At 46.3% G+C, this 1,153,433-nt stretch overlaps 1 protein-coding gene and 1 long non-coding RNA gene across 6 annotated transcripts; one reads left to right on the top strand and one right to left on the bottom strand.

Annotated features, from left to right (window-relative positions):
- Positions 1-300,089: 300,089 nt before the first annotated feature.
- PGAP1 (post-GPI attachment to proteins inositol deacylase 1) lies at positions 300,090-1,064,668 on the bottom strand. Of its 5 annotated transcripts, XM_069225846.1 has the most exons (29): positions 1,064,374-1,064,668; positions 1,023,581-1,023,734; positions 991,384-991,559; positions 989,316-989,487; positions 938,667-938,827; positions 926,360-926,412; positions 921,905-921,971; positions 917,580-917,685; positions 915,560-915,615; positions 897,798-897,881; positions 890,305-890,351; positions 869,882-869,933; positions 860,120-860,197; positions 843,701-843,776; positions 807,814-807,887; positions 807,679-807,730; positions 792,759-792,825; positions 736,071-736,179; positions 664,725-664,763; positions 657,975-658,019; positions 531,914-532,007; positions 479,529-479,619; positions 463,453-463,650; positions 460,254-460,389; positions 415,494-415,544; positions 386,037-386,320; positions 335,448-335,552; positions 334,005-334,202; positions 300,529-300,797 (listed from the first exon to the last, which is right to left on the bottom strand). In XM_069225846.1, exons 1-29 carry the CDS (start codon positions 1,064,503-1,064,505, stop codon positions 300,659-300,661), a joined length of 3,096 nt encoding a protein of 1,031 aa, XP_069081947.1. In that variant the 5' UTR covers positions 1,064,506-1,064,668; the 3' UTR covers positions 300,529-300,658. The 5 variants fall into 5 exon arrangements, with proteins under 5 accessions (XP_069081951.1, XP_069081952.1, XP_069081947.1 ...); XM_069225848.1 differs by lacking the exon at positions 334,005-334,202; XM_069225847.1 differs by lacking the exon at positions 657,975-658,019.
- A 164-nt stretch (positions 1,064,669-1,064,832) lies between these two features.
- Positions 1,064,833-1,111,468, top strand: LOC138283426 (uncharacterized). The gene is made up of 3 exons (XR_011201253.1): positions 1,064,833-1,065,334; positions 1,102,705-1,102,764; positions 1,110,904-1,111,468. It is a non-coding gene; the product is annotated as an uncharacterized lncRNA (long non-coding RNA).
- Positions 1,111,469-1,153,433: the final 41,965 nt, after the last annotated feature.

Below are 1,153,433 nucleotides of genomic sequence, written 5' to 3'. Positions count from 1 at the left end.
CTCCCTATGTCAGCTAAATTCAATAGTGGTTTATTGGCATGACGTATGAGCTTACAAATATGGCCAAAACTTTGCTGATTCTTCTGTATTGTACAGTTGATTTCCACTGTGGGCCTGTCTTGTGGCATCTTGGTCAGTTTATGAGGAAACGTATGCCCTTTTCTATGAAGTCAGCGTCACATTGTTGATATCTTTGCTCCTGTTCTGGTTTCTAGGTCTGCTTGAGTGGATCTTTTTTTATCTAATGTGATTGCTGATTCTATATAAATTACTGAGAAGCTAGTAGTTTGGAATGAGCTTAATGGATTATTAAAATCAATTTGGTTTTCGTTGAGGTAAGCAGACAGTAATACAGTGATACGGCCTCCTCTTGATCCTCGCCATGGGTTTCAATTTAAAGAAATATCCCTTTGTCGGAATTTTATAGACTTACCAATAGCAATTGTTTCACATGCTAGATAGACAAAATTGGCCAGGTAGTAGAAGGCAAGCCTCAACTTTCCTAGAAGACGGTGTATATTACAATAAGGTATTTAGTGTCTGTTATGGTAGAAGAGGGGATTAATGAAAAGATCTCTTTCTGTCTGCTCTGGCATAAGAGTGCACTAGCACCGTTTTTATCAAATGTTTTTAGCATCTCAACCAGCTGTAGCTAGCTGACTCATCTAAGGGGCCCATTAAAACCAGGTATTAATTAATGTAAAAAATTGATTAACTACTGTGGGTTTAAATTGTCAGCCAATCAACATAGATCCTTTCTTTCCTGTTGGATCCCTCAAGGATTATACGAGAAGCACTGTTGCTGCATTTGATGACATATATAAAGCAGACATATAACTCTTGATAATTCAAGCATCAACTCCTTTATCTTGAGAGTGAGAGCCTAAGACCTTAACCATTCCGCAACAAATGACTCTCTGGAAGTCTTTAAAGAAGGTACCTCCTGTCCCCATGGCTCTATTCATAATCCCAACATGCTTAGATTGCAGACTGACAAAACTGGCGCTCGTGCTGCACAGGGTCAATGTGGAGGGCACTTTTTGGACCAGTGGATCGTGACAGGCCCAAGAGTGACCCCACACACTGGCTCATGGGGCCCACAATGGCAGCCCTCATACTTGCACTTTCAAGCTGACCCATCTGTTATTGCCAGAGTACCTAACAAGCCAGACCAACACTGATTAACTAAAGGTCAAGTCAGGTGTATAAACTCGAACCTAAAAAAACTAGGTGCACAGTTCATCATACTGGAGCAGAATGGGAAGTGCTGGCCTTCAGTAGCTCCCTCAGCAGCCCAATCCCATCTCAAGCACTCTGTACATTCCCAAGCATTGGAGTGCATGCTTAGGGGTACTTCCAGCCAGTGTCAAGATCAGCGAGGCTTAGTCTGTTCACAACAGGATGCCCTGTGGGTAAGCAGCAGCGCTGAATCAAACTACTTTCAGCGATTCACTTTCATGCACATACTCTTACATGCTTTTGTGAATTGTCCCCAAAAATCCAACTCCAAGAATGCAGAGCCCTTTCTATTTGTACTAGCTGTATTAGAATGTTCCTCAGTTATTCCCATTGCATCCCCATGTTCAGAAGTGTTGGGACCAATTCACAGAGAGGCGTAAGAGAACATATATAAATTTGCATTCTTGTGTACTGCAGCATAACCAAACTGGTGTAAGCATGCTTTACAAGTAATCAGACAGTAGAGAAAGCCCATTCTCACATTGAAGAAGGTGCTATTATATGAACTAAAACAACGAGTGAGCTTTGGAAAAGACACTCACAATTGACATTTCTGTGAAACGGAAAAACAAAGAACACAGAGAGATGAGGGCTTAGAGCAATGAGGCAAGAAAATATGGCAGAATGACAGGAGGAAGAAATAGAAACTTGCGAATCCCAAAGGACCATGAATCAGAAAGAAGTGTTAGAAAGGGATGAGAGGAAAATGGAAAAGAAAGAAATGATAGGGAGTGAGAACACAGATGTACAGTGAGAATAGAAGTGTAAAAGTGTACTACGTGAGGACTACTTTACATACTCCAAAATACATTTGTGAATACGATAAGATCCAAAGTGTCCTTGCAACGTGAGACAATATGGCCATTCTATTCCTGCTCCAACAATGTGTCTTGCTTTTGGTAAGTAGACAAAAGAAGAACCCCTGGGGGCAACCCCTATAAATTGGTTAACACTCAAAACACACACCCATTCAATAATACACTTGTCTTTGATAAAGGAAATTCAAAAAGAGGAAGTTTAATGAAAAAATCCCATAAAATACATTTCTATAATAATTACATATCACAATAAAAATCTCTTTAGAAATATCTAGTTAGACACAATAAAAATATATACACAATAAAAATACAAGACATGGGAGACAAAACACAGACAATCCCCTTGTCTATTGTTATTTGCTGTCCACAAAGTGATTTTATCCTGTCCCACAGATATAATATTGCCAATCTTAATGGGATAGTTTCAGCAAGAGGGTCCAGCAGTGTAACAAGCGTTGACGCGTTTCGGTGGTTTACTCATGTATATCAGACCACCTTCATCAGGACAATGTGATACTCTCCCCTTCAAGTTTACGTGATTATTCCAACCGGTCCAGTTTATCAATTATTTCTACTCTAAGGAGGTTTCCTTTTCACAGTCTTTTCAGCTGTCATTCAGCTATACCCTATTCTGTCTGGGGTTTGTTCAACATCCGTTATTCCCCAAATCGGATGTTCATCGGTTTATTTTCCGACTCCGGTCCGACTCTGCTTATATCGGATGGCGGTTCCCTCCTCCGTGTCCAATCTACAATAAATCATGACCCTCTTGCTGAAACTATCCCATTAAGATTGGCAATATTATATCTGTGGGACAGGATAAAATCACTTTGTGGACAGCAAATAACAATAGACAAGGGGATTGTCTGTGTTTTGTCTCCCATGTCGTGTATCTTTATTGTGTATATATTTTTATTTTGTCTAACTAGATATTTCTAAAGAGATTTTTATTGTGATATGTAATTATTACAGAAATTTATTTTATGGGATTTTTTTCATTAAACTTCCTCTTTTTTAATTTCCTTTATCAAAGACAAGTGTATTTTGAGTGTTAACCAATTTATAGGGGTTGCCCCCAGGGGTTCTTCTTTTGTCTACTGGAAATGGTACCCTGTCCCCTTGGGGCGTAGAAATAGTGGGGTCCTCTCTCAAATTATTTGAGATTCGCTTTTGGTAAGGCCACACTTTATTGACTGGGTTAATGAAAAACTGATTCTCTAATCTTAAATTATTAACCTGATGGTTTCATGTCACAATTTGCTATACACTATAAGAAGGTTACAAAAAAATGGAAGATGAGGCCCAGTCTAGGGAGCCCTATTGTAGTCGGTATTGGTGAGGGATTCAGCAACAGGATCACAGAAGCCATGTATTTAAATTGTCAATCGCATTGGTCCCCTTCTCATTTGCTGATCTAATTTAACATAACAAAAGGCAGCTGTAATGCATTTGGCCTGTGCCAACAGGATGCAACTGGCATCAGCCTGTCAACCTTATTACCCATGGCTATCATCACAAATGTCTTTGTATTGGTGTGCTCGGGTTAGGTTCATGAGGACAGGATCCATGTCAGATTTTCAAGGTAAAATTTGTAAACGAGGTTGATTTAGATTTAATATATGTAAATGAACCATTGTGTTCTGAGACTGCAGTTGCATGTGAGCTCCTAAAAGAGGATTAGCAAATATAACCAGGACTATTTTGCAGTGTGCAGCATGTGCAGAAACCAAGCACCACAGAAAGCAACCCCATGCCCTGCGTGTTCACAAAGAGCTTGAGAGGCAAACATGTATTGCAAAGTGAGGATAATGAATTGAACAGTCTACATTCTCTTTCTAGGCGTATTTTAATGAGTTTGCAAGTTGTCTACTCCGGACCTTAATGTGTTGTGATAATTCAGATGAACATAGCTTTAGCAGCACTATATTCTCAATTACCTAAATAAAGCTTCATGTATTCAAAAATGATTAATCCGCCACGTTATCATGCTTCGAAACAGTGAAAGTGGAAATCCTAGTTTGTTATCTTCAGAACTGATTTATTACTTTCATTGCATAGTTGTTTTCTTTTAAAAATCTAACAAGTAAAAAGGTTTTTTTCAGAGAGCAGATTTTGCACTTCTACACTTATGATCCCTGCAAAGGCAATTAAATCTCTGTTTCTCAGGGTAACCATAGGCCCAGAAGGAATAATAGTCAGTGCAATCGCCATATGGTGATGGGCACCAGTGAAACCGGGGTCAGATTAAATACAATCTCACTGGCGCCCAATGGTTTTATCCCGACATGCGCACTGACTCAACAGTGCAAAGATGACATTTGCATTGACTGACCAGTGCAATCGGTTGACATGTCATTTTTGCACTTGACTGGTAAAATGTCTTCGCCAAATTGTCTAGCATTGTCGGAAATGTATGAACTTTAATGGTTCTGTGGTAAAGCAACCAGATGCATGTTTCTGTCTTGTTGGCCCTCCGACACACAGGCATACTCAAAAGAATGGAATTAAATACAGTCCAGAGTAATTACCAGAGGCTGAGATTAATACAAGCATTCGCTCCATCCCTTTGTGCTGTTGTAAATAGGAGCTACAGCAGTTTGTTCCATGCTTTTTTGTCTACCAGAAAGGAATGGGGAATTGCTCTTGGGTCATGTTTATACAATCTAACAATATCTGATTGGCATCATTCTTATCTGGCAGGCTGAAAAGTGTGCACAAAATTTGTTTTGCTATGCTCATGGCCTACAAAAATGTTTAAAAATATAGCCCTCAAGCTGAAAATGAATATCCTTTATCATTAATACGCTACTAGGAAATTAAAGGGGGATGGAAGTAAAGTAAAGTACTGTAAATAATGGTGTCCATTGTTAACCAGAGAACAAGGTTAAGAACATGGGCCCTGGTGTAGAGTTTGGCTGTTGGCCTGCCATCCGCCAGGGGAATTGAAGTACTTACCTCCCGCTGCCAAGGTGGACCACTGCCTTCTCTAATAAGAAATCTCCTGTTGGAGACCCTATGCCTTTAGAGGAACCACCACAGCAGCTCTGCTGAAGGCATTTAAAGTTTGTTGAGTGGACACCATCTTTCAAGCAGCCACTCAGCAAAGTTTTTGTTTTACAAAAATAATCTTCCAAAGAGATAGTAGATGGTCCAACTCTCAATATCTATACAATTGATGGAACTACCCAGTGCAGCACTCTACCTCTGTCAGGACTTACCAAGGCAGAATTAGAGAAATGAGGACTCTACGAGGTGTTATGGTTGGTTTGGAAATGCAAACAATAACGTGGCTGTTAGGATGTGCTTGGTTCTGCTTAGAATCAAAGAACAACACAAACATTGATATGGAGCAGAGAAAGGCAGTTGTTGTGCCCAGCATGCCCTGGCGCATGAAGCAGCTGTTGATCCTAGATGTAGGCTCCTTCCCTTTGGACCTGTAGAAAGTTCCCAAACAAGATGCAACCGCAACACATTTCTGCCTCTGGTTTGCAATGGCAGCAGCGGTAGATACTAAGCTAAGAGACCTAAACACTTTGCATGGTAACTGTGCCTGTTCACGGGGTTCTCCACCAATGTTCTACTTTGCGTGCTACTCGTCCCTGCTGTGCACATTTGTGGTGCATTTCCCTTCACGTTCTATTTCTAGAGACTTCCATCCTAGTATCTCCAGCTATTTAAGTCCTTCATTCCACTCTAAGACTCTGACTTTTGGGTTCTTCCTCTTCTCTAGGAGCCTCATGAAATTCGTTTTTGTTCTGTTTAAAACACCATTCAAAAAATCTCTGCAAAGTTAACTCAGCTTTGTTCATTGATGTGAAGGAGTATTCATACCTGCTTCATTTCCTAGTAAACTTTTCCCTGAACAGCAGCCTGTTGGTCTCCAGATTAGCTCATATTCAAGCCAGCTGCCCCGTTTGAGATTTAGTTTTGATCACCTTGCAACTTTCATGGGAAGCTGCTGAATTAATGTTCCAAAGAAAAGCATGCACATTCACTTAATCCTCCGAGGAGTCTGTCTGCTTTTCTAAATCCATAGTCTTGGTTAATAGCCTTGTTAGATTTAATATCTCATTCTGACGAGTAATGCATATGCACAAGGCCTCTAGCGTGTCCTTGGACCACATTAGCGTCATTTTTTTTACGCTAATGTGACATTAGGAGGGTATTTTTGCCAAACCAGATTTACAAAGTGGTATAATGCATGCATTGCGCCACTTTGGACCGCTCGCGCCACATTATGCCTGCGCCAGACATAATGTATGCAAAGTGGGGCTTCCGGTGGAGGAAGGCCCGAAAAAAAGGGCGCAGCGAAATCTACAAGATTTCACTGCACCATTTTTCCATAATTTTTAATGCCTGCTCAGAGCAGGCGTTAAAATGACGCACCAAATTAAATCAATGGGCCTCCACGCACTTTGCTGCACTAGCATCAACATTTTTGACCCTATAGCGGCAAAGCGCCACAATAAGCATCAAAACATTTGATGCTATTGTCCTAATGACCACCATGGTGCGCCACATTGTAAATATGGCGCACCCATGGTGTCGTTTGGTGCGGCAGGGACGACGCAAGAAAACTGGTGCATCAGTGCTGATGCACCAGTTTCTTGTAAATCTGCCACTGAGTGTATAAACTTTCTTGAGCCACAACACAAGGTGAGCTCACATAGCAGCATGCAAGAAAGGACTTGTACGGGGCAGGAACATTTTAAGGATTTTGAGGACACTGGGCCAAACCTATTTTAGAAGTCTCTTTTCAAACCGCTTTGAATTTATGATCCAGTATCAGCTCTTTCATGCACTCCTAGGCCAGGCCGCCGACCGTGCACAGGCACACTGGTCCAAACTGTAAATATGTTTTAATCTAATATTCAGGGATAGTGAGGTGTGTTGTTAGTATTGTATTTCAGCGGCAGATCACTCATATTACAAATAATCTTTGACTCCTTCCCATTTCTCATATGTGAGATCCTGTTTTGATCTAAAAAACATTTTCATGGATGTTGCATGGCGCTGAAAACCGTAAACATAACATTTCTCTGCAAAGTGTCTGTAATAGATTGACATGCATAACCCACATTAAAATAAACTAAACAAAAACAGTATTTAAAACAATCTGTTTAAGAATTACTTGCGGTCTTCAGGGCCAGACTCTCGTCAGAAAAGAGCTGGCTCTGTCAGTGGGCCCCCTGGGGCCCTGGGCCAATGCCTGCTTTGACTATGCCCTAAAACGTCTCAACTAAGCAACAAACGCTGTTCACTTCCAACCTCAGCAAAGTAGACACAGGCAGCCCCAGGACAAAACATGAGTAGAGCATGCACCACTTTCTTATAGAGCAAAGTCCTGGCCCTTCATCAGCACTATACACAGTGACAGAAATTGCACCCTTTTGCAAAGCCAATAGGTTTCAGCACTAAAAGGCAGAGCTATTAACTTTGCCTGTGCCAGTGCTTTTAGTGAATGGCATACAAATACACATGTATGTCTGGCAATCTTTCATTGGGATTTCTATAAAAGAAAACCCATTCCAAAATGACTGCCAATGTGCATGCATGTGTAGAAATGCGTGTCATCATTTGTGTACATGCATGCATCGTGACACTTGCATGCTGATGCGTGATGCCATTTTTAATTTACAATTTTAACATGGCTGCCAGCAAAGGGGAGAGTATATCCCTTTTCCATAATGGTCGGAGTAATGGTTTGCCAGACACATAGAGAAGAGGATACCTGTCCTCTCGCTTGCATCACATGCCTCTTCAGAAAGGGACTAGCCAGGTCCTGGTGGATTAGGGGGAGGAGGTTGGATCTGTCAGCGGATTCACTTGCCTCTACCTCGGTACTGATGGATGAGGAGTTTCTGCCTTTTTGGGACGAACGGTGCAGATTGGACTCGTATGTCTTGAAATCCTCTGTGAAAGACCTTGAGTCTTTGAAAGGGGTGAAAACCACTCAAAGTCGAATGAAGGCCCAGAGATATCACTGCGGCTCTTCCTTCCTCAATTTCTCATGCACTGCCTTTAGCTCCTTACAAAAAGCTATATCTCATCAAAGGGCATGCCCAGAATTGTCATGGGTGCCACTGGAGTCGGGGTCCAAGTCAGCATCGTTATACACAGCACTGGATGTGGTGGTATCATAATAGAGCCGAAGGTGGAGTCCGAGCGGGCTTCAGAGCGAGCATCTCCAGCCAGTGGCTTGGCAGAAAACCAGAGCTACAAAGCTCTTGGAGGTGGGTGCTGGGCTGAATGCAAAAAGGTTCCATGGGGCCAACATATGCATGAGGGGGGACTGCCACTCTCCTGAGCATGCCAAAAATGGCTGGGAGAATAGAAGACAGATTGGCATTTGTTATCTACTTCGGTGACAAAGGTTGCAGATGTGCTGGTGCCTGGTGAATTTGCACCAGTGACTCCTAAGGAGGCAACTCCATTAATTCCAGCTCTGGGAACTTACATGTAGGTTTCGACCTGATAACCACAGAAGAGTGTTTCCTCCATTGTTTTTGGTGCTTTCCCTCCTCCCTCAAATATTTTGGCGAGGGGGATAAATGGATGGTGCCCTGTATCTTGTTCTGTCTTTAGACTTCGACCTTTTGTACTTATGACTCCTGTGATCACCCTTAGCATGAGCCATAAAAACCTTGACTTCTTCTTTGCTAGCTTTGGAGTTCATATGGAGGCAGAGGTCACATAAAAAAGAATAGCGTTTGTAGCCAAGACACCACAAACAGTACTCTTATGAATAAGTGATGGACCTCTGTCGAACACAACTATAGCAGGGCATAAGCTCCAACTTCTTAGGTAGGGACAAGTCCCTAAGCACTGTACCAAAAACAATTTGGAGAGCAAAATCGTTTCAGCTCAAGAGTTGAGCAGAGACACTCCAGACCCACGCCAAAAGGGCCAGAAAAAATTGAACCAACATCAGGGAAGCAGGCTGAGTGCTTAATGGTTCCAGTAACGTCACTCCAGTGTTTTTGGCTCTGGGTTGGAACCAACCTCCATATTGGCACCAGAGAGCTATGTCAGAAGTTTCTGGATCCAGTCTGGTACCTGTGATATTCGAAGTTGAATCTGCAGGTAGAATTATCAATCAGAATAAATACATTTTAACATGGAGAGCTGGGTGAAGGGTGGGATGGAGAATGGGATGGGAGCAGGGCTAGGATCGTGATGCAGAGCAGGACCAGGATTGGGATGGAGAGTGGGACCAGGATCAGGTTGAGGAGTGGCAGAGGGAGGGGGATAGTGGGATGGGGAGCAATCCAGAGTGGTGGAAGGATGGAGTGAAATGAGTGAACACCAGGGATGTAGATGAAAAAGAAGGGTGCAGAGCAATGAAACACTTGCACTTTCATGGACTGCTGAAGTCATAATTTTAAAAATCTCTTTGATTATGTCCTAAAAGGATACAACTCATCCAGTCAGACCACTATGAGACCAAAATACTTTTGGATGGGACCAACACAAGAGTAGAGTGGGAAAGGCTTCCAGTCAACCACAGACAACTGAGATAGACAACAAAGTCACTCAATCATGAGTAAAGGACTGACCCAAGCCCACTCTAAGGCCAGTTTAACCAATTTCTCACACAATGGAGCGCAGCATCCAAATGTGTTGAGCAGCATTGCAAAGGGGAGAAAACACAGTGCAGCACTGTATCTACAAAGACTGGCCTGCTGCTGGTGACACCCCTTGTACTGGCAGAAAAACAGGCTGAGGATTTGTACTGGAAACATACCCTTACAGTACAAATTCTTATGAGTAGACAAGCTCAGAGGGTTCACACGCATTGCATGTGTGAGGCGCACTGCAGCACCCATTCATTGCATCATTTGGTTGAGAAATGAAACAAGTCACCCCAATTTGCGCCTACATCACTAGCATGTTAGAGTTTGTTTCAGAACCTATGGGTGGTTGTGTTCATCTATCCCAGTGGCACCTCCCTCCACTTTGACTGGTGCAAAGTGATGCATAATGGTACAAAGTACCTCACAATTATAACAAAGTATTGTTTGTGTTGTGAAAAGTTAACCGTTCCAGTATGAAACACCTTTTGCTCTGGGTATTAAATAGCATATATCACTTCACATCACACTAGTGCTAGACTAAACCTTTAGTAAATCTGGACGCACATATATGTTATGCATTGGAATCAGTAGTTCTACCCAAAGACAGCTAACAATGCTGCAAAAGTAAGTCTGCTTACTTCTCTCAATACCGATGAGAGCCCAAACCTGCCTGCGGCACACAGAGGAAACATTGTTCCTGTGTCCAACCCTTGGATGGGTGTCCATGTTGGCAAAGACTGGAACATTCTGAGAGCAAACTGTGGCACTAGGTCCCTTCAGGCTGCTACAAAAACAAGATGAGATATGACGTAGCTGCAATCCCACGTGTTCATGATTAGTCTGTTATCTTCAGTACCTCATAATGGAGTCTCTACCCACAGACTCATCAAAGCAACCCTTTTACACAGTCATTATGACATCATCAGTCATTCTAACTAATCAGTTCACATGCTGCTATCTCAACCAGATCAAGCATATTTCAGACACACTGAGCGCTCACTAAGTGATCACACTAGGATTCAAATCACCATTCTGCCCTAAGCACGACCCACTCGTCATTTGTCACACCACAGCCAATTGGTCATGAAGCATAACATTGATAAAGCACAGTCCCCAACCTTGAGGAAGATTAACACCATACTTTGCATATGTAAAAGCATTTTTAATACTAACAAAATAAGGTTTAATGTAGATGAGTTTAAGTTGGCATGACTAGGCCACAACCAGCTTGCTTTGACATTATTTTACATTGCAGAAAGTAAGGGCACTTTTATGTCATGTGAACAACCATTTTCCACATGCATCTGTTTCTCTGTGTGCTTTTCCATTTAAAAAAATCAACAATATAGAAGCCTCACTCGATGTAATGATTATTTTATAAAATTCTATTGCATTCATGTGTGTTCCTCTAAAGGAAGCCATGTCCAGGATGTTCCCGTACGTTGTAATTTTCAAGATTCTTTTTCTAGGATTAAATGAAAGGGCCATCCATGCACTGAACATGCAATTGTTTGTTAAGTTACATAAATGTACTGTTATCTCCTTCATTTCTTATGCACATATGATGATTAATATGAAGCAACGTAGATGTTGACTAGATGCATCTTATTTGATGCATTTTATGTATTTGAATAATGATTGGTTTACATGAATGCATCTTTTGTTAATCCAGCTCTATTACGTCATGTCTGATCATACTGAGTTTGTGACTTCTTTCTCTGAAACCCTATAAAAGGTGATGATTTTGGGATATGTGCCAGGCGCTTCCTAACTTTCTAATGGAGCAGACTCTGTGCTATCCTGTCATTTGATTTATACTTGGAATTCTTTTCACTGGCTTAGAGAGCGGACTCTGTTGCTCTGCTTGCTAAAGTACACTTTGTTTCTGGCTGCTACTTGCTTTGCTTGCTTTTGCTACTTCTGGTCAATGAAAATCATCATGAGCTACTAAAAGCCACAACTCTCTTATTGTTACAAGACACCCCCATTCCCAGCTTCATTGACTTTAAGCCTAATGACCATACAGCCAGATACTACGGTTTAGACTAGGGGCACTATGACTGGGCTGTTGTGTGTGTCAATAAAAGTGGGGTCTGTGAAGATGTATGAACGTGTGTATGAAAGGGCTATATGTGTGGGTGACTGAGAGACTGTCTTGTGTGTACTTTTTAGACAAAACATGCCATATTTTGCACTGGGAAAAATTTAAAGTGCAGAAAAATGTTCCATTGTGTGGACCATTTTTCTGCACTTTAAAATTCTCCCTTTTAGAAAATAGCTGTGTTTTCAGCTATAAGTGTGTGTGTCTACCAGCAATGAAGAGCGGAATGCCTGCTGTGTGTAAATACAGGACTTTGACACTGTAAAAATCTAAAGGAAGAGCTAACTCTATCATTGACTCTTCATTTTAATTTTCTTCCTTTAAAAGCAATCAGAAACATTGTGTTCTCATGCTCCAATATTGAGTTAACATTTATTTAAGAGTTACATACATCAGTACTTTAGTTCTTCACCTCTGTGCCCTACCCTGGGTCACAAAGCAGATTCAAGTAGTGAATATTATCAGGCCCTGCTGTCTGCAGCTGAAGAGGCCCGACTAAAATAAACACAGACGTCCTTATCTTCAAAAGAAAAATACAACACAAAGATAATGTATCTTCCTGGCCTTATTTAAAAAATTAACTCAAGGCTGGGAGATACTCTAAAGGTGTCCGCAAACTATCAGTAGCTTGTGATGGACTAATTGGGGACACCAGCTGTAAAGACTACTTTCTGCTAATTTTCTTGCAATATTTGATTTTGACTTATTATGATTGTGGATTCCCCTTGATTTAACAAACATCGTCCAGCCGTTTGTGATGAACTTCATTTTGAATAAACCTTGTGGGATTTTGTATTCAAACTCTTGTCTTGTGGAGGTTTTATTTAATGGCATTGGGCTTAGTCTTACAGAGACTTAGACAGCCCTGAACTTACACCTCAACACTCTTAACTGTTTCAATTTGAGTGTAAACAACATCTGCGAGCACCTTGACTCCGAGAAGAGACCCTGCTCATAGCATGTGGTGTGGGGAAGTACCTGCAATGGACAAGTCAAATCAGTCCCAGGAGATCCTGGGGGATTGGAAATGGAAGGCTGCCTATCCACTGTGAATCTGCAGGGCCATGTAACATCACAATGGGCTGCCACTTTATGGTCTCGCCTCAGAATCAAATGCCACTGGGCTCTTGGGAGTCTTCTCCTCAATGCTCCTGGGGAAGTCAAGCAAGAGCCCTAAAAGTGGAACACAGTAACTAAACACGGTGGGTGCAATTCATAAGTCAAATCGTAAATGTAGTCCTGTTGAATTCGCAAAAACTCCGAGGAGTACTACTAGGAAGCTCTGATAGCCACAGCCTTCGAGGGTTACGCACTATTGTAAGCATTTACATATAGATAAATATATAGGTAATATATAAGTGTGTGTGTGTGAGAGAGAGAACAGACAAAGTGCATTTGGATCCGCCGGGCAAACATAAGAATAGGGGGGAAAAGCACTGAATCAGGAGCAGTCTCCTGAAGTAGAAAGCAGAGAAATCGGATCAGGAACATGGGGCTGACCCAAAGCCTACTCTAAGTATACATTATGTGTTAGGAACAATTGACCTGCCTGCAAACAGCTTAGTGTGCCGGCAACGGTGGCCCGCGAAAGGATAACTAAATATATAGTAATAAAAAGCACTGCAGGTAAAATACAAAGAGCGCGGCAGCAAGCATTAAGTGAAGCAGCTAAAAAGGAAGCCTTGCTGTCAGCAACACATATAAATCTTTATATTGTATTTAGTTATATTTGTAGTTATATTAATTCATTATTCTGACATTACAAATCACTTTTCGAACATACAAGTTGAACATTTCCTGACATTTTCAGATGTTCACGATTGTCTGAGTGCACAAAATGATCGGAAACCTCCTCCGCGAAAAATGCTTTCCTTAAATACATGTTTTATGATCTAAGGGACATGTTGATACCACACGGAAATAATATTTTTATTGTTGCTTTTATATTTAAAAAAAAGTGTAATATGGGCCTTCAGTCTGGCCTTAATATCCATAGTCACCCTGAAGCATTAGAGTTTACTCTTGTAGGAAAAGTCAAAACGTCCTTCTCGCCTTTCCCTTTGGAAGCATGGCCTGCCAGGATGTCTGTTGACGCCCAGTACGCCCTACTCGGAAGTCGCTAAAATCCATAATTTAACAGACTGAAAATGGCGGCGTACACATTTGTTGTCAATGGATTCGCCGTTTTGCTCCCATCCCCCGATATCTTGGCGAAGGGTCAATGACCGGGCATCGCTCAAAGCAGGCGCTACATCTGAATACACAGAGCAGTAAAGCTGAGCTCTGAACAGCAGCAGTTCTGTGGGGTTTAGTCAAACATAAGGTAATCAAGCCATTGAAACAAACGTGACAAATCAGTCACACGCTTCCGTTCTGATAGAATAGTATGATGTGCGGGAAGGATGCTCGGGACTGAGGGACCGTGTTGCTATATCAATAGTAGGATGTTGTTAAAACCACTTGTTCTGATGGTTCTCCAAAATCATACCTTTACCTCCACTGTAACATGCGCTAAAATGTCTATATGAGAAGAGGCGTCCATATTCCCATCAATGTACACTGTGACTGGAGACCACTCTGTATCTTACCGCATGCGAAACGCACCCCCGTCCCAGGGACTTCCACAGCAAGGGAGCAGGCTTGCACTGCACGCGTCTAGTTCATGCATTAAAAGTACCCGGGCTGATAGCGTTGACAACTTGATAACACTATACCCAAAAAACCGTTCCCATAATAGTAAATCCACAGCGGGGTGGAAGGCACAATTCAGTACGCCACCGCTTTTTCACTTAAGGTGGTTCTGATTTTAGGTCACTCCTGAGGAGAACAAAGCTTTTTTTGCAAATAATTGCAACCGTGATTCACCCACTACCCTAAGCCTTTGCAAGATATCCATCCATTCTCGCCAACATTGGAAATGTACTTTCATTCGGAACATTATGGTGTTTAGCGAGAGTTTCCTTTCAGCACTGTTGCAGCTGTTTTTTCGCTACAGACTATGTTTTCACACATCTATTGTGCTGTATGTGTAGTCAGATCACATAATGGGTTATTAGCATCACACCGCGGCTGACACGTTTCAGAGTTCGTTTTTAGTCTTAAAACTCTGCCTTTCCCTCGCCCCAGAGAAGATACTTGAAAACCTAAAACTTTGAAGAGAATAGTGCAGTAGATTTTATGATTAAATATTCACACACACGTAGAGGCGGCCCTGAGGAGTGGGAAAACGGGGGGCCTTGCGTGAGGATAGGGGCTACTGATAAAAGGAGATTTGGGAGGGGGAACCAGCGGGGCTGGGTAGTCGGAGATGAAGAGGAGTACGTCCAAAATGATGGGCGTAAAAGCACCATTCTCGGTTTGACAGTGAACACTTACTCTGCGATGTAATGATCCATTGATTTGTTGGTATATAAGGATTGTGAGTTTATCAATCTATGCTGTATGAAGATTACACTTTCATTAAAAAGAGTTAAAAAAAATATATATTCACACACACATTTATTTTTTTCAAAATATACTGTATGTAGGGACATACATTGAATTATATTCAGATACATGATAACATTTCTGAAAGATATATATTTTTTTAATTAAACATTACAAAAAGGTCAAATTGGCAATTACAATACGTAATGATCTTCTTAAAACACACATTGTTGGCACTTGAGTAACCTACACGAGTCGCTAGGACACCTTGCACTCAAGATATTTAGGGCCTGATTTATGAAAAAATATGCCCACCTTTACGTCATTTTTTGACGCAAAAGTGGTGCAAACTTACAAAATACAATTATAGTTTGTAAGTTTGAACTGCTTTTGCCAAAAAATGACGTAAAGGCGGCACAAACTTTAAAAAAATCAGGTCCTTAGTATACAAAAATATTGTTCGAGCAGTGTGGTGAGTATCATTCTTTTCTCACATTCATAAATTAACTGAACACCTACAGACAAATAAATGAATAAGAGATATAGGGGGTCATTCTGACCCCCGCCGGATGCCGCCGGCCTGGCGGGAACCGCCAGAAGACCGTACCACGGTCGAAAGACCGTGGCGGTCATTCTGAGTTTCCCGCTGGGCTGGCGGGCGACCGCCAGAAGGCTGCCTGCCCGCCCAGCGGGAAACCCCCTTCCACGAGGATGCCGGCTCCGAATGGAGCCGGCGGAGTGGAAGGGGTGCGACGGGTGCACCCTGTTAGTGCACCCTGTTAGGGGGCCCCTGCAGTGCCCATGCCAAAGGCATGGGCACTGCAGGGGCCCCCAGGGGCCCCACGACACCCGTTCCCGCCAGCCTGGTTCTGGCGGTGGAAACCGCCAGAACCAGGCTGGCGGGAAGGGGGTCGGAATCCCCATGGCGGCGCTGCTTGCAGCGCCGCCGTGGAGGATTCCCAGGGACAGCGGGAAACCGGCGGGACACCGCCGGTTTCCCGTTTCTGACCGCGGCTGTACCGCCGCGGTCAGAATGCCCATGGAAGCACCGCCAGCCTGCGCGGTCGTTGGAGAATGACCCCCATAGTGAAGAAAGAGATTAAACTGAAGAAACTAAGCAGGGGAGGTGAGCGAGGACTAGAGTGATCCAAGACCCTTCTGCAGACGTTAATGACTGTATTCCACATAATAATCTAAGACTGTTTCTCAGCATCAATAGAACCTGATGTAATCCATGGGTTCAAAAGATAAGTGTAAGGAAATGCCTCCTTGGCATGGTTACCCCCTGACCTTTTGCCTTTGCTGATGCGAAGTTATGATTTTAAAGTGTGCTGAGGCCTCCTAACCAGGCCCTAGCACCAATGTTCTTTCCCTAAAACTGTACCTTTTGTCTCCACAATTGGCACACCCTGGCATTCAGGCAAGTCCCTTGTAACTGGTACCCCTGGTGCCAAGGGCCCTGATGCCAGGGAAGGTCTCTAAGAGCTGCAGCATGTCTTATGCCACCCAGGGGACCCCTCACTCAGCACAGACACACTGCTTGCCAGCTTGTTTGTGCTGGTGGGGAGAAAATGACTAAGTCGACATGGCACTCCCCTCCGGGTGCCATGCCAACCTCACACTGCCTGTGGCATAGATAAGTCACCCCTCTAGCAGGCCTTACAGCCCTAAGGCAGGGTGCACTATACCACAGGTGAGGGCATAGGTGAATGAGCACTATGCCCCTACAGTGTCTAAGCAAAACCTTAGACATTGTAAGTGCAGGGTAGCCATAAGAGCATATGGTCTGGGAGTCTGTCAAGCACGAACTCCACAGCACCATAATGGCTACACTGAAAACTGGGAAGTTTGGTATCAAACTTCTCAGCACAATAAATGCACACTGATGCCAGTGTGCATTTTATTGTGAAATACACCCAGAGGGCATCTTAGAGATGCCCCCTGAAAACATACCCGACTTCCAGTGTGGGCTGACTAGTTTTGCCAGCCTGACACACACCAGACATGTTGCTGGCCACATGGGGAGAGTGCCTTTGTCACTCTGTGGCCAGGAACAAAGCCTGTACTGGGTGGAGGTGCTTCTCACCTCCCCCTGCAGGAACTGTAACACCTGGCGGTGAGCCTCAAAGGCTCACCCCCTTTGTTACAGCGCCACAGGGCATCCCAGCTAGTGGAGATGCCCGCCCCCTCCGGCCACAGCCCCACTTTTGGCGGCAAGGCCGGAGGAGATAATGAGAAAAACAAGTAGTCACTGGGCAGTCAGGACAACCCCTAAGGTGTCCTGAGCTGAGGTGACTCTGACTTTTAGAAATCCTCCATCTTGCAGATGGAGGATTCCCCCAATAGGATTAGGGATGTGCCCCCCTCCCCTCAGGGAGGGGGCACAAAGAGGGTGTAGCCACCCTCAGGGCTAGTAGCTATTGGCTACTAACCCCCCAGACCTAAACACACCCCTAAATTGAGTATTTAGGGGCCCCCAGAACCTAGGAAAACAGATTCCTGCAACCTGAAGACGAAGAAGGACTGCTGACCTGAAGCCCTGCAGAGAAGACGGAGACACCAACTGCTTTGGCCCCAGCCCAACCGGCCTGTCTCCCCACTTCAAGAAAAACTGCAACAGCGACGCGCTCCCCAGGGTCCAGCGACCTCTGAAGCCTCAGAGGACTACCCTGCATCTAAAAGGACCAAGAACTCCCGAGGACAGCGGCCCTGTTCCAAAGAAACCAAAACTTGCAACAAAGAAACAACTTTAAAAGGACTCCACGTTTCCCGCCGGAAGCGTGAGACTTTCCACTCTGCACCCGACGCCCCTGGCTCGACCTGCGGAGAAACACCACTACAGGGAGGATTCCCCAGCGACTGCGACCCTGTGAGTAGCCAGAGTTGACCCCCCTAAGCCCCCCCAGCGACGCCTGCAGAGGGAATCCAGAGGCTCCCCCTGACCGCGACTGCCTGCTTCCAAGAACCCGACGCCTGGTAAAGACACTGCACCCGCAGCCCCCAGGACCTGAAGGATCCGACCTCCAGTGCAGAAGTGACCCCCAGGTGGCCCTCTCCCTTGCCCAGGTGGTGGCTACCCAGAGGAGCCCCCCCCTTGCCTGCCTGCTTCGCTGAAGAGACCCCTGGGTCACCCATTGAAATCTATTGCAAACCTGACGCCTGTTTGCACTCTGCACCCGGCCGCTCCCGTGCCGCTGAGGGTGTACATTTTGTGCTGACTTGTGTCCCCCCCGGTGCCCTACAAAACCCCCCTGGTCTGCCCTCCGAAGTCGCGTGTACTTACCTGCTGGCAGACTGGAACCGGGGCACCCCCTTCCTCATTGAAGCCTATGTGTTTTGGGCACCACTTTGACCTCTGCACCTGACCGGCCCTGAGCTGCTGGTGTGGTAACTTTGGGGTTGCCCTGAACCCCCAACGGTGGGCTACTTTGGACCCAACTTTGAACCCTGTAGGTGGTTTACTTACCTGCAAAACTAACAAATACTTCCCTCCCCCAGGAACTGTTGAAATTTGCACAGTGTCTAGTTTTAAAATAGCTTATTGCCATTTTTGCCAACACTGTACAAGCTATTTTGCTGATTCAAAATTCCTATGATACCTGAGTGAAATACCTTTCATTTAAAGTATTGATTGTAAATCTTGAACCTGTGGTTCTTAAAATAAACTAAGAAAATATATTTTTCTCAATAGAAACCTATTGGCCTGGAATTGTCTTTGAGTGTGTGTTCCTCATTTATTGCCTGTGTGTGTACAACAAATGCTTAACACTACCCTCTGATAAGCCTACTGCTCGACCACACTACCACAAAATAGAGCATTAGAATTATCTCTTTTTGCCACTATCTTACCTCTAAGGGGAACCCTTGGACTCTGTGCATGCTATTTCTTACTTTGAAATAGTGCATACAGAGCCAACTTCCTACATTGGTGGATCAGCGGTGGGGTACAAGACTTTGCATTTGCTGGACTACTCAGCCAATACCTGATCACACAATTAAATTCCAAAAATTGTCATTAGAAACTGATTTTTGAAATTTGAGCTATTATTCTAAATTTTTAAAAGTCCTGCTAGGGCCTTGTGTTAGTCCTGGTTAGCATTTATTTTAGAGTTTAAAAGTTTTGTAAAAGTTTGAATTAAGTTCTACAGATAGTTTTAGATTCTTAAAAAGTATTCCAACTTTTTGAAACAAAATGTCTACTACAGAAGAGCTTGTGATGGAACTCAACCTCACCCCTTACCTGCATCTTAGGATGTCAGAGTTAAGGTCTCTCTGTAAAATCAAAAAGATAAATACTGGTTCAAACCCTGCCAAAGTACAGCTCCAGGAGCTCTTGGCAGAGTTTGCTAAAAACAACCCCTCTGATGATGCCTTCACAGAGGGGGACATTAGTGAGTTAGAGGAACTCCCACCTCCAACCCTTCATAGGGAGACCAGGCTTCCTCCAAATGTGATAGTCAGAGATGCTGCTTCTCTCACAGGAGAGTCCAGCAACTCTGGAAGCATTGAGGAAAGCCTCAATGAAGATGACCTCCTGCTAGCCAGGTTGGCCAAAAGGTTGGCTTTGGAAAGACAGATCCTAGCCATAGAAAGGGAAAGACAAGAGATGGGCTTAGGTCCCATCAATTGTGGCAGCAACATAAATAGGGTCAGAGATTCTCCTGACATGCTAAAAATCCCCAAAGGGATTGTAACTAAATATGAAGATGGTGATGACATTACCAAATGGTTCACAGCTTTTGAGAGGGCTTGTGCAACCAGAAAAGTGAACAAATCTCACTGGGGTGCTCTCCTTTGGGAAATGTTCACTGGAAAGTGTAGGGATAGACTCCTCACACCCTCTGGAAAAGATGCAGAATCCTATGACCTCATGAAGGCTACCCTGATTGAGGGCTTTGGATTCTCAACTCAGGAGTACAGGATTAGGTTCAGGGCGGCTCAAAAATCCTCGAGCCAGACCTGGTTTGATTTTGTTGACTTCTCAGTCAAAACGCTGGATGGTTGGATTCATGGCAGTGGTGTAAATGATTATGATGGGCTGTACAATTTATTTATGAAAGAACACCTGTTAAGTAATTGTTTCAATGATAAACTGCATCAGCATCTGGTAGACCTAGGACCAATTTCTCCCCAAGAATTGGGAAAGAAGGCGGACCATTGGGTCAAGACTAGGGTGTCCAAGACTTCCACAGGGGGTGACCAAAAGAAAGGGGTCACAAAGACTCCCCAGGGGAAGAGTGTTGAGACATCCAAGGGAAAAAGTAAAGAGTCTTCTACAGGGCCCCAAGAACTTGCTCAGGAGGGAGGGTCCAAAGCCTCTTCACAATCCAATGTTGGGTACAAGGGTAAAAACTTTGATCCCAAGAAGGCCTGGTGTCATAGCTGTAATCAGCAGGGACACCAAACTGGAGACAAGGCCTGTCCCAAGAAAGGTTCCACTTCAAACTCTACTCCAGTTAGCACTGGAATAGCCAGTCTCCAGGTGGGATCAACAGTGTGCCCAGAGCAAATCAGGGTTCACACTGAAGCTACATTAGTCTCTGAGGGTGGGGTGGACTTAGCCACACTGGCTGCCTGGCCCCCTAATATGCAAAAATACAGACAGCAACTCCTAATTAATGGGATTAGTGTAGAAGGCCTGAGGGATACAGGTGCCAGTGTCACCATGGTGACAGAGAAACTGGTTTCCCCTGGTCAATACCTGGCTGGACAAACTTATCCAGTCACCAACGCTGACAATCAGACTAAAGTACATCCCATGGCTATGGTAACTTTAGAGTGGGGAGGGGTCAATGGCCTGAAACAGGTGGTGGTCTCCTCAAATATCCCTGTAGACTGTTTGCTTGGAAATGACCTGGAGTCCTCAGCATGGGCTGAGGTAGAACACAAAACCCATGTAGCCATGCTGGGTATTCCTTAGCTGGTGTGTGTCAAGACAAGGGCACAGTGCAAGGCTCAGGGTGAAAAAGTGGTGTTGGAGCCTGGAAAAATGGCCCAACCTTCCAAGAGAAAAGGAAAGAAGACTGGGGAACCAGCTTCAACACAACAAAAGAAAGGGAACCTCTCTTCCCAGGAAGAAGTTCTGCCCTCTGAGGGAACTGAGCCTATGGAGTTAGAACCTTATCAGGTTGAGCTCTTAGGCCCAGGGGGACCCACAAGGGAACAATTGTGTAAGGGGCAAGAAACATGTCCCTCTCTTGAAGGCCTTAGGCAGCAAGCTGCTGAAGAGACCAAGGGAAAAATCACTGGAACACATATTGGGAAGATGGACTCCTCTACACTGAGGCAAGAGATCCCAAACCTGGTGCCACTAGGAGAGTGGTAGTGCCTCAGGAGTTTAGGAAGTTCATTCTGACCTTAGCTCATGATATTCCACTTGCTGGGCATTTGGGACAAACCAAGACTTGGGAAAGGTTAGTTAACCATTTCTATTGGCCCAACATGTCCCAGAAAGTAAAGGAGTTTTGTGTCTCCTGTGCCACCTGTCAAGCCAGTGGGAATACAGGTGGACACCCAAAGGCCTCTCTCATTCTACGTCCTGTGGTGGGGGTCCCCTTTGAAAGAGTGGGTGTGGACATGGTGGGTCCACTTGAACCTCCCACAGCCTCAGGGAACCAGTATATCCTAGTGGTAGTGGATCATGCCACTAGGTACCCTGAAGCAATTCCCCTTAGGTCCACTACTGCCCCTGCAGTAGCTAAAGCACTCATTGGTATCTTTACCAGTGTGGGATTTCCTAAAGAGGTGGTGTCTGACAGGGGTACCAACTTCATGTCAGCATACCTGAAACACATGTGGAATGAGTGTGGGGTGACTTACAAATTCACCACAGAATACCATCCACAAACCAATGGTCTTGTAGAAAGATTTAACAAGACATTGAAAGGCATGATCATGGGGCTCCCTGAAAAGCTCAAAAGGAGATGGGATGTCCTCTTGCCATGTCTGCTTTTCGCCTACAGAGAGGTGCCTCAGAAGGGTGTAGGGTTTTCCCCCTTTGAGCTTCTGTTTGGCCATCCTGTCAGGGGACCACTAGCTCTTGTAAAAGAAGGCTGGGAGAGACCTCTTCATGAGCCTAAACAAGATATAGTGGACTATGTACTAGGCCTACGTTCCAGGATGGCAGAGTACATGGAAAAGGCAAGCAAAAACCTTGAGGCCAGTCAACAACTCCAGAAGATGTGGTATGACCAAAAGGCTGCTATGGTTGAGTTTCAGCCAGGGCAGAAAGTCTGGGTTCTGGAGTCTGTGGCTCCCAAGGCACTTCAGGACAGATGGAGTGGCCCTTACCCAGTGCTAGAAAGAAAGAGTCAGGTCACCTACCTGGTAGACCTAGGCACTAGCAGGACCCCCAAAAGGGTGATCCTTGTGAACCGCCTCAAACTCTTTCATGACAGGGCAGATGTGAATCTGTTGATGGTAACAGATGAGGAACAGGAAGCTGATAGTGAACCTCTCCCTGATCTCCTCTCCACAGACCCTAAAGATGGCTCAGTAGATGGAGTGATCTATTCAGATACCCTCTCTGGCCAACAGCAATCTGACTGTAAGAAAGTCTTACAACAGTTTGCTGAGTTATTTTCCCTAACCCCTGGTCAGACACACCTGTGTACCCATGATTTGGACACAGGAGACAGCATGCCTATCAAAAACAAAATTTTCAGACGGTCTGACCAAGTTAAGGAAAACATCAAAGTGGAAGTCCACAAGATGCTAGAATTGGGAGTAATTGAGCACTCTGACAGCCCCTGGGCTAGCCCAGTGGTCTTAGTCCCCAAACCTCACACCAAGGATGGTAAGAGAGAGAGGAGGTTTTGTGTGGATTACAGAGGACTTAATTCTGTCATCAAGACAGATGCCCATCCCATTCCAAGGGCAGATTAATTAATTGACAAACTAGGTGCTGCCAGATACTTAAGTACCTTTGACTTGACAGCAGGGTGCTGGCAAATCAAAATGGCACCAGGAGCAAAAGAAAAGACATTCTCCACACCTGATGGGCATTATCAGTTTACTGTTATGCCCTTTGGCTTAAAGAATGCCCCTGCCACCTTCCAAAGGTTGGTGAATCAAGTCCTTGCTGGCTTGGAGTCCTTTAGTGCAGCTTATCTTGACGATATTGCTGTCTTTAGCTCCAGGCTGGCAGGATCACCTGGTCCACTTGAAGAAGGTTTTGAAGGCCCTGCAAGCAAGCAAGCAGCAGGCCTCTCTATCAAGGCATCCAAATGTCAGATAGGGCAGGGAACTGTGGTTTACTTGGGACACCTTGTAGGTGGAGGCCAAGTTCAGCCACTCCAACCCAAGATCCAGACTGTTTTGGACTGGGTAGCTCCAAAAACCCAGACTCAAGTCAGGGCATTCCTTGGCTTGACTGACTACTACAGGAGGTTTGTGAAGGGATATGGATCAATAGTGACACCCCTCACAGAACTTACCTCCAAGAAAATGCCTAAGAAGGTAAACTGGACTATAAAATACCAACAGGCCTTTGCCACCCTGAAGCAAGCTATGTGCACAGCACCAGTTCTAAAAGCTCCAGATTACTCCAAGCAGTTCATTGTGCAGACAGATGCCTCTGAACATGGGATAGGGGCAGTTTTGTCCCAAACAAATGATGATGGCCTTGACCAGCCAGTTGCTTTCATTAGCAGGAGGTTACTCCCCAGGGAGTAGCGTTGGAGTGCTATTGAGAGGGAGGCCTTTGCTGTGGTTTGGTCCCTGAAGAAGCTGAGACCATACCTCTTTGGTACTCACTTTGTAGTTCAAACTGACCACAGACCTCTCAAATGGCTAATGCAAATGAAAAGTGAAAATCCAAAACTGTTGAGGTGGTCCATCTCCCTACAGGGAATGGACTATATAGTGGAACACAGACCTGGGACTGCCCATGCCAATGCAGATGGCCTTTCCAGGTTCTTCCTCTTAGAAAATGAAGACTCTCTTGGGAAAGGCTAGTCTCATCCTCTTTCGTTTGGGGGGGGGTTGTGTAAGGAAATGCCTTCTTGGCATGGCTACCCCCTGACTTTTTGCCTTTGCTGATGCCAAGTTATGATTTGAAAGTGTGCTGAGGCCTGCTAACCAGGCCCCAGCACCAATGTTCTTTCCCTAAAACTGTACCTTTTGTCTCCACAATTGGCACACCCTGGCATTCAGGTAAGTCCCTTGTAACTGGTACCCCTGGTACCAAGGGCCCTGATGCCAGGGAAGGTCTCTAAGGGCTGCAGCATGTCTTATGCCACCCTGGGGACCACTCACTCAGCACAGACACACTGCTTGCCAGCTTGTGTGTGCTGGTGGGGAGAAAATGACTAAGTCGACATGGCACTCCCCTCCGGGTGCCATGCCAACCTCACACTGCCTATGTCATAGATAAGTCACCCCTCTAGCAGGCCTTACAGCCCTAAGGCAGGATGCACTATACCACAGGTGAGGGCATAGGTGCATGAGCACTATGCCCCCACAGTGTCTAAGCAAAACCTTAGACATTGTAAGTGCAGGGTAGCCATAAGAGCATATGGTCTGGGAGTCTGTCAAGCACGAACTCCACAGCACCATAATGGCTACACTGAAAACTGGGACGTTTGGTATCAAACTTCTCAGCACAATAAATGCACACTGATGCCAGTGTACATTTTATTGTGAAATACACCCAGAGGGCATCTTAGAGATACCCCCTGAAAACATACCCGACTTCCAGTGTGCGCTGACTAGTTTTGCCAGCCTGCCACACACCAGACATGTTACTGGCCACATGGGGAGATTGCCTTTGTCACTCTGTGGCCAGGAACAAAGCCTGTACTGGGTGGAGGTGCTTCTCACCTCCCCCTGCAGGAACTGTAACACCTGACCTGGCAGTGAGCCTCAAAGGCTCACCCCCTTTGTTACAGCACCACAGAGCATCCCAGCTAGTGGAGATGCCCGCCCCCTCCGGCCACAGCCCCACTTTTGGCGGCAAGGCCGGAGGAGATAATGAGAAAAACAAGGAGGAGTCACTGGCCAGTCAGGACAACCCCTAAGGTGTCCTGAGCTGAGGTGACTCTGACTTTTAGAAATCCTCCATCTTGCAGATGGAGGATTCCCCCAATAGGATTAGGGATGTGCCCCCCCTCCCCTCAGGGAGGAGGCACAAAGAGGGTGTAGCCACCCTCGAGGAGAGTAGCCATTGGCTAATGCCTCCCAGACCTAAACACACCCCTAAATTGAGTATTTAGGGGCCCCCAGAACCTAGGAAAACAGATTCCTGCAACCTGAAGACGAAGAAGGACTGCTGACCTGAAGCCCTGCAGAGAAGACGGAGACACCAACTGCTTTGGCCCCAGCCTTACCGGCCTGTCTCCCTACTTCAAGAAAAACTGCAACAGCGACGCGCTCCCCAGGGTCCAGCGACCTCTGAAGCCTCAGAGGACTACCCTGCATCTAAAAGGACCAAGAACTCCTGAGGACAGCGGCCCTGTTCCAAAGAAACCAAAACTTGCAACAAAGAAACAACTTTAAAAGGACTCCACGTTTCCCGCCAGAAGCGTGAGACTTTCCACTCTGCACCCGACGCCCCCGGCTCGACCTGCGGAGAAACACCACTACAGGGAGGACTCCCCAGCGACTGCGACCCTGTGAATAGCCAGAGTTGACCCCCCTGAGAGCCCCCAGCGACGCCTGCAGAGGGAATCCAGAGGCTCCCCCTGACCGCGACTGCCTGCTTCCAAGAACCCGACGCCTGGTAAAGACACTGCACCCGAAGCCCCCAGGACCTGAAGGATCTGACCTCCAGTGCAGAAGCGACCCCCAGGTGGCCCTCTCCCTTGCCCAGGTGGTGGCTAGCCCGAAGAGCCCCCCCCTTGCCTGCCTGCTTCGCTGAAGAGACACCTGGGTCTCCCATTGAAATCTATTGCAAACCCGACGCCTGTTTCCACTCTGCACCCGGCCGCCCCCGTGCTGCTGAGGGTGTACTTTTTGTGCTGACTTGTGTCCCCCCGGTGCCCTACAAAACCCCCCTGGTCTGCCCTCTGGTTCTGGCAGACTGGAACCGGGGCACCCCCTTCTCCATTGAAGCCTATGTGTTTTGGGCACCACTTTGACCTCTGCACCTGACCGGCCCTGAGCTGCTGGTGTGGTAACTTTGGGGTTGCCCTGAACCCCCAACGGTGGGCTACTTTGGACCCAACTTTGAACCCTGTAGGTGGTTTACTTACCTGCAAAACTAACAAATACTTACCTCCCCCAGGAACTGTTGAAATTTGCACAGTGTCTAGTTTTAAAATAGCTTATTGCCATTTTTGCCAACACTGTACATGCTATTTTGCTGATTCAAAGTTCCTATGATACCTGAGTGAAATACCTTTCATTTAAAGTATTGATTGTAAACCTTGAACCTGTGGTTCTTAACATAAACTAAGAAAATATATTTTTCTATATAAAAACCTATTGGCCTGGAATTGTCTTTGAGTGTGTGTTCCTCATTTATTGCCTGTGTGTGTACAACAAATGTTTAACACTGCCCTCTGATAAGCCTACTGCTCGACCACAGTACCACAAAATAGAGCATTAGAATTATCTCTTTTTGCCACTATCTTACCTCTAAGGGGAACCCTTGGACTCTGTGCATGCTATTTCTTACTTTGAAATAGTGCATACAGAGCCAACTTCCTACAATAAGATATCATTGTATCCTGTATTTGTTGGCACCATCCACATTCTGCTATCCAAATGGCAACACTCATTCAAGTCTTAAAGTTTGTCAGACCACAGTCCACCAATTGGAGCATTTAGGGCCATCTTCCAGAAATTGGTAATCATATCAAACGCCGTAGGGATCACAGGACATACCAGTTTGGTAGATGCTGGGTATTTTAGCTATCAAACTAAGAATTATCTGTTGCCATGAAAAAGTGGGTTACATTTCTAATCTTTCTTGCATGGTATGCATGGCGTTAAACCAGAATGGCCATGTCAGCAGAACATGTATTGGAAGAGCCTATCTATGAATTATAATGCCACCGTTGCCTTGATTTCTTTAGCCCCGCTTAAGGAGCTGGCAGGGAGTGATAGAGTTTAATGGGACACAGGAAAATAAAATGGGTAATGCTTGTCTCCTGATCTCTTGAATAGACATACCCCCCAGTCTCTGTATCTAAGAAATACATCGTTTTTCTTCCTGTAGTACAACAATGTGTGCTTTCTTACTGTCAATAACATTGTACGTACAGGAATAACATATGGAGATATAAAGGGCTAGCTATCAATAACAGGGTTGCCTCCCATCAAAAATGTCCAAGATATACCAATTAGACAAAAAATATCAAGCTATAGACGTCTATGATGTCACTTGGAACCACATGGTGGACAACTCTGTTATTGAATATTACCCATCTAGAAATGTATTCTGTATAAGGCCCATCAACAACTATGCAACTGTAAGCTGATGCCATGGTGCTTTTATGCCTGGTAGAAGCACCAGGGGGGAGCCATACACCACGAACTCTACTCCTTCGGTCTCTGTTCGCCTTCACCCTCTTTCTATTAGTTTTAGCACTTTTCTTCATGCAAATTCAGGGCTCATAAAGTGCAATCTGATTAACCGAAATCTACAACTAAGGCTAGTCATCAAATCAATACATTTAGATAATGTGAAGCATATTAGGCTTCATAAGGAAGGCAGAGAGTGGTTACGTTTCCAAACCTTGAAGGTTTATTAAAGGTTAAACGGTTCACAATCATCCAATTATTGTCAGTCAATAATCAATTTATGTATGCAGTAAATAACAAAGAAAGTCATATAACTAAGAGGACAAATTAGTATACAGCTGTCTCAAACAAAAAGGTTAAGTAAATCAGTTTCTTACAACTCACACAATTCTAACATTTGCTACTTCTAAACATAGTTCCCATAAAATTCTCCAATCAGACTTAATTATTCAGATACAATCTAGGTCTCATTAATTTCTCAGTATCCTACAAGATGCACCATCTCTAAAAGTCATTCAAATTTCAAGGTATTGGCAACAAACAAGATACACTGGACCAGCCTGTACTCTGCACGTGCACTGTAGCAACTAATTAGGACATTCTACAGTTTTCATGTACAGGAAAACATTGCCCATGGGAAAGAAAGCAAAGACACATCACATTTGTTAATTATGAGTTTAGCTTCCCTTAAAAATAAAATACATGTGACGTGACATAAGACGGTCAACCGCAATGTGAATAATACACAAAAAACAAAGTTCTACCAAAGTCCTACCAAACTCTTTCACTTCTCCATCTTGCCTAAATATTTTTTTTTAAATACCTGGTATTCTACCTGTCTTTCTCTGAACATTTCCCTTCACCTCACCAATCCCCTTTCTGGAAGTCTGCACACGACTCTCCCTGAGAAAGAAGAGAGCTGGGATCATGTTAACAGCGTCTCTCAGTGATCCTCGTTGTCGTAAATTGAAGACTCCTGCCAACCTTGGCTCTCTGCAAAACTGCAGCTGTCAAGCAAAATGGTCATTGGGGCACCAGACTGTCCTCTTCAAACCCCTGACTGCGTTAGGTCTGCCAAGACCCGGGAGAAACAATGGAAAAGGGAGAACATACTTCACCATTGCATCACTTCATTTATGTCACTAGAGATGGGGAAATGATCGATTACTTCGGATAGCAGAGTATTCATAAACAACTGTAGTTGTTCGCTGCTGTAACATAATTGCAGTGAATAACTGGATTTCAAGTCCAGTTTTTATCTCATATCAGCAATTAACAAACAATTCTGAAGTAATTGAAGCTGTTTTGAAGGACATGTATGGTATGTGTAGAAGGCTGGCTCTCCATGTAGTGTGCAAAATCAGACACACTGTTCAGAGAGGCTTTGATGAATGATATACATAGAATGAGATATTTTAGGGCAAATTAAAAAGAAAAGTGTTTTTGTCATTTAAAACGAGTGACATCACCTTTCAGTATGAAGCTTAAACTTTTGATGTTTAAAAGAAATTAAGAAAGTAAATGACCACCAACACACCGGGAGCAGAACCCTGAGTTTTCACTGTGAAAGGCTGTGGCCTTAACCATTAGGCATAGGTGATTCCTTACTGTGCTACTTCCAGACATACCTATGACATTCAACCCACACATGTGATGGAAAAAGAGCATGAATGTTCCATCACTACAAAGGTTTAACAGTTAAAATACAGTAGTAAATAAACGAACACACTGCCAAATGGTAGTACAATTTGAACCTTCAGCCTACTGCATGAGAGTACATGACCTTGACCATTAGGTCAGAAGTGACTCTCTTTCACTCTGCATCCAGATGTAACTATAACATTTGTACCAAACATCTCGCTAGTTTGACTCTTGGGACTGATTGTATGGCGAGCCCATTGCAATAACAACCAATCTACATATATATATATATATATCCCGAATGGAAGAGAGAGAGAGAAAGAAACTGAGAGACTGAGAGAGAGAGGGAGAGAAATTAAGAGAAAGAGATTGACAGAGAGAACGTTAGAGAGAAAGGGAGAGAAGTATTTTTAGGCTTTGATGAATGATATACGTAAAATGAGATATTTTAGGACAAATGAAATAGAAAAGTGTACTTATCATTTGAAACAGGAGAGATCACCTTTCAGTATGAACCTTAAACTTTTGAAGTTTAAAAGAAATTAAGAAAGGCAATGACACCTGACACACCAAGAGTAGAACCCTCAATTTTCTGTGTGAGAGCCTTAACCATTAGCCACAGGTGACTCCATACTGTATCCTTTCCAGACATACCTAAGACATGCAATATACACGTGTGATAGGAAAGAAACGTGAATGTTCCATCACTAGCAAGGTTTAGCAGTCAAACCACTAGTAAATTTACAAACACTTTGGCAAATGATACTATTAGTTTAACCTTTAGCCTACTGAGTGACAGTACATGACCTTGACCATCAGGGCAGAAGTAACTCTGTTTTGTTCTGCAACCAGACGTAACTATACCATTCGTACAAACATCTTGCTAGTCTGACTCTTGGAAGTCATTGTATGAGAAGACCATTTCAATAGCAATGTTTCTCTCTTTCTCTTCCATCCCATTATGGGATGAAAAAAAGAGAGAGAGAGAGACAGAAAGTGAGAGAGAGAGGGAGAGAATCTAAGAGAAAGATATTATCAGAGAGCTTGGGACAGAGAGAGGGAGAGACATTTTTTAGGCTTTAATGAATGATATACATAGAATGAGATATTTTAGGACAAATTAAAAAGAAAAGTGTAGTTGTCTTTAAAACGTGACATCAACTTTCAGTATGAATCTTAAACTTTTGAAGTTAAAAATGGAAATAACCACAGACACGCTTGAAGTGGAACCCTAAAATTTCAGTGTGAGGGTCTTGGCATTAACCATTATTCCATAGGTGACTCCTTGCTGTGATGCTTCCAGACATACCTATGACATTCATCCCATGCATGTGATTAGAAAGAAGCATGAATAATCCATCACTAGGAAGGTTTAACAGTCAAAACACTAGTAAATACTGTGGATTTGAATCTTCAGCCTACTGAGTGACAGTACATGACCTTGACTATTAGGCCATAAGTGACTCTCTTCCACTCTGCATTCAGACAGTAACTATAACATTTGTATCAAACATCTTGCTAGTCTGACTGCTGGAGGTCATTGTACGGAGAGACCCTTGCAATAACAATCTCTCTCTCTCTTCCTTCCCATTATGGGATGGAAAAGAGAGAGACAGAGGAAGAGAGAGAGAGAGAGAGAGCGAGAGAGACCGACAGAAAGTGAGAGATTGAGCGAGAGAGAGGGAAAATACAAGAAAGAGATTGACAGAGTGAACTTGAGGGCGAGAGAGTGAGAGACGTTTTTTAGGCTTTGATAAATGATATATGTATAAAAAATACAATTGTATTTGTCATTTAAACCAAGTGAGAGCACCTTTCAGTATGACCCTATGCCAACACATGCAGTATAGTGCAACCAGCCTTAGGGCTGGAAAGCCTGCCAGAGGGGTGACCTACCTATTTTGCATGCAGTCTGTGGTGGACAAGGCACACAGGCGGTTGGCCATGCCAGTTTTGCAATTTAGGATTGCACCAGGTGCATTTGGATGCCTGGTCCCTGAGGGTGGCACAATCTGTGCTTCTGCCCTCAGGGGCCTACCCTCAGTACCTCATGCCCTGGGTACCTTAGCACCAGCTATTAGGGACTGATAGTGGCACCTAAAGGTGTTTTCAATTGTGCCAATGCATCACAACAGTATTGGGGAAAGAGATTTGGCTCAGGGAATCTGGTTAGCAGAGGGCATGGGCACTAACAACTTTGAAACCACATCAAATACCAGGCAACATGTGGGGGCTAACCATGTCAAAAGAGGCCCTTTCTCACACAACCCTCTCTCCCCCAAAACAAAAGAGGATGAGACTACCCTCCCCCTAGTGAGTCTTCATCATCTAAGTGGAAGAAACTTTCTGAGGCTGCTTAGATTCCTTAGCTCTCTCATCCCAAGATGGAGGTAAGAGGTGAGGTTGAGTTCCACCACCATGTCATTTGAGCTGCTCATTTTATTACTAAGGTTGGGGATTTCTTTTAGGAACTAAAACTACTTCTAGCTTTTCAACCCCATCTATGGTAACTTTTAAATCTAAAAATGGAAATGCTAAAGGGGGCTTAACCAAGGCCCTAGCAGGACTTTTAAAATTTTTGAAAACAAATGTCCAATTCAAAAATAAATTGAATCTAAAGGCAATTTTGGAACTGAGTTGTGTGATCAAATGTTGGCTGAGTAGTCCAGCAAATGCAAAGTCATAGACTCCTCCTCTGATCCACGAGTGGAGGAAGCTGGCACTTTATCTACTATACCAAATGAGGTATAGTATGCACAGAGCGCAGTAGATCCCCAGAGGCTTAACAGACGCTAATGTAGATAATACTAATGCTCTCTTTTGTGGTAGTGTGGTCGAGCAGTTAGGCTTCTCAGAGAGTAGTGCAAAGCATTTGTTGTACACACAAAGTCAAGAAATGAGGCACACATTCAATGACTAATTCGTGGCCAATGCTTTTATATAGCGAAAATATATTTAGTTACTTTTTTTTTAGAACCAAAAGACTCTTTGTTGCAGGTAAGTACAGCTGTAAGTTTGTATCAAGCTTATTTATCAAATGCACTTTGAGTTTTGCAGATAAAACAGTTTACAAATAAGTAACACTTTTCAATTTCAAAAGTAGACAATTAGTTCAATAGGGAACAATGGATGGGCCAGAGGAAGACAATTGGCATGATGCCCTGATGGCCCCTAGACTTATCACCATGTCCTCCTGCCTATGATTAATACAGTTATATTATCTGTATGGGTCGTACTTCTCGCCAAATAGGCTACATCGCGCAGGGCTACTACCAAACCCAGTATGTCTAAGATGTGCAGCAATTCCCAACAACTTCTATCACATGACCTGGGTCTGTCCCCGAATCCAGAGGTACTGGGTGGCAACAACAACTGAGCTCACTGAGATCTTAGGGCAGGAGGTCCCACTGTCCCGCTTAGTGATCCTCTTAGGTGTGCTGGAGGGAGTGGGGAACACTCGAGCTGACCATGACATTGCAAGTAACTGGAAATCACCTGCTCCCCCTGCCCTCTTGAAGGCAGAGAGTAGACTCGTGCGAGAGATAAGAGAAGAACAACTGGTTTATGAAGGCTAGGGTGCCCTCGTAAACACAAACAGGTATGGGGGAAGTGGTTGGTCCAGATCACTTGATTATCTGTCACTCTGACCTGAATGAACGTACAATTTGGTATTGTTTGGCTGATATAATTGATCGGAGTTCGTGCCTCACTTGCTTGACTACTATGTTTTGTTGACCCTGGCAGTTATCTGTGCTAATAATGTTACTTTCAATAAACTCTATAAAACTTGTTTATAAAAAAAACTTTCCTAGTGATACAACATTCATGTTTCTTTCCCATCACATGCACAGGTTGAATATCATAGATGTGTCTGGAAGCATCACAGTAAGGAGTTACCTATGGCCAAATGGTTAAGGCCACAGACCATCCCACAGAAAGTTGGGGCTTCCACTCCAGATGTGTCTGTTGTCATTGCCCTTCTTAATTTCTTTCACGTTTAAGGTTCATACTGAAAGGTGACATCACTCGCTTTAAATGATAAATACACTTTTCTTTTTAATTTGCCATAAAATATCTCATTCTACTGCTCTCAACTTCTCTATGTCATTCTCTTTCTTTTAGTTTTCTCTCCCTCTCTCTCAATCTCTCACTGTCGGTCTGTCTCTCGCTCTCTTTCTTTCATCCCATAATGGAGAGAGATTGTTATTGCAAAGGTCTTTCCATGCACTGACTTCCAAAAGTCAGACTAGCAAGATGTTTGGTATGAATATTATAGTTACATCTGGATGCACAGTGAAAGAGAGTCACTTCTGGCCTAATGGTCACGGTCATGTACAGTCACTCAGTAGGTTGAAGGTTCAAATCCTACTTTCGCTTGGCAGTGAGTGTTTATTTACTAGTGTTTTGACAGTCAAACCTTCCTAATGATGGAACATTCATGTGTATTTCCTATCACATGCATGGTTTGAATGTCATAGGTATGTCTGGATTCATCACTGTATGGAGTCACCATTGGCCTAATGGTTAAGGCCACAAACTCTCCCTCAGAAAGTGGAGGGTTCCACTCCAGATGTGTCTCTGGTAATTTCTCTCCTTAATTTCTTTTAAACTTCAAAAGTTTAAGGTTTATACTGAAAAGTGACCTCACTCATTTGAATTGACAAATACACCTTTCATTTTAATTTGTGCTAAAATATCTCATTCTACATATGTCATTCATCAAAGCCTAAAGAACTTCTCTCCCTCCCTCTCTCAAGTTTTCTCTGTCAATCTCTTACTCTTAATTTCTCTCCCTCTCTCAATCTCTCACTTTCTGTCCCTCTCTCTCTTCCATCCCATGTGGGGTAGAAGAGAGAGCGAGAGAGAGATTGTTATTGCAGTGGTCTCCCCATACAGTTACTTAAAAGTCAGACAAGCAAGATGTTTGCTATGAATGTTATAGGTACGTCTTGATGCAGAGTGGAACAGAGTCACTTTTGCCCTAATGGTCAAGGTTGTATGAGGCTGGCCCTCTATATAGTGTGTAGAGGGTCTGGGCAACCACACGTTGGTTTACAGAGGTAAAAACTACACTACCTAATGCTCTAATATTTATGGTAGCTTGGTCAAGCAACTAGGCTAGTCTTGGAGAAGTGCAAAGCATTTATTGTACTCACACTATCAATAAAGCAAGACACACCCTCAAAAGAACAACTCAAGTCCAATTTACAAAAATACTTCAGATTTTTATAAAACATTTTAAGATGAAGATCATCAAAATTGGGCAAATATTTTTTAAATTATGATTTTTTAAAGTTTAGAAAATGTCTCAATTCTGTGTGTAATTACGCACCATGGGAACCAATCGAGAAATACTTTAAAAATGCATAGAAAATCAGGTAATGTGTTTACCAATGTTTTCTTTTGCAGATAGGTCATCGGTGCGCCCTGTGGACCAGCTGGAGAAGTTCGGGCAGCACCCAATTTCAGCAGGAGCAACTGCAGAAAGTCACTGGAGCTGTTGCCAGGCCACTGCAGAGGACCACTAGGAAAAGCACTGCGCAGGTGCACTTCAAGGTGAGTCTGCTGGGTCCCTTTGGAGGGTCAAGGTCGCAAGGGGTGAGGGACTCTTAGAACACAGCTGGATCATTAGTGCAGGGCGGCCAGGTGTATAGTGAATCGGTGAGCCAGGAGCTGTGCGCAAAGGGGTCCTTGGAAGCAGGGGGTAGGTCGCTTTGAGGATTGCATGCAGGTCAGCAGTGGCACTCCAGTTGGAGGTTCTGGTGTTTTCTGAAGTCCCTTGACTTGGGCTTCCTCCTGGTCCTTTTTCAGTCTGGGGTGGACTGTCCTTCTGGGTGTCCGTTGTGGAGTGACCAGTAGCTGGGGGCTATTGCACAGTACAGCCACTGGAGGTTGCAGTTCAACTAAACTTGGAAAACTAGTAGGCTTCTTCCTTACAGTCCATCGGGTGAAACTTGGTCTGGCTTCGGTGTCTGGTTTCTTGGTCAGCAGCTGGTCAGTGAACTGGACTTTACTAGTCCTTTAGCTTTTCTTGCAGGATAGTGATGCCTTCACTCTGGAGGTAGATCTTTGGCAATTTTTTGAAGGGAGGAGGTCCTCCTGGGGTTTGTAGAGTCTGTATGATGTTCGAACAACTCCTCAGTGCCGATTGTTGAGTCCTGGGCCCAGCAGGCAGGGTTTAGGGTGTTTTTCTTGATGCATCAGGACTTTAGTTCTCAAGCCTTGGGTCTTCTTTGCTGCTGGTCTTCTTGTGTCCTTCGAATCTGAATCTCTGGTCTAGGGGTGCCCACTAAATATTGTATTTAATGGATGTTTAGAGGAGTTCTAGTATTGACAAATGGGGCAGTTACATTAGGGTGGCCACACCCACTATGTGACCACTTCCTGTGGGCAGAGGTCACTTCCCTACACCTGAATTGCAATTTTCCTTCCATGCAATATGGAAGAAAATGAAATGGAGGGGTCACCTTGCATACAATACCTTAGGGGTGATGCAAGCTGGGGCTGACCATTCCTCCTGTCCTTTGTGTGTTTTCCCACTGTTGCTCCTGCCAAACGTGAGGGTTTGCAATGGGGGCAGCCATCTGCTGCTAGCAGCAGGCTTGGGGGTCGAGTTTCAAAGGTGGTAAGCACGCTGAAGCTTGCTAACAGGGCAGTGCACATTCCTGAGGAGGGAGGTATGACACCTCCACCCAGGAAGGGCTTTTTTATAGGGCCCAGAGAGTAGGAGCTCTCACCCCAGGGTATCAGAATCTCGTCTGGCGGTGGAATGCTGGTTGTGACCATCCAGCAACCAAGCCAGTGTTAGTTAACTTTGCAGGGGTCACCTCTAAGGTGGCCCCTGGGTACATTTTGCAATAAATACAATACTGGTACCAGTTTGGACTTATCATTCTGAATTGTTTGATACCAAACAACCCAGGGTGCAGAGAGGCCATCATGCAGCTGTGAAACTCGTACTGACCAGTGTCCAGCACATGCTTGTAGAATGGCTGCTCTGTTTACTTACTATGTCCCAGGTTTGGCAGGGAAACCGTGGGGGCATGTTGCTCATGCATCTATGCCTACACATGCAGTATAGTGAACCCTGCCTTAGGCGTGAAAGGCCTACCAGAGGGGTGACTTACCTATATTGCATGCAGTGTGTTGTGGACAGGGCACACAGGTTGTGTGCCATGTCAGTTTTGCATTTTAGGATTGCACCAGGACACTCAGCCTGCAATAGCTGTGCTGGGTGCATTTGGAAGAATGGTCACTGATGGTGGCACAATCTGTGCTGCTCCCCTCAGGGGCCCACCCTTAGCACACTTTGCCCTGGATATCTTAGCACCATTTACCAGGGGCTTATAGTGACACCCGAAGGTGTTTCCAAGTGTGCCAATGCATATCGCAACAGTTTTGGGGAAAGAGATCCGGCCCAGGGAACCTGGTTAGCAGTGGCTAAGAACTTTGAAGCCACATCAAACAACAGACAAAAAGTGGGGGCTAACCATGTCAAAAGAGGTGTTTCTCACAGGATGGAAGAGAGAAAAAGAGATAGAGAGAGAGACAGACAGACAGAGAGCGAGAAATAGAACAAGAGGGAGAGAAATTACGATAAAAGGATTGACAGAGAGAACGTAGAATGAGATATTTTACGACAAATTAAAAAGAAAAGTGTTTTTGTCATTTAAAACCAGTGAGGTCACTTCTCATTCCAAACCTTAAACTTTTGAAGGTTAAAATAAATTAAGAAGAAAAATGACCACAGACACACTTGGAGTGGAAGCCTCAACTTTCAGTGTGAGGGTCTTAACCATTACTCCATACTATGATGCTTCCGCGCAAACCTCTGATATTCAAACCACACGTTATGGGAAAGAAATGTGAATGTTCCAGCACTAGGAAGGTTTAACAGTCAAAACACTAGTAAATAAACAAACCGCTGCTGCGCAGTTGCAAGGACATTGGACAGACTCTACAAAACCCCAGAGGACCTGCTACTTCTGAAAATCGCCAAAGATCTCCCTCCAGAGTGAAGGCATCCCTCCCTGCAACAAAAGACCCAAAAGCCAGTGAAATCCAATTCACCGACTGGCTGCTATCTAAGGAACCGGACACCGCAACAGGATCAAACTTCACCCAACTGACTCAGAGGTCAAATCCTACAGGTTTGCCAAGTTTGGTGTAACTGCGCCCTCCAGTGGCTGAAGCACGCAATGGCCCGTGATACTAGTCTCTCAACGGCAGACACCAAGAAGAAAAGCCCACTATGGACTCCAAAAGGACCAGGAGCAAGCTCTAGTCAAGGGACTTCGGGATGTGTAAGAATCACCCCCCCCAACGTGGCCCTGCTGATCTGAAATCCACCCTCAGAGCGACCTGACTCCTGCTTCCAAGGACACTTTGCACACAGCTCCTGGCTCACCTATCTGCTCTGCACCCAGCCTCCCTGGGCTCTGCACTGGAGAATCAGCTGTGCTCTAAGTGTCCTCCAACCCTCGTGACCTCTACATCGAAGGGGACCCACCGGACTCACCATAAAGTCCACCTGTGCATTGTCCTTCCAAATGGTCCCCTGCTGTGGTCCTGCACCAGCACTAAGGACTTTTCAGCAGCTCTTCCCACCAAAACCGGGAACCACCCAAAATCCTCCATCTGGCCCACAGGACTTCTTGGTGATGTCGAACTAAAAACAAAAGGACTCAATGGTAAACGCATTGCCTGATTTTATAAGCTTTTTTAAAGCTTTCTCCCATTGACTCCTACGCTGCATATTTACACACAAAATACTAATTTTGCGAAACTTTGAAAAATCAAAACTTAAAAAGTACTTACCCGATTTTGGTGTTCTTTGTCTTAAAAGTTTATAAAAATCTGAAGTATATTTGTAATGTGGTCACAAGTTACTCCTTTGAGTGTGTATCTTTCTTTATTGATATTGTAAGTGCAACAAATGCTTTACAGTTCTCCAAGATTGGCCTAACTGCTCGACTAAGCTACCATAAAAATTAGAGCATTAGGTGGTCTAGTTTTACCATCTGTAACCAATGTGTGGTTTTCCGGACTCTCTACACAGTGTGCCTGGTTTTGCATGAGACATAGAGAGCCAGCCTCCTACAACTTCTCCCTTCTTTTCCAGGCTATTTGTCCTGGATGGCCCTGGGAGCCATAGGCTCCAACACCCACACCAGCTGACTGGGTTGATACTCAACCAAGGCTGCCTTCTGATCATATCAGTGCTTCACAAGCTCCTGGCTAGCCTGCAAATTGTTGTTTTCCTTCTTTATGTTTTCTGCCATACATGAGGGTGGGGCAAGTACATAGACCACTATATCCTGCTTGGGTTATTTGAGAAGTTTCTCCCATCCATCCCTCACAAGACTAAGAGGACCCCCTTACAGGGTGTCCAAACAGAAGTTCAAAGGGGGTTGACTTCAACCCTCTTCTGAGGAACCTCCCTGTATGCAAACAGGAGGCATGGCAGTATGACATCCTATCTCCTTCTTAGTTTGACTAGGAGTCCTATGATCATACCGTTAATTGTCTTGTTGAACCTCTCAACCAAGCCATTAGTCTAGGTGTAATAGAGGGTGGCGAATTTATAGGTTACACCACATTCATCCCACATAGCCTTCAGGCATGCAGACATGAAAATCGTCCCTCTATCAGAGACTACTTCCTTGGAGACACTCACCCGGGTAAAGATACCCAGGAGGGTGTTTGCTACTGCAGAAGCAGTTGCAGTCCTAAGAGGTAGTGCCTCTGGGTACCTAACTGCATGGTCTACTACCACTAGAATGAATCGGTTCCCAGATGTAGTGGGTGGGTCAAGAGGTCACACAGGAGCAACAACACTCCTTACCTTTTTCAGACATCTGGGGCCAATAAAAATGGGTCACTAACCGGTCCCAAGTCTTGGACTGTCCAAGATGCCCCGCCAGTAGAATATCATGTGCCAAAGTTATGATGGACTCTCTGTACACCTGGGGGACCACCACTCTCCTGGTTGCCCGTGGTTTGGGGCCCCTGGCCTCAGTGTATAGCAGGCTATCCTCCCAATAGATTCTATGTGTACCACTGACATACCATTCATCTTGCTTGGCAGCTTGCTTCCTGAGACTCTCAAGGGTTGGGCACCTACTCTGCTCCTGGCAAAACTCTTCCCTGGAGGATCCCCCTGCACTGAGAAGCTCTGTCAAGTCAGGGCAGGCTTCCTCAGATGCATTTCATTCCTCAGGTAGCAGGGCCCCACCCTGGGGGGGGGGGTTCTCCCCTTGATCCTGTGTGGAAGTAGAGGCTGGGTCAGCAGTCCTCTTGCCCTTTCTCTTGGTCCTAAGGTGCTTGGCCATAGTTTCAGGCTCTAGCACCTTACCTTTTCCCTGACATGCAGCTTGTGTCCTTGTTGACATACACACCCACCCAGGGAATCATTGCCCAATAGGCACTCTACTGGAATGGCAGGAAACACAACCACCTTCTTTGGGCCAGTAACTACTCCCCATTTTAAGTTCACCAAAGCCATTGGATGAATCTTAGTCTCATTGTCAGCGCTGGTAAACAGGTGACTTGCACTAGGGATCATTTGGTCTGGGGAAACCAGTTTGGCTGTCAACATGGTGACACTGGCACCTGTATCCCTCAGAGCTTCTACCTCAGTCCCATTGATTCTTGGCCTCTGTCTATACTTCTCCAGGAGTCTATACTTGGAGGCAAGACAGCCAAGGGTTAGATGTCCACCCTCCCAGGGAAAACAATGTAGCCTCAGTGTAACCTCTGGCCTCTCCAGAGTACACTTCTACTTCCATCCCAATACTAACAACACCCTTGGATTGCCCATCAGTGGGGGGCTTCTTGGAGCTAATTGCATCACTACTCTTATGAACTGGCTGTTGGCAGTCAAAGCATGACCAAGCCTTCTTGGGATACTTGTGTTTCCCCTGATACCCTTTTCCTTTGGACTGGGAAGTTGGAGTTCTTTTGGGGCCTGGAGAGGACTTTTTTTCTTTACCTTTGTCAGTGCTATTCCCTTTCCCCTGCCGAGAAGTTTAGACACCCTTCTTGAAGTCGCCTCCACCCTGGGCCTTGGTCTGGGTTACCCTGGACCTGACCCACTTGTCAGCTATCTTCCCCAGATCTCTGGGAGAAGACAACTCTGAATCCACCAGATGCTGTCACAATTTCTCTGTGTAACAACTAGTCAGAATATACTCTTTCATCAAAAGATTATATAGCCCTCCATAAATGTCAACTTTATTGCCCTTTATCCAGCCCTCTAGGACTGAGGAGTCAACAAATTCTACTCAAGTTTGGTCTTGACCTTTTGAGGTATCCTTAAATGTGACTTTGTACTTCTCTCTGGTGAGACCAAGCCCTTCAAGGAGGGTATCTTTCATATGGGGAAAGGACTCAGTCACTTCCTCAGGAAGGGACAGAAATCTATCTCTGCCCTTAGCTGGGAATAACTCCCAAAGTAGAAATCCCAAGTGCTGTGGACGAACCTTCCTCATTCTACAACATCTCTCAAGTGCTGCAAACCACTTGTCTATGCCATCACCTGCACTATATGCTGGGACAATCCCTTTGGGGACCATAGGTCCAAACTAACCCTCACTTTCCTTACTTATACTGCTGCCACCATCTTTGGGAACCTGTCTCAATCTAACCTTTCTCTCTTCTAGGGCTAGTCTCCTCTCTTCAAGCTCAAGCTTCCTCTCCTCCAGTGAGAGTTAGTGAAGCTTCTTCTCAAGAGTCATACTCCTCCTGCCAGTACGGGGGTTACTAGAGTGACTTTGTATACTTCCTACTGGTGATGGAGGTCTGGGGAAGGGGTGAGAATCAAGGTCCTCCCCACCTTCCCCCTCATTTACGGAGGCCAAGGCATTCTCCTCTACTCCTACAAGTTATCCTTCTGAGGAAGAACCCTTTTCCCTAGTTTTCTCTTCCTCAAATGAGGTGAGGGCCTCTACAAGGTCCTGTCTTTTGGCAGTAGCCCGAAAGCTAATGCCCCTAGCTTTGCATATAGCCCTCAGATCATTGATCTTGAGGGTGGTCAGAATAGGCTGATCAAGGCTCAGGATAGTCTCCATTGTGCACTTGTTTATCTAAGGAGTTGGGTACTTTTTAAAACTTTTAAAAACACTTTTACCTAACTACCTTAGTTACTTGCAAAATTACTTTCTGAAAACTTTTATGGCCTATTGGAATGAGGATGTAACACAGTGCCCTAGCGATTCCAATTACCCTTACTTTTAGAAAAATCTAAAACATAGTTTTTGTGTCTGGGGACAATTGAGGATTTCTCATGTACTCAAAAATATACTTACCTCTCAGGGACAAAGTGAAACACAAGCTCAAGATCCTCACCACTGAAACACAAATATAGCAAGGTGGCAGTATTATTCGGTATGACTTGGGAGTCTTACCATGTAATACTATCACATTACCCAGTAGTGAACCTCGGGTTAACACTAGGAAACCTTAGCTCAGTTCTGGTGGTGTGGTAAAGAGCAGTCAGGCTACTTAGAGGAACATGTGTAAAGCATTTCTCAATAACAACATGGATATAAGTAAATGACACAACTAAAAAAAATCCAAAGCCAATTTAGAAAAACAAAGCTTATTTTTACATGAATTTAGATACCAAATGAACTTTTTAAGTTACATACAACTTAATTTATGGTATTTATAAGTTTTAGAATTTTTAAATGGCTCCCATTAAAGTCAATGGAGGAAATCGAAGTGTACACTCAGGCACTTGCAGGGTGGGTTTCTGGAAGGCGATCTGGACTTAAGGTTCTGCGGGGCCCTAAAACAAGAGTCAGGTTCTCATTACCATGCCCAGGGAGTCCGGGTGCAGAGGTGCTTTGGCTGTCCTTGGTGTTGACGGGTCTGCGGCTGCAGATACTTGGGGGTGGATACACACTGTACCCTTTGGATGTAGAGGTCACGGGGGGGCAGGACCAGGAATTGACAGTTGGAACTTAGTGAGCACTTCCGGTGGCTTTGAGTGCAGAGATGGCTTCTAGCTGTCAATCATGTGAGCTAGTCATGCCAAAGATGCTTTGCTGTTCCTCTCAAGGTCACTGCCTTCAAGATGCAGAACCACAGGAGAGGGGTAGTTGTTGATCAGTCTCTACTCTGGAGTCAGTGATGTCCAGGTGGCTGTCGGTTTCTGGAATGGCAACAAACAAGCCTTGGTAGCTGCAAAGGTGGTCCGCTGGTACTACGACAGCTGGAGGTTATCCAGCAGGGAGTAGCGGTTTGAAACTTGGCAAAGATCTCACTCCCACTCTTTGGATGCTGGACTCCAAGTTTCCTGAGGCTCACTCACACAGAGCCTGTCGAGTCACAGGGGACTGATACTGTATTGCTTCTCACTTCAGAGAAGAGGACACAATGCCAAAATAATTCAGCACTCAGTCTGAATAATGAACCTATTAAGGCAGTTCCCAAATATCAAATAAAAATCATGCAAATATATGAGTATAAGCGTATAATTCCTAGTGCAGCAGAGCATGTTTATATACAAAGATAAATGTATATATCAAGTTGTCAAGTAGATCCTGGGCAACACGTCCGTTCCACAGGCGAGCTCCTGTCAGAGCCAAGTCTCCCCCCCTTTTATCCCTTAAAACACCTCAAGAAGAGAGTTCTAGAACCCCCTCCCATCTGTTATGAAACTAAACACTGGCTGTAGTTGGTCTGTGTTGAAAACACATATAGAAGCTGGCCAGGTTACCAATGAGACCACCCTGATCGCTGCCACAGAAGACATTTCTTGACAGTGGAGAATCAGCTATGTTGATCCTCCTCAACCTCTCTGCAGTCTTCAACACCGTTTCCCACTGCACGCTCATCAAGAGACTGCACCAGATCAGAATCAGAGAAGATGCACTCAGATAGACCGTATCATTCCTCACGGGATGCATGCAGAGAATGTCTCCCCCGTCACCTCACAGCCCAAGAGCACCATCTGTGGCATCCCCCAAGTCTCATCCCTCAGCCCCAGTCTCTTCAAAGTATACATGATGCCTCTAGCAGACATCATCACAACCCACAATATCAACATCATATCCTACGCCAGCAACACCCAGCTCATCCTCTCACTCTCAGCAGACTCCACGACAACGAAGACCAACTTCCACAACTACAGGTAGATCGTCGCAACCTGGATGAATGACACCTGCTGACCTGCAGAACTCAGACTCACCCCCATACAAAAGACGATGCCCACAACCTCAGCATCATCCTGGACAGCAAACTCACCTTGAAGCAACAGATCAACAGTCTCCTCAGCCTGCTTCCGCACACTTTGCATGCTCTAAGAATCTTCAAATGGCTCCCCACAAGCACCAGGAAAACAGACACACATGCCCTAATCACCAGCCGTCTGGACTATGCAACACACTGTACGCAGGAACCACCATCAAACTTAAGAGAAGGCTCCAAACGATACAAAACTCAGCGGCCAGACCGATCCTGAACCTGCCCAAATGGACTAACATCACTTAAGAAACCTCCACTGGCTCCCCTTCGAGAAAAGATGTAATTTCAAACTACTGACAAAGCCCTCTATGACCAAGAACCAGCATGCATGAACCACTGTATAAATTTCCACTAGCCATCAAGAAATCCTTGCTCTGCCTCCCTCGCCCTCGCCTCCACGCATCTGCCAGCCACAGTAGAGGTCGTTAATTCTCCAATATCGCTGCCAAGTCCTGGAACTCCCTCTACCTCCGAACATCTCCTTCACTGACAGACTTCATGAAGAAGTTCAAGACATGTTCCTTTGACTAAACCCAGCACCCAGCACATAGATACCCTCACGGGTGATAAGCCACGCTCTGCAAGTAATGACTGATTGATTGATTGATTTTCCTCTTTTAGAAAAGCCCTATGCAAACCCAAAAAAATACATAAATGATAGACACAATTTCTTTGTTGCCTCTCTCATCTAAAAGTTGGAGAGATAACTGATCCAGGAACTATCCACGCACAGTATTGGAACAACACCACTAACTGGATATGAAATGTGATTTATTGTAATGTAAGATGGTTTTGTAGAGTGCTGCTTGTCATTCATGAGGGTATCCAGGCACTGAGCAGGTGAGAGTAGGTGTGTGGTGAAGCTGGGCTTGAGTACAGGCAGTCTTGAAAGTCCTGCAAGACGACTAATTGAAAAGCTAGGTCATTAGCTCTTGCGAAATTCAAGAAGTGAGGAGGAGGCCCTGACATGGTGGGGGAGGTAATTTCAGGATCTAGCGGCTTGGTAAGAGAATGGTCAACCTCCCATTCTGTCTCTGTGGATGCAGAGTGTGTGTGAGCGATGCTGAGTGAAGTTGTTTGTTTGGTTGGTGTAAGTGAAGCCAGTTATTGAGGTATGTGGGTTCCGTGTTGTATACTCACTTGAATGTGTGTGTGAGAAGTTTGAACTGGCAGCACTTTTGGATGGGGAGCCAGTAGAGCTCTCTGAGAAGTTGTGTGGTGTGGGATCAGCATGGAAGGTCAAGGACAAGTCTGGTCGCAGCATTTTGGATGGTTTGAAGCCTGTGAAGAAGATGGGCTGCGATACCAGCATAGAGAGCATTGCCCTAGTCCTATCTGCTTGTGATTAATGCCTGCGTGATGGTACATCTGGTGTCCAGTGGGAGTCACTTGAAGATTTAATGTAACACGGGAGGATGTGGAAGCATGCGGAGGAGACAGCATTGACCTGGGACCTCATGGTGAGGTTGGTGCCCAGGGTGCGGCCTAGGTTCCTAGTGTGGGTGGTTGAGGTGGTTGTGGGTCCAAGATTAGCAGCTTACCAGGTGGAATCCCAAGGTGAGCTCTTATTCCCAAAGATCAGCACTTCAGTTTTGTCGGTGTTGAGAGTATGGCATTTCTCTTTCATCCAATTCGCCAAGCTGGTCATGCATTGTTTGAAGTTTGTCTTGGTGGTGACGGTGTTGTCTGAAAGGGAAAAATAAGCTTGGTGTCATCAGTTTAGGAAATGATGCGGATTCTGTGGGATCTGATGATATTAGCCAGAGGAGTCATGAACATGTTAAAAAAATGTGGTGCTGAATGATGATCCCTGTCGGACTCCCCAGATGAGGGCCTTGGGTTCTGATGTGAATGGCATGAGCCTAACTTGTGTTCTTCTGGAGAGGAAGGAAGCTATCCATTTGAGTGCTGGTCTTTGTATTCCTGCTGTGTGTAGTCTGACAATGAGTGTGTGGTGGGAGATGGTGTCAAAAGCAAAGGATAGGTGGATGAGGATGAGGACCGTGGTCTATCCACAGTCAGGGATGGTGCGTATGTCATCTGTGGCAGCGATGAGAGCTGTTTCAGTGCTGTGGCTGTTTTGGAATCCTGTGTGCGAGTCATACCGGAGTGTACAGTGTTCTAGGTGGTCAGAGAGTTGTCTGTTGATGGTCTTCTTGATGACTGTCTGGCAAGGGGAGCAGTGAGATGGGCCAGTAGTTTCTGAATGCTTTGGGGTCAGCTGATGGCTCTTTGAGGAAAGCAGTGACCTCTGCGTGTTTCCGGCCATATGGGAAAGTGTCGGTTGTGAGGGAGGTGTTGATAATGGAAGTGAGTGCAGGGCTGATCATGGCTCTTCACAGTCTGTTGATATGTTGGAGGCAGGGGTCTGTGGATGCCCCTTAGTGGACTGTCTTTATTACTGCTGCAGTGTCCTCGATGGACAGATGGTTCTAAGCTGTCAGTTGCTATTCTGTGGTTGATGAGGTTAGCAGGCTGGGAAGGTCAATGAGGGTGGCTAGTGTTCAAAGTTGCTGTAGATCTTGGAGATTTGTTCATGGAAGAAGTTGGAGAGGTTGTTGCAAAGTTCTTGTGTGGGAGTGATGGGGGAAATATCTCAGTCTGGCTTGACAAGCGGTCACAGTGTGGAATGAGTACTGAGGTTGGTTATAGACATCTGAGATTTTCTTGATCAGGAAGGTTCTACTGCCTTAATCAAGTTAGACTTCTCCTAGTCTGCCTAGCTAAACCTGTGATCAAAGATAAGACACGTAACTCCTATGCTCATTTCTGTCAGATAGAAAACAAACTGTGTCATGTCATCCATTTAGATACAAACCTTTTACCTTAGCCTGCAGTGTTCCCCACAGTTTGTTCCTCAGCCCAACTCTTTTTAATCTTTATGTGTCTCTCCCTGCCAATCTTGTGAGATTGTTTAGGTTATCACAATGGCATAGCTATCTTTCCATGTGTCGTAGTAAAAGCAATATAACTGGGCCCCTTTACCAAGATGACATCTGTCTGTCATATTTAACTTTTCCAAGATGGCAGACTAACGGAAAGCTTTACTTTTTAATTATTTTATTGAAGCACTTGCCCCCTACATTTAGTTGGCATATTTTTTATTTTGTTTTTCTTTATTTCTATCTTTTTTAAGTTTAGCATGTGCTTGCACTACAAAGATAACCTCTTTGTTTTTTAGACGGCAAGTGGGACTTTATTATACAAGACTCTTCGTCACAAAAGTCCACAAAGAACAGACTCACATAGTCTGCAGTGCTGATTAAAGTGTGACTGGTGGAAGATTAGATACCTTCCACAGACATCCAGGCTTCAATGTAGCTTACTTCAAAGGCTTTGAATGACACCAGTAGACCAGTGCACCAGATACTCAACCTGGGGCTCTTACGCCACCATCTGTCCAAACTCTGCTCCTTCTAATTGAGTGGGGTACCTGTGTGTGAGCAGTATGCTTGTGTGAGTACAGGATAGCCATCATGTTTAGTCAGTACATTGTGAGGGATGTGCCTATGTGAATATAGGGATAGCATTGTATTTTGTGACTTTAGGGTAAGTTGTCCATAGGTTGAAAGTTGTGCCTGTGTGAGTCCAGAGTGAGGCCTATGCCTGTGTGAATGCAGCATGACAGATGTGCCCATGTGAGCACAGCTGTGTGAGTGTGGGAGGCCTGCATTTGTCGTTGTGAGCAAGCACTTTACAAGTGCCAACCCCATTGATTTTGATAATGCTATTTAGGGTTATGGCTTTGATTTGCAGAAATGTAGTGCAGGGAGTGGGCATACAATAGTGTGTGTGAGAGTGGTAGTGAGTTCTGATATGGTAGTTCCAAACTCGGTTAAAGGGCATGAGATATCATCCTAGTGAGGGGGCCCAGTTACTTTACTTGCATTAGGCCCATTGACAACCTAGCTATCCCACTGTGTAGAGCTCCAGCGGTATAATGTATGAGAAAGCATGTGAACTGTTTTGATGCTACAAAAACTGCCGACCGAATGGAGCAATTTGGTAACAACGCTCGTGACCAGGAAAGCCAGGTTAACAGATGCGTCTGTCTTTTGTGAGTCTCATGTGAGTCTACTTAATTCAGAGACAATTGCTTGGTAAATCCAAGTAAGGTACCAGCAATTAGTAAGTAAACGAAGACTTATGGTTCGGAATCTGATACATACAGGTTGTAGTTTTCATTTTTAGATCTTATGTTTCATTGTTGCATTCTGTGCTGCTAAATAGGTATCCGGGTCCCGGTGAATTCAACTGAAGGTGAGAAAGCATCAAACTGAATCCCAGTGGTTAATTCCCCAGAAAACAGAATTTCTTTAGACTCATAAGTCAGACGTCACAAAAGTCATAGGCACCATCCCTGTCCCCTTCTCCTGGTCAGTTAATTTCTCCAACTGCACATTCAGTTGGAGGGCGTGCCTGGTCAATAGTGAGGTTGGATTATGTAGCTCCTGCAAACTCCTGGAAATCGTGGCACCAAGGACAACGTTAGCGCATGCAATATGCATAATAACAGCAATGAAACCTGAATATAGCGTGCCCTTCCGGTGGATTCATGATAACGCAAAAGGCGTAAGCGTGGTTAGGATAGGCAGAGAAAACAACACTGGTCCAGAAGCTTGGGTAAGTGAGCCAGGAGCACACCTCTTCCTGCAAAGTAAGGAATTCATTCAAATCACAATAAACACTTCATAGTTTTCGTTACCCCCATTATTCCTGAGGGCAACTTGGAGCAGATGAAACCTGTGGAATGACTACAACCCAAAGGGGGACCAGAGACACACAAAAAGGTGCACATAAAGGAAGGGATGAGCAAACTAGTCAGCACCCACTACAGATATTGTCAGCAAGCAGACTGCAACTTTCTGTCAACCCATGAATCCTCATGAACCCCCTAATAGGTTCTGATACCTAACACAAGAATTCTTGCCTAACTTGTTGATTTGTCGTTTAACCAGGTGATCCTGTTTTGTTTCTCTTTTCTGTTCCTCTTTCATACTTATTTATTCTAAGAAGAGCCAGAACTGTACTAGAGCAGACTGAGAGTGGCAGAAAAAAACGTAATAGGTATTTAGAAGATTGTTTCTTAAAATAAACCAAGTGTTTAGAAAAGTATGCACCCCCTCTGAATACGAACTGGATGGATCACTGATAGTGTTCATTGATCAAAGTGTTTTCTCAGAGCTTGTAAATGAAACATCAGGCAATTGATTTTGTGATGTATTGTCCATCGTGTATATCAAGCTTTTACGGTCATAATGTCAAGCGGTAGCGCAATAAACAGAAGAGCCACATCGAATGCTTGGTCTGTTGTGAAATGTTCTTTGTTTATTTCTCTTCTTTTAAGAGATTAATCACAATTATACAGCGTTGACTTTACAGACATGACAGGTCCTTGTTTCAACAGGTGTCTACAGAAAGGGTAGCTAGAGCATTGGCCTACTTTAGCTTTATAATATTATACCGTTGAGCTTTTGATTGTACCTTTTGGGCTTATACGTGATGGCAGAATTTACACTTTATTTTTTTGTTGTTAAATCTTATCATTAAGTTGCGGGTGTACATTGTGGAACACAAGTGTGGGGGAGAGGTGGGAGGACTTGTCTTGCAGGAACATTGGATAGGACATTCTCAACATGTTTCACAACCCCGTTATTGAAACTGGCAAGGCTCATTTCGATCTTAATATACATTTTTAGAGTTTACTTCACGCAATGCAAGGCTCCAACCAGTGAAAGTGCCCCTTCTATAATAGCTTCTGCAAGGGCTACGAGGAAATGGCTGCAGAGGGCCCCAGGGCAGCAACAACTAATACCGTGGGTGCCCAATCCCACCATCACAAGTAGTAATCCTTTATTGAGAGCAGGCCCTCACAAGTCCATATCAGTTTATTCCCAACCGCCGTCTCGCCACTCCCCACCTTCCATTCTCACATCCCCATACAAGGTTCCACCACCATAACCGTGTGCAGTTATAAAAGCATGTGCTTAGATTACTACGCATCCTCCTTCTTAACAATTACAAAAAAAATTAACTTCACTAAGCATCTTTAAAGCTATCAACAAATCATAGGTACATGGACAAAGAATAAAATACAATTGCACATTGGTTTAAATATTTAACACAAAATCTTGATACTTCCTTGGTTGTCCTACCACCCTACCACTACTGGTAGTAACCGGAGGCAAAATCTTTTGGTTGCTAACTCAAGTGGATACCGCCCTATGTTCTTGTTGTCCATGTACTGGAGGCAACTGAGGCAATTTCCTTTGGTTGCTAACCTGAGTAGAAAGCGCTGAGTGTTCATATTGCTCATGTACCATCGGAAGTTCCTGTATATCATGTAGGTGCTTCTCCTCTTCCCTCACCACATCTGGCCATACCCACTCATAATCAGATCCAGATTTCTCTAGCACATCCCTCCCTTGGTTCCGCTTCACTATTCCACTACATTTAGCCGATCTACCATAATACCACAATTTCTCATCACTTAATAAAGCCAAATTCCTAAACATCTTCTTAACCTGAAAAGGATTAGAGAATTCGCTATTCCTCTTCAGTATTTTACTCGCCAATTTTACTTTGACCCAATCCCTTGGCTCTAGTTTTACCTCTTTTACTTTGTGACTTATATCGTAATGTTCCTTATAAGCTCTTTGTTCCTTTAAAATGTTGTTCTTGACCATCATAGGGAACCATTTACTCTGAATCTTCAGATTTAACCAAGTTCTATTATCCTTAGTGTACAGCTCCCTTTCCCTAAGTATGTTAAAGGGACTATATCCCCTGAGGGTCGTAGTAATCCTGTAAGCCCACACCATGCTTGCTAATTCTCTTTCCCAATCCATACCTGTACCAATGGCTGCCTGAACAGAACCCATAATCACACAGTTGAAGCGTTCTACAGCCCCGTTGCCATCTGGATGGTAAACTGGAGTGTGTTTCTCCTTAATGCCATCCCTAGCTAAGAATTTCTTCCACTTCTCAGACACAAACTGAGGTCCATTGTCACTCAAAATGGATCTTGGAATGCCTTCTCTCAAAATAGTGCCCAACAGAAACGAGATTACCACAGACGAGTCAGTCCTCTCACACACTTTGAATTCAGGCCACTTAGAATAAAAATCTAATAAAACAATCACATATTTGGAATCACCAAATGTATTATCAACAGAATTGGATATTGGACCCAATATGTCTACGGCTACATATTCCCATGGGCCTCCTGGCATGAACTCATACCTAAGGCGGGTCTAAACACCTTCAAGGATTTGTCCACATTAGCACACATCATGCAATTCCGCACCAATCTCTCAATACCACCGTCCAACCTAGGCCACCAATATAACATTTTCACTCTTTTCTTTGACTTAACAACTGCCAGATGACCCTCGTGAGTCACTTCAAGAATTTTCTCCCTAATTCCTTCCAGAAGTACCATCTTATCGCCTCTCATAGGGAAGTCATCATCATTAATAGTCATTTCATCCCTGACGTCCCACCACTTAATGTAATCTTGGGCCAATTTATTTTTGCAAGGCAAGCCACCTCTCACATAACCCTTTATTTTTTGTAAGACATTGTCATTATTGTAAGCCAATATCCATTCCTTCCTACCAACAACATTATTCTCCCCATTGATAAGGTCAACCTCAACTACATCTGCTATGGCGACACTATAATCCTCCCACTTGCCTACATTGCTTCCTTGAATGGGTAATGGTGAACAGCTCAAATAATCAGCCACTTTGTTCCTTACGCCTGGGAGGTATACATCATCACAAACAGTGCTTTAAATGGGCCGGTACTCTCCGGTACTGAGTACCGGCACTTTTTTATTTTGAGAGGGAGAGTACCGGCATATCTCAAGAAAAACGTAATACTTTTAATTGGAGAGTACCGGCACTTCTCAGAAACAAGCAGGTACTCTGTTACAGCGTACCTGCACTTCTATTTTTCCATTTAAAGCACTGATCATAAACATAGTCCAATAATCGTTATGGTATTCTAGAAATGCGGGGAGAAGCTTTCATGACACCATGCGTCATTAAAACCTTAACCAAAGGTTTATGATCTGTCCTCAACACAAATTTAGAACCCAATAGGTAATGTCTGAACTTTTCCATGCCCCAAACTGCTGCCAGCATTTCCTTCTCGATAACAGAAAACTTCTCTTCCATAGACGATGAGGCACGTGAAGCAAATGCAATTGTACATTCGAAACCTTCCTTTGATTTCTGTGTAAGTACCTCCCGAGACCTTTTCCACTAGCATCAACGATTAGTATACTTTGTTCTTAGTTGTCAAATCCTTGTAGGGGAATTGCAGAACAAATTTCCTGTTTAATTCGTTCAAAATCATTATTCAATTCATCATCCCACTTAAATTCCTGTTTCTCTTTAATAAGTTGTCTTAACTCATAAGTTTTTGTCAAAAAGTGTTTTACAAATTTTGCATAGAATTCAACCAGTCCTAAAAAGGACCTAACTTGCTTTTTAGAATTTGTAGCAGGAGAATTCCTAATCACTGCCAACATACTTTCCTTCGGAAGAATACCCTGCATACCCACTTCATGTCCCAGATACGTAACGGATTCCCTAGCAAACTTGCATTTATTCAGCTCAGCTGAAAGCCCATTTTCAGCAAGCCTTCCCATAACCAGCATTAGCTTAGCTTTGTGTTCTATTTTATATTTCCCCATAATGAGTACGTCATCTTGAAAATAAGTGACTCGTTCCACGTCACCCAAGATCTTGTGCATCAACCATTGAAAAACAGCAGAAGCTAGTCCAAACGGCATATGAGCAAACCTATAACACCCAAAAGGTGTGATAAAGGATGTTAACCTCTTACTGATGGGATGCAGGATCTTATGGTACGCAGATTTAAGATCAATAGTGGAAAACCACTGACACCCCTTAGCTCGTTAATCTTGGGAAGAGGAAATTTATCAACCACAATACACTTGTTTAGTTCTCTCAAATCCACACAGAGCCTAATTTGTCTATTGGCTTTACAAGCCACTACTAAGGGTGCTAACCATTCCATTCAGCCGGAGGGAATGAACAAGGATGAAGAACTATCGGTTAATTTGTATTAATTAATAATGTGTTATCTAAGAAAATAGATTTGCTCCTATAGAAATGTAGATTCTATATTTTTTCTCTTATATATACCTTTTGTTACTATGGTATTAGATTACCACTAATCCAAAATTTAGACCAGTGTAGTGAAACATCTAACGATGATAAGCTTTATTTTAAATATATTTCATGTAATTTACTTAGTTTTTAAATGTTTTTTCTTCTATTTCTATTGTTGACAGAGGCATTGATTGTTAAAAGAATATAAAAAGAAGCAAAGGAGCTATTATATCTATGACGAAATTAGGACTATGTAAAGGTTGAATTAGAAGAAGGATGGCCGTTTGCACAGTGAGTACGTGTATAAGGGATATACAAATATATGGTAATAGGTTTGAACCATTTGATTGATGGAGTAAAATTAATGGATAAACTCCTTTGATATTAAAAAGTAACAAAGTTAAAAGCAAATATAATAATAAGCTTTTATGTCCCATATCTGATTATATTGTTAAGCATGAATATGTGGAGTAACATGTTTAAAGATGGCCGCCATTTGTGCGTTAGGATTATAGTCCATCTTTTATGTTCATGCATTATGTTTAAAGTTCAAATGGAAATTGAAGAAGGGATTGTTGTATTTCCGTGAACGAGGGAGCGAGATCTCCCGAAACGCATCGGGCGGGATGGTGAAATTCAATGCCTTTTTTGTTTTTGCCTGATTAAACTTGTGGATTGCATAAGCAAGTGACTGCGGCGTTTCCTTCTGGTAAAGGAATGATTTGTTACGTGATATATATATATATATATATATTCATCCACAAAAACTTTGGTCTTAGACAGCGACATGCTTCCCTGCTGGTACAGTGTTAGGGTTAAAGACCAAAACCCTCATATAAATCACAAAAGAACGACACTGCACTCCCGGAGGCTGCAATAATCACTTTTCATTTATTTCCTTGATGAAAGCTTTCCAAACAGACACCACAACGCGTTTCGACATAATGTCTTCTTCCAGGTGGTTTTGCCTGTTCATTCCGTCCCTCTCTTGACATCCTGATTTACATATAGCATTCTGGGATTGGTAGTCCAGAAAATATTCCACACCTAGAAACACTCACAAGATTACTCCTCCTTTGCGCACGTTCATTTCACTTCAAATATATATTATTAGACATTGTCAATTCATGATATGTCATCAGCCTTGTGAAAGTATGTGCTTCAAAAATGTAATTCTCTACAACTGTTTACTCATTTAGACTTAGCAAAATTATTCTCGTTGAGCACCCATCTTTCACTCCAAGTTAAGATAATATATATCGTTCCATGATTTTCCCTCCGTCACAGATCGTGCCCTTTAAAACAACATTCTAAACATCTCTCTGTTTCCTTGTGCGAAGTAAATCCACAGGCCATTTCCATCTCAGCATATTTGCACACATAAACAGAAGTGAAATGTGCAGTCCCCGGACCCCATAAAGTCCTCAGTCCCATAGTTACTCCTTGTCCTCCATACTCCTCCTCTTTTGTTTACTACTTCTGAGCAGATAAGTATCATTAATTGTAAGATTATACTAGTTTGTAAGGATGATTGCTTATATGTATTAATTTTTAATATATTTGCATTATGTAATAGATAATAATTAATGGGTAATAGTGTTTGTTTTTTAAATGTATTTTGGAAAGGTTTCTGTCTTCGTTTAAGAGCTACTAACAAATAATATTGGGGTTTTTCTTAACAGGGAATTAAGTATAAAGTAATTTTATCTTTAAAACGTACCCAATTTCTCAAACAAGTAGATTCAATGGTGACAAACTTACATGGCTAGTTTATGGTCCAGTTGTGTGTTTCAAACGCTAAGCCAGCGTGCACTTGAGAGTGAGGGCGGTATGAATTGCCTCACTCCATGTTCGTAGGACATCATCAGGCAAATGACAGCAGTTTTGGCAGGGCAGCCGTATGGAAGTTTTGGACACGTCTCCCTCATCTTTCTTTAGAAAATAGTGCTTTAGAACACCTGTGCATACATGTCTGACGTTTCAAGTCAACGTGTATGTCTTCAAAGGAATTTGGAAATACTTTCAAACATTTGTTTTAAGAGGAATTAGGCATGCAAAGCACTTTTCCATAGCAACAAAATGCTTTTGTTTAGCGTTCATTGAAAGAAATGGTTTGGAACAGCAGTTGAGTTAATTACAATTACAAATTGACACAGAGAACACAAATAAAGCCTAGGAAAAAGGAATAAATAATATTATATAGGAACATATGGCAGAAAAAAAGCATTGAAGACTCAAGCCAGGATGGCATAATTAGGAAACTTATCAGTGAGGAACAGAATGATGCAGTTCAGGAAATAGTAAAACAGATATTAAGTAGAAAAAGGGAACTTAGACATGTAGATGATGAGGAATATGTTCCTATATCTGACGAGGAAGATCTAAACAGAGGACTAGGAGGGAAATGTATAAAGAAAGAGTAACACATGTATGTAATGTCCAATAAGAAAGGAGACAAAAGAGTCTCAAGAAGATTTGGTGTCCAAAGCAGCACTAAAAAGAGTCAGTTTATCACTGAGAGTTAATTTGATCCTAAGGATGAAGTAGAAATGACAGGTCAAGCATCCAAAATGGATTAAGATATCCTAGATTTGGACTCCAAAGATTGTCTAGAAGAAGAGTTTGATGACAATAACAAAAATAAGAGTGATGAGATAACAGCAATTATAGATTCATTAGTAGATACATTGTTTGACCCATGGGATATAACACACCCAAGGGGTAAGGATTGTGGCCATTATACCATGTGTCTAATCATATAAAAAATAGAATTAGAAGGCTACTAGAGATGAATGAGAGGAACATTATTAGGGCAGAGTGCTCTTGTCTGGGGATAAAGGAAAAGGCAACCCTATCACCTAATCTAGACCCAGAATTAATACCTTATCTTTTTAAGATGGGGAGAGACCCAAGAAAGGGTTTCGAGAGATTACTAAAGCAGTGCCAGGATAGGTTCTGGATTTCCTGGGTCCACTGACTAGGATTTCTGATACAGTGGAAGATGCGTATTCAAAAGGGAGTGATCTAGATATACATTTATTAAGGGGATAGTCCCAGTGTGCCATCTGTTTCTTAGACAATGTCAAGGGAGGACTTCTAGTTGAAAGACGCAGAACAGTTCTAATACACATTAAACCTAAACTGGGTGATTTGGCTAGAAAAGAATCTAGTGAGGGGGCCAAGGGATTATTTTTCGGAGATGGTATGGTAAATCTATGATTAAATATGTGCAAACTTTTACAAGGCTAGATAAAGCTCACTACTCGACGCACAGATTATTTACAGGAAAAAGTTTTTATGGGAAGGCAGGGAGGAGATGGCACCCTTTCAGTCAAGCAAATTATAAGTCCAAAACATTAGGCTATTAGAATAATGGATTGTCAGGATACCAGAATTATGGAAACTTTAGAAGGAACCAAGGGGTACCCAATTTTTATCCCCAGCGAGGCAGAGGGGGAAGATGATGATCTAGTAGAGTATGAGGACAAAACACCAATCAGGAACAAGGTGATTACGAGGACTGTTATTGGTTCTATCCCAGAAAAGGTAGGAGGAAGTTTATGATTTTTTCAAGATCAATAGAGAGAGTTAAAAAAAATCCATAGATGTTGAAGGCAATAGAAGGTTATCAAATACAGTTCAATTCAGAACCAACCCAGATCAAAGAACCAAATTAACAGATTTTTCAAAAAGAGTTAGAGAAATTTGTACAAGAGGAGATTTTGCAAATTATATCAAAAGGTGCAATAGCAAAAGTAGGAGAGGAACAGAAACAGTTTGTGAGTACTTTGTTTCTGGCGGAGAAAAAACACAAAGACTGAAGATCTGTGATAAATTTGAGAAATCTATATACATTTTTTAAATATTGACACTTCAAAATAGAAGGGATACACATATTGATGGGCATACTTCAGGAGTTAGATTGGATGATGAAAATTGATCTCAAGTATGCCTGTGTCAAAATTCCAGTTACAAAAGAGAGTCAATGTTATTTACAGTTCAAATTGAAAAGGGAATTATACCAATTCCAATGTCTCCCATTTGGGCTGTCAGCAGCACCATGGTGTTTCACAGACGTTTTAAGACAAGTAATGGGTTTCCTAAGAGAAAGAGGAGTGAGAATAATTGTTTATTTAGACAACATTTCGATAATGAATCAAAGTGTAGAGGAATTAGAAGACCAATTGAAGTTGGTGAAGAATTTGTTAAAAATATTGGGTGTTATAATAAATTCAGGGGAAACAATACTACTACTGTTGCAACAATTGAAAAGTTTAGGATTTGTGGTAGCCACAGTGACAAGTAAGTTACAGTTACCAGAGAAGAAAGTAAAGATGATAAAACAAGAAGTGAGATTGTTGTCAAAGAAAAAGAAAGTGAAGTTGAGAGAGTTGGCATGGGTGATCGGTTTGTTATCTTCATCGACGCAGGCTGTATTTCTAGGACCTCTATATGACAGGGGCCTTCAGCATCTAAAGATTTTGGGTCTGACAAAAGGTTTGTGGTACGGAGATATGATACCTCTGAGCCAAGAAAGGAAATGGGAGTTATCATGGTTGAACGAAAATTTGGAACACTGGAATGGACAGGCAGTTTTTGGGACAAAATCTGATTTTATTCTAGAGTCAGATGCAAGCAATTCATAATGGGGTGCCTTATGCTTTGGGCAAGAGACAGGTAGAGTTTGGAATGTAGTAAAAAAGAGGGTTGAGAGTGGGTTTGTTTGGCCCCGCAGTTTCAGGAAAGTATTGAAATAAAATTCAGTTTTATTGAAGATGGACAACATAAGTGCAGTAACATATATAAACAAATTGGGAGGAAGCAGGTCAAAGGGACAGGAAGTAAAAGGCACCATATTGGATTAGTAACATAGCATAGAAATCCATAGTAAAAGTCACCATGTTAAATAAGGTTCCAAAGGCATGCAGGTAGAAGGAAGGCATGCTGGGAAGGAGAAAGGATCATGGACATGAAAGAAAGGCATAAATTCAGGAAGAAACGAGGAAGGCAGAAAAGGAGAAAGAAAAAAGAAGCAGATGCAGAAGGTAAGTGGGGGGAAATGGAGAGTGGAGGGATGGCAAAACTAGCAGGGGCCTTTAATGTGTCGAGGCCCCATGCCCAATTTGGGGCCTCGATAAAAATAATAAATTGCAGGGGCGCAGCGCGTCCTGTCGCTGCGGATCGCGGCACAACATTAGGTCCCCCCTCCGGAGCCCCGGGTTTGTGCAGAAACAGCCGAATAAATTGATGAATCAGAAGAGGGGCATGAACAGAAGAGGCATCTTCCCAAGAACATTCACTAAGAGGATAGCCTTTCTAATGAATAAGATACTGGAGATGGTTCCGGAATATACGAGAGTCACATATTTCCTGTACTTCATATTCAGGTTCATTATCCACCAACAAAGGAGGAGGACATGTGAAATATCGGGAAAAAGGATCAGGTGTATAGGGTTTCAACTGAGAGACATGAAAGACTGGATGAAGTTACAGGATTAATTTTCTGAAGAATACAAAAGGGTCCGTAGTAACGGGGCTTAAATTTATTTTGGGAGAGACGCAGGGGCAAAAATCTTGAAAAAAGCCAGACTTTATCTTGGATGTGATAAGCTGGAGCCTCACTTCGTTTCTTATCAGACAGTCTTTTCATGTCACTTTTAGTGACTAGTAGATTAGATCGAGTAAGCCTTTGAATTCTATGTAGTCTCTTGGAAAGAAAGGTGATAGCAGGAAGTGTAGAGGAGGTCTTGAGAGTAGTAGGAAAAGATGTGGGATGGAATCCATATGAGCAGAAAAAAGGAGTGACTTTGGAGGCACTATGGACGGTATTATTGTAAGAAAACTCTGCAATGGGAAAGTAAGTGCTCCAGTTACTCTGAGTGGAGTTACAAAAACAACAAAGATGTTGCTCAAGTTCCTGGTTAAGACGTTCGGTCTGCCCATTGGTTTGGGGACGAAATCCTGAGGATAACGTTACATTGATATTGAAGATCTTACAAAAGTGTTTCCAGAACCGGGATATGTATTGAGGTTCCCTGTCTGACACAATACTTTGTGGGAGACCATGGAGGCAAAAAATGTGTTGAATAAAGATCTGACTCAATTCTTGTGAGGTAGGTAATTTTTTCAAAGCAGTAAAATGAGCCATCTTAGTAAATGAATCGATCGTCACCATTATAGCTCGGTTTTCCGCTGATGGAGGCAATGAGCACATAAAATCAGTTGATATTGTATGCCAAGGGGCTGGTGGAACTGGTAATGGCTGAAGTAGTCTGAACTAAGTCTATTTAAAACTTGCTTAACGTGTATGGGGTGAAGTTCAGGGCATCTGGGATACATGAGGATATCGTCTAAATAAATCACTACAGTGTGATTTAGTAAGTCGGAGAATATTGAATCCATAAATCTTTGAAACACAGAGGGGGCATTCGTTAAGCCAAAAGGCATTACCTTATATTCATAATGTCCAAAAGGTGTCCGGAAGGCGGTTTTCCACTCATCTCCCTCCTTAATGCGCAAGAGATGATAGGCTCTGCAAAGATCAAATTTTGTGAACATTTGTGCCCCTCTGACAGCCTCCAAAATGTCTTTGATGAGGGGTAGTGGATATCGATCTTTTATGGTGATTTTATTTAATCCACGGAAGTCTATACAGGGATGAAGATCTTTCGTCTTTTTAGGTACGAAGAAGAGGGGAGCCCCCGCAGGAGAAGAAGATGGTGTAATAAGACCACTCTGTAGATTTTCTTGAAGATAGTCCTTGAGAATCTTTCTTTCTGGTTCAGTTGGAGAATACATTCTTCCAAAAGGAACAATTGCTCCAGGTTCCATGGGAATGGTACAATCATAGTCTCTGTGTGGCAGTAGCACGGGCTTTGATGGTTTTTGAAATACATCTATATATTCCAGATATTAACTTGGTACTTGCTGGACTGAATCTATGGAATGTCCCACATTTGGTTCTGAGGTTTTTATTTTTCTGGGAGACCAATAGGTGTCAGAAGCATAACAAAGATCATGACAGAACTTATAAGACAAAGAAATGGTTCTGGTTTCCCAGTTAATATACAGATTGTGTCTTATGAACCATGGGATTCCTAGGATTATAGAATGATTGGGGGAGGAAATTAAATCAAGAGACATGTTCCTGATGTTTCCCAAAGAGTAGCCCTAGAATCGAAGTGGTATTAATAACAGGAATGGAGGATAATAAGGATCCGTCTACAGTATGCACTTGTTCTGCAACGTCTTTAGGCAGTATTGGAATTTGTAGTTTTTTAGCCCAGGTCATATCCATATAAATGCCACTTGCTCCACAATCTAATAATGCCAGGGTCCTTGCTTCACGACCATCAGGAAATTGCAGGATAACAGGTAACATAAATAGAATAGTGGCATCTTCCTTGGAAGAACTGATGGAAGGTATCGCAGAAGATCCCGTCCCCTCCCTTCTCACAGAGGACAGGAAGTGGCGTTTCCCGAGTTCTTCATAGGACGAACTGGACAAGTGCGGAGCAAGTGACCCACTGCACCACAATATAGGCACAATCCTCTTCTCCGTCCATCTTCCCATTCGCTAGTAAAGAGTGGACCATGAGCAGTATCTACCTGCATAGGTTCTCCTTCTGTCTCTCTAGATACAGGTCGAGGTTCTTCAGGACGATGTACAAAGATACGTGAGTTGCTTGACTTGGAAGGTCCACGATTCTTTCTTTTTTCTAGACGACGTTCTTGGAGACAGTATTCTATAGAGAGAGCTAAATCCATCAAACCTCCAAGATCTTCTACTCTGGCAGAGTGCACTAATTCGTCTTTTATGTCTTCTCGTAAACCTCTGCGAAAAAGAGTTACCAGAGTACGCTCTACCCATGTTGTCTCGGCAGCCAATTGTCTGAAGCGTTGATGTGTTGGAGAACATCTTGAGTGCCTTGTTGAATATCACAGAGCACTTCTTCTGCTGATGCTTCCAATCCTGGGCATTCAAACATTTGTTTGAATCTTCTTACAAAGGCTGAATAATCAGACAGCACGGGTCGTTGGAGGCTACTATCGGAGTCGCCCAGGCCAAGGCAGGACCTGACAAGGCACTGATAAGATAGCCCACTTTCATTTTATCTTGCGAAAATTGTGTGGGTCTAAAGGCAAAGTAGACAGTCAGGGCATCAAGGAATTCTCACAGCTTGTTTGGGTCTCCCGAAACCCGAGTTGTAGTAGTAGAGACAGTAGGAACATCAATACTTCGGGATGCCAAGGCATGTTGAAAAGCCACATTTTCATTTCTTAATTGTTGCAATTCCTGGGCTTGTTGCTGAATAGTTACGAGTAGGGACTGGTTGGAGTCTGCAGCAGCCGTTGCAGTATCTTCCATTCTGCCTGACGAAGTCTGGTTCGTTAGGCAAGGACTTGTTGTCTTTGTCTGTGGCCCACTGGAAATGTGGCGAAGTCTTGGTTCCTATAGGTTCTGCCTTGACCCAAGTAGGGGTTACCCTTCCTGGTAGCCACATGCTGCTGACGGAGGGGATGCCAAAGGCAGTCCGTGCCCTCCTGAAGGAGTCCCCGAGGGAAAAAACCAAAAAGGGAAAAAACCTCAAACAGGAACTCCTGGAACTAAAACAAAAAGTAAAAAGTAAATCTGAACAAAAGACAAAAATGACAAAGAAAAAAGCTGGAACAGGCTCAGAAATCATATATCTGACGCAGAAGAACAGGAGCGAAGATTACCACCCAAAGGAAGTGACCGGCAAGAAGTAAAAGACACCATATTGGATTGGGAACATAGCATAGAAATCCATAATAAAAGTCACCATGTTAAATAAGCTTCCAAAGGCATGCAGGGAGAAGGAAGGCATGCTGGAAAGGAGAAAGGATCATGGACATGAAAGAAAGGCATAAATTCAGGAAGAAACGGGGAAGGCAGAAAAGAAGAAAGAAAAAAGAAGCAGAAGGTAAGTGGCGGAAATGGAGAGTGGAGGGAGGCAAAACTAGCAGGAGCGCGTCGTGCCTTTAAAGTGTTGAGGCTCCACGCCCAATGTGGGGCCTCAATAAAAATAGTAAATTGCAGGGGCGCAGCGCGTCCTGCTGCCGCGACTCGTGGCCGCTTCCAGAGCCAGATGTTCGGCTCACGCCGCGTCAATTAGTACAGGTGAGGAGGCAGAGATGTCAAATAGTACTAATCACACTTTTTTTGTGAAAACACAAGCATCGTTTCCAACCATTATGGAAATGGCGATAGAAATCCCATACTTGATAAGGTCATGTGAAGGTCTTTTACAAGGAATGGAGAAGGAAGAGCATCCTCAGTGGAGTCAGGTTTACTCAACCTTCTAGTATGGAGGATATCAGGAGTTCAGGTAGATTTACATGCCTTTCGGGAGCAGCTATAAATGTACTCAATGAGTCATGGGCACCAGGAACTAGAAAGAGGTATAGAAGTGCATGGCAAGTATGGTTATGTTGTGGATGGAAAGGGGATATGGATCCTGTGGAAGCAAATGAAGTAGAAATGGCAAATTTCTTGTCAGTTTGAAAAAGGTTTATCATATAGAACGGTTAGTTCATGAATAGGCACAATAAGGAAAGGGAGTCGATTGAAGAGCGCCTAGAGCAAAATATCAAACATTATGGAATGTTGATTTGGTTTGAAAGTGACTTGTAAGAGGCCAAGCAACAAATACCGGAAAGTAAGAGAATTAGCAAGGAAATTGACAACATTATTGTGTTTAATTTCATTCAGATGGGTTACAGACATAAGGGCATTAGAAATGTCAAATAGATTTTTTCAAGCAGATGGAGTAATTTTCTAAATTTGGAAAATAACTGAGGGACTGATTTAGAAGTTGGCGGAGGGGAATACTCTGTCACAAATGTGACAGATATCCTATCAACTGTATTACAATCCCATTCTATCCTATTGTGAAGGAGTTTTCCCTCCACCAACTTCTAAATCAGTCCCTCAGACTAAGGGCCTCATTACCAATTTGGCAGTCTTTTGGCAAGACTGCTGCTGTGGCGGCAGCGAAAAAAACACTGCGGTGGCAGCCGCCAAAAGACCGCCATGTTGGCGGTAATTCAACTGCTGTATTACGACTCACATTGTGAAGCCTTCCAAAAAACAGCCAAATTTCCGAAACCACCAGGACACAAGAGGACAGAAAAAAGGCGGTCCCACCACCAGCACAGCCAGCCCAGCAAAAATCCACCCATCATATTACAAGCCACAAATCACCACATCGGTTCTTCAATGGGGGAAAACCCTTGGTGGTGTGAACTGCGGTGTCACAACTCACTTCTGTTAGAACACCACACCACATTGGATAGTTTGAATACCTCACATCTGACACACATCCACACACCCAACACGCCTACTCACTACACTATATAACACACCCCTACACAACCCACAATCCTTTGCATCCAGAACTCCATATACATACCCAGAGAAGCTTAAAAGAGAAGATTTCATACTTATACACTATAGGCACACATACACATATCACTCAGCACACACCCCACATCAGCACAGCTATCACAATACACACATCACTAGCACACACAATCCATAACCACAGTCTCCAACTCACATAACCACAGTCTCCAACTCACATCGCAGCACCCACACCTCAGCAATTACCCAACGCTGCACCCTTACACTCACAACACACCGTCTATACAACCACTACCATTTCTCCACAAAAACACCCACGTTTTACAGATGACGAGTTGGGGGTCATAGTGGATGAAATTGTTGGGGTAGAGCCACACCTGTTCAGAGCACATGTCCAAGAAACATCTATTGCTAGGAAAATGGAGTTGTAGCAAAGGATAGTCGACAGGGTCAATTCCGTAGGCAGTCATCCAAGCACAAGCAAGGACATCAGGAAGAGGTGAAACAACCTAAGGGTGAAGGTGGGTTCCATGGCATCCAGGCACCAGATGGCTGTGCAGAAGACTGGCGGTGGGCCCCAACCTCCTCCTCTACAGTTCACATCTTGGGAGGAGAAGGTCTTGGACATTCTACATCCGGAGGGCCTGCTGGAATACCTGGGGTACTGGAGTCTGGTAACTACCTACAACATTCATGTCACACAATTGACTAGTCCTGCATGCTCCTTCACTACCCAAATCTTCCCTAATTAACTATTTTAGCCAGTACACCTCTCACCTAATCACCTAATGCCCTTCTCTTGCATGCCACCTCTCCACTCAGCCCAACTGCCCTCACAGCCCTTGGAAATGGCATGTTAACTACAGGCTGGTCAGATCACTACGACTCCCAAAATGCACCAACCCATCATTGTGAAAACCAGATAGTGCATAGCACATCACATGTTATGCATGTATAACCAAAGTACTGGCTACACCATCTAGATTGTTCTAGTGAGGGCCAACACACGGCGATGACAGCATTGCAAAGGCATACCCACAACTGCAACCAAGGCAAAACACAGCTACAGCTCAGTGACCAATCCCAATGGCCACAGATACCAATCCAGGAACAGCCAGACTTGGGTTGGAAAAGAAGATGGCAGAGTCGATACACATGTACAACACATACTTACAGGACAATTACCCCTGCATACTTACATACGTTGTTCCCACAAGGACAACATTGTGCATTGTGCAGCTTTCATGTGTGACATCTGGCAAGCCTTTTTCTACACTAGGTACATAGCCGGATAGTCATGTCACATATCAGACATCATCAGATTGCATATGCACTAAAATTTGTACCCAATTAGTATGACCGCTCCCAACATGAAGTAAGGGAAACAAGTCACAGACTTGTATGTACAACTAAGGTATGCTGTGCAGCAGCTGTCAATGTCATTGAAGGGATTCATGTCAAGCCACTGTCTGCATCTCAGACAAAAGCAACCAAACACATTTTCTAACCCTAACTCCGTGTCTCACTCCCTCCACAGGTAATCTTGCCATTGCCATCATGGACAGGATACCTGAGACTGTCAGTCCCCCACAGGATGAAGGACCCAGTAGGGGACAACACCCTTGGATGTCTGGACACTGAAGAACAACCTGGCCCATCTGGGACACCTGGTCAGTGAATGCCTCTCAGCCTCACCCTGCCCACATCAACACCTCCCAAAACTGTTGCATCAACTTCACAGGCAACCATTCTCCCCCAAACCTGAGTCCCAAGGACTGTTCAATCTATTGTGACCCCACAGTACAGGTACTTGAGTTTAACCTTGCCACCCCTGACAATGATGGACCTACACCCGCTGGGATTGGGTACACTGTGCCAGGGGTACAAGCATGTGGGGATAGGGTGTGTGGGAGGGATGTTGTGTGCCAGAGGATGGGACCTCAAAGAGACACAATTGACCAGGAAACCATCTCCCAAGTCTTGGGAGCTTATCAAAGTTCCCAAGGCAGGATGGTCCAAATCATCACCTTGTTGGAGGGGAAATTAAAGGCTGCAGAGGGAACACCACCATGAAGTTAAGCAGCAGTGGCAGGCACAAAATGCACACCTTTGGCTACCATTGCAGGGGTGCCGAGGAACAACAACACAACCCTGATTACCTTCTCCACACAATAGCAGGCCATTGCACTAGCAAGGTTACATCTGTCCCTTCTATATCTGCAGCAGCTAGTAGATTGCAAGGCCCTGCCAGGGGAAGGCCATGCCTCAGACACCCCTGCCCTTGTAGTTGGAGAACCCCCCTGCAAACATGGACACCCAGCCAGACATCCAGCAGGAGCAGTTGCCAAGACCAAACCCACTGCCAGGAAGTGAACCTCTTCTTATTTGTCACCCTTGTCTGCCACAGATACACCCTGTTGACTGTTAGAAATCCAACTCCATTTTCCCATAGTACAATGACACTGGACTTGTGTAACCAACTGGTGTAGCAGCTACCCTGATGAAATCATCCACCATGGCTTCACCCATCACTTTCATGTTAATGTATCTAGTATTGTTTTCACTGATAGTCTTTTGACAAGTACAATAAATCACACTTGAACACAGCAACTGTGTTTGTGTCCTATATAATCCATGTACAATAGCCATGCTTGCCAATTGTGGTCTGGTCATGCTCCCCTGTATCGAACAGCCAGTGTAATGCTCATCATACAGAGGCTCACTCAGCAGGAGACACATTACTACAGAAATGTCAGAGGACAGATGTGTAAGAGGTTGAAATCCATGAATAGTCAGTATTGCATTCATGAAACAGAGCATGACAGAGAGTACCATCTGGATGTAAGCTATGGTGTAACAAAAAGCACATACACAGGTTACAGAAGTCAGGCACATGATAAACTATCTATAAAGCTGGGGCACACAGATTGGTCCTCTATATCACCACGTATAGGCTAGTCACATACCCATTCCATAGCTACTAAATCGCACATCCCATGGAACACACAAAGAACATTACAGAGGAACCCAGTACTGAAAACATATACTAACAGTGGCCCCATACCTGTAGGATTGTCACTCACCTATGTCAGTATACAGTTACATGCACCTTGGACTGCAAAGTTAGAACACAAACACAGCTAGGTCCCATGGCCATCACAAAGTACTCCACCCATTGTGAAGCAAGAGGCCATGATTCAACCTACACACATGTGCCAGAAACTTCACCTGACATGTTATACACCATTTTACATCCTCCTCATCCCCACAGTCAAAAGAAAAGGACGAAGCATTTACCACCCCACTTTTATGAACTATCAAGGTACCACCCCACTGAAACTAATCTCATATTAACAGGTATCTGTCAGGTACACCTCTCCTGTCGGTCAGCAATTCCCATTGGCTACTGACACAGAATACTTCAACCCTAGGTTGACAGGATCTAGCTAAATCAGTGAGTGAAAGGAAAAGAAGATAGGATATTGCACAAAATATACCTCACATCTGAAAAGTCTTTACCAGAAGTGTATGTTAGCATCTGCTGTAACAATATATTAAAAAGCAGAACAATCCGTTCTGTACACATTACAATCTATCAGTCTACATCCACAACTCTCACATAGGCATTGGAGCTCATTACACCCCCACAGATGAAGCAAGAAAGGAGGTGTAATGGCAGCCATCCGCTTCTGGTTGTACACATTCATCACAACAAAAGGTCCACTTCACATACCTGCATGTCAGTTGAAGTACTGATTGATGAGATCTGCCCTAAAGTCACCTGCTCTTTTCTTCCTCTGGCTCTTCATCGCTTCCCATATCAGCATTTATAGCCACATGTCCAGCTGCCTCCCCCTCATCTGCTATCAATGGTATTTGAAGTCTCAAGGCTGGATTGTGAAGCTTGAAACAGGCAACGATTATTTGGCATACCTTGTGGGGTGAGGACAGGAGGGCTCCTCCAGATAGGTCCAGGCACCTAAATCTTGCATTCAGGAACCCAAATGTTCACTCTATTAGATGCCTTGTCCTCCCGTGGGCCTCACTGTAACGGAGTTCTCCTGGCATGGTTGGGTACCACACTGGTGTCAACAGCCAAGGATGGTTTGGATAACCTGAATCACAATGGTTGAACACCACAAACATGTATGTGGGACTTGCTATATTGTGATGAAAGGAGACATAAATCACAAACACTACAATGGAAAACTTAGCAACCAGCCAGGCCCTCACTGTGTGGAGTTGTCATTAGCTGTGGTACATTGCTGTTCCGCATGATGTAGGAATCATGCACAGAACCTGTATATTTGGCTACGACTTGTGAGATGTACTGACCTGCCAGACATACCACCTGAACGTTGATTGAGTGGTAGCTTTTCCTGATACTATACACCTGTTCATTGGCACGGGGAGGGACCAATGCTACATGTGTGGCATCAATGGCTCCTACCACATGAGGAAGGTGCCACACCTCATAAAAGTCTGCCTTCAAATAGGCCAAATCTGGCCAGTGGGGAAACCTGATGTAGCTGTCCAGGTGTCGCAACAATGCACAAAGCACATCCTTTAAAACCAGACTGAACATGGGCTGAGGCATCCCTACTGTTAGAGCCACTGTATTCTGAAAGGAGCATGTGGCCAGGAAGTGTAGCACTGACAAGACTTGAACAATGGGAGGTATGCCATAGGGATTGATAATGGCAGGCGTCAGATCTGGCTCCAACTGAGTACAAAGATCCATGATGGTATGACAATTAAGACGATATGTCTGGATGACATGCCTTTCTTCCATGGTGTCCAGGTCTACTAGTGGACGGTACACTGGAGTTATGCAGTATGCACACATCATGTACACTTTGTTTATTTCCTCACACCTAACATCTGTAGAGGACACCTAGAACATCTGACATATAAATTACAGCCCATAGATATGCATCCAATTACACCCTCCTTGGTGCACATTGCAAACTATGACAATGGGGTTGTACATATGATACTGCTGTAAGAGTATATGTGTGCAAGACTTAGCTGTCCTGCACTAATCACACATATTTTTTGAATCAATCTATATTTTTCTGAGGACTAAGATACTGAGTAGCTGTACATAGCTATTACCATATTTTCTCACTCAACACAGCTTTTACTTCACATATCCACAATATATGACCCAAACATGATGGCACTACATCCAAATATACAGCACTTTAGGGGAGTAAGCGAATGACGCAGATTAGTAAACATTTCCATCCATTTAATATGACCAAAATGGCAGGCGCCTGACCTACTGTACTGGACAGGTGGAAGTGACCTAAGTCCGCCGGCAGAATTCATCATGGTGGTAGGCGATCGCAACCACCGTGTCACTTGCCATTGGAATACATTGCTGCCTTTGACGGACTTGGGCTAATGTTGATGTGTGCCGGCGGTGACAGTCATGTACGTGGCGGCCATGACCCCCATCTTCTGCACTGTTGCTCACTTGACTCCTGACACGGTTGCAAGCAAGAGATCCACCATGTGAACTGCTGTGTACTGCATCTTGAAGCCATAATGCCATGTCCTGCAGGTGATAGGGCCCCTGCCTTCACCGCGGAAGAGCTTTAAAGGCTAGTGGAGGAGGTCGTACCACTGTATGGACAGCTATATGAGGCACCAGAGGAGTAGGTGAGTCCAATGTCCTAGCTATGTGTGATAGATGTTCTGTGTGATGTTGTACCGGGCATGTGAACTTGTGAAGGTGTAGATGCATGCAGATGGCATAATGTGAAGGCGTGTGTGCAGAGACGATGGGTATGTGTGCTTACTTGCTGTGACTGATGTGTACTGACCACACCTATTGGTATGGCACATTTGTACATGATTTTCTCCTTTTGTCTGTGCCATCCATGCAGGTCAACACCCATCACAAGAAGGGGATTTGGTGTGCTATTGCCAAGCAAGTGTGGACCTGGGGGTCCACTGCTGGCAGAGCACCCATTGCAGAAAGCAGTGGGAGGACCTGAGACACTAGGCCCGGAAGACCACTGAGGCCCAGCTGGGCATGTCCTCCCAACGAGGGAGGGGTGCCTGTCAGACCCTGACCCCCCTAATGGCCCGCAGTATGTCAGTCCTGTAGGTCCATGTGAACATCATGTGTATATGTCTTTTCAGCGGGATATGTGTGTTTTCTGGACTTAGCTAGTGGAAATCACATGTCAGGAATGCTGTGAGTGATGTTGGTGTACTCATGTTGTAATGTCGTGGCTCTGGATATGCATGTCAGGTGGAATGTAATGTGCCCTCCTAGGAATTAGTTGGCTGTCCATTGTTTAGTAGTTGTAACTATGCTCTCTGTAATTGTCAGTGGATGTCTCATGTGTGTTAGTAGGCCACAGTAGCAGTACATGCATTTATAGTCTAATAGGAATATATATTATATGTGACTGCAGCTCTTCCTCTAAGATTTGGTACATGTCTTGACATAGCTGTTCCCCAGACATGGAATGTAAAAATGTGATGGCAACTGGAAGGGCACTGTTGCATGTTGTGTCTTCATCAGAGATTGTTGCCATTGTGTCATTTATGTACAGAGGGATCAGCTAGGTATGTGATTGGAATGGTAAGTGCTATGTCATTTGTGAAGAGAGTTGTCTTTACTTGCATGGAACATGACTTATGTTCATGGACTGGGCAGGTGTAGATTCCAATTAGGCATGATATTATCAGTCAACTGCATTTCCTTAAAGTGATAAGAATATGGAAAGTTATGAGCTGGATTAGGATGATATATCAGCTTTAGCCAGGGCATGATCAGCATGCTGACTTTGAGTTACAGGTGATTTGACGGGATGCTCCAGTTGTGCTCCCTTACATGGATCATGATGTCAGTGAGAGAGATGACAAATGGGGTAGATAGATGGAACATGTCTTGACATGATGTAGGATCTGTGGGTTTCAATATGGGATTAACTTCCCAGGAGATGTATACCTATAGTTGTGCATGTGAAGAATGTGATGACCCTCTCCCTCCATTTAAATCTCTCCCTCCATCTCTCTCTGTTTGTGTGCATCAGCATTGCAGGCAAAGGAGACGGGTCACAGGCTAGTGGGGATGGTGCTGGCCACGGGACCCGCAGTGCTGATACCACCGACAGTGAGGGACCCATTGGGCCAGAGGGCGAGGGAAGTGCCACAGAGAAGACTGGATCCAGCACATCATCTTCGGAGTCCTCTACCAGTGGACACTCCATGGCAGTGGCAGACCCATCTGGGGCCACCCCAGCACCATCTTTGTCCGTCACACCCCTTTATACAACCGCCCTCCCTGTAGCTCCCCACCTAGTTGGTCGTGCCTGCTCACCCAAGAGGGTGAGCGCCTCCGTTGCCGCAGGCACCTCTGCCCCTGCCCCTTTCAGCCCTGCTGCCCTCAGTGAGGAGGCTACTGACCTCCTGAGGTAGATCTCTGTGGGTCAGTTGACCATTGTGAATGCCATCCAGGGACTGGCAACTCAGGTCCAACAGAGTAATGCGTTCCTGGAGGGCATTCAGAATGCACTGGCTGGCCTACAGAGATCCTTTCAGGCTCTGGCCTCCACACTAACTGCAGCCTGTCACCCTTTGCCTTCTGTCCCCCTCCATCTTCCTCTTCCCAATCCCAAACTCCTCTTTCCCAACCCAGCCACGGCACACAGACAGACAAGCATGCATCCACCTCAACATCTAAGGGTAGCGTTGACAAACACAAACACCGCAAGACCCACCACAAGCATGCACACCAGCAACGTCCACCTGCAGACACATCAACAGTCACTACCTTCCCTGACACCTCCACCACCCCCACCATCACATACGCAACACCTGACACACCTGCAGTCACCACACGAACATTCACAGATCCAGCCACAACACCTATCCTACCGACAATCAGCACAATAGCAGACCCTCAGACATCCACCCCAGTCACCACATCCGCAGGCACCACAACCACGGACACTCCTACATGCAGCACATCCACCATGCCTGCAGTCACCACCCCAACAGACAGTCACCCATCCACCACGGCAGCTCCTAACACCTCCACCTCCTCCTCCCAAGACACATAAACGTTCACACTCACCCACTCAACAGACACCCAACACCCACAAGCATACCTCGCACACACATGCATCCAAGACATCCACCAAGACACTTCAGACAACCACTCCCTCTTCCTCCACACCCAAACCCTTTTGGCCGTCCCAGTGTGTCAAAGAAAGCTTTCCTCTTGGAGTTAAACCTTTTCCCTACTCCTCTCCTACCCCGTGAGACCCGAAAACGCTCTGTGTCCTACCCACATCCAGCGCTTCCACCTCCACCACTTCCCCCACCTCCCTGCAAGTACCCATGCCCCTCCTCCTACCAAGAAGTCTACCCCTACCAAGAGTTCCCAACCCTCCCCTAAGCCTTGATGTAAGCCCTCCCAACCTAAAGATCCCACTCCCAACCCTAAGCTCAAACCATCTCCTCTGCCCTCCCCCCCAATTCCTGAGGTGCCAGCCGCCCTCTGGATTACCCAACCTATGGAGGTTACATGGCAGTCAGGGGTCAAGTTAGGGGCACATACAAGTGCATTATGTGCATGTTACACTTGTCGATTTTGGACTGGCCTATAGCCTTCATCTTTGTATGTGTATTTATATATATATATTTTTACATTTAATATATATCAGGGCCAAACTGTTGTTGGTTCAAAGGTTACATCTTTGTCCTGCTTTTTATTTTCTTGGGGAAGTTTTGGTCTTGGCTGATTTTGTGTGAGTGGTGGTTGTGTCACCAATTATGTCTGGGAAGAACGTGTGGTTGTGTGCATAGCATTTGTCCCCCAGTGATGGGTGTGTATTGTGTGATGGGCATGTGTATGTTGGGGACATTTTGTTGTGTTGGTATTGTGTGGTGTTTGTGTTGACGTGTTATTTGCAGTGTTGTGTGCCTTTGCGTGGTTGTACTGTATGTATGAGTGTGTGTGGAGATTGGTATATCAGAACTATTGTGATGTGTAATATGAGGGTTATAACGTATGCTGCGATGTGTGATTGTGTGTGTTCATTCTCTGGTGTGGGTACATTGTATTGTATGTATGATTTGTCAAGTGGTGGTGTCTGTTATGGGTGCTTGCCAATACTTTGGTGGTATTGCGATTGTGGTGTAGTTGCGTCTTTTGGTGGTGTTGTGTGTTGTTGAGTGTGACTGTGCCAGTGCTGTGTATCTGGGGGTTGGTGTGTGTTTCAGCTGTGTGTGTTTTTACCGTAGTGGGAGTACCATGTATGTGCGTGTGGGTATGTAGCTGGTTGTGAGTGTACATATTGGTGTGAGGTTACGTGTGTGTGTCCATCTCATCACCCATTCCCAATTGGTATGTTGTGTGTGCGGAGGTACTTTGACATTTTACAACAGTAACAGCTAAGTGTGTGTACTCACTGTTGCTGTCGTAGTCGCTGGTTCCGAAGTCATTGGGCGAGCAGGAGCAGCGGGAAGATGTGTAGTTCTGGTTCCATGGCAGCTCCGGACAGATATGGCTTCCTGAAGGTGAGTGTCTCCTTTTATACTGTTGGTTTCCCCAAGGTTTCCATGGTGGTGCGCCCGTGGCGTAAACCTTGGTGGTGTGCAGCCTCATAATATGTCCGACCGGAACATGGTCTCCGCTGGCCTGCAGGTGGCTACTGTCAACAGTGGCGGCTTGACCGCACTGGCGGTGGTTTGGCTGTATTCTGTTGGGTATACCACCATGGTCATAATTTGCCATTCTCCTCCACCAGACTGTTGACGTTACGACTTTCACCACCAACATGGAGGTCCTGAGACCGCCAAACTCGTAATGACCCCCTATGTCTGGTTCAGTATTTTACCCAAGATTTGACAACTCTCCAAATGTGTGTGTAGTTAGATGTGTAAATGAGTATGAAAGAAGAATGATGGATATAAGATGTGCTGGACTGGATCAGCTGTTGATTTCTTATGTAAAACCATTTAAAGGTGTCCCCAGTGCATCAACTGCAAGATGAGTAAAACTTGTAATGAGGGAAGCATGTGCTGATTTTTTAAAATTCCCAGCACATTCTGTCAGGGGTGCCATAACAAGTAAGGTTTTTATGATGGTGGGCATTTGGAGGACATTTTGAAGATAGCAGATTGGTCTAATGTTGATACATTTAGGAGGTTTTATTTCAGAGCTGTAGAACATGTTTCAAGCTGTGCTTGGAAAAACTTTGAACATGCATAATAGTAGCCTTCCATTCTTGCCATAAAATGACAATCCTTAAAGGTTTACTGAATAAAGATTTGTGATTTAATCAAAGGCAAGGAGGCTAGCATTATCTCACTCACCCTTCCCACAAGAGAAGGAGTTTAGGTGGGTAGGAAAATAGAGGAAGAAATTTGAAGAAAATGTATTTTTTAGAATAAAAGGTTGTTTTACTGCAGTAAACTAATGATTTAACAGGAGTATAATATATTAATAATCCGAGAGATGTTTTTTGTTTATTTTGCAGATAATTAGGCAGATAAAGAATATGGCAAAAGAAGGCCAAAGAAGATTACAGAGAAGAGTCAAACATGGAGGAGAAGGAGTGTTTATGAGACTGGGAAATTTATGTCACATTGTGATGTGTTAAAGTTCTGTTATGGAAGCTTGTAAAGAGTTGCTGCTGAGAAGGTGTTAATAAAAGTTGATCAAAAATGCTAGCCTCCTTGTCTTTAATAAAATTGTGATTCTTTATTCAGTAAAGCTTTAAGAATCGTCATTTGCTAGGACAGTCCCGTTTTTTTTGCACCTATGCTGCGAATGAACACAACGGGAGGCAAGCTTTCAAATGTTCCATTGTTTGAGAGTTAGGAGCCTTTATCAGAGGGCAAATAATAAATATTGATAATACTTTGCATAAAAGTTACATTCAATTACCTATGTTATCTATGTTGGCGATGACTGTCTGTTTAGTCATTCCGTGCCTGTTACTGAATGAAAAATTGTAGCACCAATTCAGTGGTTGTAAAATGTCTTGATATTGATTTACAGAATCTATTCACATTAACCACCAGAGTTATCCAGAAATAGTACCTGCCACTATGTACAGCAGCAATCACTCTACAGTAATAATGTGGCTTGCCACAGGCCAAGATTCCAAGATCCATGTGAGATTAGTGGCTAAAGGTTTTCAATGCATTTTGGGACTTGTAGTCCTATTTAGAATAGTATAAAACGAGGACTACAAGACACAGGGACCTTGAAAAACTGAAAGCTAGGATGAAGTGCTATTCTAGAAAGTAAATGCCACCTTCTGGCTAAACATGCACCTTTATCTAGTAGGGTTCATATTCGAGTGCACCTTGATGATACTATAACAGCTCTATCAACACAAAAGGATGATGGATGGAGTGCTGAAACTTTTCAGTCACCCCCAGTCACAGATCTGGTCGACCTCACCCCAAATAGAAAGTGTTCCCCAATCCCGGTGTATGATCACCAATGATCATCGATTTGGAGACCGTATCACCCCCTCTTGTCTCCCTACCATATGTTTGACAAACTTGACCGTATTAAGCTTCTGGTTTGTTTTGGGTTCTTATTAGGAGGAGGACTTGTCGGGAAATGAAGACATGGGTCGGTCCCTGTTTGAATAGTAGATGGATGTGGTGTGATCTTTATTTTAAGGAGATAATGGTTTCCCACACTTTTAAGATGGCCGCCATGATTTGTGAGGATAATCACCTGACCTGTTGACACGGGACTTCAGGGTGAACCATGTGCCCCCGTGACAGGGAGACAAAAGACGGACCCTGGCGTTCTCAGGATGTCTTCACAGAGTTACGCGTGGTCAAAGAAGAGGCGCTGGTCCCTTGAAAAAGTAAGCGCAAATTGGGTGGTTGGTTTACAGCGGGTGGAGGGGGACGGGTTAATTCCAGTGTAGAACAGATTAGGGGGATGGGGCAGATGGGGGGGAGGCATCGTATTGAGGGCGGGGCAAGTTTTTTCCTGCAACGGGGCAAGATAGACTCAGCCTGCTGAATGCGATGCCAGGCAAGGGAGGTTCGGTATGAGCAAAGGATTTTACACTGGGGTCAGAGTAACTACCACAAAAGTGAACCATGATGTCCACTGACATTATTAGAGTCCTTGAGTGATAGTCTACTAATCAATCAATCAATCAATCAATGTATTTGTAGAGCACACTATCCACCCGTAAGGGTCTCAAGGTGCTGCTACTGCTCGAATAGCCAGGTTTTGAGGTGTTCCCTGAAGGTCAGCAGGTCTTCGGTCTGTCGTAGGGGCAAAGGAAGGGTGTTCCAGGTCTTGGCAGCGAGGTGGGAGAAGGATCTGCCTCCGGTGGTTGTTCTTCAGATGCGGGGGACGGTGGCGAGAGCGAGGTTGGTTGAGCGGAGTTGGAGGGACGGGGTGTAGAAGGTGAGTCGTCTGTTGAGGTAGGTTGGACCGGTGTTGTGGAACGCCTTGTGTGCGTGGGTGAGGAGCTTGAAGGTTATCCTTTTGTTGACGGGGAGCCAGTGTAGGTCTCTCAGATGGGGAGTGATATGGCTGTGGTGGGGGCATCGAGGATCAGGCGCGCGGAGGCGTTTTGTATACGTTGCAGTCGTTTGAGGAGTTTGGCCGGGGCTCCTGCGTAGAGAGCGTTTCCGTAATCAAGTTTGCTGCTGACGAGGGCCTGGGTGACTGTTCTTCTTGTATCTGTGGGGATCCATCTGTAGATCTTGCGGTGCATGCGGAGGGTGTTGAAGCAGGATGAGGAGACGGCGCTGACTTGCTTGGTCATGGAGAGTGTTGAGTCAAGGATGATGCCCAGGTTGCGTGTGTAGGCGGTGGGTGTCGGCGCTGCTCCCAGAGCGGTCAGCCACTAGGAGTTGTCCCAGGCTGAGGGGTTGGCACTGAGGATGAGGACCTCCTTCTTATCTGAGTTCAACTTCAGTTTGCTGTTCCTCATCCATTCGGCGACGGCCTTCATTCCTTCGTGGAGGTTGGATTTGGCGGTGAGGGGGTCCTTGGTGAGGGAGAGGATCAGTTGGGTGTTGTCGGCGTAGGAGATGATGTTGAGGTTGGGTAGCCGGACGACGTGGGCGAGCGGGGCCATGTAGACGTTGAATAGTGTAGGGCTGAGGGATGATCCTTGGGGGATGCCGCAGATGATCTTGGAGGCTTCGGATCGGAATGGGGGGAGGCGGACGCTCTGGGTTCTGCCGGAGAGCAAGGAGGCGGTAGAGGTACATTAGATGAATGACAGGATGTCTTCATAAATAGGGATGGTCATACATTGTACTATTAATCCTTTGACCAGTGTGTGAATACAGGGAGGTGCTCCCACCGAGCTCCAGTTTAGGAGATAAACCGATAAAAACTTGGTGAGTGAACATGCATGTTAGATGTTTCAAAACCTCACTGCCTGGGGTATATCACTAAGGGTGAGAATGTGGAGGATGATGGTTATGACATGCAGGCCCTCATTACAACCCTGGCAGTCGGTGTTAAAGCGGCGGTGATACCGCCAACAGGTCGGCGGTAAAAAAAATGGGATCACGACCACGGTGGAAACCGCCATCATAGACAGCCACTTTAACACTCCGACCGCCACGGCGGTAGCAACCAACACCTAGGGGTCACCGCCAACAGACAGGATGAAGCCAATGTACCATCCACCCCATTACAACCCGCCAATCCGCCAGCTTTTCCGGGGCGGTACCAACGCCATCAAAATTACGGCGGAAACAGTGTTTGGAAGGGAAACCACTCAACTCTCGACACTCAACGAAGAACCAGGACGCCATGGAGCCCGAGTTACAGGTTCTCCTCATGCTGGTGTACCTTCTCATACACGAGGAATATCAAAGGCGGCGGCGACGATCACGGTGAGTTCTGCACCTAGCACACGCGGGGGAAAGAGAGTGACACACACACGCAACACCCCCACCCCCACCCTCACCCACAACACCATAAACACAAACACATGCAGCAGCATAACATATACACCCGAACCCCCTGGAAGAACGCAAGGACAAAAGGAATTGAGTTAAACAGTGATATTTTAGAAATAGTCAGATATACGTAACAAATCAAAAAGAACGAGTTACTTACCTTCGGTAACGACTTTTCTGGTGGATACATTAGCTACCTGTGGATTCCTCACCTCATGAATACTCCCATGGCGCCAGCATTCGACGGAAATCTTCTTACTAGTCTCTGCACGTCGATGAGGACGTCACTCTAGCCCACGCGACGCCGTCTGACGTCATACAGGCAATAAGAGGTCCTCGACGACGTGCGGACGTCAGTACCAATCATTTTTTACGTGCATGAGAACAACCAGGCAATGCAATGCAAGAGCAAGGCAACATCCCATTATATTGTAAAAATACACAACATTGTATGAATAGCTGTAAATCTTTTTATATAAATATATATATAAAACTTTCTCTTTTAAAATATATACACACACCAAGTATATACACAAAGATATATACATATATATAAATATATATATTATATACACATCTATTGCACCCTCAAAGACCAAGAGGAGCGCACTCAAGGATTACTTGGTAAGACCAGAAAGGCAACGGGGAGGCGGGTGGGACCGTGAGGAATCCACAGGTAGCTAATGTATCCACCAGAAAAGTCGTTACCGAAGGTAAGTAACTCGTTCTTCTGATGGATACAACTACCTGTGGATTCCTCACCTCATGAATAGAGTCCCAAAGCAGTACCACGCCCGGCGGTGGGTGCCTAAATGGTCAAACCAAGAAATCCTGCAGCACTGACCGTGCAAAATGGCCGTCCCTTCTAACCTCAGAATCCAAACAGTAATGTTTTGCAAAAGTGTGAAGGGACGACCAAGTTGCGGCCTTGCAGATGTCGACCACAGGAACACCCCTGGCCAAGGCCGAAGTGGCCGACTTAGCTCTAGTGGAATGAGCTCTAATGCCCTCAGGAGGATCCTTCTTTGCCAAAGAGTAACATATTTTAATGCAAAGAACAACCCACCTGGATAGTGTTCTCTTGTGGACTGCCTTTCCTCTCCTCTTGCCCACGTATCCAATAAACAGCTGATCCTCCAGCCTGAAATCCTTTGTTCTATCAATAAAGAAGCTCAACGCTCTCTTTGGATCCAGACGGTGCAGTCTTTCTTCCTCTTTGGAAGGATGAGGCGGAGGATAGAACGTGGACAAAGTAATTGCCTGAGCCAAATGGAAGGGTGAAACAACCTTCGGGAGGAAAGCAGCCTTGGTCCTCAACACCACCTTATCCCCATAAAAAGTTGTATAAGGGGGCTTTACTGATAAGGCCTGCAACTCACTCACTCTCCTTGCTGATGTTATAGCTATCAGGAAGACTGTTTTTAAAACCAAATACCTCAAGGGGCAAGAATGCATAGGTTCAAAAGGGGACCCCATAAGGAAAGTCAGGACCAAGGACAAATCCCATTGCGGCATAACGAATGGCTTTGGAGGATATTGATTTAGAAGACCTTTCAAGAATCTGATAACAATAGGGGATTTAAATAAAGATGGTTGGTCTGGAAGACATATGAAGGCTGACAAGGCCGATAAATAACCCTTAATGGTAGCCACTGCACAACCTTTCTGCGCCAGAGATAGAGCAAAAGACAAAACGTCCGATAGATGAGCATGCAAAGGATCAATCTGCCTCTCTCCACACCACGCAACAAATTTAGACCACCTATTAGCGTAGATAGATTTAGTGGAGTGTCGCCTGGCCGCTAATATAACATCCACTACCTCAGGCGGGAGAGAGAAGGAACTCAGGTTGCCCCGTTCAATCTCCAGGCATGTAGGTGCAGACTCTGGAGGTTGGGGTGTAGAACCTGCCCCTGCGACTGCAAGAGGAGGTCTGCCCTGAAAGGGAGACGGAGCGGCGGGCACATTGAGAGTTGGAGAAGGTCGGAGTACCACACCCTCCTTGGCCAATCCGGAGCTATTAAGATTACTAGAGCCCGGTCTTGGCGAATCTTCCTCAATACTCGAGGAATCAAGGGTATGGGAGGAAACGCGTAAAGCAACTGGCCGCACCAGGTTATTTGAAACGCGTCCCCCAACGCTCCCTGCATCGGATACTGAAGGCTGCAGAACAACGGACAATGCGCGTTCTCTCGAGTGGCGAACAGATCTACCCGAGGAAACCCCCACCTCTGGAAGATTAAACGGACTTGATCTGGATGGAGACGCCACTCGTGGTCTGCCGAGAAGTGGCGACTGAGACTGTCCGCACGCACGTTCAAAACTCCGGCCAGATGGTTTGCTATCAAGCAAATCCGATGGTCCTTTGCCCAGGACCATAGTCGAAGAGCTTCTCTGCAGAGAAGGTACGACCCCACTCCTCCCTGCTTGTTTATGTACCACATCGTGGTAGTATTGTCCGTTAGGACCTGTACCGACTGACCACGAAGGGAAGGGAGGAAGGCCTTGAGAGCCAGACGTACAGCCCGTAACTCTAACAGATTGATGTGAAACATCTGTTCCTCTGGAGACCAAAGACCTTTGATCTCCAGATCCCCCAGATGAGCTCCCCACCCTAGAGTGGAAGCATCCGTTATGACTGTGGCCACTGGTGGCGACTGCTGGAACGGCTTTCCTTGTGAAAGATTGTTGCTTGCAATCCACCACTTCAAATCCACAGCAGCATCTCTGGAGATCTTGACAGTACCCTCTAGATCCCCTCTGTGTTGAGACCACTGCCTTCGGAGGCACCACTGAAGAGCCCTCATGTGCCAGCGAGCATGCGTGACCAACAGAATGCAGGAGGCAAAAAGACCGAGCAGACGAAGGACCTTGAGGACTGGAACTACCGCTCCATTTCGAAACATTGGAACCAAATCCTGAATATCTTGAATCCGCTGAGGTGGAGGAAAGGCCCGACCCAATGTTGTATCCAGTACTGCCCCTATGAACAGGAGGCGCTGAGAGGGCTCTAGGTGAGATTTGGGCTCGTTCACCGAAAAACCCAGGTCGAACAACAACTGGGTTGTTGACTGCAGATGATGCGACACAAGCTCCGGGGACTTGGCTTTGATCAACCAGTCGTCCAAGTAAGGGAATACTGCTATCCCCTTCCTTCTGAGTTCTGCCGCAACTACCGACATCACCTTCGTGAAGACTCGAGGTGCTGAAGTAAGACCAAACGGAAGGACCGCAAACTGATAGTGTTGCGATCCCACCACAAACCGGAGATACTTCCTGTGTGACTTGAGTATCGGGATATGAAAGTAAGCATCCTGCAAGTCGACAGACACCATCCAGTCTTCCATGTTCAACGCCAAAAGCACCTGTGCTAGGGTCAGCATCTTGAACTTTTCCTGCTTGAGGAACCAATTCAAGATCCTCAGGTCCAGAATGGTCTCAAACGACCATCCTTCTTGGGAATCAGGAAATACCTTGAGTAAACTCCTCGACCCCTTTCCTGCTCCGGGACCAACTCCACCGCGCCCTTTGAAAGGAGGACTTGCACCTCCTGTTCTAGCAACAGGAGGTGTTCTTCTGAACAATACGAAGGGCGGGGCGGGATGAGGGGCGGGAACTCCCGAAAGGGAAGGGTGTAGCCTTTTCCCACAACACTGAGAACCCAAGTGTCCGATGTAACAGTCTTCCATTTGGTGAGAAAATGCTGTAATCTTCCCCCTACAGGAGAGGAGTGAGTGGGAAATGGTGGAAGCCTAAGGCTGCTTCCCCTGCTGCACCCCGCCAGAGGATGAGGAAGAGGCAGAGTGCTGCTGAGAGGCTCCTCTGGTGCGGAATCTGGAAGAGGCCGTGGAAGAAGGAGCTTGGAGCCCTAACGACTTAGCCGTGGCCCTGCTTTCCTTAAAACGTTCCAAGGCCGAATCAGCCTTAGCTCCAAACAGTTTGTCCCCATCAAACGGGAGATCCAACAATGTGGACTGTACATCTGCCGAAAAGCCCGAGTTACGGAGCCAGGCCTGTCTCCTTGCCACCACAGTTGTGCCCATTGCCCTGGCTACCGAGTCGGTGGTATCCAGTCCCGTCTGGATAATTTGGGTCGCAGCAGCCTGGGCATTTGAGACAAGATCCAAAAGACCCTGGGGAAGCTCTGTAAACGAAGAGGAAATGTCATCCATCAGAGCATGAATATACCTCCCCAGGATACAGGTTGCATTGGTGGCTTTTAACGCCAGACTGCAGGACGAAAAAATCTTCTTCGACTGCGCCTCTAGCTTCTTTGAATCTCTGTCCCCAGGCACCGTCGGAAAAGAACCAGGCGCTGACTTGGACGAACAGAAGGCCTGCACCACCAAGCTCTCCGGCGTAGGGTGCCTAGATAGGAAACCAGGGTCAGTTGGAGCCGTCCGATACCTCCTGGCCACGGCTCTGTGAACTGCTGGGGAAGATGCCGGCCTCTTCCACACCTCTAACACCGGATCCAGCAGAGCGTCATTAAATGGTAACAGAGGCTCCGCCGCGGCTGAGGCCGGATGTAACACCTCTGTCAAAAGGTTTTGTTTTGCCTCCACCACCGGCAAAGGCAGGTCCAAAAAACTAGCTGCCTTCCGTACCACTGCATGAAAGGAAGCAGCCTCCTCAGTATATTCCCCCGGGGACGAAAGGTCCCACTCAGGGGAAGTGTCCAGCCCACTGGCCGACTCCAGTCCACGCAGCCCATCACCCGAGTCCTCTAGCTCTCCTTCCTCTAGGGCTCGTTGGTACTCCTGCTCTTCTAATACCCGGAGAGCACGTCTCCTTGAATGAAGTCGTTGCTCAATACGCGGAGTCGACAATGCCTCCGCCGAAGTCGAAGATCGGCGCCGATCTTCAGAAGCCACCGACGCCGCATCCGGCGCCACAGGTAACTTCGGCGCTGACGGAAGAGCAGCTGAAGCAGATGGACCCACCGGAGTCACAGGCCGAAATCCCGACGTCGACGGGATGGAAATCCCCGGGGCCAATCCTTCTGAAGCCACTGGAGCGGCCACCGGCGCCGACACTGGCGCCGAGCCCACGTTCCCAAACGGGAGAAAGGGCATAAAGGGTGCCGGCCGAAGAGGCGCAGGATCACCCAAAGAAAAGGCCAAAGGCCCAGCCGGAGCACCCCCTGGAGCCATCTGTTGGAAGATGGCATACATCGCATTCAAGAATGCGGAACTATCGGCTCCAGGGGTGGGAAAAGCCGGATACTGGGGTGCCTGTCTCGGAGGCGACCCCGACGCCGGCCTCGGCGTCTGCGCCGGAGAAAACACTTGAGGCTCCAATACCTCAATCACCGACGCCTGTCCAGGTGAAGTTGGAGACGCCGGAGAGGGCAACGGCGTCGAAGGATGCGGCGTAACCGTGGGACTGACCTCCCATGTCCTTCGGCGCCGATCCGGAGACCTGGAACAAGTCTCCTTTGAATGACGCCGAGATTCTCTACGGCGCCGGGAGTCTCGATGACGCCGATGTCTTGGGGAAGAAGACTTTTTGTGATGTTTCTCCTTTGACTTGGCCATAAACAGCTTCGCCTCACGTTCCTTGAGGGCCTTTGGATTCATGTGCTGACATGAATCACAAGTCGAGACGTCGTGGTCGGAGCTCAAACACCAAAGGCAATCGGAATGAGGATCCGTCACCGACATCTTGCCTCCACACTCACGACAAGGCTTAAATCCAGACTTTCTCTGCGACATTATTTCCACAGCGAAAGACTACGCAGCAAGATATACACTGTAACCGCAAGAGTAACAGTTGCTCCCTCGAAGATAACCGTTTCGAATGCACGGAAAAAAGGGAACTGACGTCCGCACGTCGTCGAGGACCTCTTATTGCCTGTATGACGTCAGACGGCGTCGCGTGGGCTAGAGTGACGTCCTCGTCGACGTGCAGAGACTAGTAAGAAGATTTCCGTCGAATGCTGGCGCCATGGGAGTATTCATGAGGTGAGGAATCCACAGGTAGTTGTATCCATCAGAAACAGTATTTACAAAAATATACAATATGTCCATAAGGTCGTACAGTGTCCTTTGCAAATGTCCGTGGGCCACTGGGCCAAAAATCATGGGCCAAGCCCACACTTGACTCCTGCCTCAATATGGAGAGAACACTGAAGGGGCATCAGGTCGAAAACACACAGGCACCTCAGGGAAATGTGTGAGGGGGGGGGCACCTCAGCCAGAAGATGGAATAACACCACTGCTCCTTCTACTCCATCCTGCGGCGACTAAGGCTGCAAACTGGTGGTTGTTGCGGTGCTGGTGGGGGTGCTGACAGTGGTGGTAGGAGGCTCCAGGCCGTCTCCTGCAGCCCCAGACGGATGCACACTGGGGCTGCTGCTGCTGTTAGTGGTCCTACTGCCAGCGGTGGAGGTGGCTGTGCTTGCGGCAGGACTTGCGGCAGGGATGCTGGCGGTGCTGGCCGTGGTGCAGGTGCCAGTGCTGCCAGTGGGGGAGGGAGGCACCAGCCCTTCTCCTGCAGCCTTGGACGGCTGGCCACTGGGGTTGCTGCTGCTGACAGTAGTGATGGCAGTGGCAGTACAGGTGGTGGTGCAGGTGGTGATGCTTGCGGCGGGGATGCTGGCGGTGCTGCCCGCAGTGCAGGTGGGGGGCTGTTGGTTCTGATGGTGGCCACAAGGCCCCCACCTGCAGGCTCCGATGCCTGAGGTGCCTTGCCTTGACTTTTCTGCCCCTTCTTCACCTTGGCAGCTGCTGTTGGGACCTTGGCTCTGACAGCTGCAGTTTTGGAGGAGGCCTGCTGGGTGGGTCGTGCTCCTTGCCCTTGGTGCATGCTGTCCCCTTCTTCACCTTGGCAGGTGGCGGTATGGTATGATCCTTTGCAGGGGTCAGTGGCACACTGGCTGGCCTGATGGGTGCCCCCTTGAAGCCCCTGGGAGTTGCAGGTACCACAGCGGACGCCGACTTGGTGGCTGAGGTAATGGCCTGGGTTCTGGACACCCTTTCCCGAGGGGAAGGCTGGGGGGACGGGTAGGAAACAGGTCAATGTTTGCCAGGAAAAGTTTTTTAGACATACTGGGGCGGGAAGATGGAGAGGGTTTGGGAGTGGAGGAAGAGGGAGTGGTTGTAGGAGGTGTCTTTCTGCTGAGTTTGGTTGAAGGTGCATGGGCTGGATGCTGTTGTGAGGTGGATGGCTGTTGGGTGGGTGGGTGCTTGTGTTTGTGTACTTTGGGAGGAGGAGTCACAGACACACTGGGAGAGGACACAGGGGACATGTGCATGGTTGGGGGGGTGGTGACTGCCAGTGAGGGGTGTGTTGTGATGGGCGTGCTGGTGATGGAGGTAGTGGATGAGGATGTAGTGCATGCAGGTGTGAGTGGAGACACTACTGGGAGGGAGGTGGACAAAGAGGAGGAGGGGAACACAGTGGAGGCAGTGGATGTTGGTGTGTCTGCATGGGGATGGTGTTTGTGTGAGTGCCTGTGAGATGAAGTGTGGTGCTTATGTTTGCCTGAGCCACATTTGTGTGTTGATTTGGGTGAATGCTGGTCTGAAGGTGTGCCTGGGACAGGTTGGGGTTGAGGGGATTGGGTCTGGGTAGAGGAAGTTGGAGGGGGGAGGCTAAACACAGGGACAAGGGCTGCCATCAGTGCTGAGGCCAGAGCCTGAAATGCTCTCTGTTGGGCCGCCAAGCCAGAGTGAATGCCCTCCAGGTGTGCATTTGTTTGTTGCAAATGCCCTGCTACACCCTGGGTGGCATTCAGTATGGTTGACTGCCCAACAGAGAGGGATCTCAGGAGGTCAATAGCCTCCTCACTGAGGGCAGCAGGGCTGACTGGGGCAGGGCCTGAGGTGCCTGGAGCGAAGGAGATGCCCACCCTCCTGGGTGAGCGGGCACGGTAAAAGCACTGAGGGGCTGCTGGGAGGGTGGTGCTGGTAGGGGGGGTGGTGGCTGTACCTGTCATTGGGGTGGGCACAGAGGTGTCCACCACCGCCAGGGAGCTTCCATCGGAGGAGGAGTCGGTGTCTGTGGTGTCCCCTCCTGTCCCCGTTTTGGTGCTCCCCTCGCCCTCCCTCCCACTGGTGCCCTCACCCTCGTGGATTTGGCCTCATGGGCCATGTAGCTCCCTCCGTTACCGGTGCCTCTGCTCCTCCGCCAGATGTTGCTAATGCACACAAGGACAGGGTGACAAAAAAAAAAGGGGGGGGAAACAGAGGATACACTTGGTCAATGCCAGCAACACCACTACTGTTGGCGTACATAACACACAGGGAGCAGCCCTATGCACTAGGCAATGCCCAACCATTTACTAAGACAGTCACCAGCCCATGGGGTTCAATGCCTAACGCCATTAGCTGCACACCTGAAAGCCACAGGACTCTTCCCAGGAGTAGATGGCCGCCAACACTATTGGGGTAGGAGTGATACTGAGCCTGCCCAACAATGGGACCTACCCTGTCATGTTCGCCCTGGGCTAGGGGCACCCACAGCCAACATCCCCTCCCAGGTACCTCCTAACGAGCACAAAGTCAGGTTTTAGATTCTGTACTCACCCCCTCAAGGCTGCTGTGATTTCTTTCAAGCACCCATCCAACTCCGGTTAGGCCACCGCCAGGATGCAGAACATCAGGGGGGTCATGGTGCGACAGGCACCCCTTCCTCGTTGGGAGGCCAACCCCAGATGGGCCTCCGTCATCTTCTTTGCCCAGCGGCGCAGGTGCTCCGACCTCTTTCGGCAGTGGGTGCTCCCCCTGTCAAAGACCCCCAGGGTCCACACCTCCTTGGCAATGGCACACCAAATACCCTTTTTCTGGTGGGTGCTGACCTGCAGGGAAAAGACAGCAGAAAAGGGAATTAGTCATACCATCCGGACCGTCATACTCATTGCCCACCAGTTCCCACATATCCCCTGACGCACATACATTGACCACCTTACATGCTGCACTCTGGCCAGGACCCATCTGCCCCCCCTTCATGTGGCTTACACACACAGCAGTCCATGCATTCATGGCCCACACATCATGCTCACAGTGTACTTACCTGTTTGTCTGGAGGACCGTAGAGTAACGTGTACTGGGGTAGGACCCCATCCACCAGTTTCTCCAACTCCTCCGCAGTGAAGTCAGGGGCCCTTTCCCCAGACACACGAGCCATTGTCGCTTCCAGACACAGGTCACAGCAGCACTTGCAGTGTAGGTCCTCTCCTGTTGAAGGCCAGGTAGCAAGTGAGTGATTAGATAGAAAATGGTGATGGCGTCCGCGGCGGTGCATACCATCACCGCCAGCATACATCGCCATTGGCTCCTGGAACTCATAGGGCCCAATGATAACGAATGCGAATTTGCACGCCGGTCATCGACCGCCTACCACGACGGCGCACAACGCCAGCGCAATTACCTCATTTCTACTTGTCCCTCCTCACAGGTCAGGCATACGCCATTTCAGGGGGGCACAGGGCACGGCACCTAACTGTGTCACAGCAGACATTGGCACATCAACAGACTCTCGAGTTCACATACTGTTTCTGTAAAGTCAACAAGTCATCATTAGTGCAATATAAGTGTGAATATGACGCTCTGCTCACCGTTCTCTTCCATAGGCTTCAACCGCTGAGGCAGATTATGAGATGGCGGCATCCTCCGGTGTACAGACCCCTTGTGAACCTAGCAACAATGGAGGACAGACACATTATCATTACCTACAGACTTGATCATGCCACAATCCAAGAACTGTGTGCCGAATTGGAGCCAGACCTGATGTCTGCTATCGGCCAATCCACAGGTACCCCCCCTCTAGTGCAGGGCCTGTCAGTGCTCCATTTCCTGGCAAGTGGTTCCTTCCAAATAACAGTGGCCATGGCATCAGGGTTGTCTCAGCCAATGTTCTCTAACGTGTTGACCAGAGTGTTGTCTGCCCTGCTGAAACACATGCGCAGCTACATCGTGTTCCCCCAGGTGGAGGATTTGGCCACAGTGAACACAGTGAAAGCTGACTTTTATGCCCTGGGACATATCCCCAACATCATTGGTGCCATTGATGGTACACATGTCCCCCCCCCCCCCCCCGGAGAAATGAACACGTTTACAGGAATAGAAAAAGCTATCACTCAATGAACGTGCAGATGGTGTGTTTGGCGGACCAGTACATCTCCTATGTGAATGCAAAATTTCCTGGCATGACGCCTATATCTTGAGGAATAGCAGCATCCCATATGTGATGGGCCAACTCCAGAGGTATCGGGTGTGGCTAATAGGTGAGCCAAAGGTCCCCACACAGTATGAGTAGGTGTCTTGGTATGGGGTTGTCCCTAAGGGTTAGTGTGTGTCTAACAGTTGTCCCTCAATGTTTTCAGGTGACTCTGGTTACCCCAACCTCTCATGGCTACTGACGCCAGTGAGGAATGCCAGGACAAGGGCAGAGGAACGTTACAATGAGGCACGTCGGCGTACAAGGAGGATTATAGAAAGAACCTTCGGCCTCCTGAAGGCCAGGTTCCGGTGCCTCCATCTGACAGGTGGATCCCTGTACTACTCACCCAATAAGGTGTGCCAGATCATCGTTGCATGTTGCACAACCTTGCCTTGAGACGCCAGGTGCCTTTTCTGAAGGAGGATGAGTCTGGAAATGGTTTTGTGGCAGCAGTGGAGCCTGTGGACAGTGAGGAAGAGGAGGCAGAGGAAGAAGATGTTGACAACAGAACCAATATTATTCGGCAGTACTTCCAATGACACACAGGTAAGACACTGTAACTTCACTTAACATTTCAGTGATCTGTTGGACATTGTTCAAGGCAGCCTGTTTCCCTATGTCTATGGCACTGACTGTACCCTTTGCCATCTCCATTTTCAGATCTCTGTGCCCCACTCTGGCTCCTGCTATGTGTACTGCTGCCCACAAGAGGTCATCCTAAAGCATATTTCACTGTACTTTTGATTTGCAATGCTGTGATAATGTTGTACAAATACATATTTGAATCAGACTCCAGATTGGTATTTGTTCCAAGGGTGTTTATTTAGGTGCTCATAAGTAGAGGGGATGGTGCAAGGGGCTGGGCTGATGGTGAACGGAAGTTCAGGGTAGAGTCCAGTCTCTTGGGAATCACAGGCGCATTGTCCAATGGGGCATAGGAAGGGGAGTAATTGCAGTTCAAGGTGGACAGGGTGACAGTGTGGGAAAGAAGGGTGATAATCAGGAGGGTATTATTTCCTGTCGGGGGTCTTGGCAATGTTCTCTGTCTTCTGCCTGGATCGCGGGAACCGATCCACTAGCGCCGGCGGAGGTGGAAGGCTGTTCCTCAGTTTGGCTAGTGTCAGACGCCCGTTTTTGTGCCACAGCCTCCCTCATGGTCTTTCCCATGTCTGCCAGCACCCCTGCAATGGTGACCAGGATGGTGTATATTTTTGTTAGGTCCTCCCTGATCCCCAGGTACTGTCCCTCCTGCAGCCGCTGTGTCTCCTGCAGCTTGGCCAGTTTCTGGCCCATCGTCTCCTGGGAATGGTGGTATGCTCCCAGGATGTTGGAGAGTGCCTCGTGGAGAGTGGGTTCCCTGGGCCTGTCCTCCCCCTGTCGCACAGCAGTCCTCCCAGCTTCCCTGTTGTCCTGTGCTTCTGTCCCCTGAACCGTGTGTCCACTGCCACTGACGCCAGGTCCTTGGTCGTCCTAGGTTTGTGGGGTTGCCTGGGGTCCCTGTAGTGGTGGACACACTGCTGATTGACGTGTCCTGGGGACAGTTGCATGGGCCCGCTGGGTGGGTGCTGTGCTGGTGTTTCCTGAGGGGGGAGGCTCTCTGGTGGGTTGGGACTGTGCCTGGGTACCCGACTCTCCAGAGGTCCCGGATGGGCCAGGTTGGTCATCGAGATCCAGGCGTGCTGAGCTGCTGTTGTCACTGTGGGCCTCTTCTGTAGGGGGATTGGATGTAGCTGGCACCTCTTCTACGGGAACGTTGACTATAGGTCCTGTGGGAATGCAAATGCAGTGTTATTGTATCGTGTGCCATCGTGTGCATGGGTGTGTTTCCCTCTATGATTGTGATTTCCCTGTCAGCTTGGTCTTATGTGAGTGGTGATTTACTGGGCATGTGGTGATGGGTGTCCATGCAGGTCTGTGATGGGGGGTCCATGCATTGGTGTTGCATGCAGGGCTTGGTATTGGGATGGGTGGGTTGTGATGATGAGGTATATGTGAGGTGGTGGAGTGATGGGGGTGAGGGTATGGGTAGGAGTTTGTGATGGCATGCAGGTGGGGGGGAAGTAGTAAGGATTTGACTTACCAGAGTCCAGTCCTCCTGCTACTCCTGCGAGGCCTTCAGGATGCATGATCGACGAGACATGCTCCTCCCATGTTGTTAGTTGTGGGGGAGGAGGTGAGGGTCCACTGCCAGTCTTCTGTACAGCTACCTGGTGTCTACCAACCACGGAACGCACCTTCTCCCATAGGTCGTTCCACCTCCTTCTGATGTCATCCCTTGTTCTGGGTGCTGTCCCACGGCATTGACCCTGTCCACTATTATCCGCCATAGCTCCATCTTCCTAGCTATGGACGTCTACTGCACCTGTGATCCGAAAAGCTGTGGCTCTACCCGCATGATTTCCACCACCATGACCCTTAGCTCCTCCTCTGAGAACCTGGGGTGTCTTTTGGGTGCCATGGATGTGGTGTGCGTGAAATGTGTGAGGATGTGTGGGGGGATGTGTTGTGGTGTATGCTGTGATGTGCCTGGATGGTGTATGGGTGATGGTGTTCTGTGCCTCTGATTGAGTGGGTGCTCTTGGCTTGTCTCTCTCTGTGTGCTATCGTTTTTTTCGCTGTAAGGGCTTGTGGGTAATGTGGGTGGGTGTGTTATAGTGGTGTGAGTGTGTGGGTGTGCTGTGTGTATATATGTGTCAGTTCTGTGTAGTTTGAATTTTCCAATGTGGTGTAGTTTTGTAAGTTTGTGTGTATTTTGAGCGCGGCGGTGTGTACCGCCAATGGTTTACCGCATTTGAAAGACCGCTGCGGTGATTCGTGGGTCGTGATACTGTGGGCGTATTCCTGTTGGCGTAACAGTGTGGGTTTTACTATCGTCAGTTTATCCCTGACCTTTGGTGTGGCGGACTTGTGTGGGTGTCTGTATAGTGGCGGATTTCTCAGTGTGGGTCATAATACCTGTAGCGTAATACCGCCGCGGTCACGGTATGTTGGCGGCCGTCAGCACGGCAGTAGGCGGAATTTACCGCCAGGGTTGTAATGAGGGCCATAGTGTTTATGGTAAGCCCCGAATAGGGGGCACACATGTGTATCGATGAAATCAGGCTAAGGAGAGACGGGCACATGCATGATTTATTGGACATAAAGACTGTACTGAGTTATGCCATACGTCCTTTATATTTATCTTTGTCTTTTTTCTGTTCATTGCAGATGACTTGAAGTGTGTGTACTGATAAGGGATGATTAAGTCCAGACTAGGAGGTATGTTGTAAGGGACCTAATGTCCTGATGAAGGCTGATTGACCCTTATGGGCAACGGAGGTGGACGAAACATGCTGACGTACAGTAGATAAGTTGGGGTGAATGAGTGATATCACCTTCATAAGTTCATACATTTTTAATTCTATACAGGGGTCCCTAAATAAAGATTAGGACTGGTTTTAAATAGTTGTGTGTTTTCTGTATGATTGATCCCTTTGTGTTTTTGTGATGTCTTGTGTCCCCTTCCCTATTGCTCCATCCCATGTGGGCTATCACAGGGATGTGGAAGCAAAGCTGATGATGAAGCAGGCCACAATCAGTTGGTGAGGGCAATATTTAACACCTTAGTTGTGCCTGATACATAGATAGAGGTTGTATTTGGAGGCACCTATGGATTTTTCTTGGCCTCTGTGTGATAGTGACTCAGTGATTTGGGGGGGCGGACAAGGGAACTTTTTCCCTCTCACCCCTCTTTTGGTGTGTAGATGCACTGCCTTTGCTACCATATGTACGATAACACGTAGTAGACCATCAATAGCTGTTTTGCCTGAGGTGCTAAAACAGATACAAAACTAATATGGAGCTGCCCCTGCCCAGGGCTTGAGGATACATTTAATTGGCAACTTTGCCACAGTTTCCTCAATTATATTAAGTAATATTAAAAGGACAGCAGCAGCACTGGCAGTACGCCAATGCCTCATGCAAGTTCCTGTAGCAGATCAGGAGCGCAAACTACCAAAACTTTTTGCGGACACATATATCTCTATAGGGTTGAGATAATTTGGGAGCCAGGCCTAATAAGCCACAGTTTAAAGACAAATCAGACCAAGATAATTCCTAACAGGCACCTGAGTCCTCTAAAAAACGCTGGGATAAAACAAAAGCAAGGATAAGACAAAAATACGGGGTGGATCTCCTGAACCAGAGTCCTCTGAAAAACTTTATAATTTACATAATGTGATACACTTAAACTGCCTGATAGGTATCAGTATACTGGTACACATCCTTCTCGCTCCTTGCAGGCTCACCAGACAAACGCTTTGAGAGAGGAGGATTGTCTGATAAAAGGCACAAAGAGTATGTGAAACTGAAAACAGACTCGCAACGGTCACCTGTTATCATCATAAAAAAAGAAGAGAAACTTCCACAACAAAAACCTCAATTCAAAAAGAAGAAGCTGGCTGGTATTTCTGTAAAATACGCCACACATACTGAGAACACAGCACATTCCTTCAGAACAATATATGGGCATTGACACTGCCAGACAGTGCAGCAGAGGTCACAACAGTTTGCCAGAATCTTCATGAGTTTCTGGTTTCAAGAGCAATATTAATAATTTTTTGCAAGTTAAAACACCAGACCAGCTGGTGAGCCCTCATGATAGACTTTATATATTGGCCATTCAAATTCAGGGTGATATGCTGCACACTATTAAAGTGATTCTCTTGGACAAATTAACATCTACTTATGACATTCTCCTGGCTGAGGTAGATTGGCTGCCTGGGTTTGTTAGGAAGGTGTATTACTACCCTCTTTCTTAGTTCTTGTTCCTGAAGCATTTAAGCAAGTGTATGTCGAAGACTGGGCTCTTGCACAAGACCTGGCACTATAGCGCAGTCATGTAGGTTGGGATAAGGGTTCCCCTACCATATAATATCTATACTCTAAAGTCCACAGGTGCAACCACAATATCCTATTGAACATGAAGCAAAAGCTTTAGTGAGGGAAATCCTCCCACAATTTGAATACCAGGGAGTAATTGAACCCTGCATGTCTCTCATGAATAATCCATGTTTTCCTGTCATTAAAGCAGATAATTTTAATCGCATAATCTTCAACTACAGACATTTAAACAGTCACACACACCTTGGCAAATCAAAACTCACACAGTATGGCGTTAAAGAACACTATAGTCTGTAAAAAATACACAACAACATTGGACATTTCCAATGGTGTTTCTGTCAAAATAGCTGCTGAAAGCAGAGATTTAATGGAATTCTATGCCCTTGCGATGCAGGCCTTTTTGTCATCTTCCTCATGGGTATAAGAACAGTCCTTGATTGTTCTTAACCCGAGTTACATCAGTTTTACAAGAGATTGACTCCTACATTGATGGCTTAAACAAGCACTTAGTGCAAGTAGATACCATAGTGTTGAGATTTGCTGAATATGGCTACAAATTCTATTTCCCATAATTAAAAATTGCTTTTCTCAGTGTCCTGTTTTTGGAATACGAGCTGTCCAATGACGGCAAGAGTCTCGCCCCATATTTCTTAGAGAAATGTGTTTTTTATAAACACCATAAAAAAGCTACAGTCATTGTTAAGCTTTCTGAACTTTTGTAGAACATACATACCAGATTATGCACAGTGGGTTAAACTGTCCAGATTCTTCCAGTACACATTGAACATTAGAACATACACAAATACTTAGGTCATTGCAAACTGACAAGCTTGTATCCAGACACTTGCATACTCATGTCAACACAACCAATCTTGTGGTGCACTTGATTGCGGGACCCACTGGCTATATGTATGTCACCTTCAACAAAGGAGTCGCAGTGACTATTGCATATAAATTGCATTTATATTCAAATGCTGAAATGTGTTCTGCATCCACTGAAAAAATATTGACTGCAGTTCAGATGGCTGTTATAAAGGAAAGACCCCTGGCTCAGGAGAAACTTATCATTGCTGTAACCACTGTTGCAGCCTAACAGGCTATTTCTAAGGCAAGTGTTCCAAATGCAAAAGCCTGACAACCAAGAAGGACACAGTGGGACACTTCCTTGACAGCTACTGATATAGACTATGTATTTGACCCAGCCTTGCAAACTCCAGAATTCTTTCAATAAGTACAAGAATACTGTGTGTCAAGTGATATTTTGCCTCTTGAAAAGTATGATTTTATAATCTATACTGATGGTTCAGCTCAGCCTGCGATTTACACCAAACAGCAATATTCTACAGATTGTGCAATGGTACGTGGTGTAATGAAAAATTGTGAATTCCAACCAATAAAAACGTTCACACAGTCCCTAGAGGATTGCACAGTCCAACTAGCTGTTTTGAAAGCACTGATTCTGGCACTGGAGAATACTCATCCTGAATTTTTCACTCTCACCCTGTGTGCGATTCATATTACTGTGTCCAGCTTTTCAATGAAAAGTTGCATTATTGGCACATGAATGGATTCAGAGACTCCGAAGGGAATACTTCAAAGCATAAACAGCTGTGGGGAAAAGTGACGCATCTTAAAAATTGCTTGCCACAGGCTTGTGTAATTCATACAATGAGTCACTAACATGTTGAAATACACATTGTAGAGACTTTTCTAGCTAATGAAGCGGCAAAAACAGCAGTCCAGACTACTGTAGTAGCTACAGTTTCTTCTTCTCACACAAGGATAGACAATTACATCATGGCTGCCGTCACTGCTTCATGCAGTGGCACTCCCTCACTTGAAAAATATCCAGCAAAACATTCCTAACTGTTGAGTGCCCAAAATATTCTTTTTGCCTGCATTCCCAGGGTGGGGGATCAAGTGATACCCAACCAGGACTGCAGGCTAGAATTAATCATAGCAGCACATGAGGGATTGGTGTCTGCACATGCTGGTGTGGCAGCTACAGTTTCCCTACTTCAGAAACGCTATTGGTGGCATGGTCTGCAGACTAAACAGTATGTCTTCAGCTGTGACATTTGTCAACAAATTAAAAGTTCCACACCAGTGCGCCCACCACATACACCACTTTTACTTTCAAATAAACCCCTCCTGTGCGTATATTTAGATCATTGCAGATGTTTAGATTCTGATGGTGTGTTTAAATTTATTCTACTGGCCATAGATTCATGTTCTAGATACCTATGGGTGTGGCCACACCGATTGGCTAGTGCTCAAACTGTTATTACAGGTTTGCAGGCTTTGTGGGGACGTAAGTATTAGCGGCATTCCACTCAGACCAAGAACCTGTGTTTGTCTTTATGGCTTACAGGGATAAAATGGGAACCCTGGGAATGCTGTGTATTACTCCTCGCCCTATCATCCTGAGGGAAATTCAGAAGTGGAAAGAAAGAACCATGAATTAAAGCAGTCCTTAATAACTAGAGTACTAGGTTCAGATCAGAGTTGGATCCATCACTTGTATGGAGTCAAGAAAGCTTTAAATAATCTGCCTAGAAGATCTTTGATACGCCTGACTCCCAATGAGATCCTCTTTGGCATCCAGATGTACGCTCCAGATCTCGATAATTCTGGCAGAGTGGTGGCACATATGCTTTTTGACATCGATGAACGTTTCGCTGTCTTACAGGAGTTACAAGACTTCCGAGGTGAGCGCTCAAATAAAACTACTAAACGTTCTATCACTGATGAAGTGAAGGAGCAATTAGCATCTTCTGGCTGGATTCCAAAGGTTGGGGGATCTAGTGTGGGAGAAGACTATTGATGAGAAGGAATTTGGCCCATCATCCCAAGCACCAGTACCAGTCCCAGGCATTCAAGGGACAAGATATGTGATTTTGTCTCCTCTTGCTGGTTGTAAAAACAAAAGCCTTGTTTTGATAGACCTATTAAAGCTACACCATGTGGCAAGTCCAACACAGCAGGCGATGAGGGCTCCTGAGTAGTTACCTGCCTCCTCTCACTACTCTGCATGAGATCCCTCTACAAGAACTAAGGAACACAACTATTGCTTCTCCCCGGCTGGGGACTTCGGATGCTGAATTTCCACTTGCGTCTGTTGTTACTGCCAATATAGAAGATTCTCCTGATGTGAGCTTACAGTCTTCAGCTGCCATTCCTACTGATGAAATTATTATCAACCACGTTTGGAAGAGACTGCCAGTTAGTCTTTACCATGTGAAGTTCCTGTTTCCCACAAACTGCTTCTGGTTACTTTATCGATATTGGTGATTTTTCTTCAAATTCTTCACACGCTTTTCTACTTGGATTATGTGCTTTTCTTCTTTGTGTAAAAAAGACTTACTTCATTTCTCCATTGCCTTATATTTGGATTGCCATTGCACTGTTTTTCCTCTTCATTTGGATTGAATTTGTTACAGTCAGTGCTTTAACTGGGCCGGTATTCACAGGTACTGAGTACCGTAATTTCTTAATTTTTTCCTGTTGAGTGCCAGAACTTCTTCTTGGCCTAGGAGAGTACCGATACTCAGAGCGACAGCCAGACAGGCTCGGCAGTGTTGGGAGGAACAGGTGCTGCTGACATTTAGGCAATCAGAGTGGAGCACACCTGTGTGCTACTCAGACCGCCAAGCACCAGTTGCGTTCTGCGCTGCGCAGCTGTTTTGCATTCTTGTCCTAGATCTAGGGAGTGGCAGAGTATGCCTCACACTTGGATTGTGAGAGCAGAGTGCAATCAGATTTTACGCTTCCAATTACGCTATGGGTTTATTGCAGCCTGAAAGCCTGTCATGTGGTGCTCACCTAAATGCACGCAGCTGGCTTGAATGGGGGTCCAAAAGGCCTCATTTACTAATTGAAAAAAACATATCTGAAGTAGTTTGTGTGCAAGTGTGTATGCCTTTTGTGTGTTTGTCTTTTGTTTTTATGTGTGTTGTTTGTGCATGTGCACCCAGTGTTCGCCCACCCCCGTAAAATATTGACAATTGAAACTTTCAAAAACCTGTCTTGTAGCCTCTACTAGGACTTCCCCCATGTAAACACACACTTTTATGTCAGTGTCTGAAAGCTAGCTGGTACGGATCAACCAAGGACAATCAGGGAAAATAATTTTCTTATGAACAACATTCGTACCCTAGATTTTTGCGGTCGTTTTTTTCAGCCTTTAAATTTTACGAATATACTGTTGAACACTCACTGCAAGCTAAGTACATACGATTGAATGGTTATCCTTCATGCCCAATAGATACTTGCTTTCTTCTTTTGTGGACTGAAGTTTAGCCTGAAACCTTAATCCTGATGTGTTCCATTGAGGCAGAACAATAGCACTACAAATGTGGCATTTGTGCATCTTTTTCTGAGAAGGATCAAGGTACCTTATGCCAAAAATAACTATACTTCCAGCTAATAGCCAATCCAGCTTTATTTGTTAAAGTGCATAATTTACACGAAAAATCTTACCTTCACTTACTCACTGCCAATAAACCCATTTTTGGGCTGAGAATTATGTAGCCTAACTGACTATTTTTATACCCGTCCTCCTTTCTTTATAATAATGCTACGATCATGAATGGTGTCTACTCCTTTCACCTGGGGTTTTGAAGAAAGATATTGTTTGGATTATTATTGGAGTGAACGTTTCTCACTATGCTTCTTTAAAAAGTATGCTTCAGGAGACAAATCCTTATAATTAATGTATGACCCCAAAATGACAAAACATTTACTAATTATGTGCTTAATTGTAAATTGAATATTCTACAAAAATAATCATTCTCACTGCTTCTTCTAGAAGAACATGATGTTGGACAATTCAAAGTACCAATATTTCCATGTACAGAACTATCAGAATATGCTGTAAATACACATTGGAGATATTTTTAGGATTTAAAGTACATATACCACAAAATACATCTGGTGTAGAGAAGGAAATGTGGTCTCACGTTTAGCTGTCAGTTGTGGCTATAAGAAAACCAAGTTTCAGTCTCACTCTACTCCCTTAAACTGTGTGATGTAGGACAAAAGTATCTCAACCCTCCACCAAGGCTAAATACCTATTTACTGTCAAAGATGAGAGTGCTTAGAAGCCCATTAATCATCAAAATTGGATGGCATAGACATGCCGAACACACATTTCAGAACACAAGTGGTTGGACTTGAGAAATCAAAAGCAACGAAGACAGAGATATAAACTTACAATATTGTAACCTGTAATCACCTCTTTCTTGGTATAGAATGGAAAAGGAACATTAGGCAAATTAAGAGTTCTATTTTTTGGAGTAGCAAACTGTATGCTCTCGATTAAGCAAGTTGCTTTAACCATTACTGACCAACATGCAACCACGAGTTAATAGTAGTCAATATAGGACTTTTTAAGAGTGTGAATTTTGTACCATGTAGCCTTTGACTTTTGTAAAAATCTACGGGGAGTGCAAGGCTTGCTAGCTTTAATGATATGGTTCCCAAGACAGAAACACTCAGAGAATTATTCTTCTCAATGAAGCGCTAGCAGATTGTAGCTCAATCTTCAAATTGTAAAGAACATTTGAAATGTGTTTGGTCTCAGCTGGACACTGCCTACAGCACCTAAGTGTTTTTAGGCATTTTTTTGTGTAATTGTGCTGAATATGCACCATTCTGCCAACTTTTTTTCAAATTGTCTTGAGCCAGCTGATATTGCAACACTCATGTGGAGGTCCATAATGAAAGTACTGGAACATTCAACAAGTTCCTTTTCAGAACCTAAGCCTTTTCTTTAAATTTATAACATAAAAAATGTACTGTTACACGAGCTGTTTCACCCTGTTTTGTCTTGTTAAAGGATTTCTAGGGGGGAGGAAGCATTGAACATAGGTTAGATAGTGCACCATACCACATTCAATGATCACCAGCCCACTGCTGTGTCCCAAACAAATCTGCATTGTATTAAATGCTCGCCTCTTGGCCACGCCCTAAACCTTACCCCATTCAATTTGATGAGTACCTGCACTTCCTTTTGCCCATTTAAACCACTGGTTACAGTCTTCTTCTTGATTTTGAATGAAGATTATCTTCCAGAACGCACTGCTCCTAAACTGGTAGCTGAGTTGTTGAAGCCTCATCCGTCCTCACATGGGGTACTAAGAGACCAGTCCCTGGTGAACATTTCTGCATTTCCCATCTCTAATTGAACTGTGTGGGATAAAGTCCAGTTTGATGTTTTTGGTCAGATACCATATGTCTTCAAGATACCTACGATGATATCATTGTTCCTGGTGCTATCTTTGAAGAATGGAATGTGAACACAGTAAGGGGTATGCTGTCTGAACTGGAACGCTACTCTAATTTGAAATGGTAGATTTGTATTTGAATTCTGCTAATAATGGTAAAATGTTTTGTTATTATCATTATGCTCATCATTATTTACACAGGGCTAGTTCTCCATGTGTAGTTTTTAATTATACACATAGGAACATTGGCCGACACCACCAGTGGGTAGTTCTAAAACAAGCATGAGGAACTTTGCATATTTTTCAGGACACAACCCCTTAGACCCAAGCTCTTATCATAAGCTCAACCCTGTCCCAGTTAAGAGAAACATGCTGACCCAATCTAAATAGATTTATTCAAACTCATTTAGATCCCAACTGGCCCTACAGGGTTATGGAAAACTAACATTGATTTGAAATTGATTTGGAGAGCATGTCATTGGCAAATACAAGGCATTGATGCTTTGCTTGGAGTATGTCTAATACTTAGACAAATGTTTTTCCTGAATAAAACAATACAACAAACATGGGTCTGGCTACAATTGAAAAAAATCTATATATCTAGCATTCCCTCTAATTGCCTGCTTTGACAATTGGTAACATTTAACAAACTTCCCAGAAGAGCACTTATTTGACATGATTCAGAATGGAACATATAATTCTTCAATTTCAGGTCCAGACAGGTGGTCAGTGCGGCCAGTCGATACTATTAATTGTCATGCAGAATTTTTTAAACTCCACTTTGAGTTTTAAAGCTAGCAGACCAGACCCCCCAGTACTTGCAATCACAGCATTCAGGGATAGTTGCCACCTATGGCACGGGGAAAGTGTGCCAGCAATGGCTACAACATTCTACGTTAGCTCCAGTTAAGGAACACTTATCTCTCCATTCCAATTACATGGCTTTAGAAGATTTCTTCTTAGGTCCTAGATCACCACATCAGAAAAGCTTCCTATGTTTCCTAGCAAGACGCTGCTGAAAGACAGATTGATAGGGAAAATTAGAAAAAGCATTGGCTGCTGTGGAAAATGGTATGACTAGGCTGTCCTATCACATTTATGCTTTGAACTTTGTGCCATCTGCATTCGATATCGTACAAAACGACATGTCCTTGTTACAACATGCAGGTTTTAAAATCAAGCTATCTACCATGGAAGTATCTGACGGTAGCAGAGTTGTTTTTGCCATATAATTTAACAAACATACAGAGACTGATGTCGAAGAAAGATGCAACTTATACCATGTTGAACACTGAGCTTTTAGAAAAATTATCCTTCACAGTAGCCGAGACACCTACTGTTGTATGGCTAATTCATGACTTTATCTCATTGTCAATGTCTACATTTTACTATGCAGCTTGTTTGAAACGTTATCAAGTGGCAGATAGGAAGCAAGGGTGGATAGTTTTGCCCACCAGTCCTGGGTTTTGCCTTTCGATTACAAGTGTGTGCTTGGGGAAACTGAACTCTTTCTTAGTGGAAATGAATGTGAAACTTCATTTGGCCACTCATTACCTTGTAACTAGATAATACTGCATGACGTGCGCAATGCGTCCATGGCTAACTTGGTATGTTGTCTGAAAGTCTCACCAGGCTCCTTGATTCTCCTAGTGTTCCAATTACTCTTGAATGGGATTTATTGGGTCATGAATGACCAGGGTTGTTGTGGGATGAAACCAGGCGTCCCATATGTGTAGCCAGGCGTCCCATATGTGTAGCCAGTCTCCAGGGTTGTGACCTGCTGTAGCAAGGTGCTATTTACACCCACATAAATGGCTAGAGAAATTACTGCTTGGCCTTTCATCCCTATTTTTAGTGTGAACTTGGATAAACTGAGCCGACTTAAAGCCTTATTGTTTTAGAAGGATGTTTCTTTAACATCTACCAGAGAAACTTTTGATCTCCATTTTGCAAGGTCTTCTACTGAAGTCCAGTTGGTTTCAAGCGTTTTTGGAGGCATACCGATTGTATTATTCATAGTCATTACTATTTTGGTTTCATTTTTGCTGCTTCACAATGAATGTTCCACCTCAAGGTCAAAAAGTGATGAATCTGCCATACGTCCTGCTGTGTTATGAATGCATCATAAAATATTTCAGAGTGTCTTTGCTCTAAGAATTGAATATGAACTGGTCTTTGTTGTTTAGACTTGTGGGGTTAAAATGTGTACAGCCTGTGTTTCACTGTCTCCTGTCTGCTATACCCTTTCAAGCATGCACTGGATTTGTGTCTGGCTACACAACTGGCTCAATCTGTGGGAATGAATCTGCAGGTGACTTCGTTGAGCACCCACCTTTAGTGTTGTCCAATGAGGCTGCCATTGCTCCTGGATGCGTACTATCAGCTATTGCTTATGGTTGATATGGACGCTTCAGCTCCTGGATTCCTGGAATATGGCTCCAACATTGTGATTAAACCATTGACTGTCACCTTGAGCATTGGCTGAGGAGGATGGATTTGACCATATATGCTCATTTGAACTTGCTTCTCAGGTCACAGTGGATCAGTCATCTGCAGTTGCAGGTTTCTTCCTGGACTACACTGACTTTGGACATGGAAGTATGTCGGGAGCCTTCTCGACGTTTGATATGGCCCTTTGTTTTTAAGTAAATTGCTTAAGGTTTTAATTGGCATATTTTTTATAAATAGTTTTCGTTTGATTCATTATTAGGGTGCATTTTATATTTTTTTTACATATAATTGTTTCATGCATACATTTTAGGCTAGTTCCTATAGTTTTATTCTAGTTTGAGCATAGTCGCTCATGGCCAAGAGGTGGGATGTAGTAAGACATGATCGGGCCCACTTAGTACCTTCATTTTATAATGAATATTTTAATTAAGCATTTCTTTCCTGATGGTCTTTTTGACATAACTTTTCCCTCCTGTGATAATGTACTGAGAATTCACTGCACATGCAGCTTGTTTCTTTTAAGCGCTGTTGCAATCTAGTCTGTAAACTCTGTCCAAGGCTTAGCACACAGAACAAGATGTCCTAGTATTGTGTTTGTCCAGGGAGACAGCTTTTCACTTGCAGACATGTCATTGCATTGAGCGTGCACCTCTAACACTGTGTGACACAAACGGTGCTGGCATTATGAAAACTGCCTCTGCGCCACATTCAGCAGAGGTGCACTTCAACTAGGATTGTCCTGAATAGCAATGAGGTAGGACAGATTGCGAACAACTTCAAATGGGTATTTTGCAAAGTGATCTATTATTACATAAGTGAGTTTGCCAATTTTTTTGCTAGTCTCAAAAATACTGGTCATAAATCAAAATCAGAATGTTACAATCAAAGAAGGATGCCTGATCATTTCACTAGGTGCCGGCCAGCTGATACAGATCTTACCTGAGCTAGCTACTATTTCTCCTATATATTGGATTATGGAGAATCTATCTAACAAGAAGAATACAAGCAATATGACTATACTGAATCATTGACCCTGATGAAGTCCTTCTTTGGACGAAACACGTTGTCTGTGATGCTGAATGTTACAAAGATAATCTAATAAAATGTGAATGTGCCATCACACCATGGCTCCTTGCTGATACTTGGCTGATGAATTTGATGAACTGGATAAGAAGGAATTTTCCTTTTATAAGTTGATTTTCTTTCTCGATTTGGACTACCACTACCCATCGAGGAAGCATTTTTCTATATTCAAGCGCTCTTTTTAAATCTTTATGTCTATGACTGGTGATTCTTAAGCAGTGGATCACAGGGGGTTTGAGTGCTGAGGGTCTGACTTGGATTTAATTTGCATTGGTGCAACCAAAATTGATCAACACTGCTTTGGTATTAGTTAATTGGTTTTATTCACACCTACTAACTTCCCAGAACAGTTGCTGCACCCACTGATCAGAGGTTTTCTTAGACAAAGGCCTTCTTGGTTTGCCACTGCCTTTTGCTTTTGACAGCCATTTGTTAATGAAAGTTCCTGACATTAGGTTCCTTTGTAGGACGCAGATCACACATATGAAGGGAAGTGAATCTTCTATGTACAGACAACATATGTGCCCAGAAGGACTATGAGCCTCATTATGAGTTTGGCGGGTGGCAGAAGCAGCCCTTCAAACTCTTACTGCCACCAGTGCGGCCTGAACCCCGCCAACCCTATTTTGAGTTCCCTTCTGGGCCAGCGGGCATAAACAGTGTTTCCTCCTGTCGGCCTAGCGGGGAACAGGGGCTTAACATTGTAGTCGGCAGTAGCAGCCCCCCTCAGCACCTTGAGACCCTCACAGGTTAGTAGTGCGCTTTACAAATGCTTTGATTGATTGATTGATAACAGTAAGTTTCTCCAATTCCGGGAGGAGCCAAGATGGCGGCCGGGACGGTCGCTTGATCCGAGCGCTCCGTTCCCGGCCACTTCGGGATATCCTGGCAGGCGCCCCCCCAGCGGCCTGACAGGGACGGCCGGGACGGCGGCGCGGCTGAGGGAGACCGGGGCATTCAGCTCGCGCTGCGAGCGCGCTCCGGACCCCGCGGGGCGAGTCTGGGACTCGTCGGCCCGCGCCGAGAGAGGTGAGAGGCGGGGGGAGCTGCGGCTGCGGGCCCGGTCGCGATTTCACCGGGCGCGGCCGCTGCCTGCCTCCCCGCCTGCTTGAGACTGGGAGAGCAGGGGAGGCGCGTCCGGCGGAGGATTGTGCAGTCTTGCACTGCCGGGCGCCCTGGGACTCCGTCTTCAGGAGCTTGGGCGCCATCTTTGATCTCGGCGTCCGGCGCGGAGAAGGGCGGCAGAGGAGCAGTGAGGAGGCCCGGCGGGGCAGACGCGGAGCGGCGGCGGCTCAGCAGGCAGCGGGGAGTCCAGGACCAGAAACTTGGTGTATCTGAATAAAAAAAAAAAAAAAAAAAAAAAAAAAAGAATTAAAATATTAATAAGGCGAGGAGGGCGCCCACGAGTAGGGGAACACCAAACTTCGCGGAGGGGGTAAACCTAGGGAGCGGCCCCCCCCCCTCACTCCACCGCTCCACCCACGCAACTGGGCAAGACAGAAGCGCACTGCGTGCTCCTGGGAGCACAGCTTATCCACCACAGGCAGAATGGACGGCTGGGCTGGACTGTAGATGCGTGGACTGTTCTGGACTTTCTAGCAGTGGGTCCCTGCCACAAGGGTTCCTAGCTGCACAAGGCATATTCGCAGCACCCCGCGAGCGCCCCAACCCGGGACCTTTCCCGAGCCTCGGCACCTCACCCAGCCGTCCAGCAATTCTCCCCTCTATCTGAGGGAAACCTCTGACACCAAGCCCCGCCGCCACACAAGAAGAAACAAGCGCTCTTCCCCAAGGACAGTATCCCCTACACATTTCGACACGCCTGGCGGACAGCCCCATGGGAACGCTGAGTTAGACCTTTGAACTTATCAATGACTGCAGTATTTGTCACTGAACACACAGGCCAAAATTAGCCGAATCAGGACTGGATGCTTCTTTGCTCTACTGTCTAATCGCAAGCACATCAGTGCGAAACCCCTGCGGATTGGGAGGCACCCCCCTGACAGCCAAAATGGCCGGGAGAGCCAAGTCAATCAAGAACCCAGATCGAACAACCCAAGCGATAACGCCAACAGATCAACAACTTGGCCCATCCTTACAATCTCTGGAAAACACACTTCTAGCGCATTCAGCCCAGTTCGAGAAAGTATTGCAGGCAATACTGGACACTAAGTCATCACTGGAGGGCAGAATTGACGCAGTCGTGCAAGACCTGAACCTCCTGCGAGTGGATCATCGCAGCCTAGCCGAAAAAGCAAAAACAACTGAAGCTGAGATAGCTGAACTAACCCCAATAGTGCAAGGGAATCAAAAACAAAGTCAGCGCATGGATGAAGAGCTGAAGATACTCTGGAGAAGATCCGAGGAAATGGAGAGCAGGGCGCGCCGAAATAACGTGAGATTTCTGGGATTCCCGGAAAGTATGCGTCAACCGGAATCAGAAATTTCCCTAGAGCAGTGGCTAATTAAAGAGGTGTTAAGTGGGGCTCCATCCAAGTTTTTCTCAGTTGAAAGGGCTTACAGAGTTCCGGGCAGGTCTCCGGCCCCTGGCCAGCCCCCCAGACCATTGATTGCCAGGTTCTTAAACTACAGAGATCGAGATGCAATATTGCAACAATTCCGCAATAAGGGCCCGTTCAAGTATGAAGACTCGAACATCAATGCTTACCCTGACTTCACGCAAGAGGTGCAGAATCGGCGTAATTCTTTTGTTAAAATCAAGCAACGCTTACGAGAACAGAACATAAAATATGCCCTGCTCTTCCCAGCCAAGTTGAGAGTAGTGATGGAGGACCGTACCCATATATTCACCAGTACCGAGGACGCCTGGACATGGCTCCATGCCAAGGGCCTTGCACACCCCCGAGAAGACGCAGATGAGGACGAGAAATGGGGGAGATCCACTGCAGGGACGAGATCCAAACGGCGTACCAGAGGCCAGCCCAATGTCCGGCAAGCAGCAGAGGAAAGAGCAAAAGTGCTTAAAGAGACGCCACTACACATGCAAAGCAGCAATATAACTCCCGGTGGGCTTGTGGAGCTGGAACTGGATTCAGACACAGCCAGCTCCGTATCCACAGTAACTGGAGAACTAGGTGGGCCGAAGGTCACTCCGAGATCTGCGGATGATCTATAAACTAGTCGCTCAGATCCAGAGTGAACACTAGGGATGGCGCTCGTACCAGGAAAACCTGCAGAGACTCCACGACACTGCCGAGTTGCGGGGACAGAACGCTTCCAACAATATACATCTTTGATATAAACACTAAGCTAAGTGACTTGGGGCACTAACAGGTGGCAAGAGGCGGGCGGGTGGGGCCAGAAGGAACGGAAACATGCCAAGGGGGGGCGCCTGAGTATATTGGCAGATCTGGGGCCTGGTTGCGGCGTTGGGGGGCGGTGTTGGACCGTCCCGGGGGTGGTGGGTGTGCCGCCTGCCGTGTTGCGGGTCCATTATATCCTGTGGAACTCGTGGTGCGGTGGGTGGTGTGTCCGTCACTTTTGGGGCGGTTTGGCGCCGTCCTCCGGGGTTGTGGTCGGGCCCTTAGTCTGCGGCATGATGTGAGCCCCTTACAAGAGCCACATCTGTAAGATATGAGAATCCCACTAAGTAAATCCAACTGGATAAAAGTTATGTTACGCATTTTTAAGTTTTGTAGTTTCATTGTAGTTGTAAGTAGCATAGGGGGTTTAACCAGGGGGGTGGGGGTTAGTAGTTTAGTAGAAATGCAGCGATCGGAATCACTTAATGCACTAAAGATGGACCTGCACCCGTTATATCTAAATGTTAGCAGCAGAAAGGCAGAGACCAGATGGGCCAACACTAAAACCCAGGCTCATGTCACAGCAACATATCCCCTGCACCCTATAAGATGTCTTCTAGAAGCAACATGGGGAACCAGTATATTATACTAACATGGAATGTCAGGGGCCTAGGGACCCCGAACAAACGGGCTAGAGTGCATGCTCGACTTAAGAGACTAGGAGTGCATATTGCTATTCTGCAAGAGACACATATGCTGGAGGGGGATCTACGAGACATGCGAGTGAAGTGGGGGGGCCAGCTGATTGGCACAACATATTCGACCTTCGCGAGAGGGGTGCTGATCTGGATAGCAGCGGGAGTTCCATTCCTCTTGTCAACACACAAGATAGACCAGGGAGGGAGGTACGTAGTAATGGAGGGCAGATTAGATGGTAGACAAATGGCTGTGGTCGGGGTATACGCCCCAAACAGCGGCACCATAGGCTTTCTCACCACTCTCACCCCAACATTGCTGACCAACCCCATACCCCTTGCCATCTGGGGTGGGGATTTTAACAGTACCCCAGTGGCAGCATTAGATAGAACTAGCGCCCACCAGAGCGCATCACCTAATAGGAAGCTCGTAAGTCCCCTGCAAGAATGGGCAAATGTTATGGGCCTATATGATGTATGGCGGTTAGGCCATCCAGAGCAAAAAGAATATTCATTTTACTCGGTCCCACACAATACCCACACTAGAATTGACATAATATGGGGCACTCGCGAAATAGGGGCGCTGATAACTGAATCCGAATATTTGGCAAAGACAGTCTCGGACCATGCGCCACTGCGGGTAACCCTGAATTGGGGCAGGGCACGTCAGGTAATACCCACTTGGAGATTCCAGGCGGAAGCTCTACAGGACCAAGCATTCGCTACATCACTGGGGGAAACTATAGGCCAATATTGGGAAATAAACGCTATGTCTGCAACAACCCGGGCGATAGAATGGGATGCCCACAAAGTAGTGGCCCGCGGAGTATGTATGTCCACTACGTGGGGAGTGAGACGCTCCTTACAGGCGGAAATTAGCAAACTTGAGAAGGAGCTGCGGGATGTGGAAAAAGCGGTAGCACGGGGGGAAATTACCAGTATCGCCCTGAAAGAAAAGCGCTTAAAATATAATGAGGCAGATAGCAGGCTCCGCTGCCACGACTATAAATATTACTTAACCAGGTTGCAAACGGAAGGAGATAGATCAAGCAGAATGCTAGCGTGGCTACTACGTGAGGATAGACAGCAGGCCCCGATAGGGGCCATCCGGGCGGGCGCGCAAGAAATGGCTACTACACAAGCAGAAATAAACGAGGTGTTTAGGAATTATTACTCTAACCTATACACTAAACGTACTGCGTGCACGGCTACACAACTAGAGGCCTTTCTGGCGGACTCCTTCCTACCCCAGCTACCACAACCAGATAGAGATGGAATTGAAACCCCTATAACAATAGCAGAAATAGAACTAGCCCTTGCACAGCTACCCAGGAACAAAGCGCCTGGCACTGACGGTCTCCCTTCGGAGTATTATAAAGCCTATTTACCCAGTTTGAAATCTCATCTGCTAGGAGTGTTCCAAGAGGCGTGGACTACAGAAAGCTTGCCCACATCTCAAAGGGAGGCTCTGATAGTAGTACTCCCTAAACAGGGTCGAGACCACACAGATGTGAAATCTTATAGACCACTATCGCTGCTGAACACAGACTGCAAAATATTAGGCAAAATATTGGCCAACAGGTTGGCCCCCCTCATGCACTTACTGATACATGCAGATCAGAGTGGCTTCATTCCCAAACGTAACACCTTCCTGAATATTCGAAGATTGCTGGGCATAATAGGAGACACCCCCAAGAATGCACAGGAGGAAATGGTGCTCTCATTAGACATAGAAAAGGCCTTTGATACGCTCGAGTGGGACTTTCTGTTGGCCACGATGGCCCGTATGGGAATAGGCCCTAACTATATCCGCTGGGTTCGGACATTGTACTCTAGCCCGAACGCGAGGGTGAAATCAGGCGGGGTGATTTCTGATAGTTTCCCGATCTCTAGGGGGACACGGCAGGGATGCCCCTTATCCCCGCTACTGTTTGCCATAGCAATGGAACCATTAGCGGCAAAAGTTCGCCTCATGGAGCATGAATGGGGAATTATTAGGAACGGGGTACATCACACGATTTCACTATATGCAGATGATGCGTTGATATATATCAGGAACGGCTGTGCAGTTATCCCATCTGTAATATCATTACTGGCTGAATTCGGAGGCCTATCTGGCCTTGTGGTAAACTGGGAGAAGTCGTGTGTCTTTCCCCTGGTAAAAAGGGCTCCTAATAATCATGATCCCCCAGAGACAGGACATCTTAAGTGGTGCCCTACAACATTCAAATACTTAGGGATAAACATATATCATGCCACGGAAGACTTAAGAGATGGGAACCTGGGGAAGGCGCTAACATCTATAAAAGGCTCCCTACAATTCTGGAACAAGCTCCCTCTCTCGCCACCCGGCAAGGTGGCGATTGCTAATATGTTGATTCTACCTAGGCTTTTATATTACTTTGCGGCCCTACCGATAATTATTCCCAAAAGATTCTTCAGCAATCTAAACACAGCATTGCTGCAGCTCATTTGGGGAGGTAGCAGAGCGCGAGTGGCGCTACCCACACTACAATGTCCGCTGGACAATGGTGGCCTAGGAACCCCGAATTTTGAAAAATACTATGCAGCCGCACAACTTCAATGGGTCCAATATTGGATCCACAGACCAGAGCAAGCGGAACCTATGAGCCTAGAGCCTCGGCGGAACGGGACCCCCCTTTTAAATTGGCTGTCGACGAAGCCCCCCAAAGTGGCACTGGTCAACCCACTGCTTGCAGCTGCGTACGCGTGCTGGGCCAGATACGTGCAAAAAAGAGCGGATAAGCTCCCATACTCTCCACACGTACCGCTGAATTACCTGTTAGTGGGGAACGCAGCCAGAATGCAAGCTGCAAAGCAGTGGAACGAAGCAGGAATACTGACCGTAGGGGATTGCTACGAAGACGGTAAACTAATGACGTTCGAGGCCCTTCAGGCCCTCACGGAGATAAATCCGGGACAGTTCCTGACATATCATGCCATATGTCACGAAATCAGGAAAATTTGGGGAATGGGCACCTCGGAACCAGAGATCTCCCCTGTGCTTCACCAGCTTCTACAACACAGCGATCAAACTAAAACAATATCCAATCTATACAGAATCCTCAACAAGACCCCTGTTACACAGACAGGGAAAACATGGGATAGATGGAACGCAGTACTCCCCACCCCGATCCCACTGGAAGACTGGCCTAAGGCCCTATCCCACATCAGAGGTGTGTCAAGGAATCCCAGATTTAGATATACCCAATTCAATTACACGCATCAAACATATCTTTCCCCAGCCAGAATAAAGCGCATGTTCCCTGATGCAGCATCAATGTGCCCCAGATGCAGATTGCCGTCAGCATCCTTTTTCCACATGGTATGGGATTGCCCGAATATACAAACGGCCTGGGCGGAGGTGGTAGAGGAGGTATCTGGGCTTACGGGACTGGCACTGGTAGCAGACCCCGGGTCCTGCCTGTTGGGACTTAGGAAGAGACCCAAAAAACAAAGACATTTACATAAATTTATAGACCTGGCCTTTTTAATGTATAAAAGGTTAATAGCAATGCATTGGAAAGCCTCTATGGCTCCCGATCTGAAATCCTGGCACTCTCTAATAACACGCTGGGCGCGTACTGAATATCAGGTACTAAAAAGAATGGTGCGTGAAGGGCGGCAACACACAGGTTGCTCTACATGGGAGGATATGGTAACAAAGCTGGAGGCCAAAAACGATGAAAAGCCTCCTTAAATTGGGGCGCGCGTATTCGCAACAACCACAGCATAAATTCACCTGCACCCCTCATCACGGGAACAGAATTCATAAGACACCCAGACAACACAGTGCGCATGCATCACACCCGCCCATCTCTCTAGCAATAAATGCCCACTAAGACTATGTCACCACAGTGGTGGCGCGGCGCGGGGAGCAGAAAACCAGGGGAGCCACTCGCATACACTAACCTAGTTGATGCCCCTTCCCTCAGACACTCAGGGAACCCATGCACGTAAAGCAAGGTCCACACTGGTCTCCAACGAATGCCTATATAAAATAAACAGTGAAGGATAAATCTAGGGAGGGTGCAGCCAGGAATGATATTACAAGACCAGAAGCGTTCCGTGAAGCGCATAGAGGGGTTGTGTGTATTTGTTTCAAGACTTAGATAATTAATCATCGTTTTGGTTTATCCTGTGGTTGCAAACTGAACAATTTGTATCATATTTCGAAATATAAAACCAATAAATATATTTAAAAAAAAAAAAAAAAAAAAAAAAAAAAAAAAAAAGTTTCTCCAATTCCCATAAAACACAACATATTGGTCCACTAGGAAGGTGGCATTAACATTGTTGGTGTCAGGCTACCAGATGCAAATGCTCTTCTGCCTTTAGAGTCAGGCTTTTTTTTCAACTCTCTATAGAGAGCAGTTGTGGATAATGCATTCAGGTCTTGCTTCCAGGAGGACATTCTGACTACTTTTCTGGGACGAGTGAATGGATAAACCACTAAAGTAATCTTGAGCATGCCAGTGTTGTCTGGAAGTCCGTCTCTAGATGGCTAGGACCAAAAAGGTTTTTAATATGCAGCCATGACAGGATCCAATAGAGCTTCACTTGATTGGAAGCAGGAGCTCTGCAAATCAGGAAGACAGTTGCCAGATTTGTGACAAAATGTTATTCTTCACCTCTGCCAAAGGCAAGATAAATTCAAAGGCTTCAGCTGCTTTCCGTACCAAAATTGTAAATGAGGCAACAATTTCTGAAGCAAAGGTACAGGGTTAAGAAATGCCCTTTCTGATAAAGAGTCAAGGCCACTCGCATTTTTAAGTCCATCAATAAGTCAGCATTGGTGTTATAGAGCAGAAAGAGGTTATCAGCCTCCAAATCATCTTCGTTTGAGCGGCATTATTCCATATCAGTCAGTGCGTGGGCATTGGAGTTGCAAACAAACAGTTCTTCCATCCAGATGTTTTCTCTGAAACCTCAGAAGGTATTCTGACAAGAAAATATTATTGATGTTCACTTTGACCTCGTCTCTCACTGTACAAGTTCTTCCAACCTACATAACTTTGTGAGCAGCACTGTGAACAGCTTATTACATTGGTGTCACAGGTAGTGCAGAAGGAGCTTTCAACCAAAGGGGTCCAGAACCAAGAGGCATCCAGGCTGGAATCGCCAGATTTGCCAATACCACAGGGATGTGCTCCTCCTTGGGGTGTGGCCCAGAGAGTGTACTAGCCAATTTGAAAAGATCTAACATAGTCAGCTGGAAGGTCTCAACCTACTTGGGTTCAGGTGATAGGTGCAGAATCTCCGGTTTCATCTTTTCAACGTTGGGATCTTGTACTCTGAATTATCCTGGGAGCAGACACATTTTCTCATGGCACTCTAGCATGGGAGGATTTCTTAGGAGATTGTTCCCTGACAGGTGACATGCCTGTGGGTGAAGGAAAGTCCTTGGCATCTCCCAGCAGACCTTAGCTAAAAACAGTTTAGCCTCCTGCTGCCTGAAGGCCTTCAGGTGTGTGAAGGCACAAGAATCACCAGCCATGGTGTTGTGCTCCTTTTTTCAGACAAGACATGAAGATGTTATGTGGAACCGAAAGAGACATGCAGCATATGTGACAAGTCTAGAACCCTGAAACTTTTGGAGAAGACATATAGGCCCTCATTACAACCCTGGTGGTCAGTGATATAGCGGCGGTAATACCGCCAACAGGCCAGTGGTAATAAATATGAAATTATGACCACAGCGGAAACCGCTCAGACAGACAGGTACTTTAACACGCTGACAGCCGAGGCGGAATCAACAAGCACCACGGCGGTACCTGCCTACACCCAGGCAGAAGACAATGTCCTGCCCACAGTAATATGACACACCTCTGGAGACTCAAGGGAGAACCACGCTGCCACGGAGCCCGAGTTGTATGTGTTCCCCATGCTCTTCTACATACTGCTCCACTACGAACACCAACGCCGGCGAAGACAACCATGGTGAGTACTGCCGCCTAGCACACAGGGGAGGGAGGGAGGAAAAACAGAGTGACACACACACATGCAACACACAACACCACCACCCCCAACACCATACACACAACCAGATGCAGTAACATCACATATTCATCCTGTACCCCTCAGGAATGATGCAAGGACAAAATGAATTGAATAAAGTGAGTGTATTAAGATAAAATAGTATAAATACATGCATCCAAAACAACAAGTATATACGTTTGTACAAATGTACGGACACTGGCCAGTCCTCACTCCTGCAACAACACGGAGAGAACACTGCAGGGGCATCAGGTCGAAAATAGCCAGGCACGTCAGGGGGCGGGAAACGGGGGGCACCTCAGACGGAAGATGGTACAACACCACTGGTCCTGGAGGGGGCAACATGCCCATTGCTCTGTCCTGGGGAGTGCAAGGCCGCAGTCTCTCAAGTGGGTGACTTGCCCACTGGCTCTGGAGGGGGCAAAATGCCCTGTGCTTGATCCTGGGGAGTGATAGGCCACAGTCTCTCAAGTGGATGGCTTCTTCCACTGGTTCCAGAGGGGGCATTGTGTCCAGTGTCCCTCATCCTGTGGAGGATGGGGTGAGTGAATGGCTTCTTCCACTGGTTCTGGAGGGGGTATTGTGCCCAGTGATTTTCAACCTGTGGAGGATGGGGTGAGTGGATCGCTTCTCCACTGGTTCTGGAGGGGGCATTGTGCCCAGTGATGCTGATCTTGGGAGTGCAAGGTCACAGTCGCTCACCTGGGAGTCAGACCCACAGTATTTGCAGGGGCCAGGCCGCACAGCACCCCATGGACGCAGGACTACATACTGTCCTCCAGCGGTGACGGCTGCTCAGTGGTGGCAGTGGTGCTGCTAATGGTAGATTTGGCAGTGGTGGAGGGAGGCTCCAGCCGATCCCCTGCAGCCTCGGATGGCTGCCCACTGGGGCTGCTGCTGGCGTTGCTGGCGATGGTGGGGGGAGGCTCCAGCCATTCCCCTGCAGCCTCGGATGGCTGCCCACTGGGGCTGCTGCTGCTGGTGGCGGTGCTGGTGGAGGTGCTGGTGGCAGTGCTGGCAGTGGTGGGAGAGGCCCCAGCCCTTCCCCTTTAGCCTCGGGTGGCTGCACCACCATGGTTGGTGGTGGGGGCTCTGACTGAGTCCCTGCACCAGGGCCCTTGTGTCTAGTGCCTGCTGTTGCAGGCCCCTTGACCTTTCTTCCTGCAGCTGGGGCTGCCTCCTTGCCCTTCCTTGACGCACTTGGGGCTCCCCCCTTGCCCTTCCTTGAATCACTTGGGGCTGACTCCTTGTCCTTCCTTGACGCACTTTGGGCTGGCACCCTGTCTATCTGGCTGGCTGGTGGCCGGGATCCTTTCCCACCTGGAGTAGTTGGGGACACTGCTGTGCCCGTAGACTGGGTGGCTGAGGTGCTTGCCTGGGTTTTGACCGCCCTGGCCTGACATGAGGGACGGGGGGAGGAGCAGGAAAGAGGTCAATGTTAGCCAGAAAAAGCTTTTTAGGGACATTGGGGCGGGAAGAGGGAGATGGTTTGCGAGTGAAGGAAGAGGGAGTGGTGGTAGGAGGTGTCAGTCTGCTGTGTTTGGGTGCAGGTCCATGGGCTGGATGCTGTTGTGAGGTGGATGGCTGTTGGGTGTCTGAGTGCTTACATTTGTTTACTTTGGGGGGGAAGGGGCACAGACACAGTGGGAGAGGACACAGGGGACGTGAGCATGGATGTGGGGGTGGTGACTGCCAGTGAGGGGAGTGTACTGATAGGTGTGCTGGTGATGGAGGTAGTGGATGAGGATGCAGTGCATGCAGGAGTGAGTGTAGACACAACTGGGAGGGAGGGTGAGGACGAGGAGGAGGGGGCCACAGTGGAGGCAGTGGAAGTTGTTATGTCTGATTCTGGATGGTGTTTGTGTGAGTGCCTGTGGGATGAAGTGTGGTGCTTGTTTTGCCATGTCCACTCCTTTGTGTTGTCCTGGGTGCATGCTTGTCTGCTTGTGTGCTTGTGATAGGTTGGGGTTGAGGAGAATGGGATTGGAAAGAGGAAGCTGGAGGGTGGAAACAGGGACAATGGCTGCCATCAGAGAGAATGCCAGAGCCAGGATTGATCTCTGTTGGGCCGCCAAGCCAGTGTGAATGCCCTTCAGGAATGCATTTGTCTGTTGCATTTGGGCTGCCAGCCCCTGGATGGCATTCACAATGGTTGACTGCCCAACAGAGATGGATCGCAGGAGGTCAATATGTCGAAGTAAGCCTCAGCGAGGCCTACTAGTGCAAGGGGTTCACCCTTCTCTGCACAAAGTCCTTAGACCATATAGGAAGAAGGTGGCACAGAAACTGAAATAAAAGACAAAGTTTATTAAACCTCATGAGGTGGTACCACAGTTCAAACAGCACACTTCGGTAATGTTTGAAGTAGCACACTGAACTAGGAGAGCATGGTCCTTTTATACCCATGCAGGGGCTAAAAGAAGGTGGTACAATTATAGAAGCAAGACTTATATACATATAATATGGAAATGCACAGTCGACAGGTAGGAGGGGCTAACAGTTTTCAAGGACTAGTAGACACATTACTGTCGGTTACTAATTACTAACAGCTGCAGACCTTACTGGGCATGTGCAAAGTGGGAGATGCTAAATATAACTTGTCACTAGACAGATTTTCAAGAGTGGTTAACAGGAAAGTAGGACAGAGCACATGGCGAGCACATGGCAACATGTGGCAGAGATAATGGCTGCCATGAATACAAAATGGATTCCGCGAAATGTTCACAATAGTTGCTAAATACAAGATGTCTTCTGCTAATGCTTAATCTAATCGCTACTAAATTACAACAAATAGCCTCCTCACTCAGGGCAGCAGGGATAACTGGGGCAGGGCCTGAGGTGCCTGGGGCAAAGGAGATGCCCACCCTCCTGGGTGAGCGGGCACGGGAAACTCGCTGAGGGGCTGTTGGGAGGACGGTACTGGTACGGGGGTGGTAGCTGTACCTGTAGCTGGGGTGGGCACAGAGGTGTCCGCCACCACCCAGGAGCGTCCATCGGAGGAGGTATCCATGTCCGAACTGTCCCCTCCTGTCTCTGCCGTGGTGCTCCCCTCCCCCTCCGTCCTGAAGTGTGGCACAATGGTTAGAGCGGCAGACCCTGATGCAGAGATCTGGCCCGGGACCAGGAGTTCAATTTCTCAGCGGGTCTTGGGCTCAATTCCCTTGGACCAGATAATTCTCGCCTCGTGCCTAATCTAATTAATGGGTCCCACTCTGTAACTCTGGGCAATAGCTTGCTTAATCTCCACAACGGTCCTGACAGCGCTTGGATGCCTGGCTTCACCCTGGGGGTTGCCCAGGAGTGGGCGCCTCACAGGGAAAAGCCAGGAGGGGTTCCACAGCGGTATGCGTACAGCGCCTTGAGACCCTAACGGGTGAGTAGTGTGCTATACAAGTGCGAAGTTTACGTTTACGTTTACTGGTGCCCTCACCGTCGGTGGATTCGGCCGCCTGTGGGATGCAGCTCCCTCCATTGCCGGTGCCTCTGCTCCTCCGCTAGATGATGCTAATGCACATAAGGTCAGTGTCGAGATGGGGCCACTCACCTGAAAAGCAGGATGTCTGCAGGGGCAATAGTACGCCCCTCAACCTCCTGGAACACATCTCTGCATTTCCTGGTGGACACAGAAGCCCTGGCAGGAGTCCCAAAAGGAAAGGGGGAGTGGAAGAGAAAGAGACAAAACACTGCCATGTCTTGCCGGTCCAGCCAGGCACCCTGTATCTTCGGAGGGCAGGTTGTTGTTGACAGACTGATAGTAGAGTTAGTGCACTCAACTTCCTTGAAACTGAATCTCTCTTTCTGATATGGGCACGAGAGCGGTAGAAGAACACCGGGATGCTCCAGCACTTTTCTTGGATAATAATAACTGTTGGCACAATTACTAACACTGCATTACCAAAAACCCAAACTAAGTACCATAACAATAAGTACTGCGACATTAGGGCTGGCTTGACAGAGATTCACTGTTGCACACTACAATTAGAACTGTGGTTGCAATAATCATGCACAAGAAAGACAAACAAGGGCATTCCACTCTGGGTTTAAACAGTTAGGGTGGCACAGTTTGGTTTGGTTTCACTGTGTGTGTGAAAAACCCTTCAAAAGCAAATTCCTCAAACCTGAAACACATGCATGAATGACACAATTTAAATCCAAGAGTTATGCTATTAGAGAAAGAAAAGTAACGTAAATGCTCTTTTAAAATTGCACTGTCACTTTTTGTAGTACTTGAGCTCAAGCAGATTTCCTGAAGCACATTTAGGCAAGTAACTACAATTATAATGTAGAATGTTCAGAATTGCATTTGTCTCTTCAAGATAAGCACTCTGTCAAAAGACGAGATCTGAAATACACCAGCTGTTCTAGGAAACCGAGGCGCTCAAAGAACAAACTCCCTGGAGAATACTAGTCACTTAGCTGCAGTCTTTTCCGGAGTGCTGGAGGAATGCCTGGTGTCAGCTGGTACAGGAATGAAGAAAAGAATTGCCTCAAAAGTCCTAAATACGAGGATAACAGCAGGGGCTGGACTGCCAAATCAGATGCTGAGATCAGGAAGCAAAATAAAGCCAAGCAGGGAGACATGCTTCACTCTGCTATTTATAGCCAATCAGGAAAGCAGTTGAGTTTCCACATGTGGATGAGTCACCACACCCAATTAGAAGCACATGTCTACACCTGCTCACATTAGCAAACAAGCATTGGTAAAACAAGCATTGATAAAACCAATTGTGTAACACAGCACACAATGTTTACTTAAAAACATGAAGGTTTAACCAAGAACAGAGATATGATTTAACCCTAATCCCTGGGGATGCTGACAGATAACGCAGGAGGCACCCCTGTGGTATTCCCGACAGACAGGGTGGCCAAACAAAAAGGGGGAGGAAGAGACAAAGAATACACTTGGTCAATAGCACCAACAACACCACTGTTGGCGTACACAACACACTCACACACAGGAAACAGCCCTACGCACTAGGCTATGCACTGCCAGTCACAATGCTAGTCACCAGCCCATGGATAGGGAAACCTAACGCCAATTGAAGCATACCTGAGACCCACAGACCCCTGCCTAGTAGTGGATGCCTACCAGCTTGGTTGGAGTACATTGACACCAGAACCCTGCCCAACATGGGACCTACCCTGCAATGCCAGGCCTGGCCTAGGGGCACCCACAGGCCCACATCCCCCACCCCGATACCACCCCACCAGGCATAAGTAGTAATGAAGGGCATTGTACTCGCCCCCTTGTTGCTGCTATAATGCCCCCAAGCGCCCATCCAGCTCCGGATAGGCCACAGCCAGTATGCGGGACATCAGGGGGGTCAGGGTTCGATGGGCACCCCTTCCTTGTTGGGAGGCCATCCCCAGCTGGGCCTCTGTCGTCTTCCGTGCCCGGCGCCTCAGGTCCTCCCACCGTTTCTGACAGTGGGTGCTCCGCCTGCCGTAGACCACCAGGGTCTGCACGTCCTTGGCGATGGCAGGCAACATACCCTTCTTTTCATGGGCATTGACCTGCAGAGCAAATACACACAAGGAAAGGTATAGGTCACACCGTCCTGCCTGTTACACTCATTTCCCACCATACCCCTTCCCATCCCCATTCTCACAGACATGGCCCAGCATACATGCAGCACTCTTCCCAGGGTCCATCCACCCACCCCCCCCCCTACATGAGGCCTGCACACACAGCATTCCTTGCATTCATACCCCATGCATCGTACACACGGTATACTCACCTGTTGGTCTGTAGGCCCATACAGCAGTCGGTACTGGGGTAGGATCCCATCCACTAGTCTCTCCAACTCCGCCGAGGTGAAGGCAGGGGCCCTTTCCCCAGTGACACAAGCCATAGTCGGTTCCAGACACAGGTCACAGCAGCACATGCATTGTAGGTCCTCTCCTGTTGAAGGTCAGGTAGCAAGTGAGTGAACAGATAGAAAATGGCAGTCACGTCCGCAGCAGTGTATGCAGTCACCGCCGGCGTACATCACCATTGGCCCCTGTAACCCATATGGCCCAATATAAACCAATGAGAAGTTGCCCAGCGGTTCTCAACCGCCTCCCGCAACAGCGCACAACGTCAGCAGAATTACCTAATTTCCACCTGTCCCTTCATACAGGACAGGCGGACGCCATTTCAGGGGGGGGCAGGCCATGGATCCTAACTGTGTCACAGTACACAAATACACATTATAGACATATCCCACCACATTAATGTAACAATCACAAAACGCATTGCTCTGTAGTGGTTATCATGTACAGATAATGACCAACTTCTCACTCCTTTGCCCCATAGATTGCAACCGCTGCGGATGAATAGAAGATGGAGACATCCCCTGTGTACAGATCCCTGGTGGACTTGGCAACTATTGAGGACAGGCACATTATCCTCACCTATAGACTTGACAGGTCCACAGTCACTGAGCTGTGTGCCCAATTGGAGCTTGACCTAATCTTTGCTATCTGCCACCCCACCGGGATCCCCCCTCTTGTGCAAGTGCTATCAGTGCTCCATTTCCTGGCAACTGGCTCCTCCCAAGTGACAGTGGGCTTGGCAGCAGGAATGTCACAGCATATGTTCTCAGTAGTGCTGATCAAAGTGTTGTCTGCCCTGATAAAACACACGAGCAGCTATATTGTTTTCCCCCAGGTGGAGGACTTGGCCATAGTGAAAGCTGATTTCTATGCTATGGGACATATCCCCAACATTGTTGGGGCTATAGATGGAACAAATATTGCATTTGTCCCCCCACGGCGAAATGAACAGGTGTTCAGAAATCGAAAGAGCTTTTACTCTATGGATGTGCAGATGGTGTGCCTGGTGGACCAGCACATCTCCCACGTCAATGAAAAGTATCCTGGGTCCGTGCAGGATGCCTTTATCCTGAGGAACAGCAGCATCCCAAATGTGATGGCTCAACTCCAGAGGCACAGGGTGTGGCCTGGTTCCCACCCAGTAGATGTTGGTGTATGGGTATGGTGTGGGCCCTAATGGTTGGTGTGTGGCTAACAGTTGTCCCTCGATATTTGCAGGTGACTCTGGTACCCCAACCTCTCATGGCTACTGACCCCTGTGAGGAATCCCAGGACAAGGGCAGAGGAACATTACAATGAGGCAGATGGGCGAACAAGAAGAATTATAGAGAGGACCTTTGGCCTCCTGAAGGCCAGGTTTTGTTGCCGCCATCTAACATGTGGATCCCTGTGCTACTCACCCAAGAAAGTCTGCCAGATCATCGTGGAATACTGCATGTTGCACAACCTTGCGTTGCCAGGTGCCTTTTCTGCAGGAGGAGGAGGCTGGAGATGGCCATGTGGCAGCAGTGGACCCTGTGGACAGTAAAGATGAGGAGGCCGAGGATGAGGATGAGGACAACAGAAGTGCAATTATTCGTCAATATTTCCAATGAGACACAGGTAAGACAGTGTTGATACACATATAATTGACAGTTTGATGGGTGACATTGTCACTGACGGGCTGTGTATTCCTACTTCTACAGCCACTCACTGTACCCTTTGGCATCTCTTTTTGCAGATGGTGGTGCCCCACTATTGCTCCTGGTGTGTTTAGTGCAGCCAACTACAGGTCTTGCCAACGTAAGCATTACTGTACAGTTGAATTGTATTCTGTGAACTTTTGTTAAACAAATACATTTTGAAAAAATCTGTCATAAGCCATACTTGTGTTATATCAAAGTGTGTTTATTGCAGTGCTCTGAAGAAGAGAGGGTAGTGCAAAGGGCTGGGGTGATGGTGGAGGAAAGTCCATGATAGAGTCCAGTCTATTTGTATCACAGGTGCATTGTCCAAGGGGGCATAGGAAGTGGAGCAATGGCAGTTCAAAGTGGACAGGGTGACAGAGTGGGACACAAGGCTGACATTTAGGAGAGTTTTATTTGCTGGTGAGGGTCTTGGCAATAGTCTCTGGCTTCTGCATGGCACCTAACTGTGTCACAGCAGACATTGGCACATCAACAGACTCTCGAGTTCACATACTGTTTCTGTAAAGTCAACAAGTCATCATTAGTGCAATATAAGTGTGAATATGACGCTCTGCTCACCGTTCTCTTCCATAGGCTTCAACCGCTGAGGCAGATTATGAGATGGCGGCATCCTCCGGTGTACAGACCCCTTGTGAACCTAGCAACAATGGAGGACAGACACATTATCATTACCTACAGACTTGATCATGCCACAATCCAAGAACTGTGTGCCGAATTGGAGCCAGACCTGATGTCTGCTATCGGCCAATCCACAGGTACCCCCCCTCTAGTGCAGGGCCTGTCAGTGCTCCATTTCCTGGCAAGTGGTTCCTTCCAAATAACAGTGGTCATGGCATCAGGGTTGTCTTAGCCAATGTTCTCTAACGTGTTGACCAGAGTGTTGTCTGCCCTGCTGAAACACATGCGCAGCTACATCGTGTTCCCCCAGGTGGAGGATTTGGCCACAGTGAACACAGTGAAAGCTGACTTTTATGCCCTGGGACATATCCCCAACATCATTGGTGCCATTGATGGTACACATGTCCCCCCCCCCCCCCCCGCTCCCGGAGAAATGAACACGTTTACAGGAATAGAAAAAGCTATCACTCAATGAACGTGCAGATGGTGTGTTTGGCGGACCAGTACATCTCCTATGTGAATGCATAATTTCCTGGCATGACGCCTATATCTTGAGGAATAGCAGCATCCCATATGTGATGGGCCAACTCCAGAGGTATCGGGTGTGGCTAATAGGTGAGCCAAAGGTCCCCACACAGTATGAGTAGGTGTCTTGGTATGGGGTTGTCCCTAAGGGTTAGTGTGTGTCTAACAGTTGTCCCTCAATGTTCTCAGGTGACTCTGGTTACCCCAACCTCTCATGGCTACTGACACCAGTGAGGAATGCCAGGACAAGGGCAGAGGAACGTTACAATGAGGCACGTCGGCGTACAAGGAGGATTATAGAAAGAACCTTCGGCCTCCTGAAGGCCAGGTTCCAGTGCCTCCATCTGACAGGTGGATCCCTGTACTACTCACCCAATAAGGTGTGCCAGATCATCGTTGCATGTTGCACAACCTTGCCTTGAGACGCCAGGTGCCTTTTCTGAAGGAGGATGAGTCTGGAAATGGTTTTGTGGCAGCAGTGGAGCCTGTGGACAGTGAGGAAGAGGAGGCAGAGGAAGAAGATGTTGACAACAGAACCAATATTATTCGGCAGTACTTCCAATGACACACAGGTAAGACACTGTAACTTCACTTAACATTTCAGTGATCTGTTGGACATTGTACAAGGCAGCCTGTTTCCCTATGTCTATGGCACTGACTGTACCCTTTGCCATCTCCATTTTCAGATCTCTGTGCCCCAATCTGGCTCCTGCTATGTGTACTGCTGCCCACAAGAGGTCATCCTAAAGCATATTTCACTGTACTTTTGATTTGCAATGCTGTGATAATGTTGTACAAATACATATTTGAATCATTTGACAGACTCCAGATTGGTATTTGTTCCAAGGGTGTTTATTTAGGTGCTCATAAGTAGAGGGGATGGTGCAAGGGGCTGGGCTGATGGTGGACGGAAGTTCAGGGTAGAGTCCAGTCTCTTGGGTATCACAGACGCATTGTCCAATGGGGCATAGGAAGGGGAGTAATTGCAGTTCAAGGTGGACAGGGTGACAGTGTGGGACAGAAGGGTGATAATCAGGAGGGTCTTATTTCCTGGCGGGGGTCTTGGCAATGTTCTCTGTCTTCTGCCTGGATCGCGGGAACCGATCCACTAGCGCCGGCGGAGGTGGAAGGCTGTTCCTCAGTTTGGCTAGTGTCAGACGCCCGTTTTTGTGCCACAGCCTCCCTCATGGTCTTTCCCATGTCTGCCAGCACCCCTGCAATGGTGACCAGGATGGTGTATATTTTTGTTAGGTCCTCCCTGATCCCCAGGTACTGTCCCTCCTGCAGCCGCTGTGTCTCCTGCATCTTGGCCAGTATCTGGCCCATCGTCTCCTGGGAATGGTGGTATGCTCCCAGGATGTTGGAGAGTGCCTCGTGGAGAGTGGGTTCCCTGGGCCTGTCCTCCCCCTGTCGCACAGCAGTCCTCCCAGCTTCCATGTTGTCCTGTGCTTCTGTCCCCTGAACCGTGTGTCCACTGCCACTGACGCCAGGTCCTTGGTCGTCCTAGGTTTGTGGGGTTGCCTGGGGTCCCTGTAGTGGTGGACACACTGCTGATTGACGTGTCCTGGGGACAGTGGCATGGGCCCGCTGGGTGGGTGCTGTGCTGGTGTTTCCTGAGGGAGGAGGCTCTTTGGTGGGTTGGGACTGTGCATGGGTACCCGACTCTCCAGAGGTCCCGGATGGGCCAGGTTGGTCATCGAGATCCAGGCGTGCTGAGCTGCTGTTGTCACTGTGGGCCTCTTCTGTAGGGGGATTGGATGTAGCTGGCACCTCCTCTACGGGAACGTTGACTATAGGTCCTGTGGGAATGCAAATGCAGTGTTATTGTATCGTGTGCCATCTTGTGCATGGGTGTGTTTCCCTCTATGATTGTGATTTCCCTGTCAGCTTGGTCTTATGTGAGTGGTGATTTACTGGGCATGTGGTGATGGGTGTCCATGCAGGTCTGTGATGGGGGGTCCATGCATTGGTGTTGCATGCAGGGCTTGGTATTGGGATGGGTGGGTTGTGATGATGAGGTATATGTGAGGTGGTGGAGTGATGGGGGTGAGGGTATGGGTAGGAGTTTGTGATGGCATGCAGGTGGGGGGGGAAGTAGTAAGGATTTGACTTACCAGAGTCCAGTCCTCCTGCTACTCCTGCGAGGCCTCCAGGATGCATGATCGACGAGACATGCTCCTCCCATGTTGTTAGTTGTGGGGGAGGAGGTGAGGGTCCACTGCCAGTCCTCTGTACAGCTACCTGGTGTCTACCAACCACGGAACGCACCTTCTCCCATAGGTCGTTCCACCTCCTTCTGATGTCATCCCTTGTTCTGGGTGCTGTCCCACGGCATTGACCCTGTCCACTATTATCCGCCATAGCTCCATCTTCCTAGCTATGGACGTCTGCTGCACCTGTGATCCGAAAAGCTGTGGCTCTACCCGGATGATTTCCTCCACCATGACCCTTAGCTCCTCCTCTGAGAACCTGGGGTGTCTTTTGGGTGCCATGGATGTGGTGTGCGTGAAATGTGTGAGGATGTGTGGGGGGATGTGTTGTGGTGTATGCTGTGATGTGCCTGGATGGTGTATGAGTGATGGTGTTCTGTGCCTCTGATTGAGTGGGTGCTCTTGGCTTGTCTCTCTATGTGTGCTATCTTTTTTTTCGCTGTAAGGGCTTGTGGGTAATGTGGGTGGGTGTTTTATAGTGGTGTGAGTGTGTGGGTGTGCTGTGTGTATATATGTGTCAGTTCTGTGTAGTTTGAATTTTCCAATGTGGTGTAGTTTTGTAAGTTTGTGTGTATTTTGAGCGCGGCGGTGTGTACTGCCAATGGTTTACCGCATTTGAAAGACCGCTGCGGTGATTCGTGGGTCGTGATACTGTGGGCGTATTCCTGTTGGCGTAACAGTGTGGGTTTTACTATCGTCAGTTTATCCCTGACCTTTGGTGTGGCGGACTTGTGTGGGTGTCTGTATAGTGGCGGATTTCTCAGTGTGGGTCATAATACCTGTAGCGTAATACCGCCGCGGTCACGGTATGTTGGCGGCCGTCAGCACGGCAGTAGGCGGAATTTACCACCAGGGTTGTAATGAGGGCCATAGTGTTTATGGTAAGCCCCGAATAGGGGGCACACATGTGTATTGATGAAATCAGGCTAAGGAGAGACGGGCACATGCATGATTTATTGGACATGAAGACTGTACTGAGTTATGCCATACGTCCTTTATATTTATCTTTGTCTTTTTTCTGTTCATTGCAGATGACTTGAAGTGTGTGTACTGATAAGGGATGATTAAGTCCAGACTAGGAGGTATGTTGTAAGGGACCTAATGTCCTGATGAAGGCTGATTGACCCTTATGGGCAACGGAGGTGGACGAAACATGCTGACGTACAGCAGATAAGTTGGGGTGAATGAGTGATATCACCTTCATAAGTTCATACATTTTTAATTCTATACAGGGGTCCCTAAATAAAGATTAGGACTGGTTTTAAATAGTTGTGTGTTTTCTTTATGATTGATCCCTTTGTGTTTTTGTGATGTCTTGTGTCCCCTTCCCTATTGCTCCATCCCATGTGGGCTATCACAGGGATGTGGAAGCAAAGCTGATGATGAAGCAGGCCACAATCAGTTGGTGAGGGCAATATTTAACACCTTAGTTGTGCCTGATACATAGATAGAGGTTGTATTTGGAGGCACCTATGGATTTTTCTTGGCCTCTGTGTGATAGTGACTCAGTGATTTGGGAGGGCGGACAAGGGAACTTTTTCCCTCTCACCCCTCTTTTGGTGTGTAGATGCACTGCCTTTGCTACCATATGTACGATAACACATAGTAGACCATCAATAGCTGTTTTGCCTGAGGTGCTAAAACAGATACAAAACTAATATGGAGCTGCCCCTGCCCAGGGCTTGAGGATACATTTAATTGGCAACTTTGCCACAGTTTCCTCAATTATATTAAGTAATATTAAAAGGACAGCAGCAGCACTGGCAGTACGCCAATGCCTCATGCAAGTTCCTGTAGCAGATCAGGAGTGCAAACTACCAAAACTTTTTGCGGACACATATATCTCTATAGGGTTGAGATAATTTGGGAGCCAGGCCTAATAAGCCACAGTTTAAAGACAAATCAGACCAAGATAATTCCTAACAGGCACCTGAGTCCTCTAAAAAACGCTGGGATAAAACAAAAGCAAGGATAAGACAAAAATACGGGGTGGATCTCCTGAACCAGAGTCCTCTGAAAAACTTTATAATTTACATAATGTGATACACTTAAACTGCCTGATAGGTATCAGTATACTGGTACACATCCTTCTCGCTCCTTGCAGGACTCACCAGACAAACGCTGTGAGAGAGGAGGATTGTCTGATAAAAGGCACAAAGAGTATGTGAAACTGAAAACAGACTCGCAACGGTCACCTGTTATCATCATAAAAAAAGAAGAGAAACTTCCACAACAAAAACCTCAATTCAAAAAGAAGAAGCTGGCTGGTATTTCTGTAAAATACGCCACACATACTGAGAACACAGCACATTCCTTCAGAACAATATATGGGCATTGACACTGCCAGACAGTGCAGCAGAGGTCACAACAGTTTGCCAGAATCTTCATGAGTTTCTGGTTTCAAGAGCAATATTAATAATTTTTTGCAAGGTAAAACACCAGACCAGCTGGTGAGCCCTCATGATAGACTTTATATATTGGCCATTCAAATTCAGGGTGATATGCTGCACACTATTAAAGTGATTCTCTTGGACAAATTAACATCTACTTATGACATTCTCCTGGCTGAGGTAGATTGGCTGCCTGGGTTTGTTAGGAAGGTGTATTACTACCCTCTTTCTCAGTTCTTGTTCCTGAAGCATTTAAGCAAGTGTATGTCGAAGACTGGGCTCTTGCACAAGACCTGGCACTATACCGCAGTCATGTAGGTTGGGATAAGGGTTCCCCTACCATATAATATCTATACTCTAAAGTCCACAGGTGCAACCACAATATCCTATTGAACATGAAGCAAAAGCTTTAGTGAGGGAAATCCTCCCACAATTTGAATACCAGGGAGTAATTGAACCCTGCGTGTCTCTCATGAATAATCCATGTTTTCCTGTCATTAAAGCAGATAATTTTAATCGCATAATCTTCAACTACAGACATTTAAACAGTCACACACACCTTGGCAAATCAAAACTCACACAGTATGGCGTTAAAGAACACTATAGTCTGTAAAAAATACACAACAACATTGGACATTTCCAATGGTGTTTCTGTCAAAATAGCTGCTGAAAGCAGAGATTTAATGGAATTCTATGCCCTTGCGATGCAGGCCTTTTTGTCATCTTCCTCATGGGTATAAGAACAGTCCTTGATTGTTCTTAACCCGAGTTACATCAGTTTTACAAGAGATTGACTCCTACATTGATGGCTTAAACAAGCACTTAGTGCAAGTAGATACCATAGTGTTGAGATTTGCTGAATATGGCTACAAATTCAATTTCCCATAATTAAAAATTGCTTTTCTCAGTGTCCTGTTTTTGGAATACGAGCTGTCCAATGACGGCAAGAGTCTCGTCCCATATTTCTTAAAGAAATGTGTTTTTTACAAACACCATAAAAAAGCTACAGTCATTGTTAAGCTTTCTGAACTTTTGTAGAACATACATACCTGATTATGCACAGTGGGTTAAACTGTCCAGATTCTTCCAGTACACATTGAACATTAGAACATACACAAATACTTAGGTCATTGCAAACTGACAAGCTTGTATCCAGACACTTGCATACTCATGTCAACACAACCAATCTTGTGGTGCACTTGATTGCGGGACCCACTGGCTATATGTATGTCACCTTCAACAAAGGAGTCACAGTGACTATTGCATATAAATTGCATTTATATTCAAATGCTGAAATGTGTTCTGAATCCACTGAAAAAATATTGACTGCAGTTCAGACTGCTGTTATAAAGGAAAGACCCCTGGCTCAGGGGAAACTTATCATTGCTGTAACCACTGTTGCAGCCTAACAGGCTATTTCTAAGGCAAGTGTTCCAAATGCAAAAGCCTGACAACCAAGAAGGACACAGTGGGACACTTCCTTGACAGCTACTGATATAGACTATGTATTTGACCCAGCCTTGCAAACTCCAGAATTCTTTCAATAAGAACAAGAATACTGTGTGTCAAGTGATATTTTGCCTCTTGAAAAGTATGATTTTATAATCTATACTGATGGTTCAGCTCAGCCTGCGATTTACACCAAACAGCAATATTCTACAGATTGTGCAATGGTACGTGGTGTAATGAAAAATGGTGAATTCCAACCAATAAAAACGTTCACACAGTCCCTAGAGGATTGCACAGTCCAACTAGCTGTTTTGAAAGCACTGATTCTGGCACTGGAGAATACTCATCCTGAATTTTTCACTCTCACCCTGTGTACGATTCATATTACTGTGTCCAGCCTTTCAATGAAAAGTTGCATTATTGGCACATGAATGGATTCAGAGACTCCGAAGGGAATACTTCAAAGCATAAACAGCTGTGGGGAAAAGTGACGCATCTTAAAAATTGCTTGCCACAGGCTTGTGTAATTCATACAATGAGTCACTAACATGTTGAAATACACATTGTAGAGACTTTTCTAGCTAATGAAGCGGCAAAAACAGCAGTCCAGACTACTGTAGTAGCTACAGTTTCTTCTTCTCACACAAGGATAGACAATTACATCATGGCTGCCGTCACTGCTTCATGCAGTGGCACTCCCTCACTTGAAAAATATCCAGCAAAACATTCCTAACTGTTGAGTGCACAAAATATTCCTTTTGCCTGCATTCCCAGGGTGGGGGATCAAGTGATACCCAACCAGGACTGCAAGCTAGAATTAATCATAGCAGCACATGAGGGATTGGTGTCTGCACATGCTGGTGTGACAGCTACAGTTTCCTTACTTCAGAAACGCTATTGGTGGCATGGTCTGCAGACTAAACAGTATGTCTTCAGCTGTGACATTTGTCAACAAATTAAAAGTTCCACACCAGTGCGCCCACCACATACACCACTCTTACTTTCAAATAAACCCCTCCTGTGCGTATATTTAGATCATTGCAGATGTTTAGATTCTGATGGTGTGTTTAAATTCATTCTACTGGCCATAGATTCATGTTCTAGATACCTATGGGTGTGGCCACACAGATTGGCTAGTGCTCAAACTGTTATTACAGGTTTGCAGGCTTTGTGGGGACGTAAGTATTAGCGGCATTCCACTCAGACCAAGAACCTGTGTTTGTCTTTATGGCTTACAGGGATAAAATGGGAACCCTGGGAATGCTGTGTATTACTCCTCGCCCTATCATCCTGAGGGAAATTCAGAAGTGGAAAGAAAGAACCATGAATTAAAGCAGTCCTTAATAACTAGAGTACTAGGTTCAGATCAGAGTTGGATCCATCACTTGTATGGAGTCAAGAAAGCTTTAAATAATCTGCCTAGAAGATCTTTGATACGCCTGACTCCCAATGAGATCCTCTTTGGCATCCAGATGTACGCTCCAGATCTCGATAATTCTGGCAGAGTGGTGGCACATATGCTTTTTGACATCGATGAACGTTTTGCTGTCTTACAGGAGTTACAAGACTTCCGAGGTGAGCGCTCAAATAAAACTACTAAACGTTCTATCACTGATGAAGTGAAGGAGCAATTAGCATCTTCTGGCTGGATTCCAAAGGTTGGGGGATCTAGTGTGGGAGAAGACTATTGACGAGAAGGAATTTGGCCCATCATCCCAAGCACCAGTACCAGTCTCAGGCATTCAAGGGACAAGATATGTGATTTTGTCTCCTCTTGCTGGTTGTAAAAACAAAAGCCTTGTTTTGATAGACCTATTAAAGCTACACCATGTGGCAAGTCCAACACAGCAGGCGATGAGGGCTCCTGAGTAGTTACCTGCCTCCTCTCACTACTCTGCATGAGATCCCTCTACAAGAACTAAGGAACACAACTATTGCTTCTCCCCGGCTGGGGACTTCGGATGCTGAATTTCCACTTGCGTCTGTTGTTACTGCCAATATAGAAGATTCTCCTGATGTGAGCTTACAGTCTTCAGCTGCCATTCCTACTGATGAAATTATTATCAACCACGTTTGGAAGAGACTGCCAGTTAGTCTTTACCATGTGAAGTTCCTGTTTCCCACAAACTGCTTCTGTTTACTTTATCGATATTGGTGATTTTTCTTCAAATTCTTCACACGCTTTCTACTTGGATTATGTGCTTTTCTTCTTTGTGTAAAAAAGACTTACTTCATTTCTCCATTGCCTTATATTTGGATTGCCATTGCACTGTTTTTCCTCTTCATTTGGATTGAATTTGTTGCAGTCAGTGCTTTAACTGGGCCGGTACTCACAGGTAATGAGTACCGTAATTTCTTAATTTTTTCCTGTTGAGTGCCAGAACTTCTTCTTGGCCTAGGAGAGTACCGATACTCAGAGCGACAGCCAGACAGGCTCGGCAGTGTTGGGAGGAACAGGTGCTGCTGACATTTAGGCAATCAGAGTGGAGCACACCTGTGTGCTACTCAGACCGCCAAGCACCAGTTGCGTTCTGCGCTGCGCAGCTGTTTTGCATTCTTGTCCTAGATCTAGGGAGTGGCAGAGTATGCCTCACACTTGGATTGTGAGAGCAGAGTGCAATCAGATTTTACGCTTCCAATTACGCTATGGGTTTATTGCAGCCTGAAAGCCTGTCATGTGGTGCTCACCTAAATGCACGCAGCTGGCTTGAATGGGGGTCCAAAAGGCCTCATTTACTAATTGAAAAAAAATATCTGAAGTAGTTTGTGTGCAAGTGTGTATGCCTTTTGTGTGTTTGTCTTTTGTTTTTATGTGTGTTGTTTGTGCATGTGCACCCAGTGTTCGCCCACCCCCGTAAAATATTGACAATTGAAACTTTCAAAAACCTGTCTTGTAGCCTCTACTAGGACTTCCCCCATGTAAACACACACTTTTATGTCAGTGTCTGAAAGCTAGCTGATACGGATCAACCAAGGACAATCAGGGAAAATAATTTTCTTATGAACAACATTCGTACCCTAGATTTTTGCGGTCGTTTTTTTCAGCCTTTAAATGTTACGAATATACTGTTGAACACTTACTGCAAGCTAAGTACATACGATTGAATGGTTATCCTTCATGCCCAATAGATACTTGCTTTCTTCTTTTGTGGACTGAAGTTTAGCCTGAAACCTTAATCCTGATGTGTTCCATTGAGGCAGAACAATAGCACTACAAATGTGGCATTTGTGCATCTTTTTCTGAGAAGGATCAAGGTACCTTATGCCAAAAATAACTCTACTTCCAGCTAATAGCCAATCCAGCTTTATTTGTTAAAGTGCATAATTTACACGAAAAATCTTACCTTCACTTACTCACTGCCAATAAACCCATTTTTGGGCTGAGAATTATGTAGCCTAACTGACTATTTTTATACCCGTCCTCCTTTCTTTATAATAATGCTACGATCATGAATGGTATCTACTCCTTTCACCTGGGGTTTTGAAGAAAGATATTGTTTGGATTATTATTGGAGTGAACGTTTCTCACTATGCTTCTTTAAAAAGTATGCTTCAGGAGACAAATCCTTATAATTACTGTATGACCCCAAAATGACAAAACATTTACTAATTATGTGCTTAATTGTAAATTGAATATTCTACAAAAATAATCATTCTCACTGCTTCTTCTAGAAGAACATGATGTTGGACAATTCAAAGTACCAATATTTCCATGTACAGAACTATCAGAATATGCTGTAAATACACATTGGAGATATTTTTAGGATTTAAAGTACATATACCACAAAATACATCTGGTGTAGAGAAGGAAATGTGGTCTCACGTTTAGCTGTCAGTTGTGGCTATAAGAAAACCAAGTTTCAGTCTCACTCTACTCCCTTAAACTGTGTGATGTAGGACAAAAGTATCTCAACCCTCCACCAAGGCTAAATACCTATTTACTGTCAAAGATGAGAGTGCTTAGAAGCCCATTAATCATCAAAATTGGATGGCATAGACATGCCGAACACACATTTCAGAACACAAGTGGTTGGACTTGAGAAATCAAAAGCAACGAAGACAGAGATATAAACTTACAATATTGTAACCTGTAATCACCTCTTTCTTGGTATAGAATGGAAAAGGAACATTAGGCAAATTAAGAGTTCTATTTTTTGGAGTAGCAAACTGTATGCTCTCGATTAAGCAAGTTGCTTTAACCATTACTGACCAACATGCAACCACGAGTTAATAGTAGTCAATATAGGACTTTCTAAGAGTGTGAATTTTGTACCATGTAGCCTTTGACTTTTGTACAAATCTACGGGGAGTGCAAGGCTTGCTAGCTTTAATGATATGGTTCCCAAGACAGAAACACTCAGAGAATTATTCTTCTCAATGAAGCGCTAGCAGATTGTAGCTCAATCTTCAAATTGTAAAGAACATTTGAAATGTATTTGGTCTCAGCTGGACACTGCCTACAGCACCTAAGTGTTTTTAGGCATTTTTTTGTGTAATTGTGCTGAATATGCACCATTCTGCCAACTTTTTTTCAAAATTGTCTTGAGCCAGCTGATATTGCAACACTCATGTGGAGGTCCATAATGAAAGTACTGGAACATTCAACAAGTTCCTTTTCAGAACCTAAGCCTTTTCTTTAAATTTATAACATAAAAAATGTACTGTTACACGAGCTGTTTCACCCTGTTTTGTTTTGTTAAAGGATTTCTAGGGGGGAGGAAGCATTGGACATAGGTTAGATAGTGCACCATACCACATTCAATGATCACCAGCCCACTGCTGTGTCCCAAACAAATCTGCATTGTATTAAATGCTCGCCTCTTGGCCACGCCCTAAACCTTACCCCATTCAATTTGATGAGTACCTGCACTTCCTTTTGCCCATTTAAACCACTGGTTACAGTCTTCTTCTTGATTTTGAATGAAGATTATCTTCCAGAACGCACTGCTCCTAAACTGGTAGCTGAGTTGTTGAAGCCTCATCCGTCCTCACATGGGGTACTAAGAGACCAGTCCCTGGTGAACATTTCTGCATTTCCCATCTCTAATGGAACTGTGTGGGATAAAGGCCAGTTTGATGTTTTTGGTCAGATACCATATGTCTTCAAGATACCTACGATGATATCATTGTTCCTGGTGCTATCTTTGAAGAATGGAATGTGAACACAGTAAGGGGTATGCTGTCTGAACTGGAACGCTACTCTAATTTGAAATGGAAGATTTGTATTTGAATTCTGCTAATAATGGTAAAATGTTTTGTTATTATCATTATGCTCATCATTATTTACACAGGGCTAGTTCTCCATGTGTAGTTTTTAACTATACACATAGGAACATTGGCCGACACCACCAGTGGGTAGTTCTAAAACAAGCATGAGGAACTTTGCATATTTTTCAGGACACAACCCCTTAGACCCAAGCTCTTATCATAAGCTCAACCCTGTCCCAGTTAAGAGAAACATGCTGACCCAATCTAAATAGATTTATTCAAACTCATTTAGATTCCAACTGGCCCTACAGGGTTATGGAAAACTAACATTGATTTGAAATTGATTTGGAGAGCATGTCATTGGCAAATACAAGGCATTGATGCTTTGCTTAGAGTATGTCTAATACTTAGACAAATGTTTTTCCTGAATAAAACAATACAACAAACATGGGTCTGGCTACAATTGAAAAAAATCAATATATCTAGCATTCCCTCTAATTGACTTCTTTGACAATTGGTAACTTTTAACAAACTTCCCAGAAGAGCACTTATTTGACATGATTCAGAATGGAACATATAATTCTTCAATTTCAGGTCCAGACAGGTGGTCAGTGCGGCCAGTCGATACTATTAATTGTCATGCAGAATTTTTTAAACTCCACTTTGAGTTTTAAAGCTAGCAGACCAGACCCCCCAGTACTTGCAATCACAGCATTCAGGGATAGTTGCCACCTATGGCACGGGGAAAGTGTGCCAGCAATGGCTACAACATTCTACGTTAGCTCCAGTTAAGGAACACTTATCTCTCCATTCCAATTACATGGCTTTAGAAGATTTCTTCTTAGGTCCTAGATCACCACATCAGAAAAGCTTCCTATGTTTCCTAGCAAGACGCTGCTGAAAGACAGATTGATAGGGAAAATTAGAAAAAGCATTGGCTGCTGTGGAAAATGGTATGACTAGGCTGTCCTATCACATTTATGCTTTGAACTTTGTGCCATCTGCATTCGATATCGTACAAAACGACATGTCCTTGTTACAACATGCAGGTTTTAAAATCAAGCTATCTACCATGGAAGTATCTGACGGTAGCAGAGTTGTTTTTGCCATATAATTTAACAAACATACAGAGACTGATGTCGAAGAAAGATGCAACTTATACCATGTTGAACACTGAGCTTTTAGAAAAATTATCCTTCACAGTAGCCGAGACACCTACTGTTGTATGGCTAATTCATGACTTTATCTCATTGTCAATGTCTACATTTTACTATGCAGCTTGTTTGAAACGTTATCAAGTGGCAGATAGGAAGCAATGGTGGATAGTTTTGCCCACCAGTCCTGGGTTTTGCCTTTCGATTACAAGTGTGTGCTTGGGGAAACTGAACTCTTTCTTAGTGGAAATGAATGTGAAACTTCATTTGGCCACTCATTACCTTGTAACTAGATAATACTGCATGACGTGCGCAATGCGTCCATGGCTAACTTGGTATGTTGTCTGAAAGTCTCACCAGTCTCCTTGATTCTCCTAGTGTTCCAATTACTCTTGAATGGGATTTATTGGGTCATGAATGACCAGGGTTGTTGTGGGATGAAACCAGGCGTCCCATATGTGTAGCCAGTCTCCAGGGTTGTGACCTGCTGTAGCAAGGTGCTATTTCCACCCACATAAATGGCTAGAGAAATTACTGCTTGGCCTTTCATCCCTATTTTTAGTGTGAACTTGGATAAACTGAGCCGACTTAAAGCCTTATTGTTTTAGAAGGATGTTTCTTTAACATCTACCAGAGAAACTTTTGATCTCCATTTTGCAAGGTCTTCTACTGAAGTCCAGTTGGTTTCAAGCGTTTTTGGAGGCATACCGATTGTATTATTCATAGTCATTACTATTTTGGTTTCATTTTTGCTGCTTCACAATGAATGTTCCACCTCAAGGTCAAAAAGTGATGAATCTGCCATACGTCCTGCTGTGTTATGAATGCATCATAAAATATTTCAGAGTGTCTTTGCTCTAAGAATTGAATATGAACTGGTCTTTGTTGTTTAGACTTGTGGGGTTAAAATGTGTACAGCCTGTGTTCCACTGTCTCCTGTCTGCTATACCCTTTCAAGCATGCACTGGATTTGTGTCTGGCTACACAACTGGCTCAATCTGTGGGAATGAATCTGCAGGTGACTTCGTTGAGCACCCACCTTTAGTGTTGTCCAATGAGGCTGCCATTGCTCCTGGATGCGTACTATCAGCTATTGCTTATGGTTGATATGGACGCTTCAGCTCCTGGATTCCTGGAATATGGCTCCAACATTGTGATTAAACCATTGACTGTCACCTTGAGCATTGGCTGAGGAGGATGGATTTGACCATATATGCTCATTTGAACTTGCTTCTCAGGTCACAGTGGATCAGTCATCTGCAGTTGCAGGTTTCTTCCTGGACTACACTGACTTTGGACATGGAAGTATGTCGGGAGCCTTCTCGACGTTTGATATGGCCCTTTGTTTTTAAGTAAATTGCTTAAGGTTTTAATTGGCATATTTTTTATAAATGGGTTTCGTTTGATTCATTATTAGGGTGCATTTTATATTTTTTTTACTGAGAATTCACTGCACATGCAGCTTGTTTCTTTTAAGCGCTGTTGCAATCTAGTCTGTAAACTCTGTCCAAGGCTTAGCACACAGAACAAGATGCCCTAGTATTGTGTTTGTCCAGGGAGACAGCTTTTCACTTGCAGACATGTCATTGCATTGAGCGTGCACCTCTAACACTGTGTGACACAAACGGTGCTGGCATTATGAAAACTGCCTCTGCGCCACATTCAGCAGAGGAGCACTTCAACTAGGATTGTCCTGAATAGCAATGAGGTAGGACAGATTGCGAACAACTTCAAATGGGTATTTAGCAAAGTGATCTATTATTACATAAGTGAGTTTGCCAATTTTTTTGCTAGTCTCAAAAATACTGGTCATAAATCAAAATCAGAATGTTACAATCAAAGAAGGATGCCTGATCATTTCACTAGGTGCCGGCCAGCTGATACAGATCTTACCTGAGCTAGCTACTATTTCTCCTATATATTGGATTATGGAGAATCTATCTAACAAGAAGAATACAAGCAATATGACTATACTGAATCATTGACCCTGATGAAGTCCTTCTTTGGACGAAACACGTTGTCTGTGATGCTGAATGTTACAAAGATAATCTAATAAAATGTGAATGTGCCATCACACCATGGCTCCTTGCTGATACTTGGCTGATGAATTTGATGAACTGGATAAGAAGGAATTTTCCTTTTATAAGTTGATTTTCTTTCTCGATTTGGACTACCACTACCCATCGAGGAAGCATTTTTCTATATTCAAACGCTCTTTTTAAATCTTTATGTCTATGACTGGTGATTCTTAAGCAGTGGATCACAGGGGGTTTGAGTGCTGAGGGTCTGACTTGGATTTAATTTGCATTGGTGCAACCAAAATTGATCAACACTGCTTTGGTATTAGTTAATTGGTTTTATTCACACCTACTAACTTCCCAGAACAGTTGCTGCACCCACTGATCAGAGGTTTTCTTAGACAAAGGCCTTCTTGGTTTGCCACTGCCTTTTGCTTTTGACAGCCATTTGTTAATGAAAGTTCCTGACATTAGGTTCCTTTGTAGGACGCAGATCACACATATGAAGGGAAGTGAATCTTCTATGTACAGACAACATATGTGCCCAGAAGGACTATGAGCCTCATTATGAGTTTGGCAGGTGGCAGAAGCAGCCCTCCAAACTCTTACTGCCATCAGGCCACCAGTGCGGCCTGAACCCCGCCAACCCTATTTTGAGTTCCCTTCTGGGCCAGCGGGCATAAACAGTGTTTCCTCCTGTCGGCCTAGCGGGGAACAGGGGCTTAACATTGTAGTCGGTAGTAGCAGCCCCCTCAGCACCTTGAGACCCTCACGGGTGAGTAGTGCGCTTTACAAATGCTTTGATTGATTGATTGATAACAGTAAGTTTCTCCAATTCCCATAAAACACAACATATTGGTCCACTAGGAAGGTGGCATTAACATTGTTGGTGTCAGGCTACCAGATGCAAATGCTCTTCTGCCTTTAGAGTCAGGCTTTTTTTTCAACTCTCTATAGAGAGCAGTTGTGGATAATGCATTCAGGTCTTGCTTCCAGGAGGACATTTTTACTACTTTTCTGGGACGAGTGAATGGAAAAACCACTAAAGTAATCTTGAGCATGCCAGTGTTGTCTGGAAGTCCGTCTCTAGATGGCTAGGACCAAAAAGGTTTTTAATATGCAGCCATGACAGGATCCAATAGAGCTTCACTTGATTGGAAGCAGGAGCTCTGCAAATCAGGAAGACAGTTGCCAGATTTGTGACAAAATGTGATTCTTCACCTCTGCCAAAGGCAAGATAAATTCAAAGGCTTCAGCTGCTTTCCGTACCAAAATTGTAAATGAGGCAACAATTTCTGAAGCAAAGGTACAGGGTTAAGAAATGCCCTTTCTGATAAAGAGTCAAGGCCACTCGCATTTTTAAGTCCATCAATAAGTCAGCATTGGTGTTATAGAGCAGAAGAAGGTTATCAGCCTCCAAATCATCTTCGTTTGAGCGGCATTATTCCATATCAGTCAGTGCGTGGGCATTGGAGTTGCAAACAAACAGTTCTTCCATCCAGATGTTTTCTCTGAAACCTCAGAAGGTATTCTGACAAGAAAATATTATTGATGTTCACTTAGACCTCGTCTCTCACTGTACAAGTTCTTCCAACCTACATAACTTTGTGAGCAGCACTGTGAACAGCTTATTACATTGGTGTCACAGGTGGTGCAGAAGGAGCTTTCAACCAAAGGGGAAAGGCTCCTCTGGAGGCTTTGACTTCTTTTTAGGAGCTGAATCCCATGAAGGTCCAGAACCAAGAGGCATCCAGGCTGGAATCGCCAGATTTGCCAATACCACAGGGATGTGCTCCTCCTTGGGGTGTGGCCCAGAGAGTGTACTAGCCAATTTGAAAAGATCTAACATAGTCAGCTGGAAGGTCTCAACCTACTTGGGTTCAGGTGATAGGTGCAGAATCTCCGGTTTCATCTTTTCAACGTTGGGATCTTGTACTCTGAATTATCCTGGGAGCAGACACATTTTCTCATGGCACTCTAGCATGGGAGGATTTCTTAGGAGATTGTTCCCTGACAGGTGACATGCCTGTGGGTGAAGGAAAGTCCTTGGCATCTCCCAGCAGACCTTAGCTAAAAACAGTTTAGCCTCCTGCTGCCTGAAGGCCTTCAGGTGTGTGGAGGCACAAGAATCACCAGCCATGGTGTTGTGCTCCTTTTTTCAGACAAGACATGAAGATGTTATGTGGACCCGAAAGAGACATGCAGCATATGTGACAAGTCTAGAACCCTGAAACTTTTGGAGAAGACATATAGGCCCTCATTATAACCCTGGTGGTCAGTAATATAGCGGCGGTAATACCGCCAACAGGCCAGTGGTAATAAATATGAAATTATGACCACAGCGGAAACCGCTCAGACAGACAGGTACTTTAACACGCTGACAGCCGAGGCGGAATCAACAAGCACCACGGCGGTACCTGCCTACACCCAGGCGGAAGACAATGTCCTGCCCACAGTAATATGACACACCTCTGGAGACTCAAGGGAGAACCACGCTGCCACGGAGCCCGAGTTGCATGTGTTCCCCATGCTCTTCTACATACTGCTCCACTACGAACACCAACGCCGGCGAAGACAACCATGCTGAGTACTGCCGCCTAGCACACAGGGGAGGGAGGGAGGAAAAACAGAGTGACACACACACATGCAACACACAACACCCCCACCCCCAACACCATACACACAACCAGATGCAGTAACATCACATATTCATCCTGTACCCCTCAGGAATGATGCAAGGACAAAATGAATTGAATAAAGTGAGTGTATTAAGATAAAATAGTATAAATACATGCATCCAAAACAAGTATATACGTTTGTACAAATGTACGGACACTGCCCAGTCCTCACTCCTGCAACAACACGGAGAGAACACTGCAGGGGCATCAGGTCGAAAATAGCCAGGCACGTCAGGGGGCGGGAAACGGGGGGCACCTCAGCCGGAAGATGGTACAACACCACTGGTCCTGGAGGGGGCAACATGCCCATTGCTCTGTCCTGGGGAGTGCAAGGCCGCAGTCTCTCAAGTGGGTGACTTGCCCACTGGCTCTGGAGGGGGCAAAATGCCCTGTGCTTGGTCCTGGGGAGTGATAGGCCACAGTCTCTCAAGTGGATGGCTTCTTCCACTGGTTCCAGAGGGGGCATTGTGTCCAGTGTCCCTCATCCTGTGGAGGACGGGGTGAGTGAATGGCTTCTTCCACTGGTTCTGGAGGGGGTATTGTGCCCAGTGATTTTCAACCTGTGGAGGATGGGGTGAGTGGATCGCTTCTCCACTGGTTCTGGAGGGGGCATTGTGCCCAGTGATGCTGATCTTGGGAGTGCAAGGTCACAGTCGCTCACCTGGGAGTCAGACCCACAGTATTTGCAGTGGCCAGGCCGCACAGCAGCCCATGGACGCAGGACTACATACTGTCCTCCAGCGGTGACGGCTGCTCAGTGGTGGCAGTGGTGCTGCTAATGGTAGATTTGGCAGTGGTGGAGGGAGGCTCCAGCCGATCCCCTGCAGCCTCGGATGGCTGCCCACTGGGGCTGCTGCTGGTGTTGCTGGCGATGGTGGGGGGAGGCTCCAGCCATTCCCCTGCAGCCTCGGATGGCTGCCCACTGGGGCTGCTGCTGCTGGTTGCGGTGCTGGTGGCGGTGCTGGTGGAGGTGCTGGTGGAGGTGCTGGTGGAGGTGCTGGCGGAGGTGGGGGAGGCCCCAGCCCTTCCCCTTTAGCCTCGGGTGGCTGCACCACCATGGTTGGTGGTGGGGGCTCTGACTGAGTCCCTGCACCAGGGCCCTTGTGTCTAGTGCCTGCTGTTGCAGGCCCCTTGACCTTTCTTCCTGCAGCTGGGGCTGCCTCCTTGCCCTTCCTTGATGCACTTGGGGCTCCCCCCTTGCCCTTCCTTGAATCACTTGGGGCTGACTCCTTATCCTTCCTTGACGCACTTTGGGCTGGCACCCTGTCTATCTGGCTGGCTGGTGGCCGGGATCCTTTCCCACCTGGAGTAGTTGGGGACACTGCTGTGCCCGTAGACTGGGTGGCTGAGGTGCTTGCCTGGGTTTTGACCGCCCTGGCCTGACATGAGGGACTGGGGGAGGAGCAGGAAAGAGGTCAATGTTGGCCAGGAAAAGCTTTTTAGGGACATTGGGGCGGGAAGAGGGAGATGGTTTGCGAGTGAAGGAAGAGGGAGTGGTGGTAGGAGGTGTCAGTCTGCTGTGTTTGGGTGCAGGTCCATGGGCTGGATGCTGTTGTGAGGTGGATGGCTGTTGGGTGTCTGAGTGCTTACATTTGTTTAGTTTGGGGGGGAAGGGGCACAGACACAGTGGGAGAGGACACAGGGGACGTGAGCATGGATGTGGGGGTGGTGACTGCCAGTGAGGGGAGTGTACTGATAGGTGTGCTGGTGATGGAGGTAGTGGATGAGGATGCAGTGCATGCAGGAGTGAGTGTAGACACAACTGGGAGGGAGGGTGAGGACGAGGAGGAGGGGGCCACAGTGGAGGCAGTGGAAGTTGTTATGTCTGATTCTGGATGGTGTTTGTGTGAGTGCCTGTGGGATGAAGTGTGGTGCTTGTTTTGCCATGTCCACTCCTTTGTGTTGTCCTGGGTGCATGCTTGTCTGCTTGTGTGCTTGGGATAGGTTGGGGTTGAGGAGAATGGGATTGGAAAGATGAAGCTGGAGGGTGGAAACAGGGACAATGGCTGCCATCAGAGAGGAGGCCAGAGCCAGGATTGATCTCTGTTGGGCCGCCAAGCCAGTGTGAATGCCCTTCAGGAATGCATTTGTCTGTTGCATTTGGGCTGCCAGCCCCTGGATGGCATTCACGATGGTTGACTGCCCAACAGAGATGGATCGCAGGAGGTCAATATGTCGAAGTAAGCCTCAGCGAGGCCTACTAGTGCAAGGGGTTCACCCTTCTCTGCACAAAGTCCTCAGACCATATAGGAAGAAGGTGGCACAGAAACTGAAATAAAAGACAAAGTTTATTGAACCTCATGAGGTGGTACCACAGTTCAAAGAGCACCCTTCGGTAATGTTTGAAGTAGCACACTGAACTAGGAGAGCATGGTCCTTTTATACCCATGCAGGGGCTAAAAGAAGGTGGTACAATTATAGAAGCAAGACTTATATACATATAATATGGAAATGCACAGTCGACAGGTAGGAGGGGCTAACAGTTTTCAAGGACTAGTACACACATTACTGTCGGTTACTAATTACTAACAGCTGCAGACCTTACTGGGCATGTGCAAAGTGGGAGATGCTAAATATAACTTGTCACTAGACAGATTTTCAAGAGTGGTTAACAGGAAAGTAGGACAGAGCACATGGCAGCATGTGGCAGAGATAATGGCTGCCATGAATACAAAATGGATTCCGCGAAATGTTCACAATAGTTGCTAAATACAAGATGTCTTCTGCTAATGCTTAATCTAATCGCTACTAAATTACAACAAATAGCCTCCTCACTCAGGGCAGCAGGGATAACTGGGGCAGGGCCTGGGGCAAAGGAGATGCCCACCCTCCTGGGTGAGCGGGCACGGGAAACTCGCTGAGGGGCTGTTGGGAGGACGGTACTGGTACGGGGGTGGTAGCTGTACCTGTAGCTGGGGTGGGCACAGAGGTGTCCGCCACCACCAGGGAGCGTCCATCGGAGGAGGTATCCATGTCCGAACTGTCCCCTCCTGTCTCTGCCGTGGTGCTCCCCTCACCCTCCGTCCTGAAGTGTGGCACAATGGTTAGAGCGGCAGACCCTGATGCAGAGATCTGGCCCGGGACCAGGAGTTCAATTTCTCAGCGGGTCTTGGGCTCAATTCCCTTGGACCAGATAATTCTCGCCTCGTGCCTAATCTAATTAATGGGTCCCACTCTGTAACTCTGGGCAATAGCTTGCTTAATCTCCACAACGGTCCTGACAGCGCTTGGATGTCTGGCTTCACCTTGGGGGTTGCCCAGGAGTGGGCGCCTCACAGGGAAAAGCCAGGAGGGGTTCCACAGCGGTATGCGTACAGCGCCTTGAGACCCTAACGGGTGAGTAGTGTGCTATACAAGTGCGAAGTTTACGTTTACGTTTACGTTTACGTTTACTGGTGCCCTCACCGTCGGTGGATTCGGCCGCCTGTGGGATGCAGCTCCCTCCATTGCCGGTGCCTCTGCTCCTCCGCTAGATGATGCTAATGCACATAAGGTCAGTGTCGAGATGGGGCCACTCACCTGAAAAGCAGGATGTCTGCAGGGGCAATAGTACGCCCCTCAACCTCCTGGAACACATCTCTGCATTTCCTGGTGGACACAGAAGCCCTGGCAGGAGTCCCAAAAGGAAAGGGGGAGTGGAAGAGAAAGAGACAAAACACTGCCATGTCTTGCCGGTCCAGCCAGGCACCCTGTATCTTCGGAGGGCAGGTTGTTGTTGACAGACTGATAGTAGAGTTAGTGCACTCAACTTCCTTGAAACTGAATCTCTCTTTCTGATATGGGCACGAGAGCGGTAGAAGAACACCGGGATGCTCCAGCACTTTTCTTGGATAATAATAACTGTTGGCACAATTACTAACACTGCATTACCAAAAACCCAAACTAAGTACCATAACAATAAGTACTGCGACATTAGGGCTGGCTTGACAGAGATTCACTGTTGCACACTACAATTAGAACTGTGGTTGCAATAATCATGCACAAGAAAGACAAACAAGGGCATTCCACTCTGGGTTTAAACAGTTAGGGTGGCACAGTTTGGTTTGGTTTCACTGTGTGTGTGAAAAACCCTTCAAAAGCAAATTCCTCAAACCTGAAACACATGCATGAATGACACAATTTAAATCCAAGAGTTATGCTATTAGAGAAAGAAAAGTAACGTAAATGCTCTTTTAAAATTGCACTGTCACTTTTTGTAGTACTTGAGCTCAAGCAGATTTCCTGAAGCACATTTAGGCAAGTAACTACAATTATAATGTAGAATGTTCAGAATTGCATTTGTCTCTTCAAGATAAGCATTCTGTCAAAAGACGAGATCTGAAATACACCAGCTGTTCTAGGAAACCGAGGCGCTCAAAGAACAAACTCCCTGGAGAATACTAGTCACTTAGCTGCAGTCTTTTCCGGAGTGCTGGAGGAATGCCTGGTGTCAGCTGGTACAGGAATGAAGAAAAGAATTGCCTCAAAAGTCCTAAATACGAGGATAACAGCAGGGGCTGGACTGCCAAATCAGATGCTGAGATCAGGAAGCAAAATAAAGCCAAGCAGGGAGACATGCTTCACTCTGCTATTTATAGCCAATCAGGAAAGCAGTTGAGTTTCCACATGTGGATGAGTCACCACACCCAATTAGAAGCACATGTCTACACCTGCTCACATTAGCAAACAAGCATTGGTAAAACAAGCATTGATAAAACCAATTGTGTAACACAGCACACAATGTTTACTTAAAAACATGAAGGTTTAACCAAGAACAGAGATATGATTTAACCCTAATCCCTGGGGATGCTGACAGATAACGCAGGAGGCACCCCTGTGGTATTCCCGACAGACAGGGTGGCCAAACAAAAAGGGGGAGGAAGAGACAAAGAATACACTTGGTCAATAGCACCAACAACACCACTGTTGGCGTACACAACACACTCACACACAGGAAACAGCCCTACGCACTAGGCTATGCACTGCCAGTCACAATGCTAGTCACCAGCCCATGGATAGGGAAACCTAACGCCAATTGAAGCATACCTGAGACCCACAGACCCCTGCCTAGTAGTGGATGCCTACCAGCTTGGTTGGAGTACATTGACACCAGAACCCTGCCCAACATGGGACCTACCCTGCAATGCCAGGCCTGGCCTAGGGGCACCCACAGGCCCACATCCCCCACCCCGATACCACCCCACCAGGCATAAGTAGTAATGAAGGGCATTGTACTCGCCCCCTTGTTGCTGCTATAATGCCCCCAAGCGCCCATCCAGCTCCGGATAGGCCACAGCCAGTATACGGGACATCAGGGGGGTCAGGGTTCGATGGGCACCCCTTCCCTGTTGGGAGGCCATCCCCAGCTGGGCCTCTGTCGTCTTCCGTGCCCGGCGCCTCAGGTCCTCCCACCGTTTCTGACAGTGGGTGCTCCGCCTGCCGTAGACCGCCAGGGTCTGCACGTCCTTGGCGATGGCAGGCAACATACCCTTCTTTTCATGGGCATTGACCTGCAGAGCAAATACACACAAGGAAAGGTATAGGTCACACCGTCCTGCCTGTTACACTCATTTCCCACCATACCCCTTCCCATCCCTATTCTCACAGACATGGCCCAGCATACATGCAGCACTCTTCCCAGGGTCCATCCACCCACCCACCCCACCCCCTACATGAGGCCTGCACACACAGCATTCCTTGCATTCATACCCCATGCATCGTACACACGGTATACTCACCTGTTGGTCTGGAGGCCCATACAGCAGTCGGTACTGGGGTAGGATCCCATCCACTAGTCTCTCCAACTCTGCCGAGGTGAAGGCAGGGGCCCTTTCCCCAGTGACACAAGCCATGGTCGGTTCCAGACACAGGTCACAGCAGCACATGCATTGTAGGTCCTCTCCTGTTGAAGGTCAGGTAGCAAGTGAGTGAACAGATAGAAAATGGCAGTCACGTCCGCAGCAGTGTATGCAGTCACCGCCGGCGTACATCACCATTGGCCCCTGTAACCCATATGGCCCAATATAAACCAATGAGAAGTTGCCCAGCGGTTCTCAACCGCCTCCCGCAACAGCGCACAACGTCAGCAGAATTACCTAATTTCCACCTGTCCCTTCATACAGGACAGGCGGACGCCATTTCAGGGGGGGGGCAGGCCATGGATCCTAACTGTGTCACAGTACACAAATACACATTATAGACATATCCCACCACATTAATGTAACAATCACAAAACGCATTGCTCTGTAGTGGTTATCATGTACAGATAATGACCAACTTCTCACTCCTTTGCCCCATAGATTGCAACCGCTGCGGATGAATAGAAGATGGAGACATCCCCCGTGTACAGATCCCTGGTGGACTTGGCAACTATTGAGGACAGGCACATTATCCTCACCTATAGACTTGACAGGTCCACAGTCACTGAGCTGTGTGCCCAATTGGAGCTTGACCTAATCTTTGCTATCTGTCACCCCACCGGGATCCCCCCTCTTGTGCAAGTGCTATCAGTGCTCCATTTCCTGGCAACTGGCTCCTCCCAAGTGACAGTGGGCTTGGCAGCAGGTATGTCACAGCGTATGTTCTCAGTAGTGCTGACCAAAGTGTTGTCTGCCCTGATAAAACACACGAGCAGCTATATTGTTTTCCCCCAGGTGGAGGACTTGGCCATAGTGAAAGCTGATTTCTATGCTATGAGACATATCCCCAACATTATTGGGGCTATAGATGGAACACATATTGCATTTGTCCCCCCACGGCGAAATGAACAGGTGTTCAGAAATCGAAAGAGCTTTTACTCTATGGATGTGCAGATGGTGTGCCTGGTGGACCAGCACATCTCCCACGTCAATGAAAAGTATCCTGGGTCCGTGCAGGATGCCTTTATCCTGAGGAACAGTAGCATCCCAAATGTGATGGCTCAACTCCAGAGGCACAGGGTGTGGCCTGGTTCCCACCCAATAGATGTTGGTGTATGGTGTGGGCCCTAATGGTTGGTGTGTGGCTAACAGTTGTCCCTCGATATTTGCAGGTGACTCTGGTACCCCAACCTCTCATGGCTACTGACCCCTGTGAGGAATCCCAGGACAAGGGCAGAGGAACATTACAATGAGGTAGATGGGCGAACAAGAAGAATTATAGAGAGGACCTTTGGCCTCCTGAAGGCCAGGTTTTGTTGCTGCCATCTAACATGTGGATCCCTGTGCTACTCACCCAAGAAAGTCTGCCAGATCATCGTGGAATACTGCATGTTGCACAACCTTGCGTTGCCAGGTGCCTTTTCTGCAGGAGGAGGAGGCTGGAGATGGCCATGTGGCAGCAGTGGACCCTGTGGACAGTAAAGATGAGGAGGTCGAGGATGAGGATGAGGACAACAGAAGTGCAATTGTTCGTCAATATTTCCAATGAGACACAGGTAAGACAGTGTTGATACACATATAATTGACAGTTTGATGTGTGACATTGTCACTGACGGGCTGTGTATTCCTACTTCTACAGCCACTCACTGTACCCTTTGGCATCTCTTTTTGCAGATGGTGGTGCCCCACTATTGCTCCTGGTGTGTTTAGTGCAGCCAACTACAGGTCTTGCCAATGTAAGCATTACTGTACAGTTGAATTGTATTCTGTGAACTTTTGTTAAACAAATACATTTTGAAAAAATCTGTCATAAGCCATACTTGTGTTATATCAAAGTGTGTTTATTGCAGTGCTCTGAAGAAGAGAGGGTAGTGCAAAGGGCTGGGGTGATGGTGGAGGAAAGTCCATGATAGAGTCCAGTCTATTTGTATCACAGGTGCATTGTCCAAGGGGGCATAGGAAGTGGAGCAATGGCAGTTCAAAGTGGACAGGGTGACAGAGTGGGACACAAGGCTGACATTTAGGAGAGTCTTATTTGCTTGTGAGGGTCTTGGCAATAGTCTCTGGCTTCTGCCTGGATCGCAGGGAACATTTGCGGGGTGGTTCTCCTTCTGCAGGGGGTGCGGTGCTGGGGGCCTGTTGGTCCTGTGGCACGGCCTACTGTCCACTAGCAGCAGCGGAGGTGGAGGGCTGTTCGGTGGTTTGGCTAGTGTCAGGGGCCCGGGGGTGTGCCACTGCCTTCCTCATAGTGTTGTACATGTCTCCCAGCACCCCTGCAATGGAGACCAGGGTGCTGTTGATGTCCTTCAAGTCCTCCCTGATCCCCAGGTACTGTCCCTCCTGCAGCCGCATGTTCTCCAGCAATTTGTCCAGTATCTGGCCCAGCGTATCCTGGGAATGTTGGTATGCTCCCAGGATCGCGGTGAGTGCCCCCTGTCGCACAGCAGTCCTCCCAACATCCTTGTTGTCCTGTGCCTCTGTCCCCTGCCACTCCCTGTAGTGGTGGACACACTGCTGATTGACGTGTCCTGGGGACAGAGGTATGGGCCTGCTGGGTGGGTGCTGTGCTGGTGTTTCTTGAGGGGGGAGGCTCTGTGGTGGTGTGTGACTGTGCCTGGGTAACCAACTGTCCGGAGGTCCCTGATGGGCCAGGTTGGTCATCCAGATCCAGGCGACCAGAGCTGCTGTCATCACTGCGGGCCTCTTCTGGGGGGGACTGGAAGTTGCTGGCACCTCTTCTCCGGGGACATTGGCTGGGGTGCCTTTGGGATGTAATAGCAGTGTTATAGTTTCTGTGTGTGACATCATGTGTATGGGTGTGTTGCCCTCTATGGTTGTTATTGCGCTGCCAGCTTTGCCTTGTGTGAGTTGTTATTTGGTGGGCTAGGTGATTCTTCCTAGTGTGCATGCTGTGGTGATAGGTGTCCTTGCAGGTCTGTGATGGGTGTCCATGCATTGGTGTTGCATGCGGGGCTTGGTATTGGGATGAGTGGGTTGTGATGGTGGGGTATGTGGGAGGTGGTGGAGTGACAGTAGGGGTGGGGTGTATGTGATGACATGCAGGTAGGGGGGTGAAAGTAGTAAAGAATTGACTTCAGAGTCCTCTTTGAGAATTGAGTTCAGTCCTCCTGCTACGCCTGCCAGGCCCACAGGATGCATGATTTCTAAGACTTGCTCCTCCCAAGTTGTTAGTTGTGGGGGAGGAGGTGGGGTCCACCACCAGCCCTCTGTACAGCCAGTTGGTGTCTTGCTGCAATGGAACACACCTTCCCCAATAGGTCGTTCCACCTCTTCCTGATGTCATCCCTTGTTCTGGGGTGCTGTCCCACGGCGTTGACCCTGTCCGCAATTCTCCGCCATAGCGCCATCTTCCTAGCAATGGATATCTGCTGCACCTGTGATCCAAATAGCTGTGGCTCTACCCAGAGAATTTCCTTCACCATGACCCTTAGCTCCTCCTCAGAGAATCTGGGGTGTCGTTGTGGTGCCATGGGTGTGGTGTGAGTGGTGTGGGTGAGGGTGTGTAGGGTGATGTGTTGGGGTGTGTGATGTAAGGTGGGTGGGTGGTGTATGGGTGATGGTGATATGTGGCTCTGGTTGTGTGAGTGCTCTTGCCATCTCTCTCTGCTGGCAATTGTTTGTAGTCGTAAAGGGTGGTGGGTAATGTGGGTGTGTGTTTTATAGTGGTATAGGTGTGGTGTGTGTATGGGTGTCAGGTGTGTGTAGTTTGAATTGTCCAATATGGTGTAGTTTTGTGTGAGTGTGTGTATTTTGAGCACAACGGTATATACTGCCAATGGTTTACCACCATTGAATGTCCGCCGCAGTGATTCGTGGGTCATAATGTTGTGGGCGTAGTTCTGTTGGCATAACAATGTGGTTTTTGCTACCGCCAGTTTATCACTGACCTTTGGGCTGGCGGACTTGTGTGTGTGGCTGTATAGTGACGGATTGGTATGTGTGTGTCATAATATGGTTGGCGGTTATCCGCGGCGGCGGTGTTATGTTGGCAGCAGTCGGCATGGCAGTAAGTGGGAAATACCGCCAATGTCATATTGAGGGTCATAATCTAGTTGCTGTTGAAGTACTAAGGACACTGAGAGCAAACTTTGATTCCATGTTAATGGGGCACAGAAAAGCAAGAAGTTACTTGTATATTAGGTGCCAGTTTGCACCTAATATACTACAGTATCTTTATGTGTGAAGGCAGTCGTGGCTAAAGCCGCATACCCATAACCACCTGTTGGACCAGAAGAGATATTGATGTGGAAGAGCTTTTTTGGGGACCAGTTTGAAGCTTTTAAGAATAATTCATAAGGTGAGTAATCTGTGGGATGTGTCCTTCAGAAACATTGATCTTCACCTCGCATGGCTCATTTCATTGCACGAAACACGAATCCAATATGTAACTTGAATGCATGGGGCTCTAAATGAGCCATTTAGCCAAATGAAAGTAATTCACTGTATTCTGTAGGTTCATAATAATCCTCTAACATTTTGTCCACGTGAACCTGGTCAAGGAAGTTGGTGAAATGAAGACATCAGATGCACAGGCAGCGGTAAAAGTAATGTATTTAATCAACATTCCACTGATAACAGTCTGCTACACAGTTTGGAGGCAGCTGTCCACTAAATCAAGCACCAACAAACGAATGCCCACAATAATTGCACAGAATAACCTAGCGCAGGCAACTGGGTGCTCGGTCCAGCACAAGAACATCCTAAGAACAAAAGTACTCCGCACAGCAACTTTTGTACAATAGCGCAAGGAAACAACTAACTCTTCACATGACTACAGGTGGCTTCTTTTACATCATGTCATAGATGATATTCACTGACGCCTTTGTATTACTAGGAAGGTTACATTTGTTTTCACAGCATATTCAGGGCTAGAAACTGACAGGTAGTTATACATGTGCAAAGTTATTAAGTAAATTGCCTTTTGCGTTAATAATTTGTTGAGATTACGTTATTATCATTTTATTTTTCCTTGTAGGGTGGGGACAGGCTGGGCTGCAGGGTGGTGGCCCAAGGAGGTCTATGTGCACACAATTCAATTCAATTTATTTATGTTTTGGAACTCGACTGAGGTCCACATAAAAAAACATAAACCATACATTTATCCCTGTTACAATTTGGGTACGTATACAGATTAAACACATTTAAAAATCCATAAAAATTCTATAAAGAGCTCCACATTACATTTTTACCAATATACTATCACAAAATACAGTACTTCAATTAAAGTGCAAGGAACATCCCATATTAACATTAAATAGTAACGTGCAAATAGGCAGCTAAAATATTAAGAAGCCACATTACTCGATTGAGAGGGTAACAACCAATAGATAATCATGATTCATACCCAGGAGTTCATAATAATACATTAGTGCTTCAAAGCAGAAACCATATGCATTTGAAGGTAAAATATAAGTATAAAGACCCCATGGTTAAAGGTATGAAAAAGCACATAGATACTTTGCCAAACCATCTATATCCTATAGGTGTAATAAAGTGCGTTATTATAAAGGAACAACCCAGTTATATTGTATCATACAGCGTCCTTGACCCAGTTTCCAAGAAAAACAATGAGCCTACTTTTCAATGCATGTAGTTAGAATAAATGCAAAAAACATTTTTTAAAATTTTAAATTCTGAAGCAGAATAATTCATTGGGGGGATCATATAAGGCTCGGAGAAACTCAGGTGCAGCCGGCACGGAATGCTGAAGACAAATAGGCTTTAACCATTTACGTCTAATTAAGACAAAGGATAGGCAGACAAATAATATGCGTTTAAATCTTGAGTTTCAGCAAAATTTACATTCTTTAGCTGTGCCATGCCATTTTGCCAGGAGCGTGTTCAAGGGAAGTAAACTATGGCAAAGTAGCATCCATAGGCACCTAACCCTATGAGGGATATTACATAAAGTATAGGGTTGTGCTATTTTTACTATTAGAGAGTTTGCAAGATTTTGAAACAAACTCTTTTTTGCGCAACTCTCCAAGTCAAGCTGAAAACTTTAAGACCACCCAGCCTGCTTCAGTTCAAGTTTTAATGGCAAGGGAGATAATACCAGGACCTGGTTACGATCTAATCCAAACCTTTCAAGAGCTTAGGAAAAGTTCTTACAAAGAGTGTACTTGACATTGTTATTATCTAGAAAAATTTCTTTCCTCAGCACAGATCTTATAGCATTTTCCTCGCTTTTTATAAGCGCCACAACCCAACATATAACCCCTGCTAGTCCCTGGACATACACACTTCTTAAACCCATTTCCAGCCTTAAGGACACCACAGAAACTGCTGTATTAACAGAAAGATGTTTTCTAAGATTTTTACCTTCCAACTGATTCAAGAACCCCATTTTAAAATATCAATACGTTCCAGGCTATAAAGCAGAGATGCAGGGATTTTAGCTCGATATAGGGATAACAGATGTGCAAAATGCCTTCTTCCTGTAGCTGTGTATAGAGCGCCTCTTGCTTGACCCTTGTCTTTCGATTTATTAGAGGACATATGAACTACATCACTAAGATTCCCACAAACGATTTTCCCTAAAAAGGGATATGATTCCACAACTTCCGGTCTTTGCAATGCTAGCGACCAATGGAAGTTAGGACATTTCGGCCCTCATTACAACCCTGGCGGTAAATGCCGCCTACCGCCGTGCTGACGGCCGGCAACATACCGTGGCGATATTCCACTACGGGTATTATGACCCTCACTGAGAAATCCACCACCAGATAGACACCCACACAAGTCCGCCAGACCAAAGGTCAGTGATAAATTGGCAGTACCAAAACCCAGACCGTTACACCAACAGGAATACTCCCACATTATCAGGACCCACAAATCACTGTGGCGGGCTTTCAACTGCGGTAAACCATTGGCGGTACATACCGCCGCGCTCAAAATACACACACTTACAAAACTACACCACATTGGACAATTCAAACTACACACACCTGACACACATACACACACCACACCCACACACTCAGACCACTATAAAACACACACCCACATTACTCACAACCCTTTGAACGAAAAAAAAGATTGCCAACAGATAGAGACACAAGCCAGGAGCACCCACTCAATCTGAGCCGCAGAACACCATCACCAATACACCATCCACGCACCTCACAGCACACACCACAACACATCACCCCACACATCACCCCGCACATCCTCACACATATCACTCACACCACATCCATGGCACCGCAAATACAGGAGGAGCTAAGGGTCATGGTGGAGGAAATCATCCGGGTAGAGCCACAGCTATTCAGATCACAGGTGCAGCAGACGTCCATTGCAAGGAAGATGGAGCTATGGGGGAGGATCGTGGACAGGGTCAACGCCGTGGGACAGCATCCAAGAACAAGGGATGACATCAGGAAGAGGTGGAATGACCTACGGGGGAAGGTGCGTTCCGTGGTTGCAAGGCACCAGGTAGCTGTACAGAGGACTGGCGGTGGACCCCCACCTCCTCCCCCACAACTAACAACATAGGAGGAGCAGGTCTTCACAATAATGCATCCTGAGGGCCTCGCAGGAGTAGCAGGAGGACTGGACTCTGGTAAGTCAAATCTTTACTACTATATCCTCCACCCTACCTGCATGCCATCACAAACTACTACCCCTACCCTCACCCCCATCACTCCACCACCTCAAATATGCCCCACTATCACAACCCACCCATCCCAAAACCAAGCTCTGCATGCAACACCAATCCATGGACCCCCATCACAGACCTGCATGGACACCCATCACCACAGCACGCCCATTAGAGAGAATCACCAAACCCACAAAATCACCACATACATAAGCCTAAGCTGCCAGGGCTATCCCAACCATACAGGGAAACGAACCCATGCACAGGATGGCACACGCAGATACAATAACACTGCATTTTCATCCCCACAGGACCCCTTCTCAATGTCACCGGAGAGGAGTTGACAGCAACATCCAGTTCCTCCCCCAGAGGAGGCCCACAGTGATGACAGCAGCTCGGCAAGCCTAGATCACGATGACCGACCTGGCCCATCAGGGACCTCTGGGCAGTCGGTTACCCTGCCACAGTCCCAACCCACCACAGAGCCTCCCCCCTCAGGAAGCACCAGCACAGCACCCACCCAGCGGGCCCATGCCACTGTCCCCAGGACACATCAAACAGCAGTTTGTCCACCACTACAGGGACACCAGGCAGCCCCACAAACACAGGACGATCAGGGACCTGAGGTCTGTGACAGTGGGCACACAGATCAGGGGACAGAGGCAAAGGACAACAGGGAAACTGGGAGGAATGCTGTGTGACAGGGGGAGGACAGGCCCAGGGAACCGACTCTCCAGGAGGCACTCTCCAACATCCTGGGAGCATACCACCATTCCCAGGAGACCAGGGGCCAGATACTGTACAAGTTGCAGGAGACCCATCGGCTGCAGGAGGTACAGTACCTGGGGATCAGGGAGGACCTCAAAAACATCTACACCATCCTGGTCACCATTTCAGGGGGACTGTCAGACATAGGCAAGACCATGAGGGAGGCAGTGGCACAACAACGGGCCCCTGACACTAGCCACACCGAAGAACAGCCCTCCACCTCCGCCGGCGCTAGTGGACAGGAGGCCCCGCCACAGGACCAACAGGCCACCAGCACCCCATCCCCTTCAGAAGGAGAACCACCCTGCAAACAGTCCCTGCGATCCAGGCAGAATCTAGAGAACATTGCCAAGACCCCGCCAGGAAATAGGACTCTCCTGATTGTCACCCTTCTATCCCACTCTGTCACCCTGTCCACCTTGAACTGCCGTTCCTTCCCTTCCTATGCCCCATTGGACAATGCACCTGTGATACCAAGAGACTGGACTCTAACTGGACATTCCTCCACCATCACCCCAGCCCATTGCACATCCCCCTCTATGTATGAGCACTTAAATATACACCCTTGGAACAAATACAAATCTTGAGTCTGTCAAATGATTGAATTATGTATTAGTTCAACATTCTGATAATATTGCAAGTCATATGTGCAGTTATTTATACATTGGTATGACCTTTAGTGGGCAGCAGTAAACATACCAGGAGCCAGAGTGGGCCACAGAGATCGGAAAATAGAGATGCCAAAGGGTACAGTAAGTGGTCATAGACATAGGGAAGTCAGGCTGCCATGTACAATGTCCAACAGAAAACTGAAATGTAAAGTGAAGTTACATTGTCTTACCTGTGTGTCATTGGAAGTACTGCTGTATTATATTACTTCTGTTGTCCACATCTTCTTCCTCTGCCTCCTCTTCCTCACTGTACACAGGCTCCACTGCTGCCACAATACCATCTGCAGGCTCATCCTCCTGCAGAAAAGGCACCTGGCGTCTCAAGGCCAGGTTGTGCAACAAGCAACATGCAACAATGATCTGTCACACTTTCTTGGGTGAGTAGTACAGGGATCCACTTGTCAGATGGAGACACCGGAACCTGGCCTTCAGGAAGACAAAGGTTCTTTCAATTATCCTCCTTGTTCACCCATATGCCTCATTGTAACATTACTCTGCCCTTGTCATGGGATTCCTCACTGGGGTCAGTAGCCATGAGAGGTTGGGGTAACCAGAGTCACCTGCAAATATCGAGGGACAATTGTGATACACACACTAACCCTTAGGGACAACCCCATACCCCGACACCTACTCAGACTGGGTGGGGACCTTGGGCTCACCTATTAGCCACACCCAGTGCCTCTGGAGTTGGCTCATCACATGTGGGATGCTGCTATTCCTCAAGATAAAGGCGTCATGCACAGAGCCAGGAAACTTGGCATTCACATGGGAGATGTACTGGTCCGCCAAACACACCATCTGCACATTCATAGAGTGATAGCTTTTTCTATTCCTGAACACTTGTTCATTTCTCCTGGGTGGACAAATGCTACATGTGTACCATCAATGGCACCAATGATGTTGGGGATATGCCCCAGGGCATAAAGGTCAGCTTTCACTGTGGCCAAATCCTCCACCTGGAGGAATACGATGTAGCTGCGCATGTGTTTCAGCAGGGCTGACAACACTCTGGTCAACACGTTGGAGAACATTGGCTGAGACATCCCTGATGCCATGGCCAATGTTGTTTGGAAGGAACCACTTGCCAGGAAATGGAGCTCTGACAGGACCTGCACTAGAGGGGGGATACCTGTGGCCTGGCGGATAGCTGACGTCAGGTCTGGTTCCAATTGGGCACACAGTTTTTGGATTGTGGCCCGATCAAGTATGTAGGTTAGGATAATGTGTCTCTCCTCCATAGTCACAAGGTCCACCAGGGGTCTGTACACCAGAGGATGTCACCATCTCATAATCATCCCCAGCGGTTGAAGCCTATGGAGGAAAACGGTGAGCAGAGGGTCATATTCACACATCATTTGAAATAATGATGCATCTTTTCCATTACAGAACCTGAATGTGAATCTGAGAGTCAGTTGCTGTGCCAATGTCTACTGTGACACAGTTAGGTGCCATGGCCTGGTCCCCCCTGAAATGGCGGCTGCCTGACCTGTGAGGAGGGACAAGTGGAAATGAGGTAATTCCGCTGGCGTTGTGCGCCGTTGCGGTAGGCGGTCGATGACCGCCGCGCAACTTCGCATTGGTTATCATTGGGCCCTATGGGTTCCAGGAGCCAATGGTGATGTACGCCGGCGGTGATGGTACGCACCACTGCGGACGTGACTGCCATTTTCTATCTGTGCACTCACTTGCTACCTGACCTTCAATGGGAGAGGACCTACACTGCAAGTGCTGCTGTGACCTGTGTCTGGAAGCAACAATGGCTCATGTGTCTGAGGAGAGGGGCCCTGCCTTCACTGCGGAGGAGTTGGAAAAACTGGTGGATGGCGTCCTACCCAGTACACGTTAGTCTACTGTCCTACAGACAAACAGGTGAGTACACTGTGAGCATGATGCGTGGGCCATGAATGTATGGATTGCTGTGTGTGTAAGCCACATGTGGGGGGGGCTGAGGCGTCCTGGTCAGGGTGCTCCATGTATGGTGGTCAATGTATGTGCGTCAGGGGATGGGAGGGATCTAGTGGGCCATAAGTGTGACGGTCTGGACGGTTAACTAATTCCCTTTTCTGCTGTCCTTTACATGCAGGTCAGCGCCCATCAGAAAAAGGGTATTTGGCGTGCCATTGCCAAGGAGGTGCGGACCCTGGGGTCTTTGACAGGCAGAGCACCCACTGCCACAAACGGTGGGAGGACCTGCGCCGCTGGGCAAGAAAGATGGCGGAGGCCCAGCTAGGGCTGGCCTCCCAACGAGGAAGGGGTGCCTGTCGGACCCTGAACCCCCTGATGTTCTGCATCCTGGCGGTGGCCTATCCGGAGTTGGATGGGCACTTGAAGGCATCACAGCAGCCACAAGGGGGTGAGTACAGATTCAGATTCATGACTGTGCATGTGTTAAGGTTTACCTGGGTGGGGGATGTGGGCTGTGGGTGCCCCTAGGCCAGGGAGAACATGGCAGGATAGGTCGCTTGCTGGGCAGGCTCTGAAGCACTCCACCCCCAATAGTGTTAGTGGGCATCTACTACTGGGCAGGGTCCTGTGGGTTTCAGGTGTGCAGCTAATGGCGTTAGGCATTGTACCCCATAGGCTGGTGACTTACTAACTGGTAGTGCATGGCCTAGTGCATAGGGCTGCTCCTTGTGAGTTGTGTACGCCAACGGTAGTGTTTTTGCTGGCATTGACCAAGCGTATCCTCTGTCTCTCCCCCCTTTTTGTTTTGTCATCCTGTCCTTGTGTGCATTAGCATCATCTGGCGGAGGAGCAGAGGCACCGGCGACGGAGGGAGCTGCATCCCACATGGGCCTGGAGACCGAATCCACCGACAGTGAGGGCACCAGTGGGACAGAGGGTGAGGGGAGCACCACGACGGGGACAAGAGGGGACACCACAGACAGCGACTCCTCCTCCGATGGAAGCTCCCTGGCGGTGGCGGACACCTCTGTGCCCACTCCAACAACAGGTACATCTGCCAAACAGGTACATCTGCCAACCCCCTACCAGCACCGCCCTCCCAACAGCCCCTCAGCGTGTTTCCCGTGCCAACTCACCCAGGAGGGTGGGCATCTCCTTTGCCCCAGGCACCTCAGGCCCTGCCCCAGTCAGCCCTGCTGCCCTTAGTGAGGAGTCTATTGACCTCCTCAGATCCCTCACTGTTGGGGAGTCAACCATACTGAATGACATCCAGGGTGTTGAGAGGCATTTCCAACAAACAAATGCATACCTGAAGGTCATTAGCTCTGGCGTGGCGACCCAACAGAGAGCATTTCAGGCTCTGGCCTCAGCACTGATGGCAGCCATTGTCCTTGTCTCTAGGTTCCCACCCCCAGCTTCCTCTACCCAGTCCCAATCCCCTCAACCTCAACCTATCCCAAGCACACCTTCAGACCAGCATTCACCCAAATCAACACACAAAAGTGGCTCAGACAAACACAAGCACCACACTTCATCTCACAGGCACTCACACAAGCACCATCCCCATGCAGACACACCAACATCCACTGCCTCCACTGTGTCCCCCTCCTCCTCGTCTTCCACCTCCCTCCCAGTAGCATCTCCACTCACACCTGCATGCACTACATCCTCATCCACTCCCTCCATCACCAGCATGCCCATCACAACACACCCCTCACTGGCAGTCACCACCCCCACATCCACGCACATGTCCCCTGTGTCCTCTCCCAGTGTGTCTGTGACCCCTCCTCCCAAAGTACACAAACGCAAGCACCTACCCACCCAACAGCCATCCACCTCACAACAACATCCAGCCGACGCACCTGCACCCAAATGCAGCAGACAGACACCTCCTACAACCACTTCCTCTTCCTCCACTCCCAAACCCTCTCCCTCTTCCCGCCCCAGCGTCCCAAAGAAGCTTTTCCTGGCCAACTTTGACCTCTTCCCTACCCCTCCCCCTCATTCTTCCCATCGAGCCAGGGTGGCCAGAATCCAGCCCAGCACCTCAGCCACCAAATTGTCATCCGCTGTGGTTCCTGCAGCTATCAAAGGCTCAAAGGAGGCACCCGTCAGCCCAGCCAGTGTGCTACCAACCCCTGCCAAGGCCAAAACCATTCCACCACCTGGCAAGGTGAAGAGGGGGACAGGATCCAGCAGGGGGAAGGAGCCACAACCATCCAGCAAGGCCACTTCAAAGACTCCAGCTGCCAGACGCAAGGTCACACCACCATCTGCCAAGGTGAGGAAGGGGCAGAAAACACCAGCCAAGGCACTTCAGCCGTCCGAGGCTGCAGGTGATGGGCTGGTGGCTACCAGCACAACCACCAGCACCACTCACTTGCACCGCGGCCAGCACCGCCAGCAGTCCCGCTGCTAGCACCACTGCAAGCCCCACCACCTTCACCACCACCTACACCGCTGCAAGCACCACTACTGTCAGCAGCAGCAGCCCCAGTGGGCAGCCGTCTGAGGCTGCTGGAGAAGGGCTGGAGCCTCCCTCCACCACTGGCAGCACTAGCACCTGCACCACGGTCAGCACCGCCACCTGCACCGCCGCGAGCACCGCCGCAAGCACCTCCACCTGCACCGCTGACAGTGGCACCACTACCAGCAGCAGCAGCCTCAGTGGGCAGCCATCCAAGGCTGCAGGAGAAGGGCAGGAGCCTCCCTCTACCACTGGCAGCACCCCTACCAGCCCTGGCACTACCACCAGTTTGCAGCCATAGCCGTCGCCAGATGGAGTCTAGCCCTCCTCCATGGACTATCATGCAACCTGGTCCCTGCAAATCTCGTGCCTCAGACACCCAGGTGAGGGACTGTGAACTACCACACCCCAGTGTTGCATCACTGGGCACAAAGCCCCCTCCAGAACCCGTGGAGATAGGCATCCACTCACCCTATCCTTGGCAGGATGAAGCACACTGGGCACAAAGCCCCCTCCAGAACCAGTGGAGATATGCATCACCACCCAGGTGAGGGACTGTGAACTACCACACCCCAGTGTTGCATCACTGGGCACAAAGCCCCCTCCAGAACCCGTGGAGATATGCATCCACTCACCCTATCCTTGGCAGGATGAAGCTCACTGGGCACAAAGCCCCCTCCAGAACCAGTGGAAAACCGGCACCCACTTGAGAGAAAGTGGTCTTGCACTCCCCAGGACCAAGAAGTGGGCAAACCACCCACTTGAGAGACTGTGGCCTTGCTCTCCCCAGGACCAAGCAGTGGGCAAACCACCCACTAGAGAGACTGTGGCTTTGCACTCCCCAGGACCAAGCAGTGGGCAAACCACCCACTAGAGAGACTGTGGCCTTGCACTCCCCAGGACCAAGCAGTGGGCAAACCACCCACTAGAGAGACTGTGGCCTTGCACTCCCCAGGACATCGCTGTGGGCAACGCACCCACTTGAGAGGCTGTGGCCTTGCATTCCCCAGGAGATCGCTGTGGACATGGAGCCCCCTCCAGGAGCAGTGGTGTTTTACCATCTTCCGGCTGAGGTGCACCCCCCTTCACCCTCCTCCTGAGGTGCCTGTGTGTTTTTGACCTGATGCCACTGCAGTGTTCTCGCCGTATTGAGGCAGGAGTCAAGTGTGGGCTTGGCTATGAGTTTTGCCCAGTGGCCCACAGACATTTTGTGTGAACAATGTACCACCTTATGTACATGTTGTATATTTTTGTAAATACTGTTTTTAAGATTCTTACGTATATCTGACTATTTCTAAAATATCACTGATTTGACTCTATTCCATTTGTCTTTGCATTCTTCCAGGGGGTTATGGGGTGTAAATGTAATGTTGATGCATGTGTTTGTGTGTATGGTGTTGTGGGTGAGGGTCGGGGTGGGAGGGTGGCGTGTTGTGTGTGTGTGTGTCACTCTCTTTTTCCTCCTCCCTCCCCTGTGTACTAGGTGCAGTACTCACTGTGGTTGTCGCCGCCGCCATTGGTACTCCTGGTAGATGAGGAGGTAGACCAGCATGGGGAGGACCTGCACCTCGGGTTCCATGGCATCCTGGTTCTTTATGGAGTGTCGAGAGGTGAGTGGTTTCCCTTCCAAGTACTGTTTCCGCCATGCTTTTGATGGCGTTGGTACCGCCCCGGAAAAGCTGGCGGAGGGGCATGTTGTGATGGGTGGGTGGTACATTGACTTCCGCCTGTCTGTTGGCAGTTACCGCTGTGGTGTTTGTTGCTACCGCTGTGGCGGTCGGAGTGTTAAAGTGGCAGTATATTTTGGCGGTTTCCACCGTGGTCGTGATCCCATTTTTTTTTACTGCCGGCCTGTTTGCGGTATTACTGCCACTTTAACACTGACCGCCAGGGTTGTAATAGGGGGCCTTCGTCTTTCTATTCCCACCTTACTTTTTGAGGCATTAATCTTTCAAAAGTGGGACAGATGCTGGAGACGATTCTATAGACCTTTGGGTGTTAAATCAAAATTTTAATGTCATCACCATTTAACAGGAAACAAACAGAGTACCCACCTATCGGCTGGCGAAAGCCCTTGCTCTGAGATAGAAAAGAGAGAAAATCTGAAATGTAAAGGTAAAAGAGCAAGGGCGCCAAAAGACATCCTTGCTTTAGTCCATTCATAGTAGGTATTTCATCTGAAAGACCATTTTCACCCCTCAGAAGAATTCTGCACCAAGTAGAGGAGTGGAGCGCTATTACTAATTCTATGAGGAACTAGGGCATTCCCAAGCTGGACAGCTTTCTCCGTAACAAACCTTTGACCACTTTGTCGAATGCTGTTGAAGTCAGTGAGAGCCGCAAAGACCGTACCACCTCTGAGTGTCACGTATTTTTCAGTAATTACTTGTAGGGCTGAGATATTATCCTAAACCCCGACTGCTCCAAGGGAATAATGTTGTTCTCCTCTGCCTAGGCGGTAAGTCTGGAAAGCAGACATTTAGTAAAGATTTTTCAGACTATGGGGATCATTCTAACCCTGGCGGTCCAAGACCGCCAGGGCTAAAATGACGGGGGCACCGCCAACAGGCTGGCGGTGCCCCGCTGGGCATTCTGACCGCAGCGGTTTGACCGCGGTCAGAAGTGGAAAACCGGCGGTCTCCCGCCGGTTTTCCGCTGCCCATTTGAATCCCCCATGGCGGCGCAGCTCGCTGCGCCGCCATGGGGGATTCTGACAGCCCATACCGCCATCCTGTTCCTTGCGGTTCGCCCGCCAGGAACAGGATGGCGGTATGGGTTGTCGTGGGGCCCCTTTTTGTATAAAGGTACGATATTACTACCAACCCAGGAGGGGGGAATGCTTCTAGAAAGGAAGCACCTTTTGAAGACCACAAATAAGATTTTACTCCACAAGCAAAAATCTTGTTTTATTACAGAACTGGGAAGTTGGTCGGGTCCCATTGCGGCATAGAGACGCATAGAGCGTATAGCCAGCTCTATCTCATTTACTGAGGGAGAGATGAAAAAATGTGACCCCTTACTTTTAAGGGTTCTACCATAGTGGAGGCATAGAGGAAGGCAATACATTCAGACCAGCGGGCTTCGGTTATGGTGACGGGGGATGATCGAACTCTAGAGCCATAGCCTTCACCCACCAGTGCCCAAAAACGCCTGGCCTGACCCTTTACTGCTGCTTCCCGAAGATGGATCCAAAGCCTATCCACAGATTCTCTTGCGAGGTGGGCCTTCAAATGCCTCTTTCTCCTCTTTAACAAAGCCAACCTAGAATTCCCTTCAGCTGAATAAGCTAAATACTGTGACCTGATTAAGCTTTTCATTTACCGGTTTAAGTCAAGTGATGTGCGAGAGATCATTCTCTGTTTAAGTTCTGAAAGTGGAGGTTGTTAACAATCGCTTCATAAGGTTAGAAAATTATGCAGTTAATTCCCTTCCCAGTTAACCAACTCAGCGACCATGGTTCCCAACATCTCCGAGACACCTACAACCCTTTTAAGGTCCCATTGAGACCTCCCTGTCTTTTTATCAAAGATCGGGGTTAACCCACCTATCTCCCAAGACCCCAACCATAGTAGATTCATTTCTAGGGAAAAAAGAAGCACTAACAGTTAACAGTAGTTCGCCTGTGCTCTCGAGGAGGGCTAAACAACGGAAAAGGCATGACGTATGCATACCTTTGACAAATTAAATCAATTGACTTTTGAAAGGCAAGCCCACGAACGAATCAAAGTGATGGGCATGACATGGGAGTGATTAAAGCCCAACAGATTAGATGACAACAAGCCTGAAGCGCTTGCGCGCGCGTACTCAGAGCAAAACACATCTATGTTGTTTTTTTCTGTACTTTTCTCTTCTTAATGGGCTTGCTGATTTCTATTTGCCTTCTTCGGACCCGTGGATGTTGCCTCTATTCCTAGGTCTTACGTTGTATTTATTTCTGTTTGCTTCTAGCTATAGAACGTTGCTTTATTTGATGAGTGTAGACTGCATTGAATGTCACGATAGGACCACACAGTCCTCAGTTGCAGCACCTTAGCCTCTGTGGGTCTCAGCACTACCAGCCGTGGCCTGATAGTAAAAGGGCAGCCTCAGATTTCCATTCCCTCCCTCGTCATACCGATGTTTGTTGAGATTCGGATGGTGAGGCTCAAGAGACTGGGCATTCTCATTCTGCACTGCCAGGTAAATATATAATCTGGCGGTTCTCGCTAGACGGGTGGTTGGCATAGATGTAACGCTGGTAAAAGAGTGGTGGGTCCTTTAAAAACGGTGGATTCTGAGGTTCCAAGTTGATCGTCAGAGACATATTTGTCCATCTCGCCCTGAGAGCCATTGCGGGTAACCTTAGTGACATTTGGGAAGTCTGAAAATGGGGAAGGTCTGTTAGATAGCAGAAACAAGTCCTCCCTTTTCTTTATGCTATGAAGAAAGTCACAGCACAGACCACCACCCCCGTGCCCTGGAGACTGCTGGTACCCGCTGTGGCAGTACCCTACAAATGAGGCCTGGCCCGTCTGTGACTCCAGATGACTGCAAGAAGTGATAGAGGCAGAACCGTGGAAAATCTGTGCTTCAGGACGGCCCTGCCCAGCCAAGTGGAAGAACGTGGTGGGCAGCGCTGGGGGTCTTGTGTCTCCTGGGGACTTCCTTTTGCTTGGTGGAAACAGGTGCATACACGGACACTGAATAACCTTTAAAAGGAAAGCAACAGTAGACATCTTGGGAATGAGAAGGAAGGGCTGTATTACTCATCTTGAATAGACTGTGCAGCCATTTTCAGTCGAAGCGGACTCCTTACAATTCAATGTAACTACAATGAAAGAGTGTGCTATAAAAATACTGGTGTGGTATGTGAAGGGCAGCTGCAAACAACATGAAGAGAGGACTGCCGAAGCGGTTTGGAATTTGTCAGACAGGTACTTGGGATAATTCCTTCCGCTTTACGACCAGTGCATAAATGCACTGTAATAAAGCGGACAGATAGGACAAAAGCCTTTAGTCAACCCCTGAATGTGAATACATATCTCACCTTTTTGAAGCATGCTTGAATTATATCGCCTGACTCAATGTAAACGATGGAAAATAAAATAAAAAATGAAAAGAAAATGCACGGATTTATGTTATCCCCATAGGCCTCTGTTTCATGTCCTCCCAAAAAGGTTTACATACGCATTCTAAACGTGCCCTTATGGAAGTGTTCCAGAAATTCAAAGAACAACGTCCAGGACAAACTGCAAGCTGGACAAACTGGCAGAATCTATGAAAACACTGAAGGGAAGGTGGGTAAAATAGAGCACACTCCCAGAGCACAGCAAATTCATTCCTGCAATTGGATGTAGAGATTCGAGAGATCAAAAGTCAGGGTCAAGCCCAAGTATTTTTCGCTACACATAGAACAGAAAACCGAATGAGAGCAAAGGCTGCCTATGATTAGATTCCCTGAGAATGGTGAAGGGCATGACCTTGAACAGTCCACTGCTGGTCTGAAGACCAACTGGATCTTGCTCAGGAACGCCCAGTGGTGGAAATGGTGGGATATCATTGCATTAAATTTGGTAAGGAGATTTCTTGGCGAGAAGTGGAGGGGCAACAATTATAGCTGAACACTGGGGCAGCCTGGTGGTGTGTCTTGGGCAGAGTGCAGAAGAGGAAGTACTGTATTTTTTTATATATATATCTTAGATGTTGCTGGTTTCAGAAAAGGAACCAGTTGGAACAGCATCACTAGAGAGGGTGCTTAGGTTGAGGTTATGTGCCTGAATAAATTGAGGTGGTCCCTGTCAAAGGAAGCAATCCCCATCTGAAATACTGGAAAACTGGCAGAAGGACATCAAGAGACTCGGAAAGGGGGGCATGAGTGGAACGACCAGTGCCTGATGGGCAGTACCATTTTCTCAAGTGTCTGGTGCAACAAGGTTGTAGCACCATTGAGTTGGTCTCAATTTTGTTGGATTAAGGCTAGGTTGACATTGTTATGACTGTTTTATGACTGCTCGTTATCCTGATTTGTTAGTAGATGGGTCTAGCATTATAAGAATCGATGTGTCCTTATGAATCGTAGCAAGTGTCAGATGTTTTCAGAATTCTGAAATGATTATAACATTAGGGCCCATATTTATACTTTTTTTGCTCCGCATTTGCGTCATTTTTTGACGCAAACTTACAAAATGTAATTGTATGTTGTAGGTTTGCGCCGCTTTTGCGTCAGAAAGTGCCGCAAATGCGGCGCACAAAAAGTATAAATATGGGCCTAGGTGTGATTGTTGAGGGTCATTTGTGAGGGATATCGAACAGGGCAGATACATTAGAATGAATAGATGATCTTGCACTGGCTGGACAATCTAGGTGTAATTCAGAATACCGAGGTCAGACAGTTAGGGGGTGATTCTAACCCTGGCGGTCGGTGATAAAGCGGCGGCCAACCCGCCAACAGGCCGGCGGTCGAAAAAATTGAATTCTGACCCTGGCGGGAACCGCCAACACAGCCCGCCACATTAACACTCCGACCGCCGCGGCGGTGCAGACAAACAGCGTGGCGGTCACCGCCAACAGGCAGGTGGCAGACAATGTACCGCCCACAGTATCACAACTCACCAATCCGCCACCTTTTCCGGGGCGGGAGCCCCGCCGATAAAAACACGGCGGAAACAGACTACGAACGGGAAAACGCGCACCAAAACACACTCCACGAGGAAGGAGGACAGCATGGAACCCGAATTAAACATCCTACCTGCTCTCGTCTACCTTCTCATCTACCACGAGTACGAACGCCGGCGCAGACGACAACGGTGAGTACTGCACCTACGACACACGGGAGGGGGGAGGAGGGAAGCTTACGGCACACACATATGCGAGAACCCCACCCCCCCAAACTATGTACACACTAATGCAGAGCAACATTGCACAGTGACACCACCCAAACCCCCCTGAAAAATGCAAAGACATAATTAAATTTGGACGAAAATTTTATATAAAAAATAGACTCTGATATGGAGCGGTCAACTATGCAAAATATCCATAACAAAATGATACTATATACACTGCCATGGAGAACCGAGGCAATTAGTCCTCTACATCAAAGTTAAATAGAACAGTCCGTGGGCTACAGTGTAGCGACACAAGGGCAAAGCCCACACAGGAGATCTGAGTCCTTTGGAGAGAACACTGCAGGGGCATCTGATGAAAAAACTACAGGCACCTCAGGGGGAAGGGAAGGGGGAGGCACCACAGCCACATGAGTCCACGACGCCAGATCCACGAAGGGGCCACCATGGCCAATGATGTATCCTGGGGAGTGCAAAGCCACAGTCTCTCAAGTCTCTACAGTAGGTGGGATGCCCACTTTACCATCCTGGGGAGTGCAAAGCCACAGTCTCTCAAGTCTCTACAGTGGGTGGGTTGCCCACTGTACCATCCTGGGGAGTGCAAAGCCACAGTCTCTCAAGTCTCTACAGTGGGTGGGTTGCCCACTGTACCATCCTGGGGAGTGCAAAGCCACAGTCTCTCAAGTCTCTACAGTGGGTGGGTTGCCCACTGTACCATCCTGGGGAGTGCAAAGCCACAGTCCATCTGGTGGATGACAGTCTCCACTGCTCAAGGAGGAGGCATGGTGGGCACAGTGAACCATAAACAGTGCTTGACAGGAAGGGCCCAGCGGAGCGGTGCTTGAGACGGCGGTGCCCAGCGGAGCGGTGCTTGAGACGGCGGTGCCCAGCGGAGCGGTGCTTGAGATGAAGGGCCCAGCAGAGCGGTGCTTGAGATGAAGGGCCCAGCAGAGCGGTGCTTGACAGGAAGGGCCCAGCGGAGCGGTGCTTGAGATGAAGGGCCCAGCGGAGCGGTGCATGAGACGGCGGTGCCCAGCGGAGCGGTGCTTGAGATGAAGGGCCCAGCGGAGCGGTGCTTGAGATGAAGGGCCCAGCGGAGCGGTGCTTGAGATGGCGGTGCCCAGCGGAGCGGTGCTTGAGATGGCGGTGCCCAGCGGAGCGGTGCATGAGACGGCGGTGCCCAGCGGAGCGGTGCTTGAGATGAAGGGCCCAGCGGAGCGGTGCATGAGACGGCGGTGCCCAGCGGAGCGGTGCTTGAGATGAAGGGCCCAGCGAAGCGGTGCATGAGACGGCGGTGCCCAGCGGAGCGGTGCTTGACAGGAAGGGCCCAGCGGAGCGGTGCTTGAGATGAAGGGCCCAGCGGAGCGGTGCTTGAGATGAAGGGCCCAGCGGAGCGGTGCATGAGACGGCGGTGCCCAGCAGAGCGGTGCTTGAGATGAAGGGCCCAGCGGAGCGGTGCTTGAGATGAAGGGCCCAGCGGAGCGGTGCTTGAGACGGCGGTGCCCAGCGGAGCGGTGCATGAGACGGCGGTGCCCAGCGGAGCGGTGCTTGAGATGAAGGGCCCAGCGGAGCGGTGCATGAGACGGCGGTGCCCAGCGGAGCGGTGCTTGACAGGAAGGGCCCAGCGGAGCGGTGCTTGAGATGAAGGGCCCAGCGGAGCGGTGCTTGAGACGGCGGTGCCCAGCGGAGCGGTGCTGGAGATGAAGGGCCCAGCGGAGCGGTGCTTGAGACGGCGGTGCCCAGCGGAGCGGTGCTTGAGATGAAGGGCCCAGCGGAGCGGTGCTTGAGATGAAGGGCCCAGCGGAGCGGTGCTTGACAGGAAGGGCCCAGCGGAGCGGTGCTTGACAGACAGGAAGGGCCCAGCGGAGCGGTGCTTGACAGGAAGGGCCCAGCAGAGCGGTGCTTGAGATGAAGGGCCCAGCGGAGCGGTGCTTGACAGGAAGGGCCCAGCGGAGCGGTGCTTGACAGGAAGGGCCCAGCGGAGCGGTCCTCTTCTGCACGGCGGGCCCTGTTCAGCGGTGCCTATCTTCACGGCGGGGCCCTGTTCAGCGGTGCTCTTCTGCACGGTGGGCCCTGTTCAGCGGTGCCTATCTTCACGGCGGGGCCCTGTTCAGCGGTGCTCTTCTGCATGGCGGGCCCTGTTCAGCGGTGACTATCTTCACTGTGGGGCCCTGTTCAGCGGTGCTCTTCTGCACGGCGGGGCCCTGTTCAGCGGTGCTCTTCTGCACGGCGGGCCCTGTTCAGCGGTGCCTATCTCCACGGCGGGGCCCTGTTCAGCGGTGCCTATCTCCACGGCGGGGCCCTGTTCAGCGGTGCTCTTCTGCACGGCGGGGCCCTGTTCAGCGGTGCTCTTCTGCACGGCGGGGCCCTGTTCAGCGGTGCTCTTCTGTACGGCGGGCCCTGTTCAGCGGTGCCTATCTTCACGGCGGGGCCCTGTTCAGCGGTGCTCTTCTGCACGGCGGGCCCTGTTCAGCGGTGCCTATCTTCACAGCGGGCCCTGTTCAGCGGTGCTCTTCTGCACGGCGGGGCCCTGTTCAGCGGTGCTCTTCTGCACGGCGGGGCCCTGTTCAGCGGTGCTCTTCTGCACGGCGGGGCCCTGTTCAGCGGTGCTCTTCTGCACGGCGGGCCCTGTTCAGCGGTGCTCTTCTGCACGGCGGGCCCTGTTCAGCGGTGCCTATCTTCACGGCGGGGCCCTGTTCAGCGGTGCTCTTCTGCACGGCGGGCCCTGTTCAGCGGTGCTCTTCTGCACGGCGGGCCCTGTTCAGCGGTGCACATCCAGTAGGTCAAGGGAGCCAGACCTGGCCTGGACTCCCTGCTCAGTCGCCCTCCGACCGTGATGTTTCTGGACCCTTCGGGGACGGAGTCCTGGGCCCTTTGGTGTCCTCCTTTACAGCTGGGATGTGGCATGTGGGGCCCACCTGCTCCGCGCTCCTGCTGCCTGACTTCTCCGCCCTGCTGCCCTTACGCTCCTTAGATGGGGCTCTCGGGCCCTTGCCTCCCCTAGATGTTGTGGCTGGTGAAGTGGGCGAACTTTGCTCCTTGGGGGCAGCCGTGTCAGTCCTCGCACGGCGGCCCTTGTGTTTCCTGGTCCTCTTGCCGGGGGGGGGGGGGCTGGATGTGTCCTTGCTGCTGATTGAGGTGTCACTGCTGGCAAAGGGTGGACTCCAGAACCCATGCACAACAGTGACACCCGAAGCTGGGCTGGTGGTGGCTGTGGTGCTCTTGGGACTCTTTGCAGATGGAGGGGGTAGGTCATCGGAGGGAAAGAGGTCAAGATTAGCCAGGAAAAGTTTTTTAGGGCCAAGGTAAAGGGTAGGAGAAGTGGTGATGGGAGTCGAGGAAGAGGATGTGGTTGTAGGAGAGTCAGGTGTGCTGTCATTGGGTGAAGGTGCTGGCTGTAGGCTGTCGTGAGGTGGATGTCTGTTGGGTGGGTGGCTGCCTGCGTTTGTGTGTCTTGGAAGAGGGGGTGACAGACACAGTGGGAGAGGACACAGGGGACGTGTAAATGGCAGTGGGGGTGGTGACTGCACGCGTGCGGACTGTACAGGAGGGTGTGTTGGTGATGGAAGCACTGGCTGATGTTGGTGTGCATGCAGGTGTGAGTGTAGACGTCACAGGGAGGGAGGAGGGAGACGAGGAGGAGGGGGACACAGGGGTGGTAGTGACTGTTGGAATGTCTGCATCTGGGTGTTGCTTGGGTGAGTGTTTGTGGGATCTGTGGTGCTTGTGTCTGGATGAGCTGCCCTTGGGTGTTGAGGTGTGTGCAGGCTGGTCAGATGGTGTGGATGGGATAGGCTGAGGAACAGGAGACAGAGACAGGCTGGAGGCAGTCAGAAGAGGGAGGCTGGAAACAGGGACAATGGCTGCCGTCAGTGCTGAGGCCAGAGCAGTGAACGATCGTTGATGGGCAGCCTGACCCGAATGAATGCCCTCCAGGTAGGCATTGCTCCGATGCACCTCCCTTTCTACCCCCTGGATGGCATTCAAAAGGGTAGTCTGCCCAACAATGAGCGTCCTCACAAGGTCAATGAGCTCCGCACTGAGGGCAGCAGGGGTGACAGGGGCAGGGGCTGAGGTGCCTGGGGCGAAGGAGACGCCCGACTTCCTGGGCGAGCGGGCACGGAGCGTAGGCTGAGGGGCTGCAGGGAGGGCGGGGCTGGTGCGCTGGGTGGCGGATGTACCTGTAGAGGCGGGGGGCCCGGATGTTGCCGCCACCGCTAGGGAGCACCCATCCGAGGACGTGTCTGTGTCGCTGCTCTCACCACCGGTCCCCATTGTGGTGCTCCCCTCGCCCTCCGGATCACTGGTGCCCTCAGTGTCTGTTCCTGGGCCCACCGGGGCCTTGTGACTTGCAGCTCCCTCGTGCTCCGATGCCAAATCTCCTTCGCCTGATGATGCTAATGCACACATGCACAAGAAGATGAAGAAGAAGGGTGGGGGGAGAAAAAAGAAGACCGGGTTGAGTGCATGCAATGTCAACACCGTTGGTGGAGAGGACAGACACAGGAGCCTCATGCACTAAGCCGCGCATTCGGTGTACACTACTCAGTACTTCTGACTAAGACAACAGGTCAAGAGACGACAAACGCGCACATGTGTGAGGCTGGACCATCAATAGCTGTACTTGCCACCCTACAGAGGTGGGGGCCGGGAGCACAGGGCCATTCCTAAGTGAGAGGACTACACTACAGAAAGCGCCCTGGCCTAATGTCACCCACAACCCTCCTCCCCCACCCAGACGCCTCCACTGCGCAGAAAGATAGCAGAATGTGCTGATACTCACCCCCTTGTGTCTGCTGTGATGCTCTCAAGCGCCCATCCAAATCAGGGTAGGCCACCGCCAGGATCCGGGACATCAGGGGGGTCAGGGTACGACTGGCACCCCTCCTAGGTTGGGAGGCCATCCCCAGCAGTGACTCGGCGGTCTTCCTGGTTCCGAGGCGGATGTCCTCCCACCTCTTGCGGCAGTGGGTGCCCCGTCTGACGTGGACCCCCAGGGCCCGGACTTCCTTGGCGATGGCACGCCAAATCTCGACTTTCTGATGGGCGCTGACCTATGTGACATGTACAGGGTGGGAAGGAAACATTCATCAACTTACTGCATGTTAGATGTGATTGGCCCCCCTCCCCAACCTTGCCATATGGCACATGCTCTCATCTGTCGTGCGTTGCACTCCTCAATCGCCCCCCACCCCACCAACTTACATCCACCCCACTCCACACAGGCATCGCCCATTCCATGTGCACCCGGTGTACTTACCTGTTGGTCTGGAGGACCGTAGAGTAACGCATACTGGGGGAGGACCCCATCCACGAGCTTCTCCAACTCTTCAGACGTGAAGGCAGAGGCCCTTTCCCCAGTCGCAGCAGCCATTGTCACTTCCAGACCAAGGTCACAGCAGCACTTGCAGTATAGGTCCTCTCCTGTGGATGATCAGGTCTCGAGTGATTAGGCAGATAGAAAATGGCGGTCACGCCCGCGGCGGTGCGTACCGCGACCGCCGGCGCACCTCGTCATTGGCTCCTGAAACCCATAGGCTTCAATGTTAAACAATGCGGCTCCGTGTAGCGGTCTTCGACCGCCTACCGCCACGGTGTGCTCCACCAGCGCATTGACCTCACATCCCATTGTCCCACTTCACAGGTCAGGCAGCCGCCATTTCAAGGGTCCACATGGCATAATTTCTACTGCGACACACAGGCCTAGGCCTTGCATTGCCACACATACACGCCTTTCAAAACATAGTTAACCGTGTGCTATGCAAGCTGTGGTGAATGTACCAGTGATTAGCTTGACTCTGTGCTCCATGTTGTCATTCCTAGGCACCGTCCGCTGGGAATTGCGAGGAGAAGGATGAATCCTCGCGTGTACCGACCGCTGGTGGACCTGTCGACAATGGAAGAACGCCACATCATACTACGATACCGACTTGACCGTGCCACTATCCATGAACTGTGTGCCCGGCTGGAGCCAGCCCTGATGTCCCCCATCCGCCAACCCACAGGAATTCCCCCTCTGGTGCAGGTTCTGTCAGTCCTCCATTTTCTTGCAAGTGGCTCATTCCAGACAACAGTGGCCATGTCATCTGGAATGTCTCAGCCTATGTTTTCAAAAGTTTTGTCTAGAGTGTTGTCTGCCCTGACGAAACACATGCGGAGTTACATTATATTCCCTGAGGAGGTTGATTTGGCCACTGTGAAGGGTGATTTCTATGCCCTTGGACATATTCCCAACATCATTGGTGCCATTGATGGGACCCATGTAGCCTTAGTCCCCCCAAAAGACGATGAGCAGGTGTACAGAAACAGGAAAAGTTACCATTCTATGAACGTCCAGGTGGTCTGTTTGGCTGACCAGTACATCTCCCATGTGAATGCCATGTTCCCTGGTTCAGTGCATGACGCGTATGTGATGCGTAATAGCAGCATCCCTTATGTGATGGAACAGCTACAGAGACAACGTGTGTGGCTAATAGGTGACTCTGGTTACCCCAACCTGCCTTGGCTATTGACCCCAGTGAGGAATCCCCGGACCAGGGCTGAGGAACGGTACAATGAGGCCCATGGGCGAACTAGGAGGATCATAGAAAGGACCTTTGGCCTCCTGAAGGCCAGGTTTAGGTGCCTCATATGACAGGGGGATCCCTGATGTACTCACCAAAGAAGGTGTGCCAGATCATCGTGGCCTGCTGTATGCTTCACAATCTGGCATTGCAACGTCAGGTGCCTTTCCTGCAGGAGGATGGTCCAGATGGTGGTGTTGAAGCAGCTGTGGAGCCTGCGGAGAGTGAAGAGGAGGAAGACTCAGAGGACGACACAGACAACAGGGACAGAGTTATCCAACAGTATTTTCAGTAGCACACAGGTAAGAATCACCCACGCCATTTTACTTTTCCTGAAAGCCTCCTGCTTCTCAACTTTGTCTATGACCCCCCAGTTCTTTTAAACTGATGTTTGATTTTCCCTTCCCTTTTCAGTGCTGTATGACCCACTGCGTGACTTCTGCTTGGTTAGCCCATGGACTAATGCTTATTGATCTCAGTATGTGTTCAGCACAAAGTTAACAGAACATAATTGATCAGTAATGTGTTATACATTTGTAAATAATACAGCCTGACTCCTGTTTGATTTCAGTGCATTGAGTGATTTATTTTTTGTGCTAGATAATGGTACATGATATAAACACGGTGATGGGTGGGGGTGGAGTAATGGCCATGGCAGAGTCCAGTTCTCAGTCTCACAGGTGCATTGTCCATATGCCTGTGGAAGGATGGAGCAGGGGCAGTTCAAGGTTGGACAGGGTGGCAGTGTGGGACAGTGGGATGACTTCAGGGGGTATCTCATGCTGGCGGGGGTCTTGACATCCTACTCTGTCGATTTTTTTGATCTCAGGCTCCTCTTGCGGGGTGGTTGTTCTTCAGCAGGAGGTGGGGTTCTGGTGGTCTGTCGTTGTGGTGGGGCCTCCTGTCCACTAGCGCCGGCGGAGGTGGTAGGCTGTTCCTGGTCCGGGCTAGTGACAGGGGCCCTGTGTGGTGCCACATGGTCCCGCAACGTGTCTTCTATCCGGTTGAGGGCCTGGACTATGCTCCCCATAGCGGTAGAGATGTTGGTGAGTTGATTGGTGAACCCCATGTAGCGTTCCTCCTGCTGTGCCTGGATCTCCTGGAACCTGGCCAGTACCGTCGCCATCGTCTCTTGGGAGTGGTGGTAGGCTGCCATGATGGTGGTGAGGGCCTCTTGGAGAGTGGGTTCCCTGGGCCTCTCCTCCCCCCCCCTGTCGCACAGCAGCCCTCCGAGTTGCCCTGTTTCCCCCGGCCTCTGTCCCCTGGATGGTGTGCGCACTACCACTGCCCCCAGGTCCCTGTTGTTGTTGGGGTGGTGGGTTAGCCTGGGTGCCCTGTAGTGGCAGACACACCGCTGATTGACCTGTCCTAGAGACAGAGGCATGGGCCCGCTGGGTGGGAGCTGTGCTGTTGGTCCCAGAGGGGGTTGGGTCTGCTGTGGCCTGTGTGTGGGGAACCGACTGTCCAGAGGTCCCCGATGGTCCGGGCTGGTCATCAGGTTCCAGGTCGACAGAGCTGCTGTCATCACTGGGGGCCTCTTCCGGGGGGGGGATGGACATTTCTGGACCCTCCTGGCCGGTGTGTTGGCGTTCGGGTCCTGCATGGGGTAAGAGAGTATGGGTATTGTTTCTGTGTGTGCTATTGCGTGCCATTTATGGGTGCCCTTGTCCCCCAGTGCTGTCATTCCCTTGGGGGAGGTGTTGTGGGGGTGTTTTTGGGGGGGTATGTGCAGTGGTCATGCTTAGGTGATGGGTGTCCATAGTTTGTGGTGGCATGCAGGGGTTGGTGTTGGGTGGGTTGTGCTGGAGAGACATTCTCAGGGAGGATGTGTGATGGGGGGTTGGGGTTGAGGGTGGTGGTGGGGGTTAGCATGCTGGGGGGGGGGGGGGTGAAGTAGTTGAGATTGTACTTACCAGAGTCCATTCCTCCGTGTACTCCAGCGAGGCCATCAGGATGCAGGATGTTTAGTACCTCTTGCTCCCATGCGGTGAATTCGGGTGGAGTGGGTGGGGGTCCCCCGCCAGTCTTCTGCACTGCGATGTTGTGTCACGAGACCATTGAGCGCACCTTTCCCCTTAAGTCGTTCCAGCGTTTGCGGGTGTCGTCTCGATTTCTGGGATGCTGTCCCACCGCGTTGACCCTGTCCACGATTCGCTGCCATAGCTCCGCCTTCCTGGCTATAGTGGTGTGCTGCACCTGTGAGCCGAAGAGCTGGGGTTCAACTCTTATGATTTCCTCCACCATGACCCGGAGTTCTTGGTCCGAAAAGCGTGGGTGCCTTTGGGGTGCCATGGGGTGGTGTGGATGAGGTGTGGGGTGGTGTATATGGTGATGAGTGTGTTGGTGTGTGGTGCTTTGTGCTTCTATGTGGTGTGTGTGATGGTGTAGTGTGCCTCTGTGTGATGTAGCTCTCTATTCTGTGATGTGTCTCTCTCTCCTTCGTCTCTGATCTTCGGTCGTAGGGGTTTGTGGGTGATGTGGGTGTGTGTTTTATAGTTGTTTGGATGTGTGGGAGTGTTGTTGGTATGTGTGTCAGGTGTGTGTATTTCAAATTGTCCAATGTGGCAGTGTTTTGGAGCTGTGTGTGTATTTTGAGCGCGGCGGTGTGTACCGCCAATGGAATACCGTGGTTGAAAGACCGCCGCGTGGATTCGTGGGTCAGAATGGCATGGGCGTGTTTGTGTTGGCGTGGCGGTGGAGGTTTGGTCATCTCCAGTTTTCCGCGGCCCGCTGATGAGGTGGCCTTCCTTGGATGTCGGGTTTTTGGCGGATTCACAGTTGGTGGTCAGAATGACCGTGGCGGTTTACCGCGGCCGCGGCGGTAGTATGGCGGAGTTCTGACCGGCGGTATAGGCCTTTTACCGCCGAGGTCAGAATGACCCCCTTAGTCCATTATGGAAGGCTTATTTGATCAAAGTAGTGCTACAAATTGCTATCCCACTTTGTGTTTAGACTCTTAGGCACTTCTGTAGTTAATGTTCAAATATGAATTCCCTAGACCATTTTTGCCCCACTTATAACTTTGTCCAATCCTTCGCCAATCTGCACAAACTTTACAAAATTAATTTAGAACACTCAACTAGATTTTGCCACAAAGTGGTCAAAGGTGGAAAATATATATAATGGGATCTAAAAGTGCAATTTCATATAAGAACATCTACAAGGATTTTTTCCTGTGAAAATGAGTTAAAAGGCTGAAAATATGAGAAAATGTCAGACCTGCGCTGATTGGCACCAATTGGTGCCTTTTTTAATTTTTGTGTATTACTGTTTAGTTGTTAGGAGGGAAAACCTTTATTGAAGCTAGCCAGCGAGTATGCATGCACTGTAGCAACATTTGTCATTTTGGCACTGAAGATAAAGAAAATACATAAAAGACATAAGAAACAAGCCCTTTGATTGGATGAATTTTCCTGGTGTTCAGAAACAGAATATAAAAGGTGTGGCTAAAAAAAGTTACTTACTTTTGGTAATTGCCCTTCTGATGGATAATCTATATAGCTCCAGATTCCTCACCCTTAGAATTTCCCATGCACCAGACTACATTCTGAATCTTTTCCAACAGCTCTTGCAAATCAGTTTGGGGCACTGGCTGTAAGTCAGCGCCAGAGGTGATACCACTGTGATGTCACTGGAGTCATATACCACCTACCCCAACTCCCTGATGTACGTTTTCGATCAATGTTGCCTGCGCCAACTTGGTTGAAGGACGAGAAGGACATAAATTCTGTTGAGGCTCAGTACAACAAAACAATGGGAAATCTTATTAATATGGCCAATGACTATCTTTCAAGATGGAAACGAGAATGGGATCAGTGAGAAATCTGGGGGTAGATAGTTTATTCAACAGAAAGATAGTTCCTGAAGTTAAGTAACTTTTTGTTCTGATGGATACTTCTACCTGCAGAATCCTCACCTTTCAAAGAGATTACCAAGCAGTACACCAGTTGGCGGAGGGACTTGACTGGACGGTCAGATAAAGAAGTTGTGAAAGATCGAAAGAGCAAAATGGCCATCCGGTCACATTTGTGAATCGAAGCAGTGGTACTTACCAAAAGTATGAAGGGATGCTCGTGTCATTGCTCTGTAGGTTTCAGCCACAGGAAATCCCCTCACTAATGCCTAGTTGGAAGACATGGCCCTGGTGGAATGGTCCTGATACCCTCAGGTGGTTCTTTATGTGCTAGAGACTAACTCCTTTTGATGCATACAATGATACAATTCGATAAGGTTCTGTTTTGCATAGCTTTTCCTTTCAGTTGCCTGCCTAATCTACACAGAGCTAGTCATCGGATCTGAATTCCTTTGTTGTGGTCAATGTAAAAACTAACTACCATTTTTTAATCCAGCCTGTATAACCCCTTTCTCCTCCTTGAAGGGATGTAGTGGGGGTAAAAGGAAAGAATGTTAATGGACTGGCCAGGGTAAAAAGCCCCAGAGGCCTGGCCCTATGGCCAACCCCAGCTGTGCATTTAACATGTCATGAGTGATGTACTATGTGAGGTCCTAAGCAGTGCAGGGCAGGGGCATAAGTGATAGTTAGTTCACTAAACTTTAATGGGTGAATTTCCATGGCTTTTTTTGTTTTTTAAATGTCAGTTCGATTTCATTTCACATCTTAACTGTAACATTACTTTAACCTTAGTTTTTTCCAGTGACTACATATATGTGTGTGTGAGTGTGTGTGTATGTGGTTACAGATACATGTTCATATACATACATATATATATATATATATATAGATAGCTAGACAGATAAAAGGTTTAGAACAAAAAGTACAAACTACAAAGAAATATAATTAAACATGTATATTTTTAAAAAGTACAAATCAAGGAAAAAAAGAGTATAAATAGGTTTAAGAAATGGAAACATGAGAAAGGCAATATAAAAAAAATTAAAGTTGCAAAAAAAATGGCACATCTGATGTAATGACCACTGATGCACAGACATACATTCACTTCACCACCAAAGTTTGTATTTGCGCATGTGACATTTAAATAAACCAGTACATAGATTCACAGTAACAGGAAAACAACATTTAAGAAATTATGGCGGTCATTACAACATTGGCGGTAAATGCCGCTTACCGCCGTGCTGAAGACCACCAACACACCGCCGCAGCCACGGAAATCCACCATAGCTATTATGACCCACAGCTCGGAATCCGCCAGAATTCAGGCACCCACACAAGTCCGCCACACCAAAGGTCAGTGATAAACTGGCGAAAACAAAACCTCCACCGTCATGCCAACAGAAATACGCCCACACTATCACGACACACGAATCCACGTGGCGGTCTTTCAACCGCGGTATTCCATTGGTGGTACACACCGCCGCGCTCAAAATACACACGTTTACAAAACACAGCCACATGGGACAATGCAAAATACACACACCTGATACACATACACACACCACTCCCACACACCACTTACAATATAAAACACACACCCACATCACCCACAAACCCCAACGACCACGATTACTGAGAGAAGACCAGAGAGAGACACTACAAACAACTACCAAGCATCCACAGGCACACAAAACCATCACCCACATAACTTCCACGCACCTCACACAACACACCACTAAATACCACCCAACTTATCACTACTCACACCACCCCACACATCACCCACACCACCCCATGGCACGGCAAAGACACCCCAGGTTCTCTGAGGAGGAACTCGGGGTCATGGTGGAGGAAAATGTCCGGGTAGAGCCACAGCTATTCGGATCACAGGTGCAGCACACCTCCATAGCTAGGAAGATGGAGCTATGGCGCAGAATACTGGACAGGGTTACCGCAGTGGGACAGCACCCAGGAAATAGGGATGACATCAGGAAGAGGTGGAACGACCTATGGGGGAAGGTGCGTTCCGTGGTCTCAAGACACCACCTTGCGGTTTAGCGGACTGGAGGCGGACCCCCACCTGCTCCCCCCACAACTAACAACATGGGAGGAGCGGGTCTTGGCGATCCGGCATCCTGAGGGCCTCGCAGGAGTAGATGGAGGAATGGACTCTGGTAAGTCAAATCTTAACTATTACATCCCCCACCCTACCTGCATGCCATCACATACCCCCACCCTCACCCTCATCCCCATCACTCCAACTCCTCACAAATGTCCCAACATCACAAACCACACATCCTAACACCAAGCCCTGCATGCATCAACAAAGCATGGACACCCATCACCAAAGCATGGTCACTGAACATACCCATACACCCCCCTAAACCACCATCACACAAGGTTTTGATAGTAAGGATCGCGTACTCGCACAAGTTTGATATTGGGAACTATTCGATATTATATAATCAATGAAATTGTAAGTCTAACGGATACACGGGTTGGCTATCGAACTTGAATTAAGAACTGAGTTCAGTAGATGAAGGAGGTCCTGATGAAGTCCTGGGGGACTCCCCGGACAAAACACGTGTTGAGTGGGACAAGAGTGGGACAAAGGAGTGGAATTTAATATACTTTGGTGAACTGAATATATGATCGTCCTTTGCACAACGAGTGGAATCTGCAAGTATTGTTGAAGATTGGATAAGTGAATCCTTTTGGATCAAGACTGTATTTTGGAGGTGGAAGAGCACGAACATGATATGGACTTTAACATTCATTTAGAATAAGTGTGTTTTCTAAACTTTGATTAGGCAAAATGCTGGTTTATTTAATTACTTAGTCTATTACTGTGATCTTTAACGTGTGCCTTTACATTTTCACACCATCACACAAGGTCCCACACAGGAATGCAAGCACTGGGGTACACGGTCACCCACCTATTGCACACCATGGCACACACAGATGTAATAAACATCCTTTTATACCCCTGCAGGACCCCTACCCAACGTCACCGGACAGGAGGATCCACACATGTCCACATCACCAACAGAAGAGGCCCACAGTGATGACAGCAGCTCTGTCCAACTGGATCTAGATGACCAGCCCCGCCCATCGGGGACCTCGGGACAGTCGGTTCCTCTCACACTGGCACAGGCCACTACAGAGCTTCTCCCCTCTGGAAACACCAGCACAGCACCCACCCAGCGGGCCCATACCTCTGTCCCCAGGACACGTCAATCAGCAGTGTGTCCACCACTACAGGGAACCCAGGATTACTCAACAACACCAGGGACCTGGGGGCAGTGGTAGTGGGCACACGGTCCAGGGGATGGAGGCCCAGGAACACAGGGGAACTGGGAGGGCTGCTGTGCGACATGGGGAGGACAGGCCAAGGGAACCCACTCTCCACGAGGCCCTCTCCAACATCATGGGAGCCTACCACCACTCCCAGGAGACGATGGCAACGGTACTGGCCAAGTTTCAGGAGACCCAGCGCCTGCAGGAGGAACAGTATTTGGGCTTCAGGGAGGAACTCAGATCCATCAATTCCACCCTGGGCACCATCGTAGGGGTGCTGAAGGAAGTAGTCAACACCAGGAAGGACACTGTGGCACAAGAAGGGGCCCCTGACACTAGCCTGGACGATGAACTGCCCACCACCTCCGCCGGCGCTAGTGGAGAGGAGGCACTGCCACAGGACCAGCACCCCATCCCCTGCAGAGGGAGAACCACCCCGCAAACGGTCCCTGAGATCCAGGACAAAGACAGAGAACGATGCCAAGACTCCCACCAAGAAATGAGACCATCCTGAATGTCATCCTTATGTCCCACTTTGTCACCCTGTCCATCCTCAAACTGCCCCAGCTCCACTTCCTATGCCCATTTGGGCAATGCACCTGTGAGACTAATAGACTGGACTCTGCCATGGACATTCCTCCACCATCACCCCTCACCATTTTACAACCCCCTCCAATATTGAGCACTTAAAGAAACACCCTTGAAGCACAAAACAATCTGGAGTCAGTCAGTGATTTCGAAATAGTGAATTAGCAATTACAGTGACAAAATGCTCTTTCAAATGTAACATACCTATGTCACACAGCTCTAGTCCATGAGGAAACAAAGCAGATGTCACACTGTGGGACCCACATCTGTGAAATCGTAAGGGAAAGTGACCACTCGGTGACCATACACTGGGTGAAAACGACAGACAGTAAAGAGGTAGCAGTGTTAAAGTACATGAAGTAGGCAGGTTTGTATTCTTACCTGTGTCTCACTGGAAATATTGCAGGATCAACGAGTTCCTGTTGTTGATGTCCTCTTCTTCTGCTTCCAAGTCTTCACTGTCCGCAGGCTCCACAGCTGCAACAACACCGACATCTGGACCATCCTCCTGCAGAAAAGGCACCTGTAGTCGCAAAGCTAAGTTGTGAAGCATACAGCAGGCCACTATGATCTGGCACACCTTCTTTGGTGAGTAGAATAGGGATCCACCTGTCATAGGGAGGCACCTGAAACTGGCCTTCAGGAGGCCGAAGGTCCGCTCTATTATCCGCCGAGTTCACCCATGTGCCTCATTGTAGCGTTCCTCTGTCCTTGTCCTGGGATTCCCCACTGGGGTCAGTAGCCATGACAGGTTGGGGTAACCAGAGTCACCTGCAAATGGCGAGGGACAACTGTTAGACACACACTAACCTGTAGGGATATCCCCAGACCCAGGCAACCATTTCCACTGACTTGCTTCCAGGTGCTCACCTAATAGCCACACACGGTGCCTCTGGAGTTGACCCATCACATAAGGGATGCTGCTATTCCACAGGATGTAAGCGTCATGCAATGAGCCAGGGAATTTGGCATTAACATGGGAGATGTACTGGTCTGCCAAACACACCATCTGCACATTCATGGAATGATAACTATTCCGGTTTCTGTACACCTGTTCATTCCTGCGGGGGGGGTACCAAAGCCACATTTGTCCCATCAATGGCACCTATGATGATGGGGATATGTCCCACGCCATAGAAGTCACCTTTCACTGTAGGCAAATCCTCCACCTGAGGGAAAACAATGTAGCTCCGCATGTGTTTCAGCAGGGCAGACAACACTCTGGACAACACTTTGGAAAACATAGGCTGGGACATCCCTGATGCTATGGCCACTGTAGTTTGAAAAGACCCACTTGCTAGGAAATGGAGTACTGACAGCACCTGCACTTGAGGGGGTATTCCTGTGGGATGGCGGATAGCTGACATCAGGTCTGGCTCCAGCTGGGCACACAGTTCCAGGATTGTTGCACATTCAAGCCTATAGGTGATGATCACATGTCTTTCCCCCATTGTCGACAGGTCCACCAGCGGTCTGTACACCGGAGGATGCCGCCATCTCCTCACATGACCCAGCGGACGGTGCCTATGAAGGACAACAGCGAGCACAGAGTCAACCAACTCAGAGGAACATACTCACAGCTTACACAAAACACGAATCATAATCCAAAATTTGGCCTGTATGAGTGTTGAGGCAAGGCCTTGGTATGTGTGACGCATTTAAAAATTAAGCAATGTGGGCCCCTGAAATGGCGGCTGCCTGACCTGTAAAGTGGGACAATGGGATGTGAGGTAACTGCGCTGGCGTTGTACACTGTTGCGGTAGGCGGTCGAAGACCGCGGCGCAATTTTGCATTGGTTAACATTGGACCCTATGGGTCCCAGGAGCCAATGACGATGTACGCCGGCGGTGACGGTACGCAATGCCGCAGACATGACCACCATTTTCTATCTGTGCAATCACTTGATTCTGATCTTCGACAGGAGTGGACCTACACTGCAAGTGCTGCTGTGACCTCAGTCTGGAAGAGACAATGGCTCCTGCGTCTGGGTAAAGGGCCCCTGCCTTCACATCGGAGGAGTTGGAGAAACTTGTGGATGGGGTCGTCCCCCAGTACATGCTACTCTACGGTCCTCCAGACAAACAGGTAAGTACACTGGGAGCATGCTGTATGGGCTATGCCTGTGTGGAGTGGGGTGGATGAAAGATGGGGGGGGAGATTGAGGCATGCATGAAACGACGGTGAGCGCATGTGCATCATGGCAAGGGTAGGGATGGGGGCCGATTACTGTGACGGTCCATTTGGTAATAATTTTTCTTTCCCCCCTGTACAATTCATGTAGGTCAGCGCCCACCAGAAAAAAGACGTCCGGACCCTGGGGGTCTGCCACAGACGGAGCACCCACTGCCGTAAGAGATGGGAGGACATTCGCCACTGGAGCAAGAAGACGGCGGAGGCCCAGCTGGGGATGGCCTCCAAACGTGGGAGGGGTGCCTGTCGCACCATGACCCGCCTGATGTTCAGGACCCTGGTGGTGGCGTACCCAGAGTTGGATGGGCGCTTGAAGGCATCACAGCAGCCACAAGGGGGTGAGTACACTCTCATTCTGCTGAATTTGCACGCAGTGGAGGTGTCTGGGTGGGGGAGGTGGGCTGTGGGTTTCCCTAGGCCAGGGCGAGTGTGCTAGTTAGGTCCTCTTGTTCTGGCAGACCCTGTGGCACCCCACCCCACCTGTGTATAGTGGCAAGTACACCTAGTCAGGCTCCTGTGTCATCCATGTGTGCAGATGTCGGCCATAGCCTTGTAGGCCATGTCCCAGGGATTGAACAGTGGAGCCCAAGTGCGAGGCGTAGTGCAGGGGGCTTCTGTGTCTGTCGTGTCTGCCAACAGTAGCGGTAATGCATGCACTCAACATGTCTTTCTTCTGTTGTCCCCCCCTTTTTGTGGTCTCCCTGTTCTTGTGTGCATTAGCATCACCAGGCGGAGGAGCAGTGGCACCGGAGCAGGAAGGAGCTGCATCCCACATGGCCCTGGAGGGCGACACTACGGACTCGGAGTTCACCAGTGGGACGGAGGGTGAGGGGAGCTCCACGGCGGGGACAGGAGCTGACACCAGTGACACAGACTCGTCCTCTGATGGGAGCTCCCTTGTGGTGGCGGCAACATCTGTGCCCCCACATCTACAGGTACAGCTGCCACCGCCCCTACCAGCACCGCCCTCCCAGCAGCCCCTCAGCCTTTGCCCTGTGCCCGCTCACCCAGGAGGGTGGGCATCACATTCGCCCCAGGCACCTCAAGCCCTGCCCCAGTCAGCCCTGCTGCCCTCGGTGAGGAGACCATTGACCTCCTCAGGTCCCTCACTGTTGGGCAATCTACCATTTTGAATGCCATCCAGGGTGTAGAAAGGCAGTTGCAACAAACAAATGCATTCCTGGAGGGCATTCATTCTGGTCAGGCGGCCCTTCAGTGAGTTTTTCAGACTCTGGCCTCAGCACTAATGGCAGCCATTGTCCCTGTCTCTAGCCTCCCTCCTCCAACTTCCTCCACCCAGACCCAATCCCCTTAACCTCAGCCTATCCCAAGCACACCTTCAGACCAGCATGGACACACGTCAACACACAAGGGAAGCTCTGGCAAACATAAGCACCAACATCCACTGCCTCCACTGTGTCCCCCTCCTCCACGTCTCCCTCCTCCCTCCCAGTCTTGTCTACACTCACACCTGCATGCACTACATCTACAGCCACTACTTCCATCACCTGCACACCCACTACCACACCCCGATCACGTGCAGTCACCACCTCCACTGCCATTCACACTTCCCCTGTGTCCTCTCCCAGTGTGTCTTGACGCCACCTTCCAAGATACACAAATGCAGGCACACACCCACCCAACAGCCATCCACCTCACGACAGCCTCCAGCGCATGCACCTTCACCCAAAGTCACCAAACGAACACCTCCTACAACCACAACCTCTTCCTCCACTCCCAAATCCCCTCCAGCTACCCGTCCCACTGTTCCCAAGAACCTTTTCCTGTCCAACCTTGACCTCTTTCTCTCACCTCCCCACCCCGTCCGTCTCCTAGGGCCCGACTCTCCAGGTCTCAACCTAGCACCTCAGCCACAACATCTCCGGGACCAGTGGTGCCTGTAGTTACCGGAATCTGGAGTGCACCGGCCACCAGGGCAGCCAGTGTGGCACGGAGCCACAGCACAGACAGTCCTCCACCTGTCAAGCATCAAAAGTTGGCCAGTGCCCGGCGGGAGAGGGGGAAGACTCCAGCCACCAAAGCCGCTCCCAGGGGTACAGGTGGGAGTGTGGAGTCAGCTGCAACACCTTCCAAGGTGGGAAAGGGCCACAAGAAACTCAGCAAGTCTGGGAAGAGCAGCACGGCAGAGAAGACCACCATCATCCCCGCTGCCCAGGAGGCCACCACCAGCACCAGCCCAGCTGCCCAGGAGGCGACCGCCATCATCCCCGCTGCCCAGGAGGCCCCCACCACCAGCCCTGCTGCCCAGGAGGCCACCGCCATCATCCCCGCTGCCCAGGGGGCCACCGGCAACAGCCCTGCTGCCCAGGAGGCCACCACCACCAACCCTGCTGCCCAGGAGGCCACCGCCACCAGCCCTGCTGCCCAGGTGGCAACCGCCATCATCCCGGCTGCCCAGGAGGCCACCGCCAGCACCAGCCCCGCTGGGCCAGACAGGACCACCAGCACCAGCCCCGCTCGGCCATGAAGGACCGCCAGCACCAGACAGGGCCGCCAGCAGCTGAGTCACTGCAAAGGACCCCGCCGCCGCAAGCACCGCTGAACAGGGCACCGCCGCCACAAGCACCGCTGAACAGGGCACCGCCGCCACAAGCACCGCTGAACAGGGCACCACCGCCACAAGCACCGCTGGCCCATGAGCGCCAAGGGCACTGAAGCTACTGAGTCCGTCACAAGCAGGATGAAGCACTCTGGGCACCAAGCCCCCTCCAGAACCAGTGGAGTATCACATCCACTACCTCTGTCCTTGGCAGGATGAAGCACTCTGGGCACAAAGCCCCCTTCAGAACCAGTGGAGTACCACATCCACTACCTCTGTCCTTGGCAGGATGAAGAACTCTGGGCACCAAGCCCCCTCCAGAACCAGTGGAGTATCACATCCACTACCTCTGTCCTTGGCAGGATGAAGCACTCTGGGCACAAAGCCCCCTTCAGAACCAGTGGAGTATCACATCCACTACCTCTGTCCTTGGCAGGATGAAGCACTCTGGGCACAAAGCCCCCCCCAGAACCAGTGGAGGAAGGCATCCACTTGAGAGACTGTGGCTTTGCACTCCCCAGGATTGAACAGTGGGCAAACCACCCACTGTAGAGACTTGAGAGACTGTGGCTTTGCACTTCCCAGGATGGAACAGTGGGCAAACCACCCACTGTAGAGACTTGAGAGACTGTGGCTTTGCACTCCCCAGGATGGAACAGTGGGCAAACCACCCACTGTAGAGGCTTGAGAGACTGTGGCTTTGCACTCCCCAGGATGGAACAGTGGGCAAACCACCCACTGTAGAGACTTGAGAGACTGTGGCTTTTCACTCCCCATGATAGAACAGTGGGCATGTGGCCCCCCTCGTGGATTTGGCGTCCAGTACTCAACTGGCTGAGGTGCCCCCCCCCTTTCCCTTCCACCTGAGGTGCCTGTTGTATTGCTATCTGATGCCCCTGCAGTGTTCTCTCTGTCATGTTCAGGAACTGAGTGTGGGCCTCGCCCATACCGTGTGGGCCCAGTGTTCCACGGACTTCAATGGAGCACTACCTGGACTACTATTCTTGGTGTACTTTTTTTTTATAGTGTATATATATATGTTTTTTTTTTTTGCATATTGGATTTTAATATATTACAATGGTTACACTCATTTTCTTTGGTCTTTGCATTCTTCCGGGGGGGAGGGTTGCGGGGTTTAACTGTAATGTATCATGCTGTATTAGTGTGTGTATTGTCGTGCGTGAGGGTGGGGGTGTTGCGTATTGCGTGTGTGTGTCCCTGTTTTTTCCCTCCACATACCTCTCCCCCTCCTCTGTATCGTAGGTGCAGTACTCACTGTTGTCTTCGCCGCCGGCATTCGTGCTCCTGGTAGTGGAGCAAGAAGATAAGGGCTGGCAGGATCTGGAGCTCGGGTTCCATGGCATCCGGATTCCTCGTGGGGTGTGTAGAGGTGAGCGTTTTCCCTTTGAAGTCCTGTTTCCGCCGTGTTTTTGTCCACGGTGAATCCGCCCCAGAAAAGGTGGCGGATTGGTAGGTTGTGATACTGTGGGCGGTACATTGTCCTCCGCCTGTCTATTGGCGGTGACCGCCAAGCTGTTTGTTTGTACCGCCGTGGCGATCTGTGTGTTAAAGTGGCTGTCTTTGTTGGCGGTTTCCGCCACGGTCGTGATTCCATTTGTTTTTCCGCTGGCCTGTTTGCGGTTTTACCGCCGCTTTAACACCGACCCCCAGGGTTGTAATGACCACTCATGTTGTTTGGTAATTAACATGAGAGTAACAATTCTTAACCCAGAAACTATGTAGAAGATGGGGTTTAAATGCCATCTAAACAACAGGACAGAAGGATTGGCCCTAAAATATTTGTTTTTCAAGAAAGATTGGTTTGGAATTTTTATGACTTCAAAGACATTTAAACTACATCTATTGTGACTGAGACTGAGTGCTGTGGGTAGATTTCAGTGAACTGGACTTCACTGGTCTTTGTTGCAAAAGAGTGATGCCTCACTCTGGAGGGAGATCTTTGCCAATTTTCGGAAGAGTGGAGGTCCTCTGGGGATTTTTAGAGTCTGTCCGATGTCCGAGCAACCCCTCAGTGACAACTGTCGAGTCCTGGGTGCAGCAGGCAGGGTTTGGCACCTTTTTCTTTGGGCAGCAGGAATGCAGTTCTCGGAGCCTTCAGTCTTTTTTGTTGCTGGTCTTCTTGTGTCCTTGGAATCTAATGTGCAGGTCTAGGGGTGCACACTAGATACTGCATTTAGTTGGTGGTTAGGGGAATACCTAGTATTCAATCAATCAGGGATTTGTGAAGCGCACTACTCACCTGTGGGGGTCTCAAGGTGCTGAGGAGGGGAGGGGGGAAAAGGTGAAGGGGGGAGGTGCTGCTACTGCTCAAACAGCCAGGTCTTGAGAAGTTTCCTGAAGGTAAGGAGGTCTTTGGTCTGGGGCAGGTGGGTGGGAAGAATGTTCCAGGTTTTGGCAGCGAGGTGCAAGAATGATCTACGGCCTGTTGAAGTTCTGCGGACACATAGGACGGTTGCGTGGGCGAGGTTGGTGGAACGGAGATGCCAGGTCGGGGTGTAGAAGGAGAGTCGTCTGTTGAGCTATTCTGGTCTGGTGTTGTGCAGTGCTTTGTTAGCGTGGGTGAGGAGTTTGAAGGTGATTCTCTTGTTGACTGGGAGCCAGTGCATGTTTTTCAGGTGGTCTGTGATGTGGCAGTGGCGGGGGATGTCCAGTATGAGGGGTGCGGAGGCGTTCTGGATGCGTTGCAGCCTCCTCTGGAGTTTGGCTGTGGTTCCTGCATAGAGGGCAGTGCCGTAGTCCAGTTTGCTGCTTAGGAGGGGTTGGGTGACTGTTCTTCTGGTTTCGGTGGGTATCCATTTGTAGATCTTTCAGAGCATGCAGAGGGTGTTGAAGCAGGAGGAGGAGATGGGGTTGACTTTCTAGGCCATGGATAGTGAGGGGTCCAAGATGAATCCTAGGTTGCGTGCGTGGTCGGTGGGAGTCAGAGCGGTTCAGAGAGTGGCAGGCCACCAGGAGTCATCCCATGCAGAGAGGGTGGAGCCGAAGAAGAGGACTTCAGTCTTGTCGGAATTGAGTTTAAGGCAGCTGCTCTTCATCCATTCGGCGATGGCCTTCATTCCTTCGTGAAGGTAGGTCTTGGCGGAGTCCTTGGTGAGGGAGAGGATCAGCTGGGTGTCGTCTGCATATGAGATGATGTTGGGGTTCTGGGATCGGGCAATGTTAGCGAGCGGGGCCATGTAGATGTTGAAGAGGGTCGGGATGAGGGACGAACCCTGGGGTACGCTGCAGTTGATTTCAGTGGCCTCTGAGCAGAATGGGGGGAGGCGGACTCTCTGGGTTCTACTGGTGAGAAAGGAGATGACTCAGTCCAGGGCTCTGTTGCAGATTCCAGCATTGCTGAGGCGTGAGCAAAGGGTGTGGTGGCAGACGGTGTCAAACGCGGCTGAGAGGTCCAGGAGGATGAGGGCTGCGGTTTCGCCTCTGTCCAGTGTGGTTCTGATGTCGGCGGCGGTGGCGATGAGGGCGGTTTTGGTGCTGTGGTTGCTGCGGAATCCAGATTGGGAAAGGTCTGGGTTGTGGTTCTCCTCTGGGAAGCGGGTTAGTTGTCTGTTGACGGCCTTCTCAATGACTTTAGCCGGGAAGGGGAGCAGGAAGATAGGCCGGAAGTTCCGGAGGTCTTTTGGGTCCGCCTTGGGTTTTTTGAGGAGGGCGTTGATCTCGGCGTGTTTCCAGCTCTCGGGGAAGGTGGCGGACTTGAAGGAGCTTCCGTAGTTGGAGTGCGATGACAGAGCTTGCTTTGTTGAGGATGTGGTGAGGGCAGGGGTCAGATGGAGAGCCAGAGTGGATGGTGTTCATGAGATCGATGGTGTCGTTGTCATTGAGGGGGGTCCAGGAGAGCAGGAGGATGGTCGGAGGTGAATCTGTGGTGTTGATGGTTGCCGGGGGGGGGGTCTGGGTGCTGAACCTGTCGTGGATGTCTGCAATCTTGCGGTGGAAGTAGGAGGCTAAGGAGTCGCAGAGTCTTGGGATGGTGGTATGTCATTGACGTTGGAGCTGGGGTTGCAGAGGTCCTTCACGACGTTGAAGAGCTCCTTGTGGCTGTGTGCTTTTGTTGTTGATTCGGTCTTTGAAGACGGTTCTTTTGGCGGCACAAATGAGTTGGTGGTGTCTGTGGATGGCGTTTTTGAAAACTGTGTGGTTGTCCAGAGTCTGATCTTGGCGGCACTTTCTTTCGAGTCTTCGGCAGCTTTGCTTAGATTCGCGGAGGTCGGCGGTAAACCAGAAGGCCTTTCTGTTGGTGCGTCTATTGGAGGAATTCTTGATTGGGGTGAGAGTATTGGCACAGGTGTTGACCCATTGCCTGAAGTTGCAGGCAGCTGCATCAGTGTTGGTGGTGTCGATGGGGGGTTCTGGGAGAGGGTCGCAATAAGTTGGTCCTCGCTGACCTTGTTCCAACTACAGTGGGGGATCAGTTGTAGGTGGTGGTGTGTTGTGGGTTTCTTGAAGGAGAAGTGGATGCAGTGGTGGTCTGTCCAGTGGAGTTCGCTGGTGTGGCTGAAAGAGACGTGATTGCTGGCAGAGAAAATAGGTTAGAGTGTGTGTCCTACGGAGTAGGTTGGTGTCGTGACGAGCTGTTTGAGGCCGAGGTTGGAGAGGTTGTCAAGCAGGGTGGCGGTGTTGTTGTCATTGGTGTTCTCAAGGTGGAAGTTTAAGTCTCCGAGGAGTATGTAGTCAGTGGATGCGAGAGCGTGCATGCTGATGATGTCAGTAATGGAGTTGCTGAACTGCTGTCATGGGACAGGGGTCCTGTACACGAGGGTCCCTCAGAGGGTGGTGTTTGGGTCAGTGTGGATTTGGAAGTGCAGGAGTTCGGTGGTGCTGAGGGTGTCTTCAGTGTTAGTCGTGATCCTGAGGGTGTTCTTGTGGATGATGGCGATGCCTGCTCCTGGTTTGTTGGAGCGGTCCCTGCAGGTGTTCTTGTAGCTGTCCGAGATGGCGATGTCAGGCACTGAGGAGGGGTTCATCCAGGTCCAGGTCAGGAAGGGGACGTCTGGGAGGCTGAGTCGAGTAGATTCCATAGCTCTACTGCGTGCTTGTGGACAGAGCAGGTGTTGACCAATGGGTCTTCTACCTTAGGGTGGCTACATCACGAAGTGACCACTTCCTGCAGGGCTGTGCATATTCCTGAGGAGGAGGTGTAACACCTCTGCCAAGGAAGGGCTTTGTTCTCTGGACCCAGAGAGCACAGCCTCTCACCCCAGGGTATCAGAATCTTGTCTGGTGGTGGCAGGCTGGTTGTGACCGGCCAGCAACCATGCCATGGTAGTTAGCCTCTAAGGTGGCCCCTGCGTACATTGTGCAATAAATCCAATGCTGGTACCAGTTCGGATTTATAATTCTGAGTTGTTTTATACAAAACAACCCAGGGTGCAGAGTGGCCATCATGTGGTTGTGAAACTCGTACTGAACAGTGCCCAGCACATGCATGTAAAATGACTGCTCTGTTCACTTACTTCGCCCCAGGTTTGGCAGGAACACAGTTACGACATATTGCTCATGCATCTATGCCCACACATGCAGTATAGTGCACCCTGCCTTAGGGCTGGAAGGCCTGCCAGAGGGGTGACTTACCTATATTGCATGCAGTGTGTAGTGGACAGGGCACACAGGCTGTCTGCCATGTCAGTTTTGTATTTTAGGTTTGCACCAGCACACTCAGCCTGCAATGGCAGTGCTGGGTGCACTTCAAGGCATGGTCCCTGAGGGTGGCACGACCTGTGTTGCTGCTCTCAGGGGCCTACCCTCAGTACCCCATGCCCTTGGTACCTTAGTACCATTTACTAGTGACTTATAGTGGCACCTAAAGGTGTTTCCAATTGTGCCAATGTATCACAACAGTTTTGGAAAAGAGACCTGGCCCAGGGAATCTGGTTAGCAGGGGCCCTGTGCACTAATAACTTTGAAACCACATCAAATACCAGACAAAAAGTGGTGGCTAACCATGACAAAAAAGGCCTCTTCTCACAAGCAACAGCCGAGCAGAGAAGCCAATAAAACAATAGCAAAGAAAAAGGTCAAAGAATTGGGTTTCCTTAGTGAGCATGAATTCCAGTTTCTCAACAATAAATCTCCATGCACATCGGTTCTTTATACCCTGCCTAATGTCCATGAAAGTATTAAATCTCCTCCAGGAATGCCTATTGTCTCCAGATGCGCATCTGTATTGAAACCTTTTGACTTGTATATAGATCATTTCTTAAAAAAACGCACCCCCAAACTGTTATATACATACAAGACAGTATGCATTTCATAAAAATCATAAAGGACAGACATTTTGTACCCTCCACTGAATTATATTGGACACCTTGGAAAGAGTCACTCACTATCAACATCCCCGAAAAAGAAGGTGCAGAGGTCATCAGTAAATTGTTGGGCACTAGACCTACTTCAGCATTGGTACCTACTGACTTCCCCATTTTACTACTCGAGTTATCCCTTACTAAAAACTACTTTCAGTTTGATCACAAATATTTTTGACCGATAAAAGGGACATATGGAGGCAGTTTTCTCCCTCGTTTTTGCCATTCTAATTACTGGCGATTTGGAATCTAGGATTATGGGGTGTCCTTATAATCCTTCAATACAACACATATGACTTTGAAATCAATATATTGAGGACATTTTCCTGATACAAAATGGTTCTGATCATTTGTTTGCTAATTCCATACACTGGCTCAATATCAACTGTTTGGGCTTCAAATTTACCTCACAGCAAAGACACAATTAACTTTTTCGATGTATCCGTTTTAGTTGATAAGGGACAACTTTACTCCAGCAGGTAAAGAAAACCAACTGAACAGAATTTACTCTTACATTATTCAAGCCATTGCCATAGATCACTATGTGATTCCCTTGCATATAGCTCATTGTTAAGACTTTAGCAACTGTAAATTGAAGCAATTGTGTTTCACCAAAGAAAATACATTTGGTGATACAACTGATACAAAGGGGCTACCCTAGACATTTGGTGCAATGTTCCCTCAAAAGAACTTGGTATTGCCCTAAGGACACAGTGCTGTCCCCCAAACTCAAGAAAAGGAATAGCAAAATGATATGCATCACATCCTTTTACTTTATTTCTAATTTCGTAAACATATGCATCTAACATTGGTATATTTTAATGCTGGAGACCTGACTTTTGTCCTATGATGTTTTTCTATAAAAAGGGGTGTAACCTTGAAGGCCATTCGGTCCGTGCCTCCCTTCCTCCCAAACCTTCACCCACACATCTTTAAGACCTATATGGCTTACTCCCTATGCAGGCCACTTTAAATGTGGACGATCTAATGTCGTACCACTTGCAGCTGAATCCAGAGAATTACCCATCCTTTGGCCCAGACCTAATTCTCCAATGGCAACACATGTAATGTCATGATGTAATCTTATGCCCAAGTAATGTGGCATACATTGGTCAGAGCACCTGAAAAGGATGCCAACGTATTTACAAACTCAGAAGTAGAATCAGATGAAGGATCCCTAAAGCACCTTTGGTTCAGCACTTCCTTGAAATGAAACACACTGAAAATGATCTGCAGTGGAAAGTCATCAAAACCATCCAAGTGTTCCTAGTGGCAGTGATATGTATAAACTATTGTCCAAATTGGAACTGAAGCGGATCCTGCACTGTGATACTGTTAAAACAGCCTTAATTCAACTGAGGTCTGACACTCCCTACTATAAATGCCCAGGTCCAATTTAGGACCCCAGGTTTTCAGTTATTAATCCTTATCTTATCATGCCAGCTCAAGATTCATAAAATGCGGTAGCACAAAGTTGTAAATGTTATATGCTCTGTGGTACTTTGATGCTGAGATAATTTATTTGTGTTTCCTCTCGTTCTGCATTAGTCATTTTTTACCTTTTTTGATGTTTTACATTCAGCTGCCACTAGGGAGTTCCCACTGTTAAATTCGTATGCAGTTGTTCCCGTCTCAGTTGGAACTTCATCTCTCCGTTTCTTTTAGACACACCCAGCAGTTCACAAGGAGAGCGGTGGGGGGTGGACATGGAGGGGAGAAAATAAACAAATAAACTAAAGTAAATTAAACTTACCTTCATGGACACCGCAGCCTCGTTTGTTGCTCTTCTTTTGTCAATGTCATGTCCCAGGATTCACTGGGACATCAGCACAGGCTCCCCAGCAATCCTGGTGCTGCTTTGATGCTAAACTTAGCATGAAAGCAGCGCCAGGACTGGGCTGAGTGGCTCGGCCAGCCGCTCAGACACAGCCCTGGGGTCTGTGCAGTTTCTCCAGCCCCCCGGTTAAAAACAGCCGGGCTGGAGAAACCTAAGTGTGCATGTGTGTTTGGCCACCCTAGAGACAGCCGGCCAAACACACATGCGCATTTAGGTGCACACTCTCTCCTCCTCCCACCTCCCGTGGCCCAGCCCCACCCCTCTCTACACTGCTGGCTGAGCCAGCAGCAGGAAAATAAAACGATAGACAACTATTGTTTTAATTTTCTGCTGCTAGCGAAGTTGCCGCCCATGGACACACCTTTCCCTCGACATGTCATTGCAATTGGACTTGTACTACACAAAGATGGCGCCTGAGACTACCAGCCGTTTACTGGTTGCTGGCATCCATCACTTCCCCTCATAAACCCGCCCTCTCTGTCTCATATTCACTTCCAGTTCTGGATTACGCAACCCGAAGTGTCTGCCTTACAGCAGTGTGCCTATTCTATGTGGGCACCAGCCCACTTAATTCTGGAATTAAACTTGGCAAGTGAATTATCTAGATTGGGCCTTCACTTTCCATCTCTAGTGTCCTTGCTGCTAAGTTATTTCAACCCCCGCTATCATTGTCATTCTTGGGACTCTGTTCATACTGGTAAGACCCCTTTTTCCTCATTTCGCCCCTATGTTTCCATTCTGACATATCCGTTCTTCTTTTCACAATCCTCAATAAAAGTACCCTAGCACTCAATTCAGTCAGTTCAAAATCAATTGCAAAGAATTTTCATTCGCAAGAAGTTGAGCAGACGATAGTTATGTCATCGAGGTTTATTGGATAGGAGGTATTTGATATGGTATGAGACTGGGTTCTGCCATTGACCCGATCGGCCAAGAGTTACAAGCAGGATGCTGGAGGCCTTGAGGCCCTGCAACCTCAGGATCATTCTCATTAATATCCAGAAGCTGAAACATCTGTATCTTATCCTGAATATCCTGGACTAGCAGCTTGGGAGGACAGGTCCAAAACGGCACAATGTCGAGAACAGTTCTGTACGAAAGGAGAATCTGAGAGGGAGGAAGGAGGGAATTCAACATATTGATAGTGAACCCCAGCAAGTGCAGAAGGTGCGCTGTAGTCTGGGGGTGAGCCCCCTTTCAACAACCAATCTTAGGGGTAGGTTAAAAACTGAAACCCTGGCCTCCACAGATGAGATGCAACCACTGCCATCACTTTCGTGAACACCTGAGGTGTGCTGGTAAGCCTGAAGGGGAGTATGGCAAACTGAAAGTGCTTTTGGTACCCTGTTAACCGCAGGTAACCACAGGTAACGTCTGTGGACAGGTGAGACAGGGATGTGGAAACATGTGTCCTTTATGTCCAATGCTGCCATCCAGTCTCTCGGGTCCCGGGCAGACAGAACTTGTGCGAGCATAAGCATTTAGAATTTTTCCTTTCTCAGGAAGAGATTTAGAAGGCACAGGTCCATGATAGGATGACGGCTGCCATCCTTCTTGGGCACCAGAAAGTATCAGGAATAGCAACCACAACCTACTTCTGATGCTGGCACCCTCTCTATGATTCCCTTGTCCAAGAGAGCCAGCCCAGTGGTGCATGTACTCTGTCCCCCACTGGATGACCATAATGACTAACCTGACCTCTGGGTGTGTATCTCATGTGGTCTATGTGACGCGCATCCTTGGCCACAAAAAAACTGGGAAGCCTGTTGGCTGAGAGGTATGGATGGGTTGGAGCCCTCTTCTGTGGCCATGAAAGGATCGGAAGGCAGATTGGGGGGTGACAAGCAACCACAGAGAAGCTCAAGGACTTGGCTGTAGCTCTGCTGTCCTTAAAGTGCTCCATCGCTGAGTCCGCCTTCTCTCCAAAAAGATCAGAGCCATCAAAGGGCATGTCCATAAGCAAGTCTTGGACATCCCCTGCAAAGCCAGAGGTTCTTAGCCAGACGTGGCCTTGCAAAGCCACAGATGATAAATGTGCTTTACCCAGCAAGATGGGCTGGTATATGATTCCTACAAATTAAGTAGGACTGTGTATAAGGTCAGCATAAACAATAAGATGTAAGGACTTAGTCCATCTACACCACCAGGAAATGTTGGCACAATTCCTAGCTAGCTTACAGTGCTCCATCCGAACCCCTTACCTTACCAGGGACACAGATCACATTAGCAACCTCAAAAATGACCACTGTGATACCCAAGAAAATCATGGAAACAGATCCTCCCTTTCATTGTTACTTTGCATGCCCAAGTAAGGCACAAGAAAAATACAAACATTTTTTTTCAAACATTTATTGAAATAATTGTATTCTTGTACAGAAAGCATGAGCTGCAATTATTAGGCAGATGAAACAAAACCATTGTAAACAGCTTTATGAGAATGGTAAAAAAAAAAGATAAACAATTCAACCATGGTAGTGCTATTATGTTATGACACTCCTATCTGGCACTACAAATGTTATCAAAAGCATAGTGGGAGTACCCTTTGCTAGATCTATTAAGATAGCCTAACAACCCATACCTGGGTGAGACGTGCCAGGAAGCTGGTCTGATGTAGTGCAGGCTGTCGACCAGGATGGAGGTCAGATTTAGCAGGACTGCATCTCAGTCACAGTGCACTGTGTTCCAGGATAATCCCAGCAGAAGTGTGCCTCTGCCGAATGCACCTCAGAGGCAGTTTAAATAATAAAAGCACTATTCTTATCGCACTGTGTCAAAGGTGCAGAGCTTACGCAGTGGTTTGTCTGGAGCCTCAGAGCTGTCTCCAGCAGAAAATCATCATACAAAGGCTTCACATTTTGTGTGCCTAGTCTTACACAGACTGTACAGACCACATAGCAGCAATGCTTACTAGGAATAAGGTGCATGTACAAGTCTTCTCAGTCCATTAGCGCATAAGTGTAAAAACAGTCACCAAAAAGTCACCAGAGGAAAAAGATGTCAAGCCAAAATGTGCAATCTACAATGAAGACTCAACCTGGGCCCTAATGTGCTTCACCACACCCTCCCCTTGGCTTGGCAGACTTAGCTCAAAATAACAGCACAAAAGTTAGCCTAAAATGCCTACATAAAATTGATATAAAATGTACTTTAATAACTAAAGCAAATGAAAGCCATTCAAAAATGCCAATGCACGTAACTAATAAAAAATAAAAAAAATAAACTATGTATTTAAAAACAAAGGGGCAAATTAAAAGTCTAGGAGGCTCCCAAAGTGTTTCCCATGTTCAGAGAGTCAACGGGGTCCAGAGAGGAACTGCATCGGCCTGAAGAGCAAGTTCCAGGGAACAAACATGTTCTTATCAAGCCCAGTCAGCAGATGCTGAAGGTGTGACAGCCGGTAGTGCAACCGCGACATCAGAGCTAGAACCTAGGAATCCATCAGCCGAAGCATCCATATTGGCTGGTAACAATGGCTCATAGTAAGCATTCCGTAGCAATGCCAGCCTCATAGGAGAGCACTCAAGGTGAGCCCTCAGTGGACACACTTGCAGATTGATATTCGTAGAGTGAACCAAGTGCATAGCCAGACACAAGTCTAGAGCACACTCGGCACCACAAACAATGGAACAGAGTTTGCACACATTTTAACCACATGCGTATAAAGGAAAAGGACCAGTTCAATTCCTGGAGCAAAGACACTCCAAATCACTGTTTCATGCGTTCATAACACAGTAGAAGGTGTAGCAAGTCCATCACCATTTGGCCTCCAGGTGGAACATCCATAGTGGAGCAACAAAAATAGGACCAAAATAGCAATGACCAAGAATAACACCACTGGTATGCCTCCATATACACTGGAAACCATAGAGCACAAAAGAGACAATATCACTCCAAATACAGTCTGCAACGGGCTCACAAAGCCAGACCCAATTGCTTTAAAATAGTGTAGCACTCCAGCGGTACTAGAAGCATTAAGTATTCGGTGAACAAGTTTAACCAAATTGCTACAGCAAGGTAATGCACAATAGCGAATGGATTTCAGAGGAAGACCTTGCAATGTGAAGATCAAACGTTTCTTGAGTAGATGTTAATGCCATGTCCATTTGGAACAATAAGGCTTTCAATCGGCTTAACTTATCAAAGTCACTGTTAAAAATATGAATGGAAGGCCACAAGGTAATTTCTTTAACCATATGTGTGGGTAAATAACATGTTTGTACAGCAAGTCACAACCCTGGAAACTGTCACCATATATGGGATACCTGGCCTAATCCCAAAACAACCTTGGTTGTTCAGGATCGAATAACTTCCATTTGAAAGCATTTGAAACACTGGTTGAATCAAGGAGACTGGGGTGCCCTTAAGATAACATGCCAAATTGGCCATGGAAGCATTACTCACCCCATGACGTGTCACCTCTTTACAAACGAATGAATGGGAAAACTAATTTTCACATTTATTTCCACTAAGGAAGACTTCAGTTTACCCACTCAAACATTTGTAATGGAAAGGCAAAAAACAAGTTTTGTGAACAAAACTCTCTCCATAGCTTTGTACCTGCACACTTGGAAATGTTTCAAACAAGATGTAAACTGAAATTAAGACATTGGTAAAAAAATAAATCTGTGGATCAAACAAACAGCATATGGTAATTCAGCTACCAAGAAGGACAATTTTTCTAAGAGCTCTATATTCAACATTGTGTAAGTTGCATCATTTTTTGCCAGCAGTCTGTGTGTGTGTGCTCAATTATGAGGCAAAAACAACTTTGTTGAGTTCGGATGTTTCCATGGCACATGGTTTGATTTTAAGACCTGCAATGCCCAACTCAGTTACATAATCGATCTTAACTGACTTTGCCCATGCTGTAGAAAAGACATGTCATTCTGTAGGTTCCGTCTGGACCTGAAAGTGACGATCTATGGCCCTCATTATGACATTGGCGGTAGGTCCTGCTTATCGCCATGCTGACTGCCGCCAACATACCTCCGGTGCGGTGGAATACCACCACCCATATTAAAACACACACATAGCAAACCGTCACTATACAGCCACACACACAAGTCTGCCAGCCCAAAGGCCAGTGATAAACTGGCAGTATCCAAACCCACACCGTTAGGCCAACAGACCTATGCCCATCACATTATGACCCACGAATCACCGTGGCAGACATACAACCGCGGTAAACAATTGTTGGTACATACCGCCGCACTCAAAATATACACACACATACAAAACAACACCACATTGGACAATTCAAACTACACACACCTGTCACCCAAACACACACCACAACCACACACCCACACCACTATAAAACACCCACCCACATTACCCACAACCCCTTACGGCTAAAAGAATTGCCAACTGAGAGAGATAGACCAAGAGCACCCACAGAACCAGAGCCACAGAACACCATCACCCATACACCATCCATGCACCTAACAGCACACACCCCAACACATCACCCCACACACCCTCACCCACACCACTCACACTACACCCATGGCACCACAAAGACACCCCAGGTTCTCAGAGGAGGAGCTAAGGGTTATGGTGGAGGAAATCATCCGGGTAGAGCCACAGCTATTCAGATCACAGGTGCAGAAGACATCCATTGCTAGGAAGATGGAGCTATGGTGGAGAAACGTGGACAGGGTCAATGCCATGGGACAGCACCCCAGAACAAGGGATGACATCAGGAAGATGTGGAACGACCTACGGGGGAAGGTGCGTTCTGTGGTAGCAAGGCACCAAATTGCAATACAGAGGACTGGGGGTGGACCCCCACCTCCTCCCCCACAACTAACAACATGGGAGGAGCAAGTATTGGCAATCATGCATCCTGAGGGCCTGGCAGGAGTAGCAGGAGGATAGGACTCTGGTGAGTCAAATCATTACTACCATCACCCCCCCTACCTGCATGCCATCACAACCCCCCACCCTCACTCTCATCACAGCACCACCTCCCACACACCCCATCATGCTATACCCACCCCTCCCAAAACTAAGCCCTGCATGCAACACCAATGCATGGACACCCATCACAGACCTGCATGGACACCAATCACTAAAGCATGCACACCAGAGACAATCACCTACCCCACCAAGTCACTATTCACACAAGGCAAAGCTGCCAGGGAAATAACAACCATACAGGGCAACACACCCATGCACAAGATATCACAACGAGAAACAAGAACACTGCATTTACATCCCCACAGGTCCCCCATCCAAAGTCAAAGGAGAGGAGATGCCAGCAACATCCAGTCCCCCCCAGAAGAGGCCCACAGTGATGACAGCAGCTCTGGACGCCTGGATCTGGATGACCAACCTGTCCATCAGGGACCTCCGGACAGTCAGTTACCCAGGCACAGTCCCATACCACCACAGATCCTCCCCCTCAGGAAACACCAGCACAGCACCCACCCAGCGGGCCCATACCTCTGTCCCCAGGACACATCAATCAGCAGTGTGTCCATCACAACAGGGACCCCAGGGCACAGCACAAACACAAGACGATCAGGGACCTGGGGTCAGTGGCAGTAGGCACACGGTTCAGGGGACAGAGGCACAGGACAATAGGGAAGCTGGGAGGACTGCTGTGCAACAGGGGGAAGACAGGCCCAGGGAACCGACTCTCCAGGAGGCACTCACCAACATCCTGGGAGCATACCACCATTCCCAGGAGATGATGGGCCAGATACTGGACAAGTTGCAAGAGATCCAGCGGCTGCAAGAGGGACAGTACCTGGGGATCAGGGAGGGCCTGAAGGACATCCACAGCACCCTGGTCACCATTGCAGGGGTGCTGGCAGACATGGCCAACACCATGTGGGAGGCAGTGGCAGACCAACAGGCCCCTGACACTATCCACACTGATGAACAGCCCTCCACCTCTGCTGCCGCTAGTGGACAGAAGGCCCCGCCACAGGACCAACAGGCCATCAGCACCCCTCCCCCTGCAGAAGGAGAACCACCCACAAACGGTCCCTGTGATCCAGGCAGAAGCCAGAGACTATTACCAAGACCCGCCAGGAAATAAGACTCTCCTGAATGTCACCCTTGTGTCCCACTCTGTCACCCTGTCCACCTCGAACTGCCAATGCTCCCCTTCCTATGCCCCCTTCAACAATGCACCTGTGACCCTAACCTGGACTTTCTCCACCATCACCCCAGCCCATTGCAATACCCCCTCCACTTATTAGCACTTAAATATACACCCTTGAAAAAAAAACAAGTATGGAGTCTGGCAAATGATTGAACTACTTATTTGTTTAACAATCAGGAAACATTGCAAATCAACTGTACAGTAATGTATACATAGGTATGACCTGTAGTTGGCTGCAGTCAACACACCAGGAGCTAGAGTGGGGCACAAATATCAGCAAATAGAGATGCCAAAGGGTACAGTGAGTGGCCATAGAAGTGGGGAAATCAGCCTGCCAGTGACAATGTCAAACACAAAACTTTCAATGTTAAGTGAAGTTACAGTGTCTTACCTCTGTGTCACTGGAATTATTGTCATATTATTGCAGTTCTGTTGTCCTCATCCTCATCTCCAGCCTCCTCATCTTCACTGTCCACAGGGTCCACTGCTGCCACACGGCCATCTCCAGCCTCATCCCCCTGCAGAAAAGGCACCTGGCGTCTCAAGGCAAGGTTATGCAACATGCAGTCTGCCACGATGATCTGGCAGACCTTCTTGGGTGAGTAGTACAGGGATCCACCAGTTAAATGGAGGCAATGAAACCTGGCCTTCAGGAGGCCAAAGCTCCTCTCAATAATCCTTCTTGTCTGCCTATGTGCCTCATTGTAACGTTCCTCTGCACTTGTCCTGGGATTCCTCACAGGGGTCAGTAGCCATGAGAGGTTGGGGTAACCAGAGTCACCAGAACCAGAATCGAGGGACAACTGTTAGACACACACTAACCCTTAGGGCCCACACCATACCCATACACCAACATCCACTGGGTGGGAACCAGGGCTCACCTATTAGCCACACCCTGTGTCTCTGGAGTTGGGCCATCACATTTGTGATGCTGCTATGCCTCAGGATAAAGGCATCATGCACTGACCCAGAATACTTAGCATTGACATGGGAGATGTACTGGTCTGCCAGGCACACTATCTGCACATTCATCGAGTGAAAGCTCTTTCTATTCTTGAACACCTGTTCATTTCTCCAGGGGAAATGGGGGACAAATGCAATACGTGTACCATCAATAGCCCCAATAATGTTTGCGATATGTCCCATTGCATTGAAGTCAGCTTTCACTGTGGCCAAATCCTCCACCTGTGGGAATACGATGTAGCTGCGCATGTGTTTTATCAGGGCAGACAACACTCTGGTCAGTACATTTGAGAACATTGGCTGTGACATTCCTGGGCTGGTGTCAAGCATTGTGACTGTTGGTTCATTGCCTAGTGCGTAGGGCTGTTCCCTCTGTGTGAGTGTGTTGTGTACACCAACGGTGGTGTTGGTGCCGCCATTGACCAAGTGTATCCTTTGTCTCTCTCCCCCCCTTTTTGTTTTGTCACCCTGTCCTTCTGTGCATTAGCATCATCTAGCGGAGGAGCAGAGGCACCGGCGATGGAGGGAGCTGCATCCCACATGGCCCAGGAGGCTGAATGCACCGACGGTGAGGGCACTAGTGGGACGGAGGGCGAGGGGAGCACCACGGCAGAGACAGGAGGGGACAGTTCAGACAGTGATACCTCCTCCGATGGAAGCTTCCTGGCAGTGGCGGACACCTCTGTGGCCACCCCAACTATAGGTACAGCCGCCACCCCCGTACTAGCACCGCCCTCCGAGCAGCCCCTCATTGAGTTTCCTGTGCCCACTCACCCAGGAGGGTAGGCATCTCCTTCGCCCCAGGCACCTCAGGCCATTGACCTCCTGCGATCCACCTCTGTTGGGCAGTCAACCATAGTTAATGCCATCCAGAGGCTGGCAGCCCATTTGCAACAAAAAATGCAGGCTCTGGCCTCCTCTCTGATGGCAGCCATTGTCCCTGTTTCTAGCCTCCCCCGCCAACTTCCTCTACCCAGTCCCATTCCACTCAACCCCAACCTATCCCAAGCATGCAGGCAGACCAGCATGCACCCAGGAAACACACAGGAGTGGCTCAGGCAAACACAAGCACCACACTTCATCCCACAGGCACTCACACAAACACCATCCAGAATCAGACATACCAACATCCACTGCCTTCACTGTGGCCCCCTCCTCCTCCTCGTCCACACCCCTCCCGGATGCGTTTCCACTCACACCTGCATGCACTACATCCTCATCCACTACCTCCATCACCCACACGCCTATCACTACACACCCCTCACTGGCAGTCACCACCTGCACATCCATGCACACGTCCCCTGTGTCCTCTCCCACTGTGCCCCCTCCTCCCAAAGTACACAAACGCAAGCACTCAGACACACAACAGCATCCAGCCCATGCACCTGCACCCAAACACAGCAGACTGGAACCTCCTACAACCACTTCCTCTTCCTACACTCCCAAACCTTCAGCCTCTCCCACCCCAATGTCCTTAAGAAGCTTTTCTTCGCCACCCTTGACCTCTTCCCTACCACTCCCCCCGTCCTTCATGTCGGGCCGGGGTGGTCAGAACCCAGGTGAGCACCTCAGCCACACAGTCCACGGCCACAGTAGTGTCCACAGCTACTTCAGGTGGGAGGGGATCCCGGCCACCAGCCAGCAGCACAGAACGTGTGCCAGCACCAGGTACATCACGGAAGGGCAAGGAGGCACCACCAGCTGGGAAAGCGAAGGGCAAGGAGGCCCCACCAGCTGTGAAAGCGAAGGGCAAGGAGGCACAACCAGCTGGGAAAGTGAAGGGCAAGGAGGCACCACCAGCTGGGAGAGCGAAGGGCAAGGAGCAATCCCCGGCTGCTGACAGGAAGGGCAAGGGGCCTGCACCTGCAGGCAAGAAGGACAGGAGGCCTGGTGCTGGGACTCGTTCTAAGCCCCCACCACCAACCATGGCGGTTCAGCCGTCTGAGGCTGCAGGGGAAGGGCTGGAGCCTCTCCCCACCACTACCAGCACCGCCACCAGCACCACTGCCACTAGCAGCAGCCCCAGTGGGCAGCTGTCTGAGGCTGCAGGGGATGGGCTGGAGCCTCCTCCCACCACTGCCAGCACCACCACTAGCACCACTGCCAGCAGCAGCAGCCCGAGTGGGCAGCCGTCCGAGGCTGCAGGGGATGGCCTGGAGCCTCCCCCCACTACTGCCAGCCCCGCCACTGCCACCACTGACCAGCCGTCACCGCCGGAGGGCAGTGTGTAGTCCTGCGTCCATGGGCTGTGGTACATCCTGGACCCTGCAAATCCTGTAGGTGTGACACCCAGGTGGGAGACTTGGACCTTGCATTCCCCAAGATCTGCTTCACAGGGCACACGGCCCCCTCCTGAACCAGTGGAAGAAGCCACCCACTCATCCCATCTTCCACAGGATGAAGCTCACTGGGCACAAGGCCCCCTCCAGAACAAGTGGAAGAAGCCATCCACTCACCCCATCCTCCACAGAATGAAGCTCACTGGGAACAAGGCCCCTTCCAGAACAGTGGAAGAAGTCATCCACCCACCCCATCCTCCACAAGATGAAGCTCACTGGGCACAAGGCCCCCTCCAGAACCAGTGGAAGAAGCCATCCGCTCACCCCATCCTCCACAGGATGAAGCTCACTGGGCACAATGCCCCCTCCAGAACCAATGGAAGAAGCCATCCACTCACTCCATCCTCCACAGGATGAAGCTCACTGGGCTCACTGGGCCCCTCCAGAACCAGTGGAAGTAGTCACCCACTTGAGAGACTGTGGCCTTGCACTCCCCAGGACCAAGCAGTGGGCAAACCACCCACTTGAGAGACTGTGGCCTTGCGCTCCCCAGGCATTGGTGAAAATAGAGCTGACCACGATGGAAACCACAACAGAAAGAGAAGGAATTCCCTGCTAACTGAAGGGTTCGATGTGAGAAGGTCGTTATTTGGCCGTGAGAAAGAGCCAATAGGGATGTGTAGAATTTAAACTGTGTTGGGAATTAGTTCAATAGTATAAATGGATTGGTTAACATTGGGGTTTGAGGTAGCTGATTGGCTGACAGGGAGAACCAATCGCGATATTCTGATACCAGGCATTAGCTGACCTAATTGGCAACCATGACAGAAAACAAAGAAATTCCCTGCTAACTGGATGGGTCGATGTAATAAGGTGGTTAATTGGTTGCGAGAAAGAACCAATAAGGTTGTGTAGAATTTAAGCTGTGCTGGGAATTAGCTTGATACTGTAAATGAATGGGGCTGTCAGAACGTAGACATTGAAATTTTGGGGTTGGTTGATATTGGGATTCAAGGTAGCCGATTGGACCAGAAAGAACCTATGGGGATGTTGTGATACTAAGCCTAGGTAAGACTAGCGTGGACCACTTTGGAAACCGTAACGGGGGATGAAGAAATTCTTTGCTAATTGGATAGCTTGATGTGAGAGGTATTTAAAGGCATGCACAATTGCGTCCCTACGTACCGGTTGTGAATGAAACAGCGAACGCACCAGGACTAAGATAGTGATATGATAAGGAGAAAATACAGTTAGGGGGCGATTTTATGTGTCTCTTGAATTAAGAAGGGCTAAAATTAGATTTATTTTCTTGGTAGTACATTGTGTTGAACGGTAATTATAACTTAGGTTGGGGGATAAAGCTTAAATAAGAGGTGGTTGTTGGGGAAGTAGGTGGTTGGTCATAGAATTGGAAATTGAAACTTATAGCTTTCTATTTTCCCCTCCCATTTATACAGGAGTTTTCTGTATCTATGATCTGCAACATTGTATCTGCCTGAAACTTCGTGCAAGCAGAAAATCATACATGGTGATACTGGTATTAAAGATAGATGTTTTGTAGGTACTATAAATACTAATTTTGATAAATAAAATGTTGATGGGAATGAATAAATTAACTGTGTTATACCTAGATAGTTTCTTTTTCCATCAGAGAATGTAGTACTGCGGCTGAAGGAAATGCATTCTGTAACAATTGAATTTTGGAAGATTCTTTTATATACAGTGGGTGAGGGTTCATCTAAGATAGGTTGATAATCTGAAAATGACTGTAAGCATGATATGTATAGACAGAAATAGAGGGAGTTTAAAATGTTATTGTTGGTAAGTATTTAGTGTGTTTTTAAATATAGTTTTTGTATATATTTGTTTCACAGTCCTGATGAATTCCGTATTGAAGGGCAAAACGCATTGGCTGGGATGGATGTATCAATTTTGTGAAGAATAAACTTTTTTTAAATACTCACCGCTACCTCTTTTCATGTGTGTATGGATTAATGGAAGAATTTCTTGACCTGTCTGGATGGGCTGTGCTATAACTGAACTGTCTTTCTGTTCTTAATATGGATATCATCACAATGCACCAGTGATCATTTTGGCAGCACTCCCCATTTACGTTTTTTTGTTTTCGTGGGGTCAAAAACTTAGTCAACATCAGTATCAGTTAAGGAAGTGGCCCACTGTACTCATCTCGGATGTAAGGCTTTCACATTAGGAACACTTGCCTTGGCGACAGCCTCTAAGGCTGGAATGGGAGATACAACAAGTGCACGTTTCCCCTGAACCAACAGTCTTTCCTCTATAACAGCTGTCTACACTGCAGTCAGTTTTGTTCTTTTGACACACAACACATTTCAGCATTGGAGTATAAATGCGATTCATGAGGAAATGGCACAGTATCCCCCTCAACGGAGCTGACATGTATAGCTAGTGGACCCCACAATTTTGCGTATCACTAAGTTAGTTGTGTTGACACAAGTGCGTTTAAGTGTCTGGATGCAAGCATTTCAGTTTGCAGTGCTCTGAGAAGCTGTGTGTGTTCTGATGTCAAATATGTACTGGAGAAGTCAGGACGAATTAAATCGTACAGCGGTTTAACCCGTTGTGCATAGTCTGGGGTACATGTTCTACAGAAGTTCAGAAATCCTAAAAGTAATGGTAGCTTTTTATGGTGTCTGGTGGCCGAAAGATAGTACATTTCTAAAAGAAATGTGGCACAAGGATTTTGCCTTTGTTGGACAATTCGCATTCCAAAAATAGGACACTGTGGAAAGCACTTTTTGTTTTTTTTTAAATTTAACTTAAAGCCATGTTTAGCAAATCCCCAAACATTGAACTCTACTCTGGTTAAGTGTGTGTTCAAGTCACTTTCTGTGAGATATATGTCAACAATGTAGGACAGTACTTTTGACTTAATTTCTTGTAGAATTGACTTTACTCGGGCAGGAAATGCCCTGGGCTGTTCTTATACCCTGTGGGAGTTGGCAGCATTTTCTCAGGGCTATGTTTTGGCAGAAAAATCCACTGGAAATGCCCAATGTTGTTTTATGTTTTTGTGGACAGTATTGTTCATTGGGAATTTTGAATTGCAAAAATGTGTGTATGTCTGTTTAAATGTCTTTAGTCTAAGACTACACAATAGGAATGATGTGGTTTCATCACAGGAAAAAGTGAATTACTCATGGGAGATACACAGGGCTCAATAACACTTTGGTACTCTAGTTGTGAGAGAATCTCTCTCACCAGGGCTTTAGCTTCATGTTTAATTGGGTATTGTGGTTGCACTTGTGGGCTAGAGCCTATAGGCATTACATGGTAGGGGGAACCTTTATTCCAACCTACATGATTGCGTTATGTGGGTATTTGTGCAAGAGCCCATTCTGCGGCATACTTTTTTAACAACTTCAGCAACATGAACAGAGAAGGAAGGTGCAATTACCTCTTCTCCTTGTGGGAGTTTTCTAACAAACTCAGGCAGTCAGTCTACCTCAGCCAAGAGAATCGTGTAAGTGGTTGCTAAACTTTCCCAGAAAATTATTTTAATAGTATGCTGTATGTCACCCTCAATTTGGACGTATAAATCATAAGGTCTATCGGGAGGGCTAACCTGCTGATCTGGTGAATCAACTTGAATAAATTCACTAGCTACTCTCGAAACCAGAAACTCCTGAACATTCTGGCGAACTATCGTGACTTTTGCTGAGCAGTGTCAATGCCCACCTGTTGTCCTGAAGGAGTATACTCAATATGTGTGGCATATTTAGCGGAAATATCTGACACCTTTTTCTTTTTAAACTAGGATTTCTGTTGTTTCTCTTCCTTTTTTGTGATGATGTCAGGTGAGCATTTTAGGTCTCACATACTTTTCATGCCTGTGTCCTGTTCATTCTCCTCTCTCAGAGTATTTGTCTGGTGAGTCCTGAAAGGAACGAGAAGGACGAGTATCAGTACATTGATACCTGTCAGGCTGTTTAAGTGTATCACAGTTACGTAAATTATAACGTTTTTTAGAGAACTCTGGTTGTGAGATTCACCCTGTGTTTTTGTGTTATCCTTGTTTTGTTTTCTCACAGCGTTTTTTTTTTTTTTGGAAGACTCTATCTAGTTCAGAATTGCCTTTAAGCTGTGGCTTATTACTCACAAATATCTTTATCTGTCGGTTTTAGCCTTAAGAACTTGCGTGAGACCATGCTGCCTCCCCTTTGATATTACTTAAAATAATTGAGGAAACTGTGTCAAAGTTGCCATTTAATTTAATTCCCAAATCCAGGGCAGTGGCAGTCCTGTATTCATTTTGAATCTGCTTCAGCACTTGAGGCAAAACAATAATATGGCAGCAAAGACTGTGCGCCCGGTGGCACAGTCATCTATGGGGGAACCATACCACTTGGTAGACACATTGTGACTATTCTGTGTTTATCTTGGGGTCCTGTGTGGTGAAACACTGCTTTAAGCTGGTTTGTTTTTTGTGCAATCCAAAATGGAATTTCCACCCACCATAATTCTATTGACAATAACAGAACTAACTGCAGGCAAAGCTAACTGTGGCTGCACTGCTTGAATTAAGCAGGACTGTGTATTAGGTCAACATAAACTTCAGGATCTAGTGAGTTAGCCCAAAACGTTTACACACTTCCTAGCTAGCTCACAGTGCTCCATCTGTAAACCTAAACATACCAGGGTACCAGATAGTGTCAACAACCGCAAACATGACCACTCTGATTCCCAAGGAAATCTTGGAAACATATCTACCTTTTTGTTGTTAATTTGCATGCCCAAGGTAAGACACAAGACACATACGAAAAAGGCTTTTCAAACATTTATTGATACAACTGTATTCTTGTATAGAAAGCATAAGCTAAGATTATTGGGCAGATGAAACAAAACATTGTAACCAGCCCTATGAGAATGGTAAAAAAAAGATAAACAAACCATGGTAGTGTTACTTTGTTGTGACACTCCTATCTGCCACTACCTACTCTATCGAGAGCATAGTTGGAGTACCCTCTGCTAGATCCATTGGGATAGCCTAACCCCCATACCTGGGTAAGATGTGCCAGGGAGCCTGTCTGATGTAGTGCAGACTATTGTACTTTGCAAGATGGAGGTCAGAGTCAGCAGGGCTGAATCTTGGACCTGAATAACATCCTCGATCACTCCTGGAAAATCCCAACAGAAGTGCTCCTCTGCAGCACAGAGGCAGGTTATATAATAAAAGCACTGTTCCTATCGCACTGAGTCAAAGGTGAGGAGCTGATGCGGTGGTTTGTCTGGAGCCTCAGAGTTGTCTCCAGTGGACAATCATCATGCAAGCCTAGCCTTGGTCAGAGTGTACATACCACATGGCAGTAACGCTTACTGGCAATAATCTGCATGTACATTATCACATACGTGTAAAAACATGTAATAAGTCACCACAGGAAAAAGATGTCAAGCTGAATTGTACAATCTAAAATTAAGACTCAGTGCAGGCCCTAATGTGCTTTACCACAGGTCGTGTCCAGTCCCTATTGAGGAACTTTTCTGTGCCTCTCCTGTCAACAATACCTTGGGAGAGTATGGCTCTAGCCTCCTCTGAGAGAATAGGCAGCACTTGCGCACTCGAATCCCAGATCGTAATGGGAATATCAGCCCAAAAGGCATGCAGTGTTCACAGACTACAGTGTAAGACTGGCAGAAGAGAAAATTCTCCTGCCAAAGTTGTCCAGCCTCTTGAATTCCCTCTTTGGTGGAGTGGCAGGGAACGAGCTGGGGTTGACCCTATGGAGGCTTAGACCATAAAGCTTTCTAGAGTGGGGTGCTGTCTGAGTAAATTGGGGTCCCTAGTAGTGGAGCAAAGGCAGACGGCAATTGTCCTATGCATTGGAGCCCCTGTGCAGAGCTTGGACCTGGCCCGGAGCAGGACATCAGTAAGGGCTTCATTGAAAGGAAGTAAAGGTTCAGATGGGGCGACTCCCATTTGAAGCACCCCTGTCAAGACATTTATCTTGACTTTCTCTGAGGGTAACTGAAGGTCCAAGGCCTCAGCCGCCATACGCACCACTACAACAAAAGAGGTTCCCTCCTCCATAGTCACAGAAGGAGAAGAGTCCAAGCCAGTGTCAGTTGAGGTGTCTAACCCACTGGCCTCCACTAGTTCTTCATACCAGTTGTCCTCATCTCATCTAGGAAATGCTGGTATTTACAAGGGTCCTCAAACCCCACCATTTGTCTCCCTCTCCAGGCATATCAAATGCAATAACACTGGCTCAGATTTAGAGAGCATGGTCCATTTCCGGTGCCAGAAGCAGCATCAGGCATCGCCCGTCTAGCTCCATGTTGGAGTTGAGAATGATGATGGGATTGCACCGCCAGCTTGCCTGGGCTATCAGCATTGAAGTGGGTGCTTGGGAAGGTCTCTGATCACCAGCAGCTCTGCTCAAGATATAACATGGGATCCCTGGGGCCCTCCCAAGCCCATGGGGTATGGAGGAGCCCTAGAAGGGCCGGGCTGCCCAAATAGGAGGTGCATGGCCTCATAAATTCCTTAAGTTGGACGTGGGTCATTCAGGCTCTGGGAAAGTCAGGCAAGGGAGGAGTGGACCTTGAATCAGGCTCTGCCGAAGCGCGTAGCCTGTTGTGACAATGCTCCTGCACATCGACAGAAGATTTCGATGGACGTGGCAAAGTCGAAGACCTTATTAATTTATGTTTTCGGGACTTCCCCAACTTCCCCAAGGACTTCAAGTGGCACAATGATCACCCACTACGGCTCAGAGAATGGTTCTGGGATATTCTACGTGCCCATCCTAGGGTTGTTAGGATCATCAGGAACCTTTGGGTGCATGACACAGCAGTCCACACAGGTCTTGGAGTCGTGGTCCCCCTTCAAACACCATACTCACACAAAGAGTGTGTCTGTGAGAGTCACCACATGGTTTGAAACCAGCCGGTTACTTAGGGGACATCCTGTCACACCAGGAGACACAATCCCACAAAAAAAACTGTTGACAAAAGTCAAGAAACAGTCAGAAAATGACTGAGGGTAGCTCTAACTGGATTAGCACTATCTGGCGCAGAAAGGAAAGACCTGACATCAGCACGTCAGTGTGGCATCTGTAAAGGTACCGTGTACATCATTTCCAGTGTGGATGATGCTGATGACGCAGACACAGAGCCGAATGACACCACCAACCAGCATGAAGGGGTACTGCTCAAAATCATCCGGATCCAGTCTGACACCTGGGGAATATTCTATTGTAAGGAATCTGCAGCTAGAAGTCTTTGTCAAATAGTAGAACATTACTCAGGGAACTGCCTTTGCTTGATGTGGTGTAAATCTGTTGAGTAGTTTTTCAGTTATTAGTGTCTGAAAAAGGTGCTGGGCAGACTTCAAAAGGTTACATTGTAGAGACATGTTGAGAATTGAAAAGGTGTTTTGAATTTTCTCAGAATTTTATCCCTGTTTGATGAAAGTGCACAAATGTTATCAGAAGCTTAGCACATTTAGCTTGCTTGTGGCACACTTAAATTTGTGCTGATCTCTCAAACGGGGGAGGGGGTCAAAGGATGGCACAGTTAAACGGGGTAAAAAATATTTTCATGCTTTAATACCTTCAACCTTATTATTAATTCATATGTACTAATTTTACACTAATTTTGACATGCTTTAAACCTGTCACGCTAAGCCCAGTGCAGGCTTAGTTAAAGTGCAGTGAACTAATGTTAGGTGTCATTCAGGTCCAATGGGGGCAAGGCAAAGTTATATGGAGAGAGAGGATGAAATAATCATTGATGTGCTAATATCGCTGGCACAGTTTCATTGATCTGCAGGACACTTAGCGGACACTTTGTGCAAACCCATAAAGTGGCGGCACAATTAAATGGTGGTGGGTCAAAAAAGTGTTAATTTGTTGGTAGAGACTCTATCTAGCTAAGGATTCCTCACCTTTTCAATGTTCCCTAGGCATCAGATTTGATCCGGAAACTTTGTTCATGGTATCTCTGCACGTTGGAACACTGGCGCCTTGTGGCGCCACACAGATGGTCTTCTGCTCCAGAAGTGACGTGTGTGGCCTATAAAGGTACCACTACTGCGCACTGAAGTCAGTTGCTTTTGGCTGTCCAGACATTAGTGCTTCGTGAATGTATGGAGGAATGCCCACGTAGATGCCTGACATGTCTAGAACAGGGACTACACATGCTAACACAGTGGTAGCAGCTTTGGGCCTGATGAATGCATACCCAAAGCTTCTAGAGGGTGCTCTTTGCCAAAGCAGAGCAGATCTTAAAATAGAGCACGATCCAGCGCAACATGGTACACTTCTACACAGCTTTGCCTTTTTTTCAAACCCAACGAAAATTTGACCATACACCCGGTGGTCTTTGGAACAATCGATGCAGAGTCTCTCCTTTTCGTGTTGAGGAGGAGCATAGAACACTGAGAGGGTGATGGTTTGACCAACATGGAACGGCATCACAACGTTTGGTAGAAAGGAGGCTCTAGTTCACAGAACCAGCTTATCAGGGAAGAAGGTGGTTATGGAAGGTGAACACACAGAGCCTACACACAGAGCCTGAACCTCACTCTCATGCTGCCCAGAGATTATGCAATCACAAACACAGTTTTAATGGTGAGAAGTCACAAAGGAAAGCTATGTGGTAGCTCGAATGGGGTATACATAAAAAAAATAAGGACAAATTGAGGTCCCATTGGGGCATTTTAAACAAAGAAAGGGGAAACATGTTATAGCCCCTTCATAAATCAATTTTTTAACTGGTGATTTTAACAAGGAGGGCTGACCAACTAATCGTAAGAAGGCCAAGAGGATCAAAAGATAACCCTTAATTATGCCCATAGTAAGGGCTTTGCAGGCAAGAGCCAAAACAAGTAGTAAAACATCAGATGGCTCAACTTGGAGGGGGTCAACCTGGCAAGTGCCGCTTCAAACCACAAATTTGTCCCAACAACAGGCGTATAACTTTTTACTCGAGTGACGCTTGGCTCGGAAAGCCCAACGCTAAGAGATGCTGACAATGCACATTCTTGGTGGGGGCAAAGAGATCTAGCCAAAGTTCTCCCCATTTGTGGAAGAGACCTTGCACCACCTCTGAATGTAACTGCCACTCGTAATCAGCTAGGTGCCGACAGCTGAGCTTGTACACCATGAAATTCAGGGAACCCGTCAGGTGGCTCACCACCAGGAAAATATTGTGTTGGTCCAGCCATTTCCAAAGGCACAAGGCCTCCGGGCACAGGATCCATGACCTCACCCACCCACCCAGTTTGTTGCAGTACCACATGGTAGTGATGTTGTCTGAGCATCTGTATCAGCGTCCCCTTGATGGACGCAAGGAAGGTTTTCAGCGCCAAGCGGATGGTCCTCAGCTACCAGAGACTGATATGGGGCTGGACTCCACCGGAGACCAGAGGCCTCTGATCTCCACTTCACAACCTCTCCAGCCCCAAAGCAATGCATTGATCACCAATGTCAGCTTTGGTGGGGAAGGGAGAGGAGTCTGACACTGACCCAATCGCAGTCCAGTAATCACCACTGTAGATTATTGCAGTCTCCTCAAAAATCTGAACATCTGGCCCACTTAGGACTTCAGATCCCACTGCAGAGCCCGCATTGCCACCTGGCGTGTTCGGCCAGCAGGATGCAGGAGGCCGTCATTCTCAGCAGCCTCAGAGTCTATCTCATTGAAATCTAGGACCAGAGCTGAAAGATCATAGTCTGAATGTCCTAAACTCTCTTTCCGGGGGGACAAGCGCAAAAGTGAAGTGTCCAGAATTGCTCCAATGAAGGAGAGCATCTGAGAAGGAGTCACCTGACTTTGAAACTGTGACAGTGAACCCCAAAGATTACAGGGGGTTTGCTGTAGTCTGGAGGTGGTTGATGACTACCTGGGACAAGCCCACCTTCAACAGCCAATCGAGGTAGGGAGAAGACTGCCCCCTACCCACAACATCCAAAATGTGCTATCACCACCGCTATAATTCTTTTGAATACCCAAGGGGCACTAGTGAGACCAATGGGGAGTACAACAAACTGAAAATGTTCCTCTCCAACTATAAAGCACAGGTAGCACCAATTGGCCATCATGCTGTGAATATGGAAATAGGGGTCCTGCAGGTCCAACACTATTATCCAGTCTCCAGGGTCATGACCAGACAAGACCTGGGTCAAAGCGAGCATTCTGAACCTCTTCTTCCCGAGGAAGGTATTGAGAGGGTGCTGGTTTAGAAGAGGACAAAGACTTCCATCCTTCTATGGCACCAAAATGCAGCGGGAATCGCAACCACACCCTACTTCTGGCACTGGTACTCTCCTGACAGCACCTTTGGCCAAAACGGTTTCCACTTCCTGCCACAAAGAGGAGAGATGTTCCTTTGTCACCCGCAGGGGTGATGGTTGGGACTTGCAGTGGGGAAGAAAGTAAAAGGTAAGGCATAACCTTTGCAGACAATCTGCAAAACCCATCTCCACCTGTCTGATGTCATCGTTTACCAACGCAGATAGAATCTGTGGCTTCTGCCTCCAAGTGAGTGGCTGTAACCCTATTAAAGAGGTCTGGAAGGTGGGTCTGCTGGGGAGGGGGATTGAGCAGCATGCTGACCTTGGCGGTTGGGGTGGTGGGCACCACAGCCTCTCCTGTGAAACTGATGGGTTCCCTGCTGGTGAGGGACTGGCTGGTAGTAAGGAATGCGTCATCCAAGGCCACAAAAGGAACGCTGAAATTCTTTCTAGAGAGGCTGGGTAGAGAAGCCTAGAGAGTGTGAGGTAGCCCTACTCTCATTGAAATGTTCAAGGACAGAATAAGCCTTGTCCCGTAAAAGGTGAGGTGAGTTCCATCGAATGGCATGTCAATTAGGGAGGACTGGACACTGGGCATAGCCTGAAGACCCAGTTGAACATTGCCACTCATGGTGACAAATGACAACAGTGGTGGGGCTTGGACACCATCGGTGGTGTCCAAGCTATGACAAGTTTGGGATTTGGAGCGGTCGCAGTGCTGAATCTTCTTGCATTATTGCATCTTGCACAGTCTCTGTAGGTTTTGTAGTTGTGGCTTGATCTCAGACAGCACAGGCAAACCTGCTGGGGATTGGTCACAGACGTCTGTTTGTGATAGTCCTTAAAGGGCTTAAAACCTCTAATCTTAGGAAATGACATCCCTTGCACACTGTTGAAGATTTGTGAGAAAATGTTCAAAAATCAGTCTGAGAGACCAGAGAGAATAGGCACTAGGGCACCCACTAGCAATGAAAGAGGCCAGCTTCTGCCAGGGGAGCCAGCAGGAGCAACGTGACACTGGGTCGCCCCCCACAGCCCCTTGTGAAAATGGAGATGTTAGTGCCCACCAGGGCGCTCATGTAAAAAAATTGCCAGCACCCACTGTTGGTGCTGGCTGGTTAGCTGACAGCAGCTGAGATGACCAACATTACAAAATAATGTGGGTACCCCTGGTGGGCAACAGGGCACTCACAAAATAGGAAAAAAGTAAAAAATAATAATAAATGAAAGCCACTAATTTATGGTTCACGAACTGATTCTATCCACATAACTAGCCCTGTAAACATGGCTCAGACCTGCCACTGCAGTGTCTGTGTGTGCAGTTTTAATCTGCCAATTCGACCTGGCAAGTGTAAACACTTGCCAGGCGCAAACCTTTTCTTTTTATACATGTAAAGCACCCCTAAGGTTGGCCCTAGGTAGCCCCGTGAGCAGGGTGCAGTGTATGTTAAAGGTGAGACATGTACTGATGTGTTTTACATGTCCTAACAGTGAATTACTGCCAAATTTGTTTTTCACTGTTGCAAGGCCTATGTCTCTCATAGGTTAACATGGGGGTTGCCCTTAAATATATTTTAAGTGAAGTCTCCCTTTTGGAGCAGATGGAAATTTGGAGTTTGGTGTCTCTGAACTCACAAATTAAAAATACATCGTTTGATAAAGTTGGTTTTTAAATTGTCAGTTTGAAAGTGGCACTTTTAGAAAGTGGGCATTTTCTTGCTTAAACCATTCTGCGACTCTGCCTGCCTGCGTAATCCCTGTCTGGGTCAGACTGACAGTTGAGCTGTTTGTGAATCCCCTCTAGACAGTGAAACAAAGGGAGCTGGGGTGTAGCCTCCATATCCTTATGGGCCATCTGAGCTAGAGTGGAGGGAGGAGTGGTCACTTACACATGAATGGGCTGTGCCTGCCCTCACACAAAGCAGTCTCCAACCCCCTGGTGTGAGTCCGGAGCCAGGCCTGGGCAAGGCAGGATTTTGTGAACAACAGAGACTTTCCTTTGAAGTTTGCCTACTTCAAAGGACGAAGGAAGTGTAAGTAGTGGGTCCCAAACCCCAGATTTAGATTACTTCTGGAACCAAGAGGAACCTCTGCCAAGGAGAAGAGCTGGAGAAGGAGTACCGCTTTGCCTGTGACTGTGCTCTGCTGGATTGGCCTGCAGTTGCTGCTTCTGCCCGAAAGTGGACAAAGACTGGACTTAGTGGTATATTCCTGATTGTGAAGAATCTCCAAGGGCTTGGATTGAACTTGCTTCCTGTTTTGAAGTCTCAAGCCATCAAAGACTTCTTCTGCCAGCACCTGGACTCTCTTCTGAGACTCCTGCCCTGACAAATGGTGCCCTGTCTATTCTCTGGGCCCTTAAGAGGCGAAGTTGGCAGAATAAGGACTGAAATCCACGTACAGAGCACCGTGTGGGGAAAATGTATATGCACCACCTGCAACGCGGCTGAAAAATGATGCGCCACCCGCTTTATGGCTAAAATCTACGCTCCACCTGCATCGCGGCTGGGAGATTAACACATCACAGTTGGAGAAATGATGCAACACCCGCTTGCTGCTGCTGGTAATGACACAAACCCCACGCAGTGCGACCGGATTTCTCAAGCATCATTGATGTGTGTAAAAAATCAACAGAAGCCTGTGCGGATCGAAGGTGCCCCATCTGGAAGTTGACACATCGCTCTCCTGCGGGAGAGAAAAACGACACATCACCTACCTGACTGAAGAAGAAACGGCACACGGGCTCACTTGCGAGTAAGGAATCGATGCATCACTGACTTTTTCGACGCACACTCGACCTTGCAGCTTTATTTTTAACTCAAACCAGGTACTTTGTGTAAAATCAAAGTTTCTATTGTTTTCTATGGAGTACGACTCTTATTCTTTTGAAAATTCATATCTTGATTTAGATAAATATTCCCTATTTTTCTAAACTGGTGTGGTGTCCATTTCGTGGTGTTTTCACTATATTACTGTGTGTGTTGGTACAAATACTTTACACATTGCCTTTGAGATAAGCCTGACTGCTGGTGCCAAGCTACCAAGGAGGTGAGCAGGGGTTATCTAAGTGTGTATCTCCTTTGCCCTGACTAGAGTGAGGGCACCTGCTTGGACAGAGTGCAAACTGACTGCCCACCAGAGTCCCCATTTCTAACAAACAACAGAATGTACATACCTGTAAATGAACTGTATGCATCCAGCAGTTGGGAAGGCAAAAATGAAGCACTCCTTTTGAAATTCTGAAGTGTGCTGGAAAGAGAGATTTTAATAGAATGAAAACAAATCAAGACACTAAGGTGGTCATTATGACCCTCGCGGTCTGCTTACCGCCAGGGTTAACATGGCAGTATCACTACCAACAGGCTGGCGGTAATGACCTTCAAATTATGACCATGGTATTGATCCCTCCCATAAACAGCCAATGTACCACACCAACCGCCAGCGAGGTATGAACACCGAACAGAGCGGTAGCCGCCTATAGGCAGGCGGAAGACAAGGATCCGCCCACCATATTATGACATAGCACACCGCCAGGATTTCAGGGGCGTTAGCAATGACACCAAAAGCCTGGTGGAAACACATCATTTAAAAGGAGACACTCATCTCCAGGGACACACAGGAGTTCAGGGTGTCATGAAACCTGAACTGCCAGTATTCCCAATGCTGTACCACGCCATGGCCGTCCTGGAGCACCAACGCAGACGAAGACGACAACGGTACAGCTGCCTAACACACAAGGGTGGGAGTGAGGTGGGGGAGAGTGACACACACACAACACACACCATACACACACCACACACCCAGAAACACATGCACAGGAAAATAACAGTAACAGAACCCCAGAGTAAATAAACCTAGGACACATACACAGTTCGAACCACCGTATTCATTTTGTATGAATATGTATAATGCAAAAACATGCACAACTGCAGAAATAAATAAATGCAGGCCCAAAGGCCATTCCAAAGTCACTAATGCCCACAGGGCAAAGTCCAGGCCCAACCCCTGACAACATCGGGACTCCACTGTTCAATGGCATCATGTTGGAAGTGGGCATGCACCTCAGGGGGCAGAGAGGTGTGGTGTGGGTGGGAATTGCAACTCATTGCCCACTGGTTCTGGAAGGGACTGCCTGATCACATGTTGAGGAGGGGGCTTCCTGCCCACAGGTTCGGGAGAGGGCTTCCTGCCCACATGTTCGGGAGGGGGCTGCCTGCCCACAGGCTGAGGAGGGGGCTGCCTGCTCACAGGTTCTAGAGGGGGCTTCCTGCCCACAGGTTCTAGAGGGGTCTTCCTGCCCACAGGTTGAGGAGGGGGCTGCATGCCCATTGGTTCTGGAGGGGTCTGTCTGCCCACAGGTTGAGGAGGGGGGCTTCCTGCCACTGGTTCTGGAGGGGGCTGCCTGCCCACAGGTTGAGGAGGGGGCTTCCCGCCCACAGGTTGAGGAGGGGGCTTCCTGCCCACTGGTTCTGGAGGGGGCTGCCTACCCACAGGTTGAGGAGTTGGCTGCCTGCCCACAGGTTGAGGAGGGGGCTTCCTGCCCACTGGTTCTAGAATGGCCTGCCTTCCCACTGGTTCTGGAGGGGGCTGCCTGCCCACAGGTTGAGGAGGGGGCTTTCTGCCCACAGGTTGAGGAGGGGGCTTCCTGCCCACTGGTTCTGGAGGGGGCTGCCTGCCCACTGGTTATTGATGCTGCTCCTTGGCCTCTGGTTCCGGATGCTGCTCCTTGGCCCCAATTTTGAGTCGGGCTCCTAGGCCATGGTTTCGAGTGGGCCCTCCTTGTCCAGGGATTTTATTGGGGCCTCCTTTTCCATGGATTTTGTTGGGGCCTCCTTGTCCAGGGATTTTGTTGGGGCCTCCTTGTCCAGGGATGTCTGCGGGCCCTTCTTGGCCTTGGAGTTCTGGGGGGCCTCCTTGGGGAGGGATTTCATTGGGCCTCCTTCATCCTAGATTTTGGAGGTAGCCCCATAGTCTTGCCAGTCTGTTTGGGAGGGAGCGGAACTTTAGCCCTCTGTTTTGGGAGGAGGAGTGTCCTTGGTGTGGGGAGTGGCTTCTCACTCATGTGCCCCTTAGTGGCAGCTGGAGACTTTGGGGGTGGAGCGGTGTCAGACTGGGTGCTTGAGGTGTTGGGCTGAGGTGATGTGACCTTCCTCTTACGGGCAGGATGGGGAAAGGGGAGGGAAGAGGTCAAGGCGGGCAAGGAAAAGATTCTTAGGGACAATGGGGTGGGATGTGGGAGAAGGGATGGGAGTGGAGATAGAGGAAGTGGTTGTAAAAGGAGGAGGTGTGCTGGACTTGGCTGCAGGTGCATTGGCTGGGTGCATGTGTGAGGTGGATGGCTGTTAGGGGTCTGAGTGCGAGCGCATGTGTGTTACTGGAGGGGGACAGATAGGGTGGGACACCATGAACCTGACAATCCAGCCTCACATATGGTGCACAAAAAGCATTTCCCCTCATCAGGCATACACATGGCCTGTACCCCTGCATTGACGATGCCACCAGCCATAACCCCCCACTTGACACACTTCCAGCACACACACTCATCTCCATGCAGTCATGTTGCATGCAACATGCCCATGGTGTATTCACCTGTTGGTCTGGAGGCCCCTACAACTGGCCATACTGGGGTAGGATCCGTCCACAAGGCACTCCAACTCCTCCGACATGAGGGCTGGGGCCCTTTCCCCTGTTGCACCAGCCATGGCAGGTTCCAGACACAGGTCACAGCAGCACACGTAGTGGAGATGTTGTCCTGTGGAAAGTCAGGAATTAAGTGAAGGTGGTCACGTTAGCGGCAATGCCGGCATTGATCATCTTTGGTTCCCATTATCCATAGAGTAAGCCAATGAGGAATTGCACGGTGGTGCAGACTGCCTTCCGCCATGACATGAACGCCATCAGAGTGAGGTTACTCCCACCTGTCCCTGAATACAGGACAGGCAGGTGCCATTTTCTAATGCTGGAACACATGTACAGATTAATTAGTGCGTCATTGTGGTCGAATGTACTCACCTACACAGTTCCAGTGTCCAACAAACAAACATGCTCTGTGAACACTGCTGTAGTGTGTTCATGGTTCCTGTTGTCACTCCTTTCTTACATTTGGGTCCCCTAGGAACCAACCACTGCGGAAGAATAGGAGGAGGCACACACCTGTGTACTGACCCCTTGTTGACTTGGCTACACCGGAGGACCAGCACATTATACTCACCTATTGTCTCGACATGGCCACAATTGCAGAGATTTGTGAACAATTGGAGTCTGATCTGCTACCTGCTAACAGTAGTACCACAGCAATCCCCCACTTGCACAGGTACTCTCAGTACTCCATTTCCTGGCAACAGACTCTTTCCAGGTGACAGTGGGCTTGGCTGCAGGTATGTCACAGCCAATGTTCTCTATTGTGCTTGCAAGGGTTTTTTCTGCATTGCTCAAACACATGTGCATCTACATCGCATTCCCCCTGGTAGATGATTTACCCACTGTGAAGGCTGGATTCTATGCGATGGGACATATACCACATGTTATTGGGGCCATCGACGGGACACATATTGCCTTAGTCTCCCCCACGGCCAATGAACAAGTGTACAGGAATCAAAAGAGTTTCCACTCACTCAATTTTCAGACGGTGTGCCTTGCTGAGCAGTACATTTCCCACGTCACTGCCAAGTATCCATGGTCGGTGCATGATGCCTTTTTCCTGAGGAATAGCAGTGTCCCACAGCTGATGGCACAACTACAGAGGCGCAGAGTGTGGCTAGTAGGTGAGCCTGTGTCCCCATCCAATGTTTGTGAGTATATGCCTTCAGGAGTCATAGCCCATGCCATTGTGCAGGGCTAATGTGCATCCCTTACTTCTTGCAGGTGATTCCGGTTACCCAAACCTGTCATGGCTCATGACCCCTGTTAGGATTCCGAGAACAGGGGCTGGAAATGGGTACAATGATGCTCATGGGCATACCAGGAAGATTGTAGAAAAGACCTTCGGGCTCCTGAAGGCTAGGTTCATGTGCCTCCATCTGACAGGTGAATCCCTATGCTACTCGCCTGAGAAGGTCTACAGAATTGTTGTGTGCTGCATGTTGCACAATTTGGCCCTCAGACGGCATGTACCCCACCCCCGGGGGGGGACAATGCAGCAGTGGGCACTGAGGACAGTGAGGAAGAGGAAGAGGAGGAGGATGTGGACACAGGTCACATTTGATATAGCAGCACTTTGAATGACACTCAGGTAAGACTGTTGAACTGAACGTTTCTACATTTTAGTGTTTCACTGTGTGACTGCAGCATAAGACCATTAATTCCATTTGCATCCCACCTGACTGTCAGTTATGCCTTCCCTTATTGCAGACGTTGATGTTGTTCCAACAGTGTACCGCTGTGATGTGTACAGACTGCTGAGACACATTTGTTGGATAGCTCAACATGCTACTGGACATTTACACAGGATCATGCAGTTCATTACAGTTCATTACATTGTACATTACCTGTAGATAAAGCACTATTTCACAAGTTGTTTATTGAAAACACCCTTGGAACTACAATGAGAAGTGCAATAGAGAGGGGTGATGGTTGGGAATAGTCCAGCGTAGTGATCCAGTCTGTTTGTAGAACAGGTCCAGTGTCCAAGCGGCTGTAGGAAGGGGAGCAATTGCAGTTCAAAGTGGACATGGTGACACAATGGGACACAAGGGGAATGTTCAGGAGGGGCTCATTTCCTGGCTATGGTCTTTGTCTTGGCAAGTGTCTCTGGTGTCTGTCTGGGTCGCAGGGAACGTTTGCAGGGTGGTTCACCTTCTGCAGGGGGAGAGGTGCTGGTGGCCTGTGGGTAATGTGGCAGGGCCTCCTGTCCACTAGCTGCAGCAGATGTGGAGGGTTTGTCAGTAGAATGGCTAGTGGAAAGGGCCCACTGGTGTGATATGTAGTCCCTCATGATGCTGGCCATATCACCCAGCAACCCTGCAATGGAGACCATGGTGGTGTTCATGGGCCTGCAATTCTTTCTTGATCTCCTGGTGGTGTTGCTCCTGCAGCTGCTGGTTCTCCTGCATGATGTCTATCACCTCACCAATCTTGTCTTGGGATTGTTGGTAAGCCCCCAGGACATTAGTGAGTGCCTCCTGGACAGTCTCTTCCCTGGGCCTGTCCTCCCCCTGGCACACAACTGTCCTACGAGTGTCCCTGGCCCCCTGCACCTGTGTCCCCTGAACGGTGGGCCCCCTGCCACTGACCCCAGGACCCTCATTGTCTTCCCTGTGAGGTGTGAACTGGGGTCCCTGTACAGGTGGGCTCACTGCTGATTGACGTGTCCTGGGGACAGAGGTCTTGGGATGTTGGGTGGCTGCTGTGGTGTTGGATATTGAGGGGGTGGCTCTGTGGTGGAGTGGGTTTGGGGTGGGGTAGCCGACTGACCAGTGGTCCCTGAAGGGCCAGGAAGTTCATCCAGATCCAGAACTCCTGATTTGCTGTCATCACTGGGGGCATCTTCTGGTGGGGACTGGGTAGCCGTGGCACCTCCTCGCTGTTGTGGTTGGCTAGGGCACCCATGGGGATGTAAGTAGTGTATTATGCTACATGTCTGTGACATATTCTGCATCCCTAGCTTCTCCTATATTGTTGCTGTTGCCCTGCCACCTTTGTGTATGGTGATGTATTGTGGGATTGTTAGTTCTCAATGTTGTGCATGCATTGGTGGTGGGTGTACATACAGGGCTGGAAGGGATGTGCATGCAGTGGGTATGGCATGCAGGGCTTGGCACTTAGGTTTATTAATTGTGGTGATGCACTGTGTGGGATGGAGTGGAGTGATGGGTGTCAGAGTGAGGGGTGGTGGTGGTATGCAGGTATAGGGTGGTGATAGGTAGTAAATGTTGACTCACCAGTGTCCAGTCCTCCGGCAACTCCAGTAAGTCCCTCAGGATGCGGGATTGCCAAGACTTGCTTGTCCCATGTTGTCAGCTGTGGGGGAGGAGGTGGAGGTCCACTATCAGTCCTCTGGATGGCGAGCTAGTGCCTTGCTGCTATGGAATGTACCTTCCCCCGTAGGTCGTTCCACCTCTTCCTGATGTAATCCCTTGTTCGTGGATGCTGTCACACAGCGTTCACCCTGTCCACGATCCTCCGCCATAGCTCCATCTTCCTGGCAATCGACATTTGCTGGATCTGTGCGCCAAACAGCTGTGGCTCTACCCTGACTATTTCCTCAAACATGACACGCAACTCCTCATCAGTGAAACGGGGGTGCTTTTGTGGGGACATGGGTGTTGTGTGGTGTGGTGTGTGTGTTATGCAGAGGGTCTTGAGTAATGTGGTGGGGTGAGGGGTGTGTGGTGTGCGACGGATGAATGGGTGGTTGTGGAGTGTGTGAATTTGTCTCTGTGGTTTGCGTGGCTAGCTATTGCTGTCGTTTCGTGTTAGCAAAGGATTGTGGGTGATATGGGTGTGTGTTTTATAGTGCTGTTGGTGGCTGTGTGGGGTGTGTGTAATTATATCAGGTGTGGGTTTTTTGTTCTGGCCAATGTAGTCTTGTTTTGTCTTTGGGTGGCCTTATTCGCCGCGGCGGTGTTCACCGCCAATGGTTTACCATCATTGAATGTCTGCTGTGGTGATTGGTGGGTCAATATTTTGAGGGGGTAGTATTGGTGGTGTAATGGTATGGGGGGTAGTACCAATAGTTTATCACATTCAGTGGGTCTGGCGGATTTGTGGTTGTGGCTGTTTTCTGTCGCTTTTGTATGTATGTGTCATAATGTGGCAAATGGATGCCCACCCCCATGGCGGTATGCTGGCGGCAGTCAGGATGGCGGTATTTGGTATTTACCGCCAAGGTCATAAGGAGGGCCTTAGTTGGTGGTGCACAAATGATAAATATTCACAGAAACCCAACTTCCACAGATTATCATTTGTGTGTTATATAGTTTTATCCATAAGACTATATGAATGTGCAAATTTACTGCCCATTCAACTGAAAAATGTGCTGTCTGTGAATGACAAAGTGCTACCACATGATGGCTTAGTTACATAAAAAAAAAATCGCCCTATCCATGTCCTTTAACCCCTTCGCTGCCAGGCCTTTTCCCCCTCCTGTGCCAAGCCTTATTTTGGCTAATTGGGGCAGTTCACGCTTAGGCCCTCATAACGTTTTGTACACATAAGCTACCCATGCCAAATATGCGTCCTTTCTTTGCAGCATCCTAGGGATTCTAGAGGTACCCAGAATTTGTAGGTTCCCCTGGAGAAGACCAAGAAATTAGCCAAAATACAGCTAAAATTGTTTTTTTAAAGAAATGGGAAAAAGGGCTGCAGAAGAAACCTTGTGGTTTTTCCCTGAAAATGGCTTCAACAAACGGTTTGCGGTGCTAAAATCACCATCTTCCTAGCTTTCAGGAGCAGGCAGACTTGAATCAGAAAACCATATTATTTTCCAACACAATGTTGGCATTTTAATGGGACATACCCCATTTTTACTATTGTTTTGTACTTTCAGCCTTCTTCCAATTAGTGACAGAAATGGATGTGAAACCAATGCTGGATCCCAGCCAGCTAAACATTCAGGTTGCAGAGATATATAGGGCTTGTAGGTTCATCAAAAACCCTAGGTATCCAGAGACAATAAATGAGCTGCACCTTGCAATGGGTTTTCATTGTATACCAGGTATCCAGCAATTCATTTGGTGAAATATAGAGTGAAAAATAGGTATCAAGGAAACCTTTGAATTTCCAAAATGGGCACAAGATAACGTGTTGAGAACCTGTGGTTATTTGCACATCTCTGAATTCTGGGGTGCCCATACTAGCATGTGAATTACAGCGCATTTCTCAAATAGAGGTCTTTTTTATACACTGTCTTACATTTGGAAGGAAAAAATGTAGAGAAAGACAAGGGGCAATAACACTTGTTTTGCTATTCTGTATTCCCCCAAGTCTCCCGATAAAAATGGTACCTCACTTGTGTGGGTAGGCCTAATGCCCGTGACAGGAAACGCAACATGGACACATCCCATTTTCACATTGAAATCTGATGTGTTTTTGGAAAGTGCCTAGTCGTGGATTTTGGCCTTTAGCTCAGCCGGCATGTAGGGAAACCTACCAAACCTGTGTATTTTTCAAAACTAGACACCTAGAGGAATCCAGGATGGGGTGAATTGGTTGGGCTCTCACCAGGTTCTGTTACCCAGAATCCTCTGCACACCTCAAAATTTGGTAAAAACAATGACTTTTTCCTCACATTTCGGTGCTGCAAAGTTCTGGAATCTGAGGGGAGCCACAAACTTCCTTCTACCCAGCATTTCCCCACATCTCCTGATAAAAATGGTACCTCACTTGTGTGGGTAGGCCTAGCGCCTGCGGAATGAAATGCCCCAAAACACTACCTGGACACATCAAAATGATCAAACCCAAAACTACCTGTTTTTGCGGGGGCACCTGCATTTTTGGTCCTAGGCTCAGCAGCTATCTAGGGAAACCTACGAAACCCAGACATTTCTGAAAACGAGACACCCGAGGGAGTCCAGGGACTTGTGACTTGCGTGGATCCCCCTGTGTTGTCTTACCCAGAATCCTCAGCAAACCTCAAATTTAGCTACAAAAATCACATTTATGTGGATCACCGCACCAGCACAAATTTCCTACCACCCAACATTCCCCTCAGTCTCCCGATAAAAATGATACCTCAAGTGCCTGTGACAGGGAAGAGCCAAAAACATTTCAAAATTGAGGGGGGAACCAAAGCAGGTCCAAAAGGGCAGTTTAAAAAAAAAAACATTTTTAGGCTGACAAGTGGGGCAGAAGTTTTATTGGTATAGCTGCGACAATGCTGGGTGGTAGGAATTTTGTGGATTCCTGCAGATTCCGGAAGGTTCCATCACAAAAATGTGTGATTTCCCACCCAACATTCCCCTCAGTCTCCAGATAAAAATGATACCTTAAGTGCCTGTGACAGGGAAGAGCCAAAAACATTTCAAAATTGAGGGGGGAACCAAAGCAGGTCCAAAAGGGCAGTTTAAAAAAAAACATTTTTAGGCTGACAAGTGGGGCAGAAGTTGTATTGGTATAGCTGCGACAATGCTGGGTGGTAGGAATTTTGTGGATTCCTGCAGATTCCGGAAGTTCCATCACAAAAATGTGTGATTTCAAGCAAAGTTGGAGGTTTGCAGGGCATTGTGGGTAAGAAAATGGTGCGTGGTGCATGTGAAGCACACCATCCTGGACTCACCCAGATGTTTAGTTTTCAGCTGTGTCTAGGTCTCGTAGATGTTTCTACATGGCAGTGTCCCAAAGTCCAAAAAGTGCAGCCCTCACCATTCCAAGTGGGACGATTTTGAAAGTAGGACAAGCTCTCATGGCCCAAATGTAAAACCAAAGCCCAAAATAATCAAATGTCCTATTGCTTGCCGTGGGATAAGATGTTTTAGTGTGCAGGGGGAGAGCTGAAAGACTGTAACCCCCTTTAGTTGGGATGGGGGCATAACTATGCCCATACTGGTTAGTAGCCACAATCACACTATTTTTTTTTTTTTATTCCCTGGCGTCTAGTAAGCTTTCTGCCCCCTGGGGGAGTGTATCGGGGGTGATTGCCCCATCTGCTCACCGTTGGGCAGAACAACTTTGTCCCCATTTATCTGGGGTGGGGGTATGGCCATACCCCACCCTTTAAAAAAAACAAATTATTCCCTGGTGTTTGGTGGGCTTTCTGCCCCCCGTGGGGGCAGATGGGCCTTACAAAAATAGGCTGATATGCCCCCAAGGGGGCAGAAATAGCTAACAGTAATGTGCCGCCATGGGGAGCGTCCCTTGCCCAAAGGGATGCCCCCCAAACAAAGCACACAGACCAATCCCTGGTGCCAAAGTGGTTTCTGCCCCCCTGGGGGCAGATCGGCCTAATAGAAATAGGCTCATCTGCCCCTAAGAAGGGCAGAAATAGCCTTAAATAAATTTGTCCCCCACAGGAGTGACCCTTGCCTAAGTGGTCGCTCCCCATCTGTAAACATTTTTTTTTTAAATCCCTGCTGCCTAGTGGTTTCTGCCTCCAAGAGGGGCAGATCAGCCTAATTAAAATAGGCCGATCCGCCTAAAATAAATTTGCCCCCCAGGGGAGCCCTTGCCTAAGGGGTCCCTTCCCTTGCGTGAAACTGGCGCAACAAAAAATCCCTGGTGTTTAGTGGGCATTTCCGCAGCCCAGTCGCTTTACGATTGGGCTGCAGAAATGTCCAGAAAGACATGAAAGGAAAGGAAAAGCCTTTCCTTTCATGTCTCTCTGCCCGCCCCCAAACACCGCTCATGAAGAGAAATGGAAGCATTTCTCTTCCGATCGCTGGGGGCGGCCTCTGATGAGGTCAGCGCACGATCATGTGCCGACGTCATCAGATGTCACTGGGAGGGACCGGGGGTGTAAGAGGAAACAATTCCCCTTCAATGCCTGCCCCGAAGCGTGCTAGTGCTTCCCCCGAGGGACGGTCCCAGGACATAATGGTTACAGTGGGAAGCACAATTTTTTTTTAATGTGGGGACTGCAGGGAGTGCAGCAGCCCCCAGCACCATTACAAAAAATATTTAGGACCTCATCATGACATTGGCGGTCAATCCCGCTTACCACTACGTGGTGAATATCCTTCTCCATGATAAGACACCCACACACCAATCCGACAGAATACTGCTACATACACAAATCCACCAGCCTAAAGGTCAGTGTTAAAGTGTCTGTACCAACACCCATACTGTTACGCCAACAAAACAACGCCCACCACATCAGACGCACGAATCACCACGGCAGACATTCAATGGCGCTAAACCATTGGTGGTACACACCGTCGCGCTCAGAATGGACACCCAAATGCTAAACTACACAACATTGGCCAATACCATAAACACACACCTGACACTGATACACATACCACACACATACACCCACAGCACCATAAAACACACACCCTTTATGAATACAAAATATTGCCACCAGACTGACACCAAGACCACTGTGACAACTAGACATACACACCACATACACCCATACATCCCTCCCGCACCTCACTTCACACACCCAACCACAGTACCCAAAACCCTCACACTTACACACACCACACAATACCCACGTCCCCACAAAGGCACCCCTGTTTCACAGATGAGGAGTTGCAGGTCATGGTGGAGGAACTAGTCAGGGTAGAGCCACAGCTGTTTGGAGCACAAGTCCAGCAAATCTCCAATGCCAGGAAGATGGAGCTATGGTGGAGAATCGTGGACAGGGTGAGCGCCGTGGGACAGCATCCAAGAACAAGGGACAACATCAGGAAGAGGTGGAATGACCTACGGGGAAAGGTATGTTCCATGGCAGCAGCTCTCCATACAGAGGACTGGCGGTGGACCCCCACCTCCTCCCCCACAGCTTACAGCATGGGAGGAGCAAGTCTTAGCAATACTGCATCCTGAGCGACTCACTGGAGTTGCCGGAGGACTGGTCAACATTTACTACTTACCACCCCATACCAGCATGGCAACCCACACCCTCACTCCCATAACTCCACTCCATCCCACACACTGCACCTACACATATGACTAACCCCAGTGCCAAACCCTGCATGCTATACCAATGCTTGGACAGCCCTCCCAGCCCTGCATGGACACCCATTACAAAAGCATGCACAGCATGGAGTACTAACAATCCCACAATACATCACCATACAGAAACAAAGGTGGCAGGGCAACAGCAATAATAAAGGAGAAGCTAGAGATGTACAATATGTCACAGACATGAAGCATAATACATCACTTACATCCCCACAGGTGCCCTAGCCAATCTCAGCAGAGAGGAGGTTCCATGACTAACCAGTCCCCCAACAGAAGATGCCCCCAGTGATGACAGTAACTCTGGACTTAAGGATCTGGATGAACTACCTGGCCCATCAGGGACCAGTGGTCAGTCGGTCACCCTAGCCTACTCCCAGTCAACCACAGAGCCTCCCCCACCAGTATCCAACACCACAGCACCCACCCAGCGTCCCCACACCTCTGTCCCCAGGACACATCAATCAGCAGTGTGCCCAACTGTAAAGGGACCTCAGTCCACACCTCACACCCAAGACAATCAGGGACCTGAGGTCAGTGGCAGTGGGCACACCGTTCAGGGGACAGAGGCACAGGGGAACAGGGACACTGGGAGGACTACTGTGTGCCAGGGGGAGGACAGACCCAGGGAACCAACTCTCCAGGAAGCACTCTCCAATGTCCTGGGGGCTTACCAATAATCTCAGGACACGATGGGCCAGATCCTTAACAACATGCAGGAGAACAAGAAGCTGCAGGAGGACCACCATCAGGAGATCAGTAAAGACTTGCAGGCTCTCAACACCACCATGATCTCCATAGCAGGGGTGCTGGCAGACATGGCCAACATCATAAGGGAAGAGACAGCATACCACAAGCCAGTCTATTGACCAGCCCTCCACTTCCGCTGCAGCTAGTGGGCAGGAGGCCCCGCCACAGGACCCACAGGCCACCAGCACCCCTTCCCCTGCAGAAAGTGAACCACCTCGCAAACGTTCCCTGCGACCCAGACAGAAGCCAGAGACACCTGCCAAGACCAGCACCAGGAAATTAGACTTTGCTGATTGTCCCCCTTGTGTCCCACCCTGTCACCTTGTCCACTTTGAACTGCCTCTGCTTCCCTTCCTATGGCCCCTTGAGCACTGGACCTGTGCTACAAACAGACTGGAACAATACCCTGGACTTTCCTCTACCATCACCCCATTCCATTGCACTTTTCATTCAATTATTTCCACTACAATAAACACCCCTGAACACAATTTGAGTGACACCGTTTTATGTGTTGAAAATGTGCATTTTTGGAAACAGTCACATCTAGTGCAAATGATCTGAACACTGTGATGGCATACAAATACTGACCTGTAGCTGTCTGCAGTAAACACATCAATACACTGTTGACATATCACCAACAACTGTAAAAGGACAAGCCATAGGTGACAGTAAGTTGAGATGCAAAGGAAGTGAATGCCTTCATGCTAAAGCCACACAGAGTAATGGTCAGTTCCATTGTCTTACCTGTGTGTCACTGGAAGTATTGACATTTAACTGATGTTCTGTTGTCCTCATCCTCTGCCTCCTCATCCTCACTGTCCTCAGGGGCATATATCAAAAAAGTCGACATGTTTTAGCCCCCTCATATTCAGGCCTCATCAGGACTAATGGAGACTACAATGCCTATTAAACATAAACAAGTCCAAAATTAAAACTTAAAAACAATCTATAATCCCTCCACCATATACATACAATTTAAAAAAATACTAATTCAAAGTAGAGAAAAAAGAAGAAGAGTAGTGGAACCCCCACTATAAGTTACCAAATCCACCACACCACATAGATATCAAAGTGGTTCACATGCTCTGTTAATATAGGAGTAAATATAAGTATAAAGCACCTATTTTACAGCTCATTGTGTCTCTGAATTAACTATATAGTGTCCAAACACAGTGCCTTCAACTGAAAAATCCAAAATGTTCACCTTTCATTCACAGCTCGACTCACTTCCGCGATCTATGCTTTAAACTTCTGAAAATGATATTTGTGTAATATTGAGTGAACCAATATATATCTTTTAGCGTTATAACATAATTCAAGCGTTCTTTACATACTTACTGCTTAACCACAAAAAACTATCTTGCAAGTAGCGTCGGGGTGCTGCACTCGGGCATGTGTGCTCCGAGGCAGCAGAGCTGGATAAATCAATAACTTCTAGTCCCTGCACACGGGCCGTTGCAGGAGCTACTTCCACAACGCCAATGCATGGTTATGAAACCTAACAGCGTTCGTGGCAAAGCACGTTAGAAGGTTGCGGCCATATTGCCATATGACTTTAACATTGTAAAATATGGCCGCCATCTTGAAGCTGGTTTTCATGACTATGTTAGCAGTAAACCAACTGCTCATTATCTCCCTCGCGCTGAACTAGAGCGGTAAACAATCCTTCTGGTTAGTATTTATGACACTATAAACATTATGACACTATTAAAATTACCTATTTAATCCTCTACGCTGGGGCTAAACACATTATCCATGGTGGAAAGAGGACACCGGTCATCATATCAAGAGGCACAATGGCTGTCTTATTTGAACATTCCTTCTATCGGCCCCATATGCTAGTGATTTCACTGGAAGTTCATGAAGACTCTATTAAGACTGCTCGTTCATATAGGGGTACCAATATATCGACAATTAAAATAATTTGCAATTACTTCCTGGTCGTCATACAATAATAGTCTTTTCTTTTATGTAACTACTTATCTGCAACATTCAGTCAGGTCACTTCAGTGGAACCAGTTGGTCTACACGATCTTAAATCATATCTTCAAGGTTCAAACAAGGATTTGTGAAAAAATATACAGCTTATTTTGCTACTTAGCACAATGCCTAACCTCAGTGCTGTACATCCAACATTTATAGTATTGTTTAAACTGTATCCCGGAGCACCATTCTGGGCATAGAATAATCTATACAATAGTTACAACTCAGTCTCTAGATCAAGAACCACAGTTCATCCATGTCATTCAGGCCTTGTCTGGCTCTTCCGTACTTCTCAATTAATCTTTCCGCCATTCTCAATAGCTTGCTGGATGTTGAACGTCCATCTCCTTTAGGGTGTCCCAATGCCAATACAGTCCACCAGATGTCATCTGGTTTATGGTTTAGTTCACTGAAGTGTTCTACCAATGGTGCACCTCGAGTTATACATTTAAACCTTGATCTGTGTTGCAAGATTCTTGTCTTGACTGGTTGTGACGTTTGTCCAATGTACACCTGTTCGCATGGGCACTTAATACAGTAAACCACATTCTTAGTATTGCAGTTCAAAAAATCATTTTGTTGGTGTACCATTCCATTCAACATGATTTATTTAGTGTCATTTGTGAATTGACATGCCACACAATTTTTACATCTATAGTGTCCCAGAACCGGGGGAAGTTGTAGCATAGTTCTTAAATCTTTCCTTTGCTCAGTGGGAAAAACTGCTTTGATCCAATAATCCTGCAGATTTTGTGCTTTTTTGAAAGAAAACAGTGGTTTTTCTATGCCTAGGTCTCTCACTATTCTCCAGTTTCTTTCAATAATCGATCTTATCTTGTTGGCTTTAGGACTATCAGTAATGACACACATCAGGGGAGTGTCCCTTGCTCTTTGTTTGGGAGTTAACAAATATTCTCTGGGAGTGTACCAGGCTCTTTTAGATAACGCTTTAACTAATTTCCTTGAATCAACTTATTAATCAATTCCATTCCATTCTCAAAATAATCGTCTTTGTTACTACAGTTTCTTCTGATACGGAGAAACTGACCATAAGGTAAATTCTCTCTCAGGGTTCTCGGGTGGACACTAGAGAAGTGTAACAGAATGTTGCGATCTGTTGGTTTTTTGTATAAACTAACTTCTAGATGTACTTTTCTGGAAACTATCCATAGATCTAGGAAGTTCATTTTCTTGGCATCACTGTTCATTGTAAACTTAAAATCTAGTGTACGTTGATTAAACCATTCATGAAAAGATGTCAACATTTCTTGGTCTCCTTCCCGAATCATCAATATATCATCAATGAATCTCAACCATTTTCTGATGTTCTTACTAAAAGGGTTAAGATCAGCATACACCCACTTTTTTCAAAGCAATCCATAACCAGGTTTGCTATTTCAGGTGCAAAGCTACAACCCATAGCTACTCCTTTAATTTGAAGGTACATGGGGGGTCATTCTGACCTCGGCGGTAAAAGGCGCTTACCGCCGGTCAGAAGACCGCCATAACACCGCCGCGGCCGCGGAAAGCCGCCACGGTCATTCTGACCCACAACGGCCAAACCTCCAAAAATCCGACCTCCACTGCAGGCCGCCACATCAGCGGGCAGCGATAAACTGGAGATGACCAAACCTCCACCGTCACGCCAACAGAAATACGCCCATGCCATTTCGACCCACGAATCAACGCGGCGGGCTTTCCAACGCGGTATTCCATTGGCGGTACACACCGCCGCGGTCAAAATACACACACAGCACCAAAACACAGGCACATTGGACAATTACAAATACACACACCAGATACACATACACAACCCACTCCCACACAATCAATCAACTATAAAACACACCCCCACATCACCCACAAACCCCTACGACCACAATTACTGAGAGAAGGAGAGAGAGACACAGCAGACAATCCATAGCAATACACACTGAGGCACACTACACCATCACACACACCACATAGTAGCGCAAAGCACCACACACCAACATACTCATCATCACATACACCACCCCACACCTCACCCACACCACCCCATGGCACCCCAAAGGCACCCACGCTTTTCGGACCAAGAACTCCGGGTGATGGTGGAGGAAATCCTAAGAGTGGAACCCCAGCTCTTCGGCTCACAGGTGCAGCACACCAGTATAGCTAGGAAGGCGGAGCTATGGCAGCGGATCGTGGACAGGGTCAACGCGGTGGGACAGCATCCCAGGAATAGGGAGGACATCCGCAAACGATGGAACGACCTACGGGGGAAGGTCCGATCGATGGTCTCCAGGCACAACATTGCGGTCCAGAAGACTGGCGGCGGACCCCCACCCACCCCTCCCGAATTTACATCATGGGAGCAAGAGGTCTTCAACATCCTGCATCCTCAGGGCCTCGCAGGAGTAGCCGGAGGAATGGACTCTGGTAAGTCCAATCTCAACTACTATATCCCCTCCACCCCACCAGCATGCCAACCCACACCCCCACCCTCACCCCCAAACCCCCAGCACACATCCTCCCTGACAATGTCTCACCAGCACAACCCACCCATCCCAACACCAACTCCTGCATGCCAACACAATCCATGGACACCCATCACCCAAGCATGACCACTGCACTTACCCCCCCCCCCCCACTAACTACCCTCACAACACCTCCCTCAAGGGAATGCCTGCACTGGGGGACGAGGGCACCCATAACACGCACGCCATTGCACACACAGAAACAATAACCAAACTCTCTTACCCCATGCAGGACCCGAACGCCAACACACCAGCCAGGAGGGTCCAGAAATGTCCATCCCACCCCCGGAACAGGCCCACAGTGAGGACAGCAGCTCTGTCGACACTGAACCTGATGACCAGCCCGGACCATCGGGGACCTCTGGGCAGTCGGTTCCCCTCAGACAGCCACAGGCCACACCAGACCCGACCCCCTCTGCCAACACCAGCACAGCTCCCACCCAGCGGGCCCATGCCTCTGTCTCTAGGACACGTCAATCAGCGGTGTGTCTGCCACTACAGGGCACCCAGGCTAACCCAACACCCCAACAACAACAGGGACCTGGGGGCAGTGGGAGCGGGCACACCGTCCAGGAGACAGAGGCCGGGGGAAACCGGGCAGCTCAGAGGGCTGCTGTGCGACAGGGGGGGGAGGAGAGGCCCAGGGAACCCACTCTCCAAGAGGCCCTCACCACCATCATGGGGGCCTACCACCACTCCCAAGAGACGATGGCGACGGTACTGGCCAGGTTCACGGAGATCCAGGCACAGCAGGAGGAACGCAACATGGGGTTCAGGGAGGAGCTGAGAATCATCGGGACCGCAATGGGGACCATCGTCCTGGCCCTCAACAGGATAGAAGACGCGTTGCGGGACCATGTGGCACCACACAGGGCCCCTGTCACTAGCCCGGACCAGGAACAGCCTACCACCTCCGCCGGCGCAAGTGGACAGGAGGCCCCAACACCACGACAGGCCACCAGAACCCCACCTCCTGCTGAAGAACAACCACCCCGTAAGAGGAGCCTGAGATCCAAAAAAAAGACAGAGTAGGATGTCAAGACCCCCGCCAGCAGGACATACCCCCTGAACTCTTCCCATTGTCCCACATTGCCACCCTGTCCAACCATGAACTGCCTCTGCTCCATCCTTCCACAGGCAAAAGGACAATGCACCTGTGAGACTGAGAACTGGACTCTGCCATGGACATTACTCCACCCCCACCCATCACCCTTATAATCACATGTACCAATATCTAGCACTGTAAAAAAATCACATATTGCACACAAATCAGTTTGGAGTCATGCTGTATTATTAGCAAATGTATTACATATTACTGTTCAATATCTGTTCTGTCAATTAGTGATGACAACATACCAATGTCAATACGCTGTAGTTCATGGGCAAACCAAGCAGAAGTCAGGCACTGAGTCATACAGCACTGAGAAGGGAAGGGAAAAACAAAAATTACCCAAAAAGATCTGGTGGGAACTACAGAAAGTACAGATGCAGGAGGCTATAAGCAATTGTGAAATGGCGTGGGTGATTCTTACCTGGGTGTTACTGGAAATACTGTTGTATCACTCTGTCCCTATTGTCTGTGTCGTCCTCTGAGTCTTCCTCCTCTTCACTCTCCACAGGCTCCACGGCTTCTACAACACCACCATCTGGACCATCCTCCTGCAGGAAAGGCACCTGGCGTCGCAAAGCCAGGTTGTGAAGCATACAGCACGCCACGATGATATGGCACACCTTCTTTGGTGAGTACATTAGGGATCCACCGGTCATATGCAGGCACCTAAACCTGGCCTACAAGAGGCCAAAGGTTCGCTCAATCACCCTCCTAGTACGCCCATGGACCTCATTGTAGCGTTCCTCTGCCCTTGTCCGGGGATTCCTCACTGGGGTCAGTAGCCACGGCAGGTTGGGGTAACCAGAGTCACCTATTAGCCACACACGTTGTCTCTGTAGCTGCTCCATCACATAGGGGATGCTGCTATTTCGCATCATATACGCGTCATGCACTGACCCTGGGAACTTGGCATTTACATGGGAGATGTACTGGTCAGCCAAACAGACCACCTGGACATTAATCGAATGATAACTTTTTCTGTTTCGGTACACCTGCTCATCGTCTTTTGGGGGTACCAAAGCCACATGGGTCCCATCAATGGCACCAATGATGTTGGGGATATGTCCAAGGGCATAGAAATCACCCTTCACTGTAGGCAAGTCACCCTCCTCTGGGAAAATGATGTAGCTCCGCATGAGTTTCATCAGGGCAGACAACACTCTGCTCAAAATCTTAGAAAACATAGGCTGAGACATTCCAGATGACATGGCCACTGTGGCCTGGAATGACCCACTTGCCAAAAAATGGAGGACTGACAAAACCTGCACCAGAGGGGGAATCCCTGTGGGTTGGCGGATGGGAGACATCAGGTCTGGCTCCAGCTGGGCACACAGTTCATGGATAGTGGCACGGTCAAGTCTGTATCGAAGTATTATATGGCGTTCTTCCATTGTCGACAGGTCCACCAGCGGTCGGTACACGCGAGGATTCCTCCTTCTCATCCCAAGTCCCAGCGGACGGTGCCTAGGAAGGACAACATGGAGCACAGAGTCAGCCAAACCACAGGTACGTACAGACAGCTTGCACAGTTAAAGAATGGCAATGGGTTGAAAGGCGTGTATGTGTGGCAATGCAAGGCCTAGGCCTGTGTGTCGCAGTCAAAATTAAGCCATGTAGGCCCTTGAAATGGCGGCTGCCTGACCTGTGAAGTGGGACAATGGGATGTGAGGTCAATGCGCTGGCGGGGCACACCGTGGCGGTAGGCGGTCGAAGACCGCGGCGCAAAGCCGCATTGGTTAACATTGAAGCCTATGGGCTTCAGGAGCCAATGACGAAGTGCGCCGGCGGTCGCGGTACGCACCGCCGCGGGCGTGACCGCCATTTTCTATCTGCTTAATCACTCCAGACCTGATCATCCACAGGAGAGGACCTATACTGCAAGTGCTGCTGTGACCTCGGTCTGGAAGATACAATGGCTGCTGCGACTGGGGAAAGGGCCCCTGTCTTCACGTCTGAAGAGTTGGAGAAGCTCGTGGATGGGGTCCTCCCCCAGTATGCGCTACTCTACGGTCCTCCAGACCAACACGTGAGTACACCGGGTGCACATGGAATGGGCTATGCCTGTGTGGATTGGGGTGGATGTAAGTTGGTGGGGTGGGGGGCGAATGAGGAGTGCAACGCCCGACAGATGAGAGCATGTGCCATATGGCAAAGTTGGAGGGGGGGGCCAATCACATCTAACATGCAGGTCATTGATGATTTCCTCCTTTCCACCCTGTACATGTCAAATAGGTCAGCGCCCATCAGAAGATCGAGATTTGGCGTGCCATCGCCAAGGAAGTCCGGAACTTGGGGGTCCACAACAGACGGGGCACCCACTGCCGCAAGAGGTGGGAGGACATCCGCCGCGGAACAAGGAAGACCGCAGAAACACTGCTGGGGATGGCCTCCCAACCTAGGAGGGGTGCCAGTCGCACCATGACCCCCCTGATGTCCCGGATCCTGGCGGTGGCCTACCCTGAATTGGATGGGCGCTTTAAGACATCACAGCAGACACAAGGGGGTGAGTATCAGCACATTCTCCTATCTTTCTGCGCAGTGGAGGCATCTGGGTGGGGGAGGAGGGCTGTGGGTGACATTAGGCCAGGGCGCTTTCTGTAGTGTAGTCCTCTCCCTTAGGCATGGCCCTGTGCCCCCGGCCCCCACCTCGGTAGGGTGACAAGTACAGCCATTGAAGGTCCAGCATCTCCCATGTGCGCGTTTGACGTCGCTTGACCTGTTGTCTTAGTCAGTAGTACTGAGTAGTGTACCCCGAATGCGCGGCTTAGTGCATTAGGCACCTGTGTCTGTCCTCTCCGCCAACGGTGTTGACATTGCATGCACTCAACCTGGTCTTCTTTTTTCTCCCCCCACCCTTTCTCTTCATCTTCTTGTGCATGTGTGCATTAGCATCATCAGGCGGAGGAGATTTGGCATCGGAGCACGAGGGAGCTGCAGGACACAAGGCCCCGGTGGGTCCAGGAACAGACACCGAGGGCACCAGTGATCCGGAGGGCGAGGGGAGCACCACGACGGGGACCGCTGGTGAGAGCAGCGAAAGCGACACGTCCTCGGATGGGAGCTCCCTAGGGGTGGCGGCAACATCCGTGCCCCCCGCCTCTACAGGTACAGCCGCCACCCAGCGAGCCAGCCCCGCCCTCCCAGCAGCCCCTCAGTCTTCGCTCCGTGCCCGTTCGCCCAGGAAGGCGCGCGTCTCCTTCGCCCCAGGCACCTCAGCCCCTGCCCCTGTTGCCCCTGCTGCCCTCAGTGCGGAGCTCATTGACCTGGTAAGGACGCTCATTGTTGGGCAGACGACCCTTTTGAATGCCATCCAGGGTGTGCAAAGGGAGGTGCAACAGAGCAATGCGTACCTGGAGGGCATTCATTCGGGTCAGGCTGCCCATCAACGAGCGTTCACTGCTCTGGCCTCAGCACTGACGGCAGCCATTGTCCCTGTTTCCAGCCTCCCTCTTCTTACTGCCTCCAGCCTTTCTCTGTCTCCTGTCCCTCAGCCTATCCCATCCACACCATCAGACCAGCCTGCACACACCTCAACACCCAAGAGCAGCTCATCCAAACACAAGCACCACAGATCCCACAAACACTCACCCAAGCAACACCCAGATGCAGACATGCCAACAGCCACTGCCACCCCTGTGTCCCCCTCCTCCTCGACTCCCTCCTCCCTCCCTGTGACGTCTACACTCACACCTGCATGCACCCCAACATCAGCCAGTGCTTCCATCACCACCTCACCCTCCAGTACAGTCCACACTCGTGCAGTCACCACCCCCACTGCCATTTACACGTCCCCTGTGTCCTCTCCCACTGTGTCTGTCACCCCCTCTTCCAAGACACACAAACGCAGGCAGCCACCCACCCAACAGCCATCCACCTCACGACAGCCTACAGCACCAGCACCTTCACCCAATGACAGCACACCTGACTCTCCTACAACCACCTCCTCTACCTCCACTTCCATCTCCACTTCTCCTACCCTTTACCTTGGCCCTAAGAAACTTTTCATGGCTAACCTTGACCTCTTTCCCCCCGATGAGCTCCCCCATCCATCTTCAAAGAGTCCCAAGAGCACCGCAGCCACCACCAGCCCAGCTTCGGGTGTCACTGTTGTGCATGGGTTCTGGAGCCCACCCTTTGCCAGCAGTGACACATCGATCAGCAGCAAGGACACGTCCAGCCGCCCCCCCCCCCCGGCAAGAGGACCCGCAAAAACAAGGGCCGCCGTGCGAGGACCGACAGGGCTGCCCCCAAGGAGCAATGTGCGGCCACTTCACCACCCACACCATCTAGGGGAGGCAAGGGCCCGAGAGCCCCATCAAAGGAGCGGAAGGACAGCAGGAGCGCGGAGAAGGTAGACCCCACATGCCACATCCCAGCTGGGAAGGAGGACACTAAGGAGGCCAGGAGTCCGTCCCCAAAGGGTCCAGAAACGTCACGGTCCGAGGGCGACTGAGCAGGGAGTCCAGGCCAGGTCTGGCTCCCTTGACCTGCTGGATGAGCACCGCTGAACAGGGCCCGCCGTGGAGAAGAGCACCGCTGAACAGGGCCCGCGGTGAAGAAGAGCACCGCTGAACAGGGCCCGCCGTGGAGAAGAGCACCGCTGAACAGGGCCCGCGGTGGAGAAGAGCACCGATGAACAGGGCCCGCCGTGGAGAAGAGCACCGCTGAACAGGGCCCGCCGTGGAGAAGAGCACCGCTGAACAGGGCCCGCGGTGAAGAAGAGCACCGCTGAACAGGGCCCGCCGTGGAGAAGAGCACCGCTGAACAGGGCCCGCGGTGAAGAAGAGCACCACTGAACAGGGCCCGCCGTGGAGAAGAGCACCGCTGAACAGGGCCCGCCGTGGAGAAGAGCACCGCTGAACAGGGCCCGCGGTGAAGAAGAGCACCGCTGAACAGGGCCCGCCGTGGAGAAGAGCACCGCTGAACAGGGCCCGCCGTGGAGAAGAGCACCGCTGAACAGGGCCCGCCGTGGAGAAGAGCACCGCTGAACAGGGCCCGCGGTGAAGAAGAGCACCGCTGAACAGGGCCCGCCGTGGAGAAGAGCACCGCTGAACAGGGCCCGCCGTGGAGAAGAGCACCGCTGAACAGGGCCCTTCTTCTCAAGCACCGCTCCGCTGGGCCCTTCCTCTCAAGCACCGCTCCGCTGGGCCCTTCCTCTCAAGCACCGCTCCGCTGGGCACCGCCGTCTCAAGCACCGCTCCGCTGGGCCCTTCTTCTCAAGCACCGCTCCGCTGGGCCTTTCCTCTCAAGCACCGCTCCGCTGGGCCCTTCTTCTCAAGCACCGCTCCGCTGGGCCCTTCATCTCAAGCACCGCTCCGCTGGGCACCGCCGTCTCAAGCACCGCTCCGCTGGGCCCTTCTTCTCAAGCACCGCTCCGCTGGGCCCTTCCTCTCAAGCACCGCTCCGCTGGGCCCTTCTTCTCAAGCACCGCTCCGCTGGGCCCTTCATCTCAAGCACCGCTCCGCTGGGCACCGCCGTCTCAACCACTGTTTATGGTTCACTGTGCCCACCATGCCTCCTCCTTGACCAGTGGAGACTGTCATCCACCTGATGGACTGTGGCTTTGCACTCCCCAGGATGGTCCAGTGGGCAGCCCACCCACTGTAGAGACATTGAGAGACTGTGGCTTTGCACTCCCCAGGATGGTCCAGTGGGCAGCCCACCCACTGTAGAGACATTGAGAGACTGTGGCTTTGTACTCCCCAGGATGGTCCAGTGGGCATGGTGGCTCCTCGTGGATCTGGCGTCGTGGACTCATGTGGCTGTGGTGCCCCCCCTTCCCTTCCCCCTGAGGTGCCTGTAGTTTTTACATCTGATGCCCCTGCAGTGTTCTCTCCAAAGGACTCAGGTCTCCTGTGTGGGCTTTGCCCTTGTTTCTCAAAACTTTGGCCCACGGACATGATGAATTCGTAGGATGTGCAGGACTTGTTACTTCAGTTATACACTGATGTGTATGTCATTTGTTTTCTTGTGAATATCTTTCATGGTTGTACGATATTTTTCAGGACCTTTTTGGTACATAAATATTTATTCCAAATTTGATTATGTCCTAGCATTTTTCTGGGGTGTTTGGGTGGTGTCACTGTGACTTGTTGCTCTGCATTGGTGTGTACATAGTTGGGGGGGGGGTCGCATATGTGTGTGCCCGTAACCTTTCGTCCTCCCCCCTCCCGTGTGTCGTAGGTGCAGTACTCACCGTTGTCGTCTGCGCCGGACTTCGTACTCGTGGTAGATGAGAAGGTAGACGAGAGCAGGTAGGATGTTTAATTTGGGTTCCATGCTGTCCTCCTTCCTCCTGGAGTGCGTAGTGGTGAGCGTTTTCCCGTTCGTAGTCTGTTTCCGCCGTGTTTTTATCGGCGGTGCTCCCGCCCCGGAAAAGGTGGCGGATTGGTGAGTTGTGATAGGGTGGGCGGTACATTGTCTGCCGCCTGGCTGTTGGCGGTGACCGCCGCGCTGTTTGTTTGTACCGCCGTGGTGGGCGGAGTGTTAAAGTGTCTGTCTGTGTTGGCGGTTCCCGCCAGGGTCAGAATTCCATATTTTTTACCGCCAGCCTGTTGGCGGGTTGGCCGCCGCTTTAACACCAACCGCCAGGGTTAGAATCACCCCCATGGTCTCCTTGTATCTGAAAAAGTTCTTTTTTAGGCATAGGGCTGCTAAAGTCACAAGGAATTTTGTCGGAATGTCTATTGGAAGCAAACGTGTATCTAGTGTATGCCTGATCACTTCAATGGCATCATCTTGTGTGATATTTGTGTAAAGGGCCTCTATGTCAAAGGTCATCAAAAGGTAGATTCTCTATTTTGTTAATTATGTCCATTGAGTCTAGGACATAGGCCTTGGTTTGGACCACGAAAGGTTTTAAAAAAAAAAAAAGTCAACAAATTGAGCCAAAGGTTCTAAAATCTATACTGAAATAATGGGTCTCCCCGCGGGCTTCTCTACATTTCTATGAATTTTAGGCAAAATGTAAAAACAAGGTATTCTCCCCTCGTTTTGATTAAGGAATTCATATTCCTTTTTACATATCCAGTTCCTATCCAAAGCTTCTCTTGTGATTAACTCAATTCAGGACTGCAAATCTGTTATTTCGTCTGAGCAAACGCTGCAATAGTGATCTGTATTATTTAGCTGTCTCACCACTTCCTGATCATACTGATCTATATCCCAAATCACTATTCCCCCTCCTTTATCTGCTGGTTTAATCATAATGTCCTGTTTCTTGGATAAGCTAATCATAGCCTCCTTTTCTGAGTTTGTGCAATTACTTCTGAAAGATATTTTCTTAGAATTAAGATTGTCTAGTTCTTTCAGTACTACATCTTTGAAGACCATAATTTCCTTAGACATCTCATTTCTATCTGGACAAAAGAATGATTTAGGTCTCAATCCACTAGTATTTACCTCAGTCTCCATGGAAGAATTACTAAAAAAGGCTTTAAGCCTGAGTTTGCGTAGAAATCTTAAAATTCTATCTTACCATCCACAGGATCTGGAGTTTTTAAGGGAACGAAAGATAACCCTTTACTCATGATTTGGATTTCTGAAGATGTAAGGGGATGTGTAGACAAATTGTATATAGGGATAGGATCATTAGAAATATCGTCTGTATGATCTCCTCCGAGTGCGGAAGATTCCCTGTTCTAAATATTGTCCTTTCGGAGTACCTCCTCCCCTTCCTCGTCAGCTGTCTCTGCCCAAAAAAGGTTGAGCCACTAAATATTGTGGGTTAGGAAGTGGTTGTCCCTGAAATTCCTGTTCTGAATCAGAAGAAGTGTCTGAGAATGTAATAAATGTTCTACGAGACCTTGTCTGATATTGAAGGTTCAAATTATTTGGGTTATTATTCTTATAGAAATCTTCCTTTAAATATGGGTAGGTAGTTATTATGCTGACATTTTTTATATCCCTCACCACCTTTGTTGTTTTTTGATTCACTGTATGATTTTTAAAGTCTAAGATGGTTTTATTCACACTCTCTAAGAGTTGTTTAGTTTTGTGGATCGTACTATCCGTCAGAATCTCCTGTTCTAATTCAGCAATCTCTTTCAATTCCGCTTCGCTAATCCTTAAAGCTGTTTGCACTGATAAGGCCAACCAGTCTTTAGAACATTTGGTCCATACTCCACTAAATTGAGACAAGTATATCTTGTCAAAAACAAATATTACTGGAATATTTTTCACCTGCAACCCAAGTGGTATTGTGTTATTTTTTAGGTGTTCTAATAATACCTGTGCATGTAGTTGAGTTCTTTAATTTTTATTTTTCAATTGTTTCAGTCTTTCTACTTTATCTAGTCGTGGTGATTCACTAGAAAACTGATCACCACTGAGTAATGAAGGATGTTCTAATACTATTGTAATCTGTGCTTCAGAATAACTTACTATGTGGGGTTCCGAGATCATAATAAATGTAAAAATGATTCTCTTATATAGAAAATGATTTTTCCTTCAACTCCGCCACACTTTTGCGGACACACACGCGAACAGGTGAACACGTTCCTGAGTATGCCCCCATGGAAGCGAAGGTACTAATGGGTAACTTAGGTAGAGGCGGAGTTTCGCAGATATATCGCTCACTGATAGCTAACACCTAGGGTTCCCTTGAGGGACTCCGCCACAGATGGGAGGGATGGGTAGGACCAGTCGAGGAGGAGGAATGGAGAGACGCACTGATGGCATCTCGAACTCTGGTGATGTCAACCAGATTCCATCTCTTACAATCCTTTTACCTACACACAGCATACCTAACAACTACAAGGCTACACAAGGCAGGCCACCGTTCCACAGCTGGTTGCCCCGATGTTCCCATCCAGAGGCCGATTTCTTCCATATGGTATGGGCATGCCCAATTATAGAGACCTATTGGAGAGCAATTACAAGACAGATCTCCAGGGCCTTGCAGGTGGAGGTGACGCACGCTCCACTCCCATTCCTCCTGGGGGTAATGGGAGGCGTGGACTTGAGGAGAGCAGACCGGACCTTTCTGGGAGTAGCATGCCTAGTGGCCAAAAGAGACATTATGACAGATTGGAAAGCGGGAGTAGCACCATCCCTGAATAAATGGAGACGGGGAGTGGACTGGTGTGCACAGCGTGAGAGACTGGTGTATGAGGCCAGGGGATGCCCAAGTAAACACGACAAAATATGGGGGAAATGGGAGGCCTTGGCAGGAGACTAAGGTAAAGCAGAGCCCTGCACATGGTGGGGGCACTCGCGCCAGAGACGAGGCCCAGGCCCCCATCCCGTCTCATATTCTCCGCACGTGCGGGCAAGCATGAGTTTGAGACCAAGCTACTTTCTACCATTTAGAGACACAGACAATGTGCATTGAGTTCGAAGTGGGAACGGGTTGATTATGACCGAGCATTTAAAGTGTGTTATTTGGATTATTTCCATTGTGTAAACTGTGTTTAAGCGTCTGTGTATGCTGTACATTTATTTCTTAATTTTCCCTAAAACAATAAAAACTTCTTTATAAAAAAAATAAAATGATTTTTCAGTCCTTAATATTAAATATGCAATTTAACCCATATATCAAAAATGGGTCCAACAAATATTAAAATTCTTTAAGAAAAACCTCACACCTAACAAGGTGTAACTAACCATTGATGAAGAAAAGAGGTCTACCCATATAACCCTACTAAACCTGGGTAGGAAATATACAAACAATATAGGAAATTGGTCTATTAGTAGGAAAGAATCTATCACCTTGATTCAGACACAATGAGGCTGTTAATCCATCAATGGCAATAGAAATGAATTTCAACATTTATTATTTCATTTAATTAAGCAAAAGGATGAAAAATCATTAAAAACCAAACATAAATTCAAACATCTATGGGCAAACAAGGTGGACAAACAAGGCAGACAAAACCCTTTCCAGCATGATTTTGAACATTGGCTGTGACATTCCTGCTGCCAAGCCCACTGTCACTTGGAACAAACTAGTTGCCAGGAAATGGAGCACTGATAGAACCTGTACAAGAGGGGGGATCCCAGTGGGATGACGGATAGCTGATATCAGGTCAGGCTCCAATTGGGCACACAGCTCTGTGGTTGTGGCCCTGTCCAGCCTATAGGTGAGTATAATGTGCCTGTCCTCCAGTTTAGCCAAGTCCACAAGAGGTCTGTACATGGGGGTTTGTCTCCTCCTCCTATTCATCCGCATTGGTAGGTATCTAAGGGAAGGGTGAATAGGCTGTCACAATTTGAACAACAGAACCACCACCTCAATGGGCATACAGCATTAATGTGATGGGACAGTGGGAATGGCAATGATGTGCAATTTTCATAAATGACACAGTTATGGAAGATCTGCGTGAAGTCCTCCACCATGAAATGGTGACCGCCTGTCCTGTATCTAGGGACAGGTGGAAGTGAGGTAACTCTGCTGGGCGTCGTGGCGGAAGGCAGTCTTTCACCGCCGTGCAATTCCTAATTGGCTAATATGGGGCTCTATGGAGTACAGTGGCCAATGGGGATCAGCGGCGGCGGTGACGGTATACACCGCTGCAGATGTGACTGTCATTTTCTGTCCATAACCTCACTTGATTCCTGACTTTCCACAGGACAACACCTACACTGCGTGTGCTGCTGTGATCTGTGTCTGGAACCTACCATGGCCCGTGTGACCGGGGAAAGGGCCCCTATCTTCACTTAGGAGGAGTTGGAGCGCTTGGCGGATGGGGTCCTACCCCAATATGAACAGCTGTATGGTCCTCCAGACCAACAGTTGAGTACACATTGGGCACGATGCATGTGGGAAGGTTGCATGGAGATGTGTTTGCAGGCATCGTGTCATTTGGAGAGGGGATGTCTGGTGGTAGTGTACATGGTGGGTGCCGGGCTATGTGTGTGCTAATGGAGTTGGAAACAGGATTTGTGGGCCATATGTGTGACAGGCTGGATTGTAAGTGTAATGGTGTCCTCCTGTCTGTATCACCTCTGCAGGTCAGCACCCATCAAAAGAGGGGATTGTGGTGTGCCATTGCCAAGGACGTGCGGACCCTGGGGGTCTACAGCAGGTGGAGCACCCACTGCAGGAAACGGTGGAAGGACCTGAGACGCTGGGCAGGGAAGACTGCGGAGGCCCAGCTGGGAATGGCCTCCCAATGAGGAAGAGGTGCCCGTCAAAACCTGACCCCCCCCCTGATGGCCCACATACTGGCAGTGGCCTACCCAGACCTGGATGGGCGCTTGAGGGCATCATTGCAGCCACAAGGGGGTGAGTACAGTACTACAATAATTGGTAGGTGGCATGGGATCCGGGTGATGGGTGTGAGTTAGTGGGTGCCCCTTGATGCCAAATCAGACATTGCAGCATGATCCAGCTCAAGGGTAATGGGTGTCTAGCATATTCAGGTAACCGAGCTCAGTTGCATTCCAGGTAACCAAGCTCAGTTGCATTCCATGTCAGTCAGGGCTTTGAGGGTCCCAGGAAGGGTGCAGTTGGCGATGGTTGGCCCTGATCTTGCTGTGGCATCTAGTCAATTGAATGCCAGTGTAATGCATAGTGCTCATTCCTGATCCCTATGTTGTACAGTACTATATATGCCAAGTGGTGCTGTAATTGACCCAGTGCTCACTTTCTCTCCCTCCCTCCTTTCTCCTTCTGTCATCCTGTTCATGTGTGCATTAGCATCATCTGGCAGAGGAGCAGGGGCACCGGCGACAGAGGGAGCTGCATCCCACAGGATCCAGGAGGCCGAGTCCACTGAGGCCGAGGAAACCAGTGGGACTGAGGGCGAGGGAAGCACCACGGCAGAGGCAGGAGGTGACAACACAGACTCTGATTCCTCCTCCGATGGAAGCTCCCTGGTGGTGGCGGACACCTCTGTGACTATCCCGGCTGCAGGTACAGCCACCACCCCCGTACCAGCAATGCCCTCTCAGTTGCTCCTCAGCGAGTTGCCCGTGCCCGCTCACCCAGGAGGGTGAGCATCTCCTTCCTCTCAGGGACCTCAGGCCCTGCCCCAGTGATCCCTGCGTGAGGAGGCTATTGACCTCCTGAGATCCATCTCTGTAGGGCCGTCAACCATTGTGAATGCTATCCAGGGGCCAGCATCCCAGATGCAGCAATGCAATGCTGGGATCAGTGATCGCCGATCTGGGATCAGTGGATTGGCAGCCAAAAAGAGATCGATTCAGGCTCCTGCCTCCTCTCTGCTGGCAGCCATTGTCACTGTTCCTACCGTCCCCCTCAACTACCACTTTCCAGTCCCAGTCTCCTCAACCCCAACCCATCCCATGCACACATCCAGATGAGCATGCACACAAGACATCACACAAGAGTGGCACAGTCAAACACAGGCACCACACTTCAGTCCACAAGCACTCACACAAACAACAGACAGTTGCACACACATCCACATCCACTGCCTCCACTGTCTCCCCCTCCTCCTCCCTCACAGTCACGTCCTGCATGCACTGCGTCAACAGCCACCACCAGCATCAGCACACCAAGCAGCACACAGACCTCACTAGCAGACACCTTCACAACATCCATCCACGCGTCCCCTGTGTCCTTTCCCACCCTGTCTGTCCCCCCCAAAAGGACACAAACGCAGGCACTCAGACACCCAACAGCCATCCACCTCACATCAACACACTGCCCATGCACCTGCACCCAAGTCCAGCAGACGTACTCCTCCAACGACCACGCCCTCAACCTCCGCTCCCATCCCTCCTCCCTCATCCCACCCCAATGTTCCTAAGAAGCTTTTCCTTGCTCAACTTGACCTCTTTCCTCCCTCTCACCCCGGTGCTGCCCATAAGAGCAATCCCAACAACCCAGCCCAGCACCTCAGCCTAACAGTCCGACACAGACAGTGGAGGCACCACCTAGTCGTGGAGGCAAGACAGTGAAGCATCCCACTCCACCAGCCAGGAAAGGATCCCACTCCACCAGCCAGGAGGGGTAAGGTTCCCACTCAACCACCAATGACAGAAAAGGTTCCCACTCAACCACCAGTGAAAGAAAAGGTTCCCACTCAACCACCAATGACAGAAGAGGTTCCCACTCTACCACCAATGACAGAAGAGGTTCCCACTCCACCAACAATGACAGAAAAGGTTTGTGAGAAAATCGTCAACGCACAGCTCACCCGATACCTCGAAGACAACAACATCCTTGACCCCTCCCAGTCCGGCTTCAGACGAAACCACAGCACCGAGACCGCCCTCCTCACCGCCACAGATGACATCAGAAGCCATCTCGACAATGGAGAAACATCAGCCCTCATCCTCCTAGACCTGTCGGCCACCTTTGACACTGTCTGCCACCATACTCTGAAAATCCGCCTCCTCGAAGCAGGGATCCAAGACCAGGCCCTCGACTGGACCACATCCTTCCTCTCCGGTAGAACCCAGAGAGTCCGCCTCCCCCGTTCCAATCCAAAGCCTCCAACATCATCTGCGGCATAACCCAGGGCTCATCCCTTAGCCCGACGCTGTTCAACATCTACATGGCCCCCCTCGCACAAGTGGTCCGTCAACACAACCTCAACATCATCTCCTACGCTGACGACACCCAACTCATCCTCTCCCTCACCAAGGACCCACACACCGCCAAAACCAACCTCCACGAGGGCTTGAAGGCCGTCACCGACTGGATGAGAAGCAGCCGGATGAAACTAAATTCGGACAAAACAGAGGTTCTCATCCTTGGGCCCACCCCCGCCGCTTGGGACGACTCGTGGTGGCCAGCCTCGCTGGGTACCCCACCGACACCAACCGACCACGCACGAAACCTCGGCTTCATCCTCAACTCATCCCTCTCCATGTCAAAACAAGTCAACGCCATCTCCTCTTCCTGCTATAACACCCTCTGCATGCTTTGCAGAATCTACAAATGGATCCCAACCGAAACAAGAAAAACAGTAACTCGGGCCCTTATCAGCAGCAGGCTCGACTACGGCAACGTACTCTACGCTGGCATCCGGTCCAAACGTCTCCATCGCATCCAAAACGCCTCTGCCGACTCATCCTCAACATCCCTCGCCACAGCCACATCACCCCCCACCTAAGAGACCTCCACTGGCTCCCCGTCGACAAGAGGATCACCTTCAAGCTCATCACTCACGCACACAAAGCACTTCACAACACCGGACCAACATACCTGAACAGCAGACTCAGCTTCTACACCCCCACCCGGCAACTCCGCTCCGCCAACCTCGCCCTCGCCTCCATCCCTGCATCCGGCGCAGATCCTCCGGCGGCAGATCTTTCTCTTACCTCGCCGCCAAGACCTGGAACACCCTCCCGTCTGACCTAAGACAGATCCAGGACCTGCTCACCTTCAGAAGACACCTCAAGACCTGGCTCTTCGAGCAGTAGCAGCACACCCTCCCCCCCCAGCACCTTGAAACCCTCAAGGGTAAGTAGTGCGCTTTAGAAATAGACTGATTGATTGATTGATTGATTGAAGAGGTTCCTACTCAACCACCAATGACAGAAGAGGTTCCCACTCAACCACCAATGACAGGCAAGAAGCCCTCACCTCCAGCTGGGACACAGCAGCCCTCACCTCCAGCAGAGGCTGCCCAGGAGACACCTCCCCCAGCAGAGACAATGCAGCCCTCACCTCCAGCAGAGACTGCCCATTAGGCACCTTCCCCAGCTGAGACACAGCAGCCCTCACCTCCAGCAGAGGCTGACAGGGTACTACCACCACCACCAGGGGTCACGGAGGCTTCACCTCTGGCTGAGACACAACAGCCCTCACCTCCAGCAGAGGGCCTGTAGGCCACCCTCCAGGGACTGTTGTACAAGGTACCGCCTCCAGGATCAGTGGGCAAGTTTCCCCCCTCAGAGACTGTGACCTAGCACTCCCCAGCATTGAGAAATGGGCATGGAGCCTCCTCCAGGATCAGTGGGCATGTTCCCCACCTCAGAGACTGTGACCCTGCACTCCCCAGCATTGGGAAATGGGTATGGAGCCCCCTCCAGGATCAGTGGGCAAGTTCCCCACCTCAGAGACTGTGACCTTGCACTCCCCAGCATTAGGAATTGGGCATAGAGCCCCCTCCAGAACCAGTGGGCAGGTTCCTGACTTCAGTTGAGGTGCCCCCCACCTCCCTTCCCCCTGAGGTGCCTGTCCTCTTCTGTGATGTTGACCCTGCACAGTTTTGTGCGGAGTCAGTCAGGATCAAGTTGGGGCTTGGACTGTGCCCTGTGGCCATGTGGGTCTTATGTACCTTATGTACTTTGGACAGGGCAATGGCCCTTTCTGGACAATTGTTTACGTATCTCTGTTCTAAAATTGGTTCATATGGTGACTTTTGCCTTGCAATTACAATTTCAATACTGCCGACCTGTAGTCCTTGTATTATTATACCGTGGGTCCTGTGCCATTGTTTACGTCTGCAGCTGGTTGTGTGTATGGTATGTGTGTGTGAATGGTGTGTGTTGTTCGTGTGTCACTCTCCCTTTCCTCCCTCCCTCCCTTGTGTGCTAGGCGGTTGTACTCACCGTCGTCGGCAGCATTGGTGCTCCAGGTGGAGCATGGCATAGAGGAGCATCGGGAAGACTTGCAGTACTGGTGAGTCTTTGGTCTTCTGTGATGTGTTTCCACCAGGCTTTTGATGGCGTTGGTACCGCCCCGGAAATCTTGGGGCTTTGCAGTGTCATGATATGGTGGGCGGTACCTTGTCTTACGCCTGGCTGTTGATGGCTACCACCGTGGTGCATGGTGTCAACGCCCTGGCGGATGGTGTGGTACATTAGCTGTCTATTGGAGTTCTCACCACCATGGTCTTAATTTAGCAGTAATTACCGCCAGCCTGTTGGCAGTATTACCAGCACTTTAACAGTCACCGCCAAAGACATAATGACTGCCTCAGTCTGATGGGTCACTGAGAAATGTTTTCTATACGGCCAGCCATTGGGCAGGGATGTATCTTCAAGGTTTGTGTGTGGTGTGGGACACTTCCTAGTAATGTCTTAGGATCAGGTCACAGCTTCTTCACAGCCCAGTTATAATCAGGTTACTCATCAATCACTGTCACATAACATCACTGCTGGAAGTGTGAGAGTTTGCCATAGAATGTGCGTGGGGCAGGCAGGCAGGGACCAGGTGGTCTAGTGATTTAATTTACCTCTAATTCATGCTGTTTGCCTGGATGGCCCCAGTGACCCAAAAAGCAAATGAAGATAATTAGGGTGCTCATTACTTGGAGCAATAATGAAAGTGGTGCTCAATTGCAACACTGGACACACTTCTCCATCGGCCAAATGTATGAAAATAAATCTAGATGATATACTCTTTTTGTTTAAATCAGGTATTCTTAGTAAGATTCCGAATCCTGGGAGCACTGCACAGCCAGGTTTTTCACAGGCTTTCTTGCAGCATGTCACATATCGATCCCTACACTATGTGACAGTGGGCCATGGGTATGTGTGGTGTTCCAGGGACTGAATATTTTAGCACAATGTACTCAATTATGACTCCTACTAGATATAAAGGTGTCTGTTTAGCCAGATGGTGAACTATAAATGATTACTTTCTATAATAGCACTCCCTCATAGCTGCCAATTTATCAAAGTCAATGCATAATTGACTGCTCCTGTGCAGGTTTCTGTGGGAATCCTGGGACTTGCACTCTTCAACAGAGAAAACAAACAATTGAATGTAACTTTTAAGCACAGCATAATCAATGTTAATTAATTTATTAATTAATTTGCCCTCTTATAAGAGCTGCTAACTCTCACACACTGGATCACTTAAAAGCCTCCGTCACTCATTGATCATTCAACTCTTGATGAAACTCGCTATGTGTTACATAACTAAAATCTTCAGAGGCAGATGGTAAATATCTGCGACTGTTAAAGCAGACCTGGGACACCTGGTGTCTCTAGGTTAATAAACTTGCTGGTGCCTCTTTTGTGTCTGCGGCAAAGTGGCAGTATTATGTGGTATGAGTACTAGCACGTTACCGAGAAGTGGACCTCGGGTTCACACTAGTAAACCTTAGCTCAGTCCTGGTAGATTGGCAAAGAGCAGTCTGGCTAATTAGAGGCGCATGTGTAGATCATTCTACAACACCCACATGGACAATAAGTAAATGTCACGATTTGAAAGGAATCCAACACCAATTAAGAAAAAAAAAGTCAATTTTTATCTTAATTTACATACAACCGGAGTTGTGAATTTTTTAAGCGTTGAAAAAAATAGTACTTTTAATGGTCAAATGACTACCATTGAAGTCAATGGGGAAAATAACAGTGTGCAATCGGTGATTTGTGGGGTGAGCGCAAGGGATCCCACTTGGAACTGAGGACTTGTGGGTCCCTAGACCATGCCTCAACAGTCAGTTTCTAGTTACCTTGCTGAGGGTGCTCTGGCTGTCCTTGGAACTGATGAGATCAGCGGGCACTGTCAAAATGTGCACATTTTGAGGTGGACTCACACTCTACCCTTGGACAGTAGAGGCCTTTGGGGTCCCAGGACCTGGATTCCACAGCTGGAATTCTGCCACAACATCCTGCGGCCCCAGTTGCAGAGGCTGGCTTGCAGCTGTCCATCACAGGATTGGTTGTGCCAAAGATGCTTTGCTGCTCCTCTCAAAGTCACCTCCTTCAGGATGCAGGAGTGGGGTCATTGCCGATGTCAGTCACTATGCTGGGAACTGCTCTGGAGTCGGTTATGTCCAGGAAACTGTTGGTTGCCGGGCTGGTGACAGACAAGCCTTGGTAGCGGAAAACTATTCCACGTTTACTTAGTTGACTGGAGGTAGTTCGGAAAGGGGTAGCAGCTCAAAACGTGGTGAGAGCCTCACTACCACTCCTGGGGTGCAGGTCATTGACTTTCTTTGGGCTCACTCAGGAGGGGCCTGGCAGATTGCACTTCTTGGGACTTTACCACGAGGATTCTTCTACAGGTTGCAGGTGACTGGTGCTTTAGTTTCTAGCATCCACTTGAGTCCCTCTTGCTGGGAGCAATTAGTTTTCACAACGGGGACACACTTACTTATTTGAGATTTTCTTTATTGGCATTAGTCAATACAAGTAGGACAGAAATAGTGGGAAATAGCTGTAAAAGAATCATTAAAAAATTCAACAACACACCTGATGGTTCACAGTAGTCGTGATATCTTAATGTCATTATGAGACCACCTTTGTACTGCATACTACCTGGTGCCTGTCAAGGTAATTTCATACAGGCTGTAGTGAATCCTAGTTTGTTTTAATAAGGATACAGGAGTTAGCTTAGCTGTTGGCTTTCAGAACTCGTGCCCCCATCACCTAGTGACTTTTAGCCTACTTAGGCTGCTCTGTTTTAGTGCATTTATTAAATTAACTCTTTTAAGATGGCTGCCTTGTGTTGACTTAGGCCCATGTTTTGATTTCCCTTATCAGTGCCACCGCGCTAAGGTGTCAAGACCAGGCGACAAATACAAACAAACTGAAGGTGTCCGCGTTAGGTACTTTCCCTCTTCACACTTTTGAGGAAATTGTTTATACTAATTACTGTCCCAAGCACGCCTTGTTATCTATTGTTTGGGAACTAACCGACATCAGGGGTCTAGGCAGATCTGTACTCCGCACTTTATCAGATAGAGGGATTCTGAACATATGCCATTGCTGCAGCATGTCGCCTTGACACTGACCCAGTCTTCGTGTTCCTGCGAAGTCTGAGCTAGAGACCTCATTTCAGGGTAACAAGAGTTATGGGCTCTTCTCATGGACATGGCATTGTCAGATTGAAGTTTAATACACCTAGTTCTCTTCTGGGTTAGAGGTTAGGCCTACTGACTGGGGTATTAGGACACACATTTCATGAGATCGAATGATATCACAAGATGGTGGGGGTCTTTGTATTAATGACTCTCGTCTTTTCCATTCTGTTTCTTGCATTGTTCATTATCCTAATCATTGCAGCCCATGCAACTTATCTTAGATTGCACTTTTTGATGAAATAAATACTACTGAACCTTTAACTGCATCTTGTTCTTTGTCAGTGTATGACTGATACTTGTTGTTGTGAGAAAGGGGTACTTTCCGTTTAACCACGATATCCCCTGAGATGTCATGCATTTGAGTCCATGCATAAATACTGCCACAAATCATCTCTAACCATTTGAGGCTTAGGTGAGGAGCTGCTTGTGAGCTGGAAGGGTTGGGACGGCAGTTGTGTTTTGTTGTAGGATTGGCATAGTCGCATACAAACATAGGTACCGTCATCCTAAATCAGCAGTCTTGTTGAGAGCAAGAGTCAAAACTACGACATGGCGCCACCACCTATGGTGTTTAGGCACTAATTTACGGATACCCCGAATATCACAGTCTAGCATACTACAGGTACCCAAAGTACCATTAAACGGAGACGTCTGTGGTCTTAGGAAAGATCCTCCTCAGCTGAACAGGGATCACCTAATTAGGCTGTAGGTTGTTCGAGCTCGAACTCATAAAAGGAATTTACTCCCCACTTGTTGTTCCATCTCTTCACCCATTTTTTAATATGGCTAACGCCATAGACATTCCTGAGAATGCTAGACAAGCATTAACATTACATCTAGTAGCGTATGGCTTAACAGATGAGGGCGGGATGTTACTTTCATAGTAGAAGCTAATGAAGCATACCCAAAAGAAATATTTTACTCCTGGGTCACATTTCCTCAGGAAGACAATAGATCAGTTACATTCCACGCCTATAGAATAGCAAACGTACCTCCATGGTACCAAGCATACCAGTATCATGAAATTCCACTCTCATATCAAGAGCATCAGAACTGGTTTGAAGGCACCCTATCACATGTGATACAACGCGTGAGGTTAGGCCATTAGGTAATGATGGACCTATATGGCCTATGTTCACCACATATACACCTCACCTGGATGTTCAAAACATGCAGACAGAAGACCTGCGAGATTTATATTTTGAATTAGTAACGATATACAGACGACTAATTCAGTTTGTAATGCGAACATTGAATATAACACCAGCATGTCCAGCACCACCACTGCTGGCTGGATACCAATTGCCTACTGGGATTAATCCACAAACAGTACATACCATTATGGGTAAAATGCCCACAGAACGGGAGAGAATACCATTCTGGATAGCCCAGAAAACAAACCAGCTGGAAGCTGTGTTCCCCCATACAGGACCACAGGAGGTGCAGTCTTTGCTGCAATATACACTACCACACATGGTACCCCGACACTTGCTAATTTACCAGAAGTGGTAAAACAAACACAGAATGAACACAGAATTGCACCAGCTCTAGATTTGGGGAAGAAACTAATGTGTAACTTCGACGCGGTCTCCTCAATTTTACTTAGCAATTTAAAGGAGAAGCGGTAGCACTGGCTATACACCAGCTTCTCCGGGAGATTCCACATTTGGACCAGGAGAGAGAGCTACCGAGAGTCATTTGCAACACCTGTTCTAGTATAGGTCGGGATAGTTTGGGAGCCAAACCCAGAAAACTTGAAATACAAAGTACCACCCCAAAAGATGGTGCTAAACAAAAAACAAGAAAACACCAAGAAGCGCTGGGACAAACAAAAACAATTTAATGGTAGATGAAATAAGAGAGCAGATTCTCCACATCCAGAGACCTCCGAAAGGAGATACACTCTAAGAAATAGGGAAAGTATAAAAACTCCTGACAGATATTCTGATTCACGTCCCTCTCGTTCCTTTCAGGACGCACCAGATAGACGTAGCGAGAGAGGGGGGCCATCCAGATCGATGTCCTGAACACGTGAAACAAAAGAAAGACTCGCCGCAGTCTTCAGACAAAAAAGAAGATAAGTCTCCACAACAAAAGCCACAGTTTAAAAAGAAAAAGGTGGCAGCACTGTCAATTAAAAATGCCGGTGCACTTGAGAGCATTGCTGAAGAACAAGACGTGGGCAGTGACCCTGTTAGATAGCGCAGCAGAGGTCACGATATGTCGCTAGAGTCTGAAAGATCATCTGGATGAGACTGCAACTAGCGATTTCATTGCAGTTGAAACAGCAGGCGGACACGTCCTCCCACCCGATAGGGTATATGATTTAAAAATTCAACTTGAGAGAGACATAGGACGTGCTATTCAAGTAGTATTCTGGGATGACCTTCATTGTGATATCCTATTGGCCGAAAGAGACTGGCCACCTGAGCATGTCCGTAAGCTCCCACATGGGAAGATGTCATTTTGCCTTCTTTCTCTGATCTTGTTCCAGAGGTGGTAAAACAAGCCTACGCTGTTGATTGGGCTTTGGGACAAGGATTCTCCTTGTCATATAATACCTATCAGGTCCACACCCCAACCTCAGCCACAATACCCTGTTAAACACAAAGCAAACGCTCCAGTGAGGGAGATCCTCACTCAGCTAGAGTATCAGGGAGTAATTGAGCCCTGTGCCTCTGCAATGAATAACCCGTTATTCCCAGTTGCAAAACCTGACCTTTCTTACAGAATAGTCTTAGATTATAGACACTTAAACAGTCATACACATACACTATACAAAATTCACATAGTACAGCATTTATCAACAATTTAGTATGCAAAAAAGTACAAAACAACGTTGGATAAATCCAATGAGTTTTCTGCCAAAAACTTAGAGCAAGAAAGTCGGGACCTGAGTGCATTCTCATTTGACTTACAGAAAGGCTTTTGCCGTTTGCCCCAAGGCTACAGAAACAGTCCAGGACTGTTCTGAGCCCGTGTAACATCAATATTACAGGATCTAGATCCTGAGGCGCTATTTTATGTGGATGACATCTATCTCACAGATGACGACCTCACCACTCATCTTGTCAGGGTTGATCGGATCATATTAGGGTTTGCAGACCTCGGTTACAAATTTAACTTTAAGAAAAGTAAGATAGTCTTTCTCAGTGTATTGTTCCTGGGATCTGAGCTATCCAGTGAGAGGAAGAGCCTGGCCCGCACTTTCTAGAGAAATGTGCACAATTACACCCACCTAACGCTCAAGAAGCTACAGTCACTACTTGGCTTTTTTAATTTAGGCAGAACATACATTCCTGAATACGCACAACGTATCAAGCCTCTTTATGACTTAATACGTCCAGACTTTTCTAGTAAACACTGGACAGTTGATCATACAAGCATCCTTAGGGAATTTCAACAGGATATGCTAGAAGCAAAACACTTGCACACACGAGACAACAAAACAAATTTGGTCATCCGAATAATAGTTGGTGCCATTGGGTTTACTTATGTCACCTTCAACGAGGGCGATACAGTGCGCATAGCGAATAAATCACATTTATATTCTAATGCAGGACAATGCTTTGCACCTACAGAAAAAATTCTAACTGTGGTTCAAATGGCAGTCATAAAGGAGAGGCCACTAGCACAAGGGAAATGCATTATTGTCGTTTCCCCAGTACCAGCCTTAGAAGCTGTTACTAAAGCAAGCGTTCCGAACGCTAAAGCACTACATCCACGAATCAGTGGGCCACCTCCTTGACCGCCAATTATGTTGATTACATCTTTGACCCAAACCTTCAGACACAAGAATGTCTCCAGTATGAACAAGAGTACCCCGCTCCTCTAGAAATCTTACCACTTGAAAGATATCATGCTGTCATTTATACTGATGGTTCAGCAAAACCAGCTATAGGTACAAAACATCAATATTCGGCCGCTTCCGCAGCCGTGAGTGGAGTGATGGACAGAGTTTTCCACCCTCATAATACTATACGCAGACCCTGGGGGACTGCACAGCTCAGTTGGCTTAACTTAAAGCCCTACTTTTAGCGCTGGAACACACAAATCCAGGGATGCCAGGGATGCTGACTTTGATCGTCTGTGATTCTTATTACTGAGTCCAGTCCTACAATGATTACCTTGATCATTGGAAACTGAACGGGTTTAGAGATTCTAAAGGGAACACCATAAAACACAAAACTTTGTGGGGGAGGGTGGCTGATCTTAAGGATAAGCTACCATGTGTCCTTGTAGTACATACATTGGGCCACCAGCGTGTAGGATTACACGATATCGGTAACACTTTGGCTGATGAAGCAGCCAAATCTGCAGTAGCTACGGCTTCTGTGGCTGCAGTGACTCATTCTCAGACAAGATTAGATAATGAAATACTGACTGCTGTGAAGGCTTCGGCTGAAGGCAAGCCGCTCCCAAAAGCATACCATACAAATTATTCTAACCACATCAGTGCTCAGAATGTTGCTTATGCAACAATTCCTGGGGTTGGAGATTGAGCAATCCTCAACGAAGACCAGAGATTAGGTCTAATGAAAGCAGTGCATAAGGCTGTTGCCTCGGCACATGCTGGTATTTTGGCCATGTTAACACTCTTACAGAAACGTTTCTGGTGGCCAGGTCTATGCAGACAGACAAAGTGATACGTCCTTTGTTGAGATATTAGCCAGCAAATATAAGGCTCTAATATAAAACGCCCACCGCAGACATCCCTCTTAGTGTCCAACAGGCCACTACAATGTGTGTACCTGGACCACTGAGGTCCACTACAACCTGATGGTGCATATAAATAAATCTTAGTCGCTGTAGATTTTTGTTCTAGATTCCTGTGGGTATGGCCACAGCGGTCAGCTGACTCTCAAACTGTTATAAAAGACTTGCTGATCTTTATCGGTGCATATGCGGTTGTGGCATTCCATTCGGACCAGGGCCCTGCATTTGCCTCAAAAGCATTCATGGACACCATGGGGACGATGGGAGTTGAACTCCATTACTCCTTACCATACCATCCCGAGGGAATTTTGGCCATGTTTGAGCTTGTGGATGAAGTCTTGACTCCATATCAATCCTCACATAGGGTCTGAAGAGACTTGTCCCTAGTGAACATTTCAGCTGTACCAATTCTTGATGGTATTGTATGGGACAACGTTCCATTTGATGTATACGGGCCTACTGAGGTCATTCAAATTCCATATGTGTTTAAAATTTCTATGACAGATGTCATTACACCTGGTTTTGTATCCGACGATTGGGATGTCCAGACGGTTGATTCTACGTTAACTGAAATGAAGGACTAGTCAGTGTTTGAAAATGATGATGTATATAGAAATACAATGTATTATGGGGAAATGTTCTGCTATAATAACTGGGGACAATATTACCTGCACCGCGTTACTGGGCACAGACAAGTATTTAACTTCACACAGTGGGAACATTGTTCTACACCACCAGTGAGGAGCCCGAATCACTATTTAGACAAATTTGCTTATTTCACTGGGCATGACACAAGAACTTCATAATCATACTATTTTAAGTTGCCTCCTTCGAAAATTAGGAAGATTTTGCTAACTGACATCAAGCTGATTTATTCAGAGTCCTTTGTTTCCCGTCTAACAGTTAAAAATTACGAATACTGGAAGAACACTGTTGATTTAAAAAGTGTATGGGGAACACGAGATTGGCAAGTACAGGGTAGGGAAGCTTTGTTTAGAGCGTGCTTGATTCCTGTCCAAATGATCTTTTTAAATGACACCATTCAACAGACATCCTGTCTGGGGTTAGCAAAAGTAAATGAAATGAACACGGCCAGTATCCCCACACCTGCGAAGTTTATCAATTGGCAATCCTTCCTGAATGTCACAGAGGAAGCGCTAGATGCAGAGGTTCAGACTGGTACTTATAATTCTTCACTTTCCAGTCCCAGACGGTGGTTAATCTGGCCAATTGACACTAATGGATGTCAGGAACGTTTTTTGAGTTCCTCAAGGGGATTCAAGATTAGCCGGCCAGACCCTCGATTTATCTCACAGGTATAGTTACAACATATAGGCCCTCATTATGACATTGGCGGTAAATCCTGCTTACCGCCATGCTGATTGCCGCCAACATACCGCCGGCACGGCGGATTACATTGGCGGTAAATCCTGCTTACCGCCATGCTGATTGCCGCCAACATACCGCCGGCACGGCGGAATATCGCTACCCATATTATGACACACACATAGCAATCCTCCACTATACAGCCACACACACAAGTCTGCCAACCCAAAGGTCAGTGATAAACTGGCGGTACCGAAACCCACACCGTTACGCCAGCAGATCTACGCCCACAGCATTATGACCCACGAATCACTGTGGCGGACATTCAACCACGGTAAACCATTGGCGGTACATACTGCCGCGCTCAAAATACACACACACATACAAAACAACACCACAATGGACAATTCAAACTACACACACCTGACACACATACACACACCACACCCACACAACTATAAAACACACACCCACCTTACCCACAACCGTTTACGAATACAAACAATTGCCAACTGAGAGAGATAGACCAAGAGCACCCACAGAACCAGAGCCACATAACACCATCACCCATACACCATCCACTCACCTTACAGCACACACCCCAACACATCACCCCACACACTACACCCATGGCACCATAAAGACACCCCAGGTTCTCAGAGGAGGAGCTAAGGGTCATGGTGGGGGAAATCATCCGGGTAGAGCCACAGCTATTCGGATCACAGGTGCGCAGACATCCATCGCTAGGAAGATGGAGCTATGGCGGAGAATCGTGGACAGGGTCAACGCCGTGGGACAGCACCCCAGAAGAAGGGATGGCATCAGGAAAAGCTTGAACGACCTACGGGGGAAGGTGCGTTCCGTTGTAGCAAGATACCACATAGCAGTACAGAGGACGGGCGGTGGACCCCCACCTCCTCCCCCACAACTAACAACATTGGAGGAGCAAGTCATGGCAATCATGCATCCTCAGGGCCTGGCAGGAGTAGCAGGAGGACTGGACTCTGGTAAGTCAACTCTTTAATACTAACACCCCCTATACCTGCTTGCCATCACAAACCCCCACCTGTACCCTCCCTCCCATCACTCCACCACCTCACATACACCCCACCATCACAACCCACCCATCCCAATACCAAGCCCTGCACGTAACACCAATGCACAGACCCCCACCACAGACCTGCATGGACACCCATCACTAAAGCATGCACACTAGAGACAATCACCTAGCTCACCAAATGACTACTCACACAGGGCAAAACTTTCAGGGCAATAACAACCATAGAGGGCAACACACCCATGCACAAGATGGCACATGCAGAAACAATAACACTGCATTTACATCCCCACAGGTCCCCCACCCAACGTCACCAGAGAGGAGGTGCCAGCAACATCCATTCCCCCCCAGAAGAAGCCCACAGTGATGACAGCAGCTCTGGACGCCTGGATCTGGATGACCAACCTGGCCCATCAGGGACCTCCGGACAGCTAGTTACCCAGACACAGTCCCATGCCACCACAGAGCCTCCCCCATCAGGAAACACCACCACAGCACCCACCCAGCGGGCCCATACCTCTGTCCCCAGGACACGTCAATCAGCAGTGTGTCCACCACTACAGGGACCACAGGGCACAGCATAAACGCAGGACGATCAGGGACCTGGGGTCAGTGGCAGTGGGCACACGATTCACGGGACAGAGGCACAGGACAACAGGGAAGCTGGGTGGACTGCTGTGCGACAGGGGGAGACAGGCCCAGGGAACCGACTCTCCAGGAGGCACTTGTAGGGATCCTGGCAGCATACCACCATGCCCAGGAGATGATGGGCCAGATACTGGACAAGTTGCAGGAGACCCAGCGGCTGCAGGAGGGATAGTACCTGGGGATCAGAGAGGACTTGAAGGACATCAACACCACCCTGGTCACCATTGCAGGGGTGCTGGCAGACATGGCCAACACCATGAGGGAGGCAGTGGCACACCACAGGCCCCTACCACTAGCCACACCAATAAACAGCCCTCCACCTCCGCTGCCGCTAGTGGACAGGAGGCCCCTACACAGGACCAACCGTCCACCAGCAGCCCTCCACCTGCAGAAGGAGAACCACCCCGCAAACGGTCCCTGCAATCCAGGCAGAAGCCAGAGACTATTGTCAAGACCCATGCCAGGAAATAAGACTCTCCTGATTGTCACCCTTGTGTCCCACTCAGTCACCCTGTCCACCTTGAACTGCCATTGCTCCCCTTCCTATGCCCCCTTGGACAATGCACCTGTGATTCAAATAGACTGGACTCTATCCCGGACATCCCTCCGCCATCTCCCCAGCCCATTGCACATCCCCCTCTACTTATTGGCACTTAAATAAACACCATTTTAAAAAGTACAAGTATGGAGTCTGGCAAATGATTGAACTATGTATTCATTTAACAAGCTTTAAACAGTGCAATACAACTGTACAGTAATGTATGCATAGGGATGACCTGTAATAGGCTGCAGTCAACACACCAGGAGCCAGAGTGGGGCACAGATATCTGAAAATAGAGATGCCAAAGGGTACAGTAAGTGGCCATAGAAGTGGGAGAATCAGCCTGCCATGTACAATGTCGAACACAAAACTGTCATTGTAAAGTGAAGTTACAGTGTCTTACCTTTGTGTCACTGGAAGCATTGTCATATTATTGCACTTCTGTTGTCCTCATCCTCATCCTCTGCCTCCCTATCTTAACTGTCCACAGGGTCCACTGCTGCCACACGGCCATCTCCAACCTCATCCTCCTGCAGAAAAGGCACATGGCACCTCAAGGCAAGGTTGTGCAACATACAGCATGCCACGATGATCTGGCAGACCTTCTTGGAGATCCACCAGTTAGATGGAGGCAACGAAACCTGGCCTTCAGGAGGCCAAAGGTCCTCTCGATAATCCTTCTTGTCCTCTCATGTGCCTCACTGTAATGTTCCTCTGCCTTTGTTCTGGCATTCCTCACAGGGGTCAGTAGCCATGAGAGGTTGGGGTAACCAGAATCACCTGCAAATATTGAGGGACAACTGTTAGACACACACTAACCCTTAGGGCCCACACCATACCCATACACCAACATCCATTGGGTGGGAACCAGGGCTCACCTAATAGCTACACCCAGTGCCTCTGGAGTTGAGCCATCACATATGGGATGCTGCAATTCCTCAGGGTAAAGTCATCATGCACAGACACAGGATACTTTGCATTGACATGGGAGATGTACTGGTCCACCAGACACACTATCTGCACATTCATCGAGTGCAAGCTCTTTCTATTCCTGAACACCTATTCATTTCTCCAGGGGAGGGGGACTAATGCAATATGTGTACCATCAATAGCCCCAATAATGTTGGGGATATGTCCCATTGCATAGTCAGCTTTCACTGTGGCCAAATCCTCCACCTGGGGGAATACGATGTAGCTGCGCATGTGTTTTATCAGGGCAAACAGCACTCTGGTCAGCACGTTTGAGAACACTGGCTGTGACGTTCCTGCTGCCGAGCCCACTGTCACTTGGAAGTAGCCAGTTGCCAAGAAATGGAGCACAGATAGGACTTGCACAAGAGGGGGGATCCCGGTGGGCTGAAGGATAGCAGATATCAGGTCAGGCTCCAATTGGGCACACAGCCCTGTGATTGTGGCCCTGTCAAGTCTATAGGTGAGGATGATGTGCCTGTCCTCCATAGTTGCCAAGTCCACCAGGGGTCTGTACAAGGGGGGGTTGTCCTCATCGCCTTTTCGTCCACAGTGGTTGTAATCTAGGGGGCAAAAATGTGAGCAGATGGTCAGTATTCCACATTTCCAAACACTACACTGCACTGCAAGTTGTGACTGTAACAGTATATTGTTGTATAGGCCCAAATGGTGCATTTGTGTACTGTGATGCAGTTAGGTGTGATGGCCTGCCCCCTCCCCTGAAATGGCGTCCGCCTGTCCTGAATGGAGGAACATGTAGAAATGAGGTAATTCCGCTGACGTGCGCTGTTGCGGGAAGCGGTCGAGTACCGCCATGCAACTCCTCATTGGTTAACATTGGGCCCTATGGGTACTGTGGACAAAGGTGATGTACACCGGCGGTGACGGTACGCACCGCCACGGACGTGACCGCCATTTCCTATCTGTTCACTCACTTGCTACCTGACCTTCAACAGGAGAGGAACAACACTGCAAGTGCTGCTGTGACCTGTGTCTGGAACCGACCATAGCTCTTGTCACTGAGGAAAGAGCCTCTGCCTTCACCGCTGCAGAGTTGGAGAGACTGGTGGATGGGGTCCTACCCCAGTACTGAATGCTGTATGGGCCTCCAGACCAACAGGTGAGTACACTGTGAGCACGATGCATGGCGCATGAATGCATGGAGTGCTGTGTGTGAGGGCCTCCTGAAAGGGGTGGGGGTTGGTGGAAGGGTCCTGGGCAGCGTGCTGCATGTATGGTGGGCAATGTCTGTGCGTAAGGGGATGTGAGGGCTATGATGGGACATGATTGTAACAGGCCAGACGGTCTGACTGCTACCTTTTTCTATGTGTATTTTTCTGCAGGTCAGTGCCCATCAGAAAAAGGGTATATGGCGTGCCATCGCCAAGGACATGTGGACCATGGGGGTCTATGGTAGGCGGAGCACCCACTGTCGCAAATGGTGGGAGGTTTCAACAAAAAAGAGGGATCGGGAGGATTCAAGGTCCAGTGTACATACTCCCAATACATGTAATCAATAATGAAAGTACACTGTTCCTAACTCTAGGGTGAACAGTTAATGTTTAGGAGCTTAAAACCCTCACACACCCGAAAGGGTGTCATGCTTCATCATCGGGAAGCAAATGGTGGGAGGACCTGAGACGCTGGGCAAGGAAGACGGCGGAGGCACAGCTGGGGATGGACTCCCAACAAGGAAGGGGTGCCCGTCGAACCTTGACCCCCCGATGGCCCGCATACTGGCAGTGGCCTATCCCGAGCTGGATGGGCGCTTGAGAGCATCACAGCAGCCACAAGGGGGTGAGTAGAGTTCCCCAAGATACTACTTGCGTGTGGTGGGGTGGTCTCCGGGTGGAGGATGTGGGCCTGTGGGTGCCCCTAGGCCAGGCTGGGAATTGCAGGGTAGGTCCAATGTTGGGCAGGGTATGATGTGAACCACCTCCAACCAAGCTAGTAGGCATCCATTACTGGGCAGGGGTCTGTGGGTCTCAGGTATGCTGCTATTGGCGTTAGGTATTTCTGTCCATGGCCTGGAGACTAGCATTGTGACTGTTAGTGCATTGCCTAATGCGTAGGGCTGTTCCCTGTGTGTGTGTGTCGTGTACGCCAAAGGTGGTGTTGTTGCCGCCATTGACCAAGTGTATCATTTGTCTCTCCCCCGACTTTTTGTTTTGGCACCCTGTCCTTCTGTGCATTAGCATCATCTGGCAGAGGAGCAGAGGCACCGGCGATGGAGGGAGCTGCATCCCACATGGCCCAGGAGGCTGAATCCACTGACGGTGAGGGCACCAGTGGGACAGAGGGCGAGGGGAGCACCACGGTGGAGACAGAAGGGAACAGTTCGGACAATGATACCTCCTCCGATGGAAGCTCCCTGGTGGTGGCGGACACCTCTGTGGCCACCCCAACTACAGGTACAGCCGCCACCCTCGTACCAGCACCGCCCTCCCAGCAGCCCCTCAGCGTGTTTCCCGTGCCTGCTCACCCAGGAGGGTGGGCATCTCCTTCGCCCCATGCACCTCTGGCCCTGCCCCAGTTAGCCCTGCATCCCTGAGTGAGGAGGCTATTGACCTCCTGCCATCCATCTATGTTGGGCAGTCAACCATTGTGAATGCCATCCAGGGGCTGGCAGCCCATTTGCAACAAACAAATGCATTCCTGGAGGGTATTCACTCTGGCATGGTGGCCCAACAGAGATCAATCCAGGCTCTGGCCTCCTCTCTGATGGCAGCCACTGTCCCTGTTTCTAGCCTCCCCCCTCCAACTTCCTCTACCAAGCCCCATTCTCCTCAACCCCAACCTATCCCAAGCACACATGCAGACCAGCATGCACCCAGGACAACACACAGGAGTGGCTCAGGCAAACACAAGCACCACACACCATCCCACAGGCACTCACACAAACACCATCCAGATGCAGACATACCAACATCCACTGCCTCCACTATGGCCCTCTCCTCCTTGCCCTCTACCTCCCTCCCAGTACCGTCTCCACTCACAGCTGCATGCACTACATCCTCATCTACTACCTCCATCACCAGCACGCCTATCACTACACACCCCTCACTGGCAGTCACCACCGCCACATCCATGCACAAGTCCCCTGTGTCCTCTCCCACTGTGTCTGTGCCCCCTCCTCCCAAAGTACACAAACCCAAGCACTCAGACGCCCAACAGCCATCCACCTCACAACAGCATCCAGCCCATGCACCTGCACCCAAACACAGCAGACTTACACCTCCTATAATCACTTCCTCTTCCTCCACTCCCAAACCTTCACCCTCTTCCCACCCCAATGTCCCTAAGAAGCTTTTCCTCTCCACCCTTGACCTCTTCCTTACCACTCCCCCCGTCCTTCACGTCCGGCCAGGATGGTCAGAACCCAGGCGAGCACCTCAGCCACCCAGTCCACGGCCACAGTAATGTCGACAGCTACTGCAGGTAGGAGAGGATCCCGGGACCAGACAGCAGCACTGAAAGTGTGCTTGCACCAGGTGCATCAAGAAAGGGGAAGGAGGCACCAGCAGCAGCGTCTAGGAAGGACAAGGTGGCACCAGCAGCTGCGACAGGGAAGGTCAAGGAGGCACCAGTAGCAGCGTCTAGGAAGGGCAAGGTGGCACCAGCAGCTGTGACAGAGAAGGGCAAGGAGGCACCACCAGCACTATCTAGGAAGGGCAAGGAGGCACCACCAGCTGCGACAGGGATGTCAGGGGCCTGCAGGCAGGAAGGACAGGAGGCCTGGTGCTGGGACTCATTCGGAGCCCCCGCCACCAACCATGGTTGTTCTGCCGTCCAAGGCTGCAAGGGTAGGGCTGGAGCCTCCCCCCACCACTGCCAGTACCGCCACCAGCACCGCCACCAGCAACACTGCCAGCAGCAGCAACCCCAGTGGGCAGCCGTCCAAGGCTGCAGGGGATGGGCTAGAGCCTCCCCCCACCACTGCCAGCACCACCACCAGCACCACTGCCAACAGCAGCAGCCCCACTGGGCAGCTGTCTGAGGCTGCAGGGTATGGGCTGGAGCCTCCCCCCACCACTGCCAGCCCTGACACCAGCCCCACCACTGCCACCACTGAGCAGCCGTCACTGCCGGCGGGCAGTGTGTAGTCCTGCCTCCATGGGCTGTAGTGCGTCCTGGCACATGCAAATCCTGTAGGTGTGACACCCAGGTGAGAGACTGTGACCTTGCACTCCCCAAGACCTGCATCACAGGGCACAATGCCCCCTCCAGAACCAGTGGAAGGAATCATCCACTCACCCCATCCTTCCCAGGATGAAGCACAGTGGGCACAAGGCCCCCTCCAGAACCAGTTGAAGAAGCCATCCACTCACCCCATCCTTCCCAGGATAAAGCACACTGAGTCTCCAGATGTGAGTCCTTTGACTTCTGTGTTTTGTTTCCGCTGTGCTTTTGATGTCGTTGCTACCGCCCCAGAAAAGGTGGCGGGTAGGCCTGTTGTAATAGTATGGGTGGTACATAGTCTTCCGCCTGGCTGTTGGCGGTAACCGCTGTGGTGCTTGTTGATACTGCCGTGGCAGTCAGTGTGTTAAAGTGCTGTCTGTCTGAGCGGTTTCCGCTGTGGTCATAATTCCATTTTTGTTACCGCCGGCCTGTTGGCGGTATTAACGCTGCTTTATCACCGACCGCCAGGGTTGTAATGAGGGCCATAGTGTGGGTAAGCTGTGCCAACAATGGGTACAGTCTAGCACGTTAGCCGCAGTTAAAGAACATCTTAACACTCTTTCTGAAGATATAGACTTGCAGGACTTTTTGCTAGGTCCTAGGAAGCTACGCTTTAAAAGATTTCTATATGCTATATACAACAAGATCTGGAAGCTTTCTCAGATAGAAGCTGCAGTGCGTTTAAGACTAGATAAGGAAAACGTAGAAAAGGCTTTAGCTGTTGTCGATAACGGCATGCATACATTGTCCAACAGAATTTATTCTCTGACTAACATGGTGTCATCTGCAATAGATATCATCCAGACAGACTTGTCCCATTCATATCATGGGCAGAGTCAGCTGCATTCCATCGTCAAGATAGGTTGACGTTACAGACTTTGAAAAATGGCCGAATTCCATGGAAGTATACTAACGGTAGTGAATTGTTCACTGCTTTTAATTTATCCAAGGAACAGACGACAATGGCTAAAAGGGAACCAAGTTTTACCATGCTCCATGTAGAGAAGTTAGAAAAGTTGCCTTTCACAGGTGCAGAGAGTCCTTCAACAGTATGGCTCTTACATGGCATCATTAATCTGCTCATTTCTACTTTTCACTTTCCGAAATGCATGAAACATCTTGCTGTGGGCAAGTACGAGTGACTAGGCAATAGTTATATTAAGGAAGAGTGGGAGTTGCCCTTTGATTACAAATGTCTGAATGGCGAAACAGAGGTCTTTCTTAGCGGAAGCAAATGTGAGACTACTGTTAGTCATTCTATGATTTGCAAACAGGTGTCCCTTCACGGCCTTTGCAATGCGGGGGTCGCAAACTTGGCTTGTTTTCTGAAAGGTACTCCCGTCCCTTTGACTTGTCCGGCATTTTTTGTACTTTCCAATGGAAGTTATGTGGTGCTGAGCGACCAAAGTTGTTGCGGTATGCGACTAGGAATTGCCTACGCAATTTTAGTTTCTATGGTTGTTACTTGTGGTGGACATGTTTTATTCCTCCCCACATGAGAGATACAAGGTATCAGACATGTGGCCTCGCATTGATACTATTAATGTAAATTATGACAAGCTGGGAAGGCTAAAGGCACTACTGTTTCAAAAACAGGTCACCTTGACTTCAGCCAGAGAGACGTATGCTCTGCAGATTGCAAGATCATCAGCCAAAATACAATCCCTATTAAATACCAACTTCCCCAAGCACTTTGGAGAGCTGCTATCCAGAATTTTGTGGTTGTGTCTTTTCAGATAACCACAGCAATGGAGCCGCAACCACCAGCTCAACTGTGCAGTGAACGCATGGTTCAGATCTTCGATGCTTCCTTGCTGGTGGAATTGGAGCGTGATTGGTCATTGACATTCCGACCACTCCTATGGTGCGTGCAACCAGTCTTTCACTGCACATGGTGCCTCTTCGAATACTTGCCGGCAGTGTGCCTCGCTGTTATGCCGGTGCCTCCTGTGGACCAGTAACTGCTGATGTCCCTGATGAGGGTTCATTCACAGTCGTGTCCCTTGAGACTAAGGCTGATTCTCAAGGCCTCCTACGAGCCTTCCATGCTCACTGAGTTGGCTCGATACACCATGGAGGATGATAATACTACGGGTGCACCTGCATCAGAGACTTCTACGCACTACTGCTCCGTGGATCCATCTGCTTATCCCGTGATCGATTTAACATCTGACGATGTGGCCACCCTTTGGGGGCCTTTTCCGTTTAATGACTCCGGGGATGATCTCCAAGATCATGACTATTCTAAATGATTTGATGATTGGCTTCAATTTAAATTTCAAAGTATAGTTCTGTTGTTCTTACTTTGACCTGCCTTGCTTGTCATGGTCGACATTATGGGGGTCATTACAAGCTTGGCGGGTGACGGTAACCGCCGGCGGCCGCACTCCCGCGGTCCCCATTACATCTACAACCTAGTTTACGCCCGCCGGCCCAGCGGGGATGTGGCCGCAACATAGGAGCCGGCTCCTAATGGAGCCAGCGGTGTTGTGGCCGTGCGACGGGTGCAGTAGCACCCGTCGCGCTTTTTACTGTCTGCTATGCAGACAGTGAAAAGCTGCACGGGGCCCTGTTAGGGGGCCCCTGCACTGCCCATGCCAGTGGCATGGGCAGTGCAGGGACTCCCCTTACCGCCAGCCTCTTCCTGGCGATGCAAACCGCCAGAAACAAGCTGGCGGTAGGGGAGTCATAATCCCCAGGGCAGCGCTGCTTGCAGCGCTGCCCTGGCGGATTATCACCGCCGGGGCTAAAACGGCGGTAAACCGCCGGCCCCGGCGGTGCGACCGCGGCGCTACCGCCACGGTCAAAATATGGGTCTCCGTACCACCAGCCTGTTGGCGGTACGGACGCCACTTTAGCCCTGGCGGTCTCCGACTGCCAGGGTTAAAATGACCCCCTATATCTCTTGATATGTTTATAGCTATTGTTTTTATGTTTTTTTAGAAAACATTTTTTTTCTTGTTTTATGCTTTTAGAGTATTTTTAGCATTTGGAATTCTTTTCTCCCTAGGTGGCGTCTAGTCACAACATCATACTTGTTACGCCAATGGGGAGGGTGTAGTGAATCCTAGTTTGTTTTAATAGGGATACAGGAGTTAGCTTAGCCGTTGGCTTGCAGAACTCGTGCCCCCATAACCTAGTGACTTTTAGCCTACTTAGCCTGCTCTGTTTTAGCGCATTTATTAAATTAATTCTTTTAAGATGGCTGCCTTGTTTTGACTTAGGCCCATGTTTTGATTTCCCTTATCAGTGCCACCGCGCTAAGGCGTCAAGACCAGGCGACAAATACAAACAAACTGAAGGTGTCCGCGTTAGGTACTTTCCCTCTTCATGCTTTCGAGGGAATTGTTTATACTAATTACCATTCCAAGCACGCCTTGTTATCTATTGTTTGGGAACTAACCGACGTCAGGGGTCTATATATATTCCACACTTTATAAGATAGATAGAAGGATTCAGACCAGATGCCATCGCTGCGGCACGTCGCCTTGACACTGAGCCAGTCTTTGTGTTCCTGTGGAGTCTGAGCTAGAGACCTCATTCCAAGGTAACGAGGGTTAGGGGCTCTTCTCATGGACATGGCATTGGCAGATTGAGGCTTAACACACCTAGTTCTCTTCTGGGTTAGACCTAGCCTACCGCCCGGGGTATTAGGAAATATCACACATTTCATGAGATCGAATGATATTGCGAGATGGTGGGGGTCTTTCTATTAATGACCCTCGTCTTTTCCATTCTGTTTCTTGCATTGTTCATTATCCTAATCATTGCAGCCCATGCAACTTATCTTACATTGCAGTTTTGGATTAAATAAGTACTATTGAACCTTTTACTGCATCTTCTTCTTTGCCTGTGCCTGATTGAGACTTGTTGTTGTTGTTGTGAGAAAGGGATATCCCCTGAGATGTCATGCATTTGAGTCCATGCGTAAAGACTGCCACAAATCATCTCTAACCGTTTGGGGTTTTGCTGAGGTGCTGTTTGTGAGCCGGAAGGGTTGCGACGACAGTTGCTGTCAACACCAGGACAGCGCGCGCTCTACGAGCGACTAGAATGCAAAAACCCAACACTCTCAAGATAATGTAATTTATGCATTGTGCTGATATGTTATTGTTTAACCTTTTGCATTGCAGAATTCAATCCTGAAGACTCATTCTTAAGGTGCTTATAAATACTGTTCATTTGCAATGTATTGCTGCAGGCTTTCAGAGTGACTCAGGGTGTGGTCCATTTCCAGGGCCTTCTAGAAGCTTTCCCTGCAGCATGCCTGGGTGTGGTTGTGGGCTGGGCCAAGACTCTATAAAAGGGAGCCAGCCCAGCTCCACGTGCTCACTATTCAGAGGTCCTGGTGCAGAGCAGCAGCAACTTCCTGAGCTCCTGTTCCGGTGGCCTACCTTGATCTTCCAGGCCTCTGCCCTTCACACTACAGTGGTGATCCTTAGTCAGGGCGGTAAGACGGAGGTTGGGCTGGGCCCCCGACCCCGTAATCGAGGACGCTCGAATTCTTGGGCCTAATTCTTCATGCTAAACAATTTGCTCTTGCGTGTGTGAATGTGCGTTTGGACTTTTCATGGCATTTGCATGCTGGCATTCGAATCAGCAAGACGCGCGATTCTTTCCTTGTGATTAATTCATGATATTCATTGTACGCTACCATTCCTTGGCAGTTACATGGTGGCATTCGAATCGGCAAGACGTGCGATTTCTTTCTCGTGTTTAATTCATGATATTCATTGTGCGCTTCCATTCCTTGGCAGTTACATGGTGGCATTCGAATTGGCAAGACGCGTAATTCCTTCCTCGTGTTTAATTCATGTTATTCATTGTGCGCTACCATTCCTTGGCAGTTACATGGTGGCCTTCGAATCGGCAAAACATGCAATTCGTTTCCTAGTGATTTAACCCTTGATGCTCATTGTACGCTACCATTTCCTTGGCAGTTTCATGGTGGCAATTGAATCAGCAAGACGCGCAATTCTTTCCTTGTACGTAATTCATGATATTCATTGTGCGCTACCATTTCCTTGGCAGTTTCATGGTAGCATTCGAATCGGCAAGACGCGCAATTCTTTCCTTGTGCGTAATTCATGATATTCATTGTGCGCTATCATTTCCTTGGCAGTTTCATGGTGGCATTTGAATCAGCAAGACGTGCAATTCTATCCTTATGTTTAATTCATGATATTCATTGTACGCTACCATTCCTTGGCAGTTTCATGGTGGCGTTCGAATCGGCAAGACGCGCGATTCCTTCCTCGTGTTTAATTCATGTTATTCATTGTGCGCTACCATTCTAAGGCATTTACTTGGTAGTATTCGAGTTGACAAGTTGCGTGATTTATTCCTTGAATCTACGTTGTATTATTCATGGTGCACAATCCTTCTATGGTGTTTAATACTTATATGAAAACCTGCAATGTGCGCAATTCACTTTTCAATGTTTTGAGAGAACACAAAAAGACCAGAGTTTTTTTTTTTAAAGTAATGCTGTGTGTTCCTGATATGTATTCTTAAAATAAGATTCATATGATGGTTTAAAAATTACTCAGATTGTTTTCCTGATTCTCATGATTAATAAAGTACTTGAATCTGAGACCTTAATCTAACCCCTCTTGCTTCCCCCACAGGTATTCAGTCATCTAAAAGCCTAGTCATTTTAAGCCTATTCTTAGGTTGTTCATGTTTTAAGAATGACGATGCTTAGAGCCATAGCATAGTACTGATTTCATGAGACGTAATTTTGATGTTGTGTGTTTTAACCTTTTTGCTTCCTACAGGTCTCCTTCCCAGCTGCTCCCTTCCTAATCCCCTTTTCCCCACTTGGACTCTCTTAGACTCTGTGACAAATCTAATCAGAGTATTGGAGCTGACTTGTGGTGGAAGTGTTGGGAACGTGCACAGACCCCGAGGATCTGGTGACTCTGACAGTTGCGTTTTGTTATAGGATTGGCATAGTCATCTACAAACATAGGTACTGTCATCCTAAATCAGCAGTCTTGTTGAGAGCAAGCGTCAAAACTATGACAAGGCGAATCTGTGGAAGACACAGAGACAGCACAACTCTGTGCCCCAGAAGGTCATGGATACGGACACAGAACCACTTGGGGGTATACCATTGCGCATTAACATGGGTATGGCATATGATTAGGGACCCATGTCAGTATCTCCATCCGGAGTGGCCTGCCTGGTGAGGAGATGAGCAGTGAGGGGGCCCCAGATGTTCCTTAGGTCAGAACCTTTGGGGCATCAGTTGCCAAAAATGGGATGGTTGTTCCTGCCAATACACTACATCATTTAGCCATAGTTTAGTGGATGGGGCAGGTTTCCTGCCCCAGTGCATGGCCTCCTTATACTTAGCAAGGAGAAGGCGCATTTTTGTCAAGTGGTGATGAGCATTAGGGACCTCTTTGATGTAGTCCAACAGACCCACCATGGGGGTTAAAGGAAGAAGGTGATCAATAATCTGATGGATGGTGTGGAAGACATCAGTCCAAAATGTTGATACCTTATGGCAATACCAGGTTAAGTGTATAAAGGAGGCAGGTGCATGGTTGCAGTGCAGGCAGCTCGAGACTCGGGCCAGGCCCATTTTATAAAGCTGAAGAGGGGTGCAGTATAATCTGTGTGTAAACTTACAAATTTATTAAGCAGAGTCTGTGATTAAGAGAAAGGTGTTCTAGTTGGCCACAGCAGAAGGACCATTGTGCGTCTGTGAGGGACAAGTCTAGCTCCTCCTCCCAGTACCCCCTGGCATGCAAGGGGGCCACCAACAGTGAGTTTTGTGTGAGGGTATACAGTGAGGGTGTACATGTGACCAGTGTGCGTGGGAGTGGAGATGTGAGAATGTATTCCAGTGGTGGGAGTGGAGGCAAGGAGGATGGGAAGGTGTCATGTGTAGTGCGGCATGTGGCACAAATTTGATAGTATAGAATTGTATCCAGAAACGTGATAGGTACAAATTCAGAGCTCAATGGGGGTGTGAGAAACTGGTCATCTGGGTACAGGTTCGAGAAGGTATGAGAGTTTTCTACCACGAGCTGCTGCTCTGGTCTCCAGCAGTGGTGGCATTAGAGGGTTTCTAACTAAGGGGAAGGATGGTGCATATAATAATGGCAGGTCCGCTTTCCTGCGTATTCTCACCCATGCCCAACATACACATTCTACTGTGTCGATTTCATCTCGTGGGACCTTAAAGGGCTTATACAGTGCTGTCAGGAGAGGCCATGGAGGCCTCTCTCTGTCTTTACGGCTACTTGGGGTTGGAATGGTGTTGGATGTATCCAAAAGTGTAGGAATTGGGCCTGTGCACAGTAGGCTTGGAATGCCATGCCCAACACACCCAGGCCGCCTCGTGGGGGAGGCAAGGTAAGAAGCTCCCAGGAGATCTGGGGTTGACTCCCCACCCAGATCAGGGACACCAGATTTGACTTCAGGTGGTTTAAAAGTTGGATAGTTAAGGGGATGGGGATATTTACAAACAAATAGAGGAATTATGGCAGGCAATCGCAATGCATCCAGCCTGGGACAGGGGTAATCGTACCCAAATCGTTTTTTTTTCCTCGAGTCAAGATATGTCTCGACTGCAGACTGCATTCCATAATTCCTCAGGATTGCGACTTAGCCATATCCCTAAATATCTGGTGAGCTCCTCTGCCCACTTCATAGGATATTCAGTGGAAAAGTGGAGTGTGCTATCCGTGAAGGGGAATACTACCATCTTGGACCAGTTGATCTGGATGCCGGAGAGTCCACCATATTTCACTACCTCCTGGGTTAGCCGGACCAAGTGGTCCCTAGGGTTGTACGCATACAAGGTGATGTCATCTGTGTACTTGGAAACCAGGATGCCCCTGATGGTAAATCCTGCACCCCTGCTGGCATGGTACTGGCGGAGTCGAGCTGTCAGGGGTTCTATTGCAGTAGCGAAAAGCAAAGGAGATAATGGGCCCCCCAGTCTGGTGCCCGGGACACCCGGAAGGGTTCAGAAGTAAGTCCATTCAGCTGGATCCTGGCTGTGGGCAACATATAGAGTAGTTGCACTTGTTTGATATATTGTGGACTTAAGTCGATCCCAGCCAACAAGGGAAAGAGGTAGGCCCATTTAAGGGGGGGAACTCTTTGGCTGTGTCCAGGAGAGCTGCCACTGCTGTAGCTGGAGGATGTAGATGGTGCATGACTGTGAAGATTGTACGGAGGTTATGCGATGTGGCTCTGCCCAGGATAAAGCCCATCTGGTCGGGCAGCACGATTTTGGGGAGGAGGGGCAGGAGGCAGTTAGCCAGCACTTTGGCATAGATTTTATTATCTACATTAATTAAGGAGCGCCGTCAGTAGGAGTCACAGTGTTCCTCCTGTTTCTCCAGCTTAAGGAGGGTTATGATTACTGCCTCATGTAGGGAGGGAGGCTGCTAGAGTGTAGAGACTCCTGGTAAACCGTAAGGAGGTTTGGGGCAAGGAAAGAGGCATATTCTTTGTAAAAAGCAGTGCATAGCCAGTCGAGGCCAGGGGCTTTGTCCCATGGAAGGCCCTTTATAACCTAAACTGTCTTCAGTGGTTAGAGGGGCTGCCAGATAGCGCAGTGGGCATCATCTAACCATATCAGTAGTATGGAATCAAAATAGCTAGTTTGGTCAGCCTCTTCGAGGACTGGAGTAGCCATGTAGAGTTGGGAATAGAAGGACGTCATTGTGTTCAATATTTCCGAGGGGGACGCCACTAGATGTGAGTCTGAGTCCTCAAGTTGTGTGATGTAACTAGATGTGCACAGCAGTCATACTAGCCACTCTAGTGTTTTACCCTGCCTGTCCCCTTCACCGTACTGCTGGGTTTGTGCCTCCCTGTAAAGATAATTGGTTTCTCGGAGGGCTTCTTCCTGAAAGTCAGCAAGCTTCTCATGGATGCTCACCAAAGAGGTCGCCTCCCTGGAGTGATAGCATTGCACTTCTAGGGTGCGGCTCTCACGCTCCACCCTGTAGAGGGATCCTCAGATCTCCTGTAGGACCCCTGATTGTTTGGCAATGCATTCGCCCCGGATCACAACCCTAAAGGCCTCCCAGAGTATGGAAGGCGATTTGACTCTTTCTTGTGGGAGAAGTAGGCAACAACTGTGTTGGAATTTCAACTTGGAAAACAGCATCTCTAAGCGTGAATAGAGGGAGCCTCCAAGTGAACACCGAGACAATGCCTGGGGCATTGAGAGCTCCAATAGCACCAGGGTGTGGTCCAATGAGGCATGTGGTAAGTGCGACACCCTAGTAGTCCAGGTTTGGACCTCTCTGGTAATCAGCTAGAAGTCTATTCTTGACCAGGCTGTGTGGGCTGCAGATAGATCACCTGCCTGGGGATGAAGGGTCTGCAAAATGTCTTGTAAAGTGTTGTCACTTGCAATTGCAGTTAGGGTCGAAGTGGGGTGTAATGGTCTGCAGGATCCGAAATGTTCTGTCCGATTGTCCATCACTGCATTGAAGTCACCTCCTCACAGAGGAGTGCAAGGCTCGAGTCTGGACCAAAGGGAGGTGAAAAACTCAGGATTGTCAGTTTTGGAGCCATGTATGGCGACCAGGGCTATGGTATGTCTGTTAAGGATACAGTCTAGAATAACATAGCGCCCCTCTAGGTCAATGAGTGAACAGGAGAGTTGCCAGGGAAGTCCCTTACGGAGCAATATCGACACCCCTGGGCATAATTAGAATAGGTGGAAGAATATGTGTGGCCACACCATTTGGCACGTAGGCCTGAGATCTGTGGGTGCTGCACATGAGTCTCTTGAAGGAGGCATATGACAACACCATGTCGTGTGAGATATGAGTGTAGTTGTGTGCTTTACGGTGGTCATTTAACCCCATGATATTCCATGTAATACATTTGAAGATGGCCATGCTACCTGATAGAGTCTGACCAGGTATGCTGTATATTGGCGTTGCAGGTACCGTGTGGATAGGAAGTGTATGTGCCATGTCCACAGCCAACAGTAGAGCCAAGAGTCAAGAGAACAATAAACAGTTAACAACAACAACAAAGACCCATGCCCTCCCTGACCCACTCCAACCCCCAAAACAGGTTAAGAAAAATATTCTTGTGCCCCTCCCACCCACCCAACATTCCATTGTGTGGAGTAGCAGAGAAACGTGCCTGGGGACAAGGGAACGCCTGGCAACTACCCTGCCTCTGGGGGCCAATGGGTGGGCCAAATGAAGAATAGGAGGAGATACCATACTAGGTGAGAACCCCAGGAGCTGGGTATAAAATTCTAGCAGCAAAATATGGCTGAAGAACAGAAGTCGGCCCCACGAGAACAGGAGCAAGGGGGGTATTTTGGGGCCACAATTGGTATAATTTTATAGGAGAGAACGATGATACAGAGGTTATCAGCCATTATCGCTTAGAGGATCCTTAATCTTAGCATTCAGTGACCTCCGGGGTGACTGTCGATCCTTTGTGACCTGCTTGGCAAATTTCAGGGCTAGCATGGTATCTGTGAAAAAGTGGGATTTGCCTTCATGGGAGATCCAAAGTCTGGCCGGGTACAGAAGAGCATTGGAAACCTCAGCATTCTGAAGAAGTTTCTTGATGGGCATGAAGCACAGGCTTGCCACCTGCACAGCCACGGTGAAGTCAGGGTGGAGGGAGATAGTGCTGCCAACTGCAACTGCATCGGTCACAATAGTTCAATAGTCTAGCTGTGATAGGGCAAGCCGGTGTGCCAGTGGGCAGTCATGGTCCCAGCGATCAGAGGGCGCGTTCCACTATGAGGACAGGTGACATAGTATCCCCAAAAAGATCCCTGAGGAGTGATTCAACAAAGTTCCCTATCCTGGAGATGTCTGTGGATTCCGGTATCCCCGTGATTCAGAGATTGTTACATCAGGATTGTGCCTCCAAGTCCTCATTTTTAAGCTTGATCAGTTCAAGTACCCTGTCCATGCACAATAAGTGCTCCTTTGATCCGGCCTGAAGGTCCTCGACATCTGAAACATGGGTCTCAAGATGGTCCAAACTTGTGTCTTGTTTATCCACCCTGTTCTTACCTTGATCCAGGAGAGCAGTGAGTAGGTCAAGCTTAGTGTCATTGTTTTTAAGGCTGGTTTTAACACCTAGGAGTATGCCCTTAGGGTCGAGGTCAGAGGAGTAGTCATCATCCAAGTGGTCCACTGTGGGCCAAGCGCTCTCGTTGTGCTCAGCTTGTGGGGTTTGGCATTGCCTCTTGGCCTGATTTGGCTCACATTTGGCTCACCGCCACGCAGCCCCTGTGAGACCGCTGACCGCTGCTTTATTCCTGTGTCCTTTTGCTGCCTTGTACTGCTCCCCTCACCTTTTTCTGCCCAGTTTGTGGTCCTAAATCTCTGTTTCCCTGCGCACCGCGTCTCCCCCTCGCCGCCCGTTTCCCGCCGCCGCGTCCCGTAGCTCCGCCCCCCTCGCACCCCATTGGCCGCCCCGCTCCCACCTCCCAGCTGCTCCTCTCTCCCACTCATATGGAGGCTGCGCAGCGGTAGAGAGAGCGACCTCTGACCCTGTTTACCAGGCAGGTCGCTCCCCTCACCGCCACGCAGCCCCTGTGAGACCGCTGACCGCTGCTTTATTCCTGTGTCCTTTTGCTGCCTTGTACTGCTCCCCTCACCTTTTTCTGCCCAGTTTGTGGTCCTAAATCTCTGTTTCCCTGCGCACCGCGTCTCCCCCTCGCCGCCCGTTTCCCGCCGCCGCGTCCCGTAGCTCCGCCCCCCTCGCACCCCATTGGCCGCCCCGCTCCCACCTCCCAGCTGCTCCTCCCTCCCTCTCCCACTCATATGGAGGCCGCGCAGCGGTAGAGAGTGCGACCTCTGACCCTGTTTACCAGGCAGGTCGCTCCCCTCACCGCCACGCAGCTCCTGTGAGACCGCTGACCGCTGCTTTATTCCTGTGTCCTTTTGCTGCCTTGTACTGCTCCCCTCACCTTTTTCTGCCCAGTTTGTGGTCCTAAATCTCTGTTTCCCTGCGCACCGCGTCTCCCCCTCGCCGACCTTTTTCCCGCCGCCGCGTCCCGTAGCTCTGCCCCCCTCGCACCCCATTGGCCGCCCCACTCCCACCTCCCAGCTGCTCCTCCCTCCCTCTCCCACTCATATGGAGGCCACGCAGCGGGCGCGCCGCTGGCGCGCCAAAGGCGCACCTAAGGCAAGCCCGTCTGCGCCCGTCCGCGCCTGGCCCGCGCCCAGCGCCAGACCCCCTGGCCCCCGCAGAGGCCAGCCCACCCGCAAGACCTACAACGCCGCCACTCTCATCGCAATCAACACCGGCCGGATCCCCGGCTGCTGCAGAGCCACCCCTAGACGCACCCACGGGCCCTTCACCTGCCAATCCTGCAAGTTCTCCTGCATTCAGACACGGACCGCACCCGCCAAGCCAAGCACCAGCAGCAACCACCTGAAGTGCATCCTGCTCAACACCCGCTCTATCCACAGACACGCCGTGGAACTCTGGAACCTGCTCGACACCACGTCTCCAGACGTCGCCTTCCTCACAGAAACCTGGATGAACGCCTCCTCAGCGCCCGACATCGCCATCGCCATCGCCATCCCGGACGGATACAAGATCACCCGGAGGGACCGCGTCAACCAGACAGGAGGAGGCATCGCCATCGTCCACAAGAACACCATCCGCATCACGACCAACTCCGACGACACCCTCACAGCCGCCGAACATCTCCACTTCCAGATACACACCGACCCCAAGACCACACTCAGAGGCACCCTCATCTACAGACCCCCAGGACCCCGCACACAATTCAGCGAAGACATCGCAGACTTCATCAGCCCACACGCCCTCCCCTCCGCTGACTACATCCTCCTAGGGGACCTCAACTTCCACCTGGAGAACAACAACGACAACAACACCACCACCCTGCTGGACAACCTCGCCAACCTCGGACTCAAGCAACTGGTGAACACCCCCACCCACTACGCCGGACACACGCTTGACCCAGTCTTCTCCTCCAGCAAGTACATCTCCTTCAGCCACTCCACCGGACTCCACTGGACAGACCACAGTTGCGTCCACTTCAGCTTCAGAAGAACCACGACTCACCACCACCCACAACAGGCCCCACCTCAGGAGCTGGAACAAGATCACCACCGACCAGCTCTCCACATCACTGAGCCAGAACCCTCCCGCCAGCTCAGCAGACCCCAACCAAGCAGCCAACAACCTCACACAGTGGATCACCAACTGCGCTGACAACCTCGCACCTCTGAAAACCCATCCCACCAGGCCCAACAGCAAGAAAGCCTCCTGGTTCAACAACGACCTCAAGAACTCCAAGAAGAACTGCCGCACCCTCGAGAAAGCCTGGCGAAAAAACCGACCACAGACAACATGACCGCCCTCAAGCACGCCTCCTGCAAACACCACCAGCTGATCCACACCACCAAGAAGGCAGCATTCAAAGACTAGACAACAACGCACACAACAGCAAGGAACTCTTCAGCATCGTCAAAGAGCTCTCCAACCCCAGCGCCGGAAACAACAACATCACTCCCTCACAAGACCTCTGCGACTCACTAGCCTCGTTCTTTCACCGCAAGATCGCCGACATACACAACAGCTTCGGCGCACAGACCACGCACCCAACCACCAAACCGACGCCCCCCAACACCACCCTCCGCGCCTGGACCCCGGTCAGCACCGAAGACACCATCCAGATGATGAACACCATCCATTCCGGTTCTCCAACCGACCCATGCCCCCACCACGTCTTCAACAAAGCTGACTCAGTCATCGCACCCCATCTCCGGGACATCATCAACTGCTCCTTCAACACCGCCACCTTCCCGGAGAGCTGGAAACATGCCGAACTCAGCGCCCTCCTGAAGAAACCATCAGCAGACCCCACCGACCTCAAGAACTATCGCCCCATCTCGCTCCTCCCGTTTCCTGTCAAAGTCATCGAGAAGACCGTCAACAGACAGCTAGCCGCCTTCCTCGAGACTAATGGATCCCTCGACCACTCGCAGTCCGGCTTCCGAGCCAACCACAGCACCGAGACCGCCCTCATCGCAGCCACCGACGACATCCGAGCCCTGCTCGACAATGGGGAGACAGCGGCCCTCATCCTCCTGGACCTCTCCGCAGCGTTCGACACTGTCTGCCACCGCACCCTAGTGCAGCGCCTCAGCAACATCTGAATCCAAGAGAAGGCACTAGAGTGGAACATCTCGTTCCTCGCCGGAAGAACCCAGAGAGTCCGCCTCCCCCGTTCAGATCCGAGGCCACCGAAGTCAGCTGCGGCGTACCACAAGGATCATCACTCAGCCCCACCCTCTTCAACGTCTACATGAGCCCCCTCGCAGCCATCGCACGCCAACACAACCTCAACATCATCTCCTACGCCGACGACACCCAGCTGATCCTCTCCCTCACCAACGACCCAGCCACCGCCAGAACCAACCTGCATGAAGGGATGAAAGACGTAGCCGAGTGGATGATGAACAGCCGCCTGAAACTGAACTCAGACAAGACGGAAGTCCTCATCCTTGGATCATCACCCTCTGCCTGGGACGACTCCTGGTGGCCCCCTGCCCTGGGCAGCGCACCCAAACCAACGGACCACGCACACAACCAGGGCTTCATCCTGGACTCCTCCCTCTCGATGACCAGACAAGTCAATGCCGTCTCATCATCATGCTTCAACATCGTACGCATGCTCCGAAAGATCTTCCGATGGATCCCCACCGAAACCAGGAAGACGGTCACCCAGGCACTCGTCACCAGCCGACTGGACTACGGTAACACCCTCTACACCAGAACCACGGCCAAACTACAGAAAAGACTCCAACGCATCCAGAACGCCTCCGCACGCCTCATCCTTGACATCCCCCGTCACAGCCACATCTCCGGACACCTGAGAGACTTGCACTGGCTCCCCGTCAGCAAGAGAATCACGTTCCGTCTCCTCACCCACGCACACAAGGCCCTCCACGACCTGGGCCCCAGGTACCTCAACAACCGCCTGACCTTCTACACTCCCACCCGCCAGCTACGATCGACCAGCCACGCCCTCGCCGCCGTGCCACGCATTAGAAAAGCCACCATGGGAGGAAGATCCTTTTCCTACCTGGCAGCCAAGACTTGGAACTCCCTCCCCATCCACCTCCGCCTGACCCAAGACCACCTCTCCTTCAGGAAGCAACTCAAGACCTGGCTGTTCGAGCAGTAGCGGTCCCCCCTCCCCCAGCGCCTTGAGACCCTCCGGGTGAGTAGCGCGCTTTACAAATTTCTTGATTGAATTGAATGTTGTGGTCACTGCATGGGCAAGTGCGACCAGGGTGTAGGTTGCCCCCCTAGAGCAAGGCGGGGCAGCTGTGCTGTGGGTCAATGGATGGCACAGGTCTCCAAGGCGGCCCCAGATGAATGAACTGTGTAGCGTGGTCGTCACTGGGTCAGGAGTCGGTGGAGCCCCATCACACATTGAAGAAGCCACTTGATCAGAGGGCACGAGTAGGATGGACCTGTGGCGACAATGGCCCAGGCATGCTGAAAAGTGGGAGGCCATCCGGTCTTGCGAAGGTACCTTACTCACCCCGTCTTAACGGGGGAATCCCGCAGAAGTCTGGGACCTAGGAGGGTGGCCCGTGTGATGAGAGCCACCACATCGAGACGCGGGGGAGTTCACCGGGCCTCCCTGACGATCAGTTCAAGGGTATACTGGTTAAAATGCATGTTGCAGGACCCAGGATGCAGCACTGGTCTTCCAAGCCCCATTTCTTCACTCATGCACTGTTCAGACTAGGACAGGATCCACACACAAAGAATGTCCTGCCAGCCACTCGAGTTCAAACAGTATGATACCTCCACTTTGGGGGGGACAGGGTCCTCAATGGGCAGCAAGCAAATGAATCCACTGGAGTGAGAGCGAGCCAAGGGGAAGGGCGCCCATGCCAGCACTGGCGCAGCAAGGCTGCAGCAGTATTTTGCCAGAGGCCTGACTCACCAGCGCTCCTGTACAGCATCCTTCCTCACTTCAGCGGGGGGTCCAGGCATTCAGCGCTATGCAGCTGTGCACCCCGTAGTATGATGTCAAAGCCTGCACCACCCCAGCCAAGCTGCTGACAACACAGCTTTCGCACCAGACCCTGCAGCTGCTCCACACTCCAGGCACAAGGCCCACAGGTCAGTGCACGACTCAGCCCCCACACACAATGTTTCCTCAATTGGGGAAGGTTTGGACGGGGAAAGTTCTAAAACCGGTCCTGGGGAGAGGGAGTTGGGGTATAATAAGAATAATTTTGTTAGTAGTTAGCAAGTTTAGAATAGGTGATCCAGCTCCAGGCTACATGACCCTCTGGCCTAACCCCTGGCTGTTGTCACATAAGAAACGGACACCCAGAAGTGTCAGAACCCATACATAACACCCACATAAATCATGGATAGGACATTAGATTATAAGCTTCTCACCTGGAATGTCAGGGGGCTGAATAGCATAACTAAGTGTGAGAAAATATACAACTAGCTCAAATTATAGGGAAGGAGGTCACAGCGATATCGAAGAGATGGAGAGGATAAGTATACGCTACAGAATACTCAGTATATACACAGGGGGTCCTGCTATGGGTCCGACCAGGGGTCCCATTCCAAAAAACGGAAACACTCATAGACAAGGAGGGCCGATATGTCCTAGTGACAGGCCGCCTAGGTGGGCGGGACATCACCATGGGGGGCATTTGCACCCCTAACCAAGACCAAAACACCTTCTTAAATACAATTTCACATAAGTGGGGATCGCATTTAACCCAGGCCACAATTGTGGGAGGTGACTTCAATTGTATTGCAAACACTGACTTATATAGATCCCACCCACCCCTAGTGCATTCACCTATAATCAAGATGGCCAAGGGTTTCACTGACTGGCAAAGGGACTGGGGCCTGATGGACTCCTGGAGATACCTCCCCCCGCAAGAGAGGGACTACTCTTTCTATTCGCCCATGCATGACCTGCACATCCGCCTAGATGCCTTTTTGACATCCCCTGACGTGAACCGTACAGTATGAAGTGCAGAATATCTCTGCCGCACGGTATCAGATCACAACCCACTACTGCTCATATTAGACTGGAAGAGGAAACGCCCCCAGATACCAGACTGGAGGCTCAGTGCTGAAACACTGGAAGATAGTGCCTTTCGACAAAATCTCAGGGACACAATCAAAGGATACTTTGTGCACAACCAGGGCTCCACATCCTCCCGAGCCCAAGAGTGGGAAGCTTTCAAAGTGCCATTAAGGGATCGATGCATATCGGGGATAGTGGGGGTCAGGAAATCCCCAGAAGGGGAAGCTGATAAACTCGAGACAGAATTACAAACCCTGGAACGTAACAGACCAGATGAACCAGAACTTGCCACAAACATATCCGAGACTAAGTATAAAATAGCGGTAGCTCTGGAAAAGCATTCGATGCTTTGATTGTAAAAAATATATAGCTAGACAGCACGCAGAAGGAGACAGAGCGGGTGCATTGCTGGCCTGGCTCGCAGCCAAGGCAGCAATCACTGGTGATGGAGACAGTGGACCCGGTGGGAAGGCGCTTATATGGACAGGGCGAGATTAATACTACCTTCACTGAATACTACTCGACTCTTTATGCTCCACCTGCAGTGCCCCTAGAGCCTGAACAGTTACGAAGCCTTGCAAATACCCAGCTCCCTACTTTGAACAGGGATGACCAACAGACGCTGGGGGGATTGGTAACTCCTCAGGAGGTGACGGCAGCAGTGGAGGCGATGGCTAGGGGGAAGGTACCTGGGGCAGACGGACTACCAGCGGAATTTTATAAAACATATGTAGATCTCCTAGCACCGCAACGGAGCAACCCTTATAGAGAGGCACTTGAGACCGGTAATCTGCCTCCATCCACAAATGAAGCTATTGTGGTCCCCTTGCCAAAGCAGGATCGCCCGCCAACAGATGTACGCTCCTATCGCCCCCTATCCATGCTCAACATGGACTACAAAATACTGAGCCGAATCCTTGCCACAGACTGTTGCCCCACATGGAACAATTGATTCACACAGACCAAACAGGCTTTATTCCAAATTGTAGCACTGCCACAAATATCAGGAGACTAATTAAAATAATGCAATCAGGTTCCCCAACCCTTACTACAGCAACAATAATAGTGTTAGATATCGAAAAAGCGTTCGACAGCCTCAGATGGGATTATTTAGAAATAGTGATGCGACAAATGGGCCTTGGCCCGGGGTTCCTAGGGTGGACAAAATTACTATATTCTACCCCCACAGCACGCGTTCGCAAGGGCAGAATGATCTCTAGCTCGTATAAAATTGGAAGGGGCACAAGACAGGGATGCTCACTGTCACCCCTGCTCTTTGCCCTTGCTATGGAGCCACTGGCACAGATGGCAAGAACCGGAGGGCATTATGAAGGATTAACTATAGGGGAGCAGACACACAAAATAGCGCTATACGCGGATGACATGCTAATATTCCTTAAAGACCCGAATGTGGAGCTACCAGGAGCAATGGCTATGTTAGAGCGGTTTGGGGGCATGTCGGGACTCCACAAAACTTGCCTCCTCTACCCTCTACGACAAGGAGTACCCCAGGTTATTAATGGACGGGGCCTGGGCTGGTCCCCAACCACATTTCCTTACTTGGGTATTAACATATACCACGACATGAGAGACCTATTAGAAGGCAACATAAACAAGGTGATTCGGAAGTTGAGATCAGATACTCAATTCTGGGAGACATTACCCCTATCAGTGGCAGGCCGGATAGCGCTGGTGAAAATGGTGGCCTTGACAAGATTATTATACGGTTTCTCGTGCATACCTGTAATAATCCTCTGTCCAATCTTCAGAGAGATTGAGTCTATTCTCACTAGTTTTATCTAGGGGACAGGATGTCACAGATTAGCCTTACATAAACTCCAAAGGCCCACAACGGAAGGGGGACTGGCAGCCCCAGATATGGAGTTATACTATTTAGCAGGGCAACTCCAGTGGCTAGCTAAGGAATGGCATATTGCTTACTCAAACAGATTAGAGGTACACACAGGAGAGCTCCCCGCGACAGTCCTTGCAGGAATACTCCTTACACCCGGTGGGAGGCGCGGGACGGGCTCATTGGTGACACAAGTCCTGACCCACTGCTGGAAACGCAGCTACCAGCGCACACGAACCACACTCCCATACTCACCGAACCTCCCTTTGACCAGCCTGACTGTATTACCTGGAGGCAATAACATCGTGGGAATCACAAAACTAGAGATAACTGGTGTCACTTCGTTTAGGGGACCTTTTCAAGGACGGGGAACTTATGACATACGGAGACTTAATGATCCAATATGGAACCCTGCCAGGGCTGTTCCTCATGCACAGAGCTCTCATAGCCCTAATACAAAGACACTGGAAACAGGGCTCCAAGGAACCCCCCACACACGCTGGATGCCATACTATCTGCACAACCGGGGGGGCCAAGAAAATGGTAGCAACACTCTACAAAGTATTACAAAGAGATACACTACTCCCCCTAGATAAACTGAAGACCCAATGGCAAACTGACACTGGGGAACAAATAGCCGATTCACAATGGGGACAAATCACAACACATGTTTACAAAGTTTCCAGAAATGCCCGCTTCAAGCTGATTAACCTGTATATATTTCACAGAGCATACCTAAGCCCCGCAAAAATAGCATCAATGTATAACACCACAAACAGTGCATGCCCTAGGTGAGCAGAAGAAGAAGCTGACCTAATACATATGCTCTGGAAATGCAGAGTAGTGAAACAATACTGGGGAGAGATATTCAACAACATCGCAATGGTAACGGGTAGAAAACTCCTGCCCACCCCAACAGTGACACTGTTAGTGGCATTTCCCAGACCCCACTGGAGAGAGTTACAAATAAATGCATAGATCTAGCACTAATTCTCACGAGGAGGGAGATTACAATGCACTGGAAAGACCCAGAAGGCCCGCAGATACTTAGATGGAGGGACACACTTGTCAAATGGGCTGAAGCTGAGGGAAGGGCCCTGCACCAGGAAGTAGTAAAAGGGGCGGGAAACGTGGATGGGGCTCGACAATGGGACTACCTGCTGGATCGCCTGAAAAACCCACAAACTGGTTCCGGGGAACAGAGTGCATCCTCGGACGCAGCAGAGGACTAGCATCAGTGACACTTATACAGTCTCAAACTGTTTCATGTGGGGAGTGTGGGTGACCAAGTACAACAGTGGCCAGATGGGAAGACCACAAACAGGAAATGGAGTGGACACATGGGAATGGGGTAGCGGGAGGGTATTGTGGGATACGTTGATTATTGTTTGCCTGTTGATAAAACACCAATAAAAATATTTAAAAAAACTAATCCTGGGCATGAGAATCGCGGTCAGGGTTAAAAAGCACAGTGTTTGATACCAAACATGGGGGGAGGAATCGGCCTGGCCATCATGGAGCTGGACATCTGGGGAATGCCCGAGTGCCAGCCTATGGTATTCTATGGACTGCTGATCACCTGTGATAGCATTACATTTGAAATGCTATCACAGGGTCATATATGCTTGTGCATATATGTCCACACTCACAACACAGTGCACCTTGCCTTCTGGGCTGTAGGAGGCCCGCCTTAGGGGTGACCGACCTATGCTATGGGCATTGAAGAAACTCTGCCTGCACTTAGTGTAGGTAGAGTCAAACTCAAACAGACATGCTGCTCGTTAGGCTGACATGGCAGTTCTGCAGGCTTTGCTTTTACTTGGGTCACACAGGGTGGCACAGTCGTACAAGTTACTTACCTTCGGTAACAATATATCTGGTAGAGACATATTCTAGGTGCAGATTACTTACCTTAGAATTTCCCCAGGCGTCAGACTGGATCTGGAGATTTTTTCTTCAAGCAGTACCCCTGCGCCGTTAGGTGGCGTCGGTTGACCCCGTGGGCATCATGGTCACTGTGACGACGTCGTGGTCATATATAGGCGCAACCCCAGTGCGCTGACGTCAATTTCTTTTCACAACTTTCCACGCCAGTAGCGCAGAGCCATGAAGAACACTGAGAATAGTGCACCAAAACTTGAGCCCTTAGAGCCCTTGTCCCTAGAAATCAGTTTGCAGTGCGGGGAGGATGAGCGGGTAAGGAATCTGCAACTAGAATATATGTCTCCACCAGATATATCGTTACCGAAGGTAAGTAACTTGTACATCGGATAGAGACTTCTAGTTGCAGATTCCTTACCTTAGAATAGATACCCGAGCAATACCATCCCCGGTGGAAGGCTGCAAACTAAGATCACACAAAAAAGTCCTGCAGGACCGAACTGCAAATATAGCCGTCCCTGCGGACCTGACTGTCCAGACAGTAATGTCTGGTGAATGTATGTAAGGATGCCCACATTGCGGCCTGGTAGATATCCAGGACTGGGACTGGAACTTCGCATGCTAACGCTGTGGTAGCAGCAGTTGCTCTGGTTGAATGAGTGTGCGAACCCTCAGGGGGTTGATTTTTTGCCAAAGCATAGCACATCTTGATGCAGAGGACTACCCATCGCAAGATGGTCCTCTTCTGCACTGCCTCCCTTTCTTCGCACCCACATATCCCACAAACAGTTGATTGTCCACCCGGAGATCTTTGGTACGATCTAGGTAGAACGCCAACGCTCTTTTTGGATCCAGACACTGGACTCTCTCCTCCTCATGAGAGGCATGTGGGGGTGCATAAAAAGTAGGCAAGGTGATAGATTGGCCTACGTGAAAGGGCGTTCCCACTTTGGGAAGAAAGGAAGCCCTGGTACGAAGCACCACTTTGTCAGGATGCACTGCTAGGAATGGTGGCTTCGAAGAAAGAGCTTGAAGCTCACTTTCTCTGCGAGCAGAGGTGATGGCAATCAAGAAAGATGTTTTAAGTGTTATGAGCCGTAAAGGTCAGTTGTGGAGCGGCTGGAAAGGGGCGCACATGAGGTATGTGAGGACCAACTTAAATTCCCACTGGGGCATGATGAATGGGAGGAAACATATGAGTGAGGCCTTTAAGAAACTTCCCAACAATGGGAGATTTGAAAAGAGAAGGTTGGTCTGGTAGCCGTAAGAAGGCAGATATGGTGATCAAATATCCCCTGAGGGTGCCCAGAGCAGAGCCCTGCTGAGCAAGAGAGAGAAAAAAAGAGGAGAACCTCTGAGAGAGGTGATCAACAGATTTGTTGATACACCATGCCACATATTTCTTCCAACGACAGGCATACACCATTTTGGTGGAGGGACGCCTGGCTGCCAAGATGACATTACAGACTTCGGGTGGAAGGTCAAAAGCCATCAACTGTTAAAACTCAATCTCCACGCAAGGAGGTGGAGATTGGACAGGTTCGGTGGATAACCGTCCCCTCCTGCTGCGACAGAAGACCCTCCCGAAGGGGCAGTCTGATCGGAGGATCAATGGCCAGGCTCAAGAGTTCGGGATACCAGACTCTTTATGCCCAGTCCAGAGCCACCAAGATTACTTAGGCCCAGTCTTGCCTGATCCTCTTCAGAACTCTGGGCAGAAGTGGCACTGGCGGGAAGGCGTACAGGAGGCCTAAGTTCCACGTGTGACGAAAAGCATCGCCAAGCGAGTGCCGCCTTGGAAACTCCAACACGCAAAGCAGCAGACATTGCGCGTTCTTTGCGGAGGCGAACAGAACTAACCAAGGCTCTCCCCACTGCTAAAAGAGACTTTGCGCCATCTCCGGATGGAGGCGCCATTCGTGATCGACTACGCATCGATGGCTGAGTTCATCTGCTCTGATGTTTAGAGAGCCCGCCAGATGTAAAACCACCAGGGAAATGCCCTGGCGTTCCAGCCATGTCCAGAGGCGAAGAGCCTCTTGACAAAGGGTCCACAACCCCACTCTGCCCTGCTTGTTGCAATACCACATGACGGTGGTGTTGTCAGTGAACACCTGCACCACTTTCCCTTTGAGAGAGGGAAGGAATGCTTTCAATTCAAGTCAGATCACCCAGAGCTCCAAAAGGTTGATGTGGAGCCCGGACTCCGACAGAGACCAGAGGTCTCTGAGCTCCGTCTCTTCCATGTGGCGCCCCATCCCAGGAGTGATGCATCTGTCACTACTGTGAGATCTGGTTGGGGAAGGGAGAGGGATCTGCCATTGACCCAATCTGCATTCGACAACCACCACTGCAGGTCTTTCGCAGTTCCCTCCGAGATCCGAACCATGTCGGAGAGATTCCCCTGAGGCTGCACCCACTGGAACTTCAGGTCCCACTGCAGAGCCCGTATATGCCATCTGGCATGCTGGACCAGCAGGATACAGGAGGCCAGGAGGCCCAGCAGCCTTAGAGTCATTCTCACTGAAATCCAGGCTAGAGACTGAAACGTCAGTATCATGCCCCGAATATCCTGGACTCACTTTTCATGAGAATAAGCCAGAAACTGCACTGTGTCCAGAACAGCTCCGATGAAAGGGAGCATCTGAGAGGGAGTCAGGTGTGACTTCAGCATGTTGATAGTGAACCCCAGCGAATGCAGGAGGTTCGCCGTAGTCTGGAGGTGGGAGACGACTTTCTGTGGCATGTCCGCCTTCAACAGCCGGTCGTCGAGGTAGGGGCAGACTGGAACCCCTAACCTGCGCAGATGAGCTGCAACCACTACCATCACTTTCGTGAACACCCGAGGGACACAGGAACTGAAAGTGCTTGTGACCTACCACAATTCGTAGGTAATGTCTGTGGGCGGGCAGGATGGTAATATGGAAATAGCCATCCTGCAAGTCCAACGCAACCATCCAGTCTCCAGGGTCCAGGGCGGAAAGGACCTGCGCCATGGTTAATAACTTGAACTTCTCCTTCTTGAGGAAGAGATTGAGGGACCAGAGGTCTAGGATGTGACAAAGGCCCTTGTCCTTTTTGGGCACCAGAAAGTACCGGGAATAGAAACCACGACCTACTTCTGCCGCAGGGATCCTTTCTACGGCTCCCTTGGCCTTCCTCATGGAGAAGTGCCAAATGATCCTCCGACAGGTGATCGAATGATGGTGGCATGGCTGGAGGAGAAATCTCGAAGGGGAGGGAGCAGCCCCGTCGGACGATCTGTAAAACCCACCTGTCCATAGTAATGGATTCCCAGTGGGGCAAATGATGGCGAATTCTGCCACCAACTGGTCCCGGCTGTCCCAACGGACTAGGAAGGTTTTGAGGCAGAGGAAGAGGCGGGGAAGACTGGACAGCCCACTGACTCCCTGATCCACAAGCTCGGTGGATCCCGTGTCCGCGCAGGGGCTGTACAGCATGCGCAGGTCGGTGGCCCAGTGGAAATGGACAAAAGGAGTGAGAGGCAGACTGAGGGTGGCTAGGAGTGGCTGCGAGGCCAAAGGACCGAGCCGTAGCCTGGGAATCTTTAAAGCGCTCTAGCGCTGAGTCCGTCTTGTCTCCAAAGAGACGAGTGCCATCAAAGAGCATGTCCATCAAAGATTGCTGGACATCCCCGAAAAGCCAGACGTCCTCAACCAGGCATGAGTCTCAGTACCACAGTCGATGCAACCGATCTGCCTAGTAAGTCGGTTGTATCCAATCCACAACATATCATGAACTTGGTTGTGTGTCTCCCATCTGTCATGGCTTGGGAGAGAACATTCCGAGCCTTTTCCGGAACTTAAGGCAGCACTTGCGTGACCGTATCCCAGAGAGTATGGGAATAGTGGCCCAAAACACATGCGTTGTTAATGGACTGCAGCGCTAGACTGGCAGAAGAAAACATCTTTTTCCCTAAATTGTCCAGTCTTTTTGATTCCCTGTCCGGGGGAGTGGTAGGGAATGCGCCAGAGGATAAAGAAGCCTGGATGACAAGGCTCTCAGGCGTAGGGTTTTGGGTAAGGAAATTTGGGTCATTCGGTGCTGGCCGATGGCGGCAAGCAATTGTCCTATTCACAGGAGCCCCTGTGCTGGATTTGGACCAGGTTCCCAGTAGGACGTCTATAAGTGCTTTGTTGAAGTGAAGAAGGGGTTCAGAGCTGGAGGCCCCAGGTTGAAGCACTTCAGTCAGGAGGTTAGGCCTGACCTCCACAGAAGGAAGCTCGAGGTTCAAAACCTCAGCTGCCCTTCTCACCACCATAGAATAAGATGCTCCCTCCTCCGTAGCCATGGTACGGGGAGAAAACATGCCAGTGTCAGGGAAGGTTTCCAACTCACTGGCATCACCCACATTCTGTACCCAGTCCAGTTCAGGCTCAAGCTGGTCTTCTAAAGGGTCCAGCAACCCCTCTACACTATCCCAGTATCCATACCCATAGTAATAGGGTTCAGGATCAATCCTGGGCACAGCAGAGCCCGTGAAAAACTGAATCAGCGTCAAGTGACCTCGTTCCGGCTCCAGGTAGTCGGGAATGAGTATAGGGACGACATTGATTGTGGGCCCAATCGACGCCGGAAGCGGATCATGAGGTGCCCTCTGGAATCAGGACTGAAGTCGCCGACTTTGAACCCAAGGAGGCCCTCACTGACTCCCCGAGGCCCGTAGGCATCTAGGGTGGGTCGGGCTTCCCAAATGTGAGGCGCATGGCCTCATAGAACTCCTTAAGTTGGGCAGGGGTAGCCTCGACTCCCGGAAAATCAGGGAGGCGCGGAGCTGACTCAGACTGAGGCTCCAAGGACAGAGGCCTAGAGCATTGACGCTCTTCCCGCGTCACGTCGTGCGTGCGATGGGGCGAAGTCGAATAACGTTCCGCCTTCTTCGAATGTCCAAATGACTTGGACGAAGAAAAATGGTGGTGACTCTGCGACTGGTCCCCATACCTTCCTCTTAAACGGGACCAGGAATGACACGGAGTCGAGTGTCGGGCAGCCATGAGCTTCAGGGACCGCTCCCTCAAAGCTTTCGTGTTCATAGCCCAACACTCGGAGCAGGACTTTGGTTTGTGGTCGTACGCCAAACACCAGAGGCACACGAGGTGCGGATCTAACACCGGCATCATGCAGTGACAGGAGTTGCAAGGCTTAAATCTGGTCTTACGGGATATCCCTCGACGCAAACCAAAACTCATCAAAAACGAGTTCGACAGAATTTCGCAGTTAGTCAAAAAATGACTGGGGTAGCTCTTCTCTAGAACTGCGCGTAGGCTGCAGCGGAAAGAAAAGAACTGACATCAGTGCACCGGGGTGGTGCCTATATATGAGTGCGATGTCATCACGCCGACCACAACACCAACGACGCCCGCGGAGTCGACCGACACAACCAAATGGTGCGCAGGGGTACTGCTGGAAGAAAAAATCTCTGGATCCAGTCTGATGCCAGGGGGAAATTCTAAGGTAAGGAATCTGCAACTAGACGTCTCTATCAGATAGTGCTGCAGCCCTGGTGACTCCTTTAACATCCCTGCCCTGGGTACCACTGGAACAATTTACTAGGGTCTTGCAGGGGTGGTAAAGTCCTTGCCAATTGGGTCTGCAAAATCTCAGTACAATTTAAGAGAAAGAGCACTGGTACTAGGGTCTGATTAGGAGGCCTCAGTACACTTTCAGGTCAAAAGCAACAGCATCAACCAGCAAAAAGTGGGGGCAAAAAGTGTGTGTGGGGGTGGGGGTATCTGCAAAGAAGCCCAGTTTCCTACAGTTCTAGATCTCTGGTTACGGATTAGAATCCTCAGATAGTTTAAAGGGTTACTAATACTGGGAAATGGATGTGCATTTTAAGGAAAATATGCTTAGTGAGTTAATGTCTTTATTGCAATGACCTTGTATCACCTGTGGATCACGAGTGTCAAACCTACGCTAACTACAAACTGCGTCATGAAATATGCAAAGCTCAAGTTTGGATACTCGTAGGCTTTTACCCACTATTTCATTCTTCTAAGGTATAAAAAATTCTGTTCACTTTGGTAGAAGTGGACATCTTTAAATGCCAAAAAAAATCAGTGTGCATCGTGCTATATAAGTGGTTATTACTCTTGTGCCAATAAGTTAGGCTCCTTGCCTGCCTTCACCATTCGTGTGTGTTTTCTCGGTTTCTCTTGTCTGGCCTGCGCAGTGAAAGTAGTAGGGGACATCAAGTTACAATGCCATTGTCATTGCAATAAACTAAACCTGGCATATGTTCAACTTATCCTTGCTTACGTGTTCAGTCATTAGGGGCCGCAGATCCTGTTCTTATCTGACCTATCATCATGTTCTATGAGGGTCAGGGGCATAGTTCTCCAGCCATGAGCTGCAGATGGAATTGTCGCCCCTGTTCTTAGATCTGACCTTTGCCTCCACCAGTGCTTAATTTGTGCTCGTTGTTTCCGGTGCGGAGCACCGGTGCTTATTTTTCTGCCTCAAGCATTTACTGCGAGCAAAAGACACAAATGGGAAAGACGGAGGAAGAGAAAAACGAAAAAGCGTCACAATGGGTGAAAACAGAAAGCTGCAAGAGTGAGCTGAAGGGACAAAGTGTGCCTTTAAATGGACTGAAGAGGCCCGAGGAGGCTTCAAAATTACTCTGCCTCAGTATTCCGTGTTCACACGTTGAATTACAGAAGCCATGTGTTTAAGGGAAGGGCTTTGGGCACCGGCACCTTTTTATTTACAAATTAAGCACGTGCCTCCACTCCTCTTGCTTCTACCTGAAGGCCACTAATCATCAGCTGCAAAGGGAAGCGGTTGGCGGGTTTTTGATTTGGACTATGCTTCTACCATCTTCCAGTCCCATCATCGATGAAATATTCTGATTAGTGAATCCACAATCACCACTGTATGTCTTCTCTGTTGTTTGCATGTGAGGAGATAAGAAGGACAATAAATCCTACGTGGATGTTTGCATATACCTATGAGACAGAATGCCTGATGTAAATAGGTAGTTGTGTGAGCACCTGCCTCTGTATACGTACGTACACACTTGCCAGCTTCCTGGATTTAGTTATTTATTAAAGTAGCCTTCAGAAGGGGGGAGTATTTTTCCTGCTCAGGTATCTGGCGGTATCCTTTTTGAATGTTCATTTGCAGCCATTTAAAAACACCAGAGTAGTTACACAAATTCTTAGTCTTCATAAAAAAAAGCAGTAGTTTACTTCCTGTGTTAGTAAATGTTGCTGAATATATGTGCATGGGGAGAGTTCCATTCTTTGAACAATTAACGAGGACATGACTATGCGAGCAGCTACACAGAGATCAACTGCTGGATACTGATATACATCACTTCATGACAGTTCCTGAACCACTTCTCCTTTTGTATTTTGGATTGAAGATGGCCACGAGGAATTAGCAGTCTGAGGTGGGAGGGGATCTTGGTAGTTCTCTTCAGTCAGTGAGCTTTCAAGACCATACTGGGAGTAAGTGGGCTCTCGTCATGGGAGGGAGCTCTGGATCGATTTGGGGGTGACACTTTCTCACAGTTTCTGTCTGTCACTGTTGAGACCAAAATTCTGCCATTCAAACTCCTGCTCTCACCTGGGAGATTACCAGCGCTACTTAGGACATGGAGTGGAGGAGTTATGGAGCAGGATGGAGGGCAAGGGGCTTGGTCACCTTTGCACAACAAGTTTGTGCCACCTCAGGTTTCCTTGCCTTGAATGAACAATCAAAACTAGAGCAAACAATTTCAGGTAATTTATTAAATCAACGGGTTCAATGAAGCTGTGTCCAAAGAGATTGCATTTAATCAATGGGATCAATGAAGCTGTGTCCAAAGAGATTGCATTTAATCAATGGGCTCAATGAAGCTGTGTCCAAAGAGATTGCATTTTCTTTCTTTGTGCTTCTCTCTTACATCCAGCTGATCTTCATAGGCAAAACAGTTGCACCACACCAAAAGTACACTTTTGATATAACTCATGGCACCACCATGTCAACAAAACCGCTCCAAGCCTTCCAGTAGGCTAAGCATTTAGCACCTCAGCACCACCAAGCGGACAACACAACTCAAAGTCATCTAGTTGCTTTGTTAATTTATGTTGTGACTCTGTAGATAATAAAGTTGTAATTGTTGTAAATGTAATTTTCCAAATAATTATGACCTCTAACCAAGCAAGTTGCTCTCGGGTACACAACGTTGCTAGTTGAGAAATCTCAGGCTCGTTGACATTATTATCTACGAAACACTCCTGTGTGTGAACTTCATTTATAAACAACTGTCACATACATAAACAAGCATTTGCAATGCAACAGGTCTCGCATTTTGAGTTAAAGATACTGGCATTGTAAATTCATAACCGGACGTTTCTTGCCACATAAATTGGTCAACCCTGCCTCATAATTTCATTTTTTCCTGACATATAATTCCAGTGGCCCTGCATAAAACTAAAGCATTTCCATGTACCTTCTTCCTCTATCTGCAGCAAAAAATGAAGATGTTGCTATTTAGCAGCGTTTAATTGGGCAAAGCTTAATTGAAGCACGCTAACGTTGTATTTACTGAAGACAAATATGCACTTACAAAATACACGATTTCCACTTAAAAACTATAGTCAAACCACAGAACACATTGGCCACATGGAAAAAAAATATTTTTAAAAGCTAATGCCTGCATATTAATACAATTGTGTCTTAATATTTATGTTTATGTGTTGTTTGGTTTACTGGTGTGTCCCAGATGGTGTTTGGCTGCAATTTACCCTGTTTAGGTGTGATTCATTCCACAAAGTTTTATAGCATCTGATAACTTTGCTGCTGTCTATAGAGCAAGCCAGCCAGCCAGTCATTTACAGTCTTTCATCTGGATGATGCTGCCCTTTTACAAACACATGCTAATGTTTCTGCTCTGTGTTTTTGTTTTTCACGTTAAACTGTTTTCTCCACAGCAGTCTTTTTTATGTTAATTTGCTGTATTTCACAGTGTTTAGGAGTAAAGAGTGATACATGTCCTTGTGTTCAAAAATGTTTTCTACAACATGATAACATCTTGCTGGTTAAACTTCCAGCCTGGCAGCTTGTTTATAATTGGGAGCGGAAGGACATTTTCACGTTAGAGTTTTTCATTTCTAATAAATTATTCTTTATTTTGTCCAAAGTAAATCAGCGAGGGAGACAAATAACTGATGGCCCCTTAACAAAAATCGTTTGTGCCCTGCATCGGAACACACCAGCTCAAATTAAGCACTGTGAACATAATAAGTGTGCCTTCTTTAGATTCAGCTGTTACTCTACACAGAAGGATGATTTATTTTTCCTTGATAGCGGAGCCATAAGCCTTATGTTTTTAGCTTACGAGACCGACAATTGCTTTGTTAGCATACACAAAAAGTATGTTCTTTCTAGGTTCAACTGTCACTTTACACTGCACACTAACTGCTGCATATACTTTTACGAGTATTTAATACTAAAGCAGGCTAATATGAAATTGCTAAGAAGCACATTTTCCATTGTTTGTGTTGCGCTTTCTTTTTGGTTTTGTTATGACTTTCCCAAATGTCTATTTTGGTCACACTAAATGCAGCACTGTAAGCAAGAGATGAAGCTTGGAATAATTATAAGGCACAACAGAGGGTTAATGTGGCTCCTGCAAAGAATGTGTTGTAGGCAGATCACAGACTGCATTCAATCTTCAAATGTTAAAATAACTGGTGATTAATTTTATTTCTAGAGAGAATGTACTTTTCTTTAGTGGAAACTTGGACTAATTATAAGGTTGCAGAGAAGGTTAATGTGCCTGCTGCGAGGATCATGAACTAGGCAGATCAGAAATAGCAACTAGTGTAACAAGCTCACACGAAAGGCGATATTTACGGGCTGCTGGCAAGAAACTGAAAGAAACTTCACTGGAAGGACAGATGGGGATTGTTTTGGTTAAAGCTCTTTTCACCTTCGCAGGTGTTTCTGAAGCAATTGAAACCAGGGGCCAGCTCAGCCCTTTCGCTCCTGATAGCCAGGGAGGATTTTGGTTTGTGCGCCGTCTCTAAGCAGACCCGTAGTACCCCCATAGTAAAAAACAAAAACATGAGCTGCTCAGAATGAAATATTAAAAAAACACAGGCTGATAGGCCCGTGCCCTTAAAACCGAGGCTGTTGTGAGAGGAAGAAAGGGGATAAAAGAGAAATAAGTACAACACACACCAAAAACATGATCAGTAAACAACTAATAAAAAAATGAATGTAATACAGTTTCACATAAGCGAGCCGACAGCCGCCATAAGCATCAGTTTGAAGAGACACAAAAGGAAAAAGAAGTTTGCTTGCAGTCAAACATATCATCAAAAGTGTAATTAGCCATGTAACAGGGGCGATGGCCAACGTGGTAACAAAACCACCCTAAGGAGGGAAAAACGTAAAACATTTACCAACAAAAAGAAATCATTTTTTAAAGGCAAGCCCATGAACGAGTGATAGTGATGGGTGTGCAGTGTCGCGTGGTTAAAAGCCCAGATACATACCAACACGTTAGAAAAGCAGCACCTAAAAATGGCGAAAACAAAATGTTTAAATAATAATCTGCTCTAAAGTGAACTTAACGGGAACAAACAATGACCAACTCAACTTTGGAGTGTGATGTACATTTAATATTAAATGTATGCTTCATGCATGTCAGGACTGAAAGAATGATCCGATTACCGAGTTTCTAAAATTGAGATGTTGATACTAGACACAAAGGCCATTATTAGGAGTTGGCTGGACTTTGCAGCAGAAACACTGGAGCAACGCAATTAAATATACAGGCTAGTTGCTCTGTGCAAAATCTGGCCATTATGCATTGCCTCCCCAGAAACGAGGAACAAGTGTTTGCACCTAGATTTCTGGGGTGTTTTAATGGGAAGTTTTTCACCATTCCAGTGACATAAATACATACATTTTTCACCTGCTCTGAGCAAGTGTATGAGGGACTGGTGGTGGGAGTGCGGGAAGGGTTTGCGGGTGCAGTGGCTCAAGGTACTCTTGCACCCATCAGAGGCGAGTATTGCTTGCCTCCCACCAGTCAGCTCTAGTCGGTGGGTGGGGGGCGGGAAATTCTGCTGCTCTAAACACTTTTACTGCAGCAATTTTCCCAGGCCAGTGTCTTCGGTCATGAAATTATCTGGTCTGGAGTTTTCGGACCTGATAATTCCAGACTCTTACGAAACTTGTGAATTCTATGTTTATTTCAGAGTTGAAATTGCGGGCAAATTAACATAATTTGTAATGAGGACCAAAGGGTTCTTGATGTTTTTTCAATAGCTGACACAAACAAATGAAACATGAGGGAACATGTACTCAAGAAATGTTTATTAAAAGACAAACTGATTAAATGGATTGAATACACAAGTTCAGTACATGCAAGTGTAGCATGGTTTGATTGTACAGCCCAAAGAATGGATACTTTTTTGTCATTAACCAGAATTGGGAATCCGCAAACATCATAACAAATATCCACTGCCTTCAGGCCTATCAAGTACTTTGTCCTTTTAGGTATGCTGATGTCGTAATAGCACATTATTTCCTGGGGCCTTTTATAAGTCCTATTCGTCCTAATCAATGTGTTGGGGGTGAGCAGCACATCCTCCCCTGAGCAAAAGATCGAGTATGGCATTGAGAGAGCCAGGAAAACCCTTCAGTCTCTGGGAGGTGGGGCAATACTGAAAGATCAACCTTACACAAGTATTTGAGGGGGTCCTTTGGCTGCAGCAACGGAGATGTTAGGAACATTGCAGAGATTCAGACAGTAGAAGGGGACCTGGGGGCCTTTGCAACGCAGAGTGACTACACTTTTTCTTGGGTGAAGTTGTGCGAGGGTGGGGGGATAGAGGCTGTATTTTACAGCCCTCATTTGAGATGCAGTATTTTTCCCGCAAAGTTTCCATGGCAAGGGCCCACATTAGGCATCTTAGCAGGTATCAATTTACAAGTTGATACTGATGATTATTCAAAAAGTTACACTGTAACAATACAACATTTCTATACTGTAATAAATATCGAGAGACGATGCTTCAGTTTGTATTTGTGTAGGGAAACCTGGATCCAAGAGAAAACATGGCCACCCAAGTCTTGAAAGAGAATTTAGACTAGTGGAAGTGAAGAGGATCTCCAAATCAGACCACAGAACCATGTTCAAGCCATTCATAAAATAATCCCAGCAGGGGCTGATGGCAGTGTCTTTTTCCAAACAAAAATACCTTTAACACGAAAATTGCATTGTAAAGGCATGGTTGGTAAGGACATAGGTGTGGTAGAAAATGAAATGGTAAGTATAACCTATATATATATATATATATATATATATATATATACACTTTGCCACCCACAACCCCTATCCACCCTAAACCCTAAGAATTCCCTTACAACCCTTAATTCGATACCCATCGTAAAACCTAAAAATACCCTTACCACCCCAAAAACCCGTACCCACCCTGAAACCGAAATATGCCCTTACCACCCCAAAACCCATACCCAACCTAAAACTTTAAAATGCCTTTAGCCTTTACCACCCCAAAACCCACACCTAACCTAAAAACACTATGTATGTATACATATATATATTTTTTTTCTCTTTATATATATATATATATATATATATATATATATATATATATATATATATATACACTTAAAGCACTTAATACTTACCTGTACCGCATGCAAAACCTGAACCACGCATACACCTTTACCATTCCTGTCTTTACAAAATAAAAAAATAATACTTACCTTTAAAACCTTTACCATGCATATACTCTTACTATTCATGCCTTTAGATCGAAATTTGTGGTAAAGGCATGCGTAGTAAAGGTATATTTGTAGTAAAGACATGCATGGTAAAGGCATTGCTGTAAATGCATTTCGTAGTAAATGCATCGTTATAAACCCAAGGAAAAATGTTTACGTCAAGGTGACAAGTTCTGATGAAAGAATCAAGCTCACCTTCTCGGCCAGCAACTGTTCACAGGCAAAGACAAACAACATGTGTTTCCACTTGGGGAAATGCCAGACAACATTACAAAGGCTTTGTCCCTCACCCTGTAATGAAAACCAGTCAAAGTTTCAGTATGGCTTAATCTGCTGGATGGCCTCCCAACCTAGAGGAACCATCACCTGTATATATTAAAGTAAGGAACTTGGGAGTCAAATGTCATACTGTTCTCTGTTGTGCCCTAAATCAACAAAAGCATCAACCTTTAACTCTCCCTTCTTCAAAGAATCCTTTCACTCATGTGACGAGACGTCAGAGTTGAGTTGACAAGAGTCTTCGCAATGGCATCAATAAGATACTAGTCCTCCAACAGCCAGCAATGAAGTGGACATTCCCACTGTCACTCAGCCCCCTGAAATGAATGGTGGCAAGATAAAGAAAGTCCTGGGATTATGAAGGATTAGTAATATTAATTTCCTAAACAAATTATGAAAAAGATTAGACCACGTCTACCTTAATTGAACAATGGGCCACAATTCAAGGATTGTGGCAGCTGCGACCATATGCGACCTGAATTTGTAAGGCCTGGGAATTAGCAAACCCAGTCTGTTGGCAATCAGAACTTTCTTGTGATGTGCTATTAGTACTGAAAACACTGCAGTGCCCTCTCTTTGATACATTGCAGGGTATGGCAACTACGTGTTTGCCCATAAATAGTTTTTCTTATAGATATAATAGTCAAGTGGCTGGGCGAAGTAGAGAACGTCGGGGATGGCTCTCCCATTGGCACACTGTTCATCACAGGTTAATGCCTTGAACTTTAATCTTTGTTTATTCCGAAGGTGCCTTTAGCTAAAAATGTCTACCAGTATATTACCCATCACACTTTAATCCCAAATCCAAGCTCCCAGAAGCCACCACTACTGTGCTCTTGGGTGTCCTTTGTGGAGCAGGAATCTATTTGACAAGATTTGCAAAGATTAGGCGGTCCAATTCACTGCCAACTTTGGGGACTGTCAGGCAGTGATTGCCTTTTTTACTTTCTGCAGTCAGTCAACTGGTGATAATGTTAATTACACTGGCTCATACTTCCGTGAGTTGTAAGCATCTACCTTGATTCAGGGATGATACACGTTGTACATCCACGTCCTCACAGGAAGCAGAGCGGTCTCCACTACAGATGTTTTTCTTGTACCATCTCTTTGGCAGTTCTGACCCCGTCATGAAGTACAGACTTCAGATGGGGATGATAAAGAACTAGATATTGGCGCCAATGTATTATCTTTGTACAAACTGATTAAATTGGTGGTGATGACCACCAGATACATTTGACATGTGATTTTGCACCTGCAGGTATTATTACTAGTATGTGTAACCAGTCCGAGTTCCAAAGGCTTGGGTGTGGTCTCACTAAGAAAGGAATAGGACTAGGAAATGGTCTACTGAGGTATAGCTTTTCTTATTTACCGACTCTTCATTACTATCCAGCCTGTTATACTAGTCTCATTTCTTACTTCCGTCCCACCAACCACAGTGCAGTGGTGTTCACAGTTGGATCATACACCTGGATACTGGTAGTAGGCATTGTTGGACTGGAGTTCAACAATGGCTTCACCCAAAGGCGAAGGAGACATCAGAAGGTGGTGACAGATAAAATGATGTTGGTGAGACAGGAGAGAGCCTGCGCCTCCGATCGCTCGCACACCTCAATTAGTAGGTCATGAGTGAAGAAAGGCTGACTAATGAATAATGTCCAGTATACAATCAAAGCATGCCCACTAGAATTTGACATACGAAATGACCCTATGGACTACTTCGTTGGTTTAATTTTAACAGTTGTCACTTCTTTTTTTGTTCATTAAAAAATAGACTCTGAGGAAGTGATGATACTTTTTATAAAAATAAACAATGCCATAGGCTTACAATGTCTTTTCACTGAGCAGCAGTATCCAGCATTTGACGATACTTCAGTTCTATTACAAGTGGTAATCTGATGTCACATGTCAATACATTTCCAACACTGGTCAATTTTAGAGTTTTGGGGTAAGTGGTGGCCTAGTCGAAAATTAAACGTATTTTAATGAGAACATTGTAAGAAACAGGACATTTTTAGAGGTCAAACGAAGTCATACCACTATTACAAAGTGTATGGCAAATTCATAGGTTTAACATACATAGCTCGACATGAAAAAAAAAATCATAAAAACAATTAGCTATGTTTTAAGGTATCAAAGTACATGGATTTTTTTAAACCCGGAAATATTGAACAAACGCCATGGCATCTCCTCGTCCTTGAATCTGCCACTATTCGTTCACATGTGACTACCACTGACAAAATCTCAGATACTTGTAGCAGCTCTTATAATGCCCATCAAATGCTGGTCTGATTGTCTGAACAGCGCTACAGCAGCAACACTTTTAAAAACATTTCTTAAGTGCTAAAGAACTATACGAAACAACATAGTACATGGAAAAGCATAGACACTGTAACAAAGTAAGGCACTCGGTATAAATGCCTTGGTCCAAAGGCCACTGTCATAATTGTCAAAGGGAGCGGAAGTCTTGCTGCCATTTTCAAAAGTTTACTGTGAAAAGAAAAAAACGTAATTATTGGCAGATATGCAAGATATAAAACAAGATATATTCACTGCTGCAAAACGCTAATGCCTACACTTAAACATGTGATGCCTCATTCACTCGCGCTTAAAGCACTGCAGCTATTAATGGGCACATGTGCACTGAAACATACTAAATAATTTTCATGTTTTAACCATTAAGTAACTGAATTATTTCCTTTTTGAAGTACATTTAATTAAGCACTGTAATGAACATGTAGAAAATGAAATGTTAGACATGATAACAGAACATCCACAGTAATTAATATTAAGCATTGATAAAGCAAAACTGTGTGACTTAGGGTTAACTCAGACCACACACACCCACTGGCACTAGCATCGAACTTCATTAGGTAGAATAGGCGAGAATTCTATAGTCATAGATAATAAAAACGAGCACCACAAGGCAGCACTCGTCTGGTCCCATCAGCTACTACTACAGCAAGTAATGCCCCCACCAGGCAACATTGTTCGAAAAATATTAACACTCCTCATGTAATATACATAGAGCCCTGTTAGGAAGAGGTAATGGCAACACCCCAAGAAACTAGGACCTTTAAAAGCGATGGCAGGTGCCAGTTGCTCACTTTGAGAGAGCAGTATGAGACAGATCTACTTTTTCAAGTGCGGAGCAATGTGATGCACATTGAGAGCTCTGGTAGTGTAGCAGTGTACGGGCATTGGCCACAGTTTACAGTGCAATCAACGGTACATATACATTCCAGGAGAGCCACAAATAAATCAGCCGTCTCAAAAAATCATTAAAAAAGAAAAGGAATTCAAAAGTAACCTTGAAATCAATTTATCACTGTGTCAAAAGTGCACTAGGCCTAAACAGGCCTCACGATAAAGTTGTGTTTTTGGGCTTTTTTGTGCATGCTGACCAGTTGTTTTATGCGGCAAAACTGCCACATGTCCTCTGTTCCAGGTTCCTTCAAATAAACGGAAATGTTAAATGTTTAGGTCGAGCGCGCAAGCCCTTTCGACCGGTTGTCTTTCTGTTGGGCTTTTAACTACGCCCATGTCATGCCCATCACTTTCATTTGTTTGTGGGCTTGCCTTTTAAAATTCCCTTGATTATATTTGTGAAAGACATGCATGCGTCATGCCTTTGCCGGTGTTTAGCCCTCCTGGAGCGGCCAATTACTGAAAACATACGCAGCTCCATGTTTTCCGCACGCTTTCTGGACTACTTTTTCTATTTTCGCTACTTGTACAGGAGCGGTAGTTCGAAATATTAAACAAACATTCCGTGCCAAAAGTTCTGCCTGTTGTATAACTGAACATGTTTAAGTATTGACCTGCGAATGTGAGGGTGGTGAGGAGTAAAATACTGCTACCGGAGTGCAAGAGTAGCTCAAACCCAAAAAGGCAGCACGCTGATCCTTTCTATAGTTGAGAGCCAGGCTTCTCTATATTTGTCTATGGCCTTTTATTGATATAGCTATAACACCTTTTTCGTACAATACACAGGTGTAGCAGCGCATACGATTTGTAACAAAACCTCCCTGGTAAGGTGGCAGCAGCGACCTTAAATAAACCTGCAACAGCAACACCTGACAAGCAATATGAACCGTATACCAGATACATTTTTTTGATCTGCGATGTTGTACCGCATGAGTAGACTATTTCAAGTGTTTCTTTAATAAGTAGGCATTCTTTTTTTATATATAAACTTAAAAGACTGTTACATTAAAACTTAGAAGCACGTAAAGCTATATTGGTAGTCAGTATATTACTTAACCATGTGATGTAGTCCAACATGGCCGCAAAGTTCCCATAATGTATTTTAGTGTCATCAGAATTGTCCGTTTTTCGTGTTACCTGTTATTTCCAGCGAGGGAATCATTATTAGATTGTTAAGTAACCAATCAGAACCATGGCTGTAGCTTTCCCCGCGAAACATAGAGGTTGTGCTTTGGGACGTTCGAAGAAAACGCGCAGCATGGACCCGGAGACATTGCGTCGATTGGCCCCTAAAGCAGACATTAATGTTGCCCCTGTTATGAGGTATCGAAATGCTTGTCGTATCTTGCGATACAGTGAATCTGGGAAAGCCAGCAAATTCAACGGTAGGTGATAGGTTATCAAGGATCTGGCTTGGTCTGCTAGATGTCAAAATAGAAGCAGAACCAGAGAAAGAATGGTAAGTTATCAATAGCATGAGAACTCTTCGTAAACATTTACATGTGTTTCATTTGACCACATTGGATTATATCATTGCACTCCGTGCAGAAATTGGACACAAATTATTTCGGGAACCCATAAATTATAGGTCAAAATGTGGTAAAGTAATGTGGGTGAAGTCACGAGGGGCAGAGGTTGAACCGAGTCTGACAATCAAATTATACATTTTAAGTTTTAAAAAAATATGCTGCAGAAAAATTGGTAACACGGACATAATTGATATGAAATCTGTTCTAAATTTCTTAATTGGGCACAAAGAGGCTGCATTTTAAAATATATTTGAGGGTTAATACCCCTGCTGCAGAGATCAGCATGTTTAGGGCATTAGAATAGCAGTGAGGTAACTCTGGTGAATAACACAGTTCTGGGAGAATTCGTGTTCTATCCAGTCACTGTTTTGACACAAAAAGTAGCATAGCGGGTTAAAGTGCTTGCTGCAAAGCACATCAGTCACAGATTGTATTTTATTTTGATGGATAAGTGGGCTACTGCTTTTGACAGTTAGATCATTTTGTTTCTTCCAGTTAATAACTTGCAAGTCTAATATAGCACAGTGATCCATTTATTAACATCAGAGAGCTGTATGCCAACTGTAAATCAAGTAATTAGGTTCTTACTGGTTTTTTTTTTTAAATCTGATGGTATTCTGTGATTGAAAAGATGGCATCCTTAGGAAAGTAATGAATTCTTCTTATTAGTACAGACATCCACAATCAATTCGTAATGTTTTATATCCTGACTTTGCATTTTTCACAACCATACACTCTTAACATATAGGTGGTCATTCCAAGTTTGGTGGGCGGTGGTTGCCGCCCGCCAAACTTACGCCGCCACTTGGCCGCTCCGCGGTCAAAAGTCCGCGGGGGCCATTCAGACTTTCCCGCTGGGCCGGCGGGCGCCCGCCGGCCCAGCAGGAAAGGCCCTGCAACACAGAAGCCGGCTCCGAATGGAGCCGGCGGTGTTGCAGGGGTGCGACGGGTGCAGTTGCACCCGTCGCGATTTTCACTGTCTGCTAAGCAGACAGTGAAAATCATGCTGGGGCCCTGTTAGGGGGCCCCTGCACTGCCCATGCCACCCACGACACCCGTTCCCGCCATCCTGTTCCTGGCGGTAAAAACCGCCAGAAACAGGCTGGCGGGAAGGGGGTCGGAATCCCCATGGCGGCGCTGCTTGCAGCGCCGCCATGGAGGATTCTCCCAGCCAGGGGAAATCCGGCGGGAAACCGCCGGACCCGGCTGGGCGACCGTGGCTGTACCGCCGTGGTCGGAATGCCAAATGAAGCACCGCCAGCCTGTTGGCGGTGCTTCCGTCGACATCCGCCAGGGTTGGAATGAGGGCCATAATGCCTACAAGTATGGCTGATATGTGATTCCTACACCTTATCACCGTCATCGTCTTATATAACATTTCTTGTACATTGATGTACACCCTTGTATGGTTTATTTTACCTCTGTGTGTAAAGTGCAGAGCTCTGACACCGTACACTGGAATGACTTGTGCTATAAAATAATTAAATTAAAAAATAGGTGCCATTTACATCAGTATTTATGTACTTACTCATATAGATAGATAAATCCTGCATTCTTAATGTGCAAACAAATCTCTTACATAGGGAGTTGAACAAAGTTAAAAACCTGCCCCTAAGTCATAGTTTTTTTAAGCACTTCCGAAGTGATAAACTGTGTGCCTTTGTTCTCTTCCATTGCATTTGTATCTAGGTGTTGGGCTCCAGAGGGCTCCCCACTAGGATGACATTTGAATAAAAGAAGGGCTGATGGCTCTTCAAATTAGTCCTTTGAGCAACCTTTGACCCTGCTTCTGCAGGCAGGTCGCTCCCCGCTCCGCCTTCCACGCCACCTCCTTCCCTGCTTCCTTTTTGCCTTTTCTCCCTGCCGCTGCGTCCCCTGCGGCCCCTCCCGCCTCCCCCCTCCTCCTCACCGCTTCCATTGTCAGTTTCCCCACCGCTGCATCCCCTGCCGCCCCTCCCGCCTCCCCCCTCCTCCTCACCGCTTCCATTGTCAGTTTCCCAGCCGCTGCGTCCCCTGCGGCCCATCCCGCCTCCCCCTCCTCCTCACTGCTTCCATTGTCAGTTTCCCCGCCGCTGCGTCCCCTGCGGCCCCTCCCGCCTCCCCCCTCCTCCTCACCGCTTCCATTGTCAGTTTCCCACCGCTGTGTCCCCTGCGGCCCCACCCACCAGCCCTCTCATTGGACAGGCCCTCCCGCCCCCCAGCTGCCACTCCCACCCTACCCTCCTCTTATGGCAGCCGCGGTGCGGGCTTGCCAAAGGCAAGCCCGTCTGCGCCTGGACCGCGCCCAGCGCCAGAACCCCTGGCCCTCTCAGACACACCTACTCCCCCATCACCCTCCACTCTCTCAACCCAAGCCCCGCCCCACATGCACCACATCTAGCCCCGCACACACTCATGGCCCCTTCACCTGCCAATTCTCCTTCTCGTCATCCCTCACACCACACACCAACCATAGCGACCCCACCTTCAACAAACACAACACCCCCAACACAAGACTCACCCACCCTGTCCCCACCAACCAACCCCGCAGCTAAACAGCCCACAACCAGAACACACCCCACAACAACACCTTCACGCACCACACCAACGCCACCCACCACAACCACCTTAACTGCCTGCTCCTCAACATCCGCTCCCTTCACAAACATGCCATAGAACTCTGGGACCTCATCACATCACACTCACCTGACATCGCCTTCCTCACAGAAACCTGGACCAACCCCTCTTCAGAACCTGACATAGCCATAAGCCACCCCCAAGGGATACAAACTCGAACACAAAGACCGCCTCAACAAGCCAGGCGGTGGCATCGCCATCCTACACAGAGACACCATCAAAGTCACCACCAGCTCCCAAGACACTATCGACAACACAGAACACATCCACTTCCTCATCCACATTAACAACAACTCCACCCTCAGAGGTACACTAATCTACAGACCACCCGGACCACGCCCCGCCTTCTGTGACACCATCGCCGACAGCATCAGCTCGCACGCCCTCACCTCCACAGACTACATCATCCTCGGTGATTTCAACTTTCACTTAGAAAACCCACAAGACCACAACACTACCTCCCTCATAGACAACCTCACCAACCTCGGACTCAAACAACTAGTCACCGCACCCACCCACTCAGCAGGACACACGCTCGACGCAATTTTGACCTCAAGCCAACACATAGCCTACACCCACACCACCGAACTCCTCCGGACTGACCACCACTGCGTCTACTTCTCCTTCACCAAACCCCCCCACACACTACCATCAACACACCACACCCTACCGCATGTGGGACAAGATCCCCACAGAACGACTAAACTCCCAACTGACCCATAAACACCCCCCACACCAAAGACCCCAACACAGGAGCACACAACCTCTCCAAATGGATCACTACCTGCGCAGACACACTAGCCCCATTCAGAAAACACATCGCCACCCGGAACATCAAGAACGCTCCATGGTTCACCCCTGAACTCCAAGACTCCAAGCGCAAATGCCGCCAAGCTGAGAAAATATGGAGACTGGAACCTTCCACAACCAACTTCTCCACCCTCAAAACCACCATTCGCACCCATCACCAACTCATACGCACTGCCAAAAAAGATCACTACAAGACACGCCTTGACAACAACTCTCAAAACAGCAAAGAACTCTTCACCATCATCAATGAACTTGCCAAACCCAAAGCCAGCAACATAGACCCCCCACACACACAGCCCCTATGTGACGCCCTTTCCAACCACTTCCTCCACAAAATCCTGGACATCCACAACAGCTTCATACCACACACACCCACCACACATACCCCTCACTCACCCAACCCAACCCCCACTCAGGACCCCCCCACCACACTCTCCACATGGACCCCACCACGCACGAAGAAACCAAAAAAAACATGAACTCCATCCACTCCGGTTCCCCCTCCGACCCCTGTCCACACCGCATCTACAACAAAGCTAGCCCTACCATTGCCCCCATACTCTACAACATAATCAACTCCTATTTTGACTCCGCCACCTACCCAGACCCCTGGAATCACGTGGAAATCACAGCTCTCCTAAAAAATAAAAAAAAGCCGACCCAGACATCCTCTCCAACTACCGCCCCATCTCCCTCCTCCCTTTCCCCGCCAAGGTCGCAGAGAAATTAGTCAACACCCGCCTATCCCACATCCTCGAAGCAAACAACACTCTTGACCCCTCACAATCTGGGTTCCGCAAGAACCACAGCACAGAAACCGCCCTCATTGCATGCACTGAGGATATCAGGACCAAAGTCGACAAAGGCGAGACCTTCGCACTCATCCTCCTAGACGTCTCCGCAGCCTTTGACACCGTCTGCCACCACACACTCCGCACACGCCTCCACAACATAGGAATCCGCCACAAAGCCTTAGACTGGCTCACCTCCTTCCTCACCGACCGGACCCAGAGAGTCCGCCTTCCGCCCTGCCACTCCAACACTACCAAGATCACCTGTGGAGTCCCCCAAGGGTCCTCCCTCAGCCCCACACTCTTCATCATCTACATGATCCCCCTAGCCAACATCCTCCGAGCACACGGAATCACTATCCTCTCCTATGCAGATGACACCCAACTCATCCTCTCCCTCACCCGCAACCCCACCACCGCCAAAACCAACCTACACACCGCTCTCCTCGACACAGCCAACTGGATGACCACTAACCACCTCAAGCTCAACTCAAACAAAACCGAGATCATCATCTTCGGCCCCAACAAAACCACATGGGACGACTCCTGGTGGCCCACCACCCTAGGCCCCGCACCCACCTCCTCAACCCACGCACGCAACCTCGGCATCATCCTCGACCCCTCCCTCTCCATGACACAGCAAATCAATGCTTTAACCTCCTCCTGCTTCCACACACTCCGCACTCTAAAAAAATCCTTCAAATGGATTCCCCCAGAAACCAGAAAGACAGTCACCCACGCACTCATCAGCAGCAGACTGGACTACGTTAACGCCCTCTATGCCGGCACCACACTCAAACTCAAACGCAAACTCCAGAGAATCCAGAACACAGCCGCATGCCTCGTACTTGGCCTCCCCCGCCACGAACGAATCTCACCACACCGCAAATCCCTTCACTGGCTCCCCATAGACAAGAGAATCACATTCAAGAACCTCATCCACGCACACAAATCCCTCCACAACACCGGCCCAACCTACCTCAATGAAAGAGTTAACTTCCACACTCCCACACGCAACCTCCGTTCAGCCGACCTCACCCTAGCCACAGTCCCCCGCATCCAACGCACCACCACAGGAGGCAGGTCTTTCTCCTACCTCGCCCCCAAAACCTGGAACTCCCTCCCCACCGACCTTCGCAAAACCAAAGACCTACTGGTCTTCAGAAAGAACCTTAAGACATGGTTGTTCGATCAGTGACCATCCCTGCCCCCCTGATGCCCCTCCCCCAGCGCCTTGAGACCCTCACGGGTGAGTAGCGCGCTCTACAAATTTTTTGATTGATTGATTTGTTTGTACTCAGCTGGAAGCTAAAATAAGAAAAAACCCTCTCCCTGCCTGTACATTGCTGCTTCGAACAGAAAGCTGGCAACATGCTGGAGCTGCTGAAATGTGTCCTGGTGTCAGAAATTGACACCACGATAAATTCAGCATGTTTCCCTGGGATCCAGCCCTGAATAGCTGCTGGAACGCAGATCTAAAGGGATCCTCCTATTTTTCAGCACTGACTGTGCTCATTATTTAAAAAAAATAATAATTTCTAAACATACATTTGGAATGATTAAAAATAGAATTACTCTCTAAGAACCAAATGGAGCGACATTTTAAATAATATATGAGTTAGTTTTTTATTTTTATATAGTTCATCCTTTCAGCAAAGTGTCTCTCAAACTTGTTAGTCAAGGAAATAAGTAAAGTGCTGTGCCGGGGATCATAGAATTTGATCAAACAGGACAGTTAAGATGTCCTACAGTGTGTATGATGGGGGTACTTCATCCTGTCTATAACATGAGAGATAGCTTTGTGACCATTTTATGACCATGTTTCTTACAAATGATATTTTTGTTATGGTGCCATCTAGGGTCTATTATGAACATTACAGTCCAATACCAAAAGTTTATTTCTGATAAAGGTTTATATGATATTTGTATATGTTTTTAATAATCTCTCCTTATTACAAATATGGCCATAATTTAGGCCAATTTAACATCCTTATTACACTATGACTGTTTGAATACTCTTGATTTATTTGGGTGACCCTTCTAGTTTATTTCTCCTCTGTGGCTGTGTTGTGTCATTTATTTGGGGAATTGTGTTAGCCAGCCAGCAACTCTGATGGTGGGGTCGTAAAGTGGCATTCTATTGGAAATAGAATGGCAAATTTAAATTAAGATGCTAAATGGCAGCATTTTCATTTTTTGCTGCAGATATAGGAAGAAGGTAAATGGAAATGCTTTAGTTATATGCAGGGCCAATGGAATTAGATGGCAGGAAAAGATGAAATTACGAGTCAGGGTTGACCAATTCATGTGGCAAGAAAAGTCTAGTTATGAACTTACAATGCAAATAACTCTAACTCAAGTACAAATGTGAGACCTATTGCATTGCAAATGCTTGTTTGGTTGGATGTTAGCAACGGTTGCAGCTACAGAGTAAAGCTTCTCTACAGGCTACCTATTTATCAGGATTAAGGCAAAGCCAATAGGTCCTGCCTATACAAGAGGTATTTGCTTTGGCAATATGTTTTGCCATGTTGTACACCAGTGTGGCTGCTGTTCAGCATGGCTAAAAGTTAGTAGTGTGGAGTGTCAGAGTGGAGTGGAGGAGTAGAGTGTCGAAGAGTGGAGTAGGGGAGTACAGTGTCACAGAGATCAGTGGTTTAGTGGCAGAGAGGGGTGGAGTGGGGTGGAACAGGGTGGAGTGGGTTGAAGTGGATTAGGGTAGTGGGATCGATTGGATTAAAGTAGAGTGGGGTGATTGGACTGGAGTGGATTGAAATGGGGTGAGGTAGATTGGATTGAGATGGATTTGAGTGGGGTGGATTAGATTGGATTGGGGTGGGCGGTTTAGATTGGAGTGGTAGGGCGGGGCTGGGGTGGATTGGATTGGAGTGGGGTGGATTGGACTGGAGTGGGATGCATTGGATTGGATTCACTGGATTAGAGTGGACTAGACTGGAGAGGGGTGGACTGGATTGGGGTGGGGTGGATTTGAGAGGGGTGCACTGAACTGAGATGGAATGAGGTGGATTGGAGTAGAGTGTGGTGGATTAGTGAGTGGGGTGGAATGGATTGAATTGAAATGTGGGGGGTGTACTAGATTGGGGTGTGGTAGGTTGCAGTGGGATTGACTGGATTGGAGTGGGGTGGGGTGTATTGGATTAGAGTGGGGTGTGTATTGGATTGGATTGGGGTGGATTGAATTGGGGGGTTGGAGTGGGGTGGATTGCACTGAGGTGGGGTGGATTGAGTGGGATGAGGTGGATGGATTGGACTGCAGTGGGGTGGACTGAACCTGGATGGGGTGGATCAGACTGGGTTGGATTCTAGTTGGGTGGATTGGATTTGGGAGGACTGGATAAGAGTGGATTGAAATGGTGTGGGGTGGACTGGAGGGGGTGGCGTAGATTGGAGTGGGGTGGGTGGGCTGGGGTGGGAAGGACTGGAATGGGATGGACTGGAGTGGGGTGGGGTGGTTAGCACTGAGGTGAGGTGGACTGGATTGGGTGAATTAGAGTGGGGTGGACCGGAGGGTAGTGGATTGGATTGAGTAGGGTGGATTGGGGTAGACTGGATAGGGGTGGGTTGGGGTGGATCAGATTGGGGTGGGGTGGATTGGAGTGAAGTGGATTGTGGTGGATGGGACTGAAGTAGGATGCATTGGATTGGAGTGGGTTGGATTAGAGTGGGTTGGATTGATTGGAGAGGGGTGGACTGGATTGGAGTAGGGTAGATTAAGTTGGTTTGGAGTGGGGTGGATTGGACTAGAGTAGGGTGGATTAATGTGGACTGGAGTGGGGTGGATTAAAGTGGATTGTATTGGGAGTGGGATGGACTGGGCTAGTGTGGGTGGACTGGACTGAGGTGGCGTGGGTAGCGGTGGCCTTGATTGGAGTGGAGTGGACTGGATTGGAGTGGGGGTTGACTGGACTGAAGTGGACTGGGGTGGATTGGAGTCAGGTGGACTGAACTGAGATGGAGTGGGGTGGACTGGATTGGGATAGAATGTGGTGGATTGGAGCAGAGTGTGGTGGTTTAGCGAGTGGAGTGGATCAGATTGGGGTGGATTGAAATGGGGTGGGGATTGGATTGTGGTGAGGTGGACTGCAGTAGGAATGACTGGATCGGAGTGGGATGGCGTGGATTGGAGTGGAGTGTGTTGGTTCAGATTGAGGTAGACTGAATTGGAGATGATTGATTTGGGGTGAATTTGAGTGGGGTGGATTGCATTGAGGTGGGGTGGACTGGAGTGGGATGAGGTGGATGGATTGGAGTGAGGTGGGTGGATTGGGTGGGGTGGACTGGATTGGATTCTAGTGGGATGGATTAGGTTGGTGTGGAGTGGATTGGATTGGGGTGGATTACAATGGGGTGGGATGGGGTGGAGTGGGGTGGGTTGGATTGGGTGGGGTGGGGTGGACTGGAGTAGGGAGGATTACATTAAGGTGAGGTGGAGTGGATAGTGTGGGATTGAAGTGGATTGGAGTAAGGTGGATTTGAGTGGGTTGGACTGGAGGGAGTGGACTTGAAAGTTGTGGGGTTAATGGGGTTGGAGTGGGATGGATTGGAATGTGGTAGATTGAATAGGGATGGGGAGGATAAGGGTGGATGGACTGGAGTGGGGTGGATTGAATTGAAGTGGAGTGGGTTGCACTGGATTGTAGTGGGTTGGATTGACTGAAGATGGGAGGACTGGATTTGAGTGGGGTAGATTAAGTTGGTTTGGAGTGGGGTGGACTGGACTGGGGTAGGGTGGATTCGTGTGGACTGCATTGGACTGGAGTGGGGTGGATTAAAGTAGATTGCATTAGAGTGGGATGGCTTGGGGTAGTGTGGGTGGACTGGAGTGGAGTCGGGTGTGTTGGAATGGGTGGATTATAGTGGGTTGGATTGGAGTGGGGTGGGTTGAGTTGGACTGGAGTGGGGAGGATAGGAATGGAGTGGGGTGAACTGAACTGGAGTAGGTGGATTGGACTGGAGTGGATTGGGGTAGGGTGGGGTGGACTGGATTGATGTGGGGTAGACTGGATTGTAGTGGGGTGATTGTGGTGGTTTAGAGTGGGGTGAATTGGGATGGACTGGGGTGGACTGAATTTGGGTCGGGTGGATTGTATTGAATGGGGCGAATTGGAGTGGGGAAGGCTGTCCTGGATTGGAGTGGGTCGTTTTAGACTGGAGTGGGGCAGGGTGGAGTAGTACATATTGTTTTAGATTAAAGCTAGGCATATTGGAGTGGGGCAGACTGGACTGAGGCATATTGTTTTGGATTGGAGTGGGGCAGATTGTATTAGGGTGGATTGGGATGGTATGGATTGGAGTGGGGAGGATTGGGTTGGCATGAGGTCGATTGGATGGGAGTGTGGTGGATTGGAGTGGGGTGAATTGGAATGGAGTGGGGTGGACTGGTGGGTGGATTGGATTGTTTTGGACCAGAGTGAACCAGATTGGAGTGGGACAAATTAGAGTGGGACAGATTATTTTGGATTGTAGTGGGGTAGATTGGAGCGGGGCGGATTGTTTTGGATTGGAGTGGGGCGGATTGTTTTGGATTGGAGTGGGGCAGATTGTATTGGATGACAGTGGGGCAGACTGAAATGAGGTAGATTGGAGTGGGGCAGATTGTTTTGGATTACAGGGGGCAGATTGGAGTGAGGCATATTGTTTTGGATTAGTGTAGGGCAGCTTGGAGTGGGGCAGATTGTTTTGGACTGGAGCAGATTGTTTTGGAGTGGTGCAGATGTTTTTGGATTGGAATGGGGCGGATTAGGTTGGGGTGGGTTGAGAGGATTGGAGTGGGGTAGATTGGATTGGAGTGACTGGTTTGGATTGGAGTGGAGTGGATTGGGGTGTAACGCACAATTCTGTATCACAGCATAATTTCAGAAATTACACATAATAAAGAAACAATGTTGCTTTGCAAAATTTAGAACAGAGGTCTTCAGGCGGTGGGGCGCGACCAACGGGGGGCTGTGGAGACCTGGGAAGGGGGACCCGCATTCCCCCAGCTGATCATTAAAATGCTTCAGCTGAACTTTCACTCACAGTCTCCTGTGCTGTGTTGATTTACTCTGCGTCAAGAAAGCGTTCTATAGGCGCTCCAGTGGGTGTTCCGATGCAACACCCATGGATTTTGACGCTGCCCCAGATTTACAAAATCATGTAAACTGGAGCAGTGCCAAAACCTTACGCATCCTCAGAGCAGGTGTAATGAGGAAAAACGTTTTCATTTCTTCTTGTTTTTAACTCTTTCCATGTGTGTTGCATTCTGCCTCTTCCTGCACAAGAACAATTCTGCTTACATTGGCGCTAGGCAGCAATTTGTGGGCCAGCGCAGGGGGAAAAGGACAGGAATGCACTATATTTCATAAATACAGTGCATTCCTGCCCTTTTATATTGGCGTAGGGCAGTGAAGCAAGAAGACTTGCGCCGCTGCCCTACGCCAATTCCTCATAAATGAGGAACTTTGTTTTTGGCCACCGCAAAAATGATTTCCCGTGGGAATTGGGGACGTTTATGATTGTCGATGATGAGGAGTACCAGGTTCTAGGAAGTTGTGTCAGGAGGGAGTCCTTATGCCTAAAACGTTTTAAAAGGGGGTCCCGGCATCAAAACATTTGAAGACCTCTGATTTAGAACAAGATAATAGTCTTTTTTTCAGAAGAGTGCCCACGAGCAAAAACAAAAGAAAACATGAGTGCAAAGTGAGAAGACGACTTGGCAAAATAAAAGAAAGTTAGCTATAAAAATTAAAAAGCTGCAATTTGTTTGTCCTGCTGGACACATTTTTGCCAGTCACAAGCTTTCTGGTTGCAGGGCACTAGAAGTTAAAAAGAAAACAATAGTACCTTAATCACCTCAGGGGCACCAGAAAGGCACTGATTAAGCTGAACCAATCAGTGCTTGGTCCCTGCTCCACCCAGAGGAATGGAAATGATATGCTTGGCCTGCAGTGACGAATGACGAGGCTATAACGAAGAGTGCCATGCAAGCCAACAAATGGAAAGAGACAGGTGGGCTTCAAGCCCTTGACTGTACACAACAGTCTAGCAAGCGAGATCCAGGCAGTAGCGCATACATTCGAAGGCTTGATCCTAAATATACTAAGAGAAAGGCATATAAACTACGACCAATTAGGGAGCAGCAGAGAGAGAGAGAGAGTGCTGGTTGGAGTCATGCTGTGTGGTGGGACACTTAATTGAGGACATATGTCTGCAGTTATGTGGGGTACTACAGGGCTAGGTAACAAACATGGCAAGGCAAATATGGAGTTTTATACTAACTACTTAGGTTTGTGTAGTGAACAGTAATTGGGGTGTATTCTTTATTGACTCTAATAATATTTGTTATTGCTAAGGTAGCCATAATTATGATAATTCTTCCCAAGGTTAAAATACGATTAGCACACAATAAATATGAATCATTTGAAAATACCAAGGTTTACCTGTGTGTCTGCTTCTAAACATCAGCTACAAAACAAGAGGCCAATATACTGTAATCTTCTATAGATGGGAGACATGTCGTAAACCAAACCTGGGTGTGGGTTTCCTGATGGTGATATATTGTATGGTTTCTTGCTGAACACTTGGAACATGCTGGGATTTTAGCCTAATTATTACTCAAATCTAGGATCAACCCAGTAGAAGAAAATGTTACTTACCTTCGTTAATGATCTTTCTGGTGGATAAACCTGCAGATTCCTCACATGTAGAATGACCCCAGACGTTACACTGAATCTGGAAACTTCAAAGCTCTCTAATCTGGTGGGAGGCACTGGGTCCACCGTGGCACCAAACTGATGTCTGCCAACATTACGGAGTCCAGATAGTCCCCATCCAAGCGTATCAATGTTGGTTTCCATTTGTTTTTTTCATGAGGCAAATATATGGAGCAACATCAATTGGATAAGGTGCAGTGCAACCACTTACTGAGACCTTATTAACTTTCCCTATGTAACTATCCATCAACTGGGAGACAAACAGGATTGGTGTAGAATCTGAGGTAAATAGAGGGTACACTGCAGATTGTGCATGGACATATATGCTCCTTTCAGCTGCTTTCTGAGGTAGTGGATGCCATCTTGTCTCTTCGCTGTCCTTCCCTTAACTTTTGTATAAGTTGGAAGATGTAATAACTTTACTTAATGGTGTGCTGACAGTGACAATCTATTGCAGACCCGATTGTCAGAGACCCTTAAGTTTGTACTCTCTCTAGCCTAGGGAGGGTGTTTGGTGGGCCCTTCCAAGGGTGATATGGCAGTATTTTCAGCCTTTCTCTGTCCCCCTGATCAGCTTTCACTGTTCGAATTCTAATTGTGATCTGGTTCCCTACAGGATTGACTGTATCCTTGATATCCCTTCCGCATGCCCAAACTTGTCTCGCTGGGTCATTTGCATCAAAGTTCGCCCTGCCCTTGCAAAGAAGGAACAGTGTGAGGGAATAGGTGCCCATTTAACCAGGGCCAGGTCTTCATCTTTTGCCCTTGCAGGGGGATATTCCTATTGCTCAAATGTGAAAAGCAGCGATGTGGACGCCCTTGTATACCTTCGATAAGCACCATCACCGGGACTCAGATGTGTGTATGGACAGCTTGTTTGTCAGATTTGTGCAGCAGTATTTCCTCATTTAATCATCCATCAGCCGATCTCCTGGGGCTATTGTTCAGGATTGTATTCAACAGGTGAGGAATCTGCAGGTAGAACTATCCATCAGAGGAAAACATTACTTGTCTCCGGTAATGATGTTTATGGTGGATGTAGGAGGCTGGCTCAGTATATGGTGTATACCTGTAGATGAGGCACCCTGTACTGAGCCCAGACAACTCTTAGTGATAGTGTAGGAGGATCTAGATAACCAGAGCTCTCAGAGGGGTAGCTGTGGAGAGCAGCTAAGCCTTATCCAGGAGGGTGTAAAGCAGTTGCTAATACGACACAGGTCAGTCAGGGATGTACACACATGAAAGAACCACACCAGTGTTAGAAAAATATAGTCTATATTTATTGTAACACACACACTAGAACTAACTTAGGTATATTTCCTAACAGGAGATATGATCATACAAAAATATACTTAGAAAAAGGTATGTACAGGCATACAATAATATATGCCCCCTGCTGGCGGGGCAAACCATATACTAAGTAAATGGAATGCGAGAATCACTCCCAACTCAAACTACCAACCAACAACCCTTAGGACTGGGAAAGCACAGGAACAGCCAAGGTAAGTAGATAGGATACTCCAGGCACCCGTGTGCAGGGTTGTAACCCAGGGTCGGTGTCCAGAGGACAAAAAGGAGACTTCGCGGTTGGAGTTTTTGATTTCCAGGACCCTTCTCAGAGGACCCAGAGGAAACCCATTGGAACAAGTGAGGTTGGATAGTGGCCCCACCTGTGGATACCCAGAATAGTGGAGTACCTACACCAGGGTGTCCCTGTACATACGGGTAAATCTGTGTCAGAACCTACCACCGAAGTCAGTGGGGACCTCTGTTGTCAAGCTGCTATTGTGACCCATGGACCAGGTCGGTGGAACCCAGACATGGATTCTCAAAGAAGAGGACCTAAGAAAAGAAGAGACAGAGTCCAAACCACCCTGAGGTGCCCAAGAGTTGCAGGAGGGTAATGCCCACCCTTCTTGGAAATGCTTTCCTGCTGGACGGTGGGCTAAGAAGTGGAGCTGTTGAACTCAGGTGATGCAGGAAGACACCTGGAGTCATCTATGAGCTGTCCCACGCTGGCTGTCGAATTGCAGCGGGGTCAAGTGGTCAGCGGGACCACCAACAAGCCTTGGCAAATGCAGGGAAGCATTACATGAAGACTGCAGCATTTGTGGGTACTAGCAAAGTCCAGGTGACTTAATCTTTGCAGGTAGGTCAGGGCCAGCCTTCCGCAAGCAGGAGAGCCAGCAGGAATCAATAGAGCCCCTAGCAGGACCTTCTGGCAGCAGGCACAGGGAGTCGCAGGGAGGCCTCAGCAACACAGCAAAAAGGGATGCCCACGTCCCAGGAGTTGCAGAGAGGATGTTGTTCTTGGAGCTGGAGAGTGCTGGAGGCCAGGGTTTCTTGAAGCTAGGAAGTCTTTGGACTGAAAAGCCAACAAGCCTTGGCAACGACAAACAGACACAGTGCACAGGGGTTCCAGTCAAGCAGCTCCAGCGAGGGACCACAGGACTTTCCAGTTGCAAGGAAGATAGGTCAGACCTCTGCCAAAGAACCACCAACTGTGTTGTAGAGCCTTGAAGAGTCTGTGGGACAACAGGATCCACAAACCAGTCGTCGTTGTTGAGGTGCCTGCGGATGAAGGAGAATGACTCCTTCACTTCAAGGGAGATGCCTTCTTGCTTTCCTAAGTGAGGGCAGAGTACTTGTGACTCTGGAGAATGCATGGCTATAAGGGTTGCAGAAGTCCTGGAGAACTTGGAACAAAGTTGCAGTAGGAGCCCTCCTACTGGTTATAGTCTTGCTCTTCGGTACAGCGAAGAACAGCAGCAGTTCCGGTGTCCAGGTTCCAGAAATGTCTTGCCGAGGAAACTTGCAGAAGGTTCCTGATGTCTTGTAGGCGAATCTAGGGTCCCACCTTCAGGGGAATCCTTAAGTAACCCAGATAGAGGGTTGAACACTAACTGCACTGGCCCTGTTATCCAGGGGGGTCAGGGACGTCACACAACTGGACTAACCAGTCAGATGCTCCAAGTGCCTCTGCACATCTTATTTCTTAGATGGCAGAGTCAAGTGGCCACCTGGCAGAGCTTTGTGCACCTCCCTCTGGGTGGAGCTGGACATGGGGTGGTCACTCTCCTGTCCTTTTTGTGGTTTCGCACCAGAGCAGGAGCTGCGGGCTCCTGCATTGGAGAAAACTGGTTTATGCAAGGAGGGCACCAAATGTGCTCTTCAAAGCAGTCTGGTGGCGCTCAGAGGCACCCCCAGCCCAGTGACACCTATTTCTAAAGGAGCAGTAGTCTACAGGAAATCCTTTGTTCTGCCTTTTCCTGCCCAAATAAGGCTCAGTAGCAGGAGGGCAGAACAGTGTCCAGGGTCAGCGGCAGCACGGGCTGGCATGCAGACCCTGCAAGGCTGTAGAGGGCAGACATGAGGATCCCCTACGGAACCCCCAGAGCACATAGTATCATGCAACTAACACTAGAATCCGTGTAGGTGCAAGTTTCCAACATGTTAGGCACTAAACGTGTCTGGGTTCAGTGGAGCCATTATGTAGTTGGACATCTCGTGTTGACCAGTGTCCATACCTTAAGATGGTTCCCCACACTTACAAAGCCCAGAAAATGAAGTCTGGAGTTTGTAGCGGCACCTCTGCTCATGCAGGAGTGCCCTCACACTGAGAACCATGAACCTGTCCTTAGGCTTAAGGGCCTACCTTAGGGGTGACTTATGTGCCAGAGTGCAATGACCATGATATAAGGAAAACCTTTTATCTGGGGTGAAAGGTGCATGCACCATTTCATGTAGGCTGCAATGGCAGGCCTGTAGTCACAGTTTGCATGGGCCTTCATGGGTGGCACATTACATGCTGCAGCCAAAGGGGGACCTCTGGTGTACCAATGCCCTGGGTACCTAAATACCATATACTAGGGACTTACATGAGTGCACATTGTGGGTTGTAAATGTTACTTACCAACTAAATGTTAGGGAGAGAACACTGACACTTTGGACCTGGTTAGCAGGATCCAAGTGTTCAACAGTCTAAACACACTGGCACCAGGCAAAAAGTGGGGGTAGCTATGTCAGAAAGGTGCTACTTTCCTACAAGTAGGGCATCTGCAAGGGCTTCATTAAGGGGAAGTAGGGGTTCAGAGGATGAAACTCCAGGCTGAAACACATCTGACAGGAGGTTATTGCTGTCTACCACCAAAGAGAGCTCAAGTACCGCACCCCAATAAAATATGAAACATCCCCCTCCGTAGACATGGTAGGAAGAGAAAGCATGCCAGTATCTAGGGAGGTGTCCAGTCCACTGGCTTCAGTCTGTGTTCCCGTCCACAAGGGTCTTGAAGCTGGTATTCCAAAGGGTTCAGGGACCCCTTCCCACACCAGAGTCGGCATTGTGCGATGCCCTTCCAGCTCGGTGTTGAAGTCGGCCATGAGGATGGGGACAGTGCCACCTGAAGGCATGGGACTGGCGTTGGGAAAAGTTGAGATGGTATGACCGACGTCATCCCAGATCCAAGCACGGATCCATGGTTGCCCGTTGGAGCTGAAGCCGTCAGCGAGGAGCCCGAAAGGTTCTTTCTGTCTCCACAAGGTCCGAAGGCTCTCCAACTGTGTCGGACTGCCCAAAAAAGAGGCGCATGGCCTCAAAAAATTCTTTCAACTAGGCAGGGATTGCTTTGGCTCTTGATAACTCGGGGAGGTGCAGAGACGGCCCAGATGCAGTCTCTGCAGACAGAGGCCTAGAATAACGATGCTCCCGCTACCCTGTCTTGTCTACGCTTCCTTCATCTTCTTTGTGTGTCTCAACTTACCTGATCGTCCTGAGAACTTAGAGTGGGATGACGATGATGGAGGAACTCGGCAACTGCTCCCAGGACTTTCCTCTTGACGGGACCTCAACTTACGCAGAGTTGAGCGTCAGGCTGCCATCAACTTCAGGGACCGCTCCTTCAAAGACTTCAGATGAATGGCCTGACACTTGGAGCACGACTTTGGGTCGTGGTTGTGCTCCAAACATCAAAGGCACACAAGGTGCAGATCCATCAAGGACATTGCTCGATGACAGGATGTGCAGGGCTTGAACCCAGTCTTCCTAGATTACACCTTGACGCAACTTAAAAAAACGTTTTTAAAAAAGTTGTAAAAAGGCCAGTCAAATATGACTGAGGGGTAGCTCTCTTCAGATTGGTGCTGGCTGGTGCGGAATGAAAAGAACTGACATTAGCACGCTGGGGTGGTGCCGAAACAGAACCCGCAATGTCATATCGGGCGCGGACAATGCAGATGATGGACATGGAGCCGATCAATGCCACCTAATGGTGCACAGGGATAATGTTTGAGAATGATCTCTGGATCCAGACTGGCACCTGGGAAAATCCTAAAGTAAGAAATCTGCAACTAGATGTCTTTATCAGATATGCATGTTACTGGTGCATGACCTGACACATAACGTGACATGTGAGACACTTCCAGTACCCTGGAGCCAAGTGCAGCACAATCATAATACGATCTAGCCTACTGAATGTTTCATGTGTTGGTGAGTGACATGTGTACTCCTGCTTCATCAGGTGCATCTCTCTCCATAAATCACATAATCCCAGGTGTGTCATAACCCCCTGTAGCTGTGATGTCATCCTCGGCTTAGTATTCTGGCGTGGAGAGTGTCGATCTTATTCGCCATCTATTATGCAACTGAAATCCCCCACCCAAAACAAGCCAATATCAGCCAATGAGGACACAGCATCCGTTTTCATATCATAGAATGAGTTATCATCCATATTCAGCTCATAAGAATTTACAAAGGCCACATCCACTCCATCCAATCTACCTTGTATCAACAGATATCGACCCGCCACATCCGCCTCTATATATGTCAATGTAAACTGGCGGTGACCACAACACTTCAACCAATCAAACATCCCAGCAGAACTTTTCTCCCTCTCCCAGGACAAGAAACAGCAACCAAATACTACATGCTTGTCCACCCTATCGATGTGCCAGGACTTGTATCATCACCGCCCTTTATCTCACCCCTAAACTTCCCCTCTTAAGCAACCTTCCAATGAGTCTCCCCTTCCCAACAGCCCAAGCAAAGCATCATTAAGTCAAATTTCCTATAACATAAAGATAACATTAAGGTCAATGCTATAGTAACTTGTGCCCATGCACATCTCTTGAGATATCAAACGCCCCTAAAGGCAGATTCGATTTCAGAAAAAACCTGCAGTGGTTGTCACACACTGCACACCCCCACCCACTCCCTCCTCCCTCCACCGTCCCGCACACCCCGCACTCAATTTAGAACAGTCCCCCGTCACCAAATGGAGCAGCTGTATATTATAACATACTAGTCTCACACTCAGTTCTTGCTCCTGTACTAAGTAGGCATCCCTAGTGGTTCATCAGTTTCAAAGCAAAGGCTCTCATGGTGAAATTAAAGTGGTAGGAGGGAGAGAGAAGGGACATTCTGACTTTCAGGTCTCGGTATCCGATTTTATATCCTCAGAGCCCATCAAGGAGTCGGATTCCTCCTTGTTATCAGAGTTTGTCCCCCCAAGGGTCTCCGCCACTGTTTGCTAAACCGTGAGCGGTGCTGTCATTGTACCATCATCAACTATTACTACTCGGCCCGAGTATCCCGTCTCTGTGCGAGTTTTCTTGTCAGGGCGGTTACACTGTGACCCCCTCTGCTTGCCGCTGACATGGAAAGCTTCTGTGTCCGTAAGAGGACATCTATGGGAAGCCCCCATCATGTCCAGCCAGAACCACAGGTCTCTCAAAGAAGTGTGTCTTTCCTGCATCTATAACTTTTAGTTTGGCGGGATAGCACATATTGGAGTCCCATAGATCGAATGAGCTTTTTCTCCCCCAGAAATGTTTTGCAACATTCCTGCACCTTTTACATGTACTCAGGGTATATTGCGATACAGCGTCCCTCAAACTATGGGGCAGATGTCTCTCTGGTAGCCCTCAGTATCTCATTCCTATTTCTATAGTTCAGCATGCAAGCTATAGAGCCCTAGGTGGGGCACTTGGTGGTGGCAGGAGGGGCAGTGCCCTGTGAGTGCGTTCAATGATGAAATGTTTGGATACTCCTTTCGGCTTCACTTCTTCCGTCACCCATTTTTTAGGAAGCGTTCTGCTGACTGACCTTCCCCATGCTCCAGGAACCCAACAGTCTTGAATTATTTCTTCTTGAGCGACCCTCATCATCCTCAGGTCATTCTTCAAGTGTGGTCGTGGTCGCAGTCAGGGGCGTCACCTGTTGTTTAAGCTGTCGCACTTTAGCTTGTAGAGTCATGATGTTAGACTCTGCAGTGTCCACTTTGTCAGCTATTTTTCGTAAATCAGCTCGCAGGAGATTTACCACCGTCAGTACCCCAGCAATCTGGCCTCCATTAGTGTGGCCCTCTAAGATTCAGCTGGATGCTCCTGTGATTTCTCAGATGTTTCTTCACCCTGTCTGGTGATCCTGTGAATAGCCTGTTGAGGAGTCGTATATTGTGTAATGGCGTTGCTTGGTGCCTGAGGTCTGTCCATACCCATGTTGAGCAACCAATAGAGTCTCCTGCTCTGGTATTGCAGGCCATATGTGTCCTCAGTGTATAGGCAGTATCTACACACACAAAGGAGAGCAACCGCAACACAACTCCCAAGTGGGAAACAACAGTGCTCAAATCCAAATTCAGATGAGTGTTCTCATGAAGGAGCAGTTGTTGCAGAAATGTCAGACGGTGCCCATGTCAGCTCTCTCTTTATCCTGGTATCACAGGGTGTGCAGCACCTCTTCCTGCGCACCAACCAGTACTCCGTTTCTTAATACGCTCTTTCTCAGGAGGTCGATGGGAGATATATGTGATCAAAGGAGGTCACTCTCTCAGTTCACTAATTGCTCTCCATGAAATAAGTCTCTCAGCATCGGAGTACGGGCGTCAGCTATGCCGCTCACTAAAAGCTCCCCCACCACAAACAGTCTCAATAGCATGGTCCTCAAGATCGGCTCCAGTTGTCACCAGCCCAATGAAGTTTATTTTCCCCTCTCCACATAGGGTGCTTGCCACCCAGGTATCACTAAGTGAGTAGAGTTCCCTGCTACTGCATCACAAACTGCACCCAAGGCTGTAAGTCAGTGCAATTCTTCTATAGCTGCCTCTGCTCAAGCGCCTATGCAGTGTATAATTCCATCCAGTATGTAGTGTTTATCCCAAGTTCACTGATGATGCCCCGGGCTGATGAGTGGGTCCCTATTAGGTCTCTCCAGTGCAGCTATGAGAATTAATGTTAATAAGGGACCACCATCCCCATACAGGCCGGTCCCCTTGTAAATGTGCACTGGCTTCAGGGGGATCCAACCATTAGAAATGCACAGTTACTGAGGAGGGCACAGTACCTTATGCAGGCATCGCCCTTTCGGATGTGCTAGGCCCGGGGATCACTGTTTTCCAGCCAGTCAGCAAGTGCCTCCAATGCTGGCTGTGCACTCCTCCAGCCCTTTCAGATCCACCTCAGCACTGCCCCACTCATGTAGTCTGTGCACTAGAAGCAGCATGCCTCTGCCAAAAGGGCACAAGTCTGAGGTCGCTGCTCTCCGATGTCTTCAACCGGCCACTCACCTTGCGGTGATGCTCTCCCTCATGTGAACGGAGCCAGCCGACTCTTTGCTGCCATAGATCCCCATGATCCCAGGTGAGCAGGCCGCTACAATCAGCACACCGTGATTCGGTCACTATCTCCAGGGTAGCTGAGTGCAGTCTGCTGCACACTGCAGCTGTTGCGACTCCTCCTTCAGCCAATGTCCACGTAGACAGCAGAAGGCCCCAGTCAGTATCTCCGTCCGTCGGCTCGTCCCCACTGTTTCTCAGTCACCCCAGGGCCCCTTTTCCTCATAGGAGGTAAGGCTCTACGTCATTGGCACATTTCCTCATCAGCAAAGACAGGATTATGCATTATACTGCGGTCAGGGATGGGAGCTTCTCAAAGAAGCGTCCTGTCAGCAATCTTGCTCACAATGCCCACCTACATCTGGAAATTTCTGAACAATGTCTTTATCATCACCAACTATAGACACTAATAGGTTTCGTTGTGGAGAACTGGGCTTAAAAGTGATGTAGAAGTCACCAAATTGGTATAATTCTAGTAGATTATTTCCATGTTTGGCAATATATACCCTACTGAAATTTGATGATGCAGCCTAGGACATCAATTTTAGTTCCACCATACCCCACTGGGTTGATGTCAGATAGAAATAATTCAATATCCTCCTTTCCAAAATGTTTATTCCAGTTCCGTCACCGATCATGGTGTATGGTGAATGTAGATCTATTAGTATCTTCATTTCTTTTCTTCCTATTACTGTTTCACATTCTGGCATAATTAACACATTGGAATCCACTCCACCCATCACAGTTAGAATCATTTGTTCTCACCATCTGAAACACTTAACAGTTTGTATTTTGTCACTCTTACGCACTCTGTCATACTGGCCTTTCTTTCCACACTTTCCACAAATGGCATTTCAAGCAGAACAGTCTGGTTTATCTGAGAGATGATTCATACTACTATACTTGTAACATTTATAAAGTGAGCCTTGCAAAAACACTTCCCAACAGGAGAATTATAAAGGAAAGTACCCCTTTTGGCATGGTTACCCCCCCCCTACTTTTTGCCTGATATCTGATGCTAACTTGATATCAGATATCAGTTATCTGTGCTGGGATCCTGCTAACCTGGTCCCCGCACCTGTGTTCTTTCCCTAATCTGTACCATTGCTTCCACAATTGGCACACCCCTGGAACACAGCTAAGCCCCTTGTAAAACGTACCAGTGATACCAAGGGCCCTGTGGCCAGGGAGGGTCTCTAAGGGCTGCAGCATGTATTGTGCCACCCCAAGGGACCCCGAACGAAACACATGCACACTACCGTTAAAGACTGTGTGTGTTGGTGGGGAGAAAAAGGTAAAGTCGACTTGGTATACCTCTCTGGGTGCCATGTCCACAAATCACTGCCTGTGGCATAGGTAAGTCACCCCTCTAACAGGCCTTACAGCCCTAAGGCAGGGTGCACTATACCACTGGTGAGGGCATAGCTGCATGAGCAATATGCCCCTACAGTGTCTAAGTCCATTCTTAGACATTGTAAGTGCAGTGTGGCCATATTGAGTACATGGGCTGGGAGTTTGTCATTATGAGATTAGAGATGCCCCTTACATTTCACCCAACTCTCTAGTGTGAGGCTGACCGGTCTATGCCATCCTGCCACTCGGAGACAAGTTTCTGATCCCATGGGGTGACAGCTTTTGTGTTCTGTGGGGTCAGGGACAAAACCTGCTCTGGGTGGAGGTGCTTCACACCTCCTCTCTGCAGGAATTGCAACACTTGGCGGTAAGCCTCAAAGGCTTCTGCCTTTTGTTACACTGCCCCAGGGAACTCCAGCTAGTGGAGATACCCCGGGTTCCTCCATTGAAAAGCACTGGGCGCCCGACGCTGTGTTGGCACCCTGCCGCCCTGTGCCACTGAGGGTGTGTGTTTGGTGCTGACCTGTGCTGATCTAAACCTCCCAGGTCCGTTCCCTGAAGTCAAGGGTACTTACCTGCAAGCTGTTTCTTTCTAAGTGCCCCCCGTCTCCATAGGATTCCACTGGGTGCCCGACACTAACTTTGACCTCTGCACCCGTCCGGCCCCTGTTGCTAGTGGTGCACCCTTGGTGTCTTTCTAAACTTGTCCTGTGGACACCCTAACCTGGGATTGTAAGTCGAGTACTTACCTGGAAATTGTGTTGTTACTTGTACTCCCCTAGAACTGCATTGCTTTCAATTGCAGAGTCTACTTTTGAAATTGAAAAGTATTACTTATATGTAAACTATTTAACCAGTGAGTTCTAAACAAACTGTACTTGATACTAGAAAATGATACAGTCTTGAAACTGTACTTACCCACAACAAAGATCCTTTTGGTTCTAGAAATAAAGTAACAAAGTATATTTTTGATACATAAAACATTCCCCTGGAGTTAGTCATTGAATGTGTGCCTTATTTGTTGACTGTGTGCCTACAACAAATGCTTAGCACTACCCTTTGATAAGCCTAACTGCCTGACCACACTACCACAACAGAGAGCATCAGTATTATCTACCTTAGCATCTGTAAAGCCTCTGGGGATCCACTGGACTCTGTGCACACTGTACATTACTTTGGTTTAATATATACAGAGCTAGCTTCCTACATTGGCAGATCAGCAGTGGGGTCTATGACTTTGCATTTGCTGGACTGCTCAGCCAAGATCTGATCACACAACTAAGTTCCAAAATTGTCTTTAGATTCAACTGATTTTTGAATTGACAATTTTTCCACATTTTTAAGTCCTGCTAGTGCCTTGGTTAAGTTCCCTTTTTACTTGTTAAGTTTAAAAAGTTATTATAGCTAAGGGTGAAGTAACTAGAAGTAGTCTTAGTTCCTAAAAGAAATCCACAACCTTAGTAACATAATGAGTAGCTCAGAGGACATGATTGTGGAACTCAACCTCACCCCTTACCTCCATCTCAAGATGAGAGAGCTAAAGTCCCTCTGCAGTCTCAAAAAGATTAAAACTGGTTCCTACCCTACCAAGGTCCAGATCCAGGAGCTCTTGGCAGAGTATGCAAAGGAACACCCTGCTGAGGAGGAAGACCTCCCCTCAGATGGGGAAGAAGTTACGGAAAAGGGAGGATGACCTCCCCCCTTCTAACCTAACTAGGGAGGACAGGGCCTCTGCGCCCCTGACTCCAAGAAAGTATTAACAAGACCTGGGTCTTCCACAGGGGAGTCAGGTTCCTCTGGGACACTGAGGGCAGCCTCAGTAAAGAGGACCTCCTTTTAGCAAGGATAGACAAATAACTAGCCTTGAAGACACAACCCCTACCTATAGAGAGGGAGAGAGCAGAAATGGGCTTAGAACCCATTAATGGTGGCAGCAACCTAATACCTAGGGACAGAGAGCAATCATATGACCCTAAAATCTCCAAAGGGATTGTCCTCAAGTATGAGGATGGTGATGATGTCACTAAATGGTTCACAGACTTTGAGAGGGCCTATGGAATGAGAAAAGTGAAAATGTCTCACTGGGGAGCTGTTCAGCGAAAAGTGTTGAGGTAGACTCCTCACACTCACTAGAGCAGATGCTGAGTCCTATGACCCCATGAAGGCTCCCTTACTGAGGGCTTTGGACTCACCACTGAGGAGTATAGAATTAGGTTTGGGAGGCTTGAAAACCTTGAGCCAGTCCTGGGTTGATTTCATATACTACTTAGTGAAAATATTAGATGGTTGGTTAACTGGACGTGGAGTGAATGACTATGATGAGCTCTATAATTTGGTTATGAAAGAACACATCTTAAGTAAGTGCTTCAATGAAAAGTTGCATCAATATATGGTAGACCTAGATCCAATTTCTCCCCAAGAATTGGGAAAGAAAGCAGACCACTGGGTCAAGACCAGGTTGTCCAAGACTTCCACTGAGGGTGATCAACAGGGTGGTAAGACACCTAAGGATAAAAGTAAAGAGTCTTCTAAAGCCCCCCAAAAACCTGCTCAGGAGGGTGGGGCCCAAACCTCTTCCCCGTCCACTCATGGGTACGAAGGTAAAAAACCTTGATCCCAAAAAGGTCTGGTGATTCAACTGTAGACAAAATGGACACCAAACTGGAGACTTGGCCTGTCCCAAAAATAATCCCCCTAGTACTGCCCCAGCTAGCACTGGTATAGCCAGTCTCCAGGTGGGATCTACAGTTTGCCCAAAGCAACTCAAGGTCCATACTGAAGCTATTTTGGTCTCCGAGGGTGGGGTAGATGTTGCCACTCTTGTTGTCTGCTCAGTAACATGAACAAATACAGACATCATCCCTTGATTAATGGGACGAGAGTAGACACCCTGAGGGATACAGGCGCCAGTGTCAGCATGTTGACAGAAAAATTGGTTTCCCCTGGACAGTTCTTGCCTGGAGAAACATATCCAGTTACCAATGCTGACAATGTGACTAAGGTCCATTGTATGGCTATGGTGACCTTAGAATGGGGAGGGGTTACTAACCTGAAACAGGCAGTGGTCTGTTCTGCAATCCCAGTTGAATGTCTGCCATGGAACAACCAGGAGCCTCAGCATGGGCTGAGGTAGAACTCAAAACTCATGCAGCCATGCTGAGATGGTGTGTGTGAAAACCAGAGCACACAGCTGAGTATAGGGTGGAAAAAAAGTGTTGGAGCCTGGAATAATGGTCTAACCTTCCAAGAGAAAGGGCAAGAAAACTGGGGGACCAGCTTCTGACCAGCAAAAAGCTCTAGACTCCTCTTCTCAAGAAGACATCTTACCAACCCCAGAGGGAACTTAGATCATGGAACTTGTACCTTACCAGATTTAGATCTTGGGCCCAAGCGGACCCACTAAGGACCAGCTGTGCCAGGGACAAAGGACCTGTCCCACTCTCGAAGGCCTGTGACAGCAAGCTGCTCCACAGGAAAAATGAGATGTCAGTGGCTCCAGGCAAGTGGTAGTGCCTCAACAGTTCAGGGAATTCATCCTCACTGTAGCGCAAGACATCCCACTAGCTGGGCATCTGAGCCAAACCAAAACTTGTGATAGGTTAGCAAGCCATTTCTATTTGCCCAATATTTCTCAAAAGGTGAAGGAGTTTTGCAGCTCCTGTGTCACCTGAAAAGCCAGTGGTACGACAGGGGGCCACCCAAAGGCCCCCCTAATTCCACTACCAGTAGTTGGGGTTCCCTTTGAAAGGGTTGGTGTGGACATAGCGGGTCCACTTGAACCACCCCCAGTCTCAGGAAACCAATATTTACTGGTAGTAGTGGATCATGCTACCAGGTATCCCTTAGGTCTGCTACAACCCTTGCAGTGACCAAAGTCCTCGTTGATATCTTCACCAGAGTACAGATTCCTAAGAAGGTGGTTTCTGACAGAGATGCCAACTTCATGTCAACTTACCTGAAACACATGTGGAATGAGTGTGAGGTAACCTACAAGTTCACCACACCATACCACACACAAACCAATGGACTTGTTGAAAGGTTCAACAAGACATTGAAGGGCATGATCATGGGACTCCCTGAAAAACTCAAAAGGTGATGGGATGTCCATCTGCCATCCCTGATTTTTGCCTACAGAGAGGTGCCTCGAAAGGGAGTAGGGTTTCCCCCTTTGAACTTCTGTTTGGCCATCCTGTTAGAGGACCACTTGCTCTTGTGAAAGAGGGTTGTGAGAGACCTCTCCACGAATCTAAGGAAGGTGTGGTGGACTATGTACTAGGCCTACGTTCCAGGATGGCAGAGTACATGGAGAAAACGTCCAAAAACCTCAAGGCCAGCCAACAGCTCCAAAAGCAGTGGTATGACCAAAACGCTGCACTCGTGGAGTTTAAACCAGGGCAGAAGATTAAGGTTCTGGAGCCCATGGCTTCCAGGGCACTTCAAGACAGATAGAATGACCTTACCCCATCCTTGAGAAGAAAAGTGAGGTTATCTACTTGGTAGACGTGGGCACTAGCATGACATCCAAAGGGGTGATCCATGTGAACTGCCTTAAGCTTTACTGTGACAGGGCTGATGTAACCATGCTAATGGCTACTGATGAGGATCAGGAAGCAGAGAGTAAACCTCTCCTTGACCTTCTCTTTTACAGTACAAAAGCTGGGTCAGTTAATGGAGTTGTCAACTCACACATCCTCACTGCCCAACAGCAGGCTGACTGCAGGCAAGACCTGCAGCAGTTTGCAGGGCTCTTCTCCTTAACCCCTGGACAGACACGCCAGTGTACCCATGATGTGGACACTGGAGACAGCTTGCCGGTCAAATCCAAGATCTATCGGCAGTCAGACCAAGTTAAGGAGAGCTTCAAAGTTGAAGTCAACAAGATGCTGGACTTAGGTGTTATTGAACCCTCTGACAGCTGATAGACTAATTAGGTGCAGTAAAGTTTCTCAGTACCTTTGACTTCACTACCGTGTACTGGCAAATTCACATGGCACTTGGAGCAAAGGAAAAGACAGCATTCTCCACACCTGGCATTATCAGTTCACTGTTATGCCCTTTGATTTAAGGAATGCCCTTGCCACTTCCAAAGGTTGGTGAATCAGGTCCTTGTTGGATTGGAGTCCTTTAGTGCAGCATATCAAGATGATATTGCAGTCTTTAGCACCACCTGGCAGGGCCACCTTGTCCACCTGGGGAAGGTTGTGCAGGCCCTGCAGTCTGCAGGCCTCACTATTAAGGCATCCAAATTCCAGATAAGGCAGGGCACTGTTGTATTTTTGGGCCACATTGTAGGTGGAGGCCAAGTACAACCCTTACAGCCCAAAATCCAGACAATTCTGGACTGGGAAGCCCTTACCACCGAGACTCACGCCAGGGCATTCCTTGACTTGACTAGTTATTACAGGAGATCTGAAAAGGGGTATGGATCCATTGTAACCCCCTCACAGAACTTACCTCTATAAAGATGCCCAATAAAGTTAACTGGACAGTTAGTTGACAAAAGGCCTTTGACACCTTGAAGTGTGCTCAGCACCAGTTTTCAAAGCTGCAGACTACTCTAAGCAGTTCATTGTCTAGACAGATGCCTCTGAACATGGGATAAGAGCAGTCCTATCACAAAGCAACAATGATGGCCATGCCCAGCCTGTTGCTTTTATTTGCAGTTAGTTACTTCCCAGAGAAAAGTGTTGGAGTGCCACTGAAAGGGAGGCCTTTGCTGTGGTTTGGTCTCTGAAGAAGCTGACAGCATACTTGTTTGGTACTCACTTCATTGTTCAAACTGACCACAGCCTTCTCAGATGGCTTATTCAGATAAAAGGTGAGAACCCTAAACTTTTGAGGTGGTCCATCTCCCTACAGGGAATGCCCTTTACAGTGGAACATAGACCTGGGACTGCCCATGCCAGTGTAGATGGACTTTCCAGGTCCTTCCACTTAGACAATGAAGACTCTCTTGGGAAAGGTTAGTCTCATCCTCTTTCGTTTGGGAGGGGGTTGTGTAGGAAAGTGCCCCTTTTGGCATGGTTACCCCCACCACCCACCTTGTTGCCTGATATCTGATGCTAACTTGACTGAGTGTGTGCTGGGATCCTGCTACCCAGGCCCCCACATCTCTGTTCTTTCCCTAAACTGTAGCATTGTTTCCATAATTGGCACACCCCTGGCACACAGCTAAGCCCTTGTAAAAGGTACCAGTGGTATCAAGTACCCTGTGGCCAGGGAGGGTCTCGAAGGGCTGCAGCATCTATAGTGCCATCCTAAGGGACCCCTCACCAAACACATGCACACTGTTATTGCAAACTCTGTGTGTTGGTGAGGAGAAAAAGGTAAAGAATACATGGCATCCCTCTCTGGGTAACATGCCCACAAACCACTGCTTATGCCATAGGCAAGTCATCCCCATTGAAGACCATACAGTGCTAGGGCAGGGAGCACTATACCACAGGTGAGGGCACAGCTGCATGAGTAGCATTCCCCTACAGTGTCTAAGTCCATTCTTAGACATAATAAGTGCAGTATGGCCATACTGAGTACATGGGCTGCGAGTTTGTCATTATGAACTCCACAGCTCCATGATGGCTTCACTGAAGATTGAGAAGTCTGGTATCAAACGTCTCAGCTCAATAAACACACACTGATGCCAGTGTTGGATTTATTGAAAAATGCACAGAGAGCATCTTAGAGATGCCTCCTGTGTTTTACCCAGCCCTCTAGTGTGAGGCTGACCCGTCTGTAGGACCAGAGATGTCTACAAACCCCCAGAGAACTGCCTGCCTACCCAAGGACCAAGATCTCCCCAGGACAGCAGCCCTGCTCACAAAGAAACCTCCAAGAAGGACTCCAGAATGGCCCGGATCTGCGAGTCCTACCCGCTCTGCACCTGATGCCCATTAAGGGTTCCCAGGCGATTCTGACCTTGGGTCACCCTGGGTTGACCTCTCCTGACCAACAAGACGACGCCTGCAGCCTAAATCCAGAGGAGTCCCCTGGTCGCGACCGGCTCCGGTGAAGATTTCCCAGCGCCTTAAGTTACCCCTGCAGCCGCAGCCCCCTGGCCTTGGGGAACCCAACCAATGGTCCAGCGATATTCAGTGGGCTCTCTAATTACCTGTCCAGCTGTCAGTTTTCTTCAGCTGACTCCCTGGACCAAGCCTGCAGCCTCTCTGTGACCCTCGGGGTTCCTCCCTTGAAAAGCATTGGGCGCCCGAAGCAGTGTTTGCACCTGCACCCGGCTGCCCCAGTGTCGCTGACGGTGTGTGTTTGGTGCTGACCTGTGGCCCTACCCATGCTGATCTAAACCCCCCAGATCTGTGCCCTGAAGTCGCAGGTACTGTTTCTTTCTAAGTGCCCCCAGTCTTCATAGGATTACATTGGGCGCCCAACACCAACTTTAACCTCTGCACCCAGCCGTCTGTTGCTACTGGTGCATCCTTTGTGTCTTCCTAAACTGTGGACACCCTAACCCCCGAAGACTTGCATTGTAAGTCCAGTACTTACCTGCAAATTGTGTTGTTACTCCCCCCCCCCCCGGACTGCATTGCTTTCTATGAAAAATTACACTGTCTACTTTTGAAATTGAAAATGATTACTTACCTGTAAACTGTTTTACCTGTGAATTATAAACAAAGTGCATTTGATACTTGAAAGTGATACATTCTTGAAACTGCACTTATCTGCAACAAATATCCTTTTGGTTCTAGAAATAAAGTAACAAAGCATATTTTTTGATACATAAAACATTGGCCTGGAGTTAGTCATTGAGTGTGTGCTTAGCACTAACCTCTGATAAGCCTAACTGCTCGACCACACTACCACAAAAGAGAATATTGGTGGTTTCTACTTTAATCTCTGTAAGGCCTCTGGGGATCCACTGTACTCTGTGCACACCATACCTTACTATGGTAAAGTATATACAGAGCCAGCTTCCTACAAATTCTTATGCTTATTTCTCACTTTCCTTACACAGATTTCTATCTTCTCCTCAGCCATCACCTTCACTCTATAAATCCTTAGAGCTTAATACGTTCGTGGTCAAAGTATCTTGAAATTCACGCACCTACATCATGGTATTCTCTCTAGCTTCCACAATTGCCAGTGCCTCCGTAAGATCTGGATGTATGGCTAACAACTTCTCCTGAACTCTTAAGTCGCTGGTGTAATTTTACCAGTTGATCTCTTATGAGAGAATTAGCGATCGTCCCAAAATCACAAGTGCATGCTAATGCTATCAAGAAGTTACATAATAACAATCGGTTTCCCTCTTCCCTTGAACGATAGCAAAAAACTTATGACGTTTTAATACAATATAATTCTCATTCCAAAATGTCTCTCTAGATATTTTTCCCACTGTCTCCATCAAAACAGAGGTTGCTAAAGAAGAAAACAATATTATAGTAGTGTAGAAGGTAAGCTATTCACCTTCCAAAATGTTACCATACCAGATTATTTATAAAACATTAATTGATATAATCGATGATAATTAGAAAGAGCATATCTATTGTATATTGTTATGCATATATGGTAGATAATGTACTCTTATTTGTAATTTGTTACATATACTGCAAGGTCAACGTTCCTCTGAATGAAGGAAAGAAAGAAAAAACCTGCCTGCCGAACGGTCACGAATAACGGTTAGTTTCAGAACTGGTTACAACTCTAAATGGAAATCTTTACCAGGGCCAGTGACTTTATCAAATCATGCCATTAGTGCTTTCATAGTCAGACTCATTTGAAAGCTTTGTCTCTCTAGCTCCACTTTTTTTTAGACTGTGGGGATGGCAGGAATAACAGAATGGCATAACAATGCTCTCTGACAACTCGGGTGCCTTTTGGTTAGGCACAATACCTTAGCCAAACAAAACAAGTTTACCGTCAGTCAAGGATGCAACACTGGTGGATTCTGAGAACAGATAGACACGAGCCACAGGAGCAACACAATCACATAAGAAGGGTAATGCACAGGAAGAAGGCCACTGCAAGGCCTGGACAGGGCTAACATATAAAACTGGGCGGAGAGCACACATGTAAGTGGGTTTTCTGAGCATATGCTGGATTCAGTAAATATCCCTACCCTGTCTCTTCTTTCCGGAGCCTTGCTTTACAAATCCCTATAATCCAGACGTTTAAAGAAGGGCAGGGGTCAGCAAGGGGTAGGGTCAGGGCAAAGCACCTCTCAAAGAACTTTCGGAGACTTGTCAGGATTTTCGACTCACTTGCAGGAGTACAAGGAAGAAAAGGCAACCCCCAAGGTCCACTATTGTGACGACTTCTGTGCAAAGGAAGAGAGCAAAAACTGTGAAACATTAATTCCTGAAACAAAGGTCAGTATGCATTTCTTTTCTTTTGGACCGCATTGCTCAGTGACACAATATACTGTCTTGAGATTCACCTAACGCAATTATTTGCTGTTTTTTATCACCTGTCCAGTTATGTTTGTGTTAGACGAACATTTCTAATTTTTGCCCAGATTTTTACACTGTCAGATTGTATTCGTTTTTGTTTCATTTGTTTTTATAATGTTCTTCTTTATACTGAAACTTGGCCCTGGTTATGTATTTAAGTGTAACACTGTTTGATTGGTATATTACATCCAACACCTTACACATTTTCTCTGAGGACTGCCTGATGAATGCCCGAAGGCTATGTTTCTTGACACTTGTAGACCCTCCGGTGAATCTTCAATTTTGGTTGTGTGGGAGGTTAGCCATAGCTCACCTCAAGAAGGTGGCCTCTATTTCCCACGTCTTGTCAGCGTTTTTCCTATAGCAACTATGTGTAACTGAACAAACAATATGTGAATGGCCCTGCTCTATCACGTTGTAAAGAAAGTGTCAATGTGAGCCTGACCACGGCTCTGTTTGCTCAAGTGCTTTTGGACTGAATGTAGGACAAAAAAGCAAAGGTTAACAATCAAAATTAGTTAAGCCTGACCTTGCAGGATGTCACTATAATTAGTTTAATAGATCAGTAAAGGGGTTGCAAGGCACTTTCAACAATAATGAATGTGGTGGAAGGTATCAGCAATCTGCATTTGCAAAGTTATTTACCTTTGTGTTCCATAATTTTGGTGACCATGCAGTACTTAATGAACATTCTTAATCGAGGTGTCCAGTGTATGGAACTCCCATTTAGGGGGCTGATCCCCCAGAAAGACTGTCTGTAGTGCTTGTCCTATAAGTACATTGTTTCTAAATTGCCTACTATCCTTAAGGCACTCTCTGCCATACTAAACACAAGTAGTGCAACATACCTATTTTATAATCTGTGAGATAATGCTTCTACAAATATGATATATAACATTTAAAAATTAGATCACCATTCTTTGTTGCAAATCCACTGCAACTGCATTCTCCTTATGAATCATAAGGTACATATACAGTAAGTGCTAAAACGCTACTAACATGTATACAATTTTACATATGCATTAAATTGGATTCTATTAATATTATCATTGCCTCCCGATAGATATGTCTATCAAAACGTTTTCAATGACAGCTCAAAAACAATGTGATACCTTGATTTGATGGAAGTAACACTTGAATTCATGAGAATCTCCAAAGCAAATACAAGAACTATAGCCAGAGCTCCGAAGGGATCAGGGTCAAGATGTACATTATACCTACAGGCAGAAAAAATAAAACGTTCTTATGATATTAAATCACTGTAACATTAAAGTTAGTCGTACATTCTTTGAGACTGCACTGAGCAAAGTGAGACCCTTCAATTCAACCAGGTTCTGAATAGATGAAACTATTTAGAGTGTGTAAAAGGACCCCTTTAAACTATATAAAGAGCATAATATACAAAGGTGTGCGGTTAGAGAGTGGCTTCTCTTGGAGCTTCCACTCAGTAGGTACTGGGAGCTTAAGAACTGGAAACACGGCAGCGAATGAGAGCAACAGGTAGATTACCCCATAAGAAAATGGATGAACTCTGTGGCTAATAGAAATGGCATCAGTGCAGATGGAAGGGCGTGGTGGATGCTCCACCACCTTGCTGCTTGCCAAGATCTGGGGTGATTTATCCACAGCATGTCTGTAGAGAAGACTCAGCTGTGAGACATGCATGCTGTAGGAGACACATTAGTGGTGCAAACAGATACTAGCAGGAGTACAGGACATTTTGGGTGCCTCTAAGAAGTGAAAAGGGGGCGAGTTGAGGAGAGTAGTATGGATTTAACTACTTATCTAGAGTCTTGCCTTAAAAGCGGTAGAGAAAACTCACTGGTAAAAAACAGCATTGTTGGATATGTGGTCATTAATACAGCATGTTTTTATAATTTGTTCTTGCTGTTACCATACAGCAGGTCTTAACAGTGAGCACAAGACCTAAGCAAGAACCATTTACATTCGCCTCTAAATAAGTACTAGAGCTAGAATATTGCTGGAATGGTTTCGTATCTGTATGAAGCATACACAGGAGGGCACTGCCATACATTCAGTGGTGGCCATTTCAGTTATGACTGGGCAGCCAGCTGGCACAGGTACGCATTTCGCATGAATATGAAGCCAATAATGTATGGGGGAGAGAGAGGAAATTAAGGCTACACCATCGTCTCTCTACATCAGTCATGACTGAGACTACTGTGACTGCTATTGCAAAATATATGAAGGCGACAGCCCCTACTCCTCTGTTCCCTTTTATATCATATATTTTATTGGACTTGGTCCCTCACCCATATTTTATGGCATGCTTCATTACTGGGTTCCAATGATTGAGAGGGCTCGCTCAATTAACTTTGGGATCCTGAAAGGGATGTGTGTAAAATAACGTACTGAATTTATTGTAGGTATCCTTAATTGGATTAAAACGAATGTGTGCGATGCATCAGGCCGCCTACTGCCCCTACATCTAAAAGACAGTCAACATGTTTTAGCCAATGATAAAGCACTTAGATCTCAGTGGCCTTCCCCCAGACTAGTATCGCAAATTCCTGACCACCCTGACTATTGTGTCTGTTTACGTATTGCGTGGAGGGCAATCTAACATACTAGAAATTATTTACAAGTAAATACTTGCAGTTGCTTGTGATTCTTTTTGACTTGGTATGGTCCTTAACTCAGGCCCTTACTCCCTTTAGAAGGACAGTAGGGACATCGCAGGTACCTCAGTGTCCTCTGCAATCTATATTATGCAGTGGGCGGAGGATTACTGAGGTACCTACAGACACCAGGCTACAGGGAAGTATTGCCTACCATCCCCGTGTAGGTGGAGGGGTAATAGCAGGTCCAATACATCTCACACATTGATATTCCAGGGATACAACTCATAAGGACAAGTCACTTACCTTTGGTTACAACTTATCAGAGACTATATATAGCTGCAGATTCCTTACCTTTGAAATCTCCCTAGGCATCAGACTGGATCCGGAAGATTTACATAAGCAGTACCCCTGCACACCGTTAGGTGTCGTTGATTGGCTTTGCGTCCGTCGTTCGCACTGTCCGCACTGGATATGACATTGCGGGTCCTAAATAGGCACCACCCAGGCGCGCTGAGGTCAGCTTCTTTTCACAACTTTCCACACCAGAAATGCAGAGCCATGAAGAACACCGACTACTGGTGCGCCAAAACTAAGTCTGTGAAAGGGAAGTTCCTGCCCATAAAAATCAGTTTGCAGAGTGGGGAGGTTGGGTAGGGTGGTAAGGAATCTGCAGATAGATATAGTCTCTACCAGATAAGGTGTTACCAAAGGTAAGTTACTTGTCCATTTGATAGAGACTTCTAGCTGCAGATTCCTTACCTTTGAATTGATACCCAAAAAATACCATCCTGACGGTGGATCTTCGAACCAAGTTCAGACCGGAAATTCCTGCAGGACTGAACGGGCAAAGTGCACCCCTACAGACCTGACTGTCCAGGCAGTAGTATTTGGTAAACGTGTGCAGAGATGCCCATGTTGCTGCCTGACAAGTGTCAAGGACTGGAACTCCACAAGCTAATGCAGTGGTCGCACCTCTAGCTCAGGTCAAATGAGCGAGCAAACCCCCAGGAGCCTTTTTGGCCAGTGCTTAGCAGGTCAACCCATCTGGATATGGTCCACTTCTGCACTGTGTGACCTTTCACACCCACATACCCTACAAAGAGTTGGTCATTCACACAGAACTCTTTTGTACGATCAAGGTAGAATGCCAAAATTCTGTTTGGGTCCAGACGGTGGAGTCTCTCCTCTTCATTATAAGTATGTGGGGATGCATATAAAGTAGGCAAGTTGATGGATTAGCTTACATGAAAGGGCGTGATCAGTTTTTGGCAGAAAAGAGGCCCAAGTGCAAAGCACCACTTTGTCAGGATTAGTTGACAAGGCTGCAGCTCACTCACTCTGCTGACAGATGTAATCACCACAAGAAAGGCTGTTTTCAACTTGGGAAGCCCGAGAGGACAATCGTAAAAAGTCTCGAAAGGAGCACACATTAAACAAGTCAGAACCATGTTCAGATCCCATTGGAGCATGATGAATGGGGGTGGAGGGAAAAGATGTGTAGGACCTTTGAGGAATCTATGTACAATAGGGGATTTAAACAAAGAAGGCTGATCAGGCAACCACAAAAAAGCAGAAATAGCAGACAAATATCCCTTAAGAGTGCCCAGGACAGAGCCCTGCCAGGCCAAGCGAAATGATAAACAACAGGACCTCCGAAAGAGGGGTAGAAAGGTTAACAGCCTTGCCTGTGCACCATGCCACAAATTTCTTCAAATGGCAGACATATACCGTTTTGGTGGAGGGAAGCTTGGCTGTCAAGATGACATTACAGACTTCAGAAGGAATGTGAAAGGCACATCTGTATACAGAAAAAAGGTGTGAGGGGGAGAAGTGATGAACTAGGAACAATGTCATTGTAGAATGTCTCAAATTGAGGCTCCATCAATGGGGGGTCATACCTCATACTATCAAGCGTTGAAAACAAAATTACTTCACAGCTACCCCTGCTGAAGAGAAAGGCTCCTTGACTTTTTTTTGTGAAATCCCTCTATGCCTGGGAAGAACTAAGGAAAGTTTATTTTATGGAAGGGATGGTCTCACACACTTAGTAGTGTCATGCTTCATCATAGACCACCCCTACCCACCCCTGTAGAATAATGTCACAAGGGCAGACTCAACAGTCTGGTTCAGACCTACTAGCGGGAGTTCTTATATAAAGTTGACTGGACAGTGACAGGATCCAGATACTTAAAAATACTTAGTGGAGTACCGGTACATCACCTTTATTATGGTATCGACTGTAATGATTAAAAAACAAAAAAGGAAGAGATGAGCTTTAGTGCAACGGCCCCACTCATCTATGGATAAGCCAACATGTTTCTGCCCATTTTCCAAGCCTCTACAGGTCTAGAGCATTCATCAGGGCTATGAATCTCTAACAACCCCACACTGGAAAAGTGTAAAGTTAATAGTATAATCTAAGTCTGTGATTAGAAATAGTGAAATTACACAGGGCCTACCCGAAACTCTGTCAGTTATTTAGGACCCATATTTAAGGGAACTAGGACCTCATGTCTGGGATCAGGGCGATGCCCCTTGTAGTCACACATTCGTCAAAGGGTGCATTGCGGGATACTACCTCTGTGTATTGCCTCCTCCCAGCTGCTCAATCTCCACGCAAGAAGGTGAAGAGTGGACAGGTTCGGTGAGGAACCCTCCCCTGCTGCTGCGACAGAAGATCATCCCGAAGGGGCAGTCTGATAGGAGGATTGATGAACATGCTCAGCAGCTTTGGATACCAGACTCTCCGTGCCCAGTCCGGAGCCACAAGAATTACTTGGGCCCAGTCGTTCCTGATCTTCTTGAGAACTCTGGGTAGGAGGGTATAGTCGGAAAGGTGTACACGAGGCCTGAACACCACTCGAGACGAAACGCACCTCTGAGCAATTATAAGCTTAGAAACTCCAATGCGCAAAACCGCAGACATTGCGCATTCTCGGCGGAGGCGAACAGATCTAACCAAGGCTCTCACCACTGATGAAAGAGACCTTGCACCACTTCTGGATGAAGAAGCCACTCGTCATAAGCTAGGCATTTTCAGCTAAGTTTGTCCACTCTGGCATTCAGAGACACCAGATGCTAAATCACCAGGGAGATGCTCTGCTGTTCTAGCCAGGTCCAGTGGCACAGCACCTCTTTACAAATGTTCCACGACCCCACCCCATCCTGGCTGTTGCAGTACCACGTCAGTGGTGTTGTCTGTGAACACCTGCACCATTTGTCCCTTGATAGAAGGAAGAAAGGCTTTCAATGGCAGCCGGATCGCACAGAGCTCCAACAGGTTGATGTGGAGGCCTGTTTCCATCAGAGACCAGATGCCTCTGATTTCACCTCTCCTAGATGACCACCCCCTTCCCAGAGTGACGTATATGTAACAACTGTCAAATCTGGTTGAAGAAAGGAGAGAAATCTGCCTCTGACCAAATTGTAGTTTGTTAACCACCACTGCAGATCTTTTGAAGACAAAAGATCTGAGATCTGGACCTTGTCGAAGAGATTCTCCTGATGCTGTTCCTGCTGGAACTTCAGGTCCCACTGCAGAGCCTGCATATGCCATCTGGAATGCATCACCAGCAGGATGGAGGAGGCCATGAGACCCGCCAGCCTCAAAGACATTCTCACTGAAATCCAGGACAGAGGCTGAAACATCGCCATCATAGCCTAAATTTCCTGGACTCACTGCTCGGGAGGAAAGGCCCAAAACTACACTATGTCCAGAACAGCTCCGATGAAAGGGAGCATCTGAGAGGGAGTCAGGTGTGACTTCGGCATGTTTATAATGAAATTCAGTGAATGCAGGAGGTTCGCCGTAGTCTGGAGGTGGGAGAAGACCACCTGGGGCAAGCCCGACTTCAACAGCCAGTCATCAAGCCAGGGGAAGGCTGAAACCCCTGATCTCCGCAGATGAGCTGCAACCGCCACCAACACCTTGGTGAATACCTGAGGGGCGCAGGTAAGAAGAAAGGGGAGCACGGTGAAAAGAAAGTGCTTGTGGCCTACCGTGAACTGCCGGTAATGCCTGTATGCCAGCAGGATGGGGATATGAAAGTAAGCATCCTGCAAGTCCAACTCTACTATCCAGTCTCCTGGGTCCAGGGAAGATAGAACCTGAGCCAATATGAGCATCTTGACCTTCTTCTTGTGAAAGAGATTGAGGGACCTATGGTCTAGGATAGGGCGAAGACCCTTGTCCTTTTTGGAAACCAGAAAGTAGCGGGAATAACAACTATAGCCTACTTCTAGTACAGAAACCATCTCTATTGCTCCCTTGGCCAAGAGAGCTGCAACTTTCTCCCGGAGAAGGGACAAATGATCCTCCATCAACTGATCGTAGGATAGAGGGCTAGTCTTGAAGGGGAGGGAGTAGCTCCTTTGGACTATCTGCAAAACCCACCTGTCTGAAGCAATGGATTGCCAGCGGATCAGGTGATGGTGAATCCTGCCGCCAACTGGCCCATGGTGGGAGTGAGTCTGACTTGGAAGGTTTAGAGGCTGCTGCACAGGGGGCTAAGAGGGTACTGACCAGACCGCTCGCCACTTGATCCATGAGTGGCTCCTGCCCTCTCAGCCATATGGAGGCTGGGCAGCATGTGTGGCACGGTGGCTGACCGGGAATGGGCACACTTGGAGACCCCTTACCTGGCCACGAAAGGGGAGAAAGGAAGACGGGGGGATGAGGGGCCACCACGAAGCCCAAGGACCTGGTCGTAGCCTGAGAATCCTTGAAGCATTCGAGCATCAAATCTGACTTGTCTTTGAAGAGATGGGTGCCATGAAAGGGCATGTCCTAAGAAGCTTGGACATCCCCAGAAAAGCCAGACGTCCTCAACCAGGTGTGACACCTCAGGGCTAATGTGGAAGAAACCTTTCTGCTTAGCGAGTCTGTTGTGTCCAGTCCATAACAAATTGTGAACTTTGCTGCATCTCTCCCATTGGCAACAGTCTAAGAGAGTACAGCCCTGTCCTCCTACAGGACCTGCGGCACTACTTGCACAATCATATCCCTCAGCGTGTGGGAATAACGGCCCAAAAGGTACACGAACCGCAAGGGTGGTAGAAGAAAACATTTTCTTCCCAAGTGTGTCCAGCCTTTTGGATTCCCTATCTGGGGAGCGGAAGGGAACGCAACATAGGAGGTAGAGGCTTGGACCGCCAAACTCTCAGGGTTGGGGTGTTGTGTCAAGAAACTTGAGTACCCAGGTGCAGGGCGTTGGCGGCTGGCAGTTGTCCTGTTCACAGGAGTCCCTGTGCTGGGTTTAGACTAGATACCCAGTAGGACATCAGTGAGCGCATCACTGAAAGGGAGCAGGGGTTCAGAAGAGGAAGCACCCGGTTACAGCACCTCTGTCAAAAGGTTAGACTTGATGGCACCTGAGGGCAGGTGAAGGTCCAGGACCTCGGCTGCCCTCCTCACCACACTCCCTCCTTAGTAGCAATGGTAGGGGGAGAAAGCATACCTGTATCTGGAGAAGTAGCCAGTCTGCTGGCCTCATGCAAGTCTTCTCGCCAGTCCATTTGTACATGGGGCTGGTATTCTAAAGGATCCATCGACACCTCCCGTTCATCTCCGAAGCCTAGCCTGTAGGAAAAGGGCTCAAGATCTGAATGAAGAGGCAGAGCTCCTGCCGGCACCGGAGTTGTGTGATGCCCATCCGGCTACGTGTCGGAGTCAGCGATGACAATTGGGATGGAGCTGTCCATGAACGTGGCGGTGCCGGGAGTGCGGCTTCGGACCTGGCTTTGGAGAAGACTTAGGTGATAAGACCAGCACCGATCTGGATCCAGAACTGGATCCCTGGGAGCCCCTTTTAGCAGAGGCCTAAGCAGCTGGTGAGGTGGAGCCCAAAGGTGCTCCAGCGCTGTCAGACTGCCCAAAAATGAGGCTCATGGCCTTATAGAACTCTCAGAATTTTGAAGGGGCGGCTCCAACTCCAGGAAACTCAGGGAAGCGCGGAGTCGGCTCAGGCTCTGCAGAATGAGGTCTAGAGCTGTGCTTTCCAACCTGTGGTCCGTGGCTGCTTAAAATAGTAACTAATATTAACAGATTAATGAAGAGAGAGACAGAGAGAGAGAGAGAGAGAGAATGTGTGTGTGTGTGTGTGTGCGTGTGTATATATATATATATATATATATATACATATACACACATTTGGCCGGGACAGCGTGATCAAGTGTTATACTTATTTTTGTTTTGAATTTCAGATATATTTTTTCTACAATAAAAAGTCGACGAACCTCAATAAACTGTTCTGGATATTCGTTTTCTGTGTATTACACACCGTTTTTTGAAACATATATTTATATTTATAGCGGTTAAATGTACAATTGAACATTTTAAAATGTACTGTAAATGTCATGAAATTTGAAACTGGAGGCTAAAAATTAAATTAGTATCCTCAGATTGATTTGTGGGAGCAATGCAGGTGCATCAAACAGAATATAGAATGGGTGATGAGTGGGTTCAGTTGAATTTGGAATGTTATTTTTATTTTATTTTATTTGTTTGCAAATCAAATAAAATGTGTTATCATTTTTGTATGTGTTTGATGGAATGCTTGTTTCTGTATTTTTTCTGTATTGTTTTGCGGTTCAAAGCATCGACAATGTTTCGGCCTGGGTCCCCGGCTTCCAGCAATGACTAAGTGGGGGTCCCCAGATTCTAAAAATGATTCAGTGAGGGTCCCTGGGTTCCATTAATGATAAAGTGGGAGTCCACAGAAGACAAAGGGCCACTGGTCTAGAGCTTTGACGTTCCCACGTCTCGTCTGCCCACGGATGAGGAGAAGTCAAAAAACGATCCGACTTCTTGGATTTTTTCAGGTACATCGACTTACCTGAACGTCCCGAGGACTTTGAGTGGGATGACTACAACTTCGGACTCCAGGAACAATCTCGGGACCTTCCTCTTGATCAGGATCACAACTTGCACTGAGTCGAGCACTGGGCCACCATCAGCTTCAGGGATTGCTCCCTCAAAGCCTTCAGATGCATGGCCGGCACTCGGAGCACGACTTCGAGTCGTGGTCACACTCCAGACAGCAAAAGACACATGAGGTGTGGATCTGTCACGGACATCACCGATTACATGACTCGCAGGGCTTGAATCCTGTCTTCCTAAAGACATCCCTTGAAGCACCAGGAATGAAACTTGAAAAATACTCAACAAAGAGTCAAAAAAGCCAGTCAAAAATTGACTGAGGGGTAGCTGTCTTCGGATCAGTGCTTAGTTGGCGTGGAAGGAGAAGAACTGACATCAGCGTGTCTGGGTGGCACTTATATAGGGCCTGTGACATTATGTCCAGTGTGGATGCTGCCGATGAAGAATGCTGAGCTGACTGAAGCCACCAAACAGAGCGCTGGGGTACTGCTCATGAAAATCTTCCCGATCCATTCTGACGCCGGGGGAGAAGACAATGGTAGCTAGAAGTCTCTATCAGATTGGCTGGATATAGATATGAGGTAAAATATCATAATATGATTTTGGAGTGGGGGGGACAAGAATCCAATGGTTTTCAGACAGGAAATAATAGCTAACACACCATCTTTCTCCTGTCCCTGGACCCGGCTGCAGATCAGAACAGCAACACCTTTATACATTTTACTGTTTCAAATGTATATTCACTATTCATGCTTTAACTATAACACTTTAGAGTGTTCACACCACCCAACGCGGGGCCCTGGTCCATGTTTTATAAAATAAATCAATCAATAGCTTTTTAAAACATTGGATAATGTTGGTGGTCTTCCAATGTACAGACTCATAGCTTTAGAATGGAAAATCATGGTCCACTGCAGACACCGGAGGCTCAAATGAAATTTCACTGACATAATCTTGGATAATTTAGAGAATTTTACATTACACTTGTGATGGACAATTTCCAAAATTATGCCATACGGCACAGAATTTTAGTGCAGGTGCATGAGAACAATGCTAATGACTAGAACACAAGTGTTTATGGTTCATGACACTTGTTTTTCGCAGACCTATTTAACAGCGACACATGGATGGCTTGCATGTCATGCAATTCTCTGTAATTTTTGCAGAATTTCGCATGGTTTCGTGAAAGCAAATTACATACATTTCACACACCTCTAGTTGTAATATGACATCACCTTTGAAATGAAAGAATGTGGAACCCCCTAGTGCCATTTCTTTCATTTATCAGGTTTGCTGCAACCCAGTGCAACATTCGAAATTCTAATGCATTCATTTATATGCAGCTTCACAACTGGAATAGTACGTAACTTGGCATTATCGAGAATGTCACAAAAAGAAAAACCTCTAGTAAAGGTGGAGCCTCACAGTGGCAATTGTCTGTTCACGATTGAAGACAACATAACTTGTGTACTAACTGGAGATAACTATGCTGCAGTATTCCTTAGTGATAACTATGTCTGTGCTACTGATAACAATAAATGTACTTGTATCAGAAATTAAAAGTCTCATAAGTGCAACTGAATAAGCAAGTACTTCAGCTGTACTAAAGTAGCTGTAGTCCATGTATGGAAACCCATTTTGAGTGTACTTCTTCAATTAGAATAAATGTCAAGCACCAATAACAATCTTTTCTGTGCATAGAAGCAACATAGTAACAACTAATAGGTTGCAAACGTATGCAAAGAATGAGTGAAGGAGAAATGGTGCATTTTGTCACAGCTGTGCCATTTTAAGCCTGAAAGACGCCCAGAAAAAGCCGGTTATCAAGTGTGCAATGTTTTGTGCGCTCGATGTACTACAACACAGCATACCAGGAAACCATCCTATGTAGATATTTTTCCTCCCAGGCTAGGTGTGGAGTAGTCACTATAGAAGATTAATAGTCTGAGTTATATGGAAAGCACAAACCACTTGGCCTAAGAAAAATGGGCAGGTGCACAGAACCAATTAATCAAGGTAGATTATGATAGGGCCTGATGTTATCCAAAGCTGCAAGCAAATTAACTGCCACCAACATAACTGGTTCAGAGTAAGAAGAAGGCAACTGTGCATCAAGTCAAATGGAGATGACAATGAGAAAGTGAAAACAAGGTTTGAGTCCAACTGGGCATAATAAACATTGGAAGGGAATAAGTCAAGTAAACTTCTCAGAAACAGTACCACTTGTGGGGACAAATGCTCATCATGAAGGTACATACAGGTAGAAAGAGATCCTAAGTAGCCTTTAACCACAGCTACCACCAGGCCCTGCTGTGCAAGGGAACAATTCAGACTTCAAGATGTTAGACTTGAAAGGTGAACGAGTTACTTACTATTGTAACACTGTTTCTGGTGGATATTATATCTAACCACAGATTACCCACCTTCAGAACATCCTCAGCAGCCAGCCTGCATCAGGAGAAATGCTCCTGGGCAAGTTTCAGAGTCACCATCCTAAATGCATCTGCAGTCCTGATATTCCGTTGACAATTCAGTTGAAACAGAACCAAACATTTCCTCAACAAAGATGAACCTTTGGCCCCCGGGAAGGCGCTGAAAGATGTGTCATTGTTGAATTTAGTCCTTACTTTTTCCTTTGCCATATGGATATTTTCTCCTATCGACTCCGTGGCAGGCACAAGAGCCTGCTCCGTGGGTGGCACCACCACCGTGATGGTGCAGGGGGTTAGGTCTGCTGGAATCTCTAAAATTGCAGGAACAGACTCCACTTGGGGAGTAGCTCAGAAGTAGTCCTACTAACGGCTTGAGCTGTGTGGGGTAGGCTTAAGAACAGAACTACAGTCTTAACTTCTTAGGCACAGGAAGAGTCCAGCATTGGTGTCAAGCCGGCGAACATTCCTGGTAATGAACATCAACCTCGAGGAATATTTCTGTGAGAACATTTCTTAGGAAAACATTCCCTGGATGGTAGCTGAACCTTCAGTGTGGGAGTCCATTTTGGGGTCTATCTGCCAGTGTCAAAGATGAATTTGATGTAATAAAATGTGTGTTTAAAATATTGAGCCCTTCAGCACTAAAACAACACTTTACTTGACAGAAATGTATTTTCCTTGACACGACTAGGCTCCCAACTAGGCCTGTACTCCACAGTTCTTTCTGAACACAGTCATAATGATTTGTATTTTCATTCCTCCACTCATCGGACTTAAGCAAACTGTAATGCTTTGCATTGACATGCTGTTCTCGCCTTTGTATTGACATGCTGTCTTCGCCTTGGCAACATTCATGACTGTTCCTGGCAGTAGTTATTCAATTGTGTGACTTCCATTGTTTTGTAACTAGCTTGAACTGTCACATCTGATTACATTTTTGGTTAGAATACGGTAAATTAATATTCATGTTAAGGAGCTTGCGTTGGAATGGTGGCAATAGATGATGTTGCATAGTTCTGCATTGTAATTTGTCAATTAATTGCTACATTAGATCGCCTTATGCTGACTATGCAACGTCCGTTGACGTCTATGGTGAATTTGCTTATATAAACCATGAAATCTGGAGGGAAGCCAGTCTTCTGACTCCTTGACTAGAGGTACAACCTTTGTTGGTTCATCTAATGATCTGGACTTAAAATATTTTTGCTTGGACTTCATGGCTTTACTGCTGTATTTGATCAATCCCTATGCTAATTCCCTATAGTGATTCCTATGTGTTTTAATGAATTTATTTTTCCTTCTGGGTTGCACCTTGAATTATATCAATAACTCTTTGTGGCTGACACTTTATTTCTTATTCTGAAGGTTTTTTGTTCTTGAAATGTTAATTGAATTTGTGCTGGGTGCTGTTAGAGCAACATTGCCTCATACAGGCTTGAGGTTTAACACTGTCCCAGGTCCTGCGTAGATGCTTTACCTGGCAGGATAGTGTTGAAACCGGACTTGGCTAAAAACAACTGGAGGTCCCGACCCCTAATGACTTTTAGCTGCTTGGAGGCACAAGAGGCCCAGGCTGCTCCATCCTGTCCTGACCCCAGACACCACAAAGATTTGTCCTAGGGATCAGAAAGGGACATCGTCTTATGGCATGAATGTTTTAACTGGGCCAAATCAAGGAGTCATTTGATCTAGTCATTGTCAAAATCTGAGAACTGTGTTGCTGAAATGCCAAAAGAGAGCTCTGGACAGCATTTATGAGGTGTGGAATACACAGGGACTGACATCAACACGCTGGTGGGTGCCTAATACACCCTGGTGACATTACATATGGAAGAAGAGTTGTTGCGCAAGCTACCTGGTGTCACCTGGCAGCCCTGGAGAGTCACTGCAGTGAAAAAGGTTTTCCAGATCAATTTGAAGCCTGGAAGGAGTGTACTGATAAGGAGAGGAAGCTGCAGGAATGTGTATCCATCAGAAATTATCTATCAAGACTTGCTCATATTTTCCCCAAAAAGAAAGAATGATAATACTTCAGGACTCTGTAAGACACTCTCACCACCTACATGTTATTATTGAAGCTACTTTCCTTCAGGAACCACAGACACTGATGTATGAACCAAGACGTGGCCATCCCATCCTGTTAAGAGTTATACCGGTTATAATAGTTACCGAAGACCCTCAAAAGTGAAAAGTTTGGCTGGTCGTCAGATTGTTCGTTGTCTGTTCACCATCGGAGGTTAGCATGTACTTAAACACATTCACTTAGGAAGAGATGCATCGACCATGTAAGAATCTGCAGCATTAATAGGGAAGGGAACGTTTGGCTGTAGCTTTGCCACACAGGAACCAGCTCTTTGGAAAAACCCATGGCACTACTGGTTTGTAGACTTTACCAGGGAGGAATGTTTTCTTTTTTTGTATTTGTTGAATTTACACTTTTTAGGATGTGAGTAAGGGGGCTTCTGCTTGGAAGCTTCACTTTTCTATTGGGAGGAAGACATACCACAAGATGGACTTATCCCTTCCACTGGTGTGCCTGAGCCAGAAACAGCTTGATCTTGCTTGGTCTCCTGTACCGTGATGGCCTTGATGTGCATCTGAGCATACATTATAGGAAACAGAGCCATGGGCAAACCCAAGCAGCTACACGTACATTGAATGAGGGTTTGAGACAGACAAGTAGTGGTTTTAAATGCCTACATCTTCAATCCATACATTTGCACACTCGTCCAGAAATAATTAGAGGAGGAAAACAGAGGACGCTCTCTAGACAAACTGTTCCAAAATCTGAGGAATGAGAAGAACCGGGTGTCAGCCGCACCTTTTTGGATGTGTCATCACATCTGTTGAGGAGGAACATCCTTACATTTGCAGCATAGCTAACACACAAACGGAAATATTTCTGGGGTAAATACTTTTCTAGATCCAGTCTGACATTTGGGAAGACCATTCAAAGATGAAGAGTCTGTGGTAAGAAGCATCCATATGATATAAACAGATAAACACCAGTGAAGTGTTCCCAGGTCTTCCTCATTAAGAAGTGATATGAGAAAGTGGCACACTCGTTGACAAAGGAATCTTTTTATGAACGCATCAAGTCACTGACAGAGATATCCACGTCTAATTTACAAATCAAACCTGAATTGCTGTTATTCAAGTAAAATGCTATCTAGTTAAAAAAGATGAGCTCAAACAGGATGGCCTCCTTTCCTTGAGGTTCTTCTTTTGTTACAGTTAGATTTATGGCTGGATTTGCTGGCTATTGAAGCTTTACATCAGACTTGGCTTTCCCAAAATAGAACAACAGCAAGACCTGATCCAGGTGAGGGATGGAGGTTTTAGTTTTTTCCCACTGGGGAACAAGAAAACTCACATTTTTGTGTGGCAATTTCTGCCTGTTATAATGTGTGTTTTTATGAATAGAATCTTTGTAGATTGTCATGGGAACCGTGACAGTCCTCCTCAGACGGTTACTGGGAGCTGGCTGAGGTGGAGGTCACATCTGTTACTGGAACTGAAATAAACTATCTACGAAATCATCTCTGTGCCAGTGCCGTCCTTCACAGCATAAATTTGGCGACGAGTTTGAGCCAGCTTTTACAGTGAAGGAGTGGTGTGATCTCTATCTCGAAGGAAGGAAAAGCACTGTGTAAGGAGCGTCGGAATCTTAATCTGATGTTATCCAGAGACTTCGCTGATCAGCTGCGGTCGTTTCAGATGTGAGATGGCAGACAGACATCGTGTAAGAATTGTGTGCTATGTTGTCTCTGGATCAGCAGCTGCTTTCCGTCAGACTTTGTGTTTGGGAGCCAAGGAGGTCGTGTAGGCGCAAGGCTAACTATTGCGGTCAGTGTCTTGTTTACAGTTTTTTTTAACTGGGCCAGCGTGGAGGTCTGTGGTGCAAGTCATCACATGTTACATATCAACTGTTGATACGGGCACGCGCAGCTTTAACTCAAACATTGGTGGAACACTCGTGCCACAAAAGCAAGCGAAAGCACGTGGAGCTCAACGTCACCTTGGTGCCATACAGCAAACAAAAGCGCGTGGGAGCGCAGCGTCACCTTGGTGCCATACAGCAAACAAAAGCGTGTAGGAGCGCAACGCAACCTTGGTGCCACACGGCAAGCAGAAGCGCGTGGGAGCGAAATCTCACCTGAGTGCCGCACACAGCAAGTGAAAGTGTGTAGGAGCGCAGCGTCATCTTGGTAACCCTGCAGTTCAGAGTGCGCAGGAACACAATTTTGTTTAGCAGTCAGTGTTCTTTCCGGCATCTGTCTAAGGACTACTTCTGGTATGCAAGCACTAGAGGAAAGGCCGTTCTGATGCTCACACCGACACCTAAGACAGCATATACTGAGCTAATACTCAGTCTTTATATTGATTTTGGGATCATTTTCTTTGCTCTTTTGGCAGCACGCTGAACAAATTCCGTACCTGTTGCCATGATGGGGACCCTCTGCGATGTGCACGCATGTTACTGAAACTTTTCTGATCTTTGTGTTGTTTTTTTTTTCTTCATGCTTTCTTGGCACTAACAGTTCTTTCAGAGACAGTGCACTAGTGGGGGGGCAATTGGTATTGGCGTATTTCATTAAGTTTTAATATATATATTATTGCTATAGATATATGTTTATATGATATTCGTCATTGAACAATAACAATATGGATTTACAAGCCATTGCACCACCACCTCTGTTCTTACCCCAACCGGGTGAGCTGTCACTTGAGTGGGAAGAATGGTTAGATGTTTTTGATAATTATTTAGAGGCAATTGATGGGCGTAATTTTTCCATGGGGCGAAAAAAAGCTATTTTATTAAATGCTTTGGGTAAGGAAGGACAACACATTTTTAAGTACCTACCTCCGTTACCCATTCAGGAAGATCAACCTGATGTGGATGTTTATGCTGATGCACGTAAGCGCTTAGAAATCAGATTTGCAAAGGGTCGCAATATAGTAATTAGGCGACATAAATTTTATACCCAGCCACAAAGTCCAGGGGAGTCGATCGATGATTTTGTCACCAGGTTAAGAGAATTGTCGCTAAAATGCCAGTTTGGTCCAATGACTGAAGAGATGATACGTGACCAACTTATAGTACAGTGTAACAGTCGTAAGATACAAGAGAGATTGTGGGCTGCAAAAAATCCTACGTTAAAAGATGCCATTGAGATAGCTAAAGTAATTGAAGAATCTGAGTACTGCATGAGAGTGATGGATAAGAGGGAAGAGAAAACTGGAGTGTCAGTTATTGGTCAGCATACAGACAGTGAAGCTATGGGTAGCAAAGGTAGGGCAAGTGCGTGTAAAAGCAGTAAAGGTGGTCAGAATGTGAGAGTAGTTGGTAAGGGATGCAACAACTGTGGCAGCTATAGTCATAGTACCGGGGTGAGAAACTGTTTTGCGAAAGGAAAGGATTGTAGGAAGTGTGGGCAAAAAGGACATTTTGCAAGGATGTGTCGAGGGATTGCAAAGACGAAGGTAGCAGTGTTGTCAGGAGAACCAGATGAGGCTTTGAGTATGCGTGCGGACAGAGTATTGATTGTTGGGCATCAAGACAATAGGAGACAAAGACCTACAGCTGAATTTCTTATAAAGGGAGTGAAAATTCAATTAATGGTTGACTCGGGGTCTTTATACACCATCATACCAAATAAATTGTTCATGTCTAATTGGCCTGATGTCAAGTTATTGCCAAAAGACATCAACCCTGGTGGGTATCAGGGTGAAGAAATAGATATTGAAAGGGTGGTTGAGGGAAGAGTATATGTGGCAGAATCAGGTCCACCGATTCTCGGGTGGGCTCATCAATATGACTTACACATTGTCATAAATCCACGTGCGCAGAATCCCGTTATGGTAGTACAGGAAGTGATGTTGGAAGACATTATCAGGAATGCGGAGAATGTGTTTCGTGAGGAAATGGGTGAACTCAAAGGGTATGTGCACAAAATTAAATTGAAACAAGGGGTGATGCCAATCCAGCATAAGGTTAGAAGGGTACCTATTGTGGTTAGGCAGGAAGTCAAGAAATTATTGCGAGAAATGATGAAAAATGGGGTAATTGAGCCAGTGGAGACTTCAGAGTGGATTTCTCCGGTTGTAATTACTCGCAAAGCTGATAACAAGTTGGGATTTTGCGTTGACTTGAGGAGCTTGAACCAATGTGTAGTTGCAGATAATTTTCCACTTCCCAACATAAATGAACTTTTGACTCTAATGAGGGGTGGTAAATTTTTCACGAAATTAGATCTGAAACATGCTTATCATCAAGTCAAATTGCACAATGATTCTAAACCTCTTACATCTTTCATAACCATGGAAGGCATGTTCCAATTTACCCGAATGCCTTTTGGGTTATGTTCGGCGGCCAGTGTGTTTCAGAGAGTAATGAGTGAGGTACTCCGTGATTTAGAATGTGTCATTTACTTCCAGGGTGATATTTTAATCTTTGGAGACAGAGTCGAGAATCATAATTTCACCTTAAAACAGGTCCTTGACAAAATTTCTAATGCTGGGTTGACACTGAGGAAAGAGAAATGTGTGTTCTTGGTCAGGGAGATAGAATATCTTGGGCATACCCTCTCGGGTGATGGTATCAAGTCTAAGAGTAACTTATTAGATGCTATTAGGTTGGCTCCACCGCCTCAAGACAAAGATCAATTAAGGTATTTTTTAGGAATGATAGAGTATTATTCAAAATTTGTGAAGAATTTTGCTTCTAAGACGGAGGTACTGAAAATGTTATTGAGGAAGGGTGTAAGATTTTTGTGGTCTAACACGCAACAAGGGTGTTTTGAGGCCATAACGGAGGATGTGTGTGCTGCTGGCATAGTGACCCCTTTTGATACAGGGAAGAGATCAGTAATTACTGTGGATGCGAGAGCATATGGTATAGGAGCAGTGTTTGCGCAGATACATCCAACAGGTGAAAAGACCGTTGCATTTGCTTCACGTTCCTTAACAAATTCTGAGCGCAATTATTCCGTTATTGAGAGGGAAGCTTTGGCTGCAGCTTGGGGTATGGAGTACTTCAGAGTTTACATATGGGGAACGCGAGTGACATTACGTTCGGACCACAAACCTTTGATGAAGATTTTGTCTTCTGGTGGGGCTGGCAAGGGTTCGGCAAGACTGGCTCGGTTAGCAGCTAGATTACAGGAATACATTTATGTTCTAGAATACGTACCTGGGTGGAAGAATGTGCAGGCAGACTGCCTATCACATTTACCTTTGGATTGGAAGTCGGTTGACGAAGAAGGCGTGTTAAAGTATGAGAGTGAAGGGGCAGTTGCAAGTGTTTGTGATGTAGTACACTGGACCTTGGGGGCTGTGAGTAAAGAGGAGTGGGAACAAGCGATGACACATGATGAAGTGTTGAAGGGAGTACTCAAGATGATAGTGGAAGGAGGAAGGAGAGAAAGTACGTTACCCACAGCTCTTAGGCCATTTGGGAAAGTTTTGGATGAATTGTCTATTTTAGACAGCAAAGTTTTGGTACGGGGAGAAAGGTTGATACCCCCGTTAGGTGTCAGGAAAAAGTTATTTGATATTGCCCACGAAGGACATTTAGGGCAAACTATGTAAAAAAAGCGTCTCAGAGCTGAGTTTTGGTGGCCAGGAATGGACGATGATGTAGGAAACTGGGTAGAGAGATGTTCTGAGTGCATTGAAAGTGAGAAAAGGTTGAAGGTGGGTAAGCAATCCATGTGTGGGACCATGCAGGATCCAGGCATAGCGTGGCACACAGTCTGCTGTGATTTTATTGGTCCAGTTGCAGGTGTGAATCACAATCAGAGGTTTGCTTTTGTCTTGGTTGATCTGAATACCAAGTGGCTAGTCGTGAAGTTTATGGCGGAAGTGACTACTGCTTCTACAATAAAGATATTATCTGAAATCTTTGGTGAGGAAGGTTACCCAGACTGTCTTGTCACCGATAACGGTACTCAACTTACGTCACATCGTATGAAACAATTTTTAAGTGAGTGCGGAGTGAAACATGCACGCACTTCTCTTTATAATCCTCAAGGTAACGGTGCAGTAGAAAGGGCTAATAGGATGGTTAAGGGAGCCATTCAACTAGCCTTGGTGAATAGACTATGTGTAGGGAAGGTCGTGAGTGATTTAGTGTGGGCATATCGGACTACCGAGAACAACACACTTGTATCTTCGCCTTTTGAGTTAATGCGTGGTCGGAAGCCTAGTATCAAGTTGACACCGTTTTGGTTAAAAGCTTTATTGGAAGGGAATGGAGGTGTGCAGGAATGGCAACAGGGAGCAAGAAAACACAGTAACAAAATTGTCCATGGCGATTGGGTAAAAATAAAATCTGGACGATGTATTGGAGGATTAAACAAGTTTCGAGGGCCGTTTAAAGTTAAGGATATTGGGAGATGGCACGTTGTGTTGGAAAATGGTGAAAAGTGGAATTTTAGGAGGGTAGCTAGATTTGGTGTGCAGGGCTCAAAGTACGGTACACAGAGGAGTGAATGTGAGGGATCTATGTTGATGGAGGATGAAGGCGTGCTCTTAGAAAGTCAGAGTTATAGAAAAGAGGGTGAGTCAGGCTCTCTAACATTTGATGATGAGACCGCTAGGTCCATAGTTGGAGCACCGAAGAATTTGGACAAAAGTGGGATGTCAACTTCTCGGAGTTCAGAAGATGAGCGTGTGACAATCTCTCAAACATCAGAGGTTGAGTCTCCTCAGAATATTCCGGAGTTTGAACAGAGTCCCGGGAGGGTCATTTGCATTCGAAGGAGCAGAGACAAAGGCGTCCTCCTTTATACTTAAAAGATTATGTAAAGTAGTCATGTTTTAAGTTATGTCTATCATAAGTCAAGTTTCAATCTAACTTTGTTTTGTTTTGGATAAGTTATAGTAACCTTTAAGTTGAGAACCAAGAGGGGTGGGGGGCTTTTATATAAAGGAGGAGGATATGTTATAATGTGTGTTTTTATGAATAGAATCTTTGTAGATTGTCATGGGAACCGTGACATTCCGCCTCAGACGGTTACTGGGAGCTGGGTGAGGTGGAGGTCACATCTGTTACTGGAACTGAAAATAAACTATCTACGAAATCATCTCTGTGCCAGTGCCGTCCTTCACAGCACTGCCCTAATAAAAACACTTGTTATTCATCTATGGAGATGTAACGTTTAGTGCTGCACCCTTCTACTTGTGAATACCTGTCAAGCTCCCATTTCAGCTTTGAAAAAGGAGCGCTGAAAGGGCTAACTGATCCACCTGATTGTGTGAGTTTACCTGAGAAAGAATGACTCAGAAGGAGAACCATCTGTAAGGCTTATTACGAAAAGAATAACAACTGTTACTGGCCATTACATTATTGAGTTTATCTTGATGCAACATGATTTTTAAAACCACTTTTCCTGTTGAAGCAGAAACAAATATCAAAATACATCTGTGTAGTGCTAAAACGACTGGAAGAAAGCACAAGTCAGAAGGATTAGTCGGCAGCAAGTGTTGCATTGCATGGCATTTAACCACATATACACAGGAGCCAAAGAGGTTTTCAGTTGTGGTCCTGTCGATGGTCAGGCAACTGCAAAGATCATCCATCAGCAGCACAACCACTGTACACATGAGTATTTGTTATCAATATAGATGGGTAATTTATAACCCTAATTAGTACGAGGCATAAGATCCTATTGTTGTTTCAGTGAGGAGATCTCTTCTGTGCTCCTGCAGATTAACCCTCCCAGGATTTCAATCCACAGCAGAGATGCAGTGTGGTTTGACTTGCTTATTAGGGCCTGATTTAGAAGTTGGCAGACAGGTACTCCACCACAAGTGTAACAGATATCCCATTAACCTTTTCACAAGTGAATTAAGATATAATGCATGGATGGGTACTCCGTCACAAACATGATGGATATCCTGTTTGCCTTATTACAAATATGTATGTTAGGATATAATGCACCAGTAATAAGGTGGACTGATATCCATCATGTTTGTGCCACAATACTTACTGAGGAAACTGGCTGTCCTCTCTAGTAACCGCTGCAGCACATTCTTTAGAATTATCTTTTTACCAGTTCATGACCTGGTGGAAGGTGGAAATTATATGGAAAATGGAGAGAGAAGGCCCAGCGGCAGCAGAAATGTTGGAGGACAAGAAGGTGCTAGGAGGGAAAACGACACAAACGTTGATGCTAAAGGTAAAGATAGCACAGAAGAGCCTGGGAAGCAACAGAGAAAACCAGGTGGAGAAAGATATGTAGGTGGGAACAGTCTAAAACATCAATGAAGGGGCCTTTCTGATATTTAAACTGACAATTGAGAACCCGTTGTAGTGCTATTTTATTCCAGTTAACCAAACACTGGAGAGTAGCATCCTACTACACATTAAGGGTGAGCCTTGTCTTTGGTCATGCATAATTATTGGGTTGCTGCAGAGTTGCTGGTAATAAAGTCTGAATTCCAGGAATGTTGGCACCAGTTAGTGGGGGCAAAATGCGTAACAATATAAAAAGACCATCACAATCGGTAGTATCTGAGGTCAGTGCACAAAATAAACCACAGACTGGGCAATGCTTATTCCTTTCTGTTTATGGTTCCTACAATATCTACCATCCTGGAAAATACCTTTTTGGTCACATGGAATGTGTATACCAATTAACCCTGCAAGAACAATCATTCAGTCTTCATTATTAACATCCCAGACAAACATTCCACGTGTGATCGAATGAAATAGTTTGTCTCCCCTAGTCAGCACTGAATACATAGTCAGAGACACCTCATACAGGGGCAGAAATATATACATGCATGGATAGCCTGTCTAAAACATTTGGCTGGTTTATGTCAATATTGTGTTTCCTAAATTTTCAGTCATGGCTACTGTCTGCCTAGGCATCGTAAATTTTCAGCATCCATGCAGTATGTTTCTTAAGATTTCTGCTAACCCATATTTGTTGGTAACTGAAAACTCTTTCAGTAGAAGGTTGAAATGCCTACGTCACATGCAGGCTTTGTGTGTAGCGTAGTTCATCACGGTGGAGCTACACAGGGACTTTTGGGTAGATTTGGAATCTTTCATAGGATGATTCTGTCTTTTCCCCCAAACTGTTTAGTGCTATGCCTTACACAGTAGAGAACAGTACTTAATGGTTAACTAAGTTCTACACCATTTACCCTCTTTCTTTCATAGGTAGCTCTTCGGTGAAGGTAATCACTAGTCTGAATGTCATGTATTGTGCTGAGTGAATGATAACTGGAGTAGATGCTGACTCTATTAACATTGGCAGCGGGGGGGGGAGAGGAGGGTTTGGGTGCATGGCTTAGAAGCTAAAGATGGCGGACACGTGATTCTAACACTCCGTTCTGGCCTGTACAATTATTCTACTATATTGCTGCACCGGGTGCCCAACCGGTGAGAAACGTCGCCCACTTGCAAACACCCGGCTCGGGGTACCGGATCGAATTGGTGCCAAGAAACACCAGGCAACTGAACCCGGAGGCGACCTGGGAGCCATCTGAGGGGCTGCTGGAGCTGAGAAAGGTGGGTCGCGTCTGACCCCAGCACGGCTGAGGACAATGGAGCTGACGAATAAAGTTTACTGAACTGCAGGGCTTCTGGGACTGGGGGGGCAGCCCTAAGCCCCGGGGCCAATTGACAGGCCCGACTGCGTGTGCGAGGTTGAGGCAGCGAAGCACAGGAGTGAGGGCGGAGGCAGTGCTGGAGAGCAGTCAGATGGCCTCCATCATCGCGTTGCAGGTATGGCGACAGGGGGTCCTGGAGGACTGGCAGAGGGGGTCCAGTCTGACGCCTGGGGGAAAATTCTAAGGTAAGGAATCTGCAACTAGAAGTCTCTATCAGATGTCGTGGTTCCTGCTTGACCCCATTGGGGCACTGTTGTTGGCCTTCATACCTAGGCCGATATACAAGTGCATGCAGATTGCTGTGACCAAACACTTGCTAGACATGGAGAAACCTTGAGTTAAACAATCTAATGTCCACGCTGATATACCTAATCCGTCGATGGGATTGGGGAAACATACAGCATGACATCCTCTATGCAACTACGGTTTGATAACATATTGGTGGCTATTACTGATACAAGACTGCCCTCCAGCAGGACATAACTGCTATCTTGGTGGGGCTTGGACTGCTGAGAGCAGAACACCACAAGTTGGCAGACAGAGTATGGGAGGCCAAAGTTGGGATCGAAGAAGTGCACTCGGCCCAAAAGGACCTCACCCAGCAGGTTGCAGCACTGTCGAATAGAGTGCGCATACTAGAGCACCAACCGGAGGATGCAGAAGGTCGAAATAAGCAAAAATAAAATCTTATTGTGGGGCTCCCAGAGGGAACTGATAGAGAAGAGATGGTTGCCTACCTTCAGAATTGGATGAAGACTGTGGTAGACCCAAATCATCTAACACCCTTTTTTGTCCTGGAATGGGCACAAAGAGTACCAGCATGCCATGACCAGTGGTTGCCAAGCCAATGCACTTTAGGGAAAGAGAAGCCCTTCTACAGAGAGCTCAAACAGATGGCCCCTACCACATTGGCAACTGAAGCATCTCCCTGTTCCCAGACTACATGGCCGCAGTTAAAACCAAGACAGCTTCCTACACTAAGGTGTAAAGAGCTCTTAGAAAAGAATGCCTCCAGTACTCTCTTGGCTAAATTGAAAATTATGTCAGAAGGCAAAACTCAGTTCTGTGGGGAACCACAAGAGGCCTGGGACTGGCTGGAGGCATATAAAGCGAGAATTCCTTGGGTAGAAATGCAACGAATGCCGAGAGAGGGTAAGAGCCCGCTCAAAAAAACGATCCGGAAGACCCAGAAGTGGAGGCTTCTTGCTGAGACCAACCAAGACCAAGGCTGCACAGAGAAATGAAGGCAGCACTCCAGGCATCGGTGGGTATTGCTCTACAGACCGGATCAAAAACAGGGAATGGCTCTGTCTCGGAGCACTCCTCAGTATACTCTGAATCAGAGAAATCCATCCAGGAGTAGGATGGGCTTCTGGTGGTGACCCCACATATAGTTAATGACCTTATTTGATTCCAACCCCTAAGTAAGCATCGGTGTATCAGGCCATACTAGCGCCTGAAGCCCCTGGATGGTTGGGAGTTCACAGTAAACTCTCAGGGGACGATGTTCATAGCTTGAAATGTGGAACCGGACCTCCTTGCAGCTATCCCCAGTAGGGAGGCATGAGAGTTGCTTCACAGACTCTCCCTGTTCCTGGTATAAGTACTCTATATGGGCTTAAGCAACACCTTGATTATTGAATTATGAGTGCCTTTACCCCACCACTTGACCCCTTATAGTAGCCCGGTGGAGCTTTGCTCATGACTCTGCTTATCTTATGGGATATACTTTGTTTGAGCGGACAGCAGTTGCTGGTTGACCCTGGGGATAGGGAGTTTCCTGTTAGGGATCTGTTGGTTTGTGTTCATCTTGGATGGATGGAGGGAGGGGGGCTTGGACTCCAGCGTGGTTTGGAACCAGCTAGAGGTTCGCAATAACGTATTCTGAATGGCTGATAGACACAAGGACGTTTCCTAACCTGGAATGTTCAGGGGGTAGGGTCTGCTGCAAAGCATCGTAATATTCGCAGGTACCTGCGGCTCGGAGGAGTCCAAATGGCAATGTTGCAAAAGACTCACCTTATGTGGGCGGAAATCGAGTGCTTATGCTGTAGATGGTGTGGCCTACTATACAATACCTCATACTCTGCATATGCAAAATGGGCACTGATATGGGTTGGGCTGGAATCCTGTTCAAACTTACTGTAGGAAAGTATCCTCTTTTTGGCATGGTTACCCCCACTTTTTGCCTGCTGTCAGTGTGTTTTGACTGTGTTCACTGGGATCCTGCAAACCAGGACCCCAGTGACTGTGCTCTCTCCCTCTAAATTTGGTTGCTTAGGACTTTGCACACCCCACAATTGGCATACTGGTGCCCGCCTATATGAGTCCCTAGTATATGGTACTTAGGTACCAAGGGCATTGGTGCCCCATGGGCTGCACCATGTATTGTGCCACCCCTGGGAGCACATGCAAAATGTGTCTGTTGCCTGTCATTGCAGTCTGCGTAAAAAGGTGCATGCACCCTTTCTCTACAGGTCACTGCACCAGGTCACTGTAAGTCTTCTCTACGGCAGGCCCTCCTAGTCCAGAGAGCAGGGTGCAGGTACCTGTGCGTGAGGGCACCCCTGCATGAGCAGAGGTGCTCCTACAAACTCCAGCTCCATTACACTGGACTTCATAAGTGCAGGGAAGCCATCTTACCCGTGTATTGGACACAGGTCCTGTGTTCAGCTACATAATGGTAACTCCGAACCTGGGCACGATGCCAGTATTGGTTGTATGATTTCATGCACTCTGGGGGCTCCTTAGAGGACCCCCAGCATTGCTCCTACCAGTCTTCTGGGGTTTCCGGGCAGCTCGCTCTGCTGCTACACCTCAGACACGTTTCAGCCCTCCTGCTGCTTGAACAGCTCAGGCAGTGGAAGGCAGAGCAAAGGATTTCCTGTGGAAGAGGGTGGTAACACCCTCTCCCTTGGGAATAGGTGTTACATGGCTTGGGTGGGGTAGCCTCTCCAAGCCACAGGTATGTTTCGAAGGGCACATTTGTTGCCCTCCTTATATAAATTGGTTTGCACCAGTCTCAGGGCTCCCCATCCCTCCTCTGTTGCGAAACTGGACAAAGGAAAGGGGAGTGACCACGCCCCTGTCCCTCACCACCCTAGGGGTGGTTCCCAGAGCTCCACTAGGTGGCCACTTGATTCTGTCATCTTGAATCCAAGGTGGGCAGGTCAGGTAGGTGACGTCACATCCTCCTCCTAATAGGTGGTCACCCTGCTCGGTGACCAGTCCCCCTTCCTGGGCTATCTAGGGTCTCCCTCTTGGGTGGCTCCTCAGATTCGACGTGCAAGGATCAACCAGAACTCCTCTGCACCGTTTACTTAATCTTTTGGCTACTGGAACCGCAACTGCACTCTTCAGGAACCAACAATCTGCAACCTCAGCGATGACTGGGCTGTGCGACATTGTTTCCCCAACTCCTTCCTGCAACTACAACATTTCCCTGGCTGTGCATCCTCTGAGGGCGACGAGTCTTCAGGCTGCACTAGAAGCAAGAAGAAATCTCCCTTGGAGTAAAGGAGTCACTTCCCTGCAACTGCAGGCACCAACCTCAACAACGACTGGCTGCGTGGATCTTCTCTCCTCCTGAGCTGCATGGATCCTGCATCACAGGTGGTGGTCTGGAGTGGTCCCCTTGGTCCTCTCTACCAGCTGTCCAACTTGGGAGACAGTAAGCCTTTCCTCCTTTCAGCTCTCCTTTCAGCTACCAAGGTTTGTTTTTTCCTCCTACAAGGGATCTTCTGGCTTCGAGTAGCCCTGCCCCAAGAACTGCTTCCTGCAAAGCACAGTCTCCTGCCTGCTGCTCCAGCAACTTGGGAATCCTCTTCAGGTGCACTGAGTGAGCCTCACTGCGACTCCTGTGCCTGCTGCCAGTGGGTTGCCTGTAGGGGGCTGCCTCCTTTGCTTGTGACTCTCCCAGCTGCTGATGATCACCTCAGACTCCCCTCCTTGGGTCGAGTCCCTTGGACCTTGCTGGTCCTCTTCAGCCTAGCAAACCTTCTTCTCCGACTCTTGCATTTGCCAAGACCACTGACTGACTGCATCTCGACTGCCGATGTGGGACATCACTTGCATCACTTCTGGGACTCCTCTTTGGCTCCTGTGCTGCACTGCTGACCTGCTCCTTCCACTGTTGACCTGGTCCTGCATCCACAGAAGGGTGGTGTAGTATTCTCTGTATCATAACAATAAGAATATCTGGAAATCCTGTAGGAATATCTCAATTATTTATTTACAAGAATAGTATCCAGGAACTCCAGCCACACCTGGCATAGCCACCTCTCTACTCCAACTGCTCTCTCAAGAATCCCTTCACATTCCAAGATATAACATTGTGCCAGGGCAGGGGAGGATGGAACATACCATTACCAGTACACTTAATAAATAAACAATATCTTAAGAAACAAATACTACACTATCTCCCTTCTAACAAATAAAACAAAAAGGAATGAATACATTTATACATTTATGATATTTTGACAATTCTATTTACATTCCAAATACGACCATCATCTAGATTTACAGCTTTTCTGAAAACCTTACTCACATTGAATACATTACTGTAATGAGATTGTCCACTATGAAACTTACCAGGTAATCTCACTTTGACAGAATCACCCACTTTTACAGCTATATGTTTGACAGAATTGCGAGCATCAAACACTCTTTTTCTTCTCTTTTGAAGATACACATTCTTCTTCAGAGCAACATCTTTCTGCTCTTCATAATTGAACTGTTCTGAAACATATTCTTTGACCCAAGGAGGGTAAATCATTGTGTGAGGTATACGTTTTTTGAACAAAACAAACGGTGATAGACCCGTGCTAGAATGAGGCGTAAGCCTATAGTCTTCCACTTTAGACAAAACTGACTTCTCCCAATTTGTACCCAAATGTTTAGCTAACTGAATGGTTTCCTTTAGAGTTCTGTTGAAACGTTCAACCATTCCATTAGACTCAGGATGACACAATGCTGTTTTTTTATGCACAATCCCTCTAGATTTCAAAAATTCTTTCATCAACTTAGAGGTAAATTGGATCCCGTTGTCTGACAGAATAAATTTAGGATTTCCTTCCCTTGCAAATACTTTAGAAAGAAATTTAATGACAACCAAAGACGTTATTTCTGAAGTTATTAACACTACTGGCCAACGTGACAAACCATCCATCAGTACCACAACATATTTAGCAACACTTCCACAACTAATAGGCCCCATTATATCAATGCAAACCTCTTCCCAAACTTCCTTAGGAATCTCTTTTAACTCCATGGGTTGTGTCCTGACCTTCAAGGACTTGTCTGTAATTTTACACTCAACACAGTCTCTGACCTTTCTCTCCAACACTAGATCCATACCAGGCCACCAATATACACCACACATTCTTTCTTTAGTCTTACATATTCCATGGTGACCAGAATGAGCCAGGTCAACTAAACGTTCACGAAGCTTAAGAGGGGGAATCAACTTGCAACCTCTCAAAACTACTCCATTCTGAACAGAAAGTTCATCCCAAATTTTCTTAAATGACATATTTTTACCTTCTGAATCTATCCAACTCTTCCCAGACAACAACAAATCCCTGATCTCTAATAATTCTTTATCCTCGTTAAATTCATGCAACCATTCATCTTCAGATATACAACCATCCGTCACACTGCATACCCTGACCTCATCATCAATCCACCAAGAATCATCTTTCTCTCCAACATCCAAATTCTCAACTCCCAATCTGGATAGACAATCAGCAGTTTTGTTTTCACATCCAGGCACATACTTAATTGAGAAGTGAAAATCTTGTAATCCTACAACCCACTTACAGATCCTAGAAGAAACATTGTCTAAACCTTTTTTCTCAAACATTTCTCGCAAAGGTTTATGATCAGTTTGACATGTGAAACTTCTTCCCCAAAGAAACTGTTTAAATTTCTTAATAGCCCAATATATTGCCAAAGCTTCTTTCTCTATGGTAGAGTACCTATGTTCAGCATCTCGCAATCCACGTGAAGCAAAAGCAATTATACTCTCTTTTCCATCAACCACCTGTTTAAGAACACAACCTAAGCCTTTGTCTGAAGCATCAGTTATAATGTAACACGGCAAACTCGGAAGAAAACTACTTAAAGATTGAGCAGAAGATAAACCCTGTTTAAGATCCAAAAATTCATTTTGACAGTCTTCAGACCAATCAAACATCACACCTTTTCTAAGTAACCTTCTAATGGAGTCAGATCTCCTAGCAAAGTTGGGAATAAATCTTGCATAATACTCAGCCATCCCAAGAAAGACTTGAACATCTTCTCTCTTCTTAGGTGTAGACAAATTGATTATAGTCTTAACCAAATCATCCTTAGGTTTCACACCACTACCAGAAATTATATGACCTAGATACGTAATATCAGACCTAAAAACTTTACATTTATCACTTTTAAGAGTTATTCCTTTAGTTTCAAAAATCTTCAAAACTGCTCTCACTCTCTCTTTGTGTTGTACCAATGTGTCCGTATAGATTAGCACATCATCCTGGAAAAACTTCACATTAGCCGTATTTCCCAATATATCAGACATGATTCTTTGAAAAACAGATGCTGCTGAGCAAAGACCAAAAGGCATCCGGTTAAACTTATACACCCCAAAAGGGGTTATAAAAGATGTTAACAATTTGGATTGCTCACATAATTGCACCTGATGATAGGCAGAACTTAAATCTAGAGTAGTAAAATACTTTGCCTTACCTAAAGACCCTACCATTTCCGTGATGTTAGGTAATGGAAATCTATCCTCAATAACCTCTTTGTTCAAATTGCGCAAATCCACACACAACCTGATATCACCATTTTTTTTTTAAAGCTACAACTATAGGCGCAATCCATCGGGCAGCTTCCACATCTTCAATTATTCCTTGAGACTTCAAATTTTGAATCTCACTCTTAACTTTATCTCTCAAACTAAAAGGAATGTTCCTAGCTTTACATGCAACAGGTAAAGCTCCATCTCTTAACACTATGCGATGCTTATAACCTTTAATACATCCCACATTAGGACTAAAAACATTTGGAAATTCATTCATCAACACTTCCCCAAAATCACACACTTTTTGTACTTGAACTTGAGGTACCCCATTTGGATTAAGAGTGATACCTAATAATTTCTGATGCGGCCAACTTAAGATAGTGTCTCCTACAACTGGAACATAAACCTTCCCATCAATTTTGTTTCCTTTAAACACTATTGAAGCATTAAAATATCCCTTTAAATCAATAGGTTTTCCACCATAACCGTAAGGCGTAACATCAGGACTTTCTAGAGACACATTTCCTTGAAATAATTTTTCAAAATCTGTGACAGAAACTAAAGTTAGTTTTGCTCCCGAGTCCATCATCATTTGTACCCTCACACCATTCACATCCACAAAATCAGATGGATAATCACAAAACCCCTTAGAAACACAATTGACATCATTGATCACCTGTAAAATGAAGTCATGGTTATTATCATCACATTCAACTTCACTAACTTTCAATTTAAGTTTAGTCCCAGACCTACAATACTTAGCAAAGTGTCCCTTCTTCTTGCATTTGTTGCATATCACACCAACAGCTGGATATTCTTTGCAGTTGGCCAAATGAGAAACAGACCCACACCTAAAACAATTTAACTTGGATTTCTTAAGTTCTTTAGTCTTATATGTCAGAGATTGAACAGTAGTTAACATCCCCTTAGATTTCTTTAGATCATCCATGCACATTTCTGAGTGCTCAACCTGTTTTGCAATTGCCAAAACTTCCTCCAAAGTGGGATCATTTTTCGACCATAATGCTTCCCTAATCTTGTCACTCTTGCATTCCAGCATTAGTTGATCACGAATACGTTCTTCAAGTGTTCCAGCAAAATTGCACTGAGCTGCTAACTTTCGTAAATTCGTCACAAATTCTTCAACAGTTTCATCGTCATTCTGCTTGCACTTTCCAAAGTAATATCTCTGTAGAACAATAGAAACCTTAGGTAAATAATGTTTATCCAATTTGAGCAAGCAGATCTCCAATTAATTAACAGAAGAATCTCCTTCTGCGCCATCAGAAGAAGAGATTGAAGGTAAAGTTTCTAAAATCTCTTGCCCTTCCGCTCCAAGACAGTGTTGAAGAAGAGATGCTTTCCTCTCCGCTGATAAATTGCTGCCACAAACACGGAGGTAGGTTAAAAACACTTTTTTCCATTTGTTCCATGGAATTGGTGGTTCTCCAGGGACCGATAGAAAAAACGGAGGAGGAGAAATATTTTGCATAACAGCAGAAATCTGTCCTTAAAATGTTCTTTATTAATTGAATAGCAAATTTAACTTTCCATTGTGCCCCAAAAATGTTTCAATAAAGTGCCAAAAATGAAAATCTTGATGAAAAACAATTCCTAATGCTTGATGCACTTGAAATGTACAGCACGAACCAAATGATATTCCATGGCACTGTAGTACTTGAAATGTAAAAAAAAACGATTTCTAGGGCAACAATATTCCTTGGAGCGAGATTCTCAAAACGCTCTATAATTGCTAAATAAGAAGCGTGAGGAAAAGAAAAGCCCAGCGCCTAAACAAGTAGATTAGCGTAAAACGCTATACTTTCCAAGCAAGAAACGCGAGGAAAACGAAAGCGCAAAGATAAAAATAAGTTGAGATTCCTGATAATGAAACAGCTGGGCCAAGATCAAAGAAATAATGTTACAACAAAACGCTATGACATTCCACGTGAAACACAAGAAAATCAACAGCGCGAGGCAGCTCAAGGCTTCAATGGCACAGTACGTCACTTGGCAATACAACAGCTGAGTCCAATTTCCAAGTGTAAACAAAGAAATCACACGCGTGAGGCAGCGCGAGGTTCTGATTGGCAACACAACAGCTGAGTCCGATTTCCAAGTGTAAACACAAGGAAATCAAAGGCGCAAGGCAGCTCGAGGTTCTTATATGTTGCTTGGCAACAAAACAACTGAGTCCGTGTACGACTCCGAAGAGGTATTTTTAATCCAAACAAAACATATACGAAGTGTTTAACTTCGCGAACAAGATGAGAGAGACAGAACAAGAAATAAACCAAAAGTAACAGTACCTTTCTTTTCCAAAAAAAAAAACGAACCGTTTTAAATCCAAACAATGTGTTGAAGTTCCTGGGCAACAAAGAGTCCAAAGTTCCACAGCTCGTAGCCAAATTGTAGTATTCTCTGTATCATAACAATAAGAAGATCTGGAAATCCTGTAGGAATATCTCAATTATTTATTTACAAGAATAGTATCCAGGAACTCCAGCCACACCTGGCACAGCCACCTCTCTACTCCAACTGCTCTCTCAAGAATCCCTTCACATTCCAAGATATAACATTGTGCCAGGGCAGGGGAGGATGGAACATACCATTACCAGTACACTTAATAAATAAACAATATCTTAAGAAACAAATACTAGAGGTGGGTAGTGGCTCCTGCCACAAACGGACACTCCATCACGAACTGGACTTAGCCCCCTTTCTTTGCAGGTCCTCTTCTATCAGGATCCACCTTTTGGTTCCTCCTGTCTTGATTGGGCCTTGCATAATCCTTTTCCAAAGTCCTCCAATTGGTTTTGGGTTCACTGGGTGTCACTCTGGTACTTCCATCAGCTCCACTCGACTTATTCCTTTTCCTTGGGCGGGGGGCTGCCTTTCACATTCCAATTTTTTTGTATATGGTTTGGCCCTCCCGTAGGGCTCTCACTGTTTGCTACTACTTTTACCAATTCCTACTGCTTTCTATGCTATTTACTGATTGTTTATGTGTATATAATAGTGTGGTTACTTACCTCCAGTTGGGGGATTGCCTAAACAGTATTTTAGTATTTGTGTTACTATATATTAAAGTACCTTTATTTTTGTAACACTGTGTGGTTCTTTCATGTGTGTAAGTGCTGTGTGACTATTGTGGTATTGCCTAAGCTTTGCATTTCCCCTGGGTAAGTCTTGGCTGCTCATCCACAGCTAGCTCTAGAGAGCCCTGGACACTGCCTACACTTCACTAATAGGGAATACCTAGACCTGGTATAAGGTGATAACACCTTAGGTGCTCACCACACACCAAGCCAGCTTCCTACACTTACAAAGTCAATAATCAATATAGAAGGAAGGTATGTGTTAGTTAATGGCAGGCTATTGGGGAAGAAGGAGACCGTGTGGAGTGTTTATGCATCCAATCAAGACCAGCATCCATATCTCCAGGCCCTATCAGCTCCGCTGGGCCAGATGGAGAGAGGGGACCTTCTTCTGGGAAGAGACTGTAGGAGGCTGGCTCAGTATAAAGTGTACACTTACAGATCGTGCACCATGCACTGAGTCCAGGCAATCCTTTGTGGTAGCATTAGAGGCTTTCCAATAACCAAAGCTCTCAAAAAGGAGTAGCTGTGGGGAGCAGCTAAGGCTTATCAGAGAGGGTGTAAAGCATTTGCAACAACCACAGAGTCAGTCAATGGGTTTACACACAGGAAAGAACTACACCAAGTGTTAGAAAAATAATGTATTATTTATAAACACACAGGCATTTAAACTAACTTTGGTATATCTTCTAAATGGAGATATGAACACAAAGTAATATACTTCAAAACAGGTAGGTACAAGCATATAGTAACATGGGCCCCTATGGGGAGGGGGCAAAACATATACTAAAAAAAATGGGTAAGTAAAGTCACAGCTGACCAAGACTGATACTCAAGAATCCTAAGGACTAGGGAAGTATTAGGATACCAAAGGTAAGTAGCAGGAATTCCCCGAGAGCCCGTGTGCAGATGTGTTACCTAGTACCGGGTGTCCCATAGGATAACATTGGACAAGTCCCGGTTAGGAAAAGGTTGGAAATTGTCCCTTCCCAGAGGACCCAGAGGAATCCATTGGATAAAGGAAGGTTCAAGAGTGCCCCACCAATGGATACCACACAGAGAAGTGTAGTACCTACACCAGGGAGACCAGGTGCATAGGGGTGAACTTGTGTCAGAACCTCCTGTTGAAATCAATGGGGACTTCAGCTGTCCAGCTGCTGCAGTGACCCGTGGACCAGGTCCGTGCAACCCAGGTGTGGATTCTGAAAAAGGAGCACCTGTGGAGAAAGGAGACAGAACCCAAACCACCCAGAAATGCCCAGGGGGTGCAAGTGGGCAATGCCCACCCTTCTCTTGGGCACTACTCAACTGGACTGACCAGTTAGCTTCTCCCAGGGGCCTCTGATCATCCTGTTTCCAAGAAGGCAGAATCAAGCAACCACCTGGTAGACCTCTAGAAACCCCCCATAGGGGAGGAGTTGGACAGGGTGGTGGTCACTCCCCTGTCCTTTGTGTGTTTCACGCCAGAGTAGGAGACTGAGGGCAGTTCAGGAGCTGGATGGAACCAGTTTTAGCATAAGGGCACAGAATATGCCCTTCAGAGGAGTGTTCATGAGCACCCCCACCCTAGCCCAGTGGTACCTATTTCTAAAGGAGAGGGTGTATCACCTCTCCTCTAAAGAAAATCCTTTGTTCTGCCTTCCCCTACCCGAATTAAGCTCAGCAGCAGGAGGGCAGAAGGGTATCTGGGGTCGGCAGTAGCACTGGCTTGCACGCAGTCCCTGCAAGACTGAACAGGCAGACATGGGGGATCCTCTAAGGAACCCCCAAAGTACATGGTATCATGCAACTAACACTAGAACCGGTCTAGTTGCATGACTCCAACATGTTTGATACCAAACATGACTAGGTTCGTAGAAATCATTATCTAGTCTCGTAATGACCAGGGTCCACTACATACCTTAGAATGGTTTTGCTGCACTTACAAAGCCCATAAAATGAAGTCTGGGGTTTGTAGGGGTACCTCTACTCATGCAGGGGTACCCTTACACGTAGAACCGTGCACCCTGCCCTTGGGCTGAAGGGCCTATCGAAGGGGTGACTTATAGGGTCAAAGTGCAGTGAACGCGATATTAGGCAAACCTTATATCTGGGGTGAAACTTGCATGCACCATTTCACACAGGTTGCAATGGCAGGCCTGTAGACACAGTTTGCATGGGCCCCCATGGGTGGCATAATACATGCTGCAACCCATGGGGGAAACCCTGGTGTTCCCATGCCCAGGGTACCTAAGTACCATATACCAGGGCCTTCTAGGGGTACACCAATAGCAATTGTGGGGTGTAAGAAATACCAATCAAATTTAGGGGAGAGAACACCGACACTGGGGTCCTGGTTAGCGGGATCCTAGTGTACTACAGTCAAAACACACTGACACCAGGCAAAAAGTGGGGGCAACCATGTCAGAAAGATCCTACTTTCCTACAGGGACTTTAATTGTGTTTCAGACATCCTTCTAGACTGCTCTATGCCCCCTTTGTAAGGAGCACCAGCCCATACAAAAGCAGCAGGTATTAGAGACTGGATTCAACATTTGGTACTGACAGCTATTTGGCGCACTCAGCACGGCCTAGAACTGGACTTTTCATATTTTTCCCATATTCGTACCATTAACACTAGGCTGATACATTTCTGTGTTCAGAGAGGTTATACCAATACTTGATGTTCACCGAATATCTGGGGGGCCCCCTCTTGGACCACACCCCTCTCCTCCCAGGGCTCACCCTGCTGGACAACAGGTCAGAGATACCTTGTGGTGGCTTCAACCTGCAGCACTCAAGGATGATTCTCATAGGGAGTCCTTATACACAGCTATCACAGGGTATTTTACAACTAATCAAGGCTTGGCATCTTCTCCCTGATAGAGAAGGCCTTTAAAATCGTGATTCAGGGGCATTGTATGGGTCAATCAGTGAGTGTTCACAAAGAACTACATAAGGAACTACATACACTGGACAACACCATTCATACCTTAGAAACTACTCTGGGGTCAGAACCGTCTACACATCGAAAATTGAGATGACATGACTATAAGAATTATGTAGCTAAAACCCATGATGAAAAGGGTAAATATGGGAGGCTACTAGCAGGAATTATAAAGCCAGTTGCATGGCACACCCATTACGCACTTAACAATGGCTACAGGGGCACACATTTACTCACTGGAGCCCATTAATGATGAGCTCCAGTCTCACTATAAGACCTGTTACAGTCACCCGGGGGCACTCCCAGAGTACTTACAGAGTAGATTTTTGGATCGTAGACACCTCCCGATCCTACTTCCTGGAGCATTTACGTCACTGGGGGGAGCAATCACAATCCCAAAAATCCAACATGCTGTTGGAGAGATGGCCACGGGCAAGACCCCGGGTCCAGATGGATTACACGCAGAATTTTAGTCGACATACTTAGACACTCTGGCCCCACAATTGGAAATACTTTATGCCGATTTCATGAACAACGGTCGCCTGCCAGACTCCATCAGGAGCACATTTGTGATCCCCCCTCCCTGAAACGGCAGGGTCAGGTGCATCCACCACCGCCTTTCGCCTGTTGTCCATGTTAAACATGGACTTTAAAACTATTAATAAGATATTGGCAAGTAGACTGCTCTAGTACATGTAGACGCTCATTCATAAAGTCCAGAACAGGTTCATACCTAACTGTAGTGCGTCCCCCAACCTACGAAGAATTTACCATGTTATGTATTACCCTGAGGTGCAGGCTCGGACTGATGCAATACTCATATTTGTGGACCTCGAGAAGATGTTTGATTCAATACGATGGGACTTCCTAACAAAAGTCATGTAAAAGATGGGTCTAGGAAAAGACTGAGTAAGATGGATCACACTGCTATATACTGATCCAACAGCCAGGGTCAGGAATGGCTCCACGTTATCTACTCCCTGTGATATTTTTGTAGGGACCAGGGAGGACTGTCTGCTGTCACCCTTACTTTTCGCCCAAGAACCATTAGCAGAAGTGTTCTGAAGGGAGGGTGAAGTCGGCAGCATTGCGTTGGACAGACAGTAACATATTTTCTCACTTTATGCAGATGACCTCTTCTTGACTTTTGGCAGATGGACCCAGGGCAGAGCAGGATGCAATCATTCGCCTTGAGGAGTTCAGGAGGTTGTCTGGCCTGTGCCTGAACTATACCAAAACCTGTCTGTTCCCCTGCGTGGGGGCACACCGTGCCCGCAGGATATGCCCTCGGGGATTCGGTGGTCACCCACCTTCTTTAAGTATCTAAGCATCCACACCATATCTACCATAAAATTGAGGACCTATGCAAAGGGAAGTTGGAGGAACATGTCGGCCTCCTAGGGGTTGTGTCGGTTTTTGGAGATCTCTATGATCGTCATAGATAGCACGAATCGTCATCTCAAAGATAGTGATGCTCTCTTGCCTGTTGTATTTCTCCACAAACCTCCCGGTCCAAATTCCTGTATCATGGTTTAAGCAGGTAGTTGCTCTGCTGCGCAAACTAATTTGGGATGGTGGCCAATAAAGGGTACCCATCAGAGGAGGGTGGCCTTGAGGCCCCGGACTTTGAACTTTATTATCCAGCAGCGCAGCTGCAATGGAAAGCTAGACGGCCACGAAAAGGGTGAAAAGCAGACCGAGGGGGATGAGGGGCCACCATGAGGCCCAAGGACCTGGCCGTAGCATGAGAATCCTTGAAGCATTTGATCGCTGAGCCTGATTTTTCACCAGAGACAGGTGCCATCAAAGGGCATGTCCATAAGATTGGCTTGGACATCCCTCGAAAAGCAAGACATCCTCAACCTGGTGTGGCGCCTAAGAGCCACTTTTGACTCAACTGCCCTGCCTAGTGTCGGTCGTGTCCAGTCCATATCGGATCGTGAACTTTGCTGTCTCTCTCCCATCAGCAACTGTATGGTAAAGTACAGCCCGGGCATCCTCCAGGACCTGAGGCAGGACCTGCGCAACCGTATGCCACAGGGTGTGGGAATAACTGCCAAAAAGACATGCAGTGTTCACGGAATCCCAAGTATGTCAAGCCTCTTAGATTCCTTATCCAGGGGTGCGGAAGAGAACATGCCATGGGAGGTGGAGGCTTGAAATACCAAGCTCTCAGAGGTGGGGTGTTGCGTAAGGAAACTTGGGTTGCCTGGAGCAGGGCAAAGGCGGTGGGCAATTGCCCTGTTCACAGGAGCCCCTGTACTGAGTTTGGACCAGGTACCCACCCACTTGAAGGGGAGCAGAGGCTCAGAGGATGAAGCCCCAGGGTGAAGCACCTCTGTCAGGAAGGGAGCTCAAGGGCCATGCCCTCAGCTGCCCTTCTCACCACCAGAGAATAGGAAGCACCCTCCGCTCTAGCCACAGAAGGAGGAGAAAGCATGCCAGTATCTGGGGAGGTGTCCAGGCCATTGGCTTCACCCAAGTCCATCTGCCAGTCCATAGGGTCTTGGAGCTGGTATTCTATGTGGTCCAGTGGCCCCTTCCAGTCCTCATCGTACCCTAGTGCTTAGGAAAAGGCTCAGAATCCGACATAGGAGGCAAGGTTCCTGTCGGCGCCGGAGTTGGCATTGTAGAGGCTCATCTGGCTCCATGTCGGAGACGGCATTGAGGATGGGGGAGGCCCACCTGGGGGCACAGGTGGCGCCGGAAGTGTCGGGATGGACATGGGGGAAAGCCGAGATGGTACAAATGATGCTGTCTTGGATCCAAGTATGGATCAAAGGAGGCCTGAAGGTGCTCCAGCGGTGTTGGACAGCCCAAAAATGAGGTGCATAAAACTCTTAATTGGGAAGGGGTCTCTCTGGCTCCCGGAAACTCAGGGAGGTGCGGAGTTGGCCCAGATGCAGATGGAGGCCTAGAACAACGATGCTCCCTCGACCCTTTGTCCGACAGGCGAGGCGGAGTCAGATGACGTTTTGTTTTCTTTGACTTCTTCTTGTGCCTCAACTTACCCAATCGTCTCGAGGACTTGGACGGCGATGATAGAGGACTCCATGACCACTCCCGGGACCATCCTCTCAACCGGGACCTCGACTTGCACGGAGTCAAGAGTCGGGCCGCCATCAGCTTCAGGGACCATTTAAACAAAGCCTTCGGATGCATGGCCCAATACTCTGAGCACAACTTCTGATCGTGGTTGCACTCCAAACACCAAAGGCACACGAGGAGCAGCTCCATCATGGACATCGCCCGATGACAGGCTCTGCAGGGCTTGAACCCGGACTTATTATCTTATTAGATGACATACCTTAACGCACCAGGAGTTAGGAACGTTAAAAAAACGTCGACAAAATGTTAAAAAAAAAAAAAAAAAGGCCAGTCAAAAAACTGACTGAGGATAAGCGCTGGTTGAAGCGTAAAAAAAAGAACTGACGTCAGCATGCCGGGGTGGCGCCTATATAGGAGCCAAAATGTCATATCTGGCATGTGAGAGAACGGATGCAGAGCTGATCTACAGCACCTAACGGCACGGAGGGCTACTGCTTGAGAAAAATCTGCAGATCCACACTGACGCCTGGGGGAAATTCTACAGTAAGGAATCTGCAAATAGATGTCTCTATCAAATACTCTATCTTCTTGGGTAAGTTCTTCGGGCCCAAGATTGGGAACTAAGAGGAGGTGATGGGCACTGGGCATCACAGTTTTGCCATTCACAGCAGCTCGCAGCATAGAACTGATACTATCACCAAAACTGAAGACCACCATCACTGCGCTTCCTACCAAATCAACCTCCCTTGCATTTTCAATGGCAACTATTATGCAACCATTATGTGTTAGGCAAAGTAAATTGTCCTTCATTGTGCTCCAGAAGATTCTGATAGCACTTTCAACATCACTTCTAGAAGTGAGACAAGTCAAAAACATAGAGATCACTATTGTTTGAGCTGAGCTCCTCTCCTCTTGTTGTCTAGCAGTTCAAATTTTTTCTGTAGCTTCAGCATGTTGCCTACTGCATAACTCTTGAAAGTCGACATCTGCATACACCAGTTTTGGCCACCTATGTCTGATCCTTAAATGTAGGAAATGTGAAGACATAGGCCCTAATTATGACAATGGCGGTAAATGCCACCTTCCGCCGCGGCGCGGCTAACATCCATCCATCATAATATGACCACAGCCGGATTTCTGCCATAAGCAGGGCGGAAATCTGGCTGTGGCCTTGCTGGCAGACGGTGTTAAGGTGGCGCTGCTACCACCAGCAGCGCCAGGCCAGTAGACCACCGCCATCCATATTTTGAAAAATAATACGGCCTGGCGGTGTTCTGCTGGCAGGCGCTGCTGGCGGTAGCAGCGCCCCGTCCCATCCCCTGCCGGAAGAACCCCTGGATGCAGGTAAGTCGGGTTTCCGAAAAGAGGGGGGGTCTTGTGTGTGTGTGTATGAATGTGTGTGTGTGTGCGTGAATGTGAATGTGTGTGTAGTGTTATTTGCGTGTGTGTGTGCGAATGCATGTATGAATAGAAATGTGAATGCATGTCAGTGTGAATGTATGTATGGATGTGTGCGTGAATGAATGGATGCATGCTTGTATGAATGCGTGTATGCCTCTGTGAGTGAGTGTGTGAATGTGTGGTGTGTGCCTGCGAGTGTGTGTGTATGGGGGGTTCTGGAAGGGGTGGGGAGTGTGGATGGGGGGGGTTGTCTGTGGAGTGTTCCCTCCTACCAGTGACAGGGAAGGAATTCCCTGTCACTGGTAGGGCCTACAGCCCCTTCTTTTGCAGGTCCTCTTCTTCCAGATTCTACCTTTGGTTTCCTCTGGTCTGATCCTGTTCTTGCACTATACATTTTCTAAGTCCTCTTGTTAGTCCTTGGGAAAACCAGGTACTTATCTCTGCTCTCCTGGTCGCTGGGGGGCCACTAAGGTACTCACCTCTTGAGGTTCCGAGTTCTCCTAGCTCCCCTTTAATTACTCCATACCTTTGGGTGGGGGACTTCACTTCGCATTCCAATATTTTAATATATGGTTTGGCCCTCCCCTAGGGCCCTAACTATTTTCTACAATTCTTGCCAATGCTTGTTGTTTCTATGCTAATTTCTGATTACTATTGTGTATGTATGTGTGTATATATATATATATATATCTATCTATATGGAAAATGTCACTTACCCAGTGTACATCTGTTCGTGGCATGAGACGCTGCAGATTCACATGCTGTGCATTATCCTGCCATCTAGTGTTGGGCTCGGAGTGTTACAAGTTGTTTTTCTTCGCAGAAGTCTTTTTGAGTCACGAGACCGAAGGACTCCTCCCTTTCGGCTCCATTGCGCATGGGCGTCGACTCCATCTTAGATTGTTTTCCCCGCTGAGGGTGAGGTAGGAGTTGAGAGTATACTAGACGTGCCCATGCAATGGAGTAGGTGTGTATGTACATAATGTGTATTAAAATAATATTTATTTACAAATTTACAATCTTATTCAACTAACAACGGCTACAGGCTCCCGGGGAGGTGGGAGGGCGCATGTGAATCTGCAGCGTCTCATGCCACGAACAGATGTACACTGGGTAAGTGACATTTTCCGTTCGGTGGCATGTGTAGCTGCAGATACACATGCTGTGCATAGACTAATAAGCAGTAACCTCCCCTAAAAAGCGGAGGCTTAGCCTGTAGGAGTTGAAGTTGTTTGAAATAATGTTCTTAATACAGCCTGTCCTACTGTTGCTTGTTGTGTTGTTAACACATCTACACAGTAATACTTCGTAAATGTATGAGGCGTAGACCAGGTGGCTGCCTTACAAATTTCAGTCATAGGTATATTCCCCAGAAAAGCCATTGTGGCGCCTTTTTTCCTAGTGGATTGCGCTTTTGGTGTAATAGGTAGATCTCTTTTTGCTTTGATATAGCAAGTTTGAATACATTTAACTATCCATCTGGCGATGCCTTGTTTGGATATAGGATTACCTGCATGAGGTTTTTGGAAGGCTACAAACAATTGTTTTGTTTTACGAAATTGTTTTGTCCTGTCAATGTAATACATTAGTGCTCTCTTTATGTCTAATGTATGTAAGGCTCTTTCGGCTACTGAGTCTGGTTGTGGAAAGAAGACTGTGAGTTCCACTGTTTCGTTTAGGTGGAACGGCGATATGACTTTTGGTAAGAATTTGGGATGTGTATGGAGAACCACTTTATGTTTATGTATTTGTATAAAGGGTTCTTGTATAGTAAATGCTTGTATCTCACTTACTCTTCTAAGTGATGTGATAGCTATTAGAAAGGCCACTTTCCAAGTTAAGTATTGCATCTCACAAGAGTGCATGGGTTCGAATGGTGGTCCCATGAGTCGTGTTAATACAATATTAAGGTTCCACAAAGGTACTGGTGGTGTTCTTGGGGGTATGATTCTTTTTAGTCCTTCCATAAATGCTTTGATGACTGGGATTCTAAAAAGCGATGTTGAATGTGTAATTTGCAGATAGGCAGATACTGCCGTGAGTTGTATTTTAATTGAAGAGAATGCTAGTTGAGACTTTTGTAAGTGTAATAAGTAGCCTACAATGTCCTTTGCGGAAGCACGTACTGGTTGAATTTGATTAGTGTGGCAGTAGTAAACAAATCTTTTCCATTTGTTTGCGTAACAATGTCTTGTAGTGGGTTTTCTAGCTTGTTTAATGACCTCCATACATTCTTGTGTAAGGTCTAAATGTCCAAATTCTAAGATTTCAGGATCCAGATTGCTAGATTGAGCAATGCTGGATTCGGGTGTCTGATCTGTTGTTTGTGTTGCGTTAACAGATCTGGCCTGTTTGGTAATTTGATGTGACGTACTACTGATAAATCTAGTAGTGTTATGTACCACGGTTGGCGAGCCCAGGTTGGTGCTATAAGTATTAGTTTGAGTTTGTTTTGACTTAGTTTGTTTACCAGATAAGGAATGAGTGGGAGAGGGGGAAAAGCGTAAGCAAATATCCCTCACCAACTGATCCATAACGCATTGCCCTTGGACTGAGGGTGTGGGTACCTGGATGCTAAGTTTTGGCATTTTGCGTTTTCTTTTGTTGCGAATAGGTCTATTTTTGGTGTTCCCCAGCGTAGAAAGTAATTTTGTAGGATCTGGGGATGAATTTCCCATTCGTGTGTTTGTTGGTGATCCCAACTGAGATTGTCGGCCAACTGGTTCTGAATGCCTGGGATGTATTGTGCTATTAGGCGAATGTGATTGTGAATTGCCCAATGCCAAATATTTTGTGCTAAGAGACACAGTTGTGACGAGTGTGTCCCTCCTCGTTTGTTGAGGTAATACATTGTCGTCATTTTGTCGGTTTTGACAAGAATGTGTTTGTGGGCTATCAGTGGTTGAAATGCTTTTAATGCTAGAAACACTGCCAACAGTTCTAAATGATTTACGTGCAGTTGTTTTTGTTGATTGTCCCATTGTCCCTGTATGCTGTGCTGGTTGAGGTGTGCTCCCCACCCCATCATGGAAGCATCTGTTGTGATCACGTCTTGAGGCACTGGGTCCTGGAATGGCCGCCCTTGGTTTAAATTTATAGGGTTCCACCACTGAAGCGAGAAGTGTGTCTGGCGGTCTACCAACACTAGATCTTGGAGCTGACCCTGTGCTTGTGTCCATTGTTTTGCTAGGCACAGTTGTAAGGGCCACATGTGTAATCTCGCGTTTGGGACAATGGCTATGCATGAAGACATTATGCCTAGAAGTTTCATTACAAACCTTACTTGCTAGTGTTGGTTTGGCTGTATGTTTAATGTTATATTTTGGAACGCTTGTACCCTTTGTGGACTTGGAGTGGCAATCGCTTTTTGTGTGTTGAGTGTTGCTCCCAAGTATTGTTGTATTTGGGATGGCTGCAGATGTGATTTTTGGTAATTTATAGAAAATCCTAGTTTGTGTAGAGTTTCTATAAGAAGAAGACACTGTTGTTGAGTGCTGGTTTTTATTAACCAGTCGTCTAAGTATGGGAATACGTGCATGTGCTGTCTCCTTATGTGAGCGGCTACTACTGCAAGGCATTTTGGGAATACCCTTGGGGCTGTTGTTATCCCGAACGGTAACACTTTGAATTGATAGTGCACGCCGTGTATTACAAATCTTAAGTATTTTCTGTGAGAAGGATGTATGGGTATGTGAAAGTATGCATCCTTGAGATCTAACGTTGACATGTAGTCCTCTTTTTTTAGTAAGGGAACCACGTCTTGAAGTGTTACCACGTGGAAGTGATCCGACTTGATGAAGAGATTCAGCGTTCTGAGGTCTAATATGGGTCTTAACATTTTGTCTTTCTTTGGAATTAGGAAATATAGTGAGTAGACACCTGTTCCTTTCTGATGGTTGGGTACTAACTCGATTGCTTGTTTTTGTAACAATGCTTGGACTTCTAGTTGTAACAGGTCTAAGTGTTGTTTGGACATATTGTGTGCCCTTGGGGCCACATCTGGCGGGAAATTTATGAATTCTATGCAATAACCATGTTGGATAATGGCTAGGACCCATGCGTCCGTAGTTATGTGTGTCCAGTTTTGGTAGTATGCAGTAAGTCTTCCCCCCACTGGTGTTAAGTGTTGGGGGTTTGTGACATTGAAGTCACTGTTTGGTTTGACTTGTCTTAGGTGTTTGGAATTTTCCCCTTGCTATTGGGAATTGTCCACCCCTATATGAGCCTCGAAACCCTCCTCTCTGGTATTGTCCCTGATAGGTGGGTCTGGTTTGCGAGGTGGAAGGCTCTGGTGTTTGTATACGAAACCCCCCTCTAAATTGTGGCTTTCTAAATGTGCCTCTGCTTTGTGGGGAGTAGAGCGCGCCCATGGCTTTGGCCGTGTCCGTGTCCTTCTTTAATTTTTCAATTGCTGTGTGCACTTCCGGCCCAAACAATTGTTCTTGGTTAAAAGGCATGTTTAACACAGCTTGTTGGATTTCTGGCTTGAATCCTGAGCTTCGTAACCATGCATGCCTGCGAATGGTTACCGCAGTGTTGACTGTTCGTGCTGCTGTGTCTGCCGAGTCTAATGCGGACCTTATTTGGTTGCTGGATATTGCTTGTCCTTCTTCCACAACCTGTTGGGCATGTTTCTGGTGTTCTTTGGGCAAGTGCTATATAATATGTTGCATCTCGTCCCAGTGTGCCCTGTCGTAGCGAGACAGTAGGGCTTGCGAGTTTGCGATCCGCCACTGATTGGCTGCCTGTGCTGCCACTCGTTTGCCCGCTTCATCAAACTTCCTACTCTCTTTGTCAGGCGGTGGAGCGTCTCCTGATGATTGAGAGTTTGCCCTCTTTCTTGCTGCTCCTACAACCACCAAGTCTGGTGTAAGTTGCTGTGTTATAAATACAGGGTCCGTTGGGGGAGGCTTGTATTTTTTCTCCACCCTAGGCGTGATAGCCCTTCCTTTCACTGGCTCATGGAATACCTGTTTTGCGTGCTTGAGCATGCCCGGGAGCATTGGCAGACTTTGGTAGGAAGTGTGGGTGGATGCCAAGGTGTTGAACAGGAAATCATCCTCTATTGGCTCTGAATGCATTGCTACATCGTGGAACGTAGCTGCCCTTGATAGTACCTGCGTATATGCAGTACGGTCCTCTGGAGGTGACGGCCTTGTTGGGTAACAATCTGGGCTGTTGTCTGATACCGGAGCATCATATAAGTCTCATGCATCCGGATCATCCTGTGTCCTCCCTGTATGCGTAGGTGACTGCATTGGAGGTGTTTTTACCAGGGACAGCTGTGGTGAGTGTAGTGGGGAAGGTTGTGGCGAAAATCTCGGTGGTGGGGTTTCATCTCTGGCCACTTTCGCCTTTGGCTGCATTTCTGACTACTGAAATGCCAGCTTTCTTTTGGTTTTGATTGGAGGAGGAGTTTGTATTTTTCCAGTCTCTTTCTGGATATGCAACCTCCTTTGCGTATGGTCTGGTTCCCCCATACTTATTTCCTGCTCTGTGTTTTTGCATTTGGCTGGAAAGTCCTTGCTCTTCTGTGTAAGAGCTTCTTTTCGGCTCCGAAGCCGCTTTTTTCAGTACCGATTCTTCAGAGGAAGTCTTTTTCGGTTCCGACATTACCTTTCTCACCTTGGGTGAGTCGAACTCTCGGTGCAGAGATTGTTCGGTGCCTGAATCTCGACCGGAGTCGGATGTCTTCGGCAATTCTTTGGCCTTTTTCGGTGCCAATGTTTGGTCACCTTCTTTTCGATGGGTTAAGCCATGGCCTGCTGGCGGTGGCATCCCCTTGGCCTTTACGATATTTGTGTGAGTTTTGGACGGGGCAGTTTTACTCACTGTTTTCTGCACCGTCGTGGGCCGTTCGCTTTCGGATTCGTCAGAGTCCGTCCCCTGGATGGAAATTCTTTCCTCCTCTTCGACGTCGAGTTGTTCTCACGGTGTCGACGCCATTTGAAGTCTTCTCGCTCTTCGATCACGTAGGGTCTTTTTTGATCGAAACGCCCGACAGGCCTCACAAGTATCCTCCCTGTGTTATGGTGATAAACACAGATTACAGACCAAGTGTTGGTCTGTATAGGGATACTTCGAGTGGCACTTCGGACAGAAGCGGAAAGGGGTCCGGTCCATTAGTTTCGTTGATGGATGCGGTAGGGCCGACCAGGCCCCGCTGAAGAGCGGAAGCCCTGAAGGGCCACCTGAGCGCTTCTACAGTCGGTGTTGATACGCTAACACTAAACCGGTACCGAGCGCGAACACTACAGTCGAATTTTCGCTATTTAGCTAACTTTCTCGATTCGAAATACGGAGCGAAGAGGAACACGTCCGAACCTGATGGCGGAAAGAAAACAATCTAAGATGGAGTCAACGCCCATGCGCAATGGAGCCGAAAGGGAGGAGTCCCTCGGTCTCGTGACTCGAAAAGACTTCTTCGAAGAATAACAACTTGTAACACTCCGAGCCCAACACTAGATGGCAGGATAATGCACAGCATGTGTATCTGCAGCTACACATGCCACCGAACATACATATACATATATATATATATGTATATATATATATATATATATATATATAGATAGATAGATAGATAGATAGATAGATAGATATTGTAACGAAATGGCTCCCTGTTGCAGTTACCCCCCACTTTTTGCCTGATACTGATGCTGACTTGACTGAGAAGTGTGCTGGGACCCTGCTAACCAGGCCCCAGCACCAGTGTTCTTTCACCTAAAATGTACCATTGTTTCCACAATTGGCACACCCTGGCATCCAGGTAAGTCCCTTGTAACTGGTACCAAGGGCCTGATGTCAGGGAAGGTCTCTAAGGGCTGCAGCATGTCTTATGCCACCCTGGGGACCCCTCACTCAGCACAGACACACTGCTTGCCCGCTTGTGTGTGCTGCTGTGGAGAAAATGACTAAGTCGACATGGCACTCCCCTCAGGGTGCCATGCCAACCTCGCACTGCCTATGGCATAGATAAGTCACCCCTCTAGCAGGCCTTACAACCCTAAGGCAGGGTGCACTATACCATAGGTGAGGGTATAGGTGCATGAGCACTATGCCCCTACAGTGTCTAAGCAAAACCTTAGACATTGTAAGTGCAGGGTAGCCATAAGAGTATATGGTCTGGGAGTCTGTCATACACGAACTCCACAGCACCATAATGGCTACATTGAAAACTGGGAAGTTTGGTATCAAACTTCTCAGCACAATAAATGCACACTGATGCCAATGTACATTTTATTGTGAAATACACCCCAGAGGGCATCTTAGAGATGCCCCCTGAAAACATACCCGACTTCTAGTGTGGGCTGACTAGTTTAACCAGCCTGCCACACTCCAGACATGTTGCTGGCCACATGGGGAGAGTGCCTTTGTCACTCTGTGGCTAGTAACAAAGCCTGTACTGGGTGCAGGTGCTTCTCACCTCGCCCAGCAGGAACTGTAACACCTGGTGGTGAGCCTCAAAGGCTCACCCCCTTTGTTACAGCGCCCCAGGGCACTCCAGCTAGTGGAGATGCCCGCCCCCTCCGGCCACGGCCCCACTTTTGGCGGTAAGGCCGGAGGAGATAATGAGAAAAACAAGGAGGAGTCACTGGCCAGTCAGGACAACCCCTAAGGTGTCCTGAGTTGAGGTGACTCTGACTTTTAGAAATCCTCCATCTTGCAGATGGAGGATTCCCCCAATAGGATTAGGGATGTGCCCCCCTCCCCTCAGGGAGGAGGCACAAAGAGGGTGTAGCCACCCTCAGGGTTAGTAGCCCTTGGCTACTAACCCCCCAGACCTAAACACACCCCTAAATTGAGTATTTAGGGGCTCCCAGAACCTAGCAAGATAGATTCCTGCAACCTGAAGACGAAGAAGGACTGCTGACCTGAAAGCCCTGCAGAGAAGACGGAGACACCAACTGCTTTGGCCCCAGCCCTACCGGCCTGTCTCCCCAATTCAAGAAAAACTGCAACAGCGACGCGTTCCACAGGGTCCAGTGACCTCTGAAGCCTCAGAGGACTACCTTGTATCTAAAAGGACCAAGAACTCCCGAGGACAGCGGCTCTGCTCCAAAGAAGAAGCATATTTGCAACAAAGAAGCAACTTTTAATGACAACACGTTCCCCGCCGGAAGCGTGAGACTTTGCACTCTGCACCCAACGCCCCCGGCTCGACCTGCGGAGAAACAACACTACAGGGAGGACTCTCCGGCGACTGCGACCCTGTGAGTAACCAGAGTTGACCCCCTTGAGCCCCCCCCCAGCGACACCTGCAGAGGGAATCCAGAGGCTCCCCCTGACCGCGACTGCCTGCTTCTAAGAACCTGACGCCTGGTAAGGACACTGCACCCGCAGCCCCCAGGACCTGAGGCATACGACCTCCAGTGCAGAAGCGACCCCCAGGTGGCCCTCTCCCTTGCCCAGGTGGTGGCTACCCCGAGGAGCCCCCCCCCTTGCCTGCCTGCTTCGCTGAAGAGACCCCTGGGTCTCCCATTGAACTCCATTACAAACCTGACGCCTGTTTGCATTCTGCACCCGGCCTCCCCGTGCCGCTGAGGGTGTACTTTTTGTGCTGACTTGTGTCCCCCCCGGTGCCCTAAAAAACCCCCCTGGTCTGCCCTCCGAAGATGCGGGTACCTACCTGCTGGCAGACTGGAACCGGGGCACCCCCTTCTCCATTGAAGCCTATGTGTTATGGGCACCACTTTGACCTCTGCACCTGACCAGCCCTGAGCTGCTGGTGTGGTAACTTTGGGGTTGCCCTGAACCGCCAACTGTGGGCTACCTTGGACCCAACTTTGAACCCTGTAGGTGGTTTACTTACCTACAAAACTAACAAACACTTACCTCCCCCAGGAACTGTTGAAAATTGCACTGTCTAGTTTTGAAATAGCTTATTGCCATTTTTGTGAAAACTGTACATGCTATTTTGCTGATTCAAAGTTTCCAAGTTACCTAAGTGAAATACCTTTCATTTGAAGTATTACTTGTAAATCTTGAACCTGTGGTTCTAAAAATAAACTAAGAAAATATATTTTTCTATACAAAAACCTATTGGACTGGAATTGTCTTTGAGTGTGTGTTCCTCATTTATTGCCTGTGTGTGTACAACAAATGCTTAACACTACCCTCTGATAAGCCTACTGCTCGACCACACTACCACAAAATAGAGCATTATAATTATCTCTTTTTGCCACTATCTTACCTCTAAGGGGAACCCTTGGACTCTGCTATTTCTTACTTTGAAATAGTACATACAGAGCCAACTTCCTACAGATATATATATATATATATATATATAGTGTATAATTACCTCTGTTTGGGGCACTGCCTATAAGTAATCTAGTGTAGTGTTACTGTAATAAAGTACGGTGTGGTTCCTTTCATGTGTGATAAGTTACTGTGTGGCATATCTCCTAGATAGGTCTTGGCTTCTCATCCACAGCTACCTCTAGAGAGCCCTGGCTTCCTAGTCACTGTCTATCACATTCACTAATGGGGGTTACCTGGACCTGGTATAGGGTGCCAACATCATAGGTGTCCACCACACACCAGGCCAGCGTCCTACAGGATCCAACCAGGGCAACCTGTTGTCATTAAAGCAAACCGGGGAGTGTGATGGCCTGCCCCACATGATAATACACCACCACTTTTGGGAGACAGGACACCAAGTCTGAAGCAGTAATTTGTCAAGGAAGAATGAGATGTATGACAGCTGCACAGATAATGCCTGCAACTCCATGATAGGTCATGTGAAAGTGACAGCGATAACAGTCGGCAACATGAGCTCAAAGGTGTGAACACCAAGAAAGTAAAATTAAATTAAGTTCCAATTGTGGCATGACAAATGGTCCAGGCAGAGACCTATAGCCCTTCGCATTACAACGGGTGATTTGAACAACAAGGGCTGATCAAGCAAAAGGAGAAAGCCAGAAAGGTCTGACAGTTAACCATTAACCATTAACAGTGCCCTATGGTACGGCCTTCCAGGTAAAAGACAGGAGAAACAGAAGTACGTAAGAAAATTTAGCCAAACAAGGGTCAATGTCGTGGTCTTCCATCAGGCCATAAATTCAGCCAAACGGGCAGTGTAGATGGACTTGGTGGAAAGACGGTGAGCTGCCACGCTCACATCTACAACTATTAGAGGCAAATCAAAAACATTCAGCTGGTTCTGCTCAATATCCATGCATGCAGGAATGTCCATATCTGTCACAATGCTCCATTTTCCCAGATAACTCACAGAAAAAGGTTGGGGAACTTCCATGCTAGCAGTGATTTACACATAATATATGTAGCAGACTCTAAAAGCAACTATGTCAAACACTTGAAAAAGTAAGCATATTTGTAAAGAAAAAAAACAACATCAAACAGGAAGAAGAATATTCAATCCAACTGTGGAAAGTTCATCAACATGTTGTATTTGATTCAGAAGGCTCTTTGCCATGGTCATTACCCCTGACAAACTTGTCAATACTATACAAAACCCTTAATGGTATCAAGAAGCAGTTCTTTGTTATTTGGGATTGAAAATGTTCTAGTAAAGTGATGTGATGTGGGTAGGTCCCTTTGAAAAATCTAATGTGATTTGGCTTAGTACAATGTAGCCATGAATTTAGCTGCACAAGGAGGATTCCTGCAGCATGCTTGGACTTCAGATGCTCCCCGATTCATACTGCATTGTGCTGTTATGTCGCTGAATTATCATTGTGAAAAGCTAATACGAGAATCGGTAAAGAGTAAGGCATTAGGTACAATGTTGTAATTACACTAACGTGAGTTACTCGCTGAAGTTATTCTGTAACACATTTTATTGCACCGTACATGACTAAACGCTTAATCTTACCGGAGGAACATGTTAAAGAAAATAATTATAACTGCATGTGAAGAACAGTGTATTATTTCAGCTAGTAATAACTTTTAAAAATAAAATTTACCTGAGGTTTTTTAACCAAAAAATTAAAGATGGTAAACAGAGAAGTAGTATCCATGTAAGTAAATTCATGATTGTTATATGCATCTGAAGACTGTTAGCAGCATCCTCAGTGGCTGGACTTGAAGGCAATGGTGGTTTTGCTTCCACTGATGGATTAGCGCTGGATGGCTCACACTGTAGGTGATCTCCATCTATTGCAGAAGAGTTGCATGAATCATACTTCTCGTGTGATTCTTTTGTGGAATTATTAAAAGTTGCTTCGGATTCTGCATTGTTATTTCCTACCTGTGTGTTCAATTAAAATGTATAAACGTAAATACATTTGGAAAACAGAATCAGAACAGAATAGTATATCTTACTAAGTCTCGTCTGAATAAAATGATACATAGTTACGGTGCAACAGCACTAACAAGTACAGGTTTGTAAGCTATATTGGCATTGTAAAATATTCTTTCAATGTTTCACAACTTCACCAACCAAGAGGATCCAATCTTCCTTTACATAAAGGCTTCATAACCTGTCCCATTCATTCTCAAGAATAACTCAAGTCACAATACTGCTTCACTTGAACACGTATCCCTGGCCTGTAGAACAGATCTTTTCCCTCTCAAAGTGCCCCCCTCGTAAATGAATGCAGGCCAAGAAGAGGACTTGTTTTCAAAAAGGCTTGGACACTATTCATTGTTTCTGATCCTGCATATGATTTATTAGGTACAGGTGTCCTTTTTCCACCTGAAAATAAGGGCCTACCCATCTTTATTGTGTCCCCCTTTGCATTTCATGGGCTTGTTTCAAGACCTTTACTAAAAAAGGACCTTCATTGAGTCCTTCATACCGTTCTTCCATTTCAGCTAAGTCTTCCTTATCATTTGCAAGATTAATGGTATAAGAGCCTCTTCTCTTTGCAGCTCTCTTCTCTCTTCTCACTTCTGTTTCTCTTTTGTACATGTGGGACAAATATCCTCTTAGGCATTACCTGCTTCTTTGAACTAATTAGTTTCTTCCTGCATGTTTTGTTCTTAGGGTTAAAATGGTCCACTCTCAGTTCCCCTAATAAGATCCTGTAGTTAAGGTATTACTACAGCTTTGATATTTACTGTCCGCTGACCTATTTATAAAGGAATGAAAGCAGTAATGTATTTTCTAGAGTTTCACTGGACACAGTACACCCAGGGCTCAACTGATCCCACAGCAATGGCCCTCTTACCACTTTCTATTTGCACTCTGTCTATTAGAGCATCAACATTTTTTCCAATGTGCTACGACTGGACATTTCTCTGACTTTTCTTGTGAGTCATTACAACCAGGTTAGCTATTTATCTTATCCTCATAGCATGGTCTGTAACATCAGTTCTGGGCAATATGCCCCCAGCCTCCACAATTGAAATATTGTGGGCTTTGGGGAATTACTGGTATGGGTGGCAAGGATCTAACTTGGTTGGTATCCTCGGTTTTTGACCTAATGTAATTTGATTTGTGTTTCTTGTGAAGTTTTTTTTCCAACTTCCAACCTCCTTCCATTTGCACCTTTGACCCCTTGTCCTATTTCTCCTACAATGCCCTCTTCAGCTTAATAAATGGCACATGAGATTTCTATTTCCTCTCGTATGCCCACCTTATGATGTTGCTTGACCTATTTCTTGGTCACTGGTGCCTTTAGAATTGAGAAACTGTTCAAAAAATCTAAATACGTTTTCTCCATAATGTCCTCTTTAGTTGTGATGCCAGACAGCACCTGTTTATTCTCCAGGTCTTTTATTGTATAAAATAGCACACAAGGAATACCTTCTGGTTTCCATTTTTTCAGACCAGAATTTAATCAATAACTCTTTGAAACTAGACCCACCATTTCTACAATAGCTATTTAAAGTATTCATACAGAACTGTCCTTGTGGGATTGATGGCTTGATATGCTGATCTTTAGTTATTAAAGGTGCTGTATATGTCCTCATCGTTCGACTGGCCAAGATGCATTTTGAGCCACTCACTCAACATTAGCAAGTAGAAAGCTGGGTCTTCTCTTGGGATGCATTTTTGCAATACTGATGCTGGTATATTAGGCTGCACCTGAGTGTTCATAATAAGGGGCCAGATGTAGCAAGGCATTAGCGCCTCGCAAACGGCGTAAAGCGCCGTTTGCGAGGTGCTAATGCCCGCACACGATGCAGAAAAAACATTTTGCGAGTCGGAACAGACTCGCAAAATGTGTTTCCGACTCGCAAATAGGAATGGGTGTTCCCTTCCTATTTGCGACTCGCACCGCGATGTAAGTTGATTTGCGACCGCAAAAGCGGTCGCAAATCAACTCGCAGTTACCATCCACTTGCCTACTCTGAAAAAAACCAAAACAAAAGGTTTCGGTATTTTTTTCTATTTGCAGCTCGTTTTCCTTTAAGGAAAACGGGCTGCAGATAGAAAAAAAAAATGCTTTATTTAAAAGCAGTCACGGACATGGTGGTCTGCTGTCTCCAGCAGGCCACCATCCCAGTGAGTGCCTAGACTCGCTATGGGGTTGCAAACTGCGACCCACCTCATTAATTTTAATGAGGTGGGTCTTTGCGACCCCATAGCAAGTCGCAGAAGGTGTCTGAGACACCTTTCTGCATAGCAAATTGCGAGTTGCAAATTGCGAGACGGAAGGACTCGCAATTTGCAACTCGCAATTTGCTTTCTACCTACATCTGGCCCAAGGTCTCTAAACCTATGAGAACACTGTTGCATGGAGATGCATTTTGTGTTAGTCTATTTGTTTGTGACTACATTGCCTGTTGTAGAGCATCTTGTTCTCGCTGCGTTTTTTTCACATATTGTTCTAAAGCCATTGGAAGGCCCATCTGACCCTCTTCTAATTGCTGACTTTTTATACCAATGTTTGTTAGTGGACAGTAAAAACGCTTGCAAAGGTTTCTTTAGCCTAGGTTCTTTAGAAGTCTGTGTACAATTTGGATCTAAGTGCTTCAGTCACTTCTCTCTCTCTTTTTCTGAGAGGTCTTTCTGATAATTGATCAGTCATTATTTATTGAACATTTACTGTGTTCACAGAGGCTTCTGGCATCGGACGTCCCTGGGATGGTGTTTCCTTCTTTTTTCCTTTGGAGACAGGAATTTACCTTGGGAGAACATGACGAGGAAACTCCGGTTAGTATAACAAGAAGGAGTTTCTTTCTTGTAGGTTTTCTTTTCCCTTGCTATTACTGCCTCGCCTTACAATTTTCGTCTTTTCCACTATATAATTTGATCTAAGCCCACTGTTCTATTGCTGTCCCTGGTTGTGTTCATGGCCAAAAAGGGAAATAAATATTAGCAACCTAATACAAAAAATGGGTTTATATTTAAAGCCTATTATTTCTAGTATTAATGATTTCTCTTTATTCTCTGCTTTCTTCTAGCTAATGTTTTCCCGACTGTTGTTCCTTCTTTGCTTTCTTTTCTTTTGTCAGTCCAGCTTCCCTTTGCTTTTATTTCCTGTTCTTACACATCCTCTATTAGGCTCAGCTTTTCCTAGCTCCCATGTTGGTTCTTCTATACCAGTGGCATCTCATTGTTGCCCTCAGGATTTCCCTCTCTACTCCACAGGTCTTCAGACATCTTCTCCTCTAAGTCTGCTTCTTCTGCTACACCAGTGTCTGATGCTCTTCTTGTTGGTTCAGGTCTTTTTCCACGCCACATTAAAACTCCTTGTGAGTTTCTATCATCCTCTCTGATTTATTGAATTTATTCTTCCATTTTTAGGGGTAAGAGCAAAGCACTCCGTCCCTCTGCTAATCTCTCTTTAGGGGGATTTTAACCACACCCATGTTACGTCAGTCACTTTCATTGGTTTGTGGGCTTGCCTTTTCAAAATACGCTCGTTTTCATTCAAGAAAGGAATGCATACGTCATTCCGTTTTTTAGTCCTCCTTGAGAGCACTAGTAAACTACTGGAAACATACAAGGCTCCAAGTTTTCCGTATGGTTTCTGGACTACTTTTTCTCTTTATTTCACAGCACGATTGAGCTGTGTTTTACACAGCGCTATCGTGCTCTGTTTTTTTTCATTTAATGTGGCAAGAAAATTTTGGTTAGGAGTTTACAACGCTAATAGCTCTAACTCGACGTAATGCGAGACCTGTTGCATTGCAAATGTTTGTTATTACTTGTAGGATGCACCAGGGGTCTGGCAACATGGTCACTGTCCAGAAGAGCTTCATCTCTTGAGACAGGTAACTATTCCCTGCCTCAATCCAAATTAAATCTGCAATTTCTACTGGATTCTAAACAATTAGCTTCCTTTTGACGCTCAAACACTATCTATCTCAAACAGCTTTGGAAAGTATTACATAAATGAGTCATAGCACCAAAAGTAATGCAATTCAATATATAAAATGCCAGAGGTATGGTTACACATGCTCATGACCACACAGCTGGAACAAGCTTGCACTGGCTTCCAATAAAATGATAATGTACATTCTAAATTTCAACTATGATAAACACAAGCCTATGCCAGAAATGCATAAAAATCACACCTCCTTGTGAAAACATGCTTAGACGATGCACTCAATTACCCAAATCAAAACAGCTAAGCATCAGTGCAAGAAAATTTTAATTAATAAGAAGGCATATTTTACTGAGACGTAACTCTATGGAGCGTGTTATTGAATGAGCTAGTCAACGTATTTTGTTCAAACCGGAGTATCTGGCTCTATGGACATTAGTCTTAAGGTCAATGAAGCTGGATGAGAGGGTGTTTGGTAACAATGCACAAGTTGCTTAGCCTTCAGTAGCTCACAATGAGTTTCACTGATCAGAAGTAGCTCTCACTACAGAAAAGGTTAGAGACCCCTGCACATTCATCACAATACACAAGTAATTCACAGAAATCATATACATCTTATTCTGCCAGGAAGTAAAACCTCCTCTAACTAGGTTGCGGCCTCAGCAGATTATTTATCGTCCGCTTACCTACTCTCAAATCCTTTAGAGTATTCAGAGTCTTTATAATACAGGAAATAGAAAAAGACTGTGGGGCAGGAGCAATATGGCACTATTTATACCACAAAGTGCCAGCACTTGCAGTAGGCACACGTGCAACACCCTCAATCATAAGAGGTGCTCAGGAGCGGTGTGAGTGGGCCAAACATTCAAGAATTCCAACCTGATTGCTGTACTTTATTAAAGTAAATCTGCAAAGATAATACAATCTATTAGTAAATCACCTTCTGTGTATTTATGATTCTGTCATTCTTAAAATCTATCTTGTCAAGCATTTATAGAGTATATGCCTTTCTCTCCCCTTTGACACTGTAGGGAGACGATCGGGAAACACATGCACAGTAATCAAAGAACAAAAGTCAATTAATTCATAAGCATTTCTTGTGTTAGCCCAGAAACCAATGGGGCAGGGTCCATAGAAATCTACCTTGCCACGTCACGATTACAGTTTTTTGATTAATTTGTTGGGAGTTAGATAGTCCATGGCAGTATCCTGTGTCTTTACAGGAGGAAGTATTGTTTAAGTAAAGGGCATTCTAGCTCCTTCATGAAGGTTACCTATGATGAGGTTGCACTGATACACGCTGAAACTGATTTCCAAACTTTGGGGACACTACTAGAAAAGGGTTGCTGTAGTGTTTTTATCTTCCTGAACAACTGTAACAGAGTTTCATATGTGTTGATGCCGCCCCAATTTGATCAGTTTATCCACAAGATAGTTTCCTAAGTCGAGTGTTTAGATGCGATTCAGGCTAGTTTGAATATACTACTTACCTTCATAGGGCACTATGTCAAACTGACCAGATTTGGAGTGATAAAAGTGTACTGTTGCAAATCCAAGTCAGAAAGGCTTCATTGAGAATGGTCATGTGCATCCTGAGAATCCAAAAGATTAAGGAGGTACTGAAGTATAACCCTGAAAGCACAAATGACCAAATAACTTGTGTGAAATCATATTCAAGGATGAACTGTTTAATTATTAGTAGGTGTCTAAGCCTACACTGTGAAGCTTTGCCTAGAAAGCTGATCTGCTCTTGTAGGTTTAAGATTTTGTCCAAGATGAAGCCAAGTGAGTTAGAGAAATCAAGTCAGCAGTCCATCAAGTGATGTGAGATAGGTTTGTTTCATTCCAAGAGAATGAGAAGCCAGAAGTCGCCATTCATTTAATAAAAAGAGCATCAACTATTTTTAGTACTGCCGGGGAAGTTTTTCAAATCCTGAGGATCTGTTCCTCTTTTTTCCAAAAACCTGGAAACCTGACCCATTTTTAAATGATCTGAGACTGTTCTTCTGATAGAAAGGTATTGGCCAGGTTAGTCCAGTGGGGTAGAAATAACATCACTAAAAAGAGTACAAGACTTGGTTCAGAGAAATGACAAGATGGTCTCACCTTTACAATGGTATTGAGCATCTCCTCTTGGGTGACTACTGTGAAAGATGACATGTAACCTTAGTTTTCTGGATTGGTTCATAAAAGGCATGAGCATCAGAAGGTGGGTGAGTGGGTTCTATCATTTTATTTGTCTCCTTAAATAAGAGGGAACATTTTGCACTGCTTTCTTTGGGTTGTTGATGTTCAACTCTAAAGGACTGTCAGGATGTAGCTTACCTATTCACTACAAATGGGATTTATCTACCTGCACATGTATTATGCCAATACTAGGTTTCTTGAAATTTCTAATCTGTTCCAAGGGTATTCCTAGCCTTCTGTGTACTCCCTTTTCTAAGAAGCCATGGACAGCTAGGAAATGCATGCTCAATATGTCCGGATTGAACAAAATTCAAGAAGGATTGTTGCTTGCCACTGCACTATTGTAAGCAGCTCTTCCACACAAAGTTGGCTTCCACAGCAGCAAATATACAAAAAAGTTATGGGTGGAATGCTTGAATTAATTTCAGCCACTGGTAATTACTCAGGGCCTCATACCAGTTGATAGTTAATTTGCACACCTCAGTTTGGACCCAACCATACCCAAATCAGTCTTTTTTTTATTTAATTAAGGTGTTTTCAAAATATAACAGCTCACATTCCAGTGAGAACAAACACATGCAAGTGCTTAAGAAACATGTCTGCATTCCCAACACAAATGGTCACGTAAAAGCAGGCACCGTCACAGTGAAAATGTCCCAACAACGCCCACGAACATTTTAAGATTCCCAGTGCCATTGGTGATGTGGGCATCACCAGATTGTGACAGCAAGTATGCAATCAGAGGACTCTGAATGTCTCTAGGATACGATGCCTTTGGCAGTTCTTCCACATATAGTTCTAATTGAGATTGACAATAAGGCAAATCCACAAATCAGGCTTTCTTGGTGGGTTTGACCTTGCCTCCCCAATGAAGTGCAACTCTTCACTTTGCTAACAGCAAGGCCACGGACACAAAATATCGGTGTGCAGACCGGAGGTCTCTGATCAGCCCCAGAAGGAAAACATACGGATCACATTTAACATTATCTACCACCATGTTAGTTAAGACCTCCGCTACCTGCAACTAGTATGTCAGTACTGCAGGGCAAGACTAGGCCAGGTGTAGAAAATTCGCCTTCCCAGTCTCACATCTCACACAGGTTGCATCTTCCCTCAGTCCATATTTACATAGTTTCATAGGGGTGTAATACATTTGGTATAAAAAATTGAAATTAATGATTTGCAAATGGCAATTGGAGGGGGTGTGTGTGTGTGTGTAATTGATGACTGCTAAAGCTCCAGTACATGTCTGTTATATGTGTTGTGGGAGAACAGCATTCCAGCCCTCTAGGGCACCCCTCGCTATCCCCCCTCTATCCACTTGTATAGCATTATATAAGTTAGTAATGAGATGTCGCCGGGTTGTGCTTGTAAGCATGGCTTGCAGTGCAGTAAGTGTAGGTGGCTTCTCTGGGTATTCTGGGTAGAGGGTGCGCAGGGCTGCACATAGTCGATAGTAGAAGAAGACCAGTATTGGAGAAGTCCCCTGGGATACCTTAAGGTCTATAAGAGCTATAAATTTACCATTAGGGTAGGCATCGCCGATAATCTTTAAGCCCATCTTAGTCAATGTGTGATATCATTTGTCCTCTTGAGAGACAGATATGCCAGGATGGTGTTTCAATGGTAGTGCAGGAACATACAGTGGGAGCTTCCCCGCCCATTTCGCTAGTCAGCACCATGCTACAGTAGTGGAGTTCACTGTGTTTATTTCCATACGTGGGATACCCTCACGTTTATAATGGCAATATGGCAGATAGTGGAATTGGATGTTCGGCCTCATGCTCAATGGCAACGTTCGGTATATAGTTGTGTGCTACATACCAATATTGGGCTAAGTGTGCCGGTGCACAAAGGTAGCATAAGTAGAAGTCCGGTGCGTTAAAACTCCCATTAGCGTATGGCAATGTAAGTATGTCCCAGCCAATCCTGGGGTGTTTTCCAGAACATACTAGTGTAATCAGCAGACTTCAGAGGGTTTTGAAGAAGCACTCAGGAAGGGCAATTGGAATAGTAACAAAATATATAAAAAACTGGGCAGAATTACCATCTTAATAACAACTATTCTTCTGCCAGTGAGTGACAGCAGTAATGTCGACCACCTAGCAACCCGGTCCTCCAGCTTGGCCCTGCCATAGTTCGTCCAAACCACCACGTCTGGATCCCTATGTATTCAGATGCCAAGATATTTGACCGTATCCGTATCTCACCACAACAAGAAGAACAAGTTACTTAACTTCGGTAACGAGGTACCTGGCAGAGACTCTATCTAGCTGCAAATTCCTTACCTTAGAATTCCCTGGCGTCAGCTTCGACTCCGGAGTTTTTTCTGAGCAGTACCCTGCGCGCGCACCGTCGGGCATCGTCGTTTTGATCCGCGTGCGTCAATCAGCTCCGCGTGCATCGTCAGCGTCGTTGGAGCTGTCTATGACGTCACGGTTGTCTATATAGACACCGTCTCTGCGCGCGTACGTCAGTTCTTTTCCACAACTTCTCACGCCAGAAGCACAGAGTCATGGAAGAGCCAATCATTATGGATTTTACCTCTTTGACTGTTTAAAGCAAAAATTCTTTCATGCCTTTAAGAAAGGCACAAATGCCAAGATCAAAAATATACATATGTACACATAAATACATAAATATATATATATATATATCTACATAAGAAAAATATCCGCAGAGCGGGGAGGCTTGGGCGGGTGTAAGGAATCTGCAGCTAGATAGAGTCTCTACCAGATACCTCGTTACCAAAGGTAAGTAACTTGTTCATCTGATAGAGACTTCTAGCTGCAGCTTCCTTACTTTAGAATAGATACCCAAGCTATAACCTATGGCAATGGGTCTGAAGGAGATTTTTACACCAGAAAGTCTTGCAAAACAGACCGGGCAAAATGCCCCTCTCTTCTCACCTGACTATCCAGGCAGTAGTGTTTTGCAAACGTGTGCAAAGAAGCCCATGTTGCAGCCTGACAGATGTCCACCACCATTACGCCACGTGCTAACGCAATGGTAGCAGCTTTCCCCCTAGTAGAATGAGCTCTCAAGCCCTCTGGAGGCTGCTTCTTTGCCAAAGCGTAGCATATCTTTATACAGAGAACGACAGCGCGAAAGGATCACTTCTGCACTGCCCGACCCTTCTTTGCACCAACGTACCCCACACAGAGTTGGGCGTCCACCCGGAACTCTTTAGTGCAGTCAAGGTAGAATGATAACGCTCTTTTTGCGTCCAGCCGATGGAGACGCTCCTCTTCCTTACAGGGATGAGGTGGTGCAAAGAAGGTGGGCAGGGTGATATTTTGACCCAGATGGAAAGGGGTCACCACCTTGGGGAGGAAAGAGGCACGAGTTCTGAGAACCACTTTTTCAGGAAAGATTGTGAGATACGGCGGTTTTGATGACAAAGCCTGTAGCTCACTAACTCTTCTGGCAGATGTAATTGCCACCAAAAAGGCTGTCTTAATAGTGAGCAGCCAAGAGGACAGTTATGCAAGGGCTCGAAGGGAGCACACATAAGGAAGGTAAGGACCAAATTAAGATCCCACTGGGGCATAACGAAAGGCACAGGCGCGAATAGATGCACAAGCCCTTTCAAAAACCTCTGTACTATAGGTGATTTAAAAAGAGATGGTTGATCGGGCAACTGAAGAAAAGCCGATAAGGCTGCAAGATAGCCCCTTGAGAGTCCCCAAGGAGGAACCCTGCTGGGCGAGAGACAAAATAAACAAAAGGATGTTAGACAGAGAAGAAGAAAGAGGATCAATAGACCTCTCTGAACAATACGAAACAAAATGTTTCCAACGGCAGGCGTAGATCGACTTAGCAGAGGGACGCCTGGCTGCCAGAATGACATCACTGACCTCGGAAGGGAGGTCATAAACCATCAACTGTCGCCGCTCAATCTCCACGCATGAAGGCGCAGAGTTGACAGGTTCGGGTGGAGAACCTTCCCCTGCTTCTGCAACAGAAGATCCTCCCGAAGAGGCAGCCTGATTGGAGGACCGATGCTCATTTTGAGAAGCTCTGGATACCAAAATCTCTGTGCCCAATACGGAGCCACTAGGATTACTTGGGCCCGGTCGTTCTTGATTTTCTTGAGAACTATGGGCAGAAGTGGTATAGGCGGAAAGGCGTACAGGAGCCCTGAACTCCACTCGTGACGAAAAGCGCGCCTAGCGATAGCCCCCTTGGAAACTCCAACGCGCAAAACTGCTGACATTGCGCGTTCTCTGCGGAGGCGAACAGATCTAACCAAGGCTCTCCCCACTGCTGAAAGAGTCCTTGCGCCACCTCCGGATGGAGACACCGTTCGTGATCCTCTAAGCATTTTCGGCTGAGTTCGTCTGCTCTGGCGTTCAGAGAACCTGCCAGGTGTTGAACCACCAGGGTCATGCCCTGCTGTTCCAGTCATGTCCAGAGACGTAAAGCCTCTTGACAAAGGGTCCACGACCCCACACCGCCCTGCTTGTTGCAGTACCACATTGCAGTAGTGTTGTCCGTGAACACCTGTACCACCTTCCCTTTCACAACAGGAAGAAATGCTTTTAATGCTAGCCGGATCGCCCGAAGCTCCAGCAAGTTGATGTGGAGGCCGTATCCCGCCGGAGACCAGTGACCTCTGATCTCCACCTCCCCCAGATGGCCGCCCCATCCCAGAAGTGACACATCTGTCACTACTGTTAGATCTGGTTGGGGAAGGGAGAGGGGTCTGCCTCTGACCCACTCGCAGTTCACTAACCACGACTGCAGATCTTTTGCAGTCCCCTCCAAGATCTGAACCTCATCGGTAAGATTTCCCTGATGCTGTGCCCATTGGAACTTCGGGTCCCATTTGTAGGAAGTTGGCTCTGTATGTACTATTTCAAAGTAAGAAATAGCATGCACAGAGTCCAAGGGTTCCCCTTAGAGGTAAGATAGTTGCAAAAAGAGATAATTCTAATGCTCTATTTTGTGGTAGTGTGGTCGAGCAGTAGGCTTATCAGAGGGTAGTGTTAAGCATTTGTTGTACACACACAGGCAATAAATGGGGAACACACACTCAGAAACTTCCAGGCCAATAGGTTTTTATATAGAAAAATATATTTTCTTAGTTTATTTTAAGAACCACAGGTTCAATATTTACAAACAATACTTTAAATGAAAGGTATTTCACTTGGAAACTTTAGGAACTTTGAATTAGCAAAAAATAGCATATACAGTTTTCACACAAATGGCAATAAGCTATTTTAAAACTGGACACTGCAATTTTCAACAGTTCCTGGGGGAGGTAAGTGTTTGTTAGTTTTGCAGGTATGTAAACCACCTACAGGGTTCAAAGTTGGGTCCAAAGTAGCCCACCCTTGGGGGTTCGGAGCAACCCCAAAGTTACCACACCAGCAGCTCAGGGCCGGTCAGGTGCAGAGGTCAAAGTGGTGCCCAAAACGCATAGGCTTCAATGGAGAAGGGGGTGCCCCGGTTCCAGTCTGCCAGCAGGTAAGTACCCGCGTCTTCGGAGGGCAGACCAGGGGGGTTTTGGAGGGCACCGGGGGACACACAATTCAGCACAAAAAAGTACACCCTCAGCGGCACGGGGGCGGCCGTGTGCAGTGTGCAAACAGGCGTCGGGTTTGCAATGTAGTTCAATGGGAGACCCAGGGGTCTCTTCAGCGATGCAGGCAGGCAAGGGGGGGGCTCCTCGGGGTAGCCACCACCTGGGCAAGGGAGAGAACCACCTGGGGGTCGCTCCTGCACTGGAGGTCGGATCCTTCAGGTCCTGGGGGCTGCGGGTGCAGTGTCCTTACCAGGCGTCTGGTTCTTGGAAGCAGGCAGTCGCGGTCAGGGGGAGCCTCTGGATTCCCTCTGCAGGCGTTGCTGTGGGGCCTCAGGGGGGTCAACTCTGGCTACTCACGGGCTCGCAGTCACCGGGGAGTCCTCCCTGTAGTGTTGTTTCTCCACAAGTCGAGCCGGGGGCGTCGGGTGCAGAGTGCAAAGTCTCACGCTTCCGGCGGGAAACGTGTGTTCTTTAAAAGTTGCTTCTTTGTTGCAAAGATGTTTCTTCTTTGGAGCAGAGCCGCTGTCCTCTGGAGTTCTTGGTCCTTTTAGATGCAGGGTAGTCCTCTGAGGCTTCAGAGGTCGCTGGATCCTGTGGAACGCGTCGCTGTAGCAGTTCTTTTGAAGTGGGGAGACAGGCCGGTAGAGCTGGGGCCAAAGCAGTTGGTGTCTCCGTCTTCTCTGCAGGTTTTTCAGCTCAGCAGTCCTTCTTCGTCTTAGGTTGCAGGAATCTAGTTACCTAGGTTCTGGGAGCCCCTAAATACTCGATTTAGGGGTGTGTTTAGGTCTGGGGGTTAGTAGCCAATGGCTACTAGCCCTGAGGGTGGCTACACCCTCTTTGTGCCTCCTCCCTGAGGGGAGGGGGGCACATCCCTAATCCTATTGGGGGAATCCTCCATCTGTAAGATGGAGGATTTCTAAAAGTCAGAGTCACCTCAGCTCAGGACACCTTAGGGGCTGTCCTGACAGGCCAGTGACTCCTCCTTGTTTTTCTCATTATCTCGTCCGGCCTTGCCGCCAAAAGTGGGGCCGTGGCCGGAGGGGGCGGGAGAATCCACTAGCTGGAGTGCCCTGGGTGCTGTAACAAAGGGGGTGAGCCTTTGAGGCTCACCACCAGGTGTTACAGTGCCTGCAGAGGGAGGTGAGAGCCACCTCCACCCAGTACAGGCTTTGTTACTAGCCACAGAGTGACAAAGGCACTCTCCCCATGTGGCCAGCAACATGTCTGGTGTGTGGCAGGCTGCTAAAACTAGTCAGCCCACACTGGTAGTCGGGTATGGTTTCAGGGGCATCTCTAAGATGCCCTCTGGGGTGTATTTTACAATAAAATGTACACTGGCATCAGTGTGCATTTATTGTGCTGAGAAGTTTGATACCAAACTTCCCAGTTTTCAGTGTAGCCATTATGGTGCTGTGAAGTTCGTGTATGACAGACTCCCAGACCATATACTCTTATGGCTACCCTGCACTTACAATGTCTAAGGTTTTGCTTAGACACTGTAGGGGCATAGTGCTCATGCACCTATGCCCTCACGTATGGTATAGTGCACCCTGTCTTAGAGCTGTAAGGCCTGCTAGAGGGGTGACTTATCTATACCCATAGGCAGTGTGAGGTTGGCATGGCACCCTGAGGGGAGTGCCATGTCGACTTAGTCATTTTAGCTATGTCGACTTAGTCATTTTATCCCCACCAGCACACACAAGCTAGCAAGCAGTGTGTCTGTGCTGAGTGAGGGGTCTCCAGGGTGGCATAAGACATGCTGCAGCCCTGAGAGACCTTCCCTGGCATCAGGGCCCTTGGTACCAGGGGTACCAGTTACAAGGGACTTACCTGGATGCCAGGGTGTGCCAATTGTGGAAACAAAGGTACAGGTTAGGGAAAGAACACTGGTGCTGGGGCCTGGTTAGCAGGCCTCAGAACACTTTCAAATCATAACTTGGAATCAGCAAAGGCAAAAAGTCAGGGGGTAAACATGCCAAGGAGGCATTTCCTTACACCATTGCAGAGCCCTCATGCGCCATCTGGCATGCTTGACCAACAGGATGCAGGAAGCCATGAGTCCTAGCAGACTCAGAGTCTGTCTCACCGAGATCCAGCATAGAGGCCGAAACATCGGAATCATAACCTGAATATCCTGGATGAAAGTGAGCTTCTGAGAGGGAGTCAGGTGTGACTTCGGCACATTTATAGTGAACCCCAGCGAATGCAAGAGGTCCGCCGTCGTCTGGAGGTGGGTGACGAGAGCCTGGGGCGTAGGAGCCTTCAACTCCAATCGTCTAGGTAGGGGAAGACTGAAATCCCTGACCTGCGCAAATGAGCTGCCACCACCGCCATCACCTTTGTGAACACCCGAGGGATAATGGTGAGACCAAAAGGAAGCACAGTAAACTGAAAGTGCTCGTGGCCCACCTTGAACCGCAGGTAACGCCTGTGGGCTGGCAGGATAGGAATATGGAAATATGCATCCTGCAAATCCAACGCTACCATCCAGTCTCCTTGGTCTAGGGCAGACAAAACCTGAGCAAGAGTGAGCATCTTGAATTTCTCCTTCTTGAGGAAGAGATTGACATCCCTTAAATCCAAGATAGGGCGAAGGCCTTTGTTCTTTTTGGGAATCAGAAAGTAGCGGGAATAACAACCACTGCCTACTTCTGATATCGGGACTCTTTCAATGGCTCCCTTGGCCAAGAGAGCTGTAACTTCCTCGCAGAGCAAAGCTAGATGGTCCTCCATCAGCCATTCCTTTGTCGGAGGGTTAGAAGGAGGGAAAGACTGGAAGGGAAGGGAGTAGCCCTTCCATATGATCTGCAGGACCCACTTGTCCGTGGTGATGGAAAGACAGTGAGGGAGATGAAAACGAATCCTCCCTCCAACTGGACGGACATGATCCTGCAGAACCACACTAGGAGGGCTTGGGTGCAGTGGAGAGGGGCTGTGTGGCAGCCGACCTCTGGCCGGACCCCTCTGGGTCTGATGGTACCACGACCTCTTCCGGGATGCTGTGAAGCCTGATGACGGTGGCTGAACTGTGGCTGGCGTGGTACCACACCCCTTCCGAAGCCTTGAAAGGGGCGAAAGACAGACTGCTGTCGTGCTGGCGCTGAAAGGCCCAAGGATCTGGCCGTGGCCCGAGAATCCTTGAACCTCTCAAGCGCAGAGTCTGCCTTTTCACCAAAAAGGCGAGAGCCATCAAAGGGCATGTCCATCAAGCTGGACTGGACATCCTCTGAAAAACCAGTAGAACGTAGCCAGGCATGGTGACGTAGGAACACTGACGATGAAATCGCTCTACCCAGCGAGTCGGTTGTGTCCAAACCACACCGGATCGTAAACTTGGCTGCATCTCTCCCATCCTTGACAGCCTGGGTGAGAGTGTCCTGTACACCCTCCGGGACCTGGGGCAGCACCTGTGCCACCGTATCCCATAAAGTATGGGAATAACGGCCCAATAGGCAAGAGGTGTTTATGGACCTCAACGCCAGGCTGGTGGAAGAAAACATCTCCTTCCCAAGCTGATCCAGCCTCTTGGATTCCCTATCCGGGGGAGCGGAAGGGAAGGCACCACGGGAAGTAGAGGCTTGGACAACCAAGCTCTCAGGAGTGGGGTGTTGTGTCAGGAAACTAGGGTCGCTGGGAGTGGGTCTATGGCGGCGGCCGACTGTCCTATTCACAGGAGCCCCTGTGCTGGGTTTGGACCACGTACCCAGAAGGACGTCTGTAAGAGCCTCATTGAAGGGCAACAACGGCTCCGATGTTGACACCCCCGGCTGAAGCACTTCTGTCAGGATATTCGTCCTGACTGGCACCGTAGGCAAATCTAGGTCCAAGACCTCAGCTGCCCTATGCACCACCAGAGCGAAAGAAGCACCCTCCTCCGTAGCCACATTAGGAGGAGAGAGCATACCAGTATCTGGAGACGTGTCCAGTCCACTGGCCTCCCCTAGATCCTCATACCAGTCCTGTTGCAATCCAGATTCTAAAGGGTCCTCAGACCCCTCCCATTCCTCTCCTGCGTCTGGCTGGTCTAAATAATGCTCAGACACTGATCTGGGCCGAATTGGCTCAGTCGAAGTCGGAGTCGACGTCGTACGACGTCGCTCCGGCTCCTGATCATCCACAATAAGGATGGGACTACCACCGGTGGGTGCCGGTGGCGAAATCGTCGACGTCGGACCCGGCGCCAAAGGAGGTCGACTGTGAGAGACCGGCGCCGGTCCGGATCCAGTATCGGATCCTGGGGTCCCCAACGGCGATGAGGCCGAAGCCGCCGACGTCGAATCCGAAGGGGTCCCTGCTGACCCCGCGGGCCCGAAGACCCCACCCGAGGGTGCAGCCCGCTCAAAAACGAGACGCATGGCCTCGTAAAACTCTTTTATTTGAGCGGGGGTCGAGGTGGGAAGACACAGAGTCAACCCTGGCGACGGCTCCGCAGAACCACGCTCGGAACGTCGACGTTCCCTAGATGCCTCGTCGGCCGACGGGCGTGGCGAAGACGAAGTCCACTTGGACCTCTTCTTCTTCTTGCGCCTCTTACCTTCGGATGACCTCGAATGCGAGGAAGAGGACTTGGGGATCTGGGAGTGGTGCCGCGACCTCCTCCTACTGCGGGACCGTGGCCTCCGCGGAGTTGCGCCGACCGAAGACAAATGTCGGGCCGCAAGAAGCTTAAGGGATCTCTCCCTCAAGGCCTTCGGCGCCATGGCCTGACAGTCGGAGCACAAGGTGGAATCGTGGTCCTTCTCCAGGCACCAAAGACAAACTCGGTGCGGATCAGTCACCGACATGGTGCGATGACACGCACCACACGGCTTGAAACCTGTCTTTCTCGAAGACATGACTTCAAACAGTCAAAAAAGCATCGACAACCCGTCGAAGCAGGGTAGCTCTTTCCAAAACTGCGCTTAACCGGCGCGGAAGGAAAAGAACTGACGTACGTGGGCCGAGACGGCGTCTATATAGACAACTGTGACATCATAGACAGCTCCAATGACGCTGACGACTCATGCGGAGCTGGTCAACGTACGCGGATCCGAATGACGCCGCCCGATGGCGCGCGCGCAGGGTACTGCTCAGAAAAAACTCCGGATTCGAAGCTGACGCCAGGGAATTCTAAGGTAAGGAAGCTGCAGCTAGAAGTCTTTATCAGATTTCCAGTGCGCTTTGCTACGTGGCAGACGTGAGAGGAAGGATGACAGATTTCAACTAGTTAATAGATACACCAGAGTAATACTCAAATTGAACATACTCTTTGATCACAGGAGACAGGTGCTGAGAAGGGTCTCTGACATAGAGGACCATGTCATTCACATATAAGGAGATGCTTAATGGTCGTACGCTAAATATCAGAGCAGACTCTGCATGTTTTTGGCTGATACAGCACGCCAGGGGTTACAGCATGAGGGCGAACAACAGTGGCGACAGGGGGCAGCCCTGTCACATTCCCCTGCCAACTGAGAACGCATTGGATGTATGATTATTTACCCTGATCCGGACCACTGGAGCAGTATATAGCAGAATTATCTATAGAAGAAATGGCTCGTGAAGCCCCTCCATAGCGAACATGTACTCCCAGGCAATACAATCAAATGCTTTGGCAGTGACCAGTAGGACTGCTGCCGTCTGAATCGGCTGATCCACCTGATGCAAGAGAGAAAAATTAGTGTGCAGATTGTTTTTGGTCGATCTGGAAGGGATAAACCCGGTTTGATCCAGTATTACCAAATTAGGAAGGAGAGATTGGAGGCGAAGCGCCAGGACTTTAGCTAGGATGTTCATGTCGACCTTAATGAGTGATAGCGGCTGATATGATTCACAGTGTACGGGGACCTTGTCTGGCTTCAGAAGGGTCACAATCACAGCCTCTTGCAACGTGGAAGCAATATTTGTTTCTGATATGCCTCCTCGTACATGGCATGTAGGTGCAGAGCTGATAGGTCTACAAACTTTTTATAGAATTCTCCCATCAGCCCATCTAATCCAGGGGCCTTACCATTAAGAAGAGTGAGAATGGCATCTTTGAAATCATATATTGTTCTAGGTTGCAGGAGATATTCCTGCTGGACTTGGGATGGCCACACCAGGGCCACATCCTTTCAAGTACTCATCAACCTCAGCCCGTGTAGCAGATCCACAAGCATAACATAACGTGGTATAAAAGTCCCTAGAAGCTGGCAGCAGGGAGGGTGTAGTATAGTGTGTATGTGCCTCTGCATCTACAATTTTATTAATACAATCTGTGCCCCTCACTGAACGCTCGCACCACGTGTCTTTTGGATAGATGATGTGCCTCCTGCCAGGGCAGGTCATTAAATTCTGTCAAGTGGTCTCATATGGACGCCAGCATGCCCATGTCAGGGTGTAGGTCGTAGCCGTGCTTTAGGGAATACAGCTTGTCTTCAGTGTTTTGTAGCTGTGTATGAATCAATTTCAACCCTCCCCCCCATGGATGCCAATGCAGACTCCTCTGACTGTGACCTTAAAGGCCTCCCATAGGATGTATTTTCCAGCCACCGTTTCCGTGTTCTGGTCAAAGTATTCGATGATTGATTGTAGACCTCCGCTTTGAACACATTGTCCAACAACGGTGTTGCATGAATTTCCACGTAAATGGGGCGGGAGTTACATGTTGCAGGGTTAGTCGTAACACTACTGGCGCGTGGTCTGGCAAGTGTTTGACTTTGTCCACCCACTGGAACGTTTCATTAGATATGAGCCAGTAGTCTAGTCTAGACCACGTACCTTGCACCGACAATACGAACATGCCTTCCCTCATAGTCGGATTATGGAGCCACCATATAGCCACCAGACCATAATCTTGTAACCCTTCCAGATCACCTTTGTTTCCTACTTCCCTTGCCAGTCTGTCAAAGCTGACCTATCTGCCACGGGTCCAAGTACGTATTCAGGTCCCCTCCCCAGAGAATATTGTCAGAGGTGTGGGAGGTGGATGTGAAAAATGCTGGGTCATCCACATTCCGAACATACCTGATAACTAGCGTAAGGGAGAGGCTGTATAGGGTACCCTGTGCGATAGCTAGACGTCCTTGGTCATTAACCAGGGAATTCACTAATGCAAAGGGGACCCCATGTTTAATTAGGATTACTGCTCCCCTAGCATATGTGGAGTACGAGGATGCCACTGGATGCATTGCCCATTTACAGCTGTAGTATTGTCCATGGGGAGTGTCAAGTGGGTTTACTGCAAAAGAGCAATATGGATGTGACGTTGCAAAAGATATCTAATGACCAGTCTGGTTTTGCGAGAATTGTTGAGCCCTCTTATATTCCATGTAATTATGTTGATTGTCCCTTTGTCCTTAACCATCAAGTGTGTATGCGCATGGTTGGACTGTATGACTATGCAGTGTTGGACGTTTGGTATATCTAGTGGCAGGTGGTGCAGTCATGTAGTGTGTACTATACAAACATGCCCCAACATACCCCCTCCCACTTCAGCTTGAAACAGTGCCAAAGACATTACCCAACCCTAGAAAGAAAATAGATAAATAACAGAAAAACATTCCAGATTAACTCAAGTAGATCTATTATGCTTAGTGAACCCATGTGGGGTGGTCCGCCTGAGGGGGTCGTCAGGATCCTTGTATCCTCCAGGTGAACTGAGGTGGCCGGGCAAGATGTGACAGTCTTGCCATGCTTTGGACAGATGAGCAGTAATGGTGCATCCCCCTTGCTCAAAGGGGGGACCGCCCCACTCTGAAGCCTCAAGCGGCTGCAGGGCCCTGAGCAGGCGAGGCAATGAAGGCTGCGGTTCATTTTACCTAGATTCCCTCGGCTTCCGACTCCATCAAGCGTTGTCCTCGCTTACATGGACTGATGGATTTGAGGACTTCTTTGGCAGTTTTAGGTGTTGTAAATATAGCTTGCTTCCCATTGAAGTCTATACGTAAGCAGGCAGGATACAACATGAGATATGGAATTCCAGCTTTCAGGAGTTCTCCCTTCACCGGAAGGAACTCCCGCTGGGCAGCTTTGACTGCCACGGTGAAGTCTGGATAAAAGGTGATCCAATTACCTTGATATTCAATCTCACTTTTTTATCAAGCCAACCAGAGAACTGCCTGCAGAGAAGACGGAGACACCCACTGCTTTGGCCCCAGCCCTACCGGCCTGTCTCCCCACTTCAAGAAAAACTGCAACAGCGACGCGTTCCACAGGATCCAGTGACCTCTGAAGCCTCAGAGGAGTACCCTGCATCTAAAAGGACCAAGAACTCCCGAGGACAGCGGCTCTGCTCCAAAGAAGAAACATCTTTGCAACAAAGAAGCAACTTTTAAAGACCACATGTTTCCCGCCGGAAGCGTGAGACTTTGCACTCTGCACCCGACGCCCCCGGCTCGACCTGTGGAGAAACAACACTACAGGGAGGACTCCCCGGCGACTGCGACCCTGTGAGTAGCCAGAGTTGACCCCCCTGAATCCCCCCAGCGACGCCTGCAGAGGGAATCCAGAGGCTCCCCCTGACGGCGACTGCCTGCTTCAAAGAACCCGACGCCTGGTAAAGGCACTGCACCCGCAGCCCCCAGGACCTGAAGGATCCGACCTCCAGTGCAGAAGCGACCACCAGGTGGCCCTCTCCCTTGCCCACGTGGTGGCTACCCCGAGGAGCCCCCCCCCTTGCCTGCCTGCTTCGCTGAAGAGACCCCTGGGTCTCCCATTGAAACCTATTGCAAACCCGACGCCTGTTTGCACTCTGCACCCGGCTGCCCCCGTGCCGCTGAGGGTGTACTTTTTGTACTGACTTGTGTCCCCCCTGGTGCCCTACAAAACACCCCTGGTCTGCCCTCCGAAGACGCGGGTAATTACCTGCTGGCAGTCTGGAACCGGGGCACCCCCTTCTCCATTGAAGCCTATGTGTTTTGGGCACCACTTTGACCTCTGCACCTAACCGGCCCTGAGCTGCTGGTGTGGTAACTTTGGGGTTGCCCTGAACCCCCAACGGTGGGCTACCTTGGACCCAACTTTATACCCTGTAGGTGATTTACTTACCTGCAAAACTAACAAACACTTACCTCCCCCAGGAACTGTTGAAAATTGCACTGTCTAGTTTTAAAATAGCTTATTGCCATCTTTGTGAAAAACGTACATGCTATTTTGCAAATTCAAAGTTCCTAAAGTTCCTAAGTGAAATACCTTTCATTTGAAGTATTACTTGTAAATCTTGAACCTGTGGTTCGTAAAATAAACTAAGAAAATATATTTTTCTATACAAAAACCTATTGGCCTGGAATTGACTTTGAGTGTGTGTTCCTCATTTATTGCCTGTGTGTGTACAACAAATGCTTAACACTACCCTCTAATAAGCCTACTGCTCGACCACACTACCACAAAATAGAGCATTAGAATTATCTCTTTTTGCCACTATCTTACCTCTAAGGGGAACCCTTGGACTCTGTGCATGCTATTTCTTACTTTGAAATAGTACATACAGAGCCAACTTCCCAGAGGTCAGTATCCCCATAACATACGTCTCCATCTTTCCTGTGTCCATGGACTAAGGGATCGCAGTAATCCGCAGGTTGTTGCAGCGTGATCTTGCCTCCAAGTCTTCATTTTTCGCCTGGATGACCACTAGAACACGCTCCATGTTGAGGCATTTGTCGCTGACAGCTTTAATATCATCCTCAGCTGTAGATATTCTGTGTTCCGCTTCTGTTATCTGGGAGGATTGCTCGTCAAGCTTCTCAGCCATTTTGTCCATTTTGACATTTAGCATGTCTATCTTCCCATGAATAGACTGGAGGCTACTTTGCATAGCCAGTATCGTGGCTGTTAGTGTGGTGTCTCAATCAGGTGAGGCGACAGGCGGGGGCCTCGTGGATTTCCGGGGTTCAAAATTAAGTTTCATTTGATGTTTGTCTGTTTTCCCCATAGTGTCCCGCAGCGATACTCCTGGGGAGGGCACACTCCACTCCACCCAAACAGTGGGAACGATAACCCTGCGTTACAATCCTGGTGAAGGCAGTCAATATGTGGGTCTCTGTCCCGTTTCTCCACCCCGGGCCAGCTGTATGCGGCTTTTGTCCACTCAGTAGTCCTAGCAAATGGGGACCGAGCACCCAAGGACTCCACACTCTGCGCGGTCAAGGATTAAGGCGTTCTGCTCCACTCACTAGTCCGTGCGCTCCACTCCCCCACCTGGGACTCCACTCCTCTCAGGGGAATAATCAGTGGGGCTGAGCTTCACAATGACCAGATCTCTGCCCCCTTCTTTTCTGTCCCTGGGGCAGCCCAATTGAGCCCCTACTCTCTGGAAGTGCCGCTATGGCGTGTTGTGTTCCACACACGCCCTACAACAACACTGGCTTGTTGGCTGCCCCCACACCCCTAGGCACTGCCCTAATGTTCTTCACTTCCGAGCTGTATGAAGGATACTTCCCCTGGGCTATGGCTTGCAGCAAGGGCTATCACAGTCTGTCTAACGCTGCGGCCAGTCAGGCCCCTCATCAACTCTCTTCACAGGCCCAGCGCAGGGCTCTCCGGTTAGTGCTGTCCCCCAGGCTTCATGCGTGCAGCGATTCAGCCGCACAGTGTCTCACAGCGGCAGGAGAGGGGATGCAGCCCGCTACGCCTCTCACCACAGTATCAACATGGGCCGTTGGAGTCACGTTTGCCGGAGCCACATCTCTGTGTTGCCCAGGGCCCGAGTTAAATACCAGGCCCATGTGCTCTGTCTCTTGTGCAATCTCGCAGCCCAGCACTAGTGATTCTTCAGTCCAGGTGGGCCGACACGAGGACGCCGCTCCCTGCAGGCCCAAGCTCTCTGCACCTGCACAGCACACTCAGCTCTCCTCCACCATCTCCTTCAGTCAGCAGGGATGTCAGAATTGTATAATTCGGCTGGCAAGCAACTCACATCTAGTTAGTAGTTGTGTGGGCTGTTCACTGCTGTGTTAGATATTGGGTGGCAGGATTATGGGTGGATTTTGTTGCCCAGCCAATGGAGCGGCACTAATGTGCGCCCATCTTGCCTAGGGCTATCCGGCACCCCCCATGTGCAAATCAGTCTTGACCCTGCTCCAGTAGGATCAGTCCAGTCTTAAATGTCAGGCTAAGTCCTCCCTCAGCCAAAACCCAAGCAATCTAAGACCAGTCTTGCCTTTATAAGGGCAAATCAGTTGGGTATATCTTGGTTCCAGTAGCACTGTAGGCACAGGACCTACAACTAGGCATACCCGTCCCGCTCCGAGCATCACACTGAAGTATACGAAAATTGATGGTTGGAATGCTTGAATGAATCATAGCCACTGGTAATTTACTCGTGGGTTACCCCACTCAATCGTTATTTTGCACTTCACGCCTCCACAGCAGGAATGGTGGTGAGTTAGGTGGTGACATGAGGGTCCACTGAGTTCTCCAGCCACATGTTGGGAATCTCACCTACAAGGGAGGAGGGCCAAGTCTTCTTTTAAAGGGGGGGTTGTGAAGATATCTAACTATAGAGGGGGTAGGAATGGGAGCAGCTATCATACTCTCTTACACTAAAGAAAACCCTTACAGAATCAGGGGTCGTGGTCACTACAGGTGGCATCACTCACAGACAGCTTATATAATAGGGAGAGATACTTGGGGAAAACAATGGAGGAAATGAACACTTGTTCCTCTCTTTACAGGACCCCTGACAAAACAATAAAACCCTGCTCTAGGATTTAACTATTAACACTAGTAGAAAAGAAAGGACAAATTGGATTAGATCACTTGAATAAATCTAGATTCCCTAGGCATTGCTACATCCTTAGTACCGTTCAGGTGCCAAGCATGTATCTATCATGTTTCAGCACTGGGAGCTGGAAATCACTCTGAAACTCGCACCAGAAGAAATCCCTTTCTAAACTCTCCTCAAGCAGAGAGGGATTAACTTCCCATTCAGGCTGAGCTTATTTTTCCCGACTGCTTTCACCTCCATCGGTGCTTGGGGTATCTCTCATACCAACCTTGACGAGAGAAAGGAATCATTGGAAAGGGGAGAATCTCCCCTTTCTAATACGATATCTTCCTAGTTGACCCCAAGCTGGGATCTACATACTAGCCTAGATGGGGGAGGGCTCATTTGGGGATTTAGACCAATTTCATCTTGGAAGGAGTGGGGCAGCAGATAGCTTTCAATACACCAGTGATTATTGTTATTTTTTTATGTAGAAAAAAAGGGGGAGGAGATGGTCCACCCAAGCGTCAAGCCTTACTCTCACCTGTTCGGTGGTTGGTTTTTTTTTTGAGAAACTAATGAAGTTCCAACCTCAACTTGGAGGGTTCTTTTTCTGGTTGTGCACTTATCTAGTCTTCTATTAATTAGTCTATTTTTCATTTCCGAAAGAGGTGAGTCTGACAAACTGATCACTAGGTCCTTAGTGGATCTTGCTGCTGTGAGGGTTTATTATGTATTTGGCTGCCTTGTATTACTGTCCCTCTGCTACTGGCTACCTCAGCAAACGCCCTACCTATGTCTCTTTGATTTGCCCTCTATTTGATATTCTTCAGGTTCTATTTCTTCGACCTAAAAGTCTGAATTTAGTAGGGAAGTTTCTTTAGGTAGGCAGAGGCCTCTGGGAGCAATTGAGTGGCCAGGCAGGTGACATCACAGCCCCCCTCCTGATAGGTGGTCACCTGGCTAGGGGACTAATCCTTATTCCAGGGCTATTTAGGGTCGCCCTTTTCGGTGGGTCCTCAGATTCGATGTGCAAGACTCCAGCAGGAATAATCTGCATCATTTACTTCGACTTCTGGCCACTGGAACTACAAATGAACTTCAAAGGAACCTACAATCTGCCGCTACCGCAACGTCTCCATTAAGTATGGGTGTAATGGCCCAAAAGGCATGCAGTGTTCACAGACTGCAATGCCAGGCTGGAGGAAGAAAACATATTTTTCCCAAGTTGGTCGAACCTCTTGGATTCCCCATCTGGGGGTGCGGGAGGAAAGCCGCCCAGGGACGTGGAGGCTTGGATAACCAAGCTCTAAAGGGTTGGGTCAGGAACACTGGTTCATTTGGAGCGGGTCTATGGCAGCAGGAGATTGTCCTGTTCATAGGAGCCCCTGTGCTGGGTTTGGACCAGGTCCCCAGCAGGACATCAGTAAGGGCTTTGTTAAAGGGCAAAAGGGGTTCAGAAGAGGAAGCCCCAGGATAAAGCACCTCTGTCAGGAGTTTAGTCCTGACTGCCACTGAAGACAGCTCGAGGCCTAGGACCTCGGCTACTCTTTGCACCACCTTCAAGTAGGATGCCTCCTCCTCAGTAGCCATGGTAGGGGGAGAAAGCAGGGCAGTGGCAGGGGAAATGTCCAGATCACTGGCCTCACCCAGGACCATCCGCCAGTCCATGGGATCTTCTACCTGGTATTCTAAAAGGTCCCCCGACCCCTCCCAATCCTCACCGTACCCCAGCCCAAGAGAATAAGGATCAGGGTCCGACCTAGGGAGCACGGTCCCTGTCAAAGTCACAATCGGCGTTGTGTGATGCCGGTCCGGCACAGTGTTGGCAATGAACATGGAGATCAACCCCACCCGGGGGCATTGGCGGCATCAGAACATCGACGTCGGAACCAGGTTCGGAGAAGGTTTTTCCTCGTCTTGTCGGCAGACGGATGAGGTGAAGTCAAAGAACGCTTGTTCTTCTTTGACTTCTTTTTGTGCCTCGACTTACCCGATCATACTAAGGACTTGGAGTGGGACGATGATGAATGGGGCCTCCGCCAACATTCTGGGGACCTTCCTCTTGACTGAAATCATGGGGGACGCAAAGTAGAGCGTCGGGCCGCAATCAGCTCTAGGGACCACTCCCTACAAAGCTTTTGGATTCATGGCCCGGCACTCTGAGCACAGTCCAGCCTGTGGTTGCGCTCCAGGCACCACAAGCACACAAGGTGCATATTCATCACGGACATCGCTCAATGGCAGAATCCACAGGACTTGAATCTGGTCCTACGTGACGACATGTTGACACACCAGGAGTGTAAACACTCAAAAATCTTCAACAAAACACCAAAAAAGACCAGTCAAAAAGTGCCTGAGGGGTAGCTCTTCTTTGGATCTGCACTGGCTTGTGCGGAAAGAAAAGAACTGACTTCAGCACGCCAGGGTGACACCTACATAGGACTCGCAACGTCATATTCGGCACGCATGATGCCAACGACTGACTCGCAACCTACCAATGCCATCTGATGGCATGCAGGGGTACTGCTCGAGAAAAATCTCTGGATCCAGACTGATGCTGGGGGAAATTCTAAGGTAAGGAATCGGAAACTAGGAGTCTCTATCAGCTACCTGCCTATTGGCTGGTGGCCCTGAATATGGTATCGCCCAAGATGTTAACTGCGAGGGTTTTGTTAAAAGACAACAGAGGTTTTGTAGGTGTTTGACTAGACTGGAGCACCTCTGTAAGAACATTAGTGTGCACCTCAATGGTAGGTAGGCGTAGGTCTAGTGCTGCCCTCCACATTACAACATTGAATGTGGCACTTCTTTGGCGGCAGGGCTGGGAGGTGAAACAAGACCAGTGTTTGGGAAAGTATCCAGACCATTGGCATCCTGTAGTTCCTCAACCCAGTCATCATAGTTTGGGGGCAAAATCATCCCCTTAATAAAAATTGGTATTGCATGAGTAAGTGCTGAAAAGGTTGTGTAATGACAGAGCTCCAAGCATAGTAAGGGAAAGGTATCAGAATCTGAGGGGTTGCGAACTGGTGGCCCTCCGGGGGGATCGGGATGCGGCCGCAGTCAAGGTCGGGGTAGATGCTGCTCAAAGTCTGCGAGAACAATGGGTTGCACCTGCTCCTCCTGCATCTGGATGCAAAATAAACTAGTGCAGTGGGTGGCGCCAGAGTCGGAAGGGGAGCTAAACCTAAAGAAGGTTCATAGGCCACAGGTGGCAAAGAGGTCAAACCTGCCAGTGAAAGTCCGACTGGAGGCCCCTGCAGCTCCTAGGGGCCTGACAGCACACTAGAGGAAACCGGTAAAGTGTCACAAATGTGCACCATGGCCTTCCTAAAGGCCTCATCTTGCTGTGTCATTGCTGACTAACCTGGAAATCCAGAATGTATCGAGACCAGACTCGAAATTGGCATCAATGGAGATCGAGAGTGAGACTGGGTGGCATGTTGATGACGTTGCATCTTATGTTTCATTTTGGACTCACTAAAGGACTTTGATTGCAATGAACATCTACTGCACAAACAACTTTGGGATTGGGACCTTACTTTTGACCTCGACCAGTCACAGCGAAGAGTCACCCAATATTTAGCAAAATAATGCTGTATATCGTGGTCCCGTATGGCCTTCAGATTCATCTGGGCGCAGTGGTCTGAGCCTTGGCACCACAGACATACCTTGTGACTGTCAATCAGAGACATCTGTTGGAGACAGTCCCTGCGCAGTTTGAACCCTGCCTTCTTGATAGGTGACATCTTACTTTGCATTCTGGAAAAAATTGGGATTTTGAGAATAACTCTTAAACAGACTAAGGGGTAGCCCTGGATCTGTGTTTGAAAATGTGGAAAGAAAGGAACTGATGTCTGGGCATATGAATGGCACTTATATGTGGCTCCGCTCATCACTTCTGAGGTGGAACCGAATAACGCCACCTACCGACATGCAGAAGTACGACTTTAAAGTTTCCGGATCCAGTATGATGCCTGGGGACTATTCACAAGATAAGGAAACTGCACTTAGAATTATCCATTAGAAAAACAGTTTTCCTCTGCTGAACATAGATGTGTCTATGCAACAATATTAGCCCCGTATGCTCTGTGTTTTAAGTACTGAAATTACATATTGCCTCAATAAGTAAAGCCTTGCATATTTGCCTTTGTATGCCTCTAATGGAACAGCATATTCTGACTCAATCTACAGTCTATGCTAAATCACGGTAGGATGTCTCGTCATCTGCCTTCTTAAATGAAAAAGTGGTTTCTAACTGTTCATAAATAATTCCTTGAGAGCACTTGCTAGATCAAGCATAGCAGCGAGCAATCGCTGCTTTTCCGACGTGTTGGTATGTATCTGGGCTTTTAACCATGCCCACCGCACGCCCATCTCTTTCATTCGTTCATGGGCTTGCCTTTCAAAAAGAATTTGTTATCATTGGTAAATGCTTTATGTTTGGCCCTCCTTGGGGCGGTTTTGCTACCACCTTGGTCATCTACCCTGTTACATGGATAATTGCACCTTTGCCGATAACTTTGACTGCGAGCAAACTTCTTTTCCTTTTGTGTCTCTCCTTTGCGCTCATGGCGGCCGTGATGCTTTGAATCGGCTTGCTGATGTCAACTTTTTTACTTTTTATTTTCAGTTTGTGTAGCAAGAAAAGTCCAGTTAGGAATTTACAACAACAATAGGTCTAACTCAAGCAAATGTGAGATCCATTGCTTTGCAAATGCTTGTTTTTTATATATATAGCTGCATTACATATAGGATCCACTGTCTACGTGTGCGCCTTGGTGCTCTTTTAAACGAGTGTGCTGGGTGCAGACTGGGACAGTGCGCCCTATTACAATTAATGCACAGCCCACAGCCCAGCTGATAACTTGCGTTTGTCCTGGAGGAAGTCATTAGTTAAATGCAGACAAGGCCGCCCGTCATGTTTTCATTAATCAGGCGGAAACGTGGCCTGTATTTGAAATGGAAACAGAAATTCTCCTGTAGGCGAGTACAGTGAGTGACTGCTCTTGCCTACAGGCAGTGCTTAATTTGAGCCGGTGGTATCCGGTGCGGGGCACTTAATTTTGAGGGCCGGCACTTACTTTTCCGCTGCAAGCATTTACTGCGAGCAAACAACACATATGGAAAAGATAGGAAGAAAGCAGAAAGCTGCAAGAGTGAGATGAAGGGGCAGGGAGTGGCTGTAAATGAAGTAAAGAGGCCCGAGATTGCTTCAGGATTACGCTGTCTCAGTAGTCTGTGTTTGCAGATGGAATTACAGCAGCTGCATGTTTCAGAGGAGAGCGCTGGGCACCGGCACGTTTTTATTTACAAATTAACCACTGCCCAAAAGAGGATGTTGGAGGTGTCCACACGGCCTCCTTCACCCCCTTTCAAATGGTGCCCTCAGAGCACACTGACTGAGCATCCCCTTCACGAGGCACAAAACCAGAAGAATCCTTAACCGTTTCTTTGCCCCTGCATCCGTGTCAGTAATGCGACAAAGGCAAAATGTTTCCCCATTTGCAAGCCGTCAAGCTCCCATGCAAATGAGAGAATGCCATATTGAGATCACAAGTGGTCACCTGGAGCAGCAGGCGCAGGTTGCTGGCTGAAACAGAAGATGCGGGGCTGCTCCCTGCACCAGGCAAGTATTGGTTAGAAAATGAACAAACTGTTTATCTGACTACTGCATCAAGTAAGTGCCCTTATACACATATACAGGGGAAAATGCGTATGCCATCGATGATAACACCAAATGTAAAGCATAGGCAAATGTAATTATTCTAGTGATTAATAAAATGACACCACTGTATTTAACATATGTTTAAAAGATACTTACCATTTTAATGTCACTTGTTAGCTTTTTGACTGTGGAATACAGCTGAATGACCTACAGGACAAAAGGTAGTGTAAATACTAGCAAATAAAATAATTCATATGTTTATCCTCTAATATAGAGTATTTTGTTTGTTATGAGACCAAACAACGTATAGTGAGTGACCTTTATGATTTTCCACCTGTTTACATTTCGTATTCTTATTATTTCAAATAAACTTTGCCATCATCACACAGGCAACATACACTTGTCTGGCACGCTGAGGTGCTTTTGGCCTATATCTGTCATTCACAATATCCGACCTGTTGTGATCTCCTCCCAGTGCCTCTGAGCGAAATGAACGAGTTACTTACCTTCGGTAACGATTTTTCTGGTGGATACATTAGCTACCTGTGGATTCCTCACCTAATGAATACTCCCATGGCGCCAGCATTCGACGGAAATCTTCTTACTAGTCTCTGCACGTCGACGAGGACGTCACTCTAGCCCACGCGACGCCGTCTGACGTCATACAGGCAATAAGAGGTCCTCGCCGACGTGCCGATGACAGTACCAACATTTTTTACGTGCATGAGAATAATAATAACCCAATGTAATGAAAGAGCAAAGCAACATCTCTTAATATTGTAAATCACACAACATTGCAATAAAATAGCTGTAGATTTAATATAACCTTCTTTTTTTTTTTTTAAACAAATAAATATATTTATACATACGAATCATGTATATACACAATATATATAGATTTATATATAAATATACACATATATACAAATATCATATATGCAAAATGTATTGCAACTTTGAAGACCAAAAGGAGCACACTCAAGGATTGCTTGGAGAGACCAAAAAGGCAATGGGGAGGCGGGTGGGACCGTGAGGAATCCACAGGTAGCTAATGTATCCACCAGAAAAATCGTTACCGAAGGTAAGTAACTCGTTCTTCTGATGGATACAACTACCTGTGGATTCCTCACCTAATGAATAGAGTCCCAAAGCAGTACCACGCCCGGCGGTGGGTGCCTAAATGGTCAAACCAAGAAATCCTGCAGCACTGACCGTGCAAAATGACCGTCCCTTCTGACCTCAGAGTCCAAACAGTAATGTTTCACAAAAGTGTGAAGGGACGACCAAGTTGCGGCCTTGCAGATGTCGACCACAGGAACACCCCTGGCCAAGGCCGAAGAGGCCGACTTAACTCTGGTGGAGTGAGCTCTAATGCCCTCAGGCGGATCCTTCTTTGCCAAAGAGTAACAGATTTTAATGCAAAGAACAACCCACCTGGAGAGTGTTCTCTTGTGGACTGCCTTTCCTCTCCTCTTGCCCACGTATCCGACAAACAGCTGATCCTCCAGCCTGATATCCTTCATTCTGTCGATATAGAAGCTCAACGCCCTTTTTGGGTCCAGGCGATGTAGTCTTTCTTCCTCCTTTGAAGGATGAGGCGGAGGATAAAACGTGGACAAAGTGATTGTCTGAGCCAAATGGAAGGGTGAAACAACCTTCGGAAGGAAAGCAGCCTTGGTCCTCAACACCACCTTATCCCCATAAAACGTTATATAAGGGGGTTTAACCGATAAGGCCTGCAACTCACTCACTCTCCTTGCAGATGTTATAGCTACCAGGAATACTGTTTTAATAACCAAATACCTTAAGGGGCAAGAATGCATAGGCTCAAAAGGGGACCCCATAAGGAAAGTCAGGACCAAGGACAAATCCCATTGAGGCATAACGAATGGTTTTGGAGGATATTGATTCAGAAGACCTTTCAAGAATCTGAGAACAATAGGGGATTTAAATAACGATGGTTGGTCTGGAAGACAAATGAAGGCTGACAAGGCCGACAAATAACCCTTAATGGTAGCCACTGCACAACCTTTCTGCGCTAGAGACAGTGCAAAAGACAAAACATGTGACAGATGAGCATGTAAGGGATCAATCTGTCTCTCTCCACACCACATAACAAATGTAGACCACCTATTAGCGTAGATAGATTTAGTGGAGTGTCGCCTGGCCGCTAAGATAACATCCACTACATCAGGCGGGAGAGAGAAGGAACTCAGGTTGCCCCGTTCAATCTCCAAGCATGTAGGTGCAGACTCTGGAGGTTGGGGTGTAAAACCTGCCCCTGCGACTGCGAGAGGAGGTCTGCCCTGAGAGGGAGACGGAGCGGAGGGCACAGTGAGAGTTGGAGAAGGTCGGAGTACCATACCCTCCTTGGCCAATCCGGAGCTATTAAGATGACTTGGGCCCGGTCTTGGCGAATTTTCCTCAACACTCGAGGAATCAAGGGTATGGGGGGAAACGCGTAAAGCAACTGGTCGCACCAGGTTATCTGAAACGCGTCCCCCAACGCTCCCTGCATCGGATACTGGAGGCTGCAGAATAACGGGCAATGCGCGTTCTCTAGAGTGGCAAACAGATCTATCCGAGGAAACCCCCATATCTGGAAGATTAGACAGACCTGATCTGGATGGAGACGCCACTCGTGGTCTGCCGAGAATTGGCGACTGAGACTGTCCGCACGTACATTCAAGACCCCGGCCAGATGATTTGCCACCAAGCAAATCTGATGGTCCTTTGCCCAGGACCATAGCCGAAGAGCTTCTCTGCAGAGAAGGTACGACCCTACTCCTCCCTGTTTGTTTATGTACCACATCGTGGTAGTATTGTCCGTCAGGACCTGTACCGACTGACCACGAAGGGATGGGAGGAAGGCCTTGAGAGCCAGACGTACAGCCCGTAACTCCAACAGATTGATATGAAACACCTGTGCCTCTGGAGACCAAAGCCCTTTGATCTCCAGATCCCCCAGATGAGCTCCCCATCCTAGGGTGGAAGCATCCGTTATGACCGTGGCCACTGGTGGCGACTGCGCAAACGGCTTTCCCTGTGAAAGATTGTTGCCCGCAATCCACCACTTCAATTCCACAGCAGCATCTCTGGAGATCTTGACAGTACCTTCTAAATCTCCCTTGTGTTGAGACCACTGCCTTCGGAGGCACCACTGAAGAGCCCTCATGTGCCAGCGAGCATGCGTGACCAACAGAATGCAGGAGGCGAACAGACCGAGCAGACGAAGGACCTTGAGGACTGGAACTACCGCTCCATTTCGAAACATTGGAACCAATTCCTGAATATCTTGAATCCGCTGAGGCGGAGGAAAGGCTCGACTCAATGTTGTATCCAGTACTGCCCCTATGAACAGGAGGCGCTGAGAGGGCTCCAGGTGAGATTTGGGCACGTTCACCGAAAAGCCCAGGTCGAACAACAACTGGGTTGTTGACTGCAGATGATGCGACACAAGCTCCGGGGACTTGGCTTTGATCAACCAGTCGTCCAAGTAAGGGAATACTGCTATCCCCTTCCTTCTGAGCTCCGCCGCAACCACTGACATCACCTTTGTGAAGACTCGAGGTGCTGAAGTAAGACCAAACGGGAGGACCGCAAACTGATAGTGCTGCGACCCTACCACAAACCGGAGATACTTCCTGTGCGACTTGAGTATCGGGATATGAAAGTAAGCATCCTGCAAGTCGACAGACACCATCCAATCTTCCTTGTTCAACGCCAAAAGCACCTGTGCTAGGGTCAGCATCTTGAACTTTTCCTGTTTGAGGAACCAATTCAAGATCCTCAGATCCAGGATTGGTCTCAACCGACCATCCTTTTTGGGAATCAGGAAGTATCTTGAGTAACAACCTCGACCCCTTTCCTGCTCTGGGACCAACTCTACCGCGCCCTTTGAAAGGAGGACTTGAACCTCCTGTTCTAGCAACAGGAGGTGTTCTTCTGAACAATAAGATGGGCGGGGCGGGATGAGGGGCAGGAACTCCCGAAAGGGAAGGGCGTAGCCTTTCCCCACAATGCCGAGAACCCAAGTGTCCGTTGTGATAGACTTCCACTTGTGGAGAAAATGCTGTAATCTTCCCCCTACAGGAGAGGAGTGAGTGGGAAACGGTGGAAGCCTAAGGCTGCTTCCCCTGCTGCACCCCTCCAGAGGACGAGGAAGAGCCAGAGTGCTGTTGAGAGGCTCCTCTGGTACGGGCCCCACCCCTCCCCCTCCCTCTAAATGACCTATAGGGGAGGGAAGAGGCGGGTTGCTGGAACCTCCCCCGAAAGGAAGAGGAAGAAGAGCCACGCCCAAATCCCCGAAACCTCCTGAAAAATCTAGAAGAGGCAGAGGAAGAAGGAGCTTGCAGTCCTAACGATTTGGCTGTGGCTCTGCTCTCCTTAAATCGTTCCAAGGCCGAATCTGCCTTGGCTCCAAACAGTCTGTCCCCATCAAACGGGAGGTCCAGCAGGGTCGACTGCACATCCGCAGAAAACCCTGAGTTTCGGAGCCAGGCCTGTCTTCTTGCCACCATAGCCGTGCCCATCGCCCTGGCCACCGAGTCGGTCGTGTCCAGCCCAGACTGGATAATCTGGGTCGCGGCAGCCTGGGCGTCCGAGACCACATCCAAGAGACCCTGGGGGAGCTCCGTAAATGAAGACGAAATATCATCCATCAGAGCATGGATGTACCTCCCCAGAATGCACGTTGCGTTGGTGGCCTTCAACGCCAAACTGCATGACGAAAATATTTTCTTGGACTGCGCATCCAGTTTCTTGGAGTCTCTGTCTCCAGGCACCGTCGGGAAGGAACCAGGCGCTGACTTTGAGGAACAGGAGGCTTGCACCACCAAGCTCTCCGGCGTAGGGTGTCTAGAGAGAAAGCCAGGGTCAGATGGTGCAGCTCGATACCTCCTGGCCACAGCCCTATGAACGGCCGAGGAAGACACCGGCTTCTTCCACACCTCCAACACCGGATCCAGCAAAGCCTCATTAAATGGCAAGAGAGGCTCAGCTGCAGCAGAGGCCGGATGCAACACCTCTGTCAGCAAATTCTGCTTCGCCTCTGCCACCGGCAAAGGCAGGTCCAAAACGCTCGCTGCCTTCCTCACCACAGCATGAAAGGAAGCAGCCTCCTCCGTATATTCCCCTGGAGATGAAAGGTCCCACTCAGGGGAAGTGTCCAGCCCACTGGCTGTATCCAGACCATGTAGTCCGTCTCCAGAGTCCTCAATCTCTCCCTCCTCTAAGACTCGCTGGTACTCCTGCTCTTCTAAAAGACGGAGAGCACGCCTCCTCGAATGAAGTCTCTCCTCGATACGCGGAGTCGACATGGCCTCCGCCGACGTCGAAGAACGGCGTCGATCTCCAGAAGCATCTGACGCCGCGTCCGGCGCCACAGGCAGCTTCGGCGCCGAGGTAGGAGCCAGAGGACGAGGTCTTGGAGCCGATGGACCAACCGGAGTCACAGGGCAAAATCCTGACTTCGACGGAAGGGCAACCTCCGGGGCCGAAACATCCGAAGCCACCGGAGCGGCCACCGACGCCGGCACCGGCGCCGAGCCCACATTCCCAAAAGGGAGAAAGGGCATAAAGGGTGCCGGCCGAAGAGGCGCAGGATCACCCAACGAAAAGGCCAAGGGCCCCGAAGGACCAGCCGGAGCAGCTCCTGGAGCCATCTGCTGAAAGATGGTATACATCGCATTAAGAAACGCGGTACTATCGGCTCCAGGAGTGGGAAAAGCCGGATACTGGGGTGCCTGGATCGAGGGCGACCCCGACGCCGGCCTCGACGTCTGCGACGCCGGAGAAAACACAAGAGGCTGCACCACCTCAATCACCGACGCCTGACCAGGCGAAGTCGGTGACGCCGGAGAGGGCAACGGCGTCGATGGATGCGGCGTGACCGTGGGGCTGACCTCCCAAGTCCTCCGACGCCGAGCCGAAGGTGACCTCGAACGAGACTCCTTGCTGGAATGACGTTGTGAGTCTCTACGGCGCCGGGAGTCTCGATGACGCCGGTGAGACCTTGGCGAAGAAGACTTCTTATGATGTTTCTCCTTCTTCTTTGACTTTGCCATGAATAACTTGGCCTCACGCTCTTTGAGGGCCTTCGGATTCATGTGTTGACATGAATCGCAAGTCGAGACGTCGTGGTCGGAGCTCAAACACCATAGACAGTCGGAGTGAGGATCTGTAACTGACATCTTGCCCCCACACTCTCGACAGGGCTTGAAACCCGACTTCCTCTGAGACATTATTACCGCAGAGAAGACTACGCAGCAGACAATACACTGTAACCACGAAGGTAACAGTAGCTCCCTCGAAGATAACCGTTTCGAATGCACGGAAAAAAGGGAACTGTCATCGGCACGTCGGCGAGGACCTCTTATTGCCTGTATGACGTCAGACGGCGTCGCGTGGGCTAGAGTGACGTCCTCGTCGACGTGCAGAGACTAGTAAGAAGATTTCCGTCGAATGCTGGCGCCATGGGAGTATTCATTAGGTGAGGAATCCACAGGTAGTTGTATCCATCAGAAATTGCCACTTTTATAGTTTAGCAGAACTTGATGCCATAAACAGGAAAGGAACGTTGAACTAGATCGTGTACATGGAAGCACTGTACTTAAGCACTTCACTTGAAGGTGAAAGACAGAAGGAGCAGTCAGATGTTGGAAAACACTGGGTTGCAGTCTTACTTGGTTTTCACAATCACGTTGTTACGCAGTATTGCTTTGTAGAGAGTTTCACGCAAAAGTCCAGGGTGACATGGGGCCAAGAACCTTTGGTAACATAGCCACATATCCCTCTGTTTCTCCAGTACCGTGTATCACGATAAAAGAGGCACGGTAACCTCAGGAGAAATGGCAGACTCACAATACGTAGAATAACAGATAACCTTTCAAATTTAGAATACTTTCCTTAGCACAATTCGACACAGGGTAGCTATGCAGTGGGGTTAAGGAAGCACTTTACATGTTTCCACATCAACAATTTTCGAAATAGCATCCTAACGTCCATGACCACTATGCTTTAAAATCAGAGAGCCCATTGTAAAGATTTTATTAAATATATCAAATTCTCAAAACAACGAACCCCGTAGAAAGCAAATTAAGGGCATCAATTCTATGCCCAGTGAATTTTTTTCTTAAAGTGAGCATAATCTTGAAAACATCCCACTTTTTGTGTTATTTATTTTTGTTTGTTTTCTCATGGTTTACATATAATTGTCACAGAATGGTGGTTCAAGCAGAAAATGCCACTAGGGAACTGTGCGCTGCAGCATGACTTTAGAAACTCTGAAAAATATATTGAGCATGTATCTCGCGTGACTTTCCTATACAAGGGCACACCTCACATACTTACCAAAAACATTACACAATTTCGCCTATGCCTAATATGCATTATTACATGTCGGGTATCAAGCCACCCACCCATTTCCCCAAGTGAAACATCCCATGCCTCAGGATTTTTACAATGGAAATCATACGTAGATTCATGTAACGTGCATATAATAAGTTCCAATTGAAGAGACAAAAGACAATTATTATATGTTTTTATTACACAAACACACTCACATTTACAAAATAATCAAAATACTTGACCTCTCAAAATGGGCCACTACCTGGAGACCATTTCTTCACTGTTTCAGAGAAATAACTTGCTGAGAGCCCCCACTGGCACCTGATAATATGGGTGAAAGACAAAACCTATCCTACAGAAAATGTGCCCGGTACCTATGGGATGGTGTCAAGTTAGTTGATGTTCTGCTGCCTGGTTGGCTCTCTGAACAAGATGAGAAAAGAATCCAAGAAGGGAGAGGGGGTTATTGCTCTTGTATGTAACAGAAATTAAGAGGAAAATGTCAGCGACCAGACTGCAGGCACAAAGTTGAGAACATCTGGGACAGTTGCTATGGAGGGCATGAAAGTATGGCTTCGGATCGGATTTGGATTTATCTACAGTGTAAGAAAGTACTGAGGGTTTCTTCTGACAAGGTTCATGGATATGTGTAATGGGCATTTCTCATTCATTCATTCATTTTTTTTTCTCTCTCTCTTTCTCCAGATTTCATCATCGCTGAGTCAGCTCAACACCCTGAGGATTTTCCCTTGTGCTTCAAACACGATAATGCCACCAAAGGAAAATAAACAAACAAGTATAACAGATAAACGTGTCTTCCATAATCCGAGATCCCCTAAATATAGTGACACTCAAAAGTAAATGTTAATTACCTTTCGTAACACTCTCTCTTTCTGGATATATAACCTTACTGTAGATTGCTCACCTTTAGACTACTCCTCAGATATCAGACTTATCCAGAAAAGCTTTTCCTAGTTGTAGCTCTCCACTGTCGCTGGGTGGCGCATGGCAACTCTGTGGCTCCACCCCCTGGTATATAAAAAGCACTAGCGTGTGCTGATGTAAATTCCTCATTTCTGTTCTGTACATCAGCGAAGTGCAGAGTGAAATGGAGAGAGATCAGTGACAGTAACAGCACAACCACATGTTCACGAGCTCATCACTGGTTCAGGGAGGTCCGGGAGAAACATGAAAAATGATGCATCATCCAAAAATATCATCACTGAAAGTAACTTTCTTTTACGTCTGACACATCTTGCAGAAGGTTCCTCATCAATAGGATGAACACCAGAGCAATAGGCTCAGAGAGGTGGGAATAAGTAAAGCAAATTAACCAATGAAATTAGGCAGCATTGGCATGACAGTGTTCTCCACTGCATTATTGAGCTACAAGGCAGTATTGTTTATCAAACGTAGGCAGACATGACCACGTGGCTGCCGAGAGATATCTGCCACTTGAATGCCTCTTGTGAAACCTGTGGAAGCAGCGACAGCCCTAAAGCAGTGGGCACGAATTATCTCCACAGGGTCTTTCTTGGCAGAGGCATAATAGATCTTAATGCATATGATGACCAAGCACAAAAAAGAGCACTTGTCCATTTTGGCTCCAGCAAACTCCAAAAAGAGCTGATTATTCATTCTGTCCTTTTGGGTGCGGTCAATGTAGACGTAGCCCTATCACTGTGGATCCAGCCTAAGCACTTGCTCCTCCTCCTTGGTGGGATAAGATGGAGGAAAGGAAGTTGAAACAGTTATAGACTGGGTCATTTGGAAGGCCTGGCAGGTACGTAGGAGCAAGTTTCCTGGGTTAAAAACTGTGAAAGGTGGATGTACTGAGTGCTTGAAGAGAGAGAGAACTCTCTGGATTGCATCAATGAGGTGTATAAAAATAATGAACTGACGTCAGCATAGTTTGCCGTTTTTTATACACAGATGGCATCATATGAGGCAGGTGGAGATGAAGCTGGAATCTAATGGTATCATCTATCAGCCTGCGGGAACTGCCTTTGGGAAAACCTTTTCCTGAGCAGTGTGATGCCTGGAGAATATTCTAAGGCGGAGAAATCTGCAGGAAGCTGCATCTGTCAGAAACACATTACTTCAGAGGCCAGCCATTCTTTCAGAGATGAGACTTACTCTTTGGGAAACAATAGTGATGGATTTTTATTGAGGAAGTTGAAGTATATCTTGGGGAGAATACAGAAGAGGGTGATGGCAGTAGAGGGCTCCCTACAGTAAATGAAAAAATGAATCAATAAAAATGAGACGGAGGTAGCGAGCAAAGACCAGCCATTGGCTATGATGGAGACTGTGAAGCAGCAATGTGAGGACCGTTCACTAAACTAAGAGCGGCTGGAATACTTTGTGGTGGCCTCTGTTATACGACTTGAGACCAAGGAGGAATATCTAACAAATGTACAGAGGGAGTCCAGAATTAGACTACTGGGCGGATGATGAAAACATGAGGAGTGTGCTACAACCCCTCCTAATCAAGAATGTGCTTGAGAGGATCTCCTCGGTCCTGAAACTGAACAGATTTTCAATGAGAATCCCATTAGGTATAAAGAGATTCGGTACTGTTCTATTCGAGTTCGGAGCCCGGGTGCAGAGCAAACAATACCAAGAAGCAAAGAAAAATGGAGACCGCTTGTTGAACCGGGGTCCGACAGGGTTTATATTCAACAGCATTCCAGCAGGCGTAATTTGAAAAAACAATTCAAGTGGCTCAATGACATATGGCAAATATTCCATACTGCAATGAATGACAAAGAACTGAGGTAAGCACACTACATTGAAAAAATATATAGTAAATTTGTTTTAATCTAGTCAATTTAATCTTTTATTTCAAAAAGGAAATATTACATGCGATCATCTAGTGAGGGCATGTAGTTGTAAACCACAGAAAAATGCCATCAGTGGTCAAAGTATAAACTCTTCTATTTCCGTTTCTACATTCTACAATAGTAATTTACTGTGGAATATCCCTAAACAGCTAATTTGATACGGTTTAATGCAATGCTGCGAGCGCCCTTTTTTTCTATATGGATATCCCCCTTAATAACACATGCAATAGAGGACTTTTACGAGATACCAACCAATTCACAGGAATCGATAAAGTAATAGGTACATTATTATTTACCTACTTAGCGACCTCAGAAGTGGATTCATGTTCAGTCGCTTGAGCAGCTAGATCATAATGTTAGGAGAAATTAACACAGCATGTGGCAGAATGACGCTATATGTATCCTCAGATGCTATAACACGTTGCAAACCATAGCACATGTGGTCATACCGTGCTTTTTGACTACAATTAACAGGCTGATTTATTGTCAACAGTGCTTCTTCGGGAAGGATTGTCCTCCTTGATTATTGCTTTAAGAAAACGTTGAATCCCCTACATTCCCCACCAAACAGTGTATTGAATTTTAGTTTATGATGTTTGCCTTGACATCGTAGTTCCAGGCAACAATAAAGTCATTAAGAACTAGCACCAACAGCTTTGCTGACCTCCGTTAGAAATGATAACATAATCAATATTTTGCCACCTGAACCCACGTCTCCTGTTTGAGCAGGCCAATGTGAGATGCTCATGTAAGGAAGGTTATTTCTTAGCAACAAGAGGCTGGTAAAAGGGGCTCAAAACCACCCTGCACTTTGTATCGAACTACCACATCTCTGTCAAGACCCTAGCATGTCACAGCTAATAAAACATAACCATCAACAGTATTCATAGTGTCGATATTATATGTGTCGTAAGGAAAACATCCTGCTTCATTCACCAATTTCATACATTTCCACAGTGGTTTGCCATTAGAACTGCAAGATGATTCCCTGTTTTAATTTTCCTTTTAATTGGAAGATGAATACAACTCTGGTTACTTGTTGTTTTAGGTTTCAAAAACAAACCTCACAGAATATTTTTCTCAACAGAAAAATATTCTGCCAAGTAAATCCTAATTTACGACCTAATTCAGTAACAGAGTTAGTACGGAGATTCCTTCCGAACTGCGGAGATTATCCGCCCCGTGTGCAGAAAATTCGCCCGACAAAGGACATTCAGCAGTCGTAAAGCTATGAGTTGTAACTCTATTATTGAATAATGCTCTTAGTTTTAATCTTGAGTACTCCTGAATTGATGTTCACCTGCTGATGAACAAAGACATTAAAAATTTTTTGGAAGGGACTAAGGCTTTGTCCCTCCAAACTTCTGCTACAGGATCATCAAAGGATTTGTTCTGTACAATCTATAGAAGAGATTAAGGGGGTCATTATGAACACAGCGGTATTTACCGCTGTGTTTATGCTGGCGGTCATTTCACTGACCGCCAGCCCCCTCGAGACTCCGCCGGCCACATAAACAACATTCTGCTGGGCCGACGAGCAGAAACATTGTTTCCGCCCGCCTGCTGGCAGCTCCACGTAGAGCCGCCGTCAATGCCGCTGTGCGGCGGGTGCAGCAGTACCCGTCGCTCAGATCACTGCCCGTAAATCAGGCAGTGACCTGCGCGACGGGGCACTGCACGGGGGGCCCCTGCACTGCCCATGCCAAGTACATGCCCCGGAGCACCCCTTCCGCCAGCCTTTCCCAGGTGGGGGAACCCACCAGGGAAAGGCTGGAGGAAAAGGGATCATTATCCGGAGCAGCGCTGCCCTGTCGGATAATGATTTCCGCCATCATCAGGCTGCCTGGTGGCAGTAGCCTGGCGGTGGTGGAAGGCCGCCTGTGGCAGTCCCCACAGCCTTCATTATTTGGCGGCTGAGACCACCATGCCGGTGGCGGTCATTACGCCACCACCGGAATGGCGGTCTCAGCCGCTAGTGTTCATAATGAGGGCCTAAGGCTTTGAATCCCTCAAACCTGCTACAGGTTCATCCAAGTATTTGTTCTGTACAATCCAAAGTTCCCCTTCCCAATGACAACCCAATGCTTTAGCAGGTTCATGTGGAGAAAATATTCTTTGTGCCCACCAAACTCTCTATCCCACTATAGAGGCCTATGTTCCCATTAGTCCCTGTATGAAGACGCAGAATCTCTGAAAATGTTCTCTGTTCAATGATTATTTAAGAGAAAGCACTAGAATGGCTATATTCTAATGATAGTTTCACTTTACAGTGGTCCTTGTCATTCATTCTGGGAAGTGGGCTGTCTCTTCCTGCTGCAAAAGGGATAGCATTCCATTTTATCTTTTGCACAGGTAAAGAGCGTATTTGTCTTGAAAAAGAATAATTGACAAACACAATGTATTACTTATGCATCCTGTGTTTCACTGTCTGCATTCACAGAAACCCCTATCTTTATTACAGACTGTTGGCCATTTGGAAAACCATTTTGACAAAGAATGGAAGGCTCAATTGTTTAGATACCAGTTAAATAGGAATCCTGACTCCACTGTCTTGGTTGCCCAGTTTCTTAAGTTAGAAATCTTGTGAGTCAGTTCTGGCAATCACCATATAATTTTTTTCTCAGAGTCCACCAGGGTTGTTTGCTCTTGCCTTTTCTCTTTCTGCTGGCTATCGACTGGATCATGAAGACATCCACGGCAAGGAGAAGGAATGGGATCCATTGGACATCCTGGACGCAGCTCAACTACCTGGACTTTGCAGAGGACCTGGCCCTACTCTCCCATATCTGTCTACAGATTCAAGAGCAGACCAACACTGGTGCAGCCATACCAGCACAACGTGGCCTCAACATCCACAAGGGAAAAAAAAGATCCTGAAGACTAACATAATCAGCAAACTGCAGGCAATTTTGCAGGTGATGCATTGGAAGAAACTGAGGCCTTCATCTACCTGGGCAGTGTCACAGACAAGCAGGGTGGCACAGATGCCATGTCAAGGTAAGAATTGGCAAAGCAAGAGCTCCCTTCATTCAGTTAAAGAAGATCTGGAGCTCCAAGAACCTAACGCTGCAAACTAAGATCAGGCCTTTTAACACCAAAATAAAATTGGTCATTCTGTATGGAACAGAAACTAGGAGGACAACAGTGACCACCACCAATAAAGCCGAGACCTTCATCAACACCTGCCTGAGGAGAATCTGACAAGTATGTTGGCCAAACACCATCAGCAACCACGACCTATGGCAGGAGATATTCCAACTCACTGCTCATGAAGAAATCGTGAAAAGACGATGGGGCTGGATAGGTCACACCCTCCACAAGCCCACATCAAACACCACCAGGCAAGCCCTGACCTTGACCCCTAAAGGGAAAAGGAAAAGAGGAAGGCCAAAAAGGACCTGACGCTGAAGCCTCAAGGCTGACTGAAAGGAGAGGAGTTACACCTGGAGTCAGATTAAAAGAAAAGCCCAGGACAGCTAGCTAGAGAGTCCTGGTTGATGACCTATACCACAAGAGGGGTAGTAGGCATAAGTAAGTATATACTTTCTAGATAACATAGTAAAAATGTCAGCCAGCTTACTGAGGGAAACGATTTTCCCAATTCTCTTCTTTTCACAGTAAATTGTCAGTAACATTTACACAGTCCTGGTGGTTTGGCTCACTGCAATAGCTACAGTGGCATCTCTGCTGAACTCGAACATCCACTGTATTCAGCCTGTTAAGATCCAGCTGGCTGCATTACCCTAAACTGGTCTAGACAACAGCACATTTACCCTGGTGAATTCTTGCAAAAATCTGTCCTCAGGCCAAAATATCTAAGTAGCAAAGTGCATCAGCAGGAGGGTCAAAACTGGTCTGAATCTCAACAGGATGCTGTTCCAGATCCTGGGTATGTAGCTGTAGGTGATGAGCACCTGTAGGAAAGCACCCTTTTTTGGCATGGTTAGCTTCCACTTTTTGCCTGGGACCTAATGTAAATTCAACTGAGTTACAGCTAACCAGGTCCCCAGTGCCGGATTTCTTTCCCTAAAACTGCACAGTTGTTTCCTCAATTGGCAGTAACTTTAGCACCCCCTGTAAGTCCCTAGTAAATGGTACCCCTGGTACTAAAGAGGGTCCCTAAGGGCTGCAGCACACACCGTGCCACCCTACGGAACTCCTCATCAAGCACATAACAGGTTGCCATTGCAGGCTGAGTGTCTTGGTGCAGACAGAAGTAAAAGCATGACATGGCACACAGCCATGTCCCCTAAAACTGGATGCAAGTCACCCCTCTAGCAGGCCTTACAGCCCTAAGGCAGGGTGCATTACGTTACATGAGACGGTACATCTGCACAAGCAGATATGCCCTTGCTATGTATTTGTCGATTCTCAGACATAGTAAGTGACCAGGGAAGCCATTTTAAATACATGTGCTGGACACTGCTTACTATGAGTTTCCCAATTAAATGATCGCTTACTTGAGGATAGGGATATTTGATATCAAACATATCATACTAGTCAACCCACACTGATGCCAGTGTTGGATTTACCCGTACATGTACCCAGAGGGCAACTTAGAGGTGCCTCGTGAAAACCTACCAACTACTAGTGTGTTGTTAACTGATTGGTCCTGACCAGTTTAGCCACCTTACCCACGTATCTCACACCCTAAGGTCACAGCCAGTGGTCTCGGAGGCCAGAGACAAAAGCCTGCACTGGGCAGGGGTGCTGACACCTCCTCCAAGAAGGATGGACAATCCAGGACGCGAAGTTTCAAAGGACTAGCCACCTTTGTAATGTGACTCAGGTCTCTTCAAATGGTGGAGATGACCAACCCCCCTGTCCTGACCCTACTTCTAGGCGGCAAGTCAGGAGGGAAAATTAAAAAAGATTAGGGGCAGTGCTCACTTCATGCCAGTCCCACCCCTAAGGTGGACAAGCGGAAGTGGACACCACTTTTTAAATTCCTCCATCTTGTTTAGGATGGAATTAGACCTCCAAGGTCAGGGTGATGCCCAATTCCCAAAGTAAGTGGTCATAAAGAGGGTGTAGTCACCCTAAAGTTGGGCAATCCATTGGCTGCCACCTAGCACTCTCTGCAACGCCCCTAAATTGAGTATTAAGATGGCACCCCTGAACTCAGATCCTGACACCCGAAGAAGACAAAGGAAAAAGAAGAGTTGCACCCACAGAAGAGGAGAAGATAAGCAGCTGACCTGGTACCAACCCTGCCAGCCTGTCTGCAACCCTTGTCGGACTCTGCACCAAAACACGGCTTGTCCTGCAGTTGAACCTCCAGAAACCCAGAAGGACTGCAGGCCTTCGACAAAGACTCAAGACTCCTCTGAGCAGTGGACCTGCTCCCCAACCAACTCTAAAGAAAAGACTCTGCAGCATCCAGAACTGCAAGAACCCAACAGCTGAAGTCACCACTACACCTGCTATCACCAACCCGAGTGGGAGTGGAGCTCGGTGCCGACAAGGTTCCCCAGCTCCCCAGTGTCCGAGTCCACCATGGTTTCACCTGTCCTGGACTTTCTGAAGCTGCCTACAGCCTCTGCATCCTGGTCCCCTCTCCCGCCACCTCTGTGGTGAGAGATTTCCGACACCTAAAGCAACCACTCCACTCGTTGCCTATGCCCACTCTGAAGTGGGTCCCTGATGTCCCACAGCTCTCCTGATCTCGAGTCCACTGAGGTTTCACTCCTCCTGAACTTCACGAAGCGTGCAGCCTAAGACCAGAGGACTCCTAAACCATAACTGCTCCCGGACACAGAAACCCAACACCAAGGGACACCCTTGCATCTGTTGCCCCTGGGCCTTGGAGAAGAGGACTAAAGGTGCACTTATGTCCCCAAACACCCCACGTTTGTTACCTATCTGTTGGTTTACCCTGACTGGCTTCCTAGCCAGAACCTGCAGCCTTTTTCCCATGGAGACCAATCCCCATTGAAATACACTGGGCATCCAACACTGTAATTCACCTTTGCACTGGGCTGCCCCAGTGCTTCCCGGAATGAGCTGTTGGTGTGGTCCTGACCCTTCCCTAATACTTAACTTAAGTCTCTGAGATTGGTCTTTTAAGTAATCGTAATGTTTCTGTTTGCTGACTTTGCTTTCCTCCCATAGGTTACCTTTGAAGAACTAAAAAATTGTGTGCACTTTTGCAAGTGAAAAGTATTTATGCTTAAAAACATGCTTACCTTGTAACAACATTGTTGTTTTCAATATATATAAAAAGAAGTCTTATTTTTCTAAATTGGTCTTGGATTTATTCTTTGAATGTGTGTCTCATTCACTGCTTCTGTGAGTACAACAAATGCTTAGCACTACTCTCTGATAAGGCTAACTGCTCGCCCACACTTCCATGAAATAGAGCATTAGTATTATTTATTTTTGCCTCTGCAAACAGATTGGGATCCACTGTCGCGTAGGTTCTCATTATTCTAATGAGACTACTGGATTTTGCGAGACAGAATCGTCCGCGGCGTGGGAGACTGATTCTAAACCACTGCGGGTGACACCTGTCGCTCCAATCTGGGTTTTCCTCCGGCTAACTAGCAGTGCCTCATCTCCACCTAAGGATGGGGATGACTGGGCAGCCGAGCGCATGACATCCTTGGCTTCTCAGGGAAGTCGTGGTCACTCAGGTCTCATCCGGTTCTCTCATTACCAATTCAGTCTCATATATAAATGACATACAGAGGCAGTATATGTTTCAATAATAGGTTTAATAAAACAACTGCATCTTAGAAGCGTGAGCTGCAATAACCAGGACGACACAACATGACAGTATTAAAATTGTGACGAGAAGAGTAAAGCATAAAACAATGCTATCATATTGTCACTATAATCGAAGGACTAGCTCATACCTAAGCTAAGATGGAGCACAGCATGTTAAGCTCTAATTCTGCCCTTCAGGTTCTCCTGGGAGGACATCAACCCCTATACCTGAGCAAAGGCCTGCGGTCTGAGTTAGCATCTGTAGCGAAGCGTTCAGCAATCGGCATACAGTTGTGGTTCACTGGCTGGAATCTCCCTCTAACGTGTAAGGGACAAGGAAATGTTTTTATAATAACACAGCTAATGTTCTGAGAAAAAGTCCCTATGTAAGGATGTGTATTTTCTATGAATGTTAGAGACTAAACTTCTACCACGTTCACCAGCAATGTACCGTGATGTCGCCTTGGAAGAAGCACAGAGTGATCGAGAATGTATTGTTTGAGAACAGAGTGCTGGCCTAATCAAAAACAGTTAGATAGACGAAAATAAAACAAGACTGTAAAAATGGTTATTGTAATAAGCTGAATAAAATATATCTAGGTTAAAGTGCACAGCGGCCTAGTGTGTGAAAATAATGTGCATTGAGCTATAACTAAAATGGCTACACAACACCCTCCCCTTGTCGGTTGAAAGTGGTTCAAAGCCAAAAATATATAAATTTATTGCTATAAAGCTCAACCTAAGATATATATATATAAAAGCAATGTCAATGATGACAAGTCGAAAGGACACATAAGCATATAATGGACAATTTAAAATATAAGCATGTGGTATGAAACCGAATTCCAAAAGGCAAGTCAATTTTGAAAAGTTCCAGTTGATTGTTGGGCCATAGAGCGCAGGAGATCTTCCACTTCCGCCGATGTTAAAGTCGGGAAGTCATCACCAAGAAGGATCAAGGAGTAGTTGTGTTCCATAGCCTCAGCCAAGGCGGCATCCCGTGGTGTGCCCAGTGATGAGTCGTGAGCTGCATTCTCCAAGAAGGGTAACTCGTAGCAAAAGCAACCTCAAAGCGCATGTCCGGTAATGAACCCTCAGCAAGAACATCAACAGATCAGCGTCCAATGTAGGCAAGCGTTGCGTTGAAAGACAGACTTCCAGTGTGTGTTCGAAAGAGCACCAGAGGCACTGAAACACGGGCTGCACACAATGCAAGACTGGTCTAAATGACAAAGCCCAGCCACACTCCAATTGCTTCAGGAGTGTTGCTCCAAAATACTGCATCATGCATGCAGAAGACAGCTGCGCTGATGGGAGCGCCCTCATTCCTCCTCGTTGTGGCGGGACAGCCATTGCGCGTAAAAAATAGCAACAGCAAGATGCCAGCTAATAAAGCCAAAGTTATCGGAAATCCCCCGAAAATGCTAGAGAAAATTTAGTGAATTGCTGATGGTATCAAACCGAATATGGAGGAGAAGGTGTGAATGAAACCAGTACCAACAGCTTTGGAAAAATGTGCGATTCCAGCAGTACTGGACGCATTGAATGTTCGTCCCACGAGTTCACCAAAGTGTCTCGGAAAGTTTGTATTTAAGAGGGACTGTATTTCTGCCGACGACCTTGCCACCTGAAGTGCGTAGGTCTCGCGCGCAGATGTAAGGGCCACATGCTTTTGAAACAATAAAGCCTTTAGTCTGCTAAACTTGTCAAAATTCACAGTTGAAGTAGCAATGTGAGGCCAAATGTCAGCTACCTCTTTAATTTTAGGGGGGGGAAGCACATTCTTGCAGCATGTAACGACCTTCGAGACCGAAACAACATAAACTATCCCGGCTCGCATACCACAACAATCTTCACTACTGAGGAGGACATAGCTGACGTTTGAAAGCACCTGGAACGTAGGTCTACTAAAGGGCACTGGAACTCCCTTCAGATAACAAGCTAAATTTGCAGCAGAGGCGTTACATGCCCCATGCAAGGGCATCTGTTTGCAAACCATTGAATGGCTGACTGAAGTCTCGCATTCACTACCGCTAAGAAAGACTTCTTTCATGCCACTGAGACGTGTACGAGATGAGAAGCTCCCATACCTCATGGATGTAACTATCTCCCAGCCTTTCATACCTGCCTACTGGAATGTGTTTTAAACAGGAGGTAAATTGAAGTGTAGAAATAGGCAGATTAATGACCCCATGTATTAGCCACTCAGCAGATGGTATTTCAGCCACAGTAAAAGGCAACTTTTCTAATTTCTCAATATTAAGCATGACATAAGTCGCTTCCTTCTTAGCCATTAGTTGTTGTTGTCGCGTTAAATTAAAGGAAGAAAATGTCTCCCTCGCACTGACATGCTGCCAGGGAACGCAACCCGCCTTCAGTGTTTGAAGTGTCCAACCCAACTGCATAATGGACCTTAGTTGACTTTGTCCATGATGTAAAGAATACATATCTGTTTGTATAATGTCTATAGCAGAAGAGACAATATTATTTAAAGTATATATCCGGTCAGACAAGGTATGAATCCCATTATCCACAACAGCTAATGCCTTTTTCAAATTGTCTTGATCTATTTGCCTTAACCGGGCAGCTGCCTCTTGTTGAGAAAGCTTCCAAATTTCATAATATACTTCATATAAGAAACGCTTCCTACAGTGTCTTCAGGAAATCCTGTAAGTCAGTGTTATTAGACAAGAGACTGAGGTGTTCTCTAACCGTGTCTAGTGAGGATGATCTTAACCATTTCTGGCACAACTTTCCTGCACTATGGCCCTCATTACAACCCTGGCGGTCGGTGGTAAAGCAGCGGTAAGACCGCCAACAGGCTGGCGAAAAAAAAAATGGAATCACGACTGTGGCGGAAACCGCCAACAGAGACAGACACTTTAACACTCCAACCGCCATGGCGGTACAAACAGCTTGGCGGTCACCGCCAACAGACAGGCGGAAGACAATATACCGCCCACACTATTATGACAGGCCAATCCGCCACCTTTTCCGGGGCGGATTCAACGCAAACAAAAACACAGCGGAAACAGGACTTGGAAGGGAAAACTCTCACCTCTACACACCCCACGAGGAACCAGGACGCCATGGAGCCGGAACTCCAAATCCTCCCTGCGATTGTCTTCCTGCTCCTCTACCAGGAGCACGACCGACGGCGGCAATGACCACGGTGAGTACTACACCTACAACACAGGGGAGGGGGGAGGGAAAATAGAATGACACACCCACGCAACACCCCCACCCTCACCCACAACAACACACACACAAATACATGCTGAAACGTTACATTTACCCCCCCCCCCAGCCCCACTTGCAGAACACAAGGACAAAAGGAAATTATTTGAATGAATGTAATCAAGAAAAATCCATTACTCAAACATTTATATACACTATTAACAAATATGTACACCAAGAATTCAAGTCCAGGTACTGCACCTATATAGTCCGTGGACCACTGGGCCCAAAATGCATGGGTGAGCCCCACACAAGATACCCGATCCAAACGGAGAGAACACTGCAGGGACATCAGATCGAAATAAAACAGGCACCTCAGGGGGAAGGAAATGGGGGGCACCTCAGCCAGATGAGTGCACAACGCCAGCTCCACGAGGGGGCTCCATGCCCATTGATGTATCCTGGGGAGTGCAAAGCCACAGTCTCTCAAGTCTCTCCAGTGGGTGGTTTGCCCACTGCTTTATCCTGGGGAGTGCAAAGACACAGTCTCTCAAGTCTCTCCTGTGGGTGGTTTGCCCACTGCTTTATCCTAGGGAGTGCAAAGCCACAGTCTCTCAAGTCTCTCCAGTGGGTGGTTTGTCCACTGCTTTATCCTGGGGAGTGCAAACCCACAGTCTCTCAAGTCTCTCCAGTGGATGGTCTGCCCACTGCTTTATCCTGGGGAGTGCAAAGCCACAGTCTCTAAAGTGGATACAGTCTCCACTGGTTCTGGAGGGGGCTTGGTGCCCAGAGTGCTTCATCCTGCATAGGACTGAGGTAGTGGATGCCTTTCTCCACTGGTTCTGGAGGGGGCTTTGTGCCCAGAGTGCTTCATCCTGCCAAGGACTGAGGTAGTGGATGCCTTTCTCAACTGGTTCTGGAGAGGGCTTTGTGCCCAGAGTGCTTCATCCTGCCAAGGACTGAGGTAGTGGATGCCTTTCTCCACTGATTCTGGAGGGGGCTTTGTGCCCAGAGTGCTTCATCCTGCCAAGGACTAAGGTAGTGGATGTGATACTCCACTGGTTCTGGAGGGGGCTTTGTGCCCAGAGTGCTTCATCCTGCCAAGGACTGAGGTAGTGGATGCCTTTTTCCACTGGTTCTGGAGGGGGCTTTGGGCTCAGAGTGCTTCATCCTGCCAAGGACTGAGGTAGTGGATGTGATACTCCACTGGTTCTGGAGGGGGTTTTGTGCCCAGAGTGCTTCATCCTGCCAAGGACTGTGGTAGTGGATGTGATACTCCACTGACGGTGGGGCAACATGGAAGCTGCCCAGGCCCCTGGAACTGACCACCAGCCTCGTACGAATGACCACTGGGGATGGCAGCCATGTCTGCGGTGGTGCCAATGGCTCAGGATGTGGCGTGGCCGCTGGCGGCGGGCTCTGTCGCCGTGGTGCTTGCGGCGGCGGTGCTGGTGAGGGGCTCACTGACCTCAGTGCTGGCGGCGGTGTCATGAGCGGCGGTGCTGGTGGGGGGCTCACTGACCTCGGTGCTGGCAGCGGTGTCGTGAGCGGCGGTGCTGGTGGGGGGCTCACTGACCTCGGTGCTGGCGGCGGTGCTGGTGGCGGGCTCACTGACCTCAGTGCTGTTGAAGGGCACAGTGTCTGCGGTGCTGGTGAAGGGCTCAGTATCTTGGGTGCTGGCGGCGGTGGCCGTGGTGGCGGTGCATGTGGCGGTGCCGGTGGCGGTCTTGTCCGCCGTGCAGGTTGGCGGCGACTTGCCTTTCTTTTTCAGGCCCTTTCCCACCTTGGATGGTGGTGAAGCTGTCTTGCCACTCCCAACTGTTGTCTTGGCTGAGCCCTTGGTGGCAGGTGTTTTGGCCTTCTCCCTCCGGGATGTGGGCAACTTCTTCTGTTTTGGCCGTGGGGGAATGTCCTTGGCCTCGCTCCTTGGGACACTGGCAACCCTGCTGCTTGGCGCACTCCAGAAGGCGGTTACTGCTGGCACCACTGTGCCCGGTGATGTGGTGGCTGAGGTGCTGGGTTGGGACCTGGAAAGGCAGGCCCTAGGGGACGGAAGGGGTGGAGAAGGTGAAGGGAAGAGGTCAAGGTTTGACAGGAAAAGTTTTTTTAGACACACTGGGACGGGTAGATGGAAGGGGTTTGGGAGTGGAGGAAGAGGTAGTGGTTGTAGGAGGTATCCGTTTGCTGAGTTTGGGTGAATGTGCATGGGCTGGAGGCTGTCGTGAGGTGGATGGCTGTTGGGTGGGTGTGTGACTGCGTTTGTGTACTTTGGGAGGAGGGCTCACAGACACACTGGTAGAGGACACAGGGAATGTGTGAATGGTAGTGGGGGTGGTGACTGCACGTGAGCGGTGTGTGGTGATGGGCGTGCTGGTGATGGAGGTAGTGGCTGAAGATGTAGTGCATGCAGGAGTGAGTGGTGACGTGACAGGGAGGGAGGAGGGAGACGTGGAGGAGGGGGATACAGTGGAGGCAGTGGATGTTGGTATGTGTGCATGGGTATGATGGTTGTGTGAGTGCCTGTGGGATGTGTGGTGCTTATGTTTGCCAGAGCTACCCTTGTGTGTTGAGGTGTGTGCAAGCTGGTCTGATGGTGTGCTTGGGATAGGCTGTTGGGCTGCCTGGCCAGAATGAATGCCCTCCAGGTATGCATTTGTCTGTTGCAACTGCCTCTCTACAACCTGGATGGCATTCAGAATGGTAGACTGCCCAACAGTGAGGGATCTGAGGAGGTCAATGGCCTCCTCACTGAGGGCAGCAGAGCTGACTGGGGCAGTGCCTGAGGTGCCTGGGGCTAAGGAGATGCCCACCCTCCTGGGTGAGCGGCCACGGTGCACACGCTGAGGGGCTGCTGGGAGGGTGGTGCTGGTAGGGGGTGGCGGCTGTACCTGTAGATGCGGGGGGCACAAATGGGCCCGCCACCACAAGGGAGCTCCCATCAGAGGAGTCGGTGTCGCTGGTCTCTGCTCCAGTCCCCGCCGTGGAGCTCCCCTCGCCCTCCGTCCCACTGGTGAATTCTGACTCCGTAGTCTCGCCCTCCAGGGCCATGTGGGATGCAGCTCCCTCCTGCTCCGGTGGCACAGCTCCTCCGCCTGATGATGCTAATGCACACAAGAACAGGGAGAGCACAAAAAGGGTGGGGGAAAGAAAGTAGAAAGACATGTTCAGTGCATGCAACACCGCTACCGTTGGCGGACACTACAGACACAGCAGCCCTTTGCACTACGCCATGCACTTAGAGTTCCCTAATTTATCACAGGGACATGGAGTACATGGCCTATGCCCAATTGCTGCACACATGGAAGTCACAGGAGCCTGACTAGGTGTAGATGGCTCTTACTACTGGTGGGGTTGGGGTACCACTTAGCCTGCCTCACAAAGGGTCCTTGCCTACAATGCTCGCCCTAGCCTAGGGGAACCCACAGCCCACCTCCCCCACCCAGACACCTCCTAATGTGCGCAGAGTCAGATGGATGTGACTGGACTCACCCCCTTGTGGCCGCTTGTGATGCCCTCAAGCACCCATCCAACTCTGGATACGCCAACGCCAGGATCCGGAACATCAGGGGGGTCATAGTGCGACGAGCACCCCTCCCACGTTGGGAGGCCATCCCCAGCTGGGCCTCCGCCATCTTCTTGCTCCAGTGGCGAATGTCCTCCCATCTTTTACGGCAGTGGGTGCTCTGTCTGTGGTGGACCCCCAGGGCCCGGACGTCCTTGGCGATGGCATGCCAAATATCCTTCTTCTGGTAGGCGCAGACCTACAGGAATAGTACAGGGGAAAAGGTAAAACATTAACCGTCCAGACCGTCACAGTCATTGGCCCACGTTCCCACCCTTGCCCTGACGCACATACACTCACCGTCGTATCATGGACGCCTCATCCCCCCCATCTCCAATTCACACCACTCCAAACAGGCATTGCCCATACAGCATGCTCACAGTGTACTCACCTGTTTGTCTGGAGGACCGTGGAGTAGCGTGTACTGGGGGAGGACCCCATCCACTAGTTACTCCAACTCCTCCGATGTGAAGGCAGGGGCCCTTTCCCCAGACACTTGAGCCATTGTCGCTTCCAGACTGAGGTCACATCAGCACTTGCAGTGTAGGTCCTCTCCTGTCGAAGATCACGTATCAAGTGAGTGAACAGAGAGAAAATGGCGGTCACGTCCGCAGCGGTGCGTACCGTCACCGCAGGCGTACATCGGCATTGGCTCCTGGGACCCATAGGGTCCAATGTTAACCAATGCAGGATTGCGCCGCGGTCTTCGACCAGCGCAGTTACCTCATATCCCCTTGTCCCACGTTACAGGTCAGGTAGCCGCCATTTCAGGGGGCCACATGGCATTAATTTTAAATGCGTCACACATGTCTAGGCCTTGCATACACACTAAGACAGGCACATAGCGGATTGACAATTGTGTGCAATAAAGTTTTTTTTTTGTACCTCAGTGTTGGCTGACCCTCTGATCGCTGTTCACATCCATAGAGCACGTCCACTGGGGCAGGTGAGGAGATGGCGGCATCCTCCGGTGTACAGACAGCTGGTGGACCTGTCGACAATGGAAGAGCGACATGTAATAGTCACCTACAGACTTGATCGTGCCACAATCCAGGAACTGTGTGCCCAGTTGGAGCCAGACCTGATGTCAGCTATCCGCCATCCCACAGGAATCCCCCCTCTAGTGCAAGTCCTGTCAGTACTCCATTTCCTCGCAAGTGGGTCTTTTCAAACTACAGTGGCCATAGCATCAGGGATGTCCCAGCCTATGTCCTCTAATGGGTTGTCCAGAGTGTTGTCTGCCCTGCTGAAACGCATGTGTAGCTACATTGTTTTCCCTCAGGTGGAGGATTTGCCTACAGTGAAAGGTGATTTCTATGCCCTGGGGCATATCCACAACATCATAGGTGCCACTGATGGGACACATGTGGCCTTGGTACCCTCCCCCCCCAAGGAGTGAACAGGTGTACAGAAACCGGAAGAGCTACCATTCTGTGAATGTGCAGATGGTGTGTTTGGCTGACCAGTACATCTCCCATGTGAATGCCAAGTTTCCTGGCTCAGTGCATGACGCTTATATTCTATAGAATAGCAGCATCCCTTATGTGATGGGGCATCTCCAGAGGCACCGTGTGTGGCTATTAGGTGAGGACAAGGACCCTATACAATGTGAATAGTTGTCTGGGTCTGGGGTTGTCCCTAAGGGTTAGTGTGTGTGTCTAACAGTTGTCCCTCGACATTTGCTGGTGACTCTGGCTACCCCAACCTGTCATGGCTACTGACCCCAGTGAGGAATCCCAGGTCAAGGGCAGAGGAATGCTTCAATGGGGCACATGGGTGAACTAGGAGGGTTATAGAGAGGACCTTCGGCCTCCTGAAGGCCAGGTTCCGGTGCCTCCATATGACAGGTGGTTCCCTTTACTACTCACCAAAGAAGGTGTGCCAGATCATCGTGGCCTGCAGTATGCTGCACAACTTGGCTTTGCGACGACAGGTGCCTTTTCTGCAGGAGGATGGTCCTTAAGGAGGTGTTGTGGCAGCTGTGGAGCCTGTGGACAGTGAAGAAGAGGAGGCAGAAGAAGAGGACAAAGACAACAGAAACACAGTGATCCAAAAATACTTCCAGTGAGACACAGGTAAGAAGACATCACTGCCTCCTACATCTGATAAAATACACATTTGTGAAAGCACAGACTGACTCCAGATTGTTTTTCATTGTCCAAAGGGGCATGGGAAGTGGAGCTAGGGCAGTTTAAGGAAGGACAGGGTGACAAAGTGGGACAGAAGGATGACATTCAGGGTGGTCTCATTTCTTGGCGGGGGTCTTGGCATTGTTCTCTGTCTTTGTCCTGGATCTCAGGGAACGCTTGCGGGGGGATTCTCCATCTGCAGGGGGTGGGATGCTGGTGTCATGGTCCTGTGGCTGTGCCTCCTGTCCACTAGCTCCGGCGGAGGTGGTGGGCAGTTCATCATCCAGGCTAGTGTCAGGGGCCCCTTGTTGTGCCACAGTGTCCCTCCTGGTGTTCACAAGGTCCTTACGGTGGTATTGATGGATTTGAGTTCCTCCCTGAACCCCAAATACTGTTCCTCCTGCAGCCGCTGGGTCTCCTGAAACTTGGCCAGTACCGCTGCCATCGTCTCCTGGGAATGATGGTACGCTCCCAGGATGTTGGAGAGGGCCTCGTGGAGAGTGGGTTCCCTGGGCCTGTCCTCCCCCTGTCGCACAGCAGACCTCCCAGTTCCCCGGTTTTCCTGGGCCTCTGTCCCCTGAACCGTGTGCCCACTGCCACTGCCCCCAGGTCCCTGTTGTTCTTGGGGTGGGGGGTTAGCCTGGGTTCCCTGTAGTGGTGGACACACTGCTGCTTGACGTGTCCTGGGGACAGAGGTATGGGCCCGCTGGGTGAGTGCTGTGCTGGTGTTTCCTGAGGGGGGAGGCTCAGTGGTGGCCTGTGACTGTGTCAGGGGAACCGACTGTCCTGAGGTCCCAGATGGGCTGGGCAGGTCATCTAGATCCAGTTGGACAGAGCTACTGCCATCACTGTGGGCCTCTTCTGTGGGTGGAGTGGACATGTCTGGAACCTCCTGTCCGGTGACGTTGGGCAGGGGTGTAAAGGCATGATTATTGCATCTGTGTGTGCCATGGTGTGCAATGGGTGGGTGACCCTGTACCCCAGTGCTAACATTCTTGTGTAGGACCTTGTGTGTTAATTGTTTAGGGGTCTGTGTGGGTATGTGTAGTGGACATGCATTGATGATGGGTGTCCATGCTTTGTTGTTGCATGTAGGGCTTGGTGTTGGGATGTGTGGTTTGCGATAGTGGGACATATGTGAGGAGTTGGAGTGATGGGGGTGAGGGCAAGGGTGGGGGTATGTGATAGCATGCAGGTAGGGTGGGGGATGAAGTAGTGAAAGATTTGACTTACCAGAGTGCATTCTTCCAGCTACTCCTGCGAGGCCCTCAGGATACAGTGTAGCCATGACCTGCTCCTCCCATGTTGTTAGTTGTGGGGGAGGAGGTGGGGGTCCGCCGCCAGTTCTCTGAACGGCAATGTGGTGTCTTGAGACCACGGAATGCACCTTCCCCCGTAGGTCGCTCCACCTCTTCCTGATGTCATCCTGTGTTCTTGGGTGCTGTCCCACTGCGTTGACCCTGTCCACGATTCTGCGCCATAGCTCCATCTTCCTATCTATGGTGGTGTGCTGCACCTGTGATCTGAATAGCTGTGGCTCTACCCGGATTATTTCCTCCACTATGACCCTGAGCTCCTCCTCAGAAAACCTGGGGTGTCTTTGCAGTGCCATGGGGTGGTGTGGGTGATGTGTGAGGTGGTGTGTGTTGTGATGTGTGGGGTGATGTTTAGGTGTGTGTGGTGTTTTGTGCGTGGATGTGTATGTGTGATGGTGTTGTGTGCCTCTGTATGCTGGTGTGGTCTTTGCTTTGCTGTCTCTCTGCTTCTGCCAAATTTTTGGTTGTAAGGGTTTGAGGGTAATGCAGTTGTGTGTTTTATATTGTATTAAGTGTGTGGAAGTGGTGTGTGTATGTGTATCAGGTGTGTGTATTTGGAATTGTCCAATGTGGTAGTGTTTTGTAAATGTGTGTGTATTTTGAGCGCGGCGGTGTGTACCGCCAATGGAATACCGCGGTTGAAAGACCGCTGCGTGGATAAGTGGGTCGTGATAGTGTGGGCGTATTCCTGTTGGCGTGACGGTGGAGGTTTTTTTATCGCCAGTTTATCACTGACCTTTGGTGTGGTGGACTTGTGTGGGTGTCTAGATTTTGGCGGATTCTGAGCTGTGGGTCGTAATAGCTGTAGCAGATTTCCGAGGCTGCGACGGTGTGTTGGCGGTCTTCTGCATGGCGGTAAGCGGGATTTACCGCCAATGTTGTAATGAAGGCCTATATGTTGTAACTATACCAGCAGGTTCGGATGATATATAGTATGGGTCTGGCCTATTAGTTCTAAAATCCCCAGAGGAGTTGATAAAACATTGATGACACCCATTGGTATCTATTGGCCACAACCACCCGCCGGGACGTGTCAGTGAAACATTAAATGTACCATTCTGGACCCATTCGCCGAGCTGATCTTCTGTTGCATTTGTATATTTTTGCCATTTATAAAACTTTGCAGGGGCAGGTATACTGGGCATGTGTAATTCCTTAATTTTAGCTAAGCCTAAACACCTCGTTTGTTGGACTGTTTCATTTAAGAATATAATTTGTACAGGTATGAGGCATGCTCTAAACAAAGCTTCCTTTCCCCTAATTTGCCAATGTCTTGTTCCCCATACACTTTTCAGATCGATCAACTTAAGCCAATATTCATAGCCTTCTATAGACAACCGCGAAAGAAAAGATTCTGAATATATAAATTTCGTATTTGTCATTAGTATATGTATATCCTTAGTAGGAGGTACTTTAAAATAATAAGACTCGGCATTTTTAACATTGTGCCCAGAAAAATAGGTAAACTTTTCTGTCAACATCAGGACAGTGCGCGTTCTACGGGCGACGTAAATGCAAAAACCCAGTCCTTATGCAAAGGCATATTTCTTGCATTGTGTCCCTATGCAGTATGTTAACTTTTTGCATCGCAGAGCTTCTACCTTGAAAAGTCATTAATGCTGTTTGTAATTCATTGTTCATTTGCAAGGCTTGTTTGCAGGACTACAGGGTGTGGTCCTTTAGTCTAAGACCTTCTAGAAGTCTTTCTTCCAGCATGGTTGGGTGTGGCTCATGGGCGGGGCTTGGCTCTATATAAGGGTGCCAGCCCAGCTCCACGTACTCCCTATTCAGAGGTCCCGGTGCAGAGTAGCAGCATTTTCCTGAGTCCCTGTCCCAGAGGCCTATCCAGTCATGTCCAAGCCTGCCCTCGTTTCTTTAGTGATCTTCCAGTAGGGTGGTAAGGCAGAGGTCAGGTTAGGCCCCTGACTCCGTTTCCAATGATACTCGAGTTTTGGGCCTGAACTTGACATCGCAATTTTTTTCCTGGCTTTTACTTCTTGCCATTCAGATCGGCAGTGCGTGCGATCATTTCATGGCATTTGTATCGTGAATTCCGAATCGGCAACAGTGGTTACTTCTTGGCATTCAGATCGGCAGTGCACGCGATCATTTCATGGCATTTGTATCGTAAAGTCCGAATCGGCAACAGTGTACGCGATTCAGTTCTGGCATTAACTTCTTGGCATTCAGATCGGCAGTGTGCGCGATAATTTCATGGCATTTGTATCGTGAATTCCGAATCGGCAACAGTGTGCACAATACATTCCTAGCATTTACTTCTTGGCATTCGGATCGGCAGTGCGCGCGATCATTTAATGGCATTTGCATAGTGAATTCCAAATTGGCAACAGTGTGCACAATTCATTCCTAGCATTTACTTCTTGGCATTCAGATCAGCAGTGCGCGCGATCATTTCATGGCATTTGTTTCGTGAAGTCCGAATCGGCAACAGTGAGCGCAATTCAGTTCTGGCATTAACTTCTTGGCATTCAGATAGGCAGTGTGCGCGATCATTTCATGGCATTTGTATTGTGAATTCCGAATCGGCAACAGTGTGTGCGATTCAATCCTGGCATTTACTTTATGGCATTCAGATTGGCAGAGTGCGCAATCATTTCATGACATTTGTATCGTGAATTCCGAATCGGCAACAGTGTGCGCGATACATTCCTAGCATTTACTTCTTGGCATTCAGATCGGCAGTGCGTGCGATCATTTCCTGGCATTTGTATCGTGAAGTCCGAATCGGCAACAGTGTGCCCGATTCAATCCTGGCATTAACTTCTTGGCATTCAGGTCGGCAGAGCGTGCAATCACTTCATGGCATTTGGTTCTTGATAACTGAATCGGCAACAGTGTGCGCAATTCATTCCAGGCATTTAACCTTTGAAATACAGATCGGCAGAGTGGGCGATCATTTTCTATACATTGTAATCTAGATGTGCAGTTTGACTGAGGTGCATAATATTTCCTGAACATTTGAGTCTTGGAACTCTTAATCAGAGTGACGTAGCAGTGTCATTCATGATTCTAGTTCAGTTCATTCATGCAGAGAAAACCAGGTGTTCTTTAACCTTTGTTATAATACAGTGACTATTCCAAGAACTAATTAGAGAGTATTAGTCAATGTTCATAGTATTCTTGAAACTCAGATTCAATAGAGTGCCTAGATTCTTGAGGCCTAGTTATAGTGAAGCCTTAGGCCGTTTATGTTTTCAGTATAAGTGTAAGTGTTTATTAGAAACAAAACTTATTGAAAGTCATTGTGATTAATCTTGCAATTGTGTTGTTTAACTCTTGCTTCCACAGATCTCCTTCCCCGCTGTTCCCAACCCAAAACCCATTCCCCCACTTGGCCATTGTTTAACTCTGTGCTAAATTACTAGTGGAGTTTGGAGCTGCCAAGAGGTGGACATGTTGGGAACATGCGTAAGCCCCAAGGATCTGGTCACCCTGACATTTTCAGAATATGTTTTAAAACTCCCTTGTGGTGGAGTCGGACAATGTTCCCATTGTGTATAGTTAAAAACAGTTTTGGGACTGCTCGCTCTATGTATGAAATGGTGCCCATAATAATTATAGCAAAACATATCACCATAGTTTTGTTTAGATTGATACACATCCTTGTTTTCAAAAGACAGTATAATACTGTAATTCAGTCATCATGGAATCAACTGTTTTCATATCCCAATCATCAGAAACAATGCCTGGTATTATAATATCATTCTTTGATAGTTTGAACACATTTGGTATTTGAATTACTTCCGTGGGACCATATATTTCAAATATTACTTTGTCCCAAACAATCCCATCAGAAATTGGTACTGCGAAAATGTTCACAAATGATAAGTCTCTCCGGGCCTTATGTGATGAAAAATGTGGTTTTAGAACCTCCTCCACCAATTCAACTGTTGTTCTCTCAGGAAGAAAATGACCATTTACTAACAAGAAGAAAGTGATGATGAAACCAATCCAAAGAAGGAAAGCTAGGACAGTCAAAGAGAGCCATAAATAGTTCCATGGAAAAACAAAATATGTTTCTTTGAGCCAGTTCATTAGCTTACATGCTCTTGACAAGTCAGGTGTCGAGAAGGCGAATGAGTCTGAGAAGTCATCATTGAAGTCGGCAAAATATCCAGAAGCAGTTTGTGCAAATTTTGGGGCTGTGGTCAGTGTGTTGGTAGAGTTGGTGTTTCTCTTGGTGGCACACTGTAGATAGCACCATCCGGCTGTGATGGAGTTGAGTCAACTCGGTCAAATGTTTCTAAATTGTTTGATGTTAGTGGAACCAATGCAAGATCCTTTTCCACCCTCCCCAAGCTTGGAGAGGTGTTGGTGTTGGTATAAACGACTTATAGAGGAATTTCTTCGCCAGTAGTGAGAGGGATTCGGGAGCTACTGGATGTTCCTCTCGGGCGGCTGTGCAGGATCGGCCACATGGTGTAATTTGACATTATCGATGGAGACAAACCGATTTTCCTTGGCACCTGCCAACGGTGGTAGAATGACAGTTCTGGTACCGTGCATCCCTAGAACTGGAACTGGTGCTCAATAGGAAGGGCCAAATTCCTTTTTCACAGCGACTTTCTCACGTACAAGATCCCCAACTTTGGGAATCCAGCCGGTAGATGTTGCAGGAACATCCTTTATTCCTGTGGAGGCAGCACTGATAGAAGAATTATCATCACGGAACTGTTGCAATTCCTGTAAGACAGTGACACGTTCATTTATGTTAAAAGGTGTTTCTGCTGCCTCCACGCCAGGACCATGAAGATCCGGAACATACATTCGAGTTCCGAACAGGCACTCATATGAAGTACGACCCTCCAGGGACCTTCTAGGCAGATTAAGTGCTCTCTGGACTACATATAGGTGGTTAAGCCAACTACGACCCGTACCTAAGACTCTGGCCATTAAGGATTGCTTTAAATCACGGTTTAATCTCTCCACGACACTATTTCCCTTGGGATGAAATGGAGACAAGTACTGGAGTTGGACCCCCAACTAAGCCATGGCGCCCCTGAATGCCCTTGAGGCGAAAGCAGGGCCCTGGTCCGAATGTAAACCCGCAACTGCATATGGACAGATAAAGACTCGCAAATCTTTAATAACAGTCGGAGCATCAGCAGAGCGTTGTGGCCACACCCATAAAAATCTGGAGCATGAATCAACAGCGACTTAAATATACTTGTATGCACTGTCTGGTGTTAGGGGACCGCAATGATCCAAGTACACACATTGTAATGGTTTGTTTGAAATCAAGAGGGGTGTCTGCGGCGGGCGTTTGGCAGTCAAAACTTTAATTTGTTGGCAGATGTCACAACAAAGGACATACTGCTTGGTCTCTTTATAGAGACCTGGCCACCAATAACGGGCTTGCAAAATTGAAATTGTAGCCGCCACACCAGCATGGGCATATACCACCCCCTCATGCACTGCTTTAATCAATTGTGATCTTATATCTCTATTGGGAATGTCTCGTACCCCTACGACTGGTATCTTAACCTCGGCATTCAGCATACCTCTTATTCGGAAGGAATATTTGTCAGGAAATCATTTAGGATAGGGCATACCGTCAGCCGTAGCTGTCACGGCAGCCCATATGTCAGCATCCGGTTTTGAACTCAAACGAGTCACTGCAGCTACAGCAGCCACAGCCACTGCTGACTTTGCGGCTTCATCAGCCAATGTATTTCCAGCAACGTGTATCCCAACGCGCTGGTGTCCAAGCGTATGTACAGCATGGACATTTGGTAGCGTCTCTTTCAGATCTGCTACCTTCTCCCACAGAAGTCTGTGTTTGATGGTGTTGCCTTTGGAATCTCTGAACCCATTCTGGTGCCAATAATGCAGGTATTCATTGAAGGAATGGACACAATAAAAAGAATCACAAGCAATCAGCGTCGGCTGTGCAGGATCCGTGTGCTCCAGTGCCATCTGCAGAGCCTTTAGTTCTGCCAACTGTGCTGTGCAATCCCCTAGGGTTTGCGTAAATGTGTGCAGGGGACAGAATTTATCACCCTCCATGTAGCCGCTTACGACTGCGCAAGCAGCAGAATATTGGTGTTTTGTGCCAATTGCAGGTTGTGCTGCACCATTGGTGTACATGACTATATGATATTGTTCAATAGACAATGTATTCGCTGGAACTGGGTATTCTATTTCATACTGTAAAAATTCTTGCGTTTGTAATTTTGGGTCGAAGATGTAGTCCACATCAGTGGCTGTCAAAGACATAGCCCATTGTATCCTACGTGGAAGTAATGCTCTGGCATTCGGAACGCTGGCTTTCGTAACAACCTCTAGGGCTGGGATCGGAGAAACTACAATAATGAGTTTCCTTGGGCAAGAGGTCTTTATTTAATGACAGCAGTGAGTAGTTTCTCAGTGGGAGTAAAGCTTTGTTCTGCCGCTGAATATAAGTGTGATTTGGACACAATCGGGACTGTCTCACCTTCATTAAATGTCACATAAGTGAAACTGATGGCACCAGATTACTGTGATAACCAAATGTGTTTTGTTGTCCCTCGTCTTTAAGTGTTGTGCTGCAAGCATGTCTGTTTGCAGATCTCGCAGAATACGTGTATGTTCAATTGTCCAGAATTTATTTGAAAAATCGAGACGTATCAGATCATATAAAGGTTTTATGCGTGTAGCATAATCTGGAATGTAAGTTCTGCCAAACTTTAGGAAACCCAATAGAGTTTTTTTTATCGTATTTGGTGGTTGTAACTGTGCGCATTTTTCTAAGATTTGTGGCGCTAGGTTCTTTCCTTCACTTGACAGCTCATATCCCAAATACAGGACACTGAGGAAGGCAATTTTAGTTTTTTTGAAGTTGAATTTGTAACCAAATTCCGCAAATCCTACAACAATGTGGGCTACCCGTCTTAAATGTTGCAGCAATTCATCATCTGTAAGATAGATATCATCTACATAGGACAATGCTTCAGGATCATTCTCGTGCAAAATTGCTGTCACGCGAGCTGCGAACAGTCCTGGACTGTTCTTATACCACAGAGATAAACAACATAATTTTTTCTGGGAGCCTAGTGCGCTGAAACTTGTTAAGTCTCTACTCTCAGGCACTCTATTCTGGCTGAAACAAACATTAGAAATGTCCAGTGTTGTACTGTATATTTTACGCACTATATTGTTCATTAGTGCTGTGCTATGTGCGTTTTGTATACCATAAGTGCGTGTATGACTGGTTAGGTGTTGCTTTCATCTCCAGATGCTCTAGATGACTCCGGCGAACTATTGTGACCTCTGCTGCTCGGTCTAGCAGTGCTAGAGCCCACCTCTTGTTCTTCAAGAGAACCCTCTGCCTGAGTGGTATGTCGAACTGCGACTGCTGCCACTTTTTTCTTTTTAAATTGTGGTTTTTGTTGGGCGGGTTTCTGTTCCTTTTGAACAGCAACCTCAGAAGAGCGTTGTGATTCCTGTCTCGGTTTCACGTGCTCCGTTCTTCGCTCTGATCGCCCACCTCTCTCATTTCTTTTTTCCGATGAGTCCAGAAAGGAACGAGATTGGCGTGTATCAGTATATTGAAATCTATCAGGTGTTTTTATATTATCTCAGTTTCTGAGAATATATCTATTCTGCGGGGTCTCTATACGTGGAGATTATCCCCTTTCTTTTTTAGGAGTTTGTTGTTTTTCATCCCAGCGTTTCTTATTACCCTCAGGTGCTTGCTTGGGAATTTTTTTATTTTATTTACCCTGAAATTGTGGTTTGGATGGTCTGGCCCTAAACTGTCTCGACCAATGCTAGAATAGGTCTATGCAATTATTTTAGGCAGCTCTCGTTCCTGATCCTGTTGCAGAACGTCACGGATCCGCATGCGCACTGCAAGTGCGACCGTTTCCTCTTTAAGGTTACTTAAAATGATTGAGGATACTGTGCCAAAATTGCCCATCAATTGCATCCCCAAATCTAAGGCCGGGGCAGCCCCATACTCATCTTGTATTTGTTTCAACACCTCTGGTAGATTGGCAAGTGTTGGTGTACCGTGTGCGGTTGTATAGAGTGCAGCAAATACCGTGCCCCAGGTATTACAGTTACCTACTGTAGGGACCATCCCAAAAGGCAAGCACATCATTAATATTCTATGTTTATCCTGAGGTCCCGTATGGGGAAATACTGCCTCCAGCGCATTATTCTTTTGTGATAACTAAAACGGAGTTTCCTCCCGTTTGGCGGGTACTTTACCCATTATTGAATGTACAGTCGCAGGATTTATACCTGGCGTTGCTGCATGTGGATGTGCTGGAGCAGCACGTGCTGGGTTTGTATTTAATGTTTGCATTACAAATTGTACTAATCTTCTATAGATCACTATTAATTCAGTATATAAACGCGAACTTCAACCACCGCTAAATTTGTAATTTCAGGATGTGGTGTATAGGTGGCCAACAAAGGCCAGGTAGGACCATTGTTACTTAGAGGACCTAACCTTACTGGTAATATTGTGTGGGGTAGGGCGCCATCAAGCAAATTGTTATGTTCTTGATAAGATAAAGGTATTTCTAAATATGCGTATGCTCTGTATTGTCCAGGTGCTTTTGCAAGTGTATAATGATGAAATGTATTTGTGTTCCCATCAACTGCTGGAAATGTGACCCAAGTATAGAAAGGTTCTGTTTATTAGCTGCATGGGCATCCATCACGAATGTGACTGGACCCCCCTGGGGCGTTAGGCCATTTGCTAATAAATGTGTAGAGGTTGTCTCATATTAACCGCTATCTGTACCTGCTGTGGATTCGCCATTATAGACAGACTATCAGTTCAGAGAAGGCACACCAAATAGGGCTTTCCTTTTAAAGTTCAAGCTTGAACAACCTCCAGCTTCAGGTAGGATAGCCTACGTAGCTGGGGTGGAAATCCTCAGTACCAAGACGTCTCCATATACGGTATTGAGGCGTCATTATATATAATGAGACAGAGATACTCCGGAGGACCCGAAAAGTAGAGCCTGACCAAACGTTGGCGGCGCCATGTCACGTAGGCTCTCATTATTCTAATGAGACTACTGGATTTTGAGAGACAGAATCGCCCACGGCGTGGGAGACTGAGTCTAACCCACTGCGGGTGACACCTGTCACTCCAATCCGGGTTTGCTCTGGCTAACTAGCAGTGCCTCATCTCTACCTAAGGATGGGGATGACTGGGCAGCCGAGCGTATGACATCCTTGGCTTCTCAGGGAAGTCGTGGTCACTCAGGTCTCATCCGGATCAACCCCCATACCTGAGCAAAGGCCTGCGGTCTGCATTAGCATTGGTAGCGAAGCATTCAGCAATCGGCATACAGTCGTTGTTCACTGGCTGGAATCTCCCTCTAACATGTAAGGGACAAGGAAATGCTTTTATAATAACACAGCTAATGTTCTGAGAAAATCTACCTACGTAAGGATGTGTATTTTCTATGAATGTTGGAGACTAAGGGGGTCATTTTGACCCCGGCGGTCATGGACCGCCGGGGCCAGGGTTGGCAGGAGCACCGCCAACAGGCTGGCGGTGCCCCGCAGGGCATTCTGACCGCGGCGGTTTGGCCGCGGTCAGAAGTGGAAAACCAGCGGTCTCCCGCCGGTTTTCCGCTGCCCAAAAGAATCCTCCATGGCGGCGCAGCTCGCTGCGCCGCCATGGGGATTCTGACACCCCATACCGCCATCCTGTTCCTGGCGGCTCTGCCACCAGGAACAGGATGGCGGTATGGGGTGTCTTGGGGCCCCTGGGGGCCCCTGCAGTGCCCATGCCAATGGCATGGGCACTGCAGGGGCCCCCATAAGAGGGCCCCACAAAGAATTTCAGTGTCTGCTCAGCAGACACTGAAATTCGCGACGGGTGCAACTGCACCCGTCGCACCTTCCCACTCCGCCGGCTCCATTCGGAGCCGGCGTCCTCGTGGGAAGGTTGTTTTCCACTGGGCTGGCGGGCGGCCTTTTGGCGGTCGCCCGCCAGCCCAGTGGAAAACCCAGAATCACTGCAGCGGTCTTACAACCGCGGTGCGGTATTCTGGAGGGGGGAACTCTGGCGGGCGGCCTCCGCCGCCCGCCAGAGTTAGAATCACCCCCTAAATTTCTACCACGTTCACCGGCAATGTACCGTGCTGTAGCCTTGGAAGAAGCACAGAGTGATCAAGAATGTCTTGTTTGAGAACAGAGTGCTGGCCTAGTCAAAAACAGTTAGATAGACGAAAATAAAACAAGACCGTAAAAATGGTTATTGTAATAAGCTGAATAAAATTTATCTAGGTTAAAGAGCACAGCAGCCTAGTGTGTTAAAATAACGTGCATGGAGCTATAACTAAAATGGCTACACAACACCACTAGACTCTGCATGGTGTACTTCTTTTTAGTGTACCATATAGATAGACAGCTTCCTACAAAGCCCCCACTTTTGTTCTTTTCCCACGGATGCACAGTCATTTTCTACTCTTGATGATCACCACTAGAGCCAGAGCCCAGGGAAAATAACAATCAATGATCACTTTGATTCCCTAAGCTCCTGAGCACCCACCTCTTCTTCCTACATGCAAATTCACTTGTTTAATCCCCTCTTATACTTAAGACCCTGAAGCTACCATCCCAGCAGCAACCCAGTACTATACAAACACTCAGAATACATACATATTATGCTGAGTTGCACTAACACAAAGGTATTTGATGAAGGATTTCAGTGCTGAGTTGCATTCAAAATTAACACATCCCTTCCAGAAAATTGGAATTATTTGTTCAATTAGTTGTAGGGATACCATTCTATTTTTTACATATCGTACGGATGGACATGCTCAGTTGCTCAGGATACCAGACTCTCCATGTCCAGTCCAAAGCCACAAGAGTGGCTTGTTCCTGGTCATTCCTGATCTTCTTGGGTACTTCTGGCAGGAGTGGTATGGGCAGAAAGGGGTGCAGGAGGCCTGAGCTCCACTCTAAACGAAAACAGCCTCTGAGTGAGAGCTGCCGTGGAAACTCCAGCGTGCAAAACTGCTGACATTGCACGTTCTCGGCGGTGGCGAACAGATTTAACCAAGGCTTTTCCCATTGCTGAAAGAGATCTTGTGCCACCTCTGGGTGGAAACACCATTTATGATCCACTAGGCATTGACTGTTGAGTTTGTCTGCCCTGGCCTGTAGAGAGTCCGCCATGTGTTGAACCACCAGGAAAATGCCCTGTTGTCCCAGCCAAGTTCAGACACACAAGTGCTCTTGACAAAGGGTCCACAACCCCACCCCGCCCTGTTTGTTTCAGTACGACATGGAGATGGTGTTATCCGTGAACATCTATAGTAGCCCTCCTTTGATGGAGGGTAGAAAGGCTTTCAATGCCAGTTGGATCAGTCAGAGCTCCAACATGTCGATTTGGAGTCCTGCTTCCACTGGAGACCAGAGCCCTCTGATCTCCACCTCTCTCAAATGGCCACCTCATCCCAGGAGTAACACATCTGTCACTACTGTGAGATCTGGTTGGGGAAGGGAAAGGGGTCTGCCTCTGACCCAATCGCGGTTCGTTAGTCACCACTGAAGGTCTTTCACAGTTACCTCCATGGTCTGGACCATGTTGGAGAAATTCCCCATATGCCCCCCCCACAGGAACCTCAAGTCCCACTGCAGAGCCTGCATATGCCAGTGGCATGTGTCACTAGCAGAATGCAGGTGGCCATGAGGCCCAGCAGCCTCAAAGTCTCATTGAAATCCAGGATAGAGGCTGAAACATCAGTATCATAGCATGAATATCCTGGACTCGTCATTCGGGAGGATATGCCCGAAACTGCACCATGTCCAGACTAGCTTTGACGAATGGAGGCGTGTCAAAGGGAGTCAGGTGTGACTTTGGCACATTGACACTGAAACCCAGCGAATGCTGAAGGTCCACCGAAGTCTGTCGATGAAACCGCTCTGCCTGGTGAATCAGTTGTGTTGAGTCCACATCATATTGTGAACTTTGCTGCATCTCTCCCATCAGCAACAGCCTGAGAGAGTAAGGTCCAGGCATCCTCAGGGACCTGTGGACCTGTGGTAGCCCTTGCGCAACCGTGTCCGACAGAGTGTGGGAGTAAGGGCCCAAAAGACATGCGGAGTTCACAGACTGCAATGCAAGGCTGGCAGAATAAAATAACCTCTTCCTCAATTAGTCTAGCCTTTTGGATCCCCTATCTAATGGAGAGGGGCGCATTGAGGGCGAGTATGGCTTGGGAAAGGGGCTGCGCTTTGGAATGTTGAGGCTTGGACCAGCAAGCTCTTCAGCGTGGCATGCTGGGTGGTGAAGTTTAGGTCTCCTGGGCGGGGCAGTGGCAGCGGGCCACTGTACTATTCAGGAGAGGCTCTGTGTTGGGTTTGGACCAAGTCCCCAAAAGAACACCAGTAAGGACGTCATTGAACAGGAATAGGGGTTCTGATGAGGAAAGTCCTGGTTGGAGCACCTCTCTCAAGATGTTAGCCTTGACTGTCACCGAGAGCAACTGAAGTTCAAGGACCTCAGCTGCCCTTCGTACCACCATTGCTTATGAAGCTCACTCGTCCATAGCCACGGTAGGGGGAGAAAGCAGACCACTATCTGGAGAAGTATCCAGTCCACTGACTTCACCCAAGTCCTCACACCAGTCCATAGCAGGGTCTTCTCTGTAGGGCTGGTACTCTGCAGGATCCAGTAACCCCTCCCAATCCTCCCTGAAGCCTAGCCCACGGGAATAGGGCTCAGATTCCGAACTAGGACATAAGGTTCCTGCTGGTGCCAGATGCAGAGTCGTGCAACACCTCTCTGGCCCCATGTCAGAGTCGGGGATCACAACAGGGGTTGGCACTGCTAGTGGGCGCCGGCGGAACCAGGATCAAAGACATCAGGACCAGCACTGGGGATGGTCGAGTTGGTACAACAGGCACCTGTCTGGATCCAAAAATGGATCCCTGGAGTCCACAGGAGGACAGACTGAAGCCGCCAGCGCGGAACCAGGTGGGGCCTCCCCCCACCCAAAAATGAGGGCCATTGCCTCATAAAACTCCTTCAGTTGGGCGGTGTCGCTCTGGCTCCTGGAAAGCAGAAGAGACACAGAGTTGGCCCAGGTGTGTGTTCCGAAGAACCAGGCCTTGAATGTTGACGCTCCTTCATCTCATAGGCTGATGGACGAGGCAAATTCAAAGACCACTTCAACTTATTGCTTTTCTTCTTGTGCCTCAACTTACTTGATCATCCCCAAGGGCTTGGAATGGGGCGATGACAACTTTAGGTTCCGCGACCGGTCTTGGGACCTTCCTCTTGACCTGGACCTCAATTGCACAGAGTCACATGGCCGCCTGCCATGAGCTTTAGGGACTGCTTCCTCAAAGCCTTCGGGTGCATGGCGCCGAATTCGGAGCATGACTGAGTCGTGGCCGTGCTCCAGGCACCACAGGCAGACAGGATGGGGGTCCGTCACCGACATCAGTCGATGACAGGCTCCACAGGGCTTGAATCCTATCTTTCTAGATGATATCCTACAAACCAGGAGGAAATCCTCACAGAATTCTCAGCAAAAGTTCAAAAAAACCCAGTCAAAAATGGACAGAGGGGTAGCTCTTCTCCAGATGAGCTCTGGTTGGGGTGGAAAGAAAAGAGCTGACATTGGTGTGCCTGGTTGGCACCTTTATAGGTACCTTAACGTAATTCAGATGCGTACTATGCCGACAATGCATGCAGAGCTGATCAACGTCACCTGACGGCACTCAGGGGTACCTCTCACGAAAATCTTCTGGATCTAGACTGATGCCTGGAAAATTCAAAGGTAAGGAATCAGCAGCTAGAAGTATATATCAGATAAGCCTTGTTGAAGGATAGGAAGGCCTCAGTCAATGTTTGCCCCAGTTCAAGTTAAGACATTATTTTTTAACCTCCAAAATTGAGAGCTGCAGGTCAAGTACTTTGGCTTCCCTTCGCATCACCATAGCGTGGGACTCTTCTATGGCTGAAGAGGTATTGAGGCCACTTGCCTCCTGCAAGTCCTCGTACCAATTATCTCAGCAAACTCATCATCCGGGTTATAATCATGATCACAGTCAGTCTCATAAAGGGAATGGAGAGAGAATGGAGAGGGAAGTCAAGTGGAGCCTCTGGCAAATTTAGGCACCATATCGCCTGAGGTCGTACCAGCGTCGAATCAGCACAGAAGAGGAGATTTTTACCGAGCATTATTTCGAATAAGGAACAACAAGCACTAGGAGACCTGAAGAACAATATGGATAGTATCATCAAAGAGGTTGACAAAGGGGGAAAAGCTGTGACTCTACATGTGGATGACTATATTAAAGAAGCAACCAGACAACTACAGGACAGTACCTGTTATCTGAAACTTCCACACTCTCCCACCAAAGAAATCTATTTGGAACTCAAAAATAAATTGGAACATTGGTATAACCAACAACTACTAACCTTTGAGGAAAAACAGCATTATACATTGAACACCCCACAATGGCCCCATTTAATGTACTTCCCAAACAACAGGGTCCTCCCCCCCCCCCCAACTTAGAATGTCAAATCGAAGCTGGAATCAACTCTGTTTGCTCACAGGTGGGGAAATACATTGATAAGCAACTACAACAATATATGAAAGACCTCCCCCATACATCAGGGATATAAAGGAAATACTGAGCAAATTGGACAATGTGGATTGGCAGCCTAACTACATCTAGGTCACCACTGATGTTGTCAGTCTGTATACTTCCATCAAACACGAACATGGCATTGCAGCAATTAACAAAGCACTTTCTATGCAATCAGTACATTATCTCAGCTCACAGAATATGATTCTTTACCTTCTGTGATTCCTCCTCATCCATAATATACTCCATTTCAATAAGAAGTATTTTATACAAACAGAACAGACTGTGATAGGAGCCAAATTAGCTCCACCACATGTGTTTCTTTGCATGAGAGAGGTGGAGAAATTCTGGATCTGGGATGATGAATTCAAGGAGTATACAACCCACATCATATACTGGGTTTGTCAAATACACAAAATATCATTGACATAGCTATTGATGTTATCTTTGCAACAGACCCTACAGGGCTTGAAACCTGTTTATCTAGGGGGTGACATCCCTTGCACACTGCAGAAGAAATTAGATGAAAATTGAGATAAATGTCTTAGAGAGACAAGAGGGAGCTCCGGGTCCATATCTGGAGGCATGGAAAGGAACTGATGTCATTTCAGGCATAGAGCCGTAAGGTGCCACCTTCCAATGCACAGAGGCACAGCTGAAAATTTTCCAGATCCAGTCTGACACTATGGGAATATTGAAAAGGTTAGGAATCTGCAGCTTGAAGTCTCTATCAGTAGGAGTGATTTCAAGAATTTCATTTTTCTAATCGTCCTATTCTGTAACCCATGTTAATGCTTAGAATAAAATACCTTTTGTTTGAAACTCTACTAAATGTCACTCTTGCCTGCCAAGTACATGTTAAATACAGGTAAACCCAGAAATGTGAATTTCAGAGCACAGATAGAGCAATATTTGAAAAGAGCCATCTCCATTTCATTAATAGCTACTATAAGAAAATGTCATGAATGCAAAGAAAAGAAAGGAGTAGTAAATAAGGTGACTCAGAGCTAGAGAAAAGCATACGGGATTCAGAAGTGTTGATCCTAATAAAATAATAGCGCTTTCTAACACGTTCTAAGAAGGCACTCTCAAATTTCGCAGCTAGGCCAAAAACGGGACATGAGGCTGAGCTCTAGCCAATTTGAGCATTCATAGCATGTACCTACAATATAGCCCTTCTTCCCCAATTTCAATGGAAATGTTGAAAGGTGTATGAATCTGAGTTATTTATCTGTGTTCTTCTATTAATATCAGACCAAAACGAGATTGTTTCCTGCTTTGTGAGCAAGACTAGAGTATCTAGTGTTTCTTTAAAAGGAGTCAGACAGGGAAAGAACACACCTTAGCTAAACATGTTGCTATTTTGAAAAACACATGCACTTAAAATGTATCCTTTTAATGAAATATTCCTACATTACATCCACTAAGTTTACAAACTGGTACAAGAAGTTCCACAGGGGACACCGACCCTGCAAAGGCTTCACGAATATAATTAGGTCAGTATGTTAGACTGGGGTCCCTGGTACAAATATTTTTCAATGTTGAACTTGGTTCCTTACAGCTTTATCTGGTTCTAGGAAGCGACCTTTGGAAGACAGACACCAAGTGCTGCACAAGAAAGATGTAGCTCTCACTAAGATAAGGGCATTGGTTTGTTCAGTGTTTAGCTTAAGTGGATTCAGGCCAACCCAAGATGCAAATGAGGCTAAGCAATCTTGACAATTACTTTAAGTGATTGTCCCATCAGAGTCCAGAGGGACATGAGTCAGGTGTCATTCATGTAGCAACACACATCTAGGCAAAAAAAAGTGAATGGCCAGAGGGCATACATACACATTCAACGAGCAGAGCTGAGAGATGTACAGTGGTGAGCCTCTGCCACAAGATAGCTAGAATCCAACTATTCAATAAACAGGAGATCCAGGAGGGGCAAATACTGTATGAATCGTGTGTATTCCACTCAGGACACCACAAAAGTCCACTAAGCATGATTACCATAATCTATATTGTTGTGTTTATGATGGAAAGCTAAAATAGTGCATCTACAGGGAAAACAGACAAAACAAAAAAAAAGCGATACAATGAATATAATGTTATATATTCATTGTTTCTCTATCATAGTATGAGAAAGAAACATCAACAATGATAGACTTCAAGGAAACTCCACTTAACTTAGGTACTATGAAGCCCAACACGATTTGTTATAAACATTACTGACTATGCAAGATCATTGTATGAAGATCTGTTTAAAAAAAAAATGTCTTTCTTCTTCACATATATAGTCAGGACAGACCACTCTTTATAGGGCATATTAAAAGACCAATAAAGAATTAACGTTCAATAGTCACACAATTGTAGTCTTACCTGATACAAGTGTAAAGCTGTCCCAAACGCACTGAATACCATACACATACTAAGCCTCCAGCGAGTGAAGCAAGACAAAATTAAATTGTATCTCTGTTAACCCACTGAATTGTCAGAGACTGTACACATTTATATTTAGTTGATGAGAAAATTTCTGATGCAGGGGACACATGAATGTCCTATTAAAAGTGAGAGACTGAGTACTGTGAAGGCCACATGAATATTGATAGAAAGATACGTTTAGACAAGGGATGAATAAATTCAAGTTTGATGCCAAGTTGTTCTGCAAGGTTTTATTGTGATTCATGTAGCTAATATCATTATTCTTGCTACAAGCTCAGCTTGTCACAATGTGCTGACATTTTCAAGACTTTTAAAATAATATCTCCGTAAACTGTTGTGCTCTTGGTTTCCTGATGGATTGAGAACCAGCAATTCTGGATTATATGTATTTGTAGCTGTACTAAATCAAACAAGGATATCTAAGCCAGGTCACCTTTAATATCACACAAAGATTGCCTTTTAGGAATAAGCTCTTCATTAAAATGTGCACATCGTCCCGCATCAGGTGTCTTTAAGTGTTTGTCAATAGCATGGTATAGATATAGGCTGGAGGAGTAGTAACTACTTGGTTTTGTATTAGAATCAGTGGGGGCAATTTTAACCACTCTGCTGTGACTTATTCTCGTAGTGCTTCTGACTTTCAGGAATACTACAAGATTAAGTCATGCTTACTCATATACCAATATTTGTGAATCAGGCCCAGGGTCTTGATTGTACTTCTGAATATGGTGGGAGTATTTGTTCCAGAATTGGAGAGGGAGTATGGCTAATTTTCTTGGTCCGTAAAACAACAGTATATATGTCAGTACAATTTTGGTTTCTAAATGTGACATTACCTTAATCATGTACTGAAGACTTACGATGAGCAGTGCAAATGCCCCACAGGTGGTCAAACTAATAAAAGCTAAGAATGTGGAAAAACCCAATCTTTGAGGCGTAATCATTCTGTTGTCTTCATAAAGTTTTGTGGGTCTGCAGGAAAAAAAAGCCAAAGTTAGTGCTATTAAAAGGTATCACTTTTTATTCTGTCTAAAGAAAAACTAGCAAAAATGTCAACATCTTCCTATTAAAATAAAGAATTTTTTAAAGAGGAAATCATGATCATACAACATTCCCAAGATAAAATAATCTGACAGTATGAATTAAGACTATTTTCATTTGTAATCTGTTCGGTCAATATAATTTGCATTGTTAAAAATTAAGAGTCTGTGGGTAGGAAAAACTCTGAATTGACCCATTGATTGTTATCTATAATAGACTGCATTCAAGTGCAGAACATGAAAGTGATCTCAATGAAAAATCTCCTTGATGTTAACTTCCAGCTTGTATCCCTGTTGATCACCTAGGTGCACAATGGTAAGGTTTGTAATTTGCAGCGTATACTTAATGTCACTATTTTTTTTTCAGTTCTCTCTACAGTTCAGCGTATGAGTTCTGAGGCAGCCACAAGACATCATATCGATGCTAAAATAGCCCCTAATGTAAACAAAGTGCTTCCTATATTGTGTCATAAGTAAAAGTGGAAAAGTATGAACTACAGCATATTGTGTAAATTGAACAGAATTTGAGGCAGAAATGACGGTGTGGCTCCTATATGGTACTCGGTCACTGCATGACAAATTCCCAGTTGAAGGCTTGATAGAACAGTTTATGTTTTAGGAGTGTTTAAAAAAAAAGGAATATGAATGTGCGATAAAATCATGATTTACAGTAACCCAAAGTCTGGGTCTCTCGACTCCGAGGGAACTGACTCGTGTTTCTGTCTCATGAATATGTATTGCCAGTCAGTATGGAAATTGGTGAAACAGATCGTTCGAGCCAGAATGTAATGAAGTGAGAAATACTATCACTTACCTTGTTCCAGTGTGTTTTTTTTGGGAGAAATAACTGACCCTAAATTCCATGTGGTAGGACCGAATGGCTGTTACGGCTGTAAAGTGTTTTGTTTCTCATAATAAAGTCAGCCGAGCTGCCTGATTCTGCACTGTTAGTAGACTTCCAATCAGAGCTGTGGCGAAGACCAGTAAAAAAAGTGACTACAGTAATCCACTCTTGCAGTAACTAAGGCTCAAGTAAGGTCCACTCTCTGGTTAGTTTATAGAAGTGGTACCATATTTCCAGAATTGGATTACTGACAATTATGTTTGGGGACATCGTTAGGCATGAATCACAGATTACACACTATCTTATTTATTTTGCTTTATCAAGGCTGATTGAAACCCAATATTTGGGAAAGTAAGAAGGAAAAGCTTTATTTTTAACATTACCCAAAGCCAAACTCTCACAAGCAAAGGTTACGATTATGCATTATCAAGGGAGAGATGGAAATGTGGATTTTCAGCATACAAAGGAAATTGCTCTTTAATTAACTATGCCAGTGAGCAGAAAGATGAATCATAGGTTACAAGAAATGAATCTGCTGGTCTCCAGGATTCAGCAGAACCAATCATAATTTATGGGAGATTCAATGTGGAGGAAGGGCTGGTTCAACTTAATTATTGCAGTACCTGAGATTCCCATAAATTTTCTCAGCTCTTGTAGAAAAATGTCATTGTTTACTGCGCCACATGTTGCAGAAGGTTGAATAGCACCAATGTAGCAAACATTTCTAATTTTAAGACAGGGGCGAGATCCTCTTGGATATTTGCTACTGCTGGTTCTACTGCCTTCATTGGTCTCAGACATGAGTGATAGTCCCAGAACAAACCATGATATTTTACACACTCTGTATTTATCTGGTTACTTCCCTACGTATGATTTAGCCGAGGAAAAGATTAACAGAGATGGACCTTCAGTAGAGTTGTATCTTGGGGTAGGATACAGGTTACATCAGCAGGGGGTACATCTACAAGTTTCAGAGCGTCTGGTGCTACACAGCTGAGGTGGGATACATTCATGAGATTCACAGGATCACACTAAGCGAACACTACATGATGCATTACACTAATCATGACTATTACCAAATGAGTTTTTATTATTTATAGCTTTCTTGCCACATCCAACAGGTTTGAAGTGAAGTTGGAGAGGAATGAGTGAAGCTTTCCGAATTACAGTAGAGCTGAAGAATATCAAGAGTTTCTTATAGTATGGTTGAGGTATCCAAGGGAATATATTCCAGGTTGTTTGTATTAGACAATTCACAGAAAATGCTATGTCGATCAGTTGATCGCTTTCCTCAAACAAGTAGGTAATGTATTTTGTGTTCTTTTAACTACTCCATAGTATGCCTTCCTATGTATCATTTAATTGTTTTGCCTAGATTGTTTTTGAACTGTTGTCAGTATTGTTACACATTTTAACCAATTATTTTTAAGCTGTTCTGTTTGTTTGATACAATGAAGGAGATTTTACTTGTCTATAAACCTACTTCTGCTCCAGGGGCATCATCATTCAACTCGAGCATTGGCCTCAACCATACGCAAACTACTGAGCAGTTTTAGCATATGTATGTATGACTATACAGCTAACACTTTTTAATAGAAAAGCCATGAACAGTCGTAGGAAGAGGTTAAGGTAAATCCAGTACCTGAGCGGTAGCAGCAGATGCAGTTGATGGTACATTCATATGCGGATACTGATACAAAATTAGCACCAATGTTTTAAACAGAGGGTTGCGGACTGCAGGGAAGTTTAGCTCTCTTTACTCACTTGAGAAATTACATCCGCATTTAATTCTAGAACACTAAAATCCCTGAAATCATGGTTCCCATTTGTAGGTACATCATTTCTATAGATTTATGAAAAGATGTTTGTGCTGTTAAACACGCTGTAGACATTTCTGAAAATGGGTATCATTTATTTAACAACTGATCATCCTGCTTTTCTTTCACATTGAAAGCCGTAATAAAAGTAGAATTCCTTTTAAAAAGTGAATAAAAACAATCGCTTCAGGTATTTGTCAGCCTTAAGAGTTTCTAGACATTTTCATAGTTCACTGTTACTAAATTTCTCAAATAAACTCTAATTTTAAAAGAAACGAATTATAAACAAGCATTTTTAAACCAGAAATATAGCATTGTGGCATTTTCTATTTACCTTTTCAGAGCTATCCACAAGTAGGAGAGACATCGTAGAGAAAAATTAAACAATATTCCACACCAGTAGGCAACGCTTATCCCAAAGAAAAACAGAATTAAGGACACAAGTGGAAACCACACACCCTGAGCACTCTGAATAACCGTGTCAAGGGTCCACAGAGGCAAGCTGTACCATGTAGCTTTAAACCAGCCATACCTGTAAAAAAAAAAAAAAACAACAAAGTTGCATCGTCTTTTTTGGTATAAATCAAATACACGAAATTGAAAGTTCAAGCAAATGGCTACAATGTGTGCAAAATAAAGCTAGGACCGGCGACCCACTGAACAGTCACATTCATTTATGTTTTCTAGATATCCAAACCGAGCACGCAGCTAATTAATTTCATTATGGAATATGTGTTTGTAATTCTAAAAGTTACTACATGCTTCTTCTGTTCCATAACTCCACAGTCTCAGTTCAAACAAGCATTGTCAATGTAAAAAAATCTGGCCTTGGCCCCACAGTCTTTGGCCAATGTTTGTTTCCCAGGCTATACTTTATTATTAGTTGACCATTCCAACAAAGTAACATATCAGCAAACTGCAAATAGTAAATTAACAGAAATCTATAACAAAAAACATTCTAAGTTGGAGTCTGTGTGTGTTCATGCATGCCCTTGCAAGGACGGTCATCTTGGGTTTTCAAGATGTCTGCTTAACAGTGCACATATATGACAGGCGTCTATCTTAAAATAATTTTTTCCTAAGTAAAACAAAAACCGTTTCAAGATGGCCTTTTGTGCACATATATATGCACAGATATAAGCATCCACCACTGAGCGCTTTAAACAAATACTTTAACAGTAAAAAATGTGAAAGCCCATTCAAAGATGCCTGGTCACAGAATATGCCTAACAGAGGCACAAAGCTTAACTTGTGTAGAGCGTACAGCTATTTGGGAGATACGCATAATGTACAGGAGCCAGCCATGGTGATGTCCTTAGACACCAAAACGGCATTTGCCACCCTAAGTGAAAGTATATATTCGGAGTCCTTGAGGGGATGGGGCCGGGGCCCCAATTTGGGAAGTCGGTAGAGCTCCAATATAAGACACCGATGGCCAATGTACGAGTGAACGAAACTCTGTTAGGGCCATTTAAATTAAAAAGGAGGGACTAGACGTGGGTGTCTGCTTTCACCCTTGATATTTGTGCTGGAGTTGGAGCCCCTGGCAGTATGGGTCAAATTAAACCCACTGATATGAGGTCTTGGATGGGAGAACACATGGGATGAAAGAATATCGCTATTTGCTGATAATGTCTTGCTTTATGTGGCACAGTCCGAATTAACTATCCCCGGAACCCTCCATGTCTTTGAAATGTTTGGGAGGTGGTCCAAGGACACAATAATTTGGGGCAACTCTGTACTGAGAATGTCGATGAACTGCCCACTACAGGCTTCGATGCAGAGTTGCCAAAAACTTCGGAATTTACATTAATAGGGACATAGATACTTTTCTTGACCATAACTTGTACACTCAGCCAGATCAACTTAGAAGTGACTTCTATCACTGGAGGGTTCTGCCAGTCTCGCTGATGGGTCCAGCTGCCATGTTTCAAATGATTTCCCTGTCCAAGGTCTTGCATGCTTTATAGAACAGTCCGTCTAATATACCTGAAAACTTCTTCAAGAAACTGGAGACTCGAGTTCGATTATTGTTGTGGCACAGGAAGCTGCCTTGCATTGCCTTTATGAAACCGACATGAGGGGTGTATGCTGGCGGTATAGCACTTCCAGACATTAAAAAATACTATTAGGCCACACAGCTGGCAATCATTAATGACTAGGTGTTTGCACAACAGGACGAGCCTCCAAACAACAGACATGCAATCGACAGACAGACTTGCAGTGTGAAGTAGAGGCTACTCATCACTACTATACAGAAATAGAGTTCCAGTAACACTACCGGTTCACACCAAAACAGTAGTGTTAGCGGGGAAGGACGTTATGAAATCTTTAGGCTGGAGGGGACTACTCAATGGAGAGACACTCCTATGGGATAGTGACACCCTTCCAGAACTGAGCAACTTTAAGGGATTCTTGAGGTGGGATTTTATAGGCATCAGTAAATTGGGAGATATTATCATCAGGGGACGAAACAGTATCCCTAGACAGTTTCTGTCAAGAATATCAACTGGTGGATTCTAAGACCTTTAAATAAATACAGACTAATTATGCCTTAGCAATTCATATCAAACAGGTGTAGGTAAATGCCCTTTTTGACATGGTCACCCCCACATTTTGCCCTAGAACTGATGCTCTTTGCCTGATGGTGCACTAGGTCCCTGCTAACCAGGCCCCCAGTGCCAGTGCTCTTTCCCTTAAAACAAGGTAATGTCTAATTGTAACCCTATTAGCAAGGACTTTAGCACCCCCGTAAGTCACTAGTAAATGGTACCTCTGGTACCCAGGGCATGGGCACTAAAGAGGGTCCCTAAGGGCTGCAGCATGTATTATGCAATCCTAAGGGTCCGACATTCAAACACATGCAGACTGCCATTGCAGAATGCGTGAAATGGTGCAAGCCATTTTGAAAACACATTTCATACCCCTCGTGTGCAATGCCAATGCCTACTGCATATGATATATGTAAGTCACCCCCTACAGCAGGCCTTAGAGCCCTAAGGCAGGGTGCATTGTATTATATGTGAGGGCACACCTGCATAGGCACATAGGCCCCTGTAATTCTAGGTTCCTTTTCTATACATTGCAAGTGTTCAGGAGGCCATTGTAGGGACATGGTCATTAAGAGTTACCCAGCTACATAATGGCTTCACTGAAAATACTGGTGTTTGGTAGAAAAGAATAAACCTATACTGATGCCAGTATCAGATATATTATGACATGCACCTAGAGGGCACCTTAGAGGTGCCCTCTGAAAACCTATTAGTTTCAGTGTGCTGACTGACTGGTATCGACTGGCCTGCCACAAAAGATGAGTTTCTGACCAGAAACAATGCCTGCCCTGGGGGAAGGTGATCACACCTCCTCCAGCAGGATGGCTAGCGATTTAGCATATCAGCCAGAGGCTTCAAAGCCCCTTCCGCCCTTGTTATATGACCCTGGCTTCCCCTAGTCCTAGGGAATGCACCCCCTGCTTTAAGGTCCATTTGGCACGAGAGCAGGCTGGAAATTAGATATTTAGGAGGCGTGTTGCACTTCTAGGCTAGTCACACCCCTAAGGTGGGCTACCTGAAATGGACACTCAAGGAAGGGTTTCACCATCTTGTTTTTGAGTAAACTGGGAACTCTGAGTCAGGAATATGCCCACTCTCCGCAGGAAGTGGTCACTTAGGGGGTGTAATCACCCCAGAGGTAAATAGCCCTTTGGCTACTACTCTGCACTCCCCTAAACATCCCTAAATTCAGTATTTAGGGGTCCAGTGACAACAGGACTTCAGATTTGTCTACTGGGAACCAAAAGAATGATAATGAAGAGCCGTAGTCGGGAGAAATTATGTCCTGAACGAAATCCTGCCCAGCTGTTTGCACCACGACAATCATAACGACCGACTCGTGCAGAAGCTGAACAGCCTCCCCAAACTCTTGGAGGACTGTTCTACCCTTCAACAACCAAGCAGCATCTCCCTTGGAATGGAGGAGCCATCCCCTGCGTCTGCAGACACCACAGCACCGATCTGGTACTTTGTCCTGCTGGCCATCGGGCTCACCAAGGAAGCAACTCACTAGGAATAGGTTGCAATGAGTCCAGGAAGTCAGATCCATCACTTTCACCAAGTGTTGAGATGTTGACCCCTCCGGGAGCCTCTCAGCACCAATACCCTGGGAGCCCTTGCAACTATCAAAGCTTGTTGCATGCCAATTTAGGACACAGCCGATACCAGCCTGCCTTCGAGGGACGTCAGGATTCATGAGTACTTTGATGAGAGTGGCCCTGCTGCCCTGTTTTTTCTCCCTCTCCAGGTCACCAAAGTTAAGTGAGAGCCTCTAACTCCAGCGACCAGCCGGATAAAATATCTCTGCACCCGAGACCACCTGTGTTCCAGAGACCCTCAACAGCCGAGCCCTTCCTCTTCCCTCCCCAGGTTCTGCTGGACTTGTCCCCAAGACCCCACGTGCAGAGTTTCTTTTTTAGGTACCCTGCCATTGACTTTAATGTGTAGCGCTCAAGGCTACCAACACGACCTGCACCTCTGCACCGGGACTCACCCGGGCAGGTAAAACCGAACTGCTGATGGTTTTTTAGACATTGGCCCCTAAGCACCTTAAGTCCCAAAAGGCACCCTCAAGAAATGCTCGCAATTATATGTTTCTCCAGTAGGATAACATTACCGTGTTCGAGGCTCATGCCTCAAATCTGACAGCTCTGCTAATTTTACTGTTTTCTTGTAAAATCTATAATGTCTAAAGCAGTGGTTGCCAACCTTTTGACTCCTGAGGACTCCCACTGAATGACTACTGAAAGCAGGGGACCCTCAAGCAATTTGTATGATTTAAATGCACAAACAAGTATACACCAAACAAATATTCGAATTACTAAAGACATAATTCTTTTATATTAAAAAAATAAGCAAAAATCAAAGAAATGTAATGGGAAAGTTGGTGCTGCATCACGGCAACTAACTTTCCAATGTTTAGTTTTATTTAGGAAAGCTGAATCCTCAGGTCAGATTTTACATTTCCCAAGTGATTTCTGATTTAATTTTTTTAGGTACATAAGATAGGAGAAAGCTTTTTCACATAAATACGTGGTGGGGAAAGGAAGTAAAACCATAAGGGCCTCTCATCTCTCCATAATCTCTCTGTCACATGTAATTCATTTGTTTTTATATCACCTCTCATACCAGTGTAGGGTGTCGGAGTCCATTACAGGGGACTACAAGGTGTAGGATTCACATGTCATCCATACTAGTAGGCATTTTCTAAGAGTGCTTGGTCTGGAGAAGCACAAACTCAGGATTTAGAACACAACACAGCTGTTAGAGTTGACTTTAATAATAGAAATGCATTTCTACGCAAGCAAACCTTTTTTAGCAGCATAATGATAATGAAAGACTGGGTTAAAAACATAACTTTCTAATTTGGACCATGCAGTTTGCATGCAGCTCTTTGATGGCAGTTTTTAGCTCACTGTGCTAGATTACGATTGTAATTTATGAGCTGCACAATAACAAAATAACCTCTATGACAAAAGCAGTAACCCACTGTGCTAGGCACATAAAATACTGTTCTTTGCGTGATATATGTTCTTTGTAGCAGGCAAATTAACCATCTGCGCTATCTTAGGTAAGTCAAAACTGCCACTAGACAAAACTCCCATCTCTCTCCAGCAGGTACATTAATCACCAGAGTTATCTTGACACTTTATTTTTGCCAGAAAGCTGCTTGATGTACAAGGAACTTTGCAGTGCTTTTAAAACTGCTGCACAAATTAAGTAATAAATATTAAAAAAAACTTGCATGTGTTTCTTTCAAGAGGCCCCAGCTGGAGAAGTGCCTTCCTGCCTGCCCTGGCCTGCGGACCCCCTAGGAATGTGGCGCAGATCCCTGGGGGGCTGCGGACCACAGATAGGGAACCTCTGGTCTAAAGTATTTACCCAATATCAATGATCTTGGTGTCTGAATATACATAAAAATCTGTGTTATTTTCCTAAATTGGTCTCAGAATTATTTTAGTGTGTGTCTCTTATTTATTGACTCTGTGGGTACAACAAATGCTCAGCACTCCCCTCTGATAAGCTGATGGTGTTTCTTTCACATTTTATGGTCTTGTCCCGAAATACAGCAACTTTGGGAACAGGTAAAGGAATATGAGATACAAGTCATTGGGTGATAAACTTTTTTTCCCCTAAAGTGATTGTATTAAATAATTGGGGGAGGAGAGGGGGCCAGGAAACCCAAATATGCAAAGCTATGGATAGTCACTGAATTAAACGTTTCCAAACTTACTATAGCCAGGAACTTGGCGGTGAGAGAGACATCTGATCTGAAAACTATGCTTTGTTTCTTTTAAAAAAAACAAACTTTTTTCTTTTATTGTTTGATTTATTAACTTTTGCAAGGGCCCACAGCTCCTTACACACTGTTGCCCAACCACTCTTTGCCACTAGCAGTAAGCTGCATCCCGCGTAAGCACTGATGTGATCAGCCACAATTTTGTTAAAAAATATATTTTTATTGGTTATAAACACAGAAATACAACACATTACCAATGGTGCTCTGGTATGGAGAGTAATCAACGTGGTAAATTCAGCATACCACATGAAGACATAAACTTCCTCTATTCCCTAACTTCCACCCTTATACGGTCTGAGGCTAAGTACATTTTAAATAGTTACATGCATTCTCCTATAAGGCTGCCCACAATTGCCCCCCTCACCCCCCCTTAGGATCTTAGAGCATCCTCTGCCTGCATAGAACTGTTTTTCTGCCAGCATGTACCAGTCTATGTTGTTTTGCAAGATTTGAGTTTGAAGGACCATTGGGTACTCATCTGTTACAAACGGATATTGCACCAGAGAGCATCACTGGTGAACCCATTCGACTGGTTGGCTATAGGCCAGACAGCTGTGAGTTTAAGACCAGAAGGACTATGGGAAAACTGTATGTGGCGGAGGAAGGACCTTCAGTGTTGGGACGGATGGATGGATCAAAGAGCTCTAGACATAATTTTGGACCCTAATCGCCCAGAGCAGGTGCTAGTGGTTGGCAGCAGAGTGGTAACTGGGAAAATATTTTTAGAATAATCCTTATGAGGAATCCCCTCAATTTAAAGTACATAAAATGAGATATCTACTTTGGACGGTAAGCGGGGAGGTGAATGTGGAGATTGAGATTTTACTGGAAACAGTTGAGGAACCAGAGTGGATTTCCCCCTTAGTCATGGCAAGGAAATCCAATGGGAAGATTTGTTTATGTGTGGACCTCAGGTACCTGAATGAAAACATTATGGAGAGGTTTCCATTGCCAAATGTTGGCCATGACAGCGGGAATGGAATGTTTTTCATCTGTAGACGTATGCTCAGTCTAGCACCAGGTTTGTTTGCACCTTGACAGTAAGGCGCTAACTGCATTTCTAACACCCACAGGATGTTACAGGTTTGCAAGAATGCCGTTTGGATTAGCTTCCACAGCTGTAATTTTTCAGAAACGTATGCACACCCTGTTTAATGGATCTGAAGGAACAGTATTTTTTCACGACAACATACTAGTGATGGGAGAGGGGAGGAATCAACACAATCGCCTTTTGAGAAGGCTGTTAACTAAGTTACAGGGAAATGGGTTGTCAGCAGAGCTTTCTAAATGAAGGTTTGGGGATCAAATGTTGAACTATTTAGGACATGTGGTAAGCAAGGATAGCATAAAACCAAAGGGAGAGTTGTTGAGTGCTATATGGGTCGCAACAGTACCAAATAGGAAGGATGATTACAGTCCTAGTAGAATTTTATTCCAAATTTGTAAAAAATGTTTCAGAAAAAACTTTTGGAATGAGACTAATGCTGAAGAACAAGAGCAAGTTTGACTAGTCAGAGAAAATGCAGGAAGAATTTGATTTGATCAAAAAGGAGATAGGTACGGTGAATGCTCCCCATGGTTTGACCCTATCAATAAGTGCATGATCACCAACGATGCAAGCTGTAAAGGAATTGAAGCAGTATTGCGAGATAAGTGTGGCAATTAACTGACTGTGGCTGTTGCGTCTAGAACATTGTCTCCAGCAGAGGAACATTACTAGGTGGTAGAAAGCGAGACATTAGCTGTGGTGTAGGGTCTTCAGCATTTTAGGAACTTTGTGTGGGGTTTCAATGTATTATTCAGATGCGATCATAAACCTCTTGTAAAACTGTTATTCACTGAAGGGTTGTTAATGGCTACCCAGAGGATTGCCAGGTTATACAAATGACATATGGATTATAACAACAAGTTTCTGTATCTACCTGGTATAAATAACAAAGCAACTGACTGCTTAAGTCAATTGCCCCTGCCGCTGTGTGAGGTTCCAGAGGATAATGGGAGGAGTTGAGTGTGGCTTGAACAGACGGGGAAGAAAAACTTGCAATGACTACGAGGAATGGGGTGAAGTGATAAGCAAATACATTACTTTGGAAAGAGTGAAATGATATGTAGTGGAAGGCTGGCCGGAGAAGAAATTGATTGAGGAAGAGCGAGTTGTGGGAGGTTTGCGGGGAATTATCTGTGTTGGGTGAATATCTGATGAGGTGAGAGAATCGTACAACCACAGAGTTTGAGAAGTAAACTAGCGGAGCTGTGTCATCTAATTGTTAGTATCAAAGGCCACTTCTTATGGGTGAGAGGAGGTTCAAGGAGGAGTGAGAGGCATTGGACTGTTTCAGAGTAGTACTGGGGGCAGTTACCTGGCTTGATCTTCTCTAAACATTTTGCACAGAACTGCTCTTTTAAAACTGAAAAAGCACTTCCTCCCAAATCAATACTATGCTGGTATCCTGGCCATACCAATGTAAGAAAGGGATGTTTCTCCTTGCCACAAAACTGGTTGTTCTACATTTCTTTTGTTCACTGGCCCTAAAAGGTCATTCCTTACTGAAACTGAAAGTGAGCTCCAAGAGGAAAGTCAAGGATCAAAGGAATATTCCACCTCATTTACATACAGCACCACAAGGGACCCTAGGATATACAACACAGATGTGAACTTTCATGGAGGAGTAAGGGCAGTGGGATAATATAAGCGGGTCCAATCAGTTTTGCTCTAGCAGACCAGTAACCTTCCAACCCTTTCATGTCACACTGCGGGGCCCGCAGGATGCAAGCCTGACTACAGTTTTAGATATCACCCAACTGAAGTATTTCTACATTTGAGACCCTTCTGCACCAGGACAGCAGGGCACCAACAAGACTTTGAAATTAGCCAATCTCAGCCCAAGGAGAGTATAATCCATCTCAATCTTTAAAAGGTTGCATGTGCCACCAACTGTCATTGTTGTTCCAGTTGTAATCATGTTCTTTAGGGGTAAATTTAGAGTTGTTGACATATCCTTGTCTTGAAAAGGTGCTGCTTATGTCACAAATTGGATTAATGGGCTAGTTTTACTGTGATTATGCTCTTTTAGGGCAAACACTCACATTGCCATTCTGGCTTGGTTTGCACAATGCAGCACAAATCCATCCACGTGACATTTTTCTACCTTACACAAATGCACACAAAAAATCACTTTGGACACAATGTCCCACAAGCAAAAATGTACACTGTACAAGGCCATTGTGCAGCTATTTGCTTATAAGCCAGTGTGCATACACTATATCCAAGAGAACACATTAGATAGAACCATAGGCACACAGCCAACACACCTCAGGTACTCCATATAGTTGGGTATCCCGATGCTTGCCAAAGTACCAACAATTATACTAACCAAACAAGATAACAAACAGACCAACATTAGTCAAAACAATGCATACACTGCCAACATAGCTCGAAGGAACCATATAGTTGAATCTTTCTTAGCTCACAATTCTTGACTCTTCATACAGTACCATACCACTCTATGACAATATAAAAAACACTCTAGTCAGAATGAAATGGATACCCTAGACCCTAACAGATGCCATGCTGTCAATTGCTTCAGAAACATATGTCAAGCCAAACAATGCACATAGCAGTCCCTAGAAGACATGCACCCAAATTGGTAAAGACCTCCACCTAGTGCTTAATTTGAGCTTGTTGTTTCCAGTGTTGGGCACCAGCTCTTATTTTTCAGGGCCAGCTCTTATTTTTCTGTCTCAAGTGTTTACTGCAAGAAAAAGACACATATGGGAAAGACGGAGGAAGAGAAAAACAAAAAAAGTCACAAAGGGAGAAAGCAGAAAGCTGAAAGAGTGAGCTGAAGAGGCGGTGAGTGGCTGTAAATGTATTAAAGAGGCCCAAGATGGCTTTAGGATTGCGCTGCCTCAGTATTGCATGTTTGCACATTTAATTGCAAGAGCCGTGTGTTTAAGAAGAGGGCTTTGGGCACTGGCACGTTTTAATTTACAAATTACGCGCTGCCTCCACCTACACACACCAAAAACACAAAACTGTACAACATACATAGAACCAAACGTGCAAAAAGAAGCATATTAACTTAATCCACACAACTAAGGATCCAACTCAAATAATCACAAAACAGACTCCAGTTTGTAACACATTCCTTGAGACAATGTGAAATAGCCAAGCTCTGACAGCAATAGCATGTCATACTAATAATAATATTGTGCTCTATATTTCTCTGTAGCATAAAAACATCAAATTATTCTACGGTGGAACATGTATGGTGATATTTTCACCCACAAATTTACATTTTGCATAACGTTTCAGTGCACAATGGCATTGCAGAGGAGAAGAATAACTAGGGGCTCATTAAAAAAATAAACTCAACCAGGAGGCAACTGCACATCCAGTAAATGCAGACAGCAACTAGTGCAGTATTTAACAAGGATTTAATTATGGCACCATTCCAATTTAGCCACCTCCAAATGGGTAATAATGTGTGTAAGGAAATGCCTGTTTTTGCATGTTCACCGCCACAATTTTGGACTGATGCTGCTGGTTTTTCGGCTTTGAGACTGCACTGACCAGAACTCAGTGCCAGTATTCTAATCCATTACAAAGTATATATTCTGTTGTCTGCTCCAATTTGCAGAGACTGCCTTATTATAAGTCTCTAGTATGTGGTCCCTAGGGCAAGTAAGGGACAGTCATTGTGCTATCCTGTGTATGACAAAGTATGGAATGGCTCCCAGCCTGGCACTGCAGACTGGAAGGGTAGTTTTAAAATTCCTAGTTCGACTTTGCCATTTAACTCAATGGCAAAGCCCCCACTTTCCTTAACAATATATGTAAGTCTCCCTTAAGAAAGGCCTACCAAGCCCTAAGGCAAAGAGCTGTATATTTTTAAGGACATGTATTTTTCTTATATGCCCTACCAGCAAAATTTACAAATTGACGTTTTTGCTGTGGAAGAGTTAGTAGCACCAGTGGCTAGCACAGAGTTACTGGCTGACCACTCAGCCCAGCTAACTCTTGAATAGGACTAACAAAATGGGTACTTCAAGATATCAGTAGCACCAGTGGCTAGCACAGAGTTACTGGCTGACCACTCAGCCCAGCTAACTCTTGAATAGGACTAACAAAATGGGTACTTCAAGATATCAAATTATTTGTATCATTAAACACGACCTGATGCCCAAGTCAAATATACTGTCACTTTTATGGAAAAGCAACTTTTAGAAAGTTGTCACTCTGCAGCCCAGTTTGTATAGGGCTTCACACGGTCACTGACCACCAGACAGTCTTCTGCCCTCGTAGGGAGTGGTGTGAATAACGTCCTGGCTCAGCAACAATAGCAGCCTGCTACAGAAGGAGGTATTTTCACCCTCTTCCAGGAAGCCACCTCAGGATGTTGGCCCAAAAGGTGACCTTCAAAGGAGAAAACCCCCTTTGGTGGGCAAATGGTGATTACACTTCTGAAGGGTTGCCTCGTGGATCAGGGTGCCAGGCTGGCGGTGGGAACAGAGAGGGGAGATCAGTGCCCAAAGCGGTTTTCCCAATGACGTGTAGCCCACAGGTAGCCACTACCAAGCTCCTAACATCCAGGAAAGGGTTCATACATCTTGGGACTGGGTAGAGCAGTGCACTCCTGGATTGTTAGATGTCACACATAGCCAGAAGCCGTCACAGGGCAGGAAGGATCCTGGTAGCCCATTGGCTAGTGAATACATCATCTCATCAGGACACTTTCTGAGCATAAACATGGCACTCCTGGCCCTCTGAGCCTCAGATCACTACAGATTGGAGAAAGGACTGAAGAAGGACTGTCCTAGTGACCTCTGGACTTGGCCAAGAGAGGCTGTACCGTCTGCATGACCGCACCTTGGGCTAGCAAACAAAGGACTGTGCCTGTGGCTTCTGTCTTGAGCAAAAGTCGCTCCCAACCCCCAGTCCAAAGAAGTGACTCCAAGGGTCAGTCAGTTGACCCACTGAAACCAGCACCAAGGCCATCAAAGCTGAACTAGTCCAACTCAGCAAATCAGTAGCCATTTCTGGAGACTCGCCAATAACCGCGGCTGGGCACCCCAAGACACTGATCCTCGAAAGCCAAACGTTGCACCCAAACCTGTCAGACCCAGGAGTGTCATCTGAGTTCAGATTGGTCACCCAAGAGGGACACCAGCCTTCACCAAAGGATATCGCTGGGGCCACTGTGGACGGAGAGTGGTAGTCCAGCAGCAACTGGACTTCTTCTGCTCAAAACGTTCTCCAAGGGACCCCAACCTCTGTGGCCAAAGTAGCCCCACCTGACTTGTGGACCAAGGCATAACTGCAAGGACATCCTTGTCAACTGCACAGCATTCACAGTATCCTTGAGCATCCTCTATCTCCTGCATCCTCAGCATCAGGACCAGGAAATTCTATGGAGGTCGGGATGTAAAGTCAACAACTGAACTGGATAACACTTTGGTGATCAGGTAATTGTTCAAATACTCCTTATTGCATCCCTGACCTTCTTCCTGTTGGATTTGGTCACCCTAGTAGGGCCAGAGTACCCGAACAAAACTCTTACACATTTTTCAAAAGTTTCCAAAATGTACAGATACCAATGCTTGTTTGCGGTTGTGCTTAAAAGGTATGGAGATTTATATTTCCTTTGAAACTCAATATCTCTGGAACCCTCTGGTGGTTTTTGTCCATCTTGGACTCTATACATTCTTTAGACCTGTCAGCTCTTGGCATGGTTTTCCCAGTCTTTTTGTTTCTGACCAGTTTTTGAACCTGTGCTGAATTTCGTTTTTGATGACTTTAGGATTCTGAGCCCTTTACCACTGCTGACCAGTGCTAAAATGCAAGTGCTCTATTTCTAAACTGTATTGGTTTATCAATGACTGGCATATCCAATTTACTAGTAAGTCCCTAGTATAGTGCACCATGTGTGCCCAAGGGCCTATAACTCAAATGCTATTAGTGGGTCTGGTCTGCAACACTGATTGTGTCACCCACACAAGCAGCACTGTAAAAGCCACTGCAGTGTCTGTGGGGGCAGTTTTAAACTGCCATTTTGACCTGGCAAATGCACCCACTTGACAGGCCCAAACCTTCCCTTTTACTACATGTAAGTCACCCATCAAGTAGGCCCAAGGCAGTCCCATGCCCAGGAAACAATGTATTCAAAAGGCAGGGCATCTACTGGTATGTTTTACATATCCGGATAGTGAAATACTGCAAAATTAGTTTTTTACTATTGGAAGGCCTATCTCTCCCAAAGGGTAACATTGAGATTGCCTTGAAATATATTTTAAGTCTAATTTACAATTGAGAGCAGATAGGGATATGGAGTTTGGGGTCTCTGAACTCACAATTTAAAAATACATCTTTTGGTGAAATTGGTTTTTAAGTTGTAAGTTTGAAAATGCCACATTTAGAAAGTGGGCATTTTCTTGCTTAACCATTCTGTCCCTCTGCTTGCCTGTGGAATACACACCTGGGTCAGGATGACAGTTGGGCTGTTTATGAATTCTCTCTAGACAGTCACAAAGGGAGCTGAGGTGTGCCTTGCATATCCTGATGGGTCTTCCTGAGCAACAGTGGTGGGAGGAGCTGACACTTGCACCTGAATAGGGCTGTGCCTGTCCTTACACAAAGCAGTCTCCAACCCCCTGGAATGTGTCTGGGGCCAGGGCAGAAAAAGGCAGGGTCTTGTGCACTATAAAGACTTCTCGTTGAAGTTTGCCTACTTTAAAGAGAGAAATGGATATAAGTACTGGACCTCTGATGCCACATAGTTCGAATCCTTCGGGACTGAGGACATTCCATCAGGAAGAAGAGCTGGATGCTGCAGGAGGGGCTGCCACTCTGCCTGTTGCTTTGCTGTGCTGGCATGCTGCTTCTGTCCTGGGAATTAAAGGACAGGACTATGCTTTCTACAGTCTGCTTCCAAAGGATCTCCATGGGCTTGGGCTGAGCTTGGATCCTGTTAAGAAGTCTCAGGGACATCAAAGACTTCATCTGACAGCACCAGGGCTCTCTTGCGGAGAGTCCTGACTTGCCAAGTGATGCCAAATTCAGTTCATGGGCCCTGGGAAATGAGTTCTGGTGCAACCAAGAAAAAACTAAGCACATCAACTCCAGACCGACTTCGGAACCAGCACTGCTGTCTGACTCTGTGCCACTGCCTGCACTGGAGCTGTGGTCCCCACTGAGTGCAACAAGCGTGACCGCGGCCGCAGGCCTGATGCTGCAGCAGCACCTCCAAAGTCCCGCCACAGTGCGAGCCCTGAGTGCCGTGTCACCAACGTCTATGGTACTCGACTATGAATCCGCCGCAGCACCTATGGCTCCAGTGGTGTGATTGCGACGCAAAGTCGACGCCTCGTATTCTGACCTGCTGGATTGATTGACCTCGCCTTGTTGTAAGGAACTGAAGCCGCATCGCATCACCTCCCCTGCCTAGCAGTAAGAAACCAACGCCTGCACCTCCCCGATAGCAGTAAGGAATCGATGTTGCACCGGCTCCAGCGAAACTCACCTCTCCGACTCCGTGCAAAGTCTTTGTTTCCTCATCGTTTTCCAAGGTACTGTACCCGGGTCCTTGTGACTCTTTGACCAGCCTTCACAGCTGTTGGGAATGACTCCGTCAAGACAGAGTGATAGCCCTAGTTGGAACTATTTTGTTTCTTAGCTCTTCACTAAAAGTTTATGTTTGAAAATATGTATCTTTACTTGTGTATTTTGGAATTTTGTTGTTTTGGACTCAATTCAATATTGACTATTCTTCTAAACTAGTGTGGAGTACGTTTGCAGTGTTTTCACTTTTTCTGTGTGTGTACAAACACTTTACACATTGCCTCTGAGATAAGCCTAAGTGCTCATTCCAAGCTACCAAGCGGGTGAGCAGGGATTATGTTAGCTGTGTGGCTCCCTTACCCTGACTAAAGTGAGGGTCCCTACTTGGACAGGGTGCAAACAACTACCAACTAGAGATCTAAGTTCTAACAAAAAATTTTAAAAAATAACCTATGTTTATAAATAGGTGCCAGATTTTTTTGTGTCATGTGATTTTCTTATTCTATTGTTTGGTAACAGCTATCCAGGGCTGAGCTAAAGGTTTTTCAAAAGAACTTGACTGGGCCCAAAACAGTTTTTGCACATGTAAAACACGATAAGTCTACACAGCCATACCCTAGAATCCACCCAAATCCTCACAATGTGGTTTCCGTGCTGTGCAAGTTCAGAATGTGTGGTGTGTGACTGCACAATTTCCTATAAGCAAACACTAACAAGAGGCGCAATTAGCACCCATATTATAATCATTTCAATAATGATAATAATAATAATAATTCATTTTCCGGGATTTGTCCTGGAAGTTACCTGGGCACCTAACTCTTTTATGCCTAGTATGTGTTCTACAGAACCATTTTTATAAGTTAAATATGGATAAAGCACATGTCTCATAAGGATAACGTTTACCCAAATGGGGTTCATGGCCTATGCTCAGAATGGAGATGCCTACAAGGGCTGTTCTGTATCTTTTCTTTGTAAGACTTCGAGATGGCACAACTGTGGTCAGTAACGCTTCACTAAAATAGATATAAATACATTGGTGCAGAAACGTGCCTTTTACAAATAAGTACACTTTATCAGTGTAACTGGAGTAGAACATTGTCTATTGTTGTGTGAATAATATGGTAACTACCTTGCAGGTAAAGTGAACTGAACATCCAAAGCCATATGTTTGTCCAATCTAGTTTATGACCTGTACTAAATAGGTGATATGAAGTGTTTGCCAATAAAGAACCCTTTCCCATCCAATCCCTTCCTTTAATTAATATAAATATTTAAAAAAACTGTCTTAATGATTGAAGAACTGGAAAGTGTCAGAAATTAGCCCAATTCTAGACGCTACTTTATTCTTCCAACGCAATGCTGTCTCAAGTGAGGTGACAATTTCAATGACTTTTATGAAACATTTAAAATAATAACACTGCCTATTGTAAATGGTTCCCTTTGGAATCGACCCACAAATCTTACAGTACATAGAAAACTTATAACAAAAAAGATTAACTCACCTCATTAGAAATTTACATAAATTCACAATCGGCTCAATTTTGTAGGGTTTTGCTGATGCAGAAAGTGCGGACTCAAATTGAACACAATGACCTACAAAATGAAATTAAGAATCTAGTTATGAAAATGTTAAAAAGTAAAAACAAACAATATCACTTGATAGGGCTTATATGCAAATTCAATAAACGCTAAAGGCCCTCATAATAACATAGGCGGTAAAAACTGCTTACAGCCGCGGCGACGGCCGCCAAAATACAGTCGCCGCGGCTACTACCTGTCTGCCAAATTATGACCGTAGCCGTAATTTTGCCAGAAGGATGGCTGAATTCCAGCTGTGGCCATGCCGGCGGATGGCGGTAAGGTAGCGCTGCTGCCAGCAGCAGCTCCACGCCAGTAGACCGCCACAAACCGTATTATGACACATGCTCTGAGCAGCATCAGGATTAGCCGGAGGGCAGGCTGAGAGCGGAGTGGCCCGAGGCATTAAGGTAAGTGCTTTTTTAAAAATTAGTTTAAATTAGTTAGCCCCCTTCTGTTTGCCGCGAGCCGCTCCTTCTCCGGACCCATCTCAATGACGTGCAGAAGAGCAGAAACTGAAAGAAGCCTGCCAGTTAGCGTCATATATAGTAAGACATCACCACACCGAGAGGTAACTGCAGCTGAGATTGGCGAAGTGTGGCACCCCAGGCGGTGCTGGAGATTCACTGCTGGTAAAAGTGCATTCCGGATATAGTCTGGCACCTGCACAATATTCATAAGGAAAGGAATCTGAAGGATGAAGCATCCATTAAAATAACTACCTCAAAAATTAAATAGATAGATTTCTTTTCAAATAGCTTTCAGATGAATTTTGTTTTTCCAAGAGGTCAGTCCTTGGCTAATAATAAAACATTTATATTCCTATTTTTATTTGATGAACTGGAGTTGAGGGAAGAATTGATTTGTATGTTACCTTAAAATTTAGAGCCTGATTTAGAGTTTGACGGTGGAGTTACTCCGTCACAACGGTGGAGGATAGCCAATCTGCCGAAATGTAAATCCCATAGGCTATTATGGGATTTATATTTCGGTGGATGGGATATCTGCCACCAAACTCTAACTCGGGCCCTTAGTCTGACGTTTTCAAAGCTGACCTACATTAAACTGCTTAACGCATGAAATTGCCACTCATATCAGGATCTGTATTAATTTGCACTCGCAGAACCTATTTAGAACGCCCTCTGCAGAGGTGGAACATGGGATCACAAAAGGGTCGGTTGTTGGGCATGGAGTTTGGGTTGACATGGTACATTTGCATTCCCCATTATAGTCAATAACTTATAACTCTTGTTAGCTGGTAGGGTGAGATTGAACAGAGTCGGAAATTCTGTCCTCTGCCCCCCACAATCTCTTCACCAAACAACAGACAACTCATAATGAGGCTCTACACTGCAGCTGAAGCTTTTGTGTCACTATCTCTGCAGAGGCACCCTGGTTCTAAGGAAAGTCATGGCCCCCTTTACAGCCCCCTCAAGAGTCGAGTAAAGGACTGCACAGAAAACAAGAGTCCCTCCAGTACACGTGCTCGCATATGATGATTGCAGGATGTAAAAGAAGTGCTGCAGTGAATACATTTTTAGGTCTGGTCTAGCTTTAGCCGTGTCACTAACCTATTATTTTCTCTAAGATTAATTGATCATGTGCATCTAGTCATACATTGAGAAAGGAACCTTCGATCAGCCCCCTTCTGATTTGCTCTGTTGAAATGTTGTTTACATGATGGGTCAACCACAGAGCAATATACATGCAATGGGAAATGACTCGGCCCCCTATAACCATTAGCTTGCTGCTAGAGCTATTCATAAGTTTTTTATGAATACCCATTTCGTTTCTGGGTTGTCAGGACTAGTGACTGACGGAGCTCTGCCCCATTATATCTACGTCCTCACATCTGGGTTGTCACCTAGAAAATGCAGGTGTTAATGGACAAGTTACTTACCTTCAGTAATGCCTTATCTGGTAGAGACATTCTAGTTGTAGATTCCTTACTTTTGAATTTCCTCCAGGCGTCAGTTGGATCCGTCGTCCATGCCAGATACGACGTCGCGGGTACTATATAGGCATCACCCCAGCACTCTGACGTTAGTTTCCTTTCACAACTTTCCATGTCGGAAGCGCAAAGCCATGAAGAACACTGACTACTAGTGTATCAAAACTAAGACCCTCAAGGGGGAGTCCCTGTTCCTAGAAATCAGTTTGCAGAGCGCGGAGGATGGGTGAGTCGGTAAGGAATCTGCAACTAGAATATGTCTCTACCAGATAAGGCGTTACCGGAGGTAAATAACTTGTACATCTGATATAGACTTCTAGTTGCAGATTCCTTACCTTTGAATAGATATCCAAGCAATATCATCCCAGGAGGTGGGTCTGTGAACTAAAATCATACTAGGAAGACCTGCAGGACCGAACGGCCCAAACACTCGTCCCTAAAGACCTGTCTGTCCAGGCAGTAGGGTTTGGTAAACGTGTGCAAGGATGCCCACATTGCAGCCAAACAGATATCAAGAACTGGAACGCCATGGAGGTGGTGGTGTTCGTGAACACCAGCATCATCTTCCCCTTGACAAAGGGAAGAAATGCCTTCAATGCTAGCCGGATCGCACAAAGCTCTAACAGGTGGATGTGGAGCCCAGACTCCTCCGGAAATCAGATGCTTTTGATCTCTATCTCTCCCAGATGGCTGACCCATCCCAGGATTGACGCATCTGTCACTACTATCAGATCTGGTTGGGGAAGGGAGAGGAATCTGCCTCTGACTTAGTTGTGGTTCGTTAACCACCACTGCATATCTTGTGCACTTCCCTACGAGATCTGGACCTTGTCTGAGAGTTTCCTCTGATGCTGCCCCCACTGGCATTTCAGTCCCACTGTAGAGCCTGCATATGCCCTCTAGCATATGTCATCAGCAGGATGCCATGAGGTCCAGAAGCCTCAAAACCGCTCTCACTGAAATCCAGGATAAAGGCTGAAACATCTGTATCATAGCTTGAATATCCTGGACTCATCACTCGAAAGAATAAGCCCAAAACTGCAGTGTGTCCAGAACAGCTCAGATGAAAGGGAGTGTTTGAGAGGGAATCAGGTGTGACTTCAGCACGCTCATAGTGAACTCCAGCAAATTCAGGAGGTCCTCCGTAGTCTGGAGGTGGTAGATGACAGCCTGGGACGAGGCCACCTTCAACATTCAATCATCCTGATAGGGAAAGACTGAACCCCCTGATTTGCACAGATGAGCTTTGACCACTACCATCACCTTGGTGAACACCTGAGTGCCGTTCGTAATACCAAAGGAAGCAACGTGAACTGAAGGTGCTTGTGGCCAACCGTAAACCGCAAGTAACGTCTGTGGGCAGGGAAGACTGGAATATGAAAATAAGCGTCTTGCAAGTCTAACGCTACCATTCAGTCCAGGGCAAATAAAACCTGAGTCAGAGTGAGCATTTTGAAGTGCTCCTTAATGAGGAAGAAATTGCAGAACCGAAGGTCTAGGATAGGGCGGAGGCCCTTGTCTTTTTTGGGTACCAGAAAGTAGCGTGAATATCAACCATGACCTTCTTCTGGCACAGGAACCCTCTCTATGGCTCCCTTGGCCAAGAGAGCCATACGTTCCTCACAGAAAAGGGACAAGTAATCCTCCGTCATCTGACAGTACCATGGTGGCATGGATAGATGCATAGTCTCGAAGGGGAGGAAGTAGCCCCATTGGACTATTTGTAAAACCCACCTGCCTGATGTGATGGATTGCCAGCGGAGCAGATGATGGCCAATCCTGCCCCTGACTGGCCCTTTATGGGGAGTCAGACTAGGAAGGCTTAGAGGCTGCTGCAGGTGTGGGGGGTGGCAGACAGCTGGCTTCTGATCCACAAGGTCAGTGGATCCCATGCCCACAGCCACACAGATGCTGGGCAGCATATGCAGCCTGGTAGCTGGTTGGGAAAGGATATGGGTGAAGGCTCCTTCTGTAGCCATAAAAAGGGCAAAAAGCAGACTGGAGGGGGACAAGGGGCCACTGCAAGGACCCGGTCGTAGCATGAAAATCCTTGAAGTGCTTGAGCTCCGGGTCTGCCTTGTCTCGGAAGAGACCAGTGTCATCAAAGGGTGTGTCGATGAACGTAGACTAGACATCCCCTGAAAAGCCAGACATCCTCAACCAGGTGTGGCGTCTCAAGAACACTGTTGACAAAATCGTTCTGCCCAGTGAGTCAGTTGTGTCCAGTCCACAACGGATAGTGAACTTTGCTACATCTCTCCCATTGGCAACTGCCTGAGAGAGTACAGCCCGGGTCTCCTCCAGGATCTGTTGCAGCGCTTGTGCAATCATACCCCACAGCATGTGGGAATAATGTTCCGAAAGGCATGCAGTGTTCATGGACAACAATGGTAGGCTGGAGGAAGAAAAAATTCTTCTTTCCAAGGGAATCCAACCTCCCAGAGTTGGGGTGTTGCGCCAGAAAGCTTGGGTGCCCTGGAGCGGGGCGATGGCTGCAGGCAATTGTCCTGGTCACAAGAGCCCCTGTGCTGCGTTTGGACCAGATACCCAGTAGGACATTTGTAAGAGGTTTATTAAAGGGGAGAATGGGTTCTCCCCCCTCTTGCAGTACATTTCTCAGACTGAAGCACCTCTGTCAGAAGGTTAGTCCTGACTTTCACTGAAGGCAACTCAAGGTTAAAGACCACAGCTGCTCTTCTCACCACCACTGACTAGGAAGCCCCCTCCTCCGTAGCAATGGTAGGAAGATAAATCATGCCAGTATCTGGAGAAGTATCCAGTCAACTGGCCTCACTTAAGTCTGTATGCCAGTCCATAGGGTCTTGAAGTTGATATTCCCAAGGGTCCAGTGACCCCTCCCATTCCGCCTCATAAACTAGCCCATAAGAAAGAGGCTGAGGATCCAACATATGAGGCAAGGCTCCTGCCGGCATCAGAGTTGGTGTTGTACGACACCCATCCTGCTCCTTGTCAGAGTAGGCAATCAGAAGGGGGGATGGCTGTGCGCGGGCGGCAGCTAGAGAGTCAGCGACGGCCTCGGTGTTATGACTGACGATGGTCCGAATCCAGGACCTGATCCATGGGTGCCACTCGGTGCTCAAGCCACCAGAGCGGAAATCTACGGGACCCCTTCCAACTCTGTGGGGCCCGAAGGCGCTCCAGTGGAGTCAGGCTGCCCAAAATTGAGGCGCATGCCCTAATAAAGCTCTCGAAGTTGGGAAGGGAATGCTCCCGCTCCTGGAAATTCTGGAAGGCACAAAGTCTGCCCAGGCACAGGTTCCTCCGAAAGAGCCCTAGAGCACTGATGCTCTATTGTTTCGTCGGCCAACGGACGAAGAGAAGTTTTAGAACACTTCAACTTCTTGCTGTCATTCTTTTTTGTTTTTTTTTAAATGTATTGTTATTTTCGTGTGTAATACAATGAACTGCAATCATATTTTGATTACATCTCAAGCAACATATCAACTATAGTGATTACATAATAGTAATATTCACTAGATAACTTCCCCTCCTTCCCCTTCCGGTACATTTCTCATCATGAGATTTCCCCTTCTCTGACCTGTATTATGTTGGGAATACTCACCTTTCCTGTCCTACCCTATGTATTCGTTTCGAGCCTCCTTTTATCTCTATGGTATTGTTTTAGCTCTCTTCTCACCTTCCATCACTAGTTCCAAGATCACAGTTGTTCCTCTGGGTCCGCTTTAGCCAATCCCATCTCCTAGTTCCCCCATATCTTCTCGTATTTTTTTTCATTGCCTCTATCTCTGTATATTTCTCTTTTCAGTATTTGGCATCTATCCATACCCTCCCACCATTAATCGTGGCCTGGTGCTATCCCGGATCCCCATCTCCTGGCTATGTCCCTTTTTGCAATCATGCTACCTAAATTGATCAGTAGTTTTTGATACCTTGGGTGATTGGTGTGGGCCATACCCCGAGTATCATTGACTCCGACGACATTTCAATGTTAGTCTCTATTGCATGTTCCAGGGTCCTCCGCACTTCCTCCCAGAATCTAGCAACCCGGGGGCTGGTCCATAACATGTGGTAAAATGTTCCCTCACTCCCACATCCCCGTAGGCATTTATCATTTGCTGCCCTCCCCATCTGAAAGAGCAGAGACCTTGTATAATATACCCTATGTAGTATTTTAATTTGTATTAGTTTGAGGGATGCTGGAATAGCCACTTCGGCCGGGAATATTAATGCCTCCGTCCAGCCCTCCTCCTCCAATTCCTTACAGTCTCTTTTCCATCGCTCACATAAATTAGATAGTGAGGGTTGTGTATGTCTAATAATTGTACGGTAAGTCTGTGATATTAGCTTCTTTTGTATCTCCGGGCTCTAGAAGTCTCATTTTGAATGGGGCGTTTTCCTGTGTTTCTTCTTCTACGGGGATGCTACATTTCAGGGCCGCCTGTAGGCGGGTATAATGTAACCACTGTGTGTCTGACATTTGGTATTCTTTTTTGAGGTGCGAAAAGGGTGCCACCCCAATTGTGTCCCACATGTCAGCTAAATATGTTATCCCGATATTGTCCCAACCTTAATAATCCATTAAGGTATTTATCTTGGGTAGTCTGGTTCCTTCCCACAGAGGTGTTTTGGGGGGGGGGTCAAGCATGTGGCCCATCCCATTTCTCCGGTGAGGCGTTTCCAAGTCTGTATGACCGTTTTTGTTGTTGGTAACCATTCCAATGCATCATTTCCCTGTCCCCTCTAAACAATGGGTTATCTCGTGAAGCAAAGGCCCAATGATTTATTATGCTGAGCTGTACCGCCTTGTAGTACTTCCGGATATTTGGCAGGGCAATGCCCCCCTCATATTTTGATCTTTACAGGGTGCGCAGTTTGATTCTAGGGTGCCCCCCTGACCACAGTAATGTGCGTATTAGGGAGTCTGTTTTGTGAAAGAATGTTTCTGGAATTGGGTATGGGGAGTTGTATAAAACATAAAGGAAGCAAGGTAGCGCTACCATCTTGAAGAGTGCCCAGCCCATCAATGAAATCGGGAGGGTTTGCCAATGTTTAAACTCCATTTTGAATCTCTGCAATAGGGGTTGTAGGGTGGTGTTGTAGTGAAGGTGGGGTTTGATGGATATCCAGATACCTAGGTATTTAAACTTATCCAGTTCCACTCTAGCTGGTAATGCTGTTTTTTATCTATCTCCCATGCCCCCACTGGAAACAGGAGAGATATACAACAATTTATTCCGAATCCTGGTACCTTCCCGAAAGCCTGAAAGATGTCTCCCAGACGTCCCAGTGAAGAGGGTGTCCGAGTCAAATATAATAGTATGTTGTCCGCATATAGCGAAATCCGATCCTCCTCATCGCTATTGGTAGGCCATCCTCTAGTCAGTGGGCCTATTCTTATCCAGCTGGCTCGTACCTCGATCGCCAACGCAAACAGCATCGCCGACAGAGGGCACGCCTGCCTAGTCCCCCTGTGAAGGACAAACTCTTGCAATGTGTATCCATTTACCCTCATTTTTGCGGTTGGTCTTTTATATAATAACGCAGCCCATCTCCGGAATTCCAGGCCGAACCGCATCTTGGCCAGTATGCCAAACATATATCTCCATTCTACCGAATCAAGGGCCAGATGTAGGAAATCCATTAATTGCGACTCGCAAATTGCGAGTCAGTAAGATTCGCAATTTGCGAGTCGCAATTCAGGATGCAGAACGGTGTCTCAGACACCGTCTGCGACTCGCTATGGTGTCGCAAAGACCCACCTCATTAGTATTAATGAGGTGGGTCGCTTTTTGCGACTCCATAGCGAGTCCCTGCACTCATAGGGATGGTGGCATGCTGGAGATAGCAGACCTCCATGTCTGTGACTGCTTTTTTAATAAAGCAGTATTTTTTTTGTTGTATTGCAGCCCGTTTTCCTTAAAGGAAAACGAGTTGCAATACAAAAAAAATATGAAACCATTTGGTTTCATTTTTTCAGAGTAGGCAGTGGTCCATTGGACCACTGCCTGCTCTGAAAAAATATTTTAAGCGACATTCACAATGGGGAAGGGGTCCCATGGGGACCCCTTCCCTTTTGCGAATGAGTTACCACCCACTTCAAGTGGGTGTTAACTGCAAATTGCTTTGCGACCGCTTTCGCGGCCACAAAGCAATTCTGCATCGCGGTGCGAGTCGCAAATAGGAAGGGAACACCCCTTCCTATTTGCGAGTCGCATTCACATTTTGCGAGTCGGTACCGACTTGCAAAATGTGAATGAGCAGCGCAATGGCCGTTTTGCATGGCGCAAACTGCGATTTTCGCAGTTTGCGCCATGCAAATCGGTTCCTACATCTGGACCCAAATGCCTTATTGGCATCTAGGGAGAGGATTGCTCTTCCTTTAGTCAAGTTGTTATCAAGGCCAGATTGTTATGAGGCCTTCGGAGATTCAGGGATGTAGAGCGGCCAGGTATAAACCCAGTTTGATCCGGATAGATCAGGGTCGTCATCACCTTACTCAGTCTGATTGCCAGTATTTTGGCATCAACATTTAACAACCAGATCGGGCGGTAGGAATCCCCTCTGGTCTCTGGGTTTCTTTGGTTTAGATAGGAGGATCTTGCTTTCCTTCTTGTGCCTCGACTTATCCAATCACACTGAGGACTTAAAGTGGGATGATGATGATGGAGGACTCCAGGACCACTCCCGGGACGTTCCTCTCGACCGGGACCTCGACCTGCGCGGAGTCTATTATCGGGGCGCCATCAGCTGAAGGGACTGCTCCATCAAAGCCTTCGGATGCATGACTTGACACTCGGAGTATGACATCGCCCAATGACAGGAACCGTAGGACTTAAACCTGGTCTTCCTCGATGACATCCTCAACACACTATGAGTAGAAAATTTGAAAAATCTTCAACAATTTTTTTTTTAAAGCCAGTCAAAGAGTGACTGAGGGGTAGCTCTCTCCGGATTGGGGCTAACTGGTGCAGAAAGAAAAGAACTGACGTCAGCATGTCGGGATGGCACCTGTACAGGACCCGTGACATCATATCCGGCAGTGGAAATGCCAACGACAGACATGGAGCCAATCAATGCCACCTAATGGAGCGCAGGGGTACTGCTCAGAAAATTCTCCTGATCCAGCTGATGCCTGGGAGAAATTCAAAGGTAAGGAATCTGCAACTAGAAGTCTCTATTAGATGTGATAGTTCTCCATGCCTCTCCAAGGATCTTTGTGAGACACTCTTCAATTCTGTTTTCAGTATGCATGTCACTACCTAGCCTTCCGTGGACTCCTCACACCTCCTACGCTTCATCTACAGCAGGCTTCTCCAACGAGTACCTCGTGAGCTACTGGTAGCTTTCCAGCTACCTACAAGTAGCTCTCCTGTGTCCATCCCAGCCGACTAAATTAACTTCTGCTTGACTGAATTAATATATGTATACCAAAATTGAATTAGACTACATGTATTTTCAGAACTGATAAGCTGATGGTTGAATTTCCGAAATATAGTTAAAGCTGATATTTGAGTGCTAAAATTCCCCAATGCAACATGATTTATTACTAATATTATGATCCTTATGCCAGGAACATTTTAGCTATGGCTGTTATATATTACCCGTACAAAGGCATTCCAAATTGACCGAGCCTTTTTTACATTATTGCTGACTACCCGGCCTGATACACGGGTGATCACTACTGGTAATTTTACAAAGGGTGACAGCTAACATAATCTTGTCTGATGTCTATTACAACACTAATGATATTAGTAGCTCATGATGACATAAGTAGCTCTCACAACAGACAAGGTAAGAGACCCCCTGATCCACAGTATTCTGAGCGAAGTCAAAGCACTCTGTCAGTGTTCATGGAACACCACATTGTGTTTCATACAAGCTTAATTCTCACGAGTAAGATTTAAATTAAATGGACACCGAATGGTACAGTTAGTAACTGCTGTTTCATTGTTCAGAAGGCACAGGAGGCAATTAAAAAACATTTCATTCTATAGAGCGCATCTTTTAAAAAGGTCACTATATAAACGAAACCATCATCCGCGAAGGTCTAAGTTTGTCTTGCTATCTCATCTTGTATCTATGTTTTGCACCACAAAAGGTCTTCATGCAAAATGTGCATCCTTTTTTTTCCAAAATCCTGTGGATTATAAAAATACCCAGGGTTCTAGATTTCCCTGGAAGGAACCCATAAAATAGCCATATTATAGCTAAATTTGGTGAGAAAAATGGGTTAAAAATGTGGAGTTGCTATAAATGGCATCAACAAAAAGGTTTGCTATGCCAGGGTTACCATTTCCCGGCTTTCAGAAACAAGCAGAGGTGCATTTAAAAAACATTTTTACCTCATTATTGCATTGTTTAAGACATGAGTGCACATGGGTGGCACCTATATGCGACTGAGCGCATCAGTTGTGGAGCACTATGACACTGCTTTGGAGCCATGTGGCACCATCCATTGGTGCGCAGGGGTTCTGCTGAAGATTTTACAAATCCAGTCTGATGACTGGGGAATATTCAAAAGGTGAGGAATGCGCAGTTAGAAGTCTTTATCACAGGTGAATGCTTAGACTGCACTTCCACAGTGGCAACTGTTTGCTTGCATGCTCTTGAGTAATGATGTTTGTATAGTTTGCATAGACAAAGGCAAATCTTTCCTTTCACCGTCCACTGAAGAATTAGTGCATCGTGAATAGAGAAGATGAAACGATGCTTGTCCTGTGAATATACAAAGGATGAACGGCTGCCTAGATTAGAATTTATTATGATCTCCAGGTGCTATGTTTTCCTTACAAACAATATCTGTAGCCTACACGCGTTCTCTTATTACCTTGTTTAAACGAAAGAGATAAGTGCTCCAAGAGACAACGATTTTTGACACTAACTTGCACAAAAGAAGATTGAGTACAACCAACAACGTTATTCTTATGAACAGAGGTCTAAGGGTCACCACTGTAGAAAGTCCAAGTACCAACTATACTTCAAGTAAGAAATGTCCATGACAAAACAGCTGTAGAGCACTGGAACTAGATATAACTAGATACAACATTCTTGTATTGACTGCCGCATTAACCTTGCCAGCATCTATAGCACAAACAACTCTGAAAAATCTGCAGGGAAAACAAAGTTCTCTACCAATCAGGTAAACGCGTGAGCTACAAACTCTAAAACATAGAATCTTGATAAGGCTTGCTTTTATAGGCTTGGAACGGACATATCAGTTCCTTAAGTACAGTAAATTATCTTGACGCAAATTATTTGTCACAAACAGCAGTTGGTCCAACTGTCCTCTTTAAACGAGAGGAAAAAACAATCCACAGTGTGTGGAAGATGCATATGTAACTTTTATTAAAGAACTACCTACCATACACTGCATCTCTATGGTAAATAAATATGCAATATTTCTTTATTTTTTGCAAAAGAAAACATTAAAAAAATAATTAAAGAAACAAGGTGATGGGAAGAGTATTATCTGCAGAGTGCAAAACCAAAACAATTAACGAGAAGCCTCATAAACACAGAATCGCGATACAAAGCATTTTCACATGGGTACCTATTTTTTCAGATTACCAATTTGTTTTCTAAATTTATTTGAACTTTGATTGTGAGGTCTGAAAGTCCATAAAAGTCCTCAACTAAAATTATTCTGTTAAAAGAGGACCACATATGGCCAAATTTTTGAATGACATCTGGATAAGGTACCACATGTGTAGTTTCGGGTCAATCTCTAGATGGGTTTTGCTTTGAAGACTATCAATTTTGTAGTTCATTCAGAAACTCAAAAAAACTAAATAATATCCGTGACAGCCATCATAGGGAACTGTATTTAGCGCACAGATATGTTGCAAGCTATTTTAATATTTTAATAGGAATAAAATTGACAACTGAGGTTATTTTTTATTTTCACCCCAAATCAAGTATACTAACATGCTGTCCAGCCCTTTAAGCACAGTTTTAGGATGCAGACTCATACAGCCCTGATATAAAGACAATGAGACAGGACCATTATTTCCGAGCGGGCCATCTTTGTTACAGTTACAAGAGCATGGACACGCAAAACATCAGTTTAGTCTATCATTTTTATCTGGGAAGCACTGATCCGTATGTTCCACCTCGTTTAACAGTGTTTCAAATGCTTGGGATGTTTCCTTTAAATATACTAGAAAGTCGTCCACATATAGAGACACTATAAATTCAGTCTGATCCACTGTAATCCCATAGTGACAGTGTCAGGCTGCCGGCAAATAGTTCTAAGATAAGGAGACGATGAGAGTATCTAGTAAACATCTCTGACCACTGGCCCACTCCAGTTCAAAATGGTAGAATTTTTTTTATTTTTATTTTTTTTACACATGCCAATGGTTTTGTGTATCGAAAGCTTACTCACCTAGCGGATTCCTTTATTTGCCTCCTTCCCTTTGTGGAAGTTACCTAAATTACGTCTGCAGAAATTTCTCCTGCATTTCCATAAACATAATTAGACGATGTTTTTCAGATTTCAAGTCAGGGGCAATGGGCACTGAAGTTTCCTTTCTATTCAGGCAGTTCCAGGTTCAGTGAATTCTATATCCTTCCAGTCTTTTCCTTGTCCCTTTGGTTTTTCCAATGGCGTATCACCATCACCCTATTTTAAGGTGCCCCAGACAATATCCTTGCAAAAACATCTGCCCTTGTTAGCTTAAGCAATAGACAAACGATGGCCTCCCTAAATCACTGCCGGAACACAAGGTGTGTCACAAAGTCCAATGGAAGTTTCCAGGTCCATGCCTTGGCTGTGGTTTTCATTACAATGCAGATAGCCCATAAAACCACGTATGCTGAACCCAGATTAGAACAACAAATTTCTCCCAGCGTCCCAAATACACTGTTTTGGTAGAACGATTCCTGGGTGTTAAAAATTACATTGACTACCTCAAAGGGAGGTCAAAGGCAGTTACGGTCAATGCTTAATATTCAACTATGGAGGTGTAAGGTGTGCAGACTCGGCTGCAGGACTCTGCCCTGCTGCTGTGACAGAAGCTGCTCCAGAAGTGGCAGCCAATTTGGAGGACTGCTGCTCATGGCCAGAGGTTCTGAGTACCACACATTCTTGGCCCAATCATGATCTTCTTCAGAACGTTGGGCAGGAGAGGAAGAGGCAGGAAGGGGTACAGGAGTCTCAGCCTCCATTTTAGCTAAAAATGAATCCTGAGGAAGAATTGTCTTGAGAACTCCAACGCACAAAAGTTTGCACACTGCGTGTTCTCAGTGATGGTGAAAAGATCGACCTTGGCTTTTCCCCCATTGCTGGATGATGTCCTGGACCACCCCTATGTGTAGCCACCATTCATGACCCGCTAGACAATGTCGGCTGAATTTGTCTGCCTTGGCATTTGAAGCTCCTGCTAGGTGTTGAATGATCAGGGTAATATCTTGACAGCTCACGCAATACCAGAGGTATTGCCTCCTGGCTAAGGACCCACAACCCCACACTGCCCTGCTTGTTTCAGTACCACATAGTGGTGGTGATGTCTGTGGGGACCTGAACCAGTTCCCCTTTGAGGGTCAGGAGGAGGGCTTTAAATGCCAAACAAATCGACAGCAACTCCAACAGATTAACTTGGAAACGGGTTTCCACCAGAGTCCTCTGATCTCCACCTTTTCTAGATGATCTCCACAACCCAACAACAATGTATCTTTCATGACCGTTATCTCTGGATGGAGAAAGGAGAGAGATCTGCCACTGGTTTGATTAAGAGACTGTAGCCAGCACTGCAGTCTCTTTCAACGCCTGGATGGAATCTGACAGGTTCCCTTGGTACTGAGCTTACTGAGAGTTCAGATCTTCCTGTAGGGCCTGCATGTGCCATCTGGCATGGTTCACTAGTAGGATGCAGGGTGCCAAAAAGTTTAGAAGTCTCAGAGACACTCTTTGAGACCCAAGTCAAAGGGTGAAATATTGGGATCATAGCCCGAATGTCCTGGTCTCATTAAGGAGGAGGAAAGGATCGAAATAGCACTGCATCCAGAATGGCTCCAATGAAGGGTAGCCACTGTGAACAAGTCAGGTGTTACTTCAGCATATTGATGGAGAAGCCCAAGGATGTTAACAAGGAGGTCATTGTCTGTAGGTGGTTTACGACTGACTAAGGTAAGCCCACATTCAGCAAACAGTCTTCGACGTATGGGAAGACTGGTTTTCCCAACACCTGAAGATGTGCAGTGAACACCACAATCACTTTTGTGAGCCCTGTAAAGCACTGGTAAGGGAGCAGCAAAAACTGAAATTGCAAGAGAGCCTGGAATTCCTTCTGCGGAACAGAAGCCACTGTTGTGTAGCTGACATGTTTGGAGGTTGTTAAGGGGAGGGTGCAACCAACCTGGATGATGTGAAGTAACCATCTTCCCGATGTGACAGTTTGCCGCTTGTGGAGGTAATAACTTATTCTCCCTATAACTGAGTGATCATGTGCTAATGGGATTTTTTTAGTGGTGGGGGAGACGGGGTTTGAGTAACCCCAAAGGGAACCTGAACGCCATCTGCTGTATTCCTGACTTCTACCTCACAAGGATTTGGAGGTCTGTCGTGGAGGCAGGTTTTGCCCTGCCTTTAATTGATGCCCCTTCCAAATCCTCAAAAAGAACAATAGTGCTTGGGAAACTGCTTCACTGGCTCTGAAAGGCTGAGGGAGCGTGTTGTAGCCTTGCTCTCTTCAAAACACTCTAGGGGTGAGTTCTCCATCAAATGTCATGTCCATGAGTGATGCTTGGACATTACTAGAGAAGCCCATCGACCCAATCCATGTGCGGTGTAGAAGCACCATGCGGATATCAATTGCCCTACCCAAATAGTCGGTAATGTCCAGGCCTGATCTAATGACATATTTCACTGCATCTTGGTCATCTTGTATGATCTGCTGCAGATTGGCTCAGAAGTCAATGGGAAGTACGGGCAAGATACTGTTTACTAAATCTCACAACGCATGCAAGCAACTCCTCAGGAGGCCACTTTGGTACATGGATTGGAAGATGAGGCTGACAGAGGAGAACATACTTTTTCCAAAGGCCTCCATGCGTTTGGACTGTCAGCAGGTGTAGTTGGGAAGGAATTATGTTTAACCTAATAATTGAGGCTTGTACCACAAGGTTTTCTGGTGTGGGGTGATGGAGGAGAAAAGATGGGTCCCCCGTAGGTAGTATATGTCTTCTTGCAATCTGCCTGTTGACAGGGGTGCAGGAGCTTGGTTTCGTCCACATGTCCAATAAGGCATCTACGAGGGCTTTGTTAAAGGGGAGGAGCAGCTCTAATGAGATCTGTCCTGGCTGCAGGACCTCTGCAAGGATGTTCATTTTGATCTCTGCTGACGGTAGCTGGAGGTAGAGGACTTCTACAGCCATCCTGATCACCATGGCAAATGATGACAATTCCTCTGTGGAGAGGCCAAGTGTGGCATTGAGGCCAGTGGCAGGGAATGTGTCCAGGCCATTGACCTTTTGGAGGTCCAAGAACAAGTTCATAGAGCTGTGATTCAATATCCCAGTTATTATCATTGTGTGGTTTTGGGTCAGAAAAGCGTTGTGGTAACAGAAGCGTGCTTTTGGAGTCTGATTGGGGTTGAGGTCAAGAAGGGTGCAACTTTGGCCAAAGTCACTGTGGATAGGATGACAAATTCCAGTATCGGTAGCATCGGTGCAGGCGTTGATGCAGAGGCAGCCGGTGTGGTCTTGGCAGCAGATGAGGTGCTGAAACAAGCACTGGCTCTAGAGCCGGGGCAGACCCAGCATGGGGTTGAGAGAGACAGTAGGTGCTAGAGACAGATCCACAGGTGTTATCCTGACTGGATGCCTCCTCAGATCAATGGGATCCAGAGGCGTACAAGAGGCATCTGGAAGGGTTCAGAAATCTGCAATGTGGACTCTTTAAAGGCTTGCACCTGTTGTGGTATAGCCAACAGCCTCGGAAATTCAAGCTGAATCAGGACAAGTTGACAGATCAGCTCTGTTGCAGAAGATCGGTACTGATATCACAAGGTAACCTGATGCACGCTTGGCTTCTCTGGACGAGAGTGGCGAGAAGGAGGGTAGTCATATTTTGACTACGTATGCTTCTTTTTCGAGTTTCAGTTACCTGATGATTTGGAGAGGGTGACAATCTTTCTCAGGAGTGGCCACACACAACGCGTCCATGTCCTCGACTCTGATTGAGACCAGGGCTTATGTGTTTTCCTGCAGTGCTCAGAGACGTAGAGTTTGGCCTTGTAGTCTGAGATGGCCTTGGGTTCATCTGGGCACGCGTGTTGCATGATTTCGAGCCATGACAGGAGCACAAGAGAGTCATCCCTCATGAAAGTCTGTCAGCGACATCTCTTTGTGGCAGTCCTTGCAGGGTTTAAACCTGTAGATTTGGGGGGAGACATGTCCCACACTGAGAAATGTTGTACAAACATTCTTCAGTCAGAGGACAGACTCAAGGATGCACGCTCCCGATCCACATTGGAAGGCATGGAATAAAGAAACTAATGTTGACGTGCAGAGATGGCAGTTATACTTGGACCTCACATCATTTCCAGGGTGGGGTGGACCCAACATACAACACCACCTACTGGCGCGTGAGGGTATTGCTGAATCTCTGTATCCATTCTGGCACTTACAGTATTCACATGGGGCCAGAGGTATCAAAATGCTATTTTTCATTTCCTAAATACCCACTCTATTGAAATCGCTATTTAGGAAATGCAAAATGATATGTATTAAGTTACTGATTTCCTAATAGCGATTCCTACAAAGTAAGAATCGCTATTAGGAAATCGCAATTAAGAAATTCCATGCCATTTGTTATAATGGTAAGGTTTAGCAGTCCCAAAATAGTGATTACCTATTAGGAAATCGCTATTTTGGAAATGCAAAGTCAAGGATGTGTCTGATCGCTGGTTAGACATCTTGTACAGTTAGAGCCGAGGGAACACCAGTTCCCTTTCTGGCTACAGTGGACATTGTGGAATGAAGCTGACTCTCCGAATTCTGGTATACTTGGCCATTTTATTGGTTTAGGTGACCCATCTTTGTTTTTTTTTTATTACCAGCTTGAGCTACACCTCGGTGTCCTTCTCTGCTATAAGCTACATGCCCTGCCAGACTTCCTAGGCAAGTTACAGATCTACAACACCACTAACGGCACCTAATGTGCCAGACTTTGAAGTCCTTGTATGCAATAGAGGAAGCTAATTATTCTGCATGCTAGGGAAAGTGCATAGGAATTGTTCAGTCTTTTGAGGCAGTAGCATATTGCTGCCGTATCATCAGACCTTGTTGGATTACATAAATATGGGTAGATGCTCACCAAACACCAGAAGGACCAATGGGTTCAATGCGCACTGAAGTGCATCTGGGATGACAGACAGTTACTGGTCGCACAGGTGGAAAGACTACAACCATCGTTCCTACGTGTGTACACAGACACAATATTTAAGTCCCTCACCATTCAGACAGATCATTCAGAGGCACTACACACGACCCACTCTTATCACCTCTACAGCCCACTGAGTCCTGCCCACCCCCTCAGGGTTTTCCAGTGCAGTTGCAGATCAGATCCTCGCAGAAATACGTGCCGTCTTTCACTCCCACCAGTGATTCATCTGAGAGTGGGGAGGGTCTGGGAGCCGACACAAATGCAGTTAACTGTTCCTGTTATCTCCAGCCAACATCTGATCAGCAACCCTTAACAAGTATTCCATTTTGCAGCATCTAGATCTATAGTGCTAAAACAGGTCTACAGAACCAGGCACCACTGTTTGATTCATGCAGAGTCCTTCTCCAGTCCCCATTCTTTTCCTAGATGACTAACAGATTCAACCAGTCACAGATAGGGCTCAAGATCATACTTGTCCCCAACAGTAATGGTGTCCCTTTACTGCTCTGCCGACCACGCAGGGCTGTACCATCTGGGCCCTCAACTTCAAACACCTGTTTCCTCCCTCTGCTGGGACAGTGGGATTCCAGAAACACAGATTATTTAATTCGACAGGGCCAGGGTGTCTGTTTTGAAGGCGTTCTGGGTTCCAGCAGCACAGTGCCTCTTCTACGCAGCCTTAGGGTGCATCACACACTGGATTAGGTACTGCATCTAAGTGGCTCCATGCAACCTCATTTTTGGTCTCTCACACCAGTGTTGCCCCTAGAAAAAACACAGTTAAGGGGCATTAATAACACTTTGGTATCACACCAAGACACTTCCTAAGCTCCAGTCAGCCTCCAGACATAATCAGCAGAATTTTAAATTCTCCATGTCTCCAGAGTTGGCTGGCCAAGAACACTCCAGAAATGTTAATTTCTAATACACAGCTTCATAAAACAAAAATCCACAGTGCAGTCTGGGAATCGGAAGAATTAAAATCCAAAGAAGAAAATGTGTGGTCTGTTACCCGTATATTTAAAACAAACAATTAAATATCTCACGATGAACAAGTTATTTACTGTGTGTAACATCCTTTCTGTAGAATGGATCAGCTACCACTGATTCTATCTTTGAATTTTTTCCAGGTGCCAGTCTGGATCTGGAAATAACTAGCTGTTGTAGCCCTTTAATGGCAACAAGTGGTGTTAAACGAGGTTGTTGAGGAAACTCTGAAAGTTGTATCACACTTCTACGTATAAAGCACCCTGGTGCCGGAAACATTAGCCTTAATCATATTTTGTGGCCCTATTAAGTATGACATGCAGCAGACATCGTAGACATAGTTCTACTAGAATTTAGAAAATCATAATCCCCCAAGAAAGAGAGGTTAAAGGAGTCCGCAAGAGCTGGATCATGAATGACAAAGGATGTTGCTGACGTTAACTTGTTCTTCTAAGTAATTGCTGGCCCTTTAGATTGTAAATTTCTTATGTGCACTACTCCCAAAGTTTCCGTCTGGAAGGAGGGGTACTTCAAGAATTGCGCCAAAAGAAGAAACCACTCTGACGGTTATACAGCAAACAAGTAGAAGATGTCATCTATCCCAAACATTTCTGCCAGTGTGTTACTCACCATGCTGATCTACGCAACGGCGTATTTTTCATTTTTGAACACTGAACTACTATACACCTACAGGCATGCCTAATTTGGAGTTTGACGGATGAGATCCTCGTCTAAACGTGACAGATTATCCTGTCACTGTATTACAAATTTAAAGTTTGTCCCATAAGATACTCAGTCAAAACGTGACATATCCTGTGCACCATATTACAAGTGGTACTGGCTATAATGCACATCTAATAGGGCAGATGTGACATCTGCCATGTTTGTGACAAGTTATGTCGTCCGACAAACTTTAAATAAGGACCTTAGTCAGCTTTGAGTCTCCGTTGACTCCAAAGTTATCTTTCTTGGTGTAGCTCTTTAACAAAATGGTTTCATTCTTTGGCAGACTTTAATGTTAATGATCCCACGTCACCAGCTATATCAAAGATTATGATGATTACCACTTCAGTACACCATGAGGCTTATGATGAGTACTACTTCGGTACACCATGAGGATTATGATGATTTGCACTTCAGCACACAATGAGGATTATGACACACCATCAGCACACAATGAGGATTATGACACACCATCAACCCACCTAGCAAGATAATCAGTGAACTCGGCTAGTAAAAGAATATGCAAACCGAATACTGTGTTTGGAATAAGTTCACCACCATTTATTAAGACAATCTGATGACAATCTTTTGTTTAGTTTAATTGGAATTGTTTTTTTCCCTGGCAATTGTAAACTTATATGGTTGGAACGTCTGGCTCGCTCCATCAAGCTCCCGAATCCAGGTCAGAAATTTAAATTCGTTTCCGTGAATCCTTTAGTTGCAGGAAAAGCCCTAGCTTTTCTGCACTGCGCTGTTTGGAGCCCTTGAAAATCAGACGGACTAGGAATAAGCAAATGTCAGGCAAAGCACTGATGATGCCATCCCACAATGGCAATAAAATGAACATGGCATCTATCGTCGCTGGTCCCTCTGCATTAAAAGGAAGTGAACGATGCGCAAGTGCGCAAGAAAGACAAATTTACGAGCAAGCATAATGCAACCACCAGGAATTTCGAATATACAGGATACACACTTTTCAAAATATTATTTAAGGGGTGTGGAAAATACATGGTAACTTCTTCCCTTTACACCCGGCCCCCCTTGCTTTCCCATGTCTCCAGCCCCATGTTTCATTCCAACCATTTGCTTTAGGTTTCTTTCTCGGGATATCTCACCAGTTTGTTTGTACTCTTCTGCTAGCAACATGGCAAATCTTTTCAAAACTGCCATGTTAGTACTACCCTGGATCCAGGGCATCAATATAAATTGTTTTTTTCTTATAAGAGACTTGGGTGACGTTACACTCCCATCTCTTCGTTTCCCAGTGCACTGAAATAGATAGGGACACCATACTGTATATGCAGATCAGGTCATCGAAACTGGACTAGCTTGCAGAGGCGGCTCCTCCCCTCCCCCGCGTACCGCCCCGCCCCTTCGCCTTCCCGGGAGACGCTCCTCTTTTGCATTCTTCACATGACTGTTCATATTTTAGAAGGGAAACATTTACTCTTGTTTCCACACACTAGATCAGGGCGTCTGCAGCCTTTTATATAATGAGGGCTAATTATGTTCAATGTAAATTATCTTGAGCTACTAATATTATTAGAGTTTTAATAGTGACCACATCACACAAGATTAGATTCGTTTGCATGATATCCAAGATTACCAGCAGTGAGTACCGCAGTACAGCAGGCACGCGCTGCTAACAGTGATGCTAAAAAATATGCTTGACAAAGTGGAATGTCTTTACATTGAAACAAAGCTATTCATATTATTGATAGGTCTCCCTGACACCACCTAATTCACCACTAAAGTGCCCGCTTTAAATATACTTTGAAATTCTCCAAACATCATTTTATATATTCTAAGAACACACACATTACCTCCCGTCCCTCCCTCGCCTTCCTTTTAACCAATGAGGCCTCCCGCCTCCCCCCTAGACCCTCCCTTCCCCTTTCAAAAACCCCCCCCACCCTTATCCCCTCCTGTTCTTTTGTCTAGCCCACGCTAGACGGTTTTCTTTCCCTTTCTTACCTGCACGGCGGGGCCTGGAGGTCGTCGATGGAGGCACTCCTCGGGACGCGGTGCTCCGCGAGGAGTGCTACGGATGGGTCACGTCTTGAGCGAACGGCATGGCTGCTCGAGAGGCGTGTACTGGGGGCCGGCTGACGGGGTCAGCCGGCCCTCTGTGGCTGGGGCGTTAGTTTCCGGGTTTCCGCGCCGCGGAGCCGCGAGGAACTTCAATTTTTGGATGCTGGTCAGGTAGGACGGGCGTTCTGCCCGTGGTTTTTTGGATTTTTACAAGGATTGTAACCTTTTTAGGGTTTGGTGGAGCCCTGTTAGGGGAGGACCAGGGTCCTATATGTAGGGTAGTGTTTTGGAATGTGAGACAGTGTTATTTTGGTTACCATGCCTAAAGCTCCAGCAAAGAGACGTGGTTGTCTCTTCTTCCTCCTCGGAGGTGGGAGGGGAGGGTAGCATTGCTCTTCCTGAGAACCCACAGGTACCTGACAGGGGTACTCCCCTCATGTCTAGTGAGGAAGTGCAGGATATGGTTGAAATGGCGGTCACCAGGGCACTGCAGGCTGGCGTGGCCAGGACTGTTCAGTCTAAGCGTGCGCACTCATCGGTAGCGGCAAGGAAATCCTCATCGGAGAGTGTGGATGAGGCCCCATCAACGTCATCTGGGGGGAAATAGGTTTCCAGAGGAGGTAATGTGGGCAGTGATGACACATGTTCGGGACAGTTTATGTTTCCCTGTGTTTCAACCTACAAACTCAGAGTCTCATTTATTTCCTCAAATATCAGACGCCTTTTATGTTTGCCATGCCTTTCCAGGGACCTGTGAAGGATATGGTGTTTCGTGAGTGGAAGGATGTGGAGAAGGCTCAGGTTCCGCGATTCCTTCAGAAACTTTACTTACTTGAGGGTGAGGGGGTTTTTCCTCCTTCAATACGCCTGGACTCTATTCTGGCTACTCTGATTGGCAAAACGGCAGTCAATCCGGAGGATTGTGTGCCTACGGATGCCACAGACCGTAAAGTGGATTCAGGTCTTAAGAGGGCTTTTGCTGCGGAGAATCTGGCGCTGAAGGCAGGGATGTATTCGGCTTATGCGTCACAATCATTGGTTCAAGGCTTTGACAGACTGGCGGTTGCTGTCCAGGAAGGGGCGGAATGTTCGGAGCTCCTGGCTGGTATGGAACAGCAGGCCAGATTATTGGCGGATGTGTCTTCAGATATAGTCCGTACTTCGGCTCTGGCATCTGGGTCTTTGATTGGGGCTCGTAGGTCCCTCTGGTTGCGTTCATGGAAGGCTGATCCAGGGGTAAAGGCGGCCTTGTTGAGACTGCCGTTTGAGGGTTGTAACTTGTTTGGAGAACTATTACCATCCATACTTTCCAAGGCGTTTAAGGAGCGGAAGCATGCCTTACCTTATAAAGGGGTTTCTTCTTCGGGTAAAGGGTGGAAGAAGCATTCCAGTTCTTCTCCTACTAGGGTTGCTAAATCCTTTTCGTTTAGGAAACGGCGTTTTCATCCGCGTTTTTCACCTAAGAAGTCTACTCCTGGGACCCGGGGTGGTTTCAAGAAGGGGTCCTGGCATTCGCTGTGGGCCTGGCAGAGGGCCGGTTGGGGGATGACTGTGTCACTTTCTTTCAGCTTGGGAGGCCAGTGTAAACGATCATTGGGTACTAGACATGGTGACCAATGGTTATGTCATAGATTTTGTGGCGGTTCCTCCAGATTCCGGGGTGCATCCCACACCTCTGCCTTCAGAGGGGTCTTGGAGTGGAGCATTATGGGACGGAGTGCGGGACTTACTGGTCATGGGGGCCATTTCCCACGTTCCGCTAGAGGACCGAGGTCAGGGCACTTATGCGGTCTTGTTTCTTGTGCGGAAAGTTTCAGGGGGATTTCCACCAGTGCTCAATCTGAAGGAGGTGAATACCTGGATCAGGACAGTGCATTTCCGCATGCTGTCCATTCGGACTATTTTTCCATTGGTCAGGCAAGGGGATTTTCTGGTGTCACTGGATCTGCAGGATGCTTACCCACACGTACCGGGGGCATGGTCCTCTCAAAAGTTCCTGAGGTTTGCTGTGGGGCAGGATCATTTCCAGTTTTGCGTTCTGCCTTTCGGTCTGAAATCTTCTCCCCGAATTTTCACGAAGGTGCTGGCTCCTCTAGTGGCTTTGCTTCATTCAGAAGGGGTGTTTCTGCACCCTTATCTAGACGACATTTTGATTCATGCCCATTCACGAGACCTTTTGCAAAGGCAGGTGGCCCAAGTTCTGGGGGTCCTGCAATAACACGGGTTTTTGATCAATTGGGGGTAATCATGTGCCGTCCCAGGATCTGGTTTTTCTAGGGGCTCGGTTTCAGCCTATTCTAGGGTTGGTGACTGTGTCCGAAAATAGGTTGGATGCTCTCCAGGCTTTGGTAACGAAGGTATGGTTACTGTCTGCTCCCCGAGCTCTTCTATGGTTGCGACTGCACATTTGGCGTCAGTGATATTTTGGGGTTCTTGGGCACGTTTCCATCCCCTGTGCTTGGTGACGTGGTTCTTGAGTAGGTGGGCTCCAGGGTCCGGTTCTCTGAGGGACAGGGTTCCAGGGTTCGGATTGATTCACAGAGAGTTGCAGTGGTGGTTGGATGCAGACCACCTGAGGGTAGGGGTGTCTTTGTCACCTCTGAGACCCGTGGTGGTGACGACGGATGCCAGCCTCTCCGGTTGGGGGGCATGGATGGGGTCAGCTCAGATTCGGGGGTTTTGGTCCCCTCGGGAGGCGAGTCGGTCATCTAATTGGCGAGAATTGCGGGCTATATTCCTGGCTCTGGTCCATTTCCAGGATTCCCTGAGGGGATTGGCGGTTCTGGTTCGCACAGACGTCTTAGTGGCCGTGGCCTATGTCATTCGGCGAGAGTGGTAAATGTTCGGGCGGATCTACTGAGCAGAGTGTTTCCTTCCTCTCAACTTTTCTCTCTCCGGAGGTCTCTGTTTTCGGCATCTGGTTCGGCTTTGGGGTCTTCCAGTGCTGGATGTGTTTGCGTCAGTAGAGAATGCGATCGTGGGGTGCTTCTGCTCCCGGTTTCGGTGTCCCCAAGCATGGGAGGTGGACGGGATGTCATGTCCTTGGCCGCAGGGCCTTTTTATATGCGTTCCCTCCGTTTCAACTATTCAGGGCGTTTCTGTTAGGTGCCAGTGGCTTTGAGTTCTACCTTGCTGGCTTCATGGAGACGTTCAACTTTGCTTTCTTATGGTAGACAGTGGAAGGTGTTTTCATCTTGGTGCTTAAGTCGTGAGTTGGATCCTTCCTGCGCTTCTCTCTTTGAGGTGATGCAGTTCCTGCAGGACGGTGCTCGTTTAGGGTTGTCAGTGGCTTCTCTTCGGGTACTGTGGGCGGCTATTCGGGCATTTAGGGACAGTGGCGTAATCTTCAAGTTGAAGGGCGATTGATGCCTGGATTTTTTCAGGGGCTTATTAATTTATTTCCTCGCCCGGTACGTTCTTTTCCCTCATGGGATCTGTCCTTGGTTTTGGATGTGTTGACGGGGGCCCCTTTTGACCCATTGGGGGACTGTGATTTGCGACGTCTATCTTTGAAGACGTTCTTTTTGGTCACCATTACTTCGGCTCGTCGGTTGGGGGAATTGGGGGCATTGGCATGTTCCTTTCCTTTTTTGTAAGTTTTTCCCGGTAGGGTGGTTCTGGTTCCGGTGCCTTCCTTTATTCCAAAAGTCAATTCTTCGTTCCATTCCAGGCAGGCGGTCATCCTTCCTTCATTTTGTCCGGATCCCTCATCAGGGGAGGAGGTCCGTTTGCATTCGTTGGATGTACGTAGGGTTTTGTTGGAGTATCTGCGGGTGGTGGCTCCTTTTCGTACAGGGGATTCTCTGTTTGTTACTTTTGGTCCGGCGCGCTAAGGTGAGAAACCTTCCACGGCTTCCTTGAGTCGGTGGGTTCGATCTTTGATTCTGTTGGCCTATTCCTTGAAAGAGGTGGTTCCTCCTCTAGGGATTCAGGGGAGGTCTTCCAGAGGCATGGCGGCGACGGTGGCAGAGCTTCAGGGGACTTCAGTGGTGGAGATTTGCAGGGCCGCCACTTGGGCTTCTCCTTCGGCGTTTGTGCGTCATTATAGGCTGTCGGACTTGGGTAGTTTGGAGTCGGTGTTTGGTCACCGGGTCTTATCCTCTATGAGATACTGTTTGGGATGTTCTTGGTGCAGGATATTAAATAAGGGTCTTGCAACTCGATGTCCGTCTCCTGTGTGTTTTTCTTGCTATGTCTCATTGGTTAAAAGGAAGGCGAGGGAGGGACGGGAGGTAATGCTTCCATTTTCTTACGATAATGGCATTACTCCTAGTCCTACTCCCTCGCCTTCCTTTTCCGTTCCCTCCCACCCTCCCGGTACGGACTGTCCGAGTTGCGGCTTGGGCTTGGTTTTTGTACAGGAGGGGATAAGGGTGGGGGGGTTTTTTGAAAGGGGAAGGGAGGGTCTAGGGGGGAGGCGGGAGGCCTCATTGGTTAAAAGGAAGGCGAGGGAGTAGGACTAGGAGTAATGCCATTATCGTAAGAAAATGGAAGCATTTTCGTTGTGAAGACACTTTTCAATTTTGGTATAACTATATTAAATCAACCAAGCATAAGCTCTTCACTTTGAAGGCAGGGCTGCACATAAGAGAGCTACCAGTATGTCGCGAACTACACCTTAGAGAAGCATGCATATGAGTGTAGATGCCAGTTAGAAATTACTTGCATCCCATAAAAGAGCGCACAAGAGGATACTTAAAATAAAGTGCCGTGGCTCAAAAAAGGCTGCACTTGACCACTCAAAGATACTCACCGCTGTCCTTTTGAGCTGAGCGTCTAGTTACACTCACTTTACGTCGCATCTTTTCTGCGGCCCCAAGGCACCAGTCTTACAGAATACTGAAGAAACCTATATCTACATCCCCTAAGAAATGCGTACGAGGGTGGACACAAGTCAGTCAAACACTTTACAAGCTGTAAAGGAACACAGTGCTAGGCGAATTAAAACGTTTTAACAGCCAAACCGAAATTGCTCTGCTTCATTGACATAGTCTGCACTGACATGCCTGCCCGCCTTGGGAACGTGACTTTCGGGGGGGGGGGGGGGGGGGGGGCGCCCTGCTCTGTGGCAGTGCTCGTGCCTTGGGATCCCCCGTCCAGTCGCAGCGTTCAACTGTCTGAGCAGGCGCGAGCCCGGTGGGCGGCGCGCGTGTGAAGAAGATGTGGCAGAGGTTTGCTTTTTGTGAAGTGTATGGATTTCTTTATAATTGCTGAAATGCAGCAAAGGGGGAAAGCCTATAAAAATAACGTCTTAGACGTAATATTTGCCGTAAATACTCCAGAGGCGAAGGGTATAGATTTGGGCAGACAGTCCCACTCGAATGTGCGTCATAGGCGCAGGATACTTCTCCCAGAGACGACCTTTTCAAAGATTCTTGGGAATAGCAGATGCTCCATTCTACCACTGTTGACAATGATAAAATCATTTCGAAACGATCTGGTTAGGTCCTCCTCTTCCTTGTTTTATTAGTTTGGGTTTCCGTATCCTTTCTTGGTTTAAACAACGACTAAAAATGGGCAGGCTGTATTTATTAATAAATACTACTTATGCTATGCACCGCTATAATAAACGTCAGCAATCCCTGTTCACCGATGCACTGATAGCAAACTATCTCTAGTGCTTTCTGCTTCAGATCGGACTTTTTAAATCCAGCAAAATTCTGTCGATCGTTGGAGTTGTACTTATATAGCGCTTACAAACCCTGACGAGGCGTTGCAGCACTTTTCAGCGAGTAGCACGCTACTCCGGAACCCAAAGTATTATTGATGGATAAGTATAGGAAAATAGAAGTTGTTAATTTGAGCAGTAGACATATGAATCTGTTAGTGTGATTGATCAGGATAATGGAGGGATAGAGGAGGGAGGAGTCTAGAAAGTGTTATCTGGGAGATACTATTAGTAAGAAGAGGTTTGGGTAGAACCCACAAAAAACTGTCCCTCATCTCACACAAGTCAGCCTTAGGTCTTTGACGACAGTAACTCCAATGTGTGGAGGGGCTATTTGTTCTATTGCTCAAATTGGCAAAATTCACCATATATGACAAAACAAACACAGAATAAGGCTTCCGCTTGACAGAGTACAATAAGTGAAAGCTCACTTTGTGTGTCTTTTTAAATTAAAAAAATATCATCAGATTTTTGAGCTTGGAACCATGAGTTTGCATGGCTGACGGATTTGTTTATGTGTGCTGTTGCTCGGTTTTCTGTGTGCTTATGTATGGCATTTCAATTACTTATGTGACACTTTGAGTGACACTTCATCATGAGTATAACACAACAGATATTCACATGTAATAAGATAAACATAAGACGTTACAGCCTTTTGTGTAATACAATGGTCTAGAAAGACCATTAGAATGTTCTCAAAGTGTTTGTGCACAGCTAGAATACAAAATGTTCCACACTAAAAATCCACAGTTGGCGGAAGGATTCAGTTACATGAGGCACTGCAACTTATGAAGTTACCACCTCCCTCGGCCATGCATCATACATGCACACACAAGCATGTACCCTCTCCCATTAACTGCATTTGTGTTTCATTATAAATAGGGCTGTGTGAAATTATAATTAGAGGTGGGTGAAATTACGACAGTGATGAACAAATTACTGTTAAACCTGGCATCCTTGGCGTGGTCTCCCCTGTCTTTTTGCCTCTGCTTCCCATGTTTTGACTGTGTGCTGGACTTTGTTTTTTGCTGGTTTTTGGTACAGTGGACACTTTACCACTGAGCAACATCACAAAACAAAATAAAATGATGGACGGAGTGTTGAAACTTTTTAAACACTCACCCCCAGTCACAGATCTGGGTTTAATCCATCGTTATTTCGCTCGCCACGTCACCCCAGTTTGGAACCAGCTATATGCAAATCAGTTTTGACCCTGTTCCCATTGGAACAGTCCGTCCCGAACTGCTAGGCCAGGTCCTCCCTGGACAGGAAACAAGGTTTCAGGGTATCACCCTTCATCAGCCAGGCTAGCTTGAATCCAGTGGCGCAGCGAACAACGGACCCAGGTCTGGGCATACCCCTGCCACTTAGGGCGCACAAAGCACCATCACAAAACAAAATAAAATGATGGACGGAGTGTTGAAACTTTCCAAACACTCACCCCCAGTCACAGATCTGGGTTTAATCCATTGTTATTTTGCTCGCCACATCACCCCAGTTGGACCCAGCTATATGCAAATCAGTCTTGACCCTGTTCCCATTGGAACAGTCCAGCCTGAACTGCTAGGCCAGGTCCTCCCTGGACAGGAAACAAGCATCATGGGACCGGTTTCAGGGTATCACCCTTCATCAGCCAGGCTAGCTTGAATCCAGTGGCGCAGCGAACATGGGACCCACGTCTGGGCATACCCCTGCCACTTAGGGCGCACAAAGCAACATCACAAAACAAAATAAAATGATGGACGGAGTGTTGAAACTTTTCAAACACTCACCCCCAGTCACAGATCTGGGTTTAATCCATCGTTATTTTGCTCGCCACGTCACCCCAGTTTGGACCCAGCTATATGCAAATCAGTCTTGACCCTGTTCCCATAGGAACAATCCAGCCCGAACTGCTAGGCCAGGTTCTCCCTGGACAGGAAACAAGCATCCTGGGACCGGTTTCAGGGTATCACCCTTCATCAGCCAGGCTAGCTTGAATCCAGTGGCGCAGCGAACAACGGACCCACGTCTGGGCATTTACCTCTGCCACTTAGGGCGCACAAAGCAACATCACAAAACAAAATAAAAACTAACCAGTGGTAAAGGGCAAGGGTCTCTGTGTAAACTGTATTTGCAATTGGCTTTTCCATGATTGACATATTTGATTTACTAGTAAGCCCCTAGTAAAGTGCACTAGAGGTTCCCAGGGCCTGTAAATGAAATGCTACTAGTGGGCCTGTGGGACTGGGTGTGCCACCCAGATGAGTAGCATTGTAATCATGTCTCAGACCTGCCACTGCAATGTCTGTGTGCAGTTTTGCACTGCCAATTCGACCTGTCAAGCGTACGCACTTGCCAGGCCCAACCCTTTCCTTTTACTACATGTAGGTCACACCTAAGGTAGGCCCTAGGTAGCCCCATGGGTGCAGTATATTTAAAAGGTAGGACATGTACTAGTGTTTTACATGTCCTGATAGTGAAATACTGCAAATTTGGTTTTCACTATTGCAAGGGCTATCTCTCCCATAGGTTAACATGGGGACTGACTTTAACTATCTTTTAAGTGCTGTTTCCTATCGGGAGCAGATGAAGATGTGGAGTTTGGGGTCTCGGAACTCACAATTTAAAAATACATCTTTTGGTAAAGTTGGGTTTTAAATTGTCAGTTTGAAAATGTCACTTTTAGAAAGTGGGCATTTCCTTGCTTAACCATTCTGTGCTTCTGCCTGCTTGTGTATTCCATGTCTGGGTCAGACTGACAGTTGAGCTCTATGTGAATCTCCACTAGACAGTGATACAAAGGCAGCTTGGGTGTAGCCTGCATATCCTGATGAGTCTCTCCAGCTAGAGTGGGGAGAGAGGAGCTGGCACGTACACTTGAAAGGGCTGTGCCTGCCCTCACACAATGTAGTCTCCAACCCCCTGGGGTGTGTCTGCGGCGAAACCAGGGCAGGCAGGATCTTGTCAACAACAGAGACTTTCCTTTGAAGTTTGCCTACTTCAAAGGCAGAAAAGAGTGTAAGTAGTGGATCCAAAACCCCAGATTTTAGGACACTTCTGGATCAAGAGGAACCTCTGCCAAGGAGAAGAGCTGAAGAGCTGGAGGAGTACTGCCCCTTTGCTGTGTGTGCTTTGCTGGGTTGGCCTGTAGTTGCTGCTTCTGTCTTAGAGAGGACAAAGAATGGACTTTGCTGTATATCCTGCTTGCGAAGTTTCTCCAAGGCTTGGACTGAGCTTGCTCTCTGTTCTGAAGTCTCAGGGTCATCAAAGACTTCCTCTGCCAGCACCTGGACTCCCTTGATGAGAATCCTACCCTGCCAAGTGGTGCCTAATCCTGTCCCTGGGCCCTTGAAAGAAGAAGCTGGTGAAAAGGTGAAAAATCAATAAAAACCGATGTTCCTGCCAGATCCCGCAATGCCGCCTGCAACTGAAGCCGCAGTCCCCGCTGGAGTGCGACGACCCTGACTACACAGGCCTGATGCAGCCTCAGTGAAGTGCACAGCTCCATGAATTACAAAGTATGTGTCACAGACATCAGTGACATCCGACTCCGCTGTGGCGCCTGCATCTCGTGGCGTGACCGCAACCTCGTAATGTTGCTGCACCACGTCGTGACCGCCGGATATCGACCGCCGGCGTAAGTGCAAGGATCCAAAGCTTTGCACCGAGGCTGCCTCACCTCCACAGCAAGGACCTGACGCCTTGCACCAACGACTCTGCACCTTTGCTCCGCAGCACCGGAACCAACGCCGCACCTGATCCAGCGACGGCTTATTTTCTTATTTTCACAAGGTACTGTACCTGGGGATCCTTGCGACTCCATGACCGGCACCATTGGCGTCGGGTTGTTGGGAACGACTCCATCATGACGTCATGATATCACCAAATTGAAGCATTTGTGTTTCTAGGCGCTATGTTGAAGTTTAATCTTCACAAAACCATAACTCTGATAGTGTATGTTGGAATTTTGTCGTTTTGGTCTTGTTTGATTTAGATAAATATTGGCTATTTTTTTAAACTGGTGCTGTGTCCATTTTGAAGTGTTTTCACTGTGTTACTGTGTGTGTTGGTACAAATACTTTACACACGGCCTCTGAGATAAGCCTGACTGTTTGTGCCAAGCTACCAAGGGTGTGAGCAGGGGTTATCCTAGTTGTGTATCTCTCTTTCCCTGACTAGAGTGAGGGTCCTTGCTTGGACAGAGTGCATACTGACTGCCAACCAGAGACCTCATTTCTACCAGTTACTTACCTTTGGTAACACCTTATCTGGTACAGACATATTCTAGTTGCAGATTCCTTACCTTCGAATTTCCCCAGGCATCAGTTGGGATTCAGAGATTTTTCTCGAGAAGTGCCCCTGCGCACCATCAGGTGGTGTCGGTCGGCTCCACATCTGTCATCATCATTGTGAGGGCTGGATACAACATTATGGGACCTACATAGGTGCCACCCCGGCACACCAGAAGCGTGGAACTATAAAGAACACCGACCACTGGTGGGTCAAAACTAGGGCCCTGAAAGGGAAGTCCCTGTCTCTAGAAATCAGTTCATGGAGAAGGGAGAATGGGTGGGTCGGTAAGGAATCTGCAACTAGAATATGACTCTACTAGATAAGGAGTTGTGAGGAAGTGCCTCTTTGGACATGGTTAGCACCTCACTTTTTGCCTGGTAAATGATGTGGTTTCTCAAAGTTGTAAGTGCCCTGGGCCCCTGCTAAACAGGCTCCCAGGGCCAGATCTCTTTCCCAAAACTGTTGTGATGCATTGGCACAGTTGGCAACACTTTTAGCAGCCACTAACCTAGGTACCCAGGGTATGGGGTACTGAGGGTAGGGCCCTGTGGGCAGCAGCACATATTGTGCCACCCTCACCATCTGCACCAACCTTCACCATCCAAGTGCAGTATTGGATTTATTCAAAAATGTACCAAGGGGCGACCTTAGAGGTAACCCCTGCACACCTAAGTAGCCCTGGCATGGTTGGTGGCCGGTCCCATCCATCCAGTCATCACACTCTCCGCACGCGCCTCCACAACGCTGGAATCTGCGACAAGGCACTCAACTGATCTCGTCATTTCACTCAGGCAGAACCCAGAGAGTCCGCCTCCCACCGTTCCGGTCAGAAGCCTCCAGAATCATCTGTGGCGTTCCCCAAGGATCTTCGCTCAGCCCCACGCTCTTCAACGTTTACATGGCCCCCCTCGCCAACATCGCACGAACCCACCACATCAACATAGTTTCCTACGCAGATGACACTCAGCTCATCCTCCCCGTCACGAAAGACCCTACAACTGCAAAGAACAACCTCCACAACGGAGTTCACGCCATCGCCAGCTCGATGGAATCAAGCCACCTCAAGTTAAACACAGACAAGACAGAAATCCCCATCTTTGGCACCAACCCCTCAACTTGGAATGACTCCTGGTGGCCCGCCTCCCTAGGAACCGCGCCCTCACTCACCACCCACGCACGCAACCTAGGCTTTAACTTGGACTCCACACTCAGCATGACTCAGCAGGTCAATGCCATCTCCTCTTCCTGCTACAACACTCTCTGCATGCTCCGCAAAATATTCAAGTGGATTCCTGTTGAAACCAGGAAAACTGTCACCCACGCCCTGGTCAGCAGCCGATTGGACTACGGAAACGCCCTATATTCAGGAATAACAACCAAACTCCTAACAAAACTGCAAAGAATCCAGAACGCATCCGCCCGCCTCATTCTGGACATCCCACGCCGTGACCACATTTCCCCCCACCTCAGAGACCTTCACTGGCTACCAGTATCAAAGAGGATCACCTTCATACTCCTCATCCACGCACACAAGGCCCTCCACAACACAGGCCCAGCCTACCTCAACGACAGACTCACCTTCCACACCCCCACCCGCAATCTTCGCTCTGCCAGCGTCGCCCTCAACTCCATCCCCCGCATCCGCCGCACCTCCGCCGGAGGAAGATCCTTCTCTCACCTAGCCACCAAGACCTGGAACTCCCTACCGCTCCACCTTCGCCAGACCCAAGACCTCTTGACATTCAGGAAATGCCTCAAGACATGGCTCTACGACCAGTAGCTCCCCCTCCCAGCGCCTTGAGACCCTAACGGGTGATTAGTGCGCTCTATAAATACTTGATTGATTGATTGATTGATTGATTCGTCCTTCGGGTCCGTCAGGGAAATTTCGGTCTGGCTGCTTTGTCTGGTTCCTTGGTCAGCAGCCGGTCAGTGAACGGGGCTTCACTGGAACTTGCTTGCTGGTTGCAGGGAGTGATGCCTTCACTATGAAGGGAGGTTCTAGGCAATTTTTAGAAGGTTGGAGGTCCTCTGGGGTTTCTTATAGCCTGCCCAATGTTCAGCCGACCCCTCATCGGCGATTGTCAAGTCCTGGGTGTAGCAGGCAGGGTTTGACCCTTTTTAGGGTCCAGCGCACGCAATCTCTCTGGCCCCTGTTGTAATCTCTCTGTGGGCTTTTAACCATGGCCATCAGTTTGGTTGTTCTATGGGCTTGCCTTTTAAAATTCGCTTGATTTTATTAGTGAAAGGCATGCATATGCCGTGCCTTTTCCGGTGTTTAGCCCTCTTCTACAGCACCGGTAAACTACTGAAAACATACGAGGCTCCGTGTTTTCCAAATGGCTTCTGCACTATTTCTTTTTATTTCCTACGCAGCGCGATCTCGCTGGACAGTAGTCCAGTGCTTTGCATGACATCGACCCTGTTACATGGATAATTCTACTTTTGTTGGTTACATGGATAATTCTACTTTTGCCAGTTACATAGATAATTGCACTTTTGCCGATACGTTTCACAGTGAACTTCTGTTTCCTTTTCTCTGTCTCCTTCACACTCATGGCGACTGTCGGCTCGCATATGTGAAACTTTTTTGCTTTTCATTATCAGTTTATGTGGCAAGAAAAGTCCGGTTAGGAGTTTATAACGCTAATAGCTCCAACTCGAGCAAATGCGAGACCCACTGCATGGCAAATGCTTGTATTTTTTTGCATTGAACCAAGGCCTCGGCCTCGAGTCATAGCCAGTTCGCAGCACCACTGAATCACACCATGTGCTTCGATTGTATTTCCTGCATTGTTGTGGGTTTAGTGTGTAAGCAGAGTCGCTTTTCCCTGGCAGAGCCCAGTCGACTTCCTAACAGCCTGCAAAATGCTTATATGAGAAATGGGGGTACAAAGACATTTATTTTTTACAATAAAATTATATTACCATCCATACTGGCCCTACCCACGTCGAAGTCAGAATCTTCATTCCTGTTTTAGACACAGAGACCTGGTGCCCTCTCATGCTATTGTAATAAGGCAATGTTTGCTCCTTAAGGCGTCTTTGTCCAGAGCCGGACGGACTGGCCTTTTAGTCCATCGTACCCTGGGAGGCTGGTTTTCAGATCCCATGGCCACTGCTGTCCCTATGTCACTTTCCACCCCCACCTAAATTAATTACAGCAGACACTGGGGTCTTCAAGAGAGCAAGAGAAGGAGGAGAGGGAGTGAGAGAGATGGGGCAGAAGATTTTGTAAACGGGGAGGAGGGGAGGAGAGAACAAATGAATGGGTGGATGGATGGATGAAGAGATCAGGGAAGGGATAGGGGCTGGTTTGGGCATTTTTACCAGGGCTGCTTTTGGTTCCCCACTCCGGCCCTGAAATTAACATTCCCTATCCTTCCAATCTCCCCTTTTTGATGGGCCCTTTCTCAGCCATGTACTCGAGTTGCAGCATGACTGTTCCTGCATCAAAGCAACACACATGAAGCTACCCTTAATACTCAGCTAACCTCCCAGTAAACATGAGCCCTCCCACTTATAACATGCCCTTCCTTTTGCTCTCTAATCATCAGGGACACTTGGCTTTTTGTATGTAATTGTGTGTATGTCATACCTCAAACTGTCTCTTTGTGTGCAGTTCTCGTAGCCGTACCTCCACAAATATAAAGCTAGATGGTTGACAGTCAAGAAGAGAGTCACCACGTGGCCAAATGCACACCTGGGGGCATATTTAAGGAAAGTGGTGCTGCACACAGTACAGCGCCACTTTTCTTGCGCCCCTTAGCATCCCCCTAACGCCACCATGTGTGCGTCATATTTAAAATACGGTGCACCCTGGCAGTAGTTTGGGGACTAGCATCAGAATTTTTTACTCTAGTCCGGCGCTTTGCAGGATTAGTGTCAAAAATGTTTACACTAATCCTGCAAAGCACCCAGAGGCCCATTGTAACCAATGGAAATCTCCTTTTAATGCCTCCTCTGAGTAGACGTTAAAAGTGCCGAAACAAATGACACAATGCACCATTTTTTTGGCCCCCCTAACGGGGGAACACCCCCTTTGCATACTTTATACATGGTGCAGGCATAATGTAGCGCAAAGGCTTACAAAGTGGGGCAATGCATGCACTGTGCCACTTTGTAAATATGGCACAGCATTTTTGGTCTTCTAACGCCACGTTAGCATAAAAAAAATTATGCTAATGTGGCATGAGAATGGCACTAGGGGCTTTTAAATATGCCCCCTGGAATCTTACTGACGGATGTGCAAGAGAGTTAATCTTTCTAGTCTGGAAGAGACAAGCGAAAAAGACGATATGTTGAGGACATTCAGGTGCTGCAAAGGTATAAAACCGCTGGAAGAGGTGAGCCTATTACAGCTTTATTCAAGTTCTACAATCAAATCGCCATCAAATCAAACCTAAATTAGCATGGGGACTTTGGCATTACTTGGCAGGTAGAGATACATGCATTGGTTGCATATGGCAGGGACTTTGGGAATCAAACTATTAAAGTAATTGACAAATTAACTGAGACCAAACTCTATGCATTAATCTCAACTCATTGTTAGTTGTACACCCAGTCAAAAATGAGAGCATTACTCTCGATCTTTTCAAGTTAAATTTCTTACTCATTGACCATGATTTTTATTTTCGATCTCCAGTTTATTTAATTTCTTCTCCTTTACACTTTTTATGGGAGTGCCCCATAGGTCGCTTGTTCCATTTTCTTGATTTCCATCTGCTTCCGTGTTTTGTCCTTTCCTTTAACTCCTTTTTGCAGTCACCCTCCCTCTTTTTCTAGAGTATACGCTGTTAAATCTTCTATACCCTTTAACCCTGCCTGCCTAGTCCACATTTCTTTGGCATGCACCCTGACAACTCCTCGTCGTATTCTCATGCTTGCTTTCCACTTCTATATTGTTGTGTTTGTGATAACATTCAGTGAATCCAAACAGACCAAGTACAGTGGTGTATTTTTTAGGGTCGAGCTCGCAAGCGCTCTAGGCCCTGTTGCAATCTCTCTGTGGGCTTTTAACCACACCCATGTCATGGCCATCACTTTCATTGGTTCGTGGGCTTGACTTTTATAATTTGCTTGATTTGTGAAAGGCATGCATACGTCATGCCTTTTCCGGTGTTTAGCCCTCCTCGAGAGCACCGGTAAACTACTGAAAATATACAGGGCACCATGTTTTCCCTATGGGTTCTGGACTACTGTTTCTTTTCATTTCCTACGCAGTGTGATTTCGCTGGGCAGTAGTCAAGCGCTTTGCATGACATCGACCCTGTTATGTGAATAATTGCACTTTTTCGACAAGTTTGACTGCGAGCGAACTTCTGTTTCCTTTTGTGTGCTCCTTCACGCTAATACTCATGGCGTGGCGCTTTAAATCGGCTTGCTTATGTAAAACTGTATTACTTTTCATTTTCAATTTCTGTGGCAAGAAAAGCCCAGTTAGGCTAATAGCTCTAACTGGAGCAAATGCAAGACCCATTGCATTGCAAATGCTTGTTTTCTTCTTGCAGCAGGACTTCTGTTCTCAAGCCTTGTGTCTTCTTTGTCACTGGTCTTCTTGTGTCTATCAAATCTGATCTGCAGGTCCAGGGATGCCCACTAAATACTACATCTAGAAGGCTTTTAGGGAGTACCTGGTAGTGACCAAGAGGCCATCTACCTTAGGGTGGCTAGACCCACTAGGTGACCACTTCCTGATAGGAGAGGTCACATCGCTGACCCTGATTAGCTATTTTCCCACCATGCAAGATGAAAGAAAATGAAATGGAGAGGTCACCCCGCCTGCTACAACTGAGGGGTGGTGCACACAGAGGTCCTGCATTTGCTCCCTCTAAAAGTGGGGGTTTGCAATGGAGGCAGTCATCTGCTGCTAGCAAAACAGCTGGGGGGCGAGTTTCAAGGGCAGCAAGCCCTTTGAAGCTCACAGGCAGGGCAGTGCACATTCCTGGTGGAGGAGGTGTAACGCCTTTGCCCAGGAAGGGCCTTATTTTCTGGTCCCAGAGAGCAAAGGCCCTCACCCCAGGGATCCCGAATCTTGTCTGGTGGTGGCAGGCTGTGTCGAAAGCTGCGGAGAGGTCCAGGAGGATGAGTGCTGCTGTTTCTCCTTCGTCGCGCATGGTCCTAATGTCGTCTGTGGCAGCAATGAGTGCAGTCTCAGTGCTGTGGTTTCTGCAGAATCCGGATTGGGAGGTGTCGAGTACCTTGCTGTCTTCCAGGAACCGGCATAGTTGGCTGTTTACAATTTTTTCGATGACCTTGGCTGGGAAGGGGAGGAGGGAGATCGGCCGGTAGTTCTTGGGGTTGTCTGGGTCTGCCTTTGGTTTCTTTAGCAGGGCGTTGATTTCTGCGTGCTTCCATCTTTCTGGGAAGGTGGCTGACTCGAAGGAGCTGTTGATGGTTTTGCAGAGGTGGGGGCGATGATGATATGTGCCTTATTGAAGATATGGTGTGGGCAGGGGTCCGATGGTGATCCGGAGTGGATGTAGGCCATGGTGGTGGCGGTGTCCTCTATGTTGACAGGGGTCCAGGTGTGGAGGAGGTGGGTGTTGCTTGGAGCGTTGGGTTCTTGGGTGTTTGTAGTCAGCTGGTGGGTCTGGGGTTTGAAGCTATTGTGGATTTCTTCTATCTTTCGACAGAAGTGGGTTGCCAGTGAGTTGCAGAACTCCTGTGATGGCGGGGGTTTGTGGGAGCAGGTCCTGGGGGTGGAGAGCTCATTGAAGATGCCGAAGAGCTCTTTACTGTTGTGAGCGTTGGCGTTGATGCGGTTTTTGAAGTGGGTCCTTTTGGTGGTACGGATCAGTTGGTGATGTTTGCGCAGGGCATCCTTGAAAGCGATGTGGTTGTAGTTGGTAGGGCCGAGGTGCCAGGTTTTTTCCATTCTGGGACATTGCCGTTTGGATTCCTGTAGTTCTGGGGTGAACCAGCTGGCCTTGATTCTGTGGGAGGTGTTTTTTTTTTTTTTTGAGCGGTGCAAGGGTGTTGGCGCAATCTTCTATCCCGCGATGCAGGTTGGTGGTGGCTATGTTGGGGTCCGGGCTCCCAGGAGATGGGGCCCGGGCGAGAGTGGAGATCAGTTGATCCGTTTATATTTTGCTCCAGTTGAGTCGGGGGGGGTTGTGTGCGGTGGTGGTGAGTGACTGGTTTTTGGTAGGAGAAGTGGATGCAGCGGTGGTCTGTCCAACTGAGTTCGGTGGTGTGGCTGAAAGAGACGTGGTTGCTGGCTGAGAAGATGGGGTCAAGTGTGTGGCCTGCGGAGTGGATGGGTGTAGTGACGAGTTGCTTGAGGCCGAAGTTGGCGAGGTTGTCGATTAGGTTGCTGGTGTTGATATCGTTGTTATTTTCTAGGTGGAAGTTTAGGTCACCAAGGAGGATGTAGTCTGTTGAGGCAAGGGCTTGGGAGCTGATGGCGTCGGCGATGTCGTCACAGAACTGCAGTCTAGGTCCAGGGGGTCTGTAGACCAGTGTTCCTCTGAGTGTGTTGTTGGCGTTGATGTGGATTTTGAAGTGGAGGTGCTCGGCGGAGTTGATGGTGTCGTGGGAGTTGGTGGAGACTCTTATGGTGTTTTTGTGGACTATGGCGATTCCTCCGGAAGAGCTCCGAGGAGGAGGGAGGGAGGGGGCGGGGCCTTCCGGGAGAGGAGAAGCCAAGAAGCCCAAACAAGCCCAGACAAGCCCAAAACAATGGCAGCACTTACCGGAGCAGTGGTGAGGAGGAAGGGACCTGCCTGCAAGTGTGCCAAGTTTGGCGGCAAGACAACCGCCAGTGGCTGAACCTTGCAATAGCCAGGGGTACTGGACCTCCGTCAGACACCCGGAAGTAAAGTCCACTCCCAACTCTCCAAGGACCTCAGGCAAGCACCAGCGGAGGGACCTCAGGACACCTGTGAACTACACCACAGTGTGGCCTGGCTGACCGGCAATCCGCCCTCTAAGTGACCTGTCCCCTGGTACTAAAGGCTCCTTAGACACAAGCTCTTGGCTGACCTATCTGGAATATGTCCAAGACAAGTGGAAAACGAATGTTTACCTGCAGACGCAGTAACACAAACTAGGGCACTAGGCAGTTTGAATATAAAAAGCACCTGCAAGGAGCAGAAACACCATACCAGGTGTCATACTGGAAGCAAGAAGCAGACTGCCCGTAAGGGCGGTAGAAAGAAGCAACAGGGGAATAAAACGGCCTCTGAACAAAGGAACGAAATCAATAAAGATTTGGAAGACCCTCCTGTACCACCAGGAGGCTTCAAGACTGAGTGCCAACATGAGCGTCTCTAAAGCGGCGTAAAGCTGAGTCAGCATACACACCAAAAAAGTGAGGTGCCATCAAAAGGCATGTCAAGTAAATATGTCTGCACAGCCTCTGAAAAATTGGAATGACGCAGCCATGCCCACTGATCCAGAGCCAAGCCACTGAAAAGGCCATAACTCTTTCAACTGTATCGGTGGTATCCATACCACATCTGATACTAAGCTTAGCAGCTTGCTGACCATCTTGTACTAAGAGAACTAGAACATTCCTAGTTTCCTCAGGTATAGAAAGCGAAACGCGCTCCGCCGAGAAGCGAGCAAGGACACAAGAAGTGTTGATTGAGCGCAGGGCACAGCTAGATGAAGCGGAAATCCCCCTACCGAAAACGTCCAGCTGTCTGGTCTCTCGCTCTGGAGGGACATGAGTAAGACTCTATGCAACTAAAGCAGTTCGCACCACAAAGCTTGGAGCAGTCGGATGCCGACGGAGGCAAGATGGATTGTCTGGGGCTGGTCTGTCTCTATGTGAAATAGAGCGGTTGAGCCAAAAAAAAACAAGAGGATATCATACAGAGCCTCACAATAAGGAAGGACCGGCTCTACAGAAGACTGGTCAGGATGTAAGACATCAAGTAAACGGCCCGTGGACAATTGGACAGTAGGAAGTTGTAAGTCGAACACTTATGAAACATGCTTTAACATTGGCTTCTGAAGCCAACCAGGGGATGAGAGGAGGCTGGAATTCGGGGAGGAGTCCAGGCCACTAGCGCTGCCCAAGTCAATTAACCACTTTGAATTTGGAAGCCAAAAGGTGTCGGAAATGGGAGGCAGACAATCCAAACCATGCCCCTCCGATTGAGAAAGTGGAGGGTGGGTCCCAGAAGACATAGGGCAAGAATCTGAAAAAGATTACTCCATCGGAGCCACACCCAGCACCGGGGTCGATGTCAACCGACGTCAAGAGGGTGAGATCTCGACATCATAAGGTTCGTAGATCGACTCCAGTGAAATGACAATGGGGGTGTGGAGCGAAGTCAAGAGTACCACCACCACCGAAGTATGCGAGGCAGCACTTGACTGCGACAATGGAGCCGGCAAAGAAGAATCAGGCACGGAAGGTGGAAGCCATCCACCAGTGCTGAAACGACTCTGGAGATGGAGTGGGTTGTCCGACGGGCACCGAGCTGGTGAAGGTCCTGTCAGGGCACCTTCCATCACCTTAGGGCCCGAAGGCGATGGATTGGCCTACATGAAAGGGTGTGATCACTTTTGGCAAAAAGGAAGCCCTAGTGATAGATGGAAAGGTATGGTGGCTTAGATGACAACACCTGCAGCTTACTCGCCCTGCGGGCAGATGTAATGGCCACAAGGAAGGCTGTTTTTAATGTCAAAAGCCCAGAGAGAACAATTATGGAGCCGCTCAAAAGGAGAGCACATTAAGAAGGTAAGAACCAAATTCAGATCCTATTGAGGCATTATGAATGGTGATGGAGGAAACAAATGACCCATGAGACACTTGAGGAAGCTACTAGCAATAGAAGACTTAAACATGTAATCTCAGAAATGCAGAGAGAGCAGACAGATAACCTTTGAGGGTGCCCCAAGCAGAGACCTGCTGGGCCACAGAAAGCATAAACAGGAGGACTTTGGAAATAGGGGCAAAAAGGGAGTCAACAGACTTGTCTGTGCACCGTGCCACAAATTTGTTCCAACAACAGGTGTATACCGTTTTGGTGGCAGGGTGCCTGGCTGCTAAGATAACATTACAGACTTCGAGTGGAAGGTCGAAAGCTGTCAACTGCTTTCACTCAATCTCCATGCAAGAAGGCAGAGCCTGGACAGGTTCGGGTGGAGAACCCTCTCCTGTAGCTGCGACAGAAGAGCCTCCTGAAAGGGCAGTCTGGTTGAAGGATCAATGGCATGCTCAATAGCTCGAGATGCCAGACTCTTCATGCCTAGTCCAGAGCCACAAGGATTATTTGGGCCCAGTGGTTTGTAATCTTCTTGAGAACTCTGGGTACAAGTGGTATGGGCGGAAAGGCGTACAGGGGATCTGAGCTCCACTCGAGACGAAAAGCGGCTCTGAGCGAGTGCTCTGACCAAGGCTCTTTCCACTGCAGAAAGAGACCTTGCGCCCCCTCCAGATGGAGACACCATTCGTGATCGACCAGGCATTCATGGCTGAGCTCGTCCACTCCGGCATTCAGACAGCCCGCCAGGTGTTGAATCACCAAGAATATGCCCTGATGTTCCAGCCATGTCCAGAGGCACAGAACCTCCTGACAAAGGATCCACAACCTCACCCGCCCTGCTTGTTGCAGTACCACGTCAGTGGTGTTGTCCGTGAACACCTGCAATACTTTTCCCTTTGAGAGAGGGAAAGAATGCTTTCAATGCCAGTCTGATCATTATGAGCTCCAAAAGATTCATGTGGAGCCCGGACTCTGGTGGAGACCAGACGCCTCGGATCTCTACCTCTCCCATGTGGCCGCCCCATCACAGGAGTGATGCATCTGTCACTCCTGTCAGATCTGCCTCTGACCCAATCGTGGTTCAAAAGCCACCACTGCAGATCTTGCGCAGTTCCCGCCAAGATCTGGACCATGTCTGAGAGATTCCCCTGATACTGCACCCACTGGAACTTCAGGTCCCACCTGTACCCACCGAAACTTCAGGTCCCACCGCATAGCCCGCATATGCCATCTCGCATGTGTTATCAGCAGGTTGCTCTACGCCAGGAGGCCCAGCAGCCTCAGAATCAGTCTCACAATATCCAGGAAAGAGGCTGAAACATCGGTATCATAGTCTGAATATCCTGGGCTCGCTGCTCTGGAGGATAAGCCTGAAACTCCACTGTGTCCAGAACAGCTTTGATGAAACAGCACATCTCAGAGGGGGTCAGGTGTGGCTTCAGCACGTTTATAGTGAACCAAAGTGAGTGCAGGAGGTCCACCATAGTCTGGAGTTGGGAGACAACAGTCTAGGACAAACCTACCTTCAACAGCCGGTTGTCAAGGTAGGAAAACACTGAAACCCATGACATGCGCAGATAAGCTGTGACCACCGCCATCACCTTGGTGAACACACAGGAGCTCTGGTAAGGCCAAAGGGGAGCATAGTAAACTGAAAATGCTCATGGCCTACCGTGAAGCACAAGTAACGTCTGTGGGCAGGCAGGACGGATAAATGGAAATAGGCGTCCTGCAAGTCCAACGCTACCATCCAGTCTCCTGGGTCCAGGGCAGATAGAACCTGAGCCTGAGCCTTCGTGAACATTTTGAACTTCTCCATCCTGAGGAAGAGATTGAGGGACCGAAGGTCTAGGATACAGCGGAGGCCCCTGTCCTTTTTGGGCACCAGAAAGAAGCAGGAATAACAATCACAACCTACTTCTGGCACACAGACCCTCTCTCTATGGCTCCCTTGGCCAAGAGAGCTGTAACCTCCTTCGGGAGAAGTGTCAGGTGATCCCGTCATCTGATCGAAGGATGGTGGTGTAGGAAGCTGGCTCTGTATATACTATATCAAAATGAAATATAGTGTGCACAGAGTCGAGGGGTTCTCCAGAGGCTTAACAGACGCTAAAGTAGATAATACTAATGCTCTCTGTTGTGGTAATGTGGTTGAGCAGTTAGGCTTATCAGAGGGTAGTGCAAAGCATTTGTTGTACACACACAGACAATAGAAGAAGCACACACTCAATGACTTAACTCCAGACCAATGGTTTTTATATAGCAAAAATATATTTTCTTTATTTTTAGAACTACAAATCAAATCAAATCAAATCATTAACATTTATAAAGCGCGCTACTCACCCGTGCGGGTCTCAAGGCGCTAGGGGGAGGGGGGGGTTACTGCTGCTCGAAAAGCCAGGTTTTTAGGAGTCTCCGGAATGCGGAGTGGCCCTGGGTGGTCCTGAGGCTGGTGGGGAGGGAGTTCCAGGTCTTGGCTGCCAGGAAGGAAAAAGACCTCCCACCCGCCGTGGAGCAGCGGATGCGAGGGACGGCAGCGAGCGCGAGGCCAGAGGAACGGAGGAGGCGGGTGGGGACGTAGAAGCTGAGGCGTCGGTTGAGGTATTCCGGTCCCTTGTTGTGGAGGGCTTTGTGTGCGTGGGTGAGAAGTCGAAAGGTGATCCTTTTGCTGACTGGGAGCCAATGCAGGTGTCTCAGGTGTGCGGAGATGTGGCTGTTGCGGGGTACGTCGAGGATGAGGCGGGCCGAGGCGTTTTGAATGCGTTGTAGGCGATTTTGGAGTTTGGCTGTGGTCCCGGCGTAGAGGGTGTTGCCATAGTCCAGGCGGCTTGTGACGAGGGCGTGGGTCACGGTTTTTCTGGTGTCGGCGGGGATCCAGCGGAAGATCTTGCGGAGCATGCGGAGGGTGAGGAAGCAGGCGGAGGACACGGCGTTGACTTGCTTGGTCATGGTGAGAAGAGGGTCCAAGATGAAGCCAAGGTTGCGGGCGTGGTCTGTGGGGGTCGGTGCGGTGCCGAGGGCCGTGGGCCGTGGGCCACCAGGAGTCGTCCCAGGCGGACGGGGTGTTGCCGAGGATGAGGACTTCCGTTTTGTCAGAGTTCAGCTTTAGGCGGCTGAGCCTCATCCAATCTGCGACGTCCTTCATACCCTCTTGTAGGTTGGTCTTGGCGCTGGCGGGGTCCTTGGTGAGGGAGAGTATAAGTTGGGTGTCGTCGGCGTAGGAGGTGATGATGATGTCGTGCTTGCGTACGATGTTCGCGAGGGGGCTCATGTAGACATTGAAGAGTGTCGGGCTGAGCGATGAGCCTTGAGGTACGCCGCAGATGATCTCGGTGGGGTCTGAGCGAAACGGTGGGAGGTAAACTCTTTGGGAACGGTTTGAGAGGAAGGAGGCGATCCAGTCCACGGCCTGGCCTTGTATCCCGGTGGAGCGGAGGCGGGTGATTAGGGTGCGGTGACAGACGGTGTCGAAGGCCGCCGAGAGGTCGAGGAGGATGAGGGCGACTGTTTCACCGTTGTCCATCAGGGTTCTGATGTCGTCTGTGACTGAGATGAGGGCGGTTTCCGTGCTGTGGTTGGTTCGGAATCCGGTTTGTGAAGGGTCGAGCAGGTTGTTGTTTTCCAGGAAGGTGGTCAGCTGTTTGTTGACGGTCTTCTCTATTACCTTGGCTGGGAAAGGCAGGAGAGAGATGGGGCGGAAGTTTTTCAGGTCGCTCGGATTCAAGTTGCAGGTAAGTACTTCAATAGATTCGTATTTCACACATATATCAATAGTACTTTGTTTGAAATCGATAAGTTATACAGTTTTTGAAATATTGGCAATTATCTGTTTTAAAAGTTGACACTGTGCAATTTTCAGAAACAGTTCTGGGGGTGGGGGGGGAGTTAGTATGATTTACAGGTAAGTACTTGTCTTATAGTTCCAGTCTCCAGGGGTTAGGAAGTCCACAGGTTGGGGTTCAAGTTAACCCCAAACACCCACCACCAGCAACACGGGGCCGGCCGGGTGCAGAGATCAAAGTTGAGGCAAAATTAACATTGGCTCCTATGGAGACTGGGGGCATTTGGAATCAGGCCTGCCTGCAGGTAAGTACCCGCAATTTTGGAGGGTGGACCTGGGGGGTTTGGAGGAGTACTGGGGGGCCACACGTAAACACCAAACCTACACCCTTAGTGGCACTGTGGCAGGGTGCAAAGAAGGTGTTAGGTTTCCAATGCTTCTCTATGAGGGGACACCAGGGGTCACTCAGATGCTGAAGGCGAGGTCCTGGGGGTTGTCTTGGGCAAACCACAGGCTGGACAGGGAGGAGGGCCGCCTGCTGAACATAGCTGCACCGGAGGTTGGGTCCTCCAAGGCCTGGGGGTTGCAGGTGCATTGGTCTTTTAGGCGTTGGATATCTTCGTCCTGAGCTTCTGCAGTCAGGGGGGTCCTCGGGATTCCCTCTGCAGGTGTTGTCGTGGAGGGGTGGAGAAGTCAACCCAGGATGGGCACTTACTCGGAATCGCCTGGGGATCCTCTCTAGTCAGTTGGGCCACCTGGACACGGGCGTGGGTGTCAGGTGCACAGTGGTCAGGACTCATGCATCCGGAGTGGTGCTGGAGTCCTTGGGTGTTGTTTCTTCTTGGACGGTGCCACTGTCCATTTTGAGTTCATGGTCTTTTTGGATGCAGGGCAGTCCTCTGGAGCTTGGCAGAGGTCGATGGTCCCACTGGATGCGTCGCTGTTCTTGTGCAGGTACTTTGAAGCAGGAAACAGGCCGGTAGGGTTGGGGCCAAGTCAGTTTGTGCCGTCCTTCTTCTCTGTGGGGGTTTCAGCTATGCAGTCCTTCTTCTTCTTGTGAGGTCGCCAGGAATATGGTGAGCTGGATTAGGGAGGCCCTTAAATCCTAGATTTAGGGGCGTTTCAGGGGTCAGAGGGCAGTAGCCAATGGCTACTGTCCATGAGGATGGCTATACCCTTCTTGTGTCCACTCCCTTTGGGGGGGGACACAAACCTAACCCTCTTGGTCTTGTCCTCCAAACCAAGATGGTGGATTCTGCAGGGAGGGGTCCCCTCAGCTCTGGACACCTTAGGAGCAATGTTCCCTGTAAGGCGCGAGCGCGCGGGCACCTTTCCTTCCCACATCGCGCAGGCCCCTTCGGCAAGCGCGCACGTTAATAAATAAGCCTTTTAGAGCGATATACGTGCTCCCCTAAGGCAGATAATGCTCATATTTGAATCTGGATTGAAGTGAATGAAAACAGCGTTTAAATGCCGCGGGAGTGTTTTAAACATCATTTGGCGTACTTTAGCATACAAGCGAGCAAGTGATATTTATGTTGAAAATTAATGGTTAATGAGCTAGGAAATGCTTCAGAACAGTAGGAAATGTGTTGTTATCAACTTTTCCATCATTGTCATACTTCATAGTTGTTTATATGCATTATCACTTTCTCAGATAAAATAAGCCTTTTAGAGCGATAGTCGTGCTCTCCTATTGCAGAAAATGCTCATATTTGAATCTGGATTGAAGTCAATGAAAACAGCGTTTAAAGGCAGCGGGCAATGTTCCTCTGTTTTCTCTAACTGGGGTGTAGGTGGCACTTAACAGGTCATGTCCTTGGGGTGTGCAACCAGGTCACAAAACTGCCTTGATGCCCTATTGCATGGAGCAATGATATCCCTTTTTTGCTTTAGTGGTATGCTCTTGGCTAGTTATGCGCTGCACGCGCGCGTGAATGGTCAATTTCTTGGTGCACGTATCCTTGGCTGCAGCGCACAGACACCACACACTGCCGCACACAGTGGAAAAAAATTAGAGGGAACATTGCTTAGGAGTGGTCCTAGCTGGAGTGGTCACTCCTCCCGGTTTTCTCTAATTTTCCAGCCGGACTTGCCGCCAGAAGTGGGGCTTTGTACAGGGCGGGCAACTCCACTAGTTGGAGTGCACTGGGGCACTGTAACCCGAGGCATGAGCCTTTGAGGCTCACCGCCAGGTGTTACAGTTCCTGCAGGGGGGAGGTGTGAAGCAGCTCCACCCAGGACAGCCTTTGTTTCTGACCACAGAGAGCACAAAGGCTCTCACCCCATGCGGTCAGAAACTTGTCTGAAAGCGGCAGGCTGGCATAGACAGGTCAGTCCTGCACCAGCAGTTTGGCTAACATACAGGGGGCATCTCTAAGATGCCCTCTGGGTGAATCTTTCAATAAATCCCACACTGGCATCAGTGTGGGTTTACTGTGCTGAGAAGTTTAATACCAAACTTCCCTGTATTCAGTGAAGCCATTATGAAGCCGTGGAGTTTGTAATGACAAACTCCCAGACCATATACTCAATATGGTTACACTTTACTTACAATGTCTAAGAATGAACCTAGACACTGTAGGGGCATACTGCTGATGCAGCTATGCCCTCACCTGTGTTATAGTGCACCCTGCCTTAGGGCTGTAAGGCCTGCTAGAGGGGTGTCTTACCTATGCCACAGGTAGTGGTTTGTGGGCATGGCACGGTGAGAGGGGTGTAATGTCGACTTTTCCTTTTTCTCCCCACCAGCACACACAAGCTGCATAGGCAGTGTACATGTGCTTCGTGAGGGGTCCCCCAGGGTGTCATAATACATGCTGCAGCCCTTGGGGACCTTCCCTGGCCACAGGGCCCTTGGTACCATGGGTACCTTTTACAAGGGACTTAACTGTGTGCCATGGGTGTGCCAACTGTAGAAATAAAGATACAGATTTTGGGAAAGAACGATGGGGCCTGGTTAGCAGGATCCAAGCACACTTTCAATCAAAGTTGGCAGCTACATCAGGCAAAAATTATGGTGGGGGGGTGTAACCATGCCAACAGTGGCACTTTCCTACAGGTGGCATGAAGGGAGCGGTAGTCTCGAAGGGGAGGGAGCAGCCCCTTCGGACTATTTGCGAAACCCAGCTGTCGGACGTGATGGACCGCCAGCATGACGGATGATGGCGAATCCTGCCTCAGACTGGTCCCTGGTGGGGAGGCATCAGACTAGGAAGGTTTTGAGGCTGCTGCAAGGGGAGAGGGGCGGTGGAACGGCTAGACCTCTGACTCCCTCATACACAAGGACGTTGAAACCCACGTCCCAGTCACGCAGAGGCTGAGCAGCATGCGCCACATGGTGGCTGGAGGGGAACAGATATGGTTGGGTGCCCCTTCCATAGCTACTAAAGGGGCAAAAAGGAGACTGAGGGGGGCGAGGGGCAGGTGTGAGGCCTAAGGCCCTAGATGTGGCCCGAGACTCTTTAAAAAGTTTGGGCGCCAAGACTGCTTTGGTCTCCGAAGAGACGAGTGCCATCAAAGGGAATGTCCATAAGGGTGGATTGGACATCTCTTGAAAAGACATCCTCAACAAGGCTTGGTCCTCAAGGCCACCGTTGATGCAACTGATCTGCCTAGTGAGTCAGTCGTATCCAGCCCACATCGTATCATAAACTTTGCTGTGTCTCCTCCATCAGCAGCAGTTTGGGAGAGAATGACCCGGGCCTCCTCTGGCACCTGTGGCAGCACCTGCACAACCATGTCCAATAAAGTATGGGTGTAATAGCCCAAAAGGCAAGTGGTGTTCACAAACCACAATGCCAGGCTGGAGGAAGAAATCATCTTTTTCCCAAGCTGATCCAGCCTCTTGGATTCCGTATCCAGGGGTGTGGAAGGGAATGCATACGGGGATGTAGAAGCTTAGAAAATCAAGCTCACAGGGGTCAGGTGTTTCGTTAGGAACACTGGGTCAATCGGAGTGGGTCTATGGAGGCGGGCAATTGTCTTGTTCACAAGAGCCCCTGTGCTGGGATTGGACCAGCTCCCCAGCAGGACATCAGTGAGGGCTTCATTAAAGGGCAGAAGGTGTTCAGAAGTGGAAGCCCCAGGCTGAAGCACCTCTGTCACAAGGTTAATCTTGACTGCCACAGAAGGCAGCTCGAGGCCCAGGACCTCGGCCGTTCTCCGCACCACCATTGAGTAAGACGCTCCCTCCTTCGTTGCCATGGTAGGGAGAGAAAGCATGCCAGTTTCAGGGGATGTGTCCAGACCACTGGCCTCACCCAGGTCGATTCGTTAGTCCATGGGACCTGCTAGCTGGTATTCCAAAGGGTCCACCAACCCCTCCCAACCCTCACTGTACCCCAACCCAAGAGAATAAGGGTCAGAATCCGACTCAGGGAGCAAGGTCCCTGTCGAAGTCAGAATTGGCGTTGCATGACGCTGGACCGGCTCCGCGTCGGATCGACAATGAGGATGGGGTTGACACCGATCATAGGCATGGGCAGCATCAGGGGCGACGACATGGGAAATATCGTTGGGGAAGGTCAAGGTGGTACGACCGATGCCGGTTCGGATCCAGGAACAGATCCATGGGTGCCCCCAGAGCCTAGGCCGAAGTCGTAGGCAGGGAACTCGAGGGGGCACCTGCTGACTCTGCTGGGCCCGAGTCAGACTGCCCAAATATAAGGCGCATGGTCTCATAAAACTCACGGATTTGGGCAGGGGTTGCTCTGGCTCCCAGAAACTCGGGGAGGCGCAGAGTCAACCCAGACACAGGCTCCAAGGACAGAGGCCTGGAATGACAAAGCTGCTTTTCCTTCGCCGCGTTGGCTAACGGACAGGATGAAGTCGAAGAAGGCTTGTTCAACTTCTTTTTGTGCTTCGACTTACCTGACTGTCCCGAGGATTTGGAGTGGGACGATGAAGAATGTGTGTGCTGCGACCGTTCTCTGGACCTTCCTCTCGATCAGAGGCAACGCAGAGCAGAGCGCCGGGCCGCAGTGAGCTTTAGGGACCGCTCCCTCAAAGCTTTCAAATTCATAGCCCAGCACTCTGAGCATGACTTCGGGTTGCGGTCATACTCCAAACACCACAACCACAAGAGATGTCGCTCCATCATGGATATCGTCCAATGACAGGATGTGCATGGCTTGAACCCAGTCTTGCATGATGACATCCTCGACAAACCAGGAGTATTGAGACTCAAAAATCTTCAACAAAAAAATCAAAAAACAACCAGTCAAAGAGTGACTGAGGGGTAGTTCTTCTCGGATTTGCGCTGTCTGGCACAGAAATAAAAGAACTGACGTCAGCACGCCAGGGTGGTGCCTATATATGTGCCGCAAAGTCATATCCGGCATCCACAACGACGGATGCAGAGCTGACCGACGCCACCTGACGACATGCAGGGGTATTGCTCGAGAAAAATCTCCAGATCCAGACTAACAGCTAGGGAAATTCTAAGGTAAGGAATTTGCAAATAGAAGTCTCTATCAGATATAGAGTACAAAGATGCAGAGTAGAGTGCAGAGACAGAGTGCAGTTGTGTATAGTGCACTGGCAGAGAGTGCATTAGTTAATAGTAGCGAAGAGCGCCGTGGCATAGAGTGTAGTGGTGCAAAGTGCAGTAGAGTGGCACAGAGTAGATTGTTTCAGAGTAGATTGAAGTAGTGTAGAGTGTAGTGGGGTAGAATGGTATGGATTGTCATGGTGTAGAGTAAAGTTGTATAGAGTGCAGTGGCATACAGTGCAGTGGTCCAGAGTAGATTATAGTAACAGAGTGGATTGGCGTAGAGTGCAGGGACATAGAGTTGAGTGCTACAGAATAAAGTGCATTGGCGTAGAGTGCAGTGGCATAGAGTGCAGTGTTGCAGAGAGGCATAGAGTGCAGTGGTGAAGTGTGTAGTTGTGCTGAGTAGATTGGTGTGGCCTAGACTGGAGTGGTGTAGAGTGTAGTAGTGAAGAGTGCAGTGATGTAGAGCAGAGTGGAGAAGAGTGCACTGGTACAGAGTAGAGCGGTACAGGGTTGGTTAGCGAGACGTAGCGTTAAGTGGTGTAGAGTGCAGTGGTATAGAGTGAAGTAGTGCAGAGTGGAGTGAAGTGGTGCAGAGTGAAGTGGTGTGGAGTGGAGTGGTGCAGAGTAAATTGGAGTGGTGTAGAGTGGAGTATTCATGGTGTGGTAGCACACTGCTGTTAGAGACAACACATTTTCAATTGAAATGACCGTTACATTTGCACAGACATACAGTTTTACTAATAAAAATATACAGGGCACACACAAAAATCTGTGGAAATTGCATCACCTAGTGTAATGATTTGTTTGATCATATTGAAGTATTTGCTTCCAACACACTTCAGAAATAAAAATTGTGCTTCATTTGTGTTTCTAATTCTGAATGAAATACTTGTGCAGCTCATTTAAATGTTGTTGTGTGCTAGAGAAAACACATTCCTACCCCCTTCCAGCAAGATTGCCCCATAAATCCTCTAACTTTGATGTTAGAGAAAGAAAATTAAATATGCGCCCTCGGAAAACAGCCCCTGACATTTGACCTCAGTCTTTGAATGCACAGCAAATGCAACGAGATAACAAGATTTACAGGCCTATTTTCAAAAAGGAAAGACTCAGAAGGATTTGGAATTAAGGTTTTGACTGGGGAAGGTATTAACTCAAGTGGGACTGCCTAAAACAAATAAAGGCAGCAAATGAAAAACAATAAAATCTGAGTTACACACCACAAAGCCAACGGCAAGCAACAGGCAGAAGTTGAATGTCCAGATGATGTCTTTAGAGTCTGGTAGGCTGCGACCAGTGCTTTAAATGGGCGGGTACTGTCCGGTACTGAGTACCTTCATTTATTTAATTTGAAAAGGGAAGTACCTGCACTTCTCAGCACTGCTCCAATACATTTAATGGGAGAGTACCAGCACTTCTCTAGAGCAAAGAGGTACTCTAAGAAGTAAGTACCTGCACTTCTATTTTTCCATTGAAAGCCCTGGTTACGACCTAAAAAAAAATTCACCACCCCCATCCCCAGCACCATCCTCAACATAATTCCCTAGGGGGAAGCTATCCAGTGGGAACTTCCCCCTTTGCACATTGGTTGTCACCCTTTCTTGAGAGGTGTTAACTTTTCGATTATTTGCGACCGCAACAGTTGTCACAAACAATTGACACCTTTTTGACTTGCAAGGAGGAGGGGAACACCTCTTTCAAGCCTCCTTCTAGAAGCAAACTCGAAAGGGTTACAAAACTTCTTTTAAAATTTGGAAACACTTTTTCGACTCATAAAAAAGTTTTTGCACATTGCAAAAAAGTGTTTTGCGATTGCAAGCCTGATTCACGGCGTGCTATGAAAAAAACAGGAATTGGCAAAACCAGTATAAATATAGCTTCAGTGGGCCAACATTCACAAAAAGTAAGTCCAATCACCTTGTTTTTATTTAAGATCGGACAATTATTTTCTTTTTTATTTAGCGGCGAAAGGCTTATTAGATCGAGTATCTAACACTTCATTTCGTCACTTAGGTGAAAGTACTCAAGTAATATACTTTTTGTAGGCATTCCTAGGCCATTCCACCGAGTGCCGAAACAAATAACATTGTTAATGTGTACATTACAATTATTTGAAATACACTCCACTCCTTGTGGTGATGCCATCTTTAACACTTGAAAGCAGTTATTTAAAGGGCAACATTGCCTGGAATTTGTCTTATCAAGGAAATATGTAATAAAATGGAAATGCCCTGTGGCGGTGCTTTGCCTTCTACAGTGTTCAACAAATTAATTCCGAGGGTTCAAATATTTGGAGGAATACAGTTTTACCTGTAGAGGCGAGGGAACTAAACTGTCCACCATAGGCAAGAAGAATACTTGAAAGGATGTACACAGGAAGAGAAGATCCGTGGAATCGTATTATCTGTGGAAAGTACAACATTTTTGGTCATTTCAAAAATACTAACTCGGAATTGAAGAAGTACGTATATGTCAAGTGAAAATGAAAACCGATTCAATTAGTAAACCCCCCAAAATGCAAACAATGTAATAGACACAATATTTCAAAATTTCACAGCGCATCACGCATGCAGGGCTACAGATATGCTCAGTCCCTGTGAATAGATAAAGACAACCAGCAAATTTAATGATGAGCTAATGTATACAGAAAACTGACAAGTCATTAGACTGCAAATGATAATGTACGTGCAAAGTAGAAATGACGAATGTTAATGACAGTTAAAAATTAATGATTGTTAAATAGCTTTCTGTGGATTCACTGGAAAGGTGATAAACACATCTGAATGTGTGTCAAACTTTTGTATTTTTCTCTTAAGTAAGGATAACCATTATTCAAATACCTCTGAAGGAGTTCCACTACAAATTTAACTGAAATTTAATGTAAACCAACAAACTAAGTTAGAAAAACATTTCAGCCTCGATCTGGTTTTTAAAGGTTGCAACATTTCCTATACTCGTTTGGATAAACATTTTTTCATATAGACAACTCACATCAGGGGAGATGTCCTGAAATGATGACTAGAAGGCCCTTAAAACTTGCTTTATTTGAGAGCAGTTACATGTGACTTGAAATACTTTACATTACATCTATCTGCCTCTATTCACTAAAGCCATATATATGGGTGAAGTGAGATCCCCTTTAGCAATTAATCAACACAGATTGTAATATGATTATTCCCAGCTTTTGGTATCCGTAGACCTGTCTGCTAATTATTGTTTGTTCAATTAAATACTGCTATTTGAACCTAGTAAAGCAGCCAAGCCAGAATTACACAAAGACTTAACAACCACTTGTCAATTTTTTTCTTTTAGTATCTCGTAAGCAATGCTATTATATATACAAGCTAAATTTGTAATTGGTGAAAGTTATATATTTGTATTGTGCCAACTGAAAAAGATACTTACTTTCTCTAAAAATATTTTTGGTGGATACAAATGTTCCCCCAGATTCTTCACGTTGTTAATTATCCCCAGGCTGGTTTTGAAAGCTTTTTCTGAGCAATGTCTCTCCATCACCATCAGGTGATGCCATGCAGCTCTAGCCATGACTCCACCTCTGGACATGATGACACCAGAGTATATTAGGTTCAATCGGCATGCTGGTGTCAGTTTCTGGAATTTTACCACACCCTAGACAAGGGCGCAGAGAGGAACCAAGAGAGCAATGACAGCAACATATACAGGAAATAATGTGCGCATACCTTGGGATCTTATTAGTCACAGTGCTAGCTCCTCAGTGGAGGAAACTGGATATTGAGGAATGTGGGGAAAGATTATGTAGCCACTAGATGGTTAGTAACGTTTTCTTCCGATGGATGCACCTCCTCACAGATTCTTCTCCTTGTAAATGACTCCCAAAACAACAGAACCCAGAGAGGGGGGATGGCTTAGTGCCAAAGAAAACATGCACCATACCTTGGGCAAAATACCTATCACGGTGCGCCTGAGACGTGAGGCAGAAGAGCTTGGCAAATGTATGTAAAGATGATCATGCAGCAGCCCGGAATACATAAACAACAGTCACCTTGCTAGAGGGTTGTGTGGGCATTCATGGCTCTAGTGGAGTGGACATATATGCCCTAAAGGGGTATATCATGGCCATGGCATAGTAGATCATGATAGAGTGCAGGACCAAGTGCAAAATTGTCCTGCAATTCTCAGCTCTGGCAGAGCCCAAGGAGAACTGACCAGCCACTATGTCCTGACGAATGTGATCTGAGTACTAAGGCACTGCACAACTAGTGTCAAGTCTATTAAGTCACTCATCCTTCTGGTTAGACGCAAAGGGGGAAAAGGGATGAAAGAAAAGAAGACTGAGCCATATTAAATGCAGAAGCCACATTAGGTAATAAGGATGGGCATATGCCAAGATCCAATTTATCCAGATAAGAAACTGTAAAGTGTTGGACACAATTACTCAGCCTGAACTTCTCTTACCTTCTGTGCTGAACTATTTGCAATCAACAGAAATACCTTAACAGTAAGCAGTCAAATTAGGCAACTGTGTTTCAGCTCAAATGGAGATGCTATCAAGAAAGTGAAAAAGAGATTTAAATCCCTTCGAGGAACCATAAACAGAGTGGGAGGGAACAAATAGAGCAACCCTTTAAAACATGTGCTACTAATGGTGATCTAAACAGTGAAGGTTGAGTAGGCAAATACATGAAGTCAGACAGAGCCTTTGACGGTAGCCCGAGCTAGACCTTGCTGTGCAAGGGATAACAGAAAACCCAAGATTACATCTTCACAAAGTCAAAAAGACTCCAAAAGCAGCGTTTGGGGTGGATGCTATTAGCATTGTGCAGTGGGAACGGTCTGCTCTGCACAAGAAAAGAAGAGGTGTCAGATTACCAGAAGATTACCATACCAGATGCTCTGTGCCCAATCTGAAGCAATAAGTATCAGCTGTGCACAATCCTCCCTCACCTTCTGCAGTGTTTTTGACAGAAGCAGAAAAGCGTACTGTTGGCACTGAAAACAACTGAACCTCAAGGCCTTTCCATGGAACCTCCACAGAAGGAAGTGACTGGCCATGGCAAAAAGATCTACAAATGAAACCTCCAGTATGAAAAAGATCACCTCTGTCACCTTGAGCTGCAACTCCCACTCATCAACCCCTAGTGAAATGTGATTGAGAACATCATCTCTCACGCTGAGGGAACCAACTAGATGAGTCTCTACTGGAAACGTTCCTTATTGCTGTGCCCACTGATACAGTGGTTGTTTCTTGGTGTTATACTTGAGTTTTCCATGCCTCTGGGTTCCCCATGCCCCCAGCACTCCTGTAGGGTTGTTCACCTGTCATTGTGTCTGCCATTGCTGTGGATTTCTTTTTACCCAGCACAAAAGTCACAATCAGAACCGATTTGTGATTATTAAAATGGTGGAAAAAATGTTTTAGAGACCTTCTCCAGCTACTTACATTTGTCAAAAAAAATCTGAAGGTGATTGATAGGAGTTGCAAATCAATTAATGTTGAGTCTAAACAACAAATATGTATAAAGGTGTTTTGTCCCTAGTGGACGGGGTCCCCAGGGCCTGATAAGGCTCAGGTAGATAGGGCCACATGCCCCCTCCCCTTAGAATTCAGCCAAGGGGGATGAGCTCCTCAGAGCCAATTAAGGCGAGGGTGGGGGAGCCTGCATACCACCTTCCCTTAACATTTATGTTTTGGCCCCATGGGATGGGTCCCTACTACCCACAGGCCAACCCTTCACCAAAGGCTGCCTGCATGGGGTTGGCTGTCTGTGGGGGGGTTGGGCGCAGGGCCTGGCGGCAGGCCAGGCCCTGTGTCCATCCCTCCGCGGCACATGCCAAAGGCCGTGCGCAGTTTAGGGTTGGATTTACTTATGGAAATAAAATATCACTTTACACTAAAAAAAGTAACGTTATAGTTAGGTGAAATGCTCAGTAACAGCGCAACGTTTTAAATGCTAAAAACCACAGAAATTCACCATTTATAGTTATCGCACATAACTATAAAATGTCCTAAGGTAACTATAACTGGCGCACACTCGCCATCCACTGCTAATTACCCCACATATTACATCAATGACATCCTCTAGGACATAATTGATCATAGCACTGCAACATTTGCAATGAAATGATTGATGAGTAAACTGTGCATGGTGGGAGCACGACATATAGTTACTACTAGACCTGTGAACCTTATAGTGGTCTTCCCCCAAACTTTTTTGCATCTCCTCCTCTATTTTGTTGAACCTAGTTTGTGGATTTTTAGGATTCTGGGCACTTTACCACTGTTTGCGACTGCTTGTACTCTCTCTCTAAAACATGTTAGAGTGCCTTTTACCAAATTGGCATCTTTAATTTACTTGTGATTCCCTATCAAGGTGGTAATACATGCACCCAGGCCTTGTAAATGAAATGCTACTAATGGGCCTCCAACACTGATCGTGCCACCCACTAAAGTAGCCCTTTAAACATGTCTCAGGCCTATACTGCAGTCTGTGCATGTGCAGTTTTAAACTGCCATGTTGACCTGCTAAATTAATCCCTTCTTCCAGGCCCAATCCTTTCTTTTTAATATATATAAGTCACCCTAAGGTAGGCCCTGGACAGCCCCAAAGGCAGGGTGCAATGTATTTTAAAAGCTGGACAAGTACTTTTATGTTTTACATGTCATGGTAGTGGAAAACTCTTAAATTTGTGTTTCACTACTGCAAGGCCTTATTACATTTTATAAGTGTAATTTCCTAATGGGAAGAGATAATCAAGTCCATGTTTGGTGTCACTGAAACTGGGATGAAACGCCGTATTTAGTGGTGAACTCAGGTTTTTGTTTATCACAATTATAAAAATGGTACTTTTAGAACTTGGCATTTTTCTGCCCTTAGCCCTCTTGTACTTATAGCCTGGTCTGGGTCATATGACTGGGTGTAACTGACAGACTTTGTGAATTCCTCCCAGACCATTACACAATAGAGGGATTAGGTGGACCTGAGTGGGTCATCTGCTGGCAGGATGGTGGAGGGCACAGCTGAGCACAGTCCCATGTGCATCTGAATAGCATGTGCTCTGCCTTCACACATAGGGCCTAACGGCCCTGCATTGTCACTTCAGCCAGCTTGGAGCCAGGGCAGGGGAGGCAGGAAATGTCATGCATTTCAAAGCCACTGTCAAGATGTTTCCTCTTTCTTCTAGAACCAAGACACCAAGGTATAAAAAAGGAACTCAGACACCAACTCTTCAGTACAATTCTGGATGTGTGGATATTCTGCCAGGAATAAGGACTGCTGTGCCGCCACAAGGACTGCCACTCTGCTGGACTGCAGCTCTAAAGGAACTGCTGTCCTGCTGTGCTGACCTGCTGCCCTCTTGCCTGGGTAAGAAGACCTGGACCTGCAACTTCATCTTGAACCAAGGACCCAAGAGTAACTAAAATGGCTAGTCTGCTGGCCTCCTGATCTGAGCTTTAGGGACATAAAGGCTCCCCTACCAGCTTCTGGATCCAGCTTCAGCAAGTTCCTGACCTCCATGTGGTGCCTCTCAGATCCTGGACCCTTGATGTGGCTCATGAGCTCTTGAAATCAAGCGTTTGGGCTCTTTGTGACTGCAAATGGGCCAGTTCACTCTGGAACTATGCTGTTCACACCAAAATTCAGCGTGAGCCATCTCCAGTCCGTCTCTTCCCACAGAAAGTATTGATCGCCCGTGGAGGACCGCCACTGTGAAGTTCCAGCCCACCTGTCTGCGATATCCGGCCTATTCCCCAAGGCACTCTATCCACAACGCTCTCCATGCTCCGTGCGAACATCTACAATGCAAACGCGACTCTTGGCACAAACATGAGGAGTTAAAACTTCAGCTGGACTAATCTGGAACTGTCTCTGACTGACGCTCCTTTGTTGGTCGGCCTGAACTTTTGACTCTGACCCAGTGCAGTGTGACCAGATAGATGCGCTTGCCGCTTTATGCTTTTAGGAGTTCTTCTACAGTTTATTCTTTAAAAATTCACAACTCTGGTTCTACTGATTGGATGTCTTTTTTATTTATTACATTTTGCTCTATTTTTTTTAATTTGGTGTAGGATATTCTTGTGTGGTGTTTTCACAGTTTTACTGTTTGAAGTGTTGCACAAATACTTTACACATTGCCTCTAAGTTAAGCCACACTGCGTTGTGCCAAGCTACCAGGGGGTAAGCACAGGTTAATCTGTAATTTGCTTGTAAGCTACCCTGACTAGGGCTCACACCCTAGTCAACCCGTAATCCAATTTCTAACAGTTACCTTAGGACACAAGTTATAATTACTGGAGATAACCATATCTAATGAATGTGTTTTTTTTGTTAGTTAAAACGTTATGCTGTTACAGAACATTTCATATACCTATAATTTTATTTTAACCATTGTTTTTTTCAGTGTGTGTACTATATATGCCAGTGCTGGAAGTGCTCAGTAGCGCACTGCCTCTTCACTGTGTACTATCACAGCTTGACCTCATTCCGGGACTCAAAAGCTTGTTGCAAAATTCCCTTTTATTTAATAAATGGCATGAGGAATAAAACAGCATCAACGTGATTCAGCATGCAAGCCTTGTTCCTTTTGGAAGTTGTGAACAGGGCTTCAACACAATAAACATGTTGATGCTGTTTTAGCCCTTATGCCGTTTATGAAATAGAGGGAGGTGAAGAGATTGATATAAATATATATATATATTTATCAATGGTTAAAGTGATTTTATATTTAGGCGTTAGAATAAAACAAGAGCTAAGGTTAAAAAGCTTAAAAGCCACTGGAATACGCTGGTTATAGTTTAGTCAACCCACTACAACTTGTGCACCAACTACGCACTGCTTATGATCTCACATGTTACATCACTCACAACGTTAAATTACATCATTGATGACACCACTGGTTATATCTAAGTAGCAACAGTACTAATGAGACCAACTAATGATTCAGACAGAGCTATAGGTTTTATGAATGAGGAGTTATAAAGCAACCTAGATCGATACATAGACTCATAAGCTTCTTTGTAAGATTACAAAAGAAGAAATAATTTGCTTACCTTTGGTAATGCTCTTTTTGGTGGATACTCTATATAACCCTAGATTCCTCACCTTTAGAATATGCCTAGCTGACAGATTGGATCTAGAAATTTTAAACAACAGTGCTCCCTACAAGCCAGTAGGTGGCACTGTGCAGCTGCATGTTGATTTTTTTTTGGTCCAGAAGTGACAAATTGAGCCATACATTTAAGTGCAACCTCTGAGTGCACATGTCGGATACCCACCCCAAAATCCAGTCAGAGTACCAGTGTTCAGATCTCCAGCTTGGGACCTTTTTAGATGGAGGAAAAAAGAACCATTCCACAGAACAGGGAGGTGGCAGAGCAGTGAGGAATCTACGGTTAGATAGAATATTCGCAAGGAAGAGCATTATTGAAGGTAAGTCACATGTTCTTCTAATTGATAGTTCTAACTGCAAATTCCTCACTTTTAGAAGTAATACCAACAAGGTGGAGGGTCAGTAGAATGGGCTCAGACCAGAAAGTCCTGCAGACCCGAATGGGTGAAATGTCCTTCCTGTCAGACCTGGCTGTCATGGCAGTAATGCTTCAAGAACATGTGTATGGAAACCCATGTCACAGCCTGACAAATGTCGAGAACAGTCACTGTGCATGCCAAAGCAGTAGTGGCAGCTTTAGCCGTTCCAGAGGCTGCTTCTAAGCCAATGCGTAGCAGATCTTGATGCAGAGCATTAGGAATGAATGAGGAGCAACTGGGGACACTGTACATTTTCAAGGAGGAGCTAAGTAAAGTGCCTTTAACCAACTCTCACCAAAAACTAAAGCATGACTTATCACTCTCAGTCTGGACTTCATTGACTAATCTAATAAGTGGAGTACTGCAGTGTCTATAAGACACAAAGGACAAGCAGACCTAATTGACTGGAACGTTTGAGTTCGGCTCATTTCACACAACCTATGTTTGATTTTTGTGAGAGTTTATGTTAAAAATGTTTTATTTATGTGTTTAACTGTAGTGATGTCAATGTACATATGCATTTATTCATTAATGATGCCTAAGCCACAATTTAAATATCTGTAAACAAGTCTAGAGGTTCATCTACATGCTGGCATCCGTTTAAAAATATAAAAAAGAAGGTAATAATCAAAGACAACATGGAGAGTCATATATGTGTGTGTTGCATAACTGAAAACTAATTGATGGTTAGTGTGTGCAGTTAAATAGGATTCCTTCACCCACCATCCAGAACAGGATCCAATTCTGGTTGATAATAAATGTCGAGAGCAGGCACTCTGCATGCCAACACAGTCAACGCAGACTTGGCCCTTCTGGAAACTGCTCCTTTGTCAATGAGTCCTCGTTTAAATCACCCGTTGTTATAATTTTCCTAATAGGTTTAACACATGTTCCCCTCAAACACTTTGTGATACCACAGTGGGATCTCAATTTGGTCACGACTTCCCTCATGGGTACTCCCTTCAAGTAGGTGCACAGCTGCTCATTACATCTTTTGACTCTGAAGACTTCAGTTCATCGCTTCAGGCTCTCTCCCGGTGCAGCAGCACTACATCACCTTTTTCCCCAGACAAACTGATGTAAAGGGAACCAAGGCGACCATTTTCATGTTGGCAAATCCGTCACCCTCCCATCATCCTCCCAATTGTCTTTGCCTGCTGACCTCAAAAAGAGCTTCAAGCAGAGCCATAAGTGATATATCCATAAGGGACATCCCCAGAGAAGCCTGTAGATCTTATCCAAGAATGGCGGTGGAGCACCACACTGATGCTGACTGGCCCAATCAAGCAATAAGTAACATTTGTGAAATGTTTAATGATTATGGACCTGATTTAGGTCTTGGTGGAGGGAATACTGTCACAAACGTGTCAGATAGTCTGTCTGCCTTATTATGATCCCCATAGGAGATAATGGGATCGTAATACGGTGGACGGGATTTCTGTCACATTTGAGAAGGAGTAGTTCCCTCCACCAAGACCTAAATCAGGCCCCAAGCCTCTCAAAGAGAGTTTTAAAATATTATTTAATATAACAATAATTCAGAAAATATGCAAAGAATATTGGAAGAGGATGGGAGTCAGTCACTAATGGTGCTGGTACCCCAAAGAAGAATGGGATGGAAAAAGTGATAACCCAAAGGGATTGGGAAACATACATTAGACGTCTTTTACAGGGTAACAGGATAAATGGCTGCTTTTCACTGTGGAACAACACTGTACTGCAAAGTTGTTTCTAGATATAAATATGGTGAGAAAGGAGATAAAACAATATGAAGCTCTGATACCGGACGACTGTGCTGACAATAAACTGCAGCTTTACTTTGGAATGGTGAGATTTTTTTGTCTTTTCAGTTTGTTCAGCAGTATGGAGGTTTGGGACTTTCCCTGGACACTGTTTATAGAAAAGGAAATCTGAAAGAACCAATGACTTATACATTATTAGCTGTGTTGAGTCCACCTAGTAAGAAGTTCGACGGATTCATTTTGACTTCCCTCCAAGCTGGTGTTGAACACTGGGAGATCTAATTGAAAACCCAAACTGGCTTTTGGAAAAATCAATCCTCTTATTCAAACTCCCTGATATTAACTAGTCTAGCCAACAAGTCATTACTTAAAAATGAACCTCCACTATACTGAGAATTCCTTTACCTTAGCTTATATTTACCTTAGCTTATTTACCAAAGACATTTCTAATGAACCGGGCCACGTAAAAGTTTTTCTTTTTGTATTATTCTCTGAATGTCTAATTTATGCCATTTGCTTCTTTTAAGTCACGCGCCCATTGTATTACAGTGTTTTATTTGATTTTATGGTAATAGAAATTCTTTACAAATAAACTATTAAATCTAAATCATATTTTGGCCCTTGCCAAAAAGGAACTGGGCAATAAAAAGACTGAGTACAAGAGTTTTCTTACAAAGGTGTTTTACTTAATAATACCTTATGCTGTAAATCTAAATAAAACGTACTACAAAAATAAGTGAGAGACTTAAGTAAATCTAATAAATGGTTTGAAGTATTTTCCTTCAGTCAATGTACACTGCATATGATATGAAGGTTATTCCATACACTACCCACATAGTTGGCACAAGGACACGTACTAGATGACTCCATCCGAGTCGCTTGTGAAAAGAGGCTTTGGATATGGGATGTCAATTCCTATTCAGGTGATGAGACAGTGCCTCTGTATTTGCTCAGCTAAAGTCAGTGATCTCAAAAACAGTGTCATAACTTGTCGACGATATTTTACGGGCGAGCCACAACTCCCTCTTGGGTGTTTGTTTTTTTATGAGCTGCAGCTAAAGTTCTTGCCCGAGCCTCCAAAAGTGTAGAGGTACAACCTCAACGAGATTTATTGGTAGATTCAACATACACAGATATACACATGTAATCATAAAATATGCTGTCTCTCACAGAGCAAGAGAGCCAATAGCTGGTGGTGTATGATGTGGTGGGAGGAAGTAAAAAGTGAATAACAGCTGAACAGACCAATAATAGATGAAGACTGGACTGACTCCTCTATGTATGTAATTATGCATGTATTTTCGATTTATAAGTTTTTTTAATTGGAAGAGGCTTGTGAGAAAGCTAAGGCCGTCTCTTTACGCCAAACCTAAAAAGTATCCTTTTTAAAAATAGGGATTTTTAAAAGATTTTCTAGGTTTATAAGCTGCATTAGGGATTAAGGAAAATGGCTAACACAGCTAAGAGTAATGACCTATGGCAAGTGCAACTGTGATTGAGAAGCACAACCGATTCTCTTTCAGTGCTAGCAAACACCAAGAGAGATTTAAATGTTATATATTTTTATTACATTTAGGATATTTTAGTTCTACTCTGTGGACTAAGAAAGCCCACAGGGCAAACCTTTAGATTGTACAGGTCTATGTAGGATGGCATGCCCTAATAGACTAATTCCCCTCCCCTTTTCCATTTTTCTATTAGCCCCTCAGCTACACTCAAAGGCCTGCAGGCTGACTGAAGACCTCACCTTTCTTCCCACATTGATCCCAACCCCACCAAATGTACAAGTATGTTGATGCTCAATAATACTAGGGATCATTGATGCTAATTACTGCCCAAGTCAATCAAGGCCATTACTTTATCAGGTCACTATTGCTGATTAATGTCTGGTACTCGAGAGGCTAGGCAAGTAGGATTTAAAATATAAATAAATCAAACAATTTCACAGAGCAAACTAAGTTCAGATTTAGGTAGCATTAATGAGGGTACAATTGTAGCTACAAAACAAATCGTAAATAGACAAGACACACAAGTTAAGGAGGCGGAGCCTGACGCTCGGGGATGATGTCAGCTCCTTGACGGAGCGCCCAAGCGGGCAGCACTCCTCTGTGGTCCTGGTTCCAGACTCGGTGCGGAATAGAGGCAGGGACACCTCTCCTGATCCATCAGGGCACCTGCTGACACTGTTTTCTGTCTCCTGGTGGCTCCACAGTGAGCAGTTGCGACCTTCCAGCCCAGGCCTCAGAGGTGGCGCACTCTGTGGCCAGGCACTGGCGCAGTTCCGGTGGTTGAGTTGGGCCCCCCTTGCCTTGGGCTCCTAAATTCTCAGTGTCCTCTGGTGTTGGACCCCACTCTTGGTGGGGGGGGGGAGCAATAGGGGCTATTCTTTTGCTCCTTAGGGTCCTTCATGCCTGGGAGCTGTCTGTAGGTCGCTCTCTACCATTATCCCCCCACACATGTCTACCACTGCTGACACACTGTAACCCGAGGACCTGCCATGCGGGAGGGGCCTTCTCTGTAAGTCTTTTAGATTCCTGGAGAGGGGTACCCATTCGCATCTAGGGCCACCACCTGCAACTGTCTGCTGTTTAGTGCAGTCCTCCTTGCTTCTCAAGTTGGTCCTGGGGCTGTTCTCTTTCCGCCTTGCCCTACATCGAGATCATGTTCCCTCTATTTGCCATGGACTTGGGGGACAAACGCCTCCAACCTCTGTGCCCTGCACTGCTTCTCTGATTCAGTACACTGGTACTCTCGCTTCTGGCCCCCTACTTTCGGGCCCAAGGAGGTCGTGGATTGGCTCACCAACCATATGCTATTCTCTATACCCACCCCAAACAACCAATGATGTCAAAGCCTTTTCACAGTAGTGGTGGCTGGTAAACACAGGGACGGCAAGGACACAGAACCTCGGCACAACTTGTTTCTGGACACAATTTTACAGGAGCTGTCTGCCCTCAAAACCACTATGAAAAAGGTGGCAGACAATTTCAGGACCTCAACGAATGTGCAGTTCATCAGTCAGAAGCTTTGCAGGGAATGAGTGGGTAGGGAGTATCATGCTAGCAAGACTTTCCCAGGGTGAGCCCTTCTATGCACCTTTACTGGAAAGGAGGTGCAGCCATCTTGGTGGTGAAATATCTGCTGCTTCAGGTGAACAAGATATGGCGGGTTCTTCACGGCCACTACATTTTTCTCAGGGCATCTCTTTTGGGCCAGACTTTCCTGGTCAGTTCCATCTATGCCCCGTTCATGCCAAACAAGACACCTTCAATGCCACAGCTCATATCCTATACCAACACTCCTACACCAAGTCTATCCTTGGGGGTGACCAGAACCTGATCCTTGATCCGTTTCTTGAAAAATCCAACCACCCTCATGCTTCTGCATTTTCAGATTGGGCTGTACTCCAGGACTTGCTTTCTGACTTCACCCTTGTGGACTTTTGGCAGATGCTGCACTCCCAGGCTCTGAACTATTTGTTTACTTCCTGTGTCCTTGGCACTCGTACACGGATTGACTATTTCCTTTTATCCCCATCCATGCTGGCTCATCTGATTGATGTGTCCATCTGTTCCTCTGGAGTCTCTGATTATTATGTCAGCGCTGTGTGGTTAGACCTGGGCCTGAACTGACACCCTCCAGAGCAGTGGCGGCTGAATCTTTCCCATTAAAAGGTGCTGGATGCCAGACTATGACTCCGTGGTCACCTCCAAACATACAGTTGTAAGGAACGGAAGTAACACCAGCTTGGTGAAAATAAGACATTTAATCAACTCCAAGATAGGATGTGAACTCTGCCCCAGCCAGCTCTTCAAACTGCCCGGAGTAGAATGTCAGCTACTATGACAACTGGTACTATGACAACCGGTACAATGCATTACAACATATCCTTCTCTCATCGTATCACTTTATAACCAAACAATACCAAAGAGAAAGAGAAATACAAAAAAATAGTAACATGGTAGAGAATAACTTGAAAATGGTACACAGATTGAAGAGAAAGAGAAATAAAAACATTAATATGGTAGAAAATAACCTGAAAATAGTAAACAAATTACTGAAAAACCTCCTTGACTTGGAACGGTCCACGGAACTTATTTAACCCTCCTGTGTTTCTTCCAGACTTAATCCCCAGGTACAACCTTATGTTTATGTCCGCTTTTCTCTGTTGCACATTCTGGTACACCTTCATTCCCCTTTAACAAGGCCATCAACCAAGACGGTGTCAATTTAGTTTTAGGCTTCCTACTTCTCATGAGCCAAAAAGGAGAATCGGACACCGTGGCATTTACTGTTGTGCGATACACCCATACCAAGGCGTTCACAACCTTTTTCACACAAATCCTATTAGCCATGGCCAATTGGATGGCTCCCTTATCCATCCTGTTAGCCCTTTCCACAATTCCATTTCCTTGACGATTGTATAAAATTGTATGCAAATGTTTTACACCACACCTATTCAAAAATTCTCTCATAAGATGTGAAGTCAGTTGCGTTCCATTGTCCATTATAAGACATTCGGGATATCCCTCATCATTACAAATGTCAGATAAAACCTTTATCGTGGATGCGGTTGTCACCTCAAACATAAACCTCACTAATTAACCACTTTGAATGCACACCAACTAAGACCAAACCAAACCTTTGATTGTGTTTAACTGGGACACATGGGACCAATTAAGTCTACACATACTGTGTGCCAAACCCTGCCATAATCCTGTATATTTCCTCTCTCAGATTGTTTGCCCACTTTTAACCTTTTTTCACTCTCTATGCACTCACCACACCTTTCTACCCAATCCACTACGTCGTCATTCAATCCAGGCCACCAAAATTCCACTCTTTGTGTTTCTCTGTAATGACCTTCATGAGCTATATAAAGTAGCTTTTCCTAACACCAATCGGTGGTACTATCTTGTCACCTCGCATCAAAATGCTATCACCTATTATGAACAATTTGTCTAACACTTTACCAAATTACCTTAAAGCTTTGGGTAATGTACTTTTTCTCCTTCCTCCCCTCAAAATCATTTTGAACACTCCTTTCAAAACTTCATCTTGTCTCAAAGTTTAATTTCACTCATAGCTCCTAATGGCCACTGTACTACATCTCCCACACATGCAACAGCACTCTCCATCTCTGTTCTCATTACATCCTCCTTATCACAAAATTTCCACTCCAACGGCAAACGTGGCAGGCAATCAGCCTGAAAATTTTTCCAACCCCTTATGTACTCTAACGCATAGTCATATTCCTGCAGCCTAGCTGCTAACTGAGCAGGTCTTGGAGAACCCTTGCCCGCTCCTCCAGAAGACAACATTTTCATCAAAGGTTTGTGATCTGAACGTAACTGAACTTGCATTCCCCAAATATATGTTTGAAAGTATTCCATGCCCATGCCGCAGCTAGTGCCTCTCTCTCGATAACGGAGTAGTTGCATTCCGGGTTTGTCAAAGACCTAGAATCAAATGAAATTGTCCTTTCACCAGTGGAATCAATTTGTGAAAGCACCGCCCCTAAACCACATGCACTGGCAGCTACCGTGAATATGGATTTTCTTTTTTACATCAAATGGTGTTAATATGCCAGCGTCACACACTTCTTTTTTTATGTCCTCAAAGCTCTTCTTCTGCGTACTGGACCAGAGAATTTAACACCTTTCCTCAACAATACCTTGAGATTCTCCGTCTTAGTGGTGAAGTCCTTTACAAATTTTTAATAATACTCAATCAGTCCTAAAAAGGACTGCAACTGATCCTTATCCTGGTGTGCTAGAGCTAACCTTATAGCATTCATAAGGTTCTTCTTAGGTTTAATTTACTTCCAGGATGGCGTCTTAATTTTTGGAGATTCCGTGGAGTCTCATAACTTCACTCTGAAGCAAGTTCTCTTCAGACCATGAAACACTTTTGACATCACTCTTTGAAAGACGCTGGCAGCTGAACACAACCCAAACGTCATTCTGGTAAACTGAAAAGTACCTTCCATAGTTATGAATGAGGGTCTTGAATCCTCATGCAACTTAACCTGATGATATGCATTCCTCAAGTCTAACTTAGTGAAACATTTTTCACCCTTAAGCAACGTCAATAGTTTGTGTTAGGTAAAGGAAAATTATCTGGAACTGCACTTTGATTGAGGCTCCTCAAGTCAACACATAATCTCAAATTTCCATCAGCCTTGCGAGTTATGACTACTGGCGAAATCCAATTCAAAGTCTCTACAGGTTCTATTACACCACTATTCAACATTTCTTGCAACAATTGTTTTACTTCCTCTCTAGCCATTATGGGCATTCTTCGTACCTTGTGTTGTACAGGAACTGCCTCTTGCTTTAACACAATCTTGTGTGTGTATCCTAGTAACTCCCCTAATCTGTCTCCGAACACTATACTTACACTCCTGATAATGTCCTCTAATGTTACCTCCTGTTCCACCATAATAGGATTACTAGCCCGTGGATTGATCACAATGTGTAGATCATATTGGTGAACCCACCCTTAAATGGGTGGACCTGACTCAGCAACATACACTTTCCTTCTTGTGTTTCTTGACCCAAAACGTATGTCGGCAACCATATACCCTATGATCTCAATCTCCTCCCCTTGATAGCCACTAGGATTGATGTCTTTAGGTAATAACTTAACATTAGGCCATTCGGTTGTAAACATCTCTTTCAGGACAATGGTATATAATGACCCTGAAACAACCAGCAATTTGTTTGACCTTCCTCGCACCAAAAATTATGCTGTAGGCCTTTTTCCCCTGTTGGCCCTGCATAAAACCCTGTCTGTGGCCATGCTCGTGGTTTCTTCAAGAACATCACTCAACCCTGCTACCTTGCTTTTCACTGAACTGCGACACATTTTCGCAAAGTGCCCCTTCAATCCACATTTCCTATTCTCCTTCCCTAATGCAAAACAGTTGTTAGCACCTGTAACATGACTGAAACTGCCGCACCTACCACACCCTTTATCGGTTGCTCTCATATACTGACTACTACTACCTGTTCTACTAGTCACAGGTCCAACTTTGTTCACAACCGCAGCTGCTCGCCTTTTGTTTCCTTCTTATCGATTTCTCTCATACAATAGTCTGACTCTTGTACTTGTTTAGCTATCTCTATGGCATCTTTTAAAGCCAGATTTTTTGCGGCCCATAGCCTTTCCTGCATTTTGCGACTCCTACACTGCACAATCAACTGATCCCATATCATTTCATCAGCCATGGGACCAAATTGACCTTTCACTGACAATTCATGCAGCCTAGAAACAAAGTCATCAAGTGATTCACTTGCCCTCTGTGGTTGTGTATAGAATTGATGACGCCTCATGACTACACTTCTGCCTTTCGCAAACCTGATTTCCAATTTCTTCTGTGTCTCAACATACACATCAAAATCGGGCTGCTCCTCCTGAACAGGTAAAGCCGGTAAGTATTTAAAAATGTGTTGTGCCTCCCTTCCTTGTGCATTCAGCAATAAAGCTTTTTTCCTACTGTGAGAAAGTCCTTGGCCATCTAATGCCTCAAGGTAATTGTCAAATACATCTATCCATTCATCCCATTCAATGGTGGGCTGTCCTGGCTGTTTCAAGAATGGAGCTGGTGGTGTAATAGAGGAATGCATATCTATATAATACAACTGTTACTGTGTAACTGGGATCAAACACAATGACTATACCCCAAGTTGTTCCTAAGTTGACACCCAAAAAAAACACTGCAGTCTTTCCTTCGCTTTGTCTGGTAAAATGTGGTAAAAATGAAGTTAGTTCGAAAAGAATAGAAGAATTTGGAGTAGTTGCAAGTGATTCCCAAACTATTCTGTTGCCAACGTAACTGCACGCTGCTCCTCTGTCTGCTTCTTAGTTAAATTGCACGCTGCTTCTTAGTTAAATTACTTAAAATGCCCGGTCACTCCATCCGCAAGCGACTCCACCGCTCCTTGCTAAGCGCCTGACTACAGAGTATAGTTTATGTTATATCGCCATGGAAACCAATTTAGTGAGCGTGCGCCCAAGTGTCTGCACACGGCTCACGCGTGGCTCCAAGATGTGCATGGTTTGAAAGATGAAGCACGTGGCATTAATGCCAAAATTGCACTCACATGTCTAGAATGAATCAAAACAGTCTCTAACCAGCAAACGCAGGCTATCACATATATCCACACCAATATAAATCACTCATCCGTGAAAAATAAATAAATAAATGTATCTCCAATGGGTGGGCAGTCAAATTAATCTTATCGCCTTTGAACCATGAGCGCCCATATTGTCGGGTTCCCCAGGTTCACGAGAATGAGCAGCACGGAGGACAACACAGCTCACCTGAGATAATGCTAATCTTGCAGTAAGAAAATGTCCATCTGTTTCTCAGGCAGTCCATTTGATACTTTGCAAGCAAAGATGAAGGCTTTGTTATTTGTGTGTTCCTTTCACAGCAACATGGACTAGAGGTCACGCCAGTCATAAGTCACGAGTGTCAGAGCTGGCTTCTCCCATCCTCGTAGCCAAATTTAAGTTGTAATGAACGGAAGTAACACCAGCTTGGTGAAGATAAGACATTTAATCAGCTCCAAGGTAGGATGTGACCTCTGCCCCAGCCGGCTCTTCAAACTGCCTGGAGTAGAATGTCAGCTTCTATGACAACCGGTAATATGACAACCGGTACAATGCATTACACCACATACTTGGGCCAAAATTGGGAGTCAGTGGCTTCTCCTGGGGTTCTCTGGGCTGTAGTGAAGGCAACAATCCGAGAAGGACATAATGTGGGATACAGTCTATGCTAAGAGAGAGGCTCTCAAAGCACGGGAGGACTTGGACCATGGCACTGGTACGCTTTCAGCATGGTACTCCTCCGCATGCACCTCATTAACTTTGCAGGCACTTCTATAGGCCAACCACAACCTAATTTCCTTTATACCACTGCTGCGGAGAAAGCCCTCTTTTACCTATACACTGCCAGTATGAGAGGGTGGAGAAGGCGTGCTGTCGTTTGTCCCTGCAGGCCCATCAACTAGAGCAGCAGTTCCCAACCTGTGGTCTGCAGCCTCTCAAGGGTCCATGACACAATGCCCAGGGGTCTGCAGGCCTGGGCTGGCAGGAAGGCACTTCTCCAGCTGGGGGTCTCTGACAAAAAAAACACGTGTGTTTTTATATGTGTTTCTTCCTTTGTGCAGCAGTTTTAAAAGCACTGCAAACCGTACAAGCAGCAAGGTAACTCTGGTGAGTAATGTACCTGCTGGACAGGGATGGGAGTTTTGTCTAGAGGCAGTTTTGACTCATCTAGAATAGTGCAGATGGTTAATAAGCCTGTTGCAAAGAACGTGTATCATAAAAAGAACAGCATTTTATGTGCATAGCACAGTGGGTTACTGCTTTTGTCACAGAGATTCTTTTGTTACTGTGCAGTTCATAAGTTACAATCGTAATCTAACACAGTGAGCTATGAACTGCAATCAAAGAGCTGCATGCTAACTGCATGATAAAGGTTAAAATGTTATGTTTTTTCCCAGTCTTTTATTTTCCTTATGCTTATGCTAAAAAGGTTTGCTTGCGTAGAAATACATTCTTCTTAGTAACGGCAACGTTAACCACTGTGTTATGTTCTGAATCCTGAGTTTGTGCTTCTCCAGACTAAGCACTCTTAGGAAATGCCTACCAGAATGAATGAAATGTGAATCCTATATCTTATAGTCCCTTGTAAAGTGCTCCGACAGCCTAAACTGGTATGAGAGGTGCTAGAAAATAAATGAATTACATGTGACAGAGAGGCTATGGAGCGATGAGAGGCCCTTCTGGTTTTACTTCCTTTGCCCACCACATATTTATGTGAAAAAGTTTTGTACCTAAAAAATAAAAACAGAAATCACTTGGGAAATGTAGAATAGGACCTGAGGATTCAGCTTTCCTAAATAAAACCAAACAATGAAAAGTTAGTTGCCGAGGTGCAGCCCCAATCTTCCCATTAAAATGCTTAGATTTTGTAAACACTTTTTGCAAATTACTGGTTTAATGTTTGAAATTTAAATCGTACAAATAGTTTGAGGGTCCTCAGCTTCCCGTAGTAATTCAGTGGGTGTCCTCAGGACTCAAACGTTTGGGAACCACTGAACTAGGGGCATCCCGCAGGCCCATCAACTAAAGGCATCTCGCATTATCCTGGACATCTTTCACAATGTCGGCATCCCCTGGGTGTGTTGGAGACCTTCTACTCCTCCTACGCTTCCTTATACACCTCGGACACTGACTCTTCTCCAGCTGACATTGCTGCTTACTTGGCACAAAATGGTCTACCCTACCTCTCCCTGACTCAACGGTCCCATCTTGATCTCCCCATCACAGAGTATGCGATTCGGTAGGTCATAGCAGGCCTGCCATACAACAAATCACCAGGCCCGACGGATACCCTTCAGAATTCTACAGGATGCTCTAAGACCTGTTGGCCCCCTTACTGTGCCAGAGCCTCAACTCTCTGCCAACCTTCTCGCATTTAATGCTGAAATCAAAAGCAGCTTAAGGAGAGAGGTCAGTCCCTCCTTATTGCATCAGGATCAGGTTGAGTTTGACCCCCATCTTCAAGCACTCTCTCACATCCTGTGGCATGTGTGTAATGATAAAGACAAAAGGCTGTTGGTTTCCCTTGACAGCGAGAAGACTTTTGACAGGGTGGAATGGGACTACATGTTCCAAGTGCTGCACCATGTTGGCATTTGGTCAGAATTCACGGCATGGGTGGGGAGGCTATATACTTAGCCTATAAGAGGTGGTGTGCAATGGACGTGTTTTCCCTCTTCCCTGTCTCAAGTGGTGTGCGGCAGGGGTATCTTCTGTCGCCTCTGTTGCTCATCCTAGCCCTGAAGCCCTTGTCAGTGGTGATCTGTAACTCACCCACTACCCTGGGGGTCCCGGTCCTGGGGGAGGCCATAAGGTGTCCCTGTACACAGATGACATTCTGGTCATCCTTTCCCACCCGACCTCCTCCCTGGATGCCCTGACTGCTCTGATCTCCTGCTTCTCCAGGCTCACAGCCTACAAGGTGAACTGAGATAAATACGAGGCCATGCCCCTCACTGCACATACGCCCAGATCAGTCCTTGGCTCCCATCTCTTCTCGTGGGTCTCGGATTCTTTGAAATACCTTGGCATTATAGTCTCCGCGGGGCTCACTGTTAAGGTCCAAATATATCTTGGCCCACATTAAAGCTGATCTTCTCCGGTGGTCCCATTTTAATCTCTCCCGCTGGAGGAAGGCTTAGCTCACCAAAATGAACATCTTGCCCCAGCTTAATTACTACTTCCTGATGATCCTACTTTGGATTCCCACAGATCTAATGCAGGCCATTGTCAATACCATCAAGACCTTCCTTTGAACGGCCATAAGCCCTGGTTGAAACTTGCCAAGTTACACACCTCAATGACAGCTGGGGATGAATCTCCCCACCTCCAGGACTACTGGCTGGGCCTCCCAACTTGTGCCTCTGCAATATGTCCTTCATTCTTCATTGGAGGAGGCTTTGGTTGGCTGACTTGGTGGCTTTGACATGCTGTACGGTGGTGATTCCGGCCACCTACTTTCCTCCCACCAAGTACTGGCCACCACTATTTATGCATGGTAGAGGGTCCATGCTCTGCTGAATATTCATCCCACCCTTCACTTCCAGGCACCTCTTTGGGGCCTGGTAGATGGTACTGAACCTATGTGGACAGCATTTCATTCTAAAGTTCTCTACTCTATCTGAGATCTCTTGTTGGACCACTCATCGAAGTCCTTTGCCGAGGCACAGGCCAAAAACAACCTGCCCGTTTTTTGGGGACTACCAGTGTCATAAACACTGTGTCCAGCAGTAGCTGGGCTCTACCCTGGTGCAATTGAAGCCCTCTCCCATTGCAAACTACCTGCCGAAATGGGGTACATGCAAGGGTGTGGTGTCTGACCTCTACCACATTTTGACGGACCATCAGTGTTCAGTGCCTGTTCATTGCTCACTGCAGATGTGGTGGTCTGGCAGGCTGGACATGCAGTACATGGAAGAGAGCTGGGTAGAGTTATTAGCCAATCATGATGGCTCTCTCAGGGAAGTCGGGCTGAAATTCAGTTACTTCAAAATCCTCCATCGCTAACCTTGGAATCCTTTTCATTTGTGTTGCTCTCTCCTGCTTCCCTCCACCTCCCGCTGTCACTGTGGCTCCTAGGACAGGAACATTGTGCATCTGCTCTGGGAATGCCCCCCACCAGCTTTGTATTGGACTTCAGTGATAGTCAAGATTAGAGAAATTGTCCGCCTCCGGGGCCCTGCCTCACTTCAACTGATTCTTCTCCACGACACAGGGCAATGTCCTAACATCACTAACCAGAAGATGTGGTGGCTTTCCATGACCTTGGCCATTGCCAAGTTGTGCATCCTACAGCTGCAGCATTCTGCTGCCTGCCCATCCTATGATTCCTGGTTCCAGGACATGTACAAGCTAGCATCCTATGAGGGCGTCATTGTTAGACTGAATGACTGCCTGGAAAAGTTCCTGTACACCTGTGGGAGTGTCTCAGGGTGCCTTAATTCTATCACGCCTCTTTTTTTGGGGGGGACCCCCACATAGAGAACTCTGCTCCCCTTAGCATGGATGCCATCCCGATTATGGGCTCTCAGACCTCAGCGTCTGAACTGATACTACCAGGCTGGGAGCTGGGTATGGAGTCAGATCGGCCGTTACTGTTCTCTGCTCTTGATTCTTTTCACTCAGGTTTCCTGGGTCCCACAGTAGGCGACCAGTCTTTTGGTATTCTTTTTACTTCTGCTGTCTGTTTGTTCTTATACCCTGGGCCCACCTGTCTCCTCTCCTGTCATTATTCTCTGCTGTTTAACCTCCCTCTCCTTCGCTTCCGTCCCTCTTTTGCTCCTCTTCCTCCTCCCCTCTTCTTTCCTCTCCCCCCACCTCTTCAGCTCCCCTTCCACCCAGCTTCTGTAACGCTCTTTTACATCACTTCTGCTTCACTCCCTTTACTATTCTTTTCTCTTTGCTCACCTTTATCTTTGGGTATCCTTAGCGGGTCAGGCGTATTTGCTTGTTGCTGTTTTTGAGGAGCATTGTCAGGCTTAATTTTGTTCCTTATTGTGTGTGTGTTGCGAGGGCGGAGGGGGAGGGAGAGGTGTCCTTTCCTTGCTCTGTGCGAGGTTGTTCCCTGACATGTCCGCTCTGTTCACTTGCACCCTGTAGCTGTTTTTTCAGCTGTTTTTTCTTAACTGAGTAGCATGTACGTATTGTGTGTTTTGTAAAACCCAATACAACTCTTCATATTAAAAAATAAGAGAAACACCCAAGTTAAACTAGTAATTTAACACTAGAACCCTCTCAGCTATGAAGAATGAAAGGCTGAATGCATATGTGAATAAGAGAGAGAGTGTGTCAATGAGTGTGTAAGCATCACTTTTATTTCTGAATATCAGAAAATGTTTAGCAGGACCCCTGCACGATGACTGGTGGTGCAATGCAGCTCCCTGATGACGCTGACTCGCTCTAGAAGTGACATGTGGGTCCTTATATAGGCATCACTCATGAGCGCTGACATCAGTTGCTTTCTGATCGGTCCAAGTCCTCACGCGCAGAATCCTGTCAACAGATTGGCAGTGACCTGTGTGCTGATCTCTAATTGGGATCTTTTTAGATGAAAAGAGCCCAGTTCACAGATGGGCAGGATGGGAGAGACAATGAGGAATCTACAGTTAGATAGAGCCGATACCAGAAAGGGCATTACCAAAGGTAAGAAACTTGTTCTTCTGAGATTTCTAACTGCAGATTTCTCACCTTTTGAACAGATACCAAAGGAATGTCACCAGGTGGGTGGATCTGATTCAAACCAAAATGTCCTGCAGGACCGAGCTGGTAAAATGCTCCTCTCAATGCACCAGGCTGTCCATACATTAGTGCTTTGTGAATGTATGGAGCAACGCCCACGCAGCCACCTTGCTAAAATCCATAACAGGAATCCCACGGGCCAACGCAGTGGTAGGCGCCATGGCTCTGAGAAAGTTAGCCTCTAAGCCTTCTAGAGGCTGCTTTCTGGCCAATGCGTAGCAGATCTTCATGCAGAACACAATCCAGTGAATGATAGTCCTATTCTGCACTGCATTGCAATTCTTTACTCCAGCGAATTCAATAAAGAGATGACAGTCCACCTGGTGTTCTCTGGCACGACCAATCTAGAAACTAAAAGCAGTTTTCAGATCCAGCTGATGGAGTCTCTCCTACTCAGAGGTGTGAAGTAGATCAAAGAACGCCGAAAGTGTGATGCTCTGCCCAACATGAATTGGAACTTCTACCTTTGGGAGAAAGGAGGGTCAAGTTTGCAGAACCAGCCTGTCTGAGTAGAAAGTGGTGTAAGGTGGGTTGACTGAGAGGGCTTGCAGCTCGTTCCTATTGAGAGATGCCTTGGAATCTCCAAAGGGCAAAAGTGCTGACATTGCACACTTTTGGCAATGGGGAACAGACTGAGCCAAGATTCTACCCATTCTCTGAATAGTCCATTGCGCCACCTCCATGAGCAACTGACATTCGTGATCCTCTAGGTATTGACAGCAATGTCTGTCCGCCCTGGTGTTCAGAGATCCTGCTAGGTGGCACACCACCAGGAAAGCTTCCTGGCACAGGGTTCTGGACCCCACCCCACTTCTGGCAGTAGCACATGGTGGTGGTATAGTCCATGAGCATTTGCACCATCCTCCCTTTGATGGATAGAAGGTGGGATTTCAAAGCAATGCAGATGGCTCGGAGCTCAGCAGTCTGATCTGGAGTCAAGCCTTCGCTGGAGACCAAAGGCCTCTGTACTTCACCTCTCCCAGTTGGACATCCCAACCAAGAGGTGTGGGTAGGGAGAGGGGTCTGACACTGACAGAATCACGATCCAGCAATTACCACTGCAGGTATTTTTGCAGTCTCCTCCGAAATATAGACATGATCAGAGAAATCCACTTAGTGCTTTTCCCACTGGGACTTCAGATCCAGTGGAAAGCCTGCATATAACATTTGGCGTGCTTTACCAGCAATACACAAGAGGCTATCAGTCCCAGCAGCCTCAGTCATCCTCAATAAGATCCAGGACTGAGGCAGCAATATCCGGCTCATAGTCTGAGTGTCCTGGATTCTCCGCACTCGAGGATATGCACAAAACCTAGATGAAGAGGAGCTTCTGTTAAGGAGTCAGGTGTGACATCTGCACATTTATTGTGAACCCCAAAGAAGTTTGAAGGCCTTCTATAGTCTGGAGCTGAATGACAAATGCAGGTGGCGAACTCGACTTTAGCAGCCAGTCAAAGTAGGGGAAGACTGGGACCCTCGACCTCTAAAGTTGTACTACAACCATTGCATCACTTTTGTGATCACCCAAGGGGCACCGGTGAGGTCAGAGGGGAGCACAGCAAACTTGAAATGCTCCTGCTCTGCTGTGAACCACAGAAAGCATCTTTGTGCCTGCAGGACAGGGATATGAAAATAAGTGTCCAGCATGTCCAACTCTGCTACCCAGTCTCCAGGGTCTAGGGTACAGAACGCCTGGGCCAGAGTGAACATCTTGAATTTGTACCTCTGTAGGAAGGCAATGAGGGGGTGAAGGTCTAAGATGGGATGAAGGCCACAGTTTTTTTTCAGCACCAAGAAGTAGCAGGATTATCCTCCATGACCATCATCTGGTATCTGCACCCTCTCTATGGCTCCTTTGGTAAAGGAGCCAGCACTTCCTGCAGTAGAAGGGACAGGTGGTCCCCCGTCAGCCGAGAGCTGGAAGGTGCAGCGAGGTAGCAGGGAATGGTAAAGCATAATCCTGTCGAACAATTTGCAGGATCGACTTGTCCAAAATTATTGCCTTTCACTTTGGCAGAAAATTTGGGATATTGCCTCCAACAGGGTAATTGTGTGATGTCAAAGACTAAAGAGGTTTGGAGTCTGTGGCTGCCAGAGGGGTGGAAGACTGGATGCTGCCCCTGCTGTCCTCATGGTCTGTGAGTACAGTGGTTGGTCTTACAAAAAACTGAGTGGACTACTTCACTGTCTGCATTTGTTGGCGGCTTTGGAAGCCCCTACTGAAGCCACAGAGAGGGTTAAATTACTGATGTGGCTGACGAGGAGGCACAGTCAGACCCAGGGAGAGCACTGTGCCCTAGCTCCCTTTAAAGCACTCAAGGGTCGAGTATGCTTTAGCTCAAAAAAATCTGGTCACATTGAATGCAAGATTGGACACTGCGTGAAATATTTGTGAACCGCATTTAAGTGTGTTTGTAGAAGGCTGCACTGGTGCCATTGGCTCTACCAAGGGAGTCAGTGGTGTCCAACTCACAATGAATTGTGAACTTAGCCACATCCCAACCATCCTGAATGCCTGGGAGGAATCACATGGGCCGCCTCAGGCAGAACTTGGGCCAATGAGTCCCACAGGACAAGGGTGTAGTGGCTCAACAGACACCTGGGGTTTGCAAACATTTCAATCCTTTTTGATTTCCTGTCAGTTGGGGTGGTAGGGAAGAAGCTCTGAAGTGCGAGGTTCTGGGTGAGGAATGCTGGGCAACCAGGGGCTGGTTAGTGATTGATGTCTGGTGGCCTGAGGGTTAACAGGGGCCCCAAAACATGGCTTAGCTCAGGTACCCAAAAAGCATCAGACAGGGCCTCATTAAAGGGGAGAAGGGGCTTTAACTAGTCTGCCCAGGCTGCAGCACCTCAGTCAGTACATTGGTATTAACCTCATGAGGGGGGAGCTGAATGTCAAGCACCTTTGTCACCCTTTGCATAACCATGGTCAATGAGGTACTTTCCTCTGTAGCAGGGCCAGAAGCGAAGCGGGCCAGTGTGTGTATTACTGTCTAGACCATTGGCACTGAGCAGATCCTCATTCCAGTTTTCCTCATGGCAGCTGGGCCAACTTATCCCCAGCATCATTCATGACTTTATCTGAATCTGTGCAGATCAATTTGTGAATAAAATGAGCCCCTTCATGATAAAAAGGCACCATATCAGAATCAGAAGGGTTATTGGTAGGCGGCACCACGGACTGAGATTGCCATGGCTTTGTTCGAGGTTGGAGTGTAGTATAACAATAACTGCTGAATTTCTATGTTTTTTTATGGGTTAAATTTCAACCTAACGATAACATCCCTGTAACCTTTGGATGTTTTTGGGGTGAATTTGTAAGATTTTTTTTAAATGTAAAGTAATATATAATTACTGTATGTTAGTACAACCACCGCCACGCACTGCCACTGTGGCCAGGCCCTACAGCAAACCCCACTGCGCGCAGTCAACCCCCATGCCTTTGGCCATGCGCAGCTGGTTTTGGTGTGTGAGTGAGCATTTTTTTTTTGCGTTCGATTTTGGTCCTGGAGATCCCTCGCAAATTTACACTGGTGGGGTTGTGCTGAGCACCATGCTGGATCTGCGGATCTGCCAAAAAAGAAAAAAATTGGGCAATTTTTCCAGTGAGAGGTTCCTGAGTCCCCTCCATCTATCTTATGGGCTCAGAATACCTGTATCCTGAACGCTTATATCAGTTGTTCATTGTTCCCCTCCTGACCCCCGGCACAATGCGAGAACGAAAATGGCAGCAGCAAGTTCCCCTTCAGGATGTGGCCTTGCTTTTCCCCCGGATCTGTGTGTTCTCCACGAGTGGACCGACAGAGCATCTGAGTCCCCAGTTATCTACATTTCTTTTTCGTTTAATAACTCCAAAACTACTAAACGGATTTATACCAAATTACAAAAGCACTCTTTCTGGACCAAGATCTATCTTTCTTCCAAATTTGGTGTAACTCTGTCCAGCGGTTCAGATTGTAGTCGTGTCTAAAAATCCCAATAGGAAATTGCATGGGGAAAACATGTTTTGGGACCCCCTTCTTCTTGACCCCCATTTAACGAATCAGCCTGAAACTTTCCAAACAGCAGCAGAAGTGAGTAGCAAACTAGTTTTGTAAATTTTGGGACGATTTGTCAAATGGCGCCAAAGTTATAGGCAAAACAAACAAGTTACTTACCTTTGTTAACACCTTAACTGGTAGAGACAATATCTAGCTGTAGATTCCTTACGTTTGAATTTCACCTAGGCGTCAGACTGGATCAGGAGAATTTTTGTGAGCAGTACTACTGCATGGCGTTATGTGGGGTCAATCGGCTCCCCATCCGCTGTTGGCGTCGTCCGCACTGGATACGATGTTGCAGTTACTATATAGGTGCCACCCTGAGGGGAAAAGGCGTTCCACTCGAGACGGAAAGCGTCTTCAAGCAATTACCACTTTGGAAACGGTAATGTGCAAAACTGCTGACATTGCACATTCTCTGGGGAGAACAGATATAATCAAGACTCTCCCCACTGCTGAAAGAGACCTTGCGCCACCTCCGGATGGAGACAGCATTCGTGATCCGCTAGACATTTTCGGCTGAGTTTGTCTGCTCTGGCGTTTAGAGTCTGCCAGATGTTGAACTACCAGGGATATCTCCTGCTGTTCCAGCCACGTCCAGAGGCGCAGAGACTTGTGATAAAGGATCCACGGCCCCACTCCGCTCCACTTGGTACAGTACCACATGGCGTGGTGTTGCCCATGAACACCTGCACCATCTTTCCCTTGAAGGGAAGAAAAGATTTTAATGTGAGCCAGATTGCACAGAGCTCCAACAAGTTGATGTGGAGCCCAGATTCCGCCAGAGAGCAGATGCCTTTATCTCCATCTCTCCCAGACTGCCCCCATCCCAAGAGTGATGCATTTGTCACTACTGTCAGATCTGGTTGGGGAAGGGAGAGGGATTTGCCTCTGACCCAATCACAGTTCGTTAACCAACACTGTAGATCGTTCACAGTTCCCTCCGAGATCTGGACCTTGTTGGAGAGATTTCCCTGATGCTGCAATCACTGGAACTTCAGGTCCCATTTGAGAGCCTGCATAAGTCACCTGGCATGTGTCACCAGCAGGATACAGGAGGCCCAGCAGTCCCAGAGTCATTCTCACCAAAACCCCAGATACAGGCTGAAACATCAGTATCATAGTGTGAATATCCTGGCCTCGCCGTTCAGGAGGAGCAGCCCAAAACTGCACTGTGTCCAGAACAGCTCCAATGAAATGAAATGGAGTGTCTGAGAGGGAGTCAGGTGTGACTTTGACACGTTTGTAGTGAACCCCAGCAAATGCAGGAAGTCTGTCGTAGTCTGGAGATGGGAGACGCCTTCCACTGCCATTCTTCGAGATAAGGGTAACTGGAGTCCCTGATCAGCACAGATGAGCTGCAACCACCGCCATCATCTTGGAGAACACCTGAGGAGTACTGGTAAGGCCATAGGGGAGCACAGTAAACTGAAAATGCTCATGGCCTACCGTGAACAGCAAATAACGTCTATGGGCAGGCAAGATGAAATGTCAAAATAAGCACCCTGCAAATCCAACGCTACCGTCCAGTCTCTTGGGTCCAGGGCAGATAGAACCTGAGCCAGAGTGAGCATCTTGAACTTCTCCTTCTTGAGGAAGACAATGAGGGACTGAAGGTCTAGGATAGGGCAGAGGCCTGGGAATAGCAACCACAACCTACTTCTGGCACGGGAACCCTGGCCAAGAGGGCTATAACTTCCTCGTGGAGAAGAACAAGTGATCCTCCTTCATCCGACATCCGATCATAGGATGGTGGCATGGATGGAGGGGTAGTCTCAAAGGGGAGGGAGTAGCCCTTTTGGCTTAGAGGCTGCTGCTGAGGGGGGCAAAGGGGACTGCCCGGATCACTGGCTCCCTGATTCACGAGGCTGTGCAGCATGAGCGGTGCAGTGGCTGGGAGGGAATGGGCATGGTTGGAGGCCCCTTCTATAGCCACGAAAGGCAGACTGAGGGGGACAGATGGCCTCCACGAGGCCCAAGGACCTGGCCATAACTTGAGAATCCTTAAAGTGGTCCAGCGCTAAGTCTGTTTGTCCCCGAAGAGATGGGTGCCTTTAAAGGGCATGTCCATCAAAGTAGCTTGGACATCCTATGAAAAGCCAAACGCCCTCATCCAGGCGTGGTGCCTCAGGGCCACTGTTGATGAAACCGCTCTGCCTAGCGAGTCGGTTGCATTCAGTTCACAATGTATAGTGAACTTTGCTGCGTCTCTCCCATCAACTACTGCCTCCGGGACCTCTGGCAGCACTTGCCCAACCGTATCCCACAGAGTGTGGGAATAATGGCACAAAAGGCATGCAGTGTTCACAGTCGGTTATGCAAGGCTGGTGGAGGAAAAAAAAATTCTTCCCAAGTGTGTCCAGCCTTTTAGATTCCCTATCCGGGGATGTGGAAGGGAACACACCCAGGGAAGTTGAGGCTTGGAAAACCAAGCTTTGCCCCAAGGATTTGGAGTGGGATGACGATGATGGAGGACTCTCCGACTGATCCTGGGACCTTCCTCTTGACCCAGATCTCGACTTGTGCGGAGTCAAGCGTTGAGCCACCATCAGCTTCAGGGACTGCTCCCTCAAAGCCTTTGTATGTATGGCGTGACACTTGGAGCACAACTTATGGGTGATGGTTACACTCAAAACACCAAAGATGCACAAGGTCGAGATCCATCATGGACATCGCCCGATGACAGGAACTGCAGGGCTTGAACCCGGTCTTCCTTGATGACATCCGCAATGCACCATGAGTTGAAATTCCCCAAAAAATCTTTGACAACATTTTTTAAAAAGCCAAATCAAAAAATGATTGAGGCTTAGCTCTCTTTGAATCAGCGCTAGCTGGCATGGAAACAAAAGAACTGACGTCAGCGTGTTGGGGTGGCACCTATACAGGATCCGCAACGCCCTACCTGGCGCGGACGGCAACTGATATGGAGCCGATCAACACCACCTAATGCGGTGCAGGGGTACCACTCATGAAAATTCTCTGGATCCAGTCTGACAACTGGGGGAAATTCAAAGATAAGGAATCTGCAACTAGAAGTCTCTATCAGACAAAAATGCTTTCCTATTGAAACTAGGTCCCAACTATATCTACCTACTGGCTATCGCTGGGCTGCAATGAGCTTTAGGGACCGCTCCCTCAAAGCTTTGGGATTCATGGCCTGGCACTCGGAGCACGACTTTGGGTCATAGTCGCGCTCCTGACATCACAAGCAGACGTTTGAACCTGGTCTTACGTGACAACATCCTTGACGCACCAGGAGTGCCAACACTCGAAATATCCTTGACAAAACATCGAAAAAGACCAGTCAAAAAGTGACTGAGGGGTGGCTCCTCTTCAAATCTGAGCTGGGTGGCGCCTATATAGGTCCCATGACATCATATGCATGTGCTCAACGCCGACGACAAATGTGGAGGTGACTGACGCCACCTGACGGCACGCAGGAGTGCTGCACAAGAAAAATCTCTGGATCCAGACTGACACCTGGGAAATTCTAAGGTGATGAATCGGCAAATAGAAGTCTCGATCTGATGTGTCCTTTAGCCTCAATTATGCAAGCTAAGTTTCATGGCTGTAGTAGCCATCAAAGCCATTTGATTCAAAATAGCACAATTCTGTAAAGAGTAATCTGCTTTTCAGTGTTGCCAACTAGAAGTGGAATTTTGGTACAATAATGAACTTAGTATTGTATTCAAGAAAATCTTGTCCTCAAGGACGCCTTGTGCTTCCTCTAGACGATCCTGTCATCTGCTCATTAGATACTTTTTTGCTGAAAGTAACAAGTTTCTGTCATGCGAATAGGTTGCTGTAGGAAGCTGGCCTGGTGTGTGGTGGGTACCTAAGGTATTTACACCTTATACCAGGTCCAGGTATCCCCTTTTAGTTAAGTGTGGGCAGTGTCTAGAAGCCAGGCTCTCAAGAGGTAGTCGTGGATGAGCAGCCAAGGCTTATCTAGTAGACATGCAGAGCTCCTGCAAAACCACTGTAGTCACACAGCACTTACACACACACACAAAAGAAAACACTCAGTTGTACAAAATAAAGGTACGTTTTTTTTGGTCACACAATACCACAAAACACCAGAAGGGCAACCCTCCAAAAGGAGGTAAGTAATACACTAATTATATACAATAGCAATCAGTAATAGGCATAGAAAGGGTTAGAAAACAGTGTGAATAGCTAATAGCAATATTGACCCCAGGGGGAGCCCAAACCATATACTTATAAAATGGAATGCGAACATAGGACCCCCCACCTAGGTAAGTGGAACGTGTAGGGGGGAGCTGGGAGTACTAGAAAACCACAGAGGTAAGTAACACAGTACCCCCCAGCAACCAGGAAAGCAGGAGTAAATCACCAGAATTTCCCCAAACCACCCAAAAGGAGGAAAAAGAAGAAAAGAAGACACCCAGACAAGACTGCAAGAAACCAGCAGTGGATTCTTGGAGAAGAAGACCTGTGGAGAGAGGGGGACCAAGTCCAAAAGTGCCAGTGGAGCCCGAAGTGAGGACATCAATGTCTTTTGTGTAGAGTCAACCCCAAGAATGTGTTCTTTTTTTTAAACACAAATTCTTACTCAATATATAATTTCAGTACTACTACCCACCCAGCTGTACTTGCAGGAGTTGGTCGACGGTGAGAACAGGTCAGCACTGCAGCCTTGGAGCTGGAGAAGAGTTCCTGATGGATGCAGAAGATGTACCACACTGGAGTGAAGATTGCAGACAGGTGTCAGTGCAGGAATACCACCAACAAGCCTTGGCAAAGGCAAACTCATGGTTAGTGAAAATGTGGTGCTGCTGGAGACCAGCAAGACCCAGGAGGACTTAACCAAGGAGGGTGAGTCACAGGGGACCCTCAGCACTGCAGAAAAGTCCACAGGAGCAGAGGCAGCACCCACAGGAGTTCCACAGGACAGGGACACAGAAGTTGCAGGAGCACTACAGAAAAGGATCCCACGCCGCAGGAGAACCACGCAGAGGGCTGTGTGTCGCAGCAAGGAGTGCTGGGGACTGGAGCTACACATCGCCTGAAGATCCCTTGGAGGAGATGCAAACAAGCCTTGGCAGATGCAAGAGATGCTTTGCACAGGGTACCATCCTGCATTAGAAGGCCAAGGCTTACCTCCACCAAAGTTGGACAGCTGGCAGACAGGACCAAGAGGACTACTCTGGACCACCACCCATGATGCAGGATCCACGCAGCTCTAGATGAGGGGGGAATCCATGCAGCCGGTCGTCATTGCAGCAGGTGCCTGCGGATGCAAGGGAATGACTCCTTCACTCCAAGGGAGATTCTGTCTTCTTCTTGTGCAACCAGAAAAGCTGCTGTCTTCTGAGGATGCATGGGCGTGGAAACAAAGTTGCAGAAGAGTCTTCTTCCTGGATTACAGCGTTGTCAGTTCCTGGAGGGTCCAGTCACAGTTCCAGTGGCCAGAAGTCGAAGTGAAGGTTGCAGAGGAATTCTGCTTGAATCTTGCAAGCCGAATCTGAGGACCTACCCAAGAGAGAAACCCTAAATAGTCCTGAAAGGGGGATTGGTCACCTAGCCAGGTAAGCACCTATCAGGAGGGGGCTCTGATGTCACCTGCCTGGTCTGGCCACTCAGGTGCTCCCAGAGTTTCCTGCCAACCTAGGAACCAAGATGGCAGAACCCAGGGACCCTTTGGAGGAGCTCTGGGCACCACGGCTGGGGTGGTGATGGACAGGGGAATGGTCACTCCCATTTCCATTATACAGTTTTGTGCCAGAGCAGGGACTGGGAGTCCCTGAACTGGTGTGGACTGGTTTATGCACAGAGGGCACCAAATGTGCCCTTCAAAGCATACCAGTAACTTGAGGAGACACCCCTCCCAAGACAGTCACCCCTATTTCCAAAAGGAGAGGGTGTTACCTCCATCTCCCAAAGCAAATCCTTTGCTCTGCCTTCCTGGGCTTGATCAGGTCAAGCAGCAGGAGGGCAGAAGCCTGTCTGAGGGGTGGCAGCAGCTTGGGCTGCCCAGAAAACCCTGTAAAACTGCTGGTAGCAATGCTGGGGGTCCTCTAAGGAGCCCCCAGAGTGCATGGAATCATACTTCCAATACTTGTAACAGTATTGGGGTATGATTCCGACATGTTTGATACCAAACATGCCCAGTTTCGGAGTTACCATTATGTAGCTGGACATAGGTAGCGACCTATGTCCAGTACACACGTAAAATGTCATCCCCGCACTCACAAATTCCAGAAAAATGGGCTTGGAGTTTGTGGGGGCACCTCTGCTAGTGAAGGGGTGCTCTTACACACAGGAACTTGCCCTCTGGGCTGAGAAGGCCTATCATAGGGGTGACTTACAGTGACCTTGTGCAGTGACCCGTAGTGAAAACGGGTGCATGCACCTGTTTCACGCAGACTGCAATGGCAGGCCTGCAGAACACTTCGCATGGGCTCCCTATGGGTGGCAGAATAACTGCTGCAGCACATGGGGATCCCTTGGTATCCCAATGCCCTGGGTACCTAGGTACCATACACTAGGGACTTACCTGGGGGCACCAGTATGCCAATTGTGGGAGGAGAAAGGTACTGTTACCAAGTGAGAAAGGAGAGAGCATAACCACTGGGGTCCAGGTTAGCAGGATCCCAGTGGACACAGTCAAATACACTGACATCAGGCAGAAAATGGGGGTAACCATGCCAAGGAAGAGGGCACTTTCCTATACAACCCCTCCAAACGAAGGACAAGAAGGCTAACGGTGCCCAGATGAGTCTCCATTGTCTAAGTGGAAATATCTGGAGGGTCCATCTGAATTGGAGTGATTACTACCAGGTCTATGTTCCAATGTATGGTCCATTTCCTGTAGGGATATGTACCACCTCAACAATTTGGGGGTTTCTCCTTTCATCTGTTTGAGCCACAGAAGGGGCTTGTGATCTGTTTGAACAATGAAGTGAGTGCCAAACAGGTATGGCCTCAATTTCTTCAAGGCCCAGACCACAGCAAAGGCCTCCCTTTCTATAGCTGACCAACGCCTCTCTGATGTTTAACCTTCTGCTTATGAAAGCAACTGATTGATCCTGGCCCTCAGTGTTAAGTTGTGCGAGAACTACCCCAACCCCTACCTCTGAAGTATTAGTGTGCACTATGAATTTCTTGGAGTAGTCAGGGCTTTTTAACACAGGTGCAGAGCACATGGCCTGTTTGAGGTCCTCAAAGCGTTCTGACAGTTGGCTGTCCATAAAATGTTTTTAGGCATTCTTTCAGATGTGAGGTTATTACGGGGGTCTACAATGGAGCCATAATTTTTAATTAATGAACGTCCTGTAGTACCCAGTGAGGCCTAAGAAGGCTCTTACCTGGGTCTGTGTAGTAGGGGGGGAGTCCAATCTAAAATAGTTTGGATCTTCCCCTCCAGTGGTTGAATCTGGCCTCCTCCTACCAGGTGGCCAAGATACACAACCTTCCCCTGCCCTATCTGGCACTTAGAGGCCTTGATAGAGAGGCCTGCTTTCTGCAGAGCCTCCAAAACATTCCAGAGGTGGACCCGGTGGTCATCCCAGGTGGAGCTAAAGACAGCTATATCGTCCAGATAAGCTGTACTACTGTACTATAGGCTTCCAAACCTTGGAGGACTGTGTTCACCACCCTCTGAAAAGTGGCAGGTGCATTTTTGTAAACCAAATGGCATCACTGTGAAGCGATAGTGCCTTCCAATGGTTGGGAATGCAATTTTTGCTTTAGCATCCTCTGATAACTTGATCTGCCAATAGCCTGCAGTCAGATCAAAGGTGCTAAGATACTTGGCAGATGCCTGTGTATCTATGAGCTCATGTGCCCTAGGAATGGGGTGAGCATCCTTTTTTGTGACCTTGTTGAGCCCTCTGTAATCAACACAGAACCTCATATCCCTTTTCCCATTTTGGGAGTGAGGTTTTGGAACCAGCACCACTCTGCTAGCCCAGGGGCTGTCAGAGTACTCTATTACTCATAGGCCTAGCATCTTTTGCACCTCTGCTTTGATGCAGTCTCTACCATGGTCAGGTTGCCTGTAAATTTTACATGGGGGACCAGTATGCCAATTGTGGAAAGAGAAAGGTACCGTTACCAAGTTAGAAGGGAGAGTGCATAACCACTGGTTATGGTTGCAGGATCTCAGTAGACACAGTCAAACACACTGACAACAGGCAGAAAATGGGGGGAACCATGCCAAGAAAGAGGGCACTTTCCTACACCTGCATAGACTTGTACTGAGAGAAAACATGTATAAACTGTCTAAATTTCATATATTTTAGTGTTAGGCTACAACTGACCATTTGCTGGCAAATTCTCTGGTCAGCTGAAATGACAGTTGTCTTTTGATTACCGACTGTGCTGTTTGCTATTTTTGCATTGAATACATGTTAGACTTGGGGCCTTATTGACATGTTCAGTTTTAATTTTAATAGCATTGGGAATTGCTTCAATAGATAGAATTTAGGGGAGCACAGGACCAGGCTCCACACAATGACCTCAGGCTCCAGAGGTAAGGGAAAAGTTTCTCCAGGGGAACTGGGATGGAGATTGGCCCAGCACTGAACCTGGTGTATTGGTATAAGGTTTGAGTACAAATCAAACCAAAATCTTAAGTAAAGTCTAAGTGCACTTTACTGTGTGTTTTGTTTGCTTGCTTTGCATGACATATTATCCTGTGATTAATGTATTATCAAAAAAGAGGGCACATGGATGTCTATGTAGGACAACAGAGAATTTAAAATTGGTTAGATAAGTAGGACTGGGAAGAGTCCACAAAAAAGAAAATGAGTATGAGTGAGCGGGCTCTAGAAGCAGTGTGGTGAGGGGGAAGATAGGCAAGAGTGTGTGGACTCTAAGCACATACCCTTGAAGGATGAATGTGTGAGAGAAAGTGACCATCTCATCTAGTTGCTTGACCCCCTTAACACAGTATTGACTGAAGGTCTGTTGAATTCAAGAGAATCTTCGGTTGTAAGTGCATGATACTTTCTCACTTCATCCAAAAAAGTAAGAAAAAATATAACTGAAGGGAACCCTATCCTCTTTTCCATTTCCTTCCTTCCTTCCCTCCCTCCCTCCACAGGATCAACTGCAGGCACAAGGCCTACAGACCATTTCCCTGTTACCTGTGTGTGAGTGAACTGTAAGGAATAGTGATGTGGGTCAGACAATCTAAATGTAGCAACCACCAACGAAAGACACTCCTGGACATACTGTTTAACAACAATAGGGTAGACGTATGTGCAAGTATTTGTGAGAGTAGGTCGGACTCATTAATTAGGACTGAAAGAAGTCCTTGCCTGATAATGGTACATTTGATATAGAAAGATAAGCTAATCGACAAAAGAAACTAAAGGAACCTTGCTAGGAGCAAGCTTAAGACAAACTTTAGTTGGGCTACTGAGGAGCATCAGTTTTCATAATTCATGAGAGTGGCAGCTAGAATGCTCGTAGCAGCTGTACTGCGCAGTTCCTAAAGCCCATATTGTGGAGCGTCTACTTTGATTTTAATAATAAATTCACAGTTGAATTGTATGCAAGAGAAATGGTTACGTACTACAATTATTTCCCCTTTAACTGACTAAATTGGTCAGTTTGTTCCACAGTGAATAAATAGCACGATCTGCTATGAGGAACATCTGCTCAATTGTTAGAGTCCAAAAAAAGGTCTCACTTTAATTGGTTCAATGGCTCAAAAACAAAACAGAGAACACAAATCACTTACACTGGCTTACAATCCTATGTCTTGATGAACAGTAATTTGAAAATAATGTAGCTGTATTAATTAGAGAAAATGTATGTTCTTGGTACAATCCTGCTATGCCTTCGTTTGCCAGGCAAAATGCCAACTGGTGCTTTGTATGATTACTATCAATTTTGGAAAGCACATCCCTTTTTGAGAGCGATGAAAAGCCAACATCTACTAACATAGGCAGTTTGCCAGGGTTCCTAAAATATTGTTCAAGTACCCTGGAGTTTACCTACAATAATCCTAAAATCCTGTTTATGCCACAGGCAAATAAATAGTTCATGTTGTGCTGACAGTCTGCATCTGTAGAACAAGTTACTTACCTACTGTAACGATTTATCTGGTAGAGAGATATTCTACTTGCAGATTCCTCCCCTTAGAATTTATCCAGGTGTCAGTATGGATCCAGAGATTTTTCTTTGAGCAGTACCCTTGCGCGCCGTCAGGTGGCGTGGGTCAACTGCAAGTCCATCATTGGCATCATGGTCCCGGGATATGATGTTGCGGGTCGTACATAAGCGCCACCCTTGCACAGTAACGTCAGTTTCTTTTCACGACTTTCCACGCCAAAAGCGCATAGCCATGAAGAACACTGATACTGGTGCGCCCGAACTAAGGCCCTGAAAGGGAAGTTCCTGTCCCTAGAAATCAGTTCGCAGAGCAGGGAGCATGGATGGGTCGGTAAGTAGAATATGTCTATACCAGATAAATAGTTCCCGAATGTAAGTAACTTGTTCATCTGGTAGAGACTTCTAGTTGCAGATTCCTTAACTTAGAATAAATACCCAAGCAATACCAACTCCGGAGGTTGGACTGGGAACCAAGATCATACTAGGAAGCCCTGCAGGACCAAACAGCCAAAGTAGCCGTCCCTGCAGATCTGACTGCCCGAGCAGATATCCAGGACTAAAACTCTGCATGCTAATGCAGTGGTGGCAGCTGTTGCTGTAGTAGAGTGAACAGACAAACCCTCAAGGGGTTGCTTTTTAGCCAAAGCATGGCACATTCTAATGTACAGAACAATCCATCTCAAGATGGTTCTTTTCTGCAATGCCTGATCTTTCTTTGCCCTCACATAGCCCACAAAGAGTTGATCATCCACCCGGTACTCGAGTACAACTGACGTAGAACGCCAATGCTCTTTTTGGGGCCAGGCGGTGGAGTCTCTCCTTTTCCTTAGAGGGATGTGGGAGTGCGTAAAAAGTAGGCAAGGTGATGGATTGGCCTACATGATAGGGAGAGACTACTACTTCAGGAAGAAAAGAAGCTCTAGTACAAAGCACCACGTTGTCAGGGTGGATGGGGAGGAAAGGTGGCTTAGAAGAAAAAGTCTGCAACTCACTCACTCAGCGGGCAGAGATGATAGCCACAAGGAAGGCTGTTTTCAGAGTAAGCAAGTGAATTGGACAATTGTGAAGTGGCTCAAAGGGAGCACACATCAGGTAAGTGAGAACCAAGTTCAAATCCCACTAGGGCATTATGAATGGGGAAGGAGGAAAGAGATGGGTAAGTCCCTTAAGAGATTGTCCCACAGTGGGAGATTTAAACAAGGAGGGTTGGTCAGGCAAAGGGAGGAAAGCCAAGATGGCAGAATAATAACTCTTGAGGGTGCCCAGAGCAGAGCCGTGCTGAGCTAGAGAAAGAACAAACAAAAGGACCTCAGAAAGAGAATCACAGAGGGGATCAACAGACTCATCTGTGCATCCTGCCACAAATTTGTTCCATCGAAAGGCGTATACCGTTTTGGTAGAGGGACAACTGGTTGCCAAAATAACATTGCAGACTTGGGCAGAAGGTCAAAAGCTGTCAACTAGTGCTGCTCAATCTCAACACAAGAAGGCGGAGACTGGACAGGTTCAGGTGGAGAAACATCCTCTGCTGCTGAAAAAGAAGATACTCCTTAAGGGGCAATCTGATCGGAGGATCTATAGCCAAGCTCAAGAGCTCGGGATACCATACTCTTCATGCCCAGTCTGTAGCCACAAGAATGACTTGGGCCCGGTCATTCTTGATCTTCTTGAGAACGCTGGGCAGTAGTGGTATTGATGAAAAGGTGGAAAGGAGGCCTGAGTTCAACTCGAGACGAAAAGTGTTGCCGAGTGAGTGCCGACTTGAAAACTCCACAGGGCAAAACAGCTGACATTGCTCTATCTCTGCAGAGGCAAACATATCTAACCAAGACTCTCCCCACTGCAGAAAGAGACCTTGCGCCGCCTCCGGATGGAGACGCCATTTGTGATCGACGAGGCATTGACAGCTGAGTTAGTCCGCTATGACGTTCAGAAAGCCCACCAGATTTTGAACCACCAAGGATATACCCTGATTTTCCACCCATGATCAGAGGTAAAGAGCCTCCTGACAAAGTGTCCATGACCCCATGCTGCCCTGTTTGTTGCAGTACCGCATGGCGATGGTGTTGTCCGTGAACACTTGTGCTACTTTCCCTTTGAGAGAGGGAAGTAATGCTTTCAATGCAAGTCTGAAAAAGCTCCAAAAGGTTGATATATCAAGCTTAGACTCCACCGGAGACCAGATGCCTCTGATCTCCCCTCACCCATGTAGGTGCCACATCTCAGGAGTGACGCATCTGTCACTACAGTCGCATCTGGTGGGGAAAGGGAGAGGGATCTGCCTCTGACCCAATTGCGATTCAAAAGCCACCACTGCTGATCTTGCGCAGCCCCGTCTGAGACCTGTACCATGTCAGAGAGATACCCCTGATGCTGCGCCCACTGCAACTTCAGTTCCAACTGCACAGCCTGCATATACCATCTGGCATGAATAACTAGCAGGATGCAGGAGGCCATGAGGCCTACCAGCCTCAGAGTCATTCTCACCGAAATCCAGAAAAGAGGCTAAAACATCAGTATAATAGTCTGAATATCCTGGACTGGCCACTCAGGAGGCTAGGCCCGAAACTGCACTGTGTCCAGAACTGCTCTGAAGAAAGGGAGAGTCTGAGAGGGAGTCAGGTGTGACTTTGGCACGTTTATAGTGAACCACAGCAAATTAAGGAGGTCTGCCGTAGTCTGGAGGTGGGAGACAACAGCCTGAGGTGAGAGCTAGCTTTCAACAACCAGTCAGCGAGGTAAGGGGAAGACTGAAACACCTAACCTGCACAGATGCGCAGATGAGCTGAGCAAGGCTTGTAAGGCCAAAGGGGAGCACAGTGAATTGAAAATGCTTGTGACCTACCACAAACCTCAAATAGCGTCTGTCGGTGGGCGGGATGGGAATATGGAAGTAATCGTCCTGCAAGTCAAACGCTACCATCCAGTGTCAAAGGTCCAGGGCAGATAGACCTGGGCCAGAGTGAGCATTTTCAGCTCCTCTTTCTTGAGGAAGAGATTGAGGGACAGGAGGTCGAGGACAGGGTGGAGGTCCTTGTCCTTTTTGGGCACCAGAAAGTAGAAGAAAAAACAACCACAGCCTACTTCCGGCAAAGGGACCCTCTCTATGGCTCCCTTGGCCAAGAGAGCCATAACTTCCTCGCGGAGTAACGCCTGGTGATCCTCCACCACGCGATCATAGGATTGTGGCATGGCAGGAGAGGTAGCTTCGAAGAAAACCTACCTGTCTGACGTGATGATGGTCCAGCGGGGCAGGTGACCGCGAATCTTGCTGTCAGCTGGTCTCTGGTGGGGAAGCGCCAGATTAGGAAGGCTTGGAGGCTTCAGAAGAAGGGGGAGGGAAATGGCTAGACTGCTGGTTTCAAGATCCACGTGAATGCTGGATTCCACGTCCTCTGCTACTCAGAGGCAGTGCAGCATGCGCACCAGGTGGCTGGCAGGGAACGGACGTGGCTAGGAGCCCCTTCCATAGCCAGGAAAGGGGTGAAAAGCAGACTGAAGGGGGCCAGGGGCAGCCGCAAGGCCAAGGGACCGAGCCATAGCCAGAGACCCCCTTAGAGACATGTGCCATCAAAGGGCATGTCCATCAAAGTAGATTGGCCATTCCCTGAAAAGCCAAATGTATGTAACCAGGCGTCGTGTCTGAAAGCCACCGTTGACGCAACAGATCTGGCCAGAGAGTCGGTCCTATCCGGACCACATCTGATGGGAAACTTTGCAGTGTCTCTCCCATCAGCAACAGCTTGGGAGAGAATGGCCCCAGCTTCCTCCGGGAAAGTATGGGTCTAACGGACCAAAAGGCATAGGATGTTTACTGTTTACTGACTACAATGCCAGGCTGGAGGAAGAAAACAACTTCTTCCCAAGATGGTCCAGCCTCTTTGATTCCCTATACAGGGGAGGAGAAGGGAACACGCTGGAGGAATGTAGCATCTTTCTACCATAGTTACCCCTGCCTTTTGCCTGGTGTCAGTGTGTTTAGTCTGCAGTACACTGGGATCCTGCTAACCAGGATCCCAGTGTCTGTGCTCTCTCTTCTAAATTTGGTTACATGGTAACTTTTATACCCCACAACTGGCATACTAGTGCATCTATGTAAGTCCTTAGTATATGGTACTTAGGTACCCAGGGCATTGGTACACCAGGAGTCCCCCTTGGGCTGCAGCATGCATTATGCCACCCATGAGAGCCCATGAAAACTGTATCTGCAGGCCTGACATTGCAGCCTGCGTGAAATGGCGCATGCACCTTTCACTGTAGATATAAGGCTTGCCTTTAATGAGGTCACTGTACCTAGACACTGTAAGTCACTCATATGGTAGGCCCTTGATCCCAAGGGCAGGGTACATGGACCTGAATGTGAGGGAACCCCTGCATAAGAAGAGGTGCCCCTACAAACCCCAGACTCCATTCCCTGGGCTTTGTAAGTTCAGGGAAGCCATCTTAAGATATGCAGTGGACACTGGTCAACACGAGTAGTCCAACTACATAATGGCTTCTCCGAACTTAGGCATGTTTGGTATTAAACATGATGGAATCATGCAACTACACAGATTCAAATGTTAGTTGCATGATACCATGCAGTCTGGGGGTTCCTTAGAGGATCCCCAAGATCTACTCCCTATACAGCCTTGCCGGGTCTTCCTGCCAGCCCGCGCTGCTGAAGACCCCCAGACTGTTCTGCCCTCCTGCTGCTGACCCTCACTCGAGCAGGGGAAGGCAGAACAAAGGGTTTCCTGTAGGAGGGAGGTGTGATCTCCTCTCTTTAAGAACTTGGTGTCTCAGGGCTGCAGTGAGGGGGTGGCCTCTCAGCGCTATCAGACTGCTTTGAAGGGCACATTTGGTGCCCTCCTTGCATAAACTGGTTTGCACCAGTGCAGAAACCCCCAGATCCTGCTCTGTCATGAAACCGCACAAATGACAGGGGAGTGTCCAGCTCCTCCCCTAGAGAGGTGCACAGAGCTCTGCCAGGTGGCCAGATGATTCTGCCATCTTGGAAACAAGATGCGCAGAGACCCCTGGAAGCATCTAACTGGTTAGGCCAGGTAGATGGCGTACCTCACCCCCTCTGATAGGTGGTCAATGCGGATAGTGACCAGCCCCCTTTTAGAGTTACTTAAAGGCTCCCCCAAGGGTGGGTCCTCAGATTTGTTGAGCAAGACTCTTCAAGGAACTCTCTGTAAGACATCTTCTGCTCCTGTCCTCTGGAACCGCTGCTGGTCTGCTTTTGGAAATGAAATAAGACTGTACCCAGTTGGGAGGGCTCCCACTGCTACACTGTTTCTCCAGCTCCTGCAGGAATTCTGCTACATCCATGGCTATGCATCCTACAGGGTCAAAAGAACTCTGCTAGCATCCAAGAATCAAGAAGGAATCTCCCTTGGAGTGAAGGAGTCACTCCCCTACATCCAAAGGCACCTCAAGATGGCTGGTGGATCCTGCAGTCCCACAGACATTGCAAAGCTCTGCAACACAGGTGGTGAATCTGTGGTCCTCTCCAGATCCAACTTGTCTTCTGATCAAGCTGGGAGACAGTGGGCCCTTGCTGCAGCCACTGGAACGGAGCCCCTGTTGACTGTTGCTCTTACCAAGGCTTGTTGACTGTTCCTCCAGGAGATCTTCAAGCTCCAAGAAGCCCCCAGCACGCTGCAACTCCAAGTTCAGCTTCCACTTTCCAGCTCCTGTGACGTTGGACTCCTGTTTTGCTGTGCTGCTGAGGCCTCCGTGCGACTCCCTGTCAGGGGGTCACTCGTGGGGGCTCCAATGATTCCTGCTGGCTCTCCTGCATGCTGAGGGCCAGCCCTGACTCCCCTCCAAGGTGAGCCTCCTGAACCTTGCTGGTCCCCAAAATCCTGCAAGCTTCCTGCAACTTCTTCTTGAATTTGCCAATGCTTTTCGGTGGTCCTGCTGACCACTGAGCCTCCTGCAATCCAGCGACCGACATGGAATGGCTCATTGCTGACTCCAAGGATCTTCCCGCATCCCCTGAACTCCACGGCTGGACTTCATCCTTCACCGACCTGCAGGAACATCACCTCTAGGAGGGTGGCCATTGTCTACCTGCACTACCTGGACCTCTACGAGTGGTCTGGACACTGTCCCCTTCTTTTTTGGGCTCTTTACGTCCGGAATCCACCTTTGGGTTCCAACGACCTGGTCCACGGGTCGCAGCAGCAGCTGGACAACTCAGGCTCCAATTGACTCCAACGAGGATTTACGATGTCACTTGACCCCTATGCACCTGGGCTCCCAGGTGTAGGTACTCCAATCTTCTGGGTATGGGGGTACTATCCATCCTTCTTTGTGCCAACTGATTTCCTCAGGGTCCTCTGGGAAGGGTCCAGAATACTGAAAATTCCACCTGTGACTGTCCTGTGTTGACCTATGGGACACCTGGCTCGATGACTACTCTGCACCCGGGCGCCTGTGGGATTTCTCATACTTACTTCTGTTAACTCCTTACTCCCCCAGCCCTTGAGATTCTAACACATTTACCTTGGTTGGGCACCTCCATTCTTATACCACTTTCTTAGTACATGGTTCCCACCCCCCCATACCGTCCCATGTTATTCTATACTTTTACTTTTTCTGTAACTGTACATTTTGTGTGTATATATTTCCAAGTGAAGATATACCAATGTTAGTATAGTAGCAATGTTGTAATAAAGAATACTTTATTTTTGCAACACCTGTTGTGGTTCTTTCTTGTGTGATAATCACTGACTAACTACTATGGTATGGTAGAACAAGTTACTTACCTTCGGTAATGCATTATCTGGTAGAGACTCTATTTAGCTGCAGATTCCTTACATCCAATATCTGATCCTGGAGCCCCCAACGGCACTGAGCCTGAAGCCGCCGGTGTCAAATCCGATGGGGCCCCTGCTAACTCAATGGGGCCCAAAGGCACGCCAGCAGGGGCAGTGTGCTCAAATACGAGGCGCAAGGCTTTGTAAAACTCTTTGAGCTGAGCGGGGGTCGCTCCGGTTCCTAGAAGTCAGCTGTGGCATCAGTTCCGCTGAACCGTGCCTGGAATGTCGACATTCCCGAAACGCCTCGTCAGCCGACAGACCTGCCAAAGTCAAAAGTCCACTTGGACTTCCTCTTCTTCTTCTTGTGCCTCTTCCCCAAGTGCCCAGAGGACCTAGAGTGCGAAGAAGAGGACTTAGGGCTCCTGGAGCAGTCCCACGGCCTCATCCTTGATCGGGACTGTGACCTCCTAGGAGTCGCGCCAACTGAAGTTGGCTGCCGGGCCGTCATGAGCTTAGACCGCTCTCTCAAAGCTTTCGGGCCATGGCCCGGCAGTCGGAACACAACTTCGAGTCATGGTCTCTGTCGAGGCCCCAGAGACATACCTGATGGTGGTCCATCACCGACACAGCTTGATGTCATCCTGCACAGACTTCAAAAAGACTTGACAAAAAGGTCAAAAACGGCCTGTCATAAAAGGCAGAGGGTAGCTCGAATCTGGACCTGCGCTTAACCAGCGCGGAAGGAAAAGAACTGACATACGTGCGGCAGGGTGGTGCCTTTATAGGCGACCATAATGTCACAGGCAGCTCCAACGATGTTGACGACACCACGCTGAGCCGAATGACACACGTGGATCCAAACTATGCCACCTCACGGCGTGCACAGGGTACTGCTCAGCAAAAAATTCCGGATTCCAAGCTGACACCAAGAAATTCAAAGGTAAGGAATCTGCAGCTAGAAGTCTCTTTCAGATGTGGTTTACACTCCTCCTTAATAAGCGTAGAGAGCTTTGGTTATCTAGGCACCAAAACACTATCACTAGAGGTTGCCCAGACTCAGTACAGGGTGCCACACCATAGGTGTATATGATAAACTGAGCCAGCCTCCTACACGTGCCATGGGAGGTTGAGGCTTGGATGACCAAGCTCTCGGGGATCGGGTCTTGGGCAAGGAAAGCCGGGTCGTTAGGCACAGGTCTATGGTGGTGGGTGATTGTCCAAGCTCCTGTGCTGGGCCAGGACCATGTTCCCAGCAGGACATCAGTGACAGCTTCATTAAAGGGCAAAAGGGGTTCTGAGGTAGAAGCCGAAGGGTGAAGCACCTCAGGCAGTAGTTTAGTCAGGAGTTTAATCCTGACAGCCACTGAAGGAGGCTGCAGGCCCAAGTCCTCAGCTGCTCTTCTCACCATCATGGAGTAAGAAGCTCCCTCCTCTGTAGCCACGGTAGGGGCAGAACGCATGCCAGCGTCAGGTGAGATAGCCAACCTGCTGGCTTCACCCAGTTCCTGAGCCCAGTCCATAAGATCTTCCAGCTGGTATTCTAAAGGATCCAGCAACCCCTCCATACCCTCACTGAATTCAGACCCATAAGAATAAGGGTCAAAATCCTATCCATGGACCAAAAGCCCTGCTGTAGACGGAAGCGGCATTGAGCGACGTCATTTCGGCTCTGTGTTGGAGTCGGCGATGAGTTTAGGGTCAACGTCGCCCCTGGGCACAGGCAGCATCGGGAGCGTAGACGCCTGAAATGACGTTGGGGAAGGTCAAAGTACGACCAATGCCTGTTCAGATCTGGAAGTAGATCCTTGGGTGCCCCTCGGAGCCAAAGTTACCAGCACAGAACCTGAAGGGACCCCTGCCAACCCCGTGGAGCCCAATGGCTCCCCAACAGGGTTTGCCTGCCCAAAATTGAGGCACATGGCCTCGTAAAACTCTTTGAGTTGGGCAGTGGTGGCTTCAGCTCCCAGAGAGTTAGGGAGGTGCAGAGCCAACCCAGAAGTAGGCTCTGAAGATGGAGGCCTAGAGCAAGGATGCTCCTCTTACCCGAATGTCCCAGGGATTTAGAATAGGACGTAGAGGAGTGGTGGTGGCTCCGCAAGCGGTCTTGGGACCTTCCTCCCAACTGAGACCGGGATCGAGGCGGAGCCAGATGCCAGGCAGCGAGCAGCTTCAGGGACCGCTCCTTCAAAGCTTTCGGGTTCATGGCCTGGCAGTCGGAGCACAACTTCAGGGTTGTGGTCGCACTGCAAGCAAACCCATCAGGTGCGGATAGGTCACCAACATCATGCGGTGGCAGGAGTCGAAGGGCTTGAAGCCGGTCTTCTTGGACATCCTCAACGCACAAGAAAAGTGAAAAAAAACTTGGACAAAAAGTCAATATCCAGTCAAAAAGCGACTGAGGGTAGCTCTTCTCTGGACCTACGTGTAGGCTGGCGCAGAAAGAAAAGAACTGACATCAGCGAGCCGGCATGGCACATATGTATGACCCACGATGTCATATGTGGCAACCATGATGCCAGCGACGGATGTGGAGTCGACAGACACCACCTTAAAGTGCACAAGTGTATAGTTAAATGAAAAATCTCCTGATCCAGATTAACGCCTGGCGAAATTCTGAGGTACGGCATCTGCAACTAGAAGTCTCTATCAGATTGCAGTTTTAATATGAAAAGAGTTCCATTTTTTCCAACATACGCCTCTACTGTTAAGAACATGCTTTCCAGCAGCTTGCAGTGTTCATTTCTGATACAGTATCAAGGAGGAACGCTATAACTGAAAGAGTTATCTACTTAAGAAAGTGATTACAAATATAATTTCCATTTAATGTGACCTTTTATCAAACATTTTCAGAGCATATTCGGTACAGAATGAGTTTATCTGCTCCCAACAGTAGCTAGGGTTAGGTGTCGTATCAGAAATTTCAAGGGCATGCTCGGAATTATCCTGGCCATTCTGACCCCCCCATACCATAAGCAGAAGCTAAGTTACTTTAAGCTTGAAAGTGAATGGCAGTTTGCAAAAACGTATAAATGGTAAGCTTTGATTATATGCCTTTCACACTGGTAACAAGAGCAAATCCTAAAATAGGGCAGGCCTGATAGTCTGCATTATAATAAGTACATCCATCTTGGTGCATGTGAGCTGTCTGCTAGTTTACGTCATGAGCAGTCATCGGGGTGAAAAGTTAAGGATACACAGCTCACCATAACTGGATAATTTCAGTGTTTTATAGGTGTTGGGAGTAAAAAAATAACGGTCAAGTACTGAAGGCTGTGAATGTCAAGTTTCCTTTCTATTTGCCTGAGGAAAGTATGACTCATCTCAGTATCCACGGTGCCCTCCTGCACCTAATAATTGCCCCGATTCGCCTGGCCTGGGGGGGGGGGGGGGGTTGGGGGAGACTCCGTCTGCAATAAAATTAATAATGAAAAATATTTTTAGAACAGGATTCATGAATCCTAGACTCATGACTCATCAGACTAGGTCCAGCAGACCTTCAAGGGTTCTCAGGATTTGGGAATCTTGATCTTTTTCAGCTTTAAGAATTGGGTACAATACAGTGAGGGTCGATTTCCAAAGTGGATTGGCGTCATGCAGGGGCGTTGTCAACCCTTCACTTAAGTGGCTACTTCGGGTAGGGTTCTTTATTGGCCTTTTTCTTCAGTGACTCTGTGGAAAAAAATCATTATTAACACCACAAGAATAAAGGAAGATGATTTGGTAGAAAAGGGAATGATGGATGGAACGTTGAAAGGAAGGAAAGATGAAGGTAAGGATTGATGAAATAAAGGTAGCAAGGACAATAGGCAGTATGAATGGGAGAAAAGATGGGTGATTGGTTAGGTAGATGGACGAGTGAAAGTATGGCAGAGTAAATGGAAATCTGGATGGATGCACAATAGAATAAACTGACAGATGAAAAGCTTTCGCAGTGGATGGAAAAATCAAATGATAGATGAATAGTGGATGAATGCATAGATGGATGTGTGAACGGATGGTTGGAATGGGCAGTGCACGATGGAACAGTGAAAGATTGAATGATGGCTGAACGGATGGCAGAACGCAAAAGTGAAATGGTGGATATCAGTGGATGGATAGAAGGATAAAAGGATGAATGGAGAGATGCTGAATGGAAGAGGCAAGGGAGTTCTTCTAGGGAGGGTCGGCCTCACGTGCTTTACTTGTTTGGTGGAATCAGAGCTTTGGTACAAAGTGGAGGGGGGTTTACTTTTCTGGCTAATCACTTGATGCTAAGCCTGGCCTTAGGCCAAGCCCTGTGGTGGCTGGCCATAAATAAGAGATTAGGCACAAGTAACAATTGGACGATCAAAAAAACACCCAGAGATTCCTTGATAAAATCAAATGTTAAAGTGAGGTTATGGTTAGCTTTGGTCATAACACCCTAACATGCTTTTGTTTTTTTTTTTAAACACAGCCATTCACAAATTCACTAAACCACAGTTAAAAAGTAATTACTATTATAAAAGAAAGCCTGCAAACCACTAAAATCACCAGTTATGGTCAGGTAAACTAACCACACCTTGTGCCACGGTCATGCAACTGCTTATGACCTCACATATGACACCACCCTTGGCCCATTAAATAATATCATTGATGGCATCACTAAAGATAACTCAAATTACAATAAATCCAGAGTACCTTTTCTACTGGCTGAGAAGGATTGTCTTGACCCTGCCCCCAAAGCACTCATTCACTTTGCCCAAAAGTGGGAGGTTTCTTCCCTCATCCACCATACCTCCAGACTTCCACAAGGACTGTGCAGGGTTGGCTCTGCCCCAACAACCTGTCTCTTCACATTTAATACCTCAGCCCGCCTACGAGGGTTATGGTGGATTATCCTTGGCCCTGCATTCTCCATCCAACATGCAATTGACTTCATGCTATCGTAAGTGCTGAAGTGAAGATATTTTACCTCACAAATTAAAAAAAGGAGTAAAACTATCCAACCTTTTTGGAGGAAAATAAAAGTTTAACTAAGGTCTTGTCTAATTTATATCTTGTTTGTGTAACTATATAATATTTGGAGAATGTCTGTCAAACATGAAAAGTACAGTGCCTTTCAAAGCGGAACAAATGTATAACATGAAATAACCGAAAAAAGTGCACAGACGGCAACAAAACAGAGGACCACCATACATCCCAGTGGGATTCTAATACTTTACCAAATACAACAAATAATACACAAGGTCAGCATCTAAATACAGCACCCAATAAAGAATTTATGTGTTGCCTTCGTAGTAAGATAGAAAACCAAAAACAACTCCCATAGTTCAACTTAAACTGAAACCCACTATTACTCCCGTACAACAGTCACAATATACTCACTGTTATCATGTGCTACAGCACTATACGTGCAGCATTAGAAACTGCAACACCAACCATACACCCAAGTCCTGCTCCACTGATCCACCCATGCCCTGTCTACACGTCCACCATATTCTATTCTGACAATAAGAGTCTGTTTAGGATAAAATTATTGCGCCCAATAAAATCTGAAACCGTGTTTTCTGAATTTAGCATCTATTCCTAATTTTATTGGGAATTATACGTAGATTTTGGTTCATGCGGCACCGAAATTCGCATATCACATTAAATAACAGGCCCTTTTACTCTGTTAAATTCTGCCAGGCTTGACCTGGTAAATACTGGGTGGAGTAAATAAACATCACACCACATATAACTACAAACACAATTCGACAAGCCACTTGAAGTCCTGCCCTTAAATTCCTTTCATACAAATACAACACTAAGCTTAATGTAGACACATTTTCCATAGAACCCAGCTCACACACCACTGTCCCATAACAATTCAAAACACGTGCATGCAGTATCCGGACCTTCACATGTGTGCTTCAGTCAACAAACCTAATGCACGTTCCACTATCCTTCATGGCCCAAATCAACATGCATTCATCCATACTGTATTCAGACATTCATGCTTGCAGTCCAGGCACCTAATTCACTAGCTATACACAACGCTTTACTGAGACCACTTACGCTGAAAAGATAAATGATGCTAACCTTTTCCCAAACAACCAATTGTTAAGTAATGGATCAAATTATTCCATAGCATCACGGCCTGTACCATTAGTGCGTGTGTGCACCTCTCCAATTCCTAAGGGTAAAAGCAAAAGGACAGACTGGGTCCAAGGTTTGCCTGGAGATATGACCATGAAAGGCTTGATGGAGGATACGTGGGGCAAGATTTAGAGTTTGGTGAGTACCCTCCCCAGCACACCCTTGGTCAGTCCGCAACATTTAGAGCGGAGCATATCTCTAGTTTTACATTGAGAGAGCCCCATTGGCTTTCTCTATGGAATACGTACGTGACAGCCTGACAGAGTAGGAGGCTGTTGGAGGAAGAACATTACACCATCCACTCTATTTAGGGTGGACAGTGTAATGTCTTTTTTTTTCTCCTGTCCATCATCACCAGGAAAAACCTGGCCGTGAGGGACAGGAAGAAGCGCTTGCTTTGAGAGTTTGTAATGCCTTATGTGAACACTGTTAAAACCAACGGCAGCCATCCACCAACCCTTCAGTAAACTGAAAAGAACCACCATGATGGCAGTTCCTTTCAGTGTACAGACAGGACCGCAGTACCAGTGGTTATTTCCAAATCTGGCTATAGTTAGTCCATCACAGTGGCAGAAGTAATGTCCACCACCCTGCAGGACTGTACTGCATCCACCTAATTTGAAGTCAGGCACTGACTATCTTAAAAACATACATTAGCTGACCCACTAGCAGCCATTGCAATGATGTAAAGGCTCATGCACATGTTTCTAGGAATCACACTAAAGTTTATGCATGTAGCTGAATTATGACGAAGCTGTAAATGGAGCTGCGGATGCAATGAATGTACAATTAAACATTTTCAAATGTACTGTAAATGTCAAGGAATCTGAAATTTGAAGGGTGCAATTTAAATTAGTATCCTCAAATTGATTTGTGAGAGCAGTGCAGGTGCATCAGACAGAATATAGTACAGATGATGTGTGGTTTCAACAGAATTTAGAAAAGCTCCAACCTTCCTATTAAATTGTTTGTTCGCAAATTACGCAAAATGTGTTATCATTTGTGAGATCTAGAACAAACTGCGAGAAGATTCTTTCAGGTATTTCTTCTAACGATTCAAATACAAAAACACCTGTTTTTGAAATATTTAGAGAGGGGGAAAACCCCTGAGAGAGACAGTAAAGGAGCGGATCTAGTACAGTCAGTGCTTTAAATGGGCCGGTACTGAGTACCGGCACTTTTTTATTTTGAGAAGGAGAGTACCTGCACTTCTCAAGAAAAACGCAATACTTTTAATTGGAGAGTACCGACACTTCTCATCAGTGGCGTAGCGTGGGTTGTCAGCACCCGGGGCAAGGCAAGTAATTTGCGCCCCCTAACCCGGGGCAAGGCAAGTAATTTGCGCCCCCTAACCCGTGGATTTAGTCTCTTCCAAGATGTTGCGCCTGGTGCGGCCGGCCCCCCCTGCACCCCCGCGCTACGCCACTGCTTCTCATAAACAGGCAGGGACTCACTTCTATTTTTCCATTTCAAGCGCTGAGTACAGTTGACCGATTTGAGAAATGTGTGAACACTGAGTTGCTGTATTTCATATTGTTGTACTTTTTATTGCTGGTATTTGTAAAAAAGAGAGAGATACAGAGGGGTATGAGAGTGTGTTTGTGTGAATGAAGCCTTAACCCACACTGGCACAGAGAGAATTCAGTAGGAAGAGTCGGGGTAAATTGGTTCAAGTTTAATTCTTTCAGATACGACTTCTTAGCTCTACTGAGGCGCCTTCTACAGCTTTTCACTGGTGTTCGGGTCCAGAAGTGTAATGGAAATACCCGGAAGTCTTCCAGAATGAGCTCGCTCAACCGCCTGTACCGCACGCAAGCGTGCCACGTTTTCTCGGTCACAGATTCCCGCCACTCCTTTATTTGCTTCCATCTGGAAAAGGCAAAGTGATTCCAGACTCCGCTGGTCGATAACTGAGTTCTCCCTCAAGAACTGGATGACCCGTGATTTGGTTGTAACGCTTAAGTTTATATTAGTTTAGTGTGAGTGCCTCAACTCTTTAGATGTAAGTCGATGACACCAATAAAACACCAACGTGAATCACTTTCAGCCAAATAATCTATTTTCTGCGAGACATCTTGAAGACATTGCAGAAAGTGTTTATTTATGGAGAAATAGGACTACTGTTGTCATTTTGCTTTGCTTGTTGGCTAAGCTGCAGAACTTTTAAAGCACATGGTTACAGCACAAAGAACAAGCATTTGCAATGCAATGGGTCTCGCGTTTGCTCATGTTAGAGCTGATAGCGTTGTAAACTCCTAACCCGACTTTTCACCTATCGGCAAAAGTGCATTTATGTACGCACCCGAAAAAGTGCTATTAACTGTGTAAAGCGCTCTGCCAAGCGAAATCGCGCTAGTAAAATAGAGAAAAAGTAGTCCACGAGCCGGACAGAAAACAGCGAGCCTCGCATGTTTTCTGTACTTGGTCGATGCGCTCGAGGAGGGCTAGCCACCGGAAAAGGCATGACGTGTGCATGCCTTCGACTAATGAAAGCAAGCGGATTTTAATAGGCGAGCCCACAAACCAATGAAAAACACTGACGTGATGTCGACAGGGCTCCAAGCACTTTTCTAATAACTGAAGCGTCTCGCTGCGATACGCATGCGCAAGCGCATGCAACGCAGGCTCGACCCGAAAAACGGAACCAATAAACTGAAATCCTTTCAACTATTTACTCGTCTTAGCGCTCTTAACAAAATAAATAAACATGACGGAGAGAACGGATTATATCTAAAATCACTGCTGTTTTTCTTGGGCAGATATACCATAAAAAACTGCAGAAGAACTGCTTCTGAGCAGTTTCACAACCCACATGTTCAGCAGTAAAACTGTCAACTTCGAAAATATTCTGTCTCTGCTTCAAAGCAAAGTTTAAAATCAGTTACTAAAAAGTCATTACAGGGCAAATATTTCATTATTCTTTTCTGAGAGGCAGCAGAACTTACACCTTGACCAAAAACACCCAGGAGGGTCAAAGTAATCTACCTTCTCCACCCATCACTAGACTCCACGATGAATGAGCCAGGGCATTTTCAATTTATTAAATATCCAAGTTCAACGTCTTAGAAATAGGGTCTCTAGTTGGCAGTCGGTTAACACCCTGTCCAAGTAGGGACCCTCACTCTAGTCAGGGTAAGGGAAATACACAGCTCAGATAACCCCTGCTCATCCCCTTAGTAGCTTGGCACAAGCAGTCAGGCTTATCTTAGAGGCAACGTGTAAAGTATTTGTACAAACACACATAGTAACACAGTGAAAACACCACAAAAGGACTCCACACCAGTTTAGAAAAATAGCCAATATTTATATAAATCAAACAAGACCAAAACAACAAAAATCTTAATCCATAGAAATCAATGGATGCGTTGTTTTAACACAAAGTACCTGGTATGCGTCAAAAATAAAACCACACGGGCAAGGTGTGCCGGAAAAGAAAGTTATGTGTCGATTCCTTACTCACAAGTGAGGCTGTGCGTCAGTGCTTTCTCCACTGGGTTAGTGATGCGTCGATTCTTTCCTCACAGGGAAGGGATGCATCGATTTCCAGACAAGCAGCCTTAGGTCTGTGCGGTGATGCTGAAGAATATGGTGCCCAGGGACGATGCATGGAAAATTCTGATGCGGTGTGCAAAGGGTTCGCGTTGAGAACAGGCACAGTCAATTTTCCAGTCGTGAGTCGCTGCGTTAAATTTTCAGCCGCGGGACAGGCGCTGCATTGATTTGTCTGATGCACACACAGCGGTGCGTAGATTTTCCCTCGCAGGTTACCAGCTTCCACTTCTAAGGGCCCAGGGACTGGATTTGGCACCACTTAGTCAGGACTCTCAGCAGAAGAGCCCAGGCACTGGCAGATGAAGCCTTTGATATCCCTGAGACTTTAGAACAGGGGGCAAGCCCTTGGAGAAACTTCACAAGCAGGTTTTCAGACAGCAAAGTCAAGACCTTTCCTTCTTCAGACATAAGCAGCAGGCCAGCACCGCAAAGCAACAGGCAGAGTGTCAGGTCCTTCTCAAGCATCAAATTCGTCTCCTTGGCAGAGGTTCATCTTGATCCAGAAGTAATCTAAAGTTGTCTAATCAGCAGTCCAATACTTATACTTATTACTGCTTTGAAGTAGGCAAACTTCAAAGGAAAGTCTTTGTAGTGCACAAGATCCTGCCTCTTCATTGTGGTTGGAGTCTGTATTGTGTGAGAGCAGGCACCCCTTTCAAATGCAGGTGACAGTTCCTCCCTCCCATTCTAGCCCAGGAAGACTCATCAGGAAATGCTGGATACACCTTAGCGCCCTTTGTGTCACTGTCTAGAGTGAATTCACAAACAGCCCAACTGTCAGGCTGACCCAAACGTGTATTCAGCAGCCAAGCAGAGGCACAGAATGGCTAAGCAATAAAATGCCCACCTTGTAAAAGTGGCATTTTCAAACAGACAATATAAAAAACAACTTTACCAAAAGATGTATTTTAAGATTGTGAGTTTAGGGACCCAAAACTCCACATCTCCATCTTCTCCCAATGAGAAACTACACTTAAAAGATATTTAAAGGCAATCCCCATGTTAATTATGGGAGAGACAGGCCTTGCAATAGAGAAAACCAAGTTGGGGAGTATCTCACTATTAGTACATTTAAAACACATCAGTACATGATCTACCTTTAAAATACACTGTACCAGGCCCTTTGGGCTACCTAGGGCTTACCTAAGGAGAGGCGTACATGTAGTAAAAGGGGAAGTTTGGGCCTGGCAAGTGGGTACACTTGGCAGGTAGGATTGGCAGTGCAAAACTGCACACACACACACACACACGTGTGAGACATGTTTAAAGGGCTACTCATGTGGGTGGCACAATCAGTGCTGCAGGCCCACTAGTAGCGTTTGATTTAAAGGTCTTGGGCACCGCTGGTGCACTGTACTACGGACGTACTGGTAAGTCAAATATGGCAATCATGGATAAACCAATCACCAATACAATTTAGACAGAGCATTTGCACTTTAGCACTGGTTAGCAGTGGTAAAGTGCCCAGATCCCTAAAGCCAACAAAAACAAGTCAGAAAAAATTGGAGGAAGGAGGCAAAAAGTATAGAGATGACCCTACAAAAAGGTCCCGGTCCAACAAATAGCAAACACCAACCACTAGGTTTTCTGGCTCACATGGTATGTGAGGAATGTTTAGCTACCAGGGAGGGGGTCTAAGTTGTCTGGCGCCAGGCTGACTGACTGGCGGGCTGAGCATGGTTTTATCCATATGTGCGTAAGTGCCTCAGTGAAGGCTAACAGGCATCAGTGGAGGCCAGCCATGATTGGAGGATTTCCATCAGTAAATACAATTTATTCTTGACAGTAGGCAGCTATTGGTCAAGGACTTCGGCTGCTCTGCACACTACAAATGTGAAGGAAACTCTTTCTCTCCAATGATGGATCAGGTGCCAAGCCAAGCACAGTCTCTGGAAAGGTGCCATACCCACTTGTATTCTTTAGGTCCAAATAACACTCTTCAGGAGTGTAGTGAGGAAGAGCAGTTTGTCCGCCTCCTCATCATCTTTACAGCAAATATATTGTAAGCCTTAGACTGCATCCAAATTGAAGCCAAAAATGGCCTGTATCCTCTGGTAATAATGACTGCCTGAGAGAGGAAGGGGGTCATGTTTAATCATGGTTGGCTACACCTTTGTGATTTTGTAATGCAACATAGGTCTGGAAAGGGCCGTTGTTGGTTCAGGGTCGAATTCAGGCACGGGCATTGGTGATGGTATGGAAGTGACTGGTGTGGATCCAGGAGCCTGAGTGGGTGTTAGAACGGGTATCTGCATGGAGCCTGTGACTGGTGTCAAGGGGACAGTCAGCTCAGAGGAAGGGAACTACAACAGCTGTGCTACTGGAGGCGCCTGCAGCTCGACAAGATCCAAAGGAGCTCCAGAGGAAGCTGATAGCATAATAAAATCTGCAGTATGGCCATGCTCAAGGCACTTATCTTCTGTGGGGTCGAAGATGACCCAGGGAATTTATGGCGTCCAAAGACCAACTGTGGAATGGCCTCTGATGTGGTAAATTCTGGTGACACTGCTTTTGGAGTGCCAGCTGTGTGACTTCTAGTCTGACTTTAAATACTGAAAAGGGCACGAATCCTCTTTGGCCTTCTTTCACTTCTGACGCGCTTTGGAGTTTGACATACCTGAGTACTTAAAGTAGGACTGAGATTCAGCAAGGGACTGGAATTGATCGCAGGACCAGCATCAGGATTTGGAGAAGGAGGAGCACCGTGTTTCAAAGGGAATCTCTCCTTCTGTTTGGCGACCTATAAATTCACTTGCTGCAATTGCCACCTTCGGATACATCAGGGTGCACCTTTTACTCGACTTTGAGTCGTGACTGGAGCCCAGGAACTTTAGACACGGACAGTGGGAGTCCATAATAGACATGTGCTTTCTACAGTTGCAGCATGACTTGAATTTTTACATTTTCGGGAGAGACATTTTCCTGGGCCACTGTCTGAGAAATTTAAAAGAAGTCTGAAGACTGACAACTTGGTAGCAGAGCTTCGGATTCACACTGTGGGGCACGGAAAGAAAGGAACTGATGTCAGTGGTCAAAGATATTGCAGGGCAGTTTGGGGTCAGCGCAAAGCCATGTGGCATCAGGACCTGTCGCTTAAAAATCTTGGATGCAATCTGGGTAACCTGCAGTACTGTTAAACTAAAGACTCCACTTGTAGAAGTATCCCCAGATGTTCATCATCAAAACAAGTCTAAACTTTTCTTTTATCACTTGGATAATGTCTGCTAACTTTGAGATTTTGGAGGTGGTGCCAAAATTGAGACTGAGGGCAGTGCAGAGCACATGTGGGGTCAGTATCTACGATGGAACAGGCTTTGCAGAGCTAGTAAAGGCAGGTGGTTGCCAGAATTGTCAAACCCTCAGGAGTGGGCTCATGTTTGGTGTGGAGATAAGAAGGAAACGGAGTAGTCCTGAAGATATCAAGCATGGCCTCCCAGAAGGCATCGACTTTCATGGAGTCAGCCATTGGAGTCAGCTATTCCAGCTTTATCCTTTACAGTGTAGGAAATTAATCACCACCGGTACTTCAAACAGTTAGGGAGCAAGATTGTTTTCACAGTGGAAGGAGATATGTCTCCTTCCTTTGGCACTTTTAGTGTTTTTTGTGGGAGGATCTTTTGGGTGATAGTTCTCTGCTGAGTAACTTATATCAAACCGAAGGGGATTGGTTCTGTATATCTGGCAAGCCATACAAAAATATTTTGGCCTTCTCATCTATGAAGGTCTTCAGGTGCAAAAATGAGCCGAAGTTACCAGCCGAGAAGTTATGTTCTGATCCATGACACTGTAGGAAGCGGGCTCTGTATATACTATACCAAAATGAGGTATGATGTGTACAGAGTCCAGGGGTTCCCCAGAGGCTTAACAGAGGCTAAAGTAGATCATACTAATGCTCTCTTTTGTGGTAGTGTGGTCCAGCAGTTAGGCTTATCAGAGGGTAGTAGCAAAGCACTTGTTATACACACAGTCAGGAAAGGAGGCACACACTCAATGACAAACTTCAAGCCAATCATTTTTAGATAGCAAAAATATATTTTGTTATTCTATTACTAGAACCATAAGATCTTTATTGCAGGTAAGTACAGTTGTAAGTAAGGATCAAGCATATGTAGCAAATGTACTTTGTTTGGGTTTTGCAGATAAAGCAGTTTACAAGTAAGTAACACTTTTCAATTTCAAAAGCTGACACACATTTTTCATAGGAGTCATAAGAGTCCTGGGAGGGAAAAGTGTTAGCACATTTAATAGTTAAGTACACAACTTACAATTCCAGTCTTCAGGGGTTAGGATGTCCACATGTCAAAGTTCAAGTTGGCCCCAAACGTGCACCACCAGCAACACTGGGTTGGCTGGGTGCAGAGATTAAAGTTGGCGTCGGGTTTGCAATGGAATCTTATGAGGACTGGGGGGACTTGGTAGAAACAAGATTGCAGGTAAGTACCCATGGTTTCAGGACACGGGCCTGGGGGGGTTTAGGTCAGCACCAAACACACACCTTCAGCAGCACAGGGTCGGCCGGGTGAAGGGTACAAACACAGTGTTGGGTGCCCAATGCTTTTCAATGATGGAACCCAGGGGGTTACCAAAAGACTTCAGGCTGGGTCCAGGAGGTCGGTTCCGGAAAACAAAAAGCTGGACAGGAAAGAGAGGTGCCCACTGGATGAGACTGGACCATTGGTCACATTCCCCAAGTCCAGGAGGCTGCGAATGCTGGGGCACTTTTAGGTGTCAGGAATCTTCTCTGGATCCAGCCAGGGTCAGGCTGGCCCTCTGGATTCAAACTGAAGGCATGGTCGTGGTAAGGAGGGGTCAACCCAGGATGGACTCGAGGTCAGAATCACCTTGGGATGTTCTCTGGACTGGTGGGCCACCTGGACTCAGGCTGTGGGCATTGGGTGCAGAATGGACAGGGCTTATGGATCAGGGGCTGTTCTGGAGTCTTTTTGAAGATTTCTTCTGGACAGGGCAACTGACCTCTGGAGTTCTTCGTCCTCTGCTCTGCAGGCAGCCCTCTGGAGGTTTGCATAGGTTGCTGGTCCAGCAGGATGAATTGCCTTTTTGGAGTAAGGGTCTTTGAAGCTGCAGACAAGCCAGTAGGGCTGGGGCCAAGTCAGTTGTCATCTGGAGTCTTCACTGCTGGGGTCGGCTTAGCAGTCCTTCTTTCTAATGTAGGTCACCAGGAATCTGGTGAGTAAGGTTCAGGGGAGCCCCTAAATACTAGTTTTAGGGGCGTTACAGGGATCAAAGGGCAGTAGCCAATGGCTACACCCTTTCTGCACCCACTCCCTTTGGGGAGAGGGGAACATCCCTAACCCTATTGGTCCCTGCCCTCCAAAACAAGATGGAGGATTCTGCAGGGAAGTGGTCACTTCAGCTCTGGACACCTTAGGGGTGGTTCTAGCTGCAGTGGTCACTCCTCCCTGTTTTACCTAATTTTCCCGCCAGACCTGCCGCCAAAGGTGGGGCTTGGTCCAGGGGCCAGGCATCTCCACTAGCTGGAGTGCCCTGGAGCACTGTAACAGGAGGCTTGAGTCTTTGAGGCTCACCACCAAGTGTTCTAGTCCTGCAGGGGGAGGTGTGAAGCACCTATACCCAGAGCAGGCTTTGTTTCTGACCCCAGAGACCACAAAGACTCTCACCCCATGGGGTCAGAAACTTGTCTGCTAGTGGCAGGCTGGCACAGACCAGTCAGCCCTACTAGAGGGTTGGGTATAATATAGGGGACATCTCTAAGATGCCCTCTGTGTACATTTTACAATAAATCCAACACTGGCATCAATGCGGGTTTATTGGGCTGAGACATTTGATACCAAACTTCCCAGACTTCAGTGAAGCCATCATGGAGCCGTGGAGTTCATAATGACATACTCCCAGCCCATGTACTTAATATGGCCATGTAGCTCCAAATGTGTAGTCGTGGTTACACTGAGCCTCAATGGTCCATTCAAAATGTGTTTTACCAATGTGGTGCCCAGTCCTCCAGCTGTGACTGCTACCAACCAGCAAAACTAAAGGATGGCACATCCACTTTTCCTGGATCACCTGTTGATTCTACATTTACTCTGTGTTGAGCAATCCCACTTTGCACTGCATTGAGGACGCTACCCGAAAAAACTTTGTCCGATACTTAAGGCTTGTTTCAGTATTTCTTTGTTGAACATCCATTCTAAATAGACCCAGCCAACACGTTTTGTTCCCTCCTTAGAACTTCATCAGGGCAGAGCCCTTGGTATCACTGGTACCTTCTACAAGGGACTTAGCTGTGTGCCAGGGGTGTGCCAGTTGTGGAAACAATGGTACAATTTAGGAAAAGAACACTAGTGCTGGGGCCTGTTTTGCAGGATCCCAGCACACGGTCAGTCAAGTTAGCATCAATATCAGGCAAAAAGTGTGTGTGTGTGGGGGGGGGGGGGGGGAGGGAGGGAGTAACCATGCCAAAAGGGGCACTTTTCTACAGCTTCCAGATGTTGAACCACCATGACCCCACCCTGCCCTGTTTGTTGCAGTACCATATGGCAGTGGTGTTGTCAAAAAACACCTGCACCACGTTTCCTTGATGGAGAAAAGAAAGGGCTCAATGCCAGCCGAAACGAACAGAGCTCCAACATGTTGATATGGAATCCGGTTTCCACCGGAGACAAGATTCCTCTAATCTCCACCTCTCCCAGATGACCACGACATCCAGGAGTGATACATCTGTCACTACTGTCAGACCTGGTTGGAGAAGGGAGAGGGATCTTCCTCTGACCCAACTGTGGTTCATTAACAACCACTGCAGATCTTGTGCAGTTTCCTCTGGGACCTCGACCTTGTCGGAGAGTTTCCCCATATGCTGCACCCAATGGAACTTCAGGCCCCACTGCAGAGCCTGCATATGCCATCCGGCATGTGTCACCAGTAGAATGCACGAGGCCATGGAAGCCTAGCAGCCTCGGAGTCATTTTCACACAAATCCAGGATAGAAGCAGAAACATCAGTATCATAGCCTGAATATCATGGACTCGCTGCTCAAGAGGATATGCCCAAAACTGCACTGTGTACAGAATAGCTCAGATGAAAGTGAGCGTCTGAGAGGGAGTTGGGTGTGACGTTGGCACATTTACACTGAACCCAAGTGAATGCAGTAGATCTGCCGTAATCTGGAGGTGGAAGATGACAGCCTGGTGCAAGTCGCCTTCAAGTTGTTGAGTTGTTGAGATAGGGGAAGACTGAAACCCCTGATCTCTGCAGATGAGCTGCAACCACTGACATCTCTTTGGTTAACACCCAAGGGACGCAGGAAAGGCCAAAGGGGAGCACAGTGAAATGAAAGTGCTTGTGGCCTACAATGAACCACAAGTAACATCAGTGGGCAGGCAGAACGGGAATATGAAAATAAGTGTCCTGCAAATCCAATGCTAACATCCTGTCCCCTGGGTCCAGAACAGATAGAGCTTGAGTCAATGTGAGCACCTAGAACTTCTCCTTTTTGAGGAAGAGATTGAGGGATTGAAGGTCTAGGATACGCCGGAGATCCTTGTCCTTTTTGGAGACAAGAAAGTGGCGAAAATAGCAACCACAGCTTATTTCTGGCAGGGGAACCCTTTCTAAGGTTGCTTAGCCAAGAGAGCCATAACTTCTTCACGGAGAAGAGACAAATGATCCTTCATCATCTGATCATAGGATGGTGGTATGCCTGGCTGCTCAAACAAATGCTCAGGCAATGACTTAAAGCCACTGGGCCCTGTCAGCGCAAGAATCTGCGTCAATCAACGTCATTCCAACTTCAAGTCACTGGGGATGAGAATGGGCCTGGTGCCACTTTTGGGTGTCAGTGGCACCGGGAGCATCGTGCTGTAGAAAGTCACTTTGGCACAACCAGCTCCGATACGGAACCGAGATCGGATCTGTGAGAACTGGAACAGAGGCTGGAGCCTTCATTGAGGAACCTGGTGGGGCCTCCTCCAACTTGGCAGGGCCAGAGGACGCTCCGGCGGGGTCGGCCCAATCAAACAAAAGGCACATGGCCTTGTAGAAGTCTGCTAACTGAGCAGTGGTCGCTCCAGCTCCCAGAAATGGGGGAAGGTGTAAAGTCAGACCTGGCAACGGCCCTGCAGAACCGCGGCTGGAATGCCGATGTTCCTCATTTGCCGCGTCAGCCTATGGACAAGGTGAAGTTTAAGTCCATTTGGACTTCTTTTTCTGTTGCCTCTTCCCAGAGTGTCCCGATGACCTCGAGTGTGATGAAGAGGACTTGGGGCTCCTGGAGCAGTCCCACGACGTTCTCCTCGATCCAGACCGAGATCTCCTAGGAGTCATGCTTGCTGGTGTCGACCGCTGAGCCACAAGCAGCTTTAGGGACCACTTCCTCAAACGCTTCGCTGCCATGACCCGACAGTCCAAGCACGACTTCAAGTTGTGGTTGAGCTCGAGACACCATAAATAGACCAGATGGGGGTCAATAATCAACATGGCGTGGTGACATGAACCACACGACTTGAAACTGCCTTCCTAGAAGACAATCCTTCAATACTCCAAAAATAGTTGACAAAAAGTGTTTTTAAAAACTGTCAAAAAGTGACAGAGGGGTAGCTATTCTCCAGATCAGCTCTAACTGGCGTAGAAAGAAAATAACTGACATCTGCGCACCTGGGTGGTGCCTATAGAGGTGACAGCGACATCACTTCCAGCACCATCGATGCAGGGCGGAACCGAATTAAGCCCCCCGACGGCACGCAGGGGTACTGTTCATGCAAAGGTTTCTGAATCCAGTCTGAGGCCTGAAAAATTCAAAGATAAGGAATCTGCAGCTAGAAGTTTCTATCAGATGTGTAAGCTACAACCTGTACGTGGTTAAGGTTCTGTAGCGTACACCATAACACTGTCTGTGTCACTTCACTTTGTTGTGACAGCTTTAAACACATTTCCACCTTACACCTATTAGTGCTTTGGTCAATGTGAGAGCCTTCCAATCGTCACATCAACAAGCTGCCCTTCAATGACATTTTCAGCATCATTTTTTATTTATTCCTTACAATTATTTGCCACCAAGGCCAAGTTGACTGGTGCTAATCCTCATAAAATGGCTTCATTATTGAGAAGATTAACAGTTTGTGCTTTTGATGCTTCCTAACACATCCCAGTGGTAAAGCCTCTCTCATACTTTCACACTGCTGACACTGCATTACCAGTCTGCACTGACTGACTTTTCTTGGAAGGGCTTAGTACAAAATCCAGTGTGTAGCCAGTAAGACTGGTTATTCAATGATTAGGTAAAGGACACAACTCAATGTGGACACTTCTTTCCTATTCTCAAATTAGGTGGCGTACACTACTACAATGCACCATAAATGGGTGGTGGATGTAGTCAGCAATTTGTGCAGTTATAGCTGTCTGAGAATCTGCTTGTATGCTGTACTTTAAGCATACTACATTGTTCATGTGAACTTCTGTATGTGGTGACTGCAAGAAATATGATTATGTGTCTCTTACAACTATCACTTGTGGGGTAATTCGCCATTGCAAGGCATGGGGCCAAACAACAATCCTATGATATGTTGGCAAGTGTTTATTTTTACCACTTTTCTTTCTTTACAAATGTATGTATGTTAGAATGTGGCTTCCCAAAGTGGCAATGGCATCTTGAAACAATGAGTAATCACCCTTAAGAATACATTTCATTCGGTTCTGTCTTGTGTCTAATACCAGAAAGTTTGAACAACCCTGTCTATTGTATAGACTGTTTGCATAGATTGTTTTGCTTAGCAATTTTGCCTTGCCACTTCTTCACATTGACGTTTGGCAAAACACCCCTACGAACACCTCAACTTGTCTAGTCATCTAAATGTATGTGCAGTCTTTGTATTTTAAAGCTATCCTCTAATGACGTACATCAAGGGATGTTCTCCCATTAGACAAAATCCCTAAAACTACAAACACCAGCTTTGAAATGGACATTTACAATAGTATTTTTTGCAGGACAAATATGTCTTTATTAGTTTAGACTAGGATGATTACTCATGGAGAATGCCACAGTTTTTGTGTAAACACTTTGCAAAAAAATAGTATTCAGATGCATCACCAAAAATATGTTCTGCGGAATATGGTAAATATAAAAATTACAAAAATTACAAGCAAATTAGTATAAATCTGTAAATGGAAAAATGATGGTATGGAAGTATGCTTTCTATTTTGCTACGGATCTAGTTTGAGAAAATGCTTCATACTGTGTTCTTTCATTTGAGAAACCTTTGACAACATGGCCAAAATCAACCAACCATTTTGTACTGGAGTCCTGTAACACGTTATGGGCCTCATTACGAGTGTGGAGGTCTTACGACTGCCACACTCGTGGTGGCTGTCTGGACCGCTGCCTATGCGGCAGTCGGACTGCCACATAACAACCCTGGAGGTCCGACCACCGGGGAACCGTCAGCTCCACCAGGATCTTGGATTCTGGCGGTCTGGCAGTGGTGGAGATCCTAATCCGCCAGGGCAGCGCTGCATGCAGCGCTGTCCTGCAGATTACTACCTTGTTCTCCGCCAGTCTTTTCATGGCAGTAACACTGCCATGAAAAGGCTGGCGCAGAACAGGTGCAGGGGATCACAGGGGGGCCCTGCACTGTCCCTGCACTTGGCATGGGCTGTGCAGCCCCCCCCACCCAGCATTGTCGCAATGTTCACTTTGCAGACAGTGAACATTGCGAGGCTGCTGGTGCACCCTGCTGGATAAAGCACTGCCACCAGCTCGATTACGAGCCAGAGACAATGCTGTAGCCTATTTCCTGATAGGCTGCCTAGCAGTAAACTTTTAATGGGTCCGGCGGGGAGGTAGCCAGTGTGGTTGCAACCTCCCCGTCGGAAGTTCGGCAGATGGTGACAGGGCTTGCTGACAGACCTCTAATCATCACAGACAAAAATTTTGCCAATACTGGAAATGAATGGGCGACTCCAGAAAGCAAAGTCATAGATAGAATTAATTTCCTAATGGTTTATTTTCAGATTACATGAAGAGTAAAATGATATACCCAACGAATGTCACCTCACATTCTGAGGCTTAGTTAAGGTCGGCGAACATCGAAGAGCATTTCATTACTCCATCTATACTGCTTCCTGTGCTTTGTGCGGTCTCCTTACCAAAGATTACCAAAACAATTAATTTAATTCATGTTATAACCACAAGGCAGATGAGTATTGAGGTACAGTAAGTGTTTGCATTGCAAACTCTCAACATTTGTTCTGTATTAGCCTCTTAGTTTCCGAGGTTTCTCCTTGTGTACTCCACAGGAATGTATAGTGGCAACATCACTATCGTATACTAAACCCTAATGTACTAATGTTTTTTTCTCACAAATCTTCATTTTCAGTGTAGACATTGTTCAGTCAACATACATTAAAGCACAGCGACACTCTAAAACGTATACCACCATTCTGTCCTTACACCTAGCTAATGGGATTATCTCTTATTGTCATTAGTGTGATACAGTTGCCAGTTTGATGCAATCAGTTCCACATTTATAGAAATATTTTTCTGTCTTGAGAAGGCAGTTGAATGTCTCATCATTGTGCTTTAAAACAAACTGACTTTGCACTAGTCTTATTTGATTACATTTTGAATTCTTTGCTACGTGATTTCTGGAGGTCTCAAATAATTTCTACAAATTAATTACCCACAACCTCTGCAGCCTGTGATGTGTGATCTGTCGTATTAGGGTTGGATGGGAGCACTCGTGCTGCTGCTTTGTAACCAAGTAACCCTTTGAGCACGTTATATATTTTATTTTAGCCATGTTATACAACCTATTAAGAATAGCCCATCTCCTTTATTTACATGACCTAATTCCGGGCCTTCGCCTTCGTGGCAGCTATAAAGATGCAGTTAGGTAACAAAGCCATTCCAAACACTTTCAATACATTGATGTTCTAGGTTGGATACTAATTATTCTGCAGGTTGTAACTAAGTAGCTAACACAAACATCATTAATATCTAGCAAAAGGGTCGAATGAAATAAAAAAACGCCAGCCACTCCTCAAGATGGATTAGCTTTCTTTAAAAAAAAAAAAAATTTTAAATCACAAGTCCCCCAAATACATGACCTAAATCAAAGTGTGTTGAATGACTTTTTTTTAACTCACTTCACATCAGGCAGTCACCTTATCCTGCCACCCTATGAAATTGTAGCAAGATGGGGAAAGCTGTTCCCATTAATGAGCCACAGATTTGCTTGAATATAAAAATATTGCTGTATTGGAAAAACGTCAAGGCTTGATCATACTGCAAACAAACATGATATTAGGGCAGTCGACGTAGGCACCATATTGAGCATGTATTGCCCGGGGGCCGCATGCGGCCCTTCTGACCTTTTCATGTGGCCCCCTGGTCAACAGAAGCACTGGGGCTGCTGTGTCCTCGACACAGCATTAACATTAAAAAGACATTAGATAAACAGGAAGGCGTTTATTTAAAGGTTAATTGGTGTAAAAGAAGGGAAATAACTAGTGAGTCCTGCACCACTTGGTTTTAGAAACACCTTGTTGTTTAAACACATTCTGCAGCAAAAGTGTAAAAATATGACAGTCTTCAAAATTCGAAAATTGCATTTAACTAATGATATACAGGACCTTTTCACCTTACTACAGTTGATTATATCCGTGCATTAAGAAGGGTAAGTTTAAAAGTGAATTTAGAAACATTACCCCCCCCCCCCAACAACAATGCCACTAGTGAACTAAAGAGGCAAGATAGTAACTGTTATTTGCACACTTTGGGTGGCCTGGGATTCTATTATACATGAACAACATTACAGTTTATTAAACACAGGAGAAGGTTTTGTACAGCACACATCCTGAAGTCATGTATTTTGAGGTCCTCTTGACGTGATAGTGAAGAAAAAGAAGGGAAATTGAAATAAAATGATCGCCTAGGATCACACAAATTGGTAAAGTGGGGAAGCAACGAATAATCCTAGGTTTCTGCTTTAACATTGTTAAGTTCAGCCACTAGATGTATAAGCTGTGCTTCCCTGACACCAACCTTACCGCCCACCAGCTCCCTTGCTCGACCACCACTCCACTCGCAATCATGCAGCCCCCGGGCACATCACAGACCAAATATTTTGGCCCTGAGGGAAATGTTTGCGAGTACCCATGTTATAGAGTTACCTGTGATACCAGCCCTTGAGGAAGCCATGAGATGCTGCAACTCCCAAGCTTATGCATGTTCTCCATTTTGGTATACTACAATCATGGCAATTTAAAACAGCTGATCAGGTTGGCCCCAATAAAGAAGCAGTCAATATGTTGCAGGATAGAACATCCATGGTTCTATACCCTTGTACCCCTACTGCCCCATTCAACATCCATGAACAAGGCCAAAACACTACCTTTACAGGAAACAATCACAGAAATCAAAGAACTCACATGCGTGTTTGCCAGGAAAGAATGGTACCAAATTCCAGTGCACATCTCCATTTGCTGTTCCTATGTGAGCCTTTCTTGACTTGTATGCCAGCACTTGGCTACTGTACAGCTTTACTCTTCAACGTGTCTTAAGGAGCTGGCATTCGCTTAAGCCACCAAATCCCTTATACTCCTAAAGCAGAAACCAATATGAAAACTTTAATTCACATTATTGTTTATCTTGCCATATACCCTCTGTAGAAGTTGGCATCACCCTGTCATCACCTAAAATGGTTCTTATTTCTACTCCGTTTGCAGCAACTGCTTGGCAGTTTTAATTATTTTTTGTATTTGTCCTACCACGTTCTATGTTTTTGTTGCCGGTTTGTTGTTGTATTTTGTGTGCTTGACTGCTAAGTATGCTGGTACCTGAAATGGCTTTGTTTATGCTCAACAAAAGCCATAATTTAACACATAAAAATAGTTATTTAGGGATGTATCATCTAAGCAATGCCTCCCTGAATAGCTGTTGCTTCCCTAGTATGTGAGGCTACTTGTGGCCCAGGACCTGTTTTACATGGTGACCTTCGGATGAGGACAACAAAAGTAGAGTAAAGCCAACTAAACAGCTGGGAGCTACAACAGACTGATGGAACACAACACCGACTATTTTGAGGGGCACAAAGTGTTAGCACTGATAGTGCCCTCGGATGTGCGCCACAACACAACAGAGATGCTCTGAGGCCTGCACTAAGGATTTGGGTGCCTAAAAAGGGGTTTGTGCTCATTCATCACAGGACGAAACGTACATCATCATATAGGTCCTCTAGCCACTCATTCTATATGGGTTTACGATCTGCTAGAGAATATAATTCTCAGTCTAACCAGAGGAACCAAAAACACACAACGACATGAGGCTCAAAAGAGGAAGGAAGACAGTAGTATGGAAAGGGACCATGGACAAAATAGATACAAGGTGAAAATAAACCAGGGGACTGTTACCCAAGGGTGGATAAGTACTCCTCTGCATCTTGGTCATTACATTGCGCTAAACTGCAGGCACTACTGGGCCTGCTGGATCTTTAGTGTTTTCAGAGATAATCCCAGTTCATGCAGTAGTTATTTGCAGGGGAGCAGCTACCTGAAACGTTATGCTAACCCAGCCTACTTGTGATGGGGTAACTTCAAGCTGTTAACACCGCAAACGCATTACCAATACTGCCAGATGTTTAGTAAAGACTATCAGTGCACATGTAAGACTGTCACTAGCATGCCAAGCTGAAAGTGCTCGATTTCCAAAATCAAATCAAAGCACCAAAAGGTCACAATGCCAGACTGGACACTACCAAATGGCTTTGTTGTGACCCCAATCTCCTCAGCTTGGAGGAATTAGACCTTCAATGTTCCTGCATCGTCATTTTCAGCATCATTTTTAAAAGGAGAACAGCTTCTGCCATATCTTTCTTCTTGACCTCTGAGACTCAAGGAGCTGCCTATCTTTAGTAATAATATTTATGGCCACCACCCTCACTTCCTGCAGACTCCTCACCTTATGAATATTCCCCAAGCACCACAGCTGGAAACCATTTTCCTTAGCAATAATTTTGCAGAGTCAAAAGATGGTGGCGTGCAATTTTAGCCACAGATTCATTCACCCCCAATTGTGACACCATCTAACTCGTGCTAACTGGTACATATCGTATATTTGGAGTTTTCTTACCTTGGGATCTTTTCATCATAGCACTGACTTGCAGTGAGGAATCTATGGGAAGATATAGTAGAAATATCCTTACAGAAAGTCGCAAACTTTTTCTTCTGATGGATACTTCTTCCTGCAGATTCTTTACCAAATATTGAGCAACAAACCAATAACAATGGGAGGCAGGATTGAGAAGTGCAGATTAGCCAATAAAGTAATGCAACACAGCGCTAGAACTGTATCCATCACTGTGACCCGGAGCAGAGATACAGTAATATTTTACAAAGGTATGTAAACAACAAGGAGATGCTGGCAGCTGTGCAGCTATCTGTGTGCAGCCAATACAGTGGCAGTGGGGCTGTTGGACCTGGCTTTTTGACAGGGTCATCCCCAAACTTTTTGCCTCCTTCCTCCTATTTTTTCTGACTTGTTGTTGGCTTTTGAACTCTGAGCACTTTACCACTGCTAACCAGTGCTAAAGTGCATATGCTCTCTGTGTAAATTGTACTGTTGATTGGTTTATCCATGATTGGCTATTTGATTTACTTGTAAGACCCTAGTAGAGTGCACTATATGTGCCTAGGGCCTGTAGATTAAATGCTACTAGTGGGCCTGCAGCACTGGTTGTGCCACCCACTTAAGTAGCCCCTTCACCTTGTCTCAGGCCTGCCATTGCAAGGCCTGTGTGTGCAGTTTCACTGCCACTTCGACTTGGCATTTAAAAATACTTGCCAAGCCTAAAACTCCCATTTTTCTACATGTAAGTCACCCATAATGTGTGCCCTAGGTAACCCCTAGAGCAGGGTGCTGTGTGGGTAAAAGGCAGGACATGTACCTGTGTAGTTTATAGGTCCTGGTAGTGTAAAACTCCTAAATTCGTTTTTACACTACTGTGAGGCCTGCTCCCTTCAAAGGCTAACATTGGGGCTGCCAATGAATCCCTCACTAAGGCTGACCTAAGGAGGCTTTGCAGAAAATGGGGACTTCCTATGTCAAGGAGATCTACTAAGACGGGACTGCTAGATACCTACGTAACCTGGGGGGAAGAAAGATGAGCAGAGGAAGAGGCAGCAAAAAACCAAATGACTAAGGACTCCTCAGATGAGGAGGAGGACTGCTCAGATGAGGAGGAGGACTACTCAGATGAGGAAAGAGAACCAGTGAGAGATGAATGGCTCCTAGAGGGAGAGCGGTCGCTGGAGGAGCTAGATGACTTTATTGAAAGGGCTGAGGCAGCAAGAGCCTTAGTCCTGGAAAAAGAAAGGATTGCAGCTCAAGAGCTGAGCTGTGAAGAGCTGAAACTGGAAGCCGGAAGGGCTGAGTCCAGTTCACATGGTGGCAGCAAAAATCTTGCATCCAGTACTGCTGAAGGAGGGCACAAGCCCACAGATGTGGTGCCCAACTTGAAGAAGGGAGTTGACACACCTCAGGCGGTTCAAGAGTATGAGGTAGTTCCCGTTATGCACAAGGTCCCTGAGAAGGATTGGGGAACTGGCACAAGGAGTCATATTCCTACTGGGAGAGGGACACTTTACTGGCTCTAGAAGAGAGGGCCAGGGAAAAGGGTTCCCCCCTGGTGGACGTCCTGGATATAGAGTGTGGAGACATCCCAGAAGAGTATGGGTTGAGTGTCAGGTACAGTCAGATACTGTCTCACCAGTCTCAGGAGGGTGATGTAGAGTGCTTTTTCAAGGCTGAGTCACTGGATGGTTGGGTGAAGGGTACTGTGGTTAATACATGTGAAGGGCAGAGTGATGTAATTGCTGGAGAGCATATGTCTGGTCCTTATTTTCTAGAGCTACCCCAACACCAGGTGGAGTGTGAGTTCTCTGACCCCAGGGAGCTTACAATGGAGGCAGACTTCTGGGTGAATACCAGACAGTCTGAAGAGGCATTTGGGGGTGCTCCTGAAGGGAGTGGTCTAGGTGTTTCCCAACCAAGTGAGGTGGAAGAGGATTGTAGTGTCCCAGGTAGGTCCCAGGTCCTAGAGGGTTCCCTGAGGGAACGCCAGGAGGGAAGCCTAGCCTGTACCATCGGGCCACCTGTTGAGGGAGGCCCGCAGTGTCAGAAGAACTTGGGGGGGTGACTGTAGCCAGCATCCCACCAGTTCTGGTGTCTGGCAGTACCACTCCTAGTGAGGGGGGTGCAGAAGTCCAGACAGAGGGTTGAGAGGGTGTTGCGGACCCCAGTGGAGGTCCTGGAGAGTCAGGGGTCAGCTCTGAGAGCAGAGCCCCCCAGGAATGACCCAGGTGAAACCGTTTCTGGTTTGGGGGAGATCCAGACTCTGCCAGATGGGCCGAGGTCAGGAGACCTGCGCCAACCACACTCTTGTGTAGCCCTTGGGGACGGTGTGTCCCTTGTGGGGGGTCAGTGTGCCCCCAAGAAGTCCTGGTGTGCCAGGCAATTGTTCAACCTCAGGGTGGTGACTCTGGGTTGGATGACCAGGTTCAGGAGTTAAACTCTGGCCTGGTCGGGGGTCAGTGTGCCCCCAAGAAGTCCTGGTGTGCCAGGCAACTGTTCAACCTCAGGGTGGTGACTCTGGGTTGGATGGCCAGGTTCAGAGGTTAAACTCTCACCTGGTGGGGGGTAGGTGTGCCCCCCAGAAAGTCATGGTTTGCCAGGCAGTGATCCAGTCTGAGGGTACAGACCCTGGGCTGGAAGACCAGGTTCAGGGTGTCCCCCCGGACCTGGAGGGAGGGACCACTGATAACAGTGCCCCTACCATGTTGTCTTCTCAGGAGGCCACTCATAGTTGGAAGGTGCTGGACCCCAGAAGGTAGGCCAGGGGAGGGAAGCCTCACCCCGGGCCGTAGTCCAACCTGAAGGTACAGACCCCAGGTTGGAGGGCCAGTTGCAGGTTAACAGCCCTGCACTGGTGGAGGAATGGTACAGGGCGGCTTCTATAAGCACCCTGACCATATTGGACTCAGTGGTTGGAGACCTTTTTGAGGCCTGGGGACTGGCTCTCATCCCTGACAGCTGTCAGTAACCACTGTGGCTTGCTGTCCGGGTGGTCAGAGTTATCCCTGGGGAGGGGACAAGTGTCACACCCCGGGGTAGAGTGGGCAACACCGCTGTGTTGGTCCTGGGGGTACTATCCTCCTCCTGGGATACGTCTGTGAGCAAAGTAAGGTTACGTGCTGCACAGATGGTATCCGCAGGTAAGGAGAAATGTTCCCCATGGGTCGGCTTAGTGGGCCCTGAGAGTATGGACAGAGGGATCCAATTGGAGTCAGGAAGGCGAGGAACTGTAGCATGCCCCTGCTGTGGTGGGCCTGGTTCCTTGTTCTGTCACCTCAAACAGGGAAGTACATCAGGATAGTGATTGTTCTCCCCTGGCTTTAGGCTGGTGGGGGGTCATGTTGGACCTGGCTTTTTGACAGGGTCATCCCCAAACTTTTTGCCTCCTTCCTCCTATTTCTTCAGACCTTTTGTTGTTGGCTTTTGAACTCTGAGCACTTTACCACTGCTAACCAGTGCTAAAGTGCATATGCTCTCTGTGTAAATTGTACTGTTGATTGGTTTATCCATGATTGGCTATTTGATTTACTTGTAAGACCCTAGTAGAGTGCACTAAATGTGCCTAGGGCCTGTAGATTAAATGCTACTAGTGGGCCTGCAGCACTGGTTGTGCCACCCACTTAAGTAGCCCCTTCACCTTGTCTCAGGCCTGCCATTGCAAGGCCTGTGTGTGCAGTTTCACTGCCACTTCGACTTGGCATTTAAAAATACTTGCCATGCCTAAAACTCCCCTTTTCTACATATAAGTCACCCCTAATGTGTGCCCTAGGTAACCCGTAGAGCAGGGTGCTGTGTGGGTAAAAGGCAGGACATGAACCTGTGTAGTTTATATGTCCTGGTAGTGTAAAACTCCTAAATTCGTTTTTACACTACTGTGAGGCCTGCTCCCTTCATAGGCTAACATTGGGGCTGCCCTCATACATTGTTGAAGTGGCAGCTGCTGATCTGAAAGGGGCAGGAAGGTCATATTTAGTATGGCCAGAATGGTAAGACAAATCCTGCTGACTGGTGAAGTCGGATTTAATATTACTATTCTAGAAATGCCACTTTTAGAAAGTGAGCATTTCTTTGCACTTAAATCTTTCTGTGCCTTACAATCCACGTCTGGCTAGGTTTAGTTGACAGCTCCTTGTGCATTCACTCAGACACACTCCAAACACAGGGTACTCAGCCTCACTTGCATTGGGAGGGTGGAGGGCCTGCCCTCACACAAAGGACTGCCACACCCCTTACTGGGACCCTGGCAGACAGGATTGAACTGAAAGAGGACCTGGTGCATTTCTTAGCCACTCTTTGAAGTCACCCCCACTTCAAAGGCACAAGTTAGTATAAAACATGGCCTCTGCCCTACCTCATCAGACACTTGCTGGAGAAGAAACCTGAACCAGAACCTACATCCTGCCAAGAAGAACTGCCTGGCTGCTCAAAGGACTCACCTGTCTGCTTTCTACAAAGGACTGCTGCCTTGCTGTTGGCCTGCTGCCTTGCTGAACTCTTGTCTGGCTGCAAAAGTGCTCTCCAAGGGCTTGGATAGAGCTTGCCTCCTGTTCCCTGAAGTCTCAGGACCAAAAAGACTTCTCTTTTTAATTTGGACTCCTCGTGCGCCGAAATTTTCGACGCACAGCTTGCTCCGTGGTGAGAAATTCACTGCACGCCGATTCAGAAAGACGCCGCTCAACGCGAAGCCTGCGGTGCGACCGGAACTTCGACGCACGGCCTCGCATGGACAACGCCGCCCAACTTCCAGAGAGGAAATCGGCGCGACGCCTGCCGTGAGAAAGAAAATTCCACGCACAGCCTTCCGGAACGACGCGCAGCCGGATAACAAGCCGAGGAATCCACGCACAGACCCTGGGACATCTGGTAATCCCACGATCCATAGAAGGAGACGGTCCGCGTGCCGGAAAACGACGCACGTCTTCCTCGAGTGAAAAATAACGACGCAAGTCCGTGTGTGAAGGGGCGCAACCGACGCAAACACAATTTTTCCACGCATCTCCTCTTCTGCGGCCCTCTGCAGAGATTTTCCACTCCAAACCAGGTACTTTGTGCTTGAAAGAGACTTTGTTTACTTTTTAAAGACTTAAGACACTTCATATCACTTTTTAGTGATATCTTTACAAATTCATATTACATCTTTGATCGTTTTGACCTGCAAATACCCTGATAAATATAATATATTTTTCTAAACACTATGTGGTGTATTTTTTTGGTGCTATTTTATGTTATTTTATGATTTATTGCACAAATGCTTTACATATTGCCTTCTAAGTTAAGCCTGACTGCTCGTGCCAAGCTACCAGAGGGTGGGCACAGGATAATTTGGATTGTGTGTGACTTACTCTGACTAGAGTGAGGGTTCTTTCTTGGACAGAGGGTAACCTGACTGCCAACCAAAAACCCCATTTCTAACAGGGGCCAAGAGGCATGAGGCGACTTACTGCAACGGGTGAGTCCTATAACCTCTAACAGCAGCTCTTGACGGCGCAGCAGGAACCCATTCATGATGTGCGTGTTGGCCCTGAGTTGAGAGTTTCAATCTTGAGGAGGCAGGATGGTGGTTGCAGTGAAGAATCCAAGAGGACACAATCAAAGGAAAGCCAGAGGTGCTGGTGATTACACCTCTGCCGTGTGTGCACTGTCACTGTAAGCGTACACATATCACACATAGCTAGAGGCAAAAAAATAGGTCTACAGAGTGCACGCAAGCGGTCCTGGATACAGATTAAACAAATATGTTCCTGCCATTCCTTTAAAAAAAAACTGGAAAAGGGCCAAGACCTGCAGCATGGCACGCTCTGTGAGAAAGAATGCTGTAAATAATTTATAGAAGATTTTCAAATGCTGCCTTGCTTTGTCACATTGTTTATTTGTTACCTGTTCCGACTGTTCTGTTTAATTATGATGTATATAATGAAAGTACGGCACACCTGTCTGAAATGCAATAACAAAATCGCATTTTAACTAGAATACTATCGAGCTAAGAGGCGCTTGAAAAGTCTCATTAAAAATATAGCAGTATTGATGAGAATGAGAAATACTGTCACTACCTGGGTACAAGTATTATTGAAATGTTCTGTCAAAAAAGCAAATATCGGACACAGAGCAATGTTTAAAATTTAAAGAATCTGTCTTCTCAGTGTGCACGTCCGGGAGCCATCCTCTTGACCACTCGTGTTGTAGGATTGCCTATTATTTATGCAAGGAAAAAAGATTTGGGGCCTGATTTAGAATTTGGTGGAGGGCTATTCTGTCCGCCGTATTACAATTCCATTATAGCACATGGAACTTGTAATAAGGTGGACAGGATACCCGCGATGCTTGTGAGGGGAGTAACCCCTCCACCAAACTCTAAATCAGGTCCTTGATTTGAACTGAGGTTCTTGACTCCTAAAGGCTTCAGAAACTTTCAGTTAGAAACAGGAATACAGCAGCCTTGTAGAGAAGTGTGCACTCTGCAATGTCAGCCCTGTGCTGAACTCCGAGCGCCCCCTGAATAATGTTTGTATTAAGAGCCAGAGGTTTCTTTTCCTCCTTCTCTTTGTGTGTTGGTGGGGCTGAGCGTCATCTGAGCAGTCTAGATGACAACGCCAGCAGAGGCCTCCTGCTCATCTCTCTCTCAAGAGCATCACTCAGCCGCACGGGGGGCCTCAGGACAGGAAGGACATACGTCTTCGGAGTTTCGTGTGGCCCTTAGTGCGCGTCCTGCTGTGCCACAAAGAGCCACCTCATTGGGAATGTGAAAATGTACTCAGGGTAAATGCGGTATACCCATGCGCAGTGCTACAGGAACTAGGCATGGGGCTGCAACATTCATCTGAACGAGTGGAGTTCGCGCTGGTGCTCATGCCCATGGCATACCTGTTACGCCGTTGCTTCCCACTGCCCTCCCCGAGTACGTGAGGAAGTGTGCACCATTGCAGCCCAATGTAATTTATATGGAGTGTATTTACGTAATGCGTGCCCTTTTGAGGTCTGTTCCATGAGTCAGATGTCCACTAGTACACGAAAGCTCTATCTGTCCCTAGGGCTTGACGCAAACTTGCGGTCCCATGTTTTGCGTGCTCATTGTGCTTGAAGGAGGCTTCCTCTCGGGGTGTCTACTACTTGTTCCATTTGCTGCAGTGCTCCCCAGTAACGCATATGCTCAGTCCTGTTGTCAAGCTTACCCTGCTGCTGCCTACTCCTGGGCTTTTTGCCGAGGCTTTCACTGTCACAACCTCTAGATTGTGTCTTTGTATAAGATAAATTTGCAGTAAGCTATTCCCACTAGAGAGACAGCCTTCAATGTTCGTACCTTTGCTGGACATCTGTGTAGAGGTTTGAATGGGAAGGCCATAAAAGAGGTTAAAACTACATTTAAATCCCAAGGGGACAATAAACAGCATGAGAAGAAATACAGTAAATCGCTTACAAAATGTGCCCCCAAGGGTAACATAAGTAAAGGAGACTGATTCAAAAACCACATGAAGGCGGACAAAGCCGGGAAATAACATCTAACACTGGCAACCGCCAAACTCTTCTAAGCCAAGGATAGTATAAAACACAGAATGCCAGCGAGACAAGTGCGTAAAGCGCTCACGCCCTCCGACTCATACCAAAAGACAAATCTAGACTAGTAGTGGCATAAACAGATTTTGTAGCAGGTTCCTGGCCGCCATAAAAACATCAGCTCCTTCCCATGATACAGAGAGTCTCTAGGTGGCACCACTCAAGCTCCACACGTGCAGCTCACAGATTGAAGTGGACGAATAACTAAGTACCATGCTGCAAAACAGGTCTGCTTTGTGTGGAAGAGGAATAAGGGACTGAATGCTGAGTCCCAGCCCCAGCATATTGTTGTACCAAGATCAACTGAGCAGAAGCTTCCCACACATTCATCACTAATTTTGAAAGAAATTAGATCAGCAGCCATACATACCAACCATTGGCAAAGCCAATAGGTCTCACTTTAGTGAGAGTCAGGTCCATTGGCGTTGTAAATGTGAAATGTCTTTACCCATGTTTTATGGGGTGCAGTGAATATATGTGGTGTGGAGTGGAAGTACGTGGGTAGGATTGGAATTGTTAGTTGTGGAATTGTGGGGTGTGAACTTGTGTGGTATGGAGTGGATTTGTGTTGTGAAATTATGTGGCATGGTGTGCAGTGGAATTATGTGGATATAATTATGTGGCATTGGGTGTATTAGAATTATGTGGATTGGGAGTGTATGTCATGGTGTAATTATGTGGATTGTTATTTTGTACTGTGGAGCGATATGTAGTGGAGTTTAATTATGGGTTGTGCTATTGAATTTTGTGGCATAATGTGGAATTCTGTGACTGTGTTGTTGAGTTTAATTATGAGTTTTGTTGTCTAACTAACTGATGTGGAATGGAAATGTGTGGAGTTGAATTATGGGGCATGGAACTGTGTGGAGTTGAGTGAAATGCTGATTGGAATTAGGTGGCATGGGATGGAGTATCTTTGAGGTTTGTTGCTATGCAGCATAGAGTGGTTTTATGTGAGATGCATTTATATGGTATTCAGTAGAGTGTAATGACGCGTAGTTGAATCATGTTGCATTGAGTAGTATTATGTGGAATGTAATTAGGTCGGGTGGTGCTGAATTGGTGTTGCAGGTGTTGTTGGTACTGCCTGAGCCACTGAGGTGTTGAAATCTCAGTTGCGAATAAAGACCATTACATGGTGTGGTAAAATAAGAGCTAGCAGAACCACAGGAGAAGCAGACATTAAGCGCCGGAGCTGGGGACTCCTGACATAGCAACGTGCAAGAATTGCTCTTCTCAACATGTTGCAATCTATTCTGTTGGCTTTAACCACGCCCACCTCACGCCCATCACGGTCATTGGCTTCTGGGCCTTCCTTTCAAAATCCCTTTAGGTCATTGGTAAGTGCTTTACGTTTGTCCCGCCTTGAGGCTGGTATGTTATCGCCTTGGAGACTGACCCTGTTACATGGATTATTGCACAATTGGCCATGTAACTTAGTGTGGCCCAGTATTTTCCTCTTTTGCCTCCCCGCTTCGCGCTGCATGGCCATATTTTGTTTCTTCCTCTTCCTTGTAGCTGAAGCCAACCCACCAAAGTACCACTCGGACCGCCATGGCGGTAGCAGCCGCCGGACTGGAGATAACTATCTCCAGCCCGGTGGCCGCCACAGTGCCGCCAGCGGGATTATGACCCTGCCTACCGCCATGGTTTTCGTGGCGTTCATAACGCCAAGAAAACCATGGCGTTAGGCCCTATCAGTGACAGGGAATTCCTTCCCTGTCACTGATAGGAGGCCCCCACCCGCCTATCTCTCCAGATACCCCCTCATCCTCCCTACCTCTCCAGACACCCCAAACCAGACACCCTGCCACCCACCTACATCCACGCCCCCCAATCACACAGACACACTCATTCACACATACCTACACGCATGCACTCTTCCATTCACACACACATCTGCACACACTTCAAAACACGCATGCAGACACACATTCCTATTTCCATACATACACGCACTCACACTTCCATACATTTACGCATGCAATCAACACTAAACACACACCCGCATTCACGCACACACTCACACATACATGCACACACCCCCACACACACAACACCCCCCATCTCTGTTGGAGACCCAACTTACCTGGATCCAGGGGGTATTCCGGTAGGAGACAGGACAGGGCGCCCACCAGCAGAACACCGCCAGGTGTATTATTTGTCATAATACAGCTAGCGGTGGTCTACTGGCGTGGTGCTGCTGGTGGTAGCAGCGCCGCCTTACCGCCATCCGCCAGTATGGCCACAGCCGGATTTCCGCCCTTCTTGTGGCGGAAATCCAGCTGTGGTCATATTATGGCAGCCCCATGGCTGCCGCTGCGACGGTCTTTTGGCGGCTGTTGCTGCGGCAGTATGCGTTTTTTACCACCGATGTTATAAAGAGGGCCTAAGACTCTTTTAAACCTTTTAAAAGTGATATTTCAACTTATGCTTATTGAATCTTTGTCGTTTTGACCTTACTTTAGTCAGATAAATATTATCTATTTTTCTAAAACTGTGTGGTGTATTTTTGTGGTGTTATTCACTGTGTTACTATATGATTTATTGCACAAATACTTTATACATTGCCTTCTAATTTAAGCCCGACTGCTCAGTGCCAAGGTACCAGAGGTTGGGCACACTATAACTTTGATTGTGTGTGACTTACACTGACTAGAACTGTGGTCCCTACTTGGACAAGGGTGTATACCTCTGCCAACCAGAGACCCCATTTCTAACACCCAGAATTACAGGATGTTGAGCCAGCCTGAGACTCGAACCCTGTTCCCCAACTCCAAAGTCGGCAGCCCTGGCCCTTACGCCACATCCTCTCCCCAGGGTTCTTTGTCTAGTGCGTGTTGGGGGCAGTCTGGGAATAACTTTTTCTTATATAGCACTTGGTAGTACAGGTTCTGCCATTTCACAGCGCTGTAAAGTAGGTGCCATTCTTAACACAATCTCTATTGTTCATTTGAATCAACTTTGCAGAGATGAAGAAGTGAAAAGGCTATGTCAGGATTGTAATCTGTGACATTCTCATTGTGTCCAAACCTCTGCAGTGGGTGCATTAACCAACTGATTTGAGTAGAGCTTAACACTAGGCGATAGCACCTGCTCTTGATAACCTCCAGAGGATCACCAACCAGGCACATAGGCTAGTTCTAGGCAAAAAAGTGTTGTCTCCAAAATGGTGGAAAAGGACTTGTGACTCCAGACCCAAGCACTTCACGGCCTCAAGCATGATAGCACAGAAACATCTAGCCTTTGGATGTAAATTTTGCCTCTTCAAATAGAGTTAAGTTAGTAGAGGCAGCCATTTTCCTAACCCTGTAGTGCAATAAATCTAACACAAGGGTGCCACAGTTAGAGGAGCAACCCTATTTACAGAAATGGAAGTGGGAGCTCGGAGTGACTGAAAACATCTAGCGCTCATGTGAATGCTCTTAGACAAAGGAAAAAGTAGTCCCTTTTCCAGTTACTATAATGGGACAAGTGGAACTCTATAAGTAATGTGGTCCTGCTCAGTGGGACTGAACAACTCACAAAAAAAGACAGACAAATAGGAACAACTGACCACTGGCAAGCAAGGATTTTTAAAGGACTCTGAAACAAACAAATGACAAGGAGGGGGATGTCTTTGTGCCCATAGAGATGTATACTAAAATATACTTGAGGTCATACGCTCATGCTCGACCTAAAAAGTAGGACCCATGACCATTCTAATCTGATGGCATCCCCAAGGAGTCATTTGGAGGGAAATCAGAGAGCCTTTCTCAAAATGACTTATTTCTTACAAACTATCTTGCATTTGAAAAGCGCAAATGCAGAGAAAAACAAACGGTAAAAACATGTATTGTACTACTATTCTGTGTTTCCCTAAGTCTCCTGACAAAAAAGGCATCACACTTATGTGGGTAGGCCTAGTACCCACCACAGGAAATGGCCCAAAACTCAACATGGATACATCAGATTTTTCTAAGCAAAACTGACCCGTTTTTTGCAAAGTAGGTAGCTGTGATTTTTAAGCCCTACCTCAACTGGCACCTAGGGAAACCTAGCAAACCTATATATTTTCAAAAACTAGACACATAGGGGAACCTAGAGTGGGGTGACTTGTATGGCTCTCACCAGGTTGTTGTACCCAGAATCCCTTGCAAACCTCAAACCTTGACTAAAAAAAACACATTTCTGCAATGGAAAGTTCTGGAATTTGCACTGAGCCAAAAACGTCCTTCCACCCAGCATTCTCTAACGCCTTCTGATGAAAATGGTACCTCACCTGTGTGGGTAGGCCCAATGTCCACAGCAGGAAACGCCCCTTAACGCAACATGGACACATCAAATTTGTCCACGCAAAACTGACCAGTTTTTTGCAAAGTGGGAAGCTGTGGTTTTTGGGCCCTACCTCAGCTGACACCTTGGAAAACCTAGAAAACCTTTACATTTTTGAAAACTAGACACCAAGGGGAATCCAAGACGGGGTGACTTGTGTGGCTCTCACCTTGTTATGTGAGCTAGAATCACTTGCAAACCTCAGAATGTCTCTTAAAAACACATTTTACTCAAATTTCTGTGATGGAAAGTTCTGGAATCTGAGGGGAGCCACAAATTTCCTAACACTCAGCGTTCCTCTTGGTCTCCCAATTAAAATGATACTTCACTTGTGTAGGTGGGCCAAGTATCTGCAACAGGCAAGGGCCAAAAACATAGAGAAATTGAGGGGAAACAAAGCTGGTCCAAAAGGCCAGTTTTTATTCATACATTTTAAGGCTGATTTTGTTTGGGCACCCACACAAGTGGGGCAGAGTTTTTATCAGTACAGATGGGGCAATGCTGGGTGGTAGGAATTTTGTGGATTCCTGCATACTACGGACGTTTCCATCACAGAAATGTTGGGAAAATGTGTAATTTCAGGCAAAGTTGGAGGTCTGCAGGGCATTGTTGGTAAGAAAATGGTGGGGGGAGCATGTGAAGCACACCACCCTGTACTCCCCCAGATGTTTAGTTTTCAAGTTAGCAGCGTACCCAAGTCCAAAAAGAGCAGCCGCTCACCATTGCAAGTGGGTCGATATTGGAAGTTGGCTAAGCTTTCTTGGACATATTTAAAGTCAAAACCCAAAACAGTCAAATGTCCTCTTGACTGCTATTGGGATGATATGCTTTAGTCCATAAGGGGGGCAGAAAGACGGTTGCCCTCATTAGTTAGGATAGGGGGCATATCCGTACCAATGGTGGATTCCAGACCCCACCCCTCTATTTCATTTTTTTAATTGTTCCCTGGTGTTTAGTGGGCGTCCTGCCCGCACTGGGGGGAAGATTGAAGTTAATAATCACCATCTGCCCCAGGGGGGTAAGACTGCGCCCATTTATTTATGGATGGGGAAGGGGGGGTGCATTGCCATGCCCATTCTGGACAGCCCTTACCTCTACACTTCCAAAACAAAATCCCTGGTGCCTAGCAGGTTTTCTGAGCCCCCTCCCCCAGACCGAGAGTCAGATGGGGGGGCCTTTTGCCCCCATCTGCTCCCGCGGGGGAGTAGGAAGACTGGGCCAATTTCTTTTTTTGGGAGGGATGGTGCATTGCACTGCCCATTCTGGGCAGCCCCAAATCCCTAGATGAACCAGCAAAAAACCCTGGTGCCTAGTGGGCTTTCTATCCCGGTTGGGGGGGGGAGAGAGTGTGCAGAAAGACTGTGCTGAGTTTTTTGGGGGGGAACGGTGGGGGTATTGCAATTCCTATTCGGGACAGGCAGCCCTCACCCCTAGTTGAATTTAAAAAATCCCTGGTGCCTAGTGGGCTTTCTGCCCCTGTGGGGAGGCAGATAGGGGGTTATTGGTCCTGTCTGCCCCCAGGGGGGCAGAAAGACTGCCACTTTTTGGGAGGGGTGGAGGCATTCCAATGCCCATTTAGGGCAGCCCCCAACTCTAGATGTGTATAAAAAAGAAATACCTGGTTTCTAGTGGTCTTTCTGCCGCGCAGGGGGCAGAAAGACTGCATCGGCCCAAAATGAACATGGGGAACAAAAGCACTTGCCCAATGGGCCGCTGTCCACTCCCAGGTGCCTTGTGGATGGATCACTGCTTGGGGTTCGCCCTCCTGCAGCTATCCACAAGGAGGGATCCACTAAGGAGGGGTACCATTGCTAAGAGGAGATGCTGAGCGTCTGAGATAGCCGAGGCAGTGAAAGTGAAATGAGCTGATCGGCTCATTTCACTTTCAGTTTCAGTTTCAGTGAAATAATGTCAGCGCGCAGTGCACGCTTATCGTCATTTCACTGAAACAAAAAAAACAGCCTCGCAAGATCAGAAAGCTCTCCCCCATCTCCCAAGGCTGTTTCTTTCTAAAAGAAATTCCTCTGGTGCTGGGAGCCATCCGCCGCACATAAGCACTGTAGCGTCGGATGGCTCCCGGTCATTCGAAGCATGGAAGTGGTGAAGAAGCGCAGGGGTAAAAGAACAGACTTCTTCTGAATGAGTGAACAGAAAGATAAGGAATGTCACCGTTCTGGAGATCTGAGATCTGTTGAGCCAACTAGCATTTTGCAAGCCCAAATAGAGATAAGCATCTGTATTATAAGGAATACTCTGTGTATCAATAATTCTTATTGGGCATCTCCAGAGCATCAGAATCTGATTGAAAATAATGGCTTACAATAGGCAAACCTCTGGGCAACAGGAAGGATTTCAGCCAAAAGATCATTGTCAAAACAAGCCCACACATTCTCATTCCTCACTTGGATGATGTCAGCCAACTTTGAAGGTTTTATGAGTAGTTCCAAAACTGGCTTGGAGGGTTGTACTAGTGCCCTAAGTGGTGCCAGAAACTGCAACAACAACAAGGTGAAGGATGGAATGTGTGAATTAATCAGCCACTAACAATCGCTTGGGCCGCATCCTAATACATCATTTTACGCCCACCATGCCACCTCTGCTTGGACCCAGCCATATGCAAATTAGTCTTGACCCTTCTCCAATGGGAAAAGTCCAACCAGAACTGCCAAGCCAGGTCCTCCCTGAACCAGAATACAAGCAACGTAGCACCAGTTTTGCCATGATAAGGGCTCATCACTCAGGTATAGCTTGATTTCAGTGGCACTGTGAGCGTGGGACCCACGTCTGGGCATACCCATCGCACAAAAGGTTATCAACTGCAACAACAAGGTGATAAATGGAATACCTGAATTAATCTCAACCACTAGCAATCGTTCAGGCCGCATCCAAATGCAGTGGCTGGGATTAATTCAAGCATTCCAGCCATCACCTTTTTTGTACAACCTGAGTGGTGCCAGAAGAACATGGGCCAGCGTCTTATGAGTCATAGGCTTCTTTAGAACCAGCTTGGAGTTGTGCAAGTGCGGAGTCGAGTGGTGTCAAGTCAGATCCACCTGAAAGGTCGGAAGTCTGCTTGGGAGTGCCCAAAGGGTTTCAGAGCTGTTCCAAATGGACAAAATGGAAGATCTGAACCTGAGCAGGATCATCCTTTTTGAGTACCAGAAACAGCTTAAGGAAGAGTCCTGAGTAGTGGAACAGCACCATGAGACTCCAGACTGTCCAAAGAGTGGGACCATTTTCTTGAGGAAGAAGAAGACATCTCCTTCCTATTGGTTATTTTGTGTTTTTTTCTCCAGAACATCCCTTGATGGATGTGCCCTATGGAGTGTTTTGCCTGAATGAGGGCAGAGGGAACACTGTGGAATGTCCCTGCGCTCCCCAGCCAAAAACAATGTAGTCTTCCACTCCTAGACAGCCGCTGAGTGCATTAAGGAGAATCAGCTGCAGGCTGAGGGGCTATGATCAGATATAAGACATCACATAAAGATGCTGTGAATTCAACAATGTTTTCTTCTTACAGTAATGTTGACAGGGTTTAAATCCCAGATCTTAGGAGGTGAGGTGAGGAGGTGAGATTTAACCTAATCGCTATTTGTTCAATGGGGTACTCACACTCCAATGTCCTTGTGGTAGACCCCATAAGCATAGTGCTAGAGCAGAGCCTTTGTTGGGATGGGGTTGTCTCCTACATGGTATACAGACGTTTTCCTATGCCATAGGAGCCCTAGTTGTCACGATCTGACCGTCTCTTATCGACGTAGGCTGCAGTACTTGGAAGGACGCCTGGTTTCTGACTGGTTCTGGACTGGCAAGATAAGGGCGACCCCTTGTAGTAGCCACGGTGCTGCTGACTCGAAAAAACGCCAAGGCAGAAGGAGTCCCAGAGGAAAAACCCAAGTAATGGGAAAAAAACTCTCAAAGGAACTCTTGAAAAAGAGGAAAAAAACAATGCAAAAGGCAAAAAATAGAAGTCAATTCTGCAGGGAAAAAGCAGGAGCGAGTATAAAACTGGAAACAGGAGCGAAGATCACAACTAAGATGGAAATGTTTGCAATGCAAGGAAGGAGGGAACTGCAGTGCTTATATATCACGAAACAGGAAGTGTCAAAACAGGAGGAACATACAACACCATCTTAGATTGGAAAGACCACATAGAAATGAATGAGAAGAAAGACCAAGTAGAAAAGGAAAAGTAACAAGGCATGCTGGGAAGACAAACATCAAAGAAGAAGACAATATGGAAGACCAAGAAGAAAGAAGACATGAAGACAGAAGAAAAAGAAGAAAAAAGAGAAAGGACCCAAGTAAGGTAAGTGGGAAGTGAAAATCGGGAGGCTTTCAGGGGCTGCAGTACAACCCGGAACACAAAATGTGCCTCTTGGGCCGCACCGCAGCACAATACACCAAATGAGCACCAAAAACGGGCGGCAGCAGTTCCGGCGTCCCGAAATGAAGAATGATGGCCCTACCGCAGTCCGAAAAAGGGATGCCACTGTAGTCCATGGTGTCACACTACTGTGTGTAAGTATGGTCTCCTGACTTTTTAATTTTGGCCCTGGAGTCATGACTATTTAACTGTGTATGAAGAGGCCTAGACCTATCCATGATTAACTATGAAAGGTCTTGGACTGGTCATGTGACATGAGGGGCACACTAAGTAAGCTCTTATTACTGTGACTGTAACTAGTAAGCTCATAGAGCAGTGGTGGCAGCATACCATGGTTTAAAGGATTAATAGTGTGACCAGACTTTTTTATCTGGGCCATTAGCATTGATGCCTACTTGCCCACTGAGTACATGCACTTCTATATGCACGCTCAGACCCTTGTAAGGACATGAGTGTATTTTAAGTGTGTTTGTATATGTGGCCAGTGTAACATACATGGTGTGAACAAGGCAGAGTACTGGATGAAGTGGGATCCATTTTGGATACCAGAGTCCTGGCCTAGCACAAGGTAAGGGTCGGGACTGTGTTCCCAGATAGTGAAACTGTGATGCTTGCATTCCCATAGTTGGAAGGAGGAGATCCAGGCAATGAAGAAAGGAAAGAGGGCTACATTTAGAAAATCTATATGAGCCTTGATAGCAATGAGCTGATCAATAGTCTTCCCGAATGCTGCCATTTGTAAGTGGTGGGACTATAGACTCTGTAAAACATGAGGATGTTTTTAGATGAGGCTTCTTTTTTCCTGATTACTCTTTTAGATTGGCTTATAACAGCCAAGCCCAAAAAACTCACATCTCTTTTGTGTCTTTATTGTGATTGCCCCAGGTTGGAGAAAGACCCAGTTCTACCTGCTGTGAGAAGAATCACTTGGCACAAAGGCTGTGTCTGGCAAGCAGCCTGGCGAGGACATTTGAAAGCAGAACCACCACAAACCCGGTTCTTCAGTTAGAACAGTGGATCCACATTCCCTGTCCATAAGTTGTGTTTAAAAGTAGGACCCAAACCAGCCCACTTTATTCCAGTTTCTAGGTCTCTATGACAAAGCAAGTAAATGCTCTGCAGAGAACTCAAAGGACTGCTGTGTAACTAGAATTGGTGTTATTGCCTGATAGCGAGTTTCACAGAGGTGGGGTACATCACCTGAAGTCTGGATTTCCTGCTGAAAGAGCTATGTATGTGCCACAAAGAGTCTAGAAGCCTGTCTGCCTGCTAAAAGAGGCAAGGAGCATGCCTGTCCCTGTAGAAGGAGAGACTGTCACAGAAAGAGCCAGATCCAGAGTGTCCTTAGCGACCATAGGGCAACCAGGAACAGACAGATTGCACAAGAGCAATTTGGAAGCACCCTGCCTCCCCTGACTCTCACTCCGGTTCCTGGTAGAAACTGCAAAAATGTAATTGGGTGGTTACCAAAGGTCCAGTAGGGATGCAATTACATGACCAATGATCCAATGATGGCCTAGTTGGGGATGAAATTCCTGTTTGCAGATGGTCCAGTCAGGGCTCTTGCTGAAGGCTCTTTCGGGGCTTCAACTAGTGCTTGCTGAAAGTCCTGCTAGGATTGCAGCTGTCATGTGCAGACGGTTTAGTAAGGGCTGCGACTCATACTTGTGGATGGCCCCATCTGAGCTTTGACTGTCGTTTATGAAAGAACCAGCTGCAGCCTTGACTGCCTTTTTTTGAGGGTGCGGATGCATCAGTCAAATACACAAAGTTCAGTCAGGGCACATCTGCTGAACACAAGAGACCCAGGCAGATGCTGCAGGTCGAGACCAGGTATGCAACTACTGACTGTGGAGGGCCTGCTAACATTTATTCTGAAATTCTGGGTTGCCATTGTCTACTGCAGATTGATACAAGCTATAGTAAGTTATCTGAAATGAGCAATTAGGAATCAAACTTCCAGAAAGGTATTCTTGGACAGCAGTGGCCACACCAGCAGTAGATGTATGACTTAAGTTCTCAGTCCTATACCTTCTGTAAAGAACATAGGCCCTCATTTTGACTTTGGCGGGCGGCAGAAACCGCCTGCCAATGCCATCCTGCCATCAGGCTGCCTGTGCGGCCTGAAACCCTCCGGCCCTATTATGGCTTCCCTGCTGGGCCAGCAGGTGGAAACAGAGTTTCCGCCTGCCGGCTCAGAGGGGAACAGGGCCTTAACATTGAAGCCGGCTCCTAATAGAGCCGGCGGCAATGTGGCGGTGCAGCGGGTGCAGCAGAACCTGTTGCGCATTCCACCGCCCGTGGAATGTGCAATGGGGCTTTGCATGGGGGACTGTGCACTGCCCATGCCAAGTGCATGGGCAATGCAGCCCCTTTCCCCCCCGAGGCCCCCATTCCACCAGCCTTTCCATGGCAGTGTTTACTGCCATGGACTGGCTGGCAGATGGGGACTCGTAATCCCCAGGGCAGCGCTGCCTTGGCGGATTACAACTGCCGGGACCGCCACTTTGGCGGTGGTCTGACCGCGACCAAGACCCCCATAATCTTCATAAACTGATAAAAGCACATATACATGAACAGGAAGGCAAGAGAAACCTGTAAGTATATTAACAAAATTGAGTTTCTCATTAGCCTTGGAGGAGTCACCATGTTCAAAATAATCTCCAAACAGAATTGCTAATTTACAGAATATTGTTAATGCTAACACAGGACAGGACTGAATAGCACTTCAGAATTAATGATTCCTTAAACCCTGCAGGTATGTCAAACAGCGTACCCTATCAAGCTACACCTATAGCTTCACACAATGTCAAAAGACCCATGCTTTTACTAGACAACAGTACAGTCTATTTTCCTTTCCACCTGAATAAAAAGATACTTATCTTTGCTAATGATCTATCAGGTGGTTAATGGATCTGGAAACTTAAATAGCTCTCCTGCACCGGTAGGGGATGATTGACTTTCTCTCAGTGCTGGAATCCATATGCTACTGACATCACTTGGGCCATATTGCACCAGCCGTGTCACATCAACATCTGTTCCCTGTCCATGGCGAGGAACAACATCAATTGAAGTAGCATAGTGCTGCAATTTACTTGGAACATATTTATTGGGCCCTATGGCCAGTCTTCAGCACAGGGATCCATGAGGAATCAGCAGTTAGATAGAGTATCTAACAGAAAGATCATTAACCACAAAAGGTTAGCAGTTGGGCCTCATCTTTTTTGGTATTGTTGATATAAAAATTGGCTACTCTTATTTGACCTAACTGGTGTAGCCTCTTCTCCACCTTGGTGGGATTGGGTGGAGGATGAAAACTGGGAAAGGGCATTAACCTGACTCAGACCGAAAGGTGTCAACACCTAGGGAATGAAAGCTGCTTTAGTTTGTAAACCCAATTTGTACAGGAAGAAAAATATACCATGAGTGAACACTCACCACTTCCAAATCATTAATGCACCTTGCCAAAGTTGTAAGGTCAAAAGTCTTAACTGACAGTTATTAAGGGGTTCGACTCAAAAAGGACACATCAAAAAGATCAACACCTGATTCAAATATTACTGTGAAATGACCAAAGGAGTGGAGGCAAAGAGGTTTTAAATCTCTTCAGAAATCTTATCATTATGGAGCTTGAACAGGTATGGCTGGTCCAGGAGGCAAAAGAATGAAGCCAAGGCCGCAATGTAACCTTTGATGGTGCCCACCACACAGCCCTACTGGGCCAGGGAAAGTGTTATTGCAAGAGAGCCTTACAGTGATTCACGTTGTTATCTACGCACCAAGCAACAGCATTTTTAGGTTTACATTTGTCAGAATCCGTGACTAATGACCACTGGGCAAGTAGGAGTTACTTGGCCCAACAGGGGGAGTTGGGACTTTTACTCCTGATGTCCCAGGGCCTGACTTACTAGGAGCCCTGAGCAATTCAGCCAAGTACCCCTTAAGCATTTGGCACTCAGTAATGACTTGGAGTGAGCCTTCCAAGGCTTCCAGGGAGGGGGTGGGGAGCGGATACACATCAGCAATACATGATTGTCCAGTCAAAAACTTGCTTTCATGAAAATGGGAGAATATATATATATGTACACAAAGTAAAATAAGTCATACCCACTTCCCGCTCAATAATGGTAGTGGTTATTCCCCATTCACTATAGGTGACATTCAGTTTATGCCCCACTAGTAGTACAAAGTGTTCCAGCGTCCAAAGGGCTATGTGGCAAGATAAGTTCCTCGAGGCCTTTCAGCCCTATGATCAGTCTTATTGGCTCCTGCAAGGTTTTCACTACTGTAGTCCCTGGGAGCGTTTCACTATCGGACGTCACTTGTGGCTGCAACAGGTGTTGAAGGTGAGAAGTGCCCACAACTCTGCAGGGGCAGCAGCTGGGTATCCATGGTGCTTCACCCAGTGAGACGGTGTGTTCCTCAGATCATTCTCACAAGTGAGGGGACGATCGATCGGGTTCTGGTCCTCATTCAGGGCTCAGGCACATTTATCACCAAGGCATTCCCTCCTCTTGACCATGGCTGAACCAGGCAACGTCCCTTGCTTTTCATGGTAGCTACCTCTGACATATAGGGTCACCGACCCTACTGTGTACATGTGCATGGTCTGAGCAGCACAATAATAATCTTCACAGCTCCCCCTTCTTGCATAACGGGTTGCCAACTTCACTTTGCACAAGGGCTATAGCCCAATCGGTGCAACCTTGGCTAACTTCATGGCGCCCCCTATGACACATGGGGTCACTGACTGGAATCTGCAAACAGGCAATGGCCTAGTGATTGCAGCAGCCAACTCCTCACACCTCGGTACAGGGATCCACTTGCCAGAATCCCTCCACTAGAACTCGCTCCCTTCAAGCACTTCTCTCTTGAGCAAGGTCTGCCAATATCCCTGCAAAGAAGCATCCACTTGCTCTTATTTGTATCTTTGTTCCTGTGTTTCTTTCCTGGATCTTTCCAGTATTACTTTGGTCTTAGGTATAAGCTGCTCCTTAAGGGGTTCCGAAAGAGTTGGCAATGGAGTCTGTGCCAAGGGTACTGTGGTTAGAGTTTGCTGCACCGGCACTAGATGAATGTCCATCAGTGAAGGACTCAGTCTATTAATACAGCTGGAAAGCCTCCAGGTGGCGTTGGAGATGTTTTAAGAGGAACTGAGAGGTCAAATGGGCAGAAGGAGGACCCACTGGTGGTACCCCGAGCAGAGCACAAAAAAGGTTCTATAGAGCCAGGAGGTGCTCCAAAGGAGATTGTGGCATCCCTAAATAGCACCATCACGGCATGCAAGATAAAAAGCTGGATCGGACAGTAACTCGGAGTTAGTCAGAACTGTAGCAGGACCTGGACATGGCAGAAGCACAGGTGTCTCCTTTGGTAGAGGCTCCTCTCTACTAACTCTGGTTCTGTAGATGACTCAGCTACCATTGAGATAACGTACTGCTTGAAAGAGAAGGAAGTTCTGCAGATGAGCCTCCTTGCCTACTCTTCTTATGTTTTCTTTTTTTCTTTGGAAAACTTGGAAGAGGGGGAGGAACTAGACAAGTATCTATACCTGAAACACAAGCAACGTTAGATAGGCATTCATCACAGGCGTAAACCATGAAAAGATTGGCTCTGCGCTCCTTCAGAGCCTTGGGATCCACATTCTGACAGAGGTCACAGGACCTCAAATCATTCCTCAAAGCCTAAGTGTCACAAGCAAACTAAATTCTGAAAGGTATTCTCCAACAAAACAACTAACAATGAGGAGAGAGAGCTTTGAATCCTCGTAGAAGGGTGCAGATCAAATGGAACGGACGTTGATGGAATAGGGTTGGTGCTTTTTGGCTCCAGTGACATCACCAAGGCATCACTTCCGGTGTCGAGATGGAGTCAAGTGGCCACTACTGGTGCAGGAGATCAATGAAAGTTTACAGGATACAGTCTGGGGCCTGAGGATATTCAACAGATGAGGAATCTATTGGTACAAGCAATCATCAGAAAGTACCCGACCTTTTGCCTATAGGCAACAGTTTGTAAAGCACTTGATCCTAAGGGACTCCTCAGACTGCAAACTGGTGTTCCTCCAGGTCAGCCCTTTGGGGTAGACTTAACGGAGAAATGCTCAAATAGTCTCCCTAGGGAATAGGTTAAAGGTGATACCCACAATGATTACCCTACAAAAGCCATAAATTCATTTATAGCTGCATCCAGGGAAGCTGCCGACTGACCTCCCCATCTACACTACATCCAGAGGAGTGGGGCAGACAGGGGCACCTTTGTGTTTATTTTTTTTGAAAATGTTCATATATCACAAGCCTAATTTGTTTAATATTGTTGAAGATCATCAAACCTCTGGGCATGCTAAATGATTAGCAAACATTATCAGGGCTACTGTTGTTGGGCTTAGCCATGCCTGTTTCCAAACATTCGTTTCTGAAAGAATGAAATTAGGAAAATGGGGAATACAAAAAAGCCCATGAGATATTTCAGCAACTCTGCGTGTAGTAAAATCCCTTTTCGTGCTATCCATAGAATACCACTTCAAAAAATGCACATGGATGATAATTCTGAGTCATCAAATAATTCACTTTCCTAAATATATATTATATCTGTTCAACAAAAACATCTATGAAGCATGCCACTGAGGTGGGTGAGGGTCCGTCTATCCTGACAAAGGGATCCTCGGGATATGTAATTAAGTTTCATATGGAAAGAATTCCCCTAGTTACTTTGGACTGAACATCACAGCTGTTGGTCTAGCTCCACTTATTTGGGAGGACATGCGACGGACAGTAAAAACCCTCCCTCTCCCCTTTTTGTGTAATGGATGCTTTCTTACCTTTTGTGTAACATGTGTTTTACTGTAGGTCCAGGTCGAGCATTGCATTTCTAGTGGCTTGTTCATGTGTGGTGCTGGACTTACACCAGGTCGGGGCTAGAGTACATTTGAAACTGCTTTGGGACCTTTTTGGCTGCAGTAGTTTTAGAAGTTCCGTTTTTGAATAGTTATTGGCTTACTTTTATTTGGGTGGGTGTCTGTCCCACTCTAAATGCCTACCTAAACTCTTCCTTACTCCTACCTAAAGTCCTCTCGTTTTATAGTAAGTATTCCTCACTTTCCAGCCACTCTCCCCATCCCTATCACTTTAACTACTACAATGTAAGCTATATTTGTGCAGGTATTCGCTACTGGGGCAGAGATCTCCACATACAAAAGATAGGAGAGGTGGTGACATCCGTCTCTGCATAGAAGTTTGTGAATAGCATTTTTTAGTATGCGAGTAGTGCTAACTCAGCACTATTAAACATACCACAAAATGCAATTTGTCAATAGGTCCCTTAACGTCTAAGGTACATCAAGCATCTTTCAACAGTTTCAGCTGCTCAGAGTGCAATATAAATCGAAATGCACCAAACAACAATGAATTACGCTGTGCAGTATAAAAGGAAGGTGGTCTGCACAGGAAAAAGCAGCAGGGTGCGGCCGAGGGTGAGGGTCTTATAACTCACTCTACCCAAGACATCCTGAAGGCCTCTGGTCACAATCAGTACAGCACAGAGCAATTGCATAAAGCTTCCTCAGTGATGTCATGACATTTATTCAACCTGACACCCTATGAGTGAGAAGGTACATGGCATGCTGGGCTGATCCGTGGATAGAACACAGCCTTGGCACCAAGAAATTCCTTTTTACTCTGCTTCCTACAAGAATTCTGCTCCATCTCAGGCCCCACTTCCTTTTCTGCTCACAGAGTTCCATCTCGAACTTTGTTAAGATTCAACTAGATGCATCAGGGTTACATTACATAACTAATACAAGAGAAGAGAAGCAGTAAAAGCACTTAAAAGGGCATCACACAAAACTTGCTATCGAAAGAGCAAATTGCAAAAATAATCTTCAGGTTTATTGATGTCTTCAAGGGACAGTTAACATGAATCCCAGGGATAGAGGAAGTGACATCACATGCTATATAACCTTTACGTTCATTCACACAAGCGTGCGTGCTTACACATAAATACACTCTCACTCAAGCACGCTCTCACCTGCAAGCACGCACATAACATATATTTAAGAAGCATTTTTGACTTACCTAGTTGCCAGGGAGGGTCATATTCGAGCTAATTGTAATCATTCTCTATTACAGAAATAGTTAATAATAAAATATTGTTTACTATTACTGTAAAAAAAAAGTTGACAGAATTCAATGAAAGTGGAGTCGCAACCGAGATCCATAAGGACGATGAGGTGCCCTTGTGTTTCTGGCACTGATTTGTGACAGCTCTGACGCTAGGGGTCGCAAAGACAGTGCCAGGGGGTCGAGGGGGGAAGTCAAGGGGTACACCTGAGATCCCTGGCGGCCCCTAAATGGCGTTCATAGCTAAAAAAAACTGTGCAATAAAAAGTGGTACTCCTCTTTCTACTAACACATAGAACTGCCAGAATAGAATGAAGGCACTAAACATAAGACGCTGTGGGTGTGTTCGGCGCAGCAACAAGCACATGCCTGCATACTGGCCTCTGAATCTGTTAGCACATTACATAAGGAGCATAATCACAATTATTTGACCAGTCGAGGAAATAAAAGTGAAACTAAAACTTCTGTTAAAGCTTTCCAGTTCTGAGGCGGCTTACAAACTGCAGGACCAGGGGTAATGGTGCTCACAACTGAACCTGAAGAGAGGCTTTAACTGTGGGTTTAGCATCTGATCCAACACTGTGAATGATCTGCTTTACAAGTATTACAACCCACACTCGCGAGATGACAACATGTCTCCCAGGCCAGGAATGCGCCCGCACACACGCCTCTGCGTGGATCAGTCACCGACTGCAGGGGCACAGCCGGGGCGGGGCCCACATATAACCCCCACCTCCCCAGAGCCCTTACTAGATGATGTGCGTGCGGTCCCTGGCCCGCAGCACGCACAAAGCTGAACCCACGGAGAACCGGTGCCCGACTATCTGCGCCCTCAGGGTGTGGCCAGGGCCTGCACGCAGCTCCCTGCTTCTATGCGCTGTGTTTACTACTACGGAGCCGACGCACGACTTTGCACCGTGCACGGGCCATAAAAGTAGCCTCATTGGAATTCGAGGCCAATAAACACAAAAGGTTGCAATTTTGTCTCGGTGCGGCATAACAGTCCCCTTCTTCCTTCCATCGTGCACTGTCGAGTGTCACGGGTGAAGCTCACCGGCGCCGCCCAAGGGCAAAATATGCATGAGAGACCCCGCAGACTGGGACAGCCCACGGGATCGTAGCGGCTGCTCCCCGCAATAACGCTTAAAAGATGGCAGATGTAAACAGCTCTCCGTCGACTAAAACTCATTCAAAGAAGGATCTGTTCAAGTAAAGACAATACAAAGTGGATAAAATGCGCCGGCAGTGGTATTTTGTGGCAGTGCTACTTAGCACTGGAGGGATTTCGCACTTTACACTATTTTAATGAGTGCTACGCTGAGACAGTGCCTGTTCCAGCCTTAAGTGCAACTTTGAGAAATCAAATAACCATATTCCCGTTTAGTCTCATGACAAATACAGCGGAAGGAGCTGATGTATTGATTAAATAGCACCCACTGCTAAAGGGGTCTCTTGGTGCTCATTTTCGGTGATTGGCTAAATTACAAGGTTACTCGAGCTGGATTGAAAGGCAAAGAAGCGTCGTTTGCTGAGAACCTGGCTGTACATCACACTCTAAGCACACCGAAGCCAGTGGGTTCTGGCAGAGGCACAGCCAGCGTGTCATGGGCCCTACTGCAAGGAAGGAGTTAGCTAGTTGGATATTGTTCAACTTGCAAAATGCATTAATAATCAGGGTCCGTGAGACCCTCGGGCCTCTGGGCTTCGGTGCCGCTGCACCTGCTGCACCAACAGAAGCTTCGTCCCTCGCCTCTAGGCACTTACAAAAATATTCAAACAGTGAAAACCTGCCCTACATTCCTTTTCAGAAAAGAGTTCAGTCATAACTGGACATTTTCTTCCCAGCCAGGACGCCACAAAACTGCCAGATGAACCCTGGCTAGCACTACTGGAGATCAGAATAATCTCTCTTCAAACCAAGGGGTAAGGCGTTTTAGAGAATCATAAGCACATTTTTAGCCTTTCACTGAGCATCGCTGCCTGACAGTTGAGCAGGTCACTGAGCCTCGTGTAGGAAGGGATCTGCGTTTAACCTGAGGATGACTCAGATGGGCCGAGTCCGCTTTCATTTTTTGCAGGATTGTAAGGCAGCCAAGAGAAACCAAGTCAGGGCTTGCCGTCCAGAGAACTCACTCACAGACTGAAGTCATACTCATGTGAGGGTCCCTTTAACCTCATTTCAGACTCGGGGTGCCCACGAATGTTCAAGTGTCAGGATCTAATTAAGTGTTCACTCCTGGGCCCAACCAGCACCCAAGAACAACTCCCGCTGCTCATCAAACAAGGCTTATGAATATATTGGGTGGGAAAAGTTTATTTGGCTGCCAAGTTGGAACAAATATCTTCAAATGTATAAGGGAACAAGAACTGGGAAGGAGAGCTCTGACACTGATCCTCTCTGGCTTTTGAAATAATGAAAATACTTATTTTCCATTTAGAACTTCATACTGAAAGTTTAGCTAATTTCCAGCTACCCACACGTTATGGTGAGGTATGTAACTGAGATGCAGCTTACGCTGTTTAGCTGATGGAACTAGACCAACCCACATCTCTGTTGAAGGACAAAACCTCACCAACTGGTAACCAGCCTGCCATTGGCCTAAAGGTTCCATCTTCTATCATCTGCCTAGCACGGAAGTCCTCTCAGGCGGTCAGAAGGCAAAAAATGTGCTGCTCAACACTAAAAATAACTAGATAATGCGTGTGTATTCCCAAATATCTTGGAAATCTAAAGATATTTAGCCCAACAACCACGTATTAGGTTTTCTTTTACCAGACCTTATCCTCCTCGTTTATGCAGATATTTCCTACTTTGAGAGTTTTTCATGGATTAGGCTCAATAACCATAATAGGGTGGTGATAAAGAGAAACGATTGACAGTCAGCAGCAAACAAGCTATGGCTGGCAGAGCGGTACCAGCATCTCAGGTTGGCAGAACCAGGAGCAGAAAGATGTGGAGACTGTCGCCAAGGGAGAGGTCAGCCATCAGGCCAGGGGAGTGTTATTTCCGTGTGTTTCGTTTAAAGGACACCTGCATGGTGCCTCACAGCGGAAACCCAAGCCTGTGAGGAGCAATTAAATAATGTAGCAAGGCACCCGGAACACAAGGCAAGCTGAACAGTGCCAGTGATCGCAGCAGCGTGGGTGTAAAGCAAGAGAAATACAAATGCGTCAACAATACAATTACATTTACCACGAAATTAGATTGACTACACACGCAGGTAAAGTGCTGGATACATCAAAGTCACGTTAAGGCTCATTTCACCGTATTTTGCGTTTTTAAACTTGTGAAAGATGCGTGTGATTGATGCCGCTGCCAGGCTTCCGGCACCGGTTTGCTAATGGTCTAACCGACGGCAGAGAGTATTTCACATCCATCTTTCTAACGTGGAAGAAGGATGGCGGTTGTTACAGCACTAACCACATTGCTTTGGAAGGGACTCAAAAACGCTCTGTACCTGCAAACCTACTGCGCGCCTCAAATAACGCAGGAAACAAGAATGTGTTTTACAAATAACTTGGGAATACAGGACAGGATGCGTTAAGCACTTTGTATCAAGCAAACACGTTACCGAGCGACTGGAGAGGCGCGGATGCAGTTCGGTGCTCCAGCAACCGTGTTCTGCGACTGTGACCCACTGGAGCCCCCAGATCGGCTAGAACCTCTATTTGAGGCTCAGGCCTTGGGTGAATCTCGCAGGAGTGCACCATTTCAGATACTGCTCGACTCCCTCCCGCCAAATCAATGTTTTCTGTTTTTTGACGCAAAAAAGGATAGGAGAAATTGTGATTTTTTTCTGAGAAATTCAGTAAAAATTGAATGCAGGCGCAAACTTTCCATTCAAATGTCATGTGAGATACCAGCAGGAGACTTGTTTAAAAACAAAATGTTCCTCAGCTGTGATTTTCACTTTTCCTGACAGACGTTTTCTGTTTTACTGTCTCCTGTGGGCAAAAGGCATTGATAATTCTGCTCTTGCGATAACTCATGGCATTTTGAAAAAATTGTGCTAACAGTTTGATAATTTCGGAAGATCACTCCTGTGCAAAAAAAAAAAAAATATATATATATATATATATATATGCGCACCGATGTAAGAACCTTGGAATGGTTTGAAGTGCATATTTGAATGTCTACAGTCCAGAGCTAAAGAACAGCACTTAAATAATTTTCATCACATAATGTAAATATGCCTGATGACTATAACAAACTAAAAGAATAAATACAAGCGTTATGTACATTTCAAATACGGATTACAGAACTGTATTAAATGTTTATTCTGCTGTATATGTAAATCGGTATTATGCACACTGCAATTCTCTCAAAGATCACACCTGCGAAGTTCGTGTCATGCATTATTACTCAGTTCTTTCCGTCACAAAATGGCTCACGATGAGCATTCATGTTGTATTTAAACGGTTTTTCCAATCCCATACAAAAAACGGGGCTTCCGCAGACCTCATCCAAAAATGTAAGGCCCATCTTTAGATCTATAAAGCACTGGACGCAGTTTGCGACCAGTATTTTTGCTACCAGTGTGGTATTTTGTGAACCGACCTATTTTATTTATTTATTATTTAAATATTCCAACAGATGTATCAGTGTTACGTTAGAAAAGTAATGTAAGCGAAGAGAAGGAGTGAACGTACTTAAAAGGGAATCAGACAAACCTTGCTACAGAAAGAGCAAATTGCGGTTCGCAAAGGTTGGTTCGCAAAAAAAGAATCCTGGGCCACATGTACGAAGCATTTTTCAAGTCACAAATGGGTGAATCGTCCCATTTGCAACTTGAAAAATGCTATTTGGGATGTACAGGCCCATTTTTGCGATTTTGTATTCTAGGGGTGTTCCCTTCCTAATTGCGATTTGCAGTCCCATGTATGATTGTTTTGTGACCGCAAATATGGTCACAAAACAATCGCAGTTAGCACCAGTTTCAAACTGGTGCTAACCCATTCGCAAACGAGAAGGGGTCCCCTAGGACCCCTTCCCCTTTGTGAATGCCAGCAAAAATACCGACCACTGCCTGCTCTGAAAAAATGAAAAGAAAACTTTTAATTTTTTGCTTTTGAAATGCATCTCGTTTTACTTTAAGGAAAACGGGCTGCATTTAAAAAAACAAACTGCTTTATTTAAAATCAGTGACAGACATGGTGGTCTGCTGTCTCCAGCAGGCCACCATCTCTGTGAGGGTGGCCATTCCCAATTGGGTCGCAAATTATGACCTACCTCATGAGTATTCATGAGGTAGGTCATTTGCGACCCCATTGGGAATCGCAAACAGTATAACTGACACTGTTGTACATCAGGTTTTGCAACTCACAAATTGCGAGTCGCTCTGACAAGCAATTTGTGAGTCGCAAAACCTGAATTTCGTACATGTGGGCCCCCTGTGAACTACTGCCTTCTCTTAAAACACGTTTTTTTACATTCACTAGGCAGCCTCTTTCCTTTTGCATATACGTAATCACCTCCTTTGAGATGTTGGTAAAATATCAATGTTTTGTGACTGGCTTTTGGTCGCAAAACTTTGATATACAGCACACCAATTTGGTATTTGGAAGGACTGCCTTCAACACCCCTTTCCGAATACCAAATCGGTGTCCATTTCTGAACATATTTAGTGTTTCGGAAACACTTTCCTCAATAGCTAAATGCATTTAGTGCATAGGATAAAGGGTTTTAGTATTCAGCAAACCCTGATTTATCAATTCGGAAGGTTTGTAAATGCTAAAACTCTTTGTACATCTGGCATCAAGTTCCTGGGTTTCATTGTAAGTTCGGCACAGACAACATTCATTCTTCTTATTCTGAGACCAAACAGAGTAAGAGACAAAGAATATGGACAATCAGCCAGGATTGTGGCAAAACTATCAGCGTCCTCCCTGGTCATCTTTCACCAGCTTTACTGCAGAGCACTTATGAGGATGAAAAAGCTTCCTGCTCAGATCTCATGTTTCTATCTCTGAGTCACTTGTTGACAACCTGCAACAGGCAGTCAAAGAGCCGCTTCCAGCACAGTGAAATGTCGAACAAGCCGGACTGGGATAGGGTACAAAGAAGAAGTTTAACTATGGCAATTTTTAGAATCAATAGTTAGTTCTTCTGCCTTAATGAAACCTTGTAAAGGGCAGGGTGCATGGTTGCATCCTGCTTAAAATAGGCAACATTTCATAGGTCTCATAAATAGGTATTTTAGCAAAGTAGTAGTAAAGTGCAACTTTACTCATAGGGGTATTTTATGCAAACAGAAATCTATATTGTAACCCAACTCAATGGTACTCGTTTTATCAACCTCAGGAGAATGAATGGCTGAGTGGAGGTTTTAAAATGTCGCACGTGTCATCGAGTGGAGTGTTGTTAAGTGGAGTGTCATATAATAGAGTGAAGGACAATGTTGTACACCATAGTGACAGACTGTAGTGTTGTAGAGTGGAGTAGAGTTGAATGTAGTAAAGTGGAGTAATGTATAGTGGAATAGCGTATATATGAGGGGTGCTTAGTGAAGTAGCGTAGAATGGACTGTGGTACAGTGGGGTGTTATACAGTTGAATAGCGTACAGTGGAGTAGTGTAGAGTGGAGTATGGCATAGTGGAATGGTGCAGAGTGGAATAGAGTAGAGTGGTGTACAGTGGAGTGGCATAGAGCGCAGTGAGGTAAAGTGTAGTGATCTATAGTGGAATAGCATAGAGTGGAGACGCATACAATGTAGTGGTATACAAAGGAATAGGATACAGAGGAGTGACGGCAGTGGAGTGGTGAAGGGTGGAGTGGGGTGTAATGTGTAGCTTTGAGTGAAGTGACGTACACAGGAATTCCATACAGTGGAACAGTATACAGCAGAGTAGCATACACTGTAGTGGCATAGACTGGAGTGGCGTAGGATGCAGAGGTGTAGAGCAGAATAGCATAGATATAATGATGTCTAGTGGAGTGTTGTGGAGTAGAGTGAAGTAAAGTGGAGTGGCACATAGTGAAGTAGAGTACAATGGAATATCACACACCTGGAGGAGCGTATAAAGGAGTGGCCTAGAGTGAAGTGACAAAAAGTGGAATAGTGTAGAGATTAGTGGAGTTCAGTAGAGTGGTGTACAGTGGAATAGAACAGATTGGAGTTTCACACAGTGGGATGGCACAGACTCAAGTGGCATAGAGTGGATTGGTATAGAGGGGACCAGCCTAGCGTGGTGTGTTGTAGAGTGAAGTGGGGTAGAATGGAGTAGGGTAGAGTAAAATTCCATAGAAGAGTGGAATGGCATAGAAAGGAGTGGCAGAGAGTTTAGTGGCCTAGAGTGGCGTGACATAGAGTGGAGGGGCATTTAGTGAAGTAGCACAGAGTGGAGTGATGCAGAGTGGAACAGCCTTCAGTGTAGTGGTATACAGTGGAGTGGTGTAGAGTGGAATGAAATACAGTGGAATAGCGTAGAGTAGAGTGGCATAGAGCGGAGTGCATACACTGAAATAGCATATAGTGAAGTTTCATAAAGTGGGTGGCGTAGAGTGTACTGTAGAACACTAGAATAGCGTATAGTGGAGTGGCATTCACTGGAGTGGTGTGGAGTCGTATACACTGGACTAGCATATAGTCTAGTGGCATAGAATAGAGTGGCGTACAATATAATAGCGAAGAGTGGTGTGGGGTGGAGTAGAGTGTTGTAAAGTGAAGTGGCGTACAGTACAGTAGCATACAGTGGAGTGCCACACCGTGAAACAGCGTACAGTGGATTGGCATTGAGTGGACTGGAATGCAGTGGAACAGAGTGCGTAGAGTGGACTGTAGTACAGTTGAATGGCATAGAGTGGAGCACAGTACAGCGTAGTTGCATACAGTGAAACAGTGCACAGTGGAACAGCATAGAGTGAAGTGTACAGTGGAATAGAGTAGAGTGTAATGGAGTAGAATGTAGTTGAGTACAGTGGAATCGTGTATAGTGGATTTGCATAGAATGGAGTGCGGTACAGCAGAGTGGCGTAGAGTGGAGTGTCGTAAGTCAAGTGACGTGAAGTATAGTTGCATACAGTGGGATAGCAGAGAGGAGAATGGCGGAGCGGGGTGCAGTAGAGTGGTATAGAGTGGAATAGCATACAGTGGAGAGGTGTGAAGTGGCATCGAGTGGAGTGTGGTAGAGTGTAGTGTTGTACAGTGGAAAAGCGTACAGTGGAGTGGTGTAGTGAGGAACAGCATACAGTAGAGTGGCGTAGAATTGAATGACCTACAATGGAGTGACGTACAGTGGAGTGCCGCATAGTGGAATAGCATAGAGTAGACTGGAGTGTTGAAGTGTGTTGTAGCATAGAGTAGAGTGGTGTACACTGGAGGGGTGTATACCGGAGTGGCGTAGAGTGTAATACCATACACAGGAGTGTCGTAAATACTAATGTACAGTTGGAGTGTCGTACGTTAGAGTTAAGTACTGTAATGTGGAGCAGTGTACTGTAGAATAGTATGACGTGAAATGGTGTACAGTGGAGTGGCATAGAGTGGAATAGCGTAGCTATGTAGAGTGGAGTAACAGAGTGGAGTAGCGTACAGTGAAGGGCATACAGTGTACTGGCGTAGAATGCAGTGTCATAAAATGGAGTGGCGTAGAGTGTAATAGCGTACAGTGGAGTGGTATAGAGCAGATTAGAGTGGAGTGGCATATAGTGGATTAGCATAGAGTGGAGTGGCTAAGAGTGGACAGATGTAGAGTGGAGTGGCGTTAAGTGCAAGAAGGTAGAGTGAAGTGCAATACTTGAAACAGATGTAGCATGAAAGTGGGTGAACATATGAACATATAGGCCCTCATCATGACATTGGAGGTAAGTGATAAAGTGGAGGAAATACCGCCAACAGGCCGGCGGTAATTACTGCCAAATTATGACCATGGCGGTGAGAACTCCCATAGACAGCCAATGTACCACACCATCCGCCAGGGCGTTAACACCACACATGCCCGCGGTTGCCTTCAACAGCCAGGCGGAAGACAAAGTACCGCCCACCATATTATGAGACAGCAAACCACCAGGATTTCCGGGGTAGTACCAACACCATCAAAAGCATGGCGGAAACAGAACACAGAAAACAAAAGACTCACCAACAAGTACACAGAGGACTCCACCGCCGCCATGGAACCGGAACTTCAAGTCTTCCTGATGCTCTTCTAAGCCATGCTCCCCCCGGAACACCAACGGCGACGAAGACGATGATGGTGAGTACAACCGTCTAGCACACAAGGGGGAGGGAGGGAGGAAAATGAGAATGACACACATGCACAACACAAACCAGACACACACACACACACCATACACACAACCAGTTGCAGACGAAAAACAATGGCACAAAACACACAACACAATAAAACAAGCACCAGATTTCGGAAGTACTGAAAATGTATTAGCAAGGGAAAAGCCACCACATGAACCAGATATGTACAATTGTCCACAAAGGGCCAATGCCCAGTCCAAAGTACAAAGGGCCCACATGGCCACTTCCAAGGCCCAACTTGTCTCCTGACATCAACTACACAGAACTCTGCAGGGGCATCATTTTGGAAGTGGGCAGGCACCTCATGGGGATGGGGGGCACCTCAGCCGAATTCAGGAACTTTCCCACTGGTTCTGGAGGGGGCTCCATGCCCATTTCTCTGTGTTGGGGAGTGCAAGGCCACAGTCTTTCCAGTGGGTGACTTTCCCACTTGTTCTGGAGGGGTCTCCTTGTACAGCAGTCCCAGGAGGGTAGCCTATAGGCCCTCTGCTGGAGGTGAGGGCAGCACGGTCTCATCTGGAGGTGAGGGTTGCACTATGTCAGTAGGTTAAGGTGCCTCCTGGGCAGCCTCTGCTGGAGGTGAGGCTGCACTGTCTCAGCAGGAGAAGGTGCAGCCTCTGCAGGAGTGAGCTGCACTGTCTCAGCTGGAGGTGTGGGCTCCATGACCACTGGTGGTGGTGGTGGTGTAACCCTGACAGCCTCTGCTGGAGGTGAGGGCTGCACTGTGTGAGCAGGTGAAGGTGCAGCCTCTACAGGAGGAGTGGGTGTCACTCGCAGAGCTGGAGGTGAGGGCTCCGTGACCACTGGTGGTGTCATCCTGACAGCCTCTGCTGGAGACAAGGGCTTCTTCCCCTTCATGGCAGAAGTCAAGGGCTTTTTCCCCTTTATGGCAGGAGGTGCGGCCTCCTTCCCCTTCATTGCAGGAGGAGAGGGCTTTTTCCCCTTCATGTCAGGAGTCAATGGCTTCCTCCCCTTCATGGCAGGAGTCAAGGGCTTCTTCCCCTTCATGGCAGTGGCTGTGGGACCCTTACCCTTCCTGGCTGGTAGAGTGGGATCCATCACTGTCTTGCTTCCACGACTAGGAGGTAACTCCACTGTACGCGTGGACTGTTTGGCTTAGGTGCTGGGCTGGGACGTTGGGACCCTGCTCTTACAGGCAAGACGGGGGGAGCGATGGGGAGGGAAGAGAACAAGTTGGGGAAGGAAAAAGCTTTTTAGGGACAGGGAGATGGGAAGAGGGAGGAGGGATGGGGGATGTGGGTGGAGGTTGAGGGAGTGGTTGTTGGAGGAGTACGTCTGCTGGTCTTGGGTGCAGGTGTATGGGGAGTGTGCTGATGTGAGGTGGATGGCTGTTGGGTGTTTGAGTGTTTGCGTTTGTGACCATTAGGAGGGAGGGAGGGGACAGGCAGGGTTAGAGAGGACACAGGGGACGCATACATGGATGTTGTGGGGGTGTTTGCTAGTGAGGTGTGTGTGATGTTGGTGTGGTGATGCTGGTGGTGAATGTTGAAGCAGTGCATGCAGGTATGAGTGTGAACGTGACTGTGTGGGAGGTGGAAGAGGAGGAGGGGGAGGAGGGGGAGACAGTGGAGGCAGTGGATGTGGTTGTGTCTGCAAATGTCTGGTGTTTGCGTGAGTGCTTGTTTGCTGGTGTGGTGCCTGTGTTTGACTTTGCCAGTCTTGTGAGATGTCCTGTGTGAATGCTCGTCTGTATGTGTGAAATGTGTGCATGGGATGGGTTGGGGTTGAGGAGAATGGGACTGGGAAGAGGTAGTGGGAGGGGGAACGGTAGGGACAGGGACAATGGTTGCCATCAGAGAGGAGGCCAGAGCCTGAATCAATCTCTGTTGGGCCACCAATCCACCATGGATGCCCTCCAGGAATGCACTGCATTGCTGCATCTGGGATGCCACCCCCTGGATGGCATTCACAATGGCTGACTGCCCTACAGAGATGGATCTCAGGAGGTTAATAGCCTCCTCACTCAGGGAAGCAGAGCTCACTGGGGAGGGCCTGAGGTGCCTGGAGCGAAGGAGATGCCCAACCTCCTGGGCTAGCAGGCACGGGCAACTCGCTGAGGGGCTACTGGGAGGGCAGTGCTGGTACGGGGGTGGCGGCTGGACCTGCAGCTGGGGTGGTCACAGAGGTGTACGCCACCACAAGGGAGCTTCCATCGGAGGAGGTATCTGAGTCTATGTTGTCACCTTCTATCTCCGCCGTGGTGATCCCCTCGCCCTCAGTCCCACTGGTTCCATCGATTGGTGGACTCTGCCTCCTGGGTCCTGTGGGATGCAGCTCCCTCTGTCGCTGGTGCCTCTGCTCCTCCGCCAGATGATGCTAATGCACACATGGACAGGATGACAGAAGATAAAGAGGGTGAGAGAGAGAAAGGGAACACAGGGTCAATTACAGCACCAACACCACAGTTGGCATACAATCAATTACAGCACCAACACTACAGTTGGCATACACAGCACGTCACACACAGGGATCATGATTGAGCACTATGCATTGCACTGCCATTGATTTGGCTAGATGCCACTGCAAGATGTGGGCCAAACACCGCCAACTGCACCCCTCCAGGGACCCACTAAGCCCTGTCTGACATGGAAAGCAACCTCACTAGGTTACCTAGTTTTCCCTTTCAACCATTACCCTGGAGCTGGATCACGCTGCAATGTCTGGCCTGGCATTAAGGTGTACCCACTAACTGGCACCCACCACCCAGATCCCATGCCACCTACAAATTATTGTTGTAACAGCCACTGTACTCACCCCCTTGTGGCTGCTGTGATGCCCTCAAGTGCCCATCCAGCTCTGGGTAGGTCACCACTAGTATGCGGGCCATCAGGGGGGTCAGGTTCCGACGGGCACCCCTTCCTCGAGCTCAGCCTCCGCAGTCTTCCATGCCCAGCGTCTCAGGTCCTCCCACCGTTTCCGACAGTGGGTGGTTCCGCCTGCCATAGACCCCCAGGGTCCGCACGTCCTTGGCAATGGCAAGCCATAATCCCTTCTTTTGATGGGCACTGACCTGCAGAGGCTATACAGACGGGAGGACACCATTACACATACAATCCAGCCTGTCATATATATGGCCACCAATCCCATCTCCTACACCATTGGCACACACATCGCCTGGCGCACACCATGTACACCACCACAAGACATTCCCCCCGCCCGATGACACGATGCTTGCTCACACATCTCCATGCATCCTTCCCACATGCATTGTGCCCAAGGTGTACTCACCTGTTGGTCTGGAGGCCCATACAGCAGTCCGTACTGGGGTAGGACCCAATCCACCAATCGCTCCAACTCCTCCGAAGTGAAGGCAGGGGCTCTTTCCCCGGTCACACGGGCCATGGTAGGTTCCAGACACAGGTCACAGCAGCACACGCAGTGCGGGTGTTCTCCTGTTGAAGGTCAGGAAACAAGTGAGGAATCAAATAAAAAATGCCGGTCACGTCTGTAGCGGTGTACACCGTCACTGCCGGCACAGATCCCCATTGGCCACTGTACTCCATAGCGCCCCATATTATCCAATGAGGAATTGCACAGCAGAGCAAGACCGGCTTTCGCCACGATGCCCAACATCGGCAGAGTTACCCTACTTCCACCTGTCCCTACATACAGGACAGGCGGTCGCCATGTCATGGTGATGGACAACCATCAGATTAACCTTTACTGCGCCACTGCCTCGATTTGCACATACCTTGCCATTCCCAATGTCCCATCACATAAATGCAACATGTACACTGAGGTTGTGGTTCCATTGTTCAAATTGTGACAGCCTACTCACTCTTGTGTCCCTTAGATACCTGCCGCTGCGGATGAATGGGAGGAGAAGACGAACCCCATGTACAGACCCCTTGTGGACTTGGCTACACTGGAGGACATGCACATTATACTGACTTATAGACTGGACAGGGCCACAATCACAGAGCTGTGTGCCCAATTGGAACCTGACCTGATATCAGCTATCCGTCATCCCACTGGGATCCCCCCTCTTGTGCAAGTGCTATCAGTGCTCTATTTCCTGGGAACTGGTTCTTTCCAAGTGACAGTGGGCTTGGCAGCTGGAATGTCACAGCCAGTGTTTTCTATCGTGCTGGCAAGGGTCATCTCTGCACTGGGGAAACACATGTGCACCTACATTGCTTTCCCCCAGGTGGAAGATTTGGCCACTGTGAAAGCAGGATTCTATTCAATGGGCCATATCCCCGATATAATTGGGGCGACTGGCGATACACATATTGCGTTAGTCCCCCCCTGCCTGAATGAACAGGTGTTCAGGAATCATAAGAGTTTCCACTCACTGAATGTGCAAATGGTGTGCCTGGCGGACCAGTAGATCTCCCAAGTCACTGCCAAGTATCTTGGGTCGGTGCATGATGCCTTCCTCCCGAGGAATAGCGGCATCCCAAATGTGATGGCCCAACTACAGAGGCACAGGGTGTGGCTAATAGGTGAGCCAGATTCCCCACCCATTGTATGTCAGTGTATGCCTTCAGGTGTTCTCACCATAGGTTTGTGTAAGGCTAAATGTTGTCCCTCAATACTTGCAGGTGACTCTGGCTACCCAAACCTATTGTGGCTGCTGACCCCTGTGAGGAGTGCCAGGACAGGGGCTGAAGACCATTATAACGATGCACATGAGCGAACCAGAAGAATAATCGAGCTGACCTTCGGCCTCCTGAAGGCCAGGTTCAGGTGCCTCCACCTGACAGGTGGATCCCTGTGCTACTCACCCTGAAAGGTCTGCCAGATAGTAGTGGCATACTGCATGTTGCACAACCTGGCCCTCAGACGACATGTGCCTTTTCTGCAGGAGGAGGGGACTGCGGATGACCCTGTGGCAGCAGTGGACACGGAGGACAGTGAGGATGAGGATGAGGACAACAGAACATTAGTTATACGACAATGCTTCCAATGACACACAGATGAGACAGTGGAACTGACCATTAGTCTGACTATTGATTTATCTGTGTGCCTGTAGCATGATGGCATTCACTTCCTTTGCATCTCAACTTACTGTCACCTATGGCTTCTCATTTTACAGATGTTGGTGATATGACAACATTTTCCTGATGTGATCACTACAGACAGTTACAGGCCATTATTTGTTAGCTATCACAGTGTTCAGATAATGTGCACTCAATGTGACTGTTCCCACAAATGCACATTTAAGACACATATAACAGTGTTCCTCAAATTGTGTTCAAGGGTGTTTATTGTGGTGCTATAAAATTGAGGGTAAAGTGCAATGCAATGGGGTGATGGTGGAGGAGAGTCCAGGGAATTGTTCCAGTCTGTTTGTAGCACAGGTCCAGTGTGCAAGGGGCCATAGGAAGGGGCGCAAAGTGGACAAGGTGGGCCACAAGGGGGACAATCAGGAGAGTCTCATTTCCTGGCGGTGGTCTTGGTCTTGGCAAGTGTCTCTGGCTTCTGTCTGGTTCGCAGGGAACATTTGCGGGATGGTTCACCTTCTGTAGGGTGAGGGGTGCTGGTAGCCTGTGGGTCCTGTGGTGGGGCCTCCTGTCCACTAGCTGCAGCGGATGTGGTCGGCTGGTCAATAGACTGGCTAGTGGTAGGGGCCCGCTGCTGTGCAGTCCATTCCCTCATGATGTTGGCCATGTCTGCCAGCCCCCCTGCTATGGAGATCCTGGTGGTGTTGAGAGCCTGCAAGTACTCCCTGATCTCCTAATGGTATTCCTCCTGAAGCCGCTTGTTCTCCTGCAGGTTGTTCAGGAACTGGACCATCGTGTCCTCGGATTGTTGGTAGGCACCCAGGACATTAGTGAGTGCCTCCGGGAGAGTCGGTTCCCTGGGCCTGTCCTTCCCCTGGCGCACGGCAGTCCTCCCAGTGCCCCTGTTGTCCTGTACTCCTGTCCCCTGAACAGTGTGCCCACTGCCACCAGCCCAGGTCCCTGATTGTCTTAGGTATGAGGTGTAGAAAGGGGCTCCTGTACAAGTGGGCACACTGCTGATTGATGTGTCCTGGGGACAGAGGTGTGGGGATGCAGGGTGGGTGCTGTGGTGTTAGTAACTGATGAGGGAGGCTCTGTGGTGGACTGGGAGTGGGCTGGGGTGACAGACTGACTAGTGGTCCCTGATGGGCCAGGTTGTGGATCCAGATCCTGGAGTCCAGAGTTACTGCCATCACTGGGGGCATCTTCTGTTGGGGAACTGGATAGTCGTGGTACCCCCTCTCCACTAAAATTTTCTGGGGCACCTGTGGGGATGTAAGTGATCTATTATGCTTCATGCCTGTGACATGTCGTACATCCTTATCTTCCCCTCTATCGTTGCTGTTGCCCCACTACCTTTGTTTGTGTATGGTGGTGTATTGTGTGCTTGTTAGTTCTCCATGTTGTGCATGCTTTTGTGATGGGTGTCCATGCAAGGCTGGGAGGGCTGTCGATGCATTGGTATGGCATGCAGGGCTTGGCACTGGGGTTAGTCATATGTGTAGGTGCAGTGTGTGGGATGGAGGGGAGTGAGGTTGAGGGTGTGAGATGGCTGCCACGGAACGTACCTTTCCCCGTAGGTCGTTCCACCTCTTCCTGATGTCGTCCCTTGTTCTTGGATGTTGTCCCACTGCGTTCAGCCTGTCCACGATTCTCCACCATAGCTCCATCTTCCTTGTAATGAATATCTGCTGTATCTGTGCTCCAAACAGCGGTGGTTCTCCCCTGACTATATCCTCCACCATGACCCGCAACTCCTCATCTGTGAAACGGGGGTGCCTTTGTGGGGCCATGGGGGTTGTGTTGTGTGTGTAAGAGTGTGGGTGTTGGGTGGTGTGATTGGGTGTGGGTAGCGGAGCGTGTGAGGGATGTATGGGTATGAGTGTAGTTGTTGCAGTGGTCTTGATGTCTGTCTGGTGGCAATGATTTGTATTCGTAAAGGGTTGTGGGTAATGTAGGTGTGTGTTTTATAGTGGTGTGAGTGGGTGGGTGTGATGTGTGTATGGGTGTGAGGTGTGTGCTATTTGAATTGGCCGCTGTTGTGTAGTTTAGTATTTGGGTGTCCAATCTGAGCGTGGCGGTGTGTACTGCCAATGGTTTACCGCCGTTGAATGTCAGCCATAGTGATTCGTGGGTCATGATGTGGTGGGCGCTGTTCTGTTGGTGTAACGGGGACTCCTCGGGGACCTGAACTTCCACCTCGAGAACACCAACTCCACCACCCTGCTCGACAACCTCAGCCTCAAGTAGCTCGTCAAGACACCCACCCACTCTGCAGGACACACGCCCAACCCCATTTTCTCCGCCAGCAAACACGTCTCCTTCAGCCACACCACCGAACTCCACTGGACAGACCATCGCCGCATCAACCTCTCCTTCGAGAAACCCACAAAACACCGTCACCTGCAACAGGTCCCCCACCGCAGATGGAACAAGGTCACCGAAGACCAGCTGATCACCACCCTCTTCTAGAACCCACCTATCGACACCGCCGACACCAACACAGCAGCCTGCAAGCCCAGGCAAGGGATCGACGACTGTGCCAACACTCTTGCCCCGATCAAGAAACCCTCTAACAGATGCACCAACAGAAAGGCCTTCTGGTTCACCGCTGACATCCAAGAATCCAATCAAACATGCCGAAGACTTGAGAAAAAGTCGTGCAAAGAACAGACATCGGACAACCACACAGCCTCCAAGAACGCCATCCGCGACACCAACTCATCCGCCAAAAGAATCACCTTCAACACATCGACAACAACACACAGAGCTACAAGGAGCTCTTCAACATCGTGGAGGAACTCTCCAACCCCAGCTCCAATATCAACAACATCCGGCCATCACAAGATCTCTGTGACTCCCTAGCCACCTTCTTCTACCGCAAGATCGCAGACAACCACCAACACCACAGATTCACCGCCCACCAGCCTCCTGCTCTCCTGGACCCACGTCAATGACGACAACACAATCAAAACCATGAACACCATCCACTCCGGCTCACCATCCGACCCCTGCCCTCACCACATCTTCAACAAAGCAAGTTCCGTAATCGTACCCTAACTCTGGGAGATCATCGACAGTTCCTTTGAGACCGCCACATTACCAGAGAGCTGAACACGCCGAGATCAACGCACTCCTCAAGAAACCCAAGGCGGCCCCAGAGGACCTCAAGAACTTCCGGCCCATCTCCCTGCTCCCCTTCCCGGCAAAAGTCATCAAGAAAATTGTCAACAAGCAACTGACCCGTTTCCTCGAGGAGAACAACACTCTGGACCTGTCCCAATCCAGATTCCGCAACAACCACACTGAAACTGCTTTCATCGCTGCCACTGACAATATCAGGATCATACTCGACAACATCAAAACCGGGCCTCTCGGCTGCGTTCGACACCGTCTGCCACCATACCCTAGGCACACGCCTCAACGAAGAAGGGATCAGTGACAGAGCCTGGACTGGATCATCTCCTTCATCGCCGGCGGAACTTAGAGAGTCTGCCTCCCTCCACTCTGCTCTGAAGCCACCAAAATCTTCTGTGGCGTACCCAGGGATCGTCCCTCAGCCCGCCCCTCTTTAACGTCTACAAGGTGCAGCTCGTAAACATCGCCCAATCTCACAACCTCAACATCGTCTCATACGCCGATGACACCCAGCTGATCCTCTCCCTCACAAAGGACCCTGCCACTGACAAAACCAACCTCCACGAAGGAATGAAGGCCATCATCAAAAAGATGAAGAACAGCTTCCTTAAACTGAATTCTGACAAAACTGAGATGCTCATCCTAAGCTCCACACCCTCCACATGGGAGGTCTCCTGGTGGCCTGCAACACTGGGAACTGCACCGACACCCACCGACCACGCACGCAACCTGGGATTCATCCTGGACTCATCGCTATCAATTACCCAGCAAGTCAATGCCGTCTCTTCCTCCTGCTTCAACACCCTCCTCATGCTTCGGAAGATCTACAAATGGATCCCCACTGAAACCAGAAGGACAGTGACCCAAGCCCTCGTAAGCAGAAAACTGGACTACAGCAACGCCCTCTAAGCAGGAACTACAGCCAGGCTCCAGAAAAGACTGCAACGCATACAGAACGCCTCCGCATGCCTTATCCTGGACATCCCCCGCCAGAGCCACATCACAGCCCACCTGAGAGACCTGCACTGGCTCCCCATCAACAAGAGAATATTTTTCAAACTCCTCATCCATGCTCACAAGGCACTACACAACACCGGACTAGAATACCTCAACAGAAGGCTCTCCTTCTACACCCTGACCTGACAGCTTTGCTCCGCTGACCTTGCCCTCACCACCATCCCATACATCCACAGAATGACCACCGGTGGCAAGGTGTGGAACACTCTTCCCATCCACCAACATCAGACACAGGACCCACTTACCTTCAGGAGACAGCTCGAGACCTGGCTGTACAATCAGTAGCAGCCCCCCCCATCAGCACCTTGAGACCCTCAGGGTGAGTAGTGCGCTTTACAAATGATCTGATTGATTGATTGATTGATTAACAGTATGGGTGTTGGTACTGACAGTTTACCACTGACCTTAGGGCTGGCGGATTTGTGTATGTGGCTGTATTCTGTCGGTTTGGCGTGTGTGTGTCATGATATGCCAAACGGATATTCGCCACTGCGGCAGTATGTTGGAGGCCGTCAGCGTGGCGGTAAGCGGTTTTTACCTCCAATGTTGAAATGACCACCATAATGTGCCAAGAATATAGACTATGAGGTGTAAAAACGAATTTTTGATAGTATGTGTAGATCATGTAAGTAGTGTTAAAGTTATAACTGTTAAAACACTTGGAAGTATATTATGCCGTGGTATACCGTGGTAACTTCACAAAATAGCACAGCACATGCTGATAAGAAGGCAGTATCTGATTGGCTAAGGGCTGACTTTACAAAACGTAAAAGGCATCCATCTAGTTTTCTGCACATTTTTGCAGTGTTCTGGGTTAGGGACTTATATCTAAGTAACTATTAGGTGTTACTGTTGTCCCCTTCCTAATACCACTTTATGAAAGTTATAATAGTTAGAGAAATTCATGTATAATTTTCTATATATTTGTACCGCAGTTTAGGGAAAACTGCACATTTAAAATAAAATGTAAGTAACGCAGTTATTTGTAGGTATTAACGCGGTACTCTGTAGACGTTTTTGTATAGATTTAAATATGTTAAAAAATGAAAATACATTGTAGTCCAGTGTATTTGTAAAATATGGTGTAGTACAGTGTATTTTTATTTTTTTTTTAATTTCAAGTACCGCAGAACTTTGTACATTTTAAAAAAACATAAAGAAGCTTTTATTTTTCCCTACCTATTACCACTTTAGTAGAGTGGTAACAGCTGGGGGAAAAAATATCAAACCTTATTTATATCCAAGGGCATAAGGCAGTACACAGCCAAAGTGTACTTATAAACAATAAGACTGTCTTTGACTTTTGCCCTGCACCATGCGCTGCCGAACGGACTGTCTCTCTGGATGTGAGAGGCTGCCTCTGGTCCTAAGTGTGTCTGCCTGGGTGTGAGAGTGGGTGTGTGAGGGTCTGAGTGGTTCTGTACGTGGATGTGTGACGGTCTGAGTGGGTCTGTAAGTGGGTGCGTCAGCGTCTGAGTGGGTCTCTGAGTGGGTGCGTCAGTGTTTGAATGGGTGTGTGAGGGTCTGAGTGTGGCTGTGAATGGGTTCATGAGGGTCTGTGAGTGGGTGTGTGAGTGGGTGCATAAGGCTCAGACTGGGTCTGTGAGTGGGTGTGTCAGAGTCTAAGTGGGTGCGTGAGTGGGTCTGTGAGTAGGTGTGAGAGTGCTACTATGAGTGAATGAATTAGTGTATGTATGGCTGAATGGTTTTTTGTTGTCGCCAATATTCACAAATTTGTTGCAATGTTACACAGGGGACTGCGCTGAGTGTCGAGACGTGTTCATGAATATTGCGCAGTGTGAAAAAAATATTTTTAAGGGCGTAATTTCACCCTCACAGACCCTTATATCAGAGCTCTGGGGTCAGTGTACCTCCACCCTGACCCCTTATGCCACTTTACATTTTATATTTCAGCCCCGGGGATTGTGTCCCATTACCTAATATTGCAGCTGCAAATTTCTGGTCAGATGGTGGCCAGTTAATTACAGCATTCCTGTTAGCAAGTACATTGGCGAATATGCAGCGAAAATCTGCGACCCTAGATATACAAATGTATTTCCCCTTTAATTCCTAAAAAAAAAACTGAATGGATTTACATCAAATATGCAATAGCATAATCTGCGTACTAAAACCTACCTTTTTGCCAAATTATGTGTAATTCAATCCAGTGGATCCTCTGGGAATTAACATAGGAAACACGTTTTTTGACCCCCCAGGCCCCTTTTTCTCAGCCCCCACTTGACTGATCATCCAGAAACTTTCCGTGCACAAGTATCACTTTTTTTTTTGAAAATTTTGTGAAGATTCATCAAACAGTGACAAAGATATGGACAAGTAAAAAAAAAAAAATTGTGTGTGTGTGTATATATATATAAATATATATATTCACTGAAAAAATACAATACGGGGATGTTATAATTAGGCTCACATTTTAAATGTACAAAACCATAGAATTTCACCTGTTAAAGTTAGTTATTTCAAGTAACTATAACTGCCCTGCCATGCACAATTTTTTCTTCAAACATTTTACCGCAAATATTACATTCATATTATCAAGGATGTTATCAAAGATGTCATGAGTGCCGAAATTATGAGGATATTTAGCTTTAACCTTTGTTTTTTTAAAGTTAATTTCTATGTATTTTTACATTCTATTCCCCAACTATAACGTCCCTGTAACCTTTGTTTTTTACAGTGAATCTGTATGGTTTTTTTTTTTTTAAATGAAAAGTAATTTTAATTACTATATGTTAGTCCAACCACCACCGCGCACGAGCGGCCAACTCTCCTAAACATCAAACACCATGCTGCACATAGTCTTTGGCGATGCGCAGCGGGAGTTGGTCGCAGGTCCCCACTCCCCCGTCGATTTCAGCCCCGGGATCCCCAACCCCCAGAGCCTGGCTTTCTAATTTTTTTTTCTGTTTGGGGGAGGGGGTGCCAAGTGCCCACCTCCCCTGGCCAATTTCAGCCCCAGGGACCCCATTCCCCAGTGCTCGGCCTTCTAAAAAGTTTTTTTGGGGGGGTAGGGGGGCCAAGCAGCCACCCTTCTCAGGCCAATTTTGACCCAGGCACCCCGTCCCTGGGCCCCAGCGTTAATATATTATTTTTGTTGGGGGGGGAGGGAGGGGCTGTGTGGCCCCCCTCCATGGACCCACCCCCCAGGGACCAGCATAAACATTTTATATTTTGGGGGAAGGTGGAACTGCAATCCCCCTGCATCCCCATCCACAGGCTGATCTTGGCCCCGGGGACCCCATACCTCGGGTCCTGGCTATGTAGCATGAGTGACCCCAAGCACCCAGTCTAAATGGTTGAGGACTGCAGGGGGAGACTCCCCGTCTCCTCCAGGAGCAGGCATTGGTGTCACAGAAAGGGAGCTGCTAAAGATGCATCTCTCTCTCTGTTTGAGCAATAGTTTCATCTGTTTCCCTGCCCACATTTCTGCAGAGCGTACCTCTCATAGCTCTAACTTGCTGCAAGTGGAGTTGTCAAAGTTCAAGTCAGAGCAAACAACTATGTCCTGGGGGAGGGCACCCCGAGACATAGCAGTAGCCCGCTCTGGGGTGTGGCGGTCCCCAAGGCCTTTATTGGCTCCACAAAGGAGCCTGGGCAACCCCCCACCAACATTAGAATTTGCAGCAGGGAGATGGTGGTCTCAGGGGCCAGGTATCTTCTTTAAATTCAGCCCCCGGGATGTGGCAGTCCCCGGGGCTGCCGGGGGGAGAGGGCACTACCCCCCCCCCATTTCATTTTATGTTTGGCCCTGAGGAGGTGGTGGGCCCCAGAGCTACGGGGGGGGGCATTGTGGCCCCCCTGCATATTTTTTAAAGTTGGTGGTGGTCCCTGGGGCACGGGGGGAGATCCAAAGGACCACCCTTACTTAAGTAAAAGCATTTTTCCCTGGGGAGGTGGTGGTCCCTGGGCACAGAAGGCCCCCCCACATTCAATGTAATATAAGCCCCGGGGAGGTGGCAGCCCATGGGGTTCCGAAAGCCCTAGAAGGGGGCTCTGTGCGCCCCCTCCTTATTTTTGACACGTCCCCAGGACGTGGTCCACCTGGGGGCTGTCTACAAAACAAGTGCAAAAGCCTTTTTTTGTTTTTTTTTTTTCACCAGATCAGCTGCAACTCTCGAAGAAAATAAAAAATGCTTTTTTGCCCTGGGGGGGTCCCTCTGGGACCTCAGCACCAGAGCTAAGAGGTCAGGGTATCCCTACCCTGGCCCCTTTTTTTTTTTAATCCTTTGTCCTAAGATGGCTGCCAACACTGCCTTGTTAAAGTGTCTGCAGCTGATCAGATGTCAGCACAAGATCGGGAGGGTTCACAGAGCCTACGCGTCCCTATATATCAAAGATGTAATGAGTGCCGTAATTTGTGGGGTAATTAGCAATGCATGACGAGGGCACAAGTTATAGTTACCTTAGGGCACGAGTTATAGTTACTTGAGGTAACTCCAACTATAACTGGTGAATTTCTATGGTTTTGTATGTTTAAAATGTGAGCCGAAGTATAATGTCTGTGTAACCTTTGGATTTTTAAATGAATTTGAATGTTTTTAAAAAAAATGTATAGTAATTTTTATTGCTAGACGTTAATCCAAGGCCGGGCGCGGTGGCGGTTGGCCACAGGGCCCGGCCGAGGCCAACCTCTTATAAGCAGCCAACCTTCCACTGTGCACAGCCTTCGCCTGTGCTAAATGGAGGTTGCCCGCAAGACCTGGCCTGCATTCAGACTCTGCGGCCAACCCGCCAAACCACCCACCCCCACACTGTGAATGTCCCTTTGGCCGTGCGTGGCTGGAGTTGATCACGGCCTCCCTCGGTGTCAGAATAGTTGTGAAAGCATGTATCTGGGGGTGAGAGTAGCTGTAAGTGTGTCTGTCTGGGTGTGAGAGTACGTACATCAGTGTTTTAGTGGGTGCATGAGTGTGTGCGCAGGTCTGTGAGTGGGTGCAGAAGGGTGCCAGTAGGTCTGTGAGTGGGTGCGTGAGTGTCTGAGTGGGTGTGTGAGGGGGTGCATATGTGTCTGAGTGGGCGTGTGAATAGAAGAAATTGAAGAGATACAGAGCGAGAAAAAGTAAGTGAGAGGGATAGAGATAGATAATTTTTTAGACTTTGATTTACTCAGAATTAGACTTTTCTCTACAATTAAAAATTAAAAATTTATTTGTCATGGTTTAAAAATAAAACTAATTTGTACATTGAAAAGAAAAAATAAAATAAAATAAAGCGAGTCCGGCTGGACTTGAACCCTGACGGCTCAGTGTGAATGTCTAGAGACCTTCACACTGAGCTATAAGTTATTATTTATTTGTTTATTTTTTTCTTAGCCCTTTATGGGCTATCTGGGAAGCGGGAGAGCCCTCAATATTGATTTATTTATTTTAAATATTTAGTTTTTTTAAATGCACTTATGGGCTACCTGGCACTGCCGGGAAAGCCTTAAGGCTTCCCTCACGGTCCCATTGCTTCAGCAAGCACAGAGCTGCTTGGACAGCAGCTCTGTGCCTGCTGAAGCATTTCATCTCTGCAGAGTCCCGCTGTCAAAACCCAAAGTTTTTGCTGTGGCTTGGCTGCAGCTGCAGAGCCCCGGGGGTGGGCACCCTGGAACATAGCAGGAGCCAGCCCTGGGAGGTGGTTCCCAGGGCCATCTGTGGCTCCAAAAAGGGGGACTCGCTGTGCCCTCCAATGACAAGGACATAGTCCCGGGGGTTGTGGTCCCAGGGGTTTGGGTGTCCCAAACAGAACCCGTTACATTATTATGTGGCCCGGTTGTGGTGGTCCCCGGGGCACCGGGGGCCAAGTGCTCCCCCTCAAAATTCAGCATAGCCCTGGGGGTGCATAAGAGTCTCTACCAGATAATGCGTTACCAAAGGTAAGTAACTTGTTCATCTGATAGAGACTACTAGCTGCAGATTCCTTACCTTTGATTAGATAACCAAGCCATATCCTCCTGGCATTGGGCAGCGGACAATGTTTTCAAACAAGAAAGTCCTGCAGGACCGAATGGGTGAAATACCCGTCCCTCCGGACCTGACTGTCCAGACAGTAGTGTCTAGCAAACATATGCAAAGAGGCCTATGCTGCTGCCTGACAGATGTCCAGGACCGCGACTCCACTTGCTAACGCTGTGGTCGCAGCTTTTCCCCTGGTCGAATGGGTCCGCAAGCCTTTGGGAGGCTGCTTCTTAGTCAGGGCATAGCAGATCTTAATTCCGAGAATTACCTAGCACGAAATAGTCCACTTCTGTACTGCTCGACCCTGCTATGCTCCCACATACACCACAAAGAGTTGGTCGTCCACCCAGAATTCTTTTGTGCTGCCAAGGTAGAACAACAACGCTCTTTTTGCATCCAGACGGTGAAGTTGCTCATCTTCCTTGGAGGGATGTGGGGGAGCAAAAAAGGTAGGCAAGGTGATAGTTTTTGACCCAGATGGAAAGGGGTCACGGGTCCATAATACCATTTTTTCCAGAAACACAGTGAGATATGGTGGTTTAGATGATAAGGCTGTATCTCACTCACCCTTCGGGCAAATGTTATTGCCACTAAGAAGGCTGTCTTGATGGTGAACAGTCGGTGGATACAATTTTGTAATGGCTCAAAAGGAGCGCACATGAGGTACGTTAGAACAAAATTAAGATCCCACTGAGGCATTACAAAAGGCGTATACGGAAACATATTTACAAGCCCTTTAAAAAACCTATTTACAATAGGGGATTTGAAAAGAGAGGGTTGATCAGGCAGCTGCAAAAAGGCTAATAGAGCAGAAAGATAGTCCTTTAATGTCCCCATTCCCTGTTGGGCAAGAGAAAGAATGAAAATAAGAATATCAGACAGAGACGCAGAGAGACAATCTTTTACACATTTCTGCTGATGGTAGGCATATGGTTTGACGCCTGGCTGGCAAGATAACATTACAGACTTCGGGATATGGGGCTGCACAGGCGGTGCCGGGGGCATCAGCGTCGGGACCTGCGATGGAGAAGGCCGCAGGGGGACGATCTGCACCGATCTGGATCCTGCCTGGGGTCCATGAGACTCCACTGATGCCTAAGCCGAAGCCGCTGGCATGGACACGGTAGGAGTGTCACTCAACCCCATGGGGCCTGAAGGCTCACCAAAGGGTTCGGTACTCTCAAATACGTGGTGCATGGCCTCGTAAAATTACTTTATTTGAGTGGGTGTCGACTCGGCCCCAGAAAAGGTGGGAGATCCAGAGTAAAACTAGCTAACAGCTCTGCAGAACAGTGCCAAAAATGCAAACGTTCCCCATTCGTCTCTCCAGCCAACAGGTGAGGTAAAGTCGAAGTCCGCTTGGACTTCATCTTCTTCTTGTGCCTGTTTCCCTAGTATCCCACGGATCTCGAATGGGAAGAAAAGGACTTGGGGCTCCAAGATCGGTCTTGCGACCTCCACCTTGAACAGGACTGAGACCTTCTCAGAGTCGCATGCACTGGTGTTGCCGACTGGCGAGCCACAACAGCTTTAGGGACCGCTCACTCAAAGCCTTCGGCACCATGGCCCGACAGTCCAAGCACGACTTGGAGTTGTGGTCGCGCTCCAGGCACCACAGGCAAACAAGATGGGGGTCAGTGACTGACATGGCGCCGTGACAGGCACCACACGGTTTAAACTCAACCTTCTTTGAAACCATTTCCTCGAAACACACCAAATAATCTTGACAAAACATTGAAATAAGGGTAGCTCTCTCCGGATCTGCGCTAAATGGCATGGAAAGAAATTAACTGACGTCCGAACGCCTGGGTGGCGCCTATATAGGTGACCATGAGGTCACAACCAGCTACACTGATGCCATGCTTAGCCGAATGAAGCCACTCAATGGCATGGGCAAGGGGTATTGCTCAAGCAAAGGTTTCCAGATACAGGCTGAAGACTGGGAAATCCAAAGGTAAGGAATCTGCAGCTATAAGTTTCTATCAGATATCTGACTTTACCATTAAAGAGGATATGAAATTATAATTCATTTAAGTTCAAACATGATAATGCTACCTGCTTTCAATCAAACGTTAGCACTTTTTAAATATAATAAGGCAACCTAATGTAATCCAATTGGAGAGATAGGCCTTACAGTCAAGAAAAACTGATTGAAGAGTGTTCCACTACCACAACTTGTAAAAAGTAAACTTTCAGGCTGCACATTTTAAATACAATGCAAAGGGGTGACTTGTATGTATTAAAAAAGATGGTTTAGCTCTAGCAAAAGGTTAGTTTTGCCAGGATAAGCTGGCGGGTTAAAACTGCACTACAGGCAGCAATTACAGGCCTGAGACTTGCTTTAAAGTCCTACTTTATTGGGAGGCACAATGTGTGCAGCGGTCCCACTAATTGCATGTAATTAACCAGCCCTAGTACCACTTTTTTAGGGACTTACATGTCAACTAAATCTGCCAATCAAGTGTAGGCCAATTGTACCATGTTTGAGAGAGTGTGAAAAAGCAGTTTAGCAGTGGTAAAGTACAATAAGTTCTAATGCCAACAAAAACAAATTCAGAAAACAGGAGGTGTGAAGGCCAAAGGCAAAATGTTTGGGGGAAGACCTAATTAAAATTCTCACTCAAGACATTAAGCAGAAGCCTAACAACCTGAATAGCAGTACCCTTGAAGGCTCAGATTGTTTCTCGGGGGAGAAGGGGTAGTCTCAGGGCTCTAATAACCTGCAATCTGGTGACTTTTGGGAGGCACAAAGCTCTGATTAGGGCAGTTTCGACAAACTTTACCACTGACACACCTACTTCTTCTTTTTGGGGGATGCATCACATACAGATATTATGGCACGTCATTCTGTTTTCCGGCATCTTCCGGGAGGCATTTAAATGGTTCTAGCTGTAAATAGGAAAATGATGGCCCTACCCCTAAAGAAATGTTGGGCATATATGTCACTGGTCTTTTGTTTAGTCTCTTCAATATTGGTTTATATTTCCTACAGCTTCTCTTCTGATACTGATAGGTAGGCTTCCCAAGATCCGATCTTGTAACTTCCAGGTGTCCTCATATGCCGACGATACCCAAATTATTGTTACTGTTCATGCAAACGTACAGATCACAGCACATAGATTTCAATCCTGCATGAAAGAAATCAGAAATTGGATGAACCATAATTGGGTGAAAATGAACAGGGATAAAACGGAGGTCATCATCTTTGGGGCAAATACCTCCATTTGGAGCCATAGCAGGTGGCATGAGATCTGTGGGACCCTTTCCACTCTAATCTCTGAAGCGAAGAACCTTGGGGGTCATCTGCAATTCAGATCTGACTTTCAATTCACAGATAAATAAAGTTGCCTATACCTGCCTTTGGATAATTAGAAAACTAAACAAAGTTCTGCCACTCCTTCCTCTAGACCTCAGGGCAACCGTGGTGCTGACTCTTTTAATCTCCAGACTGGACTACTGTAATGCCCTGTATTTAAATATAAATCAATCATCCCTTCACAAGTTGCAGCTAATACAAAATGCTGCCGCTGGATTAGTGCTGGGTCTGCCGAAATTCACCCCAATTAAAGAAGGTCTGAAGAAACTGCACTGGCATTCCATCAGAAAGTGCATTACCTTCAAGGCATTGTGCTTGACCAATAAGGCCCTCCACTCTCAAGGATCAGGATACCTGCAAACTGCCATTAATTGGTATACTCCCAACCTCCCTTTAAGATCAGCTGGGCTTAGGCTGGCCCAGACTGTAAGGAGCAAAAAAGCTAAATGGGGAGACAAAGCCTTGTCAGTGGCAGCTGTCAGGCTATGGAATTCGCTCCCTCCAAAATTATAGACATATCGTCCATCCTGCCATTTAGAAAGCACCTAAAGACTTGGCTGTCCTCACTATAGGTGGCTGCTCTGCATCAGCCTCCTCTTACCTGCCTGGCACCTCATTACCTCTGTTCTGAATGTGCTCTACAATAACCAAAATACAAACAGAAGGTGAAACTTGCAAACTCTGTTCTTTTTGGAGGCCAATTATTTCTTGCTTTGCCCCTTAATTCATGCATAAATTCCATGTTGCCAATCTGATTGTGCCATGTCCAAACAAGGTCTACAGGCACCACCATGTCTTTTTTCTTGAGTACAATATCCATATTTTGCTGGCCGTTGAATTTTTATTTTATTTGCTGTGTCGGTCACTATTTTCCTTCAGGAAGAGTTTCCTTCACAAAGCCATCTTTCAGAGAAAAATGCTGCTCTTGGAGGACAGTGCCATTACATGTAAGTGCTACTTAAATCCATGCTATCGCTCAGTCTAATATAGTATCTTCATGTTTTTCTCATTTTGCACCCATTATTTTTATTTCCTTTTATGACATCTTGCTGCTGCCCATGCTGAATACCAGAGAGTTTTTCAACAGATCTCTGACTAAAACCTGTTGAGGTGTCAAGTATATTTGAGGCACACCCTATTTCCCTAAAACATCTTTCTTTAGTGAGTTCCCTATGGATTCAGCTGTATATTTTGGCAAACATGTAGCTTGTATACTTTTGATCAAGCAAGCCCCTATACCATGCTGCTCCCTGCTGCTGATGGGCTAAACCCAGAAACACGTGTACAGGGATATACAGCATTTTCTGCGCCTATGGAGGTGAATTACTTTATTACTTTATGAACGGAATACAAATTCGACTGCATTTACCATGATGCATTGGGGTTGGACTTTGTTGCTGGAGTGTAGGCAGTGTGCTCCCTTTCTTTGTAATTTTATACTTTTGTTCAATGTTTGGTTCCTTGCTAGAGTCCTTGCTTCATCAATGGACCTATCCAACCCAGAAGGAGTTCACTGTTTGAGTTATGTTTGAGCTGTTTTCGCCTCAGATGCTTTCAAGAGCTAAACCTGATTTGAGTATGAATTTGGCAACGTTCAGTGCAGTTTTTGATTCAGGATGCCAGGAGCATTAATGACTGAGGATACATTTACCTATTCTCAAGCTTGGGGTTTCTGTGTTATGGAGAAGCAGTAGGTCTTGCATGCAACCCTAAACATGACTGGGATAGGGTTAGCTCATTCAAAATGTAAGTGTTTCTGTGTTGTTTGGCATAATGATTTGGTTGTTATCCCCTTTTTCTTTTTAGCACAACAATAAAGTAAAGGCTTTTTAAGAGGTGGATGTTCTTTAGCTGGGCTTCCCCACTTGTGACCCGGGCCCGGTTCAGTGCATATACTTTCAACTCCCCCTATGTTCCATTAAGCCAGCATCCAAATTCACTTGCATGTTATTGTTCTCCCTTCCACATTGCAGGGTTCAACTGTTCAGCTGCTCCTTAACCTTGTTGACCAAGGGCAAATCCCAGGTGTTCACCACCACTGTGGTCCTGAGAGGGAAGAGACAGGCATGATAGCAGTGCCTGCTTGCCTTCTCCTGATTGCAATACTGTATTTTTGAGCAGTGAAAATATCTTCATAGCTTGGAGCTCTGCCAAGCCTTATGTTGCTGCACAGGGTTCCAGCACCGGTATCTAGCAGGTCCTAGGCATGGGACCACCAGCACTCTGTCGTCTTATATGATAGTGAACCAGATTCTCACTAGATGTCTGTCGGCCCTCGACCGCTACCACATGGGGTCACCTCACAGCCAGTTCTTGCCTCCTTTCACTCTACTGCGTGGGTCAATGGGGGGGCAGCCTGAGGAGTCTTACTCTTTCATTGGGACTCCACCCTGCACGTCTCCCACTAGGCTTTGCCAACTCACTCTGGACTCAGTGAATCTCAGGTTTAATTTCTCAATCCTGTGGAGTCTGGAGATTATACAGCAATTTTGATTGATTCATATCCAAATACCCATGGCAGGCATCATTTTTATCCAGTAACTGTGAAATAACTATTTTCTTATTGCATCCACGTCTGAAACCAGAATGAAAGAATCTTAAGTGGTGACATTTTGGATGTGTGCATATATTTGGGCGACTACAGATTTCTCATTTAATCTCCCAAGAAAATGAAGGATTGAAACATGGCAGAGACACTCATGAATGTCTGCAAAGGTCAAGGAAAGTTTTTAATATCCAACATAGAGGAAACCATCAGGACCGGCGCCAGGCAGCAGACCATCGAAGTCAAGGCCTACCTGGTCACAGTCTTCAATCTTCAGCTGCACAGAGCTTTCCTGCCTTTGTCAATGATTGCACCGTGACCCTGCTCTTCAGCAACCTGCTGCCGTTGAGCCCCACTTCAGATCTAGCCTGCTCCACCAACACGCCAACAACCACATTTGTTCCATAAAAGTTTCTAAGTCAGAAGGTAAACTGTTCACCAGGATGAACATGGTCCATGTAGTCGACATGTACTCCTTTGCAGTCAGCCTTAACTTTTACTTTGACCCGGTTTAGTGAATCAGTCAACCAGAGCTTTGTGAATTTTGGTGCTATTTTTAATTCAAACCTATCTCTAGTTCAAGTTATTGGATTTGTGTTCTTTTGGTGTCATTGTATTTATTGAAAGGCACTCTAATTTTCTAAATTGGGTTGAGATTTCTTTTTGTGTTGCGATGTCACTTTATTACTATTTAACTACTGCATAATTACCGTACACATTACCTCTAAGTTAAGCTTGAGTGTTTCGGTGCAAAGCTACCAAAGAATTTAGCACAGGACTATTCAGTGACTTTTGTGGTTCACCTTGACAAGGACTGTGATTGCTATTTGAGGTGAGTTCTCACCCCCACAAATAATATTCCAATTTTATACAGCCTTTAGCCAGGCAGATGGTCTTTTGGGCCTCATTTGTTTCATGTGCAAGTTTAAGTTTAAGAATAAAGAGCAGACAGCCAGATGTGTGGAAAACTGTAGTACCCTCTGTATCAATATTTTGGGATTTGTTTATGTTTTCAGGCAGGTGGAGGCTCTATTATGCACATGGGGAAGGTCACTGGTGATTTAATGTTACGTATCAGAAGGCAAAGGGTAAGGGATCATGTCATGCAGGAGAGAACTATTGTTGAAAATGAGATCGAGATTGCAAGTTGGTAACAAGTGGGGATTTAATAAAGGATTAGTGTGAACAGGGTGAGCATTTAGTAGCATACTGCTTAGAGGGATAAACAGTTAGAGAGTGGGCTTCACCCTGATATGATTTGGACAATATTTTGTAGGAGACAGCCTTTCCAGGGTATACTAGGTATAAATTAGTGTGTCAAAACTTGATACTCTAACGAAGCCCAGGAAAGAAAACATAAGCATTGTTAATGTTACTCTGTTATCTAAAGCCTTTTATGCAAAGCGTATTAAGTGAAACAATCTCAAACTTACCTCCGTTCATGTTTTTGAACAGTGCGGTCTATGCATTTAAATGTCTGGAGTCAAAGATTTAAACAATATTATTAACTAACCTAACATGAAATCCACCGACACACATATTTTCTGACATTACAATTGAGATATTAGACATACATTAATATAGGGAGTGATTTGCAAAACAAAAATGGATTTTATTGTATCCTACAGTGATACTTGACATTTCTACCATTGTCTCAAACAACAAACTTAAGACTAAAATACTGCAAATTTAAAATTAACATGTTTACATATTTGTTTCCACTCAGGAAAGCAAGCACTTTTGTAAGCGTTTTTTAGACCTGTCAGCTCTTGGCGTGGTTTCCCCAATCTTTTAGGCTTCTGCTTTTAATTCTGTGCTGAACTTCATTTTTGCTGGCTTAGGTTTAGGTTTCTGGGTACTTTACCAATGGTGACCAGTGCTTAACTGCAAGGATCTTCTGTCTAAATTGTATTGGTGATTGGTTGATTTATACTTGGCATATCTTATTTACGAGTACATCCCTAGTATAGTGCACTATGTGTGCCCAGGGCCTGTAAATCAAATGCTTCTAGTGGGTCTGCAGCACTGATTGTGCCACCCACAGGAGTAGCCCTGTAAACATGTCTCAGGCCTGCCACTGCAGTGTCTGTGTGTGCAGTTTTAAACTGCCACTTTGACCTGGCAAGTGCACCCACAGTGTATTATGTGCACCCACTTGCCAGGCCCAAACCTTCCCTTTTACTACGTATTAAGCCACCTCTAAGGTAGGCCCATGGCAGCCCTATGGGCAGGATGCAGTTTATTTAAAACATAGGGCACGTACTGGTGTTTTTTACATGTCCCAATAGTGAATTACTTCTAAATTCTATTTTCACTATTGCAAGGCTTATATCTCTGACAGGTTAACATGGGGATTGCCTTGAAATATTTTTTAAGTGTAGTTTCCCATTGGGAGCAGATAGAGATGTGGAATTGGGGTCTTGGAACTCACAGCTTAAAAATACAATTTAAAAACAAAACTTCACCAAAAGATGTAAGTTTGAAAATGCCACTTTAGACAATAGGAAATTTTTTGCTTAACCATTCTGTGCCTCTGACTGGCTGTGGAATACACATCTGGGTTAGGATGACAGTTGGGCTGTTTGTGAATTCACTCTAGACAGTCCCACAAAGGGAGCTGAGGAGTGCCCTGCATATCCTGATGGGTCTACCTGGGCAACAGTGGTGAGAGGAGAGGACACTTGCACTTGAATAGGGCTGTGCCTATCCTTACACAAAGCAATCTCCAACTCCATGGAGTGTGTCTAGGGCCAGGGCAGGAAAAGCAGGGTCTTGCGCACTACAAATACTTTCCTAGGAAGTTTGCTTACGTGATTTTTGAATCGTCTCCACACCGCAGCAAGGAACCAAGACTACATGACCGGAAACCGACTTCTTATCTCTCCTGCGAGGAGAACACCGACCATTACCTCCCCCGCTAGTAAGGAACCGATGCATCACGTCCCCTGCTAGTAAGGAACCGACACATCGCCTCTCCTGCGAGGAGAGAATCAACGCATCACCTCCCCTGTCAGTAAGCAACCAACGCATTACCTCCCCTGCACAGTAAGAAACCGTCGCATTGCTCTGTTTTCCAGCACCTCACCTCCTCTGAGCCCGCATCGTATTTGTTTTTGACGCATCCCAGGTACTGTGTGTTAAAAAGAGACAACCGTTAATTTCTCTGGATTAAGACTCTTTGCAACTTTTTAAAGTTAAAGTAATATCTTTGCTTGTGTATGTTGAATTTTTGTCATTTTGGTCTGGATTTATTCAGATAAATATTGGCTTTTTTTCTAAATTGGTGTGAAGACCTTTTGTAGTGTTTTCATTGTGTTGTGTGTGTGTGCAAATACTTTACACATTACCCCTGAGATAAGCCTGACTGCTCGTCCCAAGCTACCAAGGGGGTGAACAGGGGTTATCTTAGCTGTGTGTCTCGATTACCCTGACTAGAGTGAGGGTGCAAACCACTGCCAACTAGAGACCCCATGTATAACAGCATTACTGTGAAAGTGTAATTTTAAGTGCCATGCTACACAGGAAAAGTCTGGGTTTCCCTATGTGGAGATTTTGTGGTTGAAATAGAGGTGAAATGCATGCATGAATTACAGAAATACACACTAACACACGTTTAATAGAAGCATAAGCAGAGTAGAATGAACTACTAAATATGTCATTTGAATCCTAAATATTCCATGTCCTTCTTGTTAATGTAGATTACATTATATGAACATAAATTTAAACATTAACATAGCATGAAAACTAGTTTCACTATTACCACCCATTTTACAACATCAATGTCACCTGTTTTAAGTAAACACAAGATAATTTGACTTAGCAGTTATCATTTTCAACTTAAGAACCGCAAATAAAATAATTTGAAATGTGATTTTGATTGTCAACGCAGGATGCTCCTAAACAGCAATTTTTCATAAACAAGGATTGCCAAGGCATATATTCTAGCTTCCCTTTTAAATTCAATTTTTTGGTCAAATGTATTAATTAAAATCGGCAATGATATCCTATTTGTACATTTCAGATAAACAGTCACCTGCGCATAGTATTGCACATCCATTCTTCCCTCATGCTTCTTTCCCACTTAGACTATGGTTCATTTTGTGTTGCTGCTCATTACTTGTTTCAACATGTTTTGATTCACTATGCAACATATTTTAAAGATCTGTTCTTTGATTTACTATTCAGGGAAAATATGTTTATATCTTCATGGTAAATAAGCCTTGCCAGTGCCTTATGGTCTTGCTTTATTTTTTAAGACGCAATAGTATGTACATTTTCATACCCTTCAAAAGCTCCAATCAGCGTTGTCTCAACGAAGGTCACAGTTCCTTGGAGGTCCAATTTGGTGGTCCCTCAAAATAGAAACATGTTTTATGTAGCAGGCTGCTCTACCATAATATGTTACATGAGGTCTCACACGCATAACTTCCCCTTTTCAGGAAAAAAACTACCACCACAGTGGAAGTGTGAGATATTATTGAGGCGAGTGAGCCACAAAAAGGCACGAGCCAGAGACCTGGCTCACCTCGAGGCCACCTTGGACCCTCAAGCTCAAAACGAGCGGAGCTACCATGTGGCTTCTGCACGCACATTCTACTATCATACGCCACAAATAAAAAAGTAAAGCCTAAACCTTCGGTGATGAAAATGGGAGAAAGGGGCAGCCATCCAGTGGGTGAACTGCATTATGTGAAATCAAAAAACCTGGAACAATCCTGGCTTACTCACTCGAACAAACTGAGATCCCAGGCAAATATTTTATATATATTTCATATTTTTATATATGAGAGCACCTTCCAATACTGAGTTTAGGGTGTGCATTGCATAAAGATAACCTGATGCATTCAGGTTAAACACTTCCACATATTTAAAAAATACCTTTTTTAATTTTAAATAAACTATCATATTTTTATATGATTTGTTGCCTGATTTAGTTGCCAATTATTGTCAGGGCTCAGCTCGTGCACAGGCTCTCTCTGTTAATTTGTTGGCTTGCATACCTATAAGACATACACACTGCAGAGCTGGAGGTACATCAGGCATGGTAGGCTAGTTATTACAAGTAGGTAAGGTATGGCAGGTTGGTATGATAAGTTAGATATACTGAATGAGGTATGTTATATTATGTACAGTAGGTAGGTATGGTTTGTTAGACAAAGTTAGGCAAAGTAGGTTAAGTATGGTAGATATTGTGGGTAGGTATAAAAGTTTAGGTTTGGTAGGGTAAGTGTGGCAGTGTGATATGGCAAAGTCAATATGGTAAGTTAGATGTGGTAGGTGAGGTATGGTAGGACATAACATTTTTGTCTGCTTTGTTACTTGGGAATCGTAGCATTTTTAATTAGAAACATGCAATCTTATTAATAAAAACATACTTTTTAGCTAATAGATGATATGTTTATTCTATCTAATGCTGTAGATTGTGTATACTGGTTGCTTACTGTTAGAAACTGGGTCTCTAGTTGGCAGAGGTATGCACCCTGTCCATTTAGGGACCACAACCCTAATCAGGGTAAGTCATAACACAACCTAAATTATCCTGTGCTCACCCTCCAGTTGCTTGGCACAGAGCAGGCTGGCTTAACGTAGAAGGCTACGTGTAAAGTATTTGTGCAATAACTCATATAGTAATACAGTGGTGAAAACACCACAAAAAGCACTACACACCAGTTTAGGAAACTAGATAATATTTATCTGAATAAAACAGACCAAAACAAAAAAAAATCCAAAATGCACAATTCAAGATATACATTTTTAGAGATTTGAATGAGTCTCAATCCTTAAGAATCAGTGGTTGTATCCTTTTAACACACAGTACCTGAGATGCGTCAAAAATAAAAAAAACATGGGGGCCACAGAATTGGAGCTGAATTGAAAAATAAAGCGCTGCATTGGATTTTCTGGTGCGGCACAGATGATACGTTGTTTCTTTCCACGCTGCAAAGTGATTTGTTGATTTCCAGGCGTGCAACCTTGGTTCTTCACTGCGATGCAGGGATATTTTGATGCCCAGGGACGATGTGTTGAGAATCCTTGACACGCTGGTAAGAAGGCACAGGTGCTGCGTCGATTTGGTAGGTGATGCAGTAATTTTTCACCCACGAGGCAGGCACTGCATTGATTTCTGCAAGCGTTGCACCGATTTTCCGACATACAGGGATTTTCTTCTTTTTGGTGATGCCTTTGTGGCCCTGAGACTTCTGAACAGGAGGCAAGCTCAATCCAAGCACTTGGAGAACACTTGTGGAGGAAGGCAGATTCCTTCCAGCAGTGTCAGGGGGCAGCAGGCAGTAGGGCAACAGCAGGATAACAGTACTTTTCAGCAAAGCAGTACAGATGAGTCCTTTGGGCAGCCAGGCAGTTGCTCTGACAGAGTCCAATTGCAGATCCAGACCTGCCTGATTTTGGAGGGTCACAGACCCAGTATATATACACCCAAAATGCCTCAGAAGTGGAGGAAAGTTTAAAGAGTAGTTTTGAAGTGCACCAGGTCCCCTTTCAACCCAGCCCTGTCTGCCAGAATCCCTGTGGGGGGTTATCACTGCTTTGTGTTGGGTAAGGCCGCTGGCCTTTGAAGTGTAAGTGAGAGTCCCTCCACCCTTCCTTCTCAGGGAAACCCATTCAGTATGCAGATGTGGCTGAGTGTCTTGTGTTTATGGCTGTCTGGGTGGAATGCCCAAGGGGAGCTGTCAACAAGCAATGTCCAGACATAGATTGGAGACAGGCTGTAAGGCACAGAAGGCAGTAAGTGCTGAGAAATGCCTACTTTCTAAAAGATGCATTTCTGAAATAGTAATGTAAAATCAAACTTCACCAGTAAGTAGGATTTCCTACTCCCATTCCAACCATACCAAATATGACAAGTGTATTCCTCTCAGATCAGAAATTACAAATTAAGAGCATAGAAGGGAATATCTAATGATGGCCTATGAGAGGAGCAGGCGTCACAGTAGTAAAAAACGACTTTGGGAGTTTTTCACTACCAGAACATGTAAACTTTATAAGTACATGTCCTGCCTTTTACTTATTATGGGTTACCCAGGGCCTACCTTATGGGTGACTTATTATGTAAGAAAAGGAGAAGTTAAGGCCTGGCAAGTATTTTTAAATGCCAAGTCAAAGGGGCAGTGTAACTGCGCACACAAGCCTAGCAATGGCAGGCCTGAGACAAGGTTAGGGGGCTACTTATCTGGGTGGCAGAATCAGGGCTGCAGGCCCACTAGTAGCATTTAATTTACAGGCCCAGGGCACTTTACTAAGGGATTAGAGGTAAATTAAATATGCTCATTGGGTATGAGAAAATGTTAACATGTTTAGGGGAGAGAGCACAAGCACTTTAGCACTGGCCAGCAGTGGTAAACTGTGCAGAGTCCTAAAACCACCAAAAAGTAGGTCAGAAAAAGAGGAGGAGGAAGGCAATTTACAGCACTTACAATTGATAGTATGCAATATAAAACAAATGCTCTTTAGGATAAGAAAACGGTTTATTAAAGAAACTGCATATATATGATTTTCCTTACCATTAGTCATAATAGTAATAATTAATTAAAGAAAGGGACCTTTCCAGAACAGCAACATTAGCAATGTTAAACTGCATCCTCAAAAAAAAGAGTCTAACCGCTGTTGGTTTTGATGGCTGTCCATTAACCTTTTAACTTTTTTTTGTTTTCCAGAAACAAAAACGTAATGACCCCCACACACTGGCAGTTTTCTCCCATTGGGATCATTCTTGTGTTTTTTCTGTTCCTCCCTGCTAAGCTTTTCCCGGCACTGACTGGTAAAAAAACACAACCATCTACATACAGCAGGTGGTGTGTGGCTTTACTCTGATGGTTACTACACTGTCAGGCCACTGGAGTAAGCTTTCCATTGATGGAGGCAATGGGGCCTCCTCCATCAGAAAGATTACAATCTGCCTGTCTCTAAATGAGGTGAGCAGGCTGAGCGTTAGGCAGACAGGGTACACCGTCACATTTGCAAAGGTGTACCACCCTTGCCAAAACTCTAAATCAGCCCCACGTTTTCACAAAAAATGCTTTCCTTACAGGGCAAACAATGTAAAATATTGCATAGTAGATATTTTTGACACAAGACCAGTATTTTCATTGCTCTTTAGCAGTGGCGTAGCGTGGGTTGTCAGCACCCGGGGCAAGGCAAGTAATTTGCGCCCCCTAACCCGGGGCAAGGCAAGTAATTTGCGCCCCCTAACCCGTGGATTTAGTCTCTTCCAAGATGTTGCGCCCGGTGCGGCCGGCCCCCCCTGCACCCCCCACGCTACGCCACTGCTCTTTAGGAAAGCTAAAATGCCCACACATCTTTACTTCGAGAACAAAAAAAGTTGTAAATCCAACAAAATGTTGTCATGACAGATAAGTGAAACAATTCAAACGCTCAAGGGTAATTACTGACTCGCACACACTGTGCCTTAATACAAAATACCAGATAAAGCATCTAAGCAGCAAGCAGCAATATTACAAATCAGCAATTAAAATGTTGTTGTGCCATCAAAAGGAATTCTTGATCTCATCATCAAAATCTAATAAGAACACTAACAGGACTAAAATGCCCCTCAAACTCACGTGGGATTGGCACACACCTCTTCAAATCAATGGAAACCCATGAAAAATATGTCAAAGTCAAATGCTGAAGAGGGTTGACTCCAATTCCACTCTCTTTTTAATCATTCTATATAATTGTTTATGTCTGGTGTTAGCAAAGACCATCTGATTTTTCTGATATTATATGCATGATATACTTAAATAAATATAGAGGTTTTCAGCCAGCCGTCTTCATGCATTGATTGGTTAATATGGCATTCATATTTTTTATCACCCGCTACAGAAATCAGCATGGGGCCAGTACATTTCAGCCACTGGCTACTTTCATGTGAATGATGGCACATCCACAAACAAGGTAGTCCCCTTAGGTACCAGGTGCTACTAGGGCAAATTTGTGTTTTGAGAACAAAAACTATGTTTTGCTTGTATTTTTTTTTTTTAGATAGATAGGGGTCTGCCAGCTTCCCCGGCAATATGGTTTCGCAAAAGCCATAACAAAACAAAACAAGCATTGACAAAGCCAAAAGGATGACAGTCAGTGACAGACATTGGCTTTTCCAATGCTTGCTTTTGCTGTTTGTGGCAAACCCTAAAAATGGCAAATTTTACTCAGGCACCCAATCCATGTATCTGAGATAGCCAAATTGGGAGGATGGCTGAAGATTAAATTTTTTGAAAATTAGAATGTTTTTCTGCACTGTGGGATTGCAAGTCCAGGCTCAGATAAATTCCGAATGAGTATTTTGTGTCTGATTTCTGCTGCTTCAACTCACTCCGATGGGGAAGAAGCATCGTGAAAGGTATAAGTGCAGTTAAGCACTTAAGGGTCAAGACAGTATCAGCAAGAAAATATGCAGATGGTTCTCCTAGCATGGCGCTCAGCTGGGACAATACATCTCCTGCAGGTTAATGCAGAAGTCAATAAATTGCCAGTAAGTGGAAGCAGGAAGACAATGTATCTAAAAGTCAGCTTTTGTATGCAGTGCAATGATGCAATACATGAGTGAGTCAATCACTGATGGCACAGAGACTACATCTAGAAAAAGCCCACGGATAAAGAATGAAAACAATAAGGTATGGGGTAGTTGTGCGCTGTTACCGTTGTCTTATCAAACCCAAACCCAACGAAGTGATTAACATCACTTTTATTTTATGTTGCTAGATAAAGTCACCCACACAACATGTTTGCAAGTTCAACAACTACTTTCTTTTGAAAAGGTAGAAGGTATCGCTAAGTTATTATTTCAAACACCATAAAAGACAACAGAAATCCTTACCTGTCCAAGAACTTGCGTGAAAGATGTTGTGACAGTTACCTGTGAACAATATTAAGCAGAAGAAGAAAATATGTATTTTATTTTGTATATCTGTGTAGCACTGACCTAGCAATGGAGCTCTGTATACAGAAGGCTACACACACACCACTCAGAGCCACACATCTTTAAAAGGTGTGTTCATAAGGAGCGTTACACATTAATTTAAGGAATAGCAACAGCGTTCATGAGATTATCACATAAAATCGGAGTTTCAGCTTGCACGACAAATTGCATTATGGCGAGGTGCTAACTCTAAACTACAAAGGGAAACGTGTGGATATATTTCTTCATCCCAGCAGACTGTGTCTCCGCATTCCTAATATGTTTGCCCTAATGCATACATTTATTTACCTCCTTTCCTATACCTGTATATTTGTAGGATGCTCTGTCCTAAGTGAGTATCTAATCTTTACTTATAAGAATTTGTCTCACTTAAATATAGCGAAACACTATCCAATGTATAGCGCCACATAAGGATAACAAAACAGGAGAAGCTGAAAGTGTTGCACCAAAAAAAAGATCCATGAGCAACCTGGACTTCATGTGGGATCCAAATCATCAAGTAAAAGAATCACGTTGCCAGGCAAATAAAGTGTGGCACCAGGGACCCTTTCCTAGCACTAAGGAGTTTTCAAACTCTCACAAACTTTCCTATCAATAACTACCGACAATAAAGTCAGAATAACTGACATAAGGGCCTAATGATTCTTGTAGGTTACTTAAAGGGGCACTGTGGTGGCGTGCACACAGATAAACAGAGTCCCCCCATAAGGCTCGCCTCCAGAATGCTACACCAGCTGTCTTCTGCTTACTCTTCTGGATTGCAGAGCCCTTCTTGTGCGCTGGGGGATCAGGATAAGCATGCCTGCGAGAGCAGTAGTCAGCCAGTAAATACCCTAAGATGACCTGCTAACACTAAACCCCTTTTCAGGTTTCCTAGGTGGCGCCAACATAATGGACACAGCTTAAGGTGCCACCCCTGCCACAGATTTAGCCATCTGCTACCCCCCTTCCCTGCACTCTTTTCCACCTTTGTCTTTGAAACTAGATTTATGCAGGGACTGAAGAAACACAAAAACTATGCAAACAGAGTTTTGGCAGCAAAATTAGCAAAATCAGTTAAAATAGGGGTAGTAGACATTTTCTCTTACACCTATTTTATTACAATTTTAAGGCAATAGAAAATAAACATTTTACACTACCTTACAAAGCACTGCAAGACAATTAAGAAGTATTACCATTTGGTAACACATGCTCATAATTATACTTTATCTCCCTGCAGATTACCCATCTAGAAGTATATTCAAGTGTCAGAATGGAGCATAAATTTCATTCAACAGGTTTACTAAGTGCCCCGAGGCACCAAATGCATATCACCAGATTTTACTTACAGATGTGATGCTGTGGCACCACCCTTGATGATGACATCAGGTATACCACATTATCCCACTGGAAAGAGGCTAGGACACGAGTCACAGCCAATATAATAAATAAAGAGAAAACACCTATCCTCGGAAGGAACAGGGATGAATAATCTGCAGCAAAATAGACTCAGTCAGAAAAAAGGTACCAACGTTAAGCAGCTTGTTATTGTAATGGACACTTATTCCCATAATTTACGTGCCTGTAAAGACTCTCACAGCAATATCCAGGACATAAGTATAGTCTGAGGATCATAGAAGAAGCAAATAGGCCAAGAAATGTAGAACAAATGCTGACCGGAAACAGGTCTCACTCGCTGAATCAGGAAGTCAAAGAAGTCGTTGTGTTTCATAAACGCATGAAGCGATAACTAAATTGAAAGCGCACAAGTATCAGACAAGGGCAGCGCTCTCAACACCTTATCTGAACTACAACTTGCAGAGTGGACCCTGATCATTTTTAGAATGATCTCCAAGATCCAAATTGGAATATGTCACAATATAAAAAATGACCCATCTGGAAATCTTTTGTTTTAACCAGGGTATAACACCAAAATGATGAACAGTTCCCTGGCTTAATTTGCACAGGTTAGATGTGTGTATCCAACCTGTCCCGACAGTGTGCAGCGGGACTTGGATTAAGATGCGCCCAACAGATCCGAGCTGTCTTTGAAATACGACTTTTCACTCATCATTCATGACGGATCTCTCGTTATGGAAATAGATATTATCTAGATATGTTTGAAATATGACGCACTATTGATGTTCTCAGAAGACAGTCATTGTCCCGAGGAGACCCTTGGATTGATATTATTGGGTCGAAACGTTGACAGTAATTCAGGAGTTGAAAGCGTATGCGTATTCCAATATTCAATTCACATTACCACTATTCTTGAGTACTACACCGTCTGCAGTACTGTATGTCTTTATTACCCATGGGGTAGCAAGAATATAATGCTTTCTTTACAGAAAGGCTGTGGGGTACAGACTCTTGATTACACGTATAAAACAACTGATAGATACACATATCATACCTATGCAAATGAAACCAATAGAACAGTTGTGCACCATTTCTACTCTCAATTTAGAGGTTCTAGACAATGTGACAAAGAGAATTCTACGAATCTTAATGACTCTAGATTAAATCCCCAGCACACTTTTAAGTTTAAAAATAAAACTGTCCCAGTGAGTGCCTTAACAGCAGCCAATCAAATACAAGTAACAGAAAAAACTACAACACCCAGGATGCCTAACATCCTGTCACATGGTCCAATCAGCGTCCATGTCCTCTGCTATGAGTCCTTTGACCTATGAAGTCACTTCCTCTTTCTTTGTTCAAAACAGATAATGTCAACTTGAAAACGCAAACTTCTTACGCCATCCCGAATCCGGAGTCATGAACTTCTTCTCCATACTGAAGAACCGAAAATTGGAGGCTCTATGCCGGAGAAACAACAGGTTAGAACATTATAACCCAAATTTTCCTTGAGGTTACGACTTTCAGGCATTCTTCTGATCAGAAGCTGTAACAATAAACAGGTAGGTAATATCCCATAAAATATACGTTATCTCAAACTTTATAATTAAAATAATGGGAGGGTTAAATGACAATATATCATCAGATATACACAATAATTGATAATAAATATTTCATAAATATAACAAGGGAGGGATAGTCCTCGCCTCCGTGTCCTTAATAGAATTGAAAATTCTTGACGCGATAGCTAGAAATGTTTTTTATTCTATGTCAGGACCGGAGGCTCCGATTATGCTAGTTTAAAGCTGTTCCATCACCACACTAGCTACATCCAATACAGGTTTATGATAAAACTTACGAAAAGTATTTTCTGAAGACCAATCTGCAGCTTTCATTATGTCCTCTAAACGAGAACCTAAGGCAAATGATTTTGAAGCCATAGCCTCTCTAGCAGAATGGGCCCCAAAAACAGAGGTATCAATACCTGCTTCACTCATCAGCCATCTCATCCATCTAGCTAAAGTAGCTGAGGAAACCGGTTTAAAAGGTTTTTGCAAAGCAATTAATAATTGACCTTTAGCATCCTGTCGAAATTCTTCTGTGACAACTTCATAATCCTTTAAACATTGAACAACACATAATTTTGAATTTTCCGTATAAACTGGATAGGATACTGACCTGCAATTTGTTTTGGTTCTCCTTGTCACCGAAAAGGAGACTCCTTCTGGTGAAAAAGTTCTACCTGCTAAATCTAAGACTCTGACATCTGATACTCTTTTACAAGAGACAAGGCATAAAAGAATGGTTAACTTAGCTGAAAGCTGCTTGCGAGACAAATATCTGTTGGCAGGCCAAGAATCAAGGAATTTTAATATAATATTAACATCCCATAAAACAGTATATTTAGATTGAGGTGGTTTTGAAAGACGTATACCCCTCAAAAGCTTGCAAATTAATGGATGCTCTCCAATAGGCTTACCTTCTAACTGCGAATGCCCTGCTGAAATAGCAGATCTAAAATTATTGACCGTCCGATAAGCCAAACCCGAGCTGGCTAGTTCTGCTAGAAAATTAACAATCAAACCAATATGTGCTTCCACTGGATTGGTACCCCTTCCATCACACCAACTAGAACATCTGCGCCAGGCTGAATCATATCTCTTATGGGTACTACTGGCCCAGGCCTGTTTAATGAATTCCGCAGCTTGTTGCGAAACATCTGGGGTATTCCATCTCGACCTGAAATTAACCAGACTAGAAGTGTTAACTTCCCTGACAAGATCAGAGGATGTTGAAGGCCCTCTGGACTCAAAAGAAGATTCGGACGAGGAAGAATCAGAAGAGGAGAGGCACAGGCTAAATGTAGAGCACTGGGGAACCAAGGCTGTGCTCTCCAAAACTGAGTCACCAGAACAATCCCTGTTTTCTGTCTCCGCACTTGAGCCAGAACTCTGGCAATCATCAGAAAAGGAGGAAACGCATAACCTCGAAACTGGGACCAGTCCTGAAGAAAGGCATCTGTCTTTAAAGCATAAGGGTCTGGACGCCAACTGTAAAATCTTTGAATTTGGCAGTTGAGTTGAGAGGCAAACAGGTCCACTTCGCAATTGCCCCATTCCTGGACTATCTGGGCAAAAATCAGAGGATCCAACTTCCAGTCGCTGGAGTCTGATAGGTATCTGGAGTTCCAGTCTGTTATGACATTCTGGTCCCCAGGCAGATATTCCGCTATGACCACTAAACGCTGAGTTAGGCAATAATGCCAGAAATCCTTGGCAATCTCCGCCAGAATTCTGGACTTCGTGCCTCCCAATTTGTTGACATACCTCACTGCCGATATATTGTCCATCCGTAATAGTATGCAACAATCTGTTTTCTGCGGGGAGAGGCTCTTTATAGCAAATGATCCCGCTAGAAGTTCCAAACAGTTGATGTGAAGGGATTGTTCCCATTCTGACCATCTTCCCCCCGTCACTAGGGAGTTTCAGCGAGCTCCCCAACCCCATCTGCTGGCATCGGATTCTATCACTACCTCCGGGCGAGAGACGAAAATCGCTCTGCCATTCCATGCTTCCATGTGATAAAGCCACCATTGAATTTCCAATCTTACTTCGGTAGTCAATGGGATTTGTTCTGAATAACTCAGACCCTGTTGTAAATGCCTGATCTTGAGCCTTTGAAGTGCTCGATAATGTAGGGGTGCAGGGAATATCGCCTGAATAGATGAAGCTAATAAGCCCACTATTCTGGCTATGGTCCTCAATGATACTGTCTGGTATGTTAATACCGATCTCAATTCCCTCTTGATGTTGCGTATCTTCTGAGAGGGAAGAAGTTGGCATAAAGTGGAATTTATCTGGAATCCCAGAAACTCTACTATCTGTGAAGGTTTCAACAATGACTTCTGTACATTGATCAGGAAACCTAAATCCTGTAGGAGACTGATGGTCCAATCCAAGTGCGAGATTAGGACTTGAGGAGACTGAGCCATCAGCAGAATATCGTCCAGATATATAATCAATCTGACTCCCTTGGTTCTGAGACATTCCATCACTGGTCTCAGTAACTTTGTGAAGCACCAAGGGGCTGACAACAGACCGAATGGGAGTGCCAGGAACTCTAGGCATTGACCCTTCCATTGAAATTGTAGAAACCTCCTGTGAGGAGGAAAAATTGGAATCGATAGGTAGGCATCTTTTAGATCCAGACGCACCATCCAATCTCCCTCTAATAGGATGTCCCTTAGCATGTGAATACCCTCCATCTTGAAATGTCTGTATAGGATCCACTGGTTGACATCCTTTAGGTTCAAGACTAGGCGGTGACCTCCTCCCTTTTTGTCTACTACAAAAATAGGGCTGAGGAAACCGAAAGGATGAGGGGAAGCAAATTGTACGGCTCCTTTGTCTAAGAGAGCTTGTACTTCTTTGTCTATAAAATCTTGATTTGCTTGGGAAAAACACATTTGTAATGGGGGAAGAGTTGTTTGGGGGTACTGACAAACTCTAGTCGAAATCCCTCTACCGTTTGTAGAATCCACGGATCTCTGGATATCCATTTCCAATTTGTTAAGCAAGATGCAATTCTGCCCCCAAGTTTGACCTGAGAAAAATGAATAATGCTCACCTGTGAAACTTGAGTCTTGAATGGCTCCTTGTTGCCCCCTGCGGAGACCTCAGCGGAAGCGGGGGCGACACCCTCTGGGTCTCGTGGGGTAGAAGGTGGAGTCTTGATCTCCGTACCAACCACCTCTGCCTCTAGGGTAGTAGTTTTGGGGACTGTTAAAGGAGCTGCGGCCGGACATACGTCCCCCGTAATGACCGGCCCTGCCAAAAAGGCCTCGTTTGAAAACCTTCTTGAGTGACATTTGTGCTTTGTCAAGGGAAGAAAAAGTGGAGAAGAACTTGGCTAAGTCCTTAATGAATGAGGATCCAAAGAGCAGTCCTTCAGCCGAAGGTCCCGCCTCGGAGGACGCAAGACCCGATAACTTCGGATCAATGCGCATAAGCACTGATTTCCTTCGTTCTGCTGAAATGGCACAGTTAGAATTTCCTAATAGACACACAGCTCTTTGTGCCCACCCGATAAGGACATCGGTGTACACCGGAGTACCAGTTTCCTTGGCTACATATGCCAATTCCAGGATCTTCGTCAAAGGACCTGAAAGGTCCAGGAGTTTGTCTTGGCAGCTACGCCATGAACGGTCTAAACCTTTTTTGGGATCTTTAGTGAACTTTTTCATAAAGGTGATCATGGTGGGGTCTATCTCTGGAGTCTCAGAAACTTTACCCTCCAGGTCAGGTCTGGGGCACTCCGCTTTTAGGCGTGATATAACCTCTTTATCAAAACTTTTTCACAAATTGGTTTGGACATATTGCGCTACTTCGGGAGGGGGAACCCAACTGGAAGATCTGGGATGAATAATTTCTGTAGGATCAAAGTCCAGAACTTGGAACGAGGGGGCGGGCATTTTCTTACTTTTCTTACTCGGTATAGGAACATCAGAAGCATCTGAGTCGTCCGAGGAGGAAGTTTTATCAGAGGAAGAGGTAGAAAGGGGGGAGCCTTTTTTTGAACTGTAATTGTGTTCACCACTGCGTTTTTTCCGCAGTTTCTCAAAAGCGTCAGCATGGATAGCACTGACCTCTGCTCCTGGTTCCAGATTTTTTGCTTTATCTTTTACTTTTTTAGGCTCTTGTTGTCCCTGAGACCAACCCTGTGATCGAGCGAGGTCAAATATTTGCCCAGAGAATGGGCCTAGAGCTCTCACTAGAGCATCATTGACTGATTGTTGAACCCTGGTATCAAGGGCTTCCACCAGATCAACTTCAAGTTGATTGCCCAGTTCCTCTGGGTAGTACTCGGCTTCTTGCTCATCCCATTGAGCCATGATTCAATAGAGCAGTAATATTTATTGAGGAGGAAAATTATTTTAAAAGGAGATTTCAAGCGGGGGAGTGCAAAAACCCCAAGTTCGGGCCAGGAAAAAAGGAGCCCTTGAATTAAAGTGTGGAGGGAGCGACCTGAAAAGCACTCTAGGCAGTAGCCTGTTTTTTATTTTACAACCCAGTCAGCTTTCAGTCTGCTGGGCGTCAGGGAGCAATTTGTAAGGGAAGACAGAGAGGCCCAGACGAGCACGCAGCACACACGAGCCGATCGATTTCCAAACTGGAAAGAGATCGGCTCGAAAATGCGTGTGCGCGTTAAAAATAGTAAAAAGACTGCCCAAGGGCAGCCAGCTCCCGCTCCACCGAATAAAATCGGGCTGAAATTCTTGGCAAAACGCCCATAAAACGAAGCGCGAGAGCGCTAAAACAAATACTATAAAAGCGCGCTGAATCGCGACGCTTATTTAAGCAAAATATACATTTAAAAACATTCTTAAAACATCGATAATGCAGGAGAGAAAATAAACATGTACTTATCTGCTGCGAAGCAGCAAAGAAAGAGGAAGTGACTTCAGAGGTCAAAGGACTCATAGCAGAGGACATGGACGGTGATTGGACCATGTAACAGGATGTTAGGCATCCTGGGTGTTGTAGTTTTTTCTGTTACTTGTATCTGATTGGCTGCTGTTTAAGTCAGTAAAGAAAGAGAAAGCATAATCGGAGCCTCCGGTCCTGACATAGAATAGAGATCCTTTGGGACTCCTGTAAAGCAGTGGCGGCCGGCAGCCTTAGGAGGGAGGGAGGTGGGCGGGAAGCACACACACACACACAGACACGCACGCACGCACATCCATTAACAACACTCATAACATTCAAACATGCACGCACGCACCAAACATTCATTTTAAAACATCATACACACACCCTCATTCTTTCTCACACATGCACGCACATCCATTAACACTCATAACATTCAAATATGCACACATGCACCAAACATTAATTTTAAAAGATCACACACACACATTCTTTCACACACACATCCATTACCAACACTCATAACATTCACATATGCACGCACGCTCCAAACATTCATTTTAAAACATCACAAATACACACACACTTACCTTTAGCCTCGAGGTCTCAGGAGGGTTGGGGCTGCTACCTTCCCTCATTGGCTGACCTATGAGGGAAGGCAGCAGTCACAGGGTGGGATGGGGTCAGTGAGACTGCTGACCCCACCCCACTCTGTGACAAAGTGCCATTGATTGACACTCGCCCTGGGCGCTTCAGGGCTTAAACCTGAAGCACCCAGGTGCAAGTCAATGGGTGATGCTTTCCTTGTCACCCAGGGGAAGGCCTAGAGGCACCTTTGCTGAGCCGAGGCGGTCACGCCCATAGGAGCTGTGACCTCCTCAGCCCAGCAAAGTTCAGCTCAGGCAGCCAGGAGTCTGCACAAATCGCGCATGTCTCACTCCTGGTTGTCTGAGCTGAAAATGAAGAGTGTCTGTCAGGCTGACCTTTGTTCAGCCTGACAGACACTCTTCATGAGGGGCAAAAGGTGGGGGGGGGTGTGGCCCCTCTGCCCTGAAGGACGGGCCGCGCCTGCTGTAATGTAGAAACGACTTTCAGGAAAAAAGAATAATAAATTGTCAAAGCTAATCCATAAATACGAAAAATTGCATACGGAGGCTGCAGTGAAAAAGCTTGAAGCTCATCCCCTCTTCCAGTGTGCATAATCACAAGGAGGAAAATCATTTTTAATAGCTGCCAACTACAAAAACGTAACACCTCAAAGAGTGATCCCATCAGAAAAGTGAGTAAAAGATCATGGTTGCAATACCTGGAACCAAAGGAAAAGATTTTAGTAGAACTTTCATAACGACAGGTAATCAAAAGAAATACCTTCTCTTCAGAAAAGATAGTTGTCATGTATCGTTTTCACAGATTTCACATTATTTAATTCCTGAAGTAACCAAAAGGGAAACTCTAGTATAAAATGGAGGCACTGCCATTGTTAAAAGGCCAGTATCATTTCTTAGTACCACCCAGAAAAACAACTTCTTTCTCCCATGGAAAGCCAACTTCAAGGTGGAAAGTCTGGATGTAGTAGCCATTTGCATTACTTCATGAGCCTTTACATTTACCTCAATTTCTCTTCACCTGTAAGCTTGAAGGAAGAGGGTTTCCACATCGAAATTAATAACTATACAATGCTACTGCAATAGGTGATCGTTCCTGAGCAGAAGCTCCTGTACACAAAATGATGAGGTTTGGTCAGTACAAAAACCAAGTCCATCTTATCCAGTCCAGACGCAATATAAATGACATTCGCTGCTGTATGTCTTATCTTCTGGTTTATTTTTTGCAGAGCAGTGAAAGGAGAACAGAATAATGACGAAGATCCTTAGTCGAAATTGGATTCATCCCCTACAGAGTCTCTTTGAGAGAATTCCATGTAACAATATTGTACTCACTTTCAGTTTGAAGTGGTAACAAAGTGGACCACTGATGCAGATTCTCAAATGACATCAGCCTAATGAGAGTATCTGCTCTAACTTTCTCCAGCCCTGCTAGGTGAGCTTCTGATTTACGAATGCTCTTGGAATGTGTTCAGAAATACAGTTGAACTAATTTGATGCACAGCGTCCGGAAGCCTAAACAAGTGGATTGTTTAACGTAAGCATATCTGTCATTTCGCCTGTTAGTACCAGACAGCTTACACAAGTGGAAGGAAAGTAATCAGTGCAAAGTGTATTGCTCTTAATTCCAGAATCTTCATATGAAGATTTAGTTTGGAGTCTCCAGAGGCTACTGACATACCAGTTGCACTGGTAAATACCCAAACCAACGAGGTAGCCACCTATTAATATTATAACCTAGGCAGACTATTCCAGGAGACCCATTACAAAAAAACATCATCATTAATTGGTCTGAGAATAGCACAGGGTAAATAATTTGTCATGGCACTAATTACACTTGGTACTGAGGCTTCACTGCAAAGATTGCATGTGAAACCAAACACGAGGCAACAAAAAATGCAGGATGTCATCAGTCCTAGTAGTGTCAAATAAAAAATGATTCAGGTAGCATGATTAAGCCCGTCTGCACCCATCTGTGCCTGGACCACACTCAGTGCCAGGACCCCTGGTCCTCTGACCCCTCACTGCTACACCACCAACGATCTCCAGGCCCTGAACATCAGACAACCCATCAACAGCTGCTTTATGGCCTCCCCACGCTCAATCAAAAGACCCTTCACCTGCCTACACTGCAGTTTCTCTTCAACGCAGGCCCATCTGTGCACACTAATGTCTGCAGTGCACCCACAGAGAAGACTATGAACAACTAAGCAGCACCCCAGTGAATCCAGCTAAACGCCTGCTCCTTATGCAAATATGCCACCCACGACCCGGACTTCGCCTGTATCACTGAAACATGGCTAACAATCTCCTCAAAACCAGACATTGCCAAGGCCACCCCTGACTACTATAAGATGATATACCGAGACTGAACCAACAAACGTGGTGGAGGCATCGCCATCATCTTCAAGGAAACCATCCAATGCACCATCACCGACGATGGCCCTACGCCCCTCATGGAGCACCTCAACTTCCAACTCAAGAAAGATGCTAACACCACAATGCAAGGCATGCTTGCATACAGACCCCCGGGACCACGCCTAGCCTTCTGCAATGCCATTGCTAACCTCATCGCCCCCCTCATCATCGACTCCCTCCACTACGTCCTACTCAGCGATCTCTATTTCCACCTTAATGACCTCAACAAAACCTACTCCACCTTCATCATAGAGAAGCTCAACAACATCAGCCTCACCCAAATGGTCACCAAACCCACGCACAAAGCCAAACACACACTGGATGCAATTTTCATTTGTAGCAACAGAATCAATTTCACCCATGTGACTGAACTCACCTGGAGCTACCACATCATCATTCACTGTACCATACACAATTCCCAGCACACCACCTCCAAGCCCTTCAGCACCCCCAACCAAAGCTGAGGCAACGCAATCAAGCCCACAGCAGACCTCAACCAGGCCGTCCAAAACTTCGCCTTCTGAATCACCAAATCCGCCGACAGTCACCCCACTGAAACCGCCTAAAACCAACAACACCTCCAAACACGAATGCCATTGACTCGAGAAACAATGGCGCATGACCAAGTACCCCTCTGGCAGAGCTGGCTACCCAACACCACCACATCAAGGCAACAAAAAGAGCAGCAATCACTGCCCGCATCAACACCGCAGCCAACAACACGCAAGAACTCTTCAGAATCATCATGGAATTCTCTAACCCGATAGCCACTGAGACCACCATTCACCCATTCGAGGAACTCTGTGAACCCTCTCAGACTACTTCCATAGCAAAATCACCACCATATACAACAATTTCGACCCCCCAACCCTCCACCTCCAGCCTAGACAACATCTCTCATGCAGCGAAAACCAGCCACACGATAACCTCCTGGTCCCCGATTACCACACAGACCACCACAGCCATCATGTCATCAATCCACTCCGGGGCACCCTCTGATCCCTGCCCCCACAAGCTTTTCAACCTCAGAGCCAACACTATTAGCACAGAACTAACCCGCATCCTCAACACCTCCATTTCCAGGACAACCTTCCCGGACAAATGGAGCATGCAGAGGTAAGACCCCTCCTAAAGAAACTGATCGTCACCACAGACAACATCATGACTCTCCTTGACAGAGTAGAGTTGGAAGCTCTAATCCTGTGGACCCCTCTAAAGTGTTTGATACAGTCTGCCACCACACTCTCCTCAACAGACTCCACAATACAGGCATTCAACAAAACGCCTGTAAGTGGGTTGCCTCTTTCCTCTCAGGCAGCACACAGAGCATCCGCCTTCCTCCCTTTACTTCTACACCCAAGAACATCACCTGCAGCATACCACAAGGATCCTCCCTCAGCCCAACCCTGTTCAACATCTACATGACCCCCCCTCGCAGACATCGTCAGATCCTATAGACTCACTATAGTCTCCTATGCCGACGACCCTCAACTAATCACTCACAGAAGAACCCCACAATGCCAAAGCCAGCTTCCCCACCGCCATGACCAATGTAGCAACATGGATAAAAAACAACTGCTTCAAATTATACACAGACAAAACGGAAGTCCTGATCTTCAGGAAAAACACCTCCGTATCGGACCGCAGCTGGTGGCCAGCAGAACTCGGACCAATGTTCTCTCCATCATACCACGCACGAATAATCAGCATCATCCTCGACTGCCAACTATCAATGAATCGACAAGTAAACTCAGTCACCACCTCCTACTTCTAGATCTTCAGTATGCTTTGCCGAATCTTCAAATGGGTCCCTACCGGCAACAGAAAGACAGTCATGCATGCTCTGGTCACTAGCCACCTTGACTATGGCAACGCTCTCACACCTCAGGAACCTCCACTTGTTTCCCATCCAGAAAAATTCTCACACTCGCATACCAGGCTCTACACAACCTAGGGCCATCCTACATCAACCATTGACTGAGCTTCTATGCCCCAGCAAGACAACTGCACTCCACCTCACTAAACCTCGCACACTCTCCCCACAACCATCGCAGCCGCAGCAGAGGCTGCTCCTTCTCCTACACAGCAGCCAAGTCCTGAACAGCCTGCCCCTCCTCCTCCGCACAGCTCCTTCCCTGGCAGACTTCAGAAGGAGACTCAAGACGTGGATTTTCGACAGAGACATGGCACTCCCAGGGTACCCGCCCCGATACCGTTAGGGTGACAGTCCGCTCTTTACAAATGAATGACTGATTGATCAGTGCCAAAGTGAGGCGGGGGGGTCAGGAAGATGACTTTGACTTGCCCACCCTAACACTTCACCAAAGGGTTGATAAGCAGTTTGCTAGCTTTGTTGGGAAACACGCTGTATGTAAAGGATATACCTGTGCTCGTACACATGTGTTACTACTGCGACTGCCTGTTTGCATGACTATTACATTTAGTGTCTCTGGCCCACTTTGGAGATCCGAAATGATGATTCGGTGTTCAGCTCATCTGTAATGCAGAATCTGCCCTGACTGAATTAAACTGGTCACATTCCTATTGTTTCAGGATTTGATCCTTGCTTGGAATGACAGATTAAACTATTTTTTTTGTGATGTAAACCCAAAATCTTTGGTGATCATTTTGTGAATTCAAAAGATGAGGAAATTTAAACAAAGAAAAAAAGGCGACAAATGGCAAAATCAGAAAGAAAAATAAAACGCTGTTGGGAAAAGAAACAGAGATGGCAGTGTAAAGAGGGGTCTCTCTCCTATCCACTTAAGAGAACTGGGCTGTTACAATGTTCTCTAAAGTAAGTTGAACAGCATTTAGCAGAACAGATCATAGTGGTCAAGGAAGATATGTGTCAACCACCTGCTGATATTTCAAGAGCAGTCTAACACATCTGCAACAGAATGAAGATAATATTTCCTCTCTGCTGGGTGACATGGGAAATGCTAAGAAGTCTCAATTGCAAATGGATGCTTGACTAAGGGAGCTACGAGATAGGTGAGATGACGTGGAGGCTCGTTCTAGCTGTGATAACTCAGAAATATGTAGACCCAGGAAAATATGCTGCAGAGTGCTTTACACTCAGACTGAAGGAGGATGACTTGTTCTCCATAATACTGCAGGGTCAACAGAGTGGTCAGACTTCATAATGGAGGTAAGGGGCACCACAGAGACATCACAGTAAAGCTGACGCTGTGACAGCTTAAGGACAAGATTATACAAGAGTCCAGGAGGCAAGAGCCCATTTGCTTCCTTGGCCTACAAAACTGGAAGATGGCAAAAACCTAATAAACTGAGAGGTGCTTAAGGTCAGCTTAAAGTCAGTCCCAGACAGATGACCAGGAGCAGGGAAGCTGGATAAAAGCAGGTGGCAGAAGATCCAGTTGACATCAACTGACCAAGCATTCGGCAAACCGTGAGATGTCATGTTCCTGCACTGAAAGACAGAAATGTCTAGGCATCTACATGTGGAGAGCTATTGATTGTGATAGCTGCTAATCATGCACAGTCACTGTGCAACATGAAACTCCTTAGATCTGGGAGACAGAAAAGGCAACTGCCAATGGTAACTTCCTTCTTGTACATACACAATATTAACTCCAGGCTAGATCTTGCAGTTGCAAAATCCTTCCTCATGCAATGCACCAGCAGAGTGGAAACCGTGCTATCTTGGACGATGATTAGATAACCTGTGAGCTTGAGTTAGGAATATTTAGGAATATCAAAGGAAAGCTGCTGGAGTTGTGAAGCTATTACTATTAAGGGTAATACCTATAAGGCTGAAGTAGAAACACAAAACAAGGAATACTTCGAACTCAACAAGGGGGGAGAGTGAGGTGCTACTAAGGTGTGTGATGCATTTAAGGTTGTTCTGCTGTGAAAAGGCCTTATATTTCAGGCACAAAGGGTAATAATTCAGACAAGGAAACCTGAAAAGATAATTGGGAAAGTTAATAAAACACAGAAGGCTTTTGGTACCCTGAAATCACTGAGGGAAGTTTTCACGTTTTGAGGTCAAACAAATACACTACTGATGGGTCGCTTGGAGGCAGCATTATTAGGTTATGGCAACACCGTTATAAGAAAGCCAGCAAGTTTGATCATTTTTCAGCCGGTAGGTAATCACCTAAACATGCTCCTGAGGAGGCTGCCTCTGTTCTAATAGCTGTCAGTGCCAGTGACTGTTCTTGCAGAGCACCTTGGGGATTTTTAGGACCTGTGCTGTAACGTCACTAAGGAAAGGAAAGCAGCAAAGCTCACAAAGAAATTTCTTATGTCCAAAGTGGAAAGGGGTGGACTGGAGTGGGGTGGATTGAAATGGGGTGAGGTGGTTGGGACTGGGGTGGATTTGAGTGGGGTGGATTACATTGGATTGGGGTGATTGGTTTGGATTGGAGTGACAGGGCTGAGGTGGGGTGGACTGGTTTGAAGTGGAGTAGGGTGGAAAGGAGTGGGATGGACTGGATTCAATGGATTGGAGTGGGTGGATTGGATTGGGGTGGACTGCATTGGAGTGGGGTGGATTGGATTTGCGTGGGGTGGATTGGTTGGATTGGGGTGGGATGGGCTGGATGGATTGGGCTGGGCTGGCTGGATTGGAGTGGGGTGGTTGGATGGATTGGAGTGGAATGGACTAAGCTGGGATGGGGTGGGAAATGCATAGGGAAAGAGCGAGTGGACAAGAGAAGAGTGAGCAGGATTGATTGGAGTGGGTAAAATGGGGTGGGGTGGATTGGGTGGGGGTGTGGTGGGCTGCAGAGGAATGGGTTGGATTGGAATGGGGTGGAGTGGATTGGATTGGATTGGGATGAATTGGATTGGGCTGGATTGGATTGGGGTGGATTGCACCAAGGTTGGGTGGATTGGGCTGCAATGGGGTAGACTGCACTGGTATGGGGTGGGTGGATAGAAGTGGAGTGGATTGGAGTGGGGTAGATTGGATAGATTGGATTGAAGAGTAGTGGACTGAACTGGGATGGGGCGAGGTGGATTGGATTTGGGTGGATTGGATTGAAACAGGGTGGGGTTGATAGACTGGAGTGGGGTGGACGAACTGGGATTGGATGAGGTGGACTGGATTGGGGTTGGCCGGGGTGGACTGGATTGGGCTGGAGTGGAATGGATTGGGGTAGGTTGGATGGATTGCAATGGAGTGGTCTGAACTGGAATGGGGTGGAGTGGGTGGACTGGAATTGGGTCGATTGGAGTAGGGTGGATTGGACTGAAATGGGGTGGGCTGGACTGAGATGAGATGGGGTGGATTAGAATGGGTGGGATGGGTTGGTGTGGGGTGGGGTGGATTACACTGGGGTGAGGTGGAGTGGGTTGGTGTGGGGGTGAATTGGATTAGAGTGGGGTGGATTGCGGGGGGAGTAATTGGTGTGGGGTGGATCAGATTGGGGTGTATTGGCTCAGTGGTGTAACAAAACTTGAGGGGGGGCCCGAGCATAGCACATGGAGGGGCCCCCTTCGGTCTTACTCAGGAGCTCTCAGTCACAGGTACTCTGGGGGGAAACCCTGGATCTTGGGGGCTCCCCCGCACCACAGGGACTGCAGGGGCATTTGTTAGACCACTATATTGGTTTGGAATGGAGTGGATTTGATTGAACCAGGGTGGATTAGGGTAGGGTGGATTGGGGTGGTGTTCACTGGACTGAGTGTGAGTGTGGTGGATTGGATTGGGGTAGACTGGATTGGGGTGGGCTGGGGTGGATTGGATAGAAGTGGATTGGATTGAGTGGGGGTGGATTGGGGTGGGGTGGACAGGAGTGGGTTGGGCTAGGGTGGACTGGAGTGGGTTGGGGTGGATTACAGTGGGGAGGATTGTGGTGGACTGGAGTGGGGTGAATTGTATTGGAGTGGGGTTGATTGGACTGGTGTGGGGTGATTGGATTGGACTAGTGTGGGTTAGACTGGATTGGAGAGGGGTGGACTGGAATGAAGTGGGGTAAATTAAGACAGTTTGGAGTGGGATGGATTGGACTGGAGCAGGGCGGATTAATGTGGACTGAATTGGACTGGAGTGTGGTGGATTAAAGTGGATTGTATTGGAGTGGGGTGGACTGGACTGGAGTGAGGTGGATTGGGTAGCAGTGGACTTGATTGGAGTGGGGTGGGTTGAATTGGAGTGGGATGGATTGGAGTGGGGTGGGTTGAATTGGAGTGGGGTGGATTGAATTGGAGTGGGGTGGATTGGAGTGGAGTGGGGTGGATTGGACTGGAGTGGGGTGGGTGGATTGGACTGGAATGGATTGGACTGAGGTGAGGTGTATTGGATTGAGGTACATTGGACTGGGGTGGATTGGATTGCTGTGGAGTGGATTGGTTTGTTGTGGGGTGGATTAGATTGGTGTGGGGTGGACTGGACTGTAGTGGGTGGGTTGTGATGAACTAGAGTGGGGTGTGATGGATTGGAGTAGGGCAGACTGTTTTGAAATGGAGTGGGTTATTTGGGATTGGAGTGGGGCAGGCTGGAGTGGGGAAGGTTGTTTTCGATTAAAGTGGGGCAGATTGAAATGGATTGAAGTGGGGCAGGTTGTTTTGGATTGGAGTGGGGCAGGTTGTTTTGGATTGGAATGGGGTAGATTGCAGTCAGGCGGATTGGAGTGAGACAGATTGTTTTGGACTGGAGTGGGACAGACTGAAGTGGGGCAGACTGCTTTGCAGTGGAGTGGGGAAGATTGTATTAGAGTGGGGCGGATTGGGTTGGTGTGGGGTGGATTGGATAGGAGTGGGGTGGATTGAATAGAAGTGGGGTGAATTGGAGTGGGGTGGGGTGAATTGGAGTGGGGTGGGGTAAATTGGGATGGAGTGGGGTGGATTGGATTGGAATGAGGTGGATTGTTTTGGGTTGGAGTGGAACAGATTGTTATGGATTGGAGTGGGGCAGACTGGAGTGCGGCAGATTATTTTGATTGGAGTACAGCAGACTGCAGTGGGGCAGATTACTTTAAACCGGGGCAGATTTCTTTGGATTGGAGTGGAGCAGATTGGAGTGGGGTGTGTATGTGTGGGGCATATTGGTTTGGATTAGAGTGGGGCATATAGTTTTGAATTGTAGTGTGGCAGATTGTTTTGGATTGGAGTGGGGCAGATTGTTTTGGAGTGGTGCAGATTGTTTGGGATTTGAGTGGGGCGAACTGGAGTGGGGCAGATTACATGGGAGTTGATTGGGAGAATTGGAGTGGGGTGGGTTGGAGTGGATTGGATTAAGGTGAGTGGTTTCGATTGGAATGGGGTGGATTTTTGTTGGGTAAAGTGGGATGGAATGTATTGGGGTGGATTGGAGTGATGTGGATTGGGGTGTACTGCACGATTATGTATTAAAGCATCGTTTCAGAAATTACACATAATAAAGAAGCAATGTTGCTTTGCTTTTGACATCTTATGAGAAGAGCACCCACAAGTAAAAGCAAAATAAAACATGAGTGGAAAGAGTCAAAAGACAACTTGGCAAAATAAAAGTTATCTATAAAAAATAAAACTTTGCAATTTTGTTTGTCCTGCTGGGCACGTTTTTGCCAGTCACATGCCTTCTGTTTGCAGGGCAATAGATGTTAAAAAGAACAAAAATAATACCTTGTTCACATCGGGAGCCGTGGAAGTACTTGGTCACTGCACCACAGAGAGGAATGGAAATGATGCCAGGCCTGCAGTGACGAATTACGAGGCTCAAAAGAACAGTGTACCGCAAGCCAACAAATTATGAGTGACAGATGGACTCCAAGCCCTTTACTGTATACAACAGAGTCTTGCAAGTGAGACGCATGCGCTAGCGCATGCACTCACAGGCTTGACCCTAAAAACAGAAGGTAAAACAGGAAGCAGAAGCAAGATCTTATAAGTACGACTCCAGCCTTCGCATGGAAAACAGATGAGGATCAATAAAAAGTTTCTCCATCCTTTACAGGCAGGTGACTTTAATGTCAACACTTCGGAGGCACAGGTTCCCTGTGTTTTGGTGCATTTTGCTTGGATAACTGATGCACGCAACTCTCACTACTGACTCGACAGGGCCAGCGACATTAGAAGGAAGCAGGGCACCCACTGGGCCACAGTGGTAATCATAGCCAAAAGCCACATCAGACATGCTGCATCAACTCCACAATTCACATGTAAGAGCCTGCACTTTAGGAAGCAGCCAAGCCACACTGGTGCTCCCCAGAGCAGGAGAGCGGTACCTGATCTGGAGAGGATTTCCATGCTCATCAGAACACACATGTAGCTCGTGTAGTCTTGCAAAATAAGCTCCATATGATTCTAGATCATGGCATTATTGGCAGTCTTGATCATACAGGATCGATTGGTGGCCTTTGATACGATTTCCCATGCAATCCTTGTATCACACTGCAAGACTTTAGTATCACAAGTCAATCACTGGGCAGGATTTCTTTCTTTCTGACTAACCACTATCAAACCATCACATTAGGCCTGCTCTCTTCCAAAGCCAAACCCTTCTCCTCTGGGGGTTATTCAGGGCTCATTGTTGAGCCCTACACTTTTGGTCACAGTAAAGAGATCATTTGTGCACTTCTTTGTGTGCTATACTAATGACACTCAGCTGGTCCTGTGTTTAAATGGTAATATTCCGAAGCCACTAGAACTAACTTTAATGGGTGCCTTTCAAATCCTGCTAAATGGATGCACAATAATCAACTGAAGCTTAACTGTGACAAGGTATAGGTTCTGGTGTTGGCCGGTCCTTTTCCTGCCTAGTGACATGCTGATGCAGTGCGCTCTCCCACTCCTGAATGGAAAAACCTGCAACCACAGGGGTCACAAGAATCAATATACCTGTGCCCAGACAAGAAACAACTTGATAACCATTAACAGAACATGCCTAGAATCAGCAAACTGAGTGCGTGATATTAAACGACTTATGAGCAGTCTGACAAACAGAACGATGAAAGAACGGCTGCTCACAAAACTCACCAAAGAACATCAACACAAACAAAAAATGCACACTCAACAGTCATGAGACAATCAAAATAATGTCACTTCTGCATGACTGTAGATGTAGGAAAGTCCCCTCTTTCTAGCATGGTTACCGCACTTTCTGCCAGATGTCAGTGTGCTTAGACTGTTTTTCACTGGGATTCTGCTAATCAGGACCCAAGTGATTGTACTCTCTCCTCTAAATTTGGTTGTCTTGGCACTTTTTACACCACAAAATTTGCATACTGGTGTACCCCTGTAAGTCCCTAGTTCATGGTACTTAGGTACCCAGGGCACTGCACACAAGGGGTCTCCCTTAGGCTGCAGCAAGTATTATGCCACCCATGGCAGCCCATGCAAACTGTGTCTGTAGGCCTGCCATTTGCAGCCTGTGTGAAAAGGTGCATGCACCCTTTCAATAAAGGTCACTGTAAGTCACCTCTATGGTAGGCCCTTTCAGTCCAAAGGGCAGGGTGCAGGTCCCTGTGTGTGCGGGCACCCCTGCGAACTCCAGTCCCAATGCCCTGGAGTTCGTAAGTGCGGGGAAGCCATTTTAGCTATGTACTGTCCACTGGTCACCACCTGTGGTTCAGCTAAATAATAATAACTCCGAACCAGGGCATGTTTGGTATCAAACATGTTGCAATCATACCTCAATACTGGTTCCAGTATTGGTGGCATGATTCCATGCACTCTGGGGGTTCTTCTGAGGATCCCCCAGTTCTGCTCCTACCAGTCTTCCAGGGTCTGTGGGCAGCCCGTGCTGCTGCAGCCCCTCAAACATGATTCTGCACTCCTGCTGCTTAACCAGCTCAAGCAGGCGACAGCAGAACAAAGGATTTCCTGTAGGAGAGGGATGCAATCTCCTCTACTTTGGAAATGTGTTTCTAGGCTGGTGAGGGGTAGCCTCCTCGCACCACCTGTCTGCTTTGAAGGGCACATTTGGTGCCCTCCTTGCATAATCCAGTTTGCACCAGTCCAGTGGACCACTGACCACTTTGTGTGTTTGGTGCAAAACACAGAAGGGAAAGGGGGGTGTCTACTCCCCTGTCCAGCTCCACCCTTAGGGCGGTGCCCAGAGCTTCTCCAGGTGGCCACTTGCTTCTGCCATCTTGAAACCAAGATGGACAGAGGCCTCTGGGAGCATTTGACTGGGTAGGCCAGATAGCTGACCTCAGAGACCCCTCCTGATAGGTGGTCACTACAAAGATTGACCAAACCCCCATTTTGGGTTAAGTAAGGACTCACTTGAGGGTGGGTCCCCAAATTCATTGTGCAAGATTCCATCAGGACTCCTCTGCAAAAATCTCTTATGCTCCTGGCCTCCGAAACCATTTCTGGGTAACACAGGAACCGCATAAGACTACAACGCCTGAGAAGACTTCTCCTTCTGTCAGCAATCTGCAACATTATCACTGCTGTGCATCCTCTGGGGTCGGAAATACTTCTGTTGCACCAAGAAGCAGGAAGGTATCTTCCTTAGAGTGAAGGAGTCACTCACCTGCATCCGCAGGCACCTAAGGCAACATCTGGCTGATGGGATCTTCTGTCCTCCAGATCTGCAAAGATTCTCCAACACTGGTGGTGGTTCTGAGAAATCCCCTGGGTACTCTCTGCCTTCTGTTCAAAGTGGGAAACGGTGAGCCCTTGCATCGTCCACCAAGACAGAATTCCTGTGTAACAGCGACTGCTGCACCAACCAAGGCTTGTTGACTCCTGCTCCGAGGTTTTTCAGGCTCCAAGTAGCCTCAGCCTCCAGCACTCTTCCTCTGCAAGGACAGTCTCCTCTCCGCTGCTCCAGCGAAGTGGGACTCTCTTCAGGTATGCTGACTGTGCCTCACTGCGACTTACTGTGCCTGCTGTCAGTGGGTTGCTTGTGGGGGCTCTGACTGTTTCTCCTGGCTCTCCTGTCTTCTAAGGGTCAGTCCGGACTCCCCCCCAAGGGTTGAGTCCACAGGACCTTGCTGGTCCTCCACAGCTCTGCAAAACTTCCAACACCTCCTCTTGCATTTGCTTGTACTTGTTGGTCACCATCCTGACCACTGACCCATCTGCAATCCGGGCACTATCGAGGGGTAGCTCGTAGGCAACTTCAGGGACTCCTCTGCAGCTCCTGGACACCGCAGCTAGACTTTACCCATCAACGCCAATCCAGAACTTTAGCTACAGAAGGGTGGGCTTTGGCTCCTGCCCCACCTGCACACTCCTGTGTGGACTGGACTATGTCCCCTTCTTTTGCAGGTCTTTTTCACCCAGAATCCGACCTTCGGTTCCACAGGTCCCATCCTGCTTCTGCAATTTCCAACTGCGACGTCCCCATGTTAGCCTATGGGAAAATCAGGTAATTTACCTCTCTGCTTCCAGCTACTGGGGATCTGCTAGGTACATACCTTTTGGAGGTCACTCTTTCCCAGCGCTTATCTAACTACACCACACACTCTGGTGGGGAACCCCAGTTCAGATTCCACTTTTTAGCATATGGTTTGGTCCCCCTACATGGTCTTTGCTAATTTATGCTATTTTTCATTACTTACCTGTGTATATTTGTTGTGTTCATACTGCATGAGGGAAGAATACCAAGGATAGTCTACTTTGCTGTACTTATAATAAAGTACCTTTATTTTTGCAATACTCTGTGGTTCCTTTCATGTGTGATAAGTGACTGTGTGACTATTGTGGAATTGCAAGTGCTTCACATGCCCTCTTGATAAGTCTTGGATACTCACCACATCTACCACAGAGAGCCCTTGCTGTCTAGACACTGTACTATGCATTGATAGGGGTTTGCTTGGGCCCAGTATAAGGTGTGACATCTTAGGTGTCCATGACACACTGGGCCAGGTTCCTACAGTAGAAACCAAAGCAACAAGCACTCTGAGGAGGCCTGTTGAACTGAGGTAAAACTCCCCATGGTAAAACTCCCAGGCAACCCTGTCATTGCAGTGTGTAGGATGGCCAACTTAAAGGGCAAAGACCTTACTAAGAATGGAAGCCAACCACAGCACGGTAGGACATTTTAAATGAATCCAAGTTTGATTTGTCAAATTGTTTAAAAAGTTACAATATTTTGGAACAGGGACACTAGGAGACAGATGCTATTATAGGAGAATTGTCTTTAAAAAATATACCTTAAAATGGTGAATGACAACGGTGCATAGGTGCAGAGTAAAAGGTCCAATGTGTAGTGCATTATCGGGGAGGGGAAATTTTAAATATGAGCACTCTAACAGGCTCATTTAACATGTTCGAAAGAGATGAGACTAAGACCTATGCACTATCTGCAGGCACATTGCTCCTCACCACAAATGGGACACAATGGAAGAGCACTTTTTGTGCACAAAAGACTACACTTTATTATGAAAGACTGTACAAAACTCGATTCTTTGTTACATTACCCCCCCCACTGTTTGCCTGGTGTTTGATGCAATGTTGACTGAAGCGCACTGGGTTCCTACCAACCAGGTCCCCACTGCCAGTGTTATTACCCCCAAAACTGTAGAACTGGCAAATCCTTTAGCACCCTCTTTAAGTCCCTAGTAAATGGTACATAGGGTTTGAGGTGCTAAAGAGGGTCCCTAAGGGATGCAGCACAAATTGTGCCACCTTAAAGGACCCATCACTAAGCACATGCCAGGCTCCCATTGCAAGCTGCATGTCATGTTGCAGACCAAAAAGAAGACACGATATGTCACATCTCTGTGTGCCATGTCCCCTAACACTACATGCAATATATGTAAGGCACCCCTACAGCAGACCTTACAGCAATGAGACAGGGAGCATTATATTACATGCGGGGGCATATCTGGAAAAGCAGATATGCCCCTGCTATGTCTTTGTCAATTCTCAGGCATAGTAAGTGGCCAGGGAAGAAATTTTAAACGCACCTGCCGGACACTGGTCAGTACGACTTCCCCAGCTACATGAGGACTTCACTGAAGATAAGGATGTTTGGTATCAAACATCTCGTATTGATAAGCCCACACCGATTCCAGTGATGGATTTATTAATACATGCACCCAGAGGGCATCTTAAAGGCGCCACCCTGAAACCCTACCAGCCTTTGGTGTGCTTGCTGACTTGTTTCTGCCAGCCCGCCACCCGGGACACGGTTCTGGTCCCCTAAGGTGAGAGCATTCTGCTTTCAAGAGGCCCAGAACAAAAGCCTGCCTAGGAAGAAGGTGTAACCCCTCCCACACGATGACCTGCCGTTTAGCCTTCCCAAGGCGACAAACCTCAACAACTGCCTCTGAAATGCAAAACTGGCTCCCCTTACATGAGAGGAAGCCACCCCCCTGTCCAGGGCCCACTTGGCACCTTGACAGCTGGAAAAATTAGCTAGTCAGGAATGGGTGCCAGCTCCAGGCTAGTACCAACCCTAAAGTGGGCTACTGCAAGGTGGATGAAAATGTTCAGAGGTAGCCATCTTTGTGATGGCATACCTATAAATTCTGGGACAGGGTTATGCTCACTTCCCACAGGAAGTGGTCATATAGGGGGCGTAGTGACCCCAAGGGTCAGTAGCCCATGGGCTTCTAACCTACACACCCCTAAGACCTCTAAATTCAGCATTTAGGAGAGCCCTGGCACCAGAGAATCAGATACTGATGACCTAAGAGGACCAAGGACACTGAAGAGCCGTGAAAGCAGAAGAGGACAAAAGAAGCAGCTAAACTGGTACCATCCTTGCCGGCCTGTCTGCAACCCTTGTCGAAAGTTGCACCAAAGTTGAATTGTCCTGCAGCTGTGACTCCAGAAACCCGGGAGGGCTGCCTGCCTTCGATAAAGAATCAAGACCTCCCATGAACAGCGGACCTGTTCTCCAGCAGACTCCAAAGAAGGGACCCTAAAGACTGCAGAACCACCAAAACCTGACACCTGAAGTCACCACTGCATCCGCCATCTCCACCATCTCCAACCCAAGTTGAAGTGGACCACCGGTGCCAACAAGCTTCCCTAACCCTCCAGAGTCCAAGTCCATTTTGGTTTCACCCCCTCCTGGACTCCCCAATGATGCCTGCAGCCTCTGCATGCAGCCCCCTTTTACAGCGACCGCTCGGGTAAAGAAAACCTGACACCTAGGGACACCTTTGCACCCGTCACCCCTGAGCCCCGCTGTTCGTTCAGCCCAACTGACCTCCTGGCCAGAGTCTGCAGTCTCTTTTCACCGTGACCGATCTCCATTGAAATGCATTGGGCACCCAGTGCTGCTTTGCAGCCTGTACCCATCCACCCCGTGCCAAATACTCAAAAGGTATCACTTCCAAACCTCTGGGAAGTCTTTAAGGTTATTCATTGCAGAGAATGCATTACCAAATGGCTAACATTAGGAAGATTAGGTGTCAAAATAGAGAACAAGCATAGGCATATTCTATAGGTCTCGCCTTTGGGACCTTATAAGCATTTAGCCGTGCTTCACATTAAAACTTTATCAGAAATAAACCACAATAAAAGTATTTGAAAAAAAACATGGTCATGTAACCATATAATCGCCCCCTACAGGGAATGACCACATGAAAAGAGAAGAACAGAGAGCAATGCAATGTAACCATATATTCAGCCCCTTTAGGGCATAGTGTGTTATACTTTTTCAGGCCTACTAGATTATTATTACACACAAGGACCTTAGAACACAAACTACTCCCAGCTGTAAAGCAAAAGCTCCAGCCATGAGTGAACTAAAAAAAGACATTGAATGGTGGGAGATGTTATGATTTTGGGGTCCCCCCTACCCTAGTGTGGGGACCCAGAAGATGAGCTGGACAGAAAGAGCATGGTGTGCTGAGCGTTTTGGTGGTTGTCCCATTGTCCTAGGACAGTCATGGGCAAAAATGTGTTGTAAAAGGAATGCCCCAAAAAAGCATTATGGGGCGTGTTTCCCGAGTGCAGTGACTATTGTAGTATCAGCTCTCCCGCTGCGGGGGTAGAGCCATGTTGAGGGTTTCCCTTGTGTTTTTTCCATTTAAAAGTTGCCAGTTTGTATATTTTTCAACTGGTAAACTTGGGAAGAATTTAGGAATGGGCTTGCAAATTTAACCGGTGCTTATGTTAAGCTCTCCAATCTTACGGTCGAGTTTGCGCTATATAAATAAATATAAAAATATTCCCCTCCAGCTTGCAGCCTTTGTCAGGTGCAGACATGCAAATAAACATGAGATGCCAGAGGAAGAAACATACTTCCACTGTTAGACTTGGCATCCTTGGTGTAGTCTCCCCTAACTTGTTGCCTCTGTTTCCCAGGTTGTTGATGTGTGCTGGACTCTGTTTTTGCTGCTTTTGTTACTCTGGGCACTTTACCACTGCTATCCCAGTGCTAAAGTGCAAGTGCTCCTATATAAAATGTGTATGTAATTGGCTTTCCATGATTGGCATATCTGATGTACTGTTAAGTTCTTAGTAAAGTGCACTAGAGGTTTTCAGGGCCTGTAAATCAAGTGCTACTAGTGGGTCTGCAGCACCGATTGTGCCACCCACATGAGTAGCCCTGTAATCATGCCTCAGGCCTGCCACTGCAGTGTCTGTGTGTGCAGCTTTTAAACTGCCAATTCGACTTGGCAAGTGTACCCACTTGCCAGGCCTAAACCTTCCCCTTTCTTACATGTAAGACACCCCTAAGGTAGGCCCTAGGTAGCCCCATGGGCAGAGTGCAGTGTATGTTTAAGGTAGGATATATATACTAATGTGTTTTATATGTCCTGACAGTGAAATACTGCCAAATTCGGTTTTCACCACTGCAAGGACCATCTCTCATAGGTTAACATGGGGGCTACCTTTAAATATGATTAAAGTGTAGATTCCATTTGGGGGCAGATGGATATGTGGAGTTTCTGAACTCACAATTTATAAATACATCTTTTAGTAAAGTTGGTTTTCAGATTGTGTGTTTGAAAATGCCACTGTTAGAAAGTAGGCATTTTCTTGCCTAAACCATTATGTGACTCTGCCTGTTTGTGGATTCCCTGTCTGGGTTAGTTTGACAGTTGGGCTGTTTGCACCTCTCCCTAGACAGTGACACAAAGGGAGCTGTGGTGGTGCCTGTATATCCTGATGAGCCGTCTGTGCTAGGAGGGAGGGGAGGACTGGTCACTTACACCTGAAAGGGCTGTGCCTGCCCTCACACAATGCAGTCTTCAACCCCCTGATGTAGGTCTGGGGCCTTGCCTGAGCAAGGCAAGATTTCACAGACAAGATAGACTTTCCTCTGAAGTAGGCCTACTTCAAATTCAGAACTGGGTATAAGAAAGGCACCCAAACCCCTGAAAATTAGATCACTTATGGGAATCAAGTGGAACCTCTGCCTGGAGAAGAGCTGAAGAGCTGAGGAGAAGTGCTGCCATGCCTGTGACTGTGCTTTGTGGAGCTATCCTGCAGTTGCTGCTTCTGGCCAGTGCAAGGGGACAAAGACTGGACTTTGTTGTGCATTCCTGCTTGTGAAGAAATCTCCAAAGCCTTGTCCTGAGCTTGCCTCCTGTTGTTGAAGTCTCAGGGCCATCAAAGACTTTCCCTGCCAGCAGCTTTCCTGCCCTGCCAAGTGGTGCCCTATCCAGTTCCCGGGCCCTTGAAAGGTGAAGCTGGCAGACCAAGACTGAAAATGCACACACAGACCGCCGTGCGGGGAAAATTCCAATGCACCTTCCGCGGCGCAGTTGAGAAACGACGAGCTGCCGGCTTCGTGGCTGAAATCTACATTCCACTTGCATCGCGGCTGGAAGATCGACGCGCACGGCTGGAGAAACGACCCGCAACACCCGCTGACAGAGGCTGATAACGCCGCAACCCACATAGCGTGTTTTTTCTGATACCCTGCGGCAGGATTTTTGCTGAAACCTTGTTGGGCACGGAAAACAACGCAAAGCCTGCCCGGACCTGAGGTGCTTGTCTGGAACGACGTATAGCTCTCCTGCGGAGAGGAAAAACGACGCACACCTACCCGACCAGAGGAGGAATGACGCACGGTCTCGCTTGCGAGTGAGAAATCGATGCATCGCTGGCCTTTTCTGACACACACTCACCGGTGTGGTATTATTTTGATGCAACCCAGGTACTTTTTCACGCTTTCAGCGTTAGCACTGTTTTCTAAGGATTTAAGATTCTTTTTGCTTTTTAATTCATAACTTGACTTGTGTATGGTGGATTTTTGTTGTTCTGGTCTTGTTTTGTTTAGATAAATATTACCTATTTTTCTAAACCTGTTTTGTGACATTTTGTAGTGTTTTCACTGAGTTACTGTGTGTGGTGGTACAAATACTTTACACCTAGACTCTGAAGTTAAGCCTGCCTGCTCGTGCCAAGCTACCAAGGGGGTGAGCGGGGTTAGCTGAGGGTGATTCTCCTTTACCCTGAATAGAGTTAGGGGCCTAGCTTGAACAGGGGGTAACCTGACTGCCAACCAAAGACCCCATTTCTAACAACCACCAGCGCGAAGTGCAGAGGCAAAAGAAAAAAGTGGTGCGCCGTGACTAAGGTATATGGCCGATCGTGCAATAATCCATTCAACAGAGTCAGTCTTAAAGGCGGTAACAAAACACTCTCAACGCGGGACAAACCTAAAGCATTTATCTAACAAACCACAGAATAGATTACAGCATGTCGAGAGACAACGCATGCCCGCTGCCTAGGGTCTACCTAAAAAGGGGAGTTGCACTAGAGTAAAAGAGATTACATGGGAAACACCCTCACATCGTCTCCTAGGAGCTGTCGAGTCCATAAGACAGAAAAGTTGATATGACCCTCCTGTGGTTCAAACATAAGTCATGGTTCCTCATCAGCTCCAGAGCAAACAAGTGCAAGGCTTAGTTAAGGAACTCATTTAAACATGGAAAAAACTAACAAAATTACAAGTGAGGAACAAAATGAAGGCTTACTATCAACTCTATGCTAATGACAACACTACAGAGGAGCTACAAGACGATTAGAGAGTTGCTCGGTCCCTAGACTAACCCACTGAGCAAGCCACTGTCCTGGAAGCCTCCACTGGTAAAGAATAAATGAAATGCTAACAATTGAGAAGCTCAAGGCCAGTAAGGCACCAGGACACAATAGCTTTAAAGGTGCTTTTTAAAGGGCATTCTCAGGATTGCTACCCTACGTTGGCAACAGGGCTCAGAAAAAATGTTTGATTGGGTAAACTGATGCTTCCAAGAGAAGCTACTTCAGAAAGGGGAATTCGGCCTAAGCTTTGTGGCAAGGGCGCTGGCAGGATACAAGGCATCGATTTAAAGACCAGTACTAAATGGGGTATGTTCCTGGTCGCTTGTACTATAGCCGAGGGCATGACAGGGATGCCCAATCTGCTCCCTGCTATTTGTCCTAATCAACGAACACCTGGCTTGCAGAATATGGGTGGTTAGAAATATAAATGGCTTACATTTTGGCATAGACACTGACAAGATAAAGCTATTCACAGACAACATACTCCTACCATTAAGAGGGCAAACATTATCTCTCCCACAGTTATAAGCTCAGCTAAACGAATCCAAGTGAGTCACGAGCTTCAAAGTGAATGGGTCTCAGAGATTCTGAATCAGTCTCTCTCACAAAGTGAGCTCAACAAAGCCTGAAGTTGCATGAGCTTTGAGTGGTCCTCAATTGGCATTACTTACTTGGGAGTGACAATAATGCCAAATGTAGCCGATTTATATTAAACCAATAGCATCTCCCTCTAATCCAAAGTGTGGAAGAACATTCAGAAATGGACGACTTTGACGGTGTCGTAGCTAGGCAGAATTAATGGCAAATAAAAAAATACTGTCCCATAAAAATACATATATATTAGGGACATATCTATTAGAATACTAGAAATGTATTTTCCAATTTGAAGAGCATGATCCTGTAAATTATTTGGGGGATAAACAGCCCAAGAGTTTCATATAAAATACTATACCAGCCTAACAAGAAGGGGTGTGTGGCTCTCCCTGATATCTGCACTTGCTACAGAGCTGCGCAGCTGAGAGTGCTGTCCAAATGGAGTGCACATGTTTTGGATAAACCACTGGTCCACATGGATAGTGCTATAGCGGGTCACACAATCTAGGATTTACATCTACTTTAATCCCTCCTTTGCACGAGCGTCACACCCAGGCCCGTTTGATGCCTGGTGGAGGGACGACTGTCTCATGGCGGCAAATAAGTATAAAAGGAGGAAGATCGAAACATTTAATGAATGTAAAGAAGAATTTCAGCTTGAAGAAAAAGAACGACTACATTACGCACAACTAAGACATTGGGTTTCGTGCTCTCATGTTAAGGAAGCAGCTTTAAGGGAATTTACCTAATAGAGAACTTTATGCTGCACACAGCTGGATGTACAAGATAATCTCCACCTTATATAAACTGCTCCTTGACAGCCCACAACCCACAAAAGACCATAGAGGAGAAGATTGTGGGCAGGGAGTTCAAGGAGGGCCAATGGGCACATGAATAGAGTGAACTGAACAAGAACACTAGTAGCATACTAGGAAGTGATTATTTGACTTTTCCACACCTCGTTAGCCTGTTGTGCTGGAGGGGACGTGGACAGATGAAGGAGTTATTCCATATTCGGTGGGAATTCCCCAAAATTTAACCACCCTGGAGGGAAATGCTCTTGGCATTTAAGTCTATACTGGATTACCCCAAAATGGAGTCGCTGAGAATCGAAGATTTGTGCAGTCAAATGAACGCAGACATAATTCTGCTTTGGAATTGTTTGGGTGCTGCGAAAACAACAATAGTACCAAATTGGAAGAAGAAAACATCCCCCTTCCACCATGCATTGGTATACACATCACTGGATCGTTATGTCGTTGAAAACATGCAATATGTCTGAAAGATCATATCACTTAGACTCGATATGGAACCAATTGCTGACTTATTTATTACAAGGAGTCTCATCAACGACATACTCACCGAAACTGAAGGAATTGAAATTATTCACCTATTAACTGAGTACGACCCTCTGCATGGGGGGTGGAGGGCAAAGAGAGGGGATGAGAACTGAACCTATGATAGCACAACGAGTTGCGAAGTGTAAATGTAAACTGGAGTTCTAAAGTGCTTTATGTTGGGGGAAAGACAAGGGAAGTTCAGGGAAATTAGTTCGATTTTCAAGGTATAATGAGTGACGAGGTCCCAAGTGCTTTGAAGAGGGACTACGTAACTTGGAGGGTTCTTTAAGTGCACAACTAATTCAAGTAACAAAAGTCAATAAAATATCTTGGAAAAAACACCAAACTGCTCTGATATAGCGCATCCATTGAGAGGGAACAGACTTGCAGTGAAAGGCTCCACCAGCTTCTGTACCCTGCTATCCCGGCCTGACCCACACCTGTAAAACAAATTGTTTGATTATGCTGCCTGGTTAAGTACAGCATGCTTGCACCATTTACATCCCTGAACACACCATCATTCTTAACTGGTTGGTAATATGGGGTTGTAATCCCAGGCCCTGTGCTAATTATTTCAATTAGTATCATCAATCCATTTACTCCATATTATGAGTTTTGGACCTATGTTAAAGCACCATGTTTGACCTGACAGCTTTAGGGTGGTCATCCCCCAACTTTTGTGCCTGCCTCTCTCCATTTTTCTGACCCTATTTTTGCTGGCTTTAGGACTCTGCGCATTTTACTACTGCTGTGCTAAAGGTCATATGCTCTCTCCCTTAAACACGGTAACGTTGGTTCCTACCCAATTGACATATTTCAATTACCTATAAGTCCCTAGTAAAGTGCACTACATGTGCCCTGGTCCTGTAAATTAAATGCTACTACTGGGCCTGCAGCACTGATTGTGCCACCCACATAAGTAGCCTTTTAACCAGGCCTGCCATTGCAAAGCCTATGTGTGCAGTTTCACTGCCACCTCCATTTGCCATTTAATATGACTTGCCAAGCCTTAAACTCCCCCTTTTCTACATATAAGTCACCCCTAAGGTAGGCCCAAGGTATCCCATAGGGCAGGGTGCTATGTAAGTAAAAGGAAGGACATGTACCTATGTATCTTACCTGTCCTGGTAGTAAAAAACTCAAATTCGTTTTCCACTCCTGTGAGGCCTGCTCCTCTCATAGACTAGCATTAGAACTGCCCTCAGATACTTTTAAGTCCTGATCTGGAATGAATAACCCTGTCATGTTTGGTATTGCCAGAATGGTAATAGAAAATCCTACTTACTGGTGAAGTTGGATTTAATATTACTATTTTAGAAATGCCACTTTTAGAAAGTGCAGTTCTCTGCACTTACTGCCATCTGGTCCTTACGGCCTGTCACCGATCAACGTCTGGTCAGTGCTGGTTGACAACTCCCCTTGTGCATTCCAGACAGATAACCATAAACACAACACACTCAGTCACATCTGCATTTATCTGCATACTGAATGGGTCTCCCTGGGAAGGAAGGGTGGAACATCTCTCTCTCACACTTCAAAATGCCAGTGGCCTGCCTTCAAACAAAGGACTGATAACGCCCCACAGGGATCCTGGCAGACAGAACTGGGCTGAAAGAGAAACTTATGCACTTCAAAACCACTCTGAAGTTTTTCCACTTCAAAGGCATTTTTGGGTATATAAACTGGGTCTCTGACCCCACCAAATCAAAAAATTCTGGACCTACACGTGGACTCTGTCAGAGAGACTGCCTGGCTGCCCAAAGGACTCATCTAGACTGCCCAAAGGGATAATCTAGACTGCTTTACTGAAGGAGCTTGCCTCCTTTTTCTGAAGTCACAGGGACAACTAATAATTCACCCCTTCAGGAAACCCTTGTGAGTCGGAAAATCGACACAACGCCTTCAGAAATCAACCCAACACCTGCTTCCCGGCTAGAAAATCGCCGCACCGCCAACCAGAACGATGCAACGTCAGACCTGCAACTGGAAATCAATGCAGCTCCTGCCTCACGGCTGAAATTTTGGCGCACTGCCTACCGGATCGGCGCAGCGCCTGTTCCTTCTATCAGCGAGTCAAGGATTTTCAATGCATCATCTATGGGTGTCAAAACATCCCTGCATCGCAGTAAGGAACCAAGGTTGCGCTCCTGGAAATCAACATCACCTGTGCTGTGCTGGAAAATTTGACACAACACCATATTTTTCCATGCATCTCCTACTCTGTGGTCCCCATGTGTCATTATTTTTGATGCATCTCCGGTACTATGTGTTACAAAGAAACAACAACGGATTCTTAAGGATTGAGACTCTTAAATCCTTAAAAATTAATATTTCAATTTGTGCTTATTGGATTATTGTCATTTTGTCCTTAATTTATTCAGATAAATATTACTTATTTTCTAAACCTGTGTGGTTTATTTTTGTAGTGTTTTCACTGTGTTACCGTATGAATTATTGCACATATACTTTACACATTACCTTCTAAGTTGAGCCTGCCTGATCAGTGCCAAGCTAACAGATGGTGGGCACAGGATAATTTGGACTGTGTTGGGACTTACCTTGACTAGGATTGTGGGCCCTACTTGAACAGGGTGCATACCGCTGCCAACTAGAGACACCATTTCTAACACACCTAACATATGCTCTAACAGAGGCAGTGAGCTGAGGTCATGTGTGTGTTGTCTGGGATCGCCCAGTTGCTGTTCTCTCAATACAGAGTGTATGACTCTGTGCTAGACCCTTTAAGCTTTCATCACAATGCTCCCTCGTATTACTCCAATAGCAATCTGTGCACTCACTAGCACCAGCTTTCTGCATAGAGGAGCATGTGCTCAGGTAACAGATTTTGACTATGATTATTGTGCTTCGCCAACAATCCACTTTCACTGCCCAAAACCCTTTGACCTAATATTTTGTTTTGTTTGCTGCTAATGCACTGACTTTCTGTTTGCATCCTGGCAATGGGCAATGCTGCGACTCTCCTCTATTGAACTCCAAGGAAAGAGGAGGCCGAAAGGGGATAGCAAGTTCCATACATCGAGAAGTTAAACCCTTTACCAGTCCTGGGGCATGCCTGCAAGTTACTCTGCTTGTGCAGCTACACAAGGGGCAGACAACCAACGTACATGTGGGCATCCTTCCAGTCACGAGGTGGCCATGTTTTGTTCATGTACAGCTGTGACTTGTGCAGGGAATGCCTGTAGTACCTGGTCCAAACAAAGCCACTACAGGGATGCATAAATGTTCCAACTTTTACACCAACAACTAAACTCCAGAAGTCAGCCATGACACTTTCACAGAAAGAAACAAAGAAGACTAAAAGAAATAGCTTTCCTTTTCCAATCCTGAGATACCATTTTTTATTTTAATCGGTGTTAAAAGCTCTCGCCTCTTTGCCAAAATCAAGTTGGCTTAATTGGGCATTTGACAGCACAGTTTCACAAATATATTTGCTAGTATGGCTTAAGAGCAATTAACAGTTATGTAGAGACACTCATGAAACATACCAATACTAAAAAGCCTGGTGTTGTAACAAGGAGCATTATTTCTGCATGCCTATTAGAAACACAGGATGTAACCAGAGTTACATATTTATGTAGCAAGTTGTGATACAGTATGTACATGAGGAAAAAAAATATTCATGCCAGCTCCACTAGGACCATGGCAGCTTTAACAGCTCTCAAAAGAAGCACCCTGGCGGGTGATATCTAGGGGGGCATCCTTGCAAACTTCTGCTAAACATTACTGCCTCATATCACAAAAAACAGGATAGATACTTTGCCAGGCTGTGCTGCACGACTTCCTTTGTTACTTACACTACCCAATCCTACCTGCCAGAGGGTGATGCTTTGGGACTCATTCACAAGGTGAAGGACTTGCTGGAAGATTTCTCTATCACAAGAAAAAGTTACTTCGTTGGGTACATTAACTTCCTTCAGATTCCTCAAAACCTTTTCACCTCCTTTGTGAGTTGAGTGCCATGATTAAGAAGATTATAAGGTATGCAAACATTTCATGTGCTTTATTTGTTACTGTCAATTATGCTCTATTGGTTGTTCTACGTTTGCTCAATTGGGGATGGTAAAAGCACAAGGAACTGACACCGGTTGGTGTCTTATATACTGCAAGGTCATTACATCCATGTGCAGGTACAGTTGGGACTGAAAGCGCATAGCGCCACCTGGCCACACTATCGAGCAACTAATCTTGAATAAAGTGCCAGGATACAGTCTAATGCTGGAGGACATTCAGAATGTGATAAATATGGGAAATGAAGTATCCATCGAAATGACATCGTTGTACCCCTTTAATATCCAACATCTCAAATATTTTGAATAATAAACCCTGTTGGGTAAGGAGGTCACTGTGGTGTTCTATCTGTAAATGCATATTCAACTAAAAAGCAACCATCTTTTGCCAAGAGAATAACTAGAAAATGAAGGAAGGTTTTCTCAAAAAGATTTTATGGAATGAGGTACTGTTTTTCAGCAGTAATTAATTAAAAGATATATATGCTTGTCGCTCAGAGCAGTATCATCCCAGGTTAGGAAGGACTGTTAAAGGGTATACTGTGAGTGACTGCTGGATGCAGTCAGTCTGCCTAGATATCTTGAGGGCCCTTGTCATTCAACAATTTCAATCAGTCCGGAAGTTTAGCCTGCATCATGTTTACTGTTGGGCTTGCAGTTAATTATCACTCCAATAGATATTTCGGTCAATAGTTTCAGAACGCAAAGCAATGAATGTCTGGTGCTGCTGGGAAACAGACTAACAAATGACATGTGAGCAGCTTTGAACTTCTTGAGCACATTACAGTAAGCAAACATGGCTACTTGCATAGCACATGCCACAGCACAGGTATCCGAGCTGTTTCATTAGGGTTCAGAACATCTACGTATGCTGACAAACAAAAAAGCCATGTGACCGTCCAACCTTGAAATCAATAGACGGTCGGAGAGTAAATCTGCTTTTGGAAAAGAAAGTCAATCTATATCTATCTATCTATCTTTCTATCTATATACATATATATGTGTGTATATGTATATATATGTGTGTATATGTGTATATATATATATATTTTTATTTTTTTCGTAACTATAGTTAGGACCTAGTTTCCATAGGAAAAGTGTTTTTCGTTTTACCAATAACGTTGGCGCCGTTTGACGAATCTTCACATAATTTTAAAAACTAGTAAGTCACTCACTTTAGCTGCTGTCTTGAAAGTTTCCAGGTGACTGGTCACGTGGAGGCCGAGAAAAAGGGGGTTACCAAAATGCTTTTTCCCCAAGCAATTCCCATAGGAATTACACCTAATGTGGCTGAAAGCTAGATCATGGTCCAGAAAGCGTGCTTTTTGTAATTTGATGTAAATCCGTTCAGTATTTTTGATATATTAAAGGAAAAATAAATTTGTATATCTAGAAAGCGGATCCTCCACAGAACCTCAGTGGATCCAACAGATCTTTTACCAGAAAGTGCTGGCAGTCATCTTTGGGCTCAGACACAGATGAGTCCTAGGAAAAAATAAAAAATAAAACACAGAAGAGGGCAGGGTAGGAATACCCTGACCCCTTAGATCAAGTGGTGGAGTCCCAAAGGGATCCCGCGGGTGGCCCAAAATGGTTTTGTTTTTTTTTAAATATTTTTGCTGAGAAATTGCAGTGGACCTGTGAATTTGTAGCAAAATTTATTTTTAAAAAGGCCCGCTCTCGCCGCGCTGTTGCATCGCTGTTCTTGTTTTCTCCTTCCTCACCCCCCCCCATATTAAGCCTGCCTTCTGCTTGCTTTTCGCTTGCTCTCACTATTTTCACCTTGCTTGTTCACATGTTTTTTGTGTGTTCTCTCCTTGCTTTCCCTCCTTTTCACTGCATTCTCCTCGCTTTTTCCCAATATTTTGTGTGCCTTTTCCTTGCTTTCACTGCTTTCTCCTGCTTTCTCTGCTTTTTTTTTACCCTGTATTTCGTGTGCCCTCTCCTTGCTTTTTCCTTGTTCTGACTGTTTTCACCTTGCTTTTTCACCTGTATTTTGTATGCCTTCTCCTTTGGTCTCACTGCTTTCTTCTTGCTTTCCCCCCTTTTTTTAGGTCCTTCTCCTTCCTTTTCCCTCATTCTCACTGCTTTCACCTTGCTTTTTCACCTGTTTCTTGTGTGCTCTCTCATTGCTTTTCCCTCTTTCACACTGCTTTCTCCTTGCTTTTTCACCTGTTTTTTTGTGTGACCTCTCCTTGCTTTCCTTCATTTTCATTGCTTTTTCCTAACTTGTCACCCGTATTTTATGTGCCCTCTCCTTGCTTTTCCCTCATTTTCACTTCTGTGCTGTCACCTTGCTTTTCCCCTGTTTTTTGTGTGCCCTCATTTTGCTTTTCCCTTGTTTTCACTACTTTCTCCTTGCTTTTTCCCATGTTTTTTGAGTGCCTTGCCCTTGCTTTTACCTCATTCTCACTACTTTCACCTTGCTTCTTCACCCATTTTTTGTGTGCCCTCTCCCAGCTTTTCCCTAGTTTTTACTGCTTTCTCTTTGCTGTTTCACCAGTTTTTTTGTGTGTCCACTCCTTGCTTTTCCCTCGTTTTCACTACTTGCTCCTTGCTTTTATCCTCATTTTTGAGTGCCTTCTCCTTGTTTTTCCATTGTCCTCACTGCTTTCTCGTTGCTCTTTTCCCCATATTTTGTGTGCATTCTCCCTGCTTTTCCCTCATTTTTACTGTCATCTCCTTGCTTTTTCACCCTTTTTTGAAAGCCTTCTCCTTGCTTTTACACCTTTTTTTGAAAGCCTTCTCCTTGCTGTTCCCTTGCTCTCGCTACTTTCACCTTGCTTTTTTCACCCACTTTTTGTGTGCCCTCTACTTGCTTTCCCTAATTTTCACTGCTTTCTCCTTGCTTTTCCCCCATATTTTGTGTGTCCTCCTTGCTTTCACCTCATTTTCACTGCTTTCTCCTTGCGTTCACCCCACATTGTGTGCCCTCTGCATGCATTTTCCTCGTTCTCACTGTTTTCACCTTGATTTTTCACCTGTATTTTGTGTACCTTCTTCATGCTTTTCCCTTCTTCTCACTGCTTTCTTCTTGCTTTATACCTTATCCCTGCTTTTCCCTCCTTCTCACTGCTTTCACCTTACTTTTTCACCTGTCTCTTGTGTGTTCACTCCTTGTTTTTCCCTCGTTCTCACTGCTTTCTCCTTGCTTTTACCCCTCTTTTTGTGTGTGCCCGCTCCTTGCTTTTTCTTCATTTTCATTGCTTTCTCCTTGCTTTTTCACCTGTATTTTGTGGGTACTCTCCTTGCTTTTCCCTCATTTTCATTGCTTTCTTGGTAATTTTTCACCTGTTTCTGAGGGTCCTTCCCTTGCTTCCCCATGTTCTCATTGCTGTCACCTTGATTTTTCTCCTGTTTTTTGGGTGTCCCCTTCATTGCTTTTCTCTTGTTTTCACTGTTTTCCCCTTGCTTTTTCCCACGTTTTTTGAGTGCCTTCTCCTTGTTTTTCCCTTGTGGTGTGGGGCTGGAAGCATGCAGGGGTTGGCCGCAGGGCACAGCCAGCCCCAGACTGTTTTTTTTTTTTTTAAATGGACATTCACTGAAAAAAATGCTCCATCGGCATTGTCTGCGCAGGATGCGGTCTCCGGCCCCTATTTAGGCACCAACCAGGGGCGTTGGCATCAGTTTATTTTCACGACTTTCCACGTCAGAAGCACGGAGCAACGAAGAACAGTGACCACTGGTGTGGAAAGCTAGAACCCTGAAAGGGATGCAGCCCTGTTCCTAGAAATCCGTTCGCAGAGCTGGAAGGCTGGGTGCATTGGTAAGGAATCTGCAGCTAGATATAGTATCTACCAGATAAGGTGTTACTGAAGGTAAGTAACTTGTTCATCTAATAGAGACTTCCAGCTGCAGATTCCTTACCTTAGAGTTGATAACCAAGTAATGCCATCCCCTGAGGTGGGTCTGAGGAACAATATCATACAAGGAAGTCCTGCATGTCCAAATTAGCAAAATACCTGTCACAACAGACCTGACTGTCCAGACAGTAATATTTGGTAAACGTGTGCAGGCAAGCCCATCAGATATCCAGGTCCGAAACACAGTGGTCACAGCTTTGGCTCAGGTACAATGAGCACACAATCCGTCAAGGGGTTGCTTTTTGGTCAATGTATGGCAGATTTTAATGCAGAGCATGGCCCGTCTGGAGAAAGTCCTTTTATGCATATCAGAGCCCTTTTTAGCTTTGACATACTCCACAAAGAGTTGATAATCCACCGGGAATTACCAGGTTCGGTCAAGGTAGAACGACAACAGTCGTTTAGGGTCCAGAGGATGGAGATGGGTGAGGTGGAGCACAGAAAGTAGGTAAGGTGATGGACTGACATACATGAAAGGGCATGACCACCTTTGGAAGAAAGGAGGCCCATGTGCGAAGCACCACTTTGTAAGGATGAATAGATAAATAGGGTGGCTTAGATGACAAGGCATGTAGCTTACTAACTCGTTAGGCATATTTTACAGCCACGAGGAAAGCTGTTTTGATGGAGAACAACTGCAGGGAACAATTGTGAAGTGGCTCAAAGGGAGCACACATCAAGAATGTGAAAAAACAGATTCAAGTCCTACTGAGGCATGATAAAAGGAGAAGGGGAAAGAGATGAACTAAAGCTTTCAAGAACTCATGTGGAATAGGACATTTGAAGTGAGCGGGTTGATCGGCCAATTGTAGGAATGCAGAGATAGCAGAAAGATAACCCTTAGGAAATCCCAGAGCAAAGCCGTGTTCAGTAAGAGACAGAATAAAGATAAGAACCTGAGAAAGGGGATCAACATTTCTATCAGAACACCAGACCACAATTTGTTTTCCAGTGGCAGGCGAATGGTGTAGGAATGCCTGGCTGCCAAGATGACATTGCAGACTTCAGGAGGAAGGTTAAAAGCTGTCAACTGTCACCACTCAATCTCCGCAAAAGAAGGTGGAGACTGGATAGGTTTGTTTGAAGAACCCTCCTCTGCTGCTTTGACTGAATATCCTCCCAAAGGGGTAGCCTGATCGGAGAATTGATGCCATGCTCAGTAGCTTGGGCTACCAGACTCCCCGTACTCAGTCGATGCTACAAGGATAACTTGAGCCTGGTTCTTTTTGATCAAACTGAGAACTCTGGGCAGGAGTGGTATGGCTGGAAAGGCAGACAGGATGCCTGAGCCCCAAAAAGTGTCACAGAACGAGAGGCGCCTGGGAAACTACAGTGTAGAAAACAGCTGACACTGCACATTCTCAATGGAGGCGAACTGAGTCAACCAAGCCTCTCCCCACCGCTGAAAGAGACTTTGCACCACCTCCAGATGGAGATGCCATTCGCAGTCCACTAAGCAGCTGTGGCTAAGTTTGTCCACCCTGGTGTTCAGAGAACCTGTCAGGTGTTGAACAAACAGGGAAATGATCTGATGTTCCAGCCATGTCCAGACATGCAGGACCTCTTGACTTAGGGTCCACCACCCTACCCCGTCCTGCTTGTTGCAGTACCACATTGCGGTGGTGTCAACTGTGAACACCAGCCCCCCGGATCTAACCTCCCCCACCCCTTCAGTGCTAGTTGGATCACTGGCAACTCCAGGACACTGATGTGGAGTCGGAATTCCCCTGGAGACCAAAGACATCTGATCTCCACCTCTCCCAGATGGCCACCCAATCCCAGGAGTGATGCATCTGTCACTACTGTTAGATCAGGTTGGGGAAGGGAGAGGGATCTGACACTGACCAAATCATGGATCATTAGCCACCACTGCACCCCCGATGCTGTGCTCATTGGTACTTCAGGTCCCACTACAGAGCCTGCATAAGCCAATGTGCATTTGTTACTAGCAGGATACAGGATGCCATGAGTTCCAGAAGCCTCAGAGTCTGTTCATTGAAACCCAGGATAGAGGCTGAAACATCGGTATGATAGCCTAAATATCCTGGACTCGCTGCTTGGGGGGAGAAGCCCAAAGCAGCACTGTCTCCAGAACTTCTCAGATAAAAGGGAGCGTCTGAGAGGGTGTCAGGTGTGACTTTTTAGTGACTGAAGGAGGTCCTCCAAAGTCTGGAGGTGGGAGACGACGGGCTGGGGCGAGCCCACCTTCAACAGCCAGTCATCGAGATAGGAGAAGACTGACACTCTTGATCTCCGCAGGTGAGCTGCAACCACCACCATCACCTTGCAGCACTGGTCAGGCCAAAAGGGAGCACGGCAAACTGGAAATGCTTGTGGCTGACCGTGAACCACAGGTAATACCTGTTGGCATGCAGGATAGGCATATGAAAATATGCATCCTGTAAGTACAAGTATACCATTCAGTCTCCTGTGTACAGGGCAGACAAAACCTGAGCCAATGTGAGCATCCTGAACTTCTCCTTCTTGAGGAAGTAGTTGAGGGGCTATCTCCAAAACCCACTTGTCTGATGTTATGAACTGCCAGTGGGCCAGGTGATGGTGAATTGTGCAGCCTACTGGACGCCTGTAATGGTACAAGGGCATATTAGGAAGGTTAGGAGGATGCAGCTGTGGGGGGTGGGGGGGGGGGGTTGGACTGACCAAACATCCTACTGCCTGATCCACGAGGTCTGTGGGTACCACGCCCTCGGCCACCCAGAGGCTGTAGAATATGCACATCAAGGTGGCTGGTTGGGTACTGGTGCGGTTGGCAGCCCCTTCCGTGTCCACAAAAGGTGCAAAAAGAGGAATGAGGTGGCATGGGGATGAAGATAAGTACAAGGATCAGGCCATAGCCTAACTGTCTTTAAAACGTTCAAGCGCCAAGTCTGCTTTGTTCTTGAAGAGACAGGTGCCATCAAAAGGCATGACCGTCAAAGAAGATGTGACATTCCCCTAAAAGTGAGTAGTACAAAGCCAGATGTGGCACCTAAGGCCCACATTCGATTAAACCGCTCTGCCCACTGCGTCGGTCAGACTGAGTCCATAGAAAATTGTGAACTTTGCAGCATTTCTCCCATCTGCCACAGCTTGGGAGAGCATGGCCCGTTACTCCTCTAGGACTGTAGGCAGTACTTGCACAAACATATTCCACAGAACATGGGAGTAGTGCTCCAAAAGGCATACAGTGTACACAAACTGCAATGCCAGGCTGTCGGAAGAAAACATCTTCAAATTGTCTCCATCCTCTTGGATTCCCTATCCAGTGGAGCTGGTGGGTATGCTCCAAGGTTAACATGGGAGCTGGAGGCCTGGACCACAAAACTCTCAGGGGTGAGGTGTTGAGTGAGGAAACTTGGATCCCCCTGGGCGTGGCAGTGGTGACTGTCCTATTAACGGGTACCCAAAAAAACATCTGTGAGGGCTTCATTGCATGGGAGGAGCAGTTCAAATGAGGTGACTCCGGGTTGAAGCACCCCAGTCAAGACATTGGTCATGAACGCCATCGAGAGCAACTGAAGGTTAAAGACCTTTTCAGCCCTCTGCAGCACCACTGCTAAAAGCACTCCCTCCTACGTAGCCACGGTGGGGGGAGAAAACATGCCAGCATTTGGAAAATGTCCATGCCACTAGCTTCACCCAGTTCCTCACACCAGTCTATGGGGGTCATTTCAACCCTGGCGGTACCGGACCGCCAGGGCTGAAATGACGGAAGCACCGCGAACAGGCTGGCGGTGCTTCCAGGGTCATTACGACCGCGGCGGAAGCGCCCCGGTCGTACCGCCGGGGCCGGCGGTTTCCCGCCACAATGGCCCTGGCGGTAGTAATCCGCCAGGGCAGCGCTGCTCGCAGTGCTGCCCAGGGGATTATGAGTCCCCCTACCGCCAGCCTTCTCCTGCCGGTTTGAACCGCCAGAAAAAGGCTGGCGGTAAGGGGAGTCGCGGGGCCCCTGCACTGCCCAGCCCCTGACAGGGCCCCATGCGGCTTTTCACTGTCTGCTATGCAGACAGTGAAAAACACAACGGGTGCAACTGCACCCGTCACACGGCCGCAACACCGCCGGCTCCATTTGGACCTGGTTTCTGCCCGCCGGCCCAGCAAGGATCTCCTAATGACCGCGGCGGGGGTGCGGCCGCATTGGCGGCCGCACGGCAGTTAGATCAGGTCATAATGAGGGCCTATATCTTGATCATAAGGCTTGACTTCCTCAGGGTCCAGTGACCCCTCTGGGTCCTCCCTGAGTCCTAATCTATGGGAATAGGGCTCAGCATACGACCTGGGAGGCAAGGCTCCCGGTGACCCTAGATATGACCTTGAGCAATACCCCTCTTGCTCCATATCGGAGTCTGGGACTAAAATTGGAACGGCAGCCCTGGTGGCGCCAGGAGCGTCAGCATTGGGACGGACACAAGTGATGGTAGAGGTGATACTACTGTCTCTGCAGGAGCTGTCGGTGCGGATCCAGAAGGGCCCACTGCCGACCCTGCGGGGCCGATGGGGCACCAGAGGGGTTGGGCCACCCAAACATGAGGCACATGGCATCATAAAACTCTTTAAGTTGGACGGGGTCACTCCGGCTCCCGGAAACTTGGGGAAGCGTGGAGTCGGCACAGGTGCAGGCTCAACCGAATAGTGAGGCCTAGAATGCTATTGCTTCTGTATCTCATAGGCCGACGGACATGGAGAAGTCAAAGCACGCTTCAACTTCTTCTTCTAATGCCAGGACTTAGCAGAATGTCCAGAATATTTGGAGTGGGATGACAAACTTCGAATTGGTAACAGGTCCCAGGACCTCCGTCTTGACCGGGACCACGATTGGCGAGGTGTGGCACAACAGGCCGCTATCACCTTGAGGGAGCACCTCCTCAAAGACTTGAGATTCATGGCACAGCAGTTGGAGCACAACTTCCAGTAGTGGTTGTGCTTGAGGCACCACAGGCAAACAAGATTCGGATCCTTCAGTGGCATCAGACAGCTGGCCTTCTTGGATGACATCCTACCACACCAGGGTAGACTGGTAAAGACTCAATAAAACATTGAAAAAAAGTCAATCAAAAAGTGAATGAAGGAGTATCTCTTCCTAGATCTGTGCAGGCTGGTGCGGAAAGAAAAGAACTGATGTCAACGCCCCTGGGTGGTGCCTATATAGGTGCCACGGACGTCACTTCCGGCGCTGATGATGCCAACGATGCACAGAGAGCGGATCAATGCCACCTAACAGCACGCAGGGACGCTGCTCATGAAAAAATCTTCCAGATCCAGCCTGACGCCTCGGATCATTCTAAAGTATGGAATCTGCAGCTAGAAGTCTCTATCAGATCAGCAGCTTTACAGATCTAGACCACACATTTATATTGCTGGACGGATGGGTTCAAGGAACACTCGCGAGAGTCACTCTTGCCCAATTAAAAAAATAGAGTGTTCTGAATGGCCCAGAAGGCTTTTTTTTTTTCCCCTTGAACCAACACACTCATGCTGGAGTGATTGCTCTGATTGGCTGCCTGAAACATGTTGCAGGCAGCCATTACAGGACTCGGGGGTTTAGTCCCCAGTCCTGAAGTTAAGTTTACAAACTAATAGAAAGGGGCAGGTTAGGGCGAACCCTGCCTCTCCCTCAAGGCCCTCAGGGGGGTTCCAACACACGCCATGCGGTTGACTGGCTGCAGATGTTGGCTGGTTGTCTTTACATGTGGTAATAAGATATTACTTAATGTGATACAAACCCTAGAAATCTGCTGAAAAAAAACAAAGGTTAAAGTGTCTTTTTAAGTAGGTGAACATTTCAGTGATATTGTAACATTTTAAACTAAGAACACCCACTAATGTTAAACTAAAGTTTAAACTAAAATAAATGCACAATAATGAAATCTTCTGTGACACAATTGAAGACTTCTGATATGACATTATTGAAAACATCACTGCAACATGAGAAATTATATAGCTGATGACAAGACAGTGCATGGCAAGGGCGCAAGTTATAGTTAAATTAGGTCACAAGTTAGAGTTAAATATAACTGGTGAATTGCAGGATTTTTTTAGTTAAAATGTTTACATTGTCACTGAAAAGTTCACCTAATTATAACGTTTGTCTTTTCTTTATACCACGGGTCACAATACTTAGGCCGACTTGTTATCTGTTATTCTTAATTTCATCCCTAAAAGAGTACTGCGTCCTTGTATGCCTCACGATCTCTTGTTCAGGTAAGACAAGAACAATCAAATCGACATCACGTAATGAGATCTTTACATTTAAAGTCCAGTGGTACGTTTCACATGCACCTCCCACTCATCCTCCACTTGACAGGCTGTGTAGGGACTGGAACACTTTTCAAGTACTTGTCTTGCAATCTGAACTCGAAGACTAAGGGCAGGTGACTTCGCCGCTCACAATGACTTGCGGAGCGCGACGGAAGAATATTCCCAAAGCATGCGTCTGAACAAATGAATCAACTGGCGAAATGAGCGCTTATTCGTGCGCCTCCTGGCATGGTCACTCAAAACTACCTGGAAAACATAAGAGAACGCCTCAAGTTCATCAGTACTAAAGTCAGATCGAATGTTGCTGAATGTGGCGCCGATCTCCACTTTGGCACGGGGACAATCGAAGAACTCAGGAACAGGTTCCAAACTACATGTGTTCAAAAAGCTATATAAGAAACTCTCTTTTGGCAAAAAGAAAGGGAAGGCGAAGTGAATCTCCACAAAATCGACGCAAGCACGGTCATCTCGTCTGCCCTGTGCGTTGTGTGAGTTACATTTGTGACTGTGCTTGTATATCCACCACTATGGTCACCTCTTATGTTACTTGGGGGACCCGTTCTTGCTTTTGTGCCGAGGCATGTTCCCCAGGGTCGGTCTGGACTATAGGGCAATCAGGCAGTAACCGAGGGACTGATCTGATGGCTCAATGTCTGGGACGTTTTTTTTTTTTGAAGGTTTGGGGCCTATTTTGTCGGCTTGTGGGCCAGCTTTTACTGTTGATTTTCCTAGTATTACCACGCCTCGTAAAACACCCGAACAACGTGTATTAACATTCTAACTGCCCTGTTTCCAAACGTGGGCCAGTGTTTTAGCTATCTAACTAGTTAATGTGGGGCACTATTATTTTGTGTCTGGGTCTATTTTCCGTCCCAGTCCGAACAGGGGTGTAGCTTGGACAGTATGATTGGGGGTGGAGGGGTTATGTTCACATTTCCCGACAATCACGCTGGCAAATTATATTAAAATACATTACATAACAAGCAGTGCGCAGCGAGGTGCCTAAGGGGCAGTGGAAAGGGAGAGGAATGTGTATTGGTAAGTGTAGTAAGTGAGAGAAAGTGCATTATTTAGTGAAAGAACCAACATTCTAAAGTCTTTCCAAACCGAGAAGGGGGAGAGTGTGTTTGCGTTTGTGTGTTTGTGTGTGTGTGTAAAAATTCCTGGTGAAATCGACAGACACCTCACCATACCTGACGGAAAGCACCTGCACCCAACTATTTACCCCAAAATACATTTGTTAGGGAGATTTAACAGACCCCTGCCCCCCACCCCACAGAGATACGTCCCCGAGTCAAACAATGGTTTTCACCCAGGGGCGGCTCCTCCATTAGGGCAGAGGAGCATCGCCCAACACCCCCCTCCCCACCCCACCTTTACCCCCATCAGGTGCAAAACCTTTCACAGAAAACGATAATCAACTATGTTTATCATTGTTTTCTTAGAAAGGTGCGGGCCACGGGGGTGACGTGCACTATGGGGGAGTGCTCAGCACTCCCCCTTCACAGCACATGTGTGTCTGGCCGGTCGTCTAGGGCCGGCCCAACACACATGCGCAAAGGGCTTTCTCCAGCCCAGCAACGCATTTGCTGGGCTGGAGAGAGTCTACACAGGCTCTCAGCCTAAAGCATAAATTAGGGCTCAGAAGGGGCAGGGTGGCACATAGAGGCGGGTGGGGGGGGATAAAAATGTTATAAATAAAGGGAAAAAACACTTACCTCCTCCTCGTTGCGCCGCTCCTCCATCTTCTGCAGGCACAGGCTCCCAGCTTGCCTGGGAGTGTCCTGGCTGGGCGCTCACAGCGAATCCTGGCGCTGCTCTGAGCAGCGTCAGGAATGGCCGCAGGGCAGGCTGGGAGCCTGTGCCTGCAGAAGATGGAGGAGCGGCGCGACAGCAAGGAGGTAAGTGTTTTTTTTCCCCTTAATTTATTTAATTTTTATTCACCCCCCAACCCTTATCCATGCGCCACCCTGCCCCTTCTGAGCCCTGCCACTATTTTCACCTATCACTTCTGCAAGTTCACAGAATGCCAAAACCCTCCTTCCCCACACTCAGGGAGGCAGGTATGTGGGGGCTGTAACAACACAAACATCCCGATGAAGCTGCACTCCTGTATGTGGTGCAGATGTCCATTTCGTGGTGTCATATCTCAGCATTTCATCATCAATCAGTAACTTACAAACCAGTGATGTGGTTGATCACTGATTACATACTAAATACTAAATACTACTGGTTGCCTTTCAGCGGGAAACACATGAGAGTATTCTGTTGTCTGTACGTGGGTCGCTGACCAACTATGCAGTTCGCTGCTGTACTGTTCTGCAGGTTGTTCAATACTTATTACAGTTATAACAAGTGTTTCCTCCAGTGGGGTGCCAATATTTATACAATGAATTAAATTGTTTACTTTATACATTTTTCAGTAAGGGTTCTTTTTACTAGTAATTCACTTTATGAATGTTTGCTTTTGGAAAGGATAGGTAAACATGCTTTTAGCATGATTTAGGTTTAAACATTGCTGGAATAAGATTCAGGTGATAGTGTGTGACATTGATTCTTTTAGGTGTCACTAGAGACAGCACATAGGCAGTCACTTACAAGACAATTTTTTGCTACAGGGGTCTTAGAGCCAGTGGCATAACAAAGGCCCCCACGGTGCAGGTGGGGCCCCAAGCTGCAGGGGTCCCCCTCAGCACAGTACACTGTGCACAGGCAACAGGCCCATGACTGGGTCCAGGGGGCAAGGGGCCTCCTCAGGGCACTTTGCAGGGAACCTCCTCAAGTTTTGTTAAGCCACTGCATAGAGCTCATACTCTGCTTACTATTGGCTTGCTTCGTCACTGTCATTTTCTTGCTTGTCTTTGGTCAGCGGGTGCCAATTTCCCTTCCACTTCATGTGATTGTCACTCCGCTGGAGCATGACCCAAGTATTGCTTCCTTCCAGCATCCAGTGTCCTAGCCTTCCATGTTGTTGCTGCTCCAATGTTGCTTGCCCTGTCTTTTTTGCCCTGTTGTCATTGGTGCCCCTTCATTGTGGTCCAGTCTTTGTTTACCCGTCACTGTTGTACAGCTGTTGTTACTCCTTCGTTCTTGCTCCATCGTTGCTTGCTCTGCTGTTGTTTGCCCCGTACCTTCTGCATTGTTGTTTGCACCATAATCCCCACCCACTATGTTCTTGCTTACCCCCTCTGCGTTTTGATTGCCCCAGCCCCTCCCTATTTGATGCTTGCAAGGGTCCTCTATCGCCAGATAAAACAATCATTAGCAAAGCCAGTAGGTCTCACCTATACCAATACACCTGTGGGGTCTCTGGCTGTTCAACTGGATCACAAAATAGCTTTTTTTTTTTTATTTATTTATTTAATTTCAGCCATGCTACACTGCAACTACACTGCTGTTCAAAATGAATAAAAAAAAACATTGACAAAGCTAATGGATCTCACGTGGACGAGTCCCACTGGATTTGCCAATGCTTGTTCTTTGCTCTATTTACCTACCTTTTTACGGGCGAGCGCAAAGCGCTCCATCCCCTGCAGTGATCCCTCTTTGAACTTCTAACCACACCCATGTCACGTCAGTCACTTTCATTGGTTCGTGGGCTTGCCTTTTAAAATCCGTTTGCTTTCATTCGCGAAAGTCATGCATACGTCTTTTCCGGTGTTTAGCACAACTACACAGCACCGATAAACTACTGAAAACATACGAGGCTCCATGTTTTCAGCATGGTTTTCGGACTACTTTATCCTTTTATTTTCCACGTAGCGGGATCGCGCTGCATTTTACAAAGTGCGATCGCGCTTCATTTTTTTCTTTTAATTTGTGTGGCAAGAAACGTCCGGTTAGGAGTTTACAACACTAATAGCTCTCACTCAAGGAAATGCGAGACCCAGTGCATTGCAAATGCTTGTTGGGTCCTGTTGGGAAAGACTGCAGATGGCTTCATGTGTCTGTCAACCAACAGGTAGTTCCACTAGCTGCCTCAAGCTGTTGCCAGGCGCATTTTTTAATTTAAAAAAAAATGGACGGAAAACCCGGACGGCAGCGTCCTGGAGCCTTGCAGGGAGGGCCGCCCTGCTTTAATCTTTTTCATGAATCTGTGGAATAAACACCACCTAAGGGACCATTTCTTCATTTCATTTACACGATCAACGCTTGGTGGTATTATATTACTTATAAGCATCTCCCTGAAAGCAAGACAAATACACACATACTGTATAGCAGCAGTGTTCTATTGCTATTTCCTGTAAAAGAAAGGAAGTCAAGTCCCCTGCGAGATGAAACCCTACTAAAGAGATTACGCTAATGATTCTACATACTTACGGGGCGAAAAAAAAATCTTCATGCATTCCATTCATATCTATTCAAAAATGGCAGAGAATAATAGTCTGGATCATGGAATGACATAAACAGCATGGCTTAAAAAGAGCAAAGATTACTTTCGAAATTCGCAGTTTTCTAAGAGTACCTTTTAAAATGTGTTCAGTTGTGTCCTTGACACTGATCAGTACATCGCACTGCATGAGTCATTTCGTCAGCGCAATTTAAATACCAAATGGCAGATCTACCTGCACAAAAGCGAGAGTATTTCAAAGTAGGTAATGTACCTCGCAGTTCTACCGTGGCAATTTCTTTGCTTATTTATGCAATTCCTTTGTGCATTCAAATGCTTATCAGTGACCATCACGGATATAACAAATATAAAACATACCATGATTAATTTCTTGAGGTAGAAATAAACAACTTCAGATAAAAACACATTAGTGAAAAAAAAAACCTATACGCTATATTTATTCAAGGAAATATATGTTCTTTTGTCATTCTGTAAGAAGATTAGTTTGCCTTTTTCACAAGTGAGTTACTTTCTAAAAAAACATTACAATCAGATACTGAATGATGTTATTCTTTAGGCATCTTGTATGAGTTAATTGATTGCAGCTCTACCTCCCCACACCTCTCACACTGTGAGATACGTACCAACACACATACATGGTGCTCTGTGGCAGTGGCGTAGCGTGGGTTGTCAGCACCCGGGGCAAGGCAAGTAATTTGCGCCCCCTAACCCGTGGATTTTAGCACTCGCGAGTGCGAGCGCGCCCCCCCCCCAGATGTTGCGCCCGGTGCGGCCGGCCCCCCCTGCACCCCCCACGCTACGCCACTGCTCTGTGGTATCTTGTCTGGGTGGTATCTGCCTCTAGTTGTACCCATGCCAATGTACTGTAATAGTCTGTAGAGAACTCAGAATGTATAATAGAGTTTCTAAGCAACACTGGAATGTGGGTTCCAGATGGTCCCTGCTGCTGACACGGATGAGGCATTTCTGTTGTACTGTTTTACCTGAATAAAGATTTATTTAACCTCACTGAGGACCACTGCTTTTTCACGTGCTAGTTTGAATCTTAATAAACCTGATGCTTCAGACCTGGCTATACTTTTACCTCGCCTTAGAACATGCTCTCTTAGGAGAAATGAATGTGAGTGTAACAAAGAGATGGACTGAAGTAACGAATCTAAATAAGATAGTAATAAAAACTGCATCTGCATTGCGACCTGGTGGTGGATACCCTGGTACACACCAGGATTACAATGCAATCTGAATAGAAGCCAAGGTATGAGACATGAACAAGACACTCAAGCTAAGTGATTGTAAAGAGTAAGCTCTGAAGCCTTCTGTGTCCATGGAAAAAAGTATTGTCTTCCATGCTCATTTCTAAGTGCACAAGACCACACATAGTTACTTGAGGAATGCTTGGCTAGGCTCCATTCTCATAGGGACTATAGATGCCAGTGCCGTTTGATCAGTCTGAAAACAACAGCTGTGTGAAAGACTACCAGGATTATGACCTGCAAAACAGCTAGCATATTTTCCAATCCCACCTGGAAGAGCTGTGGTGGTGAAGTCCTCCCTTGTATTGTAAGAGGAATTTAATGTTATTGTTGTGTGTGCACCAAATCACTGGGAAGCAGGCCTTTACAGCTAGAAAAAACACATTAAACTCCAACAAGGTTTTCAGGCGGAACATACCGAATCTGTTGGTGGTTGCGGACCGCACCAAACATTGCTCTTTTATCAATACTTGGATTAGTCTTTAGTGGTCTAGATCTGTGGATGCAGTAAGTGGAAGGGTCACCCTATCAAAATGCTTGGAGCGTGAGTGCAGCACACTGGAAATATCATCGGAGATGGGTGAACTAGGATAGACTTGGAATGGATATCCTGCAAGTAATCTCAGGATTCCACCAATTGAAGCTGTCAGACTCTCAACCTCAGTTTGGCAAAGGGAGCTTCTTCAAAATATGAGGCATACATGCTAAATACCTCTAGAACTATAAGACTATCATGGAGCTTTGTTCCGGTAAGTGGTGCACAAACTCCTTGATTAATGTTACTCTTATGTGGAGGGCTTGCCACCTGACCTGTGTTCCAATGGCCCCTATGGGCAGAACACTTATCTGACACATGAATTTTTGTTGGAGTGATGTCCTGTAACAATACCATCCGCCTAACTCAGGAACACTCCTGATGCATTAGTTACAGAAAGAAATGAATGGTCAGTGGGGAGCCTACCAACAATTGTACAAATATTAAATACATATTGTAAAGTCAACAATTATGACAGTAACTACAGTGGTAAAACTATTTTTTATATCTATACAGGAAATGTATCATTAAAAAAGCGAATTTTATGCTGCCTGAAAGACAAGCTGCAGTAAACCAGTTCTGTTGATTTTCCTTTCCTCCAGTGGCAGTAATTATCACTTTAACTTTCTCATTACTAATAAAGTGGTGTGCAGCATAAGAGCACCAGGCATCACAAAGGATCAGAGCAACTGTCTTACTTCGTGTAGGAAACTGGCCCCTGTTGCAGCTACCCCTCCCCACTTGTTGCCTGATATTGATGCTGGCTTGACTGATAGTGTGCTGGCATCCTGCTAATCAGGCCCCAGCACCAGTGTTCTTTCCCTAAAAATGTACCATTGTTTCCACAATTGGCACACCTCTGGCACACAGATAAGTCCCTTGTAAAAGGTACCAGCTGTACCGAGGGCCCTATGACCAGGCAAGGTCCCAAAGGGCTGCAGCATGTTTTGTGCCATCCTAAGGGACCCCTCACCTAATACACATGCACACTGCCATTGCTGACTGTGTTTGATGGTAGGGAAAAAAAGGCAAAGTCGACATGGCATCCCCCTCAGGGTGCCATGCCCACAAAACACTGCCTGTGGCATAGGTAAGTCACCCCTCTAGCAGGCCTTCCAGCCCTAAGGCAGGGTGCACTATACCATAGGTGAGGGCCTAGCTGCGGGAGAAATATGCCCTGACAGTGTCTAAGTCCATTCTTAGACATTGTAATTGCAGTGTGGCCATATTAAGTATATGGTCTGGGAGTCTGTCATTACAAACTCCACAGTTCCATAATGGCTTCACTGAATACTAGGAAATTTGGTATCACACTTCTCAGCACAATAAACCCACACTGATACCAGTGTTAGATTTATTCGAAAAAGCACACAGAGGACATCTTAGAGATGCCCCCTGTATTGTACCCAATCCTCTAGTGAAGGACTGACTAGTCTGTGCCAGCCTGCCACTAGCAGACACATTTCTGACCCCATGAGGTGAGGGCCTTTGTGCTCTCTGAGGCCAGAAACAAAGCCTGCTTCTGGGTGAAGGTGCTTCACACCTCCCCCCTGCAGGAACTGTAACACCTGACGGTGAGCCTTAAAGGCTCAGGTCTTATGTTACAGTGCCCCAGGGCACTCCAGCTAGTAGAGATGTCCACCCCCCCGGACAAAGCCCCACTTTTGGCGGCAAGTTCGGTGGGAACCTTAGGAAAAACAAGGAGTGACCACCCAAAGGTGTCCAGAGCTAAAGTGACCCCCTCCCTGCAGAATCCTTCATCTTGTTTTGGAGGACAGGAACCAATAGGGTTAGGAATATGCCCCCCTCACCCAAGGGAGTGGACACAAGGAGGGTGTAGCTACCCTCAGGGACAGTAGCCATTGGCTACTGTCCTCCGACCCCTGTAACGCCCCTAAATCTCGCATTCAAGGGCTCCCCTGAACCCAGCTCACCAGATTCCTGGCGACCTGACAAGAAGAAGGACTGCTTAGCTGAAACCCCCAGCAGAGAAGGAGGAAGACGACAACTGATTTGGCCCCAGCCCTACCCGCCTGTCTCCTGCTTCAAAGAACCAGCAAAAGAACAGCGACACATCCAGCGGGACCAGCAACCTCTGCCCAGTTCCAGAGGACTGCCCTGCACCCAAAAGGACCAAGAACTCCTATGAACAGCAGCTCTGTCCAAGAAGAAACCAACGACTAAGGACTCCCACCTCACTCTGAATGCGTGAGTCCTAACCACTTTGCACCTGACGCCCACAGCCTGTGTCCAGATGGCCCAACCAGCTAGAGAGGATCCCCAGGCAGTTCTGAACAAGTGCCCACCCTGGGTTGACCTCTCCACCCCTCCACAACAACGCCTGCAGAGGGAATCCTGAGGACCCCTCTGACCGCAAAGCTCCAGACGAAGATATCCACCGCCTAAAGACACACTGCACCCGCAGCCCCCAGGCCTTGGAGAACCCAACCTCCGGTGCAGCAGTGTTCAGCAGGAGCCCCTCCTCCCTGTCCAGCCTGTGGTTTGCCCGAGACGACCCCCTGGACCTCGTCTGCAGCCTCTGAGGGACCCCCGGCACCCGCCGTAGACCAGCTTTGGGAGCCAGACGTCCTGTTTGCACCCTGCACCCGGCCGCCCCTGTGCCACTGAGGGTGTATGTTTGGTGCCTACTTGTGGTCCCCCCAGTGCTCCTCTAATCCCCCCTGGTCTGCCCTCCAAACCGCAGGTACTTACACGCAGGCAGGCCTGATTCAGAGTACCCCTGTCTCCATAGGAGCCCATGTTAAGTTTGCTCCTCTTTGACCTCTGTACCCGACCAGCACAGTGTTGCTGGTGGTGGCTGTTTGGGGTTAATTTGAACCCCGACCGGTAGACTTCCTAAAACCCGGAGACTACAACTGTAAGTCAAATACTTACCTGTAAAACGATTTAACTTTTCTTCCCCCAGGAACTGTTTCTGAAAATTGTACTGTGTCCATTTTTAAAACAGACTATTGCCAATATTTCAAAATCTGTATGACTCGATTACAAACAAAGTGCTGTTGATACATGTTGAAGTACTTACCTGCAACTTGAATCTTGGGGTTCTAAATATAAATTAAGAAAATATATTTTTGCTATATAAAAACCATTGATCTGGAGTCAAGTCATTGAGTGTGTGCTTCTTCTATTATCTGTGTGTACAACAAATGCTTTGCACTACCCTCTGGTAAGCCTAACTGCTCGAGCACTGGTATTATCTACTTTAGCCTCTGTTAAGCCTGTGAGGAAACCCTGGACTCTGTGCACACTATATTTCAACTTGATATAGTATATACAGAGCCAGCTTCCTACACTTCTCATGTTAAAATGGCATAAAGAGGCATAAGTGACAGAAGGTTTTCATCCAGAATCCTCTCAGACATTCATTTCTGTCTACAGCATAAGGAAAAGTTGTTCCTGGACAATAAAATGGGGGTGGATCCTCATTTTCACAAGGCTGTGCAAGGGAGGGACTTGGGGCCCCTGGGAAAGGTGCCTGACGTCTGCAATTCTGAATCAAGGCCTCGGAGATGATTTACAGTCAAGTGAGGAATTGCTAAAAAAAAAAAAAGTTTTGTTGGGAATTCTACAAGGTCTAGAAGGTCCATGATCACTGGTTAGTGCACTGTAAATGTTCTATCTGATAGAGACTTCTAGCTGGAGATTCCTTACCTTTGAATTCCTTGGTGTAAGCTTAGAATCCAGAATTTTTTGATGAGCAATACCCTGCACGCGCCATCAGGTGGCGTCCTTCGGATCTGCGTGCGTCATTCAGCTCCACGTGGCTTCATCAGCATCGTCGGAGCCATCTGTGACGTCATGGTCACCTATAAAGGCACCACCCTGGCGCGTGTACATCAGTTCTTTTCCTTACACGCCGGTTAAGCGCAGGTCTAGGAACGAGCTACCCTTTACCTTTTTTGGCAAGCCTTTTTTTCGACCATTTTGTTGAAGATTTTTTTGTGTCTGTGCGAGGATGTCATCTAGGAAGACGAGGTTTAACCCATGTGGCGCCTGCCATCACGCCATGTCGTGACGGACCCCTCCAGGTATGTCTCTACTGCCTCGATAGAGACCACGACGCAAAGTCATGCTCCGTCTGCCAGGCCATGGCCCTGAAGGCTTTGAGAAAGCGGTCTCTGAAGCTCATGGCGGCCCAGGAGTCAACTTCGGTTGGCGCGACTCCTAGGAGGTCACAGTACCGCTCGGGGAGGAGGTTGCGGGACCGCTCCAGGCACCCCAAGTCCTCTTCTTGGCACTCAAGGTCCTCGGGGCACTTGGGGAAGAGGCACATGAAGAAGAAGTCCAAGTGGACTTCGACTTCACATTGCCCGTCATCCAAAGAAGCGTCGCAGGAACGTCGACTTTCAGAGCACGGTTCTGCAGAATCGATACCAGGGCCAACTTTGTGTCTAACCCCTATCTGGGAGCTGGAGCGACCCCCCCTCAAATTAAAGACTTCTATGAAGCCATGCGCCTAGTTTTTGAGTGGGCTGCCCCCGCGGGTGGGTCTTCGGAGGCTGCGGGGGCTGCAGAGGCCCCATCTTTACTGATGTCCAGCTGGGGCTCCAGTAAATACGACAATTGGCCACCGACATCCACTAGCTCCTACAGACCCTAGTTTCTTCACCCAACACCCCACCCCAGAGAGCTTGGTGGTCCAAGCCTCCACATCCCATGGTGCCTTCCCTTCTGCTCCCTCAGATAGGGAATCTAAGAGGCTAGACCAACTTGGAAAGAAGATGTTTTCCTCCTACAGCCTGGCATTGAGGTCCAAACACACCTCATGCCTATTGGGCCATTTTCCTCATACTTCATGGGATACAGTGGCACAGGTGCTGTCCTAGGTCCCGGAGGGCGTACAGGACACTCCCACTCAGGCTGTCAAGGATGGGAGAGATGCAGCCAAGTTTACAATTCGGTGTGGTTTGGACACGACCGACTCACTCTGCAGGTCGATTTCATCAACAGTGGCCCTTCGTCGCCGCGGCTAGCTTCATACCACTGACTTTTTGGGGAATGTCCAGGCAAATCTGATGGGCATGCCCTTCAATGGCTCACGCCTTTTTCGGAGAAAAGGCAGACTTGGCGCATGAGCGGTTCAAGGACTCGAGCCACAGGGAGATCCTTGGGCCTCTCGGCGCCTGCTCACCAGCAGCCTGCCTTACGTCCCTTTCGAGGCTTCAGGAGGGGTGGGGTACCACGCCACCCACAGGTAAGCCACCGTCCTCCACCTTCACAGAATCCAGTACAAGGATGAGGTCATGGTACCAGATCTAGAGGGTCTAGCCAGAGGTCAGCCACCACCCAGCCTCCCTCTTCGGCAACGCCCAAGCCCTCCTAGTATGGTTCTGCAAGACCATGCTCATCCATTTGAAGGGAGGATTCAATTTCATCTCCCTCACTGGCGGGGCATAACATCAGACAAATGGGTCTTGCAGATCATACAGTAGGGCTATTCCCTCCCCTTCCAGTCTTTCTCTCCCTCCATCCCTCCATTGAAAGAACGGCTGATGGACGATCAATTAATCTTGCTCCGTGAGGAAGTTACAGCTCTCTTGGCCAAAGGAGCCATAGAAAGAGTCCAGGTGTCAGAATTAGGCAGTGGTTGTTATTCCCGCTACTTTCTGGTTACAAAACAGAACAAGGTTTTTCGCTGTATCTTGGATTTAAGGGGCGTCAATCTCTTCCTCAAAAAGGAGAAATTCAAGATGCTCACTCTTGCTCAGGTTTTGTCTGCTCTAGTCCAAGGAGACTGGATGGTAGCGTTGGGCTTGCAGGATGCGTATTTTCACATCCCCATCCTGCCCGCCCACATGCGTTACTTGCGGTTCAAAGTGGGCCACAAGCACTTTCAGTTTACTGTGCTCCCCTTTGGTCTCACCAGTGCCCCTCAGTTGTTTACCAAGGTGATGGTGGTGGTAGCAGCTCATCTCCACAAGTTAGGGTTTTCAATCTTCCCGTACCTCGACGACTGGCTGTTGAAGGCTCCTACGCCCCAGGCTCTCGTCACCCACCTTCAGACTACAGCGACTCTTGCATTTGTTGGGGTTCACTATAAACATGCTGCAGTCACACCTGACTCCCTCTCAGAAGCTCCCTTTCATCGGGGCTGTTTTGGATACAGTGCAGTTTCCGGTTTATCCTCCCGAACAGCAAGTCCAGGATATTCAGGTTATGATACAGATGTTTCGGCCTCTATCCTGGATTTCCGTGAGACAGACTCTGAGGCTGTTGGGACTCATGGCTTCCTGCATCCTGTTAGTCAAACATGCCAGATGGCATATGAGGGCTCTGCAGTGGGACCTGCAGTTCCAGTGGGCATAGCATCAGGGAAATCTTTCCCTTCCCCAACCATATCTCACACTAGTGACAGATGTGTCACTTCTGGGATGGGCCAGCCATCCGGGAGAGGCGGAGATCAGAGGTGGAATCCGGACTCCATATCAACTTGCTGGAGCTCCGGGCGATCTGACTGGCCTTGAAAGCATTTCTTCCTGTTCTGAAAGGGAAGATAGTGCAGGTGTTCACGAACAACACCACCACAACGTGGTACTGCAACAAGCAGGGCAGTGTGGGGTCGTGGACCCTTTGTCAAGAGGCTCAGAGTCTCTGGACATGGCTGGAACAGCAGGGTATAACCCTGGTGGTTCAACACCTGGCAGGTTCTCTGAACACCAGGGCGGACAAACTCAGCCATCGATGCCTAGCGGACCACGAATGGTATCTCCATCCGCAGGTGGTGCAAGGGCTCTTCAGCAGTGGAGAGCCTTGGTTAGATCTGTTTGCCTCTGCAGAGAGCGTGCAATGTCAGCAGTATTGCGCGCTGAAGTTTCGAAGGCGACAATCGCTCGGCAACGTTTTTCGTCGTGAGTGGAATTCAGGCCTCCTGTGCGCTTTTCTGTCTACACCCTTTCTGCTCAGACTTCTCAGGAAGCTCAAGAACGACCGGGCCCAAGTCATCCTAGTGGGTCTGGATTGGGCATGAAGAGTCTGGTATCCCGAGCTTTTCAAAATGAGCATCAACCTCCGATCAGGCTGCCCCTTCGGGAGGATCTTTTGTCGCAGCAGCAGGGGAGGGTTGTCTAACCGAACCTGTCAACTTTGTGCCTTCATGCATGGAGACTGAGCAGCAGCAGTTGTTGGCTTTTGACCTTCCTCCCGAAGTTTGGAAAGTAATTTTGACAGCCAGGTGTCCCTCCACTAAAACGGTATATGCCTGCAGTTGGAAACGCTTTGTATATTATTGCACAGAAAGGTCTATTGAACCTCTTTCTGATATCCCCTACTTTCCCTTGCCTAGCAGGGTTTTACCTTGGGGACTCTCAAGGGCTATCTTTCTGCCTTATCGGCATTTCTTAGGCTGCCTGATCAGCCCTCTCTGTTTAAATCCCCCATGGTACACAGATTCCTCAAAGGACTTGTACGTATGTTTCACCCTATGCCCTTTGTTATGCCCCAATGGGATTTAAATCTGTTCCTCACATTTCTGATATGCGCTCCTTTCGAGCCTTTGCACAACTGTCCCCTTTGACTGCTCACAATCAAGACAGCCTCCTTAGCAGCGATAACATCCGCCAGGAGGGTGAGTGAGATGGAGGCTCTGTCATCAAAGCCACTGTATTTCACTATCTATCCAGACAAGGTGGTACTTAGAACTTGTGCCTCTTTCCTCCCCAAGGTGGTGACCCCATTTCATTTGGGTCACAACATCACCTTGTCTACCTTCTTTGCTCCACCGCATCCCTCTAAGGAACAGGAGCGACTCTACTGACTGGACCCAAAAAGAGCGTTGTTGTTCTACCTTGACCGCACAAAAGAGTTCCGGGTGGATGACCAACTCTTTGTGGGGTACGTTGGAGCAAAGAAGGGTTGGGCAGTGCAAAAGCAAACCATTTCGCACTGAATTGTTCTCTGCATCACAATGTGCTACGCATTAGCCAGGAAGCAGCTTCCTGAGGGCTCATTCTGCCAGAGGCAAAGCTGCTATCACTGCGTTGGCTCAGGGCGTTCCAGTCCTAGAGATTTGTCAGGCATAAACGTGGGCATCTTTGCACACGTTTGCAAAGCATTACTGCCTGGACAATCAGGTACGGAGAGACAGACACTTTGCCCGTTCGGTCCTACGGGACTTTTTAGTGTAAGTACATGTATCCGCAGCCCACCGCCAGGAGGTTATGGCTTAGGTATCTTTTCAAAGGTAAGGAATCTGCAGCTAGAAGTCTCTATCATATGAACAAGTTACTTACCTTTGGTAACGCATTATCTGGTAGAGACTCTATATATCTGCAGATTCCTTACACCCACCCATTCCTCCCTGCTCAGCAGATATGTCTAGTAAGGTTAGGGTTTATCTCTTTCAGTGCCCTAGTTTTCTACAAAGAAAATTTCGGTTCTATCCATGACTCTGCACTTCTGGCATGGATGTTTTGTAGAAACAAAGAACTGAGGTGACCGTGACGTCACAGATGGCTCCAACGACGCTGACAAAGCCATGCGGAGCTGAATGACGCACGCGGATCCAAGCAACGATGCAGGGTATTGCTCAGCAAAAAATTCTGGATTCAAAGCTGACCTCAGGTAAGGAATCTGCAGCTAGATCGAGTCTCTACCAGATAATGCGTTACCGAAGGTAAGTAACTTGTTCTTCCAGACTAGGGTACGGTGAAAAAAAAGATTCCTGTATTCAGGGGATTTGGCAAAGGCAGACAACATCAATGATTGTGCAGAGGTGTACTCCAGGGCCTAGGGATGGGAAGGGAAGCTTGAAGGGCACTGTTGCATTGTTGAATGATTTTCTGTCTATGTGTATACTCTGACACGGAGCCAGGTAACCTGGCAGTTTCAACAAGTGAGTACAAGGTGAATTTGTCCATTGGCATAGAGCAGGCAAAAATGGGAATCATATTATGAATTCACATAGGGCGTTTAAAAGGTAAATATCTGTTAGCAAAAACCATCATGATCTAAACTTTCACAGTATTCAGTTTCTTTCAAATACAGAGTAAAAGACTTTTAGGTGATTGATACACTGCACTTCACAGCTTAATAACAAATAGTCAAATCAGGTCCTGTATTTACTTTTGTTGTGAGATATTCTACATGTTAAACGACCAAGAAATCCATGGTAGTACCTCTTTCACAGAACACAATAATGGGGGGACTAGAAGCGCGTCTAGGTGCAGCATACAAGCCTAAATATACATGTATACAAGTGGAGTATGCAGTTCATAAAAGAATCAGAAAAGGAAACAGAACACGCAGTAGGTCAGGATAAGTCTGAGCAAGCAGATAATGGGGGAGCTGATTGTTCAGAAGCAAGAGGCTTCACACATCCAGATGGCTCTCATGCTTCATCATATGCCTCTTTCACCCCTTGGATGTCACATTCACATCCGTCTTAGTGGGCTACACAGAAGTGCTTGTAAGGAAATACCAGAAACACTAAGATACACCTAACCATGCACCCCTCTGTAGTGTCACTGGGTAGCTTGAGCATGTGAAAATTTTTTTTTTTTTTTTAAATCACTGTTGCTTCCTTCCTTGCTATTCAGACCTATTTTAACCTGTCTCTCCACAAGGTTGTTCACCAAGATTATAGTTTACTGCTTGGATGTCACTATTTTGACATGAAGTTTGTCTGAAAGACAATTCAGTACCTTGTGTGACATCAAAGACTAGTGAACAATTGGCATAAATTACTCCTTGAATGGTGGAACTTTGCCACAATCACCTCTTTCATCGTAAATTATTGGTTCTTATCGCATAGTCCTTTTGCACGTCCACCATTTAATTTAGATAGCGTAAAGGGGAGCAACTGAAGTAATGATGGGTTTTTGTAAAATTATTGTGTTGTGCTGAGATTACGCAAAATAGTTTCATTAACCATTTCCTGGTATGCCTTTGGTGAAAACTCACCCTTGTTTTAGGAGATTGCTGCCCATGTGTGCGAAAGAGACTGGTGATCTGGTAAAGTGTCTGCCAGGCAAGGCATGCATTGGCAACAGCAACGGATTTCACCTTTGTGACTGATTTGCTTAGCTAATAATTTTTGAACCGGTGGGAGGTGGACCTGGAAATGTTTAGGGGGTTATAGAGTGTACAAGTCCTTGTTTGGATAACTACGACCATGGTATTGTACTGTGAAATGCTAAATTCTACTTTCTGGATTACTGCTGTACTGACACTTTAGCTAATAAAAAGAAATGTGAAAAAAGCCAATGGAGAGCAATGGGTGGAGTTGCTTTCCAGGTCAGCAATCAACATGTCCCAAATAAATCCTTTTCAACTTGGCAGCTGTGTGGGTTGTGAGGAGACTGGCTGCAATTGTTGGGATAGGCTGTGGAATTTTATTTTAATAGTAGATTTGTTTGGTAGAAAAGGGGATTCAAGGTTATGAAGAATGGTAAGCAGTGTCTTTCTTTTGCATATGTTGAAGGTGCAAAGAACAGAAATGAGAGGTGGTGTTGGAGCATGAGGGCCTGGATTTATGTCTCTGAATTCTACAATGGGTGATAGACAAGTGAGCAATATTGTGTATTTGTGGAATGAGTAGTTGGTGTCTTTGTTGCTTAGAAACTTTGAGGTAAGGATGGGTGAGAATTTTAATATTTTTTGTTGGAATTAATGGCATACTGGATGTGTGTTGGTTTTGTGGAATGAGGAAGTTTGTGAATGTCTGAGATGTTTTACATAGAAAGGTTGTGTGGGTGGTGAGTTTAGTTTTGCTGAGGTGGTACTGTCTGATATTGGTGCAGTGGGTGTTAAAGGAGGGTCTCTGGCTGAGTGTGAGAGGGGACAGAGCTGGGTTAATAGGGATCATTGTACGCTGAATAGAGGAAGAGTTAGGCTTATTGGTGGAAAGGTGTGCTGAAGGAGAGTTGTCATGGGCTTCAGGTGACAAGAGGAACAAGTTACTTACCTTCGGTAACGCGTTTTCCTGTGAATACAGTATCTACCTGCACATTCCTCACCTTTTGAATATCCCCAAAGCACCAGCATTCCACGGAAATCCCACGTGGACAAACTTGTCACAATGTCCATGGCTCCACACGCCGCTCCGCTTGATGTCAATGGAGCCATAAACGTCCCTTGTCAGCGTGCTGGCGTCAGTTTCCACCCATCATTTCTTTTGTGCCTGAGAGGTGAACGGTTGAAGCCAACATCACAAATGCAATAACATGGTCTAATGTTTACATCAGAGATTTATATACAGATATATTTATATATTACCTACTGGCGATGGCCAATAGGTAGTTCTAGTTAGGATCATGTTTCCATAGAAAAAGCATTTTTTGACTTGCCTATATCTTTGGCACCGTTTGACAAATCTTCACGAAACTTTCCAAAACAAATGTGTGTGCCCCAGTGATTCTTGTTATTATGCATGGAAAGTTATGGAGTGATCCATCAAACGGGTGCCAATCAAAATGGGGGGAGGTCAAAAAAGTTGTGTTTCCCATGTTGATTCCCACAGGACATTTGAACAAGGCTACAGCCTGAACCACTGGCTGGAATTACACCAAATTTGGCAGAAAGCTAGCTTTCTGTACACACAGATTGTGCTTTCACTTATTTGGTGTAAATCCGTTTAGTAGATTTTGAAATTTTAAAGGGAAATAAGGTTGTATATCTGAGGTTGCGACGACTGTGAAAATTAAGAGCTTATACACGGCAAATGCACAGCTCTGATTGGCTGTCAACACTTCAAACGAGGAAGTGTTGGCAGCCACAGTGTAAAACAACAGACAAGGGCTAGGGCAGAGTAACCCTGGCTCCTTAGCTCTGGTGCTGGGGTCCAGAGGGACCCACCCAAAGCATAAAATCATTTTTTTTTATTTACGTTGTCTCAAGTTCGCAGGAAAAATGTAAAAAAAAAAGAAAAAAACCAAAAAAAAACACGTGTGCTCCCGCGCTTGATTTTTAATAAGCCCCTGGGTGGGCCAAGTCCTGAGGGCATTGTTTTTTTTAAAGTGTGTGCCGCTGGCAGGGGTGGGGGGGTGGGGAGGATGTGCTGGCCCCCCTGTAGCCACAGAGACTACCAACTCTCTGAGGCATTCAGTAAATTTGGTGCGAGGTGGGGGCTTGGCCCCCCCGGAGCCTACCACCTCCCTGGGGCAAACTGTGAAAAAATAGAAAGGCGATCCACTTTGGGCTCCCTGCAGCCATAGGCCTATTCTATGGTGGAGGGGGGCCATGTGGCACCCCTCAAGGAGCATATGATGGCCCTGGAACCCCCCCCCCGCAGGGCTGGCTCCTGCTATGTCCTGCGGTGCCCACCCCTGGTATATGGCTGTTTGCTGTGGCTTGGCAACAGCTGGGTGGTTATAGGGTTGTCCCCAGAGACTGGCTCACAGGCGTCCTCACCATGCACTGCTAATTATCCCACAAATTACAGCACTCATGACATCTTTGATAACATCACTGATAATATCAATGTAATATTTGTAGTAAAATTGTTTAAGAAAAAACTGTGCATGGCGGGGGCGCAAGTTATAGTTACCTTAGGGCATGAGTTATAGTTACTTTAACTATAACAGCTGAATTTTCATGGTTTTGTACGTTTAAAATGGGAGCCTAATCATAACGTCCCTGTAACTCACCTGTGGGTTTTTCAGTAAATATATGGAAAATGTCACTTACCCACTGTACATTTGTTCGTGGCATATTGTGCTGCAACCTCAAAAGGTGAGGAATGCAAAGGATGATCCATTGTGATAATATTCTCTTTTCCTTTCATCTTGCCCACATAGCCAACAAACAGCAGATCATCCAGCCGGAAGTCACAAGTTCTGTCTATATGAAAGCTAACAGCTCTTTTGGGGTCCAATCAATGAAGCCTTCACTCCTCTGTAGATGGATGAGGAGGAGAATAGAAAGTAAGATGGATGATAGACTGGCCCAAGTGAAAGGGAGTAACCACTTTTGGCAGGAAAGCAACCCTGATTCTTAACACCAACGTATCAGCATAAAACGTTGTGAAGGGGGGCTTAACACAAAGGGCCTGCATCTCACTAACTTGTCTAGCTGACATTATACTATGACACAAGCTAATACACTGTTCCAAAAGCAGAATCAAGAGTAAAAGGATCATTTCAGTGGTTAGCAGTCTTTTTAGCCCTTTTATAGGAGAAGTATGTAGTTATTAGGTCCTGAAGAAGCGTCGTTGAATCCTGTTGGACCTTAAAGACGCGAAACATGTTGACACTTTGCTAGGGCTGATGGTAGTTTCTCCCCCCTTTTTTCTCGATACGTTTTGGATAGAGTGTCAGACCACTGTTTCTGTGTCACTCTCTTGATTGTTTTTAATCTTGGCCTCAACCCGCCGATGATGAAGCATGCCACCCAGCTGGGTGTGTGAGGTTTCTTGCTCCTAAAGTTTAGGACTTCTCTGTATCCTTTTACTCTTGATTCTGCTTTTGGAACAGTGTATTAGCTTGTGTCATAGTATCTACTTCCGGAGGATATACACTGGACCATTATCCCTCCCTATCCCTCTGTTTATTGATAGCTGACATTATAGTCACTAGAAAAATCGTCTTAAAAGTAAGTATGTTTAGAACTCCGGCCAAGTGACCTGCCATAATGCAAATCTGATGGTCCAGAGCCCTGGATCAGAGTCATAGAGCTTATCTGCAGAGAAGATCCGACCCTACTCCTCCCTGGTTCTTTATGTGCCACATTGCAGTACTATTGTCTGTTAGACCTGCACCGACAGACCGCAACTAGAAGGAAGGAAGGCCTTCAGAACCAGGCGTATCGCCCGTAATTCCAATAGATTGATATGAAACAATCTTCCTTCTGGAGACCAAAGCCATTTCACCTCCAGATCCCCCAGATGAGTGCCCCACCTTAGAGTGGAGGCATCCGTTATCAGTGTGACCAGCGGAGGTGGAGAGCAAAATGGCTTCCCTTGAGACAGCTTGCCGGCCATACCACACCATCGAAGATCTGCTGCAGTGTCTCTGGACATCCTGACTGACTCTGAGATCCCCGTTGTGTTGAAACCACTGTCTCCAGGGGCACACTGGAGGTCCGTCATATGCCAGTGTGCATGTGCGGCCAACAGAATGCAGGAGGCTATCAGACCTAGCAGGAGCAAGACCTTCAGGACTGAAAATATAGCTCCAATATGGAACATCAGAATCAAAGCCTGAATGCCTAGAATCCTCTGAGGAGGAGGGTAGGCTTGATTCACTGTAGTGTCCAGTACTGCCCCTATGAACAGGGAGCCCTGGGAGGGCTCCAGGGGGGACATGGGCCTGTTGATACAAAAGCCAAGGTTGAACAACAACTGAGTTGTAAACTGCAAGTGATGCGATACCAACTCTGGAGACTTGGCATTGGCCACCCAATCATCCTGGTGACGGATTACTAGCATTCCCCACCTTCTAAGATGTGCTGCAACCACTACCACCACTTTTGTGAAGACTCGAGATGTGGAAGTAAGACCAAACGGAAGGTCTGCAAACTGGTAACATTGAGATCCCACCATTAAGTGGAGATACCTCCTGTGCTATTGCAGAATGGGGTTATGAAAATAAGCATCCCACAAATTGACCAAAACCATCCAGTCTTCCTTTTCCAGCTCAAAAAAGCATTTTTTTTTTTACTTTTCCTACTTGAGGAACCAGTTCAAAATCCTGAGGTCTAAGATCGCACATAAATGACTGTCCTTTTTTGGGAATCAGAAAGTACCAGGCAAAGCATCCCTGACCCCGTACCTGCTCTGGAACCAACTCTACTGCACCCTTTTGGAGTATGGATAGAACCTTTCATTGAAGGAGCAGAAGATGGTATTTGGCACAAAAACCTTGCTGGGGAGGAAAGGGGGGGGACAATTCTCAGAAGGGTAGCACATACCCCTTTTCTACAATATTTAAAGCCAACTGATCTAATGCTATGGATCTCATTTGAGGCAGAAACTGGGACGCCCGCCCACCCACCAACAAAGCATGCTCTAAGATGGCAAAACTAAGGCTAAGGAGGAATGCTGATGGGCAGCTACTCATTGTCTACCTCAGTCCTGTCCTCTATAATTCCTATAGAGAGGATTAGACGGCTGCTGTTGCAGGTATTTCTGCCTTCCACAAAAGGAAAATCTCCTGCCAAATCCACAGAACTTCCAAAACTGCCTGTAATCCCTGGGCTGCAATTGAAGGCCCAGTGATCTAGCTGCTTCCTTGCTCTCCTTGAATCTCTCCAAGGCAGAATCAGCTTTGGTGCAAAAAGTCTGGACCCCTCGAAAGGTAAATCCATCCAGGTATTTTGCACATCCGGCAATGCCTCCCTGTGGCGACTGAAGTCCCTATCGCTCCTGCAACCAAGTCAGCCGTTTCAGGCCCAAATGAATGACCTGGCGAGCAGCAGCCTGGCTTTCGTTGAGCAACTCGGAAAGGTGACCCTGAACATCCTCCAGTAACTTCAGAATCACTGTTTTAGCTGAGTCCATCAAAGCATGAATGTACCATCCCAACAAACAAGTTGCATTAGTTTACTTCAGAGCTCTGCTACCAGATGAAATCACCTTGTTTACAGAATGTTCCATCTTCTTTGAATCTCTACCTGGTGAGGACGTTGCAAAAGACACAGGAGTTAACTTGGACGAACAGGAAGGATGAGGTGATAAAAACAGCAGATCTCCTGGAGCAGGCTTGTCTCTCCTCAAAATTGGTCTGGACACTGCAGAGGATGACATGGGTTTATGCCAAAATTCTACATTGGGCTCCACCAATGCCTCATTAAAAGGTAATAAAGGCTCTGATGTGGAAGAAGAAGAATGCAACACTTCTGTTTGAGCTCAGTTGATAGAACAGGCAGTTACAACATACCAGTTGCCTTCCTTATCACTGAATGGCATGATGTGGCCTCCGATGGAGGAGTAACTTTTGGAGACAACAATTTCTATTCTGGGTAATTGTCCAACCCACTTGCCACTTCTAAACCTCCTAAATCTGGATCCAGCGACACAATTTCTCCCTCTTCCATTTCTCCTTCTCCAAAAGCATACTGTTCCTCGTAAAAAAGCCTCTGAGCTTCCCTTTGAGATCTACGTCCCGACTTCAACAACAGCATTGGGAAATGCAGCACTGGTGTGGGTGACATGGGTAACTTCACCAGTGACTTCAGTATCTGTGTAAAAAAGTCAAATTATGTGAAGCCGGAACAGATTCAGCCGACATTAGAGAGGGAGCAACCAGCACCGGTGACACTTTGCTGAACTTTGACTGGTGAAAGAGTAGCCCTTCTCGCCACCAGAGTCGAACAGGAAACCTGGGCCATGGGCATGAGGGGCATGAATGATGTTTGCTGATACTGAGTTGAAAATCCTCTTAGGGAAAATGATAGCAGACCAATGTGGCCCGCAGGTGCACCAGATAGAGTCATCACCCTGCTGCAAATGCTGTAAATAGCATTACAACATTTGAAGGACCAACTCCTGGAGTAGGAAAAGCTGGATACCCTTGCTCCTGTTAAGGAGGTTGAGGAGGCACAGGAGGAACTGCATCTAACTCTGGGCCCGAATCAGGGCATCCAGGCAAAGTCTGTGGTGGTCTCAGACTCAAAGATGACGCCAGAGAATAAAAGAAGACAGACCCGGAGTCACCTCACCTCGATCATCGTGCGAACTCGGACAAGGCAACACTGACTACAAAGGCTCATTTCTTGAAGAACAATATGGGGTGCTATGATGCCGGTTCTTCTTATGTTTCCCTTCGGCTAACTTTGAGGGATGGGAAGACAACAACTTCAAACGCGACTTCCAACGGTCTTCCTTCTGTCTCACCTTGGCCATTAAGAGTTTTGCATCTCTCTACTTATCGCTTTGGGGTTAATCTTCTGACATGATGAACAGGCGTTGATGTCATGGTCCGAACTCAAACACCAAAGAAAATTTTCATGAAGATCAGTGATTGACATCTAACCCTCACATTCCTTGCAAGGCTTAAACCCAGATTTCTTAGGTGATGACATTTTCTACTACAATAGCGTTGCAATTTCGGAAAAAACATCAGACTCCTAACTCTATGGAGAGCCTATCAGAAAACCGTTATGCGTCAGAGGCAAGGAATAAAAGTGAACTGATGTCAGCACGCTGACGAGGGCATTTTATGGCTCCACTGACGTCATGTGGAGCCATGGACATTGTGACGTCTTGTCAACATGGGATTTCTGTGGAATGCTGGCGCACTGGGGATATTGAAAAGGTGAAGATTCTGCAGTTAGATGTATCCATCAGCAGGGGAGGATTATGTTGAGGTGTATGGATTGATAGAGATGCTAAAGGGCTGTCAAGTGCAATATTTGGAGATGGAAAAGGATAGTAGAAGGATTCAGGTAGAAAAGAGAGAAGATGCGTGAGTTTGAGGAAATAAGGATGTGTACAGCATGGGATAGTGCCATAGTGGGGGATAGTTGTTTTGGGCTGAGTCTTAGCACAGAGTTTTGGTTTGTGCAGAAATGAAGAGTCTCTTGGGTGGTTGTGGGAGTAGAAGGGTATTTATGTTTGTCATGCAGTTGTGGATAATGGTTGATGGGGGAAGGTTGGCTGGAGTCACGTTATTTGCTGCCAGTGGTAGGTAGGTGTTTTTGAGAGATTGTATGCATATTAGTTGTTGTGGATGTCTCCAGGTTAATATGTGTAGTTTGAATAATGGACGGCATTTCTGGCCCTACAAGACCCGAACAGGGAAGACGCCCTTGTCCTCTTGCATTGACAACCAGGCTGAGGCACCCAATTAGTATAGGCTGGTGGTGAGGTCACATGACTCTCTATCAGGCTCTTAGGCTCATTTGCAGGTCTAGCCTGGTGATTGCCCAGCAATCATCAAATATGTGCACCTGGTGATGGGCGTGTTCAGATTCCAGTATCTGGAGGAGCATAAAAGGTGTGGGGAATGGAGGAAGAGGAAGGAGATGGGGAAGGCAGGAAGACTAAGCCTTGCAGCAGTAAAACTTTGTAAATGGAAGGCAGGCAGAATTGCACAAAATTCAAAAACTTTTACAATTAACAGGAAAACGTTTTTCACAAAAGCAGATCTAAAATGACTACATCTTTGCTGTGACTCAGCGGATGCTTTAAGGGCCCCTTTCATTGCAGTCAAAGGAATACACAGCTATTGGGCTCATAAGCAGAATCAGATGGTCAGACCAGTGAGAGGAGAAAACTCATTTAAAAATACTATCTGACATGCCTACTTCAGTGGAAAGATTCACCTTAAATATAACTGTCATTTTTAATATTAGGTGATAATCTAATGTTTGGGCATGTGTTATGGGCATTTCAATTTGCCCTGAAAGGATTTCTGGAAACAAGAAAACATGTCTGCTGCACTCTTATTTAGAAAGATAATGTTGTAAGTTACTGTTGCCTGTTGTTTACTATAAGGCCAGTAATTTGCTTTGGCCCTTTAAACACTTCCACAAGCTTGTTCAATATGGTTTACTCTTATCTAAATGTCTGCACTGATTATCAACAAAAAGCAGATTACATTTTGAGTTTACATTTCATTGGTACTGTCAAGACTTTAGCTGGAAGTAACTTCAAAACAAACTCCACTCCTTCTGACCAAGAATCAATTTGCATGTCAAATACTGCTGGCAATCCTTATAGACTACAATAGGCATCAGGGACTTTCATGTGTTGTGACCGTACTTTTGGAGTCAGCTTTCTTTTTATAATTGTTAACACTTCAGATCAGGGTACTTTCCTTTCCTGTTCTTAAGCTGTGATGCCTGGCTATTTCTCTATTTCCAGAGTTCAGATTCATCTGTATCAATTTGTTACATATTTATCCAAATTAGGTCAGACACGGCATTGGTGTCCCTTTTTAATTCAGCTGTTTTGCTTAGTTATTTATATACATTTACATTGCTACATTAAGACAAACTACTGTAGCCATGTTTTAGAAACAACATTTTTAAGAAAACTATGCCAAATGAATCTGTGTATGGTGAAGCTAAGAACATTCAGTACGACTATATGTGTTAAATTATTTTGTTGACTTTCTCCATTTGAAAATCAAAGTTAGTTTATTCTTTTTAAAAATATTTCTGGCAGTTATTATATCTTCCTGTATTATTCTCACTTTATGAATAGCCACGAGAAGATGGAAGCACTGGTCTTTAGCAACAAGACCTCTCCATGGGACTCCACCTGGTGGCCATCGGAGCTAGGAGCAACACCCACACCCACAAACCACACAAGAAATCTAGGGATCATCCTAGATGACAAGCTCAACATGACGGCTCAAGTCAACGCAGCATGCATCTTCTACTTCCACATCCTACAAAAGATCTTCAAATGGTTGTCTCAAAAGACCAGACCGTCTGTCACACAAGAAATCATCACCAGGAAGCTGGACTACAGAATCACTCCCTACGCCAGAATTACCAAACAGCTCCTACACAGACTCCAGACCATTGCTGCAAGACTCATACGCTACCTCGCACACCACACCAATCGCACCTCCAGAAGCTTCACAGGCTCCCAATTTACAAATGCAGCCAATTCATATTTCTTGCGCACACTTACAAAGACTTACACAACACAGGACCAGAATACCTGGACAGCTGCATACGCTTTTACCAACCCACCAGACACCTACACTGTACCTCGATCACACACATTCCCTGCATCCCCAAAAGCAAAACTGGAGGTTGCTCACTCTCCTACATCACACCCAATACATGGAACGACCTCCCTTAACTCATCAGAGTCTCCACCTCACATCTTCAGTGCTGCAACAAGCTGTAGACTTGGCTCTTCGTATAAGCACCTTGGGGACTACACACTTGCCCAAGCACCAGGACACCCTCCCGAGTGATTAGTGCACTATACAAATCAATATAATATAACAAAAAAACATAACAGCACCAGTCTGAACCTGGAAAGGCTCTTCCAGAGCATTAGCTCTCCAGACCGGCCAGGGGGTGCCATGTGGCTACAATCAAGGGCGAATCCATCCCAGGTGTTATGACAGTGGGCTGTATATGGCGCCAACTGGTGTGAGCTGGTGTAATTTCCTTTTATATTTTCAAAGCCAAATCCGGGCCTAGTGAAAGCCGCTTGCCTTTTATTGCAAATTAAGAAATGTTTAGCATGTAAGAAAATGCCACTTTTAAGTGTGTCCCATTGGTAGAACATAATTACATTTTGTGTGATTTCAATTTAAATAGAAATCTAAAATATTTAATGAACATGAAAAAAAACGTGAGTCCAGTGATTTCTATGACAAATAAACGGGTTCAAATTAATAGTAAAAGCTCATTAGCTTTCTGTAGTACTGAGCTATCAGTAAACTAAATCACATAAATTAACAGTTAATGAGAGAAACAATGGTACATTTCAGTAGTTGAAAAGTACAGTCTATATTCTTACCTCGTATTGACATTCCTGAGATGAATAAAGATTTAGCGTTACAGTGCCGCTGTAATTTGCAGGTTTTGCAGTGTGAAGTTTTGCAGGAACGGTAGTCAAGGGTTCATCACTGAAATGAAATGTTTGTTTAACCAGTTACATTCAGGCAAAAAATGTAAACTCAAAACAATCACGGATTTATTTCTGTACGAAGTCAGACAGTGCAGGATTAAAAGTACTTTCTTCCTGGAGCTCGCGCTCAGCCAGCAGAATCAATGTCTCTCATAAGGCTAATGGTTACTATTACCAACAGCGTACCACTAGCTAGACCGCACTGGTTTACCACAGTGTCGGTAGATGTCGTCTGTTCTGGGGATTCGTAGGTGCTGCCTCACCCTGAGGGTATCAAACTAGATACTATTGGTGGTTGGTGCATTGACTGAGTTCTGTCCAGTGAAGAGAAAACCTTGGGTAATGCCGGGCTCTCATCTAGGGATGAGTAATGCACTGCCCCTTCTTTCTCACTCCCACATCTGACCCAAGGAAGGCAGAGAGTAGGAGGAGAGCACTTTGAAGCTGGTGGATAAGGAGAGACATTTGGCCACTGATGGGGGACAGCACAATGGCAGGCCTGTCTTTGCTTTCATGCACGAACAGAGATGCAGGATAAGGCAGCAGTAGACCACAAGATGCTTGAGATCACCAGCAGATTTATGGACCACTTTGTGGGAATTAGGGGGCCCAGTGGCTGAGTGTAGGCTTACTGATGGAGGGCTGTGGCAGTGAATGTCACCAGGCTCCCTGAAGGGCATACTCCAAGAATAACAATACATCAAAACCATCACTGCCCTAAAGGGAGACTATGGGGGTCATTCTGACCTCGGCGGTAAAAGGCGCCTACCGCCGGTCAGAAATCCTCCATAATCCCGCCGCGGTCGCGGAAACCCGCCACGGTCATTCTGACCCGCAGAAGGCAAACCTCCGAAAATCCGACCGCCACAACAGACCGCCAGACCAGCGGTCGGCGGAAAGGTGGAGGTGACAAAACCTCCACCGCCACGCCAACAGAAATACGCCCATGCCATTACGACCCACGAATCCACGCGGCGGTCATTCAAACGCGGTATTCCATTGGCGGGACACACCGCCGCGGTCAGAATACACACAAACGAACAAAACTCAGCCACATTGGACGATTTGAATCCCACACACCTGATACACATACACACACCACTCCCACACACACAATACAATATAAAACACACACCCACATCACCCACAAACCCCTACGCTAAAAAATTCGTAAAGAAGGCAAGAGCGAGACACCAGCATCCAAAAAATAACAGCCACAGCCACTCAACACCATCACCCACACACTATCCACACACAAAACAACACACACCACCACACTCAACTCACTTAAATACACATACTCCACCCCACACATCATACACACCACCCCATGGCACCCCAAAGACAACCCCGCTTCACAGACGAAGAACTCAGGGTCATGGTGGAGGAAATCGTTCGGGTAGAGCCCCAGTTGTTCGGCACACAGATACAATACACCAGCATTGCCCGGAGGACGGAGCTATGGCAGAGGATTGTCGACAGGGTGAACGCAGTGGGACAGCACCCCAGAAATCGGGAAGACATCAGGAAGCGATGGAACGACCTACGGGGGAAGGTGTGTTTCATGGTATCCAGGCACAACATCGCCGTGCAGAAGACTGGCGGAGGACCCCCACCTCAACCCCCACAATTCACATCATGGGAGGAGGAAGTCTTGAACATCCTGCATCCTGACGGCCTCGCAGGAGTCGGCGGAGGAATGGATACTGGTAAGTTGAAGCTTCAATACTGCTTCCCCCCCACCTGCATGCCAAATCATACCCCAACCCTCACCCCCATCCTCGAACCCCACCCTCACCCCCACCCCCATCCTCACCCCCACCCTCACCCCCACCACCATCCTCACCCCCACCCCCAGCACACCTATTCCCCGCCAATGTCTCACCATCACAACCCACACATCCCAAAACCTAGGCCTGCATGCGTCCACTAAGCATGGACACCCATCACCAAAGCATGCCCAATGCATATACACATCCCCCCCACAAGCCACCCTCACCAAAGCCCCCACACACGAATGCCAGCACTTGGGGACACGAGAACCCACAGATACACCCATATGCCACTCATTGAAACTATAACCATACCTCTATACCCCTGCAGGACCCGACCGTCAACACACCGCGGCGGAGGGGCCAGAATTCTCCACACCCCCCACCCAAGAGGCCGTCAGCGATGACAGCAGCTCTGTCGACCTGGACACCGATGACCAGCCCGGACCATCGGGGACCTCTGGACAGTCGGTTCCCCTCACACAGGCCCAGGCCACTACAGACCCTAACCCCTCTGGGAACACCAGCACAGCTCCCACCCAGCGGGCCCATGCCTCTGTCTCCAGGGCGCGTCAATCTGCGGTGTGTCTACCACTACAGGGCACCCAGGATAACCCACCACCCCAACAACAACAGGGACCTGGGGGCAGTGGTAGTGGGCACACCGGCCAGGGGGCAGAGGCCCAGGGAAACAGGGGAACTCGGAGGGCAGCTGTGCGACAGGGGGGGGGAGGAGAGGCCCAGGGAACCCACTCTCCACGAGGTCCTCACCACCATCATGGGAGCATACAACCGCTCCCAGGAGACGATGGCGACGGTACTGGCCCGGTTCCAGGAGATCCAGGCACTGCAGGAGGAACACTATCGGGGGTACAGGGAGGACATCAGAGCCATCAACACCACCCCCGCACAGCAGCAGCCCACCAGACCCCCACCTCCTGCAGGAGAAGAACCACCCCGCAAGAGGGCCCTGAGATCTCGCAAGAAGACAGAGTAGGATGTCAAGACCCCCGCCAGCAATGGATACCACCTGATGTCATCCCACTGTCCCACATTGTCACCCTGTCCATCCTTGAACTGCCCATGCTCCATCTCTCCACAGGCCTCTGGACAATGCACCTGTGTGACTGTTACTCTGGACTCTGCCATGGACATTCCTTCACCATAGCCCCCACCCACTTGAAACCACCCATCCCATTTTGAGCACTTAAATAAACACCTATTTTGCACCAAAATATCTGGAGTCTGGCTGTGATTTCAATAGATTGTAATTGACATGACAGTGCAAATATGTCCTTGTACATGGTGAAGTCAACAAACAGCTGCCCAAAGCTGTAGTCCATGGGGAAACGAAGCACAGGACTCGTAGTGGGGACCCCAGATCTGAAATAGGGAGGGAAAAGCCACAACTCAGTCATCATACACTGGGGCAAATAGACAGGCAGCAGAGATGCTGGAGAGTAGTTAACATTTACTAAATTATCTTTGAAATGTTACCTGTGTCCTATTGGAAGTACTGTTCAATGATTCTGTCCCTGTTGTCTGTTTCAGCCCCGTCGTCTTCCTCCTCGTCACTCTCCTCAGGTTCCACCACTGCCACAACACCACCGTCTCGACCATCCTCCTGCAGGAAAGGCACCTGGCGGCGCAAAGCCAGGTTGTGAAGCATGCAGCAGGCCACGATGATGTGACACACCTTCTTAGGTGAGTACATTAGGGATCCACCTGTCATATGCAGGCACCTAAACCTGGCCTTTAGGAGGCCAAAGGTGCATTCGATCACCCTCCTAGTACGCCCATGGGCCTCATTGTACCGTTCCTCTGCCCTGGTCCGGGGATTCCTTACTGGGGTCAGTAGCCACGACAGGTTGGGGTACCCAGAGTCCCCCACTAGCCATACACGGTGTCTCTCTAGCTGTTCCATCACGTAAGGGATGCTGCTAATCCTTAGGATGTAGGCGTCATGCACTGACCCTGGGAATTTGGCATTTACATGCGAGATGTACTGGTCAGCCAAACACACCACCTGGATGTTCATTGAATGGTAATTTTTTCTGTTCCTGTACACCTGCTCCCTGTCTCTTGGGGGAACCAAAGCCACATGGGTCCCATCAATGACACCAATTACGTTGGGAATATGTCCAAGGGCGTAGAAATCACCCTTCACTGTAGCCAATTCGCCCACCTCAGGGAAAATGATGTAGCTCCTCACGGATTTCATCAGGGCAGACAACACTCTGGATAACACCTTCGAAAACATGGGCTGAGACATCCCAGAAGCAATTCCCACGGTTGTCTGAAATGACCCACTTGCCAAGAAATGGAGTACTGACATGACCTGCACCAGAGGGGGAATCCCTGTGGGTTGGCGGATGGGGGACATCAGGTCGGGCTCCAGCTGGGCACACAGTTCATGGATAGTGGCACGGTTAAGACGGTAGGTCAGGATAATGTGGCGTTCTTCCATTGTCGACAGGTCCACCAGCGGTCGGTACACGGGAGGATTCATCCGTCTCCTCGCCCAACCCAGCGGACGGTGCCTAGGAAGGACAACATGGAGCACACAGTCAAGCAACCCACAGGTACGTACTCACAGCTAGCACAGTATACGATTCTCTATGCAGTGAATGGCGTGTCTGAGTGGCTATGCAAGGCCTAGGCCTGTGTGACGCAGTTGAAATTGAGCCATGTGGGCCCTGGAAATGGCGGCTGCCTGACCTGTGAAGTGTGACAATGGGATGTGAGGTCAATGCGCTGGCGTGGCACACCGCGGCGGGCGAAGACCGCGGCGCAAAGCCGCATTGGTTAACATTGAAGCCTATGGGTTTCAGGAGCCAATGGCGAAGGGCGCCGGCGGTGGCGGGACGCACCGCCGCGGTACGCACCGCCGCGGACGTCACCGCCATTTTCTATCTACTTATCCACTTGCGGCTTGAACTTTCACAGGAGAGGACCTATACTGCAAGTGTTGCTGTGACCTCGGTCTGGAAGGGACAATGGCTGCTGCACCTGGGGAAAGGGCCCCTGCCTTCACTGGAGAGGAGTTGGAGAAACTCGTGGATGGGGTCCTCCCCCAGTATGTGCTACTCTACGGTCCTCCAGACCAACAAGTGAGTTTAATTCAATCTGGATTTGGGGCCACTGGCTGGCTTGGGGGCCTGGCGGGGGGCCTGGCGGGGATGGGGGGCATGTTGGGCCTGGCGGGGGGCATGGCGGGGGGCCTGGCGGGGATGGGGGGCATGTTGGGCCTGGCGGGGGTCATGGCGGGGGGCCTGGCGGGGATGGGGGGCATGTTGGGTCTGGCGGGGGGCATGGCGGGGGGCCTGGCGGGGATGGGGGGCATGTTGGGCCTGGCGGGGGGCATGGCGGGGGGCCTGGCGGGGATGGGGGGCATGTTGGGCCTGGCGGGGGGCCTGGCGGGGATGGGGGGCATGTTGGGCCTGGCGGGGGGCCTGGCGGGGATGGGGGGCATGTTGGGCCTGGCGGGGGGCATGGCGGGGGGCCTGGCGGGGATGGGGGGCATGTTGGGCCTGGCGGGGGGCATGGCGGGGGGCCTGGCGGGGATGGGGGGCGTTGGGCCACTGGAAAGGAAAATGCTGACAAACTTGAACGTGGTATTTCTCCCTCCCTGTACGTGTCACATAGGTCCGCGCCCATGAGAAGATCGGGATTTGGCGTGCCATCGCCAAGGAAGTCCGGACCCTGGGGGTCCACCATCGACGGGGCACCCACTGCCGCAAGAGGTGGGAGGACATCCGCCGCGGGACCAAGAAGACCGCCGAGTCTCTGCTGGGGATGGCCTCCCAACGTAGGCGGGGTGCCTGCCGTCAACTGAGCCCCCTGATGTTCCGGATCCTGGCGGTGGCCTACCCTGAATTGGATGGGCGCGTGAGGGCAGCACAGCAGACACAAGGGGGTGAGTACAAGCATTATCTACTCTGTTGTCGCGCAGTGGAGGTGTCTGGTTGGGGGAGGAGGGCTGGGGGTCCCCCTAGGCCAGGGCGATATCTGTAGGCTGGGCACCCCCGTAAGCCCCTGTGTCCCCAGCCACCACCCTCAGTAGTTTGTCAGTACAGCCATCCCTGGGCCGTGTCATCCATGGGTGCAGTTGTCAACTCTAGGCGTGTAGGGCATGTTCCACGGAATGCGTAGCGGCCCCCAAGTGCGCAACTTAGTGCAGGGGGCATCTGTGTCTGTCATGTCCGCTAACTGTACGGGAGATCCATGTACTCAATATCCCTTTATTTCTCTCTCCCCCCCCCTTTTTGTTTGTCTTTCTGTGCTTGTGTGCATCAGCATCATCAGGCGGAGGAGAAGTGGCATTGGGGCAGGAGGGAGCTGCATCTCACATGGCCCAGGAGGGCCATGCCACAGAGTCAGACTGGACCAGTGAGACGGAGGGCGAGGGGAGCTCCACGACGGGGACGACTGGACCCTGCAGCGACACGGACACGTCCTCGGAAGGGGGCTCCCTTGCGGGGGTGGCACCATCCGTGCCCCCCGCCATTACAGGTACAGCCGCCACCCAGCGCACCATCTCCGCCCTCCCAGCAGCCCCTCAGCGTTCGCCCCGTGCCCGCTCTGCCAGGAAGCCGGGCATCTCCTTCGCCCCAGGCACCTCAGGCCCTGCCCCTGTTACCCCCGCTGCCCTCAGTGAGGAGGTCATTGACCTCCTCCGAACACTCATTGTTGGGCAGACTACCCTTTTGAATGCCATCCAGGGGGTGGAGAGGGAGGTTCATCGCAGCAATGCGTACCTGGAGGGCATTCATTCGGGTCAGGCTGCCCATCAGCGATCGTTCCAGGCTCTGGCCTCAGCACTGACGGCCGCCATTGTCCCTGTCTCCTGCCTGCCTCTACTAACTCCCTCCTCCCAGTCTCCTGTTCCTCTGCCTGTCCCACCCACACCATCAGACCAGCCTGCACACACCTCAACACCCAAGAGAAGCTCATCCAAACATAAGCACCACAGATCACGCAGACATTCACACACGCAACATTCCGATGCAGACATGCCAACAGTCACTACCACCTCTGTGACCCCCACCTCCTCGTCTCCCTCCTCCCTCCCTGTGACGTCTACACTCACACCTCCATTCACCTCACCATCAGCCAGTGTTTCCATCACCAGCACACCCTCCACTCCAGTCCGCACACGTGCAGTCACCACCCCCACTGCCATTTACACGTCCCCTGTGTCCTCTCCCACTGTGTCTGTCACCCCCTCTTCCACACCACACAAACGCAGCCACCCACCCACCCAACAGCCATCCACCTCACGACAGCCTATCCCTCCTGCACCTGCACCCAAAGACAGCAAACGTGACTCACCTACAACCACATCCTCTCCCTCCACTCCCATTCCCACTGTACCTACCACTCTCCATTGTCCCAAGAAGCTCTTCCTCGCCACTACTAACTTCTTTCCTGACCCTGAGCCCCCCCCTCCTTCTCTTCGGGGTAAGAAGAGCACCTCAGCCACCACCAGCCCTGCAGCCCCCTTGACAAGGGTGCAGGGGTATTGGAGCCCGCCAGCCCGCATGTCTGGATCTTCGCCCAGCAGCAAGGGGACAGCCAGCCCACCCCCTGGGAAGAGGAGCAGAAGGCGGAAGGGGCGCCGCAGGAGCCCGCCTTCTACATCCCCCCCGGACACCACCCAGAGACAGTCACCAGCTACAGCTCCAAAGGGAGGGAAGGGCCACAGGCCCACGACTAAGGAGGGCAAGGGCAGCAAGTCGGAGAGGTCAGGCAGCAGGCCTGCTGCCCAGGAGGAGCCCACAACCCCCATAGCCGCTGCCCCGGGAGGAACCGGCACAGCTGCCCCGGGAGAGCCCACCACCCCCATAGCCGCTGCCCAGGGAGGACCCAGCCCAGCTGGCCAGGAGGGCCCCACCACCCACAGCCCAGGTGGGCAGTGAAGGAGCACCATCCCCGCTGCCCAGGAGGGCACCACCAGGCAATTAGCAGTTGGCCATAGACCGTCCGCCGTCTCAAGAACCGCTGAACTGGGCCCTTCAAGGCAAGGAGCGCTGAACTGGGCCCCGCCGTCTCAAGAACCGCTGAACTGGGCCCTTCAAGGCAAGGAGCGCTGAACTGGGCCCCGCCGTCTCAAGAACCGCTGAACTGGGCCCTTCAGGGCAAGGACCGCTGAACTGGGCCCCGCCGTCTCAAGCACCGCTCCGCTGGGCCCCGCCGTCTCACGCACCGCTTAACTGGGCCCCGCCGTCTCAAGAACCGCTGAACTGGGCCCTTCAAGGCAAGGAGCGCTGAACTGGGCCCCGCCGTCTCAAGCACCGCTTAACTGGGCCCCGCCGTCTCAAGAACCGCTGAACTGGGCCCTGCCGTCTCAAGAACCGCTGAACTGGGCCCCGCCGTCTCAAGCACCGCTCCGCTGGGCCCCGCCGTCTCAAGAACCGCTTAACTGGGCCCCGCCGTCTCAAGAACCGCTGAACTGGGCCCCGCCGTCTCAAGCACCGCTCCGCTGGGCCCCGCCGTCTCAAGAACCGCTTAACTGGGCCCCGCCGTCTCAAGAACCGCTGAACTGGGCCCCGCCGTCTCAAGAACCGCTGAACTGGGCCCCGCCGTCTCAAGAACCGCTGAACTGGGCCCCGCCGTCTCAAGCACCGCTCCGCTGGGCCCCGCCGTCTCAAGAACCGCTGAACTGGGCCCCGCCGTCTCAAGAACCGCTGAACTGGGCCCCGCCGTCTCAAGCACCGCTCCGCTGGGCCCCGCCGTCTCAAGAACCGCTTAACTGGGCCCGCCGTCTCAAGAACCGCTGAACTGGGCCCGCCGTCTCAAGAACCGCTTAACTGGGCCCCGTCGTCTCAGGAACCGCTGAACTGGGCCCTTCAAGGCAAGAACCGCTGGCCCTTTGGCAGACGTGGCAGGGCAGGATCTATCTCGGGCAGGGCTGCAGGATGTCCTCTGGCCAACTTGCCTCCTCCAGTGGCAGTGGGGTCTGTTATGGACTGTATGGACTGTGGCTTTGCTCTCCCCAGGATGGCCCAGTGGGCAGGCCACCCACTGTATGGACTGTATGGACTGTGGCTTTGCTCTCCCCAGGATGGCCCAGTGGGCAGGCCACCCACTGTATGGACTGTTTGGACTGTGGCTTTGCTCTCCCCAGGATGGCCCAGTGGGCAGGCCACCCACTGTATGGACTGTTTGGACTGTGGCTTTGCTCTCCCCAGGATGGCCCAGTGGGCAGGCCACCCACTGTATGGACTGTTTGGACTGTGGCTTTGCTCTCCCCAGGATGGCCCAGTGGGCAGGCCACCCACTGTATGGACTGTTTGGACTGTGGCTTTGCTCTCCCCAGGATGGCCCAGTGGGCAGGCCACCCACTGTATGGACTGTTTGGACTGTGGCTTTGCTCTCCCCAGGATGGCCCAGTGGGCAGGCCACCCACTGTATGGACTGTTTGGACTGTGGCTTTGCTCTCCCCAGGATGGCCCAGTGGTCATGGAGTCCCCTCGTGGATCTGGCGTCGTGTACTCAAGTGGCTGAGGTGCCCCCCCTTCCCTTCCCCCTGAGGTGCCTGTCCTATTTTCTTTCTGATGCCCCTGCAGTGTTCTCTCCGTGGAGTTCTTGTCGTGGGACTGGGCCTTGCCCCTATGCACAGGACCCCTGTGATCCACGGACAGTGGTTGGACTACATTTAGTAGCTGTATATATTTTGTACATAGTTTATTTATTTATTGGGATTACTGGTGTCCATATTTCAATATATCTGCCCGTTTATGATCTCTTCTTTTGGTCTTTGCATTATTTCGGAGGGGGGTGGTTTGTGGGTTGTGACAGTGATCTGTGGGAATGCATTGATGTGTGTGTTGTAGTGGGTATGGGTGGATGGGTGTGTGCCGGTAATCTTTTCCCTCCCCTGTGTCGTAGGTGCAGTACTCACCGATGTCTTCCGCGCCGCCGGGCGTGCTCCTGGTATATGAGCAGGAATAGGAGTGCGGGGATGACCTGCAACTCTGGTTCCATACTGCCGGAATCTCGCGTGGAGTGCGTAGAGGTGAGCGTTTTCCCGTTCGTAGTCTGTTTCCGCCGTGTTCTTATCGGCGGTGCTCCCGCCCCGGAAAAGGTGGCAGATTGGTGGGTCGTAATAGGGTGGGCGGTACATTGTCTGCCGCCTGGCTGTTGGCGGGAACCGCCGCGCTGTTTGTTTGTACCGCTGTGGCGGACGGAGTGTTAAGTTGGCGGGCTGTGTTGGCGGTTCCCGCCAGGGTCAGAATTGCATATTTTAGACCGCCGGCCTGTTGGCGGCTTGGCCGCCGCTTTATCACCGACCGCCAGGGTCAGAATGAGGGCCTATATGTTGAAGGGATTTGGGGGTACAGGCAAAAATATCTCTGAGATACAACTGGAATTCCAGGAACGAAGCAAATCCCCAATCGTTAAGGAAAAAAATACACTAAGGATGCCAGAATAATAAATGGAAAAGTGCATGCAACACGCATATGCTGACAAAAACGGGTCAGAAAATGTAGTGAACGCAGAAAACTAAGCCTTGACAGCACAGAACTGTTTTCACAAAACTGTTTGAAAAAGGCTCTTTAACAAGAGAAGTGTTGCCACGGGCCAACTTTAGACACACATTCATGGGGGTTATCAAGGTCCTGTTTCCATATGACGTCAATATTCTCCCGATTGCATTAAACTCGGGTGCGTCAAGTCATCATTTTAATGATTCTTCTAGAACCTATCAGATAGCTGTTACAATAATTGTTATGACCCATGGACTGGGCTTATCTGTGATAATAGGACCAGCGAGGAGACAAACTTCATAGGTGTGTTTTTTTAAGGCAGGAACATTCTGTCATGTATGTAGAGCGTGAGAACCTTCTGGGTGTGAGAGTTCATATCTGTGATGCATGAAACCTGGATAGTGTCAGGGCAGACAAGTCCCATGGCGCCACGGGAATCTCATGGTGTAGGCCATGTTGGATTCATAAAGTGCAAGTTCCTCGTGCTTCAGACTGTTCTTTGCTACGCAATCAAGATACGTATTTGCTGCACCTGGATTCCTGGTGCCAGCATTGGAATACAAATGCTACACCTGGGGCTATCAAAGAATTTCGTATTTAGATAACTATGCTGAATTACATTGTGTTCAAGGATTCCCACATTGATATTCTGAACATTATTTTTCTGGAATCATCGTTTCCAAGGATATGAACTCTACCCATCACTATTTTCTCAATGAGAGGGGCAAGAAGAATCTGCATTTTTAAGGGCCTCTTTATTTTTCTTTGGTCAACAATGGTATTAAGTTGTTAATGGTATTGACACCAGTAAGGACGTGACTGTTACCAAGGAAGGTTTAATACTAAAGAAAAAGTTACTTACCTTACTTACCCTACTTTGATAATGCTCTTTCTGGTGGATACTCTGAACCTTTAGAATATTTCCCATTCGCCAGACTGGATCCAAGTGTTTTCACAGCGGCATTCCCTCCCACTGCTAGGTGGTACAATGCTTTCACGTTAGCTTTGTTACGCCCCGGAAGTGACAATGCAGAGCCACATTACAGGCACCACTGCTGTGCACTGCTGTCAGTTTCTTGCATGACTCTGTGCCATTGGATGCAGAACACTAAACAATTGGGGGTACCAGTGATCAGCTCTCTAATTTGGGATTTCCTTTTTTTTTTTTTTTTAGAAAGCGTTTCATTGGTTTTTGTATTTTAATGAAACAGAACAGAGCAAAAATCAAGTCTGGCACAAAACATGTACATATATGCATAAGGGCAATAGTTTGACATCATCTTCTCACAATGGCACCCAAAACAGTGTACCCATATCCCATGGACCCAAGGGACGTATATCCGATGACAGCGTCTCTTGCAGAGGCCAGCAAGTCAAGAAACAAGTGTAACCCTCTATTACCATTTAGCTTGTCATGGGCTCAAAGGATAGTATCTCTTTGTCCATACACCAAAACCTAAATGGACAGGGTTCTAGGTCAATCCCTGATGGTTCGCTCAGTTTTCCCAGATTTTAACATACGTGTGGGGGCACTATCTAGCCTGATAAACTTGGCGTTTCAGGCCTGTACAGAAGTCCATGCCTTTTGCCCAACCCTCCACAGTCTTTCACGTCCTTGCAGTGTCACATTTGGCCACCAGAAATCCCAACCAGGGCAGCATCCTCTGGCAGCTATTGCCTTCTGCTTCCTCAGTTATATGTTGTAGGGTTAGTTTCAGTTACCTGGTGATCCTCCAGCCCAACACCATCACCAGGGTCCCCAATACCCCCATGAGAAGCGAGATAGAACAGGACAGCTCCAGAAGGTGTGTAACAAGGCCCCATTAGCATCACTGCAAGTAAGTTTTGGAGTTTGTGGGTCCAATATGGGACAGCTGTGTCGGAGTATGGTATGTGCGTTGAAGTATTTTAGGCTGTATGAGGTGGAACGGGACTTCCACTACAGCTTCCCTTGGGTCATCGTTGCTTCTCTTCAGCACTGATCATAGCTCTGGCCTAGATGTCGGGACCAAGCCTCTCTCACTGGTATCATTGAGTTTGGCTGTTGAAGTAGCAGTGTTTGATAGAGAACCAATAGCTTGTGTGTTTTGATGTCGGTCAGTAGGATTTTTGCCTCCATTGGTGAATAGGATGGGTTTTCAGTGTCTATGAGTAGGTAGGGGATGAGGGCGTGTCACAACTGAAGATAATGGAAGAACTGGAGCGGTGCATTTGGTATTCTGTTTGCAACTCCAAGAAAGCCTTGAGGGACACACAGGAGAGGACATTCCCCAGCATTGTGAAGCAGATGGCATCCCATTTGGCAAATCCGCTGAGTGCAGACACCTGAGAAAGTCTAGTCCCCCTCCAAAACAGCCGGTCAGCCGGTTTGCCCATCCCGCTGCCTTTGTTGCTTCCTTCCATATGGTCAGTACGAGTCACGCAGAGGCAGGCATTTTGTTAGGCATGGTGCCAGCAAACAGCTTATGAGGGAGGCAGTCGCAGACCAGGACTCATCCTTCCTCAGCGTATGCCAGGTACCCAAACCCCTCAAAAACCACCAGTCATTGACTATCAACAGATGTGCTTCTCTATTATATAGCAGTATGTCAAAAGATGGTCTGCAGCATTTTGAGAGGGCGATGCGGGGTATCCCCCCACTCCACAGGAGCTCTTGCAGTAGCGCCTTCGCCCCAGTGAAGAAACCTGTATTTACTGGAAACTGGAAATTCAAAAGTTGATATATGAGTCTTGGCAATGAGACCATCTTAAAGATGGCTAAGAAGCCCAGCAACGACAGTGGGAGGGAGTTCCAGAATAATGTTGCAAATTAGCCTTTTTAGCTGGGAACAGATGTTGGGATAGTATGCCAGAGCCTTATCTTCTGCAATGTATAACCCAAGGTACCTGAATCCCTGTGCGATCACCGTATCTTCTGTGCCCACAACATGACCGCTGTGTAGCATGCAATGGGATATATGGACAATTTAGCTGTGCTAATCTGCAGGCCTGAGTAGGACCAAAAGATGTTAAAAATTTGCAGGGCTTGAGGCCAAGAATTGGGGGAATTTATGATCTTTAGTGCTAAAAAGAAGGCCACTTCACAAAATGGGGAGGTTGGAGGGCAGTGAGGAATATGCAGTGAGAAAGAGTATTCATCACAAAGAGCATTACCAAAAGGAAATAACTTGTTTTGATAGATACTTCTAATTGCACATTCTTCACCTCTAGAATAGATACCAAAGTAGCACCTCCAGAAGGAGGAGGGTTTGTGGACTGGGCTCACAAAGCAGGCAAGTTTTTAAATCGCTTATGTGTGACATTTACATGGTGTCAATGTATTTATGAGTGACATTTTACTGCCAAATATGCGACACTTAAAATAATGACTAACGTATGACAGTGATTTCTCAGTAGCTGACTGGGACTTAAAAGCTCCATAAACACACAATTCACTGTTCCCCACTGTGCCCATCAGGATCCAGTTCTGTTCCTTTCTAATTACGCTTGCATGACAACTGCAGTGATTCCATTAACCAACACGTTTCATAACGTAAATGAGCACATTTCCCACTGATTACTTTTACTTACACGTATCTTTCATTTAAGGTGCATGCCTTATTTTATATGCAGGTTCTTTTGCATATCCCTAAAAATATAGATTTTTAAGCTTTTGCTTTGTGTTATGCACTTAGGGCCAGATGTATCAAAAATGAAAATTGCGACTTGCAATTTGCGAGTCCGTGCGACTCGCAAATTGCAACTCGCAATTTGCCATGCAGAAAGGTGTCTCAGACACCTTCTGCGACTCGCAATGGGGTCACAAAGACCCACCTCATTAATATTAATGAGGTGGGTCGCAGTTTGCGACCCCATTGCGAGTATGGGCACTCACGGGGATGGTGGCCTGCTGGAGACAGCAGACCACCATGTCCGTGACTGCTTTTTAATAAAACAGTTTTTTTTTCTTCTATCTGCAGCCCGTTTTCCTTAAAGGAAAACGAGCTGCACTTAGAAAAAAAAAAACGAAACCTTTTGTTTCGGTATTTTTCAGAGCAGGCATAGGACCACTGCCTGCTCTGAAAAATTGTTTTTGTGATCATTCACAAAGGAGAAGGGGTCCCAAGGGGACCCCTTCCCGTTTGCGAATGAGTTACCATCCACTTCAAGTGGATGGTAACTGCGAGTTCATTTGCGATCGCTTTTGCGGTCGCAAATGAACTTGCATAGCGTTGCGAGTCGCAAATAGGAAGGGAACACCCCTTCCTATTTGCGAGTCGGAAACGCATTTTGCGCGTATCGGATCCGACTCGCAAAATGCATTTCTGAATCACGGAGAGGCTATTGCGCCTCACAAACGGCGTTTTTTGCAGTTTGCGAGTCGCAAAACCCTTCCTACATCTGGCCCTAAATGTCTGAACATTTTGTGACTGCTTGTCTTATGATGTTGTAATACAATTTTCAAATAATGACTTTGGCTTAGTCACAGTGTCTTCTTAGTCGCAGACTGAGACTTGGTAGTACTATAAATACACAAATGACCATTTAGAACAGCAACAAGTAGGATTCAGTTCTGTTTCTCTCTGGTCACACAGACACTCACAGACATCTGAGGTGATTCCATTAAGCATCTGAGGTTTCATAACCTCAGTGAGTGCATTTCTCAAGGATTATTTTACCTTTCATTTAAGGTGTGAGTTAATTTATATGTAGTTACCTGATAGTGAACGACCAGCAAAAGGGTGGCCTGGCAATACTCTGCTGAGCTCAGCTGTGCCAACCAGAAGTGCCTTCCCACTGACTGCCAGGCTGTACCGGAGGGTGTATTTTGGCTGGTCTAGGGCTACTGGGCTGCAGACAGTGCAGATTGTAAGCAGGCTTGATGGTGATAGGCCTGATACTTGCTTGGGACAGCAGGACAATGTACATTGAAGAGCCCTAGCTGCTTTTGTTTAAATATATCATGCAGTGCTTCTTTGGAGAAGCTTTAACATGTACGACTAATGCATTTTAGTGTGGTGATACAGAACCAGCACTAAAATGCACTAGTTGTGTGGAACTTGTAGGACTGGGCTCAGACCAAAAAGTTTGCAAGGATCGAATGGGTAAAATGGCCTTTTCGTCCAGCTGTCAAAGCAGGAGTGCTTTGTGAACACGTGCATTAGCTCCTATATTGCAACCTGACAAATAGAAAGAACAGGCACTGCTCACACCAACACAAAGGTATTATCCTTGGGCCTTGTGGAATGAGCCCTCAGTCCTTCCAGAGGCTGTTTCTTGGTCAATGTGTAGCAGAACATGATGCAGACCTCGACAGAGTCCTTTTCTCTACCACCTTAACTTTATTAGCCAGGAGAACCCCACAAAAAGCTGATCCTACATCTGATGGTCTTTGATGCAATCAATGTAAAAGCTCAAGGCTCTTTAGGGATTCACTAAATGGAGTCTCTCCTCCTCTTTCAAGGGGAGAGGTGGGGAAAATAATGTTGGGAGGGTGATGGTTTGAGTGGGTGGTGAATGCCGACCTCTCCAGTTGCAGGAGTCACCACTCAATGTGTGTTATGTCTGTGTCTAGTGCACCTCCATGCAGTGGCCCTTCAGTGTAACCTAAAGCATCCCATTCAGTAGAGTGCGCTGTAGTGGTGTCAGCGTTACTTCTGAAGTAGTTCTGCTATGGCTGTGGCAACCAATTCGCAAAAGGGTGGGTCTTCCAGTGCCACTGACTGTAGGTGCCATGTCGGCACAGGGCGGGGTGCCAGCGTACCAGGCAAATTGGAGGTATTGAGGGTTATGTTCCGAGTGGGTACGACCTAGATAGTCTACATTGGTGATGCAGGGTGCAATGTTGAGTGTTCCTACTAGTCTGTCAATCCTCACATGTAGTGAGTGTGGTGTTGAATAATATACTAGAAGTCAACTAATCCCCAATGTTGCACCTGAGCTTAAGTGCCTGAGCATTGGAAGAGGCAGAGTAGGTGGTAATGGAGGAAACGACCTGTCCCGCATTGTATCAAGCACACTATTAAAGTCTCACTCCAGTATCCAAGGTAGGCCACTCCAGTATGATAGGTTCATGACAGGTGTGTAGAAAAGTCACTTGCTCTACATTAGGGGCGTATATAAGGCCTATTAGGACGTGGTGGCCATCTAAACAGCCCTTCACTAAGGCATACCTACTCTTTGGGTCTGTGACCACCTCATCAGGTGCAAATGGAGTACCCGGTCTAACCATGATGAGCACCCCTCTAGTGTCTGAGGGGAAATCAGTAGCATACAACTGACCCCGCCAGTGTCTCTGCAGTATGGAAGCCTCCTGGCTTGTGAGATGTGATTCTTGTAGAAAGATAATGTTAAAAAAAACTGCTTCTGAATTGGTGGCGGGTTAAACCTTACAAATGCACCTGTCTTGAACTACCATAAATATTAAAACTCTGTGAACTATATTGTCACCCAATATCTATGGCTATACCTGTGCACAAATCACGGCACCTGCCACCACAGGGGCAATCCTGAAAGGATTACATGCAAAAAGATAAGGATAGTGTACCACTGCGCAAAGTCAGTAGAGTCCAGTAACACAACATTGTCTTTTAAAAATCTTCATTTTTTATACTTTAGGGCTTTATTATAAGAATGTCTTAGGCTCCGTTGGTTCTCAGTATAGTTGACACCAGTTCAAAATGGCCGACGTATTTATGCGATATTAAGAATAATTTTATTGTGTAATAGTCGCTATAGCAACTTATATGCATCTTGGGTCCTGTTTAGTATAGAGTATCAGTTTCTTTTTTACTTTTTAGGGCTTTATCAAAACTCCTGTTAAGCCCGTATAATGCTAGATGGAGCCTATACATCTGTTTGTAGAATGGATGACACCATTCAAAAATGGCCGATCTGTTTACCTAAGATGGCGACTATTCTTATTCCAGAACGGTCGCCATAGCAATGAGTATGCCACCTGTGTCAAATAATATTGTTATCTAGATTGCCCAGGGTTTAAAAGCGGATGTCAAGCTGGGCTCAGTTTACTTTCTTTGCCGACCGGAACGGACATGGCTGATCCCTTATGTTATGGGGTAAGCAGTTACTAATTGATTGCAATTTCACGCGCTTCACGGACCTTTCAGGCAGTATTATCGATGACTAGGCATTTAAATTTAAATATACCGCAAATGCCTTTTCTTTGTAAATGTCATCCTGTGGAGCGCTGTTTTGTAATATGCCTATTAATTTCCTCTCCCATTGGGATTGTTTTGTAGTAATAACATGAATTAATAGCATATTAGTACATGTGTGGTGTTAGAATTTATAAATATATGTTTTTGTCTAAGCACTTGTAGGTTTGTGGGGTTATGGTTTATGAGCTGTGGTTTTTTGTAAAATAGAAATAGCTTAAAAGCTTTGGGTATTATGTTTAGAGTGCAATTTCTCGTGTTTTTAAAAAATTATATTATGGGCTCTTTTGGTGGTCTTTCTTTGTGGCATTTTTGGCCATTTATGTAGGGCTATTTGTTTATGGAGTTTGTTGACCTCTTTTTAAATTCTCCATCTTTTGAAAATTTTGAAAATATTAAATTTATGTGTGGGTAGTCGATAATTTTGGTTGTTACTCGTTTCTCAATCCGTGGGATATTACATAGTGTTGTCATTCTTTTTAGTAATAATAGGTTGGACATTTAATTCCAATAATATGGAAAGACAATCAAGTTAAAGACCATGCAACTATAAGGTATGATGTGTTTGATATCATATTTATTTCTCTATATATAAAAAATGTATTATTATTTTTTCTTTTCAATAAATAAATTGTTAAAAATTATAGAATGATGGCGATATTATAAAAATCTTTAGAACTATGTAGATTATATCCTTTTAAAAAAACTGGTGTTTATATTTTGTCTTTTGTATTTTGTCTTTGTAAATATTAGTAATATGTGTCATGTGATATATTAATATATATGTCTTCATCGACTATATGTGTGAATAACATTCCTGGTAGCATGTGTCCCTTGTCTCTTATGATTATTAGTTCTTTATGACCATAAGTATGTGTATTAGAGGTGATTTTCTTGTATATATTTTTTGTATGTTTTTGTACATTTTCTTTTTGTTGTTAAATTATTTTTGTATTTATTGTGTCTTTTCTGTCCTGGTGTGATATATACATTCTTTTTGTGTTACATTTCAGCCCTTAAGAAGTTCTTTTGTGTAGGACGAAACGCGTTGGCTGAGTGCTCGATTGTTCAAGAAAAAGCAATAATAAAAAATGAAGATTTTTAAGAGACAACGTTGTGTTACTGGACTTTACTGACTTTGCGCAGTGGTGCACTATCCATATCTTTTTGAAAGGTAATGTTACTGTTATGTCTGCGAAGGTACAATAGATGGCATACCTGCAAATAGGGGTGTGGATGCCTCTAATATTGCACGTTAGTATTTTGATGGAGGCCATGGCGAAAGTTAGGGGTATGAGAATGGTATCTTGAAAGGGCATTGGCAAGACAAAGGAGTCACGCTCGAGCTTAAGCTTAACAACGCTGAGAGTGCTCATGAGTGAGGAGTGTAGCGTGTATAGGGCATCGTAAAACAACACAACAATAAAGATAGTAACTAAAAAATGCCCTTAGAGCAGTGCACCAACTGGGCGCCAACATAAACCAGTTTGTAACTAACATATAGGCGTGCTACGAAGTACACTCATGTAGGGGGGAGAGTATTATCACTAGAGGCAACAAACCCCACAATATGTCAACAACGCAGGGCATAATTTTGTCTCTTTTAGGCAAGATTAATAAAGTACAGTCATTAACGTCATTGGTATACAGTAAAGTTAAGAAGCATGGTGACATTACTCATGAGTGAGTCCCTGGAGCAGATCGTGAAATAACCAGTAACATTGGCTTATCTTCACAATGCGTAGGGAGTTGGTTGTGGTATCAAAGGTATGTACTGGTCATATGAGGTCATCGGCCATCTGTGGGGTCACCGCTGTTGGTGTCCCTGTCTCTGCCTGTGAGGGCCACGTAGTGACTGAACTCTCATCACTTGAAGAGTAGGGCAGGTTTTTCTCCGAGCTCCATCAGTAAGAGCGGCAGCATGCTGAGCGCCTGGTGTCGCTCCGCAATAATTGACTCCAGGTCTGGTGCAGTTTTAGGTTCAGTTGAGTGGTGTGGTGTAACCCCTTCCAGCGGCGCTATCTGCCCAGTCTACCCAGGGTTGCCAGTGACCCAAGGAAGGAAGGCAGGAAGTGTGGGGATGGTGGAAGTACAGCCAGTGCCAGGCATTGTCAGCAGTGTCAAAGAAGTGTGTGACACCCACAGCAGTCACTCTGAGTTGTGCTGGAAAGAGCAATGAGTATTTCATATCCAGATATCTGAGCCGCTTTTTGACGGCCATGAAAGAGCTGCGCTCTCTCTGAACCATATCTTTATATTCAGGGAAAAACCTAATGTGAGCATTATCTATATGGATCTCGGGTAGTTTACTGGTCTTGCCCAGTATAGAGTCTCTATCACAAAAATGTAACAGTTTCAGTACCATTGGGTGGGGTTGAGATCTGCGTGGAGGTTTTCTAGTCAGGACAGGGTGTGCTCACTCAATGGGAAAATATGGTGAGAGGGTATGTGAAGGAAGTAGGTCCCGCAGCCATTGTTCCATCTATTGGACAGCATAACTGCCTTCTTTGCCCTCTGGGATACAAACAACACATTCAGTGTTTCTTATGGATCGTCCTTCAGCCCTACACTCCAGGACAGTGACGCGCTCACACAGTGCACGCAGAGAGGAGGAAAGATCCTTAGTCTATGGTTGTATATCCATGAGAGTCTGCTATGACAGGGCGACCCAGTCTGCTTCCTTGTGCTGAACATCGTATAATAGTGTTAGATCTGATGCCACTTTGTCAATTTTGCTTTCCAATGAGTTCAACTGCAGCAAGCACTTTCTCAAGTTTATTCTCTATTGTCGTACTAGGAACCAATGAAGTTGGTGTCATCACCTCTGTACCAGCAAGCTGGAGAGCAGCGCAAGACGAAGCTGCGTGTTCTGCCCATCGTAAAAGAGTGTTAGATCTGATGCCACTTTGTCAATTTTGCCCATTTGTTCCCAGGAGACCCATCGTCTGTATCCTTGTAACTGGAGTTCACTGAGCCGTCTATGTGTCGAGGGTTCTTAGCAACATATCAGGGACTCCCCAACCTTTGTCTTTGCGTATGTCTGCAATTCAATTAGGACCGCACATCACATCACACCAGTGTCCCGGTAAGTGGTCTAGATGTTGTGTGGTTAGGAGTCAAGGATCATGGCAGTTAGAGACTAGCCCGATGATCCAGTAGCAAGCTGCCATGTTATAGTGACGTTATGGGCTAGGCCCGCCACGGCCCTTGTGCCACCCGCTGACCTGTCAGATGTTAGCTCCACTGAAGTGTCAGGTGTTAGCCAGGGGTCAGCTGGAACGTTTTGGTTGTGCAGGCCTGGTTTCAGAAAACATAAATTGGCCCGGGCCCAGAACAGCGGCAAGTAAGGCCAAAGAACATGGCTGCTCTGTCCCACAGTGCACTTTCAGCCCGACTCAGAGGGGAATTTTTCACATGCATTCGTTAGGGCCTTCCTGTGCTTCACCCCAGCCCCGGGCTTGCAAAGCGCACAATGGCGCACAATGGGTGTTGTGGTGGTGCTTGTCTAGGCCCGACACAGCCTCCAGGTCCAGCTGCGCCTTCTCAGCAGCGGCACGGTGGCGGAGACGCGTAGAGCTGGGCCACAGGTGCCCCCTTCTACAGTGATGGTGGAGGCTGCAGTGAGGCCAGTTTGTAGAAAGCCCAAGGCAGTCAGAGACGGTACACAAGCCCAGCACCAGCAGTTACTTCAAGGCAGAGGCGAGGCAGTTCGGGGAACATGAAGCAGCAGCATGCCGCCCCAGTAAAGCAAGAAGTAAGGCCCAAGGGTATGGCTGTACAATCCCACAGTGCAGCTTCAGCCCAACTCAGGGGGTATTTTTTGCATGCATTTATTAGGGCCTCCCTACGCTTCACCCCAGGTGCGGGCATGCAATGTGCACAGCGGCGCACGGTGATGCCCTCTCAGCAGCGGCCTGGAGGCAGAGCTGTGTGAAGCAGGGCCGCAGGCGCCCCATCCGTAGTGACAGTGAAGGCCGCAGTGAGGCCCAATTGTAGAAAGCCCAAGGCACACAGCGACAAGAGGGTGCACAGGCCCAGTGCAAGCAGAACCCTCAATGCAGAGGCGAGGCAGTTCGTGGCACGTGAAGCAACAGCGTACCTTGCCCCTCCTCCGTGTCCCATGCTCTCAAGCACCACAGTAGTAGCCTTGCCGGTCCCCTGTGGGACCTCAGACTCCTTGGCCCCAACGATGGTGTCCCACAACCGAAGGCTGTAGAGACACGATATCAGTGAGACTCAGAGAGCAGCAGCATCACCATCAGCGCAGAGAAGGGTAGCAGCAGTTGTTGGAATGACTGTGAGATGCAATGCAGGCAAGACTGGTGGGTGATTGCTCTAGTTGGGAGGATTAATAACGGATAACTGGGTTTACTAGTGAAGCCTCCTCAGAGTGAGTCTGCCATTTTAGCTAGCCGGGAAACACCCTCAACGCCGACTCCGTTAACCACGACTTTGTTGTTTTGTGCCTTAACCACGCATGTGCTGAACAACGCACATGCGTGGTTAAGGCACAAACAAGGGAGTCGGCTGAGGAGGACGACGCGACGACTCAGGTAAGTGGGGCAGGAGTGGGGGGTCGGGGTTTTAGTTTTTGGGGCAGGGGGCGGGGTTTTAGGTTTGGAGGGCAGGGGTGGGGGGGTTAGGGTTTTATGTTGAGGGCCAGGGGTGGGGGGGTCGGGGTATTTTCTGGTTTAGGGCTGGGGGTACGGGGGGTCGGGTATTTTCTGGTTTAGGGCCGGGGGCAGGGGTGGGGGGTCGGGGTCTTAGGTTCGGGGTGGGGTGGTCGGGGTATTTTCTGGTTTAGGGCCGGGGGCAGGGGGGTGGGGATTTAGGTTTAGGGCCAGGGTATTTTCTGGTTTAGGGCTGGGGGGGCTGGTGGGGGGTTGGGATTTTAGGGGTGGGTTGGGGGGTCGGGTAATTTTAGGGCCGGGGTGGGGGGGTTTAGGGGCAGGGTGGAGGGCTCCGAGTAGTTTTAGGGGTGGGGGTTGGGGTACTTTAGATTTCAGGGATGGGGTTGTTTTAGGTTTTGGGGGTAGGGTGGGGGGCAGTTTTAGGGGCGGGTTGGGGTTTTAGGTTTTACGGGTAGGTTGGGGGGTTGGGTCATTTTAGGGGCAGGTTGGGGGGGTTTAGGTTTAGGGGCAGGGTGGGCGGCTTGGAGTAGTTTTAGTGGTGGGGTACTTTATGTTTCAGGGATGGGGTGGGGGTTATTTTAGGTTTTGGGGGTAGGGTAGGGGTCAGTTTTAGGGGCGGGGCAGGGGGGTCAGTTTTAGGGGCAGGCGGGGGGGCGGGTAGTTTTAGGGGCAAGGGTGAGGGGTTGGTGTGGGTTTGGGGGGGTGGGGAGTCACGCTAATTTTTAGGGGTTGGGGGAAGGGGGGATGCATGCAGGAACAATAGATGCCTATCACTAATGCCTTTACCAGGAATGTCTTTACAACGAAAAATCGCTGTTAAGGCATTCGTGGTAAAGGCATTAGTGGTAACAATGAGGTCGTTGTTCCGACCTCATTGTTCAGGCATTCGTTGTTCCGGCAGGCGTCCTTCCAACATACATCCTCCCCCAACTGCATACCCTCACTGTTCATTCTGGATACCTGCTTAGCGTTGAGTATGAGTTGAGGCTGCCTCTAATCTTGTATGCTCATGTTGGACCGAGTAGTGACTCTGTTTGGGAGTTTGTAGTGGTTTTTTCTCCCTCAGTGATAGATATGTGGTGCCAAGCAGCATATGGCCCAAGTGGGCACACTCTCAAAATCAAGATTCCAAGGATTCAGACAGGTCAATCTTGGCAGCAAGTGCATTCCTACTGACAGTTATTAGGGAATACATGCCCGCAAACACCTTTCCCAAATAGATGTATGGGGTGGCAACAAATTATACCAGTGTCATACCCCTAGGAAGGCTATCTTGAAGTCCTGCAGTCTGGTGCTACAGGACTTTGGATAGATTTTAGTCAACCACATTCTTTTGAAGACTAGAAAATCAAAATGTACTTCAGACTGAATACAATTGCGAATTAGAATTTCCCAAAGAATTCTGATTTCATCCTCTATCGTGCAAGTGTGCAAAAGCAAACACCTGCAATCCAATATATCAATTAAAAAACACCTGTAAAGTACTAAAACATGTTCATTCTTAGTACAACATCGTATCGGTCAGATGTCAAACTCTCCTGATCACAGCATGATTTTTCATTTATACATTTCAGTTTCTCAGGTATTAAGTGTTCAGTGTTCATTTTGCCATTGTGAATAGCAGTGTCTAAAGTCAACTTAGGTGTTTAGCTCATTTTCTAATAAGCAGCTCATATTTTCCCCCTTGCTATGTTCCCAACGGTGAGCTTTCCAGTACATTCATATATATATATATATATATATATATATATATATATAATTTTCAGACATGTTGCCCGCCCACTTCTCCTCTCCCAAATACCTAAATTGTTGTATCTTCAGAAACCAAAAGCAGCTTGCCCAATAACCAAAAATGATAAACCACCTATGACTATTTATTCATTCTTTAATTTTTTTTATAGGTTTTTTTTCCAGAGTATCCGCACAAATACGTTTAAAGAATTTAAAGAGACTTTCCTCTTTCAACATATACACGTAGTCCGTTAGCAAACTAATTTTGTAATAACCTAATGTATTTTCTTTGAGAGGACTGCCAGACATTTTCTGCTAAACGTCCTGTATTAGATTACATTATCCTTCTGCTTGCGTTTTGTTCTCAACCATCGACAAGTTAAGTGCAAACAGGTGACACGTAACCTGAAAAAATCTCAAAAATTGGTTCTGCCTAAACTGATGCTACTTAAGAGACAAATCACAGCGCATTTATTTGCTATGAGGGTCTGAATATCGCAGACTGACAATAATAACTTAAATAAGAAGAAAATGTTATGTTGCTTCTGATGGATAGTCTATTCCCTCTATAGATACTTTGTTTTAGTACTATACTTGCCGCAGACTGGGACACGAAAAACTCTTTTAAAAGACAAGCACTGTCAAAGCCAATAGGTCGCAACTTTGGGATCTTTTGGCTTTACAAATAACTTTTCGTCATGCTGTACAGCATTCCCAACGATATGTAGCATGGCTAAATAAGAAATAAAAGCCTACTGCATTATTTTGCAGACACCCAGATGTACATGGGTGCCTACAACATGACGCGCCATATCTTAACCCCTTAGCTGCTGGGCCTTTCCCCCCCCAGTGCTGAGCCCTTTTTTGGCTATTTGGGGTAGTTCGCGCTTAGGGCTTCATAACTTTTTGTCCACATAAGCTAACCACGCCAAATTTGCGTCCTTTTTTTCCAACATCCTAGGGATTCTAATGGTACCCAGAGTTGGTGGTTTCCCCTGGAGGAGACCAAGAAAATAGCCAAAATACAGTGAAAATTTAGTTTTTTCCCAAAAAATTGGAAAAAAGGGCTGCCGAAGAAGGCTTGTGGTTTTTTCCCTGAAAATGCCATCAACAAAGGGTTTCTGGTGCTGAAATCACTATCTTCCCACCTTTCAGGAACGGGCAGACTTGAATCAGAAAACCAAATTTTTCAACACAAATTTGGCATTTTACTGGGACATACCCCATTTCTACTATATTTGGTGCTTTCAGCCTCCTTCCAGTTAGTGACAGGAATGGGTGTGAAACCAATGCTGGATCCCGGAATGCTAAACATTTCTGAAAACTAGACAAAATTCTGAATTCAGCAAGGGGTCATTTGTGTAGATCCTACAAGGTTTTCCTACAGAAAATAACAGCTGAAATAAAAAAATATTGAAATTGAGCTGAAAACAACAGCCATTTTTCTTTATGTTTTACTCTGTAACTTTATCCTGCGATTTCAGATTTCTGAAAGCAATATACCATTTTGTCTGCTGGACTCTTCTGGTTGCGGGGATATAAAGGGCTTGTAGGTTCATCAAGAACCCTAGGTACCCAGAGCCAATAAATGAGCTGCACCCTGCAGTTGGTTTTCATTCTGTACTGGGTATACAGCAATTCATTTGCTGAAATATGAAGAGTGAAAAAGAGGTATCAAGAAAACCTTTGCATTTCCAAAATGGGATCAAGATAAGGTTTTGAGGAGCAGTGGTTATTTGCACATCGCTGAATTTCGAGGTGCCCATACTAGCATGTGAATTGCAGGGCATTTCTCAAATAGACGTCTTTTTTACACACACTCTTATATTTGGAAGGAAAAAATTTAGAGAAAGATAAGGGGCAATAACACTTGTTTTGCTATTCTGTGTTCCCCCAAGTCTCCCGATAAAAATGATACCTCACTTGTGTGGGTAGGCCTAGTGCCCGCGACAGGAAATGCCCCAAAACACAACATGGACACATCCTATTTTTTTTATAGAAAACACAGCTGTTTTTTCCAAAGTGCCTACCTGTAGATTTTGGCCTCTAGCTCAGCCGGCACATAGGGAAACCTACCAAACCTGTGCATTTCTGAAAACTAGAGACCTAGGGGAATCCAAGGAGGGGTGACTTGCGGGGCTCGGACCAGGTTCTGTTACCCAGAATCCTTTGCAAACCTCAAAAAGTGGCTAAAAAAACAAGTTTTCCTCACATTTCGGTGACAGAAAGTTCTGGAATCTGAGAGGAGCCACAAATTTCCTTCCACCCGGCGTTCCCCCAAGTCTCCCGATAAAAATGATACCTCACTTGTGTGGGTAGGCCTAGCGCCCGCGACAGGAAACGCCCCAAAGCGCAACGTGGACACAATTAAAATTTTTGGAAGAAAACAGAGGTGTTTTTTGAGAAGTGCCTACCTGTAGATTTTGGCCTCTAGCTCAGCCGGCACCTAGGGAAACCTAACAAACCTGTGCATTTCTGAAAACTAGAGACCTAGGGCAATCCAAGGAGGGGTGACTTGCGGGGCTCGGACCAGGTTCTGTTACCCAGAATCCTTTGCAAACCTCAAAAAGTGGCTAAAAAAACAAGTTTTCCTCACATTTCGGTGACAGAAAGTTCTGGAATCTGAGAGGAGCCACAAATTTCCTTCCACCCGGCGTTCCCCCAAGTCTCCCGATAAAAATGATACCTCACTTGTGTGGGTAGGCCTAGCGCCCGCGACAGGAAACGCCCCAAAGCGCAACGTGGACACATCCACATTTTTGGAAGAAAACAGAGGTGTTTTTTGAGAAGTGCCTACCTGTAGATTTTGGCCTCTAGCTCAGCCGGCACATAGGGAAACCTACCAAACCTGTGCATTTCTGAAAACTAGAGACCTAGGGCAATCCAAGGAGGGGTGACTTGCGGGGCTCGGACCAGGTTCTGTTACCCAGAATCCTTTGCAAACCTCAAAAAGTGGCCAAAAAAACAAGTTTTCCTCACATTTCGGTGACAGAAAGTTCTGGAATCTGAGAGGAGCCACAAATTTCCTTCCACCTGGCGTTCCCCTAAGTCTCCCGATAAAAATGATACCTCACTTGTGTGGGTAGGCCTAGCGCCCGCGACAGGAAATGCCCCAAAACAGAACGTGGACACATCAAATTTTTTCATAGAAAACAGTGCCTACCTGTGGATTTTGGCCTCTAGCTCAGCCGGCACCTGGGGAAACCTAGCAAACCAGCACATTTTTGAAAACTAGAAACCCAGGGGAATCCAAGATGAGGTGACTTGTTGGGCTCGGACCAGGTTCTGTTACCCAGAATCCTTTGCAAACCTCAAAATGTGGCTAAAATACCACGTTTTCCACACATTTCGGTGACAGAAAGTTCTGGAATCTGAGGGGAGCCACAAATTTCCTTCCACCCAGCGTTCCCCCAAGTCTCCCGATAAATATGATACCTCACTTGTGTGGTTAGGCCTGGTGCCTGCGACAGGAATAGATCACACAACGGTCAATGTTGGTCCTTACGTGAGGCAGCTGTTGACCCTGGGGTGATCCATTCCTGACACAGGCACTAGGTGTAGGCACTCAAGTGGGGTAGTGTTTTTATCAGGACAGGTGAGGAGTCACTGGGTGGTAGGAATGTTGTGGATCCCAGCATATTCCTGTAGTTTGTGTGACAGAAATGCGAGAAAAATAGAGTTTTTTTTCAACATTTCAGCTTTGCAGGGTATTCTGGGTAAGAAAACTTTGGGGAATCCACACAAGTCACACCTCTGTGGACTCCCCCGAATGTCTAGTTTCCAGAAATGTTTGGGTTTAGTGTGTTTCTCTATATGGCCGCCGAATCCAGGACCAAAAACACAGGTGCCTGCCTTACAAAACCAGTTTGTTTTGCCATAGACAATTTTGATGTCTCCACAATATGATTTGGGTGGTGGAATTTGGGGCTGAACTAAATTGGTGAGCTCCCAAGAGAGCACTCTCTCTCTGCTTGCCGCCGCATTCACCTGCTCTCTGGGTTGGCCTAACCCACTATTACCCAGTTGCACGAACAGCTTGCGAAGGGACAGCAGGACTGTCCTCATCACCTCCCTCATAATGTACTGGAAGAGGAGTTTTCGAATGGGACTCCTCTGACTGAAAAATCACTCCCAGAGTCTGCGCCATTGTCCTATCCCTCAGATGCTGTCTCAGTATCTGATGTCTCAGTCTCTGATCCTATGTCAGAGCGGTCCTCTATAACCCGAGTGCAGGCAGCAGTCATCCATCAAGATGCCATCTCTGCTATTGGCTAAACTGTTGCTCTAAAACACTAGCCTACGTAGACAGTCACAAAATCGATGGTGTGTGTGAGATACGTGCAACAGTAGAGGCCACCTTACCTGCGCTTCTTCCCTCAATCAGCACGTACTTTCAAGACACTCAAAAAACACCTTGTCACATACCATTCGTCACAGTCTTTAGCACCTCCTGCGCCCAGTCCAACAATCATTATTGGTGCTCCCACTCCCTCCTCCTCGGATTCCCTCATTACCACCCAGCAAAAGTGCCCTTCATCTCTCCATAGACTTTACTAATGTACTCAGCTATTTACATAAAATACAGATGTGCTCTTTGCAGTAGGCATATAAACCTTCTGCGCTTCTTTATGGCACTAAAACTGCCACTAGACAAGTCGGACCCTTTTCCCCCCAGGGAAACCACACACATATTGACAAAAGTGATGTATATATGACAGCCAACCACCTGAAACTCAACTCAAGCAAAACTGAAATAATCCTCTTTGGCCCTCACCAAAAAAACCTGGGACCCCCCATGGTGGCCCACCACGCTAGGCCCTGCACCCACCCCCGCCAACTACGCACGCAACCTCAGCATCATCCTAGACTCCTCCCTCTCTATGACCCAACAAATCAACGCTCTTACCTCCTCATGCTTCAACAAACTCCGTATACTGAAAAACATTCAAATGGATCCCCACAGAGACCAGAAAAACTGTCACTCACGCACTCATCAGCAGCAGGCTTGATTACAGAAACGCCCTCTACGCCGGCACCACTCTAAAACTCAAGTGCAAACTACACGCATCCAGAACTCAGCAGCACGACTCATCCTCGACCTCCACCGACACGAACACATCTCTCCACACCTCAAATCCCTCCACTGGCTCCCCATTGACAAAAGGATCACCTTCAAGATCCTCATCCTCACACACAAATCACTCCACAACACAGGCCCTGCCTACCTCAACGAGAGTCACCTTCCACACCCCCACACGAAACGTCCGTTCAGCTGACCTCTCTCTCGCCTCTGACCCCCGCATCAAACACACCACCACCGGGGGCAGATCCTTCTCCTACATTGCACCCAAAACATGGAACGCACTCACAACCCACATTCGCAAGACCCAAAACCTACTTCTTTTCAGGAAGGGCCTCAAAACCTGGCTTTTTGAACAGTGAACCTCCTAGCCCCTTTCCCTCCCCCCCGCCCCCCCCCCCCAGCGCCTTGAGACCCTCACAGGTGAGTAGCGTGCTTTATAAATCTCTTTGATACAGATCTACCTATATATATATATATATATATAAATATATATCTACATAGATATATCTATAGATATATCCATGTACCTAGATATATCTATCTACATAGATATATATATATAGATATATACATATATTTTTTTTTAGTTGTTGTATGGTTTCCTTGGGGGCCAAAATGGCCCCCAGGGAAACCCTACAACTTCTAAAAAAAAAATTGCCCCCACAGGGGGTCACCCTGCCCACGGGCGACCCCCTGTCATTTCAATTTTTTTTTTGTATTTTTCTTTTGAAAAATCCCCTCCCCCCCCCCCCCCCCCCAGGATTTATTAATGCCCTTCCTGGTGTCGGCCACTGGTCGTGACCCGCACCAGGGAGGGTGTGTGGGCGTCGGCCAGTGGCCGACGCCCGCACTTAAGAGGTTAAAGAAAAGTTTATTTACCGATCAAACTCAGATTAGCAAATAAAAAGAAAAAACATGACCTTTTTGGGAATTTCCCATAATCTCTCTCCAGTAGACCAAGGAGCTACTGTTGAGTATTACATCCGGGTCTCCACTGGATCCTTGCACTGCCAAAATCTTCCACCTGGCTCCTGAGCCTATAACAGACTTTATGCAAAATACTTGTAGGCATTTTCTACAAACAGGCATTTTCCCTACTTCTTGAAAACAAGCCTCTGTTACCGCTCTACTGAAAAAACCCAATGCTGATCCTTCCAATTTTAAGAATTATCACCCAGTGTCTCTGCTCCCTTTCCCTACCAACTTTTTAGAAACATTTTTAAATAAAAAGCTTGCTAATTTCATTGAAACACAGGGCTCCATGGATCCCTCACAAAATGGGTTCAGATCCGATCATAATACAGGAACCGCACTTGTGGCAGTAACTGACATGTTGATCAGGGGGGTGCAGCTATCCTACTTTTAAATGATTTGTCCGTTGTATTTGATACGGTATGGCCTGCTTAGATGACTCAATGGGTAGAGGAGACTAGGGATGGTAGTCTCGCTCTCAGTTTACTATCTTCCTTCCTCACTGACAGAGTCCAGGTGGTCAATTGTGGGGAGTTCAAGGCTGATGTCTTCAGTCTACCATGTGGCATCCCCTAGGGTCTGCGTTGAGTCAGACTCTTTTTAACATCTATGTGGTGCCTTTGGCAGTCCTGGTCCGGTCTTTTGGTTTTGAGGTTCAATCATATCCTGATGACACTCAAATAATTGTGACGATCTCCAGTGATGGGACCCCTGTCGCCCTATCCTTTAGGGAAATGTATGTCCAGCATGGAGAAATGGGTGAGCAGTAATGCACTCAACTCAGTGCTGGAAAGACAGAGGTGCTGATCTTTGGTGCTCAGAATTCAATATGGTCTAATATCAGGTGGCCCGAGGAGAGTGGGTCTCTCCCCACCCCGTGGAATCTGCCAAAAACCTGTGTATCTTAGTTGATAATTCTCTGAACTTTAATACCCAAACCATTCACACATCTAACACCTGTTTTTATATTATCGGAGTACAGAGGTAGATTTTCCCTTTCATCCCTAATGAACCACGACAGGTAGTTGTCATTGCTCCCATCACCTTTAGCTTAGATTACCTCTATCCTAATATGGATAAGGGAAGTGTAAACAAGTTGCAGGTAATCCAAAATGCTGCTGCCTGGCTTATCTTTTAATATTCCCAGACAGGTGTCAGTGAGGAAAGGTCTGCAGGCTCTTCACTGGCTTCCCATGAGTAAGAGAATTGCTTTCAAAGTTTTATGTATGGTCCATAAAGCCCTCTTAAAAACACCAAACAGCCTAATGCCATGTTCCATTGGTAGGTACCAACAAGACCTCTCAGATCTTCCTCTCGCAGACTGGCAACTGTCCCTAGATTTCATAGAGCCAGACGGGGAGGAAGGCTTTTTCGGCGGGAGCAGCCAAATTATGGAATACTCTGTCCCCTCACATTGCAGATGTGAACATCTTCTCAATCTTAAAAAAAAAAAAAAACTGGAAATTTGGCTTTTCACCCAGCATGGCTTTGAATGAATAAGTGTTCCTCTGCCTCTGAGGAGGTTTCTGCTATCGCTTTGCTACCCTAGGGTTTAGAGCGCTCTATAAATACTCATAACATAACATTTTTCACATTTTGTTGGGAACATGAATGAGGGAAACAACATGGGCAGAGGTGTGCGGAAGTAACAAGAGGGTAGCGGGGGTTGAAGCAACAAGGGGTGGGAAGCAACACAGAGGACACGGGAGAGCAAATTGGTGAAAGTGAGAGCACTGTAGAAAGCAGACGCTTGAAGAGAAAAGCAAACAGGCAAGAGAAAAAGCAACGTGAAGTTGGGGGGGAGAAGCACATAGGGGAGAAAGCAATGTGGGCAGGGGAGCACACCAAGGTGAATGCATTACAGAGTGGAGTGGAGGAGAACCACATGGATAAGAGAGAGCAGCATGGACAGGGAAAGAGAAGCACACTAGGGACACAGCTGAAAAACTCACACAGCTTTGTTGAGTGCTTAAAGAGAAAAGAGTAGCACCTGAAGAATGCAAGCAGTGTAATGATACAGGAAAGCATCCATGCACCAGAGGAGGGACACATACAGGGAGTGGAAAGAAAGCCCACACATGTTAACAAGTAAGAGAAAAGCAAACAAGATGAAAAGTTCCACTGTTCACTGTGAGCATTGTCTTTCACTAACCTTAATAACATTAACATAGCTGTCAGTTCCACAGACCCTGCCTTTGCCTGCATATCCAATATATGGGTATTAGCAGTCAGAATCTGTAACAGCAATTGTGGGAGAGGAACTTACTGAGCTTCTGTCTTACTGTGTGGAGCTCCAGAGGGTCTTACCCCACATTTCCTTTATTGTTTATGCTGTTATATATATGTGTCTTGCATGTTTGCCCTGGAGTGTTAGTCTAGGTGCCACGTTGCCTCTTAAATGCTTAGTCTTTATGAGCCTTATCGCACGTTTCCCTTGAATACAGCTTACCTTTTGGATCCCTTCCCTCCACTGACTCTTTGTGATATTGGGCAGGTCTATACCTGTATTCTGCCTCCTTTGTCTTCCCTGCCACCAGTCTAGCCAGCACACACCCCAAACAGTTCCTGATTGCTGGTTAATATGCAAAATATTTGTGAGACTACTGTGTTTACAGCTACTCCACTTGAAGAATCGCACTGGACAAAAACCGTTGTCTGGCCGCCCTGACTGTTCACTGTAGGAGGCTGGACTGGCTTGTAGTGAGTACCAAGTGGTACTTGCACCTTGCACCAGGCCCAGTTATCCCTTATTAGTGTGTAGGGTGTCTAGCAGCTTAGGCTGATAGATAATGGTAGCTTAGCAGAGCAGCTTAGGCTGAACTAGGAGACGTGTGAAGCTACTACAGTACCACTTAGTGTCATATGCACAATATCATAAGAAAACACAATACACAGTTATACTAAAAATAAAGGTACTTTATTTTTATGACAATATGCCAAAGTATCTTAGAGTGTACCCTCAGTGAGAGGATAGGAAATATACACAAGATATATATACACAATAGCAAAAATATGCAGTATAGTCTTAGAAAACAGTGCAAACAATGTATAGTTACAATAGGATGCAATGGGGAAACATAGGGATAGGGGCAACACAAACCATATACTCCAAAAGTGGAATGCGAACCACGAATGGACCCCAAACCTATGTGACCTTGTAGAGGGTCGCTGGCACTATTAGAAAATAGTGAGAGTTAGAAAAATAACCCTCCCCAAGACCCTGAAAAGTGAGTGCAAAGTGCACTAAAGTTCCCCTAAGGGCAAAGAAGTCGTGTTAGAGGAATAATGCAGGAAAGACACAAACCAACAATGCAACAACGATGGATTTCCAATCTAGGGTACCTGTGGAACAAGGGGACCAAGTCCAAAAGTCACAAGCAAGTCGGAGATGGGCATATGCCCAGGAAATGCCAGCTGTGGGTGCAAAGAAGCTTCTACTGGACAGAAGAAGCAGAGGTTTCTGCAGGAACGAAAAGGGCTAGAGACTTCCCCTTTGGTGGACGGATCCCTCTCGCCGTGGAGAGTCATGCAGAAGTGTTTTCCCGCCGAAAGAACGCCAACAAGCCTTGCTAGCTGCAAATCGTGCGGTTAGCGTTTTTGGATGCTGCTGTGGCCCAGGAGGGACCAGGAGGTCGCACATTGGACCAGGAGGTAGAGGGGACGTCGAGCAAGACAAGGAGCCCTCTTAGCAGCAGGTAGCACCCGGAGAAGTGCCAGAAACAGGCACTACGAGGATGCGTGAAACGGTGCTCACCCGAAGTTACACAAAGGAGTCCCACGTCGCCGGAGACCAACTTAGAAAGTCGTGCAATGCAGGTTAGAGTGCCGTGGACCCAGGCTTGGCTGTGCACAAAGGATTTCCGCCGGAAGTGCACAGGGGCCGGAGTAGCTGCAAAAGTCGCGGTTCCCAGCAATGCAGTCTAGCGAGGTGAGGCAAGGACTTACCTCCACCAAACTTGGACTGAAGAGTCACTGGACTGTGGGGGTCACTTGGACAGAGTTGCTGGATTCGAGGGACCTCGCTCGTCGTGCTGAGAGGAGACCCAAGGGACCGGTAATGCAGCTTTTTGGTGCCTGCGGTTGCAGGGGGAAGATTCCGTCGACCCACGGGAGATTTCTTCGGAGCTTCTAGTGCAGAGAGGAGGCAGACTACCCCCACAGCATGCACCACCAGGAAAACAGTCGAGAAGGCGGCAGGATCAGCGTTACAGAGTTGCAGTAGTCGTCTTTGCTACTATGTTGCAGTTTTGCAGGCTTCCAGCGCGGTCAGCAGTCGATTCCTTGGCAGAAGGTGAAGATAGAGATGCAGAGGAACTCGGCTGAGCTCTTGCATTCGTTATCTAAAGTTTCCCCAGAGACAGAGACCCTAAATAGCCAGAAAAGAGGGTTTGGCTACCTAGGAGAGAGGATAGGCTAGCAACACCTGAAGGAGCCTATCAGAAGGAGTCTCTGACGTCACCTGGTGGCACTGGCCACTCAGAGCAGTCCAGTGTGCCAGCAGCACCTCTGTTTCCAAGATGGCAGAGGTCTGGAGCACACTGGAGGAGCTCTGGACACCTCCCAGGGGAGGTGCTGGTCAGGGGAGTGGTCACTCCACTTTCCTTTGTCCAGTTTCGCGCCAGAGCAGGGCCAAGGGGTCCCCTGAACCGGTGTAGACTGGCTTATGCAGAATTGGGCACATCTGTGCCCAAGAAAGCATTTCCAGAGGCTGGGGGAGGCTACTCCTTCCCTGCCTTCACACCATTTTCCAAAGGGAGAGGGTGTAACACCCTCTCTCAGAGGAAGTCCTTTGTTCTGCCATCCTGGGCCAGGCCTGGCTGGACCCCAGGAGGGCAGCTGCCTGTCTGAGGGGTTGGCAGCAGCAGCAGCTGCAGTGAAACCCCAGGAAGGGCAGTTTGGCAGTACCAGGGTCTGTGCTACAGACCACTGGGATCATGGGATTGTGCCAACTATGCCAGGATGGCATAGAGGGGGCAATTCCATGATCATAGACATGTTACATGGCCATATTCGGAGTTACCATTGTGAAGCTACATATAGGCAGTGACCTATATGTAGTGCACGCGTGTAATGGTGTCCCCGCACTCACAAAGTCCGGGGAATTGGCCCTGAACAATGTGGGGGCACCTTGGCTAGTGCCAGGGTGCCCTCACACTAAGTAACTTTGCACCTAACCTTTACCAGGTAAAGGTTAGACATATAGGTGACTTATAAGTTACTTAAGTGCAGTGTAAAATGGCTGTGAAATAACGTGGACGTTATTTCACTCAGGCTGCAGTGGCAGGCCTGTGTAAGAATTGTCAGAGCTCCCTATGGGTGGCAAAAGAAATGCTGCAGCCCATAGGGATCTCCTGGAACCCCAATACCCTGGGTACCTCAGTACCATATACTAGGGAATTATAAGGGTGTTCCAGTAAGCCAATGTAAATTGGTAAAATTGGTCACTAGCCTGTTAGTGACAATTTGGAAAGAAATGAGAGAGCATAACCACTGAGGTTCTGATTAGCAGAGCCTCAGTGAGACAGTTAGTCACTACACAGGTAACACATTCAGGCACACTTATGAGCACTGGGGCCCTGGTGAACAGGGTCCCAGTGACACATACAACTAAAACAACATATATACAGTGAAAAATGGGGGTAACATTCCAGGCAAGATGGTACTTTCCTACATTCACACTGGGAGAAGTAACGACAGACAGCCCTCACTAAACCCAGTCTTTGCATCCTCTCTTACGCCTTATACCAATGACTGCAAAAAGAAGTCTTGCAACTGTACTGAGTTTTTAAGATAAACATTTTTATCACTGTAGCAAGAAAATAAGCTAACTCTCACAAAGTCTCTGTCCTTGACAAAGCCTGTAACTCACCCTTTTTACAGATATAACTGCCACCATAAAACCTTGCTTGCAGCTCTGTCCTGGCAGATTAAGATCGGCAACACCGTCAGGCTGTTGATCGGCGGCAACCTGGCAGTGTTGGCGGTCGGATTGTGGCGGCTTTGCCACAGGACCCCCAGACTTATAAAAAAGGCCTGAGTGTCCAGAGCAGTTTGAATTACTACATACAGTGATACCTAGAGCATAAATTCAGGGAACCACCATTGCATCTCACAAGGCATAAATGCTCAGACAAAACAGGAAAAAGTTTCAATCTGGCAAGTCGTAAATAAATCCAACTTTGAGACCCTTATGATTATCTGGTTATGAAGATGCCACTCAAGAAGACATTTTACGCGAGCTGCCAAATGAGCAGCACAATAGTGACGTAACAAAGGCCCCCGCTATGCACAGGGTTGGGTTGGGGGATTGCGGGGGGGTGCTCCAGTGGGCCCCCTCAGCACAGTACATTGTGCATGGGCGGCAGGCCCCTGACTGGGTCAGGAAGGAGGTGAGTCCCTACAGGTATTTTACAGGGGGGCCTCCTTAAGTTTCGTTAAACTACTGCAGCACAAGCTAAACAATGAAGTCCCACACATCGCTTATAATGTTACAGAGTCTGAGTGATTAGTCACCACTGTAAATGCATTGTCCCCATTCTTGCTGACGCACGAATAGAAAGTAAACTATTCTAAGGATAAGGTTGCTCAAATTGTCCATTCCTTTTAGTGATAAGACTCTATGAGGCATACATCTCCCTTCATCTGAGCAATGCCCACCGCCACCCAAACAAGTGAAGCCTCCTAGATGGCATTATGTTTGCAGCAGGGCTTCTGTGATGCTTAGAATATGTAAAACATTTTCTTCCATAACACTTTTCAGAAACCATCTGTCCAAGTAAAGTAACACTAGACTTCATGCAAAGACAAATGAACATTAACTACAACCATCACCTTTGTGCAGCCTCAGATTGGCAAGGCAGGCTATCAGTTTCGACCGGTGAGCCTGTGGAAGAAGCCAGTTGGTGGGCCATTTTTTCAATGGACTAAGAAGTCCAACCGGCTTGGGCCATATCGGAATTCAGTGCAACTGCACAAAGTCAAATATATATATATACTGACCTGATGCATATTAAATCATGCCGGCTGGCTAATTGTCAGATGCAGAGACAATGGGTTGCTCCAGCTGTCACAGCATGGGGTCCCCCTTGGGTCCATCTAGGTGTGAAAGAGGCCTCAACGAGCTGCTGATGGGAAGCCATTAGCACCTGCTTTGCATCGGACTGGGGCAGAGGAGAGGACTGTAGGGTCGAGGTGGTGGGGAATTGGTGAGAGCAAGTGAGAGAGAACCTCAGTTTATTTTGGTCCAACTCTGCTCTATGGAACAGGTGGAGATAAATTAGGCTCACCTAATTCACCTTTGCCTGCTGGATATCAATTATTGTACTCAATAGGAAGAAGTTGGGGCCTTTATCAACTCTAAAAATGGGTAATCAGACCCCTGTCCCAGCATCAACTCAACATCCTGTGATTTTGGGCAAATCACTTTATCTACCTGAGACTAAAAAACGTGAATCTGACCTTCAGTATAACTATCTAGTGCTCATGTGAAGCACTCCAATGCCTCTGGGCCAAGTTCGTGCTATATAAAACTGCATGTATGTGAGGAAAGTGACACTATATTTTATTATTTTTGCTTTTGCACACTAGCATCATTCCCTTTGTCAGAACTTACATGTGATGCTAGCAGCAAATAAAACAAAAACAGATGTACCTTCATCAAGTCTCTCATCCATGGAAGGACTTTTAAGAACTGTAAAAATACTATCTAAAAAGGCAGCGAACCCTAGTGGAGAAACATTTGATCTTGGCTCATGAATAAAGATTTAAGGAGCTGGACATTAAGGTCAGATAGGCAAAGTCTAGCAGTTATGGTGGCAATGTCTGAAGGAGACAAAAAGGTCTGCATCCCCAAGGATTTAGTGCACAGTTATGTGTAGAAGATATTATTGACAAATGGTTTTGTTCCCATGGGGTAGTCCTGAGGGTTCACAATATTGGAGGGGATTGTGGGGGGGAGGATGTGAGGGGGAGGGGTTGGGGGATGAGGAGGAGTTGTCTGTGGACAACACACACCTACAGTACAGTGGACACACTCCTTACGTTAGAGGTTTGGGGCCACACCAGGTACACTCCCACGATAGCCTTCTTGATTGTTAAGTTTGAACTGACCCCTGAAAAGTAGCACCAGAGGTTCAGGGACAGTCAGAAGTTCCCCAACCAGTCCTGAGTGGATTCCGTGGACCACTCTAAAAAGGCACTGAGTAGCTGGGTATGGGGCAGCAAAGATAATGATTACAATGGGTTGTACAATCTGATTTTGAGGGTGCAAATGCTTAGCATTTGTTTTCTAGAGCTCTACCAGCACCTAGTTGGCAGCAAGCTGACTGACTCCAGGAAGCTTGCTGGGGAGTCGGACCTCTGCACTAGCACCAGAATATCCAAGAAGTATATCTGGGTAAGACTCCCACAAGGGTGGTCAAGGTCCCACCAGAAGAAAGAGGGGGGGCCAAAAACTTAAAAATAAGGAGCTCTCTAAAGCCCCCCAAAATAATTAGCAAGAGAGTAGTGGTAACGTAGTGGTAACCGGTTCTTTGACAAGCAGGCAGGGACATTTGTACCCCAATACAGATTGCTACAAATATGGTGAGGAACCGGGAAAGATAGAATCCCCACCCGGGGTCTCCTTCCCAGCGGTGGAGGGACACCCTAGTCCTCAGGGTCCGTTTAGCAGAGAGTACACAAATCAAGCGGAGTCACCAACTGGAGGAATAAAGAGAAGTTTATTACATGGATTATAGCTCAAGCTAATACAGAGTCCCAGGACAGTCAAGTGACTATCCTACGGAGGCTGCCCCTTCACTCTGGGGCACCCAACCTTATATACACACAACTGCTTAGTCAGAGGACAACTCCACCCCTAGCGTATTCAAGGTCCTCTGCGGCCTTCAGAATATTTCAGGGATACACGTGTGGTGGGAGAAGGTACAGATGCAGCTGGCAACTACCTGTACGAACCTGTTCTGGCAGTTACTGATTAAGCACAAACATTCTCGGAACTACGGTTAGAACAAGTAAATTACAGCGATAAGCAGATTGCAGCCCAAGGCTGTGAACACAAGGTCAATCATCAAAGGTCAGGAGGTTTGTCGAGCACATGGCAACATAATAAAGATAAACAGATGCCTAGCAGCTATGGTGTATGATTAAGTTTATGTACATTTTCTCAATGGGCACTCCAAGGGTGACTCTAAATGTCCCAGTTAGTCCCAGTTAGCTTTGTGAAGCAGACCCTAGTTTCCCTGGAGGATAAGGAGATGGTACCAAAGGCCCAGATGTCTGCCAATACTTCTAAGTACAGGCAGTAGATCACCATCATTGGGCAATGGGTGGAGGTTCCGACGGACATAGGAGGCAGCATGACTAATGCAAAGTGACAGCTGGTCTCCTCAGAGCAGGTCCTCCCAAACATATTCTACTCTGGTTCTCTTTGAGTGGGAGCTGGTGGAGCTGGGAAGGTAAAGGGTGTCTCAGGTTCTCTAAAAGTTACTATGAGCCCTGCCATGCCTGTAGATTGTCTGTTAAGCAATGACCCGAGCACACTATTATCACCCCTGTGTCTCCATGAACTAGATACAGGAGACAGCCCAGCTGTTAAAAACAAGATTTACGGCTGTCAGACTTGGTGAGGGCCAGTATCAAGGAGGAGGTCTTGTAGATGCTGGCTTTAGGGGTAACTGAGTCCTCCAACAGCCCCTGGTCAAGCCCTGTGGTGCTGGTATCCACGGTTGTCTGCCAGGCACCACTCCAGAACTTAGGTCCTGCGTGGACTACCGGGATCTCAATTCCATCACTAGGACTGACACACATGTGCACATACACACACACCATCCTCCAAGCTGATGAGCTCATAGACAGGCTGGACACTGTCAAATTTCTCAGTACTTTTGATTTAATATCAGGGTACTGGCAGATCGCTCTGACAGAGGGGGCTACCCCAGAGGGCCACCTCCAGTTTCTTTGGTTTAAAGAATACTGCTGCCACCTTTCAGAGTTTGGTCAACAGGGTCCTGGCTGGGAAGGAGGTATTCTGTGCCGTTTACCTGGCTGCAAGTTCTGTCTACAGCTCCAGCTGGGAGGAACACCTGTACCACCCCCAGGAGGTGCTTCAGGTTTTGCAGCAGGCGGGCCTGACTATCAAGGTCAGTGAGTGCCACATAGGGAAGGGTTCAGTGGTGTATTTGGTCCACATGGTAGGTGGGGACAAGGTGCAGCCCCTCAAGGCAAAGGCTGAGACTATCCTGACCTGGCAACCCCCTAAAACACAAAGTGAGGTGAGGTCCTTTCTGGGCCTCCCAGTTTACTATAGGAGGTTTCTAAAATGGATGTGGCACCACTTTTGCCCACTTAATGGAGCTGACTTCAAAGAAGCAGCACAGTCATGTGATCTGGACAGAGGCCTGCCAGAAAGCCTGTGATACCCTCAAGGAGGTCATGTGTACAGCACCCGTATGCAGGGCTTCTGACTTCTCTAAGAAGTTCATGGTGCAGACAGATGCTTCAGTGCATGGCATGCAGGCGGTCTTAGCACAGTTAAATGAGAATGGCCTAAAACCAACCGGTAGCCCTCATTAGCACAAGGTTACTTTCACAGGAACAGAGGTGGAGTGTGATTGAGAGGGAAGCCTTTGCTGTGGTCTGGGCACTAAAAAAGTTGAAACTCTTTGTCTTCCTCCATTACTTCTGATCTCATGTCTCTGGCATTAGGACTCTACACACTTTACCAGTGCTAAAGTGCTTCGCTCCCTCCTTAAAGCATTGACCCATTTAATTTAATTGTAAGTCCCTAGTAAAGCGGCACTACAAGTGCCCAGAGCCTGTAAATTAAATGCTACCAGTGGGCCTGCAGCACTGATTGTGCCACCCACTTAGGTCGCCTTCTAAACATGCCTCAGGCCTGCCATTGCAGAGCCTATGTGTGCAGTGTTAAACTGCAATTTTGACCTGGCAAAATAAACCCTTTGCCAGGTTCAAACTGTCCTTTTTAATACATGTAAGTCATACCTAGTGTAGCCATGGACAGCCCAGAGGTTATGGTGCAATATATGTAAAAAGTTGGACATGAACTTTTGAATTTTACATCTCCTGGTAGTGAAAACTCTTAAACTCATTCTTCACTATTGCAAGCCCTATCTCTCCTGTAGGATAACATTGAAGTTGCCTTTTACATGTTAGAAGTATTATTTCCAAATAGGAAGAGATAAGCAGGTCATGTTTAGTGTCTCTGGAATCCTAATTTACAATCCTAATTTATGATGAAGTTGGATTTTAAATTAAAATTCTGAAAATGCCATTCCTAGAAAGTTAGGATTTTCTTGCCTTAGCCACTGGTGTCTGCAGCCTGTCTCTGGTCACATGACTAGGAACAGTTGAACTTTGTGTATTCCTTCCAGACAGCCACACACAATGGGAGCTTAGGTGTGACTAAATGGGCCATCACTGGCAGGATGGGAGGGAAGAGCTGGGCCCAATCTCACTTACACCTGAATGTGATGTGTCTTGTCTCCACACAAGCTTAACAAGCCTGCATTGTTACTTCATCCAGCAATTCCTTGCACGTCAAAGACACTGTCTAGAAGCTTCTACCACCTTCCAGAACTAGGGCACTTGTGTGTAAACGTAGGACTTCCCACACTACTGGACTGGATGGTCACCGATCTTCCAGACCATGGGGGTAGGAGAGATCCCCTAATGTCTAGAGGTAGGCGGGATGGGCTATTTCCTATTCAAAGTAACATGATCTTGCGCCTCATCCAGGGCGCGTGCCGAGTAGGTGTAACTAAGGGAAGGGACCCTTGATAAAGGTGTGACTAGAGAGCCAACCTTCTACTCCTTCCGAGGGGCAAAAATTACCCATTTAGAGGATGCAGCTCAAGACTGGCAAGTAGGATTCTGCTTGGTGCATGCTTAGAATTTATTTGCATGCCCTGTGACTATTTGCACCGCTAAACTCACATGTCATAGGATGAAAATCATTGAGTCTACTTGCCCTAACAAAAGTACAGGAACAGACAGGCCAGCAGTATAGGGCTGAAACATGCTGGCACAATAATAGGGTCATAAAATCCTAAATATAGTTATTTTAAACGTTCCCATCCACCCAGTTATTAAAGGGACACCTGGGTGTGGATAAGGAATTTTTAATTGCTATGCCCCCTAAGCAGAAATATTCTAAGAGCTCTCTGAAATATGGCTGAGCCCACTTTGACTTATAAGGGTCAGGGTGAACCCAATGATGAAGCACAGCACTATTAGAGTGGGTGAGCATTACATATAAAAAGGAATTTCTTTCTTAGTCTCACCTCTTTAGTTTAGAACGAATCTCTCCTACAGTAGAGGGATATCTGCTAGTTTGAGTGTAAAAGAATGTCCCCCAGACACTACCACCTCAGTACACTTCTGGACCTGTGGATTTTCTGCAGGAAGAAGGACTGGTGTGCTACTACAAGGTCTGCTACTCTGCTGGATTGCTGCTCTACAAGGAGCTTCTGACCTGCTGCATGCTGCCTTTTTGCCTGGGGAAGCAGAACTGGACCTGCAACTCCATCTTGAACTCACAAACCCAGAGTGACTCAAAGGGCTAGTCTCCTGGCCTCCTGATCTGAGCCTATGGGATATTACCGGCTTTCCACAGCTCCTGGACCCGCCTTCAACGAGTTCCGGACCCCCAAGAGGTGCCTTTCAGGTCCTAGGGCCGTGCTGTGACTCTCTTTAAGTCAAGCTTTTGGGCTCTTCGCGACTACGAATGCGCCGGTTCTCACCAGAACTGCGCCGCCTGCACAGAAAATCAATGCAAGTGACCACAAGTGCGTCTCTGCACACAGCAAGCATCATCAGCCTGATTGGACTGCCAAGGCGAGGCTCCAGCCTGCTCCTCTCACCGCGCGGACCACCGCCAGCGACTCTTTTTCCTCCCAGTGACCCTCTTCAACACAAACAGGATTCTTGGCACAAAGCGCAACCAGAAAGCCACGGTTGGCACTCTGTTTTTAGGTGCTATATTGCAGTTTATTCTTTAAAAATTCATAACTCCAGTTCTACTGATTTGATTTTTGTAATTGTGGTGTTGTTTAAAAAAAATAAAAAAATCTGTTCCATGTTTCTGATATGGTGTAGGATCTTTTTGTGTGGTGTGTGAAGTGTTGCACAAATACTTTACACATTGCCTCTCAGTTAAGTCTGACTGTTCTGTGCCAAGCTATTGGGGGGGGGGGGGTGAATGAGCACAGGTTAATTTGGGGTTCGCTTGTTCCTTCCCCTGACTCGGATGTTGGTTGCTGCTCGACTTGGGCTCACACCCCAGTCAACCAATAACCCAGTGTCTAACAGAAGTTACTCAATCCTCATCAACAGCATTGTTTCACAAGAAGCATCACCCTTACAAACTCATTTTAAAGATGAAGACTGGGTGATCCTACTAGAGGAAAACAACAAGGGTCTGAGAAAAGCTTGGTAAAGTACAGCTACTTTCAGATTTTATATTTCTGGCACTGGCCCCCTGCCCGACTATAAAGGTCTGTCCCGGCACTTATTATTGGAGATTTGAAGATGGCGTGGGGGATAAAGAACATATTTTGTGGAAATGTGTAGCAATTTTGGAAGCAGATTTAGGAGGGTCTACAGTTGACATTACATACAACAATAGTCTTTAAGGCCAGAATAGCGATCCTACATAAAAACATCAGATTTTTTAGCACTAGTTTCCCATGCAAAATAATGAGGTATCAAAGGCCCTAGCAGTACTAAAAGTAGGAAAATTAATATACTTGAAAACAACAATAGTTCCAATTTATAGTCAGTGGCTGGAAGATAGGTACGGAATAGAGAAGTATGAAAAGTGAGATGCAAAGACAATGATGGGTGATAGATTCACACAATTTAATGCTGTGTGGGGAACAGTTTTGAAAACACAGGAAAGATGACATATTCCCTGTCTAGAGTTAACACATGGGGGTTCCTTCCTGTTCTTCTTCAAATATTTCTATAGACCGAGACGAAAAGGAATGGAAGACGTGGAATGTAGGGAAGTGAGGGCCTCATACCAAATAAAGGGAGGGACGCAGAAAGCTAATCTCTTCATTTATACAATGGGTCTTTTCTTCTCTTTCTCATATCCTCAGATATTGACAACTTACGGTAGTTGTTGTGAAGATAAATAATTGTTTTAAGGCACATGGCTGTATCAGCTAAACACTAGTATAAAGGTGAGTAGAATGCTCATTCCACTATGGGGCTACTGTTATAAAAGAAGTTTTAAATATGTTTACACCGAAATGGTGATATACACGTGTAATTGCTGTTTAAAAAAACAATAAAGAATTGAGATCAAAAGAAACAAAATGCCTACCTTATACTACAGAACACTGACGATATCTTTGTGATGCAAGAAGGGGAATCTGAAAATATGTATCCTACATATACAAGACACCACTGAATTTCCCTCTCTTAGCATCACCAAGATCTGCAACGTGGACCCTAATACTTATTTTTATTGAGAGTCCAGAGATCTAAAATGAGCCCCAACCTCCTTGTTTCTTTTCTGGAATATGAAAGAGCTCTATATTCTGTTCTACCTACTGTACCTGTTCTACAGCATATTTTTGCAGCACTTATATAACCTCCATTAACAGATATTCTCTGTAATCTTCTGACCAGTGGATTTACAGTAAAATGAAATGAAAAGAAGTTCTTTCAAGTGTAAGGATTCAGGTGTCATTCACTTTGTGCAGGGCACACAAGGTTGAGTTCAGCTTTTCCTACACCCAGAACAAAATCCTCCAGTCTGCTCCCAACAGAAGTAACATGCTGAAAGCTTTCATCAAAGTAGCTTATCTAGTGTCACAGCTACAACTACACCTAATGCTTATGCTGTCATCTTCTCCCTACTATGGTCTATGGCCTGGAATATTTCTATAACTTTTTTAAGTTTGAAGCTTTAATCTTTACTGCAGTGTGAAAGGTATAGGGGTAATTGTAAATCCAAACAAGCTAGATTCTTAAATGTTTTTCAACAAATAGCTTTCCATGTTATTAAACAACACTTCTAAGTCTACAGGTATGCCAAAACATGGAGTGGACATGCAACACAACAAAAACAAGCTCAAAACGAGTAATGCATTACAATGAAGAAGCAACCATCACCCTTGTAATAGACTTCTTAGTGGCACACCAGACTGTGATGTGCATGAAGCAATTTTATCAACTATCATTCCTGTCAATGTTTTAGCTTACCCACCAAACTGGTTTCTGGTTTAATTACTACCACTGTATTAATCCATATAAAAAAATAAAGAACCAGTGGCAAAAGTTTTGTTTTCCACAGCATCTGTTCTTTTTGTATTCCTTCTCGGGTGGTAATGGTAGAGAATCTTTTGATTGTCTTCTGTAATTAGCTGCAAAAACTTTCAGGAAACCAGCCACTGGATTGTTGGAAAAATAGAGTGAATCCTCTACAATAGGCCTATGGTGGTGTCTTCAACCCAAAAGTGTTGAAAGCTCTTCTCAGAAGGGGGTGTAAGAATTTTCATAATTTGAAGGTGTGGTTGTCGCAGCGCTTTTCACCATATTGTTAGCTGAAGTGCCAATACCACATGTTTCCTAGTGACTGTGTCTCCTTCATGTTCATTGTGAAGACACTGAGATTTTGTTAAGCATCAACCCCAGTCAGGAATATCATAATGCTTCACTGAATACTCAGATGAACACTCATCAGTTCTCTATGAAGGCAAACAAATCTCCTGCACCAAACTATGTTTCAGTGCTGCAGCTGACAGCATGGTCGCCCGCAACAAAATCTAGGAACCAAAAGATGGATGGATAAATCACGTCCAGGCACTGCTGTGCTAGACAGCACTTAAGTTCAACACTCTCAACCTGCTGTGCTCTTTGGACTCTGCATCCTGGATCAACATCACCATACACTCATTGATAGTGGGCCTCTAAAACAATGAGAACTTTCGTGCTCTCTCTGGAGCACCAGACCTTTGAGCTCATTGAAAGATAAACATCACATTCATAAGTGTCAATCTGAACACCTACAGACACATAAGTACCATACAGTGGTTGTGGACATCAGTCTTTAACATCAGCTTAGCTCATTTGCTGAAGGCTGGTAAATCTTGGCATGGCAAGAAATTTAAAAAAATCAATATGAAAAAAGCAAATTCAAACATGTGTGACAGTTGGAACCTGTGGGCACAGTTCTGTGTGTACCAGAGTCCTATCACCTGTGAACAGTAAATTTGGCGTCATCACATCCAGTTGGTATTGTGAAATACCAGTCCAAGGCAGAGGGATCTGTGGCATCGCCAGCACATCTCAACCTTATTTACGTCTCAGACTTACTAGTTGAGAAAACTGGTCTTTTTAATCTTTCGGTTTTTACCTACAGTTTTCTTCAGCTTCTTTGATTTCTAACTAAATGGAGCTCATTTTATTTTGAATACAGCTGTAAGGAAGGACTTCTATGACACATTGTGTAGCTGTGCCATAATTGACATTTTCTCCTTTTGATCCAGAAATCTTGCCTGAATGTGTCTTTTTGGAAGCAGTATGTCTGGCATCTAATCCCTAGAGGCTATCCAAACTGCAGACTGGTGCTCCTTAGGCTTACCCTTTTTCTGAGCTCAGAGATGGGAGACTTCAAATTGCTTTCCACATGGGACAGTCGTAAGAAGGTAACCCGTTTTGTCCTGTCTGTACACACTCGGCCTAGAGGAAGAATATCAGTTTTTCATGTGTCTGTGGGTACTTAGAGAAGTTGCATCTCGCCCTTCCCTCATAAATTAAGTCCACAAGCTGGGAGCAGAGGATATCTCATACATGTTTATGTACTTACTGACTTTAATCCTTGCAGACATTGTATATGTGCAATCATAGCTGTTTTGATACATAGTAAACTTTAGCACAAATGTAAGGTAAAAGCTCTGCAAACACTATAGTTGTGCCTCTCTTTAGGGTCGCCTGTGACTGATCATGAAGATGGAGTTTGGGAGATGGTGTATAAGTGTGGCTCATAACTAGAACCCTATCTTCCACTTTTTCCCAGTTGTCTAGTTGTTTCCAGGCCTTTCTGAAGGTACTCCACATCGCTTCTTGCCAGAGCAACCACCTGGGAGGTGTTCCTGGGACTCTATACGAAGACAGTGGTCACTTTAGTGTAATCTGGGGTGAGAACACTTCAGGACTACCGAAACGCTCTCTACTTCGGAATCCCAGCCGATGTTCTATGCCGACTTCAAACCACCCAGAACCATGTCAATAATCTCCACTGGCTTCCAGTCCAGGAATGATCTAAGTTCAAGTTACTCACCCATGCCTACAAAGTTCTCCATAACACTGGTCCAGCGCACCTCAACCATCGCTTCAACTTCTACCAATCCACAAGACACTTTCAATCTGTGTCACATGCAACCTCCCTTGCATCAAGAAGACCAGAAGCGAAGAACGCTCCTTCTTGTACCTCGCAGCTAAGACCTGGAACGACTTCCTGCAACACCTCAGAACCTCCCTCAGGGACCTCCAAAGGAACCTCAAGACATAGCTCTTCCAGTTAAAACAGGCATCATCTCCTTCTTTCCTCACAGGCCTGCCCTACTCAGCTCCTGGCTATCCTCATGGGTGATTACCTATGCTCTACAAATCTATGTAACATAACAAAGACTGATCAATCAGTATGTATTCTGGAGTGACTGAACATTGTTTGGATTCAGACATGTTTAGACACTACTTCTAAATATGTTTTCCAAAGATGCAGTAAGCATGCTCCTCCATTCCTCCAGGCTTGCAATAAGCCACAGGTGCTGTACTTACCGTCATCAGAAAGCCTTCAGTTTGCTCAATATGACCAGGAGTAAATGCAGCACCTAGAAGGACACTCTACTCCAACAATTCTGAACCTTTTGACATCTGTGGACCCCACTTTATCATTACTGGAACCCAGGGACCCCCCACAAAATCATAATTGGAATCCAGGGACCCCGCCCCACTGAGTTATTAATGGAAACTTTGGGCCCCTGCCTAAACATTGTCAATGATTTGAATTGTAAAACAACACACAAAAAATACAGAAACAAGCATTCCATCAAACACATACACAAAGATAAAACATTTTTTTTTAAATTTGCAAACAAATATAAACAAAAAACAAACGTTTTCATTTTATTAGGAACTTTGGAGCTTTTCTAAATTCAATTGAAGCCACACATCACCCAAACTACATTCGGTTTCATGCACCTGCAGTGCTCCCACGAATCAACCTGAGGATACTAATTTAATTTTTAGCCACCAATTTAAAATTCCCAGACAGTACGTTTTAAAATTTTCCATTGTACATTTGGCCACCTTATTTATATTCACTTTAGTAATGTATTAATATAATTTATAAGTAATCAGGGACCTCTTAAGGAGGTTTCGAGGACCCACAGGGGCCCACGGACTACAGGTTGGGAACCACTGTTCTATTCCATACCATGAGACGGACTGTTGGGGAAACAAATTTGGCACTGCCAGTGTTCGTAAATATCTACTGAGCTCTCAAACTACTAGACAGAAATGGATGTGGGCTCCCTGAGAGATAGACTGTTACAATATGCTGGTGGATTGGATGGTGACTTTGCGAGGCACACACACCTCTCAAAGTATTAACTTTCTTTATTTAATTTTTTTTGCGCCCTTGACCTGCTGCGTGTGCCAGTGCTGCACCCAGCTAATAAGATCCTATAGTTTCTCTTCTTCGTGTTGTTGGAGCTTGCAGCCTAGGTGTCTACTCCAACACCTCAAGATCAAGATAGCAATACCACCCTGGTATCTGTACACTTAAACCAAAGAACTTCACGATACTACCCTCTTCCTCTCCAGGAACTATTAAAACAGTAGCTTCTGTTGTGTTTGTTTATTGTGCTCTGTGCTGTCTAGATCATAGCAAACCCTTAGGGTTATATAACCTGTTTTGATGGGACTACAGGGATCATCTGTTTAACTACATGTCTTTTTGAATGTTTGTGACTATCAGCGCTTTGTGAACATTTTACCACATTATCAGTAAAATATTGAATTGTGCTGGTTGTGTGTTTCTCCCATACTAGATATATTTGAGAACATTAGAGCTTCCAGATCTGATGTGACCAATTACAGTTTTTTACATTAGACTACAGTTCTCATTATGAGATTACTGGTTTCAGTGTGTGATCGTCTGATGTTTGAGTATTGTGTGCTTCCTATTGTCTAAAAACCGTAAACAGTGTGATATTATGAGAGATTGTTAAACATGATGTGTAACACACTACTCTGATTGGACTCATTCTAGATTGCAAACAGTGTGTTGTGCTGTCAGTAGACATGCCCTTGATACCTTCGTAACAGTAAGCCTTGGCAGTTCTGGCGATCCACTTTCTTTTACTGGCTTGACATTGTGAGCAATAGTTATCAAAGGCTTTTGTGTTCTCTCACTGGTCTGTGTGGCTGTGTGTCTTGGGGAAAACAACCAGACAATGGACTCATACTTAAAAATGACACCTTGAGATTTGATGGCGTGTACAGAAACCTCCTTACAATGACATTGCACAAGAGCCCAACATACACAGGGTCAACTGAAAATTCAAGACAAAAACCGCCAAGGCAATGTTGATCTCTTTTTAGGCCACTAGGCAGGAATTCTCTCCCCAAGCACGATTCGGACCAGGTTCTATTACAAAAGGTTTTCAATGAGTCTGATTAGAAGTATCAAAAGCCAGTATCTCTCCACTGATGAGGATGTATTTAGACATTTAAAACCTTCAGATGATAGCGCCTTTGTTTACTATCAAATGTAAGGTAGCAGAAATTCTGAACATTCAACTATCTGTTATCATGATATCTTTAATAGGACACAGGAACCATTATATGTGCTGAACACCAACACACTGCTGATGATCAGCTTTAAGGAAATGGTTATGAAAACATTCATGACTTTAGCCTTTGTCAGATAATGATGGAATAGGCAAGAGGAAAAATACAAAGCTTATCTTGAGCACCCCTTCTTCTTTAGAGACTAGACCCCTAGTGGTGCTACTGCTTCTAGTCTTCTGAATGAGGACCCAAAAGGAACAGCTGAACATATCCCCACAGGTGTCACTGAGGCCAAGCACTCAAGTAGAGTCTGAGTGTTGAATGAACAACCAGAACAACTTACAATGTTGCTTTTTAAACAGAAGTGTAACTTCTATGCAATTTGTGAACTACTTAACTAATAGACAGGCTGAATGTGCAGACAGGTTCAATGTACTTCTAGGCATATATGAGGTCCATTTTGGATAGAACTAAGACCTTCAAATGAATAAAAGGTATGACATTCTGCTCAAGGGACATGTTCACCACAAGTCTCTGGGCCTGATTTAGGTTTTGGCAGACTGGTTACTCAGTCACAAACGTGACATATCCTGTTCGCCATATTACGACTTTAGTAGGCTTTAATGACATCTTAATACAGCAGACGGGATATCCGTCACATTTGTGATGGAGTAACCCGCTTCACCAAACTCTAAATCAGGCCCTACATTTGTAGCATAACAAAGAAGCTCCTTTCCCCACTCTCCTTTTTTTCATTTTGTTTTTATTTTTAACAAGAACAACAACAGTTCACAATTTGATCACAAAAGTATTTTTTATTTTATTTGTGTGATTGACATTATGCCTTAAGTGGCCAAGGGTATGCACAGGCATGCTCACTGTGCCATAGAATCCAAGCTATAACTCACTGGCAAGGCCTAACAGTGCAGAAATCGGTCTGGGGTTGCTTGTGTTCTCTCGTGGAGGGCAGTTTAGGGCACTCTGTTTCAATGAGAAGCATAGTTAGTACTGAATTGCAAGGCTGACCTTTGTCTTGAGTGACACAGTAGGTGAAAATGATGCATTGGAATGCTATTCCAGCTATTGCCAGTGGTTAGACTTTTTGCAAGCATTCATCCCATCAACTTTTGTGTGACTGATACAATTTAATATAGTGATCATTTTTTAGTAATTTTATAGCTCATATGAAGCCATTCATCACAACATTATGGATCAGAAAGGTTATTTTTCTGTCTTGTTTATATCTCAAAGAGTCCAGTGGGTACTCAAAATTCCTAGTGAACTCCTTCCATTCTAACAAATCTTCTGACACTTTATCATCTGTCCTGTACATTTTCATACACATTTCCTAGGACATGAGCTTGTATGCAAAATTCTTTATCAAGTCCTCAACTTTTAGTTTTTTTTTTATCAGACAACCAATGTATGGTCATAAAATGTGCCACCCACCAATATTATGAATTAGGTAATTTTCTTTTTGATTACGTTGTTTGTTTGAAATGGTGCAAAACCACATATGGACCACAGTCATGATCTGTTCTGACTGCAGTCCTATAGATGACTAATATTGGGCTGACCAAGCCTTATGCAGGAATGTTGCATAGTTCAAACCACCACTTCCTCTGATCCACACAGTATTCCAAAAAGTCAAGACGTCCAAGATGAATATGAATATCACAGCCAACATACAACCTTACAGGCGTCATCAGACCAGCTTTATTGGAGTCGCTGTGCAAAGAGATAGTCAGATCTCCATTCAAACTATATTTAAGGTCATGAGAATACTCACTCCAAGAAAGTGACACAAAGTCAAGAATACACATTTCCTCCCTTGCTGCTAAGGCTTGCAAGGTCCAAGTTTTAGCATTATTTTTTGCAAGTTTATTTATGTAGCATTAATATTTGTGAAAGAAAACTTCTCACAGCTCTTCTTTTACTGTAACCATGATAAACTCCAATAGCTGGAAAAGCCTAGTAGCCCTATCCACAGAGCAGAAAGTGTTTCACTGCTAAGACTTCAAGAAGCCAGGCCAGAGGAGCAAGGCAGTCCTAAAAGAAGTTGGGCAAAATGCTTTATTTGAAGGCACAATCAAACAAAAATGCATCTAAGAAGTGAAGAAAGTAAAAGGATAAACATAAGGGGTCAATGGGGTGGGTTTAGGGATCACAAAAACAAGACCTTAAATGGTAGAAATAAAAATGTCCAAAAGTGCAGACTGGTGAGGAGGAAGAAGATACAATCAATATCTGATTACTTCAGTAGCTACCATTGCAAGTTCAGGCACCTTGAAGGTGAACTGAGGTGGGGCAAAAAGGAGAGAAGCAAACTGCTAGCAAAAGCCCGAAAGGGGCTGGGGCAGATGAACCAGGCAAAGAAGGGCTGTAAAGAAGTCTTTGCTCCTAGAGACAAGGATATCATTAGAAGGTGCGGAATTCAATCTATTTGCCTAAATTCAGTGATAAATGTCTCTGGGAGGAAAATGGGCTGCAGAATCAAGGCAAAATAATAAGTTACATCTTAAGAGTGTTGTGTCTTGATTGCAGAACCTCAGCAGTTGACCACAAACTATTGTAAAGTGGTGGAATACCAAGAAGAAACAAAATGAAAAATCAATAATATGAATTTGAATTTGAAAATGGTTATATGATTTCAAGGCCCTTGCTTCTAGAATAAAGTAAGTACAGAACCAGTTAAGATGGAGTCATATCTTGTGCTTACCAATCACTGCTGAAGAGCTCAATCAAAATTAATTTCTGGAAGAATGTCTTTCAACACTTCTGAAGCTACTTCGCAGGGAATTTTTGATGTTTAGGGCTATACTGAGGAGACATGGTATGCTTGTTTATATGGCACATTGGGCCAAGCCTTCTAACCCACCATTTCTCCATAAAAACAATCATAAAGTCACTTGAAAACAAAAACTGGGAAACACTAAAGTTAATAGTTTTGTTCAGAATACCTGTATAGACTTTTTAAAAAGGTTTGAGAAGGCTTTTCAACCAATGAGGAGACTAACTTCTGCCTGGGAATCTAACATTATGCTCAAGAAAACAGATGTGCTCACCTTTCAAGCCCAGGCATGCATAAACAAAAAAATAAGTATAATTAATTATGGAACATGAGCTGTATTTTGCTGAGGTTAGCCTTTTTCACAGCTATAACTTCAGACAGCAACACAGACAAAGAAGAGGTAATGAATAGTGCAGGATATCACCCACTGCACATAAAGGAAATAGCACTGTTGGATGTGATCGATGACATGACAGGTTTAAGCACAATAATGGACTTTTAGGTGGAACTCAACCGTCTCAAATATCTGATCCTCTTGTATAGACTGAAAGAAGTAAGGGAATGGTTGAAAAAGACAAAGGGCTCATCAAAATTATTTTTGGATAATCAGCCTTCTTGAGTGATGCTCTTTAAGTGCTACGTGGAGAGTCTCAGAGGCTATTGTTCTCGCCTACTGTGTTGTATGTTATCAAACAGTAATCCTAAGAGCCAAAGGGAGAGCTTCTATATCTACGACTAGTACTATCAAGATATCTGCAACTGGTCATGGAAGAACTAAATATAATATTAGGCAGGATCCACGACTGGATGAATTAGAGTTGATTTTGTACCTAATTTATATATTGGCTGAGAGGGGGCTACTCCATCACCAACATGGCCAAACGTCTCCGACTGCCCAATAGAGTAAGGGCTGTCAGAGAAATGCCTATATGTCTGTCTGTCCAATTAATTAAGATGAGTGGACATATAGCTGTTTTTCACTGTCTGTCATTGTCAAGCAATCCCTGACTGTAAGGGGCAGTAAAAAACAAAAATTGCTCTCTTTTATTTTCAAAAAGAAAATTCAGAGTGGGCTTTTCTTTTTGGAAAAAAAAGAAAACAGTTTGGGGCAAGATTCCATCATGTTAAGGAGTCTTGCAGCAAACAGGAAAAAGCACTGACAGGAGCCGATGTGACAGTGGTTCCTGGTAATGCAGTAGTTTCTAAAAGAGGTGGGCGGAATCCCTGTGTATTTAATCTATTACCCTATTGAAGAAATGGGCCACCACCCTACATATAAATTGGGCCCTTTGTTAGAAAGTGGCAATTAGGGGAAAAACTGAACTTCTGTTTATGGGATCTCTGTGGCACTGTTAAAATGAATATCACAGTAATTTGATGTCTTGATTCATAATTGTGACATCTTAGTACACAAAAACAGTGAAATATGAGAATGTATAGAGAGGTAAATCAGAAGATGGAATCACAAACTAATGTAGCAACTTCAACAGTTTTCTTCGTCTATTAGGCTGAAAACGGATGAAACCAGTTATACCACAAAGAGAGCTGCAGACAGTATTTTTTATATTATAATACCATGTAAGAGCGTAAATGAGCTACAATCATAGCAATATGCAGCACAAATCCAGTTTCAGATACATGCAACACCCTAAAAGTAGAGCATTTAGATTCAATCCAGCAGGATGTTCCTCTTCAAAGACAGAGAACATCTTCTCCCTGTTCATAGAAGGGTGAAAACCATGTCATTCACCTGAGCCTGAAGACTGCAGTATCAATGGAAAATGCAATAAAAAATAATAAATCATACCAGTTTCTCATATTCAGACTTTTTGTAATGATGTAAGGTTGCTCTTCGTTCTGACCCTCAAGACAATAAAGAGAATTATGTGTACACTATCAAACTTCAGGTGCAGGGATGTCTGCAGTCACATTAGTATAATCTTTAAAACACTGATGCTGTCGGAATGCTTACCAAGATCGGACTCTTTTAGATGGAACATTTATTTCACAGATATATGACGTGCTGCCACTGAGAGGGTGGTTCACATGCATTACTGCCTAGACTATAATTCCAAGCCAGATTGTTATGTAGGGTAGGTCGACCACCAGAAAGGGTTCTGCTACATCATGCAAATTTCTCCTTTCCTATATTGTAAACAAGGACCTTGCTATTATAACCTAGCAGTTACAACTAAGCATTATCTCATGATAGAGAACAGTAACATTAACCTTTCTTACCCATAACTGCAATGCCCCATCATGGGCTTCTTCAACATATCCAGAACTGACCCACCCATCCTTCTGCATATCAAAGACAATTATGGTGTGTCACCTAGAACTTCAAATATAATTGAGATACTGGATTCTGCTGGAGGGCCTGAGACCTTTGCATAACTGTCTACTTTAGGTAAAACTAATATAATATAAGCATTTAATTTTGTGTTTAATTTCTGATAAATATCTTCTTTATAAATACAAGTTGTAAACAAGTTCCAGGATCACCCTGGGCTCATGAGGATGTCCGAAGTAGTTCATGTGATAAGGGATGAGTGTCCCTTTTGTAAATACAAGATGTTCAAGATGCTCCTTGAGTGTACATATCCATTAGGCATAATATGCAACATCTACAGTATATTTTGTTCTTTATTAATTTGGCCCATTTGCCTGAGAAATATAGTACACAAGATTCATTCTCATTGACAAGTTGGAGGATTATGGAAATATGTTTTGACCGGAATCTTGTGCAATTAAAAAAATAAGAATGTGGTTGTGTAGTAGGAGGGTATTGCAGAAAACCTATAGTTTAGGCTTGTTATTAACCTTAACTTAACCACTAGCAGGAGGAACTAAGTGATGGATCTGTGGCAGCTGTAGCTGTAGGCCATAGGCATCGGGGTACCCAATTTAAAAAAAAAACAAAGACATCAATGGAAGTCACTTGCAAACTTTTATATGAGCATCCACAATGTTATCGGAGGAGAGAGTAGACCTCCTGGCTGATGTAAAACTAAATGTAGTCTCCCAAATTCAGTATAAAAAAAAAGAAGTGGCAGTCTCTTTCATTTTTATTTTTGAGATCCTACATACATTGCCTCAATGATTTCAGTTGCAGTTACTTCTGGTTTCTAAGAATGTCTACACTGCACTAGCTAAGAGATTTACAAATAACACCTGTGCTTGAAGGACAACAATGCAATGAGGAGTTTGGTTAGCTATAGATATGGAATGGCACACTGTTCAGACATAGGGATATGCTGTCATTTATAGGAATAGCGAATCTCCTTTATCATATATCTGCCCCGGTACAGACACAAATTTAAATTCTACTTTGTTAGGAAAGGGAGGCTTACCAACTGTTCCTACAAGGCCTTCATCTGCCATTTCCCTCTCACAGATGGTGGTTACTAAATTCAAGAATTGAATGCTTTTAAGACAAGCATTGGCAAAGCAAATAAGTACAGCCTTAGTGAGCTAGCGTGATGGTTATATTTTATTATTTCATATTGCAAGGATATGCCACTAAATTAAAAAGAAGAAATACATTACATGAAAATAAGAGTCTTATTTGTGCAAGGAAAATGTATTATTAGCTTTGAAAATACAGTAACTTGAAAACATAGTTTAAATACAAAACTGTGTCTGCAACAATAAAAAGGTAAAGATTGGAACCAATGAAGCACTGCTAAAGTATTGGCCCAATGGCACTTGCATTTGCAGAGCAATTTGTTTTAAGCTGCAGTGAACATGTAAGCAGGCGAAATACCACCACTCACTGAAAAGTGTGAACGGCTGAAGCTGGGCAGAAGCTAAATGTGAATGACAGTTGAGCAGAACAAAGCATAAAAGGGACTAACCCAGAGTCCCTCTACGTGTGTTTATATGCACGTATATATTATTTATATGCTTTTTGGGGGTTGCTGTCGAGGTAGCTAAAGCTGTCTAAAGCTAGCAAGTGCAAAATATCAGCAACATTTTGTAAAGAAGAAAAACAAACTAAGAGTGTAAACCAGTAGGATATTGCTGTGAAGTAACAGAATACTATTTGTCACCCCTTTCCCAGACTTTCACTTTTCCAACCAAACTTAACAAAATCTCAGTGTGGTGTGAAGTATAATGCAATAAATGTTTACCTTGATAGTGTTACTGAATCTTCATTGGACCACGGCACATGAATTCTATAAACATCAGCTTTTTCTTCTGCAAAACAATGAAAAGAAAACAAACCTGGTGTTGTAAAGAAAACATAGAAATAAATGTGGAGGACGGTTCACAAGGAGTCTAAGAAACAATGCTGAATAAAATATGCACAAATCCTCAGCTATTTTAGATCGACTGGGTTAATCCAGGTATCAAAACCGACATTCATTCGTAGTTCAGGCATTCTAATTGGTTAAAAGTGAGCTGAAAACTGTTGAAGGGTGATTTTGTGATGTAGCACTGAACGTGTTGGGAGGTCCTGACACTGGAATGGATATTCAGGTGTAGAAGAAGAATCCTCGTATCCAGTTGGGATTTTGAGAAATGCTGAAAGGACTTAACATGTCTTTAGCATTTTCCCCAAAAAAGTCAGGTGAAGAGAGGTTATTATGGAGTAAAGGTACACTGAATTTCACTGTTTGTTGTGAACAATGCAGCGTCACACATGATGTCACAGATGACATCACAAATGACACAATGGCAACAATATTAATTAAGTTGGTATGGGGGCTGATACAATTATCACAGGGACTGGCCGAAAGCCAGGTCTTGTGCCCAGAATATCCTAGGCATAGCCAACGGAAAGGTACAGTAAGCTATGTGAGATGAAATGCAGAGTTATGGACTTCAGTGTAGTATAATACTTGCAACCACAGCTCACTGGGCACACCTTTAGGAAACGGTGATTGGCTTCTCCAAGGACAGAGTAAGGCCAGGGTCTGCATGTTGAGATCACTGGGTACAGATGAATGTCATATCCAATGGATGTTGGGAACAGACGAGCTCAGTACAAGGTCTAAGTGCAGGGCCCTTCTAAAGGCCAGGTTCTGCACTCAGACCGGGGAACAGCCAAGTCAATGCCCAAGATTGTACAGAGGAAGGAATGCTCAACACAATGGCTAGTCAAAGCTCAGGCATTATGCCCACACCCTCGTGGCCACCGACTCCCAAAGTATAATCTAAAATCAGCAACTTTCAACATTCAGCTTGGGGCTTATTCGAACCCACCACCAGAACCTTCAGTGAGGACTGAGATAACTTCAAAGGCAAAGTGATTTATAATCTAAACTGTAAAGAAATAAGATGATGTCAGGGGTATGTCTTGGCTGTCCTGCATCATGGCCACCACTCAGTGAGGCTCTGCCAGGTGGGAACCTAAAATCCAATGGTTATCCTCTCCAGCTGGCTGCCGGAGTGGCCTTCTGTGATTCCCTGGTCTGGGGAACTGCTGGGTCCAGCGGACGATGAAGGAGGCGCCATCTTGCAAACGGGGCCTGAGGGCAGCCTCGTGCACGGAGCAGGGCTGAGGGCCTGCCTTGTTGGAGGCGTGCAGGAGTGGGCCCGGCCTCGGGGCTCCACTGGGCGATGTTCTTCCCCCGCCCCTGACGTTTGATAGCCAGGCAGCTGCTTTTCTCCCACTGTGCGAGCCCTGAAGGTGAAGTCCCGCGGGGCTGGATCGGCAGCAAGGATTGGGCCGCAGGCCCCATGCGCACGAGTGTAGGCGGCTTGCGGCCTGGGCAGCCGGTCGAGGCTGGACGCAGCTCTGCCGCATGGTATGTTTGCACCGCGACTCTTGGCAGGATTGATCAGGCCGTGGGCCCCGCGGATTGGCAAACATGATGGCAGGAGCTGCGACCGGGGTGAAGAGTCGACGTTTGCTTCTGGAGAGAACGAGGACCACCGGCCTCCATGAAGGCTATGTTTTCGGATCTCAAACACAGCCTGGCTAGCATAGATGGTAAGCTGAATCATCTGACCAAACAAATGGATCGCTTGAAGGAGAGAGTGGACAGTCATGACACCCGCCTCGAGCATGTGGAATCCCGCTCTTCGGATTGGGAGGACGGCGATGGAGAGAAGTTATTGCAGATGGAACGCGTGCTCGAACTAATCGGAAATAAGAAAGAGGATCTTGAGGCCCGCTCCTGCTGCAACAACATCCGCATTTTGGGTATCACGGAGACGACGGCAATGGGGCAAATGGAGGACTACGTGGAGAATATTTTAGCTACGCTCTTCTCCAGTGAGCTCTCTAAGGTATTGGTGGTGGAGCGGGCCCACAGGTTGCTTGGCCCACGGCGGCTGCAGGGGACGCCTGCACGTCCGATCATCATGAGCTTATTGAACTATCGGGACAGAGACACAATACTTTGGCTGGCCAAGGAGCGTTGCCCACTGATATACAACAAAAACGAGCTCAGTATTTTCACAGATTACACCCCTGGGGTACAGGTGTCCCGCAGGGCTTTTCTTCCAGTCAAGTGCACTTTGAGCCAGACAGCACCAAGTACTATCTCATTACCCTGCCAAACTGCGCGTCGTACATAAAGGCAAGTTATACTTCTTAACAGAAGCTGGCAACCAAATACGCTAAGACTATTCCCAAAAATGCGCCCCCGGCTTGCACACCGACAGACGAGGTGAGTGGCCCGACCCCTGCAGACAGTGACAATGATTAAGCCTGTTCTTCTATTGGAGGCCACAGGAGACCCTACATTGCGGCATGGAACTGATCAAATCTTGACTTGGGCCTACTTTGATGCAGCAGGTCTTGCAGTACGAATGACACTCTGAGGCTCGTGCCCACCCACCCCATCCGGGCCGGATATCGGGAGGAGACGGTGTCGGCTTATAGACAGCACCTCGCGATTGACATTTGTATGCTGCAGGAGACACACGGGGCCACGAGATCTAGGGTGAAGGCTGGCTGGATAGGTGACAGTCATATAGCGGTGTACTCAAGCTATGCTCAGGAAGTGGCAATACTGATTAGGAATGGACTGCAGTAGCGCACAGAAAATGTTCTTGTGGACCTGTAGGGTCGATAAGTTATGATGCAGGGACCACTACATGATAGGCCGTTCCGACTGGTGTTGATCTACGGCCCCAATGTTGAGGACCCTGATTTTTTGGTGGCAATATGGTGACTGCTTGGTGCTTTGGGCCCTGGATCTTTAATATGGGTCTGCGATTTCAATGTGGTGCTGGACCCTGTGGCAGACTGCGAGAGCAGGGCTAGGCTGCAGCATGCGGCGGCAGCAAATACATTGTCATATCATGGCTGAGGGTGCCTTGGTAGACCTGTGGAGGGCTAAACATGGTACGGAAAGGGAGGGGACATGCGCCAACTATGTGCATGGCAGCTGGTCCAGAATAGACAGGTGGCTCAGCACTAGGGGTGTGGAGCTATGGACAAAGTCAGTTGAGTACAAACTCCGTAACTTGTTGGATCACTCGCCGGTCATGCTAGAACTGCTCTTACCTGGAGGCTCCAGCCACGTATTTTCGTGGAGGTTGCCCTATGGAGCGCTGGGAGATCAGCCCTTCCGGGAAGAGATACGTGCCGCCATAGTGGACTATTTTGCTGACAATCAGGGATTGGTATCCTCTGAGGGCACTCAATGGGAGGCTTTCAAGGTCGTAAATCTTGGGACTTGCCTTGCCAAACAGCATGGCTTGCTAAAGGTGTTAAGGCAAGAGCTGGCAAATGTAGAGACCCAGCTCACCGACCTGGAGAAACGGTCTGGGGATCTCCTAGCTGAACTCATGGAGAAGTGGAGTCTATATGAGGAGGCAGCACTTCGTGAGGCCGGCTTTTTGGGTAAAGAAGCTAAGGCGAGGAGATATGGTGAGGGCAAGAGGGCTGGCACAACGTTGGCCGCTACGCTACGCAGGCCGTTGGCTGGGAACTACATTGTGCACCTGACAGACTCGGCGGGAGTACTCCGTGCTGGTACAGAGGAGGTCAAGCGTGTCTTGACCGACTTTTACTCTGACCTGTATTCCGAGCAGATAAGCCCAAACTTGGAAGTGACTACTGACTACTTTGAAGATATTAGCCTGCTCTGGCTTGAGAACTCACAGACAATATTTACATGCCCCCTTCTCGGTAGATGACGTGATTCAGGCTATACATAGTTCACCAGGCGACAAAGCTCCGGGACTGGATGGTCTGACGCCTGCCTTATATAAGGAATATGCAGATCTTTTGGCACCGCACCTCCTCGAGGTGTATGCCCAGGCGCTTGAGAATGGGGCTCTTCCGGCCTCGCTGTTAGAGGCTCTCATCGTGACAATCTTGAAGCCCGGCAAGGACCCGAGCAGTTTTGATTCATATCGGCCACTTTCGCTCAAAAATATAGACAGTAAGATCCTGGCTAAACTCATTGCTGCTCGATTGCAGCCCCTGCTCCCTCTTCTGGTGCTGCTGGACCGATCGGGCTTCGTGCCGGGATGTTCGACGCTATATAATCTCTGCACTTTCTTTGCGATATACCGTATGATTAGCCGTGACGATCACGCGGCAGCAATCTTTTTAGACGCTACTAAGGCATTTGATTCTCTTGCGTGGCCCTACATGTTTGACTTGCTATCTAGGGTGGGGCTGAGCCCTAGGTTCATCCAATTGATCCACCTATTATACTCAAAACCTACCGCCAGACTGAGAATAAATGGGATGCTGACGGATCCCTTCCCGATTGCTAGGGTTACTTGCCAGGGATGTCCACTTTCGCCACTGCTCTTTGCAGTGGCGATGGAGTCGCTCGCGGCGCGTATATGGCAATACCTTAATCATAAGGGGCTGACGTTTAGACAGCATCCAATACTGGTTTCTATGTATGTGGACGATGTTGCATTGTATGTCCACGACCCATAGCTACACCTTGACATATTGATGGATGGAACAGTCTGATGCGGTCGGATCTCTGGGATTACAATCAACCGGTCAAAGTTAGTGGTGTTGCCTTTGTCTGATGATACGCCGCAGTGCCGCTCCTGATATCCCCTCAGCTGGGCGGACGTGCCGGTGCAATACTTAGGCATGTGGCTGAGCCGAAAGGCAGAAGAATTATGGTCGGCCAATTACGGCAAGGCCATTATGTGGATGGAAGATAAGGTGGTAGCTTGGCGCACACTGACGGTTTCATTAACTGGACGCATCGCAAGAGCGAAGATGGTGATCCTGCCCAAATTCTTGGGCAAAAGGACATGGATAGGCTATATGAGCAATTGCTGTCTCCATTATAGCCCATGGCAAAAAATTATTATTTGTTAATTATTGCTATTTTATGTACCGTGGGACTCCCCACTTCGACGACGGGGATGATTCAAGCATGTGAATTTATGAAAGATCGAATACTGGATAAATATATGAGGGATTTTTCAGAATAAATATTTTAAAAATATATTTAATTTAATATATTTAAATTAAACATGAAATTTAAAAGTTACTTATGATGTATCTTTATTTTTCTACATTTACAATAAATATATACAATTAATTTACATTCATATTTATCGTAAACATATTTTTACTATTTTTTCTTAAACGTTTTAACAAACCTTTTAACATTTCCAAATACTTTATCATAGTGAGATTTCTGCCTCGTTGGCAGCGATGTCCATTTACATGTGCAAAGCTACTAGTAGTAACATTAAGTTTACAAATTAGGCTTCAGGGGGAGGGGAGACACACAAGCCTCCACTTTGTAGTAAATTTACACTTGTAAAGGATAAAAGCCTTAAGCAGTAAATTTACAACAAAGTTAAGGAGTAGATGTACTTGTGTAGTCCTACCTGTGCAAAATGCTTTCTGAGGACACAGAAGCTGACAGTGTGCAACAAGTGTCGGCATGAAGGATACATTACACAAAACTGCTAAACGAGAACCTACAGTTCCTAAGTGTCCCTGAACTTGGAGATTGTAGCCGCCATCTTGGATTGTCAGGTATAACTTCCATTGGGTTTCACAGCATGCTTGCTAGGAAATAGAGTTTCTCTTGTGCTGCAGGACCATTGCTTCATTTGGGATTCCTGTTGGAAAGACATTATCTTCCTAGAGAGTTTTTCCTGAGAAGATAATGCAGAAAGGTATTCTGGAAGCCAATTTGTTTGAAAACAAACAAGCTGCCTTGTTTCTGTAATTCGAATTTTATAGGCTAAGAATTTAGGGACTATTTAATAGTTGTTTTGAACTGTAATTGTTTTGTGAAGGAGCAGAAAGGATTCTAACGTACAAGCATCATTGATAACTCTATGCGTGTATAATGTGCAAAAAATCTACTAACACAAGTTCTTACTTTACAGTTACCTCAAAGACAAAATCAAAACCTAACCCCATCAATATCAGAAGTGCATGTATAAAGGTAAAGGTAGTTAACTTGCCAACTGGAAAGGAGCGTAATCAGCATATCAGTGGCCCCATATCCTATTAAATTGCAGAGTGGTACCTGGTGGCCCTGTTTTCTTTGATCCAATTCCCCATTCACTGCTTCTACAATTTACCTCACATATGAAATGTGTGGTCAGTAGTGTTTGTGGAAGACTGTATCACTACTGGTAGATCCAGAGTACAGGGTTAGAACATTCTTCCTCTACATTGTTTGTAAAAATCAACACCAAACTTTAGGATTTGTTTGGAAGCATTCAAACTACAGACGTTGTATATGCAGTGTAGGGCAAGGTTGTCAGATGCAAACAAATTTTAGCCCCTTGGCCGTTCAGTCTTAAACTCTCTGGATGGAGGAGCAACAGCAAAAGTATTCAGATTCAACTTCACTGAAAAATCTTGGATGACAATGCTTTCCGAAGACGGTGTGGCAAGAATTTTGCGCCCCAAGTTGTGGATTTGTGTGTCCAAGCAATTTGTCTGTAGACTGCCACGGCTGACTATTTGGATACTAGGTTAACCAGCAACCAAGAAACTCTATCAACTCTGGGCATTTTTTAAACCTAGACACTTGGGGGAATCCAGGGTTTTGTGGCTTGTGTGAATCCCAGCAAGGTTTCTTTCTCAGAAAGCCTTGTGACTGTCAAACAATAGGTCAAAAAGACTATGGGCCTCATTACGAGACTGGCGGTCTTGAGACCGCTGCTGTAACAGTCCGACCACCACATTAAGACCCCGGCAGTCAGACCTCCAGGGTTCCACCATCTCTGTTGGGATTTGAAGTGAAAATTGTAAACTAGGCAAAGATGTTGAGGTTATGTAAGGTCCTGGCGAGCCCATAAGGCGTCTATATGCAGTCTTCGTTTTATTATAAAACACAAATGTGTGAGCATTCAATTCCACAGTCAATACTAAAAACGCTAAAAAGGACGTATATTGAGTTTGTTGATAGTGCAAAAATGCATCATAGGATAGGACAGCCTGTATTTGGTGGTAGAGGCCTTAATGTAGAGATTGATGTAGACAATGATGTTGATTTAGCAGGAGTCACTGGCAGGCCATAAAATGTTAGCATGAGATCCTCACCTTGTATGAAAAGCTTAGTTGCGAGTACTTCTTTTACAGCCCTGAGCTTTGTGCATCCTGCTGCTAGGAATTTTTGTTTCCTTTTGACAAACTTCAGAAATTTTACCAGCCGGCAATTTAACTCTAAGTCCTCTGCAGCAAACCATGCCTTGACCACCTGTCTGCAGCTGCGAATGCCTCTGGCATTAAAGAGAGGAGGAAGCATGCTCTTACATTCAGACAGGAGATCTTTACATATGCAGACCAGGTGCAGCAGGTCTTCTCTGCCTAGGCCACACAGCCTGCACATAACTGCGACTGGAATTCGTTTCCAAGGCGGGAGGTGTATAAGCGAAGGAAGCACACCCAGGCGATAGCGTTTGTATTTCTTTTTTCACCGACTTGGTAAAACCCGTATGCAGATACGGTGGTGGTGCAGACCTAATATATCTGTGAGACAGAAACCAGCTGTGAGCTCTGTCTGCTAGTTTTGCCTTGTCTGCTATCAAGGAGGCTTGTTTAATCATTTTATTGATTAGCCGTTTGAAACATTAATGGAACGCTGCAACCTCCAACAGGTTCTCAGGACCTAGGATCTTGAGAGAATCCTGAAGATAATTTCTTGCGGGGCAGGCTTCCGTCCTAGTTAGTTCAGCTCATAGGTGGGCTTTCAGAGACCCCAATTGAGCTCCTCTTATCTTATGCCAGCATTTGGTATACGCTGCTCTTCATGCCAGCTGTTGCTTCTGCAGGCAAAACTCCAGTCTTATTTGTGCAGGTGACGTGAACCTGGGGAGGCTGAAAATCATTCTGCAGGCACCTACTATGATGTTTTCTAACGTGGACGTGTCTCTGCCTCTCATTGCTTCGCTCCTGTAGGTGATTGTTGAGAACAGTTTGGCCTCAATAACCTGAAGTAGGGGAGAGAAGTTGGAGCTGGCTATGGTATTCTTTAAAAAAATCAGCATCAGTGCTAATGCAATTCATCTCCTCCTTATTGCCTCCTTTTTTTGTACGAAGGAGCCTTTGCCTTCCAGTATCACTCCCAAGTGTTTGTACCCATCAACTGTCTCCAGCGGCTGTTTGGCTAGAAACCAGCTGCTCAGGTTTGAATTCACAACCATGATCTTGGACTTATCTAAATTAATGGACGGGCCATTTTTGTCCAAATATAATTGAGTAGCGTCTAGTAGATGTGGTAGACCAACTGGAGTCCGACTTATGAGTACCAGTTTGTTTGCATTCAGTAAGTTTGAGAGAACCATACCACCCAGTTTTGGCACATGGGAGTTGCAGGAGTTGAGCCTCAACGTTAAATCTGCCATGAATAGATCAAACAAGGTGGGGACTAAACCACAGCCTTGCTTTAGTCCTTTTAGAAGTGGGGATTCATCTCGAGAGGAGAGTGCCAGACCCCAGCTTGACTTGATCTCAGGTGTTTATGTGCAACTGGATCAGTATATTCAAGAGTGTCGATGAGAACTTTTTATTTGTGCAGTTTATGCCACAGTTTGGCTCTATCTATGTGGTCAAAGACTGCTTTGTAATCTATGAAATAGAGGAACAGCGGTGTCTTTGCCTTTTGCGGCATCAAACAATAGGGAGAAGGAACTATGTCAGTGGAAGTGCCTTACAGAAGTCAGTGCGATTTAAAGGGATCACACTGTTGTTGTTTGCCCATTGAATTTGCTTTCCTAGAACACCTCTGGCAAAATATTTGGTTTAGTTGTCAATAATGGCCACACGTCTGTAATTTTTAGGGTTGTTTTTATCACGATATTTGTATTTGGATGAGATGACTGAGCCACGCCAATATGCCAGGATTTACAATAAGTTGGAAGAAAGGAGACAGGCAGCTGGCCCAAAAGGCAGGGTCTACCTTGAAGAGTGCAGAAGGTATGCCATTGGGCATAGGAGCCCCTCCCGCCTGCCCTTAGCTATCTTTGCTTTGATTTGTTCCACCATGACTGGAAGTAGTTTTGCTCAGAGAACACAGTGAGATTTTAGATTTAACACACCCTTCTCCCTTTTTCTGATGTTGGTTGCCTCTGGATTGCTGTTCAAATGCTCCTTTAGGAACTTCGTCACACCTCCTCTGTTAAATGAGAGCTGACTCCACTGTGAGAAGGGTGCAGTAAGGAGTTCACCGTTCCCCAGATACCAGTGCTATTGTTACTATTGGCATTATGTAGTAGCTTGGCCTACCATAAGTCTTCTTCCTCCTTCTTTAATGACCAGATTAGTCGTTTCAGGGCTGCTTTATGTTGTCTCTGCTCCTCTTGCAAATTGATGTTTGCAGGGCAGAGATGCAATTTTCTTAGGGTTTTGTTTCTGGCTTTTTAAAGTATTGATTTGTCTCAGCTGGGCGGCAGTGCACCTCTCCTGTCGGCCCCCTTCCTGAGATGGCCTTCCGTGTTTGACTGTGGTTGCATGTGCTTTGGCCATGGCTTTTGTGAAGCCCTCCCAGACCGCCATAGAATCCCTGCCTGCTTCTTCTTGTTCTCCAAGCAGAGTTTTTGACAATCTCATAAGCTTATCAAGTGACCTGATTTCACATTTGATTCTTTTATTCTTCAGTGTGTGAATTGAACTAATGGCTTCAGTGTAGAGATGGTCACTGTTGTCTCAGTCACCTACTTCGAATACAGTTATTGTTTGAGATAGTAAGAGACTTGCAAAAATATAGTCTATTGTTGTGCTGGCCGTGGCCAACTGGAAAGTTGCTGCCAGAGGGCAGTCCTCGAGGAAGCGGCCATTAAGGGCTCTGAAGACGAGATGTTCCAAATCACTCACTAGCTTCTTTGCAGATTTATAGTATACTTAGGATGCAGATATACATTTATTATGACTATCAATATTTCTTTATAGTCTTGCTCTGATGGCTTGTAGAGAGTTAGTTGAGGGTCCTGGGAGGTGCAACTCCTTCAGTTTGCTGATACTCGCAGTTGAGGAGTATATTTCGAGTCTGCCTTGTAGATGGGCAAATCTTGAGTCTTTACAGGCGGGGAGGTGGTGAACAGTAAACCCCTGTAGATGGGATGGCTGGTCCGACCACATCTCCTGCAGTGGAATGAGCGCGAAAGATTGAACATATAGTAGCAGCTCTTGATCTGGGATTTTGTTTCCCAACCAACTGATGTTCCATGAGCATACGCGTAAGCTTCTTTTCTGGGTTTGGCCATCATTTTTTCCCTGTCATTAGCTTGTATGCTGACCGTTTATAGACCTAGGGAGCCAGGACCAGTCTGTTGTTACCACAGCTCCTGGTGGATGAGGACCGGCCTTTTGACTGGTTAATTTCGGTATATGTGTGGGGGATGTTCCCTGACCTCCTCTGAGATAGAGTAGGAATTTTTCAAAGAATTCTCCAGATAGAATCCTTGGGATCTTTGAGGCTTTTCAAACAGTGACTTGAGAGAACCCGGACTGCAATACGGCATCAGCTTAGTTCCCCACTGCTTGAGCTGCACTCATGAGTCCAGGATTCTTCTTGCAGTGGCTAGGTTTGCCCGGGTAGCCTTTGTTGAATCGATGCCTGGATGCTTGCTGGCTCCAGTAAATTCTATGGAATGCAGGTCAGGTGACCTGAGATCCTCCAGGCCACTGACTGCCCTTAGTATGCGTAATATATTCCCCCGTTTAGGTCACCACAGCCTTTAGACTCATATTCTGGGATGAAAAGAGTCATGCTGGTTTCTGCCTGTTCCGGTAGTGGACTGGTTATATTTGCAGGTGCCCCAACCAGGCTTGGTTTTCGTGCAAGCATTGTCACTAACTAGTTTGCACTGGTGTCTGATACATGGTCTAATGATCTAGCATCGGGGGGAAGGGGTGGAAAGACCAGAGGTATCTAATTCTCTGATCCAGCAGATTGCTTTACTTATTGTATGTCTGCTCTTGCTGATTCGGTATTTTGAGCTCCATCTACTCTCTTGTGTGCTCATTTTAGAGTTTCTGAGGCATTCTGCTCTAGATTGCTAATGGATGAGTCACAAGCCTCTGGTATGCGTAACATCTTTCTGCGCTGAAGCAGCTGACTCTGCATGGATCCCTGTGCATAAGCATGCATGGAAGAATCCCCTGGTGTTGCTATATGAAAGTCTTAAGAGCTCTGTGTTTCCCTATGTTGAGTTTAGACGGTGCTGTGATGGTTCTCTTTAGTTTCTGATTCTGCTGTGCTGATTTCCAGAGTAATGTGGCTGGAAGAGTCATTGACGCTGGTGATTGCCACATTGGTGGATTGTAGCTGAACAATGTGAGTTGGTTGAGTTGTGGAGCCCAAGCAAAAGTAGGCTGCAATGCTGGTCCACCGTTTCCAGCCCTTCCTTCTTTGTTTCTGCTGCAACTTAGAGCCACTACTCATTACTTGTGTGGTATCTAGGACCATCAGGGGTGTAGGTGAGAATTGGACTGTGTCTGTTGATGAGTGTTTCCCCCCCAGAGGGAAACCATAGTGTGCATCCTGCTGGGTCATTTGGTCCTGAATAATTTAGAGTTTCTGCCTTGCTGTTGTGTGAGGACTATGCTTATCTTTACCACTCGAGCTACCTGACTGAGTGAAATAGTGTACGGGGTGAGTGTCATACTTCCTGTGCAAGAGACCTTTTCATCTGTCACAGTAAGGGATTTAGTTGTTTGTTTTAGGTTGGCAAGGACGTCACCTCATCAACAGCAAGACTGCTAGTTTTTCTACAACTGGTGCGCAAGAGCAGCTTGGTAGCAAAGTCTGGGTGTCATTTTGGGCTCTCTTGAAGGGGCTGTTTAGATGCCTTAGCTCCTCATTGATGTTCGAGTCTGAGACAGCGAAGGTGTTAAGTAGCAAGAGTTGAATGTCCATCTTACCTGACTGATATTGCAGTGCATTTATCAAAAGCTGTATGATATTCAACAGTGTGGCCCAGACATTGTCTGGCTGGCTTTGAATATCCTGTTTACTTTTGGGAGACTGATTTTTCTCCTCCAGAGCATTAGGTGTACATGAGGCTACTAGCTCCTCCCACTCTTGGGTTGTGAGGTAGGACATGCTGCAGTGTTGCTCCTACAGCTCTAAGGCCTGTGAGGTAGCCCTGAGCCTAGGCAAGCTGATGCAAGGGCTGGGATAAGATTGACAGGGGCGCTTGCAGGGCACCATTCCCTGCGGGGTGTCTTGAGTGGCTGGCCACAGCTCATCTTTGCTACTGTGGTGGGTAGGCGGATTGTGGGAATCTGCTTCTGATGTGGGCTGTTCCTCCATGCGTTGGGTGTTCTCGTCCCATGAGGCCTCATGCCCAACAGATTGCATAATAGGTTGACCGCTCGGAATCTTCACTGGGGGAAGAAGCTGTTGCCTCCTCTGTTAAAATTGTTGCCTGCTGTCCGACTCCTACTGGCAGGTCCGAATTCGGTCAAGTTCCCTCCCTCCTCATCCATTTGACCTTCCTCAAGTTCGATTCTTCCTTCTTGCTGAATATCTTTGCCGGATGAGGCTGTCAATGTTATTCCCGGCTACCTCTTGACTACCCCCAAAATGGTTCCCCGGATCTCTATGGTCTACTTAGTGTGAATGATAATCATAGGCTGTAGTGGCGAGGGGAGTCCATCGACCCCATCATTGCATCTTTCATGAAGGTAAATTTGGTGAAGATTTTTGGCTGATGACTTTGTGATATACGCACTGAAGCAACATCTGCCTTTGTCTCTTCAGGCACTGGAGTGAAAAAAGGCTTGCCTTTGTTTGCTTTTTTAGTTTTAGTGCCTACTGCATCCTGACAGCAGCTTTTCCTTTTGCTGGCCACTAGAGGGCCTTGATATCTTTCTTTGAAAGATCTCATGATCCTGTGTTCTCTGCTCAGGCTGGGCGGGTAGGGGAGCCTTTGAGAAGTGATTTCCTTTTTCCCTTTTCTGAAGGTTACTAGGGACTAATGAGAAGTTTGCACTTTGTGCCCCTGTGCACTGTCTTTGAAGTTTCTGTGGGAGATATTGCTAGCTTTTCCCTAGCCTCCCCTGCTGTGAGGCCCGCAGACACCACAGTAGGCCACTTGTCTGCACTTCACAGTCCCCCACACCCTTCCACTTTGTAGGCTGCAAGTATCTAATGTCCAAGTCAGAAATGCTTAATTTTGCTTAAATTCCCCCCTGTTGCCAGAGGTGTATAGTACTGATTCTTGCAAGGCACTGGTGCACTTGATGCTCTGTGCTACCCAGTGCCTCATTGAGCTCGGTGCTCCCCGATGTCTCAAACTCCCCATTGTGAGTTGCCAATTCCAATGAGTTGTGCTGGCTTGTAGTTAATCAGATTGCATGTGTGAGGCACTGTAGTGGCCCTGCTGTAGAAGATGACACTGACTCAGTCAAGAGAGCTGGGAAGAAGTTGGGCAGCAAGCCACACTGCGGCTGCTCCCGTCACGCACCGCTATCTCCCTGGCCACGGGAGACCTAACGGCAACCACGCTGGGCCACATACAAAGCCGCACGCGCCCCCTGCTGCCCAACAGTGGAGGTGGAGAACAGTTTTGTCCTCCTGGCGTCGGGATCTTTCCTGTGTTGGCCTTCCTTGGGTCTTCCTGATATTTTCCTGAACCTCAGAGTCGGGTGGCCTTTGAGGAGCTGGCGAGGTGATCTGTGGTCTGGTGGACTGGTGTCTTCCTGGCATTCTCCTGGCACCGGACAACCAACATGACTGTCCAATAAGCAGTCGGCAGTCAGGGGTCATTCGGTGAGGTGGTGGGCGGCAGACAACAGGTGGACAGCAGCCGCAGCAGCCTCTCAGCAGCCTCGTAGCAGCCTTGCATCCTCAGTGGCATTACAATGATATGGCGTAGCAGCTACATGCAATACGATCATTTTCCTGCAAATGGTCTTCCACTCATTAGTCAAAAATAAGATCATTGTTTTATTGCAAGCAAGCAATTGTTAATTAGTGCTGTTTTGACAACAGTCTGTCCATACCTGAAGTTTGTTTTTGTATACTTTTATTAATGAGCATAAGCATTTATTACAGCTCCACATATGGTGCTGTGTATTCTTGAAAATATATATTGGCTACTGAACACTGTTTAACGAAAATTATTGTTAATATCATCAATTTTAAAACATTTCTCAAACTGAACCATGAATTACATCATTATGAAGATGTTCACTTGATCTAGCCTGGTAATCAAATTCATCTGAAAATCTAACGTCTAGAACTGTGGGGCAAATTACACTTGAATACAACTTAGTATAGCATGTACCGGAAACCATACTTCAAAAAGCAAACCATTTTACTCCAGTAAGAAAATATTATAGCAATTTGAAAAGTGTGTCTGACAGTGGCAGAGAGCTGGGACAGCCCCCTGTCCAAATAAACAGGGCAAGTACACAAAGGAGGGTGAGTACCTAGACGTGGTACTTATTCAGTCCTTACACTCTGGGTATGGCTAAAGCTCAGACCAACAGAATGAGGATGTTATAGATTTGGTAAGACTGTAGTACACTATAAACAAGCAAGCAGGGGCAGGAACCTCTCTTGGAATTATTAAGGAAGGGGGAGTTAAGTTTCTCTAGGTCTCTGTAGGTCAGAATAGTACACACACAATTGAACAGAGTGTTTCCAAACTATAAAATCCATCTACAAAATCCATCTAAAAGCACAAACTTACCTTTGTCAAACTGGCAGTGGCGCTCAATGTAGATATTAAAAGCTTGATATATCTACATAGAACAGAAACAGTGTTACCTATTTGAAATACTTCAAGCATACCTGCTTACCGCAGAAGCACTTTAGTCAGTATTACCTCACCAAAGTCCTGCAGCTGCACAATGTAAAACAGTCCACTAGATTCCAAAGTGATCTTATTCGAAGTCAACCCTGGAAAATAAAATACAGTATGATATTTAGAATGACAACCCACTAGATGGCAGCATAAGAGAAAAATTTGTCAATGTTACATGATAGATGTATATAACGACATGGTAATACCTATGCTTGACACACTGGAATCCAGAATGCCCCAAAATGTTTAACAGGGGAAAATATAATAACATTTCCAATAGAACCAGTTAAAATTAATTAGCAAACACAAAACATAAGACTCTTTGAGACTGCAATCCCATGATGGAGTCCATATTACAGTATAAAAGCAATGAAGCCCTCCTTCTGAAATGCTGATACAACAGATTCTGTACTTATAGGATGCTGCAATACTACTATATACTGAGCTGCCACCTGAGTTGATCATTAGAAATGGAGAATACCCACAGGAATTGATGCTACTGCACTCAGTTTTCATTGTAATGTCCAATTTTTGTACGGTTTTACTACCCAGGAATTTCAACAGCTATCATTCGGATGGGAAACATCCAAGTGAAGTTTTCCCGTATTTGTGTCATCCTGATTTGGCTGATAAAGCCTGTTACCATTTGAACCAGGAACAACAGGTCACTCAAAAACAGGGCCTTAAACAACTGTTTGGCTGGAGTATCAAAAGCAAGTATTTTCAGCATTTAGCCAAAAGTGTACGGTACTGTACTCAAGGATTGGTATTTTTGCTTGTGTGTGTACAAACACAAACTGCAGTTCTTCTATGCCTGCCAACATTACTAGATGCAACTTGAGAATGATTTTCTAGACATGTTCAACTTGTATAAGATACTTTACAGAGAAGGTGACTAAAGACAATATTATTCTATGGAATCAAAGAGGCTTGAGAAACCGAATCACTCTTCGGTGGATGGCTAATCGGCAGTCATGAAACAGTCATTAAATGTCACATCAAGTATTGTGATCACTGCAAATAAGATACACAGTAATATGGGGATACCGGGTAACTTAGGCAATGAAGTAGTGATAACAAAGAGAATAACAATGCACAATGATCTAAAACAAGGCTGTATTCTGTCCCCTTTCATTTAGCACTGTGCATCTCAGATCACTCCATGGCATTAAACAAAGAAGCATTTTTCCAGACAAAAATAGAAAATACAACCTCACTATCATCATGTTATCCAAATCATGACAAGGATATTAGTTGTGGTGCAAAGAGCTAGGAACTGACTCGAAGGGTACTTTGTGCATGATCTTCTTCAAGTTTAACAAACAATGTGCTCAGAGTTGGTTTATCAATAAAGGTGGAAGGTCAATCTACTCTCAACAAGGATAAATCCCAATACAAATGTACAGAGGGGCTTTTGAGAAGTGGTATGATGTAATTTAGAAACCTTATGTGTATGAGATCTTTGAAATAAGAAAAATATTTGTTCTACAGGTATATTATTTATGCTTGAAGTATGTTTGACTTAGGTCAGGAGTTTAAGTACTCCTAGTCTGTACAGCAGTTAAAAGCTGTTATAAAACATGCTTCCTCTAACCTATGTTTTTGCTTAGATTCTGACTATGATGGGGAAAAAATGTAAATTTAAGATGATACTGAACCCCTCTATTCCGAGAAAACCACAGTAATGTTGAACATGGAACACTGACCATGGTGTTAGACATTGCTGGCCTTTGTTGCGTTTACATATGTTATCGCTAAAAGTTTCAACTCCCAGTTGGCCATACTTGCCCAGCAAGGATGCTGCATGTACTTTTTGTAATTATGCTGTTCAAGATTTAAAACATCTAGTATTCATTTGGTATGCACTGCTTCTCTTTTGCCGTAAATTACTGGGACCGATGTTTCTGAAATATCAGATCTGAATAACTGACAAAACTTTAAATTTATTTTTCTCTCCCCCACATGAAATATTTTGCTTGTGAGTTGTTAAAACTTTTAAATGTTTTTGCATTTGTACTGAATAAGATGTCAAATCTACGCTAATTAGTAATGTTCTGCTGCTCTTCTTTCCTCAGGAAATATGTGAACTGCACAATTAAAAAAATGTCTTCTATATTTTTAAAAAAAATATTACTGTAAAATGCCTTTTTTCCTGTGATGTTTTTATCCTTTTGTTCTTGTAAACTTCAAATCTTGAAATTAAAACAAAACGTGAAAAAACTTGTATAAGAGGGTGCATAAGTAGAATAGACTTTAAAAGGCTTTTAGCTCTACCTGGATTAAAAACATCAGTAGTGGTTAAAACTTCCATATTAAAAAACTACCCACAAATTCTATATGAATATTATGGATTACACAAAGTACACAGCCATTTGTAGCATCCACAAAAAATACTGCAAAACAAGCAATCTAAAAATAACTAGGTTTCAAAGCAGAATATGCGATAACGTTTACCTAATGTAGCAGTAATAATGTTTCTGCACAAGACAACAGAAAATGTATGCATGGAATGATGTCCATGTAGCCTGGCACCTTGCTATTCTCAATTGAAGAAGCTGGTGCTAAGGTCTAGTTAGATATCATATTCACTGTGCCAACTAAGGAAGGACTGAAATAAGTTCAATGAATTTAACTAACTTTATCAGGATGGGTTGATTTGAAAACTATGATGTCATAGTATAAGTATATGATAATCAGGAAAAAACAAATAGAAATTGCTGTTACGTTTGCTTAACAGTAATAAAGAACTCAATCAAGAATTCTATAGTGTTAACCCTTAACAGAAATTAAACTAAGCCGTGCCTCCTTTCTCTTACTCTGTTCTTAATTCTAACACTAATTTTAATTCTTACCCTGTTTACAATGTAAACATTAACTCCTTTTTAATAAATGTTGCTTTGGTAGTTTTTAAAATGCAACATTGTTAATGTTAAAAACGTTCTCCACTTTTTACTTCTTCATATTGGATTTGTGGTTACAGTACTTCTCTATTAAAGTCTCTTTATTTTCACAAAGTGCTTTTCTGGACAACCACAAAACATGCTGTGCAACATTATCTGAGGATGATGTATGATCTGAACTTCCAATTCCCTAAAACACCCCAGGAAGACATTTTAATCTCAGTTTTTGGATTACACAATTTTAGAATATGGTGACCCCATGTTTAACTGTTATATTTCCTAGCACTGCTTGATATATTTTATTATGAAGATATATTTTTAAGTAATCTTTGAAATATTGATATCTAATCTATAATTCAAATGTTTCATTTTTTAAACAGATTTAAAGGTAAAACCCCAATAGCAACTAAAGCACTAAATTTTAAAACTGTTATCAGTAGGAAAGGGAAATGTGATTTTAGAAAAGGAACATAGAAACTGTACCTAACTGATTACCTAAACTCAGGAGAAGTTACAGAATTAATATTAGGCCACACTATCATTTATAAAAGCTTATTTGCAGACAAATGTTATTTTACTGAACCATAAACCTATAAGTTCAGCTTACCACTCCATTTAATTGCTATAAATGTGATGCTACCGGAACATACGTGAAGAGCAATTCACTGCAGCACCAAATGTTTGTCAGAACACAGTCTACAAAATAGTCTAAAGATCTGAAAGGACATATCATAGCCATAAAGTGTGTTTCTGAATATACAAAGAACTGCAAAAAACAAACAAATTGAAGCACCTTTCCAAAAGACTAATTGCAGTTGCAAGAAGCAAGTTCTATCATTATTTATAAAAGCACTCCTTACAAACACTGACAGATGCAATGTCTATATTGTTGTGTAGATGAAAAATCAACAAAGCAGGTGGCGTATGCAGTCAGCTGACCTACATATGCATACCATATGTTAGTGTGAAATGGGAACACCGCTATCACATTTTGAATAAAACAACATTTTATAATGCATTCTCATCCTCCACTATAATATTTGGTTCAAAATCATTTTAAACAAATTACTAAACATCTATGTCACTTGAACGATATCCTGAGTTAAATCTTTTATATTAATTTTTATGATCCTTTTTTCCCAATAAGGTAGGCTGGATATTAATAAAATACTGTACAAACCAGAATGCTTGTTGTATACATATAATAATAATGTAAAAGAGAATGGAAGTAAGTACCAGGCAAAGTTAAAACCCACAGACCTATTCTTCTAAGCTGAAGGAAGGCAATTACAGCTGTACTGATCCACTGAAGGTAATTCCTAAACGTTACAAACTTGAGAAATTACTGCTACCTACAGTTCAAAGGCAAAATTTTAACTCAATGGCTTGCTGAACATGTAGACATCAGAGAGTAAACGTATAAGACATTAAAGGTAGGAACATTAGGAAAGTTACCTTTAAGTTTCCCACAGGACCCTACATGAGCCATTTCATTCTCAACTCAGAATGAGGATCTGTGACTCTTACAGGAAGCATCAGAAATCACTTCTAAACGCTCAAAAGAGAACAGGAGAAGTGGTTGCATATGTGCATCCTACTGTTTACATCAGATTATAAAAATAATATGCTGCATAGCAACTACTTTTCAAAGGATGTAGTTTGCTGCGAGCACTCCCACCACATGTGCATATAAGTCCCCTTGGTGGCACACCCCCTTCAGTATTCATCAGGTATTCCATACTGTTGAAGGGTGGATTATTAGTAAGAGCAGGTAGATACCTACATTTTGTGATAGGCCACCACCCCACACTAGATCCAGACAAGGTCTCAATACCTTAGCCCCTGGCTCAACCCTTGGCAGCTGGCTGTGAGCAAGCAGGCTTAACTCAGGAGGCAGGTGTGCAAAGCATTTATGTCCACCAATTTTTTATATAAGTAGGAAATAATTGTAGCTTTAAAATGACACAAAAATGACAAAAATCCAACACAGGGAATTGGAGATATGAATTTTTAAAGATTAAATAAAAAAATGTGCTTTCTAGTGCCTAAAAACCCATAGCGCCAATCTGGGACATCTGATCGCGCTAGACTGGGACCAAGTCACAATCTGAGGCCGACCGCGATGGAGCCCTTCTCGGATTCACTGAGTGGGAGTACTTAGTCAAAATTTTACCTTTCTTTCTGGAGGATTTTCTCTCAATATTGTGCGGTTCCCTGCAGAAAGCCAAGTGAACTGCTTCTCCGCAAGGCCCGGGTCAAATCCTTTAAGTCTGGAGCTCCGGAGCTTTCAGTGTGACGAATGTGAAATTTAGGCCAGGTCGCGGTTTAAGGTAGTCAGCTTGACTCTTGATGTTGGGTCGGTCCACTTATGAGCTTTTTCAAAAAGTTGCTCCAAACTTCTGGAACTTCTTCCTGATGTTTTTCTTGAGGGTTCGAAGTGTCCAAAACACAAATACAAGGGTCTAGAAGCTCTGAGATGGTCCTTGGAAGTTTAGAACTACAATTCCCACAATGCACCTGGCCAAATTCTTAAACACCCACTGGACGCACTCCAGGCTGGGGACTTCTTGAGGGAGATGGTGCAGGGAAGCTCTGTTAATCTGTTGCCTTCAGGGAGTCAACTCCTTAGACCTTTTAGAAGCAAGGCAAAGTCCTCAGGGCTGTTGTTCCCATTGTGCAGCAGGAGAAGTCCTTCATAGAGCAGTCCTTTGGAGTGCAGACCAGGGTTACAGCAGGGCAGTCCTTCTCCTTGTAGTTTCTTTCAGGCAGCAAAACTGAGTTGCTCTGCAGCTCTCACATATTTATTCAATGATCTGGGGAAACAAGCAGGGGGGCACCTCTGTCCAATGAGGTGCATGGTACCACCCAAAAGCATACCAGCTTCCTCAAAAATGTGGCATATTCTTGTCCCACAAAGCACTGCACTCTAAAAATTAAAGATGTAGGATTCCTCTCAAGGTGAGCAAGACCTGGCTAAACCATTAACACTCCCCCTACAGACCATTTGCAAATCCCATTCCTGGGCCTGCCATTGAGCTGGCGGGTACAGGAAGAGGGGTTAGGCCTGGCTGGCATTCCCTACTGCCCTGTACTCTTTGAAGCTCAGTTTGGTTTACCCAGCCCCCATTCTGGCCTTTGCTCTGTAGATGCAGAGCACCCCTCCCCCTCCCCCCCCACCACATAACCTCTGCTCTATGCAGGCCATTTATCACCTCATGAAAGCAGCTTGGCTAAGCCTGTTAAGGCTCACCAATCAGGAGAGGCTGCTTGAAGGCTGAATTTTGGCTCCCAGAAAAGAAAGTCCGATAACTTCTCTTCTGTATTATTTATGATAAATTCAACAGTGGCAAGTTGTTGGATTTATCATTACCAATCTTTTGAGTCCCCGAATGACATTTCTAGCTCATTCCTAGCAATATTATACTTAAATAAAATATTCCAATGTTAGCCTATGAAGCTAAGTATCTACAATGGGGAAAACAAAATGGGCAGTTTTCCCCTTACCAGGGCATATAAAACATATTTTATTATGTCCCTGCTTATAGTTACATGGCACCCATCCCTGGGGTATCTAGGGAAGACCCTAGAGATGGTAAGGTAGAGTACCACTTTGGAATTACCTTTAATTCCAAAATCGATTTTGCATATATTTTACTTTAAAGAAAGTCTGCAAAGCAGGGCTGCCTTTCAAAATTATAGCAGACAATACAGCAGCGCACATTCCAGTGCAGGAAATCTACTGGGCCTCTCATCCTGCCCTATTATATACGAGGGACATATAGGTCATTTGAATCCTCCTTGTCTTATTATATACTCATGATTTACAGAGGTCTGTCATTGCCAAATGTAAGTATACCTAATTACCATATACCTTTTTAATCAGAGCACAGGCCCTGGACCTGGTTAGCAGAACCCAGGGCACATTCAGAGCCAGTTACCACGAGTATCAGTCAAACATTGGGGGTGAACAGGCCTAAAATTATGACTTTCTTATACATACATCACTTTCAGGCAGACAGGGGTTAAACATCACCTTAAATACAAGTTTGAAGGCATTAACCGAATATTGAAGGCACAAGGAGGACTTAGCTGCTCTCTCCCAAATCAAAATCCAGTCGGACTCAGACAACATGAAGGACAGATCCTGTTTCCTTATTCTTTTATTTTGTTCTGTCATATTTTCAAATTAGGTTTGGAACAGACTAGATATGCAGCTATAAAGGGAGAACAAGACTGCATTTATCAGAACCAGATTCTACTTCACATGTTGAATAGAATAATCTTTTAGATTCTGGATAAGACTCTAACAACTACAATCTGTGAACTGCAAAAAGGGAAGTTAGTACTGCCAGCAAACCCCAGAGATAGGGAACATGCATATGCAAAGTCACTGATGCAGAGTTAGCTAGCCCTGCTAGTAGGAACTTGAACTCCTATATGTGGATTGTTTCAATGGCGTACGTAGCATTCTTGGTGCACGAGACAATCAATTTTGTGAGACAGCTATTATAAACCTGAAACCAGGAGAACTGCACCAATAGCTGACAAACAAATAGGGAATGGATTAACAAACATCCTTTTCCCCTGTGAAAGAAAAATCCAAGGCCTATAACAATAGCACATCTCGATTTGGAGCAGTTATTCTATCGTTGTTAAAAGAATTTGGAAGCAACAGTGTCTCCTATGCTGGATGTAACTTGGAAACCACTTTTGTAAGAAAAGCAGACCAACAAAAACCTGTAGTGAAGGTCATAAGTGTTAGGTGCCTCCAGCACAAACCGAACTAGCAGAAGCGATGGCAACTAAGAAAATCTTCTAAATAAAAAAGCATATCTAAGGGACAGTTTCCAGCTGCTTAAAGGGTACTAAGTTAACAAAAAAATACAGTGTAATGAGTGATTGTATGGCCCAAATGTACTACGCAAATATGCACACAATCCTCTTGAGAAGAGAGAAAGGACAGGAATAAATAGGAAGGGTCTAGTTGCAAACATGTATGAACCTATACTTGTACATTTGAAATTGAATCCCGGACCAATTTCTCATTATTCTGTTCTGGGATGCCTTCTATTGCTTGTAGCACCTCAGAAATGGTTAGGTGATCAGACCAGCTGCCTTGCAAAATCTAGGAAAGTAGTGAGAAACGTCATGCATTAGGAACAGTTTATGCTGCTTTAATGATATCCACAAAGTCTCTTGGGTTTATACTTGGCCCACAGGTCTGTTTGCAGACACTGATATAAAAAGTCTACTGATTATATATCTGAAAACAATTAAACGATTAAAACCTCTCATCCTTTCTTCAGACCTTATACTTGCTTTTTAGAATGGGGGAGGGTCAGCAAGAGCCAACCATGATGAATGAAAGGTACCCCATCAGAAGCTGAGGTATGGGGTCATCACCTGCAAGTCTGTGGAAAAGGCAATAAGTATGATGGGGGCTCTCGTCGCCGGATGCAGTCTAAAACATAATCTGTCTGAACTTTTGTGAATTCCAGGTAGAAACTGCAGATTGCTAAGATGAAGCAAGGATCAACAGAGACTAGAGGACATGTCAGACAGGGCTTCAACATACAGTGATACACAGAGCAATAGAAAGTGCAAAGAAGCACATCTTTCTTTCCAGAATGCCTGAGATTCCTGGGCCTACTCTTGAGCTGAGTGTTGTTGCTATTTCATTCAGGCTGTTTCTCAATCCTTCCATCTTTAATCAGAGTGTTTCCTTGCAATGCTTAAAGGGGCTCATCTTTCTGCCCACCCGTTTTTAATGTTTACTTGTACAATTAGCATCTTGAGTGGCCCTTATAATTTTTTATTTTACAACTAGTATCAGTTTACACTCAGAAGATGCTCATATAGCCAATGACGTGGATACACATGCTCAGCGTTTTCAATAATGCACGGTGGCCATTGCAAATTAAGGGGGTCATTACGACCCTGGCAGACAGCGGTATTTTGGGGAAAGGTACTGCCAACAGGCTGGCTGTACCACTCCATCCGCCAGGGTGGTAACAGCCGCCGGGCTGGAGACTTTGGTCTCCAGCCAGGCGGCCGTTAGAATCCCACCCTTGGGATTATGACCCCGCCTACCGCCATGGTTTTCGTGGCAATCTTACCGCCACGAAAACCATGGCGGTAGGCACTATCAGTGCCAGGGAATTCCTTCCCTGACACTGATAGGGTCTCCCCTGCCCCCCTCCCAGAGTCCTCCCCAACCCTCTCCCTCCTTCCATCCCCCCTCGACTTCCACACACCTACACGCATTCACATACACACTCATACCTACGTCCATACATTCACACACACCACAACACACACTGACATACATTGAAGCACATACGCATTCACAACACACAAAATACACAAACACTCACATTCATTCATTCACACACGGATTCCACTCGACTCATACCCACATGCACGCATGCAAAAACAATCACACACACAACACCCCTCACCACCCTCCCCTGTTGGAGAACCCGACTTACCTGCTTGCAGGGGGTCCTCCGGCAGGAGACGGGACGCGGCGCTGCTGCCAGCAGCAGCGTCCGCCAGCGGAACATTGCCTGGCCGTATCATGGGTCATGATACGGTCGATGGCGTTCTCTTGGTGTGGGTTACCGCCGTCCGCCACCATGACCGTAGCCAGAATTCCACCAGCCTTCTGGCGGAGTTCCGGCTACGGTCATAATATGGTGGACGGTAGGTAGCCATTGCGACTGTCTTTTGGAGGCCGTTGCAGTGGCGGTATGCGGATTTTTCTGCCAATATTAAAATGAGGGCCTAAATGTCATAAATCATTCTAAGATTGAGTTACAACAAAACTGACAACCTATTTGGACTCCTAACATATGTTCTTCTGTCTCTGAAGTTTCATGCAAAACCTGAACTTTCTTTTTGATGAAAGGGGAAGTACCTTCACATTGTTGTCCCCGCAGACTAAGACAACTGTGCTCAATACTGTTTTCGCTTCTCATTTAGAAATGTTGTAGTATTGGTTACTAACTATTTGCTACATCGTTTGGAGATTGTGAAAAACACTGTTGAAAGGCTAATTTTGGACACGAGGCATCAAAACCCCACCTCCAGTTATCTTTACTGGCCACGCACAGCAAGGCTCTTGTATATATTGAATGTGCACTTTTTGTGCTCCTCACACTCTTTTGCTGGCCAATCCCAAAATTCACTGTTTGAGAATCAGCAGTTATTTTTGAGGGCCAGGGCTTATTCTTCTGCCTCAATCATTTTCTGCGAGCAAAAGACACATATGGGAAAGACGGAGGAAGGGAAAAAGGAAAAAGCGTCACAAAGGGAGAAAGTAGAAAGCTGCTAGAGTGAGCTGAAGGGGCAGGGAGTGCCTGTAAATGGATTGAAGAGGCCCGTGATGGCTTCAAGATTACGCTGCCTCAGTATTCTGTGTTCGCACATTTGATTACAGAAGCTGCGTGTTTAAGAGGATGGCTTTGGGCACCTACACCTTTTTATTTACAAATTAAGCACTGACTGGCAGTAACTAAAAATGTGGATGGACTGGCCTCTCATAAGAAAATATGGGCTCTGCAAGACTGGGAGAGGTGCTGGAGACCTTTGGTAGGAGGATGGTGAGGTTGTAATGGCACCTGCTCTCACCTGTCCGCACTGCTTGGCTCGCTGGCATGTTGGGGTGACTGATGGGGGTAGCAGGTCACATACTGATGCTGCAGTGAGTGCTTTGGTATGTGATGTGTGTATTGGGGCGGTTGATTGTCTGCTGTGATTTCTGCTCGATATGTACTGCAAAGGAGCGGAAGGCCTGCTACTTTGGTGGCTGGGGTCCCTAGGCCTTTACCAGGAAGAAGGTTGATGATGGGAGTATCTAGGGCAAATGGTGCTGAAGCACGCTAATATTGGTAGCAATGGTAATTATTAACTGCATGCATGGACGTATTGTTTGTTATGCGTGATAGCTCACCAATGTTTCTTGGTGGATAACTGACCCTACATGTATTAACAAGATCTGTAACTAATTATTAATAAAATAGACGTTATTCTCGCACAGTAGCCTTCTTTCTCTACATTCATTGAACACAGTGCTGTCGTTGATACATAGTATGGTCAATGACCTTTTAAAAGAGTTTCTGAAAGTTCTCTATGAATCTCCATGAGGAAGATAGACTTTTTTATGAAGTATATCCACTTCCTCATGGAAAACTGGGTTGCCCTATCACGTCGATATTACCAGTGCTCATGGCGTGTGCGCACATGCCTTGTCTGTGGGCAGCTGCTCTAGTACTTTTTCTTCTACAGTCAGTAATGCCTGTGTCTCCTGTAAGCCCTGTATACATCCGTGTCGAAGTCTAGACTCCCTTCTCTTTGGACTCTTCAAACAGCTGCTTCAATGAAATGGATGCACATGCCAGCGCTGTGCATCATAAGTGACTGTTACAAACAACAAATGGCTGATCTGGGTGGACTGATATGTATGTGAATGACACACCAACAACGGGACGAGGGTCTGGGCTTTTTCACCACTGCCCTCATAAAATATATTAGCTTGGGAAGACAGCCAACATGATCACTATCCAGACCCGTAAGTAACTTGTAGGCCCAAGTGGTTTGTATTTCTGTTGTTTTTTGTTTTTTTTAACTTATTTTAGAATTAAGAGGACGGAAGTAGCCTAGGTCGGTGGTTCCCAACCTTTTGACTTCTGTGGACCCCCACTTTATCATTACTGGAGCCAGGGGACACTCCCAATGAGTCATTACTGAAAGCTGGGGAACTAATCTGTTAATATCATTTAATTTTCTAAGCAGACCTCAGGTTGGGAGCCACTGACCTAGGTCATATGAATCAACATGCATGCAGCTGTAATGGAAAGGAAAGGTTAGATAGCCCTTCAGCTCATCAGAATTTCTGCTGTTCTTCCATCTCTTCGGCAGTACTGCCTCTCCAGCGCAAACACATATTACCTGTCCTAGTCTGCCTCCCAAACACCCCTCTCTTCTTTCAGCATGGAGGATCTTAGCACTAGGGAACAGGGCAATTGCATGCTCAATGCATGGATCATTACACTTTTTGATATTTGCAAGTGTTCACTATTTCCTTATCTCAAAAACCTAAATAACATTGTAGCAATGTGACCTAAAGAGCAGAGGATAGTCAGCGCTTCAGACACACAGCAGATCACAAGTACTCATCCCAGTAGCTCTCAGGAGTATAAATAGAACAATTACTCGCCCACAACCAGCTCTCAACTAAAGACACAGGAGAAGTATGGACCCTTCCTTTCCTAATTATCTGAGAAAAAAGAAATATGCAGTTACAATGCAGAGAATAGAACATATTTGCTTGATATGCAATTGCGCAGTTTTGAAATACTCTTCATAACCTCTTACTGTCATCCAGTAATTAGAAACCTGAAATCATGCCATTATGAAAAAAGATGAGTGTGTCAAAAAGATGTAAACGCCTAATGGTTTGACAAACACCCAACTGGTTTCAGCATACAAACAAAATAGGCATTAATGTACTGGCAAATAAGGTTTATCGTTCAGATCCTCCCTGCTCATGCCTGCTTGCTCTAGACAGCAAACCTCTTAATGACAAATCTTCAGCCTCACTCTTCAGTCCAGACACCACCCTTCCTCCTACCAATATGCCTTTGCTAACCCTTGCTTTGGTCTGTAAATGCAGTCATGTAGCAAACACCCTATGCAGAACCTGACATTCACTCAACCCACACCCGTTCCAGACCCGGCAATGGTCCCTCCGTGCAGGCAGACATCTCCACCAGTTATTTGAAGATTTGGTAGACTATGTGATTACCAAAAGCAGCATCCTGTGGTCTAAAACAGACTATCCAATTAAGCACCAGCCTCCATCATAAAATGCAAGGTCTTTTTTTAGCTTCTATGTAACATTTTAGTGATCAAATGATAGTTCTAGCATGAAACAAATATATGGACATTATATACAAAGAAAAGCGTAGTACTGCAAGATTGTTATGCCATACGGCAAGACAAATCAAGAGGAAATAAATCAGGCGATACTTTGCATATTTCAACAGTGACTTCTACACACTGGAGCAAGTGCAATCATACTATGCATATTGATGACCCATGTTTTACCTTTGTATTGCATGATCCTCATGTTTGTCGCGCCAGATCTGTTGCCCTGACCAGATGTACAAAGGCCTTTTGCATTTCCTAGCGGGCCGAATCACAATTTCGGCCCTTTAAGAAATGCAAAACAGCCTTTTCCTATGTACAAAGGCCTTTAGGGAATCGCAAAATGCGATTTCTACCATGAAGAAATCGCATTTTGCAATTCCCTAAATAGTAACTCGCAAATAGGGATTTCCTACTTGCGATTTTGTATAAAGCAATTCCTAAATGCAAAATAAATGTTTAGGAAAAGCAATTAGCATCGACTTCAAGTTGATGGTAACCATGTGCAATTGAAACAGGCATTGGCAATTCAATGGGTCTCGCATTTGTTTGACTTAGAGCTATTAGCGTTGACAAGTCCTAACCAGACTTTTATTGCCACATAAATTGAAAATGAAAAGTAATACAGTTTACTTACGCAAGCTGATTTAAAGTGCCATGCCATGAGCGTGAAGGAGCACACAAAAGGAAACAGACGTTCGCTCGCAGTCACACATATCAGCAGTTATGCAATTATCTATGTAACAGGGGTGATGTCATGCAAAGCGCTTGACTACTGCCCAGCGAGATCGCGCTGCGTAGGAAATAAAAAGAAAAAGTAGTCCAGAAGCCATGCGGAAAACACAGAGTCTCATCTGTTTTCAGTAATTTACTGGTGCTGTTGAGGAGGGCTAAACACAGGAAAAGGCATGACGTATGCATGCCTTTCACAAATTAAATAAAGTAAATTTAAAAAGGCAAGCCCACGAACCAACAAAACTGATGGGCGTGGTTAAAAGCCCAAAGGGAGATTACAACAGGGGCCACAGCGCTTGTGCACTCGACCCTAAAAATGCACCCCAAGATGTTTTTTTTTAAAAGTGCAATAGAGCACATGTGTGCGCTCTACATGTGCACCCCTATTTTTGGGGTACACTGGGGGGGTAAGGGTGGGGCTTTTGCCCATAGCCATCCTTGGTTTTCCATTTCCCTAATCGAGATTTCCGAATAGGAAATCGTGATTTGGGAAATGCAAAACCAGACCATTGTCTCAAATGGCATGGGATTTCTTATTTGCGATATTGTAATAGAAATTCCTTCTCTGTAGGAATCTGTTTTAGGAAATCGGTATCTTTGTGCATACATTTTGCATTTCCTAAATAGCAATTTCTATGAAGTCGCTATTTAGGAAATGCAAAATTGCATTTTAGTACATCTGGCCCTTCGAAGGCACGGGCACTGCTGGGATGTCAACCCATTTAGCTTTTAGTGCATTTATAACATAAAAGAATGTCAGGTGGGTTTATGGTCTCTTCTTTGTATTTTCCCAGGGTTATGAATGTTTCCACATTAAACAGGTCTCCTAGTTGTATTATGTTCAGGTCATGAGTTGCTGCTTAGCCCTCGGTTACTGAGTTTGGGGCAATAAAAGACTGTCTGTTAACAGGAGTTTTGGAGAGCAGAGGTATTTTGCGCCCTTGCTTGTGAGCCAGCCCCCACAATACATGTATGGTGCAACTTTACAGTATCTATTTGCCTTCTGTATTCCATGCTGGCTGCATACCTGCAGAGTTCAAAGGATGGGGTAATTAGGTCTTTCTCAGGTGTGGCATTTTCTTATTTTTGTGGCACCATAAATGAGTGAATTATGCTTGTGCTCCATAAAGTTAGCCATCTAAATTTGGAGCTGCGAGGTTACTCATTTCATATGGACTAGTTAGTGTTCACCATCTCGTTCTAGGTCGCCACCAAGGCCAGGCAAATCATCAATGATCTTAACCTGTTGAAAAAACGCATTTTGGAGTAATAAGGATGTTTTCAAATAGATTGGGGAAGTACTATTGTACTATATACCTCAGGGCCTGGATCAGGACTAGGGTCGCTAAGGTATTTCTATTCCCAGACTCCTTTCTGAGTCATCTGTCCACTGAAGGGGATGTTCTTGTGCATCCTAATTCATGCCCATCATTAACAGAAAGATCCGGGATTTACCCCAATATATTCTGAGACAGGAACCGTATGAGGCGTATTAGCAAGTATTACCTATTAAATATTTCTGACTTTTGGGGGTTTCTCTAAGCGTGCTAATATTTGATGTTAAGACTTTCAGGTAAGTACCTTCCTTAGGTGTATGCATTAGGGGCTATTTTTGTAATTACTGATTGGTCTTGAGGTGTATGCCTGGTCTCCATTGTGAAAACCTCCATATAAGTTATGATAATATATGCTGCCACTGTTTCACGAGCTTGGAATCCATGTAACGACCCCAACCTGCCTTTACCAACCTACAATATAAATCTAAAAAACAAACATGACAACATAACGTATTAAACTCAAATTTGATATACTGCAATACTATGGCTCTTGCCACGGAGGGCCCAGTTTGCCAACCACCGAACCTTCTCCCGATTGCAGTGGCTACCGCCTACTCACTTACTACAATACCTGTCTGCCACACAACCACAGAGTCAGCCCTACAATGTCTTCTCCATCTGCTCATGTTTATTTGGCCTGCATGCTGGCAGGGTGCACCAAGACAAGTGATTGTATGATCACATGCAGCAGATAAGCCTCGGTTTGGTAACAGCCATTCACAATAGGATAATTTAGCTATTACATCAAGAGTTCATTGTCTACCCGGGGGGGGGGGGGGGGGGGGGGGGGGTGGTGTACCACTTGGGAACAACGTTGTAACTGATGAGTTCCTCTTACTGGTCTTGTTTAGGAAGCTGTATGAAGCCTGCAGGTCCGAAAATACCATTGTTGTATTGTTCCATAGGAGTCTGAACCTTACTGAATACAGCATTGTGTGGCTGCGTCCCATAGTTTGTAGCTTCTTCTTCACATTGCTGAAAGTGTTGCAAGCTTCCTGCACTGCAATTGCGAAGTCAAGAAAGAAGGAAATTCGGGCGTCTGAGTATTACATGTCTCTTTTCTTACATGCAAACCTGAGCTTAGCATGCCTATTGCTATAACTTAGGATGCATTTGATAGTGGGTCTTGGTGTCCTGCTAGGAACTGGTTTGGGTGCTAGAAGTCCATGAACACTCTGAAACTATAAATAGGTGTGGAAAGCTTCCTTTCACAAAATACTCCAGGCACATGATTTCAACTACAAGCTCTATTTTGCCAGTAGTAGTAGACTCTGGAATCCGAAGGATGCACATATTGTTTATCCGAGAAAGTACATAGAGGTCCTTGTCTTGAGTCTGGTAGTTTCGAGCGTTATCGCCGATGCTGCTAGTTTTTGTTCATTATGCATTGAAGCAATGTCATCCAGATCTAAGTCTCTTCTCTGTAGTACATAGATTCTGCTGGCTTTTTGTATAAGTGTTCCATTATTCAATCAACCCTAATCATTAGGGAGTCAATTTGCCATCAATACTATAAAGTTTGTATTCACTCCTTTAAGTAAATCTTTCAAGTCTTGACATCGGGAAACATCCTGAACAACTAGGTCTAAACCACTACTTACCTGAACCACTACTGCTAAACAACTAAAAGGTCTCAACAACTAAGTACTGAACAACTACTGTCTAAACAACAATTGTGCCTGAATAACAATTGCCTGAACATCTAATATATATATATACTAGTGTACTGAACAACTACTGTCTAAACAACAATTGTGCCTGAATAACAATTGCCTGAACAACTAATATATATATAGTTGTTCAGTACTTAGTTGTAGAGACCTTTTAGTTGTTTAGCAGTAGTGGTTTAGGCTATAGTTGTTTAGGACCTAGTTGTTCTTTCACACATTCCTGCACATCATGTGTGTTGTCCTCTTCTGTTGTCATATTCTCTTCGTATGTATTGTTGTCTTTGTCGATAGTGTGACCCTTTCTTAATGTGTGAAAAATCGGTTTTGCTTGCTCGTGGTCAAATTTTCCCTATATTGATTGTAATAGCAGCTATAACCAAAGAACAAGTAACTCATGCTACTGGTGTGAAGAGGTGTACCAAGGAAAGTATCACCTGTCATAACTGTCACTAAATAGCCCAGTGCTATATTATTGTTTTGTCGGCTGCTCTATGCCTTGTTGGCCTGGGCACGGCACTGGCGAGACCGGTTGAGGATGCCGTTCGCAGGGGAGGCGCCGCGAGGAGCATCAGGAGCGGGCGAGAACGGGGGCGAGGTCTGCTCTGGGGCACACTGCTATTGAGGAGGAAAGGTGTGGTCTGGTGGGCAGTGAGTCACACACCCTTCGGCCCGATTCCTGATGTGATACGGCCTCTCCCCCCCTGCAACGGTAAACGGCAGTGAACCCACATTGTGTAGACTAAGAGACGCGGGGCAGGGGAAGCATACTGGGCCCACCATTTGTACAAAAAGGGTTCAGCAGGAAGTGACTGACGACGGTGAGCGTGGCCCTACATACTCACTTGAGAACTGAGGAAACTAGTTGATTACCACTTTTGTGACCCCACTCTGAGATAATAGCAAAGCTAAGGGGAAGGAGTCTTCATGATGGGGGGGCACTTGGAAGGCCGTAACTTCGCTACTATAGACAGAGTGCCGGTGGTGCCCATTGGGGGCAAATGAGTAGACCATCCGGGGCGACCACGCTGAAAGGGTGGACCCCAAGTAAGGACCTGGCCACTGCAGATAACTGAGGGTGTTCCACAAAGAAGTGGTGACTGGACGTGATAACAGCTCGGAGGCCTGGTTGGTGCCCCTGTGTGTATGGCGAGCCATACACATTGCAACCCTAGGCGAGGTGGGTAAAGACCAGGTACACAGGCAGCCCCCAGAGTAATACCATTACTTAGTATGCAACTCCACATCATGCTGCATAGAGGATCACCAGGCAAGCCCGAGATTTCCCAGACTGAGCATCAGAAGAACAAGAGGAGCCCTCGAGAGCTGCTCTACTGGAGGCCATACAGGGATCTCATGTGGCGCTGGAGGGCCAAAAAGTTAATGTCTCCATTGAAGTCAATCTTCATCAAGCTGATCTGCACAAGGTGGCTGATAAAGTGGCTGAAGTGAAAATGAACATTACCTCCCTGCAAACGGAAGTTCAACGGCCTCAGCAATAAATGATCACTACGACAGCGGTCGCAACAACACTGGAAGCTACAGCAGAAGACGCAGAGAGGGCCGGTCAAGCTGAAATAATATCTGCCTACTGGGTTTCCCTGAAGTAGCTGAGAGACTATCCCCTGAGCAGTTCCTCACAAAATGGGTGCGATCGGACTTGAAACCACTGGACCTTTAAGAGCACTTCCTGATAGAAAGGCTGCAGAGGGTACTGACTGCTTGGCCTCAATCGGGGCCCCATCCTAGGGCCATTATACCCAGCCTCTTAAATTATAGAGATAGAGACGCTATCCTTAAGGCAGCTAAGGAAAATTCCACACCGCAATATGAAGGCCGAAACATTGCCATTTACCCAGACTATACAAATAAGGTTCAAGAGAAGCACAAGACCTTTATAGAGGTAAAAGAAAAAACACCTCAGAGCTATAAACATTCGCTATATGCTGTTATATCCCACTAAATTGAAAATCATCTATGCTGGAAATACACAGTTCTTTGAGTGGCCAGACGAAGTTTGGTCATGGGTGGACATTACGGACCCTGCGCATAATCACCGTGGGATGGCGTCGGAGAGGCCAGGCGCACGTGGTGGGCAAAGGAGAACCCATGGGCGATGACTGATGCAACTGGAGGAATCCACTCAAGGGTGTACTGGCCGAGTGGGGATTTGTGAGGACAGCACGATTACTCCTGCCGGCAATAAACAGGTGGGAACCCTGGAGACGGAGGGGGAGGACTCCTCTAGTGAAGTCGATACAACACTTACACCATCCAACAGAGCTGAAGCAGTACTGGAGACAGGCTTTGGGACTGAAACCGCGCATGGCGAGTGAGTCCCATGACCAGGGGAATTCCATGTTGCTATAAACTCAGACACCCATATCCTTTATACTGTAATGTTTACCATTTCTAAAGATGTATATATTATAGATATGCCTAAAACTTACCTAATTGACAATAACATGAAGCGGGTAATACCAGGACTTGGTTGCCCGGGTGGGAGGAGATGGAGGGGATTATGTGGACATTATTTGCTGGGCGGAGAACAACATTGCACTTTAGATACGAATGCATAAGTATGGATCACAATTATGATGGGTTGTGGTATGCTTCATTACCTGAACTGTTATACGTTGATTGATGTCAATATACTGTAACTGCCTCTCGAAGACATCTCAAGTGAGATACAACGGAATCTGTACTCAACATTGTGTTGTATAAAGTGTTAGTGAGGGTAGACTGGGTGCTGAGATTTCACACTGATGGTTATTTACTGAAAAGGGGACCTACTGGTTTCAGTGGGAGAGGGTGGAGAAGTAGTGCTGGTCCTAGCACGTATAGACATGTGGATGAGGAAACATAAGAGGCTACTGTATTCTTGTCCTGGGTGGGAGGAAGGGGACAACTGTTTTGTTAATCTGCTATACGGTTACGTCTTACAAGATCATTAATGCATTGTTCAGGGTACATCACTACTACAGACTTGCATTCAATACACTAATCATGACTACACTAAATAAGTGGAAACTCCTCACCTGGAATATTTGGGGTTTGGGATCCTATCAGAAACGCTATAGAGTGCTCTCCACACTTAGACAGGGGATAAGTATTGCACGCCTACAGGAGACGCACCTTACTGATCTGGAAGCAGAAAAACTTGCCAAAAAATGGTGGGGTCAATTCTATTATGCTAATTATTCCACATATTCCCACAGGAATTCTGGTGTGGTTTTCCCCTGGGGTCCCTTTCACACTGACATATATGGAGGCAGACATTGAGGGACGTTTCCTGTTTTTGCAGGGTACACTAGACGGTACTGAGGTAGCACTTGTTAACACTTACGGCCCAAATGTGGTTGATGGTAATTTTTACAGAGCAATCAGGGGATTGCTTGTTCCCAGCTGGAATTGAAAGATGTGTGGAGGGAGGTCCACCATGAACAGAGGAAATGCACATGCCACTCAGTGACCTGCAGCACATATGGAAGGCTGGACAGAATCTTGATGTCAGACCATGAAACCCCAAGGGCTGGGGAAGTGGAGCACCTCTCCCGTTACTTATCTGATCATGCCCCTGTGGTGTGTTCACTGGACTGGGGAGTTAGCGTCCAACTGACCAAAACACGGAGATTTTGTTCCGATATATTACAAGATGCGCATGGGAGGGACACACTGACAGAGGTACCCCAGCACTACTTTGCTGAACACTGGCTAGGAACACAAAGCCGAGCCATGCAGTGGAAAGTGAGCATTTCTTAGGGTCAATACAAAAGGTTAATGTATGGAGTGTGCAAAACTCTGCGGGCAGAACTCTTTAAGGAGCAGAGAAAAATGGCAGCAGGTCACAAGCTGTTGTCTGCCAATAGTGAAGGGCACTGTACTCCTTCGCAAAGCATTGTCAACGAGAGAGCAACTTGAATGATACACATTGAAATCCTATTGACAGTTGCTACAGAGAGAGGGGGACAGCTCTGGGCGATGGCTGGCATGGATACTGCACCATGAAATACCAGCACATCTATCATCATGTGCCTTAGGACACCAGAGGGGGCTGATGCATGCATGCAGGCTAAAATAGTAGACACATTCAAGGCACACTGGCGGGATCCAGCGGAAGAGACAGACTTTCTGGGAGCTCTCACTCTACAGCAAATTAGTTACGTAGAAGAGCAGGAACTGGATGCAGGCATTACACTTGAGTAATTTAAAACGGCCCTTAGGGCACTGCCAAAAGGGAAATAGCCGGGAAGTGACGGCTTCCCGGCAGAGTTTTTATCAGACTTACATAGTGGACATAAGTCAGAGATTACTAGAAGCCAAAATGAAAGGGATTTTGCCCTCCACGATGTGGGAAGGGTGTGTCATAATAATACCGAAACCTGGCTTGAACCCCTCTGATCCATTTTCATATCGACCCTATAACATGATTAACACTGACACCAAAATTATCTTTAAACTCTTAGCATTCCATCTATGGACGGTGATCGCACAGGTGGTGCATACTGATCAGTGCGGTTTCATACCTGGCAGGAGCATCGCCATGAACCTGAGGCAGTTAATGCATGTGATGCACAAGACTGTGGGTTCCCCAAATAGACATTGCAAAGGCCTTCGATACAGTGGACTGGCAATACCTCATGGCGGTGTTGATGGCCATGGGCTTTGACCCTCAATTTTGATCCTGGATATCCCTGTTGTATACTGAACCAACTGCCGCAGTAAAGGGGGGCACTGGTGCTCAACTCCTTGGACTGTGGGCAGGGGTAGAAGGCAGGAGTGACTGCTGTTGCCCCTATTGTTTGCTTTGGCCTTGGAGCCACTTGCAATCCTTATCAGACAAACCCTTATTAACTGGGGTGTTAGGGTGGGCGACACGGTTCACTTGGTGTCGATGTACGCAGATGACACCCTATTTTACCACAAGTCCCCTAAGGAATCACTGCCACTATTAATACAACATTTGGACGAATTTGGTGATATTATGGGCCTAAAAATTCGTTTGGAGAAATCCTTGGTCTTTTTATTGGGCAGACATGCCAGGATGGATCCTATGACACTACCGCCCCGTTTGCTGCGATGGAACACAGAAAAATGTTGCTATCTGGGCATGATGATAGCACCTACTACGCAAAAACAAATGCAATATAATACAGACAGAGTGGTAGATGGTCTTAAATCCTCAGTACAATTCTGGATAACGCTTCCTTTGTCCATGATCAGGTGCATAGCGGTGGCAAAAATGGTCTTTCTGCCCAGATGCCTCTACATACAACAGCACCTATTTGATACACTCTCACGGGCAACATTCCAAAGATTGCACTCCTTACTACATTCATATGGAAAAACGGAAGAAGTAGGGTGGCACGGGAACACTTACACTTGATGTATGAGGGAGGCCTTGCCCTCCCTCACATGGAAATGTACTATCTTGTATCCCAATTACGGCACGCTGCACACTGGCCTACAGAAGACACAAACTGGGAAAGGTTGTTCCTGGCAGGTAGGGGCAGGGTGATCACAGTGTCACAGTTGCTATACTCTGGCGGTAGGGCCACAGAGTACCTTACCTTATTACACACAGAGCAGCCCTATGGGAACAGACAGTAAAAGGGACGTTAGGGAAGACACCCTTTTCCAGGGACCTTCGATTCTGGGACTTGCCCACCTTCTGCATATTGGTCAAGGCTATCAACACCACGGTGTGGAGGGAGGGGGCTGTGAGACCCTAGGTGATCTTTACCCTACAAACACCTGCATTACATTTGAAGTGGCACAGGACACGTTTGCTCTGGGGTAGGGACAGTTTTTCCTGCACACCAGTATAGTGATTATACTTAAAGATATTTGCCCAGACTACCCCCAACACACATTTGACCCCACTGCTACTCCGAGCTCTCCTGGAACTGGCGGGGCCACAACCTTTAATCACACACATGTAAAAAGCACTCTTAGCAGATAAGCTGCAACTCAAGTTTAAATCCAGAAATGCACGGGAGAAGGATCTGAGGGAACATTTTACTGACACAAGCTGGCAGAAAATGTGCTTGCTGGTGCACACTGTATCTAGTAATGGCAGATTTAAATTGGCTCATTTTAATTATCTGCATCGCACTTACATTATGCCCGTATTACTACATAAGATTGACCCACTAAGGATGGAGGGGTGCTCCCGATGTCAGGAATGCAGGGCCACCTTTCTGCACTTGGCTTGGTGCTCCCCATCAGTCCAAGGAGAAGTGGGAGGAGGTCTTACAATACTTAGGACACAGTTGCGGCATACACATTGAGCTTACTCCAGCTGCATGCCTACTGGGAGATGTGCAGTTCCATAAGACACAAAAATGGAATACAAATTCATACATTTGATACTTCGTTTGGCCAAGCGTAGGGTGGCTGTCAATTGGCTGGGTCTACAAGGGCCGCAGGTGAATCATTGGAAAAGAGATGTTGTGGAATGGGAGGTGGCGGAATAACTAAGGATTAAGAGGATAAGAACTGATGATAAACCTGCGGATGAGCTTCAAACCTGGAATGCACTAATAGATAACTTTGAAACACGAGATATCCTCTCACGGGAAAACTGGTCAGATGAGGAGGTATAAATATACATAACACTAGTCGTATTCCTAGTATATGAGGAAAGTAACATTGCCTTTGGTATTATATATCCATGTAACTGAAAAAAGGATGTGGCCATGGAGAGACATGACTAAAGCTGTATAAGGCAAATGACTAAATGCAGCATTGATCTCATTTATTATTAACATTTTATTATGTTATGTTTCTTTTTAGGGCCATGTTGGCCTGATGAATGTATCAAGGAAACTAATAAAACAGATTCTGTAAACAAAAATATGAATTTAGAGATCTTCATTAAACACGACTCATATGTTTTGTACAGATCATTATACTGTAGTGCATTAGCCAAGAAAGTCTGGGGACTAAAGGGAGGGGAAACCTCCAAGAACCTCAGTTTTGTATGAATTTACCTTTAGACAGCTAATTGACCGTCACTTTGCCACGGCCTCAAGCCCAAAAGAAAACAGGTACAGGTATTATCTCCTTTACAGTTAATTATCAAAATTACATGTCAATCACCATCATAGCACATACACAACAGCTAAAATTCCTTCATCATATCAACTACAGGGGCCACATAAAAGCTAAACAGTGTGAGGCTCAAGGAGTCTTCATGTCTTTTTTCAGATCTGCAGCCAAACCATAAGAAGGCATGAAGACTGTTTGACTGGGGCCTATTACAAAGAGCTGAAACCAGTTCAAGGCATGCTCTCTCGCCTATACCCTCGCTAGCCAATCACTAGTGTGGCAGGACACACGGTGGCAAAAGCTGCAGGGAGGTCAAGGAGGATGAGGGCTGTACCTCCGCCCTAATCTAGGATCATACAGAGTTTGTTCTAGACTGTAAGTGCTACCTCTGCTGGGGTACAAATGTAGTTAATAGTGATAAATACTGAGAGCTACATGTTAATTACCTTTTTAGTTAACTTGCCACAGAAAGCAAGTAAAAAGATGGGACGGTAGTTGCTAAGAATCGCAGGTCTGAGGGAAGCCTTTCATTTTAGTGGCTGAACAATGACTATTTCCAATTGGAGGGTAAGAAGCGAGTCTTAAAGAACAAGATAACCAACTGCAAAAACAGAACCTGAAAATGTGGGATAACTAGATGAAATATGTGAGCTGGACACGAAACACCTGATGACCCTGATTTGGTGGCATTCAGAAACTTTAGGCCCACTTTCAATGAAATAAGGTTGAATTCAGACAGTTTTTTCAGATTTCTACCCAAAGTAAATAGTGCTCCAAATGAATTTACTGTGAAAGAATAATAGATTGTTTGGATCTTAACTGAAGAAAACAAGCAAAGATTTACTCAACTCAGAGGATGGTGAGACCACATGCTGAGTAGAGCTGGGGTTTGTGAATACTTTCAGAATTTTTAACATTTCCTAAAAGACATTAATGCTAGAAAGAAGGCAAGTAGTATAGAACTCTGGGCAAGCTTGTCTAAGTTAGAGCTCTTAAGAGCAGCCTCATAGATAACTTTAGCCTCAGTTGCATATTTTTTGTGACACGTTCTTCCCAGCACACAGGATTTTGCAGATACATTTAGCATTGGCCAAAGCAGTGGTGTACTATGGTGCTGAAGATGACTTATAGCGAATGTACCCTTTCTCCACTTCCTATGCCCATCTCATACTAACCAGTTTCCATTCTTAAAAGGCTCCCTCTTATCAGCCATCCATGTCCTTAAATCCTCTACTGAATCTTAGACCTAACAGGAGCAGGCACATCCCTATTAACCCACTGCCAGCCACATGAACATGTTACTTACCATTGGTAATGCTCTTTCTGGTGGATGTTCTATCTAACCACAGATTCTTCACCTTAGAATACTCCTGAGATGCCAGACTGAATGCAGAAAGTTTTCTTTAGCAGTGCTTCTGCGTGTTGCTGGGTGATGCAGTGTGGATCCGCTTTGGCTCTGTACAACCCAGGAAATGACAGAGCAGAGCTGCATATAAGCGCAATCCCTATGTGCTGATGTCAGATTCTTATTTCCCTTTCCACTCCCTCACAAGCGGAGGGTGAACAATTGTTTGTGCTAGTGTGATGATCTCTAACTTGATACCTTTTTAGAGCTTAAAAAGTGGTCACTTCACAGAACGGAGGGCGGGAAGGTGGGAGAATGGTGAGGAATCAGCTATTATATAGAGGAGTGGTTCCCAACCTTTTGACTTCTGTGGACCACTACTTTATCATTAGTGGAACCCGAGGACCTCCACTGAATAATTATTGGAATCTGGGGACACCCCACTGAGTCATTACTGAAAGCTGGGGACCTAATCTGTTATTAATATTTAATTTTCTAAGCAGTCGCAGCCCCCTTGAGGAAGCTTCGCAGACCTCCAGGGGTCCCCGGGCCACAGGTTAGGAACCACTGAAATAGAGTATCCACCAGAAAAAGCTTTGCCAAAGGTTAGTAACTTGTTCTTCTGATGAATACTCCTAAATGCAGATTAATCACCTGAGTATAGATACCGGTAGTACCAGCTCAGGTGGAGGATCAGAACAGCGTACTCAGACCAAAATGCCCTGCAGGACAGAGTGGACAAAACTATCTTTCTGCTAGACCAGGCCATCAAGACCGTAGTACAATCTGAACATCACAGCCTTGCGGATATCAAGGACAGGCACTCAGTAAGCCAACTCAGTGGTAGCAGCCTTATCCCTAGTGAAATGGACTCTCAGACCTTCTGGAGGCTGCTTTTTGTCCAATCCGCAGCAGATCTTGATGCAAAGGATTATCCACCTTGACACAGTCCTCTTCGGCAGAGCCTTTCCTTTCTTTGTTCAGGAGAACCCTACAAAAAACTGATTGACCACACAGTATTCTCAGGTATGAGTAACGTAAAATGTTAAAGAGCTTCCGCTGGACCCGCTTCTCGTTCTTTCAAAGGGTGAGAGGGCGCACATAATGCAGGCTGGATGGTGGATTAATGCTGTCCGACTGCTGAGCATCACAAAACGATTTGGAAAGAACAGGTGTGTCAAACCTTTAATAAATGTCATCACAACTGGTGATTTAAACAAGGACAGTAGGGCCGGATAAATAAACAAAAGGACATCCGACAGCTTCACTTGTACTGATCAATCTTGCAACAGCTACACCATTCCCAGCAGCTTGCATAAATGGATTTTGTAGAAGGGCGCCTGGCAGCAAAGACGGCATCCACTGTCTCAGACATCAGGTAAAATACAGTAAGTTCTTATTGCGGAATCTTCACACATGTATGGATATACCGCGCATATCTGAGTATACAACCCTGACCTGTTGCTGCAACAGAAGATCCTACTGAAGTAGTAGTCTGATTGGAGGACAGGTGCTCATGCCCAGCAGCTCCAGGTACCATGCTCTTCTGGCCCAATCTTTAGCCACTAGGATGACTTGGCACCAGTGATTCTTGATCTATTTCAGAACTCAGGACACGATAGTTAGGGGAGTAAGGTGTACAAGAGTTCTGTGTTCCATTCCAGCACGAATGCATCTGCAAATGAGTGTTCTTGCGGAAAATACAAAGCGGAAACCATTCAACACTGTACATTTTAAACAGTTGCAACATGATCTAAACAGGATTCTCCCTACTGCTGTAAGATGTTCTGTGCCACCTTGGTCTACTCTAGCATTCAAGGACCCACGTGGTTTACAATGGAGGAAATGCCATGGCATAACAACCAACCTCAGAGGCGCAGAGTCTCCTAGCACAAGGCCCGCCGCCACCCTGTTTATCGCAATACCACATGATGTTGCTGTCTGTGAGATCCTACATCAACTTTCCCTTGATGGATGCCAGGAAGTCCTTTAGAGCAAGTCACATGGCCCACAACTCCATTAGACTGATCTGGAGCCGAGCTGCTGTTGGGTTGGAGATAAGAGTCCTCTGACTACCACCTCCCTACCAATCAGTTCTGGGTAGGGAACGAACAGGCCGCTCGACCAACTTCATTTGAGCAGCCACCACTGCAGATCATGAGCAGTTTTCGAGGGAATCTAGATGACATCCAGCAGATTTCCAAGATGGTAGTCCCACTGAAACTTCAGATTCCTTTGAAGAACCCGCATAGGCCACATGGTGCACCTGAGAAGGTGTACACAGTAGGCTAAGATGCCAAGAAGTCTTATAAATGATCTCATCATGATCCAGGGTCGAGCCTGAAAATATGCACTCTGCACGTCCATTAGTTCAGAAGTCCAGGGCAGACACAGCCTGGACGAGGATAAGCATTGTGAATTTGCAGTTGAAGGTCTAAAAACAAGCCAGAGACCGCTGTCTTTTTTGGAACTAGGAAATAATAACAACAAGCATATTCCTCTTCTGAACCCGGTACTCTCTCAATAGTGTTCTTGGAGAGTAAAGCTACCACCTTATGCAGAAGAATGGACAGGTACTCTCCAGAAATTCTCTCTGCTGTGAAAGGAATATTTGGCAGGGAAAAATACAGGGCATAACCATGCTGCTGGATTTTTAAGACCCATCTGTCAGACGTGATGGGTCACCACACTTGAAGGAGGAATTGATCCTGTCCTCCACTGGAGAGCATGTGCCACTAAAGGCAAACTAAAGCGATGTGGTGGCTGCTGCAGTAGGGAAGGGGCATGGGAGGACTGATGCATCTGCCTGCAGGCTCTCAAAAAGTCTGAGGAGACAGTAGCGCTGGTTAGGGAGTCTGTCATTGCCTATATGCTGACCCTCTAGAACAGCATCTCACCTTTATGACTTGGTAAAGAAACTGCTTGGGACAGGCCAACATAGCCCGGGAGAGTGCTGTGGCTCTACGTTCCCTAGGGTGTTCTAACTCAAAATCTATCTTTTTTACAACAAGGCATGAGCCATAAAAAGGCATATCCATGACAGAGTCGTGCACATCACAAATCCTTTGGTTCAGATTCACATATGTTAGCGAAGCATAGCATTGATGCCAACTGCCCTCCCAGGGCAATCAGTAGTATCAAGGCCAGCACAGATGACATATGTAGCCACATCTTGTCTATTATGAATTGTAAGAGCCAGAAAGACCCTACATTCTTCAGGGACTTCTGGAAAGATCACACCAAGTCCCACAGGGCATGCACTTAATGACACAATAGGAGGCAGCATTAAGTGACCAGACTTGACAAGTCCAAGCTGTAAAAATATTTTAAGGACATTTGTTTTCGTTTAAACATAGGGCAGCTGCAAATCTGGCATCTCAGCTGCCCTTTGGACCACCACAGCAAAGATGGGACTTTCTTCCATTGGTGGCCCAAGTGGCAAGTCTAGCCCTACATCAAGGGAGGTGTTAAGTCCACTGGCCTTTTATAAATACATGTAAAAGTTATTATCTGTGTAATATGAGGGGTAAAAATCATCTCCATCTCAACCATGATCATCCCCATCCTGTGGTGTCACTTGATCAGGATCTTAGACAAAAAGATAATAGAGCCCCTGCTGCCATATCTGCTTTGGTAGAAGCCCCAATGTAAGCATCAGAAAGTATGACAGCTGGTTGCATTCTTGTAATCTTGTAGCACGCCATCGGTCAGGATCGAGCCAAAGTTGGCTGGGTGTCACTGGAATCGACAATGGATCTTCTTACAGCAAAGGTGGCATTTGTTCCAGTATCGATGTGTTAGGAGCCCAAACAGGCCTTGGAGCCAGAGTGGAAGCTTGTATCGGACTCAGTACGGGGGCCCATGATGGGACCTACGGGATCAGACAGTGCTGAGGAATGATCCACTGTTGGAAACCCCACCAGAGGGAGGTGGAAGTACATCATAAATCTCTACCATGACCTCTGTAAAGTCTTCAATCTGCTGTGGCTTCACAGATGGCCTAGGAAGCTCTAGGTGCATTGGGATTAATTGTGAAATTGCCTATGTGACAAGAGACCTACAAGGGTGTATCTTGACAGCCTCAACGCCTTTTCTTTATGTTTAGAATGGTGCAAAGGATTTGAGTTCTGCCTTGCCTTTTTTATATTTGTGTTTGGAATTCAACTTAGACTGACTGGAAGGCTTCTAGCGTGCAGCTAACCGCTCATGACAACAGCCTCAGGAGTGGGACCAAGTCCTAGATCATGAGTTGGAGCTTCGCCTCCCAGTACCAGTCAGTCTTCAGGTGTGCGAGGACACATTTATGACACAACTTTGAGTCATGGCCCAAGCCCAGGCATACCTTGTACGAGTAAGTAACTCACATTTATTTTTTACAGTTGCAGCGTGGTTTGAAATGTGTAGGTTTAGGTGGGGACATGGTTAGCTAGCACATTGGAATTCGATGTAGAATTTGTCAGAAGACTGACAAAATAGGGAGCAGAGCTCTGGATCCACGTCAGAAAGAGTGGAAAGAAAAGAACCGAAATCAGTGCACAAGGGTATTGCTTGTATGTGGTGCTCTGCTCAGTCACTTCTGGTATAATACACCGTCAAAATGGAGCTGCATGGCAAAACCTAGCAGCACACATGACCACTGCTGAAGAAAAGTTTCTGGATCCTGTCTGGCTCAGGGGTAGTATTGTGTTATGTGGAATCTGCAGTTACAAATATCCTTACAAATATCCATCAGAAACATCTGACCTCTTATCTATTCTTTCGAAATCCACAAGCCCTTACAACCATCCAGAGCCAGCCCAGACTAAACAAAACTTCACACCCTTTCTGTCCCTTCTCATTCAAAAACCCCACAACATCTAGACCTCTTGATCAGAATATAAACGTACCTACTGAGTGACCACACCCAGAGTCCAAAGTTCATACTTATCATCCATTGCTCTAAATAAGTGGCCTTAGAAACTGCCTTGTCGCAAGCAGAAAAGGTGATCATTTCCAAGCTTATCAAACAGTCCACATAATTCGACTCCTTCCACCTTTCCTACTGGGAATCCCTAGTGCAACATTAAAAACTCTCAGCCAACATTGATCAGTTACTCCTCTGCATCTACGGAACTATTTGCAACACCGCTTCTTTGCGGACTACATCAGTAATCCACTGTCCTTTTGGCTCTAAACTGCTAAGTGTGCATGCAGAGTGCACAGAATCATTGCAGCAGGTGTGCTGATTTGCAGAGCATGGGATGGGGCTCAGTTTGGATTCCTGGTGCAAGGGCAACAATGAAGTTCTGTTCAGTAAAAATAAAATGAGGCGCTGATCAGCTACACTTAGAGCACAGTTTGGTATAAGTGAGAGACAGATGAGAAGAAGGAGCTTGGAGATGCAGCCCACAGAGGAGCCCTGTGGATCACCCTCTGTGCCATGCCCGAAAAGACAGGCTAGCACTAAAACCTAAGTCTTGTGCGAGCCACTGAAGGGAAGATTACCCAGTCAGCTGCGTCTTAGCCCATCTTCAATAACAACAAAGCACAAAGGATGGTCAGGAGCTACAGAACCTAGACTGCTGATTCACATTTAGTCAAAAAGTAGGCATTGTACTGCAAGTAATCACTGTTAGGGCTACCAACCCCTGGTAGAAGAGTTTATGGCACTCAGAAATATACTGCTTAGCTGCTAAGGAGTAATACATGCTCACAGCATTGGTCCACACCTCAAGCTTCCAGGAAAGAAACTTAAAGAATCTCCCAGATTCAGGATGACCCTTTGCTCAGAAGTAGTTAATCTCCCATCTGTTCACATTTTCTCATTGTTACCGCAGTTCTTATGGAAGTGCGGCCATAGAGAAGCTGTAGAACCGCTATATTTATAAAACGGAGCCCATGTTGAAGTTCAATTTTATTTTGTTTAATCATTATTCTGACTTGGCAAGCAAATATTTAAAAGACACAGCAAGTTACAAAATCATCCATTATTAGACCTATTATAAACAGATTAAAATTATATAAAAGTTGTCTAAAAAAGACATATCAACATTTCTCCCATACTAAGAATAGCAAATACTATTCTCAAGCAAATGTTTGCAGGACATAAACCATACCTCTCCCAACACAGAAATAAGATTCATCACAACATTTACCAACGATTCAGCAAGTGTAAATAAGATCCTGGAAAGGAATTGGAGAATTCTACCCAAAGATGAGAACATAAGACAAAACTTAAAACCTCATCCATAGATTACATATAGGAGAGCTCTCAGCCACTGAAGGACCACTTGGTTCATAGTCTTTTCTTACTCATTGTCCATATACAATCTTTTACAAGGGAAGCGGGATTCTTTCCATGTACAAAATGTAAAGCATGTAAGTATAGCAAGAAGCCAACAACATACCAAATACAAGGTTGCCCTAAATCACAAGGAACCACTAAAATTTGAACTGTAAATCTGATTTTATAATGTACTGTCTAATATGTTCCTGTGACAAGCTCTACATAGGCAGTTATATTCATTAAACAACAGGTAGAACTTTAGAACACATGAAAGCAACAGTGAAGGAAAACCCCACAGATACATCAACACAAACAAATCTAATCAGAACAGCAACAAGGATCAGCTGAGATTTTTTTGCATTGATGGAACCCCACTTAATCCACAAGGTGGAAATCGAGTAAAAAGGTTGCACCTACTGGATTCCTAATATATTCCTAATATATTACTGAGATAAAAACAATAGTACCTCAAGGGATTAATACTGATGAGGAATTGGGGACACATTTGGGCTAGCTGTAGACTTGGGGTTAAAATGAAAGTCCCCTGAGTGTTTTGTGAAGAGTTCCTTTGGGAACAGATAATATATTACACTATTTGGGACCATGTGTGATGATGGTTTTGTCTACATGGTTACTGTTCCTACTGATATTATCCCTTAAGCCCAATAGGGGGTATTACGCCATGCATATAGCATGCTGTGCATAAAACACCAACATGTCCTGTTTATATTGTTCTAATAGCTGGACGGCAGATGCTGGTGAACTGCGGGTGGCTGGAGCAACCAATGGCCTGGCTGCCTAACGCCGTGCAGTGTACCTGCTTGACCCTAACATTACTGTGGCACTCCCGCTTACGACAGGATAGTGTGCACTGCACCTTCATGGCCGAGTCGCCCTGACTGGCTTGTAGTCAACCTCTGAGTTCCTAGTGGCAACAGAGGTAGTGTATCCTGCCCGCTATCAGCACACAATATGGGCAAAAGCGATTAGCACAAGAGTAAACTTTCATTTCATCAGTGCAAAATCGCAGGGACTGTTTAGATGCATCAGAGACATCCAATGACCCAGCCCCGGCAGAAACTATCTATAACTCAACAACTGTTTTGGGACAAGTTTAAACAAATAATCTAGCTATAGTTCTATATCATAGGTTAAGGCAAACTATGGGAAACCACAAATTATAGTTCCCAGAGGAATCTGAAGAATATGTACCCTTCACTAAGCTGCTCACGTTGACATATGATGGAGCATGGGTCCCACACATATATAGTGTGTGAGTGAACGCCCAATGTGTTGCATCCCGGCTACGAAGTATCTAAAAGAACTATGGAACATTCGTAAGTGGGAACACAGCAGGAGACAATCTCTATCAATTAAAAACATAAACTAATGCATCCTCATTTTTTGCACTATTATACCCCTGCTAAATTCCACAAACTTGACAAAACCAGATCACACAAGTTTACTCCCTGTCAGCATCCTTAGGTTGATTTTTTTTACATTTGTCATGGGACTGCTGTGTCCTTTTGAAGAGAGGTACTAGCTACGATAGCGCACATGGTTGATTACGAGATCCCAAGTACACTAGATACACTGGTCATGGGCTATGTAGAAAAATATCTGAAATCAGCAAAGCATCTTACTGTGCTCTTACCGTTGCAAGCCAAGAGGGAGGTAGCCTTACGATGGATAAAAGGGCACTTCCTACGCAAAATAGCTGGCTCGGAAGTGTCACGACCTGCAACACCAGATCTAAATTATTTGTAAACATGCAGCCGCCTCACTCTATACCTAAAGCCATATGGGCCCCATTAAAGGTCTATTTGTCTCAATCGCAAAATTATGACTTGAGTTTTCCTGACACCTTCTCTACTGATAGGGAATAGGCTTCTGGCATACCCGTAATGCTATGTATCCTCAACAGAACTGTTGAGAGGTCAGCTACATGTAGGATTGCCCTTATCATCTGCCTGATGCACTGATTACAATAGATGACATATGATTGCTGCATATATATGGTGACATGCTCTAGCAATGTTTCCTTATATTTTTTCTACTATAAGTAAGTCGCTGTTGTGTGAAGTACAATGTCTCTTTACTCTTATGTGAACATTTTTCAAAAATACATAAGCAGAGATAAGGTGCACAAAAAATCAATTAAGAGTAGGATCAAAACATCACAGAAATGCACAGACAAAACAAGGGTTAAAGTAATGTTATAGTTAGAGTTTAAACTAGATCTTGACATATGTTAAAAACACCAAAATTCACTGAAAAAACACAGTTAAAATGTAGTTATGGTTACAAAGCAAAACCTAAAAAACACTGAAAGTTGAAAATTATAACGTGCTCCCATCATGCGCTGCTCATGACCTCACATACATCACTCATTACATGTTACATGACACCTTTGATAACATCAATGATATCTCAAAAGACATCAATGGTGAAGTCCCTCATACAAAATGCCACTAGCCTCCTTTCACTTGCAGGAGCTTAGTTCTCCCTTTGAGTGGCTGCCATGTAGGGATGAGGTATCCTGCCCCTTCTCAGTGCTAAACCTGGTTTTCCCTCCTGCTAGCAGAGAATAAGGTGACTCTGGGTATGAGTGGATTCAGATTCTTAAGAATCCCTTTTGGAATTTTGACTTTAATTGGAACAGCTGTTAAGGCTGCCTTTTCTGTTGCCATCGGTTCACGTTCCCTCTCAGGTGACTAATCCCTGCTAAGGGATCACTCCTAACATCGCGCCAGCATTCCAGTGACTTTCAGGAGGGCGGTTGTTAACAATCAGTCTGGTTTACGTTTGGCACGGTCATTTTTTTGCGATGCGCAGCTACATTTTGGCAGGATTCAACTTTAGATATTTGGCTGCCATCCACCACCTGACCACAGAGAAGCCTGGAGACATTAGTTTTAGCTTTAGTTGACAATCAGTTTGGTGCCACCGGTGTACATGTAAACTTGTGTGTCGGAATATTTCAGCAGTTTTGACAGCAGTAACACATTTAGCTCACTTACTCGTCACTTTTTAGGCAGCTGCTGACTGCATCGTTAATTAAAATGGTCACAACAGTAACCTGATGAAGAAGTGCGCCATTTTTAAAATGGTTTCCCGGTGAAGCTGCTTCGACTTAAGGAAAGTTTGGGGTCGTGCCTCGGCACCAGGAAGTGCAAGGTTCTTCTGTTTTCAGTGTTGTGTCCATTTTAACAGCCAGGTATATCTTACATGTAAATAAAGACCTACTCTTTTCATACGTAAAAAGGTTGGGCTAGCCGTTGATTTTACTGTGTGAAACTATGTGTGAATTATAAGCCTGCTATCACCACCAGAAGTGAGTCTTGGCTGCTTGCACAATTGGCAAGTCAGCAGTACACAGGGAGTACTTTCGTATAGAAATACAGTGCAATAGTACCCAATGCCCTGGTCACCAGTGGCAAATATAAAGTATAAGCCACAGATAGTGCCCAGTATCCCCGACGGCTAATCACCGCGTGGGGATTATGTGAACACTAGCCCTTTGAAGACAGGGATAGTGTGAACACGCTTGCAATTACATTTCCCTGAATATACACTGTGCACTATATCTGGCAGCCCCACTGGAATATTAAACAGATTGCATACATTATGACACATACTGATGATCATCCAAACAACACAGCAGTTCTAGCCTTGAAGAAATTCCAACTGTGGAACAAAATGCATTGGCTGAATGACTGTGTATGGAGTTTTTAAGAGTCACATTAAAGACTTGTTTTGGAATACTTTTTGGAGAGGACATAGCAGTGACTGGCCGTTCAAATTCGGATCATGTTGTATGATTACCGAAAGGACAACAAGATAGAGGGTTAGCATTATAAAGGCCCACAGAGCACCAACCATATAAACAATTCAAATGCATACACACTGGACCAGATGCATTTTGCGTCATCAATAACTATCTATTTCTCGTCTTCTTCTTTTGAAAATACAGGCACTTTGGGCCAGATGTCGCAAAGGTTTTTACCCATTCTGTGTCTATGGGAAAAAGTGTTCGTACATATGCCCCTTAATCTCTTGTTTTTTTTCTGATTATGCTAATTCTGGTTACAATTATCTCACTTTATTTATATGTTTTATTTACTATTTTGGTTATTATTCGGGCCAACAACGACGTACCTATTTTTTTTTTTAAACGTTTATTTTTATTTTTATTTGAGTAATTACAATCATCATAGTGTAGTGCCCTTCAGTTCCTGGTACCAATTCAAGCATATGCATTACAATTGGCTTATATACAGTAACATAATTGTGTCATGGCTCTGCCGGGCTCAATATAGGTGACTAATATATACAGTGCATCAGGTTATGTTTGCCTGGTCTTTCAGCCATCGTTCCACTTTGATCTTACATCATTTGCTATCATCCTATGTGTTACCTTTTAAACTGTTAACGCAACTAATGTGAACATGAAAACAGTAGGGTCAGTACTAAATTGTGGTGTGAGTGGGGCATGCATTTGAGCTTACACATTCAGGGCATCTGTATGGTAACTTCAGCCTCAGTTCTTCCCCCACTCCAGTGTATTAGTGGGGCCCACTGCAAATGAGTGCCATGTTCATCCCCAGCACGTACACCTAGGCCTATTTTTTCTTCATAAAAAAGAATGTAAATAAGTGAGTTCAAAATGAAGGCGTACATACCGAACGAAAGAACGTGCGTCACTGGTAGTTGCAGAGATCTGGAGTCCTCATTAAAGAATTCACATTCTGTAGTAAACTGCAATACAAATAACATGTTACCGGGTTGCACTAACTAATCCGGAAAGAAAGATTAGGATTTAAGATCTTCAGGTCACAGGCAACGGTAGAGCTGATTCAATAAACTGGATTAAAAAAATTGATAAAAACAAGACGTTAACTTGTATTATCTTACTAAAATGGCACTAAAATCGTTCTGGTAACACGATTAAATAAGAACTGGCAAATTCAAAACAGTTCTTTATTGGTGAACGTTAATGGGTGGGTGGGTTTGTGTGGATGGGCAGGTGAGTGCATTAGGTGGCTCCATGTCTGGGTGGGTGAATAGGTGTGGGTGGAATGCATAATGTGGGTGAGTGAATGTGAGGTAGTAGGTGAGGGAAGGTTGGAGATGAGTGAGTGCATGAATATAAACAAGATGGACCTCTGCTTGTGCCCAGTTGTTAAGGGATGAAGAAGGCTCAGCCTACTGACCAACATTCTCTCCACGCAGGGAGGGCATTGAGAGTCCCCACCATGCCACAGTCCAAGGGAGCTAGACAGAGGTCTAGGACTGAAGCATTCCATAAAACACGGTTTGCCTCGGGTGGATGAGGTGAGTCAGCAGAGCTCCATTTCACCCATCAAATCACACAAATGCAAAGGCCTAGAAAGGTTCAAATGCAGACCCCTTCTGGCAGAACCCAACCGTACTCAGTAGCAGTACTGCTAAGATACTTATGTCCTGGTGGGCACAAACGGTGAGCCCTGATAATGAAATACTTGTTGAGTGCCAATGGCCTGAAGCACAAAGGGCATGCGGACCCATAGGGCCTTTCAAAGTCATATCTCTCATAGGACAGAGGTAATTGTATCAGAGATGTTCTCAGTACCAGTAATTTAGAAAGCAGCATCTGATCCTGGGCAAATGGACGGTGCCCACTTTTTCACCACAATCATCTACGCTTCACCGTCTATACTGCGCAAACCTGGGAGCCTATAGAAGAGCCGTCATTGTTGGTATAAGTTGTATAAGGATGCTTGTTTCTGGTCCAGGGAGGACCTGGCTTGGCAGTTCGGGCTGGACTGTTCCAATGAGGAACAGGGTCAAGACTAATTTTCATATGGCTGGGTCCAACCTGGGGTGGCGTGGTGAGCAAAAAAACAATGGATTAAACCCAGATCTTTGTGACTGGGGTGAATGTTTGATTTGCTCTGCATTCCGTCCATCATCTGTTCTTTTTGCATTTGTTGCCCCAAGTGGGAAGGGTATGCCCAGACGTGTGCCCGTGCTCACTGCTCCACTGGATTCAAGCTAGCCTAGCTGATGAAGGGTGATACCCTGAAACCGGTGCTAGGATGCTTGTTTCCAGTCCAGGGAGGACCTGGCTTGGCAGTTCGGGCTGGACAGGGTCAAGACTGATTTGCATATGGCTGGGTCCAACCTGGGGTGGTGTGGTGAGCAAAAAAAAAAAAATGATGGATTAAACCCAGATCTTTGTGACTGGGGGTGAATGTTTGATTTGCTCTGCATTCCGTCCATCATCTGTTCTTTTTGCATTTGTCGCCCGAAGTGGGAAGGGCATGCCCAGACGTGGGTCCAGTGCTCACTGCGCCTCTAGATTCAAGCTAGCCTGGCTGATGAATGGTGATACTCTGACACCTGTCCTAGGATGAATGTTTCCGGTCCAGGGAGGACCTGGCTTGGCAGTTCGGGCTGGACTGTTCCCATGAGGTACAGGGTCAAGACTGATTTGCATATGGCTGGGTCCAACCTGGGGTGGCGTGGTGAGCAAAAAAACGATGGATTAAACCCAGATCTTTGTGACGGGGTGAATGTTTGATTTGCTCTGCATTCCGTCCCTCATCTATTCTTTTTGCATTTGTCGCCCCAAGTGGGAAGGGTATGCCTAGTTGTGGGTCCAGTGCTCACTGAGCCACTGGATTCAAGCTAGCCTAGCTGATGAAGGATGATACCCTGAAACCGGTCCTAGGATGCTTGTTTCCGGTCCAGGGAGGACCTGGCTTGGTAGTTCAGGCTGGACTGTTCCCATTAGGAACAGGGTCAAGATTGATTTGCATAAGACTGGGTCCAACCTGGGGTGGCGTGGTGAGCAAAAAAAATAAAAAATCAATGGATTAAACCAAGATATCTTTGTGAATGTGGGTGAATGTTTGATTTGCTCTGCATTCCGTCCATCATTTGTTCTTTTTACATAACTCTTAGTGAAGTCAGCCAATGACTGAAATGAGCTGGCTTACTGTCTCTTGATGCATGCTTGACTGGGTCGGAGAAAAACGTGAGTGACACAACCATAGACAAATGGATGAGGTGTGGCTGAAAACTCCTATAAGTAACTATGTCATACATACAAAATATATCGGATAACACAGGGCTAAAAAGGCAATCTGTCTGCCAGCCTCATGCCCTGCTTAGGTGGAACCTGCATGCGTTGGGCGCAGAGGGCTGTTGGAGGGAGAGAAGGTTAAGCAAGTTAAGATGTGGCACTGAAGCACTTAGCTGGGCAACCTGGGGGCTGCCGGTGACCCAAGCAGTTAGCTGAGAGGGAGCACGGAGCTGCATAGAGATATCCAAGGGCCTTGGGCAGTGGTGGGGGGGGGAGCACCTGTGTGTCTCACTGGCCCACCCCCACAAGAAATACTTGTAAGAGTGCTAGGGGGAGCAGCAGAGTTAGGGCCCACTGTGGCCTTGGACCAATGGGCCGTGAAGGCAGCAGGCCCACAGTATGATTTGGGGAAGGACTATGCAAGAAGAGACTATCCACAGTTCTGGAGTGCCAGGGTTGCAGAGCAGTGGAGCACTCACTTTCCCTAGAGTATGGTGTATGTAGAGGACACGGAGGGCAGAAAATACATGAGTGAACCATTGAGCTTCTGTTCTATTTCGGAGACACTCAAGTGGCCCACAGTGCTCATCTGCCTGGTCCCTTGGCAAACCCCGTTGTAGCTAGGAGTTGACGGCCTGGAGAATGTAAGGGGGGAAAAAGTGGCTGGAGCATACCGCCATGCAGTCTTCCCCTGCATCACACTCTATCTGCTTTCAGCAGAAGCACAAAGAGCAGCAAGGGGGTGCACAGTTTGTGTGAGATTGTGATTGGTGCATACAGCAGTGATAGGCATGGACATACATGTTGCAACCTCCACAGGGCAAGATCCAGAGGTTCACGAGGTCCAATGTGGCAGCAGATCGTAGTTTCTGGAAGAAGGTCTGACATTAGATGCCATGTCCACCATCTTGCAGGCAATTCAGGACTGTCGGTAGTCACTAGAAGGGAAGATAGGCAAACTGAGCTTTGATCTGTCTTTGCTCCGGTATGACCTCTGGAATACAGTAGACAGAATGACCGGTGCAAAAAGTAAGATCACAGAGGCCGATAATTCACCCCAGACACACCAAACCAAAGATGGGCATCTCCAAAAGGTTGTTTGACAACTGGAGGACCAGACAGAGGATGGAGAGTGGAGGTCAAGACAGAACAATATTAGGGTTTTGAGGGACCCAGAGGGCACATAAGATTCTTCCTCTACTCAGTCCATCACGGCTTAGCTAACCTCATTCATGCCGAAAGAAGAACTTTCACTGTACTTTATAGGTGAATAAGCACATTGAGACCTGGAGCCTGCCACACTGCTACCCATTATTGTCAAGTTCTTTAACTTTGCAGACAGGGATGCACTCCTGAAGGCAGCCGGAAATATGAGAAACCTCCAATGTGGTGCAACAAAAGTGATGGTCTTCCTGGACTATAGAATTAAAGTCCAACAGCAATACTTTTCATTCCCTGAGTGTTAGAAATTGGGTCTCTAGTTGTCAGAATTATACACCCTGTCCAAGTAGGGACCACAACCCGAGACAGGGTAAGTCCGATACACACCCTAAATAAACCTGTGCTCACCCTCTGGTAGCTTGGTACAGAGAAGTCAGGTTTAACTTAAGAGGCAATGTGTAAGTAATTATACAACACTTAAATATAGTAACACAGTGAAAGGCACCACAAAAAGAGTCCACACCAGTTTAGAAAAATAGAGAATATTTATCAGACTAAAACAGGACCAAAACAACAAAAATCTAATAAGCAGAAGTCGAAATATGAATTTTTAAAGATTAAATGTGAAAGCAGTGCTTAGAAGACACTAGCAGTCAAAAGGTTACTTGAGGGCTCAAGAGAGTGATGCAAATCCTATGTTCAGGCCGACTGCAATGGAGGGTAAACTGGCTACAGAACCCACGCAGAGTCCGCGGAAACAGTACCTTTGATGGAGCAAATTGTCGAGGGCACAATGCATTGAGTTTTGCAGAAATCAGCTGCAGAACCCACTTCTGAGGCCCAGGACTGGAGGGTGCCCCTAAGACAAGGGTAGGACTCACAGATGGCAGAGTCCAGCAGCACTAGGAGAGTTGCAGTCAGCCTTTGATGTCTCTGAAACTACAGGAGAACAGGAGACAAGCCAACAAGCCTGTGGAGAATCTTGGGTTCAAGGATATAAAGAACAGATCCAGTCCTTCTCACAGGCAAGCAGCAGGCCAACACAGCAAAGCAAGCAGCAGATTGGCAGTCCCTCCTACAGCAGAGCATACAGTAAGCAGTAGGCCAACACAGCAATGCAGATGCAGAGTGGCAGTCTCTCCTTGAAACACAGCAGTCCTTCTTCCTGGCAGAATATCCTTTGTTCCACTAGAGTTCTGATTATCAGGGTTTGGGGTCCAGTACTTATACGCAAATGTGCCTTTAAAGTGGGGGAGAGTTCAAAGAGGCCTTTGAAGGTCCCTGCCTTTCCTTCCCTGGCCCCAGACACTCTACAGGGGGTTATGCAGCACTTTGTGTGGGGAGAGGCAAAACCCTATGCAGGAGTAAGTAACCCTGTGCATGGAAGGTCATGCACTTTATTAAAAGACATGCTCCATGTAGGTTTTGCTACAACAAGTGAAACATCATTTGGGAACTAAATGTGCTTTCCTGGGCAGTAATGGCTCTTAACAAGTACTCTATGCGGGCTTTACCACAAGTTCTAGGGAGCTGGCAATTCTTCTCCAAAGGTCCTTTCCTATGACGGTGGACAGGGTGGTGCTGGACATACTAGGTAGACAAGTTCAAAACTGCACCCACCTCTATATATGAACCCCAACCATGTTAGACAACACTGTTAAGCATCTTATCTCCCTGGTGTCACACATGGTAAACTTGTAATTGACGGAAAGTTTAACGCTGTCATGGATGCTGATAATAATACATGGCACAGTATCTCCACAAAAAAACCATAGATTATCGTAATTGGCAGCCGCTAGGGCTGAATTAAATCTGATGGATGGGGCATGACGGAGAAAGGGCACACTTCTGCAGTTCATAACTTGTTTTCACACATCAGCCTTTCTTTTCTCCCTGCAATCAATACTCAAGATGTAGGGCAGACGGACATCATGCCTAAGATAATCTCTGACCACTGGCTGGCCCAACTCCATCTTTATGGAGCATCAGACCACCCTTGGGGTCATGGTGGCTTCTCAACACAACTTGGTTGAAGATCTAAAGAGCGATCTAGAGGAATACTTATTAGGCGCTCAGTGCACTCGCCACTCACAATCAGGGCGATATTTGAGGCTGTGATACAAGGGAGAGCCATGTTTAGGGTAAGAGGAGGGAGGCTGAAAAGATTAAACTTGAAACTCATTCCACACAGCTGTAAGAGAGACTGGGTTACAGGAATCAGGTGCCCCTCCTGAGAGAGCTTGAGCTGGTTAGGTATCAGTTGAGGTGCCATGATATGGATATGGCTTGACATATGTGGATGGCTGCCTAAGGTAGGCTGTACAAGCCTGTGGACAAGGCGGGTAGGCTGGTCTACTAGTTGGAAACCACAGAAAGATACCCAATTGTGATACCAGTTATTTGTGGTATGGCTGGATGAAAGGTGACAGATGCCAGGGGTATTGCAGAAACCTCTGCCACATACAACACAACCATTTACACCAGGTGCGAGACACCAAAGAATGGGCAAAAGGACCCCTTGCTCACAGACCTATCTGTCAGGCAGTTGCAGGTCTCACAGCAGGCAAACCCTACACCTGCCCATTATGGCTAAGGAAATTCCTGAAGCAACAGGAGGCCTAAACTCTGGAGAAACACCAGGACCAAATAGTTTCCCAGCAGAATCTTTTGAAGAGATTTGCCTCTCTGATATCTCCTCACTTGCAGGTGCTGTTCAGCTTTGCTACTGTGAACCGAAGCTTGCAGCAAGACCAATGAGAAACTACTATTGTAGTAATTGCTAAACAGGGAAGGTCCCCCAGACTTACTCTTTTCATACCAGCCTATTTTGTTGCTCAGCATAGAAATGAAGAACTCATCAAGATCTTTGTAGACAGGTTGGCCAAGGTAATACAACCACTAATGCATATGGACGAAAATGGCTTGGACACCAAGTGCTGCATATGACAAGGGCACCTGGCATTTGCTGGTAGGCTTATTAAGAACGACCCTTGGCCTATTAGATTTTGAAAAGAACTTTGATTTTGTTGACTGGGACATTTTATGTCAGGTGCTAATTAAGATGACTTGAGGTCCTTAGTTTGAAGCATGTGTTAAGACTCTTTACAAGTCCCCATTGGCTGAGGGATATTGGTGAGCTGTCTGATCCCTTTCCTATTGAGAGGGACACAAGGCAGGGGTGTCCACTTTCACCACTACTGTTTACTGTAGCTAAAAAGAGACAGGATGGTGCATGAATTTCTCCTTCAAGAAACCCACAACACACCACCACCCACAACGGATCCCCCACGCAGTTGGAACAAGGTCACTGAAAACCAACTTATCGCGACCCTCTCCGGGAACCCACCCATCCACACCACCTACACTGATCCAGCTGCCCGTAACTTCAGGCAATGGGTCGACACCTGTGCCAATACTCTTGCCCCAATCAAGAATCCCTCCAACAGACGCACCAACAGAAAGGCCTTCTGGTTTACTGTCGACCTCCACGAATCTAAGCAAACCTGCCGAAGACTAGAAAGAAAGTGGCACCAAGATCAGACTCTGGACAACCACACAGCCTTCAAAAACATCATCTGCACCAACTCATCCGAGCCGCCAACAGAACCACCTTCAAAGACCGAATCAACAACAACGCACACAGCCACAAGGAGCTCTTCAACGTTGTGAAGGAACTCTCCAACCCCAGCTGCAACGCCAACGCCAATGACATCCCGCCATCCCAAGACCTCTGCGACTCCCTAGCCTCCTACTTCCATTGCAAGATTGCAGACATCCACGACAGCTTCAGCACCCAGACCCCCCGGGGCAATCACCAACACCACAGATTCACCTCTGACCAACCTCCTGCTCTCCTGGACCGCCGTCAACGACAACAACACCATCAAAATCATGAACACCATCCACTCCGGCTCTCCTTCTGACCCCTGCCCTCACAACATCCTCAACAAAGCAAGCTCCATCATCGCACTCCAACTACAGAGGATCATCAACAGCTCCTTCGAGTCCGCCACCTTTGCAGAGAGCTGGAAACACGCTGAGATCAACACCCTCCTCAAAAAACCCAAGGCGGACCCAAAGGACCTCAAGAACCTCCGGCCTAGCTCCCTGCTCCCCTTCTTGGCAACAATAATCGGTAAGGCTGTCAACAGACAACTAACCAGCCGCTTCCTTGAGGAGAGCTGCACCCTGGACCCTTCCCAATCCGGATTCCGCAGCAACCACAGTACCGAAACTGCCCTCATCGCCGCCACTGATGACATCAGAACCATACTTGACAATGGCGAAACCACAGCCCTCATCCTCCTGGGCCACTCGGCTGCGTTTGACACCGCCTGCCACCACACCCTACGCTCACGCCTCAGCAATGCAGGAATCCGCGACAAAGCCCTGGACTGGGTCACCTCCTTTCTCACAGGCAGAACCAAGAGAGTCCGCCTCCCCCATTCCGCTCGGAGGCCACCGAAATCCTCTGCAGTGTACCCCAGGGTTCGTCCCTCAGCCCTACCCTCTTCAACGTTTACATGAACCCGCTCGCTAACATCGCCCGATCCCACAACCTCAACATCATCTCATACGCAGACGACACCCAGCTGATCCTCTCCCGCACCAAGGACTCCACCAAGACAAACCTCCAAGAAGGACTGAAGGCCATCGCAGAATGGATGAAGAGCAGCTGCCTCAAATTAAATTCCTACAAGACCGAAGTCCTAATCTTCGGCTCCAACCCCTCCGTATGGGATGACTCCTGGTGGCATGCCACTCTCGGAGCTGCTCCAACTCCCACCAACCACGCACACAACCTAGGATTCATCTTAGACTCCTTATTATCCATGACCCAGCAAGTCAATGCCATCTCCTCCTCCTGCTTCAACACCCTCCGCATGCTCTGAAAGATCTACAAATGGATACCCAACGAAACCAGAGGAACAGTCACCCAAGGCCTCGTAAGCAGCAAACTGGATTACGGCAATGCCCTCTACGCAAGAACCACGGTCAAACTCCAGAAGAGGCTGCAATGCATCCAGAACGCCTCCGCACACCTCATCCTGGACATCCTCCGCCACTGCCACATCACAGACCACCTGAGAAACCTGCACTGGCCCCATTCAACAAGACAATCACCTTCAAACTCCTCACCCACGCTCACAAAGCAGTGCACAACACCGGACCAGAATACCTCAACAGACGGCTCTCCTTCTACACCCCGACCCAGCATCTCCGCTAAGCCAACCTCGTCCTCGCGACCGTCCCACACGTACGCAGAACTACAACCAGCGGTAGATCATTCTCGCACCTCACCGGCAAAACGTGGAACACTCTTCCCACCCACCTGCACCAGACCGAAGACCTCCTTACCTTAAGGAAATTTCTCAAGACCTGGCTGTTTGAGCAGTAGCAGCATCTCCCCTTCCTTCCTCCCCCCTCCTCAGTACCTTGACACCCTCACGCGTTAGTAGTGCGCTTTACAAATTCCTGATTGATTGATGAATTTGAATGGCGAGAGGGGACAGAAGACCACATATTTTATGTAGATGACGTACTACTGTTTTTTTACAAGACCCAACCCTGACTGGAGACCAGATAATGGAAATTCTTGAACTCTATGGGTCAGAATAGGGTTAACTGGAACACGTCTGTTGTGGCACAAAGGGGAAGTGAAAAATCAAGGGAGGTTATCTCAGCTACTACTTCACACAGTCAAATTTAGGTACTTGAAGATATATAAATAAATAAATCCAGGATTTGTAAAGCACAGCAAACCAACTGTAAGGGTCTCAAGGTGCTGAATTGTAGGCACAGGTAACACAGGATGCGGCGCTGATGCCAATGCCGATGCCTAGACTCAAACCTGGTTCCCCCAGCTCCAAAGTCAGCAGCTCAGGCCATTACACCACATCCTCTCCCTCTATATTGCTTTGTCATAGTGCCTGGGGAAAAAAGGACGTCAATATTGTCCCAATACTGGAATGAAGCAGTCAGAACGTGAGGTGATGGACTCTCTTACTGTTATCTATCAAAGGCAGAATCATTTTGTACAAAATTATTCTGTTCCCCGATTGTAATATGTCTTATAGAATCTTCTCTTTGAGGTCATTGCCCCTACTCTCCAAAGCATTCGAACAGCTAACAGGAACTTTCTCTGAGCTCTAAGCAGAGGATCAAGCTAGAGTTTCCTTCAACCAGCGTTTTATGCAGCTGTATGAGAGGGTTGTAGGGGCTACAGTACAGTTAACTATGGTCAATGATTGATTAATTGGAGCTACAGATAACCCAGCTCAACAACACAAGTTAGAGTTCCTTGGGGAATGAATTCTTCCCTCTTTATATGGATCTAAAAACACACCTACATTACCAGACATCATGGACACCATGCATGTTGAGGGTGCAGCAGGGAGCACTGCCCATATTAACTAGTAAAAGAACACACACTGGAAACACCGCTATGGGTAGGAGATTGACTGTAGAGCCCCAGCACTACCTGAAATTTTACAGGATGGGATTACATAGGCATCTCTAGATTAGGAGATGTCTGATCATGTCAGTATACGAAGTGCTTTGAAGCACTGAAGAGGGAAGTTAATTTACGTTACTCACAATAATTCTTTTTCTTTTCTTTTTTTTTTACACTTGAGACACATGCTAGACCCCCTTCGGATTCTTCCAGAAGCCTTGACGGAGTTCAGTTCCTTGGAGTCAAAGTTAATGCTGGGATCAATGGGGTGTCAGGGCACATTGAGAATGCACAGATCCCTCATACTTAATGTCCCTGATGCCCTAACCACTCAAAGCGACGCACTGCAGAGTGATTTAAGAGACCTTGATGAGGACAAATGGAGGGAATCCAGGATGCTCCTGCGGGTGCTGGCTATGTTGAACTGCCTTTAACTGATCCAATTTAAATATCTCAAAAGTGTACATTATACACCTATGAGACTGTGGAGAATGGACAGTAGGCCCAACCCAAATGGCACTAGATGTTTGGTGGAGAGGGGATATGGTTTGGGGATACCCACTGATCAAAAAATGATGGTCACAGGTTGAACACTCCTTGCAGATGGAGCGGAGTAGAACAGTTCATCTTGCTCCTAGGATGGTCCTAAAAGAGGAATGGGGAGGGAGTGGAGATCACTGGGTTCTGCTGGGGCCGGGTTGCATATTGGTTAAAAGGTACATAATGCGCAGGTGGGGTTTCAAAGAAGTGTGCTCACTGTGAGAATGGAGGAGAGGAATGGGCCATTGGTCTGCATGGAAAAGGGAGGTATATAAGATCAGAGGGTGCCCCTAGAAGTTTGACAAAATATTGGGTTATTTGCGGTGGGTGGCACTCTCAAATAGGGGACACATACATGCATGTTCTGATTTCAAATGGACTAGTATTGCTCTGAAGCTGTTGTTGTATTTGTCCAAAGGCTGTTATGCTGATTTGCTTTTGAACTTTTATGTAAGAAGGATAGAGCTGAGATTGTTATGTTTTACAGAAAATGTTATGTTTTACAGAAAATCTTTATTAAAAAAAAAAAGATGACAAGTGCCGTATAAATGAAGAACAATAATTCTCCACAGCCACTATTCCAATCTAAGGTGCAGGCGAGAGGGCAGAGAAGTGTTAAGGGAGGGGGCAAGGGTGTGGAATTCCTATAGCCCCACTACCAGGACATATAGTTTGGGGTCAAGGACAACAATGTTTCATGTTTATTTTGTCTTTTGGACAAGTAGGCTCACCCCCCTGCAGCACAAATCTTTTGCCTGCCAGTTTACAGTACCACATTATGGATAAAAGAAGGGCTTTGTCTGCAGTTCAAGAAATATTTGTATCCACATGTTAGTGCTGTTTGAACTTGTATTTATGGTTCAGTAATGCAAATCCTTTATTATTAGGGTGAGCGCTTTAAGGAAATCTTAAAAGCTCGGACTGCACTACTGACAGCGGTCCCAGTATAAAAATGTGTACAGGCGTTTGCAAGGTTTAACAATATGAAGCAACATATAATGCTTCCAGAATGCTCTGTTTAGATGCAAATATTTGCAGAAGCTTGAAATGTAAGATTGAGTCTTTGTTTTCAAAATAAATATTCGCAAAAATGCAACTAGAAAAAAAGTTTTGCTTTAAACTAATGTGAAATTTAAGAAACCATTTCTTTGAAGCATCATTCACTAAAATGTGTTGATGCGTGCTAGTATTTCCGAAAACTATTGCTAATGGAAAATCAGTGCGACTAGCTTCAACAAGATTATGGGAAACATGAAAATAAACAATCATTGGCAAAAATCAGTAGGCCTGATATAGGTGGTCCGCCTTTTGGTTTTGTCAATGTGTGTCTAGTTTTTGAAAAACTTTATTGTTGAGGGAGCTGCCAGGCCCTCACCATTACAAACATTGGCAAAAAAGCAATAATATGCTTTGGTCTCAAAAAGCACACATTGCCTCAGTAATCTTTGGCTCTGAACAAAACTATTTTGTGTGCCGATATGCTTCTTGTGAAAAAGCAGAATGCTGTTACTCGCAGTGAAGACAGGCCATAGATAGGAAGAGAGAGAGACAGAATGTTCATAAAGACAAACAGGTCTTGGCTAACTAAAGAACTCATCTGGGGTCCAGATCTTAAATAAAGTCACACAAGTGCACCCATGATATATTTCCTTGCATTCGTGCAGATTTACAGATTTCATGTATTCACATTAATTTATAGAAGCAGGTCAGGAAATCGTACTCCTAGAAATTATTTGTGAACTGCATTTTAGCACGAGCAAATATGCAGGTGTTGATCTGCTCACGCGAAAATCAGTTGGGCGTTTCACTTTCCCTCCAACCACTTTTTCCCCCCAGCACTGGAAGAATGTATGTCTGCCCTTGTCAGAAGTAAATTTCCCACCCTTCTCAGTATGGGAAAAGATTGGAGAAAACCTGGTAAAAACCCCTATAACATGCAAGGTAGTAGGTTTGCAAAGACTCCATAGCGCATTCCAACCATGGAATTATTGCTTAGCGCTACCTCCAGCCCAAGTATGTAGATCTGTGGAATAGTGACAAAATGTGGGAATTGCTAACATTCAAACGCTACTGTAGTAGGGTTTGAATTCTAGCATAATCAGAATTCTGGCATAGTAAGAGAGACTTAACAGAGCTGCTATATAATGGGATTGCTGTCTTAATTTATCGCTGCACTATGTTGCAACAAGGAGCCTAGTGGATTTTTTTTACAGGAGAAGTAGATTTATAAAGCAATCTGTCCCATGGACAAGTAGATATTTTATTAAATTCCACAGCCCTGGAGGGGGTGACGTTGTTATACCAGAGTTGTGGCACATAGTACCAGTACTTAAAATTCTTCTAATGATCACTGCAAAGTTAATAGGTCTGGACTTTGCAATCCAGCTGCAGAGTCATAAGCTTTGCCAAGTCATAGGGCCGGAATTCAGTCAACGTAGACTGTACTGGAAAATAACACCAGAAATGTCAGGGTGGATTACTAGGGTGGGCTAGAGGAAGAAGGAGAGGCACAACCAAGCAGGGAGGCATAGTGATTGTGAAAAAAGGGTGGTATCGATTGCAGATAGACCCCACCAGTAACATCATATAGGAAGACAGCAAGATTTTAGGGGAAACATAGTGCAGCCCAAGGCAGATGGAGAACATTCAAACATTCATCTTGTAGGGATCAGCCAATCCAGGGTTAAAGAATCACATGCTGTGTCACATATAATATCGCCCCTCATACTCACTTTCAAATATCATGAAGATCAGGTGACTGAGTGTCAGAGTCTGCTGAGGAGTGCTGTGGTTGCAGAGGATGTCTTTTGTTGACATACGTTTCAAGAGCCATGCCCCTACCAACAGATGACAATTGTTTTGCATCCTTAAGATCCCAAAATAAGTAGTACTTGTTGTCAGTCGCCAACCACCACAATGTGGCCATGAACAGAATTCTCACCCTATCACAAAGTCTCTCTGTATAGGCTCAAAGTTCTTTAGAAAGATATTGGACTGTCTTTAGGGAATGCTATATCTTTCTTCCTCGCTGCATTAATGATCCTATTTCAAGGATTTATCGCTCAAGATAAGGACCATCATGGGGCCCACTGATGGTTTAGTTTGAGATGGGTCCAACATGTGCAATCAAGAAAACGGGTGCAAACCCACTCCTATCTCGTCCCAGGGCATGACTAGAACCTCTGAAAAACAACTCATTAAGGACTGCAAGTGAACCTATGCATAGAAAGGACTGTACTAAACTCTGGAAAAACCTGTCTGACTACCCGGATGAGAAGGAAATATACTCCAGAACTGTGAAAAAACAAACTTTTGCGCCTCTTACCTGACAGAAGATAGATATAGAAGGGTGAGCTGAGAACAAGCTGTAAATCGAGCCCAAAAGTTCCAGATCCTGCTGCTTAGATGCTACCTTTACTACTTTCACACCCCTTTTAGTAGAGGTAACTGAATTTCACCACCTCAATTTCCAGTTCTATGCAACTGCCCCTCATCTCTATTTCCACCTGAAATACTGATGAGGGAGCCAGGTCATCATACACAAAGATAACATGATATGCCTAAATGGCACAAAAGTCTGAGGACATTTTCTTTGCCACATGGCACTAAAACAGAGACCATGAGAGTGAGTTGCAAAATAAACAGACATCTTCCTTCGTCCATCAACGCTAGGGCCAGCTACATTTCCTACAGGAAACTTGAAAATCACAGCAATTATTTTTTACCTAGATTTCATCTTAGTGCCTTAAATAAATGAAGTAAAGGAACCATTACCATCTAACTTTCTATGCTTATAAAGATACTTCTGTTTCTCCAAGCTACAACCAAGTAAAACTAATTAAAGGCATGGCTGGATTATAGGAAGAGTCTCAACCACACACTGAAAAAAAGCTCAGACAGCAATGCATAGCCTCATCCTATAGAAGACGGACCACACATCAGTTGCCCTTCGCTTGCTCCAAGTGGAAGCAAGGATCAAATTCAAACTCCACCGTACTATGCATGCACCGTTTTAGAGCACAGGCTTGGTGTATCTACCGAAACCTGCACCACACACCAACCAGAATTCTGGTAACACACATAATCATTCAGCCAATATTCAAATTACAGAAACACAGGCAGCTATCTCAGAGTCCCAATGCAAGGGGCCTTGGAATGAATTAAATGCTACACTGAGAGTAGAAAAAAATGTTTTATGCAAACTACTGCAAAAAGGCATTCATGCAAGCCTTCAACCACTGAGCTTTAATGGAAATTCTGGCCCGTTTGATGTCAAGCCAACACACAAACTTGGAGACCAATCAGAGCAATCAGCTGACGATCCACACCATCAGCATCCAATGTGAACTATTAGACTCCCGATTAAGAGGCGGATTGAATTTAAAGTCGTATGTCTGGTACACAAGGCTTTGCACTAGTCAGGGCAGGGTATATCGGAGGACCGCAGTCTCTTGGTATGCCCCTAATAGAGCCCTAAAATCAGTAGGAAACAAGAAGGTAAATACCCCCAGATTCAGAAGGGCTAGATGAGGGGCGGGGGCCTTCTCAGTCGCAGCTGCCAGGCTACTGAATACACTACTGCTGGACATTAGAAGAATTTAATCATACTTGGAATTTCGAAGGGCTGTCAAAATCTTACTTTTCAGAAGAGATTAGGCGGTCATGCGGAAAAATTGTTCTATGGAGTTGAGGATTTTCTCACTCGCCTAGCGCTTAGATACATGTTTGGGTTGTGTGCGCTTTATAAATGTAAATAAATAAATAAACAAATTAGAGAATGCTGGGAAGATGAATCACAAAGCTGCTTGGCGCCTGGAGAGTGTGACACATAACAGAGTTCAATCATCTCAAGTGCCTCAGCAAAGCAATAAAAAAAATAACTAAAGGACAGCCAAGCTCACGTTATGACTGTATTTGAATTAGGCACACCAATCAAATTCACCCACTACCCAAACTCCCAACTCCTGAGGCATATTCCCATTCCTTGTTCCACAGGCGTCGTGGTTTTCCCACAGCAGTAGGGTAGAAGTATGGCAATATGTAAAGAAACACAGCTTTTACTAATACTTTGACCCGCCGTTGACTTGCTGACCTCTATTTTGGTGCTTGAGAGGACGAGAAGGGAACGCAGCAGCATTTCATAACACCTCTCAAGAAAATTAGGTAAATATATAATGTGGAACAGAACAATTCTTTACCTTTCTTCATTAAATAGCAAATAAAAAACCTTTCTACAGCATCACAAATTGGTTTTATGCACCATGCCAAGTCCCTGTTAAAAAAATACTAGGGTGCAACAAGTACCTATGCAGCCGTCTCTAAGGTTAACTTTATACAAAACCACGTGCTTTATACAAGGAACTTGACATGGCCCGTTTTCTATTAGGTATGCAGTACTGATCGTAAAAACAGTACATTTATATATAAAGATAGCTTACTTTTAATTGTATTATAGAACACACATGTTCCCAATGAATTAAAACCCAACTACTTGAAAGCTTAGAGTGGCGAGACAATTAATCAAAAGAAGAGGAGCGGTGGGGGTCCTTTTAAGTGGAGATGGTTCCTGTGACACACATCTATGTACTAGTAATAGTAGTTAATGAACTTAGTTGTCTGCATTCCGGAAAATACTTTTGGCACCACTTTAGTCAACTGCAACCCTCGTAGAGCAAGAGAATAGCATTAGCAATTGCCTTTCCAGGCAGAGTGTCAGCAGGCTTTAATAATGAAATTCAATCCACGTTCACCTGGAACGTAATAAGAATATTGAAGCGCGCCCCTTGATCTATAGCTAAAGCTTTTGTTTTTAACACTCAATGCATTTTCCAGAAGACTCTTACGAATTCTAAGATGAAACAGCGAAAAGTAGGTCAGTACCTGGCTCCCATTTGTAGTGGGCACTTGTAATACAAAGTGCGATACTGATGGGTAGTCCTGAAGTTTCAAAGTCACAGTCTGAAAAGGAAAAGAACATTGGTTATTGACAAAAAAAACATCCCTTCGGACACTGAGGCAAGAGGTCAAATTTGATACCTATGTGACAGAAATCTTTTAAAACATGTACACGCAATATCCACTTAACGTGTGAATTAACACATACTTTCTGCTTTCATCGAATGGCACACCGAACAAAGACCCACCGAATATCTGCGTTTGTTGCGTCGAATGTCCTGCTGTGAATGATTTTATTGCACACCTCTGTTACATGCTTCTTTACTGTTTCATTTGGACTCGTACTACAATCTGCTGCGCGTGTTTAAAATGTCCAGCCCTTGAGCTGCTGCTATCAGACTGCTAATTGTAAATGAATGTGAACCTCTACGGTGCTGTTCTCAGCAAGGTATTCATCACTGCTTACAAACATTCCATTCACGAGTCTGATACCAGTACATTATAGTCACAGTGAGACATAGGACACCTGAACTGCCAAAGTTTCTTTCGTGAAGGTAGTCAGTGAAGGTAGTCAGTGAGATCTTAACGACTCGGTTTCAGTTGTGGGTCACACACAAATGAATCCCAGTTCCATCGTGGCAGTAAATTCACTTCAAACGGACGAACAGAGGGATATTTTGGAAACAATAGTGTTGAACCTGGATATAACTGATTTACTAAAATGAAGGCAACAAAATCTGCTTGTAAGCATAAGAAACACCTCAAGAGGGAAAGGTGCTGACAACTGTCACTCAGAGTGGAGCGAGGTTAAGAGGTTTCTTGACTCCCCGTCTGTTTACATTATACAGGAAGAAGCTGGAGGCACCCTTAAGGAGGGAATCCCAAGCTATCCCTAGACGTGGAGAGGAGCTCGTCCGCGTGCTATTAGTGTTCTACTGATGTCCGAGTCTGTAACCAAACACCTCCCTGAGTAAGTCTTGGTTCGCTCCACTCCACTACCCTGTGGATCAAGTGCTAAAGGGGTGGCCTTGGTACTCAGTTTCGGATCGGGCTGGGGTCGAGTACTAAGGCAAGCACAGGACATCAGCGGTAACTGGTTTCAAAAGCCATCACCACGCTCCGTGACTGAAACACGTCAAGAAAATGATTACTCATTTCTTTCACTCTCAGTATAAATGACAAGAAAAGGCTTCTGGGCGCATTAAAAGATTTCAGGCAAATGTGCAGCAAGAGGCGCTTCTTAAGAAAAAGTTCTGCAAGGTCCTAATTTCTACTGATATCAACTGATCCTTTAGAGGCGTGCCTAACTTAAGTGAGGAATCCTACTGAGGGGTATCTTTAAAATAATGTAAATTACTGTTCATGACATTAATTTCCAGAGGTTTCTCTTTTTTTTTTCTTTTTTTTTTAGAGATACTGTACAACTGCCCTTTGGCTAAAACATCTGTGCAGACAATCATGCACTATATATTTCATTGTGTGTTTTATTCCATAAAAAAGAAAAGCAGAAACTGCAGACCAGTACTTTTGCACCTTCTAATGTTATCTACAAAACTCGTCTGTTTTGCCATGAGCAGGTTCTAGATTTCGACTTTAAATCATAGGAATAAAATGCTAGATTAAATCATCTACTTTGGACACAGAAATACTTCATTTTTTAAAATATTTTTTTCCAGGTTGAAGATTATGATTTTTTACAAATATTTAAACCAATTAAACATATCTTGATAGATTGACCGATTGCCTTTTTGTGTTTATTTGTTATGGTCGTTAGAAAGTCAATAACAAATATTTACAAAAATAAGACATTTCTGAGTAGACTGAAAAACACGTTACATTACTAAGGCTAACCTGGGGTGGTAAAGAATAATTTTGGAGCATTCTATACTTCTGACAAAAACGCAAACAAGAACTATTGCCAGCTAACAAATTCAGCTTGCCTTGCCCGAAAATGAAACCTCCAAAAAGCTTTTTTTTTTTCTAGCGGCACTGTGCCCAGCGCGTGAGCAGAGTGCTGTAGATTTTTATGCTAGGCTAGCCATCATAAGAACAGCTCAGGCGTTATATTTTTATAAATACCCCTTGCCTGTTAATCATTATCGAAGGGCAAGAGAGAAAGGACTGCTGCGCTTTGGTAGTCTCCGATTGTAGTGCTGACCTTGGTAGAAATTAACGTGGATGTGCAGACTAGACTAGACTAGAACCCTCCTCAACCAACTTCTCAACCCTCAAAACCAACATTCGCACCCATCACCAACTCATACGCACCGCCAAAAGAGATCACTACAAGACACGCCTTGACAACAACTCCCAAAACAGCAAAGAACTCTTCACCATCATCAATGAACTTGCCAAACCCAAAGCCAGCAACATAGACCCCACACACACACAGCCCCTATGTGACACCCTTTCCAACCACTTCCTCCACAAAATCCTGGACATCCACAACAGCTTCATATCACACACACCCACCACACATTCCCCTCTCTCACCCAACGCAACGCCCACTCAAGACCCCCCACGACACTATCCACATGGACCCCTACCACAAACGAAGAAACCGAAAAAACCATGAACTCCATCCACTCCGGTTCCCCCTCCGACCCCTGTCCACACCGCATCTACAACAAAGCTAGCCCTACCATCGCCCCCATACTCTACAACATAATCAACTCCTCTTTCGACTCCGCCACCTACCCAGACCCCTGGAAGCACGCGGAAATTACCGCTCTCCTAAAAAAAAAAAAGCCGACCCGGAGATCCTCTCCAACTACCGCCCCATCTCCCTCTTCCCTTTCCCCGCCAAGGTTGCAGAGAAATTAGTCAACACTCGCCTATCCCACTTCCTCGAAGCAACCAACACCCTTGACCACTCACAATCTGGGTTCCGCAAGAACCACAGCACAGAAACCGCCCTCATCGCATGCACTGACGACATCAGGACCAAAGTCGACAAAGGCGAGAACGTCGCACTCATCCTCCTAGACCTCTCAGCAGCTTTTGACACCGTCTGCCACCACACACTCCGCACACGCCTCCACAACATAGGAATCCGCCACAAAGCCTTAGACTGGCTCACCTCCTTCCTCACCGACCGAACCCAGAGAGTCTGCCTTCTGCCCTTTGACTCCAACACTACCAAGATCACCTGCGGAGTCCCCCAAGGATCCTCCCTCAGCCCCACACTCTTCAACATCTACATGATCCCCCTAGCCAACATTCTCCGAGCACACGGAATCACCATCCTGTCATATGTAGATGACACCCAACTCATCCTCTCCCTCACCCGCAACCCCACCACTGCCAAAACCAACCTACACGCCACTAACTGGATGACCACTAACCACCTCAAGCTCAACTCAAACAAAACCGAAGTCATCATCTTCGGCCCCAACAAAACCACATGGGACGACTCCTGGTGGCCCACCGCCCTAGGCCCGCACCCACCCCCACAACCCACTCACGCAACCTCAGCATCATCCTCGACCCCTCCCTCTCCATGACACAGCAAATCAATGTTCTAACCTCCTCCTGCTTCCACACACTCCGCACCCTAAAAAAATCCTTCACATGGATCCCCCCAGAAACCAGAAAGACAGTCACCCACGCACTCATCAGCAGCAGACTGGACTACGGCAACGCCCTCTACGCCGGCACCACACTCAAACTCAAACGCAAACTCCAAAGAATCCAGAACACAGCCGCGCGCCTCGTCCTTGGCCTCCCCCGCCACGAACGAATCTCACCACACCTCAAATCCCTACACTGGCTCCACATAGACAAGAGAATTACATTCAAGATCCTCATCCACGCACACAAATCCCTTCACAACACCGGCCCAACCTACCTCAATGAAAGAGTAAACTTCCACACTCAACCTCCGATCAGCCGACCTCGCCCTAGCCACAGTCCCCCGCATCCAGCACACCACCACAGGAGGCAGGTCTTTCTCCTACCTCATCCCAAAAACCTGGAACTCCCTCCCCACCGACCTTCGCAAAACCAAAGACCTACTGGTCTTCAGAAAGAACCTCAAGACTTGGCTGTTCGACCAGTGACCCTCCCTGCCCCCCCCCCCCAGTTTACCCCCCGCGCCTTGAGACCCTAACGGGTGAGTAGCACGCTCTACTAATTTCTTTGATTGATTAATTGACTGCGCTTTGGTAGTCTCCGATTGTAGTGCTGACCTTGGTAGAAACTAACGTGGATGTGCAGACTGCTAAAAATGTCAAGTTTTGTACCTGTAGTAACATGACTCCTTTGAACCAAGGTCAAGTTAACTTCTGCAGCAGATACAATCCACTTATCTGATTTAAGAAGTAACTGTTTGCAAGAGTATTGGAACGAAGCGAACGTGGAGTGGGGGTATGTATGTATGTATTGTATTTATTTACAGACCACATTCCGGCCATAGCATCGAAGCGCTAAAGGCGAAAGGTAAATCGGAGGAAACCCAACAGTATAACAAGTCACAAAAACTACAACGGCCTCCCTAATATGAAAATAGCCAGGTTTTAAGCTGCTTCCGGAAGCAGAGGTACTTCTTCTCCATCCTAATGGACAGCTGAAGAGTGTTTCAAAGTTTCGCTGCCACCACTGAAAAGGCTTTATCCCCCATCCAGCCCTACGGCAGCGGGGGACTGAAATAAGATGATGAGCAGAAGATCTAAGAAGATGAGCAGAAGATCTAAGCTGACGGCAGGGCAGGTATGGCTGCAAGGCAGAGCTGAGATAATTACAGCCTTCCTGGTGGAGAGCCTTATAAGTAAGGCAAAGTGTCTTGAACTTAATCCATTTTTCCACCGGTAACCAATGCAACTGTCTCAGACTACTGCTAGCTGATGCTGAGCGCAGGAGATCCAGCACTAGTCGAGCCGCAGCCTTCTGGATCAGCTGTTATGTATGGAGGGAAACCTTCCTGATGTTGAACATCAGAGCATTGCAATAATCAAGTTTAGAAATAACTAAGGTTAAGGTCACCATCATTTTATGTTCTTCCTGAAGAAAGGGGAAGATTTTCTTTAGCATTTTTAGGCACCAACAGCAACATTTGACGGTATGGTTAACATGTTGCTCAAAAGAGAGAGTCCTGTCAAATACAATTCTGAGGTTTCTGGTCGATGAACTTGGAACAGGACTTCGGCCACCAGCGAGAGCTCCATAAATTGGTGTCTAAGACAAAGAAAATAATTTCCGTCTAATCTCCATTCATTTTCAGCCAATTGTTGCTCATCCAGGTGTTAATTTTACTCATGCAATTGTAAAATCTGTCTGCTACCTCCTCCCAGTTCTGGTTGACAGGAATGATCAACTGAGTGTCATCAGCATAAGACACCACTTGAAAGCCGAACGAGCGAACCATTCTGGCCAGTGGGGCAACAGAGAGATTAAACAAAGTGGTGCTAAGTGAGGACCCTTGTGGAACTCCGCAGGGAAGTTGAAACGCAGTCGCCTTGTAATCACCGCAGCTAACCATAATAGATCTGTCCATCAAAAAAGATTTTAAAATATCCAGTGCTTTTTCTCTAACTCCTGCTTGGTTGAGTCGTTGTATCAACAATTGAGGGGATATGATATCAAATGCTGCAGAAAGATCCAATAAAACAAGAATGGCGCCCTCCCCCGATCCACTCTTCTTCTAATGATATCCACAGCAGAGAACAGAGCAGATTCCGTACTATGAGCTTTACGGAACCCATGTTGAGAAGGGTCTAATCGCTACTGGCCTGAAGAAAACCAGCCAGTTCGATGTTAAGATGTTTCTCCAAACCTTTGGCCGTGGCGGGCAGTAGAGAAACAGGTCGTAGGTTTTTCAGGTCATTTGGGTCGCCGCCCGGTTTCTTAGTAAGAGGAATCACGATGGATTCCTTCCAGGCTGATGGGAAACACCCTAGCTTCAGAATGTCTAGGTAAACCGGTTCAAGGGCAACCAAGACCAAATCAGGTACTAGTTTTAGTATCCTAGGAGGGCAGGGGTCATTGGGGGGCCCTGATTTAACCCCCCAAAGCAATTCATTAATTCTGTTTGCCTGTAAAGGTGAAAAACAGGTGAGCTTCAGTCCAGTATCTGAGGCCAGAGCTCCCCCCCGGAGTCCCCAGCTGATTTATATACCTCAAGAGAAGCCCTAACCTTGGCTCACTTCCAAACATTCTGCTGAAACCTCAATCTACGATCCTGACGTCGGTACAATCTCTGTTGGTTTACAGAGTAAGCTGGAGAGGATAAAGTCCTTCCAGGCTTGGGACCTAATTTAACCAGGGGAGCCAGCATATCATTGGCCACTCTGAGCCCGCTCAAAACCCTCCCACTTGGGGATGCCACGTTCTCTTACCTTATCCCCGCCAGACTTCAGGGCCCTGGCTAGGCTCTGCTCCTCTATCTTATGCCATTGCCTAGAAATCCTAGGTGCTGAGGGAACATTAGTGGGGACAGTTGTACATGCTGCCTTAAAGGTCAGCAAGTGGTGATCTGTCCAATCCAAGGCGATATTGTCCAGTCTAGTATAATTATCGTGATGGATGAAAATACCATCCAGCGCATGTCCTGAGCAATGTGTAGCAGATATGCCTGTGAGATCCCAATCAAGGCTAGACATCAATTCTAAAAACTACCCCGTTGCCATATCCTTTTAATCTTCGAAATGTATATTAAAATCGCCCAATACTAAGGCCTTGAGGGCCAAGGTGATAGGTTCGATTATGGCAGGCCAGGAAGACAGAAAAGCGTTTTAGGGCCCGGGCGGTGATATATTAAGAGGCACAAATATCAGGGTTAACATTAATAGATTCAAGTGCACAGTGCAGATTACTCATAAAAACTGACGCCAGGCCACCTCCCTTCTTCCCAGTCCTATCGAGTCTGGAGAACAAATAGCCAGGGGGAGAGGCAGCCAGGAAGTCTGGATTAGAGTCTTCTCTGGCCCACGTTTCTGTGATTAAGAGGCAATCTAACTTAAAGGCTTCAATCATATCCCTAATTTCTACACAATGTTTGCTCAATGAGCGAACGTTAATCAAGCCACATGTAATGTGTTGATTAGCCTTGCATTCTAAGTTCATTTGCGGAAGCGAAGCCTGTTGCTTCGCAGATTGGCGGCCTCTATGACACACCAATTGAGGTTCCCAAGTGCATACCCCACACCTCCATCCCTTAATCTGGTTAGGGTAGACATAGTCGCATCCCTCATGGGTTTGCCTAGATAAAATATCCATGAGCTCCTGTCTAGAATACCTTTGAGGCGTGGCAGTTCGACTCCCAGAGTCATAATGTCCGGTAGAAAGTTAAGTTTCAAGACAGAGTGCACAGCAAAGCTCGAAGCATTCAGATTCCATGTGTGGATAGCTAATCCAAGCCATGTTGCTTTCTTGGCATACTGGTACATATACTCCAGTTTATTTCAATATAATTTGAGGATGGAGTACACCCCATTAAACTTTTTAAGTGCAGTGCCCATTACAACTAATCTACAGGCATTGGTCAGATGTACTAAATTCAGCGGAGAAAACTTAGATTATGACTTGGAACTGAAAAATATTATCTATAAGTTGTTCTTAATGACGGTAGGTAGTTAGAAGTTGATGAACATTTTGTACTACAATGCTGACAGCAGAGTACATTTGTTGAGGCTGGTAACAAAGCAAAACAGCATTCATTTGAGGCGTTAATAACAGACCTCCTTGACCAGCTAGCGTCAGCAACTATTTACACCATACTGGATCTGGGAGTAGTGTACCATTTGGTGAGCATCCGACATGGAGATAAATTAAAGACAGCCTTCTATCAATCCTGTGAGTTATTCGTGTACAAGCCTATGCTCTTCAATTAATGCAGCACTCCAGCAACCTCACAATTTTTTGTTATCGATTTGCTTCATGAATACCTCCACAGAGTTGTACTGGTGCACAAAGTTGATATTTTGATCTATTCAGAAACCACCACATAAACCAGGCTTCCGTGACATTGTCATCTCTGAGAAAATATAAATTTTTGGTAAGCTAAGCAAATGTGAATTCCACGTTGATGAAGTGGAGTTCCTTGGGTTTACTATCACAGTCTCAGACTTACCAATGGCAAAACAAAAGGTATAAGCGGTGGAAGACTGCCCCAGAAGAGACACGTTTAAATACATTTCATTGAAAAAAATATATACTCAGAGAAAAACAGCAGGAAAAAAATGAATGCTCCAGATCCGACATCTTGGAGAAGTTGTAAAAGAGGAAGTGAGTCAACAATTCCCAAGGCTCCTTGTATCTACTCCTGGCATCACTTGAGGGAAGTGTGCGATCCAGAGTGAAGTGCAGTGACACCATGTGGTGCCAGTGACTTGTTAGTATGGCCAGTAGTTAGAGTGGGGGGCGGGTAGGCCACACATGCACACTCATACCCTCACCCATCCACATGCACACTTACTCACACCCCTATACATTCACAAGAACACGCACACAGCCATTCACAGCACGGGCTCAAATACACATACATTCATACATACAAACATGCACACATCAAACATTAAAAAAAAAAAATAAATTACCTGCTGCAGCAGTGATCTCGAATGGCAAGCCTCTGAGGTTCCTGGAGGACTGGGGCTATCACCTCCTCTAATACCTTATGTCAGCCAATGAGAAGAGCAGGGGCGGCTCCTCCATGAGGGTGGAGGAGAATCGCCCCCCGCCAGAAGTGACAGCTGCAAAACTTTTACCAAACAATGAGAATAAACTGTGTTTATTCTCATTGTTTGGTAAAAGGGTGGGGCCACGGAGGTGACGAGCCTTGAGGGGTAAGTGCACAGCACTTTGGCCAGCCGAACACACATGCGCTGTAGGCTCTCTCCAGCCCAGCAATACAGTTGCTGGGCTGGAGAGTGCCTGCATAGGCCCCCAGCAAATTGCCTGCAGGGCAGGCTCGGAGCCTGTGCCTGCAGCAAGGAGAAGCAGGAGCGGCGTGCAGCGTTGAGGTAAGTTTTTTTAAAATTTTAAAATTGTAATTGCCCCCTCTCCCATGCACCGCCCTGCACCTTCTACTTGCTGTGAGCCGCTCCTGGAGAAGAGGAGGCAGTCCTTTGCTCAGTACAGAGTGGGGTGGGGTCAGTGAGACTGCTAACCCTACGCCACTCTGTGTCGTGCCGATTGTCACCGGGCCCTCAGAACTTCAGACTGAAGCACCCAGCTTGGTCAAACACTCCTCATATCGGCCAAAAGGTGGGGGAATGGGGCCCCTCCACTCTTAAGGACAGGCTGATGCCGAGTATGGCAGATATTTTCCTGATCCGGTATGGCAACTGGGAAGGAGTTCTAAAAAAGAATCTACGTTAGCCAGTATCCATTAGAAAATATCTCAGTTGGTCATGATGCGTTTGTGTAATAAAATAAACCCAAATTTTTATTCCAGCACTCTTGTAAAATTATCCTCCTAACCTTTCTGTTTAATAATAATGGTAACTTGAAATTGCCTTCACTACTAAAAGCACACCCATAACACTATGCACACATACACACTGACAGTTTGCTTTTCTGAGTTTTATTTTTGTAAGAAGCCTAACATGCTATTAGAGGATCACTAATATGTCATGTTCCCTTGGGAAATTTCTAGTAATGTGTAAAAGATATACCTTTGGGCAAGGGTTTGCTATCTAGGCCACTGTCTGCTTGCAATTAATAAACTGTATTAGTATATACTAAGACTGTCCAGGTTTTTCTAAATTTGTTACTACATTTTAGACTGCATAAAACCAAACCAGCATCACTTACCTTGATTGGAGGGAGCAAATGTGTTTCCCAGGACAAATCATCAGCTTCTGAGCTGTAATTAAAAATGTATATAAATAGGAAAAAAAACAAAGTGTATGTCTTTTAACACGATTCGAACTCCTTCATTTTTTCAAAGATCACTCTAATTTTGAACACACTAGAATGACATTTCTTTTGACAAACCAGAACCCAGGAAACATTAGGGAACTATGACATATCATTATTGTAAAGTAGAATGCTAGTTCAACAAGCACTAACTGTAAACAGAACATTAAAAGAGAAACTGGGAAGTTAGTGACTAAAAGGTCCTGTAGCTTTTGAGTCATACTATTAGAAGAGATTAAACAATATAAGGCCGATTTTTCATTGCCATACTACAAATAGGTAAGTTTCTATTGTACAATTTTGAAACCTGATCTTTTTCATAATTATTAAACATTACAATGGGTATGCCTTTTAAACTCAAATCATAACGTTGACCACATGTCCTTTCCTTTTCCTTTTTTTTTAGCAATTTTTTTTATCAAGGCATCACAAAGTTTACATGATAAAAAATTATTTTTACATATATCAAAAGCGAAATATAGGAAAGTGCTGCATGCATCAGATTAAATATCAATAAATACTTCCATCACAGAAGAATAATCTATAGAATAATACACTATGGGATTGACATGTCATGGCCAGCCAGTACTTCTTACTCTCAAACTCGTCATGGGTCCCAGATATGACTCGTTGTGTGAGTTGATCATTTTCCAGAATCGACATTTCAAGTGAACAAAAATCTAAAAAAGTCTTGTCACCACATCTTGGGAACAGGGGCACTGACAAATAACAAGTGCCATACCAAGACCAGCCTAGCCAAAGTAATAGCAGAAAAGTAAATCCCTGATAGAGCTGATGGGGTCTGAGGGGAATACCCAGGTATTATCAATTTATAGTCCCATCGACAGTCAACAGAAAATAATCCATTCAGCTTCCAGCTTGTAAATGAATACAAGCAGCAAATATGTGAACCGCACCAACTCAGCCAACCCCACACCTAGGGCATCAACTGTCTTGCCTTATCCTAATTTTATGTAACAGGTGTGGGGTATAGTATAAATCATTCAGAAAATGAAAATGGAGGGCCTTAACTCGAGGCACATGAAGGATTGTATGTGCCATGATATTACTACTATGAATTTCTTGCGGCGTCAACATACCGCCCAGAGAGGCGGTCTACTTTCCAGCCCTAAATTGACATAAGTCAACTCTCCCTTCCACTTCGGCTGCAAGAATCATTTTATAGGATACCCTTACAATTCATGTCTATGAGGAATTCAAGAATTTGTTCTGTGTACAAATAATGACGAAGCTGAAGAAATCTAAAAAACAGCTCGACGAAGAAGCGAGAACTGCTGTTGTAGTGCCTCAAAAGAGAGCATAGTATTGCCCTCAAAAAGTTGCCCTAACGTAGGCAGTTCCAGTTTCCCCCAGCAGCTGAGCATACTTTTATGCACAGATAATGGTCAATTCAGATTAAAACCTAATAGTGCATATTGATTATACTGGGGGACATCATGAAATAACCTTTTTAAATAAACCCAGATTTGACGGTGAACCCATACAGTCTTGAACCTAGTTTGCTTAAGTAAACCGCATCTATAAGGCCTGTGCGTGGTTTAACATTTACCCCCTATGGTAGATAGTCAGAAGGGGGGCGTGGCCAAAGTGCAGAGCATAGCGCACGTCTAATTCCCGAGCTCCGGAGGGGCCGGCGGCAAAATCCTGTTGAGCGTGCCAGCCCGGGCTGTTTTCTCACCGGGGCACGGGCAGGGGACTGCCGACGGGTTGCCGGCGCGATCGATCCGTCGCCGTGGGACGGAGGTGAGCGAGGGACAGAGGCGGACCGCCCAACGCGGGAGGAGGCTAGCGGCCTATCCCCCTTTGGGAGACCGCGGCATTGCGTGAAGCGGCGGGCCGCCCTGGGATTGGAGCGGGCGGCCCGCGTGTGGTGGCGGCCGCGCCCGGGCCCAACAGCCGGGGTAAGGACCCCCGAGATGCCTGGCAAGGGCGGGAGGCCACAGAGGGGCCCGCCCCTAAGAACAATGCCTAACTGGCGGCAGGGAGGCGGACACGGTCCTGGGCTTCCAGCCCCGATTGGAGCGGGATGCACTGGGCCCGATCAGAGCTCTGGAGAGTAAAATTGAACCCGCGGCACCCCGGCTCTCGTGGGGGCTAATTAAGAGGTCTCCCGGAGGGGGGCCGGGGCCACAGAAGTTCCGCTTTGAAAGGGGCCCACTCAACAAAGTAGGAGAAAGCGCCTGCCCAAATTGAGACACTAAGAAAGCGGCTGAACGCCTGGGAACACCACCGACCCCTGAATGGGGCCAATGTGCACGAAACAAGAAAAGACTACAGCAAAGGGCAAAGCGCTGGGGAACGAACGAATGCCCCGCACAGGGAGACGGCCGAACAGAGGCTGCTTGCAATAAGCCCGGCAAGAGGAATGAGAGAGGAACCCGCCATTGAAGGGGGTGACAACTAGCAACCGTAGACAGACGTGAAGCCCACCGTCACCGCGACTGGACGCCGGAGCTGACCGGCGGGGCGCTTGGAGCCCGGTCTGGGGATATCTGCGAACAGGAACTAGACCTTTGGAGACCAAAGCGGAGGGACAGATCAAAAGCAGAACACGCGAAGAAGCCCCAACCGCTTGCCGTGCCCACCGTGGTACACCTCCCTGCTGGTCTGATGCTCCTCAAGGGCCGCCACAAGAACCGAGCCATGGACCACGTGGCGCCTACTGGGGGCGAAGAGGCGGATGAACAGAATCAGTCACAAACCAAAGTACAAGACACCCTAGACAAGATACTGGGAGCAATAGAGGACACTAAGTCGACATTGCAGCGCGACATCAACCAAGTGGCAATTGAGGTGGGGCTCCTGAGGGCGGAACACCATAAGCTGGTAGACAGAGTCAAAGCGACAGAAGCTTCACTGGCAGACATCGCGCCAAGACAGAAAGACACGACGGCGGAGGTAGCTTCCCTGACTGTCAGAGTGACAAGACTTGAACAACGGGCTGAAGATGCAGAGGGAAGAAACAGAAGGAACAATGTGCGAGTGGTGGGACTTCCGGAGGGGTTGGAGGGGACGAACATGGTGGAATTTTTAGAGCAGTGGCTCAGCACGGTGGTCGCACCTGGATGCCTGACTCCCTTCTACACACTGGAACGAGCGCACCGAGTGCCGGCAAGGCCCCTTGCCCCTGGCAGGCCGCCCGTGCAGTAATCGCTAAGCTCCTATTTATAGAGACAGGGATATCCTTCTACAGAAAGCCAGAGAGACGGGCCCGTTCAGAGTGGCAAACGGAGAAGTGACATTGTTCCCAGACTTTACGCTAGAAGTCCAAAACAAACGAGCCTCATTTTTAGCGGTAAAAAGAGCCTTGCGAGATGAAGGGATCCAGTACTCGTTGCTATTCCCAGCACGACTTAGAGTGATCGTGGATGGGGAATCCACATTTTTCCAATCCCCAGAGGAGGCATGGGAGTGGCTCGAGAGACACGGGTCCCACACGGATCAATCCGCTCGTGAGAAATCCAGTGCGGGAAGGCCCCGCCGAGCCCCGAGGGGGAAGAGACCCAGGGATCGCCCTCAGCTGGCACCAACACAAACGCAAAGAGAAACGGGCAGGAAGGCGGCCCTCGAGGCGGCGGCCCGAATGGGCGGAGAGGCGTCCCCCCCAAGATGGCTCTGAGGTGGAGTCTGACGACACAATGGTGTCCTCCGCCGGAGATTCGGGGAGCTTGGCCCGTGCCCCGAGAGTGACACCTCAAACGGCAGACGAACTCTGATAGTCCAGAACAGTAACAGCACCTGGAGACTTGGCACACCGTGAGTAAACATGTGGCCCCTCCGGACCTGGCCACCCCCCTAGACTGGACTTTCGCCTGCAGATTTGGCTGGCGAATAAGGCAGTTATGTTTTTGAACAAGTTGCACTGTTGCACAGTTTGCTGGGCCACCTGCAGTTCCGGAGGCGCCCTGGGGATGGGGAGTTGGGGTTTACAGATACGAGTTCAGTCGGCAAGATGGGTGGTGACGTCAGTACACTGTAAGGGTGCGAGCGTGCGGGGGTTTCGGCCGGTGCCCTGGGTGCACCGGGCCCGCTCTCACCAGAGCGCAGGATCAAAATGGCTGACTACAATTTCATAACCTGGAATGTAAGGGGGATGGGCACTCCAGCCAAAAGACATAGAATCCTGTCCTTCCTAAAAAGAAGGAAAGTGCAGATAGCAATGCTACAGGAGACGCACCTGGCACCGGGGGAGGGTGAGAAACTAAGGCGTAGATGGAGGGGGCAGGTGTTTGCCACAGAATGTTCAGCCTATGCAAGAGGCGTACTAATTTGGATTAGAGCGGGTGTCCCCCTAACGGTTGACTCTTCCAACATAGACAAAGAAGGTAGGTTTGTGATATTCGAGGGGAAACTGCACGGGACCCCATTGGTGTTGGGTTGCATTTATGCCCCTAATCAGGACCAGACTTCATTCATGACAGGTCTATCAAGACACCTCACCCGACAACGCACTGGGGAAGTACTAATAGGTGGGGACTTCAACGCAGTATTGGACATAGAAATGGACAGATCCACCCCGCCGCTACAAGGGGCGACATCAATTAAGATTGCTCAAAGGCTGGTGGAGTGGATGAGCACCTGGGGTTTAGTGGATGTCTGGCGGACGCGACACCCGGACATTAGGGACTACTCATTTTACTCGGGTCTCCATCGGGTACACACCAGAATTGATAGGGTAGTCTGCACTGCGGGACTGGTTCGAGGCGTGACCCACTCTGAGTACCTGGCCCGCACAATATCAGATCACAACCCACTACTGTTAACACTGAGGCTACCACAGGACAGACCCCCCTATACCCTCTTGGAAGTTGGCCCCTGCGGCGCTGGAGGATCAGGCGTACAGGGAAGCGCTCCGTTGCCACCTGACAGAACATATTGAGACTAACAAGGGATCCACCTCTTCTAGGGCCGTGGAATGGGAGACGCTTAAAGTGGTGACGAGGGGTTTCTGCCTGGGGCAGGTGGCAGGAGTGAGGCATACACTAGAGAGGGAGCTAACTGCCCTAGAGAAGATTATACACAAGGGGAACTGAGACAAGGCCCAACAACACAAGGTGATGAACAATATGACCGCGCCTGCAGAGAACACTCCCAAACTGAGGAACGGCTTAGATGCCATGACATGCAAAGATACCTAGCGTCCCTACAATCAGACGAGGGCAGATCGGGGAAGCTTTTAGCATGGCTGGTGCGCCCGAGCGGAGATAACGAGCCTATCACGAATGTGTTGGACAGAGGGGGGAACCGCAGACTTAACCCAGGCCCTATTAATGACGCATTTAGGGATTATTATACATACCTGTATAGAAGACCTAACGAACTGGAGACACAGTCTCTTGATGATTTCCTAATACAGATCCCTCTAGCGGTACTAGACCCGGTGGACAGAGACAGCCTGGGGGGGCCAGTGACTACGGAAGAAATAGATGAGGCAATAACACAGCTGGCCTCTGGGAATACCCCCGGTACGGACGGGCTCCCTATAGATTTCTACAAAAAATATAAAACCCTGCTGATTCCTGAGTTGGCGGACATGTATGCAGAAGCGTGGAATAGTGGAGAATTGCCTAACACCCTGCGTGAAGCACTGATAGTGCCACTCCCCAAAACAAACAATAGGGAAGCATCGGTGACCAACTACCGCCCGTTATCGATGCTAAACAGTGATTTTAAGATACTTAGCAAGATTATGGCCAACCGGCTGCTCCCCCTCATGACCACATTGATACATCCTGACCAGAATGGTTTTATCCCTGGACGCAGCACCTCCCTGAACCTCAGGCGGCTTTTCTCTATCCTGTACATGCCTGACGAGTTGAAGCCCCCTGCCGGGGTCTTGCTGGCGGTGGATTTCGAGAAGGCTTTTGACTCGATTAGGTGGGATTACCTGAGGGCAGCTATGTTAAAAATGGGCCTTGGGGAGAAATGGGTTAAATGGGTGGACCTGCTGTACTCGTCTCCAATGGCTAGAGTGAGGACGGGCGGGACAATCTCGTCCGCGTACCCAGTGTTTCGCATAACCCGACAGGGGTGCCCACTGTCCCCGCTGCTGTTTGCATTAGCGATTGAACCCCTGGCGGCCCAGTTGCGGGGGAAGGGGGCGGGTAAGGGGATTGAATGGGGCCCGGACGAGCATATTGTCTCCCTGTATGCGGATGACATCCTGATCTACCTCAGGGACGGAGCTAGCGGTCTTCCCTGGGCCTTGGAAGTGTTGGAGGACTTTGGGGAGGTTTCGGGACTACGCCTTAACCGCAGCAAGACATACGTGTTCCCCATGAGGCAGGGATCCACGCGCCCGGGGGAGTGCCCGCTAGATGTGAGCTGGGCTCCACGGACCTTCAAGTACCTAGGTATCCAAATATTTCACGAGATGAGTGACCTCAGAGACGGTAACCTAGGTAAGGTACTCAGATCCCTACGATCCTCGGTTGGGTTTTGGCGTTCACTAAAACTTTCAATAATGGCCAGAGTGGCACTGGCCAAAATGATTATGCTCCCCCGACTCCTCTATTACTTCGTCAACCTGCCACTGCTGATCCCACCGACATGGTTTCGTGACATGAATACCCTGCTCAGGGAACTAGTGTGGGACGACGGATGCAGACGAACGGCCTTGACAACCCTTTGTAGACCAACCCGTATGGGCGGTCTGGGCGCTCCTGATTTTGAGGCATACTACCTGGCGGCCCAGCTACAGTGGGTGGCCGGCTGGCAAGTGGGCAAAGGACACCTAGACTGTTGTACTGCACAGGGGGTAATAGGCACGGCAAGGATATTGGCACATATGGCAGGCAGGAAAATAGCCCTCCCTGAGAACAGCACAATGGTAAAGATCGCGTTGGCATGCTGGAAAAAGTGCACGAAAAGAGTAGGAGTGGGTCCGCCATATTCTCCAGCACTGCCGTTGGCGGCACTGGTGGTGGGGCCCGGGGGGAAGGACTCGGAAGAACTGGAGTTGGGCCCCTGGACTGGCGCGGGGATTGAAACAGTGGGAGGACTCTTCGAGGAGGGGGTGCTGAAGGGATTCGCTGACATACTGTTGGAGGGAGTCCCCCGGGGTCAGTTTTTACTCTTCGCTAAGATAATACACACCCTTAAAGGCCATTGGGATACGATAAACGCAGAGCCAGCTACGCATGGGGTGCTCCATCTATTACTGACGTCAGGGGCGGAACCCCATGCGGTCGCCAGGATATACCGGGCCCAGGTGGAGGCCATGCTGGACCCTCTACGATCCTTGAAAGAAAGGTGGGGAAACACGATAGGGAGGGAATTAACTGACTCAGAATGGAACAAAGCACTGGCTTATCCCCGAGTGGTCTCGCGTAACACACGGTTAAGGTACATTCAATACAACTACCTCCATAGGACATATCTGACGCCACATCGACTGTTCCGGATATACGGGGGGACACCGAGGACGTGCCCGAGGTGTCGGGGGGGATGCTGACTTTGATCATATGGTGTGGGGGTGCCCGGAGCTTCAATCGGGTTGGAGAGAGACCATGGCCATTTTAACCCAGTTACTAGGGATAGAATTGTCGCCCACACCTGATCTGTGCTTACTGGGTCTTAGGGCGGCTGCTCTGCAAGGGAGGGTGAGAGAGAGATTTCTTGACTTGGCCCTAGCACTTTATAAAAGATTAATCGCGAAGGGCTGGAAGGCCCCGGGCAGCCCCTCACAGACTGACTGGAAAGGTGACATTTTGAAATGGTCCAGGGCCGAACTGCAGGTTCTGAGGGCAGAAGAAGCTAAGGGAATCCGACAGGTCCCCATTGCCCCTGAATGGGAAGACCTGGTCTCGCACTGGGAGCGTCTATGTAAGAGAGCAACAGCACCCGAGGTTGAAATAAGGGATGAGTAGCACACCCCAAGAAGCTGACCCAAGGGGAATTCCCCGAGTGGGGGACCAAATACAAATACTTACACAATCAAAATGCACTGACTGAGGTAGTACAGAAGCATACGACTAGCAACCTTATACACCACCAACAGAGGGGAGGGATAAGGAGGTAGGTGGATGTCTGCCTATCTGCTCGCTGGTGCGCCCGGGGCTTGGCCCTCCTTCTCATGCTCCGATGTTCCCGTGCCTTCTTATAGTATCAGTCATAAGTCCCACCCACACATTGCCGCTATGTTGACCACTAGTTCGTTGGTCTATTTACCTTAATTTTTGTTTTTTTGTATTATCGACTCCGTCTCTTTTCTTTTTACTATTTCACTCTCTCTCCCTTGATGTTAGTTTCTCATCCAAGCTATGGATCAGAACAGAACTAAGTTGACTACTGTCTTACGTGATCCAAAAAGGTAACACAGACCTTCGAGTAATGTAATGCAAAATGTAAATATGATAATCCCACCAGAGTCAGGGATTGACGAAAGCGTTAAGGAAGCCTACGATGTCCAGGAATTGAGTAGAGAATTAAGAGTAGCACGAATTGTAAATGCAAACTGTCTGAGAGAAATGTACAATGAATACAAAATGTTGCAATGAGAGAGTAAACAGATGTAAGATAATAAAAGTTAATAAATTTTTTTTTTTTTTTTAAATGGTAGATAGTCAGAAAATATTGACCCTAACGGCCATCATTCCTTTCCCAGAATCTTACTAAGTCAGAAAATAAAAAATGGCAGGTAATAGATTCGGACAGCAGGGAGGGACATTCTGCTGCTCTACAGTGGCAGCTGGAGACACTGTATCTTGCACCTCTGCTTTTTATAGCTCCAATTGAACTGTTGCCACAGTGATTCAATCTTATTTAAGAAGCCCTTGGGAGATATCATAATATACATCTAAAGATATACAGAAACGTAAGTAATATAATCATTTTAATAAGATTACACCTCCCTATAAGCCCCAGGTGCAATCGGTTCCATTTATAAAAAGTCTCCATAGACTGATTATAAAGCTTACCATAGTTCAACTGAAAGATTTCCTTCAGTCATACGAACAATTCTACACCTAAGTGGTGGACTGAACCTTCCTTTTATCCAAGCCAAGAGCAGAGACATTATATCACCGTCATACCTGAGTTAAGCTTAAATCCAGAGACCCGTCCAAACTCCCTTGCTAGCGACTGAACAGTTTTTAAGGCCGCCACTGGAGATGATGTCACAATTGCGATATTATCAGCATAAGCCAATACCTTGTTCTCCAAGCGATATAGACAGTGAACGAATGGAGTTGGCTAGTTGCAGAACCTGGGTATAGGGCTCCGAATATAATGCAAAAAGTTGTGGCGATAAAGGGCCCCCTTGAAGGGTACCCCTGGTAATTTCAATAGGGTCTGACAATTTGCCACAAAAGAGGATCTTTGAAGCTAGCCCCCTATAAAACAGTCTAATCTGGGTAATAAACTCTGGACCAAACACTGACCCAGCCATCATCTCCCAGAGAAACTGCCAGGGGAACCGGTCAAATGCCTTTTCAGCATCTAACATGATTATCCCTATAGCAGTCTTCTCCACTGATGCCACCTCCAGGGCAGTTATAGCCATGTTGACATGAGAGGTCGTATCACACCTCAGGATGAATCCATGTTGCATAGGATCTACCAAATCAAAGATCACTGTGAATAGTCTACTGGCCAGAACTCTAGTGTAGATCTTGGAGTCTTCATTGATTAAAGATATCAGCCAATAAGAGCTATGGTTTGTTGGATCCTTCCCTTTCATAGGGAAGATGACTATCTTGTTCTCTCCCCATGAGCAGGAGGGCTTGGCTAAGGAAATCGGGAACATTAAAAAGGTCTCTAAGAATGGGTGCTAGTACCTCTGAGAAGGATTTATAGAATTACAACGGAATATGATCTACCTCATTGCAATTAATTAAGATAATTACAAATGACAGACATAAAAAAGTGCTTGGGTAGCATGATGTCGTTCATAATTACTAAACATTACAATGGGTATGCCTCCTAAAATCAAATCATAATGTTGACCACATGTCCTTTCCTTCTTCTATTGCTGGAATACTGGGGTGGGATGTCTGAATTTTGCTACAAGCAATTGTCAAGACTTTTAGACATCTACCCCATTAAGTCCCATTAAACTTGCACTAATTGTGTCTCCACGGTTACGTATATTTAACGACAAAATCCTTGCTATTAATAAGAGCTGTCTGTCTGTTTCCAGGCATGCACATACACACATTATGTGTAATAGACTCTGCATCCTGGGGAACATAGATGGAAGATGTGGTCACAGTCTCCCTTTAGTTTACCATATTGAAAATCCTCGAAGGGAACGAAAAATAATCTAAATCTAGTTAGGAATAGATTCTGTTTTAAAGTATAGAAGAGATCTAGGAGTGGTTGCTTTACATTGTAGGCATATGAATTTAGAACCATCCATGAATTTTTTCGTTCTTCAAAATTTACCTAATCCTTATTATATGACAACTATCATTTCAGATACTTCATCACTACATATTCTGTTTGACACACTGGCAATTTTTGAAGATCTCTTCAAACTATGGGCTCGATTTAGATATTGGCGGACAGGTTACTCCATCACAACGGTGACAGATATCCAGTCTGCTGAAATCTAAATCCCATTATGTCCTATGAGATTTAGATTTAGGAGTAACCCGTCCAGCAATATCTAAACAATATCTAAATTAGGCCCTATGTTTTCAACGCTTCATCCTGATATATACTTGATGGGTTCCATCCCTTCAAGAAAGCTTTTCATAATATTTCCATCAGCATTAATTCTGGGGCTGTTCTCATTTTAGCCCCATACGTCACAAATGCCGCTAGCAACATGTTAAGTTGCCTCCACAAATTCAATTATAGATTCAACTGTACTTGTGGTGCAATCTTGCAGGGGAAATAACAGTTTTTTACCTGGCATTGTGTAAGGTCCAATCACCCTTCTAATTTCCCATTGAAAGCTATGGCACCATATGTCAAAGTTTGAAGAATTTTACTTAACAATAACTGTACATTGGCAAGATGGCCATTCCTGCAAATTTACAGGACAGTTGAGCGAAAGTGACATTTAAAGCTAGGGTCTTAGTTTTCAATGAGGCTAGATGAAAAGAGAAGCCACCTGTTTCCTTAAGGTAAATTCCTATATTTATAATTGCTTAGTCACTCTAGGAACCCATTTTTCTGCTTCCATTTGCCTTTTTGTGCCAAAAAGTACTACTTTACTATTGTAGTTTTTTTATTTCTTAATTCTTGAATTATTTTCCTAGTTGAATGAATAATTCAGAGCATTTTCCAGACCTTTTGGAGTTTTTTTCAAAGGCAGTGTCATCAGCGTAAAGTAATATGCCCATGCTTTGTTGTCTTAATTTAGCGAGGTAAGTCCCCACTGCGACCAGCACATCACCTTTATCTTCCATATGTAAATTAAAAAGTAAAGGCACAGTATGCAGCACTGCTTGAAACCTATATCAGAGTAGTTTTTTCTGAAACTGCTATGCCTGGGAAAGTCTTAGTTTTACCTATGTTTGTGAGTAGGAGAGGATAGCAGTCAATAGACGTACTGGTATCCCACATTTTGACAATTATTTCCTTAATATCCCTCTAGCGATACAGTTGAATGCTTTTGACTAATCTATAAAAGCTGCATAAAGGACATTAGCTTTACTAGCCACAGTAACAGTGTGAGTTTTATGAAGGATCAGTGAAGGAGCTAGTAAACTGTCTCCTGTGCTACATCCTCTGGAATCCTGTCTGATAATACGGAATAAGGCCTCTACTAATGACCCTGAGCCCCAATTTTGCAGGAAAACATTTACCTTCAACAATCTACCTTGTCTAGCAAGGCACTCAATCGGTAGCTGGTAGGAGAGGATAGCCACGGATAGTTCGCCCCACCAGCTATCGGATACAGAAATAATTTCCAGACAATGGCGGGCGGGAGGGTGAGTTTGGGTGTGGCCTTCCCCGGACACTAAAATAGCTTCCTGATCGCAGTCCTCAATACGGAGAACATAATGGTAGCAATCGTTTCCCTATCGGGCATGCAATGGTGTGTCTTGATGTAGGCATAAGGTGCGGATGCACACCGCGCATTGAAATGTGCCTGCTTTCCTTGAGAATAATCCCGAGCCTAGGCAGGGCAGACAAAGTAATGTAGTCTGCAGAGTCCACAAAACCTGGAGGCAGCGGTGACCCTGCGGCTGGCTGGCCTCATGACAAGCTCCACTGTATCAGAGAGATGAATGTAGGGGGTGAGTGAACCTTCACTACTGACCAATAGGAGCTCTCAAATCTCTTTTCTACTCTCCCTCCTTCGTTTCCCACTGCCCTATTGATGCATATTAAAGTGTATGGCAGAATAAAACACAAGCCTGCGCTGTGAATGTGAGGGCCCACAGCGGACGTTCAAGAGCTCTCCACGTGTTTGTGGGCCTTGCTGTTGTCTCACTTGCTGGGACTAATAAAATCTGATGTCCCCACGCCACATGCTTCAAAGCACATTTCACTAATGTTTAATGAATGAGTAAATGTAATTTAGAGCATAAAGACAATGTAGATTAATCACTGCCCATTATATAATTCCCCTGGAATGGATCTATGGTGTGCCAGTGAATGATACTATGCTCTGCCTGGTGCACCAAAATGGGAAAGGCTGATCTTTAACAGGGCAAATATTTTTTTATCAGCGCAGGAGCACAAGAAACCAGACATGTGAAACAGAGCCTGGCCTCTCTGTGGCCCAGATGATGGAGGGTGAACTGGGTAGATGCTCCTCAACCTGAAAGCCAAAAATAGGCAGTCACAGCTGGCGGCCGGGAAAAGTGGTGGGGCTGGGTGGGAGGGTTGAACAAAACAAATAAATAATAAAAAACAAACTTACCTCAACCCTGTCGCATTGCAGCACTGCCTCTCTTCAGGTCTCTGCTGTACTACAGGCAGACACAGGCTTCCCAGCCTGCCCGGTGGCCAATCCCCAGGATTGGCCTAGGCGCCTTGGCTTTGCGCTCCCAGGCAGACTGGGAGCCTGTCCCTTCTGTCTCCAAACCTGGAAACCCAGATTGGGTTGGAGACAGCTCAGTGCGCAAGTGTGTTTGGCCGTCCTGAGACAGCCACCCAAACACACATGTGCAATGACAACAGTGCACACTACTGTCATCCCCCAGGGCCTTGCTCCTTTAAAAATAAAACAATAATAAACATTGTTTATTATTGTTTTATTTTTAAGGTTTTGCAGCTGCTGCTGGTGGGGGCAAGACTCCTCCGCCATAGCAGAGGAGCCTCAACTGACAATGGGAAGTTGGATGTGCAGGCTGGCCAGACTAATGGAGAGCCTACACAGAAATAATACATGCTTTGATGCAGTGTAGTGGTTGGTTTCTGACTCGAAGAATGACAGAGCCATGCATGTGGAGAAGCTGCTTGCAATGGGGAAGTTGCTGACAGCAGCAATAGCAAAGAATGAGGATTCAGGAGCATGCTCATGTCACAATAACATCAGAATTGTGTGTTTGGCAGAGTCAACACGTATGGTCAAACCCAATTATTTTGTTGAAACAATGATATCTGAAATTATTGGCTGTCATAACGTTACTGCTATGTTGTTGGTTACCACGCCCATCACTCATTGGGGCCGCAGACTGTTCCGGGAGCACCATCACACCTGATTATTGCACCTTTACTCAACTATCATGACGCGGATATTGTCCTGCAACTTGCCAGAGAACAGGGAGCTATTGTGCCATCAGTTCTCAGACATCGCCATCCATACTGATATTCCTGTCACAGTGTAAGCCGCGATGTAAAAGTTCATGGACACCAAAAAGCTCCTTTGGTCCTAGGGAATCAAGTATGCCATGTTATATCCTGTAAAGCCGCAAGTGGACGCTGGGGTTAACCAAAATAGTATATTAATCACAAAGCATCTTTGAACTTTGTAAAACACTGCCACTGAACAGCTGAAGCCATTACTATTCAAGACTCTCCGACAGAGATTAGAGAACAGACTAGGGTACAGAATAATACAAGTGATGTTGAGTAAAGTCTCCAGTGTTTTGTGGGCAACTGAACCAAAAACCCAGCTTGAGCTACTAGGTGATATGTTTCAATTATTCAGTTTGAAGAGTGAAGACTGAGTGCCAGTTTGGAGAGGTGAATCTAAATGCATATGTCTACTGGTTTCCCCTGATGGCAGGCTGGGCTTCAATGCCCACACATGTAACATCAAATTGTTGCTTATGGCTCTGAAGTGCAATGTTTATTTGGGGTATACACATTGACAGTTGAGGTTAGCAGTGTGGGTGGGGGGCTGAAGGATGGATAGACTACTGCTAGGTGGGCAGGTGTACGAGTTCAGGTAAAGCTACTTCCCTTTTTCATTGGTTTTGCTTTCACACTACACCACATGACATCTAAATACTATGTACTATACCCATGTGTTATTACAAAGTCCCATGTTACTACTAGTAGGGGTATGATTTTCACAGGACAAAGGCGTGTAGTTGGAAGAATACACACATAAAACCCTTCGATCTCATGCCATGGAATATTCAAGATCTGAAACTCCCCCAAAAAACTTGAGACTGGTCCAAGCTTATTTAGGAGGACATGAAGTTGGTATTGCGCTACTGGAAAGAACATACTTACATGATAATGATCTAAAGAGATTCTCAAGTAAATGAGGGGCTGGATACTATCTCACATCATACAGTTCATGTTCACAGTCATACTAATTTGCATGTCTGTTAAATATAAACATCACTGCGTGATGAGAGACCTCAAAGGTAAATGCATTTTAAAAGACTATCCAGTGCTAATATTAAATATTTGTTGCCGAGCCCATGTGCCTCTGAAATGTTTCACCAAATCGCAGAGACATGTAAGCACAACACCGAGCAGCATGTCATTTGGGGAGGAAATTTTAATTTTATGATAGACAGGCTGAAGGACAGGTGGCAATAGATGTTATTCTAAAGATATTCCAGAGGTAGTAAGAGGAACTGGTAGATTTACATGGCACATGGAGTGAAAAGCATGGTGAGCAATGGGTATGTTCATGCTATTCTACTATCAACGATTCATCATAAAGAATAGATTTCTGCTTATGTTCCTCTTGTGTATTGCAGTGGTTAACTGAGGAGCATTACCTCCGCTGTACACTGCTGGATCACGAGTCAATGCTCTTGCGGCTTGCGTCCCCATGTGGTGTGAGGTTCGGGAGGCCGTGGAGCTTTCCATCCCAGTCTCTACCGAAAAGTACATTTAGAGAAGAGGTCGCTAATTCAATTAAAGAGTACTTTAAATTGAATAGGCATTGGATTGTGGCAATGCACACTGATGAAGTATCTTATTTATAAAAAAAATCCAGAGGAAAATCTGATCATGGCACTCCACAGATCACAAGGTTAGAGACCTTTTCAGAAAAAGCAATAAATTTGGGAGAATCTGAGGATTACGCACTGACGCTGGCTACTCGGTCGGTCGGTTGGTTGGTCTGGATTATTTCTCACTCTGGAGTGAGGATTTGTAAAGGTTTTTCAGCCTCATGATACATAGAGACAAGGAAGTTGTCATTAGGTATTATTATAGCCCTGTGATGACTACAATGCAAACAAACATATCTAGGTGGCTTGAACTACCATTGTCACTAGCTGGTAGAATAGAATAGTAAACTTTAGGAATATCCCGATTCCATTCTACACAAGGCTTTTTAAAACCTTACGCTCTCAATTCATCAGACTAGTTGGACAGGATGGGGGTGTTAACTGAGGTTATATTGGGAGATCATGTCCTTATCTCTTAATAAAGGGGGCCTGGCAGGAGCCTAGCTGAATCAGTGTCCATTCTCATGATGTACTAGGTTCTGAATGTTCAGAAGGGGTCACTTTAGGGACAGTGTTACAGGACTCATGAATTTATTGCCTTCCAAGACTTGATACAGACTGAGGAATTTCTCTTCACCCTGCTGCACCCTGATTCTGACACTGTGGCAGGTGCTAAAAGGGAGGCACATCAGGCCTTTCTGCAATTTTCTCAGTCTGGACCTTAAAACTGAGTGGGGGGTGGAGTTATATTTGGTGCTGCTATACAATGATAAACATATTAGGTTCCCCTAAGGATCTGTCTAAACAGGCCTCTAGAGAAGATCAAGGAAGGTGTTTCAGAAGTGGTGATACACACTGTTTAGGAGCGATACAGGGACCCAGTCTCCCTGCTCCTGCAGAATTCCACAGTCTGAAGCCTATGTACAAAATGGGGACTTCACCAAGTCTACCGTCCCTGGGCTTGTATCTAAATTACATATCCTCAGAAATGTTCTCCTGGCATTTGAATCTTGAATAGGTCTCAGGGAAATCTGTTTTGTGGCTATTTGAGGCTTAGATTTTTTTAAACATTGATACACACCTTAAGGAATCACAAATTTGGAATGGATGCCCTAAACACAGCCCTTCCATTTTGTGATTCAGTATGTGCTCGAAAACCTATTTTGCTATTTGGCTCTCATTTTGCAAAGTGGAGAATCTGCAACCACAAAATAGCTTTGTACTTGACAACTCACTTCTTACTTGACAACTCATGAGTGCCTAGACAGTTCCCAACACGGGTTCCGGAAACATCATAGCACGGAAACCGTCCTGTTGGCAACTACCGACTCAATCAGAAAACAGGTGGATGCAGGAGGGGGTGTAATTTTAATCCTACTGGATCTGTTGGCAGCCTTTGATACCATCTCGCCCCTTAGATTAACTGACTTTACAAGGTTGGATTGAGAGGACCAGCCTTAAATATACTCACGTCTTTTTTCCAGAACAGATCACTATCAGTTAAATGTGGTGATCATAATTCTGATCCATTTCAGCTCCCCTGTGGAGTTCCTCAGGGATCTTCTCTTAGACCAACTTTGTTTAATTTGTATGTGGCACATTTAGCAGAGCTGGTGCGCTCCTTTGGGTTTCAGGTGTCCGACGACACACAAATTATTGTCTCCTTTCGAGACAAGACACAGGACATAGCTAAATAATTTCAGTCTTGCATGTTAGTAGTAAAAAAAAACTGGATGGACCGTAACTGGCTTAAGATGAATGGAGACAAGACTGAGGTCATTATCTTTGGGGCCAATTCATCTATTTGGGACTCAAACTGGTGGCTGGAGTCATGTGGGACACTACCAGTCCCCTCAGCCGCAGTTAAAAACCTTGGAGTTGTTTGTGACTCTGCCTTAACTTTTGACACCCAGGTTAACAAAATCACCAGTTCATGCATCTGGATTATTAAGATGCTTAAGAAAATCCTCCCTTTTATACCTCAGGTCATGAGAGCAACGGTAGTTCTAGCCTTGAATAGATCAAGACAGGACTACTGTAATTCTCTTTATCTTAACATCAATCAAGCCTCACTAAATAAGCTGCACCTTATACAGAATCAAAGCGCGTGTGTCTGGTTCTGGGTTTAGACAAGTTTGCATCTGCCAAAGATAGTTTGAATGAACTCCATTGGCTACCGATTAGGAAGCACATTACTTTTAAAACATTGTGTCTGGCTCACAAGTCCCTCTACTTACAGGGTCCCTATTCGCCTCTTCCATCAATTAAGTGGTACATACCTGGGCGGACCCTCCGATCAGCTGACCTGAAGTTAGCCTACGCTTCTAGGACCAAGAAAGTGAAATGGGGGGACAGAGCTTTTTCAACAGCTGCTCTTAAACCATGGAACTCCCTCCCCTTGAAAATCAGGAATATCCCTTTCCTTCGGCTTTTTCGCAAACAACTTAAAACCTGGTGTTTTCAGTCCTAATTAAGAGCGACTGGAGAATTCTGGTTTCAACTTCATTGCGCTTTGATCCCTTTGATCGAAGTGCACTTTATCAAATACTCTATACATACATACCTAAGATCCCATGTCTTTACTGCTTTAACAATTGTGATTGATAAGACTCCAATACGAAAATTAGAAAATTTGAGAATCATAATAATGATCAGTAACATGAAAATTAATCGCTAGGCCTCCAATCTGTCATTGCTTGAATGTTTAAAAGCATGCTCTGAACTCTGCCTAACTTGTGCTGCACGACGAGCGAAACTTTTTCTTTTTTAAACATTTGTTCTATAACCGCTACTTGACTTGTAAAATGACAACTTTCTTCGAAGCAATAGCACCAGTATTACTTACACTCTTATCCACCTACCAAAGAGCTTTAAAATGTGCTGACAAGAATTTAGAAAATAACTTTTGCCTTAAGTTGAAACATTACATGAATGATGTGAAACGAGTAGGTGTTATACTTATGCATGTAAAATTGTTCTTACAGAAGAAGAAACCATGTGGGAATGGAAGCATATGTATCCGATTCTTGCCATCCAAAAAGACAATGCACTGTCTACTGTTGCTACATCTCAAGAAGTTGTTACTTTGTTAACAATTGTTATCAATCGAATAAATGATAAACGCTGTCCTAGGGAAAAAGCAGAACAGAACCCCAGAAGGCAGAGACGAGAAGTGAGAATCGAGAGCGGAGACCAGAGATGACACATGATTGACTGAGAGGAGACCACTGTGACTGACCACTAATTCTTGCTACTGCTGCTGTTGGGGCTGGGAGGAAAGGTAATTAGAGAGCATTATCTGAATGATATAAGAGGGCATGAGGTGATGTTTTAGAGAGACTATTCTGAGCTGAGAGAGTAGGATCAACTTTAGAAAGGCTCGAGGCAACTGTCTAGTTGCCAAGCTGTGAGATACAACAGAGATAGTCATTCCGCTGCAGAGATTGTATTGGGTCTTAGAGAGAGTTGATAACTTGTGTCATAATAGTTTGATAGCTGTAAGCACATGGGACAGATAACCGTGAGAATCATGGTCAATGAAGCAGACTGAATGTTCCATTCTGACTTTCCCAGACTAAGAAGACAGAAATATTCATAGGTTCTACAGTTGTGGGACAAAGACGAATAGAGTAGGGACTGATTCAGTACACTCTTCATGTGTGTTTCTGTAACTTAAGATTTTGATCAATAAAAACTCTATAAATTCCTTAATAAATAATTTGGAAACTATTAATAACTCTCCATATTGACTCTAAAATAACTAAATTGTCAATTAAGTGATTGTTTTTGCAGCTTAAGAAATTCTTCAGCCACTCTCACATAAAGATCCATATTGAGGGTCTAGTTAAAGTAAGTAAGGCAACGTTGTAACCAGCATGGTTGAGCGACAAGAAGTACCAGATGCCTGAACTAGTTTGTTAGGTATATGTAACCCTAATACATCTTAGAATTAATAAAAACATACAAACTTTAAAGTCACAGGAAACTGTATGAGCTGTTTTTGGACTCTGCTACACAATACTACGTAGTCCCACAAGCCTCCCAAGTGCAGGGCCATCTGTAGCAGATTACATTTAGACAATAAAACGTGTGTGCCTAAAATACTTTTATGGGCGTTCTGCATTTTAAGACTCTGAGATGTAATTTATATGGTACAAGAAGGAAAAGCTAGACAACTAGCACTGGTGAGTGTATATCAGTAATGTAGGGATGGAATGTCCATATTGTGTAACTACTCAACAACAAATCTGCTAAACATCAATGATTCATCTCAGTGCAAAGAGCTTGATGATTTCCCTAAACAGCTATTATTTGTGGAATGAGGGAATGTGATGAGTAAGATGAGGCAATTACTTAAACTCTCCATCAACATTCCAGCATGAGGGCAGAGGACCTGACCAGATAGCCATTACCAAGGGATTATAACATGTAAATAGTTATACAAATAGTCTGACATATCCTGAAAAAAAATTATTTTGGCTATAGGCAAACCTGAAAGCTAGTTGGTCTTTACAAAGGACCATATCCTACAATTATTTAGCTACCATTGTGGAAGATGCAAGACCCAAAGGATACAGTGATATTACACGGAAGGGTAAGGCCTAAAATACAATCTTTAAACATATTAAAGGGAGTGTTTTGATTAAAACACTGAGTGGACCACGCAGTCTTTCATATCACGAGGCAAGATTACTACAAGGTGATAAATTTATCAACTATAAACCTGCCTTTTTCCTTCAACTTCCAGTACCGCTCCTATTCTATATTGTCTCCTGCTCATCTCATCTTCTATTCAGACACATTTTGTCTTTTTTTAATACCTACATTTTATGGTTCTTTCTGATAATAGACTGAAAACTTTACTCGCTCGAGATGTATGTATGCAAAATAATAACACATAAATCCAGGAAGGTTGCAGTTAGAAAATGTATCAAAGCGCCAAATGAGATATATTTGGTGCAGTAAAACCAATACTGTATTTTTTCAAGTGTTGTATAAAATATGTTGAAGCACTAAAAACATAACAGTGGCAACACTTACCAATTAAATCCACCGTCGGTGCATCCATAAATCCAACTATATGTATACTGTCAATTTAAATAAAAAGGAGAAAATTAGTGTTTTGTAATTCACAATAAAACGAAATATATAAAATTACCAGACAAAAAATGAAATCGTGGTGTATGTGAAACAGTATGTTTTTAATCAACCACTCTTTTGTGACAAATGGCATTCTGTAAGGGACTAATCTCTGCAAATATATGTAAGGAAAAAAACTGCCTTCTACTGTAAGCAAGACTTTGAAAATACATATGACCGAGTAATGAGGTTAACATGTAACTACCAATCTATTTTTATTTAACTAGATGATTTCTAATTAGGTGTAGAGACAATCTTAATAGGATTTGAAATACATAATGTGTAAGAAAATTAATGCACAACTACTGTTATAATTGGAAACTGTCTTGGAAAGATCTGCATAAGTATCCCCCGTATACTACAGACATAGCAGGCTTTGCTTCCATAAACTGTGCCCGAAGCACCCTGGCTAAGATTTAGCTACTAAATAATGAGGCTGCTTCGGCTGTATGTTTTTAATTATTCACTTTATCCATAGTTTACATGGGCTTGTACGAGGTGGCAGATTTCTGGTGGGAGGTGTGGTGGAGGTGACTTAAGGAGGGGCGGATGGAGATTGGTATATGGGGTGCAGGGTGGGTAAAAGAGAAGCAGTTGGGAGTGGGTAACGGGGGGTGTTTAGGTAACGGGTTGGTGGGTAACGGGGGCTGTGGGGGTGGGTAACTAGTGGGTAATTGGGGGGTGAGGGGGCTGGAACTGGGGTTGGTCAACAGGCCTGTTAAAAAAAGCACAATGAAGCGGCCAGTCCCACTTCATAGTATTTTTTATTTTTTATTTCTGTCAGTTGAAGTGGAGAATAAAAACAGGTGAGAGGGAAAGTGGTGAGGGGGAGAAGAAACAAGGACCTGAGGGCAGCTGGGAAGGGGAAGAAGAAACAGGATGCGTTGAAGAAGAAACAGGATAGGGGACATGTGGGGGGGTAGAAACAGGATGGGGCAGATGTTGGGGGGAAGAAAAAATAGGATGAGAGGAGTGAGGGAAGTTAAAAAAAAAAAAGGGCTTTGATATGCTATGATACAGCCAGTGTTGACCACTTTTTTAAAAAGAACTAGTACCTGAATTGCAACACCAGGAGCGGAGGGACACTAAATAAAGCTAATTACTCTGTGCTTGGTCTATACGCCACCAAAAGAAAAGAAGTGATGCAAGGCAAGTGTTGCCCAATTAGAAGGCAGATATGAAGAGTGGCCAATGCTGCAAATGAATAGTAAGCAATAGAGTAGTTCCGAACCCACTATAGAACAACACAAAACTTTCTCAAGCGAGAGTTCCTGCTCATCCAGGGAGACCTAAAAAGGAGGGTGAGAAGTGATGAAATAAACAATAGCAAGAGGAAGAGGAAAGACCTCACGTTATTTCACAGCTTCAATGAATTGCAAACAGGTGGCTTGTTTGGGTAGGATTTCCTGTGTGACATGTGGGTCACTGTCATCTGGTTCTGGTAGTTCTCCTTTGCATTGCTTTACTGCCCAGTACTAATGCACTCTTCCAGAAATGCATGAAAGTAGAGAGCAGACTTCAGTTCTTTCCTGAATCTGACATGGTCTTGTTTTCTAAGAGTGGGATCTTAGATAATACATTTCGCGCTTGTAGGGCACAAACACCTAGGGCTGTCTCTCCAGCACCCTTTTCAATAAATGAGTTTCATCCAATTCCAGTATCTGTCACAGATTTTAAGTTACGAGTCCCTCTGTCGTGGTTGAAGAACTTGCCTAAGTAATTGGGTCCCTGGGACCAGTAACCTTAGGGCCTAATGTACAGAATCTTGAAGGCGACTCTTTGTTCTACTGGCAGTCAGTGTAGAGTCCAGAGCAGATGTATATAATCTGACCTTTTTATACCTATTTATAGACTTTCAACTTGGGGTTGTGGAAACTGAAGACCTTTTCGTGAAATTTGATTAATAATTAAAGTAGTACAGCTACAGAACTCAAGAACATACCAGGTCTCATATCCACTTTACATTGGAAGCTGGGCACAGGAGGCCCATCTATGCACATTGTCAAGGGGGGAGTAGGATAAGAATGAAGGCCTGCATTTTTCACTAAGAGGTCGATATTTCAAGTCATTTGCCTGGACCTTATTCAGTGCCCTCTGTAGCTAGACATGTCTCTCAAGTGGAAAGCAGAGTGACGGAGCTCATAATGCAGATGCAACACTTAGCTGACCATGGTCAGACCGGCACTGGTGTGATTTAGTAAGCAAACGCTGAACAGGTTCTTTTTCTTTCTATAGTTCTCAAAACCTTTGCCTCCTACTCCATGATAGAGAGTGACGTCTTGATGTTCAAGGAGACCACCATCATCATCAAAGACTTTACTGGGCGTTTTCCAACAACAAAATCTGATCAATCCTAAATAGTTCCGTACTACTTGTTCAAAAACTTCTAGAATGTAGCCAGTGTCAGGCTTCTTCTGCACCTCTTGTACCTATTTATTGACCTGTGGCTTAACACAGAACAAACGTTTACATAGGAAAGTGAGGCAACCAAATAAGCACACAACCTCCAATTCTCTAACAGCAAAGCTGGGATCTCAATGGACAATATACAAGGAGAGTACTAACAAAAACATTTCTTGTGACATGCATGTCTTCTGCTCACTGGGGCCAGTATGGCTGTATGTTTTAGGTTAGGACTCTCCAGACAGAACTGTCTATAGGACTACTGGGATTCAAGAGCTGTGTTGAGGTTGTTTGACCGTAGAGGAGCAAAAGCTTTGGAGACAGTCTCCATGATGCTCAGCTTGGTCCTTAAAGGGGAAATTAAAGCAATCAGAGCTCAGACGTAGATGACAAATATTGGCAAAGAAAGCTGAGCACAGATTGACTAGGTTTCAATATCATCTTCCCAGAAAAGGAACTGCATATGAGCCTTTATGTACAAAAGAAGATTAATGGTGTAGACCACTTGTGCCGGAGGAATGATGGAATACATATGCTAATGGTGAAGGGAGGAATACAAGTTCATGTATTCCACATTCTGTTGCAATGGACCCTTGAAAGCAGCCACTGTTCAAAAGAATTGGTACAGCTACTGAGGCTTGAAGTACGAGTTTAAGCCAACGCCATATATCACCTGCTGTCCTGCCTGCACAAGCGCTGCTGTGGTCACCAGCCTTTGTACTGGTTTCAAAGCCATCAATCACAGGGCCATGCCCTTTCAAGCATCTTGTGCACTGACATGTGCTTTGCCTTTTCTACTGCTACAGCCTCTGGCTCTTTGTTACATTTGCATGTTGGCAGTGACGCTCTTTGGACACTACTTTCCTTGTTTGGGACCCCTCCCAAATCCATATGAGTGTGGGATCAGTCTCTCAGTCTGAATCTTTGGAATATAACAACGGTGCTCACTGGAGCATGTCCTCTCTGAAACCTAAGTGCCTGAGAACAAGCTCCTAGCTAACCGTAACTAACATTTTCTTCAGGCCAGCAGAAACCACAGCTAGACACTGCGTTGCAATTGGTGCCATTTCCATGATCTGGAACCGCCAATAGCTACTAGGGGGAGGTGTTTCGCCCTGGCATATGCCTCTTTTGGTCAGAGTGCACCATTAAGAAAAAAAAGCTTCATCCTTTGATTCACCACTATTTTACTGAGTGTTTTATAATCAAAATTAAGCATTGATAAGTGTCTATATGATGTTGTCTATTGTGTGCCGTTGCTGGGTTTGGGCAGTAGGACAATCAGTGACTCTCTTGTGGTTAAAGGAAGGTTGCCTTGTTCTCTGAACATTATGCATGACCAGCAACTCAGGTGCTAAGCACTTCTGTGTAAGCTGCATACAATTCAGTATCAGACCCTTGGCTCTTGTATGTAGCAAGCTCAGTTATCACTTTCCTAGTCTTCTGAATTGTCAGTGGGGCACGTCAGTCCTCTTTTTGGTGTTGTGCTAAAAAGGGTAGTACTGCATTATCCAAGAAGCCCCCCACAAACCCCCTAATCCCAACTTAAATCTGAGGGCACACATGTTCGGTGTATAAGGAAGAGTAGTATGTTTTAAACGCCTCATAGTACGTCCTCTGAGTGCAGGACCCTTTATGCATCACCTTTAATGCTATGAAGAAACCTCTTGTTTCAGACCTAACCAGCAAGACAGCAATCTTGTAGGTTTAATACCTTAAGCATGTTTCCTGGTCATTTAAGATTTATAAACAATGCATCTCTGGTATTCTCACAACTTCATAAGTTTTCTCCACATTCCGGCAGTGTTTCTCTACTCGTTTGTTGGTGCAGACAGTCTCTCGAATTCTTGAAGATGAATCTCCCAGGGACCTGGCTCCCTTTCAATGGCCTGGTTGCCAAAAAAGATGTTCTGAAACAATGACCCCCAGATGACTATTTTAACTGCATCTTGTTCTATAAGTCTGTAAGCTGCTGTGCCTTTTTAAACTCTGAAGTATTGTGATATTTCTTCCCTAATTGTGTTCCTAAATAGAGTTTTTCTTCCAAGTGCTGAGGTCTGGAGTTTCAATCTGGGTATCAATGTTTTCCCTTAATATGTTCATCAAGAGCGGGCAGTGACCAGAGACTGTTCTACAGAGGTATTCAGTCTGCTCAAGTATTGTGTGTAAGCACCTGGTACAATATACAATGTAAGTCATGAACTTTTGAACAGAAGGAGTATTCAATGGTGCTTGATTTGGGGTCTCTCTAGGAGCCCACCAAATTCCAACATGCTGTCCAGTCCTTCACCACCCCAGCCATTCCATGATTAGAGATCATATGGCTATGACTAATTGAGTTCAGAATTACTAACAAAGTTAAAATCTCCTCCAGCCACAGCAAAAACAGAAAGTCTGCTAGCTGGTCGGACAGTGTTATAACCAACAAGCTTGGTCCAATGTTAGGTACATAAATGTTTGCAGTAAGAGTTCCATTCCTGTTAGTCCACCCCAACCAAGGTGTAATTGCTTTTAAGGTCTAGTTGCATATGGAATGGAGATAAGGTCATCTCAAGTGTCAAGCAGATATTACCAGCCACAGCATACGTCGAGTAGGTTGTGGAGAACTGGCCCATCAAGCTCCGATACAGTCTCACATCCTCCCCTAACCTGAGATGTCTGTGCAGTATAAAAGCTATGTGGACACCTCTGCTTCTGAGGTATGCATTGATTTAATGTAGTTTGAACGCATTATTCAGGACTTTTTATATACCAGGTTATATAGGTGTACTTCTGAAACTGCACCATATATTGAAAGGGGAGGTTCAAACAACAGCGGTGGAGCATGTGGCCTCATCAGGACGCTTGGTGATCTAGTGTTCTTGTCATTGGTCTGCCCTAATATTAGCTCTTGATTCACCCTCCCAATGGACTGTTTATATTGCCACCATAAAGGTGAATGGCAAGAGTCTTCTGCCTATCAGCAAATACATTTTGTGTGTGTGTGGGGAGGGGGGTCGGAGAGTGGCGGAAGGGAGAAGCTGTGTGGTGGGCTCAGCAGTCGCTGCAGTTTTAAGGTATCCCTGCCACGCACTAGAAACTGGAATCAGCTAACATGCCCCTCCACTCCAATTTTCTAACTTTAGTGGTATCAACCCCCCACAGGTAGACACTTTCAGCAGCATGTTACAACATCAGTCTCATATAAGTCTTTCCCAACATCAGACATTGTCATGTGGTTTGGGTGAACGTCTCACCAGAGATCCATGTATCATCTCAATGGCTTCCTTCTGTTCTGAACGGGTCAGTACTTTATGGTCATTTCAGGGTTTGATTTTGTGCACATCTACTTCACTGCCATTTAAGTCATGAAGTTTTCTCTGGGGCAAGAGATCAGGTTCTCATCTCTGTTCCTCTGCCGGGACAGATACCTGGCAGTCATCTAAACTTGATGTCTCTATTTCAACCTATTGAAGTTTTTGCCTACTCATAGGCTGGTGAAAAAAACACTCTATCTTTTATTCTGGTCCCAATTACAGTTTTGCCTCTGGAAAAATGTCCTTATTTTCTTTTTCTTCTGACGTTTATTTTTAGTCTACCTGAATGCCAATCTGTAAGAACAAAACAGATGTCATCATAATAACGAGAAGGAAGTTTGCCACCAGTGTCAAGGTTTTAATACCTGCCCTTCTTCACTATGGACTAGAACCTCAGGGAAATCTGAAATCTGTTGATCACTGAACAGATAGCATTCTCCTGCTCAACTAATGCCTACACTAGGCAAGAGCACAGTTCAGCCATAATGAAAAAGGGACTCAATTGATGATGCTTGTCATTAGAGGGAATTTCATCATTATGACTAAACCTCAAATGAAGGGCAGTCTTATGAAATAAGGCTCATAAATCTCCATTTTAGGAAATAGTCATTTTGACACAATAACTTTACCACAAAAATTAGTGGCTTTTCATGGGGACGTTATAATGGACACACATTTCCCCCAAATACAGTGTTTGGAATGTTCCTCAGTGAACTTAAGAGATGACACCAAATCAGAGCACATCCTCAAGCACTCAGAGAAAGATGTAAGGTGTACCAACATCTTCATCCTTCATTCAGTTTTTGACAACTGATACATCTAACTAACACAGTAGGTATGCCTTTTTACCTCTTTGGATCTTGACCAGCTTGGTACTGCACCCAGATAGGAAGAACATATATGTATCTCTCAACTCTGTCTTCAGATTAACCATCTCCCGTGGGATGAGATCACTTTTGTACTGCATAAACAGGCAATTGCCACACTGCAGCAATTGCCGCTCACAGACAGAAGGCATACCATGGGCAGCTGCTCCGCAAACAACACCTGCAGCATTTGAATTTTGCAAAATAGACTGCACAAGCTGAAGTGAGGATGAGAAAAGCAACTGGGAAGTAAAGTGAAGATATAAAGCAGGGTCCATCAATATGGTGATGCTAACAACAAGAAAAAAGGGTTGAGTCCAAAACAATTGGAAGAATGATGAGGGGAATACTTGAATGGGATACCTTGCTATGGGGCAGAGCAAAACATAACAGTACAGAATCACTGAGCAGGAGAGTAGTACATTACAGTGTGGGAAAAAGGAAACTGGCAATGCTCTGCCACCTAAGGAGTAAATTATTTTCATATTAAGATTTATTTTTTCACACCACTCAATGCTGTTGCAAGCTTTTACATCAAACGTAAAGATTATAATTTTGAGGAAATTAGGCATATTATTTTATTTTAAATACATTTAGTTATGTAGACACATTTTGAAATGTCATCTGGCTTGCAATGAAATTTAAAACAATGTTATGGAATATGATACGTGGTATTCTGACTGGTCATAACATTTTAAGCTTCGCCCCCTGTACATTTATGTTAAAGGTGGGTGTTCAAATTGTTAAATATATATTCAACAAGAATCATGGCCTGTTTTTTCACCACTAATTAAAACTAATGAATGCAGGCAAAAAGACTTATACTCACCAATAGGTTATTTTGGCAATGGAAGTGGCTGTCGGTTTCTCTGTGGTTTGCAAGAGGAAAAGTGAAAAAGGTTTCATTGGACTCCTATGAAGGAAAAAGAGCCTTAAATATTCAAACGCAAGCAAATGTTTAGAACTGTAACATCAAGTACTATCAGCCAAACAGTTCAAATTTACTTTGCATGATTAAACAAGTTCCCGATTTCTTCCCTAAAATAGCCTCAATTGTTAAACTTTTCTTTTAATAATATGCAATATTGCAGTTTTGCTTCCTCTACTTCTTTCGACTACAGATAGTTGTTCTTAAATTAGGTACTTGTCCTGATCTTCTCATAAGCATTATGAATTATACCTCTTCAAATCAAACACCCTCAAGTTGAAGCCGCCCAAAATCTGTACTAAAACAAAAACCGGATTGGAATACTGCGTATACTCAGAGATTTTGAAACAAGCCTTTTCAGTCTTACAGGGATCCCTTTTATCGGGAGACATGATCACAGGAACCCTAACCTCTGGAGAAATGTATATTTATAAACCCCCTGTGTAAGAGTGTGAATTGAGGCAAGCGATACACCACTTGACCCAAAAGTAGCTTAACCGAGCTTTCTTTATAAACAACTTAAATCACTCAGTGGTGAATAATATCCTCTTGTTGTTTGTAAATAAGTCCAAGGCAGGAAAATTCCTGGGTTGTTCGGAGAGAAGTCACACCTTCCTGGGAAGGCAACTTCTGACCGTTCGGTACATCTTTTTTGAGACACAAATATACTAACACAAATAACCTAGTTTCACTAAGAAGCTCAACTATATCTGCACGGTATGGAACCAAATCCGCCCAGGTTTGTCCTCAGTTTTTAGATTTCTGGATGCCTAGGGTTTTAGCTCTGTTAAAGCCTAAGACCTGTTACACAGGACTGACCTTGTGAATTAATTAATGAATGAATCAATAAAAAATTATTTGAGTCAATTATTTAAAATTTATACAATTCGTCTCAATAAATCTCTGAAACATGAGAATAAAACCAGTTAAGAACATATGAACACCAGTTGGAAGAATACTAAGACTATACAATGCAACTCCATTAAATATATATATATATATATATATATATATATATATATATATATATATATATATACACAACTTTTGAATAATGATTATGCTGCACTGTCAGTACCCAAAACAAATACTTCACTGCCTGATGGCAGTAAAGAGTGTGTCCACAAATTTCCCAAAATGTGCCAAGTACATGGGAACAGTTGTAGTCATACAAAATTACAACGCATAATTACATGACATTTAGTAAAGTGCGGCATGCAGTTAAAACCTCCGGCAGCAACTTAGTAAATGGAACATTGATTCACTTTTATACTTGCAGACTCTATAGGGCATTCTCCCGGATGTTCCTGCCTACTGTAGTCCGAATTCATTAATTGGAAGGAGTATAAGTGGTGCTCTAAGAACACAGTGCCTGGTCTCCTTGGTTAATGCTGACTTTAACTACGGTTGCATTCTTACTTCCCCATATGAGTTATAACTGGGGCGCCACAGGTGATGGATGAACAGTTGCAAAGTCTACTTTCCTTGAGCTTTTTGCAATCTACTCTTGCAAATCTAGCAATATGATAGCAACTCAAAATTCTCCATCACCCCAGACACTGGGTTAGTCACTTCTGTTTCAATCTTTTCCTTGCCCAACAGCTCAATATCCTATTTTGAAAAGTTATCTATGGAGGACTCAGAGAGACAGATCCTAAAGGCTGACTCTGGCTCCCCATTTGATCTGTGTCAACCTCATATCCTCAAAAGGGTGCCGTAGTCACTGAACCCATTAGATGTATGTAACCTTTCCCTTGAATCTGGCATAAAGGTAGTCCTTCCACTCTTAAAAAACCCAACTTGGACCCATCCTACCGTGCTAGCTACAGACGGATCTCACTTCTTCTTGCTTGTGGGAAGATGTTAGAATCTGCAGTTAATTACCAGATAACAAAGTTTATTGAGGAAAATAATGTGCTATATTCATCTCAATCTGGGTTCAGATCCGGATTTAACCCTGAGATAGCCCTCTAGGAGGTGTCGGAGTTCATCAAAACTCGCCTTGACTCAAGCACCAATACCATTATAATCCTGCTAGACCTGTCAATGGCTTTCAACAAGGTGCCACATGCCATTCTCCTGCAAAGACTGGAAAAAGAAGGAATTGGTGGTACTGTGTGAAAATGGATTAAATCCTTTCTCCAACTGCAAGCTAGCCGTTTTTCACTCTCCTCTTTACTTTGGGTTTCGTGAGGTCATTTGTGCTGTCCACAGGGTTCGGCCTTAAGCCTATGCCTTTTTAATACCTATCTGGCTCCTCTTGCTGTGGTTGTTCAAGAGTGGGGTTTTAATGCGGTGTCTTATGCCGAGGACACCCAGTTGATGTTTGTCTTTAACATTTTGATGCTTCGGTCTCGGCCAACTTTCAGGAGTGTCTACTGACAGCTGCAGGTTGGATGCGCAAAAGCTGCCTCTGCCTAAATTCTGACAAACCCAAAATTTTGATTTTTGGACCCCCTTCCATATCGGATCTGACTCACCTGTGGCCTTCTGAAATGGGATCTCCACCAGCTCTATCCACAACTGTGAATAACTTGAAGGTTAAGTTGGACAATAATACCCTCTCTCTTAAGCCTTTTGTTAATGCCACAGCAGGAGTCTATTCTCTCTTTTGGAAATCCTAAGAAAGACTCTTAAATTCTTGCCAGAGCACATCAGAAAAAACATTGTTCAGGAATTAATCACATCTCGACTTAACTACATCAATGTGCTGCTCTTGGGATACCCTTGTGCATTGCTGAACAGACTACAACGAGTTCAGAGCACAGCAGCAAGATTAGTGCTGAACTTTCCCAAAAGACAATCTATTAGGAAGGGCTTAAAAAGCCTCCACTGGCTTCTCATCAAGCAGAGAATGGGGTTCAAAGCTCTGATGCTAAGGTTTAAGACCACTCAATTGAAAGATCCTGGATATATATGTGACATAATCAAAAGATACTGTTCGTGCAGACCCTTACGCTTAGCTAACCAGAACCTGCTCTGCATCCCTAAGATAAAAAAAAAAAAACAGAGCAGGCAAATGTTCTTTATCTTTCTTGGCCCTGCAACTCTAGAACCAACCACCTGATTACATTAGAGGTGCTACAACAGAGAATTCCTTCAAGAGCCTTTTAAAGACCCACCTATTCAGACAGACCTAATGCTGGGCGATCTCTCTTCCTACCCTCTATCGTAACTGTATCTTACTCTTACCCAGCACCAGGATGCTCCTTGATGGAGCAGCTGCTTGTACTATATGTTGTTTTCATTCAGTCATTCATTCATTTATCTGTTTCTTCAAGACTGCTTTTATGCTGGAGTAAGGAGCACCGTCAGTGCGTCTGAATTAACATCCAAGCCAAGAGCCCCCTTTTCTAATATAGGAAGACCAAGTATTAGTCAATGTGACGAAAATCACTTGAAGACCCATTTTTCAAGGTGTCTGGTTTGGCCTGTTGTATGGCATAGGAATACTTGAGGAAGGTTGCCTTACTTTCAAAGTCTTGGTGATGCAGTCCAAACTCCAAACGAAGTAGCGAGTGACAGGTATATTTTGAAAGATCACTATCAGGACATTAACAACACCAGTTCTTGTCCTACCTTTTAAATACACTGCACCCTGCCAATGGGGCTACCTAGGGCCTACCTTAAGGGTGACTTACATGTAGTAAAAGGGAAGGTTTGGGCCTGGCAAGTGGGTACAATTTCGAGGTTGAATTGCCAGTGCAAAACTGCACACACAGGCACTACAGTGGCAGGTCTGAGACATGTTTACAGGGCTACTCATGTGGGTGGCACAATCAGTGCTGCAGGCCAAATAGTAGCATTTGATTTACAGGCCCTGGGCATTTTTAGTGCATTCTATTAGGGACTTACTAGTAAATCAAATTTCCCAGGGATGGCATCATTCCCCTTTTTGTGAATTGAATGGATCCCTTCCAAGACTGCAGAACCTCTGCGGTTTGGAAGCAGTCCACGTACAGTGGGGAGAGGCGATAGGTAGGCCACTGGAGCCAGGGGTCCCGTTGGTTCTCATAGCCTTGATAGCTGTACTGATAGAATTTCAATTAAATACCATAGATCCAATTGTCTCTTCTTCACTGTCCAGGTCTAATCGCTGCCACGTGTGAGCTTCACTGTGGCAGACCATAGAATCAAGATCTACATATAATTTCTGTACATATGATACCCAGTATGTTCAGGGGACACCCTTCACTCAAATGACAGCCTTGTTATTTAATTTGCTAATGTAGAACCAAAACTTAAATCCAACTGCATCTGTCCCCACTTTGCTCACCTGACCAGCAGGGTTTTTTTTTTTTTACAGTCCAGTGGACTCACTTAAAATAATTAGTGGCTTGCGTATAGGGAACTCAAGGTCAAACTGTAATAAGGCTGAATAGTAGTTGCTTTCTTTGTGTTCTGTTACAGTACAGGATTGGCATTTAGCCAGTAACAATGCACTTACAAGGTATAATCTGCTGTGGAAATGCCCCTGTATAAAGGTGTGTTTGTAGTTTTATTGCTGGAAAATCTGCAGACCTAGGGGCCTGATTTAGATTTCAGCAGACAGGTTACTCTGTCACAACGGTGACAGATATCCCGTCCGCTGACAAATAAATCCCATTATTTCCTATGGGATTTATATTTCGGTGGGCATGATATCGGTCATCGTTGTGACAGAGTAACCTGTCCTCCAAAATCTAAATCAGGCCATAAGTCAGTGAGTGCCGAACAGAGGGGTGAAAATATGACGTTTCCACTATTTTTATGAATGTTTAAGTACACGTTATTTAACAGAATCGAGGTGGCCCTCTAGTTAGATTACACCCCTTGATTGTGGCTGCCAGGAATGATGGGTAATCTGTTTCGACTATAGTGATGTCAAGATTAGCAGTTGTGGCTGTGTAGATTACAGGGCTGCCTGATGGACATCTAAAGTGATTTGTTTAGTAGCCAGTTTGTGATGATCATAAAAACCTGTTATCGCGACCAGAGACAGTGCCCAAGTTTCCTGCAAGCAGGGGAGGTCAGCCTCCTTGATACATTTTAGTGCCTTGTCTTGGGTTAACATCTGCCTTATGCCTGCTACATTCCAAGAAATCATGGTAAATTTGGACTTGCGAAAAGTAGACCCTGCATATGTAGGCTTTTGTAGGAAGTGCAAGGAACAGTTATTAGTCTCAGCAGGTAGTCATGGTGCAATCCAACCCTAGTCTGCATCTGTCTTTGTGTTTAAGATGTTTAGGGCTGTACGTTTTACCAGCTGTCTTTTGCTAGGGCAGACCTGAACCCTAATATTGCTCGACCGATTAGAGGCTGAAGATCAGTTTGCAGCCCTTAAAATCCTTGAAATTGATTTGATTTTAGGTGATAAGCGGTTGCTAATGAAAATGTGGGGGTATTTTTCTGTATCCATAGATACCCTACGTATAATATGTAGATTCTATGTACCAGGATTGCTGGAGTCTAACAAACTGGACTCTAAGGATATCATTCGTTTGTCGGTGGGTCAGAGAAAGTTTGTCGGTGGGTCAGAGAATATTTGCCCAATTCAAAGGGTCGTTCTGACCCCTCAATGTGTACATTAGAGTCAAAACTATTTTCAGTGATATTTGTTGATCATCCCAAGTCAAATTAGGTGCCTCCTTTGTGGATGAATCAGCCTTTAGGTTGCCAACACCTAAATGGATGCTCAGAAGATTGCTACAGGAGCCGTTTAGGTTGTTGTATATCTGGGGAGCTTCATTCGTGTGTGTATCCTATATTTCTTGAGAGGTATATGACAAGTTTGTGTCAGCAGAGTTGCTGGCTGGCCGATTCACACCAGTTGGGGTAGGCTGATATGAATGTCTGGTGTCAAGTGTCCTGGAAGGTGAAGCCACTGTATGCCGACCCATGATCTCGCCTAAATATGTATTCGATGGTTGCAGACAGCCGTTCGCCCAAGAGTTCCCAGCTGGGTTGATAAGGAATTTTCGATCTGAACATTTCTTAGGGTGGAATTTTGATGAGATGGGTCTTTTTTTTTATAAAACCTATGTGCTGGGTCATTAGAGCGATCTGCTGGACATGAATCCGCATGCACCTGGGAAGTAGGGCACCCAGGGTGAGTTGTTAAAGAAATCTGAGCATGTCGAAAAACGAAAACAATTTGGGAGGTGGATGTGGCTGAGGGAAAGCGTTGGTATCAGTTCTGGGCGCAGAGTTAAAAGCAGGGATCATGCTTACTAGAATAGCTGGCTTCTTGTTTTTCTTGAGCCTTTTCTTCTGGCTCCTACATAGAGGGGTGATGAACGATTTCATTACTTCTAAGGAACTCGCAATAATGACAAGGCCGTTTGCCTGTTCAGTCTTGCTGTTGTTTGTGACATTCTTCTGCTAAATTGCAGTTACAGCGGTCAGCAGGATCTGTTCGAATTATGGGGCCTTCTGGATTTGTGTCATTCTCTGCAGAGGCAAGTCCACTGGGTTTGTCTGATGTTTTAGGCTGTTCTTTAGGAAGATGAAATAGTTTGAGATTGTCTACCCGAATAGAGAGTAACTCTGGGAGGGTGCAAAGCTTGTCCACTATGGGGGTGCAAAAGCATGTTGTGATGATATGTGCGGAGCTTGGTTTTCAAATTTATTATTTTGAAGCCATAATGAATATTGTAGTCGCAAGTTTGTATCAGATCAACCTGCAGTTGTAGTTTGTAGGACTACCTGGTTAGAGCGCTTGTATGTGCAAGAAGGGTGGAGTTAATTGATACCAGGGTAGCCTCAATAGGTGTTTGCCCGGTTGCTCCTGCTTCCTTCTCTAATAATTTCATATGCAGTGCATGTTGGTCAAACCCCTCTAGTAATTTTTTGTTTGAGGTGCTCAAAGTAAAACTTACTGGAGATCCTGAATGCACATCCAGTTCATCAGTTTGTGAATCGTGACCATGGAACACATGGCTCGTGTGACTCACTGGGCTACATGTGGCTGGGCCTGAAGAATGGGTCAGCCTAGTCAGCCCTGAAGCTTGATGAACCTGTGCTATGGTACAGAAAGCAGGAGCCATCCGTATCCAGCGGAGGCCAAAGACAGAAGAAGAATAAGCCACAGGATGAAAGCACTTGTGTTGCGACAGTGTGATAATGCAATATTAGGTGCAGGGAGTTGCAAGGAGGTGTCTGACACGATGAATCAAGTCCTGGAAAGGGAGTGCGCGCAGGCTCACTGGCGGCCGCCCACCCCCGACCGGGTAACAAGCCGCACCAGCCACTAGGCGGCTGCCTCCACCCTCTGAGGTAGTGACCACCTTGCTTAGTGCACGTTGGGCTCTGGGTGTTCACCGCGCTCCTGCTCACCTTCCCTGTAGCTTATACTCCTGCGGCTTGTGTGGTGTTCAGCCGCTGCTACTGCCTTGCGTCTGAGGCTAAAGTTGGCTGGTGCCAAACCCCCAGGAGACTGTGGTGCAGGAATGGGGGCTGCAGTGGTAGGTGGTAAACAGAGGGCAAGCTATGAGAGAGCGTCCCTCTTCGCCGGCGTCTGGCCTGCGGTTCCTTTGGCTCCTCTAGGCTACTGGCTCCTCCTCTTGCCAGTGTCTGCCTGATTACCCTTCCTACTCACTTCTACACTGAGCTTGTGTATTTTGTGTGTAAAATGTAATACCACTTTCAGTGCAGCCCCCGAGGGCACGCCGTGACATGGAGGTAGGACTGCAGGTTTACTCTAAAAGGTGTAAAATGTGCACAACTGTGAAGTAGCTGTTTGTGTCAACTGTCCTGTAAATGTACACGTATGAGCCAGCAACAAGTGGCAGAGATTAATGTGAGCATTCTAGTGTACATGGAGTATTTGTGTTAAGTGTATGCACAAGAAGGTAGAATCAGAATGCCTATTTGGCTCTTTGCAATATGGATTGTTTTTCAGAAAGGAGCTAATTACAGAAGTGACTGCATTTCCTGGTATATGCTGGCAACAAAGCTTGTAGCTGTGGCAGCTTCAAAGTTCAAAGGTTTCCCAGAACAAGGGAAGGTGATGCTAGGGATCAACTTATCGCTCTCAGGAACCTATAGGTGGGTCTTTTGTTCAAGATTGTTTTCAACTGAAGAGGCCTTGCCAGTTATAATGGCTAAAATAATAAGTTCCTGAAGCTTTCAGAGGGGAGGGGTGAGGAGTACATTTGTTCACTAGGAGAGATCATTTGGTTTTTAAAATCTGCCTTGACAGCACAGCTGTTGCCAGACAATTACGTGAGAACACCATGAGAGGGGCTTTTGCTCTACCCATATATTGGGACCCAAGAGTACATGGGCTTATCGGGCAGCAATTGTATGCCTCACCAAAAAAGAGCAGGTTCTCCACACAGTTAATTTATTTATCCATCTGCCTGAGGTTGAACTTTCAAGGGCACACAAATGTTATTACATAGTCTTACATGACGGATGATTTATGGTGCTTTTTCTGGCAGAACAGATTGGAGGAAGGCAGTCATTAACCTACATGGACTGTTAGGTCTGGCTTAACAGTGTACCTGTCAACTTACATTTTATCCTCCACAAATATTATTCTACAGTTCTCTGCCTGTACACAAATACATATCCAGTCCCACTACCTACTTGTAATACTTAACATTACCATACGAAATTCTTTTAAAGCCAAACCTATTGGCATTGCCAATGCTTGTTGTAGGAGGAATGAGAGGATGACTCAGGCTTCGTAATACTTTCGGAGAGATTTGGTACCAAATATTCATAGACCTAGAACAGGTACTGTGGGAAAGAGAGGTGGTTAGAATGTAGAAATGTGTGCAGGATAGGACCGAATAAGCTTATCAGTAGCATACCAGGACTCTCTATTAGCTTCTCTTGCTCGGCCACTTTTGCCCATATCAAGACTCAGATCTGGATCTACATGTGGAGGGACATTAGTAAACTGTCTCTACATCCTGCTTGTTTTTCTGCTACTAATTGCTTAGTAGAGACCTAAAGATGCCAATTTTCTGATGTATCCTTCAGAGAGAGTTGCTCCTATGGGCGGTCTACTTTACCTGATGGTGAATTTACTTGTGGAAGCTGCTTACATGGGGAGAGCCTTGTGTTTACTGGGATCTGCTGGCCCGAGGATGATTCAGAGTTGTCTGGAAGTAATGAACGCCTTGGGTGGACTCGAACAAACTGAGTGGAAAGCTGGTCTGTTGTGTACTGCTGTGGGGGAGTGCTTTTCTGCAACTGGGTTAAGTTAATGGGGTGAGGTGGAGTGCTGTTAACAAAGACCACAAGAGCTGAACATACCTCTCGTAAGGGCCATTTAAAGAAAACTATTTACATTTGAATGACTTCCCTCCTGCTCTGTGGCACTAAAGCTAACTATTTTTTAAATCTGGAGTAAATCAGAAAAGTCCATAAACAAAGGTGGCACCTTGTCAAATAGCTACCCAGCTCTGTCCCACATTTGAAAATGTGCTGATTAAAGTGATCTCCAAATTCAAGATAATGACATTCAGTCCTTGTCAACTACAGCTTCCAGGTGGGTCATACTGATGGTTTTCAGGAGAAAAGAAACCAAACATAGAATGTCTAACTGATCTTGAAGCTGGCGGATGCACTTGCAGTTCCGCCTTAATGCTGACTAAGTAAGTGGTTCAGCTGCTTTCAGATGGACTTTTCCTGCAGATATATATCCTTGTTTGTTAATATTTGAACCAATTATCCAGTTTCACTATTTTTAAAAATAATTTAATAGTTTAGTAAAACATGTAGTCGCTGCTAAATCTTTATATCCTATTACACCGTTGCATGGATGGTTGTCACAGACTTGACCTACAAACATTTTCTATAAGGCTTGCCTTGTGTGTGGTCAGCTACCGAAGGTTGTGAGTCACACAGAAACAGGTTTACCTCTGCCTTTCATCATGTTTCGAAAATGTGAGAGCTCAGTCAAAGCTCATTTTAAGACCCCACCCTCCTGCCCCAACAGCTTGAGAGAGGTATCGTTTACAAGCATCAACAGTTCTTATCAAGGAATTAAAGACCCCCAGCCTGCCCCTTGAGGACTCAGCAATCAAGGGTAAGAAAGTCATGAAATGAGTATCTTTATAGCTGCCATGATTTTGCCAAGTATCTTTGGGGTCAATGTCACTCAAAATGCTTGGTATCACAATTAGTAATGTGATCTCCAAATCAGAATTCCAAGACACTTTCTGCCAAAAAATAAACTGAAAGACGGAGCTGCTGTGCATCTTACCGCGACCTCAGTGCTCAGAAACCGGGCCAGTCCCCGATCCCGGCGTGGCAGCAAGAGCGGCTGAAGCGGGGGGTTCTGGCTTGCAGATAATTGATATCGTCCGGCCAGGCGGGCACCCGCGGTGCAGTCAGTGAGCCCCGCTTTGGGGATGCGCCCAGACGCCAGTAGGAAAGCGCTCAGTGTTGGGTACCACTTACAGCACTAGGTGTGAATGAGGAGCGGTGCTGGCACAGTGCCAGAATCGTCGATCTAGAGACGGCGTGAGACGCAGCTGCATTGGAAAAGCCGGTCAGCCGCGAGGACCCAAGAAGGTGTCCACTGTAGTGCCTGCCCGACACGCGATTGGGAGCGAGGCAGATCCAGGCTGCTCCCCCGAGGTAATAGGCAGCACTAGGTGCATGGGGCACGAAGGGACAACACCCACGGCTGCACCCCAGAGAGAAAAAAAATATATATATACAGCTGTGAAAGAAAAGAAAGTCAAGGGCACAGACAGTACTCACTATAACTGCATGAACAATTAAATAAGAGGGCTCTGCAAGGCTACTATGAAATAAACATTGGAGAAGGACACTCTGTAATGAAAAAATACAATACAATACACTTTGGGTAAGGTCGCTTCCTTTGGATTCTCCTCTACTTCGCGGGTCCCGCTGCGGCGCGAGAGCCGCTTGTGCAAAACCTTTGAGCTCCGCTCCCCTGGGATACCGTCGGACTTGCTGGTTGCTGCTGGTTTGCCTTTGGACTCTCCTCTTCGCGGGTCCCGCTGCGGCGTGAGAGCCGCTTGTGTAAAACCTAGGGGCTGCGAGCGTCGGGACAGGACTACGTCTCCCAGCAGTCCTGTTAACCCGCGCCACTTACAGCCTGAAAAACCACCTCTGAGCTCCACTCCCCTGGGATACCGTCGGACTTGCTGTTTGCTGCTGGTTTTGCCTTTTGCCTTTGGACTCTCCTCTACTTCTGCGGCGTCCCGCTGCGGCGTGAGAGCCACTTGTGCAAAACCTACGGACAGTTTCAGTGAGGGACTGGGCGAGTGCAGGGCTGCGAGCGTCGGGACAGGACTACGTTTCCCAGTAGTCCTGTTAACCCGCGCCTTCTGTCACTGGCCGCTCTCCCTGCAAGCCCCGCCCCACTTATAGCTTAACTTTTCTCTTATAAATTCAATCAGCTACTTCCGCGTCGCGGATAAGCCCGGGACAAGGGCGGGACCGTCTGTGGCCGTCAGGGCACGCAGGAGGCTGGGCTGGGCCCACTCTCTTCCACCTGCATTTCCTTGATCCTACCTGGTATACGAAAAAGGTTCTGGGTATGCCATCATCAGCCCTAGGTGGAACAGCAGCGAAGGGGGGGGAGCCAACACTGGGACTCTGGACAATTACTTTAAATCGGCAAAGGGTGATGGGGGAATCGAAACCTCTTTGGAGATGCGTAGGACAGAGCGTCGTCGCTCGATTGAACATATGAAAAATAGGCCCCTCAGTGACATAACTCCCTATCCTATCTCCCAAGAGGAAGGTTCCCTCAATGGCAGCCCGGATCTTTCATCCCAAGAAGATGTTCCCCTATTACTCCGGGATAGTTCTCCCATTTCTGGCCCACCTCCTAAACAAACTACGGACATCACTCCACTATTAGTTGCCAGTAGTTCGGCAGTTGACTTATCCACCCAAATACACACCAGAGCCAAAATCAAGATTAATAAGCTAAAGCAAACTGTGGTGGCAGAGGTGAATGACCTACCACCAAATAAACGCAGAAGGAAGATGAGGGGTGGTCAGGGGAAGAAAAAGATCCCCCACTCTGATTTTGGAAAGTCACTCAAGTCCGTACCTATGTTAGATAGGCCTTTAGTTAATGTGCAGAGGGCTACTCCCCCCAAGGGTACTAATATTATTACCACTGCTTCCATTAGCGACAAAGGGAAGAGCCCACTTAACACATTACTTCCCGGTAGCTCTTTGGGGAGCATTGAATCTTTAATTAGATCACTCTTGTTGCCCATTAGCGAGAGCTTGCAGAAAATAGAATTCAGGCTGACCACTCTGGAGGCAACTTTAACCACCCTGAAAATTTTGGACAACAAACAGAGTAGAACCACTGAGTCCATTCTACCAATAGGAACCTTCCCCAATACACAAAACCCACCGATCCACACGGGGCCTCCCTTGGGGACTATTGCCGCCCCTCCTTTACAGCCACTTATGGCTATCCCAGTTCCAATTTTACCTACTAACTCTAACATCCTACCATCAGAAACAGATGGCCCAGCACTCCAACGTATACTCCCTCGTAAGCCTGCCCCTAGACCACGAGGACCCGACCTACCACCAGAGGCTAACAGCCTCATGGTGGTGTTGGCTGGTGTTCCCTCTCTAGAATTGGGTGAAAATGAGAACTATCACTCACTCAAGAGGAAAACCATTAAATGGTTGAATTGGAACAGACCTCTTCCAGCTCACCTCAACAATGAGATCATTATGGTAAGAAGGGTACCATGGTTGGGGAAGTCGGGGAAATCAATAGCAGGGGACTGTATCATTGTGTCTTTTCGAGACCCTGGAACAGTACTATACATTTGTGCTGGGTCAAATAGATCACTGGATTCTACCATACAGACTTTGCCAGTTTCTTTCTTTTTCCCTCCTATTTTCTTGCACCATGACTTGTCACAAGGTAACTGGACAAGGGTGGAACGAAGATCTAGATACAGGGGATATGCTCCACGTCCAGTTTATCGACCTTCGGAGACTCCCTTTTTGGACCATAATCGTTTTAACTGTCTGAATGGTCTTGATGGTTTGGACTGACTGCCTCCAAACCCGAACTTAAATCCTGTGACCTTGGATAATGGTCCCAGCAAACTGCCTGATCTGGCTGAATCCACTTCTGAAAATGACCCTGTTAGAGTAATTGGTGTAGTTTCTGGCTTTGGTACTGGCTCTTCCCCCACTCCATCCCTGCAATCTGTTCTGTGGCTTCTCCAGCGCACATGAGACTAATTTGGTGGAATGTGGCTGGTTTAGCCAGCAAACTGGGCACCCAAGATTGGATAACTTACATCGAGTCCGGGGATGTTTGCATGTTCCAAGAGACTTGGGCAAGGGAAGATTATAACCATCAAGGTTACGAGTCATTTTCCATCTCGGCTAGGTGGGAGGGTAAGGGCCGCCCCTCTGGTGGACTCACAACTTGGGTGGCTTCCCACTTAGGATGTCAGGCTTCACGCCTACCGGTGCCATCAGATGATATCCTAGTGGTTTTATTAGCCTGGCCGAACCTAGCAAAACTTGCCCTGATAAATATTTACTCCAGGCCAGTGGGAGCTTCGCGTGAATCCCCCACTATAGAGGAGCTTTCAGTATATTTAGCGGAAATGCCAAGAGATATAGCTGCCATGATTTTGCCAAGTATCTTTGGGGTCAATGTCACTCAAAATGCTTGGTATCACAATTAGTAATGTGATCTCCAAATCAGAATTCCAAGACACTTTCTGCCAAAAAATAAACTGAACATATGGAAGCAGGAGCTTTCCCCTTCAGGGGCAGTATAGGCTGCGTCTCACTTAGCAACCATAAAACGTGACAAACGCTGTGCTACTAAAGAGTGGTGCTCAAATCAATAGGGATGCCACCACACCATCACAAGGAGGGCATAAAAGAAACAAAGTCTGAAGTGTTGTTTCTTACTTTAAATAATGCTGCTGATTAATGTGGTTGTGCAACATCTCCGCAGTTGAACATCTGTCTCTTGATTTTTTTCGGCAAACACTGTGCTCCCGGAAGTAACATTAACCCCCAACAACAGCCAATGTGGTGGCATTTAACCAGTCAGCTGTGAATCAATAGTGGAACTGACTGATAGTGTAGCCCCAACAAAGTGATCAATGATTCAGTATTGTATATTCACTGACGAGCTAGAGAACCATCAGCCAGGCCTGCGCCCTCCGGCACAATTTAGCACAAATTACTCTGGTGGAAACCATGCATGATTCATGTTGATTTAAAGGCAAGCCATTGAGAGAGGCCTTTTAGTTGGATGATTTGCAAATGTAACCACTCATTTACTGAAACATTCACTATTTAAATATTCCTGGTGTCACACCCACTAGCAGCACTGCTAGATGTATCATTATTTGACAGCAGCATGACGCAGTCTGGTAGATACATAAAATGGACCACAATTGGAAAAAAGTGTCCCTAAGCGCCCCCCAAATATCAATGCTAATATTGTGAGCAATCGTATTTCTAGTCTTCATATTGTGTTATTTTTCATTTAATTGTACACCATTCTGCGCAACTCTGTCATCTGAGGGGTACTCAGTTACTGTATGACCTGCTTTCTTTATGTCTAGCATTCGACGTACAACTGCACTCTAAACTCCAAAAAACCAGTGCTCTATCGCACACTGAATTCTATGCACCAAATAATCTATGCCCTGACAAACCATATCACAATGCACTCTGTGACAGGTGCTCCCTTGCTTTCATGCAGCCTAATACATGTGCTCATTGGGCTTTCCTGCTGCCTCCGTCCTGATCCCAAGTGTATGGTGTCCTGGCATACGATGTTATCAAGGCTATGAGGCTCCCTCAAAGGTCTGCACCTCATGACTTGTGTCCTAATATCACGAGCCTCCTTGCTACCCAACACCTCTGCCTCAAGTACTGCTTAAAGCACCTTGAGAAATGCACACAAGTGCCTGGAACACCGGTCCATCTCTAATGCATGTGACACCTTCCATGCCTTTGTACCCTCAGAAAAGGCACCTCCCCTGTGCTTCACCTCCTTTCACCATGTACTCGCCATCATCCTTCTTCTGTGCTCATCGAGCCCTGTAGATGCTGGCCTGTTGGGCCACTCTTGGTAAACCACGCGCACTTTCACTACCCCAAACATCAACACTGACCATTAAACTCATTTCTCAAACATCTACTGATAATGACCCAACACCATCTCCCCGGAAACTTAATCCTACTCCCCCATCTCAATATATGGAACACTAAACTAAGCATAACTTTCTAATGATCCCAAAAAACAACTGCAAAATCAAAGGAGACAGTTTTTTCTCGGTAACTTGCACCTGCCTGTGAAACTACCACCCTCTATCCATTCGTAATTCACCCACAAGTTAAATTCAGCAATAATCTGAGGACGCTAACCTCTACTTGAAAATCTCCCCTGGTTATGACTTTAGGTGATTCAAAACATGTCCTTCTCTCTTCTGACAACTGGATGTCCAGCACGTCCTTATAAGTCGATCCAAAAAGAGAGAAAACCTCGTACTCAACAATAACACCCCATACCTGATGCCAACATTACCTTTATCAGCTTCACAGCACTGCAATTAACCCATTCAAAATCTCCCGGATTCACCCCAGCTCGCCTTCAAAGACCAGATCACCAAAAATCCAAGTTAGCATGGTACGATTTATCCCTCTCCTGAAGAAAGTTCAAATGGTGCACCAGGCAAAGGCAGTCCTCTGTAGCACAGCATCCCCAACACCACAATCACCCCACAAAGAAGAACATTCCACATATAGCAGCATGGGTCAGAAAAGGTCTAAAGAATGTCGACCACATCACCCCTGCCTAGAAGGAAATATATTGGGTGCACTTCCAAGCCTTCATCGTCAATATCAGCTGCTTCACATACATGTTCACTAGAAACTATACCTCTGCGTACCTGGAAGAGAAAATGGCCACCTTTGGGGGCAGTGCCTCACAAGAAGCCTTGGCATCGCCATGCCAAAAGAATGAGAAGACCATCAGACACAACTGTTTCATCTTCAGATACTGCCGTTCAGAGCAACATACCTCTGTACTCACTTCGTATTTTCTTTTACAATTAAATGTTTTGAAAGCTAGATGAGAGATTCCCACTTACCTTAGGAACACAGCTGTAAATAAAAGCTTACTGATTTATATCACAGCACATCCTGGTCTGGCATTACTTGGTGTAGTTAGTGGAAACTAACATTGACGTTTGATTTACTTGACTTGGGCTGTTTTGTAATTCAATGAGATGGAGCAATCGGTCCAAATGTCCTCATCACGTGATAACAAGGACCTGTATTCTCGAAGTTAAGAGCACAAAGTTGAACACGGTGTACAAAGTGCATTTAGTTTAGGAATAGTGCCTGGAACTAGGATGCTGACAACATTGCATACACATTAACGGATCAGATGTATCATTGGGAACTATGGCAGTTACAGATTAACACTTTGAAATCTGGCATAAATCCACTGAGCATCTTACCTTTTGCAGTTCAGTAAAAGAAGCTCGGTGACATTTAAATGTAGTTATTTGTATAGAGTACTCCATGGACGTCAGTTAGGGGTCGCAGCTGAGACCCCTGGCTTGCCCTTGCGACCCCTGGCGACCCCTCGCATCTGAGGTGGCAAATTCAGTGTCAGGAACACAGTGGCAATTCGTCCTTATGGATGTCAGTTGGGACTCCGTTCCCTTTGTTTTCTTACAATTTTTATTACACTAATAGTGCATAATGCTATATTATTCACTGTTAGTGTAATAAAAACGTGAATATGCCCTTCCATGGCAGCTGAGGTAAGTAAAAATGCTTTTAAATGTATGTTGTGTGCGTGTTTGAGGTTGAGAGTGTGTTTATGGGAGAGAGTATAAGTGTGAATTTGTGTATATGTATACGTGTGTGTGAGTGAAAATGGAGGTCAAAGGGCACGTGATGTCACTTCCGCTACCCCTGGCATTTTGGTGAATAGAGGTCCATGGAGTACTCCGAGGACCCCCATGGGCCTCAGCTCTGTCGGTGTCCACTCTGCTCCCAGAGCTATACCCCTCTCCGGACCTCGCTAGCATCCTTACCACTCACTGCACCCCCGCCTCAACTGCCCACCTACCTCTAGTACTGCACTTTGTTGCTCTGAAACTAGGTTTATGCTAAATTAGCCTCATGCATAAGCTCAAATTTGTGAATACAGAAATCATAGTGTTAATCTTTGAAATACCAAAGTCATAATATTCTTCACAATTCAGCTGTAGTTATTTTAACACTAACGAGAAGAGATGTTATTTAATTTAAAGACACAGGAGAAAAATAAATATGATATTACACCATCACACTTGTTAGATAATTAAAGACACTGCGGTAATTATTTCTAAGAATGTCAGTCTATCTCCCCAAAATTCAATTATGTGGCGTTTACATTTCAAACCCTCTATACAAATATCACATGTGCAGCTACAGCTGATACAATGTTATGAGGTGAGGAAAGGACAGGGAAGTAAATGGCTGGAAGAATGAAAAATGGTGTGGAGAGACAGGAAGTGACGACACTGAAGTATGGAAAGAAGCTGATGCGACCTTCCATCCCAACACACTAAAGCCAGGGAAGCCACAGCCTCTAGGAAAGAAAGATGGACTAAGTTTCCTTTAAAATAAAAACAGCAATTCGCACATCTTAGTATTGCTGCTCAAGGAAAACTACTTACTTTGTAAACCGTATAGGTCCATGTTGAGGCTTTTACAGGAATCCACATGGATGATCCTAAAAGTAAATCACATGCTTTACTTTGCCTGACTCTTAATGACATACACAAATGCAATGCTTGCTGCGCGAGAGGAAAACACGGTGGACGACTCACACTTCAAGGGGAATTGGAGGGTTGCGAGCCCGTGATGTGAAATGTTCATCTTTAGATGACTAGTACACTTACAGCTAAAAGGTAGCTTTTGTAATATACCACTACCATCCTGTTACTAAGGAACAGTCATGGTATTAGTCCAATTTCTATTGGTCCGTGTTAAAATCACACAAAATACGCCAATAGGTAGATATTATAGGGAGAAAATAGGAGTAAATGGACTGTTAAGATTATGGGCTTAATTTAGAGTTTAGCGGACAAGTTACTTTATCACAGGAGTGACGAGGTACCTGCCCATTAAACCAACAGTCCGCCCGGCTTATTTAGATATGAGCAGACCTTAATTATTTAGTTGACAAAGACCCCATCGGCTCATTCGATGGAATACTTCCTCTGATGGCCCACCAGGGGCTGTTGAAGGAAGGGCATTATACCATCTCTCCTGTTTAGGATGGACAATGTAATGACTTTTTTGCCCTGACCTTTATCTCTGGAAAGATCTAGGGGTACAGGACAGACAAATGTCCAAACTTTGGTGGATGGCTGTGTAAAACCAGCTGCAGCTGTCCAACAAACAATTGGTACACTGAAAGGATCCGCCATGACAGCAGTTCCCATCAATGTACAAAGATGACCAATGAACTGGCGGTCATCTTTACATATGGCGGGCTGAGTATCCTCGAGGTGGCGGAGGTAATATCCTCCGCCATCCCAACAGGTGCTACGTCATCCACTAAACTCTAATTCAGGCCTTAATACCCTTATTATGTAGTGCAGGTGTTGTGTATTCAACCTTTGGCCCTGATGGGCATGGGGGTTTTATTGACAGTTGACCAAATGAGACCATTTTCAGGTCACTAAAGGGCTCAAAAAGAGGAAATGGCCATCTTCAATGAACGAGGAGTAATACTATTGGAAGTTATTGGGTCACAGTAGGGTATCTTGCAGATGAGAATAAAGATTTGTTTTCAAAGTTCCAGCACATTCTAACTTTGGGCTAAAACACACTTAATTTTAATTTTAAGATGTAATTAGTCCACATAAAGAGCAGCAAAAAAACCACTGGAAGGGTTGGCAGCTGTCTTGTGAGAGGTGGTCAGCTGGTCTGCAATGGGATCTACAACAAACATCTAACACAGGTTTATTACAACTCAGCTATTTAACCAGTAATCTGTTCAGAACAGGAATCAAATACATGAAGAAACCCTTCTGAAGCCCGGATCCACCGAGTGTCTTGTTCAATGAACGGTACAATCTCTACTGGACAAAATTCACAATGAAAATGAGAGAGCAATCCAAAGTTTCTGTAATACTATGGTTACATGCCGAGATCATGTTGCTCACATATGAAACGCAGGTATTTGGTAGTAATGGGGAGCACTGATTAAGGGAGTACACATAGCATGTAATTTTGCTGGATTATTGTATGAAACAATATCCTTTGGAGCTTTATCTCCATACACTTTTCACAGGAGTTGATAAAAAAACTAGTGATATTCTAGTATGTGTGAGGTTGAGGGTCATGAAGACTCACACATCAAGCTGAGCACATGAGGCTAACAACACTTTTGTGTGTCATTAAAATGGAACCTCCTTTTAATTTATTTGGACACAAATCAATTTCAGACCTACCATAAGGTAATAAAGGAACAGATCCATCTCACCAGGACGGTTGGGAAGCTTGGCCATTGAAAGCAACGTAGGGTCATTACATACTTAGCATGGGATAGTAATGCAGTAAGGACTGAGCGTGAATACAAGTAGGGTCTGAATATCACAAAATGGCAGATGAAGAGGAGAAAGGAGTGAACCCTTGGAGTATGAGACAAATCAGAATTGTACAATAACCGTTTGTAGAACTGCAAACCTGATAAAGCAATGGCAGTTTCCTCGCTTGAATCCAGGTATTTTGCTGGGTGTCTCACAAAGTGATGACTTAACACAGACATTCGCCTCTCTGGATCTTTGGTTATCTAAAAGGTAGAAAGGGAAATGCTACACATATTTCCAAACCTCTGAAATTCACAAGTACAGTACAATTCAAGATTGTTTCCATGTAAATTACAGAAGGAAAAGTAAAGATTGCCACAACATGTATTTGTAGATTGTAAACACTTTAAAATATTTCCCCTAATCCAATACATTGGCGTAAAAAAAGTGTCCTACACCAAACTCAAGTAGATGGAGATATCAAGAGTAAATGCACAAAATCTTTTTAGCATGGGTTTACGGAAAATGCCCATCAAGATTATTATTAAAATGGCACAAGTCATAGCACGTTCTTAAATTGAACCTACCAGACTGTGCAAGCTGTCTGGCTGCAAAAGAACTACTGGCAGCTTACCAAGAATTTACAGTGGGCTTGAAGTTGGGAAGGCCAGATTGTGTAAACCAAAAACTGGGACATTTCCCAAAAATAGAAGGAGGACTGCAACTTTACATCAACCAAATTGCAAAATGACAGCACTCATCTACACAGAAACACACGCCACGAGACACTAAGAAAATAAATAAATAAATTGCACTTTTGAAATCCAGTATCATATCTGTTAATTAAACTGCTTCCTGGTAATAGCTGATAAGTTGTCCTGCTTTTGAACACATAAAAACTTGCATCCCATTGTTTTTAGTCGGACCTCTCTGAAAACCCTGACGTGAGTCATATTTGCCAAAATCTACTAGAACAGCTGGTAAAAAAAAAAAACGGGACTGTTCCAGCATATCTAGGACGCCTGGTCACCCTACATAAAGCCCGTCCACTGCTAACCAATGTATGACTTTATTGTCACTCATTTGCTTGCTTCTTACTCGATGGCCTGCATTGTCCTTCTTGTGTTTGTCCCTCACCTGAAGCATAGAATATTTACTTGTGTCCTTCCACTGCTCACATTTAGGAAACAACGTGTTCCTTTTTGATCCTTGAGAGTGCATGTGTTTTCCAGCTGTCTCCGAGTGTGCACTTCTCTTCCCCGTGCTCTGTGTTGCTCTCTCTTGTCCATGTCATTCACTCCCCTATGCCATTCAAGTTGCTTTCTCTCCCTAGTGTGCTTATCTCACCCCCGCACTTCGAGCTGCTTTTTTGTCCTCATGTTCTTCTCTCCCTAATCTGTTTCTCCTGCCCATTTTCCTGCTTCCTCATGTGCTTCTTTTCCCTTCCTCAACTCTCCTGCTGCCTCGACCCGCTCATACGTTGCCCTCTCTTTCTCCATCTGTTGTATTTTTTTTAATTTTACCTTTTTAGAGGACCAGGCAGCAAATTTTTGCTAGCCATTCCACTTTATAAAAAAAAAAATGGTACCCGCATCACGCTGATGTGTCACGCCGCATGCGTGGTCATAAAACGATGCAGCCGTGTCATCACACCTATTTTGCCTTTTTTTTCATGCAGTACTTTTTCTGCATTTCTGCCGATGCTGTACAGCATGACTAAAAGGTATTGGCAGAGACAAAAGGTTTCAAAGGTGACAGCTATTGCCTTTGCAAGTGATTGTTTCTAGTGCATTGGCCAAGGAGACCTACAATGCTGCCTCTCACACAACAATAACGACTTAAGACTGGATTAGTAGTAAAGAACTTCAAAAAGAATTAAGAATAATGACCATCAGGTTAGATCAGCAATAATGACCAGTGTGCAGAAGATTTACAATATTAATGAAAGTTTACAATAATGACTCATCCACCCCTTCTATCCATGTGACCTGTTTTCTGGAATGTCTGGAGGGGTACATTAGCTTTCTCTCCAGTGCAAACCCTGGAACATGTACTTGGCCATCTGTACATGGTCAGTGGCCACCACAGTTCAGTCTGGGGGAAAAAAGCAGTGGCAATCAAAGAACCAGGCTAGAGCATGACCTTTTCCATGTATTTTGAAGCAGAAGAAAATGTATTTTGGTTCCAGAAATGAATGAAAAAAGAAGGGTTTCGTAAAAAATTTGACTAGGTTTAAGGGTACAATGAGCTGGTTACTGACAAACACCTCACCATAAGGTGAAATAATTCAAATACTCAGAAGTTAATTTATTAAATGTAAAGGGCGTGGAGTATGTAAACAACATAGCAGTGGATGTTAGGCAAGTCTGCTCTTCAATAAACCCACATCATTTTGTTGACAGCAGTGTCATACTACATAGATTATCTATTTTATCTATTTTATCAAGGTGTCATCTTCAGAGGACAAAAGAACACTGTCAGTTTTAGAATCAGCACTAGGCGATGTTTTAGGGAAAGCCATCATGAGCAGAACAGGATATAGTGAATATACAAATGCTGGTCACAGAAAACCATGGGCCCGATTAAAAATGGTAAATTAGGTCAAAATAAGATTACTACTGAACCTATCCTTTTTACACCTGCCACGAATTAAATGTATTTACGACTGCGTATTTCTCTGCCATAAGTGAAATTAGCAGGAATAAATCATTTTTTACTTGTGTGAAGGGGGAATTCTAACGCATGGCTTGCCTTGCAAGTTTTGGAACGCCCAAAACAAGTTCATTTGTGGCATTCACAAACCCTCGCTGGCACCTTTCTTTATTGGAAATAAACGGCGATTTACTCATGTCAGTGCGTGGGTGGAGAAACTCCATTTCCAGGGGTGCGGATAGATCATTCCAGACTTGCTGGGGAGGTAGAGGAGCGACTTTCTGTGCAGAACACCCCCCCCCCCCCCCCAAATAAAATATGCATTTACACAGGGGCTCCATTCCCAAGAGTTCTTTGTGAAGAATACATCTGCGTAGCAGGGACAGAAGCTCACATGACGTCACCTGACATTCTCAATAGTACATCTGACATTCCCGGCAGAAAACTGAGCATGGTGCAGCTTTCCAAGCGTACTACCGGGAATGTGTGGAATTATGAATTAAACCCGAGGGTATGTTCAAGAGCAGGAGTAAATCACGGCCCTTATTTTGATCCTTATTTTCCTGGTTTCAGTCTCGTGTAAAAATAAAGCATGCACCTGGTTGCAGAACACAATTTAGTGCTTGGAACCCGGATAGAAAAGTCATGCGTACACCACTCAATTTTATAAAAAAAGTATTGGAAAGCCGGTAGTTCTTAACCTGTTATATTGAATGCGCACTGACTGACGATTTTAAAGGTGAGTTGGCGGATCAGTGAGTGCTGAATGTGCGAATGAGTCAGCAAGAGATTGAACGGATGGATAAATAAGTGCATGATGATTGAATGAGTGAATGAATAAGAAGATACATGCAAGTAAATTAATCCTTGGTTTAGTGAACGTAAACATGGACGAATGGTATGGTAAGTGAGAGCAGCAAAGATGTTTAGACACGGGCAAAGGGGCTCTGATCCTAGGCCTCAATCTTTCAGAGGCACCCCTGAATCTGCCTGCCTGAGTCAGTTGTGTTCTAATCCAGAGTCACTTCCAAGAACACCTTTCGCTATAAATGTAATTTTCAGTTGTATATTAGGAAAGAAAAAGTAGTGCATAATCCTCATTTCACTTGCACAAAATTATGTAAATTTATCATTAGAAGCAACTATGTATGATCTTTGACATTGGACCTTAAGACATGCAATATGTTTGGGATTATTTTAAAGTCTGACTTCCCACGTGAAATAAGTGCTGCTTTTAGAACAGGTATTTGAGTGAATAGTGAAATCAAACATTTTATGACAAAATTCTTATTTCAATCTCAATTGAAATAAATGTAAGAATTTAAGGTTTATATTTTCAGCTGCAGGCAAAATCCCTTTTCCCCAGCCCTAGTCGACCTAAAGATGATATTTATACTAGCTAGGAAAAAATGGAACCGCTTTAAATGTCTTAAAACAACAATAAACAGGATAAATATAACCAGATTTATCCTGCAACTATAAGAAGTTTTGACCTGTTTACACTGGAACCAATATGGATTATGTAGTGTGGAAACTTTTTCCAGTGACTCAATTTATGTTTGATCGACATAGCATATCAAATTAAAGTCAACAAACCACACTGATCAGCAGTTAGCATCCCCTAGAAAGTGATAGTTATAAGGCAGAGTGAGGAGGGGTGGAATTATGTTTAGTTATCCCTTTATTTTACTCCTATTGCGCACTAAATATAAAACACTAGTGACCTGGTTCACTTGGCTCTAATATGTAAAAACAAACAAGGTAAAGAAGTAAAATCACTTGGCTGTAATATGTAAAAACAAACAAGGTAAAGACGTAAAATCAACAAACCTGCCTAGTATCTTCATCAATTAGGTCGAAGAATGCTCTAATGGTAGCCAAAATCAATTCTTTGCACCTACAGCAGGAGAAAAACAATGAATATGAATATGTGTGCAAGTGCAAAGGAATAGTTAGTATAGTTTAAAATATTCCTCCATTTGAGTTTGTTTTAAAGAAATAACTTGTAGAAGCAAAGTGTGGGCCAACAAAGTCGTTATTCTAATTATTCATAAATTAATGACAATCCTGAGAAAACGACGTATATAAAGAGAGTCAATTAAAATCAATAGATAAACTAGAGAGTACCCAGTCAGTGATTAACTGGTCCACTGGAAATGAAACATTTGATTGCATCGGCATAAGAGAAATATTTTCAAACTTGGTGCAATTTGATCAAGAGCAGAACAGTAAAATTCCTTGGACGATCCAAAAATAGCATTTTCCATTTAAAGTCGCAATATTTTTTCTCTATGCTAAAGCAAACTGCTGAACCGAATCAAATCAAACTTAACATGAAAATAAAACTTTATTCAAAACAGACCTTTTTTTCTAGATTGGTCTATAGCCGTTCAGTATTTGTGAGGATAGTCATATTGAAAAAAACAAAGTTGTGTGTGCTTAAAAAGTTTAAGTTCAAGTACATTTGTTCTTTTTATAATAATGGGATACGTTTAACAATGCAGAACAAAACTTGTAACACATGTGGATTGTTTAAAATTTCCAGCAAAGCTACCTTGGGTGATCCAAAATTAGACATTTCAAATTTAAGTGCCATATGAATTTTTCCACTCCAATACAACAAAAACTGAATTACTTTACATTTGGCATGAAGAAAGAACAATGGTCAGAACATATCCTTTAGTTTGCTGTAAATCCATTCAGTACTTTTGGATGTTCTTTTTACACGTGGCCAGGAGGACAGATCTTGTGCCCAATGCGCACACCGAAAAACCAAGCAGTGGTGCATGGAGTTTGGATATAGGGAATGACAAAAACCATATCCAGTGCACCACTCAGGTTCTTATTCTGCCCAGGTGTCAAAGTATCTAGTAATAAAACCGAAGAAAGATATCTGCTAAAAGGACAGTGTCTTTCTTTACTCAGATCATAAAACGAAGTCTGATAGACAAAAAATAAATCCCTGTATTAAATGCGAGTCAAGTAGACACAATGGTTATCAATCAAAACCTAAAAACTTCTGTTCCTGTCCAATTTGGTGAGGTGTGCAAGAATAACCCCCTTTTGTGATGTGAATAAAAATTAGAGCTTTCATTAAACAATGTTTTGAGAAAAATATACTTATTGCATCCTTACATGACAATGTATCACTTTTATCATTTCTTCTACAATTGTCATCAAGATCCCTAATATCTGTGGTCTCTAGCAAAATGATCTTTACAGAAACCTCATGATTCTGCAAATCAGAGGTTGGGGAGGTGTGGGTACAGGGGGCGTATCAACCCTTTGTCTGTAATTAAAATACTTGTATTGTAAAACCAAAAACACGTAAAAATGAATGAAACATCCACCGTAAACTTCCTCCCAGGCTTAATAATGCAGGCATAACTTATGTTTTTTGCTTAACATCATGTTAGTCCTTTGCAGCAAGTCAAACATTAGTTTTGTTAGCCACCTACAAGTACTCAAAACACTGGTCTCTACTGAGCTAAAATGAGAAGCACAAGAAATAGCAGAAGAGGTGCCTAAAAAGGAGCATGAGATGCAGGATATGTTAGAAAGAATTCTGCTGAGAACATCTCTAGAGACACAGGATTAAGAGGCAATACTCATTAACTGGTTGTGATTAATATATATTTTATTGTACGGATTATAGCCTTCGCAACCTAGTAAAGAAAAGCAACAGTTCATGTTAAAATGACAGCCTCTGTACAAAAGTGAAACTTTTTTAATATTAAAAAAATGAAACACTATACAACTAGTGTAAAAAACTGTAATCTTAATTAATTGCACACACAAACTCAAAATGTCCCAAACACTCTTAATTACTTTTTGTATTCACACATATTTCTCAAAAGGTGACCAAGAGCAACCTGAACAGTTTGATCCTCAGTTCTAAGCAAGTAAGTTTACTAATTAGTCAAATTTTTTTTTTTTTACCAACAGCACAACTCATGGTCTTCATCGTTAACATCTTCTTTAGATCCATATAGACAAATGACTAACTTTCCTAACTTGTTCAGTACAATTATTATTTTCTTTTTTGTGGTCTCCTAACTTCTATCCCAGAGTTTTCTTTAGGTATGAAATAAATATCAAAAACTATTTATTTTATTTTATGTATAATAAGTTGATTGTGTCACTTCAATACAGATAATATTACCCTTATTGTTTACCTTGTTTGGGTGCTGCTTGGTGGATGTAACTTCAGAAAGCCTTTAGAAATACAAGCAAATACTAGAGAGGTACTGTTAAGTATTTTCACATGCCTTTGTGAATCGAGCCTGGCGCATCCAACTGCCTGGCAGTAAAAGGGCAAAAAGGGCACTCTTCTTTCTATTTGTACAATTTAAATATGAAAATTCCCTGACTTTTCCCATCCTACTCCCATTTTCGGCGTTATGGGGCCAATACACAAAGGCATAAAAGATTACACAAAAGTGTAGTACAGAAGCACTGCTTTAAATACTCCTAAGTCCTTTTGTGAATATGCCCCTATTAATCTAGACGATATTTCTACTCTCGCTCTCTGTTCTGCAAGGATGGTGCTTCTACATTGCCTTTGGTTCTCTAGAAGTGTTTTCCCGTTCTAAAAGTTAGGGAAGTTTGTTTCTGTATAGAGACAGCACTTGAAACAATGTATTGCCATTTTTATTTTTCTAAGTATACATGTAAGTGTCAGTATGGTTAGGGTGTTATCATTATTGTACCTTAAATAATTTTAATTTAGGGAGCAGGCTACATTTATGTTAAGGTTACTTATATAATTTATTTTAATGTAATTTAAATGTGGGGTTAAGATTAACTTTATGGTTAGTTTTAGGTTACTTCATTTAATTTGAATTCAAATGAACTAAAATTCAGGTTGGTATTATGGATGGCTTAAAATATTTATTTGAATTTAATATAATTTGATTTACTTTAAAGTTAGGAATAGCATTAAGCTTGGGTTACAATTACAATTTCAATATATTTAGGGTTAGGTTAAAGTTGCTTATTTAATTTAATCCAGTGTACCATTAACTTATTAAATGTATTTTAAATTAGGTTTAGGATGACTAATGGGGGGTCATGGTACGTTTTCCTATTAAATGTAATTACACATAATTAAATTTAATGTGAGGGGTAGCATTAGTTGCAATGTTACTATTAGGTCGATGCAGTGGGGTTGACATAGCATCTTATTACATTACATGCCTAACATACAAGCTTACCAGGTCAGGTCTGCTTGATTGGAAATAGTTTATTGAGCACTGGTTGAGGAGAAAATCTAGCAAACTCGGGGACAAAAGTGCTTTCAGTGTCATCCTGCCTAGTTTTATCTTTCGCTCTGACAATTAACACTTCCCCCATTAAACTCAACATATTCGTCAAGCACTGTGAGGCTACTGATTGATACCTAGCAAAGTATGTATGTATGTGGTATTTGTATAGCACAAACTTAGCCAAAAGGCAGCAGAGCCCTGTACAAAGTTAAAGACAAGTATACAGTAAAGTGATGGGATTGTAGTGTTCTTTAAAGAGGTAAGTTTTCAACTCTTTCCAAAATTGGAGCAGCACTGCAGTGGTCCTGATCAATACAGCAATGCTGTTCCAAATTCTGGGTGCGTAGATGGAAAATTCCTGCTGCCCTATTTTTTCTTTTTCACCCTTCATAGTCTCCAGTCTGGTGATTTCCTGGCTGGGGGTGTGGCAAGAGCTTTTTCTACTGCATCTGTTTGCTTGGTTAATTCCTCTTCCCTGATGTCACAAAGAGTTTGCAGCCTTGCTTATCTATTTTTGCATAATGTTTAGCTTCGATCAGGAGCTACAAGATTGCCTTTGTGGCCAATCTCCTATCTGGGATGTTTTTAAAGAGACACTCAAAACCTTTCACAGGTACTAATAAGTGCATAAGTGATATGTCTGATCTATCCCTGGGCTCTGCTTCCCCTTTCACCCACCCAACAGACTATCTTGTAGAACGTGGGCCTGTGTTGGAGTTATTGCAGGAGCCCAAATAAAGCAGCTAATCGTCCTTTTTATTTTCTGTGAATGTGTAACACCCATCTCTGGGCTAGATAGCAACAGTATGCAGACACACAAGTTGTGCACTTTTCTCTAGAGCACTAGCATCTGTTGAGTGCATACATGATTTTCTCATTATAACAAGGCTATCTCAATTATTCATTTATCTGAGGGAGACAATATGAACCAGAATGCACAAGAAAACAAAATATATAAGACATATTCAACCATTCAGAGTCAATGTAATTTTAAAATGTTAGCTTTGCTGAAGTAGCTTACCATACTATGGAAAGATGATCAGTCGAGGCCCACACTCTAGGCACTGATGTGCTCTGTTAAGATAGAAATTAAAAAGCATCAGATACTGAATGATACCTGTTGTGTAGCTTGAAACAGCTCTTATCACATATGGTTCACTGTGACAGCAGTACAATGTGCAAAAGAGAGCCAAAAGGAGCAAGTGTCAACACTGATCACTTAATCAGTTTATGTTTAATGTTATATGCAGTTGCCCAACAACTCAGCAATTTGAAACTATTTGTAGGTACAGCCTTTTCTTTTTAAACTCAAATGAGAAATGTATGGTACACTTGCAGAGATACGTGCATGCAACTTGAGATTCACTGATTAAATCCTCATCTAATAGTATCAATGTTTATTGACTAAGTACCAGGCCTTTTCACAGATCCATTAAGATTGTAATATAAAGATTGGATGATGCAGGGGAGTGGAATTCCTATAGCCTAATGTCCAGGACATACTTCTTAGGGTCAAGGACAACAAGCTGTCATGTTTATTCTTTCTCTGGGACAAGTGGGCCTCACCTCCTGCAACACAAACCCTTTGGCTGCCAGTTTTCCAGGAAAGGAACTGTCTGCAGTTGAGGTAATATTTGTGTCCATATGCTAATGCTATTTGAAATTGGATTTATGCTTCTTTCACCCCATCTGCGGGTCACGACCAGTAGCCAACGCCAGGGAGGGGTTTAAAAAATCCTCTGATGCATTGCACTGGAGGATTTTTTTAAATGTAAAATACCCTCATGAGACATAGAAGACTTTCCATGTTTCTCCCCATCCCCACCCATCCCTCTGTGACGTCAGCATGGCGAGATGCGCGCTGACACCACACTTCGTTTTCCCCACCGGAGCAGGAAGCAGCAGGAAAGGCTGCTTTCTGCTCTGGTGGGGAAAATGGGCCCAAAAGGGCCTACCAACCGTTCAGGAAGGCTACGTTTGAAAGGGGAGATTCTCCCCTTTCAAAGGAGGCCTTCCTGATATGCTTTCCTTGCCGTGGATCGCAGCACAGCTGCGATCCACGGGCAGGAAACCTCACTAGACACCAGGGGGGTCGGCCTCCTCTGAAAATGGGCCACCACCACCAAGAGGGCATATTATTTGAAAAAATAAATGGTCGTGCCCCCATAGGGGTTAAAAATTAATACAACAAATTGTAAAAACAAAAATAAAACTGACAGGGGGTCACCCTTGAGAAGGGCTGACCCCCTAAGGGGACAATTTTTTTTATTTTATTTAATAGCTGTATGGTTTCCGTGGGGGCCACGATCGCCCCCATCCAAACAGGGAAACCGTACAGCTATTAAAAAATATATATAGGTCTATATAGATAGATCTATATATAGATATATTTATATCCACCATTAAACTCAACATATTCATCATGCACTGTGATGCTACAGATTGCTACCTAGCAATGTATATATATATATATATATATATATATATATATATATATATCCCTCATTAAACTCAATATATTTGTCATGCACTGTGATGCTACTGATTGCTACCTAGCAAAGTATGTATGTGTGTGGTATTTGTATAGCACAAACTTAGCCAAAAGGCAACAGAGCCCTGTACAAGGTCAAAGACATCTATATCTAGATAGATAGATAGATAGATATATAGATATATATATATATATATATATATATGTATCACTTTTGTCAATGCATGTGTGGTTTCCTTGGGGGCTGCGATCAGCCCCCCAGGGAAACCACACCCACATATAAAAGTAATCTCTTTTTCCATAGATGTGTGTGTGTGTATATATATATATATATATATATATATATATATATATATTCGCCACCAGTTGTCTCTTAGCTCTCGTCTTCAAAACAATGCACATACTCCAACCAACTCAATTCAACCGTAGCTTTTAGGCAGCAATAAAAGGTCAAGCTAACTCTTGTGATTATGTTTCTGCTAGAAAAGGATCTGACTTTTGGATAGTGGCACTTTTGATGTTATAAAGCAGTGCAGAAGGTGTATATGTCTATTGCAAAAATCAGATCTGTATTTTATGTGAATAGCTGAGTAGATTAGTAAAGCCAGACATTACCTGCGCTATAATACAAATGAAATGTATGTGCAAGGGGGCTAAGGAGAGATGAAGGGCCCTTTTTCTGGGTGGTAGTGATGGAAAACGAGGAGGAGGTCATGGGAGTGGGAGCACAAATGATTGTCGGACTGGGCGCCAGAGGCGCTAAAGACTGTGGCGATGGGTATGCGACGAGGTGAAGTAATAGTGTGTCTTTTTTGTTTTTTTGAGTGTCTTGACAGAATGTGCTGATTGAGGGAAGAAGCGAAGGTAAGGTGACCTTTACTGTTGCACGCATCACACACACATACCCACCAGCAATTTTGTCACTGTCTACGTAGGCTAGTGTTTGAGAGGGACAATTTAGACAGTAGCAGAGATGGCATCTTTTTGGATGACTACTGCTCTAACTCAGGTTCTAGAGGACAGCTCTGACGTAGGATCAGAGACTGAGACAGCATTTAAGGGACAGTATAATGGCACAGACTCAGAGTGATTTTTCAGCAGGAGGAGTCCCATCTGACAATTCCTCTTGGAGTGATTCTGAGGGAGGTGATGAGGACAGTTCTGCTGTCCCTTTGCAAGCACAGTCTGTGCAGTGGGCCTTTAGTGCGTTAGCCCAACCCAGAGAGCAGGTGCCGTTGGTGGCAAGCACAGAAAGAGTGCTCTCTTGGGTGCTCCCCAATTTATTTCAGCCCCAAATTCCATCGCCTAAATCGTATTGTGGAGACATCAAAATGATCTATCACAAAACAACCTAGTTTTGTAAGGTAGGCACCTGTGTTTTTGGTCCTGGGCTCAGCGGAACATATAGGGAAACCTACCAAACCCAGACATTTCTGGAAACTAGAAAACCAGGTTGAGTCCACGGATGTGTGGCTTGTGTGGATTCCCTAAAGTTTTCTTACCCAGAATACCCTGAAAAGGTGAAATGTTGAATAAAAACTCTATTTCTTCTTGCATTTATGTCACACAAACTATAGGAATATGCTATGATCCACAAAATACCTACCACCCAGTGTTTCCCCACCTGTCTTTATAAAAATGCTACACAACTTCAGTGCCTGTACCTGGTGCCTGACCCAGGAATGGATCACCCCAATGTCAACAGTTGCCCTCATGTAAGGACAAACATTGACCGTTGTGTGATCCATTCCTGACACAGGCATTAGGCCTACCCAAACAAGTGAGGTACCATTTTTATCGGAAGACTTAGGGGAATGCTGGGTGGAAACAAGTTTGTGGCTCTCCTCAGATTCCAGAACTTTCCATCGCCGAAATGTGCAGCAAACATGTTTATTTAGCCAAACTTTGAGGTTTGCAAAGAATTCTGGGTGCCAGAACCCAGTAAGAGCCCCACAAGTCACCCCATTATGGTTTCCCCTATGTGTCTACATTCCATAAATGTATGGGTTTGGTAGGTTTCCGTAGGTGCCGGCTGAGCTAGAGACCAAAATCCACAGCTAGGCACTTTTCAAAAAAACGCCTGTTTCCATTAGAAAAATGTGGTGTGTCCACATTGTGTTTTGGGGCATTTCCTGTTGCGGGCACTAGGCCTACCCACATAGGTGAGGTACCATTTTTATGGGGTGATTTGGGGGAAAGCTGGGTGGAAGGAAATTTTGTGGCTCGCCTCAGATTCCAGAACTTTTTAGCACCAAAATGTGAGGAAAGAGTGTTTTTAGCCCAAGTTTGAGGTTTGCAAAGGATTCTGGGTGACAGTACCCAGTGAGAGCCCCACAGGTCACCCCATACTGGATTTCCCTAGGTGTCAATTCCCATAAATGTATAGTTTTTATAGATTTCCACATGTGCAGGCTGAGATACAGCCCAAAATCCACAGCTAGGCACTTTTAAAAAAACACATAATTTTTCAATAGAAAAATGTGATGTGTCCAAGTTGCGTTTTAGGGCGTTTCCTGCTGTGGGCACTAGGCCTACCCACACAAGTGAGGTACCATTTTTATGGGAAGACTTGGGGGAACGCTGGGTGGAAGTAAGTTTGTGGCTCCCCTCACATTCTAGAACTTTGCAGCACCAAAATTTGAGGAAAATATTTTTTAGCCCTGGTTTGAGGTTTGCAAATAATTTTGGGTGACAGAACCCAGTAAGAGCCCCGCAAGTCACTCCATCCTGGATTCCCCTAGGTGTTTACTTTCCATATATGTGTAGGTTTGGCAGGTTTCCCTAGGTGCCAGCTGAGCTACAGCCCAAAATACATAGCTAGGCACTTAGCAAAAAACACATAATTTTTCAATGGAAAAATGTGATGTGTCCATGTTGCGTTTTGGGGCGTTTCCTGTCACGGGCACTAGGCTTATCCACACAAGTGAGGTACCATTTTTATTGGGAGACTTTAGGCAAAACAGAATAGAAGAACCATTGCCAATTCTTTTTCTCTACATTTTGCCTTCCAAATGTAAGGCAGTGTGTAAGAAAGAAGTCATTTTGAGAAATGCCCTGTAATTCACATGCTAGTATGGGGACCCCCAAATTCAGAGATGTGGAAATAACCACTGTTTCTAAACTCCATACCTTGTGGCCATTTTGGAAGTACAAAGGTTTCCTTGATACGCATTTTTGACCCTTTATATTTTACCAAATGAATTGCTGTATAGCCGGTATACAATGAAAACTCATTGCAAGGTGCAGCTCATTTATTGGCTCTTGATGAACCTACATGCCCTATATATCCAGCAACCATAAGAGTCCAGCAGAGATAACAGTATATTACTTTCAAAAATCTGCCATAGTTGGAAAAGGTTACATAAGAAAACGTGGACAGAAGTGTCTGTTTTTTTTTAACTCAATTTCAATCTTTGTGTTATTTTCTGTAAAAAAAACCTTGAAGGATCTACACAAATGACCCCTTGTTGAATCCAGAATTGTCTCCTTTTCAGAAATGTTTAGCTGTCCGGGATACAGCACTCATTTCACACCTATTTCTGTCACTAACTGGAAGGAGGCTGAAAGCACAAAAAATAGTGAAAATGGGGAATGTCCCAGTAAAATGCCAAAACGGTGTTGAAAAAATGCGGTTTTCTGATTCAACTCTGCCTGTTCCTGAAAGATGGGAAGATGGTGATTTTAGAACGCACACTGTTTGTTGATGCCGTTTGCAAGAAAAAAAAACCAGATACTTTCTTCTGCAGCACTTTTTTCCCACTTTTCAAAAAGAAAAAAAAAAAAAAAACACACACACACATTTTAGCTGTATTTTGGCTAATGTATTGGTCTCCTCCATGGGAACCCACAAACTCTGGGTACCTTTACAATCCCGAGAAAATTGGGAAAAAAGGACGTAAATTTGTCATGGATAGCTTATGTGCACGAAAAGTTATGGGGGCCTAAGCATGAACTAGCCCAAATAGCCCAAATAGCCAAAAAGGGGCTAAGCCTTTGGGGTGGGGCGGGGGAGGGATACCCAGCAGCTAAGTGGTTAATGCAAAGTGTTTATTTTTAGGGTGAGCAATCAAAATAACTGTTGTAAGGTCACACTACACTACAGTCAGAGGTTCCAATAAAAAAAAGTGTGTACACACATTTGAAAAGTTTATTAATATTGCTCCCAGACTGCTCTTTGATTAGATTCAGATGTATGCAGAAGCTTGTAAGGAAGATTGATGTTTCTTTCCTTTCAAAATAAAATGTTCAGAAAATTAAATGCAAGTAGAAAAAACGTTTTGCTAAATTACTGTGAAATTTTAGGTACTATTTCTTTGAAGCAACATTTAGTAAACTGTGTCAATGCATGCTAGTATTTCCAAAAAATATTAATAATGGAATATCAGTGTAACCATTTTCATCAAGATTATGGTAAACATGAAAATAAACAAGCACTGTCAACTGTCAAAGTCAACCGATCTGAAATTGTTGGTCAGCCTTTTGGTTTTGTCAATGAGTGTCTTGTTTTGACATGACTTTTGTAACACTTTATATTTGTGGGAGCTGCCAGGCCATCACCATTGTAACAGACTTTGGCAAAAAGCTAAAAAAAAAAAAAAAGAAATGGGTCTCAAAAAGCCCACATTGCCACAGAAGTTCCTGGCACTTAACAAAACTACTTTGTGTGCCAATATGCTCCTTGTGGAACAGCAGAATGCTATCACTCACAGTAAAGCCAGCAGACAGATGGATAGAGGGAGAAATAGAATTTTAACAAAAACAAAATGTCTTGGTTAACTCCAGACCTATTTGGGGGCCCAATTCTTAACAAAAGTCAGAAAAGTGCACCCATGGTATATGTCTTTTCATTTTTGGCTTTCATGAATTCACACAAATTTACAGAAGTAGACAAGGAAATCGTACTCCTAGAACTTATTTGTGAACTGTATTTTAGCACAGCATATATATATATGTAGAATTGCTCATGCGAAAATCAATTGAGCATTTACAAGTTCACTTTACCTCTGGCTACATTTTTCACAACCCTGGAACAACTTCTACTTCTGCCCTTGTCAGGAGTAAATTTCCAACCTTTCTCAGTATGGGAAAAGATTAGAGAAGAGTTGGCGAAAATCCTTAACACACGCATTTTACTAGGTTTGCACAGACTCAAAGGCATCCAGCCCTGGAACATTTGCTTACTGCTTCCTTCAGGCCCAGTATATAGATCTGTGGAAAGGTGGCAAAATACGAAAATTGCTATGGAAGGGCTTGAAATTGCTAGCATTCAAGTCCTACTATAGTATTAGCCCTGGCATAATCAAGGAGGCCATTATCAGAGCTCTTACATAGCGAGATTGCTGCTATAATTTGTCACTGCACTGCATAGCTCCAAAAGAACAAGAAGATTTGTTTTACAGGGACAAGTAGATTAATGAAGCAACCTGTCCCATGGACAAGTAGATATTTTATTAAATTCCACACCCCTGTTGATGGTATCTCCTATTTGAGGTAGGGCTACCACCTGGTCAGTATCTTACCAGCATGACTCGTATTTTTATGTCAAGAAAGAGAAATAATTGTCAAAAATATCAGCAAAAACAGGTATTTTTATACCTTAACATATAAACCTAGAACACCAAACCTAAGAAGAAGCCGCCTGAAATAGTACATTAGAGGTGCAGAACTTATTCCCAAATGGTTATTAAAGAAAACCGAAACAGAATTTCAAACTTAAAAAAGAATACAGGGGATTTTACACAAATGTTTACTCACAGGTTCCTACTTACAGGTTCCTGGTTGTGGCCTTTTCAGAATCTCAAACCATAAGCAAAAGGGAACTGATTTACAAAGGTATATATATATATATATATATATATATATATATATATATATATATATACACACATATGTGGATATTTAATCTTATGTATATTTACTACAATATATATATGTAACTATGGTGGAGCCCCCTACAACAGAATTAAAGTGTTAAAGCTACTACTAATAACTTTGTACACATAGGTGGACATCTCTGCCACAGTGGTAGACGTCTCTATGGAAAATTATAAGGAAAATTATTTAAAGTTTATTATTCTTGTCCATCACAGCACATTAGCTCATCAAATTAGGTATGTATTAAATGATTACTTTAAATAGGATGACAAAGCAGGTCAAAAAAGTTAACATCAACCCTTCCAGTAAAGGTTTATTGATTGCAAACAAAACTAGTTGTGCAACCTTTTGAAGAAACAGGGGTTGTGTGCTCCTGGTTAAAAACTTATTGAACAAACCTGTTCTGCAGAAACCTTTGTGGTGAATTGATATTTATGCATTTTTTCAAAGGAATGAGTTAGTTCCCTTTGGAAATGTTATTTCTGGTGGACATTCTATTTACCTTACAATTCTTCAACTCACGAGTCAACCTCAGGTACATGTCCGGGTCCGGCCAAGCTGAAATAGCTCACCTGAACTAGTAATTAGCACAACAGCACCAAGTGAACTCCAGTGCCTTCCTGTATGTGCCTCACGGAATCATATATGGCAGCACCTGGACACGCAATAAATTTTATACACTCTTTTCGACACAGATTCACCCTTCACTGAAATTTATTTTCAAAACTTGTTGTGCAGTAACTTAAGATAAAATGACCTCCATGAAGAAATCAGAATGTCACTTCTGTGCCCTCTCATTAAACCTCATCAGAGTTTGGAATGTGCAAATGCTTACAAGTCCTTTTCACGTTGCAGCTTTACGTGATTGACAGCTATCGCTTCGTGGAACAGAAGGGAACTCTTTAATGCTCCAAATAAGCTGCACTAAAGGATTCCAGCCCATCAAGGACTTGGTTCACCAACCTTTTGAAGGTTCAGTCTTCAATCCAAAAGGCATAACAGTGAACTGATAATGCTCACTTGGAGTGGAAAATGCAGACCTCTCTTTTGCTCCTGGAGTCAGGCCAATCTTCCAGTACCCAGATGTTAACACAAAAGAACTCAGATATCTGGCTGCCACCAGTCTGTCAATGAGCTCATCAGCATGCAGTGTCAGGATTATGGGGCTCATTTACAGTTAGCCGGGCCTTGAGAATTGTCATAAATTAGCAGTTCCTTAGTCAAGCCAAACTCACTGTTCCTTCACCCCATTCAGAGGTGGAAAACAGTTTAAGTTTTCCAAGGTAAACCCACAGCCAACAATGCCAAGGGAAGCTTCAGCTGGAAGCACGCGGCCACTGGGCCACCACATTTATTGCATCAGATGACTTGCCATATTTTAGGCAGATGTTTTTTTTTCCCCCTGTCTGCTCCCACTATAATAGGCACGATAGTCAAACACAGGAAAACAAAACAATGACAGCTATCCTACCACACCCCTCATAAGCAGGGAGTAAACTCCCAGGACCTCAGAGTCGTCAAAGAGTTTTAGTGATGTAGAAATAAACTCCTGCTTTGAGGGTTTGTTTCTGCGAAATAAATATATATGCTGCCAAGCTTCCATGACATGATGGCCCGCTAAAATATACGTTTTTCTGAAATTAATTTTGTTGCACCAATAAAAGCACTTTCAGCAAAATGTTACTGAAAGAAAGCAAGGATGTCAAAGTATAGCTGCCAGCTATATTTGATTCATTTTTTTCTGGTGAATGGATGTTATACTCGGAACTTGTCAGATTACTACATTTTTAGGGATATTGCCTGTAGGCATGCTCATTTTGTACAAGGGATATAGGCCACTGTTTTATTACTGAAGAGCCACAATATTCTAAAGTCTAATAGGCAGCATATGTAGTTGCTGTAAAGATTGGTATAAATTATAATGCTTGTTAGCACACAACTATAAAATGCATGTATTTCAGATTCCTTTCAGATGTATTTAGAGGTTCCAACTGATTTTGTCTTTTTGTCATACTAGTGTCTGAAACACTGACGAGCTTAAGTCCCCAGAATTTTTACTGCATAGTCAGAAAAGCTTATCGGTCACAACTTCAAAAGCTACTCTCGAGCCCTCACTACAATGTGTTCTAGATTCTGCTCTCACTTTAAGATCATACATAGATGTGCCAGATCCCATGCCAATGCTTGCCTCATAGGAACTTGCACAACATGGTACAATCACTCTCTACCACACAGAGTGTTTATTTCCACAACAGTCATTTATCTTTTGTTTCTCTTATCACACAATGGAGACATTTTGAAATACCAGACATATTGTAACTTTCAGGCAATTCACAGTCTCCATCACGAATCAGAGGGGACCCATTTGTTTTGGGTCTTGCTTCAAATGTAACCCATGAATTTATCTAGATACAGACTTGCTGCTTGAGCCAAGCTACCAAGAGTGAGACAGGTGTTTCCTCCCAAAAAATATTTTAAATCTTAGTAGTCAGATTGTTTGAGTTTTGCAGTTACAGCACACATCAAGACTGTGGTATGTATCTCTTCCCTGTCGTCTAACTGTAAAGTTTCCAGGCACATTTTGTTGATATTTAACGGGCAACTTATTTGCAACTAAATGTGTACTCGGTTTGCAAAGAAGCAGGTAAAGAGTACAACATCTGTAAACAACTTTTTTCCTGACAGCTGATCTATATATGTGCATGACCCTGCCCTTTGATATTTTGAGGCTACAACACCCAAAGGACGGAGCAAATAATAGTAATGAAAAGTTAGCATGAAAAGAAAAATAGGCTTGTAAGACATAAAAGTGGCAGATCTTCAGTGAAGTTGGATGGGGGCTTCCTTATTGGAGCACACTTAAGCCATGGTTGTCAGCTGTTTGCTTTTCATAACACTAGTGACTTACTCTCTGTTCATAGTTGGTGCAGCTCTCCGACTATCTGTTACGGCATAGTGTCTCTCCTGTTAGCAGTTAGTAGCATGGCTATGGTCCAGAAGCAATGGCTGAAGGTCTTCTGATCGATAGACCCCCTGACATGCAACTTCAGCAAAGCAATGACTCTATTGATAACACACTCTTTTTCCTTTCAGCAACAGTCCTTAAATGTTGCTATGCAAAAGTGACAACTGGTTTCCTGGGGCACCAGGGCAGTCAGGAGTTACTAGGCTCCAGTTGCATCAGTTGGAGTTGTTTACCACTGGTGTCCTGGGATCACAGGAATACTGGACCCCAAACTAGATAACCTGGGACTCCCCTACAGCAGTTGACTCTCTCAGGGTAGCAAGATAGAGCGGGCCAAGGCTTACACGAGAAGGAGGGGTGATCAGACATTCAAATTATAGTTTACACCATAATACCCACTAATTAGATCAATGTCTAGTCAGTGCTTTATCAAACAAGAGCACCTTAATAAACACAAGAAAAATATAGTACACATAAAACTAAGATACAGCTCCCTGGGCCAGAATTCTGACCCCAACCAGTAATACAGCCTAAACACTAAGAACTATAAAAACATAGTTAACATTGTAATATAAAGATAAAGAGCATGTCGCACAGGGTTATTCTAGAATGCTAAAGCAATGGTACCAATACTTGTATTGCAATGATTTGGTTTCAGCAGTTGATATAAAGTCAAATATTCCTGGTTCACCCACTGTCCCACCATCCAAAGCAACACAAGTGTCCACCCCTCCTTGACAAGGACACTGCTATGGTGGTGTCAGGGGTCTAGTTATGTCTGCTTGTTGATTTGGCACAGTTACTAGAGTACCACTAGTTCAGTATTTACTAGGCTAACTGTAGGATTGTAGTAGCTGGCAAGGATGACAGTCCACCCTGATGCCCTCAGTTGACACAAAAGGGGTGGGGGCCTGTACCACAAAGGCTATTGGTCACAGATTAGATTTTCTAATAGCAGGGCACCCACTGGGACGGTGCAACTTGCTACCAGTATGGGACAAGCTAGGACAAAGCTGGAGACTATGCAAGTCCAGGGCAGGGGCCAAGGGTTCAAATGGTAAGTTCTGCAAAATGGCACTCTTGCCCAGCTTAAAATGGTAACTGGAAGCCAAACAGACTCCCAAATCCCAGGTGAGTGGTATGGGGTGAAGCTATCTAACCTTCAATCACGATATAGAGCTTCCCCCGTCTCCCTCAATGTTGATGAGCAGCAAGTTTTCTTATTTTGAGCAGCTGCCGGAATCTCCTTGTATTCCAAGGGACGAATAGCCTCTACAAGCCTCACAGATACAACTGTCTGACGAGCTGAAGCAGAGTTCCTACGTCAGACTAGAAAATTCCTTTCACGAGTAATCCATCACAAATACACCTTCTCAAGTTCATACCCTATCCCCGTCTGAAAGGAGAACAGCAATCCAACCCCTAGATTCCAATCCTGGAGCTCGGTTGCCTCATCAGAAAATAGTAGAGCCTTGATCGACCAACAGGTCGATGAGCCGAGACCTATCCATCCCTGACTGACAGGATAATAATCAGAGGGTCTGCTCCATTTGCATCCTGAGTGCCCCTCCCATTCTGGGTATAATTCCTGCATGTTCACAGTGTTATCAGTACATGAACAGTCCATGTGATGGAGATGGTAGGCCAGCCCTCCTAAAGGGAACCATGGTACAGGTATTCCTGAATATAGATTACTGCTGCCACCACTGTCAGTCTACCAGAGCCTACGTAAGAGGTCAGTAGCCACTCCCTTTAAAAGAGGGGTACACTATGCATGCTCCCTTGACCTCAGGCCCAAGCTCTAGGACATGAATGACATGAATGATTGTTATGTTCACTGAGGTAGTGATCAAGAAAACGTACAGTACTTTCAAGTGACTTGCCAGGAGATCAACATAGGGCAGGGAAGCACGCTCTTCAAACCCATGCAGAAGACTTCCAGGTCCAGATGCACAATACTTTTAGAACAGATATCAAATGTAAAGAAATACTCTTTACCACGACTGATAAGGCACTGTTGTAATGATGCAATTTTGGCAGAAAAGTTAGCCCTGATCGAACTTGGAAATCTCGGAAGCCTCCAGCTACCGAAAGGATGGTTATATTTCTCAGGTCCTGGGCCTTCATGATCCAGTAGTTGTTAACAGTATCATAAAAATCTGCAAGTGAAACAGAAAAACATTGTGTTTTGTTGTTAAAAGATAATCAAATGGAGAATTAGATTAAGGACCACAGGTACTTGTATCACAGACAATATGAAGATTACATCTCTATTTTGTTATTTTAGCTGAATATGGTTATTTACAAAAATAACTCCAGTAGGTTACTTTATTCACATATAGTGGAGAAGAGCAGCTACGGTTAAACACCATACAATACCTCCTCATCACACTGGATGATAACCCAAAGGCAGTACTCAAACTACTGATCACTGAAGCAATATCAATAACTGTGGTCTTACAAATTCTCCTGCAGCAATTCCCCAACAATATAGGAATCTCATAAAAATACACGCCTATATTGTGCATTTGTGTAAATAATATATATCAGTACTGCCTGTCTTCCAAAGGTTGCCTTAAATACCCAAGCACAACTACCAAAATCATCCACTCCCACATAATCCACTACAGACCAATGATCCATAGTCCCTCCACACAAATCCTTTTTTTTTTTAAACAAGTCTGCAAGCACTGGAATAATAGCAAACATTGCTTTATTGAGAATTTCAACTCCTGGTTGACTCTTCAGAAGACTGTGGCCTTCTAAAGAAAATGAACCAGCCAACAAATGTCTGGATCCACCAACAATCATGGGCATATACTTATTCAGAGCTTTTCAAAGGACATTGCCACTACTGTATAAAAAAAGGCAGGATGTAGGTTGGTCTGACCACCTTTACCTTTCCTTTTCAAACATTTTGGTCATCCTCCTCACCACTACGTTGAAAAGGCAGCCACGATTCATCCGAAAGACAAACAAAAACATAATTGTAAATTCCAATATGCCCTTCCAAGATGACCTGATGAGCTGATGGGACACAAACAACAGTGCTTCCCTCCTAAGTAGGCCTGGTTGGAACTTGTGGAGTTTCACTCTTCGGAATTCCACAGAGTTACCTAAAAACTCCACATAATTCCACAAGTGGCGTTATTTCGGTACGTGGCTCTGCTACACTCATTTTTAGCTTGTCCCGCACAGTAAAATCAGTACGAACTGCACCACATGGTGCAATAGAAGGCTTTGCCTTTTCCTGCTGACTTGAGTAGATTTTCCAAACCACCCTCATTGAGAAATGACGTTGGGAAGCATTCTAGAGCCCAGGGACACATATTTTCACTCGCACTTGCCAACTTAATGTTGGTGAGCCACATGTGAGAAAAATCTCCGCCATGCAGTGGTTGGCGGAGTCTTGACGGAACTCTGCAATCCAAGTGGAATGCTGAGTGGGCAAAACTCCACGAACTCCGCCGACAAAGCAGAATTTTTTGCCCACCCCTACTCCTGTACCCTCTGAAACAAACTCAGTGCTTCAGGAAACAATCTCAATGTAGAGCCTTGCTTGTTCATCAAATATCCTGAAAATGTAAATATAAAAAGCGGTAAGGAAAGAAACAGGAAAATACACTTTCATAGAATCTAAGTGCTAATAAAAAATGTAGCAGCCTGCCACAGTCGCTGGCTGTCATTGCCCTTAATCGCAAGTGGGGACATGCTGTTGCAGGAGAAAGCCAGGGCAGTGATAGACTGTGAAAGCACCACGGAGACTCCTGGGCCTGGAGTCATCCATGGGATTTCCCACTGTCCAGTATACCCTAGAAACCTGTGCAAGTGTAGTATTGAAAAGGGAAATCATTGGGATGTATCTTCTTTTTGGGGAATGATTCATGGCTCAGTGTGGCAAAGTCGACTGAAAACACCAGACATCCGGACAAGGTATGTTTGTGAAACCAAAGTATGTTTATTCCAAATAGATACGCACAAAGAAAGAACCCACGACGGAGGCTTCCGATTAGTTCCGTACTCCACCGAAAATAACAGACCACGGTAGAACCAGGAATTAATCAAATGCCTCAGAACAGATTCCAAACTACATCACAATGAAAACGAAGCTATGCTACTAATAAGAATACTACATCACCCTCTCCCCTTAACAAATAAAAAACAAAACAAAAATTATAACAATAAAACTTCGAATCATGAATCTATACATCACAAAATCCAGAAATTTTGCTGGTAAAACAGATGGTCTGGATCTTTGGAAACATTGGCCACTTTGATTTGTTTCTTTAACAATAGCATCAGTACAAGATGATATCCTAGACCCTCCATGAGGCATTCAACTTGTACTATTCTCTTTTTGAGCTTGTGTGGTATGTGAACAGACATCAGTAGAAAGCACAGAATTGCCATCCTCATTATTACAACATGTTCTGAAAAATATTTCAGCTTGCGTTTTAGAAAATCGGTACCACACTGTCTTTATTATACCTCCCCTTGCCTATTAACAAAACAACCGCTTTGCTCATTTTAATCACCTTTACAGGTAGGGTAAACTTTATTTTGCCTTTTCTACTTTGTTCGGTTTCCTGATCAGAACCCAATCATTTACCTGTACAACAACTTCACAAGCGTTGTGTTTACTATCAAAATATTCATTTTGTTTAGACTGGTTATACCAAACCTTCTCTCTAAAATCATCTCCCAACAAATAGTTAGCTACATGACTATTTTTTTCACTAGTGCTAAGCCAAGCAGGCAACAAATTTGACTTCGCCTCTCTACCTCGTAATGCACGAAAAGGAGTTATATTAGTGGTAGAATGAGGTGTAGTCATATACGCCCACACTTTTTCTTTAAAAAATTCTGGAACATCAAGGTTTGAACTAAGAGCTGTTTGTACCCCTTCTTTTAAAAAATGATTGACGCTCTCAACCAAACCATTAGATGATGGACTATACAGTGCTACTTGCAAATGAACAATATCATGTTTGTGCATAAAATCTTTCATTTCTCTTGATACAAAATGTGTTTCATTATCTGTAACAACATATTTGGGATTCCCTTCAATTAGAAATTTTTTATCCAAAAATCCAATAGCTGATTTGGTACAAGGAGCATCTACGAACTCAAAATATATCTATTTCGAGAAATAATCCACTAAAACAATCAAGTATTTCCGCTCACCAGGTACCAAAACAAAAGGACCAGAGAAATCCATAGCCACTTTTGTCCATGGACTCTCTGGAATAGGTACAGGCAATAATGGTTTATGATTGGACTTCCAATGTTTGTCAGAAACAATACATTGTGGACATTTTTCAACCAAAATGGAAACAGACTTGTCCAAACCTGGCCACCAAAAATACTGTTTGAGTTTCTTAGATGTAGCTCAAATACCCAGATGCCCTGCATGTGCTAATTCAGTGAGACGTGCCCGTAAGGAAAAAGGAGGTACAAACAAAGTGTTTCGTGTGCAAATATTGTTTTCAATCAACAATTCTGAAGCCACTTGCACAAAACATTTTAAGTCATGAGATAGTGACTTTATTGGTAGCCACCCAGATTTAATATACTGAATCACTCTCTGTAAACACTCATCTTGCACAGTGGCACTTATCCACTCTTGCTCTGAAATCACACCGCCACACAAGGCAAGCACATCCACCATAGCTACAACGCACTGTTCATCTTTCAGTATACTTCCCTCTTTCTCATCCAAAGGTAACCTTGACAAACAATCTGCACGATAATCCTTCCCTCCTTGAAGATATTTTATACCAAAATTGTACTCTTGGAGTTTGGATAACAACCTGATTAGACGTGCAGATGCTTTGCCAAGTCCATTTCAACTTAGCATATAAACCAGAGGTTTATGGTCCGTTAACAAATCAAACAACATTCCCCAAACATATGTTTTAAATTTTTCTACTGCCCACACACAGGCTAATGCTTCTCATTCTATAGTACTATAATTTCTTTCTTTTGAAAAAGTTCTCGAAGCAAAATCCACTGTGTTTCTATACCTCTTAACCACTGTCCAAATACTGCCCCTATTACTTTGAGACTAGCATCAACCTTGATAAACGACTTTCCTTGAGGCTCAAACGGCTGTAGAGAAGGTGCTGCCACAACTAGTTTCTTGATCTCATTAAAAGCCAGGTCTACCTCTTTTGTCCAAACAAATTTGGCTCCTTTTTTAATAAGAGATCGTAAAGGCTGTACCAATAAACTGTAACCTGGGACAAACCTAGCATAGTACTCACAAAGCCCCAAATAAGACTTGAGTGAATCCTTGTCTGTAGGAGGAGGAGCATCCACAATGGCCTTCACATTACAAGCTTTGGGTTTGATTCCTGACTCTGAAATTGTATGCCCAAGTATTCTACTTCTTTTGTCATGAATTTGAACTTATCCAGTTTTACGGTCATTCCATGATGTGCCAATATGCCCACAACTTTCTCCAATACAACAACATGTTCATCCTTAGTTTTGGTGAAAACAAGAATATCATCTTGAAATGCTTGAACTTGTTTCACTTCACTTAACAGATTGTCCATACATTTTTGAAAAACACTTGCTGCTGAAGCAAGCCCAAAAGGTAATATTAAATATTTATAGGCCCCAAAAAGTGTGACAAATGTTGTCAAAAACTGAGAATCAGACGTAAGTACTATCTGATGATAGGCTGAGTGCAGATCTATAGTAGTGAAATACTTGGCATCTCCTACATTAGCTAACATCTCTTGTATGGGAGGTAACGGATGACAATCCACTACTATATTTTGATTAAGTGATCTGAGATCCACACAGAGTCTCAAATCACCAGTTTTTTTCTTCGTTATGACAATTGGTGACACCCACTCAGATGCAATAGTGGGTGTAATTACTCCTTCCTCTGTCAATTCCCCCAAAAGTTTATTTAAATCACTTCTCACACTTAAAGGTACTGCTCTGACCTTGTGTACGACTGGAACTGCTCCTTTCTTAAGTTTAATGTGATGTTCAAACCCTTCTACTCTACCTACAGCATCCCTGAAAACTTCAGGAAATTTCTGTGCCATTACCTGTTTGGTATCCTCATCATTCTTAATGTTTACAATAGGCATGTCACGCAGTACAACAGGAGTTTTACGGCCCGGACACAGGTATATACCTAATTTGGCCAAATCTCTCCACCCCACAAAATCTTGTCCTTTAACAGACACATAAATTTTAGTATTGATTACTCTACCCAGACACTCAAGATCAGAAATAAAATAACCTAACAAGTCCACATCTTGTTCTCCAAAAGCTTTTGGACATATATCAGCTGGTAACAATTTTAAACTCTTAGGCCATAATTCGTGAAATGTGCTATCAGCTAGAATAGTTACAGATGCACCAGAATCTGCCATTACTGTCATTTTATTTTTATCAATAGTGACTTGACAAAAAGGTCCGTCTAAAATTTTACTTTCTCCACAACCCGAAAGATTATTTTCCCTGGGGTCCAAGTCTATAGTCAATAGTACATTTGAAAATTTGTCTCTACATTCTTGCACATATTCCTCCTCATCAGGTAAACTGAGACTGTTGGCCTTCGTCTTGGTGTATGTTCCGACTGATGCTCTGCATACTGACTGAAAATGGCTCATCTTGTGACATCTGTTACATTTCTTTCCTGGTGCAGGACACGATGAAGAGTTTCCAATATGATTCTTAGATCCACACTTATAGCAAGTAGCTGTTTTTCTGAAATTTGTTTTTTTTTCTCAAGGTACATATAGATGTGGTTTCATTAGAGATGTAATTAATGGGAGACAAACCACTCTGGCTTTGGTGTTCTTCCCCATGACTTGGCATTACTTGGGTAGTAACAATAGATCTCTCAATACTCTTTGCTAGGTCTATGGTTTCCATCAAAGACGGGTTCCTGCAAGTCAACAGTCTTTCTTGAATTTTCTTTGAGAAGCAATTAAAAACAAATTGATCTCTTATGTAAATATCCACGCTATTCTCAAACTCACATTTGGATGCCAACACTCTTAGTGTGGCAATATATTCCTCCACCGTCTCATCACATGTTTGTTTACATTTGAAAAAATTATGTCTTTCCAAAAGAACACTTGGTTCTTCCGAATACTGCTTGCACATACGTTCTTTCGCTTCCAAATACAGATTCCAGGGAGTGTTTTCATTAGTAGGAGCGGGTATTATATTCAAATAATTTTGAGATTATCAAAAACCCTTTGCCCAGTGATACCTAGATGATTGAAAAGCAAGGCCATTTTCCTAACCGGCGAATATTCACTTGCGTCAGTAGCTGTGATATCATTTTCAAAAATGTGTAACCACTCCTTCCACTTTATATCTGGCTTACCGTGTTTTTGCAAGAAAGATTGTGGTTGAATTACTCCTTGAGATGTCGGCATTCCAACAACAAGTAACATTTTCCCCATTGAAGTGCTTTACAATTGTTATTATTTACGTATTTTATTGTTCATATATATATATATATATATATATATATATATATATATATATATATATATATATATATATATATATATATATATATATATATATATATATATATTCTGTAGAATGGATAAAATGTCCCAAAACAAGATGGCAACCAAAACAGAAAAACAAACTGATGAATGTCATGTAAATGGACTACATCACAAACCAAAATGGCTGTCAAAACGAAGAGCTGATGAATCTCCTTTAACAATATTTTTTTTCAATTACAGGAATGTTTTCCTCTGAAGATAACATTCAAGGTGTATCCTTTATTTGTTTATTTTTTTAAAGTTGTCTATGGTTTGTTCGTTTTTTTGATTTTATTTTTTTAATATATGCAAGTATCCAAGAACACCCAGCATGAGAGCTCGAACGCGCACTCAATTTGTTAACTTCAACACGTTGCTGTATTCCTCTATATCCCAGAATGCAGTGCGCGAGGGGTTGGACGTGCGCACAGATTGAAATGTGCGTTATATTGCACGCATCAGATCAGGAATGCACGCGTGTCAAGAAAACGTGGAGCACGTGCACCTTTTTAAAAAAAAAAACAACAAAAAAACTCAGCTTTCTTCTGAATCCCGCAAGTTACGATTGCGAAGATACACCGTCCTCAGGTGTATGTTTTTTTCTGCTCGTCGGTGGGTTCGTCGTTCGTCCAATCCGCTTCTACCCCACTCCTGGTACCAAATGTGGAAAAGTCGACGGAAAACACCAGACATCCGGATGAGGTATGTTTGTGAAACCAAAGTAGGATTATTCCAGATAGATACGCACAAAGGAAGAACCCACGACTGAGGCTTCCGATTAGCTCTGTACTCCACCGAAAATAACTGACCACAGTAGAACCACAAATGAATCAAATGCCTCAGAACTTACCTCAGCAGTTCAGACAGGGAAGCCTCGGAGGTCCCAGGAGGGTTCCCTCATTGGCTAACCAAGGCAGCAGTCCCAAGCCTCGGAGTCCCAGGAGGATTGGGACTGATGCCTTCCCTCACTGGCTGGCCTAAGGTCAGCCAATGAGTGAAGGTAGCAGTCCCAACTTGTCACAGAGTGGAATGGGGTCAGTGGGACTGCCGACCCCACCACACTGTGACAAAGTGACACTGATTGACACTCACCTGAGAGCTTCAGGGCTTAAAACTGAAGAGCCCAGGTCCGAAGCAATCAGTGACATTCTCCCTCATCATGAGGGGGAGAGCCTTGAGGCATCATTGCTAGACTGAAGGAGTCAAACACATAGGGCTGTGACTTCTTCAGCCCGGCAAAGTTCAGCTCAGGTAGCCAGGAGCCTGCACATTTAGCGCATGTCCGACTCCTGGCTGCCTACCCTGAACCAGAAGAGTATCTGTCAGGCTGACTTTTGTTCAGCCTGACTGATACTCTTCACGTCAGGAAAAAGGTAGGGGGGGGTGTGTCCCGTCAGCCCATAAGGACGGGCAGCAGCTGCTCCTGAGGCTCAGGGAAATACTGAGGGATTCCCGAGCCTTGGGATAGGGGGAAACAGGGGCATACTGTTAAGTCACAGTTAGCAGTTTCCACCACCGCATCACGTCTTACCTGCAAGGTAATGGGAAAGTGTAGTGGCGTTTACCTCCACTCGAGTTTAACAAGGCAAGTGTTTGGTGGACCTGAAAGTAAGAATACTGCCACTTCATTGGAGAATGAAAGGTAGATCTTTGACTGTGGGATGTTTTACACCTCCCTCTTTCAATATTGAAAAAGAGACCATAATGTTTTAGTTTTCTAAGATGTGGTGCCACTGGCAATGAAAATAAACATTTTTTTCTTAAGTCTGCATTGCGCTCAGATTTCAAATTAACTGACAATTTTGAGGTACATAGGAATTTAAACATGTCACATTCATTTCAATTAATTTACAAATTATGTGGATTGGGATAGTTCAGAGTGCAAATAAAAATAGCAACTTAGATAATGTGCTATCAATGTTATTGATTTCAGGTAAATAGTATTCTGATATTTTAATTCTAAGGCTAAAGTAAAGTGTTTTGTTCTAATTGTTTTCAAAATCAACAAATACAACTTTCAAATATCTAATGTTGCTTCCATCACCCTTCTCTTCTGCTGAATCTCTGCTGACATTAACCTTTCACAGCAAAGTAAAGTAAAATTTGGGGCTGTGGAAGTGACCTTACTATCCCTACTGCAATTATTTTTACTTTGGGCAAGGTACGGATTTTGGGCCAACCTGGGCATATTCGATGGAAAATACAGATACTGTGGGGCCTCCATGGCAGGATGGTGCCTCTCCCGGATAAAATGCTGGCCCTGGCACATTTGTGGTAATTCCAAGCATTTTAGGGCAGCCCATAGCACACGGGTGTTACTTAATGCTATATTGGGGCCACAGGCTGGCTCTAGAATACTGATGATTATTTTTTACACATTAGGATCCGTCCATGGCATGATGTTTCCCTGTGCCACTCAGAGTACTGCTGTTCCTTACACAATAATGGCTTATCAGGATCGTGCGAGGCTGATAAATGGGCCTGTAAGACATACTTTATCCAGGTGTAGAAGTAGTACATGTGATAGAAATAAAAAATTATGTTTGGGCTCCGGACTTCTAATTTAGTAAATATAGAAAAGTGGTATTTCAGGACAAGAATATTTATTTCATTAAAATTATAAGTTTTTGTTAGGGGGTAATTAAGTTTGAAAAAAACAAAAGTGTAGCTAACAGAAAAGATGTGTATTTTCATGTGCTGACAAGCTGATATTTCAGAACAAAATGATTGCATTTCCATGATATATCCTAAGCAGATATTCGAGTGATAATTGTAAACTGAGGCTATGCTAAATAATAGGGCATGTAAAATATAATTTCTTAAGGTACCCTATTAGAAGTATCTATTTTACTTGTGACTTTTCTAGGGAAATCGCGCTGAAGAATGCACTGTTTTGCCAGAATTCTCGCAACCTTATAGAGGCAGTTGAGCTAGTTTGATTTGCTCGCTCGGCCCTTGAAATTTGGGGCAGTTTTTCTAAACTATCACTTTCAACCAGTAACAGTCTTCATGGCTTTATCAAGAAAATACAAACTGACCCATAACGTGTTACATACCACAAGTTAGCCATAAAGTGTTGTGGTCTGAGATTTCTCATCTATATATCAGTGTCCATCTGTATTCTCTTCTACATCTGAAACCCTTCTGCTTATTTGTCAGTGGTCCTTGTAGCTGTTTCTGGGGCCAGATTACAACCCTCTTTTAATTCAGCAAATTACAAAAACTATCAAAGTTGTGTTTTGCCTGAGAATAGGAAGCTAAACTGCATTACAATTTATTTAGAGGAACATGTGTGGCACATTGGAAACTGGGAGCAAAATTGGACATGGCTGTTCTAACCCAGATTTCGTTCTGCCTTTTGGCAGTGGCAGTTCTTCTAATGATCCCGGCTGAGCTCACAGAGGTCACAAGAAGAGTTCATGGCAGGGACAGTGTTACATGAACTAGTGCAGCCGCACCACAGTACAGCAGGAGGGGGGATTTGCACCTCTGGCTGTTAATGTTCAGAAGCATATGCTGTAATTTCCTAAGACATGAAGAAAATATCTGTGCTGCAGTAATACCACACTATTGCCCAAGCTAGAATAAAAGTCTTACAGTGGATAGGAAATGCAGTTTACTAGTTATGACTCTGAAGCAATCACACCTGGGGTCACCTACGGATGATCAGATCTAGTACTGAGCATAAACTATAAGGAATTGCCTTATTATTGACAAGTATGATTCAGCTACCAATAACCCTATCGGTGTGGGTGTCGGCCAATAGCCAACCCCTACACACCCTCCCCAGTGCGTCTGTCGTCCACTGGCTCATAGCGGGCAATGGTAAAAAGGATCCTCTTATGCTTTATTCCATTTTTATCTAAAGAGTGGGGGAGGAGTGGAATCACTTCTGTATCTGCCCCTGCCATCCCTTCCATTCACCTGTGATATCAGCGCACCACGAGGTGCACTGACTTCACTGATTCCCCACAGGTGGGGGGAGAAGATGGAGGTAAGATCTTACTCAGCCATCCGGTAGGGTTTTGGGGGGCCATGAAACCTCCCATGGTTGCAGGGAGGTATCGTTGGAAAGGAGAGAGTCTCCCCTTTCTAACAATGGATTCCTTGCATGTTTTCCTCATGGTAATGGGCCGGCACCCACGGAGGGAAGTTTTTTGTTTTTCTTAACCTCTCCTGTTCCTTGGACGAGGTCACCTCATCCTACACCCCACCCGGGAACTGTGCTCCCCACCCACCCCCCAAGGCAGGGATGGAAGGGGGGGTGGGTGGGGTCTCCCCCCGTGACGTCAGCGCGCGAGCACGCACTGACAATCACAGAGCCTCCCCCATCGCGCACTGGAAGCTCAGCTTCCAGCGCGATCGAAAGAGAAATGCTTTGCATTTCTCTTTCGATCACGTGGGGGAGGCCCGGAGAGGCTTCAAAGGGAAGGAAATGGATTTCCTTCCCTTTGAAGTCTCTCCGAGCGTTTCAAAAGCCGGATTCCTTGCAATCCGGCTTTTGAAACGCCCACTAGACACCAGGGATTTGTTTTTGTTTTTTTTAAATTGTCATAAGGGAGCGACCCCTTGGGCAAGGGTCGCTCCCAGGGGGGGCATTTTTTTGGAAGGCCTTTTCTGCCCCCCCAAAACCTCTAGGCACGGGGATCTATTTCTTATTTTTTTTTTTTTTTTTTTTTTAGGTGGGGAGCGACCCCTTAGGCAAGGGTCGCTCCCCTAGGGGGCAAATTACATTTAGGCCATTTCTGCCCCCTTTGGGGGCATATTGGCCTATTTTGATGAGGCCAATCTGCCCCCAAGGGGGACAGAAACCACTAGTCACCAGAGATCTTTTTTTTTTTTTTTCTTTTTTTTTAGGTGGGGAGCGACCCCTTAGGCAAGGATCGCTCCCCTAGGGGGCAAATTATATTTAGGCCATTTCTGCCCCCTTTGGGGGCATATTGGCCTATTTTGATGAGGCCAATCTGCCCCCAAGGGGGACAGAAACCACTAGTCACCAGGGATCTTTTTTTTTGTTTGTTTTTTTCTTTTTTTTTTGTTTTGTTTTTAGGTGGGGAGCGACCCCTTAGGCAAGGGTCGCTCCCCTAGGGGGCAAATTATATTTAGGCCATTTCTGCCCCCCTTGGGAGCAGAATGGCCTATTTTGATGAGGCCAATCTGCCCCCAAGGGAGACAGACACCACTAGACACCAGGGAGTTTTTTTTTTTACGTGAATTTCACACAAGGGGAGCGACCCCTTAGAGGAAAATTTATTTTAGGCCATTTCTGCCCCCCTGGGGGGCAGATCAGCCTATTTTGATTAGGCCGATCTGCCCCACCGGGTTTTTTGTTGTTGTTTTGTTTTACAGATGGGGAGCGACCCCTTGGACAAGGGTTGCTCCTCTGGAGGGGAAAATTTTATTTAGCCCATTTCTGCCCCCTTTGGGGCCAGATCGGCCGATTTTTGCTACGCAATCTGCCCCCAAGGGGGTCAGAAACCACTAGGCACTGGGGATTTTTTTTTGGGCGCCAATGTCAGGCAAGGGTCGCTCGCTTTTGGGGGGCAAATTTATTTTAGGGCATTTCTGCCCCCCCGGGGCAGATCGGCCTATTGTTATTACGCCGATCTGCCCCCCGAGGGGGCAGAAACCTCTAGGTGCCAGGGCAATTTTTTTTTTTTTTTTTTTAGAGATGGGGAGCGACCCATTAGGCAAGGGTCGCTCCCCTGGGGGGCAAATTGTATTTAGACCATTTCAGCCCCTCTTGGGGGCAGATTGGCCGATTTTAGGTCATTCTGCCCCCAAGGGGGCAGAAACCACTAGGCACCAGGGAGTTTTTTTTGGCGCCAATGTCACGCAGGGGGAGCGACCCCGTAGGCAAAACACCTCTGTTTTCTGTGAAAAAATGTGGTGTGTCCACGTTGTGTTTTGGGCCATTTCCTTTCGTGGGAGCTAGGCCTGCCCACACAAGTGAGGTACCATTTTTATCGGGAGACTTGGGGGAACGCTGGGTGGAAGGAAATTTGTGGCTCCTCTCAGATTCCAGAACTTTCTGTCACCGAAATTTAAGGAAAACGTGTGTTTTTAGCCACATTTTGAGGTTTGCAAAGGATTCTGGGTAACAGAACCTGGTCAGAGCCCCACAAGTCACCCCATCTTGGATTCCCCTGGGTTTCTAGTTTTTAAAAATGCGCTGGTTTGCTAGGTTTCCCCAGGTGCCGGCTGAGCTAGAGGCCAAAATCCACAGGTAGGCACTGTTTTCTATGAAAAAATGTGATGTGTCCACGTTGTGTTTTGGGGCATTTCCTGTCACGGGCACTAGGCCTACCCACATAAGTGAGGTATCATTTTTATCGGGAGACTTGAGGAAACACTGGGTGGAAGGAAATTTGTGGCTCCTCTCAGATTCCAGAACTTTCTGTCACCAAAATATAAGGAAAATGTGTTTTTTTAGCCAAATTTTGAGGTTTGCAAAGGATTCGGGGTAACAGAACCTGGTCAGAGCCCCACAAGTCACCCCATCTTGGACTCCCCTAGGTCTCTAGTTTTCAAAAATGCACAGGTTTGATAGGTTTCCCTAGGTGCCGGCTGAGCTAGAGGCCAAAATCTACAGGTAGGCACTCTGCAAAAAACACCTCTGTTTTCTTCCAAAAAATGTGATGTGTCCACGTTGTGTTTTGGGGCATTTCCTGTCGCGGGCGCTAGGCCTACCCACACAAGTGAGTGTATCATTTTTATCGGAAGACTTGGGGGAACATAGAATAGCAAAACAAGTGTTATTGCCCCTTGTCTTTCCCTAAATTTTTTCCTTCCAAATATAAGAGTGTGTGTAAAAAAGACGTCTATTTGAGAAATGCCCTGTAATTCACATGCTAGTATGGTCACCCCGGAATTCAGAGATGTGCAAATAACCACTGCTCCTCAACACCTTATCTTGTGCCCATTTTGGAAATACAAAGGTTTTCTTGATAGCTATTTTTCAATCTTTATATTTCAGCAAATTAATTGCTGTATACCCAGTATAGAATAAAAACGCACTGCAGGGTGCAGCTCATTTATTGGATCTGGGTACCTAGGGTTCTTGATGAACCTACAAGCCCTATATATCCCGCAACCAGAGGAGTCCAGCAGACGTAACGGTATGCTGCTTTCGAAAATCTGACATTGCAGGAAAAAGTTACAGAGTATAACGTAGAGAAAAACTGCTGTTTTTTTCACCTCAATTTCAATATTTTTCTTTTTCAGTTGTTATTTTCTGTAGGAAACCCTTGTAGGACCTACACAAATGAGCCCTTGCTGAATTCAGCATTTTGTCTACTTTTCAGAAATGTTTAGGTTTCTGGGACCCAGCATTGGCTTCACGCCCATTTCTGTCACTGACTGGAAGGAGGCTGAAAGCACAAAAAAATTTAAAAATGGCGTATATCCCAGTAAAATGCCAAACTTGTGTTGAAAAATTGGGTTTTCTGATTCAAGTCTGCCTGTTCCTGAAAGCTGGGAAGCTGGTGATTTTAGCACCGCAAACCCTTTGTTGATGCCATTTTCAGGGGAAAAAACACAAGCCTTCTTCTGCAGCCACTTTTTCCCATTTTTATTTTACAAAAAATGAAATTTTCACTGTATTTTGGCTAATTTCTTGGCCTTCTTCAGGGGAATCCCTAGGATGTTGGGAAAAAAGGACGCAAATTTCGCTTGGCTAGCTTATGTGGACAAAAAGTTATGAGGGCCTAAGCGCAAACTGCCCCAAATAGCCAAAAAAGGTCTGGCACAGGAGGGGGAAAAGGCCTGGCAGCGAAGGGGTTAAAAAACAAAAAAGACAAAAAACAATAATAATTAAAAAAAATTATGTTGTCAGGGGGTCGGCCCTCTTGCACATTGGTCAGAACCCTATGGGCCTCAAATATGTTTTTGGGAAATGGGTGGTTCCCCTGGGGTCCTACTCACATGGTTTTGGTAACCCCATCTTTGCACCTTACATGAGCAGAGATCGGGTTTGCTATTGCAGCATAGGCTGCATTTCAATGACAATTCTGCTGCATTGCCCTGGGCCCATCCAGACCATGACGAGTTGTTCAAATTTTGGCCTCTTGTGGAACATTTATTAGCCAGATTTCTAGAGATTTTTTCTCTTGAAAAGAATATAGCAATTGATTTTGTCCTTGATCCTGTACAAAGGGCGGCTGCTGTTCAAGTAGTACATTGCAAGGAAAAGAGTTTGCTATGGCATCAAGTTTTACATGCTGTGTGAGAGCTCTACTGACTGTGTGTGTACAGCTTGAGGCTGTATATAGGGAAGGACTCCAATCGAAAAACCTTTTAGGTTGCACTCCCACGATAGGAGTCACTGTAAACATTGTATAGAAGCTTGTCCAGCCACTCCTTCACAAAGGTTATAACCTTTCTATACAGGAGTAGAACTGTTCAGTGAGCTGTACAAAGCTGGCACTGTGGCATGTGGTACAGTTTGTTGTTGCTGCAAAGAATTACCGCATGAGTTTGTTTGTAAGAAGCTCTAGAAATCCCAGAGCACTGCATTGCCCTCCCATGAAGTGCTCGCAGTCAGGTTCTCTAATAGGTGTGATTTGTACATGCTCAATACAATTCATAATGAGAGCACTCCTCCTGTCAGGGGTTGGAGTCAGATGGATGAGAGCCAGAAGCCCTATATACTTGATTATAAGAAGTACATGGGTAGAGTGGATAGGAACTACCAGATTCTTCAGCCATACAATGTGAGTTGTAAAACTAGCACTTGGTATAAGGAACTGTTTACCCATCTGATCCAGATGACAAAAACAATGCATATGTTGTTTATTGTCAGACCACCACAGGAAGACTCATATCTTTCCTCGACTTTCAGTTGACCGTCACTGAAAGTCTTACTGCTACGGAAGCAGCAGCCTCAACTTCATAAGCTCTGGAGGATGTAGCAAGATTGCAGGATCAACATTTTGCCGATCACATTCCTGAAACAGCTAGAAAGACTCAACCATGTTGCTGTTGTAGAGTCTGCTATAAGAAAGAAAAAACGCAGGAGAGTCATGATTACTTTCCATAGTGCCCATCACAGCTAGCCCTGTGTTTTTCTACTTCCTTTTTGGTGTAGCATACAAAATTGAAGTATTGGGAAATTGACTGAGTTCGAGCTCCTGTAAGGTAAACCTATCAATGGCTGTGCATGGATACCTACCTTCTTTGGGCCACTACTTCACAACAGAAGCAGCCGTAAAATGTATGTTCCTATATTTGAAGAAATCATGGACTTGCTTTATAAGCCGACATAACGTGGTAGGTGTTCCGTTTGCTGATTGACAAGTGCATTATAGTCCCTACACTGCACATAATGGTGGACGAAACATAAGCCACGTGGTCACAGAGTATAGCGTGGCAAAATGATACTCTGTGTGACAAAATTGTTAAGTCGACTAGATTTTGAAGTGTTTTTAGAGAACTTATGTATGCAACACAATGACCACCCTGATTGCCCACAATAACCACAGTAAGTGTATTAAGTCAAACAAATGTCCTGTGAGACGTATTCACCAACACTTCTACTTGCTTTAAAAGTGTGTAAACTGAATTAGTAACTTGTATCATAATCAATGTTATTGAAAAAGGATACAGGACACAGTTTCTTGCATGATGATAATGTTCACACTTTTAGAATCAGGACAATGTACATTTCAGTATGTATTAAAATTAGTGCAGACAATGCAGTACTCAGTGAACTACTGCATATCATGCAGTGGCATGACATTGCAAAGCTGTGCTTTTCTTGAGTAAACCATTTAACTCTATGGGACTGTCTAAGGAACCAAGTGGCCTGGTCCACATTGTTTCACATTGTTGGGTTTGTCTGTGTGTGTAGGTGTGACCACTTTCTCCACACAATACAAAGGTGTACTTCTCCTGAATGATTTGTTTACCGACAAGAACTATACGATTAACTAAGCAGTCTGATATACACACTAGACTCTGCATTGAATTGTTCATGCATGTATTACTTACAGGATGCCTTACTGAAAGTCTCAAGGTTCCACATTTTCTAGGGAACTACATTAGTCAGAAGACTTTTGTTCTGATGAGTCCAGAAGACTAACTATAGGTCGAAAACACTGACATTCCTTCCCCTAAGTTGCTTTCAAAACATGCTATGATTTGCCAGGAGATAATATATGAACATACAGTGGGGGTTATTCCAACTTTGGAGGAGTGTTAATCCGTCCCAAAAGTGACGGTAAAGTGACGGATATACCACCAGCCGTATTACGAGTTCCATAGGATATAATGGACTCGTAATACGGCTGGTGGTAAATCCGTCACTTTTCCGTCACTTTTGGGACGGATTAACACCTCCTCCAAAGTTGGAATAACCCCCAGTATCTCCAATTGAGTTTGTTTGATATAAAATCCTATGCAACCTTGGGATCTGTTCAGTGTCTTCTTCTATGATGTTGTATATAAACGTGTTCACTGTCTGAGTACCGAGTCGTCTGCACTAATTTGGATATATAATGGAATGTATACTTGTCCTTATTCTAAAGATGTGAAAACAGTCACCATACAAGATATTGTGTCCTGTAGCCTTTTTCAATAACATTGGTTATGATACAAGTTCCCAATTGTGTTTTCATACTTTCAAAGCAAAAGTAGAAGTGTGGGTAAATGAGTCCCACAGGACACTTGTTTGACTTATTACTTTAGGGAACTTGAACACTATTCCCTAGCACGTTTACCTTCGTTTTAAATTATTCACAGGTAGATATGCTCACTCAGTTCGAGGAATGATGCCTTGGAGTCATACTCGGACACAGCCAACTTGCATCCACAAACTGGAAGGAGTTGGATTTAGCACCATGAGTATGTGAAGGCACTTGAAAGAAGTTTTTTTTTTTTTTAGCGTCAAGTAATTAGTGACAGAAGGTATTAGTATAGGGTTCACTTGACAAGCATGCAGGATTAGTCTGATGAGAACATAGACATGAACGGGCAAGAAAAGCTTAGGCTAAGTGAGCTTTCACAGGGATGTTGCATAGGTAGAAGGCAGATAGTAAAGGTAGAACAGATACACATGCAATCACTTAATCTTCACCTACGGATTCAAACACGCCCGATACTGAATTATTCCCCTACTCAAATAAGGAGGTGACTCAAAACCATACAGAAAGTAGTAGGCATCCTCCTCCCTCAACATCCCAACACGCACACACCTGGCACCTGAAACAGATTCACTGACTCTCAATCTACAGCTCTTTTCAAACTCCTGAACTACACATTCAAAGTCTTACACAGCACTGGGCCTGCATACCTCAATACCACCTCAGATTTCAGAAATCTTCCAGATACCTCATAGGCATAGCCAGCACCAGAGCAAGAAGTATAGACTTTTCCTAAGTGGCTCCAAAAGGACAGACTTATCTAGCTCTACACATATCTGCTGTCTCTAAAATGTGTGAATTCCGCACAAAGATGACCACTTGGCTCTTTGAATGGGTTACGCCATGGATCAGCCTTGACTACTCTTGCTGCAGCGACAGGATACCCGCGTGGATGATAGTGAGTTTTACAAAAACATCATTACCATTACAGAGAACTCTGCACCCGACGCTACACATATGGGTAAAATGTTTGTCCAATTGCCATGCTCATCCTCGTCAGAACTTAGTATATGTTCAGTTTGCTGCGCATTACAGTCACAGCACTACACATGTCAATGAACATGACATAAGCTACTTTCTCACTGACTACCCTGTGTGTCAAAACTACAGTTCTTCATAGTTTATTAAGTTATATTTAGGGAACTTAGGTAATATTCCCCAGAAGGTTTGCCTTAGTTTCAAAAGTAGATATGCTCACTAAGTTAGAGGAATGAGGCCTCAGAGGCATACTCGGGACAGCCTCAGCTTGCATCCACAAATTGGAAGACGGTATGAAAATCTTATGTGTGGTGTGTGAATGGCATGTCAATGGACCATAAAGCAGTTGGTGCTTTGGCGTGGTTTTATTGCTCACCTTCAGAAGTCTTGGTTTCAGTATTCAGATGCTTTGATAAGTATTTGCGCTTAGTAGCTAGCATTTCTGGAGGTGCTAAAACTAACCAATGTAAGCGGTGGATTAACATTCAAATGTTAGTACTAGATTTATACCTGTGGCCGTAAGGATACGCCATCGAGGTGACAACAGAGTATCCTTACTGTGAAGATAATGGTTTGGTCACACAATATATATGTGGATGGAGCATTGGTGTAACCGTGAGGAATACTACTCCATATGTGGCATGACTGCAGCTCTCCCATGTCATGAATGAGTAAGGACAATCCGTGGCTGATCTCTGTATTCCCCACCTAATTTAGATGTGCAGACACACAGGCCAGTTTCCACTGCCCATCCCCACCTGGAAACCCATGGTGGTAAGGCGCAGTGATAATTGTCTACTGCCCCTTTTAGGAGTGGCTCACTCAAATGGAGGTGTTTGCGACATTCTGATCACACTAAAAACTGAGACATGTTGTAATATGGGAGAGGACGGGAGCAGCGAAGGGGGTGGAAGAGGGAGTTGGGAACATTTTTTAATGTCATAATTTCTCCTGATCTGATGTATACAGACATGTGAACGGCTTATAATGTTGTTTTTCTTTTTGTGAAACTCAATAAAGAATATTTGTTTTAAACTGTCTAATGTCCGCCTTGCCATGGGAGATAAACATGGTGAGAGAGGCATTTTCCAAAACGAAATTTTGGCTTTGGGATTTTGTTTTTAAACTTTTTTTTAAAAAGAAATGATGGGCGGCTCCGTCATATTGATGGAGTAATGCATCAAACATAAAGAGGCATTGACAGGAACCGTCAATTCAGCAGCTCCTGTAAATGTTTTTCTATTGACAGCCAGCTTGGTGGTCATTTCTAAATTTGGCAGGTGGAGGAGTCTCTGCATGGTAGACATTAAGGGCCTCAGTACAACCCTGGCGGTTGTTTTGGCGATTGTACCACCAACAGGCTGGTGGTACAATTTGCCGTATCGCACCGCCGGTTTCCAGCCATCGTTGTCCTGGCGGTTTCCGGCCAGTTATAATCCATCAGGGCAGCGCTGCTTGCAGCGCTACCCTGGGGATTATGACTCCCCTTCCCGCCAGCCTGTCCATGGCGGTAGAGACTGCCATGGAAAGGCTGGCGGGAAGGGGAGTCATGGGGCCCCTGGGGGCCCCTGCACTGCCCGTGCTCTAGGCATGGGAAGTGCAAGGGCCCCCAGGTACTGCCCCACCCTGCTTTTCACTGTCTGCACCAGCCCAGTGGGGATGTTGTAATGTGGCCGGTGGGATTGCGGCCGCTCGGCGGTTCAACCTTGGCGGGGCCTAAGTCCTCCGGCAGGGCGACGGAGTCTTCTAGCGGACATTATGGTATATTGCTTTTGGAAATCAGCCAACATGACAAAACGTACAGATGAAAACGTTGTCACAAATGGTTGTTTTTATCTACCCATTTTCAATATTTCAACAGTTATTCTCCTTGGGAAAACCTTCAGGGATCTACACATATGACCCATTACTAAATTTGGAATTTTGTCTACTTTTCAGAAATCTACAGCTTTTTTATTCACCCATAGGTTTCACACTGGCTCCCACCACAAACTGGAAGTAGGATGAGAGTACAACAAATAGGAAAAATGTGCCACCTCTTTGAAAAATGGCAAAACTGTGGCACAAAATTAGGTTTGTTGATTCAGGTCTGCATGTTCCTGAAAGCTGGGAAGATGGCGACTTTAGTACAGCAAACCACTCGTTGATACAGTTTTAGGAGAAAAAAACATACACTTTTATCTGGAGAACTGTTTTCCTATTTTTCAAAAAAAAAAAAAAAAACTCAAATTCTTGCTATATTTTGTCTATTTTCTCAGTCCCTTTTGTGGTAATCCACAAATCCTGGGTACCTCTAGAATCACCAGGATCTTGGAAAAAGAGAACGCACATTTGATGTGGATACCTTCTGTAGAAAGAAATTATGGAGTCCTAAGCACAAACTACCCCAAATAGCCAAAAAAGGCTTCGTTGGGGAAGGGAGGGAGACCCAGCAGCTAAGGGGTTAATCAATTAATCCCAAAAACCGAATGACAACAACACATACAAACTATCACGCGTACAACAGTCCTCCAGGCAGTGACCCCAAGAGCACCAGGAAGGTGGCTTGACATTGGGTTTAGGTGTTCTATGGGAGGCAATCAATGGGAATATATTTCCAAATGGAAAATAAAAGAGTATGCAAGTGTGTGTTCGGAAACAAAGGGGAATAATGATTACCAAATTAATGTCTTCTGGCTGGCTTTAATTGTCTTTGTGCCTTCTCATTTAAGCACATAGCATATCCAAGTTTGACCAAAGGAGATGCAACTTCATTTTATTAGAATTGCAGAACACATTAATCATTTTAAAGGAGATCTAAAATTAAGCTGCTACATGCTTTCCTAACCCTTAAACTCTTGTTTAATCATGAAGTCAACTCTCCCTAATTCTGGCTCGTGTGTATACTGGAGTGGATGGGGTACCCTGAAAGTGAGAGCAGATCAGGTTTTCACAGTAATACCTAAGCTGTAATAGATTTTTAAATAATTCCAGGATGAATTCCACCTAACAAAATAAGTTAACTGAAAATCTATGTGAAACTTAACCTAAACTTGTCATCGCATCCTAGGACCAGTATGCCAACAGTGAGGCCTTTGTAATCTGTTCAACCAGCCAATCCGAAAGACTGCTGTAAGGAAGATGGATCATTTTCTATTCTAAAGTAGCTGTAGAGTACAGAGAAATGAACTTTGGGTGAAGAGACCATTTAGACAAGAGCATCATGTTAAAGATAGGATGCACTGGCTTGTCTACAGAGTGTCACTCCAAATAAGAGAAATTGAGCCATTCCGGAGTGTGATTAAAATTAATCTTCTGTAGGAAGTTGGCTCTGTATATACTATCTCAAAGTGAGAGATAGTGTGCACAGAGTCCAAGGGGTCCCCTTCGAGGTTGATAGTGGCAAAATGAGATAATACTAATGCTCTATTTTGTGGTAGTGTGGTCGAGCAGCAGGCTTATCAGAGGGTGGTGTTAAACATTTGTTGTACACACACAGGCAATAAATAAGGAAGACACACTGAAATACTTAACTCCAGAACAATAGTTTTTATATAGCAAAATATATTTTCTTAATTTATTTTAGAACCACAAGATTCAAGATTTGAGGCAAGTACATAAAATGAAAGGTCCTTCACACAGATAAGTATAGAACTTTGATTTAAAACAGTAGTACCCACAGTTTAGGTTAAAATGGCAATAAGCTATTTTAAAAGTGCACAGTGTGCAAAAATCAACAGTTCCTGGGGGAGGTAAGTTTGATTAGGTTTCTCAGGTAAGTAAAGCACTTACACAGTCAGTCTCCTGGACATAGGAAGCCCATCGTTGGGGGTTCAAGGCAACACCAAAGTCAACGCACCAGTAACACAGGAACGGTCAGGTGCAGAGGTCAAAGGAGAGCCCAAAACACATAGGCACCTATGAAAAAAAAAGGGTGCTCCGGTTCCAGTCTGCTAACAGGTAAGTACCTATGTCCTCGGGGAGCAGACCAGGGGGCTTTTGTAGAGCACTGGTGGGGGGACACAAACAGGGACACAAAACATACCCTCAGCGGCACAGGGGCGGCCGGGTGCAGTGTGCAAAGTAGGTATCAGGTTTGCTATTGAAAGCAATGGAGGGACCCGGGGGTTACTTAGGCGATGAAGACAGGGCACAGGGGGCTTCTTGGGCCAGCCACCGAATGGGCTGGGAAGAGGGCTGCCTGCTGGTCACTCCTGCACTGGAAGGTGGTTCCTCTCGGTCCTGGGGGCTGTGGGTGCAGTGCTTGGTCCAGGCGTCGGGTTCCTTGTTACCAGGCAGTCGCGATCAGGGGGAGCCTCTGGATCCTCTCTGCAGGCGTCACTGTGGGGATGCAGGGGGGTCGACTCAGGTTACCCACGTCGTCATAGTCACCTGGGAGTCCTCTCTGTGGTGTTAGTTCTCTAAAGCTCGAGCCGGGGGCATCAGTGCAGAGTGTGAAGTCTCACGCTTCCAGCGGGAAGAGAGAGTTCTTTGAAAGTTGCTTTAAAGTTGCAAAGTTGGTGCGGTTTTTGAACAGTGCTGCTGTTCTCAGGAGTTTCTTGGTCCTTCAGGTTCAGGGCACTCCTCTAAGTCCTCAGAGGTCGCTGGTGCCTGTCAGGTGCCTTGCTGAGCAGGTTTTTTAAGTCTGGAGACAGGCCGGTAGGGCTGGGGCCAAGTCAGTTGTCGTCTCCGTCGTCTCTGCTGGGCTTTCAGGTCAGCAATCCTTCTTGTTGTAGGTTGCAGGAATCTGATTTCTTGGGTTCACGGTCATCCCAAAATTCAACATTTAGGGCTGTGTTTAGGTCTGGGGGCAGAAGCAAATGGCTACTGTCCTGGAGGGTGGCTACACCTTCTTTGTACCTCCTCCCTGAGGGGAGAGGGGCACATCCCTATTCCTATAGGGGGAATCCTCCAATCTCAAGATGGAGGATTTCTAAAGGCAGGAGTCTCCTCATCTCAGGGCACCTTAGGGGCTGTCCTGACTGGTGGGTGGCTCCTCCTTGTTTTCCTCATTATCTCCTCCAGCCTTGCCGTCAAAAGTGGGGGCAGTGGCCGGAGGGGCGGGCATCTCCACTAGCTGGGATGCCCTGGGGTGCTGTAACAAAAGGCATGACCCTTTGAGGCTCACCGCCAGGTATTACAGTTCCTGGAGGGGGAGGTGAGAAGCACCTCCACCCAGTACAGGCTTTGTTCCTGGCCACAGAGTGACAAAGGCACTCACCCCATGTGGCCAGAAACTCGTCTGGTTGTAGAAGGCTGGCAGAAACTGGTCAGCCTAGCACTAGGAGTCAGACTGGTATCCACAGGGCATCTCTAAGATGCCCTCTGGGTGTATTTTACAATAAATCACACAATGGCATCCGTGTGCATTTATTGTGCTGAGAAGTTTGATACCAAACTTCCCAGATTTCAGTGTAGCCATTTTGGAACTGTGGAGTTCATGTTTGACAGACTCCCAGACCATATACTCTTTATGGCTACCCTGCACTTACAATGTCCAAGGTTTTGCTTAGATGCTGTAGGGGCATAGTGCTCATACACTTATGCCCTCACCTGTTTTATAGGGCACCCTGCCTTAGGGCTGTAAGGCCTGCTAGAGGGGTGACTTATCTATGCCACAGGCAGTGAGAGGTGGGCATGGCACCCTGAGGGGAGTGTCATGTTGACTTAGTCATTTTCTCGCCACCAGCACACACAAGCTGTGAGGTAGTGATCATGTGCTGAGTGAGGGGTCCCCAGGATGGCATAAGATATGCTGCAGCCCTTAAAGACCTTCCCTGGCATCAGGGCCCTTGGTACCAGGGGTACCATTTACAAGGGACTTATCTGTGTGCTAGGGCTATGCCAATTGTGGGAACAAAGGTACAGTTTAGGGAAAGAACACTGGTGGTGCGGCCTGGTTAGCAGGGTCCCAGCACACTTTCAATCATAACTGGCATCAACAAAAGGCAAAAAGGTAGAGGGCAACCATGCCAAGTAAGGCATTTCCTTACATCTTCCCAAATAATTTTCCCTTTCCAGTAGTCAAAAACTACGGTCCCCTGCTTAGGCATCTAAGCAGGCCCTACACTCCCCGTACAACTCAAACAAACTCCACTCTACTGTGCAGATCAATTCAATCTGACATACAAATTTGGCACCACTGTCCTATCCGCAGCCATTTGGCAACCACTTTTCCATGCATACTATACCTATTCATGACCCTCCCACTGCTGATGAAGTCATTTCAACTTTATAACTTGCAGACACTAATTAACAACTTTAAATGGTCCAGGAGGAAGCACAGGAGTGTGACACACATTCAACAGAAGCCCAACAAGCAGGGGGAGTGGGCTTGGGGTGCAGGAAGCAGGGATGCTATTCCGCCCGAGTAGAGTGGTGTCACTTCCGGTTTCCACAAGCCCGCTGTCCTCCCCCCCTGCCCAAGCATCACTGAGTTGTAAACACACGCAGTGCTTGGTATGTTTGGTGGAGCCCCCTGAAGGCACTGAGCTGAGAGCCAAGATGTAAGAGTGAGAGGTATAGAACAGCTTGGGGCTCAGAGTTTCTTCACTATGCAGTAAAATGCCAAGGGATCAATTGAAACAGCATTATCCACTCTAATTGCCCCATCTGCTCCAATGCCCTCATTGCAGCTGTCACAGATTTCAGGTAAAGGCGCTCACTCCTCAGAGCAAACTGCAGTGTGGTGGCAATTCAGCACTTCAGCCAATTATGGCAGATGATATTTAGGAAAGGGCGACAGGCGCTGACAAGGTTCTTGAACCTGAAAAACAAAGGGCTACTGATTTATTGAAATTTACCCAAAAGAGCTGCTTATTTGAGTCAGTATGGCAGCACAAACAGGTTCCACTGCTGACAATTTAATCCCCTGAATGAATCCTGGGGTTATGATGGATAATAGATTGGGTCTAACTGGGGAAGTTACTGCATCTGATATTACTGTTGGTGCAATCAATAGTACCTTGCTTGTTGGAGGCAGCCACAAACATTTAACAGGGAAGGACAGTAACATTAACATTCTATCGGGGCCAGAGAGTGAGGTAGGACCTCAGACATGCTTGGCTTAAACATCTGATAAAGCAGGTACAGAGGCTCAAAGATGACCAGACTCTCAAGGCGGCGAAAGGTGCGTCTCGATTCCCAGAGTTGAGGGGTGAGCCAGCTGGCTCTCTAAGCATGGGTGGTATTGTTCTTTTTAAGGAGAGCTATGGTGTTGGCGCAGTCGGTGATCCAGTTGTGGAAGGTGTGTGTTGCGGTGTTTGGGTCCTTGTTGTGCACAATGGTGGGGGAGGCAATGGGAGGGTGGTGCTGAGCTGATCATCTGTTATTCTTGTCCAGTTTTTATACAATGGCTGGAGTTGGGGTCTGGTGATGGTGGGTGTGTTGAAAGTGAAGTGAATGCATCGGTGATCTGTCCATGGGAGTTCCGTGGTGTGGCTGAAGGTAGTGGAGGTTCCTGTAGTGAAGATGGGATTGAGGGTGTGTCCTGCAGAGTGTGTTGGCTTTGTCACGATCTGTCGGAGTCCTGTGTTGTGGAGGTTGTCTAGGAGGGATGCAGTGTTGGGGTCTTATAGATTCTCAAGGTGAAAGTTGAGGTCGCCCAGCAGGGTGTAGTTGGTGGCTGTGATGGCTTGAGCGGAGATGAAGTCCGTGATGGGGTCGGCAAAAGGTGAGCGAGGTCCGGGAGTGGGGGAGGGGTGGGGGGGTAGATGATGGTTCCCCTGATGGTGGATGTCGTGCTGGTGTGTAGCTTGAAGTGGAGGTGTTCCATCAGGTTTGTGAGTTCTTTGGAGTCTTCGGAGTGTGTATTCAGGCGGAGGTTGGACCTGTGGACGATGGCGATTCCCCACCCGGGGCGGCTGGGGTGATCTTTACGGGTGATCTTGTATCCCGGGGGATGGCGATGGAAATGTCTGGTCCTGAGGTGTTGTTGGTCCAGGTCTCGGTGAGGAATGCGACGTCCGGGGTGGTGCTGTCGAGGAGGTCCCAGATTTCGTTGGTGTGTTTATAGAGGGAGTGGACGTTGAGGAGGATGCACCTCAGGGGTTTTAGGTTCGGAGAGTTGTTGCGGTTGAGTTGTGCTGGGTCAAGGTGGTGGTGCAGGTTTGACGGCAGCGGAAACAGCTGAAGGGACCGTGTGTGTTGCCTGGAGCTGCTTGTTTGTAGTTGTTGTTGCATCCTGGGTTGAGTGCGATTAGTACAGCTGCTGTGTAGAGGCGGCGGGTGTCAGGACCAGGGGACCTGTCGCTGGTCGCATTCGGGCATGCCTTTGGCGCACCTGCTGTGCGTGGCCGCCATTAAGTGGGGGGGGGACAGGACAGCTGGGAGGCGGGTGCGGGATCGGAAAACGGCACACAAAAAAGGGGGCGGACCGCAGGGGCAGCAGCGGCAGGGAAGAGCGAGAGTGGAGTGAGGGGAGAAAGCGAGGGAGAGAGAGAGTAAGCACAAAAAGCGAAGGACACAAAAGGAACACCAAAGGGCCTCAAACTGCTGACAGAAGTCAGGGTTCAAAGGACAGAAGGGCTTCACTTGCCGGTGAAGCTACGAGATGGCAGAGCAGGTCACTGACAAGGTCAGTGAGTTTGCTAGTCCTACCGTGCAGGGGCCGCATTTAAGTAGGGGGGGGAAGGGAGGACAGCTGGGAGACGGGAGCAGGATCGGAAAGAGGCATGAAAAAAGAGGGCGGGCCACGGGGGCAGCAGCGGCGGGGATGGAGCGCGACAGAGATGAGGGGGCAGGGACGCAGGGGCAGCAGCGGAAGGGGAGAGCAAGAGTGCAGAGAGAGAGAGCGAGAGAGAGTGGAGTGAGGGGAGAAAGCGAGAGAGAGAGTAAGCATGAAAAACGAAGGACACAAAAGGAACGCCAAACGAAACAGAACAGAAAGGAACAGCACACAGAGTAAAAAAAAAGAGAAAAAAGAGGAAAAAAGAGGCAGAGGGCAGCCTAGCAAAAGAGCAGAGCTCTCCCACTGGGCACCAGGGATGAGGCGCAGGCAGAAGCCTGCGGGTGTAGGAGGGCCTCGAACTCCTGACAGAGGTCAGTGTTCAGAAGACAGAAGGGCTTCACTTGCCGGTGGAGCTACGAGGTGGCACAGCAGTTCACTGACAAGGTCAGTGAGTTTGCTCGTCCCATCGCGCAGTGGCCACCATTAAGTAGGGAGGGGGGTGGAGAGGACAGCTGGGAGGCGGGAGCGGGATTGGAAAACGGCACGAAAAAAGGGGACGGGCCGCGGGGTCAGCAGTGACGGGGATGAAGCGAGAGAGAGAGGAAGGGACGGGCAGCAGGGGCAGCAGTGGCCGGGAGAGCGAGAGTGCAGAGAGAGAGCAGAGTGAGGGAAGAAAGCGAGGGAGAGCGAGTAATTGCGAAAAGCGAAGGACATAAAAGGAACAGCAAATGAAACAGAACAGAAAGGAACAGCCACAGTAAAAAAAGAGGTAAAAAGAGGAAAAAAAGAGAAAAAGAGGCAGAGGGCAGCCTAGCAAAAGAGCAGAGCTCTCCCACTAGGCACTAGGGATGAGGCGCAGACAGAAGCCTGCAGGTGGAGGAGGGCCTCAAACTCCTGACAGAGGTCAGGGTTCAGATGACAGAAAGGCTTCACTTGCTGGTGGAGCTACGAGGTGGCAGAGCAGTTCACTCACAAGGTCAGTGAGTTTGCTCATCACATATCCCCCGAAAAACTAAGTACCCTTTGTAAGGAAATGCCTCCTTGGCATGGTTACCCCCTGACTTTTTGCCTTTTGTTGATGCCAGTTATGATTGAAAGTGTGCTGGGATGCTGCTAACCAGGCCCAAGCACCAGTATTCTATACCTAAACTGTGCCTTTGTTCCCACAGTTGGCACAGCCCTGGCACAGAGATAAGTCCCTTCTGAATGGTACCCCTGGTACCAAGGGTCCTGATGCCATGGAAAGTATCTAAGGGCTGCAGCATATCTTCTGCCACCCTGGGGACCCCTCACTCAGCACATGCACAGTGCCTCACAGCTTGTGTGTGCTGGTGGGAAGAAAATGACTAAGTCAACATCGCACTCCCCTCAGAGTGCCATGCCCACCTCGCACTGCCTGTGGCATAGGTAAGTCACCCCTCTAGCAGGCCTTACAGCCCTAAGGCAAGGTGCACTATAAAACAGGTGAGGGCATATGTGCATGAGCACTATGCCCTTACAGTGTCTAAGCAAAACCTTAGGGTAGCCATAAAGAGTATATGGTCTGGGAGTCTGTCAAACACGAACTCCACAGTTCCATAATGGCTTCACTGAAATCTGGTAAGTTTGGTATTAAACCTCTCGGCACAATAAATGCACACTGATACCAGTGTGGGATTTATTGTAAAATACACCCAGAGGGCATCTTAGAGATGCCCCCTGAATACCAGTCCAACTCCTAGTGCTAGGCTGACCAGTTTCTGCCAGCCTTCCGCAACCAGACAAGTTTTTGGCCACATGGGGAGAGTGCCTTTGTCACTCTGTGGCCAAGGACAAAGTCTGTACTGGGTGGAGGTGCTTCTCACCTCCCCCTGTAGGAACTGTAACACCTGGCGGTGAGCCTCAAAGGCTCATGCCTTTTGTTACAGCACCCCAGCTATTGGAGATGCCCGCCCCTCCGGCCACTGCCCCCACTTTTGACGGCAAGGCATGAGAGCATAATGAGAAAAACAAGGAGTCACCCACCAGTCAGGACAGCCCCTAAGGTGTCCTGAACTGAGTTGCTGCCTGCCTTTAGAAATCCTCCATCTTGAGTTTGGAGGATTCCCCCAATAGGATTAGGGATGTGCCCCCTTCCCCTCAGGGAGGAGGCACAAAGAGGGTTTAGCCACCCTCCAGGACAGTAGCCATTGGCTACTGCCCTCCTGACCTAAAACACACCCCTAAATTTAGAATTTAGGGGCAACCCAGAACCCAGGAAATCAGATTCCAGCAACCTACACAAAGAAGGACTGCTGACCTGAAAGCCCTGCAGAGACGACGGAGGCAACAACTGACTTGGCCCCAGCCCTCCTAGCTTGTCTCCAGACTCAAAGACCCTGCACAGCGACGCACCGACAGGGACCAGCCACCTCTGAGGACCCAGAGGACTGCCCTGAACTGAAGGACCAAGAAACTCCCGAGAACAGCAGCACTATTCAACAACAGCAACATCTTTGCAACAAAGAAGCAACTTTTAAAAAACTCACTCTTCCTGCCGGAAGCGTGAGACTTCACACTCTGCACCCGACACCCCTGTCTCGAGCTCCAGAGAACCAACATTGCAGAGAAGACTCCAGGCGACTGCGACTTCGTGAGTAACCTGAGACGACCCCCCTACACACCCACAGCGACGCTTGCAGAGAGGATCCAGAGGCTCCCCTGACTGCCTGGTAACAAGGAACCCGACGCCTAGACCCAGCACTACACCCGCAGCCCCCCAGGACCAAGAGGAACCAAACTCCAGTGCAGGAGTGGCCATCAGGCGGCCCTCTGCCTAGCCCAGTCAGTGGCAGACCCGAGAAGCACCCCTATGCCCTGCCTGCATCGCCTAAGTGACCCCTGGGTCCCTCCATTGCTTTCAATAGCAAACCCGACACCATTGTTGGACACTGCACCGGGCCCCCCGTGCCACTGAGGGTGTGTTTTTTGTGCCTGTTTGTGTCCCCCCAAGTGCTCTACAAAACCCCCCTGGTCGGCTCCCCAAAAACGCAGGTACTTATCTGCCAGCAGACCAGAACTCGAGCACCCTTGTTCTCCATGGGCACCTAAATGTGTTTTGAGCCCTTCTTTGACCTCTGCACCTGACCGGCCCTGTGTTGCTGGTGCAGTGACTTTGGGGTTGCCTTGAACCCCCAACGGTGGGTTGCCTATGCCCAGGAGACTGAACTTGTAAGTGCTTTACTTACCTCAGAAACGTAACCATACTTACCTCCCCCAGGAACTGTTGATTTTTGCACTTTGTCCACTTTTAAAATAGCTTATTGCCATTCTAACCTATACTGTGTGTACTACTGCTTTAATTCAAAGTTCCTTACTTACCTGTGTGGAGTACCTTGCATTTTATGTATTTACTTCAAATCTTGAATCTTGTGGTTCTAAAATAAAGAAAATATATTTTTCTATATAAAAACTATTGGCCTGGAGTTAAGTCTTTGAGTGTGTGTTCCTCATTTATTGCCGGTGTGTGTACAACAAATGCTTAACACTACCCGCTGATAAGCCTACTGTTCGACCACACTACCATAAAATAGAGCATTAGTATTATCTAATTTTGCCAATATCAACCTCTAAGTGGAACCCTTGGACTGTGTGCACACTATCTCTCACTTTGAGATAGTATATACAGAGCCAACTTCCTACATTGGTGGATCAGCGGTGGGGTCTAAGACTTCATTTGCTGGACTACTCAGCCAATACCTGATCACATGACTAAATTCTAAAAAATTGTCATTAGAAACAGATTTTTGCAATTTGAACTATTTTTCTAAATTTTAAAAGTCCTGCTAGGGCCCTGTTTAAGTCCCTGTTAGCATTTCTTTTAGAGTTTAAAAATATGTAAAAGTTTGGAATTAAGTTCTAGAAGTAGTTTTTAGATTCTTAAAAAGTTATCCCAACTTTTAGAGTGATAATGTCTAGCACAGATGAGATGGTGGTGGAACTCAACCTCACCCCTTACCTGCATCAAGGGATGTCAGAGTTAAGGACTCTCTGTAAGCATTTAAAAGATGAGGACTAGGTTCAACCCAACCAAAGTAAATCTCCAGGAGCTTTTGGCAGAGTTTACAAGGGACCACACCTCTAAGGATAATCCTACAGATGGGGAAGTTAGTGAACAGGAGGATGATTTACCCCCTCCTGTCCTAGACACGGAGAACAGGGTTTCTCAAACCCTGACTCCACAAATCATAGTCAGAGAGACTGGTTCTTCCACAGGGGTGACCAGTAACTCTGGAAGCATAGAGAGCAGCCTCAATGAAGATAGCCTCCTGTTAGCTAGGATGGCCAAAAGATTGGCCTTAGAGAGACAGCTCCTAGCCATAGAAAGGGAAAGAGATGAGATGGGTTTAGCTCCCATCAATGGTGGCAGCAACATAAATAGGGTCAGAGAGAATACTGACATCCTAAAAATACCCAAAGGGATTGTAACAAAATATGATGGTGGTGATGATATCACCAAATGGTTCACAGCTTTTGAGAGGGCTTGTGCAACCAGAAAAGTAAACAAATCTCACTGGGGTGCTCTCCTTTGGGAAATGCTCACTGGAAAGTGAAGGGATAGACTCCTCACACTCTCTGGTAAAGATGCAGAATCCTATATCCTCATGACGGCTACCCAGATTGAGGGCTTTGGATTCTCAGCTGAGGAGTACAGGATTAGGTTCAAGGGGGGCTCAAAAATCCTCGAGCAAGACCTGGGGTGATTTTGTTGACTTCTCAGTCAAAACACTGGATGGCTGGATAACTGGCAGTGGTGTAAATGATTATGAAGGGCTGTATAACTTGTTTATGAAAGAGCATCTGTTAAGTAATTGTTTCAATGACAAACTGCATCAACATACGGTAGACCTAGGTCCAATCTCTCCCCAAGAAATTGGAAAGAAGGCAGACCACTGGGTCAATACTAGGGTGACCAAGACTTCCACAGGGGGTGATCAAAAGAAAGGAGTCACAAAGCCTCCCCAGGGGAAGAGTGTTGAGACATCCAAGGGAAAAAGTAAAGAGTCTTCTACAGGGCCCAAAAAACCTGCTCAGGAGGGTGGGTGCGAGCCTCTTCACAGTCCTCAAATGGATATAAGGGTAAAAACTTTGATCCCAAGAAGGCCTGGTGTCGAATCTGTACTCAGCATGGACACCAAACTGGAGACAAGGCCTGTCCCAAGAAAAGCCCCACAACAAGTACTACTCCAGTTAGCAATGGAATAGCCAGTCTCCAGGTGGGATCAGCAGTGTGCCCAGAGGAAATCAGTGTTCACACTGAAGCTACATTGGTCTCTGAGGGTGGGGTGGATTTAGCCACACTTGCTGTCTGGCCGCCTAACATGCAAAAATACAGGCAGCAGCTCTTAATCCATGGGGCTAGAGTAGAAGCCCTGAGGGATACAGGTGCCAGTGTCACAATGGTGACAGACAAACTGGTTTCCCCAGGACAGTACCTGGCTGGACAGACATATCCAGTCACTAATGCTGACAATCAAACTAAAGTCCATCCCATGGCAATGGTAACTTTAGAATGAGTAGGGGGTCACTGGCCTGAAAAAGGTGGTAGTCTCCTCTGCAATTCCAGTAGAATGTCTGCTAGGGAATGATCTGGAGTCCTCGGCATGGGCTGAGGTAGAACTGAAGACCCATGCAGCCATGCTGGGTATCTCTGAACTGGTGTGTGTCAAGGCAAGGCCACAAAGCGGGGCTCAGGGTAAAAAAAGAAGTGTTGAAATCTGGAATAATGGCCCAACCTTCCAAGAGAAAAGGAACGAAGACTGGGGAACCAGCTTCAACACAGCAAAAGAAACAGAACCTCTCTTCCCAGGAGGATGTTCTATCCCCTGACGGAACTGAGTCCATGGAGCTGGAGCCTTACCAGGTTGAGCTCTTGGGCCCAGGGGGACCCTCAAGGGAACAGCTGCGTAAGGGGCAAGAAACTTGTCCCTCTCTTGAAGGCCTAAGACAGAAAAAGGAACTGTCAGTGGAACTCACAGGGTCTACTGGGAAGATGGACTCCTTTACACTGAGGCAAGAGATCCCAAAACTGGTGCCAGTAGGAGAGTGGTAGTGCCTCAGGAGTTTAGGGAATTCATTCTGACCTTAGCCCATGGCATTCTCCTTGCTGGGCATTTGGGACAAACAAAGACATGGGAGAGATTAGTCAACCATTTCTATTGGCCCAATATTTCCCAGAAGGTAAAGGAGTTTTGCACCTCCTGCGTCACCTGTCAAGCCAGTGGTAAGACAGGTGGTCATCCAACGGTCCCCCTCATCCAAACCCCACTGGTGGGGGTCCCCTTTGAAAGAGTGGAAGTGGACATAGTGTCAACTGGAACCTCCCACAGCATCAGGGAACCAGTATATCCTAGTAGCAGTGGATCATGCTACTAGGTACCCTGAAGCAATTCCCCCTAGGTCCACTACTACCCCTGCAGTAGCCAAAGCACTGATTGGTATTTTTACCAGAGTGGGATTTCCTAAGGAGGTGGTTTCTGACAGAGGTACCAACTTCATGTCAGCTTACCTAAAGCACATGTGGAATGAGTGTGGGGTGACTTATAAATTCACCACACCATACCATCCACAAACCAATGGTCTTGTTGAGAGATTCTTTTTTTTTTACTTTTTTTTTTATTGTTGTATTAATTATTGCATGCGTACAGAACAAATACAACGCAAACGGCCCTCCGTTTACAGTAACAAGTTATGACTCAAAGCAGCCCCCCTCAGCCTCAGAATGAATCCAGCTCGACAGGGCTCCAAGTTCCCTGCAATGTGCTTCAAGATCAATAGTATTCCCGTCGGCCCTGGTCAACAGCCATCAGAAACCAGGACAGTCCAAATGCAAAGTCCAGGAGGGGTATCATATCCAATAAGAAGGCCAATGCAACAACAAGAAAAGAGTAACAAGAAGACAGAGAAAGAAGGCAGGCATAGCGCGCAAATCAGAGTGCACCAGCCAGCATCAGCCATGCACAGACCACAGCACGAATGAGGGGAGTAGTGGAGACCATCTAGCGAGAGCAAGCACGCATCATTCCTCCTGCTCATTTAAAGACGCCAGGTATGCACGCAGGGGAGCCCAGATATCCTTCGGTCTAGAGCCTTCAGGCATAAGTGCCCAGAAAATCATCAGCTGGTCTTGGCAAAAGGCAGCATCACGTAGCCATTCAGACCTCCGCAGTGCGCGTCCCCTGCCCCAGCACATGGCAACCCTGCGCTTAGCCAGCAACAGAAGCAGTCCCACTAACCTTCTGTGAGGCCCATTAATCTCATTCATACACCCAAGCAGCGCAACCCTGGGGGCGACGGGTATCTCTGATCCCGTGATCTCAGCAATTATATGCAAAACCTCCACCCAGAAGGCGTAGACCTCAGCGCAGTCCCAAGCAAGATTCAGAAAACCAGCATCCGGGGCACGGCAGCGCTCACAGCACGCATCCGCACGCAGACCCATGGAGTGAAGCCTGCTAGGCGCGTAGTACAGTCGGTGCAGAAACTTGAAATGCAGCAGCCGCAGCCTGTAATTCGGGGACAGCGTGCTCATGTGCGCGCAGCAACTTTGCCACATTTCCTCCGTGATAGGTTCACCCACATCCCTCTCCCATCGGGCCCTGGAAGACGCCCCAATGCCACCCGCTGCTCCTGAATACAATTATATAATTTGGTAACTAGTTTCCGTGGCGTCCGCGCGCAGCAAACCCCCTCAACACATGACATTCCGGGGGAGCCGTTGGTGCACCAGGATACTGATCCCACAGCATAGCACCAAGCCTAAGAGCGTACATCCGCTGCAGCGCAATGACGCTCCCACCACCGAGTACCTCCGAAGGAGTAATCAATCAGCCATCCACAAACCAGTCTCCGAGCTCCATTAAACCGGCATCCCGAAGAAAACCACGCACTCCCCCCATCCCGGAACATCTGAGCATCAGCAACCGCCATAACAGGCAAAGAAGGAGCAAGCAGTATGTCAGCTCCAGAACTCTGCATCAGCATCCCCACGCCTTCGCCGTGCACGCCACCATGTCGACACCTCTGGGACGAGGCCGAGCCGACCTCCCGAGCACACGCACCAATCCATCCGGCCACACCTCGTCGCTTTCAGGTGCCAAGTCCGCCAGATATCGAATCGGGCGCAACCAGTAATGAGCAAAGTGCGCCTGCGCGCAGTTATAATATAGCTCCAAATCTGGAGCAGCGAGCCCACCCAACTCAAACGGCAGCGTCAGCCTCTCCCAGGAAATACGAGGCTGTCTACCCGCCCACACCAAACGGATCAGGGCGGAGCGCAGACGCCGCAGGAAACCTCTCGTAAGCGGAAGCGGGAGGTTGACAAACAAGTACAAAAACTTGGGGAGAACCACCATCTTCACAATAGCAATACGCCCAATCAACGAGAGCAGCAAGGCACGCCAAGCCTCAACCTTCTCTTCCAGCCACGACATTGCAGCTCCGTAATTACCCTGCCAGAGAGTTTCAGCATTGCAACTCAACTGGACCCCCGGATATTGCACCGATCCTTCCGCCCATGTTATGGGATACCAAGAGGTGAACTTCGCTACTCCCGCAGTCAAAGGCAGGACCACCGACTTGGACCAATTGATCGCAATAACAGAAAAGGTGCCAAAGTGCACAATCTCATCTAACAAAATATCTAAATTCCGACCAGGATTCCGCACATAGAGCGCAATGTCGTCTGCATACACAGACACCAAGACAGGCCACTGCCGGAACCGCAGACCTCTATCATTATGGGGGTCATTCTAACTCTGACGGGCGGCGGAGGCCGCCCGCCAGAGTTCCCCCCTCCAGAACACCGCTCCGCAGTCAGAAGACCGCCGCAGTGATTCTGGGTTTCCCACTGGGCTGGCGGGCGACCGCCGAAAGGCCGCCCGCCAGCCCAGTGGGAAACACCCCTCCATGAGGATGCCGGCTCCGAAGCGGAAAACCGGCGGGAGACCGCCGGTTTTCCTGTTCTGACCGCGGCCAAACCGCCGCGGTCAGAATGCCCTGCGGGGCACCGCCAGCCTGTTGGCGGTGCTCCCGCCGACCCTGGCCCCGGTGGTCCTTGACCGCCGTGGTCAGAATCACTCCCCATGTCTCTTCCGCAGTCCCGCCGCCAGAGGCTCCATCGCCGCCGCAAAAAGTAACTGGGACAACGGGCATCCCTGACGCGTTCCGTGGGCAACGGGAAATGGGGCCGAAACCCTCCAATTTAATCGCAGCCGGGCAGTGGGCAAGGTGTACAATAATCCCATCAGCTTCACAAATCGCGTTCTGAGGCCTACCCAAGCCAGGAGCGCGAACATATACTCCCATGCTAAAGAATCAAAAGCTTTGGTAGCATAAAAAAAAACGCTGCTGCACTGTCAGTCACCTCCAACGAGCCAGCTACCGCAAAAAAGGTACGCAAGTTACGAATCCCGACTGATCGGGATGCCCCATTCGCGGAAGCAGCGGCTGCAAGCGTGCCGCGATCATTTCGGCCAGAATTTTATTGTCGATATTGATCATGGAGAGCGGGTGGTACGAATCACAGTGAGTCGGGCCCTTCCCGGGTTTGAGGATCGTAACTATCAGTTCTTCCCAGAGCGAGGCAGGAAGGATCCCAGCCTCCAACGACTCCGCATATACCTCCAAAAGGTGTGGGGCAAGAATATCCGCATCCTCTTTATAAAACGCAGGGGTCAGGCCATCAGTACCAGGAGATTTGTCGCCAAGCAGGCCGGGAATTGCCGCAGTCACCTCCTCCACAGAGAATGGAGCATCCAAGTACATCCAATGAGCCTCATCAAACCACACCAACGCGATATCAGAGAAATACGCCTGCGCAGCCGCCGCATCCAAACCCACCGGGTACGGATATAACTGCGTAAAATACTCTGTAAAAACTTGCATGACGCCACTCGTCCCAGTCACGCACTCATCCTCAGCCCCCACAATCTCAGTGACATAGTTACTTGCCCAGGGCCTGTGCAGCATATCAGCGAGTGTGCGCCCAGCCCTCTCCCCCTTACCATAACGACTAGCCCAGGCGTGCCTCCCTATAAAACAAACTTCTCTGAGAGAGGCCTCCTCATGCAAGGACACCTCTCGTCTGAGCTCCGCCAGCACCTGGCCCGACCAATTCACAACCAGGCGCCGCTCCAGCACCGCGATCCTCTCCTCCAAAGTGACCAATTCCCGCCACAGGGTCTTCAGCGTGCCATGTTGTTTCGAGAGGCATACCCCCCGAATAACCACTTTGAATGCCTCCCATAATGTACCCGCCGACCTCACCGAGCCACCATTTTCAGCAAAGAACAGCTCAATAGCCTCACGCACCTCCGCCCGAAAAGCCGCATCCCGAAGCGCCCCGCAAGGCAACCTCCACATAAACAAACAGCCCATCTCGCAGGGTATCTCCAGCGCCAGCTTAACCGGTGCGTGGTCAGACAAAGTGCGAGGGAGGTGCTCCACAGAGCCCGTCCAGCCCTCCACATCCCTGGTGCCCAGCCAACGATCTTGTTGAGAGATTTAACAAGACATTGAAAGGCATGATCATGGAGCTCCCTGAAAAACTCAAAAGGAGATGGGATGTCCTCTTACCATGCCTGCTTTTCACCTATAGAGAGGTGCAACAGAAGGGAGTAGGGTTCCCCTCTTTGAACTTCTGTTTGGCCATCCTGTTAGGGGACCACTGGCACTTGTAAAAGAAGGCTGGGAGAGACCTCTCCATGAGCCTAAACAAGATGTGGTGGACTATGTACTAGGCCTACGTTTAAGGTTGGCACAGCACATGGAAAAGGCAAGCAAAAACCTTAAGGCCAGCCAACAACTCCAGAAGTTGTGGTATGACCAAAAGGATGCTATGGTTGAGTTTCAGCCAGAGCAGAAAGTCTGGGTTCTGGAGCCTGTGGCTCTAAGGGCACTTCAGGACAGATGGATTGGCCCTTACCCAGTGCTTGAGAAAAAGGGTCAGGTCACCTACCTGGTGGACTTAGGCACTAGCAGGACCCCCAAGAGGGTGATCCATGTGAACCGCCTCAAACTCTTTCATGACAGGGCAGATGTAAACATGTTAATGGTTACAGATGAGGACCAGGAAGCAGAGAGTGAACCTCTCCCTGATCTCCTCTCCGCTGACCCTAACGATGGTTCAGTAGATGGAGTGATCTATTCAGACACCCTCTCTGGCCAACAGCAGGCTTACTGCAGGGACGTCCTCCAGCAGTTTGCTGAGCTCTTTTCTTTGACCCCTGGTCAGACACACCTGCGTACCCATGATGTGGACACAGGAGACAGTATGCCTGTCAAGAATAAAATATTCAGACAGTCTGACCAAGTCAAGGAGAGCATGAAAGTGGAAGTACACAAGATGCTGGAGTTGGGAGTGATTGACTTTTAGGAATTGAGAAAATGTTATTTAATTGTACAAAGATTTGAGTCACGGTTTTCCAAGTTATTGTATATTTGTCACACTGGATGGTGAGGGGTTATCAGACTGATATTTATATTTTGAGAAAATTATTACATTGTATATATCAAAATTGTTTGTTGTAGAAAGTCCAGAGGAAGTTAAGGGGTATTCACCAGACGAAACACATGTTGACTGGGACGGTATTTAAAGGGACAATGTCATGAGCGTTTTTGGATACAAGAACTTTCAAGAAGAATAAAGAACATCACGGTTGAACCTATAAAGGACTGTCTCATTTATGGATACGTATAATTACTAAGTTTCTTATTTAGGAATATTGTTGGGTGTCGCTATAATTTATTGTTTTGGATAACAGTTGCTGTTATCATTCTGGGTTTTGTTGGGGGATTTTCCAGTGTATGGGCACCTCTTGGACAATTGTTTGTTTAATTTGTGAGGGAGCGCCATCTACTCTACGTTAATTCACCCCTATTAGGTTTTTTTGCCCTCCAGCCACTGTCCCCACTTTTGGCAGCAAGGCAGGAGAGGATAATGAGATAAACAAAGAGGATTCACCCACCAATCAGGACAGCCCCTAAGGTGTCCTGAGCTGAGGTGACCCCTGCCTTTAGAAATCCTCCATCTTGAGTTTGGAGGATTCCCACAATAGGATTAGGGATGTGCCCTCCCTCCCCGCAGGGAGGAAGCACAGATGGTGTAGCCACCCTCCAGGACAGTAGCCATTGGCTGCTGCCCTCCTGACCTAAAACACCCCCCTAAATTTAGTATTTAGGGGCGACCCAGAACCCAGGAAATCAGATTCCTGCAACCTACACAAAGAAGAAGGACTGCTGACCTGAAAGCCCTGCAGAGACAACGGAGATGACAACTGACTTGGCCCCAGCCCTACCGGCCTGTCTCCAGACTCAAAGAACCTGCACAGCGACGCATCCGACAGGGACCAGCGACCTCTGACGACTGCCCTGAACCGAAGGACCAAGAAACTCCTGAGAAGAGAGGCACTGTTCACCAACAGCAACATCTTTGCAACAAAGAAGCAACTTTTAAAGTGGTCACTCTTCCCGCCGGAAGCGTGAGACTTCACACTCTGCACCCGACGCCCCCAGCTCGAGCTCCAGAGAACCAACACTACAGAGAGAACTCCCAGGCGGCTGCGACTTCGTGAGTAACCTGAGATGACCCCCCTGCACACCCACAGCGACGCCTGCAGAGAGGATCCAGAGGCTCCCCCTGACCACAACTGCCTGGTAACAAGGAACCCGACACCTGGACCCAGCACTGCACCCGCAGCCCCCAGGACAGAGAGAAACCAAACTCCAGTCCAGAAGTGACCATCAGGCGGCCCTCTGCCTAGCCCAGTTGGTGGCTGGCCCGAGAAGCCCCCGTGCCCTGCCTACATCGCCTAAGTGACCCCTGGGTCCCTCCATTGTTTTCAATATCAAACCTGACGCCAACTTTGCACACTGCACCCGGCTGCCCCTGTGCCACTGAGGGTGTGTTTTGTGTGCCTGTTTGTGTCCCCCCCCCAGTGCTCTACAAAACCCCCCTGGTCTGCTACCCGAGGACGTGGGTACTTACCTGCCAGCAGACCAGAACCGGAGCACCCCTGTTCTCCATAGGCACCTATGTGTTTTGGGCCCTCCTTTGACCTCTGCACCTGACCCGCCCTGTGTCACTGGTGCGGTGACTTTGGGGTTGCCTGGCACCCCCAACGGTGGGCTGCCTAGGACCAGGAAACTAAACTTGTAAGTGCTTTACTTACCTCAGAAACTTAACCATACTTACCTCCCCCAGGAACTGTTGATTTTTGTACTGTGTTCACTTTTAAAATAGCTTATTGCCATTTTAACCTATACTGTGTGTACTACTGCTTTAATTCAAAGTTCCTTACTTACCTGTGTGGAGTACCTTGCATTTTATGTATTTACTTCAAATCTTGAATCTAGTGGTTCTAAAATAAATTAAGAAAATATATTTTTCTATAAAAACAACTATTTGCCTGGAGTTAAGTCTTTGAGTATGTGTTCCTCAATTATTGCCTGTGTGTGTACAACGAATGCTTAACACTGCCCTCTGATAAGCCTACTGCTTGACCACACGACCACAAAATAGAGCATTAGTATTATCTAAATTTGCCACTATCAACCTCTAAGGGGAACCCTTGGACTCTGTACACACTATCTCTCACTTTGAGATAGTATATACAGAGCCACCTTCCTACACCGTTGCACTATTTTACATAACTTTAAAAACTATAGGATTAAAGAAAAGGTCTTGGTGAAAGCCATTAAAGAAAAGACGTTCTCAGTACAAAATTAGTTTACTTTTCAGATGTTTTCTGAAATGACAGTTGAAATGGCGCGGAGGGACAGGTAATTTACAAATATGATCTCATTGTTCCAGATGCTCAGGCTTCTTTGGTTCAAACTGAAAGTTCTGTTTGTAGGGCATTTTCATTTCTTCTCACAGATAGCAGAAGCACACACTTTTCTAGCTGATGGGGTAGGTAATTGTCACCACTGATTGGTCTAACTACAGGTTGAATACCTGTTTGACAGAGGGAGCAAGCAGGTGAAGGGGGTGATGGAGGGGCTTTGTCAGGAACCGTAGACAAATAACATCTTGGCATGGTGTTGGTTGCCAGCAGGCTGGGCATGAGGGGGTGCTTGGTGCAGGAGCTTCTCCTATAGCAAGAGGAAAGCAGTGGGAGGGTGAGGGAATGGGGTGCTGAGGGAAGCAGGAAAAAAATGAGGTGCAGAACTGGTGGCTCATTACAGGATTTTTGAGAAATAGTCTTAAGAATCAGGAAAGGTATCCTAAGTTGGGTGAGTCGGGGGATGGCCAGGCATTTATTAGTATGGATATTACACTGTGCTGGCCTTGATCATGTCAGCATAGTATAATGCGCTGTATAACACATGCACTTTGAAGCTGGTCAAATTTAGTAAAATGGATGCACTTTATATAATGTTTTTAATGACATTCATACACTTTATATATTTGCACTTTTGCACTTGTAGTACGCATTTTAAGCACTGTAGGGTATTGGCTGGTGTGACATTTTATACATTGTTTTTACTGAATTACATGTTTGCATATAGGAGGTTTTTGGAAGGCTTAGTCTAGGTGGGTTATATTTTCACTTAATGGTTTAAACAATGAAAGGACCCTGGCCTGTACGACATTTGGGGCCATATGTACGAACACTTTTTCCCATAGACACAGAATGGGTAAAACCCTTTGCTACATCTGGCCCTTGGTGCCTAAGTTGTCCACTGAGAAAGACTATATATTTCACTTCAATGTGCATAGAATTTGTTTGAGAATGTACTATTTCCTGACCTCTCACCAACGGGTCTCTGAAGATACATTATGCAAAACCACAAGGAGTAGACTCTGTTCACTCCATGGTTCAGCTTCAGACAGCCTTTGTTGCATAGCGCAACCAATACAATTCTGGCAGATGACCTAAAGGAACCACCTTTGCTGATCCATGAGTTTATCTTGGGGTTTCTCTGACCCAGATCTATAATTCACAATTCCCTCAGGTTGCTACATCTTCTGCCTAGAACAACCAGATAGTATTAGAGAAGGCATGGCAACTGCCTTAAGGGATACATTTAGAGTTCTGCTCTTTCCTCTTACTTGCACTTCATTTGAAAACCTGCCAGGCTTATGTTTTCAATACATATTCATAGTAAGGTCAAGTGACATTTCCAGCGGGATCCTTTTCCAGCTATGCCCCCATAACAGAGAACACCGCAGAGTGCGGATAGGATCCCCTTTGCCAACACACTTTTTTTTTTCTTTAAGGGGATTTTTTTTTTTCCTGTACAGAAACCTCTTCACCTACGCCTCCATCAAAATCCTGAGAGGTGTGAAAAAAGATCATTTTGGTCAGGACATTAAGTTATGACTGAATTTACCTTTTTTAATATGACCTCTTCTACTTAGAAGCTGCATCTTTCTCTTTTGGCTCCGGGGCTGTTGGAGTGACCAGGAGAAACTTTGCCAGCAGTTTCAGAAATTTCGAACTAAATTGTTTTTTCACCTCTGAAGAGCTGGGACAAGCAGCTGAGACTTCCCTGGGAAGAGTGTACCTTCTGCTGTCCAGATACCCAGTTTTGCCCCACTTGGAGCTTTTTGCAGCAAAGAAAATGACTGAGAAAGACCTTGCAGTGAAATTGGCTGACCATGTGGGGCACTTGTACAGCTCTTAGCTTTGGCCCCCGGTAGATTTCAATAACCAATAAAAGGTGACAATACCCGAAGGTAAAACTTTGGATTGGGAAGAGGCAGCAAATCTACACCCGTGAAGCTGCTATAAAATCCAGCTCTGTCCCACTCTGAGCTTTTGGTGGAAAAACTAAAGGCTTCAGCGAGAGCTTAACGATTATGTATCCAACTTCGAGGGACCCTCATTGCCAACAGCTTCTTGCACTGTCCTGCGGGAGAACTCGGGGCTCCAGAAAAGGCGTAAGAACGTTAATGACTCCCGGAAGGAGGAGTACACACGTCACCTGGCAGGTTGTGAAAAGGCAATATTGTACCCTGCGGTAACAACAATCAAAATCTAATTTGCTTTGTGAACAACTCCTCTGAGGAGGTGTTCTGTATTTTTCAAGCACTAAATAATCGTAGCTGTAAAAGGACCACTTTTTTCAGGTAGGAAGAGTTCCCAAGGACTAAGATACCCAAGGAAACTTTTTTTTTTAAATGGAGCGCTGTTTCCTTTAAACAAAATGGGTTTTATTGAAATAAAATGTTTTCTTTATTAAAAAGCAGTCAAAGACATGATGGTCTACTGAACCCAGCAAGCCAGTATCGCTGTGATTTCCTCAAACTGTAGTGAATAGTAATTTATGAGCTACCTAATCTATATGATTTGGATTTTTAAGAACTAATCTATCAGTACATAGATCTGATCTTACAAATCTTTACTGGTCACCAAATTATTGACCATAGTTGTGAATAGTGTTCTGCGGCCAGATATTTGTACATTTGGTCCTAAGTTCTCCCCCTTGGATGGAAGATAGGGGAGGATTTATGCTAGATTTCTGAACAGGGCAAAACATGTGGCTGCTGTTTTAGTAATCTGAGGGACAAAGGATATATTTGTATTGATAGTCACTCCCCCTTAACAAGTGGTTGCAACTGGAGGTAAACTTAGATAGGAAGAAAAAGAATTACCAATAATAAGGATGTCTGTGTTGTGCGAGTTAAATTTCAGCAGCTTTGCAGGCATCTACGATACAACTGCAGCAAGACCTTTCTGACCGACTTCAAATGTGGCCACATTTTCACCACTCAACCTACTTATAAATTGTGTCATCCACATAACTTAACACAGAAAACCAAGACAATTTTACAGCATTGCAGAGGGATTTATAGGCATTGTATAGAATGGGGCTTTAAGACGAACCTTGTGTTCAGTACCAAAGAGGAAATGCAGAATGGTGTAAAGTTGATGGTGGCTGATATCATTGCAGCCAGAAAAGCCAAAAAAAGGATCTTATCGCCATGGAATGCAGCCTTTTTATAAGGCTACCATGATTCACGGCATAAAAAGCTGCTGAAAGGTGCAAGATCATTTCATATCAGCCATTGAGTTGTCCAAAGCTGTTTCTGTGCCATGCATTGGGCAAACATTTTCATAAGTGAGAGTGAAAACAGAGATTCAAAGGGGGAGCTTAATTTTATCATGAGAATACTATTTCTCACTTCAGTAACTGTCAATGGTAGAAAGCTTTCCATGATAACTGAAGGCTAACCACCCAAGTCAACAGTGATGTGATCTTATCGCGGCCATTCTAGGAGCTGAGGGCTACCTGAAAAGGCTGCTCTGTTTCCACAATCCTCTTGAAATTTGCTCTAGAATCTTTGTTTACGGCCATTTGTCACTCGGAGAAGATTAAGGAAATTTGCACCCTGGAAGGAGTATCAAAGGCTCTCCTAAACGTCTTACCCTCACAGTACTTCAGTTTGTATTCATTTTGTTGAATATATTGACTTATAAAGTACTTGTACAGCACCCAAGTGGCTTCTTAATGCTAAACTTAAAAATAAGAATACAAATATTGGTGATCAAATACAGAGAGACAGGAGAGGGGACCAATACATCCTTTATTTAAACAGTAAGACTTTATTTATTTTACTCAAGACCCGGTGGTTTGAAATTTGCCTCACAAAAACATGAAGGTCTAGTCACAACAGACAGCTTGATAGCAGAAAGAAAGTCACTCTCTGCAGTCTTTTTTAAATATGTGAATCTGCAAGACAGAGTGACAGGAGTATCTAAGGGGTTTTTGTGGACAGATGTGCTTCAGAGGGCAGACTTTGCCCAAAGTGATTACATTGTAAAAGAATGCATGAGTCCGACAGAGGGTATTCAAATGTATTCACTGACGTCTGGGCAGCCAGTGAAGAAGACTTCTTGCAGCTGAAACCTGGTCAACTCCCTTTAGCTTGCAAAGCAAATTCACAACGTGATTCTGAATATGTTGGAGCTGCAAGAGGCAGACTCAGATAATGGACACTGCCTTAGTCTGACCTAGCCATGATGCAGGAAGATGTATCAATGCACTTGATTACCTGGGAAGAAAACAGAATTTTCCTAAGTTCATTTAATAGGTCAAAGCAGGTGTTTTCCACTAGGAAGTTAGAGGTTAAAAGCTAGGTTTTCATCCAGGATTACCCACAAAGATTTCACCTTTGCTAGAGAGGTTGGAGGGTTGTCCACGGAACATGCCATAAATAGTTGTTCCAGTAGAGTCTACCTAAAAGTGAGAGCACCAATTTGTCAGGGTTAAGCTTTAACAAGCTGAAGCTGTGACCCATCCATTGCTGGATGGCACCCACACAGTTGTACTGATTATTCGCACAGTTTGGTCCTTGTTAGGTCGCAATCTGCATGTCGTCCACATATAAGAAAGATTGACATTCAAATGAGCAAATGATATGCAGCAAGGGTGGAACATAAATATTAAATAACATAGGGCACATTGGAGACTGATGTAATGCCACAGCTGACTTGAACACCAGGTGATTGATAGATGTGATTCTATGAATTGTGCAAATATCCCACACACGAGGTGTTCTTACCATGATGCTTCAGGTTGATTAATGTCAAACTAATAGCAATTTCAATCTCAAGAAGGATAGCAGTGAGCTGGAGTTCTGTTAGAACTAAGGGTCATGTTTAGAATATGGCAGCCAGTCTGTTGGTATGCCAGGTCAGCAGAGGAATGTACAACGCTGGCCCAGTGGAAAACATACCACCATACTCTGCCAGGCAAGCAGAGATTTCTACTGAGATAGAAACACTACTATAGCAGCTCCATAAATGGCTGTGAAGCTTTGCTTAGTGGGCAACATAATTAATGCACCTGCTGAGCAAAGTTTGTTTTCTTTATTTCGAAAACAAATTCCCAAAGCGGGAGTTTGTTATTTAAAACAAACAACAAATAAATGTATCTGACATGCTGGGGGTTCTCTCAAAGCATGTGGGAGTCATTTCTTGTATTTCTCTGGCAGCCCCCAAAAGGATAATTGTACATTAGTATATCTGCCTTCAACAAAGCAGAGGACTAAGGTAAAGTTTTCCACCACTGTAGCCAGCATAAGATCTGCCGTTGGAAACATGGCATTTACCCAGGTTCTAAATGGAGTCCTGGCACTTCTCCAGAGTATAAACAGAGCAGGGGACTGCGAGTTTAGAAGATGGAAAATTGTTTACTATTTTAGCAGACGCCCTGCATCCATCAAACCCTTAGCAGTTGGACAACGTATCCTTAATGGGAGCAGGTAATGATCCATCCATCCATCCATCCCACCGGAATGAGATTGGATACACTGATTCTTCTCTTTAAAATCTGATATCACAGACTGAGGAATTTTGATCTTTCTCTGATTATAGGGCAATCTGGCATAAAAGTAAGCATGTATTAATATCTTGACTTCACCACAATGGCAGGGTTAGAAGATCAAATGGATGAGATGGGTGACTAAGGGGTTCAAATATTTGAACTCAGAACACACATATTTATATCATAGTTTATGCTTTTTCCAGATGATTCAGTCACCAATTGTTTCTCTGGCCAGGATTTAGATGGTTAAACTGGTGGTACAGGAGGTTAACATGTCCTGTCTCATAATGAAACAGTGTAAGCCTGAGCTGCACAACAGATCAAAGAAAGGCAAGATAACATAAGCATTGTGCGACTGAAGAGAGCTGAGGGCAGAGGAGATGAGGCCGCTCTCACAGCAGAATATTGTTGATGTGGGATTGGTTGACTGTATAAGTCTATTTGTGATAAAATTAATAAAAAATGTTTTTAAAAAATAAATATTTACCTTTTGGCCTGCTCATACTCATCCATCAAGAACTATTTTCACACATTGACCAACTTAATAAGTCCTTTGTAAATGCCAGTGAAAGACCTCCTTTTAAACCACACAAACTACTTAACTCAGATGGGCTTACATTTTATAAGACACCACCTCTCACAACTAGCATATTTCTCACCTCATTCCAAACCATCACCCCAAGGTGGCAATGCCTGAAAAAAGCTGCTCTGAGACTTTTAGATAAATCCAGGCCCCAAATAGGTGGTCTGGTCTCAAGGTGATAACTATTTGTTGACCTATTTGTTGACCTCTAAAGAGAATTCATCATATATGATCATTAGCTATAGCGATACTGGCAATTAGGCTGTCTGACCTTAAAATTTTATGTTTGCTCCAATGTTGTCCTGTCTCATGATCTGGGGTCAATATTGATGTCATATCTGTCCTGATCTCTAAAGCATTCTCAAATGTTACTGAAGTCACCATAAGGAAATACTGGCAAAATAAAAAGGCATGCGAGTATCCATAGGATGAATAGTCTTCCCTCCTACAGTTATGTGACCAGAAGTCTCAAAGACTCATGACTTAAATTAACAAACTCTAATAGGACTTTAAAACTTTTTATGGGAAAACCACTTAAAACTATTCAAGGTGACTGCCTGCCTCCTCCTTTAAAACCCTGACCAGTATACTGACGGACTTAATATGGGGTAATGGTCGCCGCAGAGTGGCCCTAACAAAAATATATCACCCACTTGCACAGGGGGGGAATAGGGGTGCCGCGATTTGAAATATACTATGCAACCACCCAATTACAGTGGGTGCTTAAATGGATATGCGACCCTGCAAACATAGAGGCACAAACTATACACAACGACTTGTGTCACACCAATATATTACGCTACCTGCTGGACCGAGACGAATCACGGCGCATACAAAATAATCTACTTAATAATGCACGTTGGATATGGAATTGATTTGTATTAACCGGGGACAAGAAACCACAATACTCACCTAAGATACCACTTCTTGATATACCAAAAATCGAAAGGATAGCTGTAAAAACTAGGCTTAACAACATGGCCGGAGAAAGGCATACAAACAGTGGGTGAAATATATAGCGACGGACACTTAATAACTTATGAGGCATTAGCCGACGCCCACAACTTAGGGAGAGGAGACTTTATCGCGTTTGGCGCAGTACGGCAACTAATACGCGCTACATGAAACTGTGGATACAATGAACCCAACGCTGCCCCTATCTTACATGATTTACTAAATTGCACACAAGATCCAATGAATATATCGGGAATATATAGGATCCTGGCCACACAATTCACACAAGGTCAAGAACAAGCTAAAAACAGATGGGTCCAGACACTAACCACTACTCTTTCACAGCACACGTGGAACCAGGCTCTAACATCGACTCAAACCGTGTCGCGCAACCCCAGGCTCCGATACACACAGTTCAATTACATACAACAGACATATCTATCACCACATCGAGTTGCACGCATGTTCCCTCATTCATCTCAGAAATGCCCCAGATGCGGAACCGCTGAAGCCACCTTTTTCCATATGACATGGGAGTGCCCCCCAGTCTTGAACGCTTGGAGTGATATAATATCACTAATAGCCGAATGGTTAGATACCCTATTATCCCCCAGTCCGGAACTCTGCCTGCTGGGAATAAGAGGCAGACCCAAAGGCCGAAAGCAGATACATAAATGCATAGACCTGGCGCTGGTCTTGTACGACGACTAATAGCTATGCACTGGAAAGCGCCTAATGCACCGGGGATGCAGCACTGGCAGGCAGAGCTCCTACGCTGGGCAAAAGCAGAAGCATACACACTGCAGTCGCTTCAGAACAGGGGGACCAAAGTAAAGGGAGTAGAAATCTGGAACTCCTTTGTTATAATCCTGGAAAGCAAAGACGATAAACGACCCCCCTGAGCAAATTGGTTTAAAAAAATAAATAAACAAATAAATAAATAAATAGTAATAAATAAATAAATAAAAATAAAAAACAACAGGTAGCACACAGTCCACACATGCACTTAACGCCATAAAACATATCCTAGAACACTCACCAACTAAAAGCAACTAACAGGACACCGCTAACACAAATCGGAGCCGAGGGCAATAAAATGTGACATATCACTTGGGGTGGACGCGCGGTGCTGCGACGTTCCGGGAAGTGCTTTGGGGCGGGCTGACCGGGCTGCGGAGGTCGGGTCTTCGGCGTTCCCCCCTCTTAAATCCACAAACAAGCGAGATCCAGGTGTATACAGTGAGTTTGAACTGGAGCGTGGGCACGTAGGGCAGATCCTACATCTTGGACTCAGTGAAGGTAAAGATAGGGTTAAATCCTTCTTGACAATTACACACACACACACGGGGACACACATTAACATAACAAGGGAGATTGCTTCTGATTACATAGCATGTAACGACTTCATTGATCTCAGATTCTTAAAACGCTGATCAGTTACTTACCAGAATAATATGTTTTCAAGCCAACCTATCACTATTAGGTTAGGATGTGGAGGCAATATAATATTCAGAAATATACTCTGATTCCTTTAATGTTGGGCCTTGGATAAGAGCTTTCCTGTGTAGGTTTCTCCAGAAATTTCTAAGTTTAGAATTTGTCAAAGCCACAATGCTCAATTGATGAGACTATTAGGTATGGTCCATACATAAATAGGGACATATATTTCCTACATTCTGTTGTCGCGATAATCCACCTCACTCTCTCTACTTCCTATTTGTTCTCCCCACTCCCACCATTCCCCACTGGACACTATGGGCTCATTATGACATTGGCGGTACATATCACCTGCCGCCACGGTGACGCCGCAACATACTGTCACAGCAGCTACCATCCGTCCGCCATATTATTAGCACTGCCTGACTTCCGCCACAATAATGGCAGAAATCCGGCAGTGCTCATGGTGGTGGACTGTGGTAAGTTGGCGCTGTTAACACCAGCACCACCCCAATAGAAGGACTCCACCAGCCGTATTATGACCAGTAATACGGCCTGGCCGTGTTCTGCTGGCAGTAGCAGCGCCCCTTCCCGTTCCCTGCCGGAAGACCTCCCCGCCAGACAAGATAAGTTGGCCGTCCGACAGGGAAGGGGGCTGAAACGGTGGGGGGTGTTCTGTGTGGCTGAGTGTGTGCATGAATGTGTGGGTGTGTGTGTGTTGTGTTGTTTGCGTGGTTGTATGCGTGTGAGTGAATGCGTGCAAGAATGGTGAAGTGAGTGCATGTCTGCATGTCAGTGTGATTGTATGTACGAATGTGTGTGAGTATGTCTGGAAGTAAGCGTGTATGAATGTGTGTATGAATGCGTGTATGCCAGTATAAGTGAATGGGTGTAGGCGTGATGCGTGTGGGTGTCTATGTGCGTGTATGCGGGGATGGGGGGTGTGGGGCGCTGTGACTGTAGTGGGATGGGGGGTTGATGTGTACGTGTGTGGCTGTGGGGTCAGTTGTGTGGTGTGTGCGTGTGTGGGGCGGTGTGAATGTATCTGAGGGGGTAGGGGAATGAATGAGTGGATCGGAGGGGGGTGGGAGGTTTGTTTGTTTATCAGTTGAGTTTGGATGGGGGGGCATCAGGTGAGTGTTGGCGGTGGGGAGCCACCTACCAGTGACAGGATAGGAATTCCCTGTCACCTGTAGGGCCTACCGCCATGGTTTTTGTAGCGTTTCTAACACCACAAAAACCATGGTGGTAGGCCAGCTCATAACGCCATGGGCGGTACTATGTCAGCCACCGGGCAGGAGATAGACATCTCCTGCCTGGTGGCTCATACCGCCATAACGGTATGAGTGGCGAAGTGGCGGGTTGGCTGCCAATCTCATAATGTGGCGGTATGTACTGCCAGCCTGTTGGCGATATTACCGCCACATTAACCAGGATCATAATGAGGGCCTATTTGTTCTGCTGTGAATGGGAGAACTGGGAACTGAGCAAAGTAGTAGCCCACTGTTAGTTTCAGGATTAGATAACCTCACCTGCAACTGTTAGCAAAATAAAGAATTGTTTAAAAAAAAAAAACAAAGCTTAACTTACCGATCAGATATTGGTCTGTAGGCAGCACTGGCGCAACATGAGGTGTGGCTTGTGTTACAATGAGGGTAATCAGCTCAGGATTAAAATTCTTCAGCGTAAGCAATGCTCTTGCAACAAGACCACCCATGGAATGTCCAACCAATACAACACTGCGGGGTGCAAAATCTCTGCCCTTAAAGAGAAAATGCAAAGGTTTCAAAAGTTAGTTTCAACACACACCCTGGTACATAGCAGTCTCTATCGAAATCCCTGTTATATAATATCTTATTAAGTTCCTCTATTCAAAAATATTCTTTCTTAACATACTACATATAAAAACTACTTTGCATCAAAATAAAAGTATGACTAAGTACACTACAGAACTGAGGGCTACGCTTTCTCATTGATGATCCCATTCTAATCATACAGTCCCTGGAGCTTGGGGTGAGGAGGACTCCAGTGGAAGGTTGTCGGAGGAGCAGTACTTTCATATGAAACCCTTACATAGCTATCTTTCCCATAATCCTATCACACCTGTAAATTTGCATTCTGTACACACACACTTAATTGTGGCACACGTCAATGCTATAAAGGGTTTATATTGTGGTTGTAATTTAATGTTCCATATTGAGAAGATATTCTGTTTGGCACTGTTGTTTTTTGTGTATGTGGGTGCTGCAGACAATACTAAGGGTTTCAAAATTAAAATTTGTCTTTAAGGTATGTATGGCCAGTATCACTGTCACAGTCAAAGCGGTGAGCAGGGGAGCACAAGTGACTCTTGTGTAATGCTGAATGAGTTTCAAATATGTGGAAAGAAGTTTGTAAGCAGGTGTGACATCAAAGATGTCAAGGCGCGATAACAGTTATAATTCATACTGCTGTCAAGTGGGACTCCGAAGGGTACTGGGAGGTCCTACTTTGTCCTCCTCTGAACCGGATAATGGATGTACCCTAGTACAAGCCAACAGAGTACCCTGATTAATTATTTGCAGCTTGTCTCTGGTACACATTTTATTCCTTGTTCTTTGTAGTTCTTACCTCTTGAATACTTGGAAGGACTATGTCCCACAGGATGAATCCTGACTGCTTACAAGTGTGTGTCCACTTGGAGCTCCAAAAAAAAAAAAAAACTATGAGAAAGAGCATCAGAGAGGCTTGTAAAGACAGGTGTTACAACACTTTGAACAAACTCTCATGTTCTCCTGTTGGAAAGAATGTATTCATTGTGTGACAGTGAGAACTCTGGAACCATTACTACAGTCAGTATATTCCAGGAGTCTTCACAAAAAAAGGCGGATATGCCTATATCTAACTCTGAACATAATGGCGCTAAGATGATTGTTAAACATATCACACAGTGGAGTGGGTTCAAGTTGCCGCCAGTCAACATAACGTTTTTAGGTTCTCACTAAAGGATATTATTTTATGGATGGAAAGGCCTCACCCACATAATAGTGTCATGCTTCATCATAGGCCAGTCCAACCCACCAAGCCAAGATGATACTGGCTTGGTGGTCTCAACCGCAGCCCCACAGAAGAACCAGCTCCTATTGTGACACGGAGATCAGAATAAGTCTTATTCTGGTTAGCTAAAACCAGGTTTACTGAAAAATTTAAAAAATACATTTCTGCCTGTCTAAAGATATTACTTTATTGATGACGACGCGAGGTAGTTAAAAACAGACTCAATGATGTAATAATGATCGCAAAGAATCAATGCACCCTAATCACTTATCATATGTTATTGTCAACATGTTTCGGCCTCTTACAAGTCCTTGGCTCGGAAACTCTTTTCTCAAGCGAGTCTTGCGGCCTTCATCAGAGCAAAAGTCTTAGCCTAATGTCCTACAATCCGTTACATGTTGTGTACTCATACATGCAACAAGGTAAGACTAATTCCTACCTGGTCCTCTAGGTGTCTCCTAGCGACATATGTGAAAAGAGGGGAGAAACATTACTTAATTAATTCCCCACATTCCTTTTTTTTAAATATGAATAATACCATTTCCATTGGAACCTAAAAACACCCAAAATCGTGTTACACTAGAGGACGTTTTTTTTTGCATATTTTACACAAACATCTTACCTTGTATAGTCTCAAAATAGTTTTAATGCAGTGGTGCACAAATTTGGTTTGTCGCTGCAGGCTACCTCCATAAAATGCAACCAGCTCTTCATTTAGATTAACACTGAAGAAATTGAAGTGGTATTTCAAAGCAATATTTTCAGCTTTCCTGAGAGCTATGGAACCAAGCGAACGAACTGAAAGATAAAGAAATATATTATGAAATTCTTTAAATATTAGGATAATTTTCCCAAAGATACCCTTACAACATCTAGTTTTTGGTCATGGCCCTCTGCTCTCACATGCCATTTTCTGCTACCCCTCATTGTTTATTTTTCACAAGTACTTTCTCAGCATGGCCTTAAATCTCAACTCCGACATATAGAGCACCAGCCAATGTGCACTTTGTAAAAAAAATTTGTTCAGCTTTCACCTCACAAGTAACTTGTAATTTAAACAAAATAAGATTTTACTAATCTAGATGAAGAAAAGGCAGTCCATAATTATTACACACCATAGATAAATAGAAATTTCCAAAGATGTACAACAAATCGCAAACAATCTGATATTTTGCTCAATAAATAACTTTTTGCAGCATCAATCTTTTATGCTACGAATAACCTTACAGCTCAGTTCTGCTCCTTTGACAAGAATAGGTCCAGCACAAGATTTCTTTTGGTTCCAGCCTCCTAACATGCAGTGGTCTACTCACTGGGCATGCTTTTGACTATGAGCCTGATTTAGATCTTGGCGGTAATGGACCTCCCACCGGTTTTCAATCAGAAAACCAGCCTGCCATTTTGGCGGTCCGCCCGCCCAATTTAGATCTAGGCAGCACCATAGGCGAAAGAGCTCCCAAGTCCCGCCAACTCCACCAAGAATCTCCAGCCACCTTGATGGCAGTCTTGAGATTTGGGGCTGATGGTGGGACTCCAGCCTCCTTTACCCTTTTGCAGATTTGTATGTGCCTTAATGCCAAGCCAACTATGGCGGTCTGACCGCCACATTTGAGTTGTCGAATTGTGGAGGACGGGGATGAGGTAAAAACCTACCTTTTATCCCCATTCCACTTCCGTTTTGGACTGGACAACCGCTTTCCGTCGCATCTATAACTGGACTACGGAAGAAACATGACAACCCTCTCCCCCAGTCACTGGATTTCAAGGAAACGAACCTGCATAAAGGCACAGAAACACTGCAGTCATATACATGTAACAGTAATTTTTTTAAATTACTGTGACATGAATATGTCGGGAACACATTTGTATGGGACATGGATGGGGCACACTGGTACATGACACATATTGCACACATACACAAGTGTCATTGTGGTGTCAGTATTCATTGCCAAATGAATGCTGGTACCACAGAGACTCGACATTCACACCCGTCGACTATGTCGATGTATGCACATTGCGAGTGGACCTGTACCTGAGAAGTTGTGCTACAACTTGTCTATGTGAGTCAGCACGTGTATCTCTGTGTGTGTAATGTGATTGGTTGGTGGAGGCGGAGGAAGCTGGAGTGGGTGATGTGGATGTATCTCTAAGTGTGGCAATTGCATGTGGGTTTCTTGTCGTTGTGCATGTTTGGTTGGGTGTTGTGTTGCTGTGTGTCACATTCAGGTGGGTTTGTGTAGTTGTCGCTTTCATGATGTATGTAGTTGTGCTTGTGTGTGTGTGTTTGTACAGATGAGTGTGCAGCTGTGTCGACTGTTGTGGTTGTGTCATGTGTGGGTGCAGTGTCAATAATGTGTGTTGTGTCATGGATAAACGACAAAGCGTGTTTAGTTTAGGCATGTGCATGCTGTGGTGTGGTGAAATGGCAATGGATATAAATGTGTATGTGTTGTGTAGTGTGTAATGCAGGAGGACACGAGAGAGAGAGAGAGAAAGAGAGAGAGAGAAAGAGAAAGAGTGTGTGTGTGAGAGACTTACCTCTATTCCATTGCCAGTGCCATTGTATGATGTCCATTGTCTCCCTCCACCAGCAAACTGCCACCAGTACACCGCCTGCAGGACTGTGACATCTAAACAGGCTGTGCTAGAACCCGCAACCCAGATGACTAGGAAGAGCACTCCATTGTGGCGGTCCTGGGCTCAAACGCAATACATCTAAATACGGCAGGTGGAACATCGTTGATTTGACGGTGTTTTCGGGTCAGCCGCCACAGCGAATTGGCAGTAAGACCGCCAGATGTGAATCAGGATCTATGTTTGGAAGGCAATGGATCCAACATGGGACAGATAGTCTGAAAGGGTCCCAAATAACACAAGGAAACAGGGTAAAACCCTTAAGAAAGACTGAGGGAAAATCAGGCTCACAAGGCACCTTGGAGCAGGGACACGATGAAAGAAGGGCAAGACCATGGTTATAAAGGAGTGTCTGTAGACGAGACAGCAACCGAATAATCAACAGAAATATGAAGGCCAGCCCAGAGAGGCAATCATGGGAAAGTCCAAATTTGTGGAGAAGAACGGATGGGAGTTTCATAAATCCATCCCACTTTCTCCCGTATACAAACTTAGGAAAGAAGGAGATAGCAAGCGGATACCCAAGGTGGGACAGAATGAGTTACTGTTGTCTTCTCTTTTTTCCAGGGAGAAGATCTACCACACTGCCTTGAACCACTGGGAATGCTCTTTAAGAGAAATGAGAAGAAAAAAGAACCATGAAGTTATTCCTCTCAAAATCGGAACTTTTACATTTATGAAACTGATTTAAATAGGACTACTCTAGACAAGGATTATTATCTTTTTTACATAAATAATTCATTGAAAAATAAACATCGTAACCTGTTTCGCATATTAGGTGAATAAGGGTGGCCTGGATGGTAAAGCTGGAAGCACGACTCCTTGCCAAAACTTGCACAGTTAGAAAGCATTCATTTGCTGATTGGAGAAACGAGAAGGACAGAAAATGTATTGTTCATTCAAGTGACAGAAATAAAGTCAGTGTTTTCTGTCACTAATAACCGGACTTCTCCATTGTATATGGTGTTTGCATCCATATGAGGGAATGCTTTTGCCAGACTGCAACCTACAGAAAAGTATGGAGCTGCAGTTTGAAGCTGTCACTTCATATGTCACTGCAGCACTCTCCCCAGCACAGGCAAGTAAGCACTTGCACATGGAACTGCACATATTTTTAGGTCTGGCTCTAGCCAAGAACTTTTAATTTTACTATATATATGCTTATAGGGGCTTTTAACCAGCTCTCTTCACCCATTGGTCTGTTGTTGTGTCATTCACATTTTAAGCCCAACCACTACAGCTTGGGACAATGGGTCAGCCCAGTCCAGCCACTGGATAACTTCACTGTGAGTAGGGGCATTTTCGCCTTTCACAATGAGCCCATCCACACACAAAGTAGTTCCCTTCAGTGATTGGTACTGTAATGACAATGTGAACCACTCTATGTAAGTATGGCACCGGTATGCTGTTTTGAAAGTACATGATTTTGTCAGTGCTCAATTGCGAGCCTGACAGTGAAGCGCATGCATGTGCTGCCCCAAAATATTTGGCAGTTCTGTTTTTTTCTTCAGTCAGTCTGTCTGTGTATACATAACTTGCTTTTTCAGGGACTGGCACATGTAATCATTTTTTGGGCCTAAGTGCTATACTGCTGCCAATTCCTTGAGCTCCAATATTCACATAGTAAACGATGAATACCCAGGTCTGGCACAGGCCAGCCTCAGGGGCCAGGGCAATAACAGCCACTGGGGACCCGTAAAATTACCAGTTTAAGCTGCCCATAGCAGCAAACAACAAGGGAGGGAGGCATCCCATTCCACCTTCCCCTCGGGAAAGGAAAAGCTTGTCAAGATTGGCGCAAAATTGAAGGGCGAATAGGGGCCCATGCAATGTTTGAAACCCCCTATGGGGGGATATGAGGGGCTAAAAGCGCAGCGCTGCCTCTGCAGAAGTTACATTTGGGGAGCAGGGGCAGTACACATGAAATTCGAGACCCACACCAGAACAGCAACATTGTTGCAGGGCTGAGAGGGCCGGCAAGCAGTAAAAGGATTATGTTGGTTGGTAAAGGAGGCGCACCAGAGGGTGGTGTGCCAGAGGAAGTCCACTTACCTGAGGATGCCTTACGGCAGGGTAAGTCGGCTGACGGGGGAGTAAGTAGAGCACAGCACTTGCAGTCCAGACCCGCCGGCTGGTAGGGCACAAAAATGGACAGACAACTAGCGAGTTGGACCTAACAGCAGTAAAGGGCTACCCTCCCTCACGATCAGAGAGCAAAAGCAATAAAAAAACATTATTATCCAGAAAAAGCAGCATGGATAATGGCCTCAGCAGCATAAAAGGTGTTGGAACTAGGGAAAGCAAATGACAACTGAATTGCCATATGGCAGGGATGATTTATGACCTGCCAACTGTTGATCATTTATGACTTGTCATGGAATGGACTTGCTTGATATATGACAGAGACTCTTGTAGCCCTTACCCACGATTAGCGAGGTGAGGCCCTTAATCGCACTGAGGGCTAAACACACTGGCCCGTGTTATTTATTGAATCCGGGAAGAGACTGGTTCAGAAGTTTCCCCTGTAGGGTCCTCTGGCCCCTCCCCGTGGCTATTTTCATCATTTAATCGACTGTTGGAGATAAAGAGATTGTGGAAGTAGGGTGGAGTGTTCTGGACCTCATAGGCACACCCAGGGGTGGTGGTCTTTTGCAGGCATGGACAGATAAAAAAGTTCAGATGCCCCCCACCCCAATTGAGTCATCTTTGTATTTGCTCTTGTCTGCACCTGCATAACGCAGCAATTTGAAGATCCGGACACATTTCCTTTTTAGGTAAAGGCAAGGACAGGCAGAAGGTTTTAGAGTACTCTTGCTGTAGTTTGCTCAACCTTATTTGTTTTGTCTTTAAGGATAAAGTTAAAGGTTATTGATCACCGAGTTGCTTACTTGTTGAGCATATCGTTTTTTGTTTTCTCTGGAATGGATCGCACTTAATTTGCAGCCTGCACCTCAGGCCAGTAATCGTGTTCTTAATAAACTGGGATTTCCTGAGCTCGTTGTATGTGTATGTAGAGCGCCAAAGACGTTTTAGCCATTGACGTAACTGAGATAATAATGTGGTCGGGAGCTTGAAAGGGTCTGCTATTCAGCACTATATGGACTCACACGGGGTGCTATGTCACTAGGTTTTGTAGCTCTTTCTTAGTCACGGATTTAATTTCTTGATATCTTTTTTGCCGCCCAATGTTCCTCTACGATTTTGAAACACATGACTGGTCGTGTTATATTTTAATACTGATGCTTATTTTTTTTCTATTTTCGGTGTCCGTCCGCAAGGTGGGCCTCCTTTGCAAGTCTCGGCTGGGAGAGCCAGAAGCAGGCAAGGAGAGGCACAAAATGGCGGTAGCAGGGTCCACGCATGATGTAACTATGGTAGCCTCGAGCACTGCGGGCAGTGTAAGAAAGTCAGCAGTTTTCATGATATCTTTAGTCTGGCAACGGGGTACCTTTTCATGTAGGTCAATTATTAGCTAGTTTCCCAGCATTCGACGCAGTTACATTTGGGTATCAGCGACTTGTGCCTGCAGGTACTTTTGGGAAAGGTGGGACGTCAATAAGAGGCCATTCAAGAGTGCGCTTGGATTCAGGGCCGGCTTTAGTGCTGGTGGCACCTGGTACAGCAATCTTTTTTGGCGTAGAGTGTCACCCTTGTAGTAAATAGAATAATTTTTAGAACACATTATAAATTATGTACCTTGGAAAATAAAGGAAGGATAAGAGCTTTTTTGTAGTTAGTTCATAAGTTGTCTCAGCACTTTATCACGTGTGGCTAATGTTGTCAAAGAGCTCATTAGGAATTACGGAGTGCATCACAGCTTAGAGATTCACTTTATCTGTAAAGGCCAGAGATTGTAAGAGCAGTCCCTCATCTTGAGATCCGGATCCTTGTTAAAGTTGACTTAAACTTGTACGCGGAAGAAGGGACATTTGTTGCAGAGTAACAAAATGTCTGTCAGATGGTCTCGAGTCCACATATCCATGAGAAACACAACATCACAAGCTAAAGCACCAATAGCTTGAAGGGTGGTACGTAGAATTTTGATGTGAGTGCAAGCCATAGAGAGATCCTATGTAGCTATACTGTACATAAATTGTGGAGTCACTAAATTGCAGTTTTATAGTCAAGGCTGTAATAATATCATGATATGTTAAGCAGGTGAGCAGAAGGCCAGCCTGGCTCTTACCCCTCAAAAGACTGAAAGGGGCAGTCTCAACAGAATAATATCTAAGAAGTCAATCAATCAATCAGGAATTTGTAAAGCGCACTACTCACCCGTGAGGGTCTCAAGGTGCTGAGGGGGAGGGATGAAAACAGAGGGGGGGGAGGTGCTGCTACTGCTCGAACAGCCAGGTCTTGAGAAGTTTCCTGAAGGTAAGGAGGTCTTTGGTCTGGCAGAGGTGGGTGGGAAGAGTGTTCCGCGTTTTGGCAGCGAGGTGCGAGAATGGACTACTGCTGGTTGTAGTTCTGCGGATGCGTGGGATGGTTGCAAGGGTGAGGTCGGCAGAGCAGAGATGACGGGTCGGGGAGTAGAAGGAGAGTCGCCTGTTGAGGTATTCTGGTCCAGTGTTGTGCAGTGCTTTGTGAGTGTGGGTGAGGAGTTTGAAGGTGATTCTCTTGTTGACTGGGAGGCAGTGCAGGTTTTTCAGGTGGTCTGGATGTGGCAGTGGCGGGGGATGTCCAGGATGAGGCATGCGGAGGCGTTCTGGATGTGTTGCAGCCTCTTCTGGAGTTTGGCCATGGTTTCTGCGTAGAGGGCATTGCCGTAGTCCAGTTTGCTGCTTATATTGGCTTTGTTGACTGTTCTTCTGGTTTCAGTGGGTATCCGTTTGCAGATCTTTCGAGCATGTGGAGGGTGTTGAAGCAGGAGGAGGAGATGGTGTTGACTTGCTGGGTCATGGATAGTGAGGGGTCCAAGATGAATCCTAGGTTGCGTGCGTGGTCATTGGGAGTCGGAGCGATTCTGAGAGTGGCAGGCCACCAGGAATCATCCCATGTGGATGGGGTGGAGCCGAAGATGAGGACTTCCGTCTTGTCGGAATTGAGTTTGAGGCAGCTGCTCTTCATCCATTTGGCAATGGCCTTCATACCTTTGGTCTTGGCGGAGTCCTTGGTGAGGGAGAGGATAAGATGGGTGACGTCGGCATATGAGATGATGTTGAGGTTGTGGAATCAGGCAATGTTAGCGAGCAGGCCATGTGGACGTTGAAGAGGGTTGGGCTGAGGGACGGACCCTGGGGTACACAGCAGATGATTTCGGTGGCCTCCGAGCAGAATGAGGAGAAGCGGACTCTCTGGGTTCTGCCGTTAAGGAAAGAGGTGACCCAGTCCAGGGCTCTGTCGTGGATTCCAGCATTGCTGAGGCGTGAGCGTAGGGTGTGGTGGCAGACAGTGTCAAACACGACCGAGAGGTCCATGAGGATGAGGGCTGCTGTTTCGCTGCTGTCCAGTATGGTTCGGATCTCGTCGGTGGCGGCGATGAGGGTGGTTTCGGTGTTGTGGTTGCTGCGGAATCTGGATTGGGAAGGGTCCAGGGTGCAGTTCTCCTCGAGGAAGCAGGTTAGTTGTCTGTTGACAGCCTTCTCGATGACTTTTGCCGGGAAGGGGAGCAATGGGAAGGGGGGCCACATAAATCAGTATGTGACATACTGATTTATTTCTACATAGCCAAGGTCAAATGTTTACCTCTCAAGTACGCAGGCATATTTATCAGCCAGCTGTTTTGCAAACCGGCAAACAAATGCATTTGAGTCAGCTTTTAACACAATCCTGGTATCCAGTGGTATATCATCCTTAACGGAGCAATAAGCAAGAAGGCTTGTCTTATGGCCAAGCATTCTCAGGAGATTTTGTTTGGTTCTTCTTTCTCAAGCCTAACTATCATACCAGAGTACATTCAACAAAATTGCATGTTGGGGAATGTCAGTGCTCATACTGGCAGGCTGCTATATCTCACCGGTGACAGCTAGTAATAGGGTCACTCAGAGCACGGGGATTACAACATAGTGTCCCATTGTGAAATATGTCCACTGGCTTTTGGGGACAATAGTGACCTGGGTAGAATTTAGGAGATCTGTACAGAGTTTTCCCACTGTGGTTATTTGGGAGGCAGTGGTGAAGTTTTTATACTCCACTCAGACAGTTGGAGAAGAACAATATTACAAAGAACCTCGGGCCCCATTTGCAGCACAGGATGATTTCCCTGGTTATCATTTGAGGCCGATCCTCATGACTGCTCGGAGTTCAATGATCTATTGTGTTGTTTGGTGCTGCTCAGAGCAGCTGCTTGGGCAGTCGGTAGGACCAAAGGTTTTCTGATTGGTCATGCTGTAGCTGTCAATGAGTTTCACTTCATCAAGTGGTTGAGTTGGGTGTGCTGCGTGCACACTGGTGGCTTTCCCTGTGTACAAGAAGGCTGGGTAACTTTCTAGTTTGTGCCAGGGGATTGTTTGTCCAACAAATGCTCTGGTGCTGTCTGGACAGTCGGTATGGTCAAGAGTTCTCTGATTAGGCATGCGGTTTCTACCAAGGAGTTTCACTTTATTTAACACTGGATTGGGAATGCTGTGTGCACACTGGTGTAATTTTCCCTGTGAATAGTCAAGCTGGGCATCTTTATGCTTTTGCCAGGTAAGTGTTGGACCAACAAATGTGTTGGTGCCGCCTGGAGCTGCTGCAGTGGCCACCGGTGGGACAAACTATGTATCTCTTATAAGGTAGAATGCGCAGGGAGTACTCGGTGGTGGTGTCCATTAGCAACCAGTTTATGGGTGCAATGTTCACTGTGGCGTCCTCCCTGGGACAGACCCAATTTGTCTGGCTTCTGCTGGGGTTGCGCTGTTTTGTTGCAACTAAGGTGCACTCCCAGTGAATAGGCCGCATTTAGGTTGAGTGGAGTTAGTGCATGTAAGTAACATACACACACATTGCGGCTAGAAATGTGGTAAAAACAAATAATATGGATAAGGTCATAGCACCTGCTGTTGAGTTGAAATTGGTCCAATCTGATTGTGATATGAGTTATAGGCTGGCCTGAGGTGAAGGGTGCCTGGCTGGTATCCATTTGACTTCTAACTCTACCCAGGGCTGCCCACATAATGGTGTCTTCATTTGCTAGGAGGCAAGTTATATGTCATTATCATGGGTGCCTCTCCCTGGCTATTTGACATCAGTCTAGTAAAATCCTTATATGCCACACTGTAAAGAAAGAAGATAATGCACATGATGATTAAATACTTTGACAACAATGTTAGAAAAAGGAGGTTACGCCAAGCTGTTCAAAATGTTAAAACTTGCAATGATGTCATGGTGTCAAAGCCTGAAAAATGTGTTATCACTTTCATATGGTCTCATGTCTAACATGTCTTATTCCTCACATTTCAAAGTGGGTACCCAAGGCAAGTTAAAATTGTCAATTGTTTCACCGGTTACTTCGGAGTTTTAATGCTAATGTTATAAAATAAGCTATAGCTGCCTAACACCAAACGGTCGTTATGGGATCTTATGTGTGAAAAATACCTCAGTGTGTGCACTAAATGGTGAGAGCCATCTTTGCTGAAGGCCCAAATAACAGGCTTTGCGCAGACTCAGGGTTACCTTTTCTGAGCTCCTTCCTTATTGAGTAGTTTATATTATCTCTCAGGTATCAGAGGATCTTTGGGAAACGCCTGCTGAGCTTGGGCATCCCCCGTCACTCTCATACTGCTTGGAGCTATGCAGGTGACAAAAATTAGTGGGAGTTTGAACCACGGGACAGACTAAAAGATTGAAATCCAGGAAAGCAAATAAACCGCATTGCGCCAGAATGGAAACAAGTTTTCAGCATCTTTTTCTCTCCCTCTCACTACGAAAATAGAAGCCAACTACTTTTGAGTTCATGGTAAACATACTATTTTTAAATCTAGTTCCAGTCTGTCCATCGTGACTAGAGTTGCCTGCCACCTGACTGGTTTTCTACCAGCACCACTGGTGTTTTAATATCCCAGCTGCTACAAAAATAAGCATGATCACAGAAAGCCGGTATTTTTAGTTGTTATCTGTTCAAACAGCAAACGTAAATAGAAAGCACTTTAAAATGAGCTGTGCGCTACGTTACCCCTTCTGTGCGTTGGGCGGCTGGGAGCCATCTGGCAACACGGTAGGCGTATGCAAAGGACGGCTCCTGGTTGTCCTGGCACTCACCCACAGAGGAAGCACTGGTTCTCCCCCGCCCACCCGGGATGGCAGCAGAAGCATTTCTGCTGCCACCAGCGACCCTTCCAGCATCCGATAACATTAGGGCACACAGCACACCATCATTAGAAGTTGCCAGGGATGTGCTGGAAGTCATTTGCCTCAAGCTAGTCGGAGGAGAATGGTGAGTTTGAGAGAACAGAGAGGCATCGTGGGAAATAAAAGGGTTTTCCATCCCCCGATGTCCATTTGGAGCATTCCTGCTGCACAATTGCGCATGGGGCCACAATCCAGGAATGCCCACTAAATACCAGGGGTATTGATTTGTTTGAATGCGTGTGTGTTTGCGGTTTGGGGAGCAGCTCCTTGGACAAGGGTCGCCCCCTTTAGGGGATGATTATTTTGGCAGTTTCAGTCCCCCTTGGGGGCAGATCGCCTATATGCTTTAATGCTTATCTGAACCCAAGGGGGACAGAAGCCACTACACAGCAGGGATGTGTTATTGAATATATTGTTGTTGTGGGGAGCTGTCCCTTGGGCAAGGGTCGCTCCCTTTTAAGGGATGAATATTTTAGCAGCTTCAGTCCCCTTTGGGGGCAGATCGGCCGTATGTTTTAAGGCTTGTCTGACCCCAAGGAGGGAAGAAACCACTAGACAGCAGGGATGTGTTATTGAATATACTGCTGTTGTGGGGAGCTGTCCCTTGGGCAAGGGTCGCTCCCCTTTAGCGGGTGATCATTTTGGCCATTTCTGCCCTCTCTGGGGGCTGATCAACCATATGCTTTGAGGCCTATCTGACACTCAAGAGGGGCAGAAGCAACTAGATACTAAGGAAGTTTTATGGGAAGTATGTTGTTGTGGGGAGTAGCCCCTTGGGCATGGGTCACTCCCCTTTAGGGGGTGATTAATGTGGTAATTTCTGTCCCCTTAGTGGCAGATCAGTCATATGCTTTCAGGCCCATCTGGGCAGAAGCCACTCGATATCAGGTATTTTATTTTTGGGCAATATTGTTGTTGTGGAGAGTGGCCCCTAGGGCAAGGGTTGCTCCCCTTTTGGTGATGAATGCTGTGGCCATTTCTGCCACCTTGAGGGCAGATCGGCCATATATTATTAGGCCCATATGCCTCCAAGGGGGGGCAGAAGCCACTAGACACCAGGGATTTACTTATATTGCAATATTGTTGCTTTGGGGAGTGGCCCATTGGGCAAGGGTCACTTCCCTTAGGTGGGTGAATGTTCATCCATATTTTTAGGCTTATATGCCCTCCAACTTGTCTGGCCGTGTGTGTGGACTGGCATATTATTTGCATTTGTTATCGTAATGTTTTATTTCTCCTTTTTATTCTAGTGTAAATCTTCTGATTCCTTTGCTGTGACTCCTGTTTGCCGTTTTGACACTGGTAGATCTGCAATTTGTGTAGCTGCATGTTGTTTGGTAAGAAAAACTTTGTTGTACTGTTTACTTCAAATGAGTACCACTGCCATGCATGAATGAGTCTTTTGTAAATGGTGCAATAATAGCAGCATATTAAGCTTATGTTTTACTGTGTGTGGAATTCTCTTTGGATTTGTGCAAAATGTGCATTGTGTTGTCTTATGTGTAATTTTATTTTGTTTTTCCTTTTTAGTGGGATATCATTGGTGCTTGCTTTGTCTGGGCAGAGTAGGTACTAGTCAGTCTAGCTGTCTCTGGCAAGTGAGCGGTATCGTTTTTGAGTATATAGGTCTTTGTGATAAAGCCACACTTTGTTTATTACTTAGTTTATACAGCATTGGTTGTTTTTTACCTATTTGTCAAGTTACTTTATTAGTAAGTATTATGGATAGCCACAGGATTACAGCACAACAGGTTGGTGGTATGCTTTTGGATTCTTCCTCTTACCATGATTATGAGACTAACTCTGCATCTGAGGCAGAGTAGGAAGTATAAGATTTGGGCAGTGAATTTTCTGTCCGAGAAGAATCATGTGATGATGAAGCCACTCTCAGTGTGGAGGAAGTGCCTGTTTTAGAGGAGGGCACTGATGTGCCGATAGTGCAGTAAGAGGCATCTGGATTGTAGCCTGGGGCTGAAAGGCTTCCCTTTAGAAGAGCTAAACTCTGACATGCCCCAAATATGGTGCAGTCTGTATTGCCTGCTTTTACTGGTGTTGCAGGATGTAGCGTGAATACTGAAAACTTTTTGCCTATACATTTCTTACAGGTGTTTATGGACAATGTATTTTTGGATGAGGTTGTTAAACAGATAAATTTGTATGCTGAATAGTATTTGAGGGACAATAGTGCCAGAGTTAAGCCCCACTCTTTAGCTACCCGGTGGACTCCCACAAATCTGGGTGAGTTGAAGAAGTTCTTGGATTTAACTTTGTTGACAGGCTTGATAAGGAAGCTGTTGCTGCCTTCATATTGGTCTACTAGTCCCTTGATGGCAATGGCCATATTTCCTGCAATCATGGCCGTGATCAGCATTTGCTTCTGCTTCAGATGCTACATTTTGTTGATTGTGACCATCTTTTTATGATTTGGCCTGCCCTTGATCACTTTGTAGATCAATTTTCTGAGATCCATGTTCCAGGAAAAGAAATAGCTGTGGATGAGTCTTTGGTCCTGTTCAAGGTCTATTTGGTTTTTAGACATTACATTCCTAGCAAGAGGGCACATTATATTATAGAATTAAGATGAATACACTGCCTTAGAGTAGTACAGGATATCCCTTATTCTCGACTCCTATAGTAGTAACAAGACTGCTGTATTTTGGGTGGCAGCACCGCCGAGTATGGGGGACTGAGTCTAATCCCACACCGTGTGACAACTGCCAGCCTAACCCTTCCGATTAGCTAGCAGCACCAACACCAAAGGTAAAAGTGATTTGTGGCTGCCTATCGAATGACACTCAGACTCCTCAGGAAAGTCATGGTAGAACAGAGCATTCCCCTTTCTCTCAAATATAAAAGTTTCATACATGCAAAGACAAACGGAAGCAGGATCTTAGTTCAATATGTTTTATTGAAGGAACTGCGTTCTACGTAAAAAGGCAAGAATTGCAATTATGAGGATAATGAAACAACACTATTACAGCGGTGACCAGGAAGGTGAAACACAGGAAGAGTCCCACCATATTGTCACAATAGTGTCCCTAATATCCCTACCTACACTACTAGGTTTCTACATTAGAGCAATAGCAGTGGTAGCCCTAATACGCTCATCTAGTCAAGAGAAGGAAGCCCAATCCCCATACCTGTGTTAGAGGTAACGAAGAGGTCTGTTAGTCTGCTTGTAGTCCTCCCACATAGACAAAGAGAAAGCAAAAGGTTTCAGCAGAAACTGCAACTGCGTGCAGCATGAGAGGGTAGGCTGGTTGGAATGTCACCTCTCCCTTATTTTCAGGCAGCTTGTTGTTCTATAATAAAACATGTTTCGAGAACTGCCCAGATATGATAATGCTTCTTGTCTGTGTAAGGTAGACATTGCACTCTCCGGACCTGCAATACCTGGTAAACTATTGTGTATAGCCTTGGAGTAAGCATGGGATGTAATGTTGTGCAGCAAAATGAATAACAATTCTGTGTGCAAGGGCAACTGATATAAAATAATACAAGATCGCCACTAAAATGAAGCCTTGCTCAAATAATAGAAGGAATAAAATGGCAAGTGATTAGGTGAGGGAGCATAGGCCTCAGACTCAAGCTAAAATAAATGTGTCCACATAAAAAGCTAAAATAACATCACAACAGTCTATAATTTCAGGGTGTACACTGCTAGGGATTCCACTATTGAATCCTCCTGGCTCTCTTTCCACTTATGGAGTCAGTGAGAAAATTGTGTGGGAACTTGGTAGATAACCTTTTAACTAAGGTAACCGTTTATATGTCGATAACGTCTACACTGAGTACAATTGTTCGGGGAATTGTTCAAAGTGGACACTGGTACTTGTGGCACAGTCCACTCTAACCATAGAGGTTATCCAAAGGAGCTTGTTTGTAAAACCTTGAGAGGGTTCAGTGCCTTGCTAGTGATTAACTGCTAGCTGTGGAATTTGCAGACAGAGGGATGTCTACAGGCTGAATACCATTCATGATGAAAGTACTTCACCTGTGACTGTTTGGGGTCAGGCTGCTGCAGTGTGCAAACCTGTATGTATTTTAGGCCCGCACACGGGAGGTGTAGATAGAGTAGATCAGAGGTTGGAACTTTACACTGCTGTTCGTAAGGCTTACATTTGGTATAAGAAGTTGGCTATCCATTTGTTTAATCTGGCAACCTTCAATGCTTTTGTTGTCTTCAAGGATTGTTCTCCAGAGTCAAAGATGACATTTCTTCAGTTTCAGCAGTCTGCTATAGTCAGCCTTGTTGTAGTGAACTAGGCAAGTGTTACTAGAGTTGGAGTGGAGAAGGATGTGACTAGATTGAAAAATCGCCACTTTGCTGATTACATTCCTCCCACGCTCAAAAAAAACCAATCCCTGTAAGAGATGTAGAGTATGTATGTGAAAAGGCATGCAGAAAGAGTCATATGCACTGTCCTGAGTGTCCTTCTAAGCCTGGGCTGTATGTGCCCGCATGTTTTAGATTGTACCACACGTAACTGAGTTTTTGGGAGCAACAGCATGCGTAAAAGTGAACTCCCTAGTCTGTATCATTTTATATTTTTTTGTTCAGTTTCACGGTTGCCATTAGTGTGCTGTATTTAGTTAGAGCTGTCGTGTTTGTAGTTTTGGATTTACTTCCAATTGGTTTGTGTTTTCTTCTTTGTTAAAAAAAAAAAATGTGTTGGTGGTGTGTGTGGACTTGCCCTTGGCTGAAGCTGTGCGTGGACTGGCGCTTGGCTGGCGGTATGTGAGCTGGCGCTTGGCTCGTGGTGTGAGTGAGCAGGCATTTGGATAGTGATGTGAGAAGGTCACTACACACACTACTAGCCAAATGCCTGCCCACACACCCCTGTCAGCCACCAGCCAGTGTGATTGCTGTGTTGGTCATATGGGCTTATAAAAGCGATGGGCGATGAATGGCTCTGTCTGTTGGAATATGCTGGGCCTGTAGCTGGTGGCGTGTGTGTGTCACGTATAAAAGGTGTGTGAATAGACTGTAAAGCCGTTGGTGCCTTGACGCAGCTTTACAGCTCATGAGCAGTAAATCACTGGTTCAGTTTTTCACCTTTTCAGTTATTAACACTGGATGTTATTTTTGTGAAATCTCTTATTAATAAAATGATATATATTGAACCATCATTCACCCTAGTGCCAAATCCAACCAGTATGTGTGTGTACTTGAGGAATTGATGGTTGTGAAGTAATATTTGTCTTTGCTGTCTTACTCTGCCAAGGTGTACATTGTCTGCCAACTCTAGCTATGTTCGTAAACTAGACACCCAGGGGAGTACAGCGTGGTGTGCCTCCCCATTTTTTTTTTTAACCACAATGCCATGCAAACCTCAAAATGTGACTAAAACGAAACCTTTTCTTTGCATTTCTGCACCATATTCTTCGAAAACAGAAATAAACCACTAGTGTTTTTACCACCCAGCTTTCCCCTCGGTCTCCTGATAGAAATGATGCCTCACTTCTGTGGGTGCCCAAAGCAGAGTCAGCCTAAACACGTATAAAAACAAAAACTGCCTTTTTGGACCCACTTTGGTTCCCCCTCAATCTCCACACAATTGTGGCTGTTTCCTGCTGCAGGCACTTTGAAAAAAAACTTTGAATTAGCGACACATATGACCCCTTGCTGAATTCAGAATTTTGTCTGTTTTTCAAAAACGTATAGCTTTTCTGAATCATCCATGTGTTTCACACTGGTTTCTACCACAAACTGGAAGTAGGTTGTAAGCACAAAAAAATAGGGAAAATAGGCTACCGCTTTTAAAAAAAAAAAAGCCAAAACGGGGGGCAAAGTTAGGTTTTTTGATTCAGTTCTGCATTAAAATGTTCATGGATGTCATTTTTTGGGGAAAAATACAGACACTTTTACTTGAAGCACTTTTTAACTATTTTTTTCAGAAACTCTTAATGTTGCTATATATTGCCTATTTTCTCAGTCCCCTCCAGGGGAATCCACAAACCATGGGTATTTTTAGATTCCCCAGAATGTTGGAAAAAACAGGACGCAAATTTGGCATGGGCCCCTTATCTGGGGAAAAAAAAAAGTGACTGAGCCCTAAGCGCAAATTACCCTAAACAGCCAAAAAGGAGCTTACTACTGGGAGCGGAAGGGCCTAGCAGCTAACAAGTTAATGATCCATGACTAATAATTAAGGTAAACAAAGACAGAAAATACATGTTACTGGAGTAGCAATTTAGACTCCATCCTTTACACATCACAAGTGTGCCTAACTATATACTTTTATCTGACATTACATTCACTGTGTGCCTAATCATATTAAAGGGTGTGAAACATTTAAACGCATTAATGGAATGTAAATATTGTAGAGACTAAGAGATTTATACATGTGTGCGTTAATGTTGGCTGAAATATGTTTACATTTATTCTTTACTCATGTTTTACACTTACACTTCAAGTTATATTTGCATATGTAATCATGTATTCATTTATTCACAGTTGATTTTTCAGGTTACAGGATTCCATGTATAATCATGCATTTGATGTGCATATTAAGTGCTCTGTAAAGTTAGCCTGACTACAGGCCTTATTTGAAATGCATTTTGCTTTGCCAGCACGTTATCTCTTCTTTACAGGTTTATTATTATGATTTTCCTTAGCTAGAGAAAGGAGTATTGTTTGTATTATACTGCAGAAAGTGAGGCTTGAGAAGAATTTGGCAACAAGCGTGGAGACTAATGGTGAGAAGAAGCCTCTTGTTCATTGTGTACCAGGAACAACAGATGTTCAAGGTTGCAGTTATTTTCTTAGTTTCAACAGGATGGAAAAACTAAGGGATGATCTTATAACTACTCTATGTTTAGGAGAGAGAAGAGAGGTTTATTTATGGAACGCCTATTTCTTATTCTCTGTTTCTGTACTCCTGTGGCTGTTACGATTTTTTATCCTATACTGTTAATAGCTGAACCTATTGAGATATTTCAGCTTGCCGGCTGTATTTCTATATCTGTCAAACATATTTCTGGCATGTGTATTTAGTGAATGGATTATTAACCTGAAATAAATCCCTGTTAACCACAGTTATTGATTTCTGGTCCTTATTGTAGAATCACACTGGCTTCACAGGTCTGAAATGTATTATTGATGTTTACTCCCTTTCAGTGCTTCACGTCAACCAACAAAGGTCCATACGACCAATGAGGAAAAAAATCTTTGACAACTTTACTAAGAGATTGTGGTATACTTCCCTGCACTCTGTCATTCCAAATGAATACATACATTTTGTGTAAAGCTCTATTTGTAATATGTCCGGGCCTTTGCAGATCTTAAACTAACAACTAATGGCCAGTATTTTTCTCTTGGAAAGGAGACAACCCTACTTGTGGCATGCATTTACAAGGGCCCTATTTACCAACCGTACTGCTTAACCAAGTAGATTTTTAGATGCCTAAGGAGAGGTGTGAAGCAACCCATAAAGATTTTCTTGAGACCTGGACTCCAATTTTAATGTACAGTTGGGCCTATCACTGGCCCATTGTATTGGCTTTGTAACTATCAGTAGACATTGATGTTCTCTAGTTTTGTAAGCATTGTAGAGGAATTGCATCTACCATGCCTCTGCTAGGATTTTAACTGGTGGAACAGGCATGCGAGCTAGATAGCTCTGTAACCATGTTTCCCCCACAGCCATTCAAAGCAAGCAGAATTGTTTTTCTCTGCTAACTGTTAAAGCTGATAAGGCTTTTCTGAGTGAATGGCTTGCAACTAGCCTACTCTGACAATACCTAATTTCCACAGGTGCTTTACGCCATTCAGCTCTGTCTGGTGTGCTCAACACCATGTGTAATCCATGTCCGTGTTGGGATTTCTGTGCCCTGCTGGTTTGTAACTAAAGGCAATTTCAACTAAACAAGCATCTGTGCAAATTCTTTAGTGTGTTTCTTGGACTGAGCTGTCTCAGTGTGGCAGGTGCCTAAACACAGGACAGGTGTCACATCTGTATTTAATTTTCCATTTCATTTCTTTTATCTGGGCAGATGGTGCACGTTAAAACTATATTTTGTTTGTCTGATAGTACTGATTCTCCAGGTGGGGAGGCAATTTTGAGTCCTGCATCTCAGTGGCATGTCATGCCATAAGCCACTGAGGACAAACCAAACTGGCTCGGTAGTCAACATTGGGAGAGGAGGAATTGGAGTACTGGAGGGCATGCTGCCATGTGTAGCGTCTTCTGGTGGCATGTCTATGACCTTCAAAGCACCGAACAGTCTGTTGAACCACCTTTGGAGAAAGCTTAAGTTGCCTATGAGCTAGACCTTTGGATCGGTATCTGAATTTACTGAACTGATAGGGAAACTGTTTCAGTGGTGTCAATAAGACCAAAGAGCATGCAGTAGCTTGGCTGTCTTTTAAACTCTCATGAGCAAAGTCTACTTTGTCCCAAAAGAGTCTGGACTCATTGAAGTGCATATCCATTAGGGACACCTGAACATCGATAAAAATACAGTCAATCTCATCCATGCATCACTTCAAAGCATAACGTTCTTGCCAACAGCTGTACAAAGGAAAGCCAGGGAAGGTTCTGCAGGACAGCTGGCATGATCTCACTGGCCATATGTTAGTTAGCATGAGTGTACCTACCCAGCAGACAAACAGTATGTATGGATCTGGGAGCCGGGCTCACAGACGAAAACGTTCTTTTGCAAAACGCATTAACCCCTTTGGTTTCCTTATCTGTAGTAGTTTTTAGGAAGAAATTGGGATTGTTCTTAGTAGATGACTACACCATGAGGCTCTCCAATGTAGGGTGCTTAGTTAAGAAGTCCACATCAGGGGGCATAGGCATATGTAACCAGGCTACTGGCAGACAGAGAGGTGGGCAAGCATAATGCTTTGACCAGGTAGCCATCAGGGCATCCTAAAGTGGCAGCAGGTGCACAGGCATTGACCAGACCACCACCGCAAACTAAGCACTTTCTTCCACTGGTACCTTATGTGATGAGTCAAATTCCATCTAAGGCAAAGTATCTAGCCCAATGCATTTTGTAAATCCAAGTATACTGCGTCATCAGTACAGTGAAAGGGGAGTACACACCACTCTCCTCATCATCATCAACAATGTCCTGGGGAACCCTATTTGGTCTTGTACAGGGTCAGAGCCGTTTCCAAAAGGAGAGTGGAGCATCAGCTGATATTGCAGCAGAGACACTGAGTAAGTCAGGCTGCATAATAACCAGTTGCTCTTTCATGATCTCGTAGTATGACATCGGTTGAGCTCAGTCAAATGTCTGTTTGGGATCCGACATGGGAGTTGGCACAGGATCTTCCATCGGCCTCGGTGCAGCTGGAAAAAGTGTGGATCTTGGGGCTTATGTGTAATTCTATACAAAGTTGGTACAGTCCATGGGGATAGACATCATTGTGTGTAGGACCCACTGGTGGTAACTCAACTGGAATCCTCTGTGGGTACATGGGGCTCGAAGGCATACCAGAGGATGTCAAGATCACACTAAAGATATACAGCATAGCTCCCTTGAAGGCAGATATCTGCTACAGGGTTAATGACAGCCCAGGGATCTCGGACACAATGAGGCCAGCTAAGGAATCGGTCCCAAAACTTGGGAGTTGGATGTTTATATTGACACCCTTGCACCTTCTATTTGGAGCTAAACTGGTGGGGGTGAGACCTGGACTTCCCACTTCATCTTTTTTAAGTTTTAGCCTGGACTTCTACTTACATGGAGACTTTGAGCAGGAAATGTATACTTCTTAGGAACGGCCATGAGGCCTGTGCTTCGACTTGGACCTCTTCTTATGTTAAGTGATGTAGAGCTTCATCTTTCGGTCATGGATTGCCTCTTGGTGCATGAAGGCATACATGTTGCATGACTTAGGACTAGTGACAGGAGACCAGTAACTAAAGACAAGCCTTGTGATAGGTCCATGAACAATATCTGCTTCTTGCAGTCCTGGCACAGTTTAACGCCTGTAGGTTTTAAAAAGGACATCATTTCATACCACATTGTCTGAAATCCTTTGGAAGTAGGGAATGGAACCCCAGACCATCATTGGAAGGCGCAGAAGGAAATTAACTAACATCAGTGTGCAGGTGTGCCCTTGTATGTGGCTCTGTTCTATCATTTCTGGCGCAGTGTGGAGCAGCACAACACCATCTACTGGTGCACATGAGCACTTCTGTTAAAACTCTATAGATCCAATCTGGTATCTGTGGATATTCTAGAGGTGAGGAATCTGCAGTTAGAAAATCTATTTTTAGGCCATGCCTATTGGATACAGCAAGCTTTCTAGTTACAAAAATTCTATAGTGGGCTTAGCAAGAATTTACATTAGATTACAGCCCACCCATTGCTTACCATTGGTTGGCTTTGTTGTTACTCTCATTTGTTTGGTTCTTACTTAGACTTACTTAGTCCTAGCTTGCAAACTTGTATTTGTCCCTTCCATTGAAGCATAGGCTCTTTACCACCTATTGGGTGGCTTGCTTCTATCCTTCCCCTGCTCACAATTAGAGAACTGCATTTTTTTGCATACTATCTCCTTAAGCATGCAAGTGTTTTCCAGCTCTCTCCATTGTGTTCTTCTTTCCCCATCAACTACCTGCCCTGCTGCTCCAAATTTTTCTCTCTCTCTTATTACAATCCCTGCCCTGTGCTTTTTCCCTTATCAAGCCCCAACAGCCCCACGCTCTGTGTTGCTTTATTGCACGTATGATCCTCCCACACCCCGCATGTTGATCCCTCTCAAGTGCATCTTTTCCCCTCCCCCATATGCTCACAGCTATCTCCTCGCCATCTGCTCTTCCGTGGTCTCCCAAACCCACTGCCTTTTCCTTTATTTCTGTAATCTGAATTTTTCTTGGGAGAAGAACAGTCAGCAAATACATCTTGGATTGGTAAATAAAAAATAAAATGGGGACCGCATAATTTTTAGGCACGCATCTCCAGTAACCCAAGAATGTGCCTACAAAATGGCAGGTTGCTGTGGCCGCATTATCCCACATTTTTTTTTTTTTTTAATTCATGCCATGCAGAGGCAAAGCCAATAGGTCTCCAAGGCAAAACCTATTGACTTTGCAAATACTTGTTCCAAAAGATGACTTTGGGACTGATTTACAGTTTGGCAGCGGGCTTACTCAGTCACAAAGGTGAGGGATATCCTGTCCACTGTATTACAAGTTCCATATTCTATAATGGAATTGTAATATTGTAGACGGGATATCAGTCACGTTTGTGACGGAGTAATGCCCTCACCCAAACTCCAAATCAGGCTCTTTGTGTTATTTCATGGTAGGTTATTAAGTGAGCCAGTCTTCTGCAACAAATGATAGCTGTTTTATCTAATTCCTACTCGGACCTGGAAGATGTTGTGCGACAACCAGCCTAATGATATCTTAGATAAACAGCCTAGAGATAGGCTGGGCTTGCAGAGATAGCAAAGCATTGCTAATTCTCAAAACTGCATAGCTACAGTACATCCAATACTTTCATGGGATTGTTTACATTCTTGCTATGGAGGACGATTAAGAAAGACTGTCCATCAAAATCATAGGTTATTTGCAATAATAAAACTACTAATAATGACTATTATATGGTGCACCGTCCTTGAGCTTAACTACAATCATTTATTATTTCCCTGTACACTGGCACTTTTTTGCATGAACTTTAGAATAATAAATGGTTGAGTTTCTACTGTCAGGTTTAAAACTTGTGACTTGTATATTATGCACAAGTATCTGCTGACGGATCTAAATTAGACATCGTACAAATGTACAGCTGGAAAAGAAGAGAATAAGACGTTATTTTCTAACTCTTCCTCTTTCCATAGAATGATTAGGACTGACCTATCACAACTGAGCTGAAACACGCCTCACAGTCCTTATCTGACAATCTGCCATTAACCATCAAATGTGAGCAACAACTGGTACATTTCTAGTGCAATTAATACCGTTTTACTATTTTACTTACAAAGAGCCCAAGGTAATGATTCGGATCTAAAATTAACAAAGTCCCTGCGTCTGTATCGAAGTAGAAAATACGAACTGAAAGCCAATAAGCCTCACCTTTAATGTGTTCAAACCTTTTCACTTAGTCAATATGTTTTCCTTTCATATAAGTTATGGTTAAAACCATTTTCAAATGAGGTGTGTGGTAAGAGCCAGCTTTCCGGTACATTGTGATGTCAGTCGTCCAAAGTAATCAACGTGCATTTTCAAAACGAAGTCACTTCTTTCTAAGCAATGTATAGGCGCTAATTCCTTCCTTCCAGAGCTCATTATGGCCCAGTTGTTGTAACCTTTGTCTAGTATGTAGTGTAAAATAAGCTGAAAAACATTATAAAGAATAAACAAAGCTCCTGGGCGTACTTATAGAACATATGTAAGGAAAGAAGCCACAGATGTGTAGACATTAAAATGACTTGCTTTGACAACACTTCATGATTTGATGCTTCACCTGGAGACCGGCTCAATTCAAGTTAGGAAGTTGTAAAAGGACATACACACTTACACGACAAACCGTGTTAAACCAAGTGACTTGTGTAACATATTATTGTGCATCAGAAACAATTTCAAAACCTGATAAAATGTACATTAAGAAACAGGTTCCCAATGTGCACCCTTTACATTAAAGGCGTTAGAAAAAGAAAATGGGCATGGGTTAGCATCAGCCTCTCTCAGTGTCTCATGTTACAACTAGGCAGCAGGGTCCAAAGTCCCTTTCACTGAAAACTGGTGAAACAAGGCCGTGCTTTAGGAGTAAACAGAGCAGACAAACTCCATTCACAAGGCACCTCGGGGTCCACAATACAAAATAAGAAATAATAAGTAGAACTTATGAGCGGTTATAGTGCGATTATAAATGGACTGAAAGATCACTTCTCAAAACACAAACAAGAGTCAAAACAACAGTAGGTGCTCAGCGTGCACGTTCTTACATTGTTAGTGAACTTGAGGGAAAGATTTTCAACACTACATACATTTGGTATTCGTGACTTCAGTTTATTTACACTTTGTATTTCATAGTAAACAACAGTAATTTAGAAGTCTTTTGGAAAGAACGTGTTTAAATCTACAAATGTTAGAGCTTCAGTCATGCGGGCTGCGGCAATCAGCCAAAAAAAAACAAAAAAAACATTAGTATACCCTCTCGGATGCTCCAACAAATTGGTCACTGTTGTGGTTTATTAAGCCACATTAAAAATTGAAAATGGAGAATGGTTAAACTTCATAGATTGCGACCCACTCGTTGCAACTGAGACTGACACATCTGTAGGTCTGGTTCAGCTCTCGGTCACAACAATCCTTATCTTACTCCTGCTGGAAGGAGTAGAACCAGATTTCTAGATGCACTTCTGATCAGAGCTCTGCTAAGCGCAAAACCACTCTTGGGAGCCACTGTAGCTTCAGAAAGCAACACCCTCCTCTGGAAAGCCCTTGCAAGTGCTCCTCTTGAGTGAAGGGGAACATTTTGGCAGATCAGAATGTTGCGCCATAAATTTGTCACTCACTTTAATGATGTTTTGGGCTACCGTTTTAATTTGACATTTATTTTACTTTTTCACTTGATGGATGTCATTTGCTTTGTTGTCACTGATGTAAAAGTATGTACACCATCACTTCTTGTGGTGTCATCAAGTATGCTAATTAGTTCTCACTCATAAAAAAAAAAAAAAAACTTGAGAGCTCTTACTACGTCAGCAGCAAGCAAAAACACATGCTCCTCTGGAGAGTGTCCTTAGTCGTCGTTGCAGTTTCTTGAACAGGGCCGCTGTTCTCAGGAGCTTCTTGGTCCTTTAGATGCAGGGTAGTCCTCTGAGGCTTCAGAAGTCGCTGGACCCTTTTGGATGTGTCGCTTTTGCAGTTTTCTTCGAAGTAGGGAGACAGACCGGTGGGGCTGGGGCCAAATCAGTTGTCGTCTCCGTCCTCACTGCAGGCCTTCAGATCAGCAGTCCTTCTTCTTCTTCTTTGGGTTGCAGGAATCTATCTTCCTCGGTTCCGGGAGCCCCTAAATACTGAATTTAGGGGGTTGTTTAGGTCTGGGAGGGCAGTAGCCAATGGCTACTGTCCTTGAGGGTGGCTACACCCTCTTTGTGCCTCCTCCCTGGCGGGAGGGGGGCACATCCCTAATCCTATTGGGGGGAATCCTCCTCCTACAAGATGGAGGATTTCTAAAAGTAAGAGTCACCTCAGCTCAGGACACCTTAGGGGCTGTCCTGACTGGGGAGTGACTCCTCCTTGTGTTCCTCATTATCTCCTCCAGCCTTGCCGCCAAAAGTGGGGGCAGTGGCCGGAGGGACGGGCATCTCCACTAGCTGGGATGCCCTGTGGCGTTGTAACAAAGGGGGTGAGCCTTTGAGGCTCACCGCCAGGTGTTACAGTTCCTGCAGGTGGAGGTGAGAAGCACCTCCACCCAGTACAGGCTTTGTTCCTGGCCACAGAGTGACAAAGGCACTCTCCCCATGTGGCCAGCAACATGTCTGGTGTGTGGCAGGCTGGCAAAAACTAGTCAGCCCACACTGGAAGTCGGGTATGTTTTGAGGGGGAATCTCTAAGATGCCCTCTGGGTGTATTTTACAATAAAGTGCACACTGGCATCAGTGTGCATTTATTGTGCGGAGAAGTTTGATACCAAACTTCCCAGATTTCAGTGTAGCCATTATGGTGCTGTGGAGTTCGTGTTTGACAGACTCCAAGACCATATACTCTTATGTCAACCCTGCCCTTACAATGTCTAAGGTTTTGCTTAGACACTGTAGGGGCATAGTGCTCATGCACATATGCCCTCACCTGTGGTATAGTGCACCCTGCCTTAGGGCTGTAAGGCCTGCTAGAGGGGTGACCTACCTATGCCACAGGCAGTATGAGGTTGGCATGGCACTCTGAGGGGAGTGCCATGTCGACTTAGTCATTTTCTCCCCACCAGCACACACAAGCTGGCAAGCAGTGTGTATGTGCTGAGTGAGGGGTCCCCAGGATGGCATACGACATGCTGCAGCCCTTAGAGACCTTCCCTGGCATCAGGGCCCTCGGTACCAGGCATACCAGTTACAAGGGACTTACCTGGGTGCCAGGGTTGTGCCAATTGTGGAGACAAACGTACAGTTTAGGGAACGAACACTGGTGCTGGGGCCCGGTTAGCAGGGTCCCAGCACACTTTCAAATCATAACTTGGCATCAGCAGAAGCAAAATGTCAGGGGGTAACCATGCCAAGGAGGCATTTCCTTACAACTTAGTTTCGACATTGTATGGGGAACCATCAGCTAGGCTCAGAGTTAACGGGATGGTGACTGACGCTTTTCGTATCACTAGAGGCACCAGGCAGGGGTGTCCATTGTCACCACTTTTGTATGTGCTCATGGCAGAATCCTTGGCGTGTGTGTTGCGGGCGTACCATGGTCATCATGGCCATTGATTTCAGAATTACACTCTTGTGCTCTCGGCTTAGGCAGACGACACGTTATTATATATCAAGGACCCGCAGCGCAATGTTGCACCAGTCATCCGGGAGATCATAAAGTACAGCACTTTTTCTGGCCTACGGGTCAACTGGAGTAAGCCTATTGTGTTCCCCCTGACACCGGTGGATGTAGGGTCCCTTCTCAGGTGTGAGGTAGGTTCAGTTCGGTACCTGGGTGTCAGGGTCCAAACAGATCCTAAGGTAGTGGTGGCAGATAATTATGATGCTGCGCTTAAGACGCTGGCAGGGGACGTGGAGAGGTGGATCAGGCTATCGCTATCTCTGATGGGCCAAATGGCCCTCATGAAAATGGTAGTGCTCCCCAGGTGCCTGATCCTTTTTCAGAACAACCCTATGTTGCTGCCGAAGGCCTATTTTGCGACTTTGAGAGCGCTACTCATTAAGTTAGCATGGGAAGGTAAACAACCACGAGTCAAGTGGCACACCCTGACTCTTCCTTACGAGCTGGGTGGACTTACTGCCCCCGATTTGGAGTCATATTGTATGGTCGACCATGCTGCATTCGCCAATACTTGGATCCACGGGTCTCACAAGACTCCTTTTTTTAAAATAGAACCTGATCTGGAATCCCCGGTTCCATTACCGAGTAAAATGTTCCACATCCCGAATAGGTGATATGGAGAGTTTGCATCTCTGAACTCTATCACACAGGCCTGGCATGGACTGCTATACAGACAGGGAGCAGCCCTGCTGTACTCCTCGCATGTGCCCTTGGAATGGTGTGCGTGGTATGTGTTTTGGCGAGATAAAAGCTTGAAACAGGCACTGCGACCATTGAATATCACCACTATGGGTGACTTGTTTGGTGAGGGTGTCATGAAGACATGGGACATGATAAAGGAGCGGGCGAACGAGCCGACCCCATTGTTCCAGTACCAGTTTTACAGAGCAAGGAATGCTATGGCAGCGCTTTTGGGGGAAGATATGCAGGAGCACCCAGATATGCAGGCCCTATCCATGTTAGTTATGGATGACCAGCCCCGGCGATTAGTGTCCCATCTCTATGCACACATACAGAAGGCATGTATACATGAGCTGACGAGAGCTAGACTTGAGTGGCAGGGGAATTTGGGGTAGCAGCTAACAGATGACCAGTGGTGCTATTGCTGTTCTTTGACCCGTACGATCTCTTTGAATGGTTGGCACCACTTGATACACTTCAAATACATTAGCAGGGTATACTACACCCCCCTCAAACTCTACAGATATGGACTTCACACTGATGCCAATTGTCCTAGATGTGGGGATGGCCAAGCGGGCTTCTTTCATATGTCCTGGGCCTGTGCTGGGGTACAGTGCTTCTGGGGGTTAGTGTTCAAGCAACTGGAGGGAACTGGTGGGCATCAGCTGAGTCGCGAACCGGTATTGGCGCTACTGGGCTAGGACAGAAACTTACCAAAATCGATTCGGTGGTTGGTGGCTATTGGCCTGCTACAAGCTAAACGTCGTATAGCCATTGTTATGCTATTAATTGTGTTTGACCACTGACTTTGTGTTTCACCACGGCGCACTTTAGTTGTTCAATGTTCACCAGTAGCACATTACATGTTGTATTCAGTTTAGCTGCCTATTGGCTTTAACATGGCATTAGACATTACGTTCTGTATTCAGTCTAGCTGCCTATTGGCTTTAACGTGCATTAGACATTACATTTGTTATTTAGGTTAGCTGCCTATTGGCTTTAACGTGGCATTAGACATTACATTCTGTATTCAGTTTAGCTGCCTATTGGCTTTATTGTGGAGTTCGACATTGCAGATGAGACATTGCAGATGAGCTGTGTTTTTCCACATGGTAGACCAAGCTGTGTTTTTTTTCGTATTTTGAGTTCACACCGAACCCTAGCGTGATAAGAGAGCGTATATTTTGTGTTTATCCTCTTTACTCAGCCTTGGGAAGGAGCGAGGTTTAGGAGATCTGGCCAATCTCCGATGGCTTGTTTTCTTCCCAACTCTGCATGTTTTGACTATTAGATGAAGGAGCCTGTTAGCAGGCTTTTTCAATATAAAACGGTGTCCCTGGGCAGCAGCAAGGGGGAATTTTCTAAGACTTCAGTCAGGAGCGGACGTCAGCTGCCTGACCTCCCATTTGGGTGGAAAATCTCTTTCTCGCAGTTGAACAGGAGTCATCAACTTGCAGGCATGAGAAAGATGACGAACAGTGATAGGCCCTACGGTGATGAATTTTGACTTTTATTCTTTGCTTTGAAGTTATGCTATAATATAATCACATATATTTGCCGTGTACATTGCAATTGAGAAGTACTTTGATATATTTTCCTTTCATTGCTGTGACTACTTTTAAACGTGTGCTTCCAACCTACTAATCTCATCTCTCAGGAACCTTGTGGTGAAGTAATGATAAATGTTTTCTTTAAACTAAGAAGTGCATTCCAGAGGAGTTTTGTCAGCTCGGTCATAAGATAAAGGAAAGCAAAACAAGCCATGCGCTGGGATCGGGGTCCGGTGCCAACTGTGGAAGAATGGCATAGGGAGATGGTGTATTGTAACACGCAAACAGATGCTTACAGTGAACTGCTTCCCCCAACTAGTAGGCCTGCAAAGCACTGGGACATTTATAAGCAATATTTGATTGGTAAAGAAACTGGTGAGCCGGAGCGTATGGGAGCACATACTTGTGTGGGGGGAATGGTCAGATATGTGTTGTACAGGGGTGTGGAATTTATTAAAATATCTACTTGTCCAGGGGACAGGTTGCTTCTCAAATCTACTTGTCCTGTATAAAGATCTACTTGTCCCTTTGGTGCCATGTAGTGTGGTGCCAAATTATGTCAGCAATCTCATTATGTAAGAGCTCTGATAATAGCCTCTCTGATTATGCCAGGGCTACTACCACAGTAGGGCTTGAATACTTGCAGTTTCAATCCCTACTGTAGCAATTTCCTTATTTTGCCACCTTTCTGCAGATCTGCATACTGGGGCTGGGGGAAGCAGTAAGCAATAGTTCCAAGGCTGGAATGCCTTTGAGTCTGCAAACCTACTAACCTGCATATTTTAAAGATTTTCACCAGCTTCTCTCTAATATTTTCCCATAATAAGAAAGGTTGGACATTTACTCTTGACAATGGCAGAATTAGAACTTCTTCCAGGGTTGGGAAGAAAGTGGCTGGAGGGAAAATGAACTTGTAAATGCTCAATAGATTTTCACATGAGCAAATCTACACATGCGTATTTACCCATGCTAAAATACAGTTCACAAATATTTTATAGGGGTACGACATATACCATGGGTGCACTTTTGTGACTTTCTTTAAGAATTTGCCGCCACATGTAGGTTGGTTCAGATTTGCGACTCGCAAATCCGAATGTAGGATGGTGTCCCTGACACCATCTGTGATTCGCAAGGGATTCGCAAATGCCCACCTCATGAATAATCATGAGGTGGGTCGCAATTTGCGACCCCCTTGCGAATGGCGGCCCTCACAGCGATGGTGGCCTGCTGGAGACAGCAGACCACCATGTCTGTGACTGCTTTTCAATAAAGCAGTTTTTTTTGTAATGCAGCCCGTTTTTCTTAAAGGAAAACGAGATGCATTACAAAAAACGAAAAATGAAACGTTTTCGTTTCATTTTTTCAGAGCAGGCAGTGGTCCGCAGGACCACTGCCTGCTCTGATTTTTTTTTTACAGTGACATTCACAATGGGGAAGGGGTCCCATGGGGACCCCTTCCCTTTTGCGAAAGTGTTAGCACCCATTTGAAATGGGTGCAAACTGCGATTGGTTTGCGCCCGCGTTCGCAATACAATCCTACATTGCACTGCGAGTCGCAATTAGGAAGGGAACATCCCTTCCTAATTGCGAGTCGCAAACCCGTTTTGCGATTCGGTAACCAGGTTACCGAATCGCAAAACTGGGTTTGTGCATCGCAATGTGCTTTTTGCACATCGCAAACAGCGAAAGTCGCTGTTTGCGACATGCAAAAAGCTACCTACATGTGGGTCTTGGTCCCTAATTAGGTCTGGTGTTAACAAAGACATTTTGTTTTTATTAAACTTCTATTTCTCTCTCTTTCGGCTGGCTTTACTGTGAGTGATCGCATTCTGCTTTTCCACAAGGAGCATATTGGCACACAAAGTAGTTTTGTTCAGTGTCAGGAACTACAGTGGCAATCAGTGACGTAACGAAACTGGAGGGTGCCCCTTTGCAAAGAACATGGAGGAGCCCCCTCTCCAGACTCACTCAGGGCAGGTGCTGGGCTGAAGGGGCCCCCTGGAGGGCGGCTGCGGGGCCTTTGTTATGCCACTGGTGGCAACGTGTGCTTTTAGAGTTCAAAAACATTTTGGGGGGTTTTTGCCAGTGTTTGTTACAATGTTGAGGGCCTGGTAGCTCCCACAACAATAAAGTGTTACAAAAGCCATGTCAAAACAAGACACGCATTGATGAAACTAAAAGACTTATAAAAATATGTCAGATCCGTTGGCTTTGTCAGTGTTTGTTTACTTTCATGCTTCCCATAATCGTGTTGAAAATGGTTACACTGATTTTCCATTAGAAATATTTTTGGGAAATACTAGCATGCATCAAAACATTTTACTAAATGACACTTCATTTGCATCTAATCAGAGAGCATTCTGGGAGCATTACACTTAGCCTCATAGCCTAAACATTTCAAACATGTGTATACACGTTTTTTTTTTTTTGTACTGGAACCAACGTCAGTAGTGAAGTGTGACCTTAAAACATTTATTTTCAGCACTCACCCTAATAATGAAGGCTTTCAAATAATGAACCATAAATACAAGTTCGAACAGAATGATCTTTTGGAAACACATTACCTCAACTGCAGAGAGTTCCACTCTCTGTAAACAGGCAGCCAAAGGGTTTGTACTGCAGAGGGTTGGGCCTCCTTGTCCCAAGGACAAAGTAAACATAAAAACTTGTTGCCCTTGACCCCAAACAAGATGTCCCGGGCGTCGGGCTATAGGAATTCCACATCCCTGGTTGTACAATGCCCAGGATATTCAAAACTGCAGAGCTGTGGAGACCCCTACCGTGGATATCTGGATAACTGATGGAACTGCATAATTATGCATGATATGTCAATGTTTACTGTATGTTGGTGCAATTGCTTTTTATATTTGGAAGTGTTGAAAAGCATAAATAAAAAGTATTTTAAAACTATGTAGGATTAACCAGAAGCTGGCTGAAATAACGTTAATAAGTGCAGACGAAGATTTTATTAAAACAAACCTAGAAGGGCGGCTACAAGCTCTTATGCATTTCCAGCAAACGATTATGCTTCACCACAACCCTTGAATGATTAATTTTGCATTAAAAGCATGGTCTCCAGTAAAACCCATTTAAATATAAGCTTTTGCTTAAAGTAGTCTGCTATCCTTTAGGAATAATTGCACTTACTAAATGCACTTAGAAGCAACCTTGGGAAGTGCCAATTTAAATTACAGAGAACTTGCAAGCTTACAAGCATGTACACCAGAGTACATCAGAGCTGTTTGAAGCTTACGGCTGGCAACAGCAGTTAAAATAAAACAAACATTTACATTTAGGAAAATGCCCCGAGCTCATACAAGTTTACAGTATTAAAATGTTTGGTTAAAACCACACAGTGAACTGCTCAAACACAAATGGTGGTGAGGAGAGTGTTGATTCGAGCAAAGCAGTAGCATACAAGGGTGAAAAAAAATGCACTCACTGGGGTGCTGAAGAAAATGAAAAAAGAAGTTCCCTGAATGTAAGCAGTGGAAGAATGCATACAAGTCAGCCAATCAAAAGGATGGTAAAGAAGCAAAGCTCCAAGGGAAGGACAAGTATAAGAAAAGAAAGGAAACTTCATTAAATAAGAAACAAGTAAATGAGATTGTCAAGAACGCAAACAAATGGCAAGCAAAGGACTGTATGTTTTGGTATACTCAACAAGAAATCTTTTACAGGCAGCTAAAAGTTGTCTGCTAGTGAGACAAACAAAAATAACGTCGATGTCACATGCAAAATGTATTTTAAATCTTCCCATGACTAAATGCAAGTATAAAAAACAAAAGTGACTTGGTCCGAAAGCTGTCTATGTTTAGAGGTGCCATTTAAAAGATTCTAAGGAACAACCAATCAACAAGCCATATACGGAAAATAGCAATTGTCACACTACACAATTTACTTTACGGTTGAATGCACTTCATTGCTTGTTAGAGTACTATGAAAAATATATTTTTAAGCCTACTCTGTAAAGTATATTATCTGTAGGGAATACAACTTGCAGCTGTAAAAAAACAAAAAAAAAAATGAAACAAAAAGGCATCCTTCAGAATGCAGGTGTCACTTTAATGGCAAGATTAAGGGATAAAAGAGGAACATATTATTTAAAACACATTGTTAACTTGGAATATTCAGGCTTTTATTTAGGGTATATTATTTCTCTTTATGATTAAAACATGTGTACACATATCCTTTGCATTATAGATTATTCACAATTTAACTGAATTACCTTGCTTGTAACTTCCAGCATTCCCAGGGAGAAAAAGTATTGGAATTCCAGTTAATATCAGATTTTTGTTCTCTTCGGCATATGTTCCTTCACCATACAGGTATAATTCGTACATTGGATAATGCTTTGCAACTTTCTTTGGCAGTTTAATTTTCTGCAATGTGAAATACAGCAAATTTGACTTCCAACACATTTTACAGACTAACTGAAAAACATATCACTTTTTAGTTGACATATTTATTTCCAAACATATTTTTGAATAATAGCATTCACTCCATGGAAGGAAAAAGTATTTATTTTAATACTGTAATGGGACGAATTGACGGACAGGCACATCATGTTTTTCACTGATAATGCAGCTCCTTGCCCACCACACATCATCGCAGAAAACATTCAGAGACAAACTGTAGATCCAAATTATGTTCTCACTCATGAAATTACTGGCAACTAATGTTACAGTTTGCCGTATTTTCCCCTGAGAATGAGGAATTACATGGTCCTCAAATGGGGCATCAATCTGTGATGCACTTAACACGACTGCATTAAAACACAGAGGTTTTAAATGGGGTTTATAACAGCTGAGCATTTGTACATATTTCAGCCACATACAATAAAAGCTATTTTCTTCATCGGGGAATATGCTTTTGGTAAATTATTAAGAGCCCCATCCACCATTAATCTTTACCATCCTCCTATTAAATACATCTGTAAGGTTGCTGCTTCACTGATATACTTACAACCTTCTTCATGAATCACAGAATTCATGACAGATGGCTAACGCTTTTACCTTTTGCCTTCTCATTCTACAATATTTGGTAAACCCCCATCCACTCCTTTTCCTAGGAAAAACGTAATGGTTTGCTGAAGGTGTTCCCAAGCTCGGTTGTGTCCAATAATGTGTCTCATGTCCTTTTCATTGTGTCTGACAATCGTTGGTCTTCTGCTATGTCACTTTGCTTATTTTTGGGTGTTGTCATCCATGGTTTAAAAGTCACTACAAGACTAGGCCTTTCCTACAAACGCCCACCTCTTGCACTGAAACTGTCCGGTCAAGTAAAAAACCCAAACAATGGATCCTGAATCAATTGCTAGTCAAGTGCTGTCTCCTTTACTGAGAAAACACATAGCCACAATCATTTCACCTCTCCACATTCCCAGAATATTACCCACCCTCTTATTCTGGCTCTCAGTTGTCACCCAATGCCTATGTGAAGTTCTCGTCTTGCTCTTGTGTCACTGAGGGCTGTGTCAAAGCATTTTGGAAGCATAGGCAAGATATTTCCTGGAAAGTAAAAGTGTGAGCAACAAACACTAGTCACTCCTTCTTAATAAGGTATCACGGCACATAGTGTGACCTGGGAGATATGCTTGCACCTGGGAGATATGCTTGCACCAAAGCAGCTCGATAGTATGAGTATAAATTCTCCATAAGCAAAGAAATCACACTGGTAAGCTATCTGATAGTCTGTTCTGTCCTCCAAGAGAGAGTCGATCTAATAAAAACTCAAGAAAACACATGGAACCTCTTACAATCCTGAGTGAGTAAGTTGGGTCGAGTGAGGGAGTTTCAGCCAGGCCAATCAAGTGTTCTAATCATAGATTCCTACAGAGTTTCTGTAACGAACCAGTGACTTTAATGAGTGATACACTAGATATTCTATCTACCACCTCGACTATTTTACTGGGGAGCTGTGAATTTAGGCAAGGGGCAGTGTGGGCTGCTCACAAGTATCGAGGCTCCTTGATTGGCAAAATATGCAACCACTACTGTAAATCTATTCTCTCGTATCTAAAGACACCCATCAAAATTACAAATGTTTACAGCCATGGAACACTCGTGTATTAAACCTATTGCTCCACATAGTTAAACACAGATATGTATCACCTCAGGCTTAATGTATGATTAGTCAGCAAATCTATGGACCAGAACTAAAACCTCAAAACTGCAAATTGCATAGAGGTCTCCAAGACTAATGCTGTAGTCCAATCATCTATCATATTGCTAATGACAACTACAACTAGTAGAATATACATAGATCTTTGCAGCAGAGGACTGAAGTTTTAGTTCAGTCCAGTGCATTTCAATGGACTCTTTCAATGGGACAACATTTCAAAGACCAGTTTAGAGCAATAATCACCTGATTTTACACATCATTAACATCTGCCTTTTAAATAATCTGTGACCAGCAGATCACACTAATGTCATCTGTCACTTAGTCATCTCAGATACTTGCATATCTGAAAGGCTTCTACGTTGCTTTCTATACATTTTCTTACAGTTTCCATTGGCCAACTCCTGCTGTGCAAAGCCTTCAGCCTCGAGAAGCAGGAGTTGGTTACATGGCCTGTGCCCTATCCACCACAGCTGGCCAACCATCACTGCACTTAGGATCTGTGAATCCTGAGATTCCCCCCACCCTGTCCCCATGCCTCAAGAAAGTCCACTCTACCTAGGAATCCATGATTCGTGAATGCAGCAAAGGATTTGCATATTCTGCAATAAAACATTTTTAATATCAATTGTAATGTTGCAGAGTCCTTTCTGGACCCCAATAAGGGTCTTGGTGTCAGGGTGGTTTCTTCTTGAACATTCATGCAATTTTCGGTTTTATTTTTCACAGCATGGTGCTCAGTGCACTGTGTGGGGTAGTGGCAGTGGAACAGAACATTTTCTGTGACAGCCAGCCAATCAAAGTGCAGCAAGCCTGCAAATGTGCGATGGACGACAGCAGTAAAAAAGCATCCTAGTCCAAATGTGTGTTGTTGTAATATATCAAAAGAACATGTTTTATTAAATCAATAAGAAATCTGTTAATGTTTACACATTTCATATTTCATTAATGTATGTTCCAACCCCCCTTTTCCCGGTAAGGCTACTACATTCCAGTGCTTGATAGCAGTTGACAGGAGCTCACAGTAGAATGTTGGTGTGCTGAGAGGAAAACAGTTATGTGAAGATGGAGCAGTGGAGATAGAAATAAAGATCTACACTTGAAGAAATCAACGCTTCTTCTTTATAACATGTGTCTTTATTTTTTGAATTGGGTTTAAATATCATCCATGGATTCGCAAATCGCAGAAGATCTGTGGAAAAACGGTCCTGCTATCTCAAAAATGTAACCTACTCATACCCAGACCGGAACACTTTTTAAATGAACATTTCTTGAATTTTAGTGAATAGATTAACACCACACCAAGCTAAGGATATTTCTTTGAGTAAAGTTCTAACTTCATGCTTTTTTTCTAGCTATGTTTCCTATATCAAACAGCAATGAACTCTAAACAAGTTAAAGTGAGAAATGTCACTATTGTGTACCCCCATTTTTTATCTACTGCATAATCAATCTGAACAGATATTGCCATGAAGGGCCAGGTGAAGAGTTTTAAGAGCTGTACATGCAGACTGCATTTTAGGGATACCTAGCAGTATTGAAGTGGCAGCATTCTGAAACATTTGAAGGTTTTAGATGACTGACATTGAACTGCCCAAGTAGAGTGATTTGCCGTAGTCAAGGCAGGAAATAATTAATCCTTGAATCACAGTTCTTTGTGACTCCATCGGGAGCCATTTCAGAGTCTTCCTTAAGGCTTTCAGGAGGCTGAAGCAAGAGGCTGAAGCAACTGCAGCCACCCTCATTACTTGGGAAGCCATGGGAGAGATGCTTGTCCAAAGTAATCCCTAGGCTATTAACTTCTAGCTTGGGGAAAGGATGTTCTTCCAGAGCGTTGGGCTGTTACCAACTACCATGACCTCTGTTTTCTTCTCGTTTAGTTTTAGGCAGCTGGCTGCCATCAATTTGGACACCTTCTCTCGGCAACTATTGAGCTTCATTCTACCATTTTAAGTCATTCCCTATAATGCCTATTTCTTCCAACCGGTTGGGTAGAATAGGATAGGAGACCTTACCAAATACACTTAGGTCAAACAGGATCAGTGCCGCTGAACCACTCTGAACCAAGACGATTTTAAGATTGTCTGTGGCTTTTAAAAGTGCAGTTTCTGTACAGCACCCAGATTGGAATCCTGCTGGAGTGAGGTGAAGGATGCTATTGACTTTCAGATATTCTGCAAGCTGTCGGTTTATCGTCTTCTCTAACATTTTGCTGAGTCCGGGAAATAACAATATAGGTGTGTAATTTTCTACCATCTCGGGGTCCAAAGTAGGTTTCTCAAGTAAAGGGCGAATAAAGGTGTGCTTCCATTTCTCCGGAACGCTGCAGTTATTCAGGGACAGATTATATGGATCTGTCAAAGCAGAAGCACCACATATCTCCCCCTTTCAATCCGATATCTGATTTAACTGAGCTTGCCACAGCAATGACTTCCTCTGTGACCAAATGAGGAAACGTGGAAAGTTCAGCTTTAATGGTATTAACTGTGAGCCTTTCATTTATCTTGTCATTGTGGCCTGCGAACCCAATAGAGCATCATAAATGTTCCTCACAATTCCAAGAAAGTGGTTCACAAGTAATTCACAGCGCTCTGCAAATGGAGGAGGTCTAGCTTCTGGTATATCAGGCTTAAGAAAGGAATTTACAATATTGTAAATTTCTTTTGAAGAGCTTGAGGATTGCTTAATCCTTTCTGCAAGGTCATTCATCCAGGCTCTACGAATTGCACGCCAATCTTTTTTCAGGGATGGGTTATAGCCCTGTTTGCATGTGTCGTCGTAATTGACTGTCCACTTTCTTTCGCATTTTTTGCATTCTTTTTTTTATTTGTTTTAGTTCCTAGGAGAACCAATGAATTTTGGTGAATTTTCCTTGGTTTTCTGACCAAACCATAAATACAAAGTGCAACCGCTCACTGTGAAATATATATTCAAGGTACATATATGTGGAATTAATTATAATAAACCTATACCTAGTTATGTACAATTACCTTCATGATATTTTTGTACTCTACATTTAGGTCCTGATATACTGTCCCAGAAAATGCTTGCACTCTACATTTAGGTCATGATACTTTTGTATCAGAGTATACTGCTCATGATATTTTTATTTCAGTGCAGAATGTTTTTCATTAAATGTTTAGACAGTATCAATGCACACTGCCATTACCACCCCCATCTTTATCTCTTCCATCATTACCACAATCACCATTCTACCATCACCACTTCTACCATCGCTATTACCACCAATGCCATTACCACAATTACTACCAATAATATCACTTTCAGCATCACCGCGTTACCATCAATATTACCATTACACCTCCCCAATAGTCTCATGTGTTGTGTATAGGACAACCATGTGATAAACAGTGTGATGAACATGAGACAGAAATGGTAATGCATGGGAGAGGCACCACAACCTCTTTTTATAGTGTCAGTAGAGTGAGTTTCTCAACACTAAGGAAGTGTATCTCAAAGTTAGATAGGATGTGTTTTGACTATCTTGCAGTGCTGCTGATCACGTATCAAGCTCAGACTTAAAATTGCGTAATGGTGAGAAAAATTATTCCCAATTATATCTCCCTAAAACAAGGTAAAAAATAAGGGGCTGTTGGGATCCAGAGTGTCTTAAAGTACTCAACATGTTTGTGACTAAGGTGCCTTTCTAGGTTAATCAGAGATCAGAACCTTTATCTATCCCCTAACTTACTGTGTGTAATAAAATGTATACTGAAGTGTTCAACATCGTAAACAATCAACGTAAACTATAAAAAATATATTGCCATAGTAAACAGGCTTTACGCTAGCGATACAATTATTAACCTGCGGAAACAGTCAAAGTACAGTTAATAACAGTCAATTAGATGGGTATTTTCTCTTGACCCTGTATTTGGGTGGAGGTATTCATTTTTCACACTTGTACCCGCTGAAATCTGGAGAAATGACAAAACCACAAGGTAAAAGCCCAAATATTACTATGTACTTATACACACACCCACACTTGTGAACACGCTTCATACGCACTATGCACTTTAGTTGTTCAAGGGCGGGTCTCTTTTCTGAAACTGGTAATGTCACCTTCTAATTCCAAGACAAAATGTGGTGATACTCACCAATTGGTAAATTTCATTGAGGCTGCTCAGGACAGGCAGTAGAGAGAAACAGTGCTTGTGGTACAAAGTCCACTTACTGCTTCTGTCCTATTTTTTATTTTTTTACAGCAGAGTTCACTCATTCCATACCAGTAAGACTGAAGAAGGGCAGAGGCTTAATTCCAGCACTGCCATCATTTGCGTATATATGATGCAATTTGGGGCAAACACGTAATGACATTATGGTGTCTGGGTGTCACTGTTGTATCGTAGTCAGTGCTATGCATTGTGGAGGATCTATTGTATGGTTTAAGATTAGATCTCCATGGATGATTGCACTAACTAGCAAAGTAAGTCTAGTTTAGTCTGAAGGCTGGACTAGAATAGCCCAATTTTACTTTCCTTGTAATTGCACCTTATAGGCAGGATGATTCCTGTCCCACAAGCCCATTCTGATTTTATTTAATTTACTTTAGCTACATAATTACTTTCCTTGTACCCCTGAAGTTTGCCTGGCCTCATTCTTTAACATTTGGTTTAATTTCTACTTTAGTTCACTCTTTTGGCTGCATTTCTTATTTGCCCACATTTTCATTGGTTGACTTACCCATAATCTCTGGCGGAGCCAGGCTCACTTCTTGGTTTCACGCCCAATCCCGTCCTTTCGCTATATAATATAAGCGCAGCCAAAGCATGAATGAGGACACCAAAGGCATGCTAACGTTAAGTCTGTCTGCATCTGGGTCCATCATGCCCCTCAGCCTTTCAATCCTAGCTTGCCTGACAGCAATTTCCGTCATAATGAGGACTGGAGGGTACATTTATTTTAGACCTCTATTCTAATCATTATCAGCGAGTGTGAACCCCTACCATCTTATCGCAGCCTAATCATAAAACCTACATCGTTAAATAGGCCCAGTAAAAAACAAAATAGGATAAAAGTAGACTTAAGTAATACATGCACGAGCATCAAAAACAGGACACTTAAAAAATGAACTTGTAAGAGACATACATTTTGACTTTATATTCTTGACAGAAACTTGAATGATTGATGACTGTAAATCTCTTGTAGATGCTCTAGTAACAGCTAATTTTAAAGCTGTAAAATACACTCCCACAGACAAACAAGCAAGTGGGGTAACCCAAAAACAGTGAACATAAAGCAATATGAACAATTTATTGGATCAGAAACAGTTTTAGCACTGAACACACAAAAAGCCCTCAACTGGCATGCATTCTTAGGTACTGCCCCCACAAGTCTCCATGAATTATTTTAACTGGCTTGAAGAATTAATTATTTACCATCCATTACTTGTCTCATATATCATGGTCAGGGGAGACTTCAATAGTTGAGCTGAATTCCAAGCAAGTACAACTATCATTAAAACATTAAAAATCTTTCCTACTCTATGACAGCGCCACTTCACCAGTAAGCCTACTCACATATCAAGGCATAGATTTGCTCTTATTCTGACACATTTAGGCAGAATTAAAGTAGAATACATATACAAACTACCATACACAGACCATTCCCTAATCACCTGTCTATGTATGTTTGTATATAGCATTTCTATAGCACAAACATAGCTAAAAAGCAGCAGAGCCCTTTCTCACATCATGGACTTGGAAAAAGTCTACAACGTGCATACAACGCAAATTAACCATTGCCATTGAAAATGGATAAAAAACACTTTTAGGAAACTCATGTTAACAACTATTCACTAATCGATTCCAGGAATGTTGACACTTTGTTATCAGAATTCAATACATCTTTAGCTACAACTTTAGCTATCGCACTGATAAAAACTAAAATTACTAAAGCTGAAATTTCTCTCTTGCCCTTAGTTTCCCCCATCCTAAAGGAGGAAAAGGAGAAGTCAGACAAGAGCAAGTAAAACTGAGTACACCACACAAAATATAGTCAGTTGATACGAAGAGCAAATAACTCTTGAGAACTTTGGACAGATTATAAAATAACACAACCACCAGTCTGACTAACACTACCTCCCAGGAGTTGGTGGACTCGTTATCCTCGTTCTTTCAGAAAAAGGTAATGAGGATTAGGAAATACCTTAAATCAAGTGCATCCAGATAGTCCACAGATATTGCTGCATAGAAAGTAAGTTGCCTTTTCCGCTTCTTGTATTTCAGAAGACTGCCTTAAATGCCTTTCTTCTTGTAAACCATCCAGATTCCTATTAGATATTTGGCCAGCCCCCATACTGGAAAATGTGAGTCACACCATTGTACCAAATGTTACACAAACATCATCAATGCATCTTTTCAATTAAAATTTCAATCAGGTGAGGTTTCATCAGCCTTTAAAAAAGTGGCAATTAAATACATTTTGAAAAAGTCCTCCCTTTAATTTAGGAGACCCTGTTAATTATTGGTCAATATCGCAACTGCCATTTTTTAACATTAACATTCCTAGAGAATGAGGTCACTTTCCAATTGTAAGTTTTTGCAGAAGAGAATAACATCTTTGATAATTTGCAGGCAGTGTTCAGACTAGGGTTTGGTACAGAACCCATAATGACCTCAGCCATGGATGATTTAAAAATTATTCACAACGTGATTTTATTACAACAACCGCAGAACCTGAAAATCAATTAGATAGCACCCATATCTTTAACGTTCTACTGATCTAACAGATGGGAGTGAGTCCAACTATGCTCCTTCTCTTCACCTTCTTCAATCTCTGAAGTTCCCTCTCCCCACTATTGTTTAATCTATAGGTTCTTCCTTTGGTGATCCTACTCAAAAAATCAATGTGAACCCATATGTCTAAGCCAACGACACAGCTCAGCATCAATCTGAATAACAATCTGGATCATCCTACAACAGGCTTATCTTACCATGATGGAAGCCACAAGTGCATGGAAGAACAGAAACTATTGTATGCTGAACCCATCCAAGATTGCGATTTTATTCATCTCTATTAATGTCAATCTGCAGGAATCATCACTATGGCCTAGTTCCTCAGGTGAATGCTCCCTGTCTCCATGGAAAGAGACCTAGGTCTGATCCTAGACACTGAACTGAATATAAGAAGGCTAATAGCAAATGTTACCAAAACATAATTTTTTAAGATCTGTATCCATATGAGTTTTTTTTCTCCTTCTTGTTACTTAGTTACAGAATTCTGATAATCAATGGATTTAAACAATCACACATTGGTTATGGCATCTCTGCGCCTGACCAAGAATGCCATCAGCCATTTCCAAAACCTTGCTTGTCAGAGCTGTCTGTAATTTATAAACATGTATCCTCCCTAAGAACATCTAAAACACTGGCACTGGCTGCCAGCGGACTAAAGTATCATTTTTAAATCAGCCTGCATCATGGGCAGAGTATATCACAACAACTCCACAACTTTTTTCACAAAAATGTTGAAAAAGTAAATATCCGTGCCCAATCTCAGAATTGCAAACAAACCAATGTTTGATATGCCTCATGCAAGACATACCAAATGGAGCTTGGGGCCTTCCGTGTTGAGGGTATCTGCTTCTGGAACAGCATTCCACTGAAAATATGGATTTTCTTACCACTTTTAAAGACCAGAAAGGCCTTCAAAATCAGGCTTTTTCAAGAGTAATTCAGTAAATGCAGGACTCTACCTCTCAAGTGCTGCCCATTCTTTAGTATCAAGGGAGTCCATTTCAGAGTGAATGTCAGCCGCTACTCCAAAAACCCCAAATGAAATACATATTTTGACTCAATGTTTGCTAATGTCATGTCTTAAGGTCTCATTACGCGTGTGGCGGTCCAGGGACTGCCATGCTCACAGTGACGGTCGAACTGCCGCACTCCAGGCAGTCAGACTGCCACTTTGCAACCCGGGCAGGGGGACCCGCCAGGGCACCACTGTCCCCGCAAGGAACATGGTTCCCGATGGGCTGACAGCGGTCTGAGTTGTACTCGGCCACAGCAGCACTGAACTCAGCGCCGACTGGCTGATTACAACTCAACTTTCTGCCAGCCTTTCCATGGTGGGAATCCCATGGCAGAAAGCCAGTGCCGGAGGCCCTTCTGGCAAGCACCGTAGTAAGGTGCACCGTCTGCAATGCAGACAGTGCGCATTCCAATGGTGCTGGGGTGCTACAATATTGGCCTTGGCTCCCTTAAAGGAGCTAATACATTTTTACAGCGATATATGCTGAGTTCTTGAAGAATGTTGCAGATGGTTGGCTAAATATCACTGTAATGCATGTGCATGTGTGCCAATCCTTTCTTGAAAAATGGGTCTCGTTAATGGCTGAAACAAACGAAACAAGTTTGTTTCTTTGGAGTTCATATCATGGAGGGCTATCACATCTTATATGGGTTTCTATTCCACCTTATAATTTATTCTCGTCCATACAACAAACTTAAATGTTCAACATCATTCTTGATGAGGTGAGGACAATGAGTAATTTTACTATCAATGTTTGCCTTCACGTTTTCTATTATTGGCCATTTAACATGATTTTCTGAATTACTCTTTTCTGTGAAATGTATCAAAGGTTTGTGGTTAATTTGCACATTCGGACCGAACATTGGAACACTGACCTTTCTCCTCGTCACACCAATTAATCTGAAATGTAAAAACGTTATTATGTACAGATTGTGTGTTTCCTTTGCTCCCACGCCGTTCTCACGGCTTGGTCATTGCTCTTGCTTGGCTCCCTGTGTTTACTGTACTGCAAGCCAATCATGAGACTGTTTCAATAGAGGTGGCATGTCACAAAGGTTTTTTGTTGACAGTTTGGAGGTGCCGCTTTAGGTCTGGTGTGTCACAGAGGCACTCCCATTGTTTAAATGGCAATAATGGCTTATAGTGTTTGTTAGGTCGCCCTTCCAAAAATTTCCAGTTCCAGTGTATGTTGTTGACGTTCTTTAGTTGACTGGTTTTGGTTGAGAAAGTTGACATATGCGAGTCTGATATTTTCTGTTCTGGGAAGCATCTTAAGAAGTGCACCTCTGTTGGTGTGTGCCTTCTTCCTTAATTTACATACAAGCTTTTTGGAGGAGTAATGTCCTGCTCCGAGTTTGGTGGTCAATGTTTTAGACTGTCACTAAAACGTGTCACAGTTAGATTCTAATGGCATCGATGACGGTAGCCCAAAGCCTCCCCTAAGCCTACAACTGTTGAAAAGAACTCTTGAAACCAGGCTCTGGGGAAACAGAGACTAAAGGAACAGGGAGTGAGGGAACAGGAAGGGAGAAACACTGGAACACTTGATGTTCTGAGCCCCTTTCACAACCTCTAATCAAAAGGCATTACACAATCATATTTCAATAAGTTCTACAGGTTTGAGCAATTTAGCTATATTTACAATGTTAGGCATACCATGTTCATGTTGCAGCTCACCACCTGAAAGCTCTGGGATAGCTCTGCCAACAGGGTGAATCCATGGACTCCAGGATTAATGGCACTAAGTGAGGTAAAGCGAGATGTATGTAGCAACAGCAGATGGCAATTGCTGCCTAAGAGAAACTAGCCTTAGAAACTCAAGTAAACGGCAAAGGTGAAAAGAAAAGGAAGTCAGATGCGAACTAGCATAGAGTGGGACAGCCCACCAACAGGCACTGTTGCAAGGCGAAGTACAACAGGAAGTGAAACCTTTTATCCTGCTCTGCCTCCCCATGCCCAGAAGAAGAACCCGAACTCCAACTTAAATAAATATTACCCCTATTTCTTACACAGATAAACTCTGCCATCTTGGAGTGGTTAAGATGTCAATATTTGCATGCATGGTTCCCCAACCTCTATCTCCCAGGTTGCCAGGAACATCATGTTTTGTTACCTTCTGATTTTGTGATGTACCACCGATTCTCCCCGTACCTGCTACCCGGTGGAGTCTGAAGTGTACCTTCAAAGCTTGGTCTCAGGGGAGTCATGCCAAAGTGCCACCAGGCTGCAGCTCTTTCATCTGATTCATAGGAACTGTCCATATATTTTCACAAGGGCTTGCGGGTGATGTCTCTCAAACTAAGCAGTTAGGTTCTAACACTGGGGATTGTATACACTTCACTCCGTTACCTCCTTTCAATGGCTCCCCTCAACCTCTAGAAGGTCCAGAAAAAACTGTTCTCACTTATTCATTGCAATGGTAAAATGGCAAAATGTTACTGGTGTTCTCTTTGATTAATCCTTTCCAGAAAAAGTCAGTGGTTCTTGCTTATTGCCTTTCCGTATGGCCAGTACATTATCTACATATCGACACCACATGCATATGTGAAACCATTCTGGTGCCCCAAAAGTATTGACATACAAAGTAGTCAGACCCAACTCCTATGGAAGTTGCTTCCACTTGGTGATTAAAGTCATTTTCAAAACCGAATTCTTAATGAGCGCTAATTTAGTGCCATGCGGAGTTGACTGCTGAAAGCAGGGCCAGTCTGTTGATCCCAAAAGATTTCCAAAGACTCGTCGGGTTGTTTCTTTCAATTAAACAATGAAAAGCCACTTCAGATAAAGGCTAGATAGTAGTTTCATTGTTGGATCAAATGGTACTGCTTCTGATAGGTTAAGGATCTCATAGGTGTGTTTTTGTTTTCAAAGAAGGACGGCATCTTTTCAACCTCTTGGAATAAAAATTATTGCAGTAAAGGGGTCAACCATCGAGCCTATTCCGAATACAGTTGATCTATCAGGCAGTGTCTGTTTGTTGCTGTGTTTCTTGGGCAGTATGTAAAGTAAGAAGTGATCTGGTTTTCAGTACTTACAAAGTCAAGTTCTTGCTTCTTCATCCATCCTGCTCTTTTGATTTCTGCTACTCACTTGTCTTTCATAGTTGTGATGGAATCAACAAGGACTTCAAGTTTGTTATAGCTCTTCTCATTTAATAATGAACTCAGACACACACTTGTCTATATGCTGTTTTACCTTGTAGGACAACCAACTGACTGTTCGATCATTTTATCCTCCCTGTTCATCAAAGTCCACAATACTTTTCGCTCTCTCTTAGAGACTTTAACAAATTCCCTCTACAGTCATCAATATTCAAAGGTCCTTTAGCACTACCCTGTCAAACGTTAACACAGCAAGGGTGATGCAGCTTGTTTGTGGACTAAACAGTAATGCTTTTTTTTAAAGACAGTATTATTAGTTTGTAGCCCTGCAGAGTTAGTTAAGTTAGGGTTCTATATTCCCTTGTGTTTCAGAGAGAAATCACAGTCTTATTTTTCTGAAACAAAAATTAGCATAGGTCTGTTCTTAGCTGGATAGGGTCATGTGTGCTGGCATAAATCCTAAGCCTTTATTTAGTACTTTTTCCCTCTGTTGTGAGAGGGGTAGAAGAAAGGTTGATAACAGCCTAGATCTAGTTCTTTGCATTCCTCACACTCTGCGTCAGGTAATTTGTGAAGGTCATAGCAACCCCCTTCTTTTTAACCTTATATTAGGGAAGTATTAATAAAGATTAATTTATCATACCACCATTAAAGTTCTTTCTGAGGATGCTCGCTTCTACTCACAAATGTCAATGACTCCTTCACTCAAAGTATCTTAAGCTCTTAAGACTGGTGTGGTTGTCCCACTCTTAAAGAAACATACACTGGACCCTGATGACCTCACCAACTACCAGCCCATCACTCACCCACCAATCACCATTATCACTGAAAAAGTAGTATTGGGACGCAGCCAGGACAGGGACCAAGATACATGTTCACCAAATGAGCTCCGATCCCAGCAACCAGCAAACACCCTTTGTAAATGTGATCTCAGGATAGAATATGATGATTTCTTAGGGGCTCTCTCCCTGGTGCTGTTGTGAACTTCGTGGAGAGGAGGCACCCGGGATCGACCTTGTGGGCTCACAATCAGAGGCGTGGACTGACCAGCAAAGCAAAAATCAAGATGACTGACACCACAGCAGTACAGATTAGCTTGCTGAGGCCCAATGCTGGACTTGGCCCGCCACCATCACAGAATCTCCCCTTTCCAAAGGTGCCTCTGCCCAGTTGATCCCTACTTGGGGATTGCCACAAGAGAGAGATACCCAAGCAGGTATCCACTCACTAGCCTTCAGGGATGGGGGAGCAGCCGCTTGGGCAAGGTGGGGGCAATAACTCCCAATCTGCCAACTCCCCTGGTGAGGGCAGAAAGGGCAATATACACCAGGGATTTAAAAAAATATTTTATATAGGCGTGGGGGTTGCCTGGTATGGGCATGGCCACGCCCCTGCCCCAAGTAAATGGGGCAAATTTTTTGGGGGTAATTACCGCTGATCTGTTCCCCCGAGTGGGATGGGTCTTTCCCATCCTAACATAAGGCCCCGACCCTCACAACTAAAACCTCAACCGTTTTTCTATTCCCCTGTGGACTAAAGCATCCTATCCAAATGACAAGCAAGAGGACATTTGATTATTTTGGGTTGATATGTTTTTTTTTTTTTTTTTTCCAGACGGGCCAGGAGAGTTTGGCCAACTACCAGTATCATCCCACTCGCCATGGTGAATGGCTGCACGTTTTGGGCTGGGGTAGGATACCACCTGAAAAAAACCTACCAGACTCAGACAGTTCTAAAACCTAGGAATCTGGGGGAGTCTATGGTGGTGTGCTTCGACACCTATTCCTTACTCACAATGCCCTGCAAACTTCAAATGTTGACTAAAAACACACATTTTGCTCACATGTCTGTGAGAAAACTTATGGAATCTATGGGGAGCCATACATTTCGCACCACACAGCATTAACCCAAAATCTCCTGATAAAAATGGTACCGCACTTGTTTGTGTAGGCCAAGAGACTTTGATACAAAAGGTGTTAAAGTGCTATGTGGAGAGATCAACAATAAGGGTAGCTGTTGCATTTGGGGACATTTTTGAAAAACAGACAACCAGGAGGTTGCCAGTGGGAGTGAGCCTTGTGTGAATCCCATGAGGTTTTCTCACCTACAGGGCCCTGCAAACCTGCAAACCTCAAACTTTGCCTGAAATCACACATTTTCCTTTCATTTCTGTGATAAAAACGTCTGGAAACCGCAGGCAACCACAAAATTCCTATAAATAAGCATTGCTCAACTTGTGCTGATAAAAACGATGTGGCACTTGTGTGCTTGGGCCTATTGCCAGTGATAGGAACAGAATGAACCAAGGTCAATAGGAGTCCCCGCACAAGGGCTACCATTGAACTTGGTTTGATCCGTTCCTGGCGTGGGCATTCGGCCAGCCACACAAGTGGAGCAGAGTTTTTATTGGCACAAGTTGGGTAATGGTGGATGGTAGGAAATGTTGTGGATTTCTGCAGATTTCTTAAGTTTCATCACAGAAATGTAAAGAAAATGTGTGTTTTCTGCCAAGGTTTGCAGGGGAGTGTGGTGAAAAAAACCTCATATGATCCACACAAGTGACCTCCATCCTGGATTTCCCTATGTGTCTAGTTTTTAAAAATGCGCAGGTTTATTAGGTTTCCCTTGGTGCCGGCCGAGCTAGGACTCAAAATCTCCAGCTAGCTATTTGCAAAAAATGGGCTGTTTTGAGTTGACAAATGTGATGTACCTATGTTGCGCTTTGGGCTGTTTCCTGTTGCGGGTACTAGGCCTACCCAAACAAGTGATGGACCATTTTTAATCGGAAGACATAGAGAAATGCTGGGTGGAAGGAAGTTTGTGCCTTCCTGCAGATTCCAGAACTTACCATCACAGAAATTTGAGTAAAATGTGTTTTCTCAGTCAAAGTTTGAGCTTTGTAGGGATTCTGGGTAAAACAGCCTGACAAGATCCACACAAGTCACCCCATCCTGGATTTCCCTAGGTGTCTATTTTCAAAAATGTACAGGGCTGCTAGGTTTTGCTAGGTGCCGCCTGAGCTAGGCCCAAACTCCACAGCTAGCTACTTTGTAAAAAACTGGTCAGTTTTTAGTGGAAAAAATGTGGTGTACCCATGTTGCATTTAGGGCCATTTCCTGATGCAGGTACTAGGGCTCCAGAACAAGAGAGGTCCCATTTTTATCAGAAGACATATGGGAACATAGAATAGTAAGATATTTGTTATTACCAATTGGATTTCACTGAATTTGTGCCTTTCAAACATAAGCCAGAGTACAATAAAAAAAAGACATCTGGAAAAATACCCTCTAAATCATATGCTCCTACGGGTACCCACAAATTCAGAGATGTACAAATAATGACTGCTCCTAAATTCCATATCTCATGCCCATATAAGATAATGCATAGTTTATCTTGATACCTATTTTTCACTCTACATCTTTCGCCATATAAATTTGTCTATGCTCAGTACACAATAAAAAAACATTGTACGCTGCAGCTTAGTTGATGGCTCTGGGTAATGTGAACCTACAAGCCCTATATAACCCCGCAACCAAAACGGTCTAGCAAATGTAATGGTACACTGCTTTTGTAAAATGACCATTATGACAAAAAGATACAGATGAAAACATTGTCACAAATGGCTGTTTTTTCCTACTCGTTTTTAATATTTCTTTATGTCAACACTTAGTTTATTTGGGAAAACCTTAAGGGATCTACACATATGGCCCCTTGCTGAATTTGGAATTTTGTCCATGTTTCAGAACTATCTAGCTGTCTTTGATGACGTAGGGGTTTCTCACTGGTTTCCACCACAAACTGGTAGTAGGTTGACAGCAGAGAAAGCAGAGAAAATTCGCTATCTCTTTGAAAAAAACAAAAAGTGTGGTAAAAAGTAAGCTGTTTGATTTAGCTCTGCATGTTCCTGAAAGCTGATACGATGGCGACGCTAGCACTGTGAAGAGTTCATGGAGGCCATTTTTATGAAAAAAACAGGCACTTTTATCAAGTGCACTTTCTAATTTTTCCCAAAGAACTAAAAATTTAGCTATACTTTGGCTATTTTCTGAGTCCCCTACTGGGGAATCCACAAACCTTGGGTACCTTTAGAGTCCTCAGGATGCTGGAAAAAAAGGACACAAATTTGCTGTGGAAAAAAAAGTTATGGAGGCCTAAGTACGAATTACCCCAAATAGCCAAAAAAGGGGGAGCAACTAAGGGATGAAAGAACACTACATCACAAATGTAATAAATTGGGTTGTTAATTGAGAGGGGTGGAAGCCCCACTCACACAATAAACACAATCCTTGTCAGGGTGAACAACAAAAGACACTAAATTGACTTGTGCTTACCCCTCTGGTAGCTTGGCACAAAATAAATCTGGCTTAATTTAGAGGTAATGTGTAAAGTATTTATGCACCACTTGAACAGTAATAAAGTGAGAACATAACACAAGAAAAAACCCAAGCCAATATAGACCAGAGACAATTGAGACCAAAATAATCAAATCCAGTCAGCAGAATCAGTGATATAAGTGTTTTTAAATTTTAGTTGATCTGGGGAAAATCACAACTTCAGGCCAACCACAAGAGTATGGGTCGGATACAGGGACCAGGTTAGTCCTGCTGAACTATTACTTTCTCAAATGAGGCACACATGGTGCAGTTCGCATTAGTAGAGGCCACGAAGAGGAGGCCATTGGTGCGAGGTGTAGGTCGAGCGTCATGGGCAGTGGTTACTATGGCGTGAAGAGCCGATCGTGCATCGCAGACCACAGATGGTCTTTGTTGTAGCCTGAAGAGCTGGTGTTTTGCTTTCCTTCTCTTATCTTATGACTGAGCTTACAAAACTTCTCTGGAATGCACTTCTTAGTTTAAAGAAGACATTTATTGTTATTATTACTTCACCACGAGGTTCCTGAAAGACGAGATTAGTAGGTTGGAAGCACACGTTTAAAAGTAGTCACAGCAATGAAAGCAAAATATATCAAAGTACTTCTCAGTTGCAATGTACACAGCAAACACATGATTATATTATAGCATAACTTCAAAGCAAAGCATAAAAGTCAAAAATGCATCACCGTAGGGCCTATCACTCCGCTTCATCTTTCTTAGGGCTGCAAGTTGATGACTCCAGTTCAACTGCGAGAAAGAGATTTTCTACCAAAACGGGAGACAGGCAACTGACGTCCGTTCCTGTCTGAAGTCCAGATCTTTCTCCCCCTCACTGGATTGAGAGGTAAACACAAAATCTACACTCTCTTATAAGCTAGGGTTTGGTATGAAAAACACAGCTTGGTCTATCATCTGGAAAAACACAGCTTGGAAAAACACAGCTCATCTGCAATGTCCCAACTGAAATGTCTAACTCTACGTTAAAGCCAATAGGAAGGTAACCTAAATACAAAATGTAATGTCTAATGCCATGTTAAAGCCAATAGACAGCTAAACTGAATACAACATGTAATGTGCTACTGGTGAACATTGAGCAACTAATATGCGCAGTGGTGAAACACAAAGTCATTGGTCAAACACAATTAATAGCATCACAGCTGGTCACCACTTAAACTTTATGAGGGCAATTGTTGCGGGATGTCCCTCTCGGAGCGATGATGAAGTCCTGCTGGGGCTTCATGTTCGCAGTCATCACGGGTGGTCGATTCTCAACATGAAGAGTTCACTTTGCGCTTGGGAGGAGTCCAAAGCTTCTCTATCTTCACCTTTTCTTTAGGGCCAGATCACACTGATAGCGAAGAGTCCATGACCTGTGGGTCACATCTTGGGGATCAGGACACACACCAGCAGCAGGGCTTGGGGAGATCATTTTGGTCTTGGTCAGCTAGGCAGTTGCATGGAGGCCTCTGGAAGCTTGTTACGTCGCTGTAGCTCCACTAGGCCAGACAACTGACCTTTGGTGGGAAATCTGAGTATAAGATAATTGTTAGAAATGGGGTCTTTGGTTGACAGTCAGGTTACCCCGTTCAAGCAAGGACCCTCACTCTAGTCAGGGTAAAAGAGAATCACCCTCAGCTAACCCCTTGGTAGCTTGGCAGAGCAGTAGGCTTAACTTCAGAGTGCTAGGTGTAAAGTATGTGTACCAACACACACAGTAACTTAATGAAAACACAACACAGGTTTAGAAAATTAGGAAATATTTATCTAAACAAAACAAGACCAAAACAACAAAAATCCAACATACACAAGTCAAGTTACGAATTTCTAAAGATCAAATGAAAAAATAGCGCTCAGAAACCCAAAATGCTTCGATGAGGTGTTAACACGGCGTCGTGACAAAGTTGTTCCCAACAATCCGACACCAACGGCACCGGCCACAGAGTCACGCAGACCGCCAGGTACAGTACCTTGGTGAAGAGTGAAAACAAGTGGATGCGCAAAGTCGGGGATCGCGGCGTCCATGCGAAACATTGAATCCGCACACTTCGAGCGACGTCGGTCACGACGTGGTGCAGCGACTTCCACGGAGTCAGGGACTTCGGCAGGGCTGCAATGGTGTCGGGCCTGCGAAGGTTGTCGTGTTCCAGCAAAGATCATGGAGTCGGTTTCAGGCGGAGTCACCGGATTCGGCAGCGGCGTCAGTCCGGAGTCGTCCGAAGTCGATTTCCTTGAATTTTCACCAGCTTTTCCTTTCAAGGGCCCAGGGCCTGGATAGGGCACCACTTGTCAGGGCAGGAGCCTCAGCAGAGAGTCCAGGTGCTGGTAAGGGAAGTCCTTGGTGGCCCTGAGACTTCAGAACAGGGGGCACGCTCAGTCCAAGCCCGTGGAGAGTCCTTCTCAAGCAGGAAGATACCACAAAATCGCCTTTGTCCCCTTGTACAGGCAGAAGCAGCAACTGCAGGATAGCTCCACAAAGCAATCACAGGCATGTCAGCACTTCTCCTCAGCTATTCAGCTCTTCTCCAGGCAGAGGTTCCTCTTGATGTCCAGAAGTGATCTAAAGTCTGTGGTTTTGGGTGCCCTTCTTATTCCCAATTTCTCCTTTGAAGTAGGCCTATTTCAAAGTAAATTCTCTTTTGAATGTCAAATCCTGCCTTGTCCAGGCCAGGCACCAGACACTCACCAGAGGGTTGGAGACTGCATTGTGTGAGGGCAGGCACAGCCCTTTCAGGAGTGAGTGACCACTCCTCCCCTCCCTCCTAGCACAGATGGCTCATCAGGATCACAGAAATGATATAAGCAAGAAAATGCTCACTTTCCAAAAGTGGCATTTTCAAACACACAATCTTAAAATCAACTTTACTAAAAGATCTATTTTAAAATTGTGAGCTCAGAGACCCCAAACTTCATATGTCCATCCGCTCCCAAAGGGAATCTACACTTTAATCAGATTTAAAGGTAACCCCTATGTTAACCTATGAGAGGGACTGGCCTTGCAACAGTGAAAAACGAATTTAGCAATATTTCACTGTTAGGGCATATAAAACACATTACTATATGTCCTAACTTAAACAGACACTGCACCCTACCCTTGGGGCTACCGAGGGCCTACCTTAGGGGTGTCTGGCATGTAAGAAAAGGAAAGGTTTCGGCCTAGCAAGTGGGTACACTTGCCAAGTCGAATTTACAGTTAAAACTGCACATAAAGACACTGCAGTGGCAGGTCTGAGACATGATTACAGAGCTACTTCTGTGGGTGGCACAACCGGTGCTGCAGGCTCACCAGTAGCATTTGATTTACAGGCCCTGGGCACTTCTAGTGCACTGTACTAGGGACTTCCTAATAAATCAAATATGCCAATCATGGATAAGCCAATTACATACACATTTTGTAAAGGAGCACTTGCATTTTAGCACTGGTAAAGTGCCCAGAGTAACAAAAACAGTAAAATCAGAGTCCAGCACAAATCAACAACCTGGGGAACAGAGGCAAAAAGTTAAGGGAGACCACGCCAAGGATGAAAAGTCTAACAATAATCAGATCCAATTCTTCTTCTTCAGTCAACAGGGCAGTCCTTCGTCTGAATCTTCCATGGGTCCAGGAGAATTCTAATATGAGATTACAAAGATAATACATTTATACCTGGTGCCAGCCTTTGTGTGAGGGAATTCTTTTGCCTACCCCTACAGTGGGTTGTGATCAATTCTTCCCTTTCCCCTGGTCCTGCCTCCAAACTGTCTAGAGTGATAAACACAAGGCAAGGTCAGCCCTGGTGTCAGGTTCCTTTGTGTATGCTGCAGGCATGGCCCTTTGAAATGTAATCAGGGCACTGCACAACTCCTCCCTAACCATCCTGTCAGGAAGAGGTCTCCCCTCACAACTAGGCCTATTTTGTCTGGGAAGAAGTACACAACCCACAACTGGAGTGCCATTCACTGTCATGTGACCCAGGACACTGGCAAAAAGGTTCAGTGGGTTTGGGCACAAAATGCCAACTTTCTAAAAGTGACATTTTAAAAATGTTAACTGAAAGTCTGACTTTAACATTAAAAAGGATTTTAAATTACAATGTATTTGAGTGGCAACAGCATGTGTCTATCTGGTCCCCAAATGAAGTTAGCGCTTGTTAAGTGTAATAAGGTAACACTGTGTTAGTCTAGGGGAGATGCAACATGTGTGTGTAACAACATGGATTGTCTAATTCAGGCTTGGATTTGGTTTCATCATATTCACTGAAACGAGAGTAACAAAACTACTTGATAGTGCTCATTTTTTTTTATTATCTGTATTTTTACATACGTTATAAAAAGATTCTTAGATGATTGTATCTATTTTTCTCCTTTAGAGGTTAAGGTTGTGGTATTTTGCTTGCAGTGTGCATACCCTTGAGCCTGTTGGCACTACAGCAGCCACAATACATTCACAGGCCTTTTACCTGCACAGGCAAGTTGTGCGTTGTTTTCAGCAGGGCACACCGATAAAGGGAGGGGCGGTGTTTCTATCTAATTGAATATATTCTGGAGAACTGTGTAACTAAAGCGTTAGTGGCAGAAGATCATAGTAATATGGACATACATTTCTGCAACATAAACAAGTCAATGCAAAGATTTTAATTCAGTTAGGCTAGCTCATTGGAGGAGAAATGATTTGGCTCCCACAATTAAGAGAATTCACATTGTGCGGAGCGGACAAACGGGTATTCCAAAGTGTAAACTTTTAGCAGAATCCTGCAATAGTTTTGCAGTAGTGATCATGAAACTTTTCTGGGGAGAGCCATCGGAAATTAGGAAAATTAATGTGTCTATTGAACAGCTATTGATCACCGCACTGTAGACTGCAAAAGCATAGCCTCTGCTTATGTCTACTTTCATGTCCCGGCGCGGACGGCGTGCAATATAAGTATAGTGTACCTATTTTAGCAAATAACTGGGTGGAAAACGGTGATGATGAAAATGGGAAAGATTAAAATTCTATCAAGTTGTTATGAGGATGGAGGGGCCCGAGGAGAGAGAGACTCGTTCTAGTCTCTCCGCAGGCACGTTCGGGAGGACAGGAAGTGGCACAGGGGCGCCGGATTGGTGGAAGGTAAGTGGGGGTGGGGTTTGTAAGGGGAGTTTATAAGGGGGTGGAAGGGTGGGGTCGGCCTCTTTTTCCGCACTGACCTAGTCAGGAGGGCAGATTTTTTTAAGAGGAGGGCGGATTGTGAGGCAAGTGCGGGCGAAGAGTGGGGCAGGGCCGGGAGAGGGCCGGGTTTTAGCTGTATGTGGGCGGGTAGGCTGGGTTGGGACAAGCGGGGCGCGGCAGCCTCGGTGCGCCATCGGTAACGTCCCCAAGGGTGTTTGCGAGGCGCGAGAGGCCACGCAGGCCCCGGCGCCTGTCTACACAGAGGTGTGCGTGAAGCGCGAGGCTCGGCGGCCTACGCGCTTACGGGGCGGCGCCATTATAAAGAGGGCCCGGCCTCAAGACAAGTAGCAATTTAATATAATAACGCACGGGAGGCACGAGCGCCGCTTGATACACGGGGACATGTGCTTTATGGGCTCCGGCGCGCGTGGAGCCGGGCCGGCCCCGAAATTCCTTTTAAGGCATAGAAACCAGCCAGCAGAGCGCAAGGGGACGGCCTCAGCAACTTAGCGACAGGGCCACAGGGGGACATCTGAGAAAATAGGGCCCAGTGGGGGCAACAATTGTTTTGGGATATTAGGGCAGGTGCAACATGGAGAGCTACGCACCTAGGGTTTTAGCGTCACAGGCCACAAGGCATCTGCTGGATCGCAGTAGAGCTACAGACACGCAGCTTTCGTTGTTTTGGGACTGCGCAACGTCATGGCAGCCAGCCATGACGCGGAGGCTGTCAGGGCCGCGCTTCGCATTTTGGGCAAAGCTGGCGGGGCGGATTTACTCAGGCCTGGGGTTTTAGAGCAGGCCTGGGTCGGTATGACCCGGCAGACGCGGGCTGCGTCAAGCGGGGTGGCGGCGGCAATCGCCGCGTGCGAGTCCCAGGACTCCGAGGGGGACAAGGACGAAGTGGTAGGGGCACAAGAACAGGTATCACAGGCGTGGATGGGGACGCCAAACGCGCTCAGCCCTTTAATCTTCAGTGGGGAAACGGAGGGCACACAGGACCCAGGCCAAGGGGCCACAGGAGAAGGCAGCACAGGCACAGCATTGGGTGGGACCCCGGGTGGTGAAGGGGACATTGCGAGGGGGGTGGGCTCTGTTCTGCAAGGGGAAGGGAGTGAGCAGCCCTTGCCGGGGCCTAGTGGTGTTCTGACCCCTTTAGACCTGTCCTGCCCTGGGGGGGGGGGGGGCAACAGCCCGGGGGGTTCTGGGGCCCCAGCCAAAAAGCGAGGGAAATACGCAGAGAAACCCAGGGGGGGGCGGGTAGACCCAAGGCACCCCAGCGACAGGCAAGATCAGCAAAACATAAGGCAATTGGGGAGGCCGGGGTGATGGGGGACCCGGGCCCCTCCGTGCAAGGAACCTGGGACCAGGCAGAAGCATGGGACCTAGAAGCCAGGATTCAGGAACAGCGCAGGGCTGTGGCAGAAACCGAGGCCAGGTGGGCCCAGTTGTGTAAGGACAGGGAGGAAGCGGGTACCCGGTGTGAGGCAAACAAAAGGGCTAGGGAGGTCGCAGACACCAAGGGGCCACAGCCGGCCGGGGTAGGCGGAGGGAGCTGGGTTTGGGTACCACAGACGGAAGCGGGGCAGGGACAGGAGGCTTGTGCGGCCTAAAGGCGGGTAGGCGCTGGAAGCCCCAGTGGCGCATACGGCCACGTGGGAAGAAGCAAAACAATGTCAGCAGCTGAGGTTGGCATGAGAAGGGGGATGCCAACAGGGCGCAATACGGCCCAAACACGTTGGTCCGAAGCACTAGAGGGGTCTGCGGCGGCCTTCTCTACTCCGTGGAAACGTGGGTACCACAACAATGGTGTGTGCCATGTGGGACAAGAATCAACAGAGGCAATGCCAACAAAGTCACAGGGATACGTGGAAAACAAGTGTTAGTGGGTAGGCGAGGAAGAGTTGGAATTGGATTATGAGGAAGACGGGGAGGATTGGGAAGACGGAGAGATACCGGATGAGGAGGTGAGCGGTGTCAAGAAGGGGGGGGGGTGAGGGTGCAGAAGGGGGCGGCCAGGGCGCAAGTGCGGCTCAACCCCTTCCTCTGCCTTTGTTTTACAGGACACCTTTGTGGCTGAAGGGCCAGCAGGAGTGCGGCAAACAACGCCGCATGGTAGAGCGATGAGGAGAACGCCGCGTAATTTGGGGGAGACTGTCGGAGGTAAGGGGAGATGGTGGTCAGTTTGGGGCAACGGGGGGGGCACAGGGGCGGCATGCACAAGCAAATCCATTGGTGTGGGAGATGGGTCAGTGTTGGAGACACCAGGTTTGGTTTCAGTACAGAAGGGGAACGCGCCCAAGGACAAGGAGGCCTCCTCCGCAACAGTTACAGCAACAGGTAGTCAGACGGCAGGGGAAGACACGAACACAGAGGACAAAGAGCGGGGAGGGCACAAGAAGGGTCTTCCACACGTGGGTTTGGCCATGCCCCGGGGTCCCATGTCGGACAAAACAAAGGCGAGGATCTGGAAACACGAATATATAGATGTTTTTAAGCTACTACATAGGGACATACAGGACAAAGAAGGATCTAAGGAGGAGGAATGGGAGCTAACACGCAGGCCCAGGGTTCCTAGTACAATGGACAATTGGACGTCCGCGTTTCTGATATTTGCCAGTATATATTGTGAAAAGTACCCGGACAGGGCCATTGTGCTTTTCAAATACATGGACATTATTAGGAAGGCACAGATGCACTTTGGGGGGTTTGCATGGCTGAGTTATGATGAAGAATTTAGGGCTCGGGTGAGCGTAAATACCGAAAAGCCTTGGGGAGATGTAGATCCGGAGTTATGGATGCAATGGATGGCATCGGCGCAGTCATAGGCGTCCACGCATACGGCGAGCGGACTGCCAGTAGTATATAAGCCTTTTCAGTCACGCCCCGCCTCGGTAGGGGCGGGCGCTGCTACAAAAACACTGGTGTCCACCACAGGGGCTTGTTGGAACTTCAACAAGGGGTTCTGTTCACAGGCACAGTGTAGGTTTAAACATGATTGCTCCAAGTGCGGGGGCCGTCATCCAGTCATTCAGTGCTTTTCCCTTTTCAGCCCTGCGGAACAGTGGAGGGCGGCGAGAGGAAGGGGCCCACAAGGCACTACTGCACCAAAGGGGTCCTACACCAGTTAGATTGGAAGTTTTGTTGCCTTGGTTGCGCATCTATCCAAAAGCGGATAAGGCTCGGCAATTGGAGTGGGGTTTTCGAGAAGGTTTTAGGGTAGGTTATCAAGGTCCCCGAGAGAGGAGGTGGGCAGACAATTTGCGGTCGGCTAAGGAGCAGCCTCAGGTAGTACGTGACAAATTAGCAAAAGAAGTGGCACTCAGGAGAATAGCTGGGCCATTTTATGACTGGGCAAACGATCAATTGATGATATCTCCTTTGGGGGTGGTACCCAAAAAAGCGCCGGGCGAGTTTCGTTTGATTCATCATTTGTCATGGCCTGAAGGTGCGTCGGTCAATGACTTTATTGCGCAAGAGGACACCAAGGTAATTTATGCCTCGGTGGATGATGCAGTGAAGCTAGTTTTGAGGTGCGGGCGAAAAGCGGAAATGGCAAAATGTGACATACAATCAGCCTTTAGGCTGTTACCCATTTATCCAGCAGATTTTGACCTCTTAGGCATGCGGCTGGACGGAGCCATTTATGTGGACAGGGTTTTACCCATGGGTTGTGCAATATCATGTGCTCTATTTGAAACATTCAGCACTTTCTTACAGTGGGTTTTTGTCAGAATTAGTGGCCACAGGATGGTGACTCACTATCTAGATGATTTCCTATTTGTAGGGGCAGCCACATCCAGGGCATGTGGACGGGCTTTGGCAGGGTTTCAGAGGCTAGCTCAGCAGACAGGAGTGCCGTTGGCCCCGGAGAAGACAGAAGGACCGCTTTCAATTTTGACTTTTTTGGGCATTGAGCTAGATGCAGAAGCAATGGTGGGCAGATTGCCAGCGTCAAAAGTGACGGAAATACTGGAATTTCTGGCAGTAGTGCGAATACTTCGCAAAATGGATTTACGAACGGCCCAAAAACTGCTAGGAAACCTTAACTTTGCATGTAGGGTAATGAGGGGAGGTCGAACGTTTTGTAGGCGACTGGGGCTGTCCATGTCAGGAGCAGTGCTACCATATCACAGGATAAGAGTTTCCTTGGCCCTGAGAGAAGACATCAAGGTATGGGAGATCTTCCTTAAGAAATGTAATGGGGTACCCATGTCTTTTGGTGACTCGGACACGGTCTGGCAGGTTCAAATTTTTTCAGATGCGGCAGGGGCATCTGGTTTCGGCATCTACTGGGACGGGAGGTGGTGCGCCGAAACATGGCCACCACAATGGCTGCAACAGGGGAGGAGCATTGCTTTCCTTGAGTTTGTTCCACTATTAGTGGCACTGGCAGTTTGGGGCCGAGAATTAGCCAACAGGACAGTGGTTTTTCAGGTTGACAACATGACGGTAGTGGAGTTGGTTAACAGACAGAGGGCTAGGGACCTCAGAGTTTTGTGCTTATTGCGCCAGTTTATGCTGCAATGTTTATCTCTCAATGTTATCTTTAAAGCTGCACACATACCAGGGGTTTACAACGAGATTGCAGACTCCCTATCTCGTTCACAGCGGCGGCGTTTTCGCGAGTTGGCGCCAGGAGTGGAGTGGAACAAGACTGCGGTCCCGGCAGACATTTGGGAGTGGGGGGCATCATGATCACGGGGCTGGTGGAGATGTCTTTAGCGGTATCTACGCGGCAAAGTTACAGGCTCGCATGGTTGGAGTTTCAATATTTTGAGTCGTTTGTGGGCAATTTCTGGGCACAAGGTCCACAGACCGTGGAGGCACGGGCTTTACGCTTTGTGCTTTTTCTGATTAAGGAGGGTTTATCCCCAGCCACAATAGGAGGAAAGCTGGCAGGTGTTTCAATCCAGCGCGTAATGATTTATTAGGAAGGATGCTGAAAGGTTGGGGTAGGGTCAGGGCCAGTGCGGTGAAAACGGCAAGAGAACCCATTACTTTTGAAATACTGCTGGAACTTTTGCATGTTTTGCCGGTATGTTGTGAGGATGAGTATGAAGTAGGTTTATTTCGTTTATGCATGGTTTGGATGTTTTTCGGTGCATTTAGAGTATCCGAATTGTTAGTTTAGGGAAGAAATTCGGGGTAAAAGTGAAGGAGGTTTGCATGCACAGGGAAAGGTTGGGGCTATGGCTCAGGTGTTCAAAGACAGATCAGTTGGGGAGGGGTAAATGGGTATGGCTGGAAAAAGGGGGAGATGAGTTAGCGAGCCCAGTGAAGGAATGGATGGTTTTCAAGCAAAAGCTGAGTGGGGCGGGAGAAACAGGGGTGTTTGTGCATGTGTCAGGCAGGAAACTTACTAGCTATCAGTTGTTGCAGGTGTTGAGGATGGCGCTTGGGAGGACGGGGCGGCGTGCAGTGGATTTCGGCACGCATTCGTTCAGGATTGGCGCAGCTACAGCGGCAGCTCATTTAGGTTGGGATTGGGCTAAGATTAAGGCCATAGGTAGATGGAAATCTAGATGTGGCAAGCGTTATGTCAGGCCCCGATGAAGACGTACTTGGGGGGCGGGGGTTTAGATGTTCATGACAATTTTTACAGTGTTTTTTCTTTGCAGGATGCGTGGCCGGGCCGCAGAAAGACAAGATGGTGACATGGCTGGTCGGCCATTCATTTGTTCACTGGCCGGCAAAGTTTGCAGAGAAACAAATTTACGCCAGGTCAATGGGACTGCCCAGCAGACACCACGAAGTTTGTTGGTGGGGAAAGAGTGGCATGAGGTGGGGGAGCCTACTTCCATTTATTACGGGCAACCTGCCGCAATGGGGATGTCCTGACTTATTGCTGATTCATCTGGGGGGAAATGATTTGGTGAAGCAATCAGGGCTCACATTGATACAGTTCATGCAGAAGGACTTGGAACTTTTGAAACAAAAACTATGCGCAACATGTTTGGTGTGGACGGAATTTTTACCCAGACGGGTGTGGAGAGGGGCAATCAATCATGGAGCCATTGAGCGGGCTCGCAAAAAGCTGAACAGAGCTATGAGGGTATTCTGCTGGGCCCAGGGATCAAGGTGCTGAGGCATGAGGACATTAAGGAACAAGACGAGATATTGTTCAGAGCGGATGGGGTGCATTTGTCACAGTTAGGAAATGCGTACTATTTGACAGAGTTGAGGTTGATGTTAGAGAATTTATAGGGAGAGAATCTGTGGATCAGGGAATAATTTAAAAAAAAAAAAAAGGGGAGAAACAACACCGGAGACAGGTGGTGTTCCCGGGGTGGGGCAGCAAAACGCCACGTGGGTTTTGCTGGTTGGCAGGAGATGGGGGGAGGGTGGAGAGCCAGATGCAGGCTTGTCCACCCTTCCAAGGGGAAAAACAAGGCGGTGAAGGATCAGAGTGGGGGGGTATGTTACAAGCAAGGAGGGCATGAGAGGAATAGGGGAGTGCCTAGGGGAGGAGAATTGAAGGGAGCCATTGGAAGAGAGAATGAAGGGCAAGGGAATCTTTTAAAGTTAGGGTTTGGCAAAAGGGAGGTATACAGTTTGAAGTTATTGATGTTTATGTTTAAATCCTGTCCTAAATAAATGACCTTTTACACCAACAATGGGTGTCACTGTATGTGTGTCCCGATGGAGGGGCCCGCGGAGAGAGAGACTCGTTCTAGTCTCTCCGCAGGCACGTTCAGGAGGACAGGAAGTGGCACGGGGGCACCAGATTGGTGGAAGGTAAGTGGGGGTGGGGTTTGTAAGGGGGGTTTATAAGGGGGTGGAAGGGTGGGGTCGGCCTCTTTTTCCGCACCGACCTAGTCAGGAGGGTGGATTTTTGCCCACCCACCCGGCATATAGGAAGGGAGGAAGGAAAGGTGACATTAGTGGGCGTTTTAGTAATGAGGGTTGGGAAGAGTGGGTTTGACGTCATTTAGGGCAGGTGATTTTATAGGGCTTTAGCAGGAGATGGGGGAGGGTGGAGAGCCAGATGCGGGCTTGTCCACCCTTCCAAGGGGAAAAACAAGGAGGTGAAGGATCAGAGTTGGGGGGGGGTATGTTACAAACAAGGAGGGCATGAGAGGAATAGGGGGGTGCCTAGGGGAGGAGAATTGAAGGGAGCCATTGGAAGAGAGAATGAAGGGCAAGGGAATCTTTTAAAGTTAGGGTTTGGCAAAAGGGAGGTATACAGTTTGAAGTTATTGATGTTTATGTTTAAATCCTGTCCTAAATAAATGACCTTATACACCAACAATGGGTGTCACTGTATGTGTGTCCCGATGTAAATCACTTTCCGAGTTTTTAAGGACATGGATTTGAAAATGAAATACTGCTATGGAAATTTCGTGAAAATCAAGAAAGTAAGAGGTGTTGTGAAATAAATGTATTTTTAGGATGGGGAATGTCTAAGGTTAGTTTAGTTTTCCTAATAAAAACGTTGCAGGGCATTTACAACTGACACTATCTATTATATATGAAATCGGAGCTGATGGATTTAATGTCTATTTTAGACCCGAATGAAACCAATTAAAGAAAGCTTTGATTTTGAAAAGTGGAAGCTGGATCCCGCATTAACAGAATACACAGAATCAAGGCTCTGTACTTCTCTTTAGGTGACGGCACATGGCTTGCGTTGTATCCGAGTAGCACATCACATGGATAGAAGAGGAGCCAGCTAATGAATGTCGGGTGATCCATTTGCTTTAATTTACCTAAGCCCTCTGACAGTAGTCTTTTCTTAGTCATGAGGACAATTGTATACCTAATGAAGACGTGCTTTTCCTTTTTCTTAATCTTTTCATTTTCGCACTCTACAAAAAAAACTTGATAACATTAAGATTGCATTTTAGCTTTTGTCCTAACGTTATGGGTTACACTGTTACTTAGCATACTTGTTGTATAATTGTAGGTTGCCTGACTTGGCTGATCCCATCCAATTAAGGGCTGTCAGTGTGAATTACATTCACACCATAAGTGAATTTCACACACTCGCCCCTTCAGTGCCTTTGAGCAGGCTTGCACTAGAGGCTGTTAGCCTCTTCTATTTCTATGTATTGTTCTATATTTTGTATGGGCTTCCTTTTTTTATTCTTTACTGTGTTTTACTTTTACGGTCTGTTAAATCTCATAAAAGCTTCATTCAACAACCCTAGTACATTTCAGAGACAGTGGTCGTTGATTTTCCTATTAAGATCCACCGGTTTAATATCTATTTATGGACGGTTTTGTTTTCTTCTTTAAATGGTCAGTGAGGAAGACAATGTGTCAAGGCAATGTGGCTTTTATGTAACGCAGGTGCACCGAACCAGGGGAATACAGCTATATGAACACATGCAGACAATGTGACGAGCACAGGCTTACATGAACACAGAGCAACACACAAATAAGTATCCCTGTAAAAGGCAACACACAGAGACACTGATGTACACAAACAACACACTGGGGCCATCATATAGGCAAACATTTTCACCTCCAAAGATGCCATGTGGCTCCATGTCATATTTTATGACTACTTGGATGGAAAATAAAGAAGTCCATTCACGGGGAGTGAACTGGCATTGGAGCTCCCGAGAACTCGCCCACATCTGATTGCATATGGGCCCAATACCACCAATCCACTGAGCTGATGCCGCTAGCTTGGGACATGCCAGGGGAGCGACTGGCATCTACCTGCCCACAACACCACAGGATCGACTGAGGCCACAGCCTCCGGAGGCCCCGCAGAGACAGGGTCTGCGGGTGAGCCTGGAGGCGGGGTCATGGCTAACACAGCCTAAATCTACAACTTTGGCGGCCCATTGTACCACTCCAGCCACACTCGCCAAGCTCTACACCATGGGTACTCACAAACATTTCCCTCGAGACCAAAATATTTGGTCTGTGATGTGCCCGAGGGCCACATGATTGCCAGTGGAGTGGCGGTCGAGCAAGGGAGTTGATGGGCGGTAAGGTTGGTGTCAGGGAAGCAAAGCTTATCCATCTAGTGGCTGAACTTAACAATGTTAAAGCAGAAAACCTAGAATTATTCGTAGCTTCCCCACTTTACCAATTTGTGTGACCCTAGACAATCATTTTATTTCAATTTCCCTTCTTTTTCTTCATTATCACGTCAAGAGGACCTCAAAATACATGACTTCAGGATGTATGCTGTACAAAACCTTCTCCTGTGTTTAATAAACTGTAAAGTCGTTTGTGTATAATAAAATCCCAGGCCACCCAAAGTGTGCAAATAACAGTTACTACCTTGCCTCTTTAGTTCACTAGTGGCATTGTTTTTGGGGGTCGGGGGGTTAATGTTTCTAAATTCACTTTGAACTAACCATTCTTAATGCACTGATATAAACAATTGTACTAAGGTGAAAAGGTCCTGTATATAATTAGTTAAATGCAATTTTTGAATTTTGAAGACTGCCATATTTTTACACTTTTGCTGCAGAATGTGTTTAAACATCAAGGTGTTTCTAAAACCAAGTGGTGCAGGACTCACTAGTTATTTCCTTTCTTTTACGCCAATTAACCTTTAAATAAATGTCTTCCTGTTTATTTAACATCTTTTTAATATTAATGCTGTGTCGAGGATACAGCAGCGCAGTGCTTTTGTTGACCAGGGGGCCACATGAAAAGGTCAGATGGGCCGCATGCGGCCCCCGGACCATACTTTGAGTATCATTGCTCTACACAGAGCCTAGCCGCTTCTGACCTTCGTGCACTGCTCCCCCTGGCGGAATGACAATGCACTCAGAACAGGACTGGGCTTCTCCGCCTACAAGCGTCTGGTCTGGGAGCCTGTGCGCCTGGCCTAATGCTCCCTTACATTTACGGGGCCAGAATATCATCGCCTGGATTGCCCGTGCAACCGAGGGCCCTGCCACACACCACTGCTCATCTGCATGTATGAAGTGATGGCAGCAACACACGAGGCGAGTTGTTGTTGGCACCAAATGGGACTTGAACACTGGTCCCTTCTATATTGACAAAAGACTGATACCCCACACACAGCATCGCTTTGAGGCCCTTACTGCCACAAACATTCTCCGCACGCACCTGTGCATCCTGATTAGACATGGTGGTGTCTCAGAGTCCATATTGTGCTCGACATGCTGCCTCCACTTTTGCCTGTAGAATCTGCATCACTAATACTTGGGGGCTTCTACCACATTGCCTCAGTGACCCTGCTGTGGTGTCGCTGTTCTCTGCACTGAACAGGCCGCAACTTTGACCCTCTACCACTTGCTGGCGCAAGGAAAATGTGTGTCCGGTGCCGGGGCCGAACTACCTAGAAAGCGGCCACCGCATAGGCACAATGGGCCATGGGAACCCCAAACAGAGGCAGCTGTCCTTTGAGGCAGCATGAACACTGCAACGCCAGAATTCCCCCGGGGCAGAGGAAACTGCACCCTGCCTCTAATGACCCTGGACTTGCTCTTGAGAGTACAGCCGCCATCATGGCTGAGTTGCAAGCTGGCTTTAAAGCCACAGACACACAATTCGACACCTTAACCACACGTCTAGACCACATGAATGAGCACACTGATCGTCATGCCACCAGATTGGACGGTGCAGAATGCAGGATATAAGAGATGGACAATGGAAAAGTCGATGTCCTGAAGTGCCTTGAGAAAGTGGAACGGCTATTGAAAGCCACTGTAAATAAAAATGAAGATGTGGAAGCACGATTCCACCACAAAAACCTGTGCATTGCTGGCATAGCGGAGACCACAAACACAGGACGCATGGACATCCTTGTGGGCCCACAGATTGCTTGGCCCACATCCCATACCGGAGGCGTCCTCCATGCCCAATTACTGCTCGGCTTCTCAAGTACCGGGATCGTGAGACAGCACTGCGACTGGCTCACAAAAAATTAACACTTCAATATCAAGGCGCAACCTTATCCCCTTTTCCAGATTTCAAACAGACAGTCCAAGAGGCCTAATGCAAATTCTCTGATGTAAAGAATACCCTTTAGAAGCACTGCCTCGGATACGGTATGCTGAATCCAAATAGAAGGGCGATACTATGTATTCAACATCCCTGAAGATGCTGCTCAATTCTGCAAGCAACACAAACTCAATGCAGCCTCCCCAAGATGTTCATCCTTCTCTGGGTCTCCTACTGCCTCTGTAGCGGGCTCACAGTGCAGCCCACAGCCCTGACCTCTCCTCCCGCTGCAAGTACCGATCCTTTTGATCAATTGTATTGTGTCTGTCCCAATGACCCCACCTCCATGAATAATATGATATAGGCATAGCTTATTATTGACCTGCCTGTTGGACAACCCACATTTTATATTTACCTACTGTATAAACAGGCATTGCCGCCCCTGAGCTTTGTTACCCCCTGAGGTGTACACCACCCTGATTGTTTCTCTGATTGTTTTTGGGATTGTTTGGATTTGCCAGTGGTTGTTAGTACTGGTGTGGGTGGGGGGGGGGCTCTATTGTCTGGTCCTTTTTTAATGTAAATACTTCACTACTACTTTGCTGCACAACATTCCTTCCACACGTGGTAACATCCTCACCAGATATGTACTATCGACTAAATGGCACTGCGCACTAATGGGGATCAGACACTGACACTCTCCTGTAGGACGGAGAACATCAGGATAGTCAATAAGCCAAGGAAAGGGAAGCAGGTGCTATCTTACTTTAAACAACATGGTAGCAAATTGGCATTTTTGCAAGAGACCCATTTGACACCCTGCACTGTTTGCACATATGCCATACAATAGGGCAATAACCGTTATTTCTCCCATTATAGTTTGTATTCACAGGGTGTTGTATATTGATAAAATAAGAGTGTTCCATTTGTAAGTCATGGGAGTGTCTTGGACCTGGAAGAGAGGTATCTACTGGTGGCAGGAGTATTGGCTGGCAAGACCGTCCTAATGGTCAATGTGTATACACCCAACGTGGAGTCTCCGGAGTACCTGTGAGGAGCATGACTGCACAGGTAGTAGCAAAAGCCCTCTAGGGATCTTTTCTAGGGTTGGATTTCCAAGGACTGTAATTTCTGACCAGAGAACTCATTTCATCTACTTATATGAGAGAGATGTGGGAGCAAACTGATGTATTATGCCACTTCTCCTCAGCATACCATCCACAAACCAATGGTTTGGTGGAGGGGTTTAACAAAACAATGAACAGAATGATGGAAACTCTGTCAGAAAACCTCAGGAGGAGGTAGGATCTTCTCCTGACAAGTCTCTTGTTTGCCTACTGAGCAATTCTACAGAAGGGAGCATGGTTAAGTCCATACGAACTTTTGTGTGGACACCCGTGCAGGGGTCCACTCGCCTTAGTCAGAGAGAGGTGGGAAGGAACCTCAGAGTCTCCACAGAAGGAGGTGGTGGACTATGTGAGTGGTCTCAGGAAGTTGATGGAACAATATGAGACAGACAAAGGAAAAATTTCAAGCTAGTCAAGCACTGATGAAGGAACGGTACAACACAATACATGAGACAGGCAAAGGAAAACCTTCAGGCTAGCAAAGCACTGATGAAGGATTGGTACAACTAGATAGCTACACTGAATGGGCATCAAAAAGGTCAGGAGGTGTTGGTACTAAGGCCCATTTGTCCAGGGGATTTGGGGGACAAATATTGTGGCCCATATAATTTAATTCGGAAGGTGTCCAAAGTAAACTACTTAGTGGACACAGGTGCCACAAGCAGTGGTGGCTGATTCCTGTTTAAAGTGGTGGGACGATCGAGAATGCCCTTAGGCCCAACCCCAAAACTCTCAATTGTGTTCCGTTATAAAGAGTGTTTATAACAGGCCACAATTAAGAGCTCTGGAGTTAAGGTTGAAGGCAGTGTGAGTTTCTCACACTTCCTAGCAGTTTGAGAAACAAAACAAAACAGTACACAATAAAAAAAAAAACAAATAACATAGTTCTTACTCCAGTCCTCTGTCCCGTAGTCCAGAACAAGTGGTCTCTGAGCCAACTCCTTCTACTAATCCTGATACTGCACTCATGCTGCTCAGGCAGCATGAGAGAAGCAGCAGGATTGGCTGGAGCTTGCTGGTTTGACACTCCTTCAGGACCTAGAGGCCTGTGCCTGCCTTACCCAGCTGTCTAAGACAGCTTGGGTGCAGAGGTTTAAATTGCACATGCCAGGCAGGCTGTCGCTAGACAGCTAGCCAAAGTGACATGCGCACTTTAAACTGGAGTGACCACCACTCCTGCTCCCCTGCTGCCAGGGCATCAGCAGTGATGACACCCACCCCAAAACTTGCCTCACGTTGGCTGTCTGCAATGAAAAATAAAAAAGTAATAAAATTATTTTATTACCATTTTATTTTTCATTTTGCGGCGTTGGCAGCATGGTGGGTGACGCTCCTCAGCCCTAAAGGAGGCATTGCTGCTGGTCACAAGGGATCACAGGAGGGTGTTCCATGTGAACGGGCTAGAACTGGCTCTGACCAGTAGATATTGGCAGATAGCTTTGGCTTTTTTTTTGCCAGAGGGTTGATGCCCTATGGCTGACAAATGTGCCTGCCACTATTCAGTGTCTAGTGAACCACATTCCTGCAAGGTTGGAAGAGTTCTGTGTGGCATACCTGGACGATATTGCGGTGTTCAGCAGTTCATTGGAGGACCACCTGAAGCACCTTGGAAAGGATGCAGGAGGCAAAACTGACCAAGGCAACTAATTGTCATGTGGGGCTGATCTTTGTAGTCCACCAAAATTCAGTTTGTGGTGGAGTAGGGAGTGCCTACTACCTAGACTTATTTGAGAGCCTTTTTAAGACTCACCAGGTATTACAGGAATTTTGTGGCAAACTATGGAAGTATAGTTAGTTGCCTGATTGACTGCTCAGACCTTTAAGAAGCAGCCCAAAAAATTGATATGGACTGCAGAGTGTCAGAAAGCATCTAAAGATTGGAAGAAGGCACTAAGCACTGCATCTGTGCCTTTCATTGTACAGACGCTGCCTCTGGCAAAGGAGTTGGAGGGGTGTTATATAAACTGGATGACAAAGGTAGAGGGCATTGGGTACCATTTATTAGTAGGAAATGACAACCCAATGAACAGAACTAGGCGGCTACTGAGCAGGAGTGCTTTGCGCTAGTGTGGGCCTTGCATAATTTATGCCCATGTTTCTTTGGCACTAAGTTTGTGGTGCAAACAGAGCATAAGCCACTGAAATGGTTGCTGGGTAAGAAGGGAGAGAATCCCAAATTGTCGAAATGGTCTAATTCTTTGCAAGGGTTAGGCTTTGTAGTGGAGCACAGAGGCAGATTGAGCAACAGAATGCTGATGGACTTTCCAGTGGGTTTTACCACTCTGACCATCCAACCTCTCCAGGTTAGGAGTTGGTTTGGGGGTTCTGATTTGGGGGGGGGGTATCTGTTGGGATAGAAAAGTTATCTGCATGGTTATGAGCACGTATCCTTGCCCAGAGTGCCCATCTGTACTGATGTCTGGATCCCGAATGCTGATTTTTGTTGTGATAGGCAGACACGGATCGTGCGTGTGTGCCAGGATATAGGCCTAACTCACAGATTTTGGTCTTGTTGGACCGGGAGGAGCACCCAAACTGCTACCCTCATTGTGGTGGAAGGCTACTACCTTCACCAAGAGTTAAGCAGCACTAGAGCAGTGTTGGCAGCATACAGAGTAGAGATCAGTAGGGGGGCCTGGTCCTTCTTGAACTGTGTCACTGGATTGAGGCCTGCAGGCTTATTCACCTTTTAAAAGTTCTGCTGCTGTGTGCTTAACTCACCCATGGTCTACGTCAGTTATATGTAGAGTGGTGTGCAGTGCAGCAATAGTGATTCTGTTCGGGATGTATGTGTGCCTGGGAAGGGTACAGCAAAGGGATAGAGCACTGCTGTGCAGTGCATGCATGGTGAGTGCATGTACTGGGTATATGTAGAACCAGAGAGGAATAAATTACATGAGAGATGTAGTGTTGTGCAGTGTGCGCGCAGAGAAATCATGTTCTGGGTGTATGTGTGCTTATGAAAAATACAGTACCTGAAAGGTGATGTGTTGTTCAGTGCACACATGCAGCAGGTGTGTTTGTATGTAGCACATAAAGGCACAATACAGGAACGATACAGTACGGAGCACTGCACAGAGAGTGATTGTGTGTACTGAATGTACGTGTACCTAGGGTGGCACAATACATGGACGTAACAGTACCGGGCAGCATGTATGCTGTGTACATATACTGAGTGCGAGGGTACTTGTAATAGCACATTATATTGAGGACCACTGGGTTTCCATTTGGGAAGCCCAAGCCTGCCAGCTGAAGACATGAGGAGTAGAGGAATCACCCCAGACAGATTTGTGTATTGCTGCATTCCTGTGAGCTGCGCAAAATTCACTGGAGAATGTAGAAAGAGACCCCCTTTGTACACTTCAAATGGTGCTCTTTGATTCAGTGAGAGAGCACAAGAAGGGGCCTCGACACAATTTAGGAAGGAGATGGGTTGGGGCGGCTCCTTCATAAGAGCAGAGGAGGTTGCCCCCCGCCAGCAGTGGCAGCTGCAAACCTTTTCCCAAAAAACTTTCATAAATACAGTTGCTGGGCTGGAGAGAGCCTGCACAGGCTCCCAGTCTGCATGGGAGTGCCTTGGCTGGGCACTCCCAGCCAATCCTGACGCTGCCCAAGGAAGCGTCAGGATTGGTGCAGGGCAGGCTGGGAGCCTGTGCCTGCCTGCCTGCAGAGAAACGGGAGCGGGCAGAGGAGCAGCGCGGAGCAGAGGTATGTGTTTGTTTTTAATTGAATTTAATACTTCTGTCCCCCCGCCCCTTCTAATTAGCGCTGTGGGACTATTAGCTTCAGAGTGTATCCTACCGGGATAGACAGCCTTTCATGAGAAACAAGAGAGAAGAAAAGTCTGCACTTCAAATGAAGCAGTACCTCAACATAAAACTTCAAAGACCCAGACATTTAATTTGAATTGGTGTCTGGACTAGAAGAAGGGGAGGTAGAGACTCCAAACATTTGACATCTGACAAGCAGACAGGCTGTGTGAGGAAAGGAAGCTCTGCGAGACTTCTGCTTGTGACCAGGGCTGAGGGCCAAGGCCTGCTAGTCTCCCTGCTGGGTGAGGGGACATCACCCAGGGAAACCAAGACCACCTGCTCTAGAGCCCGGCACACCAGCACCTGCCTGCGTGCCAAGACCAGTGTGCCCTGTGAAGAAGAGACAAGTGTTGGAGAGATAGAAAGGTCCAGTGGGGAGCCCTGCCAAGAGTGGACAAGAGTGGACTCCTGTTGCAAGGTCTGAGGAGACGCCTGCTGCACCGAACAGGTCATTGACCTGTGTGCAGACTCAAATCTGTGATCCCCACATTTCAGGAGAGAGCTGCCGTCAAGACAGCTGTGAGCAAAGTGGCTTGGGGGGACTCTGAAGCCCCTACTGCATCATTACGGCGACCCCGTATGCCAGGAGGGACCTCCATGGAAATGTTAAATGCCAACAAGTGTCAAGACCGTTGCTGGACCTAGCAGTAACCTCATATGCCAGGAGGGGCTGCCATGATGGGGAAGTGCTTCGTGTGCAAGTACTGCGAAACCCCGTGTGCCAGGAGGGGCAGCCAGTACTAATTAACATTTGGAGTCAGGGTTGCCGCCTGTGAACTGAAGTTCGACCCCTGTGTCAAAATCAAGCATCAAGGAATTGCCCCCGAGCTGCCCTGTGGATGGAGGGGGACACCATGAGTGCATCAACCTCAGTGGAACCAGATCAGAAGCACCAGGATCAACCCTCCTCCCCTGAAGGGGAGCACAGAACTCACCTGTAAGTAGGAAGCAGCATAGCAACTCTGATCGCTGCTGGAGGTGGCTGTTCAAGCTCAGAGAGACCCTGCACCTCACAGGTGCTGCCGCACTATGTTGCAAGGGTGTGTGCATTTGCTGGAGGCAGCATAAAGTGTGCCTCTGCAGGAAGAAAGAAAAACAGTACAATATCATAGTAGATGTGATGTTCTCTCCCTTTATTACAACTGCGGTTGCTGCACTACACTGCATGAATTCTTTGTAAATTTGCCACCTGGTTTTTGTTCGCCTTGGTGGCAACGTGGGATACATAAAATGTGGCCCCTATGAGGCAAATAAAATAAGCCAATACAGCTTTAATATTTCATTTATACTTGTCAATTTCTTTTGGAACACTTGTTATAATATTAATGGATATGTACTTGCAGTCCCTGGATGTGTGTTCGCCCCTTCTCACTTTGCCTTTCCTGACTCGGTCTCCTTGTTGCCATGCCCCCGGACCTCGATCTTTCATCCTGCATTCGCAGGCTCCCTAGTTGAGGTTCCTTGAGATATTTTTTTCCAATTCCAGCACTGACAAGCATTAAACTAACCCGTGGCTCAAATGTGAGATAGGACTCTTTTCACACTGAGAAAGAGAAGGGAAGGGGTGTTGTGTGAGCTGATTGGTGACAGTCGACGTGCACTAGTCAGCCAGCTCAGGGAAAGAACAGGAATAGGATGAAGAGACCAGGGAAGAGGAATCTAGAATTTCATTTGTGTGCCTGGGTGCATGTATTTATGCCTTCTGTGTAAAATAGTAAAAGTCTCTACCAAAACCCAATCCGTGACTAGAATAGAAAATATTCATTATTTAACGAGTCTCCTTTCCAAACTGGGAGGAAGGGCATGTGTTCTGCAACAGAGAGACGACCAACTTGGTGTGCCTTGCCAGGCTGCTACGACTGGGAACCTTTGTTAGGTAGCAACAATTTCAATCCAGTTATATAGCAGCCATGGCTGCTGAGATGCCTGGTCCTCCTTCAGAGCGCAATAAAATGATAACCACTCAACACAGTAATAGTTACTGTTGTCATTTACAGGAACTGCTCAACAATTGCAAAATTGGGGTAGCGAGCACAACATAAAACAGTTCTTTCCAGTTACCGAAAACCACTCTACTACTGTGATTAACTGCAGTCAACATTATGCTCCAACCAATACAACGCACGCAGCCTTGCTAAATGGCCTTGAGCTATACACAGCTGGTAAAGTAATCCAAACACAAACACGAACCGACGGGTTACTACTTGGAATGCGCGTTACACACAATTCATTATCGCTCAAGAACGAAGAATCGCCGACCGCAAAGCCACAATCAGCAAACTAACACGATTCAAAATGACTGCATGACAACAAACAGTACATTGGATGTAAAGTGTCAAAAAAGACACATGCAAAGTGTTTTAGTATTCAGCTAACTTTTAAGACCACTATCGTTCCGGAGATTATAATAAAATATCATCAGAACAAAAACAACTGAAGTCAAAAAGATGAGACTACACAATACATCCTTAGACCTACAGTGTAATCTTGAAAGAGTATCAACACATTTTCTAAGCTTTTAAACTAATAAAATACTTTATCGTAATAAAGCGTGCGAAGGAAAAACAAAACCCCTGCAATGTTAATATCTGTTATACTGAACATAAAATCAAAAACATCACATCGGGTCCAAAAACGAAATGTTCAAGGGCACGAAGGGAAGTATAGTATGGCACTGTGCAACCAAAGATGAACGGCACTAAATGAATGACTTACCAGGTACTCGGGGTACTCAAACATGTAGGTCATGCTACACTTGTTCCCTTCATACATGAAAAACATATCTCGCACTCCTATGGCCACCAGGCACACAAGGATGCCGTAAAACACTGCGCCGGAAATCTTCATTGTTCGGCCGATTGTGTTTTTTACGATTAAATGTTTTGAGTAAAAATGAGAGAGTAATAAGCGTGCCCCTTTTCTGGGGCAGAGCTGCACAGCAGCTAACCACCCAGCGGTCTCTTCGGGAGTCTGCCACAAACAGCATTCCACTCTATTTCAAGCTTAAAAACACTTCCTGGTAACTTTGTGTTATCCCGCGCCTCATTGGTCACATTTCCTATTACTGGCTTGTCCTTTTAAACGGCGTCCTTCCACTGGACAGCGTGGTCTAACCCTACCTGTGTTATTATCTGACAATTACAAGGTGGCGCATTGAGAGGTGAAGTGGCGGGGAACTATATTCTCCGGAATCCGGCGATCACAAGCAAGACAGATAAATGCGGAATAGCATTTCATTCTCACTAAGATTAATTGTAGGAATTTGACTGCTAAAATCTACTATGCTTTTAGTTCTATGCGTATTTTAATGAAAATAGACACTTATTGTGCAACGATAATAAGGAGGCAGGGCTTACTTTGTGCTTAGTATGGCACAACAAGTACTAAACCGGTCACTCACTGATTTACTACAGTTTTTTTTTTAATTGATCGGCATGCTTTTCTGGGCTCAGCATTCCCCTCTGAAATGGGAAAATCGGAGAAGTAGGGCCGGTCATATCTAATGTCCCCGATGATAAACACGCAATGAAAACACACACCAAGTTGACGTTTGGGAACAATTGTGAAGAGAGGGTGCATGTGGCATTCTCGTGATTGGTAAAGATAAATAGATGGTTCCTGAGATGAAAAAACGCTGGAGAGGATTTTTGAGGTCTGAGTCTACATGGAATTTGAGGTAAGAGTCGGTGTGAGATTTTCGGGATGGGGACTGTAAGAAATTGGGGTATTTGTTCAGGGGGGTTGGTACTCACCTCATGTAAGAAGCACACTCCTTGTAAAGGTGAACCCTCAAGTCATTGAATTAACCAGACCTCAACCCCCTGGTAGGTATGGCACAGAGGATGTGGTTTTAGGACCAAAGCTGTCTACTCTGGGGAACCACGTTTCCAGTCTCTACATCGGCTCAACATTTTATGACTCTGGCAAATCACTTAATCTCCCTCTGCCTAAGAAATGAGTGTGATCTTTGGTAATGTAACTTGAGCTCCTGTAAGGCGCTCCATACTTTCATGCTGAGTATGCGCTATAAAAAACTGCAAAAAAAAAAAGATCAGACAGGCTTAACTTAAAGGAAATGTGTACAGTACTTATGCAGTACTAAAACAGTAATAAAGTCGAAATGTAAAAAAATGACAAAAAATCCAAAAAGGGGAACTGGAGATAGATTCCTTAAAGGTTTTAAGTAGAAATAGCGCCAAGAAGCACCAAATGGCAATGATAGTCAATGGTCGTTGTAGAACAGAACCTAGGCTCAATTTACCTCTGACCACCAATCAGGTTCGGCCTGGTCAAAGATTTTACCTTCTGGCTTTAGTTCTTTATCTCTTTATTTCCCAATCTATCACAGGTGTACACTTCTAAAGCCCCCCAGGACGTCAGGGAGGCACTTAAAGGCTCAAAGGGTAGCAGGCAGACGCCAACAAGAGAGTCTAGTCCAGGTCTAGTTGCCATTGTTCAGTTGGGCAGTAGGAGGAAAAGGCTTTTTGTATCATGGCCCTTCAGCTTTGACAGGAGGTCACTTGTAGTCCACTTGTTTGTCAGGGGTACAGGAATGAGAGCTTGTCCAGTCTTATAGCCCCATCTCAGGTCTCCAACAGGAGGTTCAGTCCTCTTCTGACCTTCCACAGGTCCAGGTGTGTTCTGAAGTGGCTGCCTGGAGGTGCCACATTGATGCCTGGCACAAGCCGGTGGGTTAGAATGACCCTTGAGGACAGCCTAATCAATGGATAAAGGTTCCCGGGGTTTACCTTACTTACTTTGGGTATTTTCTAGATTGATAAAATTTTCAACCACACAAAACGTGGGATGTGGGTATGTTTGGGCAGTCTCTGTACCCCCAGCAACTCAGAGACAGAAGTCTGGTAAAATCAAAGCTGAGCTTTCAACAATCAGATTGTGGATACACACAAAGTGATTTGGCATTCTGTTTTCCTCATTTGAAGTATGTCCCCAATCTTCTATGTAAACCCAGCTGACTTGTCAAACAGGCTGTAACACTGTGATGTCAACAAGGATGCTCACAGCCCCACCATATGGTCACTCTAATCCAGTTCTGGGCAGCTCTCCCTCCCACTGGGGTTGGTGCCTGGCTGACCAGAAGGACACAATGGGAGACAGGCCCAGGTGTGACCTCCATCTGCCTGTGACGAGGGAGGCCTCTTTAAAGTGCACCATGGGTCTGGGCACAGGACCCAGGCAGCCCTGTCCAGGGGAAGACAGCCCTTCTCCAACTCAAGACCCATTGTCCCTGTCTTCTGGCAGTTCACACCTCACCCGAGAAGAGCCATTACGTTTCTAGCTGTCAACTGAATACTTACAAGAGAACCTCCAGAGGCTTTAGGAAGGCAAAAGGTAATTTTCCTCAAGCTCATTTTCTGTACAAAATTTGACTTTATAGTTAGATTGGATTTTGTTCAAGTATTATAAAGGATCCTTGAAAAATGTTTCTAGGTGTTTCCTAGGTGGCAAAACATTTATTAATATTACCCCAATGCTTTCCTATGAACAGCCAACTCTGCTACTACAAAAATAGCTTTGAGGTGCTGGTCACTGTAAGGACATGTTTAACATTAACCTTTACATGTCCTACTTTCATATATCATGCACCCTCCCTTAATGGGCAGTGAGGCTTACTTTGGGGTGACTTCTAAATATTTAGAAGGAGGGGTTAGGACTGTTAAAAGGGATTATTTTGACAGGTTGAATATGCATTTTAAACCGGGACTGCCAGGCTACTGGTGGCAGGCCTGCAGACACTTTTGCATGTTTACTGCAGTGGGTGGCACAATGAGTGCTAAAGCCCACTGCTGACATTTAATTTGCAGGCCCTGGTTATCCTGTGGGTACCATATATTAGTTAGGTAAGTTAAATATGCCAGTCAAGCATGCCAATTTCATCATTTTGAAAAGAGGAGCAGATGCACTTTACCAACATGGTTGTGGCACTGCAGGGGCCCCCCTGCAGCCCTCATCACTGCTTTTCTGCCAGCCTTTTCATGGCAGGGACCCCACCATGAAAAGGCTGGCCGAAGGGGAAGTTGTGATCAGCACGGCGGTGCTGCACTCAGCACCGTTGTGGCTGCTTCGACCGCTGCCACCCCATCAGCATCTGTGATGCCCGTGATGGCGGTGGTCCCCAGGCAGTCCGACCACCAGGGTTGTAATCTGGTGGTCGGACCACCAGGAGTGTGATAGCCTGACTGCCACCATGAGTTTGGCAGTCGCAAAACCTCCAAACTCATAATTAGGCCCTACATTTCTAATGAAAATAAATACAGGAGCACAGGAAAAGCAAATGGCTGTCCTATACCCCAAGCCAATTCCACTGAAATTAAATCACATTCTATATTTCAATCTCAATCACACGTCACAACCATGCACTATACAGACCCACAAGCATCCTTGCACAATTCTTGATGCACACAAACATGTACCATAAACAAACACAAGTTCAAATCACATACCACAAATCTTCCTCCTTCAACTGATACAACACTAAATATAGTATGCAATCTTCAAATCTCTTGGCATCCTACTCACTCTCCCACCCCTGCCAGCACCTGCGTTTGAAACCAATGCAGTACTAGTTTCACCATTTGTTTCCAATCAAGATCAAAGTGAACCCTAGCACTTCCAGCCATGCCACTCTCTGCACCAGCAAAAACAGCACATTCCTCTTTCCATTGCAATATGCATCACCATTGTAGGACGCTGGCTCACTATATAGTGCACTTAAATGAAGTACACTGTGCAGAGAGTCCAGTGGATCCCCAATTGGTATTTGAGAGGTAAAACTAGATAGGACTAATCCTCTATTTTGTGGTAGTGTTGGTGAGCAGTTAGGCTTATCAGAGGCTAGTTGTAAAGAAATGGCTCCCTGTTGCAGTTACCCCCCACTTTTTGCCTGATACTGATGCTGACTTGACTGAGAAGAGTGCTGGGACCCTGCTAACCAGGCCCCAGCACCAGTGTTCCTTCACCTAAAATGTACCATTGTATCCACAACTGGCACACCCTGGCATTCAGATAAGTCCCTTGTAACTGGTACTTCTAGTACCCAGGGCCCTGATGCCAAGGAAGGTCTCTAAGGGCTGCAGCATGTCTTATGCCACCCTAGAGACCCCTCACTCAGCACAGACACACTGCTTACAAGCCTGTGTGTGCTAGTGAGAACAAAATGAGTAAGTCGACATGGCACTCCCCTCAGGGTGCCATGCCAGCCTCTCACTGCCTATGCAGTATAGGTAAGACACCCCTCTAGCAGGCCTTACAGCCCTAAGGCAGGGTGCACTATACCCTAGGTGAGGGTACCAGTGCATGAGCATGGTACCCCTACAGTGTCTAAACAAAACCTTAGACATTGTAAGTGCAGGGTAGCCATAAGAGTATATGGTCTGGGAGTCTGTCAAACACGAACTCCACAGCACCATAATGGCTACACTGAAAACTGGGAAGTTTGATATCAAACTTCTCAGCACAATAAATGCACACTGATGCCAGTGTACATTTTATTGTAAAATACACCACAGAGGGCACCTTAGAGGTGCCCCCTGAAACTTAACCGACTATCTGTGTAGGCTGACTAGTTTTAGCAGCCTGCCACAAACCGAGACATGTTGCTGGCCCCATGGGGAGAGTGCCTTTGTCACTCTGAGGCCAGTAACAAAGCCTGCACTGGGTGGAGATGCTAACACCTCTCCCAGGCAGGAATTGTCACACCTGGCGGTGAGCCTCAAAGGCTCACCTCCTTTGTGCCAACCCAGCAGGACACTCCAGCTAGTGGAGTTGCCCGCCCCCTCCGGCCGGGCCCCACTTTTGGCGGCAAGGCCGGAGAGAATAATGAGAAAAACAAGGAGGAGTCGCTGGCCAGTCAGGACAGCCCCTAAGGTGTCCTGAGCTGAAGTGACTCTAACTTTTAGAAATCCTCCATCTTGCAGATGGAGGATTCCCCCAATAGGGTTAGGATTGTGACCCCCTCCCCTTGGGAGGAGGCACAAAGAGGGTGTACCCACCCTCAGGGCTAGTAGCCATTGGCTACTAACCCCCCAGACCTAAACACGCCCTTAAATTTAGTATTTAAGGGCTACCCTGAACCCTAGAAAATTAGATTCCTGCAACTACAAGAAGAAGGACTGCCTAGCTGAAAACCCCTGCAGCGGAAGACCAGAAGACGACAACTGCCTTGGCTCCAGAAACTCACCGGCCTGTCTCCTGCCTTCCAAAGATCCTGCTCCAGCGACGCCTTCCAAAGGGACCAGCGACCTCGACATCCTCTGAGGACTGCCCCTGCTTCGAAAAGACAAGAAACTCCCGAGGACAGCGGACCTGCTCCAAGAAAAGCTGCAACTTTGTTTCCAGCAGCTCCAAAGAACCCTGCAAGCTCCCCGCAAGAAGCGTGAGACTTGCAACACTGCACCCGGCGACCCCGACTCGGCTGGTGGAGATCCGACACCTCAGGAGGGACCCCAGGACTACTCTGATACTGTGAGTACCAAAACCTGTCCCCCCTGAGCCCCCACAGCGCCGCCTGCAGAGGGAATCCCGAGGCTTCCCCTGACCGCGACTCTTTGAACCTAAAGTCCCGACGCCTGGGAGAGACCCTGCACCCGCAGCCCCCAGGACCTGAAGGACCGGACTTTCACTGGAGAAGTGACCCCCAGGAGTCCCTCTCCCTTGCCCAAGTGGAGGTTTCCCCGAGGAACCCCCCCCTTGCCTGCCTGCAGCGCTGAAGAGATCCCGAGATCCCTCATAGACTAACATTGCGAACCCGACGCTTGTTTCTACACTGCACCCGGCCGCCCCCGCGCCGCTGAGGGTGAAATTTCTGTGTGGACTTGTGTCCCCCCCGGTGCCCTACAAAACCCCCCTGGTCTGCCCTCCGAAGACGCGGGTACTTACCTGCAAGCAGACCGGAACCGGGGCACCCCCTTCTCTCCATTCTAGCCTATGTGTTTTGGGCACCACTTTGAACTCTGCACCTGACCGGCCCTGAGCTGCTGGTGTGGTGACTTTGGGGTTGCTCTGAACCCCCAACGGTGGGCTACCGTGGACCAAGAACTGAACCCTGTAAGTGTCTTACTTACCTGGTAAAACTAACCAAAACTTACCTCCCCTAGGAACTGTGAAAATTGCACTGTGTCCACTTTTAAAACAGCTATTTGTCATTAACTTGAAAAGTATACATGCAATTTTTATGATTTAAAGTTCCTAAAGTACTTACCTGCAATACCTTTCAAATGAGATATTACATGTAGAATTTGAACCTGTGGTTCTTAAAATAAACTAAGAAAAGATATTTTTCTATATAAAAACCTATTGGCTGGATTTGTCTCTGAGTGTGTGTACCTCATTTATTGTCTATGTGTATGTACAACAAATGCTTAACACTACTCCTTGGATAAGCCTACTGCTCGACCACACTACCACAAAATAGAGCATTAGTATTATCTCTTTTTACCACTATTTTACCTCTAAGGGGAACCCTTGGACTCTGTGCATGCTATTCCTTACTTTGAAATAGCACATACAGAGCCAACTTCCTACATTGGTGGATCAGCGGTGGGGTACAAGACTTTGCATTTGCTGGACTACTCAGCCAATACCTGATCACACGACAAATTCCAAAATTGTCATTAGAAATTGATTTTTGCAATTTGAAAAGTTTTCTAAATTCTTAAAGTCCTGCTAGGGCCTTGTGTTAGTCCCTGTTAGCATTTCTTTTAGAGTTTAAAAGTTTGTTAAAAGTTTGAATTAGATTCTAGAACCAGTTTTAGATTCTTAAAAAGTATTCCAACTTTTAGAAGCAAAATGTCTAGCACAGATGTGACTGTGGTGGAACTCGACACCACACCTTACCTCCATCTTAAGATGAGGGAGCTAAGGTCACTCTGTAAAATAAAGAAAATAACAATGGGCCCCAAACCTACCAAAATACAGCTCCAGGAGCTTTTGGCAGAGTTTGAAAAGGCCAACCCCTCTGAGGGTGGCAACTCAGAGGAAGAGGATAGTGACTTGGAGGAAAATTCCCCCCTACCAGTCCTATCTAGGGAGAACAGGGTCCCTCAAACCCTGACTCCAAAAATAATAGTCAGAGATGCTGGTTCCCTCACAGGAGAGACCAACACCTCTGAAATCACTGAGGATAACTCCAGTGAAGATGACCCCCTGTTAGCCAGGATGGTCAAAAGATTGGCTTTGGAAAAGCAGCTCCTAGCCATAGAAAGGGAAAGAAAAGAGATGGGCCTAGGTCCCATCGATGGTGGCAGCAACTTAAATAGGGTCAGAGATTCTCCTGACATCCTAAAAATCCCCAAAGGGATTGTAACAAAATATGAAGATGGTGATGACATCACCAAATGGTTCACAGCTTTTGAGAGGGCTTGTGTAACCAGAAAAGTAAACAGATCTCACTGGGGTGCTCTCCTTTGGGAAATGTTCACTGGAAAGTGTAGGGATAGACTCCTCACACTCTCTGGAAAAGATGCAGAATCTTATGACCTCATGAAGGGTACCCTGATTGAGGGCTTTGGATTCTCCACTGAGGAGTATAGAATTAGATTCAGGGGGGCTCAAAAATCCTCGAGCCAGACCTGGGTTGATTTTGTAGACTACTCAGTAAAAACACTGGATGGTTGGTTAACTGGAAATGAAGTGTGTGACTATGTTGGGCTTTATAATTTGTTTATGAAAGAACACATTTTAAGTAACTGCTTCAATGAAAAGTTGCATCAGTATCTGGTAGACCTAGGTCCAATTTCTCCCCAAGAATTGGGAAAGAAGGCAGACCACTGGGTCAAGACTAGGGTAACCAAAACTTCCACTGGGGGTGACCAAAAGAAAGGGGTTACAAAAACTCCCCAGGAGAAAGTGGGTGACACTAGAAACAAAGAAAAAGAGTCCTCTGTAGGCCCCCAAAAACCAGAACAGGTGGGTGGGCTCCAAGACACAACCCAAAACAAAGGTGGGTACCAGGGTAAGAACTGGGATGCCACTAAGGCATGGTGCCACAACTGTAAACAGTCTGGGCACCACACCAAGGACACTTCGTGTCCCAAAAACAAACCCCAGAACAAAATTCCAGGGGTAACCAGTGTAGCCATGGGAGATGACTCCTCAGATGAGGAGGTCTTCATAGCCTTCAACTGGAAACAGGGCCCAACAGGTGAGTTGGAGATTCCAGAGGGAAGTAGACACTTCCACCACCTACTGGTGAATGGAATCCCAACCACTGCCCTGAGAGACACTTGTGCCAGTCACACTATTGTGCATGACAGGCTGGTGCTCTCAAACCAGTACATCCCAGGTGAGACTGCCAGAGTAAGAGTTAGCCTAGACAGGGTCACTAAGAGGCCTGTGGCTTTAGTGCCCATAGAAGTGGGTGGCACTCTTAGCTGGAGAAGGGTAGTAGTCAGTACAGACCTCCCCCTTGATTGTCTCCTTGGAAATGACTACCCAGAGGTTAGTCAGAGCCCAAGAGAGGAACTGGTCCAGTGCCAGTCCTCTCCCAAGGATTCTGGAAGTCCTGCCTCTGCAGTAAATGCAAGCAGGCCCCAGAAGAAGAAGAAAAGAAAACAGAGTAGGAAGGGTGGACAACCTTTAGCCAAGGTTACAGCAAGCCAAGGAGATTCTGCTCCAGTAGGGGAGAACTCCAAAAATGGCCCTGATAAAGTCCAACCTGACCCACAAGAAGTCCTGGCTAGTCAGGCAACTGTTAAACCTGAGTGGGTGGCTCCTCAGCTAACAGAAGAAAGAGTGGAAGAAGGGTGTTTACTACAAGATGTGGTAACCCCCCACTCTAATGCAGCAGACAGGCAACCTGAACCCAAAGAGGCCTGTAACTTAGCCCCTTCCCTTTTAGGTGAAGAGCTAAAGGTGTGGTTCTGGGCACTGACAGCTGTCAGTGGCCTCTGCTGGGTGTTAGCCTTTATGGCTGCACTATCCTTAGCATGGTGGTCTGACCCCATGCCAAATAGTAAGTTAGGCCCCCTGACCCTATTGGTCATGGTGGGGTTACTCCAGCTCTGGGTAACCTCTCTGGGTAAGCTAGGGGTAACCCTGGCCAAGATAAGGTTAGCAGAGGTGGATACCTCTAAGACCAAAATAGAAAGAATGGGTGGAGACATTGAAGAGGCAGACAAGAGGCAATTCAGACTAGGTCCTATCACTGTGGAAGTAGGTCAGTTCCCCAAAGGGAATGACCTGAACAGAAGGATGTAAGGCAGAGTAGGCCCTGCAACTAACAAGCCTATTTCTCCTACTCTTCCTCGCCTGACAGACTAGGAAGACTCTCCCAGCTTGGGCTGAGTCTCCTGGCCTGTGGGCTGGGGGGGGCTTGTGTAAAGAAATGGCTCCCTGTTGCAGTTACCCCCCACTTTTTGCCTGATACTGATGCTGACTTGACTGAGAAGAGTGCTGGGACCCTGCTAACCAGGCCCCAGCACCAGTGTTCCTTCACCTAAAATGTACCATTGTATCCACAACTGGCACACCCTGGCATTCAGATAAGTCCCTTGTAACTGGTACTTCTAGTACCCAGGGCCCTGATGCCAAGGAAGGTCTCTAAGGGCTGCAGCATGTCTTATGCCACCCTAGAGACCCCTCACTCAGCACAGACACACTGCTTACAAGCCTGTGTGTGCTAGTGAAAAAAAAATGAGTAAGTCGACATGGCACTCCCCTCAGGGTGCCATGCCAGCCTCTCACTGCCTATGCAGTATAGGTAAGACACCCCTCTAGCAGGCCTTACAGCCCTAAGGCAGGGTGCACTATACCCTAGGTGAGGGTACCAGTGCATGAGCATGGTACCCCTACAGTGTCTAAACAAAACCTTAGACATTGTAAGTGCAGGGTAGCCATAAGAGTATATGGTCTGGGAGTCTGTCAAACACGAACTCCACAGCACCATAATGGCTACACTGAAAACTGGGAAGTTTGGTATCAAACTTCTCAGCACAATAAATGCACACTGATGCCAGTGTACATTTTATTGTAAAATACACCACAGAGGGCACCTTAGAGGTGCCCCCTGAAACTTAACCGACTATCTGTGTAGGCTGACTAGTTTTAGCAGCCTGCCACAAACCGAGACATGTTGCTGGCCCCATGGGGAGAGTGCCTTTGTCACTCTGAGGCCAGTAACAAAGCCTGCACTGGGTGGAGATGCTAACACCTCTCCCAGGCAGGAATTGTCACACCTGGCGGTGAGCCTCAAAGGCTCACCTCCTTTGTGCCAACCCAGCAGGACACTCCAGCTAGTGGAGTTGCCCGCCCCCTCCGGCCGGGCCCCACTTTTGGCGGCAAGGCCGGAGAGAATAATGAGAAAAACAAGGAGGAGTCGCTGGCCAGTCAGGACAGCCCCTAAGGTGTCCTGAGCTGAAGTGACTCTAACTTTTAGAAATCCTCCATCTTGCAGATGGAGGATTCCCCCAATAGGGTTAGGATTGTGACCCCCTCCCCTTGGGAGGAGGCACAAAGAGGGTGTACCCACCCTCAGGGCTAGTAGCCATTGGCTACTAACCCCCCAGACCTAAACACGCCCTTAAATTTAGTATTTAAGGGCTACCCTGAACCCTAGAAAATTAGATTCCTGCAACTACAAGAAGAAGGACTGCCTAGCTGAAAACCCCTGCAGCGGAAGACCAGAAGACGACAACTGCCTTGGCTCCAGAAACTCACCGGCCTGTCTCCTGCCTTCCAAAGATCCTGCTCCAGCGACGCCTTCCAAAGGGACCAGCGACCTCGACATCCTCTGAGGACTGCCCCTGCTTCGAAAAGACAAGAAACTCCCGAGGACAGCGGACCTGCTCCAAGAAAAGCTGCAACTTTGTTTCCAGCAGCTCCAAAAAACCCTGCAAGCTCCCCGCAAGAAGCGTGAGACTTGCAACACTGCACCCGGCGACCCCGACTCGGCTGGTGGAGATCCGACACCTCAGGAGGGACCCCAGGACTACTCTGATACTGTGAGTACCAAAACCTGTCCCCCCTGAGCCCCCACAGCGCCGCCTGCAGAGGGAATCCCGAGGCTTCCCCTGACCGCGACTCTTTGAACCTAAAGTCCCGACGCCTGGGAGAGACCCTGCACCCGCAGCCCCCAGGACCTGAAGGACCGGACTTTCACTGGAGAAGTGACCCCCAGGAGTCCCTCTCCCTTGCCCAAGTGGAGGTTTCCCCGAGGAACCCCCCCCTTGCCTGCCTGCAGCGCTGAAGAGATCCCGAGATCCCTCATAGACTAACATTGCGAACCCGACGCTTGTTTCTACACTGCACCCGGCCGCCCCCGCGCCGCTGAGGGTGAAATTTCTGTGTGGACTTGTGTCCCCCCCGGTGCCCTACAAAACCCCCCTGGTCTGCCCTCCGAAGACGCGGGTACTTACCTGCAAGCAGACCGGAACCGGGGCACCCCCTTCTCTCCATTCTAGCCTATGTGTTTTGGGCACCACTTTGAACTCTGCACCTGACCGGCCCTGAGCTGCTGGTGTGCCCACTTTGGGGTTGCTCTGAACCCCCAACGGTGGGCTACCGTGGACCAAGAACTGAACCCTGTAAGTGTCTTACTTACCTGGTAAAACTAACCAAAACTTACCTCCCCTAGGAACTGTGAAAATTGCACTAAGTGTCCACTTTTAAAACAGCTATTTGTCATTAACTTGAAAAGTATACATGCAATTTTTATGATTTAAAGTTCCTAAAGTACTTACCTGCAATACCTTTCAAATGAGATATTACATGTAGAATGTGAACCTGTGGTTCTTAAAATAAACTAAGAAAAGATATTTTTCTATATAAAAACCTATTGGCTGGATTTGTCTCTGAGTGTGTGTACCTCATTTATTGTCTATGTGTATGTACAACAAATGCTTAACACTACTCCTTGGATAAGCCTACTGCTCGACCACACTACCACAAAATAGAGCATTAGTATTATCTCTTTTTACCACTATTTTACCTCTAAGGGGAACCCTTGGACTCTGTGCATGCTATTCCTTACTTTGAAATAGCACATACAGAGCCAACTTCCTACATTGGTGGATCAGCGGTGGGGTACAAGACTTTGCATTTGCTGGACTACTCAGCCAATACCTGATCACACGACAAATTCCAAAATTGTCATTAGAAATTGATTTTTGCAATTTGAAAAGTTTTCTAAATTCTTAAAGTCCTGCTAGGGCCTTGTGTTAGTCCCTGTTAGCATTTCTTTTAGAGTTTAAAAGTTTGTTAAAAGTTTGAATTAGATTCTAGAACCAGTTTTAGATTCTTAAAAAGTATTCCAACTTTTAGAAGCAAAATGTCTAGCACAGATGTGACTGTGGTGGAACTCGACACCACACCTTACCTCCATCTTAAGATGAGGGAGCTAAGGTCACTCTGTAAAATAAAGAAAATAACAATGGGCCCCAAACCTACCAAAATACAGCTCCAGGAGCTTTTGGCAGAGTTTGAAAAGGCCAACCCCTCTGAGGGTGGCAACTCAGAGGAAGAGGATAGTGACTTGGAGGAAAATTCCCCCCTACCAGTCCTATCTAGGGAGAACAGGGTCCCTCAAACCCTGACTCCAAAAATAATAGTCAGAGATGCTGGTTCCCTCACAGGAGAGACCAACACCTCTGAAATCACTGAGGATAACTCCAGTGAAGATGACCCCCTGTTAGCCAGGATGGTCAAAAGATTGGCTTTGGAAAAGCAGCTCCTAGCCATAGAAAGGGAAAGAAAAGAGATGGGCCTAGGTCCCATCGATGGTGGCAGCAACTTAAATAGGGTCAGAGATTCTCCTGACATCCTAAAAATCCCCAAAGGGATTGTAACAAAATATGAAGATGGTGATGACATCACCAAATGGTTCACAGCTTTTGAGAGGGCTTGTGTAACCAGAAAAGTAAACAGATCTCACTGGGGTGCTCTCCTTTGGGAAATGTTCACTGGAAAGTGTAGGGATAGACTCCTCACACTCTCTGGAAAAGATGCAGAATCTTATGACCTCATGAAGGGTACCCTGATTGAGGGCTTTGGATTCTCCACTGAGGAGTATAGAATTAGATTCAGGGGGGCTCAAAAATCCTCGAGCCAGACCTGGGTTGATTTTGTAGACTACTCAGTAAAAACACTGGATGGTTGGTTAACTGGAAATGAAGTGTGTGACTATGTTGGGCTTTATAATTTGTTTATGAAAGAACACATTTTAAGTAACTGCTTCAATGAAAAGTTGCATCAGTATCTGGTAGACCTAGGTCCAATTTCTCCCCAAGAGTTGGGAAAGAAGGCAGACCACTGGGTCAAGACTAGGGTAACCAAAACTTCCACTGGGGGTGACCAAAAGAAAGGGGTTACAAAAACTCCCCAGGAGAAAGTGGGTGACACTAGAAACAAAGAAAAAGAGTCCTCTGTAGGCCCCCAAAAACCAGAACAGGTGGGTGGGCTCCAAGACACAACCCAAAACAAAGGTGGGTACCAGGGTAAGAACTGGGATGCCACTAAGGCATGGTGCCACAACTGTAAACAGTCTGGGCACCACACCAAGGACACTTCGTGTCCCAAAAACAAACCCCAGAACAAAATTCCAGGGGTAACCAGTGTAGCCATGGGAGATGACTCCTCAGATGAGGAGGTCTTCATAGCCTTCAACTGGAAACAGGGCCCAACAGGTGAGTTGGAGATTCCAGAGGGAAGTAGACACTTCCACCACCTACTGGTGAATGGAATCCCAACCACTGCCCTGAGAGACACTTGTGCCAGTCACACTATTGTGCATGACAGGCTGGTGCTCTCAAACCAGTACATCCCAGGTGAGACTGCCAGAGTAAGAGTTAGCCTAGACAGGGTCACTAAGAGGCCTGTGGCTTTAGTGCCCATAGAAGTGGGTGGCACTCTTAGCTGGAGAAGGGTAGTAGTCAGTACAGACCTCCCCCTTGATTGTCTCCTTGGAAATGACTACCCAGAGGTTAGTCAGAGCCCAAGAGAGGAACTGGTCCAGTGCCAGTCCTCTCCCAAGGATTCTGGAAGTCCTGCCTCTGCAGTAAATGCAAGCAGGCCCCAGAAGAAGAAGAAAAGAAAACAGAGTAGGAAGGGTGGACAACCTTTAGCCAAGGTTACAGCAAGCCAAGGAGATTCTGCTCCAGTAGGGGAGAACTCCAAAAATGGCCCTGATAAAGTCCAACCTGACCCACAAGAAGTCCTGGCTAGTCAGGCAACTGTTAAACCTGAGTGGGTGGCTCCTCAGCTAACAGAAGAAAGAGTGGAAGAAGGGTGTTTACTACAAGATGTGGTAACCCCCCACTCTAATGCAGCAGACAGGCAACCTGAACCCAAAGAGGCCTGTAACTTAGCCCCTTCCCTTTTAGGTGAAGAGCTAAAGGTGTGGTTCTGGGCACTGACAGCTGTCAGTGGCCTCTGCTGGGTGTTAGCCTTTATGGCTGCACTATCCTTAGCATGGTGGTCTGACCCCATGCCAAATAGTAAGTTAGGCCCCCTGACCCTATTGGTCATGGTGGGGTTACTCCAGCTCTGGGTAACCTCTCTGGGTAAGCTAGGGGTAACCCTGGCCAAGATAAGGTTAGCAGAGGTGGATACCTCTAAGACCAAAATAGAAAGAATGGGTGGAGACATTGAAGAGGCAGACAAGAGGCAATTCAGACTAGGTCCTATCACTGTGGAAGTAGGTCAGTTCCCCAAAGGGAATGACCTGAACAGAAGGATGTAAGGCAGAGTAGGCCCTGCAACTAACAAGCCTATTTCTCCTACTCTTCCTCGCCTGACAGACTAGGAAGACTCTCCCAGCTTGGGCTGAGTCTCCTGGCCTGTGGGCTGGGGGGGGCTTGTGTAAAGAAATGGCTCCCTGTTGCAGTTACCCCCCACTTTTTGCCTGATACTGATGCTGACTTGACTGAGAAGAGTGCTGGGACCCTGCTAACCAGGCCCCAGCACCAGTGTTCCTTCACCTAAAATGTACCATTGTATCCACAACTGGCACACCCTGGCATTCAGATAAGTCCCTTGTAACTGGTACTTCTAGTACCCAGGGCCCTGATGCCAAGGAAGGTCTCTAAGGGCTGCAGCATGTCTTATGCCACCCTAGAGACCCCTCACTCAGCACAGACACACTGCTTACAAGCCTGTGTGTGCTAGTGAGAACAAAATGAGTAAGTCGACATGGCACTCCCCTCAGGGTGCCATGCCAGCCTCTCACTGCCTATGCAGTATAGGTAAGACACCCCTCTAGCAGGCCTTACAGCCCTAAGGCAGGGTGCACTATACCCTAGGTGAGGGTACCAGTGCATGAGCATGGTACCCCTACAGTGTCTAAACAAAACCTTAGACATTGTAAGTGCAGGGTAGCCATAAGAGTATATGGTCTGGGAGTCTGTCAAACACGAACTCCACAGCACCATAATGGCTACACTGAAAACTGGGAAGTTTGGTATCAAACTTCTCAGCACAATAAATGCACACTGATGCCAGTGTACATTTTATTGTAAAATACACCACAGAGGGCACCTTAGAGGTGCCCCCTGAAACTTAACCGACTATCTGTGTAGGCTGACTAGTTTTAGCAGCCTGCCACAAACCGAGACATGTTGCTGGCCCCATGGGGAGAGTGCCTTTGTCACTCTGAGGCCAGTAACAAAGCCTGCACTGGGTGGAGATGCTAACACCTCTCCCAGGCAGGAATTGTCACACCTGGCGGTGAGCCTCAAAGGCTCACCTCCTTTGTGCCAACCCAGCAGGACACTCCAGCTAGTGGAGTTGCCCGCCCCCTCCGGCCGGGCCCCACTTTTGGCGGCAAGGCCGGAGAGAATAATGAGAAAAACAAGGAGGAGTCGCTGGCCAGTCAGGACAGCCCCTAAGGTGTCCTGAGCTGAAGTGACTCTAACTTTTAGAAATCCTCCATCTTGCAGATGGAGGATTCCCCCAATAGGGTTAGGATTTTGACCCCCTCCCCTTGGGAGGAGGCACAAAGAGGGTGTACCCACCCTCAGGGCTAGTAGCCATTGGCTACTAACCCCCCAGACCTAAACACGCCCTTAAATTTAGTATTTAAGGGCTACCCTGAACCCTAGAAAATTAGATTCCTGCAACTACAAGAAGAAGGACTGCCTAGCTGAAAACCCCTGCAGCGGAAGACCAGAAGACGACAACTGCCTTGGCTCCAGAAACTCACCGGCCTGTCTCCTGCCTTCCAAAGATCCTGCTCCAGCGACGCCTTCCAAAGGGACCAGCGACCTCGACATCCTCTGAGGACTGCCCCTGCTTCGAAAAGACAAGAAACTCCCGAGGACAGCGGACCTGCTCCAAGAAAAGCTGCAACTTTGTTTCCAGCAGCTCCAAAGAACCCTGCAAGCTCCCCGCAAGAAGCGTGAGACTTGCAACACTGCACCCGGCGACCCCGACTCGGCTGGTGGAGATCCGACACCTCAGGAGGGACCCCAGGACTACTCTGATACTGTGAGTACCAAAACCTGTCCCCCCTGAGCCCCCACAGCGCCGCCTGCAGAGGGAATCCCGAGGCTTCCCCTGACCGCGACTCTTTGAACCTAAAGTCCCGACGCCTGGGAGAGACCCTGCACCCGCAGCCCCCAGGACCTGAAGGACCGGACTTTCACTGGAGAAGTGACCCCCAGGAGTCCCTCTCCCTTGCCCAAGTGGAGGTTTCCCCGAGGAACCCCCCCCTTGCCTGCCTGCAGCGCTGAAGAGATCCCGAGATCCCTCATAGACTAACATTGCGAACCCGACGCTTGTTTCTACACTGCACCCGGCCGCCCCCGCGCCGCTGAGGGTGAAATTTCTGTGTGGACTTGTGTCCCCCCCGGTGCCCTACAAAACCCCCCTGGTCTGCCCTCCGAAGACGCGGGTACTTACCTGCAAGCAGACCGGAACCGGGGCACCCCCTTCTCTCCATTCTAGCCTATGTGTTTTGGGCACCACTTTGAACTCTGCACCTGACCGGCCCTGAGCTGCTGGTGTGGTGACTTTGGGGTTGCTCTGAACCCCCAACGGTGGGCTACCGTGGACCAAGAACTGAACCCTGTAAGTGTCTTACTTACCTGGTAAAACTAACCAAAACTTACCTCCCCTAGGAACTGTGAAAATTGCACTGTGTCCACTTTTAAAACAGCTATTTGTCATTAACTTGAAAAGTATACATGCAATTTTTATGATTTAAAGTTCCTAAAGTACTTACCTGCAATACCTTTCAAATGAGATATTACATGTAGAATTTGAACCTGTGGTTCTTAAAATAAACTAAGAAAAGATATTTTTCTATATAAAAACCTATTGGCTGGATTTGTCTCTGAGTGTGTGTACCTCATTTATTGTCTATGTGTATGTACAACAAATGCTTAACACTACTCCTTGGATAAGCCTACTGCTCGACCACACTACCACAAAATAGAGCATTAGTATTATCTCTTTTTACCACTATTTTACCTCTAAGGGGAACCCTTGGACTCTGTGCATGCTATTCCTTACTTTGAAATAGCACATACAGAGCCAACTTCCTACACTAGTGCTAAGCATTTGTTGTACTCAGAGGCAATAAATGAGACACACTCAATGATTAAACCAAAAGACCAATTTAGAAAAAGAGCAATTCTTTTAATATATGTTTCAAACCCAAGAACCTTCTAATCAGATAAGTAGACTTTTAAGCATAAATACTTTCCAGTTTCAAAAATGGACACAGTGCAATTTTCAGAGTTCTCTCGATGTTATCTTATGGAGTAACAACAATACCAGCAAACACAGGGTTAACAACAACTTCAGTTCAGGGATTTAAGGTAAGTACTGGGCACTGATCAGAACCACACCAGCAGGTCACACCGGGCGGCACTGGGGCGGCCGGGTGCAGACATGCAGCAAGGCGACGGTGCCCAATGGTTTCCTAAGGGAGATTAGTCCTCATGAAGAGAGGCTTCAGGCTCAAGCGACAAAGCCATTCAGGGACAACAAGCAGGTAGGTAGTGGACTTGGGATGCTCGGGGACGTTCATGCACCTTTGGTTCTATTCTCCTGTGCCCAGGGGCTATGGATGCAGGGGTGTGTTTAGGCATCGGGTTTTCGTGTCCAGGAGCCTGTGTGTTGAGATTGCAGGCGTTGTGGGGGAGTCCGGCAGGGGTGGACCCAGGGTGCCTCAAGCTCCTAGGAGCTGGGGGATGTCATTGGCACCGATGACCCACCTCAGCTGGGATCAGGGGTCACGTGTGCAGTGGTTGCTGAAGGTAACTGATTTTCTCTCCCCACAAGCCTGTGGGAGAGGGGGGCCTGCATACAGAGGCTGCAGGCATCTTGGGAGAGTCCAAGATGGGTGAGACCACACTGAATTGGGTCTCTGGGCAGTTGGGGACCCATGTTGGCACCATCGTTTGGCTTCACCTCAGTCATGGACGTTTGGTGCAGTGGTTACTTCTGGTGTTGGGTTTCCAAGGTCCAGCAGCTGCAGACTGTTTTCTTTGGAGTTTCTTGTTGCAGGGTAAGTCCAGGACCTGCAGGGGACTGGAGTCTTTATTGAAGGCTGGACGAGTTGGCGTCTTGCGCAGGATCCTTCGAGGTCAACAGGCAGGCCAGAGGGGCTGGTTCCAGGTCAGCTGCTTCTTCTTTTCCTCTTCTGCGGGTGCAACTCTTCTTTGTCTGGGTCTTCTTAGGTTGTCAAAATCTGAGTTCTAAGGTTCAGGTGTGCCACCTAAATACTCATTTTAGGGGCTTTAAAAGGAGTGCCAGGCAGTCGCCAGTGGGCTGACTGCCTTTAGGGTGACTACACCCTTCTTATGACCACTTCTGCTGGGAAGTGGGTAACCCTAACCCTAGTGGCATAATTCTTTCAAGCAAAATTGAGAAATTTTAAATGTAGTGTCCACTTCAGATCATCCACCTTTGGGGTGGGACTGGCATGAAGGGGGCACTCCTTGTAATTTAACAAATTTTCCCTCCTGTGAGGCCACCAAAAGTGCGGTCAAGACAGGGGGGCTACTCATCTCCACCATCTGGAGAGACATGGGTCGCTTTACAAACGTGGCAAGGCCTTTGAAGCTCACTGCTCTGGAATGGCCATCCTGCCTGGGAGAGGAGGTCACACCTCTGCCCAGAGCAGGCCTTTGTCTCAGACTGGCTCTCTCCTTGAGGGGCCAGAAAAGTGTCTGTGGTGGCTGAACTGGTCAGGACCAGGCAGTCTGCACACCAGTAGCTAGTAGGTTTTCAGGGGGCACTTCTAAGGTGCTCTCTGTGTGCATTTTTTTAATAAATCCACCACTGGGGCCAGAGAGGGTTTATTATTCTGAGATGTTTGATACCAAAAATCCCAGGATTCAGAGAAGCCATCATGTAGCTGTGGAACTTGTAATGATCAGTTTCCAGACATGCATTTAAAATGGCGTCACTGTCCACTTACTATTTCCGAGAATCGACAAAAACGTAGCAGGGGCATACCTGCTCATGCAGATATGCCCTCACATGTAAAATAATGCACCCTGCATCAGGGCTGTAAGGCCGGCTATAGGGGTGACTTCCATCTATTACATGCAATGTTTAGGGGACATGGCACAAGCTGTGTGCCATGTCATGTTTTCAGTTTTGGAAGCACCTTGTCACGCAGCCTTCAATGGCAGCCTGCATAAGGTTGGTACTGGGTCCCTCAGAGTGCACAAGTTGTACTGCAGCTCTGAGGGGCCCTCTTTAACACCCATGCCCTAGGCACCAGGGGTACCATTTACTAGGGACTTACAAGGGGCTGAAGGACCTGGTCACTTGGGGATCAAGTGACCAGGTGCCTTGTTTTAGGGAAGGAACATTGGCACTTGGGACCTGGTTAGCAGGAACCCAGTGCACTGCAATCGAAGTTGCATCTAAAAACCAGGCAAAACATGTGGGGGGGGAGATACTGCAAACCCCAAGCCAACAGGCCACCAGGAGACTCAGCCAAACCTGGGAGAGTCTTCCTAGTCTGTAAGGCGAGGAAGAGTAAGGGAGCAGGCTACATGGTTGCAGGGTCTACCCTGCCTCACATCCTCCTGTCTAGGCCATTTTCTTTGGGAAGCTGACCTACTTCAGGTGTGTTAGGACCCCATTTAGAATGTTCTTCATTTGCTTTTTCCCTTTCCTTAGGATAAGAGGTGTCCACCTCTGCTAACCCTATCTTAGCCGGGGAAGCCCCAGCTTACCCAAAGAAGTTATCTACAAATGGAGTAACCCCACTATAACCAACAGGTCAGGGGGCCTAGCTTGCTTGCTAATTGGCATGGGGTTGGACCACCATGCCAAGGATAGTGCAGCCATAAAGGCTAACACCCAGCAGAGGCCACTGACAGCTGTCAGTGTGCAGAACTACACCGTTAGCTCTTCACTGATAGGTGAAGGGGCTAAGTTACAGCCTTCCTTGGGTTGGGGGGGGGGGCTGTCTGCTGTTTTAGAGTGGGGGATTACTAAATCCTGTAGCAAACATCCTTCTTCCACTCTCTTTTCTTTTAGCTGAGGAGCCCCAACTCAAGCTATAACAGGTGCCTGACTAGTCAGGACTTCTTGTGGGTCAGGCTGGGATTCACCAGTGCCAATTTGGAGTTCTCTCCTGCTGGAGCAGAATCTCCTTGGCTTATTGGAACATTGGCTAAATGTTGCCCACCGTTCCTACAGTTCTTTCTTTCCTTTTCTTCTGGGGCCTACTTGTACTCACAGTAGAGGCAGCACCTCCAGAGTCCTTAGAAGAGGGCTGGCACTGGACCAGCTCCTCTGTTGGGCTCTAATGATCCTCTGGGAGGTCATTACCAAGGAGACAATCAAGGGGGAGGTCTGTACGGACTACCACACTTCTCCAGCTAAGGAACACAGCTCTTTCTAGGGACATTAAAGCCACAGACCTGACAGTGACCTCCCCTGGCATAACTGTTACCTTGGCAGTCTCACTTGGGATATAGAGGTTTGAGAGTACTAGCCTGCCATCCACAATAATGTGACTGGCACAGGTATCTCTCAGGGCAGTGGCTGGGATTCCATTCACCAGTAGGAGGTGGAATTGTTTACTCCCCCCTGGAATATCCAACTCACCTGTTGGCCCCCCTTTCCACTTAAAGGCTAAGAGGACCTCCTTATCTGAGGAATCAGCCCCTTTGACTACACTGGCAATCCCTGAGGGTTTACTAGTGAGTTTGGTTTTAGGACAGGCAGTGTCATTTGTTTGGTGACCTTTCTGCTTACAGTCACAGCACCATGCCTTAATGGCATTCCAGTTTTTACCCTGGTACCCACTTTTGTTTTGTGAGGTGTCTTGAGACCCACCCTCGTGAACAGATTTTTTGGGGCCTACATAGGACTATTTTTCTTTATTTTTAGGGTTGTTAATTTTTTTCTCTTGTGGGGGTGGTTCATGACTCTTTCTTTTGGTCACCCCCACCATGTCTTGTTTTGTACACCTAGTTCTAACCCAATGATCAGCCTTGCTCACCAGCTCTTGGGAAGAGACTGGCCCCAGGTCCACTAGGTATTGATGCAACTTCTCAGAAGTACAGTTACTTAATAGGTGTTCCTTCATAATCAAATTATAAAGCCCATCATAATCTTGCATCTGACTTCCCTTAAACCAAGCAACTAGGGGCATCTTTATAAGGAGCTTGTGCCGCCGTTGCACCATTTTTTTGCACAATGGTAGCGCTAACTTAGCGCCATATTTACTAGACCTGTCTAGTGCCACTTTTCCTAGGTATGTGTCATTTTTTTAAAATGCTGGCTCACCCTGCGGCGTTCACCAAAAATGATATGCAGGGTAGGCGTTCCCTCCCAAAAAATGACGCTAGCCCACTAGCGTCATATTTACATGCCTAACGAAAAAAGCTGCGCTAAGGAAAAATGACCATAGCTCTCACTTGCTTCAAAATTTTAACGCCTGGTTAAATCTGGCATTAAAATTATGCACAGGCACAGATATATAAGGCAAACACACGCAAAACACTTTGGCAACCCATAGGAGCACATGGACCTGCTACTGCTCCAGCTAGGCAAACAGAGAAAACAACAGCGACAATGGCAAGCACCACCAGCATCACCCACCATCACCACCACAGCAACCATGAAGGCAGCGCAGGAGAAGAGAGCCAATCTATTGCCAACGGACGTCCATCATTGACCTCAGAGAAGAAAACATCAAATATTCATACAGCTACGCCGCACGAGTGGGCGGAATATCCCAGCCCTTCTCTCTGCCTTCCTGCCAACCGTACTGGACACCATCATCTGTCATATTCCCCGCCACATCCTCTTCCTCAATACCCAGCAACTGAGGTAGGAGTTAAAAGAAGGTTCCTATGCAACTGCTGAGTTTCCACACATGTTGGTTGCCATGGATTGCATGCATGTGCAACTCGTCTCTCCTATTGCACCTGAACATCTGTGCCACAACAGGAAGCAGACAAATTCAATCAACATCAAGGCCATTGTGGACCATTGGGGGCTCTTCATCAATATACTTGCAAAATATCCTGGCAGTGTTCATGATCCCTATATCTTCTGGCACTCTATCATCAATCAACGTTTCCAGGATGGACAATATGGAAATGGGCTACTCATAGATAAGCTAGCAGATACTACATAAAATATACAACAAATAAGACATATGGGCCAAGCAATGCACGCACAACACTCTGCACACATGGATAGTGACTCATGGATGAGTGCTGATCAACACATATGTAACATGCATCACTCCACACATTCAATGCGCATCACCCTTACATAGGGCCCATGTACAAGACCCTAGCACCACTAGTGCATCACTTTTTCTGATGCTCTAGTGGAGCAATGCCCACTCTGTATTTACAAGGTGGTATCAAGCCACATTTTGGCCCTCATTACAACCCCAGCGGTAAATGCCACCTACCGCCGTGCTGACAGCCGCCAACATACCGTGACTGCGGCGGTATTCCGCTATGGGTATTATGGCCCACACTGAGAAATCCGCCACTATACAGACACCCACACAAGTCCGCCAGACTAAAGGTCAGTGATAAATTGGTGATAGCAAAACCCACACCGTTATGCCAACAGGAATACGCCCACAGTATCACCACCCACAAATCCCCGTGGTGGTCTTTCAACTGCGGTAAACCAAGGGCGGTACATACCGCCGCGCTCAAAATACACACACTTACAAAACGACACCCCTTTGGACAATTCAAACTACACACACCTGACACACATACACACACCACACCCACACACCCAATCCAATATAAAACACACACCCACATTACCCACAGCCTCTTACAGCGAAAAAAAGATAGCAAGCAGAGAGAGACATGCCAGGAGCACCCACTCAATCAGAGGCACAAAACATCATCACCCATACACCAGCAACGCACCCAAACACATCACACCACACACCCTCACAAATATCACTCACACCACATCCATGGCACCCCAAAGACACCCCAGGTTTTCAGAGGAGGAGCTAAGGGTCATGGTGGAGGAAATCATCCAGGTAGAGCTACAGCTATTCGGATCACAGGTGCAGCACACATCCATTGTAAAGAAGATGGAGCTATGGCGGAGAATCGTGGACAGGGTCAACGCCATGGGACAGCACCCCAGAACAAGGGATGACATTAGGAAGAGGTGGAACGACCTACGGGGGAAGGTGCGTTATGTGGTTGCAAGACACCAGGTAGCCGTACAGAGGACTGGCAGTGGACCACCACCTCCTCCCCCACAACTAACAACATGGGAGGAGCAAGTCTTGGCAATAATGCATCCTGAGGGCCTCGCAGGAGTAGCAGGAGGACTGGACTCTGGTAAGTCAAACCTTTACTACTATCACCCCCCAACCTGCATGCCATCACATAGCCCCACTCCCATCACTCCACCACCTCACACATACCCCACTATCACAACCCACCCATCCCAATACCAAGCACTGCATGCCACACCAATCCATGGACCCCCATCACAGACCTGCATGGACACCCATCTCCGCAGCATGCCCAGTAGAGAGAATCACCCAGCCCACAAAATCACCTCGCACACAAGGCAAAGCTGACAGGGAAATCACAACCAGACAGGAAAACACACCCATGCACAAGATGGCACACACAGATACAATAACACTGCATTTGCATCCCCACAGGACCCCTACTCAACGTCACCGGACAGGAGTTGCCAGCAACATCCATTCCCCCTCCCCAGAAGAGGCCCACAGTGACGACAGCAGCCCTGCATGCCTGGATCACAATGACCAACCTGGCCCATCAGGACCCTCTGGACAGTTGGTTACCCTGCCACAGCCCCAACCCACCACAGAGCCTCCACCCTCAGGAAACACCACCACAGCACCCACCCAGCGGGCCCATGCCACTGTCCCCAGGACACGTCAATCAGCAGTGTGTCCACTGCTACAGGGACCCCAGGCAACCCCACAAACAGGACGATCAGGGACCTGGGGTCAGTGGCAGTGGGCACATGGTTCAGGGGACAGAGGCACAGGACAACAGGGATGCTGGGAGGACTGCTGAGCGACAGGGGGAGGACAGGCCCAGGGAACCCACTCTCCAGGAGGCACTCTCCAACATCCTGAGAGCATACCACCATTCCCAGGAGACCATGGGCCGGATACTGGCCAAGTTGCAGGAGAGCCAGTGGCTACTGGAGGGACAGTACCTGGGGATCAGAGAGGACCTCAAACTCATCTACACCATCCTGGTCACCATTGCAGGGGTGCTGGCTGACATGACCAACATCATGAGGGAGACAGTGGCACACCAACGGGCCCCTGACACTAGCCACACCGAAGAACAGCCCTCAACCTCTGCCGGCGCTAGTGGACAGAAGGCCCCGCCACAGGAACAACAGGCCACCAGCACCCCACCCCCTGCAGAAGGAGAGCCACCCCGCAAACGGTCCCTGCGATCCAGGCAGAAGCCAGAGAGCATTGCCAAGACCCCTGCCAGAAAATAAGACTCTCCTGATTGTCACCCTTCTGTCCCACTCTGTCGCCCTGTCCACCTTAAACTGCCATTGCCCCCCTTCCTATACCCCATTGGACAATGCACCTGTGATACCAAAAGACTGGACTCTAACTGGACATTCCTCCACCATCACCCCAGCCCATTGCACCCCCCCTCTACTTATAAGCACTTAAATAAACACCCTTGGAACAAATACAAATCTGGAGTCTGTCAAATGATTAAAATATGTATTAGTACAACATTATCAAAGCATTGCAAGTCATATGTACAGTTAAATTTACATTGGAATGACCTTTAGTGGGCAGCAGTAAACATAGCAGGAGCCAGAGTGGACCACAGAGATCTGAAAATAGAGATGCCAAAGGGTACAGTAAGTGGCCATAGAAATAGGGAAATCAGGCTGCCATGTACAATGTCCAACAAGAAACTGAAAAGTAAAGTGAAGTTGCATTGTCCTACCTGTGTGTCACTGGAAGTACTGCTGTATTATATTACTTCTGTTAACATCTTCTTCCTCTGCCTCCTCTTCCTCACAGTCCACAGGCTCCACCGCTGCCACAAGATCATCTCCAGGCTCATCCTCCTGCAGAAAAGGCACCTGGCGTCTCAAGGCCAGGTTGTGCAACATGCAACATGCAACAATGATCTGGCACACCTTCTTGGGTGAGTAGTACAGGGATCCACCTGTCAGATGGAGGCACCTGGCCTTCAGGAGGCCAAAGGTTACTTCAATTGTCCTCCTTGTTTGCCCATGTGCCTCATTGTAACATTCCTCTGCCCTTGTCCTGGCATTCCTCACTGGGGTCAGTAGCCATGAGAGGTTGAGGTAACCAGAGTCACCTGCAAATAGTGAGGGACAATTGTTAGACACACACTAACCCTTAGGGACAACCCCATACCCAGACACCTACTTATACTGGGTGGGGACCTTGGGCTCACCTATTAGCCACACCCAGTGCCTCTGGAGTTGGCCCATCACATATGGGATGCTGCTATTCCTCAAGATAAATGCGGCATGCAATGAGCCAGGATACTTGGCATCCACATGGGAGATGTACTGGTCTGCCAAACACACCATCTGCACATTCATAAAGTGATAGCTTTTTCTATTCCTGAACACTTGTTCATTTCTCCTGAGGTGGACAAATGCTACATGTGTACCATCAATGGCACCAATGATGTTGGGGATATGCCCAAGGGCATAAAAGCCAGCTTTCACTGTGGCCAAATCCTCCACCTGGGGGAATACGATGTAGCTGCGCATGTGTTTCAGCAGGGCTGACAACACTCTGATCAACACGTTGGAGAACATTGGCTGACACATCCCTGATGCCATGGCCACTGTTGTTTGGAAGGAACCACTTGCCAGGAAATGGAACACTAACAGGACCTGCACTAGAGGGGGGATACCTGTGGGCTGGCGGACAGCTGACATCAGGTCTGGCTCCAATTGGGCACATAGTTCTTGGATTGTGGCCCGATCAAGTCTGTTTGTCATGATAATGTGTCTGTCCTCCATTGTCGCAAGGTCCACCAGGGGTCTGTACACCGGAGGATGTCGCCATCTCATATTCAGCCTCAGCGGTTGAAGCCTATGGAAGAAACGGGGAGCAGAGGGTCATATTCACACATCTATTGCAATAATGATGCATCTTTTCCTTTACAGAACCAGTATGTGAATCTGAGAGTCAGTTGCTGTGCCAATGTCTGCTGTGTCGCAGTTAGTTGCCATGCCCTGTGCCCCCCTGAAATGGCGGCTGCCTGACCATTGAGGAGGGACAAGTGGAAATTAGGTAATTCCACTGGCGTTGTGCGCCGTTGCGGTAGGCGGTAGACGACCGCTGCGCAACTTCGCATTGGTTATCATTGGGCCCTAGGGGTTCCAGGAGCCAATGGTGATGTACTCCGGCGGTGACGGTACGCACCACCACGGACGTGACCACCATTTTCCATCTGTTCACTCACTTGCTACCTGACCTTCAACAGGAGAGGACCTACACTGCAAGTGCTGCTGTGACCTGTGTCTGGAAGCGACAAAGGCTCATGTGTCTGGGGAAAGGGCCCCTGCCTTCAATGCAGAGGAGTTGGAGAAACTGGTGGATGAGATCCTACCCCAGTACACGTTACTCTACAATCCTCCAGACAAACAGGTGAGTACACTGTGAGCATGATGCGTGGGCCATGAATGTATGGATTGCTGTGTGTGTAAGCCACATGTAGGGGGGGCTGAGGCGTCCTGGCCAGAGTGCTGCATGTATGGTGGTCAATGTATGTGTTTCAGGGGATGGGAGGGATCTGGTGGGCCATGAGTGTGACGGTCCAGACAGTTAACTAATTCCCTTTTCTGCTGTCTTTTCCATGCAGGTCAGCGCCCACCTGAAAAAGGGTATTTGGCGTGCCATCACCAAGGAGGTGCGGACCCTGGGGTTCTTTGACTGCCGCAAACGGTAGGGCAAGGAAGACAGTGCAGGCCAAGCTGGGGCTGGCCTTCCAATGAGGAAGGGGAGCCCCTCGTACCCTTACCCCCCTGATGTTCTGCATCCTGGCGGTGGCCTATCTGGAGTTGGATGGGTGCTTGATGGCATCACAGCAGCCACAAGGGGGTGAGTACAGATTCAGAATCATGACTGTGCGTGCATTAAGGTTTACCTGGGTGGGGAATGTGGGCTGTGGGTGCCCCTAGGCCAGGGCGAACATGGCAGGGTAGGTTCCTTGTTGGGCAGGCTCTGAAGCACTCCTACCCCAATAGTTTTAGTGGGCATCTACTACTGGGCAGGGTCCTGTGGGTTTCAGGTGTGCAGCTAATGGCGGTAGGCATTGTACCCCATGGGCTGGTGACTATCTTAGTAACTTGTAGTGCATGGCCTAGTGCATAGGGCTGCTCCCTGTGTTTTGTGTACGCCAACGGTAGTGGTGTTGCTGGCATTGACCAAGTGTCTCCTCTGTCTCTACCCCCGTTTTTGTTTTGTCACCCTGTCCTTGTGTGCATTAGCATCATCTGGTGGAGGAGCAGAGGCACTGGCGACGGAGGGAGCTGCATCCCACATGGTCCTGGAGGCCGAATCCACCCGACGGTGAGGACACCAGTGGGATGGAGGGCGAGGGGAGCACCACAACGGCGACAGGAGAGGACACCACAGACAGCGACCCCCCCCGATGGAAGCTCTCTGGCGGTGGCAGACACCTCTGTGCTCACCCCAACAACAGGTACAGCTGCCACCCCCCTACCAGCTCTGCCCTCCCAGCAGCCCCTCAGCGTGTTTCCCGTGCCCGCTTACCCAGGAGGGTGGGCATTTCCTTCGCCCCAGGCACCTCAGGCTCTGCCCCAGTCAGCCTTGCTACCCTCAGTGAGGAGGCTATTGACCTTCTGAGATACCTCACTGTTGGGCAGTCAACCATTCTCAATGCCATCCAGGGTGTCGAGAGGCATTTGCAAGAAACAAATGCATACCTGGAGGGCATTCACTCTGGCGTGGCGGCCCAACAGAGGGCATTTCAGGCTCTGGCCTCAGCACTAATGGCAGCCCTTGCCCCTGTCTCTAGCCTTCCCCCTTCAACTTCCTCTACCCAGTCCCAATCCCCTCAACCGCAGCCTATACCAAACACACCTTCAGACCAGCATTCACCCAAATCAACACACAAAAGTGGCTCAGACAAACACAAGCACCACACTTCATCTCACAGGCACTCACACAAGCACCATCCCCATGCAGACACACCAACATCCACTGCCGCCACTGTGTCCCCCTCCTCCTCGTCATCCACCTCCCTCCCAGTAGCGTCTCCACTCACACCTGCATGCACTACATCCTCATCCACTACCTCCATCACCAGCACGCCCATCACAACACACCCCTCACTGGCAGTCACCACCTGTACATCCATGCACACGTCCCCTGTGTCCTCTCCCACTGTGTCTGTGACCCCTCCTCCCAAAGTACACAAACGCAAGCACCCACCCAACAGCCATCCACCTCACAACAGCATCCAGCCCATGCAGCTGCACCCAAACTCAGCAGACAGACACCTCCTACAACCACTCTCTTTTCCTCCACTCCCAAACCATTTCCCTCTTCCCACCCCGGTGTCTCTAAGAAGCTTTTCCTGGCAAACATTGACCTCTTCCCTACCCCTCACTCCCCATCCTTCCCCTCGGGCCAGGGTGGCCAGAACCCAGGCCAGCACCTCAGCCACCAAGTCGATGTCCGCTGTGGTTCCTGCAGCTATCAGAGGCTCAAAGGGGGCACCCGTCAGCCAAGCCAGTGTGACACCAACCCCTGCCAAAGACAAAACCATTCCGCCACCTGCCAAGGTGAAGAGGGGGACAGCATCCAGCAAGGGGAAGGAGCCACAACTACCCAGCAAGGCCACCTCAAAGACTCCAGCTGCCAGACCCAAGGTCACACCACCATCTGCCAAGGTGAGGAAGGGACAGAAAACACCAGGCAAGGCACTTCAGCCGTTGGAGGCTACAGGTGAAGGCCTGGTGGCTACCAGCAGAACTGCCAGCATCGCCATCTGCACTGCAGCCAGCACCACCAGCAGCCCCGCTGCTAGCACCGCCACCTGCAGCACCGCAAGCACCACTACGGTCAGCAGCAGCAGCCCCAGTGGGCAGCTGTCTGGTCTGAGGCTGCAGGAGAAGGGCTGGGACCTCCCACCACCACCACTGGCAGCACCGGCACCTGCACCACGGCCAGCACCGCCACCTGCACCGCCGTTAGCACCACCGCAAGCACCACCACGTGCACTGCTGACAATAGCACCACTACCAGCAGGAGCAGACCCAGTGGGCAGCCGTCTGAGGCTGCAGGAGAAAGGCTGGAGCCTTCCACCACCACTGGTAGCACCCCCACCAGCACCGGCACTACCACCAGTTTGCAGCCTTAGCCGCCGCAGGATGGAGTCTAGCCCTGCCTCCATGGACTATCATGCAACCTTGTCCCTGCACATCTCGTGCCTCAGACTCCCAGGTGAGGGACTGTGAACTGCCACACCCCAAGTGTTGCATCACTGGGCACAAGGTCCCCTCCAGAACCAGTGGAGAAAGGCATCCACTCACCCTATCCTTGTCAGGATGAAGCATACTGGGCACAAAACCCCCTCCAGAACCTATGGAGATATGCATCCACTCACCCTATCCTTGGCAGGGCGAAGCACACTGGGCACAAGGCCCCCTCCAGAACCAGTGGAAAAAGGCATCCACTCACCCTATCCTTGGAAGGATGAAGCACACTGGGCACAAAGCCCCCTCCAGAACCTGTGGAGATATGCATCGACTCACCCCATCCTTGGCAGGATGAAGCACACTGGGCACCAGGCCCCCTCCAGAACCAGTAGGCAGACCACCCACTTGAGAGACTGTGGCCTTGCACTCCCCAGGACCAAGCAGTGGGCAAACCACCCACTTGAGAGACTGTGGCTTTGCACTCCCCAGGACCTAGCTGTGGGCAGGGAGCCCCCTCCAGGAGCAGTGGCGTTATTCCATCTTCCAGCTGAGGTGCCCCACTCTTTCCCGTCCCCCTGAGGTGCCTGTGTGTTTTCGACCTGATGCCCCTGCAGTGTTCTCTCCGTATTGAGGAAGGAGTCAAGTGTGGGCTTGGCCCATGAATTTTGGCCCAGTGGCCCACAGACATTTTGAATGGACAATGTACCGCCTTATGTACATATTGTATATTTTTGTAAATACTGTTTTTCAATTCATTACGTATATCTGACTATTTCTAAAATATCACTGATTTGACTCAATTCCTATTGTCCTTGCGTTCTTCCAGGGAGTTACGGGGGTGTAAATGTTTTGTTGATGCATGTGTTTGTGTGTATGGTGTTGTGGGTGAGGTTGGGGTTGAGGTGTGTTACTTGTTGCGTGTGTGTGTCACTCTCTTTTTCCTCCCCCCTCCCCTGTGTACTAGGTGCAGTACTCACCGTGGCTGTTGCTGCCGCCGTTCGTACTCCTGGTAAATGAGGAGGTAGACCAGCATGGATAGGACCTGCAGCTCGGGCTCCATGGCGTCCTGGTTCTTCGTTGGTGTCGAGAGGTGAGTGGTTTCCCTTCTGTGTTCTGTTTCTGCCGTGCTTTTGATGGCATTGGTACCGCCCCCGAAAAGCTGGCGGATGGGCGGGTTGTGATGGGGTGATGGGGTGGGCGGTACATTGACTTCCGCCTGTCTGTTGGCGGTTACCGCTGTGTTGTTTGTTGCTACCGCCGTGGCAGTCAGAGTGTTAAAGTGGCTGGCTGTGTTGGCAGTTTCCGCCATGGTCGTGATCCCATTTTCTTTACCACTGGCCTGTTGACTGTATTACCGCACTGTAACACCGACCGCCAGGGTTGTAATGAGGGCCTTTGTGTCCTAACTCTGTCTTATAAATGTGGCACCTTCACAGACATCACTAAGGGGCATATTTACATACCCCTTATGCTATCTTAGCACCCCCTTAATATAATTTCTATGATGCTATGGTGGCCATTACCCTGTGCCATGTAACAAAGTGGTGCTATGTATGCATTTTGCCACTTTGCAACCCCTTGTGCCATATCCTGGCTGCGCCAGGCATAGTGTATGCAAGGGTGGGTGTTCCCATGCAGGGATGCCAGAAGAAAATGGCATAGTGAAATTTACAAGATTTCACAGCGCAATTTGTTCCGTAATTTCTAATGCCTGCTCAGGGCAGGCGAAAAAGTGACACCTCCATTATAATCTATGGGTCTTCCTGACCTTTGCTGCACTAGCATCAAACATTTTGACGCTTGTCCAGCAAAGCACAAAAACAGCATGACCGCCATGGTGTGCCACATGGTAAATACCACTCAACCATGGTGTTGTTCGGAGGGGCAAGGGAGACGGAAGAAAACTGGCGCATCTGGACCAATGCGCCACTTTTTCATTTTATGCCCCTTATTGTTGAAGGTGTGTGCAATGGGTGTTGCTGTGGGTGTCCCACCACAACACCCATTGCACTTTGGTGCAGCCCCACATTTACAGAAAACTGGTAAACTACTGCAGCATAAAAAAATAACACCACTTAGGGGTGGCATTACCTTGCTGCAAGCAGTCAAATACTTGATTTTACCAAAGTATTTCCATTTTCCTATGTGTGATGTATTCTGCAGTACACATAGAAAGAGTAAATCTCCATCATTGATTGGTCATGTGCAGGAAGGGATACCTTCCTGCACATAATCAATCACACCCACAACACAGACATCTGTGCACCATGGTCCAAGGATGCCCATGTTGGAGCTTGGCAGCTGACTCAGTGCCAGTGCAGGGGCTGAGGACAGAAATGCACTGTATCTAGTGGATATGGCACATTGCTGGGCTTTCACGGTGGTGCACCTACACATTTTCTGCTGTGCCCTGTGCCACAGGGGCTTGTAAATTAGCCACAGACATGGCAATAGATCTTAAGCTACTATGCCACACTTTGCATGATGTTTACACATACACATGCATGCCAGCCAGGAAATATGGATAACAGCTGTGTGCAAGGGAGGTGTACCATGTCCACTGGGTTGAGGGGGCACATACAACACACAGGGCACTACACCCGCCTCATGGCACACACAACAGAAACTAGGAGAATACTTACACAACACAGCTCATTGACAGGGTCCCATGTTTCTGGATACACATGCAATAATCTGTAACATCAAGCCCATCTGTCATGCCACACTAATCACACAATCACCAATCGCCTAAGCATGTATCTTTGACTGGGAGGTACATCATCACACACAACTACAATCATGTATGCAAACAGGAAACCACACAATGCCAGATGCAAGTCTGAATGTCTACTTCGTAGACACATACTGTGCAAGGCAAGTTTGTAAGAAATACAAGGGCAAGTCTGACACTCTCTATCCTCTTCCATTGCAGCTGACCAAGGATATGGTATCCAGCTGTGGATGATGACACCCTATGTCAATCCACAGAGCGACTTCTAGAAGGCATAGATCATGGCTCACATCCGCACCCAGAATGTTATGGAGCGGGCATTTGGCATCCTTAAGTCACTTTTCTGATGACTCGATGTATCGGGGTAAGACTGCTATACTCACCTCCCCTTGTCTGTAAACTGATCATTGTTTGCACAGCATTACACAATATCTGTGTGGGGACTAATGTCCCCTGGGATGAACAGGTGGAGGACCCAAGGGAGGAGGATGAGGACAATGATGCCCCACCTCAGGATGGGGAAGAACATAATACAACTGCTGAGGCATTCAGATGTGCACATATTGTTGAGAATTTCTTCTCATGAATATTGCAATTAATAAGTCACTTTGAATATACTTGTTAATACGTCACTTAGTCATTCAAGTGTCTTGGAGTATCTGTCACATGCAAATGCAACAGCAACTTGCACCTCTAGGAAAGTGAGACTAAGCCACAACAGTGGAAAACAAGTAGGACATGCTCAGGAACACCAAACAACTGCACTCAAAGCAATGAGAATGGAATGTGCAGGTGTAATGTATGCATTGCCAGTTTAACATACATTTTTCATAGCAACACATATATCACATAGATCTGTTGGTTTGGCATTTGGCAGCAGCCATATTGTTACTCCATATGAGGAATGTTATATAGATGTCTGCCCTTGGTAGGACAAGAGCAGTCAGTACCCACAACAGTAGGTCAGTGTCGGCTATGTGACAACGCAATGTCTTGATGTCTCAATCACAGGTGAAAAATCATAACATACCCCTCAGTGGCACCCACTTGTATAACAAATAGTGTGTGACATACAGAGGGCAATGTACCAGTATATCTAGGCCTGTCCTACTCAATTAGTCATCTTCCATGTATATCAAGCAATGTCATAGCATCTCTCATACCCTTGGGTAAATCCATGTATCAGGACACAGACATATTTCCATATGCATGCATGTACCATAGCTGTCAGGAGTATGCATATGACAAAGGATATTGGCAGTAGCTGTGGGAGAGTGCCCACATTAAAACACACTCATACTAAAAGACAGCTGAGACACTCCTGTACTGAACTGGCACAGCCACTCTGTGGAGGTGACTCACAGACTAGCCAGGTGCTGCGGCTGGAGTCCGGAGATATGTGGCTGTCCACTCATCCTCCATGCAATGGATAGGCTACTGTAAATATTGCTTGCCCTGTAGCAAACTCAAGCTTCATTGACAAATATCTCATGGGCCAAATACATTGACATATATGAAGGACTGGACAGTGAGGATGATGAAGATAAGGAGCAAGTACCAATTGTCCAAACAGTGCAAGCAATGTGGCAATTGAGGCCTGCAGTACACTACCTGGCTTCTACAGGTGTGAATGTCTACACAATCTCAATATATCAATCCAAAATACAACACTGTAGATATTTAAGACCAAATTTATAAGCACACACATTGTGTTTGCTCCTTAACATCCCATTCACAGTCAACAAGTCCACCTGTGTGTTTGCCCAGCACAAACAAGTATGAGTGATGTATGTGTAAACTGACACTATCTGTACCCTGTGTCTGCAGACATGTCCCTGTCCCACTATCTACCAATGGAGTAACAATGCAATAAAGGCTCATATACCATTCCAAGTCACGGACACATGTAATGCTCAGTAGATAAAAGTCCAAGCCTTACAAAAATCCCCTGTAAGTCCCTAGTAGATAATAGGGCAAGGCTGACATTAACAACCGGTAATTCCCAATATATATAATAGTCCAAAGGCTTACATAATTCCCCTGTAAGTCCCTAGTAGATAATAGGGCAAGGCAGAGATAAATACCATGTATATCCCCACTAGATAATAGGGCAAGGCTGACATCAACAACCTGTAAGTCCCTAGTAGGTAAGAGGGCAGGGGAGTATAGATGTACATTTGGAAACCTGCACTTGAGTGTGCACTGATGTGTAGCCTGCCATCCCTGTCTGATTGCAGCTCTGCCATGCACAGTCTGTGCTAGAAGGGAATTCTGTGCAAAACTATGTGGTGAAGAATTGAACTGTTAAAGTGTTCCTTGATAAACCATTATCACAAAATGCAATCCTAATGTCTTCTCTAGGTCCCCAGGCTCTGTGTGTACCAACATTCTTAACACTTATAAACAGTAGCGATGTATCTACAGTGGGTAACGTGTTAGTCACTGACATGACCAAAGATATTGTACTGAAGGTGCACTATGACCCATGATTGGATCATGAAGTTTGTTTCACTGATATTCCAGACATACCTCTGTAGTAGGCAGAAGAAATCACACATGAAGAACACAAACCAACCATATGCATGGCATGACAAACACATCAATGGCACATGTCTGTACAAAACATCCCAACACTTGCCTGCATGAGGAACCATAAGCTATCCATTTTGCATGACAGCCTGATGTTTGCTCCTTTAGACACACATTAGATTTTCAGACAAACTTACTGTCGTAGGAGTTGGTTAGCTGGCCACAATCTAGGAAAATTCAAAAGCATCCTAGGATGTACTCGTAGCAAGGGTATCATGTGAATGAAGTTGTCGAGCACATGGGTAATCTATCCTAAGCTGTGTGGCTACACAGACTGTGGAAATGTGCCATCTGTGTAGTCTGATCCCAATAATGCATGTACTCCCACATACGCCTACACTTACAGGAAACATATTGTACACATGGGAAGACAGAAAGGTTTTAAATAGTGAAGCTCCTGTCTAGCAAGGGGCTCGTAAATGAGATCACCACACTTGCCAGCACCATACATTTTAAATACCACCTCCCTTGCGTGACAGCCTGCTATCTGTACTTTGGGTCAAAGCAGGCATTGTTTGACATTCCATGGCTAGTCCATGGCATCCCTGGGTGTCAACTGATCAATGGATTGAGGTGTCAACACATAGGGGCATAGTTACAAGAAACTGATGCATCAGTTATGATGCACTAGTTTCCTTGGACTACCCTCCGCCCCCCTATCAACATCATGGTAGCACTGTATTCACAATACCGTGCACCATCGCACTCGTTAGCACAACTGTTCCAAACATTGGGTGCAGTTGTGGCACTTTGCTGGACTGGCACCAAGAACAGTTGCACTAGGCCACTAAAGCTCAGGAACGTCCATAGCACTCGTCTCAGACTAACGCCTGCCGTGGGCAGCCTTTGAAAAATGATGCTAGAATGGTGACTGACATCTAGTAACTTTACCAGTGCAATTGCTCTTGGGCATCCCTGCGGGGGAACGCCCACCTCACACACATCATAACTTGTGTAGGTATGATGTGTTGTAATGGATTTACAAAGTGGCACAATGCTAACATTGCACACTTTGTATATATGGAGCAGGGTAAGGGCTTGTTTAGTGCCACCGTAGAGTCAAAATGAATGATGCGACAGAGGCGCAAAGGTGCGCAAGGGGCTTGGGAACGTGCCCCATTGCTGGCACATGAGGCCACCCTATGAAGTTGCCATTGACATGACATATGGGAAATGCGGCCTCTGCATTGTCTAGTCCTAGTAAGGCATGTACCATCACACATGTAGACATACAAGACATACCTTTAACACTTGGAGAGAGAGGAGTATGTTGATCTGAAATATCCACAGGTAACACAACACTACACATGACTGAACACATGTAAAAGAGATTTTCCATGGGACACCATGCATTTTTTACATATTACATGCTTTGTGTCCAAAAATCGATGCATTGCCACTATGCGTGTTATCAGATGGCAGTGTGTCTGCCAAAAATGATGCTTCCCATGTGATGCGTCAGAACTGGCTAATTTTGTGTTGCCGTGCGTCATAAAAAAATCACGCACAGGCACGTAGCTTTAAAAAAAAAAAAAAACATCACGAAAATTGTGACGCATCATCACAGGAAGTGAGGTAATGGATCTGCCATGCTGCACACCAGGAACTGCAAAATTACTTTCACTTTCCTTTACAGTCACAGTCCTTTTGTCTGTGTTGGTGAGAGGTGTATTTGAGAGCTGTGTTATTGATTGGTCTTGAGGTCTTTTGTGCTGTCTTCTGTCCAAATATTGTCCTTGACGTCTGTTTTGTCCTATTTGTTTGTTATTTGCATTGTGTTCTAATTGTATTGTTGGGTGTCTGTCTCTGGGGTAGTTTTGTAAGTTGAGCTAGTTGGGAGTAGTTTGGGTTAGGGTACCGTGGATGATTGTGACATGATGTCAGGGAAGGGAGGGGCACGTCACCCCAACACTGAGGAATTAGGTGGCTTCCTGGGGCTGGTAATGCATTACCTGTCCAACGTGGTGGCTGTGGGTAGCGGGGTCATACAGGGCTACCATACTGAGGCACAGAAGCTGCGGTGGGGGATGGTCCTGGCACAATTAACAAGAATATTCAGGATCGAGCGGACTGCCCGGCAACTCAGGCATAGCTGGGCAGACATTGTCAGCAGAGAACAGGGCCTTCTTGACCAATTGGGATTGAGGTCGGAGGAACTGTGGGTGAGTACACAATCTACGTGCCTCACTCATGTTTTTCAATTGCAAGTACATATCTGTTGAACATAGGGCCTCCTTTATCAAGTTAAGGCAAAGGGCAGGGTTGTGAGTATTGTGTTGGTGCAAAAAAGCATCCATGACAATGCCAGCACTGCACCATTGAGGTGACAAAAGGCATAATCCTGTCCTTGTCCCCTAGGTTTTTCAACCAAATTCTGATGTGCACCATTGCCAACACTACTGAGTCATGGTAGAATGGTACATGGATACCAGGAATACGTGTCCATGTCCACTAAGTGCCTGACTGCTGTTGTACGTTGCATAGTTATGTACATTTGACTTACAAAATTACATAGGAGTAAAGGGAGTTAAGGCTGAATGTGTCTTCTGAGTCATGTATGTGCAGAGTGGCATTACAATTAGCAGTACTTAAAAAATGTTGGAGTAGGAAGTCATCTGCAAATAACTTAACAATGTAGTAGTGACATTTATGTCAGGTTCCAGCTTATTGTGTACATATCAGCCTGGCTTGCCAAAGTATGTCAGTGAGACATGTATAATGACCAAATTGAGTATTCCTCAACATAGGTATACTAGGTCCATTGGCAAATGATGTCTGATGTGCAATAGTTGTCCATAGTGTAAATTGTGCAACACACTCAGTGCCATGTCTCATGTTACTTCTTGCAGGGGGACCCCAGCCATACACAACTGGAGAGGTGGCAAGTTTCGCTGACCCCGATGCAACCAGTGAGTCACAATCTGTATGTGTAATGTGCAGTGTAAGTGTTGTGTGTGCTGTTGTATGTTGTATGCAATGCCATGTACCAAGTGGATGTATGCTACTACAAACATGGGGCCTTTTCTTTTTGTAAACAAAGTTTATCGCAATTTCGATCAACCAGTGAGCAGGTAAACATAGTATAAGGGAACATACAGTGATCTACATAGACTCTGAGGGCAAGAGCTTTTTCAATCTACACATCTCTGCACTAACAGCAATCTAATGTTGCAACATCTACCCTACCCCCCCTTCCCTCAACCTCCCCAACAGTGCCCCACCCCCCAGTGATGATACTGGTAGCATATCTGGACAGTTGTATTGTATGTAGGTGTGCTATGAAAGAGTCGACCCTCCGCTCACAATGTGAGAGTGTTTCCCCCGTCTAGTCCAACCATAGGATCCTGCCCCGGGGTCATCCATAATGGCACCAATGGATTGGGTCTATTGGCAACTTCACAAAGCATCCAATCATCATTCAATCAGGGGACTGGACCCAATCGACATTCCTCCTTAAAGGAGTCTAATATTGCATCACAACCTTGCGCCGCCTCCAGGGGCCGCCAACCCCTTCTGGCCTCACCATGTAGAATAGCGCTCTCGCACCCAGCCCACCTAGTTAGTTCTCTAGTCCATTGGGACAGTCTCGGCCCAACTGGATTCTTCCAGGTCATTGCTATTTCCCTCCTGGCCAGTACGTAGGCCAAGTCCCGGAACCTGTTGGTTATTTTGTACTTAGCCGTGCGTGGAAACCAGCCAAGCAGACAATGACCTATTGTGCAGGGGACTTCCCTTCCTATCGCTCCAGCCACCAGTCGGCTCACCTCCGCCCAATACACCTCCGCCATAGGGCATCTCCAGAACATATGCCTAAATTCCGCCTTCTCTAGCCCTCACCTCGGGCAATGTACTCCCTCCACTCCAAAGTACCTGCTGATCCGCTCAGGGATCAGCAGGTACCTATGTAATACATAAAAATTAATCAGCTTAAATCTGGCATTGCAAGTCATTCTGGGGAAGCCCCCCAGAATACGCTCCTAGTCCACATCGGATATAGTTGTGCCCAGGTCTACTTCCCAGGACGATTTGAGCTGAGTCAAAGGTATGGTCCTATCCGCCTGAACCCTGCTGTAGAGATTAGAAACTGCCTTATAGGTGCCAGAAGAAGTCGCCAGATATGTACAGGTTGTTTGTGCAGTGAGCTCTCCTGTCCGTCTCAGCCAATGTTTCCTGATACTAGCCACTACTGAGCCATATAATAAGAAGTGCCCTCCCTGTAGACCGAATTGTGTCCGAAGGACTTCAAACGGCAACAGCGTCCCCTCCTTAAATAGTGCTCCTACCGTCTGTATCCCGGCCTCCACCCAGGACTGGAGTCCACCCCAGTCACCCCGATGAGGGGTAGGTCAGGGGAGTAAGGGGCCTTTACTTTAAGTTTACGTAAGAAGCTCCTCCAACAGCGTGCAAGGACTTTAAATTCAAGGGACTCATGCGTCCCAGTACCCGGACACCCCAACAACAGTTTGTATAATCTAGTCTCTGGGGGAGTAAATGCCTTTACCCCCAACCCTGTCGCTACTCTGTTGGCTATCCATTGCGCCAACCACTGGAGCTGCGCTGCCAAGTAGTAAGCCTCAAAGTCCGGGACTGCCAGGCCTCCGTCTGGGGACCGCCTCTGAAGTTTGGCCAGAGCCACTCGCTTCCGTCCACCCCCCCAGAGAAAGGCAATGACCATGGACTCTAGTTCTGCAAACATGGCCTTAGGAATCCATACTGGCAGGACCGTGAAGTGATATAGGAGGCGAGGCAACACCACCATTTTAAGGATGGCTACCCTCCCCGCTACAGATAGAGGTAAGGTTTGCCAGAAAGCCATGTTGGAACGGAGGGACCGCAATGAGCCTCCGATATTGCTGTCTATTATATCCTGTGGGTCATGGAAAATCCTGACCACCAAGTATGAGAGGCATCTTGGAACCCACTGGACATTTCCCAACTCCAATGGTGGGGCTACAGTAGCGTTCAAAGGAAACAGGCCGGTCTTGCCCCAATTCACCCGAAGTCCAGAAAGCTCACCAAACTGCGAAAGCATCTGTTGGGTTTGGGGAAGGTCTCTGTGTACATCGTCTAAGAAGATCAACAGGTCATCCGCATACAACGCTATCTGATGTCTCTTGCCCCCCGCCACTATGCCGGGACCCCCACCACCACCGCGCGCTGCGGCTGCCAATGGCTCCATAGCCAGTGCAAACAGCAGCGGTGATAGGGGACACCCCTGTCTGGTACCCCGCTCAACCACATAAGGTCTGGATATAGTCCGTCCTGTCCGTACCCTAGCAGTGGGCTCAGTATACAACAATCTGACCCAGGCAATGTATTCAGGTCCGAAACGAAGGCGGGACATCACTGTATAAAGGAAAGCCCACTCCAAGCTATCAAAGGCCTTTTCTATATCGACTGCGAGCACTCCAGGGGCTGGGCTAGTCGAATTCCGATCGTTCATGACAGCTATAAATCTGCGTATGTTATCCGCTGTGTTGCGCCCCGGGATGAACCCTGCCTGGTCAGTATGTATTAGCGTTGCCATGTGGGGGAGCAGCCTAGAGGCCAGTACCTTGCTGAGGATCTTGTAATCCAGGTTCAGCATGGATAAAGGTCTGTATGCCCCAGCTTCCGCAGGATTTTTCCCAGGTTTAAGCAAGGGCACTATTACCACCTCCCTCGTTGTTGACGGCAAAATTCCTCGGTCTCTGGCGGATTGATATAGAATCTCGAGCCTAGGAACTAACAAATCTATATACATGGCATAGAATTCGATAGGGAGACCATCTGTCGCCGGAGTCTTTCCCCTCGATAGTTCACTAATGGCCCTCCGAATCTCTGGCTGTGTAATGGCGCCCTCAAGTTGTGTCGCAGCGTCCGGTGGTAGTGTCTGCAACTGCAGTCTAGATAAATAACTATCGGTGGAGTTACCGTCAGGACGAAGAGTGCTTTTATATAATCGTTCGTAAAAGGTTATGAGGTGAGAGTTAATTTGCTCCTGCCCGTGAAGGGGATCCCCCCACTCCGATATAATTTCCAGGATAGGTGATGTCTTATGCGTTTGCGATACTACCCATGCTAACATCCGACCTGCTTTGTCTCTCTCCCTGTGTGCTCGTGTGATATAGTTTTGGTAGTCGAAGCATCGAAGACGCTCCACACAGTCAGCGACTGTTGCTCTAAGCTCTAAGATAGTAGGATGAAGGAGCGGATTTTCAGGCCTTTTTTTCTCCGCCTCTCGCAGCTCACTCTCAGCTTGTTCAGTGTCCCTAAGTAGAGTCCTTCGGACCCCCACCGCTCCCGCAAAACAGCGCCCCCGTACCACCACTTTAAAAGCGTCCCATTCAATCAAGGGGTTATTGGTCGAAGCCTCGTTATCTACAAAGTAGTGGGTAATATGTTGTCTCAGCTCCTCCTGAAAGGGTGCGTCTTCTAGAGACTCAGGGACATATTTATACTTATTGACGCAAAACTGCGCTAACGCAGTTTTGCGTCAAAAAAATTAGCGCCGGCTAACGCCATTCTGAAGCACCATGCGGGTGCCGTATTTCTTCAATGACGTTAGCCGGCGTTAGCCGCCGGCGCTGCCTGGTGTGCGTGAAAAAAAACGACGTACACCAGGCAGCGCCGGCGTAGGGGGATATGGAGCTTGGGCGCCAAAAAATGGGGCAAGTCAGGCTGAGGCAAATTTTTCGCCTCAACCCGATTTGCCCCATTTTTTTCGACTCCCAACCCCCATAGAAATTACTCCTGTCTTAGCAAAGACAGGAGTCATGCCCCCTTGCCCAATGGCCATGCCCAGGGGACTTCTGTCCCCTGGGCATGGTCATTGGGCATAGTGGCATGTAGGGGGTCACAAATCAGGCCCCCCTATGCCACAAAAAAAAAAAGAAAACACTTACCTGAACTTACCTCAATGTCCCTGGGATGGGTCCCTCCAGCCTTGGGTGTCCTCCTGGGGTGGGCAAGGGTGACAGGGGGTGTCCCTGGGGGCATGGGAGGGCACCTCTGGGCTCCTTCAGAGCCCACAGGTCCCTTAACGCCTGCCTTTTCCAGGCGCTAAAAAACGGCGCAAAAGCGGCCGTACGTAATTTTTTTTGACCCGCCCACTCCCGGGCGTGAATTTTGCCCGGGAGTGTAAATACGGCGCACATGCCTCGGAGTCAATTTTTTAGATGGGAACGCCTACCTTGCATATCATTAACGCAAAGTAGGTGTCCACGCTAAAAAATGACGCAAACTCCATGGACTTTGGCGCTAGACGCATCTAACGCCAAAGTATAAATATGGAGTTAGTTTTGCGTCGAAATTGCGTCAAAATAAACGACGCAATTCCGGCGCATACAGAGTATAAATATGCCCCTCAGTCGTTAGCCGCCAGGTGGGGATGCGGGGAGGGGGTGAACCCCAGCGTAACTCTAGTAACAGAGGGTTATGATCAGAGATTGTGCGGGTCAGGTATTCAACATTATGCACCTGAGGGAAAATGTCTGGGGAGCAGAAAAACACATCTAAGCAGACATGGAGCTCGTGCCAGGGAGAGAAGTAGGAATAGTCTCTGGTCTCAGGGTGTGGCTGTCTCCAGACATCCACCAGCCCCCAACTCGCCTGCCAGGAGGAGAATAGCCCTGCTACTCTCATCAGAGGGGAATCATGTAACGGAGGGTGGGAGCGATCCCTGGAGGGATCGGCCACACAATTAAAGTCGCCCCCCATCACTAGGGGGAACTGCAAATAGGTGGCTAGGAGGCCCGCTAAGCGTGCAAAGAACTCAACCTGGTCCCAGTTCGGGGCATAGACATTGATCAATGCTAGATCTCTTCCCTCCAGTCGACCCCGGATTGCTAAAAAAACGTCCCTCAGGGTCTATGAGCGTGTCCAATATCTGGAATGGAACCCCGGCTCTGATCCATATCAAGGCACCCCTGGCGAATGCGGAATAAGAGGTATAGTATGCCTGGCCCCTCCACCGTTTCTGCAGTGCTCGCCCTTCAGCCTGGGTTAAATGTGTTTCTTGGAGCAACGCAATCTGAATCCCCCTCCGCTGTAAATGTGAGAATACCTTATATCTCTTAGACATTGTGTGCATGCCCCGTACATTCCAGGAGAGAAATTTGTAAGTGCCTAACGTCGCCATAACCGTGTTTCAATCCCCATTTGTGAAATGCCCCATGCAGGGCTAGCAGATACCACGAAGATCCCTACTCTCACATTATACAACACCAGCAGACCAATGTTAAACATCCACCACTCATCACCCCCCCTAAACAAGCCCCAACAATTACCATCCCAACTCCCCTTCCCCAGGACAAAAGTTTGAACGGCTCTCATCCAAACTTCGTGAAATGTCAACTAGTTTATCAAAAGCAGGGGAACTCCTAGCTCACAAAAGGAGTGGGCCATCGCTCCAATCCCCACTACCGGATTGCAAGATATAGTAGTACTTGTGGACCCAGATCTCATCCATCTGGCGGGTACGACCGCCAGAGTGACAGCCAGTGCGCCCACCTCACCGGCCACTACGGTGTCTGCCAGAGGAGGCCCTCATGACCAGGGCAACTGGCGCAAGTGTAGTTCGATGGGAGGACTCTCATATGATACAGTCAGAAGTGCCCGGTGTTATGGCCGGGCCCGATCTGTTGGATACATGGGAAGTCTCGGACTCATGGTCTGAATCAGATGGTTCACAGTCTGCAGTGGTCTGTACTTGGGATCCGCGATCAGAGCCGCTCAATGAAGCTGCTGCCTCCATGGCTTTCCGTCTCTCAGTTTGCATCTCCACGGGGGAAGGACTATTTACTATACGGGGCGTGTTGCGTTTAGTCCCTCTCCTCCATCCATGCTCCACCTTCAGGCATACCAATCACCCGTATATTATCTATATTCCGCATCTTCGGCCCTTAATTCCAGGGCCCTGATCCGGGTCTCCAGCTGCTGTGTAGACTTAGTGGCATCCTTGACCTCCGGAAGAAACTCTTTAAGTTGTCTGTCGGTGGTGGACACCTTTTCGGCCAGGCGACTGTGATCATCTCACAGTACTGTGAGATCCGTGGCCAAAGCGTCGATTTTCCCCTCCAGTGTTACACAGGAAGCCGTTATAGCTTGTAGGACATCTTGAAGTGTGGGGTCGTCGCGTCCCTCTCCTGAAGCGCCATTCCTGGGGTCAGGCGGGTCTGCCTGTGCCTCAGCTGAGGACCCACCTTTTTGTTCCATGTCCCTTCGGCGACCGACTTTACCCATTTTCTGGGGTATGGCTCCAACTCCGTCTGGTCGGTGGGCTCTGGACATCGACTTTCCCACCTCAGCGCTGTATACTGCACTGCCAGAGGGATCGCTGAACTGTTATTAGAGAATTGCTGTTTTCGGTGCTCGGTACTCGTGTAAGAGGTTTATCGCCTTCCAGTGCCAGCCACACTCCGCACTCTATGCCGCCAAGAACCCCTGGGGACACCACACACCAGGTAGTCAGGACTCTCTCTCTCCTCCCAGTCAGGGTGTGGACCTGTCAAGCTAAGCAGCCTCGCCGTTCGTGGAGGGAGCCTTCAAGCATGCATGTCTCCCACCCAGTGTTTGGGGGCCCCTTGCACTCTCCTGTAGGTAGCACTGCGCAACTAGGCGGACCCCTGTAGAGGAGGGCCGTATGCACCGTGCCTCAGTGCAGGCCAGGTTCGCCCTATCAATCCGCCGACTTCGTCCCCCTCGTTCCAGCTCACCTCAGGAGGTCCATAGAGTCAAGCCTCCCCAGAAGAACCCCCCGGCGTTGCCCTGCAGACTGCGATCAGTCGCCCTCAGAGGGGAGCTGCCAAAGGAGCTCCGGGGGAACCCCGGAATTATCGCCTCCAACCGTGATCCGCTGGATCCTTCCCTCGGGTGCCGGCCGCCATGTTGTGTGTGCTCCGCAGTCCTCAGCCAAGCACAGTCGCAGTGCTGGCCCCACTGTTCGTCGGCGCTGGGTCCCCAGAGGGAACCGCCAGGTCCCCTTGTAATTCTTGTCTCACAGAGGGGTGAGCTGGATAGGATCCGGGAGTTGCTGTAGTGGATCGTGGGCCGCCGGGAACACCGGTCAGATTGCGGCCGCCATCTTGTTTTTTTGCGGCACTCCGTCGGCTGCAAATTCGGCCCCAAAACTCTCTTCCCTTTGGGATCGGGCCCCTAAAAATGAACCTCGGGACCAACTTGCACCTTCAGCCAGGCAATGGGGCGGGTTGGGGGTCCACTGCATTTCAGGCTGGACCGGAGTGGGGATCGCTAGCAGGAGCCTCACGGAGAGGCTTCCTCTGCCATCTGTGTCAGGCCACACCCCCTACAAACATGGGGCCTTATTCAGAAAGTTAAACTTTGACCAAAAGTCTACGTTTAGACCAAAAGTCTAACTTTACTACAGTTTCACATATGATGCCTGTCACACCCAGTTTCGCATATAGCAATGCCTCCTGACATCTGTCCTTGTCAATTATGACTCTGTTGTGACACCACATTTTACTTGCAGTCCTTGCTCGGATGAGGTAGTTACATGCGAACAGATCTGAGGTAACTTGTGCAATCATGAGGGACATTGATGAGCAATCCAGCATGATGAGTGTAACGTTGCATGGTCATATGGCTGATGTGTATGACAATCTTAGTCAATGGTGACACAGTGGGTTATTACAACTTTGGAGGAGGTGTTAATCCGTCCCAAAAGTGACGGTAAAGTGACGGATATACCACCAGCCGTATTACGAGTCCATTATATCCTATGGAACTCGTAATACGGCTGGTGGTATTTCCGTCACATTTGGGACAGATTAACACCTCCTCCAAAGTTGTAATAACCCCCACAGACCTTTAATGATTTTCCATGATGTTTCAAAGTTATTGTGCAACAATAGGTAGTCTTGATATCATGGACATGGGCAATGTGGAGATGAAGTTTGGTGTGCAGATGCGTGTCCGTCCTGCCCTTCAGGATGTTATGGTGATTTGTGCTGGCTAACGTGTAGCAATTGTAGATGGTGTATTCATTGCATGCTTGTTGTTCATGTGCCAAAAATACAATTGGCTGACATGTCCTATTCATGTTGCAGTGAAACATGTCCGCATCCCAAAGGTGGCAATTTGAGAAGAGGGCTGAAAGGTCCATACGCCAGGTCGCCAAGGGGTACCGGAGGATGGAGCACCGATAAAAAAAGGAGCTCGCATCAGGGGTATCAAAAGCCTTCCGTCAAGGGGGTCTAGCCAAAGATCCCTCCACCACCAGGACCCAGGCAGCAGGCAGGCCTGTGCCTACAGGCAGGGCCACTTTTCCTGGGTGAAGATCGTCAACCTCTGCAGCTGCTACAGGTGCCCCAACCAGTACTATGGCTGCACCAAGTTATTTGGAACCACCATACGTGCAGGAATTCCACACTGAAATGGCAGACCAAAAATATAGAATTGCCGGCTGGAGAACCAAAATGGACAAATTTTTAATTTTCTCCGGGAACTCAAGGCTCACATTATGAGCTGGTGAGATGGACACTTTTGATTTCAACACAGCACGTCCCTTCCTTTTGTAAATATTAATGTATATAGTTGGGGTATTTAGATAGGGTTTGTTAAGATAGCGTAGTGTAGATTAGTTCTAGAACTTAGTAGTAGATTTTTCTTAAGGGTGGGGAGCTTAGGTATCTCTTATTTTTTTGGGTGGGGAGAGGGGTGATGTTCAGAGTATGTGTTTATATAAAAAATACATTTAGTTAGTCAATGTTTAGCTATAGTCAGTTCCCCTTGTCAATAGATGTATATTAAGGCGGGTGGTGGGTTGATGTTTATCATGTGGAGTCATATGTTTAGATTAAGTAGAGATAAGATGAGTTAGTTTTAGGAATACGTTAGGCTACGATAGTGTAGTATAGGTTAGTTTAGGTAGTTTAATTAGTTTAGGGTTTTTTAGGCTAAGTTCTGTACTTGAATTAAATCTTGTTTCTTTTCCTAATATATGGTCTCCATCATGATTTACTGTGTAGGTCAGCAACTCCAGATATTTTTTAGCAATGTACATGACACTCTGGATGTCCATGTATACACATTCCAAAACAGGTATTCATACAGCATTTCTCTGTAATGTGAACTAATGTGACTTGCATTGTCATTATGTTGTTATAATTGCACTACCGCTAAATCTAGATTTTGTTACTGAGACATTCATGGCTGCCCCTCACAATCTTACACATACATCATTTATTTGTCACATCAATGTTTTCATGTTGCTACCATCCTTGCTACCATCCTTGTTAGGCTCAGCCACTTGTGTAGTGATTGCTGTCAGCTATAACAATACATGCATGCTGTCACATGCCATGTTTGGGATACTCTGTAAAGCAATTTTGGGCGGTTTAATACTGCATTCTGTACATGCCTCCCCAATGCAGATTTTTATGGCAGAGGGGCATGCAATGAGTGTTGCTGTGAGCGTACCCATGCAACACCCATTGCATTTGGCACTGCCTCAGATTTACAATTAAATGTAGACAGTCTAGGCAGTGCCAAAACAATGATGTCACCCCAGGGTTTGGGGTTGGCATGGCACAACAGGGAGACAAACAATTATTTTGCCTCATTTTTGCTTATTGTTTGTGTGCTGCATTGTGCCACACATAGTAGGAGCAAGGAGCCATTACTGTTTGTATATGTGCAGGGATGAAGACCTCCTACACATAAACAACCAGTCCCTGCAATCCAGGCACCCTTGCAACATGGTGCAAGTGTGGCTGCATTCACACTAGGCAGCTGCATCATCACTAGCGCTAGTGAAAAACATGGTTGCACAGCACCCTGTTGCATTCAGTATCAACCTGCATTTTGGGAATGACGCAGCTCAACACAGCTACATTGCTTACGGCACCATGCTGGACTATTCTTTATGTGTATAGGCCCCTCAGTGTATAGGCTTCACGCAATGCATAAAGTTCACAGTTACTGCCTCAGACACAGATTCAAGACTATTGATGTTTAGAGTTAATTTGCATGTGAAATGGTGTTATTGGTTGTACTGTACAGTACACAGGAGACTGACACCATGAGAGATCCTAAGCCATTGGATGTCCTGACGGACTCCGGGGGTGGGGGGCAACATGTCCTGAGACTTGTAGGAGAGGAGTGCATCAGTGAGGAGCTGATCACATTGCCAATAAGTAGGAATTGGCCACAAAGTCAGTCCACTTGTGTGATTGGTCAACAGTGGGAAAGTGAAGAGGGGACATTGACAGATGCAACACTGGCATGATATGAAACACAGAGCAAAAGAGAAACTGTCAATATGCCACAGACTGTAGCTTCAGGGTGGTTTTGGGGGTGACTGATGTTCCTTCCACACCTTCCTCCTCTGATGTGTGGGGTGCCTCCCGTGCCAGGGGTGGTGCTGGTGTTGAAGTTGAGGGAGGCACACACACACCAGGGGCTTGAGATTAGGATTCAAAGGTCCCAGCAGCTTTCATCTGCGGAAAGATGAAAGGCATCACTGCAGCAAGGAGGTACTACTGGTTTCGCAGCACAGCAGGAACATCATGGTGGTAGGCAGCCATTTTGTCACTGAGGGAGCCCAGCATCTGCTGCATGGACTCCAGGACAGTTTGGATAGCCCCAGCCTGTTGTCAATCATGGTGGTGCCACTTTGGGAGGGCATTTGTTGGAGCCTCTGCCTCCGGACACCATCTGTGTTGGCCAGGCACTACTGGAATCCACATAGCAGAGAGTAGGTGCCTCTGATGGCAGCAGGGTTGTCTTTATTCAGACTGAGGCACCTATGGACTCCCGCTAGGCTGCCAGCCATCATCTCCATCCCCACCCACACCTGCTGTGCCAGCTCCCGCTGGACTCCTTCCTCTGCATTTTGGAAGATGATGTCTGGGTCCGGGATGTTCAGGCCTCTGGGTGCAGTGGCAGGTGTTGTGTGTTGCCTGTTCAGGGCTCTGGGTGCAGTGGCAGGTGTTGTGTGTTGCCTGTTGGGTGGTTCATTTGGAGACCTCCCAATGCTGAGTGACCTCCCTGTGACCGAAGATGGTGTCTGGATGACACCCAGGATCTGCTGGTGAGTGTCAGAATTGATGCTTTGCAGCTGGTCATCGACATCATCGGTGAAGTCCAGTGCAGAGGATGATGCCATGATGTATAGCATCATCCTCTGCAAGGAGATGGAAGTATGTCATTGTTGATCTTTGTTAGCTGTTCACATGAGTCATCAGGTTCTTAATCATGGTGCCTCACTTACATGGCACAGAGCCATGCATCGGGTCCCTCATTTATGGGCCTAACATTGTGCCACAAGGGTGTCTTTTTTGGAATGCAATGCTGGCACAATATGCCAGTCCACATTTCCAAGTCCAGTCTAAGCCACCTTGTGTGGGTTGTTTTTGGGCTTTAGCATATAGACCCCTTTCATGCACTACACTGCATGGCAGTTGCCTGGCATGGGTGTTGCTTGGGGTGTTCCCATGCAACACCCATGCAAACATACAGAATCTGTTGCATTGGCAGATCTGTGAGTTTGGATATGTGTCACATTCCTCTGCCACCCCACGTGTGTTGTAAGAGTGATGCAAGGGGGAGAACATTCCTCATGCATTCTCAACAACACTCATCCCTGCAACACAGGCCTCCTTGCAGCATGGGTGCAAGGGTTCCTGTGTTGCAGGGCTGAGTGCTCTTCTACATGAAGGGACACCTTCCTGTACAATCCTGTACACAGAAGGTGGTTGCATCTTACTATGGGTGGTTCAGCACACATGATGAGAGGTGACAAGGAGAATGCATGTGGACAGTTCTCCCCCTTGCATCATTCTTACAACACACATGGGTTGGCATAAGGAGCTGACACATTGCCAAACATGTCAATGTGTGAATGGATCAGGTTGCTACGCTGCCTCAGGGTTGGCATTGTAGTGGTGCTACATATGACTGATGTTGTGGGACCATCTTCTGCATCTTTTAATAAGTGTTGCAATTGGCAATAGGCATTGGAAGTGGCAGACAGCATTCCTGATTGTTGATGTTGCAGGATGTGTCCCTTCCCGCAAATGTGCAACCAAACTTGCAACCCAGACGCCCCTACCCCATGCTCAATGTGTACCAGTGTTGGTGTTAGGCAGCAGTTAGTGCCCCATCACCAAGGGTAGTAAAGGGATGTATTGCATGTTGGTGCCAACTACACATACCAGCAAATTCAAGATAAGGCAGCACAGCAGGCTGGACTGCTGTACTGCATTGCATCATTTCATCATACACTGGTGACAATGGGCCACATTCCACAGACACTGACTGGACACTGCCTGATTAGAGCATAATTTTTATGCTACACTCCAGTAGGGTAGAGTGCCATGCCACATTTACTATGGCCAAGGAAGGCACCGTATGTGCCTTTTCATGCCATGGTATTATTTGTTCCTCTCATACCTAACATCGCACGTAGGTGTCATTCCATGTGTGTTGCTGGTGGTGTTCCCACAGAACACTCATGTAACTCACCCAACATCTGAGGCCTTCCCAAATATTCATGTATGGGAATGCTGCAGTTTTGTACACTACCTCGGGGTTTGTGTTGATATGAAAAGAGGGTGAGTGAGATCTTTGTTTGTCCTAGTAATGTCTTGTTTCTCTGTGTACTGCATTGTGCATCACACATAGTAGGACGGAAAAACCATTTGTGCCTGATGTTGTGCAAGAAGGTGTCCCTTCATCCACAACAGCAATCATCCCCAAAACGCAGGCACCCTTGCAGCATGGTGCAGGTGTGCCTGCATAGGCACATGGCAGTACATTTTCAGTTGATACAATGAAGGGATTGGTGTGAGGGTTGTGAAGTGGTTTGTGCATATGGTTGGGGTGGGGGTAAGTGCACATTACATGTGTTTGGAGTTTTGCCATTATTTTGCCCCCATGCCACCCTTCTGCATGCATAAAGTGCCTCCTATGTGCCTCCCCCTTCTGCCATTAGTTAGTTACAACATTACTCCCTGCTCCCTGCTGCAACTTACCTTGTGTTTGTTGTTGCTCATCATATGCCTGTCCCTGGACTTGGGTCACCAACTCCTCAGGGATCACCATTGCCACCATCTCCTCCAGCTCCTCCTGGGGTGCAGGACTTCCACCTCTGATCTGCAGTGCTGCCTTTTGGTTGCTGGCCAGTTTCTCTTTTGTTCTGCGCTGGCAATCATGCCAGTGCTTCTTACAATCTGTCACAGTCCTCTGCACCTCTGCCACACTGTGGACTTTATCAACAGTGGACTGCCATGTGGCCTCCTTCCTACTTATTGGCACCTTAGAGGTGATGAAGAGCTGGCACATCTGTGATCAGGATCTAATTCTCCTCCTGACTGAACCTACACTTACACTTCCTCTTCCTTTTCCTTTTCCCCTTCTCCTGGGAGTCTGTCTGGACATCCTGGCTTGTACTGGACTGGGGTTAAAAAATGTGCTGCAAATCATGCTAGCACTACTTTTGTGGCACTAGCATAATTTGTTTTGTGACATGTTATAACGGTTAGCGTCATTTTTTTTGCACTAGCCTTTTCTTACCACCATGCTGCACTGGTTTGTAAATAAGGCACACGCATGTCGGTAAGAACTGACGTTACCCAGCATTAAAATGTTTGACGCACAAGTGTGCGTCAATTCTTGTAAATCTGCCCCTTAGTGTCTTCACTGAAAAGTCTACAAAATCAACCCAGGACTGACTCAGGGTTTTGTGAGTTTCCCTGAATCTAATTCTATATTTCTCAGTAGTAAGTCCAAAGCCCTCAATCAGGGTATCCTTCATGGGGTCAGATGACTTAACATCTGCCTCATTCAGTGTCAGGAGTCAAACCCTGCACTTTCCTGAGATAATTTCCCAAAGGGGAGAGCCCTAGTGCTTCTTGTCAAGGTGTCTGGAAACGCAGGTCCTCTCGTAGGCTGTGAACCATTTGGTAATGTCATCGCCTTCCTCATATTTGGGGATAAACGCTCTAGGGACTTTATGGTCAAAGTGTTCTACTCTGTCCCTAGTTATATGATTGCTGCCACAATTCATGGGTGATAAACCCATTTCTCTTCTCTCTTTTTCTCTCACTAGGATTCTGTCTTTCAGGGCAAGCCTCCTAGCTAATCCCTCTAAAAGCATCTCCTCTTCAGAGAGTGCTTCTCTGGACTTTTAGGAACTTGAGTCCTCCTCACTAGGGGGATGTGTCCTAGACACTTGTGGTACAGGTTCCACTCTTTAAAGTGGTGGAGGGTCCAGTACTCCCTCACTTGCACTGCCCTGATCTACAAGGTCAGTGAACTCATCTGCAGGACGAGTCTGCTCATGCTGTGCAAGTAGCTCCTGGAGCCTTGCACTGGTAGGGTTTGAGCCTGTTTTTATTTTGTACCCTTTACAGATGGCCCTTACCTGCTTGTGGGAAAGCTGAAGGTAAGGGGTGACATTGAGCTCCACAACCCTGGCCTCTGAGGTACTCATTATTTTACTAAAGTGGGGACCTTTTCAAGCTAGAGAAAAAACATCCTAACAGGTTTTTAAAGTCCTAACTGAAGTAAGTTTTTAAAACTTTTACTGTTAAGCTACCAGGACCTAACCAGGGCCCCAAAATTCCTTTTTAAGAATTTGCTAAAATACCCAATTAAAAAAATGCAATTTAACTAATGGCAATTTTTGGATTTGCGCGTGTAGTCACTTAGGGCCAGATGTAGCAAGCATTTTGCATGGTGCCAACTTGCGAAAATCGCAGTTTGCGCCATGCAAAATGCTCATTGCGATGCACATTTACATTTTGCGAGTCAGTACCGACTCGCAAAATGTGAATGCGACTCGCAAATAGGAAGGGGTGTCCCCTTCCTATTTGCGACTCGCACCGCGATGGCAAATTGCTTTGTGACCGCGAACGCGGTCGCAAAGCAGTTCACATTTAGACATTGGTGGTAACCCATTCGCAAAATGTGAATGTTGCCAAAAAGGTTTTTTCAGAGCAGGCAGTGGTCCAATGGACCACTGCCTACTCTGAAAAAACGAAACCAAATGGTTTCGTTATTTTTTTTGTTTTGCAACTCGTTTTCCTTTAAGGAAAACGGGCTGCAAAATAAAATAAAAAACGGCTTTACTTAAAAAGCAGTCACAGACATGGAGGTCTGCTGTCGTCAGCAGGCCACCATCCCTTTGAGTGCAGGGACACTCCATGGGGTCGCAGAATGCGACCCACCTCATTAATATTAATGAGGTGGGTCTTTGCGAAGCCATAGCGATTCGCAGATGGTGTCTGAGACACCGTTCTGCATCCGAATTTGCAATTCGGAAATTGCGAGTCGCACCGACGCGCAATTTCTGAATCGCAAATTCAGAAAATGCTTCATCTGGCCCTTATTGACCAAGTGGTATCAGCAAATGCAAAGTCACAGACCCCACTGTTGTGGCACCAGTGTAGAAGCTGACTCTCTCCATAGTGCACTAAAATGAAGTACACTGTGCAGAGACACCCAACTGGTATTGCAGAGGCAAAAGAAGATAAAACTAATGCTCTATTTTGGGGTAGTGTGGGCGAGCAGCTAGGCCCATCAGAGGGTAGTGCTAAGCATTTGTTGTACTCACAGAGGCAATAAATGAGACACTCAATGAAAAAAATCTGAGACCAATTTAGAAAAACAACAATTATTTTTATATATGTTTCAGTTTCAACAACTTCATACTCAGATAAGTTGACTTTTTTAAGCATAAATACTTTGCAGTTTCAAAAATGGACACAGTGCAATTTTCACAGTTCTCTCAATGTTATATGTAGGAAAAACAATGTTCAGCAAACACAGGGTTAACAATGACTTACAAAGACAATCTCAGGGAGTCAGAGTTAGTAATGGGCACTGATCAGAACCACACTAACAGGTCACACTGGGTGGCACTGGGGCTGCCGGGTGTAGGGTGCAGCAAGGCATCGGGTGCCCAATGGTTTCCTATGTGAATTTGGTCCTCATGAAGACAGACTGCAGGCTATGGCTAGGAAGCCAGTCAGGGAAAATAAGCATGTAGATAGTGGACTTGGGATGCTCGGGGATGTGGGTGTGCCTTTGGTCATCTTCTCCTGTCCCCAGGAGCTACGGATGCAGGGGTGTCTTTAGGCGTCTGGTTTTCACATCCTGGAAAACTCACGGCCATGGGGGTCCTGTGTGTTGAGGCTGTAGACATCATTGGAGAGTCTGACATGGGTGTACCCAGGGTGATCTCGAGTTTTTAGGAGCCAGAGGACATAGTTTGCACTGATAGCCCACCTCAACTGGGGTCAGGGGTCACAAAGCAGTGGTTGCTAGAGGTATCAGATTTTCTCCCTCCACAAGCCTGTGGGAGAGGGGGCATGCGTGGAGATGCTGAAGGTATCTCAGGAGAGTCCAAGATTGGTGAGACCACACTGGACGCAGTCTCTGGGTGGTTGGGGATCTGCCTTGGCACCATCGGTTGGCTTCACCTCGGATCGTGAATGTCGGGTACAGTGGTCACTTCTGGTGTCGATTTTTTGGGGTCCAGCAGCGGCACACTCTTTTCTTTGGAGTTTCTTGTTGCAGGGCAAGTGCCCACAGGAGACTTGAGTCTTTATTGAAGGCTGGAAGAGTTGGCTTCTTTTGCTGGATCCTTCAAGGTCAGCAGGCAGCCCGGAAAGGCCGGTTCCAGATCAGCTGCTTCTTCTTTTCCTCTTCTGCGCATGCAACTCTTCTTTGTCTAGGCCTTCTTAGGTTGTCAAAATCTGAGTTCAGGGGTGACACCTAAATACTCAATTTAGGGGCATTACAGGGAGTGCTAGGTGGTAAGCACCCTTCTTATGACCACTTCCGCTGGGAAATGGGCATAACCTTAACCCTAGTGGCCTAATTTCTTCCAAGCAAGATGGAGGAATTTGAAAAGTAGTGTCTGCTTCAGCTCGTCGAGGGGGGAGAATGGCATGAAGTGGCACTCCTCCTAATTTAACTAATTTTCCCACCTGTGCTGCCACCAAAAGTGGGGTCAGGACGAGGGGTTGTTCATCTCCACCATCTGGAGAGACCTGGGTCACATTACAAAGGCAGCAAGGCCTTTAAAGCTCCCCGCCCTGGAATGTCCATCCAGCCTGGGAGAGGTCATGCCTCTGGCCAGAGCAGGCTTTTGTCTCAGGCCCTCAAGAGCACTGGCTCCCACCTTGGGGGGCCAGAAACGCATCTGTGGTGGTTGAACCAGTCAGAACCAGTCAGGCAGCACACTAGTAGCTGGTAGGTTTTCAGGGGGCATATCCAAGGTGCCTTCTGAGTGCATTTTGTTAATAAATCCACCATTGGGGTCAATGAGGGTTTATTATTCTGAGATTTTTGATAATAAACATCCCAGGATTTAGAGAATCCATCATGTAGCTGGGGAACTCCTAATGACCAGTGACCAGCAGATGCATTTAAAATGGCTTCCCTGTGCACTTACTATGTCTCAGAATCGACAAAAACATAGCAGGGGCATACCTGCTCATGTAGATATGCCCTCACATGTAATATACTGCACCCTGTCTTAGGGCTGTAAGGCCTGCTAGAGGGGTGACTTATATATATTGTATGCAGTGTTTGGGGGACGAGGCACACACACTGTGTGGCATGTCATGTTTTCAGTTTTGGAAGCACCTTGTCACACAGCTTGCAGTGGCAGTCTGCATAACATTGGTGCTGAGTCCCTCAGAGAGGCACAAGTTGTGCTGCAACCCTGAGGGGCCTTGTTCAGTACCCATGTCCTAGGGCCTGGTCACATAGGGATTAGGTGACCAGGTGCCTTGTATTAGGGAAGAAACACTGGCACTGGGGAACAGGCACAAAATGGGGGGGTGCAGTAACCAGAACCCAGCTCCCTTAAACCAGTGATTAGTTTAACCTTCTTGCATCTTTCAACCTTAAATCTTAAGATTTGGAAATCCTCACCATATTTTAGTCACCCCCTCCCTTCATTTTTACTACAATATTTAAAACCTTTGCAACTTCAACAGTGTCTGATAAAAGAATACCACCTTTCCTCTGCCAACCCAGTAACTTGTTATGTATGAACTGTCCATGTGCAACCTTTGAAATCAGACAATCTCCTTCTTCTCTAATCCATGTAAAGGACCAATGTATCTTAATACTCATGCATGCACTTTGATCTGACATCCTCATGAATAGACCTCCCACTTACCTAGGTATGATTCTTCAAGCACCAAGGAACAAATTACGAGCCAGGCTTCTTCCACCTCAGCAATTTATTACAGGAAACGTTCATGATAGTATTATCAGTAGTCCTCCAGAAAAGTAGTGTGCCTTAAGAGCTTCTTCCTACCGAAAATACTCTGCCCTTGCCAATTTTATGGGCTCGTTCACCAGCTTATTAAACCACTCAACTAGCCCATTGACCTCTAGATGGCATACAGCTATTCTTTTATTGGGAAAAACTACTGTTTTGTCATCTTGAAGGTCACATATTGGGGACCACTAGCTCTGCCCAAAAGATGTTTTCTAGAAAGTCATTGACAGTATCCATGTTCAAACTCTACATCATTCTCACTTCTGGACACTTGTAATAATAACCTATAAGAACTAATGTAAACATTGTATTTCTTGGTAGAAGAGCAATATGCCCCATGATGTGTCCAAAGCAATCTTCCTTCATTGTTCTTTGATAATTCCACAGGTACAGATTCCACCAATTCTTACACATATCACACTCACAAACCCATCTGACATTCTCTCCATTCATGACTGTCAACAATGGAGCTCACATCTTTTCATGCTTCAAAACCCTAAATGGACTTTATGAAAGTGACTGACTCTCCTACATAAACCAAACAGTGGCACCATTTTATCCCCACTTACCAAACTCACATCTTCAAAAACCATTTCATCATGAATCTAAGACAACACCTTCAACTACCCTTGCAGATTGTGCACATGAGGCCAGTCTTCCTTTACATAACCAATAGGTTTATTGACAATGACATCTGTAACCATCACATCAGCCCACTGCTTTTCTTAGAAAAAACTTTGGAATACCCTCTCATGTTGTTAATGGTGCATGCTACTTCACAATCTACATCTGTTTAGTTGAATAGTCAAACACATTCAAGACTAATTTTAAATTCTCTTAGACTTCTGCCCCCAATTACTGTTTCAGTGCTGCTAACTTCCTTTGTGGAGTTAATCATTTCCTTACAATACTTTCATATATCGGCATTCCATTGACAGTTCACCAGTAACATGCAGATAAGGTGTAGGGGAACTAATTCTCATCCTGTTGATAACAAAAAGACAAGCTGAAAACAGTAAAGGTATTCACTGCTGTCAGAATCAACATACCAGTTAGTACAAAAAATGTTGACACCATTGTCCATGCGAACGAAGACATGAAAGTTGAACACAACATAAGAAAGACAGCTTAAATGTTAGTGATACAGGAGGAATAGTTGCTGGTATTCTATTCTGACAGTGCAATTAACATCTTGAAACAGACAGTAATTCTAGTACTCCCTAGTGTTAAATTGTTGTGGTATTGTCTAATAAATGCAAAGGGGTAAAGTGCTGGTATATAACATTAATATTGTGTAAAGAATGTAGCTTGACACAAATATTCACCCAAAAAATTGTGAAGACAAGAACTTAGTTGAACAGACTATCGCTGGTAAGAATATTGGGTGTAACAGAGTTTGGCAGATGGGGTTACTCCGTCACAAACATGACAGGTATCCCGTCCGCCGTATTAGGATTCCATTATATCCTAAGGGAATCGTAATATGGTGTACGGGATATCCGTCATGTTTGTGATGGCGTACTCCGTCCTCCAAACACTAAATCAGGACCATTGTGTTTTAAGTGTGTTTTTACTATAACTATATATAATGTTGTTTTTGTCATTATTTTGTAATGTTTTATGATTTTGTGTGTTACAAGTTATTGGTATATTGTTGTTAATTGTAATTTTCCTATAGCTTTGAATTATTTTGGTAATATTTTTAAAGTTTTTTTTTTAATTTTATAATTAGCTAGTCATTATGTATGTAGGACAGTAGAGGGGATTTTTTTAGTATATATTTTACATTTTTTAATCTTGTTTTCAATTTTTTAATGTTAATTGTTTAATTAGATTATTAAGTATAATAATTATTTAACTGATACAGTATTCATACATATCTGTTGTGAACTGTTAATTATTGGGGGAGTAGGGTGAGAAGTGTTTACTATATAGGGCTTCACAGTGGTCGGACTGCTGCACTCCAGGCGGTCTGACTAACAGGGGACCCACACCATGAAAATGGTTCCCGGAGGGGTGGCCGCGTTCAGAGTCATGGTCAATCATGGCGGTGAGTTCAGCTCCGCTGTGCTTATCACGAGTCCTCTTTCTACCAGCCTTTTTATTACGGGGAGCCCGCCACGAAAAGGGTGGTGGAAAGCCAGTGCTGGGGGCCACAGGAGGGGCCCTGCACTGTCCATGACCATGTTGTGGGCAGTGCAGGGGCTCCCCTGCCCAGCATCCTTGGAATGCACACTGTCTTCTATGGCAGACATTGTGTATTCTGAGGGTGTTGGGAGCACCCTGTGTGTGACAACATCGGCCTTGGCTCCATAAGGAACCGAGGCCAATAACGCCACATGCTTTCCACTGATTTGAGAGGTTTCCCCCGGTTAGCCCAGTGGAAACCTCATAATCGGCCTGGGGGGACACCGTCAGCTCTGCGGCAGTCTCCTCTCCACCGGGCTGGTGGGCCAACGTTCAGCCAGCCAACCTCAGAATGCAGCCCATATGTTTTTAAGTGTATACTTGGTATATGTTTTAATTGGTTAGTTTGTTTTTTAATAACTGCATTTATGAGTTTTTACTAAATTAGGTAAACATTTGCTATTTCATGTATTTCTTATTGAGATTGATTTTTATTACTAATCATTCATTATTCATTTGTATTAAACATTACATATTGTAATTGATATTACTACTCTTTTGAAAGTTTTGAGGGTTTTAATATCTCATATTAACTATTATATTTTTTCCAACACTTTCCGTAGTGTTGCTTAGGTTGGAGTGGGAATAGTAAATCTGCCCCACCTACCCAAAGTCCATCACTTTCCCTGTTGCTTAGGCTGGAGTGGGAATTGCAAAATCTGACCCCTCCAAAGTCCACACTTTCCTTACTGTTGCTTAGGTTTGAGTGGTAATAGTACTTGTCATACTTCTACAGTCTAACACTTTCCTTACTGTTGCTTCGATTGGAATGGAAATAATACATTTTATTCGTCAAAAGTTTACAACTCAACATGGAACTTTAATTGTGTTTAGTTACAATTAGATAGTATTTGTTTAATGTTTAATTCACATTTTTTATGTTTGTTTGTTTGGACACACAATTGGAAATATTCTCCTTTTTGTTATATCTATTTCCATTCATTTTTTGGGAGGTTTTTTTTATTAGTATTTTTGCATTTGTAGTAGTTTTTTCCTGTTTTTGTTTAATTTGGTTTGTATATGTTCTTGTGATTTTTATGTTATAGCATAATTGTATTGTAATTTTCTATTCATGTGTTAACTTTTTTGAGCAATATGAAGCTTAGTAATGCAGTTTTATATTTGATTTTAATGACCTAATTATGATTTTGCAAAGCTAATTTTATTCACTTTAATATAAATGTATTTATTTATGTTGGTTTTTAAATGTTTAATTATTATTAGTATTTGTAATATGTGTATGTTGCTTCATATATATTTGTTTAAACACATTTTTGAGTATTATTTTTTAAATGACATACATTTGTTATATTATATAAATTGCTACTTACACAAAAGCAATCTCTTCCACCTCTTAAGCACTGGTACCTCTGGCGGACATGCCCCCGTCTTGAACATTCAAATTGCGGAAGTAACATTTGGAGATTGCACCCCGTTGTGGTACAGTCGTTTATTTTTGTGCCAGATGACACGCTTTGGCTTGAAACAAGCCTTCACCAAGTCTTGACAAAAGCTTATTTCAAGCCGAAATGTGTAGTCTGGCACTAATATAAACTAAGCGCCTGTACCACAACAGAGTGCAGTCTTTATATCATTTCTGCAATTGCTAATATATATATATATATATATAAATAAATATATATATGTAAATGTATTATTTGTTAACACTAATGTTTTAAAACTTATTATAACTTTAAAAACTTTTACATATACATAATTATATAACATAGAAATTTAGAGCCATGACATTTTGAATACAATATTCTTGTACTTTACATAAGTCCTTTGCAAGTACTCCTTTTTTCCCTGGTTTAGTCCATTCATATCATGGGCACTAAGCCCAGCCACACAGGTGGGGTGGGGGGATAAGTGGGGGGGGATAGTGGGTGGCAGGGATTTTTAGGATCCCTGTAGATTCTGGTTGTTTATTTCGCAGAATGGAAGGAAATGTGCAGTTTTAGGCAAGGACTGAGATTTCCAGGGCACTGTGGTTAAGAAAACATTGTGGGATCCAATTGAGTCGCAACCAATCTGGTTTTCACTGGATGCCTGCTGAGCTAGGGCTCAAATTCCATAGCTAGCCAAGCTGCAAAAAAGGGTTGATTTTGAGTGGAAAAATGTGATCTATCCATTTTGCTTTTTGGACCCTTTCTTGTTGTGGGCGTTAGGTCTACAACACAAGTGAAATACCATGTTCATCAGAAGACCTGGAGGAAAACTGGCTGGTAGGACATTTGTGGCTCCCAGCAGTTTCCAGCACTTTCTTTTACAGAAATTTAAGGAAAATGTGGGCTTTTAGACAAAGTTTCAGGTTTGCAATTGATTTTGGTTAAAAAACAAAATCTTATGAGAGCCACAAAGGTCACACCACCTTGGACTCCCCTGAGTGTTTAGTATTCAGAAATGTGTGGGCTCGGTAGGGTTCCCTAGGTGGTGGCTGTGCTAGGGCCTAAATTTCACAGCCATCAACTTTCTAAAAAATACGGTCAGTTTTTGGGTGGAAAATAGTGACTGCTCAATGTTGCATTTTGGGCCATTTCCTGTCGCAGGCACAAAACCCGCTTACAAAAGTGAGGTGCAGTTTTTATCGGGAGACATGGGGGAACGTTAGGTGGTATGAAATTTGTGGATCGCCATAGATTTTTGAACATTCTGTCACAAAAATAGAAGGAACCAATGTGTTTTAGGTACAATTTGGGTTTTGCAAGGGCTTCTGGGTAAGAAAACCGTCTTAAAACCACACACATCACACCACCCTGAAGTCCCCTGAGTATCTAGTTTTCAGGAATGTTGAGGTGTGGTCTTTATAGGAGATGGCTCAGCTAAAACCCAAAATGCTCAGTGCCCAACATTGTAAAAAAGCATGGAATCTGATGGGTGAAATGATGTCTCCACGCCTCATTTTAGGGTGTTTAGTGTCCCAAGCACTAGGCCCAGCCACACAGTTGTGGTACTGTTTTAGGTAGGAGCTCTATGGGAACACAGAATAGTAGAACATCTGTTATTACCATTGGATTTCTCTGCAGCTGTACCTTCCAAATGTAAACCAGTGTACAGGAAAGAAGGAGGTTTGCAAAATGCCCTCTGAATCACGTGCTAGTGTGGGAACCCACAAATTCAGAGGTGTACAGATAACGAATGCTCCTAATATCAGTATCTGGTGTACATTTCAGAACTAGATGTTTCCCTCATACTATTTTTTTACTCTTTATGTTTATAACATAAGAAATTTTCTTTAGTCAGGACACAATGAAAAACTATTGTAAGGTGCAGCTCATTTGTCTCTGGGTAGCTTGGGTGCATGGAGAACCTAGAAACTCTATACATCCTCGCGACCAGAACATTTAGCAGATGTAATGGTATATTGCCTTTGTAAATCAGCTATTTTGACAAGAAGTTACATATAAAAACATTGTCACAAATGGCTGCTTTGTCCTACTCTTTATGTTTTTTATTTCAACACTTGTTCAAATGTATCCTTGAAGAATTCAGAATTGTGACTACATTTCGTAAATGTACAGCCCCTACCATGCACAGGGCTATCATCAATGAGATATTTTCAGATACTGGAGTAATGTTATCAATGCAGTCATTGAACATGTCAAGAGTGTTGTCATATGTGAGGGAATTAGCAGTGCATGGTGACAGCATGCATTATAGTTGCTTTAGGGCACGAGTTATAATTACAAGATATAACTATAACTGGTGAATTTCAGTGGTTTTATTAGTTAAAAACATTATGGCCCTCATTATGACATTGGCTGTAAATTCGGAATACTGCCGCGGTGACTGCCGCAAATATATCGCCTCAGTGGTGAACATCCCTCCTCCAGATTATGACACATACACACAAAACCAACAGAAAACAGCCACAACCACAAATCCGCCAGACCCACTGAACGTGATAAACTGTTGGTACTACCACCCATACTGTTATGCCACCAAAACAACGCAACCCAAATAATGACCCACGAATCACCACAGCGGACCGTCCATTCTACACAGTGCACCACCCCAATTACCAAACCTAAATGGCAACCCCTGCATGCAATACCCATTGCATACACATCCCTTCTAGCTCTGCGTGTGCACCCACCACCAATGCATGCACAGCATGGAGAACTAGCAATCCCACAATACATCACCACACACTACCATAGGTGGGAGGACAACTACTTAGTCATAGGGAAAGCTAGGAACGCAGAATATGTCACAGACATGTACCGTAATACAACACTTACATCCCCACAAGTGCCCCAGCCAATGTCAGCGGCAAGGAGGTGCCACTGCTACCCAGTCCCCCACCAGAAGATGCCCCCAGTAATGACAGCAACTCAGGAGCTCTGGATCTGGATGAACTCCCTGGCCCATCAGAGACCACTGGTCAGTCGGCTACCCCATCCCACAGCCAGTCCACCACAGAGCCCCCCTCCCCTCAGAATCTAACACCACAGCAGCCAGCCAACGGCCCCAGACCTCTGTCCCCACAACACGTCAATCAGTAGTGTACCCACCTGTACAGGGACCCAAGTCCACACCACACAGGTAAGACAATGAGGGTCCTGGTGTCAGTGGGAGTGGGAACACCGTTCAGGGGACACAGGAACAGGGTGCCAAGGACAGTCGGAGGACAGCTGTGCACCAGGGGAAGGACAGGCCCAGGGAACCCACTGCCCATGAGGCACTCACAAATGTCCTGGGTTCATACCAACAATCCCAGGACAGGATGGGCCAGGTGATCAACATCATGCAGGAGAAGAAGCGGCTGCAGGGGGTACACCACCAGGAGGTCATGCAGTTGTTGCAAGTTCTAAAGGCCAACATGACCTCCATTCTAGGGGTGCTGGGTGACATGGCCAACACCATGCGTGAGAAGAGAGCACACATGCGGGACACTTCCATTAGCCACTCCACCCAGCATCCATCAACATCTGCTGCGGCTAGTGGACATGAAGCCCTGCCACAGGACCCACAGGCCACCAGCACTCCTCCCCCTGCAGAAGGAGAACCACCATGCAAATGTTCACTGTGACCCAGACAGACACCAGAGACAGTTGCCAAGACCAAGACCACTGCCAGGAAATGAGCCCCTATTGTGTTCCACTGTGTCACCATGTCCACTTAGAACTGCCATTGCTTCCCTTCCTATGGCCCCCTGGACACTGGACTATTCCCAACCATCACCCCACTCTATTGCACTTTCCATTGTTTTTCTGTCATTCAAATCAACACCCTTGAACACAACTTGAGTAATAGTGCTTTATCTGAAGGAAATGTATTGAACTGTATTGAACCGCATGATCCTGTGCAAATGTCCTGTAATATGTTGATCCATCCTTCATATGTCTCTCAGCAGTCTGTACACATCACAGCATTACACTGTTGTAACAACACCAACATCTGCAATAAGGGAAGGCATAGGTGACAGCCAGTTGGGATCCAAAGGTAGTGAATGGCATTATGCTACAGCCACACAGCACAACACTTAAATGGAGAAATGTATAGTTCAACAGTCTTACCTGAGTCATTGGAAGTCCTGTTGTCCAAATCCTCCTCCTCTTCTTCCTCACTGTCCACTGCTGCCACAGGTGCATTGTCACCCCATCCTCCTGCAGATAGGGCACATGGTGTCTGAGGGCCAAATTGTGCAACATGCAGCACACAACATTAATCTTGAAGACCTTCTCAGCGGAGTAGCATAGGGATCCACCTGTCGGATGGAGGCACCTGAACATGGCCATCAGGAGAACAAAGGTCCTTTCAACAATCCTGCTGGTACACCCATCATTGTACCTATTCTCAGCATCATTGTACCTATTCTCAGACCCTGTTCTCTGATTCCTAACAGGGTCAACAGTTAGGACAGGTTTGGGTATCCGGAGTCACTTGGAAGAAGTGAGGGACACACATTAGCCTTGCACAATGGCATGGGGTATGACTCCTTAAGGCATACACTGACATACACTGGGTGGGGACTCAGGCTCATCTGTAAGCCACACTCTGTGCCTTTGTAGTTGTGCCATCAGCTGTGGGATGCTGCTATTCCTCAGGACAAAGGCATCATGCATCGACCCAGGATACTTGGCAGTGACGTGGGAGATGAACTGGTCAGCAAGGCACACCATCTGGACATTGAGTGAGTGGAAACTCTTCTTATTTCTGTACACCTATTCATTGGTACTTGAGGGAGACTAAGGCAAAATGGGTCCCGTCAATGGCCCCAATCACATGTGGCATGTGTCACATTGCATAGAATCCAGCCTTTACAGTGGGCAGATCATTAACCTAGGGGAATGTGATGTAGCTGCACATGTGTTTGAGCAAGGCAGACAAACCCCTTGCAAGCACAATAGAGAACACTGGGTGTGACATTCCTGCAGCCAAGCCCACTGTCACCTGGAAAGAGCCTGTTGCCAGGAAATGGAGCACTGATAGTAATTGCACAAGGGGGGGTATTACAGTGGTGCAACGGATAGCAGGTAGCAAATCAGGCTCCAATTGTGCACAGAGCTCTGTGATTGTGGCCCTGTCCAGACGATAGGGGAGTATGATGTGCCGTTCCTCCAGTGTAGCTAAGTCCACTAGAGGTCCGATCATGGATGCTTGCCTCCTCCTCCTATTCCTCTGCAGTGGTTGGTACCTAGGGGAACCAAAAGTAAGAAGGGAGTGACAACAGGAACTATGGACACACAACATCAGTGTACACAAAGCATGTTTTTTTGCTGGACAATGGAATTGTCTAGGTGTGTACAGTTGACACCAATGACGCAGATTTAAATCAATACATGTGTAGTAGCATTAGAAAATGGCAACCACCTGTCCTGTATGCAGGGACAGGTGGAAGTGACCTCACTCCGCCGGTGATAGGCGTTATGGTGGGAGGCAGTCCGTGCTGCTGTGCAGTTCCTCATTGGCTAACATGGGGCTCTATGGAGTACAGGAACCAATGATGATAAATGCCGGCAGTGACGGTGTACTGCATGTGTTGCTGTGACCTGTGTCTGATACCTGCCATGGCCCCTGCTACAGAGGAAAGGGCCCCAGCCTTCACATCAGAGGTGTTGGAGAGGCTCGTGGATGGGGTCCTACCCCTGTACGGACAGTAGCAAGGGCCTCCAGACCAACAGGTGAGTACATCATGGGTATGTTGCATGCGACATGGCTGCATGTAGGTGTGTGTGTGTGTGCTGGTAGTGTGTCATTTGGGGGATATGGCTGGTGGCAGTGTTCATGCAGAGGTACGGGTCATGTGTGTGCCTGATGTAGTATATAGGCCATATGTGTGACAGGCTGGATTGTCTGGGTCGTAGTGTCCTGTGTGTTTCCTCTGCAGGTCAGCACCCATCAGAAGAAGGGGTTGTCGAGTGCCATTGCCAAGGACATGCGGACCCTGGGGATCCATAGCTGGCAGAGCACCCACTGCAGGAAACGTGGGAGGACCTGAGACGCTGAGCCCGGAAGACCGCGGAGGCCCAGCTGGGGAAGGCCTCCCAACAAGGGAGGGTTGCCCGTCGGAACCTGATCCCCCTAATGGCTCACATACTGGCGGTGGCCTACCCAGAGCTGGATGGGCTCTTGAGGGCATCACAGCAGCCACAAAGGGGTGAGTAGTGTGTGTGACAACCATCATTTGTTGCCTGGCATGGGATTTGAGTGCAGGCTTTTAGTCAGTGGATGCCCCAATATGCCAGTTTAGACATTGTTGCGTTGTCCAGCTTAGGTAGTTTGGGTGTAATACATATTTTTGAGGGCTTAGTTGGTCCCAGTTGGTGTGCAGATGACAGTGTTTGGCCTGCTACCTGCCAAACTACCTGCTGTAGTACTTGCCAATGGTATGTCAGTGTGGTCCATACTGCCCATTCTTAGTCCCAGTGAGTGATAGTGATGTGTATGGCATATGTGCTGTTGGTGCTGTGATTAACCCTGTGCTCCCTTTCTTTCTCCCCTTCCTCTCTCCTTTTGTCATCCTGTCCATGTGTGCATTAGCAGCATCTGACAAAGGAGCAGAGGCACTGGCGAGTGAGGGAGCTGCAGCCCACAGGACCCAGGAGGCAGAGTCCACTGACGCCGAGGGGACCAGTGGGACGGAGGGTGAGGAAAGCACCATGGGGGACAGGAGCTGATACAACTGACTCTTATTCCTCCTCTGATGGGAGCTCCTTGGTGGTGGTGGACCCTTTTAGGACCACCCCAGCTACAGGATCTTCTGCCACCCCCGTACCAGCACTGCCCTCCCAGTAGCCCCCACTGAGTTGCCCATGCCCGCTCACCCAGGGGGATGGGCATCTCCTCCACCCCAGGCACCACAGGCCCTGCTCCAGTCAGCCCTGCTGCCCTCAGTATGGAGGCTATTGACCTCCTGAGATCCATCTCTCTAGGGCAGTCAACCATAGTGAATGCCATCCAGGGTCTGGCATCCTAGATGCAGCAATGCAATGCCTTCCTGGAGGGCATTCACGGTGGCTTGGCAGCTCTACAGAGATCGTTACAGGCTGTGCCCTCCTCTCTGATGGCAACCAGTGTCCCTGGTTCCAACTACCACTTCCCAGTCCCAGTCTCCTCTCCCCAAACCCATCCCACACACACATGCTGACAAGCATGCACCCAAAACAACAGACAAGACTCGCACAGACAAACACAGGCAGCACACTTCAGTCCACAAGCACTCACACAGCCAACACACAGATGCACACTCAACATCATCCATTGCCTCCACTGTGTCCCTCTCCTCCTCCTCCCCCACAGTCACATCAGCACTCACACCTGAATGCACAGCATCAACAGTCCCAGAACCTGCCACCTGCACAGCCTTGCCCACAGTCACCACAACAGCAGTCCCACAGACATGTACCCTACACACCACATGCGCAATCACCATCACCACCTCATGCAGCACACCCACCTCACTTGCAGACACCACCATAACATACATACACACATCCTGTTTGCCCTCCCCCACCCTATCTGCCCCCTCCAAAGACACACAAACTCTCACACTCAGACCCCCAACAGCCATCTACCTCACACCGGCACCAAAGTCCAGCACACCTCCTCCTCCTACAACCACTCCCTCTACCTCCACCCCTATTCCTCCTCCCACAACTGGCCCCCTTGGACCTAAGAAGCTTTTCCTTTTCCACCTTGACCTCTTCCATCCCCCTCACCCCCCGTCCTGCCCGTAAGAGAACAGTCCCCCCCAGCCCAGTACCTCGAGGACCAAATCTAGCCCTTTTCCAGCCCCTAAGACTTCAGCTGCCACTAAGGTGCACATGAGTGGCACTCCGGCCCCCCACCCCAAGCCCACTCCTCCGCCCCCAAAACGGAAGGGTAGAGAACAGCTCCCCCCAAAACCCAAACCCATGGAACCCCTTCCCAAAAATAAGCCCCCTCCACTCTACCCCCTAAGGTGCCTGCCTATTTCCAACATGATTCTCCTGCACAGTGGAGTCCCGATGTTGTCAGTAGTCAAGTTGGGCCTTGGGCTTTGCCCTGTGGGCATGTTCAGACTGTGGACTGGCCAATGGCCATGCATGTAAATAAGCATTTCTGTATATTTTTGGATTTGGGCTGTTCATCCTACTGGCATACAGTGGTTGGAACGGAGGTATGTGTCCTGGCTTTCTTTGCTAGTGGGTCCTGTTACTGTCGATTTACTCTGCAGATGGCTCTGGGTGTGTGTGTATGGTGTGTGTTGTACCTCCCTCCCTTGTGTGCTAGGTGGCCATACTCACCGTCGTCGTCTTCGTCGGCGTTGGTCCTCCAGGATGCCCATGGCATGGTACAGCATCTGAAGACTTCCAGTTCTGGTTCCATGGCGGCCGCAGGCTCCTCTGTGTCCCTGGAGGTGAGTGTCTCCTTTTATATGATGTGTTTCCGCCAGGTTTTTGGTGGCATTGCTACCGTCCCGGAAATCCTGGCGGTGTGCTATGTCATAATATGATAGGTGGATCCTTGTCTTCCACCTGCCTGTAGGTGGCTACCACCGTGCTCAGTGGTCATACTGCACTGGCGGTTAGGGTGGTACATTGTCAATGGGAGGGGTCACCACCATGGTCATTATTTGGCAGTCATTACCGCCATTGCCAGCGTGGCGGTCACCTGATCGCCAATGTCATAAAGACCACCTATGTTTTAACTGATATTTTCGCCTAACAATAAGGTCTCTTTAACTGCTGCTTTTTTCCAGTGAATTTTTATATTTTTAATTTTTTATTAAAGTAAAATCTTATTTCAATTCTTAACTATGTGACTTTAACTTTTTCCAATGACTTTCTATGTTTTTTTAAATTTTATTTTTTTAGCATAAAGTCAGACAGACGTTCATTACCATGCAACCTCCCACAGGCATCCAACCCCGAAGCCCAACCCCAGGGGATGCCCAACCCACTCTTTTAAATATATAAATAATTAAGGAATGTGTCTTATCCAGGTGATTGACACCTGATCTAATCGATATAAGTCAATAAGAACACTCAATGAAGGACCACACACCAATAATGCACACGGATTAGCTTTAATAGAATGATCAGTGAAATATATGTTTGGCACACCAACAGAGTAGAATGAAAATAGAAATAAAAATATCTATTCATATGTATGCAAAGAGTTTACCAGTATAGCAATCCAAATATAGCTTTACTATATGAAACTACATTAATTGACTGCCTATGAACTGCATATTCAGCTACTGCATCATTACATTGAGACATTCAAGGAAATCAGATATAAATGAGCAGAATACATTAGATTACAGACATAGCACTAGTATGTTGATCAATCAGAATAAAGCAGAGAAACAAAGGCCTTTCATCCCTGGGTGGAACTTAACTTTACCCTCTAGCTTCTCTCCCCCTTGAGCGTCGCAGTCTAAGAACAGCACAACCAGGGAGGCAGCGATGTGGGCGATGGCCGCTTGCACAACTCCATCTGCGAGCTTCAATTCCCCCACCCGTGCCTCGGTGCTTAAATAACCTGAAGCTTGGACTCTATTCTTTTCTCGCATTTTCTAGCTATCAGCACACATCCCTTGGCTGCCCTGTTGCTCACTAGCCATTATTTTTTGGCCTTCTCTTGAACTCTTTTTCTCAGGGTTAGAGCAACCTTCGTCTGCCTCTCTCCCACACTTCCTGCTTCTTGCACATGAAGACCGCAGATAATTTTATTTATGGAATGTTGGAAAACAAGCTTGAAAGCGACATCGTGAACTTTTCCTCGTACTGTTCAGGTTTCTGCATGTAGCACACTCATCTACACTGCTCAGACTAATTAACCCTTCGCGTCACAATATCTTCCACACCTTTCCCTACACTGATCAGAAGGTCTATTGGCATTATGATGAGTTAAGTAAATTTCACAATAATAAAGCAGACCTATCAACATTGTCATAAAATCACTAATAATTATAATTAATTGTATATTTTATAAATACACACATAGCAATGTTTAATAATACTGATGGCCGCAAATTATTTAAAATAAATAGTTTTTTTTTTAAACAGCCATAACATGTCTGAGTCTTTTTAAACATTTTTTAGGTAACAAAATGCAGTTCTAGAACCAACCACAAGGAGTCTTTGTACTCCAGCTGAAGAGCATAGCGCTCCAGAACGGTGTGCTTTAAAAATGATGGTAAGCTCTCCTGGGGTCATGGATTCAATGACCTAAGAGACATACTGTGATTTATATTTTAATGTTGCTGAGGGGCTGCTGTGCTCCCTGCAGCGTTCCACAAAATTAGAACAAAACGCTTGGTGGTACCCTTATCCCTTCTATGGACACCATCAGGATAAAAAATCTAACTAAAAAGGCCTCACAGGGCATTAAGGGGAATTCCTTGTCATAAGCAGTGAAAACACTTTTGAGATGTGGGGGGAGTCTCAAGGCCCCCGCAAACCCTGCTAGCTCCCCAGCCAGCTCCCATACTGGTTGCCAGCCGGAGCTTGCCCTTATTTTATTGTGGATGCCCTGGTGCAACCAGGGGCACCCAATCATTTGATAAATGTTGTGTGCTGTGGGGGTGCCTCAAGGCATCCACATCCCTTGCCGGCTACCCAGCCAGCACCAATCCTGTATGCTAGCAGCAGCCAGCTCTGTTGCTTTTTCCCCAGCCCAAAGCGGGAGCAGCTTTTTTCCCTGCTCCCGCCGGATGGGGGCAAAGCTGTGTTCCCTGATCGGGATAATTCAGACAGGGAATTAAATTTATATTCCCTGCTCACACTCTCCCAGGCAGGGTAAAAGACAGTGTCCAGGGGGGTGGGATCCCCAGGATACCATCTCTCTTCAGGCGGGCTCCAGGGGATGGGGTCTGAGAACCCACTGTGTGGCTCAGGGAGGGGACTACCACCATTCCTCTCCATAAAATACAGATCGCCCCCAGGGTCTTCCAGAGGCTCAGGGATGGGGGCCGCACACCCCTCTCCCATAAAATACAGACAGCCCTGGGCGATGGGGGTCACCGGGGCCTTCTGAGCTTCCTGGAGGGAGGCTGCCCCACCCTCATTAAAATGACTTCTGCCCCAGAGAATGGGGGCCCCAGGGTATTCTAGGGGCTCAGGGAGTAGGGCAAATATCCACTCCCTAAATGTAATTACTACCACAACCTACTGGCCCCAGGGGGTGTATATTTAAAAAACACAATATGGCCCACATTTTGTTTTAAAAATACAAAATTACAGTGGATCTGAGGAACCATTTAAAAAATGCATTTTTGGATCCTGGAGAGGGTCCTTCTGGGACCCCCCATCAGGCCAGGGAGATCAGAATATTCCTACCCTGCCCCCTGTATCTTTCTTTCTTTTTTAAAGGAGAGGGGACTGAGTCCCCATGGCCTAACATGGCTGCCACCCCATCTTTGTTGATGCTGTGGCAGTCAGCCACATCTTATCTATAGATCTGTTGGGTTTGCGGATCCTCAACAGTGTGAAATAACACATTTTAAACCTTAATTTCTCAAAAACTACTAAATGGATTTACAAAAAAATCTGAAAAAGAACACTCTGCAGGTCAAGGTCTAGTTTTCTGCCACATCTGGTGTAATTCTGTTCAGTTATTTTTGCATTACCACTGTTCAATTTTCCTAAGGAAAATTGCATGGGGAAAAAGCTTTTTGGGACCCCTCTTTTTTTCTTAGTCCCCGCGTGATGGATCACCCTGAAACTTTCCAGAAAGGAGCTGAGATGGATGAGACTTTTTTTTTGTAAAGTTTTATCAAGTGGTGCCAAAGTACTGGCAAACAAATTTATACATTTCCTATCGACATGAGGCCCTAAATAGAATTACCCAGTGATAACTGCCACTGTGATATATCTATCTATCTATCTATCTACATGATCTTGAACAATGTCTCTGAAGTCATCGAATGGGAGTGCAGCCAGATATGACTCCACATCATCAGATGTCAAATCGATGTCAGGATTGGCAGACGGATCCACTGAGGAGAAGTGCACAGAAGCCTCAAGTGCAGCATCACTAGTGAAGGCAGCACCATCCAAAGTGTCTAAAGAAGCCAAATAGTTGACAAGGGGTGGCTCAAAGGTGGCCTCGCGAATCAGCCTCAGTCTCATGGGGCACGACCGTGAATTAACCCTCATCATGAACATCAGCAGTTCTCTGTCCACAGGAGGCACTGATGGAACAGCAAAACACACCAATGGTAGACACTCAAAGAGGCACCAGGTGCAATGAAGGACAGGTTGCATGCACTATATGACTGGTCGAAATGACAATGACTAATCATGCTCCAATTCTTCAAGCAACGAAGCACCAAAGAACTGCACCATGCGATCATGGCACAGCTGGGCTGGTGGTAGTAGGTCCATCACTCCACTCAGCTGAGAAGGCAAAACCATTGCGTATTAGGAACAGCAGCAGCAGTATCCTGCCAATCAGTGCCAAAGTCACTGGAAAGCTGCCAAACACACTTGAAAAGAGTGAATGGATAGCTGATGGAATGGCTCTGAAGACAGCCTGGAAGATGGAAATGAATCCAGACCCAACAGCCTTAAAGAAATGTACAATCCCAGTAGTGCTCGAAGCATTGAATATTCTGGAAACCAGCTCTCCAAAGTGCTTGCTTGGGGAAGTTGGTATGAAATAGGGATTGTATCTCAACTGATGATCTTGCTATCTGGAGAGCATACGTCTCTCTGGCTAATGTCAATGCCACTTGTTTTTGGAACAGTAGCGCCTTTAGTCTGCTCAGCTTTTCATAATTTAGATTAGCAGTATCAATGTGAGGCCACATTTCGGCTACTCTTATCTCTTGTGTAGAGGGGGAATAGAACATGTCCACAACAAGTCACAATTTGAGAGACTGAAATTGGATAGGCAATTCCTGGTCTCATACTGCAACAGCTCTGTTCATTCAGTACCACATAACTTCCATTAAAATGTACATGAAATGCTGGACGAATCAAAGGGAAGGGAGTACCCTTCAGTAAGCATGCCAAGTTCACATTCCCTGCATTGCAAAAGCTGTGAAGTGACACCTTTTTGCAAATCATTGAATGACTAACAGTAGTCTTGCATTCGCTTCTGCTTAAAAAGACCTCTGTTTCGTCATTCAGACGTTTGTATTCGAAAGGCAACTCCCACTCTTCTTTACTAAAGCTGTCTCCAAGCAGCTTATATCTGCCTACAGCAAAATGTTTCAAACATTTCGTGAAACGAACAGTGGAAATTGGCAGATTAATAAAGCCATGTATAAGCCATACTGCTGAAGAACTTTCTGCTACTATGAAAGGCAGCTTTTCTACATTAAGCATGGTGTAACTTGCTTCCTTTTTAGCCATTTTCTTTTGTCCCGTGGACAAATTAAAAGCAGAGAACAAGTCACTACTGTTAATGTATTTACACTGAATGCGGCCATTTTTCAGAATTTGTAACATCCAACCTAACTGCATAATGGATTGCAGCTGACCTTGTCCATGGGACATGTCTTTCTGTATGATGTCTATTGCAGAAGACACTATGGCCCTAATTATGACTTTGGCGGATGGAAAAGGCCATCCGCCGAAGTCCTTCGGTCAGGTTACCGCCAGTGCGGTCCTCTTCCCATGACCCCTATTCTGAGTTTCCCGCTGGATCAGCGAGTCCGCTGGGTCGATGGGTGGAAACAGAGTTTCTGCCCGCTGGCCCAGGGGGAATCAGCACACAACATTGATGTTGGCTCATAATAGAGCTGGCGGCAATGTTGCGGTGCGTAGGGTGCACTAGCACCCATTGCGCTTTTTACTGGTTGCAAAGCAGACAGTGAAAAGCACGACAGGGCTGGCCATGGGGCCCCTTCACTGCTTATGCCAAGTGCATGGGCAGTGAAGGGGCCCCGTGCACCCTGTCTCCACTGGCTTTTACAATGCAGGGTTGCCGCCATGTAAGGGCCAGAGCAGAAGGGACTCGCAAACCCCAGGGCAGCGCTCCCATGGCAGATTAGGACCGCCAGCCCCTCTAGTGGAGAAGTGGCAGTGCCGGTGGTCTGACCGTGGCGCAACCACAGCGGTCGTAATGTGGCTGTCTGACCGCCACATTGGTGGTGGTCCAACCGCACAGTGGCCCTGCTGGTCTTAAGACCGCCAGGGTAGTAATGATGCTCTATATTATTAATGGTATATATTCTGTTGGACAGAGTATTCATTCCATTATTGACAACATCTAAAGCCTTTTCCATATTTTCTTCATCTATCTGCCTCAAACGTGCAGCCACTTCCATCTGAGAAAGCTTCCATATTTCATTGTATATGGCATACAGGAATCGTTTAGAGCATGGCTTTCTAGGACCCATCAAGAAATCTTGCAAATCTAGGTCCTCTGATAGGAGATTAAGATGTTCCTTAACTGCTGCTAAGGTGTTAGTCTGTAACCATTGTTGGCAGTTTATTCACACTGCCAATCTTGTGTTCCCCATACACTTTTCACATTGATAGTGCTCAGTATTCATAACCTTCTACCACAAGTCAGGTAAAAAATGGAATCTGAATAGATTAGTTTGGTGTCAGTAAACAACATTTTTCGCGTCTTGGAATGCCCAGAAAAATATGTAAATTTGTCCACATGTTTTGGGTCTCCCCACAAGTGTTCCCACTATGTGTAATTTAATACTGATCTGAGTCTACTTGCTTGATGCAGATAGTAATGTCCCCAATGATTATAAAAGAACATTTCCACATAATTCGCTGTGTTCATGTACGTAACATCACTTTCAAATACAGTGTAATCCTGCAGTTCAGCAAGTATTGAATCTACTTTTTAACATCCAAGTCATCAGAAGCAACACTAAGTGTAATTACATCAGTCATTGACATTTTGAAAACATATGGAATTTGTATAACCTCAGTAGGCCTGTATACATCAAAAGGAACTTTATCCCAAACAATCCCTTCTGGAATTGGTACTACTGAAATGTTCACAAGGGACAAGTCTCTTTGGATCTTATGGAAGGAAAGATTTGGAGTTAGAACTTCGTCCACTGGCTCGAAAGAACAGCGCTCAGGAAGAGAATGACCATTTATCAAGAGAAAGGCAACAGTCACAAAACCAATCGATAACAGAAAGGCAAGCAATGTCAGAAACATCCACAGATAATTCCATGGAAAAACCAAATAACACTTTTTAACCCATATGTACAGCTTACATGTCTTTGAAACATTTTCAGTTGCAGGTGCGTATGAAGTTGAAGAAAAGTCATCAATGTTGATGAAGTAACCAGAAGCAGTCTCTGCAAACACAGGATCCTGTGCATTATTGGTGGATGGATCCACTTTGCATGGAGGTTTATAGTGGACGGTGTCATCAGTTTGCGTTGCAGTGGAGTAGAAAACAACTACATCTTGGACAGTTCCTGTCGGTGAAGTCGTAAAAGGAATCAGCAGAAGCTCATTATCCACCCACCCCATGCTTGAGGAGCCATTTGTAGCATTGTTGTACATGCTGGTGCAGTCAGTAGAGTTGTTTTTTCTTCTTTGAAGAGGTATGTCCTGTTGGGTAGTGAGGGGGAATGAGGAACTACCCAAGGGACCGCTGGGTCTACTGTGCAGGATCGGCCACATGGTGCTATTTGATGTTGTTGGTAGAGACAAATCTGTTCCCTTTGGAACCTGGCAGGGGTGGTAGGATGACAGTTCTGGTGCCTTGTATTCCCAGGACTGGAACCAGTGCTCTGTAGGATTGGCTGAATTCACTCTTCACAGCAATCTTCTCACAAACCAGAACCCGAACTTTAGTAATCCAGCCTGTCGAAGTTGTTGGCAAATCCCTCATTCCTCAGATGGCAGCACTGGTGGATGAATTATCATTACAAAATTGTGGAAGCTCCTGTAAGACAGTGAAACGTTCATTTATGTCAAAAGGTGGGTCTGCTGACACCATACCAGGGCCATCTAGATCTGAGACAGAGATAGGTATCCCTAAGAAGACCTCATAGGGAGTATGTCCTCCCAAGGATCGTCTTGGCAGATTATTCAGTGCTCCCTGGACCCCATATAAGTGATGAAGCCAACTGCAACCTGAAGCTAATACTCTAGCTGTTAAGGACTGCTTTAGATCTCGATTCCTCCTCTCCACGACCGGATTACCCTCAGGATGGTAGGGTGAGGCGTAATGGAGTTCAACACCCATCGGCCTCATGGTGTCCCTGAATGCCTTAGAGGCAAAGGCAGGGCCCTGGTCCAAATGGAATGCTGCAACTGCATATGTACCATTAAAGACCAGCAAGTCTTTTATAACAGTTCGAGCATCAGCTTACCACTGTGGCCATACCCACAGGAATCTAGAACAAGAATCTTCAGCGACTAAGATGCATTTGTACGCACCATCAGGTTGTAAGGGACCACAATGGTCCAGGTACACACATTGTAGTGGCCTGTTGGACACTGAGAGGGATGTCTGCGGTGGGCGTCTGATGTTTGAGTCATTTATCTGTTTGCAAATGTCACAGCAAAGAACATATTGATTGGTCTGTTTGTATAGAGCTGGCCACCAGAAGCGTTTCTGTGAGAGTGTTATTTTGGCTGCAACACCAGCATGAGCGGATGCGACACCCTCCTGCGCTGCTTTGACGAGATCTAATCTCTGATGCTGGTTGGAGATCACTCGATCTCCAACCCTAGGAATTGTTCCAAAGGCAACATTCTGAGCACTGATATGGTATGAATATTTAGTAGGGTATGCTTTTGGAAGAGGCTTGCCTTCAGCCGAAGCTTTCACAGCAGCCAGAATTTTATTATCCAATCTCGTCAGAGAACGAGTCACTGCATCAACAGAAGCTGTAGCTACTGCGGATTTGGGCGCTTCATCAGACAAGGTATTTCCAATAACGTGTACTCGTACACATTGGTTGCCCAATGTATGGACTACATGAGTCTCAGGTAGCTTATCCTTAAGATTAGCCACCCTCCCCTACAGAGTTCTGTGTTTTATGGTGTTCCCCTTTGAGTCTCTGAACCCGTTCAATCACCAATGATTAGGAAAATTATTGTAGGCCTGGACACAGTAGTACGAATCACACACAATCAATGTGAGCTGTCCTAGATCCGTATGTTCCAGTTCCAAAATAAGAGCTTTAAGCTCAACTAACTGTACTTTGCAGGCGCCTAGGGTCTGTGTATAGATATTGTGAGGGTGGAATACACCATCCTTCATCACTCCGCTCAAGGCTGTGCAAGCGGCTGAGTATTGATGTTTTGTACCTATGCCTGGTTGTGCTGCAACATCAGTGTAAATGACAGTCTGGTATATGTCAAGTGGCAAGATGTTAAGCGGTGAGGGGTACTCCTGTTCATATTGGAAAAATTATTGTTTGAATTTTTGGGTTAAAGGTGTAATCAACATCAGTGGCAGTGAGGGAGGTTGCCCCCTGAATCCAGCATGAATGTAGTGCTTTAGCATTAGGAACGCTTGCTTTGGAGACAACTTCTAAGGCTGACACCTGGGTAACGGCAATAATGAGCTTCCCTTTTGGCAAAAGTGGCCTCTCCTTGATGACAGCCATATGTAGAGCAGTTAGAATTTTTTCTGTGGGTGCAAAGCGTTGCTCTGCATTGGAGCATAAATGTGATTTGTATGCTATGGGCACCTTGACATAGGTGAACCCAATGGCACCAGGAATTATTCTGATGACCAAATTTGTTTTGTTGTCAATGTGTGTGTAAGTGTCATGCTTCTAGCATGTCTTGCTGCAATCCTCTAGGGATACACGTGTGTTGAACTGTCCAGTGTCTGCTTGAGAAATCTGGGCAAATTAAATCAGAGTAATTTGATGCTTTGTGCATAATCAGGAATGTACGTTCTGTCAAAGTTAAAGAAACCAAATAAAAACTGTACTTTCTTGATAGTATCTGGTGGTTGGAGTTGAGCACTTTGTTCTAAAAAGTGCGGGGCCAGGCTCTTGCCCTCGTTTGATAGCTCGTATCCCAGGAACAAAACACTGAGAAAGGCTATTAATTTTCTTGAAACTGAATTTGTAACCAAGGGGTGCAAATCCCAAAACGATACGATAGACTCTGGCAAGATGAATGTTGAGGTCGTCATCTGTGAGATAGATACTGTTCACATAGGACAACGTCTTGGGATCAATATCATGCAATATTGATGGTACAAGGGCTAAGAACAACCCAGGGCTGTTCTTGTAGCCCTGAGGCGAACGACAGAAGCCTTTTTGTGAGCCAAATAAGAAGGCACTCAGGTCCTGACTTTCATGTGCTAAGTTTTGGCAGAAAAAAGCGTTGGAAATATCCAGGGTTGTTTTGTATTTTTCATGCATTGTGTTGTTAATTAGTGCAGTGCTGTGTGAATTTTGAATCACATAAGTGTATGTATGATTGTTTAGGTGTAGTCTTAGAGTATTCTTTATGAATGGTCTGGTTTTGCAACAGGGAATAATGGGTTATTCATTGCAGAGACACAGGGCTCTATTACTCCCTGGTACTCGAGCTGAGTGAGGATCTCCCTCACTGGAGCCTTAGCCTCGTGTTTAACTGAATATTGGGGTTGAGGCTGGGGTGTACAGCTGATAGTTATTACATGGTTCGGGGAATCTTTATCCCACCCTACATGGTGGCGGTATAGCGCTGGTGCTTGCGCCAAAGCCCAGTCAACAGCATAGGCTTCTTTTACCGCTTTCGGGAACAAGATGTAAGAAGGCAAAATGGCATCTTCCCTATGTGGGAGCTTATGGACATGCTCGGATGGCCAGTCTCTTTCTGCCAATACGATATCATAATTATGTTCATGTCAAAAATGTACACTAATGGTGTGCTCTCTGTCTCCCTCAATTTGGATATTTACATCATAACTCTGTTGGGTGAGAGAACATGCCTGTCGGCAGTCTTGACTGCAAAAAGTCATTAGTTACTGTCGCATCCAGATGATCTTTCTGACTGTGGCGACATATCGTGACTTCTGCCGTGCTGTCTAGCAGGGTCACTGTTCACGCTTTGTTCTTCAGCAATGTTCTCAAGATTTTAAATTGTGGCTTTATTTGTGGGGATCTTCTTTCTTGTCTGAAGACCCCTGTAAGTCTTTCTTCTGGTTCACATAGTCAGGACGTTGCTCTGACCAGCCCACTCTCTCGCTACGTCTATCCGATGCGTCCTGAAAGGAACGAGAGGGGCGTGAATCAGTATATTTGTCAGGAGCCCTTATATTTTCTCTATTTCTGAAATTATATCTCCTTTCAAGTTCTCTGGATGCAGAGAATCTGCTCTCTGACTTCATCTGTCTTAATTTTGAACAACCTACAGCCTAGTTAGGTGCTCCCTGTTCAGCTGAGGAGAATCACCCCCAAGACCACGGACGTCTCCATATAAAGGCACTTAGGGTATCTGTTGTGTGTGAAACACAGATACTGAGAATATCTGTCAATTAGTGCCAAAACACCATCGCTGGTGGCACCATGTCATAGTTGGACCCTTGCTTCTAGGCGAGACTGCTGGTTTAGAGATGACAGCACTTTTGTTTGTATGCAAGTAGCCCAATCCTACAAGTTGCAACTGTCTGCCCAACCCTCTCAGCTCACAAGCAGTACCTCACCAAAAACCCAAACAGTAAAAGGTGATTTCTGGCAGCCTAGAATGCAACATCTCAGGGGAGTTGTGGTAGAACAGAATTTACCCTTTTTTTACGTTAGTAATAAGTCTCAGTTACACAAAAGCAATGAAGGAGATGCAGAAAAGTTTTCAATAGGTTTATTGAAAAGACTGCAATCTATGGTAAAATGCATGACCTGCAATGATTAGAATAATGAACAATGAAATGAGGTCTTTAGATCAGACTCCGTCGGGACCCGAAGGCTGGGTCTGCATCAAAGCGACGTGCAGCCCAGATGGCGTCGATAGCATCTGGTAGGAATCCCTCTGATAACCTTGTTTAGGTGAGATGCAGGACCCCTGACGCGGGTATGTTCCCAAACAAAAGATAAGGGGACAGGTTTCTGGCGGACATTATGTAAACAATTCCCACCAAAAGTACATTATGTTCCTGTCACATGTAGGTGGGAAAGGGACATGATGTGAATACCTACGTCCATCACTTGGTTTTGACGCTTGCTAGTGACACCTTCACAGAGTGGCACTGATAATGCAAATCAAAACATTATTCTAACTCTAAACAAAGGCAACCATCTTAAAAGAAATAATAAAATAAATGGGCTAAGACAGAGCAGGATAAGTGGATTAAAAGGCAATAGTGACGGGGGCAGAGGCCTGCAAGCTAGAAGGCTAAGCTAAACTCCTGATTCCCATTAAACTAAATAGGATCCTCTACTATGTAGGAGTTCTGGTGACATATACAAAGCATTAAACCTTCAGCCTGGTTTCACAGCACCCCTCAATCTCAATATTTGGATAATATTATACAGTTACCAGTAAATAAAAATAAAAATAAATCATCAGTTATAGTTAAATGGAGTAAAAAGTAATTAACATCCATCACTTTTCTGTATACGTCTGTATGACACCCTATGTGGAACAGGTATGCATAGATGTGATTCCTGTGCAGCATGTGCCACTACGACCAAGCTATACCCGGCTGATGAACCGTAATAAGGGCAAAACCAGTCATGGGCTGCTTGTATTCCAATTCGGGGAGGACCTGACCTTTGCAGTTCCAGCTGGACTGTTCTCATTCAGGAGGGTTCAACACTGATTTACATTTGGCTGGGTCCAAACTGAGGTGGCAATGTGTGCAAAATAAAGGATGGACTGGGATGTGGTCTGAGAAATTATCAATGGCTGAGATTAATTCATACACGCCAGCCATCACTTTTTATTATACTTCAGTGTGACGCTCTAAGTGACAGGTATGTCCAGACGTGAGTATTGTGCACATGTGTCACTGGAACCAATCTTTAACCATCTGATGAGCCATAGTAGGTGGGCAAATCAGACATGGCTTATACTGTCACTCCTTGCCTGTGGATTTTTTTTTCCACTGCACGAAAGTTATGTACCATAACAGATTTGTGAATTATTCATACAATGGCAATGGATACCATAATCTAAAATGGTTGCTCACAGGATTTCTAAATTTTTTCCTGTTTTGAGACTTGAGTTTTCCATGCTTCTGGGTAGCCCTCAGCACTCCCCTGGGGTTGGACACCTCAGAAGGTGCACACACCACTTCCCTAAGAGGGCAATGGCTGTTTTAAATTGTTTTCCACAGGGCGAAAATCATTAGTCACAATTGTCTAGATGGTGGAAAAATATTCTCCAGAAGCCTTCTCAAACCAGTCACAATCACTAGCATTGTTAATGACCTAGGATTTGCATGACTGTTATGCTATTTAAATCGTAAACACAACCTGCAAATGTCAGTGTTTTTGTCATAATTTGTAACCATAACTGCAACACAACTGTATTCCTTGGTGCAGTGCTTAATTTGAGCCGTTGGCTTCTAGTGCTCAGCACCAGCACTTAATTGTCAGTGCCAGCACTTATGACAGTCTACCACATGGTGACCCTGTCTGTCTAATTTAGGTATGAGCACAACAGCTGTTAATTAACGGAACATTCATTAAGACTGACTAAAGTTTGACATCTAGGCCATTCTTATAGCTTTGGGGAGCTGGAATATAAACTGTCACACCTGCAAGTGTGTTTTGGTTAATAGTTGTATTGGTATTGTCATTGGCAGCGCTGGCAAGGGCAATGGATGGTGGAAGCTACTGTGCCTTCCTGACGAGGGCCGTGTCACTTTTTAAAGAAATTAAGCACTGTTTTAGGTGAATATATTGTGTCTGTATACCTATATTTTCATATGTACTAGTATATATGTTTTTGCGTGTCTGAGAGGGATCAGACACTAAGCACGCCTTCACCAACAGCTCAGTGAATTTTAAATCCACAGCTTGCTTAATACCAATAACATGAACATTATAGAATTTGCTTAACCAATTACAAATTAGTCAATGTAATAATGGAAAGTATTTACAAGATAAAAATGATAATGAGTACCTACAATACAGAACAAGCAAAACAGACAATGTTATGTCCAAGGAGACAATGAAAAACAAAGGACCAATTGAGAAATTCTCATTCTGAGTCACAAGAGTCATAGCATACTTGATATATACTGTACTTGAAATGCCAACAGCCATGATGACTATGTGATGGCATGACTGTGTTACCTTATTGGATAATTGCTGCTCAGAAAGAAAACATGTAATTTACTACTTACCAAACTATAATATAAGCACTCTGATCCACCTCTTTGTGGGAATGGTCCACGCTATATCAATAGCGATTGAAATTAATGTTTTTAAAGAAATGAAAAAATGCACGAACAGCACTATCCAACAATATTGGTACCATTTTTATTTGGAAAAATAAACACCTGTTAAGAATGAAGTACGTTATGACATTAAAACAGCCTTCGGGTGTTGAAAGAATATGAAATTGTGCTTGCTTTGATTTTCAATCATTTACTGGAATACAAGTATTCTATATTTGCATCTAGTACAGAAATGTAGTAACGGCTTAAAACTGGCTTTACATAAATGGCAAGAAATAAAGGCTAACAGAGGAATATAATATGATATTTATAACAAAAGCAAATATAATACAAGCATCAGAAAAGTACCTTCATGCTTTCTCAACATATATTGCACATGCTAAAAGCATACAGTAGGTAGACAGACTTCCCAAACAAAAAATGTTGGATTTAAATCACTGCATTTGAAATACATAAAAGTACAGTTCATACATACTCCACGATTGTCACCATTTAAAAATATCAGTTTTCTCAAGCTCGGACCTAAGAATTATGTTTGTGTTAGGATGCAATTTTTAGCACTGAAGAATATTGCAGGTGTAATGTATAAACGTAACCTACTGTTATTTGAATGCAAGTTGAGCATTGGTAAAAGACAAACAAATCAGTCTTTACATTCAACAAGAAATGATAAATGAAATTCATAAATCTATTGCTTTAATAACACTGAAAAAGTGATGTTTGTTAACACTGAACACATTTCACATGTTTTAATACACTCAAATATTAAAAGGCACTCTCAACTTTATTTTACATGACAATAATGGCATGAACATTAAAACTGAAGTATATGTAACTAGGTTTCTCAACAGTACAATGGATGTAAAGCCATCCATTCAGTATCTGCTCTACTATGATAGAACAACAATTCTGACAGCTGAATAAATGTACCAAACGTTACACCGCTGTGCTTATAATTAACAAAAAGCAGAAATACCCTGAGCTATTTCAATGTTGAATAAAGACAAAGGAAATTGTCCAGTAACTAATGTCCAGCATCAGTGCACGTTTTTGCCACTGAAAAGTGTTAATTGTTTTGGAAATTAAGTAAAAAAAGACACAAAACACTCATATGCAGATACACAGGAGGACATGATGCAAGTGAATATAGCCTTTTTATAGAAAGATGTCTGGAACCAGCAGCCATCACAGTTGCGTACCCACCTAGTTGTATGCCTATGTGGCATGGATCAGAGAATTAATTTTATGTTAGTAATCAGCATAGAAGTATTGCAAACCTTGCTTAAATCAAAGTTAACATAAGAGAAAACATATTATACATCATTATGAACAGGTCTCTTTTTAATGTAGTTTTCCACATCCTACATTCCTCTCATGCTATGATAGACTGGTGCTAAGACCTAAGCTGATGTTTAGCTGCTGAATCTCTCTTCAAGTCTATGGAATATTTATCAAGTGACTGTATAATATCAGAAATCAGAAAGAAGGATCACTACATGGCAGCATGACTTGAACAACTGTGGTTATATAGAATACAAATGTGAAAGTGCAAAACAGTGTTCAGACTATGAAGCACATTTCACAGGGATAACCAAATGGCTAGTTCAAATATGTTGAATCTTAAGGATGCACCTTCCTTATGGTGTTCTCAATTATATGATAGCTGCAAGGCAAGGTTGACCCAGCATATCCAGACAGGTTTATTTTGCAGAGTTTATGTACCAATTTTTATAAAGAGGGATAGCAAATTTGCAGGCACTAACCGATGTAGGTGTTTTCAAAAAAGTGATAGTTGCATGTAAATATGATACCAAAATTACAAGTGTGAAGGTTCATACTTTTTACATAATAAGGTAAGTGAACAAGTAACTCTCAACTGCTTGGAAATGTTTCCAGTAAAGATGCCTTCATTTTATCCTTATCCATCTGGCCATCCCAGGTGCAACTGTAAAAACACATAATTGGCAACTAAGTTACCGAGTAAAAAGGACAACCTAGACAATAAGGTTTCATATCTGGTTATATTATGAATCATATCTATATCTAATTTAACCCATATGCTCTTTTAACATGGGTTAAAATGTTTCTAGCCTACGTATTCTTGTTATTTATTCGACCTGCAATCTCATTGGTTCTGTCTTCCAGTCTGATTAGGGCCACACCAACTGAAGTATAAAGTTCGTTAACATTTTCAAGCTACTGAAATTCTGCATTTAATATATTTTTTAAAGATTTAAAGTATAAGTTACATTAATGTTAGGGCACTACACACGTATAGAAGTTTGCGGTTGCTGAAATTTATAACCACAAAGCCGCATCTTTTCCTTACAAATTCTCTATAGACCAAATAATATGATCAATCATGTTGTTGTTGGTTTTCAGATAGCAATATTTTTGGTGGTTGGGTATGGGTGTTCTCAAAGGTATGCAGTGTATAATTAATATCTACTTTTTGTAGAAGGCTGACAACACTGCCAGAGCTCAACTGGTGAGGACTATAAACATTCACTAAACATCCACATTAAAACGTTGTATTGCTATTATAAAACATCCTTCAGAAATGCAATACAATTAAATAGTAATATTTATTGAGCTGTGCACAGAGTAACTTTGCACAAAGTATAATGGTGAAAGTAATCTTCCCTAGAGATCTAATTGCCCTCTGTGATACAAATGTGGGGGTATCGGGTCTGTGTGTTAATTGGGCCAAGTCCTGCATTTACCCACTGTTGCGCACTGGGGTTGGCCTGGGCCCATCCCCGCTGCTCCTGAATTAATCTGGCAACAGACCACATTTAGATATCTTGGTATGCAGATATACCATATTGAAACAGATCTTTTTGATGGGAACCTAGTACGCACCACTGTGGCTCTGCGAAGCCAGATGACATTCTGGAAGACCTTACCGTTATCTGTGATGGGCAGAGTGGCACTTGTTAAAATGATACTTTTACCTTGCCTTTTATATTACTTTGTTAATCTTCCATTATATATCCCAGCCTAGTTTTTTCGATCCTTGGAGAGTGAAATACCCTGCTTTATTTGGAATGTCGCCCGCTGTAGAGTAGCACTTTCTAAACTCTATCGCCCTACATATTTGGGTGGATTGTCACTGCCGAATCTAGAACAGTACTACTTAGACGTGCAGCTACCGTGGGTGGCCCGTTGGTTCTCCTCATGATACCTCTCAGATACCACTAATAACTTCAATGAATGGTCACATCACAAATTGTTACATTTATTTCACCCTTGTGCCAAACCTCCTACTCCAGAACCCCTATTATTGAGCTTGGCTTACCATTGCTATCATAGGTGTGGTTACCTTACTAGGGATCACCTCCCCTGTGCATCAGCCATCCCATTGCTGGGGACACCGTGTGGCACACATGTTACATTGACCACTGAATTGACTCCCTGGCATGCAGTAGGGCTTCATACGTTGGGGGATCTTTACATTGATGGTATGCTCTGCACTCAAGACAACCTGATGGAGGACATTGTCTTATCCCCGGGAACCTTTTTGCTATATAGCTCCATTAGGAGTGCACTACAGCGAGCATGGGGCGATTTGACAATGGAACCCCAAATGCATCTCACACTACAATATTTACTTATATTTGGTGAGGGGAGACACCACGTGCGTTGGATAGCGCTCTCTTTACGGTTCCTCACTTCTGTTCCGCTCATGGCTCTACCTGGGTGATGGGAGGTGGATAAAGGGGGACCATTCACTGATAAGAAATGCGTGGCAATACTAGAACGTCCCACGAGCATTCCGGGTAATATGAGATTTTGTCTAATACAATACTATGTCACACAGAGAGCCTATCTTACCCCTGATAAGATTAACAGATATAATGGTCACACTGATGATGCATGCCCACGACGTCAGTGCATAGGAGCACATTTTTTACATATATTGTGGTTGTGTCCGATTCTACAGCACTATTGGACTGCAATTCTGAACTGCTTGACTCATTGTGTGGGCCGATCTGTGCCACAAACGTGGGAAACCTGTATCTTAGGTTTGTTTCCAAGGGGCAAAAAATGAAGAGCTACATCCCAGTTCCTAGACTTGAGCTTATTGTTGGCTAAACGCCTTATAACTTGCAGATGGTGCTCCTTCGATCTGCCAACTTATGAGGCTTGGACGTAATCACTAAGTGTCTGAGTGAGAGTGGAAGAAACGGCTCTTCACCGCGAAGACATCCTAGGTCTATGCAAATATCCACTTGCATCTTAATGAGAATTACTCCTAGCACATCTATACACGACCCTTGCCGCAACACCGGATATCCAAGAGACTCTGCTGCATGTAGTGACTATTTGTGATTCACCATTTCTCCCCCTTTGACCACAATTCTGAACATGCAGTGAAACCTTGTAGACAGTAATCATTCCTCTATGATAATATACTAGTTGAATTTACAATTGAGATTGCGCATTGGAGATGCTTGTTTCAAGGACATAGTAACCCAACTACTGTCCTGTTCGACTTAGTGAGAAATGTCATTGATTTGATTAGCTATACCTGTAATTGCCCCTCTTCGATCCAAACTGTACTTACAAGTTTTTGTCTTACCCCTTCCTACTGGTTGTAAGTTAATGCATATCGCATACATGTATTATTAAACATGCTTTTTACTGTGTTACATGATTATTGTATGCATTTCAATAGAAATCTAATGAAAACAAATTTTAAATAATAATAATAATAATAATAATAATAGTGACAGCAATGAAACAAATCACCCAAATTATAGGATTGTTCTGGATATTTATCCCTAAGATTTGAACAGTTTCAAAACCTCCTTCCCCTTAGTCATTTCTACAGAGAAAAGGGATAAAAACATAGATGAGCACTTTTCCTGATTTGACACATGCAACAGTGCTACTTTGCGCATTCAAGGTAAAACTATATTAAGTCAAAGCATAAAAAGACCGTAAAAAATAGATTAAAAAAATATATACCCTGTTAGTTAGTGCACACTCAAACAAATGTTTAGGACAGTTAAGGGTGCTGCATGTTCAAAATTGAGGATCAATACAAACCAGATAAATAGGAATGTTTTAGAAAATGAGCATGAATTGAGATTATTTACTATCTTCAAAGGTTGTAGAGGTAAAAGAGCTATTCATTTTTGAAAGGTACTTTTAAAAGACCTATACCACTGATTTTAACGTTGATGATTTAATTTGACCCTGAGTAAATTGACCCTCAGAAATAATATCGCTCAGCTCAGCTGTGCTCATAATGTGCTCTTGGCAAAATGAAAGGATATGTTGGCCCCTCATGATTCAAATCTCTATTCTTAAGGTTAATCAAATATCTTTGTAGCAAGTGCATTAACCACTGTGCCTATCTTGCAGTCTACTTAACAACTACTTCTTGTTTAAAGTGAGAATGACATGGTATATTGCGAAGTTTGAAGATGGATTGATAGATGAAGCTTTGTCTTAAACATGCCCTTTGTGCCTTCAAGAGATCTCAATTTGTGAAGCTGTAGTTAAGCAGCGACTCTAAAGCTGCAATGGAGTGTCCCTAATGTGAAGGGAAGCACTTGAGTACTAAATTGCTAAAAATATACATTATGCTTGTTTTTGTCTGCTCCAGTGCCATTTGTGCACACACAATCACAGGTGTGGAGAATTTATGAATGTCAATATAAATATACTGTATCCAAAGTAATACACTCTGTATACACAAATTAAATTACAGTGAGACCAGAACTGCTCATGATCATGGAACTTGACATCTTTATGAAGATACATGCTTACAGTGGTTACATATCAGTGGTTACATTCATTGCAGGCTCATTAATGTCTAGCCTGTGCAGCCTACTGTTGCTAAACCATCTGAATTCAATTGCCAAATACTAAAATACTACGCATGTGGGAGAACAGATGTCCTTCTGTTCTGACACATGATGTGTAGTTTGAGTTAAACAAGTGAAAAATGTAGTGGCAAGCCACTAATCTGTAACTTGAATCGCCACAAACAGCCTTCTCTCAAGATTCTAAGGTCTAAATATATTTCCAAGTTTTGGCACTCATTGTTTTTAAGGCATGTTGTTTCAGGACCATGCACAGTAACTGATGAATGTCTTCTCACATTATTTTGCGGAAATACCATGTAATTTACCATACGTAAGTTTGAGTGCTGTTCTATATCTACCCTTTTATTAAAGGTTTATACTAATTTCTTCCAACAAAATATGCCAGTCTCTATGGCCATTCAGAATGTTTGATGAGGGATTAATTTTGCACGTAATATTTTTTACTGTGGGATCACTCACAAGCTAAAATATGTCACTGAAAGTAAAGGACTACATGGAATCACCCAGGAAGCCTGGTTTTCCATCTGCTAAATTATGATTATCTAGAGTACTTTATGCAATATGTGCCATTTCCCACATATATTCAAGAGGTTTA

Source organism: Pleurodeles waltl, chromosome 3_1, assembly GCF_031143425.1.
Source record: "Pleurodeles waltl isolate 20211129_DDA chromosome 3_1, aPleWal1.hap1.20221129, whole genome shotgun sequence".
NCBI classification, from domain to species: domain Eukaryota; kingdom Metazoa; phylum Chordata; class Amphibia; order Caudata; family Salamandridae; genus Pleurodeles; species Pleurodeles waltl.
This window is presented reverse-complemented; position numbering and strand designations above follow the sequence as displayed.

Bases quoted from the DNA above. Each gene is read 5' to 3' on its own strand.
- PGAP1 (XM_069225846.1), bottom strand. From the start codon at position 1,064,505: ATGAAGATTTCCGGCGCAGTGTTTTACGGCATCCTTGTGTGCCTGGTG. The intron at 860,198-869,881 runs GTAAGTGATGCT...TTTCCTTTTCAG, and splicing joins ATTTGCTCCCTCCAATCAAG to ACTGTGACTTTGAAACTTCA. The intron at 463,651-479,528 runs GTGAGTTAATCT...TTTTTTTTACAG, and splicing joins TTATGTAAATTTCTAATGAG to GTATGGCTGGTTTAAAGCTA.